Source organism: Phyllostomus hastatus, unplaced genomic scaffold (assembly GCF_019186645.2).
Source record: "Phyllostomus hastatus isolate PE091 unplaced genomic scaffold, TTU_PhHast_1.1 phas_contig_90, whole genome shotgun sequence".
In the NCBI taxonomy this organism is placed as follows: domain Eukaryota; kingdom Metazoa; phylum Chordata; class Mammalia; order Chiroptera; family Phyllostomidae; genus Phyllostomus; species Phyllostomus hastatus.
Genome location: NW_025333984.1, coordinates 8,646,791 through 9,716,054, shown reverse-complemented (window position 1 = coordinate 9,716,054; position 1,069,264 = coordinate 8,646,791). Strand labels below are relative to the sequence as shown.

The 1,069,264-nt window shown below is 38.0% G+C and overlaps 3 protein-coding genes, 1 non-coding gene and 2 pseudogenes across 4 annotated transcripts; 3 read left to right on the top strand and 3 right to left on the bottom strand.

Moving 5' to 3' along the window:
• Positions 1–107,909: 107,909 nt before the first annotated feature.
• LOC123827826 lies at positions 107,910–108,221 on the bottom strand (annotated as a pseudogene).
• A 95,492-nt stretch (positions 108,222–203,713) lies between these two features.
• TEX13D (TEX13 family member D) lies at positions 203,714–205,138 on the top strand. The gene has a single exon (XM_045852196.1). The coding sequence runs from the start codon at positions 203,714–203,716 to the stop codon at positions 205,136–205,138; it is 1,425 nt and encodes a 474-aa protein (XP_045708152.1).
• Positions 205,139–217,189: 12,051 nt separating this feature from the next.
• Positions 217,190–239,430, top strand: SH2D1A (SH2 domain containing 1A). The gene is made up of 4 exons (XM_045852187.1): positions 217,190–217,545; positions 231,017–231,080; positions 236,162–236,303; positions 237,679–239,430. Exons 1-4 carry the CDS (start codon positions 217,409–217,411, stop codon positions 237,717–237,719), a joined length of 384 nt encoding a protein of 127 aa, XP_045708143.1. The 5' UTR covers positions 217,190–217,408; the 3' UTR covers positions 237,720–239,430.
• A 4,408-nt stretch (positions 239,431–243,838) lies between these two features.
• TENM1 (teneurin transmembrane protein 1) lies at positions 243,839–946,860 on the bottom strand. The gene is made up of 33 exons (XM_045852186.1): positions 946,829–946,860; positions 838,990–839,270; positions 773,995–774,255; positions 772,284–772,340; positions 615,814–616,054; positions 582,965–583,203; positions 550,144–550,296; positions 513,755–513,954; positions 512,265–512,475; positions 506,182–506,283; positions 504,594–504,788; positions 501,476–501,676; positions 428,667–428,852; positions 426,856–426,879; positions 424,062–424,208; positions 411,065–411,281; positions 392,958–393,077; positions 385,642–385,903; positions 383,155–383,422; positions 367,855–367,998; positions 360,617–360,866; positions 351,924–351,944; positions 346,508–346,740; positions 313,514–313,668; positions 283,836–284,202; positions 281,679–282,189; positions 268,383–268,555; positions 267,027–267,262; positions 258,493–258,789; positions 252,064–252,451; positions 249,991–251,211; positions 248,448–248,590; positions 243,839–247,055 (listed from the first exon to the last, which is right to left on the bottom strand). Exons 2-33 carry the CDS (start codon positions 839,204–839,206, stop codon positions 246,297–246,299), a joined length of 8,199 nt encoding a protein of 2,732 aa, XP_045708142.1. The 5' UTR covers positions 839,207–839,270; positions 946,829–946,860; the 3' UTR covers positions 243,839–246,296.
• On the bottom strand, positions 447,850–448,813 carry LOC123827728 (annotated as a pseudogene).
• On the top strand, positions 729,868–729,945 carry LOC123827860. The gene has a single exon (XR_006787360.1). It is a non-coding gene; the product is annotated as a small nucleolar RNA SNORD69 (small nucleolar RNA).
• Positions 946,861–1,069,264: the final 122,404 nt, after the last annotated feature.

Below are 1,069,264 nucleotides of genomic sequence, written 5' to 3'. Positions count from 1 at the left end.
ATTGAATATACTAAGTGATAGTGAATCGCTGGGCACTGTTTTAAGTGGTTTACATGCAGTAACTCACTGAACATGATGCAAATGTGATACATGTTGTTATCCCCCAGTCTACCTCCTCTTTTTTTTTTTTTTTAATCAGGAGGCAGTGAGAAAAATGAGGCACAGAGAAGTTAAAAGACCTCAGACAAGGTTATATGGTTAGTAAGTGATGGCTGTTTTCCTGAGAGCATTGGAAGTGTCACTTAAGGATAGTATAGGTACTTGCATAAAGATACAGTGGCATGTTCTTTGTGCCATGGTGAGGAGATCGGGCATCTTTAATTGAGTGGTGTGAATCAACATTGTCTTTAATATGCTACCCAGCTGTCTTCTCTAAAGAGAGTATAAATTAAATCTGAGCCTTGAGTCCATCAGTAACTATAGAGTTAGTAGTTTCTAGAGTTGAGAGACAGGAGAAGAAGAGTAGGATAACCCAAAAGAGATGCCTTCAACATGCTGCCACAAAGGGAATTTATAAGGATTTACATGGATGAATTCCAGGTCAAACACATTATTCTGGTAGCTGTAATCATCCGAAGAAAATGAGGCAATAAAGCCCAACGCCTCTGGTTATGAGGAAACTGAGTGATGAAGTTCACTAAATACCACTTCAGGTCAACAAATTTTTGACTACTGTGTGCCTGGCCTTGTGCTAGCTGCTGAGCAAAGCCCAATAAAACACTTTGTTTTCAAATTGATTACAATTCCACTGGACGTTGGGATACAGATGTAAAACTAGTAAAATGGAGTAAGCTCAGTGTTTTTACTGAGTGGTAAGGGAGCTCAGAGGTATTTTCCTTTTTTCTTTTGGTATAAAATTCATATACAGTGAAATACACAAACTCTTAAGTACATATTTTTTGAGTTAACAAATGCTTAGAGCTCCTGAACCCAAGCCCCAATCAGAGGTTTGAACATGACCATTAACCCAAAAAGTTCCCTTATGCGCCTTACCAATCAATCTCCACTTCCATCCCTTCTGTGGAGGCAACAACTGTTGTTTCTTGCCACCGTCAATCAAATTGGGGTCTTCTAGAACTTGATGTAAATGAAATCATACAGTAGGTATTTTTGTACAAGTTTTCTTTCACTCGACACATTTCTGAGCTTTATTCATGTTGTGTATCAGCTTATTCAGTAGTTGATGGACATCTAGATTTCCACTTTGAAGCTTTTATGAATAAAGCTGCTACTTGAGTTTAATTTTAAAAGTTGAGTGGAGCAGGGTGAACATGGCTGAAAATTCCAGGCAAAGGGGGCAGCATAAAGGACCATCGGAAGTACAAACTCTTAATAACTGCTTAGGGGTGAGTGGGGCAAGACTAGAAGATAGTTGGTCATCCTACCACCTTTAAAAATGACAGGAAATGAGAGGGAGGTGGGGAGGGCTGGTTTCGTGGGCTGGGATGGGAGTAAAAGAAAATTGTACTTGAACAACAATTTAAAAAGTGACAGGCATTCACAACTGGTACTTTTGGTGACTTAAGTGTTACATTGTTCTCAGAATTGGCAAATACCCTAAGAAGTAGGGTGCCTTTAAATGAATTGTGGTTGATTAATTTAACAATATGGATGTTTTAGTCAAATTAGGCCTTAGTCTACCAATGAGAAAAAATGCTTTTCCTGCAGTTTATCATTTGTGTAGTTGTATTAAAAATGAGCTGTAAATTCTTAAAAAGTTGGTTCCTCAATTGAAGTCAGTTTGAGGCTTGATAGTGTGAACTTAAAATGAAAAGTCAGCTACTTAACTTTTTTTTTAACTCTCTACCATCTTAAGTTGAGGATAAGAGTGAGGAATTTAGTGATTCTAGCAAGGTAGCTTTTAAATAATTTTACAGTACTTACAACAAAATTATAGTTAATTTTGAAGAAATAATAGACAGTACTTGTTGGGCGTTTACTGTGTGCCAAACACTTTAGAGTGCTGCTTCAGTGGTTAATTCCTGCGGCATATGTATAGTTGACATTATCTACATTTTAAAGATAAGGAAACGATGCATAAGTTAAATTCACTCACCTCAGGGCACACAACCCAAGTGATGGCCTCCAGATTTGAGGCTGGGCCATCTAACTCCACAGTCCATGCTCTTAACCACCTCTTTTCATCTTTGTGCTACTAAATGTACCCACGTGGTTACCTCTGTATTCATATACTGCATTTTCTTTCTTTACAGTGGATAAGCGGTTATTGTATGTAAGACTCTGGATACCCCTTTTTGCCCTCCCCAGCATTATTAGTTTCCCCTTCACTTGGTTTATTTGTAACATACAAACATCTCCCATCTTCAAAACTAAACATGTTTCCCTAGGCACTGCCCCGTTTCTCCCTCTTTGCTGCCTGGACTTCCTTTTCTCCCAGTCCCCCTTGAATACACAGTAATTGTGCCTTCATCCTTACCACTTCACTGGAATTCTCTGATGATTTTCATTTTGCCAAATTGACTTAGCAGTATTCCCTAACCTATCTACAGAGTCTAATTTCTCTTTCAAGTTTCTTCCTCTGTACCCCAGGCTAATCCCTCAATGGCAGGTCGAGAGTGGTGCCCTTCTGGTGGAGTGCTGGAGATGCCTTTATTTGGCAGCCATCTCTCAGGAAACCGGCAGAAAGCCATTCCCGTTTGGCTTTCCCAAACCTCTCGTGATAGTAATTGAACTTGGAACTACCATAGTAAGTCCCCAGTCTCCATAGCTGTCAGAGTCTAGCTTATGCCCCATGGAAACTTCCCTGTATTTCCCTGTCTCCTTGTTAGTCGAGCAACCAGTTTCATCATCTTCCCCTCTGCAAATGGCTATGCTGGTGTGTTGAGAGAAGATTGGATGGGGTGTTATGATTAAGCTTGGAACAGAGCCTGGCACTCAATTTCACACCTGCCAAAACCTGTTTGGGTCAGATTCATATTTTCCGATTCAAATCTTTTTGTTTTTTTAGGTTTATTTATTTTTTAGACGGAGGGGAAGGGAGGGAGAAGGGGAGAGAAACATCAATGTGTGACTGCCTTTCACGCTCCCCCTACTGGGGATGTGGCCTGTGCCAGACTGGGAATCAAATCACCTACCTTTTCATTAGCAGCCCACGCTCAACCCACTCAGCCACACCAGCCAGGGCACACTTATGAATCTCTTGGGATGAATGTCCTTTGTACCAAGTTCCAGTGTAAGTGTAGGCACATTTGAGTAGCCCTTCACAGCATTTAAAGGTTTATCTGACATGCTCCCTAGGGTTATATACTTTGATGTCAGTAGTTTTTTGTTTTGTTTTTAGATTTTATTTATTTATTTAGAGAGTGAAGGGAGGGAGAAAGAGAGAGAAACATCAATGTGCGGTTGCTGGGAGTCATGGCCTGCAACCCATGTATGTACCCTGGCTGGGAATCGAACCTGCGACACTTTGGTTCGCAGCCCATGCTCAATCCACTGAGCTACGCCAGCCAGGGGCTAAATTCTATCATCTTTAACACATGGCTTCTAAGGTGGTTTGGTTCATCCTACTAGCCCACAGGAGGTGAGGAGAGATTATGGTACAGTGAGTCAGGCCGGAGAATGGCGCCCATCACTTCTGTTCACATTCCATTGAAGAGAATTTAGTTATATGGTCACACCTAATTTGGGGTGGGGGGCGGCACTCAGGAGAGCTGGAAAATATATTCTAGCCTTTGTCCAGGAAGAATGGAAGAGTGAATTTTGGCAGACCACTTGTAGTATCTTATCTGCCTTAGTCTCTCTTCTCTGGCTGTCCATGTACATCCTTCTTGCCATTCCTAGGATATACTCCTTTTCTCAAGGGAAACAACCCAAAAGTTCTATTCAGGTATTGTATGTGTCTCAAAGTCTAGTTTCTCTGGGTTAAACTCAGTCTTCTACCATCAGGTCCAGATAATGGATATCCTCTAACCCCCAATATAAAATGGTGGAGCGTAGAATCTCCACAGTGACTCAGAAAAGGGAAGGATGAAAAATGTATCAGCAACTGATCCATAGGAAACCTGCTAGACAGAGATGTTGAAGACTTCCTGCCCTGGCAGTGGAGCAAGTCCTTTGGTCAAATTCTGGTTCTACTCTGTGGATGGGATTTCCTTACCCTTTGTCTTTGTATCATCCTCCCTCTGAAAGTTTTATCTTCCACGGCCACCTCTGAATTGGACAATGGCAATAGTCTGTTTTGTTTGTCAGCATCCTGCTTTAAGGTAATCTGATCTGTATTAGCTGGTGTAGGAGATGCTTCTGTTACAAGATCCCACAATGACTTACCTACAGTGGTTCACAGAAGTTTCTTTTTCTCTTCTTTTTTTGCTCTTCTCCAGTCTAGGGTAGCAAGCTATTCTAGCTTAGGGTGTGACTCCTCAATTATCTGGGCTGAAAATGAAAAGTTCTCTCATTTTTTTACAGCCTTATTTTTTTTCAGCAGGTATCTCATTACCTGGAGTTCAATATTTACCAGTTTCTTCTTTTGATGTAAATTTTCTATATCACCATATTTTTCAGACCATAAGATGCACCTTGGTTTTAGAGGAGGGAAATAGGAAAAAAATCTGAAGCAAAAAATGTAAAATATTTAATAACATAAGGTAATATTTCACCAATGTAAATGTAAACATAACAGCAGCATTAACAACCATTATTCCTCCCAAATTTGGGGGGATGGAGTGCATCTTATAGTCCAAAAAATACGGTAAATGTTTTATTTTGAAATGATATCATATATGATTTCTTTGCACTCTCTACTCTTTACCCAGATTCCTAGTGCTAGCACTTTATCATATTTATCATTCGCAGTGTGCAATTTTTTTCTGAAAAGTTAATGTTGCAGAAATGATGCCCTTTTTAGCCCTAAGCAATGTGTATTTCCTAAAATACAAGGAGGTTCACTTACATAACCACAGTACAATGAACAAAATCAGGAAATTAAGACTGACACACCCTATCGTTTAATCTACAGACTTTTAACTCAAATTTTCCCTACTGCTCAACTAATGTTAAACTGCACATCAAGAGAAAACACATCTGGTCCAGGAACTAATTTGTGATGGCACATTGCATTTAATTCTCATGTCTCTTTAGCCTCTTTTAATCTAGAAACATCCCTACGTATTTGTCTTTTATGACATGGACATTTTTGAAGAGTACAGGCTAGTCACTTTATTAGACAAGCTCAAACTGGCTGTCCCGTCAATATGTCCTCATGATTAGGTAGATAGATTCAGGCTATGCTCTGTTTGCAAGAATACTGCAGAAGTAACGTATGCTCGGTGCATCATATCAGGAGGCACAAGATGTTGATTTATCTGGTTGCTGGTAATTTTAACATTGATTACTTGGTTGAGGTGATGCCGGGTTTCTCCACTGTGAAGTTTCTCTTTTTTTTTTTAATCCAAAATTGGTAAGTATTTCGTGGGGAGATACTTTGAGTCTACTTAAATATCCTGTAACTCATCAACTTTCTTGCCTGAATTAATTATTACTATTTATATCAGTATGGACTCAGAAACATTTATTTTAAACTATGCCTAAAATTCATTAATATCTACTTATTTTCTTGATCAGATTGGCCCAGATTTGGCTAGTGGGAGTCCTTTCACACTAGCTCCTGTGTTTTTTTGACATGTTTTCATTTTTTTGATCATTTCATTACTTTTTAGTACCAGAAGATATTCCAGGCTCATTTTGTACATTCCCTGCCCATCCTTAGAATCAGTCATATCTCCAAGAAGTCCCAGTTCCTTTTATTGGAGAATGGTATTTAGAAACCAGGCTGTGGGATCCACGAGTGTGCATTGGTACTATATCCATACGCACAGTCTGTGCATCCCTTCCCCCTGCCACTACCATCGCCATGTGGTTATGTCATTCATTTGACATACAGTTAGGTGCATTTATTGGTTTATACTGCATTTTGAAGTTCTCAATTCTTATTGATTTTATTTATTTCTGAATATATGAAACATAATTAGCATGATTCCAAAAGTCAAAACTAGACACAAATATATACTTAGAAAAGGCCCACTGTTAACTCACAACTCTTTCTATTCCATTCATATCCACCATGCTTTCCGTCCTGTTCCCACTCACTCCCTGTTTCTGGTTTGTGTTTCCTTTTGCAAAAATAAGCAGATACATGGTTATTTTCTTATTTTCCATTTTTACTACCCTTGCATGCTTTTTTACTTAATATTTCCTACAAATCACTCATATCATTGAAGGAGTCTCATTCTTTCTTGCAGCACATAATACTCTACAGTTACCACTCCTATGTGTGGGCATTCAGGTGGTTTTCATTGTTTTGCATTCACAAAAAATGCTACAGTGAACAACCAAGTGTATATATGTTTTTGTATCATTGAAGGTATATATCTGCAGAGTAAATTCCTAGAAGTGGAAATGGTAAATGCCTTTTGATTTTTGTTAAATATTGCCAGGTTCCCCACTCCCTAAGGGCTATACAAATTTGCATTTCCACCAGCATGTGGTACGGATGGATGAGTGCCTATCTGCAGCCTCACCAACAGACTGTTGTCTTTGTAATTTTTGCCAATCTGATAGCTGAGAAACATATTTATTGTCATTTCAATTTGCATTTCTGTTTAAGTGAGGTTGAACATTTTTATTAGGAGTCAGTTATGTCTTTTTTTAAAATGAATTGTTTGTCTTTTGCTAATTTTTTTGGTGTTTTCCCTTCAATTTCAAACAATTCTTTAGATGTTAGAGATATTTACCCTTTGTCTTTGATATATATTGCAAATATTTTCTCCATGTTTGTCATTTGTATTTAACTTAAATGTTTTTTAAAACCTTTATGCGGTCAAATGAGTCAATCTGGACTGCATCTGGATTTTGAGTCAGAAAACCTTTTCCTATGCCCAGGATATACAGGAATTCAATTTTTTTCTAGGACTCACATAGCTTAATATATTTATTCAGATCTCTGGTCCATTTGAAGTTAATGGTGTGAGGTATGAATCTAATTTTATCTTTTTCCAAATGGCTATCCTGCACTGTTTATTAAAAGTTCATCTTTGCCCCAGTGATTTGAGATGTCACTTTTATCATATACTAAATTTCTCTATGTACTCAACCTCTGTTTCTGAACTTATTCTGTTTCACTGGCCTATCTGTGTATTCATGGGGGTAGTACCACACTTTTATTTATAAAGGCTTTATAGTATGTTTTAATATCCTATATGTGATTTCCTTTTTAGTGTTTTCCAAGCTATTGTTGCATGTTTATTTTTCCATCAGACAGTATCAACTTGTCTAAGTCCATTAAAAAACTTTTTAGTATTTTATTGGGATTGTGTTAAATTTAAAAACTGAGAACTGCCATCTTTATGATGTTCTGTTCAAGAACAGAGGATATGTTTCCATTTGTTCAAGTCTACTTTGTGTCTTTCAGGAGTGTTTTAAAAGTTTTCCTCACATGGGTTTTGCACATTTCTTGTTAAGTTTATTTCTAAGTATTTAAACTTTATTATTGCAGTTTTTAAAAGATTGCATTTATTTATTTATTTTTAGAGAGGGGAGAAAGGGAGGGAGAGAAACATTGATGTTCGAGAGATGCATTGATCTGATCGGTTGCCTCTCTCGCACCCCCAACTGGGGACCCAGCCTGCAACCCAGTGATGTGCCCTGACTGGGAATCGAACTGGCAACCTTTTGGCTTGCAGGACAGCACTCAGTCCACTGAGCCACACCAGCCAGGGCTATTATTGCAATTTGAACAGGGTCTTTCTCTATCATTATCTTCTGTAACTGATTATTACTTGTATACATGAAGACTATTGATTTCTATATCTTAATTTCATATTTTGCTGCCTTACTGAGTAAAATGTGTTGGAACAACTGGATAGCCATATGAGAAAAAAATTAACCCCAATCCCTATCTTACACCATGCACAAAATCATTGTACGATGGATTACAGAAATAAAGCTTCTAGAAGAAAACAGGAATATCCTCGCAATGTGGCAGAAGGCAGAGGTTTCTTAAGACATAGACGAGTAGTATCTATCAAAGAAGAAAATCAATAAACTATACTATCAAAACTTAAAATTTCTGCTAATGAAATGACACCAATGAGAAAAAATATGAGCCAGCCATAGACTGGGAGAAAACATTCATGAAACATCATCTGAAAAAGGACTGGTATCCGGGATATATGAAGAAACTCAGGACAGATCAATGATCTAAATATCCAGTAAAAAGGGGGCAAAAGATTTGAATGCACACAATAGAAGATAGATGAATGGAAAGTAAACCATATTTTAAATAGGTGAAATTCCTGGTATGTTAATTATATCTCAATTTTTTTAAAAGTAGTTATGTGGGGGCCAAAGTAATTCCATGCAGGCAGTTTTCTTGCATTTAGGGATCCCAGGGGTACATTTTAGATTAGAGGTATGAATGGACTTCTTAGCCTCCAGGCCTCTATATATTTGATTTCTCTCAGCTGAGTTTTTGATAAGTTGAGCAACTGGGTTTGAAGGAATGCTATCTGACACTCGTTACAGCACAGCTATTCTGTGTTTGCCAAAAGTACAGAGCCATGTGTTTTAAAAGTCAACCCGAGTGAAAAATGAGCCAAACAAGAATCGGTCCTAGAATAGAAAGCCACTGCCCTTCATAATGGAGGCAGGCCAAGGGAATACTCAGTGTCAGGGCCAATATAACTCTCAAGAAATTAGTTGTGATTTGCTTTAGCGTATGGATGAACCAGACCCAAAATTCTAAGCTAGAGAGCAACACTACTGTAATTCTAGGCTGGAAAAAATGTAGCGGGGTAACCAAATCTCAGTCTTGAAAAAGAACAGGAAAGATGAGCTTTGAACAATGTAAGTTCTGGATCAGCCAGCCACCAAAGAGAAACTAGTGACAAGTAATGCCTAGGTAACTGAAGAACTGACCTGCTGGATGGGCTTGTTAGTGCTGCACTTGAGAGATGTTGCGGCACATCTGCCAAAAATGGTGGCTTTGATTTTCTAAGGGTTAGTTTGAAGCCCTTTATTATTGTCATTCCTAGTTTGTGACAATACTTTGTACATGTGGGAATAGACAAAGCACTTATATTCTTATTTCAAAATCATACTGCTTTATAAAGGTACACCTAAAATTGAGAAGGAGATAGAACACATGCCTGGTGAATGAATCAAAGTTTACAGCAGGTTAAATGAAATATTTCCAGTGATTGCGGTATTCCTATTTAATTGGTGTTTAGAGGTGCACTGAATACACATTTAGGTAAAATGCTAAATGGTCAAGGGTTAGAATCAGTATTACCTGAAGCCAAGGCCAAATTAACACTACCATAAAAAAACATGTAAATAAATCCAAAATTTTGTTGAAAACTTATTAAAACTTTTGCTAAAAATAAGGCTTTCACATTTACTTTTTTTTTAAACATTACACTGGAGAAACACAGTTCTCGGCACTGTCAGTTTTGTGCACAGCTTGAAGAAAATGCTTTCTGGATATTCTTAAAACAGACAATTTTGTAAATTTTTTATTGTTGTTCATTTACACTTGTCCCCATTTTTACCCCATTGCTCTCCCCTGCCCTGCCCACCAGCCCCATATTCAGTCCCCCTCTACACATTGTCCTTCTCCATCGGAGCTGTTTGGGTTCACAGCAAAATTGAGTGGAAGATAGAGATTTCCCATATACCTTATGCCCCCACACCTTCATAGCCTCTGCCATTACCAACATCCGTACCACAGTGGTACATTAGTTACACTCAATGGGTCCGCGCTGGCACATCATTATCACCCAAGGTACACAGTTTACATTACAGTTCACTACTGGTGTGGTGTACACTGTATGGGTTTGGACAAATGTATAATTATGTGTACCCACCATTGTAATATACACTGCCCTAAAATTCCTCTGTGCTCCTATTCACCCTTCCCCCTCCCTCACCCCTGGCAACCACTGAACTTCTTACTGTTTTTATAGTTTGACCTTCTCTAGAATGTCATACAGTCTGTAGACTTTTAAGATTGGCTGGTTTTACTTAGTAATATGCATGTAAGTTTCCTCCATGCATTTTTATGGCTTTATAGCTCATTTTTTTAAAATTTTAAAAAGATTTTATTTATTTTTATTTATCTATTTTTAGACAAAGAGGAAGAGAGAGAGGGAGAGAAACATCCATGTGTGGTTGTCTTTCACATGCTCCCTACTGGGGACCTGGCCCACAACACAGGCATGTGCCCTGACTGGGAATCAAACCGGTGACCCTTTGGTTTGCAGGTTGGTGCTCAACTCACTGAACCACACCAGCCAGGACTATAGCTCATTTCTTTATAGGGCTAAATAATATTCCGTTGCCCAGTTATACCACAGTTTATTTATCTATTCACCTGAAGAACAGACATCTTAGTTGCTTCCAAGTTTTTGCAAATATGAATAAAACTATAATATCCATATGCAGGTTTTTGTGTGGATGTAAGTGTTCAGACTTTTAGTGAGCCTGTCCCTCTGGACTGTGCACTTTGCATGTGCTTCTCAGATTATTCTTTGCCCCCTCTCCCCCGCCACCCTTAGGTGGGACAGAATGGCTAGAGTGGGCTGGAATTGAGTATCTCCCTTCTCCAGGTGAGTTAGTCTCTGATTAAACCCCAGCAGGTTAGGCTCTGGTTTATTAGTTTCTTCTGAGTGCAGAGCTTGTTAAGGAGAACAGAATGCTCTGGCGCTTTTCAAAATGGTTCCTTTTCCCCTCCCCTTGCCAGAAGCAGGGGCAGGGGGGATTGTTCTCTGATAATCACTGAGAACCTGGCAGAGATCCAGGAGGTAAAACTCACAAAAGTGGTGGGGGACCCCTCATGGCTGGGTCCCCCTGGAATTTTTAAGGGTCAGACTTGTCCACACTGAGCCTCCAGGAACTCATCAATTACTGTTCAGGTTTCCCTACCTCAGCACTGGTTCCCACAGAGGTTTCTGTTTGGGTAATGGGATTGTGGAGGCTTCTTCTTGGGGTAAGTTAAGATGCTCTGTATTCACCTGTTAGTCTTTCCTACTTTGTGAGCAACAATTTGCCCTGTGACCTCATTTCTCTTACAGATGTAAGAAGAGTTGTTGATTGTTCAGTTTGTTCAGATTTTTACTTTTCAGGATGGTGGAATAACTTCCAAGCTCCTTACATGCTGGACTGGAAACTAGACCTGTATTGTTAGTAATCTCTGAGACCCTTTAGGTCACAACTGTGTCTTAACCCTTGCCATAAACTCAGCAATTTACTTAACTTGGAACATAATAGGTGCTCACCTAGCATTTGTTAAGTGAGAAAATAAATGAATGAAAGAATGAGTGTTGGCAAAACAATTTTCAGATTTTTCCAGCAAGACTTTATAGCCCCCACCTGAACTCCCCAATTCTGTGTCCAAATATATAGAATCAAATATAGGAAAATAACCCTTTTTCCTCTTAGTAGCAACTTACAAGCTTCTTTCATGCTGTACTGGAAACTGAAAATCTTGCTTTCTGAGCATTTTCAGAGGCAGTTTAAAGATTGTTGCCCTCGTTTATGTTTTTATTTCTGGTATTTTGTATGCCCTTGGTATTCTTTCTTTCGACTAACTTTTATTTTAAATCACATTTGTTTTATTTTATTTGCTAATATAACATACAGTAAAATTGGCCTTTTTTGTGTACACTTCTATGAGGAGTTCATTAACCACTCAATGGAGTTATTTTTCTGAACACCTCCTTCTCCACCATCTCCCTGGTCCTTTCTGATTCTTGGAGCTCCCCTATTTAGTCTTCTAGCCAGAATGCTGGGATTTAGTTACTCTGTTTTGCTATGTACTTCTTGTAACTGTGTCCATGTCTGGGGAGAGAGAAAAAAACAATGGTGGTTTGTTTGGAACAACCTTGTCCTAAAGAGGAAGGTACCCCTCCCTCAAAGTTTTAGGCCCCTTTAGGTGTCTGTTACTGCTGCTGTCAGTGCTGGTGCCCTTGCCACCACAGTGTTGCTTAGGGTTGCCAGTTTGATGGCACAATACTTTGAATTCTTGTCTTCTTTTCTGAGATGTCTACTAGCACTTACTTTACAGAGTCCTCAAAATGCTGATCCATGCATTCTATGCAGGCTGTACAGCTCTATTTAGAGAGAGAGAGGGAGAGAGAGAGAGAGATGGAGAGAGAGAGGGAGGAAGAAAAGAAGGTGTTTCTACATCTAAGCAGGAATGGAAACCAGCCCTTGGTATTTTATAAAATCATTTGACAAAAAATTTGCCTTTTAACTATAGATGTAGATATGTGAGACTAGAGTGAGGTAGTAGAGTCAAGATAGGAAAATCAGGGGATCCAAGATGGCAGTGGAGTTAGGTGAAAGTTACACTCACCTCCTCCCAGGACCTAACTAGAATTACAACTAAAATATTAAAAAATCAAACTGAATAACCAACTAAAGACTAGCTGAACAGATCTTTTTTTTTTTAATAATTTCTTAACATCATCCACTACTCAGTGTTGTAGTGGGTTTTTTTTTAGATTTTATTTATTTTTTTAGAGAGGAAAGGGAGGGGGGAGAGAGAGAGAGAGAAACATCAATGTGTGGTGTGCGGTTGCTGGGGGCCATGGCCTGCAACCCAGGCGTGTGCCCTGACTGGGAATCGAACCTGCAAGGACACTTTGGTTCGCAGCCCACGCTCAATCCACTGAGCTACACCAGCCAGGGCTGAACAGATCTTATAACCAAGGATTTACAGAAGAAGCCACATCAAGACTGGCAGGAAGGGAGGAAGCACGAAAAGGGCTGGCCCTGCACCACAAGTGGTGGTTAAGAATCTGGAGGGGAATCTCAGCTGCAGAGTTTCCCCGAGAGGAGTGAGGGGTCTCAATCCCATGCCAGACTCCCCAGCCCAGGGTTCCGAGCTGGGAAGAAGCACCCATATAAGATCTGGCTGTGAAAATCAGTCAGGATTCTGTCAGGGTAAGATAAGAGGCTCCTAGAAATTCAGACTTCCTCTTAAAGAGGCAAGGCACAAAATCTCATTCACAGCCACTCACCCTGGGCTCCTGCAAAGGGTGGGCAGACTAGACAAGAGTCATGTAAGTTCAGTGGCTTGGGGAAATAGCTGAAGGGACAGCTGCTAGAGTTCCTGTGCTCGGTCCTTCTACCACACCACTCACAGACACCATATTTCTTAGGTCAAGCACTCCCCTCCTTATGGCTTCAACCTGGGGGAATATAATAGCCCCACCCTCATGACTCCCTGTCCCCCACTCTGCTGAGCTTACGCCCTGTGGAGGAGTTAGCTGCCTGGGCCCAGGGTGTAGCAGTCTGAGTGGACTCGGAGGTGTCACTGACTGGGTTCTGTAGCTCTGGGGCAAGAGCCATTCCTTCCCAATTCCTGAAAGCCTGACCAGTACCTCCCTCTCTTGGGAGGTCCACTAGCCCCACTCTCCCAACTTGCAGCAGCCCGTCCTGCTGCGTTCCAGTTTCCCAGCAGAACCAGGGACAGACTGAGTTGTGTGGCTCTAGGAAAGGGGCCATTTATCTCTCACTCACCCAAATGGAAACACCATTCATGTGCAGTGCTCTCTATTCACACAGCCAAATCTTGGTCTGTTTGGGCCTATCTCAAGGAACAAACAAACAAAATCTCACATAAACAATCTAACTTTACAACTAAAAGAACTAGAAAAGAACAACAAACAAAACCCAAAGTGAATGGAAGAAAGGAAATAAAGATCAGAGCAGAAATAAATAGAGTCTAAAAAAATAATACAAAGGATCAGGGAAAACAAGAGCTGGTTCTTTGAAAAGTGAAAAAAGATGAATAAATCTTTAAGCAGACTCATCAAGAAAAAGAAAAAGGACCCAAATAAATAAAATTAGAAATGAAAGAGGAACAGTAACAACTGAAACTGTTACAGGGTGCAGCCAAGAGGGGGGACCCCAAATGGGCATTTGAAATGGGGTCCAGAACTTAAGGTGTCCAGGAGATTTTAAGATGTCTCCAACCCCCCCTGCCCAGGGTGTGGGTTGGGGGAAGAGACAAATGGAGCAGGGCCATTGAGAGCTGTTTTGCATAGCAACAGCCTTGCAGCTACCCTCTGGCATGGACATTTAACATATCTGTAGCCTTTGGCTGGTCGCTTAGATATTTTAGATAGCTGTGATCATCTCTGAGCCAGGGGAATGGAAGTAACTTCCCCACCAACACGTGACTGGGGCAGATCCCCCCAAGCTACAGTGCCTGCGTGGGAGCTCGGAGAAGATTGGCTCCAGGACATGGGGCCACACCTGCCCAGACTCAAGATGGCAGCCCAGTAAAGCTGGAAGGATACGAGTTCCGGCATGTGAAGCCGAGTGTGGGAGGAGTCGGAAATGAGGCTGCAGAGGAAGATTGGCTGCGGGGATTTAAAACCCAGACTTGGCGGCCATTAGAAAAGAGAACCATGCGCAGCCCTGAGAAGGAGAACCAAGCGTCTTTAGCAGAGTGGAGACTCCCGCATCCCTGAGGAGAGAGAACCACGCGGCTTTGACGGAGTGGAGACTCTCCCCTTCCCACAGCCCTGAGGAGAGCCATGCACAGCCCTGAGAGGGAGAATCACGAGGCCTGGACAGAGTGGGGACCCCCACAGCTTTAGAAGGGGAACCACCACCTGGTTTTAGCAGAGATCCTGGCGACTCAGCCGAGGGTGCCAGGAACCCAGGGAGGTCTCCCAGTCGAGATGGAGGACTAACTAAGAACCAGAGGACTGTCTGAGCCATGGACTTCATTTTCCTTCCCTGAGATACGGTACTCTGGACTGGGCAAAGGGGGAAGGAAGGAAGGACTGTGACTGTGTTTGTGGGTGTTTTAAGGGACTTTGGGATTTTTGATAAAGACATTAGGTCACTGCTTTAAGTTTGTATAGCATTAAATAAACATTTCCTTTCCTTTTCACGAATCTCTAGCATTGAGAGATGTCTTTCCTCTGGCGGCGGACATAATGGACCCGGGGCCTTCTTTCAATAATAGTATATTGTCTCAGGCCCCCCTTGTTCTGTTCTGTAACAAAACCACAGAAATGCAAAGGATTATAAGAAAAATTGGACAGATATATGCAAAAAATAAAACTAGATCACCTTAAACCAAATACAAGAATAAATTCAAAGTGGATTAAAGGCTTAAATGTAAGACTCAAAACCATAATACTCCTAGAAAAAAGCACAGGCAATGAAATCATACATATCTCTTAGCAATGTTTTTTCTAATATCTCTCCTTGGGCAAGGGAAACAAAAGAAAAAATAAATAAATGAGACTACATCAAACTAAAAAAAAAATTTGCACAGTAAAGGAAACCATCAACAAAATAAAAAGACAGCCCACTAAAAGGAAGAAGCTATTTGCCACTGATACATCTGATAAGGGGTTAATACCCAAAATTTATAAATAACTCATGGAACTCAAAGCCCCCCAAAACAAATAGTCCAATTAAAAAATGGGCAAAAGACCTGAATATGCAGTTAAACAAAGAGGACACAAAGATGCCAATAGACGTATGAAAAATGCTCAATATTACTAATCAGAAAAATGCAAATAAAAACCACAGTGAGATACTACCTCACACTTGTCACAATGGCCATAATAAACAAATCAACAAATCACAAGTGTTGGAGAGGTTGTGGAGAAAAGGGAACTCTAGTGCACTGTTGGTGGGACTGCAGACTCGTGCAGCCGCTGTGGAAAACAGTATGGAGGTTCATCAAAAAATACAAAATGGTACTGCCTTTAAGACCCAGCAATTCCACTTTTGGGTATATATCCAAGTAAATCCAAAACACTAATTCAAAAGAATATATGCACCCGTATGTTCATTGCAGCATCATGTAGAACAGCCAAGATATGAAAGCAGCCCAAGTGCCCATCAATAGACAAGTGAATACAAAGTGGCAGTACATACAAATATATGCAATGGAATATTACCCACAAAAAAGAATGAAATCTTACCATTTGTGACAGCATGGATGGACCTAGAAGGTATTATGCTAAGTGAAATAAGTTAGTCATAGAAAGACAAATACCATATGGTTTCAGTTATATATGGAATCTAAAGAACAACATAAATGAACAAACAAAATTGAAACGGACTTAGATACAGTGAACAGACTGATAGTTGCCAGAGAGGAGGAGGGGCTGGGGAAGCTGGCTGAGTAAGGTGAAGGCATTGAGAAGTAGATAATTGTTGTTACAAAATAGTCATGTTATAAAGTATAAAGTACAGCACAGGGAATATAGACAATAGTATTGTAATAACTATCTATGATGCCAGGTGGGTACTGGAAATATCAGTGGGGGAGACACTTTGTAAAGTATATGATTGTCTAATCACTATGCTGTACACCTGAAACCAATACAAAATAATATTGAATGTAAGCTGTTATTGAAAAAAATTTTTTATTGAAAAAAGATAGGAAAGCTCTTCCTAAAAGTGACCTGAGGTGACCTCTGAAAATAGTTTTCTAATTCTCTTGACTCCCAAACCTCACAAAATCATGCAAATCAAGAGGTTCAAATCTTCATGTTCACTTTATAAACACTCATGAAACTGTCCAGACCATCAGGTTTATGTATATCTGAAAAGCCACCAAGGATCTGAAGAATGTCATTTTACAGAAGCAATGTGTGTCATTCTGTCATTACAGTGGTGGAGCTGGTAGGTTTGCCTAGGCTAAACCATGGGGATGCAGGGTCGGTGGCCCAAAAAAGTGCTGAACTTTTGTTGCACGTGCTTAAAAATGTGGACAGTTATGCTGGACTTAAGGGTTTAGATGTAAATTCTCTGGTCATCGAGCACATCTAGGTGAACAAAGCTCCCAAGATGCAGCACAGAACTTACAGAAGTCAGGGGTGGATCTATCCATTCATGAGCTCTCCCTGCCACACTGAGATGATCCTCACTGAAAAAGAGCTGATTGTTCCTAAACCAGAAGAGGAAGGAAGTTGTACAGGAAAAGTTGTTCCAGAATGAACAAACAAACAAACAAACAAACAAATAAATTTATGGCTCAGGAGTAAATTCAACATGAAATGCTAAGAAAGAAAAAAGTAAGATAGGAAAATCATCTATGCATTTCCATCTATATCTCAGTATTCACTGCATGCATACATCTAGTCAACTCTCAGAAGCAGATTTGCCGACCTGACCTACAGCTGCCCATAGACACATGAAGGAGCCCAGCTGAGCCCAGACTAAATTGCCAACTCCAAGAATTGTGAGTCAAAAAATAGTTGTTAAAAAGAAAATGGTTGTTATAGTAAGCCACTAAGTTTTGGGGTAGTTTGTTTTTTGTTTTATTGGGTTTTCTAAACATAGCAATAGCTAACTGATACTTTAAGCAAGTAAAACAAAAGCATCAATCCATTGTGCTAATTAAAAAAAAAAGATTTGTGAGTATTTCTCTGGGTCCTTGTGTACAATGAAGAAAACAAAAAAGTAGCACATCTAATAGTATCATCAATCATTTTGTGCACAGTAGAATATAATTTATATAAAACATTTTCTAATAACTTAATTTCCAGTAGAAACTTAGTACTTGGGGTTCATAGCTTGGGAAAATCTCAAAAAATCTTTCAATTTCAAGTACTAAAAAATGTTCTACAGTCTATAAGCATTATTGCCACAAGTTTTGTTTAGATTTTTGAAGTGTGCTTACTGATAATCAGACAAACTTTGGCCACCTCACTTGTCTCTAATACTTTCTTCTCTTTATTGTCATTACATTCTTTATTACTGTTTGGATAGAATGTGATTTATCATGGATGAAGTATATGATTTTGATGTTTTTCTTCCTTACGAAATTTTGAGGTGGAAAAGTTCACTTTTAACTGTTGTGTTATCCTCATAAGCTATGAGGATTTTCTTTCTTTTTTTTTAAAGATTTTATTTATTTATTTTTAGAAAGGGAAGGGAGGAGAAAGAGAGAGAGAAACATCAATGTACGGTTGCTGGGGGCCATAGCCTGCAACCCAGGCATGTGTCCTGGCTGGGAATCAACCTTGCGACACTTTGGTTCGCAGCCCGCGCTCAATCCACTGAGCCACGCCAGCCAGGGCTGGCTATGAGGATTTTCAAATAAGACTTTCTTAAAACACTAATGGCCTTATTTATCATTAAATAAAAATTAAATACAGTTCTTAAAGGTTATTTTGTTTATTGTTGTGAATGCTAATACAAAAATTCTACAAAGATTATAATTATATCCAATTTTTATTTTTGTCTTATATTTAAAAGTTATTGCCTCAAGAGGATATGATGCTCTTAAATGTACTTGTTCATTACATGTTTTCTTAATATTTGTATTGACTTACCTATTTACCTATTTAACTGTAAGTTCCTAATAATTATATTTGTGTATAAAATTAAAAGCTTTCATACTCATCATCATAGCATTTTACTATTGCCATAATAAATGTGCATTTATACTTCAAATGACAAAGAATTCAACATATAAAGCACATAGGGAGATTTTCACCTGTATTTGAAAACACATGTTCAGATATTAAAAATAAATATGTCATATTCTTTGTTCATATTACTAACATTTTTATACTGATTATATATAATGGTAGCATACATCCTGCACATGTACTGGGGTAGCAGAAGTGATGGTGAGGTAGACATTTGGATAGGGTAAGGCCATAGCTGAGAGAAGATTTTGGCCGAATACTTCAGTGTACCCCTACAGTTGACAGTCACTTATTTCCCTGCTCCAGAACTTTCCTGGATGATATGACTTGGAAAAGTGTTGATGATTTGAATCCATAACAACGCAAAGAGGCACATGATAAAAATCTGCTTCGTTCTGCTCCATTTCCACATAGCATCAAGTGTTTTCTTTTATTTTAATTATATTTTGTTGATTATGCTATTACAGTGGTCCTGATTTCCCCCTTTGTTCCCTTCCACCCAGCACCCCCCACTACCTCAGGCAACACCTCCACCATTGTTCATGTCTGTGGGTCATGAGTATAAGTTCTTTGGCTACTCCATTTCCTACACTGTACTTTACATCCCCATGGCTATTCTGTAACTACCTATTTGTACTTCTTTCTTAAAAAATATTTTATTTATCTAGTTTTAGAGAGGGGAAGGGAGGGAGAAAGAGGGAGAGGAACATCAATGTGTGTGGTTGCCTCTAATGTGACCCCTACTGGGGACTTGGCTGGCAACCCAGGCGTGTGCCCTGACTCGGAATCAAACTGGCAACCCTTTGGATCACAGGCTGGCACTCAATCCACTGAGCCACACCAACCAGGGAGTTTTTGTACTTCTTAATCCTCTCACCTCTTCACTCTTTCCCCTGTACCACCAATATCCCCCACCTATCTGGCGACCATCAAAATGCTCTCTGTATCCATGATTCTGTCTCTGTTCTTCTTGTTTGCTTAGTTTGCTTTTTAGATTCAACTGTTGATAGGTATATATTTATTGCCATTTCATTGTTCATAGTTTTGATCTTCTTTTTCTTAAATAAATCCCTTTAATATTTCATAATAAGAGCTTGGCGATGATGAACTCCTTTAGATTTTTCTTGTCTGGGAAGCAGTTTATCTACACTTCAATTTTAAATAAGAGCTTTGCTGGGTAGAGCAATCTTGGCTGTAGGTCCCTACTTTTCATGACTTTGAATATGTCTTGATACATGAAATTTAGTATTCTTATGTTTAGTGTTAGGTGGCTGTAGAGGTCGGTGCCTTATAGAAATAAATATATTTTCACATTTATTATTGCTGGTGGTTCCATAAGGGCACAGATCGTTGCTGTCCTCTCCACCAGTGTATGTCCAGTGTCTTGCACTGCCTTCGGCACATGGGAGATATTTTTAATAGGTACGATGGATTTTGTAATGGTTAGACACTTTTTAAAAGAAGTATTTTACTGGGATAGGGAGTTGACCAATTTAATATTTTTTTCTAAACCTGTCAGATGGTATTCTTTTTCAAATATAGGCACCTTGTCTGGGAGACTTACATCTTTATAAATTCCTTTTTTTCTTTTGTTTGCGTTGGTTTCTAGTTTCCAAATACATGTTAGTATAACCCTATACTGAGAAAAATAATTTGACCTGACAAGACTTCTTGTACACAAAAAAGTTAAGTTTGAAGTATGCAGATGAAGGTAGTATGTCACACTGTATTTATTTAGTGCTCTCAGCTTCTCAGAGTTGGTATATTCTTTTTGTCCTTTAGGAGGTTTTTTGTTTTCTGAGCTTCCCAAACTTGTGTTTTACTTTATTTTATTTATTTACTTTTAATATATTTTATTGATTATGCTATTACAGTTGTGCTAGCTTCCCCCCTTGCCTCCCTCCTCCTGGTATCCCCCATTCCTTCCAGCAACCCCCACACTGTTGTTCATGTCCATGGGTCATGCTTATAAATACTTTGGCTACTCCATTTCTTTCTTTTTTTTTTTTAATCATTGTTCAAATACAGTTTTCTCCTTTTTATTCCCAATCCAGTCCCCCCTCCCACCAACCCCACTTCCCTCCCATTACCACCCTCCCCTTAGTCTATGACCATGTGTCCTTTAAGTTTGTTCCTGTGAACCCTTCCCACTGACCCCTTAAATTCCCTCTTCTCTCCCCTCCGGTCACCATCAGCCTGTCCTCTATTTCAGTGTCTTTGGTTATATTTTGCTTGTTTCTTTGTTTTGTTATTTAGGTTCCTGTTAAAGGTGAGATCATATGGTATTTGTCTTTCACTGCCTGGCTTGTTTCGTTTAGCATAATGTTTTCCAGCTCCATCCACGCTGTTGCAAAGGGTAGAAGCTCCTTCTTTCTTTCTGCTGCATAGAATTCCATTGTGTAAATGTACCATAGTTTTTGGATCCATTCATTTACTGATGGGCATCTTGGTTGCTTCCAGCATCTAGCTATTGTAAATTGTGCTGTTATGAACATTGGGATGCATAGGTTCTTTTGAATTGGTGTTTTAGTGTTCTTAGGATAGAGTCCCAGCAGTGGAACTGCAGGGTCAAAAGGCAGATCCATTTTTAGTTTTCTGAGGAAGTTCCATACTGCTTTCCATAGTGGTTGTACCAGTCTGCAGTCCCACCAGCAGTGCACTAGGGTCCCCTTTTCTCCACAACCTCTCCAACACTTGTTGTTTGTTGCTTTGTTTATGATGGCCATTCTGTCTGGTGTGAAGTGGTATCTCATTGTGGTTTTAATTTGCATCTCTCTGATAGCTAGCGATATTGAACATCATTTCATGTGTCTTTGGATTTTCTGTATGTCCTCCTTGGAGAAGTGTCTGTTCAAATCCTTTGCCCACTTTTTAATTGGATTCCTTGTCTTCTTAGAGTACAGTCGTGTAAGTTCTCTCTATATTTTGGAGATTAAACCCTTGTCTGAGGTGTCATTGGCAAATATGTTTTCCCATACAGTTGGTTCTCTTTTAATTTTGGTACTATTTTCTTTAGCTGTGCAGAAGCTTTTAATTTTGATGAGGTCCCATTTGTTTATTCTTTCCTTTATGTCCCTTGCTCTAGGGGACACATCAGTAAAAAAGTTTCTTCGCTAGAAACCAACCCCAAGGAAAAAAACCAAAAACACTCAAAATCATGGCGATTAAATAGCATGCTATTAAACAATGAATGGGTCAAGAATGAAATTAGGGAAGAAATCAAAAGGTTTCTGGAAACAAATGAAAACAAACTTACAACAACCCAAAACTTATGGGACACAGCCAAGGCAGTCCTGAGAGGGAAGTTCATAGCGATACAGGCCCACCTAAAAAGGTTAGAAACATTCCAAACAAACAACCTAACCCTACGTCTACAAGAACTCGAGGAACAGCAACAAAGGCAGCCCAGAGCAAGCAGAAGGAAGAAAATAACCAAGATCAGAGCAGAATTAAATGACATAGAGACTAAAAGCACAATTCTAAGGATCAATGAATCCAAGAGCTGGTTCTTTGAAAAGATAAACAAAATTGACAAGCCTTTAAGCAGACTCATCAAGAAAAAAAGAGAGAAGACCCAAATAAACACAATCAGAAATGAAAGAGGAGAGATTACAACAGATACCACAGAAATACAAAGGATTATAAGAAATTACTCCATTTCTTATACTGTACTTTACATCCCCATGGCTATTCAGTACCTACCAATTTGTTCTTCTTAATTCCTGAATCTTTCCCCTCATTTTCTCCTTCCCCTCCCAGTTGGTAAACCTCCAAATGATCTCCATATCTATGATTCTGTTTCTGTTCTGCTTGTTTGCTTAATTTGTTTTATAGATTGAGTTGTTGATAGTTGTGAATTTATTGCCATTTTAATGTTCATAGTTTTGATCTTCTTTTTCTTAAATAAGTCCCTTTAACTTTTCATTTAATAATGGTTCTGTGATGATGAACTCTTTTAGCTTTACCTTGTCTGGGAAGCACTTTATCTGCCCTTTGATTCTAAATGGTAGCTCTGCTGGATAATCTGGTTGTAGGCCCTTGCTTTTCATGACTTTGAGTACTTCTTTCCAGTCCCTTCTAGTCTGCAAAGTTTCTTTTGAGAAATCAGCTGACAGTCTTATGGGAATTCCCCTGTAGGTAACCACCTGCTTTTCTCTTGCTGCTTTTATGATTCTCTCTTTAGCTTCAACCTTTGGCATTTTAATTATGAGGTGTCCAAATGTTGGACCTCTTGAAGTTGTTACAAAGGCTGCTTATACTATCCTCATTTTTCGGAGTCTTTTTTCTTCCTGTTGTTCTCATAGGTTGTTTTTTGGTTCCTTATGTTCAAAATCATTGATTTGATTCTCAGCTTCATCCACTCTACTGTTGTTTCCCTGTAAATTGTTCTTTATTTCAATTAGTGTATCTTTAATTTCTGAAGGGATGTTTTATTGTGCTGCTGAGGTCCTCACTAAGTTCCTTGAGCATCCTTATAACCAGTGTTTTGAATTCTGCATCTGATAGATATCTTATCACCATTTCATTTAGCTCTTTTTCTAGAGATTTGAACTGTTCTTTCATTTGGGCCATGTTTCTTTGTCTTCTCATTTTGGCAGCCTCCCTGTGTTTGTTTGTAGGTATTAGGTGGAGCTGCTATGACTCCCTGTCTCAGTAGCGTGGCCTAATGTAGTAGGTGTCCTGAAGGGTCCGGTGGTACAGCCTCCCCTATCACCCAAGCTGGGTACTCAAGGTGCACCCTTCATGTGGGTTGAGTACACTGTCTTGTAGTTGAGCCTTGGTTGCTGTTGGCAGATCAATGGAAGGGATTTACCCAGGCCAGTCAGCTGTAAGGATTGGCTGTGACCACTGACCACCAAACTCCACCCTCTGTGGAGGATCAGCTGTGCAGGGGCAGGGTGGTTTGTAGCTGTCCACTGGGTGTGCTGTCCCTAGGATATCCCAGGTGGTGCAGGCCAAGGTCAGCCCCACCTGTGTTTTGCCTGGAGTACTCTGCAGAGCTATAAAGCAATCTGAGATGGCTGCTATTTGTGCTGGGCTTGGTGATTCCCAGGCAAAGCCAAGCTGTGAATCTAAGCTGGCTGTTGCTAGTCCCAGGCCTGGGGGCTCACTGAGGCCAGCTGTTGCTTGTTTAAAAGGATTTAGGAAGTTGTGCAGCATGAGCCAAGATCAGACATTCATATGGAAAAGCAGCTTGATTGGCCTGTGATTTGGGTGGGGCAGAGTCTCTGGGGATCTCCCAGGTGGGTCAAACAGTATTAGCCAGGTTGATGGAGTTTCAGATATGGCACGAGCTTGCTGGCGCAGTCTGGAGGATGTGGTTTCTTTAATTCCATAGCTGTCATATGTCCATTCAACTTGATTTCATAGTTGTCAGACTTCCATTCAACTCAATATCTGACAGTTTTGAGTGGTGGTTGTTCTATATTTTATTTTTAAAGGTTTTATTTATTTATTTTTAGAGAGAGGGGAAGAGAGGGAGAGAAACATCAGTGTGTGGCTGCCTCTCACAAGGCCCCCACTGGGGACCTGGCTCACAATCCAGGCATGTGCCTTGACTGGGAATTGAACAGGGGACCCTTTGGTTTGCAGCTGTGCTCAATCCACTGAGCTATACCAGCCAGGGCTGGTTGTTCAGTATTTTAGTTGTAATTTTGATGTGGTTGTGCAAAGAAGAGAGCCATGTCTGCCTAATCCACTATCTTGACCAGAAGTTTGGCAAGTGTTTTCACTAACACTCCACACCTACCCCAAGACACAGAAATTTCTTCCATTTGTTAGCTAGTGCCTTTTAATGTTAATAGAGTGGACAAGTAAGTGGAGCATGCACCTGTGATGGGGAAAGAGAGATACTAGTGAAAAAGATAAAAGGACTTGACTAGGATAGGATATAGGAAGAACCGGAGAGGAAGGACTGTGGTTTTCTTTAGAGAAGGCTGCAGAAGTAAAGCATTATTTGAGTTACTGAATGATTGTTGGAGGATACTCATTGTCTGTAATTTCCCCTAGGTATGGGTGTGAACATTATAAGTTTTAGTAAAAACACTCTTTGATGCAAAAAACCACATTACGTTTGGAGAAAGTTACTGAGGCAGTATCTCAGGGCGAGGAAGAAGGACCCAGTGGAATGATGAATTCTCTGAAACTAGCGAACATACTGACTACTGGGTAGGCTTTCCAGTGTGATGTCTTTACAGTTTTGTAAGAAGTGAGAATCACTTTTCTATAACACAGGGTGTTTTGAACAAGAGATGGTTTTTCTCAAGCTCCTGGTTGTTGCAGATGAAAAGGAAAGCCTGTTAATGGCATTGTGGCATACTGGATTAGATCCTGGAACAAAAAAGGCACATTATTAGTAAAACTGGTAAAATCAAATTCTGGGGTTTAGTTAATAGTAATGTATCAATCTTGGTTTCTTGGTTTTGACAAATGTACCATGGTCATATAAGGTGTTAGCCTTGGGGCAAACTGGATAGAGATATATGGGACTGTATATACTATCTTTGCAAATATTTTGTAAATCTAAATTACTCAAAAAATTAAAGAACTAAAGCTGAGTTGGGGTGGGGAAGGTGGCTTTAATTTGAAAGTAGGTTGCTGGGTTTTTGCAGAGAGGTGTTACTCTTGGGTCAAGGCAACCCAACAGAGAAGGTCAGATTAGAAGGGCGTAAGGACTAGAGTGTAAGGTAGTAGAACACAGCTTAGGAAAATAAATAAATACATAGACCCACATCAGGGTACTTAGTGCAAATATAGAGGAAAATGTCTCAATAGTAATTAATATATGTATTAAGGTGAAATAGTAATGGTTGGTTTAATATAAAGTTATTCTGTAACATAGGTTATTATGTAGTCATCAGCCAATGTCCAACTCATATAGAATTGACATATGCCATCTTTGGTTAGAGTTACAAGAAACCAGATGTATTTTTTCTACTGTCCCTTCTTGATGTGAACTGTAATTAAATCTTAGATTTTGAGTGAGATACCTCATTTTTTTTTCTTAGCATGTTGATTCATACTGTCAAATTTTACATTTAAAATATTAAACAACTTCAAAAATGATTATAAACCACATCCACCTTCTTTTTTTAAACCTCATAATATAAGGCAGATGCTTTGGTAATGAGTCTGGGCCTTCATCATGTCCCTTGAAGCTATAAATGATGGCTGGGCCTTAGATCACAACAGCTTGCATTTCTAAATGGTTACTACATGTCTAACAAGTCACAAGATATTCCACTACCTGGAGTGTAGTCCAGTGCCGGGTATGTAAATTGTGCCACCCAATCAGTTTGATTGCCTCACTCCCCTTTGGTAGACTTGGATAATGGAAGGTAGATTGAGTAAGATTCTGGTTTTAAGCAGTGAATAGTATCTCAAGCCAGCTTAAGCAAAAATATGTAAATGGTCATTTACAAAGACGAAATGGTGGAGGTCTCATGGTATCTACAGGCAAGAATGTGGGTAGACCTCAGGGAAAAAATAAAACCAGGAACCAGAAAGCAAACACAGGAACCCAGGAAGCATACTCTCTTTTGGCATCTTACTGATGCATCCCTCTCTTTGCAGAATGACTTTCTTGGTTTCTCTATCTACGCAGTGACTGACTGGCTGACTCTAGGCTCAGGAGAGACAAGCTGATTGGCTAACTTCCTGGCAGGCACTACCCGAATCTAATCAACTGCTACCAAGAGGGCAGAGTCACAAGGTATAAATGTGGCTTTCTATCCGTAGAGGTAGAAGAGTAGTACTGAGAGAAGCAGGAAGAGCTGTGAGCTGTGCAGACACCACAAACATTATTTGCTATAGGAAATGGTGGTGACCATAACGGAAAGAAGAGATATATTTGATTGTTGTGTGAAACATGTGCAAGTACATAAACCATGTGATATTGAACTTTCTCTTAGAACTGATCATCAGGTGTTGCTTCAATTCCTTAGAAAACATTGAATATGTATGCTGTGCATATGTTTATTTAAGTACTGTGGAGAGAAAAGTATTAGATATGGTCTCTGAGCCCATTTGAGTTATGGAGATGTGTTTATGAGAAAATAAACCAACAATCAAGAGAGTGTTATATTAAGTACCAAGTAAAGATATTGAATTCTACTGAAGGTCATGTCTATAATTAAAACTTTTTGCATGTATTTTCATTGAAAGTTCAATTTACTAATGCTGCAGTTGTATGCTGGTGTTCATTTTACCTTGTACAGTGTGATGACTGTAGGGGCTATGGAAGAACATTTGGTTAAAAATCTAAATGCTGCATCCTTCAAGGAAGTGCTTGAAGAAATATGTATTCCAGTCATCTACCGTATTTTTGGATCATAAGATGCACCTAGGTTTTAGAGGAAAATAGGAAAAAAATTTTGAAGCAAAAAATGTGGTAAAATATTTAATAACACAAATAACATAATATTTTACCAATATAAATGTAAACAGAACTCAACAGCAGCATTAACAACCATTATTTCTCCCAAATTGGGGGGGAGTGCATCTTATAGTCCAAAAAATACGATAATTAAGCCCAGTGCCTCCAGACCTTCCCCACACATAGATGACCTGAAATACACAATCTCATTTCCCCTGGTAATTTTTGTGAACATAAGCCCTACAAATTCCTTTTATAAAAGCCTATGCTTTCTGGAGTACCCTATTGGAGTACAATTGCTCTTTGGAATACTGTATGATCATGCATTGATACATTAGCATAGGCTGGGTTGTCTTATCCTAGAGACTGGTAAACTTTGATAAGAAATCAGAAAAGATCTGAAATACAAAGTATGTGCAATAGCCCCTTTAGGGGACTGTGGAAGTGAATGACAAGTAGAATGAGATGGTGAGAGGCCACTGGGAATTGCCTCACTTAGTTTAAACTGTTGTCAAGAGTTCTGAAGGCTCCCCTAGCAACTTCACTTCCCAGAAAGCTTTTGTAAAAATCTTAATGGCAAAGATTAGATCCTTTGTTTTGTCTTTAACCTCCTATAAAGGCTATTCTCATCCTGACCACACTAATTCTTGTATAATTCTGTTGACTGAAAGATCTGGATTAGAGAATATACTGAAAAAAAAGAGGAACCTCAAGACACTCTAGCTCCAGCAGAACAGCCAGTCTTCTGTACAGCCTGTTCCTCCCACCCCAAAATAGCTCTTTGCATGGCCTGATGCCAGGAAATTTCCTATTAGAGTCCTTGCTTATAGGGCTTTTGGGTATTATTAACCAGGCTTGGCATGTAGATGTCATTCAATAGTGTTTATTGTAAGATATGGTGATGACATTAGGATTAGCATGAACGCCTCTCAGTTTAATGAGATCAGTTTACGCACATAAAAGATGTTGGGTGGGGGAAAGCTGGTAAAATAGAAATCATGGTTCTATTTATTCTGGAACAGTGTAAACATAGCACATTTTAAAGGACCAAAATAGAAAGTAAAAAACAGACTATGAGCACCATGTCATACATAGAGAGGCTTACCACTATCACATCACATTGCTTCTCCTCTCTTCCATGACATCTTAGCTACCGGCTGATTGATGTCTGCTGATAAGAACAGTGGTGGGTGCTGAACAGCTCTGACAAAGTGAAATATACAAAGCTACTGCTCATCCTTCCTCAGCTGCTCCAAACAGATCTCAGAGGGTAGAAATAACTCAGTGGCTTGATTTCCTAAGTTGACTTTGTTCAAAGCAATTTATCCAGATAAACCTTTCTTTTTTCTTCCATCATTCTGGAAAAATACCACCAGAAGAATTTATGCAAAGTAAATATACAAGGTTTTAGGGAAGTTTCACTTCTAAGAAATATACTTAAGAGAAACAAAATAATTTACAGAGTTTTCATTGCTCATTTGAACACAAATCAGCTACATCTTCATCATCTGGCAATAGACCCATTTTTTAAAAGATTTTATTTATTTATTCTCAGAGGGGGAGGGAGGGAGAAAGAGAGGGAGAGAAACATCGATGTGTGAAAGATATATCAATCAGTGGCCTTTCGCACACCCTCAACCATGGGCCTGGCTGGCAACCCAGGCACGTGCCCTGACTGGGAATCAAACCGGTCACCTTTTGGTTTGCAGGTCAGCACTCAATCCACTGAGTCACACCAGCCAGGGCTAGACTAATTTTCTTTTGTTTCTATAAAATTAGATAGTGGTTGAAGATGTAGAAAGTATGCTGGTAAGTCAAGAGGAAAAATTTTTAAGTGAAATATTGAGACTTTAAAATTGCACTGAGAATTTAGAGAAAATTTGACACAATCCAGGCCAATCTGTGTCATTTATAATACAATCGACTCTAAGAACTCTACGAGTATATGTAAAACAGATAAAAATGAGTAGCCCCTGGAGAAAAGGAATTTGAATACATAAGTACTTTCCATGTCAGCCAAGTTTTTAGTAAAACTTTGAGGCTTTTTAAAGCTCACATTTGCTACTATGATTTTTATTTTTTAGAAATGTAGTTCATGCAAATAAAGATCCCTTTGGACCCAAATCAACATTATTTTATCAGAGAAACTGTCTTCAATTTCAAAACTATACCATACCATGTCTATCAGTATAAGAACACAGTTCAACTATTTTAAAAATATTTTTCCAATCAAAGCAGCACCATATCCAACTTAATTCCATTATTACAATTTCAATACTGTGCTATTACATTATCAATACCCTGCTGCTTTTATAGTATGTCTTGTTTTATACAAGCAATGAATTCAGGAAAATGCACACGGAAATAGAATCTTACCCTCCACTGCTTTTGTCTAATATGGTTCTGCTGCTTTAAGGACACTACTCATTTTCTTTTCCTTTTGCCCCCTCCTTTGTCCCTATCCTTACCCCTGTCCAGTTTAATAAAGTACACTAGACCAACGGGATAGGGAAGGAAGGAGTGATATATTGGTTGGAGGTAACTTTTTTCTAAAAAACTACTGAATGCAAACCACCCAGGGTAGTATAAGAACACATTTAACAATTAAAACATTGACATAATTTGAATTAACTTTTTCATTTAACAAACATTCCCTGAACATCTGTGTCCTTGTGTTTTTAGTCATCAGAAATACAAATATGAATAATATATTCCCTGAGTCAAAGAGTTCACTCTTTTTTTTAGTCATCACCTGATGATATATTTATTGATTTTACAGAAAGGAAGGGAGAGAGAGAGACAGAGTCAGAGAAACATTGATGTGAGAGAGAAACATTGATTGGTTGTTTCCTTTATGTGCCCAAACTTCGAATTGGTGTATGGGATGATGCTCCAACCAACTGAGCCACCCGACCAGGTGAAGAGTTCACTTTTTAAAGTAAAAGAGCATTATGGGGTGGCAGAAATGACAGATAATTTTTTGTATGCCTGGGTTTTAAAGGATCAAATAGGAATTTGCCAGGTGCACAAGGAAGAGAAGGGCTTTTAGGCAGAGAGAATAGCATGTGCGTGGCAAGAAGATGTGAAATGGCAAGAGGTTTGGGGAATTCTTATGCAAATGGTGAGGGGAGAAGAGAATGGAAAGTGGTCAGAGATGATGGTGAACAAGAGCTAAATCACAAAAGGGCCTTGTATACCATTGGTCATTAGAGAGGTGCTCTCTCTTGTTGGGCACAGATGGTACGTATAGCCTGGGTGAACGATCCCTGAACTGTGGAATTCCTTTGATTCTTATTTCATGCTTACCAAGTTGTTTCCTGCCTTGGTCTTAGAGATACCACGACATCAGGAAAGCAATGCTCAGAGCAGTGAGTGGAAATAAGACAGTAACTGGAAAAATAGAACTCCATTTAACATTAATAAATTAGACAGAATAGAGAGTTGAAAAGCAGATCAAAATCTCTTTGGAAATTAATTATGTAAGTGGCATTTCAAACCAAATACTAGAAAGGATGAACTTTCAGGAAATGATGTTGGAATAGTTAGTTAGCCTTTTGTGAAAATAAAGTTTGATCCTACCTCATTCCTTTTACCAAATTTTCTGCATCTCCTCTGCAAGGAAGAAAAAAGCAGTGTTGTTGTTTTTTTAATTTAGGAAAATAATAATTTCTTTTAGTTATGTCCTTTACCAGGTACCCTACTGCAAAAGAGAGCTTCCTGACAGTTTGTTTAGTGTGTGGTAGTTCTGTAGATACTAAGCAAGTCTTGGTACAGTGAATGAACCAAGTTTCCAGACCTCCAAAAGTGAGACTCAGACTCTGGGCTATTGTGATCCCAACTAGGCTAATAGTCCCATAAGAAAGGAGCAAAACTCATTTATCCATTAGTTTAGGAAATATTTATTGTGTACTTAGTATGAGCTAGGTACTGTTGTAAGTACTGGGGAATACTGCATTGAAGAAAACAGCACAGAGAAAAATCTCTGCCCTGATGGAGATTATAATTTAGTCTGGGCGTTTCTATGTATTCATTTACCCATTTTAGCATTCATTCAATAAATGTATATTGAGCAGATAATATGTGCCAGGCACTATATTGGGTCAGTAGTTAAGTCTTGCATAATCAGAGTTAACAGCTCTAGTGATTTTTAATGGAGATAAAATACATCACTTTAACCATTTTAAATCATGCATTTCAGTAGTTTTTATCAGTAGTATATCCACAAGGTTGTACAACCATCACTGTGATATAATTCCAGAATATTTTCATTACCCCAGAAAGAAATCTTGTACCCATTAACCAGTCATTTCTGATTCCTCCTCCCCTAAGCCATTGGCAAACAAATCTAGTTTCCATCTCTATATATTTGCCTATTTTTGGACATTTAATATAAATGGAATCATATATGACCTTTTGTGTCTAGCTTCTTTTATTTAGCATAATGCTTTTATCTCAGGATCATCCATGTTGTGACATGTATCAATACTTCATACCTTTCTTTATATGGTTGAATAATATTTCATTATATGGGTATACCACATTGTGTTTATCCATTTATCAGTCCATTAACATTTGAGTTGTTTCTACTTTTTGGCTATTATGAATAACACTACTGTGAAGGTTTGTTACAAGTTTTTATGTGAACATATGAGGGGGGACTAAAAAAAAACTGTACTTATTGTCTGGAGGGTGGGCCCCTTGTAGCACAGCCTTCCCCTGCTAGGTGAGTGTTCTAGGCACCCAACTGTATCAGTGTACCAGCTGGTGTTGTTGTGAGAGGCTGCATTCAGCTTCAGTGAATTTTTTTGAAGACTCTTTCAACACGTTTGCCCATTTCATGATGAGTGATTTACAAGCACACCTGCCCACACCACGCTGAGTGTTCAGCAGTTTTTGACCAAAAACAGCATGACCCCTGTGCCCCATTGTAGGGTAAATGGAGGCAGTCTGGCTTCCTCACCCAGGTGGAAACCATGTTCCCATAGCCTTGGAGGGGCCTGATAACTAGTGTTTTCATAGCCTTAAGACTGGGTCCAATAAACTATTCCCATAACATGAAGTGGGCTCGCATGTGCAGAATTATGTTATGTTACGTAATTTCTGGCATCTTGCTGGCTTTGTTTCCCTCTAGTACTTAAACAGGTAGGGACTCCCTGTTGGGGGTGATGATGATGAGAGACACAAAAGGGGACAGGTGCCACAATGGGTGCCATGCTGGGGAGCAGAGTCCACAACATGAAACATGCAGATAGACACGCAGCTTGCAGCATGTGTGGCTCACCCACCTGTGAATAAAGGCATGCCAAGCATCCCTACAGCCCCACACATTTTCTTCTGTCTCCTGGAGGCAAGAGTGGATCTGCTTGGCCTTGATCGGTTGCAACACACCCACCCTCCCTGTTCACCAGATCTCACTCCAAGTGACTTTGTTTTGTTTCTCTGGATGAAAAAAGTCCTTAAAGGGAAATGTTTTGCTGATGTGGAAGATGTGAAACCAAAAATGGCAGAAGCACTAAAAGACATCAACATCAACAAGTTCAAAAACTGTTCTGAGCAGTGGAAAAAACATCTTGATAGGTGTATTGCATTAAATGGAGAGTACTTTGAAGGTGACTGATGTTTAAACATGTAAGAATAAATACACATTTTTGATAAATAAATTCTGGGGGTTTTTTTTGGTCCACCCCCCATATGTTTTCACTTCTCTGGGGTATATACCTAGGAGGGAAATTGCTGGGTCATGTGGCATCTCTATTTTACTCTTTCAGAACCACCAAACTGGTTTCCACAGCAGCTGCACCACTTTGTATTACCATTAACAATGTATGAAGGTTCCTATTTCTCTATATCCTCAGTCATACTTTGCTATTTTTCATTTTTTTAAAATTTTATTTTAATCATTGTTGAAGTACAGTTTTCTCCCTTTTACTCCCAATCCAGCCCACCCACCCAACCCTCCCCACTTCCTTCCCATTACCACCCTCCCCCTAGTTTTTGTCCATGTGTCCTTTAAATTTGTTCCCATAAACCCTTCCCATTGTCCCCTGAAATTCCCTCTTCTCTCCCCTATGGTCACTGTCAGCCTGTCCTCTATTTCAGTGTCTTTGGTTATGTTTTGCTTGTTTCTTTGTTTTGTTGTTTAGGTTGCTGTTAAAGGTGAGATCATATGGTATTTGTCTTTCACTGCCTGGCTTGTTTCACCTAGCATAATGTTTTCCAGCTCCATCCACGCTGTTGCAAAGGGTAGAAGCTCCTTCTTTCTTTCTGCTGCATAGAATTCCATTGTGTAAATGTACCATAGTTTTTGGATCCATTCATTTACTGATGGGCATCTAGGTTGCTTCCAGTATCTAGCTATTGTAAATTGTGCTGCTAGGAACATTGGGATGCACAGGTTCTTTTGGATTGGTGTTTTAGTATTCTTAGGATAAAGTCCCAGCAGTGGAATTGCAGGGTCAAAAGGCAGATCCATTTTTAGTTTTCTGAGGAAGTTCCATACTGCTTTCCATAGTGGTTGTACCAGTCTGCAGTCCCACCAACAGTGCACTAGGGACCCCTTTTCTCCACAACCTCTCCAACACTTGTTGTTTGTTGCTTTGTTTATGATGGCCATTCTGACTGGTGTGAAGTGGTATCTCATTGTGGTTTTAATTTGTATCTCTGTGATAGCTAGCAATATTGAACATCGTTTCATGTGTCTTTGGATTTTCTGTATGTCCTCCTTAGAGAAGTGCCTGTTCAAGTCCTTTCCCCATTTTTTTAACTGGATTCCTTGTCTTCTTAGAGTGTAGTCATATAAGTTCTTTATATATTTTGGAGATTAAACCCTTGTCTGAGGTATCATTGGCAAATATGTTTTCCCATACAGTTGGTTCTCTTTTAATTTTGATACTGTTTTCTTTAGCTGTGCAGAAGCTTTCAATTTTGATGAGGTCCCATTTATTTATTCTTTCCTTTATGTCCCTTGCTCTAGAGGACATGTCAGTAAAAAAGTTTCTGCGTGAAATATCTGAGATTTTCCTACCTATATTCTCCTCTAGGACTTTAATGGTGTCACTTTTTATATTTAAGTCTTTTATCCACCTTGAATTCATTTTCGTATAAGGTGTAAGTTGGTGCTTGAGTTTCATGTTTTTGCATGTGGCTGACCAGTTGTCCCAACACGATTTGTTCAAGAGGCTATTTTTACTCCATTTTATGTTGCTGCCTCCTTTGTCAAATATTAATTGACCATATAGACTTGGGTTTATTTCTGGGCTCTCTGTTCTATTCCATTGGTCCATGTGCCTGTTTTTATGCCAATACCAGGCTGTTTTGATTACAGTGGCCTTGTAGTATAGTTTAGTGTCAGATATTGTGATCCCTCCTACTTTACTCTTCTTTCTCAAAATTGCAGCAGCTATCTGGGGTAGTTTATGATTCCATATAAATTTTTGAAGTGTTTGTTCTATGTCTGTGAAATACGCCATTGGTGCTTTAATAGGAATTGCATTGAATGTGTAAATTGCTTTCGGTATTATGGACATTTTGATGATATTAATGCTTCCAATCCATGAACACAGTATATGTTTCCATTTGTTTGTGTCTTCCTTGATTTTTTTCCTCAGTGTTATGTAGTTTTATAAATACAGGTCTTTTACCTCTTTGGTTAGGTTTATTCCTAGATATTTTATTTTTCTTTTTGCTAATTCAAATGGGATTTTTTCCTTGATTTCTGCTTCTGCTGTTTCATTGTTGGTGTACAGAAATGCTTTTCATTTCTGGATATTGACTTTGGATCCTGCTGTTTTGCCAAATTCATTTATTAGGTCAAGCAGTTTTTTTATGGAGTATACAGGATTTTCTATGTACACTATCATGTCATCTGCAAACAGTGACAGTTTTGTTTCCTCCTTTCTGATTTGGATGCCTTTTATTTTTTTTCTTGTCTGATCGCTGTGGCTAAAACTTCCAGTACTATATTGAATAGAAGTGGTGAAATTGGACATCTTTGTCTTGTTCCTGATCTTAGTGGAAAAAATTTTAATTCTTGCCTATTGAGTATGATGTTGGCTGTAGGTCTCTCATATATGGCCTTTATTATGTTGAGGAATGCTCCCTCTATTCCCACTTTGCCGAGTGTTTTTATCATAAATGGGTGCTGTACCTTATCAAATGCTTTTTCTGCATCTATTGATATGATCATGTGGTTTTTGTTTTTGCTTTTGTTTTTGTGATGTATTACATTTACTGATTTGCAAATATTGTACCATCCTTGCATCCCTGGAATGAATCCCACTTGGTCATGGTGTATGATCTTTTTAATGTATTGTTGGATGCAGTTTGCCAATATTTTGTTGAGGATTTTAGCGTCAATGTTCATCAGTGATATTGGCCTGAAGTTTTCTTTCTTTGTTGTGTCTTTATCTGGTTTTGGAATTAGGATGATGTTGGCCTCATAAAAAGAGTTTGGGAGTCTCCCATCTTTTTGGATTTTTTGGAATAGTCTGTGAAGCATAGGGGTTAGCTATTCCTTAAATGCTTTGTAGAATTCTCCTGTGAAACCATCTGGTCCAGGGCTTTTGTGTGTTGGGAGTTTTTTGATTACTGCTTCAATTTCTTTTGTTGTTATTGGTCTGTTCAGGCTTTCTGCTTCTTTTTCATTGAGTTTTAGAAGATTATATTTTTCTAGAAATTTGTCCATTTCACCTAGGTTTTCAAATTTCTTGGCATACAGTTCTTTGTAGTAATTTCTTACAATCCTTTGTATTTCTGTGGTATCTGTGGTAATCTCTACTCTTTCATTTCTGATTGGGTTTATTTGTGTCTTCTCTCTTTTTTTTCTTGATGAGTCTGCTTAAAGTCTTGTTGATTTTGTTTATCTTTTCAAAGAACCAGCTCTTGGATTCATTGATCCTTAGAATTGTGCTTTTAGTCTCTGTGTCATTTAATTCTGCTCTGATCTCGGTTATTTCCTTCCTTCTGCTTGCTCTGGGCTGTCTTTATTGCTGTTCCTCCAGTTCTTGTAGATGTAGGGTTAGGTTGTTTGTTTAGAATGTTTCTAACTTTTTTAGGTGGGCCTGTATGGCTATGCACTTCCCTCTCAGGACTGCCTTGGCTGTGTCCCATAAGTTTTGGGTTGTTGTGAGTTCATTTTCATTTGTTTCCAGAAACCTTTTGATTTCTTCCCTAATATCATTCTTGACCCATTCATTGTTTAATAGCATGCTATTTAATCTCCATGATTTTGAGTTTTTTTTCCTTCGGGTTGGTTTCTAGCTTTAGTCCCTTGTGATCCGAGAAAATGCTTGGTATGATTTCAATTTTCTTGAAATTGTTGAGGCTTGTTTTGTGTCCTATCATGTGGCCAATCTTTGAAAATGTTCCATGTACATTTGAAAAGAATGTATATTTAGCTTCTTTTGGATGGAGGGCATTAAAGTCCATTTCATCTAGGGTATTGTTCAATGCCATGATATCTTTGTTGATATTTTGTTTGGAAGACCTCTCCATTTTTTATAGTGGGGTGTTAAAATCCCCCAGTATAATTGTGTTGCTGTCCATATCTTTCTTGAAGTGCTCTAAGATTTTCTTTATGTATTTGGGTGCTCCTATGTTGGGTGTGTATATATTTACAATATTTATGTCTTCTTGATGGATTCTTCCCTTGAGTATTATGAAGTGACCTTCTGGGTCTCTCTTTATGGACCTTTTTTGGAAGTCTATTTTGTCTGATATGAGTATTGCTACCCTGGCTTTTCTTTCCTGTCCATTTGCTTGGAAGATTTGTTTCCAGCCCTTCACTTTCAGCCTGTGCAGGTCTTTTATCCTGAGGTGGGTCTCTTGTAGGCAGCATATATGTGGGTCATTTTTTTCTTATCCAATCAGCTATTCTATGTCTTTTGATTGGAGGATTTAATCCATTTACATTTAAGGTTATTATTGATAAGTACTTACTCATTGTCTTTTATGTATGTGTGTTCCTCTCTCTCTCTCTCTTTTCCTTCCCTTCCTTAAAGCAGTCCCTTTAGAATCTCTTGCAGAGCTGGTTTGGTGGAGGTGTATTCTTTTGGACTTCTTTTGTCTGGGAAGCTTCTTATTTGGCCTTCTATCTTGATTGAGGGCCTTGTTGGGTAAAGTAGCCTTGGTTGCAGACCTCTGGTTCTCATTACTTGGAGTATTTCTTTCCATTCTCTTCTGGTTGGAAGTGTTTCCATTGAGAAGTCAGTTGTCAGCCTTATTGGGTCTCCCTTGTATGTTACTTCTTGTTTCTCCCTTGCTGCCTTTAACATCCTCTCTTTGTCTTGAAATTTTGCCATTTTAATTATGATTTGTCTTGAGGTGGGCCTCTTTGGGTTCCTCTTAATTGGGACTCTCTGTGTTTCCTGGATTTGTGTGACTTTTTCTCTCATCAAATTAGGGAAGTTTTCCTTCATTACTTTTTCAAATAGGTTTTCTATCCCTTGCTCTTCTTCTTCTCCTTCTGGTATCCCTATTATACGGATATTATTACGTTTCATATTGTCTTGCATTTCTCTTAATCCCTCTTCATTCTTTCTGAGCCTCTTTTCCTTTTCTTGCTCTTTCTGGGTGTTGTTTTCTATTTTGTCCTCTAGCTCGCTGACCTGATCTTCTGCTTCATCAATCCTGCTTTTCATTCCTTCTACTGTGTTCCTCAGTTCAGAAATGGCATTCTTCATTTCCTCTTGGCCCTTGTTGAGAGTTTCTATTTCCTTTTTCATGTTTATATAGTTTTCAGTGAGATTATTGTAGCTTCCCTCTAGTTTCAGATAGCTCATTGTGAGTTCATTGAACTTCCTGATAATCATTGTTTTGAACTCACTATCTCATAGTTGAGTTGCCTCTATTTCATTTAGCATTTTTTCTGAGGCTTCCTCCTTTCCCTTCAATTGGGGATTGTTTCTTTGTTTTCTCCTTGTTTGTGGAATTCTTCTTGTTAGCCTCTGTTTCTTAAATTGATCAGTTCTGGTTCCCTGTAATTATAGTGTGAACTTCTGTGGTAGAATACCTGTGAAATTCAGTGGTGCAGTCTCCTTCGTGTATCCTGGTGTTCACAACTTCCCCCTACTCTTTTTTGTGATCAGTTGGAGGAGTAAGGCAAAATGGTTTAAGACAGCAAGACAGTATACTATGATATTTACATTAGCAGCCAGTAGAGAAGAGATGGGTTATCCTTTGGTTCCTTATAGTGTTAACTGTGATCCTCCACCCCACTAGCCATGTTTTAGAAAGGATGGAAAGAAGGTAAGACTCTTATTGGGGATGAAAAGATTGTTAGTTGGATCTAGAAAGCTGTGAGGCTGTAGGAGGTCAGATTCTAAGGTAGGGTTGGCATAAAGATTAGTAAATAGGAGTAGTGTGTAAAAGAATAGAGACAACCCCCACAATAGTATAGTTCAGGAAATTGCAAAGTGGGCTGAGATCAGGTGGGAGTGTTGAGTAGTATTTACAATTGTATGAACTGGGTCTTATTTACAGTAATATTAAAGCAACAGTCTTGTGGCAGAATCGATGAGATCTAGATAACAAGAATAAGGAGTATAGAACCTTGAGAGATGTATTCATGGAACACAGATGAAGGATAGTAAATTATCAACACACTGTGACTGAGATACCAGGGGGAACCGATCAAATGACAGTATAACCAGCCAAGGAAAGAAGATTATACAGAAAGAAAAAGAATACCAAAATACTGTTAAAATAAAAAATGTCGGAAAAGTGAGAAAAAGATAATACAAATTTGCAGTAACTTGCAAGATCAAAAAAAAAAGGGGGGGAGCAGAAGATGGAGTGCAGGAGAAATAAATTTGGAGTGGAAGGAATAATACTAGGATGAATGGAAGAGAAACATAAGGGATTGAGAGATATAAAAATAATAAGAATTGAAAAATAAAAAGTCACTTAAAACACAAGATAAAATCAATCAACCAAGAACAGCTAAAAAAACAAAACAAAACAAAGCAAAACAAAACAACCTCTTGTTGGTTTCTAATTGACCAGACCAATTTTTCTTATCTTGCTGGCTTCAGCAGGCTGAGGGGCATTTGAAATGCTTATCACTCTTCCCCGCCAAATCTCAGTAAGTCTCTCAGGAACTGTCCCCAGGGCCAGCAGGGCGCTCTCCCCAGGTCCAATCTGACTTTCCCCTACAGGACCCTGGGCGCTCCCAAGCACGCTCTCCGGAGCTCACTGGATCTCACTGCCATGGTCTCCTGGCTCCAGGGCCCCGCAGGGCTCCTGTGACTTTTCGGTTTCAGGATGCAAGCTCCCAGGATTGCAAGGAGACGTACCCTTCCCCCAAAATCCACCTCGGTGAGCTCTATGATCTCAGGAAGCACCCGTGACTTTTGGGGATTCACGGTGCCATCTCTGGGGATCATAAAAGGGCGCACACATCCACCAAATTTTTGAGTTTTGGGCTCTAGGAACGCACTAAGCGCCACGACCCTTCCGTGTTCACAGCGCGAGAGTCAGGGTTCCCGAGGGGGTGCGCGCTTCCACAGTTCAGCACCGCAGGCTCCAGAAACCTGAGAACACCCACACCCTTTCCTTGATCAGGGCTGCGAGGTCTCTGTTTTCCACCAATCCACACTCCCACTGGGCTGGGGGTGCGGGCGCACTTCCAGGTCGCCCCTGGTCGTGCCAACTGGAGGCACTCACTTCTCCCAGGGCTATGGGTGGGTGCTCACAGCCTCTGGGCGATTTTTTCCCAGTCCAACTGCCCTCTCTGTGCCTTCAAGCAACAAGGCCTCCCCTGGTGCTACTCAATCCCTGTTGTCCGGGGAGGGAGCAGTGACTCTGCTCTCCCGGGAGCCCTGAGGCAGACCCGGGAGCACTGGGCCTGGGGACTGCAACCCCCCTGGTCCCCACGCTGATCCCTTGGTCCCTTTTGTCCTGAAGCAGTCTCCTTACCGTCTGGTTTTTCAATGATCACTATAATTTTTGATGTCCTGTTTTCAAAAATGTTTCGGTAACCTAGGCCACTTGCTCTGTTCCTCCACCAATCCTTGAGTTTTCCTCTTCTTCACAGAAGCCAAGAATCACGGTGCCTGGAGGAAAGCTGCCATCTTTGATCCACACTCTTTCAACTTTAGTCTATTTTTCATTTTTATATAGCTATTCAAGTGAGTGCAGAGTGGTATCTTATTGTAGCTATAATCCTTTTAATATGCTGTACAATTTCGTTTGCTAGTATTTTCTTCAGGATTTTTATATCTATATTCATAAAGGATATTGGTCTGTAGTTTTCCTTTCTTGTAATATTTTGATGCCATAGTAATGCTAGCCTCAATGAGTTAGGAGTGATGGCTGAGTGGCTCAGTTTGTTGGAGCCTCATCTCATACACCAACAAGTTGTGGGTTCAAACCCTGGGGAGGGGCCCATGTGGGAGACAACCAATTGATGTTTCTCTCACATTGATGTTTTTCTTTCCCTCTCTCTCTCTCTAAAATCAACAATTAAAAAACATCCCTTGGATGAGGACTTTTAAAAAAAAACAATGTGTTAGAAAGTGTTCCCTCCACTTTCATTTTTTGAAAAGGTTTGAGAAGGGTTGGTGTTAATTATTTTATAAATGTTTGATAGAATTCACCAGCATAGACATCTGGTTCTGGGCTTCTCTTTGTTAGAAAGTATTTGATTACTGATTCAGTGTCTTTACTTGTTATAGCTCTGTTTAGATTTTCTATTTCTTCTTGAGTCAGTTCCAGTCATTTTTATCTGATTTAAATTTTTTAAAATTTGCTTGTTTGTTTATTTGTTTTAAAATAACATGAAATCTATTTTCCATCTCTGATCCTGTCTTGGTTATTTATGTCTTCTCCCATTATTTCCTGAATAATTCCAGCTCAGGTCAAACAAGGTGATGTTCTGCCTCATTGTTTCAGCTCCTCTACTGTGAAGGAACAAACAACCTTTTTACAGTCCATTTATTGTCATTTTTTGTATTTGTGTGTATCTTGTTGATTTCTCTTGTTGATTTTGCTGTTGTTGTTATTTCTACTGTTTCTTGCTCTTGGAGTCCTTGTGTGCTTGGTCATCTTTTAAAATGATTTTATTTATCTTATTTTTAGACAGAGGGGAAGGGAGTCAGAAAGAGAGGGAGAGAAACATCAATGTGTGGATGCCTCTTGCACACCCCCTATTGGGGACCTGGCCTGCAACCCAGGCATGTGCCCTGACTGGAAATTGAACTGGTGACCCTTTGGTTCACAGGCTGGTGCTCAATTCACTGAGTCACACCAGCCAAGACTGCTTGGTCATTTTTGACTGTGTATTGCTCATGGTATTTAATTTTTAGGGGTAAGAATTATTTGAGACCAAGGGTAAAGGCATCTTCCTCCAAAAATGATATATATATTTGTTTATATAAGGTTCTTTGTTTACGGGGATTCTAATAATAAGGTACCGCCTTAAGTCTAGTTCAAGTCTTGAGGTTCTCTGAAAGACCCATGGAATCAGACTTAAGCTGCAGTCTCATGTAAGAACTGTCCCAATTCTGGTTTACCCTTTCCCTGAGGGGGTAGCACTTTGGGGTCCAAGCATATTATAGGGAGGGTCTCCTGTTTGTAGGGGCTCCAGCTTTTGAGTTCTGTCTTACTGCTACTTATTGTGTGGCTTTTCGAAATGAAAATTCAATATTTTGAGAACTGTCAAAAACCCTCAGTGAAAAAGTTGCTTTTGTTCTTATTCACCTCTTTGGTGAATATTTTCCCTTTAATTTTGGCTGGGTAATTCTGTACCGCCCTGTTGGGTGCTGTGTGCTTTTAAGATGGTAATTTTTATCTTTTATCAAGCTTTTCCAGTTGTTTTCAGTAGGAGGATTGTCTGAATAATCTAGCCCTCAATTACAAAACTGGGAAACTAGCATTTAATTCAGTCCCATTTTATTTTCCATTTCTTCTGCTTAAGGTAGAAGCTATTCTTGTGTGTTCTTTCAGGCTCAGTTCTTCGTCTCCTATGTGCAATTATTCAAACAGGAGAAGACATATTTCCACAAGAAGAAGTAGAAGTTACAAGGCAAAGGACAGGCCCCCCAGGGCAAAAAAAAGAATCTGTAGAAACATAATGTGAACTCTTGTTCCACTATACCCAATGATTTTTTTCAGTGATTTATATTACCAAACAGAACTCAGTTCATCAGTCTAAAAACATCTTCATTTATGTTGCTTCACAGTTTCCTTCAAGAATAAAGCATCATTACTTGTTTTGCCTATATGGAACAGAAGGGCCCATTCAAGGCTTCTCCCCAACCTTTTCCCCAAAAGAAATAGCTTGAATTAAAGATGAATTCACATTCTCACTTCCCAAGCTCTCTGCTTGTATATTTTCAGTAACAGCTTTCTCAACTTTAACCACGAATATTTTCAAAAAACTCCTAGGCCTCACAATTCATCCTAGGCACCTTGTTAACTTTCCATCATAACAGACAAATTCCAACTTATCCTTCCTCCATCTTTCCCCTTCCCAACCTTGGATAGTTTAAATGGAACAAGAGTTGATGATCTACAATGCTGCCTTTCATAAAAGCTGCCTGCTGCTAAATAGGTGTTGCCAACACATTTGCTTATGAAAACAGGCACCTCTGTGGCAATATTTTATTCCAATGATGCCTTTTCCATTCTAACAGTACATGCCAGAGATGCAATCACTTTGGTTGATAGCCTCTTGGTACAATGGAGTCAAGTGTTCAACTTGACATTCTGTGGTCTTGTGTTTTAACTGGCTAAGAACCCTAAACTGAGGTATTTTAACACATCAAAGAGACACTAAAACTCTTACAAATAAGGAAGAAGGTAGTACTTGAAAGGACTCTCTATTGGGTTTTAAATTTGAGAATCAGTGCTCACTGTACAGCAAGTTTTAATTTATTATTTCACAGAAGTACAAGGTGTTTCAAAAAAGCATCTTAAAACACTGAATTTCAGAACATTTTGGTTTTATTCTTGTTAAATAGCAATTTATTTTTTTTCATGTTTTACCTCATTTATTTTGTTTAATTTATTGTTCAGTTAAAGTTGTCCCACCTTTTCCCCATTGCTCTACCTCTCTGAGCACAAAGAAGTTTCTATATTGGGTGTAGGATAGGAAATGGAGTAAGAGTGTCTGTATATAATAGAAAGTACACTAGAAAGACAGATGAAGTGAGGAAGGCAGACACCTCCTTCTTAGGCAGAGGAGAAGAGTGGATAATTTGGTTAAAGCTGGCCACCTGCCTCCTCCTATCCTCCAATTTTGCAGTGACAAGTAGTTGAGAATATACTAGGTTATGATATAGTAACAAATAATTCCCAATGTTAGCGTTTTAATCCCACAAAGGTTTATTTGTCCCTCATAGTCAATGTAGGTCTGAGGGACTTCCTAGCACTACTGTACCTCCATGTAATAACTATCCCATCCAGGCTGTTGGGGGACTCACTGTTTAATTGCATGTCTTAAACATATGGTTGTTTCAAACCTGACTGATATAACATGGGAAAAAAGAGATTTTGAGGATCTTGCACAAACAATTAAATATTGCATTCCTGAACAGATACATGGCACCGTAGCCCACAACCCACTGGCCAAACTTGCCACATGGCCCTGACCAACTTCATGATTAATGGAGAAATGTAACTTTCTGTGTGCTTGGATAAAGAGGAAAACCAGACATTAATGAGCAATAGGAGTCTCTGCCACAGACATGCAGCCTGAGGATCTTTCCTTGACTTGCAAGTTATTGTGTCATTAAAAAAAATAAGTGAAAATGTAGGTTCTTAGCCACAGACTACAAGCCTGTCAGATGTAGGACTGTGGCACATTGTAGAGAGGAAGGAGACATTTTTCTTCAGAAAAATTTACTCCCACTGCTGAAAGAAGAACATGTAGGATAATACTCCATCCTTCTTGGTTTTCACAGACTACCACAGCAACATGTTGAAAGGAAAAAAATTTATTTTATGTGTCAACTTGGCTAGACTATGGTACCTAGTTGTTTGGTCAAACACAAGTCTAGATGTTGCTATGAAGATATATTTTTTAAAGATTTTATTTATTTATTTTTAGAGAGGGAAGGGAGGGAGATAGAGAGAGAGAGAGAAACATCAATGTGTGGTTGCTGGGGGTTATGGCCTGCAACCCAGGCACGTACCCTGGCTGGGAATCGAACCTGCGACACTAAGATATTTTTTTAGATGTGATTAACATTTGCAATTGATTTACTTTAAGTAAAGGAGATTACCCTTCATGATGTGAGTGGGCCTCATCCAAACAGTTTAAGGCCTTAAGAGCAAAGACGGGTTTCCAAAGAAGAAAATTCTGCCCCCAAACTGTAGCATTGACATTCTGCCTGAGCATCAAGCCTGCTAGCCTGTCCTATAGATTTCAGGTTTAAGAGTGCAACATCATTTCTTACCTAAATTTCTAATCTATCATCTGGCCCTACAAATTTCAAATTTGTCAGCTCCCACAATTGTATAAACCAATTCCTTAAAACAAATCTCTTGTCCTGACCAGCATGGTTCAGTTGGTCAAGTGTCATCCTACAGAGAAAGGTTGCCGGTTCAATTCCCAATCAGGGTACATGCCTGGGTTGCTGGCCTGGTTCCAGGTTGGGACATATGTGAGAGGCAACCAATTGATGTTTCTCTCACATGTCAGTGTTTCCCTCCCTCCCTTCTCCTCTCTCTAAAAATAAATAAAATCTATAAAAAAGAAATCTCTCTGTCTCTTTGTCTCTATCTCTCTCTCTCTCTCCACACACACACACACACACACACACACACACACTATTGGTTCTGTCTCTCTGGATGTCCCTGACTAATACAAACAGCATCTATTAAATTCTCATTTATGTGAGGTACCAATGAAATTCTGTAACTAATAACTGTGCTTTAAGGTATTAAACAAATTGGTAAATCATTCTTAGTTCATGTAACTGCCTATCATGTGGGGTTTTTTTTAATCAAAATACATCTTTGTCTTTCTTTTAATAAGGTGCACATATTTTGTGTGATTCTGTGGCCTCTGAATCTTTTCTCCATATCGTTTATCATGAATAAGTTTGTATGTGAAAGTGATTTTGCCTTACGAATATTCGTTAATTTCAAATACATAACTTCATTTGAGGAGGGAAAAGAAACTGCCTCAGAGGCTGTTCTGACATCACGCCAAGGTTGAGAAATGTATATGCCCCCTAGAGTAGTGCTTGTCATCTGTTCCTGTGCACAGGAATCCCTGAGGAGCCTGTTAAAATGCAGATTTGCACTCCATAGGTCTGGGGTGGGGCTGAACTTCCTTCATTTCTAACAATTTTCCAGGTGATGACCATGCTGCTGGTCCATGGACCACACTTTGTGTAGTAAGACTATGTGGTTTCAGTCCTGGCCCGTGCGGCTCAGTGGGTTGGGCATCATCCTGCAAACCAAAAGGTCACTTTTTGGGTTCCCAGTCAGGGCACATACCTGTGTTGCATGTTGGGTCCCCAATTAGGGTGAGTGCAAGAGGCAACTGAGCAATGTTTCTCTCACACTGATATTTCTCTCCCTTTCTTTCTCCCTCCTTTCCCTCTCTCTACAATCAATAAGAGAAAAAAAAAGTCACAAAAAGACTGTGTGGTTCTATCTATGAATATGATTCTAATCACCACTTATGGTGATAACTGCAAGATCTCTATCTTCCACTGAGGTCTCTGCCATCTTTAACTCCCCCATTCCTCCCTAGCTTAGTAAATGGCACCATTCATTCCTTATGCCAAGATCTGTCATCCATGACCTCTCTTCCTCTTATCTAATTGATGATCAAATCCTGTCAATTCTACTTTCAAAACACCTGTCTAATTTATCATCTTTTCTCAGTCCCTACTATAAGATCTAACATCCTCTCTCAGGTCACCATCATCTCTTGCCTGAGCTACCAAACACTGCCCTCTCACTGGGCTCTGTTCTTTTACCTCTTGCCTTCCTTTACACCATGGGTGACAAACACAAGGCCTCCAGGCTGAATCTGGCCCTCCACCTTGTTTTATCCAGCCGGGCACCTTGTTTCTACCCAGCAGCAGCGCTGAACTCTCAATTAACAGTTAAGTAGTAGTTACATTTATACAGTCCCAAAATTACATTCAGCCCTTTGAAGGCAACCTTGAGGCTGATGTGGCCCCTGGTAAAATGAGTTTGACACCCCTGCTTTAATCCCTTCTCTATGCAAACAGTCCCATCTCTCTAAAATGCAAACCTCTTCCTGCCACTACCCTGCTTAAAACTCCTACTGCCATCAGGATAAAGTCCAAATTCTGATTCCACGGATTGTAAGGGTCTCCAACACCTACCTATTCCTTGATTATTTCTATGGCTTTATATCCTGTCAGTCTCCCATTCCTCTATTGCACTCTAATATCTTGCTATACAGTCCTTTTGCAGTTCTTGAATTGAGTGTTTTATCTCTGCTTTTGCACATTATATTCACTCTGCCTAGAGCACTCTTTTTCCACTTCAGTCATCTGGCCAACTCCTATTCATCCTTCGGTTTCAGCTTAGATGTCACCAGAATCTCTCCCTAAGTCACCTAAGTTGTGCTGACATGCCCTCCTCTGTCCTCCCACAGGTCTCTGTATCCTCCTGTCACAGTTGTCTTTCTCATTAGGTTGTGAGCACCGTAAGGGCAGGGACCGTGTCTGCTTTGTGTGGTGTCTGGCACACAGCTTAGAATTAATGGGTACTTATAAACATGTGTGAATGAATGACTACTAAGTAAATGAATTAGCGAATGTCAGACATTCTTTATCTCCTGGTGTCAGAATTGTACTGGTGCTTCAGCCTCCAATGAATTTGCATGTTTTCCTGGGAAGGAACCCCACTAATCTTGTTTGATTTGCCTCAGACAGGCAGTGAATCTCCAGATATACTTTGGGCCAAGCAGTGAAGTTCAAGGATTGAGGATGGGGCAATAGAGTGGTAGCAGTGCTTGTGTTCCTGATAGCTTCATAGTATGGCTTATGTAGTTGAAGGCTGTTGTTTTTATATTTATAAATTATGACTTTTCTTAATATCACTCCTGCCTCTCTCAAGTAGAAGGTCAAGTCCATGGGGACTGGTGTTAAATTTTCTACCACTTTTCAAGGCCTCCATCTTTGCTGGTCCCATGCTTAACACATGATAAGCAGCAGCCTCAGAGGCTGATTGAAAGTTTGTGTGCAGGGAGATTGAATGTTTTATTTAGTTGCCCTTGCCAGAAGTAGCAGAGTTTGGCTGAGCGTTGGTTGCTGATGTTTTTGAGGCTCGTTGGCAAAGATAACCAGACTAGAGAGGTACACCCTTGCCTTTGTTTTATAGAGGTGTGGGGTATCCTCCTGAGCGAAGGCATTGCCATGTGCTATTGTTGGGTTATTGTTACAGCAACTTTACTGTGGGAATAAAGTCTTCCCAGGTCTTTATTATTCATTTTAATGTGGAAACCAGCCACTTTTAAACAGAAAAAGGAGCACTTTACATCTGGAGGAAGAGATTATTCTTGTCCTACCTTTGTGACTTTCCTTTTCTGCATAGTTAATGACATGATTTTAATTTCACTGTGCTATTTAGTCTTCTTGTTGAATTTCACTAACCATGGATTCTTTAAAACTCACCCCAGAGAACCTGAGGATTAATTTATATGTTGTGTCCTAGAAACATTGAGATAGACAACATACAGTGAAAGTTGAAAGGTGTATGATGAGTCAACCTAAGGTTCAACACAATGGCTACAGAAATCTTTAGTAGATGAGCTGTAAATAAACATTTAGATGCATTAAAGAAATTCTAAGCTAGACTCTTTTGTACATTAGAAAAATCATGCACTGTGAATAAGTAATCCATACTTGATCTAGTTTAATAATTTACATTTTTCATGTTGAATTTTTCTAAGATCAGGCACAATAATACTGAGAAATCACCTACCCATGCCGTATTTTTGTAAGTCTCAGTCATCCACTCTCCAATATTATATGGTTGTAAACCAATGTTACAGACATTATTGCTGTCACCCAAGTTTTTCTGATTGTCTGTGAGCACGTGATAACAACATTTCATTTCCTGGCTTCTTTGAGGCTGGGCGTGGCCATGTGAGTTGTAAGTAGTTGCTATCGTACTGAATGTTTTTGTCTCCTCAGAATTCAAATGTTGAAACCCCAATATCCATTGTGAGGGTATCCTAATGGAGGTGGGGCCTTTGGGAGGTAATTAGGTCATGAAGGTGGAGCTCTCATGAATTAGTGCCCTTATAAGAAGAGACATGAAAAGATAAGAAAAAGTAAAGAATAACAAAAGGAGAAAGAGAGGAAGAGACACCAGAGAAATGCTCTCTCTCTCTGACATTTGAGGACACAGCAAGGAGGTGGCCACCTGCAAACCAGGAAGAAGGCTGTCTGTCACCAGGAATCAAATCAGCTGGAACTTTGATCTTGGACTTTCCAGACTACAGAACTGTGAGAAATTAATGTCTGTTAAGCCACAGTCTATGGCATTTTGTTTTAGCAGTCCAAGCTGACAGTGGTAATGATATGTTACTTCTAGACTAGAGCATTTAGTTACCAATGGTCAACTCTCTGGAGCTCTCTTCTCATGAGGCTGGGTCAATGAGTAATCATAGTGAGCAGAGACCCCTGCCAACCCATGACAGATATGAAGCATGAGTGAGAAATCAATATGTGTTATTTGAAGCCACTGAGATTTGAGGGTTGTTACCCCAGCGGATCCTAGCCTATCTTGATTGTGTGTGGCACAGGCCAGGTGTAGCAAGGGCCTTGCTTCCATACAGAGGAACAGTCAGGGTTGTCAATCTTAAAGTCTGTTATGTTAGAGCAGCCATCTGTCCATCTGTAGTTCCCCATTAAAGCTATTTGGTGGCTTCACCTAATAATCTACCTGGGAAGGACTGGTACCCAATCATTCCTATAACAACTGAGGTGCTGAAAGGTAATCTGTAAGCTGGTACCATTCCATTCCAGCAAGCCTCCAATCCTGTCTCTTTCAGGCCAAAGGCACAATGAATCACAATGCAGATTTTAGGAAACAAAATTCGAGGGCTATCAGAGCCATGAGTCCCTCAGTGGCTATTCTTCTGCTAACAGACCATGTGTGTTTGGTCAGGGGGTAACCCCCTGACCCCAAGTGGGCTAATCAAAATCCTTTCCCCCAATTTTTCATATTAATATAGGACACAAGCTATAAAGATAAGCTCAGATCTGTTTAAAGCCTTTTTCCCTGGTTTGGTTAGAAAATATGGCAGCAGAAGGCAGAAAAGTGAATGTTCCAAGAGAAGCAGCAATGAGTAATAGAGGAATGAAGATCTACAGACAGTGGGGGAGAGTGACCTGAAATCGTGTTTGCGTGGCTTCATCTGGTCATCACTGAGGCCAGCTCCATGCCTGCCATTTATACATTTTTGGTCCTTGAGACAAGAAATGTAATCCCCACTCCACTGCTTATTAGAATCAAGCTAGTTTTGCCACTTACAACTAAATGAGTGCTGATTAGTAAAGTGGTTTCAGTATCTCAATGTGATTTTTGCCCAGCGTTTCCCAATTCTTTTATATCGTGACACAAATGGAAAGTGTTGACATTTGCATGGCACCTAGAAGTTACTGGAGGGGATTTGTGAGTGTCTATGTGGGACTTATTGACAACATTCATTACTTTTTTGTATCATATAATTATGGTGAGAAAAATAAATATAAAATATTAAAGAAGATTAAATATTCATGTCCAACTTATAAATAAAATATTTTCAAAAAAGTTCAATGAAAAACTTGAGCTAGCTTCATTCAATGTACTTTTTATATCAGGTGTTGTGTTTGAAATGATTACACACAATTTCCTATCAAAAGTTTAGTGATAACTTTGAATTCTTCATGGTCACCACCGACAGAAGGTTGTGTTGCCACAAGTGGGTGACAAAGACAATTTAAGCCTTGTTTTACAATCATTCCAAAGTTTACAACAGTTGAACTTATAGTTAAAGTGTGTAATAGCTGTTTATGTTTTGTTGTTGATATTTATTATGTTGAAATATCTTGTGCTGACACAAATAGATTGCAAATCCAATTGAATTTTTCATGTCAAGCACAGTCTTTCAAAATGATGATGATGGCACAATTTACAGAACACACATGCAGTCACCATGTGGCTAACTTGGATGCAACTAAAAAAGCGTATCGAACAGATGCTAAGTATGCGACATGTGAAGAGAGGGATTTGAGTCTGGTACCTGGAGTCCCTCACCCCCTCCTCCGCAGCAGTCCCCCTCCTCATGCTCTCTGCCAGCCTCCTTCATACCTATGTCCTGGTGCCGCAGCACCTCCTTGGATAAGGTCAGCATGGAGCAGTGGAGCAGCCTGAAGTGCCCTTTGTGCTGGCTGCTCACGAAGATTGTAGGGCAAAATTCCAGATTCTGTACTACAGGGTCTGTGTTCTGAAAGAAAAATCCATCTAGGCTGCTAGCAGCTGGTGGCAAGTGGCCTGGGGGCTCTGGCTCCCCCAAGCTCTGCCTGACTGCCTCAAACACCGAGAAGATGAGTAATTCTCGTCCACTTCTAATCCACTGGCAGCACCCCAGTGTGTCAAGGCTCATTAGTTGAGCAGCTCTGCTTTATCTATTAAATCTTTCACTAGAATCACACAGGGGGATGGAGGAAATCTCACCATTTTAGGCCTTCAGAAGAGAGGAGTCCCACTGGCCCTCACACACTCTCTCAAGCTTTCTCTGTCTCTCTAAACTCCCCCCAGTATCTGTTCCGTGATCCCTCCAGCATTGTCACCCTCTTTCTTGGGAAACTACCCTCATATCCTCAACAATAGAAAAGAATTCCAGAGTGTTTTGGTTCCTTCATCTGGATACAGATGGAGACTTGCCGCAACCCAGGCTTGACAACCTCTGAGGCTGAGGCCTGTGGGTGGTATGACTCAGGAGTGTTAGACTCGGCCATGAGAAGGTCACACTACCTGGAGAAGCTTTTGTGCCAGTGTAGCCTCAACCACTATGACACCAGGGATGGCGTTGGACTGCTGGACTCCTAGCAACACTGTGTTGTGGTTACAGCGGCAGCAGCTGAAGAAAACATTTCCTAGGTGGACAGAACAGGCTTCCAGCTTTCTTTCCTCTAAGCAACAGAGGCCAGTACTGAGCCTTTGAGTTGAGTATGCACCCCTGGGCTTCATAGAACTCCCGTGAGAGGGAGGGCCTTGGAGAGGGAAGAATCATATTCTGATGATAGGTAAGATGAGGAGCTATGAATAGTTTAATCAGAAAGGTAATAGAAATTTAATTGTTTCACTTCAAGCTAAATAAGTGGTATTGTTTTACACACTTCATTTGTTCTTTCCCCAAACATAATTGCCTTAAGTTATTATTGGCTCTAGCACAACTATCCTTAAGAGAAAGGAGGTGACATGTTAGTGAAACAAAGCGGGCTGCCCCTCTGTTAATATTGCCTGTTGTGGACTTCAGATCTTACTGCAAACCTCGCTTTCTTTATCGGCTTCTTTAGTCTTAGGTGCCCCCAGAAAAGCAGAACAAAACCTCTGAGTTTTTCTCATATTTGTTCATCTGCTCAAGTTTATAGGATTTGATCTCCCACTTGATCACTTCGCTTACCGAAGTGCTCCCCCTCCTTTGGCTCTGGCCTGTCTCGGGAACATGAAGAAAAGAGCCACGTACAAAGGAATGTTGGAACCAGAGTCAAGGTCCTGGGAGTTGCCTTCTTTTCTTCTCCCTGGAATTATAAATATCATTTAGGTCATGAAACTGCTATCTGGGTTAGCTGCCAAGTCACTGCCTACCCTCAGCTGGGCTGCTATGTCAGCTCTCCAGTGTTGCTATTCATTGCTGGTTAACTCATGTTTCCTTCTCTGTGCTCCCCTAAATCATCTAAGCTTTTCCCACCAAAACACTTACCATCCTGCTTCCTTCTCTGTCTTTCCTGCTGTAACAAAAACTCAATGAGTTCCGGACCTATGTCTGCCTTGGGCTTCCTACACTTAGCATAGGGTCTGCCTGGCAAACACTCAACATTCAATAAATATTTCTTGCATGAATGAACCAAATTCTGTTTGGTTTGGTGACCTGAGCAAGTTTATTCCTGTCTCTAAGCCTCAGTCTCTCAATCTGTAAAATGAAGGCTGTGGACTGGATACCCTCAAGGTCCTTTTCAGTTCTGGCATGTTATTGTTTACTTTCCTGAAATGTCATTCCCAGTCTCAGTAACAGTCCTCACTGATGACTTCACCTTGCACTTTGGTAATACCAAAATTGTCCACAGTGAGATCTTGCAACATATTCTGTCCATTTCAAAATTATTTTCTGTTGCCCCCTCTTCTCCTTTTTATTGCCTCTTGTTTCAAAGAAGAAAGATTACGCCATCTACACAAAGCTCACTCCTCTATTTGTACTCTCTACCCTCCCTGCTATTCTGCTCTGCAGTCTTACTTTCATCCATTCATTCAACAAACATTTGTTGAGCATCTACTATGTGCAGACACTATGCTAGGCCCTGAGAATAGAACTATAAACAAGTGTAATCCTTACCTTCAAAGAATTTATACTTTTCATCTATCATATTTCCGCACATGTTCTCAAATCTTTACCTTCAGCCTGGCTACTTTGCCAAAGCTTTAAATTCTAATGTTCCACGTATCTCCATATGGATGTTCTATCAACCCCTCATATCATATATAATCTATGCTAAACTAAACTCCTCTCCTCCAAATTGTTTTCTTTCTTTTTTTTTTAACATTTTGTTATTTATTTTTAGACAAAGGGGAAGGGAGAGAGAAAGAGAGGGAGAGAAATATCAATGTGTTGTTGCTCCTCACGCTCCCCCTACTAGGGACCTGGCTTGCAACCTTGGCATGTGCCCTGACTGGGGATTGAACTGGAGAACTTTTGGTTCACAGAACGGTGCTCAGTCCACTGAGCCACACCAGCCAGTGCTAGATACTAACCTTCTTGTGCTTCTATTCCATTCTGTAAGCTTCTCCTTATGAGCTCTGAAGGCCTATTATTACCATTTCAGGAATTTTGTGAGCCAGATGATGTCACACTAGTAGCTCGCAATAGGCCATGGTGGGAGAATTTATATGATGAAAATAAGTAAACATTATAAATCAGATGTTTTTTGTCCTGTAGTGTTGGATGTTAAACATTTACCTGTGCATCACTGACCAGGCCATTCTGGTAAATTCCCTTTTTACTCAAGTTAGCCAGAGTCAGGTTCTGCTACCTTCTCCTAGATTCCCCAAGTAAAAGAATTACTAAAAAAGTATACCTTGAAGAGAGAAGAGCCTGTTATTGCTGCTGCTTCTAAGTGCTAAATATGGCATGGGGCTCTTTTAAAGTCAGTGACTCCACTGATACCAAGTGCTTAATTTCCTTTTTTTAGTTGTCAAACAGCTTTGGGGGGGAGCAATTCTAAGCAAGTGACAGGTCCCAGCACTGCAGGCTTCATAGAAAGCAAAACTGCCACAGCCTCTTCCTGAACACCTCCAACCCAATACATCCCATGGTTTCATAGCAAGACCATGGCTTTCTCTCTTCACTTTCCACTGAGATAAAGGGCTGGATGACCTGCAACTGACCTCTGGCACATTTCTCAGACTTAGTGGTTCACTGATTCTCACTGTCATTTCAAGTTTTCCCTTGGTTCAGGAATTCAGCTTTCCTATGGCATTAAAGAGACCCCAGCTGTACACTTAACTGTGTCACTAACTCACTATGTCAACTTGGAAGAGTCACATCTCTTGAGGTTGAGACCCTTAAGTTCACTCTGGGCTCTGGCAATCTCTAACCATTCACATTGCTGCTGGAGTAACGGGGCCACCATCCCAATTAGCATAAATGTTATTTAAAACTTTAAACAAGTTTCTGAATTAGATGATTTTTTTTTAGCAAGATGAAATCACTCCTGTTCTAAAGGTTCAAATAACACAGTTACATATAGTGAAACGTGAGAGTCCATTCCTTCCCCATTCCCCGATTTCTCTTCCTGGTGGTAGCTTCGCTTATTAGTTTTTGTGTTTCCATCCAGTTCTTTCAAAATGCATTTACATACATGCACAAATACACACACATGTATGCAGTACACACATACACACTTAGGTAAATGGGATGATACCACACATATTAGTGTATTACTAACTTCATGGGGGTGAATCTGAACTAGAAAAATACTGGAGATAAGGGATCCATCTCCAACTCCCCGCTCCCCTCTATATAGCTGCCTGCAGTGTTGCTATCTAATTGTTATTTCCCTTCCAAGTCCCAAACTCCCTCACCGGCCCACCCCCTACACTAAGATAAGACATTAGCCCTCCACATCTGAGATTTGGGCATAAAAAAGAAACTAACTGCCAATGATGTTAGGTTGGAATTTCTGGTACCGCAGGGTTTTGTGGTGCCATCATTTACTTAACCCTGCTCCTACTGAGCATCCCTGTTTGTCTTGATTTTCACTATTACAATCTTGCAAAAAAAATCCCTGTAAATATATCTTTATGGATTTGTGTGGGTCTATAAATTAAATTCCTTAAAGTAGAGTCAAAAAGAATACACATTGAAAAATTTGAGACATATTACTAATTGCACACTAAAAATTATTTTTATATATCACCAGCAGTATGTGAGTGCTCATTTCCCCACACATTATTGTCAATACTAGATATTCTCAGTCTTTTTAGCTTTTTCTAACTGATGCACTGAGATTATGGACCATAATCTCACTTTAATCAGCCCTTCACTAATAACTAGTGAGATTGAACAGCTATTCATGACAATTGACCACTTATTTTTCATCTTCCATCTGAAGAATTGCCTGAAACATCAGTGAAATGGCAGAATCAGGAATTCCAAAAGCCCATCCCTCCATAAAAGCGATAAAGAAACTGGCAAAACTGTCAGAATAAACTTTTTCAGAACTCTGGAAACTAATCAAATGTTTACAGCAAACAGGGAAATGCTTAATCAAGAAATGATATAGGGCCCTGACTGGTGTGGCTCAGTTGGTTGGGTGTCATCCTGCAAAGCAAAAGATCAGTGCACACATCAGGGTTGTGGGTTTGATCCCTCGTCAGGCTGTGAGCAAGAGGCAACCGATCGATGTTTCTCTCCCTCTCTTTCTCCCTCTTTTCCCCTCTCTATAAAAATAAAATAAATAAAATCTTAAAAAATAACCTATATCAGAATCTTGGTAAGTGAGCTATGTGGCATTTAAACTCTCCCTGGTACCACTCCCCACCTGCAAACTCAGCAGTAGGCTTGAAGACAATAGTCCACATTTCTGGTACAAACACCTGAAACCAAGAGTTGATACGTGGGTCACCGGCCAGCAGTGATCACGGAACGCTGCAGATGGCTCGTTGAAACGTGAGAAAAAACATGCACAGAGACAGACTAGTTTCTGTGGAGAAGTAGGGACGGAATGGCCACCCCCTCTAGTGGGGAGCACGCCGATTTACCGTTCATACCTGCTTTTATTGGGCTCATTTTGCATAATAATTCAGGTAAAGTACGGTACTCATTATGAGGAAGTAAGGAACAATAGATAACAAGGAAGCCTAAGGGTCTATTTTGAGTCAGGGTCAAAGAACTGTAAGACTTTGAGGAACAAACTAACTTCCTCCTTGGATCCCTCTCATTCAACTGAGAGCATTCTAAACAAAGAAGGTTTCACAGTAATTTACATATTCTTTCTTAGGCCTGATCACCTGGGGAATCTGCCCTTTTCAGCACAGAGCTGCACCACCCTGTCATTCTTTCAGGCTTAGGTGGAGCTAGGGAACTAAGGCAACCAAGAGATAAAGAGATTTTCTCCCAGAAGATGAGGATTCAGGCTATTTCAAAGCTGAGGAGCGAGGGTCCATCACCCCCTTTTGCTGTACCCCCAAAGTCCTTCTTTTGGGGGCCTCTCACGTGATCGTGCCTGTCTTAGGTCATTCCCCCCTTGGGGAATCTTACCTGTCTTTGGCTAACTGACCAAGCTTTGGGATTCAGTCATGAATGAAGCAGCAAAAGCAGTGCCTCTACCAGGGAGATAAGCTTTTGTCTCCTTGCTGGCTTACGGTTCCAAGGGCGTTCCTTCAGCCTTAGCCTTGGTGGGGGTTACAGCTTCTGATACCAGGCAGGGCGGTTCCCAACAAAGAGTCCTTATAACTTTGATTAAATTTAGTTGAAATTCTAGGTCTAGAAATCATATCTCTCTCTACATATACATATACCCTTCTCCGTAGCTCAGTGGATTGAGTGCTGGTCTGCGAACCGAAAGTTTGCCGGTTCAATTCCCAGTCAGGGCACATGCCTGAGTTGCAGGCCCGGTGCCCAGTTGGGGGTGTGTGAGAGGCAACTGATCATTTTATCTCTTGCACATTGATACTTCTCTTTCTCTCTCCCTTCCCCTCTCTCTAAAATAAATAAATAAAATCTTAAAAAAAACATATACCCCTTAGAGACCTAGCCTTCCCCTGCACCCTCCATAATCAGCAACCCCCAGGCAGCAGAAGACAGCAGTCCAGACCTGACTAATGGTTACAAGGCTGGGAGCTCTGACAGGATAAAGATAACTCCTTGACCTAAGTTGTGTTTTAGTTTCTGAGCCCTGAAGTAGAAAGACCAGACCCTCTAGCTACTTTCCCATGAAACCAGACAGAAGGACACTGGAACAGGCCTCAGAAAGGACTAAGTTTTAACATGACACAGAAACTCTGAACACTGGCCTTTGTTTTGGCCTTGCTGAGTACGTGGTTGGACTTTTTCCATGGCAGGATGGAGGGAACTGGGACATAGTCGCAGCCTTCTTTTTCCACCTGAATAAATCTTGCCACACCAAAATCTCCCATGCATGGGTTCATGAAATGCTTTTCTCCTGATCTCACGAAAGAGCCCCACTTCCACTGGCAATAGATGACAATCATGAAGAGATCCCAAGAGGAAGACTGACTCTCAGGAAGAAAACTGCTCAGAGATCTTTGCTTTACTCATCCCTCCATCCTGGTTGCAACTGTTACTGGGTCAGAGAGATAAGGGCTTTGTTCCCTGGGATTATATTATTTCTGTCTTGGGAAGGACCAGGAGCTTCTTCAAAATTACCAATCAACTTCCCAAGCTTTCCTGGGTTTCAGATGGGTCCACGCCCTGACCAATCGATCTCTTCCCCAGGCTGGACTGACTGCCTCTATGGTCAGCATTTGTCTCCTATTATGCATGTACTTACCTCCCCCCTTTATTGCTCTATTCCTTCCCCCAGTGATCTGTGGGTCAGACCAGTGGTTTCCTGGGGAGCGTGTGAAGCTGTAACTTCCTTGTCAAGCAAACAAGCTCATGCTCCCCAGTTGATTATGCTCAATAATGATTCACTTTGCTTCTTTCCTTTATTAATTCTAGCTACCTATGCTAACAATAGCACCCGAATTTTATTTTGAGAAATTCTCTCTCTATATAGATAGAGGGTGGCACATATATGAATTAAAGCACTCTGTCCTCTCCTAGCTTAGAAGCAGTGATGTGGACCCAAGCTGAACTTACTACAAACTTCTTTTTAAATTTGATCCATGAATATAATAATAAAAAAGACTGGATAAAGCATTAAGCAGTTCTTACTCAATCAACACCTGGAGTTAACTGGTTTCTGGCCTAGTTTTTTTTTTTTCCTAATTGAATTTATTGGGATGACATTGGTTTGCAAAACCATACAGGTTTCAAGTGTACAACTCAGTAAAACATCATCTGCACACTGCATCGTGTGCCCATCGCCCCAGGCAAAGCCTCTTTCTGTCCTCATTCCCTGCCCCGCTTTACCCACCTCCACCTCCACACCACCTCCCTTTCCCTCTAGACATCATCGCTCTGTTTTCTGTATCTTTGTATTTTATATACAGTGTATGTTATTTTGCTTAATCCCTTCACCTTCTTTCATCCAGTCCCCCAACACCTCTCCCATCTGACAGCTGTCAGTCTGTTCTATGTATCCATGCCTCTGTTTCTATTTTGTTCATTAGATTCCACATATAAGTGAGATCATGTGGTATTTGTCTTTCTCTGACTGGCGTATTTCACTAAGCATAATACTGTCCAGGTCCATCCATGCTGTCACAAGAGGTAAGCTTCCCTCCCTTTTTTTACATATATTTTATTGATTATGCTATTACAGTTGTCCCATTACCCCCCCATTTATTCCCTTCCACCCTTCATACCCTCTCCCACCCACATTCCCTTGCTTCAGTTCATGTCCATGGGTCATAAGTTCTTTAGTTTCTATATTTCCCATACTATTCTTGCCCTCCCCCTGTCTATTTTCTACCTACCATCTATGCTACTTATTCTCCGAACCTTTTCCCCCTCTCTCCTCCTCCCACTCCCCTATTGCTAACCCTCCATGTGATCTCCATTTCTGTGGTTCTGTTCCTGTTCTAGTTGTTTGCTTAGTTTGTTTTTATGTTTGTTTCAGGTATGGTTGTTAATAATTGTGAGTTTGCTGTCATTTTACTGTACATGTTTTTTATCTTCTTTTTCTTAGATAAGTCCCTTTAACATTTCATAAAATAAGGGCTTGGTGATGATGAACTCATTTAACTTGACTTTATCTGAGAAGCACTTTATCTGCCCTTCCATGCTAAATGAAAGCTATGCTGGATAGAGTAATCTTGGATGTAGGTCCTTGCCTTTCATGACTTGGAATACTTCTTTCCAGCCCCTTCTTGCTTGCAAGATCTTTTTTGAGAAATCACCTGACAGTCTGATGGGAGCTCCTTTGGAGGTTAGTGTCTCCTTATCTCTTGCTGCTTCTAGGATTCTCTCCTTCATTTTCACTTTGGCTAATGTAATTATGATGTGTTTTGTTGTGTTCCTCCTTGGCCCAACTTCTTTGGGACTCTCTGAGCTTCCTGGACTTCCTGGAAGTCTATTTCCTTTTCCAGAATGGGGAAGTTCTCCTTTATTATTTGTTCAAATAACTTTTCTACTTGTTGCTCCTCCTCTTCTTCTGGTACCCCTATAATTCGGATGTGGGACCATTTAAAGATGTCCTGGAGGTTCCTAAGCCTTTCCTCATTTTTTTGAATTCTTATTTCTTCATTCTTTTCTGATTGTATGTTGTTTTCTTCCTTTTGGTCCACTCCATTGATGTGAGACCCAGCTTTCTTTCCATCACTATTGGTTCCCTGTGCATTTTTCATTTCGCTTATTGTAGCCTTCATTTTTTCATCTAATTTGTGACCAAAATCAACCAGTTCTGTGAGCATCCTGATCACCAGTGTTTTGAACTGTGCATCTGATAGGTTGGCTATCTCTCAGTCGCTTAAAAGTATTGGTTCTGGAGCTTTCATTTGTTCTTCTGTTTGAGCCATATATTTTTTTTTGTCTTGTCATGCCTGTTACGTATGAGGGGTGGAGCCTTAGGTGTTCACCAGGGCGGGACAACCTATTCGCTGGGTTTTGACTCTGTATGTGGGGGCAGGGTCCAAGAGGGAAAAATGGTGCTTGCTCTGCTCTCTGTAGGACTTCAGTCCCTTCTGCCACTTGCCCCAAGCCAACTGGGCCTTTCTGGTACTAATTCCCATATGGGTGGGCTTGTGCACCCCGTGGGTCTTTCCAACGACCTCTCCTGTGAGGCTGGGAGTCTCTCCCTGCACCTCAACCCCCACAGGTGTTTTCAATCAGTGCCCCGAGGCTCTATTTCTCAGCGCTGGGACCTTGGGACTGCCCACTCAGCCAGCCGCCTTACAAGCAGTGCCTTGCTTCACAATCGCCACCTCGCTGGGTCTGCCGGTTGCCACCCCTTGGCCAGGGTCTGCCAGCAGCTGCTTGTGTGCCCAGGATCTGCCTGCTGCGGTCTTGCGCACCCAGGATGCCTTACGCCAGTCCCAATGCTCTTCCTTCCGAGACCTCTCTCCACCCGGCTGCCCGACTCCACCCCTCCTACCGGTTTGGATGAACATGTCTGTTTTAACTCCTTAGTTGTCCGACTTCCATACAGTTCAATTTTCTGTCAGTTCTGGTTGTTATTCTGTTTCTTAATTGTTGTTGTCTCTATCTTGGTTGTGCAAGGAGGCACAGTATCTACCTATGCCTCCATCTGGGCCAGAAGTCTAGCTTTCCCATGTTTTACAGTTGAATGGTAAGTATTCCATGGTGTAAATGTCCCACAGCCTTTTTATCCACTCATCTAATGATGGGCACTTGGGCTGTTTCTAGATCTTGCCTACTGTAAAGAATGCTGAAAAAAAAAAGAATACTGCAAAGAACATCATATGGGAGCATATATTCTTTTGAATTACTGTTTCCTGTTTTTTCAGATAAACACCCAGAAGAGGGATCACTGGATCAAAAGGCAGTTCCATTTTTCTTTCTTTTGAGGAGACTCCATACTGTTTTTCACAGTGGTTGTACCAGTCTGCATTCCCACCAATGGTATACTAGGGTTCCCTTTTCTCTGCATCCTCTCCAACACCTGTCTGTTGACTTATTAATGATGGCCATTCTGACAGGTGTGAAGTGGTATCTCATTGTGGTTTTAATTTGCATCTGTCTGATGGCTAATTATGTTGAGTTTTTCATATGTCTATTGGCCATATGTATGCCCCTCTTGGAGAAATGTCTGTTCAGGTCCTTTGCCCATTTTTTAATTGTGTTGTTTGTCTTCTTGGTGTTAAGTTGTGTAAGTTCTTTATACATTTTGGAAGTTAATGCTTTATCAGATGTGTCACTGGCAAATATGTTTTCTGATGCAGTGGGTTGCCTGTTCATTGTGCTGATTTTTTTGTGTGTGTGCTGTGCAGAAACTTTTTAGTTTGATGTAGTCCCATTTGTTTATTTTTTCTTTTGTTTCCCTAGCCCGAGAAGATATATTGGCCAAAAAATTGGTATGAGAGATATCTGAGATTTTACTGGCTTTGTTTTTTTCCATGATTTTTATGGTTTCATGATTTACATTTAAGTCTCTTATCCATTTTGAGTTTATTTTTGTGCATGTGTAAGTTGGTGGTCCAGTTTCATTTTTTGGCACACATCTGTCTAATTTTCCCAACCCCATTTATTGAAGAAACTGTCCTCATTGTATGCTCTTGCCTCCTTTCTCAATATTAATTGACCATAAAAGTGTGGGTTTATTTCTGGTCTTTCTGCTCAGTTCCATTGATCTACAAGTATATGCCAGTACTGGGCTCTTTTGATTACAGTAGCCTTGTAGTAGAGTTTGATATCAGATATTGTGATCCCTCCAATTTTGTCCTTCTTTCTCAAGATTGCTGAGGCTATTCTGGGTTTGTTTGTTTGTTTTTTAGTTCCAGATAAAATTTTTGAAATACTTGTTCTAGATCTGTGAAATACGCCATTGGTATTTAAATTGGAATTGTGTTGAATCTATAGATTGCTTTGGGTATTATGGACATTTTAATGATGATAATTCTTCCTATCCATGAACATGTTATATATACTTCCACTTATTTGTATCTTCCTCAATTCTTTCTTCAGTATCTCATAATTTTCTAAGTAAAGGTCTTTCACCTCCCTCATTAAATTTACTCCTAGGTACCATATATTTTTTCTTGCAAAACTAAATGGGATTATTTCCTTAATTTCTCTTTCTGAGAGTACATTATTGGTGTATGAGAAGGTCATGGATTTCTGAATATTAATTTTGTATTCTGTTATTTTACTGGATTCATTGATTAGATCCAGTGGCTTTTTGGTGGAGTCTTTAGAGTTTTATATGTACAATATCATGTTATCTGTGAATGTGCCCTAGTTTCTAAAGATCTGGGTTCTCTAGCCTTTCTTAAACCTGTTCACTCATTTGTATTTTTTCAAATAAATTACTCTTTGTCCTAAATTAGTCAGAGTTGGATTTTATTATTCACAACACAGAATCCCTGACTCAGAAAGGTGATTCAGTCAATCATTCAGCAAATATTTACTTCAGTAAGTATTCACTATTTTTAAGTAGTGTACTAGTCTCTGGGGAGGCCTTCCATGTATTTAATAGGCTGATCTCTTTCTGTCAATAAGAGAAAACTGAAGGCTAACTCCATAAGGATTCATTATAAGTGCCAGGAAAGAAAGAGGCTCTAGGAACTCTAGAAGTATAATAACTGTCATTGTATAAAGTTTAATAGAAACAGCCTTGACTGATGTGGTTCAGTTGGTTGAGCATCATCCTGCAAAGCAAAAAGGTCACTGGTTCAATTCCCAGTCAGAACACGTGCCTGGGTTGTGGGTTTGGTCCCCAGTGGGGTGCAGATGAAAGGGAACTGATTGATGTTTCTCCCTCTCTCTTTCTCCCTCCCTTCCCCTCTCTTTAAAAGTAAACAATAAATGATAAATCTTTAAAGTTTAATAGAAACAATAAACCATAAATATTGAGAAATAATTTTCTCTAATTGAAATAATTAATTCAGAGCTGTAATAATTCTCTACTTTGTAACAAGTTTATTTAGAGGTCATATATATTGTACTCTGAAGCATGTTTGAGTAAATCCCTGTTGCTAACCACTCAGGAACACATTATATACTGTTGCATATGAGAAACAGCTTCATCACAAAACAATGCCAATTATTTGAGGCATCTCTGCTTGTGATGTATTAATAGCTGTGGGGGAAAATATACTCACTTGGTATTTCAGTCATTTAAAAGATAAAGGAGTAGTTTTGAAGGAACAAGTAATTTGGGGGAGTTAAAGAGTGATTCCTCCCTACTGCACCCCATGAAATATACAGTTTGTATGTATATTATTTTAAAGATCCTGGAATTCCATTAATAATGATTTTAGCGACTTTAGGAGCTTAGTAATAGGCTACAATATGACCTTTTCATTGGAACATTTAGACTCTCAGGTTCCAGGCATAGAACTGGTGCAGATTCTTTGACGTAATTGATTTGAAGCTCAAATTTAAAAGCACTATTTTTTCTAGCAAAAGCATTGGAATTCATACCTCACATACCTCCTTATCAGCAGTCAAATGTCTCTTTGAACTGGACTTTGGTTTTAACTGACTGTGAAAGAACATGATTCTCCTGATCTTCCACCAAGCATTCATCTCATTGCAATTCTATTCACACTTAAAGAGCCTGTCTTTCCAATTGGCCTTCACATGGATGTGCCTGTCAAATGGATTTACCTCTTTCCAACAATTCTCATTTAAAAATGCACTTGATGCCTGGGCCTGGTAGCTTATTTGGTTAAAGTATTGTCCTGATACGCCAAAGTTGCGGGTTCGATCCTGGTTAAGACAAATACAAGAATCAACCAATGAATGCATCAGAAAGTGGAAAAACAAATCGATGTTCCTCTCTTTAAAGATTAATAAATGAAAAAAAATTTTAAATGTACTTGGTGATGTGAAACTAATATTTATTTAAAATCTTTGAGGTGAATTTTGTGGAATTTAATTTCTTTGTGTTTAGAGAAAAAAATTAAAATGATTAATTTTGAAAACTGAGAAATTTTCTTTTTTTGTTTTTGTTTTGTTTTTTAAGATATATTTTATTGATTATGCTTTACAGTTGTTCCATTTTTTTCTCTCCTTTATTCCCCTATGCCCAACACCCCCTTCCCACCAGCACTCTTCACCTCCCTTAGTTCATGTCTATTGGTCATACATTTCAGTGCTTTGGCTTCTCCATTTCTCATAATATTCTTAACCTCCTTCTATTTTGTACCTACCATTTATGCCTCTGTACCTTTTTCCCCATTCTCCACCATCTCCATCCCCACTGATAACCCTCCATGTGACCTCAATTTCTGTGGTTCTGTTCCTGTTCTAGTTGTTTGCTTTGCTTTTGTTTTTGTTTTTAGGTTCAGTTGTTGATACTTGTGAGTTTGTTGTCATTTTACTGTTCACATTCTTTATCATTTTCTTTGTCTTAGGTAAGTCCCTTTAACATTTCATATAATAAGGTCTTGGTGATGATGAACTCCTTTAACTTGATCTTATCTGGGAAGCACTTTATCTGCCCTTCCATTCTAAATGACAGCTTGGCTGGATAGAGTCATCTTGGATGTAGGTCCTTGCCTTTCATGACTTGTAATACTTCTTTCCAGCCCCTTCTTGCCTGCAAGGTTTCTTTTGAGAAATCAGCTGATAGTCTTATGAGCACTCCTTTGTAGGTAACTGTTTCCTTTCCTTTTGCTATTTTTAAGATTCTCTTCTTATCTTTAATCTTGGGTAATGTAATGATGATGTGCCTTGGTGCGTGCTTCCTTGGATCCAACTTCTTTGGGACTCTCTGAGCTTCCTGGACTTCCTGGAAGTCTATTTCCTTTGCCAGATTGGGGAAATTCTCCTTCATTATCTTTTCAAATAAGTTTTCCATTTCTGGCTCTTCCTCTTCTTCTGGTGCCCCTATGATTCAGATGTTGGAACTTTTAAAGATGTCCCAGAGGTTCCTAAGCCTCTCCTCATTTTTTTGAATTCTTGTTTCTTTATTCTGTTCTGGCTGAATGTTTACTTCTTTCTGGTCCAAATCATTGATCTGAGTCCTGGTTTCCTTCCCTTCACTGTTGGTTCCCTGTATATTTTCCTTTATTTCACTTTGCATAGCCTTCACTTCTTCCTCTATTTTTTGACCATACTCAACCATTTCTGTGAGCATCCTGATTACCAGTGTTTCGAACTCTGCATTTGATAGGTTATCTATCTGTTCATTGCTTAGTTCTATTTTTGGAACTTTGATCTGTTCTTTCATTTGGGCCATAATTTTTTTTTGTTTTGTTTTGGCATGCCTGTTACATTCTTAGGGGCAAATACCTTAGTTATTTGCCAGGGCAGGGCTACCCGTGTCTCTGTGTTTTGGTGCTATATGTCGGGAAGGGTTCCAAGAGGGAACAGTGCCACTCAGTGGGCTCTTGGCTGGCTTTCAGTCACTTGCTCAGCTACTCACAAACAAATTGGGCCCTTCTGGTGCTGATTCTTGGGTGGATGGGTTTGTATACATTTTAGGAGCCTACATGTCTCTCTGTTGAACTCTCCTATGAAGATGGGAGTCTCTCCAGCTGCCGCAATTCCCACAGATTTTTCTAGCCAGAGGTTTTGAGACTTTATTTCCCTTCACTGGAACCTTGGGTTGTGCAATCTGTCTTGGTCCCCAGTTGTTCCTCCCAGTTTATCTGCAAGCGAATGTGGGACTACCACCTTGCTGCACATCCTCTCTGCCTTGGCTGCCTGTCCCCACCCCTCCTACCAGTCTGGATGAATGTTTCTTCTTTAACTCCTCAGTTGTTGGACTTCCATACAGTTTGGTTTTCTAGCAGTTCTTGGTGTTTTTTGTCTCTAAATTTGTTGTTGTCCTTCTTTTGGTTGTGTGAGGAGGCAAAGTGTATCTACCTATGCCTCCACCTTCGCCAGAAGTCTCCTATTTAATGAAATTTTCTAGTGTCATCTACATCTATGGCATTTTAGCAAAATTCATAGTGAATATTTCTTTTCTTTTTTAAAAAGATTTTTATTTATTGATTTGAGAGAGAGGGAGAGAGAGAAAGAGACTTGGTGTTCCACTTACTGATGAATTCATTGGTTGATTCTTGTATGTGATTTGATCAGGATTGAACTGAGAACCTTGGCATATTGGGATGATGTTCCAACCAGCTGAACTACCTGGCTAGGGCTAAATTTCCTAACTCATACAAATCTTTAACTCACAACTCAATATGAAAGAAAAGGAATAACTAAGGTGTCCTACAGAGTCTCTGAAGTTAATTTTGTCAATATAATGTATTCTAAATCACACAATTTCAAACATAACCTCCAAATTTGGTGAATATCTGTATAGATATTTCCATGCCATGTAGAAATAGACAAAACAAGATGTTGATTACATATAGATAAGACATAGGTAATCTGTCTAGTCAGTGATGACCCTGTCCCTTTCTTCCTTGACTCCTGCTACTTGTTGGTACTTCCAGCAGAGGGCAGGCAGCAAAAAAGAAAGGAAACAAGAAGAAAGGCTGTGAGGTCTTCTGCAATACCATGAAGAACTCATAATTACCTAAACACATCTGTGAGCCCATCCCCCAGTATCCCTGTTGGGTGCAACTTATTTGAATAAGGTATTATCTCAGATGGGGACACTGGGGCCAAATAATGGTTCAGTCCCTTTGGGCAGTCAAGAACTATTTACCTTGCTATATGCAAGGTACTGTTGTAAACACTGGGGATAGAGCAGTAAATGAGAAAGGCAAAAACATTAGCTTGTGGAATTAACATTACAGTGTTATATTTTCATAATTCTTGTAAGCCTCAGTTTCCTATCTGTACCATGGGGGCAATAATGCTAGGATTTCTGTGAGTACTTAAATGAGATGATCAAGCATCTAATAATGTTTCTGGATTTGTTATAATTTATAATTTGTACATAGTTTTACATAATGTCTATAAAATTGTGTGTTCTAATTCATAGTTTCATGAACACTTTCCTATTAGTATGTCTAGTCAGTATTTTAATAGTTATGTAACATTTCCTTGTGTCAATGTATCATAATACTCAAACCCTACTCTGTTCTATTATATACTTGTCTCATAGGAGTTTCTCAGTAAATATTTGTTGAAAGAATGCATGAATATCATAAATTTATATTTTGTGGATCTTTCCAGTATTCCAAATTAAGGGGCAGAAAATTTTCTTTTCACCCTTCTAGGTTCTTTGGCTGGTCTAATCAAATTGGCCTAACAGCAGAAAAACAAATACAATTATGTACTGTGGAGGGGAAAAAGGGGGTTTATATGGAATGTAACCTCATAGAGTGAACTTACCATAAATTCCTAACTGGATGGGTCCTGGTAGGCAGTCACACCCCAGGTCTGTAACTTCTTTAGTGAAAGGTTTCAAGCCAGTCCTGTTCATTATTCTTGAGCATCTAGGTTAACACACCTTTGAAATACCAGAAGCAATATTAACCCTTTAGAGAGTACATAATCTTGTTAACTATCCTGTAATCCAATCCCCACCTTGCTTTCTCCAATCTTATTTAAATTTCCTCCTTAATTTCAAAAGCATAAAAGAAGCTGAAAAACTGTTATTCTGCAGAGCATTTGGGATTTTGTTACCTGATATATTGTCAGTTTGGCTCAAATAAACTCTTATAAAAAGTCTCTACAGGTCTGGACATTCCTTATGTCAATTGTACCTATGGAAGCCCCATATAAATATGAGACCCAAAAGGCAGCCAGGTAATTGAAGTTCATATAACATCCTAGGCTAAGGAAAGGGGTACAGGTCTGGGAATACAAAGTGGAGTAAGGCCATTTACAGAAAGGGCAGAGGCAATGTTTGGAAAACAAAGATTGCCCTATAATACAGGTACGTAAGTGTCTTAGGTAAAAAGCTATCTCTGGTAATAGTCCCCTTCTTGTTACAAGCCCCCAATTGCATTGTAAATTTAGACACCTGAGGGTGAGGTAAAAAACCTTTTCCAAATCTTCTGGGTTTTGATTGCTTTATTCCAAAATAATCCTTACACAAGAAAATCATATTTGGGGTTGCAAAATCTGCTCCCCTTCACAAAGAACATTCTTTTTATCTTTTAAATAAACTTTCTGAGAAAAGTTCTAAAAGTAGGCTTATTGTATAAAAATATATTACATAAGGTATGAATATTTTTATGATATTGTAGGGGATCAGAATGAGTCCTCCTAAGAGGTGCCTCTGTTGCTTGTGGATTGTTTTGACTTAAAGGCAACCAAGACCCTGTGGGATCAAGAGAAACTTGCGCTTCCTCTTAATGATTCAGAAGAATGTGAATTAGGGGTTGTGCTCATAATAAGAGATTATCAGGGAGAACCTTTTTTTAAAAACCTATCTGTAAGGAAGGGAAAACTACTAATTACTGGACATCTGTTCTTCTTATTATCCTGCCATGACCTTCTTCCCCTTTGAAGCACCAAGATGATCCATAGCTCAGAATGTCATATACACCTCATTTTCGCTTTCTGTCTTTGAACCTCTTATGTATGGCATCTCTGTCTCATGTATGTGGGGTTCCCATACATACATATGTAATTTAATTTGGTCATTTTCTCTTGCTAATTTGTCTCATGTCTATTGCATTATTAGACCAGCTGACAGAACCTTGAGGGTAAAGGAAAGTTTCTTCCTCCACTACAATCCTCAATATATATTAGCATCATGTTGCTGTGAAGATTGGTACTAGTTTAAAATTAATGACTACCACGTTGTTGTTTAATTTGTGGTATTTAATTATTCATATTGTTTAATTTCTTTCATATAGTTACTTATTTTGATATCCCTGTTGTAAAAATGATATGTTTGAGGGGCAGGACACTTGGAGGGAAGTCAGGGAAGGCCCTACCTTGTGGGATGCTAACTAAGGAGGGAAGACCTCAAAACTACCCCTTTAACCATCAGAGCATGAGGAGCAGAGAGAACAGGAGCAAAATTTTTCAACCCCAAATATGCCTTTTTGTCATGAGGATTATTTTAAACTGATTATCATTATTTTTTAGTTTTTACCAGAGGACAGATGAATCAATAAGATTTCTTAATCTCATTGATTTTAGAGAGTGGGGAAGGAAGGGAAAGAGAGAGGGAGAAAAACATCAATGTGAGAGAGATACATTAATAATTTGCTTCTTTTATACACCCCAATCTGGGACTGAAGTCACAACCTAGGCATGTGCCCTGACTAGGAATTGACCCCACAACCTTTCAGTTTATGGGACTACTCTCTAACCAACTGAGCCACACCAGCCAGGGCTAAGGTGATTATTTTTAAGAAACAGCAGACATAGATGAAGCTCTGAAAATTGTGTAGTTACTCTTTTTTTATTGTTGTACAATAAAAAAACTAGTACCAATCTTCACAGCAACATAATGCTAATATATATTGAGGATTGTAGTGGAGGAAGTACAGTTGTCTCCACTTTCCTCCCCACTACTCTCCCCAACCCCAGCCATCCCCATCTCCCACTCTCGATCCTAGCCCCTTTGGTTTTGTCCGTGTGTCCTTTATACATGTTTATAAGAGACATTTACATGTAGAAGGGAAATCTCCATTTGTAGGGTGTCTCCTTCTTTGTACCAGTATGCCTAAATCCCTAGAAACTTATCAGTGGAGAAGGCATGGACTTAAATCTGCATAATAACCATACCATTGTTTACTGTGCTTTGCCTGATCTCCCATAACTTACTCCACCCACTTAACGCTCCCCTCTCCCAGCCAAAAATCTTTCTCTTGCATTAGCAGATGATATGTAAGGTGATGGCTTGGGTCATTTGGGGGAGTTTTCCTGGATATCTCCCTTGCATACAGGAAGTATTCATGTTATTTAACTTTTTTCTTCTGTTAATCTGTCTTTTTATTACAGTGGGGGTGTGTATGTCTTAGCCAAGAACCTATGAAGGTAAAGGAAAAATTATTTTCCCTTCCCTACAAGAGAATGAAGTGACAAAAGGAAGAGCAGTGTAGAAAATAAATTGGAAGCACATTGAGAAGTTATGTTACAAATTAGCTAAAGACTAACAAATGACAGATAAGGCCTATCACTACAAAGGAGTACCTCTTTGCTGTGTCACATCAGGGCTGGGTCTCTTTTGTGCAATGAGCATCTGTAGCATTGGGAGTGAAGTCCTAAAACTCTGCTGTCTTGGTCAGACTTGAGAGAGCTGATGCAGCACTGGGCATAGAAATGTTGATGAATTATTATGAATCAGGGCCTGGTTGGTAATGTAATTTACATACCTGTGGTTTGGGGATATGCATACCCCAAACCACATACCATACCATACCATACCATATCTCTACCTCTTTGCCCTAAAGAATAGAACTGGTTGAGTGGTTGAAATTAAGCAAAGAGCCTTTGATCTGAAATGGTTTGGTGAAATAACAATTGCATGATTTTGAAAAATAATGTATTTTGAAATATTTTTCAAACCTACAGAAAAGTCACAAATGCAGTACAAAGAACCTCTATGTCCCATTTGCCTAGTTTCCCAATTAGCCTTTCACTGCATTTGTGCCCCCTTGCTCTCTCTTTCTCCAATCTCCAGGTCTTTTTAAAATTGTGCTGTTCTGGCTGGTGTGGCTCAGTAGATTGAGCATTGGCCCGTGCACCAAAAGGTCACTGGTTCTATCCCTGGTCAGGGCACATGCCTTGGTTTGGGCCAGGTCCCCATTTGGGGGTGTGCAAGAGGCAACCTATCAATATTTCTCTCTCACATCAACATTTCTCTACCTCTCTTTCTCCCTCCTTGTCCCTGTCTCTAAAAATAAATCTTTCAAAAATAAAATAAAATTGTGCCAACTGTCTGTGGATAAAAAAAGGGGCCATATATTAAATCTGATGAGCTTGGGGAGGCCTGCATGGCAGCCTTACACACTCAGAGACCAAAGTAACCACACATGATGGTGTGAACATAAAAATTCCTAACTAAAAGTGGTTCCTGACATGTAGTCTTATCCTAGGGCAGTATCTTCCTTGACAAAGGTCAGCCTTTACCTGTTTATTGTCTTTCTGCATCTAAGATAACATACCCTTGAATTATCAGAGTAATCTCCTTTTCCAGACCCCTCAGGGTACAACCTCCCAACACAGCACAAGACCATAGAACCCCTCATTATTATCTTGTTGCCCACATACCATCTCTATGTGCTGTAAATGTTAACTGTCCTGTACCCTTCAATGTAAAAGAAGTATGTGTCTCTGTTTAACTTTTTGTCCGATCCCAGAGGTTTCCCCACTTTTCTTTTTCCCACTTCTAATCTAATCTACCACCAATGAATTTCATGTAACCTACCCCCCATGTCTCCTCTAATGATGCTAAAGTATAAAATAAGTTGTAAAACTGCAATTCTCCACAGCATTTTCTCAATCCATTGAGATTTTGCTTCCTGGCAATTGTCATCAGTTTGGCTCAAATAAACTCTTACAGACATTTTATTAGTCTGGATGTTCCTTCATCAACATGTTCCAACAATGTTTCTCTTTTCTTTCTGGTCCAGGAACACATGTTGCATTTATTTGTCATATCTCTTCAGGCTCCTCCAATCTGAAATAGTTCTGTTGTCTTTTCTGATCTTTCATGTCATCAGGAGTTTTAGAAACTACTGATTTTACATTTTGTAGGATGAACCACATATTTGCTCATCACTAGACTCAGGCCTTGTCTTAATAAGAATACCCCAGAAATGACACTGCTCTCTTCTAAGTGAATCACGTCAGAGGGCACATAATGACAAGCTGTCCTGTCACTGGTAATGTTAACCTTGATCACCTTGTCATTTTGGTGTCTGCAGGTATCTCCACCAAAAGACACCATTTTTTTTTCTAATTAATTAGTATTTTGTGGGGAGATATTCCCAGATTATGTCAACATCTATTTCTCATCAATCCTCTGTTTACCACCCTTAGCCTCCTGAATCAACCATTACTATCATGGTGGCCAAATATTGATTTTCTATATCTATTACTCTGTTTACATTTACTAGTTAGCATTCTACTATAAAGAAGAGAAGGAATTCTCTCCTGTTCCAGCTATCTATTGCTATGTATCAAACTATTCTCAAACTTAGTGGTTTAAAACAACAATCATTTATTCAGCTCATGAATCTGTATCTGCGCAAGGTGATGCATCAACCAGGACTGGAGGCTCCCCTTCCAGAGTGACTCACTCACATGACTGACAAGTTGGTGCTGGCTTTTAGCTGGGACCTCAGCTGCAGCTGGAGCTCAGAACCCTGCCTGAGGCCTCTTTATGTGGTTGCTTGATTTCATCCCAGCGTTGTGGTTAAGATTCAACAGCAAGCATCTCAAGAGAATAAGGTGGAAGTGCATGTCCTCTTTCTTATACAACTGCAGAATTCACATAGCTTCACTTTCACTGTACTCTGATGATTGAGGCAATCACATGTATTCACCCAGGTTCAAGGGGAGGGGACATGGCCCTTACCACACAATGGGAAGATTGTTAACATCATATTGTAAGAACAGCATGTAAGATAGAATATATTGTGGTGGGCATCTTTGTAAAATGACCTATCTCCCATTTATTTATGCATTTATTTGTTTATATCAATATGGACTTATGGTTGTAATACATTACTATAATTATTTATTTTGATGCCAAAATTGTCCCAGATTTGACCATTGGGAGACCTTTTCATGATACTATCTGTGTCCTTTTGACATGTTCTCATTATTCTTTGAGCACTTCCTTAATAGCAGAGTGAAATAGAAATCATGATGTGGGCACTTGGTGTGCTCATTGCTAATGGGCTGTCATTGCTTCTAGGCCCACTTACAAATATATACCATATATATATGTATATATACATATATATATATATATATGTGTGTGTATATATATTTATATAGTTATATCTCCATCTCTCTGAGTATATATGTTTAAAAAGCATGCGTTCTTACCAAAACCTCCAATTTCAATTCAGAATCTTGGGAGTCAGTCTGATCTTCCTCTTTTCTATGTTTTTTTGTATCTTGTCCAACAGTGAGAATATTACCTTCAGTATAATATACTTATTTGCTCACTTATTTGCTCAATTAATGTAACAAGTCTTACAACCACACCAGATTTTTATTCTACCAGCCACCTCTGCACCCTAGCACCAGCACTCTGCATTCTCAGATATCATCAAGCACATCAACAATGAACTTCCATGTGTCATCCTAAACTGCTTCAGCACCCCATATCTTTGTGTACCAACAAGCACACCTTCAATGTATCTTTGTGTAGCTTCTTTCTTACCCTCCCTTTACCATCTTATATCCTTGGGTACCAGTGGGCATGCTATTGACATCCCTCCATATGGCATCTCCTGCACTCCCTCCCTAGCACTCTACCTCTTCAGGCACCAGTAGGAATACCATTGATGTGTCTCCATGTGGTAGCCCTCTTCACTGCCACTGACTCCTCTAAGCTTAACTTCTCCAACATGGAAAGGGAAGGTAAGCAATTTTTAAAAAACATTTTATTTATTTATTTTTAGAGAGGGAAGGGAGGGAGAAAGAGAGAGAGAAACATCAATGTGTGGTTGCTGGGGGCTGTGGCCTGCAACCCAGGCATGTGCCCTGACTGGGAATTGAACATGTGATGCTTTGGTTCACAGCCTGGGCTCAATCCACTGAGCTATGCCAGCCAGGGCGGTAAGCAATTTTAACATGATCAAAACTGGCCAATACTTGGGCAAGAGTCCTCTGTCTTTGAACATGCACATTATTTCTTTTTTAATCATCTTCTAAAAATGCAAACTTGATCTTGTTGTTCCCCTACTTAAAATCTTTGAATAACTTCCAGCCCTTAGACCAAAACCAAAAGCCTCTAATATGGTCTATAAGACACTACATAGTTTGACACCGTGCATACTGCTCCATATCATCTCTGTTTTATTTCTCTGGTTTCAGTCAGTTTCCCAGAGTAGAATTTTCTAATTTCCTGCTTAGAGTGTATAAACCTAGCTGTCAGTATTTTGGGAACTGAGCCAAGAAAAGGGACTGGAGGTCCCAGTGTTCGAAATGTAGACTTTAACTTAATCCCTGTTGTCAGCATGATATCTCAGTGGGCCCTCAGCTGTACGTGCTTTAACTGTCCCATTTTAGCAAGAATGGAGGAAGGGATCTGAGAACTAACTATTCCTTATAAAAATGCTCAATCAATCATCCTGATTTATACTCTATACCACTTTCAGAGCTACCTAGTACCTTCAATTTCTGAGCCTTTTGGGGTTTGTAGTACAAACAGCTTCCTTAGATTTGAGATTCTTCTAGTCTGTTAAGTCAGATACTACTCATTTATCCATATTCTAGTTTCCATATTTTGGGGGGGATGAGGGGGGCACTATATTGTTTATTGTAGTCTTGCCTTCTGTTTCTTTGGTCCACATGACATTTTGATCTTTTAATTCCTTTACTGTCTTTTTTGTAGTGTCTCAGGAAGGACTTACCATATTTCGCTGTGTATAATGCATACTTCTTTGCCCAAATTTTTGAGGGAAACAATAAGGATGCTCAATATGCATGGGCAGTACTAATTCTATATCTATTTAAATGTTTTTAATTCTTTTGTTTATGCTTATGCATTAAAAGTGTAACTCTACAAAGCAATGATGATATCTGTCTGCAAAATAATACCCTGGAATACAATAATTGGTTTTGTTTCTAAATGTAAATAAATAAATAATTGAATTAAAAGTTAAAATGGAAGATTTTTTTCCTGAAAGTTTGGGCCAAAAATAATGGGTGAGCAGTATAGTGCACATGGGAGTGCATTATACATGGCAAAATCCACTAAGTACGTGTGTTAAATTGGCCAGATTTAAATAAGTGGAGGTGTTTTGGTTTTTTTTTAACATTTTATTTATTTATTTTTAGAGAGGGAAGGGAGGGAGATAGAGAGAAAGAGAGAGAGAAACATCAATGTGCGGTTGCTGGGGGTTATGGCCTGCAACCCAGGCATGTACCCTGGCTGGGAATCGAACCTGCGACACTTTGGTTCGCAGCCCGCGCTCAATCCACTGAGCTACGCCAGCCAGGGCTATGGAGGTGTTTTAAATAGCGAACACTCTGGTTCCTTTTTTTTTTTTTTTGTGGAAATAACAGGTTATTTATTTATTTATTTATTTATTTTTTAATTACAGTTTATAGTCAGCATTAATTTATACTGCTTTCAGGTGTACAGCATAGTGGTTAGACAATCATATACTTTACAAAGTGTTCCCCCTGATATTTCTAATGCCCACCTGGCACCATACATAGTTATTACAAAATTATTGACTATATTTCCTATGCTGTACTTTACAGTCCCATGAATTTTTGTAACTAGCAACCTGTACTTCTTAATCCCTTTACCTTTTATACCCAGTCCCCCAAACCCCTCTCCCTTCTGACAGCTGTCAGTCTCTTCTATGTATCTATGAGTCTGTTTCTATTTTGTTTGTTCATATATTTTGATCTTTAGATTCCACATATAAGTGAAATTATGTAGTGTTTGTATTTCTCTGTCTGTCTTATTTCACTTAGCATAATACACTCTAGGTCTATCCATGTTGTTGCAAATGGTAATATTTTATTCTTTTTTATGGCTGAGTAATATTCTATTTATATATGGAATATTCCTCCACTTTTTTTATCTGCTCGTCTGTTGATGGGAACTTGGGTTGCTTCCATATTTTGACTATTGTAAATAACACTGCAATAAAAATAGGGGTGCATATATTCTTTCAGATTAATGTTTTGGGTTTCTTTAGATATACTCCCAGAAGTGGAATTGCTGGGTCATAAGGTAGTTCCATTTTAAATTTTTTGAGGAATCTCCATACTGTTTTCCATGATGGCTGCACCAATCTGCATTCTTACCAATGGTATACTAGGGTTCCATTTTTCCACATCCTTGCCAGCACTTGTTGCTTATTGATTTATTAATGATAGCCATTCTGACAGCTCTAAGGTGCTATCTCATTGTAGTTTTAATTTGCATTTCTCTGATGATTAGTGATGTTGAGTATGTTTTCATATGTCTATTGGCCATCTGTATGATCTCTCTGGAGAAGTGTTTATTCATGTCCTCTGCCCACTTTCTAATTGGGTTGTTTGCTTTCCTGGTGTTGAATTGTATGGGTACTTTATAATTTATAATTATTAACCACATATTGAATGTATCATTGGCAAATATGTTCTCTCATTTAGTAGGTTGTTTTTTCATTTGTTGATGGTTTCCTTTGCTATGCAAAAACTTTTTAGTATGACTTAGTCCCATTTGTTTATTTTATCTTTTGTTTCCCTTGCCTGAGGAGATATGTCAAAAAAAAAAATGTTCCCAAGAGAAATGTTAGAGATTTTACTGCCTGTTTTATTCTAGGAGTTTTATGGTTTTGAGTCTTACATTTAAAGAGGTGGGGAGGGGTGGGGGGCTGGGCTGGGGTGGGAGTGAAAGGTAGAAAACTGTACTTGAACAACAATTAAAATAAAAAAAAATAAATCACTCAATTCTAAAAAAAGAAAAATAAAGTCTTTAATCCACTTAAAAATCTTGCCTGTATCAAAAGGAAAAAGGACTAAGGGGAGAACAGTATAAGAGGAATAAATGGTAATGGAAAAAAATTCAATAAAGACTACATCAAAAAATAAAATAAGTAGAATAAAAAATAAAGTCTTTAATCCATTGTGAGTTTATATTTGTATATGGTGTAAGAAGGTGATCTAGTTTCATTTTACTTTGCATGCATCTGTCCAATTTTCCCAACACCATTTATTCAGTAGATTCTCTTTGCCCTTTGTATGTTCTTGCTTCTTTTGTCATAGATTAATTGACCATATAGGCGTAAGTTTATTTCTGGGCTCTCTATTCCATTCTTTTGGTCTATATATCTGTTATTATGCCAGTGCCATGCTGTTTTGATTACTATAGTCTTGTAGTATAGTTGGAGATCAAGTAGTATGATACCTCCAACTTTGTTTTCCTTTTTAAAGATTGGTATGGCTATTCAGGGTTTTTTTGTGGCTTCATGCAAATTTTTGTATTATTTCTTCTAGTTCTGTGAGAAACACCATTGGTATTTTTCTTTCTTTTTACTTACTTATTTATTTACTTTTAGAGAGAGAGGAAGGGAGAAAGAAACAGAGCAAAATAAACACCAGTGTGTGAGAAGTACATTAATCAGTTGACTCTCGCACATCCACACCAGGGGATCTGGCCTGCAACCCAGGCATGTGCCCTGACTGGGAATCAAACTAATGACCTTTTTTGGTTCATAGGATGGCACTTAATTCACTGAGTTACACCAGGAAGTCACCATTGGTATTTTGATAGGGATTGTGTTGAATCTGTAGATTGCTTTGGGTAGTATGGACATTTTAATGATGTTAATTCTTTCTATCCATGAGGAGAGTCTATGCTTCCATTTATTTGTATCTTATTTGATTTCTTTAATGTCTTATAATTTTCTGAGTACAGTTCTTTTACTTCCTTGGTTAAATATATTCCTAGGTATTTTATTTTATTATTTTTACATAATCATGAATGAAATTGTTTTCTCAGTTTCCTTTCTGATAGTTCATTTTTGTTATATAAAAATGCAAGTGATTTCTGAATATTTATTTTGTATTTTTCTACTTTACCTAATTCATTTGTAAGTTCTAGTGGCTTTCTGGTGGGATCTTTAGTGTTCTCTCTGTATAGTATCATGTCATCTGAAAATAATGACAGTTTTACCTTTTCCATTCTAATTTTGATGTCTTTTATTTCCTCTTCTCTGATTATTGTGCCTAGGACTTCCAGTAGTCACCCTGGTTCCTTATAAACCAGATCCCATGAACAAAAATTGGATTTCATGGAATTGTAGGGGTTAGAATGAGTCACCCCAAAATATGCCTCTATGGTATGCAGATTATTTTGAGCTAAAAGCAACTGAAACTCTGTAGGCTCAAGAGAAACTTTTACTGATCCTTTAAAGAATTTAAATTATGAACCTTGTCCATAACAGTTATCTCCAAAAGTAACTTTTTAAAAAATATTTTATTGATTATGCTATTACAGTTGTTCCATTTTTTTCTTCCCTTTGTTCTCTTCTGCCCTGCACCCCTGCCACCAGCATTCCCCCACCTTAGTTCATGTCCATGGGTCATACATATAAGTTCTTTGGCTTCTCCATTTCCTATACTATTCTTAACCGCCCTCTGTCTATTTTCTACCTACCATTTATGCTTCTTATTCTCTGTACCTTTTTCCCCATTCTCCCCCATCTCCATCCCCACTGATAACCCTCCACGTGACCTTGATTTCTGTGGTTCTGTTCCTGTTCTAGTTGTTTGCTTTTGTTTTTGTTTTTAGGTTCAGTTGTTGATACTTGTGAGTTTGTTGTCATTTTACTGTTCACATTCTTTATCATTTTCTTTGTCTTAGGTAAGTCCCTTTAACATTTCATATAATAAGGTCTTGGTGATGATGAACTCCTTTAACTTGATCTTATCTGGGAAGCACTTTATCTGCCCTTCCATTCTAAATGATAGCTTTGCTGGATAGAGCAATCTTGGATGTAGGTCCTTGCCTTTCATGACTTGTAATACTTCTTTCCAGCCCCTTCTTGCCTGCAAGGTTTCTTTTGAGAAATCAGCTGATAGTCTTATGAGCACTCCTTTGTAGGTAACTGTTTCCTTTCCTTTTGCTATTTTTAAGATTCTCTTCTTATCTTTAATCTTGGGTAATGTAATGATGATGTGCCTTGGTGCGTGCTTCCTTGGGTCCAACTTCTTTGGGACTCTCTGAGCTTCCTGGACTTCCTGGAAGTCTATTTCCTTTGCCAGATTGGGGAAATTCTCCTTCATTATCTTTTCAAATAAGTTTTCCATTTCTGGCTCTTCCTCTTCTCCTTCTGGTGCCCCTATGATTTAGATGTTGGAACTTTTAAAGTTGTCCCAGAGGTTCCTAAGCCTCTCCTCATTTTTTTGAATTCTTGTTTCTTTATTCTGTTCTGGCTGAATGTTTACTTCTTCTTTCTGGTCCAAATCATTGATCTGAGTCCTGGTTTCCTTCCCTTCACTGTTGGTTCCCTGTATATTTTCCTTTATTTCACTTTGCATAGCCTTCACTTCTTCCTCTATTTTTTGACCATACTCAACCATTTCTGTGAGCATCCTGATTACCAGTGTTTCGAACTCTGCATTTGATAGGTTATCTATCTGTTTATTGCTTAGTTCTATTTTTGGAGCTTTGATCTGTTCTTTCATTTGGGCCATATTTTTTTTCTCCTGGTGGGCCTGTTATGTTCTAAGGGGTGGAACCTTAAGTGTTCACTAGGGCGGGGCAACCCACATTGCTGTGTTGTGGTGTTGTATGTGGGGGAAGGGTCCAAGAGGGAACAATGCTGCTAGGTGGGCTCTTGGCCAGCTTTCAGTCACTTCCCTAGTGACCCACAAATTGAGCCTTTCGGGTGCTGATTCCATTGTGGGTGGGTTTGTGTACATTCTAGAAGCCTGTGGGTCTCTCCAATAAACTCTCTTGTGAGGTTGGGAGTTTCTCCCACCACCGCAGCCCCCACAGGTTTTTATGGTCAGAGGTTTTGAGGCTTTATTTCTCCCTACAGGAACCCTGGGTTGTGCAGTCTGTCTTGGTCCCCAGTTGTTCCTCCTGGTTTAACTGGATGCAAATATGGGACCACCTGGTCTTCCAGTGGCTGCCCCAACTGCCCATCTCCACTCCTCCTACTGGTCTGGATGAATGTTTCTTCTTTAACTCCTCGGTTGTCGGACTTCCATACAGTTTGATTTTCTGGCAGTCGTGGTTGTTTTTTGTTTTTAAATTTGTTGTTGTCCTTCTTTTGGTTGTGAGAGGAGGCATAGTGTATCTACCTATGCCTCCATCTTGGTCAGAAGTCCCAAAAGTAACTTTTTTTTTTAAAGATTTTTATTTTATTTTATTTTTAGAGAGGGAAGGGAAGGGGAGAGAGAGAGAGAGAGAGAGAGTGAGAGAGAGAGAGAGAGAGAGAGAGAGAGAGAGAGAGGGAGAGAGGGAGGGAGAGAGAGAGAGAGAGGGAGAGAGAGAGAGAAACATCAATGTGCGGTTGCTGGGGTCATGGCCTGCAACCCAGGCATGTGCCCTGACTGGGAATCGAACCTGCGACACTTTGGTTCGCAGCCCGCGCTTAATCCACTGAGCTACGCCAGCCAGGGCCCAAAATTAACTTTTTATGACCTATCTATATGGCAGGGAAAAACTAATTATTGAACATCTGCACTTCTCATCGTCCTACAACGACTTTCCTCCCCTGTGAAGCCCCAAGCTGCCTTACTTCATCTGTATCTCAGAATGCCAAATATACCCTATTTTCCTTATCTGTTTGAAACTTTTATGTATGTGGGGTCTCTGATTCTATCATGTATGTGAGGTTCTCATGCATACATATATAATTAAATTTGGTCATTGTGTCTTATTAATCTGTCTCATATAGATTTTATTATTATACCAGGTGAAAGAACCTTGAGGGGAAAGTTTCTTCTTCCCCAATAGAATCTTGAAATATTATAACTAGAAACATTCATCCAGTTCAGTGATTCTTGTTTTTTTCTTTGTTTTTTAATAGAATTAATATTTTTACAGAAGTTAGGTTTATAACAAAATTGAGAGGAAATTACAGAAATCCCCAATATTCTTCCTGCCCCATACAGGCACAGCCTCCCCCTTTTATCAGTATCCCTCACTGGTCAGGTACATTTGTTACAATTGATGAGCTTACATTGACACATCATCACCCAGTATCTTTGGTGTTGTATATTCTGTGGGTTTGGGCAAATGTATAATGACATATATCTATCATTATAATATCATACAGAGTATTTTTGCTGCCTTAAAAATCCTCTGTGCTCCACCTATTCATCCCTATTAGCACACAAAGGGCTCAACACCCTGGGAATCACTGGAGCTTCCTCAGAGCCCCAGGGGAACTATTTGTTTGAAATGTAATAAAGGTTTCTGTACACCAAACATGGAGTAAAAGCAATGCTGGGAACCTTTCAGAGTCAGTGCGGGAGGTCTTATCTATCTTAGTCAACCAACCAAGCAGCAGGAATAGATTAGATTTCTACTGTCAGCTCATCGATGCTTGAAGTTACCAAGGATACATGGGCTTTGCCCTGAAGGGGATTATGATCAATTTGCTGAAACAAAACATCCTATCAACCAGCTTTGAACCTCTCTTAAGGCAAGGCTTTTGTCTTCCCCAGCGGTTGTGGGCCTCAGTGCACCTGGCCTCCTTCTGGTTTGATTAAGGCTTCTTCACTGCAGTATTTCCTCTCCCCAAGGGGGAAATAATGAGTGCTGAGTTGATGCAACCCTGTAGCCCCACTCTCCTAGGTAAAGTGACTACATACATTTTGCCGGGAAAGTCACAGCCTTCTGCAGAATTCTTTCACACTGGTAAAGGTTAAATTTTCCTATTCTCCCGGCTCTTTTGAAAATACCTACAAATGAGAAAGCTAACAATAAAACCCCTACTGTTTGTATAGGCTTTGTAGTTTACTGTGATCTCATTTAATCTCCTATCTTGCTTTTTTCTTCAGTGCTTTATACACAAATGTTATCGATTCTCTCCAGAAGCAGCCATGTGTGATGGAATAAACAGCATGAGATTGGAGTTTTACCACCCAACTCTTGTACTAACTATCTGCGTGTTGGTAAGAAAGTTGCTTCTCCTTCCTGGGCCTCGATTTACTTACCCACAGAAGGAGGGCAGGGTTTGCATTCCAAACAATATGATACCACTTCCAGTTTCTAATTGGAGTGCAGTGTCTTTGTGTGGTTTCTGCTGTGGGCGTGTTCTAAACCAAAGGGCAGGGACAGGATGCAGTCTGATGATCAGGAGCAGATGAGGAGTGGTTGAGCAGCTTTGCATATTTGTGGGTCCCTCACTCCCTGTCCCTAGATTTCCCAGGCTGTTTAAGTTCATGATCCTAGGGCACTGTGGCTCCACCCCCTATCACACACACCATGTCATTCACGGTTTCTTTCCCAGGGTCTGCTTTAAAGAGGCAGGAAGATTTTCAGAGGTCTTGCATCTTCTTAATTCTTGCCCTCTTGACATCTGAGGCCTGAAAAGAACTTAGGTTGCCTGCCTTGGCAAGCTTCTGGAGGCCGTAGCCTTCTATCTTCCGGGGCTAGGGCACGAGGGTTCCGGAGTAAGCGCAGGCAGTCATTGTTTGGGTATTGACTCAAAGGAGCAGGAGCCACAATGCACAGGAAAAGGATGAGCTCATGACGGCTAAATGAAAAGATTCTTATCTTGGAAACAGCGGTTTCTTATGCAAAACAGGGGGCGGCAATGTGATTGTGTCCCACTGAGTATATTCAACAACAGGGATTTCAAATGAAGAAGCTGTTTTGCATACCTAAGGGAGCAGCAACGGGGCAGATTGTTCATTAATTAAAAGGGGGGCAGGCGGGTACTGAAAACCCCAAGCTCGCACTTACTGCTGAACTGAAGTAGTTCATTTGTCTTCCTCTCAGTCCCAGTTGATCAGTTGGGAGACAAATGGTTTTTCAACCTTAGCTACCTCTGGAGAAATGAGGGGAGGGGACAGGAGGAGGGAGAAAGAGAGTGGGGATGGGGAATGGGGGAGGGGTGTCACAGATGACCAGAACAGCAGTGATCTCTCAACCATTTCTATTTGGTGTTAAAATGTGTTGTACAGAGGTGGTGGGCTTTGTTGTCTTTTTTTTCCCCACCCAGAAGAATTACCTTCCTTGTTCTGTCTGATTTCATGTGAAAGAAGTCTTTGCAAATCCCCACTGATGAGGAGGAGAGGAAAGGAAAGAAAGGGTGGGGGAGAGAGAGGCCAGGGATGTATCCTCTAACTATAGCCCCCCAATTTCCCCAACTCTGACATGTGGTCCCCTCAGGGGATGGACTAGAACTGTGGCTGTCTTGGAAATTCCGGAATGTAGGTCACCCACTGAATGGGTAATGCCACAAGTGGAGAGAAGAGTTGAATGTGGTTGCAAGTGGGAGGCGCCAGTGCCTCCTACATATCTTTCCTACCAGCCAGACTGCTCTTCTACCCCATATCATCTTTTGATTTAGGAATGATTGGTTATCATTTACAGAACACTTGCATATATATTACTTTGCCTGTTATCTCTTATCACTATGTTATATGTGCTTATGTTCACTGAGGTACCCTGGGAGATAACTGGGTATTACTGCTCCTGTCTTAGAAATAAAGAAACTGAGGTTCAGAGATAGGAAGTAAGTTTACCCAAGGTCACACAGCTTAGTGATGAGACTCAGGACAAACTGCCGAAATATGCTAAAGTGGCATGTTGATTAGTTTGAATTAAAGTTATTAAGCAACAGCTAGAGCAAGAGGAACATTCTAACTCTCCTGTCTGTGTCCCCCTAAAAGCAGGAAATAAATCTCCCATTTGAAAGGTACCCTCCCTGCACCAGGAGATAAAGAGACAACCTTATCTCCAGAGATAAGGAATTCAGGACCTAGAAGTCTGTATAGATAAATCTCGTTAATTCTTTACTAACTTACTCCCCTAAACCCAAACTCTGCTCAGACTGTTCACAGATTAAGCACCCAAACCTAAATTTCTTTGTCCTGCCACTTGCTCACAAATATATTGTTTCTTTAAAAAATATAAAAGCTGCCTGCTCTGGTCATTTATTTAGGTCCTATTTCTGTAAGACCTCAGAAGGTATGAATTAAATTGTATTTTTTTTCTCTTATTAATCTTTCTTGGGTCAATCAGAAAAAAAAAAAAAGAAGAAGGAGGAGGAGAAGGGCACGAGAGGGAAATCCCCCAAGATTGGAAATAGCAAAGTTAGGATTTGAGCCCACATTGATTTGATGTCAAAACTGGAACCCTAAACTACCATGCAACACTAACTCCCCTCCCTTTCCCCCATCTTCCCTAAAGCAGATTTGCCCAACTAGTTGTTACCCAAAAGGCAAACCTCCCAAGACTGACATTCTGGCAACCAGAGAAAGGATGCAGGTCCTTCCTGAATGTGAAACACTCCCTTCAACCCTGCATACCTTCAGTATGGAAGCCAAGCTAAATAAGACAAGCCTAGTAGATCCCTTTTGTACCACAGGTTTACTAATATGATTCAGATTTTTTTAAAAGTCAGCCTTATTGAGGTATGATTTTCATACAGTACGATTTTCCTTTATAAAGTACGGTTCAATGTGTTTTGACAAAAGTGTACTCTTGTGTAACCACCACACAGTAAAAATATGGGATGTTTTCATTACCCCCCAAAGTTCTCTTGTGCTCCTTTGCAGTCAACCCCTTGTCCCCATACCCAGCCTTTGGCCACCACGGATCTATTTTCTATTCCTGCAGTTTTGCCTTTCCCAGAACATTGCGTAAATGGAATCATACAATATGTAGGCTTTTAGGTTTGACTTCTTTTATTTAGCATATTCTTTTGAGATTCATCTATGTTTTAGTTCATTTCTTTTTATTGCCAGGTAATATTCCTTTGTATGGATGTACTATAATTTTTGAAACATTCACCACTTGATAGACAATAGGGTCATTTCCAGCTTTGAGTGATAATTAATATAGTTGCTATTAATATTTATATATGGGTTTTTGAATAAACACTTGTCTCCATTTCTCTTGGGTAAATACTTAGGAGTTGGATTGTTGGGTCATTGCAGAAGTATATACTTCACTTTATTTTTTTTAAACTAACATTATTGTTTTTTGAAAGCTGCCACACTGTTTCCAAAGTGGCTGCACCAATTTGAATTTCCACCAGTAGTGCAGATGGTCTAGTTGCTCCGCATTCTCATGAACAGTTGCATTAGGTCCATCTTTTTAGCCTTAGTGATTCTAACAGATGTGTGTTTTATCTCACTGTAGCTTGACCTTGCATTCTCCTAATGACTGTTAGGGTGGTTGGGGAGACAGAAGAAAATGTAGAGAGCCAAGCTTTCATTTTACTTTCCTAAGAGATGTGCACCAGCATTGAGAGGGTGGGGGCTTTGAGCTTTTATTAGGTTATCATTGGATTAGAAAAGGACGGGGAGGTTGCTGTTGTGTGGCCCCTGGGCTGTTAGGGCACTGTAACTCAGGAGGTTTGGGGTGGTTTTGCATAAATTGCAGTTTGCTCCACTGTTACCTTTTGCCTGAGACTGTGTGGGGTAGTTAGTCATGTTTTGTTCTTGCTTTCCAGTAATTTCCAGTCCTGGGAAATTACTCAGAAGCTCAGAAAAGTGAAATGACAGTCATGTTTAACAAGGTCATAGGTCTGCTCAGCAAATGGTGCCACAATAGCAAACGATGCTGGCTTTGTCCTTTCAATAACTAATGATGCTGAATGTCCTTTCATGTGCTTGCCACTTGCATCTCTTCTTTGGTGAAGTGTCTGTTTGAATCTTTTGCCCATTTTTAAATTAAATTGTTTGTTTTCTTATTATTGAATTTTGAGTTCTTTATATAGTCTGAATACATGTCCCTCATTAGATACTTGTTTTGTAAATATTTTCTTCCAGTCTATGGCTAACTTTAAATTTTCTAAGCCTATCTTTTGAAGAGCAGAACTTTGTAATTTTTTGGTGAAGACTTTATTTATTTATTTTTAGAGAGAGGGGATGGGGTGGAAAAAGAGAGGGAGAGAAACATCAATGTGTGGTTGCTCCTCACATGTCACCAACTGAGGACCTGGCCCACAGCCCAGGAATGTGCCCTGACTGGGAATTGAACCAGTGATTTGTTGGTTCACAGGCCTGTACTCAATCCACTGAGCCATACCAGCCAGGGCAAAGTTTGTAATTTTGGCAAAGCTCGGTTATTGATTTTTTTCTCTTATTGTTAATTTTTCTCTGGTCATATGTAAGATATCTTTGTCTAACCAGAGCTCAAAAGAATGTTTCTTATGTTATATTCTTGAAGTTTTATAGTTTTGGCTTTTATATTTATGTCTATGATCCATTTTGAGTTAATTTTTGTATATTATACAAAGTAAGGGATGAGGTTTATTTATTTTTTGGGCACATATAGTAGTTCCCCCTCATCCAATGTTTTGCTTTTCATGATTTCAGTTACCAGCAGTCAACCATGGTCCAAAAATATTAAATGGAAAATTCCAGAAATAAATAATTCATAAGTTTTAAATTGTGCACTGTTCTGAGTAGCTTAATGAAATCTTGCCTTGTCCCACTCCTTCCCACCTGGGCTGTGAATCACCCTTTTGTGGAGCAGATCCGCGCTGTAGATGCTCACTGCCCATTAATCAGATAGTAACCTTCTCGGGTTATCAGATCAACTGTTGCAATATTGGTATCACAGTGTTCAAGTCACCCTTATTTTACTTAATAATAGTCCCCAAACACAAGAATAGTGATGCAGGCAACTCATATGTGCCAAAAAGAAGCCATAAAGTGCTTTAAGTGAAAAAGTGAAAAGTTCTTGACTTAATAAGGCAAGAAACAAAGCTGTATGCTGAGGCTGCTAAAATCTATGGTAAGAATGAGTCTTCTATCTGTGCGATTGTGAAGGAAGGAAATTTATGCTAGCTTTGCTGTTGTACCTCAAGTTGCAAATGTTATGGCCACAGTGTGTGAAAGTGTTGAGGTAAGACGAAGAAAGCATTAAATTACAGGGTAGAAGACATTAACAGGAAATGTATTTTGATTGACAGCAATGTGTTGCACCAGAAAGCACTGAGCTTACATGAAGACTTTAGCAAGGGATCCCATGAACCGAGTGACACCAAGCCATTTGCTGCAAGTAAGGGATGGTTACACAGATTCAAGAGTAGGTTTAGACTGAAAATATAAAAATTATTGGAGAAAGAGAGATTACATTCTCATAACATTTATGTTAGTATATTTTATAATTGTTCTATATTATTATTAGTTATTGTTAATTCTTACTGTGCCCAATTTATAAATTAAACTTCATCATAGGAATATATCTATAGGAATAAATAAATAAATAAATAAATAAATAAATAAATAAATAAATAAGGTTTGGTACTATCCACAGTTTCAGACATCCACTAGGGATCTTGGAATGCATCATCCACATAAAAGGGGGTGCTAATGTAGATATCAAATTGTCCCAATACCACTTTATTGAAAAGACTATCATTTCTCCACTGCACTGTCTTTGCACTTGTGTCAAAAATCAACTGACCATACATGTGTGGGTTTACCTGTAGACTCTCTATTCTGGTCTGTTGATCTATATGTCTACCTTGGTGTTGATACTACACTGCTCTGTGAACTGTAGAGTCATAGTAAGTCTCGAAATCAAATAGTATAGGTTTCCCAAATTTGTTCTTTTCAAAACTTGTTTTGGCTCTGTAATATTCTTTGCTTTTCCATACAAATTTTAGAATCATCTTATCAATTTCTAGAGAAGCCTGCTGGGATTTTGATTGAGATTGTGTTGAATCTATAGAGCAATTTGGGGAAGAATTGACATCTTAACCCTATTGAGTCTACTGATCCATTTGACTGATGCCCCTTCATTTATTTAGATCTTCTTTATTTATCAGTGTTTCATAATTTTCAGCATACAAATCTTGCACATATTTTGTTAGATTTATTTCCAAATATTTCATTCTTACTATGTTATTGTGAATTGTACTATTTGTTAAATGTCAATTTCCAATTAATATACAATTGGTTTTTGTATATTGACCTCGTGTCCTATAACTTTCACAAACTCACTTAATAGTTGTGGTAGGTTTTTGGTATACTCTGGGATCCTCTAGGTAGATGAGCATAATGTCTGTGAACAAAAACAGTTTTATTTCTTTGTTTTCAATATTTGTGTTCTTCCTTTCTTTTTCCTTGCTTAATTGTTCTGGTTATATGTACAATGTTAAATAGAAGTGGCAAAGGCAGCCATTTTTGTCTTGTTTCTGATCTTAGGAGGAAAGCTTTCAGTCTTTTTACCATTTAGTGTGATGTTAGGTGTTGGCTTCTCAAAGATGCTTTTTATCAGGTTAAGGATATTCCCTTCTATTCCTAGTTTCCTAAAAGTTTTTATTGTGATTCAATCTGCATTTTGTCAAATGCCTTTTCTGCATGAATTGAAATGATCATATGGTTTTTATTTTTCATTCTCTTGATATAGGTAATTACACTGATTTCTTTTCAAAGGTTTAACCCGTCTTGCATTCTTGGGAAAAACCTTACTTGATCATGAGGTATTATTCTTTTTATGTATTGTTAAATTCGATTTGCTGATTTTTTGTTGAGGATTTTTTAGTCTATGTTGATGAAAGATATTGGCCTGCAGTGTCTTTCAGATTTGGTACAAATTGGGTTTTGAACTGGAGTTACTTTTTAAGTAGAAGGGCAGCAGTGTTATAAGGAGGCCATGCTTGTCTGAAGCACTCACTTTGCCTTCCTCTGCTCTGCTAAAGCACACTATCAACCTTTCTTCTCATAACTGCAGATGGCGCTGGACCCTCAGATAGTCCCTGTGCTGGTCAGAGCTCTGGAATTTTCAGTCTGCCTTTTCTGCTTCACTTCCAAACCAACAACACAATACACAAGACAACAGAGACCTGCTCCCTGTATCTAATAGTTATCTAAGCAGACACATTAAACCTCAGCAGCCAGTGGCCCAAGAGATCCTGCAGTCATATCTCTATCTTTGCTTAGGGTCAACCTGACTGAGCTCCAGGAGTGCCTGCACACATGGTCACCAAGGTGCAAAGAATAGTGAGGGGAGATTGCATGCAGCTTATAAACTAGAGTACTTTCAAATCATCATCTGTACTTAGAAAAGGTTTGAGAGTCCTCTGTGGTAAGTACCATGAATTATCTAAGAGGCATTCTGATGCTGAGTAATGATTACAGTTGTACATAAAATAGAAAGATTAGAGTCTCAGTTGCCTACTTAATATGTAAATATATCCAGTTATGTGTGAGTGGTTTTAATGAAGTAACTTGCACTTCTGTTCCCTACATTGAGAGTGATTGATGGGGAAAAAAAAAAACACTTTAGGACCCTTTCAGAAATTAGCAGCCAGAAGGCCCTTTGAAAGGGCTATGTGGCTGCCTGGCCTGGGGCTAGGAGGCAGTAGGACTAGGTTTTACCCCTGGCTTTAAATTGATTTCCACTTCTCTGGGTAATAGAGATTAGAATTCCTTATCCCCAACTGAACTCAAGAGTTGTTAATGATGGGTTGTGAAATTACTTTACTTACTTATTTATTTTGGATTGGTTCTCATTCCAACATTGAGGTATGGATAATAAAAATAGCAGCAACCAGGCACTGGGCTAAGTGCTTTGTAGATATTTACTTCAATCATCTTGAAAAACAGGAATTAATATACCCCCATTTCATAGGTGGAGAAACCAAGGCTTTGAGAAGGTAAGCCATTTGCCTAACCTGATCTTGTAAGTTAGTGGCTAGGCTAGGAGTCAAATTCAGATCTCCATGGCTACACCACACTGTCTCTCCCACTGCTGAGGATGGTGACAAATGTCTGCCAGAATTCTCTAACACACCTGTAACTAGATGAGCTTGGAAATACAAGGAGTGTTCTGTGTGTCTGTGATGAAAAGCTAGATCCACATGGTGATGAGGGTTGAACACTTCCTTCTGCACCCTCTCTCTCTCTCTTTCTCTCTCATATCTCATGCACGCATGCATGCACGTGCGTGCACACACATACACACACACAAGTATTGCTCTCAGCTTTTCACAAGAAGGGTGAGGATTTGAATTGCATCTCTCCCAAGGTCTGCTTTAAAAAGAGTGTAAGACTGCATTCTCTGTAGCAGTGAAGAGCTCCTCTCCCTCTGTAGAAGCCTCACAGGGGCTATGGGAAGGTTGCTCTACTAAGTCTCTGTAACTGGAAAAAAAAAACTTGTATGTAGCACTTATACACCAGATACTTCTCTAATCACTTTATATATATTAACTCATGTAATTCTCACAACAGGCTTATGAGAACCCTTATTAATCCCATTTTACAAATGAATAAACTGAGGCACAAAGAAGTTACTTAATTTGTCAAAGTCTCCGAAACAACAAGAGGTAGAGCTGGGATTTGAGCCCAGAGACTGTGGTAACTTCAGACCTGTGGTGGTCCATATGGTAGCCACTAGCCACCTATGGCTATTTAAATTTAAATGAATTAAAATTAAATTAAATTAAAAATTCAGTTTCTGCCCTGGCTGGTGTGGCTCAGTGGACTGAGCACCAGCTTGTGAACCAAAGCATCACCAGATCGATTCCCAGTCAGGGCACATGCCTGGGTTGCAGGCCAGGTTCCCTACCAGGGATTGTGCAAGAGGTAACTACACATTGATGTTTCTCTCCTTCTCTTCCTTCCTCCCTTACCCTCTCTAAAAATAAATACATAAAATCTTTTTAAAAAGCTCTTTAAAAAAATTTATTTTCTCAGTCATACCAGCCAATTGCAAATACTTGATAGCCACATGTGGCTAGTAGTTACTGTACGGGATATTGCATTTATAGAACATTTCCATCATCACAGAGTTATATTGCATAGCACTAGGTTAGATGCTGTACTTTTCAAGGTTACCAAGCAGAATGGCCATCATAAACAAATCAATAAGCAAGCGTTAGAGAGGATGTGGAGAAAAGGGAACCCTAGTTCACTGTTGGTGAGAATGCAGACTGGTGTAGCCACTGTGGAAAACAGTATGGAATTTCCTCAGAAAATGAAAAATGGAACTGCCTTTTGAAAACCCAGCAATTTCACGGCTGGGACTATATCCTAAGAACCTTGAAACACCAATTCAAAAGAACCTATGCACCCCAAAGTTCATAGCAGCATAATTTACAATAGCCAAGTGCTGGGAGCAACCTAAGTGCCCATTAGTATATGAATGGATCAAAAAACTGTGGTACATTTACACAGTGGAATTCTATGCAGCAGAAAGAAAGGAGCTCCTACTCTTTGAGACAGCATGGATGGAACTGGAGAGCATTATGCTAAATGAAATAAGCCAGGTGGTGGGGGACAAATACCATATGATCTCACCTTTAACTGGAACCTAATCAACAAAAGAAAAAAGCTAACAAAATATAACCAGATACATTGAAATTAAGAACAATCTAACAATAGCCAGAGGGGAGGGGGGAGGGGACAATGAGGGGAAGGGTTTTCAGGAACTACTGTTAAAGAAAACGTGGACAAAGCCAAGGAAGAGGGAGGAAGCAAGAGGGAGGGGGTTTGGCTGGGGTTGGGGGGAGTGGTGGGGGGAAAATGCATACAAATGTAACTGAACAATAAAATAATTTTTTAAAAAGTCGTTTAGATGGTATAGCCCACTCAGAGGACAATCTGAGCACATATCTTTATGTAATTGGGTTGCTCTCATTTTTAAAATAATTTTTATTTTAATTTTATTATTATTATTTAATCCTTACCTGAGGATGTGTTTATTGATTTTAGAAAGAGGGGAGAGAAACATCGATGTGAGTGAGAAACAAACTGAGCCACACCGGCCAGGGCTCTCTAATTTTTTGTCCCATTCCCACCCTTTAGCTTGATTGGTAAAGAAGGCAGCATTTTCAGCCCTTTTGAAACCTACCTCCAAACTCTGACCTAAGCCTCTTCTACTAACTTCCTATCTCCTACCTCCCCCACCTGACCTGAGGCCTCTACTGATGTTTTGGTGTTTGAAGAGCCACAGATTCTATTCTGGACTTTGTGTTAGGCATGCAAACCCTTTCTGGAAACTCCAAATCATGGCAGGGAAAGAAAAGTTGCCAAGAGGGTATTGGCTGTTAGCACCTTGCTACTTCTGTCTCCAGACCTTGGCCCTTATCAAATCAGTCTGATGTGTTGCCTATAGAGAAAAAATAAAGGAGCTTCCAAACAAGATCCACAGAATCAAAGTGTGCAATAGTTTTTCTTGGCTACACTGATTTATAGGCACTACCACAAAATTCCCTAGGGCTAGGGCCAATAGCCAAGTGACTGGTGATGATTACCAAAGGAGGTTTGTGTGGGTTTTCAGAGGCCTACCAAAGTAGGATCCTCTTTACCAGCAGGTGGCTATCTAGAGGGAAATGGACAAGGCTCTATGCCCCTGCTCCCCTAAAATAAACCTCCTGCTGACCTTGTAGGAAGTCTGCCATATCTCCTCCCTTTCAGAGTAAAAGTGTGCAGTTTACTTGATGGCCAACTTACCACTTTATTTACGGTGGGGAGAGAGAGACCCGAGTTAGGAGGCCTTCTTTCCCTGCCTTGGTTTTTGTCTCACTACAAGAGATGGATTCAAGCAAGAAAAAAACACATATAGTAGAAATGAGATAGTTTATCTATACACTTGAGCGAAAGCTGACTATTGGGGTTTGGGATTTATATACCTCAACTGGTGTCTAGAAATACCTCTCCTTCTTCCCTTCTAAATCTTGGGAATAACGTACAGCTACAAAAGCTTTCTTTCTTAGTCAGTAAAAGAAAGCTCTTTGCCTTTGTGACATTGTTACAGAGGTCCCTTTTCCCAGCATAGAATCTCAAAGACTACCCCCGTTCCTCCTGCTTGTGATGTTCAGGACACCGGCAATCTTAGTGAGATTGTTCCAGAAGCTTGCAGAAGCCCCCCCTTCTCAGCACAGTCTCAAGGACTCCTCTTCCTCCTGTGCTATTTTGCTTGTGATGCTCAGGACACCCAGCAATCTCACCAAACCGAGCTCAGGACTGCTGAGTTAATTGGTGAGACATGTCTTCCTTTTGCCTCTAGCATCCTTTCCTTGTTAGATTGTAATGGTGAGGGCCCTGTGTTGGGAACCGCCCTGACTGGTATCAGAGGCTGAAACCCCCGCCTAGGCTAAGGCTAAGGGAACGCCCTTGGAACCGTGAGCCAGCAAGGAGACAAAAGCTTATCTTCCTGGCAAGAATGCTGCTTCTGCTGCTTTATTCATAACTGAACCCCAAAAAGCTTGGTCGGTTAGCCAAAGATGGGTAAGATTCCCCACGGGGGGAACGACCTAAGCCAGGCACGATCACTTTGGGAGGCCCCCCAAAAGAAGGACTTGGGGGGCTGCAGCAAAAGGGGATGATGGACCCTCACTCCTCGGCTTTGACAAAGTCTGAGTTCTCAGCGTCTGGAAGAAAATATCCTTATCTCTTGGTTACCTAGTTCCCTTGCTCCACCTAAGCCTGAAACAATGACAGGGTGTTGCAGCTCGGTACTGAGAAGTGCGGATTTCCCGGGGTGATCAGGCCTAAGAAAGAACATGTAAATTACTGTGAAACCTTCTTTGTTTAGAATGCTCTCAGCTGAATGAGAAGGGTCTTAGGAGGAAGTTAGTTTGTTCCTCAGTCTTACAGCTCTTTGACCCCAACTCAATAGACCGGCAGAGTTCTTTGTTTTCTATAGTTCCTTACTTCCCCCTAATGAGTACTGTACTTTACCTGAATTATTATGCAGAATGAGCCTAATAAAAGCAGGTATGGACGGTAAATCAGCGCGCTCCCCACTAGGGGGGGTGGCCATTTTGTCCCTACTTCCCCACAGAAACTAGTTTGTCTCTGTGCATGTTGTTATTTCTCGCGTGTTTATTGTCGAGCCATCTACAGCGTTCCGTGGTCACTGCTGGCCGGTGACCCACGCGCAACAGCCCTGCCTTTATTTTCCTTTGGCTTCTCATTCCTAGCTGCTACATAACAACTTCAGTGTTGACAGTGTTTCCCATTCTACCTCCCACCCCAACACAGAGCCTGCAGAGTGCGGGGCAGGGATTTTTTGATGGGTGGGGGCAGTTTGCTGAAATGTTGCAAACAAGCCAGACCTGTGGCCTGTGATCACCCTGTCTGCTAGTTCAAATGCGGAAAGGGAGATTTGCAAAGGCTCTTCACTGGTACTATGCCTCCCATAAACGGAGGTTTCTCAAAAAGGACAACAAACTCACAACTATCAACAACTGAACCTAAAACAAAAACAAAACTAAAAGCAAACTAAGCAAACAGCTAGAACAGGAACAGATTCACAGAAATAGAGATCACATGGAGGGTTATCAGTGGGGAGAGGGAGGGGGGAATTGGAGGAAAGGTACAGGGATAAGAAGCGTAAGTGGTATGCATAAAATAGATGGGGAGAGGTTATGAATAGCGTGGGAAATGGAGAAGCCAAACAATTTATATGTCTGACCAATGGATGTGAACTAAGGTGGGGGAATGATGGTGGAAGGGGTACAGAGTGGAGGGGAATAAAGCGGAGAAAAAAATGGGACAACTGTAATAGCCTAATCAATACAATATATTTTAAAAAGAATAAAGCTAAGAAAGCAATTATAATACATAAGAAATAGATGTTTCTAAGGGCAGGCCAGGACTAGGATTTTGAGAAAGGGGAGACAGCCCTGGGGGGACGGGTTGGGCAGGTTCAAAAACTGAACAAAAAGGGAAAAAAGAGAAAGAACTCATAGACATGGACAACAGTGTGGTGATTGTGGTGGGGAGGGGGGTGAGTGGAGGTGGAAGAGGCTATAGGGGGGATAAATGGTAATGGAAAAAATACAATAAAATTAAAAAATGAAGGGGAGGCAACTGAGTGGTTATTTGTGTGTAGGTCTTGGTATCTGTGGTTGATACAGCATGTACTTTGCTGCCATATTGACAGGTAGTAAGGGAGGGTGGTGACAGAGGCCCTTTATCCCACCAAGTACCCAGCCCCTGGGTGAGAGCTCAGTTGGAGATCACAAGTCTGAGTCACTGGTTCCTATTTCTGGAAGTAACCTGTTGTTCTCATGCATGTTGTTATAAAACCTCTTCAATGTGCCTGGCGGGGCCCATCAGAAAAGTAATAACAAGCCCTTGTGCCTGAAAGCTTATGGAGCACTTTCAAGTCATTGGTCTCTCTTTAATTCCACCTGCAGTTTATGAGGTAGTGAGGATGATAGTATCACCCCCATTTTAATGGTGAGAAGATGAAGGCTCAAGGTTTTTTGGCAAGATGGTGTTTGAGTGGCATCTGATTGGAATCCCAGATATCTGACTATCCTCCTGCTTCTCAAAGCTTCTAGGAGCTCATCCTGCTCTTTTGTGAGGCCTTTGGGAGAAGGTAGAAAAGTTTGGTTGCTGGGAAAGGGAGGCACCACAGCTGGCACCATGCTCCTTCATGGGGTTGAGGTGGTTAGAAGCGTTGACCACACTAGCGACTTTTCTGGGCTCTCTTCTGACTCATTTTTGTTCTTTGTTCTTCAGCTTACCCCCCACCCCCACCATCAGAAAGCCCCTCCAGCTTTTTGCTACTGACCAAGATCCAGTGAGGACACTGTAAACACAGGAATCAGGGGAATGTTCTGCATTGCTCTGTCTTCTAACTTCACTAGATAATGTCCAGCATGCCTTGCTGATTGACAATGCTCATGGAAATGAAGCTATCCATTCAGAACCATGGACTGCTTGAAATGACAGGTTAACAAGTTCGGGCTTCATCCTGTAGGCAGAGGTTAGCCACGAAGGATGGCAGGAAGAGAAGAAGCTCTGCAGGGGTAAACAAGGTGAAGAAATTACCTCAGAGATGTGATCCAATGAAGGCTTGGTGCCAATTAATTGCTATAACTGGCTCCTTACCTCCCAGCAAATGGTTACAATAATAAGATGGTCACAGCCCTCAAATGTGTTGTAATTGTTTATTTGTCTGCCTTCCCTGCTTTTCTATGAGGTTTGGGAGCAAAGGGGCCTAGTCTTATAATCCAGTTCCTAGCACAGGGCACGACCTAGAGTAAATGCTCAGTGAACGTCACTGAATGATGAGAATTTCACAACTTTGCTCACAGATATTGCTAACAAATTCCAATCAAGGACTGCTAATGCTTAGAGTATTTTCTGCTTGTATATTAGGCACCTGGGTGGAGCCACTGGGGTCCTGTTTAATGGGCTGGAACCGGCCTTGACTAACTAGAAAGTGGTTGGCTAAATGGATCCCTGGTGTCTGGCAGAATAGTTTTTCCCCTTAAGGCCCTGTTAAAGAAACATCATTCTGACACTTGTTAAAATGGTAAAGATGTTCTTCAAGACTATTGCAATAAGGGATGAGACTGAACTCAACTCCTAATAGCACAAGGACAAGTAGGGATTTATAGCCAATGAGTACAATGAGGGAGTCAGTAGGTGCAATTACTAAGAGGAATTTGATTAAATGTCATTATGGTTATGGATTGAACGTTTGTGTCCCCACACCCTCTTTATGCGTTGAAGCCCTAACCTCCCCCCCACCGACCCCGTATGATGATGTTTGGAAGTAGGGCCTTTGGGAGGTAATTAGGTTTAGATGAGGTCACGAGTGTGTGACCCCATAATGGGATTAGTGTCCCTTTAAGAAGAGGAAGATGGCCCTGACTGGTGTGGCTCAGTGTTGTGGTCATCCTGCAGACCAGTGGGGCGTGGGTCACCAGTGATTCATGGCTGGGGCCCATGCCTGGGTTGGGGGCATGCAAGAGGCAACCAAGCGATGCTTCTCTTGCATATTGATGTTTCTTTCCCGCTCTCCCTCTCTCCCTTCCCCATCTCTAAAAAAAAACAAATAAAATCTTTAAAAAACTTTATTAAAAAAAAGGAGAGAAACCAGAGTTAGCTCTACATTGCTCCCTTTCCTTCCCTCCCTTTCCCCTCCATCTTCCCTTTCTTCCCCCCTCCCCATTCTCCTTCCCCTCCTCCTCATGTGAGGACAACAGTGAGAAGGTGGCTATCCGCAAGCTAAAAAGGTTCTCACCAGTAACTAAGTCTGCCAGCTTCTTGATCTTGGACTCCCAGCCTCCAGAACTGCGAGAAATATATATTGTGTAAGTCATCCAGTCTATTGTAGTTTGTTATAGCAGCCTAGGCTGACTAAGACAGACATTAAAGGTGAGGAAATTCTTACTAAACTGACTCAACAGGATTATTGCTAAATGCAAGACAAGGACTTAGAGATCAAAGGTAGAGGATAAAGAACTTGATCAGATATCCAGGATGATCAGATATTTCAGATGGGAGGATTTTCCACTAAACGGATGTAACAGGGTTCTTTGATGAAGGCAGACAAAGAACAGGGCCAAAGAGGAGGCTTAGTTAAAATGAGGGCTTAGAAGACCCTGACCAATCTATGTTCAAGGAGGTAGTCTTTTTCAGAGCATAGTTTTGCTTATTAGGTCTGGCATTTGCCATACCACTGAAACCTCTATTTGCCTAGGCAAAGTTTGCATAGGCAGGCATACCAGGTGGGAATCCTCAGCTGATGCCAGTGGTTGCCCAATGGAGCTGTCCATTAGAATCATCTGGAAGCAGCTTTCAAAATACTTATGCCTAGGCCTGATCCCATACCTATTAAATCTGAATTGATGAAAGGATGAGGCAACTATATATTTAACATACTTTCCTGGTGATTATCAGCCAGGTTGGGGGCCCATGGATTATTTTTCCCCCAAATAGAAGTATGGTGTACGGAATTTCCAAAAATGATTTTTTTATTGTTGTTCAATTACAGTTGTCCCCATTTCCCCTTATTACTTTCCCCTGCCCTACCCACCCCACACGTTCCACTTTCAATCCTCCCTTGCTCCCGTTGTCTTTGTCCACGGGTCCTTTATACATGTTCCTTGACTTGACCCTTCCCCTTCTTGTCCCCATTATCCCCCATCCCCTCTTGTCACTGTCAGTTTCTTTTTTATTTCAGTATCTCTGTTTCTATTTTGCTCACTTGTTTGTTTTGTTGATTAGGTTCCACTTATAGGTGAGATCATATGGTGTTTGTCTTTTACCAACTGGCTTATTTCACTCAGCATAATGCTCTCTAGTTCCACCCATGCTGTCGTTAAGGGTAGGAGCTCCTACTTTCTTTCTGCTGCATAATATTCCATCATGTAAATGTACCGTTTTTTGATCCACTCATTTATTGATGGGCACTTAGGTTGCTTCCAGCACTTAGCTATTGTAAATTGTGCTGCTGTGAACATTGGGGTGCACAGGTTCTTTTGAGTTTGTGTTTCAGGGTTCTTAGGGCATAACCCCAGTAGGGGAATTTCCAGGTCAAAAGGCAGTTCCATCTTTAGTGTTTTGTTTTAAGGAAGTTCCATACTGTTTCCCTCAGTGGCTTCACCAGTCTGCATTCCCACCAACAGTGCACTAGGGTTCTCTTTTCTTCACAACCTCATCAGCACTTGTTGTTTGTTGATTTATTAATGATGGCCATTCTGACAGGTGTGAAGTGGTATCTCATAGTGGTTTTATTTATTCTTTTTAAATTTATTTTTTTTTTATTGTTCAAGTAGTTTTCTGCCTTTTCCCCCCACTGCTACCCACCACCCCAGCCCTCCCCACCTCCCTCCCCCGTTTTCAACCCCCCTTTTTTGTTGTTCATACATCCTTTATAATTGTTCCTGTAAACCCTTCACCCTTTTCCCCCCATTATCCCTCCCCTTTTCCTTTCATTTTGGTTTTAATTTGCATCTCTCTGATGGCTAGTGATGCTGAATATTGTTTCATTTCTCTGGGCCCTCTGTATGTCCTCATTGGAGAAGTGTCTGTTCAGGTCCTTTGCCCATTTTTTAATTGGATTATTTGTCTTCTTGGTGTACCCCATGGATTTGATGGGGGAACTTGAAAATTGAAAAATCTTTGTTTTAGGTAATAGTTAATAAGTTTAGTAGTTAATGCATGTAAACAGCTATTGTTTCACTAATGAAGGTACAGCCCACCCTGACTGCAGGAGACTACAAACAATTAACCTTTGTGCTGCAGAAGGTGGATGTTTGCACCCACAAGGTGGATGATTGCATAAGCAATCAAGGTGGTATCTGAGTCATTATGTTCCAGGGAGAGATAGTCCGCTGCCCAGGACCCAGGACCCAGGATCCAGATAGAAAATCACTGGCCAGCGCATGAAAGGATGTTAGGGAAATTGCCGAACTGCAGCTCTTATCTGATTAACCTACTTCCAGAATTCCAAATCCCTTACCTACAGTTTTTTCTGCTTTTAAGAAATGTTGGATTGAAAGGAAATGTAAGATGGTCTGTTAGGGTACAAACCCACCGTCTTCTCAGATCACTGGCCATCTGAATGAAGCGCCCAAAAAGATTCGATCCCTGTCTCTGGTTATTGATTCTGGTAGTGACAGGCAGCATGGATGCCAACTGATATACACGGTTTTACACTATGGACCAAGATGGTGACAGACAGGGCATGGGAACTAGTTGTTGGAGAGGGTCTGATGTCTATTTTGTTCCTTTCCCCATAGACATATGAGTTGTTCCCTTTACCTTTGCACGGTGCTAGGACTGGTGTACTCAGCAAAGTGGCGAATTAAGTGAATACTGTTTGTAGTATCTGATATCTTTGCTTCTCAGGCCTTTTTTTTTTTTACCCTTTAGGGCTTCTGTTGCCCCTTGGACAATATTGTACTGTCGACATAAGTAAAGTCCAAACTTGTAAGAATTTCGAGTTATTTGAGCCAAATTGACAAGTGCCAGGAAGCAAAATCTCAACAGATTGAGAAAATGCTCCAGAGAATGGCAGTTTTGCGCCATATTTTATACATTAGAATCAAAGGAGGAGACATGAAGGGGTTAATTGAAATTCACTGGTGACAGTTTAGGAAATGGGACAAAGTGGGCGGAGCAGCCTCTGGGATTGTGTAAAAAGTAAAATGATAGACACAGACTTCTTTTACACAGATCAATACAGGATAGTTAACAACCAACAATTAACACGATAAGGTAACAATGAGGGGCTCTGTGGTCTCTGCTCTGGTGGGAGATTGTACCCTAAAGGGTCTGGAAAAGGGAAACAACCCTGACATTCCAAAGATATGTGATCAGTAAATGCAAAAACTCCCCTCAAAAACAAAACAAAACAATAGGCTCAGTTAAGGTGCAGATTGACTTTTGTTAGGAAAAATTATTGCCCTGGGACAGGACTTTACTCCAGAAACCACTTTTAGTTAGGAAGTTTTTTATTTCAGGCCACCCTGTGTGGTTACTTTAGGTCTCTGAGTTTGTAAGGCCACCATGCAGGCCTGCCCTGAGCTGTTCAGGTTTAGTGTGTGGCCCCTTTTTCATCCACAGTACCCTCATCTTCCCCCTCTAATCTGTTCTTTTGGAAATGGTGGTTAAGTACTGCTCACAAAGGTTTCTGCTTTTAATGAGGCAGATTGAGGGTTTTTTTTTTTTTGGTTTGGCTTTCACATTGGCAGTTTTTAAAAATGGGGACAAATCCAGAAGCTAAAGGATTGGGTGTCCTAAAGTAAAAAATTCATACATCTGAGAGGGGACAGAAAGGTTTTGCACACGTGTGTGTGCATGGATCTGGAGGTGGTGGGGGAAAGACTTGTTAGTAACCCTACAAATTACACAGACATACCTGCTTTCTTTTCCTGTGCCTAAAGTCTGCTCAGATACTTTGTGCCTCGGATTCCTATGACTTTCTGGGTGATATCAGGCAGAGTATTTTTTTTTCTAAAAGGACAAAAAAACGAAAGATTTAAAGCTAAAACCCTGACTCTTAGATAAAATGCAACACTTACTGAGATAGCAGTATGTCAGCAGAACATGGTCTCATTGGCTCATTATCAGGTGAGGTCAGGACATTATTTCTGGCAGCTTCTGAGAGCCACAGCCTGTTATAAAAAGTCTTTTTCCTGAGGGCTTAATACAGCTTGTTCTTGTTCCTTCGCAAGAGCTCAGCGCTTGCTCTCTCTCTCTTTCTCTTTTCTTGGGCTTCCTTTTAAAATGCTAATTAAATTTGCTTGATCTCTACTGCCTCCCAACCCCAGCTAATTCTGGAGATCTAGAAAGGGAGCTTGATTATCTGTAAAAGATGCGCCTGTCTTTGCACCTGAGCTACCTTTGTATTTCATTCTGTTTTATTACAGGAAATTGTGTCGGGGCCCTAAACACTAACATCCATAACATTGATTGTATTCTGCATAACAAATTGGATTAGGATAATTACCATACAGATGTTAAAAAACCCCAAATGCAAATCAACGCAATTAGTCATGACTTAATATACTATAATTCACACATTGAAATGTCTTATTGTGATTATACTATTTTAGAACAAAATGCTTTAAAAAAAGAGGAAGAAAAGAATTCTTTGGTGCTGCACGTGCTCTGAACAAGAAATTGTTTTATGCTAATTTGGAATTTCACTACTTAGAATTCTTATTAACTAATCAGATCCTTCAATTTCTCTTACCCCCTTTTATATAGAGAAAGCTGCTTCTTTAGCAAGACAATTTCATGCACAATTCAACTTGAATGCCACCATTATGAACAAAGGAATTTGCACACGGATGCTTTTGACAAACATGGCTTTAGAAAACTGAGGCTTGCATGGTGGGGGGCAGGCCCCTGCACTGATGGCCAGGACCTCTAAACAAAGCAGATAGAGCATAAGCAATTGGAATGGGTCCAAGTTCGCTGGTAAAAAGGCGGACCTGTCACAAAGGGCAGTAGGTTCGGAGCTGCCACAAAGGGTTGTGCAGCTTGTGCCTAGCTGAGTGACAACTGGGGGTTCACTTCTAGCCCAGGATCCATGTTCCAAGCTCTGCACCCAGGTCACACAGGAAAGGGTGCCTTTTGTTAATTCAAAAGGTGTCTTATGGGTTCAGGCAAACATTTGGTCAGAGACAGAAAAAAAATAGTTTTTGTCTCTTTTTTAAAAATTTTATTTATTTATTTTTTAGAGAGAGGGGAAGGAAAGGAGAAAGACAGGGAGAGAAACATCAATGTGTTTGCCTCTCATACACCCCCAGCTGGACACGTGGCCCGCAAACCAGGCGTGGGCCCTGACTGGGAATTGAACCAGCAACCCTTTGGTTCACAGGCCCGTGCTCAGTCCTCTGAGTCACACCAGTCAGGGTTAGTTCTTATTTCCAGAAACTGTTACAGGGTGCAGCCAAGAGGGGGGACCCCAAATGGGCATTTGAAATGGGGTCCGGAACTTAAGGTGTCCAGGAGATTTTAAGATGTCTCCATCCCCCCACCCAGGGTGTGGGTTGGGGGAAGGGACAAATGGAGCAAGGCCATTGAGAGCTGTTTTGCATAGCAACAGCCTTGCAGCTACCCTCTGGCGTGGATATTTAACATATCTATAGCCTTTGGCTGGTCGCTTAGATATGTTAAATAGCTGTGATCATCTCTGAGCCAGGGGAATGGAAGTAACTTCCCCACCAAGACGTGACTGGGGGCAGATCCCCCCAAGCTACAGCGCCTGCGTGGGAGCTCGGAGAAGATTGGCTCCAGGACATGGGGCCACACCTGCCCAGACTCAAGATGGCAGCCCAGTAAAGCTGGAAAAATATGAATTCTGGCTTGTGAAGCCGAGTGTGGGAGGAGTCGGAAATGAGGCTGCAGAGGAAGATTGGCTGCGGGGATTTAAAACCCAGACTTGGCGGCCATTGGAGGGGGAACCATGTGCAGCTCTGAGAGGAGAGAACCATGCGGCTTTAGCAGAATAGGGAGAACCATGCTGCTTTAGGAAGGAGGGCCATGCGCAGCCCTGAGGAAAGAACCGTGGTGCTTTAGGGTGGAGAACCATGCGCAGCCCTGAGAAGGAGAGCCGTGCACAGCCCTGAGGAAAAGAGAACCACAGGGCTTTGACGGACTGGAGACTCCTGCATCCCAGAGAGAACCGTGCTGCTTTAGGAGAGAGAACCACGCGGCTTTGGCAGAGTGGGGACTCTCCCCTTCCCGCAGCCCTGAGAGGGAGAACCATGCGGCCTTGACAGAGTGGAGACTCCCACAGCTTTAGAAGGGGAACCACCACCTGGTTTTAGCAGAGATCCCGGCGACTCAGCCGAGGGTGCTGGGAACCCAGGGAGGTCTCCCAGTCGAGATGGAGGACTAACTAAGAACCAGAGGACTGTCTGAGCCATGGACTTCGTTTTCCTTCCCTGAGATACGGTACTCTGGACTGGGCAAAGGGGGAAGGAAGGAAGGACTGTGTCTGTTTGTGGGTGTTTTGGGGGGACTTTGGGATTTTTGATAAAGACATTAGGTCACTACTTTAAGTTTGTATAGCATTAAATAAACATTTCCTTTCCTTTTCACAAATCTCTGGCATTGAGAGACGTCTTTCCTAGGGCGGCGGACATAACGGACCTGGGGGCCTTTTAAATAATAGTATATCGTATCAGGCCCCCCTTGTGTGTTCTGTAACAAAACTACAGCAGCTGGGACCCCTGGGGTCTGAACTGTGAACTGAAATCCAATCCTTAAATTCTCTTCCTGTTTAGCCTACGGCGCTTCGACACCACGCTCTGTGCTTGCTTAGAATTCCCTGAAATTTAAGTTTTACATTCGCAAGTACATGTTCTTCGTAATTGTTTTCTGATTTATTCAAAGCTTTGCACACCCTAGTGATCTGGAGGACCCTTGAGAGTGCAGGAGAGGAAAACTAATTTTTCCTGTACCCTTCTAGTTGTTGGCTGAGACACCTTCCTCCCCACCCGCTGTAATAAAAAGACAGAGTAACAAAATAAAAACCGAAGTTGAATAATGTATAACTTCTCTATACATGGACATGCCCAGGAAAACAACTCCGAAATGGCCTAAGCCATCACCTTAAATATCATCTCCAGCTGAAGACAAAAGATGGGGGTATGGAAGGTTGTAAAGGAAAGCATGATAAACAAAGGTAAGGCTGTTAGCTAGATTTAGGTTGTTGTATTCTCCATTGATAAGAGTTTCTAGTGATTTAGTCATCCTTAGAAATGTAGATTTCCTTCATAAATGTAAATGTATCTTACAAAGTTCTCCTTTTTAGGGCTTTCCCAGTGTCAGCTATTTCTAAGCCAAAAATAATCCTTATGCCATAAAGATATATTTGGGGTGGCAAATCCTGCTCCCCTTCAAAGGCTAGGATTGTGCTATCATCCTGTCTAGATATCCCCCACCTATGGTTGCCAGACTTGGCAAATTATTTAACTTAAATTCCAGATATACAACAAAGGCTTTTTTATAAATACAATAAGATGAATAATAAATATATCCCATGCAATATTTTGGACATATGCTAAAATTAATGTTGTTTATCTGAAATTCAAATTTAACTTGGTGTTGTGTTTTATCTGGCAACCCCACTCCCACCTCCATCCTGGCACAAAGCACAGAGTTTATAGATTAAAATAGATCTAGGGCAGTGGTTATCACATTCAGGCGAGCATCAGAATCACCTGGAGGTGATTAAGGCACTGGCTGCTGGTCCCCACCCCCAGACTTTCTGATTCAGCAAATCTGGAGAGGTGCCCCAAAATTTGCATTTCCAACAGGTTCCCAGATGCTGCTGCTATTAGTCTGGAGAGCATACTGTGGGAGCTACTGCTCTAGCACAACCTCAATAAACAGAACCAATGGGAATGAAGCTCTTGTTGCCAAGTTGATAATAAGCAAGCAGAAAGATTCATAGATCTCTTGTCTGTGGGCTCCCTGGCAGTGCTCCTTCAAATGCGAATTCATCTATGTCACCCTCATTAAACTCCCCGCATAATTGCACTGGACTATTAGGTTGGTGATAAGTAAAATCGTGCTTTGGATTTGTTGCTTCCAGTGTTATTTATACCTCCATCAACTTAAACTCCTCTACCTCCCTCCCTCCCTCTAGGTACCAGTGTCTTGCCACTGTCTAACAGACAGATGGAAAAGCTATGCATTAGGGGTCCCAGTGAAAAGGGACTCCATTTATTTTCTAAGCAGGGAAGCTGCCATTTGGATATTACTGCAGTGTTTAGTAATCACATTGATTCCCTTTCAGGCTTTCTTCCTTTATTTTGAGCAAGTCAGCAGAATCATGTATTTCTTACCCACGATATATACATGGGTAAAAAGTACATCTTACTTTCTGCTTCCCCTCTCTGCTGTCACAGCAGACGCTGTTATTTGATCACAGCTTTGTTACCCATTGAGTTTGGGTGTGCCTTTTGTGTCCTGTTTTTAGTTAAGATGTTCTTGGTTGCAAATGACAGAAAATCTTTTAAATAAATCCTTCTGTAGCATTTACTATATGCCAGAGAGTGTTATAAAGGTTTTATAAATTTACAAATTTATACTTTTTAAAATCAGCCATAGAAGATACAGTTATTATCCCAATTTTACAGATTAATGAAAAGGAGATTTTTTTTTTAGTATGGATTTGGGGGTGTCTCACAGAACCCAAGTTCCTGAATATAAGTTATCTTCAGACATCAATTGAAACCATGGGAGAAAAACTGTTTGGTTTCTCTCTTTACCACTTGCTTCTGCACTTTGTATCTGTGTTGCATTCTTCTCCCTTGCATTAGACCAGCTTTCTCTTTCTAGTTCATATGGAGGAAAATATGGTAGCTAATACCACACAAGTTTTACATGTGATGGATAGAGCACAGATGGCAAACACAAGGCCCATGGGCTGAAACCGGCCCTCCACCTTGTTTGATCTGGCCCAGCACCTTGTTTCTACCTGGCAGCAGCGCCGAGCTCTTGCTTACCTGTTAAGGAGTAGTTACATTTATACAGTCCTAACATTACATTTGGCCCTTTGAAGGCAACCATCAGGCTGATGTGGCCCCCGGTGAAAATGAGTTTGACACTCCTGCTCTAGAGAGAGTACCTGATCTCTCTCTGAATTTAAAAATCCCCTCAGAAGGCACTTATTAACTCAGTTTGGGTTAGGTGTCCAGCTCCCCAAGACACTTATTAACTCAGTTTGGGTTTAGGTGTCCCCAAAAGTTGGGGATCAACTTTTGCTAAGCAAATGGAGCTCATAAAAGAGGGCTTTACAAAACCATGGACAAAAGGCTGCACATCACATTGTAGGAATAGGCAGTTCCCATTGATACCATGTGGATAGAAGAAGGGAAAGGAAAAGTCTTTAAAATGAAGTATTGGAAAGACAATAGCTGTCCACAGCACCTTAATTCAGCAGTCCAGCTGGCTTCTAGAAAGTGATCAGAATTGGTACATGGTACGACTTGTCCTCTCTGCTCTGACCTTCTCGCTGTACCAACACAATGGATGTGGTAGCCTCATTTGCACTTACTGCGTTGGTCCAAACGGAGGATCCCCATATCTGTCCCTAGTTATCCTCTGTTCTCTGCCCCTACAACCATTTTCTGCTCATGTTTGCTACTGCTCAACCTTGTCCTACAGGTGAACTCAGTAAACTGAATACACTTTCAGTGAGCTTTTATTATACATGGTGACAGAGCTGTTATGGACAATGAAATTGCCCCCAAAAAGGGTTGTGGCAATTAGAAAAATGAGGCAGGGTGGAGGTGTCATTAAAAAAATTTCCCTCCAGTCCTGGATGGTGTGGCTCAGTGGACTGAGCGCTGGCCTGCAAACCGCAAGATCACCAGATTAATTTCCGGCCAGGGCACATGCCTGGGAGAAGGGCCAGGTCCCCATTTGGTAACCCATTGATGTTTCTCTCCCTGTCTGCCTCCCTCCCCCTATGTCTAAAAACATAAATAAATAAAATCTCCTTTTTTTAAAAAAAAAAAAGTTTCTGTGTCTGGCTATTTAGGCAGAACCTTAGAGAGTAGTAGTTAGGCCCAGAAACAATTTTGTTGGACTTAGAGGTCAGTGATCTCCTGGAGATAAACTCATGCTAACCAAATGTAAACCATAAGGGATAGAGATACAAAGTCAGAATTTCAATTTATTTATTTTCAGACTGAAGTTGGCATGTCAGCCTGTCAGACCAGACTTGAAAGGAAAGCTTAATGATAGTGGAGGGTTGTTTGGGGAGCAAGGAATGAAAACTAGGGAATCTCCTCATATTATCTTACTGGCATCTGCCATTCATCTGTGAGAGTCCCACCCTGGGGATAGATCACAGAGCAGGGACTAAATACTCATGTGTGTGTTTGTCAGAATGAGCTTTCCTGGACAGTTGAGCAGAACATTGAGATTTTGGGGGTCTTTGACTCACTACCTTCTACGCATCCACACTAACCTCTCCTTTGGTTAATGTGTGTATCTTTAGCTTCAGTCAAATTAATGTGTAATAAGTTATCAAGAGTATTACCTCAAACCAGTGTTGAGAAAGAAACATTGTTCTGCAGGATAATATTGATGGTTGCAGTTAACCTTTTCCCATGGTTAACACTGACATAAACTTAAATAGATTTCTTTTCTATAGGACTTCTCAGAGCCTTTAGTAAACCAGTGTGTACTGTGAATTTCCAAAACAAGTCTAGAGAAAATTTATTTTACCACTTAGTTGTATTTTTCAAAAGAAGTCACAATGGCAAGTGTATTAGTTTCCTATTGTTGCTGTAACAAATTAGCGTGTTTAGTGGCTTAAATCAGCACAAATATATTATTTTATAGTTCTGTAGTTCAGCAATCTTAAAATCAAAGTGTAAGCAGGGTTGAGGTTCTTCTGGAGGCTCTAGAGGAGAATCTGTTCCCTTGCTTTTTCCAGCTTCTAGAGGCTGCCCACGTTCTTCTCCATCTTCAAAGACAGCAGCATAGCATCTTTAAACTCTCACCTCTCCTTCTTCCCTCTGTCATCACTTCTTCTTCTGACTCGGACACTTCTGCCTCACTCTTACTAGAACTCTTGTGATTACATTGGACCCACCCAGATAATCCAGGGTAATCTTCTCATCTCAAAACATTTACACATTAATAGGATTAATAGGGGGATTGGACAGCTTTGGGTGGGGGGACCATTATTTTACCTACCGCGGAAAACAATGGGAAATACTGCACTAGGGTATTCAATGGGCTAACACAATCCTACTCCTCAAAGATTATGCCCTGGTCAAACTTCATTGGATCTGGGGAGTTCCTGATTATTTCTTACCTATCTGAGTTTATAATGAGCTACCACAGATCCCACAGAATTCTCAGAGGCTACTTATTACCTATAAGATCTAATGCTCTCTACTTGTGAGGCAGTGGCAAAAGCTCCTGGATGGAAAAAGAGGAAGGGCTTGTGCAAGGAAAAAGGGGAATTTTCCCAAGACTCTTTCCCAGAAATGCGGCATTCTCAGAGAACAAAGTTATACAGAAGGATTCCATGGTAGTGGGTTAAAGTTACTTGTTCAAACGAAAGTAGAGATAACTTGTAATTTGAAATGGAAATTAGCACTCCAGAATGTCTTAAGTGAGAGTGCCTTACTATCCTGGGAAACCCCCTTTGACTTGTGAGTGAGAAAGTAAGTCTGCAACCAGGTGACCTTTTCATGCTACCTGGTGTATTTGTGACAGGTACTGTGCTGTGTTTGAAGAAAGTGACACCCAAAACTTTTCACTTTCCTACAGAGAAAATTTGATCTCTGCTTTCTTTCTCTAAGGATATTTTACTGTATTTCATGATGATGGTAATAGCTCTTGACTTTGATCTAGTTTCTGTTGGGTATGAGATCCCCTAAGCTAATGATATCACCAGAAACCAAACTGAAGATGGAGTTATTGAGGTTCCATTAAATGCTACTGCACTGATTAAAAATAGTAATTTCACCTTAATCACTAATCATGCCAAATGTTTCATTACAGAGGACAAATAACTTAGATTGTTGATAAAACTTTCTCATGAAGTTTTGGGTCTGCTTATAAAAATACATACCAGAGGTTCACAGACATCTTTCTCACCAAATCTCAGTAGTCTTTTCTTCTTTTTAAAAATATTTTGACATATCTTTTTTATTCAAATAGAATTCTGATCACTCATGATCCAAGAACATTCAAATAATAAACAAAGAAGAAACATGTTAAAGATTGGTATTCAAACATTATAGCCAATGATGCCACTTTTGCCTCTTATCTTGCCAAGATAAAACCACATCCACACCTCAGTGGCCACCAAACCATTCAACACAGCTTCCTTAACTGTGAGCTATTTGAAGCTACCAGTTTGAGCATTATTGGCTATTTTTTTCAAGCTTTGAATAGCTGTGGGAACCTCAGCAGGGTTTGGAGGAACCAGCTCAACCTTGGCATAGTGCCAAAATGTGGCCAATTGATGTTTCCAGTAAGTCACAACAGTGTCGACCAGTCCAGAGACCTTCTTCACAAGGTTATAGACAAATCAGGCCATGGTTCTAGGATGGAAACTCCATAGCCTTGAACAACTGGCTGATTGTCATCCCCTAAGAATCCCTCAATAGCCTTTTCTTTACTCCCATGTTTGTCTCATCCCCACTGACACTGACTACCCTAACATATTAAAATTTTTTAGTTGTATTTTTCTTTTTCTTTTTCTAAAGATTTATTTATTTATTTATTTTAGAGAGGGAAGGGAGGGAGAAAGAGAGAGAGAGAAACATCAATGTGCAGTTGCTGCGGGCCGTGGCCTGCAACCTAGGCATGTGCCCTGGCTGGGAATCAAACCTGCAACACTTTGGTTCACAGCCCACACTCAATCCACTGAGCTACACCAGTCAGGGCCTCATATTAACTTTTTTTATATTGACTTCCATGACCCAGACCTATGCTAGTTTTCCTTCTATCCCCTTGAGCACACCATTCTTAAAAAAAATTCATGGTTCCCTCTTTTCTCTTCTTTATCCTAACTGTGGAGTCTCCTGAAGACACAGTCATTGTCATTCTCCCCTTTTCTTTATGTCCCTTTCATCCATCCATCAAACATTTTTTTAATGTTTAAATATTTATGTTTGGAGACCTATATTGTGCTCTGGGGATCCATAAATGTATTAGACACAATCATTGTCTCCTGGGAACTCAATGAATATAATGTAATATTTACTATGAAATATATGGAAATCCATGGCAGAAATCCAAATATATGGAAATCTGTAGAAGCATCTATTGGGTTAGCCAAAAAGTACATTTGGTATTTTCCTGTACGATGATGGCTCTAGTAGTGCTTACTTGTCTTTAACCTCATTCAAAACTTTTTTCGATTGTATTGTGACAGTTGTCATATCAGCATGCATTTAAAAAAACATCAAGATTGGTGAATTTTTGTGTAACCATTTTTATTTTGAAGATGGAAGAAAATAGGCAACATTTTTTAAAAAGATTTTATTTATTTATTTTTAGAGAGGGAAGGGAGGGAGATAGAGAGAGAGAGAGAAACATCAATGTGCGGTTGCTGGGGGTCATGGCCTGCAACCCAGGCATGTACCCTGGCTAGGAATCGAACCTGCGACATTTTGGTTTGCAGCCGAAAATAGGCAACATTTTTGACATATTATGGTTTATTATTTGAAGAAAGGTAAAAATGCAACAGAAATGTATAAAAAGATTTGTGCAATGTATGGAGAAGGTGCTGTGATTGATTGAACATGTCAGAAGTGGTTTGTGAAATTTCATACTGGAGATTGCTCACTGGACAGTGCTGCACAATTGGGTAGGCCAGTTGAAGTTCATAGCAATCAAATCAAGGCATTAATTGAGAACAATCAATGTTCTGTCATGCAGAAAATATACAACATACTGAAAATATCCAAGTCAATAAAGTTATTAGTGAAAATAAAAATCTTTTATTTTATGGAAAAAACCATATGGACTTTTTGGCCAACCCAATATATGTGTTTTCAATTAGGATGCTTTCAGCTGCAAGTAACAGAAAACTCAACTCAAGATGACTTAAACAATAGGGACAAATAATATTTCTTTTTAAAATAAGATTTTATCTATTTTTAGAGAGGGGAAGGGAAGAAGAGAGGGAGAGGAATATCAGTGTATGATTGCCTCTTGAGCACCCTATACTGGGGACCTAGACTGCAACCCAGGCATGTGCCATGACTAGGAATTGAACTGGCGACCCTTTAATTTGCAGACCAGCGCTCAATCCACTGAGCCACCCCAGCCAGGGCTACAAATATTATTTCTTATAACAAAATATCTCACAGTATGGAGGTTCCAGAATTGGTCAATTCAGTAACTCAGGGACATCATTAAGAACCTAGGTATTTTCTATTTTTTCATTTGCTGTTTAGTATATCCCTTCCAACATTGCAAGATGGTTGCAGCAGCTCCATGCATCAACTGTAGAAATAATATTCATCTAAGAATGATTTTTCCTGCAGTGTATTTAATTTTGAGTAAGAAAAATCTATCTTCCATGCCCCCACCCAACTTCCCTTCAGGGCCCATCAGCTAGGGTTAATTATATCAATCACTGACAGGGGGAATGAAACTACTATGATTGGCTTAGACCTTGGATTTCAACTTTGACTGTGGGATCCAGGCATCAACATTTTTAAACTTCCCCAGGTGACTCCCCTGTGCATCCAAGGATGAAAACCACTGGCCTAGACCATTTCCTCTGATTTTCCACTCTGGAGCAGAAGAGCTCCCAGCCTCCCTTAGGAACATGAGTATCTGCAACAAGACAAAATTGGGATTCTGTAAGCAAGGAAGAAATGAGGAATAGCATTTCGGTAAGCAAACCACAGTGTCTGCCACAGTAACTAATTAGCATTCACAATTCATAGCACTTCTATATGGGGACTGATGCTTCTGGCTGTGACCTCATCTGAGCTTCTGACCTATTTCTTCCATTGCCTCCTGGCATTTCTCCTTGGATTTTTGTCCACATCTCAATCTGAATGTATTCCAAACCAAGTGTTCCAGCTTGCTTCTCCTGATGACATTGTTTCCATCATGTGGTACCAGCATTCTCAGGGTATTTCAGGCTCAAATTCTTGGAATCTTTTCTTATTCTTTTTTTAATCCCTATTTTTAAAGTCACCTCACGCTGATTTTTCTCCCTGAGATATTTTAATTCTACTCTACTATATCCCCTTCTATCTTGGTTTAGGGTACACTACAGCATTTCCTGCTTGCATTCTTTCATAGCTACCAAGCTGGTGTCCTCATACCAGGCTTTCACTCTATCGAGTCATCCTGCATATCACTGTAAACTCATTCCTAAGATTCTTCCTTCACTATGTGACTCAGCACAATGCCTTTTTATGGTTATCAAATTTCTACCTGTTTTCAAGATGCTTTCAGTTTCATACCCTTCCCAACTTTTAAGGACTAGTTAGAGGCCTAGGTGCTCCAAGAAGCAGTCTTTGTTCAGGCCAGTCCTCTCAGATTCAGAAAGATCTTGGTTGATCAAAACTTAGTGCCTATGTTTTTTGGAAATTTGCATGACCTTTCTGAGTTTCAGTTTCCTTGTCTGTAAAATGGGAATAATATGAGTTTCTACCTCAGAGGATTATTATTAGGATTAAATGAGTTCCTTTTCTCTCTGCCTCTTTTTTGACCTCTTATGTTGCCTACTCTTTACTACATAACTGACTCTTTTATTATCTAATGCCCTGCACTCTGGCCCCATTGTTTCATGGATATAAGTATCTATTCTCCCCAACTTGATAGTAAAGCTCTTTTAAGGGCAGGCACCGTACAGTTGATCCTTGCGTAACTTGGGGGTTAGGGTGCCAATCTCCACCCCTCTGCACTTAAAAAATCAGAGCATAATTTAAGTTGGCCCTCCGCACTTGCAGATTCCAACCATGGATCAAAAACAGTGTTTTCCAACTAGTGGTTGCCAGAGGAGAGGAGTCCTGGGGACTGGGTGAAAAACGTGAAGGGATTAAGAAGTACAAACTGGTAGTTAAAGAATAGCCATGGGAATGTAAAGTACAGCATAGGGAATATAGTCAATAATATTGTATCCCCAGCTGGTGTGGCTCAGTGGATTGGGCACTGGCCTGTAAACCAAAAGGTCACAGGTTTGATTCCTGATCAGGGCACATGCCTGGGTTGTGGGCTAGGTCCCTGGTTGGGGGTGTGTGAGAGGCAACCAATCCGTGTTTTTCTTACACATGGATGTTTCTCTCTCTCTCCTTCTCCCTCCCTTCCCCTCTCTCTAAAAATAAATAAATAAAATATTTAAAAATAATGTTGTAATAAATATGTAGACTGGAAATATCAGGGGGAATACTTCATAAAGTATATGTTGTATAACTACTATGCTGTGAAACTAATACAAAATAATACTGAATGTAAATTGTAATTGAAAAATAAAATTTAAAACAAAAAAACGGAAATAAAATACTGTTTTCCACCTGCAGTTGTGAATCTGTGGATTTGAAACCCAGGGATAGGGAGGGATGACTGTATACTTATTTTTTTAAAAAATCCATGTAAGAAGTGGATCTGTGCAGTTCAAACCTGTGTTCTTCGAGGTCACCTGTGCTTGCTACTTCTCTCCGTGCCCTTCCAAATTTTCCTGTTGTATGCTGAGTCAGTATAAAAGGTATTCCACAGATCTTTGCCAATTTTGTAAGTATTAAGCATCACAAACTAAAAGTATTAAAGGAACTGGGAGGGAAGAACTGTCTGCTGCTTACAGGGATGTAACACCAGGCCGAGTTACTTCCTTTTTTGTTACTTCCCTTCCAGTCAGCAGCTTCCATGCTTGGTTCCCTGCAGAGATTCAGGTGATCTTATTTAGACAAAAGAATCTCCACTGCAGTTTCTATCGCTTCCACTCTTGCGGAGAGGTGGAAACCTGCCTTGCTGTAGCTCTGAGCTTGCATTCAGTGGCCTATTCATCACACCGGTAAAGGCCAATGGCTTTGGTTTCCTGTAAGGTGGGATTATTGTGTGGTGTGGTGGTATGATCTTCTATTTGTCCGTTGCTTCTAAGTGTTACCAAAATTATCACAAGGTGATATTGCAAATGACAATTTAAAGAAGTGTGACTCTTTGTTGAAGAAAAATGCAACATGTATTTTTCTCTGTGGCTTCACACAGTTTTGGTTTCTTTTGTTTGGTTGTTTATCGCAATTGTGGTGTTCTCCTTGCCTGGAACCTATTTGAACCTGAATCTAAATAACTGGAAGTTGAGTTGAGAAAAGCCTTGGGCAGATAATTAGAAGATCTGAGTCTGTGTGTGCCTTTAGCCAAGTTTCTTCCTTTTATTGTGCCTCAGTTTCCTCATCTATAAAATAGGAATGATGCCTGCCCTATCTAGGTCACCTTGATGTGGAGATGATAAGGTGATAGCAGTGTAGGCATGCTCAGGAATGTGAAAAGCCTTAATAAATATGAGGATTATTTTAAATGGAGCTTAAATACAATGCAACTTCAAGGGAACATTCTTTAACTACTGGGAGTTGGTAAATTTGCTTTTGTGATTAGGCATAAGATTTATGTTATTGCCTTAAGGTATTTGATGGCTTCTCAATCCTTCTCCTTGCAATGTTTGTAGTTCTGCACGTGTGGTGGTTGTGCTGAGCTCTGGAATCCTGTACTCCATCAGACTTTATCTGGTCATACATATTTGTTTTATTTGGAAATTCTCATATTTGCACTAGAAGTAAATCACTTCCTTCCCTTCTCATTGTTCTTGAGTGTCTTAATAAGTGATAATTAAATTCATTTTGAAATATAATAACAACTAACATTGTTTGAACACTTACCATGTATTGTAAACTGGCCTTAGTCAATTTGATTTTATTTATATTTATTTATTGTTAAAGACTTTATTTATTTTATTTTTAGAGAGAGGGAAATGGAGGGAGAATGAGAGGGAGAGAAACATCAAATGATTGCCTCTCACATGCCCCTCCCTACTGGGGACCTGGCCCATAACCCAGGCATGTGCCCTAGACTGAGAATCGAACTGGCAATGTTTTGGTTCACAAGGCGACACTCAATCCACTGAGCCACACCAGCCAGGGCTGATTTTATTTATATTTATTAATTTGGAGACAACGGTAGCCATCAAAAAGGTCTAAGTTTGAGATGGGGGAGGGTTATTTACTTTTTCACAGTCTCCCCCTTGAGGTTATAATGAGACCAAGTCTTGGACTAAATTTTGTCGTACACATTAACATTTATGAAATGAACATTCATTAATATTAGTGACAAAATAGTTCATGCAGCCTGTTCTGTAAGCTTGATAATGTCCTGGCAATTTGTCATTTAAAAGGCTTTGAGCACAATGTGCTTAGAAGGGTCATTGGAAGAAAGCACAACCACATTTCAGGAGCAGAATTTTTAAAAAAATTTCTTTTGATTGAGACAAAATTCATATAACATAAAATTGACCATTAATAATTTTAAAATGTATAACTTGGTGGCACTTAGTGCATTCACAATATTGTGTAAGCATCACCACTATCTAATTCCAGAACGTCTGGTCACCATCAAAGAAAACCCTATACCTATTAAGCATTCATTCTCCACTCACCTTCTCACCCCCTTCCTCCCACCTCCAGGCCTCTGGAAACTACTAATTTACATGCTGTCTCCATAGATATACCTACTTTAAAAGAGCATATTTGACAGTTCACTTAAAGTCTTTGTCCAGTAAGTCCAAAATCTGGGCTTTCTAAGGAACTGTTTCAATGGACTTTTTCCCCCTGTGGATGGGCCATTGTTGTCTTGTATTTTGGTATTCCTTGTAGTTTTTTGTTGTTGTTGTTGTTGTTGAAAATTAGTTATTTAGAATATTATAATGTGGTAATTCTGGAAATAAGATTCTCGATCTCACCCAAAATTTGTTGTTTTTGCCTGTTGTGGGCTTTTCTAAAGTATTTTTATGAAGTCTGCATTCTTTGTCATATGTGGCCTCTGAAGTCTCTGTTCTGTTAGCATCATTGTCAACTGGTGTTTTGACAGCTACCTTAAATGCCTAGAGCCAACAAAAGATAAAAAAAGAGAGAGAGAGAGAAGGTAAAGAAGAAAAAACTACTTTCACCCAAAACTAGTACATTATAGATAATATTGAATGTAAGCTGTAATTGAAAAATGAAATTTTAAAAAAAGAAAAGGACTACTCTTTTAGTCTTTGCAGATTGGTTCTATGTTGAGTACTCTTTCAGTGTTTAGCCAGGCCATTTACAACTTAATCTTTACTTCCAACTTGTCTGGAGCCTGAAGCCTAGGTAGAGCTTAAAACTTAGGGTCTTCTCACACCTTTTCTGCATATGCATCCCACATAGGGCATACATGTGCATTCCTCGATTTCCTGGTATATGTGGGAGTTTTTAAACCTCTTATTCCTACATGTAGCTCCTTTGCCAAATGTTTCCTTCCCAGGAGTCTTGGTCTGTTTAATTTTTTAAATTACACTCAACATTTAATATTATATTAGTTTTAGGTGTACAGCATAGTGGTTAGACATTAATGTAACTTATGAAGTGGTGCATCCAATGAGTCTAGTACTCCCCACATACTATACATAATTTAAAAAATATTATTGACTATATTTCCTATGCTGAACTTTTCTCTTGTTCTCTTTCTTGTGCAGACTGTTGCCCCTTTCTTCAGACTGCTGCATCCAGCACCTGTGCCTTTAAATGTGTTTGCCCAAGAAACTGCCCTACTACTGGACACTCTCTGAGTTGGACAAAACAAAGGGCAGCCTTTGCTCTGATTCTCAAGAGAAATGCCAGACAGGTGAAGACCCAACTTTTAAAGAATAAAGTCTATATTGCTTCCCTCGACACAAGCAATCTGCATCAGAGGTGCAGGCTGTGGTTTGCACAGCCACTAATGTGTAGGAAATGGTTAGTGGGTAATTTAAAATAACACTGTGCTCTGTTATACAATGTAGCCTCTTCTTTCTTCACATCTTCCTCTGGTAATTGTCAGTTTTTGATTTTGTATTCAAGAGTTCTGCAAAAGTTGACTCTGACAGTTTTGCCAGGTCATTAGTTGCTTTTAGAGAGGAGCCCTGTAGTTAGTTACAAATTAGTCTGTCTTCAGTGACATCCCTCCCAGAAGCAGGATTTTTGTGCCTTACAGTAGATACTAGACAATCAAGAAAAACATTTGTTTTTTATTATTAATATTTTTTCCTTTATCAATTCTAGAGGGAGGACAAAGGAAGGAGAAAGAGAGGGAGAGAAACATCGATGTGAGAGAGAAACATTGATTGGTTGCCTCCTATCGGAGACAGAACCCACAACCTAGGCATCTGCCCTGACCAGGAATCAAACTGGCAACCTTTCAGTTTGAAGGATGACACCAAACCAACTAAACCACACCAGGCAGTGCCAAGAGAAAAAATTTAAATCAATGGCTGGAACAGGATACTAAAGGTATAAATTTTCATATTTTTCCCTTGGGGTACAGACAGGCTATAGGGTTCACTAGATTCTTATACTGTTCATACAAAAGTGGAAGTGTCTTTAAAATATATTTTTGTAACCAGTTAGAGCTCACTTTTTATATTTATTGTGGATGTTAACATGTCATTGCTTTTTCTCAATGAAACCAAATTTTGACATTTATTATGGTAATTAGCAAAGTATAGTTGGTCCTGCATCTGATATAGAGGTAACAGAAGCACTGTGGTCATCACCTTTGGATTGTGGCCCTTTCTGGCATAATTCTGGCTCCCTGCCCACATCTGTGCATCCTGATGAGGACAATGGACTGACCCTAGAGGTAAAGCTGAAACCCACTGTCACATACTTAATATCACACTGTCTTTGCTTAAATATCATAAAGTAAATGACAAATGTTTGTTGATGTTAGAAACATCTGAACATGTAGAGAATTTTTATGAGTTTGTTTGAGCCAACCTGATGACAATTGCCAGGAAGTAAAATCTCAATGGATTGAGAAAATGCTCCAGATGATGGCAGTTTTGCAGCTTATTTTATACATGAGAAACCAAGGAGGAGACATAGGAGGGCTACATGAAATTCATTAGCGGTAGATTAAGGGGGCAGGAGAAAGCGAAGTGAGGAAATCTCTGAGATTGGATAAAAAGTAAAATGAAGAGACACCTGCTTCTTTTGGAGGGTACAAAATAGTTGATAATAAACATTCGCAGCACATAGATAGTATTTGAGGAACAAGATAACAATGAGGTGTTCTGTGGTCTTATGCTCTGGTGGGAGGTTGTACCCTGAAGGGTGTGGAAAAAGAGAGTTACTTGACATCCCAAGGGTATGTTATTTTAGATGCAAAAAGGCAATAGGCAAGTTCAGTTATGGTAACAATTGACCTTTGTCAAGAAGCTACAGGCCTAGGACATGACTACCAGCTTTTAGTTAGGAAGTTTTAATTTCAGACCATCCTGTGTGGTTACTTTCGTCTCTGAGTTTGTAAGGCCACCATGCAGGCCTCCCCTGAGCTTGTCAGGTTTAGTGTGTGGGCTATTTTTTCCCCGCACATTGTAACACATATATTATGTTGTTTAATACTCACAACAATCACATGAAGTAGTGGTAGAATTATCTCCATGCTATAGATGAGGAAACTGAAATTTAGGGCCATTAACTTGTCTGTTTAGGGGTGCTTGGCTAGTAAGTAGAAGAGCTTGGATTTCAACCCAGCTCTCTGAGACTCCATATTTCTTAAGCATTACTTTATGACTAAAAGCATCTACTTTATCATTTTTTTTTGGTTATGTGAAGAATGCTTTTAAAAGAAATTTTGAAACACCAAATGTTATTAATGGTTGGAAGCTGGCTCATAGGTAGAATATGGTTGGCTGGTTTCATTACCTGTCTTCGGTCCTTTTAGAAGCTTGCTACATAGCAAGGCCCAAGTGCGATTGAGAGATTATGGGAAACAGCAACGGTGGTCTCTGTTAAGGGTGTCTGGGAGGATCTAATGATGGCTTTAGTGTTAGTGTGATCCTGGAGTGGACTGGGAATGGAACTTGAGCTTCACTGTCCTTTTTTTCTGCCCTGCCATTCTTGTACAGCAGTGCCTGCTCAGATTGTTGGTTCAAATTGCCTGTCACATGACCCTAGCAGCATACACAAGATTAGATGTACTTAAGTTTGGTACACGTGGAGAAAGACAATCTTTTAGGACAGACTATTAGTGACTGATGACTGGAAATAGTTAGGAACATAATTCAATTTTGCCCTTGAAGTATGACAGTTATCTACTCTCACTTTGGCTTTTTGGACAGTCTTTTTTGGAGAGCATATTCAGTTTTTTAGTGACATCTTCAAGTTAACCCCAACAGAGTTAGTTTTAAGAAGTGGCAGAAGATGTGGTCATTTACAGAATGAGATTCAAGGAATCAGCTGGCAGAGCATCATTCCCCACAAATTCTACCACCATTTCTCAATTTATTTGTGTTTTCAAAAACGTGCTAAGAGCCCTGGCTGGTGTGGCTGAGGTGACTGAGTGCTAGCCTGTGAACCAAAGGGTCGCTGGTTCAATTCCCAGTCAGGGCACATGCCTGGATTGTGGGCCAGGTGCACCTAGGCCAGTTCGCCAGTGGGGGTGTGCAAGAGGCAACCACACATTGATGTTTCTCTCCCTCTCTTTCTCCCTCCCTTCCCCTCTGTCTAAATATAAATAAATAAATAAACCTTAAAATAAAAAAATATGTGCTAGGAAAATGCCAAATTTTGTATGGAGTCTACTAATGATATTTTGAAGTAAACATCCCTGAATTGTGATTTCTTTTCCTTTTCATCAACTTTTGGAGGGTAGACAACAGCATGGGGACCATGAAACTTACACTGGGGGAAATGAGGATGTCAAAACTTTTCCAGATGGCTTGAAATGAATGCAGGTGTGCCTGGATTCCTGCCATTGCTCCTCATCCTGAAATGGTAGTCAGTAAATGCACTTCTGGTAGACAAGTCCAGTTTTTAATGTGCCTGTGGAATATGCCTGCTAAAGAAAGCCAACTATGAATCTGTTTATTCAGCAAGTAAGTACCCGTGTTTCTGAAGTTTGCATTTTTATTGAGGTTCCTTAGATTCTTAAAGTGGCTCAAGAATGTCATTACAAAAGGCAGTAAAAATAAGTAGAAAAGCTTACTTAGGTGGTGTGAGTCATATGTATAATGCACAAAGGAGGAGAGAAAGGGAAAGATTTGTATTGATGGGCTATGGTATGTGTGTGTGTACATACGTCTGGCAGAGAGAGGTAACTAACATGCTTACCATGTGCCAGGCACCATGCCGTTTTTCATGTATTATTTTGTTTAATTTTGATGTTAACTTTGAAATACCTAGTATTATTCTCCTTTTACTGATTAGAGGGTCACAGTAGCAATTTGATTCTATGTAAATAGCAGGAGACCCAGAGTTAGATTTAGTTGTGTGACCCTAGGCAACTCACTTCTCTTTGGGCTTCAGTTTCCTTACGTGTAAAATGAAAGGTTATCTTTAAACTTCTACCAGAACTTCTACTTGTGATACTCTGAGATTTTATGTGACTGAGTTTCTTCTTACTGTCCTTTAGGTAGTTTTTTAAAAAAGATTTTATTTATTTATTTTTAGACAGAGGGGAAGGGAGAGAGAAAAAGAGGGAGAGAAACATCAATGTGTGGTTGCCTCTCACATGTCCCCCACTGGGCACCTGGCTCACAACCTAGGCATGTGCCCTGACTGGGAGTCAAACCAGCAACCCTTTGATTTACAGGCCAGCACCCAACCATTGAGCTACACCAGCCAGGGTATCTTAGTATTATTTCATAAGGAGATAAAGGACAGAAATCAACAAAGACTGACTTTGAAGTAGGGATATTTTAAAATGTAGCTATATTTTATATTATAAGAATACTTTAAAATGTAGCTATACATATGAGCTAGTGCGGGAGAGAGCAGGTTGCTATGGACAATACTTTTGTTTAAGTTTTTATGTCCTTAGTGATGGTTTTAATTAGGTTGCTATGAGTTCCTGACACTATTAAAACACTTTGTTCTCACCATTTGCTTTGGTTTTAGGAGAGACTGATAATCAGAACACATATAATAATAATTATTTTTTGAGTAAATTTAGATTCTTCAGTGTTTTTTATTACCCCAAAGTACGATCTGTGTTGACTGGTATGACATAGTTCCATTCATTCAACCAGAAATACATAGCAGATGAGCATCTGCTATGTGTAAAATATTTTTCTAGGCACTGGAGATATATTAATGAACAAAGCAAACACACCTTTCTGCCCTCCTCGATCTTATATTTTGGTGGACTGGGCAGAAAATGAACAAAATAAAGTAGCTCAATGTGTAGTATGTTAAATGATAAATTCTATGGCAGAAAATAAAGGAGAATTGGGGCTTGGAGTGCTGAGTACAATTGCCTACTATGTGCCTGGGAAAATTGGTACTAGTTCTCATCAGAGCTCAGGTAACAGGCAATTTTTTACTGTGGCAATTAAGCACTAACTTTGGAGTCAGATAAACCTGTTATAATTTACAGTACTTCTCCCAGCCTTGCAAAATTGGGCAAATCACTTTACGTCACTGAGTCTTGTATCAGTCAGTGTTGAATCAGAGAAGCAGAACAATTAGGAATGCTTAAAAAAAAAGGATTTATTGTGGGAATTTGACCTTATGTAATTGTGGGAGCTGGTTAAACAGTTTACATCAGGTTCTTGCTTATTTATCTGGTGCTGGGCCTGAGGTCAGCAGGACAGATAGTCATGAGAGATGAACGTAAAGTGGAGTCTAGGAGTGGAGGAGAACAACATCAAACTAGAACTTAAGAGGAATGGCTGAAACCCATGAGAATAAACTGTAATCCACATCAATCTCTCACAGACTTCAAACCAACGTCAAAGATTGGGGGTGTCCTTCAGTTGAAGGTGGTATGCTTCATTATGGATCTGGATCCACACCTGGAGTCAGAGAACATGAAGTAGGAGATCCGATGGAAACTGGAGGACGTGTGGCCTATATGTTGCCCCCAAATTCAGAGAGGCTAAAGGAGGTTTAGCAGCTGCTGGCAGTTCAGACACTGCCCCATGCCACAGATGAGAGGAGAAAAGAGATAACATGCTTAAGTTGTCATAGCACCTGGCACCCTGAACCCACCCACCATTTAGGCATGAGAAGATGAATGCTGCTACTTCACTTCTGCCTCTCAGATTTCATGCAAAATGTCTCTCCTGGCCCATGGTACATTGCGACTATTTCAAATATGGAAGAAAATTCTAGAAATGCTAGCCAGCTTAGCTAGGTTGATGGAATACAAATCCACCACAAGCCTGTTTCTTTCTTTCTGTTTTTTTTTTTTGCAGAATATGAAGAAATATTTATGTATAAGTATCTCTTACAAATAAATAAGACCAATAATCAACAGAAAAAATTCCCAGAAAGTAATATATAAATTGATGCAAAAAAATGGAAAAGAAGCCAGCATCATACGTCATCAGAGAAATATAAACCCAAACAATGAAATAGTAGTTTTCACCTGTCTTTCTGGCAAAGATAAAAAAAAAAAGTTTGGCATACAGCATTATCATTAGGTTGTTCAGAAATAGGCATTAAAATTAATTATTTAAAATTTTATTTTTCAGTTACAGTTTACATTCAATATTATTTTGTATTAGCTTCAGATGTACAGCATAGTGCCTAGACAACCATATACTTTACAAAGTGTTCCCCCTCAATATTTCCAGTATCCCCCTGGCACCGTATACAGTTACTACAATATTATTGACTATATTTCCTCTGCAGCACTTTATATTCCAGTGATAATTTTGTAACTGTTAATTTGTACTTCACCTTTTTTACCCAGCCCCTCAATGTTCTACCTTCTGGTAACCATCAATCTATTCTCTGTATCTATGAGCCTGTTTTCTATTTTGTTTGTTTATGTTCTTTAGATTCCACATATAAGTAAAATCATATATTTGTCTTCCTCTGACTGACTTATTTTACTTAGCATAGTACCCTCTGGGTCCATCTGGGCTATTGCAAAGAGTAAGATTTTATTCTTTTTATGACCAAGTAATATTCCATTGTATATGTGTAGCACCACTTTTTTATCCACTTGTCTGTTGATGGGCACTTTTTCTTTGTTCCCATAGCTTGGCTCTTGTAAATAATGCTGCAATGAACATAGGAGTGCATATTTTCTTTCAAATTAGTGTTTTGGGTTTCTTCAGATGTATACCCAGAAGTAGAATCACTAGGCTATAAGGAAGTTCTATTTTTAATTTTTTTAGATGCCGCTATACTGTTTTCCACAGTGGCTGCACCAGTCTGCATCTCACAACAGTGCCTGAGGGTTGCCTTTCTTCCACATTCTCCATAACATTTGTTTGGTATAAGGTGATATCTCATTGTGGTTTTAATTTGCATTTTTTAAATATATTGTATTGATTATGCTATTACAGTTGTCCCATTTTCCCTCCTTCACTCCCCTCCACACTGCACACCCCTTCCACCTGCATTCCCCCCATTTAGTTCATGTCCATGGGTCATACATATAAGTTCTTTGGCTTCTATATTTCCTATACTATCCTTAACCTCCCCCTGTCTATTTTCTATCTACCATTTATGCTACTTATTCTCTGTACCTTTTCCCCCTCTCTCCTCCTCCCACCCCCCTACTGATAACCCTCCATGTGATCTCCATTTCTGTGGTTCTGTTCCTGTTCTAGTTGTTTGCTTAGTTTTTTTTTTAAGGTTAAGTTGTTAATAGCTGTGAGTTTGTTGTCCTTTCACTGTTCATATTTTTTATCTTCTTTTTCTTAGATAACTCCCTTTAACATTTCATATAATAAGGGCTTGGTGATGATGAACTCCTTTAACTTGACCTTATCTGAGAAGCACTTTAACTGCCCTTCCATTCTAAATGAAAGCTATGCTGGATTGAGTAATTTTGGATGTAAGCCCTTGCCTTTCATGACTTGGAATACTTCTTTCCAGCCCCTTATTGTCTGTAAGGTCTCTTTTGAGAAAGCAGCTGACAGTCTGATGGGAACTCCTTTGTAGGTAACTGTCTCCATATGTCTTCCTGCTTCTAGGATTCTCTCCTTCATTTTAATTTTGGCTAATGTAATTATGATGTGCCTTGGTGTATTCTTTGTTGGGTTCAACCTCTTTGGGTCTCTCTGAGCGTCCTGGACTTTCTGAAAGTCTATTTCCTTTGCCGGATTGGGGAAGTTCTCCTTTATTATTTTTTCAAATAAGTTTTCCATTTCTTGGTCTTCCTCTTGTCCTTATGGCATCCCTATATTTCAGATGTTGGAAAGTTTAAAGATGTCCTGGAAGTTCCTAAGCCTCTCCTCCTTTTTTTTGAATTCTTGTTTTTTCATTCTGTTCTGGTTGAATATTTCCTTTTTCCTTCTGCTCCAAACTGTTGATTTGAGTCCTGGTTTCCTTCCCGTCACTGTTGGTTCCCTGTAGATTTTTCTTTATTTCACATAATGCAACCTTCATTGCTGCCTGGGTCTTTTTTATGCTGTTGAAGTACCCAGTGAGTTCCTGATACATCCTGATAACCAGTGTTTTGAACTCTGCCTCTGATAGTTTGGCTATGTTTGTCGCTTAGTTGTATTCTGTTCTTTCATTTGGGCCATTTTTTTGTGTGTTGGTGCACCTGTTACGTAGTAAGGGGTGGAGCCTTATGTGTTCACCAGGGCAGGGCAACCCACGTGGGTATGTGGTGATGCTGTATGTGGGAGAGGGGTCCAAGAGGGAACAGTGACGCTTGCTCCACCCTTTGCTGGATTTTAGTCACTTCCCCCACTTCCCACAATCAAATGGAGCCCTTCTGGTGCCGATTCCTGGGTGGGTGGGTTTGTGTACATTCTAACACTCTGTGGATCTCTCCCAGGAACTCTCCTGTGAGTTCTCGGAGTTTCTCCCACTGCCACCTCAACTCCTCCAGGAGTTTTCAATCAGTGGTTTGAGGCTTTATTTCCCCACGCCGAGGCCCTGGGTTGCGTGGACTGTCTGTCTCCCTAGTTTTTCCTCCCAGTTTATTCTCACACTTATGTGGGGCCACCCAGTCTGCAAGCCACCACCTGGCCTGGTCCTCTAGCCCCCGGGTTGCCACAAGTCCTTTCTACCCAACTGCCCATCTCTGTCCCTCCTACTGGTCTGGATAAATATTTCTTCTTTCACTCTTTGGTTGTTGGGCTTCCATACAGTTTGATTTTCTATCAGTTCTGGTTGTTTTTTGTTTTTAAGTGTGTTGTTGTCCTTCTTTTGGTTTTGCGAGGAGGCACAGTGTGTTTACCTATGCCTCCATCTTGGCCAGAACTCCCATTAATTTGCATTTCTTTGATGAGTAGCAATGCTGAACTTCTTTTCATATGTCTATTGGCCACCTCTCTGTATGTCTTCTTTGGAGAGTGTCTATTCAGGTCCTCTGCCCATTTTTGAGTAGATTATTTCCTTTTTGGGTGTTGAATTGTGTGAGTTCTTTATAAATTTTGACATTAACCCCTCATCAGATGTATCATTGGTGAACATTGCTTCCCATTCAGTGTGTTGTGTTTTCATTTTGTTGATGATTTCCTATGCTGTGTAAAAACCTTTTAGTTTGATATGGTCCCATTTGTTTATTTTTTGTTTGTTTCCCTTGACTGAGGAGATATATCAGGAAAAAATTTTTGCTACGAGAAATGTCAGCAATTTTATTGCCTATGTTTTCCCCTGAGAGTTCCATGGTTTCGGGCCTTATATTTGTTTTTAATCCATTTTGAACTCATTCTTACATAAGGTTTAAGGTGGCAGTCTAGTTTTATTATTTGCATGTATCTGTCCAATTATCCCAGTATAATTTATTTTTAAATATGTTTTATTGATTATGCTTTTACAGTTGTCCCATTTTTCCCCCTTCCCTCCATCCTACACACCCCATCCCACCCCATCCCATCCACATTCCCCGCCTTTAGTTCATGTCCATGTGTCATACTTATAAGTTCTTTGGCTTCTACATTTCCTATACTATTCATAACCTCTCTGTGTCTATTTTCTACCTACCATCTATGCTACTTATTCTCTGTATTTTTCCCCTCCCTTCCTCTTTTACTCCCCTATTGCTAATCCTCCATGTGATCTCCATTTCTGTGGTTCTGTTCCTGTTCTAGTTGTTTGCTTAGTCTGTTTTTGTTTTTGTTTTAGGTGTGTTTGTTAATAATTGTGAGTTTGCTGTCATTTTACTGTACACATTTTTTATCTTCTTTTTCTTAGATAAGTCCCTTTAACATTTCATATAATAAGGGCTTGGTGATGATGAACTCCTTTAACTTGACCTTATCTGAGAAGCACTTTAACTGCCCTTCCATTCTAAATGAAAGCTATGCTGGATAGAGTAATTTTGGATGTAGGTCCTTGCCTTTCATGACTTTGAATACTTCTTTCCAGCCTCTTCTTGTCTGTAAGGTCTCTTTTGAGAAATCAGCTGACAGTCTGATGGGAACTCCTTTGTAGGTTACTGTCCCCTTATCTCTTGCTGCTTCTAGGATTCTCTCCTTCATTTTAATCTTGGCTAATGTAATTATGATGTGCCTTGGTGTGTTCCTCCTTGAGTCCCACTTCTTTGGGACTCTCTGAACTTCCTGAACATCCTGGAAGTCTATTTCCTTTGCCAGATCGGGGAAGTTCTCCTTTATTATTTGTTCAAATAACTTTTCCACTTGTTGCTCTTCCTCTTCTCCTTCTGGTATCTTTATAATTTGGATGTTGGAACATTTAAAGATGTCCTGGAGGTTCCTAAGCCTCTCATTTTTTTTGAATTCTTATTTCTTCATTCTTTTCTGGTTGGATGTTTCTTCCTTCTGGTCCACTCCATTGATTTGAGTCCCAGTTTCCTTCCCATCACTATTGGTTCCCTGTACATTTTCCTTTATTTCACTTAGTGTAGCCTTCATTTTTTCATCTAATTTGCGACCAAATTCAGCCAATTCTGTGAGCATTCTGATTACCAGTGTTTTGAACTGTGCATCCGATAGGTTGGCTATCTCTTCATCACTTAGTTGTATTTTCTCTGGAGCTTTGATCCATTCTTTCGTTTGAGCCATTTTTTCTTTGTCTTGACACAGCTGTTATGTAGTGAGGGGAAGAGCCTTAGGTATTCACCTGGGCAGGGCAACCCAGTCACTGGGTTGTGATGCTGTTTGTGGGGCAGGGGTCCAAGAGGGAACAATGGCACTTGCTCCACTCTCTGCGGGATTTCAGTCACTTCCCCCTCTTCCCCCAAGCAAATTGGGCCCTTCTGGTGCTGATTCCTGTATGGGTGAGTCTGTCCAATGAACTCTCCTGTGAGGCTGGGAGTTCCTCCTGGCACCTTAACCCACACAGGTGTTTTCAATTGGTGTTTTGAAGCTTTATTCCCCCGTGCTGGGACCCTGGGTTGTGCGGTCTGTCTTTTTCTCCAGTTTCGCCTGGTTTATCTGTGAATGAATGTGGGACCACCTGGTCCACCAGCCACCTTATGCACCACGCCCCTCCACAATCCACCACCTGGCTGGGTCTTCCTGCTGCCACCTGGCTTGCCCGGGGTCTGCCAACCACTGCTTTGCCGTGACCCCTCTCTGCCTGGCTGCCCGACTCCGCCCCTCATACTGGTCTGGATGAATGCGTCCACTTTAACTCCTTGGTTGTCAGACTTCCATACAGTTCAATTTTCTGTCAGTACTGGTTGTTTTTTGTTTCTAAATTGTTGTTGTCCTTTTGGTTGTGTGAGGAGGCACAGTGTGTCTACCCATGCCTCCATCTTGGCTGGAAGTCCCCAGTATAATTTATTGAATAGGCCACAGGTAGCAAACACAAGGCCCAAGGGCCTATTCCAGCCCTCCACCTTGTTTTATCTGGGTTGGCCTCTTGTTCCTACCCAGTGGCAGTGCCGAGCTCTCGCTTAACTGTTAAGGAGTAGTTACATCTATACAGTCCTAAAATTACATTTGGTCCTTTGAGTGCAACCACGAGGCTGATGTGGCCCTGGTGGAAATGAGTTTGACAGCCCTGGAATAGACTATCTTTATCCCATTGTGTGTTCTTGCCTTCTTTGCAACAGATTAATAGAGTATAAAGGCGTGGGTATATTTCCACGCTCTCTGTTCCATTCTGTTGGTCTATATATCTGTTTTTATGCCAGTACCATGCTATTTTTTGTTGTTGTTTTTTTTGCCTTTGCCAAAATAAGATTTTATTTTGAAGGTCACTTGAAAGACACTAAGACTCAACCAATGTAGATTCCAAATTCATATTGTCTAACCCTTAGCAACAGTCATTGTCATGCCAAAATTTGCTTTAGTTGGTAATTTCTCTTTTTAGCTTCCTGGAGAACAGATCTTTTCCCATAAGCCATCTTCAGTTTTCTTTTCTTCTTCTTTTTTTTTTTTTGTAGAGTAAAGCTTTATTTCCAGGAAACAATGTGTTTGTTGCAGATAGGTATTAAAAACAAAGCAAAAGAAAACATCAAGGTAGATCTAATTTGTTCAACAAAGAGAGGGGACTCAGCCAGAGGTACAGTGGAAAGTTCTTTAGTATTAGCTGATCATCTGGCTGCAACCAGACATTCAGGAATATAGTATCCAGGAACATGATACTAAAAGAAGTTTTGTTTTTGCATCATAAATACTAATCATTAGTACTCTTGTTAAAGCTTGTGCAGCACAAAGCTCCTCTTCTGGTTTGTGACCTTGAAAGGAGCCTCTATAAATCCCTGCAGTTTTATTTTTTTAAAATCCTTTTTAGTATATTGTGAATTTATTAATATAAACATATTTGGTGTGTTTCAAGAATAGGATATAGATTTTTTGAAACTAAAAAAAAGATTTTATTTATTTATTTTTAGGGTGATGGGAAGGGAGAGAGAAAGAGAGGGAGAGAAACATCCATGTATGATTGTCTCTCACGCACCCCTCCACTGGAGACTTGGCCCACAACCTGGGCATGTGCTTTGACTGGGAATCAAACAAGTAACCCTTTGGTTCACAGGCTGGTACTTGATCCACTGAGCTACACCAATCAGGGCAGGATGTAGATTTTTTGAGAATCTGTTATAAGATGGTTCTTTCAATGCAGGGTGGCTGATTAGATTACACAAGTTTTTCCTAAGGATTGGTGGATGCAGCAAGGGGAGGGTTTGAAGTGAGCCTTGAAGGGTACAGTCATATGATAACATAGAAGTGTGATTTATGGTTCTAACCAGGATCTGTTATCCTGATGAGAGTTAGTTGGGTAGTTGGTCAATTGCTCCAGCAGATTTGTTAATGTTGTACCAACCTTTCATAATAGGAATAAATCTCACTTGATCATGGTGAATGATATTTTTAATGTATTGCTGGATTTAGTTTGCTAATATTTTTTGTTTTGGCATCTATGTTCATCAAGAATATTTGGCCTATAATTTTCTTTCTTTGTGGTGTCTTCGTCTGGTTTTGGAATTAGGTAAATAATGGCCTCATAAACTGAGCTTGGAAATCTTCCCTTGTCTTGAATTTTTTGGAATAGTTTGAGGAGAATAGGTATTAGTTCTTTGAATGTTTGTTAAAATTTACCTGTGAAGCCATCTGGTGTAATACTTTTGTTTATTGGGAGGTTGCTTTTTTTTTTTCCTACAAAAAGCTTTATTGTTTCCGTTTGGTCCAATGCAAGGGAGAGGGCTCCACGTGGTTAAAATGATGCCTAATGGTTTCTGAGAGAGGCTCAGGCAAAAGCCAAATAGCAGAGGAATGCAGATGGGCCCCTCAAAGGCCTCTGGGCTCCAAAGTTTCCTAGTTGTGCTTGAGAATGAGCCTTTCAAAGAGATACTTGCCTATCCCAGCCTGGGGATGGCCAGCCTGCAGAGGTTAGTCAAGTGGTTACCCATTTTCCTGATGAGTTTCACCTCCTTATCCAGGAAGTGCTTCTGCAGGAAGTCACAGAGATGGGGATCTGTGTGGGCAGAACCCATGCATGCAAAAGGGCCTGGTCTGGGTCCTTCTCTGAGGCCAAGGCAGCTTCCATGGTGTTCTGAGTTTTCCCCCTCTCTTCTTGGGAGGGTTTGTTTCAGCACATCCTGGAAGAGTACATGGGTACTACGCTGGTTTTGCAGCTTTAAGAGCTACTCAATGCCCTTGCTCTTCTTCGCAACCAATTCTCAGAAAAAGTGGCCCATGCCCTCTGGAGCCACCTTGTCACAGTTGAAATGGAAGCCCAGAGAGAGGTAGGTGTAGGAGGCCTGCAGATGCAGGTTGGCCAGGTGGTTGACAACAGCCTCCAATTCGGTGGAATAATTCTGACAAATTTGGGAGCTCATGGTTGCTCAGCAATGAGGAGCTAAGGTCAACAAAATGGTGTTGGCTGGTCTCAGAGGCTAAGGATGGCTGAGGTGGTTCTGAAGATGGTGACTGGACAAGAAGTTGGAAGGTGGTTGGAGGATGGAAGAAGGGGCATCCCTAGGTCTGTTCCATCCAAACCCTGTTGAAGCAAGAGACAAATTCAAGGGACACCTGAGGGTACTGTTTTGAAAGTTTTTTGATTACTGATTTGCTCTTGTTGGTTATAAGTGGTCTGATCAGTTTTCTCTTTTGTTTTGATTCAGTTTTGATAGATTGTATGTTTCTAGGAATTCATCCATTTTCTAGATTGTCCAATTTGTTGGCATATCATTGTTTGTAAAGCCCATTTTTCTTAATGAGGATAATAATACCTAACTCATAGGATTATTGTAAAGAGCAAATGAAGTAAAATCCATGTAAAAGTATCTAGCACATAATGGGTAGTCGATAAGTTTTTTCTTCCTTTCTTCTATGCTTTGGTGAAAGAATAGCACAATTATAGGCTCAGGGCCTGTGGAGAAGGTATTATTATTGTTGTTGTTGTTGTTATTGTTGTTATTAGTTTTGGGGGACGTACTGTGGGAGCTGTGAGAAGGCCACCATGCACAGACCCTTCCACAGGTCAAGAGCTCAGTGGGGTAAAGGGTCCGGGTTGGGAGGATGAGGCTAGCAGATCCCCTACTTGGGGGCAGCATGGTCAGGCACTCAATGATGGGAAAGTGGCCCCTACTTCAAAGCCATAGCACTCAGTGTCTGCTGGAGTCTCCAATCATAGTTGCCCCAGGAGGAATATGCTACAGCTTCAGGTTGGGTACAGCCAGTCACCCCCTCTGCAAGAGCAATCTCAGCAGGGCAGAGCCACTGGGGTTTGGGGGACAGATCAAAAGAGCCTCCCCTTGGAGGTACTGCTGGTTGAGCCTCAAGCAGGGGGCCAAGCACTTTGTCCTAGTCCCAGACAATAGCCTCTGGGGGTGACACACTCAGAATGTCCCAGCTCTGAGTAGCACTCCTTTCCCACTATGGAATTGAGCTCAGCAGGTTGGGGCCACCAGAACTTGGGAGATCATATCCAAACAGTCTCCTTTTTGGGTGGTACCAGCAAGCTTGTAGTAGGGTGGGTACTTGTTCCTCTTCCTGGGCAACAGCCTCTGAGGTATGGGCAATGTGCTTTGACGGGCCTGGCTCTGAGCACCTCTTTGACTCCTCCTGGGATTGAGCTCAGCAGAGTGGAGTCCCCGGCTGCCAGAAAGGCAGGCCAAATGAGTCTTCTGTTCAGGGAATAGTGTGGGTTGAACTCCCACAGGAGATAGGACCACCCCCCCCTCCCACACACACTGACATACAACCCAACACCCACACATTTGCTCCCTGGACAAAAGCTTCCCTGGGAGGCCAGAGATGTGCTCTGAAAATCTCAGTTCTTCACATCAGTCTGATATTCCTGCAGGACTGAATTCAGCAGGGCAGGGTCACTGGTAGTGGAAAGGCAGGCCAAGTGATTCAATAGGTGGAGAGGGTGGGGGACACCAGCTGTGTGCTTGAGATGTGGAAGAATGGTCCCCTTCCCAAAGCTGCACAGTTCAATCACTGTTTGAGTCTCCACCAACACTTTGTCCAGAAAAAGAGCGCCCCCAAAATCCCTGCTGTGTACAGTCAGCAGACCCTTCTGCAGGACCCAAGCACTGCAAAGTGGTGGTGTTGCCAGTAGATGGAGGACTGGGCAGTGCACTCCTCAGTCTGGTGCTGTAACAGTGGGAGTGCTTGACCCTGGGAAGGTGGTATCTGAGTCTCTAGCAGACTCCTTTCTCTCTCCAGCTGACTGAATCCCCATTGATTTTTGCCACCAGATGCTATGTGGGCTCCCCTTCCCATCCCTGTTGCTCTGGGTTGGAGACTCCTGCATGGGGTCGAGACCCCATACTCCTGGGGAGAGGGAATGGTGCAGCTGAGATATTTCTCTGGCTACTCAGCCAGTGCATGTGGGTGCAGGGGCTAGCCCTTTCCCTGTCTCTACCCTTCTTACCAGTCTCTATGTAGCTTCTTCTGTAAATCCTTGGTTATAGTATTTCAGTTCAGCTAGTCTTCAGTTGGTTATTCAGGTTGATTGCTCTATAATTTAGCTGTAAATCCAGTTAGACACTGGGAGCAGGTGAGTGTAGCTTCCACCTACTCTGCAGCTATCTTGGTATCTTGGAAATAAAAATTTAATTTATTAAGTCACAGAGTCAAAGAATGTCACAGCTGGTAAAAAAAAAATTAGGAGGTCAACTAATCCAACACCTGATTTTGGGCAAACTCAGGCTCAGAGAGGGGCAGTTAATTTGCTAAAGTCACAACTTGTTTGACCCAAAATCATTTTTTACAGGGTTTTCAGAACCCTGCAGAACTAGTTAAATATATTATAAGCATGTTGTTGAAGACTTTATCCATTTTATTATTCAGTGTCCTCTATATGACATCCCCACGTGAGAAATTTTAGAACTAAGTGCCAGGAAAAAATTTGTTTATCCTGAGTAACTGGTATGCTTTTATTCCTCATGGACAATACAAATCTGGCTGCCAGGATGTTCAGAGCCAAATTTTCAGCTCTGACTTTATTAACCATGTAGGACTTTATGGTTTGAATATGTATTCCTACTTCCCTCTGGCTTTATTTTTTTCTCTTGGTCTAGATTTTTAGTTATTATTTTTATATGTAGTGTGTTGATTATGTTATTGTAATTGCCTCAAATCCTTTGTGGTATAAGGAAGGATATAGACATATAAATAGAAATATCCTATATTATTTGACCTCTGTAGTACAGTGGAAAAGCATTGGGTTTGAAATAGCTTCTAGTCCAAGCTTTGTCATTTTTTTAATCCTCACCTGAGGAAAGTTTTTCATTGCTGTTTAGAGAGAGAAGGAGAAGGAGAAGGAGGAGAAGGAGGAGAAGGAGGAGAAGGAGGAGGAGAAGGAGGAGAAGGAGGAGAAGGAGGAGAAGGAGGAGAGAGAGAGAGAGAGAGAGAGAGAGAGAGAGAGAGAGAGAGAGAGAGAGAGAGAGAGAGAGACATTGATGTGAGAGAGAAGCATCGATTGGTTGCCTCTGTACATACCCTGACTGGGGATTGAACCTGCAAACTTTCAGTTTACAGGGTGATGCTCCAGGGCTCCAGGGCCAAGCTTTGTCATTTTAACAGACTTCTTAGAACTTCAGTTGCCATTGATCACCTTGGCTCTTGTAACCTGTGGAATGATTCACAAGATAGCCTATATTAAAGAGCAGAGGTTTCTGAAACCTATGTAATGATTGTCCCTCATTTATAACAGGTGTTTTGGGGAACTTGACTCTAAGAGATTCAGGGTGATTTGAAAGAAACATTCAATTCTAGATAGGAAACAAGGATTACAGTAAGTTTTTCTAAAAAATATTTATTTTATTTCTTTTTAGAGAGAGGGGAAGGGAGGGGGAAAGATTGGGAGAGAAACATTGATGTGTGAGAGAAATACGGATCAGTTGCCTCTCAGATGCCACCCAACAGGGGACCTGGCCCACAACCCAGGCATATGCCCTGACTGGGAATCAAACTGGTCACTTCTCAGTTTGCAGGGCAGTGTCTGACCCACTGAGCCACCAGTCAGAATGGATTAGAGTATGTTTTAAGATTACTGAGAGAAATAGTAAAATTTTACTGAAAGTCAAATTTACTGACTTATTTGCTTTGATTTACATTTTTTAGGTTTTAAGATTATCATGCAGTAAGATATATTTTTTGGGAAGTGCACAGTTCTATGCATTTAACCATCTCCCCAGAAAACTCCCTCATGCTGTCCTCTTATAGTCATGCTCTCCTCCCAGCCATATGTCTTGATTTTGTCTTAAAATGTGCTTTCCTGTATTTTAAGAGAATAGATTCAAAATATTAATTTGATTGAACCACTCACTTTAGAGTCCCTACTGTATACTCACCACTGTGGTAGGTTCTGCAGGCTGTATAAGAATGTAGTATGTAGATGAGAGCTTTAAGGATGCTATGGTATGGTTGGCAAGATCAGCCTAATATGTTGGAAGCAATTAGACAACCGTATAAGACATTGTGCAAGCAAGTGCTAAACTGGCACAGATCAGAGGATGGGAAAGCATCTGTCTAGGCTAAACTATAGGCTTCTACAACTGAGTGACATACGACTTGTATGTGTCTGTATCTTTCTGTGTGAGGACAGATTGGAATGTATTTAGAAATGTAAAGAGTTAAGTTTCACCTCTGAAAGTGATATATTAGTCTAAACAGATGAAAGGAATCACATGCCTGTGAGAATGTTTATAAAGGTCTTCAGGATCTACAATCAAGGAAGTCTACCTCAGTACAAAAAATTATTATTTTACTTTTATAAGACATGGAGAAACATATGACTGCCAAATGGTCTTGCTCTGTGCCCAGAGAAATTGAACAAAGCTGACATCCAGATATCTATTGCAGAAGTCTGACTAGAATTTTCCGTTATGAATACAGTGATGTAAATTCTGAACATATGGTTCCCATCAGTGATCTATGAGGAGGTGATGGAATGTAGGTTGGGGAAGAAAAGAGGAAGGCCAAGTCTCTGACTCTGAAGTGAGGAACAGCTGGACACCATATGTGTGTGTTTAGACTTGGAGCCAGCTTTATGTCGAGGGAGTAGGCAGCCACCCAAGCCTTGTGATTTGTAGGGTGTGGGGAAAGGATGTTCCTTTGCCACATTCTTCCCCTACAGGCAGGCCCCAAGGCCTGAACTTTCCATTAGAGAAAGAAACAAAATATTGTGTGTTCTGGAACCCCTCTTAAAAAGATAGGGAGCTGGAAAGAGTTGTCAGAGATTTGTTGTGGGGCAGTTTATCTAATTAGCTTAGCAGAACTGAGGGGAAGAGTGTGATGCATGGGATAGGGTAGATAGGTGTGAATGTATGTGTGTGCATATGTGTATCTATTTACGTGTGTGCTAGTGTATCTGTGTGCATTCGGTAGTCAGTGTGTTTGCAAAAAGCTGGCCTCATACATATTAGAATGGTGGGATTTAGTGCACATGTACGCATCTCAGCTCATTGGTTGTGTTTCGTGTCTGCAATGGTTTACTCTCCAAGGTGTCAAACATCTCTAGCATCAGTAGGTGTACAGGTTAACCACAGAGATTTACTAAGAATTGGTCAGGAAGATGGCCCTGTGAGGCATCCTTGGCCTGAACATCTCAAAGAGCTTTCTTAAACACCCTCCAGCTAGCCCCCACAAGAAGTGAGAGCAAAATGAGAAGTGTGAAGCCCATGATGTGAGTGGAGAGATTAACTGTTACAGAAATTATTACTCCTCTAGAAATAACCTAGATATTTAGGTTAGAAGCAGGATGGTCTGGTGTGTGTGATGAGTGTCAGAAGGCCTGCTCTTCTTAACGAAGTGACACGGAAAGCCAAGCTTTCTGATTGTGCCTTCTGTACCTGGCACCCAAGGTGTGGTCCTGCCTCGAATCCTGAAAACTGACCTAACTACCCAAAACAAAATAGCCTATAGAGTCCTCTTTCCAAGCTTTTTTTAAAAAAAAATCAATCAGTCTAACCTCACCTAGCTGGGAAAACACAGAAAGCTCCTTTTTCTTGTATGCTAAGAAGCTATGAAGATGCGGGGCAGAGTGTCATTGAATGTTGAACTTGACTATTTGAAATGTACAAGTAAAATCAGTTCAGAGGCTTCAAACCCTCAGAATATAGAAGGAGCATTGCACCTACAAAGAAGGAGCTTTATGGAACTTAAAATCTAGGGCCAAACCTAATGCCATATTCATTGACACCTCTTTGACATAAATGTTTAATGTTTCATCTCACAATCCCATCTTACTTTGGTACTTCTACAGTGGAACCATTTGTATTCAGAAAGAAATGTACTTTTCAGATTGGTTTGGGGTAAAGAAAATCAACAAAACCCCATGTGGGTGTGGTGTTGGCTTTTCTGAGATCAGTGTTGGATGGAAAATTCAGATTACTTCTCAGCTTGAGTCATCTGAAATAATTGGATTTGTTCATTTGCAGGTGGAAAATGTAATGTGCCCATTAATTTCTTCAGATGATGACATTTAAAGGCAAAAAGTGATAATGGTGCTGAGAAGCTGTACCCGGGGATCTTTATGGTACTGGGCAGAGAGCTACTGCTGCATTTGTGTGAATTGGCTTTGTCAAAGGCAGAAACCAGGGTTCCGGTGTGGTTTCCCTGTAGACCGTTAATGGAAATTTCCCATTACAGCTTTTGGACACTTGATGTATTAGAGATTCATTAATAGAATTCTGGGGGCCTTCTGCCAGACAAATGGATGTTTGTAACTTTGGGGTGGTTCCTGGGGATGGGGATACCGCCAGCTTTCTCAGTAGCTTCTTCCATTTCCATGGAAGTCAAGAAACTATTTCCAACCACGTCTTTCCTACTTGAATTTTGCCTATTTCTCTTTGGTCAGTGTTTCGTTTACATTGACAATAACTTCTCAGCATTGTACTCATCAAATCCCTTCACAGACTATTGGACCATAGTCCTCAAGTCTTCCACAGGCTCAATAACTTTCTGTAGTGACAGCACAGACTTTTCTTAATTCACTCCAGAAGAAATGAGTCTTTAGGCTCCTTGCCTTTATAACAATAATTATAATAATAATAGTTAATAGTCATCATTTTGGAAAAAAAAAACCAACCCTGAGATTTCTTAAGTGTTTGCTAAGTGCCAGGCAGTGTGCTAAGTATTTAACATGTATTACTTCATTTTATCCTCCCAGTAATCCAACAGGGGTTGAAATTATTTTGCCATTTTAAAAATTAATAAACTGAAACTGAGTTGATTTGCCCAGGTTCACACTGTTAGTTTCACCCATATCTTTCTATGATGCTCTGTAGCTTCTCTAATTATTAAGACTACTCTGGTTGTATGTTTATTTTTTCAAATACATATTTGTGTGTAAATGCATATGTATATTTATATGTATCTGTGTATATATAAGGTATGTGTATATATAAAAATGAATGTATATGTATATATGTATATAGATAACTGAGGGTAAATTTGCTAACTGTGTGCTATTCTACTTTGTGCCTTGCTGAGGTATTAACATGTTTTAAAGGAAAGAGTAGCTGACCTTCATCTGTACTGAAATTATTCCCTTAGGAATATCCCATTTCTCGTTTCCATTAATAAGCTACCTTGAAGAACAAATTAGTTCTATGAAGGATGCTACATTAAGTTTCAAAGTGCTAAAGCCAAAGGAATTTTAATATTTTCACCTTTATTCTATCCACATATGTCATAGTTGATAAAATTTTACAGTAGTTCCTACTCTGTGCATTGTTTCCCAGTCCCCGGAGGTGTCAGGTGGTAACTAAGAGGAACCTTTGCATATCCCCAGTGAATGGACTGTAGGCCATTTTGCAGCTTTTTATGGTCTGGCAGGAGGAGTAAGCATAAGCCTATATTGCAGGTGAAAAAATACCAGGCTGCACGTGGAATTTGTGCTCTAAGTACATTTCCAGAGTTGTTTTTGGTCTTTGGAGGACTGAGGAATGTAGACGGCAAAGTGCACACTTACAGGATATTTACTAATTGTGTCTGGGAAGTCAGGGAACCAGGATAAGTTAAGGCATATGGTTTGGAATTTGAAGGCAAGGATCCAAGGAGTAGAGGACTTCTGAAGTGGAATTTATTCGTTTTATATTGGAATTAAGCTACTGGCCCCAGATTGGCACCGCTCTGTGCCACATTAGGCCGGGGGCAGAAGGAAGAGTAGCAACTCTTGGATCCTAAGCTTGGTGTTGCCACTTTGTAGGTGTGCAACCTTAGGCAAGTTAAGTCTTCCCTGAGGGCCTCAGTTTCCTCGCTGATAAAGTGAGGATGAGACTGTATATATCTCATAGGCTTGTTGTGCTAGTTAAACAGGTTAACAAATGGGTGACTGCTTAAGTCTATAGAGAGCATTGGAAATGTTAGTAATTAATAATAATTATAGTTTAGATATGTTGCATTCTATATGAAATTTGTTTATTAGCTTATCTTCCTCATAAATGTCCATTACTTTCCCAAGTATGTGTCACAGTATGGAACTGAAAATATTATTTTAGCACCTGGTTGTATTAAGTTTAGCCACCACTGATCCGATTTTGTCTTAACTATTCTTCAGCCCACTTCTGGGCAGACTTAGGATGGCTTTGCCCTGGTTGAGGACACTGTGTGAACTTCTCCATTCTCTTAATTAAATGCTCTCCCTACCACCCACCTATTCATTTGACTTCCCAGTTCATACCTGCACTTAATCAGTAACCTAGGTCAAAGTGGTAGAGAATGGGAACCCCAGAGATGTGCAAGATGATTTATTCTGGTGTGGGGAAAACATTAAAATTTATATTCACTTTTCATTGCAAAAAGAAAGAAATTACGCCTCACCTACATTTCATCTTTGGATTGATGCTGCCCACTCACTTGGATCTCTGGGTTTGGTGGCATGTACAGCATCAATGCCCTGAAGGAGCAATGAGTGTTTCACAATTGAAAGTGGTTCTCAGCAGTGGCCTTGCTTGTTTTTGCTTTTGGTATATCGCAATGTTCTGTGGCACCTGTGCAAGGAGAAGGTTATGGCTTATATAAGCTTAAATAATAGAATCTCTTGAAGAATTTGTAGGGAGAATAGCCATGGGAAATCTTTTATACAACCCAGATGGTTCACTAGTTCTCTTGAGGAAAAGATTTTAAAAGTTGTTGAACTTAGAGATAATTTACACTCTTTTCTGTTAAACAAAGATGGGTATTCCAAATTTGCTGACTTTCACTTGCTAAATAGTTAGCAATAATAACATGATACCCAGAAGATATTACTAAAAAAAGTCTTAGTCTATTCTTTCAAGGTGAATTTTAGTGAGTGAAAAGTAGCAGCTTAAAAAAATGTATTTTAAACACAGATACTGGAAAATGTTTCTGTCTTTTATGTGGTTTCGTTGGTTTGTCACCTAAGAAAAACCTTTGGTATCTATACTTTTTTAATTGGAAAAAAGATTTCTAACCTTTTTAAAACTTTTCCAAATAAAAAATGTTAGTAAAAGCTGAACCTGTTTGTTCAAAATATTAAGATACCATGCCTGCTCATTAGTTTGCAGCATAACGGAATGATACCAGGAAATACAGAAATTTACTAGACAAATTACAACAGAACCCTTGAATAATTGGAGTATGAAATGTTTAAAATGAATCATGATGATGTATTAAGAACAATGATACACTTTTGTTTGGATCTGTGCATCTTTGTGACCTCTATCTTTCAACCAAGGTATCTATTAAAACCTAAAGTTAGAATCAGTCCTTCAAAAGGATATATGATAAGATTTAAAAAATTAAGGAACCATGTTAAGTCATACTGCTGTAATTTAGTAAATTATGCTGAATAATACTTTTTAGTGAGAACAAAATTATTTTGTACCATTCATAAAAAATAAACTCTTATTTCAAATACTGCTGACTTTATTTTTTTCTCATCCTTTACAAATTTTTATTTTTGTTTGTTTTCATAATGTATATAGTATATTAGTATAGTTGTAGTATATGTATACAAATTTGTATTTACTTTTACTTGGAATGTGTGCTTTTAAAAATTCATTGGACTGAAATTTTGGAGGCCACTTACCTAAACTTGCTCCAGACCCTTGATAGTGAACATAATCTTGAATTGTCTGTCCCAGCTCTTGAAAATAGCCTGACTGAGAGAACTGATATTTAGATAAGGGACATGCCCCCCAGTTCTATGGGTGTTACGTGTTTTATCCCTGACTCAAGGTAGAAGGGCTAAAGGTAGGTCAAGGTGAAGAACTAGAGCTGGAAAGCTGCTAGAGAAGGAGTGCAGATCAATAACCGGAGAGGGAGGAATGAAACACAGTATGGAAGGATTGATATTTTGTGCACTCTCCATCTCCAGCTTGATCCTCCTTTAGCCCAGAAAAATCATCTTAAGGTAGTATTCTGCAGTACATTTCATTCCCCTTATGAACCTGCCTCGAGCCACACAAAGCACACAAGACTACAAAGAGGAATGAGAAGTGCTGAGCCGTATTATCTGGTATTATTCCTTAATTGTTTTATGCATGTAAGCCCTAGATAATGGCGTAGTAGTTAAAAGCAAGAACGTCAGACAGACCTTAATTTGAATCCTGGTTCCAATGGTTGCTTGCTGGCTCTGTGACCTAGGGCAAGTAATTTAACCTTTTTCTTTTCTTTTTTTTTGGCTAATTTAATTTTTTAAAAGCTTAGTTTCTTCACCCACATAATGGAGATACCAATAACTATCAGAGTGGTGGGGAAGATTAAAGTTATGTAAACTCATGGAAATCATTTAGCAAGGAAGCTGGCATATAGCTGGTCACTCAACAACAATAGCATCATCCACTAGATTGTCACCTTCTGATGGATGGGACCATGCTAGAGGCTCTATGCTTCTTTCTTATACCCACAGTGCTCTACACAGAGATAAGTATACACTAGGTACTCAGTATTTGTTGAACTGAATAGAATTAGTGGGAAAGACATATTAGAAAAGTTGATATAGGGGCCTAGTGCAACCTGAGATTACAGACTTTCAACCATTTACTTCCCTCTCCCTGCTAAAAGAACTTATTTTGGCAAAGCATTCTGAATTTTTTCTTACCTCAAATGTGTTGCAGCAATTCTTTTTGTATATTTATATGTTTCATACATTTAGGAGATAAATAAAAATGTTTCCTTTTCCATGAATGGTTATTACTTTTCTCTTTATCAGTGAAGTTTGACTCTGTCCTCTCCTTCAACCCTCCTGGGATAATGCTAGCAATATAATTATGCTTCTTTCTGCATAAACACTATTCAGAAATGACTTCTCACTGCCTGCCATCAAAGCCCAAACTCCTGAAGCTGGCACTGAAGGCCTGGCATTTACCTTGACCTTATCTGATCTATCCAAATCTGTTTCTGCTCATGACTCCTACTCCAGCCAGATGGGCCTTACCATTGGGCCTAAGCACTATGCACAACTCAAACTCTTAGCTTTTCCTTTTGTTAGGTTAGAATCCCTAAATGTGATAATTTACCTAGCTAGTAAATGCCCCATTGAGTTCTTCTACAGTGCTCACTAGCTGTATTGTTCATTTGGGATTCTTAGCTAAGTATCATGTGTGTGTATTTGTCCTCCAAACATGAGATCTGACTCACCTGAAGGCAGAGAGGGTTACTCCCCCCAGAGTCCCATGTATTCTACAGAGAACATAGTAAGTGATTAATTAAGATGAAAGAACCACACAAAAAGGTAAAGGAACCATGGAAGTGCATTGTAAACCTAAATATAAGGGATTATCAAAATTCATTCATGCATATAATAATAATTTACTTTATACATGCTGTGTTAAAGAAGTTGGATGGACTTAAGGAATGTGGTTTTTTAGGAACTCTCAAACTTCCTGAGAAGGGGTGTTTTGTAAAAGACTAGATTTTGTGCAGTTAAATGGGATGAATGCTCAGATTTGGCCATTAAAGTGTTGTGTGACCTTGTAGACTAGTGAAATCAGAGGTATTTAGGTTATAAGTGGTCTAACCAAATTGAAGAAAGACTGCACCCGTCAGAAGGGATTTGTTAAGATCTGTGTTGCTTACTATTACATCTTAGTGCTTAGAACAGAGTCTAGTATATAGAAGGCTCTTAATGAACACTGTTGAATGAATGAAGACGAGACTTCTGGGAAATTGAGTTTACTCTGGGTATGATGACAAATAAGGTTTCTGGGATCACAAGCCTGAAGGTGAGACAATGGTAAATTCACAAGGTTGCTGTTGCCCCAGAAGGGTTTTTGGAAAACATACAGCCTAGGCTCCTGAAAAGCCCCCAGTCTGTCTTTTTCTATTTGAAACTCCCTTAAAAGCACCTTCTGGCAGTACTAACACCTTTTCCTCTTATCTGAAAGCTAAAGTCACTTTGCATTTTCCATACACAGTTAAACACTGAATCTTAGTTTATCTTCTTTTCTATATCTGGCCTATATTCACTGTGTTACATTTTGTAAATACCACTCTGTAACAACCTATATTAGTCAGTCTGCATCTCTTACTTGTGGTATTTGACACTCAAGTTTTCAGTTGGGCGCCTTCTTCACTTTTAGCATCTCCCTAGTAAACCACACCAAACTCTGAGAAAACAGTCAATCATTCTGTCACTCCAGAAAGCAGGTAGTTTGGGAGTCATTTTAAAATAAATATAAAAACCTCAAGCCCAATGTGGGCTTGAGCAACTTGAGGACTAATAGCTGTTGCTGTTTCTGCTACTCAGTCTAGGGAGGGAATGTTCCCAAAATGATTTGAGGATCATTTTCATTCCATTCTTCACAGCCAAATCATGTCTTGTGTGCTGAGTCCAAAAACAAAAGAAAAACCCAACCTTGTTTATATTTTCCCCCTGGAACAAGCCAGGGAGAGGGAATATGAAAGATCACAGTAGGTTTCAGGTGAGAACTTCCAGAACATCATTGAAAATAAAGGTAATATGTGATTTAAAAAACAACAAAACAAAACACTATTCCCTAGTCATTGCCTCTGTGTTTTCTCTCTTGTATTAAATGGCAATGGAGGTCAAATGCCATTTGCCTCTCTGTTCCTTCATAACCTAATTTTGGTACCATTTCCTCCACTTCAGGCTTTTAAGTTGCTGTTGTTCTGAGGAAAGACTGTGAAAGCGAGCATGGGGCAAGGATTACAGGGTGCATTTACTAGGCTGTTTTAGCATTAGTCCTGTTACTAACCCTAAGAACAAGCACCGCGGCCGCCAAAGCATCTGCCTGGATTGCTCTTCCCTTGGCTCTTGTCATGTTGAACTCCTGGTTCTTTATTCCTCAGCTTATATATTACTTCTTCTAAGAGGCCAACATTGACCATCCTACCTAATGTAGCCAGAATCCTCCCATCTTACTCAGTCTCTGTATCATATTCTTCTAATTTCTTTCACAGAAATTTACCACTATCTGAAATAGTCTAATATACTTACTTGTTTATTCCCCCCCCTTCCCTTTCCTTCCCTTCCCACTAGAATGTAATCACCTATGCAGGCAGGGACCACGTCTGTCTTGTTCAGCTGTGTATATACCCAATACTTAGCATGGTACCTTCTAGGTGATCAGAAGCTATTTGTTCAATGAATAAATGAGGAAGACAGAGAACAATAAGGGTAATGCAGGACTGCCACAATGTTCCTTCTTCCTGGCATGTACAGCCACACAACAGAGATTTGCTAAGATTTGTCAAGCTCACTGACCTCTACTCACATCTGCTGATTCATGTGTACACAAATAATATAATCAAAATGGACTGAACTGGCCCTTTAGTGATTCTAAAGTTGGATGTGAAACTTCAAGGGCTTTGAGAGTATAGGTTGCATTTTTTATTTCTTTCATAGGGTGAAAGGTATGACTTTGGCAGAGGATGGAAGACACAGGAAATTAGCAGTTGACCACATTCACAATGTTGAAAAAGATCTAATTTTCTGGACTGTGCCTCATGGTAATAGAACAATGGGCTGTTAGTTAAGGATAAAATTTATCTTGTGAAGACAGACAAAAATATGTTTGTCAGGAGACTCACAAACCTTATCAGGAGTGGAGGGTTGCCAGATTGAACAAAAATGGACAAAAACCCAGGATGCCTAGCTAAATTTGAATGTTGAACTTCAGATAAACAATGAATAATTTCTTAATAATAGAAGTGTGTCCCAGGCAATATTTGTTGTCTGCATTTTATTTGGCAACCCTACAAGAGTGTTTTCATCCAGTTCTCATTACTCTGTATTATTTGCAAGAATATCATAAGAACTTTATCAGATGACTTGTTGACTACTAGAGATAATGTGCTTGTGGCCACATTTCCCAAACCATGTTTCACGAAACCATAGAGTCCCACAAGAGGTGAATATACATTGGCAAATGGTCAAATAATGTTTGCATAATAAACTAAGCCATTCCTTAGAAAATCACAGTGCATATTAGGATGCTAAAGGTGCACAGAAGTCCTACAGGAAAGACATGTACATGCTTATCATCCCCCAAATTTGCTTCCATTTTCAGGCTTCACACTCTCCAGTTCAATTATCTGTCTTTGGGAGTCTCATTCTCACCTCAGATGACCAGCCTGGCTGAACATTTTGGCTCTATCATTGAATTGAGTTCTATACTGGCTGGCTCTCACCTTTCTCTCTGGGGTCAAACAATGCAGAAAGCTGAGATTTGGGCCCTGAGGAACAGTTGCATAGTCTTCCTGAGGACCTCAGTACTATCTTCAGCTGTGTGGGCAAGCCAGAGCTGTTCAGAAGCCTTCTGAGGGTTTTTATTTCACTTTTTACTCCTCACTGGAGGATATATTTATTGGTGTGTGTGTGTGTGTGTGTGTGTGTGTGTGTGTGTGTGTGTGTGTGAAAGAGAAAGAGAGAGAGAGAGAGAGAGAGAGAGAGGAGAAAGAGATTAATGTGAGAGACAAACATTAATCAGTTGCCTCCCATATGTATCTCAACTGGAGATTGACCCCCCAACCTAGGTATGTGCCCTGACTGAAAATTGAACCCACAATATTCTGGTTTATGGGACGATGCTCCAATCAACTGAGCTACCTGGCCAGGGTTCAATTATTGTTTTAGATATATTTTGTTGTCGTGGTTTTAACGGTAGAGTATAACTATCTGGTTGAATGGAAGCCTGACAACTATGGAATTAAAAGAAAGCATATCCACCCAGACTGGTAGGAGGGGTGGTGACATGGAATGGGCTGGTCCCACATCCATGTGTGATGGATAAAAATTTGGGAGGGATATCTCAGGAGCAAGGAGTCACAGCCCCAAACTAGGCCCCCCAGCCCAGGGTTCCAGTGCCAGGAACATAAGTCCTCATAACTTCTGGCTGCCAGAAGGGACTGAACCAGTGGAGAAACTTCTGGAGTCCCAAGAAGTTCCTCTTAAAGAACCCACACACAGACTTAGACTCACTTCATCTGAGCTCCAGCACCACCAGGGTAGTAGCTTGAAAGGCACCAGTGGCATATGGTGGGGGGGACACTGAAGTGTCTGCTATCAAGGTGAGAGCTGGGGGACAGCTTTTTCCCAGACAAAAAGGGAGTCAGAAGCCATTGTCCCTTTTCTTTTTTTAATATACTTCATTAATTATGCTATTACAGTTGTCCCATTTCCCCCCCTTTATGCCCCTCTACACTGCACACCCCCTCCCACCCGCATCCCCCCTTCAATTCATGTCCATGGGTCATACATATAAGTTCTTTGGCTTCTACATTTCCATTACTATTCTTAACTTCCCCCTGTCTATTTTCTACCTACCATTTATGCTACTTATTCCCTGTACCTAAACTCCTCTCTCCCCCATCCACTCCCTCACTGATAACCCTCCATGTGATCTCCATTTCTGTTATTCTGTTTCTGTTCTAGTTGATTGCTTGTTTTGTTTGTTTTTTTTTTTTAAGGTTCAGTTGTTAATAGCTGTGAGCTTGTTGTCATTTTACTGTTCATATTTTTTATCTTCTTTTCCTTAGATAACTCCCTTTAACATTTCATATAATAAGGGCTTGGTGATGATGAACTCCTTTAACTTGACCTTATCTGGGAAGCACTCTATCTGCCCTTCCATTCTAAATGGTAGCTTTGTGGGATAGAGTAATCTTGGATGTAGGTCCTTGCCCTTCATGACTTTGAATATTTCTTTCCAACCCCTTCTTGACTGTATGATTTCTTTTGAGAAATCAGCTGACAGTCTTATGGGCACTCCTTTGTAGGTCACTGTCTCTTTTTCTCTTCCTGCTTTTAAGATTCTCTCCTTATGTTTAATCTTGGCTAATGTAATTATGATGTGCCTTGATGTGTTCCTCCTTGGGCCCAACTTCTTTGGGACTCTCTGAGCTTCCTGGATTTCCTAGAAGTCTATTTCCTTTGCCAGATTGGGGAAGTTCTCCTTCATTATTTTTTCAAATAAGTTTTCAATTTGTTGCTCTTCCTCTTCTCCTTCTGGCACCCTATGATTCAAATATTGGAACATTTAAGGATGTCCTGGAGGTTCCTAAGCCTCTCCTCATTTTTTTGAATTTGTGTCTCTTCATTCTGTTCTGGTTGACTGTTTCTTTCTTTCTTCTGCTACAAACTGTTGATTTGAGTTCTGGTTTCCTTCCCATCATGTTGGTTCCCTGTACATTTTTCTTTATTTCACTTAGCATAACCTTCATATTTTCCTCTAACTTGCAACCATATTCAACCAAGTCTGTGAGCATCCTGATTACCAGTGTTTTGAACTGTGTATCTGATAAGTTGGCTATCTTTTTGTCACTTAGTTGTACTTTTTCTGGAGCTTTGATCTGTTCTTTCATTTGGTCCATTTTTTTTTGTCTTGGTGTGCTTGTTACATAGTAAGGAGCAGAACCTTAGGTGTTCACTGGGGTGGGGCAAGCCACATAGCTGTGTTGTGATGCTGTATGTGGCAGAGGGGTCTGAGAGAGAACAATGCTGCTTGCTCCACTCTCTGCAGGTTTTCAGTTAGTTCCCCTGAAACCCTCTATCAAATTGGGTCCTTCTGGTGTTGATTCCTGGTGGGTGGGTTTGTATATGTTCTAGGACCCTGAGGGTCTCTCCCAGGAACTCTCCTGTGAGGCTGGGAGTTTCTCCCACTGCTGCCTCAACCCCCACAGGTGTTTTCAGTCCAAGGCTTTGGGACTTTATTTCCCTGCACTGGGACCCTGGGTTGCACAGTCTGTCTGGCGCCCTAGTTGTTCCACCTGGTTTATCTGCAGGTAAATGTGGGACTACTTGGTCCACCAGCGACCACCTTGCCTGCCCGGGTCCTCCAGCTGTTGCCTTGCCACAGGTCCTTTCCACCCAGTTGCCCACCTCCACCCCTCCTACTGGTCTGGATGAATGTTACTTATTTAACTCCTTGGTTGTCGGAGTTCCATACAGTTTGATTATCTGTCAGTTCTGGTTGTTTTTGTTTTTAAATTTTGGTGTCCTTGTTTTGGTTGTGTGAGAAGGCACAGTGTGTCTATGTACACCTCTATGTTGGCTGAAGTTCCCCCATTGTCCATTTTCCAAACCCTCCCTCCACAGAGTCACAGAGCCACAGAGCCACAGAGCTGGCAGGTGTGTGCCATATCTCAGACACCGTCAATCTGGATAACACTGTTTGCCCTGCCCTGGAGACCCCCTAAGACTCTGTCCCACCCAACTTACCAGCCTACCCAAGCTGTTAAAAGAGACTTTTCCATATGAATGGCAGGTTTTGGCTCATGATTCACAACTTTGTAAATCCTCTAAAAAAAAGGAATAGGCAGCTTCAGGGAGCTGCCAGTCCCCATACCTCTTGCTAAGTGGCCCAGGTCTGGCATTAGCAGCAGCCAGTCTAGATTCACAATTTGGCTTAGCCTGGGAATCTTCAAGCCCAGCACCAGTAGCAGCCATCTCAGATTGCTTTGTACCTCAGGCAGGATGGCCCCAGGCAGGACACAGGTGGGGGCTGACCTTGACCTGCATCACCTGGGAAACCCCAGGGCCAGCACACCCAGTGGACAGCTACAGACCACATCAGAGCACCACTACCCTGCCCCTGCACCAGTGATGTTCCATGAAGGGCAGAGGTTGATGGTCAGTCTTTGCAACTGACTGGCCTGGGTAAATCCCTTCCATTGACATACCAACAGCAATTAAGGCTCAACTATAAGAGGGTGTACACAGAGGGTGCACCTTGAATACCCAGTTTGGGTCATAGGGGAGGCTGTGCTACTGGACACTACAGGACACCTACTATATTAGGACACTCTAAGAAACCTGGGAGATGTAGCAGCTCTACCTAATACATAAGAAAAAAAAAACACAGGGAAGCTGCCAAAATCAGGAGACAAAAAAACATGGCCCAAATGAAAGGACAGAACAAAACTGCAGAGGAAGAACTAAACAAAATGAAGACAAGCAGTCTACTAGATGCAGAGTTCAAAACACTGGTCATAAGGATGTTCAATGCACTTAGTGAGAACCTTAACAGCATAAAAAAGATCCAGTCAGAAATGAAGGATATGCTAATTGAAATAAAGAACAATTTACAGGGAAACAACAGTAGAGAGGATAAAGCTGAGAATCAAATCAATGATTTTGAACATAAGTAAGAAAAAAAAAGCTATCAGAACAGGACGAAAAATAAATCCAAAAAAAATCAGGAGAGTGTAAGCAGCCTCTGGGACAACTTCAGGCATTTCAACATTCACACCATAGGGTGCCAGAGGAGGAGAGAAAGAGTAAGAAATTAGAAATCTATTTGAAAAAAAAATAATGAAAGAAAACTTGCTTAATTTGGTGAAGGAAATAGACATGCAAGTCCAGGAAGCACAGAGAGTCCCAAACAAGATGGATGCAAAGAGACCCACTCTAAGACACCTCATAATTAAAATGCCAAAGATTAAAGATAAAGAGAGAATCTTAAAAGCAGCAAGAGAAAAGAAGTTAGCTAACTACAGGGGAGTTCCCACAAGACTGTCAGCTAATTTCTCAAAAGAGCCTTTGCAGGCCAGAAGGGATTGGCAAGAAATATTAAAAGTCATGAAAATCAGGGACCTACAGCCAAGATTGCTCTACTCAGTAAGATATCATTTAGAATTGAAGGGCAGGTAAAGAGCTTCCCAGATATGAAAAACTAAAGGAGTTCATCATCACCAAACCATTATTAGATGAAATATTAAAGGGACTTATTTAGGAAAAAGAAGTTCATAACTATGAACAATAAAATGGCAATAAATACATACCTAATAACTGAATCTAAAAAACAAACTAAGCAGACAAGAAGAACAGAGACAGAATCATGAATATGGAGAGCATTTTGATGGTTGCCAAATGGAAAGGGGGTGTTGGGGAATGGGTAAAGAGGTGAGGGGATTAAGAATTACAAATAGGTAGTTACAGAATAGCCATAGGGCTGTAAAGTACAGTATAGGAAATGGAGTAGCCAAAGAATTTATACGCATGACCCATGGACCTGAAAAATGGTGTGGGATTGCCTGAGGGAGTGGGGTGTACTTGGTGGATGGGGGGAAGGGGGAAAAACTGTGACAACTCTAATAGCACAATCAATAAAATATAATTTAAAAAAGTAGAGTATAACAATGTTGTTGTGGAAAAACTAGTTTATCATAACAGTCAATACTATGCATATGTAATTTTCTAGACTTTGTCAAGAATATATTTTCTTCAAAGGTAAAGTTAATGACATTTGTTTCATAAATAACATTATTTCTCACTGTCAGACTTCTGTGAGTGCTCCAATCTGACATTCAATAGAATAACAAAGACATTAAATGTGCCTACTTAACCTTTATGAAAATATTTAATTTTTTTAAAAAAATCTTACATTTTTTTTAAGATTTTATTTATTTATTTTTAGAGAGGGAAGGGAGAAAGATCAATGTGCAGTTGCTGGGGGTCATGGCCTGCAACCCAGGCATGTACCCTGAACTGGGAATCGAACCTGTGATGCTTTGGTTCGCAGCCCGTGCTCAGTCCACTGAGCTACGCCAGCCAAGGTGATTTAACTTTTAATCTCTCATGGCAGTACTGAAATAAATGGTACTTATCTCAACAGGACCAATCACCTGCTTCACAATAACACTTAGAGTATGACCTAGACAATCAAGATTTCCTCTTAATTGTAAACCAATGTGGCATGGGCTGGGCAAAGTGAGGTTGGTAGATGTTGACACTCTGCATTTCCTGGGGACCCATTTATGAAATGGTCTTTCACAGTAGGTGGAGAGGCAGTTTCGACATGTCCTGTGTTCACAGTTTTGCCATGTCCTGCGTTCACATTTTGGATTTTCATATTATGCCTTGTTCTTCCTTGACATTGATTTTCTCCCTTTTGCCATCAAACAAACACCAAAAAAACTCAAAACACACAAAACAATCACTGCAACAAGAATAAGAAAAGGCAAGGAAAATCTCGAGTTTTTTAAATTTTTAAAAGGAACGAAAGAATCATTCACTCTAAAATATGGGATTTGAGGTTTATAGAGTCTGTTGTGAAATCTTTTACACAATCAACTGAGGTCTGGGGCACTAGTCACAGGAGAGGGAATGCGTAAATTGAGGGATGCCAAATTAAATAAGATGATTTATTGTGTTGAAATGTTACTAACACAATATACTGTAGATGTAGTAACCAGTTTCTCAGTCTTTCCACAATTTAAAAAGTTAGTGTCAAAAATCTCACACCCCTAGGAAGCAAATTTCTTAACTTTATAACATTTCATGTATATTATATATATATTACATAAATAAATTGTTTTATACAAGGCTTAGGATGTGAATATTTAGAGTCAGACCAATATCTGGCCCCTAAATAGGTGCTCAGTACATGTGTATTGAATTCATAAATGTTGTATATACATAACTTTCATAAGTTTCAACATAGTTAACTCAAGACAGGAGCCTCTGTCTTTTCAGCTGATCTCTTAAATTAAATTGATAGGGTTTTTCAACCTGGCACCACTCACATTTGGAGCCAGATAATTCTTTATTTTGGTTTCTTTCCTTTATATATTAACAGCAATTCTGATGTCTACCCACTAAATACTAGTGGCACACCTCCAATTTTGATAACCAGAATTATCTCTGGACATTGTCAATTGACCCAGAGGAGGCAGGTTGAAATTGCCCCCACTTGAGCACCACTGAGAAAATGCTACAGGTTCAGGTTGAGTTCCCATAAGTTGACTCCAGTTCTTTACAGACTACACAGTTCTGCCTCACTTGCTTTGACAGACAGGATCCAAAGACTTTCATGACTGCAAGAGGAGGAGGCTCAAGAAGAGAGGCCAGACCAAAAGTCCATTAATGGATGAATGGATAAACAAAATGAGATATATCCGTACAATGGAATAGTATTCATCCTCAAAAAGGAAGAAAATAGTAATATACGCTACAGTACAATGTGGATGAATCTTGCAAACATTATGCCGAGTGAAAGAAACCAGGTACAAAGTCACCTATTATATTCTATTTACATGAAATACCCGAATAGATAAATCTATATAGACATAAAGAAACTTGGTGGTTGCCAGGGACCAGGGGTGGGAGGAGGTGGGGAAAATTGCTTAATGGGTATAGTGTTTCCTTTGGGAATGATGGAAATGTTTTGGAACTGCATAGAGAAAGTGGTTGTGCAACATTGCAAATGTACTAAATACCACTGAGTTGTCCCTGTGAAATGGTTGATTTTATATTATATTAACTTCAACTCAATAAATTAAAAAACAAAGAAGAAGAGAGGCCAAACAGACCCAACAGAGGCCCAACTAAGGGAGAAGGGAGCAGATGGGTGGGGAGAGGGGTGGAGTAGAATTGTCCAGTTTTCTATAAACAGTGTTTCATGGAGTGCTAAGGGTTCTGAGGAACTTCACTGGGGCCATGGGGGAGGAAGGGTAGAAAACAGATGGGGCCTCAGGCTCTCATCCTTTCCTGCACTAATCAAAGTTAGCTATACCTAGTGATCATTGGAGATTTTGGAGTGCTTACAGCTGGGCAACAGGTTGGGGAAGAGTATAATTCTCCCCTCACCAAACTAGCTGTGCATGACCTGAGCAAATAGTTAATGTTTTGGTTCCTGTTTCCTTATTTTTTAAATGGGGGACTAAAAGCAAAACTTCCTTCACAGGATTGTTCTAGGCATCCAAGGAGGTAATATTTTCAAAGTTCCTAGCACATAGAAGATGATCAATAAATGGTGTCTATTTAGTTTCACATCTTCACAGACAGTTAAGCATGTTCCTTTCTTATTCCATTACTCACCACCCCTGGGCCTAATTTAGGCTTTTTGCCAATGATGCCCCTCTCCTTTCACTGGGTAAGTTAAAATCTATTTTTCTAGTTGTTAGGTTTATATAAAAAACTATTGTGCCTCTAGGCATGGTGCATAAAGAATGTTCACCTTCAAGGCCAGCTGAAGGTCAGACCTGGGCCATGTTACCCAGTGTTACAATCACATGGAACTAGCTGGCACAAGGAAGTGACTAGTGACATGAAGTGCTTCAGTGTTCCCAACCCTGGGAAGAGTGTTCAAAGAAATGAGTTCTTCCTCTTTTAGTGAGGGTCAGGGAGAGACATGGAAGCAAATGAAAAACCCGAACACTTCAAGGTTAAAACTTAGTACTCCTTCTCTTAAAAATACAGTCTTGAGAACTTTTTCATGACACGTTTCTTACAAGGGACTATGACAAATACTGCATGATATCACTTATATGTAGAGCCTAAAAAGAAAGTCAGACTTGTAAAAACAGAGTAGAATATTGGTTGCTAGGGGATGGGGGAACGGGGGAGGAAATACGGAGAAGCTGGTTAATGGATATGAACTTTCAGCTATGAGATGAATTAAGTCTGAGGATCTCTTGTAAAACATGGTGACTATAGTTAATAGCACTATTATATAATTAAAATTTACTAAGGGGGTAGAACTTGAATATATATATATGTAAATATTAATATATAGAATGATGAATGTATTAACTAAATGGACGGAATTATTTTGCAATGTATATGTATATCAAATCATCACAATGTACACTTTATTCTTTTTTTAATCCTCATCTGAGGATATGTTTATTGATTTTAGAGAGAAAGGAAGGGAGAGAGAGAGAGATCAATGTGAGAAAGAAACATTGATCACTTACCTCCTGTATGTGCCCCAACCAGGGACCGAACCCACTACTTAGCTATGTGCCCTTAATGGATAATCAAACTCACTACCTTTTGGTATACGGGGTGACACTTCAAATACTAGGCCACATAAGCCAGGGCATGATGTACACTTTAAATACTCTAATCCCTCCTTATTTGTGGGGGATACATTCCAAGAGCCCTAGTGGATGCCTGATATCTCAGACAGTAGTACATATTTTTCTGTATTTGCACACTTTACAGATTCTTTTCGGCATATCAGAGTTGCCAACATCACTCCCTTTACACTTTGGGGCCATTATTAAGTAAAGTAAATGTTCCTTAAATACAAGCGTTGAGATGTTATGACAATCTATCTGACAATTGAGGCAGCTGTTAAGTGGCTAACAGGTGGGGGCATATACAGTGTGGAGACTCTGGACCGAGGGATGGTTTACGCCCCATGTGGGATGGAGTGGGAATTGTGAGATTTGATCATGCTACACAGAACAGTGTACAATTTATTAAAATTTTAAAGCTACTATAAGAAATAATTTCAGAGATCAGGGAAGGGAGCGAGAAAGTGGGGGAGAGAAACATCCGTGTGAGAGAGAAACATTGATCGGTTGCCTTCCATATACACCCCGACCAGGGCCCAAACTTCAACCCAGGCAAGTGCCGTGAGTGGTAGTTGAACTGGTCACTTTTTGGTTTGCAAGGCGTCACCCAATCAACTGAGCCACACCAGCCAGGGCAACACTGCACAATTTAAAACTTATGCATTGTTCATTTCTGGAATTTTCCATTTAATATTTTCAGACCACAGTTGACCACAGGTAACTGAAACCACGGAAAGCAAAACCACAGGTTGGGGGTTTACTCTATCTTACAATTTTGTCAATTATACCTCAAAGCTGAAAAATATACAAACTTTATAATTTTTCTCTTTCATGACATATTTCTTAGTAGGGACTATGAGAATGTATGGTTGTAGAGGGACATAAAAAACTGCCTGTGAAGAGAAAAACATCGTCGAAGAGGCTTTGAAATGAAAGGTGTTTTTAGTGATCTCAAATTCCCATGCTGGGCATTTAGGTGTGGGTCTTTCAGCTCTTTGTGGGGGGAAAAAAAAACAGTTTGGAGTACATCTTCTCCATTATTATTAGATCAAGTTATTTTATATAAGTAAGAAATGGGTGCTTTATGTTTTGGGGATGGAATTGTATTTTTCTCCTTCTGATGCCATCTTCTTAGAAGATTCAGGAGTTAGCAGGAGAGGTGAGGTAGAAGTTTAGATACATAGAATCACAAACAAAAGCATACTTGATCCACTGCTGCTCTTCAGGCTTCTCCTTTCTTAGTTTTCCCCAAAGAGTATTGAAAAAGTATTGGCTTCATATTAGATACAGAAAGAGTTGGAGAGAGCTGTACACTGACTAAAAATAATCACCTTATGAAAATATAATTCCTTTTGTTAGGAGATCTAAAATTGAATATAGATAAACATCTTTTATTGTTTGATTTGAACATTATATTTCATTGGTAAATATGTGAGCTTTTTCATTCCAGTGACAGGTTTCTGTTAGGAATAAAGTCCCAGTGATTTGTTTTGCCTTTTTTTTAAGTTCTGAGGAGGAGATCTCAGAGAAGTTTCTGGCGCATTTCCTACAGCAAACCACTGGCTCCTTTTGAAAGGAGTGCTGGTTCTTTGGGCTGATCCACCTGGGGCACTCCATTTCACTGCAGACTACCCGTCCTAGTCTAGTAGACACTTCGGCGGCTGTAAAACATGGCCACCAGAGACATATGCTGCTGTAACTCTAAACAGACCAAAGATCAAGAAAACAGGCCCTGGGCAAGGAACCTTGTGTTCAAACAAACAGCAGGCATTGTGAGCATAGTAGAAGCGTGAGCAAAGCTCTGACAAGGTTTCTTGTCCTCGAGAGAAGAGAAGCTCCCTGTTCCCAACACCTTTGTGGTGTCAGAGGCCTTAACAGTTGAGAGGCAGAGCCTAGAAGGGAGAGAGCCAGACCTCCCAACTGTTATCCAGTTCAAGGAAGATAAATAAGAATGATTAATTTTTTTAAGGAGGAGCCATGTGCAAGGAGGGCTCCTGGACCACAGAAGGAGGCAAGGGGAGGGGGGAGGAAACAGATGTTTGAATAATAACAAAGGGACCCAGGAGGCTGTTATGCTGCATCAATGATGTAATGCTCAATAGAAATGACTTCTAACTAGAGATGTGCAGGCTGTCCCTTGCCCTGGGAGTGAAGACTGTTCCCATGCAGGTGCACATACCTGAGTTCTAGACAGCAAGTCACAAATAAACCTGTACTTGCTCCAATCTATAACTATCACTTTGGCCCAGTGTGGACATTAATGCCTGGGCACTGATCATTCTGCGGATAGGGACTGAAAAAGCTTTGCAATGTGATTCAGGAAGAGCCAAAGAACCAAGGATGGGGAGGGCTAGTGATAGAACTTGAGCAACATGTTTCTAGCTCCCCTAGTCTTGTGCTTTCTTACACTGCTTTTCTTAGATTGAAATCCCCCCTTGATAAGGCCCCAGAACTTTTCCTATCTGTATATTTCTGCTGGAAGTCCCTGACTATGCACAGATCCTCCCTAAAGGCACAGATGGTTCCTCAGGGCCAGACTACATTCTCTATTCGATCCCAACTGTGTGGTGAGAACTGGTAGATGCCATACAGAAAAAGAGTAGTAGAAAAACCTATCATTTCCTTGCTTTAAACCTTCCAGTGGATTTCTCTTTCCCATCTCTATAACTTCATCTTATTATGCCACTCTACCTTCACTTATTATGCTCTTTTCTCCCTGGCTTTGTATCAGTTTCTAGAATTCTTCAGGCTTTACCTCACTGTGGGGATTTGCCCTTAGTTCTTTTCTCTGCTTGAAAAGCTCTTCCCTAAGATCCTTGCTGGTTGGCTCCTACTTAATCTTTAGTTCTTAGGGTCTAGCCAGTGCCTAGTGCATACTTGGAACTAAGGAAACACTGAATGGGAGTGGATTATAGTGGGGTGACTGTGTTTATTTTGGCCTGGTGGCCGGAGGGGGCTGCAGAGGGTTGGTGGAGAGACTAGGTTTGGGGGTAAGGATGAAGATAAAGGTGGGGTGGGAGGCTGAAATGAAGGAATGTAGAGTAGAGTGAACAGGGGAGGAGCAGCGGGTAACCCTTGGGTTATAGATGTTATCAAGGGGCAGAGCTGAGGCCCATGGCTGGGCTCTAGGACTATGAATTCACTGATTAGTGTTGCTATAGCCTGAATCAAAGAGGAAAACCCTGGTCAAACTTGTTTATTGTCATAACCTAAGAAAGCCAAATTGCAGCCCCTGGGATTTCCAGGAGGAATTTGATGTACATTTTAAATTAAGGGGCTGATTATTGAATAATCATCTCTTCTTGGCTTATCTCCATCTTTGAGAGAGATGTTTTTCCAAATTCCTTTTCACTCCTGGCTGGAATAGGTGTCCCCCTTCTGCATGTTCTCACTACTCTGGGCTTCTTTCCATCAAGACATTGATGTCAGTGTACTGTGCTTGGCAGATGTAAGTCTGTCTTCCACATCCAGCTATGAGCTTGGTGAAGGAAAGGTTCATACCATTAGCAAGTGCCTGGCAGGGGCTAGAGGTTTGTTGTTGGATGGATGAATGAAACATTTTCTGACCCTCAATGGTATTCACTTATTTATTCAACATGTTGTTTTTAGTAATGACTCTGTTAAGCCTTCTGCTAAGTGCTGGGGTTACAAAGGCAGAAAAAAAACTGCTTCTCTTCTGTCACGGAACTCACTGTCTGGTGGAGGAGTCAAACAAACTAACAGGACACTGCTGTGACGCATGGTAAGTGCTAAGACAGGAAAAGTAAAAGGTGTTCTGGGGACACAGATGGGAGACTAAAGAGCATTCCAGGCAGAGGAAACAACATGTGCAAAGGCCAAAGGAATAACAATGTGGAGAAATCTTTAAAAATTTCAGTTTGGCTGGAGTAGATCATTAGTCTATAGCTTCTAGATCTACCTCCAGCCAGAAATTGTGATCTTGAAAACTACATCTGTTAGGTCAGCCATCACTCTGGGTAAGTGAAACAACTCGCCTGACCACTAGGCTCACCAACCATATCCTCAAAGAACCCACAGTGACTCAGTGCAACTGTCTCTCTTCTCATTTAACAGCCCCCTGAAAAGTACCATTGACAACGTGAAAAGACAGGTATTAGAATACAGAGTATTCTAACTCTGGAGATTATTATACTAAATGAAATAAGCCAGTCAGAGAAAGACAAATACCATATGATCTCACATATATGTGGAATCTAATGAACAAAATAAACTGATGAACAAAATAGAAACAGAGTCATGCATACATGGAACAGACTGACAGCTGTCAGAGGGGAAGGGCCAGGGGGATGAAAGGAGGTGAAGGGATTAGCTGTAGAACACATATGCATCATACATAGACACAGACAACAGTGTGGTGGTGACCAGAGGGAAAGGGAGCTGGGAGGTGGGGCAAAGTGGAGGGGGGGAAATAGAGACATCTGCAATAATGTCAACAATAACAATAAAGAAAAAATACAGAGTAAATTGAGAATGCCTATAAATCAAGAAGAAAAAGGCAATCAACCCCATAGGAAAATGCGCAAAGAAAAGGAAATTCATAGAGTAGGAAACATGAATGACAGTAAATATGAGAAAAAAAGGTTAACGTCACTAGTGATCAAAGAAATGACAATTAACCACAATGAAATGTCATTTTACACCCATCAAACTGACAAAAATTAAAAGTCTGACAGTACCAAATGTTGGCTAAAATGAGTAACAAGGAGAATTCACACTCTTTGTTGAGTAGGAGCATAAATTGGTTTTGTACACTCGAGAGAGGAATTTGACAATATTTTGAAAACTTGACAACATGCATACAACCCAATAGTTATACTTCTAGGTATATACATAAAGTTGTATACACATGGACAAGTACTGTTCATTTTAGCATTGTTTCTAATGGTGAAAAACTGGAAACAAGCTAGGTGTCCATTAACGGAAGCATAGGTAGATAAAATAAGGTATATTCATCTGATAGACTTCTAAATAGTAGATGAAAGGAATGACCTAGATCCATTTGCAACAAAATGTTGGGTGAAAAAGGCAAGTTGCAGTATATGTACATACATATACCTTGGAAAACATTCTAAAACTATACGGATGCATGTAAATGCATTTAAAAGTAAAGGAGATGTTCTGGAATAATGTACACTCAATGTATTATGGTGATAGCTTCTAAAGGAAGGGGAAGGATAATGGGGTTGGGAGTGAAGATCCAAGATGACCTACATTTAATCTGTAAGATTTTCTTTCCTTTACATGTGAGCAGTAGTGTGCTGATAAATGTTTAATAACTGGCTCTCCAGGAATTGAAAACCAACAACAACCCTGATTTATAGCATTTGTGGATTTCTGTGGTGTAATACTTACATCATGGCTAATTTCAAGCTACTAAAAAATCAGCGATCAGCTCTCAAAATTCCCCAAAATTTAACAAACAGCTCTCAAGAATAAATATTAGCTGGCCAAACTGCAACATACTGTGTGTGTGTGTGTGTGTGTGTGTGTGTGCATAAAAACTTGAAGCATTCAGCACCATGTTAACAACCCTCAGTTTTGTATGATGAAAATACATGTATTTGTCATATTATCCTCTGAAGTTTTATGTACATTTTAAATTCCTTGGAAAAAAAGACAATTCTATAAGAATTGAAGTGGGTCAAAATAAATGACAGCTTAAATGATAAATAAAAGCACTATAAAGCAAGACTATGTCCTAGGTGTCCTTCTGTATGTCTTCGATTTAAATAACTTGATAATTGTTGAATATATCAAAAAACACATGGGAAGTCAAATATCTTCTTCTCTGCTGGTGACATCATTTTATGAACCAAGAGGAGCCTTCAGAAATAGCAAACTTTTACAATGAAATTAAAAAAAATATCTTGTAAGAAAATCCCTCAACAAACTAAACAGAATGGTTTAAGTAGTTCCCAAGTGTCTCTCACAGGGCCTGACACTTTGTTGACACACTGTTGGAGTATGACTCACTCCATGGATGCACCACAAAAACAATTGCTACATTATTTGGACAATATCTTTTTAAATGTTTCAAAATCTTAGTGAAGTGATGCTATATTATTCTACTGTGCATATGCTGGTACTGCTTTCTGTTACCACAGCTGAAAGAGGTTTAATTATTAGCATGGAAGGAACAGAGCAGTTAAATGGAATAACAAGTGCCTCGGTTCTTCATTCATCTGTTATTTAGTGAGTCCCTAGAATGAATCTAGTTCCTGTGGCTTTAACAGTTATGAGCTTATTTGGAGTACACTCCACTGAAGCATACACAATAAGGAAGCGATTTTTTCCTTAGATTGAATCATTCCTTTGATTTCTGGAGGTCAAAATGGGAAGGAAACAAGGAACCCAGAAAGAAATGTTTCAAAATGCCTCTCTTTTCTCTCTTCTATCAAACATTTAATAATGGAGTTTAGAAATCACATACAGAAATTAATTCTATAAAGAAGCTATATGTATAAAGAAGCTATGACACCTGTATTATAAAATATATTTATAGAATTAATATTTTGTGTGTTATATTTATAAAATATCAATTCTATAAATATATTTTATAATACAAGTGTAATATAGTTTATAAAATTAAACAAATTCTGTTAAAATATTACAACTCACATTTATAAAAATTACAAAATTTTAAAGACAATCAGGAATAAATGTATTTATAAATTATACATTTTGTCAATAATTTATTTGTAGAGCTATAATATGTATGTGAATTTTCTATATTATTACCTAAATAAATTTATGTTATACATATATACATAAACAGTACTAGAATAAATTGAACTAATAAAGTAACTTTGTGCTTTGAAATTAGATATAAGGAGAATTATTACTTGTGATAACAACTGCATGTAATAAAAAGTCCTATTACATTAAACATTTGTGTAAAATCAAATACTATTAAGTGCAACCTGCCCACAGAGAGGTGCTACACATACGTTGCCTGTTGTGTTTCTAGCCTATAACAGGGCTGTCAAACTCATTTTCACCAGGGGCCACATCAGTTTAGTGGTCGCCTTCAAAGGGCCGAATGTGATTTTAGGACTGTATAAATGTAACTACTCCTTAACAGTTAAGCGAGAGCTCAGCGCTGCTGCTGGGTAGAAACAAGGTGCCAGGCCTGATAAAACAAGGTGGAGGGCCAGATTCGGCCCAAGGGCCTTGTGTTTGCTACCTGTGCTATACAGCATGCTGTATAGACAGATGATCCTTCCATAGATCCAGGATAATTGTAAGCAAAGATTTCCTCATATTCTTGATCAACTGAGATTCCATTCCTCACTTAGCACATGTCACAAAAGAAGCTGAATTTTCTTATGTTTAATGAGGCCTATGTTTCCTAATCTTCAAATTGTATAGATCAGTGGGAATTATTTCTAATACAATAATTTGGGACTATACCACTTGTCTTCCATATGATGCTTTCTTTATTAAAAATACTGTATTTTGCCATGTATAATGTGTATTTTTTTGCTCACATTTTTGAGGGAAAAATAAGGATGCACATTATACATGGGTAGTACTCCATATTTATATAAATGTTTTAAATCTTTTATTTATGCAAAAAATGGGTGCACATTATACATAACAAAATATGGTATTTTATTTCTCAAGGTAAAAGTTATATTTGTTCATTGTAGGAAACAAGAAAGTATCAAAGAAGCAAGAGGGAACTTTCACTTTTTAAAGTTATTTTCACTCTTTTGCATTTTACCATTCTGTCCTTGAATTTATTACTTGAGTTCCTATTACTTCTGTAATTAAAATCAGTAAAGAAAAAATATATATACTTGTTTATTTATTTTTCACCAGATGTTAAATAATGATCCAAAGATGAGTTAGATTTAGTAACAAAATAAATTTTAAAGATTTTTTATTTATTTACTTTTAGAGAGGAAAGGGAGGGAGAAATAGAGAGAGAGAGAAACATCAATGTGCGGTTGCCGGGGGCCGTGGCCTGCAACCCAGGCGTGTGCCTTGACTGGGAATCGAACCTGCAATGCTTTGGTTCGCAGCCAGCGCTCAATCCACTGAGCTACGCCAGCTGGGGCTGTAACAAAATAAATTGTTTAAAAATGTTTCATACCTTTAAAAAATTTAATTCCTGGGGATTACCATTCTTAACTTATTGATGCATTTTTATAACCTTTTCTGTATACCTAATATATATATAGTGTAATATATTTATGGGCTTTAACCTTTACAATAACCAAGTGCTAGAAGCAATCTAAGTGCCCATCAGTAAATGAGTGGATCAAAAAACTATGGTACATTTACACAATGGAATTCTATGTAGCAGAAAGAAAGAAGGAGCTCCTACCCTTTGTGACAGTACAGATGGAACTGAAGAGCATTATGCTAAGCGAAATAAGCCAGGCAGTGAAAGACAAATACCATATGGTCTCACCTACATGTGGAACCTAATCAACAAAACAAACAAGCAAGCAAAATATAACCAGAGACAGTGAAATAAAGAACAAACTGACAATAACCAGAGAGGAGGTGGGAGAGGATAATGGGGGAAAAAAAGGGAAGTGTTATCAGGAACATGTATAAAGGACCCATGGAATTTTAAAACCAAAGGGGGGTAGGATTAAGGGTGGGAAGTGGGTATGGCTGGATGGGGAGTGCGGGGGGGGGGGATAATGGGGACAACTGTACTTCACTGACACTAAAAAATGTGGAAAAAATAAATTTTCTTTCTACATTAAAAAAAATCACTGGGGGAGGCTTTAAAAAATACCAGTGACAGAATCCCATACCCAGAACATTTGAATAAGAATCTCTGGGTGCAAGTTCCAGGCATAGGTATTTTCTAGAGGCTCCCTAGATAAATTTAGCGTGTACTTCAGGTTGAGTACTTCTGTAATGTATCTACATGTTGCATTATGTTGGACTTTTGGTTACAAGTAACAGAAGCACCACTGAAAGTGGCTTAAAAAAATAAAGAGTATTTTTACTTTCCTGTTAATTGAAAAGTCTAGAGGTACTGAAGGATTCTAATGTTGCATGATTAAAACTCCAGCTAAGTTTCTCTGAAATTCTCTTGGCTACTCTCTTCATTGGACCAGTTTCCCTGGTGGTTCAGATCTTGAAGGAAAAAGGAGCATACCTTCCGGTAACCCATAGGAAGCTTTGAATAAAAGTCCTAAATTCTCCCATTGGCCAATAAGAACTAATAACAGTGGCCAGATGACTGCTGTGGGCTCTCGCCTTAGGCTCAATACTGCCCATTTTGGAGGGACACTGCCACAAGGAGGGAAATCTGGATGCTTTTAGAAGGAGACAAGGAGGATCGGGTGTTAGATAGGCAATCAACAAATGTTCACTACACAGATGTTTAGCTACATTGGATCATACTATATGTAGCATATTATCCTAATTTTAAAATACACTTAAGTTATTATATTTAAATGCATTTTGAAACATGACTTTAATTAGCTACATATGTCTATCATATAGATGTACTATTAATTAACCCCTGCCCTTTCTTTGTACATTACAAGTTTCTTTTAGTGCAACAATCACTGGCTTTAAACTATTAATGCTATTTTGACCCAATTTGCCTGGGACCATCCTTGTTAATACCTGTTGTCCTGGAATAATTATTAACAATACCCTATTTAACTCTCAAAAATATACTGGTTTGTGGGAAATTATGTTGTCATCCTAATTTAAACATAAATGTCTGTCCATGTATCTAATCATTTTCTTTTTTTAAAGTATATTTTATTGATTATGCTATTACAGTTGTCCCAATTTTTCCCTCATTGCCCCCCTTCCATCTGGTACCCCCCTCCCCTCCACAATCCCCCCCTTAGTTCATATCCATGGGTCATACATATAAGTTCTTTGGCTTCTTCATTTCCTATACTATTTTTAACTCCCCCCTGTCTATTTTGTACCTACCACTTATGCTTTTTTTCTTTAATTTTTATTTTAATTGTTATTCAAGTACAGTTTTCTATCTTTTACTCCCATCCCAGCCCACCCCCCCAAGCCCTCCCCACCTCCCTCCCATTTCCACTCCCCCTTAGTTTTTGTCCATGTGTCCTTTATACTTGTTCCTGTAAACCCTTCCCCTTTTCCCCTGAAATTCCCTCCCCTCTCCTCTCTGGTCACTGTCAGCCTGTTCTCTATTTCAGTGTCTTTGGTTATATTTTGCTTATTTGTTTGTTTTGTTGTTTGGGTTCCTGTTAAAGGTGAGATTATATGGTATTTGTCTTTCACTGCCTGGCTTATTTCACTTAGCATAATGCTTCCCAGTTCCATCCATGCTGTCGCAAAGGATAGCCACTTATGCTTCTTATTCCCTGAAACTTTTCCCCCATTCTCCCCCTTCTCCCTCCCTGCTGATAACCCTCCATATGATCTCCATATCTATGATTCTGTTCCTGTTCTGGTTGTTTGCTTAGTTTGTTATTGTTTTTCTTTCATTTTCAGATTCAGTTGTTGATAGTTGTTTGTTGTCATTTTACTGTTCATAGTTTTTATCTTTTTAATAAATAAGTCCCTTTAATAATTCATATAATAATGGCTTGGTGGTGATGAACTCCTTTAACTTTACTTTGTCTGGGAAACACTTTATCTGTCCTTCAATTATAAATGATACCTTTCCTGGATAGAGTAATCTAAGCTGTACATTCTTGCTTTTCATAACTTGGAACACTTCCCAGTCCCCTCTAACCTGCAAAGTTTCTTTTGAGAAATCAGCTGATAGTCTTATGGGGACTCCTTTGTAGGTATCTGTCTTCTTTTCCCTGAGCTGCTTTTAAGATTCTCTCTATATCTTTAACCTTCGGCATTTTAATTATGATGTGTCTTGATGTGGCCTTCTTTGGGTCCAACTTGTTTGGGACTCTCTGTGCTTCCTGGACTTGTATGTTATTACCTTCCCCAAATTAGGGAAGTTTTCTTTCATTATTTTTTTACATAAGTTTTAAATTTCTTGCTCTTCCTCCTCTCCTTCTGGCATCACCATGATTCAGATGTTGGCATGTTTGGAGATGTCCCAGAGTCTTATTCTTTCCTGGGTTTTTTGAATTCTTGTTTCTTCATTCTGTACTGGTTGACTATTCATTTCTTCCTTATGTTCCAAATCATTGATTTGAACCCTGGCTTCCTTCCCTTCACTGTTGGTTCCCTGTGGATTTTTCTTTATTTCACTTAGTATAGCATTAATTTCTTCCCTTATGCATTCGCTGTACTCACCAAGTTCTCTGAGTATCCTTATCACTAGTGTTTTGAACTCTGCATCTGATAGATTAGTTTTGCTTAGTTCTTTTTCTGGAGGTTTGATCCATTATTTTATTTGGGCTGTATTTCTTTGTCTCCTCAATTTGGCAGCCTGCCTGTGTTTGTTTCTGTGTATTAGGTAGAGCTGCTTTGACTTCCTGTCTTGGTAGCATGGCCTAATGTAGTAGATATCCTGTAGGGTCCAGTGACACAGCCTCCACTGTCACCCAAGCTGGGTACTCGAGGTGCACCCTTTGTATGAGGTAAGTATACCCTTCTGTTGTAGTTGAGCCTTGATTGCTATTGACACATCAGTGTCAGGGATTTACCACAAGGCCAGTCAGCTGCAAGAACTGTCTATGACCACTGACCACTGACTTCTGACCACTGTGGAGGATCAGCTGTGCAGAGGCCCTCCCCATATAGCAGGGCTTCACAGGGGCTCTGGTGCCCACCAGATTCACTCCTTGAGTGTGTCACTTGTGGAGATTGTTGTTGGTGGTGCTTTGATGTGGTCTGGTGCTGTCCACTGGGTGCACTGGTTCTTGGGCTTCCTGTGAGGTGAAGGCCAAGGTCAGCCACCACCTGTGTGCTGCCTGAGGCCACCCATTATAAGCTACAAAGTGATCTGCAAATGGTTGCTACTTGTGCTGGGCTTAGAGGTGCCCAGGCAAGGCCAAGCTGTGAATGAAGGTCCACTGCTACTAGTGCTGGGCCTGGGACAACATAGCAAGAGGTACAGAGCTCACTGAGGCCAGATGTTGCTTGTTTGAGAGAATTTAGGAAAGTCTGAAGCATTGGCCAAGACAAGCTATTTGTATGGAAAAGCCACTGGAAACAGCTTGATTGGGCCTGAAAGTTGGGTGGGGTGTGGTCATCAGTGTGGGGCAAACAGTGTGAGTCAGGTAGATGGAGACTCAGATATGGTGTCTCCCTGCTGGCTATGTTGGAGGAGGGCTCAGCAAAGAAACAGTAGCCACTGCCAGCACTTCTGTCTGGGAGAAAGCTGCCCCCTGCAGCTCTTACCCTGATGCCAGACAATTCAGTTCTTTCTCATATGTCTCTGGTACTTTTCAAGCTACTTCCCACTCTGGAACTCAGAGGTAGTGAGTCAGAGTAAGTCTGTGTATGGGCCCTTTAAAAACAACTGCCTGGGACTCCAGAAGCTTCTGTCTTCTTCAGATCTCAATCCCCACTGGTTGTTACAGCCAGAAGTTATGGGGACTTCTCTTCCTGGTACTAGAACCCTGGGTTGGGTGGCCTGGTATGGGTCTGGGACCCCTCACTCCTCAGGGGGTCCTCCACAGCCAACATAACCCTCCCAATTTTCACTCTCCATATCTGGGTGTGTGTCTAGCCCGTTCCATGGCTCCACCCTTCCTACCAGTCTCGATGTGGTTTCTTCTTACATTCCACAGTTATAGAACTTCCATTCAGCTTAGTTTCAGGTGGTTCTGAATCATGGTTGTTCTGTTGTTTAAGTTGTAATTTTGATGTGGTTGTGGGAGGAAGTGTGTACCATGTTGGCCTATGCTACCACCTTAACCAGAAGTCCCCTTTTTCTTGTTTAACAGTTGCCAATTTGATAGGAGAAAAAAGAACATGTGTTAATAATCTGATTAGTATGTTTTTATATTATTAATAATTGACCATTTGTATATCTTATTTTGTGGCTTGTCTGTTTATGTCCTTTGTTCATGAAGAGTCCTTTATATATAAATACTTTGTCCACCATATTTGTTGAAATTTTTTCCTGTTGGCATTTAGCTTATCTTTTTAATTACATTACAACCTTTAACTGTCTGTAAATGTGATTATCTATAAATGCTTTCCTTTATTTTTTCATTGCATTTATGCTTGGAAAGTCCTTTATCATTCTTTGACTAGATTAATATTTCACCTGATATTTACAATCTACCTTAAATATTTTTATAGGTGTTTTAGTTGTTGTTGTTTTTAAACAAATTAACTCTTGAATACACTTGGAATTCATTTTGGTATAAATTTTGAAGAAAATGTGAGATCATATGGCATTTGTCTTTCACCACCTGGCTCACTTAACTTAGCATAATGTTCTCCAGTTCCATCCACACTGTTGTGAAGGGTAGGAGCTCCTTCTTTCTTTATGCTGCATAGCATTTCATTGTGTAAATGTACCACAGTTTTTTGATCCACTATTTACTGATGGGCACCTAGGTTGCTTCTAGCACTTGGCTATTGTAAATTGTGCTGCTATGAACTTTGGGGTGCATAGTTTCTTTTGGATTGGTGTTTCAGGGTTCTTAGGATATAATCCCAGCAGTGGAATTACCAGGTCAAAAGGCAGTTCCATTTTCAGTTTTCTGAGGAAACTCCGTACTGTTTTCCACAGCGGCTGTACCAGTCTGTTTTCCCATCAACAGTGCACTACAGTTCCCTTTTCTCCACAACTTTGCGACAGCATGAATGGACCTGGAGAATATTAGGCTAAGTGAAATAAGCCAGTCAGAGAAAGACAAATAACATGTGATCTCACTAATATGTGGAATCTAATTAACCAAATAAACTGATAAACAAAATAGAACCAGAGGTATGGATACATGGAACAGTCTGAGAAATGTCAGAGTGGAGGGTTTGGGGAGGACTGGATAAAAGAAGGTGAAGGGATTAGCTAAATACATATGCATAGCCCATAAACACAGACAATAGTGTGGTGAAGGCGAGGGGAAGGAGCAGAGGCTGGGTAGAAGTGGGCAAAGCATGGAAAATGGGGGATGTGTGTAACAGTGTCAACAATAAAAAAGTTTTTTAAATAAAATAAAAATTAAAAATTAAAAAAATTGAAGATAAGTTCTCACTTTATTTTGTTTTGCCAATAGTTCAACAAGTTCTCTATTAACTTGATTGAAATTGTCTTACAGATAAAATTTGGGAAAGAATTGATATCTTTATGATTATCAGCCTTGTGCTTACTATCCAGGTACTTTGTCTATCTCGCCATTTATTCAAGTCTTTTACTTTTTACCTTTCAGTTTATTCATGTAGTTTTCTTCAAATAGTTCTTACATACTTCTTAATGAGATTATTTGTAATTATTTTGTATAATATTTGATAAGATGCATGGGGTCTTTTTCACCCATTATATTTTCTCATAGGTTATTGCTGTTATATGGAAAGGCTATTTATTTTGTATGCAGTCATTTATTTTCTGAAATTCAGTTGATTGATTCTATTTAAAACATATAAGAATTATAATTGCATATCCTTTTTAATAATTAGGTTTCTAATTCATTTCTCATGTTTTAGAAAATGTGCATATGCTGACTATAGGGGAATTCTTGTTTTGTCTATGACTTTAAAGAAAATGCTTCTAGTGTTTTACCCTTAAGTAAGACAGTGACATTTAGATTAAGAAACATATCTTCATCCTAATGGAGAAACATCCCTTTGTTTCAAGGTTAAGAGATTATTTTTCATTCTGTTTTTTAAAAATTGAGTTTAACCAAATGTATGTTTTCTATTTGTGTTTATAAATAATATTTTCTTCCTTTGCTCCACTGATGTGATAGATATTATGGTTAGGTTTCATTATATTGAAATATCCTTACATTACTGAAATAAACCATATTTAGTGACATATTATTCTTTTTATGTGCTGTGAATTCACTTTGCTGGTACTTTATATGCAATTTTACACATATACTCATAACTAAACTTGGTCTTTGGTGTGTGTATGCATGTGCTATCTTTATCAGCTTGAAATAGGGATACTGATTACTTTGAAAAATAAATAGGAAAGTTTCCAATTTTATCCTTGTTTTTAAATTTTATAACTCATTTTGATTTCTTTTTCTTTTCCTGTTAACCTTTTGCTTTGCATTTCTGTTTTATTCTACCTTCCAGTGACTCTTAACCTGGCACTATTTCACTTATCTGTTAGCTCAAAGAGGGTGAGGACAGTGTGTATATTTGTTCCCCATTCTATTCTCAGCTCCTTGGAGCAGAGATATAAGAAGATGGATGAGGAAATGATATATTCTGTAACCCAGGGAACTTTGGTGATGGGCTTTAAAAATTAGAATTGGTTATTTCCTTATGTTTCATCATCTTTCTCTTACTTGCTTCTCCTATTTATTAACCACCCCTTTACTCCTTAACCTCTTGTCATCTACTGAAACCATTCAAGTCTACTCTTACCAACAACCCTTTTAATTGCCCAGATGACCTTTTCTCAGTTCTCATTTTTCTTGTTCTCCCTGTAATAGTTGACACTGTTGATATCTTTAAATTCTCTCTTCTCTTGGCTTCTGGCACTGTGCCCTATCCTTTCTTGCTCTTCCATCTCTAAGTTACTGTCTAATGATAGATAATACAGATTGAATGGAATTGGTCTGGTGTAAGACAATGTCCAGTGGTGGAAGCTCTGGAGAATGGAGAGTACATGCTTTGTGTAAAAGGCAGGTGCACCAGAAAATTATTGTCATGCAAAGATGTTGGCCCAACGTTGCAACAGCTCAAGATTTTCAGGAGAAGCTGGACATTTTTTAAAACTTTAATGTTGATTTATAAATGTTGGCAACTAATTATATTAAAAATTGAATCCAGACAAAACACATCTGTGGGCTATCAGTTAGTTAGTGATCTCTGGGCTACAGGGTTTTTAGATTCATAATTACAACACAATTTTTCTTATAGGGATTTAAAATAATCAGCTGTATTGGTATATAATTTACATACAATGAAATGAATGTTTTAAATGTATAGGTCAATAAGGTGGTTTTAACTGTTGTTTTCAACAAATGTAAAAACCTCTGTAATCATTACCCCAATCAAGATGAATACATTTCCTTACAACTTTCTGGTAAATCGTTCCTGACCCACAGCTGCTGTTCTGACTTGTGCTACCATAGTTTAGTTTTGCTTGTCATAGAACTTCATTTAAATTGACTCAAATAGTATATATAATTCTATGTCTGGCTTCTTTCACTCAGGATACTGTTTTTGAGATTCATTCATGTTCTTGTACATATCAATAGTTTATACTTTTAAATGACATGTAGTGTTTCATTTTATAAATATACAATAATTTGTCTATCCAGTTTCCTGTTGATGAATGTTTTAAGGTTGTTTTCTGTAAGAATTCTAAGTAAAAGTAGAGTTTAAAAATTATAAATGTTTAGTTATAAACTTAGACATCACTGAGTAAATCCAGCTTTTGATTACAGTTTGCTTTTGTTGCGGAGAATGTTGCCTTTCTGTTCCACTCACTGCTCTTTTCTTTAGCTTGGATCTCTTCCACATCCTAATCACCTTTATCATTCATCGTCTATTGTTACCATAAACAAACCACCAGAGCCTACTGAACACAAAACAGATGTGACCCTAGCAACACCCCCTCCCTCATTTTAGGTACTAGCTCCTTTTGGCAGCACTCAGTATCTGGTTATAATCTTTATACGTCTATATGATGCAAATCCTATATCCTATTAGTTCATTGTGTTTGGAAACCTTACTAGTAGGAGAAATGCCTGTTTACCATTCTTGGTTAGTCAGGTGAGAAACCTTGTTTGATATATAAACAGAAATGAGTAAATTTATTACTTCTCTTATGTTACCTGGCCTTCAATAATTACCTGTGAAATCTTTGTGACTGTAAACTTTGAGATGAAACTGAAAATATAACAAATATCAGGCTATTTGATGTATATATTTATGAATTCAACATGCATTTAAAGATACAGTTGAAGTACCGCCTTTACCCTTCTGGGATCTCATTTCCCTCTCTTCTTCCCTTCCCAGTGATGACCACTATCCTGAACTTGATATTTAACTTTTCCATGCATATACATATACTTTTAATGCACATATATCCATAAATAATAATTAGTGTTGCTTTTTTCTTTTTTAAAACTACACAAGCAGCAGCATCTTGTATTCATTATGTTGCAATTTGCTTTTTTTGTGTAATGTTATGTTTATGACATTTTCCATGTTGATACATGTAGTGATAGTTCATTCATAATAACTGTTCTGTAGTATTTAATTGAATGAATGTACCACAATTTATTCTTTGATTCTCCTGCTGGTGGTAATTTAGGTTGTTCCTAAATTTTATTATAAGAAATGAAGTAATGAACATCTTCTGCTAGTCTCCTTATGTGCATATATAAGAGATTCTCTATGGTTTTTACCTAGAAGTGGTATGGCTTGGTTGTATGTTGTGTACCCTCCCCCTTCTCATCAAATGCTTTTGTAGCTCGTTAACTGGTATTTAACTTCAGTTTCTCCAAGAATTTATAAGAGCATCCTGTATTAAAGTTTAGACTAAGTCAGTATAACAGGTACAGAATACACTGGACTAAACGGTAGAGAAGTATACTTCTCTCATGTAGCAGGCTAGAGTCCAGTTCAGTTTGTTGGCTCTGTCCCATGAGGTATTGTAGGACCCAGGTTCTTGTGCCACAGTGCTTTGACATTTCCTAGGGCAAGGATCTGCAAACTACAGTCGCAGGCCAAGTTATGTCCACTGTTTTTTTTTATTTAATATTTTTTAAAAATGTAGTCTTTATTGTATTTTTCCATTACCTTTTACTCCCCTTATACCCCTAGCCCCAGCAATCACCACCACACTGTTGTCCATGTCTATGAGTCCTTTTTTCTTTTCGTTCAGTCCTTCCTTCCTAACCTCCCCCCACCCCAACTAGCTGTCACCTGTTCATCTATAAGTCTGCCTCGGTTTTGCTTCTTAGTTCAGTTTGTTCATTAGATTCTACATATGAGTGAAATAATGTGGTATTTGTCTTTCTCTGACTGGCTGATTTCACTTAGCATAATGTTTTCCAGGTCCATCCTTAGTATCCCAAAGGATAAAATTTTCTTTTTTTTTTTTAACAGCTGAGCTTTTTTTTTCCCATTGTGTAAATGTCGCATAGTTATTTTATCCACTCATCTATTGATGAACACTTGGGCTGCTTCCATATCTTGGCAATTGTAAATAACGCTGCCATGAACATAGGGGTGTTTATGTTCTTTCAAATTTGTGTTTGATGGCTGATGCCATTCAGAGAGCAGTGCTCTGTCTGAGAGATATGGCTTCTGCAGTATGGGTAATGACTCAGCACGTAGATCCTGGTGACTGTTCTCTCAGTTCTCTCACCAGAGCCACCAACCTCAGTCTCTCCTGAAGCATCTTTAGTCAACTCTGCCCTCCCTCTGCCAGAGCCCAGGGTAAGTTGCTACAAAAGAAATGTTGTGCATTGGCTCTTTAAGAGACTCTCTGTGACACTAACAGTCTGTCCCTGGCAGACAGAAACCCTGCTACTTTTTCACAGCTGGATGTTATCTAGGTTCCCTTCCAGCTCTGGTGCTATAGACTGGGGAGCCTAGTTTGGGGTTTAGACCCCATACTTCTCAGGGGGAACCCCCCAGCCACTGAAATATCACTCTGGATCTTCTGCTACCACCCATGGGAGCCCAGCCAACCCTCTCATGACTCCTGCTCACTCCCTACCAGTCTTGTGATGAAATGGTTTCTTCTGTCTGTCCATGGTTATAAGGCTTCTCTACAGCAAGTGGTTATTCCAGATGATTTCTTTACAGTTTAGTTGTAATTCTAGATTGGTCCTGGGAGGAGGTTAGTGTAGCTTCCACTTATTCCTCTGTCATGTTGGATCCTTCTCCCCACTGTTCTTTTTTATGGCCATGAGTTAAGAGTAGTCTTTATATTTTAAAATGATTGAACACTTTGATAAAGAAAACTTTCAAAACCCAAAAATGGGAAGAATATTTTGTGCCCTGGCTGGGGTGGCTCAATGGATTGAGCACCGGCCTGCTAGCCAAAGGGTCCCAGGTTCAATTCCCAGTCAGGGCACATGCCTGGGTTGCAGGCCAGGTCCCCAACAAGGGGTGCATGAGAGGCAACCGCATATTGATGTTTCTCTCCCTCTCTTTCTCCCTCCCTCCCCATCTCTAAAATAAATTAAAAAATCTTTTTTAAAAAAGAATATGTTGTGACATATGAAAGTGATATGAAATTAAAATTTCAGTATTCTATACAAAAGTTTTATTGGAACACAGCCATATCCATTTGCTTCCATATCATCTATGGCTGCTTTCAAGCTATAACAGCAGAGCTGAGTAATTGGGACAAAGGCTATATTGCCTGCAAAATTATTCAAGCCTAAAATATTTATTCTCTGGTCCTTTACAGAAAAGGTTTGCAGACCCTTATCTTAGTGTGTTGTCCATATCTACATGGTTTGAGCCGAATAATGATCATGACTTCTTCATTGCAGCCATGGGGAGAAGGAATGAGGAGTGAAAAACAGTCCATTTCTTTTTCAAAGGATTGAGTCCATTGATATGTCATTGGCCAGAACTTAAGGAACAGAAATTTGCCAGCTCCTGAAGAAGTCCTTCCATGTTGCCCATCTCAATCACAACTCCCTTATTCCTATCCTAAGAAACCACTCTCCTGACTTTAGAGTATTCCCTTTCTTGTGTTTTAAAAATAGTTTAATCACTACAATGTGCACATTTAAAAAATAAAATAAAATGTACACATTTTGATATGTCTTTTAAATTTGTTTTGGTCTATAGGTTCACTCTTCATCCTTTCTTTTCTTTACAGTTTATCTCTTGATGAACTCAGAGAATAACATCTGTAATTTCCCATAGTCTGGGGTTTGCTGATTTCACACTCATGGCAGAGTCCAACATCTTTCTGAGTCCTGTGTTTCTTGCAGATTAGCAGGGGATTCCAAGAATGGATTAGAGTCAGGTTTGATTCCTGTGTCAAAACTATAGGTGCTATTTGGTAAGACTATGGGAAGTATATAGTGTCTGGTCATTTCTCATTTTGTGATGTTAGCAGCTATGAAGGCTGCAAGATGGTAGTATTTTAATTTTATAATTTCTTTTCAATTCATAGTTGGAATACTTTTATAAAGAGCAGTTTCCTTCTACTACTAGATTACCCAGTGGTACACTTCCTATGATTTAAACATATTAGATGGGTTTCAATCCTTTGTAATTTTTATCAGCTTGGCTAAACTGAAACTATGTTTCCCAGAATCGCCTTCCCTCTATGGTACCAGATTAGAGTTAGCCAAAGGGGAAATTTGTGTGAGATTTGGAAGCAAGAAATGACACTGCTATTTCATTCTCTGTAGGCTGTTGTTACATGCAGTGAGAGCCAGACACAGAGGTGCCTGTGGGTTCCAGCTTGTCCTTGCTTTCCCTTGCTCAGTCCAGCTCTTCTTCCCATCTGCCAGCTTTGCTAAGAGCATCTAAGGCTGGGTTGTGGGTTGCCAGGTAAAGTGCAGGATACCTGTTACACTGAATTCAGAAAAACAATGAGTAACTTTTTAGTATAAGTAGGGCTCACATGTGTATATGCACACACATATATAGTGTGCGTGTAAAATATTCACATAAAATATATGTTTAAAACATGTACAAATACATATATTTTGTACACACATGTTAAACATACATGTGTTTTATACATGTGTTTGACACATGTGTGTATATTATATATATCTTACAAATATAATATGCATACAGCTTCCCACAGACTTATATACATATATATTTTATCTATACAGGGTGAGGCAAACGTAGGTTTACAGTTGTGAGTACACTCTGGCAGCATAACATGCCTGGCTGTTTTGTGACTTTCCTCTGATCTAACTCTCTTTTTGATACTTACTTTCTCAGCCTCTTTCAGCCTCATTATGTAATGTTGTATTTCTATAAGAAATCTCTTATTTCATAATACTCATAATGGTTCAGCTTTTAAATATATGTTTATATATTGTATTATTATTCAATGCTGAATCACATAATGCTGGTCCAAGAAATGCCAAGCCAGTCAGTGTGCTAAAATTACATCATGGATTTTCTCTATGGATTTAATTTATTATATTTACTAGAAGTATGTACTTGTTTAATTAGCTTGTTTAATTGCTTAGTGCTCCCTAGGGGTATTTAAAGTATTTTTTAAAAAAGTACTTATATGAGCACGGGCTGCAAACCAAAGCATCACAGGTTCGATTCCCAGTCAGGGTACATGCCTGGGTTGCAGGCCATGACCCCCAGCAACCACACATTGATGTTTCTCTCTCTCTCTCTTTCTCCCTCCCTTCCCTCTCTAAAAAATGAATAAATAAAATCTTTAAAAAAAAGTACCTATAAAAAGTACTTTTGTAAGTAAACTGCATAGTTGTTTACTAAGTAAAATGCAGTTTAAAATGTTTAAGAAAATTTAGTTAAGTCATAGGCCTGACTAACAGAATAACATTTGTAAATTGAAATGAAAAGTTCAAGAAAAACTTATGTTTAAAATATTCTAACTTTAATACGTTTAAATTAAAGAAACCCCTGTAATAAATAGGCTCTTTTTTTCATGAAGGTCACCTTCAATTACAACAACTAGCATTTGCATTTTCTTTTAATTCTATTTAATTTGTAATATCTGAGTTTTTCCAAATTTTTCATTAGACCCCTTATCTCATTGAGGCCACAAATTTTTCTTTTTTTTTCTTTTTTTTAAATTTAGGATTTTTTTTAAACATGGCTTCTTTTATTTATTTATTTAAAGATTTTATTTATTTAGTTTTTTTAGAGAGGGAAGGGGGGAGAGAGAGAGAGAGAGAGAGAGAGAGAGAGAGAGAGAAACATCAATGTGCGGTTGCTGGGGGTCATGGCCTGCAACCCAGGCATGTACCCTGACTGGGAATCGAACCTGCGACACTTTGGTCCACAGCCCGCGCTCAATCCACTGAGCTACGCCAGCCAGGGCTACAATTTTTTCTTGTAGAGCCTGTTTTCCTTCTCTGATCTGGACTGGTTGTTCTTGTAGCCTACTGCACAACCAGAATACTAGGGTTTCCCTCTCCTGCTCTGCTGACATAAATCTACTGTTTTCTGGATCATGTTGTGACAAGACTGCTAGTTGCCCTTCAATTTCCATCTTCCCTTCTAAAATAGTAATAACCCCCTCCCATTTTTAGTAGGACAAATAAGGATATTTCCTGGTCTTCCTTGCAGGTAGCTATGAGTATGTAACTAAGTTCTGGCCATGGAAATTGACATCTGGGATTTACAGATTGTGTCCTTCTTATCCTTCTTTCTTTCCTCTGTCATTACCATCTCCATTTTGTTGCCTAGAATATGGATGTACACAGTGGTGCAATAACTTGGAGCATAACTTTTGACATAAACACCCTGGGGACGATTAAGCAACAAGGTTAAATAAAACGTAGTGATTTGACACTGGATTCTTAGTTATTATTATTATTTTAGTCCTCACCTGAGGATTTGTTTATTAATTTTAGAGATAGAGGAAGGGAGAGAGAGAGAGAGAAAAAAAAAACCACAGATGTGAGAGAAAATCATTGGTCAGTTGCCTTTTGTACGTGTCCCAACTAAGGACTGAAGCTGCAACCTGGGTATGTGTCTGACTGGGAATTGAACTTGCAAACTTTTGGTGCATGGAATGATGCTCCAACCAAGTGAGCCACCTGGCCAGACCTGTTGCTCATTATTTAATTAAAATCTTTTGAACTCTTTTTTTGAAATAATTTCTGGCTTAAAACATGTAACAGGAGTAAAAAGATTTCTTGTACATACAAATATGTTAATGTCTTTTATAACAATAGTCCAATTATCCTGCTTCTTCAGAAGGCTTCCAGACAGGTAGAAGTGGACAAACACCATTTTTTGAGAATAAATTGTTGTTTTCTCTGGTACCAATGGTCTGATCCAACAGTATGGGCTGTCATCTTCAGAGCCACTTCCAATCTGGAGATTAAGCTATGATAGGCAGACAATTTAAAATGCTGCCTCTCCCTCTTACCAGATAGTGGCTACTTCTTTCTTAGCATCAAGCCCTCCCTAGATAAGTTTTTAAGTAGATTCCAGAGTTCTGCAAAACTTGGTTCTGACAGGTTTTTGCCAGTTCATTGGTTGCTTTTGTGGAGGGAAGGATCAGTAGAGCTCCCTATTCTGCCATTTATGGTGATTTCACTATCCTGTCCATTTAATTATTTTAAAAAAATTAAAAATGTTTTTCATTTATATATAGATGACATACAATATCTTATTTTTAGGTGTACAACATAATGATTAGACATTTATATAACTTAGGAAGTGATCACCTTGATAAATCTAGAACCCATCTGATACCATACAAAGTTATTACAATATTATTAACTATATTCCCTGTGCTGTACTTTATATCCCCATGACTTTTCTGTAACTACCCATCTGTACTTCTTAATTCCCTCATCTTTTCACTCATTACCCGACCCCTTACCCATCTGGCAACCATCAAAATGTTCTCTGTATCTATGAGTTTGTTTCTGTTTTTATTGTTTGTTTATTGTTTAGATTTCACGTATGAGCGAAATCATATAGTATTTGTCTTTCTCTGTCTGACTTACATCACTCAGCACAATACTCTCTCAGTTCGTTCATGTCATTGCAGATGACAAAATTTCATTCTTTTTTATGGCTGAGCCATGTTCCATTGTATACATGCGCCACTTCTTTCTCCATTCATCTAGTGATGGACACTTAGATTGCTTCCATATCTTGGCCATTGCAAATTATACTACAACGAATACATGGATGCACACGTGTTTTCAAATTAGTGTTTTGGGTTTCTTTGGATGAATATCTAGAGGTGGAATTGCTGGGTCCTTTGTATCTTGTTATAGCCTTTGTTTTAAAGCCTATTTTGTCTGGTATATGTATTGCTGCTCCAGCATTTTTGTTTGTGGTTTCCATTTTTATGAAATACCTTTTTCAATTCCTTTACTTTCAGTGTGTATATGTCTTTAATCTAAAATGAGTGTCTTGTAGACAGCATGTATAAGGGTCTTATTTTGTTATCCATTCAGCCACCATATGTCTTTTGTTTGGAGTGTTTCATCCACTTGCGTTTAAAGTAGTTGTTGATATATATGTATTTATTGCCATTTTATTATTCATATTTTTTAAATCTTTTCTTCTTCTTCTTCTTAAAGATGAGCCATTAACATTTCTTGTAATATTGATTTGGTGGTAAACTTCTTTAGCATTTTCTTGTCTGGGAATCATTTTATCTGTCTTTCCATTCCAAATGATAGCTTTGCTATGAGGAGTAATCTTGGCTATAGGTCCTTGCCTTTTCACCACTTTGAATATTTTCCATCAGTCCTTTCTGGCTTACAGTTTCTGTTGAGAAATCAGCTGACAGTCTTATGGGAGATCCCTCGTAGGTAACTAACTACTTTTCTTTTGCTGCTTTTAGGATTCTTTCGTTTTTCAGATTTTTTTCTTATTTTTAAAAACAACAGAATTTTAATTTTATTTATTTTAATTATATTTTATTGATTATGTTATTACAGTTGTCCCAATTTTTTTCTCCACTTTATCCCCCCTCTGCTCTACGCCCACTTCCTCCAACATTGCCCCCTGTCTCCTTATTTCATGTCCATGAGTTGTACATATAAGTTCTTTGGCTTCTCTGTTTCCTATACCATTCCTAACCTCTCCCCATCTATTTTATGCCGACCAATTATGCTTCTTATTCCCTGTACCTCCCCCCATTCTTCCCCTCCCCCTCTCCACTGAAAACCCTCTATGTGATTTCCATTTTTGTGATTGTGTTCCTGTTCTAGTTGTTTGCTTAGTTTTTTTTTTTTTTAGGTTCAGTTGATAATTATGAGTTTGTTGTCATTTTACTGTTCATAGTTTTTGATCTTCTATTTCTTAGATGAGCCCCTTCAACATTTCATATAATAAGGGCTTGGTGATGATGAACTTTAACTTGACCTTATCTGGGAAGTACTTTATCTGCCCTTCCATTCTAAATGAGAGCTTTGCTGGGTAGAATAATCTTGGATATAGGTTCTTTTCTTTAATGATTTTGAATACTTCTTGCCAGCCCCTTCTTGCCTGTAAGATTTCTTTTGAAAAATCAGCTGATAGCCTTATGGGCACTCCTTTGTAGGTAACTCTCTCCTTTCCTCTTGCTGCTTTTAATATTTTCTCTCTATCTTTAATCTTGGGTAACTTAATGATGATGTGCCTTGGTATATGCTTCCTTGGGTCCAATTTCTTTGGGACTCTCTGAGCTTCCTGGACTTCCTAGAAGTCTATTTCCTCTGCCAGATTGAGGAAGTTTTCCTTCATTATTTTTTCAAGTAAGTTTTCCATTTTTGGTCTTCTTCTTGTCCTTCTGGCACCCTTATGTTTTGGATGTTGGAATGCTTAAAGTTGTCCCATAGGTTGCTAAGCATTTCCTCATTTTTTTGAATTCTTGTTTCTTTATTCTGTTTCAGGTAGATGTTTATTTCTTCCTTTTATTCCAAATCGTTGACTTGAGTTCTGGTTTCTTTCCTTTCACTTTTGGTTCTCTCTGTATTTTGCTTTATTTCACTTTGGATAGCCTTCATTTCTTCCTTCATTTTGCAACTGAGCTCAATCAGTTTTGTGAGCATTCAGATTACAAGCATTTTGAACTCTGCATCAGATAGGTTGTCAATATCCTCATCACTTAGCACTTTTCTGTTTTTTTTTAAACATTTTATTTATTTATTTTTTGAGAGAGAAGAATAGGGAAAGAGGGGAAAAGAAAGATCAATGTATGGTTGCCTCTCACACGCCCCCTACTGGAGACCTGACCTGCAACCCAGTTATGTGCCCTGACTGGGAATTGAACCAGCAACCCTTTGGTTTGCAGCCCAGTGCCTAATCCACTGGGCCATACCAGTCAGGGCTCTGGGGTTTTGATCTGTTCTTCCATTTGGGCCATATTTCTTTGTTTCAGTGCACCTGTTATGTTGTAAGGGGGTGGAGCTTTAGGTATTCCCCAGGGTGGGGCAACCCTGTTTGCTGAGTTGTGGCACTGTCTGTGGTGGAAGTGTCAAAGAGGGAACAATGCCACTCACTTGCTCCACTCTACCCCACTTTCCAGCAAACTCTCCCATGAGACTGGGAGTTTCTCCTGCTGTTGGAACACCTGCAGTAGTTTAAAGTTAGTTTGGAGTCTTTAGCTTTCCATTCAGCCAGCTGTGCCTCACCTGCACAGTCTGTGGACTTGCCATGTGTCCTCTATGCTCAGATGACCATCTCCTGTCTCCTGTCTCCACGTCTTCTACCAGTCTGGGTGAATGTTTCTTTAACTCCTTGGTTGTTGGAGTTCCATGCAGTTTGATTTTCTGGCACTTCTGGTTGTTTATTATTTTTAAATTGGTTGTTATCTTTCTTTTGTTTGTGCAAAGAAGCAAAGTGTTTTTACCTATGCCTTCATCTTGGCCAGAACTCTAAACAACCAGATTCTTTCTTCTTTTTGCTGTTCTGATTAGGTGCTTTCCACTAATTTGTCTTGCAAATTACTGATTCAATCCTCTGATTCATCTAATCAGCTGTTGATTCCCTATAACATATTCTGTATTTCAGTTATTGTATTCTTTATTTCTGACTGGTCATTTTTCATGTTCCTATCTCCATTTTTATGTTTCCTAGGTCTTTATTAAAGTTCTCTCTATGTTTCTCTACTCTTCCCCTAAATTCATTGAGCATCCTTATAACTGGTGTTTTGAATTCTGCATCTGGTAGATTGCTTGTTTTCGTTTTGTTTAGTTCTTTTTATGGAGTTTTGTTTTATTTTTTTATTTGGGACATTTTATTTGTCTCCTCATTTTGGCAGCCTCCCTGTCATTGTTTCTATGTGTTAGGTAGAACTGTTATGTCTCCTGGTCTTGATAGAGTGGCCTTATGTAGTGAGTGTCCTGTAGGGCCCAGTGGCCTAGCCTCCTTGTCACTTGAACTGTGCCCTCCAGGAACATGCTCTCCTCCCCATCATTCCACCCCTGTGTGGGCTGTGTGTGCCCTCCTGTTGTAGTTGAAACTTGATTGCTGTTGGCACATCAATGGGATGGATTTACCCCCAAATCAATTGGCTGTAAGGACTGGCTACAACCATAGCAGCAGAGTTAGTGTGAAGGGGCCAACTCCATGGAGCAGGATTCACTTCTGCAGGGCTCTGGTGCCCAATGAGTCTGACCCTTGAGTAGAGGTGGTTGGGTGGTGCTTTGATGTGGTGGGAAGCTGTCCACTGTGTGTGCTGGCTCTGGGCCTCCCAGGATTTGCAGACCAAGGTCAGCCATTACCTGTGCCTTGCCCAGGACCTCCCAGCACGGGAAAAAAATAGATCTGCAGATAGCTGCTACTTGTGCTAGGCTTGGAGGCACTGGGGAGAAACTAAGCTGCCAACAGAGGCCAGCTGCTGCTAGTACCAGGCCTGGGGCCACTTAGCAAGAGATATGGGGCATGCAAAGGCCAGATGCTGCTTGTTTGGGGTTTGTGAACCTTTGAGGTATTTTAGGAAAGTCTGCTGCATGAACCAAAACAGGCCCTTTGTGTTAAAAAGTCACTGGGAAGAGCCACCAGAAAAAGCCACTGCAAGTTGGGAAGGGGCAGGGTCTCAGAAAATACCAGGGTGGAGCAAACAGTGTTAGCCAAGTTGATAGAGACTCAGCTATGGCCTCCACCTCCTGGCTCTGTGGCTCTTTCAGTGGAGGGGTAAAAAAAGGAACAATGGCCTCTGCCAGCACTTCTCTCTGGGAAAAAGCTATCCTTCCAGCCCTCGCCCTAATGCCAGGGAATTCAGTCCATCCCCATATGTCCCTGGTGCCTTTAAAGCTGCTGCCCCAGTGGTGAAGCTCAGAGTGAGTGAGTTAGTCAGCAAGTAAGTCAGTGTGTGGGCACTTTACAAGAAATACCATATTTTGCTCTGTATAATGAGCTCCTGTCTACACTGCATACCCATGTTTTTGGCCCAAACTATCAGGGAAAAAACTTTAAAAAATTTTTTAAATTCAATTATTTATTTATTTATTTATATTTAGAAACAAGACCAATTATCATATTCTAGGGAACTATTTTACATATGGTTATCATTATTGCATGTTTAGAGTTACACTTTTAATGCATAAGCACAAGTAAAAGAATTAAAAACATTTATATAGATATGGAATTAGTACTACCCATGTATAATGTACATCCTTATTTTTCCCTCAAAAATTTGGGCAAAATTGTTCATTATACAGGGTGAAATATGGTTCCTGGGACTTCAGAAGCCCTCTGTCTCACTCAGCCACAATCTCCACTGGTTTTCACAGCCAGGTGTTATGGGTTCTTTTCTTTCTAGCAGTGGAAGCCTCAGTTGGGGGGCCTGGTGTGGGGCTGAGATCCCTTGCTCCTCGGGGGGAACTCCAAAGCTGAGATATCCCTCCCAATTTTTATTTGCCACACATGGGTGTGGAACTAACCTGTTCTGCATCACTGTCCCTCCCATCAGTCTCAATGTGGCTCCTTCTTTATATGCTTAGTTGCAGGACTTCTGTTCAGCTAGATTTCAGGCATTCTGAACGATGGTTGTTGTATAACAGTTGTAATTTTGATGTGGTTGTGTGAGGATGTGAAGACCACATTTAATCACTTCATCATCTTGACAGGAAGTACTCTGTCCATTTATTTTTAAGGAAAACTTAGTAGTAGCTGAGGTGGGTTTTCCCTTTGCTGTTTTGGAAAGCTGGCTACTTTCCAGGTAAAGCAGGTATGTTGTCAGGTAGTTCTCCCCTTTAATGTCTGACTGGGAGTTCTGACAAGGAAGTCTTCATGAGGTAGAGCATGAGGAGCTGGTTGCTTTACAAGCTTTGTTTTAAGGTAGGTAGGCTGGGAATTGGCTATTTGGTTATGAATCCTCCAAATGCCCAGTGCAAAAGGTATTTCTCTGAGCAGCTGCTATCCAAAGTAGTAGTCATAACTTTTTCTACAGCATTCTATTTTTTCCAGATAAAAGCTCTCTAGTTTGGGTTTTATTTTTTATTTTTTGTTTGCTGGCAGATGCCATTAACTCATACTCTGGACAAAAGGTTTGGGGTAGAATATGGTGGTGGAGACTAATGTAGCTGTTCTGTTTTACAAATTGTCAAGTAATTCTTTAGTTTAAATTCTCATTTCTCACTCCTGCTCCCTTCTGTACTTGCTGACTCAGAGCCCAGAGTATCTCCAGGGTTCTGCCAGACTGGCTGGCTCCCATCTCTTCTGCTGCTTCTTCATAACATATTCTAAACTGTGGTTTCATGCATCTGTTTCACCTGCCAACTTGCTCACATCTAGTTTCCTTCTCTCAGAAATGTGTTAGTGTCTCTTTTGTTGGCAATCCCTCACCTTTATCTCATTCTTTTTCTTTTTTAAGTATATGTTATTGATTATGCTATTACAATTGTGCCAATTTCCTCCACTTTGTCCCCCTCCACCTGGTACTCCCATTCCCTTCAGCAATCCCTCTTCTTAGTTCATGTCCATAGGTCATGTATGTAAGTTCTTTGGCTTCTCCATTTCCTATGCCATTTTTAAATTCCCCATGTCTATTTTGTTCCTACCAATTATGCTTCTTAATTCCTGCACCATTTCCCCATTCTCCCCCATCATTATTTTTCCTATTAGAGATATATTCTTTTATGTGTTGATGTAGTTTTATTTTAATGGACTCTAGGAGAGATTGTGTGTAATACATGTACCTAGTCCAGCATCTTGAACTGGAGTCATCAAATAGTTTCGAGCATCTTCCCTGTACCCAGTACCATGCAAGATGTTGGGAAAATAAGAATGAGTAAAACTTATTTCTTGATGTCAAGAAGCTGATAGTGCAGTAGTGACTGCAGTCCTATTTAACAGATATGACAAGGGGACTTTTCCTGTTTTGGTTTTGGATGAGAATCCAAAGCTGAAAGTGAAGGGATCACATATGCTAAAGAGAGGTGACATGCCATGTTTATAGAATTTGTGAAAAGATCACTTCTAGCCCTGGCTGGTATGACTCAGTGGATTGAGTTCCAGCCTGTAAACCAAAAAGTCACTATTTTGATTTCCAGTCAGAGCACATACCTGGGTTGTGTGCTACATCCCAGCAGGGCATGTGAGAGGTAACCAATCAATACATCTCACATACATTGATGTTTGTCTCCCTCCCTTCCCCTCTCTCTACAAATAAATAAAACTCTTATTTAAAAAAAGATGGCATCTAAGACATGATCTGAGACACCCAAAACCTATTACTTACCACAAAGGTATATAAAGAGAAGCTAGGGGATTGTCTGAGAGGAAAGTAGTAGAGAAGATGCTTTTATTTAAAAAAAAATAAAATTTATTGGGGTGACATTGGTTCATAAAACCATACAGATTTTTAAGTGTACAGCTCAATAAAACACCATCTGCACACTGCATTGTGCACCCATCTCCCCAAGCAGTCTCTATCTGTCCTCTTTCCCTGCCTCTCTTTGCCTACCTCCACCACCCCCATTTTTATCTGGCTGTCACCACACTATTGTGACAACAAGAATGCACATATATTCTTTGGCTAATCCCTTCATCTTCTTTATCCAGTTCCCCCACTCCCTCCACTCTGGCAGCTGTCAGTCTGTTCCATGTGACCATGACTCTGTTTGTATGTTGTTTGTCAGTTTATTTTGTTCATTAGATTCTATACATAAGTGAGATCATATGGTATCTATCTTTGTCTGACTGGATTATTTCACTTAGCATAATGCTCTCCAGGTCCATCCATACTGTTGCAAAACATAAGAAGTCCTTATTTTTTATGGCTGCATAGTATTCCACTGTGTAAATGTACCACAGGTTTTTTATATACTCATCTAGTGATGGACAGTTGGGCTGTTTCCAGATGTTGGCTATTATAAATAACACTGCTATGAAAATAGGAGTGCATATATTCTTTTGAATTATTGTTTGGGATTCTTAGGATATCTTCCCAGAAGGAGAATCACTGGGTCATAAGGCAGTTCCATTTTTAATTTTTTGAGGGAACTCCATACTGTTTTCCACAGTGGCTGTACCAGTTTGCATTCCCACCAACAGTGCTGGAGGGTTCTGTTTTGTAGAGAGAATGCTTTTGAACAGAGTTGTGAGAATGCCTTGGAGATTTTTCTTCTCATGGGGGAATTTGAGGAGGTAGGAAATACCCCATACCACTTGGATGGAATGGGGTCACAAGAGAATCACTCTAAAGCTTTGATATGTATTCCCAAGGGATTGACATTTGTAGGGACTGGAAACTGACTTACCTCTAAAAACAAAATCTTAAAGTGAGAAAGGCTATGGCTAGAGCAGCTTGTGACAACAGAAGAAAAAGAGGGCTGCATTTGCAGGGAGCTGTACTTCCATCAACATGTGAGCAAAGCCGTCTGTTTCCCAGAGGCCAGATACAGTTCCCACAGTAGGACTTCAGACTTGAGTCATCTCATAAGCCTGCTGCAGGGGTCCCCAAACCCTGGCCTAAGACTGGTAACAGTCCTTGGCCTGTTAGGAACCGAGCCACACAGCAGGAGGTGAGCAGTGAGCAAGCCAGTGAAACTTTGCTCGCCTTACCTCCTAAGCTCTGCTTCCTCTCCCCCCTACCCCCCATCTATGGAAAAATTTTCTTTCATGAAACTGGTCCCTGGTGCCAAAAAGGTTGGGGATTGCTATTAAGGGATTTACCCTAAGAAGATCGTTCAGAGGTGTGAAGAGACCCCAGTAGAGGAATGGGTTAATAGAAACCAGGGACAGAGGAGGTATTGTCTAGGTAAAGGAAATTGCAGGTGAGAGATCTTCAGTGACAGGGCAGCTCCAACCAACCCTCTAGGGCAGGGGCGTCAAACTCACCAGGGGTCACATCAGCCTTACAGTTGCCTTTAAAGGGCTGAATGACATTTTAGGACTGTATAAATGTAACTACTCCTTAACTAAGGGCAAGGAGTTCAGTGCTGCCGCTGGGTAGAAACAAGGTGCTGGGCCAGATAAAACAAGTTGGAGGGCCGGAGTCAGCCCGTGGGCCTTGTGTTTGCCACCTGTGCTCTACAGTAAGTATTAGCTTTGTTCATCTGCAACACTCTCTAATGCCAGGTTAAACTTGAATCAGTAAAGAGAAGCTTGTTTGGATCCTGTCTTCTAGTTCTTCTCTGTGATTCAACCCAGGCAGAGTTTGAGGCAATACAGTGAGTGTGGGAGGAGAAATGGAAGAGAAAACCGATGAAGGGAAGCCATCCACGCTCTCTGCCCTTCCCCCATGAGTTTCCTGGCTGAGTTAGAACTAAGCAGGGGGAGGGGAGCAGTTTGGAAATGAATGGCAGGTTGAAGCTGTGATATATTAGACTGGACTGAAATTTTGAATGCCTATAAAAATAAAACTATTTTTTATTTTGTAAGAATGACTGAAAAAGGTATGAGCTCTGTCTGAAATTTCATGCAGGGTGGGGAAAAATGATTCCACAGAGCTTATGGTGTGAAGTAGTGGTGTGAAAGAATTATATCACTTTCTGCTTACAACCTACTGTATCTAGCTCATTCAATTAACTAGTTTATATAAGTGCCACACTATATGTATAGTCAAGGTTCAGTGAGTGGTAGCACATAGGAGAAAGTAATAAACTCTTCCCAGGGAGGCCAGGCAAGGCCTGACATTGTCTCTAAGGGGAGACAGTGCTTGAGCTGGATTTTAAAGAACAAAGATTATTTTTGCCAGTTGACAAATGAAGTAGGAGGACATTCTAGGAAAGGAAATTACATCTACAAAAAGTAGGAGGTGTGTATGAACAACTGCATGTGGTTTCATGATTTTGAATCACTATAGTGTAGCGGAGGAAGAAATTTCTTCTACCCTTCTAGGTTCTTCCAAGTGGTCTAATAATTAAGTTGACATGAGATGGATTAAGAGAAAATAATGAAATTTAATTACATATGTATGTATGGGAACCCCACATACCAGAGAGAGTCAGAGACCCCACATACTTGAGAGCTTCTGAGACAGAAAGGTATATATGGCATTCTGAACCAAAGAATGAGGTAAGGCACCTGGGGCTTCAGAGGAGAGGAAGGAAATTTGTAGGACAATAAGAAGAGCAGTGTGGTGGGTGGATTCGTAGAGATTGTGCAGACTGAGAAGCAATGCTAGGGGAAAACTGACCTAGTCAAGAAGATCTCTTGATGGTCTAGAAATATCCAGATAATAGACCCATCTATTTAAAAAAAAAACACAACACATTTTATCTAAATATAATAGGGTTCCCATATTGACTCATGGCTGGGATTTGGATTTATCTGGGTTTATGCAATGAACTGCAAGGATGGGCAGCTATAAGTATTGTAGCACAAGGCCCTGTGAGGACTCCTTAAGGAGAACTAACTCATTCTTAATCAGGGGTTCCTAAGTAGAATTCATGGGGGTCTGTGAACTTGGAAGGGAGAACAATTGCATCTTTGAAATTTAGCATTTTCCCTCAATTAAGAATATAGGCAACAAACCACAATGGCAGTGGTAGTGTCTGTGCCTGTGTCATGGATGGAAATCACAGATATGTTTATCACACTGCAAGTTTTTCAGATGGCTCCAAATATTATTTACTCATGTACTACTTTGAATTGTTGTGGCAATAGAATTGCTGCTAGATCATTTATGTACTGTTAATAAAAAGCATATTCCTTACCATATAAAATGTGTTACAAATAGTTTGGTGGCTGTATTCCAGTGTAATTGGCTTCTTTTGTAACCGATGTCTTTTATTTTATGCATTTAAGAATATTCTTGTGCAAAATGGTCCATAAAGTTTACCAGATTGCCAAAGGGGTACATGGCATGCAAAAAAGGTAAGGAGCTCCTACTTGGGGAAAAAGGATTCACTTAGGTTTGTCCCTATCCATTTACATGTGAGACAGTACAGTAGAGGGAGAAAAATAATTTTCCCTCTACCCAAGTTCAGTTGAGACCCCTCCTCTCCCAATAAAAGATTCATGAGAGAAAAACAAAAGTTTAATAACATGTACACCCCCCAATATACATGGGAGAAACCCAGGAAAACTTTGTGAATCCTTGAAATGGCCACATCACTATCTTAATTAACATCTCCAGCTGAAGAAAAAAGAAGGGTTTTTGTTTGTTTGTTTGTGGGGGGTGGGGGAGCCAGTTATGGGAGATTACTAGGAAAAGCCCAATAAACAAAGGTAAGTTTATTATGCATATTTAAGTCATTACCTTCTCCATTAATAAGGATTTCTAGATATTTGGTCATCCTCTCATCCTAGCACACAGACAAAGACACCATTACCAATGGAGATTCCCATTATAAATGTAAATGTCCCTCACAAAATGGCAACTTTAGCTCAGTTTGCAGAGCTTCTCCTGTATCTGCTATTTCTTAAAAATAACCAGGCTGAAATAATCCTTAAGCCAAAGAAGCAAATTTGGGTGTGGCAAATTGATACTTCTCTTCAATAGTTTATGATGAAAGTGATATCTGCATCCTCCAAATAAAAATGATGAGGCTTTATTTCACATATAATATTCAGTCTTCCTCTTTTTACTAAAACAGATAACAGGGCACAACTAGCCATCTTCCCCACTTGTCAGCTGAGCAGCATGAAGATCTGACATCTGTAGACCCCAGTGTGTCAGCTTCAGGGAGACCTTCAGAGCCAGGTGGGAGATGGCAGGAGAAGCCTAGCAGAGGAGGGTGGTGCCTGTCTGATGCCATGATGCTCGGTGAAGGAAAGGAACAGGGGAAGTAAAACAGAAGAAATGGAGAAACCACATGGTAGCTGATTAAACAACTGGTTAGAGTCATTTGTGCTCACAGAGGATATACGCTCCCAAGGAACACCTAGAAATACCCTTAATTGAAATAGCTGGGGTTTGGGGTGCACTGAATGAAGGAACCTGTGAAATAAGACCTCTTTTGTACCCACAGGCTACAGAGGCCTGAAGAAATCTGAGTTCTGAAGCTATTTGTTGTGAGAGTGACAGCCATCATATTCACTCTTTTTTAAATTACATTTTTATAGAAAAAATTTATAAACCAAGTGAGTTCTCTGTTTTGTGTTCAATATTCCATTAGTTGAACATCCTGTACATGTGTTTACAGAAATATGGCTGAGAGCATATTTCCTCCAACATTTGCTTTAGAGCTCACTCAAGTAATCAGCTCCCAGCTTCAAGAACAAGTCTTAGTTTTCCTGAACGGCAGTATCATCAGCCATTCATTGATGTATATTTCAATGGAAAAAATGCCAGTTGTTTTAATCCCCCCAAATAGGTTTACAATTAAGCTGTCAGTAGTTTGCTGTTGGTTTGGACAACACCCCTTCCACCACTTTTGTTTGTTTGTTTTATGTAGAGAAAAGGGGTTCTATACTGTTTTTGGTAGAGATGTGCCACAGGAAATGCTGTTGCCCAGTGACATATTTACAATTTATCCATTGTAAATTGAGGTTCTGTGCATTACAAACACAAGATTATTTCTTACAGGTTATTCTTTGAAGTAGATCATGGTATTAAAATGATACATGACAATGGCTTAGAACAGTGCTTATTGGCACAGAGGGAGTGCTTGATCAATGTTAGTTATCATCAGCATCCCACCCAGTCACTGTAGATCTGACTAGGATTCCCTAGGCTGCTGTCCATCTATATGAATTATACATGGGTACAGAGGGAGCAGAGGAAGGGAAGAATTAGAGAAGAAGAAAGTGCTTACTTGCCTGGTGGTACTTCAATGAAAAGGAAGAAACACTAAAGGTTCAGCTTGGTAAGGGCTTAATTTGTTTAGAACATCCCCCTAAACTTTTTTTATGTGGAAAATTCATCCTGGAAGATTCCCAAGAGAAAGAAAGTCCCATGTCAAATAAGTTCACAAGGCACTACATTCTTTAGCTCTCCCTCAGCACCTACCCTGGAGAGTCAGAATATCCTTTAGCACATTAAATGAGCTGAGAAGTCCCCCAGAAAAAAAAAAGGCTATTTCATTTTTAAAATTCAGTTTGACAAAGTTCCTTGGCCATATAATTCCTCTTTCTTGTAACACTTATTAATATCCCCAGGCACTAGTGTTCTACTTGTAGTGAGGTGTCTTATACGAGAGAATGATATTTTTTTCCTTTTAAGAAAAAGAAGCTGCCAGTCGCTCTCCATACAGTCAGAAGGGTATCCTGGAGCACGTTTATAATTGAGCCCATCTCAATTACACAGATGTATGGAAGTCTGCAGTGAGAGGGCCTAATCACGATGACAAGTCCTGGTAGGGAAGAGACTTCTATGTCCAACCCCTGAGATTTAGAATTACTAGGATTTATCAAGGTAGAGAGAGTGGCCCTTTTCAAGGCTTAATGGCATGAAAGGATAATAGGACCCATGAAATAAAGTCACCAACAATTTAGAGAGGCTGGTCTGGTGGGCTGGCCCTGGCTCTGGATAAAGAGGAGTGCCAGGGATGGTGACAGGACTGACAGTATAATTTGTGGCGCACAGTGCAAAATGAAAATGTGGGGTTCCTTGTTTAAAAAAGTATTAATAATTTCAAGACAGCAGCAGCAAGGCACTAAGCCAAGGGTGGGCCTTCTAAGCATAAGACTTCGTGTAGCTGCACAGGTTGTACACCCATGAAGCCAAACCTGGATGGTGGTCTTGGTTTTCTAAGGCTGTGTACAAAAGAACTGTTCTTGTCCTCACTCTTCTAGGGCAGCCTTACTACCTGAGGGAGTAATTGGGTGGGAAATGAAATTGCTGGTCCCTAAGAGCTACAGCAAGATCCATTGAGGTGGTTGTTTTCATTTTCTATTGCTGCTTTAACCAATCGCCACCAATTTAGAGGCTTAAAACAACCCACATTTCTTGTCTTGTAGTTTTATAGTTCAGAAGTTTGAGCTAGGTTTCATTGGGCTAAAATCAAGGTATTGGCAGTGTTAGTGCCTTCTTAAGACTATAGGGAAGGATGTATTTCCTTGCTTTTCCCAGGTTTTAGAGGCTGCCTTTATCCCTTAGCTTGTGGTTCCCTACCCATCTTCAAGCCCAAAGATGTTGCATTTTTCTGCTCATTGTTCCTGTATGCACATCTCCTTCTGACTCTACTCTTTTGTCTCCTGCTTCCACTTTTAAGGACAATGGGCCCACCTGGATAATCCAGAATAATCTCCCTCCCTATCTGATGATTAGCAACCTTAATTTCTTCTGCAATATTAATTGCCTCTTTTCAGGTCACCTATCATATTCACAGGTTCCAAGAATTAAGGTGTCTTTGGGGAGCATTATTCTGCCTACCACACTCAGAGAACCAAACCAAACTGGAATTTCCTTTAAAACACATTATTGGGGTATAACATCCAAAATGTGCTAACTTTTTAAATGTATGTACAGATTGATAAATTTTTACATAAGTGTATACCTGTGTAGTGAGTAAAAATACAATTGTATAACCACCACTCAGATGAAGATGTAGAATATATCTAGCCCCCCAGAAGGCTCTCACATGCTCATTTTCAGTCAGTATTCACCCTCCCCCAGAGGTAACCAGTATTCTGTCTTCTATCAGTACCTCAGTTATCTCTTACAAATCACTCCAAAATTTGGTGGCTTAAAAGAAAAAACATTTTATTTGCTCATAATTTGTGGGCCAGCGATTTAAGCTGAGCTCAGCCGAGCTATTCTTCTGCTGGTGTCACTTGTGGTCACTCATTTTGTTGCAGTCATTTGGCAGCTTGACTGGGGCTCAATGGTCCAACATGGTCTCATACATGTATCTGGTGGTTGGTGCTGGCTGTCAGCTGAACCTTCTTCTCTCCATATGTATATTTAATCCTCCAAGAGGTTAGACTGGGCTGCTTTATATGGAGATATCAAAGCAGTAAGAAGACAACAAATTGCCCAGTTGTACAATATCACCCCTATTGAATTCTTTTGGTCAAAGCAAGTCATGATGCCATCCCAGATTCCAAGGGTGGAGAAATAAACTCTGCCTCTTGATAACAGGAGTTGCCAAAAAGCTTGTGGTCAATTTTTTCATTACATTACCATTTGTTAATTTCACCTGTTCTTGAACTTCAGATAAATGGAATCACACCTAAAGTATTCTTCTTTCTGACTTCTTTAGTTCAACATTATGTTTCTGTGTATAACAGTAGGTTGTTCTTTTTTTATTGTTGCTGCTCATATTCCATTGTATGAATATACCACAATGTATTTATTATTCTACCACTGATAAACATTTGACTTGTTTCTGTTTGTAGCTATTATAAATAAACCTGCTATTAGTGCTCTTATGCATGTCTTTGAAGGGCATAGTACTTAATTATCTTGGGTATGCACCTGGGAATGGAATAACTGGATCGGGGGTAGGCTAGTATTAAGCTTTAGAAGGTTTTGCCAATAGTTTTGTGAAGTGATTGCATTAATTTACATACCCCATAAGCAATGTATGACAGTTCTGGTTGCTCCACATTCTTGACAATTCTTGGTATTGTCAGGTTTTTAAATTTCAGTTATTCTAATAGGCATTTAATGGTATCTCATTGTTATTTTGATTTGCATTTCTTTGATGACTAATGATATTGAACATATTTTTACATGCTTAATGGTTATTTGGCTAACTTCTTTGTGAAGCACTATTTTAAAATTTGGGGTTGTTTGTCTTTTTCTTGGTTTGCAGCTCTTTCTATAGTCTGCTTTTGAGTCTGTTATTGTATATGTGTATTACAAGTGGTTTTTCTTCTTTCTCTTAACGTTCCTCAATTTGGATTTGATGCAAGGTTTTCTCATAATTAGAATTGCATGATTTCTCTGGGGTTATAGGTGTTTTGGAAAAATGGTATAGAAGTGAATGACCCATGCCACTCCATCATATCAGGGGGTGTAATTTCAACATGACACACACAGGTGATGTTAAGTCTAATCACTTGGTTAAGGTGGTGTCTGCTAGGTTTTTCCATGGTGAAGTTACTATTTTCATTTTCCACGCTCTGTTGTTTTGGAGAATTGAGCTATTTTTTAAAGATTTTATTTTATTTTATTTTTTAGAGAAAGGGGAAGGGAGGGAAAAACAGAGGCAGAGAAACATTTGTATGTGAGAAATACATTGATCAGTTGCCTCTCACATGCCCCAACTGGGAACCTGGCCTGCAACCCAGGCATGTGTCCTGACTCGGAATTGAACTGGCAACCTTTCAGTTTGCAGAGCAATGCCCAATCCACTGAGCCACACCAGTCAGGGCTGGAATTGAGCTATTAAGTCCAGACCGTACTCAAGGAGTAGGGAGTCATGCTCCCCCTTTTTTAGGGTGGAGTATCTACATAATTTATTTCCTTTTTTTGCATGGGAACTTTGTCCCTTCTCCTCACTTATGTATTTATTTATATCAGTATGGACTCATGGATATTTATTTTATTCTGAGTTATAATCTAATATTACCATTACTTTGTTGCTCAAATTGTACAATGAACAAATTTGAACTAATGAAAAGATATAGAATACTGTATTAAAACTGCAGAATATAATTGTTTTCAAGTACACATGGAACATTTATCAAATATGATCACAAACTGGGCCATATGATAATTCTAACACATTTTAAATAGTTGAAATCATAGAGAATATATTTTCCAAACTTGATGCAATTAAATTAGGTATCAATAACAAAGATATATCTAGAAAATTCTATATTTGGAAAATTAAGAACTAAATTTTAAAATAATTCATGGATCAACTAAGATATCATAATAGAAATTAGGAAATATTTTGAACTTCACAACACTGAATATATAGCATATGAAGACTTAAGGAATGCACTTAAAGTACTATCTGGAAGGAGAGGTATAGTCTCAAATACCTATATTACAAGGAAAAAAGGTTGAAAATTAATTTTATGAACTTAAAAATATTAGTCAAGACTTCTGGCAAGATGGAGGCATAGGTGGACACACCGTACCTCCACGCACAACCAAGATTAGAACAACAACAATTTAGAGGTAGAATAACACCCAGAACTGATAGAGAATTTATCTGAATGGAAGTTGGACAGCCAGGAATTTGAAGTAGACCTGTTCATCCAGACCAGTAGGAGGGGCGGAGAGGAGCAGCTGGGTGCGGGTCGTGGCGTGCGGAGAACAGGGAGAACTGGGTGCATAAGGCAACCGGGAGCGTGTAAGGCATCTGGGGCACACAGGATCACAGCGGGTGGACCCTGAGTACACAAGTGGCCCCTGGCAGATCCAGTGAGGTGGCGATTGTGGAGCAGGGCAGAGAGCACAACTGAGGATCCCAGGGAAGGGACTGAGGTACCAGGAGAATGGAGCTACTGACATTGTTCCCTCCCCCTCCTGCCCCCGCCCCCATCCCCACATACAATGTCACAATCTAGCGACTGGGGTGCCCAGCCCCAATGAACACCTAAGGCTCTGCCCCTCACTGTAACAGGAGCGACCAGACCCCCCCCCCACTAAAAAAAAAAGAGAGAGAGAGAGAGACATGTCTCAAACAAAAGAACAGATCAATGCCCCAGGACTCATCCTTTTAAGCAACTAAGAGATAACCAATCTATCAGATGCACAGTTCAACACACTGGGGATGAGGAAGCTCACATAATTGGTTGATTTTGGGTGCAAATTAGATGAAAAGATGCAGGTTACCATAAAAGAGATGAAGGAAGATGCACGGAGAACCAACAGTTATGGGAAGGAAACTGAGACTCAAAACAATAGAGTGTACCAGAAGGAAGAAAAAAACAACCAAACAGGAAAAAATGAAGAAATAAGAATTCAAAAAAATGATGAGAGGCTTAGGAACCTCCAGGACATCTTTAAACGTTCCAACATCCGAATTATAGAGGTACCAGAAGGGGAAGAGGAAAAGCAACAGATTGAACACGTATTTGAACAAATAAGAAAGGAGAACTTCCCTATTCTGGCAAAGGAAATAGACTTCCAAAAAATCCAGGAAGCTCAGAGAGTCCCAAAGAAGTTGGACCCAAGAAGAAACACACCAAGGCACATCATAATTACATTAGCCAAGGTAAAAATGAAGGAGAGAATCCTAGAAGCAGCAAGAGATAAGGGGACAGTAACCTACAAAGGAGTTCCCATCAGACTGTCAGCTGATTTCTCCAAAGAGACCTTACAGGCAAGAAGGGGCTGGAAAGAAGTATTCCAAGTCATGAAAGACAAGGTCCTATATCCCAGATTACTCTATCCAGCATAGCTTTCATTTAGAATGGAAGGGCAGATAAAGTGCTTCTCAGATAAGGTCAACTGAAAGGAGTTCATCATCACCAAGCCCTTATTTTATGAAATGCTAAAGGGACTTATCTAAGAAAAGAAGATAAAGAAAAAACATGTATAGTAAAAGGACAGCAAACTCACAATGATTAACAACCACACCTAAAGCAAAACCAAAAGAAACTAAGCAAACAACTAGAACAGGAACAGAACCACAGAAATGGAGATCACATGGAGGGTTAGCAACAGGGGGGTGGGAGGAGGAGAGAGGGGGAAAAGGTATAGAGAATGAGTAGCATAGATTGTAGATTGAAAATAGATGGGGGAGGGTAGGAATAGTATGGGAAATGTAGAAGCTAAAGAACTTATAAGTGTGACACATGGACATGACTAAAGGGGGGATATGGGTGGGAGAGGGTGTACAGGGTGGACAGGAGTAAAGGGGGGGAAATGGGACAAATGTAATAGAATAATCAATAAAATATATTATTAAAAATAGTCAAAAGATTGTAGAAGAAAGAAAACAATAAAGGTGATGTGAAAGACAAAATACACTGTACAATTAAGGAGATGGTTTTATTCAGGTTATTGCAATTGTGTGAATATTCCTTAATGAGGCAAGTAAACAAGGGAATTATAGGTAAGTCTTATGGGAGTCATGAGGAAGAATGGAGGTGGATCCTCTCTAAGGATATGATGCTTTGCAAGTTAGCCAGAGCACAAAAGGGTGGGAATACAGGTCTCAGATAATGTTCAACATTGTCAGAAAGAAGAGAAACCAATAGAATACAAAAGAATAATGTAAGAGAGTGGACCATGCATAGGGAAAGCTCTATTTTTTAAAAAGATTTTATTTATTTATCCTTAGAGAGAGGGGAAGCTGGCCTACAACCCAGGCATTTGCCCTGACTGGGAATCAAACCAACAACCTTTGTGGTTCATAGGCTGGCACTTAATCCACTGAGCTATACCAGCCAGGGTTCCTCTTTTAAGCATATACTCTCAGATGTACACTAGGAGACATATACAATTTTGTTAACTGCAACTGTTGCTAAAGGTAAAAAGACTAGAAAGTGCATAGTCATAGAGTGGACTCCTAAACAGCAGTTAAAATGAATGAACTAATTTACAGTTATCAACATGAGAAGATCTAGAAAGAAAGTAAAGTGAAAAATGCAAATGCGAAAAAAGTTGATATCATTTATCAGAGGTAAGACTATCAGTTCTGTATGGATACATATATATTTATAAAAGCATACACAGGAAGATATATACAAATCTTGGGTAATTTTTGGAGAGGAAAGGGGAAAGGAAGGGAGGGAGAAAATGTGAGGGAGTAGAGCTGTAGTTGTATCACTAACATTAAATTTCTTTAAAGAAAAAGACCTAGAGCAAGTAGCAAGGTGTTTACAAAAGTGTTAAATTAATCACTTCCTAGCTGTATGATCTTGGGCAAATTACTTAATCTTTATGAGCCCCAATTTCTTCATTAGTAAAATGGTGTAATAATTGTACATATGAGTCATGGAGTTGTTCTGAACATTAAGTGAGGTAATATATACAATTATTTTTTTGTATAGTAACTACGTAAGTACTCCCTAAATCATAGTTGTTATTATTGCTGGAAAGAAGGTGTCAAAAACTTTTATTCAGTTGTGAGTCACTAAGGGCAGATGGCAAAATGTGCATTCCACAGGGAGAAGACATGTGGAGCTTCAGAGCAGAAGCATCTCTAGTGAGAGTACTGTGCTGAGTGTGCCCTGGGGCAGAGAGCACAGGACTGAAGTGTTGCCTTCTCCTTGTGTTGCTCTGTTGGGCACCATGTCTGTCTCCCCTGAAGCATTTGTACGAGTTTGTGTTTGGTAGGGTAGTGGTTAGTGAATTCCCTTCTCTGGCACAAGGCACTGTATGATCTGGGTTCTTCAAAGCTATAATCCCAAATTTCTAGGATAATGCCTCCAGACAGTGCTCCGCTGTCTTCCGAGCTACTGCCTTGTGAAGAGCAGGACAATAGTGGAGTGTGTAATCCAGGCACTGGCAGAGTTGGTGAAGAAGTCACTATTGTCCTCTCAGCCTTGACACACATCTGGAAGGATAACTGATTTCTTCTATCAGTGGCTTTGTAGGCCTGTCCTTCTCACAATAGGAAGATGTGATAAAGTACTATGGGCTCTCCCTATCGCCTACTCCGTTCTAATAGCAAAATATAGTCCATTGAACAAGGCTCAAAAAGTTATGGAAAAACCACAGGGATACTTTAAGTAGCATCTCAGAAACAGGCTGTGGGGTAACTTGTTGCTACTACCCTTACCAGAGAGAGCAGAAGTTGGCTTTATCTCTTCCTGTTTATTTAATTGTCAGCTATAGCCTATTGACCTTTGATACCCTGTGCCCTCAAAAGACTTCTTGCCATTGGATAAAAACCACAGTGGTATTCATTTTAAACTCCAGTACAAATGCATTTATGTTAATAATATAAATGTATTTTTAGAGGTAGCATTACTGGTAAGCTATTTGTAAGAACTTTTTAGCGACTTCCAGCAAGATGGAGGAATAGGTGGACGCACCACACCTCCTTGCACAACCAAGATTAGAACAACAACAATTTATAGCTAAAATAACACTCAGAACTGATAGAGGATTTATCTGAATGGAAGTCAGACAGCCAAGAAGTTGAAGTAGACCCGTACATCCAGACTGGTAGGAGAGGACGAGCCGGGCAGGCAGGAGTCGGTGGTGCGCGGAGGTCGGGGAAAACTTGGCGCGAAATCAGTGCAAAAGCCATCCGGGGCACACAAGATCGCAGCAGTGGTCCCTGAGTATGAAAGCTGTGGCTGCCGGACCCAGTGAGGCGGTGATTGTGGACCAGGGCAGAGCTCGCAGCCCAGGTTCCCAGAGAAGGGACTGAGATCCCAGGAGAACAGAACTACCACCATTGTTTCCTCCTATCCCCACTCCTGCCCCCGCCCCCACATATAACGTCACAACCTAGTGACTGAGATGCCCAGCCCCAGTGAACACCTAAGGCTCCGTCCCTCACCATAACAGGAGCGGCCAGACCCCCCCAAGAGAGAGAGAGCGATGGCTCAAATAGAAGAACAAATCAGTGCCCCAGAACTCATCCTTTTGAGCAACCAAGAAATAGCTAACCTATCAGATGCACAGTTCAAAACACTGGTGATCAGAAAGCTCACAGAATTGGTTGATTTGGGGCACAAATTAGATGAAAAGATGCAGGTTACCATAAAAGAGATGCAGGAAGATACACAGAGGAGAGCCAATAGTGAAGGGAAGGAAACTGGGTCTCAAAACAATACAGTGGACCAGAAGGAAGATAGAATCAACCAAGTAGGAAAGCATGATGAAATAAGAATTAAAAAAAAAATGAGGAGAAGCTTAAGAGCATCCAGGGCATCTTTAAACATTCCAACATCTGAATTATAGAGGTACCAGAAGGGGAAGGAGAAAAGCAACAAATTGAGCACGTATTTGAACAAATAATAAAGGAGAACTTCCCCAATCTGGCAAAGGGAACAGTCTTCCAAGAAATCCAGGAAGCTCAGAGAGTCCCAAAGAAGTTGGACCCAAGAAGAAACACACCAAGGCACATCATAATTACATTAGCCAAGGTAAAAATGAAGGAGAGAATCCTAGAAGCAGCAAGAGATAAGGGGACAGTAACCTACAAAGGAGTTCCCATCAGACTGTCAGCTGATTTCTCCAAAGAGACCTTACAGGCAAGAAGGGGCTGGAAAGAAGTATTCCAAGTCATGAAAGACAAGGTCCTATATCCCAGATTACTCTATCCAGCATAGCTTTCATTTAGAATGGAAGGGCAGATAAAGTGCTTCTCAGATAAGGTCAACTGAAAGGAGTTCATCATCACCAAGCCCTTATTTTTATGAAATGCTAAAGGGACTTATCTAAGAAAAGAAGATAAAGAAAAAACATGTATAGTAAAAGGACAGCAAACTCACAATGATTAACAACCACACCTAAAGCAAAACCAAAAGAAACTAAGCAAACAACTAGAACAGGAACAGAACCACAGAAATGGAGATCACATGGAGGGTTAGCAACAGGGGGGTGGGAGGAGGAGAGAGGGGGAAAAGGTATAGAGAATAAGTAGCATAGAATGTAGGTTGAAAATAGATGGGGGAGGGTAGGAATAGTATGGGAAATGTAGAAGCTAAAGAACTCATAAGTATGACACATGGACATGAACTAGAGGGGGGGGATGTGGGTGGGAGAGGGAGTACAGGGTGGAGGGGAGAGAAGGGGGGAAATGGGACAACTGTAATAGCATAATCAAGAAAATATATTAAAAAAAAGAACTTTTAGGGCAAAAGTGCCTGTCAGTCTCTTCCAGTCTAGTCCCGTATTTTTTTCCCTCAAAGGCTGTGTCCCCAGTCTTTCTGTCCAAGTCAGCCTATGCTTGTCCTAAGAAAAATAGCTGCCCATAAATCTGCCACCTAGTTGATTCTTCCTCTCCTGCTTCAGCCCCATACCTAATGCCCCACACTTAAGACTTTCAAGTCTTAGGGATTGAGATTTCATTCCTTTTGCCCTCTCCTCCAAGGGTGGTGATCCAAGCATGTCCTGCCAGCCAGTTAGTTGGCTGCAGCTCAATGTCCCAGAGTTCCTGTTTCCTTGATTTTTCCATCAGACCTTGGAATGTGAGCACATGAAAGTGATTGTGTGTATGAGTGTGTTTTTGTGGCAGGAATAGGGGTAGGAAGACTTAAAATTGTTAATGACTTCAGTGAAAATGTTCATGAGTGATGTTACTTGTACATACTTGAGAACTAACATAGAGAAAGGAAATCCAGTTTTTTGTATAAACTGAATTTACAAGATTTGCTTATTCTTCATGGCTAATTTTACCATATGCACAGTGATAACCATGCATGTTGTCAATATGGGTCGGATGAAATTGATTGTGAGCTATATTTGTCTACAATGTGACATTATGTCCAGCTATGCTCACACTTGTGTTGATAATCTACTATGGTTTCCTACCCATGTATTCTGCTCACACAGAAAAAAGATCAGGAAATGTGACTCTAATATTTCTGCAATATGGTCCCTCCTCTATTTTGTTTCTTTTTTGAGAGGGAGAGAGACAGAGAGACAGACAGACAGACATTTTTTGTTGTTCCGCTCATTTATGCATTTCTTGGCCAGCTCCTGTATGTGCCCCAACTGGGGACCAAACTCACAACCTTAGCACATTGGGACACTGCTGCTACCTGGCCAGGGCCTCCTCTCTTTTCTTTTGGCATGTGTTGGGCAGCTAAATTACAGAGGTCACTGTGGTTGTAAAATACAAGAAGAGAAAGCATATGTAATAAAAGGTGTAATTTTCCTAAAGCCGTATAAAACTGTTCCTCAGTACTCAGCATATATAGCTTATATTTACAGTGTGTGCTTTTTCTCTATTCTATTTACCACCTTTGATTCCTGGGAGATTAAATCTGCACAAGCGTAGATACACACTAATATGATGAACTTTAAAATGTTATTTTCCTTCCTTTATCATCAATGATTATCATTTAAAGTTGTTATGAAAGCTTTGTGACAGAGGTTATACTAAAATTGAAAGTATACGAACTTACTGAAAATCATGTAAAAATTAGCTATGTTTCTAATGTGGTTTCTCAGATTGATTAATTTATGCAATTGAATTGTTCTACTGTCTTGTAAACATACATTCACACTTTGCAAACTTGCACACCTGCAAAGTAAAGTGTGGTGGTATTTGTGATATTATCATTGTTTCATCAAGAATGATAACTCAGGTTACTTTTGAAATCTCACTCTATAGGCCATTATATATCACCTTCCTCTTTCAGTACAGCAGAAATTGATGCTATAAAGGTCTTAAAGGTCAAAAGTGTCTTAAATTTAGTAATAATAATTTTGAACACCTTGGCATTTATGACCTGTTGTTGCATTAATTTAGAAACAGTTTGAAGGTATTATAAAGTTTAACACTGCATGAAAGCACTCCCCCCAAAGATACACATATCAGTTTGAATGTGGTGAATTTTTTTTTTCTTTAGAGATATATGTATCATTTTAAAATTTACTTTTCTTTGGGTTGAAACTATGACAAGGGTATGCCCTTATAGGTTTCAAGTCTGAGTTTTAACAAGTGTTACAGAAATCATGGAATAGCTTCTGTTTTTCGCTATTTATTTTTCTTTCCTTCTACCTTTCATTATTCCATTATACCCTCCCTTTGGCATTTATAAGTACTATCATGTAACTGGAACCACATTAGGTACTAGGGATTCTGAAATGAAAGGATACAGTCAGTCTCTGCTCTTAAGAGACTAAGTGTAGTTGGTGAGAAAGAAGAATAAAAACCTAATTACAGTATTGGTTGTGGAGTGGTCAGGAAAGTCTGTCTGGAGTAGGTGATGACTGAGCTGTAAGGATGAGTGAGAGGACATGGAGATGAAATTGATTTTATTTGGAATATTAATGGTTCGGGACTGTGATAGCTTTCTTTATACCAAAAATGGCAGAGTAGAGAACCCCAGGGTTCCATCCCTTCATTAAAGCAACTAATGAGCTGGCAAAAACTGTCAGAATCAACTGCAGAACTCTGGAATCTAGTTGAAAACTAACAACAACCAGGGGAAAGCTTAATGAGGAAGCTGCTACATTGCAACGAGAGAGTTCTCTGGTGTTATAAATTGTCTATCTATCTACCCTTCTCCACAGACCAGATGGGAGGTGGCCATGAAAAGAGAAGCCTGTACTCCCAGTGCAGGTTGCCAAGTACCTGAGGGGGCAATACAGACCCTCTTCTCAAAGAATTGTGGTTGTGCATTTTGCTCTGGCTGATGGCTCCCTGAAGGACTGGTACACAAGGACTGGCCTCTGTTTAAGCCAACTCAGAGCATTCTCAGGTTTGGGGCAGCCTCCCCGGTGGCATTTGATAAAAGCACTTAAAGGCAAGAGTATGGGCTATAGCAGCCTGGGACAACAGACAGGTCAAGCAAGGGAAATAAAAAAGCCTGGGAATAAACAGTTTTGGAAAGGAGATATGTGGGGCAGTGAGGGCTTTTAAAAGCTCCCGTGTAAATCAGGGAATCAACAAGGCCATGCATATGTCCAATATATGCTCAGAAAAAGCCTAATCTTCAGAAAAGATCCTAAACTTCCACCTCTGCCTGACCTTCAGGTTCTGCACAAGCAGGAAGTAAAAGTGAAGACAATGTTGCAAATGACCTGGCTAAGCATTGAAAGGAGTGTCCCAACACAGAGGCAATCTTCAAAGACTGGAAGAGGTTTTTCTCTCTCCTCACCTGAAGACATTTTTTTTCACTGCTTTTTTAGAGAGAGAGGAAGGGAGAGAAAAATTGATACAAGAAGGAAGCATTGATTGGTTGCCTCCTGTACATGCCTCTACCTGGGATCATACAGGTCTAGACTGGGGAGTGAATCCTAAACCAAGCACGGGCCCTGACAGTGAATTGAACCAGCAACCCTTCAGTTATAGGACAATGCTACAACCAACTGAGCCATACCGGCCAGGGCAAAGAGTGGGAGAGTTTTAAAAATTCTTTTTAAAAATATATTTTGAAGTTTCAAGGGTTTATAGATATAGTCTTAAAACACTAACTGACCACTAAGCCTATGGAACACAGACTTTAGTGGCTACATATGATGAAGAATAAAAAAACTTTACAAAAATAATTTAGAAAAGCAAGTAAAATAATAACAGTCCCAAACAAACAGAAACAACAAACAAAAATTGAGTTAATTTTTGTGCTTGGATTGGCCAAAAAGTTCGCTTCATTTTTTTTGGAAAATAAAAGACACATTTTTCATTTTCACCAATCACTTTATTGATTGGGATATTTTGAATATGTTGTCTATCTCCCATGTGGTATGTTGATTGTTCTCAGTTAATATCTTGATTTGATCATGATCAACTTCAACTGGTCTGCCTGACCATGGAGCATCATGGTCCAGTGCGAACTCTCTAGCACCAAATTTTACAAAACACTTTTGACATGTTTGATCAGTTACAGCACCTTCTCCATACACTGCACAAATCTTTTCTTTGCATTTCACTTGCATGTTTACTTTTCTTGAAATAATAAAGCATACTATACCAAAAATGTTGTGTGTTTTATTCTATTTTCTTTTTTTTTAAAGATTTTATTTATTTATTTTTAGAGAGGGAAGGGAGGAAGGGGGGGAGAGAGAGAGAGAGAGACATCAATGTGCGGTCCTGGGGGTTATGGCCTGCAACCCAGGAATGTACCCTGGCTGGGAATCGAACCTGGGACACTTTGGTTCCCAGCCCGCGCTCAATCCACTGAGCTACGCCAGCCAGGGCTTATTCCATTTTCAATATTAAAATGGCTACACAAAAATTCACCAATTTTGATAAGTTTTTAAAAAAAACATGCTGACATGACAGCTGTCACAATATACTCTAACAAAATTGTTTAGAATGAAGTTAAAGACAACTAAGCACTATTAGAGCCATCATACGGAAAATAACAAACAAACTTTTTGGCCAGCCCAATATATGGGCTGAGGTAATAGTTCACCTTCACTCTTTTACAAATGGATATCCAGTTATCTCAGAGCCATTTGTTGAGGAGACTATTCCTTCCCCTTTGAGTGGTCTTGTCACCCTTGTTAAAAATTAATTGATCATAGGTACATAGGTTTATTTATAGGCTCTCAATTCTATGCATGTATATCTGTTAATTACTCTTTAAATATTTGGTAGAATTTACCAGTGAAGCTTTTTGGTCCTGGGCTTTTCTATGTTGGCAGGTTTTTGATTACTGATTAAATCTCTGTACGTTTTATAGGCCTGTTCAGATTTTCTATTTCTGCCTGACTCTATTTGGTTAGTTTGTGTGTTTTCAGGAATTTGTCTGTTTCATCTAGGTATCTAATTTTTTCACATGTAATCATTCATAGTATTATCTTATAATCCTTTTTATTTCCATAAGGTCAGTAGTAAATGTCCTTTTTTCATTCCAGATTTTAGTAATTTGAATCTTTATTTTTTTCTTGAAAAATCTTCTTTAAAATTTGTCAATTTTATTAATCTTTTCAAAGAACCAGTGTTTGGGTTTATTTAATTTTTCATATTTTTTCCTCTTCTCTGTTTTATCACCATTCTAATTTTTATCAATTTTTTCTTCTGCCTTGCTTTGGGCTTAGTTTTTTAATTCATTAAGGTGGGTAGTTACATTATTCACATAACAGTCATATGTTTCTTATTTTTATTTTTATTTTTTAAATTACTTTATTATTGTTCAATTACAGTTGTTTGCATTTTCTCCCCACCCCAGCCAAACCCACCTCCTTCCCTTGCTTCCACCCTCCCCCTTGGTTTTGTCCATGTGTCCTTTACAGTACTTCCTATAAGCCCTTCTCCCCACTGTCCCCTCCCCCCGCTATTGTTGTGTTTCTTCTCTTTAAATGTTGGCATTTGCAACTATAAATTTCCTTCTGCTTTGATTGTATCACATTAATTTTGGTATGTTGTATTTTATTTTCATCAATCTGAACTTATTTTGTAACTTCCATTGTGATTGTTTCTTTGATGCAATGGTTATTTAGCAGTGTTGTATAATTTTAACATATTTGTATATTTTTTCAAGTTTCACTTTGTTATTGATTTCCAATGTCATTCCCTGTGGTCAGAGGACATACTTAGTATGATTTTAATCTTCATAAATGTACTGACTTATTTTGTGGCCTAATGTATGGTTTATGCTGGAAAATCTTTAATGTGCACTTGAGAAAAATATGTAGTGTGCTGTTTTGGGGCTTACTATTTTGTAAATGTTTGTTAGGTCTTTTTGGTTTATAGTGTTATTCAAATCTTGTATTTCCTTATTAATCTATCAAGTCTTTCCATCAATTCTTGAAAATGGAGTATTGAAGTCTATACTCCATTATACTATCACTCTAAAACTGCCTTTACCTACTCTCAATTCTATTTTTGGCATATATTTTGAACTATTTTTTTGGTGCATATATAAAGTGTATATATATTTACAATTGCTATATCGATGGATTGACCTTTTTAACATTGTATAATATCCTTTTTATCTCAGCAATTTTTGTGTGAAAATCTACCTTCTCTGATATTTAGAGAGCTACCCTAGCTGTCAACTGGTTACCGTTTGCACGGAGTAGTTCCGTTACCCATAATTCTCAGGGGATGGACCAAGGGAGGTCATTCCCAGAATGCCTCGCGGCGGGCGTGACGCACAGATCGTCTCCATGACGTGTCATGCGGTTGCCTGGCAAGCGTTTGTGAGGTGAGATAGTCGGCTGTGGATTTTGTTAGGAAAGGTTTAAGGGTAGAAAAAGGCCTAAGAGGAGGCCAGGACTGGGCTAGGACTGAATTAAAACTGAACAAAAAATTGAGGGGTGCACGTATTGGTGGCTGCAGCCTTTGCTGGTGGTTGCGGCAGGCACATCGTTGCCTGTGAGGCAGTCGGTCAAGTAAACTATGATGTCCTCGAATGTGGACTATGCGGAATATGCCAGTGGTTTCCGCCATGACGAGGTGATCAGCTTCATCAATAATGAAGTCCTCAGTAATGGCGGTGGCCCAGATTTCTACACTACCTTCCGCTCGCAGTCATGGAGTGAGATAGAGGACCGGCTTCAGGCCGTCCTGAATGACCCTGAGTTGCCAAGCACCATCAAGCGGGCCTGTACTTGGAGTGCGCTGACCTTGGGCATACGTGTCGGTGCGAGGCAGCGTGAGCAGCTGGTATACCAGGTTCGGCAGTTGCAGGATCGGGTGGAGGAGCTTGAAGGGGCTTCCTGGGCTCTGGCTCCCGAGTTGCAGAGGCTGCGCAAAGAGCGTGATGAGATGGCCTTGCAGCTGCGCTTCACACAGGCTGCCCAGCAGCAGGCACTGAATGAACGTGATATGCTTCATGGGTGGCTGCTCCAGACTGAGACATTGGCCAAAGAGACTTTGTTGGCCCATGGAATAGTGCCTGGGCCTCGACCTGTGCAAGTTGGGGCCATGGTATGGCCCCTGAGTGAAGAGCAGCACAGAAATATGGGGGCCATGGGGATGCCTGGCTGTCTCTGGGGCCAGGCCATGCAACCGCTTCTGCCACTGCCATGCCCATTTCCATTTTACCCACCATTCCCAATGGGATTCCCACCCTTGCAACCTTTGCCACCACCACCACCAGTATTCACAGAAGCAGTACAGGCGGTAATCCCACCTAACATGCCTTCGCTGGGGAATAATCCCCCTGGCCCGCAGGCCATAGTGGGGACCCATGAGGAGATGGCCCCACTGGGGAAACAGAGAAGCCACAGCCACAAGGAAGGTCCTGAGATCCTCCAGGATACAGTCCCCTTATGGAACATCAACAGCCTTAGCCAACAAGATCCAGAGAGGCCCCAGGGGATGGTTAACCTGAGCGACAATAAGAATCATAGCCAGGAAGATGGTGCAGTGGGGCCGCAGGGAATGGTCCCCACTGGGTATAGCTACAACCAGAGCCAAGAACAACATCTAGAGAGGCCCCACAGCATGGTTACCATGGGTGACAGGAACAAAAGCCATAGCCAAGAAAAAGATCCAGAGATGCCCCAAGGGACTGTCCCCTTGGGGGGTATCCAGAGCCAGGAAGGTGATCCAGAGAGGCCCCAGGCAACTCACCTGAGGGGCAGTAGCAGCCTTGATGTGAAACAAAATCCAAAGAAACAACGGCCTCAGGGGCAGAGGTTTTGGCAATCAAAAGAGAGAAGAGCCTCAGCTTCCCAGCTCCGGAAGATGTCTGCCCGACGTGATTGGGACTGTCCTTGGTGCAAAATGATGAATTTCTCATGGCGCAAGGCCTGCTTTAGATGCAGGATAGTCTACATTCCTGGTGAGCTGGGAAACGTGAACCCAGGACAAACTCATTAATTTTGGGAAGGTAAGTAAGAATGGAAACACTCTAAAGAAAAAACAATTTCCTAAGACTCCCTTTTGATAAAAAAAAATAACTTATTTACTTCACAGAAAATTTGAAACCAAAGTTATCATAGAAAAAAATAAAATAATCCATTATTCCATTACCCAAAGTAACAACTTTTTATCATGATGGGTACACATATACAAACACATATGTATTTATATATTTTTCTTTAATTTATTTAGTTTAAATTTATTGGGGTAACATTGGTTAACAATCTTTTTTTTAAATGAACTTGAACAAAGACTGTTTTTGAGTATCATACTCTTTATTTTTAAAATTTTATTTATTTACTTCTAGAGAGGGGAAGGGAGGGAGAAAGAGGGAGAGAAACATCACTGTGTGGTTGCCTCTCATGTGTCCCCTGCTGGGGACCTGGCCTGCAACCCAGGCAGGTGCCCTGCCTGGGAATTGAACCAGCGACCCTTTGGTTCTCAATCCACTCAGCCACACCAGCCAGGGTGAGTATCACACTCTTTGAATAGAGGATTTCTCCTAATTGCATTTAAGTTTACAGGTGGTGGATTCTGGATGCTGATACTGATTGTCTGGCACCTGGAGACATTGAGGCCATGAAGCCTTTATTCTCCTTTCCACTCCTTTCTGTTTTCTTATTGACCCCCTTTTCCTGAAAATGCCATGTCTTTGGCTGGGAACAGCCATGTGTTTTTTAGAGTTATACACTACATTGAATTTTAGGAGGGCTGCTTTTCCTTGAAAATTCTGTTATTACTTTGTAAACTTCTGCAGCATTCATGTTTGCTTCTTGTCTTTTTCAAGTTTTACAGGTAAAGGCCTGTTTTTGTGTGTTTCTGAGTGTCACCAAGTTTGGAACTTGCTTGATAAAGAACCTGAACCTGTCCCAGGAGAAGATTTTCCAAGAGCCTAAAGAAATCACACCAACCAAGAAGAGTGAGAAGTGAGGAAAGAAGAGATACTTTGGCATTCATCGGGGGGGAAGGGGAGAACAAAATGACTTTTGTTACAATTTAATTTCTCTGTTGGGACATGAAATTAATTCATAAGATTTCAGTGTTAAATTCCACAGATAGCAAATTTGACAAATTTCATGAAATTTGTTACACAAAATTATTCTCTAGTATGTGTTTGGAACTAGACATATATTAAATATCTGTTGCACACGTTATAACCTTATTTTGTGAGTTTGGTTAGATTACAGGAGAGCGCATAATTTGAGATACAAAATAGATCAGAGGTGACCTCTTTGCCTTGCATGTAATACAACTTTTGGGTTAACCCAACTGAAATAATATCCATATAGTTTTGCAGTCTTGAGAGCAACATCAAATAGAGTTTCATGAAAGGACTTGAGTAACATAATTGTTCATCTCGTCGGTCCCAGGTGAGACAAATGAGCAGTGGCAAATATTGGGAAGTGGCCTCACAAGAATGAAAGCAGGACTTTTCTGGTTCTGCTTATTTCCTCCTTTGAGTGGGACAGCTATCCTCTCAAGGATAGGGAGGGAGGGGTGCTTCCGTGGGGCTTTCATTTTGTTGTCTGAAAGACCACTGGGTGACTGTCTTAAAGAAAGGCAGTATTTGGAGGAGTGTTGGTTATATATGTAAGGCCTGAGCCTTGGCCACTTTCATCTCAAGTCCCTGTCCAGTCAAGAGTGGATGAAGAACAAAAGGAATTCCAAGGACAGACGTGGTGCTTCTCTTGGGAGGACTAACTGGATTAAAGAATAGACTGAACTGGGTGGGACAGGCACACGAGAATGTCTCTGTGTTTCTTGTCTTCCACATGGTGTGTTCTCTGTGGGCCCCCAAAGGCCGTTGGAGCCCAGGGAGTGGGAAGTTAGATCAGCCTCCAGTTTGAACAAAAGATGTCCTAGAGTTTGTCCTCTGAGATCTGCCCAGTTCACCAAGCTCAACCTTTGTCAGGATTTTCTGATTCTAACTAGTAATAAAGTGTGCGTTTTTCTGCTGTGTCTTCTGTGTAGTGTGTATCTCAGGGCAGGCTTGCTCATATGTTGCAGCTTAAATCTGCATCTCCCTCCATCCCACTGAGGTGAAAGGTCAATCTCATTCCCTATTGAAGGGACCTGCCCCTTTCCATAGGTTACTTAAGAATGGGAGGGAGGGGGGCTTCTGTGGGGCCTTCAATCATTTTGTGATGGTCTCTGCTGCACTCGCTGTCCTAGTCCACATGGTCCCTCGAAGGTGGGCATCTCTGCTGCTCCTGGGCCTGTGGGTACGAGAGGTGAGGTGGGGAGGAGGTTTCTGCCTAGGCTAGGAGACTTAATGCCTAGGGTCCAGCCTCCCTGTGTGTACCATCTGGCCCTGTCCTTCTCGGTAGAAATTTCCCTCATTTCCTTTATTTTAAGATTTAATTTATTTATTTTTAGAGAGAGGGGAAGGGAGGGAGAAAGGGAATGAAACATCAGTGTGGGGTTGCTTCTCATGTGACCTCCACTGGGGACCTGGCCAGCAACCCAGGTATGTGCCTTTACTGGGAATTGAACTAGCGACCCTTTATTTCACAGCCTGCACTCAATCCAGTGAGCTACACCAGCCAGGGCTCTTTTTTATAACTTTATTTTTGTTGACACTATTACATATGTCCCCCTTTCTCCACCTTTCCCTACCTCCACCCAGCCCCCATCCTGCATTTCATTTGTTTTCCAAGACACTGTCTGCTCCTTCCTGTGCACAATCCCATCAAAGTGCTCAGGATTCTGGAGAACAGCCAGGCTCAGTCTGCTAACAAGACAAATGTTCCCTGAGGCAAATGTGGGTGGCTCCCTACCTGCTTGATATAGGGGCAGAGATGGGGCAGAGCACAGAAGTGATCCTGCCCCATCAGCTTTCTCTTCTCCCAGAGGCCTGATTACCAGGAGGCCTTGGTTACTTGGGAGGGCACTGGGGAAGCAGGGGACCATCAGGGACATCAAGCTAAAGCTCTGTTTTCTGGGTTGGGGCTGGTTTTGTGATACTTGTGTGTGTTGATAGCTCCCTGGAATTTTGGAAGGATGGGATGCAGATGAGACTTGGGAAAGTTTCAGCATTATCCAACTGATGTACCATCAGGTCATTCTGGATCTCACCACAGTTGCTCCATTTATGGTTTCAAATGGTCTCTGCTGTTCATCAGCATGCCTTTAGGTCGGCATGAAGGCAGACTCACCCTGTGCATAGCTTTTATTTAGTTTAATATGATTCAAGTCTTTCAGGGCTGACTTTTCCCAACGCTACGTGAATCATTGAGGGTGTCAAATCACTGCTTTCTTTTGGGGTGGGTACACACAAGAAGAGGCAGCAGGTTTCTGAGGCAAGAACCTGGACTTTCAGAGTTAGAGAGACCTGAGTTCAGATACTTGCTCTGCTCTTCACTAGCTGTGTGACCTTGAACAAGTTACTGAACTTTTTTCATTCTCCTAAAAGTGTTGGCTCCTTTCTACCCTCAGGATTTTTCTCTCTCACAATGGGCTAATGGGTATAAGGGATTATTAGTCATGGTAAGAACTATCATTGAGTGCTTACTATGGGCCAGGCATCCATTTTGGTGACCGTAAGGTATAATAAGCACTGGTGTTAATAGTTCTTTAAAAGTGATTATTATTACCCCCATTTTATAGATGTGGCACCTCAATACCAAAATTTGGGAATTGGTGAAGCCTGGCTACAAAGTGAAATTTTATTGGTTTTAACCCACAGGTGGCAAACACAAGGCCTGTGGGCTGAATCCGGCCCTCCACCTTGTTTTATCTAGCCTGGCACCTGGTTTCTACCTGACAGCAGCACTGAGCTCTTTGCCCCTAGTTAAGGAGTAGTTACATTTATATGGTCCTAAATTGACATTCGGCCCTTTGAAGGCAACCGCGAGGCTGATGTGGCCCCCAGTGAAAATGAGTTTGACATCCCTGTTAATGCCTGGGCTCTTTCCTTTATATCACCCTGTCTTAACCTTTTATCCTTAGTAAGAAGTATATTTGCATGTTAACATCACTGCCTAAATCCAATTAAATCACTGTAATGCAGAGATTTGGAAACATAATGGCAGTCTGGTTATCATGGAGTTGCTCTTTTGGAATCTCTCAGGCTTTGGGGTATGTGACCATCTAGGCCAGGCTGCCAGTGAGTAGGTCCAACTATTATTTCAGGACTGAAAGAAAAATAAGGTGGCACTTTAGGCAATGGGAGTGACTTGATTAAGCAGGCTGGCCTTATGAAAAGTTCACAGAGCCTGAGTTCAATACTGTTAAGATAGATCCCATCCTGACTGCTCATGTAAAGTTTGCCTGAATTACTCCATTTTTGTTTTAAGCGGCTAAGGTGCCAGCTCTAATAGTCCAATATATATGCATATACACTTCTCAGGGAGAAAGCAGGGGGAAAGGAGACTTCAGAAGCTTCAGACTCATGTTGCAAAATGGGGAGTGGAATTAATGTTTTTAAAATCATGCTACTAAGTCTATGACAGAGTGGCAAAGAAATACATAATTTCCTTATCGCATGCTAGGTAAAACTTCAACACCAAATAGTAGCAGATTCTTATTATGTGGTGCAGGCACTGTGCATAGCTTTCTTGAGTGGTTTCCTCACGTATAGAGCATGATAGAGTGAATGCATACACTGGCGCTGAGCCTCACATAAATTTAAAGGTATCAAATGGCCCTGGCCTCTGACCTTCTGAAGTTGCTGTTGAACAGATTTTCCCATCGACTGTGTTTGCTCTTTGACACTTCAGTCAAGTATTTAGGATCACAATGAAATAGGCATAGGTGCTACTGTACTGAGTATCCACACCCCTAGGGGACCTAGTACAATTAATTGCCTGAGTACCATTCCCTATTTGGTTCTCTGTTGGAAGCACTTTATTCAATGGACTTAAGAATCAATCCCTTCAGTAGGTCAGATCTTAGTCCATCTAGCCTGACTTCTCTGGGGCATAAAAGAATTATAAAAAAGCATCATATCTTCCCTAGTATCAATATTAGAAGAAATGCTAATAGGAATCTCTAGCTTTTAAAATTATTATAACTATACAAATCAAGCAAACAGCATGCATGTAGAGAAGGCTTCCTCTGTCCTGGGCACTGTGGTAGGTTCCGTGGAAGTGATCATTATTGCTCTTGATGATCTCCTGTTGTATTGAAAGAAAGAAGACTGCCCTGGCTGGTGTGGCTCAGTGGTTGAGTGCTGGCCTGTGAATCAGGGTCACCAGTTTGATTCCCAGTCAGGGAACATGCCTGGGCTGTGGGCCAGGTCCCCGGTGGAAGACGTGCAAGAGGCAACCACACACTGATGTTTCTATCCCTTTCTCTCTCCCTCCCTTCCCCTCTCTATAAATACATAAATAAATAAAATCTTTAAAAAAAAGAAAGAAGACCAATAGACATCAAACACTAGTTTTCATCAATTGTTCTATCATATTTTGTGGTTTGTAGATATCAATTTCTGAAAGATCCTGTGTATCAAGCAGGCCTATTTAATAAATAATTATTTTCTCATTTAAAATGAAGAAAGCCTGTATGTCTAAAGTCCCTTAACACAAAGTTGATATAATTCCAACTAAAAGTGGTAACTTGCCATTTAAATTTAAGATTTTTTTGTGAGGATTCCATGAATATTATCATTACTGTTATTATTATTATCATTATTATCATTATTATTATTATTATATGCAGCCTAATCACAGACAAATGGACCATTTTACTAGACAGCCAATATCTCAGAATCCATCATTGCTACCTTCTTTAACTTCTATGAACCTTGGGAAGAAAGTTAGGTACAATTTCTGTAGGAAGCTAGTAGTTTTAGTACATGTTAAGTACCAGTAAGTGCTAAAAGATTCAGTGGAGTGCAAGTTCAGTATGTACCATTTTGGGATGCAAAGCAAAGACTCACAATAACCAGATGGTTTCATATTGTGCCCCTAGTCAACAAAAATGTTGCTAGGAAAGTTAACTTTGTTTTACTTCAAAATAATATGCAGTATTACAGCTTCACTTGTGACATTGTCCAGCTCTTTGTTTTTTATGTTTATATCTACTATTTTAATTTTTATTCTTCATTCTGCACTATATTACAAAATAATTGCACTCAAGGCAGAAACCTGTGATTACTTTTGTGGTAGGCAACATTAAACCATACCCCAGTGTTTGTAAAATGATGACAAAGAGCTCTCTGAGGGTTTTGTCTGTAAGTAAAAGTCTTAGGATATTTAATCTCATTTATTTTTTGCTTGATATATATAAATTTTGATCATTTAGTGAGACATATTGGTTCCAGGTTAAAAAGAACTCAGCAAGTATTGAAAAACTTCCATGCTTTTACCACTACAATTCCTGATATTGTCTAGATAGTTTTGAAACTTCAGAACATGTATGACCTGCTTTGTAGAAGACTCACACTATTCAGCTCTCCTGTTAATCAATGTCTCTGATATTTTTTTCATGAAACATTTATTCCTGAGAAGGAAAAAAATGTCAACATGGCATCTGTGACTACAAAATTCATTTAGAAACCCACCATTAGCTGTTTTGTTTGCTGGATTATAAAATTCCATTGGTACTCACAAAGCTGCTCAGGAGAAACATTTATATAGTCCAGTTCATTCCATTCCTTTGCCAAATTTTGGCATTTGTGATTTATAGATCAAAGTGGTTGTCCATGGTTTAAAATAGAGTTTTCTTTTCTTATTTTTTAAAGATTTTATTATTTATTTTTAGAGAGAGGGAAAGGGAGGAAGAAAGAGAGGGAGAGAAACATCAATGTGTGGCTGCCTTCCAGCCCCCCTCTCCCCCACTGAGGACCTGGTCAGCAACCCAGGCATGTGCCCTGACTAGGAATCAAACCAGTGACCTTTTGGTTCATGGGCCGATGCTCAATCCACTGAGCCACACCAGCCAGGGCTAAAATAGAGGTTTCTTAAAAATGTTTAGGCAAAAAAGTGTATATGTATAGACGAAATAACAGTTTCTTGGGCTTTAATCTTTTAAACTCCAGTGGTGTAACTTTATTTTTGAGCCTCCAAGAAAGAGAACAGATGTTTAGAAGGAAAGCTGGAGCCTTTTTTTTTTTACAAAGAAGTGATATTTTCTCATACTGATATTATACCCAAGTGCCTGCACCAGCATGAAAAGAGGTAGAAGATTCAGTCATGATCCAAAAGCGACTGGGTTGATGACACCAAAAAGGCTATGTGATGATTTTTTTTGTCTGTCAGGTGCCACGGTGTGAGATGTGCAGAGCTGTTTCTATAAACCAAAATGAGGCAGACCACAGGATAGACGTTGGTAAATGATGAATGTGAAAGAAGTCAACATCAGAAATGATATACTCCTTGAGGCAAATGAGCCACACTCTGCAGAGGGTTCTCTCTACAAAGGGAAAGAGGAGGGAAAAGCAATGAAGCTTACTTGGTGCCAGTGCTGTGTTAGGATCTGTGTGTGCAAAGAGTATGATTACAACATCACCCCTGTATTTGAGGAGTTCACAGACTAGTAGGGAAAAAAGCTTTGAGTATCTCTTAGATTCCAGGCACATAACACATGTCATTTCATTTTATCTCCACAGGGAAAGATAAGTAAGAACTGGCTAAGAGTGGCCTCCATTTGGCCTAGAAAAAGGAGAGTTTTATCTTGTGTATCCAGGTGTGCCCAGGATAGAAGATGCCCAGACCATGTAAGAAAAATAAGCTGTCCAGTGTTCTATTACTTTGGATAGATGAGCTTCAGATTCCAGACCTGTAAGCCTGGGCGAATAGACCTTGACTCTTTAAGAGCCTTCCAAGAAACACTAACCAATGAGGCCCAGGATAAAACAGTGCATCTGATCTCATAAGACATGTGGATAGATATAGACATGCTACAAGTCAGGTCATGGGAACAGTTGACACTTGAGAACTGTAGAAGAATAAAATCACAGTCGTTAGATAGGCAACTGAAGCCCAACCAATCCATGCAATGACCTCAGAAATAATTTTGAGAGGTAATAGTGTGCCCAAGCTTTGAAGTCAGCAGCCTGTGTTCAAATCCTGGGCCTGACACTGACCAGTTGTCTTACCTTGGGCAGGCTACCTCTCAATTTTGGTTTCCCCATTGGTAAGATGATAGTTTATGTTTCATAGGGTTGTTTAAACAAACCAACCAACAAACAAATATCATATATGCAAAGTGTTTAGCAGGAATGCCTGAAATGTAATACGCAGTTAATAAACATTAGCCATTATTGCAAGAATAAAACCTCAGAAGCAGGCAGAATTTTAGCTAGAATTTAGGGAGCACCCTCTGAGTCATGACGAGCTAAAATTAGGACAAGTTAAAGGAATTGTACATAGAAAGAAAGATAAAGAACTTGCACTCTCGAGTAGGTTGTGCAGATTTAGAATATAAATGGAGTTAGACATCCCTAGAGCCCTAGAGCCCAGGCCCTATGTCCCCAGAACCCCATTCTTTCCTCTATCACAGCTCTTAATAAGTGAATTTAATTGTCTGTTGCTTATCTGTCTTCTTTGCTAGACTGTGAGCTACTGAAGTGCACGTATGCACTTTTCTTCTGTCTAACCTAGGTACCTATTACAGTGTCTGTTATACAGTAGATGCTCATAAATGTTGGTTCAGAGGATAAACATATTTAATATAGGCTTAAATTCACACACATAACAAGCCTGTCTATGGCTTCTCATGGTCAGAAGGGCACTGGAAAAATTAGCCTCATAGATAAACTCAAAGATTATCAAAAGGAGGTGCTCTTTAAAAATTAAAAAAAATTTTTTTTCTCATTTTTATAAAGGAAGTGAATTTTAGTGTCAAGAGAATGTGTAAACTCACCACAAGTGACAATATTATAACACTGTCACAGGCAAATTCGCACCTATAGATGAGCTAGTTGAAGAACAAAGTTAGTTTTGGAAGGCTAGAGAAAAAGATTCTGAAATGTCACATCCACTCTATAAAACTGACTATCCTTGGCATCATCCTTTTAATCTACCTGGGTTTGAGAATAGCCTAGGGCATTTGAAATGAAGACAATTAGCACCTCAGACAGGGCATCCACATGCAAAATTCTGTCACCTCTCAGAGGCCTCAGGAGGTGACAAGTTTAGATAAGAAGACACTTTCAACCTTGGCTGACAGTTTGTCAATGCTTTTATATTTGATTTAAATGGCATCTATATTCTGAACAGCGTAGTTTGCTTTCAACTTGTGAATCTTTCTTCCCCCACAACATGATTTTTATTTTTCAGGCCATTTAAAAACAAGAACAAAAAAAATCTTTCCTCTATGGGGTGAGAACGGAGGAAACAGCTCTTGCTTCTTGCACACAAATGAGTTCAGTCCATTTCCCCTCTGTTTCTCTGTGAAGTATGCTTGGCTTTCCTTTAAAGCTCAGAATGCTAAAGCTGGAAGTAGCTCTAGGGGTCACCTGGTTCAAGTCCATTTGGCAGAGGGAGAAAATGAGGCACAGAGAGAGGAAGTGATTTAGAGGCAAAACATAGAGTATAATTCGCCTTTCCCAATTGCTGGACTAGTCCTCCTTCCAATATATCTACCCATTTTAAAGGTGGACCAGAGGCATGTAGAGCCAAATGTGTGTGTTTGCTTATTCATTCACTCACTCAACGAATATATTTAGCATCTAATGTGTGGCAGACACTGAGGATGCAGTAGTGACCAAGGTACAAAAAGTCCTGCTGTCATTGACCCTATATTCTTGTGGAGGAGACAGACAAAAACCAATCAGATCATTCTGCTTGTAAGTGGCTTATACTTGTACTTGGGGCCCATTCTTCTTAACTCTCTACTGATGCCTTCATTGCTCCCCTCTTTCATTTTTCCCCCTTTCCTCTCTTGTGAGTAAGGTGAGAGAGAAGGAAGAGAGCCCTTTCAATCCCTCTTTCTCTACACTTTAAGCTCAGTGTGAAGTTTAGAATTTGTTCAAGTCAGGTTTAGTACCAATGTAGCACTAGAGTGGAGATGTCAGTATTTTTCATCAACACTGCAGTAGTGGGCTGGCTAAGCTGTCAGCTTGCTTGTGAGATGACAATGAGGTACTAGATGTGAGAGTTGTACTATTACCTTATAATTTCTCTGTTCTTTTTTTATACGATTTTCATTGTGCTGAACCCTGTCGTACCTGGCTGCTTTGACAGGTATGCTATTTCAGCTACACAGAACAAAACAGAGAACGAAAAGAAGAATGCATTGTACGTTTTTGCTGTCAGATTCAGGTTGCTTTGTTCTTAAGTTTGTGCATGATTTGTTCAGGGTTGTTCAGAGACAGAAGAGGCGAGGTTTCATTTTTAACCAATGTGATACTGAACATTCTCACAGTTTACCTCACAGGTGGGCTACTGTCCATATCCCCTGGATGAAGGAATCTTCTTTCCTGTCTTCTTTCATGTTTGAAATTCCACCATTGTGATTAATTTCTCTGGGCTCATCATTTGCCCACTCAAAATATAAAGAGTTCAGGGAGGATTAATCTCTCAAGTCCTTAACATTGGTGTATGCATTCACTTACCAGATCAACTTCTTCCTCGAACCAAAGCATGCAAAAGGGTGACAGGTGAAGCTGGCCTTAAACAAATGAAGTAGGAAGATAAAGGGACAATCTTGGCTCAGTTCCCCAGACCCATTCCCAAATATCATCTCGAATGTGGTTTTGTTTATTTTTATTCTTGGTGTTGCAAATGACTGTAGGAAGAGTATATTTATACTTTATTAAGGTTGACAGACTCTAAGGCTGAGCATGCTTCCATCAAGAAGGAGAGTTACCATTAGCTGTCACTGAAATCTTAGAGAATTGTTCTCAATCTTAGTAGGTGGAGAGCAAATATCTGGCCTTGGTACAAGGCACCTCTGTGCATGTGGTCCATTGGTAAGATATGTGAGGATTTAAAAGTTGTTCTTGCCGTTGAGCTCCCAACCTTGCTGTGTTCTCAAGGAACTCGGTGCTGAAACTGTGGGAGACATACAACAGACAACATAACTGCAGGTATTTAAATTCCAACTTTAAAAGTGTTTTATATAATCAAAAGGAAAAATGTAGAGGACCATTTGACTTCAAGCATTAAACAAAGTGTTATTCTAGTGAAAGAGGAAGAAGTTTTGGGGAACTATTACTTAACAGTACATTTTGAAATAGAAGGAAGGCTTTATTTCAGAGAAGAAAATGAAGGTTGAAAGGTTTTAAAAAATTAATAATATGTAATTTAACATCAACTAAAGACAAACATATTGTCTATTAACGTTAGAGGATAAAAGTTACAACACAATTATCGGCACTTGCAATGTGATTTAAAAGAGGTTATATGCCCCAAATGGTGAAATGTGAGTTCTGTATATCAAGGGGCACATAGAAGGTCACATAAAGACAAAACTCTAATTAAATGATTTATTTTCTCATCTAAGATCCATCAAATAGATAAATCTGAAACATCTTTGGACATAGACTAATTTTTGAACCTCAATGAGCACTCTGGGTTCTTGGACAAGGAGGGAGAAAAAATTGCTATTTGCTTAGGATCAAGATTGCTCAAGAAGACTGGCAAGGGGGAGGGGGAGGAGGAGGGAAAGGAGGCACTTGCCCCAAGGCCCTTGTTCACCTACTACTTCTGATTCTGTAGAGGCCTCCTAGTATGTTCAGTAGTGATTGCACACTGACACTACTGATAGATTCTATGTTTCGATCTCAAAGGTTTTGGCCCTTTCATTCTCTGTCAGTGTGTTTCTACCCCACATGAAGGCTGGGTACGACTTGCCTCTATCAGCAACCTCTTCAGGGACTAGTTAAGCTCAGTCATCCCAGGTGGCTCCTGGGAAAACTACAAGAACAGAAGCATTAGCAAGCATTCCTGTGTGTGTGTTGGTATTACAGCCCAAATCTTGCAAGGACGTTCTAATTGTAGTAGTCCCTCTCCCACATAAACCCTGTGTTGCGGGCGGGGTGGGTGGGGAGGGGATGGAACTCTGTGGCAGTAACCAAGCTGCTAAATTGCTTAGCTGGTTTTAATTGAAGTGTGAGAAGGAGGTTTTAAGGCAGGTAGACAACATCCTGTTGTTCCGGTGCTCCTTTCTCTTTTTTGCACATCTGGCTAAACCGGGAGTCAGGTTTACTGACTCCTGCCTGGTAGCAGCAGTAGCAGCAGCAGTAGCAGCTGCAGCAGCAGCGGCGGCGGCGGCGGCGGCGGCGGCGGCGGCCACATCTTTCTCCTGGTCCACACCTTGGCCTGTCCAAGAGTCCATCAGGCCATGGACGCAATGCCTGTGTATCATGGCAAAATCAGCCGGGAGACAGGGGAGAAGCTACTGCTTGCCACTGGTCTGGACGGCAGCTATTTGCTGAGGGACAGTGAGAGTGTCCCAGGCGTGTACTGCCTGTGTGTACTGTGAGTACATTGTTGCAGCTGGGCTGGGGGCTTGCAGAGGGTGGGCACAGGCAGTGGGCATGGGTGGTGGGGGCAGGCAATGCACAGGTGGCAGGAGCTTGTCCCAGCCTCCACTGCCCACCTGATGGTCTGATCTCATGGGCTACCTCAGATGCAGCCCAGGTCCATGGTGGACCACGATTTGGCTTATGCCCCTCTCTGGGGATTTTGCTTCCTGAGCCTCCCGATCACCAGAAAGGCCTCCCCAGGACCTTTTGGAGCACATGTACAGAAAACCTTTTTGAGTGGGGAAACGCAGCCTGGAATTTACCTTTGGTCAGAGCAAGACCCAGGATCCAGACTTCAATTTTGACCTCTGGTAGAGGCCAGTGAGTTGGAGCCCTGGGATGGTGGGCTGGCCAGATTTGGGGCCAGAAGCTCCTGAGAAGCAGAACGGCTTCTTTCCAACTCTCTTTGAATGAATTTGGAGGTGTCATCCCAAAGGAAGACCATCAAATTCAGGGAGAGAAAGCAGGCTCAGAAACTAAATTTATTACTTGAAGAATGCAATACCAGTTAGGTAGGTCCCTGAGAGGGGGGATGTTTGTGAGTAAAACTGCCTCTCTGAACCTGCTTAGTTAGCTTCCTTTAGAAGAGATGTGTGGGGGGCAGGATTCCTTCTTGATAAAAGCGAGGACAGACAATAGTTGTGAAGGACACGGAGGGAAAACACCCTTGTTATGAATCAGCTGTGCCCTTAGGCATGTCTTTGTCTAACACCCCATTTTGATTCAGACACAACTTCATCTTTGCTTCAGGGCTCCAGAGTCATGCAGATCTGAGACCTAATCCTGTGATAGTCCAGTGCTAGGTTTGTGACTTCAGCAAGTTAACCTCTCAGTCCCTCAGTTTTCTTATCCACAAAATAGGTATGTCATACTACCTATGTCATAGAATTGTGAGGATTAAATGACATAATGCAGGTTAAAAATTTAGCACTGCACCTGAGACATAGTAAATATTCTGTGAAGGTAACCTATTATTATTATTTTATTATTTTTGCAGTCAATTTCTCTCAGTACTCATGGGACATGTCTAAGGAAGTATGTAGCTGAATTACTTTTTGTTAGCAGGATAAAAACACCCATGAAAACACCAGCTCGGCACAGTAGGTTCTAGACAGAAACAAAATGAAGGAAAATGCTTGGTAGTATTTTCAGTACCTAATGATACACTGCAAGGTTTTAAAGTACCTATGGGCCAGTGAAAAAAGATTATACTGATGCTGGTAACAGAGGATTTTCATTGTTTGTTTATTTATTATTTTTTAAATGGCCAAGCCATGTTTGTGGCAACTCTCAGGCCATGCTACATGCATTTATTGTAAAGGCTTCAAGTGAAATACACGGAAGCTATTCAAGCTTTTGGGCTCAGATCTTTATGTTTTGCTTATATTATTGTTTTCCCAAGTGGAAAATGGGGAAGGTCAATGAAAACCAAGTAGTATTCTTATGTGGTGTTCTTATCAAAAGAAGATTGAAGAGGGAGTGGACCAACAAAAGGGCTTCTTTAGTGAAGCTGACATAATGGGTCTCTTAACCGAGAGGGTAAAAAAAAAAAAAAACTTTGGGCAGGCAAAGGGAGAGCAGGGGACAGTGTACGCTGCAAGATTTGCTTAAAGCTTCAACCACACTGGCCTCTTCTGTTGTTTCTCAAGTTTGTCAATCATGCTCCCCACTTGGGGTCTTTGCACTTTTTGCTCCTTCTGCCTCTCCTACCTGATCTAATATAAGTGCCCTCTCCTGTCCCAGTTACACTGTATCTCTTCACCTTTCTTCAAGGGGCTTTAAACTATCTGACATTTACTTGTTTACTTATTTATTGCTGGGCTCTCCTGGTAAAATGTAAACTCCATGAGGGTAGCGACATTGTCTCCTGCACCAGGAACACAGCCTGGAATGTAAAAGGCATTATGAGGCACTCAATATATATATTTGCATTAATGAATGAACTGTCAAAGCAAATACTGTTCTTTACTGCAAACAGCTATGGACTGATATGAGGAGGCCCGCGTGTGGAACACTGGGGAAGTCACTTAATTGTTCTGGGTCTTGCTTTCAATATCTGTAAAACAAAAACAGTAATGTTTTCCCAGCCTTCTGCATAAAATTGCTGTTTGTAAAATATGCAAGGACAAATTTACCCCTTTTGCCCATGTAGGCCAGGATCACTTAAGTAATTAATTTAGGCAAGTGGGAAATTCTTAAATATTTCAGTTTTCACCCAAAGTGAATCTTGCATAAGTGCAGTTTTTATGACTCTTAGTTTTCCATGCAAACCTCCTTATGAAGTAGCAGAAAAGAGTAGGCAAATTGGGAGTTCCCCTCACATCTTTTGATGGGCAGACTGGGGCCTCCAAGTCTTAGAGGGCAGCTGCCAGGCTGAGCTGCTGAGGGAAGGCACAAGGATACATTATCTTTTATGACACTTTCTGAAATTTTTTGAGCCAAGGGTCCCTTTTGATCAATATAAAACTTTCATTTCCCCATTTTGGCACTATGCTGTAGTAACAAAATGACATTTCATTTTGAGATAAACCATGGACTCATCTTAAACTAAAACATGTGTGCTTATGATGTGCAAAAGAAATAACAATGTAAATGGTGTCATATGCACATGAACATATGAAGGAACATATGCATATCCCACATATGAAGGAGGGATAGCTAACAAATGTTCAGTGATTGTGCAGTTTGCTCAGAATAGTTTCTCATTCTATCTTTTGTTTACTTCCATTGTCCAAGAAGGTTCGGTTGAGAATTAGTTACTGTATTTTTCCTTTTAACTGAATTTATTGGGGTGACACTGGTTATATAGGTTTTGGGTGTGCAATTCTACATCATCTGTATATTATAATGTGTGCTCACCACCCCAAGTCAAGTCTCCGTCCATCACCAGTTATGCCCCCTGTACCCTCGCCAACTTCCTAGTCTATATTTTTTGTAGGAATAGCACCTTGTGTGTGCTTTTGAACTGTAAACTATGCTTTAAAACTCTTTTCCCCAGTTCCAAAGCCCTAGTCATGGCCATCAGATATGTTCTTTTGCCCTGTTCAGTTTTGGAATCTCATAAAGTACTAAAGAAGTTGTCTATTTATAAGATTGCTCACCCATATTTAAAGTGAAAAGTTGTTCTTCTAACTATTTTCAATAAATAAATTCTAGATTTTTGTATAGTAAGTTCATTAAAAATCCTTCTTAATATCTAATCATATTATAGAAAATTTGAAACATGTAGATAATGGAAATGAGGGGAAAACCATCTGTAGTTTTATAACCTACAGACAATTATTATTGGAAATGAAGTGTCTTTTCATCTATATCTTAATTTAAAGTTGTTTTGTAAACACATATGTGCTCTTACAATATTGTATTCTGATGAGTTTTCCACTTTGCATGAAAAAACTCCATTTGTATATAATGTTATTATGAATAATTTTTGAACATTATTTTTAATGGTTGCATGATAGTCCAGCCAGTGCATGTAACTATATTTTCCTTAACCAGTCATCTATTTTAGACATTCAAGTAATTCCATTTTTTCAATTATAAATTCCATTATGATTCATATTTCAGTCCATAAAGTTTTCCTTGCATTTGTGATTACTTCTTTATAATATGTTTTAAAGATGTACAATTTCTAAGTCAGAAAACATGAATAGCTTAGGATTCTTGATGTATACATGATCACCAAATATTTTTTCCTAAATGATTCTTCCAATTCATATATATGCTCACCGGTAATGCTCAAGAGTATCCATTTCATTGCACTGTTCCTGCCTTTGGGAATTCCTTAAAAATTTTTTTCCTTGAAATTTGGTATCTCACTATTCCATATTTCTTTGATTAGTGATACAGTGTCTTTTATATGCTTGGTAAGCTGTTGTGGTTTTTTGTTCATGAATTGGCCCTTTGTATACTTTGCCCATTGAGCCATTTGGATACTAGTATTTTTCTTAACACATTATGGGTTTTTATACACTAATCCTTGGTCTGTTGAAAGTATCTTTTCTTAGTTTGTTTTTTTTTCCATTAGGTTTCTTTGACAGACAAAAAATATTAACATTTGTAGTGGTCAAATCCATCACTCATTTTCTTTGTGTTTGATTTCTTTGTTTGATTCCCAGCCTAGAAAGCTTTTTGTCCTCTAAAGATGTCATAAAACTTTACTTCAGTTTTTATTTTAAATTTATGGTTTGATTAGTTTATATTTAACTCTTTAATTTCATTTAGAATTTTATTTTAATGTGGAGAGAAGATCTAATTTGATTTTGTTTTGAAATAGCTAATGATTGTCCCAATACAATTTTTAAATAGACCTTTAATTCCACATTGATTTATTTGCCTCCTTTACCATATATTACATTTTTACATGTAACAGTTATTGTTTTGCAGCAATCTGTAGCTCAATTGATCTATTCTTGTATTACCAGCATTATAGTATTGAGGGGAAAGAAAAATATTTTTTTTCTACCATTGTAAATTCTTCTGTTTGGACTAATAATCAAATCAACATGAGACTGATTAACAGGATAAAATGGCCACATTTATGATGCATATGTACATACAGGGATTCCATAAGAACAGGAGGCCCAAGGGCACATTGGGCCGTTGAGGATTATATCCCTCAGTAGAGCGAGGCTGGAGTCTGGGATTTCAAGGGGAAAGCAGGCAATTCACAGGTAGAGGAGAAAGAGCAAACCTGTGGTGAACAGTTTCTTGCTGAGCCACCCAGAACAATGGGACCCCGAGGGGAATCTCACAGACAGACGTTGCTTGGATCCTCCTGCCTAACACACTTAGTTCATATGTGCTAAGGTGAACATGACAAGGTTCCCTTCCCGAAGCAGGTTTATCTATCTGCATTCCTGTAGGCACGTAAGGGAGAAGTTAAAGAAAACTTCTTGAATATTTTGGGTTTTATTTTTAGATGTAAATAATCTGTATGTCAGGATGGCACTTTTTGGGGAAACTTGTTTTGGGCCCCTACCATATCATAATATTTTAATGCATTTAAAAAATATTTGCTATTCTTATCTGTTGGTTCTTTAAGATGAAATCTAAAATAGTTTTGCTAAATTAAAAGATTTCCATTGGGATTACATTAAACTCAATAAATTAAGGAGGAATTGTCATCTTTAAAGAATTTAGTCTTCCCATTCCCAAACCTGACATATCTCCCGATTTATTATTTTTTTTATTTACATCCATTAACAAAGTTTTGTAGTTTTCTTCCCATAGGTCTTGCACATGTTTGTTAAGTTTATTTCTAGTTATCATGTGTATGAATGTGTTGATATTTCTGTTTCTATCGTAAGTGGAATCTTTTCCCGCTATATTTTCTGTTGCATGGGAAAACTATTGACTCTATGTGTTTTTCGTGTATTCCTCTAGTATACAAAATACTCTTATTAATGCACACAGTTGTTATTTTATTTTATTGTTTTGGTTTTTAAGATATAACAAGTTTCTTTTCACTAGGTGCGTATGAGCTCTCACATTTCTTTCCTTCTCCCCCGCAATGTAGATAGCCATTGGGAAAGTCCTAAATGCCCACTGGGATAGTTTGATGGCAAAAAGAGAAAAACTAGTTTAAAGTATTTAAAATATTTAGTTTGAAGAAATGGTATATTTCTGTAATTAGCATCCTTCTGTACATATCTGACTTTGTTTGCTACTTATCTGATGAGCGATTTGAAAGAAGAAATTCTGTTAGTCTTTAGCATCAAGGACACATAATGAAGTCATTTGACATATATATTCTTAGATAAAAAGATAATTATCTTTTTGTCCTTGAAGATGTAAAGGATGACTAGGAATAAAGGGAATAAAGTGCCTATCAAACAATTTAACTACAGAAATGGGGGAGGGAGAGGTGACAAAATAAAATTTCAACTTATCAGTTATAACAAACAGAGAGGAACAGTGTGGCAAAAAAAACTTGAAAGAATGAGAAATTATAATTTAAAGTTTTTGAATACAATTGTATATGTGATTTGGTGTCAATATGACAATTATTTTGGATTATCTGAGTACAATGATTAATGGCAGAGCAAGCCTTCAGACTCGCTTAGGATGAAATTTGCAACATATAGACCACTAAATGGACAATTCACAGGCCCGTAAATGAAGTGCTGAGTCTGACTGACATTGTAAAATTGATGTTGCAGTACATTTAGCTTAAGGAAGGTGGACGTCTGGGTTGACCTCTTTGAGATCTCCCCTCTTGGCCTCTTCCCTTCAGTCCCCTTCTTCTCCCTTCACCTCAGTGTACACCTCCAGCCTAAAGGCCGAGCAGACTTCCTCCATTTCTGGAACTGTGTTTTGGATTCACCTTAAGACCAGTTTGTTCATTCATCCTCCCTGCCATAAGATAGAGTCCAGATCTGCCAGCCATATTCTTTGGGTATGCATCCAACTGTGGCCTTTAAGTAGCTGTTTTACCTTAGGCAAGTTACTTAAACTTACTGTGTCTCAGGATTCTTATCTGTGAAAAGGGGGGTGGTACTTACCTCATAGGGTTGTTTATGAGGGTTATTGCATAAGTTAATATTTGTAAAGTTAACATGTAGCAGATATTTCTCACTATAAATAATTGTAATACAAAGTTATACCACCACAGCAGCACATAAATAAAATGTTATGTGGCAGTTCAGGAGAAGAAGAGATTATATTTATTGTCATGATTTGTCAAAACTGGTATTATGTAGTTTTCCCATTAGACTTGAAGCTGAATACCTTTTGGCAGTTCTGAAAATTCAAATTCACTCTTAAAGAATGGAGATTAGGCCATAGGAAATCAAGAAACTTCTCGAATCAGATATGGTATCAATAATGATGGCTTTGCATCAGAGACCGTTTCTCTGGATATACAAGTTCTAAAATATTTGTTAAAAATTCATCACATTATAATTGTGCCTTAAACTTTGCACATAGCATTAGTTTACGTAGACAAAGACAGCATGGACATGAGCTTGCTGTTTACAGTGTCATGAAGAAGTCAGACATAGCTAACCTTTTTCTTTTCAGTAGTGCTTGAAGTGGTATAAAGAAGGAATTGATGTGGTTTTTTTCTGTTCTACATCAAAATCTGTCCCCAACACTGACCCTTTGAGAAAATAAGAAATAAGTTACATTGCTTTCTTCTAGTCCATTTTTAACCAGGACACATTTTTAAGAGTTGGGGACCACTTTTGAGGAGAAAAAAGGCAAATTTTAATGTCAGCAGGGACTGAATCAACATATGCTTTGTAATCATTAAAGTGTAAAATATAACTTAAAAAATTAATGGCAACAACAAAAAACTCTACTGTTTTCCACCAATTATTCATTTCCAAGATGTTTTTCATGATAAAGTTTAAATTCCAGCCTTATTAACAAGTCTGATAAAGGGTTTGATAGGTGAAGAAAGTTATGATTACACTACATTCTTGGTTTGTTTGTATTAATGGAAGGAGTCATGGGAAAGATAATCCTGAAAAAATTACAATATTTTTAAAAAATGAATAATATTTTTTCTGATTTCTGACTTGCATAGGCTAGATTTTTAAAGCTCCAAGTGGTAAGTTTGCTTTTCTTTAAAAAAAATGTTATTAGTCACTTATGTAACTTATAGGGAAAATTAATGCACAGGGACACATTTATATTAGTTTCAATTTACTGCTAGTTTATATGCATACAGGAGCAGACAGTTTTGAACAGTTGTAATCACAGTGTCATCTCCTGGTGTCCACTTTTTTCACATATTATCATTTTATATCAACATAGGCCATGTGCTTAAAATTGTTTCAAAAATACAGGGCTGTAATTCCTTTGAATTTTACTATAATTTTGAACCATTCTTTCTACTACCATTTCCTATTCTGAGTAACATTTCTTATTTAGGAATACTTAGGTGAATTGCATTTGTTTCACTATTAAAATAGAACTACCATGAAAATCTTTGTCAAATTGCTTTTGTCTTTTGATTCCTTGGCGTGTATGAAGATACACAAGGCTATTAGGTCAAATATATGCATATTTGTATAGCTCTTGTTACTAATTTGCTAATTTATTTGCTAGAACAGTGATTTTTCACTGGACAGGGAGAGAGTATGCATAGTTTGAGAAAAACCACATTCAATACTTTAGTTGAACTTTGTATTATAAACTTATTGTTTCATAATAAAAGCTACAGGAAATAAAACAATGAAATCTTGTTGGGGCAGCAGGAGTAAATGCTTCAGAAATGCTGCTTTATGAACTGAAACAATTGAAAAAGCTTCAGCTTATATTTAAATAAAGTTGCATTCTTAAATCCTAGACTGATGACTTTGGGGGAGATGACACAGAAGTGTCCTGGGTGAATGACAAGAGCCAGGCTGACTTTGGAGAAATTTCTATGAATATTCCCAATGAGGTGTGGGTATTCTCTTTGCATTTTAGTCACTTTAATATTCTTAGAGGTCCACTGGAAATCTTGTTTGTTTTTTTAATTGTTGTTAAGTTACAGTTGTCCCCATTTTCCTACCCACCATTGCTCTCCTTGCCCTGTCCAACCCCTGCTCCCAAAGACAATCCCCACCCCATTGTTCATTACCATGGGTCCTTTGTACATGTTCCTTGACTTGACCTTCCCCCCCCCGCCATTATCGCCCTCTTTCCTCCCCTCTTGTCACTGTCAGTTTGTTCTTTATTTCCATGGCTCTGGTTCTATTTTGCTTGCTTGTTTGTTTTGTTGATTAGGTTACACTTATAGATGAGATCATATGGTATTTGTCTTTCACCACCTGGCTTATTTCACTTAGCATAATGCTCTCCAGTTGCATCCATCCTGTCTCGAAGGGTAGGAGTTTCTTCTTTCTTTCTGCTGCATAGTATTCTATTGTGTAAATGTACCACTGTTTTTTGATCCACTCATGTACTCATGGGCACTGAGGTTGCTTCCAGCACTTGGCTATTGTAAATTGTGCTGCTATGAACATTGGGGTGCATAGGTTCTTTTGAATTGGTGTTTCAGGATTCTTAGGGTATAATCCTAGCAGTGGAATTGCTCAATCAAAAGGCAGTTCCATTTTTGGTTTTCTGAGGAGATTCCATAGTGTTTTCCACAGTTGCTGCACCAATCTGCATTCCCCAATACAATGTACTAGGGCTCCCTTTTCTCCACACTGGAAATCTTGTTAAAATGCAGATTCTAATCCAGCAGTTCTGGGGGAGGGCCTGGGTTCCGAATTTTCAACAAGCACCTAAATGATACCAATGGTGTTACCCTGGGAACGTAATTGAAGTCTCACTGTTTTAGGTCTCTTCCGTCCATGCCATATGATAGCTGGAGTTGATTATAGGAGATCCCTCCTTGTTCAGTTACTTCAGCAAGTTGAAAGTGGAAGAGATGAACTGCTGGCTTATCTAAAGGGTGAAAGAATTTTGCTCATTCAGAAATTTGAGGCGTTGGGGAGTAGGAAATTGTTAATATTAGATGGGTTAATCACAAGAAATTTTATGTGTCACCCACACCAGGTTGTTCAGAGACTGAAGGAGGTAAGGACTTTTGAAGTGGTACTCAAGTTCCTGCTGCTTAACTGAAAGTGAGATAAGATCAGATTCGTTAGGAAACAATTTTCAAAACAGACTCATTTATTTTGACTAAATGAGGCTGAATGATAGTAGGGAGTTAGGTTCATTGTATTTTGAAGCAACCCACTGTTTTAGAAAGTGGAAAACCAGTTACTTAGAATTTTGCTTTCATTTTTGCTGAGATTTTAAATGATACCTTTCCTCATCACCTTTAATGGTACTGAATTATTGCCATTAATCACTTCCCAGAGGGAAAATAGAACTAAGGACCTATTTCTCTGCTTATATCTCCATTTTGCGGTGTAACTTCAAGGAAATCATTTCAAGCCTTACATTTGAGTTCCCATGGTGTAAAATGGAAATCAAAGCTCTTGCCTTGTTCCCTGTAGAGTGCTTACTGAAATCAGTGGGCTTTGAGGTAGATTTCAATTACTTAGAAAAACAAAGGACTTTAACAATGTAATATTTTATATTTATTTAGCATATTCTACAGAGGCATATGTTAACGTATTTTATATATGATCTAAATGTTCTGACAAACCTCTGTAACAAAAATGGAATATTTCTTATAATCACAGCAGCAATTCAATTGATCTTTTTGGGGAGGAGGAGGGTTTACAAATAGTATGAACCTGATTAGAGTGGGATTCTTTTGTCTTGTAGGTAATCGGTACTGATGGATATTGATTAAATATATAGTAATTTAATCCACATATTTAAAGACTTAGTTTTAAAGGTGGTTAATGGTAAATGAGGTCAGTTACTTAACGATGACCTTCTGTTTAGAATGCTTTAGAATCATCTGTTCTTTTAGGTTTAGACACATTTATTTTTATCTCAATTCAGCATGTATTCTAACCAAAGATCTGTATTGGCCCAAATTTGTGCCTAAGCATAATGATCACAAAATGTCTTAAAACTCTGTTGATCCTGAATCGGATTCATAATTTGAAATAATTCAGCATAAAGTTTACTTTACTTGTATATGAAGTAAAATCTATTAGGCAAATTAAGTCCATGTATCAAGAGCTGGGACTATACTATGAGTTAAACAGACCTGATTGAAATCCTTCTTTGCTGCTTGATCTCTACTGTGGCTTTGGTTACTTAACTTCTCAAGGTCTAGTTCCCTCATCTGTGAAATGAATTTCACAATATAAAGCTCATAAGACTGTTGTGGGGTCCAAAAGAGATAATACATGTACTATGAATTAAATCACGTTCCCGTCAAATTCATATGTTGAAGCCGTAACTCCAGATGTGACTGTGTTTGGAGATAGGGACTTTAGTAAGCAATTAATATTAAATGAGGTCATATGGGTGGGGCCCTAATCCAAGAAGATGGGTGGTCTTGTAATAAGAAGTGGAAGACAGATCTCTCTGCACGCACATACATGAAGAAGAGGTCATGTGAGCACAGAGCAGGAAGATGACTGCCTACAAGCCAGAAGAGGCCTTAGAATAAAACCTATATTGCTGGCACCTTGATCTTGCACTTCCAGCCTCCAGAACTTTGAGAAAATAAATTTCTTTTGTTTAAGTCATTTTGCTATGGCAGCCTGAGCAGACTAATACAGATTTTGGAATCAAGAAATACGGTGCTGCTGTAACAACCCCCTAAAAATGTGGAAGTGGTTTTGGAACTGGGCAATTGGTAGAGGCTAGAGGAGTTTGGAAGTGCACACTAAGAAAAGCCTACATTGCTGTGAACAGAATGTTGGTGGAACTGTAAATGTTAAAGTTCCTTCTGATGAGGTCTCAGGTAGAAATAAGGAACATGTTATTGAAAACTGGAGGAAAGGACATCCTTGTTATAAATGGCAAAGAACTTAACCGAGTTGTGTTCTCATGTTTTGTGGGAGGTAGAACTTGTAAACTGGATATTTAGCAGGAGAAATTTCTAAGTGAAGTGTTGAAGGGGTGGGTGCCTTGGTTCCTCCTCATTGCTTATAGTAAAATGCGAAGGCAGACAGATGAATTCAAGAAAGAATTGATAAACAAAAAGAAACCAGAAGTTAAAGATTTGGAAAATTCTCAGCATATCCTTATGGCAAAAAATAAAGAAGCTTCTTCTGGAGAGAACACCAAGGGTGCGGCCAGATAATCACTCTTTAAGGAGATTACCCATGACGTTAACTACCATCTCAGCCGAAGCTGGGAAGGGACTTTGGGGCAATGCCTCAGAGACACTGTCAGTTTGGACCACAAGGAGTAGGGCAGGACAATAGGGCAATTTGACTGCAGACCTGCTTTATATTTCAAGAAAAGGGAAGAATGGCCCTGACTGCAATTCAGAGATCATCAGGGATACCACTCCTGCCACAGGCCCAGGGGGGTGAGTCTGTTCCAAGATAGGTTTTAAAGGTGGGATCAGAACCTAACTGAGCTGAGTGGGCAGGGCCAACCCCCGGAGCTGTGGGGGTGACAGTGCCATCCTGAGTGCCTGGAGGGCAGAGTATGAACCCAAGATTATTCTCAAGCATTAAGATCTCAAGCAATTGGCCTTATGAGATTTTGGACTTGCTTGGGACCTGTGACGTTTTTTCCTTCCTATTTCTCTGTATTAGAATAGGGATGTCTATCTTATGCTTCTTCCATCGTTACATTTTGAAAGCACAAAACTTGTCTGGTTCCACAGGTTCACATCTGGAGAGGAATTTTGCCTCAGGATGACTCATACTCTGAGTCTCACCCAAATCTGATTAGATGGTATTTAGATAAAACTTTGGACTTTAAAGTTGATGCTGGAATGAGTTAAGACTTTGCAGGCTGTTGGGACACAAGGAATGTATTTTGCATATGAGAAGAACATGAATTTGGGGGCACCAGTGGTGGAATGCTGTGAACTGAATCATGTCCCCCACAAATTCATATGTTGAAGCCTGACCCCCCATGTGGATGTATTTGGAGATGAGTCTTTAGAATGTATTTAAGGTTAAATGAGGTCATAATGGTGGGGCCTTAATCCAATAAGATCGTTGGCCTTATAAGAAGAAAAAGAGACAGAGATCATTCTCTCCATACTCAAACACAAAGAGGTCTCGTGAGCACAGAGCAAGAAGGTGGCTGAGTACAAACCAAGAGAAGCCTCAGAATGAAAGCTATGTTGCTAGCACCTCGATCTTGGACTTCAGCCTTCAAAACTGTGAGAAAATCAATTTATTTTGTTTAAGCCACCCAGTCTATGGTATTTTGCTATGGCGGCATAAGCAAACCAATACAGCATATGAAACTCTTGGTATGTAGTAGAAATCAAATATATAGACATACAATATGCATACACACTGAGGAGGGACAATATTTATCCCATTTGAAAGGACAAGCTGCTTTCAAGTTCTTTAGCAGGACTCCTTTTTAATTCAAATTGCTGTTATTACTAGTTTATAATATACTATAAAGTAACAGTAATAACAATATAGGAATATAGTATTACATTTATAATTAATATCATTATTACTATATTTTAAGTGGGCCTCACAGTACCTTATCCCAGAGAAATGTTTTCACTTTAAGGTTCTATATGTACTTAAAAATAATCAGACTACTCTTAATTAAATCTATTTAATAATTCATGATTTTTACTAGTCACAACAGGTCTCTAGTTTCTTCCTGTTCAATTAGACATATCTTTAGAAGTCTGAGCTCCCACATTTTTTAAAAAAAGAAAACATAAAGAAGGCTTACTGGAAACTGTGATTAGCTGGATATAATACACAAACCAGTTAGATTCCCCCGGTTTTTCTTCCTATGAATTCATGGTGCCATATATGTGTGTCCCAGTATATGTAACATTTATATGTGATAGTTAAGCTCAAACCAAGAGCATCTGTTTGTTCTTTTGGAATTTTTCAGTAATGGAGTTTATTCTTTCACAGGTATCAAGGTTACATTTATACATACCGAGTGTCCCAGACAGAAACAGGTTCTTGGAGTGCTGAGGTATAGCTTTTTTATTTATTTTTACTTCTGTGGGTATCCAGGAGGTCTTTGAAATTTAGGCTGGTTTTATAAAAGAGCTGTCAAATTCTATATTCCCTAAGTATTCTTCAGATTCATATCACTAAAGCTCCAATCCAAAATTGTTCATGGATCATTAAGAAGCTTTTAAAGCCCTGGATGGTGTGGCTCAGTAGATTGAGTGCTAGCCTATGAACTGAGAGGTCTCTGGTTCGATTCCCAGTCAGGTCATGTGTCTGGGTTGTAGGCCAGGTCCCCAGTGGGGGTCTGCAAGAGGCAACAAATAGATGCACCAGTATTTTTCACACATCAATGTTTCTCTCACTTTCTCCCTCTCTTCCTCTCTCTCTAAAAATAAATAAATAAAAATTTAAAAAGAAGGGATTAGAGAATTTTGGTGCCATTTCTGTTCAACCACCATTCTATGGAGTGGTGTCACCTTGGGGAAAATATTTTTTTTTTTAAGATTTATTTTATTTTATTTTATTTTATTTTTAGAGAGGGAAGGGAGAGAGAAAGAGAAAGAGAGAGAAACATCAATGTGTGGTTGCTGGGGGCCGTGGCCTGCAACCCAGGCATGTGCCCTGACTGGGAATCAAACCTGTGATGCTTTGGTTTGCAGCCCGTGCTCAATCCACTGAGCTACACTAGCCAGGGCGGGAAAAGATTTTTTAAAAAGTTGAAAGACTGTGTCCAACTTTTAGAAAGCATATGAAAAATATGTAAAATTTTAGAAAGCATATAAAATGTGAAAATAATTAAATCAGCTATTATTTAGTGAATGGTACTAATATGAGTGTTGGTGCTATTGGGGATTATTTTCTAAAAGCTTATAATACCCTTGAGGAGATAGGACATGAATTAAATAGCCGTGTGAGGGCCTGAACTTTGCTGTCAGGTGGATCTAGGCTCCAGATCAGGTCCACTGTCCTCCCTGATAGGTCTGTGACCTTGGGCAGGTTACCTAACTTTTCTTTGAACCAGTTTCTTCATTTGTAGAATGAGCCTAAAACTAGTTCCGTATTTATAAAGCTCATTTTGAAGATTAAGTGAGATAATGCATATAAAGAAAGCTCTGAGGAACAGGACCTAGAACATAGTAAGCCCTCAAAAATGTGAACTTGCCCACATTGACAGTGATGAATATACACATCAATATCATTGTGTATAATCAAGTGCTACCTTATTTACTGTAGGAGTTCAAAGAAAGGATGGTTTTTCAAGTATTAGGGTAAGCAGGGCTGCTCTGTGTGTGGAAGCAGGACTCCTAGATGAGCCAAGTGGGAGGAATGTGGAGAGGTGGACTAGAGATAGAGGGAACATTGCAGTGGTTTTTAAGCTATGCTCTGCAAAATTGTAATATTCTTCTACCTGGGTATATTGGGTTTGCCTGGAGGTTTGCAGAGGAAGAGAAGGACCTACACAGATATGCTTTTGGGTCTTTAGTTTGTCTTTAATCTGAGCAGTTCTCTTTTATTTTGCTTATCAACTAGAGCTCTGAGTAAGATTTCATTAAAAAAATGGGTTCTGATGGCTTTGAAAACAGTTGAAAGTCACTGTACCACTGCAAGAAGTGCCTGTGGAATGAATATATTTCCATGTGTGAGTGTAGTACATCGTATATTACCAACATAGAGGTCTCTACAACGGAAACTTTTGACCTCAAATGCCTTCTCTGATATCTGACTCTTTAAAACAGCCTATTTTTATAATGAGAGTGCTTTGTTATGAGTTGTTTGAAAACAGAAATGCTACTATCAACCTCTATTAATAACTCAATAACTATGTATTTAAGGAACTCTAAATCCTAGATTTAAAACAAATTGAAATAGCTCTAACTTTTACCAATTTATCAGTACACCAGAAAGCACAAATTGTAGATTACAAATGTTTTGACCTGCTGAGATGAATTGGGGCAAGTTTCCGAACACACTGTTGCTTTATATCGGGATAATTAATATTGCAGTACTAATTAGAGGAAAAGTAGTGCCATTTCTAAATAAAACTATTTATACTTGTTTATTTAAAAAATTCTCTGCATTACTACAGATTAACTAAGAAATTCAATTTCACTTAGTATGAAGAAGAGTTGTATATGATATCTACACATATATTTGTATATAATTTAACCCAAAATAGCTCTTCTCACTAGAAAAGTAGCCTTCAGTTGCTGACCAATATTCTTTATGGAAAGGATCTTAAATGATTAGGGATTAGCTAATTTTGCCTTCAGGCTTGTTTTCTTTCATTAAAGTATAGCATCATATGCCAATTGTTACATGCTTGTGATCATGTTAAGGAAGAGAGGACTTATTGAACATTAATACTGTCTCATGCAATTGTCTGTTTTGACCCTGTTTATATAATAATGTAATTCTCTGCACCAAGAGAGCAGAAGATTGGCATGTTTTCTCCAAAGGGAAAACAGCTTTAAAAAGAACTCTTTAAATTTATTTTTGCAATGCACATTGCGTTTCTTCTGTCTGTTAAATTTGCTTTCTCAGTTGTGTTTTTTGCTAAGGTGGATATTAAACTAGTGAGTATTCCCAGAGCTCATATCACCTGCCTGGAAGAAACTTCTCTAGAGCATATTGAAGACCAGCTGTGATCCAACACATGTTTCCATGGATAACTAAGAGATAGCAAATAGGCAATGTGAAAATTTATACAATAGCTGAGTTCAGCGACAGGATGGGAGTTGTCAGTGTTGCAAATCTTGTGGTAAATGTATTTTCAAAAGTGGGCAAGTGAAAGATATTTAAATTGCTTGTGGAACAATGCTGTAGTTCCATACTGCAGGAAAAATCATGGCAGTAGTGCGCTCCAGCCTCTGTGCAAAGGTTGTGCAAAAAATCTAGATAAGTGTGAGATTTGTTTCAAAGAGTGGGACAAAATTGAACCTTGGATCCACTGAATTATGAAAGACAGATATTTACTTGAATTTCTAGTTTTCGATAGACTTTTACATTTTATCATTGCCTAGTGTATTAATTTTTCTCATGTGACTCAGAGTCAAATTTTGCTCTATTGTTAATTCAGAGAATTCTACACAGTCACCTATCATTTATTATGTGCATCTCCAGCAGTACTTGTGATGACTGTACTAACCTCCCTGCCTGCTAACTTTAGTGCCTTTGGGCTTTTCTGGATGTTTGATCATGAGTACACCAGTAGATGGTAAATAATTTTACTTACAAACCTAAGCAAAGTACTATAAATGAGATCAGCCATTTGCCAATGAAGCATTCACCCCAAATTGAAATTGTTTTTGTACATCCAGTGCTGTTATTCCTCTCTGTTAGTGTGGATAATCAGGTGTTAACTGCTTGTAAGTCCCCATAAAAAAGTTGCTTTTGTTGATAAATCGTTTTACAAGCCACAAGAACAGCTAAGAAGATGTGTGGTTTGAAATCTTTCCACCCTGGGGAGTGTATAGTTCCTCTTATGACTGGTGATTCTAACTTCACTACAGTCTATTTGGTTAAGTCTTGATCTGAGGCAAGAGGCTAGGTCCTAGGATCTCAAGGCAGTTCTGTCTCTGGTCATCTGTGGGACCTTGGGCAAGCTGAATTATCTCTTTGTATTTCCATTTTTAATCTGTCAAATGGGACTAACCAAATCAGCCAATAACTGCCCACCTCTGAGGAACTAGTAGGGGCAAGAGACGGGCAAGTGCTTTAAAAATGGGGCTCTAAGGAAGCTATAAGGAGGTTATTTTGTGCCTACACCCTGCCTTTGCAATTTGCAGATTTTACCTTGCAGCTGAAGAGCTGATTGGACCCCTGTAAGAATGGCCATGTTATTTTGGATGAGGTAGAGTTCTGCGAAGGTGTTTTTACCATAGGGGTGGAGCTGAGTGCGAGAATGGTCTATACTTTATGGCTACTGACTCTCCAAGCTGTGGGAGCCTATGAGTGGACACATTAATTTAAAGCTCAAAAGAACTTTGCCAGTGCTTTCAATGAAAAGTTACTTACCCTGATGTAGGAAATGACCGAGAGTTACTACGGACAGTGTACTATCTTCAGCTTTTAGTCTGTTTGGCAGAAGTCTGCGTGCCAGCCTTCATGTTTTCTCATTAAACGCTAACAAACAGCTCCCACCTCAAAAATCTTCCAGATGGAATAGCTGAAAAACAGCTTTCTAAAAAAAACTAGTGATTGTTCCATTGCTTATAGCAATACTATTTTATTTCATGTAAAATGACACTTTTGAGCTGCTGCCTAAAGCTTGGCTCATAAGCCTTTGCAGGAAATTGTTATTGATTTCAAACTGTGTCTTTGCAAGAGAATTGATGTCAGGAAAGGAATACATTTTAATAGTCACTTGCAAATAATGATCTCTTAAAAAAAAACAAATAAATAAGGGTGACCTTATATAGTCTTTCATTTTTGTGTCATAGATGAAACTTTGTCACGGTGAGGTGTTAAATGGAGAGAGTAATTTTAGGGAGAATATGGAACTTTCCCAAGGAGGAAAAAATTTAATGTGAAGGATGAGGCTCAACATGTTGAGCGGTGAGCATATAAGGACTAACTAGCCATGCATTGTGTGTATCATAATAGTCATTTTTAATGTCCTGTGTAGCATTTTCTATTGTGTGATGATGACAGGGAGAATATGTTGTTGGTGGTGCTGTTTTTGTTGTTGTCATTGTTGTTCTTCAGGCTTTTTGTTAATGACCTATAGAATCTGTGTTTTTCCTGTGTTTAACTGCATCTTCTAAGTTGGTGAATTCATTGTGGGTAATGGCCTGTATACCCTTAGAGGTTCGGGATGTATGATGGGTAGCAGGCAGGAAGGGCAAGGCAATGACCAAGAGGTTGTACAAACTAATACCACCCTTGGGAGAACTGAAATGACAGCTCATTAGCTCCTCTTGCAGGGAAATTCAGCCAACCAAAGTAAAGTCTTCTGGGATGTTTTTTTTTCTTCTTTATGTTTTCAAATATTTGAACAAGTTACACAAATGTTACCTCTCTAAGTATCTCTCACACATTTTGCAGGGCTTTTCATATCATTATGACGTAGGTGAATAATTTGCTTGGCCTTTTATTTTCCAGACAGCACCTGGGGTTCATAAAAGATTTTTCCGGAAAATAAAAAATCTCATTTCAGCATTTCAGAAGCCAGATCAAGGTATTGTAATACCACTGCAGTATCCAGTTGAGAAGTCCTCAAGTAGAAGTACACAAGGTACTACAGGTATGATTTACGGTTAATTTTTTACAGTTTTGTTTCAGTTGCAGTTTGACATACAGCATTACATTAGTTTCAGGTATACAACATAGTGATTCAACATGAATTAACTTACAAAGTGATTACCACAATAAATTAGTACCCATGTGACATCATACTAGCTACTACAGTATTTTTTACTGTGTTCCCTATGCTGTACTTTGCATTCCCATAATTTCTTTTGCAACTGGAAGTGTGTACTCCTTAGTCCCTTTTGCTTTTTCCTCCTAGATCCCCACCCTACTATTAATTTTGACAGGATCTGGAAGGTCGGGTTATGAGTCAACCTGTTCATGAACATATTGTTACAGGAAGTACCATAAGAAAAATGCAATGAGAAAGTTCATGTAGCCAACACATCACATGAGAGGGGTGGGGATTATTCCCATGTTTTGATTTAAATATGCTGTATTATAAACTTTTAATAGAACTAATATGAAATAATATGGAATGTAAACTATAATTTAAAAATAAAAAATATATAGTAAAAAAACTCCTGCAAGAATGTAAAAAATTCTATGGGCCCATAATATTTAACCTCTCTCATTTCATCTTGTCCTCCCTATCCTCTTTTGTCAATACATAAGTACCATTTCATTTCACTAATTCAGAGCCAAATGATGTGCAAGATGGGACAGCTCAGGGAGCACCTGGGTGTCCTTTACCTTTGCTTAGTAAACTATATTTTTCCCTTCAGTGGGGGAGAAGCTAATGTTAGCCTGGCCCACGTGATCCTGATTTCTGAATTTGTGGAGCTTGAATTAATGAAACTTTATTGTAGCAAAGGAAATGAAATTAGTTGACTTTATTATTCCACAGGCATGAATTGTTACATCTCCTGAGCAAAGCTGTTTTAGTGCACAGGTCAAGCTAATGACCAAATACTAACCAATGTCTGGGGCCATTAGACACGTAATTGTTTCTTCATCTTTCGAAAGGGGTTAATCATTTGTTTGGAGGAAGGAGATATGCCTGATTGAAACAATAAATATTTGTGGTGAAAGAAAATAAGTTGTTATATCCTCCCCCCCTTTTTTTTTTGGACAGGGACCCAGGCTTAAGCACAAACTGACAATTAGACTCAAGTGGTAAATTAAATTAAGGAATAATAGAAATGGAAATAGAACTCCAACTTACAAATTGGCTAATTGTTCTTTTCTGCTCAATATTTCATTCGTTATAACTCAATTTTAAATACTAGTTCCTTGAGCTATATCATTGTGTTGTATCTGTGTGAGCTTTATGCAGTTGGAAATTTTATTATTATAAATTTGAGTTAACCAGTAATTTCAATAGCTTGTAAGTTTATCTTTTCTTGATTTTTGTTATTATTTTTCTTTAGGGAGAAGAGGAGATCCTGGTGTCTTCCTGAAAGCACCGTGAAGAAAAATAAAACCCCTTGTACTTTATTTTCAATAATTTAAATATATGCTGTTTTATATACAGTAGATAATACAGTTCAGTGAGCTACAAATGCATTTCTAGTACCATCTTAGCCCTGCAATAAAAGCATCTAACATGATGTTAAAGCAGAAATGGACTTTCTGGATAATGAGGAGCTTTGAAATGAGGATTGGGAAAAAGTCATTCCACAGCTTATTTTCAGTTATTTTTATTTGCAAATGGAAAACGATTGAAAACATGATACTTTACAAAAGATTAGTGTTAATTCTTGGCTAATATAAATAAAAACAATCCTCAGTTTTTCTCAAAAGCACCATTTCTAGTGAAATATTATTTGATACCTCCTGACTTTGAAATATCTTGTTTAATTACATGGCAGGCAGCTGGTCCGTGCCCCTCTTCTTTGTCATGTGCGGTTCTGCATTTGACATTCTGCTCTCCCCCGGCTATCGTGTTGTAGGCTCCTTTGGGATTTATGAAGCTGTCCACTGTGGGCTAAAACAAGTACTAGATAAAGAGTGAACAATTTCTGTTTAATTCTGAAAGCTACCTTTTTGCCTAGTGCTCTGATGTTGGAGAGTAAAACCCACAGATCAATCCGGAGTTTAAAAACCCCATAATTTAAGATATGTCCTAAATGTTTATTACAGTTGATGCCACAGGATTTGAAATTATATTGCGAATCTGATGAAGTGGACTTGCCTTCATTTACCTGTGTCAGCCCCCAGTTGTTGCTACTTCATGTCAAACCTCATTTTGAAGGGGAAGCTTCAGCAGCTGCGGCTCCTCAGCTGAGGCAGTCTCCCCATTAGGTAGCCCTACAGACCAGTGGAAAGCTTATGGTTGTGTTAATTGTTAACAATCCCAAGTGACTGCAACCTAAGTGAGAGCCAAGATTTTATGCAATGGTGGGGATTTGTAGTTTCTTTTCACATTTTATGTTTCTGTGACTTGTGATTTGATTATGTCAGGTTGCTTAAGGGCTCAGAGAATTCATTCACTGAACAAACGCAATAGGCACTGGGGTAGAGAAGTAAACTTTCACTTGGTCCCTGCACTCAGGCAGCTCATTATCTAGCTGGACAAGAAACAGTAAAAGACAAGAGAAAGTAAGAATAAGACAATAAGAAACTAACAATAAAAGGCGGTAAGTACATGGCAAGTGAGGTTCCTGGTGTGTAGATACATCTGTCTTTAGAGGCTTGAGTCCATGGTTCAGAGGAAAGGACTACGTGTCATTATAAACTAATAAACTGGAATTCTGAGCTGTTCATCGGTGGTGGTGAGCCTGGTTAATAATTAGTGAGCTGCCAAGGGCCAGAGTTACTCTCCATGAGCTGGCAGGGGGCTGATTTCTGAGCATTTACTGTAGATGCTACAGAAGTGCAATATGTATTGTGGACCATTTACCTGTTGTAGAAGTAAAAGCCTCACTTGTAACTTGTAAAGGAATTCAGAAAGCTGATTTTCAAAGTAAAATGCATATGTTTAGATACTTCTTAATCATTTGTAGCGTGGGTTTAAGTATTAATAGGTGTAACTATTTTTTTACTGTAATTTGTTCATTCTGGAATAATCCTAAATATATGAATTATATTTGCTTGTCTCTTAATCAGATCCTTTTTTACACTTTTTTGGAATCATTAATGGTCTTTCATGTTTTAATAAAGTATCTGAAAGCTTCATTTACCTAATTTGTCTTAAAATATCCCTTTAAAAGTATTCAGAGATAGGTGCTATTCATTTATTAAATGAAATATTGATGAAGGCCATCTTACTTATCTTATGGGACAGATCCCCTGAAAAGGATAAGTGCTTTTCTGATTTTGCTACTGTCAAACTTTCCAACTGATGTGCTCATCCACTTTCTTCTTTTACCAGCCTTTTACTCATCAAGTTGTTTTCACTTTTTCTTTCCCAGCATGAGCATCTGTGCTATTTCCTGGCACATAATAGCTTGCACCTTTTCAGAAAGGTCATATCCTTGCCATATCTAAAATATTGCCATGCTAACATATACCTTTAAGATGCTGAGTCAAGATAGACAAATGCTCATATATTTCCAAGTGTACACCTCTCTTCAGAAAAAAAAAGTGTGTCAGCAAGCCCACAAGGAACTTGACAGTTGATCAAATACTCATACATTTCCTCTGAAATTTGTTCTGAAGAGATAAGGTCGGTTGGGAGACCAGCTTAGGTAATTGTCAGTTTGGCTATTATAGTCAGGGAACCTTGGTGGTAGCAGCACATAGGTACAGTGAGTCTACAGAGAACGCCTCTGATTAAGTGTTCTGATATAAATAGAGGGCTGGATTTAAGATATGTGTTGTAAAAAGGATAGAGAATTTGAAGTGTGAGAGAAAGCTTTAAAATCTGTTAAGAATGTTTAAACATCAGCTTATGTTTTATTGGATTCACTTTGAGTTCAGACTCCAGAGTCTATTAATAATGAAACCCAGATTTGCCCTTGAGCACTTCAAGGTTACTACAAGACGCCTAATCTTTCTGTTAGTGGACAATAAATTCAACTTTGTTGCCTATGTTTGCCCTTGCAGTAAATGGGATATCATTATTTTGCAGTCTGCAGCTAGAGGTGAAGTTAAACTACCCAGTTTGGACACTTTCATAATTTGGGATCATTGGCCAAACTTGTAGTAAAAAGCTGAATGTTTATCATTAGGTCATTTGACTTTAGAAATGAACATTTTTATGAAGAAAGATATAACAAACCTGATCGACTGGAGAGAGCCCATCGACATAACAGATGAGACTTGAATTTTCTTTTCAGCTTTGTCACTGATTATTATCCATGTGACCTTAAGGCAGTCAGTCTGTTACTATTATTACATTTGCCACGTATGAACAATTAAGTCTAGTATAACTCACAGAATTATCGAGGTGCTACAATTATTTACATTTAAGGTAGTACTATCACTATAGATTTAAATAACATTGACATTCAAAGGCCTCTCAAAGTGAGGGTGAATGGGGAAGTGATATGGAGAAATCGCGTAACTCTCTAATAATTCCCTTTTACTGTTTGTACTCTGAGGTTGTGATGCATATTTTAAAAAATTAAAAACTCCAGATGATACTAATATCAACCCCCACCTGCACCCTGTGTTGCATTTTGCAGGTGGGTTGTGTTGAGACAATCAGGAGTGTGTTTCGCTCCCTGAATGTTTTCACTAGATCCGTGTATATATCAGTGCCTGAGTGGCAGCAGGGCTGTTCAGAGTGCCATAAATTCCAGGATTCCAAGCCAGTTTCAGGAACTGGCTGTTTGGACTATAATGCCCCATTATTGTTAAGTTGCATTTTGGAAGAGCTGTTGGCCAGCTTTCCCAGTGTCACTCATAAAGGTCTTGTTGTGAAAAAGTAAGGGCCAATGGCCACTGTGATTGCTCAGGACCTAGGAAGAGCTCAGAAGAGCTGCTGTTTCTGAATGGTTCAACCGCCATTCATTTTTTTTTGCCAATGCATTTGGGTGCCCTGCTCTCCTAACTCTCCCCCACCCCCTCTTACAGTTCTTTATTTTCTTTCTAGTGTCCAGAAAGGCATCAAAAGGAGAGAAACCTTTTAAAAAATCATAGCCTAGAGGCATTTCAACTTTCAACAGCTACTATTCTCTTTGTATTAAATGGTCATTTGTGTCAGAGATTATATTTGTATGAAAAATAAAAATGAAGAGATGCCTGCTTAGGATTAGTACCTTTTTGATTTCTGCACCTACATTTTCAAGATAACGTAGGTTTATTGTTCCCTGTTAGGGAGCCACTTTTCATATCTCAGGTGACCAGGCTGACTGGAGAGGCTGTTTGGCACGTGAATAAAATGGGACACAGTGTTCATTTGCAATTTTATTTTTTAAAAATGAAATATTCAAAGTACTTTTTCTTTCAAATATCGACACATAATGTTGAACTTTAAATATTTACAGCATGTTGTTGTGATGCTCTTGTAGAAAAATGCATGCTTCTGGCCTGAAAACCAGAGCAAAATGCAAAAGACCATTTAACTGCAGTCAGAGAACATGAACCTGTACAGTATCCACTCACTTTTCAGCACAGGAGTGAGAGCAGGAATACAAAATTGGAACCTATTGTTTCCTAGCAACACGGCTCAGGCCATTATAACACAATTTTCAGTATGATTAGAACCTCTAACTGCTGTTATATAGAAACTGAAAATCTTGGCATACACTGTAAACATCTTTACTTTTCATGAGAAAGTAAGCAGCTAAAAAGAATATTTTTCTGATGTAAAGGCTATACTTCTCCTTTTCACCTTTTCTCTTACTGATGCTTTGCCAGAAGAATAGTTAAGGTTTAGACATTGTCATGATTCATACAAGTAAAATATTTTTCAAGGACACAATCTGATATACTAACATTTATTTAAGAGGTTAAAGTCCACCACTAAATCTAAGGAAGGATTTTTAACTGCCAAACACATTTCCTTTGACAAATAATGTAAGATGACAACTGCCAAGACAAAATCCACAGCAAGTTTAACTCTAACTATTTTCACTTACTGTTTAGGAAGTAATTTCTTCTTACACACAGTAGTATATTTGGTCCTTGGTAGCTTTCACATGAAGGACACACTGAAATAACAGTCACTATTTTGTGGTTGAATTCTTTTTTGTTGTTGTTTGTTGTTTTCCGTTTTTTTTTGTTTTGCTTTTTTGTGTTTTTTTTTGTTTTTTTTTTTTTTTTGTGATTTTGTTGTTTTTTTTTTGTTTTTGTTTTTGTTTTGTTGTTGTTGTTTGTTTGCTTTGTTTTGCAGAATAAAGAACCTTACAGAAGGCTGTGGAAGAGCAGTCCAAGATCTGAAGTACTAGTCAGGTCAGCTATGTGTATGTGAAGTTCTCTAAGAAAACAAGAAGGTTGCATCCGATCTGTAGCCTTCTGTTTTCCAGAAGCTATAATATATTCCAATCTGTCTACAGTTTATTTCAATACTTGATTACTGTACTTTTGCTTCCATCACCACTGAACTCCACTATAATTGCCCTTACAGGAAAATATCTGCATAAATGCAAAACCTTTGCCCTGACTCTCTCAGGTAATATTACAGTGGGGCCTGGTCTGGTTAAAAATATATTCTCTTTTTAAAAAGGAAGGAAAGAAAAAAGAAAAAAGTAGAAATAACATGGGAGAATACTTGAAACTGGGCCAACAGTGATAAAAAAGAAAAATTGTATGAAATTATAATTTACTTTTATACCTCTCTATATAGTTAGCATGTGAATTCCAAATTATACATTGTCAACTTTTCATACATTTGGCTATGCCGTATATATTATATTATATATATATAGTCTCTATATTATAGATCTTCTAGGTAAATTGACAGTAAAGGACACATTTATTTTATACATTATTTTGCTGGGTTAAAAATAAAATATATGCCTATTTATATGGTGTTTTGCTAAAAATTGGGCTTTATGTCTCAGGTGTCATGCTTCTAATCAATAATGATTAGAATGACAACTAAAAATAAATGTATTTCAATGTCTGTTACACTGTGAACTTTTCAGCTCATTTGGCTCTCTAGACTGTAGTGCAAGAGTGAAAACAAAACACAACAAAAGAAGCGCAAATAAAATAGGCCTAACTAGGAAAAAGAAACAAGCACAGAGTATTCCCTGCCTCCAGCCCAGAATGTTCTTCATAGGAGAGCCAACCTCTGTGGCCTCACTCTGACTTACTTGAATGGGGTGTGGCTGTGGAGTGCCAGTGCCTGTCTGTTGGGTATGAGAAATTCATATGTTTCTTTTTAAGATGCTTTTACTTTCATCAGCAAGTACAAATGAATTGTTCTGTCAATTATTGAAACTTTAGGACTGCAAGTCAATGAAGGCATTCTTTGTGTTCAGCCAAACAGGAAGCAATGTACTGTACTCAGTATCTCTACGTTCTTATTGAGAAATGCCAAAATGTTTCTCTTACATTTATTACTCATTAGTGTTAACCTTTTGGGTTTTTTTCTCTTTCCTTCCAAAAACTTTGGAAATGGTAAAGAGAACAGTAATAGTTCAAGGCAGTATTAAAACCACAGCTGTAAGTGATAAAAAGTGCATTTCCTGAATATAATACAAATATAACTTTAAGAAACTAAAGGCACAAACTAAATAAATATGTATTACAAACTAGAAATGCACAGTTCAAGGTAATTACTATTACATAAAAGCTTCAAATATTTGTTTCTAATGGATATTTAAAGCAGTTTGAAAATGATATACCATCAGTGAATTGCAAAAAAGTATAATCACTTAAAATATAAGCAAAATAGACTCTAATATCGACATCTGGGATTAGTGACAAAATACATCATCACATTTATGAATGCACTCTCTATATACAGTTCACAAATTATTTTTCCATTAATTTAAAAGAACATCAGAGGTTCTAGGAACTTAAGGTCCATTTTTAGGCTGGTGTGGAGGTATTCAAATTTTCAACAAGTTTGTTAGTCATTTAAGAAACCCATCCTGAATAAATACTGTACCATTAACACAGGCCTGATTCAGGGGAAAAAAACCCAATAATATGATTGTAGTCTGGATTAGTAATCTCTTGAGTTGGTACACTTCCAATAAAAAGAGAGAGGAGTTCATCATGAATCCTTTCTCTCTCTTACTGTCTTTTAATACATGTGTAACAATGTGGTAATGCCAACCTGAAGGTTTTGATAATGAAATGTTTGGATACATCCTCCCCTACTATCTGTGGGTCCTTGTCTCTCCTTCACTCTACTTTGTATAGTAAGGAACCAGACTCTACAAACCTTAGCCTGAGCCTGAATTCTGACTTTGCATCTTTTCAAAGACACTGTCATCACAAAGCAAGGCAATGACCCTCATGCTGCATTTAGGTAGTAGCTGGAAACAATCCAAACTATAACATACCATCATAAATTCTCCTTCAGACATAGTAAATGTCCAGACTCTGGGATGAAAGTGCTGAAGCCAGCTCAGGGGAATTTTCTACAGGCCACCTCATGCTGTTATGTATTTTCATTTGTGGTAACTTCCAATTACACAGCACTTTACAAACTGTCTCTTTGTCACTGGGCACAAATCTCCCAGCTCACTAAGGGGCTTATTTTACTACAGGATTCATAGAGACTGAGAAACTACAGCTGATATTAACACTAATCATGATCTTTTTTTCCCCCAAATTTTAAATGATCACAGAACAAAATCACCCTTCCTGGAAAATAGTTATTTTCCTAGGCAAGAGATATGATTAAATCAAACTACATGGGCAAAGACTGAAAACTAAAATAAGTAACCATATAAATGAGTTTGGTAAAAAAAAAAAGTCTGCCTCTCTATAATTACTTGAAATGTTTTAGGTCAGAAAGGGTATGCGCAATTAAATTTCCTGACTATGGCTGGGAGATGTTCAATACAGAATTGTACATTTGACAGGTAAATCTAAGTGGGCTGAAACAATGTAGAACAACTACTGTGCTGTTTAGCTTGGTCTCCTCTTTGGTACTTTCCTTTCAACTTTAATACTTGGTCTAGTTTTTTAAGGTTTTGGCTGTTACGAATTTGTACAGTAGTCATGCATGTGATTTATCGGCATCCCAGGCATGCATGCCTGCTAAAGCCTCTTTTTCTTTGTGCCAGAATCATACTTTACAGTAAATTACCTTTGTGTGCACAAAACCATTGGGTTAGTGTGTAAATGCTGAATTGCTAATGTGAAATTATGACCAAAATACACCCTGTATATAAATGAGAAATTCCTACCCAGGTTAATAAAAGCTATGTTTACACGACGCCAGTACAGCTGGACAATTTAGTAAAACACAAAGTAGTAAAAACAGGTTGTGTAGGAGGAGTTACATTGGCCAGCTGCCTTGGTATCATGTACACACAAGCAAATAGTGGCAATTCAGTTTGGGTACCACACCCACAGAGCAGTGTGGTATACAGAACCAGCCACCGCACGCCAAAACACAGCACAACAACATGGCATTTACTTTAACAAGCAAGAGGGAATAAACAGGGAGGAAGGGGAAATGGTTCTCCAGTCTAGGAGATGGTGGCTGAGGACATTTTACACTTCTTTTGAAGTTTCCTATGACAGATCTGGAAAATGTGAAAGGGCTGGCAGTCTTTCAAAATGCAAGGTTCAGAGACTATTGCACCACCTTTTCCGCCAACACTTACATATGAAACTTTGTGTCACAACAGAGATACAGAACCTTGGGTTCTTTCTGTGTATTTGAACATATGTATATGCATGGTTTGACAAATTTAAAGTGGTGCTGTCTGAAAACTTTGTTTTTTGCTGTTTGAGTTCTACTTGTGTTCTTTTGAATACTGCCACACAAGAACTAAAAATCTCTGTCATTTCTTAAAGAGTTTAAACAAACAATATTAAAATACCATCTTCCGTCACATTGAAAGGCAGTTGGATATGTTTTTCCTCCATATTTACATATACAGAGTTCTGATCTAGAAAACCAATACAATAAACCATTTTGTGTTTTAAAAACAGGCAGTCTTTGGTGACGCAAAGGCAGAGATTTTTTTTGTTACCTCCTGCCTATTTCGCTCTGTCTCATGAAGTGAATATTGTTGGCACTGTCAGAAAGTTCTAAATACTGCTCAACAGACAAAACAAAATACCCATCATAACCTTGTACCCTCCCAGTGCTCAAAAGCTGCTGCTTTTCCCCCTCTGTCCATGCCCGAATACCCTCTTCCCCTTCCTGCAACCTTCTTTGTTCCTTAGTCCAGGCCTGGGCCACAGCGCGCTGTCTGGCAATCTCCAACACGTGGTTCTTTTCCTCTTCGACCGTCGTCCCATACCGGATGTTGAAGCACAGAGCCCCATGCTGGAGCTGGATATCTGCAAACCGTCTAGTCCTCCCATTCAACACCGATGTCATCTGGGACACTGTGACATTGACACCATTCTCTAGAATCCGCCTCCCCCCAGTGTTACCAATGAGCACCAGGTCTTCCTCCAGAGACCCAAGCTTAATGAAGTAGTGAGTGTCCCTCCCATCTATGGTAAAATGTAGGTTTTCCAGGTAATGAGCATTATTGAGAATAGCAGCAAGCCGCCTGCTATCTTCATTGGCTACTCCTATAATATCGGCTGTTACTATGCCATCCTTGATGGCAAATTTTATACCTTTTCCAAAAACAGACGGAACGGCAGCAAACCTTGGCTGCTTCCCTCCTTCAGGGCATCGTCCATCATTGTATCGGGGAGTCATAGGAAGTTGGTCCAAGGAAATGAAATTTCTGAGCTGTTTCTGGAGCTCACACTGAATACCCAAGATAGTCTGGGAAAGAAGAAAGACACAGTGCAAATGTAGCACAGGTTAAACACCCATCACACGTCTGGTGATTGTGAAAAGCAAAGGCTTGCAACTTGCTGGCTTGCAATTTAAAAACAAGCCAAATTTGGAATCTCTTCATCAGAGGTTTGGAGAGAAAAGACTAACAGGTGACGTGATCACTTGGCATACATTTCTTGGTATCTTGGTGAGTTAAACATAAGGAAATATGTTCAAACGATGTCACAGAGACTCAGAGCTAGTAGGAACTTCAAATTAGGTAGTTCCAGCTCCCCTCGAACAAAGACATTTCATTTTTGCCAATTTAACTAACACCAACTAGCTGTTATGCCTGTGTGTAGAGTAATACATTAGGCACAGGAATATATAAAGAGATGCATCAGTCTCGCTTTCCAGCAGCTATGACCTTATAAATATAACAACAGCAAACCGGCAAGAATTTCACTGACCTTTTTACATGGACTTAAAATAAAAATGCTTTTTATTATGGGAATTTTAAAACATACTAAGAAATAGAAATAAGAGAATAATGAACCTCCAAGGATCCATTACAAAACTTTGGCAATTTTAAACATTTTGCTAAACTTTTTTTAGGACTTTTAGTGACAAAAACAGTAACATATTATATCTATCTACAAAAATGGAAAAGACTATAGTACCTATTTAGAATTTCCTTTGTGTTATGATTTTTTACACTTAAATTTCAAGCCCTCCCCCCAAATTTCAGTTTTATTTTGTTAAAGCCATTTTTTTTTTGGCTAACACAGATATTCTTATTTCTTTCCATTGAAAGAAAAAGTTCCTTCTTGTTTTCATTTGTACCTCATACTCCTGATGAAGTCATCTGCCAAAACTTGAATGTTTGGGTATTCTTATTTTTCCAGGGACTTTATCCCTATAATCTATATTATTTTTGTTTCACTGCTTATATATATTTCCCTTTATCAGAATAATTTAGCTCTGTTATTCCCATGCTTTTCATGCACTATGCCCTGGGTTATTTTACAGTTGGAGATCTGATGTTTTCATGTCTCTTAAGGGACAATTTTCTTTATATAGAATCCATAATTGCCCTTGGTAGTCCATTTCAGAATTTTATGAGTTCAGCTCCTCTCTCCTGTTGTCTGTCTAACCCAATAGTCATCAAGTCACATGTCACAAGTCACTTTGGAACATCTTTTCTTTTTCCAAAAGCTCCAATCCTCAGCTCATTTCCTCATGCAAATTTTTTCTACCTCCTCCTTAATCATGGACATTTTAGTGAATATTTAAGACAACTCAAAAATCAGTAAGCAAGTATATGTTAATACTATTTCATGGTGTTGGATGCTCTTATGTTTTTTTCAGGTAAGTAGAGATGGTAAAACTTTTACTAACCTTTCCAGGATCCCACTCTTGAGTTTTTGTCTGAAGCTGCAGAAGCTCATAAGTTAATTCCAAATTTTCTAACTCTGGTTTTGGAAATCCAGGTAGTACATTGTGTAACTGGAAACCAAATAGCTCCAACCAACTTCCAATGTCTGTGAGGCACAAAATTAAAGAAAACAAATTAAAGTCCATACTTTACAACCTTTGTGGTAAGCTTTAACAGTAATCTCCTGCCCTCAATATGTTTAGCCAATGGGCAGTCTGGAATAAAACTCCCCTTATATTACCCACTCTAAAGCATATGATCCTCTCTCTGTAAGGAAACCTTTGAATTCTTGGATAATCACAGAGATAGGCTCATTTTATTGCACTGAAATTAATTTTTAAAAATATTTTAATTTATTTTTAGAGAGGGGGAAGAGAGGGTGAGAGGGAGAGAAACATCAATGCGTGCCTCTTGTGTGCCCCCTACTGGGGACCTGGCCTGCAACCCAGGCAGGTGCCCTGACTGGGAATCAAACTAGTGACCCTTTGGTTCGCAGGCTGGTTCTCAATCCACTGGGCCATACCAGCCAGGGCTTGCACTAAAATTCTTAACATGGTAGCAGTATTAAGGCCACACAGACTGTGATGTTAGACTTATTAGATACAACAGAATCCTGAATTGTTCTTTTATCAAATTATTCGTATAAGCTTTTAAGAGTGAAAACTATAAACATAAAGCTTAAAAGGGAAGAAAAGTCCTGGCTGGTGTGGCTCAGTGGACCGAGCAGCGGCCTGTGAACCAAAAGGTTGCCAGTTCAACTCCTATCAGGGAACATGCTTGGGTTGTGGGCCAGGTCCCCAGTTGGGGGGCATGTGAGAAGCAACCAATCCATGCTTCTTTCACACATTGATGTTTTTTTTTCCCTCTCTTCTCTCTTCCGTTCTTTCTAAAAATAAACAAATAAAGTTTTTTTTTAGCATTACAATGAAAACTGTTAGACTTATTAGATACAACAGAATCCTGAATTGTTCTTTTATCAAATTATTCGTATAAGCTTTTAAGAGTGAAAACTATAAACATAAAGCTTAAAAGGGAAGAAAAGTCCTGGCTGGTGTGGCTCAGATTTTTAAAGATTTTTTTAAAGGTTTTTTTTTTTAAGATTTTATTCATTTATTTTTAGAGAGGGAAGGGAGGGAGAAAGAGAGAGAGAGAGAAACATCAATGTGCGGTTGCTGGGGGTCATGGCCTGCAACCCAGGCATGTGCCCTGACTGGGAATCGAACCTGCTACACTTTGGTTCGCAGCCCGTGCTCAATCCACTGAGCTACACTAGCCAGGGCAGATTTTTTTTTTAAAGGAAGAAAAAATATACCAGGACGCAAAAGCATTGTGTTTTATGAAGAGTTTTACTCACTCCAGAAGACTAAGGAAGACAGTGACTGCACAATAACTTGTGGGCTAACTGGCAGGAAGAGGAAGCATATTTACAAAGGCATTGAGATTACATGATAAACAGCACTGAGTTATCTCCTTACATTAGTGTAAAGTTTTGTACCATTTAAATACCTGTGGTATACTTTGCGACATCTTGAATTTTGCCAACTGGGTAGTTATTTTCAAAGGAGTAGAGGTTGAATGGTTTAGGAAGGAGGTTCAACTGTTTCCATATGTGATGATTAGGCGTTGTCCATCTCCCAGCAATGACGTCATAATCCCTTTGCCCCAGGTGCACTAACTTAGTAAGGAAATCATAGAGTCCTCCGTGAAAACCAATGATGACCTGAAAGTCAGGGTAAGTGTCATGATAAATATCTCCATAAGGCGTGTACAATATCTCTTTTATCACCTGGCCTCGGCTGCTGAACACAGCGAGTGGCGTGCCTGTATTATCACAGGCTACATAATATTCTTCACCACTGCTTAGCTCCATGGCAATAAGGTGACCTTGGAGATCATAATACAGGGATGTGATCTCAGAGCTTGTGTGGTTGTACAAATGAGTAACTCTTATGGGGTTGGCAAGGTCTGCATAAAAGAACTGGAGGTGCTGCCCTAAGCTGGACTTACTGGCGACACGTCGCCCAAGCCCATCATAGTAATACTGTACACTCCAGCCAGAAGCCTTATTGTAGGCTTTCTGTAGCAGACCATTAGAGTTGTATTCAAAGATATCATTCCCCCTCTGCCTCAGAAAGCCATCTTCATCCATTTTATACTGAATTTCTCCTAGTCTGGTGATGCGATCCCGGAGGTCATATCGGAGAGGAGTTAGACGAGCACTATTCCCATGGCTTAAAAGGTTGATGTTGCCATTCAGATCATAACTGTAACGCCACTGGGTTTTATCATTTACAGAAACAGTTTGTAGTTGCCCGTCTGCGTCGTATTCGTAGAAGTATCTTGTTATATTGGCATCTACTCCTACTCTTATATCACATATTACCATACGGCCCATACTATCGTATTGAATAGTCATCCAGTAGGCAATTGCCTTCAGGATTTCATATTGGACTTCAATAACTTGTCCATTGGCACTGAAGATCTTGGTGTGCTTCATCACTGTAGTAGTTATGACTTGATTTAAGTCATAATTTATCACACTGAATTTTCCAAACTGCTCTGTTCTACCAGAGACATCAACATATCGGTACAGGTCTATGGGCAACGGGGTTTCATTTATCACAGCCTGCATGCTGGTGACACGAAAGTTGTTGTAGCTGTAGTCAAACCGAGCATTCACAAGACCTTCTTCACTGAATCGGAAAATTTGGCGTCCAATAAGAGGTCCTGGGGGAATCAAAATCAACACAATGAGAATGATGCTAGGTACTTAGTACTGAGCAATCAGAAAGGTCTAGCATTATTTTCTTTAGTATTAATGCCTTTATTTTCAAAATAAAATATTACATGTTAACTTCTGATTTCTAAGCCTGGGCATATCATTTCACAGTATATATTCTCATACTGTGGTCACCAGATGTGAAAAAAACATTTAAAATACCATATATTACAGTTACAGAATAATTGAATTATAGGAACTATAGAAATAATAACCATTCACTGGCTAAGATGAGGAAACTGATATTATAAACATACTTTCTTTTTATAAGCACTGACAAAAGTATTTTCAATTCATTTGACTTGGGTTACAAAGTCAGAGGGTCAGATTTTGACAAAGTCCAGCATTCAAGGAACAGATCTGGGCATTTTAGAAACCCCAAGGATGAAATGTAATGAAAAGTTCTGACATTAATTGAAGATAATTGGCCATCAACTGAGGCCTGCAGAGGTTACACAGGGTGTGAGATAGTGTCAGTGAGACTGATATTTTGCAGCTGTATCTTTGGGAAGATTTGGTGGTGGGTAGGACCAGGTTTGCAGTTAGAGTAGGTACTTAGGTCTCAACTTTCTTGAGAACTGAGAGAGAAAAAGAGAAATGTACTGCATGTTTTGAAGGAATGAGTTTTCATGGAGCATATGATATATTTTGAATTCTCAGTAGAAGATACTTTGAGAACTAAAGCAACAGTTGATTGGATTCAATGCCTACAAGTTAATGCTTCTATCTCAGACCATGGGCAGCAAAAATCCCATAAAAATATGATGTGATGTACATATCACCACTCTTTCACAACAAACCTGTTTGCCTGTATCTGATTGTGCAAATGAAGCCATCGTGCATCAGGTGTATTGTCTTAATCACTCCAGAAGACTCTTCATAGGTTAATGTGACCTGAGTGGTATCATAGAGAATCTCAGACAGTCTTGCTTGCTTGGTGTACTTGTATAAAACTCTGCGCCCTGTCCCCAGATGCAGGGTTTGTAGCAGTCGGCCATCTCGACTATAGTCTTGGATAAAAGAAGTACTACTGTCTGGTGGGGTATAGATGTTCCGGTAGTAGCCCACTGAAAGCATGGTTTGTAAGCTGTGGCGCACCATACTAGGCATGGTGACTGACAGCAGACAATCTGACTGGTCATACTCAAAGATGTAACGCCGCTGGCTATGTAAGAGAAGCATCACGGACTGAAACGAGACAAAGGCAGAGTAACATAATATATACCACTGAAGTTGAGAAAAAGAGACTAAAGAAAATACACATTCAGCCATTCAACACAAATTTATTGAGCACTTAGTATGTGCCAGGCATTGCGGTCGACCCTAGTTGAAACAGTGGTCAATATGGTATCTATCCTCATAGAACTTACAGATTAGTTGGAGGAGAGAGACAAGTAATCAAGCCATTACAATACAGTACGAAATGTGTTATGACAGGGTACTTTCAGAAGGCAGAAGAAGAAGCAGCTAACACAGATTTCACAGATCAGGGAGGGCTTCCTGGAGAAAGTGACATCTGAGTTGAGTCCTAAAGGATGACTGGAGATTGTCCAGGTGAAGGCAGGGAGGTGGGTGGAGCAGAGTAGGAAAAGAGTACTCCTCATAGAGGGCAGAGCATTGTGAGGGTCTGAATGAGAAAGAAAGCATGGCTTATTCAGGGAGTGAGAAGACTTTTGTGTGGCCAGAGCATGGATATATTGGGATGGGGATGGTGGTGAATGGCAAGAGATGAAGCCAGCTAGGTAGGCTGGATCTGGGTCATGCTGTCTTGCTGAGTCATGCTAAGGAATTTGGATTTAAACATGTTGGCAACAGGGAACTGAAAGCAAGTTGAAGGACAGGGCATTTGCACAGCTGGGAGAAACACTGAAGTCCATATTCCAGGACAGTTAACTGTTGTTTCAATCTGGAGATGGACTGGAAAGAGGTAAATGAATGGCAGGGTTTGCCATGTATTAAGTTACAGTCATTGAAAAGTATTCATTGACTTCATGTAGTAGATGTCTTCCTAAAAAGGTATATGTAAAATATTATATTATTGCTTTGGGAGCATGCCATTAAAAGTGGACAATCCTCCGGTTATACAAGCCTTCTTTCTCCAACCTGATCTGTATTTTAAAAACAGTTATTTGTTAAAGCATAGTGCCTTGCTTGTATTAGGTGTTTCAATGATATTGGCTTATTTTATTTTAATTTTAAACTTAGACATAGAAGGAACATTGTTTTAGGGAAGAGTCAATCCTATTTCTAATTGAAAAACATTTAAATCTCATCTTTTAAAAAAGATTTTATTTATTTATTTTTAGAGAGAAGGGAAGGAAGGGGAAAGGGGAGGGAGGACAACATTGATGTGTGAGAGAAACATTTATTAGTTGTCTCTCGCATGCCCCCAACTGGGAACATGGCCCGCAACCCAGGCACATGCTCTGACCAGGAATTGAACTCGAGACCTTTGGTTTGTGGGACAATGCCCAACCCACTGAGCCACACCAATCAGGGCATAAATCTCAGCTTTTAATAAAACTAAAAAGTACATGGGAAAATTCTGATGTAACTCCCCAAGGAAGCTTTACCCCTCCCTTCTTGAGAACTACTTTCTCAAGTATAAAGACTTAGTTGAGCTTTTAAAGATTATTTATTTATTTTTAGAGAGAGGGGAAGGGAGGGAGAAAGAAAGGGAGAGAAACATCCATGTGTGCTTGCCTCCTGTGTGCTCCGCACCAGGGACCTGCCCTACAGCCCATGCATGTGCCCTGACTGGAAATTAAACCAGCGACCCCTTGATTCATAGGCCAGGGCTCAATCCACTGAGCCACACCAGCTGGGGCTTAATTGAGCTTTATTTTCTGACGTTTCTGATATAAAAACAATAGGTATTTTTTTACCTTCTAAATATCAATTACATAAATATTTGACTATGAATTACAGAAACACACATAATATACACTTCAATGTTCGAGACTGCATATCCTCCCTGCCCTTCTGAGAATTATTGGTTTTGAATTGCATGTCAGTACTGTGAAGTCAAAGTCAGCATTTATTGGCTCATTCACTCGTTCTTTCTTTCCTTTCCACCAAGTACTGTGCTGGGCTAAACAGAGCTGCCAGTGGAAATGCTGTCATCTCATCAGCTGTGGACAATCTACAGCTCCAAAAACCCCACTGAAGATTGAGCAGAAGACTTGGCATCCCTGCGTGGGCATGAGGACACAAAGGGAGAACCTCCTCCTTGACTAAGAACAGAATCTGGGGCAAAAAAAAGTGTGGAACATGCCTTTCAATTACCTCTATGCTAAAAGTCAGATTTTCCAGCTCTTTTCTACTCTATTTTGTCAATTGGCCATTAACAAATGACATCTGTCACCTGTGTTGCAGGCCAGAGACAATCACCATATGGCTTCCACACATTATCTAGTACCAGGCTGCCAGGGCCATGCCTTTCCCAGTCACTGTATCAGCCTTTCTAAACATTTATAGCACATCGCCACTGTGTTCTCTCTCCTGCTCTCATTCTGCACGCTGCAGTCAACCACTGCCTGACCCTGTTTCTGAGTGGTGCTGATGCTGTGCTCTCCAAACCACCGCTCCCCGCTTCCCGCCCCGCGCCCGGTCTATTTTAAAGCTCCCTGCCAATGGCAAGAATGTGGATGACGTGATTAGAAATCTCGTGAATGTAACCATTGTGTTGCTGGAATACCATTTCACTCTCACTTGGTTGCTTTTTCACTTTGGGTGGGCATTATTATCAGTTTATTCATAAACAATGCTTATGGGTGCATACAGCGCCCACTGTGCTGCTACAGGATAAAAGGCCGTTTCTTATTACTCCAAACAATAGAGTAGAAGACTTTTTATTTTTAGAAATTGATTATGAGATCCTAAAAGAGATCATTGTAAGGAAGAAGAGAAAAAGAACAATAATTGCTGTATACTCCGTTGGAACAAGAATAGAAATAAGATGGTAGAAATTCGAGAAGTTAAGGCATTCAAATGACCACCAGATGGCAGTGTGGGGTCACCTGAAAGCTCAAGCCGCAGGCTGCATTCTGTCCCTCCAGGCTGCCTTTGAAAATTTCAGCCCTGAAGAGACAATTTTGTGTAAATGTATCAGACTAAAACATCTTATTACATGATTGTAAAATATATTTAAATGCATCTTAAAAGAGAAGTTCTTAAGAATAATTTCAGGAAACTGAAAGATTTACATTTACTGTAATAGAACATTTTAGCTCCATGTCTTCAAAATGTAATTAACTCAGAAAAGTCTCATAAATCAAGATAGAGAATTAATGACCACACAGAGAAAATTTAAGAAACAATAATTGATTTTTTAATAGAGAAGAGATTACTTAAGCAAGTTCAGCTATTACCCAAATAATTATTTTTCTTCTAATGGCTACAAACCCTTGTGTATGAAAATATCAGTAATATGTGTAAGTTTCACTTATTCTAGAGGAAGTCAAATAATTGTTACAAAATTTCTGCACATTAAGGTGAAATACCTGCTGTCACTCTTTAATTTTTCATGCTATATGGATGCCAAGCAAATTTACAGAGGTAATACAAGAAGTATTTTGAGGTATAAAAAGACATACATTTTAAAGTTTGAGAATTCTTACTTTAAAATACACTACAAGAGCAAGCCTGTTAGTCCTTGCTCTGCCCCAGATATAGTGTAAAAATGTGCCAGCAAAGGCCATATTAAAGAGAGGAGTAAAATGAGCACAGGAAGGCACAGAACCTCATCACCTCACTGAAAAAGTTATATGTATATTGGATTTTATAAATTCAGTATTTCCTTTTTTCCCTAGAACCACAGTTTCAAAGATATTTTAACTCTCCTTCCTTCCTTCCTTCCTTTCCATTCTTTCCTGTTTTAATTCACCTTCAAGTAGCAGGAAGTACTAGCATTTAAGTTCTCGACTTGAAAATAAATAGTATAGTGCAGTATTCAAATAGAAAGAAACTAATTTTTATTGAATGACTGGATATGCTGGGTGCTTTATATTGTTATTTCATTTAATCATAACATTTATGTAGTGAATTACTTATTATCACTGGTAAAAATAATGTTAATAAAATCAATGTCATGATAAATGACTTTTAGAAAGTAAAAAACCATGTGTTTCTATGTTTCGAGATTTCCAGAATAGGATTGCTTAAGTCAGGGGTTACCTTTTAATTAGAGAACAAACTAAATATGGATCAAGAAAGGGACAAAAATCAACGAAAAGGCACAAGTGATTTGGCTTGTCTCGCTGGTCAGGAAACTAGTCTTTAGAAGTCACTGGAACTTTACTTGATACACAATCCCATGTCGATAAGGTCTTATTTATGTCCACTATAGACACAGACAGTGTCACAGAGTTTCTTTGTTTTGTTTTGTTTTGAAAAATTATTGCCAACTATGTTTCTGTAGCAAAGAGAACTCCTGAAGTTTGCTTCATGTGTTTCTTCACTCAAGGAAGTTTGATGAAATAATCAGCTAATTCAGAAAAGAGAAACAATGAAATTGCTTCAGAGGCTAATAACCGCATGCAGGACTGAAATGGGAGTTTTCAATAGGCTCTTTTGTTATTGTATAGACAGCCTAAATGGAAAGTCTTCACAGAGCCAGATGCAACTGTCCATAGGCAATTAGGTCAGGGCCCGGGTTTGGTGCTAATGAGGTCAGGGTTATGACTTCAAACCTAGGCAAGTTCTCTAAAGAGAAGTGGCAAACCCATCCTCACCCGTGGAAAAAACAAGTCAGCCTATATTCCAGTAGTAATAAGTGGCACCTGTTTTCAAATATGAAGGTCATCATTATATGCCTTGTATATTTGGTGGTAAACATACCACCAAATATTTGGATTCAGTTTATTTTGTAAGAAGTTTAGCCCATTGTGGGCACTAGTCATATGATTTTTGCCAGTTATTCTTGTTATTGCACTTCAAAAGAGGAAAGTCCCATTCTCTAAGATTCAGATGTTCCCAGTGTAGAATAGAAATTATAGGTTTGATCAATTTCTTCAGCAGAAAAGGACACAGGATGGATACAGCAGAGAATTCTCTCCTTTATCCTGGCTCCCAAGTGGGGTCAGCTTTATCTCCTAGGCATTTGCACCTTGGCAAATTCCCCAGCAACTGACTCTGGGAAATAGTACAATAGTTTTTATAATGACATACAACCATTGGCACACTTTTACTTTAAACCTGGAGGTGTATCAGCAAGGCTTGGCATCACTGGGTGCAAATTGCGAAATTTTGCCCTGTGGGCTATGAACTCCTCTGACTTTTCTAAGAATGCCCAGGGGTTACCTTGTACTTATTACCCTTGACTGCTTGAGGGAAAGCATTTTTTTAATATTCCCAGAAATTAATTCAGGACTGATAAATTCAGTTGAATGGACAGATTTGGGAAACAAGATCCACCATCTTAGGACACTAGAAATTGAAACGGCAGATAGAGATCAATTTCTCTGATTGTCCTCTGCTTCTGATCTGACCAGAAACTATTTTGCTGCATGAAGGCCAATGTTTGACATGTGGGTTTGGTGGTGGGATTCAAATCCTTGTCTACCCCTACCAAACAGAGGCCACAAGCTCCCTTTATGGATGCGACTGGACAGTCACTACACAAAAAGGGCTGTTACCTATGAGACCTGATGCCACCATCCCCTCACACTGGTTGATTACTTATGCAAATTAGTCCTCAAATGTACACTGCTAAAATTTCACTGACTATCCTAACAAACTTAGAAGTTTTTATCTTCTGTGTAATAGGCTCTTTTCCAGAGCTGAGCTGCATTAACACACACTTTTATAATTTTCCACCTATTTTCTTCAGTATGAGCTTTCATAATAATAAAGATACCTTTTTAAGAGCATGACCAAATATTCTCAAATGAGGAGAAAGCTAAGCCATTATCCTGAATTTAGTTTGAAGTACCTGGAAGACTGGGGATTAGGGAAAGTTTTCAGCTGCAAAACAGCTTATCCTTATAGGATATATGTAAAAAAATATGTGTGTGTGTGTGTGTGTGTGTAATTATACATCTATTTACACATAGGCTATATGTAAATAGATGTATAATTATATATATGCAATTTTTTGGTTACTTCTACCAACAGAACATCCAGAACACAGACTTTTCTCCTGTTAGTCCTTACCAGGATGGGTAATTAGGGCCACTTTCAATAATTTCCATCAGAAATTCAGAACTAGTTTGTCTTGCCTACATACTTACCTTTTCTAAGTAGGTATAGCTCCAAATCTTCCCATCAGCCCAAGTTCTTGAAATTATTTTTCCACTCTGGTCATACTCCATTTTTTCATTCCACGTCCCTCTTTGAATAAATGTCACTAGTCCCGAAGGTGAATATGTGATGTTCACTTCATTATATCTGCTCACAGGAGACCACAGAACAGGTCGTCCAGTCTGGTCATAAAGAATTCGAAGGGTGAATTTCCGATGGTCATCATAGATCTTTCCCGTGCGTGTTATATGATCGAAGTCTATGGAGAGCAGGTTTCTGTTGTGGGCCTACAAAAAAGAGACGCAAAATACATTTTAAGCTTGGCCTTGGTTCCCCATCTAGTGCATTCACAATTGCAAAGCTTTTTCTGATTCTCTCACAAAGGGGTGTCTCTGGCCTTTGAATCTGCATGACTTTCACCTTCCTCAGATGACACTGATCTTGATTCTCCCACCAGATTGTGCAATCCTTCAGGGGTGAACTATGTCTTAACTCTTGGCACACCCTAGAGCTTCTATACAAGGTTGCTGATCGTTTTCTCCCAATTCAAGCCTCAAAGGTACTGACATACTTTTCAATAGTTATATCATCTTATTTTTGTGAGTCAGATGCCTATTAAGGAGCGGGACTTCCTGCTCCCTCTTTACCAGTGAAGTGACTAGAACATGCAAAGGGGTATTATTTATGAGATTATAAATCAGAAAGAAGGGATATATTTTGAGTCCCCTCTATTTACACAGATCCCCTTCTCAGGCTTTCTTGTTCACCTGGGCTTAGAGTTGTATTACAGGAGAATTCAGGTTGCCCCCTAGTGACAGAACCCCACTCAGCAATACTTTCACAGAGGCCAGCAGGTAAATGCGGTAGGTGTTGGTAGGTCCCCCAGTGTTGGCAAGGGTGGTGCCCCTAAATGAAGTTAAAGCATGGAATTTAGAGTTTGGCTTGGTTCTGGTTCTCAGCTTGCTCACAACCACGAAGTTGTCCCAGAGAGAGCCTGATGCAATGGGTCTCAGGTGGATTCCATGAAGGACAGCACTCAGTGGTGCCTGAATCCTAGGAAATTCAGCTGGGCCCATCAAAGATGACCAAACAACTAAATAACATAGTTAAGAAAACTTTCAAAATTGGCAAGAAGGCAACTTTCACTGGGTTTTCAAAGCAACTGGACAACTGACCTGATTTTTTGTACCCTTCAGCTTGAAGCATCAATGTTTGGCAATCCCACTAGTCACTTCCGCTACGGCTAGCTGATCACAACAGAGCTGTAGGCGGCTCTGTGAAAGCAGGGAGCTTTGAAGGAAGGGTGGGTGGAAAGCCAAGGGGAGGGCTTTAAAAACAGATTTTATTTATTTTAGTTCAGTTTCAGTTTTAGTGAGTTTTTTTGTCGTGTTTTATTATAACTTTTTATTTTGAAAGAATCGGACTCACAAGAGGTTGCAAAAATGATACAAAGTCACCATTCACCCAGCTTTCAGGGGTTGGGGTTTTTAATTTGGGTGAAGGTGTCCAAGGCAAGGAACGAAGCAAGAATGAAAAAGGAGAGCGTTTTAGAAGTGTAAACAGTGGCCCGGGGTCAGGAAGCATTTACTTAGCTGCTTGTCTGTGCACCAGTCATGTCTTCTATCAGGGCGTCAGTTTCTCTATCTGTGAAATGGAGTGATATGACCACTTTACACCACAGAGTTGTGCTAAGAATGAAATGAGATTACATGTACATGTAACTGGTGAAGTGTAAGAATAGTATTAATAATTATTAGTTTCAAATATTTTATTTCTGTTTAGAGACAAGGGAAGGGAGGGAGAAAGAGAGGGAGAGGAACATCGATGGGTCGCCTGTCAAATGCCCCCAGCTGGGGACCTGGCCAACAATGCAGGCCTGTGCTGTGACCAGCAACCTTGTGCTCTGCAGGATGACACTCATCCAATTGAGCCATACTGGTCAGAGCAGGTAATTGTTATGTTTAGAATATAATGATTACTTTCCTAATTTTAGTTGGGCTTTTGAATGGGCCCATGTGTCACATTCCAAGGTGATTATAGCTTGGTGTAGTGGGTTTATAAGTATACGAACTGTCAACATGATTCTACACAGAATGTGAATTATCAGGTTAATGAGGTAGGGGAAACCCGAACATGAGGGTCTGACTACATTAATCACAGAAGGACTGAACTGATTCACTAGCTATTCAACTACACTTTATGTTCCTTTTTATGGTCAAGGATTCCTTTGAATATCTGAAAGCCATGCACCATGCCCCCAGAAAAATGCATATAAGCACATATGCGACCATTTAAAGTAAAATCTCAAGGGGGCCCAGAAACCCAAACACGAAACCTTGAGGGGATCCATCTCATTCCGTCCTTACCAGCATCAAGTATTATCGTGGTTAGTAAACTTTTCCCAGTATGAGACTGGGAAAATGGCATGTTACTGTGGTTTAAATTTGCATTTACTTGGTTACTAGTGAGGTTGTACCCTTTTGCATGCTGATTGGTCACACATATGTCTTCCATGAATTGTCTGCTTATGTCGTTTGCTCATTTTTCTATTGGGGTGTGGCACTCAGCTTTTTAAAACCTCTTTTGGTTGCAGTTTCTTCATCAACCAGCTGGGGCTAATTATAGTTGCTCTTAATTTTGAGCTTCTGCAAAAATAGAGCTTAGCAAATGTTTCATGCCATGAGTTTTATCCAGAAGACTGGTGATTAGATACTCAAATTATTTGGAAGGAAGTGCGGTTAGTCTCAGGGGTGAGTTTAATTCAGGGAACAGAGCCACCGGTTGGGAATCATGACTCTTTAAACCATCTGTAGCCAATGCCTACAGTGTTATAGGGCATAGATATATAGTAACCCACTGTTATCACCTAGATAAGCACATATTTTCTGTCTTTTGATACGCAGGGCTCAGAAACCTATATGAAACCAGGTGTTCTTTCTTCAACTACCTTTCCTGTGGTTTTATAGCTACATATCTGCAACTGCAATACCGTTCATTTACAATAGCTGTAAAATATCCATGTACTCCCAGCGACAGTTGTAACGGTTACAATTTATGTTATAATGATGGTTAAAGAGCCAAAGTAACAAGTGATTTCCAGTTGAACTCAATTTGTGGTTTTATTCATCTGATAGATTAAGTTTACAACTCAAGAACACATTTCTTAATAAAGTCATTACAGCTACATAGGCAGGGATCACTGTTCAAAATCCACTACAAAGCAGAGAGAATCTCTGCCTAATGTTCTTATTCCACCTGTCAAGACTTCTGCAACCGTGCTTCTCTTTCTGGAGAATGCACTGTGAGATGCAGATGCTGCCGAAACACTAGTTTCAAAGTGAGGTTTGGAAAGTAATGCAAAATTTGGTGAACAGCTGAAAGGACATGAAGGAATTGAAGATGCCACAGGATCCCCCTGCCTCTCGCCCAGCTGAGTCTTTTGTGGAAAGCCCACAAGAGAAGACTGGCAAGGAGAAGGCTTTTCCAGGTGAGCTGCCCCACCCTCCTTCCTGAGCACTGATGTGTCTCTAGCCTCTATGGCAGGAATAAGAATTAGGCTGATTGCCTCTGACTACTTGGGGTCATGAGCAAGATTAAGAAAGCTCCACATTCATAGAAGCACTTCTTTGCCTGAAAGAAAATAATAGCCCTTGACCTAAGTGTGGGCCATCCATCCTTATTTCCACTCTTACTCCAAACAGTTTATGCCAATCCCTACCCTGGAAAAGAGAAGGGCAAAGAAAAGATTGAAATTTGGGAATAGCCCCAAGCTGAAAAAGGTCTCTTTGGACAGGGTGCACATCGAACAAGACTTTTGAGTGTAGCAAATAACGAGCTGTACATTGGGGTAAGAAAGCTGGACTTGATCATTTTTTTAAGGGAGAAAAAGTAGCTCTGCTTTAATATATCTTCTGATTTCCTTTAGTTTTTTTCAGCTCTGCTAAGGAGAAGTAAGGAGAAGGGCTTGCTTTTTGTTCATACTTAGACCAGAAAGGAAAGAAGGAAGAGGATGCCCTGGGGATCATGGATTGTGTTGCCAGCAGAAATCAAAGTGCCTGTGAAGTGTTGGTACAGGGTGAAGCTCCAAAGAAAAGTGTCCTTTGCCTCCTTTCTGAGCCTTTACTTGCTTTTTCCTAGGAGTTTCTGTTTTCATTGCTTAAGAGAATGTCCTTTCAGGACTTCCAATTTGAGACTCATTCAGTTAGTAGGGTAAAGACGTTAATACACGTATAAGGTTGATCTATAGGCAACTGCTGATGTTTTTCAGGTTTTGGCCTATGAAATTATTGTTTTTCCTGTTAATTTGCTTTTGTGTCAATTTTATTCTGAGTCCAGCCATAACAATTTAAGAAGGGTAGAGGGGAAGAATTCTCCCCCTCTTTGACACAATATGCATAGTAAGAACTCTGTGAATGTTAGCTGCTGCAATTGTGATGAATGATAACAATAATACTGCTGATAATAAGGATTGTACAGCCCACTGTCTAGATTATGGGCATACCTCTCCTTCCTAATAATCTTACTCATCCTTTTGAAGGGGAGTAGAACTTGCCATCCCAAAACAATGTCTCTTTGGTACAAGGATTATTTTGGGCTCTTTCAGAAACAGCAGACACAGGGGAATCTTTGAGAGTGGAGCAGACATGCCCTGGCACAGCAAAGGCATTTTTTCTGAGAATGGAGGGAGATGCTGGAATTCTGTTGGCTACCTCCCAGATTCCCCATCGTTTGTCAGTCTGAGACCCTGTGTTTCAACTAGGCTTGTTGCCCCTTCCACAGCTCAGAGCACATATGAACATTCACAGGTTGCATTTAAAAGTCAATTTACCCCGTTCTCAGTTATCTGTGAACAGAAAATAAAGTCAACAGTGAGGGTTTTAGATTGGTCTTTGCTTAAGTTTCATGGATATATACATATGTATATATCTGCAGTTCTTGAGTTTTTCTATAACCTCACATCTCAGTCTGCAAAATCTTGTACAGAGCTCTGGGATCCAGTGCTGGGATAAGTCTCACATAACAGCATTATTATCCCCAGACACGGCAAGGTGCAATCTGGATATAGTTCCTAAACCAGTTTGTTTTTGGTGAATGTCCAATTCTTTTACAACTATGTCTATTGTTATCTGCATTCTAATTTCCCGATTGTCCAGGGAAATGTATTTATGAGCACAGATTGATGCAGCAGATGAGGAAATGCATGGACTTGATGTAAAAGTACTTTGCAAGGAAGATGATTCAAACACAACTCGGGTTGGGGAAAATGGATTTTTGAAATAAATGAAATTTCGGGATGTTAATATGATTTATTTCACTTAATGGAGCTGGTGCAGGATGGCCCAGAGGTAGAAAATCCCTTTTGCCTGCTCAGGCTGAGGAGGATATCATGTTTCCGGGCAGTTTGCTTCCTTCACCTTGAAGGGGACCCTGATTTTGTCTGAAAAAAGGAATGACCAATCACTGGAGAAAAGCAGCTCTTGTTGCTTTATCTCCAAGAGAGGTCTATCCTTTTCTGATGTCTTTCTTTCCAGATAGAAGATCTGGGGTGGATGTGATAGGTAGCTTTCTGGAACATTTCATGTCCATCGTCTTACCAAATGAGCTAGCCTTTCAATGAACCTGTCATTTTGAGCCTGAACAATTAGTGCTTTATGACCTGCTGTCCAAGCACATTTGCAAATTACAGTCAGACAATCGTGTGGTTTTTCAAACAGGACCCTGTTTCCCCCAGCGCAGTAGGGGTTTCCATGTTCTGTGAGTACCTGAATCTAGTATTCTGTCTCAAGAGCTCTGGTACTGTGACACACCCTCACTCTGAAAGGCAGGTCCACCAGGAGAAGGAAAAGGTTCAGTCTAAGCTCTCAAGGTACTTGAGAGCATCAGAGAGGCTTATTTTTTACATGTATGGCTACAATGAGTCACTGCATATTTGGCCCAGAAGGAAGTCACACCTCATGTATCATCGACTTGCCCCTTGAAAGCTACCAAAAGTGAAGGCGCACCATGTCTGAAATAATAAAGTCAGTAGGGAAGTAAAATTTGCCCTGTTGAAATTGGATCCACACCTACCTTTGGGGCACATATTCACCCTACTAGATCTCATCTGCCTAACCTAGGGAAACAGGCAGCAGTCTACACACAAATACCTGAGGATGGGGAGAGCGGGTGAGAACGACCCAGAGAAACAGCTTCCCTCACCTTCTTGTCTCCTTCACACTTTCTCTGCCTGGAGGCCAGCCAGTCATCCTACACCAGCCACACTTGCCAGTAAATTAGAGCCAATTATTTGTCTCTTGTTGCAGGATTAAAATGAGGGTTCTGGTTCTGCCAATGTGGCTCCACCGAGTGGAGCAATGATTTGTAGATTCATTATTTTAAGGAGCAAGGCAGCAAAGCATGATGTAGTAGAAAGAGTGTTGTGCTACACAAAGACCTGCATTTTAGTGCTGGCTCTGATTCTTAACAGCTGTTTGCCTTTGGCCAAATCACTTAACCTCTCTGGGCCTTAGTCTCTGTATCTATAAATTGGGAATAACAACGGATGGTTGTGGTTATCAAATGAAATCCTGGCTCTGAAAGAATTTTGTTAACTCTAAGGCACTAAACAGGATTGTTATTGTTGTTAGATTTCTAGGGACAGGCACAGTAATCCCCCCTTAGCCAAGAGGGAACTCCATTCTCCAGGCCCAGGACCTCTGGAAGCACCCTAGGGGCCAGAGAAAGAAGGCCCTGAATGTGTTGCCCTTAAATGCAACTCCACAAATCTGCTCAACTCCACCACCAGATGGGAAATGGGTCAACTATAAATAGTAACTAGCTAACACCTCACTCTACTCCTTAACAGTAAAGAGCTCCCAAATGTTTTATGAGCATTAGCTTCTCAACAGTAAGAACAATTTGAGATATGAGGTGTAAGTGATAGCTTCTAGTCTCTCTCCATGACCTGTACACATGCAGGGGAGACACAGGGTTGGTTATCTTAGAAAGTTAAGTTACATAGTAATGGATGCATTATCCTAAAGAATGGAAAATGCCAGTCACTTTGTGTGTGATTTGGTTCACAATGTTTTATCCAGGCTATAAGCTGGGGGAGGCACTAAGAAATGACTTATTCATACAATTTTTCTATTTTGAGTCCAGGAGGCAGATAAGCCATGTACAGATAACTCTTCCTTTTCTCTAGTACACCATTTTCATTTCACAAGTGAAGGAAATAGAGGCATTTCTTAAGTCAGTTGTAAAACTGGGTAGCAAGGCCAAGTAATCTAACTTCCCCATCCAGAGTTCTATGCAGGGACCTGATAGAAACAGTCCCTGCTACCCACACAGAGAAGTTCGAGTATTTGGACTGGTTTCACTTCTCAAGTCGGTGGTATATCTGGTAAATGTTCTGCTAGACATCGGTCAATAGAATCAAAATGTACAAATTGACTTGTGCATGTAGACAACTTTAGTGACTGTTTCAAAAGACACTCACTGAAATCTGTGTCTTGGTGTCACCAATAGAGCTGATTGGCAAGCGAGCACTGTTATAGATTGTTTTGCCCATATCAAGCCATGAGACTGGTTTGATTGCTTCTTGCTGGAGTTGGGTGGTTGTTTCCTGTTGCATTTGCACAGTCTAAAGGTTCCCACGTTTTCACTCTGAGCAAATTTTTCCCGTGAGTGAGCAAAATGCAAGCATTCCGTGTATCCCAGGCATGACATGGGTGCTCAAAGCAGGCCTGGCCCCGACGGTGACTGATTGTTTCCCTCAGGCTGCCAGTCGCTTTGGGGCTGATGCTGAATGTTATTGGATTTGGAAAGTTGGTCATGTTATCCTAACACTGCTTTATGTGTAAGAAGGGACAGGCAGACAGACCTCTGTGGTGTTTGCAGGCTTTGCGCTCTGCAGAAAGGCAATATGGACTGAGAGAGCTCAGGTTAACAGTGAACTGTGCTTGGTAAGAACCTGAAAACTCCCAAATCATTAATTGCCCCCAGGCAGGGCTCTTTGAGTACCACTTACCCAACCTCATTAGTCCTTTGCCCCTCTGGCCCTTCATATGTATGTATTTATGACAATGATCTCATTCAGTGACTTTTTCTTTTATCTTCTGTGTGCACCTGTCTGGTCTTTCCAAATAAAGTATAAACTGCACAAAAAAAAAACAACACAAAAACAAACAAACCAGGAACCTGGGTCAACCTGACGGACCCGACAACCATATCCAGGGCATGCCGTGAAGGATTCTGGAGAGCTTCCTCATGAAACTCGTTTCTCTACACAGACTTTATTGGTGCCTGAAATTGGTACTATTAGAACACTTTAGCTGGCTAATGACAAAGAAAGCTCTATTAGAATGTTCATTTAAGAATCCTGAACCATTATCAGCTATTAGCACCCCCTCTTGAATTAGTATATCATATTAGCTAGTCAGTCATCTAGCAAAGCTTTAGAGAAATGGGACTTCAGATCAGGGAGGTTTTGCAGTTTTCAAACATGAAACAAAAATTCTCTGTCTTGTATAAGGTCAAGCCTTACCCTTAGTCTCCTTTCAAAAGCTGAAATGTTGCCTTTGTTTTGCTCCTTCCGCTGCCGCCACTCAATGAGGTTTGCGTTGTGCTCTCCGGGAAGTGAGATGTTACATTTGCCCAGGGTGGGGTTCACTGCCCCGGCTAGGATGTGGGGCTCTGAGCTGAGGCTGATCTCCATTCCGCTGGCAAAGGTGACACGCAAGGAGCCATCTGGACTCACCCGATAGGTGCTTTGGGTATTTTCTGTAGTCAGAGAAGCAAAGGAGGAAGAAGGGAAAGAAAGGGAAGTGCAGGAAGCAGAGGAGAGACAAGTTTAGCTTTAGGAAGCAGGTTTGGGAAGAGATGAGCAGGTGGGGCACTGTGGACCTGACTGCCTTCTGGGCTAGACAACAATCTGACTGGCAGACGTGCCCTCTGTCCTTTTGGGTCTTGTTAGTTTCACAGCTGGGGTAGCTTGTTCTTTGGATAAAGGACTCCTAATACCGCAGGCTGTTTTTGATTTCTTTCCTCTCTCAGTTTTAAAGAATTCCTTCACAAACTCCCTTTCTGATTGGCCTCCTCAGTTGGGTATGCTGGGAGCTAGCTAGCATGAGAAGAGTATCAAGTTCAATTTAGCATCCTTACTGCCTGGGGACGCCAGCACAGTTGCTGTACCTGACAAAACAATCACACTGACACAGGTTGCCACTGATCCTTTCCAAGTGGATGTGAACGCGGGGCAGTTCTGTGTCTGGTCCCACAAGCTAACAACAGAATGAGTCCTTCAGAGTGGACAGAGAGAACTAGTGTCTGTGTATTCACTTCCACTTTAGCTTCCAAGACATTCTCTCCAAGTCCAACTTCCTTCCTTCTCTTCTCTCCTCTCTGTGGCTCTCCCTTCCATTCTCATTTCAGCTCTCTCTTCCTTTCCTCTCTTTGAACAGAATGGGCTTCTAATTCTCTCATTTCACGTACAATTCTTGCTCAAGGTATATCCTAATTCATCCTTTCTATTCCCCCATGTCAGGACAGATTATGAATGTTAATCTCAGATGGGGTGCAGAATTCATTTCTGTGCCGTAACTCCTTCAGCACCTAAAAGAGCTTTACACACAATTGGGTGCTGGGAAATGACTTGATGGAAAGGGGGATTTGGCAGGGATGTAATCTGATGACTCCCACAGAGATGTGCCTGAGGGTTGCTTTGTGAACTTGTGAAAGGGGTGGTTTTGTCTGAATTTCAGCCTCCAGAGCTGAAAAATAGGGAGAAGAAGCCATCTTCTCAGACAGCAGTAAATTCTACTTACAAAGGCTGTGCAGAAGTTTGAAGGTAGAAGTTAAGATAGGTGCTACTATAGTCAGGTGAAGTTAGAAATAGTCTTACCTTGTTTTAAAATGTATATGGTACTTGTTGCTGTCAAGTTGGTTGACATGAGCACATTTTCACGGTTGGAAGTATCTAGCTCCACTTTTGTCAGCTTCTCCAGGTCACTGTGGAAGCTGCTGACCTCCCCAGTGGGAAATGTTGCATTGGTGAGATGTCCCTCGGGGTCATACCTGAGGAGTGGAACCAATGTCAACTTTGAAACCTTTTGGCAGTGATAACAGGCCTTTGGAAAATCAAAAACCGCTTGGCAGCTAATGCAGTTTAACTTTGAGTGATAACAAGTATTATTAACCTTGTTCAATAAAAAGGAAAAGGTCAGAGAGATGATTAATCAAACGAAGGTTTTTTTTTTGCAGCTTCTGAATTCTTGATGACTTTCTTGAGCTGTGCTGTTTAACAGAAAAAAATCTGGTAATGAATTACCAGGGTGGAAAACTGATTTATGAATCATGTCCTGCTGTGTGCAATGTTGCAGGGCAGCCTCCCTTTTGCAATTTGGGTCGATTCTATTAGGTGCAATGGATGACAGAACCCAGCAGAGGGTGCTGTTGGCAAAGGAAATGGAGTCACCATCCAGGGCCCCAAGCTTGAGAAGGCTAATAAACTGACTTTGCATTGTGATTGGAAAATTATATCTGCTGCGGTTTAAGTTGCCAAATTTGAAATGAATGAATCATTCTTGCAACAAAATGAACAAGCACAGAAGATAATGGAAGCATGTTCATTAGAACATTCTGTAGCCCCTTGATCTCAGTGTCACTTAATTTTTTAATCTTTTTAGAGTATAGCTCATAATGTGTTGTAATTTGCTTATATGGGTAGGAGAAAAAAATAATTACCTGGGATAATAGGCAATAACCTATATCTAGAAATAAAGTCGAGTGAGTTTACTTTTTAAAAAAATCATCAGAATTATTGGCAATCTCACTGTCCTCCAAATGAAAACTGCTTCCCTGAAGGCTTTTGATGTGGAGCTGTTCTTTTATTGCCAATAGAACCATGAAAAATAAACACTTCATTAAAAGTAAAGACATGTACTTGGAAACCCATTACTGTTTTCTTTTCAAGCTGCAAATTACAAAATATTTAAGCACTTTTATTTGCCTCTAAAATGTTAAACAATTATATTCTTTTTACCAAAACTAAACAGGATACAGCCTGGATACAATGGTGGAGTCTGGCTCTGCTACCTTCTCACCCAATAATTGTGCAAAAGGATATAGTGGTTTGGTGTTAATCCATCCGGTTTTCAAAAGTGTAGCCTGGATAGTCACTCAAATTTTCAAACCTAGATTAGTTTTTGGTAGGTTTGGGACAAGGGGCTGGACCCTATTATATTGGACAGACCTGAACTTGAGGCTATACACAACGCTGCCCCTCTGAAGTTGAGTTCTGTATGGACACGAGCACAGACACTTGAGCATGCACACACTATTAGTTAAAACAGTCATGTATGCAAATCAAGTAAGCCAATAGGGCACTTGACATCATAGACATGCCGAGCCCTAGTTATTTAATTGGAGGCACACTTTGTTTAACTGGATTTCAGACAAAATGCGTTGTTGGCGTTTTGCTACTATGCAGCTAAGGCCTCATTATCAAGAAAAGGCTGAAAGGTGCTGCTTGTGCCTGGGGTTCATGGCTAAATCCTCCTGCCTGCTCAGCCTGTTTCCCCCTCGCTGCTCTGGGGCTCTGAAGCTACAAGAAGCAGGCCCCCAATCAGAAACGGACATGTTAGGGCTCGAACACCTTGCACAGCCAAACCTGGTCTTCCTTCTAGGAGAAGAAAATGATGTCCAGCCTTGATTCTGCCAAGGTGCCAAGCTACTATTCCCTGAAGGGAGCTGTTGCACACCTGCTTCCCAGTGGAGACTGCAACCCCTCCACCTGGATTACGCAGGCAGTTTCTGTTTTGCACAAGCAACATCAGTATCTCTGGTGTTCCTTTGCTGATTTCTAAGGTGTTTCCTCACCTTCAGCAAGGTCACTCCTCATCATTTCACCATGAAGTTACCTAAGATGCTATGCATGTAGGTTCCCACTGGGCTTTGCACTTTGGGACAGTTTCCTTCTTTCCTACTCAGCCCCTTGTTTTAAAGCGAGATATTATCTAAAGGTAAGGGTCACTGCTCAGGGCAAGATGACTAAGATCAGAGGCCAACTGAGTCATTGGTGAGCAGAGGTACAAAGGCTCAAAATCACAACAAACAGCAGTGGCCTGTGGATGAATCTGGTTTCTTACTCCCTGTCCCCAAAACCTTTTAAGCTCAGTCATAGGTGCTTTTTGTCTGAAATTACACATTTTTAAAATATTTTATTTACTGATTTTTAGAGAGAGGGAAAGGGAGGGACAAAGAGAGGGAGAGAAACATCGATGTGAGAATCATCAATTGGTTGCCTCTCGCATGCACCCCAACTAGGGGACTGAACTTGCAACCCAGGCATGTGCCCTGACCGGGAGTCAAGCCTTTCACTTTGCACTACGACACCCAACCAACTAAGCCACACCAGTCCAGTCAAGAGTACCATATTTTGTCATGTATAATGTGCATTCACATTTTCTGTGCACATTATACATGGATCCTTATACCATTATTATACCCACAGTATGTAATCATTATACCCATGCATAATGTGCATTTCCCTCCAAAATTTGGGCAAAAAGTATACATTATACACAGCAAAATACCGCATGTGTTTTAAAGATTATTCTCAGCAGGATCACCACATTCCTATATATTCTGTTCCCATTCCTACTCCCCAAATTGACAGGAGTATATTTTGAAAGGAAAGCTAAATACTCTCAGGTAAAACTGTAATTATCCAGATAGATCTAGCTCTGAGGTTGCTGCCTGGTCTTTTTTTGGTAAGGGAGGCAATGGTGTGAGAATCAGGTAGAATTTTCCACAGTCCTGCCCCGTCACTGGGGAGCTAGGAACTTATATTGCCTGATTTTGTTTTTGTGGCTGAATAGGCATCCTTATTTGAAAATGCACATTTGACTTTAACTGTATCATAAACAAAGCACTCTACCTTGAGGGTATTATGCCAACTGAAATAAGTCAGACAGAAAAAGACAAATACTGTATGATCTCACTTCTAGGTGGAATAAAAAAAAACCCTAAAGCAAAAAAACTGCACATGCCAAATTCAGAAAAAGACATTAGATTTGTGGTTACTAGAGGTGGGAGCTGGGGATGGGGGAATTGGAAGAAGGTGGTTAAAAGGTACAAAGTTACAGTTATAAGATAAATAAGTCTCAGGGAGGTAATGAACAACACGATGACAAAAGTTAACACTGCTGTATGGTATGTACATGAAAGTTGTTAAGAGAGTAGATCCTAAAAGTTCTCATCGTAAGAAAGACAACCATTGTTTCTTTTCATTTTTTGTATCTATATGACATGATGAATGTTACCTAAACTTGTGATAGTCATTTCACAACATACATAAGTCAAGTAATGCTGTACCCCTGAAAATTATGTAGTATTGTATGTCAGTTATATCACAATAAAACTTAAGGAAAGCCTTGGCCGGGTAGCTCAGTTGGTTGTAACGTTGTCCTGTAAACCAGAAGGTTTCAGGTTCAATTCCCAGTCAGGGCACATACCTAGGTGCAATTCAGTGCCCAGTCAGGGTGTGTACAGGAGGCAGCCAATTGATGTTTCTCACATTGATGCTTCCCTCTCACATCGCTGTTTCTCTCTTTTTCTGTCTCTCTCTCTCCCCTCCACATTCCTCTCTCTCAAAATCCATAAACATATCCTCAGGTGAGGATTTTTTTCTAAAAAACTGAAGGAAACAAACAAACAAAAAGCCCAAAGCACTCTACTACTCCTCAACACACTCACGCACCCCAATACAGCTAGTCACAGTCAAAGCAATAAAGGGAGTCTTTGATTTCCTATGGCCGCTTGAGCGTTTTTTTCCTCTACCACAGGGGACTGTGTGTTTCCAGATGGAATGTCAAAGAACCAAGTTTAATCAAAATCTCTTATGCCGGGTATTTCCCTTTGGTGCCTGTATCTTTTGGTGCAGAGAGTACAAACCAATATGCTGTAACTGATCCCCTCAGGTCACAACATGGCAGCAACCTCCTCCTCCCAGGCAGGGAGTAGTGCTCACTTAACCAGGCATGGAAAGTCTGCCTGGTGAGTTGTGCCATCAGGCAATGACCGTGGCCTTCATAGGTATCAGAAGTGGGTTTCATAAGAGGAGATTTCCCATCAAATTGCCCCTTCCTGTCCTAATTTCACAGAGGTCCACTGTGCATGCACATACACATCACCATGGAGCAAAAAGATTTGTAAAGGAAATTTGGAACTCATTCTTATCCTTGAGGAGCATATAGTTTAGTTGGGGAGATGATATTTATACATTCTGAAAAGTACATTGGGTCTGATATTTTCTCATAAGGGATAGCCTGTCCTTTTCCTTGAGGACAATTTAAGCCAGAGCTAAAGCACGCAGAGTAAAAACTAGGAGCTTCTCCATTTTTGCTTTCAGGAAAATATTGAAGATTATAGAAGAAAAATTAATTACTCATTTTAAAAAATGGAAACAGACGCTCTTTACCCTCTTGTGCCAGAAACCTGAGCAACCTAATAACCATTCCTAAGATTCAGGTCCAAGTCCATAATACCTTTCTATCCTCACTTGTCCTTCATTCAATAAATATCAGTCTCCTGTTAAGTACTGGGGATGCAGTGCTGAATGAAATTCAAATAGTAGGGTAGATAAGATATGCACATGAATCACTCTAATGCCAGAATATTGCCATGCACTTCTGTAAACAAGGAGCTGGGCTAAGCAGAAGAGAAGGAAGAGAAGGAAGTGGTATCTGAATCCTGGAAGGGTGGTAGAGATCAATCCCTTGCTAGGTAGAGATTGGAGAAGGGAGGGAGGCATTCCAGAGGCGTGAAGAACGGCACACAGGTGGATTGGATGTGCATGGAAGGGATGGGGTTGCAGGCACAGCATTCCTCCAGGAGGGAAGTGGGAGATAAGGCTGGAGAGGCATGTTGGAATCGGAGTACCAGGCTCTGGAGGAAAGCAGGTAGTCCGTAGATAATGGACAGGCTTAAAAAAATTTTCAGGGGGAGAACAGTATGATTCAAGTGGTGTTTTGGTGACAGTGAATCTTGAGAGGGGAGATATGAAGCAGGAAGACTGTTGGGAGGCTGCAGCCTCAACAAGTCTGAGTAAGCATCTTCTCTTGAAGATGCTGAGCTTTTTGCCTTCATTAAATATATTGTGATTGTCCATCATTTGGGCTTGTTTTCTTTACTTGGCTGTGAACACTCAAATCTTTAGAGGAAGGGGACACTGTCTTTTTCATCTTTGTATTTTTGGTGGCTGGCACAGGGAAGATTCGTGCTATGTTTCCTTGTTCAATGAGTGAAATAAAAGGCTGCTAGTGGAAGTGGAGAGGATGGGGTGGTTACGAGTGAGAGTCAGTGTGGTCAGAGGACAGACAGAGCTGTTTATGGTGGTGTTGGGAGACCAGGCTCAGCTTACATAGATGTCCCGTGCTGTGCAGCTTATCTTCCCAGCAGCCTCTCTTCCTGCTGTTTACTGTGTCTCTGTTGCAATTCTCCCCAGCATTACTTGCAACAGTTCTGTCTGCCTGTTCTTGATCTTTACCAAGGGCATAAAGAACAAGGAGAGACTGGTGACTAAACAAAGGTATTGGCTGTCTCTGGAACAGAGTTTATAAGGAACAGTTGGCCATTCTATGTTCATCCTCCTTAATCGAACCAGGAGGCAGAGGGCTGGACCACATGGTGCCTTAGTTCCCTCCCTAGTCTGAGATTCTAGAAAGCATTGTAAGCATTTTGATGTGTTTGGACTGACTATTCATTTATATAACCAGTTCTGCATGGCTTATTTACCTTGTCCCCTGCCCCAATCCTCCCTTTTGTTTATTTATTGATTGATTTTAGACAGAGAGAAGGGAGAGAGAGAGAGAGAGAGAGAGAGAGAAACAGAGAGAGAGAGAGAGAGAGAGAGAGAGAGAGAGAGAGAGAGAGAGAGAGAGAGATTTGTTGTTCCACTTATTTGTGCATTCATTGTTTACTTCATGTATGTGCCATGAGAATTGACCTCACAACTTTGGCATATTGGGACAATGCTCTAACCAACTGAGGTACCGGACCAGGGTCCTCAGTCCTTTTTAAATTTTATCAGGGAGGATGGAGAATCCCTCATGAGGCATCTTCCATAAAACTGAGCATTTGTAAAACAGTCTAGAACCCACCAAGAGCTATTATGAGGGTTTTTCCAAGTTGTCAGTGAATGGTGTTTTTTGGGGGGGTGGGGAGGTGAAACAGAGGTTGGGGATATGCTAACAAACTTCAGAAACAGAAGATCACAGATCAAGAGATCATGTACATGCACCATCTCCTTCTTTGAGTGGAGGGCTCCCACAAAGGGCAAAGGCCTGAGGAACTGTCAGCTCAGCGTGGACCCACAACTAACACTGTTGGCCTCAGTCTGGGACCTTTTCAGTTTACTAGGTCAGAAGCCTTTGCCAGAGAACTTCTAGAGAAACAAGCAAGGGCATCCTAGCTACTCTTGCAGCTAGGGCAAAGTGTCATGGGCAAAGAAGGCTTGCCTGCCATGTGAGTGTCTGGGCCCCTCCCTCAGACCTCAACTGTGGCAGGGTCATTGCAATTAGAAGCCTGCCAGCCCCTTAGGCCGGAACCCCTGCTTCATTCAGCCAGTATTCCTGCCTTGATAGTCACCTCCCTGTTAGCCATTTCTTCGTGGTCAGCTTTTCCCCTGACACTCAGGATATTTAGGGGCAGTCGAGCATCAAGCACTAACACTTGGAGTGTGTAATTTTGATCCTGGTCCAAGTCAAATGGAATTATGAAAATCAATGGACTATTTAAACAACATCACACAGTACAATACAAGCCCACATTCTGCCACTGCACAAGATGCATTTTCAAATCCCATGTGGATTATCCAGTGCTCAGGGTCACCTGTGTCATTTCTCCTCCCCATCACTGCAGATCATTGGAAGTTGAATAAATTACTGACTTAGCTCTCTCTCCACAGAAGCCCTCCATCCTGCCAAATTTTGCTTCTGTTCCTGTTTCTCTTTTTGCATGTCTCATCTTAGAACAGACATTCTATTTCCACCTTAGCAAACCATTCATCCTGTTCGGCCACAGAAGGCATCCTCCCTGTCACCACAGAGAAATGCTCCAGTCCTTTTAAGGAGGGCACAGTGGCAGTGGGCAAGGCTACTTTCCAGTGTCAGCATAGCTGTGACCTTGACTAGAATAGAAGGTCCCATTCTGTGTCCCCCAACTTCAGAAGGACAAAGAAAAACTTGTAGGATTTTTCACCATTGGCTGAGGCATTGATGATAAAAGTGAAAGTCAGATTTCGTGCAGAGCAGACCAAAGGAAGAATGCATTACATACGTAGGCTGGAAATTGCTTATTTCTCTATATGCAAGTAAGAAGGGATGGGGCAGTGTTTTGTGGGGGACTTGTTCAGCACCAGAATGGATTGCTTTGGGAGGAAGAGAGATGTTCTGCTCTACACAGGTGCTATTTGGTCAAGAGGGTTTCCAGCGTCCTCCTGGCTAGAGTTAAGGAGGTGAGAGAGGGAAGAAATGGATCCTCAGCCTTCCTTTTTGTTTCATGGTGGTATCACTCTCCTCTTTTCCTGCTGCTAGAAGGGGAATTTTGTAGCATCGCAGCCTTCTCATGGCCACTGTTGTAATTCCAAGCCTCCCTTTCTTTTCTACAAGGCAGTGTAGTAGCAGTGGGAAGAGCACTGGACTAGAAGTTCAAAGACCCAACTCAAGACTCAGCCAACTAGTGAGAAGAATGGGCAAGTTATTTCCCTCATCTGGCACTCAGTTTCCTGATATGTAAAATGATCTCTACTGTCTCTTTGGGGCTGTAAAATGCCATGATTACCCCATGTGAAGGCCTCTGTTTCTCATCAGTTAGTGGATCCAGATTGGTTATTCAAAAACAATGAAGTTAGTTGATGATTTTTTACCCACTGCCAGCCAAGTCCTGGTAACAGGCCTGGGCTGCACTCAGCATAAGTGTCTTGCTTGCCACACAATGCATCAATGTAGCACCAGTGGGAACCAGGCACACAAGCTGATGTCACTACATTCTCTTCTCTTTCTGGCATCATTTTTATCAGCATACAAATAGGCTATAATTTTTCTCATTTTTAAAAATCATTTTAGTTTTTTACAGATGGGTAAAGAGAGGGAGGGAAACATCGATCAATTGCCTCTCTCAGGCCCCCAACTGTCTGGGATCCAAGCATGTGCCCTGACTGGGAATTGAACCAGTGACCTTCTGGTTGAAAGGCTGGTGCTCAATCCACTGAGCCACACCAGCCAGGGTGTATTCCTCTCATTAAAAAAACCTCTTTATGTTTACTCCATTTCTCTAGCTCCAGTTTCCATGATCCTGTTTATAGCCAATCTCCTCAGAAGAGTTCTTCACTCACTGTCTCTCAATCTCTCTTTGTCCAGTCACTCTTTCTAAAATTATTATTGAGATACAATTCATATATCATAACAGTCACCATTTTAAAGTATACAGTTTAGTGGCTTTGAGTACATTCACAATATGTGCAACCATCACTACCACTTCTAGAACACTTCCATCACCCCCAAAATAAACCCCATACTCATTACCACTCATTCCCCATTCACTCCTTTCCTCACACTTATGAATTTGCCTTTTCTGAACATTTCATTTAATGGAACTATGCAATATTTATCCTTTGGTGACTGCCCTCTTTCACGTAGCATACTGTTTTTGAGGTTCACCTATGTTGTAGCATGTGTCAGGACCTCATTCCTTCTTACAAATGAATATTCCATGGTATGGACATATCCCTATTTTGTTAGGCTAGTCACAATGGGATGGACATGGGTTCTTTACACTTTTTTTGCTGTTATGAATAACACTAATAAACGCATTTGTGTGTCCATTCTCTCTTAAACCTGTTCTGTTCATGTTTTGGTCCCTCAGCACACCAGAGCAACTGCTCTTCTCAAGGTCAACAATTTCCATGGTGCTGGATGGGTCAATTCTCAGTCCTCATCTTCCTTTTCTTGGCAGGGAGTATGCAACACAGCTGATCACTCCTTCCTGTTTGACTTCGTTTCTGGGACATCCCGATCTCCTGGTTTTCCTCCTACGTCACTGGATTTTCCTTCTGAATCCTTTTGCTGTCCCTCTTCATATCCTCAACTCTAAACATGGGAGTGCTCCAGGTTCACTTATAGATCTCTTTTCCTCCTTGTCTACAGTCATTTCTGTGGAGATCTCATCACACCTGAGGGCTTTTAATGCAATCTAAATGCTGGTGGATGCCAAATTTGGATCTCCAAATTCCAAATCTCCAGCCTCTAACCTCAATTCCAGACTCATATATCCGATTGCTTACTTGATATTTTCACTTGGCTGTCTAACGAAACTGATCATATCCAAAATGAAACTCCCGATCTTTCATGTGGTATAATGTACTCCTTGCATAGTAAATGGAAAGTCCAATATTGAGTTGCTCAGGGCAAAAAAAAAAACTGGGAAGTTGCTGACCCTTCTTTCTCCCACACTGCACATCCAATCTGTCATCAAGTCTGGACAGATCTACTGTCAACGTATATTTAGGATTTTACAACCTTGACAGCCTGTGCTTCCTGATCTAAGTTACCACCTTTCGCCTGGATTATTGCAAACCCTCTCTACATTAGGCATTCTGTTTCCACCATAAAATCTGTTTTCAACACAGAGTGATGCTTGAAAAATGTAAGTCAAATTATGCCAGTCCTTTAGTCAAAACTCTCTAGCAGTTCCACCACTTACTCAAAGCTCCACATGAAGTAGTCCCTGTTACTTCATGGATTTCATCTCCCTATTACTCTTACACCACTCCAGTCACAGTGGCTGCCTTACTATTCCTTGCACACATCGGGTTTGTTCCTGCTGCAGGGGCTTTGCACTTGCTGTTTGCTCTGCCTGGAATATTCTCTCTCTTCCTTACCCCTACAGATAGCCATATGGCTCACTCCCTCACCCTCTACAGGCTGGGGCAAAAGTAGGTTTACAGTTGTGAGTACGTAAAACACATGGTTTATTCTTGTATTACAATTTATGAATTCTTGTATTATTTTCCATACAAACAACTGTAAACTTACTTTTGCCCCACCCTGTATAGTAGTTCCCCCTTACCCACAAGAGATACGTTCCAAGAATCCCAGTGGATGTCTGAAACCCCAGACAGTACTGAAACTTATATATACTATGGTTTTTTTGTATACATTGTACACATTTATGATAAAGTTTAATTTATAATTTGGGCACAGTATGAGATTAACAACAATAACTAATAATAAATAGAACACATAACTATGTACTGCAATAAAAGTTCTGTGAATGTGGCCTCTCTGTTCATGTTTCCCACCCACAAATTGAATGCCTTTTCCATCTTAAGTAAGCACCAACCACACTGTGGCCATAACTTTTGCAGTTTGGGGTGCAACTGAAAAACAATCACAAATTTCTTTCTCCGTCTTCACAACTTAATGGCTACAAGATTTGTTCTTACTGTAACATGTTCACCCCCCCTTTCCTTATTAACTCGAGAACTTTTTTCTTTTCACCCAAAGGAAGTAAGTCTAAGCACTCTGTGGCTTCTTTTTGGCACATGTGAGTTACAGCATCGCGTCTGTTGTCCTTGGGGACCATTATTAAGTAAAATAAGGGTGACTTAAACACAAGCACTGAGATACCGATATCTCAGTAGGTGATCTGGTAAAGGTTACTAATTGACCAATGGTGAGGAGTGTCTATGGCATGGATCTGCTGGACAAAAGGATGATTATGTTCTAGGTGGGAAGGAGTGGGAGGGCAAAAGATTTCATCACACTACCCAAAACTGTGCACAATTTAAAATTTATGAAATATTTATGGAATCTTCCATTTAATAATTTCGGACTGTGGTTCACCACAGGTAACAAAAAGCATGGAAAGCAAAACCACAGATGAAGGAGACTACTGAATTCAAATGTCATCTTCTTAGTGAGGCCTTCCCTAAGCACCCAACCTGAAATCAAACCCTTCTGCCCCATATTCTTGATCTCCCTTATCTTGCCTGATTTCCTCCCCATCTGAAGTTCTGTACATTGTACTTGTCTCCCTCCAGTACAAGGTAAGCTCGATGAAGGCAGAGATTTTTATATGGTTTGTTCAAGTCTGTGTCACAACCCCCAGCACACTGACTGCCACAAACAAGTGCCTAGGAAATATTTCTTGAATAAATAAATGAACGGTGACATGGATTACTTTGTGTTTTCTTTTTCTCTAGCTCTATTGGGGTATAGTTGACAAATAAAATTATATATATTTAAAGTGTACAGTGTATCCTGACCAGTGTGGCTCAATTGGTTGGGCATCATCCCGCAAAGTGAAAGGTCACCAGTTTGATTCCCGGTTGGGGCTCATGCCTGGGTTGCAGGTTCAGTCCATGGGGTGCGTATCAGAGGTAGTTGATCAGTGTTTCTCTTTCATTTCAATGTTTCTAGCCCTCTCTTTCTCCCTCCCTTCCCCCCTCTCTAAAAACAAATAAATAAAGCATTTAAAGTATACAATGTGATGATCTGATAAATAAATGAACGACTAAACTGGTTATTTTGAAAACTAGTTGAGACTTAAGCCATTTCTCATTGGTTGACTGAATTCAAACATTAGCTTTCAAAATAGTTTGTCTAATTTCAGCTGTAGTGTGATCTCGCATACATTTTTAAAGAGAAATCCTCACTAGAATCTTTATCTTTCTTAAGCTATTTAAAAATGTGGGCTCTTGACTCAGACCATTGGACTTTGAGTGCTGGACATCTACCTGTGTGAGTCAGGACAAGTTAACCATTCTGTGTCTCCATTTCATCGCCTGTAAACAGATCTACTGGCAGCACCTACCCCATGATGTTACTTTGGGGATCATAAAAATAATAGCCTATGTAAATCACCTCGCCCAGTACCTGGCACATAGTAAAGCTTCAGTGAGTAGTGGTTTCTATTACTGTTATTAAGATGTAAGAGAAAATCTTAAAAAATACAGGGAGACTTGCAATAGAAACAACTGAATACATTTTTCTAAGTGAAACTAAAATAGCTGTCCAGCTTTTTTGTATAAGTGGCATTTCTTTGGGAAATGAGCCAAAACTTGCAGGCCAATTTTTTTGTTGCTTTCCTTAGGAGGCTTTCCTGGAACTGGACATATTCCCTATATCCTCACAGAATAGTCACACTTGGAACTCCTCATACTTAATATCCTCACTCTCACATTCTTCATTTTAATGCCATTTCAGACCCAAAGGTTCAGATTCCATGGGTGATCTTCACTCAGGAAACTGGTTAAAAATTCAGCAGTTCCTTTAGTGGGAAAGATGCTTGCTGAGTGCAGGCGGACTAGCTTTCTCAATGTGTTGAGTTGCAAACAAGGTTGTCCATGCTTTAAAAGGCAAGGACAATGGTCTCTATTTCCGTGTCATGACACCTCCTTGTAGCTCGCTGTCAGACACATCTTGTGTTAATGCCTTGTTAAACAAAGTTATCACAGATCCAGTCTGTGAATGCTGACATGTGCCGGATTCTTTGACTTGTGCAGGGGAAGGCGGAAGCCCAACCCTGCATGGGAGCACTTTGGCTCCATGTTTCACAGAAGCAGCCAACAAAGTGCTGGCTCTCCTATCAGCACTTGACCCCACATCATTTCACACTTGCTTTCCAGGGTCCACTTCGTATATTCTAACCTCTCACTTATCTCCCACAACAACTTATACTGAGCTGGGCTGGGCTGGCCTGCGTTGGCACACATGCACTTATTCATTCATTAAACCCCACAGCAATCAAGAAATACTACTTAAACCACACTTGCTTCTTTGCTGCTTTGGAACAATTTTATAGTTTTGTTATTTAAATATAATTTATCTTGTTGTCTGAGGTATGCTGTAAATTTCTTGAGTATATGGACTTCTACATCATTCCTGTCTCCTGCAGTGCCACATTTGATTCTTCATTCAGTCTATGTTTTTGTCATTATGCTCTGCAAAACTGCTCTGGAGAAATGGGTCCAAACCCTAGGAATTGGGTAACATTTTCTCCTTGACTTTTTATTTTTTATTGTGGTTGTTAGGAGAAAATAGCATATAACAACCAGCAATTACTAAACCACTTTCCTACTACAGTATGATTTCAAATAAATGCCTGACAAAGCCTATGTTAAGAATTAGAAACTTACTCATAAACAGTTGTCCATCCATTTTCATTACTTTTGGTGGCCAGAAGCCCTGTGTTTCCTGGGTAGGTCATCAAGGCCAGATTAGAGCCTTGGGCTGACACTCTTTTCAGGACTCCATTGCTGCTTATGGTCAGCCAGTATACTTGTCCACCAGGCACTACAAGCCAAAGGGGCATCCCGCCTGCATCCCGACGAATATGCACTGAGTTGCCATTGCTACTGGTAATCGCGCCCAAGTCACCTTCAGCATTGTAGGTGAAATTATACACATAGTCCCTTGTTATCAAGTTCAAGGTATGCAGGTGGGTTCCATTGATGGTGAACTGATAGAGTTCCTGATCAGCAGGTGAAGCAATCTCGTAAAGGTTCATGTCATTCAGGTGGGCTTGGTTCCTGCTAATGGTTCGAATGCGAACATTCCCAAGATCAGCCACATAGAGGGTACCATCAGGCGACACTGCTAAGGAGGAAGGGGCTTTCATTTTTGCATCTTTGGCATAGCCACCATCACCTGTGGGAGGAAGACCCTGATTTTAATAATTGTCATCATGATCATTTATATGAATAAAAAATATATAGAAATCACTGCACATCAAGAATCATTTGAAAGGGAATAATCAGTGAGCCAACATCCTCCACATGTCCTCCTGGACAGATTTGAAACCCATTATTCAAAATTCTTGAGTCAGGACCACTGAAGATAAACAGTAGATGCAATTATCTCGGTAACACCAATTTTGAGAAATCTTCAATCTTGCTGTTCTGTATCTATTGTACTGCAAGATATTGCAAGATAAAACACAGTAAATAGTAACAGCCATTAAAATCTGCCTAGAAATCCATGAGACTTATGCCTGTCAATGCTTGTAGGATCTATTCCAGAATTTTCCAATCCTACTGTGCTTAGAGGACCTTTCTTTGGTTAATTTCCATTGTCACCTTGTCAAAGTACACTCAGTGTGTAAATGCAACAATGATTCAGAACATCAAATTTAATAACTGGAATAAATATTAGATTTGTCTTGAATGAAAGATATTAATTAGAAAATAACTGTAAAACTAATTGTCTACAAAAACATCAGAAATATTGATCAAAAGTCATATCGACCAAGTTGCTCACTCTAGATTCCTGTGGCCCAAGTAAAAGCAAACATTAAGAGAACCATTTGGGCCTGGATGAGAAGGTTAATAGGGCTGTAGGCAGTGCGGAGGGATTTTCATGTCCCAGCAATAAATGTATCTATTGACATTTTGAGGACTGTTTGCTATCTGGAATATCCACTTCATGTTTTGGGGAAAAGGCTCTTTCTTCAATTTTTTTTTCTATTTTAACTGAAAATAAAGGGCACTAATGGTTATGGAGGCAGTTTTTAAAAAGATTTTATTTATTTATCTTTAGAGAGAGGGAGGGAGAAAAAGAGGGAGAGACACATTGATGTGAGAGCGAAACATCAATTGGTTGCCTGTTGCATGTGCCCTAATTAGGGATCGAACCTGCAACCCAGCATGTGTCCTGACCCGGAGTCAAATCGCCCAACCGACTGAGCTAAAACAGGACTGGTTATGGTGAAAGTTTTGCATTTTAAAAAATGATGTATCTAGCAGACTAATGTCCTGAGAACACTGCATTGTGGGATTTAATTGCCCCCACATGTCCCCAGAGCAGCCTGTTCCTAGCCCCTTTGGGTTTCAAATACCACATTCTATTAGTAGGGAAACCAGTCACTTAGGGGAAGTAATTTTTTCCTGAGCTAAGTTAGTAAATGTAGCTTTTACCTAGTTTCTCTTTCACAAAAGTACAAATACTATTATGATCCCACATTTGTACAGTGGTCTTAACTTAGACTTATCAAAATTTGTACACTAGTTTATCCTCAAACCAGCAAGATGATGTAATTAAGGTCAATGACATCTGTAGTTAACAGATAAAGTAAGCGAGTCATGAACAGATTTTGCAACTTTCCTGGAGCCACTCGGTGAGTCAGATGCAGAACAATCACCAGATACTAGGCTATCTGACTCCCAACACATTGCTTTCTCCACTAGCTCATATTAATGTTCACAGGCAACAATTTGTTTTCCTTTTGACTTTTTTGATGCATGCTTTTCCTTTGAAAACAGAGAGGGGGAGCTGGTGAATTGCTAAAAAGGTCATACCTGAAAAACAGTCACAGTTGGGATCAATTTTGCAATCACAGTCAGTGGGGGCACCAGCCATGATGGAGATCTCCCCATTGGTGGTAACTTGCTGAATGCGGTTTACTTTCCTCTCATCTGTTTCAGCTATGAAGAGCAGTCCGCTGTGGGAGACGCTGATGGCCCTAGCTGACTCCAGAGTGGAGTGAATTGCCACCTTGCTGACCAAGAAATGATCGATACCCGGCACCTGGCAGTGAATGGGGCGCCCTGCAATGATCCGCACACGCCTGTTCTCAGAAATTTGCAGCACAATGTTGTTATCCAAGACATACAATGAATTGTCCATGGGATTGACTGCAAGGTCTGTTGGCCACTCTAATCGCACCTGCAAAAAGAACAGAACACACACCATTAGGTTACAATATCTTTCTAGGGGCAGTTTTACCTTGAAAGAAAAACTGGCTTATTGGCTGCCCTCCTCTCAAGAATTTCAGCAACGTTGGTGTTGTCTGCAAAGTTGCGGGAGGATGGTCGATCTAGTGCTCTGGGAAACATATTTATCATTTATACCATTTTCAGCATAATGTAAATTTTTTTTACAATAATTCCGGAAGGATCCTCTAGAGTAGCAATTTTGTGATTTTCAACCTTTTTCATCTCATGGTGCACATAAACTAATTAGTAAAAAATGTGCAGCACATCAAAACATCTATTATATATTGGCCAATCTGATAAAAATAAGTGTACTTTTGATTGATTTATTAAAAAATAATAATAGATGCCCTGGCTGGTGTGTCTCAGTGGATTGAGTGCCAGCCTGCGAACCAAAAGGTCACTGGTTCAATTCCCAGTCAGGGCACATGCCTGGGTTGCAGGCCAGGTCCCCAGTAGGGGGCATGAGAGAAACAACCATGCATAGATGTTTCTCTCCCTCTCTTTTTCCTTCCCTTCCCCTCTATCTAAAAAATAAATAAAATCTTTAAAAATAATAATAATAGCAATTATCTACCCTTTTTGCTCTGAAGTGACTTTTTAAGAAATCAGGTAACTGTACTTGTGTAGAAGGATTTCTGATATGAAGAATTAACCAATCAGATACTTTATTATCTAATGTGACCAATAAGATGCAACCATATTATATGACCTATATATTTATGGTTCAAGGCAGGGCATTCATACCAGATGGCTATTGTTGTGTTGGCTGTTGTCATTTTTTTACTTGACAATGTGAGGGAAAAGAGGTCAGTGCCCCTGATTAAATGTCAGGAAGTGCAATGTTTTAAACATTTTTGTGGCACACTAGTTGAAAATCGCTGCTCAGTGTTTGTCAGAGAGTGGTCTCTGGACCAACAGCAACAGCATCACTTGGGAACTTGTTAGAAATGCAAATTCTCAGGCCCCAACTTAGACCTATTAGACCTCTTCTGGTTTCAGAAACTCTGGGGGTGAAAACCCAGCCAGCTGTGTTTTTGTTTTGTTTTGTTTTTCTCCCAGCCAGCTGTTTTAACAAGCCTTTTGGGTGATGCTAATGCACACTAAAATTTAAGGACCACTGCTCCAGGGTTTCTGTGTCACTATAATATGCAACTCCCTCTCACTGTCCTGTAGATGCATGCAAGAACAAAGCTAACAGTAACCTCTTGGGACAGGACCTTTCATTAGCATGACCCATCTTCCACTTTGTGGAATATTCAGGTACAGTACAGATAAGCTGGTGATTTGGAATCTTAAGTTGTAATGTGCTGTTACCTAGCTTGACCTGGTTCACTACATACCTCTCTTTGCTCAGCCAAGAAATGGGTTCATTGTTCTTTCATTGAATGTTTGCTGAGTGCTTTCTCTGTGTTAAGCTTTGTGCTAGGCTTTGGAGATTCAAAAGACTACTATGACATTACTCTCCATGTTATGAAGAAGCAGGCAGCAGAGAGAATATGAGAGCAGTTCACCCAGACTAGGAGTCAGGAGGCAAGGTATTTGTTACCACAGAAGGTGCTACCTAAGCAGGATCTGAAATGATCAGGAGAGGAAAGGGGTGAAAGTAGGGGGAGGGGAAGCAGAGTGGAGGTCAATCCAGGCAGAGGGAACAGCATGGGTAAAGGCCCACAGGTTAGAGATAGTATGGCCCATTCAGTAAGGGTGATAATAAAGGGTGAATGTATGGGAGGGGTAAACAAAGGAATCAGGAGGCAAACAGTGACTCGGTATTATGGACTAAATTGTGCCCCACCCCTAAATTTGTATGTTGAAGTCCTAACCCCCAAATGTGACTGTATTTGGCAATAATGCCTTTAAAGAGGTAATAAAAGTTAAATAAAGTCTTTAGGGTGGGGCTCTAATTCAACAGGACTGGTGTCCTTATTAGAAGAGGAAGAGGCACCAGGAGTGTGGACGCACTGAGAAAAATTCCATGTGAGGACACAGTAAGAGGCTGGTCTTCTGCAAACCAACGACAGAGGCCTCAGGAGAAACTAAACCTGTTGACACCTTGATTTTGAACTTCTAGCCTCCAGAACTGTGAGAAAATACATTTCTTTTGTTAAAGTCAGTCAGCCTGTGGTATTTTGTTAAGGAAGCCTCAGCAGACTAACACACAAGGTAGGTAATGAGGGATGGACATGTTTAGCTTTATCGTGATGGCTATGGGAAACTGCTGAAGGCCTTTAGCATAGTTATAGTGTGCTGTAGTTATATTTGTGTATAAGAATGATCACACTGGCTGCTGTTGAAACCATGATGGAGGAGGAGGAGAGATGGGAGGCAGGCTGATAGTTAGGAGGCTCCTGCCTCCTAAGTGTTTTGGGTGAGGGATGCTAGTGGCCGGAACTAGGGTGGCAAGAGGGAGAGAAGTAAATGTATTTGAGGTACATTAAGGAGTTTGAAACAAGGATTGGTGTGTGAGTGTTTGCATGTATATGTCTTATGTACTTTGTGCCATGTGGTAGGCACTGGAGATCCCACAGACCAACCAGACATGCATCCACTCTAGTATCTTTCTGGACACAGGAGTTAGCACAATGCCTGCCCTGACTTCTCAATAGCTACTATTTATTACTGGGCATTTCTCAGAGAACTGTATTACATGCCCTCTCACCCCACCACTCACTAATTCTGTACCTTATTTCTCTTCTAGCCTAGGCAAAGTCAGAAAAATCTGTCCCTTTCCTGCCCAATAGAGTAACAGTAATGTAGCTACTCTTTTTTGTGCCTTGAGTGAATTCCCAAGGAAAGCTTTGTTTTTCCTAATGAATCTGAATGTTTCAAAACAAATATAGACTGTCATAGCATTCTGAGGTGTACTATTTCCCTGGATGGAAGAGACCTTACACTGAGCAATGAAGTAGATAAATGCCAGTCTGAGATAAGGCCCTCCCTCTAATTCTATTTCTTAATGGAGGGCAACTAGTGATATTGTAAAGAAGACGATGGTTGTCTTTGACCTCCTCTCTAGCACCACTCGGGGCTCTTTGCTCCCTGTCTGTGAGGGTCTCTCCCAGACAACCAGCAACCTCATTCTGTCCCCGTGTCTTTGCGTGCCCTCAACCTCCACATGGGCTGGCCTTCTCTGCTTAGTACCATATGCCTCTGGGCAGCTAGGAATTTGAATGCTAATGGAGTATAAAGTTGAGCTTGTGTCGTGCATGTTCTACAAAGCCTTTCAGGTTGAGGCCATTGGATAAACATTAAACACCAGCTTTAACAGCTCCCAAAGCAGTTTGCTGTGATGTGTTCCTCAGTACGTCTATTTGAGGCCTTTGCATGTCAGTGCCCCGCCACTAAGAGAGCAAGTGCCTGCTTCTGTGCTGGGCGCCGACTTCTCCTCTGTCACATATTCCCACTCGGGACCTCTATATACGCCGTCGTGCTTGTACAGATGCTGTCTGTGTGTGCTGGTCCTATGAGCACTGCCACCCAGGAAATAAGCTGGGGCTGGCTGAGGAAGACAACATGTATTTATTTCAGTACAACACTCCAAGTTTGATCGAGTCTGAAGCCAGTGACCCAGAAAAAACAAAGCCAGTAGAAATGACATTCTAATTATCCCCAGTCTGAGAGCTGAGGCCAGGGCAGAGGCCGGGGACAACACACACCTGGCAGGAGTCAGAGAAGGACATGTTTCAGACTCTGTTCTCTGCTGTCAAGGCTGCCTCTGAGATAAAGGTTGGTCATTGAAAGATAAGCTGTTAAGTTTTCCAACTCGCCCAACCTGATTTAAGTCAATACTATAGGTGTCATGTTTATTAGATTTAATATTACCTCAAAAATACACCAGCTATTGTGTCTGTTTGTTTTCTTTTCCATCAAATAACTCACCCTCTGGCAGTTTTCTGTAACTAAAGTGACCTTTGTGCTTCTGAGACACTTTCTCTACCAGCCCCTTAGAATCCCTTTAATTCCCATTTGATTTGGCTGGGCAGCTTGTCTATGAAATCTACTCAGATGAAAGATGTGTGGCTGCTTAGTAGTCTAGGGTGCACCTTTTCAGAAACCAGACCTTTCCACCTCTCTCAGGTTGTCAGATCCTTTTATATCCTTCTCATGTTAAATACTCCCATTTCCAGGTAAATTTTCAAGGAACTGGTGCTTCAGACCCACACAATAGAAACACTGTGTTTCTCACCAAGGCATTTCCTTAACACAACCTAACATGGAATGGGGTCTTTGAGCTGCTTCTGGCAGTCACAATTAGCACCTACTATCTGTAGAGATCCAAGAATTATATGCTACTGATGTGGGGCTAAAAGTAACCTCTGAAGACCACTGGCACATATCCAAGGAGTTTCTGGGGAGAAATAAATGTTTCTCCTTGGGTGATGGGAGCAGAAAGAGGTGTATGCGCAACAGTAAAGCTCTGGAAACTCTGCCCACTGACCCAGCCTACAGGCAAACCATTTGGCCTGATTTGTGGTGGTTGCCCCTCCTTGTAAAAATACATTAATTTGTATGAAATGTCAAAATGTATTTAAACTAAACTAGCATTAAAGGTCACTGGTGTAGCTGCCAGCTGGTAGGTGTGCCCACCTCCTGACAACCTTCCCTGAGAAACAAGTCTGAGCAGGAAGGAGCTCTTGGTCTGGATGTCAAGCCTTGACAACACTATGTCTTCCTCTGCAGATTTGCCTTGAAGGGACCTGACTCTCAGGTCAGCCAGTCCCATGATTGATTTTCACTTAAAGCAACACTTTATAAAGCACCAGAATCCTACAGGGAAAAATCCATGTGTAAAACCAATATCTAAACATGAGCCCTTGATTAGACTAAAGTAGAAAATCCTTCAATTAAAAGCTTAATCCCACACTGTAGACACACACCGTAATTTGCACACTTGGGCTCTCTTTGGCAGTGTGAAGGCTGGGTCCTTTCTTTACTAGTGTATAGCCCTAGGCAAATGAGGTCTTCGATAGGAGTCTCTGGTTCTTCCATTTGTAACAAGGAAAAGAGGCTAATGACAATCTAGCTACTTCTGAGAGTTATTACTCTACAGTGGGCTATTCTCCAGGAGGTTAAATGAGATGGTGATATAAGGTGTTCAGTCCAGTGCCTATGAGATGGCAAGTGGTATTAACATTTGTAATGGTATCAAAGCCACAGACCTTTAGAGCCAGAAGGAATCTCGTTAACTTTTATAGTTTTTTTCAACTCTGTTTCTGACTTCAGCTGTCCACGTAACATCTGCATGAAATTTGCCTTGCTTGTATACCACTTACACTATTATTGACTTAATATTCTTCTTGAAATTGACCTACTTTTAAAATATAAATAGGTGTGCCCTGACTGGTGTGGCTCTGTGGGTAGGGCATTATCCCACAGAGCAAAGGGTCGCAGGTTCAAGTCCTGGTCAGGGCACATGCCTGGGTTGTGGGCCAGGTCCCAGGTTGGGGACGCAGGAGAGGCAGCCAACTGATGTTTGTCCCTCACTCTCCATCCCTTTATCTTTCTCTAAAAATAAACAAAATCTTTAAAAAATATAAATAGATGCTGTCCCTTCCTTTGAACTGGTCCTAATCAATAACATCTATAAAATTACAGGCCCACTTACCTGAACCTTTAATAAAAGTAACTACTGTTTATTGAGTTCTTCTTCTGTGTCAGGCTCTTTACATAGGTTATTACTTTATATTCTTAAAGCAAACAATTGAGAGATAAACTATTAATATCCTGACTATCAGATATGTGCTCTTAGCCACTGTACCATCTGATTCCTCATCTGGAAGAGTGGACTCATCCCTTCATGCTCTCCTTATCAAGTCTGGCCTCCCCTTTACTTCATCAGAATCAACCTAAAGGGGTGATCTCTTTGGCTGAGAAGGTCAAAGCTCAAGAAAAGTTGAGCGATTTGTCTTTGTCATCTGTGATCTTTCAGTTCAATGATCTTTCAGTTTTGTGGGTGCCTACTTGGTGCCAGGCACTACTATAGAGGTAAATAAAACAGGTCCCTGCCCTCAATTAGTTCAAAGTCAAGGCAGGGAAGCAGATACAGAAACAAGTGATTTCAAAATAATGTGGTTAAATGCCATGATAGATATATGTCCAGGGTGACATGGGAACACAGAGGAGGCAGTTTGGAGCAGTAGTCCTAGAAAAGAAATGTGTGACCTTAATCTTGAGGGATGAAGCAAAGGTACTGAGAAGCAAGGTGGAAAGAGTGATCTCAGCAGAGGGAAAACAATGAACGAAAGGACAGAAGCATGAAAGCCTATGGGAACAAGGGCACTAACTATGCTCTGGGAATGCTAGGACATAAAGTAGAGTGGGTAGTGGTGGTAAATAAAGCTAAAATGTTTGCCAGGGACAAGGTTTGTTTCTCCACTGAGGCACTATTGTCATTTGGGGCCAGATAGTTCTTTGTTGTGGGGCTGTCCTGTGCATGGTAACATATAAGCGGTGGCCCTGGTCTTTATTCTGTGAATGCCACTAGCATGTCCTCCCGAATTGTAACAACCCAAAATATGTCACAATATTGCCAAATGTCCCCTGAGGGGCAAAATTGTTCCTTGTTAAGAACCATGGACTAAGTCATGGGGGGTCTGTATATACTAAGGATTTTAGACTTTAATGGTGAGTGTTGTGGAGTCATTGAAGGTCTTTAAAGTTGGGGGTTGAGACAGAGAGATTTGTATTTTAGAAAGATCACTTAGGCTGCAGTTTGGGGACAGGCTGGAGGGAGACCAGACTGATGATGCAAGAGAACCAATTTGGAGGTTAGCTATTCACCAGTACTTGCAATCCATTAAAACGGTCTTCCAGGCCCTGGCTGGGTAGCTCAGTTGGTTGGGGCATCATCTTGATGCACCAAGGTTGTGGGTTTGATGCCCAGTCAGCGCACATACAAGAACCAACCTATGAATGCATAACTATGTGGAACAACAAATCGATGTTTCTGTCTCTCTCTCTCTCTCAAATTGATAAATAAAAAATTAAAAGAAAAACAATTCTCCATTCAAACACCTGACAGTATCTGAATGCTGATCCAGACAGACATACTCCATGCCTTCATGTTGCCAAGAGTCTCGAAAACTGCTTCTCACAATTTTTTTTTTTTAATTTACAAAGCCCTTTGAGGATCTAAGGAAAGCTATGTACTCCCTCTCTAGAAAAAGGCTCAGATGTAGTAGAAGAAAGTGGCTAGGAGCTTAGGCCCTGGAGCCAAGACTTTCTGGGTTCAAAATTCTGTTATTTGCCAGCTCTGTGACTTTGGAGCAAATCAGTTAACCTCTCTGAGCTTCAGTTTCCTTATCTAGTAATAGTAATATCTTCTCAAGAAAAAAATCTACAGACAGGACTTAGCACAGTACCTGATAAAAAGAGTTCTGTGAAGGCTGTTTTTTTCATTATTATAGAACATGCCTGTATTTCTTTTGGCCCCCAATTGACTATTGTAATGCTCTCTTTCTTGGCTACCACGTGAACTCCTAAATACAACTGCATAGCCTTTTAACATTTCCCATTTCTGTTACTAGACATTTCCTCCTGATCATTTATTCCATTCTTTGAGAATCCTCCTAAGCTATGTGTCCTCTAAGAAGTATCTGGCTTATACTGGGACCTCTTTCACATATAGTTTCCAGCCAATTTAATGGCTAGCATTTTAGCTTATTACTCCAATCCCCCACTGTTATTGATTAACAGTAGTCTTGGTACAGTTCCAAGTGCAGAACGTGCTACTTTAATTATTTTCCTTTGTTGTACCAATGAACACCTGTTTACCACATTTTAGGCACTGTGCTAGGCATGAGGGAGCCAGTTCTAACCAAGACAGACTGGATCCTGCCCTCACAGAGTTTATAGTCTTTTGCTAACTTCATTTCCTTTATTTTCCAGTATGTACAAGGGGTTGCTGTCTACATAGAACAGTAAACTTTTTCTGTTTCATTCCATCCATTTAAGAAATTAACTTCCATGGAAGAGCCTCAAAAACATTTTATGGCTGTTAATATCTTTTACAATTGCCACCAAATGCTAATAACGTCTTTTCTCAGAGTTCAATTGTGCTGTAAAAACAAAAAGAAACAAACAAAAAACAAAACAACAACAATAACAAAAACAATTGTTTGCCAAAAGGCCCTCTCCCCATCCCACTCTCCCCATCCCAAACTTGACACTTTGATTCTGCCTCCTTGACTCCATTTCTAGCCTTATGGCTCATTGGAAAGACAACACCATTTGATTTTATCTCTGAGGCCTCTTCAGTAAGAATTTCCAGGAAGGAAATGATTGTTTCTTTTGCGGTACGCCAGCCCTGCAGAAGACACAGTGACGGGACTGAGTGCCCTCTGCCAGCTGTTCTGTCAGCCCCATGTCGATTTTGCTGTGCTTCTAAAAGCTGACAACTCCAGACTGTTAGCATCACTTTTTGTCAGTTTTCAAATGGCCTTCTCATTTCTTGACATTGATACTGTCTGAGCTTTTACAAAAGAAGGGAAAAGCAGTCTGGAGAAAGTTTCATTTTCTGCAGTCGGAAAACACCATGACACACTTTGAGAGTGATGAAACTTATTGATCTTGCTTTTTAACAGTGGAAATTATTAGAAGATGAAATGCGCCAGGACTACATGGACTTGTCAACCGACAAATTATTTCCCATTATCTCAGATCCATACTTTTGTTGTTTCTCTGAATAATGGCTGGAGAGTTTGAGGAACCTCTCAACCTTTGGTCAAATGCATCAGCATGGTCTGAGTCCATGGTTGCCCAATCAGAATAACTGACACTTCAGTCAAATTATTCATTGCAGATGAATAGCCAGGATCAATCTAATCGAGAGTCATAACTGGACTGCTCCTTAGAATCATTCTGCTGCACAACCTATAGATTAAAGTGCATCTACATCAATGGTCCTAAAACATTTTGGAAGTGGAGGAAACAAAGCAAAGCAAAGCAAAACAAAACAACCCCAAAGTAGTCCTGCTGTATTTCATCTTCTAATACTTTCCACCTTTTAAAAGCAAGATCAATAGGGGTCATCACACTGAAAGGTGTCACTGTACTTTTCAGCTACAGAAAACCAACCTCTCTCTAAATGGCTTTTATAAGTTTGAAGAAAGTCAGAGTTTCTGGGTCAAAACGAAATGTTGAATTTGTTGTTACTAAGATGACTGTACTAGAGAGTACTAGTTTCAGGCCTACTATATCATCCATTCACTCTTTCCTCTTTAGCAGTAAATCCCCAATGATTTACCTGGGCACACTGCTGACTAGAACAGAAGACATTCCAGTGTTATTTGCAATTATCTGTAGCCATGTGATCAAGTTCAATGCAATCACATGTAAGAAAGAGGAAATGCGGAAATGTCCACACTTTTAAATTCTTGCTTTGAAAGGATCTTAAGGAGACCTGACCCAACTGGAAGGAGACTCATTCGTTTTACCCTTCCTTCCATTCTGCAATATGGATATAGTGGTGAGAATTTTAGTAGCTGTCCTAGAACGTGAGGTGGCCATGAAAATAGAAGCTATGTGCTAGGATGACAGAGTAAAAATATAGGAGCCTGAGTCCCAGATGACCTCATGGACCTGCCATTCCAGTCCTGGACCATACATCTGGTCTGGCTGCTCTGTTGTTTATGTCACTATTACGTTGTAAGGGGGTGGTTCTGTTATTATCAACTGAATCGAATCACAATGAAGATAATGTTCTGTTAGGCTTTGTTCTTGACTGGTGCTACTGATCACACCATCTAGTTTTACATCACTGCATATAGCACCAGTATTTGCAAAATTAAATTAAATTGAAATAAAGTCATGTCTAAAAGTGACTGACACATATGGTAAAGTGCACTAGGGCAGCCCTTTGTTAAGATGACTAATCACTTAAACTTAGTGATTAACCTCAAGCATTCTTGAATACCCAGTGCTCCATCTTTGGGCACTTGTTTAAGCTGCCCTTCCAGCTCCATGGTTCATTCAGAAGCAGTGCTTCTCTATTATACTGTAAATACTTGTTTGCCTTCCAATATTCTCCATTAGGTCTGTGAGTCTTCAAGGGCAGGGACGAGGTCTCATTCATTTTTGTATTCCCAGTATATGGGGTTACAGTTGATAAATGTTAAATGAAAACATTAGTGCTTCATTGACTGTAACACTTTCAGCCCATGAAAGCATTAAAAAATTTATAAAACAAATAGACTCTAAGAAAAAGTATTTTTCATCAGCACGTTTGAGTCAGTAAATCTGGGTTTCCAGAGACCCACTAAGGTTGGTGGGAGTTTCCATACCTGCTCAGTTTTAAGATGTGCATTTCTTACTCTCTCTCTATTTTAACTTTTCTGAAGTGAGGATGTGCCTTATAATCAATGCATACATTTCATGGAGCATTTCTCCTCACCACCCAAGTTATCAAATTGATGCTATCTCTTATGATCCATGGTGTCTTAGAGTCGAGGAAATACAGTATTTCTATTTTGGCCCACAGACTCTACGGGTCCCCGAGACACTTTCAAGGAGGTATGTGAGGTCAAAACTATTTTTAAAATAATATTATTTGATGTTTATGCTTTCTCATGAGTATACAGTGAAGTGTTCCAGAGGGTAACTAAGGCTAGTTCATCTTTGTGTTTAAAAAATGCACACTTTTAATTTTTAATAAGATAAAAAAAGGGGGAAGGGTTTTCAGGAACATGTATAAAGGACACATGGACAAAACCAAAGGGGGGGCAGGATCGAGGGTGAGAAGTGGGGATGGCTGGGGTGAGGGGAAAATGGAGACAACTATACTCGAACAACAATAAATAAATTTTAAAAAGGTAAATATTGACATCTAAAATCCACATGAAGAAAACCTTTTTGGGGTCCCCAATAATTTTTAGATATGTAAATGGGTCCTGACACCAAAGAGCTTCAGAATGGTTATCCTGGAGGAAAGAAACAGTGAATAAAGCCATCCCGTTATATAAGAGTTTCATCCATGCTTAAGAAAAAAGCATGTATCCTTTCCAAGACGGTTTCTGAGGCCATAAGCTCTGTCCAAAAGCACACTGACAGAATGGCTAAAAATCTTCGTTTCCTCTAGAGACCCAAGGCCTGATGGGTGCTATAAATGTTTGTTCTTACAGGCTCCCTTGGAGCAATCAGCACGCACACACTCTCTATGAGTCTGTTGTGTAATTGCCACTACCTCATCTTAATAACCGGCATAATTGCTCTGAGTTTCCGTCGACCCTTTCTTGCTTCTCCTCTCTGAAGCCTCAATTTTGGAAATGGCACTTGTGAATACATGGAATGTTTAACCACTTCCAGTTTCCAATTTACAGTCAAAGTCATCTATCAGCAGGAGATGAAGGCCCAGTGTGAAAACTGCAGAATGTCCTTCAGAATCTACGCTAATTTGTTTGTAAATTTGATTGTTATTGTAAGAAGAACATATTGTACATGATGCTACTTGCAGATTTACTATTTGTATCTCTCTGTATCTTGGGTTTTATCATTACAGACAGAGAACTTAATCCTTTCAGCAGTTCTGAGGGTAGGAAGAGGAACATGAAAACATGTTTTTTTTTTCTTTTGAGTGTCTATTTTAATCTAATTTTACATGTATTTATTAAATACCTACTGTATATCCAGCACTGTAGGAAATATACATACAGAAGGAGAGACAGCTAGGAAACAGTCTGAGGTGACATGAAATAAAATGTGAGGCCAGGTGATGAGGCCATAAATTCCCAGGGAATTCAGAGCAAGGAGATGGCCACTATGGGTATTTATGCACCAAGAGGTGAGTCTCCTATCCTCCTAAGAACCAAGCAGTAAGAAGTTCCTGGAATCACACCGCTGAGTTTCTTCCTGCTGAGAAGTTGCAGAAACTTGTCTGTTGAAGGTTGTTAATATTATAGTATTGGCTCAACAGGATAGGCCAAGCTTCCAATTCCCTTTGGCACCTAAAGCAATTTACAGGCAAGAAGTATGACTGCATGGCTTTTATGAAATGGTCTGCTTTCATTGATCAGCCACTCCGCGATTATGTTTTCATTTCTGTAGTTACTGCTAGTGCTTCTTTTCAGTGTAATATTTCAGGCAAGACCTATTAAAAATTTCATTATGGACATATTAAGATATAAGTGGGCAGGGTTCTAAATGGGAAGAGAAATACCACAAATCATGATTGCTGTCCTGAAAAGTTCATTTCAAGTTACACTAGAATTTCACAGATTGTCTCTTTTATCTTAACTCTGTAACATTTCCAAATGATAAGGACACCAATAAGAGCAGATGGCCTAATGAACATTGAGAGGGAAGATTTAACTGGTCCTATTTTCATTAGGCCTCCATTGTGCTTCCGGGTTTACCCATCACTTCCTTGTGTGTAGTACAAAACACCATGCACTCAACAGATGGCCCAGCTCAGGCTTCATGCTTGCAGAACTCTGGAGACTGGCCACCTGACCACTTACTGTGTGTGAAGAATCATTTAAGGAAATAGGCGGGGGAGGAGGGGCGGTATGGACATAAGCCTGAACCAAAGCAAAAAAGGGTGAGATGAATCCTGAATGCCTGAGCTTCAACAAGAGAGGAGTCCGAGTCACTCTCACAAACACATTGAGCACCTCCACTTGAGGTCTCCTAATACGAGCTTCTCATGGAATCAGCACTGATGAGATTCTCTGTGGCAAACAGTCCACTGTAATTAATGTTACATCCAAACTATAAGCATATTTGAGTGATTCCAGCAGCAACAATGACATGGAAATTTAACACCTCATTGCACAGTGTGCTAGTTACTAAGTATTGTCTCTCAGCTCTAAATTCACCCCTTTGAAGACATTGCCTTGTGATGCTGGGGTTGGGACTCTGCGAACTACATTTCTCTTTCGGCAGCTGAATTTTTGATAGGCCCTGACAATATGGGAAATAAAGGGATTTTGGAAGGCTAGAGGGGAGAGAAGGGACTTGCTCCTTCCTGCTTGCTTTCTGTTCCTGCAACAGCAGCCCTTCATCCTGGCAGTGGCAGCTGGCTGCACTGAATGGCTGCTTTCCGTACTCAGAGAAACAGTCTCATCGTGACCCCTCCAAGGTGCCTGAAGCAGCTAGCTGGCATCCTTTTCTCAGAGGAGCAGGTCCCACCTTGATGGAGTCAATAAATCCTCCATCTTTGTAGGTTCTGACAATTCCAAGCTCTTTTGTTTGTTTTCCCAGCCTGAGAGGTGGTGGCTGCTGATATTATTTTTCTTTTCAATCTTCAGATATTATTTGTCTTTTCTTTTCAACCTTCTAACACCTCTGCAGCTCATTTCCTATATTCAAGTCTCTCTGCTAAAATAACTAATGTGGTTTCTGTTTTTCTGACTGGATCTTGACTGATCTTCATAGCATGAACTTGTATACAATGACAGAGAGACTACAATACCCATTGCGGGCCAGCGGTAATAGAAAACTAACAAAGGGGAACAAGAACCAGCAAAGACCGCACTGGCCCCAGAGAACTTATTAGTCACTAGCATCCTCTGCGTATCTACAAGCCCACAAAGCTGCCATGTCTAGAAAATATGCACATGAAATAAATTCACTGGGCTTGGACTCTATGAAATTGGTTATGACTGGCTCTGTCCAGAGTTTCTCTAACTCTCTGGAATAACCATGTTGATGTCATTATTTTCCAGAAACTTCCCATCTTGTGATTTTTGAGGATGATTTTGTGAATTATGCCACTCTCCCATATACCTTTTGAAGACAGAATTCCATACTCAATGGTTCAGAAGAATGGCTACTGACATTTCCCATAGGCTTACAATTTGCTTATAAATAATAATACACTGGGGATTTGCTACTAAATATCTCTTACATTCCCTTTTTCAAGTCTCCTTGTCAGACATTGGTATTGCTCCTTCAGAATCTTCTTCTTGATGTAAAGTTGGAAGGGCATTCTGAGGTGGACCAAGTGAACACCTGCTCTTCTTATGGCTCTCAAGATAAAGGCTTCTCACCAGGTGGAGCCTCTTCATAAATGTTTTATATGTCCCTGGATGCACTTTTTCAAACACACTAACTTTCACATGAAAAGATGACACTCCTGATGACACTCAACAGAACTTTCCCTTTGAACTGTGTTTCCCTTTCATAAAGATGTGCTGGCACTGACTCATGCACTTTATCCTCCCATAGTTAATAGAGTAGGGCTATAATGTTTAAAGGTGTAGTCTGAAATGTAGTTAGGCTAACTGGCCTACATTATGACTTAGCCCAGGATATTGGTCATATAAGCCCTAGATGGTAACCACTGAATTTACCAACTGGGCATTTCTGTGTCTTAGAGAGCTTCAGGTTTATGAGGTCATGGCGCCTGCTGAGCCCAATGCGTGGAAGACTGAGTGGTTTCAAAGTTTGCAAGCTTTGCATCTTGTGATTCTCCCTGAACTTTGAAGAGGCTTTTCCTCTATTGCTTAACAGTTTTAATAAGAGCCAATATGCCACTGTCCTTTGTGAGGAAAGAAGACACTGCTGAGGGAGTTTCATTTATGTGATAAATTATGTTTTTGATATAGCATTGAGCATGGTACTTGACTTTTATTTTAAGGCCCCTGACAATGTTGACTACTTGCTTGTGTGCAGACATTTCAGTGGCATTTGGATCTGCTGGAGTTGAAAGTGTTGGCCTGCTCCTCCCTACTTCTTATATAAACAGCCTGAGCTGTCACTTTGGAGGGAGCAATGCAAATGTCTCTGACAACAGGTTATTTATTGTACTCCAATCGTGATTTCACCTTAGATATGCAGGCTTAAAAACTGCACTTAAAAAACAGAGTTTAAATGAACTTGGTGGAGGAAAATGATATTTGAAAGACTATTGCAATGCTTTTCTAAGTTTATTATTTTGTCAAATTTGGGTTTTTATATATTTGAATTAAAAAAATGATTGACATGCTTGCAACCTGAATATCTTGATAAAAGAAAGAAAGGTCACTGGATAGACAAAACAACTCATAAGCTAAAATTTGTCCAAAAATTCTAGGACACTGCTTTCTTCCTATGAATATGTCATATCTCATCTTTCGTTTTGATTTCCCGCTTAGCTGGAAGCCTCTCTGTTTTGTCTTGAGAGAGTCATATGTTTCATATTGACCTAGATAAACTCTGCCTTATTTATCTGCTCTCATATTTAATTTTTTCATGAAATTGACACACCCAGGATGGTTGCAGACCACCCACTGAATAAGCTGCTCCTTTACCTCTTGATTTCACGTAGACAGAAGATGACTTAAAATCTATACACCTCAAATTACAGATGTCTGAAACTCACACTACATTCCAGCCTTAGCTCTATAGTCAGCATGACACTTCTTGAAAGTAGAAAGAAAATGAAAGATTTGGGGCATCATTCACTGATTATAGTGAACATCCTCTAAGTGATTTAGATGGAGCATCACATCAGCATTAGGCAGATGAAACATTCTGTGAGAGTCACAGAGGGTTAAGACCAGTCTCTGGAGCACATGATTCTTACACCCCACGAAACTCATCTGTAGGCATATGCATATCTCTTTCTATATATAAAAGGTACACCTATGTACAAAAGACAGATGGAAAGATTACAAAATTTCCATAGCAGTTCCAAACTTCTTCTTGGTCCTTTTTATCTTGGTTCTATAAATTATCAGTTCAATTCTCTGCTCTGTGAATGGAAGGTCAAACACTACTATACTTATGAGCCACATAATGACATTTCAGTCAACAACAAACTCCATATATGACTGTGATCCCATAAGATTCTCATAAGATTACAATGCTTCTATAATTTTTTCCTTCTTTTTTAAAGGTATATTTTATTGATTATGCTATTATAGGTATTCCAATTTTTTCCCCTTTGCCCCCTCTGCCTAGTACCCCCATTCCCTCCAGCAATTCCTCGCCTTAGCGCATGTCCATGGGTTGTGCATATAAGTTCTTTGGTTTCTCCATTTCCTACACTATTACTAACTACCCCCTGTCTATTTAGTTTCTACCAATTATGTTTATTATATTTCTTAATCCTTGCACAATTTCCCTATTCTAGCCTATCCCCTTCTCAGGTTATAACCCTCCAAGTGATCTCCATATCTATGATTCTGTTTCTATTCGGGTTGTTTGCTTAGTTTGCTTTTTTAGATTCAGTTGTTGACAGTTGTGAATTTGTTGCCTTTTTAATATATATGGTTTTGATCTTCTTCTTTTTCTTAAATAAGTCCCTTTGACATTTTTTGTAATAATGACTTGGTGGTGATGAACTCCTTTATCTTTACCTTGTCTGGGAAGCACTTTATCTGACCTTCCATTCTAAATGATAGCTTTGCTGGATAGAGTAATCTAGATTGTAGGTCTTTGCTTTTCATCACTTTGAATACTTCTTGACAGTCCCTTCTTGCCTGCAAAGTTTGAGAAATCCATTGATGGTCTTATGGAAACTCCTTTGTAGGTAACTATCTGCTTTTCTTTTGCTGCTTTTAAGATATTCTCTTTATCTTTAACCTTTGGTATTTTAATTATGATGTGTCTGGGTGTCATTCTCTTTGGGTCCAACTGGTTTGGGACTCTCTGTGCTTCCTGGACTTGTATGTCTCCTCAATTTGGCAGCCTCCTTGTGTTTGTTTCTGCATATTAGGTAGAGCTGTTTTTACTCCCTGTCTTAGTAGTATGGCTTATTTAGGAAAGGCACCTGTTAATTGTGTGGGGTGGAGCTGTAGGTCATTTTGAGGGTTGGGCAACCCACTTCGCTGCTTTGTGTCTGTGTGGGTAGGGCTCCGAGAAGGCACAATGCTGCCACCTGGCTTCTGGAGGTTTGCCTGGTGCTTGCCCTGTTTCCAGTCATTCTGTTCCCTTCCTGTGTGTGACTGGTGCCCTTCCAGCTGCTTCCTTGGTGGTGAATCCTAGAGTGGGTGGATTTGCATATGTTCTAAGACCACGCTGGTGCTTTAAGCAACAAAAATCTGGCAGTTTCTTTTGCTGCTCCAACCCCTATAGGTTTTTACAGTCACAGGTAACAGGGATCTATCTTCCTGGTGCTGGAACCCTGGGCTGTGTGGTCTGGCCTGGGGTTGGGATTGCTCACTTCCAAGGTATCCCTCCTGTGTGTTCCATTGCCACTGCTGCTGCTGCCTTTTGGTACCACACCACCTCTCTGCTCATCCCTGTGACTCCACCCCTCCTACCTGTGTGGATGAATGTTTCTTCTTTAAATCCTTGGTTGTTGGACTTCCATACAGCTCAATTTTCTGATGGTTCTGGGTGTTATTGGTTTTGAGATCTGGTTGTAATTCTTTCTATGGTTGCATGAGGAGATGAAGCATGTCTACCTCCATCTTGACTGGAGTCTCTCTCTCTAATCTGTTATACTATATTTTCACTTTGTCTTTTCTATGTTTAGATATGTTTAGATACACAGATACTTATCATTGTGTTACAACTGCTTACAGTATTCAGTACAGTAACATGCTGTACAGATTTATAGCTTAGGAGCAATAGGCTATACCATATAACCTAGGTGTGTTGTAGGCTATACCATCTAGGTTTGCATAAGTGCACCCTGTGATGTTCACACAATGACAAAATCACTTAATGGCACATTTCTCAGAACATATCCTTATTGTTAATTGGAGCATGACTATGCTGCTACTACTAATTTATTAAGTACTATGACCCTGACATTTTGCTAAGTGATATATATACCTCATATCTATATATATATGATATATGTATGATCTTATTAATGCTCACAACTGCCCCATAGAGGAAGGTAGCATCATTTCCCATTTCCAGGTAAAGAATTTTTCCCACATCCGCAGGTGGTGGATCTGGGATTCAAACCCAGGTAGTCTGCATTCCCAACCAATATGCTTTACTGACCTTTTATACTAGTATGATTAGGAAGAAGAGTCTACCCTAAAGGCTTGCTTTTGTCTCTGGCACCCTCTATAAAGGGTTAGAAAAAAACTTTGGTTCTCCTCTGCAGCTCCAGAAGGTGTTCTCTTGCATTCGACAGTGCGAGAAGAGTAGGTTTGGACTGAATGAGCAGTAAATGACATTATCCAGGAGTGAATTTAAATTAGAGACTGATAACCACAGATATTACACTATCAGAATAACCACCTTGTGGACTTATTTTGTTCTTGTGTCCTCCTACTTTAGTAAGTGTGTGATGAATCAAGAGAAAATATTTCCTGAAGATGACAATTAACATCCTACATCACTTCTTACATTTGTAAAGCAATTCATACTTTTCCAAGTGCTTTTGTATTTAACAAAAGTGAGGACACTCAATCAACAATTGGGTCATTTATTAAATTAGCCTCATAAGGAGGAATAATGAACCAGCTCTAAAATTCTAGTGTCTGTTTTCCAGCTGTAGTGCTGAATCTGAAATTACAGAAAAACCTCTTCTGGGTCAAGGAGTAGACAAAAACGATTTAACATTTTTTTCTATACTGCCATATTTCAGAAAAGAACAGAACAAATGAGCAAAAATAGATGTTCTTTGTCTAAAATACAGAAATGGTAACTAAAAGGAGTACTTATTTAGCATTATTATGTAATTTTTAGTTATAAACTGTAACAGATCACTCATTTACAGGTGAGCACACTAGAGAGCCACCAGGGACTCCTGAGGAAAATGTTTTTGAATGATTCTTGGAGCTGCTGTCAAATCAGAGTCTGAACAACATTAACGGCCATCTCAGGATCTATGACAACATACTTTGATTGCTATATAGATCAGATCTGTGCCACCTTCTTTCCATATGCCATCCATCTAACCGCTGTGGCAAATGAACACGTAAGAGCCAAGGTTACATATAATACCATATGACCTCTCTTTTCACTCCTGATCAATACCAACAATTTACAGTTGCAAGACCACTTTAAAACCAAAGTTCTTTCATGTTTATTTTATTTTGTTTAACTATTACCTTAGGAGACAATCTGTGTTTTTATACTGCTTTTTACTATTGAGGAGGCTCAAACACAGACACCCTAAGTAACTTGCCCGAGGTTGCACTATTGATAAATGGTAGAATCCGGAATCACAGTCAGGATTGTCTATGTTCTTTCTACTAGACAGGCTACCTTGATCAAAGGGAAATGAGTGATGAGGCATATGTCCAGATAAGTTTGGTAAAATATACTCCAGTACTCCAGAAGAAATGAATACTCTTCCAAGGTGATAAGCACATTTGTTTAGAAAGTATGCTCATTTTTATTCAATAGTCATTACTTTCTAATTTAAATACTTTCACATTTAAGGCTACTGAAATATTGAGGTCTTTGAGAAGAGAGTGGCTAAGTTAGTAGCATCTTCATGCCATGGTTGATGTAGACTGCATTCCCTCTTCGCCTTGCAGGGACTAGACCTTCCCCCACTCCCATTTCCCCATTTCTGGTATGAGCCTTTGGCTCCATGGGAGGGACTGGCTGTGACTGATGTGCATTGACTGAGTGCATGTGGCTGAAATGAATAGAGCAGAAAGTTGCTGATTTAGGATGTTTCCATTTGGACTCCTGCAACAACCAATTGCTGAGCAGTAAAACGTCTGCAGTGATGTCCAGGCATAAGAACAGAGAAAGAAAATGGGAAAATTCATTGGAAGTTTGGTTGGTATGAGTTTCTTATTATTGGAAAAAATCACATGACATTAAATTTGCCATATGGACTGTTGTTTTTTTTTAGTGTACAGTTGTTCAGCAGTGTTAAGTATATTCATGTTGTTGTGCATCAGATTTCTAGAGTTTCTTTATCCTTTAGCACTGAAACTCTATACCCCTTAAACACTAACGTCTTCTCTCCTTTCCCCATGGTAGCTACCTTTCTACTTTCTGTTTCTGTGCTTTTGACTATTTTAGATAAGTCATATGAGAGGAACCCTATAGTATTTATCTTTTTCTGACTGGCTTGTTTCATTTTGGAGAATGTCTTCAAGGTTAATCCATGTTATAGGATGTGACAAGATTTCTTTGTTTTTTAAAGGCTGTATAATATTCCAGTATATGTACCATATATGTCAAATTTCATTTATCCTGGTATAAATTTCAGTGCCATCTCACCCATTAATTAGTGGTCATTATAGAAGTGATTGACTCAGTTGGTTAAACTAACAATGACCAAATAGGACAAAGTAAATGCATGGCACCAGGGCTACCAAATAACTTTTTTGGTTTCAAACCACTGACCCATGGGCCTTATTAATCTGCTGTTTGAGCTATTCTCTAGTCCCTAATCTTCTCTCATCCTTTTGTCACCTTTCTTTTACTCCCACCTAGCTGTGCCTGCTGCCCACTGATATTGCTGGCCCCGACAGAAGTGTTTAGAGATATTTCAAATAACTTGTTTTCACCTTCCTTGTCTTAATGTTTACCTGAAACTTACCCCTTCCTTGTACCAGATACCCCTCTGTCTTAATGATCTGGGTTGCGGCCACAGACCTCTTTGCTTTGACAGTGAGATAGGTTCCACAGTCACTGAAGTATTGGGATGGTGTGCTGGTGGTGGAGGTGGTGAGATTTTCATCTCTGGTGGCAAGGACTTTTAAAATAAACTTTCTTTTTCCCTCCTGGATATCCCTTTATTCAAGCAAACTTATTATAATTCAGATTTTCTTGATTCCCTACAGAGCCTCACAAAATTCAGAAGTCTGTCCCTGCAGGGAATTTCACTTATCATGGCCTTCATTTGAAAGATCTAATTCTGTCCTCTTTCATTGTGCACATGGGAGAGTGATGGAAGTGCACAAAGAAAGGCAAGTAACCCCTGAAGAACTTGAGTTTCAATATCATCCGTATCACTCAGGGTAATGGAAGACATTCTGTAGACATGAAATGGTTGGCAGGGGAGAGAGGAAGAGACAATGAGAGACATTAGGCAAGAGTTTTAGGAAGGGGAAAAAGAAGGTGCCTTTTCTGTTCTAAAACCACTGTTTCTTTTCTTTTCTTTCTTCTCTATTTGCTGTAACTTTTCATGCCTGGATGTTATTATACAGATTTTTTCGAAACAACAGAAAATGCTGAACCCACTTGATAGAGTGGAATTGACATGGAGATTTTGTATTTCCTCTTCTATGCACTTGTGGTTAGTTTATCTGAAGCTTGCAAAACATTCTATGAACAATAGATAATGGCTTTTCAGTTATGTAGAAAGCAGAAGACAACCAGGGAAGGCAGAGGTCTGTTGCTTGGGGCAGGTGGTATATGCTGATAGATGAAAGAGAGTTTTGTTTTCTGTTTGAGAAGAATGACCACAAAGAACATTGATTCAAAGTTACAAAAGTCCAAGAGCAGTTAACTTTTTTTAGACAGAGTTCAAGCTTCCTGGACAGGAATCATTACTTCTTACAGAGAGCTTGCAAATGTGTTTTTAGAAGACATTCTGGTGATTATTGACGAGTAGTGAGTAGTACCAGATGTGCTAGAAGATTACAGATGGTTAAATATAGTTCTGACTTCAAGAAGAATCAGAAGACATGCACCACAAACTGCATGGAGGGAATCTGATGTTGATTTGAAAAGGCCCTTGAATTTGTTATTAAACAGTTATTTTTTTAGTTCTCAGATGAGGGAGTGGTGCTTATGGATCTTATGACTAGAAACAAATTATGTCAAGGGATTCTTATTTCCCTTTAAACAAAATTATCAACCTCGTAAGGTTTTTCATTATACTTTTGTGCATAAGTTGGGGGAAATATCAGTGAGGGTAGTGGCTTTCAAACTTGTTTTGACTGTGACCTTCGGTAAGATGTATTTTATACCATTATTTGGGATATACAATTGAAATGAAAATTTCATGAAACAGTACTTACTTACCCTTTGTTTTTAATTTAATTTAATTTAAAAAAAATTCTGGTCATAGACTATTATGTGGATTTCCTGATCTGCTATGACTCACACAACACATAGGTGATAGTTCAAACACATGTGTTCATAATGTAACAGGAAACTAGTGCTAGTGGTGCCACAGTTTCATCTGGGTCCATCTATCCATCAATTTTATCATGGGTGAAGATATTGAAGGCACACATCAAATCTGTAGTGATATAAGGATGGGAAGGATAGTGAAGATATTTTATAAGAGCAGAAGAATAAAAAGATATGGGCTGAATCTAATAAGATGGAAATGAATACAGAGTAATGTAAGATCCCTCACTATGATGCAAATAACCAAGTGTGCAAATACAAGATGGGGAGATGGGGCTGAGGGACATATGAATTTTTAGTCCTCTGTAATTATATCAATAGTGTCTAAAAATCCAATTAAAGTTTAGCTGTGGTTTCTTAACCTGTGCTCTTTATTTCCTTAGCATTATGTAAAAGTACCTTGGGGGGGGGGGTTGCTATGAGACCTACCATTGGGTGGGAGTAACCCTGAATAGAAAAGGTCCTGGGATACTACTTGTTTGAATCTGCGGTTTGCATCAGCTTTATAAATGGGGACTTATTTTGTCCGAAGTAAACATTCTGTGGCAAAATACTTTTGTAAACCAGGTAAAATGAACAGAAACAGAAAATACAGAAAGGGGATTGTCACAATCCCCATTCTACTTCTGAGTTAGTCAGAGCACATCTGGATTATTGTATTCATTTCTGGAAGCCTCATTTTCAAAGAGATATAGATGGAACATGTTTCTAAGAGATAGAATGGGAATGTATACAGAGAAGAGTGGGGAGAATGGTGAAGAAAGTCAAAGCTATTCCAAGTGAGTTACAATTAAATAAATTGTGGATGTGACTTAGGAATCCTGAGAGAGTTGTTCACGTATATTGAAAAGGCTGTCATGGAGGAGGCATTTTGATATAGTAGTCAGTGGGAAAAAAATTTGGATTTCAGTGTCAGGTCGACCAGGTTCAAATTTCAACTCTGTGACCTTAATAAAGTTACTTAACGTCTCTGAACCTAGTTTTTCATGTTTATTACAAATAGGAGAACATAATACCTTGAACAATTGTTATGAGGGTTGAATAAGATAACATATGAAAATACCTAGTATAATGCTTGGTTCACTAATACATTTATTTCATAGAAAACAGGTTAAATTCATGACACAGGGCCTGAAGAGTTGCAGTAAGACTAGGTGGTGAAAGTTAAACGGGAAGAAAAAGTTAAAGGGATCCCAAAAGAGTTTTGCATTAGTCAGAGGCATTCAGAGATGGAATGAGCTGCTTGGGGGAGGTGGTGAGTTCCCTGTCACAAGAAGCATTTTAGGTGGAGGTTGGGAAAGAAGGCACTGGGAAAGAAGAGTTGTCGTGGGCCACACATTAAATACACAAACACTAATGAAAACTGATGAACCAAAAAAGGTTTTAAGTAAATTTATAATTTTGTGCTGGGTTGCATTCATAGCCATCCCGGGTGGCATCAGCCTGTGGGCTGGATACCCTTGGTAGGCAAACACCTCGGAGTGTGTACCTTAGGAACAATGGGTCAATAGGATTATTTGCCATTAAAGAGGGTCCCTGTTGCTTACACATCTGCTATAGGGCTGATCTGGGGGAGCACATTAGGTGGGCTCCAAGGAGTAAATCAATTCTCAAATCTGCTATCGCACCAAGAGAGCTGGTTTAACTCCCAATTCCATTCTAGTCAGGCACGAGATGGAAGTGAGTTACCAGAGCAGGATGATTCAAAAGCAGCAACGGAAATAAAGAGTCCAATCTCTTCATAATCAACTCATCTCCTGAAGTGAAAGGCCTGGTTGTTTATAGCAGTGCTTACAAAGGGAAGTTATGCTTCAGAGTTTATACCGAGAGTTCAGTTTCACATTTCAGTAAATCAAAAAAAGATATTGATTTTGAACAAATGGCTGATTTTATTGTCAAAGCAAATTTCATTTCTTGAGATGATTAGATTTTATTAAACTATTTCCTAAGCGCCACTGAAAACACATTCTGTGAATAAGCAGCATATTCCTCAACCAAACCACATTACATTTGTCACCTACTAAATACAATATTTGGTCATCTTCCCATAGAATGATATGGGAAATACAGAAGTTGGAAAAATGCACATTGGGGTCAGAAAGCTTGTGCTCGAATCTTGGCTGTATCACTTAATAACTCTGTGGTCATAGTACAATCCATAACCTTTCTGACTACTAGTTTTCTCCTCTGGTGGGGAGTAATTATACTTCTCAAGGGTGGTTCGGTTGTGTAGATAAAATGTGAATAAGATGCTTACCATAGTTCCTGGCACATAGTAAGTTCTCAGTAAGTGGCAGCGGTTACTATAAGAATTACTGTAGTGAGAACATCAAGGTATGCTGAAGATCAGGGCAGACAATTGAGGACTGGTTCTTCCCGGGGCTCAGGTTTGCCTCAGAAAAGTGCAGAAGATAAAAGCAAGAAAGAGAAAGAGGACCATTGTCCACATCACTTCCCGCTTTCCTTATTGGGGATTTCTGGTTTTGAAATGCAGGGAAAGTAACAAAGAATGTTAGGAACTGCGTTATATTTCTGAAGAGAAGCCTTCACCGAGTTGGAAGGGACCTTGAAAAAACAGCTGATCCATGACCCTGACTCCAAGAGGCATGTATTTCAAGCATTCATAGATTACTGCCAAGCAATATTTGCTTTCAAAGTTTCAAAAGGTGGGCACTCTATAAGATCTTGTGGTAATGTATGATGCTGCCACACAGCCTTAGAATCAGTAAGCTCTTCATAAGGTCTGATCAAAAGCTTCATGCTGTAGCAGAGGCCTCTCTTTTTCTCCAATCTGGTCCTGTCAGCAGAATCTGTGTGCTCTCATTTAGACATCTGTCTCCACCCTCACCCATCAATGTTTTTGATTTACTGATATATGAAACTGAGCACACTGTAAGCTCAGCTGGATCAGGGTAAGTACTACTATAAACAACAGGGGCTCTGTTTTTGGAAGGCGTTTTGAAGCTCCGTACTCAGCTTTCTTCCCTCTAGCTGATGACAGCCCATGTTCTTAAGTATAGTCATGAGAGACATAGGTCCCCAATTTGCCACAGTTGTCTACACAGACAGGGGAAATTCCGGCCATATAGCATCTGCAAAGGTGCATTACACATTGGCTTCTGGCACTCTATTCACTCACCCATCTGATTTCAGTCAGTGTTCTCCAAGTTTTGACCACCTGTGCTACACATGGGGACTGATTTACTTCAATGCCAAAACCTCCCCTTCCCAGTGAAATATATCAAAAGAGTGATCTATTTTCACTTTCTCCCTTTCCTCACCTCCTACTCTACCACTGCAATCTGACTCCAATTAATTAGCACTCTACCAAAGGCACTGTTATCAGAGTCACGAATGCTGTCAAACTAAATGGCTTCTTAAAAAAACACCTTATTTTACGTGACCTCTAAGCAGCATTTCATATTAACCATTCCCTTTCTTTTCAAAGATTGCCTCCCTTGGCTTTTAGACCACACACATTCCTGGTTTCCCTCCTACCTGTCAGGACTCTTCCTCTCAGTCTCCTCTGTGGACTCTCATTCCCCAGCCATCTCTTGAATACTGATATTCCTAGGAGCTTGGTCTTTTATTTGAATTTATTGGGGGAGGTGACACTGGTTAACAAAACTATACAGGTTTCAGGTGCACAATTCTACAACACATCATCTGTACACTACATGGTGTGTTCAACGCCCTTAGGAGTTTGGCCTTAAACGTCCTCTTTTAAAAAAAGATTTCATTTATTTATGTTTAGAGAGAGGGGAAGGGAAAGGGAAAGAGAGGGAGATAAACATCAGTGTGTGGCTGCCTTTTGTGTACACCCTACTGGGGACCTGGCCTGCTACCCAGGTGTGTGCCCTGACCGGGAATTAAACTGGCGGCCCTTTGCTTTGCATTCTGGTGCTCAATCCATTGAGCCACACCAGCCAGGGCAAAACTTCTTTTTTTTTAAATGCTATATAGTCTCCCTGGAAAATCTCATCAATTCCACTATTTGCCATTATCAGGTGTAAATGAAAAATCCCAAATCTTATCTTCATTTTAGGCCTTGAGTTTTACAGACCTGTATCAAACTGCCTCCCAGATACACCAATATTTACCTGGATGAACACAGCCACCTCACACATGCCCCAAAATGACTCCATTATCCAACTCTTACCCAAACCTGCTTCACCTTCTCTTGTGTCCTTCCTTTCAGGGAATGTTACCAGCAGATACATAGTTTTTTTATGCTGAAATTAAGTCAGTCAATGAGTTCTTTGCTTTTAGCTTCAACATTTTACCAATGTTCCTAGCCTTCTTAATCTACACTGTTGATACTTCAGGTTTGGCAATTATCATTGCTTGCCCAAGTAACCACACAGAGCTGAGAAACTTTGTGGTCAGTGTCATCATAGAATTGTATCCCAAAGAAATATCGTTTGACTATCCACCCTCCAAAACCTCCTGAAACATTGGAAAGCAATTTAATTTGTAGGGAAGTCTCTTGAAAATACACTCATCATGTATACATTGATATGTTTTGTCCCTTTCACACCTATATTACTTAATCTGCCTCCTAAGTGATCACCCTGCCTCTGACACTGTTTTCTTCCACTTGATTCTCTCTACCACAGCTAGAATGATGTTTGAAAAATGCATTTCCATGCTTAATATAGTTTTAAAAATGCATTTCCCTGATAAATGCTATTATTGGTTCCCTATTGACCACTGGATAAAACTGAAACTCTATTATGCATCCAATGTCCTTCCCATACACTCCCCAGTTAGCTCTCTAGCTTCATCTCTCTCTACTTCTCCATAGTCTTTGCACCAGAGTGTCCTTTTGATATTGGCATATATATTAACTGTACCCACTGAGCACTTACATGCACATCCAAAGAACATGCAGGCTACCTTGGGAGACTAGTTGGATACACAGTTGGGTGACGGAGAATAGATTACATATTAAATGTGGTGATACTAACTTTCAGTAAGGGAATGAGACAGCAGGGAGGACTAGTACCATCAGGGAAGGTTCTCATAGAAGACATGAGGTGTGAGCAGGGAGGGGAGTGGGATTTGGATCAGCAGAGGTAATGCCAGACTGAGGGAATGGAGCTGTGGAAGCAAGCCCCTAATAAAGATGGAAGGTTATCACTGGGGCACCAAGGTAGAGATCAGTATGGATTCATCGTTCTCTGCCAGCCTAAGAGAAAAAAATTCTACTTTTTAGGAGGTTTTAAGGGCAGGACAGGAGATGATAGACAGTAGCAGAGACAGCTGCCAAGTAGTTTGGATGTGAAGCCTTTCTCCCCTACCAACATCCCCCGAAATTACTGTTTTTATGAATCTTTTGTATAAGGAAAAGGGACAGGGATATCAGGGAAACTGAGGCTTGGAATGAAATGTCACAGGAAAAATATGATTCTGTCTCCTGGTTGCCAGGGCCCCTTTTCAATGGACTGCACTATACATCGCAAGCTGAAAGGGATGAGCTCGCTTTTATGGTGGCAGTTATGTCTTGTAAAGTGTCATGTGAAAAAGAACCCTCCTTGTGGTGACTTTTTGATGAAGAATTTAGATGAAGAATTCTCTTTTCATCATAACTTTCCCACACAGAAACAGATAAGCTGTTTAGAGTTGATTGATTGCAACTCTAAGTGTGCTATTTTAAGTTAAAAATATCCTACAAGTGAATCATATATGTGCATTTTCTCTCTCTTGTCCCCCTCCTCTATATAAACACATTCACACCCTTCCTTACTGCCATAAATAATGCTCCTTTTCCTTGCCTTCTGTCTGTAGAATTTTGCATCATAGTTAGATTGCTCTGGGACTTGATAGCCTGATCTACTCAAATCTCTCTTAAGAATCGTTCATTCATTTTGTCTGTTTTCCAGTCCTCCCAAGACCCACTTTATTTTTATAGTTGACTCTCCATTATTTGACTAATTTCTGAGTTTCTGGGGTAAGGTGGGGGCACATGGAGAAGAAACCCCCCAATAGGCACATTTCTAGTGCTTTTACAGAGATGTGTGAGCATGGGGAATGGAGATGGGAGGGGATATTAGAGCTAATGCCTAAAGCAAGATGTCTGGGTGATGTGTTCACTTCCTTTCCCTTGTCATGCTAGCTTTCAGGTGCCCTGAATAATGAAGTAACAGGAATATCCTAACTGTGGAGGATACTGCTGGCTGCCTATCCAAGAGCAATCCTTCATTCCTTGTTAACAGAACCCTGATTTTGGTTCAAGAATTAGGTATTCATAGCAACATGGTCAGGGATGGTGATCCAGATCCAGAGGGTTTGAATCCATTTTGGAGATCTCATTTCCCCTTTGCCAGTGACTGCTCGTGGCATGGGCATGTGACTACATTCTGGCCATTGTGATGCGAGAAGAAAATCTGTTGGCATCTTTGCCTACCTCTGGTCACCTCACTATGTGAGATAATGAAACTTTATTGTTTAAGCCACTTTTAGATAGGTGTTTTATTATTTGCTGTCAAAACCATCCTCCCTGATACACTAATCCATCCTAAAACTCCCAATTTCTATTCTAAGTCATTTGAAAAGATTATCTAATAATCAACTTCATCAGAGTTGCAGATTCATGGGATATTAGAGCTTAACAGGCCCTCTGGGAATGTCTAGTCTATTTCCCTCATTTTAAATACCAACCTTTTGTTTCTGAAGACTAAGAAAGTCATCCACAGGGTGCAGGGACTCTGTTGTGTGCTCCACAATCTCTCTACATGTCTAATCCTATTTTTGTAGAATTGTGGTAAAATCAGGATTTTGGATTCACATGAGATTCACACTGAATTCCCCTTTTATTCTCACTGGCATAAAGCTTTCCTAAATGCATATAAAATAGATCTTGAAGGAAATGTTGCTTTTACTTAATGAAACTTTCAAATGCCCTAGAAAGAGCTATTTGCAGGCACATAAATAACAAGTCATGCTCATATATTCATTTTAAAAGATTTCTGAAGAGTTTAGCAGTCAGTACTTTCCCAAATGTGAGATACTGTATTACTTAAAAATAATAAAATTATATATCTAGAAATACATTTAACAAATGCGATTGGCCTTGCCCTCTAACTGATTCAAATTTGAGACTTCAATTCTTATGCCAACATTCCGTGTAGCATTACTCTCATCCTAGCTTGCCATTTTCTCCCAACTGAGGTTTTCTGACGAGGAAAAAAAGTAACTGGCATAGAGAGGAACTTCTGCTATGTGCTGTTATAACAGATTCCCCAGGCTTCCTTTCTACCTAATTTTTGTATGAGAAAATGGTTCTTCATTTCCATGATGCCAAATGGTGGTAACGCTTGAGAACCAGTGGCACCTACCTGAGTGATGTCCATTCCTGAGTCACAGCTCAGTGGCTGTGTGGAAGTTAGACCGTTGGAGCCGATTACAGTGGTGATCACAGCGTTCTCATCAATTCTCCGAATCATAGTCCCATCCACAAAGTAAATGAATCCATGCCTATCAACTGTGATGCCTGTTGGGAAAGAGCAAATGAGCATTAGGAGGCTAGTGGGTCACATTTTCACCAAGATCGAGAATTTGAAAAAAACCATAGAAATGGAAAATCATTTTAAAGACATATGGATTCAATTTTGCTCAGCACAGATAAGACAGTAATAGGAGAGGTCTGTTCGGGCACACATTTTCTTCTTTGTGTATTGAGAAGAAATGACAAAATGTAACAAGTGGAGATAAAGCCAGTTCTAATAATTTTGTGTTGTCCAGTTTTACATTTCCATCCTCTTGACACTTGCTTACCCCCATAAACAGAAAATATAAATACTTCTTCAAGATAAATGCAAAAAGGCAAAGGAGGTAGTATGTATTATATTTCTTTTAGGGTGCAGATGCATAGGCTACTTGGTTATTTTCATAGTTGAACTAGAAATAACTGACTTGGAAAGCATTAAAATTATTTTTATCAATTCACACTCAGTTAACAAGGCATTTGTAATAATCCTGATAAACTGAACTGAGTTTTATCTCTGTAGTATCTATTAAGGGGGGGGCTAGTTGGAGGGAAAAATTATGGAGTCACAAAGGGAATGGTTAAACTTCTAGAAAAAATAAAAGCCAATAAAATTTTCACAGTAGTTTTTACTCACTGTGTTAACTACAGCCTGGTTTCTTGGGAAAAAAAAATAGCAGTTAGAAGGCTAGGGTTCTAACACTGAATATACCACTTATAATTGATGTGTGACTTTGATGCAGAAATTTATCTCTCTAAATTTGTTAAAATATGGAAAAGATTATCTGATATTATTTTGATATAAGACATATATATGTGGTCTTCAACTCCATTTCTAACAAGCAGCACCACCTAAAACTCTTGCAATTGCCTAAGTGGTGAGAGAGAAAAATATCTTTTGTTATGTTAATGAGCTAGCTTTGAACTTCATGTAAATATGGGTTGGCTTGCAATGGAGCCAATCATGTGATTAGAAGGTTGGAGATTGACTTCAGTCACAACTGGCCAATTAAATCAATTGTGTGTATGTAATGAAGCCTCCATAAAAAACCAAAAGGACATGGTTCAGGCACCTTACTGGTTGTGTGGACATGTGGCAAGTTGGGGACAGTGGCTCACTTTGAGAGGGTGTCGAAGCTCCGTGTCCTTTCCCCATGTCTACGCCCTATGTATCTCTCCCATGTGGCTGTTCCTGAGTTAAATCTTTTTATAATAAGCTGGTAATCTAGTAAGTAAAATGTTTCTGCAAATTGTGTGAGTTGCTCTAGCAAATTAATAAAACCCAAGTTGCGGGTTGTTGGAACCTCTGATTTATAGCCCAGCTGGTCAGAAGCTGGACTTGCTATCGGTGTCTGAAGTCAGGGGTAGAAGGGAGTCTTGTGGGACTGAGCCCTTAACCTGTGGGATCTGATGCTATTTGCAGGTAGATAGTGTCAGAATTGAGTGTAATTTTAGGATACTCAGCTGGTGTCCAAGAATTGCTTGTGGGTGCTGTGGGGGAAACCCACTCACACCCGTCCCTTCTACACTGGAAATTGGTTTTAGAACACCTTTAATTGCCTTATCTAGGGAAGGTGACTGACTGTCCTGCTTTGCCTGGGACTGAGGCTGTGTTCAGTTTTAAAATTGGGACAGTACTAGACAAACTGAGATGAGTTGGTTACTCAAGCCTAGGTTGTTGTAAGTATAGGAAATAATACACTTAAAAAGTGGCAGACACATAAAAAGAACATACAGTTCAACTCCTGCTTCTTTTGGTGCATTTGACAGTGCTCTTGAAATAACTACAGGACATTACTTTAAAACTAGTCTACAATTTTTTGTCTTTTCCCACCTCTCCTTTATGCAGACCTTGTGAAACTCAGAATGTATGTTAAAATCAGGAACATCTGTGATAACAGGCCTGCTCTTTTAGTGCATACACATACACATAGTAATTTTCCTGGCAAAGAGCAAACTCATCTAAAGACAGTTTATAAACCTAACTTAATAAACTGCTTTTAGATGAGCTAATTCATTGGCAGGAGGTTATTATTAAGACTCGGCTTTATGATGTACTTTGATTAATCCTGATGTTCCTCATGCAGTATTAATCCTTAACATCTATAAAAGTTACAGATCCATTTGAACCTTCCCGGAATGCCTCTAAAGTCATCTATGTTTTGGTGAATTCCCCAAGGAGACCAGCATGTCCAAACAAGGGGAATTCCATGCCAATAAGCCCCTTTATCATTCCTAGAGGCATAAGGACCTTTAAGGAGGTGTGTAAATAGACTTTTAAGATTGGGTTAGGTCATAGGATTGTAACACATGAATATTTCTTTAATCTCCAGAAAACCTGGACTGAGGATGAACTGAGGGATAAATCTACATTTTATTTTTTGTTTGTGTTTTGGTAAAATCAATTTCCCGAATGCCTAGAATGTGGTCTGGTTTGTGGCAGGCATATAATTTGAGATCACCTTCTGTGACCTCTGTAAATAGCACTGAGTGTGAAATTTACATTTTTGCTGTTATAAGAGGATGTGCTGAAAGATCAAGACTCAAGTCTGGAGAAAGAAAGGCTGAGAGTAGATGGGCTCAAAGAGTGTGAATTCATAAGTTCTTTACCAAACACATACTGGATGTCACTGTGTCAAGTTTTGTGAGGGCCAAAGGACAAAGAATCCAAGTACATGGAAAGTAAAACTAAGAATATTCTGAAAGTGTTGCTCTAACTAGGAGGTAGTAGTACACTTAGAGAATCTAATCCCCTGAAAATTGGAGCAGCTTCACAAAAGGCATAGAGAAGTAGATTCCTATAGAAACTAGTGTATTTGTATTTGCGTGTAATTACACATCTTTATGCTGACACCAGGGAGGATACTGTTTCTTGTTCATTAAACACTCATCATCCCCATCAGGGTGAAGTTTGTATTGATCCTGACACGATAATCCTGGTGTGTACATGGTTTCCCCACTTTTCATTTTTGTGAACTTCTAAACACTGTGAACTTGCTATCTCTGTTCATATCAGCTGAATTCCACAGATGAGACTTATTACATACTCACTATTGGCCTTCAGGGCTTATTTGGCTGACAGTTTGTAAGATACTCTCCTTTCATATATTTGTGTAGCAATTTCTTTTATCATCATCCAAATTCTAAAACACTCCTTTTCCTTGAGACTCTTTAATTAAATTTGATTGGGTTACATTTACATTTGGAATTGAAAAAGAAATAGGAAAAAGGGCTTTGAGGGATTGTGTGATAAGTGCTTATTAAAGCACCGGGCACATTTTCTTTGTACATAGTTTCATTTCCTCTCATTTTCTTCCACCAACCAAGCCAAGAAACACATGAACCAACCTGCACACACACACACATTCCCAGAACAACTAGTTTTACCAACTCCTCACTGGTGAGGATGAAGGGGTATTTAATTTTCACTGAGGTTAAAAACCAAATTTAAAATCCTAGGTAGGAAAAAGAATTATTTTTGCCATTACTTGAGAGGGGTGGTTTTCCTCCCATAAGGAGTACTGGTATAGCACAGGGATGTTGACGATGAAGTATGATCTATTACTGTCTGTTGGACTGAGTAGGAGGAGGTGGTACATGCCCAGTATATTTTAAGCTTCATTCTTCAGAGATAGGGATGTGAGCGATTTCAGATCACATAAAGCCATCTGGGGCTAGCACGATCTGCAGATTCAATTGACTTTTATTTGGGAGGGGATATTGTTGTATCCAGGCTTCCAAAATTTTGTACCCAACGTTGAGGCTATGTTTTGTTCCATCGGCCACATCTGTTGATGTGCTTGCTGACAGCATTTTCGTGAGCACTTTCAATAAGAAAGGAATTAAATTGCATTGAGAGAAGTACTTCCAGGGTTTAATATTTTCACCAGTATCTTTTTTTTTGAGCAAGCAAAAATATATAGATCTCTGATATTACCATAAGTTTAGGTAGTGATGCGGGGTGGGTGGGGGTGGAGGTGGGAAGAATGACACACGACAGCTTGAGTCCCCACACCACTTACCTCTATCAAGGAAAACATTGGGCTGAGACGCCCAGACAGCATGTTTTGCTTGGAGCACAGTTTTACATGTGTGAGAAAATAAATAAATCCTTGTAAATTAGTGCATATAATGAAAGCACTGACAGACCATAACCTGGAAGTGTGAATGTTGCTGTCTCCATTCATCAGCATTAAGCTCTAACAAGCTCTTTCTATGGAGAGACCTGCTCATAAATAAAGTGCATCTTGTAAAAAAAAATTATTCACAATGTCTTATGCAAAGTAGAGGACATTATATAATATCTGAACTGCAGGCTCTTTTCTGTGTGAAGCATAAGTCTGTATGAAAGAGCTGCAAATTACAGGCAAAATTATTTGACTTCTTCCCTTGTCTTATTATCCTCCAGTGAATAAATACTATAATTCTTAAGGAGACCATTGCCTAAAGCTGGGACAGCTCAGATGGTTACTAATAAATTTATCACCTATTGGGGAAGAGGATGCCACTGATCAATACTGAAGCAGCAGTGGCATCCTGATGTGGGGTCACTGGAGTCCAGATGTGAAGATTAATAGCCTGGAAATAGTAGCTAAAATCCCAAATTAGATGACAGCTAAGAACAGAGTTTTTGGCTGTGCAGAATGCCAATTTCAAATCTTGGCAGACGGGTATGTCTGTAATTTATAAAAATTATGGCTGTTGAGGCCACCTACATTTTTATTATTTCTATATTAAAAATGAACCTTCTTTCAGAATATAAGCTTTGGAAAGTAGTCATCAAATTTTCTCCATCTATATCCCTACCAACCAGAAAGCTGAAATACTGTTTTCTTTTTCTTTTTTTTTTTTTGTCACAATCTGTTCTTTAATGTTATGAGACAGAGATAAATGATTAACATAAACTTTCAGGGAATGTCCTGCGTGCAATATGGTGTCAGCTCAATCTCCGATACTGAGAGTGCTGTATGTGGAACTGATATTAGCCATTGATCATAAAGCGCCCATCAAATCAAAGACAGATTCAAATATTTTGCTTTGTTTCTGTGCATTTCAATTCTCTGAAAATTGGTATCATATGCATGATCTATATGGAAATTCTCCAGCCGGCAGAAAAGTCCATTCTCCAACTGATCTGATGACCATCTACTTAATTACCCACTGGGATCAGAAAGGGCTAAGTTACTTCTGCACAATAAGCCTGTTAAGTTCTCTTGCTAGGCAGTCACTAAATGGAGCTTGTAAAACTTGGAGGGATTACAAATAACTGTGTGTCACTAGGGTTGGAAGGAAGCAGAGCTTAATGACCAGCTGAGGCGATTTCACTGTGCGGTTAACAATGAGCGCAGGATTTCTTTAAAAAGAGACTCTAATAAACTCACTGTAACACTGCATGACTAGTGAATGCTGTGAGTTATTTAATCAGATATTATTTAATAAAGATGTACGTATATATTCTAAACAGTAAAGGTCAGTTTCCAAAGAATTTAAATACAAATTAAAATGATTAAGCATTCAAACAAATATTCTATTGACTGGAATGTTCTTTCTTTCATGACTCAGAAGGTACTTTAAAGGGCTTCAGAGACATCATAAGAACAATAGATTTGTGGGTAGTTAACCAAGATTTCTGAGAGAAAGATAGATATGGCCAGTTTTTAACATTTACCTTCTCTTCAGCTCCTTCTGATGTCTCAAGGCTTTAACCTTCCCTCCTTACTTATTAATTTATTCTGGATAGATTTTGCACCTATTATGTGCTAGGTACTGAAAGTAGAGCAGAGTATAAAACAGACATGGCACTGCCTCTGAGGAGCTCAGAAATGGGTAGGGAAGGTGGACAAACAACCAGGCAGGTACAATGCCTTGAGATAAGCACTATTTTGGGGCAAGTCCAGGGTGTCATGGTGTAGACTTGGAGGATGTGCTGGGGGGATATAGGTCACAAGTGATCTCTCAAACTAAGTGACATGTAAGCAGAAATCTGAAGAATCATGTTGAATGCCTAATGAGCCTTGAGTGAAATCCAGGTAAGCACCACTGAACACCTATGAAGGATGACTAATATCACTAAATAGTACCGATTTTCATTTGCTGAGAATACTATGATATTCTAGGTACTGACCTAGATTCTTTTTTTTAAATCCTCACCTGAGGAATGCTTACTGATTTTAGAGAGAGGGGGGAAGGGAAGGACAAACAGACTGACAGAAGCATCAATGTGAGAGAGAACCATTGACTGGTTGCCTCTTGCACATGCCCCGAATGAGGACCACACTGGCAACCTAGGCATGTGCCTGACCAGAAATCGAACCCATGACCTTTTGGTCCACGAACCAACTGAATTATGTTGTTCAGGGCACTGTGCTACATTCTTTACATACATTTTCTCATTTAAGCATCACGGTAGCCTTGTAGAGTAGGTATTACTAATGTCATTTTTTAGATGAGGAAATAGAGGTTCAAAGGTTGAATGACTAACTCCCCATTACCTACCTAGCAAATGCTTGATCTAGATCATGTTTTCATGAGTTCAATGTTAATTCTCTAATTACTATCCCATGTAGCTTAAATGAGGCTATTAATCACTTTACCACAGGAGTGGTGTACAAAGAGGTTTCAGAAACTCCATGAAATTATCTGCAGAAGGTTTTGTGTATGGGTACTATCATGGGGAGATAGTCCACTCCATTTGTTAGAGTGTCAAAGTGATCCATGATCCCTGCCAAAATATTGTTAAGCATTCTTATATACCTGTAGATCTCTTGGACCTCTTCAGAATTATTCTTCAAAAATAGTTCGTGGCTTCATCCCCACAAAGCCGGTGAGTTTGTGAAAGCACTCAGTTTCCATGTGATCAGGATTTTTGTGACTTGACTATTATCATATGATCTACCACATAAAAGGGAGGGCCCAGAAATATGGATCACAAATTCATATGTCGCCAGGGGTTAGGCAGGTGACACAAACTTGTAAGATAGGTCACATGTTAGGCTATCTAGATTCTAGGGAAAACTAAGTATAACCAAAGAGATCATGTCCCATCTAAATGCATTGAATCTTTTTTTTTAAATAAAGGTATAGTATAGGGCAAATGAATAATATCTTTTAACTGGGTTTATTCCCTGGGTTGTTAATTTATGATGCTTAGTATAGGATAATCAGGAAGACTATCTCATCAGTGAAGAGGTTGCTGTAAGCAGAGAAGATCTAACCAGTGTAGCACTGAGATTAAAATTATGTCTTGGGCCCTGGCTGGTGTGACTCAATGGATTGAGCACTGGCCTGCAATCTGAAAGGCCACCAGTTTGATTCCCAGTCAGGGCACAAGCCAGGGTTGCAGGCCAGGTCCCCAGTTAGGGGCGGGCATGCAAGAGGCAACTGATTGATGTATCTCACACATCGATGTTTCTCTCTCTCTCTTTCTCCCTCCTGTCCCCTCCCCCTAAAAATAAATACATAAAATCTTTAAAATAGGCTATGTCTTAGTACAGAGATATCCCATATATCCCTTGTCTCCACACATCCATAACACCCATCAACATCCTACATCAGAATGGTACATTTTAGCCCTGGCTGGCATAGCTCAGTGGATTGAGCGTGGGCTGTGAACCAAAGCATTGCAAGTTCGATTCCCAGTTAGGGTACATGCCTGGGTTGCAGGCCACAGCCCCCAGCAACCACACACTGATGTCTCTCTCTCTCTCTCCCTCTCTCCCTCTCTCTCTCTCTCTCTCTCTCTCTCTCTCTCTCTCTCTCTCCCCCCCTCTCTCTCTCTCTCTCTCTCTCTCTCCCTTCCCTCTCTAAAAATAAATTAAAAAATCTTTAAAAAAAAGAATGGTACATTTTTTACAACAGATGAACCTACATAGACACATCATTATCACCCAAAGTCCATATTTTACCTTAGAATTCACTGTGGGTGCTGTACATTCTATGGGTATAAACAAATACATAATGACATATAACTACACTGGTTTCAGTATAGGAAGAATCTGCTACATTGTTCTATAAACCTGAAACTGCTCTAAAAAGTAAAATCCATTAAAAAAGTTATGTCTTGGTACATGTGCTATGAAACCAAAGATAATCAAATCTAGCTGTGAGTCTCATCACTGGAAAATGAAATACCTGGAAGACTGATGATACAATACTTACTAAGAATGCAGCCTGTTTTTTTCCCACCAAGATCAAAGCTCAGAATTTGTGCCAAGTTCATCAGATTTACTCAAATCAAACCAGAAAATTAGGTGTCCGAGCAGAACTCAAGTTTGCTCTTGTTCTGCCTCCCTTCTCTTCCTCATCCTTTCTTCAGAAAGCCCTCCCTCTTTAGTATGGCAGAGACAATGTTATGTATTCAGGTCATCCTGCCTATTTTTTTCTCTGAGACTAGAGGTTGATTAAATTTCCCAGCCTCCTCTATGGTTAGATGGGGCCGAAGTGATGGATGCTACTTGTAGGCCTGGTCCTTAGGAAAGCCTCCATTGAGCTCCTATATGGATCACCTGCTTCCCATGCAGGCAGGCTGGCTGCAGAGCATCCAGTGGAGGATTCCAAGGCATAATGAAATAAGGAGCCATTAGATGAAAGCAGCCTGGTTCCCCGAGTCACTGCTTGGAGCAGGGATTCCTCCCATCCACAAGACAACCCATATTGGACTGTGATGTGAGCAAGAAATAAACCACTATTTTGTTAAGCCACTGAAATCACATGTGGGGTTTCTTTTTATACAATTGTTAGGTTGACCTGACTTACATTCACCAGCTTGAACCCTATTCATCTTTCAAGGCTTCTACAAGATGTTTCTCTTTCAGGAAGCCTTCCCTGCAAACTCCAGTTCACTCTGCTCTGTTTTCTAACCTACAGAAGCTGTTTTTTTTTTTAAAATGTGAATTATCCAATCATACTCTGTCCAGGCAATAAGCTCCTTGAGGGCAAGAACTGAATTTTGGGTCTTACTTCTATACTTCACAAATCCAGTAGACCTGGGCACACAAGTTCAATAAAACTTTTTGAATTATAGACTTAACTGACACATTTATATTGAAACAAATGTAACCTGAATCAAATAAAACATGCTATGAGGTGAAGAGCCACAGATGAATTTCTCTAAAAATGAGTTTAGAATGGAGGCTATAGTAATGTCTTTCTCTAAAGACCTTTAAGAGCAATACAGTCCCCTATCAATTAGTGATGATTAGAGTATGGGGGAAAGGGGCGGTTAACAACCAAGAGCAAGTGAAGTAAAAACCAGAGATCAAATTAACTGCAAATGAAACTGAGCTACGTAGATAGTTGCACTGAATAGCTCCGGCTGTCCCCAAATTCACATTGCTCTGTCAATACAGGTTTGCATTACGATCTTATGACCTCTTCCAAACTTACCATCTTAGGAGTTCTAAGGAAAGAGAAATACTTCAAGATTTTGCCTTAATACGCTTCTCTATGGACCACATAAGGGAAAGCAGAGAGAACACTAGCTCCAGGGGCATTTCAGGGGATCTGGGTTTCAGGCTGACTTCTCTCAGATTAGCTGTAGGACTTTGGGTAAGGCAAATATTTCACCACTCAGTGTCTAGATTTCCTAGCCCAAATCCTGCCTACTACACGGGGTAAAATGATGTGACACTCACAAGAGCCAATGAAATGAAAGCACTTGGAAGAGAATGAAATATTATGGTAGTGCTAAGTGGTGTCCTAATTGCTCAGTCATTTGCTATCACTCTTCTTGAAAGTGACCTCTAAATCTAGAATCACAGACAAAGATTTCCACATAGGCCCTGCTCCAACATTTTAGGCTTTTCTATGTTGGACAGACATAGTATAACATGTAAGTCCACAAAGCATTGTGTAACCCTTGTTAGCAGTAGAGAGCCCTGTGTTAGATTCACCATGGAGACAAAGCAGTGACTGAAAACAATTTTGTTAGCTTAGGAGAAATGCTGTACCTCTGAACTACTGGTGTAAAAAGTCTTCAAGGTTTTATAAGATGGCTAAAGTTTTCATCCAGAGAACCAAATAAATGATGCTCTACGCTGTACAACTCACTCAGGGGGACCCTGGGTCAGGGGTACTCTCTGAACACTTAGCAGTGACACCAGACACTAATGGCGTGAGTTGTTTCTTTCTTGCTTTATAGAGGTAGGTTGTATGCATAAGAGAGACTGGGGTGAGTATATGGTTCTAGCTCAGTTGAAATGCACATCTCTTGTTTTACTTTTGTGCTAGAGTTCTTGCTCAAAAGATGCCTGCAGTATGAGATTTAAGGGGACTTAGCATGTACGGGTTAAGATAAATGAGGTTTACCAAATACCAGGTGAATAATTTATATCCACATCCCCTTTAAAAAATTCTTCAAACATCAAGCAACTACACCTGGGAAACCACTCAGATACATTTTGAAGAAATGCCTCTGTCATCCTAAGGAAACAAACTGTCTCATAAGAGCCTTATGTGAACAATTAGCCAAGGAGGGAAAGTTCATTTATTGCCCATGGACCAGTGAAAAACTAATTGTAGTTGTTACACTCTAGGGAAATGAGTCTCTCTCAAGGTATGTGACTGTGCAAGAGATTCTAATAAAAAAGCAAACTAAGTAGAATACCTTGGCCCAAATACTCAATAAAAGCAGGATATGAGGAATTAAGCCTGACAGTGCTTGCAATTCACCAAAGTGGGCTAACTCCAGAAGAATTAAAAATTCTGTAGGATAATTATTTGTCTGTAATGTCCATTCAAAAACAACATAGAAGGCCCATTTAAAATTCTTCCAGCATCTGTACATCTTGAATAATGAAGCTAATGCTGCAAGAGAGGTTCACAAAGTCGGAAGTGGTAGACAATCATTTGCAACAGGCAAGGCAGGGTAATGAACACTGTGTGCATACACTTTTTAAACCCTTCCAGTGGAAAGTTAAGAGACATGTAGGAGGACTCATTTGGGCTTAAGCAGCTATATATAATTACAACAACAATCATACACACACACACACACACACACACACACACACACACACAAAGATGACAGCTGAGGGAAAGAAACAACTTAGCCAAAACGGTTGTTTGATGACACAAACAATTCCTTTGACTGTTTCCTTTTCCATGCTCAGACCTACAAGCTTGACAGTCTGTGGGCACAAGAGGCTTACATAGAAAGGTATTGAAAAAACTGGGCTGCCTCGTTCAAAGGGAGCTGGTGACTTCCCTAGCCTTGTCTTGACTGAGATTGGGTTTTCAAGGCCATCCCCCCCCCTTTTTCCCTCTCAATGCAATCAGGAGAGATATGAGACAAGACATGTTCAGGAGAGATATGAGAGGAGGAAGAAAGACTTTGGGATAGAAGCTGGGAGATCCTATTGTGAGACTGACTGTGACTTTCGAAAATTTACATAATCTCCCAGTCCTCAGGTTTTTGCCTTTGTCTACTGGTGCAAATAAAAGCTGAGCTGCCCGTGTCAGCAGATTATTGTAAAGACCAAATAAAATGCCATCTATTTTATCTATGTAATCTTTCTGAAAGGTTAACACAAGTGATGTTAATATTTATGATTTTGATTAACTGTTAGTTTTCTGGCTTCGTGCAGTGGTTTATCTATTATATGATTATCTGCTTTAGCACTGCTCATCTCAGACGGCAGGAACCCCACGTGCAATTTCGCCAGCATCTCCTCCATGGGGATGGTGATGACGGTCTGATAGGATCTTGTGTTACATCTCCAGTCAAATTGGTCTATGCAATGGCTCTGAATCGCACCTTTCCCATCACCCTTCGCTTTCCCATTACCCCATTTTTGCCTGCATTATTCCCCATGCCTGGAATACCCTTTCTTTCTCCTAGTATCCAAATCCATAGTTCAAGGCACAGTGCGAGTCTAGCTTCAATAACTACAATAAACTAAGTGACTTAAAGACTTGCAAATATCTCGATGGAGGTATTTCCTTGTCAAGTATATCAAACAATTTCATTGGTCTTGTATGATGGTAGAAATTTTTGAGTCTATGATAAGGGATGTGTTCAAGTAAAGTGGGTAGAAAAGAGGATTACAACAGCTATAAAATATCATTAGGTGTCAAATCTAAAGCCTAGCCTGTCAATAAGACCATGGGGTGTTCTGGCTGGATTCAAGAATGCATTTTACAAACTGAGTGAGGGCTATTTTAACAAATCCATTTCAGGACACCCCAACCTTCATAAGAAGGGCTGAGTCATTCATTCCCCATTTAGCCTTGCCCCTTTGTTGTCCAATGCCCTATATTCTCTTCATTGCATTTTGCTTTCCTCTATTACCTTTTTTTTTCAATTCACTTAACCTAACTTACAAGGAATAGAGATCAGAATTCAGTTTGTAGTTTTTCTTCACCCATATGTCAAGTCATTTTTCAGATTTCTTTCCTTATTGCCAATCTTCCCCCCTCTGCTCATGTTTCTCTCTCCCTTTCTCCAAATCCCAATCAGCTCTCTGTCCTCTGAACCCCTGGAGTATTTACAGTTTGTATCATACAACCTAATGCTGGAGTACAATCTCCTCTAATGATTCCCCATCTCCCCAACCAGATCATATTCCACTCACAGGCAGGGATCATGTCTTTTAATACCACGTATAATTTCTAGACTTCCCAATGCAGACCAGATAGTTTGCTGCTTGAAAAGTTTAACAAAACAGTAGAGCTCAGTGAACATGGTTCTTTTCTTAACAAGATACACTGGGAGCATGATGCACATCTGATAGAGCAGCTAAAACCAGTGGGAATGTTATAAACAGTAGAGTGGATCATTGACAACCACTGTCTTATTGACACCAGTTAAATATATTGAAAGCATAAATTAGGAATTTGGCATCTTTGGAAATTTGTTTCATAACCAGGAGGTTCTTGCTGTAACAAGAGATGGTTGCAGTGTTTGATGACAGCATTTGGCATAGTTCTTGCCATAAAGGAGTGCTTTATATGTTTCTAGAATAAATAACTATAGTTGATATTAAGAACAGAACACTTGGTATACTGGCTGGTGTGGCTCAGTGGATTGAGTGCCAGTCCACGAATGAAAGGGTTGCCAGTTCGATTCCCAATCAGGACACATGCCTGGGTTGTGGGCTAGGTCCCCAGTAGGGGGCATGTAAGAGGCAACCACACATTGCTGTTTCTGTCCCTCTCTTTCTCCCTCCCTTCTCCTATCTCTAAAAATAAATAAATAAAATCTCTAAAAAATCATTCAGATACTTAAAAACAACAACAAAAAAAAAACCCAAACAAAAGAACAACACTTGAGAGCCATCAGTAAAAAAGAGTAATTAATAACAGCTGGATAGTCTGATAAAGTAAGTAAAATAAAGGGAAACAGAGGCATATTAAAATGCTGCCAGATACCACTTTTGCAACTGTAATGGTTCCTTAATTCAACTGTTTAAATATCTCTAGTGTTTCCAAGAACTAGGAAGGTGTCAATTTAGGTCCAATTCAGAAAGCAGTGGTTTTGGTCATTTGCTAATTGACTATTTTTTTTAAACATTCAAATACATTATTTGAATAACATCATCCTGATAAAATTAGACCATATGGACTCAGAATACAAAATAGTGCCCAGCATTAGTAAAAAGAAATAACAACAAAATGAAAGATTTTGAGGGTGCTAAGTGTTGATCTGTGGTATCTCAAAAATGGCAAGCCTAACAAGGTATAATAGGAAGATTTAAAAGCCGCCTGTCTTCAGCCCACTATCTATAGAAATGCCCCCAGTTTTCCACTCTGAGAAAAGTGGGAAGGTGCCCTTTGAGGGACCCCAAGTCCTAAAACTGAGACCTATAAATATAATATCATGTCTTCAATTTCCTTGGGTTAGAGATGCTTTCCAAAATGAGGAAGTAGTGCTGTCCTCTAAGGGCAATTATAGCTGTAATCAGCTTTTTTCCTGAGTAAACGCTGGTAAAATGGGGCATTTACCCACCTTCCTTTTCCCTTAAAATTATTACAAAGTCTAACAAGCTGTTTGAAAAAACAAATGGAATAGCTAGTAAATGAAACTGGAAGGAAAATGGAACAAATAACAATGGGGCTTCCTGGCTAGACCTTGATATTTAGGGGTTGAAGATAACCTTGCATTTGTGTTACTAAGCCTTTGATTCCTCAGGGAAAAGCTTTAAATGGGCCAGGACTCACTCCCATGTAAACAGTGACTTTCTTTGGTCAATGATAATGCTGACTTGATATATATATTTTAAGTGTATCTTATTGAATAGGTTCTTACAGTTGTCCCATTTTCCCCTTTCCCCCCTCTGCCTAGTACCCCCAATCCCTCCATCAGTCCTTCTCCTTAGTTCATATCTATGGGTCATACATATGAGTTCTTTGGCTTCTCTATTTCCTATACTATTCTTAACCTACCCCTGTCTATTTTGTACCCACCAATTATTCTTATTCCCTGTACCTTTTCCCCCACTCTCCCCCTCCTGCTCCCAGCTGGTAACCCTCCATGTGGTCTTCATTTATGTAAGTCTGTTCCCGTTCTAGTTGTTTGCTTAGTTTGCTTTTTTTTTTTTTTTGGTTCAGTTGTTGATAGTTGTGAGTTTGTTGTCATTTTACTGTTCACAGTTTTGATCTTCTTTTTCTTAGATAAGTCCCTTTAACATTTCATATAATATTGGCTTGGTGATAATGAACTTTAACTTTACCTTGTCTGGGAAGCACTTTATCTGTCCTTCCATTCTAAATGATAGCTTTGCTGGATAGAGTCATCTTGGATGTAGGTCCTTGCCTTTCACGACTTTGAACACTTCTTTCTAGACCCTTCATGCCTGTAAGGTTTCTTTTAAGAAATCAGCTGATGGTCTTATGAGAACTCCTTTGTAGGTTACTGTCTCCTTTCCTCTTGCTGCTTTTAAGATCCTCTCCTTATCTTTAACCTTTGGCATTTTAATTATGATGTGTCTTTGGGTCCAACTTATTTGGGATTGTCTGAGCTTCCTGGACTTGTATTTCTATTTCCTTCATCAAACTGGGAAAATTTTCCTTCATTACCCTTTCAAATAAGTTTTCAATTTCTTGCTCTTCCTCTTCTTCTTCTGGCACCCCTATGATTCGGATGTTGAAATATTTAAAGTTGTCCCAGAGGTTCCTAAGTCTCTCCTCATTTTTCTGAATTCTTTTTTCTTCTTTCTGTTTCAGGTGAATGTTTATTTCTTTTGTTCCAAATCATTGATTTGAACCCCAGTTTCCTTCCTTTCACTGTTGCTTCCCTTTCTTACTTTTACTTTGTATGGCCTTTGCTTCTTCCTTTATTTCGTGACCATAGTCAATCACTTCTCTGAGCATCTTGATCATTACTGTTTTGAACTCTGCATTTGATAGGTTGGCTATCTCTGGTCACTCAGTTCTTTTCCTAGAGTTTTGTCCTGTTCTTTCATTTGGGCCATATTTCTTTGTCTCCTCAATTTGGTAGCCCTGCTGTGTTTGTTTCTGTGTATTAGGTAGAACTGCTTTGATTGACTGTGTTGGTGCACCTGTTACATTGTAAGGGGCAGAGCCTTAGGTATTCGCCAGGGTAGTGCAACCCACTTTGCAGATTTGTGGCACTGTATGTGGGGTTGGGGTCAGAGAGGGAACAATGCTGCTTGCTTGGCTCTTGCCCCATTTTCAGTGATTTTACCCACTTCCTCTAAGCAACTGGTGCCCTTCTAGCTGCTGCCCTGGTTCTGATTCCCAGAGTGGGTGGGTTTGTGTACATTCTAGAACGCTGTGGGCCCTTTAAGCGGACTCTCCTGCAAAAGCAGCAATTTCTTCTACTGCCCCACCCCCCACTGGTTTTTATAGCCAGAGGTTATGAGGCTTTATTTTCCTGGCACTGGAACCCTGGACTGCACAGTCTGGCCTGGGGCTTGGATGGCTCACTCCCCAGTTGTCCCTTTTTGTTTTTGTCTGCCACACATGAATATGTAACTGCCCTTCTGCTGACCGCCACTGCCATTGCCTCACCACCACTGCTTTGCTGCTACCACCTTGAATGCACCACACTGTGTCCTCTGTGTCCCTCCTACTGGTCTGATGAATGTTTCATCTTTAAGTCCTTTGTTGTTGGACTTTCATGCAGTTTGATTTTCTGGCAGATATGGTTGATTTTTGGTTTTAGATTGATTGTTAATCCTTCTTATAGTTGTGTGAGGAGGTGAAATGAGTCTACCTACACCTTCATCTTGGCCAAAAGAGTCCTGACTTGGTATATTGAGGCTCCTTAACATTGAGGAAGTTCACTGTCAATCATTTAAGGAGCTCCACATGTGGACACATACTAGAGGTGTTGGTGAACTCTGCAGCTAATAAAAGCCCCAAATCCAATCAGTTCAAAAAATAAGGGACTAATGCTGGGCAATGTAGGTAGTATTAAAAACCCTATTCCAGGGCCAAAGCTATTGTGTATTCTGATATGTTGGTACCTGTCTCAGGGGTTGTTAAATGTTTTGAATATCATCTCTGTATGAGTAAAAGCCTTATTTAAAACAAAGTAGATGAGTAGATAAAAAATCTGTGGTACATTTACACAGCGGGGTAGCACATAACCATAAAAAGGAAGGAATTCTTACTTTTTGTGATAGCATGGATGGACCTGGTGAGTATTATGCTAAGTGAAACAAGCTAGTCAGAGGAACACGAATGCTATGATTTAATTTATATGTGGAATCTAATGAACAAAATAAACTGATGAACAAAATAGAAACAGAGACATGGTTACATGGAACAGACTGACAGCTGCCAGAGGGGAGGGGGTAGGGGAACTGGATGAAAGAAGGTAAAGGGGTAAAAGGATGAAAGAACATGTATGCATCATCCATAGACACAGACAAGAGTGTGGTGGTGGCCAGAGGGAAGGGGGGTGTGGGAGGTGGGTATAGGTGGGCAAAGTGGGTAGAGGGGAATGAGAACATCTGTAATAGTGTCAACAATAAAGAAAAAAACAAAAAACAAAAAGAAATCACTTTTTAAAATTGAATTGCCAAGTATAAATTTGCAATTTGCCTTCCTAACCCTACTTGCAACTTATTTTATTTCAAATAGGAGACTACTCATAAAATAACACTATACGCTGCCACACATCTACCATGCAATTTTAATAGGTATTAATATTTGTTTCACATATCACTTTAAAAAGTATTATAGATACTGACAAAGCCCCTTGTCTTTATCTGTATTGCTTTTTTTCCTTCTCTCCCACAGGTAACCATTATTCTTTTTTTACACATTTTCTACATATATGTGTGTATATCCACAAATAGTATATAGCATTTTTTTGTGTTTTGAAAATTTATGTAGGAAATAGATGGTGGTGATGGCTGCACAATATTGTGAATGTACTTAATTACCTAAATTGTACACTAAAAATAGTTGAACTGGTAAATTTTGTTTTGTATATTTCACCACAATAAAAATGCTAATGGTAACACACAATTTATATTCTTTTGCAATTTTCTCTTTTATTCATATAACCTTATGGTTTGTGACTATTAATGTTTTTATATGTAAACCATGTTAATTCATTTTTACTGTTGTATAATATTTCATCATCTGACTAAACCCCTGTTGACGGATTATTAGGTTGGCCTTTTTTTTTTAAACTGTAATGTCATCCTAGCACATGTCTTCTCATAAATATTTGCACTTGTGACTTTCTACACATTTTTTTGCACCAAGCTCTCACTGTTACCTGTCTCCACGTATTTTAAATATGTGGTTGAAACAGAGTTAAATCAGGGCTGTGTACATACATACAAGTAATGAAATTTGACAGAAGAGAATTTGAATATACCACAGTCAAAAATTTTTCAAGACAAAATGTTTGTCACTAGCCTTGAAAACAATCCAATTAATAACAATAATTAGTTTTAAAATTTATTTATCCTCATTCTCATAATCATACTTTATTCAGTGCTTAATCCATGCCAGGAACTGACTCAACCCATATTGTGTCATTTCATCCTATATAACCTCATAAGGAAGGCTGAAGCATGATTTGCATTTTACAGATGAGAAAGCAGTGGCTTACAGATATTTATAGTAAATTTGAGCTCAGTTTTATCTGCCTGATTCCAATGTCTCTAGGTTTAATTACTCTAAACACTTCCTAAGTTTTCCAAATTTCATGAGGTCCAAATGGGAAAGACACAGTATGATTTAAGGGTCATTGAAAGGCCTGCCCACCTGCCTTGAAAATACCTTTACTACAGGAGGGTTTTCCTAGAAGAACACAAACTTTAGAGACCTTAAGGAAATATATTGCTAAACATGACCATATAAAGTTAGAAAACTTATGTGGTTAAAAAAAGAGAAACGACAAAGTTGGAAAATACTTGCCACACATATGGGAGACAAAGAAATGCTTTTCTTAATTTATAAGACAGGAAGATCAATAGCTCAGTAGAAAAATTGGCAGAGGATATGAGTGTGAGTTTATTGACAAAGAAATATAAATGGTCACAATGGATATAAAATGACACTGAACTTAATTTATAATTAAAGAAATTCAAATTAAAGCTACAAGCTACCATTTTCCACTGATCAGATGGGCATGTGTTAAAAGATTTAATGATACTCAGAGTGGTGAAATTGGTACTCTTATACACTATTGGTGTGAATATGTTCAATCCTTTGGAAGGAAAATTTGGTAATATGTACTATAGCTAAAAATTAACCCTACCTATATTCTAATGAAAGTGCTCCAAAATATATCAAGTAGGTTTTTCAATGTAGGATTGTAGTGACAAAAGATTTTTTTAAAATGGCCATCAAGAAGCAAATAGCAGAACTTCTGGTGAAGATGGTGGTACAAGCAGATATGGCTTGCTTCTTATCACAACCACATCAAAATTCCAAGTAAAATATAGAACAACCATCACTCAATACCATCAGAACTCGAGTTGAATAGAAGTCTGACAACTATGGAATTAAAGAAACCACCTTCACCCAGATTGGTAAGAGGGGCACAACGTGGAATGGGCTGGTCCCACACCCACATGTGGTGGCTAAAAATTTGGGAGGGATATCTTGTGATTGAGGAGTCTCAGCCCCATACCAGGCTCCCCAGCCCAGGGTTCCAGTTACAGGAAGACAAGTCCCCGCAACTTCTGCTGCAAAAACCAGCAGGGATTGAGTCAGTGGAAGAAACTGCTGGAGCCCCAAGCAATTCCTCTTAAAGAACCCACACACAGATTCACCTACTCAGACTCACTTCCTCTGAGCTCCAGCATCAGGGTAGCAGCTTGAAAGGACCCAGTGGCATAAAGGGAGAAACTGAACTGTCTGGCATCAAGGAAAGCAGAGGCCATTGTTCCTTTTTTAAACCCTCCCCCAACAAAGCCATTGAGCTGGCAAGCTGGTGCTGTACCTGAGACTCTATCAACCTGGCTAACACCATTTGACCCACCTTGGAGATCCCCAGAGACTTCGCCCCACACAATTTATGGGCCCACCCAAGCTGCTTTTCCATATGAATGGTTGGTCTTGGCTCATGCTTTAGAACTTCCTAAATCCTCTCAAACAATCAACAGCTGGCCTCAGTGAGCCCCAGGCCTGGCACTAGCAGCAGCCGTCTCAGATTGCTTTATAGCTCAGGCAGGGTGGCCCTGGGCAGAACACAGGTTGGGGCTGACCTTGGCCTGCACCACCCAGGGAACCCCAGAGCCTGCACATCCAGTGGATAGCTACACACCACATTGGAGCACTACCACCCTGCCCCTGCACAGCTAATCTTCCAAGGAGGTTGAAGGTTGGTGGTAAGTGGTCAATCCTTGCAGCAAACTGGCCTGGGTAAATTCCTCCCATTGATCTACCAACAGCAACCAAGGCTCAAAACTATAAGAGGGTGTACTCAGCCCACTCAAAAGGCACACCTCCAGCACCAGCTTGGGTGATAGGGGAGGCTCTGCCACTGGACCCTATAGGACACCTACTACATTAGGCTATGCTACCAAGACACGGAGTCAAAGCAGCTCTACCTAATACACAGAAACAAACACTAGGAGGCTGTCAAAACAAGGAGACAAGGAAACACGGCCCAAATGAAAGAACAGATCAAAACTAGAAAAAGAGCTAAATGAAATGGAGATAAGCAACCTATCAAATATAGAGTTCAAAACACTGGTTATAAAGATGCTTAAGGAACTCAGTGAGGACCTTAACAGCACAAAAAAGATCCAGTCAGAAATGAAGGATACACTAGTTGAAATGAACAATTTACAGGGAAACAATAGTAGAGGGGATGAAGCTAAGAATCATATCAATGATTTGGAACACAAGGGAGCAAAAACAAAACAAAACAAAACAAAAACAATCAGAACAACAAGAAGAAAACAGAATCCAAAATAATGAGAATAGTGCAAGCAGCCTCTGGGACAACTTCAAGAGGTCCAACATTCACGTGATAGGGGTGCCAGAAGGAGAAGAGAAAGAGGAAAAAATTGGGAATCTATTCGAAAAAATAATGACTGAAAACTTCTTTAATATAGTGAAGGAAATAGACACACAAGTCCAGGAAGCAGAGAGAGTCCCAAACAAGATGGATGCAAAGAGGCCCACTCCAAGACACATCATAATTAAAATGCCAAAGGTTAAGGATAAAAGGAGAATCTTAAAAGCAGCAAGAGAAAAGCAGAGAGTTACCTACAAAGCAGTTCCCATCAGACTGTCAGCTGATTTCTCAAAAGAAACTTAGCAGGCTAGAATGGACTGGCAAGAAATTTTCAAAGTCATGAAAAGCAGGGACCTACAGCCACGATTGCTCCACCCAGCAAAGCTATCATTTAGAACTGAAGGGCAGATGAAGAGCTTCCTAGATAAGAAAAACTAAAGGAGTTCATCATCACCAAACCATCATTTTATGAAATGTTAAAGGGACTTGTTTAATAAAAACAAGAAGGTCAATACTATGAACAATAAAATGGCAAAAATATAAATCTATCAAAAATTGAATCTAAAAAATAAACTAAGCAAACAAGAAGAACAGAGACAGATTCATAGATACAGGGAGTGTTTTGATAGTTGCCAGATGGGAGTGGGGCATGGGAGAGAATGGGTGAAGAGGTGAGGGGATTAAGAAGTATAAATTGGTAGTTACAGAGTAGCCATGAGGATGTAAAGCATGGTATAGGAAACAGAGTAGCCAAAGAACATACATTCATGATCTATGTCCATAAAAAATGGTGGGGGGTTTGCCTGAGGGAGTGAGGGCTGCTGGATAGGGGGGCAATAGGGGAAAATCAAGATGACTATAATAGTATAATCAATAAAACATAATTTAAAAAAGAAGAAAATGGCTTAATAAATTATGGTATATCCATATGTTATAATATACAGTTTCTTCACCAGAAAGAGGTAGATATGTACATGCTTTTATGGAAGTATCTTTAGGATATATCATCAAATGAAAGAAGCAGGGTGAAGAGTAATTTATATACTGTGATTCCTTTTATGTAAGGGAAAAATACATACAAAGGAATAGTAAGAAATAGTTTGCCTTTAAAGAGAGAAACTGGAGTGTGTCTGTTTGTGGTGAAGAAGCCTGGAATTTTCTTTCTGCACCTTTCTATGGAGTTCAAGCTTTCAAACTATAGACAAATATTACTTTTTATTATTTTGTTAATTTTATACTTCAAGAGCAATGGGGCTTATGTAGATGGGGAGATTATTGGCTATTTTAATTTGTATTTTTTATACTTCTTTTTCTCAAAAAACAATAAATGCAACAAAAGTGCTTGTACTACTGGCCTGCCAGGATGTCTTCACGGCCTTGCATGGATGTTATTTTTTGATTTATGGTACTGACCCTTCAGCAGGTCTCCAGTAACACGTTCAGATGAGTGAAACCCATTGTCACCCATCTGCAGTATGACACCCCTTCTGGAGAGCTGTCATTTATGAAAGCAAAGACATCTGAGTCCTCAAAGATTGGCTATAGGACAGGAAAGAGTGTGTGTGTGTTTATTTATTTTTTATTTTTTTATTTTTTTATTCTTTAGGCTGAAAGAATTCCATTTTATTTTTTTAAATTTTATTTTAATCATTGTTCAAGTACAGTTTTCTGTCCTTTACTCCCATATTTTGTCTTTTGTTGAATTGTAAAAATAATAAATGCTCAGAAAATTAAAGAGAAGAAAATAAAACATTCAAAATTCCTTGTTATAAAAAATTCCTTATATTGCAATTATCATCGCTAACATCGAGATTTAGATAAACTTCCTCTCAAACTTTTTCCCTTTGTGTCCACACCACCCCTGCACCCTTACACATGTAGAAGCATACAGTGCATACAGTTTTGTATCTTGAACTTTCCACTGAATATTATTTTGTTCATATTTTCCTTATACCTGCAGAATTGTGGGGGAAGTAGGAGTGGTGTATCATGGGTACAGATAATATGGAGAGTGCATTTTTGGTGGAAATATTAAAGGCAGTAATAAAACTGATGAATAGCAGGTCTATGTTTACTATCACTAATCCCTGGAAATTCTAAATAATGCCAGTGATAAAATATTCCTCTCACTGTCCCATTGCTGCTTAGATAGATTTAGAGTATCTGCTTGACTTAAAGAAAAACAAACCTAGCAGCTTTGTTATGTGTTTAAGGCACAGATGGCAAACAGAATGCCCACAGGTCAGCCCTGGCTGGCGTAGCTCAGTGGATTGAGAGCAGGCTGCGAACCAAAGTGTCGCAGGTTCGATTCCCAGTCAGGGTACATGCCTGGGTTGCAGGCCATGACCCCCAGCAACCACACATTGATGCTTCTCCCTCTCTTTCTCTTTCTCTTTCTCTCTCTCTCTCTCTCTCTCTCTCTCTCTCCCTCCCTCCCTTCCCTCTCTGAAAATAAATAAATAAAATCTTTAAAAAAAAAAAAAAAAAGAATGCCTGCAGGCCGAATCCAGCCCTCCACCTTGTTTTATCCCACCTAGCACCTTGTTTCTACCTGGCAGCAGCACCAAGCTCTTGCTTAACAGTTAAGGAGCAGTTTCATTTATACAGTCCTGAAATTACATTTGGCCCTTTGAAGGCAACCACCAGGCTGATGTGGCCCCCAGTGAAAATGAGTTTGACACCCATGGTTTTAAGGTAAGTTAAATCATGAGTTGCCTTTGAAATGCCGATCTATATGCCCTGTGTGGTGCTATCTATAATCTGTGGTCTGAAGTGGCCCAGAAATGCAATCAATTGATCAATTATAAAATAAAAATGGGCTCACTGGCTCCACTTCCACCTGTGTATAAGCCTGTGATGGTGTTAAAATCATGGATTTCCAAAGAGATCTGGGTTTGCTGCATATTGTGTGAATTTTCCACTCTATATTTGCTAATTTAACCAGTATTGCTGGAAGATCAATGAAGGTAAAAATGTCTTCTGAGGACTCTTCTGATGTGGAGTGAATATTCTGAATTATCTGGGAAGCCAGAACACTGTAGATTTTAGATTCCTTCAAGAATCAGCAAAGCATGCTGGACTCACCAGGAAATGACTTTCTCATTTCTTAGATTTTTATAGTCAGCTCCATGCATTTGGTAAACTTGATATTACTGAGACAGCTTGAACTTATGGTGGAGCAATATGGGGCAGCGATCAAAGATTTAGCTCTAATACAGTTTCATGTTTTAGAACCTTAAAAACAAACATTTTGCATTGAGAGAAATTTCCTAATTAACTTCTGAAGAATTTGTACATTAAAACATCTTATCCTTCTGGAAAAGACTGATAAAGCAAGCGTACTACCTTCTGCTGAACAGAAACTGTATTTAGAAGGAACTTGCTATTCTCATAAAACTTTTAATAGGAAGAAGTGAATCAAATTCCTTAATTACCATTTTATGGTTGGTAAAAGGGCAAATTACATGCCATCCATTTCTAAACTTCCAAATGTCTCTGGTGCTTTTAATTAAAGCTGCCATCTAGAAACTACCAAAGCAATTTTATGCAATTAGTTATTTATAGGTTACCATAATACACCACTCAAAATATGACTTCAATGATCTTCAGTTTGTTAGTATGCAATCTCTGTCATTTGATTTGGTGTGGAGGGGGTTCTTCTTATTGTCAGCTGAAGTGCATCTTAAGTGGACAGACAAGAAAGAAGTTACATGGCCCTGGTTGGTGTGGCTCAGTGGATTGAGTGCCAGCCTGCAAACCAAAGGGTCACCAGTTCAATTCCCAGTCAGGGCACATACCTGGGTTGTGCGCCAGGTCCCTGGTAGGGGGTGCTTGAGAGACAACCACACATTGATGTTTCTCTCCCTCTCTTTCTGCCCCCCTCAAACTAAATAAATAAAATGTTAAAAAGAAAGAAAGAAGTGACACCAAAGAGCTGTGATAAATAAGGAAGCAAAGCTATTTTGGGTGGTGATCTTAAATAAAAAGAGTAAGAATCATAATTCCATACTGTCTGTCTTAATATGTAGGGGTATAAGACTGATTCAGACAATACTGCAGAGGAGCATATCACTGTTATTGCCCCATCTCTCCCCACTTTGCTGCCATTCTGTCAGATACAATAGCACCCCATGTCCCCATGCTATCTGGAGTAGCTCCCACCTTGGCTTGTCCCCTCAGGTGATTTCATGTATCCAAACATATCCAGCCTGTGCTCCATGCCCACAAATCCCGCATTAAGTGTCTGAATGAGGAATTAATGTGTTGCTCCCTCAGGCAATATCCTGCAATAAACCCTGACGTTCACATCTGAAGAAAACCCTTACAGAATGAATGTAATGGTGAAATGGTAGCTTGATCAGGAAATTAATTTTGTGAGGTGGGCCTTGGACAGAGGACTCCTCAAAATACACATACAAGGAAGCAGCACTAGAATTACTGCATCTTAAGGTTGGGAGGGATCAACTAGTCAAGTCACACATAACACCTGAATCCTACCCTACCTTGCCTCTTGCTTGTTTTGTGGTACCATTCTTCCCTAGAAATAATCGAGTCTCAGATTGACTTACAATGACATGGAACTTGCCTCTTTCCAAAGTAACTTACTCCATGCTTGGATCACTACTATAAGCAGGATTATTATTAGCAACAAAACAGCAAGCCCAATCATAATGGCAGACAACATTTACTATACACATACTGCATGCTGGATACTGCAATAGGCACTTTCTATGCATTCTGAACATTCTGTTGTGTAGGTACTATTACTAGCATGCTAACTTCACAGACGTAGAAGCTGATGTTCAGGGAAGTTAGGTGGCTTACCCCAAGGTCACACATTTACTGAGTGCTGGATCTGGGATTTGCATACAGTTCTGTTTGACTCCAAAAACCTGGGACCTTATCTCTCATGGCATTTGGCCTCTAAAATAATATCTCTGTGTTTGCAAGAATCTTATGCATACATGAATATTAAAATAAATGAAGAAGAAAATGTCATTTAATAATGCATTTGTAGCTTTATAAAACTTGAATGAACTTAATGCTGGTTTTCTGTATTAACCATGGATGTTACCTAGAGCAATTAGCCAAGGCTAGATATAAGTGCTTTTCCTTTTGTTGTCTTCCCCACTAAAAGTTTATGGCTTTAGGCCTGTGACAGAAAAGACAGAAAGGTTCTCAAGTTCCAGTTGCTCACATAACATAAGGTCAAAATCTTTTCACCATCATAAGCAGATGAATTAGACCAACTGTGAATAGCACATTAAGCTCTCATTCTGGTGTAGCCAGTGTAAACTGAGTGACCAGTAATATAGTTTAGGAAAAACAATCTCCAGAAGTGAAAACAGCATGGGATCACTGAGCAATAAAGAACAAATATTTTGCCTGAATCGCAAGGCTTTCTGAAACATATTTCTTTCAAGCTGCCTCTGATTCTAAGACAAATATGTGGGAGGAAACTTCTCACATATATGCCTTGAGGATGCCTTCAAGGATATGCCTTGAAGTTGAGCTGAGAATTTGCTGATGGGTGGTAGAATGTTCTTAACCAGAAATCCTACTTCATTAATTGGCTCTCCCAAACCTTTCCCATAATACCTCAAAACCTCACCTTACTTGCTCATTTTTAGCAGAATAAACCCACCACCTCCTTGAAAACACTGAGGCTAACAGAATGATGTACCATCAGCCTTCTAGCTCCTTCTATCTACAAACTTATCCTCATCCTTATATCTACATATTACCTCAAGATGGTCTCCTCAATCTCCCCTCCCACTGAAAGCCTATTTCCTTCTAGTTTCCTCCAGATCTTGTTTCATCATTTATTCCATCTTCTGTATCTTTCTATTGTTCCATCTCTCCTACAGAGAAACCTCCCCTGAGTGCCTTATCCTCTCACTACTTAACACTCGATTGTTTATATCCAAGCTTCTCATTAGAGTGACCTTCAGTAGTGCTGTTTATTTTCTCAACTCTCATTGGCTCATCAAGTGACTGAAATCTGGCTTCCATCTCTACCACCATTGAAACCACCAATGGCAGACGCACCAATGAGCTCCTCATTGTCTAGTCCAATGGCTACAAATGTATTACATTTGAAACTGTTTTTGCACCTTCTTGAAACAAACTATTATTTGGCTTCCTAAGATGCCAAACTGTTCACTTTTTTTCCTGAAGATTTATTTTCTCTTTCATGAGATTCTGTCCTATTTCTTAAACTGTAACTTTCAGCACTCCCTATGATTCTATGCCCCCACCTTACTCCAGCGCATTTTCTACCCTGCCACAAAAATAATCAATCAAAAATGTACGCACAGGATGATCATGTCACTCTGCTGCTTCAAATTCTTTGTCTATAAGATAAAATCCAAACTTCCTATTCATGCCCCTTCTATTACTTTCGCACATTTTTACTTGAACCATACTGATTTATTTGTAGTTTCTGAAATGCGCTATTCATTTTACTCATGCTTCAGCTTGCCTGGAATTTTCTTGAGGGCTGGCCTTAGTGTCACTCCAAATGGTTATGTCACCATAGGGAAAATCTTGCTGCTTCCCATTGCACAGGGGAACCAAAAAGATATTGCACCTGTTTGCATGTTACACACTCTCCTCCATAGACACCAGTGACATTAGCAAGATATTACTGATCAGAGTCTCAGCATCTTTCCAATAACCTCAAATATAGCCTTTCGGAATAGCATGTAGATGCCAGGGGAGTCAGCAGAGCCTCAGGATGCACCTCAGATAGAGCAGGGTAGAGACAAAACAGATGGTTTTGGCCTTGACTCTATCATACCCAGATTTCTTAATTGCTAATAAAGTTAAAGTAACTCCTATATGATTAGGATTATGAATACCCTAAAAACACTTTTGGAAGATGTCAAGATTTAAGGATCATTTCCCTCCTAGGGAACAGCTCAGGGGCTGTTTGCACTCATCTGGATATTGCCTAAGACCTGCTGAGTTCTGAGGTCAGTTTGCTTAAAGATGCACATGAAAATAGAGATATAATCCTTGGTGAGGGCCAAGGGAACCAAATTAAGTCACTGATTAATTTCATCCTGTCCAGTCACTCCTTCACCCTCTGAATCTACTTAAAAAAATAAATGTATTCAGCTTGTCACAAATTTTATTTTATATCCCCACCTAGTACCATTTCACATTCTGCTTAAGTACTTGGTCATCTATTACATGACTCATTAGTTTGAGTTCTCTGTAGAATTAAAGCAAGTTGCAGTAAAAATAATAAATGGAACCTAAGTTCCAACTACATCATCCATGCATGTTTTAAAAGCATCTTTCAAAGTCCATTCAAACTCATATACAATGCTAGGGATTAGCACACCACCAAGCTCTTTTACTGAACTTTCTTCCTTGCCCCATTACTGTGAAGTATTGATGAGTTAAATGCCAAATGTTTCCTTTTATTGGACTCAAGTCAAAGTGTATAAAACTGGATCAGATAAAGATTTCTTCCCAGAGAAGTACCCAGGGGCTATCTTATATGAAATTGTATTCAGAACCACTTCCATTGTTCCTTTGAACAAAATTTATAGTTACAAGTTGTAGTCAAGAAATTTGATAAAGTTAAGGTTTCCTTCCTCTATCCCTTAAGAAAATGTTGAAGTTCCTAATTGCAGAATCTTACAAAAAGATGTGACAAGCTTTCCTGGAGATTTATTTGAATAATTACATTTACAGACTATGTAAATGCTATGTAGTGCACTACAGGTACACTACCAGGTCAGAAAAATCAGAGGAAGAATTTTAATAAGTAAAAGAAACTAGGCTAAAAATCATTATCTTGCAAATACAAACATTTTGTTCCCAAAGCATTCCCCTCCCCCCCGCAATATTTCCTACCCTCCTGGAGAAGTCAACAGAGATCATGGGTTTTAACTGAAGGGCAGGCAGTGCGCTATAGTGGAGGCCTAGCAAGTCCCCCTAACTTTTTGTGTTTTTTTTTTGGATCATGGGACTTGGAGTTAGGCAGACTTCATTTGAATGTCAGCATTATCTGTAAATTGTGTGACCCTGGGTAAGTTTCTTAACCTGTCTAAGTCTCTGTTTCCTCATCCATACAATGGAGATAAATATATTGGCCTTATGTGTTGTTGTGGAGACTAGAGACACTGAGTGTAAAATATCTAGCCTAGTGTATGGCACAGAGTAGACAGTATATTATAGCTGTGGTTATTTTTAATACATTAAAGCTGGGAGGGAGACCATCCCAAGTTCTTCAGTTTACAGTTAAGGAATCTCGGGACCAGTGTTTGAATGAGTAGCCCAACATAACAAAACGAGGCAATGGCATCCTTAAGTCTATTTTAGTGTTCAGGGACATGAAAGGTCAGTGAGGTACAGTGACTTACACAGGGCCACTAAAAGGAACGCTGGCACTGCATGCACTGAACAAGAATGTCTAGTCTCCCTAACCTGGTATTCATCACAATTTGCTGTCATTTCTCTAAATAAAAAACAACTAAATAAGTAAATAAGTAAATAAATACATAAATACAAAATCCCATGGCTTCTGACCTTTTAGCCTTTGCTGACTGGTATTTAATCCCTCTTGATAATTTCCTCCAACTTTAGGGCAAATGATTTCAAAAGCAAATTTTACTTTATCCTATTTTTAGAATAGATTCAGAAAATAAATGAGCTGTCTTGCAGATTAACATTTATTTGACTTACCTTGCTTAATTAAGGACATGTTGGAGAACCTGCCTGTAATTGCAATATGTTGCTTGTTAAAGTCTTAGGGCAAGCTCTCTTTCCTAACCTCAAACTGCTACTCCCTAGATGTGCATTTCCATTTTCTACCAATCTACAGAGTTTCAGTTTTTCTTTATTAGCTTCTATGTTGAGAGAGAGAGAGAGCGAGAGAGAGAGAATATGAAACCTTTCCTTAAAGAAATCCCTTATACATTTGCTGTTTTCTAAGGGGGAAGGAAGAAGGAACTGATGTACATGGTAGTTCTTAAGCAAAAAACAAACAAATTGGGCTTTCTTGAGAGGTAAAGAACCTGCAGGAGAACCTCAAAGACATAATTAGCAATTAGCAAGACTGTCCTCTCAATTTGCACCCTGTGTTTTAATGACTTCTTGCATGCTTTTTCCTTCTGTGCAAGTCTATGAAATTGCCCTGCAGCATTCCATATAATGAGACTCACTTCTGATTTACTGACAAGGGTAAATGCTGTCTATATTCGGCATGGAGATAGGTGTCCTGGACGGACACCTAAGTGTTCTGACCAGCATATTCAAGAGCTACTGATGTCTGGACATTCGTTTTGCTATCTGAGTGATTGTGAAGATGACTAACAGGGCCTTCAAGCACTGTTAACGTGGTTGAAGGAGATGTGGTGGATACTTAGGGTGAACTGCACATTCTCTTCCTTTAAACATCTTCATTCACACACTGGATCAGAGCAGATGTTGCCAACATCAGCTCAGTACATTATATGAACGCTGTCTTAGATGGATTAGACATCCAGCTGTCTGAAGCCTGGGACAAATGTTCTTAGGGCCCATGACTGCTTTGAGGTGAATACACATTATTGTAAAGGCCACTCCTGGATGGAAAGATGAGCAAATCAACCCAAAGGAGAATACACTACTAGCCATGACAGGAAAAACTTAGTCTACTATTAACTTTAATAGATACAGAAATTTTGGCACTCTCATTACTGATGCTTCAAGAGTTTATGTAAATTCTCTTCATCAAGACTCTATTACTATGCCTTTCCAAGAGAAAAAAGCTGCAATGAACCAACTATTGGCTTTATTTGGAAAAGCTAACATATTCATCCTGTATGTGGCAGGCTGAATGTGGTAGGTGAGATGAGTGGTTTTCATACTAGTGGCAACTCAGGAGGATGTCAATTTCAGACATAATGCATGCTTGATTCCTCCCTATTTCTTATGCAGAAAACCTTAAAATACCCACAAGAATTTTAAATCTGTGTAAAGGTGGGACCTAGCCTAATGTATTTCCCTAAAAGATGAGCCGATCACATGTTGCTCCTGAGTTCTGCATTCACTCTTCAAATGTTTATTGTGGACCTACTATGTGTAAGAAATGGGGGAGCTAGCATAAGAGCAAAAACATTTCAAAGCACTTTAACATAATATGTGGGGGATTTATGTTCTCTTAGGGGAAAAAAGCTTATCTTCTTTAAGCATCAATGAAATTCCTGTTAGGAATACTCGATGCAGGTAAAAGTTACCTAACTGATCAATTACACAACACATATGTGTAGTGGATCCCACACTGTGCAAGATATTGCTGGGGAGGTGGGCAAGATTCAAAAGAAATATTAGATGTACTTTCTCATCCCAGGCAACTTATTTCAGTAATAAAAAATCCTCCCATTCATGAAAGAACTAGAAAGTAAAAGAATGCAAAATATAATCATGTGCTAATTGGGTAGTATAGACACTGTTAAAGAAATCCTGATTTAATAGGCTGGGATTAGCCAGAGGGGCTTTATGAAAGACACAGATATAACTTGAAAGGGCCTTGAAGACAGGGAAAGTTGTAAACTTTGATTGTGGTTGGAATTTCATCTGCATGTGGCAAATGGCAAATGGCTGAAGAGTAGCCTCTTAATGTTTGAAATAATAAGTGACCATCTAACAAACACATTGATCTCACTATATCTTTTTGGCATGGAAAGATGTTCATAATAAAGTAAGTGTGAAAAGCAGATTTTAGAATAGCACCTTATAATATGATTCCATTAATAGAGAATCAAATATATGATATGCATAGAAAAATGTCTAGATAGATAGATACTAAAATGTTAACAGTGGTTTTCTATATAGGGTATGATTATGGGTGACTTTAATTAAAAATATTTTTGTATTCTGTCTTCTTAATTTTTGTGCAACAAGTGTGTTCTATTTGTGTAATAGTTTAAAAAGACCACATTGACTTCTTATTTTTTTAGGTTAGAAAAACTGAAATAAAATAATTTATTGTATGTAGAATTAATTAACACATGTGAACAAGGATTCTAAAAGTCTGTAACCAGTTTTCCAACTCAGTTCCTCTTACCACCGTATTGGTTTGGGTTCAACAAATCTTTCTTTGACTTCTTAAAAGCCACTATAATAAATGCCTCATAAAACCTACTAAAATAAAAGCACACACACACACCATCTTGGAGAAGGGATAGAGAAGAAAGATTAAATAATTAAGGAGATAGGTTGGGTTATATATGATGATAGACTTAAAAGTTGACTATTGTTCAGCTTATGGTGTAGGAAGGGACTGTGATCCAAGTCTATAAAGTCATGAAGCTCATTGGGAGAACACAGGTTTATTCACAAATTCCCGGCAATAGAACTGAGCATTACCCCTTAAAGATTGAGAAGTCAATTTAGGACAAAGAAAAAAGAGGCTAACCTCTCACAGAAGGCAAAAGGAATTGGACTTTGTTATCCCATGGGTGATGTAAATTGAAAATATAAATACCTTCGATAATGATTTAGATGAATTAATGGAGGAAAGATTCATTAAAGGTTGGTTGTTAAGCAAAAGCCATAAATGTCTGGAGTCTCTGAGATATTCAACATAGTCGACATATTTAAATGGTAACAGTGGTAGAAGAAACCTACATTTTAAAAAATCTCAACCTGAGGACATGCTCAATGATTTTAGATAGAGGGGAAGAGAAGGAGATGGGAGGTGGAGAGAGAGAGAGACAGACAGACAGATACTGATGCGAGCGAGTAACATTAACCGGCTGCCTCTTGTACATGCCTGGACCAGGGACCATACTCACAACCCAGGCATGTGCCCTAACCAGAAATGAACCAGTGACCTTTCAGTTTGCTGGATGATTATGCAACCAACTGAGGCTCACTGGCCAGGACAAGAAACCTGCATTCTTGAGACTCTCTTCCAGTCAGTTAACCCTTTAGTTGTTGCACTGTTGGGAATTCCCAGGAAGTAATCTCTGGGGAGAGTTTAGGACGTCAGGGAGGCACTCACAGGGCGCTGGACAATAATTAATTATCAACCAGAAAAGTAGCATTTTAATAATGGTTATGACTATAATAATGCATATTGGCTAAACATTAGTCCTGATTGTACCTATCTTCCAGGATGGACTGCAGAGATGATGTTTGTCAGGGGTATGTTAAGATTGAGTACATCTGGCTGATGTGGCTGAGTGGATTGAGTGCCGGCCTGAAAACCAAAGGGTCACCGGTTCGATTCCCAGTTAGGGCACATGTCTGGGTTGTGGGTCAGGTCCCCAGTAGGAGGCATGTGAAAGGCCATCGCACATTGATGTTTCTCTCTTTCTTTCTCCCTCCCTTCCCCTCTGTCTAAAAATAAATAAATAAAGTCTTAAAAAAAAAGATTGACCACAGCATGGCAACAGTCTCAAGATTTTGAGAATTCAAATGAAATAATTAGATGACCAAAAGATTTTTTTTTTTTACCTCGAGGGCTGTTCAGTGAAGCTTCCGATGCTCTCCCACCATCTCCGCAGTGACTCTGATCAAAGGGAAGGCACTGATCACCTGTTCCTGCCACCACTTCAAAATTCCTGGACAGATCTTTTGTTTCCACAAGAGATTTCAACTTGTAGACTTTTCGAGTATTGGTGTCTGACAGATAAAGTGATTCAGACATAGGGTCCATAGCCAGATAGTATTTGTGAGCTGGACTTGTGCTAAGGAAGAGAAAATTAAAGTTATTCAAAGGAATTGTTTCAGTATGTGCCCCTGGGGTCTGCCTTTGGTAAGAAATGGAAAATTGTCTTAACAGATGAAAGAGTTCAAGTACCTTCTTTTTTATGTACTGAAGAGATGAATACTTCTTTGTTTTTCTGGGAATAAAAAAATTCACTGTGTACTGCTAACCTGTAAGGATGCTGCCATTTCAATACCATCCATTTGCGGGTAGAGGAAGAAACAGGAGAGAGTAAGTCCCAGGAGGTCATTTTTCTGATACATACCTTTCATACCCAGTTCTCCAAATGCTACTAGATGACTGCCTGGAAGCCTCGCAGTCATCTCAAAGTCAACAAATCCCAAACATTAAGTGATTCTCTTTTCCTGGCTACCCCATCCCTCATAAACCTACCTCTCCGCCGGGATTCCTGGCTCACTTGCAGACACTATCATCCTTCCAGGCTCCTATTGTAAACTGAAAGGTGAGTATCAAGGTAGAGGACTGTTGCTTAGGGAGGGGTGTGCTGGAGATATATTGCCAAACTTTCTCCAAGCTTCTTCTTCTTGTTTTTTTAGCTGACTGCCACACTTCTCTAGTCCATTTTTCTTCTTTCAGGACATGCTAGAACTTACTATATTTGACCTTTTCTTTAAAAGTTATAATCACAATCAGCTATACCTCCTAAAGGTGACACTAAAGTTACCTTGATTGGATTTTGGTATTCCTGAAACTCTTCAACTACATAGTCACATGGGGTCTTTGGTGGTATTTTTCTATCTGCATACATGGTTGAGCTCATTCATTAATTTTGATTCTTCCTAATTTCATTTTTTTGATGGCTGCAGTAACCTTGGTTTAGGGGATATTCTGCTTGAACCTAAGGCTCATGTACTACTGATATTATCCAAGCCCCAAACTTGCAAGTTTAAACCTTACTCGCTCCTTTTCTCTCCACATGCAACTATGCCTGTAAACGAGCTCTCAAGACCATTCTCTTCTTTGATTCCTCCAGCCATTCCAGCAGTTCTAACTCTCATCATCTTTGGCCTGGAATATTTTCTATAGTCCTGTTCATTGGAGCTGTTTTTCAACTCTAAAATCCATTTTCCCCCACACTGCCTCCAGAATTATTCTGGTCATTTGGCTCCTATCTTTAAAAACTCTAAAAACACTTTAACATTCCTTGGTGTGATATACAAGTCTTTCTGCACTTAATGAATTCTCACATGCCTTTTAAAGCTTTACTCAGGTATTCTGTCCCAAAGGAAGCCTTCGCTAAATCTCTAGTCTGGGTTATTTGTACTACACTCACCTCTATTCTGGGGGATTACATATCATATTTTGTTTTGAATTTGAATTTGTATCCCCCCATAAACCATGAGAGCTTGGAGAGCAAGCTTGTTTGTTGTTTGTTTGTTTGATCTCTAGAGTGGTCACTGCCCAGAACTCTGTCTTATACCCAGTTGTCAAACCAGAAATCATTTACCCTTCCTTTCCATCATTCCCCCTATCCAGTAAAACATGATGTTTTATTACATTAAATTTTACCTTCTAAACACTTCTCTAATCTGCCCATTTCTCCTTTAACTCCACTGTCATTAGTTTAAGGCCCCATCATCTGTCACTTGAACTCCTTCCTTGGTACCATTTCTGTATTGTGTATTTGTTCATTAATTCATTTAAAATGTGGTTACTGAGTGCAAACAATGTGCCTAGGAACTGTGGTGTGGTATGGAGACCTGCAATACACAATACAGTCTTTTTCTTCATGTAACTAACAGTCTAGTGAGGGAGTCAGATCAGTAAACAGGCTGTGATGGCTATAAATCCAAGAGTTACAAGAGAAGTGGGGAGGGAAAGAAATGAGCAGAGAGGAGGGACAGGTGACCTAGCAGTACCTATCATAGTGTATTAGCATTATTTTAAAAAGTATTAACTGAAGTCCATATTTTATTCACATTTCCTTAGTTTTTATGTAATATCCTTTTTCTGTTCCAGGATTCCATCTGTGATACCAAATTATATTTAGTCATTGTGCCTGTGATAGTTTCTCAGACTTTTCTTATTTCTGATGACCTTTATAGTTCTAAGGAGTATTGCTTGGGTCTTTTGTAGGATGCCCTCTGCTCAAACGTGTCTGATTTTTTTCTTATAGTTAGACAGAGGTTATAGGTTTTGGGGAAGAACACCACAGGAATAAAGTGCCATTTCCATCAAATCAAATCAAGGGTACATAATGCCATCTTATCACCGTTGATGTTGACCTTGATTGCTTAGCTGAGGTAGTATTTGCCAGATTTTCCACTGTAAAATTACTCTTTCTCTCCCACACTTCACATTGTACTTTTTGGAAGGAAGCCATGTAGGGAAGGTAATACCTAACAAAGGGGGACTTAGACTCTACGTCCTTGAGGGTGGAGTATCTACATACATTATCTGGAATTCTACATGAGAGCTATATCTCTTCTCCTCCATTTCTTTATGAATTAAGCCATTTATAGCACTATGGACTCACAGATATTTGTTTTGTACTTTGCAATAAAATTCAATGCTACTTTATTTTGTTGCTCAAATTGTTCCAGCTTTAGCCCTGGGGAGCAGAATTTCTATTGGCTTGTATGCCCCTTTGACATGTGGTTTTCTTTCTTTTTTTCCCACTTCCTTACTTTCTGGAACTACAAGATGCTCCAGGCTCATCTTATATAATCCCTGCCCCAGTACTAGAATGAATCATTTCTCTAAGGACCCTTGCTTCCTTTTATTGGAAAATGGTATTAGAAACCGAGATCTGAGTGCTGGGCATTAAGCACTATTACTTTCACATATTTCTCCAGCTACACTGTGAGCCCTTTGCCGCCCGGAACCATATTCATCTCTATATCCTCAGTGCCAACAGAGTGTCTGACAGAGCCAATGTCCGTAAGTGCTGAACTAAACTAAACTGAAGGACATGAAACGAAGACATGGGAGAGTTCAGACCTTGGGTACCTAGCCAAGCAAAATGGAGGGGAGAGGTCATCAGAATAATTAAGATATCCTTAAAGACTGGCATGTTACTGATTCTATTTGTAATTGTATTTGCCCTCTAAGCATATTTATGTATGTTAATGATAGTAAAGGCTGTCAAATACTGATTCGAGAGCCAGCTTTTAGTTTTAATTGGAAAAAAATCAGATCCAATTGGAATACTAGGTTTTTTTTTTTCTACTTACCTTCATCACATAAGAGAATCTGGTAGGTTCCAGAGACACTGTCAACCCTGGAACCACCATGACAGTTGCTGTAAGTAAACTGTAAAAGGGCCCCAACAGACTCCAGAACTGATTTGACAGTCATAGCAGATAAGGCATCTCTGTCACAAAGACTGTTTAAATAGGGGTTTCAGCAAAAGTTTTTACATGTTTAGTTAATTTTTGCCTTCTGGATAAAATTTCTCCAGTGCTCTTATATCTTCCTATAACAAAGAAGAAGGGGTCACAACCCTTCCTTGAAACTTCAATACCTTGGTAGCCCATTTATGGAAGTTTCATCTAAGCCAGATTAATCAGAGTTTGTTTAGGAAAAGTCCATGGGCTGTTTTTCCAAGAGAAATGTTATTCGTACAAAGGCACTTTGGAATGTATTACGCTCATTTATTATTGACTATCCCCAATGTGCCTGTGAGGGAAGTTAGAATTATCATTCTCCTCAAATCTCAGCTGGGGAAACCCAGACACATAGAGGGCTTGCCCAGGGTCACTAACAAGCCTGTGCCTGGACTAAGATTAGATTCAATCATATGTGACTGGGAGTACAAAATCCCTTCAGAATATTCTTATTCAGAAGGTGGCAAAAAAAAAATCAGTGTTCTTGTCTTCTTCTACCTGAGCAGCATATCCTATTTTTGCACAGTGAGGCTGTTCTTAAACTTTGTGCACTGGCCTTAGAAAATGGAATAGCCCAACAAACCAAATTCAAATCTGATTAATGTTATTTTGTTGACAGCCAACACTCAGGAAGGTCTCCTACACTGATATGTAATTTCTTGCCATTTCATGCCATTTCCCAAGTGGACGTCAGTTCTTTTGAGAATGGTTTCTTTCTACTTTCTGAAAACATGCCGAACCTGAGAAAGAAAAAACACTGGACGAAATTCCAGTCTGTTCCAATCCCTTGTGTCTAGATGTGTATTACAATTTGGGATATGTGAAGATTTCTTTTATAACTTCATTGTGAGAGTTGCTGTCACCTTCTGGTTAGTTTCACATTCAGGCAGCGCCCTTCGATTTAGCAAAATCACTTCATTCATGCTAGTTAAAAATCACATAGATTGTAAAATGGGCAATTAATGCTTATAATTAATACTGTGCTACACTTTACCAGTAAGCAATATGACAACCAACTCAATTTGCTTAAGAAATTAGTTATGCCAAAGTAACAAGGCTGAGCTTGTGCACTGGCATTTAGGAAGTGGCATCTTCCCCAACAAAATCCAAATTAAAAATCCTATCAGTGCCATTGTGATGACAATTGGCATTCGAAAGTGAACAAATTCAATTTTCTCCTTGGTAATTTCAGGTAATTTAGAACAGTTTTTGACAAGTGTAATATGTAAATGAACTGAATATAAATACTTATGATGATGAATTTCAGTGCTTTGTGCTGTTGTTGGTAAATGGTCAGTTTAAAGCTTTCCTATTATTTCTTTGTGGTGAGAAGAACTAGAAACCATGAGGTCACATAAAAAGAAAAGAGGAAACATTTTATTCCAGAAGGTCACTGTGGTCTCTTCACACTCTCATCAACTATATTTCTGGATCTAGGAAGACTGCTGTACTGCCTCTCTCTCTACCTGCAACTGGAAAGCGTGGAAGCTATTTGAACTTACAGTCTCAGTTGTGATATCACCCAAGGAAAACATAAAGAGCCTTAAGGCTTTGCTTTCTCATAAAGTACTGAACTGCCAGCTTTCACTTATTTTGTTTTCTTTTTGGTATATTTGATCCTCTGGCAAATTCCCACTTAGTAGAGTTCTCTTCTTTTGGATGAAAGACACTTACCTGAGTCATAACTTCCAAGTTCACTTTCACATCATTCCTTTAACCTTATTTAAGAAGTAAAATTCCCCTGTTAGCACATTGTTAGGAAATGCCCTCTTAGGCAAGAAGGGGCATTAGGCAGCTGCCCACGTCATTTGCTTACCTATGTCTGGTATCTCTGTTTCTAGGGTGCACAAGGTATCCACGAGTAGCAAGTAAAAGCAAATAGAGAGGCATCAGTATCATTCAACAAGCCAAACCTCACCATGCACACCTTTTCCTAACTCAGCTTGTGGCTGTCACAGAGACTCCATAGGGATCATTTAGTCAGATGTGCAAGCCAAAGTGGACCCAGTCCCTCCTGATATCTCCTCTTAAGATCATATCAAGGTGATTGAACATCCTGTTTGGTGGATGGGAAAAACTCTAGGGCAGTTTTTTTTTCAAAAAGTCCTCTCTGGACTGTTTTTATCAGAATCAGTTGGGTTCTTCTCATATGTGCAGTGTCCTGGGGCTCTCCCCAGTCACAGTGAATCAGAATCTCAAGGCGGGAGTGGAACCTGGGAATTTGATTTTTAACAAACTCAGCTGATGATTCTGACACAGAATAAATGTTAACAACTGCTGGGCTAGCGTTTGGGGAAATAGCCCCTGCAAAAAGTCTGACCACTCTAGACTCTGTTTTGAAAGCCAGCTTATCAAAGTGCAAAATCATCGTTTTATTATCGAGTCTTGGGTGACAACAAGCATGCCAAACCTAACCCTAAAACACTTATGTGATCTCAGAGGTCAGAAAAGGACATTCTTGTGCACATTGGTACACTACTCAGCAATGTTTAAAAAAAAACAAACTTAAAAATTTTAAAGTATACAAGTTTTCTCTTAAACCATGACAGCATGTCCCTGGCATCAAATAGCTTCAATAAAACATCATGTACATCAACTACTAGGACCTTGTATCTTCCAGCTGTCACCCTCCAAGAGGGCAACTGGAATGGAAGACACAGGACTCTCAGGTCAAAAGAAGCAGAACATGTTGGGGACCCTGATCTGTAAGTCATTTGGCACAGGGTACTGCTTGCAGTATTTCACTCCGGGACCTAGTATGAGGCTTCTCACAGAGGGAGTGCAGTCTGTGACAAGCCTGACTTTGGGTCAGATCTGTCCAGAATTAAAAGGCTGTAATCATCTGTAAAATACAGTCATTTTAATTTTAAGGTCCTTTTAAACCTGGCCCTTTATGTCATTTTGAAAAACATGAAGATAACAAATCTTTTTATCTAAACTAGAAAATGTTTTTATTCTTTAGAATGCCAGGAAAGAAGAAAAGACACAGAAATTATTTCATTTGAAGCTATCTGCTAATACTGATTCAATACTCTTTAAATTAAGAGAGTATTCCTGGGATTTCACTCATGGGCCACAGGTCACCGACTCTTCCATTCATTCCTTCCTTCCTTCCTTCTTTCCTTCCTTCCTTCCCTCCTTTTTTAAAATTTATTGATTTCCTTTTTAGAGCATGAGAGAAAGCAAAAGAGACAGAGAGAAACATCAGTTTGTTGTTCCACTTATTTATGCATTCATTGGTTGATTCTTGTATGTGCCCTGACCAGGGACCGAACTGACAACCTTGCCATATCAGGAAGATGCTACAACCAACTGAGCTAGCCAGCCAGGGCCACTGACTTTTCTCTTTCTCCCACCTGCCTTAAAAGGGTAAGTATCCTGTGGGTTGACACAAAAGGTCAAAAGGTAAGTACAGGGAGCTCTGACAAGAAACCTGCTTCAGGCATTTGAACCTTTTTGAGTTCTTTTGCCTCTAGAAACTTGCTTGTTTTTGTAGCCTCTAAAGTACAGGGTGAGTGTGCTGGAGCCTGGCTTTAATCACTGTTACACGGTTGATTCTCCTGAAGGAAGTTGACTTGTGAAAGTACTAGAAAAACCTCATTAAAAGATTTCATCCATAACAGATCCTCATTGTACAGAACCATTTTTGTGCCTACACCGGGCTTTGAAATTCTTAGGTGATGGCAAGGAGTGGGGAGAGGGATGGTTTGCCTTTCCTGCAGCTGCTTCTGATCCTGCCAATAATGTCACTCTGAATTTGGAAAGATGTCCCATATTATGCAGAGCAGCTTCTCTCATTAACATCTCAGAGGGAGGAAGTGAAAATGATGGAATTTATTTCCAGTGTGTGACCTTGTTCTGTCTCAGAATTACTTTTAGTTAAGGATTTAGGATTGAGCCACCACCGAAAGTTGGTCTGCTGTCTAGCTAACAACCTGCATGCTGAGGTGCCACTGTGTGAGCTCTTCACAAGGCCTCCGGCCCATCAGTGACATTGCCAGTTGGCAACTGACTGACTTGAAGTTTGCCACGAGTTAGGAGGAGAAAGGAGTGGAATTGCAAATCTTTTTAGTGCAAGGAGTGCTCCTGACAGTAGGACCTTGAAGTTGGTCCTTGATTTTGTTCATGATATACATGATTAAAGGAGCCATTTATTCTTTTCTAATTAAAAAATTTTGATTGAGCCCTGACTGGTGTGGCTCACTGGATTGGGCGTCATTTCACAAACTGAAAGGTTGTGTATTTGATTCTTGGTCAGGACACATGTTTGGGTTGTAGGCCAGGTCCCCAGTTGGGTGAGTGTGAGAGGCAACGAATCAATGTTTCTCTTGCACATCGATGTTTCTCTCCCTCTCTTTCTCACTTCCTTTCCCTCTCTCCTTAAAAATAAATAAGATCTTTAAAAAATTTCATTGAGATATAATTCACATAGCATAAAATTCACCCTTCTAAAAAGTATAATTCAATACTTTCTACTGCATTCATAGAGTTGTGCAACCATCGTTATTATCCCATTCCAGAATATTTTTATCATCTCCTGAAGAAACTCTGTATCCATTAGCAGTCACTCCACATTCCTCTCTTCCCTCAACTTCAGGCAACCACTAATCTGCTTCCTGTCTCTATGGATTTACTTAATCTGGACATTTCATATAAGTGGAATCAGAGACTAGCTATCCTTTTCCTGTTGTGTGTGGCTGCTTTCACTTAGCACAACTGTTCATCCTATTTTTCTTATATTTTTGTGACGAGGGTGGAGAGAGACTATGTCAACCTTGAAGTTGGTGTCTAGTGACCTGGCATCATGAGAGTTTTCCTGCCTGCTCTGTGGTGCTGCAACACTTTACTCTTTCTTCATGCTGTTCTCAGCTTCTCTCTTTAATATTTAGCCAGAAATATTTGATGTCGAAAAACAGACTTTGCTCCCTGTTCATCTTTCCATGGTATTCTTCCTCTGAAGGCCAAGTTCCCACTCCTGCCTTTCACTGACTTGCTTGCAACTACTTCAGCAATGCTTACCTGAGATTGTTCTCCCCCACGCTCCAGCCATGTCCCTTGCCCTTATCACAACTTACCCAGCATGTGTTTTAGGGCCCTGCTTTCAACTAGCCGTTCCTTTGAAAATCAAACTGACAAATACATCTATTGCCAGGAACTAATGATGATTTTAGCTTGGTGGGTTATTCTAACAGATATTCTTGTGGTGGGGACTCTTAGAGGTGCAATGTCCCAAGTCAAAGGAGCACATTTCTTCGAGTGGAAACTTGGGGCACTATGCAAGGGCAGTGAAGATGTTTTTGGGTGAGGTGAGGGGAACCTATGAATGCCACTGCTAAGATATGAGATCATCCTAGGGAGATAACCACCTAGTTCATCCACACGTATTTTTCTATGTGTAGTTCCACTGCTGTTGACAAGAGGATGGCTCTCGGTCATTTTTCAGATAATAGCAGAGCTCTCAAAACTTGGGTTCCATTTGTTTCTTCAGCAGAGCGCTCTACAAGTTGCACTGCCCCTCAGCATGTTAACTGTCCCTCAGCATGCTAACTGTCCCTAAATGGGTGTTATTTCAGTTCTACTAAATGTCCAGCCAATGACAGGAGTTAAGCCCTGAGAACAATGGAGTACATATTAACCAGTCACTGTAAAGGAAACAGTAAAATGTCACGAGAAATTTTCACATTACATTGACACTTGTTGAATCCAAATACACAAGGCACCAAGAAGCATTTGCAAGGTTCTTATTTTCTTCTTTCTTTCATTTTAAAGGGAAGGACACAATAAATATCTGAAGATTCACAGCATCTTGACCAATAACAGCATGAGGTATTTATTAAGAATAAATAGTTTCTAGTTACACTTAACAGGTTTCCTAATAGATTTGTGAAATTAGAAGATGAGAGGAGAGCAAGACAGGTATTCATATTTGAATTCTTGTAGAGCACTTGACATGTGTCTCTTATTTTTACTTACATCATTATCCCCGTTAGTTTTAGAAAACTGAAAAGTGGCCCTTAGACTATAATCAAATGAAAAAGAAATAAAGTCATAATTTATGAGAAATAGTTGAAGGACTTTGGGATATTTAAGCTGAAGAAGAGAAAGTTCAGGAACCTATGATATCTATCCTCACACTTGTGAAAGCTTATCAGGTAAAGAGGCCAGTAGCTTCTGGGGTGCTTCAGATGGTGACATTTGCCACTAGTGAGGGCATGCTCCATGAAGGCAGATTTTGGTTCAGTATAAGGAGCCATTATCTAATAGAGCCCTCCAAAAATGCAATGTGCTGTCTGGAGGGGTATTTAAGTTTCCTGTTATTGAAAGAGATCAGACAAAGTAGAGATGACCAACTGACAGGGGTGTGGTGGGCACTATGTTGCACCAGATACATCTACGGACTCTTCTAACACTAAGCTCATGACTCTGTGAAGCCCCTTTTGTGTTCCAGAAATGTGTGTGTCTATGTGTATATAAAACTTTAACATGAGAAACAAATCACTAGAGATACCTAGACATAAACTAGAAATAACTCTGTCTTTAAAAAATCTTCAGAGAATGTATTTTTGATACTCCCTTATGTTTAATTGCATGATATTATACTCCTTTTTATTATCTTACCTCAATTTCCCTCTGTAAGTAAGCACTAAGATGTGTACATGTGGATGAAATCTGTAGTGAACAGGCAAAAGGTACTATACACTTAAGTAACAAGAAATAATATTGTTGATCCTGCTATATTGCTAACGATCATGCCATAACTGACTTTTCCTTATCCTCTCTATTCAGCCAGTTAGATGGAATAAATGATTGGCAACCAATGAAAACAAAATTATTTTTGTGGTCAGGTGAAACTCAATTGGGGACAGTTTAGATCAGTAGAGCTGAGTTAGAAAACAAACTATAGTCTCCCAATCTTTGAAATGCCAAGGAGCACCGGGAATTGTTCAATGTGGTCCATTAGGGGACAAAGGATGGAACAGAAGAACATCTGGAAGGACACCCAGTAGGAGCAGGCTTTAGGTTCTTTCAAAATTTCATCAAACTTGGAGTTGAGAACTATATATCTATGGGTCTTAAAACAAGTGAAACTGTATAAAACATGTGAGAGGATGCTCAAATATTAACTTGAAGTCAATTTTATGGACAGGGAAGTACAGAGCAGTGTAGTTAAATTATATAATGAATAATCTGACAGAGAGTGAAGGTATAGACCCTTCTCTATGCCTTTATACAGTGACCTATTGACAATATTGCTTTTCTATTCACAGTTTTAAATATAACAAATAACATAATGACTATGTTAGTCCCTGTTTCCAAGGAAACAGATAACTCAACCAAATAAAATGAATTATATGCATGAGGGGGGGCGATTAAATTAACTGAGTTTTTAACAAAAAAACTTGGTATAAAGTAAAGTTTCTATCTACATGCCATTGAACATTATGGTCCTTAAGATAGCAAAGTCTTGTTCTATCAACTTATTTGTCTCTAGGAAGTTTAAGTCTGGAAAAGTTATTAAGCAAACATCTAAATTCACCAATTACATGTGAAAGGTGTAATGTACAGAGTATACATTACTGGATCAGGATAGATACTTAAAAAACTGAATCTAATAAGTATATTAGTTTCTGAGTAAACATGACAGATAATGTTTGCTGACATAAAGTGGTTTGATGGTTTTGACTACAGTCACATAGTTAGGAAGTTAACTGTCAATGAGGTCAAAATGATCATGTATATTCAGTCACTTCATTTCTCTGGTGGCCAATTTCTCCAGGAGTGTTGGAGTACACAAAGGAGAACTATTTTTTCCCTCCTTGAACCTAAGATAAGAATCTTACATTTGAGTCTATGAAATGGGTTCAACATGAGGGTAGATTGCTGGAGGGAGTGGAATGCAGGGGGAGAGAGAAAATGTGAGCCCCTGAAATTATATGTATAATTTTGTGTGAATTTGTTTTTTTTCTGGGGAAGGGGCCCATACATAGCCTTCAATGCAGGGGTGGGCAAAAGTAGTTTTGTAGCTGAGTACATGAAACACACAGCTTGTTCTTATGTTATTATTTATTCTTGTATTATATATTTTTCCATACAACCTGTAAACCTAATTTTCCCACCCCTGTTGATTCTCAAAGGGGTCTGATAACTTTTTAAAAAAGGTTAGGAAGAGCTGCTCTAAGGAACATGTATAAAGGACCCATGGTAATGGACAACAGGGTAGGGACTGACTGTGGAGGGGGAGGCAGGGTGGAGGGTAGGAGGTGGGCGGGGCAGGGGAGAGCAACAGGGGAAAAATTGGGATGACTATAATTGAACAACAATAAAAAAGAAGAGCTGCTCTAAAGGATGTTAGTTCAGAAGAGCCAACTAGAGAAACTGAGGCTAAGTGAGAGAGCCTGGGTGTGTGAGCTCTTGGTGTGTACATGCCTATGTGTATGAAGAGCTGTGACAATGAGAGAAAAGGCTGCTGAGGTGTAAGGCTGAATAAAGCGACTGGACATACTTCATACTGTCAGAAGCTAATTTTTCTTTATACAGAGAAAATCACTTTGCAATTAGGGTCTAAGTTATTCTATTTTATTCTTCAAATGACTTTGTATTGAAGGTCATAAGGTGCTTTGGACTAAAATGCAAATGTGTGAACTGTTAAGGATCCTTGACCAAGGGAGACTCTCATCAATGGATGACAATTGCTCCACCTTAGGTAAATTTGCATTTAAATTACAATAAAATTACAACTAAAGTTAGCTGGGTTTTCTTATGGTAATATTTTCTTTCTTTTTATAGATAATCCTATGCCCTATTTTCTTTGGGGAGTTAGCTATATGGGATTATTTTTATAAGTTTTGCTGTACAGGTTCAGCGAGACAAGGTCTCTGTCTACCTGACAGCCCATATCTGCGTGACTGCAAACTTTCAGATGGTGAAAGGATTGTTCAGTGTTCCATCCGTGTTTGGTATCAAGTAGACAGAGCATCCCTAGGATTTTGAAGACAATCTAGAATGTTGTATAAATCATTTTGAAATCCAGGCATACAACCATCCTGGCCTTTCTCATTGACTTTCCAGTAAGTAGGTGCCCAGAGAGATATACTGCTGGAAATGACAAGTCCCTGTGAGGTGTGACATCTTGAGGAACATGAACATTTGATTAGGGCAGGTTGGTATGAATTAGCACTTCTCTAGACTCTCTAGATATGCTTTATCTTTATAAAATCTTAATTTTACAGTCTATTTTTTATTAGCCAAGGGATTTAACAGCTTTCTTCTCTATGACAGCGTTTGCAATTATAATTAAGGAATGTATTAAAACTGGAGTGAATTAATGTGAAAAATAGATGGGGGCATGGGACTAGAAGATTTCCTTAGCTAGGTGTGAAGGACTAACTTAGTCTAACACAAGGGAGGTACACTCCAAAGCAAGCACAAGAATCTGGAAAATTTTGAGGAATGTCTAAATGCATTCAAATTTCCATGCTCATGTGAATGTAAATGTTAAATGGAAATGACCCAGGACTTTTCGGGTCAATGAGGTGATGCCTGAGGCAACAATTGTTTTATGCACTAGTGTATAGGATCAAAATATATTATGGCATCAAAACCTTCCAGAACATAGAGAAACTTTCAGTCTAATGTTCCAAATACATGTCTGAAGGATATAGCTCCCACAGCCAACTAGGAGGAAGGCTTTACCAATTCCCATAGGAAAAGAAACAGGTCTGCTTATCCCTGCTGGGGTAGAGGTTGATGCTTGCCTTTTCTAGGACTCCAGAGGGCATATATTTGTGTCTGCCACCCCCAGAAAAGGATACATAAAGCTGATTAAGACACGGTTTACTTAGTTGTAATCTTTGTGTAACTTCAGAACATTATATATCAAAAGGTATGAATTCCTTTCAAGGTATGTCAAAATACTTTACACTCTCAAGAAAATTCTTGGAACAGATTAAGAAAGTCTAAAGATGAAGGCTTTAATCATTTTCCCCCCAAATGGATAGAGCTTTTAAGTGTAAAAAACTCATTCTTCCTTCTTTATCATGCCACACAAACACAGACTTCCATTTTCTTTTATATGAAGTGACCACTTCAAAAGATTGCACCTGAAGAACTAAGAAAGTTCAGCCTTTCAGATCTGGCAGTACCTCTATGTGCTAGAACAGAATAGATATTTTCTATCAGTCTTTGTAGTGGCCAGAGGGGTTGAGTGACTTACCTGAACACTCGGAAGTATTGAGATCCATGTTGGTGATGGCAGTGCACACAGGGAAAGCCACACGTACAGGGATGTCAACACTTCCTGGTTCTCCAAAGCAGTGCTCAAAGTCTCCTTCAAGTAGGAGGAGTAGGCATGCCAACCTATGTCCTTTGTCCCTAATTCCTGTATCTTAGTTCAGTGGTACAGACGGGCAACTGTATGTCCTGCTCCTTCTGGCAATGCTTTGTCTCTTCATGGTACCTCATTCTTGTTTTTTCCTTATCCACTAAGAATAGAGATTAGAAGACACTTACCTTAATTCCAAAATACTAACAGAGTTTCCTGAGGGAAATATTCGCCTTACAAAATTGAAGTCGCCAACATACACACTACCATCAGGGCCGGAAGCCAAAGCCACAGGAGCAAAGAGTTTGTTGTTGTGGGCTGGGCCATTGCAGTTGGTGCAGGCGACGCTCCGTTGGTGCCCATTACCCATTATGGTTGATATGACTGGGGGCTGCTGGGAAATAAACATATTTTCTCCATTCCCTTTATGTATGATTCCTAGATTGAAGATACAAAGAATAAAACCAAAGCAATTACCACACAATATTCTCAGCAACATTTTAACTTTTCTCTCATCATTCAAAGCAAGATGGAGCTTTGGTATTGGCATCAAAGAACTTGAGAGTGCAACACACTGCCCTTGGTTTTGTTTAACTGCACGGCCACCACAAATAGTACCATGATGCTTTGCCATGGTTTATCCATCTGTGAAATGGGTTAATATATCCAGTCCCTTTAATGCTGATTCTAAATGCCTCAATAAAGAATTTGATGACTAACTTTTAACTATGTCCTATTCGGTTTAGGCTCTGTGAATCATCCGTGGCTTATTTTTCATCTCCAGCTGACTTTCTCCTGATACCTGGCACATAGATGTCTGACTTCAAATTACCCTCACTATGGAACTGCTTCCTGAAAAGAGAATATCAGTCAATTTTAATATGAACCTTAGCAAAAACACAATCAGGAAGGTAATCTACTTCTGTGAAAAGAAATCATATCGCTAGAATGCACTTGAAAGATATAAGAAAGGGACTTGAATTTTCCACTCTTTTGGACCATATCTCACTATCATCAGTGCAGGAAATAGAGTACTGACTTACGAAAATGCTAGAAAAGACTGTGTAATCATTGTCTTTCGGCAATCTCATCCATTCTCACTGCTTTAACTCCCATTTCTATATGCTAAAATTTTCTGTCCAGAGTTCTCACCTGACACGCAATTATCTACGGTATTTTTTTACTTGGATCCCCACAGGTACCTCAAACTCGACAAGTTTAAAACCTAACTCATTATTTTTGCACTCCTTACCAAACCCTGCTCTTCCTGCTATGCTCCCCAATCACCTTGTAAGTGCTATCACCATGCGTGTATTTACCTAAGTTGGAAATGTGGGCATCACTGTCACTCTTCATTTCCTCATTTTCTAAAGCTAATATAACCCTCCTCCCCCAGTTTGGTCTATCTCTTAAAATATGTTGAACCAGTTTTGGCATCTCCATTGGCACTGCTTTGTTTTAGTTCAGTGTTTCTTAACTTCTTGGTCACCTGATCTCCATGTATACCTATCTGCAAACCATCATCCACATGCCTGCTTTAGAGATTATTTCAGTCTGTGGCTTAAAATCTTTCACTAGGTCTGTATTCTCTATGGGATAAAGGGCACATTCCTTATTATTAAGACATACAAAGTCCTCCATGATTTGGCCTTTGCCCACTTCTTTAGTCTCTCCTCTCATCACCCTGTCATTTGTATACTGAGTTTTAGCTACAGTGGACTATTTACAATTATTCTCACGTAGTTCCATTCCTCTCTGCTTTTGCACATGTCATTACCTCTGTTTTGAATGCCCTCCTAATCTTGTCTGCTTGGGGAACTCTAACTGATCCTTCAGAGCTCAGTTCAGGTCTCCTCTAATGTTCTGTCCAGGCAGGATTAGTTACTTCCTCCCCTGTGTGCCCACAGCTCTATCATTACACTTACCCCACTGTGGGATGCATTGTTCATTACTCCTCTACCTTCTCCATTAGAACACAAGCTCCTTAAGGCAGACAGGTGGTCTTACTACTTTGTGCATTTTAGTGCCAATCCCTGTGGCCAAGTCATTATAAGTGCTCAGTAAATGTTGAAAAGAGACTTTGAGTCTCTTGTAGTTTCCTTGTCCAAATCCTGGTGATTTTGCAAACTTGCTAAGCCTGGGCAGATAGTCCAAAGAACAGGTACTGTTGTGCTAAATAAATAGCTCAAGTCTGCTCAGAAAGAGCCAGGGCAGGTAAAGCATGCACATTGTGAGAGGCATACCAATGTGTCAGACTGAAATAACTGACAGCAAATGAATGCAGTTATTTTGTACAGTCTTATATTTTTTCTCCCATGACGCCTGCTATCTATTTCCTCGGACTCCCTGTTACTCTCCCGAAACATTTCCTAAAATGTCTTCCTTAGTATTCTTCCAACATTTGCTCCCATAGTCTTACAATAGAAGCTATCGATTACTCTGAAATAGGAACATTGTTGGCAAAAATGAATAAGAGGGGAAAACAGGTACAACACCATGGCACCAAATATGGACCTGGAAGGGGCCTCCCATACAACATACAGTGTTTAGATTTCATAGGTAAGTATTTTTACTTTTCCTCCCAAGGTGATTTCTGGGTACTTCTTTCAACATATGATCTGCAGGAGCAGTTATGAGTTTATGCCCCAACAAATTGGTCTTTTATTGCAGAACTATGAAATATCTTGAAGATCACTAGTTTATTAATTTTATTAATAACTTTATTAGGCAGTAAATTTTTTCTTAAGATTTAGAATAGTTAATTAAGTAAGATTAATAAGACTGAATCGCATTTCCCCAAAACACTTAACTGCAGTGTGATCGATACTGTAATTTAAATGAATTTGGAGACAGTGAATGAGAACTGGAATGACAGTTTTACAACATCAGTGCAAAGAAATCTCCCAATGATCACGGACTGGAGATCCTACTGATGAGTCCATGTGCTCTAATAAATGAGAAAACCAACTGCTTAGCATGTCAGTATTTCGGCAATGCACTATTGGGTATATCATTCCAAAATATTTCCAATTACTGGCTTGGAAACATCAGATTTGCTGTTAACATTTATTTTCACAGGTAGATCTCCATTTTTTTTATATCAATGTAACGGTATAGTTAACAATTACCTTCAAAATGACATGTGATTACCAGGCTCCTGGCAATTTAAAAACTAAAGATGGCTATTTTAAACCATTCTTCTAAGCCTGCAATTCTAAACCTCCCCTTTTCTATTAAAAAGCCCAGCACTCCATCAAAGAAGAAGAATGATTAAAGGAAATAAAACATAAGGCAATGTACTTTCTGATTACATCTCAACAATTGATGTCTTGCTTTCATGCAAGGTACTAAAGTGCCCGTGTACTGAAATTACCATTCCTGTTTAAAGCTGAAGCAATCAAAACAAAAATGGGCAAACCCCTTTTGTATTGCCCTGGAAAAATAGATCATTTTGAAGGGTGTTTTTGTTGTTTCAAGAATCTGTTTAACCTTCCATTACACAGAACCAGGGCATACCATCTAGCAACAATGATTTAACACCAATTCTTCTGCAAAAGGTTGCTTTGAAAATATTTTGTTTATGTTCCTGGAAATCTTGACCAATTACTGCTGCCTCCCTTCCAGTTTATTCTGCCATAAATGCTCGTTTAGAAAACGGAATCATATGATCTTAGGACAACACACGTTATTTACATGAAGGCCAACTTCCTGCTAAAGATTGGGTGTCTTGTTTATTTACAGTCAACAGAGAAACTCCACTGGATGGAGACTACTTTCTCCCCTAAGTTTCTTTTTTCTCTGCCCCAAAAGCCAAGTCTGTTGTGTAACAAGTTAAGCATACTTTTAAACACACTACTCATATCCTACTGCTACCTTGCTCAGAACTTCTTTTGAAGCGTATAAATAAGTTTGAAATAAAAATTCCCCCTGGAAGCCAGTGGGTGGTGCTTTATGCTGATTTCCAAGAAGAAACCATTTTTCAGACTTATGAACAACAAGGGACACAATACATATTTCTCTCAGGACTTGACTGAGAGGATATAAACAGAAACTGGGAGATATGCCAGTGTGATCAATGGAAATTTACTTCCCCTCCTAGTCAAACCATTTGTTGACATACTACTGGCCTATCTTGGAGGCCAAGTTAAGTGAAATCCTTCATCCATTTTAGACGGATGACAAGACCCAATTAGTACTCCGGATTGTTCTTTGGAATAATTTGTAACACTCAACTGGCAGGAAACACTAGGGGATATATTTGATATAAAGATATACATATGATAGCTAATAGCTCTGTAATAGATGATTCATGCACACATTTTTATTTCACATAATTGTAAAGAACTGATTTATCTTAAAAGGAAACAATATGCAATCTCTGTAATCACTGAGAAGATGTATTTCGAAGGAAAAATATTAAAAAACACAAGTTTCTGGTGTTTATCTCAGTGAAAGCAGGACCCATATATATGTATCAGGCATACTATTGGGCAACAATTCTCCACAAGCAATGGTTAATTGTCAGGTAAATATAATTGCTGGAACAGAAATGACAAATGATTTGAAAACACTGCCTACTCGAAACCACCCACTGCATGATGATTGTGGAGCCAAAGAGAAACTGAAGAATTGAATGGCAGCAGACATCCAATCTAATTACAGGTGTCTTTTTAACCAGTGAGAGGAAACTGGGGGAAGATAGATTCTTGTTTCTAATCCGTTATCTGTGTCAGATCAAAAAAGGAGGGTGCCTAAAGAGTCAGGCTTTTTCCAGAAAGAAGGGGAGTGAGGGAATTCGGAGAGATGAGGCCCTTGCCTTAATCAGTCAGAAAAGACAGTCTGACCTAAGGGGGAAAGAGCACTGCTTTCTAAATTGGTCTTCCCAAAGCCGCTCCCTCACACTTATCATTTCTGCTTCTAAAACTGCCTTTGTGGGTGGGATTTAGACTTTGAAAACGTCCCAAGAGAGGTGTTCAAGTACAAGGTCAGGCTGAAAGGCAGTGGCAGAGCTGCTTTCAGATCTGTTCCTGGGAAGTGTTCTGTTTATGGTTAGAAAAACAATGTGCCTACAACTGAGATGACAAAATGAACCAATGTTCCTTAAAAAAAGAAACTAAAACAAGGTGTCTTTCTCACAATAAAATTCTCAGAAAGACACAGAAAGCAGATTTAGTGAGGCTGGGGTGAGCCCAGGGATTCTTTTGGGGTGATAAAAGTATTCTGACACTGTGTTGTGATGCTTGCACAACTCTATGATTTACTGCAAACCACTGAAATGTGCACTTATAATGGGTGAAGTTTATGGTGTATAAATTATACTTTAATAGAGCTGTTGAAACGATTCTTAGATATAAATTGGTACCTGTTAGCTAAAAACTAATGATTGGCGAATAAGGGGTGTAGAGAATACATTTGTGGAAATGGGAGGGGGCCCAAACCCAACTTTCTGAATGGCTACCCTCTGTTCTGGATTTTTAAGCCTGTGGGAAGCAAATGGTAAGAGGCTACAGGACTGAGAGCACACAGCTGGGGGCTGGCTCAATTGAGGTCATTTCCCATTTTGTGTTTAATGTCAATGACAGGCATTTGAAAGAGACAATCCATACAAGCCAATAAAAGTGAGTGGTAAAGAAATGGCTGCTTAAAATGTCAAACTCTTTCAAATCAAAACAAAAAAACTAATAATTTAATAAGTGGTATCTGCCCTTTCATTTTGTACTTTTAAAACTGTGATTCTCCTTTTGACAATGGAAAAGAAGTTGACATTTTATATGTGCCTGAATCTTTGCTCTTAAAAATAAACAATTTGAAATAGAATTTTGAATCTTCCTTGAAAGGGGAGAAGGAGGCATAGCGGGGCATACAATGGACACTTGCACCTTCAGGATCCCACACTGGGATGGTGGTGCATGGTCTCATTTTATGGTTAAGGGATCCTCATTGGCTTTGCCAATTGAAATTTCCCAGCCCGTGTTGGCTCTTTGGCTTGGCAGATCCACCTATGGTGCAAATGAAGCAAGATCATAGGTCTGAGTATTAAATGGATCTCTTAGCCTTGGTCAATTCACAGCCTTATAAGAGAACCGGATGTTAGCCACTTATTCTACAAAGGTAGTATGTATACAAGGATGGCTGAATGCAGGAGTGTAGCTGCCTCAATACATTCGCATCCTTAGTCCTGGACAAATAACTCAAAGTACATGTTCTACTGGGGGCTGCTCAGACTCTGCCTCTTTAGATGAAAGGGAATGTGATTTCACAGTGAAAACTCACCAGCAGATGTTCGAATGAAAGCTGGATGGAAACACCAATGACTGGTTTCCCAGTAGGATGCAAAGGGAGGTGGAGGAACTGAGTTGAAGCATTTATGATCAGGGTAGCAACATCAGTTTATGTGACAGATACATGGGTGCAAGGGCCACCTGCAGTCCCTTCTCCTGATTTATTTAACATTTATGTTACAAACTAGGAGAAAGTCACAGCAGGAAATGTGGTTGAAAGAAGGCAGAGACTAAAAATGTGAGTGTTTTGTTCTCATTGCTTTTCCTCTTTTCCTAAGTCCAGAGCTTAGGAGCCTTAAAAGTAAGTGAAGTCTAGGACAGAACTCTTTCCCTCCTACCTTTTCTCTTCTTTCACCCATCACTGTCCCTTTACTCCTAGCTTCTTATTGGATGTGCTGACATTTATGTGAATAAGCAATGATGGTGTAGGAGAAAGAGCACACGGCTCTAGCCACTCACTGACTGTGCAATGTTGGGGAAGGTCACATGACCATCTTAGACTCAGACTCTTGAGCTTTTAAATGTGGCTAATGCCACTTTGCAGAGTTTCTATGCTGAAAATGGGAGAGTTTACTAAACCCTTTGAAACTGTATTACATAGATGATTATTTAATTTGAAGGTACACACCATGCTTCACATTTAAACATCTCTGAAATAAGTATGTATCTTATTATCAATGCATGCCATATTTCAGTTAGCAGCATTTCCCACAAAATAATGGTGTACTTGTAACTGATGGTGTCTTAGGTTATGTGAAACATGCTGACTATTATTCCACTTTGAAACAGTTGGTTACAATGTCAGATAAACTTGTTAATCACCTGGGATAGAGCAATAATGATAGTAAAACCCAGTTTCATGTAACTTTGTGATGAAGCGGTCTCGCTGTACTAGCACTAATTAGAAATCAGACTGTTGTATTGGAAAGGAAATAAATTAACATGGTCATCTCGAGGTGGAGAACTTACAGGTAATTCCTTCCTTGTAATTTTCCAAATTTTCTGCAATGAACATGTATTACATATGTATGTATGTATATATATATATATATATATATATATATATATATATATATATATATATATATATATATGTATATAGCATTAGGAAAACAGCATTGATGAATATTTTAAAAGCTGCTTACCACTTTGAGGATTCAAAATATGATGCTTATTTAACGACCAGCCTCCCAGATTGGAAGCATCCATCTCAAAACCTTGTAAGATGACTGTCCTTTTCTCCCAGAGAATAAAGTCGGGGCAGGTTTCATATTCATATCCCACAGATACTGCAAACAAAGAATGAGTAACACATTAGAAAATTTAAAAAAATTCTTTCCTTTTTATCCTGGTTGGTAATTCTGTGGATATTGCATTTGCTACTGAATTCTGAGTTGGATTGAAATTTCACTGCAAATGCCTTTCACCCAGCACAGTATAGCACAGCACTTAGCATAGCATTGGGCATCCAAAAGTGACCAGTCAGTGCATATTGGATAAACAGATGAATGAGTGCTGTCATTAGGTATGTACCATATGTTTATAGACATTAAGCTTTAGTATGGGCTTTTGGGTTGCAGGCTGTTGCAAAATAGAAGAAATAAGCTCTCTGAAGGCTTAAGGCTGTAGAAGTGCAGGGAGGCCTCGTTTCTTGCCTCTCTAGTGTGTAAAAGGCACTTAGGAAGCTGGCTTTGGGGTACTGAGTACCTTATATAACAATTGACTGCATGAGAGTGATAAAAATCAATCTGCCCAATTTATATTTTCTCCTTTGCTAAGTGGCCTTCAGTTTGTTGAGAAGTCTGAGTTTGCTTTGAGTGTTGCAAGTGCTTCCAGTGTAAATTGGAATGTGCACATTATATTTTGGTTTCTGCATATAGCTAGCTAACCAATGGGGCATCACCCAACATTTGGCTTTGAGTCTTATGAAGCACAGATGTTGTGCATTAAACTCAGAACCCTGGTATGCCATTAAAATGGGAAGTGTGGAATGTGGGAGCTTGGGCGACTCTACTGAAATATGCACAGCTCAAGTATACCAAGGTCCAGCCATTGTCTCAGTTGGGAAACCTGCTTACCTACTGGAAGCCCAGCTTTCTGATTCGTGAATTTAAAATGCTTTTTGTCCTCATCATGTTGAAAAACTGAGATTATTGGCTTATTACACTGCATATCCTGAAGCTTCTTTTCCACTTTCTGGAAGCTTAAAATATCCCTGGCTGATTGTCTGCCATTGCTTTCAAGTCTGTGCTTCTACCTGATTCTTAAGACATCCATAAAGAACTCATTCCTTCTTTTACCATTTGGTTATGGAAGCTGGTAATGAAAATGCATGCTTAAACAATGCCAGTGCAGTAGGTCCATGGATGAAAAATTAAAGCAAGCCAGATTTGGTGTTTGGCATTAGAAGAAAGGAAAAGATGGTATTTTAAGTCTAACTGATTTCTGTGTGCATGTGCATGTGTGTGCAAGAAGCACAGGCATAGATGAGCCAAAAAGGCCTTATGGTTATGAATATACAACTCTCTAACTTTGTGGATCATTTGCAGCCAACTTTACATCAGACTGGCTTCTCTTTGTCCCCAACACTACCAAAGCTTCAATGGGGGTCAGGGCCAGCTTCACCGGTTTGTGACCTCGGCAGTCTGACAGGGGTCTATGGTTAGAAGGGCTCCCCACTTGGTCTAATGTGCTCTGCTGTCCCTATGTTGAAATCTTTAATACTTTTTAAACAAGAGGCTCTGTATTTTCATTTCACACTGGGGCCTGCAAATTTTGTAGCTGGTCCTGATGGGGATGCCCTCCTACCCTGCCATCAGCTGGGGAAGGCTCATGGAAAGCAGACTCACTTTAGTATTAGCCCTAACCAAGCATTATTAGCAAGCGAGATCAATGGGGAATGGGAAAGACTAATCACGAAATGGAAATAATTTCTAAATGGAAATTAGTTTGGGATTATCTGTGTCAATGCTGTTCCTCATTGAGGTGGATAGACTTTCGGTGAAGAAAAGGATCTCAAAGGTAATCTAGTTCAGGTTACACTTTGGCACCAATCATGGCTGTCTGAAATCTTGATGTATTATCATGGCTCTAGTGCTTGCTAAAATAACCTGGTTGAGTGCAAAGAGTTGGTTTCCGACCCAGAGTCAGAAAAGACTTCATCTCTTGGCTCTGCTAGTAGCTTAGCTGCATGGTCTTGGGAAAATTATTCTCCATCTTTGGGAGTTGTGCTCTTCAGTGGCAACAAAGTGTGTGTGTGGAAGGGCGAGGAATTAAGAGTTCTTACAAACTTTTTGGGTCAGGGAACCATTTGTTATGAATTTGATAACAGTCATAGATCTTCTTCCTAGAAAATTACATACGCACACAACATTTGATATATAATCCTAGGGGATGTTCACTGGCCTCCCGAAATGAAGATCTCACATTAAAGACCTCTGTTCATTTTTATAATTCGCCTTTAGTACTAACACTGATTTTAAAGTGCATTCCTTCAAGATTATATTTGATCAGTTCCAGTTGAGGATCAAACCAGAAAGTCAGAGGCAGCACTGAATCACGTGCTGGGAAACTCGGGTGGTGAGAAATCACACTTAGGGTCACGGTGGTCTGCAGAATAACAGAGTTTCTGCTTCTCTTGCCAACATTTATATGTCTTGACTAATAAATAATCATAGTGACAATGATTACAAGTGCCCTTAAAGCCATCAACTTCTTCCCTACCACTGCCAGGACCTGCCTTTTGTACCTTGTAAGCTCGGTGAGCTCCCCTACAATCCCTTTTCCAGAAGGTGACTGGTGCAATTTTGTGAATCAGCAGTATGCCCCAGTGACCTTCAGTGGTAGTTTGGAGCCTGCTTTTCCACTCACTAACAGTTAAAGATCTTCCCAACTCTGTAGCAGGAAATACTTACATAAAGTATCAATTAAAGAGTTCTCCATGCAATGGTAATGAGACAAACTATTTTCACTTTCTCATATCTGCTCTCTGAATTGCTCTCTAGTCCACAACAAAAAAGTGCATTGGCTGCAAAGCCTACAATTATATTATTCCACCTCAGCCCCCAAGTCATAGCAAAGAGCAACAAGGCAGCCACTTAATAAGTTCCCTCTAATTTTTATTAGATTTACTTTCTTGTGAGAAAGCTCTATGAGCTAATAAAGTTATAATTTATATTTAAGGCTTGTCCAAAATTCCAGCTGACTTTAATGAGAATAGCTGTGTGTTAGGGCATTTCTGTATGTGGCTCCTTGCTCAGAGTAACAAGGCAAGGTTTCTTTCTGACAGCAGCCCAATGAGACATAATCCTGGAGCTTGCAATCGGCTCATGAGAAGGCAGACATTTCACCCCACGGAGTTGAGCTGCTTTCCAAATACAGTACCAGCCAATCCCAGACTTCCGCTTGGAGAAGCAGACTGTAATGCACTAAACGCCTACTCTTTCACATAATTAAATATGTGGGGAAGGAAGGGGCTACTCAGGGGCTGGCACTGAAAATGCTGAGCCCTGACATTACACTGTCTGGCACTGTGACAGACTAGTCTCAGTTAAACAAGCAGGTTAGACCATGACCATTTCCCAGGCAGCCTGTTGCCTATCACATTTGATCATCAACACTGTGTGGTGCAGGCCACAGATTCAGCCTCTGGCGCTCTGAAGTGAGGACTAGGAAGAATACTGTAATAGGAAGGAAAAAATAATTATGCATCCACATTTCAGAGGAGCTGGAGAATATAGCCTAGTCTGGCAGCGAGTGGAGACAGGTGGGAAACGGGGGGTCCTGTACTGCACTTCCCAGGGGCTGGCACAGTGGGTCTCATGCTAGTGTGTATTTATAGGGAAGACAGTTGAGAAAAAGCCATTAATGAGACAGAGTACTTTCTGTGAACCATGTGACCACTTCTCCTGTGACACCCTTCAATTTCATCTGGATTTCTGTCTTCCTGTATTCTCTCCCTCACCTCTACACAGAGCCATTACTGTAATGTTCCTTAAACAAGAATCATTGTCAAGATAGGCTTGTTACTTTTGCAGAGAACTCTGTCCTCTGGTCACAGGATTGCACCTCTAATTTCACTATTAGTCATCTTGCCAATATTACAGTGGCTTACAAAGAAAGACTGCAGCTTGCTCCCCCAGAGCCATTTGATATTGGAAAAATAAGTGGATGCTCATTGTGCTTATCATAGCAGCAGCATTTGTATGATATGGGGACCACAAGAAGGCTGAGGGCCACAGTGCTCCTGACACCCAATTTAGTGGCTGTGACTTTCACCTCTAAGGACTGGGATAGGATATTGACATTTAGTAGCTGAGGTAAAGACTCCATGCAATGAAAATGATGAGCAAAATATGACAAGACTAAGCACACGATTCAACAGCTTCAGGCTAAGGCTTCAGAATTCATAATGAAGGCAATATATAATTAAAAGTAGTCTGATAGTGTAAGAAATGTACATGTTACCTTCATGAACTCAAGGAACATCTAAAAATATTTTTATGACATTTAAATGGTAGATCAAAAACCTTCTTACCCAAAAGGAATCATTAAATCAAACAATAAATATGTCCCATTCTTTCAGCACTTACAGAAATAGTCACAGTTTGTCTTTTAATCTATTAGAGGCGATGAATTATAGTTACAGATTTCCTAATATTGAACTATCTTTGTTGGTCCCAAAATAAACTTTACTTGGTTATACATTTGAATGAATCACTAGATTTAATTTGGTAATACTTTACTTAGGATCTGTACCCTACTAGTTTACAAAAAGAAGGTTTAAACAGGACAGTGCTAAAAAAGTGATAGCTGGATGAAGGGAAGGTGTAGGTAGGGAAAGTAAAAAGCATCCTAGAGTAAGGTAATCATACAACACTCTTGCCAAGAAGTTCTCTATTCTGAAATCTAGTTTTTTCCTGGCTGCTTTGTCTTTTGTATAAAAGAAAGCCTGGAACCTAAATGACCCATGTGCTATGGAAGCCAGGGAGGTGTACTAGCTCACATCCACATTTGTCAGTGCCTTTGTGTACCTAGGCAACGCTCTCCTCTCCCTTGGCAGGCCCACCATCCCATTATGCAGCTAGTCCTTCAACAACATGGTGGTTAGGGGCAATGAACCCCTGCACAGTAGAAAATACTAATATAACCTTTGATTCCCCCCAAACTTAACTCCTGATAGCTTACTGTGACTAGAAGCCTTTTGGATGACCTATTTTGTATGTTATATGTATAATACACATATGTATAATAATAATAAACATTATATAGATTATATGTAGAATATATGCATTATATATACTGTACTCTTATAATAAAGTAAGCTACAGAAAATAAAATGCTATTAAGAAAATAAGGAAGAGAAAATACTTTTACAGTATTTATTGAAAAACTGAACTTATAAATGGACCTGTGCAATTCAAAACCATGTTGTTCAAGGGTCAACTGTATAGGCAAGGAAGATCAAACTTAGTCTCTGTCCTTATTCATTTGTTTGTTCAGTCATCCAAAAAATATGCGATATCTAATGGGGATATGAGGATGAACAAAACAGAACAAGATAGCACTCCCTCAGTGGAGCCTGCATTCTAGTGACAGAAACAAAGCAAATAAAATCAAATGCCACCCACATACACATACACAAACTATGATAATGTTATGATGGACTGTCATCCCAAAGTACAGCGTACACCCAAAGCTATACCTCTCTGCAAGGTCAGAAGCTTTAATACTGTGAGAGAGAAAACTTCGCTAAAAGAATTCAGCCAGTCAATAAACAAACACACAAATAGGACATAAAGGTGCGGGGAGTCAAAAATTTGTGATGGGAAAATGCAGGGTATTAAGAGAGTGTGTAATAAGAGAAATGAAGTTAAAATAGAGAGGCAAGGAAAAGCCTCTTTGTGCAGAAGGGGTTTATCTTGTGAAGTATAGGGAAGAGCATTCTAGGTGGAGAGAACCGTATGAATGCAAGGCCTTGAGGCTTGGTATCTTTGAAACATTTAAAGGTCAGGGTAGCTAGAGAGTCTGTTTCCCTCTGGTGAATTAAAAACAAATGGAGAACAACCCCTTCTTCTACTTCTTCCACCCAGTACAAAATAAAACAAAGATTACTATTCTCTGGCAGTATTTAGGCATTTTTCTTTGTGGAGATTTTAGGAAATATAATCCCCTTGAAAATGGACTCTTTATCCTTTGAAACAATGTGATTGATTAAAGGGATGCAATATTGTAATGGAAAGAAAGGGGCTGTTTATGGTGTCAAGACTTACGTTTAAGTCTTTTACCCATCTTGAGTTTATATTTGTGTATGGTGTAAATTGGTGATCGAGTTTCATTTTTTTGCATGTAGCTGTCCAGATCTCCCAACACCATTTGTCGAAGATGCTATTTTTACTTTATTTTATGCTCCTGCCCCTTTTGTTGAATATTACTTGACCATAGAGACTTGGGTTTATTTCTGGGCTCTCTATTTTGTTCCATTAGTCTATGTGTCTGTTCTTATGCCAGTACCAGACTCTTTTGATTACAGTGCCGTTGTAGTACAGTTTGATGTCAGGTATTGTGATCCTTCCTACTTTGTTCTTCTTTCTCAAAACTGCTGCAGCTATTTGGGGTTGTTTATGGTTCCATATAAATTTCTGAAATGTTTGATCTATATTTGTGATATATGTTATTGGTATTTTAATAGGGATTGCAACCTAGGTGCCCACCAGTAAATGAATGGATCAAAAAACTATGGTACATTTACACAATGGAATACTACTCAGCAGAAAAAAAGAAGGAGCTGCTCCCCTTTGTGACAGCATGGATGAACATGAAGAGCATTATACTAAGTGAAATCATCCAGGAGGTGAAAGACAAATACCATATGATCTCACCTATAAGTGGAAACTAATCAACAAAACAAACAAGTGAACAAAATAGAACCAGAGACATGGAAATAAAGAATAAGCTGACAGTAATCAGAGGGGAGAGGGGAGGGGAATAATGGAGAAAAGAAGATGAAAGGACATCAAGGAACATGTATGAAGGACTCATGGACAAAGCCAAAGGGGGGGGAGGATTGAGGGTGGGAGGTAGGGATGGGTGGGGTGGGGGAAGTGGTGCCAGGAAAATAGAGATGACTGTACTTGAACAACAATACAAAACAGAGTTAAAAAATGAAAAAATAAAAGCAAGGAGCTGTTATCTAATGACTCAGTAAATCTTCAGTGAGCTCTCTATGTTCCAGGCAGGTAGGTGATCTGTTAAGCACTAACAGATATGACAGATATTACACAGGGCAGGATAATTTGTCATGTGAGAGAGGCCATACCCTGAAGGGTTACCTCCCTTCTGGAACTTTCACTCATGGCCTCCTTAGAATAATACTACCCCCCATCCAAGTACTAACCAAGCCTGGCCCCGCTTAGCTTCCAAGATCAGGTGAGATCAGGCATGTTCAGGGTGGTAAGGTAGAATAATATCATCTCACATTTGTATAACATCTACTATTTAAGTATATTTTTGTGTATATTACCTAATTGGATGACTCACAAATACTTGTGAAGAAGATATATTTACTATCATTTGATAGGTGAGATGATAAGACTCAGAGAAGTGAAGAGACCAGTTCAAGGTCATCTGGCTAATAAATGGCAGAACCAGAGTTCAAACCCAGTAACTCTTTAGTAAGTGCTTTTTCCCACTATGCTAGCTTGTAGTTAGTAAGAGAAAGATTCAATTCTGAAATGCTAAAGAAATAACCTTTTATTTGCTCTGAATTAAAAGGATAAGGACTGGAAGCTATGGATAGTCTTGAAATAGAAGTACCATGTAAACTAGAACAGTATGTGGTTATGGTATTGTTTTGATGCCATTATGAACAGCATTCCCTTTTACTCTCAAATGTATCTTGGGCCTCGCCTGGTGTGGCTCAGTGGATTCAGAGCTGGCTTATGAACCAAAGGGTCACTGGTTCAATTCCTAGTCTGGGCACATGCCTGGGGTGCAGGCCAGGTCCTCAGTTGGGGGTACATGAGAGGCAACCACACACTGATGTTTTTCTCCCTCTCTTTCTCTAAAAATAAATAAAATATTTTTTAAAAAACTATCTTAGGTCTTGGTGTCTCTCTATTGTTCTATCTTCCCCTTCCTCTCTGCCTCTAAATAATGCCTTGACATGAGTTCATAGAGGGCACCAGGAGGCAAAAAAGTCATAAATGCTGACTTGGGATAAGAATTCATATGATTTTGGTAAACCATTTAATTTCTCTGTATCTTGAATGTATCATCTTACCAATGCTTTCAAAGTCTTACACCCTAAAGCCATTACATTGTGACCCAGCATTCACATGGGGAAGACACAGACAAATACATGCATATAACTGAAACAATTTTCCCCAAACAATACTCTCTTAATAGTATTATGTTCCACTCTTTTCTATTCTGTTCTTTTTTTGTCTGATCACATTCCATTGCATTTTATTCCACTTAAAAATTACTTGATTGACTAACCAAATGGATTTCACAATGTAGCGGGCGTAACCAGGAGTTAGAAATGGGCACAGGCTGCTTACCAGAGAGAGTATCAATCAGGGTCATTAAAAAATCCTGGTAGGAGCTGGGCACTTTTTGAGTTGCTCTCTCATATCTTATCAGACATATTAAGAGGGATACAGTCCACAACCCATATCCAACATTAAACATATTTCATATGGAGGTGTGAAAACTGAGTTGCAGTTGACCAGCTGACGTAATGCTCCATTTTGCAGACATTTATTTAAACATTTATTAATGTTGATTTTCTGGTTTTCTTTTAATATTTTTGGGCAATAAATTTATTTTTCAGGTGGCAAACGTTTTTGTAGGTCCTTGGAAAACTCATATCCTTGGTGCTATGCCTATAAAGCTGAATGGATGAAACTGCCCCACTTGCAGTTAACGATTATGAACTCATGAGTGGAAAGAAATGATGAAAGATTATTATCTCGGCTAGCTTCTTTGACAGGAAGCTACTGGGGCGTTGAATTGGGTACTCGGTGAGGTGGGCTGGTCACTTTAGTGAAGAGAGGCAGCACTGAAAGGCCTACAGAACTCACGATTGGGAGGCCGAGTTTCAAGCCCTGCTCTGAAAAGGGCTCTAGGCCAGTGACTTGCTCTTTCCGAACCTCAGTTTCCCCCTCTGTAAAATGAATATCATACTAATCACGCCATGCCTACCAGGCAGGAATATTATAAGGATTGAAATGAGATAATGTATGTGAAAGTACTTTGCAAAGTGTAAAGCACTGCCCATTTATTATTAAAATATTCACTTGATGTTATTTTTGTGGCTTCCCAGCCTGCTTAGTTTTTGCTCAAGAGAAATTTATGAACACTAAAGCATCATTCTCAGGGATGTTTTGTGTGCACAAAGGAACCGTAGCTTAGCACCTATTGCTATTAACGTTCCCATTTCTCTCTAACATAGTTCAGGCAGACTCATTTGCATCGTGAACCTTTAGGACACAAGTGGCAAATACAAGGCCCACAGGATAAATTCAGCCTTCCACCTTGTTTCTACCCAGTGGCAGAGCTGCCCTCGCTTAACTGTTAAGGAGTAGTTACATTTATACAGTCCTAAAATCACATTCAGCCCTTTGAAGGCAACCGCAAGGCTGATGTGGCCCCCGGTGAAAATGAGTCTGACACCCCTGGTTTAGGAAGTCTAGTTCTCCCTGAAACACCACTCTTTCTAGCCAAACTACTGTACTAAATAATTATGCAACTGTTGTTGCCAATAACCTTGAAGAAAAATAGAATTGTTTGTAGCAGTGCTATTAAAGGAGGCTGGCTGATTTCTTGAACTTCCAGGACTCCAAACCACTGCAATTTAATTTAATTAAAATGAAGACCAGGCAGAATGCATTATTACATACTCATAATGTATGCGGACACAGGCAGACATAGGGAATTATTTTGACAAAATTCATATAATGGATGCAGATCAGAGCCCCCTAACAAGCCAGTTTTTCAAATTAAATAAGCTGTCTCTAGAATTTTAACAGCACTGTGAACTTAACAATAATGATATTTTTACATTGTTTTGCAAGAAGCAGGGATGGGAAAGAAACTAAATAATATACAATGATTTCTGGACATCATACCGTATTTACAGCTAGAAAACAAAGTACTAAGGGCAACTTATTTCAAATGCCCACATGGACTTTTTAGTAGGAGAGTCATGTCTGTGTATCAGACAACAAAATCTTTAAGCTGGATGAACTGGTGATTGTGGTTTTTGTACTACAACACTGGGGGTGATTTGGCTCTTCTTCCACTTGATCAATATTGTACTTGGATTAATCAATCTTATCAGTTGCCATTGATACTTCTCCAAGGAAGTCATTCACAGAACCTCTGCTGCTAATTTGTTCACTCTGGTATTATCTGTCCAGTTGCAAAGTCTGTTTCACTGGAAAAAATGGTGAGATATCCTAGGATCTCAAGCAGTCTTTTTCTCATTTTGGCTGTAACCTCAACAATCTACTCTGCTTTTGTGACACTCTAGTCCTTAGAGATTCCACCAATTCCCCACAGCCAGGCTATGTGGGAAACAGGAGTCCCACATTTCAAACTAAGTGGACATTCCAACTTAGATATTCATCATTGTTTCAAATTTAGCTTCTTTTTTTAAATTTTATTTTAATCATTGTTCAAGTACAGTTTTCTCCCTTTTACTCCCAATCCAGCCAAATTTAGCTTCTTTAAGTCTGACCTCCTCTTCCACCATCACTCAGAAACGGGTGGGACAGAGGTTCATATTTAACTGGCATGAGAAGGAAAAAGAGTGTGAAACATTTCTAGGTTTGTTTTAAATCTCATAGTTTAAACCAAAATCCTTGCTATAAGTGGGACTGTAAGAATATTGGTCAAAGTTTGTTGACTATAGCTGCTATAACAAATTACCTTAAACTTAAAGGCTTCAAATAAGACAGATTTGTCATTGTATTGTTAAGGGGGCCATAAGTCTGAAATGGGTCTCATTGAGTTAGAATCAAGGTGTCAGCAGGCTGAGTTCCTTCTGGAGGCTTTAAGGAAGGATTGATTTTTTTTGCCTTTTCCATCTTCTAGAGGTCACTGGCATTCCTTGGTTTGTGGTTCTCTTCCCCCATCTTCAAAGCCAGCAATGTTGCATCTTGCTGGACCTGTTTTCTATAGCTATAACTTCCTCTATCTCTGACCTCCCCTTTTGCCTTGCTCTTCCATGGTCAAGAACCCTCGTGATGACATTGGGTTTACCTGGAAAATCCAGGATAATTTATCTCCAGGTCAGTTGATTAGCAACCTTAATTCTCTTTTGTCATGTATAACATGATATATTCACAGGTTCCAGAGATAGGCATATTTGGTGGCTGGTGGCTATTCTTCTGCCTACCAAAAGACTATACTAAGATTTCTGAATCTAAAGCAAATCTGAGAAGTGTTATATATGGCACAATTTTTACTATCTGGTGCAAAATTGAGTCTGTTTCTTCTTTCCTCAGTGAAGTGATTATAAAATATGGCCAGAAATATAATGAAATGTTTTCTTCTTTGTTTGTTTAGATTTAAATTATATTTATTAAGGCACGAGCTAAAGAGTAATATTCTTAATCCCTTTGTTTCCATCCATTTATCATTTGAACTACTTATTTTCTGTTGCATTCTTAAGGGGCTCACAATCCATCTTCAGAGAAGTAGATTCTCCAATGTCATTCTACCACTTGTTCTAATGCTTTAGCACTGTTGGGAAAATTCTCTTAGTCTCCATGGAGATGGAAATGGGGCCTAGGTAGTAAATAAAATCCCTCTTACCATGATCGAGTTATCAGGACATTTCCTACAAGGTAAATACTCACTCTATTTGAGGTGCCACATTTGAAATCATATTGGCTTTTCCTTGGGATCCTTACCAGTTTTCTTTCTGTACCCTAAAAAAATGTGTCCCTTAAGTGCACAGAAAACACCATAAAGAACATTTCCTCCCCTGAAACCCCCACCCACTCCGGTCTCTGGATATTTCTGAGTGGGTCAACGGACTCTTGCTTTTATTACTGTTATTAGCCTTAAAAAGGAACCCACAACATATATTTTAGCATTTCAATTAAGGCCACTTTAAAGTCCAAATGCTTGAGGAAGTTTAAACCAGGAATAAATTATAGAAATAAGAAGTAAACCTATACACAGAGGCACACAGTAGGAATGGAGGCTTTATCACTGGTGTGTATACTGGGAAGTCTGCTTTTCTTTGTGTTTTAGTTGTTTATGTAATCATCCATGGACATTAGAAACTGAGTTAGTAAGAGTACTTAACTACAACAAGGAGGAAAATTTTTGAATCTTCAGCACTGGCTGTATTTAAAAGGAAGAGCTATAACACATTTTGTGCATAAAGTGAGGTTGATAAAATGGTGCAGACACTGTGGAAAACAGTTTGGCAGATCCTCAACAGGTCAAACATAGAATTTCCATAAGATTCAATAATTCTACATAGGTATATTTCCCAAAGAATTGAAAATAGCTATTCAGATAAATACTTGTACATGAATGGCCATAGCACCAGTATTCACAATAGCCAAAAAGTGGAAATAACCTGATGTCCATAGGTTGATGGATAGACAAACAAAAAAGGTGGTATATCAATACAATGGAATATCATTCAGTCATAAAAAGGAATGAAGTATTGGCATACATTATGACATGGATTAGGTTTGAAAACATTGCGCCAAGTGATAGAAGCCACATACAAAAGAACACATATTGTATGATTCTGTTCGTTTGAAATATCCAGAATAGGGAAATCCACAGAGACAGAAAGGAGGTTGGTGGTTGCCAGGGGCTAAAGGGGAAGGAGTGGAGATTGACTAGTGGTGAGGTTACTTTGTGGGATGATGATGAAAATGTTCTGGAATTAGATGTTGGTGATGGTTGTACAGGCTTGTGAAAATACTAAAAACCACTGAATTGTACACTTTCAATGGGTGAAATTATATGTGTGAATTACATCTTAATATAGTTGTTATTTTTAAAAAGTAAGGTTGAACTGCATTTATGTGAACCCTAGCAAAAAAATAACTGCTGGATATTGTCCTGGTCAGCTTTTCATGAGGGTATGGGGTAAACTGCTAAGTGTCACAGCTTAAGGAAAAAAAAAGACTTAAAAAAACAAACAAAAACAAAACCCCAACAACACCACAGGTATTTTAAGGAGGGTCCCAAGGAATTGGAAAACAAAGCCTTATGGAGAAAAGTTAGAAGAAGGCTGGGTTATTCTAGTGAAGCAAAGCATTTAGGAAAATATCCTGCAGAGGAGCCTATGAGGCTTTGCATATGCACCAGTCAGGGTTGCAGGAGGAATCAGATGTCATGTTCACAAGTGTTCACTCCCGAGTTGAATGAAGGGATTACTTACAGAGGTGTGAGCAGAGCTAAGGGAATCGGCAAGGGCTGGTGAATCACACAGAGACCGACACCCCTGGGTAACCATATGGGGACAGAGGGAGAGGAAATAATGACACAGAAGACCAGAGAGGGCATGAGGATTTGGAGGAGGGGCTACTGGACAGGAGCTGCCATCATCTAATATAGTCACTAATTGAGAGAGAGGGGGGTGGGAAGAGATGCTCTCACCTGTTTCTTCCACCCTGCAGTTTCTGGATGGTGCCCGCCCACTGATTCAATCAAAAGGGAAAGCAGACCACAAAGGAGTACAGGCCATGAAGCCCATGGAGTCCAACTTCTCAGATAACAGAGTTGGGTAGAGAAGAGTTTGTGTGTGTTTGGCAGGGAGGGCAAATGGAGAATATCTAACACAGTGCTTACCTGTTACACTCACTGCTCCTTTCTTAGAGAAGCTGCAGTAGCAAATACCTGCATAGACTCTGTGTTTTATACGTTGGATCCCAATATGCTGGCCATAGCCAAAGTGAAAGAACCATACCAGTGACTAACCTTTTTTGAGTGCTTACCACGTGTAAAGCACTTTGCATTACTCACCTCATCTAATTCTCATATCATAAAAACCTATATGAGTAACATTCTTTTTATGATTCCCATTTTATAGATGGAGAAACTTAACATTTGGAGATTAAGTAATTTACTCAATGTTGACTAGCTAGTAAGCAGATAAGGGATGATTTAAACCTGCGGCCTGGCTCCAGAAGTGATCTTTCTTACTTTCCTTTGGGTCTTTACAGTGATTCCCCACTGAGGACAAGCAAACACAATGTGTTCCTTGCATACTAACAGTCCAACAGAGATGAGTTAATTATTTAAATATATGAGGGTCTCTTGGGCAAAGAAGAGTCACCAGTCTTTTTGTTTTCTCTCTGTTTTCCTCTGGAAAGAAAGAGGAAATTCACACACTAGTCTGAAAAAATGTAGGTCAGTTATATGGCACTTGTACCATGATAGACACTTCCAAGGGAGGATATGAAAACATCTCTTCTGGAGAACTATAAAAATAGTCTTCTATCTATCCAGGGGTGGTTTCCTTGAGATACTGCCTGAAGGCACAATGGTTTCCAACTGCAGTTCCATAGACCTGTCAGGTCCCTTACGAAGTTTGCACTATCATGTACAGAGTGAGGAAAATAAAGACATTGGTGTCTCTCTCTCTTTCTCTTGCTCACTCTCTTTCTTTTTCTCTCTGAGTATCAGTATTAGATTGCTTACTGTTATTTCTTAAGACAGGCTATTCCTTTTGTTAGTGTTGAAGTATCCCTCCTTTATTAAATTATGGTAATGGTAGGTGATAGTAGATTGTAGTGGGTTTATTTCTTTTTAAAATAGCCTTACTTGGCAAAATAAAAAAGTTGGCAAATCTTTATCAGTCTCATTTTTTAAAATGTCATTTGTCTGAGAGAACAAAATATGTGGAAACCGTAGGCCCAAAGGACCTCTTAAGGTCTCTGCTATCTGTAAGATTCTTGGTTTTAAAGTCTTCAGATAACAGAAAATCAAAATGACTTGGGAGACAGGATGATTTTTTATTTAACCTGCCAAAGTAACCATTTAATGGAGTCTAACCATCTTAGACATAAAAGGTAATAAGTGAAGATGCCTGTAAGTTGAAATTTTGCAGTTTCTATGTGGAAACAGCAGTATAAATGTCAAATCCAAAAACATGGCCTAAAGAATGCCACACAAAAGGTCACAGTTAGAAGGCAATATTCAGCTCTGGAGACAGTTACAGGTCAGAAAGTGTGAGATTACAGTGGTATGCAGTCATCATGAAAAGGGGCCTAACACCAGTTGAACCAAGAATGTTTAGAAGGGAACTCTAAATAGGCCCCAAAAAGTGTTTAAATGAAAAAAAAAAGCCTTAGATCCTTTATGTAGAAGAAAACACATAATCATTCCAAATATAAATTAATATGCAACTAGTACTTTCTGTTTTGTAACGATCGCACTGCTATTTACATAGAATTATTTTGACATACCCAAGGCCTCTGCCAGGCCCCAAACCTTCTGTCCATAGATGTCGGTCTTGTTCCAAGCAAATGTGTAGACGAGATTAATTGCAGCAGGAAACCACTTCTGGGTGAGCCGCCCTTCCACAGCTACTGTGAGGTGTACTTTAATCATGCCCACGGGAATGGTTGAGTGGGTCAGAAGGATCCGTAGCAGGGTTTTATACCCAGGGGTTCGGCTGCTCAGGTAACTCAGCCTCACAAAGCTGGAAGGAATGCGGATCTCCTCCTGGACAACCTGAAATAAGAAAGCCAAATGGGCTCTTATCAGTGGTCACAGGTAGGCAAGAATACTGCATGCTTTGTTGGCTTAGAAACTGGACAAAGGAGAGACCTTACAGGCAGCTATTGAGATTTGTTCTAGAATTTATGTGAGGCTACATGACCATGGGTTTCAAATTCTGCATTGAATCTGTATGGCGACATTACATCTAGCCAATCCTGAGGACTGTTCATTCTCCTTTTGTCCCTGCTAGGAAAGACTGTGAAAAGTACAATTTCAGTTTTTCCACAGTGTTCCAAAAATTACTTGGGATCCAATAAATGGTCTTTTTCTTATGTATGCCCATACACAAAATCTTGTTTGGTGTGTTCAGTAATATATCACAAAACTATGGCTGTAATCCTCATTTTGGCTGGGCTCTCAAAGAGGAAGGTCTCTAGGAGCAGGCCTAGCAAGCGATATTTTATGACAGAGATTATGGATTCCCTAGAATTAATCTTTACTGATGCCATCAAACTCATCTTCTTTGGAGCTTTGGAATGACCCTGAGGACCAAATATTTAATCAAATTTTGCTTACATATTTCTCTGTGCCTAGATGTACCAATAGCTGGGAAGAAGTTTTTCCAAGTTGGCAACTGTGACTGAAAAGCAAATAACTCCCAATAACTCGTGCAGATTTTATAGTAAGTGTTGGTCCCAGAGTGAAAATACCACTTGGCTTCTTTAATTAATTGCTATTACTTATTTGTTGATTAGCACAGATAGTGTTATACAACCAAAAGTGGTCACTAAAACTAAATTTTTCATTTCATTACTTTCAACTTTCAAAATACAGCTGAAGAAAGAGCTCATTCTGTTCCAACACTGAAAGTGACAGGGACAGTTGTGGCTATTTTTGTGCACTCATTCATTTTTAGCTCAGAACCCTGTCCCTTCTTCTGTTTTCCAAACTACTGCACAAAGTAGAACTAATTGTTAAACACTTGGTATCTCATATTGTCCAGGATTTCTGGTCATTCTTTTCTTTCAGGGCATAAACCCCTCTTGTCTACTCATCCCCCAGTTTTTCTTCCTCTACATTAGCTATTTGAGACCAACCTGTCCATTGGCTCTGTCTTCTTGGATGGTGGCAGAAGCACAGCAGAGAAAAATAGCATGACACTTACTACCTTAGTATTTCACTTCCCCTAGGAAACCTGTAATCCTAGATCAGTTTGAAAACTTTTGTGGTGAAACAGATCCATACTTCCTAATGATGCCTGTGAAGGGACTGGCGTTCAGTCAAATGTACTCATTAAATACTTGAGTATAGTACTTAATAATTTTTTTCTTTCTTCCTAAGGAAAAACAATGGGACAGGAGTGGCAAGTCTTTAGACTCCCTTTCCTGCAGAGCACTATTTTTTGTGAACTGTTCTTAAGTGGTATCCTATAGGCACTGCTAACAGTTGGTGGGGATATTGTGGTGGAAGAAAAACCAATTCAATCCCAGAATGTCCATTTACTTCTTCTTGAGTATGCTTTTTGGATTCTGGATCTGTATGACTTAAGAGTCCATTTTTGGTGGCTTCCACATTTAACTACCATTAACATGTTTCTATAATGTCATGAGAGAATTGTACTACAGATATTCAAATGGCTTAATATTGAACTGAAAATATTGAAGGCTCAACAAAGAAAAATTTTCAGGGATTGTAAAATATCAGGGTTCAAAAATGTGTTCCTTGCATTACAAAGCTTGAACACTCAAAAGCAAAGTTTTAAACAAAACCCATAGCCTTGAAAACTATCTTCAGCTAAACAAGAGGAATGACTTCTAAGAACAATGACAATGGATGAAAACTTGACAATAAAAGAAAACTAGATGTTTTAGAGAGCTTTCACTTCAGAAGCACAAATGGTCCCACCTTATTGATTATACTGTTATCACAACTGAGCCAGGTAGCTTTGTTCTGTAGAGCACAGTGTTCATTAGGTCAAGATTTGGGGTTTAATTCTCATGACAGCTAGTTCATCTTGCTTTGTTCCACGGCCACAGATAGCACCCTATAGCCCTGGCCAATCACTTTGCAAATGTGTGCCAGGGAAATTATATTTGAAGGCTTCTTTTGATAAATGAAGGGCAGCACATTATAGTACCGGCAGGAGTACCAGAAAAGGACTCTAGCCATTATACATGGTTGAGCACCCCATGAAACTATGATTTTATACACTCAAAGGTCAATGTACTCACCTGCAGCTCAGGAACAATAGTTCCCCTGTCTGGACAGGACCCTCCAAATGATGTGAGTGGTGAAGGAAGCACAATAGGGTTTGGGCTGATAAAGTTGGAGATATCGCAGGATGGTGGGTCTGAGATAACTCTCTGCATGGTTACTTTCTCAACCACAATGAATTGATTCCAAGGCAACCATAGTGTCCTCTTCTCAGACAGGAAAGGTGAGCGATCAAAGATTAAGACAACAGATATACCACCCACAGCTACGAGGTCAAAGCTGAGAAGGAAAATTGTAAGACAGCTTTAACCAGATGAACAACCAAAACAAAGTTTAAAAATACATAATTTTAGTGTATTTTCCTTCTTTTGGAACTCAACTATACTCATTCATATTCTCTATTTTATAAATTCCCTCTAGCTCAATATTTAGTCATGGATGACTTCTTTTCATTTATCCCGTAGGCTTTTGGAAAAAAATTCCTGTTACCAGTTGATATTTACTCTGAATTTGTAAGTTAAGTTAATACTATTTTTAACTTTATTTTTATTGTGTACAGTATTACAGATGTTCCCATTCCCCCTTGTACACCTCCTCCGCACCCTCACCCTCCCTTCCCTCTGGCCATCCCCACACCATTGTCTGTGTCCATGGGTCCTACATATATGTACTTTGGCTAGTCCCTTCACCTTCTTTCATTCAGTCCCCACTTCCCCTTCCCTTCTGACAGCTGTCAATCTGTTCCATGTGACCATGCCTCTGTTTCTATTTTGTTCATCAGTTTATGTTGTTCATTAGATTCCACATATAACTGAGATCATATGGTATTTGTCCCTCTCTGACTGGCTTAAGTAGACCAATTTAGTACTATTTTAAACAAAACTACTGCATGTATTTCTGCAAAGCCAACTCTGACATCACTGCTACCCTTTGTGCTAGACTAACTGAAAGATGACCATTTCAACATTCAGTAGCATCTTTAATCTAATGCATTATTCATGCCCTCCAAATTCTCATAATGCAACTCAAGAAAAGTAAGGAGCCAAAACATTAAATATCTGGTTCAGGATCACAAACATAGTGTCAGAAGCCTGGCAGTGTCTTTGAGGTGGACTTTGGAGAAAGATGCCAGCAGAGGGGAGTCGTTCACTGAAATTTGCTTGAACAATACCATGCCCGAACCCTCCACATCTGGCTACCCACTTTGGCTCTTGATTGCACTGGAACTCTAGATTTAGGATTTCTGGTTCCCTCTAGAAAGCCTTGTGGTCTTTTGTAAGATGGCCTATAATAGAACCTGTCCATCTCTGCTGACAACTCCCTCCATATCTCTGACAAGCCAGGACTGCCTCTCCTGCAAGAGCATCTCTGACATGACTCTTGCATTGGAGCATAACATTCAGGTTTCAGTTTATTCTGCACTAGATGATTCTACCTTACTTCTCTTTCAAGTATAATGATGTCTTTGAGAAAACATGCTTGAAAGCATTCAAAAAGCATAAAATACTATATAAAAGTAAGATAATAATAAATTATCATTATAACTTAAAAACAGATAAAGGGCAATATGATGCTCCTTAATATTCAAAGCAACTGAAATCCACATGAGATGTATGTCATTCCTATATTAAAAGACTTCTTTCTGTAAAACACTTTTTTAATGATAAAATACCCTGAGAGGTAACCAGGTTAATTGTGGATTTCTCACCACTTCTTTCAGATGACATTTATTGTATTTATCATAGTATTACCAATGGTGTCTTGTTGCAGAAATCTTCCAGGTAAAGATAAATGGGCAATAATAAAGGGTAGCTAATACTGTATAGTTTAATGTTGCTTTTTCAGTTAAGGAGCTGTAATATTAAGGTACTTTCTAAAAGAGGATTTGAAGAACTGCACGGTTTGTACTAAAAAAAGAAAGCACAAACTGCTTACGGTTTAAGACAGAGAAGCTGAATTCATGATAATACAGGAACAGTTTAAGGCAAGTACAGTAGGGAAAATCCAAGATTACTTGTCAAGAAATCTTTCCTCTAGTTCACATTCTACATTGACTTAACTCTGTGTCCTTGGGCAAGTTCATCTTGTTCACCAAAACCTTAGTTCCTTACTCCTTAAAACTGAAGTGCGTATTTATTTGAAAACAAAAACAAATGCAGGCAAACAAGAACAAAATCCCACAAAAATAAACTCCAAACAAGAACATATATAGCTAGGAATCATACTTCTAGAAAGATGAAGCAGACAGGGTAGACTACTTGTTTTGCAGGAAAAATGTGGTTTTGACCTCATACACACTTGGGTTCAAATCCCAGCTCTGCTATACTAATTTTGTGTCTTTGGACTAGTTAGTTATTTAGCATCCATGAATGTCAGTTTCCTCATTTGTACAATGGGTTAATATGATCTGTCACTTAACTACTACTGTAAATGAGTAAGTGACATGAACACTTAAGAGTCAAGCATATATTAGGTACTTTACAAATGTTAAATTTCTTCTCAAATCAGATGTACTGATCTATTAAATGTATAGATATTTTCTCTTGTAGTTCAGATGAACTCTAGGCCAGCTTTTGATGAGCTGTGTCCATAGGCAGACACTGGTTTTTAAGTTTTCCAGAGTACTCCTCCTAGGCTTCCTGTGATGGTTAGTTTTCTGTGTCATCTTGACTGGACAACTATACCCAGTTATTCAACTAAACACTAATCTAGGTGTTGCAGCTGAGGTATTTTGTAGATGTGGTTAATATCTACAATTAGGTTAATTTAACTAAAGCTGATTACCCTTGATAATGTGGGAGGGTCTCATTCAATTAGTTGAAAGACCTTCAGAAATAAACTGAAGTTTCTCTGAGGAGGGTGGGATTCTGTCTGAAGATTGCAGAGGTAGTATCAGTTCTTTTCTTTGAAATTCCAGTCTGTCAGCTCTCCCTAGTGTTTGGATATACTGATCCTCACCATCACATAAACCAATTTCTTGAGATCTCCATCTTTCTCTCCTTTTTCTTACCAGTATTGTTTCTCTGGAGAACCCTGACTAATTTCTTCTCTTTCCACCGAACTGTTACATACAGTAAACACTGTCTGATTAACTCATGCCATTGAGGTGGAAGGTGGATCTGTGGCCAAAAACCCATGTGAACCATTCCAATGCCAAATAAAATGCTCTCAAAATGATTAATTCTTTAGGATTTTCCCCATGACAAATGATCTTTATTGTAATGGCTCATTAAGGACAAGCTATACCATAAAAATCCTAGAGGAGAACATAGGCAGGAAAATCTCAGATATTCCATGTAGCAATACTTTTACTGATATGTCCCCTAGAGCAAGGGACAAAAAGGAAAGAATAAACAAATGGGACTTCATCAACATAAAAACTTCTGCATGGCTAAACAAAACATCAGCAAAATGAAAAAAGAACCAACCATATGGGAAAATACATTTGCCAATAATACCTCGGACAAGGGTTTGATCTCCAAAATATATAGAGAATGCACACAACTCCACTCTAGGAAGACAAACAACCCAATTAAAAAATGGGCAAAGGACCTGAACAGACACTTTTCCATGAAAGGATGCTCAGCATCACTAGCCATCAGAGAGATGCAAATTAAAATCACAATGAGATACCACTTCACACCTGTGAGAAAGGCCATCATAACAAATGAACAAACAACAAGTGCTGGTGAGGTTGTGGAGAAAAGAGAACCCTAGTGCAGTGTTGGTGGGAATGCAGACTGGTGCAGCCACTGTGGAAAACAGTATGGAATTTCCTCAGGATACTAAAAATGGAACTGCCTTTTGACCCAGCAATTCCACTGCTAGGATTATATCCTAAGGATCTTGAAACACCAGTTCAAAAGAACCAGTGCACCCCAAAGTTCATAGCAGCACAATTTACAATAGCCAACTGCTAGAAGCTGCCTAGGTGCCCATCAGCAAATGAGTGGATCAAAAAACTGTGGTACATTTACACAATGGAATATTATACAGCAGAAAGAAAGAAGAAGCTCCTATCCTTTGCAACAGCATGGATGGAACTGGAGAGCATTATGCTAAATGAAATAAGCCAGGCAGTGAAAGACAAATGCCATATGATTTCACCTATAAGTAGAATCCAATCAACAAAACAAACAAGCAAGCAAAATAGAACCAGGGATATTGAAATAAAGAATACATTGGCAGTAACCAGAGGTGAGGTGGGAGGGGCTAATGAGGGAAAGAAGGGAAAGGATTGTCAAGGAACATGGATAAAGGACCCCTGGATAAAGCCCAAGTGGGGGAAGAAGGTGGGAGGTGGGGGTGGGTGGGATGGGGGAAAGTGGTGGTGCAAACATGTAGACAACTGTACTTGAACAACAATAATTTTTTTTTTAAAAAAGAACAGGCTATAAAGTTGATGAGAGCGAGCGAGAGAGAGAGAGAGAGAAAGAGAGAGAGAGAATAAAAGACCCAAGGGAGAGGACACATTAGTTTGGAGGCTGTTGTCAATGACTCATAGGTGAGACCAGCCCTATGGATGGATGGGAGACTACTGAAGGCTGTGCAAATGCTTACCTGTGACTTGCAATGGTATCCTAAGTGAACAGACTTCCTTGAGGAGAATCTAAGGGAACCCTCTCTTCATCTTACAGCCTTCCCACCAAACTTCTTGATACCTTTAAGGCTTCTCAAGAATCATCTATTTGACTTATCACTAGCTGAAATATTTATAAACTGTTTTCTTTCAACACTTTAACTGAGCACCTGCTCTCTAAGTTGAAGGTTTTAAATCACAGAAGAGCCTGATTACTTGGGTTAAACTTTTGGGCTCTACCCTTATTAGCTGTGTTCATTTGGATATGTTTTCTCATCTGCCAAATGGGGAGGGGGATAATAATGATTCCTAGCTCATACGGTGTTGTGAGGATGAAACAGAATAACATTCATGTAAATGCCTGGCACACAATAGATACTCATACATATATCTGCTTTGTCTTTTGAATTGTCCTTTTTTTTCCTTTTATGATTCTTTGATGCCTCACAATTTGTATATCTATTCTTTTCTTACTTTCAGGGGGCCCTATAGTCCACTTCCATCTTTCCCTCTGCTTTTTATACATCATTTTGGTCTCATGACCTAGACTTTTCGTGGTTCTCTAGGGAAAGTTGTCAATTAATTTGTGCAAATGGATGATAATGGAGGTAATTATTTCCATATGCCATACAACGTGTTTGCATTTAACAGGAACTTTGAGAGAATCAATAGCTTAACCAAAAGAAGTGGTCCCTTTGGTGCAGTGGCAGACCAGTGGGACTGAGAATTGGAGACAGAGGGTCTTGCATGTCTCACAGCAACTTGCATATCACACTGTGTCCTACTAGTACCTGAAGGCTCATCTCAGCTTTTCTGTGTCCTTTTGCCCTTAGGTCTAGCTCCCTTATGCTATGCTACTTCTGAAATGTACTTACTCAATCTGAGGTAGCAACAAGGGGAGACATATAAATTGAAACTTTCATCACACTGTCATTTTATGTCCAAGAGATGACAACGGGATAGTCTGGTTGGCTTTTGGGGTATGTATTTTGAATGCTGACACCCTTTGTGGAGCCTGAGGGGAGAATTATTGCCAGAGGGGACTCTAACTAGTATCTGTCCTCTACATAAACCTAGTTCTCAAAGTGAGCTCAGGGAGGAGGGTCTTGGCATTTTAATTAAAACTAAAAACATAGAAAATGTCCCTTTTTAATGTTTTCTTTGAACTGCAAACAAATTTTTAGACTTTTTAGACATCTAGTTTCTTTTACATTCTCTTGTGAATATCAAATAATTCACTGAAACATTTGCACACAAGCTAAAAAAAACCTAAGGGCCCATCAGTTCTTCATGAGAAGTCAAATGCCCCTGAGGGAATATCCTGTTTAAATAAATAATCCATTTCTCACTTTCTGGAACATGGTGGAACATGCTGGCAAGGAAGATGCCAGTTTTGTGTACTAGTTACTGGTGAGTGAACTACTGAAATTCCCTCATTCAATCTAATTGGGAGAATGGTCCATTTGAATTACTAATAAGCCGATTATGGAACATTTGAAAGGAAATATACTGATGTATACATGTATAAGCAACATATATGTGTGAGTGTGTAGAGTGTGTGTGTATATATATATTTTTTTCAGACTATGTGCGTCCAGAGTAGTTCTGTTGTGCTTGTTATAATGAATAGATGAGTACTTAATATGTAATATAATTTATATGAAAATCCATATAATTTACTAAAGTCTTAATAATAGTTTGTTTTACCATGTAGGTTAAAACTCTCTCTTATTATCTTCTTTAACTAATTATTTTTATAAGCATTTTATTGAGAAGCAGTTGAAAAAATTAATTCAGCATAGCCCTAGTTGAACAATTAACAATTCTGAAGTGGTTAGGGATTGATCGTAGGTTCTTGAAAAGAGATCGTTTCTCACACGGTGATAAAGCTCCAAGTCAACAGGTAGGTCTCTTTATGTGAGTACTGAAGTGGCTTATTATGAGTATGTCATTTTAAGGGTAGCCATCTGGAGACTAGGGCACTTCAAAGCCATTATTACAATGTTCCTGTGAGTCACAAATAGGTGCTTTTAAGCAGGACACATGGGCCTATTGACACAACTGTTTTGAACAAATGTCTGTGTAAATGACAGAGACAAAAATTTCTTTGTGAGCAAATATTTCTCCAGGTGGAAAAGATTTTACTTAGTAGTCTCGCTTCCCAGGTCTCAGAGAACCTTGAGAATCCCTTAGAGAGCAGTAACGTTGGGGTTGGTGCTGAAGGTGAAATCATTATGGTTAGACAAACACCAAGGGAATTGGTTAGGCTGACCATGTTTGTCAACCACTTACAGCTACTAGTAAAAGAGGGAGTCTAGGAATGACACATTTTTCAAATATGTCTTAATGTTGCTGAATTGTGTACTTTTGGAAGAAACATTTTAGACACATTCATCCCTATAGTCCTTTCAGGCTATCACAGAAAAACAGTGTCAGTGTTCCAGGGCTTCCTCTTTGTTACCTGCATTGTCTCACTCAATGTTGAAGCTGGATTTATAAGTGGAATTACACGAAGGCTAGAAAACTTCCCATATGGCCAGGTTTTCAAGAAGGCTTGAGAGTATGAGTACAGGGTTAGAACACAAATTTGGTTAGACTTAGGTGGGAAATACAGGAAATAAATATCACCAGTGACTTTTTGAGATATAGTTAGAAGATGGACTTATAAACATTATATCCCCCAAGGCCCAGTTTTACTCAGGTCTAGAAGTCGGTACTTGGCCCTCACAATCGTCAGCAGCAATATTGACCTACCTTCCATCTTGCCGGCTGATGGTAAACCCATAATCACTGTGGTGCAAGAAACTAACATTCACCCCTACTAGTGGGGTTCCATCTACGGCCACCACTTGGCCTCGAATAACACTGGCACGCCTGCAACACAAAATCAAAGACAAATATAAAAGCATGTTGAAACTAGATTCTGGAAGCCAAATTGGAGAAACTTGCAAAACACAGTCAAGTTTTAACAAAGCAAACACTTTCACCAACCAGTAGTAACTACTTATAACATGTTAGGGAGGGTATGTGTATTTTCTTTACCTATCAAAATTGGGATTATACTTGGTATAGTTCTGTATCCTGATATTTTTTAGTTAACCGTATATTATTAAAACTGTCTAATGTAACTAGAAATTCCTTAATATAGCATTTTGTTATCAAATAGCCTTAAAATACCATCCCTTAACTTGTTTAAGCCATTCCCTATTTTCAGACATTTCACTGTTTCTTGATTTTTTTCTGCATTGAATTTCTTATAATTTCCTTGGGAGGCAGACCTAGTTGTGAGAGGATATTTTCTGTTATTTAAAATCAAAATTAATTGTATTACTTAATCCATAAATACACTGTGGAGACAACTGCAGTCCCTGCAGACTGCCTCCCTCCAGTCCCTTCTCTTCACCCCAGAAGTGATCAGCAGTTATCAATTTGTTACGAGCATTTTCTATGCATTTATATACATAGGTGTAAACATTGTTTAAGGTTCATAGTACATATTGCCAAACTACTTTTCTGGAACAACATTTTTTTTTAAAAAAGCATACCTAGTTTGGTGAATTTTACAAGTTAAACTCGGGAAAAGAGACGTGGTCCCTGACTATAGTATACTATTTCTCTTGGCTAATTGAAGTAAAGTATTTCAGGAGATTTTCCCTTTAAACAAATGAGTTTTATTTTTACCAAAGAATGAGATTCAGTTAAACTAGTTCTTAAACCAGGGCTCTTCTTCCAGGGACACAGTCCACTATATAGCTCCAGCTTGGACAAGAAGCTATAACAAATTTCAGGAGCTTGGCAGTGAGGGTCCAGGGGCAAATCCCAACAAAGATTTTTCACTATTCCTCAGTTACTGGGCAGTGGTGGAGGGGGTGTCCCTGGAGTCCAATCCTAGTCTTGGCAGCCCTGAGGTCTATGATATGCATTTCTATACCTGGAACTGGTAGGGTTGAGGAGAGTTGGGCAAGGTCAATGGTTTTTCCAAGGACATCAATGTTGGTTTTCTCACTAAGTAGGATTCAGGGTATCCAGGGAAGCTAAATATTGGATTACAAGGGGCTGTGTTATTTAGGCAAACATGGCTTTCCAAACTAACCATAATAATTTTGCCCTGGCATTAGACATTATTCGAACAGAATCAGCAATTCAAGGCCATGTATCTAAAGATTCACTGCATTTGCTCCCATTATTTACATCCTCCATGTCATCCATTTTTCACAAGAACAAGTCTTAGCTCCTTTTATTCCTGGATTATTAGTACTACAATCTTTGACCAACATCAGTCATCCTATACCCATGTAAGGTGTCTAAATTTTGGGACAGTATTAAAGAATTATTTTTAAATTTGCAGTGATCTTGATTGGCACAGCACAGGCAAACTCTCCATTTGAAAAAAAGAAAGCTCGAAATCCACTTGCTTCCCTGGGATCCTCCCGCCTCAGACGGCCTTTAGGGAACCTTCATCCATTCTTGGCAAATACGATGTATTGTGCCACTTGTTCACTCAGCTGCCAGTGAATGCCCAGCTTCTGAACTCCATTTTCTGTTTTATTTTTCCTGATCCACACAGCCACTAAAATGTAGTTTCTGCCCCATTTGTACAATCTGTTCTGATTATGTTTCTTATACCCAAGGCAGCTTGTATAGTTCTTTTTTTAATCTTTAGTTGTTTTTTTTTTTTTTTTGCATCCCCCACCTGCTGAAGTATTGAGATGTGTATGGCGGGATCTGGCTTTGCTAGTGAGGGCTACAATCCTGCTTTCTGTGCTTTTCATAATTCCCATTGTGGCACCTCCCTGTTACCTCTCCCAGTGTCTCTGGCTTCTGCACATTGCCGTTTACACAAGGCAGCCATACTTGGTCTGTCTTGGGGAAACATCTTAAGCTCTTGATGTGTTGCCACACCAAACTACCCTCAACATGAGTCTGAATCCTTCAAGGACCTGTATGACTGTCTTTTGTGTTGATGTGTATATGTTCATGTATACTCAGTGGCAATCCATCTTTGCCTCGGGTCTCCTTCCTGAATTCTGACATGGGTGAGATGCATTTCTTTCTTGAATCTTTTAAAATAAGAACCTCTCCTTCCTGCTGTGGGTTATAGCATGAGAACTTGAACTTGGATGGACATGTCCAGTATGACTTTAAAAACGTGTATGGGGGAAAATCACCCCCCACAAGTGTTTCTTTTCCTGTTCTCTGCAGAGTACAGGTTGCTGCCAAACTGTCTACTTGCTGTCCCTATGCTAAAGCAGAAACTCTAAAGGAATTGCTTCTCCCTTTACCTAAATGCTAAATCCTCTTGGTGTTTGGAGCTTGGTCTGAAGAACAGGGCATCATGGGAAATGAAAGGCAGACTACACTTTACTGAGAGCCTTATTTAACTAACAAGCAGCTTGTTACAGTTCTGATGCGAAAGGTCTAATTCATTCTGTATTTGCTATTTTCATGGCATAGTCAAATTATCCCCAGCCTTCAATAAACTCTTGGTTCCATTCTCCTCTTGCCTTATTTGTTGTCTTTTGTCTTCTGTGTCAAATTTCCAATATTCATTCAACACCTCAGGCAAAAAACATTAACCTCAAGCACAAAAGTTGCTTTGAAAAATAAGGCTGAAAACTAAACTGCTGAAAGAAGATGTAATTTACTGCGTTGTGTTTCTGATTAAAATCTTTCTTAAGGAAATTAGGCTCAGGGCTGGGGAAGTTATAGCTATTTGCTTTTGTTGCTAACATGAGCATAAGCAACTACTGAAGGGTTACATTTAAAATCGAGGATTTGGCCAGCAGGGGATCCAGCATCAGGTGGGCGGATTAGGTGGTTTTCTCATAGAAATAGATGAAAGAAATCCTTTCCACAGGTGACAGCTCTAGTCAAGATAGCATTGAGAAGGACTGGGCTGGGAGAGGCCATGTGACTCCTCTGTTCACTTCAAATTCCTCTATGAGCTGGCATTTGGTTCAAGTCTACCAAGAACAGAAACCTGTGCACATGAGGTATGGTTTGATGATTCTCCTACTGGCTTATTATAGCCAGAGTTGTAGGTTGTGTCATTTGGTCTAAAGCCCTGAAGCTTCTCAGGACCCTTTTGGAATATAAATACTGGAGTGGTTGGGACAAAATGCTTAGGATGCCCTCTTACCGCCACCTCCCCCATCACCAAAATGCAATGAATAAAGAATCTTCTCTTTAGAGTGTGATTTTAGGAATGTAATGTTGGTCCTCAGTCCTTTCTGGTCATCTTTCTCTCATATAGTCCACTGGTTCTCAAACTTGATCATGTACCAGATCACCTAAAGGGCTTGCTAAAACAGACTGCCCCTCTCCCTTCCAAGTTTCTCAATTTGACAACCACTGCTGTAGGGAAAGCAAGACCAGTATATAGTCACCCAATCAAAATTTATGAGGTGCCCTGGCTGACACCATCCTGCAAAGCGAAAGGTCGCCTGTTCGACTCCCAGTCAGGGTGCATGCTTGGGTTGTGGATTAGGTCCCCAGTTGGGGTTGGGCGTTAGGCAACCAATTGATGTTTCTCTCACACATCGGTGTTTGTCTCCCTCTCTTTCTCCCTCCCTCCCTCTCTCTCTAAAATAAATAAATGAAATCTTAAAAAAAATAAAATGTATGAACTGAGGAGGAGGCAGGGGGTGTAAACTATACAAAGGCAGGCAAGTCACCAACTGGTTCACAGTCTCACCATTATAAAATCTGTGAGGAATGACTTTTTCACTCTTCCATGCAAACCTCCTGGGAATGGTTTGCAAAACTGTAGTTTGGGGAGTCATGTTGAACTGTTATGACAAAGTGGCAGTTGGACTACAAGTTGAACTGTAGGGCCCCTTCAACTCTGGTGATTAAAAAATGGAAAAATGTTTTATCCTGGTTTGTTCCGAATAAGTGACATTTTCTTCCTCACCCTGATTATTCCTCATTAGACAGTGCTCATATCTGCATTATTGCACTTAGCATAGTCTTGGGTAAGCTTCATATATGCCTGTCCTTATTCGGTAGTCACTCTATGGCAAGGACTGTATGATTTGCCTTTCTGCATCCTTCCCAGTGTCTGGCATACACAGCACATGCTCAAGAAAGCTTCAGAGGATTTCCAGTCAAATGTTTTTATATGAAGTTGTGAGATACTTGCAACCTATCCTCACAGAACTGCTTCAAGGGTTTCAGAGACTACTTTGGGGTTCCTGTGTGACAGATGCCTTGCAGTTCATTTAGTAGAAGCCAGCAAAATGGCCTGTGCATTAGGACTTTCTCATCATGAGAGTTTTGTTTGATAATTGACAACTTCAGGGAATTCAACAGCTCCACTGTGACTGGGAGGAATGAATGACTAGTCCTCTTCAGATGCTTAATTTATGAAGAGTTACCCCATTATTCCTTTATATATTACCATATAATTACAATTTGGTATTTCATGATATAGATACATTTGAGGGTTCTAATATTCAGATATTTGGGGGGTTTCCACACAACAGATGCTGGGTTTTTGACATATGCTATCTAAGCTAGTACAGCACCATGAAAACATTTAATGTTATAGCATAAACCTGTTTTCATGTTCTGAAAATGCGAATGCAGTGAATGTTCATATACAAACCCAATAAAATCTCATTAGTTTTTACTTAAATAGAGCAGGCTGATTTAATCCTACTCAGTTGGTCACTAGCCCAAATAAATAATACCTACCAAATGGGTAACATTAAAAGCAGCTGGGAGCACTACCCATCAACATTCTAGGACTCTAGGACAGGTGGTGCTATTGAAAATGCAGATAGCTTTTTAAGCAGAATTATTTTCCTCATGGCTAGTGATGTTTCAAGTAAAACAAAATGGGGGCACTCACCCTGAGGTAGGGTGGCTATTTTCCCATCTGCCCTGGTAATTGCTTGTCAAAAGTAGGCTTGCTTTGGATGCCTGAGATCCCCAAAGTAATGGGAAAAAGATCAAGTGTTTTGAAGCAATAAGAAAACTGACGATACAGTCACATTTTCAGGACTAAGTGCCAGTTTCCTTCATTTAGACACATGTTTATTTTTGTCCAGGATTTGAATCCTGAAATACTTGTCCTGTAAGCCCTTGCAACTCTTAAATAGTCTCAAGTTTGTTTTTTTCTCTTTCTTTTTTGATTTGTTTTGTTTTTGCCTGTTTTACACGTTACACAAATGTTTTATATTTGTAATCAGCCTTATGGGGATTTGGTAGCCTCATTAACCTTTCCTTTCACTTCTCTGTGAGTCTGCCCTTCAAATAATGAAGTCATTAAATATAGGGAAAGTCTGTCTTGCTTTCTTTGCTGTAGCCTGACCACAGGTGACTTCCCTTTACAGAGGAAAAAAGCTGGCCTAACTCTGTACACACTGGTTCTAGCTCTGGCTTGCTAGTAATCAACGTTATGGCTTTTCCTAAGAAACAAAATTATTCTTAGTCTCATCTATTTCTTATGGAAAGTGAAAATAATAGTTCTTCCCTATCCTATCCCCAATCACCTCACAAAGACACTGTAACAATAAAGTAACCCAATAAAAAGACTGCCTTTTGCCCTGGGTGGCTAGCTCAGTTGGTTAGAGCACTGTTCCAATACACCAAGGTTGTGGGTTTGATCCCTAGTCAGGGCACATTCAAGAACCAATCAATGGACTTTCAGCAAAGATGGAGGCACAGGTAGACACACTGTGCCTCCTTGCACAACCAAAGAAGGACGAGAACAATTAAAAAACAAAAAACAACCAGAACTGACAGAAAACTGAACTGTATGGAAGTCTGACAACCAAGGAGTTAAAGAAGAAACATTCATCCAGACCGGTAGGAGGGGCGGAGTTAGGCAGCAGGGCAGAGAGGACTCACAGCAAGGCTGCAGCTGGGAGACTGGGGCACTCCAGGCAGTGGCTGGTGGACCCGGAGGTCCCACATTTGCGTGCAGATAAACCAGGCAAAACAAAGGGGGAGTGGAAACTCCTAGCCTCACAGGAAAGTTTGTTGGAGAGACCCACAGGGTCCTAGAATGTACATAAACCCACCCACAAGGGAATCAGCACCAGAAGGGCCCAATTTGCTTGTGGGAAGTCGGGGAAGTGACTGAAATCCAGCAGAGGGTGGAGCAAGCACCATTGTTCCCCCTTGGACCCTTTCCCCACATACAGCATCACAACCCAGCAACTGGGTGAATACCTAAGGCTCCACCTCTCACTATGTAACAGGTGCATCAAGAGAAAAAAAATGGCCCAAAGGAAAGGACAGATCAAAGCTCCAGAAAAAATACAACTAAGTGACAAATAGGTAGCCAACCTATCAGATGCACAGTTCAAAACACTGGTAATCAGGATGGTAACAGAATTGGTTGAATTTGATTGCAAATTAAATAAAAAAATGAAGGCTATGCTAAGTGAAATAAAGGAAAATGTACAGGGAACCAAGAGTGATGGGAAAGAAACTGGGACTCAAATCAACAGTGCGGACCAGAAGAAAAAAAAAGAAACATCCAACTAGAACAGAATGAAGAAACAAGAATTCAGAAAAATGAGGAAAGTCTCAGGAACCTCCAGGACATCTTTAAACATTCCAACATCTGAATTATAGGGGTATGAGAAGGAGAAGAGGAAGAGGAACAAATTGAAAACTTATTTGAAAAAATAACGAAGGAGAACTTCCCCAATCTGGCAAAGGAAATAGACTTCCAGGAAGTCCGGGAAGCTCAGAGAGTCCCAAAGAAGTTGGACTCAAGGAGGAACACACCAAGGCACCTCATAATTACATTACACAAGATTAAAATTAAGGAGAGAATCCTAGAAGCAGCAAGAGATAAGGAGGCAGTTACCTACAAAGGAGTTCCCATCAGATTGTCAGCTGATTTCTCAAAAGAGACCTTACAGGCAAGAAGAGGCTGGAAAGAAGTATTCCAAGTCATGAAAGGCAAGGACCTACATCCAAAATTGCTCTATCCAGCAAAGCTATCATTTAGAATGGAAGGGCAAATGAACTGCTTCTCAGATAAGGTCAAGTGAAAGGAGTTCATCATCACTAAGCCCTTATTATATGAAATGTTAAAGGGACTTATCTAAGAAAAATAAGGTCAAGAATATGTACAGTAAAATGACAGCAAACTCACAATTATTAACAACCACACCTAAAACAAAAACAAAAGCAAACTAAGCAAACAACTAGAACAGGAACAGAACCACAGAAATGGAGATCACATGGAGGGTTAGCAACAGGAAAGTGGGAGGAGGAGAGAGGGGGAAAAGGTACAGAGAATAAGTAGCATAGATAGTAGGTAGAAAATAGACAGGGGGAGGGTAAGAATAGTATGGGAAAAGTAGAAGCCAAAGAACTTATATGTATGACACATGGACATGAACTAAAGGGGGGGAATGTGGGTGGGAGGGGGTGTGCAGTGTGGAGAGGAATGAAGGGAGGAAATGGAACAACTGTAATAGCATAATCAATAAAATATATTTCAAAAAATCAATGGGTGCATGGATGGATGGATGCATGGATGGATGGATGGATGGATGCATGGATGGATGGAACAACAGATTGATGTTTCTCTCTCTCTCTCTCAAATCAAGAAATAAATTAAAAATAACATTAAAAGGATTACTTATAGAACTGACTTTTCAAATTATATTCAATTATATACCCTGATATTAAGTATATATAATATATGTATACATTTGTGTAAATATTAAGTACATATGAATCAGGTGCTATGCCAGGTAATTTCCTTATCTTGTTTCAATTAATACTGATATAATCCTGAGTTGGTACAACTATTAGCCCCATTTTAAAAATGAGGAAACTGATTCAGAGAAGTTAAAAACTGCTCAAAATAACACAGCTAAGTAAGTGGTGGAGTGATAGAGGGCTTTTGACCTGGACACTAAAGGGCCTGAACTGTACACAGATCTTTCTTACGATGTAGAAAATGTGGCCAAAAATGAAAAGAAAGTGCTCACCTACAAAGATGGTGTCATCCAAAGGGCATCTTGTAGACATTTATCAACTGCTGAGTACTTTCTATGTGAAGGGTGTGTAGTGGAGATGTGATGCAGACACCGGCCTGCAGTGTCCGAGTCATTATGGATGAAATGAGACATTCACATGGACTACAGAGTCCAGTGGAAGAAAAGGGACATCATGGCTTTTCTCACAAGGGGAGCAAAAGTGCGGCCTCCACCATGACAGGCCTTTATTTCTATCTCTGGGCACATTACATGATGGTCCTCATTTACTATGCACAGGTTGGCTTTTGGTGGTTACCTTTTATAGAAAACAAAGGAGCCAATGCTGCTAATCACATCACAGAAGAGGGGTATTTGTAAATGAAAAGGGAAAAGTAGTTGAAACGGTTACATTCATCCTTGGAAGGTTTAGCAGGGATTTTGGGAAGTTACTTTGCAGTAAATGTCCTCAATTCAGGATGAGGGAGTTTTTTAGCAAGAGCAAGACTCAAAGAGGCCTAGGTACATTGCAGGCCTGATTCCCCACGGGAGAACCTATCTGTGGGCGTGGGTCCTGTGCATCTTCGAGTGGGAGCTGGGCCCACGTCAGGCAGAATGGTCTCCTACAGAGATGAGCTACAACATTATCATTTATTCTTTCTCCCCAAACATGCATTAATTCTTCCCTCTCTAGGGATACATTTAGATGATAGACCCAGCTAGAGACACTGCAAGCAAACTATAAGGCTAAGTAGTAGGTAATAAGGATTTGAGCCTTTCAAATTTCAATCCTAATTGAGCAGTACGATGGGTAAAATATTAGGAAGTACCTGTTCACATGGAGATAAGATGTAGATAGCTACTGGTATTACTAATCACAATTATTAAGCATCTCAGAACATCTCAGTTTCCATTTATCACGAATAATCAATTGAACAGCTTTTTAAAGAAGATTTGTGCTCTGATTCCTTTTTATTCTTCTTTGCTTAACACAGATGGCAGACACAAGGCCCGCAGGCTGAACCATCCAGCCCTCCACCTTGTTTTATCGGGCCCAGCACCCTGTTTCTACTCAGCTGCAGCACCGAGCTCGTGCTTAACTGTTAAGGAGTAGTTACATTTATGCAGTCCTAAAATTACATTCAGCCCTTTGAAGGTAACCATGAGGCTGATGTGGCCCCTGGTGAAAATGAGTTTGACACCCCTGGCTTAGGAGCATTTGTAAAGAAGTGAAAGTCACACATTCTTTCTTTTTGGTACCTTTAGGTGTTGACTGCTGATTTCAGGAGCTAGTCAGCACTATAAATCTTGGAACCTTCAGCAATTTGTAAGTTTTTAAATTTGTCTTGAACATGTGTTTCCTGAACTACAGCATTAGAAAAAGCAGTTGTCTGAAAATCAGGAGATCCCGTCTTCACACACGTAACACCTTTCATATAAACGAGATCAAAGTGCTTTATTAGCAAGTAGCAACCATCTCACTTAGGACAACTGCAGAAGCAAAAAGCAAAGGCAGTTGCTCAGGAAAAGCAACATGGGAAGACAAAGGAACCATGAATCACAAGGAACCATGGCTGAAACAAGCCACACTTGGATTCCTTTCCCAAATGTGGGCAGGTCATGTGCAGTGCATTCATTCCCTTAGAAAGAAAGGTGAGCACAAGGCAGAGTTGTGGATGCTGATGCCTTAGACAGAGCTTCCCCTGGTCCTTAGTTTATTCAATTTATTCAGGAATTGTTGCAGTGTGTGCTTATCAGTCCCTTGTTGTGTACCTGCTATAATGTTTTCCAAGTTCCTGGATGAAAAATAAACAAAAATCTGCCACTAGCAAATAGACTTGGAGGTCCTTAACTAACAGATTCAGGAAAAAGTTAAACACAAAGCATATAGATTCACATTTGTGCTTCAGCAAAATCACAAATAATTATGTTATAGACCTTCTGGGAGTTACCTGTTCATAGATGAAACTGGTAATTCCATGAATGCTTGCATACTGTAAGAACATTGTGTTTCCTTATAAATATTCTAAAATAAAAGCTTTTCTTACCTCTTTTTCATCATTCCAAATCAGTAAGTGGTTTCTATACATTTGACCTCTTTTAGGTTTGATGCTAATTGATCAGGCTCTCTTATTATTTTTTTTTTGTGACTAACAGTTTAGGTTTGTTGGTGATTTCTCTTTTAAGAGGTTACTCGGTTTTTCTGAGGTATTCAAATTTTCTCAATGCACTCCTGGAAGACAGGCACCCCATTCATTTACCAGTAAAATCTAGCATAGTAACCAGTATGCAGTAATCCCTTGAAAGGTTTGTCTTACCTTCCATTTCACACAATGCTGTGGAGTCTTAACTCAGTGGGTACCTAAAAGTCACTGCCAGACTGTGGCTTGTGTGACAATGTATTGCATAAGGGTCCAGGTGGCAGTCATGCAGAGATCATTAACATAGGGATGAATGCTATGAGGTCTCTGCTCCAGTGTCACCTCCCAGAGAGGCTTTCCTGAGCCACTCTAAAATGGTCACTCTTTGTCCCTGTTTTTTATCTCACTTGACAGTACTACCTGGCATTTGCCTTTTTCATTATCACCAGTCTTCCTCACTAGACCATGGGGAAGCCACCCTGTCAGCTGTAGCCCAGAGACTAGGGCAGTGCCCACCACTGAATGAATAAATGAACCAAGTAAACATTGGAATGCTCATCAATCTGCAGAGTGAAATGATAAATCTTTCCCAATGTGCATTATCTTGAAAGAAACAGTCAGACCTATCATTAGAAATGATGCCAGAACATCATTAATAGGAATTTTTTCATTGTGGTAAATGGGAATTTTTAAAATGATTGTTTTTCCCTTGAATTTATCTGTTTAATAAAAACCTTTCATACTGTAGAAAAATTATTTATAGCCCCAAATGTCAAAGGGTGAAACTTCTTGCAAACAGTTATGCTTCTCACTGTCCACATAAGCCTTGTATTTTTTCACAAGTCACTAATAGCCTCCTATGTGTGTCAATTTTAGTAGCACTTCTTGCTCACTCGAGTCAATTGGTTCCATCTCTGAGTTACTGCTGAAAACCTCCAGGTCAGTCTCACTTCTGTGACTATTCAATGACATTGACTCATCTGCTAGAATATGTCTTGTCTTATAGCCATTTAGGTTACCTGTTTGCCCTCATCAGAGCAGTTGAACTTGATACCCCTTAGTTGATGAACTCCAAGATCCTTTAGAAACCTGATGTCCTGTAATCCACAGAATTTATTGCCATTTGCAATTAATTTAATCATGTATGTATTTACTTGATGTTTTGACTCCATTTGCCATTAGATGTAAGGGGTGATTGGTAAATAAGGGGACACTATTTTTTTTTTTTTTGGTTTACCACCATCTACCCAGTTCCTAGCACAGAAGGGGTAGTCAAGAAATATTTGCTGAATAAAGGACTGAATACATATCCTGATAATTTTATAAAAAATGACTTGGTATCAGGATATTATGTTACATTAGGGATAGCAGAGGACTTTGGTCTCTCTTCCAGAGGCCAAATCTGCAGTTACTCTGGAAATACTAACATTTGAATAAAATACATATTTAAAAAAAACAGTAATTAGTATCTGTCAAGTATGGTTATTCTTAAGTCCTTGTCTGTACTCAATAGCAGCAGCTTCTGCGGCAATAACCATCTTCTTGCAACCTTCTCCGTAACCTCAGCCTTGATTCAATAACTTGCTTTGCTATTCACGAGATATAAAATGGTATAAATTCCCAGCTCAGCTAAGTGCAGAAAAGCATGTTTTATTAAACAAGTTATGATAAGTAATTATGGCTGTTACCAGGTATCATGAAGAATCAGGAGACTGAATCAAGATTTTATTATTGAGTGGGGTGCAGTAAAGGAGAGGGACGGCTTGGGTAAGTAAGAGTTTGCCAAGAATTGCATGCTTAAGGCATTTGTGGTACCTGGATTTGTTTGGGGGTGCTCATCTGTGGTTTTCTCATGAGACAGAATAATGATGCAGACCGAAGTGAGCCAGTTAACGGCAGTCTTACCACTGGCTTCCTGATAATGCTCTTCATTTTCTAATTTTTTCTCAGTTCCAAATTTTGGTTATCTAGCCCACTGAAGGCAAAGAGGATTACTGCTTATACAAAGTTATAAATGATGTCAATTATGGGCAGGCTCTGACAGTGGTGACATGCCTCATAAATTAAAAAAAAGAATACTTTCTTAATGGTATATAATCACTTCATCTTTTAAGAATCTGTTCCTGCACTATTTGGAGAACAGTAATCTTACCTTTAGTCTGGTTGTACATTTGGGAATTGACTTATTAGAGGTCCTAATATGGTCTTTGTGCTCTAGGCAACCAGAATGTTTCTTTCCTTAGCAAATATGAGAAGAGCACTTTAATATCACAACAACTAAGCTGCTCACTCATTCAATCATTTTTCTTTCTTACTTTTTGCCAGGTACGGTTTTAGGATCTGGGGAAACAATGTTATGGTAAAGATGGCCATGAATTCTTTGATACTTCTGTCATCAAGAGGTAGGATTTATGTCCTTTCTTCTGAATCTGGGCAAGCTCTGTGACTACTTTGCCTAATAGTATATAGCACAAATATGACTGTTAATACTCCTGAACCCAGGCCTTAAGAGACTTGCATCTTCCGTTTCTTGTCTCTTGAAACACTCCCTCTCAGAGCCCTGATCTACAATATAAAAGCTCTGACAAACCCAAGGCTGGCTGACATGCTAATATGAAACCCAGGTAAGGAGTCTGCTGTAGAAAGGGTAATTCCTGGCTGTTATCAAGCTGTTCCAGCCCCTGGCTATATGAGTTATCTCAGCCAAGAGCCCAGACATCATAGAGAAGAGACAAGCCATCCTGGCTCTACCCTTTCTGAATTTCTGACCCACAGAATCACAAAATATAATAATAAAAATTGTTTCAGTCTATCATGTTTGAGTTTGCTACAAAGTGATAATCAAAACAAGGAGAGAACAAATCAGACTTGGTTCTTCTCCTCACAGAACTTAAGATTGAGCAGTTAAAATAATTCAGAGCTACTGTATTTTGCTGTGTATAAAGCACATCCATGTTCTTGGCCCAAACTTTTAGGAAAAAAGTCTTTAATTTTTTAACTCAATTTATTAATATTTGTAAATATATTTGGAAACAAAACCAATTACCATATTCCAGGGTATTATTTTGCATATGGATATCACTATTGCTTTCTAGAGTGACACTTTTAATGCATAAGCATAAATAAGAGAATTAAAAACATTTATATAGATATAGAATTAGTACTACCCCTGTATAATGTGAATCCGTGTTTTTCCCTCAAAAATTTGGGCAAAAGAGTGCACATTATACACGACAAAATACGGTAATGTTGGACATCCTGGTGTGGTATAAGAAATTGAAATGTTGCAGCTTAATGAAAACTGTGTAGAAGAAACCTACCATCTTGTTTATCCTCTTCATTTTGTAGTCCATTGACAGCATTGTTATGTGCTTAGTGCTGTACTAACTTTGGTCCCAACCTCAGGACTTTTCTACCTAAGGGTACACCTTCTACCAGGAATGTCACAAGAGGCTACTATGATTGCATCCAGCAGCATTGCTGCCAATTTTCAGATCTTTAACTTGTTCTTAAAACTTACTCTAAGTGATAAACACAATATTCAGATGCTTCTCAACATACACATCCTTCTCATAGAAAGTGAATATTTTGCCTTTACTATGGTGGGACCTGGATTATCTGAAGTCATGATTGATGGGATGTAAGATTTCTATAGGTTAAACTCTGTTGCCCTGGGGGAGTTTTTTAGTCTAAGGTGTGAGGCAAAGTGTACACCAAATTATTCACAAGGTATACACAAGTACCCTAGTAAACTAAAGGTGAAAACATAATTTCATTAATGTGATTTCTATAATAGTTCATGTTCAGAGATAACTTCTTTCTCTTCTTAAATCAACATAGTAAAGGTTCAAAAATTCAGTGAAAAGTTGATTGGATTTCTACAAGACTCTCAGGGAAATAGATCAGAAAGAAAAGAAGCAAACACTTGAGGTCTTTCCAAGGACTGCTATAGGAGCTGTGTAGTCCAGAGGTTACAAAGTGAAATGCCACTGGGGTCAGGCATGACACCGAAAGCAAGGGAAGTGAGCCAGGTGTCAGAGAAACAACAAGTAGTGAGCCAGAGAGGCATGTCACATCCCATCCAGAAGGGCAGCTGGGTCTCAGCTCCAGGGCGCCTATGCCATGCTCGTGGGCCTGAAGATGCCACACTTTGTAAATTTTTTAGAAAAGGAAGACATTCTGATTTTTCTGTTAGACCTCCTAATTTTGAAATGTTGGGCCAAATGAAATACATCTGTGGGCTGATATTAAGCAATCTCTGATGTCGACACTTGACATGGATGGATGTGGAGATCAGCCTCTTGTGGGTGCAAAATAAACAAATGAGTTTGGCCAGACCTTGCTGTCAGTGGTTTCACTAACCCTGATAGGATTTTGTTTTTTAAATGCACTTCTCCATTAGTGATGGCGAGTGAAATGTCTGGCTTTGCAAATTACTACTGGCATTTAGTTTAATGTACTCTTGTTTTTACATATTTATAAAAACCTTTTACATTATTAATAGTGATTAAATGCTTAGACACTGAAGATCAATAATGTTTCTGTTCACCTATTTACATTATTAAAAAGTAATAAGTCATACAGAGCACACAGAATATGTGGTTTACTCTATAGTCATGTTTGGAGGAAATTGAAAAAAAAAGAAAGACATTCAGGCTACGGGGTAAAATGTGTTTAGCAAAAATTGGTAATTGAGTTGCACTCATTAGAGACAGCACTGTGGGCAGGGTATGTGTTCACAGCGACAGTGCACCATCACGGGGCACAGGGGCACACATTCCGTGTGCTTCACATGCCAGTGCAGCAAGTTCAGAACAGGGAAGGCTAGTCTCACTTGGATGCACAAGGATGAACAGTTCTTTAACCTTTACATGTCCTTGCAACAGTTAGTTCCCTCTGTGCCACCGTGTTTAGCCCTAAGGCCTTCTGATGGTGGCAACACTCAGCAGCGAGTCATCTGTGTGGGTCATGTTTTGCCAGCAGGCAAATAAGCCCCTTGGCAACACATTTTTCATCTGCCCACCCAGCTATCTCTCAATTACACAGCAAATGCAAACGTGCAGAATGCTTCACCTGATTATGGCACATAGTGTTCTAGGTCTGTGTGAGGAGAACTATTGCACAGCCAGGGATGCTTTAGGGCCATAAGTCTTTTCAAGGTCCACTAGTCTAGCCTTCTAAGTAGCCAAAGTGGCTCAGCCTAGTGGTTTACAGTCAGCTCTCAGTATCAGTCTGCTTGGGTTCAAATCTTGACTACGACACTCAGTGGTTGTAACTTGAGACAAAAGACATAGCTGGCATCTCAGTTTTTGTTCTCTCACCTGAAATGTAGGGCTAGTAACACTGTCAACCATATGAGGTTTTTTTGTACAATTAAATGAGGTAGCATATGTAAAAACTTAGTACAAGACCTGACACATAGTAAGTGCTCAATAACAATTTACATGTAGCAGAAGGCCCACTTATCAGTCATTCAACTGTGTTTTCCTACCAAGAAGAATTTCATTAGTATGGGTTTGAAGTTTGTAAATAATGTCATTGAAGTGTATTAAGTTGAACTGGATTTTTAAATATCACTCAGTTACTAAATTTCTTGTGTTGACCCAGATGCCATTTGTCTAGTATAAATTAGATCCAAGTCACTTGGGCTTATTTAAGGACAAGTGGAAATTGGGCAGCTGTGCTATAATGGAAAGGTTACAAGATTTACTATAATCCAGACTTGCTAGCTTTGGCAAGTTATTTATTCTCTGTGAACCTCAGTTTCCTCCTATATAAAATACACCAATACAGATACTACTTTACAGGAACATTGTAAGGTTAAAAGAAAATAATGCATGTCTGCGTGTTCTACAAGCTAACGCATATGCAGAATTAAGAGCTTGTGACTATTATTATTTACATATGTGATCAGAGTTGGAAATATTTTACCCAGAGTAACACTGCATGTGTTGATTTTTAGAGGAAATACTTGACTTGTCCTCAACTATTTTCCTTGGAAAAGGCCCGCACCTTTTCTGACAGATTAGATATGTCTGTAATAACTGAGACCACTGGATGGAGGAGACCTGTCATTCTAAATTCAAATGTGACTTGCAGAGCCAAATGATAACTTGCAACATTTTACAAAAGAATGGAGAAAACTCATCAAACCAGGAGGAGGAGAAGGGCATTAACCACCACTGCAAGTAATAGGTTTGTTCACTCTGTGAGCGGACGGCAAGCGCTGCTGAAGCATGAAGCTGAACGGCAGGGGTTGAAGTTTCTTCTCACTTTCCGAAGTTTATTGCTCAAACGCCCTGCTCTGGGTCATAATGACTTGTCTCTTGTCTCTCTCAGGCCCTGACTTTCTCGCTTTACTTGAGTTCAGTGAGTCTTTTAATATAACTCCATGTCATCGAGGTTGTTATTTCTTTTACTGCTTTTTCTTTTTGGACTGACTTCTCCCTAAGCATGGAAAAGCTATAGAGTGGATGAGCTACCATTACCTTATATAGGAAAATGGGAATCATGGCTGGTTTTGGTTCCCTTTGTTCCTCTGGTGAACATTAAATAAGTCTCCACCACCTAAATAATGGCTTTGACTGTAGCCCACTAGAAAGTTTCCCCAGAGTTGTTATCGAGCTGGGAGAAATGCTTCAAAACGGGAATGGCTGAGTCTCTTGAAAGAAGGCAAGCTTTGTCTAGATCCCTGGGAAGAAAAGGCCTTTGTTATCAATGGCCTGGCATTTTGGTCTGGGGTTCTGTCAGAGACCTACAAGGTCAGAAATGCACAATAAGAAAAATAATGAGTAAAGTTTATGTTTCAATAGCAGTTCTAGTACATAATCTGGGGGAAGGATACGGAGTATTTTAAATTTCCATGCATATTTTCCCCCTTTTCTTCTGTGCATAGGTCAAAACTGAGCTTTAGTTTGCTTAGATTGTCACTGATATCAATATAACCTCTTGACTGAGTTTTTCCTGGGGACTGATACCAGCCAGTAGGATGTAACTGAGTGGGTGGGGTGTGGACAGAAGCTCCTGGACAAACAGTGTCCATGTTTATTTTTTACACTCCTGTTTGCAATAGTCTAGAAGCTAGTGAAATATCAGCTGGTGGGATGAACAAAGGAGGACAAATTTAAAAGACTAGAAATGTTGACTTCAGTGACTTACTTATATCTAGTGCTAATTAGTAAAATATGTCATTGCTGAAGATGAAGCCAAGAATAACAATGAGCAAATTCAGATTATTACACTTCAAATAAGTAAGCAATTAAAAAAATCTTCACCTAACAAGTTGGACTTTGGTCTTGGGTCTTTAGTGACAACTCACACATTTGAACTTTCATAGAAAGATTTTCACAAGTCTTCCATTTCATGTTAGGAAGACCAATTTACCCAGCTCTTTCATAAGGAAAAAATTTTACATCATGGAATAAAACTTACAGTTTAGCTCTTGAAATTCAAGTTTTCAAAGGATCAATGCAGAATCTAAACTATGCGTTTGCAAATTATACTTCCACCTGTTTTTGTCATTAAAACACCCATTAATACTTCACTACAAATAATACACATCGTGTGTGTGTCTTTTAGGACACAGAATCTCTAGAAATGAGTTCTCTCCCGTAATTAACCAGTAAGGACTTAGGCATTCCAGATAAGCCTAAAAAAGATCAGTGTGGACTGGGTGGAATGGGAAGTAACCTGATCTTTAGAAGAGATCTTCCTTTCACAGTTCAGGACAAACATGACCATTGTTCATTAAAGAGTAAAATAAATACACATATACCTGCTGTCAAATGAAATCTCTGGAGGGATGACATGAGTGCTGTCCTTGCCAATGAGGAATTTGATTCGATCATAGAAGAGTCTTGAAGTGTGCTGAGAGAAGAGGGGTTGGCTTTGCTGAATGAGGTCAAGAGGATCTGGTGAGCCCTGACAGAGAGGACTTACATAACAGTTGCTTTGTTGACAACAATCAGGGTCCACACAGTCTGTCAAACCATCTGAAAAAAAAATAGTGTTGCGATTTAGCTGCAAAATAAGCAACAGAGTTTAAAATGGGCACAAATGGAGAAAGATGTAGAATACAGCCAAAGATAACTGTATTTGACTTTAGAATCTATGAAATTCCATTTTGAATGGATTATCACTCACTCTGAGTTTATATGGCAAATCAGTAAAACTCAAACTGTTTTGTTTATGAATCCTTTCATGAATTTTCTAGCATTTGGGGGCTGTATTACATTGTTCAGCATTTGGATAGAGTATCTGTGAGATAGTACTTTTTAGAAGTTTCCTTTTTCTTCAACAAGACCATCCTCCAGCTTAGCAACTCTCCCTTACAATTATTTTGAATTTCTCACACCATGGACAAGTATGAGAAAACAATTAACAAATGCTTGCCAATCTGACTTTGTTGGTAATTTTATAAAATTCTCTTATTATTTTTATATACTAGTAATTCTCAAAATAGAAATTGCTATTCTCATGGTGACTAAGTATCTAGAGCAGGGCTGTGATTTCCAAATGTGTAGTCAATTAACTGGGATTTTATTAAAGATGCATATTCTGGAGCCCCGCCTATTGAATCAGAATTTCTTCCGAGCTCAGTATTATGCATACTTAATCTGGGTGATTCTGAAGCACACTAAGTTTCAGAAGTGCTTTTTAGGGAATTTGTAGAAGAAACTAGAGCTTACTAGTTCCTAATAGCAGTTATGGATTTGATGCAAACACCACTAAACCTCAGGTATATGAATGGATGAGTCACTCTCTTTCATTCCCTAGGCCTTCACCATTCACTCCAGATTCCTGAATCTAGTTATCCCAAGAAAAAAAAATCACATAAAGGCTTCATTCTTTTTTTTTCAAATAGCATTCAGTGTTTATTTTTTTAAAAAGATTTTACTTGTTCATTTTTAGAGAGAAGGAAAGAGAGGGAGAAAAATAATTGATTGGGTGTCTCTTGCATACACCCCAACCAGGGACTGAACCTGAAGCCCGGGCACGTGCCCTGATGAGGAATTGTACCGGTAACCCTTTGCTTTTTGGAACAATTCCCAACCAATGGAGCCACATCAGTCAGGGATGGGCTTCAATCTTTGATAGAGGAATGATGTGGGACACATGGGTTCTGGGAGAAGAGGAGGCTATTGAGAATAGGATAGGTGCAAGAGACTGATTATATCAGGTATTTGGGGAAGCAAAGAGTTTTATAAAAAGTTCCTTTTCCTATTTTCAGGAGCTCAGAGCTTATTAGGAGAAATAGGTGACTAAAACAGCTCACTTATACTAGTTAAAAATGCAGGAAGTGTTGTAAGAGAGTTACACTCAAAGAGTAATTAAGTGAGCATTACGGACACTTCATAACAAGAGTAAATATAGAGATGCTAATCTTCTTGGAATGTGGTGGAATATGGAGGTTCAGACGGAGCACGGGCTCCTGAGGCTGATGATGAAAGTTCCTGGCACTGGTTTCATGCAGCTCCTGTGCTTGCTCTCTCTACTTCACAGGGCTGCTCCTGCCGAGCCAGAGGGCGATGTACCACAGCTGGGGGCAATGAAAGCCAGGAACACCAGGAGAGTAGGCGTTTGGAACAATAGCCCTAGGGCACCCGGGAAATATTTTTCCCCACATGCGGTCCTTTCAAATTCCATGTACCATAGACACTACTTTGATTTAAAATGCAGTTTGCTTCTTTCTTGCCTTCCCTGTTTGTTCAGTGTGTTTCTGCCCTGATTTCCACTTCTCTGCATATATATTTCTTTTTCACCGACGACTACTGTGGATTCATTTCAGTAAGAAGTCCCCTTCTGCTCTCCTTTCTCTCCTCATTCAGAAAATTATATTAACAGATTTTCTATAGATCTTAGATGCCGCCACCACCACCTCTCTCACCAATCCGTTGTTCTCAGTTTCCTGTTAGCACAAGACCTCTAAACTCTGCTAATTAAACATCTGCATGCACTGAGAAGCTGGCAAAAATATCAGGCTGATTAAAAGAGTTCTCTGATGTTTGGAATTGGTGCACAATATACTACACAATGAAAAACTGCTGTTTGAATGGGCAGTCACGTTTATCTTTCAATTGGTAAAAAATGCACTAGTAATAATCAGATTGGGCAGTCACAGGTTTCAACCCGTCAACCACACAATTCTAACTGACTTGTGAAAAGAAATAGATTCGAAATAAATAGTAATGCCCACATGATTTTCAAAACTGGATTCTAAACTAACTTAAAAATTGGGACTCACATTCTCATCTAGTTACGTGCTATAAATTCCAAGCAAATGGTTCATATTTAATAACTGCCTATGACACAGGGTTGACCATCTAAGACCTGTTTTCTGAGAGAACAGCAAGACTTCTGTTGACTAGAAAGTCCACAAGCTAGCAGACCAGTAATAGCATGAAACCCCCAAATAATAACTCATAGGTAAGCCTGGTACATGGGCCAAGTCCTACCTACCAATTATCACCCAGGATAACAGCTCATACAGTATGTCTAGACTGTTACAAAGAAGTGCAAATGACAGTCACACTGCATGTGTGGGTTTCCTTCGGCTATTAACAGTTCTTTCATTATCCTGAAATGGAAGTTGTGGCACCCTCCTGACAGCCAGGCTCAGGGTGTCAGATATGGGCATGGCAAATGTTAACTGATTTTGCTTTTAGGGCCTGTTCCCTTTAAAAATTAAAGCTAGCCAGAGAGAGGGAAGTTAAATGGTCTTAAAAGACTAAACATGGCACTCACTGATCCCAGCTTTCCCAACCAGTTAGAGACTATGCTGGTTGGCCCAGTTAGGGCTGATGAAGATCAAGGACCCTGGTTTCTTCTGTACATGATCAAGTTGTTCACTATTAAACTTTTACCTATGACATGTATGCCCTTGGTTGAAAGATTGGACAAGGGTATATATGTGATACATTGAAAACCCATATTTTCCTAATCCTTAAAATGAATTTGCAGATATGCATCTTTTCAGAAACAGCACCCATATCATCGCCTTGATAAAAATTGACAGCTAGTTCTTGATAGGGTGTCCAAAAGGATTTGGAAACATGCATAAATTACCTAATATTTGCCAGGTATGACACTAGGTACTTCCACATTATTATTTCAACTAATCCCTGCAAAAACCTTGTTAGGTAAGCATTCTCATTTCCATTCTACAAATAAGGGAGGGGAGGCTACGTGTGGTTGCACGGTTGGAAGAAACATGGCAGTCATATCACATCCAGGGTTCTGACTACAAATCACATGTTCATCATTGTCATCTATCAGGGGAGTCCAACTTTTCCCGTCTCTGGGCCACACTGGAAGAAGAGTTGTCTTGGCCCACACATTAAATGCACTGCAATACGTAATCACCAAACAAATTTCATAATGTTTCAAGTAAATTTATGATTTTGCATTGTGCCACAGGTTGGACACTCCTGCGAGAAGTATTACTAGTACTAAGCTAGGCTCCAAGACTTCCAAGCACCTGACTAATTAATGGAGCTACTTAAAACACTTGACAGGGTTGCCATCAAAGAACCAGGCTATTCTGATTCTATCTAATCTTGACTGTGCCACTGACAATCTATAGGATCCTGGAAAAATCAGCCCAATTGTTGGCTTCTCTTGTAGATGAGTTTCCTCACCTACAGGATGAGGATAATAAATATATCTGCCCTGTACAGTTGTTGTAAAGATCACATGCTATAATAATCACAAAGAGCTTATTACAGTGTTTAGAATGTAGCTAGCAGTCTTGATAAATGTTAGCTATTGCTATTAACCAAATTCTGGGCTGTGCAGACTAAAAGAGAATCTAGGAATAGTGTCCTGGGGGTAGATGCCAACGGTCTTCAGTGGCAGCTTACAATGTTCAGACTCACTCTTATTGAAGTTGTTTTATCACTGGCCAGAAGGCAATGAACTTTTGTGTAGCATATTCAGTTTGTTGGAATGTATTCATTTTGTGAACTCTGCTTGGATAGGTTGTCAGACAGGTAGGATCCTAAGTGGTTCTAAATAGACACTAATGCCACAGTAAATCTTTTTTCATTAAATTTGACAAATTCAGAATTTGTTATCATTTGGACAAGGGCTGGACTGAAGCTTAACCTTTTCAGCATCTGTAGGCTAGAGGGTCTACCAAGCAAATTAATAGTGAAAAAGATACTGAAGGGCTGCTTATTCCAGTGACTCAGTTAAACAAAATCTTAGGCATTTTAGAAACCCATAAACCATGGACTGATGATAAATCAGATAAATCATTCATAAATGTTTACCACAGCAGGCCCCCTACTCAGCACTCCAGTTAGCTTAGTTGTTGTTGTTAAATGCATTAAAGATAATATGACTCTATTTCCTTTGGAAATAGCCTGTAGTTCATTTTTTATCTATTCAGACTGATTTTCACCCTGGAATTTTGCTATATTAGTAAAAAGAAAGTGGCAGAGGCCCAAGTGCACTCAGGATTTGACCTGCTCACAGCATTGTTATTGCTATAACCACATGCAACTTACTTTTTCTGTAAGGAAATTGTTTTTTATGCTAGTAATATTCATGTCCTCCTGGTCCCCACCTGCTACCAATAGCTTCCCACATCACTCACAGTAAAACCCCTGTCCTGACAATACTTACTGATCAGACTTACTTCCTCACAGTCTGGTTTTTCACTCTCTCCCTCTCATCTCTCTTACCTCCCATTAACCTGCAGCCTCCTTCCCACTATTCCTATGCCTGGAATGTTCTCTCCATTAGCAACATGGCTCACACCTGACCTCTTTAAGTCTTTACTCAAATGGCACATTTTGGTGAGGCTTTCTCTGACCACCTTATTTAAAATGTCACCCCTCTCCCACACTCCCTTACCCTTTTTTCCCCTGCTTTAAAAATTTTTTCCTCATCACATTTACCATCTTCTATCATACTACTTTTTACTGGTTTATTGTCTGCCTCTCACAACTAGAATGTAAGCTGCATGAAAGTATGGGTTTAGTTTTTTTTATTCACTATTATTTCCTCAACAATTAGAACAGTGCCTGGCTCAAAGTAAGCATTTATTAAGTAAATATTTAAGTAAATAATTAAGTAAATATTAAGTAAATATTTATTGCATGAAAAATGTACTCATATGTCCTAAAAGTTCTATTTCTCTGATATTTGTAAATTACCTAGTGCTAATATCCTGCTAATGCATCAAAGTATATTATCAATAGATTCTTCATTGATATCACACCTTTATTACACACTTTAAATTGCTGTGTTTCAATGATCTCATTTCTTTTAACCATTGACAAGTAGGCAGATGCCACGTCTCGCTAGCCTTAGTTGATTCATAATGTGGCAGATCCAGTCAGAGTGGTTAACTGAGTTACAGGGTTTAGATGTTCCAACTTTCACTTGTATCTGAATCACTTGGCAATTTAGGCTCTTATAACTACGTGATGATCCTTTAACAAATGGATACTTGAAAATGAGGGGGTATGGTCAGAAGACAATACTTAGACATATGCTTTCTGATGCTAGGTCTGATGCCAAATCTTAAACATAAATGTGGAGAGGGTGTCTACTCCTTAAACAGAGCAAATGTTATCAATTCACTGTTCCTCCTATTTCATTTTCTTTTTTATTAAACACTGCAGCATGCTAGTGACATTCAAAACATGAAGCTTATTGATCCATGAGATTATATGTGGTCATAATTCACCCATGGTGCTGATTTCCACATCTAGAAACACTACATCATAAAATAGGCTTGCAAATAGCTATTGTTCTTAATGAATGGTGACTTATTACAAAGAATGATTCCTGGAACATCATTCTCTTTTAGGTAATTAACTTATTGATTTTACCAGTGAATATAAGTATGGACCACTGGAAGAGTTCATACCAGGGAAGCTTGGACAAGCATGTGACAACTACTTAAAAGATCAGAGGGAAAAAGGGCCATTTGGATTAAAAACTATTATTCTGAATCTTTTAAATTTCCTTGACAATTTTTCCAGATAAAATCTAAGGGATGATGCTCCAACAAACTGAGCTATGCTGGCCAGGTCCAGAAACTTCTCTTGCTTGTCATTTTCTCCTCAGTGCCAGACATAATACTCGGCACAAAGTAGTAATGAATAAATGAAACACTGGGTATACAACTCTGTATGTTTCCCTGAAAGGAAAACATTTTAGTCAAACATGTGAATCAGTGCTATCCAATAGAACTTCCCCCAATTACAGGAATGCTCCAGACCTGCACTAATACTGTGGTCACTAGCCTCATGTGATACTGAGCACTTGAGATGTGGCCAGTACAAATGAGAAACTGAATATATAATGTTATTTAAGGTAAATTAAAATAGTCACATGTGACTAATGGCTATATAGCCGGTAGTACTGATTGTGATATCTCCAAGTAGTTGGATATTGGGTGGTCTATACACTTATCCAAACAACATCAAGAAATTAGATATTTTTATGAAGTGCACTTTACCATTTGTTTCCTATTGTGGTTTTTTCCTTGCTTTTTTATGTTTAATGTCCCTTCCCATTTTGAGATCTGTCCCTGACATTTTCTTCTAATTGTGTTGGAGTTTCCTTGTACCTTTAACTCATTAATCAGCTGGAGTGTTTTTATTTATCTTATATTTTGGAATATGGTATGACTTGAAAATCTAGGGTTCTTTTCTTTTTTTAAATATATTTTATTGATTATGCTATTACAGTTGTCCCATTTCCCCCCTTCACTCCCCTCCACCCTGTACACCCTCTCCCATACACATTTCCCCCTTTAGTTCATGTCCATGTGTCATACTTATAAGTTCTTTAGCTTCTACATTTCCCATACTATTCTTACCCTCCCCCTATCTATTTTCAGCCTACATTCTATGCTACTTATTCTCTGTACCTTTTCCCGCTCTCTCCTCCTCCCACCCCCCTGTTGCTAACCCTCCATGTGATCTCCATTTCTGTGGTTCTGTTCCTGTTCTAGTTGTTTGCTTGGTTTCTTTTGGTTTTGCTTTAGGTGTGGTTGTTAATCATTGTGAGTTTGCTGTCCTTTACCTATACATGTTTTTTCTTTATCTTCTTTTCTTAGATAAGTCTCTTTAACATGTCATAAAATAAGGGCTTGGTGATAATAAACTCCTTTAACTTGACCTTATCTGAGAAGCACTTTATCTGCCCTTCCATTCTAAATGAGAGCTTTGCTGGATAGAGTAATCTGGGATGTAGGTCCTTGTCTTTCATGACTTGGAATATTTCTTTCCAGCCCCTTCTTGCCTGTAAGGTTTCTTTTGAGAAATCAGCTGACAGTCTGATAGGAACTCCTTTGTAGGTGACTGTCCCCTTATCTCTTGCTGCTTCTAGGATTCTCTCCTTCATTTTTGCCTTGGCTAATGTAATTATGATGTGCCTTGGTGTGTTTCTTCTTGGGTCCAACTTCTTTGGGACACTCTGAGCTTCCAGGATTTCTTGGAAGACTATTTCCTTTGCCAGAATAGGGAAGTTCTCCTTTATTATTTTTTCAAATACGTGCTCAATCTGTTGCTTTTTCCCTTCCCCTTCTGGTACCCCTATAATTTGGATGTTGGAACGTTTAAAGGTGTGCTGGAGGCTCCTAAGCTTCTCCTCGTTTTTTTGAATTCTTATTTCTTCATGCTTTCCTGCTTGGTTGTTTCTTTCTTCCTTCTGGTCCACTGTATTGTTTTGAGACCCAGTTTCCTCCCCTTCACTATTGGCTCTCCGTGCATCTTCCTTCATCTCTTTTATGGTACCTGCATTTTTTCATCTAATTTGCGCCCAAAATCAACCAATTCCATGAGCTTTCTGATCACCAGTGTTTTGAACTGTGCATCTGATAGATTGGCTATTTCTTGGTCGCTCAAAAGGTTGAGTTCTGGGGGATTGATCTGTTCTTCTGTTGGACACATGACTCTCTCCCAGTCTCTCCTTTTTTTTTTTTTCCGGTCTGGTCACCCTTGTTACAGTGAGGGGCGGAGCCTTAGGTGTTCACCGAGGTTGGGCACCCCAGTCGCTAGATTGTGACGTTATACGTGGGGGCGGGAGCGGGGACAGGAGGGAACAATGGCGGTATTTCCGTTCTCCTGGGATCTCAGTCCCTTCTCTGGTATCCTGGGTTGCGAGCTCTGCCCTGGTTCACAATCGCTGCCTCACTGGGTTGCCAGCCACTGCTTGCGTATTCAGGGTCCGCCGCTGCGATCTTGTGCACCCCGAATGGCTTACGTGCCGAGTTCGCCCCAAGTTCTCCCCGACCTCCGTGCGCTGCCGACCTGTGCCCGCCTGGCTCCTCCTCTCTGTTCCTCCTACCAGTCTGGATGAACGGGTCTACTTCAACTTCTTGGCTGTCCAACTTCCATTCAGATAAATTCTCTATCAGTTCTGGGTGTTATTCTGCCTCTAAATTGTTGTTGTTCTAATCTTGGTTGTGCGTGGAGGTATGGTGCGTCCACCTATGCCTCCATCTTGCTAGAAGTCAGAAGGTAAGTTCCATCATTGGCTAACCGACCAAGCAAAGGGGGCCAGGCATGAAGCAGAAGAAGGGCTCCTGCCAGGGAGATAAGCTTGTCTCCTTAGTGGTTTCTGGTCCGGAGGTCTCTCATTCAGCCTTAGCCATGGGGAGTTACAGCTCCTGTGGGGCCTGGTAGCCGAAACCCAATGGGTGCGGAGGATGGAAAGCCTTAATTGCCTCCCGCACTGCCCCAAGCAGAGAACCAGGTTCTTTTCTTTAATATTTGTCTCAGCACTATTTCACGGTGCTTCTTTTCCCCACTAATTTTTGATGCTGGTTTTATTACATACTAAATTTATATTTGTGCTGAGGTGTGTTCCAGAGCTTTTATTCAGTTATACTAATTTGTCTACTCATACATCAAAACCACTTTGTTTTAATTATCATAGCTTTAAAATATTCTTTGTCTGATAGTTCTGGCTTGCCCTCACTAGTCTTTGTTTTAGCTATTCTGATTAAGTTAACATAATCTCTAAACTTTTTTCCCTGTGTCAATTCTTATGTGCATGTAATAAATACATGGTTATCATATCTTTCAAACCCTGTATCAGGACACGTGATTAACACATGAAAATGTGGTCACCACGATGTTAAGTCACTTCCTCCGTGCACAGTGTTATGTACATGGTAGATAAATGAGGTCAAGACATTTGACTGATAGGTTTGTGATTTCTATAGTAATTAGTTCATGTATATATATAAAATGTGTATTATATATACATATATAATATGTAAGATTCCTTTCCTTTTCTTGCATATTAATTAAAAAATCCAAGGTTATTTGTTCTCTGTTCTGTTTTTACTCTTCAAGGAGCTATTAGGGAGCTCCTAGACCAGTTGTGTCACCCACATATTCAATGCAGCCCAATTAGTTACTAAGAGTCACAATGCATTGAATCAAAGTGTAACTAAAGTCAAAGCTGCAGGAAGTAGCAGCAATACTAATGAGTATTCAGAGCTGATTAGAATGCAAAAAACACAGCCATTCTTTAAGTATCGCTATAATATGAAGTAATCAGATAGCAGGTACTTGAAGCAACTGCTTAAAGGTGTTTTTTGTTTGATTGGGAAGATTTCTGAAGAATTACATTGAAAAAATCAGGACCACACTTTTCTAAAAGGTTCAATTAGCACTTTCTGATTTAATTAACACGCACACATGCACAAACAAGTATGCAAATATTAATCATTAGTCATAGTAAACTAAATGAATCCAGCCACTCTGGATAGCTGGAAGCTGAAAATACCAAATGAAGGACATTTAAGATATTCTTAAGGATAATATTTAAACATTATAAAAGTGGAATTATTGTCCAAACTCTTAGTCATGGGGCTTCCAAAGGTTATTTAATCCATCTTCCCATCTCAAGATAAAGTCAAATCTTTATTTACAATCAATATCATCTTAATCCTACTAAAGGAGAAAATATGGTAATTGGAACTTTTAAGGAGCTACCCCCACATCATACTCTGTAAAGAAACAATCATAAAAATACACTGATGCTGGCAGTGGGATTGTACAGAGACAGGTTCATAGACAGAGCAGGAAAAGGATGGCAGCTAAGGGGGGGGAGGGTTGGGGGTGGAGGGATTGAGCAAAAAGGAAAAAGGACTCATGGACATGGACAACAGTATGGTGATTGTGGGGGGGCATAAGGGGACTAAATAGTAATGGAAAAATATAATAAAAATAAAAGCTGTAAAAAAATATAAAAGTAGACTGAACCCATATGGGGTCTTTGATTCCCAATGAGATACATAATTTTAAAGAAATATTCAGAGGTCAATGCACATTCAGCAAAATCTTTTATACCATTTGTGTCTATGTATACCACCAATTGAGAATTAATAATCCATTAATATTTAATTGATTCATTCATTAAACATGTTGGCTGTCTTGAGGTAACCTTGAGGCCATAAAAATGCTTGGTAATTAAATATTCAATTATTTTTATCAAGCTGCACTATATTAAGGCAGGAAACTTATTTTAGCTCAACCCTAATTGAGTCAGAAATTGTAACCACATAGAGTGTTAATATATTTTGTGAGCAAAAGCCTTTTAATCAACATATCAACTGAGAAATCTCTATTACTACCCCAAATCCTGTTTGGAATGAGGCAGACCACCTAGGCTTACACCCTGGCTCTATCATCTATCATTTCCTTGTTATATATTCTTGAGCAAGTTATTTAACTTCTCTGTACCTCAGTTTCCTAATTTTAAAGTAGTGTTAATAGTAGTTTTACCTCATGGGGATTGAATGAAATAATTCACAAAAAAGGACTCAGCATAGTGCCTTGTGTGGAGTAAATCCCAAATACAAGCAACCTAATATTGTTCGTGATTATATTGAACACATAACTATGGATTCTGGGACATGCTTAATATGCAACAAGAAAATCATATTCATATAGACAGAATATAATTAAGTGCTTGATTGTGTAGTGCATGTGATAAGCACCAGAAGAGACTGGGCAGTGGATGTCAGAGGTTTCACAAGAGATATGGCTTGAGTTGGGACTTAAATGATAGACTGAGAATGAAGAGTATAGAGGAGAGGGCTCACCAGGTAAAGAAGCATATAATGATCAGGAAGTAAAGGAAGGAAAAGATAAGTCTTGGAGGACCATAAAAGTCAAGTAAATAATTGATTACTGTAACATTTAATTGAAAATCTCACTCTGGCTTCCCAAACAAAAACTTCAATTTAGATAGGTGGTAAACAATCTTGTCAGAAAATGGTCTGTTACCCTTAGTTTATTGTATGTTTATGTGTGTGAGTGGAGGGGGGAGAGTGGTATAATTTATCGTCTTTTGAATAGTTCACATGAATTAACTTTTCCCAAATCATATAGCCGGGAAGTACATAGCAGAGCTTGTATTTCAACCCAGAAAATCTATCTCCAAAGTCCTGTTCTCTTAATCACAAAGTTGCTTCCACATACAATTCATGAAGTCTTAAAACTTTTTAAGGTAACCTACTAGCCAGGATAAGTCAAGGAGGAAAGTCACACCCAATTTGGTGCTTGAATTATGATTGCTACCATACTGATTTAAACCCCATGTTTGCATTCAAACAACAAGGTATATAATTGTTTAAGCAGTATACAACACTGAGGAGTCAGATTTAATAATCTACTTGATTTTAAGCTAATATACAAAAATTAGAAAGGAAGTTTTCTGTTATTCTTATGTCTTCTTGAGTAGAAAGTAATAGGAAAGTGTGAATTTGTTGTTTGAGGCTCATTTAGAGGTGATTTGAGCTGTTTTGATGTCCAGTTGTTCAATGTATAAGGTGATTTTGTTTGCTTGACTAAAACAGAAGCGGTTACTTTGACACTTAAGAGCCACATATGGCTTTTTATTGTATTTTTTAATCCTCACCTGAGGATATGCTTACTGATTTGGAGAGAGGTAGCAGGGAGAGACAGAAACATCAATTGGTTGCCTGCCATACGCACCCTGACTGAGGATCAAACCTGAAATCTAGGTGTGTGTCCTGCCCAGGAATTGAACCCCACAACCTTTTGGTATACGAGATGATGTACCAACCAACTGAGCTACTCGGTTGGGGCCACAAACAGCTTTTTGAAACATCATATGCAACTCTTTTTATTTTATTTTATTTTATTTTATTTTTGTTTGTAGTTCTTGAATTGAATATAACAGTTCTACTGTGAATTGTGTTGATGTTGTGTCCTTTGAAAGATATAAAGTATTACTAAAAGGTAGAGACACAAGAGGAATCTCTAAATAACCAGCAACAAAGAAAACTATTTCACCTTCCAGATAGTGCAAGCTACAGTAGCATCTGACATTTTGGACATGGGTATGCAGATTTAATTTGGTTCATAGTAAATGTCATAGGTATGGGAAGCTCTGTGGTTGCAGTAGTTACAAAAACAGACTCTCAAGTCATATATCCTTAAATTGGAATCTTGGTTCTGTTACTTTCTAGTTGTGTGACCTTGGAAATGTCATTTACCATCGCCATTCCAAGCATTAGTTTTCCCTAATAGTGCCGCCCCTCATAGTGTTGGTATGGGAATTAAATGAGATATAATGAATGCAAAGAGTTTGGAGTATTGCCTGATCACAGTGCATTTTCAATAAATTGAGATTTAAAAAAATAGTATGATCTCATATAACTCAATATTGTTTATACTAAGGATTCCTAGTTTTCACTCTCAGCCAGACTGGTTATCACTGTGCTAGAGTCTGGGCTATTTCTTTCTTATACGAATATTTTATAAATGACTTACCTCCATCATTGTCCAAGTTATCTCCACAAAGCATTTCCATGACAACATTGCAGCCTGTCCCACTCCAACCCACCTGACACACACAGTGCCAACCATTCTGATCCAGAGTGCATCGCCCATTTCCGAAGCAGAGCCCCGGGCAGCCATCTGAAACAACAGCAGAGAGTAACAGTCACAGAGAAATCAGAGTGGGATTGACCAATACTGCTGTATCTATCTCCCTATAGGGAAGCATTGAATCATCTGTGCTCTATTCAGATGAGGTGTTGAATAAATGGAAGAGGAGCTTGCTTGCTTACCCAAACTTCCCAGGGAACTTGTTATCCCTTACTCTGCTGTGCTTTTCCTTGGAGAGCCAATTAAGCATTATTAATGCTAACCCCAATTCCCAGCCTCTGGTTTAGATACAAGGAAAACTGTGAGGTGGACAAAACATGTTTTGTGTTTCTTTTTGAAAAATGCATTTCCTCATCTCAATCAAAATTGGGTGGATGGTGTTGTATATAGTCATGGCCAGTAAGTTTGGAAAAGGTAGCAGTTTCTATGAAGAGAAACATCCCCTAACTACTTCTAGTCTGTGTGGATTTTTTCCTTGGGATGTATGACTTTAGGACTTAGGTATGTGGGATACGGTTCAAACCTTACCATTAAGCATTTGCCCTTGTGGTACCATAAAAATTGCTACAGTTGCTTTACATCTATTCAGTTTTTTCTGTAAGATTGATATTAATCTTAGGGCTAAAGAATGATTTTTTTTTTTTTACTTATCTGGTATCTCTTTCAGAAGCTGGCATAATATTATGCCTGTAGTAAGTGTTCAACAAATGATTATAGAATTAATACCTGCCAAATTTAGACATTTGGAATTCTAGAGGATAACTGGATACACTTAGTGAAGAGAAAATTGTTATGCTCACTTAAATGACTTCCATCCATTGATAAACCACAAACACTAGCAATGGTCTTTGTGTAGACTTTTCATTTCTCAGGGATACCCTACCCTTTCTACCAGTAATTCAGAGTTAGGGTATTCCAAAGGATAACTGTGCATATACCAAGTGCTAAGCAGGAAGAGGAACAGAGATAGTGATAAAGGCATAGAACTTGTCGAAATTTCCCCAGTAGCAATACAGGACCAGATCTGGATTTTACTGGAGATAGTCCTTTCAATATATATTTTTTTCATTTTCTTTGTAAGAAAATTCCATAAGTACAAAGGGAAAAAGAAAGTTTTTTTTTGTTTTTAAATCTGTACATGCAACACAGTGTTCCTTTCAAATGGTTTTCCAAGCAAGTATCAATAGACCAGAGGAAGGAAAAACATCTTTAAAATGACGTGGCAGATGGCTGTTAGAAAATATCAAAAGGTTATATATATACTTGTTCCTTGGTATCTGTGGAGAATTGGTTCCAGGAGCCCCGGCAGTACCAAAAACTGAGGATGCTCAAGTCCCTTATATAAAATGGCATTATATTTGCATGGGAACTATGCACATCCTCCTATGTACTTTAAATCATCTCTGGGTTACTTATAATACCTAATACTATGTAAATCCTATGTAAATGTTGTTATACTGCATTATTTAGGAATCAACTTTCTAGAATTTTTGTTTCCTAATACAGTGTGGGCCAACAGTAGGTTTACGGTTGTGAGTACATGAAACACAGTTTATTTTTGTATTATTATTTATTAATTACTGTATTGTTTTCCATATGAACATCTGTAAACCTACTTTTGCCCCACCCTACATTTTGAATTGGCGGTTGGTTGAATCTGTGGATATGAAACCCACAGATAGGGAGGACCAACTGTTTTGTGTGTGTGTATGTGTGTGTGTGTGTGTGTGTGTGTGTGTGTGTGCGCGCGCGCACACAGTCACCAGATGCTTAATAACGGGGATACGTTCTGAGAAATGTGTCATTAGGCAATGTTGTGAGACATCATTGAGTATACTTACACAAAGCTAGATTGTATAGCCTACTACTGTAATTGTATGTGTTATAATCTTATGTGGCTTACAGTGTAGGTTTTTTTGTTTAAGTGAGTAATATATGTGCTATGATATTATGACAGTTTTGATGTCATTAGGTGATAGGAATGTTTTGGTTGCATTAAAATCTTTTGGGGCCGCTGTTGTATTTTGGTTTGTTGTTGACTGAAACATCATAATGTGGCACATGACTATGTGTATATGTATGAGTCCTCAAGAAGTGGTATAAGATGAATAATATATAGGCTTAAGAAAGGAATATATCTTGTTCCATTCATCTAGTTCCATTCTCATGGATATACAAAGGATAAAAGGATTTAGGAATCATTTGGAATGTAGTCAGCCTTCTGAGGCTGAGGTAATGAAAGGTACCAGGAAAGGCAGATCCCTGGAGGGACAAATGATGGAGTACTTATCCAGGGATAATTCCTCTAACCTTGTAAGGACACTGTACATGGACTTAGAGCTATACTGTTATGTTAAAGAAAAATTCAACTGTCTGCCTAAACCTACTTAATTTCATAATTACCTGCATGTGTTACACTCACACATAGACAATCCAAAGACAAGGAAAACTAGTTCTTAAAACTGCTTATTCATCTATTACACACTATGGCAAAAATGAGGCTTGGATGTTGTTAAAACAAATTACTTTTTAGTCTATTATAGCATGAACTTGACAATATTACATTTAGAACTGCCAAAAGTGAAAGGAAGAAAAGAAATCACCAACCCTTCCTTTCCCACATGCACATTTTAAAAAATATTTTTCTGTTATAAAACTAGTGAGGAAAAAATCTTACCTCGGACAGCATCTAAGTAGTGAGCTAAAAAGGGGGAAAAGAGTGATTAAATGAATTTCTGGGAGACCAAAGCTATACAACATGTACTAATGGTTTACCATCTGTTGCCTGGAAGGAGAACAACAAACTGTGAACTGCTGAATGCCTGCGGCTCAAGAGTTGGTACACTGGTCTGTGTAGTTTGGGAATCATATTTTCTGTTGGAAAGATAATTAATGGCTTTTCTACAAGAAACTCTATTAGGCTTCCTAAAAAAGTGTCATATTTCATTAAAAGTATAAGAACTGCATTTTTACATTTCAGTAATAACTTTTGTGAAAGAGCACTAGCTAGAACTTCTTATTAGCACTATCTTTAGAAGGAAGTTCTGGAGTAACCACCTTTAGTAATCATCACAATATTTAAATCCTCTTATTGAAGGCAATAAACTTACTGTAGTGCAGGAATGTAATTACTTAAGCTGCATCTGAATCTCACCCCTCACCACCTTTTTAAAGAATCTGAAATATTTTCCATAGTCACAGAACAACACTTACTGTACCTTTAGCAGAGCAGTAACACAGTTTATTAAGATTATATTATATATATTACCTGTATTATACATTTCTTTGGCAGGTTCCAACGATTATAACAAAATACTTTCACCTGAAATCAGAAGCTGTAGTACAGTCTAGAGGGGGCACAAAGCCCACAAACAATGCACTGGGTATCCAGACCCCCATGCTTGCCTTTGCTATACCTGAATTTTCTGCGTGTTTATGGTATGCCATTGGAAGACTCGGTGACCCACTTTCCTTAGCTGTATACGCAGGAAAACTTTGTGGCAGATATGTGTTATGTGTCAAGTACTTTGATGGTTTTATCCACAAAAAGAAAGTATTTAAAAAGTGAAACCTTCATTATTATTAGTGGTTTTTATAGTGTGAAGACCACATGACAGATTATTACATAGGCTTTCTCACACCCACAGATTGATCTCAGAGGCAGCATGCTGAAAATTAGTGAAATTGGTGACAAGGGATAACAGAGGGTGGATGGCTCAGTACAAACTCTCTATGCTATCCGATAAGCAATTCAACACAGATGTTCTATTGATGGTAGGGCAGGAGTGTCTTCCTCATATACATTAAAGGCAGCATCTAATGATATCAAATGACTCCTGTTAAAGTAGTCTTATTTAATGAAATTACCCCTAAGTGCTTTCAACTGAAACAACCTATACTTTCCAAAAGGAAAAGTGGGCAGTGGATGTTACCTTCACAACAAAGGCACTTCTCTTATTAACTAATGACACTTTATTCCAATGTATCATCTTTCATTTGAGTAACTCCAAGTACTTGAGAGCAGAAAATAAAAGGTATACTGAAGTAACTTGAAAGGAAATGACACAAGAAATAAGATACTATCAACCAATGGAAATCATTGTTTCAGGTCTATGATCACAGAATCAAGGGACTATAAATGTGATGTGGTGGTTAAGGGCAGACCCTTGGAGCCACACTGTCCGTGTTTCATTCCTACCCCTAGTACTTCCTACCTACATGCTCTTGGGAAAATGATTTCATTTCTCTGTATGACAGTTTCTTCATCTGTAAAATGAGTAAAATAAAAATTATAGTACACCCCCCCCAAAAAAAAGATATTATCAACCAAAGAGGAAACTTCTCAGTTAATGAAACTTTCAAACTATGGCTAATCCTTCTCCTTCTCTCCTTCAACCTCAAATTCTATGACAATCCTGGTGATTGACTCACTACATTGCATTTCTCAATTAATCTAATTTACTTTGTTTAAAGTATGGTGGCACTTACCAATTGTGCAGTGGTCACCTTCCCATCCAGGGCTACACTCACATTTTCCATCTTTGCATTGACCATGCTCAGCACAGTGAGAATGACAGGAACGTTCTTCACATGTGGGTCCTACCCAGCCTTCTTCGCATTGACAAATTCCCCTTGAGCAGACTCCATGGTTACCACACTCCAGGGTACAGAGCTCTGTGGGGATTCAAAGAAGATACACTCACATATTTTATTAAAACTAGAATCTACTGTGTCCAAAGACACTAGAATTACCAAAATGTCACAAAGACCTCTAGCACTTGAGGAATGCACAAGGGAAGTTCATTAAAAAAGATCATTAAGTCTCGAAGTATAAAATAAACTCTAATTCAAATTGATTTGGAGAAGTTCATAAAGTGATAATGTCATTCAAGGCTTAGAAATGAAGTTAATGCCAAAAAAAGTCAAGTGGTTTCACCAAACATTCTTTAAGATCACAAATAATGTTGGGGGGTGCAAAATACACAAACTGAAATAGTGCCCTAACTTCATTCAGGAAGAGAGGTTCTACAACTGAAAAGATAACTTTCTAATTAATTTTATCATATACAAAAGGTAAAGCTGCCAATGATGATACTCAACTGGTTTCCCTGATCCTACTAACAATATTTGCATTTATTTCAAGCATTTTAAATGATTTCTGCTTGGTTAAAATATACAGTCTTCTTATCTCCAAATGTCACCCAATATTTAGTTTATATCATCAAGGTATACAATGGCCCTGCTGAGGTTCTCTCCTCTGTCCCCTTGACTCTTTGTTGAGAAGTGTTGATTATTAATAAAATTATGACAGTGGAGAAGCCAAAATACAAGTTTGGCAAGCCTTTTGCTTGACTGAATACCTTTGCTGGAGGAGGAGAAGGGAGATAAAAGCCTACAGAAAAAGATGCAACAGGTTTTGGGTATAATTGGCCATATATCCTTAAAAGAAAAAGAGGGAGTTCTGGAAGCCAAGTTGTCTGTCTTCCATAGTCTTAAATTTTGAAACTGGTTTTATGTATTAGGAGGTATTGGCATGAGATGATATCAATATTACCCTATCTTACATGTAACAAAGCTTTTTCTTTGTAACAAAGGTTTCTACTCTATAGATAGCAGAGTTATTTTTCAGTAGGAGAGAATGTTTCTCTGATAAAACCATGGTTATGGATTTTATTACTATCTAGATCTATTTGCTAATTCATTCAAAAATAATCTTTGAGGGTGAAGGTCTCATAGGAAGAATACTGGATCTGAAATAAGGATTCCTCTACATAAAAGCTGTGTACCCTTAGGCAAATTACTAACATACTGTCTTAATCCTTGCTTATGTAACTACATAATGACAGTAATAATATTTACACTTAATAGGACCACTGGGCATATTTGAAATATATTTGGAGGTAGAACTGACAGGATTTCTTCCTCATGATTGGATATGGGGAATGAAGGAAAGGGAAAAATAAAAGTTTTGGCTTAAACAACTGGGTGGATAATGCTGCCATTTAACAATAAAGGTAGAAAAAGGTTGCTGTTTTGATTCCCAGTCAGGTCACATGCCTGGGTTGTGGGCCAGGTCCCCAGATGGGGGCACTTAAGATGCAACCACACATTGATGTTTCTCACCCTTCCTCCCCACTTCTCTCTCCCTCTCTCTAAAAATAAATAAATAAAATATTTATAAAAAGGAATAAGGGTGGAAGAGCTAATAGATTATCTTTGAGAAAATGTATTAATAGCCAAATGAAGATATCAATTAAGCAGAAAGATAGAAATTTGAGAGGCTTGAGTTGGAAATATGAAATTTGCAATTATTAGCATACAGGTGATATTAAAAGCATGAGACTGGATGATATCCTAAAGAACAAAGAATAGAAGAGCCTCAAAAATGAGCCCTGAGGTAGCCCATGATTTAAAGATAAAGTGGAAAAAGGAGGAACCATCAAAGGAGACTGGGAGGGAGAAGGCAGTGAGTGACTGAAGAAAACCCAGGAGATTGTGGTATAACTATAGCCCAAAGGGGACACTTTTATAAGAAGGGAGTAGTTACTTGTATATTGCTGATAGATCAAGTAACACATAGGCAGAGACGTACCCATTGGATTTAACAAGATGGAAATTGTGGGTGACTTTAGGAAGAGTTGTACTGACAAAGTGGTAGTTGTAAAGCAAGATAGGAATGGGTAAATGGAAAAAGTGACTGGAAACCTGTGTGCATGACCACCAAAGTTGTAAGAAAAGTCCAGGTCCCAGAAAATACAAAAAAGGAGTGATTGGTATAATAAATGGTAGTTCAAGTAGGTCAATCTTGAAATAGCACCTACTCTCTATATCTTGGTTCTGAATCTCTGTTTGATAATCTGGATTTGTCATTTTAATTCTTGTAGTGAACCTGAGATTGTACTTATGCTCCATTAATGACCTCCCCAAGACACTAAAAGCTGAACTAAAAGCACCTTTCTAAGATATGAAGTTAAATTGTCAGACCCAATCAGGCCAGAGCTAACTGAAACTATTTGAGATAAAAATTTTCCTTTATTGCTTTATACAACTATTAATTTTTTAGGCCTACAAGAATGCATCATTCTGGTGATTTCCTAAAAAGTAATAGGACTAGATGAACAGTATCAGCAAAATGGCAGACTGGGCTATCCTTAATCCATCTCAATATAAACCCTTAGAAATGTTGAATATAATGTAATAATTTTAAAAATAGCATGTCTTAGATCACAACACAGAAATTCTCAAGTGCCAGAAGCAAAAATGTTGCTAACAGCCAAAAATGTAATCATATAAATTAACCCTCTGGCAGCCTTGATGTGTAATAACCAGGGGCTGCATTATTTATGTCCACAAAGGGAAAAGAGATGAGGTCTTTGGACCATTTCAGGGGGAATTGGACTAAAACTCCTGAAGAAAACGGGATCTTTGAAAGGCTGGAATATTAGTGAGGTGGAGACTAATAAACTATCCACTATCCCAGAAAGATAGCAAGAAAGCAATGACAACAACAACAACAACAACAATAATAATAATAATAATAATAATAATAATAATAAAAGTTGGGGGTTAGAAAATAACACTGAAATAAAATACTACCTAATACTATGTGTGATGAAGTGCATTGAGTGAAATATTTCTAAAGCCTGAAGTATTCAGGAATAGGGTAAGAGATACTATATCAAGTATGCATATAAAAATTTAAAGGTAGAATTCTGTTTCTGGTGACCTAAGAAATTTTTACTGTTCTTTCCTGATGAATATATCTAGACAAAAAGTATTTAAAAATCTGTTAGATATTACTGGAGTTCACAAAAGAGTAAAGAATTATTGGGCCAAGTTCCAGGAGACAAAGAAAACCCAGAGAGGTGAGCCTGACATTCATGGATGCTTTTCTTCTCTCTGTGTCTGTCAGCTTTCTTGGAGGCAGCTGGAAGACTCAGACCTGGCCGAGCTTTTGTCATGCTTATGGGTACAGAAAAAAATATTTGACTATATAATGGCGAAGATATTTTCAATATTGAAGAAAACATCAAGCCAAATATTTGAAGAAAAATCGAAGGAACAAAAGAGAAAAAGCACCCTGGCCGGTGTAGCTCAGTTTGAGCGTGGGCTGTGAACCAAAGGATTGCCAGTTTGATCCCAATTCAGGGCACATGCCTGGGCTGTGGGCCAGGTCTTCAGTAGGGGAAGAGTGAGAGGCAACCACACATTAATGTTTCTCTCCCTCTCTTTCTCCTTCCCTTCCCCTCTCTCTAAAAATGAATAAATGAAATCTTTAAAAAGAGAAAGAAAGACAACTTTACAATTATAGAGACCTTAATGTCATCTTTTCATTTACTGATAGAACAGACAAATCAGAAAATAGATGGATTTTGAGGAACATGATTAACAAATTTGATGTAATTGACATATAACCAGCACTGTCATAAATAACCAGCAAGTACACATGGAACACTTACAACTATGGACCATATTTTGGGCTATAAAGCAAGTCTCAACATATTTCAAAGTATCAAAATTATTTATAGCATGTTCTTTGCCCAGTATAGAATTAAACTTGAAATCAGTAACAAAAGATAACTATGAAGTCCACATATATTTGGAAATTAAGAAATACAGTTTTGAATAAACTACGGGACAAAGAAGAAATAATCATGAAAATTAGAAGGTATTTTGAAATAAATGAGAATGAAGGTACCACATGTCAAAATTTGTGCAATATAACTCAATCCATGTTTATAGAAAAATTTATAAGGTAGAAAAAAATCAGTTGACAATGACCCAAGCTTTTATTATACAAAATTAGAAGAGCAAAGTAAACTCAAAGAGGATAAAAGGAAGAAAAGAATAATTATGAAAGCTAAAATTAACTTAATAGGAATAAATACACTATAGAAAGCAATAGTTGATAATTTGCACAGACCAATAAAACTGATATACCCCTGATCAAGAACAAATACATAATCCCAAATAACCAATATCAAGAATAGATAAGATGACATCGCTATACATACTACAGACATAAAACAACACAAGAGGATATTACAAAATTGTTTGTCAATACATTGGAAAATTTCAATGAAATGGACAAATTCCTAGAACAACTTAGAGTAATAAACACAAGAAAAAAAAGGAAGCTGAATAGTTTCTAAAGAACCCTATGGCACAATGAAAAATATTCCCACAGACAGTCACAGATGACTTCACTTGTAAATATACCAAACATTGAAATGTGAAAAACTGCCAGTCTTGAACAAACTTTTCCAAGAACAGAAAAAGAGAAAACACTTTACAATATGCTTTACGAGGCCAGCAAAACCTTAATATAAAATTCAGACGAGGATATTATTAAAAAAACAGGCCAATCTCATAAATATGGATGCAAAAATACTAAGCAAAATATAAGAAATCTAGCATTATATGACATAAAATATTGACCAATTTGTGTTTATTTTAGGAAAGCAAAATTTTTAAAAATTTGAATATCAATAAATATAATATCCATATATGGAATAAAAGAGAAAAAGCATATGATTATCTCAATAGATAAATAATAAGTATTTGATAAGATACTAAACATGTATTCATGATAAAAAATTATAGCAAACTAAGACTAGAAGATACTTTAATCTGATAAACATTAGTTACAAAAGACCCACAGCAAACATCATTATTATTAGACATGTTGAATTTTTTTTGTTATTGAAACTGAGAAAAGATGACTGTAATTTTAATTTATTTTTTTCAATCCAAACATGAGGGCATTTTTTCATTGCATCTAGAGAGAGGAAAGAAGAGAAAGACAGAGAGTCAAAGAAACTGATGTGGGAAACATCGATCAGTTGCTTTTTCCCACAGGCCCAGATCGAGGATTGAGCCTGCACCCTGGGTATGTGACCCATCTGGGAATCAAACTTGTGACCCCTCGTGCTATGGGATGACACTCTAGCCAACTGAGCCACACTGGCCAGGGCTAATCATTTCTATACAACATAATTCTACAGGTTCTAACCAGTGCAATAATATAAAAAAAGGTATAAAAATGAACAAGGGATGAATAAATACCACTATTATTCAGATAGTATGATTATGTGCCAACAACAAAAAGAAACCATTGAGACAAATTATTAGAATATGTGAAATTAGCAAGATGGCTACATACTAAGCAAATATATATTTAATAAGTTATGGCTTCTGGTCGAGATGATGGAGTAGTTAAATGTGGTACATGCATCCTCCCATGACCGTATCAAAATTACAACTAAACTACAGAAGAGTTATCATTCAGAATCACCTGGTGTATAGTTGAACACACTCCCTATAACTAAGGAGATACAGAAGAAACCACATTGAGTCTAGTAGGAGGGGTGGAGACAAAGATGAGGGGCAGGTCCCATATCCATCTGTGGTGGTTAAAAATCAGGAGGGGTATCTCAGCTGCAGAGATGCCCCATGAAAAGCAAGGGATCTCAGCCCTATGTCAATCCCCTCAGCCCAGGGTTCCAGTGCCAGAAAGAGATGTCCCCGTAACTTTTGGCTGTGAAAACCAGCAGGGCCTGTATAGTTGAATGAGTGAGAGGGCTTTGAGTCATAGGTGTCCCTTGTAAGGGGCCAAGCAAGGACTCCAGCACTGGAGCAGCAGCTCAAAAGGTGCCAGGGACATACAGGGAGGAACCAAATTGTCTGGCTTTGAGGCAAGTTCTGGAGGGGCAGCATTCTCCCAAACAGAAGTGCTGGCAGAAGCCATTGCTCCTCTGTTGGGCCCCTTCCCTGCAGGCACATAGAGGTGCCATATCTGAGTCTCCATCAACCTGGATAACACTTTTTGCCCCAAGCTAGTGATTCCCTTAGACCTCACCCCACCCCATCCAACTTGTAGACTCAATGAAGCTGTTTCCAGTCCCTTTTCAATACAAACAGCCTGCTTTGGACTTTCCTAAAATCTCTCAAATATTCACAAACCCCAAACAAGCAGCATCTGGCCTCAGTGAGCCCCATACCTTTTGGTAAGTGTCCCTAGGCCTGGCACTAGCAGCAGCTTGTCTGAATTCATAGCTTAGCCTCCAAGCCTAGTACAAGTAGTGACCATCTGTAGATCATTTTGTAGCTCATGCCAGGTGTCCCCAGGCAGGTCAAGTTTGTGGCAGATCTTGGCCTGCACTTCCCAAGAGGCCCCAGAGCCAGTGCACTTAGTGGACAGTTTCAAACCACACCAGAGCACACCCAACATCCTCTATGAGTGACACACTCAAGGGCCTGACTCATTAGGCACCAGAACCTTGATGAAGTTAAGTCCTGCTTCACGAGGTTGACCCCTACACAGCAGCTTTTCTGCTGTAGTTGCTTCCAGTCCTTACAGCTGATTAGCCTGGGGGAAAATGCCTCCCACTCACATGCCAACAGCAATCAAGGCTCAATTATGACAGGAGGGTACACAGAATCCATACTGGGGATTCATATGAAGTGCCCGGCTCAGGTGACCAGGGAGGCTGCTCCATTGGGCCCTATAGGGCACCATTTATATAAGGACATTCTACCAGACCAGAAGATGTAGCAGCTCTACCTAATACACAGAAGCAAGCATAGGGAGGCAGCCAGAATGAGGACACAAAGAAACATATTCCAAACAAAAGAATAACCAAAACTCCAGAACAAGAACTAAACAAAATGGACACAAGCAATCTACCAGATATAGAGGACAAAACACTGGTTATGACTTCCAATCATGATGGAGGCATAGGTAAACACACTTTACAACTATAGCAAAAATTACAACTAGACTACAAAACACCCAGATTCATTAGAAAAAGGAGTAGTATGGAAGCTTGACAACCAAGGATTTAAATAAGTGACAATCATCCTGACAGGCAGGAGGGTCAGAAACGTGGAGATGCATGGAGAGGTGTGGACATGTGGAGCAGGTGGTCCCATACCCATGTGTGGTGGATAAAAATTGGAAGGGATACCTCAAGAGCATGATCCCAGTCTCACACCAGACCACCCAGCTCAGAGTTCCAGAAAGACAAGTCCCCTTAATTTCTGGCTGCAAAAACCAGTGGGGGTTGGGGTGATAGAAGAAACTGCAGGATTCTCAGGAAAATCCTCTTTAAGGGTCTGGAACTGACTTAGGACTTTAGTAGACCCACCTGCTCTGGGATTCATCAACAGGGCAACAGATAGAAGGGCACCAGTGGCATACAGGAAGAAATTGAAGAGAAGGGCAATAGGGTGAGTGCTGGGAGACAGCTTCAACCTGGGCAAAATTCCAGAGGTCAGGCCTCAGCACTGTTTCCTTTCCGAGCCCACCCAAAAACAGCCACAGAGTGGTGACAGGTTGCCCCACCCAAGTGATTGCCTAATGCTCTGCCCCATACAACTTACAGGTGCACTTTTATACAATAGGCCATGTTACTAAGACAGAGAGTCAAAGCTGCTCTACCTAATACACAGAAACAAACACAAGGAGGCTGCCAAATTGAGAAGACAAAGAAATATGGTGCAAATTAAAGACCGACAACAACAAAAAAACTTCAGCTAAAGAACTAAACAAAGTGGAGATAAGCAAGCTATCAGAGTTCAAAACACAGGTTATAAGGATGCTCAAGGAACTCACTGGATACTTCAACAACATAAAAGAGATCCAGTCATAAATAAAGGTTACATTAATTGAAATAAAGAAAAACCTACAGGGAACCAATAGTGGAAGGGATGAAGCTGAGAATCAACAATTTGGAACATAAGGAAGAAAAAAGCATTCAGTCAGAAGAGCGAGAAGAAAAAAGAATGAAAAAAAAAACAAGGATAGATTAAGGAGGCTCTAAAACATCTCCAACTGTACCAACATTCAAATCATAGGGGGTGCCAGAAAGAAAAGAGAAAGAGCAAGAAATTGAAAACTTATTTCAAAAAATAGTGAAACAAAACTTCCCTAATTTGGTGAAGGAAATAGATATACCAGTCTGGGAAGCACAGAGTCCCAAACAAGTTGGACCCAAAGAGGACCACTCTAAGACACATTATAATTAAAATGTCAAAGGTTAAAGATAAAGAGAGAATCTTAAAAGCAGCAAGAGAAAAGCAGAGAGTTACCTACAAAGGAGTTCCCATAAGACTCTCAGCTTATTTCTGAAAAGAAACTTTGCAGACTAGAAGGGACTGGCAAGAAGTGTTCAAAGTGATGAAAAGCAAGGACCTATAACCTAGATTACTCTATCCAGCAAAGCTATCAGTTAGAATCGAAGGGAGATAAAGAGCTTCCCAGAGAAGAAAAAAAACTAAAGGAGTTCATCATCACCAAGCCACTATTACATGAAATGTTAAATGGAATTATATAAGAAAAAGATGATCAAAACTGTGAACATTAAAATGGCAATAAATTCACAACTATCAAAAACTGAATCTAAAAAACAAACTAAGCAAACAACAGGACAGGAACAGAATCATAGATATGAAGATCACATGGAGGGTTATAACCTGGGAGGGGGAAAGGGGAGAATGGGGGAAAAAGTACAGGGATTAAGAAGTACAAATTGGTAGTTACAAAATAGACAGGGGGATTTTAGGAACAGCATAAATGGAATAGCCAAAAGACTTACACGCATGGCCCATAAATACAAACTAAGTTGGGGATTGCTGGAGAGAATGGTGGTACTGGGCACAGGCTGGTAAAAGGGGAAAAATTGGGACAACTGTAATAGCATTATCAATAAAATATATTAAAAAACCAACAAAAAACTACTGGTTACAAGGGTGCTTAATGAATGTTGAGGAGGAGTAGAGAAACTTAGTAAGAACTTCAACAAATAGATAAGAAACATAAAAATAGAGATAAAAACATTAAAAATCACTAATCAGAAATGAATACAATAACTGATATGAAGAATACTTTACAGGGAATCAACAGTAGAGTAGATGAAGCAGAGAATCAAATCAGAGATTTAGAAGACAAGGTAACAGAAAACACCAAATAAGAACAGCAGGAAGAAAAAAAATCCGCAAACATGAGGGTAGTATAAGCAGCCTCTGAGACAACTTCAAGCACACTAACAATTGCATCATGGGGGTGCCAGAAGGAGAAGAGAGAAAGCAAGAAATTAAAAACTGCCCTGGCTGGTGTAGCTCAGTGGATTGAGCACGGGCTGCGAGCCAAAGTGTCGCAGGTTCGATTCCCAGTCAGGGTACATGCCTGGGTTGCAGGCCATGACCCCCAGCAACTGCACATTGATGTCTTTCTCTCTCTCTCTCCTTCCCTTCCCTCTCTAAAAATAAATAAATAAAATCTTAAAAAAAACAAACAAAAAAAGAAATTAAAAACTTATTGGAAGTACAATGACTAAAAATTTCCCTAACCTAGTTAAAGAAATAGACATATAATTCCAGGAAGAATAGAGCTCTCCAAACAAGATTAACCCAAAGAGACCCACACCAAGACACATCATAATTAAAATGACAAAGGTTACAGACAAAGAGAGCATCTTCAAAGCAGCAAGAGAAAGCAGCTAGTTACACAAAAGGGAGTTCCCATAAAGCTGTCAGGTGATTTCTCAACAGAAACATTTCAGGCCAGAAGGGATTGGCATGAAACATTCAAAATGATGAAAAGTCAGGACCTGCAACCAAGATTACTCTACCCAGCAAAGCTATAATTTAGAATCGAAGGACAGATAAACAGCTTCCCAGATGAGAAAAAACTAAAGGTGTTCATCACCACCAAACTAGTATTACAAGAAATGTTAAAGGGTTTTATTTAGAAGAAGAAAAAATAAAACAAATGAATAATAAAACAGCAATAAATACATATCTATTAACAATTACTTCAAATGCAAAGGGATGAAATGCTCCAATCAAAAGACATAAGTTGGCCGAATGGATAAGAAAAAAACACCCTTACATATGCTGCCTACAAGAGACTCACTTCAGATCAAAAGTCACACACAGATTGAAAATTAAGGGATAAAAAAAGATATTTCATAAAAATGGAAATGAACAAACAAAAAAAACCTGAGGTAGAAATACTTATACTAGACAATATAGACTTTAAAACAAAGGATATAACAAGAGACAAAGAAGGACTCAGCAATTCCACTTCTGGGTATTTAGCCTAAGAAACACAAAACACTAAACAGAAAAGACATATGCATCCATATGTTCACTGCAGCATTATTCACAGTGGCCAACCAAGATATGGAAGTAACCTAAGTGTCCATCACTAGATGAATGGATAAAAAAGAAGTGGTACAAGACTTCCGGCCAAGATGGAGGTGTAGGTAGACACAATGTGCCTCCTTGTGAAACCAAAAGAAGGACAACAAATTTAATAACAAAAAACAACCAGAACTGCCAGAAAATTGAACTAAATGGAAGTCCGACAACCAAGGAGTTAAAGAAGATACATTCATCCAGACCGGTAGGAGGGGCAGAGTCCGGCAACCGGGCAGAGAGGACTCTCGGCAAAGCTGTGGCTGGCAGACCCAGCAAAGCAGAAGATTGTGGAGCGGGGTTTGGTGCACAAGGCGGCTGGTAGACCTGACAGCCCCAAATTCGCACACAGATAAACCAGAGGAAATGGGGGAGCAGATCAGACTGTACAGCCCAGGGCCCCAGCTTGGGGAAATAAAACCTCAAACCACTGATTGAAAACACTTGTGGAGTCTGAGGTGCCAGCAGAAGAAACTCCCAGCCTTACAGGATAGTTCGTTGGAGAGACTCATGGGGCCCTAGAATGTACACAAACCCACCCACATGGAATCAGCACCAGAAGGGCCCACTTTGCTTGTGGGTAGCGGGGAAAGTGGCTGAAATCTGGCAGAGAGCTGAGCAAGTGTCATTGTTCCTTCTCGACCCCTTCCCCATGTACAGCTTCACAACACAGTGACGTGAGTTCCCCTGCCCTGGTGAATGCCTAAGGCTCCACCCCTTATACATAGCAGGTGCCCCAAGACAAAAAAAAAGGCTCAAATGAAAGAACAGATCAAAGTTCTAGAAAAAATACAGCTAAGCGACGAAGAGACAGCCAACCTATCAGGTGCACAGTTCAAAACACTGGTAATCAGGATGCTCACAGAATTGGTTGAATTTGGTCGCAAATTAGATGACAAAAATGAAGGCTACACTAAGTGAGATAAAGGAAAATGTACAGGGAACCAACAGTAATGGGAAGGAAACTGGGACTCAAATCAATGGAGTGGACCAGAAGGAAGAAACATCCAACCAGAACAGAATGAAGAAACAAGAATTCAGAAAAATGAGGAGAGTCTTAGGAACCTCTGGGACATCTTTAAACATTCCAGCGTCCGAATTATAGGGATACCAGAAGGAGAAGAGGAAGAGGAACAAATTGAAAACTTATTTGAACAAATAATGAAGGAGAACTTCCCCAATCTGGCAAAGGAAATAGACTTCCAGGAAGTCCAGGAAGCTCAGAGAGTCCCAAAAAAGGTTGGACTCAAGGAGGAACACACCAAGGCACATCGTAATTACATTACCCAAGATTAAAATTAAGGAGAGAATCTTAGAAGCAGTAAGAGAAAAGAAGACAGTTACCTACAAAGGAGTTCCCATCACACTGTCAGCTGATTTCTCAAAAGAGATCTTATAAGCAAGAAGGGGCTGGAAAGAAGTATTCCAAGTCATGAAAGGGAAGGACCTGCATCCAAGATTACTCTATCCAGCAAAGCTCTCATTTAGAATGGAAGGGCAGATAAAGTGCTTCTCAGACAAGGTCAAGTGAAAGGAGTTCATCATCACTAAGCCCTTATTATATGAAATGTTAAAGGGATTTATCTAAGAAAAAGAAGATAAAAAATATGAACAATAAAATGACAGCAAACTCAGTTATTAACCACATGTAAAACAAAAACAAAAGCAAACTAAGCAAACAGCTAGAACAGGAACAGAACCACAGAAATGGAGATCACATGGAGGGTTATCAACATGGGTGTGGGAGGAGGAGAGAGGGGGAAAAGGTACAGAGAATAAGTAGCATAGATGGTAGGTAGAAAATAGACAGGGGGAGGTTAAGAATAGTGTAGGAAATGTAGAAGCCAAAGATCTTATATGTATGACCCATGGACATGAACTAAAGGGGGGGAATGTGGGTGGGAGGGGGTATGCAGGGTGAAGGGGAATAAACAGGGGGAATGGAACAACTGTAATAGCATAATCAATAAAATATATTAAATATAAATAAATAAAATGCAAATCTCAAAAAAAAAAAGAAGTACAAATAGGTAGTTACAGATTAGCCATGGTGTTGTAAAGTACAGGATAGGAAATGGAGTAGCCAAAGAATTTACGCATGGCCCATGGACATGTACAATAGTGGGGGGATTGTCTGATGGAGTGGAAGGGGGCAAAGGGGGAAAAATCAGGACAACTGTAATAGCATAATTAATAAAATATAATTAAAAAAGAAAGAAAATACCATTTATAATGTCCAATGAAATTACCATAATTTCATTGTCATATTATCTAGTAATAAATTTGCAAGACTTCAACTGAAAACAGAAAAGTTATTAGAAAATTAGAGAAGATCTGGATAAATGAAAAGCTATAGAAAGTTCATCAATTAAAAAATTTAAAAGGAAAGATGCCAATTTTGCCCAAATTGTTCTGTACTTCAATGCAACCTCTCAATCAACATCTTGGCTGTTGTTATGTCTGTGTTTGTACATGTGTGTAAATACTGATCAGTAAAGAAAGAAGCAGAATAAGGTGAGAGGATGTACTGTAGCTAATAGCAAGATTTATTATAAAGCAATGTTAATTTAGACACTGTGTATTGGCACAATGGTAAATAGACCAAGTAGAATACATACGCTACTAAAACATACAAGGATACTTGATTTATGGTAAAGGTGGCACTGCAGGCAAGTGGGAAATGACTACTGTTTTAAATTAAATGGTTATGGGAAACCAAATACCCATTAGAAAAAAATTCATCTTCACGTTATCCCATATACAAAATCAATTTCAGATAGAATGTAGTAAATATAAACCTACAAAACTTCTAAAGCACAACACAAGAAAACTATTTCATGATGTTAGAATATAAAAACATTTAAGCCATACATGAAAATGTCAGCTATGAAGGCAACAAATAATAACTTGAACTACATGAAAATTAAGGACTTCTCATTAAAAGATAAACACAAAAACGTACTATAAATGGTAGAATATATTCACAGCACATACAATTCAAAAAAAGTAGTTCTTTTTTAAAGATTTTATTTATTTATTTTTAGAGAGGAGAAGGGAGGGAAAAAGAGGGAGAGAAACATCAATGTGTGGTTGTCTCTCACACACCCCCTACTGGGGACCTGACCTGCAGCCCAGGCATGTGCTCCGACTGGGAGTTGAACTGGCAACCCTTTGGTTCGCAGGCTGGCACTCAATACACTGACCCACACCAGCCAGGGCAGAAGTTCTTCCAATTGATAATAAAAAGACTCATGTGCCAACAGAATAATGGGCAGGAGACCAGAAGAGGTACTTTAAAAGCAGGATATTCAAATGTAGAAGAGTATATGAAAACATGCTTAACATCATTACTTATGTGGAAGATACAAAATAAAATAACAATGAAGTACCACTATGCACCTAGAAGAATGGTTAAAATCTAAAAGATTGACAGTAGTAAGTGTTGGTGGCCACCTAAAGCAGTAGAAAATCCCATACACTATGGGCTGACTATGTAAATTGGCACAGCCACTTTGGAAAACTCTGACATTATCTGCTAAAGGTCAATATATGTATACCCTGTGGCTCAGCGATTCTACTTCTCAGTATTTATTCAATGTAAGTATAAGCAACCATATGCTCACGGAAAGCTATGTATAAGATTGTTCATAGAAGTATTATATGTACTAGCCAAAAAAATGGAAACACCTCAAATACCCATCAACAACAGAATAGATAATTGTGGTAATCTTGCAAACAAATAGTATATCACAATGTAAATTGATGATCTGCAGCAACATGCCATAATATAGATGAACTCCCCACCCCCAAAATAATGTTGAGTGAAAGAAATCAGATGTAAAATTATACATATGGTAAGGTTCTATTATTAAAATTTTCAGAAAGCAGGTAAGTATTAGAAATCAGGATATTTATCTTGGGGAGGAAGGATGGAGGAAGTAATAATTAGGGTGGAGCACAAAGGACAATTCTGTGGGTTTGTGGCCTATATTTTGACTTCGGTAGTGGTTAACAGGTGTTTCATACTTGGATAATTCATTGTGCTGTACACTTATGACTTCTGTGCTTTTCTGTGTGTGTTACATTTTAATAAAATGTTAAAAAATTAAACATAATGACCAAAAGAACAGAAACAGAATATATCAATTCATAATCAGAAGAGGAGGAAAAAGAATGACTGTTAAATCAGTAAATGAAAGAAAAAACAGAAAGGAGAAAAAAGTCAAAGAAAAAACAAATATTGTAACTAGAAGACATAAAAGATGATTATAAGATATAAATCTAAACATGTCAGTAATCCCAGTGAATACAAACAAATTGAATTTGCAATTTCAAACAGAGAGACTCTGGAACTGAGTGAAAAAGAAAATCTAGTTACATTCTTTATGTTAATAAGAGATGTGCAGAAAATTACTACTACAGAAAAGTTAGTAACAAAAGGAAAAGGGCATTCGAGAAAAGAACTAACCAATAGAAACATGTTGTAGCTATAACATTATCAGACAAAATAGTTTTCAAGGCATAAAGCATGATTATGAATAGGGAGAGTCACTACATAATGATAAAGGGGGTAAATCATGAGGAAGATGCAATAATTCAGACTCTGTAAGAAAATATAGCTTCAATATATATACACATACCAAAAACTGACAGGCTGATAATAAGACTAATTGAAAATTTCACAGTTATAAAGAGATAAAAATATTAGCAAGGATGTAGAAAGTTTGAATCATACAGTTAGTGGCTTTAATATAGTGGATACATAAAGAATCCCAAAGCTATGACTATACAATACATACATTTTTAATTTAACTTTTTTTCAATTACAGATTACATGTAATATTATTTTGTATTAGTTTCAGGTGTGCACACAATACATATTCTTTTAAAATACACACAATACCTACAAAAAATGACAAATATTAGATCACAGGGCAAGGCTCAACAAATGGCAAAGATTCTACATCATACAGATCATGCTGTTTCAGCAAAATGCACTAAAATCAGAAATCAATAAGCAAAAAGCAAATGAAAAATGCAGGAAACTGTTCTTAAAAATAATTCATTTACTGCCTAAAACTTATACTGGAAATTAGTAACTGAATAACAATGAAAATACTATTTATAAAAACTTGCGGGATATAGCTCAGACAGTAACATAAAGGAAATTTACAGCCTTAAGTACATTAGGTAGAAAAGAAGAAATATGGAAAATTAATGAACAAAGGGCTGGGTAGAAAAGATGAAGAGATTAAGCAAAGAAAAATGTTCACAGACACAGACAACAGTATGGTGATTACCAGAGGGAAAAGAAAGTGGAGGGAGGTAGAAGAGAGTAACGGGGAATAAATAGTGATGGAAGGAGACTTGACTTGGGGTGGTGAACACACATGGTACAATATACAGATGATGTGTCATAGACTGTACCCATGAAACCAATATAATTTTATTAGCCAATGTCAACCCAATAAATTTAATACAAATTAAAACATAAAAAGAGATTTAATGAACAAAAGTATCCAACTCAAGGAGTTGGAAAAGGACTGCATATAACTAGAAGGAAGGAAGCGATAAAGGTAAGAGCAGAAGTTAATGAAATCAGAAACAAAGAAACAATAGTGAAGATCAATAAAACCAAGCCTTGTGTCTTTGACATAAATAATAAAATAGAGAAAGCTCTGGCAAGGTAGAACAAGAACAAAAGAAAGGAAATGATATAAATAAACATTACAGATTAAAATATAAAAATAAATGAGAGAGTGCTATGAACAACTTTATGCCAGTAAGTTTGAAACTTTAGAAAAAAGTAGACTTTTTTCAAGGAAAAAAATAGATAAGAAATCAAAAGCCTGAAGACACATTAAAGACAGTGAAAATGGCCTAGGTATTTTGCCAAATTTCTAAGAAACAGAAAATCTCTATTTTAAGATATACTAGAGTTTATGAAAAGAGAGAACTTTTCTTGAATCATTTTGTGAGACTACTACAAGCTCCAAAATGGGGTAAGTAAAGGAAATGGGACTTTTTAAATAGTCCAATCTCATTCATAAAGACAGCTGCAAAAATTTCCAATACAAGATCTGGAAATCAAATTAGCAATGCGCGCGCGCGCGCACACACACACACACACACACACACACACACACACACACCCCAATTAGGCATGAATTCTAGGATGGTTTAAGTTTTGAAAATCTATTAATGTACTTCATCATTGAATTAATCTATTTCACTGTAATTTCACTTCATAATTGATTAAAACCAAATTATCATCTTATATACTGAAAGAGTAGTATATAAAATTTAGTTCCTATTTATGATAGAACCTCTTAACAAGGTAGGACTAGAAGGAAACTTAACTGAATATGATAAATGTGATTTACCAAATATCCTAAAGTAAGCATTACACTTAGTAATAAAATAATAGAAGGCACCCCTTTAAAGACAGAAGTACTACAATTAACTACTGGTTTTAACTTACTGTTGTAGTGGAGATCAAAAATATAACATGTGTAATACCTAGCAAGAAAGAAATGAAACTGAGTATACAGGGAAACGATGAAAACTAGAAGAGGAGATAGCAAGGTTGCTGGACTTGTACAAGATCAACAGAAAACAAATCAGCAACGTGGATATGCATAACAGGGATAGCCAAATTAGAGCATGTAATTTAAACAAATCTCACTCAAAAAAAAATCTCAGTCACAATAATAAACCTCTCAAAACAAATCAACATTGTTTCATGGAAAAAGACTCAAGCAATGGAGAGACATACTGTGTTCATGGCTCATGAGCCTCAATATCATTAGGATGTCAATTTTCCTCTACTAGTTCTGTCAATTCAACGTCGTTCTAGTCAGTACCTCAACATGTTTCACAGAGCTTGGAAACCTGATCCTAAAGTCCATATGGAACAGAAAAAACTAAGAATACCCAAAAACATTTGGAAGAAGCATATTCAGTGGTGTCTATGCATCCTAACCTAAATGTGCAATGTGCATCAATAGGAAAATGAATATATAAAATTTGGCGCATTTATACAGGATAAAACATATGGATGTTAACTTGAATAAAGTAAAGGTACATGCCTCAATATGAAAAAAAAACCTTAGAAACAATTATGAAGGGAGAAAGTAAGTTATTCATATAAAATTTAAACACATACAGAACAATATAATGTATTTTACAGGTATATACTTATTTGTAAAAGTCTAACAATATGTACAAGAATGATTAAATATAGGATAGTTGTTTCCACTGCAGAGAGGGAGGGGAATGGGACCACGGGGACTTCATTTGTGTTTGTTAATTTTTGAAGCTAGAGTGTGGGTTCAAAGTTGTTCATTATATGCCTGAAATATTTAATAAAAGAAAAGAAATGAAACAATCAGTGCAAAACATGTCTTTAGGGACAGCTCCATTGAATAAATAACTGAAGATATGACTTAACCTGACTCTTGCACTCCTCAACTCAAAGCCCTCCCCAGATACAAGCCACAACCACTAATGTGATACACAGTCTCAGCACCATGAACATCCAGGTGTGAAGGAATATCCTCAGGAATAAGAGAATCCTCGAAGAAATAAATTACTACAGATGGAGAAGCAGATCCTACGCAATAAGCATTCTTCATTGTGAAATGCATCAAGATTCCTGCAATTGTATCCAGTTCCAAATGGAATTTTTGGACTGATTCTAAGACGGGTGTTGTGGGAAGAACTAACAGAAAACAGATGCTGGCAACTGTATAATTCATAAATGTGATAGAAGGGATATTTGCTCTAATATATTTGTGTCATGAAAAGCTCTACTCTATGTGTAATATTTTCTATGCGGTTGAAACTACATTAACATTACAGGCTACAAAATATGACAGAAGAATTCTAAAATACAAACACTTCTGTGCAAATGTATCAGAAAAGAACATGAAAAATATAGGCAGCTACTTTAAAGTTCTATTGAGATATTTCATTTTTAATAAGTTTCTTTATACATGTCAACAATGAATACCACTTGTAAAAATTGAACTAGGATACAACTGAACACTTCTTTGTTGCATGCTGACAAAGAACAATTTGATTGAACAGTAAATCCTTCAGAGGTCTCCTGAGAACCATTTCTCTGAGACATATTTTTTAGACAAAAGTTCCCAGTAAATTCTGTTATTCTTGTCACTTTGGCTGTTTGTAGTATTACACAATGACAATGATGGGCACCCCCAAAATCCTAAACCTGGATATCACTTAGGTTAAAAAATGTACATTTTCATAAAATTTTCAGTAATACGACATTCTAAACAAGGAAAGGATATTTTTATGTAAGAATTAATTAAAAAATTGAGAAGTTATTACATGCCTACTTGTCCAGCATCTAATAGAATCAGTTAAAAATCAAAGGGAACCAGGCTGTGAGAATAAGGAAAACCAAGAGTTGGGAACGAATGAACCTGAACAGAGACCTTCTGTTTGTAGATTAAAATACGATTTTTTTAACTGTAACAAAATTTATTGGTTTTCCTTGATTGCTCTGGTCCAGCTCTGGGTTTGTCTGGCCTTGTTTCTGGGCTGCTGTTGCAGCATTTTTGTTTGTTTGTTTTTAACCCTCATCTGACAATATATTTATTGAAGAGAAAGGGGGGGGAGAGAGAGAGAGAGAGAGAAGCATTAATTGTTTGCCTTCCATTACATGCCCTGACTGGGGATTGATTTTGCAACCTTTTGGTGTACAGGACAACACTGCAAGTAACTGAGCAATGTAGCCAGGGCTGCTGCTGCAGCATTTCAGCCCTTTTTGCTTCTTCAGCTTTTGAGCCCCCTGGAAAACCCACATGCACAGAGCCTTCTTGGTCACCCAGCAGAGGTGGGCTTTTCGGTAGCACAGAGGGGGAAAGATGTACTCAACCCCCAGTTCCTTGCAGGTCTTCTCAAAGACATTAGAGTTGGTCTTATGGAGGTTTTTGGAGCATGTTTTTCCTCTGGCCAATGGGCTTTTGTCTTTTTGGCATTTCTGCATGTGTTCTTCATAACTGTAAATCTTGACCATCAAGGAAACACTTCAAGCCTCTGATAAGCTGGTGTCCTCAGGGTTTGTCATGATCTTTTTCATCAACTGCTCTTATTTGATTTTTAGCTTCTTCTTCTGGTTGGCCATTTCCAAAGACAAGAGTCTTTCTACAACATCATCAACCATCTCAGTTCCAGGGATGTTCTGGTAATCTTTGAGCAGTGTGGAAGGGGCTGGGTCATCTTCTTGGTTGGGCTGCATGGGGTTCTGGATGGCATATCCGCAGGTGGCCAAGAGGATGAGACCGTGAGGAAGTAAGGGAAGGTGCTGGTGGTGGGATGGAAGCAGGGCACACCCTCCACCTGGCAGCCCAAGGACTGGGGCCTGGGTGCGAATGGAACTCAGTGCCCTGCCGCCACACTACCCTCAGCATGGTGACTTCTATAATACAATTTTTGCTGGAGGAACTATGAGAATTTTTTCATTGTTTTGTGTAATTAATGTGGGAAGTACAAGTTAGGAAAAAAGGACAATAAATTGATTAAGTAATATGGGCAGTGCTGCTTACGGGCTGGACAAGTTTTCACAGTGTATACCAGACTTCACTAAAATCAAGCAATGAGTCAACTGAGAATAATAAATATTATTAAGAACAAAAGGCTGTCTACTCAGTATTTTTTTGAAATATTTGAATCATTTTATTTTATTACTTTCAGCTTCCATTCCTCAGTGGTAGGCATACTACTTCAGAGTGTGAGTATTACGAACAATGGTTAATTTTACAGAACACATACTCATGCACACATATTTTTTTTCTGTTTCTCTGAACAGCATTCAGAAAAATATTAGTTAATAATGTCTCTATTTCATTGCACAGAATTAACTTCAATAACACCCGATCTTTACAAGCATCTTGCTATGAAAAGCATTTGGTTTCACTATGGCTATGTTATATTTTCTGTGTTTGAGACGTAATGGTGCATCTCTCATTTTAACAGAGAAGACCTATGACATAAGCATAACCCTTGTTTGCTCAGCTCCAGCATTACAATGGCCTTCAATATATTTTAGTAATCTTAACCAGATCTTATATTTGAACAACAATCTGGTTGAAGAGATTACAAAATGTTAGCCACCTCTTTTTGTACAGGTGGCTACACACAAGCAGAGCAATAATAACAAGAACAAGAACAAAACACTTCATCCTATAAAAATCTTGAGATGAGTCTCAAATTATTGATGGATAAGAGGAAAAATATGAAGGAATCTAGTACTTGATGATCAAGAGTTGAACTGACTTTCAGCTTAATGTCTTGTGGACTGTGCTTATCACATGCCTTGGATTTCTTTTATAAAATGATGAACGCCCTTCAGTAAATCTGGACAAACCTGACAAGACAGAAAAATATCATGCCTGGTTTACAACCTTTGAATTTGATAAAATAGTCACCATGGCTCTTTTCAATATCTTGAATCTTTACTTTCGAATAAATCCTGTTTCTTTTTTTTGTCAAGTAAAATATTCTCCCATAACTTTAGAGGTCATATTTTCCTTGGCCCACTGATCAATTAGAAGCTGGACACATTGAGGCTGAGGTGAACCTCTACTCATTTATGCCTACGAAACTCAAGACTGTGTCTCGAGTCTTTGATTATGAACCCAACATACTTGCCTATCCAATAGTATCCCCACTTGCCAAAGAATGTTGAAATCTAGATGCTTGTTTCACAAATGCTTTTCACTTTTGTGAAACAAAAGTAGGTACCAGATTGTTAGGGTAAAACCATCATCTGTAATGAGAAAATGTTAACTTTGTAAACTCCTGACCTTCTATTACTCGTAGGCTATGTGCTCTGAACTGATCATTTAGCTGTGGGAAAGTTTGTATTGGTCTGTCCACAGCTTTTTATTTAGACTTACTTATCATCATTGGTACCTATTTAGTCTGTGACCACATAGAAGGGCAAGCCTAACTGGCTCATCAGGGTATGAAACTCGTGTCCTTGACCTCTATAAAACAATGCTCTCACTTATAATAGTATATACACTATTACTGGAACAATTGTTACTGCGTTCTGGCTCAGAGAGGCTACTTAAGAGGTATTTATTGATAAGTTAGGAAGCTGTTCTTTATACAGAAAGTTTAGCACTCTTTTTGGTATGGTTTGACGTAATGTTGAAATTACACCAAGAACTTTCTCCCTTTTCTCTGACTGTTATTAGACTTGTTTTTCCTTCTTGAAAAAAAATTTTGATATTATGTCTCTTCTCCCCAAAATGGATTCTATCAATCCCCTTGATGCACATCTAAAACTCCTGCACAGTGTTTTTCTAAGGCACTATGCCTTCCAATTTAGCACATAAAGGTCTGTGTTCCCTCCAGCTCTACAGATGATGGACTAAGAGATCTTCAAAGATATATTCAAGTCCAAAAATACATCTGACAGTATACCTCAGTGGCAAAGCCAAAGCTGTTTGTTGGAAGGACACTTCATGCAGACTAAAAAATTACTCCAAATGAAAGAGAGCTTACAGACATGTTTCCCCCTCATTCAACACTCTTGGTAAGGGCTCTTCAGCTTTAGAAAATAAAGTCAAGTTGGAGTCTGTGTGAGAGACAATGGTAGCAGTCATCAGGCAACCCTCCGCTACCATGGCGGGCTCCTGCATTGTTAATGCAGGTGTGTTCAAGGCATTACAGAGGCAGGAGAGCAGTTTTCTGTCAAAGACCTGGGGAAGGGCTACATGAATATGTACAAAGCTGCCATCACTGCCTAGCAGACCATGCACCTACAGTTTATTTTTACCCCTATAAATAAATATGACAGGGAGAAAGAAATGTAAAGAATCCATTGTCAACAAAATCCTCTGCATGATGAAGAAAAAAGCATATAAACACCCTTATATATCATTTCAATGCACGAGTTGGTGCCATTTAATATTTAGTTTTTTTTTACTTATAATTTTGCTGTATGGCAATCATTAAAATGTTTAAAAGGCTATATGGGTATTGCTGTCACCTGAACTTTAAGAGACATTTTATATGTTTCCCAAAAGCTGCCATATTCATTCATTCTTCTAAGGATGAATAATGCAATAAAGAATTTGACTTCGTGTCTATCCTTGTCTCATAATATCAACACTCTGGTGAGGTTGTGCTTACTGTAAGAAAGTTATGTGTAGGCAGTATATTAATCTAGATATATTTAGACGAAGTCCTTGACTGACTTTCAATATTAGAAATATTATATGTCTATGTGGCTAGGTCACCAGCACCTTAAACTTAGTATGTTTATAACCCACCTTTTAATCTCTATTTATAATCCTTTTTTAAACCCTGACTTCACTTTTTTTGCTAATAACATAATAATGTTCCAGGTTTCTAAAGCTAGGAGCCTTGGCATAATGTTTTCATTTTCTTTTTCCTGTATGTTCATATATAGTCAGGCCTTTCAGTTCTTCTGTTTTCAATTCCACTTCTCTCTCTCTCCCCCTGTACCCTCACCTTCCTCTGTCCCTCCTTCTCTTGCTTCCTCACTTTTACAGCATAGTAGTTAAAAGCCTTGCCTCTGAGCCTGATACCCTCGGCTGGAATACTAGTTCAGCCATTGACCTTGGGCAAGTCACTAAGTCTTTTTGTGCTTTGGCTTCCCATCTATAAACTGGGGTTCTTGTAAGGATCAAATGAGTATATATAAGAAAAGTGCTTACAACCATGCTGGGTACATAATAAATGCTATGTAAATATTAGCTGTTATGATTATCTGTTTCTAATATGCTTATCAGGGCCTTCACCTCTAACCTCTCAAAAGCCTCCTATTGCTTCTGGACAGACTATATAGTCTGCCCAGCCATTGTTAATATAATGAGAACAGCTTGTGCTCAACATCCATGTAAACTGGCGGCCCAGGAGAGTGGATTGGAATGTGCATGTGTGAACAATGATGATTTCACTGTACTAGTCTGTGAGGGAGGTAGACGTTGCTGAGTGAGCATGTGAACTGTGTGGCCATCATATTCAAAATGACTGAGCGAGTAAAGCAACAAATCTGTAACAAATTTTGTGTTAAGCTTGAACATTCCTCTGAGGAAACTATTCAGATGATTCAGCAGGCTTCAGGTGTGGGCAACTGGTGATTGGCAGCTTCATCAGGACAATGTGCCCACTCATGCATCATGTCTCATGCAGAGTGTTTTTGATGAAACATCAAATCACCCAGGTGACTCAGCCCCCCTACTGCCCAGATTTGTCACCTTGTGACTTCTGGCTTTTACCCAAACTAAAGTCACCTTTGAAACGGAAGAGATATCAGATGGTTGATGAGATTCAGGCAATACAATGGGACTGCTGATGGTGACTGGGAGAACTGTATGAGGTCCCAAGGTGCCTGCTTTGAAGAGGACTGAGGTGTCATTGTCCAATGTACAATGTTTCTCATATCTTCTTCAATAAATGTTTCTATTTTTCATATTATATGGCTGGATACTTTCTAGACCGACCTCTCTCTCTATATATTCTCCCTACAATATTGTACCTTCTGGAAAGACTATATATATATATGCATATTTCCCCTACTATATTATAAGGTAACGAAGGCAGTAGTTGATTCTCAATCATTTTTCTCTCTCTTACATTTTCCTAACACATGATAAACACTCAATACACAAATGTGAGATTATTTCACTAATTCATTTAGTAGACATTAATCAAGTACCCCATGTAGCTCAGGGTATAATAGGACCTTAGTATATGTATAAGAAATAAATTACTGATAAGCATGAAAGTATCTCACTGAAATTTTCAGTCTGGGTCAATATAGAAATATGTGGGTACCACTGAGGGAAATCAGAAAGTGTGGGAAAGGCAGTGATTAAATGGGATAAGAGTTGTGTTAGTTTTGGATGCATTGAATCTAAAATGCTGGTACAAGACGGAGAGTGATAGATGTTTACTAAGCTGGTACACTGAAAGGCCCACGCGGCTACTGTGGATACAAAAAAGAAGGCAGGAAAGGAGATAGTGTTAATTCTTAGGCACTTGGCTGAGATTAACACTAACAAGATAAAACTCAGTGACCATGAGCAGGGTTGCCTTTTCTCATGTGAGCTTGGTAAAGTTTTTTTCTGAAGTTCTCTGGTAGTTACTCAAAAGTAAACACCTGAATCTCCATTTTCATTCTTATCTTCATTTAGTGAGTACTTCATTCTATGCAATCATTGGGTTAAAGGCCTACAATGTGAGGATAGTTAACTGTTGCTGAGACTTCAAAAGTCAGTTTTCACAAGTTTAACCCCCCCAGCTACTTGTAAACTACCAGTAAACACACTAGACAAAAGCTCTTGCTCTTTTGGCAGCGGAAAGTGTTGTATTCTCTTTGTGGTTTGGTTTCCAACTTCCAAGAACACCAAGAGCAATCCAAATTCAAAGGAGAGAGGCAGCTTCCTCCCACTCTATTGTTAGCCATCTCCTGGGGAAAACAATGTTTTTATGCACTTCTAATTCAACCACCCCAAGAAACCAAAGTGTCCTTCAATTGAAAGAACGTGAAATATAAATAATCAACTAGTAAGTCACAATTATGTGAAATACTCTTTTAGAAAAGTAAACAATTCAGCTAACTTGAAAATTATACAATGTATTCTCAAATAAACAACAAGCATTTTGATCACATACGTTGTAAGTGAAAACATTCCCTTAATCTTTTTCATTTTAGCATTGAAGTCTAGGCCAAGATTTATTTGGTTGGCTCTCATAAAAAGAAATGAAAGGCAAAACTCTTTAGGTTTTAATATATTCAACCACATTTGAGATTTTCCATAACAAGCCTAAATATTAAAACAGCTTTTAAAAATGAGCATATAAAGTAAACAAATCACCTTTATCGTGAAAGCACTCTGATTTTACTTTCCCTGCAAATTTAAATGATGACCCTTTTAGAGTTATCCAAACCCTGTAACTGTCAAATTCCTAACTTTCCACTTTTTAATAAAAATGATCTCCATAAAGATTAGAAATTAATCTAACCTGACTCTCAAATCTAATATATTTTAGTGCTGGAAGCTGTAAAAATTCACCTATCTAGGTTTAATAAAGAAAGTTTTTTTTCAATTTAAATATACATTGCATTTAATAAGCTTGCATGATAATTTTAAAATGTTCAGAGGTTCTTTAAATTACCCTCATGCTGTGCCCAGGATACAATCCAATTTCATTTTTTGAGCAACAGAGTTAAGAGAAGATTTCAAAATCACAGAGTAATTTCTGAATGATACAAAATAAAATTATTAGAAGCCAGCCAATCACAATGGCTCTTATGCCTGACAAAGATAATTTGCCTATATTTATATAAAATGTATATATTTGGATATATCTAAATTTTTGACTCAAATGTCTATCTTTTAGCCAAATATTTGTCATTGTGAGGATCCGTATTCCTCCCTTTCAACTTTGCATACATTCATCCATCTCATAAATACCTTTATTTTTAGGAAATAAATAATAAAAGATTTGGGAGGCAAACAGACCTCCAACTTATTATTCAATGTTTCTGGGGAAAAATGTGTATGTGTACTTACCATATTTTTTGGACTATAAGACTCACCCTCCCCCCAATTTGGGAGGAATAATGGTTGTTAATGCTGCTGTTGAGTTCTTTTTACATTTACATCGGTGAAATATTATGTTATTTATCTTATTAAATATTTTACCATATTTTTTGCTTCAAAAATTTTTTTCCTATTTTCCTCCTCTAAAACCTATGTGTGTCTTACGGTCCGAAAATAAGGTATACTTTTCTGCCAGCTTGTGATTATTTCAAAATAAAAAGATAAATGAAGAGTAAGTAAGTGGAGATGTGACACTGAATCATTAAAGGGAGCCAAGAGGTGATTAGCTAGCAAGAGGAGAATGTGGGAGGAAAACTCTTTTTTCAAGTGAGAGAGATCAGATCATGTTTAAAAGTTCTCAACAAAGTTCTAGTGGAAACTTGGGAGTGAAACTTACCCATGCAAGAAAGCAGAACAGGGATGGGATGTAGAGCACAAGTGGAGGAACTGACCTTTGACAGGACACTTCCTGCATTGTAGCAGGAGGAAGAAAGAGAGCACAGGTTCAGACACAATCTGATTTTAGATCTGGTGGAAGGGAATGGAGGGAGTTCTCATGCGATGGTTATTTCCTCTGTGCAGCAGCAGAAGGCTTCATTCACATTGAGAATGAATGGACAGTGGGGAAGTTGGAAGTTTGAGAAAAGCAGAGAAACTGAAAAATTAGCTGTAGAGGATGACAGAATGAGGTAGCCTGAAAAAAATGTCGTAATAATACTGGACAGTGTTTGAGGGCCCAGATGAGGTTGGTGACCATGAATTTGTTTTAGCATCAATTCATCCATACTGGGATTTTTTTCCCAACTGACTTGGTTGTTGGGTACACACACTGAAAAGCCTAACAGGTTTTTTTTTTTTTTTATGTATTATATTCTACAGATGCCCTTTATTTAACATCAGTAACATATTGATATCCAGGAAAAGCCTAATAGTTGACATCACTCACTGTTGAAGTTTAGCCAGGGATGTCCAATGGGGCAGGGGATTTTATGGTATTTGCAGGAGAAATTGGAATGATAGACCATAGACAATTTGTATTGGAACTAGGAAGAAATAAGCTTTTGTGTATTCTCTCTTAAAAGGACTCCTATATATGTATATAGAAATTCTGTAACCTTTTACTGACCAGCGGAAAACACTGAAACAATAACTCAAAAAACTTCTGAGGTGTCAGAAGTAAACATACAGTTGCATACTCTCCAAGCTGAAAATGTTACTCTTCTCAATACATTACAATAATGTTCTTCTGTTTGTTTATCATTTGGGATCATTAATCAGAACTTTAAAGTGCTAGCACATAATTATAGATTGCGGGTTGAGGAGGGCCTATCTGTTCAGTATCATTAGAAATGGGTTACGTTTTTTGATTTTGGAGTGAAAGCTCGCAGTGTCTGAAGTCTCAACAACTAAGGTATTATTATCCCATTACAATTCAGATACCTCCAGGTGCTCATGGGCAACTCTACTTCTATGTGCTTTATCTATCAGGGTTTTAAGGAAGGCTTAACTGGAAGTTTCTGTTGCCAAGAACTGTAGTTCAAAAACTGCTGACTGGTCTAGTGAAAAGAACCCTTTGCCAGTGTTTCTTTTTCACAAAACTTAATTATATAATGCCTATATTATTTTCCTCACCAGAGTTTTGGAAGAGTGTGGTAACCAAACATTGTTAAAATGAATGATAAGATTACTAGAAAGCTGAAAGGAGAAAAATAAGTTCAGAGTTTGAGATATTGCTCAGGGTAAGGAAAACCTGGGTGGGGTGGGAGATGGAGGTCCTAGGCAGAATGAGGGTGCTATGTGCAGTGGAGAGGAACAAGGACAGAAAGAATCACACAGGAAAAGGCAAGAGCTCTGGGGCGGTTATAGGCCAGTGAAAATAAACTTCGGTATTTCTATAATTTTGATGACATCATGTCTTTGACATGGTAAAATCTAAGATGAAATAATATAACTTTGCTATAGATTAAGTATTTGAGGTTCCCCCACCCCAATTCATATATTGAAATCATAATCTTCAAGTGGATGGTAAGAGCTGGAGGCTTTGGGACATGATTAGATCATGAGAGTGGAGCCCTTATGAATGGGATTGGCAACCTTCTAAAAAAGGCTCCAGTGAGCTCTTTGTACCCTTCTGTCATGTGAAGCCAGAAAGTAGACCTTCATCAGACACTGATTCTGCCAGTGCTTTGATCTTGGACTGTCCAGCCTCCAGAAATGTGAGAAATGAATTTCTCTTGCTTATAAGTTGCCCAGTCTGTGGTAGTTTGTTATGGCATCCCGAACAGACTAAGACACACCCTTTGCCTGGATGTATCACTCTAACGGGTGATACAGACAGAGGAAATAAAACTAAATATGTTTTACTGAGTATAGTGGTTTGACTAAAATGTCCTTGTCATAACCTTTACAACTTGGAATGTAACCTTATTTTGAGAAAGGGTCTCTGAAGATATAATTAAGTTAAGAATGTGGAATGAAGATCATACTGGATTAACCTGGTAACCTTAAATCCAATGATGAGTGTCCTTATAAGACACAGAAAAGAAGAGAGAATGCCACGCAGTGATGGAGGCATAGACTGGAGCTATGTAGTCATAAACAGAGGAGCGCTGATGGCCACTCGAAGCTGGAGGAGGCAAGAAGGATTTCTCCTCCACAGCCTCCAGAGGGAGTGCTTCCTTCTGTTGATACCTTTATTTCAGGCTTTTAACCTCCAAAACTGTGAAAGAATAAATTTCTATTGTTATTTAAATGAATAGCGGTTCCACTGTAGTTATCAAGACCACATAATGTATTTTGGACCTGTAGATCTCTAGGCCCTATGTAAGGATAATGATAGTAATAGCGATTGCTAAAGTTTAGTGGGAATTTTAGATAGTATGCACTGTGCTCAATGATTTTAAATGAATTCTTTACCTTAGTTGTCACAACTCTATGACAGAGGTACTGCTATTAACCCCACTCTACAGGTGAGAAAGCTGTGGCTTAGCAATGTGCCTAAGGTCCTATTTCTACTAGGCAAAGAGTAGGGATTTGAACCACACAGTATGACTTCAGAGACCATACTTTTAACACCTATACTGGACTGCATTTGAGATCAGGTTGGATGCCCTACAGCAGTTTTTAGGAGTTTATATTCTAAGTAAGTCTCATTGGCTGGAGAAATAAAGGAAATTCTGTTTGAAGTACCATCTAAATCCAGACAGTTTATTGCTGTACTATAAGTACAAGTGTACATCACAATGAAATGCAAGAAATTTTAGATGTCTTGTCACTGACTTTCAGTGATCTGAGTTGAGTAAAGCAGAAAAATAACTTTTATAACCCATACTTACCCCAGTCAGCATTAAATTGGGATATTATTCTAATAAATGTGTCTCTAATTTTTTCATTTAAGCTATCTGCTTTATAATATACACTGATTACACTTTAATAAAGTCATTACATTATCACAATAACATTTTCACCCTTTAATTTGACTATATTCCTCCTTTATTCTGATATCTTTGTACTAACAGTCTGTTGTGAATTTATTTAATCTACATAAATTATTCAGCATAATAGAAAAAAGACACAGTAATATGATGCCATCTCAAAAATCAGCAGGTCCTCCTCAGAAATGAAGGTGCTCTACTTTTCCTTGATGTTTGGATCACTCAGCTCTAATAGGAATTCTTGTACATAGGTCCCTTCCATTCCCTTCGCATTATCTCTTAATTATATTTTTATTTCAGTAGCTAACAATGACATAAGAGAGTACTAATGTGTATTAGGTTCAATAGCATATTTTTAAATGTCTATGTATAAGAGATCTTCAAGTGTTGGCTTCCTCAAACAGAATAGCGTTGTTTTTTTCCAAATTTCATTCCTTAAAGGGATAGAGTTCTTTGTTTGTGTTATGTGTCATTGAGTCAGTCCTACCCCTGATGGCCCTATGAATGAGTGATGTCCACAATGTCCTGTCTTCGATAGCCCTCCTCAGGTCCTGCAGACTTATGGCTATGGCTTCTCTCATGGAGTCAAACCATCTCATATTTGGTCAAGGGACCCACTGGGAGTCCCAGATTTGCTAATTATTAGCCACGTGAGCCTGGATATATGGTTTATTCTTTCTGAGTCCGTGCCCTCATTTGCCAAAGAAGTATGCAATTACCCACCCTAACTTACAGGAATATAAAAAATATGGTGTGTCACTGACTATATTCCCTTTGCTGTACTTAACATCCCCATGATTATCCTGTGACTACCAATCTGTACTTCTCAGTCTCTTCACCTTTTTTACCCAGTCCCCCAAACCCCACCTCTCTGGCAACCCTCAGTCTGTTCTTTGTATTTATGACTCTATTTCTGTTTTGTTTGTTCATTTATATTGTTCTTTAGATTCCACATATAAGTGAAATCATGTAGTATTTGTCTTCCTCTGTCTGACTTATTTCACTGAGCATAATACCCTCTGGGTCTATCCATGCTGTCGCAAAGGGTAAGATAATAACTATGGCTTCTTATCTTGCCACGTGGGTACTGGAAGTATCACAGGGAACACTTTGTAAAGCATATGATTGTTTAACCACTATGCTATACACCTGAAACTAATATAAAATATATCAAATGTAAACTAATTTAAAAAATTAAAAAATATGGTATAAATATGTGAAACATTGAAAACATAAATAGTAAACCAAAGTGATGTTGATATATAGCAGGGGTATCAAATTCATTTTCACCAGGGGGCCACATCAGCCTCGTGATTGCCTTCAGAGGGCCAAATGTAATTTAGGACTGTATAAATGTAACTATGCCTTAACAGTTAAGCGAGAGCTCAGTGCTGCTGCCGGGTAGAAACAAGGTGCTGGGCTAGATAAAACAAGGTGGAGGGCAGGATTCGGCCTGCGGACCTTGTGTTTGCTGCCTGTGATATATAGGAATAGCATGAACTTTCATGGTGGACAGACATGGATTTGAATTCTGGATCTGCCATCTACTAGTCATGCAGAGTTATGGTAATACTTTAATCTTAGTTTCCTAATCTGTCAAATGAGATAAACATAATTCCTTAAAGGAGTTGTTTTATATAGATGATATGAAAGTATTTAGTACATCCACTGGCAGATATTATTTCCCTTCCCTGTATGCTCTTTCTATCTCTGAAGAACACCTCTAGACCCAGGACAAATATGATAATCCACTTAGGACTAATGGTAGGTTTTCCCCACATGGAGCTCATAGAAAACAAGTCCTGAGAACAGAATGTTCAGGAACTACTATAAAGTGTGAGTGTGAGGCTCCAAATTTTCTTGGAAAAATCAATTTGATTCCGACTAAAAAAGAAGCTTGCACTTTGGAAAATTGGCCTTTAATATCTAGAGTATGAGTTTTCAAAGTGTTATCTAAAATTCAATACCACTTTCACCATACTAGATGGGCTTTTTTCCCCCCAGTAAAGATGATAAAAGGGGTGAATTTTACTACTTTTGAGTAGGTGGCTTTGTATGCATTAGAACACTTTTGTCTTTTCTTAGGTTTAGCAGAAAGTTTTACCTTAAAAATCAAACATAAAACAACTTTTTTTCTTTTGGCCTATTCCTCAAAGAATGCCAAGTATGATCTATGGGACATTCTGTTATGTATGAAGTCAAGGGGCAAGAGAATTGTTGGCCAGCTTTGGGAGCAAATTCCATTTTCTAATCTTCAGTATCTTTTTCCAATATTGAAAGGACAGCTACCTAACATTTACAAATACCCTTCTGGTTTTGCTCTGCCAATTTCGTCTTTGGTAGTATTTGCTTTTCTCAGTGTTGTTTGTATTGTCAGCCTCTGAGGACTGATGCAACCATGTCCGGCAACCTAACAATGATTTTAAACTCAATTTTCTCATAATGAAACATTATTAATCCTTGGGGTGCTTACTGTAATACAACTCATTTGATAATATGGAACATGATCTACTGTACCACTGGAATACCAATGTCATGCATCATTAATAAATGCACAGTTCCCATTAAGTGAGAGGCTTTTAATTAGCGTGCATATTTTTGTCGGCATATATCAAACCAAGCAGACTTTTTTCTCATCTTCTGTTATTTTTGTTGCCTTCAAAGGTGGAATTATTATTGTGGCCATGTATATTAAAGCCAAAATTTATAAACCACTCCAAGTTATTGTCAGTATTAAAATGACAATTAGATTTTCATCAAGCTTTCTAAGTGAAGCAATATAGTGCTTACCTTCTTAAAAATAATTTCTATGGCACCTCTGCAATAAGACCATACACTGTCACCCTAAACCTGGTGTGTTCAGATTATATGTGTTTAGTAAAGTATGGCTCACAGACTACCTGCTAGGGATCTAATTGAATATATCACTTTTTGGGCCCCATTCCAGATCAACCGAATCAAAATGTGAGGGTGGCACTCCAGAATTTGCCTTCTAACAATATTCTAGGTGATTTTAATGTATTCTAAAATTTTAGAATCACTGATTTGGTGAGGGGAGAGAAAGCACTGTTCCATCTCTTTTCTTTCCATAAAACCTTCATCGTCCCTTTAACTGGAACCCCTCTTGGTAACCTCATGCTGTCCTGTTGGCTGTTAAAAGATGTGTAGGTATTCCAGTGAGAATACAAGATTGGGGGTAAGAAAGTTCTACTCTTCATTTTGCCAATTACTATCCATGTTACATTTGGACAACTTTTAATATTTCTGAGCTTTAATTTCACCAACTACAAAATGGTAAAAGTAGGAAAGGAGAAGGAAAAAGCAAGACTGTCTGATAAGCTCATGTCTAAGATTTTTGTCTGGATCCAACATTCTTAGATTTCATGAATGTTCCATCTTTTAGAGGAAGATAAGCTGAAGAAGTCAGTAGGTTTGCAGGAGTGGAATGAACATGAGTTTTGGAATCAGACTGTGGTTCAGGTCATAGCTCTTACTATTTGCATTATCTTAAGCCAATTACATTACATGTTGGACTTTGGTTTCCATACTTATTAACATGAGAATATGCCTTATAGAGTTCTTGTCATGATTTAAAGAGATAAAACAATAACTGTAACAGCACCTGGCAATAGCTTCTCAATGAGTTATAGTTGTAATGCAGAAGAGAAAGAAGGGAAAGAGGAGGAAGAAAAGGAAGAAGGAAGCAATAGGGAATAAGACAAAATGGTGGGCATCTGGGTACTATAGTGGATTTATTAATTATAAACATTGGTTGGGAACCTGTGATGTACTAGGTACTATTCCAGGCAGTGGAGACACAGCAGAGACAGAAAATTACTACTTTTATGGAGCTTATATTCTGACATGTATGTGGGTAGGTGGGGTTGTGGCAAAAAATAAATAAATGAATATGGGATACCTCAAGGTATTGATAACTGCTATGATGAAAATTAAAGCAGGGTAAGGGGGATACAGAGTGAGAGAGGGTGGGGAGTTGCTATTTCACATTGCATGGTCTCTCTAATAATGTATCAATTATTAAGAATATATCAATAGAACAGATACCTGGAGAGAGACAGAGAGATAGAGTGAGAGCGAGAGCGAGAGAGAGAACCTTGCTGTTATCTGGGAGAAAGACAGAAGAAACAGCAAGTAGAAAGGTCTGGAAGAGGGACCATATCCAGAGTGTTGAGGAATAACAAGGCAGCCAGAGTCCAAAATATGTAGCTGGAGCAGAGTGAATGAAAGGAAGAGAGGGTAGTAGGAGATGGTGTGAGAGAGGTATGGGAGTAGGAGGGAACAGATTGTGTAGGGCCTTGTAGACCATGGTAAGGAAGTCAGGTTTTACTCTGAGTGACATGGGAAGACAACAGAAAGTTCTGAGCAGAGTCATGGCATGATCTCACTTACACAGGATCCCTCTTGCTGCCTTGTTGAGAGCAGACTCTAAGAGGTCAGGGTGGAAACAGGGAGAACCAGTTAGGAGACTACTGCAATAATCCAGGCAAGAGACGATGGTGGCCTGCCACACAGGTGGTGAGAAGTAGTCAGATTCTGCATACATTTTGAGGATAGACTGGATGTGGACATGAGATAATGGTGAATCCAAAGTTTTTGGCCTGAGCAACTGGAGGAATGAAATTCACTTCCTGAGATGGGAAAGCAGGTATGGGGAAGGTGAAGCATATGTGTGAATCAGCTGACACAGAACAGTTCATCAACTAGTATTTCATGAGCACTCCCTGTGTGAGGAGCCCAGGATCAGGTACTTTGGGATTTTATTAGTAAAATGCTCCTGTTAGTATTATAAAGGAACCAGGCAACACTGGTTTTAATTTAGTTGAGTGCTTGTAAAATTATTTCAGGAATAAGCTGCAGTCTTCCTCATGCATGGTAAGTCCACATTCAGGGTACATACATTGCTTTTCAGCTTTCCGAAGCCATATCCATTATCTCTCAACTTCAGCTTTAACCAAATCAAAAGAAAACCAGTACAAGTTGAGGGGCTGCAACTCTGCTATTTGCTTACTCATAGTGATGCCTTACCATCGCTCCAGTAACTGCCTTAATTGCTTTCTGGAAATAATCCTACCCCATCTGGTGGGATGTTTCTGAAGCATTAAGTGCTCCAAGAAAAAGAGCTTCTGTGCTTTACAGTAAGCGCGCTGCCATCAGGAGCCTCACTGGCTGTTTTGTGCTTCAGTTTGTGCTGCTTTCCAGAGAGCTATTGTGTCATTTAAATCTAAAGAAGGCATTTGCACGCAGATGATGTTATCTCAAGTCCTAATTTGTGTGAGCATTGATCTGCTTTGAGCAGAAAAGAAATCTCCACTCAGACAGTCAGGACTGAGCTCAGATTAATAGTCAGGGGAAAGGACTAAAGCACCAGGAAGGGTGAACTTTTTTTTTTCCTTTTAGGATGCTTTATCAGATTTTCTTTCCAGATTTATTTCTGCTCCAACGAAGAATATTCTTTTTGAGCTAAATCCAATTTGTATATAAAAATACACACCCATATTGATTTCACTCTGGTTTAAAATAGTATTTTTGCAGTGCAAAATCTAATCAATACAATCTTATGAGTTGGACTGGTAATGGTAAACATACTAACAGATATTTCATTTCATGGGGCCAAAGCTCTGGAAATTGATACTACTGAAAAGGATTACTCATTCACCATTGGGTATAACTTTGTTTACCCAACCATGATATAGGTGTAAAGCAGAAATACAATTATGCTGTGGCCAACACACAAGGGGTTTTTGAATAGTAGAACTTGCCTTCCTCATTCCCCCTAAGGCCCATAGATTGTACAAGTTGGCAGATCAGATAAGGATATCGTGGGAAATCGTTTACAATAAATGAAAAAAAAAACCCTTAATCTGATAGGATAGAAAATTAGACTGACATAGTCGTTGAAGACATAAAAGTTGCCCAAGCCAAGACTAACTTTCTAAAAGTCAAGCTTTTAGGAGACAGATTTCCAGGTCCTTGAACCAGTGCTGTTATTTCTCCACTCACATGTATCTCAAGCATTTGGTTCTGAGCTAGGCATACTACAAATGGAAGTGTAAGACAGCTGCTGCCAGGGGTTCAAATCGCAGCAGCCTTTTAACATGCTTAATCAAAACTGTGGCAATACCAAAGGAGTTGCATTTAATCATTTCTAGTGAACTTGGAGTGGCAAAATGAAATTACATCAAAAGATATAACCCAGACTCACCTGTCTCATGTTCATGTAACCCTTGGTTGCCCTCTCTGGAGTTAAGTGGAGTGAAAATCTACAATGCTGGAGCACAGAATGGGTTGAGACTGGGAGAAATAATGTAGCTGGAGGACAAGAAAAAGCAACACTGTCCCTAAGGATTATGACCCTTGAGTATAAGATTGATGCCCAAAGGCAAAGAAGCATGAAGGTAAGGAAAATGCAAGGCTATGGCTATCAATATACAGTCACCACATGATGTGGATATTAAAAATTCAGATATAGATTTTACCCTGGAATCACCCAACGGCAGCCTAGGCAATAAAGATAATGTCAATAAGTACCCATTGTGATCACTGTGGGTGATCAGAAGATAATAATCGAAATGTCCTATAATCAGTTTATGTGTGGAGGCTCTCTCACAATAGCTCACAATGCTTTCTAATTTACTAGACCAAGTTAACAAAGGCACATAATCACCCCCTTAGAGAAGAGATGGATAGCTATTTTTGTTTTGATGATGGGGTAACAGAGGCCCAGAATAATTTGTCCAAAATCCTATAGCGGTTTGTATCACTTTAAACTGCTAAGAAAGCGAGCAATATATAAGCTCAAAATATTACCTGATTCTGCCTATAGTGTAGTAATAGGAGCTAATACTTCAGAAATGAATAGGGAAAAAGATTGCCTTCCATGACATACAAATTCATACACTTTGGAGAGTAGAATTATATTCTTTACCTTTGAAAATATGAAGTTACTGTAAGAGGAACATGAATTTCAAATATTCAAATTTCAGTGCTCTTGGAATGTATTGTGTAGTAATTAAGTGTCACGATACAGAAAAGCTATGAATTTTACCTTAGTCTTTCTGGTCTTTAATAAGCTTTGTGAAGTTTATTGCCATCTAGATTGTTTGATTATAACACATCTTGCATTTCTTCCTACTAAGTGTGTGTAGTCAAATCTCAACAGGAAATATTATTTTTTCTGGATCTTTAGTAAAATGAATCAGCTAGATTCAGGTATACTAGTGGCTTAGAAAAGGGATGATACTTTCAATCAGGATCCTTTCTAACACGGAGGAGCTTTAATACTTGAAAGAAAACAGTTAGGAAATTGGCCTTTTGTCCTTTCTTTTCTAGAAATTTTCATCATTATACTTATTTGCAAACACTTATATCAGTTATACATAGATTTATAAACTATTATAATTAAATACTCTTTCATATCTAATAATTGTTTGATCTCTTAAACATTCTATGAATAATGAAGCTTACTTATTTCTGCTTTTTTAAATGAAGAAATTGAGGCTCAAAGAAATAATGACTTGACTAAAGTCACAGGGACTGGTCAGTAGCATAGCTGGAGCTCAATCTAGGATTCCTGATATTTAGCTCTTTGCCTTATGGCAGCAGCTGTGAAAGAACCTAGGAGTCAGTATAGGTTAGATTAGGTAACAAGTGAGCCCCCAGATCTAGTGGCTTGCAACAACAGAAGCTTATTTCTCTTTCATGCTACATGTCAAAAGGTGGCACTCTGACCACCATTTAGAACTCTAACATTATAACATAAGACTTTTCAGGTCCTTCAAGGCAGGAAAAAAGAACATGAAGAATTGTGCAGGCGTTCTTAAATACTTCCATTAGAAATGCTACATAAAAATATGCTCACATTTCCTAACCCAAAGCCAGTCATATGGTCCCACCTAATTACAAAAGGGTCCCGAGACCCATAAGAGAAAACAGTTGGCATCTTGGTAAACACTAACATGTTTGCCACAATACCTTTTTACAAATGAAATCTTTTTAAAATAAATTTATTATTATTATTTTATTTAGAGAGGGGAAGGGAAAGAGAAAGTGGGAGAGAAACATCAATGTATGGTTCCTCTCATGTGACCCCTACTGGGGACCTGGCCCCCAACCCAGGCATGTACCCTGACTGGGAATTGAACTGGCGACCCTTTGGTTCACAGGCAGGCACTCAACCCACTGAGCCACACCAGTCAGGACTTCTAATGAAACCTTATTTAGAACCCCTGATTATATGAAACAGATCCAAAATGGTAAAGATATGCAAACCTACAAAATTTTCCTTTGCTTACCTTTAGAGAATTTCAGGATTTAGTGAACACAATTCAAAATCATTGCCCTATCATGCATAGAAAGCAGACGTACAGAATAAGTGTGTTTATATTCAAAATAAAGAGACCAATAGTCTCTTTCAGTATCATGAAATAAAATAGAAGCTAGAAAGGGAACAGATCACAGAAGGATCCTTTCTTTGTCTCTTACTCTACTCATGAGCCTTTCGTTCTCCCACTGTGATATACAAAATCCTCAAGAATATTGTGACTTTTCATATCACAATGTGTTAGGTGCACTTAATGTTACATATAATGAATGCTAAATCTCAAGTGCACAGCATGGTTTAGAAACTAAATTGTAAAGGAGGTACACATTTTTAGATTCATTTTCAACTCCACAGCTTCCTCTTACCACTAAACAACTTGCCTGGCATGCAAGAGTAAATGTTTTAATATAATACATTCGCAACTTTTCATACTTGCTGAATTTTAAAATATGATTTGTTCAGAAAACAAAAATTCTTTTATTGGATTGTGGCTGGTCAATCAGTGTCACTAGTTTCAATCAATACAGAAAAATCAAAGTGTATGTATATTCTAGGGAAGCTTGTTTAGGCATAGAATAAAAACAGTTAGAACAGCGATGTCAAGGCGCATGTGCGTGTTGGAGGGGGAGTATCAAAATGATCCGGGGGGAGCTTTTTCAAACTGTGTACACTCCACTCCACCTATTCTGAGAATTACTTCCAATTAAAACTCTATATGACTCTGGTCTTTACTATATCCTTTCTTCTACTCACTTTGGGCTTTGTTGGTTGTTCTTTTTCTAGTCCCTTCAGGTGTAAAGTTAGATTGTTTATTTGAGCTTTTTCTTGTTTCTTGAGATAGGCCTGTAATACTAGGAACTTCCCTCTCAGGACTGCTTTCTCTGTGTCCCACAGATTTCAGGGTGTTGTGTTCTCATTTTCATTTGTTTTAAGGTATATTTTGATTTCTTCCTTGATCTCATTGTTGACCCATCCATTGTTTAGTAACATGTTGTTTAGCTTCCATGTTTTGATGTGTTTTTCAGTGTTTCTCTTGTGATTGATTTCTGGTTTCATAGCATCATGGTCTGAGAAGATGCTTGATATGGTTTCAATCTTCTTCAATTTACTGAGACTTGTTTTGTGTCCTATATGTGGTCTATCCTAGAAAATGTTCCATATGCACTTGAAAAGAATGTATATTCTGCTGCTTTGGGATGAAATGCAGTGAAGATAAACAGATTACCACATGGAAAGGGGGTGGGGAAGGTAGGAGAGGGTATGGAGGGTACATGGTGATGGAAGGAGACTGGACTTGGAGTGGTGAACACAAAATGCAATGTATGGATGATGTATTATAGAATTGTACCCCTGAAATCTATATCATTTTATTAGCCAATGTCACCCCAATAAATTTAATTTAAGAAATACCACCTTAGCTGGCGTGGCTCAGTGGACTGAGCATGGTCTGTGAACCAAAGGGTCACCTGTTCGATTCCCAGTCAGGGCACAATCCTGAGTTGCAGGCCAGGTCTCCGGTGGGGGGCACATGACAGGCAAAAACAAATTGATGTTTCTCTCCCTCTTTTTCTCCATCCCTTCCCCCCTCTCTAAAAATAAGTAAATAAAATCTTAAAATAAGATATCTTACCAATCTTATATGGCAAAAAGTCACCCTTATTAAGAGGAGCCTGTCATAGCCCTAAAGTAGGTTATGTAGAATAAAAAAGGTCTAAATCTACTAGGTTGAAACAAAATTCTGTCCTGCAAATGTATATGACAATGTTTTTCCTCAGAATTAAACCCAGAATTCTCCTCCTTCCAACAATGTCACCCATTCCCATCTGTAGTGATAAAATGCATGCAAACTTTTTTGAACCAGCAACAGATTCCTAAGAGAGATTACTTATTGTGCTATGCATTTGGAAGGACAATTGATTATACAACTATACACAGAATGAAGGTGGGGTTTTTTTTTTTTTGGAGGCCTATATTTTCCACGTTGGGGAGATGGAGAGAAGAGGAAGACCTGTGAACCTGAATGTTCTCCTTCCCTTACACTTAGCCTTTCCTGTCTCTGTCCCCCTCCCATCTATCTTAATCATCTTATCCTTCCTTCCTTCCTCCATCTTTTTCATTTTTTCCCTCCCTCTCTGTTTTTCTTGGTTGCTACATCCAGGTACATCTTTATGAAGCCCCTCATGGTGTGGAACAGTCAAGACTGTGAGGAGAAGGGGATATGGACACAGACAGGTCCAAAAATGAAGCACAAATATGAGGGGTGACCCTTTCACTCCTCTTATACATGTAAAGAATGGACAGTCCTCACATAAGGTTCTCTTTTGACAGCACAGGATGTGAAATCTCAAGGTAATCTAGAAAATTAGCCATGGGATAGATTGTTGTACCTAAGGAGTTAATATATGTACTTCCCAAGAAGCTCCATGCTATGCTTGCTGGCCCATGAAAACAATCTGCAATTCTATTTCTAGGTCATGCATATAAAACAAAACTAGACTGTAATGGGGTAGCTGCACATGGGATGCAATACAGGAGAAAAGGAGCCAGGTTTAGTACAGCCGGAAGGGAGGTTAACCATAGAGCATTTTAGAAGTACTGAACAGCAGCTACAAGGCAGGACCAAGGACAGAGACTAGGAGGCCATGAACTCACTGGAGGGGATGTGGTTGAAGGTATAAAGTAGAAGATGTTTAAATGTCACAATTAAAGAAGTTGAAAGAAAAAACAACAAAAATTGCACTATGAGATGTTTGAAGGCAAATGGTTCAGGATCTACATCTATAAAATATGAGCAGAGAGTGAGGACTTTCTTTTGTGTGTGTCCTGGTTTGCTTAGGGCATTGGGCCAAACACTCCTCTCTAGGAAGTGTCGATAAAAGTTTTTCCAAGAGCAAAATAGGGTCTTTTTGCTAGGAACAGACCCAAGATAATACCAGGCCAGTAACTATAAACTATTCGATTTCATGCCTAGGAGCCATCTGCTCTACAGCATTCCTAATTCCTGTTTCTTCCACAAAAGGAAGAAAAAAGCCCCAATGTATCTTGATAATAATATAAATATCAACACTTACTTTACAAAAATGTGTAGCTTTGAGTATAGAAAGACAAGCAAAGCAGCTGAGTAAATGTTGGCTGCAGTAGCATTTCATGCCTGGATCACAGGGGTATTTGTGCATTAAAGTATCTTGGCTTCAAGCACTGGATTGAAAGGTTGCTGAAATTCACACACTAATGACACTCAGGCATACTCTCAGTTATTAAAAAGCTTGTGGAAGGAGAATGGTACCTACTCAAGTAACTTTGTATTTACTCTATGCACTTCATGAACTGGATGCATGTGAGCAAATCACTACTCAGAGGGGATTGGTTTCCTCATCTGCCTCATGGTAACAATATCATTTCCTGATGGTGTTATTGTATCATGTGTAGCAATAATTGGGAAAGAGTTTTGAAAAGTACAATGCCACCCAAAGGGATGGTACCATCATTTTTAGCCAAAGCCTCATACAAAAAATAACTTCAGGGAAGTAAAATGGAAAGAGAATAGTGAATGAATTACTTACATGTTGTCTCTTAGTCTTTCTTTTTTATTTGGGTTTTTAGTGGGTTCATATATACAACTGTCACAAGTACTTAATGATTTTTTAATCTAGGTTAATTTCTATGAACTCTGGATCATTGTGTAGGAAAAAGACAGTTACCGAGCACCTGCAAGAGCCATGCAATAAGCATTTTTACACGTTATATCATTTCAGCCTCAAATAAGTTTTTGTTACTCTGTTTCTTTAAGAAAGGACAGAAATATTCCTTACAGGCATCAGTTGGCAACACTCAGATCTGAACCAGCCATGGGTGGATCATAAAATTAAACCAATCGATGGAACTAACTTAGAGTATTCTTTAAGCTTTGTCAGTATGACTAGGAAAGGAATGAAAAAATAACTTTTTGCTGTGACTTGTCATACCTTGGACATAGGTTAGCATGGCACCATCAGCTCAGTTATTTTGTTGGCCAGCTTAATGGTTGAATTGACCACATATCTGTTCTGATAGATTGTACAGCAACTGGCTATTAATATGGCCAAAAGCCCCAAATTAACCACGGAATGGTCAATTCTGGACTGTGTCTAGACTACTTATATGAAGAAGATGCTGAGCTAATACTAATTAGCTACAAGCAAGGGTGGAGGCAGTGTTCTCAATGTGTTGTCCTTGTACCATCTTCATCACAATGGTCAGGGAAGCTTGTGAAATAGGCTAATACCTGATCCTCATCCCAGTCTCCCCACATTAGAATCTCTGTGCAAAGACATGGGGTTTGGAGATGGGCAGAAATGTGCATTTTCAATAAGCACCCAAGATATTTATCATGCAAACTCAAGTTTAAGAAATACTGCTGCAGAGTCTGTCCCTTTTTCAAGCCTTAGTAAACACATTCAACAAGGGAGTGAGTCCTATTCTTTGTGAGGCTACTATAATAGAAATAGAACACATGGTCTCTATGTACTGGACTACTTTGGGTGTGAATTCTATGAACATATGGAATAGGCTTGGATTTTTCACCATTGTATCTGTATCATGTAAGCACAGTGCCTAGCATGGAGTATTCAGTAAGTATCTATAGAATGAATCAGTGCAAGAAGAAAGAAGAGAAAAGAAAACTCTAAAGGAGGGAGTTGCTACCATATCAAGAGTCCTCCCCTGCTGTGGTTCTGATGCTAAGAAAAACATCTAACAAGGGAAAGTGGTTTTTAGAAGAGTCCTCAGAGACTCCCCAATATACGAAGTTTGTTACTTAGGCTATTCTTATATATTTAGACTTCTTTTACATCATGTCACAGTTTTGAGTGTCATTACTACTACTATTTTAAATTAGATTTCCCTCTTTCTTTTTAAAATTTAATCTTTACTATATTTTTTCCATTATCATTTAGTCCCCTTATACCTCCCATGCCCCTGCAATTACCACACTGTTGTCCATGCCCATGAGCCCTTTTTCCTTTTTGCTCGATCCCTCCATCCCCACACCTCCCCCACCACTAGCTGTCATCCTGCTGTCCATCTATGAGTCTGTCCCCATTTTCCTTGTTTGTTCAGTTTGTTCATTAGATTCCACATATGAGTAAAATCATATGGTATTTTTCTTTCTCTGACAGACTTATTTCACTTAGCATAATGCTCTCCTGGTTTTCCTCTTTCGAGTAGAAATTAAATGCTTAGAATTTTGCCATAAACCCTAAGAGTGTTACTGAATCGGTGCCACTAAATAGGAATGACAAGGGTGGCTGGAGACAAAAACAGGTTACTAAGGCATTTCTAATCGTCCCTCCCTAATTTTCACACCTGACTGGATTGAACATTGCCAAGTATGAGGAAAATGATGTACGTGTAATAAAGGTAGGCTTTCTGGAGGTTTATTTTTGAGGTAACTGGAGCTGAAGCAGATGGGAATTGAGAATTGACTAGATATAACACAGAGAGGAAAGGGGTCAGGGAAGAGGTAATATTTCTGACCCTCCTGCCAGTAATATCCAGCAGCAAATGATCAAGTAAATGTTGGCAGGCAAGCCTCTGCCTTGTAGGTTGCCTTGTTGTAACTCTAATACCTTTGACATATCCTATCTCTCAAATCAATGAATGACTGCATTAGGCCGTTCTGGTTCATCTTGGACTGGTTCCAAAAACCTAGGGGTTTCCATATTGCTGCCCTACAATTTTTACTTTAAATTCCTCAGGGACTTGAATTAAGCTTTTCTTCCTGTTATGATGATGCTGATTTTATTTTTTTCCCAGAAAGGAAACTAGTTCACCAGCTAGTACCCCCCTCCCCACCCACAAGCTCTTTTAGAGTCCACAAGAGAAACAATGACATTCCTGGACAAGGCCTTCTTTATAACTTCACCAGAAGAGGCAAAAGGCTGTTAATGAAATGAAAGTAAGGATTAAATATTAAGGGAAAACAATACCTTGACTCCCTTCAGAAACATAGTGGTCTTTAAGAACTTGCCCTCCCCAATCTTGCATCATCTAGGAAAATAAAATCTGTAAGTAAAAGTACAGAACTAAGTAGGAACCATTGAAAATCAGTATATTTAAACCAGTGGCATTCAAGCTTTCCTCTGCAGATTACTCCTATTCTGGGGAATTCTGGGATTTTCCCATTCTACCCATCATTTTCATGTTTATTCAGAGAGATGTAATCAGAATTTCATGCTGCTTAGGCTAGGATAAAACTTTTTGGAATATATTGGTTTACCCATCCCATCCCTACTGATTTATCAGACTCCAAATCCTTATGTGTAATCAGTTGTTTTCCAAACTTTCTATCCTATTCCATGACATGTCTATGCTGGTAGTGATATCAACAAATTTTATTTATTTAAGTTTTATAACATATTTTCTTTTTTTTAATTTTATTTATTTATTTTTAGAGAGGGAAGGGAGGGAGATAGAGAGAGAGAGAAACATCAATATGTGGTTGCTGGGGGTTATGGCCTGGAACCCAGGAATGTACCCTGGCTGGGAATCGAACCTGGGACACTTTGGTTCCCAGCCCGTGCTCAATCCACTGAGCTACTCCAGTCAGGGCCAAGTTTTATAACATATTTTCACAAGTGGTAGGGCAAGTCCTCATTCATTATCCAGTAGAGTTTCATAGTTTTCTTCACAGTTCTGCATTTTGTTATTTAATCTTACGATTTTTTAGGTTTTGTAAGTATGTTCTTTTTTTCCATTATATTTTTGGTCTCCCCCTATAACCCCTATTGCACCATCCTTTCTAGCTTTACCTTAATCTTCCTAGTCTTGTTCCTTCTCAAATATCACCAACATCTATTTTCACACTTGCCTGCATTTCTGTATTATATACCTGTTTCCTAATTTTAATTAAGTATATGTTATTGATTATGCTATTACAGTTGTTGCATTTTCCCCTTTGCCCCCCTCCATCCAGTACCCTCATTCTCTCCAGCATTCCCTGCCTTAGTTCATGTCCATGGGCCATACATATACATTCTTTGGCTTCCCCATTTCCTATACTATTCTTAACGCCCCCTCCACGTATTTTGTGCCTACCAATTATGTTTCTTATTCTCTGTACCTTTCCCCCCATTCTCCTGCTACCTTTCCCTGCTGATAACCCTCCCATGTAATCTCCATTTCTGTAATTTGGTTCCTGTTCTAGTTCTTTGCTTAGTTAGTTTGTTTGCTTTTTAGGTTTGGTTGTTGATAGTTGTGAGTCTGTTCTCATTTTATTGTTCATAGTTTTGACTTTCTTTTCTTGAATAAGTCCCTTTAACATTTCATGTAATAATGGATGATGATGAATAATGGATGATGATAATAATTGGTGATGATGAATTTCTTTAGCTTTATCATGTCTGGGAAGCACTTTATCCGCCCTTCCATTCTAACTGACAGCTTTGCTGGGCAGAGCAGTCTTGACTGTATGTCCCTGCTTTTCATGACTTTGAATATTTCTTGCCAATCCCTTCTAGCCTGCAAAGTTTCTTTTGAGAAATCAGCTGATAGCCTTATGGAAACTCTGCTGTAGTTAATGAATTTGTTTCCTTTAGTTGCTTTTAAGATTCTCTATCTTTAACCTTTGGAATTTTAATTATGATGTATGTTTGGGTCTAACTTGTTTGGGACTATCTGAGCTTCCTGAACTTGTATGTCTATTTCCTTCACCAAATTGGGAAAGTTTTCTTTCATTATTCTTTAGATGAGTTTTCAATTTCTTGTTCTTCTTCCTCTTTTGGTACCCCTATGATTCAGATGTTGGAATGTTTAAAGTTGTCCCAGAGGTTTCTAAGTCTCTCCTCATTCTTTTGAATTCTTGTTTCTTCTTTCTGTTCCAGGTGAAAGTTTATTTCTTCCTTTTGTTCCATATCATTGATTTGAAGCCTGGTTTCCTTCCCTTCACTGTTGGTTCCCTATATATTTTTCTTTATTTTACTTTGTATAGCCTTCACTTCATCCTTTATTTTGTGGCTGTATTCAATCATTTTTCTCAGCATCCTGATCACCAGTGTTTTGAACTCTGCATCTGATAGGTTAGCTATCTCCGTGTCACTTCTTTTTCTGCAGTTTTGGACTATTCTTTCATTTGGGTCATGTTTCTTTGTCTCCTCAATCTGGCAGCCTCCCTGTGTTTCTGTGTATGAGGTAAACCTGCTTTGACTCCCTGTCTTTGTGTACCTGTTACATTGTAAGAGACGGGGCCTTATATATTCACCAGGGTGGGACAATCTGCTTTGCCATTTTGTGGCACTGTATGTGGGGGAGGAGTCAGAGAGGGAACCATGCTGCTTGCTCCCCTCTTTCCCTATTTTCAGTCACTTTCCACACCTCATGTAAGTGACTGGTGCTCTTTTAGCTGCTGCCCTGGTGCTGATTCCCAGAATGGGTAGGTTTGCATACATCTTAGGACCCTGTGGTTCTTTTAAACAGACTCTCCTGAGAGAGAATGACAGTTTCTTCTACCACCACAACCCCCATGGAGTTTTACAGTCAGAGGTTATGAGGCTTTATTTTCCTAGTGCTGGAACCCTGGCTTGAGCAGTTTGTCCTGGGGCTGGGATTGCTCACACTCTAGTTGTCCCCCCCCCCCCCAGTTTTTATCTGCTGCACATGAATGTGGAACTGTCTGTTCTGCCAGCTACTACCACTGCATTCTCACCATGAACTCTCTCTGCTCCAGCTGCCTCTCTCCTCCCCTCCTACTGGTCAAGGTGAATGTTTCTTCTTTAACTCCTTGGTGGTCAGACTTTAATAAGTTTGATATTTGCTAGTTCTGTTTTGTTGTTGTTGTTGTTTTATTTTTAGATTGCTTGTTATCCTTCTTATGGTTGTGTGAGGAGGCAAGGTGTGTCTATTATGGTTGGAAGTCCTGTTTACTAATTTTTGTTTGTCTTTAATTACATGTTATTCCAAGTAATTAAAGAATACATTCTCACTGTAAAACTTTTGACTACAAAGGAAACAATAATATTTTGACTACAGATAAAATAATAATCCTTCTTGTGCTGTCAATTATAGTTCCTTCTTAAGATGGTAACCACCAATAACTCTGCTAAAAACTTCCCCCTGACTTCTTTCTAATGCATTAAGTTAATGTATGTACATAGAGACATGATGGTTTTGTAGGTATATTTTAATGTAAGTGATATATATTTTTCTAGAACTGGTATATATTACCAAGACATATTAAGTCCATTTAAAGCTAACTCATTCTGTTATGATATAGTATATCATAGTCAGGATATTCTATAGTTCAGTCCTTTATTAATGGACATTTACATGGTTCTAAACTTTCTTCTATTATAAACAATGCCTCTTTGTTCAACTGCATTTCTCTAGGCTGTTTCTTAGAAATAGAATTACTTGGGAAAAGACTGAGCAATTTAAATTTTGATGAATACTGACAAAAAGCTATGCTAATTAATATACCCACAAGCAGGGTTTGTCTCCCAATACTCTGGACCATGAAAAATGAAGTCTCTTTCTTTTTTTCTTTCTTTTTTAATTTAATTAATTTATTTTTAGAGAGGGAAGGGAGGGAGATAGAAAGAGAGAGACATCAATGTGCGGTTGGTGGGGGTCATGGCCTGCAACCCAGGCATGTACCCTGACTGGGAATCGAACCTGCAACACTTTGGTTTGCAGCCCGCACTCAATCCACTGAGCTATGCCAGCCAGGGCTACGAAGTCTCTTTCTGATGTGGATTTCCCTGATTACTAGTGAACTGAGCATCTTTTCCAGTTGCTTTCCCAAAGACTATCAAGATGGATATGAACAGATTACAGACTGGTCCATAGTAAAGAGTATACTGTTCAGAAGCCAGAGTTGTACCATATGCTCTGAGGGCACACAACGAATGATAACAATCAAAGGACTTGAAATAACTTCAAGAGTACATTTAAGCCTTCTGCCTTCAGGAGACTGCCTGGATTATTCCTGCATCTTCACAGGCAGATGAAAAAATTGCTATTAAATCCTCCTGAAAAGAAATGTCATGGTTTGCCATGATTAAGCAATTCTGATTTTTAAATTATCCCCTTCCTCAGTGAAATTCTGCCACATAGCCAAGCTTGGTTTCTCTTGCTGTATTTTATTTATATCTTTTTTATTTTCCCTCATCTTACTGTACCTGTATCTATGTTCTATATATCTACAGATATACAGGGTTTGGCACAAATAACACCCCTTTTTATTATAAAATCATTACCATATAATTATGTAACATAACAATATCACACTCAAGCACACCATATGACATTTTAGGTGAAATGTTCAAACTGCTGTCCATCTCCTGTGAGACATTCATGTACCCTACTAACCACATTCAAGCAAGCCTTGAATCTACTGGACTTTGTATATAAATCTTTTTCTATATATACATATGTCTATTAAATACATATTTATAAATATTAAATGTATTTATATATAAATATATATTAAATATATGTATTTTATGAGGTTTGAGAAGACCTGGTCACCATGCAGTCTTCATCTGATAGCTTTTCAAGTACTTGAAGGCTATTACTAAGTCTCTTATGACCTCTCTTTTACCTCAATGAATAAGGGCCTTAACCTGTCCTCAAGAATCTTTTTGCACATTTTAAACTATATTATTTCCTATATTATTATATCCTCAGTGTCTTTAATACAAGAAAGAGTAAAGAAAAAAGCATCACCAACCTAGCAAAGAACACTGTCAATCTTTTGGCATCCTTCCTACCCTGTACTTTTGGCATTTTGTTGAGATATCAGCAACACATTTTTAAGCTTATTTTGGACTACCTATATCTTTATAACTATCTAATATAAATTAGGAATTCTTTGTAAATATTGTAATGGCAATATAGTACTTCAAAATGCACCCTAACTTACCTAATCTTTCTGATACTATTGCATAGTTAGGTTGTGGCTGATTTCTTTCTGTTTTGAATAACTTCTGTGAACAGCCTTGCACATTTGCTGAATTGATACCTAGAAATACTGTTGGAATTATTTTTTGAATGTCCTATTCCTGCAATAAATAGAATTCAGTACGTAGCAGTAGCTTATTATATGCTTATTGCCTTACACAGAACCTCAGTAAAGTTCTTTCCAAAGCTGATATCATTCTTCAAGGAGATAATTATTATTAATGATGAAGATAATAACCAAACAAAATAAGAACTATCAACAGTATGTCTCTGAATTTATTTTATTATTGTTTAATCTATTACAGTTGCCCAATTTTTCCTCTTTGCCCCTTTCCACTCAGCCCATCCTTCTCCCAGTCAATCTTCTCTCCATTGTCCATGTCCATGAGTCATTCATATATGTTCTTTGACTGGTCCTTTCCCCTTCCTTCCTCCATTCCCCCCTCCCTTTTCTCCTCCTACAGCTATTGGTCTGTTCTATGTTTCCATGTTTCTGGTTCTGTTTTGCTCATTATTTTGTTCATTAGATTCCAGTTATAAGTGAGGTCATATGGTATTTGTCTTGCATTGACTGACTTATTTCACTTAGCATAATAGTCTCCAGTTCCATCTATACTGTCAGAAAAGGTAGGACTTCTTTCTTTTTGCTGTGTAGTATTCCACTGTGTAAATGTACCATAGGTTTTTGATTCACTCATGTGCTGATGGGGACTTGGGGTATTTCCAACACTTGACAATTGTAAATAGAACTGCTATGAACATAGGGGTACATATGTTCTTCTGAATTTGCGTTTCAGGGTTCTTAGGGTATAATCCCAGCAGTGGAATCACTGGGTCATAAGGAAGTTCCATTTTTAGTTTTTTGAGGAAATTCTATACTGTTTTCCACAGTGGCTGCACCAGTCTGCATTCCCACCAACAGTGCACTAGGGTTCCCTTTTCTTCACAGCCTCTCCAAAACTTGTTGTTTGTTGATTTGTTAATGATGGCCATTCTCACCGGTGTGAAGTGGTGTCTCATTGTCGTTCTAAATTGCTAGCTGTTTCTCTCTTGCTGACTTTAAGATTCTCTGTTTGTCTTTTTTAAAAAAGGTTTTATTTATTTATTTATTTATTATTAGAGAGAGGGGAAGGGAAGGAGAAAGAGAAGGAGAGAAATATTGATGTGTGAGAGATGACATCAATCAGCTCCCTCTCACATGCCCCACTGGAGACCTGGCCCAAAACCCAGGCATGTGCCCTGACAGGGAATCAAACCAGTAACCTTTCAGTTCACAGGCCAGTGCTCAGACCACTGAGGCACACCAGCTAGGGCAGATTCTCCTTTTGTCTTTAAATTTTGCCATTTTAATTGTGATGTGTCTAGGAGTGGGCCTGTCTGGGTTCATCTTGGTTGGGACCCTCTGTGCTTCCTTGAATTTGTGTTACTTTTTCCTTCACCAAGTTAGAGAACTTTCATTATTTTTTCAAACAGGGTTTCTATCCCTTGTTCCTTTTCTACTCCTTCTGGTATTCTTATGATGTGAGTGTTGTTATCTTTCATGTTGTTATCTTTCAGGAGCTTCATTTCTTCCTGGTTCTTATTCATAGTTTCTATGCCCTTTTTCATGCTGATATAGTTCCCACTAAGTTCCTTATAGTTCCAATAAATCTCCTCATAGTTTTTACTGAGCTCCTTGAGTTTCCTCATAGCCATTATTTTAAACTCTATGTCTGATAGTTTGCTTGCTTCACTTTCACTTAGCTCTTTTTCTGAGGATTCCTCCTTTTTTTGGGTTGGGGGTTGTTTCTCTGTCTCCCTATTTTAGATGACTCTTTTTGTTTCTGCATTTCAGATTGTTCTGCTTAGACTCCTTGTGTTTGTGAGTTGGCCTTCTCTGGTAGGAGTTCTGTGGGACTCAGTGGTGCAGTCTCTTTGATCTCCTGATCTGGATGCTCTAGGATTGCCTTTTATTCTGTTTATGTGGGCTGCCGTGTTGTACTTTGGCTTTGATTATTGATGATTCATTTGTTGATGGGTTCTCCCCTCTGGCTGGCTGACTGAGAGCCACAACCCCCACCACATCTTGTAAGGTGTTGTACAGGTACTGGCAGAACAAAGCAAAACTACCCTGAAAACCAATCCCACACCAGTAAAAATAACCCCTACCACATCAGCAATATCAACAGCAAATGAGCAAAGATTAATAAAAGTGGAAAGGGATTAAGAATATTATAACATAGGAAAAAAGAATATGACATTACTAAAGGAAAGAAAAATGATTTTGATAGGGAAGAGAGAAGAGAAATAATAAGAGTAGAGAATAGAAACAAGGTGAAGAAAGGGAGAAAATAACATTTAAAATGCAAGTAAAACAGGGAAGGGAGATGTAAAAATGGAGAAAGAAAAGGTAAGAGTATAATATGAAGTGTGAAATAAAATTTTAAAAAATAGTGAGCCAATAGGACCAAACTGAAGAAAAACCACAACAGGGTAAATAACAATAAGAAATGAGCAAAGATTAATAAAGGTGGGAAAAGAGTAAGAATATTATAGGAGGAAAAAGAATATGTGATGTCTATAGTAAAGAAAAATGATTTTGAGAGGATAGAAGGAGGAGAAATAATAAGAGTAGGGAATAGAAACAAGGTGAAGAAAGAGAGAAAATAAAATTCCAAACTCAAATAAGCAAGGGCAGGAGGAAGGCAAATGGAGTAAGACAGGGGAGAGTAACCTATGAGATTTGAAATTAAAAAAAAATAGTCAACTAATGGGAATAAAATTGAAGAAAAAGAGCAATAACCACAATCACAGGATTGAAGAGCAATAACCACATGATTTGGCAAAAATCATGCCAAAAAAAGCAACGATGAATAAAGGTGGAAAGAAAATAAGAACATTATAAGAAAAGGAAAAAGAACGTGATCTGATGACCATTGTGAAGCATCTTGTGTACTCCATAAGATTCCGTTAATTGTTCAGATTATTTGTTGGAAGATCAGCTGAAAATCAGAGTTGGGGGCAAGAGGAAGTGGACTCAGCTTCCACTTACCTGGCTGCCATCTTCAGTTCTCCAGTTTTCAAGAGCATTTTAAGCAGCATATGTTTTCTTTCCATTGACAATCCTTGCACTTGCCAAATCAGGATGACTGACACCCATAATTTGCAATTTCCTAAATTCCAAGAGTAGTTTTTCTTTTTGATTGCTATATGATGGTTTACCTAATTACTTTTTCAAGTTGCAGTTTTTGATGTTTAATTTCAAAATCAATTTAAGATGTCTTGAGCTCCATTAATATACTGCAATACTGCTTTACTCATTTTCTTGTGAAGCACTTTAAAAAATGCACCATTCTAATGATTTTAAATTACTCTACAGTGCACATACCAATTTATGACTATTACAAATTTTACATTTTTTTCCCAAAGCACTTCAGTTTTAAATATATTCAGTATTTGGAGATGAAATGAGAATTAAAAGTTATTTAAAAAGGGTATGAATACAATTTACAGCCTTTAAAATTCTCTAACCTCTCTGCTGTAGAATGTAACCTAGGTAAACAAAATCTTAAGTGCTCAATGGTCAAGAAAAAAAAGCCTAGGATGAGGGCATTATTATTAAATAACTTTCTTTATGTTCAAATGAATGACAATATCACATAAATGGACACAAGTTCATAGTGTGTAAGTACAGCAACATGTGAATGTGTACAAGTATGCATGGTTGTGTGAGTGCCCAAGCATGTGTCTGACTGCATGCATGAATGTGCAATAGTGCACTCACATAGAAATGTGAGGCTGTGGACATGCCTGTATGTGTGAAAGTGCAAGAATCTGAGTATTTGTATGTGCATGAGGGGGTGAGTATCTGCACATTTGTGTATTTGGGTGACTGCATGTGCAGAAATGTGTTTGTGTGAGTGTGCAAGTATGTGACTTTCTGGTTTAAGTACATGCTTAGAGATGAAATGCTACCTGAGCTTTTGTTTAGGCAGCACATAGAGCATGCTCTAGAATGATTTCACAAGCCTTTGCATAGAAGGGAGGAAATGTACCTCTACCCCCAACTGGATCTACAACACATTTATATAATATTTGCATAAATGCGCACACAATTTATACCTTGCTTGAAATTTACAAAAAAAGCAATATTCAAATTTTACCTCAGAGTTTTGCACCTGGTTCTATCACTGTAATAGATGTAAATCAGCTGCCAAAGTTGGGGAAATTTTCCTTCCCCCTTGCTTAAAATAATTTTTGATGACTTTATTCCTCAGGATTCCTCATTCATAGTGACACGTGTCACTATCCCAGTGATTGGGATTAATATTTAAAAGACTAATTAACATCCATTTCCACATCCAAGACCACCCTAAAATTTGTAGAAGGCATCAGGCACTTTCTGGGACCAGGCCAATGCCCTTTCTGGTACCTTTCTCTGTTGCTGGTTAAAGCATGGTGCTCTAGAAGATAGAAGGTAGAAGGCAAAGCCCTAGGGGCCAATGCTACCATGTAATGAGTGCCAGGTTCAGTGCTGGAATCCTTACATACAATATCTCATTTAATCTTTAGCACAACCTTGCAAGGTAGTGTTGATTCCATTTTTCAGATGAGGTGTTGCGGTTCAGAGAGGTTAAATGAGTTGTTTAAGGTCATATGGCTAATTAGAGGTGAGGCTGACATCACATTCAGTTCTAACTCTAAACTGTGTTCTTTGCACTATGCTGTGCTGAACCTTTTTGATTGAATGTGAAAATATGACCTTTACAGAATTTATGTCTTCCCTCACTGAGCACGGGGTTTATTTGGCTGCCTGCTACTCTCTGCCCCTCAATTGCCTTCTCTAATGATGCCTAAAAACTTGATTGATAGCAAGTTCATGTCTACCTTAGAGGCAATGAAAAAATTCATGAACCATATTCCCAAAGTTAAGCCTCACTATATATATATTTTAAAGTATACTGGCTTGATTAAACTTGTTACTGCCTGTGGAATAGAAACTATTTACAGAATAACTATTATGTGCCAGTGGTATCACACCCATTCTACAGAGATGGACATGAAAGCTTCAAGAACTGAGGTAACTTGCTTTTGCTTAAGACTGCATAACCGGAACCAGCCAACTCTACAGCCCTCCTGACAGTCCCAGATATGATTCTTTTTTGACAAAGTCTGGGTAAGTTACTGCATCTAACCAAGCCTCATTTTCTGCATCCATTAAGTGGGAAAACAGTGCTCTCACTGCAGGACTGTGGCAAGGATGAGACACTATACATAAAGCACTTTGAACATAATAAACCTTTAATACATCATAGTGGTGATCTGAGTCATTACAAGTTAAATATGAGTATGAGCTCTGGCAATACATACACTTAGCTCCAAAAGTGCTGCCTCCTCCTGTCTATGTGATCCAAGGCACACTGCTGAATTCCTCTAATTTTTTATTTCCTCATCTATAAAATGACAATAGCATTTTATAGCACTGTTACCCAAAGTATATTCCAAAGAACACAGATATGAAGAAATGTTAAGCAAAGCCTGGGTTTCCTGCTCCAAGTTTTATCAAAAAGTCTGCCAGACAGCTTTCCTCTTGCAAGGATTTTTTAGAATCAGGAATAATAGAATGTGATTTGTGAATTTCCAAGAGGGAGTTAACACATGTATTTCTGCTTTTATTTTATCACTACAGAATGTTTTTTGTTTGTCTATAAAATCTTGCAGGAAAAAGTTGTAAAAAAATACTTTGGATACTGACTTATGATAAAGATTAAATGGCTAATATTTGTAAAGCACGTATATAGTAAGAACTCCATAAACAAATGTAACATTGTCATCATCAGCATTACTACTGTTACCCTAATCATCATTATGGTCATTAATAAGCTCCACCATGAGACAGATTATCTGGGTCAGAAAAGGTATGTCTAATACATTCCTAGAAATAGGGGCACACAAACTTTGCAGGTAGAGGTTTTTGTCAGCCAGATTAGGATGAGCTAGTTCAATGGAGGTAATGACATTGGGTGTATTTATTTATATTAAGTACATTCCTTAGAATCACCAAAGGGTCCTCTGATGGCTAAGATTTTTCTGGAACACCCCAGGCTGGAATTCCACAGGCAGAGACCCTGTTGTTGCACTGCCCTTTCTAATTGCTTTTAATGTGTCCATGAGCCCCTGGTTTTACACCACCATAGGTATCTTCCCATACATGAGAGTTTTGCCAAAACAGTAACAACTACAAAAGTTGACAGAGGTAAGGTGAACTGCTACTGAATGTCTGCCTTATATAACTAGACTATCTTTCTTTTGGTTCTGATTCAATTCCCTGGCAATCTGGAAATGATTTGCCGTTGCCCTTGTATATCTCCTGTCAAGGTGCACACAGTTTGCTTAGATATATGGTCCTTTTAAAATCATCTTTAAACTTTTATCCATTCTCTGCTCCTTATGGTAGAGTTAATCACATCTTAGGAGCTGAATTCTGGGATGGTGGTGGATCCTTTTGCTTTCTACCAGAAGTCTTCAGGGACTATGTGGGTTACTTCCCCATAAACCAATCTTTTAGAGAGATATATTTTTGGAGAGAGATGTATTACCCACAAGGAAATTTCCTCACACTTATAAAATGTATTTATGCATCAAATCTGCTGGTACTGAAGGGAAAGATGTGGGATAAATCTACAAGAAACTGTGTCTGTATCTAGCTTGCATGCAAACATTATAGATTGTATTTGCTATATAAGATTATTGACTAGGATTAGCTTCTAATTTCTACCATGCTAAAGATGGATAAATAAAGATTTCTTATTATGAAAAAGGCAGGAATCAATAACTTCTTCACTATTTGAACCCTAGACATATAATTCCAGAGCTTCTTTGCATTTATGTTTGGACTAACAACGCAAAGAGGCTGAGACGAATGAGATGGACTGAGGCTTTTACACCCTGGCAGTAATCCACTGATTCCCAATGACCCTATCAACCCTCCCCACATGTGTCTCAAGTAAGGGCCATCTCCTCTTCCATTATGAATGGACTGATGGTGATTAAAATGGATATACTCTGTGTCTCTACATTCCTAGAATCTAGTTTGACATGAATGTTGCACGTAAGACAACAAATAAAAAGTTTGGTCAGGTTAATGTGGTGACATTCATAAGAATAAAAACAGCCGTTTGGATATTTATCAAAACCAAATTCTGTTTATAAAAAGCTTATTGCTAATTAAAAACTCAGATTTAATAACTTTGGGGGAAGATCTGAATTTGGTTGTCCCAGCCCAGAAAAGGCCAAGCTCTGTCGTGGTTACATAAAGCATGAAATAGAATAACAGGTCATGGCAGCTCACATGCCAACTGACAACTTAGTGATCCTGGGCCTCTGTCTACATCCTAGTAATCCTCCCTTCTATAGCACATGTGATTTTTAAAAAACACTCAAGTTAAATAAAGCATCTGAAGATTTCATGGCCTAAGAACTATGCAAGAACCACTCTGAATAACAAGCTGTAATCCTTGCTAATTTGTTTATTATCTCTATAGATATTCTGGCAGGATACAGAGTGCTGTAACTCATTCTATGACAAAAACAACAACACTTTATTCCATCCACATTATAAACCTATTACTTTATTAGACATTTTATCTAAAACATGCTGGTTTCCTTCTTGAGAGATCAAAAGCCTGGCTTTTCAGGCCTATGTTCTATATAAGAAATAGGTTACCCTTAGGAATTTAATTATTCTACATTGGTCTACATTTGTATTCTTTATCATATTTTGTAGAATTCTTGAGTATTAATGACTTGATGTTTCTCTTGTTTTACGAAATATAAGCATTCTTTTATACTTCCTTGTGATGGTTTTATTGTCATAAATTAAAAGTAGATTTAATAATGGCTAACTCTGCTGTCTTCTTATTGTCAAAAAGAATTGTTGGGTCAATTATACTAAAACTCAAATAATTTCTGGTAGATATTCTCCACATACAACTGATGTCAATAATCCTATTCTACAAGTTTACTTGTTCATTTATCTTGGTATTGCCACATGATCAGTTTAATTTGGAAGAAACATTTGGTTATAGTTTCCAGGCTAGACTTAATACTGCCATATGTTAGTGTAATTCTGTCTAGTACAAATATAATGTGATATTCAAATGTAAGACACATAAGTAATTTAATTTTTAGTAGCCACATTAAAACTTTTAAAATATGGGTAAAATTAGTTTTAATATATTTCATTTAACACAATATTTCCAAAGTAGTGTCATCTCAACACATGATCAATATAAAATCTAATGAGATACTTTAATTTGTTTTTGACACCAAATTTTGAAGAGGTGAAGTGTGGCACTGGTCTCAATGTAAAAACAGTTCCATTGAGTTGTGAATTTGTCTTTATGTTGAGAACACATAAATAGTGCTTTGTTTTGTTGGTTGGGAGCCAGAAAACTACAGTGAAATTTAATGTTATTTAGCTGTGCACATGTCTTCCTTAGGTAAAGATTACATTTCTCAGCTTCCTTTGGTTCTGCGTGTGCTCAAATGACTTAGTTATTGGTCAATTAGACACAAGTGAGTGTTCCAGGAATAGCTTCAATGGAGTATCTGTAAAAGAGTGGGGACAGGCCCTTTCTTCTCTGCCCCCCGCAATTTCTTCATCTTGACTGGAATAGAGATGTGGTGGCTGGAGCTCTGGCTGCCACTGTATACTATGGGAGTGGGGGTCTCATGCTAGAAGTAGTAGAGATGTGAGCTAGATGAAGCTTTCTTTCTGGAGTCAGTGTACAAGCCTTGGCCTGCTTATATCCATATCTCTTGTATGAGAGAAATTCACACTTGCATATTATTTAAGGTACTCCTATTTTTTTGTCCTTGAGGGAGGTATTTCCTGTTACTGACTCTAATCTTAGTTGACACACCAGGAATATAAATTTTTCTTGAATATGATTTTATAATAAATAGCAGGACTTACAGTAAAGAGAGTAAAGAGAGAGAGCAACTACTTTTTAGCCAACTTTTCAGTAAAACATCTATTTTACAAACATGGGAAAAGCACCAAATGAGTAGGGACAAAAGAAGGCAATGACTTTGGAGTAGAAAGAATTGTCATACTCTTTTAAATTAACTGAGCTTTACAATGTCTAAAAATGAATTTCTTTAAAAACAGTTACTAATTTATCTTCTACTTACAAAAGATGTCTTTGAAATTTCTGTTTGCAATGAGAATTGAAATATAATGACAATATAATAAGCTACCATTATTATAATTTAATGTCTACTATCAGAGAAGCACTATGCTAGGTGTTTTACATATATTATCTAATTTAACCCTTACAATTACCCTACACAGTGAGAATTATTTTCCAATTTTACAGGGGAGGCTCAGAGAAACCAAATAACTAATTCAAGGTCACACAGTAACTTAGAAGCAGAGCTGGGACTTGAGTTCATTTCTGCCTGAATTTTCATATGCTGAATCTTTGGCAGTTTCCATAACATTCTGATAGTCAAGTTAGAGATGCTGGGGTCCTGCCCTGTATATGTGCAATGTGAATATTCTATGGAGTCAGTGGAAAGGTAACATTTGTTGAGTTTGAACAAAGCTCTCTGATTGGTGTACTGTATAAAAGGCTGAAATCACAGATCATGAGACTTGTCTTTCATATTAACTATGTGCCTAATAATGTGCATGACCTTACACGAGTCATTCAAACTTCTGGGCCTCAGTCTTCTCAGCTATAAAAGGAGGAAGCAGAATAAGGTGATTCCTAAGATCTAATCTAGTGCCACTATCCCATGATTACGTCAACAAATATGTCAAAGAAGAAATGAACAAAGGGAAGACTTGAAAAAGAAAGTAGGCAATAATATTTAGAGTGCTGTAACTTTCATGGCTTGACATGCAGAATTCAATTTAAAAATTCAATGGGCCTACAAAGGAGTGTGGGAAGCTTTTTTGATTGCTGAAACTGCTTACTCTTGATTAAACTATTAATTTGACTGCTATGGTTTCAGAAATATCTCTTGAACAATATTCAGACATTCTTCCAATGTACATGAACCAACCATTTTCTTGACGAAACGAACACTTCTAAGTTTGTTGGACTCTAATGTGTCTACTCATACCTTAGTCAAAAGAATTCTTGATTTAACTGGAACTTAAAAATTTTCCCCAAACTCTTACCTCTCATGACAGCATGGATGGATCTGGAGAACACTATGCTAAGTGAAATAAGACAGACAGTGAAAGACAAATACCATATGATCTCATTTATATGTGGAATCTAATGCACAAAATAAACTGATGAACAAAATAGAAACAGACTGACAACTGTCGGAGGGAACTGGGGAGGGAGGGGACTGGTTGAAAGATGGTGAAGGGATTAGCCATAGACCATATATGCATGACTCATAGACTTGGACAATGTGTGGGGATTGCCCGAGGGAGGGAGGGGGCTGAGTGGAGGTGGACGAAGGAGGAAAAAGTGGGGAAAACTAGAATAGCATAAACAATAAAATGAAATGTTTTCACCACTTAAGAGTGAAAAATGTTAATTATTAAAAACATATTTAACTGTTAATTTAACTGAAGTACATATTTCACAGATGTGCAAATTGAGACCCATAGTGGTTGATTTGCCCAAGAGTCCATGGAGAGTCAGAGCTCTATCAGGACACCAGAAACATGTGAGGATATGGGTGACCTAGAATATTGGTCAAAGTCCACAGTGGGAAAGAGACTGTTAACTAAACCTGGAGCTTGCATGGGATAAGGGATCAATATTTGAAACCAATCAAAAAGAAACTGTGCTTTGCAAAGACAGACTATAAGAAAATGATCTGTCTCAGGCTTGGGTATATGAAGATGTTAAATAATAAGGCTCCTCTGACACTTTATGGTGTCTAACTGAGTTTCTTGTGGGCTTGGGACCTCAATTTATACTACTTGTATGGTTCAAAAAAGTGTAATATGAGGTTTTTAATTTAAAGTTTTCCCCAATCTGTAATGCAGACAGGTTCATGACAGAAACAAATGTAAATGCTCCCCAGAGGAATATGTTCTTCATACAGGACTTAGAATTTCAATATGTTTAAATTCACAATAAAAATAAAAGAATTAAGAAAAAAGCCATCATATGCAGGAGTTGATGGAAACAACAAACCAGAGACTTATACCCACAAAGACTTAACATGCTATATTTATCAGGTACAACATATAAAATAAGTTTTAATGTGTTTAAAGAAAAGAGAGTAATAAAAAACAGGATTAAAGAGCATGACATTACCAAAAATTAATGAGGCATACTTGAAAAAAAACCTAAACTAGAATTTTAGAAATAAAAAGTAATTACTGTAGTTAAATATTGACTACAAGGATTAAACATCCTAATAAGCACAGTTACAGAGATATTTAGTGAGCCACAATACAGGATTGCATCTATAGGGCTAAATACATCTTTTAGATGCATCCTTTTCTGGGTCTATTTTCATTTCATGTAGCTAAACATGAAATGAGAAAAATGTCAGCTACCAAAAGAACCTGGGATTTAGAATACAAGGTTGAGTAAATAAGAATGCATTTAACAGAAAAATACAAAATTTGCCTGTTTTCTTTTGATGCCCCAATTGGCTTGTCCAAATGCATTCCTTATTATTAACTGTACTTTAACCATGGAAATAATCACATATCCTCACACTCATGTTTTCTTACATTTTCTTGCTTCATAATTGCAGCCTTTAAAAAATATATGTCGTCCCTAGTTTGAAAAACAATTTTAAAACTTTGATGTCCTGAACCAATCAGCAGTTAGCTCAGGTTTATAGAGAGACAGCTGCAAATTTTCCTGTTAGTTCAAACTTGTCAAATTGTCAAAAGTTTCACTGGATTTTTGCATTGCCGCCTGCTAATGATGGTATAACAGGTGTGGCTTTTGTTGTCTCAGAACAAAATGTAAAAGATGTGATATGAAAACATCTTAAATTTCATGTGCTCTGAATTACCTCTCTGTGTACACAATCTTATGGCCAGTAAAGGAATTCTCTTTTATAAAGATAAGGGATTTTTGAATGAGAATATGTTGGGATTTAATTTCTACTTTCACTTGAGACAAAAAAAAAAGGCTTAGGGGATGACAACCAACCATTCCTAAACAGGATGTGTTGCTAGGAAATAATGATAATAATGTAATTTTCCTCATTTCATATCTACTTCCCAAAGACATTTCTGTGTATTCAATTTCACACACTTAACAACTTGGAATTCTAAGAATGCTGTGGGTTCTTTCTAGTGCCATCAATGAACACCACTTACTGATTCAATAATCTAGAGTGAATACTGTTAATAGTGCAGCCACTATGTTTTAAGCAGGAGTTTATTTTATCAAATCAGAATCACCTGAAGCTTTAGACCTTATTTTCTACTGAGTAGAAAAAAGAATTGCTTTAAAATGAATTTGATCAGGAGTTGTCATACTTTGACTAGCAAGTTAAAGATAAATAAGCCTACATGGGAATTAGCCATAAGTTTTTTGTCCATCTATGCTAAAAAGCACTATAAAAACCTCCCATCATGTTTCAATGACTAATTGTCTACATTTTAGCTTTTCTTTAAGTCCAGGCAATTTGTAGCATTATGATAGGTTAACATTGTTCACTAACTAATAGAAATATTTCTTCTGAGAACTCAGCTACTGTTCCTAAAAAAGCCAGGTGTGTCCAGAATTAAACATGGAAAAGTACCTGCAATCTTCAGTTCCTAATCTGCTACACTAACAGTCTCTTTTCTTGAAGATGCTAAGTTTTAGTTACTTTATATATGAGTGGATTTTTGTCTTCAATGATAGCCTGAATAGCTACATAGTTGTGGCAGTAGCAAGTGCATTACATTTTTAACAAAGCTTCTTTACCAGGCGGCGTGTGTCGCCCTGCTGTTACTGTTATGTCTGTAGGAAAAATACAGTGCACATGCTAATCATTTCAAATGGTTGAATCAATACCTGGAAATTGCAGGAGCTGTGATGTACTATATGTAATAGACATGTGGAGTCAGGCAACAATCTTTTGATGATTGGCACTTTCGATAAAGGAGAAAACTAATAATGTTTTCAAAGCATGTAGTATTTGCATAATCAAGGAAAATTTCCCTAGCAACAATAATTATACGAGCCTCTTACAAGTTCCTCCTCTAATTATCTATTTTATTTGTAGATAATATCACCATTCATTAGGGGACACTTAAAAACATAATGAGACTTTTCCTTAATGAAGATATATACACACACATGTTTATGTGTGTGTGTGTTCATATGTATCACTATAAAGAGTGGTTAAATCTCAAATGACATGGTCTATATATCAAAATGTCCTTATAATGAAAACAAAACATGTTTATAATGAATATTTTCTCACCATAAGCAATATGGAGTTGAGAGTTTATGGACTGCATCCATACACCAACCATTCATAATCACTGTCAACAGCTCAATATATAGGATCAAGAATGATAGATCTCAGTGTTGGAAGGGGCCTCAAGGGCCATTTGGCTAATATTCTACCATTTCAAAAATGAGGCAGCTGAGATTCAAAAAAGTTAAGTGAGTTACTCAGGGTCACTGTGCTATGAATACACACACACACACACACACACACACACACACACACACAGTGTTATCTCTCTGATGGACAAAAATGATGGCCACAAGTCATAGGGTGGCCTGGAAGCAAATGTCCTTATAACAAATCCTTATGGGAGCTTTGGGAACTAACCCTGCTTAGATCAGCTACACGCTGAGAGTAACTCATGATTTTTGTGTATTGCAAATACTATGTTCAAAAATACCCCTAGGCCTAATGTTTCATATCTCTCTAGCTGATTAATCCATTCCTAAGATATAGTATAATAAGAGGGGATCACAGTAGACGAGAGCAAGAGTTCTCCTGTCTATGTGAATACTTACCATCTATGAATTTCACTGTCAGGCATCTGTGAATAACAACAGATTTGAGAGGAAGTTTAACAAAAAGAGAAGAGTACAAAGCTCTAAACTCTGCTTTTATGCTCCTCCTCAAAGACTATGTGACCAAGAGAATCCAGATTTTATGAAAGAAATATAGTAGATGCATGTTACAATGCTGATACTAGAGGTTAGAGCCAATATCCTTAGCACAGGCTAACTGTATTACTGAGATTTTAGGGTAAGGAGTTACATTGTAAGGGAGCATGATTTGACCTATGCTATATCTAAATCTAAACCATGTTATAACAAGCTTCTATTGCATTCCTCTTGAGGTATTTTTAAAGACTAATGAGTTAACCTTTGTGAAGTACCATGAGACCTTCAGGTTAAAGAAGCCCATATCAAATATCAATTCAGTGCCACTAACAATACTCAACATACCTAGAAAACAGATGGAAAATAATTAGTAAACCATTCACTACAGTCCCCTTGGTGTCAGAGCAGCACTGTTAACATGCTAACAGCTAAGCTTCATGTGCTTAGAAGAAGAAAATGATCAATGGCAAAGACCATATCCACGTTTGAAATGACGTGATCCATTATAAGAATCAAATGTTAAATTGCTTCCTGTACTGAGCACGCTCAATTAAAAGACTGCACAGTGAGATCATCTCGATGGTTAAATGTGCTCTGTGGGAACAACCTTTGTGGAGCTTAAAAATCACAGAAGGACTATTCCTACCATGACACTAGAGATTTGGAATGCATTTCCCTCCCTTAGTTTTCAAGTTGGTAGTTTTATTAGGAAGGCTTTAGCCTGAGAGGCTGCTGAGTTTTGGATCATACCTACCCACCCTTATACTTGTTTGAGCAAGAGATGCTTCTAGCATTCTCTTTCGATTGGGTCCAGAATAGGCAAATGTGTCTTTAGTCCAGGATCTCTGGACAAATATGTGTCATTCATGCACTTTGTATTTGATGTCCTTCATCTCCTTTAATTTTCCCATTTCAGTAAACTAATCTATCTATCTAAGCCCCAGCTCCTTGTCTAATTCTTCCTTCTTCCCTTGGCAGGGCTAAGGGTGGAGGATAAAAAAAAAGTTTGACATGAAAAAAAAAAATCAACAAACTGAGCTTCTACTTTCAGGTTGGTAACTAGCCAGGTCTATGGCCTTGCACAAGTTATTTAACCTCTCAGACCCTCAGTGTCCTTGTGTTTTAGAAGCTTGTGTAGCTCTTCCTCATTGTTTACTATCTGTCTCTCCTTGCCAGACTGTAAGCTCCACGAATGCAGGAATCTCTGTTTTCCCCACTGGTGTAGTTCAAGAGCCTAGCACATAGTAGGTGCTCAAGAAAATTTGATTAACAGATGGGTATTTCCTATCTTCTGTAGCAGTGTTACTATTCATCCAGTCTAGCAATGTTGAAATCATCAAAACAGTGACAATTTCTGCCTCTCCTTACACTTACACAGTCATCAAAGTTTACATCCTAACCTTTCTCATGTCTGTCCATTCTTCTCCATCTGACCTTAAATTTCCTCATAGCAAGGATTCGTCATTGTTTACTATGTTCTCCAACCTCTTTTCAGAGTGATCTTTCTAAAACACAGACACGGTCATAATGCTAACCTCTTTAAACCCCTTCAATGGCTTTCCCACTGTCCTCAGGATCAAGTCCAAACTCCTAGGAATGGCATACAGGGATCTTAATGATCGGTAAAGTCTTCTGTGACCAATTCCTAGACCTTCAGGTATTGTTAAGTAAACCCTGCATATTGCATCAGTTTCCCTTTTGTAGTAATTAGTGAAAGATATTCTAAATCATTATTCACATCAGGGGTTCAATAAATGTTTGGCAAATGAACAATTCAATGTGATTAGAGTAGTGGGGTAGCTCTTACACCCAGGGACAAATCTTTTAACTTCTTTGTTCCTCATTCTATAAGAATCCTTAGGGATGTCAAGGCAGGTGGATTAGAAACTGCATCTCTGAAATACGCAACCAGGTATCTGCACCCTTTCCTCCAGATCTAATATTCTATGGGGCTACCACTTTTTCTCATCATTTGATTAGTTCTGATAAGTGTGGGTTGAAGTGAGGGAGAAATAGGGTAGAATTTAAGGCACTTCATCTGGCAGAGAGGGAAGGATGGAAAGTGTAGAGGCATGTTCATAATTAGCCTTTACCTCCCCTTCTGAATAATTTTCTTCTTTGCCAACAGAATTGTGCATGCCTGCTTATATTAGGTAGGAGGGGTGGCCTGGGCAGAGAGAAACTCTCAGCACACCAAATTTAATGTCGATTCATATGGAATACAAATATCTAAATTTGGGCAGTTACTGAGTGGTACCTGAACAGGAACTTTACCCATTTCTGAGCCACTAGGAAGGACACATAAGGGATATGAGTAGCAAAAGGGACAAATTGTATGATACAGAATCACTATTCAATCACTAAGTGTTTATTTAGTCCTACATAAAGAGAAAGCTTTTCATTAAATGTTAAGAACCCAATCATGGAGAAAACTAACTAAATGTTGATGTTCTCTATGTTTTCTTCAATCTCATTTTCCACTCTTCCTGGACAAGAACGTGCTTTCCTATGGTGTAAACTCTGTCCTAAATATTTGTCTTGAACTCAGATTTCTCCCATAAGGCTCATTCTTGGCTATCAGTCTCTCACTATACATATCCACTAGGATCTTCTGCAGACACTTCCAACTCAGCATGCCCACAATTGAGCTTACTGTGTCCCTCTGCCACAAACCTGCTTTTCCACCTATGCTTCTTTTCTCTCTCAGCTGGTAGTGCTTCCTATTACCCAGCCTCCAAAGTAGTTATCCCTAGCTCCTCACTTTCTGTCCATGGTAACTCTTTCCTGGTGTGTCTCCCCCTCATCATTCTCACAACTGCAGTTTCAGTTTAGGCTTTCTCCACCATCTCACTCCTGGACTACTCCAATAATTTTTGACATTGCACTTGCTTCTGATGACCCTATATCATCCATCTCCAATTGGTGCTCTTAGTGGCTGTCAGAGTGGTTTATCTAAGATGCGGTTTCTTATAAACTGCTCCATGGCTTCTTACTGTGTGAGGAGAAAATGCAAATTCCTTAGCATAGCATGCAAATAAAACTCTTCTTGTTTCTAGCCCCCACCCATATCTCCAATTTTACCTTCTTCTGGATTCCTATGCTGAAGCTATATTCAATAATTTGCAAGTCCCCAAAATGTGTCATTTGGACTCACATCTCTACTTCTTTAAGTTACACTCTCTGCCTAGAGTATTCTTTCCTCTCTTGTCCGCTTGGTAAAACATGTATGGTACGTCTTTCCTTAATGTCATTGATAGGTTTTGAGAGACTTTAAGTGAAGCAACATATAAAGAAATCAATTTTACCACAGGCTAATTGACATAAACAAGACAAGTTCCTAGGGCATCTCATCAATGTTATAATAAAATGACAAACCTATAAATGACATGGACCAAACCTTATTTGGGAACCTGCTGTAATCATCTCTCTAGTGTTCATCAAAAACTTAAAAATGAAATTGCCTTATGACCCAGAGATCCACTTCTGACAATATATCTCAAGAAATTCAAAACACTATTGTTCATTCACGTGTTAAGACTCCTCCAAAGTCTTGCCTGACTTTAGGGCCTCTTCTCACAGAAATAACTTACTGCTCCCTCTTTGTGCTCTCTGTCACATGGCCCTGGACATTGCCCAACAGTATGTTTTTATCCATGGTGAATCAGATGATGGGCTCCTGGAGGACAGTATAGTGTAGTGGGTAAATGTGCTGAATGTGAAGCCAGAATACCTTAGTCCAAATTCTAACTTTGACACTTGTTATATAGGTAGCTCTGGGCAAGTGATTTAACCTCTTTGTGCTTCACTTTGCACACCTGTAAAGTTGGCATAATTATAGTACTTATCTCTTGGGTTGTCATAAAGATTAAGTGAATATATGTACAACACTTAAAATAATACCTAAGACATAATAATTATTATGTACATGTGTGTTCTAACAATAATACTAATATTAATATTATTATTTTAAACTTAAAGTACTAGGCTATACTACATCTGACACATGGAAGAATGAGATGTGTTCAATAACATTTCATAAATAAATTAATAATCAGATTAGAGCTATACTGTGCAGTCCCATAATGCCCAGTCACTTCCCTTTTGCAACCCTACTATAACTTGTTCAATGTGCTTTCTCTACTATACTATAAGTTCCTTTTGTGCATGGGCCATGACCATCTCAATCACCACTATATCTCTAGCACCAAGCACACAACAGGCACACATACATTTTCTAAGTATATCAATGAATGATTTTTTAAGATTTGCATTTTAGTCATTATTACATTGTCTATGGCATTTTAATCATTTTCTAAAATAATAGCATGTGAGATTCGAGATGATGAAGTGAAAGCTAAACTAACTTCCTCTGAGAAACAATCTGGCATTACAACTAATTGTAGAGGAATTATCCAGAATAAGCAACTGAACACTAGCTGGAGAGAAGCCTATGACAACAGACAGCCAGAAGAAACCGTTTCACCACAATGAGACTGGGAGGCAGTGCAGAGGAGGCACAAGAGGGCTGGATGGACTCCCATAGGTGGCAGCTGAAGTACCGGAGGGATGTTTCAGTGGGAGGGAGGTTCCCCCTGAGAAGTGTGGGATCTAAACCCCAAGCTGGGCTCCAAGGCCTATAGCACCAGAGCTAGGGAGAAAAGCATACACAGATAACATCTAGCTATAAAAAGCAGCAGGATTTTTGTCTGCCAGGGAGAGATGACTGGAGACTCCAAGAGCCTCTTAAAGGACCAATGCACAATGTTTCATTTGCAGCCACTTATCTTGGGCTCCAGCTGAGGGAGGGCAGAGTGGACTAGAGATGTGTGAGGAGAGTCTGGGGTTAGTGACTCTGGTGAGAAAACTGGAGGAACAGCCACTAGGATTCCTGTGCCGAGTCATTATCCATATTGCAGAAGCCATTTTTCTCAGGCAGAGCAATACCCCCTGAGAGACATGAGCCTAAAGGGAAGCTATATCTTCTCTCACAGGAATTACTCTGCTCCACCCTGTGGAGGTTAAGCTGAGCTGTTGATTACCGCTTGATCACTTTAACAACTGAGCAGTTTAATGACTGATTAGTTTAACAACTAAGGCAGAAAATGCAAAGAAGCAGCCAAAATGTAAAGACAAAGAAACAGACCCCAAATGAAAAAACAAGATAATTATCCAGAAGAAAAACTAGATGAAATGGAGGCAAGCAATTTATCACAATGGAGTTTAGAGTAATACTTATAAGGATACTCAAAAGCATGAAAAAGACATAGAAACCATAAAAAAGGATCAGTCAAAAATAGAGAATGCAATATCTGAAATAAATAATACACAGGAAGGAATAAACAGTAGGATAGATGAAGCAGAGGACTGAATCGGTGATTTGGAACACAAGATAGAAAAAACAAGCAGAGCAGCAAAAAGAAAAAAATTAAAAATTTACGAGAACTTAAGAAACATTTTAGACAACATGAAGCATAACAACATCCATATCATGGGAATACCAGAAGGACAAGAGAGTAAGCAAGGGATCGATAACCTATTTGAAGAAATAATGACTGAAAAGTTCCCTAATCTGGTGAAGGATAAAGACACACAAGTTCAGGAAGCTCAGAGAGTACCAAACAAGTTGTACCCAAAGAGGCCCACACTGAGACATGTCATAATTAAAATGACAAGGCTTAAAGACAAGGAGAAAATCCTAAAAGCTGCAAGAGAAAAGCAGGTAGTTATGTACAAGGGAACACCAATTAGATTGGCATGGGATTTCTATGTAAAGACATTTCAGGCCAGAAGGGAGCAGCATGAAATATTAAAGGTGATGAAAAACAAGGCCCTACAACCACGGCTACTTTACCCAGTAAGGTTGTCATTTAAAATCAAAGGAAAATGAGGAGCTTCCCAGACAAGTAAAAGGTAAAGAATTTTGTTGACATCAAACCAGTACTGCAACAAATGTTAAAGGGCTTGCTTGAAGAAGAAGAAGAAAAGAAGAAAGAAGGAGAAGAAGAACAAGAAGAAGAGGAGGAGAAGGAGGAAGAAATAATAAAAAAAAAAACAGAGGAAAACAGCCTAACAATAAAATGGCACTGCATGGGTATCTATCAATAATCACCTTAAATGCAAATGGCTTCAATGCTCCAACAAAAAGACAGAGGGTAGCTAAATGGATAAGAAAATAAGACCAATATATGTGCTGCCTTCAAGATGACCATCTCAGATTAAAAGATGAACACAGACTAAAAGTAAAGGGATGGAAAAAATATTTCATGCAAATGGAAAGGAAAAAAAGCTGGGGTAGCAATACTTGTATCTGACAAAATAGACTTTCAAACCAGGCTGTAGTAGGAGACAAAGAAGGATACTAAATAATGATAAAGGGAATAATACAACAAGAGGATATAACCCTAATAAATATTTTCACACCCAACATGAGAGCACCTAAATATGTGAAGGAAATTTTGATGGACATAAAGGAAGAGATCGACAGAAGTACAGTCATAGTTGGGGAAAATTATAAGACACTGAAGAAAGAAATTGAAGAAGATACAAATAAGTGGAATCACATACCATGTTCATGGAGAAGAAAAATTAACATCATTAAAATGTCCACACTACCCAAAGCAATCTAATGATTAAATGCAGCTCCTATCAAGATTCCAACGATGTATTTCACAGAACTAGAACAAATATTTTAAAAATTTGTACAGAACCTCAAAAGGCCCCACATAGAGACAGTGATCCTGAGAAAGAAGGAGAAATTTGGAGGAATCACACTACTTAACAGTGAATTATACTATGTGGCCATAGCAATCAAAACAGCATGGTACTGGCATAAAAAACAGATACATTGATCAATGGAATAGAATAGAGAGTCCAGAAATAAACCCACACTTTTCTAGTCAATTCATATTCTACAGAGGAAGCAAGCACATACAATGAGCTAAAGATAGTTTATTCAATAAATGGTATTGGGAAAAATTAGACAGATACATGCAGAAAAATTAATCTAGATCACCTTCTTATACCACACACAAGAATAAATTCAAAATGGACCAAAGACTCAAATGTTAGACCCAAAACCATAAAAATCAGGGAAGAAAACATAGGCAGCAAAATTTCAGACATTGCTTGTAGCGACATTTTATCAGATATATTTCCCCAAGCAAGGGAAACAAAAGAAAAAAACTAAAGAAATGAGACTACATCAAACTAAAAAGTTCTCACATAGCAAAGGAAATCATCAAACAAAATAAAAACACAACCCACAGAATGGGAGAACATATTTGCTTATACATGTGATAAGGGGTTAATATCCAAAACTTATAAAGCACTTAAAAACACCAAAAGAAACAAACAACCCAATTAAAAAATGGGCAAAGGACCTAAACAGTGAGTTTTCTAAGGAGGACATACAGATGGCCAATAGACATATGAAAAGATGCTCAACGTTACTAATAATCAATTTAAAACCACAATGAGACACCATTTCACACCTGTCAGAATGGCTATCATCAATAAACCAACAAACAACAAATCCTGGAGAGGATGTGGAAAAAGAAAAACACTTTTGCCCTGTTGGTGAGAATGCAGACTGGTACAGCCACTGTGGAAAATGGAGATATCTCCAAAAATTAAAAATGGATCTGCCTTTTGTCTCAGTAATCCTCCTTCTGGGAATATATCTGAAGAAACCCACAACACTGATTTGAAAGAATATAAGCACCCCTGTGTTCATGCAGTGTTATTGACAATCGACAAGATATGGAAGCAGCCCAAGTGTCCTTCAGTGGATGAGTGGCTAGAACAACTATTGGCCATTTACACAATGGAATACTACTTGGCTATAAAAAGAAGAAAAGTTTACCCTTTGCAACAGTATGGATGGACCTGAAGATCATTATGCTAAGTGAAATAAGCCAGTCAGAGAAAAACAAATACCATATGATTTCACTCATATATGGAATCTAATGAACAAACTGAACTAACAAGCAAAACAGAGACAGATTCATAGATGGAGAGCAGATGACAGCTAGTAGGGGTGGGTTAGGGGGTGGAGTAATTGAGCAAAAAGGAAAAAGGACTCACGGGCATGGACAACAGAGTGGGGATTGCTGAAGGGAGGAAGGTATAAGGGGACTAAATGGTAATGCAATAAAATATAATAAAGATTAAACTTAAAGAAAAGAAAAGATTGGATGGATTTTGGTAATCTGTGTGGCCAGGACCCAATATCATGTTTTGTTTTTTTTTACTGAACTGTACCCATCTGGAGTTTGTAAACAGTATCATATAACAACATAGAAATGTTAATGAGGTGTTGCCATGAAACCATCTTTCACTATAAAATAAACTGTGTGCCCAACATCAGAAAAATAAAATTATAACATGCAATCTTTGCTCTTATTTCTGTGTGAGGCAGAAAAATTTCATACAGCAAAGCGTTAGATTAGAATTAGTTCTCTTAACAGAGATTTGCCCCTTTCTTTATAGCACAGGATTGCAGACTTCAGTTCATGAGCTCTTTCAGTGGTGCAAAAGGTCCACAGAGCACCTTTCACTCTGCTCCCGCTTATCACATGTCATTTTCCATCCTGAACCAAAATAGACAGAGGCTCTGTAGGAGTTATCATTTAGCAATTCTACTCATTTAATGAGCACATGGTCTGAGGATAAGAAGAAAAGTTATAAAGAATGATCCCTTAGTTTAGGTAGGAAAATGAGTTGTGTACACAAATTCCTACAGCGTGATGCCCTTTTTACTCTCTAGCAAGGTTTGCTAGAGGCAGGGTTTCAGAGGATCTTGGTGATGTGATCAGGAAACATTTTACAGAATATTTAAAACTGTCAATAACGTTGTATAACTATGTATGGGGCCAGGTGGATGCCTGAAATATCTTGGGGGACCACTCCGTAAAATCCATCATTATCTAACCACTATGCTGTACACCTGAAATGAATACAAAATAATACTGATTGTATACTGTAATTAATTTTTTAAAAAATATTCTTTGAAAAAAAATGTAGTTGCTCTTAGGTGGATGGGTTGGATTTTCATTGGTGGAAATGTAATAGCATTCCTTGCTGAGAAAAGGGCAGAGAATAAGGTGATATAATGGAGGTGGGAGGGGCACACAGATTACTTTAGCAGGGGAGAGATTTATTTAGGAGGCAGAAGTAGAAGATAATCTGGAGACAGAGATTCGAAATATTTTGTAATAAGAGGCTACAATATTTGAAGTTTATCTATGGACAATGGAGAACCGTGGATGATGTTAGGGTAGGGAATAGGAAAATGAAATCAAGCTTGTGGGAATTGTAATTGGGCAACAATATGGCAAATACAGAGAGTTTCTGTGCTAAGTTGTGTTTCTAAGTGATGGGACACCGAGTGGAAATACGTAGCAGATGGTTGGAAATGAAGGATTATTTGAGTTTGGGGAAATCCAGATTTGAAATAATCTGTAGAATACCAATAATAGGAGCCTTGGGAATGGATGAAACACTGCAGGAGAATACAGAATGCAGACAGAGGTTCTAACACAGACTGATAACAGTGAAAATACTATTTAAAAAACCCAGCAGTATGTTGTATATAAACATCCAGTAAAATACTAGCCCAGGAAATACTTGGAAGACCTTTACAACCCATGAAAGGCATACAGATGAGCCTTTAAGGAGTACTACCTTAAGGTAAAGGCCAGTGAGAACCTGGGAAAGCGAGAACAAGAAGGAGATAACTCCAAGGTACCTGTTGAGCAGTCAGATCCTGTCCACTTGGGGTCACAGCTGCACATTCCAGTGTCCAGAAGAAAAGTTCCATGTCCTGAGCACTGCTCTTGACATATGGGAAGTGGAGTTTCACAGTTGATTCCTCCCCAACCAGTAGAACAATGACACTCTCCTTTCACGCAGATGCCATGGCTGGAACACATTGGGTCCAAGCAGTCCTCTAAAGGCCCAAAACATGGGAAAAAGTGAGTGAGTAGGTATGGCCATTATGTGACATGAAATCCTCACATTGATTTCCTAATACTATGCCATTCCTGCTGTTTGAATTAGGCAATCATATGACTGAGGTCAACATGACTGTGTTTAAACCAAAACATTATTAACACATAAAAATATGGTTTGATATCATAAAGATCATATCCTAAATTTACAACAAGAAGGAAACCATACACATATTGTGTGACATTTTAGCAGTGTGAGCACTTCCACACAAATCAGTGGGTGGACCAGTTTAGGCCTTTGATTGGAATTCCTTGGCTTTGCAAAAAACATCCAAGAATATTTGGTAAGTCATTCCTTGTCTTTTCTGAAATTGGGATCAGAGCACCCAGAAATGCCTTTTACTTAATGTGTATAGAGGAGTTGATATATTTTTAAGTGTGGATTGTTCAAGGCAATGAGTGAAGTGACTGCTGTTGCATGAAATCATACAATAAACAGATTTATTATAACCTCTCCTTTATTCCTTAGAAGTGCTAGAAATGCAATAGATTAAATTCAATTGAAAAACTCGTGTGGCTTTTCCTTTTATCAGGACATGGCAGCAGTTTCTAATGTTGCAGAATATCACAAACTCCATCTCTTTTGTGTGATTCTGGAAACTTTTGAACATATGTATAACTTTTGGACACACATAGACATTTTCTGACAAATGGATGAACTGTATTAGAAGTAGATTTTTATGCTTGCCTTGGGGAGAATTGTTTTATCCTTTTACTTCCATGACCATGGAAACTAGAAAAGTTGATGTCCAAACTTTTAGTCTTCCCTTTCAGATAAGATGAGACTAAATAATTTACCATGATGCAGATGTATGCTTTGAATTACTTTTCCAGCAATGGAAAAAGATGGATACAATCTGCCATCATTTGCAAGATAAGCCTATTTTGAGGGTGTGGTGTGGCCACAGAACAGAGTAAGTTTAAACAAGCATTTAGTATTATTGCCATTATAATCAGCCCATGATCTCAGAATCATTAGCACAATGCTTTAATATCTGAGCTAGTTAGCAATTAAATATCAGAAAGTACATCTAATTTTATTCATTTGCCATTTGGAGGGGAGGAAAATGTTTAAAGTATAGAATGTTGCTTTAGAAGGAAGCCATTTGGTTATATTAAAATACAAGAAAATTTTATAATTGAACAACAATAAAAAAGAAAAGAAAATTTTAATAAGCAATAATTAACTTAATATAATTTATTTTATTAAAAGGCCACCTTCAATGAATAGGTAAGATACACTTACATCAGAGGCATATAGTTACATGGCTGAAGGGGCCAGGCAGGTGGCACACAGGAATGCAATGGGCTAGATGCGAGAAAACAGAGTGTGCTCAGAGTGAACTGAGAACAGTGTAAAGGGAGCTATTGCTCCTCGGCTCCAGCTGACTGCCACCATGTAGCAATGTGTGCCCAGGGTTTCAAGTTGTTCACAAGGGGCTAGCAATAGAGGTTTTTCTCTGACACTTTTCTATTTTAAAATTTTGGCAAATAATTCACATTAAACAATGACAAAAACACCACTACCACCAGCACTAGGAAAACCAAACAAAGCCATACATGAGCCCGGTTCAACTTGTGGGTTCTTGGTCTGTGATGTCTGACTTAAAACATTTCTTTCTATTGTATTTGAAAAGTTCAGACCGTTAAGTATGGTATTGCATATTATCTTGGTTATACTACATATTTGTTTAGTGATGCCTCGAATGCTAAGTCTTTTTTCAATTGCTTATGTAAAGAGCCTAAATTCATTAGTTAGTTTTCATGGCAAATTGTAGATCTTGTGATAGCACCATTTTTGGGGTAAATGTGTGTGTCCATACAGCATCTGAATTTACAATTTAAATATCATGAGTACAGTTGGATCAGCATACAAACAATTTCTAAAAGTTACTCAGGAGCTCAGGTGCCTCGGCATTCACTGGAACAGATACAATCTTCACACCAAAATTCTACTACTGCTAATGCATTGGAGGTGAAAAGTTAAACTCTTGCTTGCTCATGGAGTGGAATGAGATTAAATCCTTTAGAATGCTGTGTAATGGTCTTAATGAGCCATCCTTAAAAAGCAATTATAGAGCATTTTCAGCAGCTCCTTTCCTGAACAATAGTTGTGATGAGACCATCTCCCATGGTAATGGTTTAATGTTATTTCTGAAATCAGTCTTATTTCAGGAATGTAGCATGAAAAAGGTCTGATTACTAGTAAACTTATTTTCCAATGTGACTCTTTAAATGATAAAACTATTGTCATTTCAAAATATGTTTAGGGTGTATAAAGGCTCCTTTGGGGTGAATTTTAATATAAAGGCACTGCCTTCAAACTCATTAGTGATAAGCCTGCTTCTTTAGGCATGGAGGTCAAGTTTCAGCATGAAGTATGTAAAAATAAATAATATGAAGCAATCATAATGGTAATTACAAATCACTCCCAAAGAAAACATTCATGAAATGGTTCCAAATGTGCATATACTATTATTTTTATTATGTGCTTTAAAGTAAGATATAACCTAGTGCACTCTGCAATAATGAAAGCGTACTCATCAACACCTAAAATCATCAATATGGAAATTCTCAAGTTATAAAACAGTGTTAAAATGAGGGGAGAAATGCCAGTTTTCATTATTGCTCTGCAAGTATCTCAGATATGGCCTCATGTTAAGATTAGAGACTGTTAGGAGAGACAGGAGGAGTCGCTTCCCTGACTCCAACTCCCTGCTCCACGTACAAAGCAGGCATGCTGGGCATTTATGAGTTGTTAAGACCACTTCTATCTCTACCAGAGGCATAGAATGGTGCCTTGGACAATTCAGTGGGAGCAAAGCCTGAAGCAATAGATTGAAATGGGGCTCTGACCTTCTTCACATATTTCTCCTTTGTATCCTGGCACACAGATGCAGACTCCCATGATGCAGGTGCCATGACCAAAGCACGTTGGGTCAATGCATTGTTCTTCTGGAACATCGCACTCGGGTCCCTTCCAGCCATTTCGGCAGACGCAGTGTCCTTTCTCGTATTCTCCATTCCCACCACACAGCACAGGGCATGAATCTGAAGATTGGCAAATGAACTTGTAATGTTCTCATAATGCTTTTAAAATCTCCAAAGAGCAATTCGCTATTGATTCTTATGTAATATTTCAGGCAAAAAAAAAATTGTACTATTTCTGCCTTAGCCTTTATTAAATAGGCATGTGTTTGTGATTACAAACAGAATTTTCCTCTTCTGGGAGTGGGATAAGGATAAATTATAAACCTATCCTGAGTGGAGGAATTATTTCAAGTATTTGATTTTGATTCCATCATACACTTAAGTAATCATTATTATCATCATTTGTATAAACTAGGGAGAACCTTATGGCTCTTTTTTCTTCCTCTAGCAGACAGAGGGGGAAAAATCCCCTAGAAAACCTGAAAAACTAATAAACAGGGAATTATTCATTTCACAGAATGTTATGGATAACATTCCTTAAAGGACAACCTTAAAATGTTGTGCATTTAAAGAGATTTATGCAGGAAAGATGTCTAGTTCCATGACACATTGTGCAGACCTTTATTAGAACACTTAACTCTGCTTCATCAGGGCTTGCCTCCTGTGTCCACAGTTACTCCTTGAGGGCAGGGCCTGTATCTGCTGTCTTGTTTTTTAATATTAGCGACTGCCTCCACTCCTGCCCCTACCTCCTCAAGATCCATCAGGGAACTGAGAACCTATTAAGTGCTATAATTCTCTGTTGAATAGAATTTAACCTAAAGAGATTAGGTGGCTGAGAAACCTGAGATTCAAGTATTAGCAGGCTGAGGGCTTTAAGAGTGCATGGATGAGAAGAAAGCACCTCTAAAGTTGTAACTGTAAGCCTGTGGGAAAACATGATGTGATTTACCTAAAGCTTCTCAAGAATTAAACTGTGGGCAAGTCTAGGAAACAGTAAAGTTTGTTAAGTTTGACGTCTGAGTTTTCAGTCGTTACTGGCTGGGCTACTTGTCCATTTGGTAATTGCCCACTGAGTCCAGTTTACATGGGTATGCATGAGCAGTTACCTACTTTGCCCACTCTTAAATTTCATCCATTATGAATCAGTTCATGTAGGACATAGAAGTACCATGTAGTGGTTGGGTTGAACAATCCAGGTGCTAATCCCAGCTATTTAGGTAACCCTGGTTAAGTTATTTCACCTCTCTGAGGTTGTTTCTTTGCCCATAAAACTGGAATAATAGCAGATCTACCTATGAGGACTATGGAAGAAAGTAGGAATTAAAAGACATAACAGAAAGCATTTAGAACACTTCCTGGCAGAATAAGTGCTCAACTTTTAGTAGTGGTGGTGGGCAGTGCTGTTGCTATTGCTTCTGCTCCTATGACCAATATTGCCACTCCTCTTCCTCTTGAGTTTGCAAATGACATCCATTTCCTTAAATCAATCAGAATAACAGAGTGACATTACCTCTAGCACAGTCAGGTCCAAGGAATCCTGGGAAACAATGACAATGGCCAGAGATACACTCTCCATTTCCATTGCAATTAGTTGAACAGTCATCCATTATTTCTATTAATAGAAAGAACAAGAAAAAAAATGAACAAATCTACAGGCTACAGAATCCTTACTTTTTTGAAATTGGAAAAACTCTGGGCCTCTAACAGTCTTGCTCTCTGCTGTCTATGGAGCACTTACTATTTAAAATAGATGCCAAAGATTTCTGTAAGATGTCACGTGCAGTTCCAAATTATTTAAAGCACCCTGGATTTGCTGAACTGGCTATTCAAGAGTGGAACTAAAAACCAACCTCATCTCTAAAGTGCATAAAGGGTCTGGATGAACTATATTCTTATGAGGCATTCATGATAAAGCTAAAAATGTACTAGGATTATAGGCCATTTCTTAAAAGCAAAATGGGCTTAAAAAATGCAACCAGAAGACTAAGTCTACTGTTTATTTTTCAAATTTAGGTTATAGCAAATAAAATTTTCTTCTCTAGTGCCTTAAAATGTTTAACCTACTCTCTTGACAGCTTAAATATGATAATCAGTATTTCATTTTCATTAACAAGTGACAATGGAAGGCTTTTAAAGTAAGTGTTCATATTAAATTTACCACCACTAAAAGCATTGGAACCTAAGTATTTTGTTGAGAAATGCTTTCTTGACTGTAAATGCTTATGAGTTCCCTGCCACTAATTTCCCTTCAATCCATTCTTAGAGAAGAACAGGCTTTAGGGGAATTGAGAAAGTTTTAAAGGTGCCCATAGGTAGTTCTTGTGACATAAAAATGTACACTGTAACAGAACTTGCATAAGTCTTCCAGTATTTTGACTGAAAGGGATAAAAGTTTCACTCTGACAACGACTTTTAAAATTATAATGTTGTACATTTGAAATGTATATAATGTTGTTAATCAATGTTACCACAATAAAAATTTAAAATTTAAAAAGTGTTTGTAATTTAAAATTGTATTTGCATGTATAACAGCATTAAATTCCAAGTCCAAAAACTATGATGATGTGTGCTTTACTCTTGTGGTTTTTTTAAAAATCATCTTCTCCTGGCTGGTGTAGCTCAGTGGATTGAGCATGGGCTTGCAAAGCAAAGGGTTGCAGGTTTGATTCCCAGTCAGGGCACATGCCTGGGTTGCAGACCAGGTCCTCAGTAGTGGGTGCACTAGAGGCAACCATACATTTATGTTTCTCTCTTTCTCCCTCCTTTATCCTCTCTCTAAAAATAAATAAATAAAATCTTTTTAAAAATCATCTTCTTATTACTCTTTTCTGTACATTCTCTATATTTAGCACTCTTGGATTCTGAGTTTTATATTCTGGTCTATTAAACTCATACTTCTCATATGTACCATTTATTTCCTTTCAATCCAAATTATCTACTTAAGCTAGTTTCATTTGGATAAGCTACTTCCAATTAGAAGAAGATATTCTAGGAAGTAGTCTTGGCATCTTCCCCTGAACTATGAGCATTTATAATGAGGGTCAAGAAATAGCATTTCTTCAACTGAGGCCTTTTGACCACCTTTTGACCAGGCACATACAGCACAGATGTCTGGGCTTCACTCCAGATCTACTGAGTCTGTCTCTGAGGAATGTGGTCCAGCAATCTACATGCTAACAAGTACAGCAGGTAATCCTGCAGGTGCCCAAAGCATTAAAGCACTGAGAACCAATGCTTCAAATAAACTTCCATAGTTAGAGAAATTTTGATCTAGACTTGGAGCTCTGCCCTGGGCAGAATAAATACAAGAGGAAGGAAATGGTATCTAGTCCATTTGGGGGAGTGTCAAAAGCTGAGCATGAATCCAGTGACTATGTGGATAGCCATCCTATTACCACTCATAAGACATCATCCTTCTCAACCCCATGTGAATACATCAGAGAGCCTTCTGTAGGTGTGTGATGGTCTGTGTTCTTATCATTATTTTAGAAAACTGAACTGGAAAAGAAATTGGCACTTGGCATTTCTGAACTACAACTGTGCTGGCAAAAGTGTAACACTGGACAAAGAGCTAACCATTTTTTAACTAATTAAAACATTTGTTATTTTCAGAAAATCATTAATGTATTTAAAAGGTCATTATGAAAAGCACAAAAAGTCTTTTTTTATACTAAGATGGAACAATCATTTCTCTATTTTCTATTTATCTAGTTTTCTTGTACTAAGCAGTATTGACAGTTTTTAAATCTACATTTGGATTTCCCCTGCCCTGGATGGTGGAAGCTTTCAAAGGTAAATATAGTTGAATTTAATTTCATACCTGTTCCTATTGACAACTTTATGGAAGTAGTCTTGTGGGAATGTAGCTATTAAAGAAAAAAACATTTAATAAAGTTTGCTATCAAAATAAATAAAAAATGCTACATCTTATTGACTTATCTAAAAGCTGTCCCTGGGCCCACACTGCTGCATGGAGCTTAACACCAGCAATGCAAGTGAGAAGAAAGGGCAATAGAGGAACTTATGGAAGCTGCCATCTCCACAGGGCATCAAAGAGGCATTGGGACAGTCCAGGATCTCCAAGAGGAGGACAGCTACAGCATGATCATATAAATAGCCAGGAGTGAAAAAAGAATGTGTTTGTCTCTTCCTTTTGCCCTCCAGGAAGCTTTGCCTTCTATCTTCTTAATCTTACTGCAGACTCACTTCCTAGACAGAAGTTCATTAGAGAATCATTTTAAAATTCTATGTTTATAATTTTGTTCTTATACTAGTGTGTAAACCCCTAGCTTATACTTATAAAGCCCCTCGATATCTGCATCTACACTGATAGTGAATTTTGCTTCTGGCAGGTTTTCTCCTAATGGAAACTAAAGGTAATGAATAATCCATGGATGAATATGGTTTAATGGGCATGGGCTTTGGAATCAGACATACTGGGTGTTTCAAATCACCATTTTGCCACTCACTGGCTGTGAGACTTTACCAGATTATTTACACATTCCAAGCCTATTTCCTTATTTGTTATATAAGTATACTATACCTATGCTGTTAGGGCTGCGATGAAAATCAAACAAGATAAATGAATGTAAAGCATCTATTGCAGTGCTTGGGGCAAACTGGCACTCCATATATTATCACATTACAGAGCAGACCGGCTGAGATTAGGAGATACTGACAACTCTGCCCACACTATTGGAAAAATAGTACATATTAATAAAGACCAGGGGCTAACCTAAGTTAGTCCAATCAAAAAATGTTGGTTATTAATGCTGTCTTGAGCCTGTGGATGAAAAGGGGGCCACATACTAAACCTGACCAGCTCAGGGGAGGCCTGTGTGGCGGCCTTACAAACTCAGAGACTTAAAGGAACCACATCAGATGGTCTGAAATTAACGCTTTCTAACTAAAAGCGAGTCATGGTGGATAGTCATGTCCAAGGTGGTATTTTTCCTTAAGAAAGGTCAGTCTTTAACTTAACTGACCTGCCTGTTGTCTTTTTTTTGCATCTACTATAACATACCTGATAGCATACCTCTGCAATGTCAAAATCATTTCCTTTTTACTGGACCCTTCAAAGCACAACCAGTCACCAGAACAGAGACCACAAATCCCCTTGTTATTAATATTATCATGTTAATTGTTAACTGTTAACTATCCTATACCCACAAATGTAAAATAAGTATGTGTCTCTTTGTTTTATTTTTTATCCCATCTCAGGGATTCCTCATCTTTGCTTTCTCCTGCTGCCCTAATTTATCACTAATGAATTTCATGTAACCCCCTTATGTCTTCCCCTTTGATTCTGATGAATAAAAGAAGTGGTGAAACTGCCATTGTCTGGAGCATTTTCTCAATCTGTTGAGATTTTGCTTCCTGGAAACTGTCATCAGTTTGGCTAAAAAAAAAACCCTCATAAAAATATGTTTCTTATGTTAACAAGCTTTATTAGTAGCACACCAAATAGAGTTAAGAACAATGAGCTAATTCTAGTATTATAAAATAGAAAATAAGCAGCATTTAGAATGGTTGAACTCACTCCCACAAACCTTAATTTGTTGAATCAAATATTTTAGCCTCTTTTTACTAAAATTAAAATAAATTATGAAAACATTAAAAAATTAATGGGGAGAACTTGGAGTAATTACCTTATGTGCCTTTGATTTTGGGGAAGTTTATTTGGATTCTCTTTAAGTAGAATTATATGAGAAATGTTTCCCTTACTTCTAATCTTAAAAGACAACAGAACAGTAAACAAACTGACTTGCATAAGGAAAAAACAAGTATGTTGTTGCATAGAAAAGTGATAGCTTAATATCTGGAAGATAACACTTATATTTCAAAGGTTAGGTTCTTTTTGGGAGGAAGTAGGAGACAGAAAAAAGCCCAAGCACGTTTCTGGATCTATTGATTTTCCCCCTTGTTTGAATTTATTGGGGGTGACACTGGATAACAAAATTATACAGGTTTCAGATGCACAATTCCACAATACATCATCAGTACGCTGTATCGTGTGTTCACCCCTAGTGAAGTCTCCTTCTATCACCTTTTATCCCCCCTTAGCCTCCTCCACCTCTCTCCACTCCTCCCAGTCACCACATTGTGGTCTGTGTTCATGAGTTTTTCCTTTTTCTTTTTTGCTCAATCCCTCCATCCCCCAGACCCTTTCATAGTTTTCAACAGTTGTCTATTGATTTTTTAAAAGGTTAATCGTTTGGTTAGTGTTTTCACTTAAGCTGAGGGGTAAGGATAACTAGAAGAGAGAAAAATCTTTACAAATATATTTTAGATCTAATTATTCAATTTCTTAGGAGAATTACATTCTCTCACAACTCACTGGCATTTTCATGATCAAAGTTGGGCCTTGGTAAAAAAAATATCATGAAAAGTATATGTTTTTTCAGTCTGCCCAAAGAATCTGCAAGTGGTAAAACGGTGTGATGACTTAAAATATTTTTTTCTAATTTAACAAATAGTTGCTCTTTTGAAGATATAAAATTAGTGGAGCATTTCTCTAGGGGAAATATCAGTGTATTTTTACTGACTTTGTGATTAAATTAGAAGAAAGTTTTTGATAATCATATGGATGGAATACCATTTTCTACTGACTGAAGGTCTTCAGCATAAAGTAAAAATAGAACATAATTGTTATAAAGAGCAGATGGTATATCTATTAACAGTCAATACATCTTCCTAAACATATGGTTGAACAGGTTAACTAAAGGATAAAGTAGTGAGAGTTACAGAAAACTGACAGCTGCAAAACATTTTCTCTTCTTTTAAAAGACTAGTGTTTCAGGAAAATTCACACAATAAAATACTGTGTCAATGAGTTGTTTACCCTCTGGGCTCTAAAATTGCTAAAGACCTCAGCTTTATTCATACAAAGGGTCAAGGGGAATGAATTAAAAAAAAAACCACAAGAGTGAGATGTCTCTTATCGTCTAGGGTGAACTGTGAATAAGAGTGGGTGAAGACATTGTATTGAAAAGAACACATTTTAAACAGACCCAGAGAACACTGAAAGAGCCATTGTGATTATTTTTGAACTAAAAATTCTAAAAGAAAGGGCTTTGAATGACCCAAGTTATTATGCTTTAAGAGTCTTATCTAAACACTCTAAGGATGTATTTTGAAATCTTAGAGGTCAGTTCTAGAATCAGTCATTGTAAAGAAGAACTGGACTGATACTAGTGTGTCCATTTTCAAAGGTGTTTATTCATGTTTTGTTTTTAATAGATCTTGAATTAACAGAGCTTCCCCTGTTTAGTCCCTTCTTCACTGAAGCTGTCCTATGTAGCCTTAATAATAATGTTATCCAGATAATTATTTCTACTGAAAACATACTAAACAGTGCATGGTAAGTATCATAAAATAGCAGCAAATAATGGAGCTTTTAAAGAATCTTAATAATCATTTAAGCAACATTAATGACAATGGCAACATAAGCCTTTCACATAGTGACCTATCCTGACTAATGACTTTAAGGCAGAATGAGCAATAAGCTTAAATAACATCTATATTACTTTAATCACTGATTGTGTCTTTCTTGAGTTATAATGCCAGTGTACAATAATAGCCAAGGCAGCTTACCAATTGCTGTAGTTAACACAAATACTTGTTCCATCTTTTTTCCATCATTATAAAATGCCAGATACCAAGGCCCTTGGTCCATGTACTCTATGAAACCTGTCTCCTGCAGTGAGGTTAGGATCAGGTTCCGAGGGGAGTGCTGGATGTCATCAGAGCCCTTGGAGTCTTGCTTGACCAACTGCTTTCCATCCATTAGTTTGACAAAATCAAACTGTAACAAATACACAGACAAATATGAGCCTCTACTTTGACTTCTGGACTGACGAACATCTCTAACTTCACTTGCCCTATTTCATAGTTCTTTGCTTTGGAGGCGGGCAAAGAGGAAGAAGAAGTTACTAATTTTTAAGTAAATTTAAACCTGAAAGTATATTACTAATTCTGAAAAAAATCTACTATACTTACAAATGTTATAAACCTTTGCATTTTGGGGTATTCAAAATAGTCATTTAAAAATAAATAAACCAAGAAATAGGAAAAAAACCCTCTTGTTTAGTATTATACAAGAGAATCTTGACATTTAATAAAGTATCTGATAGAAGACACTTAAAACCACATATTCCCCTCAGAAATATTACTATGACCTTCCCTACAAATTAAAGACTTTATGGTTTTTAAAACAAATGAACAAAAAGCCACAAATTTGAGAACATTCATCATAATTTACTATTTTTGTCGTAGCATATTTAGACATTCATTCAAAGGACACTTTCTTTTTAGTCCTAATCAGTGGACAAGCACACAGCACATGTGCCCTTGAACATTGTTTTAATAGTCACATTTGAATGGCATTCTAATCCCCTGCCTGGCCTGACCCAGAAGGTAAGGTCTGGACTACAGTTCTATCTGCTGAAAACAAAGCAAAGCCCCAGATGGTTATGATTCCTTATGCTACTTCTTAGATGGAGCAGGCCCCAAAATGGGTTCATGTAAGCAAGAGATAAGGAAAAGAAAACGAGAGGAATTAGGTAGCTAAGGTTTATAGAAGGGCTTTGTAAACCATAGAGGTTTTACACATTTGAGTTATTATTAACAATAACAAGGAAAATATTCTACCTGTAAGATAAAACCTGATGTTTTGGGGGACTCATTTGCATTATTCATGTGCATTCCTTTATTGCGAAAGGGGTCATGGGTGTGTGGAACCAATGAAGGGGGTGTGGAAGCCATAGCCATGTGAGATGAGGGGGCTGGGGAGGCTCATGATCATCCTGTTTCAGGAAATAGAATTCAAGTTTCCAGAATATTTTCTTCAACTCCCTTTTGTGATCTTTCCTGCTAAATACAATTCCTTATTTCTTAATGGCAGGTTTTTTTTTGTTTTTGTTTTTGTTTTACGTTTTGCTTCAGTGTGATTATTCTGGATATTTGCTGAATACAAAGATTGTCTGCCTTCACCTTTGACTCTCACACATTTCAAGTCACAAACCCTAAACTAGTCATTCCAACACCCTTAAAAAGGGTCAAGAAATACCTTTAATATCACATACCTGAGTGTGTGTAGGTGGAATGTTTCTTCGGCCATAAATTCCGAGCAGAGAGTCCTTGGCTAAAGAAATATTGAATTTCAGATATACTGGATGGTGGATAGTAATCTGGAAACGCCAGAATAAGCCAGGGGGAATGGTCTGCATGACCTGCGCGCCAATGTCAACTTCTCCGGTGTCTATTGCCCGTCCCTTCTGAAATACTGATTGTAAAGATAAAAAACATTACACATAACATTAATCTCAATGTATAAAGCAATAGTGTTTACTTTTTTCAAGAACAGATACATCAAAATGACTTACTCAGTTCTTTCTTCCTCCCCACACCACCCAGATTTCAAGGCTTTACCCAAATTAAATATCTTTCAAGGAGCCCTCCCTAACCAACCACTATATCAGTCTCTCCCTTCTATTAAACTACTATTGCATTTATTTCCATCATTTGATTCATTTTAACCATTATTCACTGAATGCTGTCTCAGAAGCTGCAAAAGATACAAAGATGAGTAAGATGCAGTTTTTGCTCTCAAAGAGCTTTGAATATTAGAAAGAATATAGGACAAGTACACAGATAACCATGTTGTAAAAGAACATAAGTACTCTGGTTATTCAAAGAAAGGAAAGCTATTTGCTTGGAGGATACCCCTCATTCCTAACTGTCTCTATGCCTTTTATCTTCCTTTGTGTTTCTCCTTAGCACTTATCATGACCTAACATACAACCAGCTTTTACTTATTTACTGTTAATTGACTGTTTTCTCTGGATACAATATAACCTCCACCAGGCTGTGAATGTTTTGCTCATTGCTTTATTCCCAGGAACTAGAACAATGTAGGCAAATAATATGTGATAAGTACACATTTGTTCAATAAATGAATGAACCAGAAAAGGATATTTATGGGAAGTGGTATTGAATATGGGCCTTAAAAGGAGAGGATTTCAACAGAGCTGTTGGAAAGGTTGTTCCACATGGAAGGAACACCTTGAACCAAAAAAAAGAGGAGAGGAAACTATAAAGCTAAGGTGTATACACAGAAGAGCAGTTGGAGATAAGGCTGGAGGGAAAGGATGGCATCATACTGTACAGGGCCTTGAGTGCCAGTCCTAATGGGTGTATTTAATAAAGGATGGGAAGCCACTGAAGGTTTTTAAGAGTAGAGAGGTGTGGGTACATTAGAAAGGCTAACCTTAAGGCAGAAGATAGGATCATTTAAGCAGGGAGGCACAAGAATGGTATATGATTGATGTAGGATGATAATTCAGGTAAAATGACATGAACATCTAAATTTAGGGTGGGCCCAACAGCGCACGTGGAAAAGCACATTCTAATCAATCGTAATATCAACAAATGGGACTATATCAAACTAAAGACACTATGCACAACAAAGGGGAAAAGTCAATAAATTGAAAAGGCAGCCTACAGAATGGGAGAAAATATTACCAAACTATATTTCTGAAAAAGGGTTAATGTCATATATGTGTCATACATGTGTGACATGTGTTGTATATATGTGAGTTGTATGATATATATATATATCATACAACTCAATTATAAAAAAATAAAATAATTCAAATTAAAAAATGGGCAAAGGGCCTGGATAGATTTTTCCAAAGAACACACACAAATGACCAATAAGTATATTAAAAGGTGTTCACTAATCTTTGGGAAAATATAAATCAAAACTATAATGAGCTATCAGCTCACACCTTTTAGGTTGGTTATTATCAAAAAGGCAAGAGATAGAAATGTTGGCAAGGATGTAGAAACAAAGGGAGCCTTATACTTTGTTGGTAGGAAGGCAAAATGGTATAACCATTTTGGAAAATAGAATAGTAGTTCCTCAAAAATTAAAAATTGAGCCACCCAGCAATATCACTCCTGGATGTAAATCTGAAGGAACTGAAATAAGGATCCTGAAGAAATATCTGAACATCCATGTTCATTGCTACATGATTTGTAATAGCCAAGATATGGAAACAACCTAAATGACCTTTGATAGATGAATGACTAAAAAATTTGATACACACACACACACACAAAATAGAATAATGGAATAGTATTGAGCCATAAAAAGGGAAGGAAATCCTGCCATTTGCAACAAAATGGATGGTTCTGAAAGGCATTATGCTAAGTGAAATAAGTCAGACAAAGACCAGTATTGTATGGTATCACTTACATGTGAAACTAAAAAAAGCTGATTTTATAGAAACAGAGAATAGAATAGTGGTTGCCAGGGCTGGAAGGAGGAGAAAACGGGACGATATAGGAAAAAGGGTACACATTTTCAGCTATAAGAAGTTCCGAGGATCTAATATATGACACAATGACTATAGTTAAAAATATGGTATTATGTACTTGAAAGTAAATTTTAGGCATTCTCACCACACCCAAAAAAGGAGTTAATTATGTGAGGTGATGGATGTGTTAATTATCTTGATCTTGGTAATCATTCTATTGTATAATGTATATGTATTTCAAATTATCATGTTGTATACTTTAAATATAATTATATTTGTCAATTATTCCTCAATAAAGTTAAAAAACAATCATATATTATCTGGGAAGTGTAAAACTGGATTGTCCTGAAGAATGGTAGAAATATCAATTAATTTCAGAGTATTATATTAATATATTTAAAATCTTACTATGTTTTCAAGAGTAAATATTAAAGAGCAAAAAGTTATTTTCTGAACTAGCATAGAGAAAATAATACCAACATAAAAACAGTTCAAACAAAAGAAAGAAAGGGAAGACACAGACTAGAATGGTTAAATAGAAAACATAAAAGAGGGAAGGTAAGTTTCATATATCTATATTTATAATTTAAATAAAGAGCAATGAACTAAATGATTGTGTTAAAAGGTAAGAACTGTCATTCTGAATCAAAAAGTAAAATTGAGTTACATGTTTTCTAAAAACAATTTCTAAAAATAGTGTTGTAACAATAAAAAGTTATTTCCCCAGGAGGAAAAGGGAAATAAAAGAAGGGAGGAAGACACTAAAGGGAGAGTCTATAGTAGAGCTCCTCAACATCGAATGGGCATAGGAAGGGGGTCTTGTTAAAATGCAAATTATGATTCTGTTGGTCTGAGATTTGATATTTCTAACAAGTTCCTGTTAAATGCCCATGTCGAGTCATCCACAGCCTACACACTGAGAGGCAAAGTTCTTAGGACACTGGGACACTAGGTGTGGGGGCTAAGGGAAGGTCAAACTCGAGCCTATGATTGTGAGTCTGGGAGATGTAGTGGTGGTAGCAAAAACAAGAATCCTAGAAGGAGAGAGTTTGTTGGGGGAGATATTGAGCTTCGACAATCAGATCTTCATTATTTATTGCCATATTTTCCAGTAATTTCTGATGTACTGGTTTAGTATATATTTCTGTGGAATTCTTTTGTTATGTGGTAGTGGGGAGAAGGGGATACAAGAGAATTGCCTTGATCTTAAGCAAGGAAGATTACACCTCAGGAGGGAAAGTTCAGTTTGGCTTCATTTCACACTGCCTTTTTATTTTTCAGCCATGAACGCCTTCTCCACAGCAAACACAGTTTAAAAACACACATGGTCTCTGTCCTTTGTGTTCACCTGTTATAAAATTAACAGCCCATTAAGAAACACACCTGCAGTGGCTTTATTCAGAGGCCAATGCCTTACAGCTTTTAACTCCCTAAAATACCTCTAATTATTGCTTTTTGTGTTAAGGCCAAGAGTAATAACTATTTTAAGACTGTTCACTGTTAACTGTTAATAATAGATTTCAAATGCAATTTTGAACATAATTATGTATTACAGGACACATAATTTTGTGGAATTGACATCTATAATAAAATATGCCCTTTGAGATGATGAATGACCCACTGATGACCTTATTTTTCACTGAAAGTTACTTTTTTTCCCCTGTGAGACAGAACAGTTTGGTCCCCAAAGGGTTGATTATACATTTAACTCTTAACATCCTGGAGTTGATAAATGTCTTCAGTGAGCAGGCAATTAAGAGCCTGTGTTTATGTGTACATTTACTTCTGTTCTCAACTTAATGTTTAGTTTGTTCAACTGATATCCCCATTGGGGGCTTTTACCATTTCCTAACATGCATCATTCAGTCATTCAAACAATGTTATAAATATAAAACAATTTAAAATGTTTTATGTTTAGCAAACACTATTTTAAAGATTCTGTAAATGGCCTTTAGTTAATATAGACACTGTCATTTCTAAAAAATCAAGGCAAAACTGGCTGATGAACTTAACCTTTATATTATATACGCGATTTATCAAATGGTACACCATCTCTTCTGTGTGTACTTTATCGCATCATATATTGCATAAAGAAGCTACTTAAATGTTATTCACTACATCAAAAGAAACTCATGAAGTTATGTTGTTGGGGTTTTCTGGTTATTAGCATCACTAAATATCCAAAGCACATGATCCTGAGAGATTTATAAAAATAAGTTTAAGAGAAGATGGTTTTACCCTTTGAGAGTGCATATCATAGTTAAGGCAAGGTAGGCGAAGAAAAATGACAACATGAATGAACTATGATTTAAATAAAAATAGCAAAGCAAGCTAGTTGCAGTCATTTGGTGTTCGAGAATAGAAATTCTCACAGCTTGCAGATGGAAAGTTTCTCAGCCTCTAACCTTTTAGAGGTTAGTGTATCAGAAAGGAAGATATCTCCCTGTTAGCAGTTTGCTCTATTTTATCTTCTCTCAAAATTAGTTATGAATTATGATGTAGTGATTATTATTAGTTCCTTCATTATTTCATTATTTTTCATAATGTAGCTCAAAGTGGGAAACTAAAGAGGAAAACATTTTGTGTAGAAAAAAACAGCATGTAGTGTGATTTTAGGAAGAAATTCTGCATCAATATAGGTAAGGTAAGGGGAATAATTTTGGCCAAATTTATCATTAACTTTGATCCTTCGTTTGCAAATTGGCAGCAGCAAAGTTGAAAAATATATAGCACTTAAGTACAGTTTTTGTAATACTCATGTTCTGATTGCAATTTAATCACTTATTTTACTGAAGCATACCAGAAACCCCAGGAATACTGTATTCTCCAGTAATTTCTTTGCACAAATCCAAGATGAAGCGCAGAGAGCCCCGGATTGCATCAAACTTTGCTGTAGTGTACTTATCAGTCTTACTAATATCCACACATTTAGTTTGAACTAAACACTCTTTTTTTGTTATAACACAGGCACAGGCATGAGTTGCTGAGTGGGAAAAAAAAAAAACAATGGCAGACAGGCTGTGTTGAAGGATGGCAAACTAACTGATGGTAGTTAAGTTCAAGAGGAAAAGGTCAAGCTACCTGGAAAATAAAGACGGAGGCCTGGAATTGGTGACAGACACTGCATGCAGTAGCTGTACTGAGCAAACCAAGCCTTTGTTATATGTAGACTCAGACACATACCTGAACACTAATAACATGGTCTTGCCCAGATAGTGGGTCAATGACTATACTCTCGACACGCACATTTATTTTTTCTACTTAATATAGCTAGACATGCTGCATTCAACAACTGTGTGACACATGGTCATTTAAAAGATTTCAGTATTAGGTCCTTGTATAAAAATGACCAGGGTTAAAGACTGTGGTATTGTCCATGACAGCAATCTTAGTAGTCTTCTAAAGATGTTTTGAAATTCAATGCAAAGTATGAAAGCTAAGAAGATACTGCTTTAACTAAAGAAAATGATGTCTAAAGAGATTAAAAAGTAATACACCTTAAGATCATATTTGCCCTTCACTTCACCCTATGGCACATTAAATCTTCCAAAGATATAATCAAAGGCCATGGTATGGTCTTTCACCTGAATTAGCCCCCGTGTGAGTCCCATGATTTAAGTACCATCTTCTTTGTGTTCTTTTAAATATAATAATTGGCCCTGGACGGTATAGCTCAGTGGATTGAGGATGGGCCTGCAAAGCAAAGGGTCGCAGGTTTGATTCCCAGTCAGGGCACATGCCTGGGCTGTGGGCTAATTCTCCAGTAGGTGGCATGCAAGAGGCAACCACACATTGATGTTTCTCACCCTCTCTTTGCTCCTTCCCTTTCCCTCTCTCTAAAAATAAATAAATAAAATCTTTTTTTAAAATTAAAAAAATATATAATATTTGTTTCACAGTAGCATGCCTTTGTAAAATTTAGAACATCAGTGATTGAAGCAAAATGGGGATGTGAAGTCAAGCCCTACTCCTTGTGATCAAAAGCAGTGAAGACATGAAAAAAGACAGTGAAAGCCTATCCCTTCCAGCTCAGTAGGCTGGCATAACTTTCTTTATATGAATTAGTGAAGAGCAATATGTATTCAACTCTCAATTCTTCAGGGACAGATTTTCCAGATTGTGGATTATACATGATGTTTTATATCCATTACATACCCAGGAGTAGTCAGGAGAAAGAAAAAAAAAAGAATGAACCTTGCACATAGTAGGCACTTGGTAAATACTGTTTATATGAATTAATTAAATAGTAATCTTGATAATTTACTTAGTAATGTTTCTAATTTATTTTGACATTTCAGTACAAGTTTTGGTGGGAGCAAGGATTGAAACCATCTGCACACACAGACCTTTGGGAAATAACTGTGAATAAAATGTTTAGAAATAAAATCCCTCTGTCTTACTGACACTGATAATAGTTGATTGTGTAAAATAGTCCATTAACTAATCTTACCCTTGAGAAATACATTACTGTGTAAGCGTAAAGATTAGGTACAAACACTGAGAGACTGCAAATTCCTGGACTGTAGTTTATCTAGTATTGCATACATCTTCTCAGTGAGAAGTAAAATGGAATTGTTAAAACCTTATACTTAATTACAGGACCAATTTTGAATTGCATTTTGACTCTGTATATTTGTTTGTTGAACATATAATTTAAAAGACAAAATTTCTTTCTGGGAAGGATTTCTTTAAATTTCATTGAAAGAAATTCCACTTTCATAAAAAAACTTTAAAGCTTTCCAGTTCTTTTGATGTAGTCTACTGACCATTAAGTAGTACAGTATTCACAAAAATTAGTTTCCAAATTTTAGGCTCTCTTGACTTGACATATGATCTTACACAGTGAAATATAAATTATGTTTGCAGGATCTCAGTATGCTGATTACCAATGGAACAGGAAGTAGCCAATTCCTTTGAATTTCTTTGGTGAAAAGTAGAAAAGATAGAAAATTCAAAATTATCATCACATTGTTATATGTTCAAACGTATACTCAGTCATGGGTCAACATGGAATAAAATACCTTCTTAAAAATAATATTGTTATTTGCAAAAATATTCAAGGATTAATGAATATGGATACATGCAATGAAAAATCCAAAAATAAAATGAAATATCACATTTCCTCTTATAATATCATCAAAAAAGAATTAAAACTTAGGGATACATTTAACAAAAGATACTGCAAGATTTTTACACTGAGAAACATAAAACATCATTGAAAGAAATGAAAGGAGACCTAAAGAAATGGAAAGACATCCATGTTCATGAATCAAAAGATTTACTATTGTTAAGATGGCAATATTTCCTACACTGATCTAAAGATTGAAAGCAATCTCCATCCAAATTCCAACTTCCATTTTGCAGAAATACACAAGTTGAGCTGAAATTTATATGAAAATGCAAGAGACCCAGACAAACTAAAAGAATCATTAAAAAATGTTGCAGATCTCACACTTACTGATTTCAAAACTTATTACAGGTGGTAATTACATTGGGATAGATATATAAATCAGTCAAATAGAATTGAGCATCCAGGAATAAAACATCACATTTATGGTCAATTGATTTTCCTAATAAGGACACCAAGATACTTCAATGGAGAAAAGAACAGTCTTTTCAACAAGTGGTACTGGACAGCTGCATATCCACAAACAAAACAGTGAACTTGAACCACTCCCTCACATCACACACAAAAATTAACATGAAATAGACCACATATTTAAATTTAAGAACTAAACCTATAAAATTCTCGGATAAAAACAGGCATAAATCTTTGTGACCTTGGATTTGGCAATAGTTTCTTAGATATAACATCAAAAGCACATACAACATACAAAAAATAAACAATTATGACTTCATCAAAATTAAAAACTTTTGTGCTTGAAGAGACACCGTCAAGAAAACGAGAGACAGCCTTTAACCCACAGAGTGGGAGAAAATATTTGTATATCATACACCAGATAAGGGACTTGTAACCTAAAATACATTGAAAAGCTTTACCATAAAAAGACAAACTAATTGAAAAACTGGCAAAAGATCTGAATAGACATTCTTCCAAAGAAAACATACAAGTGGCCAACAAGCACAGGAGAAGAAGCTTAACATCATTAGTTTTCAAGGGCATGCAAATTAAATCTACAGTGAGATACCACTTCACAGCCACTAGGCTAAAACAAAAACCGAAACAAAAACCAAAGACAATAAGAAGTATTGACAAGAGTGTTGGGGAACGGGCACCCTCCTTCACTGCTAGTGGAAGTATAAAATGTTGCCACTTCTTTGGAAAAGTTTGGCAGTTCTTTAAAAAATTAAACATAGAATTACCATATGAGCTAGTCATTCCACACCTTAGCATATACTGAAAATAATTGAAAACAGATGTTTTAACAAAATTTTACATAAATCTCCATGGCAGCCTTATTCATAATAGCTCAAAAAAGTGAAAATCCACAAAAGATGTATCAGCTGGTGAATGGATAAATGAAAGGTGGTATACCCACACAATGGAACAGTATGCAGTTATGAAAAGGAATGAGGTACTGATACATACATACTACAACACAGACAAACCTTGAAAACATTATGTAAAGTGAAAGAAGCCAGGCACAAATGGCTACATATTACATGAACTGTGCAAATAAGCAAATATATACAAACATAAAGGAGACTGGTGGTTGCCAGGGCCCGGGGAGAGGTAGGGACATGGAATGACTGCCAAAGGCTATGAGATTTCTTTTTGTATGATGAAATTGCTCTAGAATTAAATAGTGGTGATAGCTACACAACTCTGAATATAGTAAGAACCAATGAATCATATACTTCAAATCAGTGAATTCTATACTATGTAAACTGTATCTCAACAAAAATGTTATGGTAATTATAGTTAGAAATTATAAGTTGTCATGCATGGTCCACATACATACACACACTTTCATACACTGTCACAAGAGTGCTGCTGCATTTCCAAGTGTTTTTAGGTCACCTGTTACCTGGAAGCTAAACTGTCTCCTGTCCAGTCCTTTTAGAAATTATAATTGATAGCATATGGCAGTGATACCTATTTTCTGTATTTTATACAATGTTAGATATTTGTTATATGTAGGTTATTATAATCAAATCATTCCGGACTTTGGGATGGTGACAGGAGAGTTGGTCATAGATCAATTTATCCAGCTCCTCGTTTTGTATCTTAGAAAAAGTCTCCAGAGGACAGGGCAGTCACATTTGTCTAAACTCTTGACACTGACTTACTGGACATTTAATAAAGATAATATATTATGATGCAGTTATCCTAGAGTTGAGAGTAATAAGAGGGATGTATATCTTCTTGTGCCAGGCCTCAGGAAAGAGAAGCAGCCAGTTCTCCTGGGTTGTCATGTTGCTACACCTTTGATTTGCACTTTTTGGAACCCAGAAAACCTTCAATAACATCAAATTAAAACTTCTCACAAACAAAACACATTACAGACAGTAATAATAATAAGAGCACCAATAACCATAATTGATTGTATCATTTGTGTCCTTTCTTTGAATCCCTACCTCTGATTTCTGCAATACCAAAATGCCACTTTCATACTCAGTGTGCCCCAGTTTATCTCTAAGGTTCCTCCCTCTTCTTCTCTCTTGCCCAGAGACTCTGGTCCCTTGACAATCCACCCCCCCCTTCTAGATTTTAGTTATTTGGTTCTTAGAGATAAGGTAAGGGAGAGAGAAAGACAGGGAGATAAACATGGATGTGAGAAGGAAACATTGATTGGTTGCCTCTTGCACACAGCCGCCCTCCAGGTCGAACCCGCAACCCACGTATATGCCCTGACTGGAAATGCAACTGGTGACCTTTCACTTTGCAGGACAATAATGCCCAACCAACTGGGCTAGTCCAGCCATGGCACAATCTCCTTTCTTACCAGCATCCTCAAGGCCTCCCTTTCTATTGTTTCCTTATTCGCTGTATTCGAAAAAGCACAAACCTCTCATTTGAAAAAAAAAAAAAAAAAGAGAAAGAACAAAAGGACCCAACTGTCCCTTCATCTAGTTGTCATACATTTATCTCCTTTTCCTTGCCAAACTGTCTCCATCTGCTGTCTCTATTGCTTCATTATCCATTTACCACTTAGGCTATTACCATCTGCATTTTGCCGTTACCATTCTATTACTCCATTTTCCTAAATATGCACTCTTTAAGGTCAAACAGGATTGATTTTTCTTGTTTCTCAAGGCCCAGCTCAAACTACTTCTATAATAACAGTCATCTTTTCATCTTCTTTCTTTTAAGCCTCTTAATCACCTAGCTATCTTATTTCTATTTCTGTACAACAGTTGCATGATGTTTTGCATTGTGTGTGCGTGCACACAGGCATGTTCTTTCAGCTTTCTTTAATGGGAACTGTTTCAAGGGCAAAAGTTATGTCTTCTTGCTTCATTTGTTAACCTTCCAAAGTACTCAGCACAGTTAAAGTGGCATCTTGACTAATATGGCATTAAAAAGGATAAGCTTCTATGTTTCTGAATATTAACATTTCTGTTTTCCCCTTGATGTTATTTTAATGAGGGGTCTGAGGTAAGGTGGTCAAAAATCACTTCTCTTTTGATGCAAATATTTATTTTCTTCTTCTCTCTCTCTACACCCCTGGCAATGGGACGATGGTGTCTGTGTATGGTTCTGGTAAGGAGGCCTTCAGGAGGATGTACTTGTATAATGAAAACAGGAAAAGGCAACTACAAGGACAAAGGGAAAATAGGAGCTACAACAAGAGTACAGAAAGAAAACTTAAGGCTCTTTATATTGGAAAGGTAAAGGCAAAACAAGGATATGTGATTATTTTCTATGGGATTGCCAGTTATACAAAGGGAAAATGCAGACTTGGGCATTAAATCTGGGAACTCTACAACTTTATTCTCAAAACTAAATTTTACATACTGGAATTACCATTGACTTCCTGAAAAAAGCTGGTAAATGTTTGAAATTCCTCCAAAAGTAATAGAGTCTGAAAGATATAAATGGATACTCCACAGAATTAAACATACACATAGCTAATAAATTTTGGCAATGGACTGTGTGGTTATTCCAAAAAACTAAGGTGTTATAAGGATGTTATGGTAAGATACCCCATATTTACAAGGACTAGCTCAGAAAGATAAATGTGGCATTCCATAGCACACCCCCTGGTGTCTCTGTTGGATGTAAACTATCAGGCTAGAGCAACAATTTTCAACTGGTGTGCCACAGAATTTTAACAACATGCAATGGGTATTTTAGTCAGGTGCACTGACCTCTTTTCCCTTACAGGGGTGTCAAACTCATTTTCACGGGGGGCCACATCAGTCTCATGGTTGCCTTCAAAGGGCCAAATGTCATTCTAGGACTGTATAAATGTAACTAGTCCTTAACTGTTAAGGAGTTGAAATTACATTTGGTCCTTTGAAGGCAACTGCGAGGCTGATGTGGCCCCTGGTGAAAATGAGTTTGACACCCCCACCTTAGACTGTCGAATATAAAAATAACAATGGCCAACACAACAATAGCTGTCTGTTGTAAATAAATTAAAATCATACCCAAGTTTTTTCAGAGGAAAATATATATATATTTTTGGTGTGCTACACAATTTTACTAATTAGTTTATGTGTGCCATAGATGACAAAGTTGAAAATCACTGAGCTAAAGGGATCACAAGGCAGGTATATTTCTTATGGCATCACAGAAAAGGTATTAGGTTTTAAAAAAAAGTAAAGTAAGAATTAAAATGAAGCAAAAATGAAACATTAAACATATATGATCAGGAACATTTTAGATGAATATTTTATACTGTAAATAAGTTTGCCTTTTAGCATAGTGAATCCTTTCTATAAATCTGTTTTAGAAGTAAGGTCTTCAGTATGCTTTAGAAAAGCTTTTGTTAAAACTGAAGTATATTGATAAAGTGACTTAATATAGTTGAAAACCAGCTGCAGTACTCTAGCTGGGCCCCCTGAAACCTGGTGTGAGAAAAACATCTATATAGCATTATAGGAAACATTTACTGTAATTTGCCATTAATGTTTAAAAGTAATAATGTTACACTCCCAACACTGTTGTCTTTGTTAGTGCATTACTACTATATTATTCATGTGTTTTGTTGTGCTTATATGAATTATTCCCAATTCTACCACAATGTCCTGGACTCTGATATCCTTTAAGTAAAAGATACTAAAACTATGAGTTGAGCCAAAGGGTCCATTTTAATATCCACATGTCCTGTGAGCCAGTATTGGAGAATCACAGAATTATACTGTAGGACATTATTCCATGAGAACGCACAATGATTGCCCAGGTGGGGTTGGTACAGTTCATAACTTGTGGTGCAATAAAATAAATGAATCTTTATCTACTGACCGGGTCTGCGAAATAAATTTCAGTGAAACTATAAGTACATTTAGAATTCAAATTCTTATTCAAGGTCCACAACTGTCATTGCATAAATTGCCTCCAATGTAACTAGGCTGCATGTAAAAAAAAAAAAAAAGCCAAAAATTAAGCAACGCATGTGCACACACGCCTCCAGCTAAGTCTATGATGAAAGGAGGTAACAAAAGGTACATTTTGTACTGTTGTTTAAGTTCCCATGGGTACTTGTGCGCACGTGTGTGTGTGTGTGTGTGTGTGTGTGTGTTCTGTGTTAAGGCGAAGGGAGAGTGCTTGCTGAACCTAGATCTTTGATGTGAAATCTAACATTTGCAAAGTACTCTCAGGGAAGGGCTATGCATTTGACTATATGCGTTGAGATCTTTAATCAAGACAGCTGTTACTAAAACAATTGGCTTTGAGAAGAGAATCTTTTAAAGAAAAGGCTCAAAGATGGGTGCTGAGCAAACAGTAAGGGGAGATTGGATCCTAATCTCAGCTCCGCCTGTACTTAAGTCTATTATGCAAGGCAAGTCACTTAACCTTCTTGTGTTTTCCTTTTAACTGTAAAACAAGGGTAACAATTAGCTGTTACAGCATCAAACTGTTATGTGGATAAAAGACATTAAAGTGTTTTGAAATTGTAAATGCTCTCTAAGTGCAGACTGTTATTGTTACATACATGTCAAGATCCAAATTTATAAGGCAGAAAACTGGGAATTAATTATCTGAATTACAACAGAATTCTCTGCAAGTAATTTAAATGGCAAATGTGGTTTACACATTTTACAAGCATAGAGTTCAACCACTTTCCAGGAGTATACCCCTTTTGCAAAAATATGTCTACTTATACGTGGAATGGCTAATCGTTCTACCTTAATGGCAGAATCTGAATTCACTGACTTGCAATGTATACAGCTGAAAGGAACTTCAGAAATAAGCTAGTACTACTGAGATTCACCCAGAGTTTATCAAAGCTTTAGCAGCTGGGAAGAGAAAGGAGAACAAAGAAGGGAAAGGGGAAAGGAGATCAGTCAAGATGCGGGAGTAGGTAAATATGGCTCGCCTTCTCGAACAACCACAGCAAAAACTACACTACAACTAAACTACTTTACAACTAAAAACTACATTACAACTAAACTACCAAACAACTATCACCCAGAATCATCTGAAAATTGAGCTGTATGGAAGTCCGACAACCAAAGATATAAAGAAACCATATTCATCCAGACTGGTAGGAGGGGCAGAGATGCGAAGACAAGGAATAGGTGGTCCCACACCCACATGTGGTGGATAAAAATTGGGAGGATACCTCGGGAGCAAGGGATCTCTGCCCCACACCAGACCACTCAGCCCAGGGGTCCAGTGCCAGAAAGATATCATATTTAGCCACATATAATGTGCACTTTTTTGCCCACATTTTTTTCTTTTTTAATTTACTTTTTAAATATTTTTTAAAATTTGAATTGTTGTTCAAGTATAGTTTTCTGTCCTTTACGCCCATACCAGCCCACTGCCCCAGGCCTCCCACCTCCCTCCCATCTCCATCCCCCATTGTTATTGTCCATGTGTCCTTTATACTTGTTCCTGTAAACCCTTCCCCTTTTCCCCTGAAATTCTCTCCCCTCTCCCCTCTGGTCACTGTCAGCCTGTTCTCTATTTCAGTGTCTTTGGTTATATTTTGCTTGTTTGTTTGTTTTGTTGATTAGGTTCCTATTAAAGGTGAGATCACATGGTATTTGTTCTTCACTGCCTGGCTTATTTCACTTAGCATAATGCTTTCCAGTTCCATCCATGTTGTTGCAAAGGGTAGGAGCTCCTTCTTTCTTTCTGCTGCATAGAATTCCATTGTGTAAATGTACCATAGTTTTTTGATTCACTCATTTACTGATGGGCACCTAGGTTGCTTCCAGCACTTGGCTGTTGTAAATTGTGCTGCTATGAACATTGGGGTGCATAGGTTCTTTTGGATTGGTGTTTAGGGCTTCTTAGGATATAATCCTAGCAGTGGAATTGCTGGGTCAAAAGGCAGATCCATTTTTAGTTTTCTGAGAAATTTTTCCAAATTTCTCAGGGAAACATAAGGATGCACATTATACATGGGTAGTACCTAAAATAACTCATATCTGTTCTTGTGTTCTGTAATTATTTGTTACATAAAATTTTGTGTACCATAGTATGTTAAAAAATAAATGCTAACATTCCTTCATAAAACAAAAAGCAAGTATATAAATATAAGTAAATAAATAATTGAATTAAAAAATTAAAATGAATGATTTTTTTCCCTGAAAGTTTGGGCTAAAAATGTGGGCATACACTATACATGGCAAAATATGGTATGTCTCCATAACTTTCAGCTGTAAAAACCTGTGGGGATTAGGGTGGCAGAAGAAATTGCAGAATTCTCAGGGCCTATAAGAGACTTAAGACTTACACAGACTTACTCCCTCTGGACACCAGCACCAGGGCAACAGCTGGAAAGGCACCTGTGACACATGGGGAGAAATGGAAGCAGCTGGCATCAGGGCAAGTGCCAGGGGACAGCTTCTTCCCTGGCAAAACTCCAGAGGTCAGGCAGCAGCATTGTCTCTTCTCTGAGCCCTCCCCTCAACAGAGGGACAGAGTAGTGACACAGGTTGCCCCACCCTGGTGATTAACTAAGGCTCTGCCCCATCCAACTTAACAGGTGCACTTTTCTATAATAGGCCACACTACTAAGACAGGGAATCAAAGCAGTGCTACCTAATACATAGAAACAAACACAGGAAGGCTGCCAAATGAGGAGACAAAGAAACATGGCCCAAATGAAACAACAGAGCAAAACTCCAGAAAAAGGGCTAAATGAAATGAACATAAGCAATCTCTCAGATGCAACATTCAAAACACTGGTTATTAGGATGCTCAAGGACCTGACTGGGTACTTTAACTGTATATAAAGACCCATGCAGAAATGAAGGTTACACTAAGTGAAATAAAGAAAAATTTACAGGGAACCAACAATAGAGTGGATGAAGCTGAGAATCAAATCCATGATTTGGACATAAGGAAGAAAAAAACATTGAATCAGAGCAGCAAGGAGAAAAAATAATAAAAAAGAAAAAAGGCTAAGGAGCCTCTGGGATAACTTAAACGTACCAACATTCAAATCATAGGGGTTCCAGAAGGAGAAGAGGAAGAGCAAGAAATTGAAAAATTATTTGAAAAGATAATGAAAGAAAACTTAATTTGGTGAAGGAAATAGATGTACAAGTCCAAGAAGCATAGAGAGTCATAAACAAGATGGACCCAAAGAGGACCACACCAAGACACATCATAATTAAAATGCCAAAGTTTAAAGATAAAGACAGAATCTTAAAAGCAGGAAAAGAAATGCAGATAGTTACCTACAGGGGAGTTCCCATAAGAAAGCTTATTTCTCAGAAGAAACTTTGCAGGTTAGAAGGGACTGACAAGATGTATTCAAAGTGATGAAAGGCCAGGACCTACAAGCTGGATTACTCTATCCAGCAAAGCTATCATTTAGAATGGAAGGGCAACTGAAGTGAAATTTGTGAAATGTTAAAGGGACACATTTAAGAAAAAGAAGATCAGAACTATGAACATTAAAATGGCAATAAATTCACAACTGTCAGCTGAATCTAAAAAACAAACTAAGCAAACAACAGAACAGAAACTGAATAATAGATGTGGAGGTCTTTTGGAGGGTTATCAGCTGGGAGGCAGAAGGGGAGAATGGGGGAATAGGTACAGGGAATAAGAAGCATAAATGGTAGGTACAAAATAGACAGGGGAATGTTAAAAATAGTATAAGAAGTGGAGAAGCCAATGAACTTATATGTACTACCCATGGACATTGACTAAGGGATTGCCAGAGTGAATAGGGAGGACTATGTGGAGGGGGGCAAAAGGGAAAAATTAGGAGAACTGTAATAGCATAATCAATAAAATATATTTTTTGAAAAAGAATTCCGTATACCCTTTTAAGGAAAGTATCCATGCACCAACTGCAACTTCCCAAATTTCCTAAATGTAAATGTATTCCAAAAACATATGATCATTGCTAATGTGGTAAACTCTTTTCAGAGGCCCACTTTAGTGTGACCTGCTTCTCATTTCCCATGTGTGGTTGCTTCTCATTTTCTAGGTCTTCCTGAAAACTCTTGCTAACAAACAAGGAAAAATAAGTATAAAAATTACCAGAATAAACAAAATAAAAGGCAACCAAAGTAATTATACTAGCTAACATGTGACAAATGCTGACTCTCTGCTAAGCCTAATGCTAAGTACTTTACCTACATTATCCCATTTTATCCTTTCAACGGACGTATCTCACTTATCTCGAGGGGACTGAGGTCTAGAGGGATTAAGTAACTTTTCCAGGTGAACTGTAGAACGGAAATACTTCCTGTTCATATAGCCCTGTAAATATGTGTACTATTTCCTTTCATAAAACTGTATATAAATATTTTTTTCATCCTTGATAAAGTCTCCTTTCATATATACATTCTGACATCATGCTCATTTTATAGAAGCAATGGGGAGCCTATTTCTAAAAAAGTATTCTCAAGCCACCATTGCATATGAAAAACAGTCCTATTGTTTGTGAATTGCTAATTTTGTACACTATATTTGGGGGTCACTGGTATCAATTCTAGTGCATCATATTTGTCACCCTAACTTTGATAGCACCCAGGACACTTTTGGGACTCAAAAAATGAGTCCCCATATATTACATATATCAATCATGTCATGATTGCAGGCTCTATGAAATAAAGATGTATACAGATGAAAGAGAAAGGGGAAGGGGACTTCCAGCCAAGATGGAGGCATAGGTAGACACACTGTGTCACCTCACACAACCAAAAGAAGGACAACAAATTTAAAAACTAAAAACAATCAGAACTGACAGAAAATTGAACTGTATGGAAGTCCAACAACCAAGGAGTTAAAGAAGTAACATTCATCCAGACTGGTAGGAGGGGTGGAGACGGGCTGGGTAGAGAGGACTCCTGGCAAGGTGGTGGCTAGAGGACCAGGGCAGGCAAGGTGGCGGCTGGCCAGCAAGGCAGCAATGGGTGGACAGGGCCAGGCGGCGGATTGTGGACTGGGCGTTCCCACATTGGCATGCAGATAAACCTGGAGAAACAACTGGGGAACAAGACAGACTGTGTAACCCAGGGCCCCAGTATGGGGAAATAAAGCCTCAAACCACTGATTGAAAACACCTGTGGGGGTTGAGGCAGCGGGAGAAACTCCCAGCCTCACAGGAGAGTTCGTTGGAAAGACCCACAGGGTCCTAGAACATACACAAACCCATCCACCTGGAAATCAGCACCAGAAGGGCCCAATATGCTTGTGGGAAGCAGGGAAGTGACTGAAATCTGGCAGAAAGTGGAGAAAGCAGCATTGTTCCCTCTCGGACCCTGTCCCCACATATAGCATCACAACACAGCTATGTGGGTTGCCCCGCCCCGGTGAACACCTAAGGCTCCGACCCTTAGTGAGGCATAGTGATGTGCCTCACTATGTAACAGGCACACAGACACAAAAAAATGGCCCAAATGAAAGAACAGATCAAAGCTCCAGAAAAAATACAACTAAGCAATGAAGAGATAGTGAACCTATCAGATGCACAGTTCAAAACGCTGGTAATCAGGATGCTCACAGAATTGGTTGAATTTGGTCACAAATTAGATGAAAAAATGAAGGCTATGCTAAATGAAATAAAGAAAAATGTACAGGGAACCAATAGTGATGGGAAGGAAACTGGGACTCAAATCAACGGTGTGAACCAGAAGGAAGAAAGAAACATCCAATCAGAAAAGAATGAAGAAACAAGAATTCAAAAAAAAAATGAGGAGAGGCTTAGGAACCTCCAGGACATCTTTAAACGTTCCAACATCCGAATTACAGGGGTACCAGAAGGAGAAGAGGAAGAGCAACAAGTGGAAAACTTATTTGAAAAGATTCTGAAGGAGAACTTCCCCAATCTGGCAAAGGAAATAGACTTTCAGGAAGTCTGGGAAGCTCAGAGAATCCCAAAGAAGTTGGCCCAAGGAGGAACACACCAAGGCACATCATAATTACATTAGCCAAGGTAAAAATGAAGGAGAGAATCCTAGAAGCAGCAAGAGACAAGGGGACAGTAACCTACAAAGGAGTTCCCATCAGACTGTCAGCTGATTTCTCAAAAGAGACCTTACAGGCAAGAAGAGCCTGGAAAGAAGCATTCCAAGTCATGAAAGGCAAGGACCTACATCCCAGATTGCTCTATCCAGCAAAGCTTTCATTTAGAATGGAAGGGCAGATAAAGTGCTTCTCAGATAAGGTCAAGTTAAAGGAGTTCCTCATCACCCAGCCCTTATTATATGAAATGTTAAAGGGATTTATCTAAGAAAAAGAAGGTAAAAACATGTATAGTAAAATGACAGCAAACTCACAATTATTAACAGCCACACCTAATACAAAACCAAAAGAAACTAAGCAAACAACTAGAACAGGAACAGAACCACAGAAATGGAGATCACATGGAGGGTTATCAGTGGGGGAGTGGGAGGGGGAGAGGGGGGAAAAGGTCCAGAGACTAAGTAGCATAGATGGCAGGTAGAAAATAGGCAGGAGGAGGGTAAGAATAGTATAGGAAATGCAGAAAATCCAAAGAACTTATATGTACAACCCATGAACATGAACTAAAGGGGGGAATGTGAGTGGGAGGGAGTGTGCAGGGTGGAGGGGAGTGCAGGGGGGAAATGGGACAACTGTAATAGCATAATCAATAAAATATATTTAAAAATAAAAAGAAAGAAATTAAAAAGAAAGGGGAAGGGAGGGAGACATGTGGCAGGAATCTGAGCCCCCCCCCACCTCCGCCCCCCCCCCCCATTTTATCAGGAGAAATGTGGCTCTTATCTGTTTTACATTTGTAATTTCCTGGTAAGATGTATTTTGCACAGTGTTTCACTGTTCCTTTCCCATACCCAAAAGTTTTGCAAGCTGAAGAGGAGCAGAACTTAGCATCCCAAAATTTGCCTCTGAGGTATAAAGATTATCTTGAGCTGAAAAAAGATAGCATACATAGTGATAGGGGACTCAAGACATGGAAAAATTTAGCTTAAGGTAAAAAGTTATACGTCAAGCAAGTAATGTGTATGTTAAGCTTTTGTTTCAGAAACTACAGATAAGGCCCATCCTGGCTCCTGGGAAAACAGCCGACCTCCTGGGGCACTGGCTAGAGATTACTGCCTGGGGATATATTGGAGGCATCTGGGCCTTTTGTGTTACCAGCCCCTCTTGAGAGCAGCTAACTACTGAGAACAGGACTGCTGCAGCTTCGCTCACCTAATCCTCCCTGAATTTCAAAGCCCTCACCGCACCTTGTTTGTCCTCTCCCACCCCCTTATAAAAGATCTGGCCAGGAAAGAAAGGGGAAGATGGTTTGTTAGGGTATGAACCCACCATCTTCTCAGATCCCCGGCCAGCTGAATAAAACTCCCATAAAAGATTCAATCTCTGTCATTGCTTATTGGATTTGGTAGTGACAGGCAGCCCGAACACTGGTGTCTTTTCTGGTTACAATAGGAGAAGCTCAGAAAACTCAGTAGAAGTTACTGTTTTGCAAGAGACATTTATCTTAATAAGGGAAATCTCTATTTGTAAGTGGTGTCTCTCTCTGTCTCTGGACCAGGAATTGAAGGATAACTCTAAATCTCTCGAAATTATTATAGATGGAGATGGAAATTACTTAAATCTACATAATAATGTCACTGCCTTTACAGTGCTTTCCTCCATAACTTTCTTCTGGCTCCCTGCCTCAATATATTCCCTTGTCTTCAGCTGGAGATGGTATTTCAGATGGTGGTGGAGAGTTACTCAGCTTGAGTATTTCCCATGTATACAGGAGGTATACATGTTATTAAACTTCTGTTTTTGTTTTTCCCTCTTAGTGCTTTCATTACGGGGGTGGAGAGGTCAGGGACCTAGATAGGTAGAAGAAAAATGATTTTTCCTGCTTTACAAAGCCAAGTCCCTTGTTTTTCAGATTAGAAATTGGAGCCCAGATTGGTGAAACTGTTAGGCAGGATAGATAGTAAGGAGGAGGGACACATGTATCACTGGTTGATTTCAGCAGTCCTGACCCCAGTCCTATAAAACTGCTGGGTGTTCCAAACATTACAAGCAAAGATAGCAAAGGAGCAGGGGAGTCCTTGAGACCCTGCTGGGAAAGGGAGCCTCTGTGGCAAATTCATTAACTAAGGTGGAAAGCCTTTACTAGCTGAGGAAGAAAGCCTTTGTAGCTGTCCATTAGTCCCAAGGTCTGGAAGAGGAAGAAGGAGGTGTACCTAGAAGCTGGCTAAAGTCTATAACTCCTGGAATCCCAATAGTCAGGGCATTCAGATTAGCTAGGTGCCCGCTAGCAGCTTTTTGCTCAAGCATATAGACAAACTTGCAGCTTAATTTTCTAATATGCACGAGGCACTCTCAGAATAGCTGAGTGCCCACTTGCAGCCTTTTGCTCAAGTGTATTTCATAAATAAGCTTGCTTTCTCATTTTCACTATATCTGTTGTCTCTTGCAGTTCTCTTGCAAGTGAGGCAAGAACCAAGGACAGGGAATCCCCTGACTCAGGTCTCCCTGGTAACATCTTTTGGTGCCATGACTCGGATTCCACCCTTTGTCTCCAGCCACCCAGAACACAATGGGTATGGATGGCAATGTTTTATTGCCTCACTCACCTTCAGGTGGAGTAGGGGTATTCAGACACACTGGGCCTGTGTTTGGAGGCAGAAACAACGATAAGATCTAAAATGAATGCTCAGATTTGCCTGGGCTCCAAAGACTGAAGAGTCACTTATTCCATCTGGTTGGAGTTCTCAGGCATCCCTATGTGAGTGGGGGCCTTGTAGAGGTGTCTGGGGTCAATCAGATATACAGGTGCCTCATAGGGAACTCCCATCACTGTAATGTGACTTTGGCTCTTCCAGGGATGTGCAAAATAAAAATTGGTCACCCAGCACTCCCAGCCCTCTGGGTTATTTTAGATGACTGGGGGAGAAACCGAGGCACATAAGAGAGCTGGGGATGACCAAAGGTATAATGGCCTTTAGGAGCCTCTCTCATAAATAGCACACTTTGACCCGCTACACAAGTGACACAAGTCTCTAGTCTTTTCTGCCTCTAAACCATGCCCAGGGAACAATAAGTTTAAATTATTGACGTGTTGTAAGCCCGCTGCATCTCTCCCTCGAGAGGCACTGGTGTATTTGCTAGACAAGTGTCTTGCTCTCTCTCCCTCTCACGAACTAGCCATGACCCTTCTTGGGCAAAAACCCTTTATTTCCTCTAAATTCTAAGGGTGAAGAGGAGACTTGCAGCCAGGGATGCAGTGGGCAGCAGCAGCCTCACCTGGGCTTACCCCGATTCTGTTTCCAGGGCCCCATTTTCCTCTGACTTCCACGTGAACCAAGGCAGCCCAGGGCTCTCTCCTGTTACTTCCTCCACCCTCAGTCTTTCCTGGGTTTAGCTGTACCCAGAAGCAATAACTCCCTCCCCCTTCAGTTGCTAAAGAGAAACTGGTACTTTTAAAATTAAAGCAGTTAAAAGTCATGGCAGCCTGATACCTCTCCCCTCCCATTCTCTAGCCTCCTTGGAGTTGTCAAGGTCACTAGATAAGAAAACAGCTCACTTTTGAGCACTGTGTGTGTCCGCCAATGGGAAAAAAGAACTGCTTCCAAAAGTTATAAAATGTATTCACCATTTTATTAATCTAAAGAATGCTAATTACTTTTTGTTGTCACTAAAAACTAAAAATTCTAATGAAGTTGGGAAAAATACATGGTTTTGGTAATAAAAGATAAATTATAAAACTGAAACTGGGTTAGTGATTTCTAGAAGAGTTAAAAAGGACTAGGAAAGTTACAGAAGGATTACACATGCTGCAGAAGGATTGCACAAGTCAAAGAGGGTCTGTGCAAGTTGAAAGGATTGTGTAGGGAGAAGAAGCAAAAAGAGAAGGAACTGAGGAAGCGGAAAAAAGGTGAGAAAATATAAACATAAGAGACATACAGGAAGAAAGGACATTGGAGTAGGAAACTCAGGAAGGGGAATGAAAACATAAAAAAAAGGAAAGGCATATAAATAAATGGCGAAGATAATTCTAATGACAAATGAAAAAGCCAAGCGCTCCCTTTGATTTTCCAAGGCCAATTGTTATTTCCGAATAGAAACCCCAGACATCAGGAGAAAGTTACAAAAGCTAGCCCTGGGACCCCAGAGCCCCATTGAGCAGCTGGTAAAGATAGCTTTCAGTGTTTTTAACAATGGGGACAGGGCAGAGGAAAAGCAGAAACCAAGCCAATGGAAACAAAAAGCTCACTTGTTAGCTGCAGCTTTAAGCTCTGCACCACCTCAGCATCCAAGAGATTGGGAAATGCCTAGACATTGGCAGGTGTTTAGGCATTCAAGTGATCATATCTATTAAGTAAGAATTTTTGCCAAAAATCTAGAAGTCATACAAGAAATACAGGGGCTATCTTCGCTCCAACTCTAGCATTCCTTCTTTACTTTCTATACAAACAGAAGATTTGGCAGTCAACCAGGGCTAATAATTTAGGAATCTACTGCCTACATAAGGAAGGGGCACACCCAGAGGGCACAGAAGTTCCTTTGAAGTCTCCCCCAGGGGAGGATGAAAGCAAAGGAGAAGGAGGTTCCCCTCTCTAGAACGATGCAACAGGGGACTGCTGAAGCAAGGCAGGATGGGTATGGGTTACACAGTAAGCTTGGTTAAGTCTGGAACACCCACGGGTAGGGGAAAAGGCTCCTCTAGCCTGGCAGCTTTGGGCTAGGCAGAAAGGTCAGTTATTCTTGAAAACCCCCTCTAGCCTGTCAGGGTTTGGTTTATACAGGAAGGCCAATTAAGTCTGGAAACTCAAAGCTAAGGAGAAAATCCTCCTCTATCCAGGTAGGGTTGGGTTCCACAGTGAAGGCTAACTATTCTGGAAACACAGTGTCTCAGAGGGGACTCTCTCTCCAGATGGTACACATGGAAGAGGCAGGGGATGCCCAGCCTCTCCCATGTTCTCCTCTATTCTCTTACAGATGGGAAACCAAGGCTCAGTACCATAAGATATGCCTCTGGAGTGCATCCTTAAGAATTGGGATACATTTGACCCTCAAACTTTAAAGAAAAAGAGATTAGTATTCTGTAATACAGCATGGCCCCAACATAAATTAGAAGATGGGGAGGTTTAGCCTGAGAATGGCAGTCTAAATTATAACACAATTTTACAATTGGATTTATTTTACAGAAGGCAAGGATTCTACTGAAAAAGTATTTAAATTGATAGTTTAAAGAGGGGAAAAGATCTTACTCCCCCTCAGACAGTAAAAATTAGAAAGAAAAAATACCTTATTCTAAAAGTGATCATTTCTAAATTAAATTAAAAGAAACAAACTAAAGGGGACTGTATAAATCACAGAACATTTGCATATATTGCATAGAGTCTGTACAAATTAAAGAAGGTTTATAAAGAGAAATCTTGAGAGGAAATTATATAAATAAGCTAATACAAAATTTGGTCAGTTTTTTTCAGTGTGATAAACAGGAGAAAGTTTTTCCTATATCTGGCTAAAAAGCAAAGTATTAAAATAATTATGTGTCAGACTGTGTTAATCATATACTTGATTAACTTTCAAGAAAAATAATCTCTGTTGATCCTAAGAACTGAAGTTTTGTCAGCTTATATTGATGTTGCATACCTTTTATTATCATCTTAAATAAATAGTCAAATATAATTTCATAATATATATGTTCCTTAGGTCAGGTATATTTGACAAGGTTTCCAGGGTTTAAATTTTAAAAGACTTTTTATTAACCTAGCAATAGCTTTGAGGTATTTCAAAGGGCCCCTGAAATACCTTGAGGATTTATTCTTTCTTCTTATGAAAGAGAAATTTAAAACTAATCAGGTTTATTTAATAAACTTGAAATACATGGGATGCTTTGTGAAATAAAGAAATTATATAAAAATCTCCAAGAGTCTACAAAGTTATAATGTACTTCTTCATTTATAATCCTGATGGGTTATTTTGGAATATTGTGTCTTGCAGAAAGGATGAAGTTTCATATCCATGCCATTATAATCAGATCTGTGACCAGGTCATTTTGGATTTTTGTCATTTGAGGTTGTTTTGTTCTGATGCATTTGTAAACACATTTCATCTTAAAAATCCATAGAAAGAACTCTGACCTATTCCAAATTACAAGTTGCTAAATAAGAAATTTCAGATCAAATCTTTAAATGGGACAAAGATTTATAGAACTCTAAGAAATAACTGAATTGACACTTTGCCTGAGCCTTACATCCTGGTACTGGAGGGCTCCTAATCAGTCATCAGCTGCACTGTAGATATTTGAATAATAATCCTGTTGTCCAATTAGATTTGATTTGCCAAAATGAAGGCAAATGGGCTGAAATACCTTATATTCAGATGTTCATGGTCCTTTATCAAAATAGGGATTTCGGAAAGTCTCACAGAATGTGTGTTGTCACAATGTGAGACAAATTGAAGAACGCCTTCCTTTCAGCCTTGGCAAAACACCGCCAGCATCTGCCCCTGTCAGAGCAAACAGGACCCACCCCAAGGGTGGAACAGCCTGCTTCCCAGCTTGCTCCCCCACCATCTCCCAAATAGCACCTGCTACTGTTTAATCCCTCCTCCACTGCAGAACTGCCAACACCAGACCCTGCTTGTAGTCCTTCCACTACCAAGAGCGGAACTCAGTATCACCCAAATCCCAATATGTTATCTCTGAGGGAAGTGGCAAGTGGGGGCTTGGTGGAGGAATTACCTGGGTATATACTTCCTTTTCTATGTCTGACTTAACCCTTTGCAAAGAAAAACTCGGTTGGTTTTCTCAAGATCCTAGTGAGTTCATAGAGGAATTGAATCATTTAGCACTAACTTATGACCTAACTTGCAGTGATTTACAGATTGTTCTCTCCCACTGCTGCACTGTAGATGAAAAGCAACGCATTATAGAGGCCACTAGGGCTTATGCTGATGAATTAGCCAGTTGTCATGCTTAACATTGCATATGAGGTCTGCACAGAAGGCATCCAGCCATGTAATATGAAAAATAGAGACATTTATTAAAGAAGATACAAGATATAAGAAACATTGTACGTAGGACAATGATGCCTCAGTCCTCTTCAAAGTAGGCACCTTGGGACCTCACACAATTCACCCATTCACCATCAGCTGCCCTGTCGTATTTTCTTGAATTCATCAGAAGTCTAAAACCTCTTCCCTTTCAAAGGTGATTTTATATTTGGGAAAAGCCGGAAGTCGCAGGGCACCAAATCTGGGCTGTAGGGGGGCTGAGTCACCTGGGTGATTTGATGTTCCTCCAAAAAACCCTGCACGAGATGTGATGCTTGAGTGGGAGTGTTGTCATGATGAAGCTGCTAATCAGCAGTTGCCTAGAGCTGAGGCCTTCTGAGTCATCTGAATAGTTTCCGAACAGGAATGTTCAAGCTTAATGCAAACTTTGATGAGGACTAGTTGCTCTACTTTTCTCAGTCATTTTGCACGTGATGGCCACACAGTACACATGCTCACTCAGTGGTGTCTACCACTCCCCTCCCCCGACTAGTACAGTGAAGTCATCATTATTCACACATGCATATTCCAATTCACTTTCCTTGGCTGCCAGATTACATGGCTATAGCACAAACTGTTCTCATTATGTTAACAATGAGTGGATTTTTTTCCAGACAGACCTTGTATATCAACCAGGGGAAGTTACAATCCCAGATCAAACTGGGTCTATAAAACTGGGACTGATGAAGGACGGGAGGGAAGGGATTGCCAGACCCACATAGTTACTTGTCTTATAGAGGGCATGAAAAACTTCACAATTCAGTCTAATAATTATAACAAAATAAAAGAAGTTACTCAGGGAAAGGATGAAAATCCTGCCCTTTTCCAGGAACAATTAGCTTTATGAAAATATATAAACATTGACCCTCAGTCTGTGGAGGGCTGAGCACTTCTGGGGATGCACTTTATCCAGCAGGCAACCCCAGACATCAGAAGAAAACTACAAAAGTTAGGAATGGGACCAGGGATCCCCACAGATGATTTGCTAGGGATAGCTTCCTCAGTGTTCTATAACAGAGATCAAGAAGAGGAAGAGAGGGCCCTAGAAACAGAGAAACATGAGAAGAAGCAGGCTCAATTATCAGCCATCCTGCTGGGGCAGAGGACTCAAGACCCACAAAAAGGAAAACCTAAAAGCACTCTCTCTAATAAGTGTCATAAATATGAGAAGCCTGGACACTAGAAGCAGGAATGCCCTGGCACACGGACTACCTGAAAGCTGTGTCCCGAATGCCAGAAAATCAGCCATTGGAGAGGGACTACCCTGAGGGCCAAAGGGACCCCAGGTTGGAGCCATCAGGTGCCATGGCTTGAACTGATGGGGCCCTATGCTCCAGTTGGTTCCCACTAGGAACATCATGATAAAAGGGATGGAGCCACGGATAACCCTTAAAGTGACAGGAAAGCCTACTAATTTTCTTTTGGATACAGGAGCTGCCTACTCTGTATTGACCTCCTATCGGGGACCCCTCTCTTCCAACAATAGTATCACACTAGGAGTAGATGGCACACTCCAGGCAAGACATTTTACTCCACCCTTCCATTGCCTTTGGGAATGGCCACCTTTGCACACCAATTGTTAGTCATGGCAGAATGCTCTACTCCACTGTTAGGCACAGATATTTTAAGTAAGGTTAGCACTCAAGTAATGTTCTCTATAGACACTGAGGAACCTGTTCCTATTATGGCATTATTCATTAAGAAAGAGTCAGCTGAAACTGATATAGATAAGGAACAAGAGCTTAACTCCCAAGTCTGGGCAACAATAATTCTGGTATGAGCGCATAAAACTAAACTGGTTCTGGTAAAATTACAGGATCCAACCAATTTTCCTACTAGAAGGCAATATCCCATACATTCAGAGGCCAGGGAAGAGCTACAGAAAATTGTTATTATGTTCCTAAAATCATGGATTGTTAGCTTGTAATTCTCCCTGTAACACTCCCATTTTATCTATCAAGAAGAAAGATGAGACCTAGTGATCAGTTCAAGGCCTAAGGACAGTTAATGAAACCATTACCCCTATATATCTAGTGGTGCCTAACCCTTACACTATCCTGGGAAATTCCTTCCCAAACCCAATAGTATTGTGTGCTAGATCTAAAAGATGCTTTCTTCTGCATTCCCTTGGACCCAGTTTGTCAGTTTCTATTTGCTTTTGAATGGATAGATTCACAGGGACATAAGCAACAACTAGCCTGGACAGTCCTCCTTTAGGAATTTAGGGATAGCCCTCATTTATCTGGACAAGCATTAGCAGAGGACTTAAGAGATCTGTCACTTGAGGGGGGTGGCCTAGTGATCCAACATGTAGATGACCTACTTATCTGTTCCCCCCGGAAAAACTAGGCCATAAACACATAATGTTGACCCTAAATTTTCTAGCAGACACAGGGTATAAGATGTCTAAGGATAAGGCTCAAATCTACAAGAAAAAGTAGAATATTTAGGCCTCATATTAACCCCTGGGAAAAGAATGCTATCCTCAAATAAGATACAGGCCATTTTAGGCCTCTTTGGGCCCACCACTGAGAAACAGCTCTGAGCATTCTTAGGACAGACAGGATATGGCAGATTGTAGATTTTAGGATATGGAGAAAAAGCCAGATCCTCTACAAAGCCTTAAAGGAAAGTAGTCAATAGGGCCCAACTAATTTCTGCTGCGAAAAGGAACAACAAAGAGCTTTTGAGTGACGAAAGGAAGCTCTTATGTAGGCGGCAGCCCTAAGTATGCCAGATTTAGAGAAACACTTCCAGCTACATATTTGTTAATGAAAAAATAGGGAATATCATTAGGGGTCCTGACTCAGAGCCTAGGGCCCACTGAAAAATATAGTTATTTTTTTTCAAAAGAATTAGATGCTGTGGCCTGAGACTGGCCACAATGCCTTAAGGGAAATAGCAGCAGCAGCAGCAGCAGCAGCTTTGCTTCTAGAAGAAGCACTTACAGTATCATTAGGACAACCCATAACTCTATATGCTTCCCTTTGTACTTTTCAGGTTCAAATTAATTCCTCAGCAGCTATAGTTTTTCAAAACCAGCATGGACTAGACATGTTAGGTCCTGCGCAAGGAGGCATTTGTGTCAGGCTCCTGGAAGATTGCTGTTTTGGGGATCAACCAAACAGGCCAAGGACAAAACAATGTTTGCAACTTTTCAGACAAGGCTAGGCAACTCTAGGCACAGGCTGAGCTGGGGTGGAATTCCTAGTCCAGCTTCTGGTTATGGAAATCTTAGATACTGCCCTTCCTAGGTCCTCTGGCTTCCATACTTTTCTTACTACCTTTTTAGACCTTGCATTTTTAAAAAAAATTTTAAAAAAGATTTTATTTATTTATTTATTTTTAGAGAGGGAAGGGAGGGAGAAAGAGAGAGAGAGAAACATCAAGGTGCGGTTGCTGGGGGTCATGGTCTGCAACCCAGGCATGTACCCTGACTGGGAATCAAACCTGTGACACTTTGGTTTGCAGCCTGCACTCAATCCACCGAGCTACACCAACCAGGGCTAGACCTTGCATTTTTAATATCCTTGCCCATTTGGTGTCTTCAAGGCTAGCAACAATTCACCTGCAAATGGCCATACAATCAGAATATTTAAGGTTACCTCATAACCCCTTGGATCAGGCTACTGACATATTCCATAAAAAACCAAAACCCTCACCTGCCTGGAGAGGGAACAAGTGACACTGTCCCAGAACCAGCTCTACATCCCTAATCAGCCTGAAGCAGACGCAGAAAATTGACCTTAGACTTTTACCACCCCAGAACCATTTGGATGGTGTCACTTGAGGGGGGAATATTAGGCAGGATAGATAGTAAGCCAAGGCAGGGGTGGAGGGAAATGTCTCACCCACTGACTCAGCAGTCCTGAGCCTGGTCCAATAAGACTGCCAGGTGTTCTAAACATCACAAGCAAAGATAGCAAAGGAGGAGCGGAGCCCTTGAGACTCGGTGCTGGGAAAGGGAGCCTCTGTGGCAATTTCACTAACTAAGGTGGAAAGCCTTTACTAGCTGAGAATGTCTTTGTAGCTGTCCATTAGTCCTGAGGTCTGGAAGGGGGAGAAGGAGGTGTACCTAGAAGCTGGCTAAAGTATATAACTCCTGGAATCCCAATAGTCAGGGCATTCAGATTAGCTGGGTGCCTTCTTGCAGCTTTTTGCTCAGGTGTATTTCATAAATAAACTTTCTATCTTGTGCCCACTCTATGTGTCATCTCTTGCTTGAATTCTTTTTTTTGCAAGCAAGGCTAGAATACAGGAGGGGGAGCCCCTGACTTAGGTCTCCCATGTAACAAAACTATAGACAATATTTGGTCTTGACTAATGCACCTTCATGACAGGCTATAAAATACGTTGTTTACATGGTCATATATTCAGCAGACACTGAGTAGAAAATGTTATCTTCAATTTCATAGAGATAGATCTTGCAGGGTAAATTTAAAAGTAATGCCAGTTCCCCCAAGGCCAGTCTTTTGCAAAAACTGTAAAGGAGGTAAAGGCTGTCTTTAGGATCCTTTTATTCTCTGTCTCTTCACCTATTCTTCATGTTCCTAGTGTTCTACTGTGGAATCCAACCTGCAGGAATGCAGTGCATTCAACTCCTAATAAACTTCCTTTTCATTCAGATACAATATTATACCCTTCCTAAGTCCTATGCTCCTGGAAAAGGGTGTTGATTAAGAAATCTCTGTAACCTTCCCCCACCTTTGAAATTCCTCCACCTTTTTCTGTCTTAGGAAATGGCCACTCAAAACAAACAGAAATCAAAATAACCAAATTAAAAAATCCTTTCCCTTATGACTGATTAGATAAGGCTCTCTGCCATTCTCTCAGGACTCCTGGGGCAAAGACCAAACACAGACTTGTACCCTTTGCTGGAATCTGCTGAAAGATGAGGTCCAGACAGAGAGGGGGAGCCTCCCTGTGGACCATTGGAACAAAGTTCTCTCCGTGTCCCATTGTTTCAAGAAGGTCTACTATACATTTGTTTACTAATCATTAACTCTTTTCAGCTCCTTGTGAACGACCTTACTGCCTCCTCCTTAGTTGTGAATGTCACTTATACCTCATTTCGCCTCACTGTCTTTGGAATTTTCATGCTTATGTGAATTCCCCATGCTTGTGTATTGAAACTTGACTTTCTGCTGGTAATCTGCTGCATGTCATTTCAATTATTTGAGCAGACAGAAGAAGGAAGAAGGAAAGTTTCCTGGTCCATAACACAATTTATGTTTAGTTTGTGTTATATTATTACAATAACAGATAAAAAACCCCAGAAGAGGTAGAACCACAAGTCCTGGGTTCTAGTCGCAGATCTCTCTGTGTGTTCTTGACTCTTCTGGACTTCAGTTTCTTCACCTTTAAATAAGGATATTGGACTTACTAATCTTCAAAATTTTAACATTCTATATTTGTTGAAAGATTACATTACAGTTATTTTTAGTTCAATTTATGGATATTACTTGACTCAGGTCCAGAAAATGTCTTTTATTATTTTTTCATATCTGCTGCTTAGTTTAAAGTAGTTGTTATATAATGTTTACTAGTTAATGAGTTTACTAGTTATGACAGTTTATAAGTTTCTAAGGTAGTATGAGCTCTTCTAGTACAATGCTTTCAATTATGTAAATATTTATCAAACAATGAACAACTGGTTGTTCTGGTAGATTCTAACATGTGGTTATAATCTCCATCTTCTTTTGGAAATTAAATTCAGATTCTTCAAATAAATTTCAAAAAGAAAATCTGGCTATAGTCAAATATTCTTTTTTTCTCTCATTTGGAAAATTAACTGGTAAGAAAATGCTTCAATTTCCTAACAAGAAGCAGATACATGTAAGTAACTACTGTGAATGGGGAACCAATTACAGTAGAATTTGATTTTTTATTTCATTTTTTACCTAATCTTTGCTATATTTTTATTATCATTTAGACTCATCAAGAAAAAAAGAGAAAGGACTCAAATAAATAAAATCAGAAATGAAAGAGGAGAAGAAATAACAACTGACACCAAAGAAATACAAACAGCTGTAAGAAAATATGAACAACTATATGCCAACAAACTGGACAACCTGGAGGAAGTGGATAAATTCCAAAAGCATACAGTCTTCCAATACTAAATCAGGAAGAATCAGAATCTGAAGAGACAGATTACACCTAATGAAATTGAAGCAGTAATCAAAAACTCCCAACAAATAAATGCCCTGGATCAGATGGCTTCACAAGTGAATTTCACCAAACATTCTAAGAACTAACACCTCTCCTTCTCAAACGATTTCATTAAATTCAAGAGGAGGGAAGGCTCCCAAACTCATTTTTTTGAAGCCAGCATTATTCAAATTCCAGAACCAGATAAAGACACTGCAAAGAAACAAAGTTGTAGGCCAATATCCCTGATGAGCATAGATGCTAAAATTCTCAAAAAATAGCAAACTGAATACAGCAATGCATCAAAAAGATCACACACCACGGTCCACAGGGATTTACTCCAGGAATGCAGGGTAGGTACAACATTCACAAATCAGTAAATGTCATTCACCACATAAAAAAATGAAAGATAAAAACCATATGATCATATCAATAGATGCAGAAAATGCTGTTGATGAAATCCATTTATCACCCATTTATGATAAAAACTCTCAGCAAAGTGGGATTAGAGGGAACATACATAATCATAATAAAGTCCATATATGATAAACACACTGCCAGCATCATACTCAATGGGCAAAAACTACAAGTGTTTGCCTTAAGATCAGGAACAAGACAGGGATGTCTGCTCTCAGCTCTCTTATTCAACACAGTGTTGGGAGTCCTAGCCACAGCAATTGGAGAAGGGGAGGAAATAAAAGGCACCCAAATTGGAAAAAAGGAAATAAAACCTTCTTCATTTGCAGATGACATGATACTGTGAATAGAGAAGCCCAAAGATTCCACCAAGAAACTACTAGAACTGATAAATGAATTCATCAAAGTAGCAGGATACAAAATTAATGTCCAGGAATCAGCTGCACTTTTTATATGCCAATAATGAATGAACAGAAAGGGATATTAAGAAAACAATCCTATTCACAATTGCTTCAAAAACAACTAAAATACCTAAGAATAAACCTAACCAAGGATGTGAAAGACCTGTACATGGAAAATTATAAGACACTGAAGAAAGAAACTGAAGAAGATACAAATAAATTGATTATTTTTAATGTACCATTCTACTTATCCACCACTCTGATGATGAATGTGATGACAATTAAAACATAATAGATCTTAAATCGCTAAGTAAAGAACATCTAAATCCTAGGAAGGTCTTCATTCATGGAAAAGTTGATACCAGTGTAAGAATAGGATCTGTAGTACCCAATAGGATGTCAATAAACTCTAGGTAATTTTCCAATGATTTGGCCCAATAATAGTTACTGCTAATTAAGTAAAACAATGTGCCTGGAACTGTGCTATATGCTTTACTTCCACTGTCTCACTCCTCATGGCCACATATGCGACAGGTACAATTACTATCACCCTTCTGTTACAGATGAGAACACTGGTTCAGGGAGATTGTGTGAATTAACTACCTGAACTGGAGAGCCAGTGAATGACAGTGAGTATTCAAAGCCAGATCTGACTGACTCCTGAGTCCATGTTCTTAACTACAGTGCTATAATGCCCAATTCTCTAGGAGAGTGAGGAAAACAGTGTAGAAAAAAATGATCTGGTTTTCAGTTTTCTATTTTAAGGCATAGAGTGTCACTAACACAAGTTTCTAGAACTGTACTTATGGGGTATGTGATGGTAGAAAATCATAAAAGGACATATCTGATCATTTGAAAAGAGTCTTACATTGAATCTTTTATAAGGTTTGGTTTAGTATACACATGGCATATAAAAAAGGAGCTATGTTTTTACTTGGTAAGTAATATGCAGTATCTATCTAATATAGCAGAAGTATAATGTATAATTATAGTTAAGGTTTTGTTTAGACTCCCATAAAATTTCAATTTAGCATAACAACTTGGTATATATGACATCAAGTCTTAATAATTTTTCTTAATAAAGTATTAAATTGAAATTGGTTTGGGCTGCTTGTTGTTATAATTGAGCAGAAACTTAAAACTATTTTTCATTTTTGAAACTTGTCACAACACATTAAAATACAGGTATATACAATTGTCTAAAATATACTGAAATCATGAATAGACTCTAGGGCTTCACCCGCATTGTGTAAAGTGTCTTTTGTGCTATCATATACATTTTGTGTGTGGATTTCAGTGAAGTGTAGAAGAGGCAAGGCTCTGGAAGCAGACCAGCAATTTCTAGCTGTCACCTTGGGCAAGTTACTAAACCTCTCAGTGCCTCTGTTGCTCATTTGGAAAATGGGAACCATAAATTTATGTTCCTGGTATAATTCAGGTTAAGTGTCTGGAGCCATTCTTCCCATGTGGTAGCTGTTTAATAAATTTAAATCTTCATCAACAAACTACTTTGTCAATAAGAATTATAGGGCTCTGCCCTGGCTGGTGTGGCTTGGTGGACTGAGTGCCGGCCTGTGAACCAAAGGGTCACGGGTTTAATTCCCAGTTGGGGCACATACCTGGGTGGGCCAGGTCCCCAGTAGGGGGCACATGAAAGGCAACCACACATTGATGTTTCTCTCCCTCTCTTTCTCCCTCCCTTCCCGTCTTTCTAAAGATAAGCAAATAAAATCTTTAAAAAACAAGAATTATAGAGATCTGAATCAAAATATAGAAATGAATATGCTCTGATGACAACTGTTGGGGGAGGAAGAGATTTTACTCTATCCTTCTAGGTTCTTTTTGACTGCTCTAATCATTAAGTCTACATGAGACAGATTAACCAGAGAACAAAGTGAGATGTAATGAATTCTGTACATATGGGAAGCCCACCTATATGAAAGGATCAGAGACAGAAAGGGAGAATGAGGTATGTGGCATTCTGAGTTAAGGAAGAGGTAAGATGCCCTGAAGCCTCAGAGGGGAAGAGAGTAATTTGCAGGATGACATGAAGAGCAGATGTTCAGTAATTAGTAGTTTGCCCTGCCCTATAGATAGGTCATAAAAAGTTATTTCTGGTGATAACTCTTATTATGAGGATGGCCCCAAATTTGAATTCTTTAAGGAGAGCTAAAGGTTTCTCTGGAGGCTGCAGGGTCTCAGTTGCCTGCAGCTCAAAATAATGCACATGCCAAAGTGGCACATCTTGGGCAGGTCTGTTCCAAACCCCTTTCACAACTACGTGGACAACTTTCTCCTGTCTTGCCTGTTTAATTTTCCTCAAACAGATCAGTCATGATTTTCAGTGTGAATGGCAAGAAACCCCTAGGCATTATGATACCCAGTGGTGGCTCTTATACTTGTAGACGTAAAGGAATCTAACAGTATAGGAGAGAAGGGAGAAAAAGGCCAAATCTGAGTGTATTCAGACTGTTTCCTGGGCCATCTGTGACCCTTGTACTGCCCTCCACCCCTCTCAGCAGCAACAGTGAAATTGCTTGGAAAGGTCAGTCCAGGTTAGAAACTAAATAAAACAAACTGCATCATGAATTGAAAAATAGAACAAATCATAATGTTTTCCTGAATCCTAGCATTAATTTTAACTGAGGCATAGACCAAAGCAAAGTTACTTTTTCAAAAGCAAACTAAAACAAAACAGAACAAAACACAAGTAATGAGTAGAAACCTGAACAACTACAAAACAAAATATCTTATTTGCAAATGGTGAACCAAAATAAAACATTCTTACCAGCCTTATAAGATTGTAAGCTTTTTGAGGGTAGGGTTTGGATCATTCCCTCACTCATATGTTTATATATGATCTCCTTAAAGTATTTAGGATACTGCTGGCTATACATTTTGTTTTCAATTTCTACTTTTTTGAACTGAACATGGCTCAAATTCTCTGTACTGAATCCTATTTCAAGAGAAATTATAATAAAAGCTTTCAGCTATTTTCAGTGCTTATATATTAAGACTAAGATCATTCAATGTAAGTAAGATGTTGAGAGTGCTGGTACTGTGACATTTATTGTAAATAAGTCGGGCAGTTCAAGCTTATGTTGTTTAAATTTAACAACTCAGTACTCAAAGTGTTTTTTCTTTTCTCCAACTAGGAAGAATTCATGTTCCTTAACTAGAAAAAAATTTACGTTCCCACACTTTGACATAAACATTCACCCTTATATTAAACATAAAAGGTTTTTTCTTATTATAAACAGAAGAAATTTCCATATACCCTTTGTAAAATGTTATACATAAATGCTGGGCTTGGACACAGAGAACTTAATCAAAATCCCATGTTGCTTCAGGGTAGTTATATGTGAAATGCAATTTCCATTGTATTGAAATCTCCATCCAGTAAATATTTATCTATTTTCAAAATTGCCAACATATTTGAAAAGTTTAATTGGTTTATACTCAAGGCTCTAGAGAAAGGAATATTTGCTTTTAGAAGACATTTACATGTATTTATTCTGTCCACGTAGGTGACTTCTTTCAAGTGATCAAGGAATTTAATGTGAAGTTAACCCATCCCAGATTTGGTTCTAATGACCAAATTAGAAGAAAAGGAATCAATAATCAATCCATCACTTTGATCACTGTACCTTTTTTCTCTGATTTATCGGAAACTTTTCCTCCAATTGGAGAGTAAGTAGTGTCCATGGATTCCGTCCCTCTGTTCCCTTTGCTAACTCCATTTTCATAGAGCTGTCCTTCAACTGGTTGCAACTGCCAAGTCAGGCCGAACAAATGCACTGCTGCAAGAAAACAAGCCATACATGAACTTATTCCAGACTTGCTGAGAAGGTCTCTAAACCAGCTGTCCCTCTGCACCTAAACATGTCATGACCAGTTTTCTTATAGTTAGGCCAAGCAACTTAAATTATATACCTACTTCATACATGTAGCCACTTTTCTAAGAAGCTGCTGTTAAAATTTTGAGGATTAGAAGTTGGAGTATGGGTTAAGCAACTACAGTGGGATTGGACTCTGGTCCTCAGTGCTATGACCCCTTCCTTTTATATTTCCCGCAGGGGAGTGTGTCTAGTTTGCATACAGAGACTGCAGAGTAACAGTGGACAGGCTATTGTGAGAGCAGGGGAGACCTTCTCTAGACCTCTGATTCAATTCAGCTCAGCAAACATTTCCTGAGTGCCAAGGATGAAGAAGGTCCTGTGAGAGCTGCTGCAGATGTTAAAATCTAGACACCTATTAGGGTAAGAGTTTGAATACAAGTGTAAAATAGCTATAATATAATGCAAAATAACTGGCATGGCACAGGTTCAAATCGCTATCAGAGGATTAAAAAATACTCAGTGTTGATCAGCGTGCAGGAAAATGGGTACTCTCATACAGTCTTGATGAGAGTATTTAGAAAAATCACCTTTTGGGAGGGCAATGTAGCACCATTTTTCAACAAAATATCTTTATAACTTGGCTTACCCTTGTAGCCAACATTTCAATTTCTATAAATTAACTATGAATATGTACAAAACTCCAAAGTTATTCAATGTAATATTTAAAAATGAGTACCAAGCTATGATCCATCTAAATATTCATCAAAAAGAGATTGATTAAATGGGTGATATTATAAATAATACAGGATTACATGGCTAGTAAATTATGTTGCAGCAGACTATGTAATGGCATGGGAAATATTTATGATGCATCAAATGAAACCCATCAGGCTACTAAACAGTATGAATAGTATGATCTCTAGTGCATGTGTGTGTGAGCGTGTTGATGTCTGGAAGAACCGGCGGGGAGGATATACAGCAACATAACAGTATGGAGGTCTGCTGGAGGGTTTTTATTTTCTTCTTTATGATTTCTGCATTGTCTATTTTGTACAATGAATATGTGTGGTATTTGCCATATGGGAATTTTTTTTTCAGAAGACTGGATTAAAGAAACAATAGATTAAAATTGGCTAGGCTGATCAGGGGTGATATAATGATGGACCCTGAGGGATGTGTAGGGTTTTAACAGGTGGCAGCAATGCATGGGGCCGGGGAAGGGTTGTACAAAAAATGACTTTGTAAAGTGCCAGATGTCTTTGAGGCAAAGGAAGCTGCTGGGGTTGGATCTGAGTTTAGCGACATGTAGATGGTAGTGGAAGTTAAAGCTGGAAGGGTAGATTAGGGCTGTACTGTGGAGGGTAATGGATGTCACACTTAGATATTTGGATTCTATTTACTAGGAAACAGGCAGGCATTGCTGTTTTCTGAACAGAAGAGTGATATAATCAATTTACTTTAGGAAGATTAATTTGATAGCAATGGGGAGCACTGATGGTTTCTAGGCAAATAAATGATATCATCAGAACACCCTTTGTAGAAAGATAAATCTAGTAGTAGTGGGGAGAAGGATGAATGGAAGGCCTAAAGATGTGACAAGAACACAAATCGGGAAGGCATTACAATAATCTAGTTGAGAACTGAGTATCTCAAGTAGAGCCGTGGCAGTGTGAATGCAAAGCAGGTGACTCCTTAAGGAGAAATTGCATGAAAGTTATGTCACCATTTGGCAACAAGCTCTGCATCTACACACACATGTGTCTGTGTCCAAGTGTGTTCATGCATGTGTGTAGGTGTGTAAGGTTGGGTATAGGAAAAAGTGAGGGAAAGACAGAAATCCAAAATGGTTAAGGCTTGAGCCTGAGTAACTGATAACACAGTGAAACCATGAATAGAGGCAGGGAATTCCACACTTGACCCAGTGCTAGGTACAGATAGTTGGTGCTGGATATGTGTTTGGTGAATGATAATTTGTTTGGGGCAGGATGGGGTGATGGCAGGAATACAGTGAATTCTAGAGATGCTGGGTTCCAAGGATCAATGTGTTATCCAGATAGCCATGGTCAACACAGGTTTGGAGGTCTGATGTTGTGGAAAAATATTAAGGCTAGAACAAGACTACAGAGTCATACTTGCACAGAGGCAGCAACCAAAGTCATTGAGGGAAAAGAACCTTAGGAGAAAAGAGTGTCTAGGAGAGAAGCTGGAGAAGTCCTTTTATTTGTTTTCTCATTGTAATTTTCAAATCAAACAAAGCTTACCAAAAGGAAAAAAAGGTGAATCTGTTCGTAAGTCATACCATAGTTGTCTTTATATTCATAGGCACACTGAAAGGGGCTCATTTGTATGGCTAACACTCATGTATAGTACATGAGTTAGCAACCGAGAACAGGAAAGCCAGCCTGATAGCCTATTTAAAAATCATTCATCCACTTTGAGTTGGAGCTAAAGATATTTCTAACACCTACCTTCTAATTTATTCTTAAAAGTGTTAAGCATTTAATTGGTTTATACCCTTTTCTTTGGATTAAGGCCAGTGCTGCCTGGTGAATTTCTGTTGCGATTACTGGAAACAACTGCAACTCAGATCATAATGGTTCTAAGCCCGGTACAGCACAGCATGCTAATAAAGCTATGTTAGTGACATCTTGGAGATTATCTTGCCGAGAGACTCAAAGTATGGTTGGTTTAACACACTTGTTCCATTTAAAGCTGTTTATCAGTTTTATAGAAAATCTGGTCTATTCTGCCCCACAAATACTTTGAATATAATGGATATTAAACACTACATTGAAAATGTGTCTGATTCCTTCGGTTCAGTTACGTTTGTGAATTCGATGAGCCATGAGGAACGAAAGGCACAGTAGTTCTCATTTTAAAGATCAAGGGGGCTATTTTCCATACTTTATTTAAGTTAAGGCAGTTTCCTGAGGGCACTCAAAAATGAGAGAAAAAAACGCATGCTGCAAATTACTTCAAAATCATAAAGATTAATTTTTCACCATCAAATGAAATGGAGTGCTTCCAGCCAATCAAGACACATAAAGAGGTATGGAAACATTTAGTAGGGTACCCTTTGAGGGTAGGGAAGTTATATATTTTTTTGAGTTTACTAAGTCTTCTCTAGGCAACAAGCTGTTCCTGTTGAATATATAATGAAAGCTAACTTGTTACAGGTTGTAGATACTATGGCAAGGCTACTGGTCTTTTCTCTCCTCCAAACTGAACTTCAAAATACTGAGTTGTGAAAGGAAGTAAAAGACTGTACTTATATGCAGGGTAATCTGAGATAACTAAATAACTAGCATTTGAGTTCTATTAGAAATAAATAATATTTTGTTCATACCAAGACAAATAAATAAAATTATGTTGACATGTGGGACATACCAACATACCAGTAGAAAGATACAGTAGTAATTCCACTATGAGACGTATTTATTGATTCATTAAACAAGTATTTTCAAGGCATACTTGGGCACACTGGGAATGTTCAGAATACAGGAAACGGCAATGAAATATTTAACAGCCAGAACAGAAAAGGTACTGGCTGGCCAATATGGATATTGTATATAAACAAGCACTATAGCTTAGCAAGGATACACTGAGTGCATATCAGCCTTGGCTACAGAATGAAGATACAGATCCTTAGCTTCCAGTGGATTCTTATCCAGATCCCTGCTATGTGTTTATAGCCATACTCTTTAGGCAAGTCCCCCAAACAAAAGTATACATAGTATGGCCCAACTGGCTAGAATTATGGTTATAGTAATGAGCAAATAGGGCACTGTTAAATTATATTCATATACAGATTCAACAAATACTTTCTTGAGTGCCTACTTTGTGTCACAAACTTTAACTTTATAATAGCAGTGAATAAAATTTTTAAAAATCTCAAGCCTTTCAGAACTCATATGAGAGGGTGGTGGGTTAAGTAGGCAGGAAGTGAATACTATGTAATATAATGTGGCTGTATGGAAACAAAGAAACAAATAATGGCAGGTGGTATAAATGCTATGAAGAAACAAAATAAGAGTAGATAGGGAAGTCCTCTTGAAGGAGGTAATATTTGAATCAAGATTTGAATGACATGAACCCATATGAATATCTAGTTGAACCTTCTTAGAGGAAAAAACAGCAAGTACACAAAACACTGAGTCTTGTATGAAATGCAAGCCTCCATCTTCACTGAGCTGTAGTCACACTAAGGAGCCCAGTGTGATTGCAGCTCAGTGAAGATGGAGGAGTGTTAGAAAAACTCATAATACAAGGGTGGGACCATAATCCTCTTACATCTGTGCTCTAACCAACATCATGAACTAGTCATCAGTAAACCACAAGTTCACAGGAAAAAAGTAATAAAATTAAAATCAGAAATACCTAAATATATACCTAAAAATAAGTCTTTCTGGTAATAGTAGATCTAATATAAGTGCCCCTGACCCCAGATAAAACCTAAGTTCTTTTTCCTAAAGACATACATAAAAATATACAACCTCAGTGAGTAGAGACATACACTCCCCAGATCTTTCAGGGAGTACCTCGCTGAAATTCAATGGCTGGACAGAATGTGCATGCTTATTTAGATATTCCAGGAGTAATGTCTTTTCAGCTGATTGAGAAAGACAGTTCCTAATACTCTCCTAACATAGGTACCTGACTGCTGAGCCTTGTACATTTTATAATTGGGATCCTCTTTGTTTTATTCAAGTGAAAGTGGCTATGCTCTGAAATTATAAATTTATTATGAAGTTAAGGTAACAAATGGATTATTTCAATGTCCCCAATTGCCAAACTTAATCAAACACCTTCTATCTCAAAGGAACCTGATTCCAGGGGCAGTTCTTGACTTGTACATTTCTATAGGCCACACTTCCAAGTCTCTCAGCAGTTATTTCTTTGCACTCACTGTTAGGATTGTTGGACTTTGTCTTAAGTAGGGCTGATGGCCTCTAATGATATTCATACTCGATAATGCTTCGTCATTGCATTCTCCTTCAAAAGGCAAATATTCACTTACAAGGGAGAGACCATAGGAATGTTTCAGAAGTAAATACAGAAAATATGTGCTACAGGATTTAGGTCTATAGTATATGACATGGTAACAACACATCATGTGCATCCATCAAGCACTTGAAATATAGCTTAGTCAGAGTCAAAAACTTAGCATGAAAGAAAAAATGTAAAATATTGAATTAATAATTTATATATTGATTACATGTTGAAATGATAATAGTTGGGATGTATGTTCAATTAAATAAAAATATTTTAAATAATTTTTCCTGTGCTATTTATTTATGCTTTTGGTCCTATGCTGTTCGTTAGTTTATTATGTTCATTAAATTCCATATTCAAGTGAGATCATGTGGGATTTGTCTATCACTGATTAGCTTATTTTGCTTAGCATAATATTGTCTAGATCCATCCATGCTGTCACAAAAGGTAAGTGCTTCTTGTTTTTACTGCTGTGTAGTATTCCATTGTGTAAATGTACCATAACGTTTTTTATCTACTCATCTACTGATGGGCACTTAGGCTGTTTCCAGATCCTGGCTATTGTAAATAGTGCTGCCATGAACAAGGAGGTGTGTGCATTTTTTTTTTGTATTGGCATTTCTGTATTCTTAGGATATAGTCCCAGCAGTGAAATCACTGAGTCAAAAAGGAGTTCCCTTTTCAGGTTTTTAAGGAAATTCCATACTGTTTTCCTCAGTGGCTGCACCAGTCTGCATTCCCACCAGCAGTGCACTAGGGTTCCCTTTTCTCCACAACCTCTCCAGCACTTGTTGTTTGTTGATTTATTGACAACGATTTGAGGATTGACTTAGGGAGGGGATAGGGTAGAGCTAGGTGGAGGTGGGGAAAGGCAGAAAAAGTGGGAACAACTGTAATTGAATAAATAAAAAATAATTTTTCACCCATTTCCTTTTACTTTGTTAATGTGGCTACTATAAAATTTTAAATTACATGTGTGGTTTACATTGTACTTATATTGGACAGCGTTGATCTTGACTATCTAGAACATTTCACAAAGAGATATGGCGTTTCTCTGTTAGCACCCTATCATAGAACCTACCATGTTATACGAAAGATACATATTTATATGTCAGACTCATCATTATTAAGCACCCAAAGTGTAGGAGCCACCTCTTTTTCATTTTTCTCTCTGGTACATAACTCAGTGCCTGTTATCAGGAAGTACCCTGCTTATATACTGCTGATAACACATGTAAAGTGGTAAAGTGACTTTGGAGAGAAATTTGGGGATATGTAGAAAATTTAAATTGAGAATATTCCTTGACCAAGAAATTCTACCTCTAGGAATGTGTACTAAAGAAACAATAACATTATGTGCACAAATGGACATGCACAAGCAAATTCATGATAACACTGTTAATATAATGATACTGTTAATACAGTAAAAAATAGAACCAGCAATATATTATTCTATGACAGCAATTTTCAACCTTTTTCATCTCATGGCACACATTAACTAATTACTAAGAATCTGTGGCACACCAAAAAATACATTTTTTGCTGGTCTGACAAAAACTAGGTATAATTTTGATTCATTCACAGCAGACAGCTATTGTTGTGTTGGCTGTTGTCATTTTTTGGTTTGACAATCTAAGGAAAGAGAGGTCAGTGCCCCTGACTAAATATCCAGGTATTGTACATTTTTAAAATTCTTGTGGCATACCAGTTGAAAATTGAGAATCTATGGGATATTATGGAATCACCAAACTGTCAGTTTGGTGAAAACTAAAGGGATATGACAACTAAATGCAGTGCGGGACCTCAGATAGGATCCTGGAACAGAACAAAAGGGAACAGAAAAATTGTAGAGGTCAGAATCAAACTCTCAGCGGAGTTAACAGCATCATACCACTGTTAATTTCTTGCTGTTAATAATTATACTGTGGTTATACAAGATGGTAACACTGGCAAAAGCTGAGTGGCAGGTGTACAGGAATTCTGTGCAGCGCTGCAACTTTACTGATCCAGGGTTGTGCTGGAGCTGGCTGTACATGTCTCTTCAGTGGCTTTACATTGGTAGTTGAAATTGCCCATGGTGGGTGCATTAACACTCCAGAAATCAGCAAAAGCTGCAAATCAAGGCATTTTTGCCCAGAGAGCTGGCTATTAAACATTTATCAGCACACCACTGGATGACCTATATGAATTGACATGGAAAGAGCTCTAAGAGTTGTATGAAAAACATTGTAGAGCAATACATACCTGATGATTCTATTTAAGTAAAGAAAATATGTGTATCCATATATATAAATGCCTAGAAAGACAACTGGAAGGATTACTAACAACAATAAAATAATGAATAAAAACCCTATTTTTTCAAGATTTTATTTATTTATTTTTAGAGAGGGAAGAAGGGGGAGAGAGAGAGAGAGAGAGAGAGAAAGAGAGAGAGAGAGAAAGAGAGAGAGAGAGAGAGAGAGAGAGAGAGAGAGAGAGAGAGAGAGAGAGAGAGAGAGAGAGAGAAACATCAATGTGCGGTTGCTGGGGGCCATGGCCTGCAACCCAGGCATGTGCCCTGACTGGGAATCGAACCTGCGATGCTTTGGTTCGCAACCCGCGCTCAATCCACTGAGCTATGCCAGCCAGGCATGAAAAAAACTATTGGTCTTTAGAGTGGGAAGCTTGGGGCAGAACATCAACATTCTCATAATACTGTTAGAATCTTTTACAATGGTAATATATTCATGTATTGTTAAATGATAAAAAATGCTAGGTGCTTGACAAAACTTTTTAAAAGCTGAATGAATGGATACATTGTTTTATTCCATCTTTTTTTTATTATCGTTTTCTGTCTAAAATAGAGCTTTCCAACACATTTAAAGCAGAACAACTAAGAAATTAAATAGGAATTTAATTTGTGGAAATTAAATAACCCCAAATGTGAAAAACAGATACAGCAGAATTCTTTTTACCAAAAGGAATTGGGGACATGTCCAAAAGCTTTGGCCAAAAATATAAATCTGCTGGCCCAAAAAATTGTCCTCAAAATATCTCAGTAAGGAAAATTTGGGTATTGGGAAAAATTCTTTTTAGGCAGTTAAATTTTTTGGAATATTTTTATGAAGTTCATGTCAGAAGGTAGGAGCCTCCACGTTAATTCTGTGTCATTTGCTGTTTTGTGTCCACTCTCTTATAGTTAATATTGAATCCAGGTAATCATAAAATAAATAGGGCTTTGATAATAAACACATAAGTAAAGCTTGAAATTGTAATATTTGCAAGGCAAATGCAACTTTGCTTTCAAGGAATTCATGTTGCATCTCAAAATGAACACATATTCAGCTAAGAATGCTGTATTTATTCATTGCAAGAATATTTTGTAATTCAACTATGTAATTCAATTTTGGTGTTATTTTGTAATTCGACTATGTCAACTATTTGGACAGTTTGCAACTGTCTCACAAATACAGTCCTGCTCATTGATGGATAATGTCATGTTTCAAGTCACACCAAGACAAAGGCACATAATATTTTTTCAAGATCATCTGTTTTTTTCTTTTTTTCAGCCATCCCCTCCAAACCCACCAGTTCCCTTACACATCTTGCTTCATGTTCCTTCAGGCTAAGGAACGCTACTGCTTTTATACTTTACTCCCAAAGCTTGTCAAAGCTACAGATCTCCTTGGATGTTGAGTGGTTCCCTTCCTGAAAAATATACCGACTACATTACCCAGATGGTGACCCCTGATGACTTCAGGCTCTCAAGTTAACTCCTATGGGAAGCAATCTCACAAGACTGATACTTCAGTGGACGTCATGTAAAGCTAGATGCTTCTGTAATAAGAAACATCACTGCAAAAATAAATGATACTTGAATTAAATGCAGTGACTGCTAATATGATAGAAACCAGGTTATCTTTCCATCTTAAAATAAATCCCCTTCTCATTACATATAGCCTTTTGATAAATTACCTTCGGATCTTGGTTTTATCCTGGTAATAAGCAGATTACATGCAGGATTGAAAACCATTAGTTTCCAGAGAAGCATTTTTCAAGAACTACATAAAGGAAGTAATGCATGTTTATTTATGGAGCCTTACTTTTGCCTCAGCAGTTTCATTCAAGTTTTCTCTTTTTTTCCCTAGGGTTATACATATACATTTTCTACTAAAATATCATCTGTGCTCACACTACATCATAAGCATAAATTAAACATACTTAAATGATCCTTTTCAAAGCAATTTGAATGGAGTCAATATGGCTTTGAGATCCCTTTCAAATATTTTTAAAAGCCTGAAAAGCTGTTGAGTCGGGTATGGGTAGAATTTCCTCTGAAAGAAAGGACTTCACTAATTTAACAAAAAATAAGCAAAAAGAAGGCATTTTAAATTGAACAGTTTTATGTTATACACTTTACAAGTTTGCCATGGTAAAACTGTAAAATTAAATGCCAATTAAAGAAAAGACTGAGAGAGTACAACAGAGGCAACAAGGACACCTTTTTTTTTTGTCACACCACACATTGGAAACTCTACATTTCCCCTTCTAAATGAAATGAATTCTTCTCTATTGCAGCACACTTTTTTTTTTGCCTTAGTATGGTCCTAGTTTTATCCAAGGCTAGAAAAGATTCTATCGAAGTAATAAATCATTTTAATATCCCAGTTCTATATTATATTATCTTAAAACTTGCATTTATTATGTATTTTATATTCTCCATTCCAAGGCTGCAGCAATATTTATAAATAACATGTCTATTTGGGTAGCTTATCACAGGTTTAATATATGATCTCCATTTGCAGTTGTATAACAGGCCCATCTGTGTATTCCTTATCAGACAGACACAATTATTTAGTGTTTTCATCTCAAGTCATAGCACCAATAGGTGTTCTCCATAATTCAAATCTTATTTACTTTTATATTATTATTTGCTTTGTGGAGTCAGGAGGAATAAGCAGTGTAGTTATGGGATAATTTTTTTCAACCCCCCCCAACTTAATGAATAATGCAGTAGAAATATCAATTTAGCCAGGAATCAGCACTTTTGATTCTTTATAAAAATTGTCTTTTTCTTTCCTATTTTACTTTGTTTTCCACTCAATGAATTTTCCCTTTTGCTATGGTACAAATCACTACCTATCACTTCATCATTATTGATGATGGAAGTCTCTTAGATTCCTAAACAGTCTCTCACATTCTTTCCTGGCTGAAGTGTTTATAATATCCAGATATTTAAAAAGATTGAAATAAAATTGGTGACTACGGAGAGAGAGAAAAAGACCTACACAGAAGCTCTTTCTTCCTCTTACCCATTTGCCCCATATGTATTTAAATTTTTAAATGGGGATACATTCATTGATTTATGTCCTCGACCTCTGGTAGCTGATACTTTGAAACTCACTTGTTTGATTTAGTATCATGTCATCTTAGCCATATATACATATGTATTCTTCTGCATATTTTTAGATTTTGACATAAAAAACATTTTCCATTACCTGATTATTCGCCATTAGTATAAGAGAGCAGTGTTCATATGAGGTTGGGGAGTTAGGAGATAGACAAGTACCAGAGGAGGCAGAAAATGAATCAGTGGTGGAAAACTATGGCTGGGTATGTACTCATCCTTCCTGGCTGACTCATAAAATCTGATCAGATGAGGAATCCCAGAGAATGAAGTGGAGGAGATGATATGGCCCAGTTTGTTCTGAGTTCTCTGAGGTGGCATCATGGCACTGTTTTTCTGGAAGAGTCACCAATGTTTGGGCCTGATCCATGCTCAGGATCCTCAAGCCTTCTCCTCCTTTCATGCAGTGATTATTGTCATATGGTCACTATGTATTAGACACTGTCCTATGTGCTGAGGATACAAGAGTAACTATTTGATTACAAAAACCCTTGCCCTCCTAGGGCTTACAGTCCACCCAAATGGAGGCAGTTGTCATATGACAGTTAAGACCAGAGACCCTGGAGAAAAGGTGTCATACTTCTAATCCCAACTCTGCTACAGTGAGTAGCAGAGTGACCTTGGGCAAGTTAATCTCTGAAATTCAGCATTCTCACCATAAAATGCGCATAATATAGCACCTTCCCAGTCGGCTTCTTGTGAGGACCTTGTGAGTCAGGGCATGTAAGGGACCTAGAAAATTACCTGGCACATAATAAATGCTTAATAAATGTTAGCCATGAATATAAACCAGGTTATAACCTTTGTAAAACCATTTTGAAAGTGGAGAAAGGCACAAACTCATTTGCCCGTTGCATTCTCTGTTTTCCTGCCCTAGAATATGTTTGTGCAGTTTTGTTTGTCTGGAAATAGGAATGTGGAGGGACTGAAGTCTCTGAGATAACTGCAGCTGTCATCTTCACACAGCTGTGTAGCAGAAGAAAACAGAAAACAACAAAGCTCACCTAATTTCCTAATTCCAAGTCCTTGACTTAATTTAGATCAGATATTCATTTCTCTCCTCACCCCCACCAACATCCCTAAGGCCACTCATTTTTTAATTAAAAATTTTTCAATTACAGTTTACATTTAATATAATTTTATATCAGTTTCAGGTGTACAGCATAGTGGTTAGACAATCATATACTGTACAAAGCATTCCCCTGATATTTCCAGTACCCACCTGGTACCACATATAGTTATTACAATATTATTGACTATATTCCCTGTACTGTAGTTTACATCCCCATGACTAGTTTACTATTTTATAACTACCAATTTATACTTCTTAAACCCTTTACCTCGTTAACCCAGTGCCCCAAACTCCCTCTCTTCTCAAAGCTGCTCATTTTCTTTTCTCCATCATCATCATCACTAGGATTTGGAAGTTTTAGATTTTTGGGTTGTCTTGGTAAAAGTTGTCCAGAGGTTAGATCATCCCTAAGATCTGTGAAGTTGTTTTCATTTTTCAGTAGAGTGTATTTCTAGAAAGTTTTGCAGAAAGTGGTTAAAGCCTCATTTTAGGAAACATTACTGAGAATTCTCACATAGCCATATAGTTTGAAGTGGTTCCCTCAATTTTTTTCTGCTGAGTTACACATCACAAGTATGTATTCCTGACTGATGGATTCAATGCTAGCAAATTCATCTGTGCAGATAAGGAAAGCTGTCTGTAACATAATATTGATAACGTCATGGTGTGTTAGAGCTCAAAAAGACCACAGACTAGAACATACCTTGGAAAAGAGGGAGGGAGTAACTTTACAGCGCAGAAACTTGGCAAATACTACCTCAGCCGAGTGACCAAGGTCAACATCATCAGTGATAGTGTATGCATGATGGGATGTATCCTTGTTATGATGGGATGATAATGACACCTATGTCATCTCCCTCCCCCAAATCCATAACCCCATTCTACACATGAGAATAACATTGGCAAAGCTCAAGTTGAGGGACATCCTGCAAAAAAAAAACTGACCTGTGCTACTCAAAACTGTCAAGGTCTTCTAGGAAACTATCACAGACTGGAGGAGGCTAGAAAAACATGACACTTAATGGGATATGCTATCCTGGATGGGATCCTGGAACAGAGAAAGGACACAGAAAAATTGGTGAAATCTGAATCAAGTGTAAAGTTTAGTTAATAGTAATTATCAAGGTATGTTTCTCAGTTGTGACAAATGTACCATGATGATAGAGTGTTAATAATAGGAGAAAACAAATGAGGATTACAGGGAATTCTCTGCACTCTTTGCAGGTTTTCTTAAGTCTAAAAGTGTTCTAAAATTAAGCATTTATTTTGGAAAATGAGAAGACCACAGACCAACCATTTGGCTCAATCTCCTCATTTTGCAGCAGAGGAAATTAAAAGCTAGAGAGAGGAAGTGCTCTGCCCTAGGAAACACAGAGACTAGTTTCTCTCTAATTCATGACCAAGAGAGGATGTGGTCTATTTCTTCTATTCATTGACATTTAGTACTGAGGTAATGTGACTGGGATATTGTGCTAATGAGGGCAATATTATAGGTTAAATTTTAATGCCAACCAGTTGCTTTTGCACAGAGGAAAACTGCTCCTTCCCCAAAGACTGATTGTTTGAAGTAATTTCGTCCATCCATCTCAGGTAAGTGTATAGGAGAAGACCGAAAGCTCTATAAATACCTTCCATCAACTCAGATACATTAGAATAATCTTTTTATATGGACCTGTTGACTATTTTATTGGATTACTGGGTCACATGTAACTAAAGTCATAATATATACTATATATTTTCTTTCTTTTTTAAAGCATATTTTATTGATTATGCTATTACAGTTGTACCAATTACTCTCCCCTTTATTCCCCTCTGCCCTGCACCTCCTCCTTCCAGCATCCCCCCTCTTAGTTCATGTCTATGGGTTGTACGTATAAATTCTTTGTCTTCTCCATTTCCTACACTATTCTTAACCTCTCCCTGTCCATTTTGTATCTGCCATTTATGCTTCTTATTTCCTGTGCCTTTTCCTCCCATTTTCTCCCTCCCACTCCCTGCTGATAACCCTCCATGTGATCTCCATTTCTGTGATTCTGTTCCTGTTCTAGTTGTTTGCTTAGTTTTTGTTTTTCTTTTTTTAGGTTCGGTTGTTGATAGTTGTGATTTTGTTGTCCTTTTACTGTTCATAGTTTTTGATCCTTTTCTATTTCTTAGATAAGTCCCTTTAACATTTCATATAATAAGGGCTTGGTGATGACTGCTTTAACTTGACCTTATCTGGGAAGCACTTTCTCTGCCCTTCCATTCTAAATGATAGCTTTGCTGGATAGAGCAATCTTGGATGTAGGTCCTTGCCTTTCATGACTTGGAATATTTCTTTCCAGCTCCTTCTTGCCTATTAGGTTTCTTTGGAGGAATCAGATGATAATGCTCTTATGGGCACTCCTTTGTAGGTAACTTTCTCCTTTCCTGTTGCTGCTTTTAAGATTCTCCCCTACTTTTTTAATCTTGGGTAATGTAATTATGATGTGTCTTGGTGTGTGCTTCCTTGGGTCCAACTTCTTTTGGATTCTGAGTTTCCTGGACTTCTTGGAAGTCTATTTCCTTTGCCAGATAGGGGGTGTTCTCCTTCATTATTTGTTCAAATAAGTTTTCAGTTTCTTGCTCTTCCTCTTCTCCTTCTGGCACCCCTATGATTCTGTTGGAACCTTTAAAGTTGTCCTAGAGGTTCCTAAGCCTCTCATTTTTTTTGAATTCTTTTTTCTTCTTTCTGTTCTGATTGGATGTTTATTTCTTCCTTTCATTTCAAATCATTGATTTGAGTCCTGGTTTCCTTCCATTCACTGTTGGTTCCCTGTATATTTTCCTTTATTTCACTTTGTATAGCCTTCATTTCTTCCTTTATCTTCCAGCTGAGCTCAATCACGTCTGTGAGCATCCTGATCAAAAGTGTTTTGAACTCTGCATCTGATATGCTGGCTATCTCCTCATCGCTTAGTTCTTTTTCTGGAGTTTTGATCTGTTCTTTCATTTTGGCCATATTTCTGTGTCTTGGCACACCTGTTATGTTCTAAGGGGAAGAATCTTAGGTGTTCACCAGGGTGGGGCAACCCTCTTAGCTGTGTTGTAGTTCTATACCTTGGGGAGGGGTCCAAGAGGGAATAATGCTCCTTGCTTTCAGTCACTTCCTCCACTACCCACAAACAAATTGGGCCCTTTCAGGTGCTGATTCTCCCGTGGGTGGGCTTGTGTACATTCTAGGACCCTGTGTGTGTCTCTAGTGGACTCTCCTGTGAGACTGGGAGTTTCTCCTGCCACCACAACCCACACAGATTTTTACAGCAAGAGGTTTTTGAGTCTTTACTTTCCTGTACTGAAACCCTGTGTTTCGCAGTCTGTCTTGTTCCCCAGTTGTTCCTCCCAGTTTATTACCCTGTGAATGTGGGACTGCCAATCCGCCAGCTACCACCTCACCTGTCCTAGTCCTCCAGCTGCTGCCTTGCCGCACATCCTATCTTCCCCCCATCTCCAATCCTTCTACAAGTCTGGGTGAATATTTCTTTAACTCCTTGGTTGTTGGAGTTCCATGTAGTTTGATTTTCTGGCACTTCTGGTTGTTTTATTGTTTTTAAATTGGTTGTTATCCTTTGTTGTGTTGTACGAGGAAGTGAAGCATTTCTACCTATGCCTCCATCTTGGCCAGAACTCTACACTATATATTTTCTACTGATTTTAAAATCTCTTCTTTTTTTAAATCTCAATCTTAGCATTTCTGTTAAAATCGATCACTTCGAGAAACGCTTTGTTTGCTATTTTTGAAATAGATTCAAGTTCTGCTTTAGATAAGAGATAGGCTGTTGGAAGTTTATCCAACTTTATATAATTACTGAAAATGGGTCTAAAATTTTCTTAATATCAGAAAACATGGAAGAAAGACTATGGCAACCTCTCAATTTTTATTTTTTCTCTGTGATTTAAAATGATAATATTAATTCTTTTTATTCAGTGTTAAAATATGTCATTTGTGTTAAAATCTTTAACATATGAAAATCCTTGTACATCAATAAATATCAGCTGAACCCTCTAGTAGAAACACAAGCAAAAGACATCAACAGGCAATTCATAAAAGAAGAAATGCAAGTTAACAGTGGTGTTTTAAAATGTTTAACCGGAATGGTCACTTAAAAATGCAAGCTAAAACCCTGAAATATCAGGTACAATCAAAATGACTTTTTTCTTTTCTTTTTTATAAATGATGACATTAAAAGTTTTCAAGGGTTCAGAGAAATGAGCACTCTAACATACTGCTGGTAGGAGTATAAATTGTTGCAAAACATTTCAACAGTTTGGCAATACATATCCAAAGTGTTGGAAATGTTCTTAAATTTACATGCAGCAATTCCATGTTTAGAAATTTATACTAAGAGAGAGATCTGCATATAGATTTTAAATCAATGATGTCCAACATGATATTGTATATAATAGCAAGATATTGTACAAAAATTCAAAACCCAGCAGGTAGGGATTAAGTCAATGCTTATATCTATATGATAGAGGCTGAAGTTGCCATTAAAAATAATGTCGAAACGAAAAAATGAAACCCCAAAAATGGAAATAATGTAGAAACATATTAACTAATAAAGATGCTCACAAAGCATGTTATAAAACTGTATTTATTACAGGAGCTCATTTTTAGAGGCTGTCTAGTGCAGTAAGTGAAGGCACAGGCTCCTTTTGAAAAGTAAGATAGACCTGAAGAGTGAAGGCTCATCTATTAACTATCCCTGCAGTTTGGGGCAACCTGCTTAACCTCTCTGAGTGTCAGTTCTCTCAACTGTACATTAGAAATAATAACACCTACTTTGAAAGATACTATGACTATTCATAAAGGGACCTACATAAGTTAAAGTACAATTCATGTCTATTTTTAGACATTAAGTGCCCACGTAATACTAAAAATTGTAATACTAAAATTACAATAGACTCACAGAATCATTCTTGTCATTATTCAATGTATAATCCATTACCATCATTTTTATTTTTTGATGCTCAAATGTGGCCAGTGTGAGCCTTTTAAGTTGGTTTCTGTGTCATTTTGACATGTGTGAACACTTCCTTGCTTTCTAACAAAAGATGGTCCAAACTTACCTTGTACTTATTTTCTGTGCCATGGACCTAAAAAAAGCCAATTCTCCAAAGAGCTTTCAATAGGAAAAGCATTTATAAACCAAAGTTTGGGTAGAAAATATGCTCATTACTATTGAGGCATCATTATTTTTAAGTGTTCTAAGGGGATAGAGCAAGGATATACATACACACAACAAAACTTTGAGATTGTATTATGTGCTTTAACATGTATGTATACTTCCTTTAGTTTATTAGATTTTAAAATACATTTTATTTATTTATTTTTAGAGAGAGGGGAAGGGAGGGAGAAAGAGAGGGAGAGAAACATTAATGTGTGGTTGCCTCTCACATGGCCCCCACTGGGGACATAGCCCGAAATCCAGGCATGTGCCCTGACTGGGAATTGAACCGACGACCCTTTGGTTTGCAGCCTGTGCTCAATCCACTGAGCTACACCAGCCAGGGCTAGTTTATTGTTTTTAAGTCTTATTTTCATTGTTATGGATTTTCTTATTATAGAAGGTTTAATTGTATTTCATAAATTTGGACATGTGGTATGTTCATTATCATTAAATCTTAGAAATTTTATATTTTAGGTTTTATTTCCCCTTTCATTCAAGGCTTAAGATTTTTGAAATTTCCAGGTAGAAGAGATTTTCTGTTTTCAAATTTTTCTTACAATTTCTAAATTCATATCACTGTGATCTGAAATGATGTTTGTATTATTTCTACTTTATGAAACTCACTGAGATTCCTGTTGTAATCAAATATATGGTCACATTTTGTGACTGTTCTGTAAGCACTTGAGAAGAAGGTGTATTCTCTATTATCAGGATGTTAAGTTCAAGAAATAGACATAAAATCTACAGGCATAATTCCATAATATTGTAGGTTTTGGTCGCAGACCATACAATAAAGCCAATATCTCAATAAAGCAATTGACATACTTTCTTTTGGTTTCCCTGTGCACATAAAATTTATGTTTACATTACATACACTTAATACACTAAGTGTGCAGTAGCATTATATCTAAAGAACAATATATATACCACATTTAAAAAAATACTTTATTGCTAAAAAGTGTTAACCATCATTTGAGCCTTCCATCATTTGAGTTATAATCTTTGCTGGTGGGAGCTCTTGCCTTCAATTTGTAAAAAAAAAAATGCAGTATCTCAGAAGCATACTGAAGCAAAGTGCAATAAAACAAGGTATGCCTGTATCTTATTGATTCTGTTTTTTAGGACTTCTATATACTTACTAGGTTTATGTCCATGTGACCTTTTTTGAACTGAGAGTGGTGGGTTAACATTTCCTGTTACTAGACGCTTTTGCTTATTTCTCCTCGTATCTCTTGTAGTTCCTGTTTTATAAAGAATGACATTAGTTGGGATTTTTGTGCACAGATAGTCATTGCTTTTGATAGAGTATCTTCTTTGTTGTGTTTAATAGTTTTTGGCCTGAGTTCTACTTTGCCTGATACAAAGATGGCAGTGTTGCTTTCGTATTGCTCCCATTTACCTGGTAAACAGTTTGCTTATTCTTTAATGTTTACCCATTTCCACCTCCTTTTATTTCAAGTGTGTCTCGTACAGACAACCCAGAATTTGTCTTGCTTCTTAGTTGTTTTTTAAATTTCTTTTGTTATTTAAGAAGGTTTGTATTTTTATTCTCCTGATTACCTTTATAATATTACCTTTTGTAATACCCTTAGTCCCCCTTCTCCTTGCTTGACCTACTATTTGGTTTTTCACCTTCAAATTATATTCTCTGACTCTCTATGTGACAATCAGTGACTTTATTTTATTGTACTTTTCCCTTTTCTCTTCTCCCAGTTTTAGCTGCATTATCACTAATCAAAATACATATAATTTACATACTGTTTTTCCATCCTTGTATCTAACTTGTTTTAATATTAAATCTACCATTAAGTACCTGTAATGTTTACCAGTAGTCCTTTGCCAAAGTTGCCCTTATCATCCTTAGTTGGATGAAGCTTGTTATCTAAACTGTAAGTCTACAAATTACAACCCCTGACCAAATCTGGTTCACTGCCTGTTTTTGTATGACCTACAAGCTAAGAATCACTTTTACATTTTTAAATGGTTGAACAAAAAAATAAAAAGAATAACAGTATTTCAGGACATTTGAAATTTTATGAAATTCAAATTTCAGCATCCATAAATAAAAATGTATTGGAATATAGTAACATTCGTTCATTTGCATACTGCGTCTGACAGAGTTTGGTTATAAGTTGAATAGCTTAACAGAGGCTGTATAGCCTGCAAAGCATGAAATATTTACTACCTGGTCCTTTACAGAAAAAGTTTGCTGACTACAATTCTAGGAGAACTTGTGAGTACAATATTCCCTGAGTTATTACATGTTTAAAACTGTTTTTCTATACCCTTCATAATGGAAAGACAACTTATTTGAATAAATTCCTTGGCTCACACTTCCTTTCTTGAATTATTTGAAAATGTTGCTTTACTTTTAGCTTGTTTCCGTCCATTGTCATGATGTATGATGCCACCCAACCTGAGTTTCTCTTCTTTATAAATGACTTCTCCCACTATAAGGCCCAAGGGATTATTATTTTTCTTTATCGTTAAAGTCTAATATTTTTCCTAGAATATAACTTGGAGTTGACTGTCTTGAATTAGTTTTTCAAAGTACTTCTGGATTTTCCCTTTAGTACTTGCAGTCAGGTCTTTCATTTCTACAAAATCATCTTTGATCAGTTTCAAATATTAGTGCTATTTCATTGTTTAGTTTTCTTTATGAGGAACTACAATTATATATAGTCTGGATTTGTTTGCCTATCTTCTATATAGATCATTTTCTCTAATTGCTTTTACTTCTGTATTTCATTGTCTTTGCTATTGTAGTGCCTTCAATCCTTGCATCTCATTATATTTTAAAAATAATTGCTCATTATTATTCTATTAGAGTTGTCCCAATTTTTCCCCATTTGCCTTCCTCTGCCCATACCAAACCCTGCTCCCACAGTTAATTCCCACAGGCATGGAAACAGAACTGGCTGAAAGTGACCAGAGGAGAGGGCGGAAGGGGATGGTGGTGGGAAGAAGGGGAAGGAACTAGATAAAGACCATACATGAATGACCCATGGGCATATCATGTTTTCAACCATTGTTCTTGGTCACCATTCAGTACAGTCTTCATTTTCAAGATGGTTCTTTTTCTTAAATGTATATCCTGGGTTCAGTCAACCCTTGATTTTGCATCTTCCTCTTGCACATTTCTACTGAGTTTTAAAATTCATCATTTGAATCTCTTTTTCATATCTTGAAATGTTTGTTTAACAATAATTAAGATTGAGAGGTTTATTGCAATTTTCTTCTGCTTCGAGGGTGGTTATTTGGGGAGGTTTTTCATCAGCTGAAATGACTAGATTTTTATTTTCTGTTTTCTTCCTATGGAACTTTGTGTTAACACTTTTTATATGCATTCTGAAATATTTTATTTTCCTGGATCGGCAAGGAGAGTTGTATGCAGACATGAATTAGGAATTTGGGGTGGCTTACCAGGTTACTACATTTCACAGTTCCCATTAGAGTGCAATTTTTAAAATCAATGATAATTTTGGATAGGGGTTTTGGTATATCCTTTAGTTTTGTGATTCACATTTATTTCTACAGGATCCAGAAATACTACCCTTTGCTTTGTTCTTTCCCTTCAACATCAAGAGTCTGAGGGATGCTCCCTACAAGTCAATGCCCTCACACCTTGAAAAGTTTTGCCTTTCTAAGACTACCAACTCCAGTTTTGTGTGCTTTAATATTCTTTTCAAATTCCTTTAGCCAGTATTCTCAAGTGCCACATCTGAAATCTGTTTTTAGTATCTGTCTACCAATGGTGGGACTTCTTTTTAATGGGAATTTTATTTGATCACTTCTGGCATCACTAGAACCCAACTCCTGTATACACATATTTTTTATTTAGTCTTTTTTGACTATTGGCTCTGGCATGGGCTATAGAGCTAGTTCTGATTCTTTTGGTGTTCATTTCTCTACTTATGTATAATTTGAAGTGTGTAGAATTCTGTCCCCTAGTTATTCTATTGAAGTGGGTTATATGTGGTTTCATTTGCTCTCCTTGTTGATTTAAATTTCTTTTGGGAGGATGGTATGGAGAGATGTGGATTGAAGGGGCCAAAGTTATTCTATGGGAACTCAGAACATCTATTTTTACATTTATACAATATACATGCAGGCACATACACCTGAACATTTTGTAGTTGGTACTTAGAGGATATTCCTTTGAAGTTAGTCTCTAATGATAGGGATGTGTTATAATTTTACCTGCCCAGTGTTCTTGAAGAATGTATGTTTACATTCCAAGCATGTATGAGATGGTTGGTCAAGGTTAGAACTACCATTTGTAACTGTGAACAGGGCCAGATTTACTAAAAAGGTGATTATGTTGTGGTCTTCAGGTATCTTTGTCTGTCCTTTACATAATTCTTCCTCCTAAACTTCTTTTTATTTTAGCAATAATTACTTTAACTTTTTATTGTTGCTCAAGTACAGTTGTCTCCATTCCCGCCCCACCCCAGCCATCCCCACCACCCACCCCTGATCCCACCCCCTTGGTTTTCTAATAATAGGAAATTTCTAATGAATTCATCATTTCTTTGGATTAAAATAGTGGTTGGTGATGGTAAACATATTCTGACTTCTGAGTAAACTCTAACTGAAGAATCTAGACTGAAACAGGAAAGAATGTTTTGCTGCATTTGATTACTTACATTTTCCATGGGACTGGGACAGGGAAGTGGTAACATTAATGTTTGATATTTTCCATTCTTGGCTTAGGACTCTGTCTTCAGTTATAATACAAGTAATCTTTCTTTGTCACAGCCATTTCTACTGTGGTGAGAATTATCTTATTACAGGGGTTGCAATCTTCAGTGTATACCCAGAAGGAAGGCAGATAATGTAAAAGAGTGAAGATGATGGGATGGGTACACTGATGGACTGAAGTGTTCATGGCCTTTTTGAGAGAAGCCTCTATCTATCTCCAGTCACTGGTTGTCATATTATTTTTGCCACATGAAAGACTACAGCAGTGCCTGGCACATGGGCACTCAATATATGTGTGGACAAAGGGGTGAATGCAGGTGTGGGTATGCCAGATCTTTATATGTTTCAAGAGAGACTAGAAGTTTTATGTCAACTAGAGATTGTACAGAAAATCTCTAGACAAGCTTGTAAATTAGTTCACAACATTTAACAAGTTCTATGTGTGCCAAGCAAAATCTGTCCTAGTTCATCAGATCCACTTCTGAGTTTTACGTTTCTTTAGGGAGTAGGAGGCAGAACTAGGTTCCTGATCTTGGGGATAGAGCAAATTGGGAGATTGAGACTGTGAGCTTTGGTTATGAAAAAGAACAGAAGTAAAAGTATAAAGGAGTGACTGAGCCCATGACTTTGGCCTCATTAGCAGGAATGCTTCTGTGATAGTGAGCTACTATATATTTTTGTTTCTTTCCTAGTTATACAAATCACACACACACACACACAAAACACATATACTATTATTCTTTTTTATCAAAACAGGACTATATTCATCAGCTTGTGATATATGCTAGGTAATTAATTTTGTTTGTTTTGGACCGAAAGACATACCTACTATGGGCCTCTATAAACTCATTTTTTAAAAGTATATTTATACATTTAATCTTGATTGCCCAATGAATCTTTTATTTTTTAAACTTAGTTTCCCTGCCTCTGGTGATGGGTTCTTATCTCTGCATTTTATATATCCCTGATTCAAACGATTAAATTCGTGGCTACCAGCAAAGAGAGCTATGCTGGCTAATTCACAGGAAGAATTTGGTAGGGGAAACCAAAGTAAAATCAACAACAACAACAACAAAAAATGCATGCAGCAGACAGGAACAGAAACCAAAGATACTAATAGTTTGTTTGGGTTTTGTTCTATCTTGGAACAGGCTGTGTTTTAGGCATGACAAAGAAATGATCTATTTGTACCATCTGGCTTTCAAATACTCCCACAGCCTTCTATGTTGGTAAATCTTAACTAGTGCTATCTCTGCAAGATCCTACATGATAATTCTTGAGCATTTGCTATGATAGCCTGGAGCAGTGCTGAGCATGTGCAGAGTTTACAACATTTTCCCACTGGCATAAACTCTTCACCTCCCTCCCAAGCCAAACAGTTAGACTAGATTTAAAAAGTCATCTGACCATGCAATTACTTATGGACTTATGAGACTACCTTTACTAACAATGTAAAAAATATAACACTTCTTGACTCTCAGCTAGGCAGTGGGGAAACTACTGAAGTTTTGATAGCTTCAGAGGATTTGGATTCATCTGGATTCTATGAGTGGAGATAGCATATGATCTTTAACTAAAACAGTCCATTTAAAAAATTTCCACTCTCTTTAGTAGCACAGCATACTAGATCCTAATTTCTGGACAGCTCTCATTCTCTCTCATGCATTGTGCAACTAGTATTAGCTCGGTTCCTTGTTATGAGTAAAATTCAAAATCTGATATCTAATTACTCTATGTAATATTATTTTAATTTTAGCTCCACAATTTTGTTAGTTAATTCTGCAAAGTATATGGAGATTTAGTGTACAGAAAATATACCATGTAGTGTTTGCCATATTTAATATCTATGTTTAATCAAAATTAAAGTTTAAGATCAAGGGGAATCTAGGTTCTTCCTTCAGTGAACAAAGGTCAACATTGAATTAAGAACCTGGTCTACACCTCAAGCTGCAGGGCTATTTGATTTGGTGAAAACTATGAATATCAAAAAACAAAATTTGCCTCTTCAGTACCAGGTGGTGAAACAGCACAGATTGCTTACTGCCATAATCACATTTGTATTCATTTTTGGCCATAGCCACAACTAGTGTATCTGAGAGCTCAGCAACCTCCTGTGATATTCTACGTACATATGCTAGCCTTCAGTTTCTTGATCAGGACACAAAACTCACTTAATAAAGAAATGAAGTGGAATGAAGAGTTCTCTATAAATCATCGTGTCTTTTCTTCCAGTTAAGGATTTCCTGTTTTACATTCAACCTGACAATCAGACATTTGGGGCTCTCATGGTTAGTAATCACTCTAGAAGTTCACTATACTAAGTTATGTAAGGTCTGCGTTAACTAGATTGGCAATGCTATGATGAGGTAGTTTTTGTTTTTTTTTATATCCTCACCCAAGGACATCTTTTCATTGCTTTTAGAGAGAGGAAAGAGAAGAAAGGAGAGACAGAAACATAGCTGCAAGAGGGAAGGATCAATTGGTTGCCTCCTGTACATCCCCAGACTGGGGATCGAGGCCACAACCTAGGTATGGCCTTTAATGAGGAATCAAACCTGCAAATTTTTGGTCACAGGACAATGTGCCAACCAACAAAGTCACACCAGCCAGGGCTATGATGAGGATTTTTTAAAAGATTTTATTTATGTATTTTCAGAGAGAGGGGAAGGGAGGAAGAAAGAGAGGGAGAGAAACATCAATGTGTGGTTGCCTCTTGTGTGCCCCCTACTGGGACCTGGCCTGCCACCCAGATATGTGCCCTGACTAGGAATCAAACCAGCGATTCTTTGGTTTGCAGGCTGGCACTCAATCCACTGAACTACCCCAGGCAGGGCACTATGATGAAGTTTTGATCAGCAGAAAATTATAGTGGGTAATCTTGGATTCTCTCAATTTGTTCATTATTACTACACAGAGATGAATAAGAACCCCAAGGAAGGAGATCCTGAAAAAACATACTGTGATCTGGGATTCCACATGGGTCCTTCTCATGGTGAAGGATCTAATATAATATAGTGCTTTCATTGAAATACTATCTATACTTTGGTGGAATTGTGAATCTACACAGGGATGACCTCCTTGGGGGATATACCTGGCCAAGAATCTAGTCTTCCCTGAGCAAATGATTCATCTGCAAAGAACTCCTTTATGTTCCTTAATTAGGTCTAAAATATATAGGGGAACCACATTTTTGTGCTCTGAGTTAAATCTAAAGTTCTGATATACTACCCGCTGACCATCTAATCCCAGCCATTCTGTTCGCTTACAGTAATAACTACCCTACAACATCATTAGCATCTCTGGACACTTGGAACCATCTCTTGTTTCTACTGCCATCAGCTTCCTCCCCCTACTTTCTTTCCCTACTATGTTTGATTATGTGGCTCATCACTTCAAAAACATTATCATCAGCAACTATAATTTCCTTATCCTTTTTGTCTTTTTGCTGCACTTTCCCTGAAAGCTCCACTTTGGTGCAAACAAAAAATAGTCCTTATTTCACTTAATTGCTCTGCTTGAAACACACTATGTATTAGGTCTCCCTACCTCAGTCCTTTACAAATATCTCAGTCTCAGAGCCTCTTTATGCTCTTAAAAATTACTGAGGGTATCACAGAGATTTTAGTGATGTAGATTATACCTATCAATATTTACTGTATTAGAAATTTGTATAACTTTACTAGTATTTACTTATTAATGCATTCACTAAGAACAAACCATTATATTTTAAAATAAATAACATATTTTAGGATAAATAACTATATTTTACAAAGTCAAAAAATTAGTGAGAAGAGGTGCATTGTTGTATGTCTCTGAAGATCTCTTTAATGTTTGTCTGGCTTAATGGGAGACTAGCAGATTCTTGTATGTACTTTCACATGCAATCTTTCATGATGTCACATGATGTATGCCCTCTGGAAAACAAGACTGTACACTCATGAAAGAATTATAGTGAAAAAGATAAATAATGTCTCTGTGGTATTATGAAAACAGTTTTACTTTGTAGACCCTCCAACAAGTCTTGGGGTCCCTAGTGGTCCCTAGACCACACACTGAGGAACGTTGTTCTTCTATTGCTGCCATCTAATGGTTTTCTTCCAACCTTTCTAGCTGCTCCTTCTCAGTCTATTTACCAGTTTTGGTTCTCAACCTCCTTGAGTATTAATATTCCCAGAGTTCCAGGCTTCATAGTCTTTTTGCCTTTTACTCCCACAATTTTGGTGTCCACAAAGGTAGATGCCACTAAAGTTTCAGTGCCAGATATTTAATAAGGTACTAGGTACCTTGACCTGTGTATCTATTTTCATTCCTAAACCCCTTCCTTCCATAGTCTATCTTGGCTGATAACATCACCATCTACCAGTCCATAAGCCAACAAGAGCTGTTCTCTCTACTGCCGTGTCTAATCAGTGATTGAGTCAAGTGTGTTTTATCTTCTAAATTCTTCTTTTTCTTCCCAATGATATAGCACTTAATTAATTTATTTTTAAAAATTTGCATTATAGTTGACATTTAACATTATTTTATATTAGTTTCAGGTATACATACAGTATAGTGTTTAGACAACTACATAATTTATGAAGTGATCCCCTGATAAATCTAGTACCCATCTGATACCATACAAATTACAGTTAGTGCAATATTACTGGTTATATTCCCTATGCTGAACTTTACACCCTATGACTATTTTTTTAACTTCTTACTCCCTTCACCTTTTTCATCCAGTCCCCCAAACCTCCTCCATCCCATCTACGCTTTCTCCATTCCCGGAAGTTTATGCTCTCACTATCACTCACCTGGGTCACTATTATGGTCTCTCAATTTGTCTTCAGGACTTCAATTTTATAAACCCCATCATCCTGACTGCCAACTCCAGCTTACCTGATGCCATTAGGGTGATTTTTCCAAATGTAAATCTGAGCAAATAATTCTTTTGCCCTAATGAAAGACCATAAAAAACAACCCCTCACCATTCGCTCTTGGAATAAATGATAAACTCCCTACCATAGCTTAAAGGCCTTTCATGATCTGTTCCTGCTTACTGTCTTCATTTCCTGCCATCCTTCCATATACTCCATTTTTACTTTCTCAGGTTTTCCAATATATTTGTTTTAAACAAAACATACTGTGCCTTTCCCCTCTCTATAAAGGGAATATTGCTAAGGCCCAAATGAATGTCTCCACCCTGTAAAATGTCACGCCTTAGTCGACCATGATGTCATAGTGGCCTTTCCCATTCTGGCTGTTCTGTATGAAAATTCAGTCACATTTCTGAAGTTTAAAGTGGCTTAACTTGCTCTCTGTTTCAAAGCCAATGCTCCAATTTAGTTTATTCATGTTCACTTCAGAGTAAGTTTAACTTAAAGGTTTATGCAATGTGGGTCTAAAAATATTCATATAATATACACATATTATATACACATATGCATAATCTGAATGGGGGAAAACTAAGTTAAACAGGAATGAAATTTCCTTTATGCAACAAAATTCAAATTATTTAATTTGAAATGAGAGATTTCTCATGGGGAAACTTTTTTTCTGAATTTGCAAGATTGATTCTTGCTGTTCTCAAATTTCTTAAGTACGTAAAGCTCCAAAATTACTAACACACTGTCCAGTCCTCTTTTACTGTGTCTTGCAGTTGATTGTTATCTATTAGACAAAGCCTTATTTTAACTTCTCTGGTAAAAAAAAAAGTGCTAAATGGGAAGTACTTAGTAGGGTGACTATCTATCCATGAGACAACAAAATAATCTTAGTGCGTAGTATCCATTCCTCATTCACAAAAGAAATTCTCTCTTATTCTGCGTCTTAAATCCACACAGATGCTAAAGTCCCAAGGAAAAAATAAGTGCAGGATTTGCTTTTCATTAAAATGCCTTAATTTTTACCAATAGGTGCTAATTATAGCTCTGCAAATTGGTTGCACATGACACAGGTTCTTCCTGTCATTTCAGTATGTTTAATTTGGATTCAGTTTATGCTTTTATAGATGACAGGTAAAAGTGTCACTTAACATAGCAGGGATAAAACTCATGAAACACATCACACCAAAAGGTGATGTCAGATGAAAATATAAATCTGTTTTAAAGAAGAGTTCTGACAAATGCATGGGTGGCAGATTTATAATTAGACTGAAATTATACCACCATTTTCCAGATCTCTGCTTAGAGAGATAGCTAGAAAGTTGGTAAATTCATGGGTAGGAGGCAAAGTCAATGCAGATGCAGAAATTGTCATCATTATCATGAATGGGTCCATAAGAGTAAACTAGAAGTAGTAATAAGTATTAAACATGACACGAAAAGGATTGATAATGGTCTATAGGATAAAGTAAAATGCTTTTTAGCAAATTATGCTAAGTCATTTCTTGAATGTTATAAGCTATAATGCATTTTAATGAAAATGCGTTTCAACCTAGATAAGGCCTCTAGATAGAAACACAAAATCATTTGAAGGGTCAAAACACCAAGGAAATGGGAAATTAGTAAAATAAAGGCAAAGTTACAAATATTTTAGGCTAGGCAGAAGGAAACAACAAACCCACTAGAGGATTCCTATGAAATAGACATTCCGGCTCTGGAAGAACTATCTCAGATGACTTTGGGAAGGAGAGAAACAAAAGTAGTGCACGTTAGGATAAATTATATGCTCATTATGCTTGTCTTGGCTCAAACTAATAATCCTAATAATAATCCTGTTCCACTAATAATAATCATTAATCTTTATTTAGATTGCTAAGCAATGTCCTGAATGTTTTACATGCTCCATTTCATTTAATTAAAAAGAAAAGCCACAATAAAGGTATTATTAGCATTCCCATTTTATAGGTGAGTAAACTGAGGCATCCATGAAGTTGCTAGTAAGTGAGAGAGATAGTTTTTGGTAAGTATTATTTATCTACATTTAGTAAACTTTGTGTGAAAGGGCATTGCTTATTTAGAGTCATGGGGGAAACTCCACATCTATTCTCTCCTTTAAAAAAATCTAAAATCTTGAATTTTTAAAATCATAGTTTGCCATATTCTATTTTATTTCTCCCCTGCCTTGTGAGGCATTTGTCCTTTCTTTGTGAGGAAGGCAAAATGAACACACTTCACTCCTCTCTTTCCATCATTTTCAGCACTTTCTTACTCCACTGTAATAACAGCCCCAGAAAGTAGGGCAACTTGGACTAGTAGAAAGGAGGCAGAGGAAAGCACTAGAATAACTATTACTCAACTTTGGTGTAGACACAGTGAGGTGAAGTAGGGCCTTTGTCCCCTTGAACAGTTTCGTCCCTAAACTTTCGATCAAAGAATTGGCCTCAATATTCTCTCTTCGAATTCTGTATTAATATCCATTCTGGTCAACTTTCTACATGGGGGCTATATCGCATGCCATGGCAAGGAGATTTACAGACTAATTTCATCTGTAGAATTTTGACACTGCCTACATCCCCTAAAGGTGGTATGGATTGCTATTAATTTCATGGCAAATGAAAAGGAACATTGATGTGATTAACTGATGACACTGAGTTCGAGAGCCAGAAATTCCTACTCCCCAAGTCATTCATTTGAACAGCCCACTTGATCCCCAGCACAATGTATTCCTGTGAGTTTCTATTGCCTCTTACACAAACTGCTGACTGTAGAGAAACTTGATCAAAACATCAAAGATTACCAGAGAAGCCGTGTTTGTGCCCTTCACAGCCATTGATGAAGTACCTTAACCTCGCCTTCTCTTGATGCCTTACATATGGTCATCTGTCTTCCTGACTACTATTTCATATGGCTTATTTGTAAATTCAAGCAAATGTGCTTCCAACTGGCACTGATACATCACTGATGCCAAAATATCACAGAGGATGAAGCATAAGGACATATTTTTTGATTCAGATGGAAAATATTACAGATTTATGGGGAAGTGATAACAATAGCCATTCTATGGTATCTCCATATAATCAGTATCTTTCCATGCCTCCCTTCACCAAATTTTATGACCTCAAAACTTATTCAAAGGAATATTTTCTTGCTGACCCAAAAGGTATAGTGGGGTAGGTGTGGGGATGGGGCTGGTTGCTTAAACAATGCAGCTCTGACTTTCCATGTGCTGGATTTCCACTGCTTTCCAATGACCACTTACAGAGCCATAATGCACAGCATGTCTATTGATGTCCCATTGATATCGATGCGATTTTCCCTAGTGGAATGAGGGCAGCACAGCATACAGCCATTAGTATCTAAAGGTTATGTATAATGGATAATAGAGAAAAATGAAATAGCAGAAAGGAATCTGCACAGGAAACAGAAGCAGTAAATAGTTCCAGTGAAAGATTTTACTTGGGTTATACAGCAACTGCAAAGGAGGATTGAAAAAAAATAAAAACAATAACTCTTACAGATTCAGCAAGAGTTGAGAATTAAATTGTTTCATATTTTGAAATACAATACTTTTCAAAATTTCAAGCACAGAAAGCCATTTAAAAGTCATCTTATCTTGTATGTTACAATTCTTATGTGATATCTTTCACCTAAATGACTATTTATGAATTTCTTACTTTACCTTTCTGAGGTGGTCAGCAATAAGACACAGATTGGGTAAATGAAGGAAGAGATTTTAACTGATTTTTCCAAAGTCCCATAATGTCCATTTCATGACAAAACTCACAGCAAAATTACAGTGTTTGCCATTAACATCTCCTCATGTTGAACCCATCTGACCTACTCTGCTAGCATTTAGCCTTATATTTCTGTGTCTAAAGTATCTTATAGTAAATGATTTCAACAAATCTCTCTCACCAATCAACAAATCTTACTTGTACTCCCCATTGCAATGGATGACCTGGGAAATATAACACAATTTGTAATGTATTAAGAAAAAAAATGGTGGATTTATTTAGTAGACTGAGAAGTAAATGAGCTGCAGAGTTCACTGCAGTCCTAGAGGGGCCACAAGGCTTAGTGTTCAGGAGCATGTGACTAGAGTCAGCCGGCTCTGGCTTGAAGCTCAGAATCCCCACTTTTTAGTGCCGTGATCTCTGACCTTCAATGTGACATCTATGTGATCTTGTACCTTTATTCTGTGGTTGAGTTTCCTCACATACAAAATATATTTAATACTGATACCTACCCTTAAGGATTGTTGTGAGAATTAAATGAGATAATACAAGTAAAGTGCTTAGCATAATTCAGTTTTTTCAACAAATTTTTACTAATAGGATTATTATGTATCAAGCAGTGTTCTTGGTGCTAGGGTACAGCCATGAACAAAACAGTTAATTCTGACAACCAGTGAATTTTAGTAGTGAACAATAATTATAAAAATGATAATGGTAAAAACAATAATTACATTTAACATTTATAGCACAAATATTATATTCTTGGCACTATGGCAAGCGCTTTAGTTTTTATCAATTCATTTAATTGCCATAACAACCCTATACTTAAACCTCTTTTAGGCCCATTTTATAGTTGAGGAAGTTGAGGCCTTAAAAGATTAAATAATGTGCTCAAGGTAACCTGCCAAATAAGTGGCAGAGGTCAGAAAAATCCATGATTGTAAGTAACTATGACACTATATAGCCCTGCTGTTATGATAAATTTATCTGCCATTGTTTACCCTATAAAAAGGCAGGGTAATGAAATGAATCCATATATAACCAAGTTAAACAGGTTTCACAGTATATAATACAATTTTTGATGCAAGAGTGGCCATTATAATAAAGTTAAATTGAAACATAGGTTTGAGCACAGTATAAAGCTATTGCTAAAGAGCTTGCTATTACCTGGATTTGTTTATACCTGGGGTTATGTCTTGGATCTCAAACATTTTCTTTCTATATAGTAAAAGTTAATAGAAGATAACATATAAGATAATTGTTTGTCTCAAAATTGAACAAGAACATTTTTATAGGCCTCTAATCTAAACTTTTCAAATATCTGCTTGTATTAAATGGTTCCATATTAAAATCATGTTTGTACTACAGTACTTTCTCATTGCCCACCTCCACTCATTCACCATTATTTCTAATTACAGTTATTACAAAACAAATAAATAAACATGTTGGGTTATCCTGAAATGTGAGATAAAAGACACATTTTGTATATTATATGGTGATATTATCCACATTTAATAGATGCATTGTTCAAAGAAATTCAGACTGTATGATAAAAACATAAAAGACCTAATCATGAACAGCAATATAGGCCACAATGCTCTCCTGTTGACATTATCAGTGGCTTCTCTACAGCCTGTATCTGTTTATTTACTCACCATACCTGGTCCTATGACTCCTTTAACAACTGACTATGTGAACTTGTTTATTGTTCACATTTTGAATAAATCAGAATCAACCAAACTTAGTTTATTATATGTAGTTATAAGAAAATCTAAATCCCTTTTGATTGGCCTCTCAGAATCATACTCATTATATTTTTGTGGGTAATTCTGCTTCAATTAGGAAATTGGGTTAAACTTGAAGAGAAGTTATTAGTGACATACCTGGATAGAATTATTTTTTCCTATCATGATATTCTATTCATTCTAGGAATAGCACTTCCACCAAATACATGTTTCTTAAGTTAATTTACATTTTAGACTGCAGAACCACTGGAGCAAGGAAATTAATGTTCAGTCAAAATAAAATGCCATCCAGAAAAATCAATACCATTTGCTATCAAGTGAGGGTGCCTTTAATCAGGGTGACTGAAGAGCAACAATATTTTTCTTAAAAGTAAAAAGAGTGCCTCATGACTGTTTTCTCCTTTACTTTCCCAAACACAGTAACCACACAGTTTTGCAGCCATTTATCTTGTAGAAATAAGAATACATTTTTAATAGTCCCAGTGTACAACTCTGAATTCTTAGAAAGAAATTAGGTACTGGATTTTCTGATAGCTTCCAAATAACGACTACTTTAATGAAATTGCTACCTGAAAATTCAGTAGCACTATTATTGTTTAACTATAATTTAAGAAGCTATTGTAGATTGGTACTTATGACTTCTAATGAGAAAACCATAACAACCTTTTAATTGAAGGGAGAATGGTTAACTACAGTAATTGCAATCAATAAGATTGTGTTAGCAGTATAAATATTTCTTTTCAAAGAGCATTCCATACTCTCCTTAGCAGTATTTAAGGTTTGAAAGTATAAAAAAACTAATTAGAAATCCATTTGTTATTTATAATACTAAGCCTCGGTTCAAATTTGTAGGATCCAGAGTTGAGAGAGAACTACTACCTCACACCAAAAACAAAACAAGACTCTGATTAAGAAGAAACATTAGGCATAGCAAAGAGGGCTTACCGATCACATATGCTAGTAACAAGGCCAAAGTCACGGTGATTGCAGTGGCGCTCAAGGCTGTGCACTTCCAATTGCAGCACCTGTAAGGTTTGTTAAAAGTAAAGGCAGGTCTGGAGAAGGTGCTTCTAGGAAGTGGCCTGGGAGGGGGTGAGTACACGGTATTTGACGTCAGAGGGTAGTTCTGACTGGCTGCACTGAAGATAGCAGAGGAACCAGATCCATGTTTGAACAGGAAATGTCTGTGAAAAGGAAAGAAAAATTTGGGCTTTTATCAATGCAGTTGCTACAAAAACAAAATCTCCACTAATTTCAATCAGACTTTGACAAAATTCAGGGGAACTTGGAGGGGCTCAACACTATTCCTATTCAAGTTCCTAAGAGTGAACTTCAAATTGCCCTTTGCATTTGTCTCCTTCTTGGTTTCTTATTCAGACCTTTAAGAGGAAGAAGGAGGTTGTCTCTGTTTCCTGCCTTGCTGGCTAGTGAATTTCTCACACTCTGAGGGGTAACCTCCCATATTTGATGTTATTTTCTATACTGCTGCTTTTCATTGTGATATCATTTTCATTTTCATATGATACTTGAGAGTTGATTCAAAAAGAGAAGTATCATCAGGCATTTGGTAATTGGAACGACCTAGAAATGAATATTTTATTTAGAAACTAGATTGTACAGACATATTTTCACCCAATATTTTATTATAAGATTGTCAAACAGACAAGTTGAAAAAAAAATTAGGATTAACAAATATATACTCATCAAGTAGATTCAACACTGAACATTTGACTATACCCATTTTATCACATATCTATCCATCTTTCCATTCCTATCTTCATCCTTCAGTCCATCTTAGTTTCTAAGCATTTTAAAGTTGTACACATCAGTGCACTTCCTTTCACATATTTCATCTTGCATATTATTATTGAGAGTTTAATATATTTATAGATTTTTTAAATGTAGAATTTATACATGATGAGTTTGGCTTTTTTAGATTCCCACATATAAGTGATATCATATACTATTCATCCTACTCTAATTTATCTCAGCATGATGTGCCCAAGGTACATCCATGAACTTGTAAAAACAGACAGTAGAATGGTTATGAAGGGTGGGGGGTGGGGAAATAGGAGAGACATTTAAGGGCACAAACTGCAACTGTCAGATAAATAAGTCCTGGAGATATAAATGTACAGTATAGTGATTATAGACAATGTCACTATGTAATAAACATGAAATGTGTTAAGAGCTAGATCACAGGTGGCAAACACAAGGCCCGTGGGTCGAACCTTGTTTTATCCGGCCCGGCACCTTGTTTCTACCCGGCAGCAGCACTGAGCTCTCACTTAACTGTTAAGGAGTAGTTACATTTATACAGTCCTAACATTACATTTGGCCCTTTGAAGGCAACCACAAAGCTGATGTGGCCCCTAGTGAAAATGAGTTTGATGTCCCTGGACTATATCTTAATTATTCTCATCACAAAAAAAGAATGATTATGTGAAATAATAGGCTTTAGCTAACACTGCAATGGCAATTGCACTGCAATATGTAAATGCATCAAATCAATGTGTTGTACACTTTAAATTTACAAAATGTTATACATAAATATATTTCAGTTAAAAACTGTACACTATCAGAGAGATGCAAATTACAACCACGATGAGATGCCACTTCACACCTGTGAGAATGGCCATCATAACAAATCAACAAACAAATACTGGCGAGGTTATGGAGAAAAGGCAATCCTAGTGCACTGTTGGTGTGAATGCAGACTGGTGCAGCCACTGTGGAAAACAGTATGGAATTTCCTCAGAAAACTAAAAATGGAATGGCCTTTCCACTGCTGGGGATTACACCTCAAGAACCTTTAAATACCAATTCGAAAGAACGTATGCACCCCAATGTTCATACCAGTGCAATTTACAATAGTCAAGTGCTGGAAGAAGCTTAAGTGCCCACCAGTAAATGAATGGATCAAAAAACTGCACAGCAGGAAGAAAGAAGGAACTCCTACCATTCGTGACAGCATGGATGGATCTGGAGAGCATTATGCTGAGTGAAATAAGCCAGGCAGTGAAAGACAAATACCATATGATCTCACCTATAAGTGGAACCTAATCAAAAAAACAAATAAGCAAGCAAAATAGAACCAGGACATTGAAATAAAGAACAAACTGACAGTAACCAGAGAGGAGCATGGAGAGGGATAATGGGGGAAGAAGGGAAAGGGTCGTCAAGAAACATGTATAAAGGACACACGGACAAAACCAAAGGAGTAGGTTCGAGGGTGGGAGGTGGAGACAGGTGGGGTGGGGGGCATGGTGGGGGGGGAAATGGAGACACCTGTACTTGAACAATAAAAAAAAACAATGGGTACAGCCATACTAATGTGCAATGTGAATAAAAGTATTATATATGTATAAAAAATTGTACACCATAAAATGCACAAATTTTAAATGTACATTTGCTGAGATTTTGACAAGTACAATTAACTTATGACACCCAAACCCCTATGATGATACAGAACATTTCCATTACCCAGGACATCTCCTCATGCTTTTCTAAGTAAATCCCTATCCTCAACACCCAGAGGCAACCACTATCTTCCAATTTTTTTATTATGCACTAGTTTTGCCTGTCCTATAACTTCATGCTACTGTAATGTTTGAATTACTATAGGATAGTTACTGACTGCTCATCATTATTGTAACATAGGTATCTTATCAATAGTAGTGATTTATTCACATGGAAAGAGTAGTCAAAAACAAATAAGTGAAAGTATATTTTCTGTTGCATATACTTTACACTTACTGAGTTCTAAGTGTCACAAACTGTGCTAAACACATTATCTCAGTCTTCACTTATATGACGTAGGTTACATTATCCTCATTGTACATTTAAGGAAATAGAAGCCTAAAAAGTTTATAACTTTTGCAAATACACCTAGCAGGTAAATGACAGAGTCAAAATGCAGGTCATTCTGGCTCTAAAGTACTTAATCTAAACTACTGTACTACACTGGCTGGGGCAGTAAAATGCACTGCTAAAGAAAGCACATTCCACCAGTTCAGAGTTCCGGCCAAAAATGAAGGTGTAAGTACAAATGCTTTGTTTCCTCACGCAACCAAAAGAAGGATAACAACCAATCTAAAAACTATAAACAACTATAAGTGCCAGAAAAGCAAAGTCCATGGAACTCTGACAACCAAGGGGTTAAAAAAAACATTCACTGAAACAAGTATGTGGGCAGCCAAGTGGTGGCAGACTGTGTGCCAGGGTGGGCTGGGTGAATGGGAAACCAGACTCAAAGATAACTGTAAACTACTGTGGGGGTTACCACAGCAGGAGAAACTCCCATCTCACACAAGAGAGTTTATTGGAAGTGGGGCTAGAGTAGAGCAAGTGAGCCACATTTTTCCCTCTCTGACCCCTCCCCCAAAGACAGTGCCAGGATGCAATAAAGAGGTATTCACCTGCCTCCCCCAGGTTAATACCTAAGGACCTGCCCCTTACAACATAGCAGGTGCACTGAGACAAAGAAATATGGCCCAAATGAAAGAACAGATCAAAACTCCAGAAAACGAGCTACATGATGAGGAGATAGCCAATCTATTTGATGCAGAGTTCAAAACACTGGTAATCAGGATGCTCACAGAACTGATTGAGCCCAGTTACAAAATGAAGGAAGAAATGAAGGCTACCCAAAGTGAAATAAAGCAAAATATACAGGGAACCAACAGTGTCAGGAAGTAAACCAGGACTCAGATGAACGATTTGGAACAAAAGGAAGAAATTCACATCCAAACAAAACAGAATGGAGAAACAAGAATTCAAATAAATGATAAGAGGCTTAGAAAATTCTGGGACAATTTTAAACACTCTAACATAGGAATTATAGGGGTGCCAGAAGGAGAAAAACAACAGCAAAAAGTTGAAAACTTATCTAAACAAATAATGAAGGAAAATGTCTCTTATCTGGCAAAGGAAATAGACTTCCAGGAAGTCCAGGAAGCCCAGAGACTCCCAAAGAAATTGGACCCAAAGAGGAACATACCAAGGCACATCATCATTAAGTTACCCAAGATTAAAGATAAAGACAGAATCTTAAAAGCAGCAAGAGGAAAGGAGGCAGTTACCTACAAAGGAGTTCCCATCAGACTGTCAGCTGATTTCTCAAAAGAAACCTTGCAGGCAAAAAGGGGCTGGAAAGAAGTATTCCAAGTCATGAAAGGCAAGGACCTCCATCCAAGATGACTCTATCCTGCAGAGCTATCATTTAGAATGGAAGGGCAGATAAGTGTTTCCCAGATAAGGTCAAGTTAAAGGAGTTCATCATCACCAAACCCTTATTATGTGAAATGTTAAGGGGATTTATCTAAGAAACAAAAGATCAAAACTATGAACAGTTAAGTGACAAAAAACTCACAACTATGAACAAATTTACCTAAAAAATATGAAAACAAAAACTAAGCAAACAACTAGAACAGGAATAGAATCAAAGAAATGGAGATCACATGGAGGGTTTTCAATGGGGAGGGAGAGGGCAAGAATGAGGAGAGGTACAGGGAATAAGAAGCATAATTACTAGGCATAAAATAGATGGGGAGAGGTAAAAAATGGTAGAGGAAACAGAGAAGTCATGGAACTTATATGTACAACCCATGGACGTGAACTAAGGGGGGAATGCTGGAGGGTTGGTGGGTGCAGGGTGGAGGGGAGATAAAGGGGGGGAAATTGGGAAAACTGTAATAGCATCATCAATAAAGTATACTTAAAAAAAGAAAGCACATTCCAGTGATGCATTTTAATGCACTACAACACAAAATCCTTCAACTAGGCAAAGAGCCACCTTCACCTTGTACATGTGATATATCCCGCAAAGCATAAATCATCAAGATTATTTAAAGACTGACTTCTAGCTTCCATTTATAAAGAACAAAAGCACACACAATGTCTGTCTGGAAAAAATCCAGCCATTATTAATATAACAAGAAGGCGGTACATGCCATTGAATGAACATGTGTACTGTGTAGCCACCCCATTCAAAATGACTGAGCGAGTAGAACAATGAATCTGTATCAAATTTTGCATTACGCTTGAACATTCCTCTGTGGAAACTATTTGGATGACTCAGAAGGCCACAGCTATGGGTAAGTGGTGATTGGCAGCTTTGTCACAACAATGTACCCGCTCATGCATCACATCTCATGTAGAGTTTTTTCTGCAAAACATCAAATCACCCAGGCAACTTAGCCATGCTACAGCTCAGATTTGGTGCCCTGCAACTTCTGGCTTTTCCTAAAACTAAAACTACCTTTGAAAGGGAAGAGATTTCAGAAGGATATTGATGAGATTCAGGAGAACACAATGGGGCAGCTGATGGAGATTGGGAGAACTGTGTGAGGTCCCAAGGTGCCTACTTTGAAGGGGACTGAGTCATTATTGTCCTTTGTACAATGTTTCTTGCATCTTGTATCTTATTCAATAAATGTCTCTATTTTTCATATTATGTGGCTGGATACCTTCTGGACAGACCTCATATATGATTCTCACATTGCAATGGTGACCATGAGAGTCCCACATTAGTAGAATACAATACAACCATTACAGACAGTGTTGTAAAACAATATCTATTCACTAGAAATAGCCCTTACAGATATCACCAAGTGAAGTAAGGTAGGCTTCAAGACAGTATGGGTAACAGGATATAACTTTTAAATTAAAAGATACATATTCTCATGGAAAAGCAGTAATTTGTGTTATTTTTGGATAAGAAGGGTATTTTTGAATGACTTTATTTATTTATTTTTAGAGGAGAAGAGAGGGAGAAAGAGAGGGAGAGAAACAGCAATGTGTGGTTGCCTCTCAAGCACCCCCTACTGGGGACCTTGCCCAGAATCCAGGCATGTACCTTGACTGGGAATTGACCCAGCGGCCCTTTGGCTCGCAGCCTGTGCTCAATCCACTGAGCCACATCAGCTAAGAAGAATAATAAGGGTGTTTTTAAAGTTTTATGTCTTAAGCTTGTATTGCTTTTGTAACTCGTATAAAAAAGAATGGAGCAAGTGAAAAAATTGCACTGGCTAACGTCAACCACATGCACAGTTGGTTCTTTTGATGTGATCACAATTTACTGAGCATCCAGAAAATCTAGGCACCAATATTACTACTTCATATGCATTATTTTGATCCTAATACATCTGTGAGATTGATACTATGATTCCAGTCATAGAGATGATGAATCTGAGATCAAAAGAGGTTCAGTGGGAGTAGAGTGGTGATTGTGGTTTTGTAGTTATCTTAATGATAATAAGAGGTAACATTCATTAAATGCTCATTTGTGCTAAGCATTGTTTTAAATACTTCACAATGTATTATATCTTTTAATCTTTACAAGAACCCAATTGGGTAAGTACCGCCAGACAGATGAGAAAATCCCTGTAACAGAGAAGTTAGGTAGCATGTCCATGATCCCCACAGCTAGTAAGTGGTGAAGCTGAGTTTCAAACCCAAGCAGTTTGGCTACAGAGCTATGCTTTTACCCACTACAGTACATTATACTACACTAGGGTTATGCAGTTAGTGAATACATTAAAATTTGAATCCAGGCCCCTGAAGGCACAGAAGCCTGTTTGGTATTGATTTTGGCATGTGGGTTATACTGGATTGAGCCATGCTTTTGGGACTGTTCCTTTGGGACCAGTGACAAAAATATGAGAATGATGGCTGCAGAATCAGAGTTGAAAAGGATTTCAGAAATCCTCTAGTAGCCTAACACCTCATTTTGCAATTAGGGAAACTGAGGCCCAGAAAATAAAAGTGAATTACCTAATAGTAACATAGGTAGTTTAAAGGTATTAATTAATTTGGGATTGGGGGCTTCCCAAATATTGTATTTCCACTGTCTCCTGCTACCTGCCAACCACTCTCTTCACTGGATTAGCACCAGGTTCTAATCTGTCAAGTTAACTGAACCAGGCTAAACAAATACAGTCTGTTCCAGCAGTACTACAAAATACACATCTATTCTTCTCTAGGTCACATGTTCTTTCAGTAACCTTTAAAGACCATCTTAATTATTTTGGATAAATGGGGAAGCAGTACAAAGAAGTTGCCCTTTATTTGTTAAGAACCTAAAGGGGTCATTGCTGCTTCTAAAGGCACCCAAATTTATCCCCAGAATGGAGAAACACTGTATTTTCTTGAAAAAGTGGCACAGCATTAAGCCCCTTCCATTTGAATGCAACCTCCTTTTCAGTCCCTGAAACTATCTCTTCCATGTCCTAAGGAAGTGTATTTCTTCTTTAATGTCTGACTAGCTCCCCAGTCTGTGTTCCCCGCTTTGGATATCTAATTGACTAGTGAGCAGAAATTATAGCACTTTTACAGACAGCATAGGGGGTAGCTTCCCCATCTCCCCACCCTGCCCTGTGGTTACTCTGGAGGTGACAATTGTCACGTCTGAAAGATTCTATACTGCAACACTCTGATATGTTCTGATGTGATAAAACAAAAACCCAGCAGTATGGGGCTCTTTTATTTAATGTTGGAAGATAAAATCTTTGATCCTTTGCATATTTATGGAGGAAACCAATTGGATTTTTGAGACATCGTAAGTGGCCCAATATGTTGGATATTGATTTAGTTTGGTATATTATTAAGAGGTAGAAGAAAGACAAAGAAAGACAGCATTGTTGGCTATTATGATGGCAATTACAAGCAATAATCGATATCCCTGAGCACTGTAATTTCATCCTGATATACACCAAAGGATTTCCAAATGCAGTTTCATAAGTAAAATATTACAGTATAATGAATAAATTCAACAGATGCAGCAGAGCAACATTTAAACTAATTCATATTTGAAAGCAATCCAAATCACAGTCCTCAGTGAGGGGAGATAATAAAATGAGTTCATATACTAAGATTCCTGTTTTCTTATTAACAAGCTCAGATTAAAATTCTATGCTGAAAGAGATCTCTACTTTAATGTGCATCCTGAAAAACAGCAATGTAAATGCTCTGTATTGTCATAGGCTCTGCGGTCCATTGTTGGAAAGCTAAGCTACTGTTTAAATGTGTTTTCACAGGCCCTGAAAAAAGTAGCTGCATAAAGACAAATGCACAGTGCTAGACTTCAGCTATGTGCTCATAAAATCAGATCATCTGTCTAAGCACATTGCTTTTCCCTGGGGACCTGAGGATATACTAAAATGTTGCTATCAATTTCATACAATTGGGTTTTTTCCACAGAGCAAATGATAAAAATGCAGTTCAAGAGTTTATGTGTAAGTAGTACTCTCCCTTGCATCTGTTTTAATATTCAAGTTCAAATTTAAAAAGGAAAAGCAAGATATTGCCAAAGGAAATGGGCATATAAGGAAATTGAAAAAAAAATCTTCAAGACTGATGAGACCCAGTAGTGGTAAATGGGAATATAATAAATGCTTCTGTAAGGATTTTAAAATCATCTATAAAGAAAGGGAAAATGTACTCTCTTTTTCAAAAACCCTCATGCTACATAATTCTGAGGGTATCTGTTAGCACTAAATAATGTGATATAATGTGGCACTTAAAATTCTATAGGAAACAGACAGAAATCTACAGCTTTGTTACAACAGATGCATAAATAACCAATGAATTTTTTCTTTTACATCTTGTAAACATACTCATGAGATGGATATCTAAACCTGTATTCCCTTAGCTATAAGCATCTGACTCATTTTTATACCTAGAGGAAGGAATTTAACTTACTTTCAGTTAGAAGCTGAGGTTGATTTAAAATAATAAAAAAAGAAGACTTCATTGAAAAGGCCTGGAATCAATTATTAGGGCCAAATCACATTCTGATAAGATAGTGGAATCTAGGTATTTAAATATTCTTTTTATAAAAAGTTATTAAGTGCATTTTATTGTGATAAAAACCCCCCCACAAAACATGGAATTTACCATCCTAATCATTTTGAAATGTACAGCGCAGTAGTGTTAAGGTGTATTTATACTGTTGTGAAACAGATCTCCAGAGCATTTTCATCTTGCAAATCTGAAACTCTATGCTCATGAACCGACAATTTCCCTTTTTCCTCTCCCCACAGTCCCTGGTAACCACCAATTCTATTTTATGTTTTCATGAATCTGATAACTTTAGACATCCCATGTAATTGGGATCATATAGTATCTGTCTATCTTTTTGTGATAGGTTTACTTCACTTAAAACAATGTCCCAAAGGTTCATCCATGTGTAGTATGTAACAGGATTTCCTTCCTTTCAAGTCTGAATAATATTCTATCATCTATGTATCACATTTTCCTTATCCATTCATTTGCAGGTAATTGGGGCTGCTTTCACTTCCTGGCTATTATGAACAATGCTGCTATGAACATGGCTGTGCAAAACTATCTCTTTGAGATCCTGCTATAAATTCTTTTGGATATTGGGATTGCTAGATCACATGGAAGCTCTATTCTTAATTTTTTGAGGAACCTGCATACTGTTTCCATAGCGGTTGTACCATTTTACAATCCCGCCAACGGTACACATGAGTTCCAGTTTCTCTATATTGTTGTTCACAATTACTTCCTATTTTTGTGACAGTAGCCATCCTAATGGACATCTCATTGTGGATTTGATTTGTATTTCTGTTGATTAGTGATGCTTAGCATTTTCATTGGCTTGATGGCTGTTTTTGTCTTCTTCAGAGAATGTCTATCCAGAAGTATTTATTCTTATATTTCCAAAAACACAAGAAAATAAAAGAAAATGCCATGCTGAATCAGCCCCATGTTCTCTTCTGACAAGAACACCTAGTGCTGGTTTGTAGAAAAACATGGTGTCTGGCCAAGATATCAACCTCAGCATCTCCAGAGTTCCCTTAACAGCCCATTGCCAATACTTTCTTCTTGAGTTTAAATGTCATTATCAGCTTGGACAACCTCATGGGGTAACAAATTATTTTTCTTTGCTAAAATCTACATAAGAAAGGATTTAATTTTATTTGTCCCAGGGTTCTTTCTTCCAAATTTTAAGCTGCCCCATCCATATATCCCCTGCAAACCTTATATGCCAAGTGTTCATAAAAGGTCCATACTCACTCCATGTCATTCATAAATTTTAAGGGTTTTTAAAAAGATTTGAAGGACATCTATCTAAGCCTTCGTTTTTCTAGACTTACGCTTTAGTTCTATAACCTGTTCTTAAATGGCAAAACTCTTATAATCTAGATTGCTATTCTTGTGATTTTTACAATTGGGATAGTATTGGCATAGCTCTTTTTAAAATAATTTTGGCACTTTTATCCCTTCTCCTATTTTGATCAGCAATAATAGCTGCCTCTGGAGTATATATTCTTTGAGGGCAGGGCCTAGGTCTTAATTTCCAAATATGTTGTCTCATACTCCAAAGGTACTCAGTGAATATACTGATTTGGATAATGCCGTTGATTCTTCCAAAAGGCTCTTGATTCACTGTGCTGAATGAATGAGACTCTAAGTTCATTCTTTGACTCTTGAGGACTCTAAAATAAATGTTTCACTTGTGAGCAGCTATCTCCTGGTTTATTGAACATAAAAGGACAACTATATGCTTTCATTTTGTTTTCCAATAATTTAAAAGAAACAAAAGAGTCAAGGGATTGGTTGATTCACATTGCATCTCTTTCTGTGAGACATTTAGGTGATGAAAGAAAAAAATACTAATGAACAAACTGAACTAACAAGCAAAATAGAGACAGACTCATAGAATAGATAGAGAGCAGGCTGACAGCTCCATGGGCATGGTTAATGGGTGGCAGAATTGAGCAAAAAGGAAAGAGGACTCATAGACATGGACAACAGTGTGGTTCATGGGGGTTGGAGAGGGGGTATATAAGGGGGATAAATGGTAATGGAAAAATACAATAAAAATAAACACTTGAAAAAACAGTGATAATTAAAAATGACCACTATTAAAGATAATGGCAACAGCAATTACCATTTACTGAATTCTACTAGTGCCAGGCACTCTGCTAACACTGTGTTTTTCCTCACCGAATCCTCACAATAACCCTATAAGGCAGATGATATTATCCACATTTCACAGTTGAGGAGGCTGAGGATCAGCTATTAAGGTAAAATTAATTTCCCAAGGTGACACAGCTGTTAGAGCGTAAGCTACATGCAAGTAGCTTATGCTCTTACATTAGAAGAAATGTCCATCTGCCTTATTTACTGCTGTATCCCCAGCATCTACAATGGTGCTTAGCAAATAGTTGGCATTCAATAAAGATTTTTAAATCCATGCATGAACTATAAAACCCAATCACTTAACCATTGTGCACATATAAACTTACAATATCATTGTTATCACTCATAATGTTAATCATTAAGGTAATAAAATCTTAATTCATGTGATCGTCTGGCATTTTATCTTTTTAAAATCAATATGTATAAGCTTAGTATTCCACTGGATATGTTTTTAAGAAAATATTTCTTTCAGATCCTAAAATTATAGAAATGAGGAAATGATACTAGGGTGGTACATACTTACAATCATCCTCCACTTTAGGATAATGCCCTTTCAAATCATCCTCTCATTCTCTTTCTCAAAGTTAGATCAATGTTCTGTAGACATAACTTTAATTTAAAAAGTAATGTTAAGGAACCTACACCAGTTGAATGGTAAATATCAAATTAATATTTCCATTAATGCAAATGTTCCTGTATTAAAAGACTCTGGCCAATACATCAAAATTATTTACTTAGATAAGTAAGCTTACCATTTTTTCATTCTCTTTTTATTTGATAGCAATTTAGGGCCTAAGATATTGTGCAGAACCTGTAATCCTTTCAAACCAGAAAAAGTTTGGAAAGCTATGGGTAGATGTGATTTTCAGTCCTCTTATAATTTTATACATCTTCTCCATAAAAGAATTATGGAGTTCCACCCCATAGTTTTCAGTAGTTCATTTCCCAACAGGGGTCATTTTAAATGGGAATAAACATATCACCTAGGCAACAATTATGAGGACATGTTTAAAACTAAACCTGATCCCACATTTTCTAGGATTTTCAAAAATGTCTTCATTTCATAAAGAAGTTCAATGACATATTTCCCTTTGCAAAAGCTGAAAGTCCCCTGGCTGGCACAGCTCAGTGAATTGAGTGCGGGCTGCGAACCAAAGTGTCGCAGGTTCGATTCCCAGTCAGGGCACATGCCTGGGTTGCAGGCCATGACCCCCAGCAACCATACATTGATGTTTCTCTCTCTCTCTCTATCTCCCTCCCTTCCCCTCTAAAAATAAATAAATAAAATGTTTTTTTAAAAAAGCTGAAAGTCTATTCCTGATTTTACTCAGCAGAGTAAATTGCTGGTTTTATAGAACTATTTTCACTGATTACTTGGCTTATCTATTGAATCTTCTTTTTAGAGGAAGGGGTAGTGGGCAGAGAATTAAATACCTTGATTGTCTTTATTCAACCTCATTTTCTGTAGACATGTATTTTGATCATTTGCTTTATGAGGCAGTTGACATGGTATACTTTTCTGTATCATTTGTTTTTATTGAACTGTAATCTATGTTAGTAAGGACAGCTTACTTTAGAAAAATAGTATTTCAAATTAAGTACAAAGGAGTACAATAAGGAAAAAACCTAAGAGTTTCCCACTGAGCTCTTCAGGTTGTAAGTCTAGATTAACATTGTAAACTGCTTTTAAAAGCTGTTGATCAACATTTGCCTGACAGTAGCTTTCATCTCTTTGAAAGTCCTACACATGCATACATAAGATGCGAACGCTTTATAATACTGTAAAATAAGAAATGCCACTCTAATCAGTACTCTAACCTATCCAGTGTAACATTTCCCTAAGGGACAAGCTAGCAAAGGGCATTGCTGTCCTCTGAAATATCAGCCTCAAAATCAAAGATGTGGCCTGAGGCAGACAGTGTCCACTCCTGCCCAGCATCTATGTTCTCCTTTCTTCCTGAGCACTCAAACTGATCACATTGCCCAGTTGCCATTTCCATTAAAAAATGGTTATGTGTCTGAGTTCTGGCTTATGAAATGTGAAGCATGAGCAAAAGTAGTATTTCACACTTTCACTATTCACCCCCAAAAGCTTCCCACAAATTATCTTCAAGCTTCTTCCTCATCCACTGGTGAAAAGAGAGCAGACTCAAATATGGGAGGAACCTAGGACATTTATTCCATGGAATATTAGAAAGCCATAAAAACATTAAGAATTTTTAAGCACATAAGATAGTAGATATGCTGATCATTGTTTCCCAGCACAATGCCCTGAAATGAGTATTGTATTCTCTGTTTCTCTCTTACCTACCCATGTCTATCTCTATCTTTCTCAGAAATTTAGACACAGAAAACCAGTCAGCTTAGCAAAGCCAAGATGCATGGTCACACTGATCCATAGCTGGGGTGAGAGTATAATAGAGGAAGAGATAGAGAAATCCCATTTAGAATGAAGACTGAGAATAGAGCATATGTGCAGAGAGAAGAAGAGATGAGATATCATGTGGCCCCAGAAAGAAAAAGAACAATGAAGAGAGTTCCATTGCTCGTTAGGCCTCTGGTTGCCATGTCCTTTCCTTGTGAGCTGATTCTGTGTTGTTTTTTTGTTTATTTATTTAATTTACTTTATTTTTATTTTTGACACTTTTATAGATGTCCCCACTACCGCCTCCTTTGCCCCCTGCATTTTAATTTTTTTAATATTTATTTATTTATCTTTAGAGAGGGGGGAAGGGAGGGAGAAAGAGAGGGAAACATCCATGTGAGAGAGAAACACCAATCAGTTGCCTCTTTTATGTGCCCTGCCCAGGGACTATAACTGCGACCCAAGCAACTGAGCCACACCAGTCAGGGGCCCACTTCCATTTCTAAAAACATCTTTTTAACTTGATTTCATTTTAAAGAATTGCTTTCCCTGTTCATCAGATAATTTCCAAGGCATGAAGTAATTTTCCATGCCGGGGGAACGACAACATAATTCATGTATATAGCATAACCGCAACCGTGTGCTGTCACCTCCCACACAAACACAAAGTCAAGTAGAGCTCCAAATTGTTCTGCACAGAGATCTGATCTAGAAGAAAAGATATCGAAATTTTCATTATAATTATATTTGGGTAACATAATTTGTAGTTAGTTTTCATTGCCATTCCCTGTGGTTCTTCCCCCTCAGTTTTGAAGTGAAAGTGCACTACTTTGACAAGGTCTTTCATGATCGGGCCTCTGCAGGTGTCTCTGGCTCACTACTGCTATTGTCCCCCAATGCCCTCTGAGCCGTGGTCATCAAATCTCATGTGCAGTTTCCCAAATGTGCCATTTTCTTTCAGGCTTCTATGTTGTTGTAAGCGTTTTAGCAAAGAACAGTATCAGAAGAGCTGAGAAATGCCCATGAGTAGTATAGATCTAAAGTAAAGGCAGGAGAGAGAGGACAAATAATGAACCCAGAGAGAATGAAGAATGTAGAAGGGCAAGGAAGAGAATAAGAAAAGAAATTTTATAGATATGTAGGTGGTAGGTAGATAAATATGGCTACTTATGCAATTGTAGAAAATAATTTATTAGTTGCTTTGGGGGTCACTTTGGCTTCCCTTGCTGTAAGGCTGTCTAGATCTGATCTAAATAGTCAGTGAGGATACAATGTATTTTTCCCGCTTTTTGCATTCCCAGACAAGCCAATTAAGTACATGTACAAACAAGTATATATTCAGTCTGTCAAAAATATATTCCTGCTGCTTAAGATTCTTACATAGAAATGCAGGTTATGACAAGTTAATTGGGGATAAAATTACATGAGGAATTGCCACGATATTAAAAGGAAACCAATTGACAGGCCGTGAGGAGCTTAAAGCTAAATGGATTTAGTTTACTGGTTGTTTTAGTCCATTCAGGAAGCTGTATCAAAAATACCATAAATTGGTGGCTTATAAAAAACAAATATGTTGTTCACAGTTCTGGACACTGCAAGTCCAGGATTAAGGTGTCGGCACCATTGGGTTTTGATGAAGGACCTCTTTGGGGTTGCAGACTGCCAGATTCTCACAGTGTCCCCATGTGGTGGAAGAGGCTAGGAAGAATCTGAAGTCTCCTTCAGAAGGGCATTAGGTTTTCAACACATGAATCTGAAGGAGATACAAACATTCAATCTGTAGAAGTGGTTCCAACTCAAATCACACTATAGACTAGAGAAGTACCTAAACCCTCCAACTGAGGCTCCAGAGGGAAAGAAATGGGAAGAGGGAATATGGAAGGGGAAAATAGAAACTATCAGTCTGAACAGGGGTTGAGTAATGTGAGCAGGTAGGGGAACAATAGATTTGCCTCACCATTAATCTAAAAGCGTATTTTTCAGCTGGGGAGAAATTGGTCCATAGGGGATAAGTGGCAATGTCTGGAGACATTTTTGGTTGTCACAACTGAGGAGGGGTTGCTACTGTTATCTAATGGGTAGAAAACAAAGATGCTTCTAAACATCTGGTAATACACAGAACAACCCACGTAACAGTGAACTGTCCAGCCTGCAATGTCATAGTGGTGAGGTGACAAACCTTCATCTAAAACTATTCCTCCTATTGGAACACACAGTTTTGAAGAATTCAACATCCCTATGGAGGAGAATTTGTCTCTCTTGAAAGACTTCTAGAAAGATTGTCTTGCTGGGCCCTTAAGGCCTTATCTTCTTCCCCAAGTTCACAGTTGTTCCTCTTTGGGGGGTATTTGCACTTGAGATTGGTCTATTATCCAAACAAATACCCTGAATCCTAGAGCCAGAGAACATATACGATTCACTCATAATTGCCTCAAACATTTACCCTTGCTGACCAAAGAAGGAAATCTTCACAAGAAGTGGAGAATAGAAAGTATTTTTTACTTTCAATTTTTAAAATTGCTTTTCAAATCATCCCCATCATGAACCTGTCATGAGGCATAAATCTAAACCTGAACTACTCAAGACAACATTCAGAATATATAATAATCACAGCAAATGAAACATTAACTCCCTTCAGTTTAGGCCACCTAAGGAACAGTCAAATTCCGCTTCGTGCTGTGCTCTAAAGCTCAGTAACTATAATCCCACCTGAGCAACAGGAGGATTTGTGAACACCAGGCCTTCCTTTCACAGAAAGGTTCTCTCTCTGGTTCCCTGCAGAGTGGACTCCAGAGCTCAAAAAGAAATCTCATTGGTTCACTTTAATTATTCAGGGACAGCACAGGGAGATAAACAAGGTAAGGTCGACTTCAAGAGTATATGGAGATTTCATGCACTTCTCTGACCTCTTAAAATTACATCTATATTTTGCAAAAAAAAGATTAAACTTAAAATTATTTTCTTTCTGCATCATTGTTAATACTCAGGAAAAAAAATCCACCATGGATTCACAGGAGGCAGTATAAAAATGGCTGGTTGAAACTTAAACCCAGTTGAGATTGTATTTTTCTTTGAATAAGAAACATAAAATGAAGTTACATTTACTTCACACTAGTCAAAGACAGACAATATGAAAAAAAAATCAAAACAATTGTGGTTTCACAATGTGAACCAAAGCAAGGTAGATTTCTACCTAAGGTGTTACATCGTAAATCCTGTTTCTTTTTTTAAAGATTTTATTTATTTATTTTTCAGACAGAGGGAAAGGGAGGGAGAAAGAGAGGGAGAGAAACATCAATGTGTGGTTGTCTCTCCCACGTCCACTACTGGGGACCTGGTCCACAGCCCAGGCATGTGCCCTGACTGGGAATTGAACCAGAAGTCCTTTGGCTCTTAGGTTGGCACTCAATCCACAGAGCCACACCAGCCAGGGATTAAAGTCCTGTTTCTAGGAAAGGTTTTGGTCTTACATTCATTTATTTAACAAACTTTTATTGAGCACGTATTGTTAATCAGGCAAAACGTAATCATAGTTTACTTTTGTATTGACCTAAGACTGCCTTCTTAACTATACTTGCCTGCCATTAATCACTAACCACTGTTGCAAATGGATATGTATTGTCTTCCTCATTTCCCCTGGGCTATTGGGAATTCTGAAGGAATCATGACTGTTCAATTTAAATCCATCTGACCTGTCTAGGGACCTCACCTAGAATTAGTAATCTAGCAATTAATTAGAAGCCAACTAACTGGAAAGCTCAATTGAGCAGGATATTTTCAGTGGAGGGGAAAATGACAAGAAGTCAAGCCACATAATAACAGAGATAGCAAAGCCAGAAATGACCTCAAATAGCATTTACCTTTATTCCCTCATCTGATTGTTGAGAAAAATGAGGCTGAGAGGAAGAAATAGACATTCTCAAGGTCACACTTCTATTCAGTGGGAGAAATAGACTCGGACTCAAGAGTTCTAACTCTAAACCCAGTGCTCTGTCAACTACTCACAGGAGGCCATCCAAATTTGCAAAGGATATCCTGGGACCACTGGACACCTTGTTCACTCCACAATATCCTTTATACTTAGATTGCTGTTCAATAAAAAATCACGTTCAAAATGATATCCCTGACACTCGGTAAGATTTTCAATGAGAAAAAATTAAATTATGATCACTTGGATTAAAATGGAAAGTAGATTCATATTTAAGAATGATTTGTGACAAGAATGGCAATTTTTAAAAAGTTCTATTTAACCTTAAGCTAACCACCAAATCTAATTAACCAGAACCCCCAGTTTTCTGGGCATTTAGGCTCATCAAGATTTTAATATAAATAGAATATAACCTAGATCATGTCTGTAGGCAGGGAAATTTCACTGAACTATAAATATTCACCGAAAGACAAAAAGGGATGACTTGCGGTTCTTTATATGGTTCTCTATATTTCAGAGACAAATTGTTATAATGCAAAGAATACTGGGGTGGTTGCATGAAGACATGCACTTCAGCTCTAAGTCTTGTTCTAACTGCTGTATAGACATATTATTTAAATTTCCTAAGACCCAGTTTCTTTATATATATATTTATATTTATATTTATATTAGACATAGTTTCTCTTATGTCTACCTCTCAGGGGTTTTTTAGTTTAAAATAAGATAATGAGTGAAAGGACTTTGGACAATCAGAAATTATACATACATACTTACATATGTCTACATATGCATACACACATGTACTTATAACCTAAAATCTGAGTCTTTTGAAGATGACACATAATAAAAAGTATTTACCTACAAGTATATCTACTAAAAAGCAACCAGTCATGTTGCTATAAAGTTATCTAGGTTAATGATAATATGCAGAACAGTAAATCACAAAATTTGAAAGATTAGACTGTCATAGATAAAACAAAACAATTATTTTAGCTGAAGGGTGGGAAAATAACAGATTGTGAATATTTTTTCCAGAGGAACAATTTACTTAGGAAGTTAATACTGTGCCACAAAAGGAAAGAATCAGTGATATCTGTGGTTTTATGTTGTACTTGATATTTTGATAGTTGAACTGGAAACAGTCATAAGTTAGCATTGATGTTCTCAATGCAAGCAAGCCCTGTGCATACATGTCACTATTAAGTATCTTCATTAGTAACAGGGGACTGCCTAGTGTTTTGTGTACGCCAGATGGAGACAGGAAGTCTAAATTATAATCTGGGGTCAGCCAATGATACCTGTTTGCTCTTAGGAATATGACTTATATTTGAGAGCTAACTTAAAAAATACCTCCCCCTCTGGTATGAGATTTGCAAAGGCAAACTTCTGACACCTAAGGCATCTGTTATTCCTCAAAGACGATGTTGCCATCAGCTGTCTGCCCTTGTTAAGAGTTGGCAATCTAGGAAGCCTGTCCCACTGTGTGGTATCATGCTGTTTTCTTCAGCATTATGGGATCATCACTGTCAGTTTCCTTATTCTTTCCCATTAAGGACACTTGACCTCTAACTTGGTGTGTCAGTTTTGTTCTGTCAACCACACCGCCATCCTTGTGAGTACTGTGTACTTCCTCACTGAATGTAGTCCCCTCCTTTTTCGTGCCTCCCAATTTATACGAAAGTTTTCCCTGATTGAGCTTCCTCTCAATCTACTATTCTATTTTAGAAGAGTAGTCTCTGAAACCTTCTGTTTCCATTTTCTTACCTCTTAAAAATTCTTCAAACCCACTGCAGTCTAGCTTCAATCTCATCACTGTACTGGAATTGGCTGCTTAAAATTCAAGAAGTCTGTAATTGATAGAATCAGTGGTCTCTTCTCATTCACACTCTATCTGACCCTTCTGAGACATTTGAAAATCATGACCACTATGTCCTTGAAATTTTCTACTCTCTTGTTCCCCTCTGTGATTACTCCTCAATCACTTATGCTGGCTTTTTCTCCTTCATGGGCTCCTCCAATGTGTTCCCATGATTTACTTTATAGTATTTTTCTTGCACTAATCTCTCCATCTAGGTCTTTCAACATTTCCTCCATCATTCATAAAAATCCAATCATTAGGTCCACTTATGAAATTCTTAATTATCTATGTCTATCATGAGCTCTGGAATCAGACAGAAGTAGGTTGGAACTGGCTCCATTACATACTAAATAAATAGTTACTTTGTTGCATATTGTTCAATTTCTCTAAGCCTCAGTTTTAAAAACTCTAAGTTGGAATAAATATAATAGCTTCACATAATGTTTGCCACATAGTAAGCATTCAGTAAGTAATAGGAGAAAATGTTTTTCTCTCTTTTTTCCTCTCATGGGACATAGATCTCTATTTTCAAATATCTATTGGATACTGGACATTTCTTTTTTTTTTTTAAGATTTTATTTATTTATTTTTTAGAGAGGGAAGGGAGAGAGATAGAGAGAGAGAGAAACATCAATGTGTGGTTGCTGGGGGTTATGGCCTGCAACCCAGGCATGTACCCTGGCTGGGAATCGAACCTGGGACACTTTGGTTCCCAGCCCGCGCTCCATTCACTGAGCTACGCCAGCCAGGGCTGATACTGGACATTTCAAACTGAATGATCCCCATACCTATTTTAGTATTCCCCAAAAAACCCTCATTATATGCTTATACCAGCTAGTGTGTTTGAGTTTAGAAATCTATGTCATCTGTAGTTCCCTTCTTAGTTGTGCACTCTGTCTATCCATATACACTGCAAAAATTTCATTGAACAATATGAGCCAAACACTAAGAAACCAAAAGACAGCCCTGGCTGGTGTGGCTCAGTGGTTGAGTGATGGCCTGTGAATCAAAGGGTCACCAGTTCAATTCCCAGTCAGGGTACATGCCTGGGTTGCAGGTCCCAGCAGGTGGTGCATGAGAAGCAACCACACATTAATGTCTCTCTCCTTCTCTTCCTCTTTCCCTTCTCCTCTTTAAAATACATAACAAAATCTTTTAAAAAATCTTTTAAAAAAACAAACCAAAAGATATAATCTATTACTCAAGTTGCAGCAGGGAATAAAGACAAGTAAATGAAATACCTGGAGTGGAAATATAAAATTAAATAAGGTCTTCATAGAAATATGCACAGGGTGCTATGAGACCACATATAAGGGAGAATTCTATGGAAGTAACTGAGGGAAAGTGTAGGCAGGAAAAGCAAGAAACCTACGAGATATCTTTGACTCCTCTCCCCTTTCTCCCACATTATGTCTAGCCATACCATGGGCAATATTATTAGCCTCAATATGATTAACATTTTAGAGTACAGGTCCTTCCCCCACTAGAATGTAAGCTCAATAAAAGCAGAGATTTTTCTTGTTTTGTCCTCTGTTACAGCCCCAGTAACTAGAACAGTGGGTGGTATACAGTAGGCATTCAATACAGATTTGTCAAAATTTGTTAAAACTTTCCCATGCCCAAATTAATTCATCATAACATTTGTAATGAACCATTGTTCATTTAAAATATTAGCATTAAACACATTATTACACCCTTAGATATCACAGCAAAAATTTTAATGGTATGAAGAAGCAGATGTTACTCTTTATTTGTTTATCTGTTCACCAAACAGAGCAATTATTTTTCAGCTTTCCTGTTCTTTAAATGGAATACTCAGTACTGTACTTCCACAATTCTTGAAGTGATATTTCAAAGGCCTGAAAACATAACCTGATCATATCTTTTGCTTATAAAGCTATAAACATTTTTGTGTTGTGGAATTAATAAAGAACCAGCTAGATTCTCCCAAAGGGAGATGTTTAGTAGAATGTCTTATGAACACAGACACACACACACACACACACACCCCTCTGTAGAAAATAAGGTGAATAACTGACAGGAAATAATTTTTTGCTACTTTAAATATACTTTACACTTTTAGTAAAACAGAATAGACAACTGTCTATTGACATGACAATGAAAATATTTATTATGAATAACTGGATAAGTAACTTTATAGTCAATGAAGTTGTTAAGAACTAGTTTCTCTCTTGATCAAACCCACATATTTCTGTTTTTAAATACTGAACCTAGGAGAGGGAAGTATATATGATGAGGGAGGGCAAAATGGTTGGTATAGAGAGTCTCCTAAAATTTATTTTTTGTTTGCTATACTCATTAGTTCATCAAGCATCTCATTTTTAAAAATTCTGTAAAACATCTGTCTAGATTCACATTTGAATTGCTAAATAAATCTTCTCTATATTAAAAGCAGACTTCACCCCACCTATGGTGAAATTTCCTATCTGTATAAAATAAAACACATGATATTTGCCTATGGTTTTTATTTTGAAATGAAACTGAGAATAGTCCATTCAAAAGCATTTTTAAAAATAGTACTACCACCAAAGTGATTAGGGACTGTATCACAATGTCCAAACTACTGCCCTTCATTGCTTAAGCACAACAGACTATTACAGATATATTTTTACTCTCAATATGTAGAATGTATTTTTAAGGCTAGGGAACTCTCCTGCATGTAAACTGAATGAATTCCACATGCATCATTTGGTGTAGGCTTAAAAGCTGGGTTGATGCTTGGTCATCTGTAGTAAACAGAATGCATAGGTCATAGATTAGTTCTGCAAAATCTATTTCCTGTCTTAAAAAGAATCTTCAAATCTGTGGCTAAAGACAGATTTTGCTAACCCCAGTGCTGTCTAGGGATTAAAGCATGAGATATTGTTGAATCTAAGCACTGAATATGTATATTTTGAGCTTTTTCTTTCTCTAGTCATTATTGAAGGAAAACATGTCTCTAAGTCTATTTTTCCATCACAAATGTCCTAAGGGGGGAAACTACCTATAAATGTTAGCTACATTTTAGTAGTACTATATAATAAAGAGTTTAACAACCACTGGGAAACTGACTTTTATGCACAAGTATTTAAAGAGTATCAGCCATAGATCTTTAAATCACTGCCATCACCACTTCCAAATGATTCCTAAGATAGATATTAGCTCTAGAATTCTGGTAACAAGCGTTGGTCATGTAGATTTCATTTCTTTTTCCATTTCTTGCCAACATCTCTTCCACCAACAGACTTGGCCTATTCTTTTATAAAAATAACCTTGTTGACTCTACTTAATTGTTACATTGGCCTAAAGCCAACAAGGGTGGTTAGCCTCATACCAAGCCACAGCCATCTGTCAGAATATGCTAAAAATTGATGAAGATAGTTGCTACCCACTCTTCTGACCAGGCATGGCTCCTCTACACAGCTCTGATTTGTCTCTGTGAGTTGAAGTGGTCACATGAACAGTAACTTCTGGTTCTCTCTAGGATTGAATATCACAGAAAAATCTTTAAGTAAAATTCATTTTGCTGACTAGAGCATGGTTAATGTCCATCATCACTGAGAGCAGATCAATCAAAGATCAAGTAAGTAAGTATATCGATTAAACTGAGTTACGACTTTGAATCAGAGACAGCGAAGAGAATAATTAAGGGAAACCAAAAATTGGTGTGATTCCACTTCACAATGAATTCATATGAAGAGGGAGGAGCTGAGAGACCTGACCCAGTACTCTGCAGGAAGTGGCTACATTTGACATCCTGATAGAAAAGAGAGACCGATACAGAAAGGAAAGCAGTAAGTGAACCCTCTGAGAAGCTTGAATGGAGCAAACAGCAGTGCCAAGGAGATGGAGATGCAAGAAATGTGACAGAGGGAGGGCAGAAAAATGGGAGAAAAAGAAAATGAAAGTGCAAATTACATGTGATGTCCAAAAAAAAAAATCCTTGCAACTACTTTCTGAAATGAGTCCTATTAACCCATTTTTAAGGTCAGGAAACTGATGTTCAGGTATGTTTAATGATTTGCCCAGGCACACACAATTAATAAGGAGCAAAACTGAACCTCCAATCGCATCTGCTGGTTCCTACCATCCAAACTCTTAGCCACTTTTAGCAGCTTTTATGGAGAAGACACAACAGGATAGCTTTGGGATTGAGGTTTATTCCACAGGGAGGAGAAAGAGACTTTCTGGAGAAGAACTACAGAATCAGAGGATCTGAGAACTCTAGCACATCCAAGGATGGGACTCTTGGTAAGGAAAGAGAATATGGTAATTTAACACTAGGAATTTCAGGGTGAAATTTAGATTTCTGGCTCGTAGCTTTAAAATTATGGGTTTTTGGTTCCAGAATGATTACCTATTAGTTTTAGAAGAAACTTATTTGCTCACAGTATAGCCAGCCTAGTAAGAGGGCTTCAATGGAAAATGGAGGAAAAGGGAGAGGAAGAATAGGAAGAATAATGCCTAGTATTACTGAAATGAATAACTGGTGACTACAAATGACTCTGAGTGCAATACGCTCTTCCTGTAATGTCCTTTCTTTCATTTCTCACATAATGTCTCCTCATGATTTTAGATCAAAATGACTTTTAGGCCATTTTCACAGGGAAATTTCCACCTTCCCTTTTCTAACTACCTCAACCCTTCTGTCATCACTATTTCCCAATCTGGGTTAGGTCTACTACCTCCAAGTATTCCCACCACAGAATAACTTTAATAAAGCACTTACCAACTTATCATGGTGTTGTTATTACTTCACTTGGGCTTCCCTGCTACAGCAAATAGTTGAATGTGAAGACCCTGGATCTACAGCTTGGGGTCAAAATCTGACCTGGATCTGCTACTTCCTACCTGTAGGATTTTTCAAAGTTCCTTAATCCCTCCACCTCAGTTTCCTCAACTGTCAATGAAGAAGGTTGCACTAACAGTACTTACTACATGGAGTTATTGTAAGGATTAAAGCAGCTAGTTAATAAGGGCTTGCAACATTGCTGGGAATGTAGTGATGGTATATATTTAGGTACCATTATTTTTACTATTGGACTAGACCCTGATTTTTCTGAGTACAGGGACTCTCATTGCTCAGAGTAGCTGCAGTACACAATGAACAATCAGTAAATGCTTTGCTGAATGCCTCCCTGTGCAGGACATGCTCAATAATCCACAAACTGGTAGGTATATGTAAATATTGGATGTTTTTAGAGCCTATTAAAGATAATGTGCTCTCTGAACTGTAGTGACTCTAAATTTCTATCCTTTAGAGCAGGGCAGTACCAGGTTCCTATATTGAAAATAATAAAATTTATTGCACATTTTCTACATGCCCAGCCCCAAGCAGACATTTTACATATATTTTCTCATTCAGTTCTCAAAACAACCCCACAAAGTAGGGTCTGTCATTTTCTTCATGTAAGATATGGAGAAACTGAGGCCCATGGAAGTTTAGTAATGTGTCCAAGTTCATAACCATATAAGTAGCTTAGTCCAAGGTTACTTAAGTATGTATGCTTAACACATCACCCCCACCTCTCTATCTCCATCTTTGGAAATATACCCATCTTACCAGGTTGTGAAAGACATCCCCTTCATCCCACCCTAAAACAGATAATTCAGACATTGGAAATGTCAACAGAAGTCTTGGAGGAGGAGCCAGAAAGACTGACTCTGAGTGAGGAAGGGCTCATGGCAGGACATACACCTGAATGTATTAGGTAGTCTGAGCATTGTTTTCATGAATGATGGATATCCAAAAGCTGTTCTAGAGATTAATCACAGAGTAGTCTTACAAAGCCTAACAGATATGTGACACCAAAACCTAGGAGAGGGAATGTTTCTGATAATTTGAATTTGCTGGTTGTTATACATGGAATATTTGCATCTCTTCCTCCCTGCCTTCATATGTTGCAATCTAATCCCCAGTGTGATAGTATTTGGAGTAGAGCTTTTGGGAGGTGATTAGGTCATCAGGACGGAGCCTTCATAATTGGGACTAGTGCCCTTACAAAGGAGACTCCTAAGAGCTCCCTCACCCATTCCACCATGCAAGGACACAGGGAGAAGATGGCAGTTTATGAATTAAGAAGTCGGTCCTCATCAGACACCAAATTTGCCAGTGCTTTGATCTTGGACTTTTCAGATTCCAGAACTGTGAGAAATAAGTGTTTGTGTTTGAACCACCCAATATTTGGTATTTTGGTTATAACAGCCAAAACAGGGTAATACACTAGTGAAAGAGTATATATTCTTTAAAAGCACACTAAGAAAGGAAGTGAAATGATGTGTGTTTTTACTTGGGGGAAATCATGAACATAAGAGTAGAAACATCTTCACTCAGATGAAGACAGAAATAGAAACAGACAAAAAGTAGAGTTGTTTCTTGTGTATTATTATTGCTATTATTATTCTAATATTTATGAAGTACTTACTATGTGCCTGGATGATCTAAATACACTGCAACCATTAACACATTTACTCCTCACAATAGCCTTATGAGTAGGTGTTACTATCACCCTTACATTAAAGATGAGAAAACTGAGGCATGGCAATGTACATAACATGCCCAAGGTCAAACAGCTAACAGATGGTGGGTCAAGAAGTCTACAGTAAGCCTTTTGGTCAGATGGAGGAAATGGATGCTCATTTCTAACACAGACCACAAAAGTGTCCTAAGAATAGTGTAGTAAACAAGAGTGCTTTCAACTCCACGGACATCTGCTAGACATATCATTTAACTAAAGGCAAATAGATGACAAGTCCCCAGCCTCCCTGGTTGATGACTCTACCTCCCAGAAGGAAAAATGATAAGGAGACATGCTTCTCTCACTGACTCAAAAAAGACAAACTGGTGAGTTGAAGGTCATAGATACCTTTAGATTAAAACAACCATATTAGTTAAGAGTCCCTAAGTATATTATGAAGCAAAACTCCTAGACTTTAGGAAAGTAGTTTGCTAACATGAAGTTGGTATAATTCCATGTCCTGAGACTCTTTAAAAAAAGGAGATGCAATGAGTGGATCAAGAAATGGTGGTACATTTACACAATGGAATTCTACACAGCAGAAAGAAAGAAGGAGCTCCCACCCTTCATGACAGCATGGATGGAATTGGAGAGCATTATGCTAAGTGAAGTAAGCCAGGCAGTGAAAGACAAATACCATATGATCTCACGTATAAGTGAAACCTAATCAACAAAACAAACAAGCAAGCAAAATAGAACCAGAGACATTGAAATAAAGAACAAACTGACAGTAAGCAGAGGAGAGGGAGATAAGGAGAAAAGAAGGGAAAGGGTTATCAAGGAACATGTTCAAAGGACCCATGAACAAAACCAAAAGCGGGAAGGATTGAGGATGGAAGGTAGGAGGTCAGGGTACGTGGGGTAGAGGAAAGTGGTGGTGGGAAAATGGAAACAACTATATTCAAATGACAATAAAAATGATAAAAAATTAAAAAGGAGATGAATTAAAAGTTGGGAAGGGTTGTTACCTATCGAAACCTGTGTGCCTGTACTACGTGCTCACCATTTAATTTAGGTTTCTAAAAATTTATACAATGAATTACTTGGCCATAAAAAAGAATGAAACCTTACCATCTGTGAAAACATGGACCTAGAGGGTATCATGCTCAGTGAAATAAGTCAGTCAGAAAAAGACAAATACCACATGATTTCACTTGTATGTGGAATCTAAAGAACAAAAACAAACAAAACTGAAACAGACTCATTGATACAGTGAACAAACTGATGATTGCCAGAGAGCAGAGGGTTGCGAGACTAGTTGAAAAAGGTGAAGGGATGGAGAAGCACAAACTGGTAGTTATGGAAGAGTCACAGGAATGTAAAGTGCAGCATAGGGAATAGAGTCAATAGCATTGTAATAACTATGTATGGGGCCAGGTGGGCATTGGAAATATCAAGAGAATACTCAATGAAATATATGATTGTCTAACTACTATGCTGTATGCCTGAAACTAATGCAAAATAATGCTGAATGTAAAATGTAATAAAAAATAAAATGTAAAAACAGAACATGTACCAAAACAAAGGGATGAAAATCAAGGATAAATACAGGTAAGAAGGTGTGATGAAAATAATGCCAAGAAGCCACATACCCCAGATGAGCCTGAAGCTTGCCAAAAACTGCTACAGATGACTGAAGAGTTTTGGTTTATTTTGATAAAGGTGTGTTTTGAGCAAGAAGAGCAAGGATAGCACAGATGTGTACCTCATGCAATGTGACTAGAGATCAGGGAGGCTTTCTCAATGACTAGTTTTTTGTTTGTGTGAAAAAGAAAGTAGAAAGTCGGGGGTGCATAGGGCAGGGGAGAGTAATGTGGTGTTAATGGGAACAGCTGTAATTGAACAACAATAAAAAATGAAAAACAAATTATTGACTTCAAAGGGTTAAAATAATGATCAATATAAGGGAATCAAAGCATAAGATAGGCAAAGTGTTCTGAGGAAGGCACTTGACTGTTCTAAATGAATTAAAATTATATCTCAGAGTGGTGAGAAATCTTGCTGATTGGATTACCTAGTCATAGTAGCTACAATTTCAAGACTGTGCTATAGTGAAATGTGTCAGAAGAAAGGAGACAGCAAATATTGACTTTGGTTTTCAAAAGGCAGGGGGAACCCATGGGCTCCTTAGACCAGACCAAGAAACATCATGTTGACTGAGTGCAAAATTCTAGAACAGGTTATTAAAAGGATGATTTATAAGCACTTAGAAAAAAGTAGTACCCATGAGAAGGCAGCATAAATTCTCTAAGAACAAGTCATGTAAGACAAATCTCATTTCATTTCTATTTTTGACATAGTGATTGGATTGGCAGATCAGTAAAAACATACGCATTCTGTATCTGGATATCAGCAAGGCACTTGACAAGGTCTCTCATGATATGCCTGTGAACAAGATGGAGAAATGTGAGCTGTGTGTTAGTAAGAGAATGCTGCCTGATGGAAAAATGTCAACCTGCAGGGCGGTTCCAGTGGCATGCCACAGAGCTCTTACATTGATCTTGCCGTACAAACCATTTTTATGAATGACTTACATAAAAATGAAGAAAGCATACTTAACAAACCTACAGATGACACAGTCATGATAGCAATGCTATGCAAATACTTTGTAGGGCAGAATTAGAATGCAGCTACATGTCTGCAAGCTATCAGGATGAACTCAAATTAGGTAAAATCAACCTTCTAAACATATTTCCACCTGCACTGTGCCCTCATCCCAAACACACAATTTAAAATAGCCTCAATTATATAATTATGGATTAAATAAAATGTGGCCTTAGCCTCAGAACTTGTAAAAAGTTTAAAGAGTTTAGTTAACAAGTGTTCTTCATGTGTATCAGTAATGCATTCGGCCACCAATAAGACTCTGATATTGAATTGGACAGCATTACCAGGAATATGCAGTTAGATAAAGGGTCAGAACTGACTGTTGGCCATTCCTAAAGGCGTCAATTGTGGTGATTGTCTGAGAAGAGTTCCACTGAAGGCACTTCAGATCTGCTCCCAGCTTTGCTCAAGGGGAGGCCAGACATGACTCTGCCAGCGCTTTTATAAATCACAGAACATTTCTCTCCTCTAGCCTCAACTGACTGAGGGAATAACTGATAGGGCTTGCCAAGAAACTGAAAGGCAGCCTGGTACAAAAGAGATGAACTGGGCTCATTGAATTCCCTCTCTTAGGTTTTTGAACTGAAAGGGGGCTGAGTTTGACACCCAAAAGTATACCTCTGGCATATTTATTATTTTAGGCTGGTTATTTTTAAGAAACAGCAGATACAAAGAAGCCCTGAAAACCCAGTAGAAGTTATTCTTTGTAAGAGGCATTTTCATGTACAAGGGAAATCTCCTTTTGTAAGGGTGTCTCCCTCTCTGTATCAGGGAGACAAGAATGACCCAGTCTCCAGAGATTCTCAACAATGGAAACAGCATAACAATGCTACTCTTGTTCACTGTACTTTCCCTGATAATCTCCCATAAGTGGGACATTATCACCCCACTCCTAACATCTTTCTTTTGTCATTATCTGAAGATGATATTTAAGGTAATGACTTGGGTCATTTTAGCAAGTTACTCAATTTTCCCAGGTCTCACCTGTGTATACAGGAGGTATACATGTTATTAAACTTGTTTATTTATCCTTTGTTAATCTTTTATTATATAGTGGTTTCAGCCAAGAATCAATAAAAGGAAAATAATTTTCCATCCCTACAACATGTAGCATTAGCAAGAAAATTAGGCAGTTACCAAAGAAACGTGCAGCTGAAGGGATGGACTGATAGGCGCCAGGAGGTACACTGGGGGTCATGTGGTACTGCGGAAAGCAGACACTGTTATGACAAACAAGAATATATGTGGTAGTACACTACTGGACAATGAAAGACACAGAGGAGGCCAAGAATGCAGACAATTGCCAAGTCATAATAGTGCTGGAAATCTCTAGGCCTTACCTGCCATGGGAGTTGACCAAAATTTCCTGGGTTCTCAGAAACTGCCCATAGACTTACAAAGACATTTGCAGCTACTCCAGGCAACCTGAACAACCTCTGCTCCTTGGAACCAAACAGCCTGATAAGAACCCACATATACATTCAGCCTTGGCCATGACACTTCACAAGTAGTTTGAACAAACTAGACTGTGGGACTGGAGTGCAGAAATCAGGATGGAGGATTTGAAACCCGTTAATGTGAGGAACAGCTGAAGGATTAGGGGAAACATTAAGCTCGAAGAAGAGAAGAATCAGGAATAGTGAAGGGCTTTCAGGTGTGAGAGGGATTTTACTTATTCTGTCTCCCAGGCCTGGGAGAAATGGGCAGAGGCATGGTCTCATAGAACAGACTGACAGCGGTCAGAAGGGAGGGAGGGACTGGATGAAAGAAAGTGAAGGGATTAGCCAAGAACACATGCATGACCCAAGGATAGGGACAGCAGTGTGGTGATGGTGGGAGGGGGTTGCTAGGTGGAGACAGGTGAAGGCGGAGAAAATAAGGACATCTCTAGTAGTGTCAACAATAAAAATAAAATGTAAAGAAAGAGGTGAGAGATTTTGGTGCCATAAGAACATTCCAGTAGTTGTCTGAGATGACATAAAATGTCTAAGGAATGAGTCACTTTCCCATTCTGGAAATATTTAAGCAGAGACAAGTGACCACTTATTCAGGTAATGATATTTCCTTTGCATTGTATGATGCTTTATAATGTATGAGGCACTCTCTGCTGCACTAGCTTGATCTCCCAAACAACCTGTTGAGACAGGTATTTTGATACTCATTTTTACAGATGAGGCAGCTGAGCCTCAGACAGGTTATGTCACAAAGTTCATGAGTAATGTCAGGGTTACCTTTGATTGAATACACATGAAAACATTTTAAAGGATCGGTTTGGAAGCTCCTACCTACCTGATCAGGCTAATAGGTTTTCTAGGTTTTTTTTTTCTTTAATTCATCTTTGTGGTGCTAACCAGTGTGGCTCAGTTGGTTGAGCATTATCCCACAAAACAAAAGGTCACTGGTTCAATCCCCAGTCAGGGCACATGCCTGGGTTGTGGGTTCAGGCCTCAATGCTGGGGAGATACAAAAGGCAACCGATCGACATTTCTCTTTCGCATTGGTGTTTCTCTCCCTCTCTCCCTCCCCTCCCCTCTCTCTAAAAATAAATAAATAAAATCTTAAAAAAATTCATCTTTGTGATGTTGAATATATTTTCAAATATACTAAAAAGGTATGCTTGCTCAGGCTCACATGAAAGCTTATGTTCTTCTCTGCGTCTTATGAAACTGAGAACAATTAATACATTCCTTGCATAGATACAGAAGGTCCGTGGGTGCAGTTTGTACAAACATGCCTAGATGTACATTTCAAATACGAATAGTTTTCTCTCTCCATTTGCCTCAGCTCACTGCCCACCCTCCTTTCAGATTTCCTGTTATTTGGCCTCTTATAGGGAAGGAGTGTATTTGCTTGTCAGGATTGCTAGTTAGCCAGATTGCCCCAGTATTTCCTTAGCTCTCTATCACTAAGCCCTGCAAAGGAATTAAAAGAAGAATGCGTAAATCACCACTGTTAGTGAAAGTTCCTTCAAGGTATACTGTACATCAATCTCTGCTTTGTTCACTTCCTTCACCACCCCGCCTTCAATTAAAAAATATATAAAAGAATATACAAACCCTGTCACTAGCACAGTTCTAATTGGGTTATCTTATAGGTGCTGACTGCTATATTTTCTCTTGGGAGACAGCAACAATATCACTTTATGAAACTATGTAATCTAGTATGTGATGAATGATACTGAGTTTCCTGGATTTGGGCCAAAGTGCTTTCACTCGGTTGCTAGTGACATATTCTGTGATGCCATAGCTGGCATTTAGCTTAATATGTTGCTTAGGAAACAAATAACCAGCCTTGTAATGTGGGTTTATTAGTCCTCCCCTTTCCATTCCAATTCCCAGCTATTGGGACAGAAATTGATCAGAATTGACACCAGATGTTGCTTATGAGGTGATATGTTATACCCATTGTTTATTTAGGTTTAGAAAAAGCTTTGGTGGTATATCGAAGTAAGGCATACAAAAGACAAGGGGAAGTCATTCAATTTATAAGATAACAGAATACTATGTTTTATTAGGTAATGTTTTTCTATGTTAATAGAAAGTTGTAATTTTCAATTTAAGATAGTGACTAGAAATGATGAACAATTTCTCAATTAATTGCATCTAGTGCTAAAAATATATTATGGTCAAGGGACCTAGAGCTGTGGGGGAGGAGAATTTTAATCACATGACAAAAATTTAAGGAGTGAATCTGGAAACCTAAATACATGAAGTAACAGAAAAACAGAGGCAAACTTCTTTGTTCAGAAGACCAAGCTTCATCCCAAGGGCAGAATCAAGTTTTTAAAATTACACATGGAACTGGAGATCAGTGGCGGGGTGGGGGGAGGAGAGAAGGGGAAAAGGTACAGGGAATAAGAAGCACAAATGGTCTGTACAAAATAGACAGGGGGAGGTTAAGAATAGCACAGGAAAGGCAGAAGCCAAAGAACTTATATGTATGACCCAAGAACATGAATTAAGGGGGGGGGGGGTATGCAGGTGGGAGGGGGGTGTGCAGGGCGGAGGAGAATAAAGGAACAAAAATGGGACAACTGTAATAGCGTACTCAATAAAATATATTTAAAAATAAAAAAGTAATAAAATTATACATGGACTTCCAATTCATGAAACAAATCTTAAAAAAAAATGTTTGAAGGTGACTTAGTTTTCCAAAGAATCCCATAAAAAATAGAATGTCAACTATCACTGTTCCTCCAATTGCATTTGGATTTTTCTGTAATGTTGCAGTTTCTTAAAACAAAGGACAATTGCCTTTTAGCAGTTTGAGGATGCAATGATAGTCTAGATACAGGTTTTGCTTCCTATGTTTTCACGGGTATCTGCCTGTGAGCTGTTTATGCATGTGTGCCTTCATCTTTTCACATGTATTGATGCTTTGGTCTGTGTCTGCTGGTGTGCCTGGATCTAGATGTGTGTTCCTGTGTGCACATCTGTGCTTGTGGAGGGATCTGCATCTCTGTGTCCCTTTGTGTGTCTCTGCACATGTCTATTGTGAGATGAGTCTCTGCACCCAGCAGAATCATCCTCTGCTAATCCGTAAATTTAGTGGGATCAGTAATAGTTTAAGTACCTGGTCTCCAATGGGATGTTGCTGTTCAAGACCCAGCTGTTATGCAGATGAACTGAATCCTGTGTACTGGTTGGAGGAGCAGGAGCAGCTGGGCTGGGCTGGCTGCGGGTAGTCATTGATCTCCTCTGAAGAGAGTCTGCTGCAGGGGGTGGCTTCCTGGCACAGGTGCAGGCATGAGGAGGTGGCGGTGGTGGCGGCAGGGGTCTGAAGGTGAACTGGTTGTGTGGGCTGCTCTGTATATCTAAAGAGGAGATAAGAAAAACACAAAATAGAGACTTACTTTCCCTCTTGGCAGCCAGGAAAACACAGCTTGTCAGACTTCAGATTTCAGAATAATATAACCTGTGAGGTGTGGGGTAAAAATGTCACTTAACTTTCAAAAACACGTGGCCACATGCTCATGAAATGTAAAACATTCACAGCTGCATTTACATGTAAATTTTGCAGGGCTATTGCAGCTAAAAAGTAAATGAGACCGCCTCACACAATTTGTCATAGTTTCTGCTACTGAGCAAATAAATCATCAACGGGACACGAAGTTACAGAACAGAAGTGAGCCGATTTCCATCAGTTGCAAAAATCTCACTTCAGAAAATACCAGCGAAAGACACAAATTTATTGCAGGAAAAATCATTCAACACTTCCAATAAAACTGTAAGGCCACTTTCTGGCTTACCTCAAAAAATGATGCTAGCCTGCCTACACAGAAGCAAATCCATACTCCAGAAAAGGAGCTCACAAGTGTGTAACTCAACTGCGTGAAGCCAATATCTTTGCCAGCCCCCCTAGTCAGAGTGCTACTTGTAATAACAGGGGAAAAGGAGTTTGTTCACATTATTAGGTATATTTCCATGGTCATGCAAAGCATAGTCTGTACCTTCAGTGCCCCCATCACACCTTTCTAGGAGCTCTGCCATATTAGCAGCAGCTTAGGCAGCAGGTACACCATTTTTTTTCTGCCTATTGCAGACAGGGCAGCATGGGACAGTAGTCCTCAGACTTCTGTTGTTGCTGTTGTTTGGTATTTTGCCACTCTTTTTCTGGCAAGCCCAAGCAAAGTCAGTGAGCTCAAGTTTGGCCCATGAGAAATACCCCCAATGAAACCCCTTTGAAAAGAAATCGCTGTTGTAGCGGATAGCCACCTCTCTTCCACGGAAGAAACACACTAGATATCAAGTGATTGCTTGTCATGCCAACACGTTCTGGATAAACTCTGAAGACTGCATGGCTTTGCCCCACTTCCCAAATGACTGAGAGTTAAAAAGCAGAAAAATGCCAGAGGCTTTCGATGCCTAGCAAAGGGCTCGGCTGGTTTGTGGGGAGACATACTTTGCAGTGGCTGATCACAGAAAAAAAAATCACTTCTTTCAGTCCTTCCATTTTAAACTTGATTTTTGAACATGCTGGTGTGGTTTTCATATTTAACAATGATACTAGTACCCAAAGAGCATGACAAATTCTTGACTATGCTCTCTAGTATAGGTGGTTCTCCTTTTAAATACACTTGCTATATGAAACATGGAATTGTGCAAAAGATAGATAAGGAAAGGAGGAGAGATCATTCATTTTATACAAAGAATTCCTTTAAATAGTTAGCTAACCTTGTATATTTAAAAGGACCTAAAATGCTTCATGAATTTTCTAAATCATCTCCATTATTCCAGGCCCAGCCCAAATCCTATATCCACTAAAAAAAATCATCGCAAGTGCTTAACATCCCATTAATTTTGTCAATCCTCTGGTCTCATAGCCATTACCAGTAGCATGCTTTCTATCCTTGGGACTCAAAGAAGCATTGAATACTGGAATCAAAAGGACTGTGGAGATCCTTCCATGATGCTCAGAGGATTGCTTGTCCATGGACACTTTGTAAGTGAGTGGTACAGTCTAGATGAGAACTCACATTTCCTGACTCGCAGTGCTCTATTTACTGTATTGCAGATCTCTGCAATGAGTTCCCTTTTCACTTCCTTAGGAACTAGAGACACGGAATCTCCACCTTTTCTAGATTCTTTACTTACGACATACCACCTTGCTTTGTAGTCATTTGTTTACGTGTGCTTACCTCCAAGATCACATCTCCTTGAATTTAGGGAAAAGGGCAGTGTGGTATAATGCTCTGCAATACAGCAGCATGGAAAGAGCACATATTTTGGGGATATGACAAGTCTGGATTTGAGTTCTGCCTCTGCCATTCTGAAACTTTAACCCCTCATTTGTAAAATGGATACAATATTTTTCCCCTAACAATTAAGTTTGTTTCACGTAAAATGTGCTTGAACATAGTATGCCGGTGGCTATTTATTCATTGAATGTAGTAGAAGAGGGACTGGAAATGACCATAGAGATCGCCTAGTTCAGCTCTCTGTGCTCCCTTCTCAATTTTATGGATGAGGAATCCAAGGCTCAGAGAGGTGAAGTGACTTGTTCAGTCATTCAACATGTATGAATTTGCCTGCCTATGTCTGATGATTCCTAGCAGAATATCCTTTCCATTACACTATCCTAGAGAATAAATGACTCTCCTCTCTGGATTTAACATTTACTATTGCTTATAAATTTGGCTCTAGCCTTGGCTGGTGTGGCTCAGTGGACTGAGCACTAGCCTGCAAACCAAAGGGTGGCAGGTTTGATTCCCAGTCTAGTGCACACACATGGGGGATGCGGGCCAGGTCCCCAGTAGGGGGCACATGAGAGACAACCACACACACATTGATGTTTTCTCCTTCTCTTTTTCCCTCCCTTCCCTTTTATAAAAATAAATAAATAAAATCTTTAAAAAATAAATTTGGCTCTAGAGTTTGCAATATTACAGCATCCCACTGATACCTCATGTTTTTGTCTTCTCTTCCAAAATAGACTCCATGTTTCTTAGAGCAACATCATCTACTTTTCTTGTATGCTACATAACATTGAGCACAATGGAGGTACAGAGTAAGATTCCTAAAAGCTTTTATTGGTAGAAAAGTGTTTGTTTCACTGGTCCATGGGAATAGAGTACCATCTCAATGTTGCTTTGGCTTTTTCTTTCTCATGTAGCCACTGGATATCTATTTGACAGTTCACAGAGCAGTAGGTTTCCCCCTTGGAGGTTTGTGTCAAATCTATCCCAGCACCATGGGGAAGAACAATAATACCCTGAAGATGGTGCTTAAGATCATGCCCCTCCAAGACATGAAAAGAGCAGCAGTGACACACTCTACAGATTTGCCATCTAAATTCATGAACTTAATGACACAGGGAAGGGAAGCAAAGTGTGGGAGATCCAGAATTGGAAGAAGACATCAGCTTTGGTCTTGGGTTCAGAATACCTCCAAACAATATACATGCTATCTATTATTCTAGTCAGTAATGTTAAGAAAGATTCTATTCATTATGATTGTTCAAAAAGAATCACTCATTGTCATTTGGATTTACCACTTCTGTATTTCTTCAGAATTTTTGCAACTCACTTATTATTAGGAAAAAATGATAGAAATCTACTTTAATTCTACTTCATCAAAAAGTACAATCATTGTATTATTATACCATTTCTGCTATAAATAAAACTGCTCCGTATAGTCATTTTGACTATATATGTGTGTGTTTGTGTTTTGATTTACATCTATTTTATTCTGTATTTTTGTTTCCACATTTTAAATATGGAGAGGTTGCCCTACTTGTTAATATTGTCTTTAAAAGCTTTCACAATATTGGATTGTTGCACTGAGTAGCATACATCCAGACATTACGCCCTTACAAAATGCAAATCATCTCAGCTTCATTCTTTTTTTCACCTCAGGAAAAAGATGAAGAATGCACTTGTTCCCTCCCAAATGAAGTAATTTAATCCTTGGGCTCCATAAAATGGGATTTTTCAACATTAAACATTAATGAAAAATACATTAGGGTTCAGTGTCAGGAGCTCTTGAACACCAATTCTAAGGGTTAAGAGTCACATGTACTCACTTCCATGTGTATCTGGCAACCATATATTCCTGTGCCCAAAAGAAATGCAAAGGAGAAGGGGGGTAGTGATTATGCAAATGTAGATACAGAGACACAGTTATAAAGCTTTTTGAAAGTAAATTAAGTTTTCAGAAGGAAAGGTCCAATTCACATAATATACTTGAATAAGAGCCAGTTTCTGGTTTGAGGCCCTAAAATAACTTGCTAAGAAAATCTCTCCTGGGGAATAGGGAGGCTGCAGACATTTTTCCCAACTGTATACCAGGGGTGCCCAATCTGCAGCCCACCAGCTGTATGCGGCTCAGGATGGCAATGAATGTAGCATAACACAAAATCGTGAATTTACTTAAAACATTATGAGATTTTTTTGTGATTGTGTGTTGCAATGCCTTTAATGTGTGGTCCGAGACAACTTTTCTTCCGGTGTGGCCCAGAGATGCCAAAAGGTTGGACACCTCTGCATATCAAAATAACATGGCATTTTAGGTGCAGCAGAGTTGTTAATGGAAGTGCAAGACTGTAGAAACAACATTGCCTTTGTCTCCAAAAGGTAAGCAGGAGAAGAAACTCGTCAGGATATCTTTTCTTGTCTTTCTCTCTTCTTCAAATAAACCTTATTGTGGATCATGTGTCACAAAAATGTTTCACCAGAAATTAGAATATCTTTCAGAAATACAGTGTGAGAACTTAATCAGGGTGCCAATTGGGGTTCTTTGACCCTTTAATTTCATTAGCACACATAGTCAATTCAACTACAAGGCAATGTTTGCATTTCTAAAATTCACAGCACTGTGCAAAATCACACATGGGCAAAGGGCTTATGGGAAAATGAGGTGGGAACACATGACTTGTGAAAGTGGGTGTCAGAACTCATGAGTTTTTGTGAAGTGGTGGATGGAGTGGTATCTAAATCAGATAGAAAGTTCTAACACCAGGTATGGATAGGTAAGTCTCCTGACCTACATGGCGAACTAAGATAGCTGGTGTTTTTCAGGTGTATGTATGAGGACTGTCCAGAAAAAGTCCAACCATTGTTAATATAACAAGAATGGTTCACACAACATCAATGTAACCTGGCAGCCAAGGAGAGTGGGCTGGAATGCACATGCATGAACAATGATGACTTCACTGTACTAGTCAGTAGGGGCGGTAGATGCCATTAAGTGAGCATATGTACTGTGTGGTTGTTGCAATGAAAATGACTGAGCAAGTAGAACAACAAATCTGCATCAAATTTTGCGTTAAGCTTGAACATTCCCCTACAAAAACTATTCAGATGATTCAGAAGCCTGCAGCTGCGGGTAACTCGTGATTGGCAGCTTCACCACAACAGCACACCCACTCATGCATCATGTCTCAGGCAGAGTTTTGGATGAAACATCAAATCACCCAGGTAACCCAGCCACATACAGCTCAGATTTGCCGCCCTGTGACTTCTGGCTTTTCCTAAAACTAAAATCACCTTTGAAAGGGAAGAGATTACAGACTGTCAATGAAATTCAGGGAAATACAACAGGGCATCTGATGGTGACCGGGAGAACTGTGTGAGGCCCCAAGGTGCCTACTTTGAAGGGGACTGAGGCATCATTGTCCTATGTGCAATGTTTCTTGTATCTTGTTTCTTCTTCAATAAGTGTCTCTGTTTTTCATATTACATGGCTAGATACTTTCCATGGCTGGACAGAACTTTGTATGTATATGTGCATTTTGTATATTCCTACGTGACTTATTCTGCTGTATGTAGTCTTCTGAATTCACCTACTATTTTTAAAAGATAGACTGACCCATATGCAAATGAAAAATGTGTCTTATGTTGAAATTGTTCTCAAGTATAGCAACAACATAAGAACATGTTAATATTTTCAGAGCAAGCTTTGGAACTTGAGACTACATAATTTTCTGTAGGTATTAAAACTAAATATTGGGAGGTGGGGAAGGCTGGGGTGGTGGGGAGAGGTGGGGGAAAAGGCAGAAAACTGTACTTGAACAACAATAAAAATCAAAAGTATTTTAAAAATAAATAAAACTAAATATTGTCATTAGTACAATAATAATAAATAATTGTTTCTTTAAAAATTTGGCCAGACACACACCTATTTTCCCCCAGATCTGTTTTTTCTTTTTTTTTTTACATTTTTTAAAATTGTTGTTCAAGTACAGTTTTCTGCTTCCTTCTCCACCCTTTGAGCATTCTTTCTGTAGTGTCACTATGACAATATCCTCCTAATTATTTTTTTCCTAAAGTTACTATGCAGGGACACATATATTCCCATAGCTCTATAAAAAGGTCACAGGGAGACAGGAAACATGTCTGTACTCTTCTGGACTTCAGTCTGTATTTCATTATCTCATTGGTCAAATTGGAGATAGTGCAACAATATTGTCTCTGCAACTCTGGAATCAAAAAATTCTGAAAACCATGTTTTTCTCCCTGATTCATTTGGTGGGAAAACTTGATCAGAACAGATATGAGAATATTTATGGTGATTATTTCATTTATTGAGTTTTCATGTATTTAGCTGTGGAAGTATTGATGTATTTCGTTGAGTGCTGGCCCCGTCCCAAACTGGATGTCACATGTATGACATTACCTTTGTCAAATCTGAAAAACTGTAAATTCTGAAACATATGGACACTAAAGGTTTTAGACAAAGGATTGTGGACCTATATCAGTATAATAAATTTTCTGGCTAAAATAATAACTGCTTGAATATTAATATACCAATATTAATATATTCTTAATAAAAGAAGATGCATTAGGTAAGTCAACCACTGTATTGAGAAAGAAATAGACTCTATTAAATAGCTAATGTTTAGTAGATATTTGTGTGTATATATGGGCATGTGTATGAGGAAGACACAGACAAGAACAGAAAAGAGGCAGAGGAGGGATAAACAGAGGAGAATTTGCAATTAAAATAGATGACTGCAGAAGAATCACAGAAGCTCTGAGGGAAGGCTAACAATAAATTACAATGTTTTCCAGTTTACATGGTTTCAATTTGGTTGTGGATTACTGCCCTGTGCCTGGCTCTTGAGCCCTGCAATACTATGTACTATCTTTGAGATTGTAAAGTACATCCCTTTGAGGGCTTTGAATGGCCCTTTCACTAAGCCAGCAAGTAAGAGAGTATACTCTCTTAATTTTTGTCAGTAAGGCTGATCTTTGTTGCAACCACTACAAATAAAGGTCAACAGTGAAGCACCTACACTGTTTTGACATGTTTGTAGTGAAACTCGTATTTGTACTTCAGTCTCTCCATAAGCTGATACCTATCTTCAAAGGATGTGCTGGTCTACCTCAAGAAAGTCGAAACTTTCTATTTTCTAGGTCTCATTAATCTCTTTTTATTGTTCTCCAGTATGTTGTACAGGAATGACAGTGAATTGAATATCCACAAGGCACTGCTCCCCCAACCCATTTCTCCCTGCCTCTGTTACAACAGGAACCCACCTGCCCTGTGCTCTATATTGGCTTTACATAGTGCAATTAGCTAACCTCAGGCACAATAGTCAATATTCCTGCCAATCAATGGCTACTTTGTTAACACAATCAACTCTCTGACATAGATGACAAACAAACTAGGACTTTACAACCAAGAGAAAAAGAAAGGACTATGGCTAAACACTGTTTTACTTAAATTATTTTTTAAAGATTTTATTTATTTATTCTTAGAGGGAGGAGAACAGGGGGAGAAAGAGAGGGAAAGAAATATTGATATGTGAGAGGTACATTGATCGACTGACTCTCACACAAGCCTCAAGGGGGAACCTGGCCTGCAACCCAGGCATGTGCTCTGACCAGGAATTGAACCAGTGACCTTATGCTTCATGGGATCATGCCTGACCAACTAAGCCACACAGGACAGGGCTGCTTTGCTTAAGTTATTGAATTATTAAATGTTCAAACTGCCTAATTGTCTTAGTTGTGAAAATACAGAATGGACATTTATTTGTTTACATTTTCAGAGTGGTTTGGCAATGTTAAAAAAAGAAAAGTTTATTATATATTCATTTGTCTCAGCAGAATGGCAAAGAGCTCTACTGCACAATTTGGAAATATAAATGTCAAATTCTAAATATTAATATATGGTATTAATTAACAATTAAAATTAGTGGTTGGTCAAAGCCTTTCTCACTGTGGTGTTGAACGAAACTCTATTATACGTTATGAATCATGAAATATGAAATAGATAATTGCCCTGTTTTATCTTATGCTGACAATGATGCTGTGGCTTCTATTATTAAGCAGTGAAGTATAGCAAAAAGAAAATATAAAAATGTAATGATCCTTAAAAGTCTGTATTTAGCTTATACTCAAACTAAAGTAGTATGTAGGTATTTCAATTATGTTCAATCCCCAAGTTCATTATTTATTTGCAAGTAGGTAATGGAGGGTCATAAATTAATTGATAGTGAGTCATTTAACAAACTAGCTAATAATAAATATTCTGAAATTTTACCAAGTTTTCATTTTTAGAACTTCATTTTTATTAGACTGTTATAAATGGTCACCCTATATTTGTTCAAAAGCAATGGATGGAAATAATTCTAATGTTATTTATGAAAATTTAGCTCAACGTTTGAAGCACAAATCAAGAAAATATTGTGACTGCGTGTACAGTTCTAAGAAAAATATTTTTCAAACTATCATATGTTAAACAATGAAGGCAAGCTATATTAGGAGTAATGAAAAACACAAAAATCCTAGAAGATAAAAACATAGGATGGAGATCTAGAGAAGACTGGGGAACTTTTTAGGCCCTCCACCCCAAACTTTTTTTTTTCAAATAAAGACTAAAGAAAAAAAGTACTGATTATTAATACCACCATCTTACCACCATTGTCTGGCTATTTGGTGAGAAATTTCCTCCAAACCCTGTAGTTTCTCCCAGCCCAGCATGACTTTGGAAACAAAGGAGACCCATGGACAGCCAGTGGAGAAGCGGGGAGAAGCTCCAGCACCTGTATTTGGGGATTGAACAGGTATATAACCCCCACCTGGGACAATGAAAAGAGATGGCACTGTCACAACAGTATTAAAAAGAAGGAGAAGAGTCTTACATGTCACCTACGTTTTGGCCCATTGCTCTAGTTCAGTAAGTAAGATCTCAGGTATAGGATCCAAACATACCAATGCTTGAAATCACTTTTTACTACAATAGGGGACTAAAGTTTACAGATTTACTTAGTCTAAAACTGGTAAATGAGAGTGATACCTCTAATTGTGCCATTTGTACTGGGCTGCATTTATTTAGGTGTGCTTTCCTGGATGAGAGAAAAGGGGTTAGAGCTAGTGCTAGGAATTGGGTACCATTCTGATCCTATAATCTAGGGATTCCCAACCTTTGGGCGTCTCTGGGCCACATCAGAAGAAGAGTTGTCTTGGGCCACACATTAAATACACAAACACTAATGAAAACTGATGATCAAAATATAACTTTTAAGTAAATTTATGATTTTGTGTTGGGCCACGTTCATAGCCATGCTGGGCTGCATGTGACCTGCGGGCAGCAGGTTGGATAAACCATTTTAATACTTGGTTTCCATACCCACCTGCCTGTAAAATGATTCCATGCATACCACAGGGGTGATGAAAGTTTGGTTATTCCTCCAAAAAATAAAAAGATGGGGAGGTTTTGGGGAAACATCTTGGCATTCTCACAGGAGTATTTTATACATGCACATTTTATTCAAATGTATGGGGGGCAAAGAAATTGAGAACTGTGCTCTTGATGGTTAATGGTAGAACACTGCTGGTGGCCATCAGCCCTCTGCCCGATATCCTTTGGGTTACTGAGGGAGTCTCCTAGGAACTAAGCACTGGCAAGTGGCAGTTCCATATGAAGAAAAGAGTAAGTTTCATTTTCTCTCTTGCACTCAAGCTATGCATCTATTTGTCTTATATCAAGATCTAGGTCTGAATCATCTTTATATCTTACACACACTTAGCCCATAATTTTATTCAATACAAGTTTATAATTTTGTTTATTTGCAAATTTAACTAATTTGAATAAATTAAAAAGTTAAAGTTTGAACTCAATCACGTTAATTTTATATAAAAGAAACAATTATAGCGACTATGGTGTAAGAGAGTGTTTTATGATGCCAAATATTTTATTTGATTGAATTCTTCACATTTCTACCAGCTGTCTTGGCATTACATGGGCACAGCCTGTATCTGAAGTTTTCTGCCTGAAGTGTTCATTGATTAATTCCCTCATTATTACAAATTTTCATTTTCCTGTTTCTCAACATGTTATTTTAGTGAGATTTAAATAGAGCTTTTTTGGAGAGGTGCCAACATTAAGACCTGTTACTAAGTGTGCCTTGTAAACTTTGCTTATGCTAAGCTATGCATATTTAACTCATTTTATTTTTCCTTCAAAATCTGATTCATTTCCTCAATTACATTACTGCTTATCTCCCTGGACTCCCTCCAATTTAACTAGGTCTTTATGGTTCCCCAAACAAAATGCAACATTCCAGATGAACATCTCCCAGAATACAAAAAAGTTATCTGACAAATTCTTTTGTAATGATGTTTTTTTCATGTGTAGCCTCAAATTACGTATAGATTGCACTTGAGACTTCATTAACTGGAAGATGGCTAATGAAGTCATGAGAAGTCAGCTCAATTAGGAAATATACTGATATATTGATACAGATGTGTCTGCTAGTGGATCAAGCAAAATGTCTATCAAGATAAGTAAATTAGTAGAATCTACTAATATAATGTTAGAGCAGGTTGAACTGGTGAATTTAGACTGATTCCTTCCATCTGCATTCACTGAGATTTAATGTTTCAATGCCTTAGGTAAACTAAAAAGTTAGCTCATCTCAAGGGGAAGAAAGTCAGCTCAGATAAAGAGAAGAAAAAATGAGAGTATGTGTTGAGGAAACTATGAATATACATAAATTCAGCAATAAATGTAAGTGGTAATTCCAGAAATTAAGAAAATATTTCAGAGATAGTGATTGATAACTGTTTCCTTGAAGAAAGTATCTTAATTCTGAGTTAAGGTCATTTAAATAACTTTTGCAAATGGTACTCAGGGGAAACATTTTATGTGTGATAGGTGAGATATTGAGAGGGACAGAAGATCAAACACACATTGCTTATGTGAAGCAGATTTCAAAGAAGCCTCTTGTAGTGCCTGAAATCAGTGAATGTGTGCATGGACGCACACTCCTTCCTACATATTAATAGCAGGTTCTGCACTGGACCAAACTGCAGAATGTCATCTGGGTTCATGGATGGCTGTGACGACAACCTGGACTGGATTCAAGTTTGCTTTTACTTTGGTTTACTTGCCAACTGCAAATAAGCGCTGCAAAGGATATAAATAAAATTAGGACACAGGCAGGTATACGTGGCTCCCTCCATGTTGCCTGCCTCACAGAGTCAAGTCTTGATAAACTGGTCCTGTTAGTCTGCACAGACTGAGATGTCTAACAGGGTAAAAGAACACAGTCCTAGGGGATTGTTGTCTTCTGTACTCTCAGCCTCATAAGCATTTGGAAACAGCTTATGTAAAGCATAATTTAGTTACTCAGGAAGTCACATGCAGGTTTACTATCCAGTTCCCTGAACTTCAAATTCTTGCTATGGCAGCACTGAGGCAATTTCCCTTTATCTGTACACACAAAACAGGGCCTAGATGTTTCCCATTTATTTTCGCATAGGGGATTTCCATCAGCAAATCTGGCCAGAGTATACCATAGGGCTTTCTAATAGTAATCATAAAACGTTAGTTGTAAGTCAAGGATAAGAGGTCAAGTGTGACCCACTACTACAATATGCTTTTCTTTGAGGTAAGGCTCCTATCTTACTAATATGTTTTTACTGCCTGTAACTCTCAAAAGAAATGATGGAGAAGCCAAAGTAGAGTAGGAATTAAACCTTGTATTCAGAAGTAAAAGGCAAGAAGGAGAGTGTCTTGGTTTCATTTGTTAATTTTCAATAAGGTGTATATAAAGTAGAATACTTTCTGTACTACTAATCTACTTATTTAGAGACCCTATCTGTACAAACATGTTTAAATTAGTATGTTGTAACATTTCCAAATAACACGGTGGTTAAGTTAGAGACAAGGAGCAGATCAATCTGGCCTTCAATCAGAGTTTGATGTTGAGCAATCAAACATTTTCAAGCCTCTGTGTTCTTTTCTGTAAAATAGAGGTGGTGGTGAACATCTCTTAATGTTTTTTGTTAGAATTAAATGAGGTCATGTGTACAAAACACTTAGTAGAATGCCTGGCACAGGGTAACCATTAAATAAGATTATTAAATGAATGATCAATTATTGAATTACCCCAAAATCTGTAAAATTCAGGCACCATCTAATAACTTAAGAGAAAACCTATCTGATTCCAAGATATCTATCTTAAACTTCTCCATTATACTTAAAAAACATTTTACAATTTCAGAGGTTTCTTATTTCCTTCCCAACAGTTCTAAGCTATTATCAAAGTCACAAGTCAATAAGAGAACAGTTGACTTCTATCCTTTCCTATTCCTCTAAGACACACCAAACACTCTTTATTGATTAGCTTTCTTATGCTTTTATTTGCTTTTACTTTATATAACATACTCTCATTCACATTTTTTAAGGGCTCTGAATGTGTTCTCTTGCATTTTTACCTGTACTAAATGATTTGGGAGATACATGCAGTTCTAAAGTACCTATTGCAATAACACCTCAGGACTCACACATGACAGGAAAGGATGGGAAGAAAAACCACTTCCATGAATACAATATCAGTGCTTTGCATTTAGGAAGCAACTTTCATCTGCATCTCTCAAAGACCTTCACAGATATCATTGGAGGCTTTATTCACAGGGCCAAGCAGCAAAAAAACCTGCCTTCCAAAGAATTCCCTCAAAATACATAAAACCCCACAAGGGAAGGAGGTGTAGGTAGCTGGTTAAAGTCAGGAATATTCAGAGATATTTTGAAATAGTATATACCAAAATACCACTGAACAAACTATGAGGAATGACTATGAAGGACTATGATGATTACTAAAAAGTATGGTCTTTCATAGGTATAGCTGTCATGGTAAATAGATACACAGGAACTTTGTCATATTGGCACCAAGACCAATATTCACATTAAAAGCTAATGGTATTTGACAATTTTGTAACCATGTATCCATCTAATTTTGGGGAGATGACTTGCCACATGCTATATTTACTTATATTTATGAAAGTATTGATGGGCTATAGTATAAGTAAAAAAACAAGGGCATCAGATCAGGATAGTATGCCAAGTACTTAGGCTAGTGCCTGGTAGATGTTACAAACTCAGTTAATGTTAGTTACCAATATAATTATTATTGTAATTGTTATCATAAGTTTAGAATAAGAAAACAGTTTTCTTTCAAAGAATTCAGTGAAAACTATCATATAGTCACATTTGCTGCTGCTGCCGCTGCTGCTGCTGCTGATTCTTTTTCTCTTCCCTGTCAAGATGCATATCTGTGAGGGAAAAAGAAAGGAAAAACACACCCCTTTTCTGTCCTAGGAACAGCAGCTCAAGATGGGGAGAGGCATCACCACTCAGATGTTAAGACCTTTCAGTCTTCTTACTGGACTCATTTACACAGTGTCTTATTGTCAAGGAGCCTGTGGCTGTGGACACGTCATTAAAACACATAGTTCATTTTTTTCTTGGTGGGGGGAAAGGAAGACCATAGTAGATTAGGGACTTTTTATAATACAAACAAAATAACTGACCTAAAAGAGTTTTAATCAACTGAATTGGTGCTATGAAAACAGAACATTATTCTATATACACTCACTGTGGAGATACAGTATATTACCAGCTTCATTTACTGTTTCTGATTGTTATTTTGGGCCTTCTATACTCTATAAATGTACCTTCTTGCTCACATGACTAGTATGCTGTAAAACTGAACTACTTAAAAGAATTGTTTTTACTGCTAAGAATGTGAAATTTTAAGAGTGCTCACAGGGATGAATAATTACCATTTATTTGAAGAAAATGCATTATTATAAAGTAATATACAATGCCCATTTTAATGAACTATAGAAATGATCCCTGAAAGTATAGTCTTTATATAATGCCCATTTTTGAGATGTAGAATATGAGGCTTAGAGAAGTAAAGGACCTATTCCAAGGCCTTGGGTACCATAGCACTGACTGACTTTGCTACCACTTAGCCATGTCTCCTGGGCCTCTAAGCTAACCATACCACAGAGGTTCTGTCATAGTTGCCATCCATGTTTATTGCAACCAATGAAGATAGAATCCTGTGACTGAATTATTTATTTAACAACTTATAATGAAATCTACCTAATGGGTGACTTTGTAAACTGAAGTAAGCTCATGTATATATCATCTAATGCTTCCTTTTAATGCTCAGTAGCAAATATCCTCATCTCAGTACCTATATAATTTATATGACCCTTATTAACAGTCTTTAGCTTAATTGGTATATCATTTCATCCCAAGTTAATCCTGAAAATACCAGAAGACATCGCTTAATGGGCTTGCTTTAAAAAGACAATTCAGCAATATATTTATGCTAGCTTTCTTTCTGCACATTAAAATCTAGCCATATTTACTAATGAAATTTTATGGCTATAAAATAAATTTGTATTTTATACAACTGACATTCTGATGATCATGTGTCTACTCATGGTGAGTGCCAAATTGGTTTCAAATAAATGTTATTAAAGTGAATTTCCTTAAACTAGGAACCATGTGTAGGGATTCTCCTTTTCTAAATATATGTTAGAGGCACAGCAATGGATGATGATGAGGACGGCTTACGAGAATTGAAGTAGCATCTCTAGAAATAGCACCACCACCGGTGTCACTCAGGAAAGCAGCCCTAAGGGCTGTCTATGCTGCACACATTCATAGCATCAGGCTTCCTGGATATGCCAAAATCTAAAGTCTGCAATTCATCAGGACATTAGAACTGACTGTTTTTAAAAAGTGAATTCAATGTTATTCTATATCTTATGCATTTTACTAACTTGTTGTACACCAATTACTAAGTTCTTCATAACACAAACATGCCAATGGAATTTCTATGTCACCTCCATTTGAAAGACCAAAATGTAAAACAAACAAATAAACAAAAACAAACCTCTAATGCTCTGAACATTAGAACAGGTTGGTTTATCCCAGGGTCTACTGAGTATAAGTATCTGAACAACAATTTTTTTCTAACATGACTTTTATAAAATAATTGTTCATTCTGACCAGTGAAATCTACAGAGTGAAAAGGCAATCTATGAAATCAGAGAAAATATTTTCAAATCATATACCTAACAAGGGGTTAATATTCAGAAGTCATATAACTCAACAACATCAAAACCTCAAAAAATAGCCTGGCTCTGGCTGGTGTGGCTCAGTTGGTTGGAGTGTCACCCTGTAAACTGAAACATTGTCAGCTTGATTTCTAGTTACAGCATATGTCTAGGTTGTGGGTTCAATCCCTGTATGGGCACATGCGGAAGGCAACTGACAATGTTTCTCTCTCTCTCACATATCAATATTTCTCTTCCTGTCTCCCTTCATCTTTGTGTAAAAGTAAATAAATGAAAAAATGTCCTTGGGTGAAGATAATTTTTTTAAAAAATAGCCTGATTAAAAAGTAGGCAAAGGACTTGAGTAAACATAAGACTTTGAGTATCCAAAGAAGATATACAAATGGCCAACAAGCATATGAAAAGATGCTCAACATTACTGATCATCATGAAAATGCAAATCAAAACTACAATAAGATATAACTTCACATCCATTAGTATGGCCACTATCAAAAAAAAGAAAATAACAACAGTTAGTGAGGATGCAAAGAAATTGGACCTTTGTGCATTGTTAATAGGAATATGAAATGTTGCCAATGCTATGGAAAATAGTAGGGAGGTTCCTCCAAAATTTAAAATCAAATTATCATACGATCTAGTAATCTCACTTCTAAGTATACATCCAAAATATTTTAAAACAGGATCTTAAAGAGATATTTGCACAGTCATTGTTATTGAAGCATTATTCCCAATAGCCCAAATGTGGAAGCAACCTCAGTGTCCATTGGTGGCTGAATTACAAAGAAAATTGTGATTGTTATATATATAAAATGTAATATTACTCAGCCTAAATAAAGAAGAAAATCCTGTTGTATGCTACAACATGGATAAATCTTCAGGTTGTTATGCATGAAATAAGGCAGTCATAAGAATACTGAATGAGTTTACTTATACGAAGTTTCTAAAGCAGTCAAACTCTTAGAAAGTGAACAATGGCTAATAGGAGTGTAAGGGAAAATGGGGAGTTGTTTTTCGATGGGTATAGATTTTCAGTTTTGCAAGATGAAAAAGTTCTAGAGATCTGTTACACAAGGGACAAATAGTTACAGTAAGCCACTCTACACTTACAAAATGGTTAGGGTAGTAAATTTTATGTGTTCTTTTGCCATAATAGAAAAGTGATGCTGGCCCTGGCTGGTGTGGCTCAGTAGACTGAGTGTTGGCCTGCAAACCAAAGGGTTGAGGGTTCAATTCCCAGGTGGAACACATGCCTGGGTTGTGGACCAGGTCTCTAGGAGGGGATGCTTGAGAGGCAACCACAGTTTGATGTTTCTCTCCTTCTCTTTCTCCCTTCCCTTCTGTCTAAAATTAAATAAATAAAATCTTTTTAAAAAATGCCATTTCTTTATTAGTAGAGTCTTTATTTTTATCTGAGTCATATGGTGATGGTTTGATAATGTGGGTTATTGATATCACTGTGTCCAATTCTGAGTGTTATGAACAGGGTGGACCGAGTGTAATAGATGACTGACTGATCACACAGTCATCATCATGGATCTTGCTGGTAACACAAAAACTGTGGTGTCTTTGTCATTTATGCTTTAATGGGTAAGAATAGTTTTAATGTAATGCATTGTGAAAACATATATAGTCTACTCTTTAATTTATATAATAGAAAGGGAATACAAGTGATTGCCTTTGAAAAATTTGGGTTTTATCAAATGATGATAAAAGAAAAATATATATGCTTACTAATCAACCAAATCTAGAAGTATAAAGCTAGGTATTTATATAAATAGAGTGTTAAATAGACAACTGTCTTCATCAGGCCAGGCTTCCATAATGAAGTGCCATAGACTGTGTGACTTAAAGAACAACAAATTATTTTCTCAAACTGTTGGAGGCTAGTACCCCACAATGAAGGTGACAGAATGGTTGAAAGCTTTCTTGCTCACTTGCAGATGGCCATGTGTCCTCACATTGTAGGGAGATAGTCTATGTTTCTTCTTAAAAGGGCACTAATCCCATAATGAGGTTCCCCACACTCACGACTTCATCTACATCTAATTATCTCCCAAAAGCCTCATCTCCAAATGCATCACACAGAGGGTCATGATGTAAACATATGAACTTTGGAGGGATGCAGTTCATTCCATAGCATTCTGCCCATGGTCCCCCTGGATTCATGTCCTTACATGCAAAATACCTTCATTCCACCCCAACAGCCTTGAAAGTCTTTATACACTCCATCATCAATTCTAAAGTCTAAAGTCCAAATTGTCATCTAAATCAAATTTGGGTGAGAAAATTCAGCCTGAGGCAAAATTCCTCTCTGGCTGTGAACCTGTGAACCAGACAAGTTGTGTGCTTTCAAAATACCATAGCAGGACAGGCAGAGGATCAACATTCCCATTCTAAACAAGAGAAATCAGACAGAAGAAAAAGGTGATGGATCCTGAGTAACTCTAAAACCTAGCAAAGCAAATTTCATTAGATTTTAAGGCTGGAAAATAATCCTCTTTGTCTTGATGCCCCACCTTCCAGGACCACTGGGGTAGCAGTGTGACCCCCATGGTTCTGTTGGGAGGTCCCACCCATAAGGCTCCTGTCAGAGGTCATGCAGCCTGTAGAAATCAAGGAGGGGGTCCTAATCATCTCTGAATTGCCTGCAGAGTCATTTCCCCCTCTTTTTCAAGAACAACTGAATAGCTCTATCATCCTGCTCTGTCAAATTGAAGTTTGACAGCCTTCCTTCATTTCATTGCATCTATATCCCCTTCAGTTCAAGCTGGCAGTGTTTCTGCTTGTAGAATCCCATAAGCTCTCTATTGAATGGTTTTTTAAGCCACACTTGTAGTGCTTTCTTTAGAACAAGCTTTCTTATTTTTCACAATATGAATACTCTGAGAATTTTCCACATCTTCAAGTTCAGGTTCCTTTTTGCTTAACAATTATCCTTTAATTCATCTCTCTGTTTTCACAATTCACTATAAGCAGTCAAGAGGAACCAAGCTACTGCTTCAATACTTTGCTTAGAAATATCCTCAGCTAAATATCTACTTTCATTATTTACAAGTTCTACTTTCTTGAGTCAACTTTTTTGCTGCATTGTCTTTCTTCCAGTTTTCAAAAATATATTCCTCGTTTCCATCTGAGACCTCATATGACTTGTCCTTCACATCCATATTTGTAGCGTGCATCTCAAAATTCTTCCGGCTTCTACCCATTACCCACTTCCAAAAGCTGCTTCCACATATTTAGGTATTTGTTACAATAGCAGCACTTGACTTCTCAGCACCCAAATCTGTCTTAGTTAGCTCAGACTGCCATTAAAAAAAAAACACACTAGAGACTGTGTGGTTTAATAACAGAAATTTTCTCATAGTTCTGGGGGCTAGAATATCAAGATCAAGGTTCCAGCATGTTTCATTTCTGGTGGGGACTCTCTTCTTAACTTATAGATGACTACTTTCTCACTCTTTCTTCACATGGCCAGGAAGACAAAAAGTATTAGCTCTCTCATGTGTCTTCTTATAAGGGCACTGATCCCATCATAAGGGCTTTGCACTCCTGATCACTGCTAAATCTAATTATCTCCCAAAGATGCCATCTCCAAAGACCATTGCATTAGGAGTTGGGGCTTCAACATATAAATTTTGGGTGGGGCCTAATTCAATCTACAGCTGCAACCTATTCTTCAATTGATATGGATACTATAGGGTGGGGTAAAAGTAGGTTTACAGTTGGGAGTACATGAAACAGTTTATTCTTGTATTATTATTAATTATTATATTATTTTGCACACAAACAACTGTAAACCTCATTTTGCTCTACCCTGTATATTAACATTAAATAAACATTTTCTAAGACTCATGTTTATAAAATGTGTTTATTTTCTACCATATCTTAAACTGTATATTAAATCACACTTTCTAAGATGCAGATGATTTTAAAAGTTATTTCTCACAATACTTTACACCCCACACTATGTAGTGTAATTTATGAGCTAATATTCCCTTAAAATTGTTATGCTCATTTGGAATTAAGATATCTAAAACGGATATAATAATCTAGAGCGGATCTGGTTTCAGGCATTCTGAATGAATGTTTTTCTATTGTATTTAATTATCCTTGGTTCTCTGACACAGAGAGAGGTGCAAATATCACTACATTTATATACTACTGCCATTATAAGATGTGCCAAGCTACTGTGATCACACAGTTGCCAGCACAATACATAAATGCATTTAAATTTGAGATGAAGAAAATGAAGCATGGGAAATCTGTTATTTGGCCAAGATCACATGGTTGTCCAGGGGTGGCATTTTTTAAATTAAATTTATTGGGGTGACATTGGTTAATAAAATTATATAGGTTTCATGTGAACATTTCTATGATACATGATCTGTATACTGCATTATGTGCCTGTACATTGAACTTTTTAATGTAGCATGGATGAGGGTCTATGGCTGGAGGTCTTCAGATTTATTGTCAGGTGCCAGAGGTTAATTTATTTGAAACCTGCTCCAATTCATCCTCTCACCCATGACAGGGCTGCAAATCTTCCACTATCTTCCACCTCTGTCTGACTCATCCAGCACAAAGGGAACTGAACCACATGTAGAGTCATGAATTTGGGAGCTTAAGAGAACCCTAGAGACTCTGTGGTCCAAGCTTCAGCATGTTGCGAACTTGCTGAATTCTCACAGCTGTTAGTGGAGGATTTGCAATCCTGTGTATGTAGGGGTGGTGATTCTGATGAAGATGCTGCACTCCATGTCATAATTACTTTCTACCTTTATACCAAATGGTCAGCAGCATATGTCTTTCACAAAATACACTATACATTGAACTAAGAGCAAAAGATTTATTGCTATACTCTTTACTGACTCACCTCATTCCAAAGGTTACAGACATTGATCTGCCATTCAACCCTTTCTACCTTTCCTCTAACATATGCATTGGTGTGAAAAATTACCACAAGAAACAGTGGGTGGTCATCAGCGAAGAAGGTTATACAACTGACATGTGGGGTGAGAGTAGCACATACATAAGCAACTGACTGAAGCAGCAGGGAATAGTAAACAATGGCTGAGTCAAAAAAAAAAGAGAAAACAGACTAGTCTAGAAGATTTTACAGAAAAGTTGAATGGTACAGACGGAAGGCAAGTGGGCCTATTGAAAGGGATCAGAGTTCATTGCTGGCTTAGTGAATGGCATTTGAGAAAGGTGAGGAGGCAGGAGCAAATAATAAGAAATGGAACAAAAAACAATAGACATGCTAATGCTGATTTAATACCTTCTCTACCCCAAAGTAGTTATTTGATTTTCTAAATAAACATTTATAGACTATTTAATAACTATTAGGCATGTTTTGTACCCAAGATACAATGTCAAAGTGAATGTCATTGCTCTCAGAAGCTGATAGTTAAGTGGGTTGGAGGTCAGGGCATGCGGACTAGACATTCATACATTTTCCAGGTGCCAAGTCCATTCATTTTAGAATTATTTTCTTATTGTAGTAAATGACTTTCTATCATGAACTTATTATAATGTTTTATACTAAACTAGCACTATCTTGTTTTCTACCTTGTGCATATTCTTAATTCAAGATTCTAGAAAGTTCAATAAAATAAAATTACATGTTAAATCTTCAGATTACATAAAATAGCTTAATTCCATGATCATACACACACACACACACACACACACCTTCAAAAAGCTTATAATCAGTTGGAAAAAATGTTGACATATGAGGTTTTTTGTCTCCCAAGGTACCTGCCTGTTCTTCTCAGTGGAGCTGCCACTACTAACTGCTACCTCATGAATGTATATACAATCTCTGCTCACATATTTTGGGTTTCATGTGAGGACAAGTTTATTTCTTTATAGAGACATTTGTATGTGTGTTTTACAAGGTGATCAGAGCTATGGCAGTAGTAAAATTAGGTAATAGGCATGGAGATATCTCTTTAGTGTGGAATTAACTTGGAATATGCTTGGATGTGGCTTTCCTTTTCTGGAGGGTATCAAAAAATGCAAGATGCTTTTCCATCCTGACACAGGGCATTCTATCCTGTCCTGTCCTGTCCTATCCTACCCTATCCTATCCTATCCTATCCTATCCTATCCTATCCTATCCTATCCTGTCCTGTCCTGTCCTGTCCTGTCCTGTCCTATCTTATCCATCTTTTCCTATACAATACAATCCAGTCTATCCAGACTAAGATTTTGTTGAATCTTATGTAATTGCATCATCTTGGATCAATTAGCCTCTATTTCCTGGAGAACTGTAAAGAATAAAAGACTTTTCCTGGTACATTTTGACTATTTAACACATAACTGCTGTTTGCATGGTTTGGTTAAATTTTGAAACATTTATCAAGGAATTTATGTGTTAAGACTTTATGTTACTTTGTGAAAGACAATCAAATTTTCATTCATTCATTATTTGCTCTTCTATCTTCTAGTAAGACTCTGAGATCCTCAAAAGACAATTATTTTTCAAGACAGCAAGTTTGCCTCCCTGGAGAAAAGCGCATAGCTAGGTAGCAATGGAACTGAACATAGTCAAGTAGGTATGGGGAGGAGGCAGCAATTGGTAGTTGGCCTTTAAACCTAAGACAAAGTGTTTTAATTTGAGAAGCAGTCAGATATTTCTCTGGGCTGCTGTGGAGTATAGGGCAGACTGATGAGTGAGGGATTTGAAAAAAGTTAAAAGGGCAAGAAAGCTAATGAGGGAGGCTGAGTACAATGCACAGTGTTTAGGGTTATGCAAGCACTCGGTGAAAGTTGTATTGAAATACCTCCCTCTGGTGTATTGGTGTTTGTGCTTGTTTGTCTTCTCCCCAACTAAATGGTGAATTCTAAAGACAGGAAATTTCTTATTTTATCAATCCACACACTGCCTAGTGCCATGCCTCACTAGATAAACTTGTCAATGGAGTGACGAATATGTTCCAGCTTCTGAAAATAAACGAAAGCAAAGGCCAGTGGAAGACATTTTTTGAAGTACTCTCTGTTCAAATTTTCTTTTTTCTTTTTATTGTTCTTAAATTAGAAAACTAATTATATATACACATAATATACATTATCTATAGTAATATATTGTCCATTATATATTGTTATTATATAGTTAATATGACATACAGATTGATTACATTACAATTTGATTAAAAAGTTCAAAGAAATATACTTGGAAGGTTAAAAGGGCATGATTTTTCCCCAGTCAACCTTTCCATACTGCCCTTTCTCCAGCCAAACAGCAACGTTTGCCACTCAACACACAGAAGTGGTGTTTTCCATCTTGGAATCTTTATGTTCATACTTGACTTTCTTCTAATGTTCTTTCATCCCATGTCCCGTCTACACCCCACTCCTGCCAAGGCCCAATACCAATGCTATTCCATTCATTACGCATTTCTTATAATCTAAATGAAGAAACAATACTTTCCTCATCACAGAAAAAAGACAGACATGAGTCTGGTTACTTTGTCATATGAATAGCAAAAAACCTAGACTGAAGATTCACATATTTCTGCAGGTGAGGTTTCAAGAGTTGGATTCATTTGGATACATACACTTACAAGAAATCCTTATCACTTGAGCAAGAATGATTAAGTCTGTGTTTCATGTAACCCAAAGGCCCTAATATTGTGCCTTGTATTTAAATATTTATTTTAGCTTCCATAACAGAGCATAGGTTCTTTGAAAGCAATGACTTCTTTTTTTAAAATATATTTTATTGATTATGCTATTACAGTTGTCCCATTTTCCCCCTTCACTCCCCTCTACCCTGCACAACCCCTTCCACCCACATCCCCCCTTTAGTTCCTGTCCATGTGTCATAAGTTCTTTAGCTTCTATATTCTCCTCACTATTCTTATCCCCTGGTCTATTTTCTACCTACCTTCTATGCTACTTATTCTCTGTACCTTTTCCCCTCTCTCTCCCTCCCACTCCCATGTTGATAACCTTCCATGTGATCTCCATTTCTGTGTTTCTGTTCCTCTTCTAGTTGTTTGCTTAGTTTGTTTTTAGTTTTGTTTTAGGTGTGGTTGTTAATAATTGTGAGTTTGCTCTCATTTTACTGTACATGTTTTTTATCTTCTTTTTCTTAGATAAGTCCCTTTAACATTTCATATAATAAGGGCTGGGTGATGAGGAACTCCTTTAACTTGACCTTATCTGAGAAGCACTTTCTCTGCCCTTCCATTCTAAATGAAAGCTTTGCTGGATAGAGTAATCTTGGATGTAGGTCCTTGCCTTTCATGACTTGGAATACTTCTTTCCAGCCTCTTCTTGCCTGTAAGGTCTCTTTTGAGAAATCAGCTGACAGTCTGATGGGAACTTCTTTGTAGGGAACTGCCTCCTTATGTCTAGCTGCTTCTAGGATTCTCTCCTTCATTTTAATCTTGTGTAATGTAATTATGAGGTGCCTTGGTGTGTTCCTCCTTGGGTCCAACTTCTTTGGGACTCTCTGAGCTTCTTGGACTTCCTGAAAGTCTATTTCCTTTGCCAGATTGGGGAAGTTCTCCTTCATTATTTGTTCAATTAAGTTTTCAATTTATTGCTCTTCCTCTTCTCCTTCTCGTACCCCTATAATTTGGATGTTGGAACGTTTAAAGATGTCCTGGAGGTTCCTAAGACTCTCCTCATTTTTTTAAAAATTCTTATTTCTTCATTCTGTTCTAGTTGGGTGTTTCTTTCTTCTGGTCTGCACCATTGATTTGAGTCCCAGTTTGTTTCTAATCACTGTTACCTCCCTGTACATTTTCCTTTATTTCACTTAGTGTAGCATTCATTTTTTCATCTAATCTGCAACCAAATTCAACCAATTCTGTGACCATCCTGATTACCAGTGTTTTGAACTGTGCATCTGATAGGTTGGCTACCTCTTCATCACTTAGTTGTATTTTTTCTGGTGCTTTGATCTGTTCTTTCTTTTGGCCATTTTTTTTTGTCTTGATGTGCCTGCTCTGCAGTGAGGGGAAGAGCCTTAGGTGTTCACTTGGACAGCGTAAACCAGTCACTGGGTTGTGACACTGTGTGTGGGAAAGGGGTCTGAGAAGGAACAATGGCACTTGCTCCACTCTCTGTCGGCTTTCAGTCACTTCCCCTACTTCCCACAAGCAAACTGGGACCTTCTGGTGCTGATTCCTAAGTAGGTGGGTTTGTGTACATTCTAGGACCCTGTGGGTCTCTCCAATGAACTCTCCTGTGAGGCTGGGAGTCTCTCCCGGTGCCTCAACCCCCACAGGCAGTTTAAATTGGTGCTTTGAGTCTTTATTTCCCTGCGCTATGACCCTGGGTTGTGCAGTCTGTCTTGCTCCCCAGTTTTGCCTGGTTTATCTGCATGCAAATGTAGGACCACCCAGTCTGCCAGCCGCCTAGTGCCCCGCGCCCCTCCACAATCCATCACCTCGTTGGGTCCGCCAGCCATCACTTTGCTGAGACCCATCTCTGCCCAGCTCCCCAACTCTGCCCCTCCTACAAGTCTGTATAAATGTGTCTACTTTAACTCCCTGGTTGCCCAACTTCCATACAGTTCAATTTTCTGTCAGTACTGGTTGTTTTTTGTTTCTAAATTGTTTTTGTCCTACTTTTGGTTGTGTGAGGAGGCACAGTGTGTCTACCTACACTTCCATCTTGGCTGGAAGTCTGAAAGCAGTGACTTCTTTTTCACAACTCCCATGGCACCTGCAGTGTGGCACACAGTCAGTGCTCAATAAATGCTTGCCAGAAGAATGAATGGAGAACACTGGACAAGTAATCACCAAGTCACATTGAATTTCAAGTCACTTTTAGCATGGCTAAAACTGAACACAGGTAATTCATAATAATATGTTGCTAAACTTCACTTTTTCAAATGAATAGCTTGCCTGTCTCCCTCTTTACTGTTATAGATTTCTTCCTGTTAGAGTTCTGTAAATGTATTTATGACATATCTTTGCTGAGGGCTAACTGTAGCAGTAGTACCATGTATCAAAAAAGGTGTCATATAAGCAAATTATATAATATGAAGCCAGGCATTCTTCCCATTATTTTAACAAGCATTTTCTTAGTTTAAAGGGTAGTGATCTGTATCAGGTTCTTTTTTGAGAGGCCAAAAATGTAAACTGTACTTGAACTAATGTCACTGTTGTTTCTTACTCAGAATGAGAAACACTTTGTCAACCTTATTTTCAGATATATATGGTATGACTAGATACTCTCAAGGAAATCATTTTTCAAGAATAAATTTGAAGGATTAAAAGGTTCACCGAGTCACATGAAATTTATAACAATGAAGTATAGTCTCATTTTATGGATATCACCTCCTTACACCTACATAGTGTTTTATGATTTGCAAAGCACTCTGAAATATATTATCTCATTTGTTCCTCACAATAGGAGTCTGTGAGATAGACAAGGAAGGCATAATCCTCACTTTGTATATCAAAAAGCAGAGAAGTTTCCCTGGCCAGGTAGCTCAGTTGGTTTGAGCATTATCCAGATATGTCCAGGCTGCGGGTTCAATCCTAGGCCAGGGCACATACAAAAATCAACCAATGAATGCATAAATAAGTGGAACAATAAGTTTAAGTTTTCTCTCTCTCTTTCTCTCTATCTAAAATCAATTAATTTTTTAAATTAAAAAAACCCAGAGAAGTTAACTGACTTTACCAAGATCACAGAGATAGTAAGTAGTGAACAGAAACTCAGAAAAGAACCCAAGTCTTTCAACTTCTAATCTGGTATTTTTTGCCTTCAGATCCAGTTTTCTTTTAACCATTCTATTTATAACAATGTTTTACAAGCTTCTGGCTATGACCAGTTGATGGGTTATGAAACCAGTTTTGACCAGCATTAAAAAAAAATGGTATTGAATAGAATGCATCACAGAGTATCAGCACTATGATTTTATTTTTGTAGTAAAGATTTTATTTATCAAGGGTAAAAACTGTTACATAAATTTTTTGTTTCAGTTTTGTCTATTGTGATATAAAATATATTTCTAACTGTGTAAAGTGGTGAGAAAAATAAACTGAAAGTCACTGAAGTTTACCATGTTGCCTATTAAATCATTAAGTTGCTCAAAAGTAATTTTTGATGCTAAAATTCTCCAGGTTACTGGTTTTAACATTAAGATAACTGTGAAAAACAAATATATACTTTCTGACAATCCTTGAGTTAGGTATTATGTAGCATAATTTCATCTTTGACCTCTTTTTCAAAGTTCTACTTGAATATTATGTTCAGAAAAAATTTTGTTTAGAAATTTCTAAATAGGCATAATACTAGTTATATTCCTGCTTTTATGGGGAAATAAATGCTAATCATGCTTCATAAAGCAATCATCTTAGAAAAATTTTCAGCCCTGGCTGGCATAGCTCAGTGGATTGAGCATGGGCTGCGAACCAAAGTGTCACATGTTCGATTCCCAGTCAGGGTACATGCCTGGGTTGCAGGCCATGACCCCCAGCAACCTCACATTGATGTTTCTCTCTCTCTCCCTCCCTTCCCTCTCTAAAAATAAATAAATTAAAAAAAAAACCCTTTCAATTGACTTAAGTATATTCAGGGAAATATAGGAAACACTGGCTCTAGGTAATATCCTAAAATTCAAGTATTTCATTTTCTATAAAAATAAGGATACCTAATATCTTTGATATTTAATTATATGTATTATCATAGAATAATCTAAAGGAATGAATACACAGCTATTTTCTTAATTACAATTAATATGGTGGCTCTTCATTGCCAATAAGATAGAGTACAAAATCCTCAGGAAGGCATGTAAGCACTGACAGCTTTAGCTCCTGTCCCTCCACTTCACGTAGGCCTTAAGCTTCTTTCCTTTGCTTGCACACCATTGTCTCCTGCCTTCCTCAATGAATCCTTAAAGATGAATACAAGTCTTCCAGACAATGTTTCCTCCTCTGTGCTGTCTTCATCCATTCCTTTTTCTATGTTCTCACATAAGTTTTTACAGTTATCTATCAGAGATGTCACATCACCATTATAATTATTTCTTCGTGTGAATTTCCTCAGCTAGGCAGCTAGGCACTGGAGGGTGAAGACTGCATCTCATTCATCTTTGAATCCTTGGTGCTCAAGATAATGCCTTGGTCATATGTGGCACCCGATTCTTTGTTAAATATGTGAGATATATGATTCAGTTTGAATGGACATTGGCAAACACAAAACATACAGACAATAATTTAGATGAGGTCATAAGAATTTTTATGTATCTATCATCTTCCTATTATCCATTTGTTCTTCATACTGAAGCCTTCATTATTCTTTTCTAAATGCCTGAATATTAAAATATTAATTTAGAGGTAGAAATTATGTATATTAGTAAGATATTAGATAGAATAATAGATAATACATATTATCTATTATATTTACTAATATATGGACCTCTATTATTCTGAGGTCCATATATTAGTAAAAAAGCTGGCTGGTTTGGTCTGTTTAAGCCAACACTTAATCAAATTGCTGACATCATTTTCCCTGATTATGTACGATACAGACCTGGGCATTTTTACTTTCCCACAGACTGAGATACAGCCTACATGTTAGAATTTTCACTCACTAGTTTAGTCATCACTGTATTAAGAAAAATTAGCCCTGGCTGGCGTAGCTCAGTGGATTGAGCACAGGCAGCGAACCAAAGTGTCACAGGTTTGATTCCCAGTCAGGCCACATACCTGGGTTGCAGACCATGGCCCCCAGCAACCGCACATTGATGTTTCCCTCTCTCTCTCTTTCTCTCTCCCTTCCCTCTCCAAAAATAAATAAATAAAATCTTAAAAAAGAAAAAAATAAAAGATAAGCAATTTTTATGGATAGTTGCGTCGTTTAATATTTTGTGATATGGTGCCATTAAATCTTTATTTATATTCCTATAGGGTTTTCTCTTCACTGTTTCACCTAATAGAGTTTGAAGTCCCAATGTGTCTATCACTATTGAGAACATTTTTTTATTGTTGTACTGAAAACACAGCACTAAGTTGCTCAATAGATAAAACAGAGAAACCACAGCTGGAGAAGTGTGAACGTCAATTTACCCTTCATAGCACATGAAATTACATGCTGATTGTAAAGGAAGGCAATATTTAATTGACAGATATTCTAATACATAAATGTATTAGGATGCCATCTGTTTGAGGACTCTACTGTGTATATCTATGAGACAGAATATTTTCAAAAACTACATGGACAGCTAAGGAATCTTAATTCACATGTGAATCTGGGAGACAAGTATTTTTATTTTCCTGATTTGAATTCTTCACACATTTCTCCCTTGTATTACAGCTGATTGCTTACATGTTTAACCTTCACCTAAATAGTAAGCTTAGGATGGTATCCAAATCTTACTTATCTTCAGATTCCCAGAGTAGTCAACATTGTGTTGACACATAATAAGTATTCAGCAAATGTTTATTGGGAAAAGAAATGAGTGTACTATTAAAACCCTGATGTTTTAAAGATTTCCCCTAGGAGCCATTTGAAGTTTCCTCCTGTGTTATAATGTCACAAAGATAAAACCCTCACAATTTCTTTCTTCGCTTATTGAAAAACATGGTAATAATGACAGAGGGAGAAGTTAGATTATTCATACAAGATGATTTTTTTATAGCAATCTAACACTTTGGCCTCCATGTGTGAAACATTTGAACCAAAGGCGAAAAATTCAGTGAAACACTTGAATTAGTATCTTCCACTAAAAATCAAACTGCTGGATACGTGATAAATGTACTCACATATTCACTATTGTATACCGAGAGACTGCACAAATTGTTGGCCATGGCTTTTCGGCTGCTTGGTGGCAATCACAGTGGACTTCACTGGCTTTGCATTTGAACTTCAGCATAACTAAGGATTCATTATTGTTTTATATTTTAAATTATTAGCAGGTCATACTGTATCATTTTCTTATTCTTTTTTTTTCAGAACCTTTTTTTCTAGGTTATTAAAATGCTTTTTAAGTAACTTTTTGGGATCCTAACAGAAATTATACCTGTCTAATATTACATAAAACCATCACTATAACATATAAGAAAGTATTCAGGGAAACGTACTTTGTCATCTGATTGTAACTAATGAAATATTTTTAATGAGTGCACATCTATTAAAAGAATCCTCGAGATGCTGTAATTATTATTCATTTTCTAGAATTGTTTCACCATGAAGCTTTACGCTTCTATGGGGACTTTAATGTTTATGTTTTATGATGGCTGCATCGACTATTAAAAAGCAATTTGGCTGACATTTTAGGTCTTTTGTTGCCAGTTTTAATTGGACTGTTCATCAAGCATCAACTCCCCCGTTAACTGCAAAAATTTCAGGCCAACGTCAGTTTACAGTAATGACTCTTTAATGATTTCATCCTGTCAGCGTGCAAGCTTCGTATGGATATATGCATGATTAGTTTCATATCAAGACCTGTAATTAAATAATTGAAGCTTAAACAGAATGGGTATCAAACACAAACACATATTTAATAAAGACTCAGAAACTTATTAAAATGCTGATTAGCAATTAAAGTCAATGTTTGGAGTTCATCTGTGTTAGTATATATATTATATCTTAAAAAATATTTGTATTTGCATTTTTTGCCCAAAGTTAAGAAAGTTCTCTTTAGCATAGCAGTGCATTTGAGTTTTTGAAAATACAAATTGGGTAATTTATATTCAATATGTGCCTTATCTGCCTGAGTAAGAAAATTCTCTTTAACAGTTATTTTATTTGGAGAAAACATTGGTCAAAACAAAAATGCTAGAGTTGCAATAAGTAATTTTTAAAGATTTTATTTATTTATTTTTAGAGAGAGAGGAAGGGACGGAGAAAGAGAGGGAGAGAAATATCAATGTGAGAGAGAAACATTGATCAGTTGCCACTCACAGGTGCCCCAACAGGGACCTGGCCTGCAACCCAGGCATGTGCCTTGACTGGGAATTGAACCCATGGTCTTTCCGTTTTCAGGGTGATGCCCAACGAACTGAGCTACACCAGTCAAGGCGATATGCTTTTATCAATTAGACACAATACCAGTACTTAAGAAGTACAGACATACTTGTATACACATACTACACTGTCATAGCATGTCATTTGCATGTCATAGAATGTTATAGCTAGAGGGGATCTTGGAAACCATGTATTCTAACTTCTTTACTTGATAATATTGAAATCCAGATGATTTAAGTGACTTGCTTATGGTTGTATAGCTAATTAGTGGCTGAGTCAAGAAAAAAAAATCTAGGTCCAAGATGTAACCTCATGTATTCCTAGAGAATGAGAAGGTGGAAAAGTATTTTATGTACAGGTAAGTTCATTCTCTCCCTACTTCAGTAAATGAACTACATTTTAAAACTTAAAAACAAAAACTAAACAAAGAAAAAAAACTAAACCTGTACGTAGACAATGCACTGAGACATTTCAGTTTTTCTTCTTTCCCCCTCTAGACCATTCTTCCTCCAGCCCTGTCAGGTAACCATTTTTACTATTTTTTAAAATTTATCTTTCCAGTATGTTTTCATGCCCATACACAACATATAAATACATGCTATTATTTTCCTCCTTTCCATATGCAAAATACAGTACACATATACACATTTTTATCTCGCTCTTGTTTTTCACTTAAAAGTGTCTCTTGAGATTGCTTTCAGTGCACAGAAATCTTTCTTGTTATTTTTTTTCTTTTAAGATGCATAGTGTTCCCTTGCATGGATACTAGAGTTTATTCATTGTGTTGGCAAAGTATTAATAACTAACCAAAAAGGTTTTAATTGCTAAAAATTATTTCACTCTACCTACAAGAAATACTTATCCACATAACAGAAATGTAGAAAAATGTAGGTAGTAAGGTAAAGGCTAAACTCCACAGCTGTGTGCATGGCACTGAAAAACACCTAGGAAAAACATTCCTTTCCCTTTGATTTCAAGTGGCAGTCCTAAAGTGCACTGCATAAATAAGAGCTTTTCCAGGCTTTATTAGTATGAGTCAGTGAAAATATATGTTATAATGAAAATGTGAAAATGTTTATAATGCAGCCCATACAAATGTTTATTTTTATGCTATGTTCAGCAAACATAACATTTCAAAATCCTTCCATCTTCAGTCTAATAGATGATACTACCTGCCTTCTGCTCACGGTAACCCACATACACCCTGAATTTTAAAACAGTTTCATTTCACTGTGGAAGGGAAGGCCTGCCTAGGCTGCTAGTGCAAGGTGAAAGAAATTAGAGAGACAGACCAATTAAAGTAGAAGCAGATTTCTTATTAAATGACAGCCCCTGGATTCCCATTTCATGAAACATGTACTCCTGCCACATGCCAAATTCCCATTAACTTCAAGAAAGAATTATGCATGGAAGAAATATGTAGGCTGGAGAGGGCAGGATAAATTAGTCCAGAGCAATCTTCAAATGTCACTTTAAAATGCAGTGAATGCTTTAAATTATGTGTAGTCATGTTGTTTGGACTGAATATTATCCACTCACCCTGTGTTTCTGACCACATCTTCAAAAGTAATGGACAAAGAATTGCTTGAAATAGAGAAGAGATGTGAACAGCTCGATTTGGAATTGTAAGTAAAAACAAAGGTGTGGGTCATGAAAATGTAGTGATTCCCTAAGAAAACAGCTGAAGAAACAAAAACTATGCTTTCCCTCACCACATCAAATATTTACATTTAAGAAAATGGACAGAAATACTTTTAAACTCTATTCATTCATCCTAATTCAAAGAGTCAAGCTTTATTCATAGTTAAGGCCAAATCATTTAAAATATAAGCATGTGATATTTAATTTCAAGTGTACTGTATCCGTTTTACTCCTACTGATGTCTTGTAGAGAGAGGCCCTTAGGGTTACTGATTTAAACAAAAGCAATAAAAATGTTGATTGAATTCTTATTATTGCTTTCAACATATTTTAAATAATTTATGCTCTTAATTTGGTGAGACAATCTCTCTATAATCTTCATAGTATCTTTTTTTCACAGGGTATTTCAGGGTAACATCAGCTCAGCTCTGTCAATATGATAAATGTTAAAATTAGGAGACTTTGCTATATAACAAAAAATGTGTCCCTTAAAATAGTATATAAAAGGTGTAAACATTTTTAAAAAGGCCAATCTCTAATTCAAAGTAGTTACTTGGTAGATAACAATTTGAAATCTCCTTTATACAAACTCTAAACCAATATTACAACATACTGTAAAGCAGGTTTTTATTAAAAAGCTGGTGTTGAAAGGCTGATATATGCCATTCTTTGTGAAATACATAAAACAATGAACCTATTTTTGTTTTTAAGAATTTCATGGACCTGAGTCCCCATGAACGTTTGCCACTAGATGGGACCTTGCGTCTGTGGTGATGATAATCAAGCAGCTACCTTCTGTTTATTTGGCTTCCACATGACTCGCGGTTGCAAACTTTCTTAAACAAAGTCAGTCTTTATTGATAAAATAAAACTTTATAACTTACAGAACTAGCCAGCTGGGTCACAGTAGGCTTATTTCTTCACTGTGTGTTAGTAGATGATAGAAAACAGATAACATTTAGAGCAATTTCCTTGAAATAATGACCTATGCTAAAAAAAGGTACAATGTGCCTTTCTGCTAATCTGTCTAAAAAAGACTTCTGCTTTTCTTTCAGTGACACAGTGGTAAGCTTGTTCCAAACATATTTTATGTAGCATCTCTCTGCCTAGCATGTCTGTGACCTTTTCTAGTTGCCCTGGAAGCACTAAAGTTTTCTCTGAAGTCAGAGACATCTAAATTTTTTGTAATATCTTGATTTCTTAAACTATAAAGAGAAGATGTATTGATGGCAACCAAAGTTTGATGCTTGGAAATGAAACTACAGGGAGACATTACAGAGTAGGAATTATGAGTTCAGCTTCTGGAAATAATAGTAGACTTTTACACTACAAACACCTAGAAATGCTGGATGAATGTTCTTTTAAATGAAGAATGGCATTCAGAAGAAGTGAGGGGGGGGGGGAAATCCAGAAGCTAAAACCAAGGCAGAAATTCTAAACAAGAGCGGCATGTCCAGGAGTTGATGCTACAGCTCCTCTGCAGCTGGCTGACTTAAGGATGTGGGTTTTATGGCTAAAGTGAGAGAGGCAGGAGAAGATGAGGCTTTGGGTCTTCAAAAGGCAGAGAGTTTCAATGGAGACCTGAATATGTTGCCCATGTATAACCTTCAAAATGCTATACTTCAGAACATGGTATACTAGAAAAAAAATTGCTCATTGCTACAAGGGCACAGAAGAAATCTTGTTTTTCCTAGACTGGGCTCTTGATGAAAACAACCGAAAGCCATACCTCAGAATTCAGAAGCATGGCCCTATAGACTGTATGAATTTAAAGCTGAGTTTACATTTTCTGTGTGGTTGAGCAACTGCCACTATGGGACATTAGTATAGAAGTATCTGGAGGCCCAGGCAGAGGCAAATGGAAACAAAATTGCAATCCGAAGTCAAAAATTATGTGAGAATCCCTTCTTCTCTTTAATTTTGGGCAACTTAAATGATGATGTGCTTTGGTGTGTTCCTCTTTGGGTCCAACTTCTTTGGGTCCAACTTCTTTGGGACTCTCTGGGCTTCCAGGACATCATTAAGTTACCCAAGATTAAAGAGAAGGAGAGAATCTTAAAAGCAGCAAGAGGAAAGGAGAGTGTTACCTACAAAGGAGTACCGATAAGACTGTCAGCTGATTTCTCCAAAGAAACCTTGCAGGCAAGAAGGGTTTGGAAAGAAGTATTTGAAGTCATGAAAGGCAAGGACCTACATCCAAAATTACTCTATCCAGCAAAGGTATCATTTAGAATGGAAGGGCAGGCAAAGTGCTTCCCAGATAAGGTCAAGTTAAAGGAAGTTCATCATCACCCAGCCATTATTATATGAAATATTAAAGGGACTTATCTAAGGAAAAGATAAAAAATATGGACAATAAAATGACAACAAACTCACAACTATCAACAAATAAACCTAAAAAAAGAAAAACAACAAAAACATAAACTAAGCAAACAACTAGAACAGGAACAGAATCAAAGAAATAGACAACACATGGGGGGTTTTCAGTGGGGAGGGGGTGGGGAGGAATGGAGGGAATGTACAGGGAAGAAGAAGCATAATTGGTAGACATTAAATAGACGAGGAGAGATGAAAATGGTATAGGAAACAAAGAAATCAAAGAACTTATATGTACAACCCATGGACATGAACTAAGGGGGGAGATGCTGGAGGGTTGGGGGTGCACGTTGGATGGGGATAGAGGAGAAAAATTGAGAACACTATAATAGCATAATCAATAAAATATACTTTAAAATTTATGTGAGAAAGCACTCCATCATTTAAAAAAGTCAAGAGACTCAAACTATAAGATTAGGTGAAAAAGCCTGTTTAAAGTGATAAAGGAAGAATGGAAAACATAAGAACAACTCACTGTTTGTAAAATATATATATACACATGTGTCATGTAGACATTAATAAGAATAAATAGATATTCTAAAGTTGAAAAATATAAAAAGGTAAAACAATATAAAATAAACAGAAAGGGCAAGTTAAATAGCAAGTAAGGCACAAATAAAACAAGAATTAGTAAACCAGGAAATTACACAGAATGTAGTACAGGCAGACAAAAAGATGAAAAATCTAAAAGAAAGATTAAGAGTCACGAAAGGTACACGGACATGATAAACTACAGATCTAATGAAACATTCTAGAAGCTGAGTATAAATAAAATGGGAAGAAACAGTGAGGACTAAGAATTTTCCAAGATTGATTAAAAATTAGATTATAGTTGTAATTTTGATGGGGTTGTATGAAGAGGTAAGCTAAGAATCATAGGAAATTGAGTTTAATGGAAGTCGAACAATTACAGAATTAAAGAAACCACATCCACCCAGACTGGTAGGAGGGTGCAGATATGGAATGGGCTGGTCCCACATCCACATATTGTGGATAAAAATTTGGGAGAGATATCTCAGGAGCGAGGAGTCCTAGACCCACATCAGACACCCCAGCCCAGGGTTCCAGAGACAAGAAGGTAAATTCCCACAACTTCCGGCTACATAAAGCAGCAGAGATTGCTTTGGTGGAAGAAACTTCTGGAGCCCAAGCAGTTCCTCTTAAAGGACCCACACATGGACTCACCTATTCAGACTTACTCCCTCTGAGCTCCAACACTGGGATAGCGAGCAAAAGGTGCCAGTGGTACATAGGGAGAAAATGAAGTATCTGCCATCAAGACAAGCAGAGGCCGTTGTCCCTTTTCTAAACTCTCCCCCCCCAACAGATATAGCAAGCTGGTGCCATATTTGAGACTCCATCAATCTGGCTAACACTATATGCCCCACCCTGGAGATCCCCAAAGACTCTGCCCCATCCAACTTACTGGCTCGGCCAAGCTGCTTTTCCACCTGAATGGCTGGTCTTGGCTCATGCTGCACAACTTCCCAAATCCTCTCAAACAAGCAACAGCTGGTCTCAGTGAGCTCCAAGCCAGGCACTAAGAGCAACCAGCCTAGATTCATAGCTTGGCTGTGCCTGGGAATTTCCAAGGCCAGCACAAGTAGCAGCCATTTCAGATTATTTTATAGCTCAGGCAGGGTGGCTGCAGGAGAAACACAGGTGAGGGCTGACCTTGCCCTGCACCATCTGGGAAACCCCAGAGCTAGCCCACCCAGTGGATAGCTGCAGACCATGTTGGAGAACCACCAGCCTGCCCCTGCACAGCTGATCCTCCACAGATGTGAAGTTGGTGGTAAGTTGTCACATCCAATCTTTGCAGCTGACTGGCCTGGGTAAATACCCCCATTGATCTGCCAACAGCAACCAAGGCTCAACTACAAGAGGAGGGTGTACTCAATCCACATGAAGGGCACACCTCAAATACACAGCTTAGATGATAGGGGAGACTGTGCCACTGGACACTACAGGACATCTACTACATTGGGCCACACTACCAAGACACAGAGTCAAAGCAGCTCTACCTAATACATAGAAACAAACACAGGGAAGCTGTCAAAATGAAGAGACAAAAGAAACATGACCCAAATGAAAGAACAGATCAAAACTCCAGAAAAAATGCTGAATGAAATGGAGATAAGCAACCTGTCAGATGCAGAGTTCAAGACATTGGTTATAAGGAAGATCAAGGAACTTAGAGAGGACCTCAATAGCACAAAAGATCTAGATCTACAAAAAAGATCTAGTCAGAAACAAAGGATACACTAATTGAAATAAAGAACAACTTACAGGAAAATAATAGTAGAGTAGATGAAGCAGAGAATCAAATTAATAATATGGAACATGAGAAAACAAACAACAGCCAGTCAGAACAAGAAGAAGGAAAAAGAATCCAAAAAATGCAGACAGTATAAGCAGTCGTTGTGACAACTTCAAATGTGCCAATGTTCACATCATAGGGATGCTAGAAGGAGAAGAGAAAGAGCAAGAAACAGGAAATCTATTTGAAAAAAAATAATGAAAGAAAAATTCCCTAATTTGGTGAAAGAAATAGACATGCACATTCAGGAAGCACAGAGAGTCCCAAACAAGATGCATGCAAAGAGGCCCACTCCAAGACACATCATAATTAAAATACCAAAGGTTAAAGATAAAAAGAGAATCTTAAAAACAGCAAGAGAAAAGAAGTTAGTCACCTACAGGGGAGTTCCCATAAGACTAGCATCTGATTTCTCAAAAGAAACTTTGCAGGCTAGAAGGGACTGGCAAGAAATATTCAAAGTCATGAAAAGCAGGGACCTACAGCGAAGATTGTTCTACCCAGCAAAGCTATCATTTAGAATCAAAGGGCAGGTAAAGTGCTTCCCGAACAAGAAAAAACTGAAGGAGTCCATCATCAGTGAAACATTATTATAAGAAATGTTAAAGGGACTTATTTAAGAAAAAGAAGATCAAAACTATGAACAATGAAATGGCAATAAATATAAATGTACCAACAATTGAATCTAAAAAAAACCCCAAGCAAACAAGAAAGAACAGAAAGAGAATCATGCATACAGAGAGCATTTTTGGTTGCCAGAGGAGAGGGTAACATGGAGGAATGGGTGAAGAGGTGAGGGGATTAAGTACAAACAGGTAGTTACAGAATAGCTATGGGGATGAAAAGTACAGTGTAGGAAATGGAGTAGCCAAAGAACTTATACACATGACCCACGGACATGAATAATGGTGGGGGGACTGTCTGAGGTAATGGAGGGTGCTGGGTGGAGGAGGACAAAGGGGGAAAATCAAGACAACTGTAATACCATAATCAATAAAATATAATTCAAAAAACAAAAAATATATAAGTGACAGACATATACACGCACAAACTGGATTCTGGGAAAATTCTCAGATTAGAAAAGCACAACTCCCAAGCAGGATGAATTTAAGTATCCACAACTTAGGGGCCTCTGAGGAAGCCCTGAAAATGCACTGCTCAGACATGTTGTGGGTGTATAATTGACTAGCAGCCCCAGTTGTTGCCCTTCTGAATCCAGTACTAGGATGACTTCCTACAGGCTACTATTAGCCAGTGAATAAACATGGCTTAGGTACTAATACAGGCCATTCTTGCAGGATGGGAGACTCCATAAATGTAACTTTTGTTCTAGGGCTCTCTATCAGCGTGGCCACAACTTTCTTGGATCCACAGAGTACTCTGAAACTCTTCCTATTCAAGTTTTCCTCCCTCACAGGTGTCATGTCAGGTCCTGAATCCCATACTGAAGAGTCTCCCACTCCTTCTCCGTCACCTTTCAAAGACTCTTCACTCGAACTCTTGCTCATCTAATCTCATCTTGGCATCTGCTACTTGAATATTGTAAATTAGTCCACCATCAAAGAGGAGAAAACCTTAAAACCACTAGAAAGAGAGATTACTTACAATGGAACTATGATTAGACTGACAGCAGATTTCTCCATTGTACCATTGGGATGTAAGGTAATGTGTGGCAAGGACTGTTTGCTTACCCAATAGCCATTAACACCTTTTTCATTGCTAAAGAACCCATAGGTGTTCAGGTATAAAAGTTGTGCCTCACTCTGAGCTTCATTAATGGTTTAAGCAAATGAGAGTATTTCAGTCTCCTTTACCAGGGACTAGATTAGAGCATGGCCATGTCAACCCACTTCTGGCTGAGTGGAAGAGTGAAAGAGGCTTCTAGGAAAGATTATCCCATCTAATAGAGAGAGATAAGCAAAGAGAAGTCTGCCCTTCATTCCAGCGTTTGGACATTGTCATTGTCAGCACATGATGTTCAGAGTTATTAGTCATTTAGCAACTATAATAAAAGAGTCAAAAGAGTGACAGAGAAGCTGATCCAGAGCTCTGATATATGGAGCTGCTCAATTTATCAACCCTGATTCTGCCTAGCTCTAGACTGCTTCTTGTAAGAGGAAAACATATATCTTTACTGTTTAAGCCATTATTTTGGGATATTTATGTGACTTATATCAGGAAGGATCCTAACTAATAGTGCATGAAGCCATGTTTTCAAAATGCTTAGAGAAAAGAACCGTCAATATTGAATTCTTGTACATCTAGTGAATGTATTTGTCAAGACTGAGGGTGAAATGAAGGTAACTTCCTACAAGGAAGGAAAACTTAACCACAACAGACCATTGCTGAAAGAACTATGAGAGGATGCACTTCAGGAAGCATAAAACTGAATCTAGAAGGGTTAGAAGTGAGGCATGCAAAAAGAAGTGGTGAGTAAAGTAATTGGTAAACACATGGGTAAATCTACATGAGCACCCAATGTGTACAATATTATAATAATTGGGGTATGTTAAGAAAAAGGGAAATTAAAACACTGGATAATAATTATATATAAGTGAAGAGGGATGATCCAAATTAAAGCATTGTTAAGATCCATCTATTGTTTAAGAAATGGATACAGTTGATTAGTTTTAGACTTCAAGATAAATAAGGATGATATAAATTAAAGGACTCTACTAAAATAGTAGGGCTAAAGTAAATAACTATTAGTCGAGGCTGGGAGGGGAGAAGAATCAAATAAAATCAATTAACAGAGGGAAAGAAAGGATAGACATAAAACACTAATGATGAAAGAATGAGTTCAGAGCCCCAATCTCAGCTCTGCCAGTCACTAGCTAGGACCTTTGATAAGTTACTTAACCACTTTGTGCTTCAGTTTCTTCCACTTAAAATTAAGATAATAGTAGACTCTACATCATAGGGATTTTATAAAGATAAATGAATTACTCTGAAGAAAGTATTAAGAATAGTGCCTGGTAACGCCCTGGCTGGCGTAGCTCAGTGGATTGAGCGTGGGCTGCGAACCAAAGTGTCGCAGGTTTGATTCCCAGTCAGGGTAAATGCATGGGTTGCAGGCCACAGCCCCCAGCAACCGCACATTGATGTTTCTCTCTCTCTCTTTCTCTATCTCCCTCCCTTCCCTCTCTAAAGATAAATAAATAAAATCTTAAAAAAATAGTGCCTGGTATAATTAGTACTCAATAACCCTCACACTTGTCAGAATGGCCATCATCAGTAAGTCAACAAACAACAAGTGTTGGAGAGGTTGTGGAGAAAAGGGAACCCTAGTGCACACTGCTGGTGGGAATGCAGACTGGTGCAGTCACTGTGGCAAGTAGTATGGAGATATTTCAAATAATTAAAAATGGAACTGCCTTATGACCCAACGATCCCATTTCTGGAAATATATCTGAAGAAATCTGAAACATTGATTTAAAAAATATATGCACTCTTGTGTTCACTGCAGCATTATTTACAATCAGCAAGATCTGGAAACAGCCCAAATGCCCATCAGTAAATGAGTGGATAAAAAGTCACGTTATGTTTACAGAAAGGAATACTATTTTGCCATAAAAAAGGAATCTGATCTTTTGCAACAGCATGGCTGGACCTAGAGATCATTATGCTAAGTAAAATAAGCCAGTTAGAGAGACAAGTACCATATGATTTCAGTTATATGTGGAATGTAATGAATGAAACAAACAAAATAGAAACAGACTCATAGATCCAGAGAACACGCTAGCAGCTGTCAGAGGGAGGGGGTTTGGGAGCTGGGTAAAAAAGGTGAAGGTATTAAGCAAAAAAAAAAATCTCATAGACACAGACAACAGTATGGTGATTACCAGAGGGAAAAGGAGGTGGAGGGTAGAAGAGGGTACAGGGGGCATAAATCATGATGGAAACAGACTTGACTTGGGAGAAAATAAAAATGAAAGTAAAAACAAAAGTAAAAATAAAATTACAATTCTATAAAAATAATTACATTAAAAAAGAAAATAATTGTACAAACTTACATTCAGCCCTGGCTGGTGTGGCTCAGTGGATTAAGCACAGGCCTGCGAACCAAAGGATCTCTGGTTCAATTCCCAGTCAGGGTATATACCTGGGTTGCGGGCCAGGTCCTCAGTAGGGGGCACCCAAGAGGCAACCACACATTGAAAAAAACCTTACATTCACTATAGTTAACAGTTTTCATTGTTGTCATAGTACAGGTTTAACCAATAATACATAAACACATTAATATCATGAACAGAATGTAAAAAAATATTACTTCTTTCAAAGAAGTAATAGTTTTCTATGAATAGTGACTGAACAGCCTACCAAAAATATTTCTTTTATGCATGAATTTATTAGGTTTAAAGTCTTACAAAGTTGCATGAGTAAATATTAAATGTAACTTTTTTCAATATGTTGTGAATATTTCATAACAGAAAAATGAAATAATAAGGGGGAGAGCACAACAGAGCATAAGAAATGTATCAGAACACAGTGGAAATTAGATGGGCTGAATACACAAATAAATATTCCACCTCTCTGAGTGAGCTTTCTGATTCACTTCCAGTGATACACTGCTAATTGAAAATAAATAGCTCCTCTCCAAGGAGACAGAGAGAAGAGCAGGAGCCAAGCAAGCACACTTGAGCACTCATCCACCCCAGCTTCATCACCACCTTCATTTTTATGATTTTCATATCTTCGTTAAGCTTCCCCTTGAAATTCTGTTTAAAGAAAGAGTTTTGCAAGTAGTCTAAGCACCATTCCTCCTAATCATGTTTTCCCCAGTCTTCCTGATGCTGAATGCATATATTCCAGAACTGACTTCCTGCTTCTACCTTAAATTATGACTGTCATGCCCCAGCTACCCAGTGGCTTTCAGTTGGCTGGGTGTCATCCTGCGAACTGAAACGCCGCCAGCTCGATTCCATGTCAGGGTACATACCTGGTTTAAAGGCTCGATCCCTGGTCGGGGCATGTACAGAAGGCAACCAACTGATGTTTCTCTCTAGCATTGATGTTTCTATTTCACTTTTTCTCCCTCCCTTTCTCTTTAAAATAAAAAAATATTTTTTTAATCTAAAACAATTATGACTGTCACTACCATTTCTTCTGTGGGATGGCTTGCTGTTACTGTTGGTGTTTGCTGCCATTTAGTGATTTTTTGCCTGGGGGCACCAAAGCTATACAACATGGAGTTAAATTATTGTTTAATCTGAAATATGACACCTGTGAACAATTAACATTTAAAGTAAAGTGGTATGAAACAATCTTCCTGTATTTATAAATTCACTCACACAGCCATATCATTTAATATTAAATATTTCAATATTAAATTATAATGTAAAATTTAACTGAAATCATTTTCTACTCTGTGAGTCAGCAAACTTTTGCTGTAAAGGACCAGACAGTAAATAGGGTTTGCAGGTCATATGGTCTCTGTGCAAGTATTCAACTCCACCAGTGTAGCTGCAAAGCAACCATAGAAACTATGTAAATGAATGAGTGTGGCTGTGTTCCAGTAAAACTTCATTTACAGTTACAGGCGATGGGCCAGATTTGGCCCACGGGCCACAGTTTTCTGACCCTTGTTGTACTGGCTTGGTTTTTTATTACCCAGTGGATGCATTTCACAAAATGGAGTTCGCTACCAGATTATTTAATCGTTTTCTTAAACTGCAAACTACTTTTGTTCCAATGAGTGTAACTTTTGTTAAAAATTTGCTTTTGAAGACTGAAGGAAACGTTGCCTTGGTTTTTCAATATTCTAAAGGTAATTCAGTGTAAGAGTTGAGGGGATGCATTGATATTTCCAATATAGGCCATAAAAAAGTAAAAGAGGAAGTTTCATCTGTCAATTTGAGTGAATTATATTCAACTCAATAACCTCCAGGAAGAGTTTTACATATTTTGCATTCAAATTCATAGATAGCATGTAATCTGTTTATAATTTTGTTGACAGCTGAATTTCTGCTCTTTCATCTACCAACAGAGAAGCCCTTGAAATTCAGGAACCTATGTGGTTTTACTGCTTTATCTGAATTCAATTCCTAAAGATTCTGTGAAAAAACTGAAGTAAAAATTATATGTTTAATTACCTGCCATTTTTAATTACCCAGACAGTTCACCTTCATTAAAAAATATGGATATTGGCAGGGTCACTGTATAGTGGTATGCAGATTGCATACTAAACAAGAGTTCTCCATCTCAGGTCTGTGCCATTGACACTGGGGACACTGGGGATCATTGATACTAAAAATTTACAGTCACATCAAACCAGTTTCCTGGAAGATGGCTGTACAGAGTCTTATTCTAATGACCTGCATCATAGAGTAATTTTCTGATGGATTGCAATGAAACATCTTGAGGAAGCATTACCATTCCTATTCACAGTTTTTTAAAAGCCATTTGGCGTATTAGTGGCCTTGCATTATCTCAGGGAATTAGTTTTTTCCTTTAATAATTGCAGACACAGGTTGTAGCTAACCTCCTTGGTAAGACTGCATGAAAGATAGGAAAACTGTGAAAAGTTTATACTTCCCAATTCAAAGGACCTGCGTTACCATCTGCTTCTTTGTGAAATGAAGGGTCAGTATGCATAATGCACAACTTTCTTGTAGGTCTCTACTGCAGTGCTGTTATCACGATGCCCAGAACAACTATTAGAGCAGGGCTGTGAAACTCATTTTCACTGAGGGCCACATCACCCTTCAAAGGGCTGAATGTAATTTGAGGACTGTATAAATGTAACTACTTCTTAACTGGGGCAAGGAGCTTGGTGCTGTCGCTGGGTAGAAACAGGGCACTGGCAGTATAAAACAAGGTGGAGGGCTGGATTCAGCCCATGGGCCTTGTGTTTGCCGCCAGTGGTTTAGATTGTATAGGGATCAGAACCCACACAGTGTTACCTAATCATCTTGCTATTGTTTTCAATACCACATTTTAAGTTACCCCAGTCTTTTAACTGTGTTCCAATGAAAGAATGGTTTAGATTGTGTTTCAGGAACATGTCTTAAAAGACTAGGATGGGGGTTGGAGCTTCCCAGTCCTCACTTTCACTGTTACCTACATTGGAGTTGCCCATTATATCTTGGTGCACAGGGGGATTGTTTTAACATTGTTATATGCAGAGGACAGTTACCAATACACTTTTCCCTCCCAGAAATTATCATTTCATTGAAAGATGCAAATAGCAGCACTAGTGGCAGTAGACATTTCCAATCTTTAAAGAAGGTGTGCTTTTGGTTTGTATGACCACATGATATAGTCTGTAATTCTCACAAATACCTCGCAAGAATGCAGTTATTACTATTCCCATTTCCCAGATTGCTGTACGTGAAATAATTGTGTCCCCACCAAATTCATATGTTAAGACCTAATCCCCAAGTGATGGTATATGAAGGTGGGGGGGGCACCTTTGGGGGATATTTAGTTCATAAGCGTGGAGCCCTCATAAATGGGATTAGTGCCCTTAATAAAGCAACCCCAGACAACAACCTTGTCTTGTCCATGTGACAACACAGTGAAAAGACAGCTGCCTATGAACCAGGAGGTGGATTTTCATCAGACACCGAATCTGCTGGCCCCCTGATCCTTACTTCTAGCCTCCAGAAGTGTGAGAAATAAATTTCTGTTGTGTACAAGCTAGCCAGTCTATGGTGTTCTGTTATTGCAGCATGAATGGATTATGACACAGATGAAGATACTAAGGCTCAGAGAGGCCACCCTGTTAGTAAATGGCAAACCTGGGACCTGAACTTGAGTTGTCTGACCTCAAATATCCATCTTACCCTACTTTTATTTTAATTTAAGGAGAAAACAGAAAAACAAAAACAAGGTTTTAGGTATTCTTCATTTTAAAAGAAGATCATTTTGCCCAATGTGGATTACAGATTGAGTTCATGGTAAATTAAACATAGTCGAAATTATAATAGATACTTATTTTATGTATAAACACATAAATGAGAGTAGATTTTTAAAATTACAATGAAATAAAATTACATTTTCGAACTCCTTGCCCAAGTGCTCATTTCTTAACTTATTATCTTATTCTGAACTATTTCATGTTAATATGATTACCCTCAAGAACCAAAGTGTACTTAAACACTTTAAACAGTAAATTTTGCTAAGAAAATATGGTTGATAGCTTTTAAGAAATATAGTTCTGCTACAGTAAGAGAAATTGAAACCATTGGGGATGCACATCACATCCAACTTTATTTGTTGCTTCATTCTAATTTTGAATTCAAGATGGTATTCGGTGATACTATTATTTCAGTTAGGCATTTCACTTTAAACAAAAATGGGGACTCACATGGCTTCTATCAGGGATGGTTTGCAACTGTGATTTAAAACAACCACATACGCCAGTAAATGACTTTGTAGCCCTAGGGAAATGCAAAGTGAGGTCACACGCAGGAACAAGCAGAGCCTTCGACTACTGATGGAAAAATCATTATTTTACCACCTCTGTTAATTAGTTAGATGCATGAAATTGGAGAGAAGTAAACTAGATACACTAGCAAGGACTATGAGAATGTATACTGGGAGATTAGCCAACATTTCTGAGCATCTGCAAAAGGCTTAGTAGTATGGTACACAAGAGAGTACAGATATTATCACAACGTGGTGCCTACCCTGAAGGAACAATATAGTTCTATTACTGCTTACTCATCATTGCCTACTCTTGGCCTGTGCATTAGAAAGACCTTCTTCCCTCAACTTTCATTTTTGGTTTATATGATCACATGCACTGTTATCCCAAGACAAGCTCAAGGGCCTCCTACTTTACAAACATTATCCTGAACACTCCTTCCTCTGTGCCCCAATGGGCCCATTCTATCACAGAACCCATTACACTTTATCAAACTACCTTGTTTTCCTATGAACCTATTATTCATTTCCCATAACCTCAGAAGCAAGGGTTGTGTTTTCTTTGTCTCATTAAACAACTAATATTCCATTCAACCAATATTAATTAGCCCTTTTGTAAGCTTGATAATGTATAGTTATCAAGCACACAATACACTTCATACATGTTTGTTAAATTGAGACAGGAGAGTAAGAAGTTGGGAAAATTCCTTGGCAAGTGGAATGGGGAAATTGACACAGCTGATTCAAACTGGTCTCACCACCACCCAGACTCACCTACCTCCTTCTCCCTTGCATGTTCGCTCCATTAATCATTAAGCCTCGCCCCCAGCACACTGAGGTTCTGACCCACATCAAATAATCTTAGGAGCAAAGCCTCAGGTCTAACTAGAGATACATCTCGACCTCAGTTGTGCTTCAGTTCCAGGACCAGAAAAGCAGCAAAACCAGACAAAGTGATGCCGTGGCTGACATCAAGACCAGATGCAAAGACTAATGAGCCACTAGGGACCAGGACCCTAAAAGGACACCACTGGAAAGCTGATGAATATTTTATTGAGATCCTCCCCTGAGACAGCTCCTAAAATTCACACCTTTAGAGAACATATAAAAGTCCTTAAGAAAAAGGACCCAGTGGTGTGTTCATTCTCTTCCTCTCCCCCTCCTTCCCTCTCCCTCTTTCCCTCCATCTCTCCCCCTTCCTCACATTCCAGCAAAACCACAGCTCCCCACTTATTTCCTAAGGTGCATATGTTTGCATTGTTTCTCCAAGGGCCCTTCTTTTGCCTCTGTGACTTGTTTCCCGAGTCCATGCAGCCCAGCTGGTTCACTTCTTCTGCCTCTGTGACTTTCCTTTCAAAGGGCCAAGGCAGCTCCACCTAGGCTCACTCCTGTTGCTAGGACCTTACCTCTTCTATCTTAAGCCCTTCCTTTGTTTCACTGTCCTCAGCTTTAATAAATGTACTCTCAAAATCACCTAGACTTGTGTTGTGAAATCTTCCCTGCATGAAGTCAAGAATCAAGAGCCCACATCACCACCAACGAAATGAAGGAATAAAGTCTGAGCTCCAAACTTAGTCCAAATGACCCCATGCACTCCTTATCATAGCTCTTGTGAGTACCTTTGGCACAATGGATTAAGTTTGTGGTGAATTAACTTGTTACTGATATCCATAAAATTCTCAAGTTGTTCTTTGAATGTATAATCTCTCCCCAAATACGTTAAAAACTCCTTGAGGGAAAGGGCCATATCAAATATCACTCTTCTATTTTCATATATTTCTTAGTAAAAGGCACTTATCCATCAAGCACTTTACAATTATGAATCTAAAAAAAAGCAACCTTTTACTTTTGGATTGGCATTATTAGCATGAAACAGAAAATTCACCATTCATCTAGCTGATCACTTCAACCACCCCCCCCAAATGTCATTCACCAAATCCTGCCTCTGCAATGCAGCCTTGTTTTCCTCCTGCTGCAAATGCTTTAGGCATTGCCTTTGGGATTTCATTAAGTCTCATATGAACCATTACAACAGCCTTTATTTGCTCTTCTTGCCTTTAGTATCTCCCTCATTCAATCCATCATCAATATTGCCATCATAATATGCTTTCTAAAAGCTAAATCTGGCCATGGATAGTAGAAACTACCTAACTTAGCTGTTCACTAAATCCTTTCCTTCTTCTCCCAAGGAATACAGATAGACCCCATTTTCCACCCTTTTTTGGCAGATAGGTCTACACATATGACTGAGTCTACAAAATCAAAGTTTTGAGTACCACTTCCAGGTCTGGTCCATAAGAAATTCCCACTCATGATCTTCTTTGCTCTTCTCCCTTCGTGTAGCTTAATATAGACAAACATGGTAACTGTTTAAGCCACATGTACAAATCAGAGGAGCCAGAGGATGAAAGAGCCTGGGACCTGATCGAACCTGAGAGAACTGCCAACTAGCTGAGGAATTCTCAGGTTGCATTTAGGTGAATAAAAGCTAAATTACTCACTTTGAGCCATTGGACATTTTTAAGTCAGCGTGTAACAGAGGCTGGCATTGTCTTAACTAACATACCATGCTATTCCTTTGGTCAAAATCCTTCACCTGTTGGCTATCATACTTTACACAAATTCCTTAGAATGATATGTATAAGGCCCTTTATAACCTAAATAGAAATTACTCTACTACTTTCATTCTACTTTTAATCCTTAACTTCCACCCTCCCATGGTCAGACACCAGATCCTCAGTTTTACCACAATGAGTTACTTGACTTCTCAGAAGAAAAAAAAAAGCACTTTCATGCCAACACCCATGCTGTTCCTTCATCTTAAATTCTATTATTTTTCTTTTGTCCCATACCTGAATTTCTTTTTATCATTCATGGTCTAATTCACATGTCATCATCTCTAAGATGTCTTTTATCATCCTCTTTGCCAGAATCAATTGTCTTTCTGTAATACATTTTAAAAATCTGTATCATAGCAATAACTGTATTTCTAAAATGAAATGTAGTTTGCTGTTCACATGTCTATTTTCAAAAATAGAATGCCACCATCTTAAGGACAGGGATTGCATTTCATTCATTCTTACCATCCCCAGAAATAAGCACACACTCTTAAATGTGGTAGTCATTCCAGAATGTAGGTTGAATTATTATTACTTGGATTTATGAGGGGGGACCCAATAAAACCCGGAGTTATCTTCTGGAGGGCAGGTCCCTTGTAGTACAAGCTTCCCCTGCTAGGTGAGTGTTCTAGGCACCCGTCTGTATCAGTGTACCAGCTGGTGTCATTGTGAGAGGCTGCATTCAGCTTCAGTGAATTTTTTTAAGACTCTTTCAACACATTTGCCCATTTCATGATGGGTCATTTATGAGCACACCTGCCTGCAACACACTAAGTGTTAGCAGTTTTTCACCCAAAAAACTACATGACTCCCATGCCCCACCCTCCTTATTCACCCAATCTTGCTGCAAGCAGCTTTTTTCCCCCAGATGAAAAAAGTCCTCAAAGGGAAACATTTTGCTGATGTGGAAGAGGTGAAACAAAAAATGGCAGAAGCACTAAAAGGCATCAAAATGAATGAGTTCAAAAACTGTTTTGAGCAGTGGAAAAAATGTCCCAGTAGGGGTACTGCATCAAATGGAGAGGTCTTTGAAGGTGACTGAGTTTTAATATGTAAGAATAAATATACATTTTTAAACAAATAAATTCCATTTTTGGGTCCCCCTCATATTTAACAATTTAAATTTTTCAAAGTAATTGTCATATATATCATTTAATTTTAGCCTCATAATTATTGTGTAGTGTTAAATGACTAAAATAAAGGCACTTAGTTAATTGTAGAGTACAGTTCATTGTACAGTCAAGATTTTACTATCCTGACACTGGGTAGGGGCATGGTTTAACAACCTAAGGGAGGAGGAAGAGAAAATTAGTTAGTTAAAGCTACCCTAACCATACAAATTCATTCATAATAACAACCATGCCACTTTCTCTTTGAAAGTACCCAGTCTGTGAGTATGTGTCAGTATGTGGGTTGCAATAGCAGTGGTAGCAAATTTATTTTAGAGAATTCAAGATCTAAAGTGACTTGGAAACATATCTATGATATATTGTGAGTATGAAAAAAGCATATTGGAGAAAGATGATATATAAGTAAAACCTCAATTGTGTAGCAAACATCAGGAAGAATACTGAACTCTTGGAGTAGAATAATGGCAGAGTTAGACATTTTAAAGGTACTTTACATAATTCTGTAGTACTTGGTGTCGGGAGCTAGCTTTTATATGTAAAATGTTTAAACAGGGTCTAGCACATATGAGCATTATATACATGCTAGCTATTTTCCTTATAGTTTTTACAGTGAGCATGTGTTACAGTAATTCAAAAAACAATTCAAATTATCATAAAGAGCAGTGAGAGTCGTCTGGTATGTGAAGAGAAGGGTATAGTTTAGTAAACTTCTGTAATACCCTGCCCTCTTGCAGATAATAACCAATGGACAAAATGTAAAAAAATGAAAAATCAGTGAATGTAGGTACTGGAGAGTGAGCAAAAAAAGTAAGCAGATTTTGGTGGGAAATTAACATGTGGAATATGAGAGGACATGAAGGGGTTTCCAGAGTTTCTGTTTGTTTGTTTTTTTAACTTGAGGGTAGGAAGCTATCAGAGCAGCACAAGATGACAAAAACAGTGACAGTAAATTCTCAGTATCTCTGGGTTAAAGAACCAGAAGACAGAGTTCAGGCAATTACAGCTACTAGGAAGTCAAGGGAGAGTCCCTAAAAAAAGATAAATAGAGAGGCTGCACCACACATTGTATACATAAGCTCTGCCCAAATCTCTGGCTAATCCTGGAACCACACATGTTTGGAGCAGACTCCCACTGAGAATAAAGAAACTGAACTGAGATTTGAGTTGTAATCTAAGAAGCAAAGTTTGCTGTTTGAGTGAAAAAAAATTGAATTGTGCCCGGACTAGTGTGCCTCAGTTGGTTGGGCATCAGCCTACAAAACGAAAGGTTGCCAATTTGATTCCTGGTCATGGCACATGCTAATTGACATTTCTCTCTCACATTGACGTTTCTCTCGCTGTCTTTTTTTCCTCTCTTCCCCTCTCTCTAAAAATAAACAAATAAAATAATTTTTAAAAATTGAACTGCTTGGTAAAGATAAAAAGAAAAAATCGTGAGGGGGGCTGGATTGGGAGTAAAAAGGAGAAAACTGTAATTGAACAATGATTAAAATAAAATTTTAAAAAAATCAATGTTCTTTAAAGGAATAGAACAGAATCCAGAGTCTCCACAATATAATAATCACAATGTCAAACACAATCTGAGATTATTCAATATATAATAAAATAGGAAAATATGACCAATTACCAACAGTAAAGATAACCTCATAGAAATTTGTCCCAAGATAACCCAGATGTCGGAATTAACAGATAAGAATTTCAAAGTACCTGTAGTAACTATGCTCATGCATATGAAGGAAGATATGCTATTAATAAATGGGAAGAAAGGAAACCTAACCAAAGAAATAAACGTTACAAAAAAGATAAATAGAATTCTAAAGGAAAAATTATAATATTTGAAATAAAACTTGAGGAAATCCAAGTGAAGAACATACCTGGTTATCATTAGCCTCTTCATATATAACAGTCAATTTCAGCATATTTGCTTAGGTCGCTTTTCCCCGTTCTCTGGAGACTGCCGGACGCCCACAGAGATAAGTCTCCCATGGCAGTTTCATGACTCTACCCCTAATATTCTGAGAGCTGAATATTCTGGCAGTGGGCTCCTGACCCAAGATTTAATAGTTATATGATCTCTCCTGGAATTTTAGAATTAGCACAGACCTTAGTCTATCTCACGTTTTAAAATTGAGAGGTCATGTCAATTCAAAATTAGTTGTGCGGCCCTTACGGCCATGAGCAGAGATAAGCAAACAGAGCCCTTCTGCAGAGAAAAAGAGAAAACAAATGTGCAAAGAAAAATACATGGAGAAAATGAGACTGGGAGTTACTTATTTCTTTCTAATTTCTGGTTCCAGTCACTTATTAGGGCTTATAATGATGTTTGTCCTTGGGTTCTCTGATTTAATCCTATATTCTTAAAATAAATTCAGTTTCCCAATTTTTGGTTCATGTTTCTGTTACTTACTATCAAAAGAATTTCAATTACCTGCCTTATGTATACTTAGCCATTCACCTCTTCATGTGGTCCTGGATGTGCCAATAGTTCAAGGCTGAGAATTAGAAGCAATGGACATGAAGAAAAAGGCACTTTCCCAAATTGAAAACTAAAGCCATCAACTCAGAATGAAATTGGAACTATAATCTATAACTGAGTGGTCAAGTACTTCAGAAAAGTCCGATGCAATTGAATTATCATGCTAAGATAATGGTTAATCTGAAGAAAGAGTGTGCTATCAGTAAAATGACACAGAAAACAGAAATTATAGAAAGAATTTATCATTATCACCCTTAACATGCTATCTACCTACTTAAAGGGGTACACTGATTAAGAAACCTAAGAATCTGGTGTTTGACTAGGCATATGTCATTCTGATACAGCCAGAATCTGATCTTCTAAGTCCTTTTTTCTCTCATACCCATTGTTGTCAAGATAACTTGTGGTTATCATTTAATATCCAATATAACTTCTCAATGGGAAATTAATGCTTGTACCACTAACAAGAATATTTTACCTGCTTAAAAGTTGTATTTTCTTTTTTAAATGAATCAGTTGGCCTACTGGTTTTATATGTTACCCTCTTAGGTGTTTGGTTAAGGTAAGGCAGACCCCTGGTGATCAAATAAGGCTAGATGTTGTAAAAAATGGAATGGACTTGAAGTAGCTAAGCATGGAACAGAATAGTATCTCCCCAAGAATCCCAGACTTGCAATCCAGTCTTTCTAAATAAAGATTCTATCTTGTCATTCTCTGTAATCAACATGTACTTTGTTCAATAGTGTTTACTTTTGAATACTTCATGAATATTTGGAACATCTTATAGTATCTTCATACCAGAAATACATTTGTCTCAAATAGGAACTATATATGGCTGATGTATCTTATTATTGGTGTAATAGAACTGTGTTACTCTTGAATATAAAAAATAATCTATGTATATACAAATATATTGTGACATTTCCAGGTAAAGCTGAAAAATGTAAATTGTAAGAATGTTAAATATAAAGTATAATGTATATTCACTATGATAATGTCTTATTTGGAAGCAGGAAAATAAAAGCTGCTTTATATTCTCTACATTAACTCTGCATTTTCAAAGTAGGAAACACGGTATTTGTACAGAAAGAGAAAATAATAAATGCTATTTGCTTCTGCCATTGAGCTTTCAGATATATCACTTCTATATCAACCATGTGTGCCTGGCAAATGTACCTACATAATTACTGCTCTATTAATTATATTTAACTGCATTATTTAAAATAAACATAATAAATCTGTCTCCAAAATAAAGTCATTTTTCTATAGATTACCCCCTCTAATACCTACCAATTTCGGATTACAGTGTGTGGAAGGACTGCATGGTGAACTTCAAAGGCTTTAGTGGACCACCAGTCAACATTCAAATTGTTTCTCAAACACTCATAAAATTCTTATTACCCACAAATTGGACACTTCTGAAAATCAACTATATCTAAATGAAAGAGCTTAAAAGAAATACATATGCACTTGGTAAATTGAAATGAAAAACCAGTGGAAGGTTGGTGTTCCTGTAGCTGAGTTTTAATATGGAATACAGTATTATTATGGTTCTACAACTTACTATTTTTTTCATTTGAGCCAGTGTTTATATGGACGAAGCAAGTTATTTCAGGACAAATTGCTGGTGAAATCCACAACAATGCAAAAAGCAAGCTAAAAGGACAAATGAAAGAAATGAGCATGGCCTAAATCTCAGTGCAAATATGTGATGGAGAGACTACTTCCTATTCTTTTAAAAATAATGTGACTCAGTATGAAAATGTGACACCAAAATCTCAATTTGAAAGAGGTTAATAGTTCTTTAAGGACAGGAATTCTATATTTTCCTATTAGGGTTCATGAAAACATTAGTAATTTCACTCTATAGCAGGTGTGTCAAACTCATTTTCACCGGAGGCCACATCAGTCTCGCGGTTGCCTTCAAAGGACCGAATGTAATTTTAGGACTGTATAAGTGTAACTACTCCTTAACAGTTAAGCAAGAGCTCAGTGCTGCTGGGGCAGGGCCAGATAAAACAAGGTGGAGGGCGGGATTCGGACAGTGGGCCTTGTGTTTGCCACCTGTGCTCTATACCCTATTCTATTATTTAAATAAAAATGTTATTGCCAACACAACTCTCAATTTCCAATTACTATACAGCACTTCATTACAGTGCTAACTGTTAGCACTTCTATATAAAAGCAGAAACCTATTAGTTGAACTGAAATATCTGAGGTCATCAACTGTGTATTGGTGAAGCTTCAATGTTAATATTCTGTGAACATGTCTGGGAAGTATAATTATTAGCAGTGTCTTTCTATGAACATTTTGTGTGTACCTTTGCCATATGAAATTAAATCAGTTGAAGGATTTTACAAACTTTGGGAAAGGGAAACCTCTTGTAAATCCTGTGTTCTTGGTATTGGCTATAGGCAAAATTTGAGACCAGATTAATTCTTCTTCTGGCCCCTTTATACTTTTCCATTTGTCCCTAGAGATCATATTTAAGTAATAGCATCAGTTTGGCTATTTGGGGCCACATGAGTTCTGAAAATCATGTAGGCTTTTTTATTATGTCTGAAATTGGATGGAAAAATGACCTTGAAGAGGAGCAGAATATGACACCCCAAAATGTACCTCTTTGGCATAAGGATTATTATTTTTTAAAGATTTTATTTATTTATTTTTAGAGAGGGGAGGGAGGGAGAAAGAGAGAGAGAGAGAAACATCAATGTGCAGTTGCTGGGGGTCATGGCCTGCAACCCAGGCATGTACCCTGACTGGGAATCGAACCTGCGATGCTTTGGTTTGCAGCCCGAGCTCAATCCACTGAGCTACACCAGCCAGGGCGGCATAAAGATTATTTTTATCTTCTTTTTTTAAATAGTAAACACAGGAGAAGCTCTGAAAACCAACTAAGTCACCCACTTGAAAAGTATTTACATGCATAAAGTCGATCTCCATTTATAAGGGTGTCCTACTTTCTCTACTAGGAAGAGAAGGGTGCCTCTAAACCTCTAGAGACTCTTATCAATGGAGAAGGCAAATACTTAAATGTGTATAACAACTTTACTTTGTTTACTGTGCTTTTCCCCATAACCTCCCACACACCCCACCCCCAGTATCTCCTTTTCTTTTTATCTGGCGATGATATGGAAAGTGATGGCATGGGCCATTTTGAGGAGTAACTCAGTTTTCCTGGGTCTTCCCCATGTATACAGGAGTTATATATGTTATTAAACTTCTTTGTATTTTTTTCTGTTAATCTGTCTTTTTATTACAGGGATGTCTCAGCTAAGAACCTATAAGGACAGAGGGAAAATTACTTTTTCCTTTCCCACAGTTGTGGCAACTATGAAGAAACTTTCTGAGACCATATGTGCTCTGGAGCCTGTGGATAAGATCCTGGAAAACTGGCAGAAGATGGTGAAGAGTAAGTACAAATTCTTAACAGAGCTAGCTCTCCCTGATCTCACTCTGTGCTGGTCAGTTGAAAGAATGTAAAATTTCACCTTATCCCTTTCTTTCCAGATTTAGACCAGTAGGTGAAAATATTTGTGTGAACTAGTTCCTTGGGCATAGTGACTCTGGTAAAAAAATTTGGTTATGACTAGCCTTGTTTCTATTGGACCTCTAACTTCCAGAGATGTTTATTTTTTCTTTTGTTTTTGTCTTGTTTTATGTCTTGAAAGCATGGCTTTGTGATCAGTGAAATATTCGATCTGGTCTTGGCCAGCCAGAGGATGCATGTACTGGCAAGCACCTGGCAGACAGCCGAACAGACTGTGGATCCAAGAAGCAGCATTCTCTTTGTCCAACCATTCTGGCTCTCAGAGGAGTTTGTTATAAGGGGTTGTGGTCCATAAGGGGCCTTTATAGTCTCAACCTTCATTGTCACTGGAAAAGTACCATTCCATTAGTGCCTGCATGTTAACAGGGAATAGTGGGTTTCTGACTGAAGGCATCTCATACTCTGGTGGGAAACCAAAGACACTATTTTCACTACACCATTCTTCCTACCTGTGACAATGAAGGACCTTGCTTTCTTAGGCTAACTTTGGAAGTAAACTTGCTGGATTTTTTACCCTCTTCTTGGATGCCTCCAGAGTCCACCATTAAGTCATAAAAAGGCTTATTGGTTTCTGTCATGATTGAAATTCATGTAAGATCATGATCATCCAGGTTCTATATTTGAAATGCATCATCTGGAGGCCAATGTTTAGGGTTAATAGAAACATAGTAAACATTTTCCCCCTCAGGTTAATTGGTTCAAGGTTTAATTTTGCACTCAGAAAGAAAGCCTTTATTAAACACTTTAGATAGACTTTTAAAAACCCGAGTGCACTAAAACCTAAAGTTCTTTAGATATCTGTCTTAGTTGGAAAAGTCACTGCTGTAAAGGAGGAAATTATTTTGTATAGGCAGTTCAGGCCCTTCATGTTCAGGCTGCAATCCAGTTCTTTGGGGAATTGGAGACAACTCTATTTGTCTTGCAAATCTTAGTAAACCCAAAACTGCCCCAAGTCTCCCTGTCTTTACCAATCCCCACTCCTCACCTATTCTTGTCAAAATGCTTGGAGATACTGGGACACTTGAAACAGAATTATCCTGCACTTGAGAAAAAGGGGAAATTTTAAATAGCAATTAGACTAGACCTCTGATAATAAACAGATATATCTCAATAACTCCTCAGAGAAAACCAGGATACTTCTTTGGCATAATTTTTGAGGTACATTTTTCATTTTTTTTACTCCCAAAGCTTTAGCCCACAGGTGGTAAACACAAGGCCCGCAGGCCGAATCTGGCCCTCCACCTTGTTTTATCTGGCCTAGCACCTTGTTTCTACCCAGTGGCAGCACCGAGCTCCTTGCCCCTAGTTAAGGAGTAGTCACATTTATACAGTCCTAAAATTACATTCAGCCCTTTGAAGGCAACCATGAGGCTGATGTGGCCCCCAGTGAAAATGAGTTTGACGCCCCTGCTTTAGCCATTTGGGCAGGTGCACTTAATTTATTCTAATTGCCAAAACAATTCTGGATCCAAAAGTTCTTCTATAAAACAGTGAGTTTTGTCTTATTGCACCTGATTCATGACTAAAATTTTAGAACAATTGGTATAAGGTTTCTGCATTTTCCTGTATGTTTACATGTGTCTACATATGTATATTGTAGATGTGTAAAATTTTTCTACCTCCAGATGATATTTCCAAAGTTAGTTTGAAAAAGAGCTCTATTTAGTTGGGTTAAAAGGACAAGTGCTTATGAAGATTGGGTATTCTAAAACTCTCAGAAACATGGAAACAAAACAAAATGTTTTTTCAAGTTCCTGTCATCTTGAATAATCTTCAATAAATAAAAGCTAGTTGAAGTTTGTTGGTCTAAATAAAACAGGCATGTCTTCAGAATTATCAGCATTAAATATAATGCAGATAATATTTATTATACCTTGATTTATTAGTCATATTCATGTTATCTCTATTACAAAATGTTTCAACACGAGAAAGAGCTTGGGGTGACGACTGACTGTGTCTAAAGTCACATGAAGTTCTCACTGGTAGTCTAAACATGACTGCTGGGAACAAGTGATTTAGATAAGTGTAAGATTTAGATGTAAGTGGGATAAGAATTTTGAGGCAAACTTTTTAGTGCGAATTGTTTTATGGTATGTCAATTTAAAAAAATAGTTTTCCAAATACCTCTGGTAACTTAAAATCTTAGTATTTTTATAGTTAAGTTTAATACAGGATAGTCGTTTAATAGCTAGATCATTTCCAAATAAGATAAAATAATGAAACAATGACTATACATAGGTTTATAGACTTTTGGATTCTTATTGCAGAGGAACTAAAGATATTTGAGTCTGTTAGTAAAAATGTCTCATGCCACACTGAAAGATTATACTATTAAAAAAGGGCACATTTTTCCTAGTAATTGTTAAATGTATTCACAAATTTGCCCATGTACAAAATGCTGCTGTAAACTATAGTTCAAAAGTGTTTATTTCTTAGTTTTCACTATTTGCTAAAGTTTATATGAGTACAGAATTCTAATTAACATATGTAACTAAAGCTACTAGAAATAATAAGAGAACAAGTCTGTATGCAAAGAAAGTAGGATGTGTTTACTGGGTTAGAAAATATATGAAGTATAGAGATGTATTTTTATTGAGGAAAATGAAAGTCATTTGGGACTATGGTGAAGCTGTTATTTCAGAATGGGAAGTAGGAAAGTGAAGGATAGACTAAAAGTGTATAGAATGCTGAAGAGAAAGAGAAAGAGAAAATTTTACCTTGTGTAATCAAGCTGGATAACTTTGAATTGTTATTATAAGGATTTTAAAAATAGGCTTTAGTCCTGGCTGGTGTGGCTCAGTGGATTGAATGCTGGCCTGCAAACCAAAAGGATGCTGGTTTGATTCCCAGTCAGGGCACATGCCTGTTTGCAGACCAGGTTCCCAGTAAGGGGCACGCAAGAGGCAATCTCAGTAGGAAGGGACAGAGAAAAATATTGATGTTTCTCTCCCTCTTTTTCTCCTTCCTTTCCTCTCTCTCTAAAAATAAATAAGGAAATAAAATCTTTTTTAAAAACTTAAAATATAAGCTTTAATATCAATAGTGTACTTACATAAAACTGAAACTTAATTTTCTTTCATCTCTTGAAAGGAAAAGGTTCCGTTGGACTTTTGGTCTGCTCTTGCTAAAGAGATTGTAAAAGGGTTTTCTTGACATTTTAAGTTATCTGCTTAGAAAGCAAATATTTTGTGTTTTACCAACATAACTTCCTGTGTTTCATGTTGTCTTAATAAGATCTTTGATTATTAACTAAACTTAATCTTCTCAATATTAAAAGAACAAAGTTTTGCCCTGGCTGGTATGGCTCAGTGGATTGGAGCGTTGTCCCATAACTGAAAGGCCACAGTTTTGATTCCCAGTCAGGGCACATAGGTTGCATTGTAGGTTAACACAGGTTACATTGGCTTCCAGGTTACATCGATGTCAGGTGCAAAAATGTTTTCATTATATTAACAATGGCTGGACTTTTTCTGGACAGACCATGTATAATGTTACCAGTCGTAAATCTAGTTAACTCGAAATGTGTGTTATACAAACAAGCAAATTTCTTTGTCAATTGCATTGTAATGAACACTCATGAAATCTTTAACCATGGCCATTTTTAAGTCCTTTGTCATTTACATTTATTGTTTTACTCTAATGCTTTTGTAAAAGGGTTTCTGCATAAATGCTTAATCTTCAAGGAGATTCATGGAAAGAACTCTGGCAAGAACAGGTTTCTGATAACTTTAAGATTAGAAAACTGACGGTGTAAGAATTACCAGAACTAATGAAAAAAATGAATTCAAGCAGAACAAGAATTAATAACGTGGGACTGAATGAAATGAGGATTATCAGTCTCATTTTTTTGAAACATTGGTGTTCTTTAATGTTTTGTTTCTCCAGATTTAAAGTATTTTTTTCTATTAAGTTACTGATATCTTAGACAAATTTGGCAAACTGTACCTTTGTGAACAAATACCAAGTGATTTTTCTCTCTACTGATCCTTCCAGAATTTGGAAATTCTTAGTAAGTAAATATTCTTATTTTCATGGCAATATAGTTATTTGCATGACTTTGGTAAGAATGCCTTTCTTGTAACAGGACACAATTAGAAACTGGTTATACTAGCAAGGATTTCACTGGAATGCCATATTTGAGGATGATGTGCATAAAGTCAGATATAACCAGACAGCTTTAAGGAACTAAAGTTGACTTTATGAAGCCAATAAAACCCCTTGGAAAAGCAGCCTGGTACCTTGCTTCCAGGGTTCCCAATGGCTTAACCAGGTGAATAAGGAAGGTTGCTTACAGGCGACCTTCCTCAGGACATTTTGGGAACCTCAAGAAGAGAGGAATTCCTCCTGACTGGTGTGGCTCAATGGGTTGAACTTTGTCCTGCAAACCAAAAGGTTACTAGGTTGATTCCTGGTCAGGGTACATGCTTGGGTTTCAGGCCTGGTTCCCTGGTTGGCAACCAATCGATGATTTTCCCCCCTCTCTTTCTTCCTCCCTTCCCTTCTCTCTAAAATACATAAATAAGATCTTAAAGAATAGAAGAGAGTAATTCACCCAAATCTATAGGTATTGCAGACAAAATCTAATGGCAATTCCTTGGCCTGCTTTCAGAGCCTCAAGAGACTTTTAAGAGTTCAAACTAAGATTCCTTATGAAAATGTCCAGTAAGGTAGATTTAAAAGAGCCTATATGATCAATCCCTATTCTTGCTGCACTTATGTAAATAAATGGGCCAATTTAATTGGACTAGATTCACTTTGCAAACAAATTAGTCTTACTTTGGTTATATATGGTAGAGATAAAGGTGATTTTAAAGGGGAAAAATATGTTGGAGTAGCATACCTTTTTGGATACTACATTCTAGTGCTATTCATTGTCTTTCAGATTTTGTTTTCTACCTATAAACTGGACCGGTTCCTGAATCTTCTATTTTCCTTATATTCAGCACCAAACTAACCTTTTACTTTTCTCCCACCATTTTGACTTGGAATTACTAACAACAAAAGTTGTTCCTTTCCTCCTGAAGCCCTGAAAACTGAATGTAAAAGACCTGATGTAAATTTCAAAGAAATCACAATAGTTTGTGCTTAGACAATCTCTTTCATGCCTGTTCTCATGTGGGCTACTCAGAAAGTTTGCCAGTATGGCCGATGACATCATCAGAGACAGTCAAACTGCAAACCAGGAAAAGCCTTCAGATTGCCACCGCCTGCCCTCACTCCATCTTCGAGCCTGGCGTCTTGAAATCTTGACCGTCTCACTAATCTTGACCTCATCTGAAGTCTCACTAAGATTATAATAATTTGCTCCAACTATTAACCTTTGTTTTTCTTTTGTTTCCATTGAAATCCCTCTTACTAAATATCTGATGGCTAACATGATATAGGTCTATCTTTGGGGGCCCACCTTTAAGAGACTGGTTCAAGAACATGGAACAACTCAGCTTCTGGACTGTGGACAGGGAGGGCAAAAGATACCAGTTATTTAGCATATTGATTACTTTAAGTTGGTTATTTTTAGGTAACATAAGATATAGGTGAAGTTCAGAAATGTGTTACCTTTATGTGAGAAACATTTATATTTCTAAGGGCAATCTCTATGTGTACGTGTATCTCCCTCTCTGTGCCAGGAAGTGAAGGATGACTAAATCTCTCCAAACTCTTATCAAATGGAAAAGGAAAGGATTTAATTGTGCACAACCATAGCCTTGTTTACTGTACTTTTCCTGGTAACCTCCCATAAGTGAACTCCCCCACCCTCTAACATCTTTTGTCTTCAGCTAGAGATGGTATTTTAGATGATGGCATAGGCCATTTAAGTGGAATTAAATGTTGTCCTGAGTGTCTTGCATGTATACCGGAGGTTTACAAGTTATTAAAGGTTTGTTTGTTTTTCTCCTGTATATCTGTCTTTTTTGGATTTTATTTATCTATTTTTAGAGAGGGGGGAAAGGAGAGAGAAAGGGACAGAGAGGAACATCTATGTGAGAGAGAAACATCTATCACTTGCCTCCTGCACAAGTCCTGACCAGGGTCGGAACCCAAAATCCAGGCATGTGCCCTGATCAGGAATCAAACAGGCAACCTTTCGCTTTCCCAGACAATGTTCAACCAACTGAGCCACACAGTGAGGTCAATCCGTCTTTTTAATACAGTAAGTCTTAGAAAAGGACCTAGAAGGGTAGAGTGAAAGTTATTTTTCCTTCCCCACAGAGGGATATTAAAGACTTTTCGTTATTAGCTGCCCTCAAATACCACTTAACTCGATGGAGTCATACAAGTTTACTTTGTCAGGCAGCAAAGAAAAAGTATATAAGCAAAAATATAGCAATAACATTTACTTTTGGTTGAAAGTTTTATATTTTACTATTTAACTACATATTATTTATATCATATTTATGTAAAAAGATAATCTTGAAAAAGACCAAACAGTAGGTAAAGCCTGTAACAGAAATAAATAATAAGTGAATGAATCAGCATTTTACTTAAGCTTCTACAGTGATGAATACTAATTTGTTAATGTGCAAGTTTCCACATTAAAGCATTAAATTAGCCTTGGCCCTTGTTGTGAAATTTAGACACACAGGAAAGTTCAAATACATTATCACATATTAATTGACAATAATGACTTGCATCAAGGTAACTTGTGTTATTTAAAATAAATTAACAGAATACAGAATGAATCCTAATTAATGAATTTACCAATCATCCATCTTCCTATAAATGAGTTTGTTTTCTGTTTCTAGTCCTATCTTATCCACATATGCCTTTGCATTCTACTTATAATGACTTCTAAAAATGCTAAGTGGGTACATGGCCTGTCTTATCTGTGACCTTCGTTTAACTGTTCACTCAATACGTTGTTAAAAAATAAAATGATTAAAAGAACATAGCAGTTTATATATAGACTAATTAAATATAAATTAAACATTTTTAATTTAATCTTTTAAAAATGATTTTTATTTATTTATTTTTAGAGAGAGAAGAGAGAAAGAGAGGGAGAGAAACATCAATGTGTGGTTGCCTCTCGTGCACCCTCTACTGTGGACCTAGCCTGCAATCCAGGCATGTGCCCTGACTGGGAATCAAACTGATGACCCTTTGGTTCAGAGTCAAGCATTCAATCCACTGACCCACACCAGCCAGGGCTATTTTAGGCTAATTTAATCTTTATTGTAGTTTTTTTCCAGTACAATTTATCCCCTTTGTACCTCCCAATAATCACCACACTGTTGTCCGTGTCCATGAGTCCTTTCTCCTTTTTGTTCAATTCTTCCACTCTCTAACCTCCCCCCACCACTAGCTGTCATCTGACTCCATCTATGAATCTGTCTCTGTTTTGTTTGTAAGTTCAGTTTGTTCATTAGAGTCCACATGTGAGTGAAATCATACCGTATTTGTATTTACCTGACTGGCTTATTTCACTTAGCATAATGTTCTCCAGATCCATCCATACTGTTGCAAAAGGAATTTTTTTCTTTTTATACAACCGTGTAGAATTCCACTGTGTAAATATCCCATAGTAGTTTTAGCCACTCATCTATTGATGAACACTTGGGCTGCTTCCATATGTTTTCAATTGTGAATAATGCTGCAATGAACATATGGGTGCTTACGTTCTTTCAAAATAGTGTTTTAGGTTCCTTCGGATATATTCCCAGAAATGGGATTGCTGGGTCGAAAGGCAGATCCCACTTTTAATTTTTTGAGGTATCTCCATACTGCTTTCCACAGTAGCCACTGTGGAAATTAAACATTAAACATGTACCAGTCTGCATTCCAAACAGTGCAAAAGTGTTCCCCTTTCTCCACATCCTCAGCAGCACTTGTTGTTTGTTGATTTATTCATGATAGCCATTCTGACAGGAGTGAGATGATATTTCATTGTGGTTTTAGTGTGCATTAAGCATTTTTTCATATGGCTATTGGCCATCTTTATATCCTCTCTGGAAAAGTGTCTATTCAGATTGTTTTCTCATTTTTTAGTTGTGTATTTTTTACTTTTTTTGGTGTTGAGTTTTGTAAGTACTTCATAAATTTTAGATACTAACCCCTTATCAGATGTATCGGTGAATATGTTCTCCCATTTATAGGGTTGTCTTTCTATTTTGCTGATGATTTCCTTTGCTTTCGAAAACCTTTTTAGTTTGATGTAGTACCATGTATTTATTTTTCTTTTGTTTCCCTTGCCTGGGGAAATATATGTAATAAAAAAATTTCTACAGGCAATGTCTAAGACTTTGTTGCCTATGTTTTATTCAGTAATTTTTATGCTTTTGGGTCTAACATTCAAGTCTTTGATCCTTTTTGAATTCATTCTTGTGTGCAATATAAGCAGGTGGTCTAGTTTCATTTTTCTGCACATATCTGTCCAATTTTCCCAACACTATTTAATGAATAAATTATCTTTAGTCCATTGTATATGCTTGTTTCCTCTGTTGAATATTAACAGAAAATAAAGATGTGGGTTTATTTCTGGGCTTTCTATTCTGTTCCATTGATCTATGCAACTGCTTTTATGCCAGTACCAGGCTGTTTTGATTACAATGGCCTTGTAGTATAGTTTGATATTAGGTGGTGTGATTCCTCCAACTTTGTTCTTCTTTCTCAGAATCACTGCTGCTATGAGGGGCCTTTTGTGGTTCCATATAAATTTTTGAAATATTTGCTCTTTTTCTGTGAAATGTGCAATTGGAGTCTTGATAGGAAGGGCATTGAATCTATAGATTGCTTTGGGTAGCATGGGCATATTAAGGATATTAATTATTCCTATCCATGAACACAGTATGAGCTTCCACTTATTTGTATCTTCTTCAATTTCTTTCTTCAGTGTCTCATAATTTTCCAAGTACAGGTCTTTTATATCCTTGGTTAGATTTATTCCTAGGTATTTTATTCTTTTTGAAGCAATTGTGAATGGGATTGTTTTCTTAATTTCTCTTTCTGTTAGTTCATTTTTGGCACATAAAAATGCAACTGATTTCTCAATATTCATTTTGTATCCTGCTGCCCTGTTGAATTCACTTATCACTGCTAGTAGTTTCTTGGTGGAATCTTTGGGGTTCTCTATGTATAGAGTGATGTCATCTGCAAACAATGACAGTTTTACTTATTCCTTTCCAATTCATATGCCTTTCCTTTCTTCTTGTCTAATTGCTGTGCCCAGGACTTCAGATACCATGTTGAATAAATAAGAGAGGTAAAAGCAGATATCCCTGTCTTGTTCATGACCTTAAGGGGAAGGCTTGCAGTTTTTGCCCACTGAGTATGGTGCTAGCAGTGGGTTTGTCATATATGGCCTTTATTTATGCTTAGGTACGTTCCCTCTATTCCTAGTGTGCTGAGAGTTTTTATCATAAATGGGTGCTGTACTTTGTCAAAAGTTTTTTTTGCAGCTATTGATATGATCATGTAGTTTTTATCCTTCATTTTATTTATGTGGTGAATCACATTTATTCATTTATGAATATTGTACCATCCTTGCATTCCTACAATAAATCCCACTTGACCATGGTGTATGATCTTTTTGATGAATTACTGTACTCAGTTTGCTAATATTTTGGTGAGGACTTTAGCATCTATGTTCATCAGGGATATTGGCCTATAATTTTCATTCTTTGTTCTGTCTTTATCTTGCTTTGGAATTAGGATAATGCTGGCCTCATAAAATGAGTTTGGGAGACTTCCCTCATCTTGAATTTTACGAAATAATTTGAAAAGGAGAGGTGTTAGTTCTCAGAATGTTTGATAAAATTCACCTATGAAGCCATACAATCCAGGGCTTTTGTTTGTTGGGAGTTTTTTGATTACTACTTCAATTTCATTAGGCGTAATTCTGTCTATTCAGATTCTCTGATTTTTCCTGGTTTGTTTTTGGAATACTCTATGTTCCTAGGAATTTATCCATTTTGTCCAGGTTGTCCAGTTTGTTGGCATATAGTTGTTCAAGATATTTTCTTACAATCCTTTGTGTTTCTTTGGTGTCAGTTGTTATTTCTCCTTTTTCATTTCTGATTTTATTTATTTGGGTCCTTTCTCTTTTATTCCTTGGTGACTCTGGTTAAAGGTTTGTCAATCTTGTTTATCTTTTGAAATGACCAGCTCTTGGATAAATTGATATCTTGTATCATTATTGTAGACTTTATTTTGTTTATTCCTGCTCTAATCTTTATCATTTCCTTCCTTCTACTCATTTTTGGCTTTGTTTGTTGTTCTTTTCCAAGTTCCTTTAAGTGTGAAGTTAGATTGTTTATTTGAGCTTTTTCTAGCTTTTTGAGATAGGCCTGTAATGCTGTGAATTTTCTTCTCAGGATTGCTTCCCCAGTGTCCCACGGATTTGGGATTGTTCTGGTCTTATTTTCATTTGTTTCAAAGTATCTTTTGAATTCTTCCTTGATCTCATTGTTGACCCATTCATTGTTTAGTAAAATGTTATTCAGCTTCCATGTTTTTGAGTGTTTTTCAGTGTTTTTCTTGTGATTGCCTTTTAATTTCATAGCACTGTGGTCAGAGAAGAGGCTTGATACGATTTCAGTCTTCTTAAATTTACTGAGACTTGTTTTGTGTCCTAACATGTGGTCTTTCCTAGAAAATGTTCTATGTGCTCTTGAAAAATAAGTATATTTTGCTGTTTGCGTGTGAAATGCTCTGAAGGTATCAATTATATTAATTTGATCTAGTGTGTCATTTAAGGCTGCTGTCTCTTTGTTGATTTTCTGTCTGGAAGATCTATCCACTGAAGTCAATGGGATGTTACATCCCCAACTATGACTGTATTTCTGTCAATCTCTCCCTTTATGTCCATCAAGATTTGCTTCACATATTTCAGTGCTCTTATGTTGGTACATAAATGTTTACTAGGGTTATATCCTTTTGTTGAACTGGTCCCTTTATCATTATGAAGTGTCCTTCTTTGTCTCTCACTATAGCCTGGTTTTAAAGTCTATTTTGTTGGATATAAGTATTGCTACCCCAGCTTTTTTCCCTTTCCATTTGCATGAAATATCTTTTCCATCCCTTTAATTTTAGTCTGTGTGTATCTTTCAATCTGAGATGGGTCTCTTGGAAGCAGCATATATATGGGTCATGTTTTCTTATCCATTCAGCTACCCTCTGTCTTTTGGTTGGAGCACTTAAGCTATTTACATTTAAGGTGATTTTTTGATAGATACCTATGTAGTGCTGTTAGGCTGTTTTCCTCTGTTTGTTTGTTTTTTTTTTTAAATTTTTCTCTTTTTTCTTCTTCTTCTTAAAGCAAGCTCTTTAACATTTGTTGCAGTACTGGTTTGGTGTTAAAAAACTTCTTTAGGTTTTTCTCATCTGGGAAGCTCCTTATTTCTCCTTCAATTTTATATGATGGGCTTGCTGGTTAAGGTAGCCTTGGGTGTAGGTCCTTACTTTTTATCACCTTGAGTATTTCTCGTCACTTCCTTCTGGCCTGAAATGTTTTTGTTCAGTAATATGATGCCAGTTTAATTGGTGGTCCCTTGTAGGTAACTACCTGCTTTTCTCTTTTGGCTTTTAGGTTTCTCCCCTTGTCTTTAAATCTTTTCATTTTAATTATGATGTGTTTTGGTGCAGGCCCTTCAGGTCAATTTGTTTGGAACTCTCTGAGCTTCCTGGACTTGTATGTCTTTTTCCTTCACCGGATTAGGGAAGGTTTTTTATTTCTTCAGGTATGTTCTCGATCCCTTTTTCACTGTCTTCCCCTTCTGGTATTCCCATGATGTCAATGTTGTTATGCTTCATGTTTTCTAAAATGTTTCTTAAGCTCGCTTTTTAAAATTCCTTTTTCCTTTTGCTGCTCTGCCTGTTTTTTGTTTTTTGTTTTTTCTACCGTGCCTTCCAAAACACTGAGTGAGTGGATCATCTGCTTCATCTAACGTACTGTTTATTCCTTCCAGTGTATTATTTATCTCAGATATTTCAGTCTTTATTTCTGACTTATCATTTTTATGGTTTCTATATCTCTTTTCATGTTGTTGGGTACCCTTATAATAATTACTCTAAATTCTATGTGATAAATTGCTTGCTTCCATTTCATCTAGTTCTTCTGGAGAATTCTCTTGTTCTTTCTCTTGGGGTCTGTTTCTTTGTCTTCCCATTCTGGCTGCTCCTTTGTATTTTCCACCTTAGGAGTTAAACTAGACAGCCATTAAACTAATTAGTTGTTAATGCAATCAAGCTGTAGTCAGCAGTTGGGCTTAAGTGCCACAAGGTGGGGCAGAGCAATTCCTGGGCGGGGATTGCTTCCCCTCAAGCTCATGCCACTCTTGAAGGGGAGTGCTCTGCCTGAGAAAAATGGCATCTGCAGTATGGGAATAACTCAGCACAGGCATCTTGATGGCTATTCCTTCAGTTCTCTCTCCAGAGCCACCAACCCCAGACTCTTCAAGCATCTCTAGTTCACTCTATCCTCCTTTTGCCAGAGCCCAGGGTAAGTGGCTACAAACAAAATTTTGTGCACTAGCCCTTTGAGACACTCTCTGCATCTCTAGCCATCTTTCCCTGGTGGACAGAAACCCTTCTGCTTTTCACAGCTGAATGTTATCTGGGTTTCTTCCTGGCTCTTGTGCTGTAGGCTGGGGAACCCAGCTTAGGGTTTAGACTACACACTTCTCAGGGGGAATCCCCTGGCTGCTGAACTATCCGTCTGACACTTTAGCTGCTGCACATGGGAGCCCAACCAGCCCCCTCACGTGGTGAAGTGGTTTCTTCTGTTTGTGGTTATAAGGTTACTCTCCAGGTAGTGTTCAATTGGTTATTCTGGGTGAGTTCTCTACAATTTTGTTGTAAGTCCAAATTGGTCCTGGGAGGAGGTTAGTGTAGCTTCCACTTACTCCTTTGCCATCTTGTATCTTCCACAAACTATTTCAGTAGGAAACAAATTCTTTTTAAAAAGTAACTTCATAAGGCATCCAAACTATATCACACATAAAAGAGAAATAATTCAAGTGGGGCACTGTATGATGAGACTTAAATTTCCTCCCATTCTCTTAATATGCATGGACCAAAAAAGCTTTTTTCCCATTACCTCATCTTAAGTAGTTTGTCAGATCAAACCCATACTTACACTCATGCTGTCACTGATAATGGATCTTGTGTCAAAGAAAAAGAGCATAAAGGACCCAATAATAAGTGCAATTATCACACATCAAAAATGTAGATCAAAGTGGATTTCCCAACTCTTCTATATGCAGTCACTTCACAGCACTTCCCTACTCATATCATGTGGCCTTGACAGGATATATTAATCTTCTCCATTATGAGAGGAATGGGATTGGCATACTTCAGTCAGAAGCCAGCAATAAGTAGAGTCATTATTTCTCTGTCTTATTTAGTGGTTTCTGTGTGTGAGAGAAAATGATTGTGTGTGTGTGTGTGTGTGTGTGTGTGTACAAAATATACCTCCTAGACATAGCACCCTGTGTCTCCAGAGGTGACAGAGAGCCTTCAGGGAAACGTTAACTTTCCTATGATGGATGTATCCAGGCAAGGATTTTATTCGTTTCAGATAGGACAATATATCCTCTCTCTGGGAAACACCTGACCTATCTTTGGGAGGACTACTGAATTATCTCAGAGGGAAACCAGGAATACTTCTAGAAACTTTCCAGCCTGAATCATTTCAATAATTCAAGTAATCTGATTTTCCTCTCCTCTATTCCCATACTCTCTCCTCCCCACAACATCTTTCCTGATACATTTTTTTCTTTGAAAAAAAAATTACATTTTCTTCGCTACTAAATGCTGAATACAATTTGTGCTAGGTATCCTGTAGGTGAATTTTCTTTCAGTCTTTATAGCCTGCAAGCTTCCAGTAACTGTAGGCCATTTCGGTTTTAGATTATGTCTATTACTTGGTTGGTGCATTAGAAGAACATACAAGAGACACAGGAAATACCTCTAAACACAACTTCCAGTGAAGAATTGTTGATGATAAGAAGAGAGAAATTTTTCTGGTGTTGTTTGTAAAGGCCCATCTATAAGTCCAAACGATATAGTTTCTCAGTAATAAACTATTTAGTTTAGAGTCCTAAGTTTATGCCATTTCTCAGCCACAGGATAGATGCAAACATTGTTTCATGTTTTCTATGAAAACTGAGAACATATTGGTTAGAAGGGAAATACACAATTTACAAAAGGACAAGGGCAAGCCCATGTGCACAAAGACAGATGGGACCTAGTCATAAGGAAAAAAGTTTTTTTTTAATACTTAAAAAATCATTTTACAAATGCAAAACAGTTTAAATTAGAAAACTAAAAAATCATTTGATTATAACAAAGTTTTGATGAGTTCTAAGTATTTTGAGATTAAAATAGTAACTATTATTATATTTTAATTTCAATAAAAGATCATTTTGTTTTGTTTTACTTATTTCAGTCAGTCATTCTTGTCTCTAAATTTGTAAAGTTCTTGAATATCACTTTGAAAATAGACTGGTTCCTAAAAATGGTTTTAAATATATGGCTAAACTAACTTAAACTCTATCATTAATAAATAAATATAATAATACATAGAGTAGCCAATTAGCGTACTTCTAAGGGGTAAAAAATTCTCTGAATTTGTCATGGGTGCTGATGTTATTCACCACAATGGTAGTTAGATAAAAGTTTCTGGAATTAAATATGCCAGGCAAGAAAATAATTTTATAATCTTCTCCCTATGGGAAGAAATGTATATAAAGAGTTTGAAATGGTAGTTTCTATCAATACAATATGGTCCCTGTAACAGGAATGCAGAATTGGGTAGTGGTTTCTATAAATACTGCTCTTGTTACTGTTTTCCAAAGCTAAGAAATATGAGAAAAAAAAACAAAAATAAAATTAAAATCACAGAATATATACACCAATGTAGATATCTTAATATTATAGAACCATAAAAACAATCATTCTCTATGCCACAAAACATGTGGAGCTTATAGAATAAAAAATAATGAATATTTAGATATCAATGGTATTCATGTTAAAGACCCAGATATTAGAGACAAAAACCCATTTACAATCACATTTTATATTACATGCAAACATAAATGTATAATGTCGTGGTAAGGCCAGGGGTTCTAAAAACTACCCAGGTTCAAATACCAGACACCACTTAAAGATCCCTAACTCAGGCATGACTGAACCTCTCTGTGCCTGTTTCCTCATTTGTGAAAGTGCTCAAATAACAAATATAAATATACCATAGCTTCCTGGAGGGAACCAAATGAGTTAGTTCACGTACTTAGAATGGTGTCAAGCATATAGTAGGTGCTCACTCAATTTTGCAATTCTTATTAATACAAAAAACGAGAATAATCTATAGATAAATATTTAGTAGAAGCTGCTGTCCTATGCGAAGTTGTGAAATGACTCAAAGTTTCCTTTAGAGCATTTTCTTCCATCTTTCTTTAAACGCCCTTTCCTTTAAGCTTCCTCCTTTCTTCCCAAGTGGCCCTTTCCCTTTGAGCTGTGAAATCCCATCCAAATCTACATTCTTGAATAAAACTGTATAATCCAGACCTTTTTATTCTATAACATTCTATATCTAAACAAAACTCTTTAATTTTGTGAGACATTCAAGTCAGTGTCACTAGACAGAACCTAGTATGATGAACTACCATGAGAGTACTGCTGATATTTTTAATAGAGCCTTCAATGTCTGAATCCAAAAGGAATAATTATTCAGGGGATAGCAGGAACAGTGATGACTCTAAATGCTGCTGTTCGCTGACTCTCCACACTTAGCTGAAAGCTAACTCAACAGCTCCTAAAGCCCAGTCTTGCCTATCCAACTGAAATTCAATATGTAGTTTGGACATTTCAGAGAGATATACATGTAACATGCCTACAATCTAATGCTTGATTCCCTTACTCTGATCACACTCTTTCCTCATCTCACCTAGGTGACACACAAGGTATCCAGTTGTTAAACAGGAAAATGGAATCACCTCAGATTTCTCCTTCTATACCTCCTACATCCAATTCATCACCAAATTCTACTGGTTTCCTTTATACTTCTCTCTTTCATATTCCAAGCAACCATCATATCTCACCTGAATAACTTCAATAGTCCCCTTTCTATTTCCCCTTTTGCAATCTTACCCACCTCAATCTCTTTCTATGCAATAATCAGCTGTAGAGTAATCTTTAAAGAATAAATTGGATACTCCCTTCCCCTGCTTAAATGTAGTTAATGACTTCCTATTACATTTAAGTTGATATTTAAACTCATCATGGCTACCCAAGCCTTGTGTGACTTGGACACTGTTTAGCTTAGTTTTTTTTTTAACTGTTCTCCTCCTAGTTTACCACATTTTTGACACACTGATCTCCTTGAAGTCTATAGGTAGTGTCACCTTTTCCCAAAACAAGTCCTTTATGTTTACGTCAAAGGTCATCCCCACGCCACCCTCCCCTCATCACATCTTGTAAATTTCTTCATAGTGCTTACATCTTTAATATATTTATTTGTTTATTTAATTTCCCCTCCTTTGTCCACTAGAATATAAACTACATAAGCAGCAATGTGCAATGTAGTGTCTCCAGCACCCTGCCATAGTAGGTACTCAACAATTGTGTATTGAATGCATGAATAAATACTGTGTTTCAATACTTGAATCAATGACTGGAAAAGAATTTTTTATTTCCTCTAAAACTACAAGATGAAGGTACCTTCTAATTGCCACATTGTAAAACATTTAACCCATCACCTAAAAATAGTTACCTCAATACAACATCCAAATAGCATTCTGATCATACAAAAGCTGACTATCCTTCAAAGAAGCTAACATTTTAGAGGTAAACATGACAGTAAGTGTAATACTACTGCCTGTTTTTCTTGTCATACAATGTGTTCCTATAGTTCATACCTATAATACTTGCAAAATGTCTTTGCTTTAAACCTCTTATTGGCATGGTAGGTTCAGTCACTTCTTATACTGATAATTAGCAAACACCCTAGGAAATGAAGTGTCACTTTAACCTAAGGTGGTAGTTTCTGAGTAATCAGTATGTAATGTGATACTGAAATCTTTCACAGGCCAACACTTGGAACAAAGTTGATGCCAGACACAAGACGGCTCTAGCCTCAAACTTATTTTGGAGATTTGCTCTACTGATGACCTCAAAAAAACCCAGGAAGATATTAAAACTATAACTTGATTATAGGCACTTCCTTTTTAAAGATTAATAAGGGTTACTTGTTTCTCTTTCATTCTAATAATATTCTAATGAAGTCAATTAAGTCACTCTCATCTACCCTCAAGGACTGAGAGAGTCTCTCGATCAAAGTCACTTTATCACCTTTAGTTTTGTTCCATGCCATGAAATTCAAAAACAATTTTTAAGGAACATTTAGATAATTCAAAAAAAAGAGCCAATAATATACTGTACTTTCACCTCCAGACTGCCTATTTTAGTCTAAGGAGAATTTGACAGTCATATTTGTGTTATCTTGTGGTACCATAATTGCTCTCTGTGAGAAAGTCATTTCTTACAAGGAACTCATATCCCTAACTCCTTTAAGTGCTTCTGGTATCAGATTAAATATTAATTTGAAGTACATCTGTGCTTATTCAGTTCAGCAGGTCCTGCTTATGAATGGTGGTATAACACATTTTCATTTTGCAGCACATGGCAATATGCACTACATTGCTTTTCCACCAGGGATCACTATTTTGGAACAGATAACAGACCCCTATGACCTCTGCATTTTATTTTATGCACTTTTCTATCCAAGTCAATTTATAAAATCAGTACTGCTCAGCGTTAAAGCACAGGACCATCTTTCTGTTTTCTCCTTTCTAAAACAAGTACCTTGAGTATCACTATCTTGGGACCAGAGTCAAACATTAGATTTCTAGAATATTGTGTTCTGCTGGGAAGAGCTCATTATTATACTAAACATAGACAATACAGTTTATCAGACAGAATAAAATTTTTATATAACATACCAACTTACATCTTCTGAAGTGCCAAATACCACCTTAGTTATTTAAACATTGGCTATAAGATTTGCACGGTTATAACTGAACTTATTATGGAAAAAAAGTCTAACTGGATTATGAAAGATAATTAAATACAACTAACATCACTTTGGTATTTAAAGCAGCCATTTAACTACAATGAATATTTCTATATTTCTACTAGTTTGTCTCCCACAAGAATGTGAGAAGAATAAGGGGAATCCATAGAATTTGAATCAATTTTTCAGGAGTTGAAAGAAATATAGTCATTCTATATAGCCCACTCCCTGACCACCTTATACACACCCCACTCCCATTCTTACTCTGACACTGAAATAGATTAGAATTTTTATTTCATCACCACAAGTAGACTGTAAACTCCTTAGGTATTCAGGTTGTATCTTACCCAGTTTTGTAGCCCATGAAGTGCCTTGTATATGGTAATGACTCAAATATTTGTTGAACTGAAATTTAGTGCTAATGTAACTGAGCTGGATGGGTCTGGCTCCCTGTTTTCAGTTAGGAGAGCAGATAACCAAGGGCACTCTCTAGTTGATTATTCTCTGAATGGTTTTACATATCTCATAACTTTTAGGGTCTACCAAAGATAATTTATAGGATCCTTTTCTCTCTGGCATTTTGGTCACTAGATATTCCTAGAGATTTGACAACCCAGGTATAAAATTACCTTGACAAGGCGGAGGGTTTAAAATACTGCAGTTCAAGAACATCCTTTCAAGGGCTCCCTATATACTTGGTTGCAGTTTTCAGAGAGGGTAGCATAACTTATTTTTTTCCTGGAAATATAATTAAAGTGTTAACATTATATCTGAGCTAGCTCAGTGATAACAGAGTTTGATGCAAGATGGGCTTATTTAGTTGTTCTTAATAAAAGGGTTAGGTTACCTGAAAGAGGTAGCTACACTGGTATCTTTTTAAGTTCCTCTGTTTTAGCCCAAATTGGCCTTATTAATGTAAAAGCCAATTATTGTACCTCAAAGTAAAGGTGCAGCAAAAAGATGTGCTTGTTGTCAGGTTGCATCTACTAATATCACAGTATTTATGTCATCAATAGGTAATAGGATTCACTAGTAACTGTCAGTAATAGCTAAAGATTTTGAATACCTTCAAGTAAAATGAGGAGTATTTTCCCAAAGCCCAGAGTTAGGCAAAAATAGATTACAAATTTTAACTCTATCTTAACAAAAAATTAAGCTCAGTTTAAGCTACTGATAAAAATTTTCAAATACACAGCCCTGGCTGGTGTGGCTTAGTGGGTTGTACATCATCCTACAAGCCAAAATGTCACAGGTGTGATGCCCAGTCAGGGCACATGCCTGGGTTGTGGGTTTGGTGCCTGATTGGGGCGTGTGCAAGAGACAATTGATCAATGTTTGTCTCTCACATGGATGATTCTCTCCCTCTCTTTCTCTCACCCTTCCCTTCTCTCTAGGATCAATAAAAGAAAACATAGCTAAACAAAAATTTTTCAACTCCATGTTTTCACTTCTCATTTGTTTTTTCTCCAGTGATCAAATATTTTAATCACGTTAAAAAGTACTGAGTTATATACTCTTGTTGGATTGTTCCCTTTATCATTATGTAGTACCCTTCTTTGTCCCTTACTATAGCCTGGTTTTAAAGTGTATATTATCAGATATAAGTACTACTACCCCAGCTTTGTTTTCCCTTTCCATTCACATGAAGTATCTTTTTCTATTCCTTTACATTTAGTCTGTGTGTGTCTTTCTATATGAGATGGGTCTTTTGGAGGCAGCACATATATGGGTCTTGTTCTCTTATCCATTCAGCTACACTGTCTTCTGGTTGAGTATTGAAGCCATTTGCATTTAAGGTGATTACTGATAGATACCTATGCAGTGCCATTTTATTGTTAGGCTGTTTTCCTCTGTTTTCTTTCTTTTTTTTCTTTTTCTTAAAGCAAGCCATTTAACATTTATTGCAGTACTGGTTTACTATTAACAAACTCCTTTAGCTTTTCCTTGTCTTGGAAGCTCCTTATTTCTCCTTCAATTTTAAATGACAGCCTTGCTGGGTAAAGTAGCCTTGGTTGTAGGTCCTTGCTTTTCATCACCTTGAATATTTCATGCCAATCCCTTCTGGCCTGAAATATTTCTGTTGAGAAATCAGATGCCAGTCTAATTGGTGCTTCCTTGTAGGTAACTCCCTGCTTTTCTCTTGCATCTTTTAGGATTCTCTCCTCGTCTTTAAGTCTTGTCATTTTAATTATGATGTGTCTCGGTGTAGGCCTCTCTGGATCCATCTTGTTTGGGACATTCTGTTCTTCCTGAACTTGTGTGTCTTTATCCTTCAGCAGATTAGGGTAGTTTTTGGTCATTATTTCTTCAAGTAGGTTCTTGATCCCTTGCTTGCTTTCCTCTCCTTCTGGTATTCCCACGATGCGAATGTTGTTATGCTTCATGTTGTCCAAAATGTTTCTTAAGCTCTCCTCATTGTTTCAAGTTCCTTTTCCTTTTTGCTGCTCTGCCTGGGTGTTTTTTCTCCCTTGTCTTCCAAATCATTGATTCAATCCCCTGCTTCATCTAACTTACTGTTTATTCCTTCCTGTGTATTATTTATTTCAGATATTGCATTCTTTATTTCTGGCTGGTCCTTTTTTATGGTTTCCATGTCTTTTTTATGATGTTGAGTATCTTTATAATCATTATTCCAAACTTTATACCTGATAAATTGCTTGCCTCTATTTCATTTATTTCTTCTTCTGGAGAATTCTCTTGTTCTTTCATTTGTGGCCTGTTTCTTTGTCTTCCCATTTTGACTGCTTTTTTGCATTTGTTTGTATGTATTAAGAAGATCTACATAGACTCTGGTCCAGACTTATGTCAGATGCTGCCTGTGACTGGCCCTGTGCAACCTGTTTGGAGCTATCAGCGATCAACAGCTTGCAACTCCCTCTGCTGGGCCTCAGAGTGTGCAGAAAGAACCAGGCTGCACACCAAGGCCAGCTTTTACCTGCATAACAAATCCATAAATCCTCCTTAAATCATTAACAAATATAAATCTTTTACCACATTTACTTCATATCCCTTATTAAAGAATCAAAACATTTCAGTTACTGTTACTTCTTAATTCTATTCTGCCTTGCTCTCCAGAAGCACCCATTATCTTCAAGTGGGTGTGTCTTCTTTCTGTCAATTGCTGCTTCTAGGCTTTCCTAAGCAGGGTTCTCTCTTGCTGGTCTGCTCTTCCCCACTCTCTTTACTAGGGTATCACCTGCTCATCCTTTGGATTTCAGCTGAAACGTTGCTTACTCATAGATAGATTTCTAACTCTACACAAGTTGTGTCTATGCCATCCCATCATGTTTTCTATAGCACTCTGTCATTTTACATGTGTGCTCATAACAATGTCAATCTATTTCTGTGTTTATTTGTAAGTTTAGTGTGTGTTTATTTGTGAAGCCCAACTAGACTGTAAGCTCTGTAGAACAGAGACCATGTCTGCCTTTTTCATAGCTGAATACTTCCCACCTTATGCAATTCCTTACACACAGTAAGGAGTCAAAAGTATTTCTGAAGGGCAAATCACTATAACCTTATAATCAATATAATACAGAATAAAATCTCAATATTTAGCTATGATCATTGACCCAAGCAACATACTTTTACTTTCCATTCTAACCACGTTTGTGACAGTCTGCAAAGGAACAGCTACTTGCTGCACTGTGTAATGCAGATTACAAGTTATATTACCTAAAACACTAAGATGTATATATTTTTAAAAAACTTTATAGGTGATATAACTTTGTTCCCATAGACTTTAATGTTTTTAAAAATCTTAATTGGCAGTAATTGCACCATTTACATGTTAATGAACAACACCTGGCCCCAGCTGGGTATAAAGAGGCTAACAATGTTTTTCTCTCACCTCCCTGGAAAAGTATTAAGCATATGCAATTTTAAAAGGACCTGTCTGCCAGAAATAACATATTCATAATTGGTAGGACAATATAAAATTAGTTCACATGTTTCACCATTCTCAAACAAATGGAAAATATTTTTCATGTTTAAAAGCTTTATGATTCAAAGAGGACCTTATTTCCTACACTTGGTGATTATTCACAATCATTAAATTATTCCTGTCAATGAATGTGCCAAAAACTGGCTAAATGGAGGCCCAAGTGGCCTCCAATAATAAGGGCCCAGTTCCTGCCTTAATCCCTCGAAAAAACTGAATTTCCTTTGAAATCATTCAAAATCTATAATTAAATATGTTAATTTCCTGGTTTCTCTATCCTATGATATTTTAAATCACTACAATTTTGATTCCATTTCCCCTTACAACTCTAAAACCAATTAAGAGATATTCAAAAGTGACTTCTAATAGCAAAGATTTTGTCAGTCATAAAATGGCTCTTGCTATTTTTCCCTCCACTCATCTTTAAGGAAATAGGCATTAACACAAACTACAAGGAAAAAAAAAAGAGGTACCAGGTCCTCAAATTATATGTGTTTCTGGAATTATGTTTTGCCATAAAAGAAATGTTGACACTACAATCCTATTTTTAAACATAGACAAACCAATCACCAAGTATATATTAAATGCCTCATAAGCTTGGCATTATAACAGGAGCTTTGGGGATGGGGGTTATAGATATGCAATGAGAAGTTTTACTTAAAGCTGGTTATAATGTAATTAGGGAGAAAAAATTATCAACAACATAACTGATAGACACCATTGGTCTGTGTGACATAGGGACTACTTGTAGATGAGATGAGAGAGTGTGTATTCAGGGAAGTCTTCATGGAAAACCATTTGGAGTGAGGGTGGAGAGAAAACAATATAGTGTCTTCTGTGTGTTGGGAAATATGCTAGCTCCTTTATCTCATTCAAATTGGTCAAGGTCGCATGGCTATTAAGAGCTAATAAAATCCGGGACAAGAATCCAGATATCACATGCACATTTCTCATGCAGCTGCATGCTAGCCTAGAAGGATGGAGAAAACAGATAACATAAGAAGAGCAACATAAGTAATGGGAAGAGTGATTCTAAAGTGTACTGTGCTGGGGAAATTATTCCAACAGCAAATATGTTGAGGGGTCACAGAAAATAACATCAAATAAATACAAAGGAAAGTGAGAGATGACAGAGTAGTCCCCCATTATCCACTGTTCTGGTTATCTGTGGTCAACAGCAGTCTGAAAGTCTTAAATGGAAAATTCCAGATATAAACAATCTATAAATTTCAAACTGTGCTCCATTATAAGCATGATGAAGTCTCATGCCATCTACTCCATCCCCAACTGAGACATGACTCCAACCTTTGTCCAGGGTATACAGGCTGTATATGCTCCTTGCCCTTTAGTGACTTGGTGGCCATCTAGGTTATCAGATCCACTGTTGTGATATCACAGTGCTTGCATTCAAGTAACCCTTATTGTAGTTAACAATGACCCCAAAGCCATTCCTATAACATATTACAGTATATTGTTATAATGACCCTATTTTATTATTAGTTACCATTATTAATCTCTTACTGTGTCTAATTTATAAGTTAAACTTTATCACACTTACATTTATATATATGAAAAAACGTAGTATACATAGGGTTCAGTACTATTTGTTGTTTCAGGTATCCAATGGAGATCTTGGAACACATTCCCAGTGTATAAGGGAGGACTACTATGTTTCTAAACTTCAAAGCCTGAAACAAGAGTTTGGACTTGCTGAGATATAAATTCAAATCAAATAAGTTACATGGTGAAATGGGACATACTAGGTTTTCAGAGGCTGATATAATAAAAAGAGGTCGAGAGGAATGGAATCAGTATTATAGTAGAAGTGGAATGTGATGATGCTAAAAAAAGGCAACTTCACTAAATAAGCCAGAACATAAGCTCTTCAGTGAAGCTATGTCTCTAGCCCTTGGCACATTACCTCTATATAAAGTGCTAAGTAAAATCATGTTGATTAGCATAATAAATGAATAAAGGAATGAATGATTATGGGAGATATATGTGACACCATGGACATTAACCAGACTGAAATTTAGCTTGAAAATTACCTAAGAAAACACTTTGGAATGCAAATGAAAGTATTTGTGCTAATAACTAATAACGAGCGCTCAAAATAGCATTTCAAAAATTAAAAGCAGCTAAAATAAAATAGCACTCAATGTATCATTATCAATAATTCCAAAATATTCATGTTTGGCCAAAATGAAAAGAAATTGGTGATCTCAATCACTGGAATATATTAAGGTTTATTTTACATTCCCATAGATGCATTCAACTCTAACATCTACCTAACAAATGTCATGACCTCATCAGTAGGATTAGTGAAAGCATCAGTATCATAAAATTTGATAACTTTCAATAGATCACTTTAGAAAAAGGCTTCCGATTTGTTTCCACAAATCAGAAACAAGTATTACAACAAGAAAAGCCTGATGGGTTTTCTTTTCCCTTCTTATTCTGTTTTTACTTTTATATGCATACACTGTGGTAACGAAGGAAATGTTTTTATACATATCATATGACATAGTTTCCCAAGCATGTGATGAATGCTTATATAGAATCATTTCATGAAATAAAAACAGAGTATATAAATTTTAAAGTAAAGGATGTGAGTAAATAGTTTTGATTAAAATAAAACAAAACACTAGAACTTTCCCCATTACATGCAAAATTAGCCACCGAATTTGAAACTTGATAACATAATTTTTTTCCTTCACATTTCCTTCAGATTTCTTGATTAGTAGGTACAGTCTGCCTTTGCCAGTAAGAATATTTTTAGAGTACATACAATGGAATTTTTTAAAAACAAACTATACACAAACATACACCAATTACAAAGTAAAGAAACAAACAACAAACTGGAAAAAGTACTTGTAAAACAAATCCCAAATAAATGGTTATTTCCCTTAATATACAGAATACCTACAAATGCCCCAGCTGGTGTGGCTCACTGGACTGAATGCCAGCCTGATAACCAAAGGGTCACTGGTTCGATTCCCAGTCTAGGCACATGCCTGGGTTGCAGGCCAGGTGCCCAGTAGGGGGCACTCGAGAAGCAACCACACATAGATGTTTCTCTCCCTCTACTTCTCCCTCCCTTCCCTGTCTCTAAAAATAAATAAATAAAATCTTTTGTAAAAAATAAATAAAGAGTACCTACAAGTAAATAATAAAAGACCAACAATCTAATGTGGTAAACAATATGAACAGATACAGAAAATGCAATATCAATGTCTCTTAAACATATAAAAAATGTTACCTTCTCATTATTAATAAGAAAATTGCTAAATGAAAATACAATAATACTGAATTTGAAATCTACCAGGTTGGCAGAATTCAAGAAGTTTTATAATACTCTGTGTTTTCAAGTATTTGAGGAAACAGACACTCATACATTGCTGACAGGAATTCAAATAAGTCCAAGTTCTATTGAGAGTAATTAGACTATATTTGGCAAATATTGTCAATATTTATCAAAATTAAAAATACACAGACAATTTAGAACAAAAATTTTCTGTCTATAAATTTACATGTGTAAAATCACATACATTAAAATATTAACTGTAGTATGTTTTTATAACAGCAAATGAATGACACTAACTTAAATGAAATTAACTTTAAAGCAGTATTGGTTAAGTAGATTATAGTATGTTTGTGCAGAGAAAACTCAGTAGCTGTTTAAAATAATTATCATACAAACACTCTCCTAAATGAAAAAACCCACAAAAATATGGTACAGTGAATTTGCACATATAATTGCATATTTACATAATATCCCTAAAAAGATACCTAGGAGATCGGTTAGAGTGATTGATTTCAGAGAAACAGGTAGGGGTGGGATGAATAGGAGGGAGATATTTGTCTTCATTGTTTATCTTCTGCATTAGGTTGAACTATAAGAAACTGCCAATAATGAACTGTTTTTGATATACAATAGCAGCAATTTCATATGGTTTTGAAAATACCATTACAATTTCTACTACATGCATGTGTCAGAAGAGGGTAAAGGAGGGAAAATACACAGAGATGGAAGGAGCCTAGACTCTGGGTGGAGAGCACACAATGTAATATACAGATGATGTATTATACTGTAGAATTGTACACCTGAAACCTACATAACATTGTTAGTCAATGTTACCCCAATAAATTTAATTTAAAAAAAAAGAAGTGTTATTTTAAAAGCTGCACTGCATTCAAAAGGTTTTGTTATTTCTTACCATAATTAGTACGGTGCCATCAGATGAACCTAGGACCTGGTCAGTTGTGTAGATAGATGGCTGGAAAATGGAATGGCCAAGGGGGAAACAGCAGAGTTTTTCTTTGGGAGGTAGTTATAAGTTAGAGGTTAAAAGCCCCAATTGCTGTAGTCAGACTGCCTAGGTATAAATCTTGGTTATTTGACCTTGGGCAAGCTTAGTAAGCTTTCTTTACCTTAGCTTCATCTATATCATAGACATAATTACAGTGCCTAACTCTCCAGGTTATGGCTGGATAAAAATGACAAAATATCTAATGTACTAGCATTATCATTGTTATTGTTATTATTATAAACATGGCTATGTCCTACATCACTTTTACAGAGCTTCAAACTCACTTTCATCGCTTTGTTCTCTCATTTTCTCTCCAAAAGCCCACCTCAACTGTGCTTTGTTTTAGGTCTGTTTGCCCTCAGATTCATCGAGCTTGTCCTCCTCTGCTCCATCCATCCACAGTTCCTTATTCCTAGGTTGCCATGTCATCTGACTCCTCCTTTGTCGCTTTAGCCTAGAGGCAGCAGTGGCTCCCTGCTGTTGCTTATAGTTGAGTGGGTTCCTCCATGACATGTGTAACCAAGTTCCAGTATTAAATGTCTCTGTTTTAATTTCTGTTTCTCTTCTCCTCGTTAAATCTTCACTGATACAGTGGCGCCAACACAGAGAGGTAACAAAGGATAGAGCTGATAGACAGGAAGTGATTGGTATTGGTGACCAGGAGTCATTCCAGTTTCTGACCAGTCTTACTTCACTGAATCCCATGGGTATGAGCTCACACTGACAGGAACCTCCAATGCTAGTACTGTAGTAAGCAAGTCTTAACAGGACTTACCATTTTCACTAAATCAAGCAAAGGTATTATTTCTGGCTTGATGGCATACATCTAATGTTTCCATCAGCAAGTGTGTTAACTATTCATTAAAACCGTAGAGTTGATGAAAGATGAATACCATATGATCTCATTCATAAAAGGAACCTAATGAACAAAATAAACTAAAGAGCAACATAGAACCATGGAACAGACTGACAGCTGTAAGAGAGGTAAAGAGGAGGTGAGGACCAATTGAAAGAAAGTGAAGGGATTAGTCAAAGAACATACATGAAGGACCCATGGACATGGACAATGCTGTGGAGATTGACAATGGGACTGGGGGGTGGGCTGGGTGGAGGGGAGCACAGTGGGAAAAAGTGAGACAACTCTAATAGCATAAATAATAAAAATTTTAAAAACCTCTAGAATAGGCCTAACTAATACTGAAAGGAAATGCAAGCATTCAGTAGTAATGCTTAACCAACCGACTATATTTATGACCATCTCCTCATTATTTCCTAATGAGGAGGTTCAAGAGGCTATGCATGACTATAGATGGCTGGCAGGCTACTACATCAATACCTTGGGTCTATCAGAGTCAGATCAGAGTTATAAGAAATGCTTATTTATACACTCCAAGGAGCCCTCTTGCATAAAACAAAAGATCTGCTCTCTAATTATTCTCATCAAATGATATGCTGTAGGCTAGTTGTAGATAAATAAATAAAACCAAACAATGTAACTTATAGTGTTCTTCAACATTCATAAAGACACTTTTCAGTTTGGTGGCACAAAACAATGCCCTAAGGAAACTTTCCTAAAAACAAGACACAACTGAGATACTCTGTTAAAGCCAGGGATTTTTATTCCAACAATCATTTCATTATATGGTAGATTATAATGTTCTCACTGGGAATTTGCAAAACACCAAACAATATTAAATTCTAAATGACTATTGTCCTCTGAAATAGTTGCCAGGAAAATTATAGGCAGTCACTAAATACATTCTATTTTTTCTTTACAATACCATCAGTATGTACATAGCACTTTATAGTTTAGAGATAATTCTCAATAATAAAAGATTCTTTGTTAATTAAAAAAGAAGTAGTTTAGGTAAATAAAGAAAATTTTATCTAAACACTGTACTAGGGGAAATAAAACTGATTTAAGGCATTGTGAATTGTTCAAAGAAACAGAATCCTTCAATGAAACAATCTGAAGAGACTTGGCAAATAGTTATTTGGATATTAGATAGAACAGAAACACTTGTATGAAACAAAAGGGAAGCTGAAAGAGAACAAAGCTTTGCCACTCTAAAGCTGCCTTTGGGATATTGATTTTAAGCCAGTTATTAAGAAACAAGACTCACAGTTATTAACAACCACACCTAAAACAAAAACAAAAGCAAACTAAGCAAACAACTAGAACAGGAATAGAACCACAGAAATGGAGATCACATGGAGGGTTAGCAACGGGGGAGTGGGAGGAGGAGAGAGGGGGAAAAGGTACAGAGAATAAGTAGCATAGATGGTAGGTAGAAAATAGGCAGGGGAGGGCAAGAATAGTGAGGGAAATGTAGAAGCTCAAGAACCTATGGCACATGGACAGGAACTAAAGGGGGCAATGTGGGTGGGAGAGGGTGTGCAGGGTGGAGGAGAATGAAGTGGGGGGTAATGGGACAACTGTAATAGCATAATCAATAAAATATATTTTTAAAAAATCACTAAAATTGCTTTTGACCTAAAAAAATGAAAAGAAACAAGACTCAGAAAGAACTTTTGACCCTCCCTGGTTTCTTGCCTAAGTTTCAACGGGAAAGACCTACTCCAGGAAGGAAATCTTAGGATGTCTGCCTTAGTAGCCTAATTTGAATTCAGTGTGATGGATGGAAGGGTGTCTAGTAGGGACAAGTTTACTAGATTTCCACTATCCCCACCCTGGACCCTGCACTATGTCTCATTCTTTTGGGGTGCCAAGTAAGAATTTACCTGACGTGTACTCTGCTCTTCCTCAGTTACCTAAAAGTTGCTAATTTTCACTTTTAAAATCTAAGACCCTGGTCCCTCCCTTTTTCCCTTTGCCCCAAATGTCATAAATACCCAATTTTGCCTCATTGTCTTTGGGATTTTCATGCTTATGTGAGCCTGTTAAAATTTAATTTTCTCCTGTTAATCTGTCTCTGTTAATTTGATTATTAGCCCAGCTAGAAGAACTTAAAAGGTGGAAGAAAACCTATTATTTTTTTAGCCCTCACAAAGTAAAATAGATGAAAGATTCTTCTGTGCAAATAATGGAATTTGTTTCCAATTTTAAGCAATCTTAATTAGTTTACTTAAGGGTTAAATATATTTGAAAATAAGTAAAAGTATTTTAAAATAGAAAAGTGTGTTAATGAAAAATAACTGGATCTGATATCTGAAAATAAACAGAACATGTTTTTGTTTCTGACTATTTTGGAAATCATTCTATGTGGTAATATATCAAGAGATGACTACAAAGATAAAAATCATAATGCTGTCATAAAGACAAAACAAGCAATTGGGCATAAATGGTAACTATATCAGCATCACTGGAAAGGAGATGTTAAAGTAGGTATTGCTAAAATAAAATACAAAAATTACCTTTCTTTCAGACCAATTTCCAGAAAACCTCGTAAGAATTACACTTAACATATACATGTATGTATACATATGTGTGTGCATGCATTTCTGTATTTGTATATGTACCATATCTAATGTATACATGCTATATTTAATGTATATATAATAATTCAACATAGTCTAAGGAAATATCCCTTACCACTTGCTTGTGGAACTATAAAAAAATGACTCACAATTTGCATGTCAGTTATTTATATGTAAATGAGTGCTTATAAAGTGTTAGAGAAAACTTTGGTTTCTCTCAAGTATTGTATGCCCTTTGCCACCTTACTTCAAATCTGAATTTGCTTAACAAATCCACAACTTAAACAGAGCACTGGGATGTGCCCTAGCTACTGCACTCAGAATCATAAATAATTAAGAGTTTCAGAATTATTATAGAGTATGTATAAAATGAAACATTTGCTGTAAAACTTTTAAAACTACCTTACTTATTGCAGATTAGTTACTTTATCATTGCCATTTGTTACTAACAGAACAATTTTCTAATCAAATATTTGTATACATTCAACACAAAATTTGCCAGTTTTCAAAAAAATATATTTCATGTGTTTCTAAAGCAAGTTATGCATATATTTAAGTTGCCTTCAGATCTCGTAAGAGACTCATAGCAGTAGCAGCCATGAGAGGAACTTCACATACACCATGTCACACAATCTTCACAACAAACCTCATGCTAACTGGGATTCTTCCATTTCACAGAAGAGAAAACTAGGGCTCCACAATGTTAAGAAACTTGCTTAAATTACAGAGTGGTTAAAATGACAGAGCTAGGATTCTAATGTAGTGTTTTCACACTCCAAAACCTGTGCTTTCTCTACTCTTTACTCTCTCCCCAAGAAATATGTAAGAGTGAGTGAGAAAATTGGCAGAGGAAAACAGAATATGGTAGACCCTTGAACTACATGGGTTTGAACTGTGCAGGTGCACTGATGCTTGGATGTTTTTCAGTAAGTACCTGTACTGTTTTTAATCTGCAGCTGGGAGTCCCCCGATGAGGAGAGTTCACTGTATGCATTGATCTGTGCCATTATGTAGAGGGGATTTGAGCATCCTTGGATTTTGATATCGGCAGTGAGTCCTGGAACTGATTCCCTTTGCATACCAAGAGAAAACTTAAATGTTTAGGGAGTCAATGTTATAAGCAGATTTCCCATCGCCAGAAGGGGTGCCCCCAAACCCTGAGCTGTTCAAGGGTCAACTGTATATTAGGGCTTTAACACCATAACCTCACCTGTATCCTGAAGAAAGAAAAATAACTGCTAGAGAATGTTATAAGACTATTACACATGTAAACCCATGTATTATACCTCCATTTATGATTTGGCACAAAAAACTGATGTTTGAATTTTTTTCCTGGGGCCCTGAGAAAATCTTTAATCAGCTAACCAAAATTTCAGGTATGTCCTGTAGAGTCTATTGACTGAGTCAGGAAAGTCACGGATTCTTTCATTTGCAATTAAAAGGGTTAAAATAAAAAAATGAATTGAAGCGTTATGTTCTGTTAACTAGAAAAGTTAATTATTTAATATACTTGATTTCTTCAACATTTATATTACTAAAAGCTTTCCTCTATGTAGCTGGCCTGTCTCATAGATTTATAAGGTAAATAAATGTGATATTGCAAGTGAAGAGCTTGAGACAGTGCTTCGCCAGTTATTCAAATTGTTTTGTTGTTACTCTTGTTCATAGTTCATGCAACTAGAAGTTACTAAGTGTCTACTATGTTCCAGGCACAATTCTTGGTGCTAGAAATAGAGTAGTAAATAAACCAAAGTTCCCACCATATTGAAATTTACCTTTTGGAGATGTAAGTGTGATGTGATTATATGGTTCCTACTTTTATAGTTATTTCTTTAAATTTTATTTATTTATTTTTAGAGAGAAGGGAAGGAAGGGAGAAAGAGAGGGAGAGAAACATCAATGTGCAAGAGACATATTGACTGACTCCCTGCTGGCCCACAACCCAGGCAGGCACCCTGGTCCCCACTGGGGACTGAACTGGTGACCCCTGGGTTCGCAGGCCAGCACTCAATCCACTGAGCCACATCAGTCAGGGTTATAGTTATTATTTTTATTATCATCATCATTGTCATCTGTCAACCAACCAACCAACAACCGAGGATACACATCTCCAAATTTAATACCATGGTTACATATGCCCTCTCACTATTAAGGGTGCTTATTATAGGACATAAAGTCTTTCAGATATTTTTTAGGGAGCTCATCACTCTGAATCACCAGAGCACCTGAAAGGATAGTGAACTGGGATTTCCTCGAGCTTATAGAACAAGTTGAATGAACTGTTTTATATGTTGAATCGCTAATGTTTAAAAAACAAATGTGCATATGATGGGAATTGGTTTAGGATTTGCTTCTTTTTTAATTTTATTTTTGTTTATTTATTAGAGAGGGAGAGAGAAAAAGAGGGAGAGAAACATCAATGTGTGGTTGCACACCCCCTACTGGGGACCTGGCCCACAACCCAGGTATGCACCCTGACTGGGAATCAAATCAGTGACCCTTTGATTCACAGGCTGGCACTCAACCACTGAGCCACACCAGCCAGGGTGGATTTGCTTTTATTATAACCTGATAATGAGGTTTTTCAGAGAGTAACTCTCAATCATCTCAATATTTCTTCAGAGACTACTGTTATTTATAAAAATAACCTAGGTGTTCTGCATGATCAAATTGGCTCAGCTTAGTGCACAGCAAAAAACTGCTACATTGTGTAGGACTACTTCAAACATTAAAGACGCATTAAACAAGTGGCCTAAGAGCAAATACAGTAACCCCAGAGTAAGGTTATTGCAAGGGTATGCATCCTAGGACAGCTTTGGACAAAATAAGGTAATGGTGGCATGACTCTGGGGAGACTATATATTTAATATCACCCAACAAATTTTAAGCAATCAACCGCAAATTTAAGTGCTTGCTCTTAGATTAATCAGGCTATGAATTATTCTTATTATTAATAGAAAAATCAAGAAGGGTTTGTATGAAGATAATGTGAGAAAATCATCTGAATTTCAAAACTTACAGGTGCTTCAAGCAATCTCAAATTTTAAAATATTTTAATTCCACCATCTTATGAATGAAGTCTCTTTAAAAAAGGACAGCAAAGAAAAGGTATAGGAAATCAGTGAATTTTTATTGTACCTTAAAATCTCTAAGTGACTTACTCCCTATTTAATTCTTATGATATTCAACTCCATGTGGTGGTACTCCTCATTGGTTATATGAGAAAACATAGCTAGGTCAACTGGCTTGGTTAGAGTCACTAACATGTCATTCATGTCACTGGCAGAGTGTAGACCAGAATCTAGAATTGACACTAGATCATGTGGTGTCAATGGTTCAACACCTAAAGTCTTCAGCTATAATCCTTTCTTTATTACAGAGTGGTATCACTAAAACTATCCCAATATAGGTTCTTCTTCAGGTGACAGGCAAGAAAATATAATGCCTGAGAGAATAGTAGAAAATGTTTCTAGCCTATAGTTTTAAGAAATTTCTTTCCCTTTAATTACTGTTAACCTTAGCCCTCTCTCATGCACAAGCACCATGAAATTCTCAAGCTCCAAGTTTTAAAATTAATCTGAATGATACTGGCCCATATGAATTTAAAATATTCCAGCCCCATTCTTTTCTCATGTATCAGTCAATGTATTTTTTCCCTAGTGTTCTGTCCTGATTTCAGTTTTCTGACATGCAGCCCATTATTTTTATTCCATTTCTTCACTATATCACACTAGTCATTTTTCTTTCTGCTTGGATTTTGCTTACACTTTTCAGCAAATCATATGTTATTTTCATATCTTCCCTTATACTGATTGTGCAAATTAAAGTTTTTTTCCTATCTTACCCAAAGTCAAAGACATCCCCCCGACTTCAACAAACCTCAAACACACCAGACCTTCATTTTTTTATTCTTTCCAATTCATCTGATGAGTAGAGATACAGGCATGAAACTAGCACCCAATTTAGATCTTCTAGGGGATTTAGATAGAACAAGAGAGATCTCACTTTTCCCACCACTAATCATAAGGTCCCAGAGTTAGAAGGGTCCTTGAAAGTCACCAAAAGCAATCACTTGAAAATCTTAGATAATATTTGTCCATGAAATCTCATCATTATTGGGAATGTGAACTTCCCACACTTTTGTTTTCCCTCAGTGCTCTCCATTCTTTCAGTATAAGTTAGTAATTTACATTATGTATTTAGCTACATAATTCAAATAATCATATAGTTTTAGAGGGATCATTGTCCCTTTAATGCAACCACCTCACATTGCAGGCAGGGAAACTAAGGCCTAAGAGAGAAGGAGAAACCTGAATAAAGTCACATGTCAAGGTGGTGGGTGTCCTGAAAGCCACATCCCCTGACTTATAATCTAGTTCCTGTCTTCTGATGTAACCTATACTGAACATATTGCCTTGCCAAGTATTGCTTCCCAATTTGAGCATGTTTTCTCCTGTTCAGTAAAAGCAAAGCTCAAATAAAGGCTGGGTTCCCTCTTCCATTTTTATATAACCCTCCACAACATCTAGAACAGTATCTGGTACACAGCAGTTAATGTATCAGATTTCATAAATATGTTCTTATTTTTGTCTCTTAATTTTCAAATTTCTCAACACATTAAAATAAAACATATTTACCAATGACTTATTAAATACGTCCCTTATTTGTCACTTATCAATATCTTGAATTTATCATTTAGTTGACTGTCTCACTAACTCCAAGACTGAATTAGCATTGCGATTAAGTTTCCAGAAGACAAGTGATCACTACAGACAGGTGGCTTGTCTTTCCATTCTGAGTCACAAATAAATCATTATGTCAACAGGATACAGAATGAAAAGTTGCTTCAAAAACAGATATTTCTGCACAGCACTCAAAATCCCCAGTTGGTATAATTCCCAAGCTTGGATAAAGTAATGTTCCCCTTCTTATGTAAGATGACCATGAAAAACTAGAACAATTAGGAAAGTGGATATTATGAAAGCTATAAACTTCCCATGACATTGAATATTACCCATTTAATTTACTACAAAGTATTTCACAAGAGGAGAATCATTACTTAAATTCCAAAATGAACCTGCTGAAGATTTTTTTTGTGTAAATGATTTTTAAAAGGTAAAGGAAAAGAATTTAGTATAAATTAACACATTTCAAGCAATCTTCCCTCACCACTCTATTGTGAAATGTATTAATTAGAAGAGCAAGCAGTTCAGTGGAGGTAGATGCCTTGGTTTTGTGATTCACTTTTTTATAACCCATTTCTTCATGGCTGGGATACTTAGGGACAAAGATCTGAGTTCTAAGCAGTAAAGGAAATATACTTAGTGATAGCTTAACCTAGTCCTCGGGAATGGTTTGGTTTCTATTCCATAGAAATAATGGTAAGTATATCTTGAGGTTAAGCCACTTATATAGTAGAAAATACACTGCTAAAGGGAGAGGACTACCCATCTATGATTGGTAAAGTACATTTACGGCATGCTGGTAATAACGCACTGTGCAATAGTCATACTAGCTGGGGCAGAGACTACTAGCCATCCACCAAAATCTGTTTCCCCTTTCTTCCTTGGGAACAAAGTTATAGAAATCACATGACTGCCAAATCAGAGAACACATTTCCCATGCCCACCAACAGAAACCTTAACACATGGCAAGTGTATTCCCCCACTCTCTCCCTTTCCTACTTGCTGGAATTAGAATATGGAAGGAGCAGTTACAACCATCTCGATGATAACAGTAGGTGATGAAACAACATGTAGACATGAATCTGTGGCCTGACATGACTGTCTGCAGCAGAGGTATCTGCTCGCCCACCTTGGGCTGTTGTTACATGAGAGTAAAATAATTTTCTTTATTGGGTCATTTTGTTTCAGTGACTAAGCCTTTTACCCTAACAAATGTAACTAACACTTATCATATACCAGGAACTCTTTAAAAAGCTTTTGATTACATGTGTAAATGCATCCATCTGCTTGTGCCAAAGGTTTCCCTATACTTTAGGTCATAACTGAAGGGCAACTTCTCCACAAATCCTTTTGTGATTTACCTCCAAGCTGCCCCCAGCTGAACATAACCTTGTTTGTTCCCTTCTGACTAGACTTCTCATTTTCTAACCTCATAAAGTAAGTTCTGTTTGTCTACATCTTGTCTTCTACCAGAGCGAGCATCATGAGACTGACTTCATATCTTATTCTTCTGTGTACCCTTTAAAATATCACTACTGTGCCTTTCCCAAGGACTGGTTATTGAGCCCTGGCTAGTGTGGATGACTTGGTTGGTAGTCATTCCACAAACCGAAAGGTTGCTGGTTTGATTCCCAGTCAGGGCACATGCCTGGATTGTGGGCTCCAGGCTCCGTCCCTGGTTTGAATGCTTGTAGAAGGCAACCACTCAATGTTTCTCTCCTTCTCCTTCTTTCTCCCTCCTCCTCTCTCTAAAATTAAAATGAAATTTAAAAAGGTATTGATTACAAAAGAAAAAATTTAACTTAAAAAAGAACTGCTTATTGACTAACTAGAGGACTGAAACATTTGTACTTCATGCTGTTTGTCTATAATCTACTATTGTAGCTGAATGAGCTGGGAGTGAGTACATTATTTGTCATGGAAAACAGAAGAAAAAAATAAAAGAGAAAAACTAGGTCCCAGAATTGATAATAGGTTGATCCCCAAACAACTTTTACCCATAACTCTGCTAGCTTATGCCTTATGCTGCGTTCTATTTCCAACATTATACCAAAGAAGATAAAGGAAAGTAATGTGTTAGTTAACCTTGAAGAGTTTACACTCATGACCAAGTCCTAATTGAATTTTGGCAAAGTTTTCCTTGCAAACAACTTTTGTTTTCTTACAAAGAGTTAGTAGAGTCAAGTACTAAGCAGGCCAAGAATCATTTTGAACTAAAACCTGCAATGTAATGTTAAGTTGTTTTTCTTTTGTTTTCATATCTCACCATCACTTTTACAATATTGCACAGACCTACATGCTACATCTGTTACTAAAGAACAAAAGGTATTGGTAAAAATGAAAATTTACATGAAATTTTCAAAGAAATAATTTAGAAAAAATGTGCTTACCAATTTACACATAATATTTTGCAATGAAATTTCTTATTTTTTCCTACCATTCTTAATGCAAAAGAGGAAGGTTTGAACAAAGTAGCTCAACAAACGTGTTTTTCTTCTTTGTAGTTTAAATATAATTATTAAGCCCTGGCTGGTGTGCCTCAGTGGATTGAGCACTGGCCTGCAAACCAAAAGGTTGCCAGTTCAATTCCTAGTCAGGGTACATGCCTGGATTGTGGGCCAGGTCCCCAGTAGGGGGCACATGAGAAGAAACCACACATTGATGTTTCTCTCCCTCTCCTTCTCCCTCCCTTCCCCTCTCTCTAAAATAAAATAAATAAAAATAAAATATTATTATTAAGTAACACTTATTAATTCCTTGGGCCAGATAAAGGGGAAAATTAAAAGACAAAAATGTGGTCCTAGGAAGGTAGCTCAGCTGGTTAGAGCATTGTCCCAATATGCCAAGGTTGTGGGTTCAATCCCCAGTTAGGGCACATACAAGAAGCAGCCAATAAATATATCAATATGTAGAACAACAAGTCAACGTCTCTCTCTTTAAGTCAATAAATAAAAAATTTTTAAAAAGATGAAAGTGTGGAACAGTAAAAATAATTTATTATATACAAGCTCAAAAGGCTCAGATGTGAATATACTGTCCATATAGATTTCATTTTTCTTTACAAAGTAACATAGGTTTTGTACACTTATCACCCGGAGACAATGTCATAAACAATTCAGTGGTCATTCTTCTGGTATATATATATATATATATATATATATATATATATAATAATGTCTTCCAAGAAACTGTGATCATTACATAGTGTTTTATGATTGGCTTTTTTCCTTTTAATGTATCAAGAAAAATGTCTCATGTCATTAGTCTTCTATTGCATTACAGTTAATGATGAAGAATGCTCTACTGTATAGACATGCCCTAATTTATTTAACCAGACCTACATTATAGGATATTGCTCTTCTCTTTGTACCTCTTCATTTCTCATTTAGACCTAACTGCACAAAATATAGGGATAAAAACAGTAATCAGTTATATAATAAAATATTTTAGGAGAAATTTGTCTTTTTGTCAAAATTTTTCTTAAACTTTCTTTAAAAATATTGTTGCTTATTTAACATAGTTGATTAAAGGTAAATGAGACAAATGTCTTGCCTATATGATTCTCTGTAGCTGTCAGCACCTCCTTTTCTCAGTTGCTAGATACACTTTAGATGTTTTTTATGCACTTCATTGAGGGTCACAAAAGAAACACAGCATTAAGTGTGTTTAGTAGCCACACATGATGGAAGCAAGGACCAAACAGGCAAGGAGTAAACCGGAGTACCACATACATGCCCAAAGGGGCAGCCCACAATGAACAGTGTGTGTACCTAATTTACAATAACAATATTATTTTCAAAGCCAGCCTTAACAGGTATTATTATTTCCATTTCACAGATAACAAAACTAAGTTTCCAAAAAGTAAGAGTGTCTAAGGTCACACAACTGAAAAGGGGCAGCACCAGAACTTGAAACTATGAGTATGTTGAGGTTCAAAGTTCATGCTTTTAACTACTGCTAGATTGTCCTTATTCTGTTCACATAAAACAATATAGCAGGATGTAACTTTGAAAATTAAAGCCCTGGCTGGCATGGCTCAGTGGACTGAGCACCAGCCTGATAACCAAAGGGTCACTAGTTTTATTCCCAGTCTGGGCACAGGCCTGGGTTGCAGGCCAGGTGTCCAGTAGGGGGCGCGTGAGAGGCAACCATACATTGATGTTTCTCTCCCTCTCTTTCTCCCTCCCCTCCCTCTAAAAATAAATAAAATCTTTAGAAAAAAATTAAAAACACAACCCATTTAATGTGCAATATTACTAATGTGCAATATTACTTTTTATCTTTTATACTTTAAGGTCAGAGTAATGTTCTTCTTAAGGACAGCATTTTCTCCAACTACAAGATTTCTAGAAATAAACTAATTTTACATCTTGGTCTTTCCATTCCCAAAAAATAAAAATAAAAAAACAAAGATTCTTTTTTTCATTGCAAACATTACTTCTGTGAAAATAAACATGATAAAATAGGAAGGTAATGAGATACTGGAAGGTAAGGAAAATGTTATTAGAGTTATTTTTCACCATATTATTGTTATTATTTTTTTACCATATGCAGTCAGTGTCTTAGCTCTCTATTCATGCTTCCAGGTCTGGGTGGAATGAGAACATTTATCACATACTCAGGCTTGACCACAAAGATGAACCAAACCAAAACCAAAAACACTCCATGAAGGGAAAGACAATGCTTAGCCTCGTTTTTTTCTTTCAAGCTCTTCCCAGAAAGGTGATAATGGAAGATTTGGAAAATATTATTATACTATAGATTGATTTTTGGATTGAATGCTATTCTAAAAGTGGAAAATGACGAGTTTCTCTTTCGTACATGAGTCAACTCAACTTTCTTTATGCTCTTTTAGGAAGAAAATCAGGCAGAAAATATCAATAAAAAAGATCCAAACCATTCAAATTTACTACCCCTACACATTTTAATTTTGAAGTCAATGGGTGGCAACATCCATGATTAAAAATAAAATAATCAAGCATTAATTACACAAGTGTTTGTCCTTTTGAGCCTTCCTGATCCCCAATTAACCATTTATTGCATTTAACTAATATAAAATATGTGTGCTTGATAGACTTTTTATATCACTTCAAATATGTATCAATACTTAACACAGTTCTTCCTGTTAATAAAGGCTGAATCTGGCCTTCAGGTCTCTGAACAAATTTATATTACTTTGAAAATTAATCAAAGATAGAAACAGTAATTAAAATGCAAAACCACATATTACCAACAAATTTAATAAAGATTAAAAATATTTTTAATGATTTTATTTATTTAATTTTAGAGAGAGGGGAAGTGAGAAAGAGAGGGAGAGATACATCAATGTGTGGTTGCCTCTCACACGCCCCCTACCGGGGACCTGGCCTGCAACCCAGGCATATGCCCTGACTGGGAATCAAACTCGTGACCCTTTGGTTCACAGACCCACACTCAATCCACTCAGCCACACCAGCCAGGAAAGATTAAAAAATATTAAAGCAGTGCTGGTGAAAGTAAGAAACAAGACAGGTACTCTCATACATTGTAATATAAATAAATCACTTAAGTTTTTCTGTCGATTTATTTGAAACCATAATAATAACAACCTTAAATGTGTTCATTCTGTTTGCTCTATTATTTTATTGCTGGAAACCCTCCTAGGGAGATAATCTAAAATGCAAGCAAAGATTCGTGCAAAAATATAGCAATGTAGAATAATTTAAAATGTTAAAAAATTGAAGACAACCTAAATGTCCAGCAGCAGGAGAATATTTAAGTAAACTATGAAAAATTACAGAGCCATTAAAATAATTTCCAAAAAGCAGTTTACTGGTATTATAACTTACACGTGACTAGTGTTAAACAAAAGGCAAGCAACATTACATAAATAATAGCATCTACATGAAATAAAAAATGAAACACCTGCACAAAAATAAGCCAACATGTTGACAGTTTTTCCTTCTAGATTGTAGGAGAATAAAAAGTTTCCCTCCTTGCATTTTTACACTTTTCTGTATTTTTAAAATTTACTGTTCTGTGCTTTCAAAATGCTCTACAATAATCATCTGTTACCTCAAAAATGAAAAGAAATTAATTCATTTGATGTCAAAAGACTGGACTCTAAGTTTTTGGACTGGACCAATATTTGTGAAGGTCACACATGTTGCCCACTGCCACACGCCTTGGCCATTTCTTACATTAGTGGTGTTTCAAAAAATAACAAACGTTTACAATAGCAAAAATGTGTCACTTCTCTTCAAATTGCAGATTGTTTATCAAAGTAAATAAGACTGAGTGAAATGAGTTACATGGAGAAAGACAAATACCATATAATTTCATTTATGTGTGGAATCTAAAGAACTAAATAAACAAACAAAATAGAAAAAAACAGATACAGAGAACAAACTGATGGCTGTATGGGGAGATGGGGGTTGGGTGGCTGGGTGAAAAAGGTGAAAGGACTACAAAATACAAACTAGTAGTTACAGAACAGTCATGGGATGTAAACTACAGCATAGGGAATACAGTATTGTATTCAATAGGTCCCCAGTAGGGGGTGCGTGAGAAGCAACCACACATAGATGTTTCTCTTTCTCCCCCCTCCCTTCCCTACTCTGTATTCTATTCAATAAATACAATAAATAAATGCCTATTTAATAAATACTTTATTGTATTTATTATATTGTATGGTAGCAGGTGGGTACTAGACTTATGGAGGGATCATGATGTAAAATACATGATTGTTTCACCACTATGTTTTACACCTGAAACTAATACAATATTGAATGTCAAATGTAATTAAAAAATAAAAGTTAAAAAAAGAGTAAAGCAAGTCAAGAAAGGTGAATTTGCTGAAACTTTTAGGAAGGTTTTCTGGGTTTTTTTCAAGCCCACCTAGATGACTTTCACTCTTCTAGCTGTGAAGTTTAAGGGGAATCAATCTGGAAATATAAATACTACCCAAGCAGCCCTGTACACCAAAGGGGACTCACACACCAAACCTGAGAGGGAAGAAAATGTGCTCATTTTGCAGCAAATTGAATCTGAGCAGTTAGTTCTTATATGAAAATTTTGCTTGGGAGTGCCAAATAAAACTTAGATCTTCCACTCAGATCCAAAATCTATGACCTTCTCTATAGCCAAGGTTTATATTATTGTTTTTTAATCGAAGGAAACCCAGTGACTATGGGATCTGCACCCAAGTGAAGAAAACAATCTCCTGCTTCTGAAAGTAGAGTCAATCAGATAAGCAGCATGTGTGTATTCTTATTATCCCAAGAAGAACATGGTTATAATGCCAAGAGGAACTTCATAGTTTTACTGCATTAAAAAATATTAACATGAAATTTAAAATATTTTTGGTCTGAGTTAACTACACAATTTCCCCTCTTCAGGAAAGGTCAATACAGTTAACACAAACCTATAGAAAAAGCAAAAACAGGTAAATTATTACAGTGCAAGTCAACCATTTTCTTTATATACAGGGTCTGGCACAAATAATGCCCCCTTTTTTAAAATTACAGAATCTTATTACAAAATCAGAAGCATGTAATTCTGTAACATAACAATATCATATTCAAGCACACCATGTGACATTTTAGGTGAAATGTTCAAATTAAAACTATAAATTATTACACCCGTATTATCACCCTACCAACCACAGTCAAGCAGGCATTACATCTGCCAGATTCTGTATTTTCAAATACAGAGGGCCCTAGTGCTAGTATTATCAGATAACATAAAGAAGGCAGGAAATTAAAACTTATGATTAAACATTAGGAGTCACGGCCAGTGTAAGAGCAATTAGAATTGAGGGTAACAGGACTTCCAGTCAAGATGAAGAGTAGGCAAACATGGCTTGACTCCTCACACAACCACAGCAAAAATTACAACTCAGCTATAAAGCAAGTATCACCCAGAATTGTCAGAAAATTGAGCTGTATGGAAGTTTGACAACCAAGGAATTAAAGAAGCCACATTCATCCAGACGGGTAGGAGGGTTGGAGACCCAGAGAGGTATTGGTGCACAGAAAGGCGCTGAAAGGTGTCGACATGTGGAACAGGTGGTCCCACACCTACATGTGGTGGATAAATATCAGAAGGGATACCTTGGAAGCAAGGGATCTCAGCCCCACACCAGACCACCCAGCCCAGGGTTCCAGTGCCAAGGAGATGAGTCCCTACAACCTCTGGCTGCAAAAAACAGTGGGGACTGAACTGGTGGAAGAAACTGCAGGGCTCTCAGGAGTATCCTCATAAAGGGTGCATCATGGATTTAGGACTTATGCAGATTCACACTCTCTGGACTTCAGCACCAGGACAACAGCTGGAAGGGCACCAGTGGCACGCAGGGAAAAACTGAAGTGCCTGGCAACAGGGAGAGTGCTGGGGGACAGCTTCTGCCAGATAAAATGCCAGACCTTTGGTTCAGATTCAAAACCCCACATTGTACCCTCTCTGATGGTCCTGCTCACGTTTTGTGCAGAGTTTTTTTGTAAAACATCAAATCACCCAGGTGACTCAGCCCCATTACGGTCCAGATTTGGCACCCTGAGACTTCTGGCCTTTCCCAAAACTAAAATCACCTTTGAAAGGGAGATTTCAGATGTTCAGTGAGATTCAGAAAAATACAACGGGGCAGCTGATGGTGTTTAGGAGAACTGTGTGAGATCCCAAGGTGCTTACTTTGAGGGGGGCTAAGGCATCACTGTCCTATATACAACGTTTCTTGTATTTTCTTCAATAAAGGTGTCTGTGTTTCATGTTACATGGCTGGATACCTTCTGGACTGACTTTGTACAGTCAATAACATTGTAATAAATATGTATCATGCCACACAAGTACTGGAAATATTGGGGGGAACATTTTGTAAAGTACATGATTCTCTAACCAATAGGCTGTACACCTGAACCTTACACAAAATAATTTTTTTTTATTTTAAACAGCCAGTTATCTTCTCCTAGAATACCAGAGCCTTTATGCTCTTATATTAAAATCTAAATATTTATAATGGCTAAAGGATACATTAGAATATCGTGCCTTTTAAACACATTTTTCATAATTCCCAGATCTCTTAGAAGCAAGCATGGGATAGTAACAGTGCCTGCTTTATTCTCTCCTTCGAGTATACTTGCTATTGTATTGTTTTAGCCACAAGTAAATAAGACATAAATTTAATTACTGGTGAGCATTTGCAATTTATGACTCAAGAACTCTCAGAGAAGAGAATTTGATGTACTTTCCACCTGCCCTTTTACCAACATTAAACAAACAGTATGTTTTACTACAACCCACTTCTGAGATTTATCAGTTGCTTTTATTTATTTCTCTGCCAACCTCAGCCTTGTCAGCAGGACTTCGACATGTCAGCTATGGTAGTTCATGCCAATTAGACACTTCTAAAATAAACTATTCTTTTTGGAACTATACACATTTGAATAGGCCTCAAAACTATAAAGAATGATTATCATAGAGGTTGAGGATAAAGAGCCAACCCATTCCATATGCGTCTATTCCTCTCCATATTAGACCAACCCCAACTCACTACAAAAGAAAAGGAAAAAGAAAAGATAAAAGAAGCGAAATGAAACAAAAGCACAGAGTGTATCATGAGTGTTAAGTTGTTTGGTGGTTTGAAATGCACCATGATATTTTTAGGTTGTTTGGAAACAATATTGATGATTAGAGTATATTTCCAGGGTTCCAATTAATAAGTGGTAGAACTCCATTTTGTCATGACTTATTGCAAAAGTAGTAGATGGCAAATTTTTGTCCTGTGGATTCTACCCACACTCTTCCTACACACATATGCACAAATCCTCTGAAAAAAAAATGGCATCAAGAAAGTCTCTTTCCTCTCTTTTATTTAACAAGGCAGCTATGCAGCTTGCCATCCTGGGCTACCAGCCAGAAGATTATGGCAAAAATAATCACCTTTGCAATATTAAGGAAAACATGAAACTGGCACTATGATTCAGAGGTTTATTTCTTTTCCTGTAAATATGAGACCACGTTTTCACATTTTATTTAGGAAATAGTTTCCTGCAAGATGTATCTGGGCAAAAAAAAAAAAAAAGAGTTGTTTTCTTTTCAACAAATAGCTAGAGGTGCTGAAAGATTTCCTGTTAAAGCTGTGTAAGGCATCCCACTACTTAAAAGGGAATTTAGCGTTGATGAAAGATGCCAGTTTGACAGGCATGGAAAATGAAGGAAGCATTCTTTATTCCCAGGGCACATCATCTCAAAACGAGGAATCATCTCTTATGGTTAAGAGGGTCATACCTTATTGTTTAATATTCATTGAGAGTACGCACATGCTAGATGATAGAAAGATACACAGGAGACATAGTCTATGTCCTCTAAGACATTCTTCAAATCAGCATATTCATGGTCTCAGGAGCACAATAGACAAGACTAGTGGCCCTTACTTTAAAAAGGTCCAAGGCAACAAAAGCAAGGGTCCAAGGCATGAAAAGGGAAGGGTAAATATCGTTCAGTTTGGACATCTTTACTGCTTCTTGGAAGTGCTGTCCCGTCTGTCTGCGAAGCTAACAGGTGGGACTGCATGGGCTCCTGGCTGCATGGCAGCCATGACGTGGTGTCTAATGCTGTGATCTGTGGGCAATACTCATCACAAGCTCTATCTATTTCCACCCCACTTCTAATTATTATTTTTAATTTTCTTAAATACTCATGCCTTATGCTATTTCAGACTGCATACAAAACCTGGGAAGAATCATTGGCTCCAAAACTTCAGACATAGTAAATATTCACAGCACTAGGTGTCTCATGTATTAGATGGTTAGCTGGTCCTCATTTAGCATGAACTGACAGTGAGCATGGGGAATACAACAACTCCCAGGGGAGTGTATCTGCATTAGTGAACTGAGTAAGGAATAAGAGGGGTTGAGCTTTGAGTATGTGTGCTATATGGAAATTTGTGGTGAGGTATATCTGGGGGCTGGAGATGGAGAACTGAGGATAGTGTGACATAATACATTCTCTCTGCCTGGCTCTGAAGCCATACGTTAATGAGGGCTGCTGACAAAAACTGAAGGAGCTATGTTCATGAAGCACTGAATGTAAGTGGTACTGCTTCAGGGAACAGGTGACCACAAAAATGACACAGAATAAGGGAGAGAAGCAGTTTGTCCATTTCTGGGTGGAACATAGTATGGCTCTGGCAACACAGTGAGGGCTGAGAAGCAGTTTGGTCCATTAAAGGGGTGGTTAACACTGGAATTCCTGAAGGGGAAACAGTCCATGTAAAGAGTGTAAAATTAGTTGTAGCAATGGCAATAGAAAGGCCAGAGCAGAAAACCATGGGAGGATTGGCTTTGAGCATGTGAGATACTGGCTGATCCCAGGATAATTGGAGAGACTTGGGTAGTGAGAAGCTATGACCATGCTAATTGCAGGGAACACCTGTGAGCGTTTATTGGGATGCTACAAGTCTGAGCACTGACATTCATGTGATCTCATTTGTTCCCAGATTGATGAAGGGCAATGGCCCTTGAATAATGAAGAAAGCATTCAACACATTTTCTAAAGAGGCCATTGAACCTACCCACAACCACTCCCACCTCTTATACACACAAGGCTTGTAACTAAGTTAGGATACTGAACTCACAAGCCCTTGCAAGAAGACTGAAGAGTATCACATTTATGCCAAAAGACACTGGAGTTCCAAGTTTGGAGCTCCTGGGGGTAAAGGCTGTGGTGATTAAGCTTGGGGCCAGTCCATAGTTGTCTCTGCCTTAGTAACTGAAAATTTCTGAAGATCTGTGTGTTCACAACTTCACTCTCTGTCCTCTCAGTGTTCTCTGTCTAGAGAGTATATCTTTAGTTTTCACAATCCATGGCCACTTTCCCCTTCTCCTCCTTTCAATTTCGCCTTCGAGCTTGGGATGGAGAGCTTTGCTCAACAGCCTCTCTTTCCTAATCTCTTACTCAAAAGTTCTGAACAAAAACCTAGAGCACCTGGAAGTTCCAGCTGATTTAAGGCTGCTCATTGAACCAGTATCCCAAAGGCTGCGCTGAACATCGAAGGGTGTATGTGTGTGATGAGAGATGGTACTCAATGACTTTTGCAAATTTGGAAGCTGCTTCTTGTTCATTATTATGTTTTATTCATCAGCGACCAGAAGGCTGGAGACTTTAACAAACTTTTACCAACAAAAATGTGTGATGTGAGGAACTTCACTCACTGTTTGTCCAACGGTCCAGAGAAAGAAACAGTTTACAGATGACTGAGGCATGATGAAAAAGAACTTTGAAATTTTCTTTACAAAAAGTAGTACTGCAAGGATTCTAAACCTTGGAAGTACATTAATATAGGATCTGTTGCTGTTTTAAAGTAATGAAATCCATGCTGGAAAAATACAATAAAAATGAATTATTAAAAAAAAGAAACTGGGGCACTGAGGGAAAGTTAACTTGCTCTAAGTTTCAGAGCTGATATACCATAGTGAGGACTTGAACTCAGGCAGCCTGACCACAGAACCCTGGCTAAGCTCATCAGTGAAACACTGGTAGAAACTAGCTACATGCCCAGCATTCAATTTCCTCCTGTTGAATACACAGGAAGACCACATTCCTCAGTTTCCACTTCAGTTAGGTTGGAGTCAAGTGATTGTGTCTGCAAAGAAATCAAGGAAGTCATGAATTGTCATGCAGACTTTCTTCACTAAGTGCTCTCCTACATGGCCGAATGAAGGAGGACCCAGTGGAAGGACTTGGAGGAAGTCGTAAAAATTGTGGCAAAACAAAGTACAAGAAACCATGACTACTGAATTATGGGGGAGATCATCTGCCAAACACCCAGGTAAACTGTAAGGAGAACACAAAATAAACCTTTATGTGTTAGAAAAACAAACAATGAAACCCAAAGTTGCCATTCTTACAATGAATACTACAACATGTTAGCACCAAGCTTCAAACGGATTGGTATTTATTGCATTATTAAAATTGTGCCCTCCATGAAGTCATCTAAGCAGAGTGTGGGAGGAAGAAAGAAAACATTAAAATAGGTCATGGTGTAGCAGCAGTCGATGACTTTGCACCCTCTCCAAATATATGTTTGTCTCAGAGAAATATTTCACTGACTAGCACTTTGTCACACTGTTCACTGCTCATTACCATTTCAAATGCACTTTCTGTGCTCTGAGGTGCCTCTCTGCTGCCCCAGGGCTTTGCCAAGACACTAAAAAGTTTAGTTGCCATGCATAATATACAACACAAGTTACTAGCATGAATTTTAAACAGTGTTTTCCTTCATCACATCCCAGAGCCCCTCTAGATCCAAGAAGTGGGGGGAGGCTTTATTTGTTTATTTTATTGCCCCCCCTTTTAAAAAAAAATAACCCTTGCCATATCCCTATTCATGCATCCATAATAAAAAAAAACTTAAAATGAGAACAAATGAAAACAGATGTATCTTAAGGCAATTGACAAAACAGATATAAATGCCAGGATGAAGTCTTTGGCAGAGGCAAATGACAGAAATAAATGTTAGTAAGGAAGTTATAATTATAACAGAATAGACCAGTGCCATGTTATGTTCAATACAGTGTCTGTTTCTTAGACAGCAAAATGTATTTGTCAGCATGGTGAGCGGTTAAGAGCTGGGCTCTGGAGTTGGACTGTTACTGGCTGTGTTTGAATATGGACTCCGCAATTTACTAGCCGTGTGACCTTGGACAAACTACTTACGACCTCTGGCTTTGGCTTCCTCTTTTGTAAAATGGGAATAATAGTGTCTATATCACATAAGGAGTACAGGAGTTCGTATGTATGTAAAGTGCTTAAAACAATGTCTGTCATACAGTAAGCATGTAACAAACACATCGTTTATTATTGTTATTATTCATCACTATTAGTGAAACAAACATAATTTGGATCCATGTGTTTTGGTTATCAATGCAAATATTTTTATTGAAAATAGTAAAAAACTAAAACACTTGAGGCCCTGGCTGGTGTAGCTCAGTGGATTGAGTGCAGGCTTGTGAAGCAAAGCATTGCTGGTTTGATTCTCAGTCAGGGTGCATGCCTGGGTTGCAGGCCATATCCCCAGTATGGGGTGTGCTAGAGGCAACCACACATTGATGTTTCATTCCCTCTCTTTCTCCCTCCCTTCCCCATCTCTCTAAAATAAATAAATAAAATATTTTAAAAATAAAACAGCTGAATTTTCATTCAATGGAAATTGTATGTCCTGTACTGATAAGTGGAAATTAGCAAGAGCCAACAGCTAAAGGGTAGGTACACACTATAGGTTACATTGTCAGTTTTGTAAGAGAAAAGGACAGAACTTCTAAACATTTGGCTCAATCAGCTCAAGAGGCTTTTATCAACACCTTTTAATGCTAGATCTATGAGTGATTCTCAAATGATCCCTCTAGGTCTAGAGAAGCATTTTTTTAAAAAAAATCACCACCATACTTTCCAAAAAGGTTCTGCCCAAGAAGATACTGAGTTGAATGAACTAAAGGTAGATTTTGTGAAGAAATGTTTATGTACTTAGCGGTTTTTGGAGTCCTAGGTTTGGGAATTGAACAGATGGAATCTACAGTTCATTTCAGTGTTGGAATTCTGATTCTGTGATTCAAAATATTTCTCATATTTATATTACACTACTTGCATTCTTGAGACTGTCCACTAGTTTTCAGTTAAAGCCCATGAAGAGTAACTCCTTACCTCTAGATGTCTCATCTATCTTGCTTAACTTTTCCTTTTATCCCCAACTCTCTACCCCACAGTCACCAGCCACTGTTCCTATTTTTTAAAACATTTTATTTATTTATTCTTTATAAAGGGTAAGGGAGGGAGAAAGAGAGGGAGAGAAACATCAATGTGTGGTTGCCTCATGTGTGCCCACCACTGGTGACCTGGCCTGCAACCCAGGCATGTGCCCTGACTGGGAATTGAACCTGTGATCATTTGATTCACAGGTCGGCACTCAATTCACTGAACTACACCAGCTAGGGCCACTGTTCCTATTTTTAAGCCATACCTCTCAAATATAAATCTACAAATAAGACTATATACTTTTTCTTATTGAAAAATAACCATTTATACTACTTTTCAACTTCTCACGGGCTTTGCCAGCTGATGACAATTTTATCTGAGGGAAAAACTTGGGAATCACTGTACAATAAATTATTGACTTTCTCTCAGCACCTACATATGATACAGTAGGTCACCAGTCCTGTAGGCCATACCATCCAAATAATAACATAATATTAATCATGTATTGAGCACTTGCACTAGGTACTATGCAACATCACTGTAGGCTCAAAGAAGTTAATAACTTTGCAAAAGCCCTACAGATAGTACATACTATTGCTAGAATTCAGTTATTGCTCACAGGCTCCAAAGCCCATGCTCACACCACACTGTCTCTTCTTCCAAACCACTATTTCTCATTTGGATCAATGAAGTAACCTCTTAATTGGCTTCCTTGTTTCCACATTTAACCATCCTTCACTCAATCTTTACTTCCAGCTGCTGCCAGATTCAGTTTTCTGAAATGGAAATGCAATCACATCACTTGCATGCTCCCCACTGTCTTTAGAATGAAATTCAATTTCTGTAGATGATGTAGAAGGCCCTTGGTAAAATAACCCCTACTCACCTCTCTTGCTTTTTACCCATGCACCTTTTGCTCTGGGTAAACTAAGCTAGCCTTACTTTCTCCACCAATTCCATGTACTCATGCCTCTGAGTTTTTGTACATGTGATTTCCACTGTCTGAAAAGGTCAACCCCATTTTGACACTTAGCAAACTCCTGTGTATCCCTTAAGAGTCTTCAGCATACAGGAGGTGCTCTGTATGTACCTACTGACAAAACAACAATAATACAGGCTACTTCCTTTTCCAAATTAAGGGACAGAGATGAACATGGGTAAATACAGGAATCTGATTTGCTAACATGCTATAAAAACATGCATTTGAGGCTTATGCTTCTAGAAATTGTTTTCCTAGCCATGACCTCACATCTGTGAAATGTTGCCCAGTGAGCAGATCATAATTATGAAATATAATGTTTGCATACTAAGCAGTAGAATCCTTGCTATGTTCATTAAATATACATTAGTTGATATTTACAAATGTTTTGTGTATATTACAAAATGTTAAAATACATTTCCAGTCTATGAATAAATTCACTACAACGTTCGACTCAAGTTTTTATTAACCTCTTACCTAAGTGTTAATATTTCCCATCCTATTGGGAGCAACAGGACACATTCCACACATTGGCTTCTAAGAGGTCACTGATTTATTTTCAGTTTGTCTGGTCACTAAGACTTGGCACAGAGTTACCTTCATAAATGATTCAAGATAATGGGAAATATTAAAATGAAAGAAATAACAGTAAAAATGGGGTTCCACAAGTGAGAAATGATCACTGGAATATCACTTCTCAGGGGAATCACCCCACTTAGCCATTCATTAAAAGTTGCTTCAAGGACATTCTCACAGGAAAGAAGCATAGCTGTTGCATACACTGTGGTGCATGGTGTGGTGGTGGTTTTTTTGCGGGGGTAAAGTTACACTTAGAATACATGGTGTGGACTCTGGAAAAGCTCAAGATGACTTTGGTAACAGCAAGATTTTCCATTAACCACAGGTGGCTCTGTGATAGTGGTTTAAGGGATAAGCAGGTACACATATTTTAATTACAATTCCATGTCATACCATTAAAAAAGGTTCAACATAATTTGATATTAAGAATCGTTGTCTAAGACGTTATGTCATTTCTTATGTCCACTTCCTATAAAGAGTAGATGTGTGTGTAGATGATAAATGTATTTATGATAATGAAGGAAAATAAGGCCCCTTCTTTTGAAAGTACCATCTATTTTTATCTCTAAGTCCGATACAACCCTCTTTCTGAACATCTGAGCCTCTCTCTCAGCTCCCTAAAATATAGTACTTCAAAAGCTTTCTATCTACTCCTCTTTCTCCTACTTTATCTCTCCTTCTCCCACTTTCCACTAGATTATTACCACTACCCTTTACCTCTACATAAGCATAATAGATCTTTATCCTTTTGAGAAAGTAAATAATTTCCTGGTACTTTATTACCCCCATATATACAAACTCCAGAAAATTTATAAACATTAAAAAGGCAGAACCACCACCTAAGTATCCTATACCACCTTCTTATCTGCCTGTTGATCTGCCCGTCTCATAAAAGTAGGCAGTCTCCTTACACCTACATTTAGCATGAGTCCTCTGTGATGTCTTACATCCTAGAACCAGAATTAAAACAAGTTAAAGCTGGAAGAGCCCTTGTCAATAATCCAGTCTTTACACGTGAAGATTATTAAACTGAGATTCAGAAAAATGAAATGGCTTAAGAAAACAAAGAGTCTCCATACTGTCTCTTGGTTTGCAATTACTTTATCTTTGCTTTTCTCTTCCTGCTCTGGCTTTCTGAGGTTGGTTCCTTGTCACTCACACAGTATTTGTTTTGGATCCTTGCTCCCTCTCTGGATTTGGACTATTATTCTAATAATTCCACTATATCAATACCTTGACTTGGGATGTCAATCAGGTTGTGTTCCTGGGTTGCTCACCAGCCCCGACCTGGTATGCTCTAGACTCTAGCTTGAGCCTTAAGTTTTGCAGTCCATCTACAACACACAGATCTAATTTCCTCTATCGTGCCATGATCAGTTGGTTCAGTGACACAGACTTCTATAAAATAGAGTTAAAAATTACTTCCTTCCTTTGAAGGCAATTATGTATAAAGAGGTGAATATGGATCCATCAACTTATAAAACAAAGGCATAAATGTTCTCTGCTTGGTGAATATCAGTGAAGTATAAAAGGGGTTATGTTCAAACCATGTAAATGCTGCCTCTAAACCTATCATGTTATCATCTATCGAGGAACCCTAAACAATCAGATTGAGTGAATGTGACATGGCCTCCTCCATATCTAAAATTTCGACTAGGCCTATGAGATAACAGAAATAAATTGCTGAAATGCACAAGGATGATGACAATGGAATAATATTTTAAGCACAGCATTATTTTCATTATAAGTTAGATAGAAAAAAAAAGGTAGAAAGAAGTTTGCAATACTGCAAAGATGGATGTTAACTGCTGCCCAGTTAGGGGTAAAAAAATCCCCAAAAATTGCATTGCCGAACATTTTTTATTTTACAGATATGTATTAAAAAAGTGTGCTCCAGAGTCTTATTCACAAACAGAAGATACACTGCTCACACTTAAAGAAAATGAAATCAAACAGGATAAAACATGAGCAGAGAGACTTCAGACATGTTCCCCAGACATACCATCTTGACAAACTTGTGAAGAAGAGCAGTTCTCTAGCTAGAGAGATCCTTCCTTCAACTGGGCAGATGGGCCTAGTAAATGCATACACAATTAGCTTTGTGCTGAAGCAGAAAGACTGAGAGGGAAAGGAATAAATGCACACCACATCAGTATAATCCAAAAGTAATCTTATTTTGCTCTGTAATCATAGAGATGCAGTGATCTTTTTATAATTTGGGCTGGATTTGTAGTAAATTTGGAAGTTATGTGGAAGAATGAGAGATAAAAATAACTACTTACAATAGGTAGCTGTCTATTAATAGGGTATGAACCTAAGGTTTTCTTTCTTTTAAAGATTTTATTTATTTATTTTTAGAGAGAGGAGAATGGAGAGAGAGAAAGAGAGGGAGAGAAACAACAATGTGTGGTTGCCTCTTGTGCTACCCCCACTGGGGGCCTGGCCCACAACCCAGGCATGTGCCCTCACTGGGAATCCAACCAGCGACCCTTGAACCTAAGGTTTTCATCATTTGTTTTCCATTTGAAAAATAAAAGTAGCTTCCATTCAAGGTGGCGATATAAGTAAATGTGGTACACGCATCCTCCCATAGCCATGTCAAAAGTACAACTAAGGTACAAAACAACCATCATTCAGAACTGCCTGAAGTCTGGCTGAACGGAAGTCCTACAACAAACGATATAAAGAAGAAGCCATATCAAGACTGGTAGGAGTGGGGAGATGAGGAACAGGCTGATCCCACACCCACATGTAGCAGATAAAAATCAGGAGGATATCTCAGCTATGGAGGAGCCCCTGAAGAGTGAGGGGTCTCGGCCCAATATCAGTCCCCCCAGCCCAGGGGTACAGCACCAGGAAGAGAAGTCCCCATAACTTTTGGCTGCAAAAACCAGTGGGGGTTGTGGCTGAGTGAGATGGAGGGCTTCCAGAGCCTTGCCAGAGTCCAGACATTCCTCTTAAAGGGTCCACATACGGATTTACTCAGACTCACTCTGTCTGAGCTACACTGCTTGGATAGCAGCTCGAAAGGCACCAGGGACACCAAAGGAGGTACTGAATTGTCTGGCATCAGGGCGAGAGCTGGGGAGCAGATTTCTCCTAGACAGAACTATTGGCAGAGGCCTTTGTTCCTTTAGTGAGCCCAGCCCCAACCCACAGAGCTGGCAGGAGGATGCTGTATCTGAGTCTCCATCAACCTGGCTACCACTGTTTTCCCTGTCCTGGTGATTCCCTGAGGCCCTGCCCCACCCAACTTTCATGCCTACCCAGGCTGTTTTCAGTGGCTTTTCCATACAAATGGCTTGTTTTGGCTCATGCTTCAGATTTTCCTAAATTCTGTCAAACAAGCAGCATCTGGCCTCAGCAAGCACCATACCTCTCACTAAGTGGCCCCAGGCCTGGCACTAGCAGCAACCTGCCTTGGTTCATAGCTTGGCCATGCCTGGGTACCTCTAAGCCCAGCACAAATAGCAGCCAACTGCAGATCACTTTGTAGGTCATGCCAGGATGCCCCCATAAAAACACAGGTGGTGACTGACCTTTGCCTGCACTATCTGGGAGGCTCCAGAGACATCCCACCCAGTGGACAGCTACAAACCATATCGTAGCACCACCCAAACCCCTCCACAAGTGACATATTCAAGGGATGGACTCAGCATGTACCAGAACCCCACTGAAGTAAGCCCTGCTCCATGGGGTGAGCCTGTGCACAGCTGATCCTCCATGGTGGTCTTAGCTAGTCCTTTCAGCTAATTGGATGTTGACATGCCAACAGCAAGCAAGGCTCAACTACAACAGGAGGATATACACAGCCCACACAGAGGGGGTACATCTGGAGTGCCCAGGTTGCATCAATAGGAAGGCTGTGCCACTGGACCCTACAGGACACCTACTCCATCAGGCCACACTACCAATCCCAGGAGAAGCAGCAGCTCTACCTAATACACAGAAACAAACACAGGGAGTCTGCCAAAATGAAGAGACAAAGGAATATGTCCCAAATGAAAGAACAGAACTAAACTCTGGAAAAACTACTAAACAAAATTGAGACAAGCAATCTACTAGATACAGAATTTAAAACACTGATTATATATAAGGATGCTCAATGAACTTAGCCCAAACTTTGACAACATAAAAAGGACATGGAAACCATAAAAAAAACTGTCAGAAATGAAGGATTCACTAATTGAAATGAAGGTGAATTTACAAGGAATCAACAGTAGAGTAGCTGAAATGGAGAGTCAAATCAGTGATATGGAATATAAAGAAGCAAAAGCACCAAATCAGTAGAGGAGAAAGATAAAGAATGCCCCCAAAATGAAGACAGTGTAAGGAACCTCTGGGACAACTTCAAGCATACCAACATTCACACATTGGTGGTGCCAAAAGGAGAAGAGAGAGATCAAGAAATCAAAAACCTATTTGAAAAAACAATGCCTGAAAATTTTCCTAACCTGGTGGAGGAAATACACACATAAGACCAGGAAGTGCAGAGAATCCCAAACAAGATGAACACAAAGAGGCCCACACCAAGACACATTGTACCTAAAATGTCAAAGATTAAAGACAAATTTGAGGATTTTAAAAGCAGCAGGAGAAAGACTGTTAAGTTGTGTAAAAGGGAGCTCCCATAAGACTGTCAGCTGATTTCTCAACAAAAACAATTCAAGCCAGGTGGTTCTGGCACAAAATATTCAAAGTGATGAAAAGCAAAGACCTACAACCAATAATGCTCTACCCAGCAAAGCTATGATTTAGAATCAAAGGATATATAAGGAACTTCTCAGATAATAGAAAGCTAAAGGAGTTCATCATCACCATTATTACATGAAATGTTAAAGTGTCTTCTTTAAGAAGAAAAAAATAGAAAAGAAAAATGAAGTGAACAAGCAGAACAAAAACAGACTCATAGATACAGAGAACATTCTGATGGTTGCCAGGTGGGAGGGCAATTGAGGGCATGGGTGAAAAAAGTGACGGTATTAAGAAGTACAAACTGATACTTATAGAATATGGATGTACACTACAGCATAGAAAATACAGTCAACAATATTCTAATAACTATGTATGGTGTCAGATGGGTACAAGATATATCAGGATGACCATTTAGTAAGTTATATAAATGTTTAATCACTGAGGTATACACCCGAAACTAATATAATATTGTATGTCTACTGTAATTGAAAAATAAAAAAATGATTTAAGAAGAAAAAGAAAAAGAGAAAAATTAAATTAAAAAATTGGAAGGGCTAAAAGTGCATAGACACGCCACATACTGAAAGGAGATATTTTCAATTTATATAACTGACAAAGGATCAGTATCTGGAATAAATAAAGAATTCCTACAAATCAATTAGGAAAACAAAGTCTTGTTCATTGTAGTAAAAGAAAATTAGTTAATTTCAATGTCTATCAGAAGAGGAAATGGATAGGTAAACTGTGGTTTATTCAAGCAATGGAATACTCCACAGCAACAAAGTGTCTAGATTTGTCTGTATCAACATGAACAAATCTGAAAAATAGTGCTGCTTGAAAAAATATCAATTTACAAAACATGCACAGTACTTCTGCAAATTTTAGGGGCAAAGTAATTTTACAAAGTTTCAGTGACAGGTACTCATATAAGTAAAATTATGCAAACATACTGAAAGGATACAAACCAAATCCAATTTCAGAAGAGTGGTTAACTCTGGAAAGAAAAGGAGCGGGCAGAGTTTTACATAGGTCTTTAACATTAAATGTGGCAAGATGTTAAAAGAGGATTAATATTGGTTGTGGGCAGATAAATATTTTATTTTCTGCAGTTTTTTGGCATATCAAAAATACTTCATCCAGAAAACAAAATCAGCATTTGTGTATGTTTCTCAGCATGCGTTTACAGAAGACTGGGGACAGAAAATGGAGTGCCTCAGTGTACGGCAGTGAGGGAGAGTGGCTAATTAGACAGAAGTGACATCATCAGGTCTATTCATCCAATGAAAATGTTTACCAGCTAGGCATAAAAGGGCACTAAATTCAGAACAGGGAACTTAGTGAAACCTTGTCTTTACAGTGTTTTTATTCTAAGTGAAGAGCTTCAATGGTCATTTTAGGCATGGGCCAAAAAAAAAAACAACCCCCAAAACATGTCCTTTTAAGTCAACTAATCCACGTCCTTCAGATGCAATCAGCCTCAATCCATTCTGTCAAGTGATTGGACCTTATCTCTTTGGTACATCAGAAGTGAAGGAGGTCCTGCTGTTTTTAGTTCTGCTTATAGTAAATCTTGATGGCTTCACAGCTGAGTGACAGGAGTGGATAGAGTATAGGATTGGAGCCTTGGGAATTCAGTCTGTGGCAATGACTTCTTATAAGGTGGACATGTGGCTTGACCTCTCTGGACCTCTGTTTTTCCATCTTTCAAATGAAGACAATAATATCGACCACTACACGCTATTTTAAAATATACTTCTTTTCCTGTATGTCCACCATCAGATAAATGCCAGGTGCTATACAATAACCTTATGATAATAATGTCATTGAAACTTAAGGTATGAGATTGCCTTACAGAAAAAAAGCCACTTCCATCAATTCTTTTAGTATTCTCATCTACTAAACTCTCTTGGGATAGCCTCAAAACTATCTGCTTCATTTCGAACATTTTGAGAGCAAAATACGATTATAAAGTATTTATTAAATTTCCAGAGTAAGTATCACCCAACTCTGAGCATTAACTATTCATTTTCAATGAGACTTAGTAATAATCATGGCAGAAACATGGAAACCTCTTCAGACATTTATTAAGACTAACTGTTCAAGTGCACATTTGCAGATGAATGTGCAAGAGATAACAAAGAGGGGTTTGAACTCCACACAAGGCTGCCAGTGGACATGGCACATCTCTGAAATGCCTTATAATGAAAAAGCTGTTGACCTCTTCTCCTTAGGTTAGTCAGATCATGCTTAAAGAATGTGTGATAATCAGTAGCCAACTGCCTACTTGACCACCTCAAGTGAAGCTCTAGGTGCTCAATACTAATGAAATTTGCTTTTTAAAAAAGCTTGAAAAGATACCTGGAGATACACACACACATTAATTTTATGTTACCCAGGCATTAATATGTTACAGCTGAATTTATATGCCATTTTACTTGTAAATTTCAGTGCCGTTTCTTTAAACAGAACAGTAATGAAGTTAGATTATGATTTGCTATGTTTATTTCAAGGTGATTAAAACAGGGACATAGTCACCATGAATAGGATATGTCTATGCCTAAAACTACTTCTAGAGGGTTTGTACCTGAGGGTTCAGAAGAGTACAACCTTTCCATGTAACTAGGTACTTTTGGTAAAATGACAAGACAACAAAAACTTGTCAGATAACAGCTGTCTCTAAATATTACCCTCACTTGGGTGGAGAAAGTATTTTTCCCCATGCTTTTCTACCTCAGTGGAAGAAAGCACACACTTTTGTCCTTTTGGTTAAAGAAAGAAAAGGAAAACGGGAGCAAAGAGATAAGCTATGGAATTGAAACCAAAACTAAGGCCAGCTACAATATCTAGGGGGCTTGCATTCTGTAAATGAAAGCAAGGACTCCTGCAAAGGCAAAAAGACTTGCTCAGTATGCAACATGTGTTCCCCATTATTAGGAAAGAGCGGACAAAATTCAGTCTCGGAGTACCAATCTTGTACAATTGCTTCTGCAGCAACCCTGCTAACCTGGGGCTTCTCAAAAGCTCTGCATGTGTAACATAGGTTGTGACCCGTCTTGGCTAACAGGTGAGTTATCTGGCTGCCTCTTTCTGAGAATGATCAAAAAAAGAGAGAGAGAAATTCACTTGGGGATGATTCAACAGATAAGGAATCAACATGCCACCTGTGGTCAGACCTACTATGTCTTTATCAACTCATATGCTCTAAAACCACCATCCACTTACTGAACAGGAAGATCTGTGCTGCCAGCAGCATCTTGATGGAAACAGAGGCCCTGCTGGGGATGATATAAACTCCCAAAGGTCTGTAAACAAAGTTGCCGGGACATACCAAGAACATGCCGAGTGATTTTGTCTCTTATGCATAATTACCCTCAGCTGTCTTATTTGTGGTCTGTTTTCCAACAGCAAAGTATATTTACCACTGAACAGCTGTCCTACAGAAAGTCAATTTGGTTCCTTAGAAATATTCTAAAATTTGCAGCGTTTAATCTCACACTTGTGGTGTTATCCAAGCTGGGTTTGGACAAAAGTGACATAGGTGTTTACATTCATTCCCCCTTAGTTTTCCCTATCTCTTCTGATAGTTCTTCATCACCCCTTGATATTTCTAAACTATCAGTCTACTGCCCAGAATTCCACATTACCATGACCCAATGCCTCATGTACCTTCTGATGCAAAGTTTGTGCTTCATAAATATTTGGAAATCAATTCATGAATGAATCAAAACCCCAAGGCCTATGAGAATTCCCCAGGTTCTGCAGAATGACAGGAAGAATGGGATAAGCTCATGGGTTTGAAATGATTAAGGTTGATATGCGAACATCACCCATTCTTTATTGTCAAGTAGTAGATTCCTTTGTTGATGCTCTATTTTGTTTTTGTATTTGAAATCAGTCTTTATTTCATTGTTTTGAAAACTTTCTTATCATAAATTGAAGTCACAGATTTTTTGTTATGAGTCTACTTGGGGTTTACAGAACATAATATGTAACAGAAAGAACTTCAGAACTACTGAAAACAACAACAAAAATCTGTCAGCAAACGATGTTAAACTAGATCCGATGGACTATGCTGAGTTTGTTCAATCCAATCCTGTGCTTTGTGTTCTGTCTCTTGTCCTCCAGATAAACTAGTACCCCCATCAACTTCCAGCTCTTGTTCCAGAAAAAAAATGTCAGTGAAAAATGTCTTTGGGAAAATTCAGGGCAGCCATTATTCTTGGACCTTACACAGTCATCACGAAATCTCCAGTGACATAGTTGATTCTAGCTGTTGTTTTTAAATTATTTTATTGTTGTTCAATTACAGTTGTCTGCATTAATTGTTAAAAAAAACTGAGTTGGAAATTGAGACAGCTACACTGTCTTAGTCAGCTCGGGCTCTGTAACAAAATACCATAGAAGGGGTGTCTTAAACTTGAGGAATTTATTTTCTCACAGTTCTGGAAGTAGGAAATCTGAGATAAAGGTATCAGCATGGCTGAGTTCCAGTGAGTGACTCTTTGTGACTCATGGATAACCACCTTCTAACTGCATCCTCACATGACAGAGAGGGAGAGCAAGCTCTCTGGTGTCTCATCTTACAGCGGCACTGATACCATTATGACAATCCTGCTCTCATGGCCTCATCTAAACCTAATTACCTCCCAAAGCCCCACCCCCAAATACCATTCACATGGGGGTAAGAGCTTTAACATAGGAATTTTGGGATACACAATTCAGTCCAGAGCCCACTGGTCTCATTTTAAGGCTAATGCTGACTTCTAATCTGAAGGTCAGAATACAAGGAAATTATGTTCCTGCAAAAGGATACCAAATAGTTTTTTTTTCCATTGAGTTCACCAAATTACATAGAATTCCTTGACACTATCAGTGCCAGTCATTCAATTCAGGTTCCACTGGATCAAATGATGCTGCTGCCTGCATAGTCCCACCTCTTCTTTCAAACCTCAGGTTCTTTTACCAAACCTGAATGTACCTTTAATAATGGAAGCTTCAAATGCTGTCATTTAAGATGTTGGTATTGCCTTGGTCAAATGTAAGCAGTAACAAGACATAATCAGGTACTAGATACAGTCACACCTTGGTACTCATCAGCTTCAGAACTCATCAAACCCTGTACTCTTCACATTTTGATGAAAAAAACTGTTTCAGCACTTAGCACTTGCTAGAACTTGCATGAGTTATGATGTCACTCTGTAAGATCAAGTGCTTCATCATTCATTGTATTTGGTACTCTTCGGTTTTGGCACTTGTCATGAGTTTCGGAATGAATTAATGATGAGTACTGAGGTTTCACTCTTCCTACTGGCATACTAGGCATAACAGAATTAGAGAGCAAACAGTATTTCTATTGCTTGTAAGAAACAAATAAAATTTGTTCCCCTTATACATTATTTCACTCTCAAAATGAGATAGGGTTTTTATCCAAAATTCATTATCTTCCACTTTTGTAGATCTATGTCAAGTTCATAAATTCCCTGAGCATCTTTGTCCAGCATTCTATTCATCTGCAACCCTTTCTTCTTACTGCTATTTGCAACACCTTCAGTACTTGGGAGTCTAATGAATGTGCTGTTTGTCACATCATTGAGAGCCTAGGAGTGTATCAACCACAGCCAATTCCCATTGCCTCTCCACTCCTCTCACCCACATCACAACCTCCCCATCTCAGAACTCTGCTCCTCGCTTCACCACTCCTCTTTAGTGGTTCTTTAGTTAATTTGAACAGTGTAGGAACCTTGAGTGGGAAGCTAAGCAATTTATTTTTCACATATTTCATAAAACCCTGCAGCGGTCTACTGGAGGAAAATCAGATATTGTTAACATTTTTCATTCAGCAAAAATTGGTTTTGTTTTAAAGAAGGGTGCAGAGTTGGCTCTGCTTCTTCTTTATAAAGCCACACACATCATGATGCAGATCTCAGCAGGGCTTTCCAACCTCCTCAGCAACCTCAACCTCCTCAGCTCTTGGTGCTTATAGCTCCCTTTACTGAGGTACCTACTTGCCTTAGTGTGTTTTCATTTTGTGTTCTTGTTTAACTTCCTTGAGGTTTCAGTTTTCCATTCCTGTCCTCCTGGGATGCCAGAAGAATGCAACAAACAAATGCACCAGTGATTCATTACCGTTAGCAGCCAGAGTGGAATCAAGAACTTTATCAACTTCCCGGCTTCCTGGTTCTGTTCACAGGGGAGCCACATTAGGCACAAATGGCTTTCCTTACCTTCCTCTCAATATGCAGTTTACGTAACAGACTATCTTTCTCTAGTTCAGTGCTCTCTGGAATTTTTACTTAGACGTAGGCAAAGCCTCTCCTCTACTGCTGTATCCAGAGTTCATGGCACTGAATCTTCACGCCAAGTAGGAGGCAATTTTCAAGGATATATAAATAGAAATACTTTACTATTTACAGCACACAAACTACTGTAAAATTGTATTCCAGGTTATCATTTCTGGTGTATCTAATTACTAAGTTCTGTTTGAATTGAGAATCTATTGCCAGGCAAATGGACACATCCTGACCCGGCTTACTCTCAAGTTCTTGTAAATGCATGCACTACAGTCTATAGGCCTACATTGGATCATTAAGAGAAAGTTTCCCTCCTGTAATATTCCGTTTGGTGCTCCCAGCAGCAGTCTCTCAGTCTTGATGGACTGTGTGGTTGAATGGGGTGACAGTGGTGGAGGGAAGGGGTGATCATTCTGTACTACGTTTTGAGTGCTTCCAGTAAAAGACTGTATATGCTCCAATAGCTAATGATAGCTAAGACTTTTAACCACAGCCCCTTCCACAGAACTAATATTTCATGTTGAAAAATTACATGTCACCATCTGTGGAACTTTGGTAAACATGAACAAAAATATGTTTGTTTACCTGGTCCTTGAAAACAATCTGCATTTGACATTGTATTTTTAGGAAAGCATCTACAATTGGCTCAATGCAGACAGTGTTTCCTTTAATATATTTATATTGCATTCTCTCTGCTTAGCACTCTCAAATTCCCAATGTTTCTAAAAGTGAGGTACATGGACCACCTGCATCAGACCCACCTATATAGTTAGTTAAAAGTGTAGATCATGCCCTGACTGGTGCAGCTCAGTTGGCTGGGTGTCACCCTGCAAGGTGAAGGTTCACCAGTTCAATTCCCAGTCAGGGCACATGCCTGGGTTTGGGTTCGGGATCCAGTCAAGGCATGTGCAGTGGGGGGAGGGGGCAGCCAATCAATGTTTCTCTCTCACATTAATGTTTCTCTCCCTCCCTTTCCCTCTCTCTAAAAATGGATAAGCCCTGGCTGGTGTAGCTCAGTGGATTGAGCGCGGGCTGTGAACCAAAGTGTCACAGGTTTGATTTCCAGTCAGGGGACATGCCTGGGTTGCAGGCCATGACCCCCGGCAGCCACACATTGATGTTTCTCTCTCTCTCTATCTCCCTCCCGTCCTTCTCTAAAAATAAATAAATAAATTCTAAAGAAATGGATAAATATCAATAAAATCTTTAAAAAATAAAACAAAATTTAAAAAACCCTGCAGATTCATGAACCCATCACAACCCATGTAATACAGGATCTCTCTGGGGCTATGGTCTGGAAATTTGCATGTATCATAAACACTCCCGGTGACTAGTAGGCCCATTGCAGCTGAAGAACCACTGAATCCTTGGAGGGGAGAGTGAGAGCATTAAAAATAAAACAAACACCTCTTTTCTTTTTTTCTGGTGCTCTGACCAGGAATAAAACAGGCAACATTTTGCTTTGGGGAATGATGCCCAACCCATTGAACCACACCAGCCAGTGCTTAATGTCTTTAATTATTTTAAAAATTAAAATTACATTGTGTCTTATTTAAAAAAATAAAATTCTAAATCTTATGCTTTAAAAAAACAGTGACAAGGTGGGGACATTACAGAGGGGAGTCGGGTATGTACAGTAGGGCCAGGGGAAGCATCCTGGAGAAAGTGGCATCTATATTTAGATGAAGAGGATGCATAGGAATCTGGTAGGATGGGAAGGAGATGGGTGAGTGGATGGGGGAGGCGAGAGGGGAGAGGAATATTGCAGACACAGAACAAAAACAGAGGTTTAGAAGTTTTGCACAAATAAGCACTGGGCCAGAATGTAGCCTTCAAAGAAATATAATTAGTTCATTCAGACCGAAAGGAAAGGTTAATACAGAATTTCAGGCCTTGTGACAATTGTATAAATACTTTTTTCTTCTTGGGTGGAGTTGGGTAGTTGGAGGGAGGTTAGAATGATATGTGCCCCAAATTGTATGAGTTGTAAGCCTTGCCCATGAGATAGTGCAATGAAAAAAGAAACCTTTAGTACTTTTGTCCTGCTAGGAAATTGCTGACCTGATTCTTTTGATTGGGAAGAAAAACGACATCAGTTGGTGTCAAGCAGCAGGCGGTGACCACTGTTTCTTTAAAGACAAAATATGAAACACTGCAAATGTATTTTCCAATAAACTTGACTTTCTGAGCTGAACCACCAAAAAAGTGCCATACAATAAAAACATAAGGAACGAGGATATTTCCAGTTGTCCATTAAATATAATCCAAGTGAAGTGATTCACCATAGCTCAGGTGCAGGCTTCCCGTCAATACAATTTACAAGGGTGAGGCTTCCAAAGTTACACTTCCATCTGACGGTAATTTCCTTTTTTATTTTGTTTTGTTTTGTTTTAAGTTGACCACCATTTTCAATCACAGTAATCAGTTCATCACTTGGATGAAGGTGACTCAGCAGTCCTCCTTTATCTAATTCCTGAGGTGGCCTCAGATTATCTTTCACAAGCAAAGTCTTCAATGATAACAGGAAAAGCAAATTAATTCAAAGATGAGGGTTTATCAAATGCCATCTTCTGGGGGCTACATTTTTATTAAGCATGAATCAAATAATCTTTTGAAATGAGGGGTTTGGTTATCCAGAATCATCTTCTGCCCCAAGCATGGCTAATTCAACAATTTTAATATGTCTTTCATGATGAGTTTTATGAACAAAAGCAGTCATCAATTTGCCAGCCAAATAGGTCATCTTAATATTTTAGGACATTTGTATTTTCTAAAGGAATTAACATTTTCATCAAATTAATCAAAAGGAATGACATGAACTTAGCATGGTAAATGTTGAAATAATTGTTTTCCAGCTAAATCATGCTAATCCTAGCAATAATCTCTCTTAAACCAGCATTTCCTAATGTGTGGAACTGTTAGTAAGTGTTTTAAGAAAAAAGAGTTTTCAATACAAATAAATCTGGAGAACTTTGTGTTAGACCCATCAAGACAGGCTTCTTCATTTTAGGACTTCTCAGAGCCTTGCATACACTAATATGCATCATTGACTACCAGGAGCTGGATATGACAATGACACACAGCATATCCTAAACACATTGCCTGTTTTTCTTTCATGGTGCATAGTATTGTACAAAACTACAGGTTCCCTATAACATATTTCAGGAAATTAGAATTTATTTGAAATAGTCATTTATTTCTCAACTTAAGAAATAGTATAAATCTTATTTAACTATTTCTTTAAAAATTGTGTGTGTATAAAATATCTTCAAATTTTTCAAAACATTATTTACTAATGCTGTCCTATAATCAGCAACTTCCAGCACTGGCAGTGTAGTACATCTATAAGTGTGTCTATAACTTCTGTATTGGACATGTAATTCAGGGTGATTAAGCCAATTGGACTAAGCCAAGATTACAACTTTACATGATCGACCCACAAATTGTAGACATAATTAATTGAAAGAGTGTGTGTACAAAACTGAAAGCATGGAGAAAGAAGGCTTATTTGCTTGTTGCATTCCTCCTATATATTTTCATTCAAAACAGGAAAACTAAATGGGAGTAGTTATCAGAATGTAGCTGTCAGAAGTTAAATAAAATTGAGTATTTCTGCAGCATTCATAATTACTTTCAGAAGCCTGAATAAGAAATGCAGGTCTCAACACACCACAATAGTCTGGAATGAGCCTTGAGGTTCTGAATAGGCTTTGTGGTCAGCAAATTGAAAAATGTCCATGAAGCTCTAGCAATACCATCCTCCGATATATCTCTTGGCATTACTACATATATTATATCAAGGCAATTGCATTTCTTTTCTGAGGGGTACACATTGTGACACTTTTACATGATAGCTCTCAGCAGGCTTTTTAGTACTCTGATAGATAACCTAGTTTACAGAACTATTTCACTAGTTTTAAGAGGTCTCTAATAATGTTATCATAGGTGATTTGGAAATGGCTTTGAAGAAGGACTCTTAGAGCTGTTGAGTTAATAACATGCATTACCAACATTCCATGACATTTTTTATGCTCCTAAAATGTTCACTCTCTGAATGAGCCAATCTCATTCTCCATCCCTCCTTGTACATGCAGGTATGTGAACATAATGTGGGCTGAATTAGAATGAGTACTCTAATTTTATACATCACAAGAGATAGCATCTCTTGATATAATACAGCCTTAAAAGTCATTTTCAAAAACTATTAGTGTTCCTAAATCTTCTGTGGCCAGCCAAATGAGCACGTCCCCTGCCCATAGTTTCATGCTTTCCCACTCTTATTCATTCCCATGCTCACCAACTTCTATTGCTCCCCTTATCAAGTTGCTAAAAGTAATACATCACTTGCTTTGAAAAAGACTGTTCTGTGAAAAAGAATGGGCATTCTCCCACAGACACTGTTGGGAGGACTGTAAACGTACGTAGTCTATTTGGAGGACGTTTTAGCAGTAAATAAACACCAGATATCTCTCATTTGTTTTCCTCTCGAACTATTACACTCGTATAACCTTTAACTCATCGATTCTACTTCTAAGGAATCTATTCATCTCTATTCATGCAGGACAATTCCACAGGTGCACAAATATGTATGTACATGAAATCCATCGTAGTGTTATTCATAAAAGTAAAATATTAGAAACCACCCAATTGCCCATACATATAGAGGAACATCAAGCAGCAGAGGCAGATCTATATACACTGTCCTAGAAATACGTCCAATGGACATTGTTCAGAAAGGCAAAAGGCAAGTCATAGAACAGGACGTATAGCATGATCCCTAAATTTAGGTTTCAGAAACATTAGAGGATACCTACCACACTATTACCATTGAGTATCTCTAGATAGGGAAATGAGTTGGGACAGGTTGTGGGGGGAATACTGAACTTCTCAGAATGATACTTTTGTATGGTTTGTCTCATTTTTACAGTAAGCATATAATGTGTTATTTGTATAACAAATATTAAACAAAATTCAACTGCAATGATTTCCAAAATATTGATATGAGATTCAAAAGTCATACCCTCAGGAAAAACAAATGAGAAGCATTTGATACTACTTCTCATCAGGCAGATTAAGGTATCATTAAGGGATACTGCATTATTTCTCATAGTTTTGGGGACAGTGAATTATCCATTATTTCTTTGAGTACTGTGGTCCACACACCCTAGATTGTACTGTGTGATCATGCCCTTATATAATCTGTTTTCTTTGAGCATGTGTGTTAGAAGCATGACCTGTGACTTGCTTCTAACTAAGAAACTATGGCAAAAGTGATGGGCTATTATTACCCTGATTACATTTATACATATAATACACCTTTTCCTCGCACTCCTTTTACTTATATATATAAGACTCCTTTGTCTCCTCTTCCTCTCCTTCTGATGCTAACTTCAGCAAAGACTGCCATGAGTGTGAGTGGACCTGTGATGGTGGCCATGTGGCAAGACCTGGAGAGTTGCTGATAGTTGAGGGTGACTCCCAAATGACAACCAGCAAGAAAATGGGAAACTCAGCCCTACAACTGCAGGAACTGAATTCTGCCAACAGCCACAGGAGCTCGAAAGAGGATTCTCAGATAAAACCTCAGTCCCAACTAACATTGTGATTCAGCCTGGTGAGACCCTGAGCAGAGAATCCAGTTGGGTGTTCCCAGGCTTGTGATCATAGCAACTGTGAGATAATAAATGTATGCTGTTTTAAGTTCTTAGGTTTGTGGTCATTTGTTACACAGCAATAGAAAACAAATACAGGCAGTGAAAGACAAATACCATATGATCTCACCTATAAGTGGAACCTAATCAACAAAACAAACAAGCAAGCAAAATAGAACCAGAGACATTGAAATCAAGAACAAACTGACAGTAACCAGAGGGGAGGTGGGAGGGGATAATGCTGAGGGAGAAGGGTTGTCAAGGAACAAGTATAAAGGACACACAGACAAAGCCAAAGGGGGTAGGATCAAGGGTGGGAGGTGGGATGGCTGGGATGGGGGAGAGTGGTGGTGGGGGGGAATGGGGACAACTGCACTTGAACAACAGTAAAAAATGAGAGAAATATGAAAAAAGAAAATGAATACAATTACCGTGTTCTTCAATCTGACTGATACCATACTAACCAGTAGAAGACAAGAGAGTACAATTAATCAGTTATTTTGTCTACCAACATCCTCCTGCTGAACCACTCACACATGCATACACTTAAATGTTCCAAATCTCTTTCTGTATGTTATGCACTGTACTATGCATTTACATTCCTTATCTTACAAAATCCTCACATTAGTCCTGTGATTAGGATGCTGTGGCTTTAAGACATTACCAAATTGGCCTAAAGTGGCATAGCTGGTAGGTAGCTAAGCATTTAACAGGACATAAAACAAAAAACAAAAAACAAGAAATCAACAAATGATCCAGAATTTACACACTTACTTTTCATAAAATAATTTAAAAAATCAATGATTAAGAGAAATTGGTAGTCTGGCAATCCACCCACAGGTAGTAGATCTAATGTTACCTCTCCTCCCCCAACCCTGTGACATTTTCTAGCACTTGTCTGTAGTGATTTCAGATAAGAACTCAGTGAGAGTTGTTAAGAGTAGAACCTGGCTACAATGTGGCTCATTATCACACAGCTTCAGATATTCAGCCATTCATCGAATTTCCTCTTTGAGTTACACCAAATACAGTCGCTGATAACCCATGTCAGGGGTAGTTGTGTTCCTTAGTATTAGGAGATCTATGAGTTTTAAGTTTAGAAGGGCTTCCTTTTATTAAAGGAAGTAAACCGTACAAAACTAAAAAGCCAGAAGCACAGGGCTGCGAACTACAATATGACACAATCAATGTAATCATCAATGGGCAGGTTGAGATAAACATCATACTGACAGGATATGTGGCTGAAGAAGGCCAGAGAAAGAATGACTCAATTTTATTCTTCCCATGGGCAAAGGCAGAAGGAGTGTCATCATGAACAAATTAAAGTTCTACCATGAAGCATTTGTACAGTGTACCATGCCAGGAAGCAAAGGGCACATCACTAATCTCAACAGATAATAATTAGAAACAACAGTACAGAAATAAGCAGGAATACCAGGACGAAAGGACGTTATGAAATAACACGATCAATTGTGATGCCTCTCTTAGAATGTGCATTTTGACTGATTTTATAGGTTGTGGTTTTCTCACCCCAGGCATCTGAAATTGGCATTCAAACACTGGAAGAGCCAAGTTTAATTAACTTAGACTTCTGAATAAAGAGACAACTAGAGAGCAAGAGGGACGTCCAACAATAGGACTACAATTTGTGGTTCGAACTGCAAAACCATAGGCACTGCTGCTTTTATTGCCTCTTCATCTTATCAGCTGAAAATTGTTGTCACAGCGAAAATATGATCTTGGTGATCCACATTTTATCCCATTTATGACCTCTTTTCTTTTGCTTTCCCTTCAGAATCAGTGCAATGCATAATTTGGCCCTTGAGATCACAGACTGAGGTCAAAATGAACTGAGCAGACTCCAGGAAGACTGCTTTGAGTAACACAATATAATGTAGGAGGATAATCAGATAGATGCTCTGAGGACTTCAGAAAACTTCTGGTTTAAAACTGGCCATTTTGGGATGCAAATGGGTAGAAAAGAACAGATGACAGATCAAAATCTGTCTCATATCTAAGCGGCATGCATGTGCCTATGCCCATACACATACAACACAACAGTAAATTCAGGCAACCCACAAGCAAGTTCAGATATCCCTGTCCCAATATACATCTCACTACTCTTCTACCTGACCTTTTTGTTCCAGTTGAATTTCCTCATATTGGCTCAGACCATAATACTTGAGTGGAATGCTGGGTCCTTGCCTCTTGATTGATCCAAACCCCATTCAGCCTTCAAATCCCACTTACTCTATGCCATCCTCCCTGAGCATCCAACCCAATCCTCCTTGCTTCCATTTTTCTATCCCTAGTCTATTTCCCTCCTATGATGATCATCATATCAGAGCTTACACTATGCAATCGTTTAAGTATATGTTCTATCTCCTCAGGTAGGCTATCTTGATTACTTGAGAGTGGGGAGCTCACAGAGACAAACATCTGAACAAATGTCTAAAACACAATGCAACCATGGTTTTAAAATACAATGTTGTAAGGTCACAGAGGAAGGTGACTTGTCTGGGAGACTAGGAGACGATTTACAGAAGACCTGGTGTATAAACTGGCTATTCAATAGTGCTTACAAGTTTGCTAGACGTAGGGCAAAGAAATTGATAGTCCAGGTTAAAAACACTGTATGTATAGATTCATGAAAAAGCTTGGTGTACTTGAAGGAAAACTGAGTAAATGAATACCTCTGTAGAGTTTCAGAGGTTAGACAGGCAGGTTGAGGCGAGGTTATCTCATAATGTAAGGGACAGTCACTAAATGTTTCAGTATGGGCAGACTAGCATGGGAAGATTTGCATGGACAAAGTTATTTCTGGTGATAGTGTAAAAGCTGGATCAGATAACTGCAGACATGAAAGTAGAAAAGCCCGTTAGGGAATTGTTGTACCACATGTGAAAAATTATGAGGGTTTAAACTAAGGCAGAGGTGTTAGACATGAAAAAGGGGGGACATTTTAGAAATGGAATTGGAAAGTAGAACTGTAAGAATCTGGAGCAGATTGAAAATATGGGAGAAGAAGGAGCCTAGAATAAATTTAAAATGCACATACCTTGAGAGACTGGACAGACGTTCATGCCATTAATTAAAACAAGGCATTCTTAAAGAAGGGAAGCTAATGAATTGGCATTGGCTGCACTGAATCTGAAGAACATGTGGGCCATCCTATAGATGCCCATTAGGAGACAGAAACAGTTGTGTAGGGAAAAGGTGACTAGCGTGTAGACTAGGAAGCCACTGGCAGTGATTAGAATCATGGGCATGGGTATTTGTCAGAAAAAGAGCATAAAAAGGAAATGAAAATGTCCAAGGACAGACATCTGAAGAACACTGATAATTTTAAAGGGCAGAATGGTGAAGAGACATCAGTGAAGTAGTCTAAAATTTTTGAAGAACCTAGAGAAATCAATCAGTCTCCCCAAGGGAACAACTGGACAACAGTGATAACTTCCACTAACATTCAAGTGGGATGAAAACTAAAGTGAGGACTTGGATAAAACATAGTGCTGATCTTTATGAGTGTACTAAATTCCTGAAAATAGAAGTCAATTTATAGTTTATTTATTCATTTTGTTCAATAAATACTTTGTTCCCACCCTATGCCAAACATAATTATAGTTGATAAGGATACAAAATAAATCTCTACCCTATGGAGTTTATATTCTGGGGGGGGAGCTGATAAATAATTAAAATATTAAGGTATGTTAGATGGCAACAAGGGCTAAAATGAAAATTAAAGCAAAGAAGAAGGTAGGAATTATATGTGTGGATCAGGTATCTGAATTGTAATTTTAGATAATGTAATTTTGGACAGAGCAGGTCATATTTAAGTAAAGACATGAAAAAAAAATTAAGGGGTAATATGTGACGACTGAGGGCTGAACCATAAAGGAAATACTTACAAGACAATGGAGAAATTAATAATGCAAATGAGAGAGAACTAAAGGCTTATGTCACCCCAGAAGAGGTGAGGAGTATGCAGGATTGAAAGCAAAAAAAAATGAGTGTTGACATTGAAAAGGGGAAAGGCACCCTGGCTGGTGTGGCTCAGTGGTCTGAGCACTGGATGGCAAACCAAAGGGTCACAGGTTCAACTCCCAGTTAGGGCACATGCCTGTGTTGCAGGCCAGGTCCCCAGTAGGGGGCGTGCAAGAGGCAAGCACACACTGATGTTTCTTTTCCTCTATTTCTCCCTCCCTTTCCCTCTGTCTAAAAATAAATAAATAAAATCTTTTGAAAAAATAAAAGGGGAGAGGCTATTTCTGACTGTAAATATGTTGGTAAGACCAAGTATAAATACAGGTATGTTGAAGGTGGGGTGATATGAAGTTGATGTAATTTATGACTAATGGCATCTATTTTGTCTATGAGGTAGTAAGCAACATCTTCTGCTCTGTGTGAGGGTGTGGGTGAAGTAAGTGGTTCAAAGAGGGTGGTGTTAGAGCATTAAGAGTGGGGTACTTTGAAAGGGAGCTGGCTTTGGGACAAAATTAAAGGAACAGGGGTGGTCTTAAAGGCTTGGCTAAGATTGGCTATTATGAATTTGCAGTGACAGCAGTCTATCAGGAATACAACATTCTTTGGAAATAATTAGAATAATAGTGGATAGAAGAAAGAGGACACTGAATAAAAATGATCCAAAGTTTAGGATTGGCAAGATGGTGCGACACAAGGGTATCAATGAGTTCATGGTATAAAATGTGTTAGGATTAGTAAGAAATAAAGCATGAAGAGGTCTAAACAATAAATATATAGCTGGGAAGTTCTGAGGACCTAACAGTTCTTCTTTTTTAGATTTTATTTATTTATTTTTAGAAAGGAAGGGAAGGAGAAAGAGGGAGAGAAATATTAATGTGTGGTTGCTTCTCACACGTCCCTTATTGCCAACCTGGCCCACAACCCATGCATGTGCCCTGACTGGGAATTGAACCAGTGACCCTTTGCTTCACAGTCCTGGACTCAATCCACTGAGCCACACAAGCCAGGGCAGGACCTAACAGTTCTTGATGATACCAGAGGTGATTTAGTGAGAGGGAAGGAGTGGAAGTGACTTGCTTAAGTAGAGTGGAGGCAATGATCATTGGCTTAAAGGTCAAGAAAGCATGAAGCTAGGCTTTCAGATGAGTTATCTGTCAAGAAAGAAGTGCAGCACTGAGCAGTGTGGCTCAGTTGTTTGGGTGTCATCCTACAAAGCTAAGGGTGTCTGGTTTTCTTCCAGTCAGGGCACATGCCTGGGCTGTAGGTTCAGTCCACAATCAAGAAGCATATGAGAGACAATTGTCCTCAATGTTTCTCTCTCATATTGACGTTTCTCTCCTACTTTCTCTCTCTGCTTCCCCTCTCTCTAAAAACTACATCTAAAAAAAGGCAGATCATTTTCAGGTATACATGTATTTTTTTCTATCAAAAACCAAGATTTAGCAGTCCCAACAAAAAATAACAGGGAACATAAATCTAGTACATATAGTTCATGGCCCCAAAACATTAAAATGCCAATTATAGAAAAAAACTTACTACTGCAGAACAACAGAAGATACGTTCTGTAAATACTATTTGGATAAAGAATCTCACAATCTAAAGACATATTTCAACTGAACAGATATTCTAAACTGTTGTTACACAAAATAGTGGATGACACATATAAGTTTAAATAATGACTTTCAAAGTAATAATATATGTTAACTCTGGACAAGTAGGATAATCTTATTCAATAAAAGATAACAAGTCCAGCTATACTGCATTAAACTCTGTCTGTACAATAATAGAAAAATGTAAAATTGAATTGGGTTAAAAATAATTGTTTTTGCAACTGGACATGTACAGAATATTTTACACTGAATATGAAGACTGAATATTAGCCAACATCCCTAAAGAAAAAAAGCATTAATTCAGGTTTCCTTTATAGTCTTGTAACCTATATCAATTTCATTCTTGTTATTTTGAAATGTTCTGGCTTAATCAAAGTCATTACTGCCCCCAAATAATTGAAAGTGTATTTGCTATGTGAGAGGTCTGTGAGACTTGCATATATTTTACATTTGACAACTGGTATCCAACTTTTCCTGTATTTATGTCACAGACCTTAACTGAAGTCAGGATATACATTAAATATATTTATCTATTACCTTTCTCTATTTTCTGACCCGATTTGGGCATCATCTGAATTTAGAATACACACACACACACACACACACACACACACACACACACACCATTTTTTCTAGCAATTATTGGGCATGACTTAAATGCAGTGCTTTGTGTGAAATCCTCCACCCACAGAAATACCGCTGTACAAAAAATGACTAAAATTGAATGTTTTATGGAGCTGTTATGAACCATGCTGGAAGTATAGATTTTAAAAAGGACAGAGTAAGTAAAATGAGGAACATGTGACAAGCTGGAGAATTCTAATATTGATGCTGTCTTCCTTTCTGGATTCATTCACCCCTTCCACGTGTGTGGTTACCTCTCAATTTTAATTTTGCAATAAAAATTCATTCTCTAACATATCAGGATGACAGATGAAAAGGAGAAAGTTTCTGCCCTTCCCTCTAATCCAGATTGTGTTACAGTGGTACCTCAGTACTTGTTAATTCATTTCAGAACTCATGATGAGTGCCAAAACCAACGAGTACTGAACAATGAAGCATTTTCTCTTGCGGGGTGGTGCTGTGACTCATACAAGTTCTAGCAAGTGTGATGAGTCCCAAGCAAGTGCTGAGTACTGAAACATTTTTTTCTCATCAAAATATGACGAGTACAGGGTCTGACAAGTTTTGAAGCCAATGAGTAGTGAGGTATCACTATATCTGTTAATCTTACATTTTAAATTCTTGGAATGACAATCACAAATACAGCAGGGAAAAGAAGGCTCTTGGGGAAGAGTGGTGGTGGCATAAAGGCAAGGGGAATAAAAAATTTGTACATAGGATGTAAGGAGGTACTTTGCAGGGAATTTTCCCAGCTTATATTGTTTGGGGAAAGGTGTGGGAGTAGGCAAAGATTAAAATCAGCAATAAAGACATCATAGGAAGAGAATAAGAGTGTCCTATTGAGGAATGATGAAGGGGTATATTATGTAAGGTGGTGGGACTTGTAGCTTTTTCAAAAAACGTTGCTATTTAAAAAATGTTAAAAAAATATATTATCATATTGTATCCTAAAGACATATTTTACTCACTGCCATTTCAATTTTGACTGGCAATTATCTTTCCTTCTAGAACCTAAGGTGTTAAAACCAAATTTAGCAAAGCAGGTCATATGAAAAATGAGTCTGAACATTCTTTCAGGTTACTCTAGTTTCTATAGGGAACATTTTGCTTATGCTTCCTTTGGACTTGTCACTCCAGAGGAACCTTATCACCTTAAGGCATCCTTTAAAATACAGATGGGAAGGCCCATAAAGAGTTGGTCATGGTAACAACTTTGAATGGTAAATATTAGACTTCTGATACAAATAAATATTATGAGGGATAACAGGAAAGTTCATTCCCAAGAGAAGGGGATCATATACACAGTACAGTTACTCTAGGTGTTCCCAACATGATAAATAATGCCAAAATTTATTCTTTTGCTTCTCAAGGTCAGTAGATTGAGAACAGAGCTGTCAGCATGGGGGCTTTGTATTACCCAACAGTATTTGATGGGTATCAGACAGTAAAAGATAAAATCATTCTTAAGCCATCACCTCAGAAAGATAAGACAGGATCTGGATAGTGTTCTGAAACTTCAGGGTCAGGGTCAGGGTAGAAACTTCAGGTGAGTTGTAGATCAATGTATCGGGTAATAAAAGGCACATTTAAAGCAACTGAAACATGACAAGGTAGGGTAAGAGAAAATAAGGTAGAATATAATATGGTAGGGTAGGGTCAGGTATGGTTGGGTAGAGTTGGGTAGAGCTGGGTAAGATAGGGTACGGTACACTAGAATAGAATAGGACAGGGTATCATAGTGCATTGTCTGTACTGTTTTGTGAAACTTGTTTAATGTATATACACACATGAGTTTACTGTGTTACAATAGAAAATTGAGTTCTAATTTTGGATCACTGCCCCTGCAAAGTTTGAAAGTTCCTGTTTTAGGAGCTACCTCTACATCGCACAGAGACTAGACAAAAGCTTTACTCATGACAACAGATATGACAGAAGATTATTTTTATCTTAGGGAAAAAACACATTTACCTCATACACAGGAGAACAAATAATTCTCAACTGGAAAAATGATGTATAGATGTATATAAATCTTGAAGAGGACAAAAAAGTCAGCAAATAGAACAATGCAACCATAAAAGAAAAAAAAAAGAAAAAACTCCCTGTGAAACAGAACAACAAAAGAAGAAACAACCCAAATATCCATCACCTGGTGAATGGATGTACAAAATGCACTATATCGTACAGTGGACTATTATTTGGCAACTAAAAGAAATTAAATGTTAATGCGTGTTACACCACGGAAAAATCTTGAAATCATACTAAGTGAAAGAAGCTCAACACAATGCCACATATTATATGAATCCATTTGTATAAAGTGTCCAGAATATGCAAATATATAAAGACAACAAATAGATTAATAGTTTCTTAGGGTTGGGAGATACAGGGCTGGGGTGGATGGTGATAGCTAAAGGGTAGGGGGTTTCTTTTTGAAGTGATGAAAATTTCTAAAATTAACTGTGGTTATGGCTGCATATAATTGTGACTATACTGAAAAGCACTGAGTTTTATGTATGGGGTGTCAACTATGTCTCAATGAAACTGTCTTAAAAACAGACAAGCACATTTCTCTAGGGAGGATATACACAGGGTCCAGAGATGCTCAGCATCACTAGCCATCAGAGAGATGCAAATTAAAACCACAATGAGATGCCACTTCACACTGGTCAGAATGGCCATCATAAACAAATCAACAAACAACAAGTGCTGGAGAGGATGTGGAGAAACAGGAACCTTCGTACACTGTTGGTGGGAATGCAGACTGGTACAACCACTATGGAAAACAGTATGTAATTTCCTCAAAAAACTAAAAATGTAACTATCTTTTGACCCAACAATACCACTGTTGGGATTATTCCTGAAACACCAATTAAAAATAATCTATGTACCCTAATGTTCATAGCAGCACAATTTGCAATAACCAAGTGCTGGAAGCAACCTAAATGCCCATCAGTGAATGAGTGGATCAAAAAACTGTGGTCCATTTACACAATGGAATACTATGCAGCAGAAAGAAAGAAGGAACTCCTACCCTTCGGGAAATCATGGATGGATCTGGAGAGCATTATACTAAGTGAAATAAGCCAGGCAGTAAAAGACGAATACCATATGATCTCACCTGTAAGTGGAACCTAACCAACAAAACAAAGAAGCGAACAAAATATAACCAGAGACATGGAAGTAAAGAACAATCTGACAGTAACTAGAGGGGAGGTGGGAGGGGATAATGGGGGGGGAAGGGTGAAGGGTTTATAGGAACAACTATAAAGGACACATGGACAAAACCAAGGGGGTGTAGGATCTAGGGTGGGAGGCAGGGATGGGTGGGGCAGGGTGTGTGGTGGGGGGAAAATGAAGACAACTGTACTTGAACAACAATGAATAATATAAAATAAAAGGTGTTTAAAGAATTATTTTCCGAGGGGAAATGTATTTTAATCTTCAGTTGTGCATTCACAGCTCTGTTGCAATGGGCAGAGAATTGTCCATTCTGCTGGTTTGGTCTGTCTATAGGAAGTTGCATTGTGATATGTGAAAACAGTAATTTTGTTTTTCAAACTAAACATTCAGGGATCTATTCAGTTTTCCTCATTACCAATTTTTGTAAATAGTTCATAAATACAGCCTCTTATTATGAGATCTTTTAGTTTCTCTGGTATTTATATATAGCTATTCCCTCAAATGTGGTATATATTTATTCCTTTAAATATGGTATAATACTCTAGGTTCATAGTAGTACATCCTTGCTTCATTGTAAATCATAACTTCTATCTTAAGATAACATTTTTTCCCATTTAATGTGTGTTTACTTTGGATTCTTTGTCTGACGTTGACATTGCTCATCTGTTTTTGTTAGTTTTCATTTACCTTGTATAGCATGGTTTATCCCACATTTTTATAATTAAATTTATTGGGGTGATTGTTGATGAAACTATACAAATTTCAAGTGTACAATTCTATGATATATCATCTGTAAATTGCATTGTGTGCTCACCACTGAGTCAACATGACTACACTTTCATTTTTGTTTCAAGAGCTATATCTTGGAAACAATACATGTGAACTTTTTTTCTATTAACATAAAAGTCCTTGTCTTTTAGTAGATTAATGTATTCTACTTACATTTATTTTAATAATTGCATTTTATTTGTCTTTTTATGTTTTTTCTTAAAATGTCTTATTCTCTCTCTCTCTCTCTCTCTCTCTCTCTCTCTCTCTCTCACACACACACACACACACACACACACCCCAAGAGAATTCTCCCAGAAACAAGAAGTTTGAAAGCAATCTAAATATGGAGCACAGATCAGGAAAAATAACCCACCAAGCCAAACTGGTGGTGAGACACTGCTTTTGCTAGTCAGTAATTTTCAACCTTCTTTTTGTAAAACTGTACCTTAAATTTTGAAAACTCCCTCTATCCAACTCTCATATTTGGAGGCAGGTTGACCTCATTCGCACCTCCACAGGTGGGCCTTTCATGGGTCTAAATAATCAGCAAATCTCACTCTTTTGGCCATGGTGAATGGGCAAATGACTATCCAAAAGGGTATGAGATGCACTTACACATTTTCTAGAGTTTTGGGGAAAAAGGAAGGTTTTCTCTCCTCAGTGGAAGAGTTTCTGCCATCACTATATAGCGTGACAATGTAGCTAACAACAAGGGAGTAGACCTGAGCCAAGAGACAGGTACAAATTGGATATTGGTGACATAAATCAAGCCCTGAACAAGCCATACATGAAGACAAGTATATACCTGGAACCATCCACCCCCTCCTAGTCCAAATTGAACTGGGTACTCTGTTGCTCTCAAAATAAAGGATATTAGTTGATACGCACACTCATGTATGTGCATGCACATGCACACTCATACAAGAAAAATTTTAAAGAAAAACAAGATGCTAATTGTGAGGAGAATGAAACTTGCTGAAAACCAGAGGAGAAAGCACAATTTATTTGAAAAGAATATCCACTTTGCTATAGTAGCCTTAAAGAACTATCACTTTATTAATTCAGCTCAAGTGCAAAATTACCACCAACTAGTAATCATCGCATAAAGAACTATTGCAGAAATGTATCAAAAATTAACTCAGCAAAGTAAGAAGTACCACTCTCAGTTTCCAATCAGCTCAATATGGAAACAAGTGGGGAATCAGGAAAAAGAAAAACCAAACATGGACTTAAGGGCATGGCTTATATAATGTGTTTATGTTAGTAGCAGTTCATTAAAAATATGTATTTACAGAATAGGCAGGTATGACAGTTATTGTCTGATTTGAAGAGCCATCAATAAGGGTCCTTTTGACTAACAAACACATTACCAACTACACTTACTGCATGAAATCAATAAATAGCTATTTATGTGCATGTCAACATTACACAAAGCATTAGAATAAGTACTGAAGGATTGTCAAAGAAGTACACAACATTCTTCTTGTTCTCAAGGAGCTTATAGACTAGATAGGAAAATATTACACGCATACACATGCATATATAAAGAAAAATGACAGACAGTATAGGTACTGTGGAGTTGAGAAAACAATTAGAGATAGTGCAAAATAGGACTACTGCAGGAGTTAAGAAAAAGGGGTCAGCCCTGGTTGGTATAGCTCAGTAGATTGAGTGCCGGCCTGCAAACAGAATGCTTGCTGGTTCCCTTCCCAGTCAGGGCACATGCCTGGGTGGCTCCCCAGTGGTGGCCATGTTAAGAGGCAACCACACACTGACATTTCTCTCCCTCTTTCTCTTCCCTTCTCCTCTGTCCGAACATAAATAAAATCTTAAAAAAAAAGAAAAAGAGGTCAATGTGGACTGGAATACATAGCAAGCAGACTTCTGATGACCCTATATGTGAGACACACTTTGAAAAGTGGGTAGGACATGGCTAAATATAGGGAAAAAATCGAGCCTATTCTCAAGAGAACAACTTAAGTAAAGTCAAGAAGAGGCAGAACTGACTCTAACAGAATTTGCACACTAGAGAAATTAAACTGGGGAGATAAACAGAAGTCAGATTATGAATTATTTTAAATGTCAGAAGGAAAGTTTAGACTTATAAGATAAATTAGGAAGTAAAAGAAGACTTTAGAATATAGAAATGATGTGATAAAAGCTGAAACAACATAGTTTAGTATAGAATAGGCCATGGGATGGGTGAGGTGGGAAATGTGTGTTGGGGAAACACAGTATGATGTTATTAGGGTCATTCAAACACAAAGTGACGAAGGCCTGAACTAGGTTGGTGGCTGTTGAGAGAAGATGGGCTGGATATGGCTGGAATTTCAAAAGCATAATGCATAAAAGTTAGTAGCAGTAAGGGATGGAGTTTTAGGGTCCAAGACCTGGAAAATAGGGATAACAGCAGGACATTGTGCAGAGCTCAAACCAAGGTGTAAACTTTGGCTGCATTCTCATCTGGAGCTCAGGGTCCTTGTCTAACGTTATTCCCTGTGGCTGTAGTTCTGAGGTCCCCCATTTTACTGCTCTCTATTGGCCAAGTACCACTCTCAGCAACTACAGATGACTCTCAGGCTTCTACCCATGGTTTCATCCATTTCATCAACAGAGAACCTTCTTCACACAGAGTCCTTTTAACCCTTCAGGTCTCTCTGACTTTCTCTTCTGCCATCAGCTACTCTATGATTTGAAAGAACACATGCAACTAGGTTAAGGCACATCTGGGCAATCTCCCAATCATAAAATCAACTGATTAGTAACCTTAATTGCATCCACAAAATTGTTTTTGCCATGTAACCCAACATGACCTGGGAGTAACAAGAAGGAGTGGAATCACAGGGGCCATGTAAGAATGCTGCTTACCAGAAATTTGGTACATTTTGTAATACAGTCTGAGAATTTCTTTCTTGTGGTAGATGACTGTATTAATTAGGATTAAGTTCAGTTCTAAGTGACAGAAATTTGTTTCTAAAACCAAAAACGTTTATTTCACTCTCATGTAAATACATGGATAGGTAATTCAGAGTTGGTATGGCATCTTCACAGTCATTAAATCATTGGTGACTCAGGTTCCTTCCATTTTATTGCTCTGCCATCCTCAAAACAAAGTCTCCATCAGTGGCCCAAAATGACTGAAATAGTGCCATTCATAATATACGTGTTCCAATTAGAGGAAGGGAGAAAAGAGGAGAAGTGGCAAATACAAAACTTCATATTGCCCCAAAGGTTTCTTAAACTCATCTTTGAATGAGCTTAGTTCTTTCTAGATCAGCTATTAGTAGTAGGCTCATAGAGGGGACAAGCCATGCAGAGTTCCTAATAGGAATTCTCCTGGTTCAGAATGAAGTTCCCTTGGATGTGGTGTGAGCATGGGTGCATGCATGTATGAGAGAAAAAGAGCAAGTGAGCACTGTTTGAGCTTCCATCTCCATTCAATTAATATTGGAAACTGTAGGATACTAACAATCAAATCTGTTTCCTCCATCATTTCTCAGAATGATTGCTGCAAACATGGGGCATGTATGCATTTCCTTGTTCAGGCTTTAACTCCCTTGTCTACCAAATCACCAATTCAATCCCCTGCTTCATCTAACCTACAATTATGTGTATTATTTATCTCAGATACTGCATTCTTTATTTCTGGGTGGTCCTTTTATGGTTTCTATGTCTTTTTTTCATGTTGTTGAGCATCCTTATAATCATGACTTCAAATACTATATATGATAAATTGCTTGCCTCCATTTCATTTGCCTCTTCTTCTGGAGAATTCTCTTGTTCTTTCATTTGGGCCCTGTTTCTTTGTCTTTCCATTTTGGCTGCCTCTTTGTGCTTGTCTCTATGTGTTAGGTAGATCTGCAAAGACTCTGGTGTAGGCAGCGTTTATCAGATGCTGTCCGTGACTGGACCTAGGCAACAGTCTATAGAACCTCTTCCCATTTTTCTAAATAAAGAACTGATGGTTTATTCCATAGCATGATATGATTACTTTGGGAGAAGCATGCTCTGATTTGTCTGAAACTATTATTTCTAGGCATATTCCTATGCTCTTTGATCATTAGGGCACTTAGCAACATTTATCCATTCATTGTGGTTCAGAAAGAAAGTTATTCTGTTTTTCATTCACTTTGTTATATTTTGGTGATTTTAGAAGAAAGAAAGGGAAAGATAAACTTCACTCTGCCATTCTAAAAATGTAAGTCACTTCTAGATTTTCCTTATGCCAAAAACTCTTTCTTCTCTGCACAGGTGACAAGTAACTACTCAACCTTATAAGACTTAGCTCAATTGTCACATACTCATGAAGCTTTAATCAACTTACTCAAGATAACTTAGGCACTCTTTCCTTTACATTCTCATTGTATGTTGGACATCATTATAATATAATACATATTATACTGAATTGTAATTGTTTGCACATTTGTCTTTCTAGCCATCTGAGATTTCTAGGGCACATGCTGTGATTTATTGGTCTTTTAATTTCCGCCGCTTGCTTTACAATTACTATGTGTTTAATAAATAGTGTTGAATTAGTGAATGAATTCCAATCCATGATCAGTAATGCCCTAAGAGTTGTCTTTCTAAAGCACAAATCTTATCACATTGACAAATGAATTGGTGGATCAACATATTCATGAGAAAAATAACCACACTCTTTAGCATGGCATATTACACTCTTGCCAATAGCCCCAAATAACTTTTAAATATCATCTTTTACCTGTCTCTTAATATGCTATCACTTAGTCAGTTTCTTACAGTTTCCAGAATATGCCACACCCTTTAATGCCTCTGTGTTCATGCACATTTTGTTCTTTTCTGCCTGGTAAATTTGTATCCATACTTCAAATATCACCTCCTATGTGGAGACTTCTGTGATTTCCCCAGATTTTTATTTCATTCTTTATGCTTTAATTATATGCAATCTACATATATATGTGTGTGTGTATAAAATAAAACTTACTACATCATAACATAACTAATTCTCTATCTACCTACTTCCCAACCCTGGCCACTGACTGTGAACTTCTCAAGGTCAGGGAAAATGTCTACTCATTTCTGAGTGCCCAGTGTTTTGCACACTGTAGGGGCTTTACAAGTGCTCATTGAATAAATAAATTCTAATACTGAAACAGACTTTAATAAATGCTAACATGTTTTCACTTTAAATTTTAAAAAGCGTTCTTTCTACTCAAATCTTCTAGACTTTTCAATTTACTCATTGAATCAATTCTGAACATACATAATGATTTGCAGAAATCATTTGATGAGCTTACTTTATAGAGCTGTTCCACTACTTGGCACTTGTCCACTAACTTGCATTTGAGTTTCTCCAAGTGTGGTTATACAGTAATCTTAACTAATGAATTGGATCGACCACACAGTGATCAAATCAAACCCATGGTGATTGGCTGTCTTCACAAGTGGGAAAAAATATTGACTGCATTCTGGTCAATTGGCCTAGTTGTATAGAAATAGGCTAATAATGCTATCAGAATTACTTTATCAGCACCATTAGGTCAAAGTAAGCAAGCTGCTAAGCAGAAGGCCTGTGACAACATTAATTTTTAATCCTTATCTCTCCCTCCACAATTCCCTATATCTCTTCTATAACAGTGCCTTGCTCCCAAAGGGAATTTAAAAATGTTTAATAACTTAAAAGGTCTCACAAAATGGTATTACTGTTTCATACAATATCTAAAGTTAAGCAAATTCATACACTGTAGTTAATTATGTTTAGAACATCAAATTGATTCTTTTCCTCTCATTTTAATTTGCTGGCATATGTAGTGTGCTGCTAATTCTATGGGGAAATCTTGTCACAATGGTTTGATCTATAGTAGATTAAGATTGCAACATTTATGAGGTCTGTCTGGAAAAAGTCCAGCCATGTTAATATAATAAGAATTGTTAGTGCCCAGCATCGATGTAAACTTACAGCCAAGGATAGTGAACTGGAATGCATATGTATGAACAATGATTACTTCATTGTACTAGTCAGTGATGGGTGATAGAGGCCACTATTGAATGAGCATGTGTACTGTGTGGTCATAGCATTCAAAATGACTGAGCAAGTAGAGCAATGAATCTGCATCAAATTTTGTGTTAAGTTTGAACCTTCTTTCATGGAAACTATTTGGATGATTCATAAGGCTTTCGGGGATGATGCAATGAGTACAGCACAAATAACAGTGTGGCACAGATGCTTTAAAGATGGTCATGAATCTGTTGAAAATGATCCACATTCTGGAAGGCCTGCAACAAACAGAATATCTGAGAATGTTGAACGTGAATGGGCTGCAATCAACAAATATCAGTGACTGATGGAGCAAGAACTAGAAGCTGATCTGGGGATTCCAAAAACTACTGTGTCTGATTTTGATTCAGGATCTTGGCATGAAACATGTTGTGGCAAAATTTGTTCCATGGCTTCTGCTACCAGAGCAGAAGGAACATCATGCTGCAGTTGCTAATGACTTAATTCAAACTGCTACCAATGAACCAGATGTCCTCAAGAAGGTCCTAACTGGAAATGAACCATGGGTCTATTGCTATGACCTGGAAACGAAGGCTTAGTCATCTCAATGAAAGGCTTCTGGTCCTCCACACCTGAAGAAGGTGCAGCAAAGTCATAGCAAAATCAAAACCAGGTTAACTGTGTTTTTTGATTGGGAAGGTGCTGTCCATCATGAGTATGCCCCTCCAGGCTAAACAATTAATACAGAGTATTACCTCAAAGTTCTTCATCAGGTGAGAGATGAAATATGATGGAAATGACCACAGTTATGGGCAACTGGTGATTGGCAGCTTCATCATGACCACATGCCCACTCGTGCATCACATTTCCTGCAGGGTTTTTTGGTGAAACATCAAATCACCCAGTACCCTGTGCCCCGCAACAGCCCAGATTTAGTACCCTGTGACTTCTGGCTTTTCCCAAAACTAAAATCACATTTGAAAGGCAAGAAATTTCAGACCATTGATAAGATTCAAGAAAATATGGCAGGGCAGTTGATGGCGATTCCAACAAAAGATTTTGAAGAGTGTTTTGAACAGTCAAAGAGACACTCAGAGAACTGCATGAGGTCCCAAGGTCCCTACTTTGAAGGGGACTGAGGCCTATGTCGTATGTCCAATGTTTCTTGTATCTTGCATCTTCTTCAATAAATGTCTCTATTTTTCATATTGCATGGCTATATACTTTCTGTACAGGCTTATTTCTTTACTACTTTAATATTAACAGTTGAATTGTAATGTTAATATAATAAGAAGACTTTAAGCTTTGCAAAATATGTGGGATAAATATAACCAGTAATTTAAATATTGTTCATACTGCACTGTCTTGAGATACAATCCTGCCTGGAGCAGACATTTGGCTCTCTCATGTCCATATCCCTCTTGAGTTAATTAAGAATGTTATTTTATCATATCCATGTTGGAAATGTGACATTTAATACAACTAATGTATTTAACAATAAAAAATGAATTTCTGGCCTAATTTTTCTGCCACATATTTCACATTATTTGTACTTCACACTAATCACATAGAATGAGTTCTATGATGAAATAATTAAACATTGTAAGACATTAGAAAGAACCCACACTAAATAATTTTTCCTTCAAAAACCACAATTTACCCCTTTACAGGAAAGGGGTACTATGCTTTAATTGCACTAGAAATACACCCACCTTAATTAACCCCATCAAGCGAAAATACAATTTATGAAAATCATGAATTTGAGGCAGGGTAATTATTCACATTATAATGTGACCAGATGTTCTAAAAGATATCTCTGTATACTGATTTCACACATCAGGTAAAACTATGAAATGATTTGCATAAAAAGCTTTGGAAACAAACATGCTTTACTCAGGTAATAAGAGAGACCTGTGTCTCAAAAGAGCACTTTAAAATCTACGTTCTTCAACAAGCTAGCAAGTACTCAGATGTACCATGATAAGGCAGCAGTGCTATGCATTAAAGTTACACAACCTACAAACATATTATTGGAGAATGATTTTCTGGAGCAAAACAGAAATTGAACTGGCATGGAGAGGAAAAGGCCAGAACACTGAAGAACAAGCAGCAGTCTTTTCTCATCCATATCAGGACTGTGTAATAAATTACCCTCTTCTCTCTCATACTGTCAGGAGAGAACGATGTTTAGATTAAACCTCGCTAAGGCCTAAAAGGATAATTTGTCAGTATTTTCCAGTTTACTACCAATGCAGTATTGATTTGCTAGGGCCCTTCTTTCTATTTTATTTACACTAATTCAATCTGGAACAACTGAATCCTAACTTGTTGGAAAGCAAGATATTTCTTTAAGTCTCACAAGCCCATGGTTTAAGGTACAAGAAAATATATCCATTCCTGACCTGTGTGGTTCAGTTGGTTGGGTATCACCCTGCAGAGCCAAGTGTGGCTGATACAATGCCCAGTCAGGGCATATGCCTGGACTGCAGGTTCAGTCCCAGTCAGGGTGTATGTGAGAGGCAACCAAGCGATGCTTCTCTTGCACATTGATGTTTCTCTCCCACTCTTTCCCCCTTCCTCTCCCTCTCTCTAAAAATAAATAAATAAATGTTAAAAAAAGAAAATATGTCCAAATTATTTTTTTCTAGCTCTTGTGGGTAAAGACCAACGTCTTCATTGGAGGCAAACTATTATCAGAGAAAATCACTTTTCTGCTGAGATTTACCTCAGGCTAATTTCCCTATAAAAATTATGGTTCTTAGGAGAATGTGAGAGAAAATAGTTCCAAATGACTGCCCAATTTAGCAGACTTGTGACTATAGTTCTAGGCAGCTGCTTAGAAACAAGAAGTAAAACAGAAACATCTTGATAAACCTACTTGTGGCTGAAGCTAAAATGATAGTATTAGCTTGATGTACAAATGACAGAGCTGAGGGACAAAATTACACTTGAGGGAAAAGAGAAAATTACTTTTAAATCCTTACTGCTCCTTTATGCAAGTTATAAAAATTACCAAAAGATATCCTATAGATCCAGGACTAAAATGAAAGCAGCCAAAAGTTAAAATCATTTATGCACATATATTGAGGGCAAGTAAAAAATATATATCAAGTATTTAATACATGGAAATACTATTGTCTGTTTCCTTTCCTTGTCTTTCTTTCTTTAATGTAGTTGGTGTTCTATGGTCCTGTTTTGTCTTGTTTTTCCTTCTTGAGGTACCTCAATATCAGCTGTGGCATTGTTTTGACATCAGTAAGAATGGGAGGACTCTCAAAAATGTCAAGGTTGATGGGTTTATGACTCCTTCAAGACTGAAATATTAAACTTTCATTTCCCAGTCTTTTTTTCAACTTTAACAGACATTTCCTCAAACTCTGACATGAATCAGGATTAGTAAAATCTCACTTTAACATCTTACACTTTCTTATCTTAGGTTTACATTAGACTTTACTGTCCTGTACAATCACATTTCTTAACAATTTTGACTGAACTGATCAATTCTAATTGGAATAATTTTAAAAATCAACTGATGAGTTATTTGATAAAATATGGCTGTTTCTTCATAAACAAAAAGTTCAATAGTTTCCACTGGAATGACTGGGCAATTCAGTAAGACAACCTATCAATGCAGGCAATGCTTTAAATGAGTCAACCTATTTGACAATACTGATTGGCTCGTTTATTTTCATAAATCACTCAAAACGATACATGCATGTGCTTATTTATTTATTTATTTATTTATGGACCCTCAATCAATTGGTATTTTCTATTTCTTAGTCTTGAAATGAACTATGCTGACCATAAAGTTCTCTTACAACACTCATTTGACTTGTAGTCTAATTGTGATTGAATATGGTTATGTCTACACATATTGATTTGGCATTATCAATCACAGCTGTTTTTCCATGCATAATTAGCTTGCATTTTTACCTATAAAAGCCAGTATAGTCATTACAAACTGAAACTAAACAAATCTAAGGAACCAGAAAATAGGGCTGACTTATTCAACTATTAACATAGCAGTTTAAAATCTACTGACTCTATTGAGCTCATTGACCAAGTCATTCAGAAACCAAACTGGATTACACATATAGAGAAAGCCTTTAAAAAATCAATGGTGCAAGAAATAATAGTTCACATCAATCAAAAACACTTATTCAATTCTGTGTAAAGGCACAGCCAAAAATATATATACCAAGAATTACCTATCTATATTTATTTACTCATTCAAAAATACATGTTGAATAACTACTAATTATTCAAAAGTGTTCTGGGAGCTTTAATTACCTCAGTTAACAAAACAGACAAGGCTCTTGAGAAGGAAAAGACAATAAATAGTAATCCTAGTATTTAAGTGAATTTTAAGATGATACATGCCATATGATAAAAGAAAAGATACAACAGTGTAAAGGGTATCGGAAGTATGGGCTTGGGGTGAAACTTACAGTATTGTATACTATGGGTCACAGTAAGCCTCATTCAGAAGGAGACATTGGAACAAAATTTGAGGAGGTGTGAGAGTTAAACATCCAACGTCTGGAGGAAGAGAGTTCCAAGCAGAGGAATCAGATAGAGTCAGCTCCCTAAGGCAGAAATGTGATTAAGTTTTTCTGGTGATTGACAAAGATGCCAATGTGGTTAGAACAGAGCTAACCAGTGAAAATGTAGGAGAGGGAGGTATCAGGGAGCTAGATCATGGAGGGCATTTTAGAACAATGTAAATATTTTACTCAGAGTGAAATGAGAAGGCATTGCAATAATTTTGGCACATTAGACTTACACTGTAAAAGGATCATTCTGGGAAGCAGAGAGACCTGTTAACAGAATTAATCCAGGTGAGAGATGATGGTGGCTTGGACAAGTGTGGCAATAGTAGAATTGGTAGTAAAGGAACAGTATGTGCTGATAGAGTGGATGTAAGCTATGAGAGCAAGACTGCTTTCAGGGTGCCTCCAAGGCTTTTGGCTTCAGCAACTGGTAGGATAGAGTTTCCATCAACCGAAATGGGAAAGTCTGCAAGTGGAGAAAGCTTGGGGTAGACTAAGAGTTCAGTTTTGTATAAGTGAAATTTAAGTTACTCATTAGACATCCAGGTGAAATGATCAAGTATGAGTTGAAAATGGTTGTTGGAAAAGAGGCCTTGGCTGAAATATAAATTTGGGACCCATTAGTATACTAGATAGTGTTTTAAGCCTCAAAACCACATGAGATCACTAAGTGAGTAAGTGTAAATGGAGAAGACTCTAGGACAAAGGCACTGAGACGCTCCAAAATTACAAGGTCAGAGTGAAAGGGAAGAAGCAGCAATAAAGATAGAGAAGTAACTACTGAGATAAGAGAAAAAACTAAGAACATGGTAACCCTAAAGCCATGCAAAGAAAGTGTAGAGAACTCACAAATTGGACAGGTAATGGGATACACCCTTAGTTTTATCCTTCTTTTGTCAGGTCCTTGTTTAAGACTGGTGACCCAAGTTTATAAAACATGTAGTAGAAGGGAAATTTTTGGATGATTTCACAAGGCTGCCAACGTTCTCATAGCAAAAGTTATTAAATTGTTGTGCAGAAGACTTTTGCAGGCTACACACTCTAGCTGCAGAATCATTTCAGCAAATATAAACATGCCAAGGAGTAATGAAAATAAAGAATATATTATCACAAGAAAGTCTTACACTTGCAAACATCAAAGTAAAAATAAATGAAAATTACTTATACACAAATATACAGATGATAGTGACTTTAAAATTGAAAAAAGGCCCTAAAAATATGGACTTTGGAGAATAAGGAAATGCTGTTTAAAATAAACCACTTAGCATAATACTCATTGGTTCATGGAAACAAAATTATGTGTACACTGCTGAAATTGTTAAAGGACTAATACGTGGTTTGGTTTCAAAGGAAAATAGCATGGTATACATTACATGGAAGGTTTAACATTCACAGCTGTCTTTTTGGTTTAAACTGCTAATTTTGGCAACTTTGAAACATAAAACTGCTGGCCCATTGGAAGTATTGTTATACTTTCATGCCTTGCTCCCTTTTTAAGACAGAAACTTGATCTGCAAACACAGCTTTTTCAAGTAAACAAACGAGCATGTCGCTTCCACGTACAGGGCTCTAAAACCATTATTACAATCAGAAAGAGGAAGTGATTTAATAGTAATGTAAAAAGTAAAATATTACCCTCAGTCTAATAGATTTGTTTTTCATTTTATTATTAGAAGGAGCTCACACCAAAAAAGCTATGTTAAAGAAATAAATCCAGAGCTAAACCTGGAAATTGCCAAAAAGGGAATATTTTATAATCTTGTGCTGTTTTTTTCAGAAAAGTTATTTTTGCATTTCTTCTAAAATGTTGGAAAGAGCTCTGTAAACAGTAATTATTGGTAATTTTAAAAAGTTGTCTAGAAAACAAATGTGATGCATTCATTCCTCTGTGATATTTTCCTTTTATTTACACTTTAATTATATTTAATTAAAATTTTAATAACACACAGTACAAAGTTCTAAAAGTACAAAAGAGAACACAGGAAAACATCTCTCTCCAAACCCTGTCCGAATCACCCAGTCCTTTTCCATAAATTCAGTCAGAATTAGCCATTTATTATGAATACTTCCAGAGAAATCCCATGCATATATAAGCATATATATATATACATATATATACACACATACATATATACATATATACGTATATACATATATATAGACACACACACACACACTTGATATATATATTACAGATTGAGTGTAAGGTACTGGACATCATGGTTTTGAAACTTCTGGCTATGACCTATTAGTGGGTTATGAAATACATTTACTGAATCACAATGAACATTACAAAGACATATAAAAAGATAGACAGTGTCATCTTTTGCAGTTCATAGTTAGAGTAGGTTTTGTCTTGTGAATTTTTTGTTTCTAGTTTCTATTTTTATTTATAGATTCATTAGGAACTGGGTCGCAATGTAAAATGTATTTCTTATGCTGGGTCACAGACAAAAAAGCCACTTTAGACACAATGGCTTTTGTTAATGATGTATGTTGAAAACTCTTGTATTATGATCCATACAGAGTTGCCTCATTTTGATTTAGTTAATTAAAAAACATTTCAGACATCCATAAAATGAAAAAAGAGGAATATTATAAACACCCAAGTACCCCCATCACCTAGTTTAAGAAACAAACATTATAAAAAATATAGTGTGAATAGACAGAAAATCCTGCTGTGCCATTCCATCCAAATCAGGAGCATCAAAGTCGTTTTCACTGGGGGCCACATCAGCCTTGTGGTTGCCTTCAAAGGGCCAAATATAATTTTAGGACTATATAAATGTAACTATTCCTTTTTTAAATAAAGATTTTATTTATTTATTTTTAGAGAGAGGGGAAGGGAAGCAGAAAGAGAGGTAGAGAAACATCAACGTGTGGTTGCTCTCACATGCCCCCAACTGGGGACCAGGTATGTGCCCTGACTGGGAATCGAATCAGCCACCCTTTGGTTTGCAGGCCTGTACTCAATCCACTGAGCCACACCAGCCAGGGCAAATGTAACTACTCCTTAACTAGGGGCAAGAAGCTGGACCCTGCAACTAGGTAGGAACAAGGTGCCAGGCTGGATAAAGCAAGGTGGAGGGCTGTATTCAGCCCACCAGCCTTGCGTTTGCCACCTGTGCTCTAAAACATTCCACTTCTCATCCTACCATGTATATCTCATTCTTTGTAAGGTTGCAGAATATTCCACTGCATGACAGTACAATAAGTTATTTAATAGCTTCCTAGTGATGAACATATTCATTGAGTTTTTGGTATTTCAAACAATGCTATTGTGAGCATCCTCATACATATCACTGCATACTCATTTACTATCTGTAGGACAAATTCCAAGAAGTGAAATTCCTGAGTCAAAGAAGGCATCCTATTTTTTGCTAGCTATTGCCAAATTTCCTTTCATAGAGACTATATCTATTTATACTCTAATAATCAGCACTTCATACATATTTGTCAACAAAGTACATTACCAAGATTTTTTTTGCCAATATGATCCGTGATAAATGATAACTTAGAGTTCTATTATGCATTGCTCTTAGGAATGGGATGAACATTTTTCAGATGCTCATTAATGACTTTCCTTTTCTATTGGCTGTATACATTTTTCCCATTTTATGTTCAAGACATTTTTCTTCTTGACTATAAATACTCGTTAAATGAGAGGAAATTAACCCTTTATTCCTGAATACTACAAATATTGTAAAACAACATTTTTGTTTATGTTTTCTATATTTTTTGTGCTATATCTAGAAATGTTTTCCCTATTTCAGCAAAAGGTTAGAAAAGAATTCTCCTCTATTACCTTCTAGGACTTGTTTTCATATTTAAATTTTTATTCATCTAGAATTTACTTTGGTTTAGGGAGTGAAGTAGAGAACCAAATTCATTGTTTTCTTAGATAACTACCTCATTGTCTTTATAGCTTTTGCAAGCAATCATGTTTTTCTTATTAATCTGAAAGGCCATCATTATCATATACTATATTCCTATTTGTATTTGACCCCATTTTAGGCTTCTTCCTCTTCCATTCTGTCACTTTGTTTATTCATATACTGGCACCACATTGATTTCATTTAAGTGAACTGATATATATATATATTTTAATATCTGCCAAACTTACTCTCACAATATTACATTTTTTCCAAATATTTTTAAGGTATTTATTTGCTTATTATGCATTTGAATATTATAGCCAATGAGTTAATATTTTTATAAGTCCAACTGACATTTTATTGTAGACATGTTAAAATAACAGATTAATTTAAGTGTAATTTTATGACACTGAGACTTATCATCCAAGAACAAGAGATGTCTTCTGTATCTGTTTCCTTCTGTGTTCCTGAATAACATTATACTCTGTATGTGTATTTACATGCATATGTGCATACCTTCCTTTTTCATTAGTTAATTTCTAGGCATTTTAATTTTCATTGCTATTGTAAACTTAACAATTTATTCAAATATATTTTCTAATTGGTTGGAGTTTGTATGAAGAAATATTAATTTGGTATACTACCCAAGTTTTCTTATGGTTTATCTATATTTATCAATTCATATAGTAAGTAAAGGTAACAGAATTCCTAACATTTAACCATCCTTGCATTGTTAATATGAACTGCATTTAGTTGTAGTGTTTTATTCTTTTACTATATTGCTGGACCTTATTTACCAGTATTTTATTTAAGAATTTTCCATAAGTATCCACAAGTACAACTGATTTGTAGATTTATTTTGTGAATTTTTATAAGATTTTATTTATTTATTTTGAGACAAAGGGGAGGGAGAGAGGGAAACATTACTGTGTAGTTGCCTCTGGGAAACATTACTGTGTAGTTGCCTCTCCTGCATCCTCTACTGGGGACCTGGCCCACAACCCAGGCACATGCCCTGACTGGAAATCGAACCAGTGATCCTTTGGTTCACAGGCCAGCACTCAATCCACTGAGCCACACCAGCCAGGGCTATTTTGAGAATTCTTTTTCTCCTTCAGATGTCAAGACTTTTCTTGCTTCCAAAAAAATGAAAAAAAAATTTGGAAGCTTTCACTTTTGTTATGCTCTGAAAACATTTAAGTACCATGATAATGATGTGTTCCTTAAAGGTTTCATAGATATTCCCTATAAAACTGTCTAATTCTGCTACTTTTTGGTTGGAGTAGTTATTTGGCAATTCTATTTCTATTATATAAGTTAGAAAAGTTAGATGTTTCCTTATCTCCTGAGACTAGTTTTGATCATTTATATTTTTCCTATACAATCATCCATTCCACCTAGGTTTTCAAAGCTATCTAAAAAGAGGTACACATAGTGCTTTCTTATGAGTCCTTCAATTTCTTCTTTATCTGTGGTTATTTTGACATGCTAATTTCTAGTCTTCTTCTCTTTTTTTTAATTGTGTTATCTGTTTTATTATCCCCCCAAGTGGACATTGGTGGATTACTAGTTATAGGTATTTTATAATATAAATTTATAGAAAATCATTTTTTAACAAATAGGGAAATGTTATCAGAAAAAAAGGTGATAAAAAGTTAAATTCAAGATTCAATAAATGATATGTAATTTTAAAGATTTTTTACATTTAATTGAAAAAATTAGCAAAAAATATTTTAAAGTCAATTATCTAGTACCAATGAAGGAACACTGAAATGGCCACTCTCATGCTTTACTAATAGGGGAGAATAAATGCAGAAATGATTTGCAAATATATATCTTGTATCTTAATTTAAATACTACTTAACCCAGTAATTTTATTTTTAGAAATCTATTCTAAAGAAGACATCAGAAAAGGACCAAAGCTTTGACCACAAAACTGTCTGTTGTAGTATTCTTATGTTAATGAAATACTGGAAATGTTAATATCCAAAAATAGTTAATTAAGTTACTTACACCCACTTAACTAATACATTTAAAATACTATTTAATTAAGATTTAGTAACATGCAACAGGCTTATGTTTTACTTCAAGTGAAATTTCAGGTAGTATGGATCCTTAAAAAGTAACATGATGAATGGAGGGAAAAAAGAAGGATGCTAATTCATAAGAAAATGTGAATGATATTTTATTGGGGAGAGTGTCTTCAGGTTTTCTTTTCCCTACTTTTCAGTAATTTCAAAATTTACTTTAGTAACCTCTTTAACAAAAAGTATTACTTTCATAACAAGAAAACTCACTACAGAAAGTAAACTTGCTTCTCAAATAGCCAGTTTGACTTACTTTTTCTCTAAAGTTATTATCCCCCAAAAAGTAATTAGCTAGGATGTATGAACAAAAGTCCAACTACATGAATATAAACTGTGGGCTATTATGTATTTTCTGTCACACACACATACACACAGAAGAATTAACAGCAATCTCAAGAATACCTATCAACAGTTAAAAGATAGACAATGCCAGGAAACATGAATGGCCTAAGATGACCTATTTGCAAACCCAGAAAAGAACAACCAAAGCATATGTTTTAACCATGACAACTAAAGAATTATTTTCAAACTCAGATGACAGTACTGGCATTTTATTTCCAGTAAATGTAGGCTCAAGCAATTTTTGTTGAATTTTCTAAACACCTTTAAAAATACATTGATAAGCAATTTCTATAAACATATTAACTCTATACTATTTAATATCTAAAGAAGTAATTAAGCAATCTATCAAGATCAATGATAAAGAGTAACCTAAATAATTTTAATTTATTTGAAGTTTTACATTATTTATACTATATTTAGCTTCTCCTACTTTCAAGTGTGTTTTCATGTAAATGTATCCATGATGCATACTACAGGCATGCATGCCATACATTTAGATTATCTGTATGTAGACATTTGTAATCTCATTTAAAACAAATTTTCAAGTGGTTTACTTTTAGAATTGGGGACATTATAATATTGTTAACAATTATATCTACATCTACATTATCTTCCTAACATCTATCTATCTATCAATCTATCTATCTATCTATCTATCACCTCCATACACTTCAATAAGCCAAAAGTATGGATGGTTGAATCTGACCACTTAAAAATATAAAGCTCTGTATACATGCATACAGACACATCCTTTAAGCCTATTTCAAAAGGCAAGTGACAAAATAGAAAAAATGTGCAATATGTGATCAAGGTTTTTAGCCTTAACACATGAAGTGTACTTAAAAATTAGTAAGAAATATGAAAATTCAAATAGAAAAGTAGATGAATGGTATCAACAGACAATTCAGAGAAAAAGACATGGACATTGTCCATTAACATATAAAAAGAAGCCCAAGCTCACTCATGAATAAAACATAAAACAGCACAAACAGATACAATATTTCATCTAGCAGATTAGGGATTAGAAACTTTTTTCATCATTACCAGTGTTGTTAAGGATATGGGAAATGGTGCATTAGTAGTATAAAGCACTAGTAGGAAGAGAAATTGGTTGTTTAAGGGGGAAATTTGGTTAAATCTGTTTAAGAAAAGTTAAATGTACATGTTCTTGGCCCTCAATTCTACTTCTTTTTTTAACGATTTTATTTATTTATTTTTACAGAGGGGAAGGGAGGGAGAAAGAGCAGGAGAGAAACATCAACATGTGGTTGCATCTTGCGCGTCCCCCCGTGGGGATCTGGCTCACAACCGAGGCAAGTGCCCTGACTGGGAATTGAACCAGTGTCCTTTTCGTTCACAGACTGGCACTCAATCCACTGAGTCACACCAGCCAGGGCTCAATTCTACTTCTAAGAATTTACCCAACACATACGCAGAAAGGTGTGTTGTGCAAGGATGTTAAGTGCAGCACTATTTTTAATTTCAAAGCACTGGAAAAGTTGTTCATAAATTAAAAATGAAACATACAGAAACAGACTACTATTCAGTCACTGAAAAGAATGAGACAGATCTGTACTAAAAATATGGGAAACTATCCAAGGTATACTATTAATTTAAAAGTATTGGGCATGTTAATTTTAAAAGTATAGCATGTTATCCCATCTGCACATGCAAAGAACATCTGAGGACAATACATAGCACCGTGTTAATGCTGGCTACCTCTGACAGTGGCATCTGAAGTGTAAAGTGGGAGAAGGATGTGACACTTAACTTGTTTTTACTCTTAATTTTTAAGCCATCAACTGATATCATGTTCATACTAAAAACAGTAGTTAAAATGAACTACTAAGAACAAATAGGGGCTTGTTATATCTATAATGGTTTGTATTTCAGTATCCTCAAAATTGTTTTCAATGGGAAGCGGATGGATCACATTCACCACAGAAGTGTCTCACCCACACATAAAGTAATCCCAATGACTTACATAGTTCTCTGATCGTGTAACATCTCCAGAGGAGCCGTTACAAAGTCAACTGCACTGTCTTACACATGCCTAATGGTTCCAACAGAGCCGTTAGGATGTCAGTTATATGGCAGGGCTCCTGCTAAAGCTATTACCAAGTCATTGCATTGTTTCACACACTTCCTTTGACATTTAGATGGTCCCCAAGGAACTGTTATCATTGTTATGGGTATCCTGTATAGCTTACACTACCAGGGGAAACAAAAAAATCAAAGGAAAGAAATGTAAAACAAACAAACAGATTCCTTCCATTAAATACACATGAATGGCCCCACATAGTCAAGTATCAGAAGGACTAACTCCTCATTTGGGTATAACTATCACAAGTCATTCAAGAAACACAGGTGCTGGCTAGCTATTTTTTCAGAACTCCTGCTGTTCCAATGAAGCAATTTAGGGTCTGAGTACGACATATGCATGCCTGTGATGGTATGGTGCTTATTTGTAGCACATGGTATATTACCAGGTTTCTGTGGCATTAAGTACAGAGCCAGTGGAGAGCAGTACTAGTGAATGTTTCAGTTATTATGGGATTGTAGCAGACGATCCTTTACCTGTAAAGTTCCTGAGCAGCATATAGGGAGCTCAGCTGCCCAACAATCATACAAATTAACAGGGCTTCTTAGTAGTTCAAATTCCAACTCTACCTTGGGGGTTACTCCAATGGAAATAGAAAATATACTAGTACAAGTTACCCTCAGCCAGGTGTGAAGTACTCCACTGAATTTCCCCTCATAGTTACCAATACTTAACAGAATAAGGTAGATGGCTATTGAAATGAGGTATTACTTAACGTAAGACTAATGCAAGGGATTTTACACAGTTTGAAATGAGGAGACAGTTGGATGGACTCTGCTAAGCTAGAGAGTTACCTGGGACCCCAGATGTTTCAGAAACCACATTGCATGTCTGGCTAATCCTTGACTAAAGATACTTCATCCTATATATCCTATCCCATAACATACACATAATAAATTCTTGCTCAGTGATAGATAATAACCACAACTAACATTTACTGATCATTTAATATATAGTAGGCATACTGTGGAAGTACTATATATCCATTTTCTCATTCAATCCTCAAACATTAAAAAAAAACCCTGAAATAGTAATGTCTACATTTGACAGATAAGGAAACAGATTAGAGAGCTTCAGGTACCTGTCTAATGACACACAGCATGTAAGTGGCAGAACCAGAGCACAAACTTGTCTATCTTATACCATAGTCCACATTCTTAACCAGTCACTGTACAGAGACCATTGCTTATTTAGATTGTATCATTATGACCATTTTTACTTTTATAAATGGTTTTACATTCTTTGTGCTCTCACAATGAGCTACACCTATCTTTATCACAATACTAGCTACACTTTATTAAAATTAGCTCTTTGGATGCACACGTCCATTTGACTCTGCCCTGCAGTGGGAACTGCTCCAAAACTCCAACTGGAGGCCTCCCAGAAAGCAACATTTCTATTACTGACCTTAGACTTTAGTTATAGCTGATAGGCCAGTGGCAGACATCTGACTGACTATGGGAAAATTATTCTGTCTCCTTGGAATTTCAAAATGGCATTGAAAACTATCCAGTTATCTCAACTTTTTTCCTAAGTAGGAGAAATATAAACTGGGGAACTTTCTGGGGTTTTATCCCTGCCTTGGGGATGGAAATTTGGAGAGTCAATCTGCAAATGCAGGACCAGAGGAAATGGATTCAAAAGCAAGATGCAAAGATTGGGCAAGTCTAATCTAATCCCTTCTTGTGGTCTAGTCATACTCTTGTGGCCCTATGAAGCACTCTCATATCCCTTTAGTAGTTTTTTTTTAAATTTAAGCTAGCTCAAGTTGGTTTCTGTTACCTGCAATACCAATAACAAAAAATGATAAACAATCCTAACTAACAGGACATCAAATTCTCCCATGAGACTGTAAAGTCCTTGAGGTTGGTTACCATGTACTGGTCTCCAACACCAAGTCTGGTTAAGAGTAGGTGCTCAATACTGTTTGCACAGAAACATCATTATTCACAACATACAGCTATAAAAAATTCTTTGCAAATTATCCTTTATTAGTTAAAGATTACAAGTGCTTTTTCTCTATATAGTTTCCTCCATTTAGCTTCTTAAGAAGCAATTTTATTGTCACTTTTTAAAATCCAACTGTTCCACTTAAGCAACTTGGAAAATGCATTCTTGGAAATTGATTATTGAAAGTTAGCTGATGATATAGTTTGTTCCTCCAGTCTAATGCATAGTTAAATGTGATTATTAAAGAGTACCCTAATAACTGAGGTTGATGCTCAGGACTGTCAAATCCTTCTAAGAAACACCTATTGGATCTCCTATCAGAGGCAGAGCTGTGGTTTAGATGAGCAGAGGTTTGACCCATTGCAGAGTTTCCATCCTTGGAATATCAGAGAAGATCTACAAAAGTATATTATCCCTTAGTTTTAACTTTCCCTTCAGAATAATGCACATTTCTCATTTATGTAGTGCTTACTGCATTCCAGATGCAGTGACTAAGTACTGAATCTACAACAGTGAATAGACCAGGCTCTACCTTCAAGTAGCTGGCTGGTCAGTATTTATTAAGAACTCTTGTGAGAACACAAAACACATGACTCAAGTAATAGCCTGTAATTAATAGTAATGTTGGCCATAGGGTGAAATGACAGGGAAAAAAGGGTTAAAATGAAAAAAAGCATTATGACCGGTATCAGAGTTTCCTGTTCACAGGGCTCAGGATGAAAGTAGCCTTAGTAGGATCTGCATTTTTCCATCAAATGGAAGTAGACCATCAAGCATCAATAGACAACAAAGGGTTAATTTGGAACAAATTTGAGAAAATAGAAATGAAAAGTGTTCTGATTCCCTTGTGAAAGCCAAAAAATTCACATGTCTTCTGTTACCTGATGCTCTCTCTTCTCTGTGCATTTGGTGCTGAAATTAAGGGTTATTTAATTTAATTCTTCATGGGTTATAGCATGTCAGAGACTGAAATTCAATTACAGGTAACCAAATACAGTTTGTGAAAATGAGAAAAAATAAGTATTTTGAAAAGCTTGACCAATTAATGAAATAAAAGAAAGAAGTCCTTCATAGACGCAATTTTGGAAATGTAAGTAGAAAATCCATATCATAATCACCTAGAATGTGAGAACTGAAAGTGTCTGAAATTCCATCTCCGAATCTTTCTCAGCTGAACTATTCACCCAAAGTAACAATTTCCCCTACCTTCACTTTCCTTCCATAGTTAGGAGTGAGACTTAAATCATCCTATACTGATCCATGGTATTGTGTGCATTGCCTCATCAATAATCTAAAACTCAGAATTCATAAGAAGACAGAACCAAAATAAAATGTCACTAACTGACACTAACTGAGGCACAGAGATGGAGATGGCATGGAGTCTCAGTAGTGAATACATAAATTTTTTAAATTTCAAGCCATTTCACTGTTTTAAAATAGAGTATATATAAACTCAAATTAATGTAATAGATGCCTTGCTAGGCGTGCTTTCATGAATGGGTGAGATCAATGGGAAATAAATAGCTACATTTGCACACAAACATCAAGTTCAGTTCATTGAAAACAACATATTCCTCAAATTAACATATTTTCAGAAAAATCATTTACACTCTCATCTCAACTCAAACCTCTTCAAGAATCTAAGAAGATGTTGAAGGCAGGTCAGCTCTGTTTATCATCAATGATTGAAAATTTATGAAATCCAAATTGGTGAAATATTACTATAGGTCATAAATAAGATTCCAAATTATATACTCCTTATTGAAAATCACTAGTAAGAGTCAGAGTATAACTTACAGAACTGTAACTGAGCATAGAAAAATTGTTCAAGTTCATATCTTATATTCCTATGTGATCCAAGAGAGGGAAAATATGGTCATTTGGAAAACAATCAACTGCATTTAACTAAGTGTTATATGAGTTGCTGTTTTAACTCTTCTTCCTGTGTAAAATGCAGATAACAATAGAATTGACTTCACAGAGTGGCCACGAGGATAAAATGAGATAAAAACATTAAAAGTGCATTTGGAAATTGTGAGATGCTGATCAATAATATTAGTGAACATTCATTTTGCACTTAGATATTACAAGTAGTATTCTAAACCTTTACATATGTACATTAATTCATTCAGTCATCACAAAATCCTAGAGGCAGATACTAATATTATCATTACATAGCAGATGAGGAAGTTCAGGCACAGAAACTTTATGTAACTTTCCCAAGGTCACACAGCTGGGATTTAAACCTAGGCTGCCTGACTCCACAGTGTAAACTTTTATTCACTACTGTCTCATAATTTGAAATCATTCTTGGAGGTGCACATTGGGCCAACAGAGGCTTGCAGTTATGAACTAGTATTTAGCAGACTGAATCATAGGTTTACCTTGGCAGCCCAGCCTAATTTTATGGTACCCTATCCAGTCTGAAAATACACCATAAGGGAAATAAACCTATAAGGGAAAAGATGCATGTCCTTTATTCCTGAGTCTTCCAACTCTGTCTGAGTAAATAGTTACATGATCAAGGTAGATGACTGATTAGACTGCAGGCCAAATGAAACCGAACAGCCTTAAATATTCCTGAAAGTCATTAACACGCCTAAGAGAGATGGCACATTAACACAGTGTAGTGGCTCACCAGGATGAGCAGTTCTCATGCAGGCGTGGGGGAGGATAATGTACCTTTAGATAAAGCTGACTGTGATAGATCTTCCCCTGATCCATTTCCCCCAGCCACCCACCAATTCTGAGACATTGTCCTGTCATCACATGTGCAGATCTCCCCAAAGTGTTGGTTTTCATCAAAATCACTCATCAGTATTGCTTTCAGTATGCCTCCACAAAGGGTCAAAACTCAATCAATAAGCACAATAAGGGCAAAGGTAAAAGAACACCAATGTCCCCTCACTGACACATGCCACAATATAAATACAGGTTTACAGCAAAGAATGAACAACATTTCTTTCACTTGAAGGCACTATTTATAATTAATGACATGGATATAGATAGTGTGATTGTAAAGCCAAGCTGGAGCAGCTGAAGGAAAAGACCAAGGCACCATAAAGTTAGGACAATATCTGAGTTATAGTAACTTTATGGTTAGAGAACAGCAACATATTATAGATAACATAGGAAGTCCTGAGGCCAAACCCAACCTAACGTGGTATAAATTCCTGCCCTCATGCTAAATCTGTGTTTCCCTCTCCCACTTTAAATCTTGTTTGTCATTCTCCCCATCACCCACCCACTTCACCTCCTCTTCATCACCAATACACACACATGAAGTTTTCTAGAGGAAAGCACATCAGTAAACTGCCAAGGGACTAATCTTTGACAGGTAAATTAGCTAGGCCTGTGTGGTGTTTGTCAGAGGGGCAGGGTTCCATGCTGTGTGGTAGGTGTCAGGGATGGGCCGAGATGAAAATAATTAGTGGTCAAATATCTGGAAACACTTGCCTTTAGTAGACCCAGCTTGAGCCTCCATGTCACAACAAACAGGGGAGAATTTAAAACCTGTAATATCAAACATTTTACTAATTAATCCTTGTCCAAGTCATCTGGGATTCTTCAATCTTTAACCCTTATATACAGTAACTATTGTTTTACTTAACAGATTCAATGAAATATGATTCATATACCATAAAGTTAACTCTCTTCAAGTGCAGAGTTCAGTCGTTTTTAGTATTTTCACAGAGTTATACAACTGTCACCACTATATATTTCCAGAATAACTTCATCACCCCAAAAGAAACCCCACTCTTAGGATCTTGCAGGAATAGAAGGATGGTAGAACCTCATGGAGAAATTTGTTCCTTTTATTTTAATGTTTCAACCCAGTGAGCTGGCTATAACTTCCAATGGCAGGAGTGAGATGAGGCAGAATGAGAAGTCTTGGCAATACAGGAGATCATCTACCACCTCATTTCCCATAAATTTGGTTACTGTTTTTCCTGTTTGACCTTTGAAGCCCCGAAAGTATAGGGACCAGTCCAAGGTCTCCTAATTTGCATCCTAATGCTCTTTCACTTACACGGATATGCATACATATATCAAATATGTTCCCTTCTCATTTCTATACTTCACTTTCAATACTCTTCACTCAATACATACATGCCTACATGAAAGTAAACTAAGAAAATCAAGGCAGCCAGGATACTTGGCAATATCACCAAGTGTTACAGCCTATCATACAGGAAATGATATTCCAATTTGTGGTCAAATGGTCATTCCAAATTATATCCTGTGCCCAGTGTTCCCTATGGGCTGAAGGATGCAAGGGGGAGAGAACAGAAAACTTTGTACATGCAGGGCTGTTGGCTATCTGTCTCCCACCTGAGGAAATGCTAATTAGCCACTGCTATCACAGCAAGCCCTGTGGTCATGGTGACGTGGATCTATCAAATTTAGACAAACACAATGACGAAGACAACAGATGAATGTGTTTAATAAGCATTAATGTGCTTTTTATAGAAGGGTTTTGTTCTTCAGTAGGGACAGAAGGGCAGAAATAAAATAAATTAACCTCTTCCCAACAAATCAAAAAGAGAAAACTTATCCATTTCTAAAAGTTGTAAGAAAATAATGTACTCATATAATTACAGTTTAATGATGCTGTTATTACTCATTGTCTGGCAAATAGCTGATGGTAATTTACCTTCTTTTAAAAAAATAATTGCAGTCTAACCTAATTAATTTGAATCTGTCTGTAAAGTTGACAAGTTAATCTGAATCAAAATAGAAAACATGTCCAGAATATGCCTGCTATACAGTTGTTTACCTCATTGTTCATATATTGATAAAAAGCCAACATACATAAAATGAGTACTTTCTAATAAATACTAATAAATGCCATTAATATTGCATTGGGAAATAAAGATGAAAATAAAAGTGAGTAATAAATAACGCATGTACAATATTGCTGACTACATGAGATTATTTCCCTTGGGGGATCATTAGAAATAAAAAATAATTTATCTAACATTATAAATAAACATGTCTATTTACCAGGTACTTAGGCAAGTGCCTTGTCCACGTGACCCTGCTAACAAGCATTTCCATTCTTCATATTAAATAAAAAATGGGCAGACACAGGGAAGGAAAAGAAATTAAAGACTAAAAGCAGCATTCTCTCTGGGTTTTGCTGAAACAGTATAGGGAGTTCAATTACCATTGTCCCCGTCAGACTTCCTTTCATGGTCAGTGTCGGTCAAGGACAATGCAGAGTTGGCCCGGCTGGACAAACAGGAACTATGCTCTGACTTCATCCCCCTTATCCACATTCTCAGTGCGTGGTCAGGTGAGGCAGCGCCTTCTGTCTCTGTGTCCACATCAGATCCCATCTCTAACTGGTAGCCATGTCGAGAAACATTGTGCACATCAGTCTGGTAGCCAGAGCAGAGATTGTGAGGAGTTTCACAGAATTCCATCTCTGTGAAGAAACAAAGTCCGGATAAAATGTTTAGCACTGTGAAGAAATACCTGATAAAATTCCACTTTTTGTCCTCAGGGCCCCCTCCCCCATTGCTAGTAATGTGTTTTTGCAAAATTAGAATTCTGGCCATTTTATTTATGGTAGTTATCATCCGGAGCTTATTTTGCACTTCTGTAGCTTAAAATTATGCTCCTGTTGATTCTTACAAGGTTTTGGAAAAAGCATGCCCAAAAATAGCTATATAACTACAATTTTGGGTTGCACAAAATGTAATGAAATAAGTTGAGTGCAGAGGAGTATAAAATATAGAAAGCTGTCCTTTAAAAGATATTCCTTTTCCAGGAAGAATATATATGATCTGTAGAGCACACCTAGGCTTAAACTATTAAAATTATTGGCTTATCTAAGCACTTCATACACCTTAGAGTTAAGAATAAATAATTCAATGTGAAAACTGAGGGAAAATATTATGTTTAAACATACTCTTCTAAAGTATTTTTTCTAAAATACATTCATCTAATCTCTAAAACTATAAGTACCTAATATCATTATTTCCCATTTTCACCAAAGGAGTTTGAGGCCTACTTTATGCTAATTATCCTGTTTTATTCATTCTGTCAACAAAAACATAAAAAATTCAATTGTAGACTGCACCTCAGTAGTGCTTCATGGTTTCAATTTTACCTGTTTCCACCCCAAGTCTTAGAATCATAAAATGTTTAGGATCTTAGAAATGCTGCCATTAGTCACTTCCTTTTATGGTGGAGGAAAATAAAGTTCAGAGGGTACATATCATTTGCCCAGAGCCCAAGTGAGATAACAACAGAGCCCTTTTTAACTAAACACCCATCTGGACATGGCTTCCATTAGACACCAATGAAGCCCCATCAATTTACCGTATTAATATCAGGCATTCAGTCGTACAGTCAATTTTGCGTTCAGTTATGGAAAGGTGTCAAAAAGGGGACATGATGCTTCAACAGTCCCTAATAAGTTAATGAAAAGTGACCACATGCCAAGACATATCATCTGAAATGTCCGTGTAATACTTAGATAAGGTAATCCGGGGATGTTGTACACTATAAGGGATTTTCTCAGACTGACATCAGAGACAGGGTATGTCATTTAGCCAAGAAGAAGCTTAACTGAGTGCATCTAATCCTTGGCACGTATCAATAAAATGCAAACTCTAAAATAAATTTAATTCTTTGAATACAGAAAGTGCTAAAATTTAGGCTGTATTCTAGAAAGGAGAGTGCAGAATATGAACATATTTTAAACAGCTATTTTTGTGACATAATTGCCAAACACGGGTTTAACAAATCAAATTTTAATACTTATTTAGTCACCATTATGTGCCCAGCACTGTGCTCTGTGAAACAAAGATTGTAGGTAAATAAAGCTACTATAATGTATTCAGAAAAGTCAGTTATAATAAATTCTTTAGGGTTATAAGTCACTGCAGAGAATTCTCCTTATGATGTCTGTGATGAATGTCTTTAAGAGTAATTCTACTTTTCTACAAAAATTTGTCTGAATTCCAGAGCACTTGTCAAGCACAAAAGCTTATGAAATGTTTTTCTCCTTGACATGGTGTTAAAAGTAAAAATCCATTTTGCACAATATAAATCTTAGTGCATCAAGAATATTGGTTAATATTCATGCCTCTGAATTTCAAAATGTTGCATTATCCAATCCTACTGTGCAGTTGTTGGTACAGCAACTTGATAATAAACCTGTAAGTTGGAGGCCATAGGAAAGGGGTTTTACGTGGGCCTGCATTCACAACTTTCTTCATTTCCATAGATCTGTGGTGCCCAAATTTCAGCATGCATCATAATCAACTAGAAGGCTTGTTAAACACAGATTTTTGTTTATTCCAACCATTTCAGTTTGGGATTCAAGAGGTCTGGAGAAGGGCCAAAGGTTCCACATTTCCAAGAAGTTCCTGGGTATGCTACTGGTCCAGGAACCACACTTTGTAAACTGCTTCCCTAGAGACTTCTCTGAGGGCAGTGGGAGCCAGGAAAAGGGGAGAGAAAGTGAGAGAACAACCTTTGTGGCATTACCAAGGCTTTTGCAGTAACCAGCTGTAATTCTATATGGAGACACAAGAAAGAATGCATTTAAGGTGAATTGCTGTGAAGGACCTCCATTTATTTTCCATGGATTCAGGACTCTAATTAGGAAATTCACTTTCAAAACCTCATACTTGCATTTATTTTCACTCATACAATGGTATTTGAGATGTGACTTTGCAAAGATTTTAATATGAGTATGTGAGTCATCATAAAGACATTCATTGGGAAAGAATGAGCAAATAAAACTAAATATGCAGCCAATCTATTATTCCATATCATAAAATACTAGATACATGGGCTTGTTCCCTTCTAAGGAAATGTAGTGTAACATGATCAAAAATTGTATAAGATATTTACTGAAACTATACTCTGATTTGAATAAAAGACTAAACCACAAATTCTTTAAATAGCCAGAAAAAAGTATACTGCCTTGTCAATATATACTTAGAAAACAAAGAATGAAAGAAAAAGAGAAAGATTCAGTTTTTTTACAGTAAGTGATGTTCATTGAATTGCCTCACTTCCCTATCTTGAAATCAATGTTGCCATTGTAAATTATTTCCTTAAATACACAAAAGTCTTGGTGGTGTTCAAAACTCCCATAAGATGCATTTTTCTAGAAAGCACTTACAATGCATCTTAAGAGGTTGTTTTTAGCCTTGTACATATAACCTTGTTACCAAAAATACTACATATTCCCTAGATAATATAAAAGTTTATTTGAACTTATTATAGATCTATTCTTACCAAAAAGCTAGCTACAAGAGAAATGTAAGTACAATCTTAGGATATCTATGATTTAAATGGATAGACTAGTACTATGAGAAACTATACTTCAAAAATAAACAGATGCAGATGCTGCCAAGTGAATGATGTACTTGGGACCTCACAGACATGTATATAATTTTTATTTCAAGGAAAACCTACCTATTTTCCAGCCTTGTAAGAGACAAAATCTGAGCAAATTAATGGAGTTGAAATCCAATTTTAAAAATGGACAGAACATTTGAAAAGACATTTTACAAAAAAGATAGGGAAATGACCAATAAGCAAATGACAATGTGTTCTATTATCACTAGTTGTCAGAAAAATACAAACTAAAACTGCAATGAGATACCACTACAGAAATACCAGAATGGCCAAAATAATTTTGACCCCATCAAGTGTTGACGGGGAAATAGAGAAACTACATATTCTGCTGGTAATAAGTAGAAAGGTACAACTACTTTGGAAAACAGTTTAGCAGATTCTTAAAATGTGAAGCTGTACTTAATGGGAGAGCAATGCACACCTGGACATTTATCCCTGAGAAAAGAAAACCCTTATTACACAAAAACCTGCACAAGGTTGCTCATGAGCTTTATTCATAACAGCAAAAAAAGTAGAAACAATCCAAGTGTCTTTGAATAGCTGAGAGGATACACCTGTGGTATACCCACACAATGGAATATTATTCAGTCCTGAATGATCTATTGATATATAATAAGATGCATGGCCCTCAAAATAATTATGCTGAATGAAAGATCAACAAAATGTCTATATACTGTATGCTTCCATTTAAATAAAATTCTAGAAAATGCAAACCAATTGACAGTGACAGGAAGTAGATCAGTGGTTGCCTGAAGAAGAGAGCAAGAAAGAAATGGGGAAGGAGGGGTACAGAGAACCTTTTCGGATGACCTAAATGACTATTACCTTGACTGTGGCAATAGTTTGTTTATATATATTACATATATATATATATATATATATATATATATATATATGCCAAACTTTATCATACCATACCTTTTAAGTATGCGTAGCTTACTGCACTTCAATTATACCTCTATAATTTTTTAGTGGACTATACACTATCAGATAGTAAGACAATGAGGAGACTAAAGAATCAGACATTTTTTGTAGATGGAGCAAAGTTCCTCCCAGCTAGCGGGAGGCCCAGCTCTTTCCTTCCTAGTAGAAGGGAACTATAACATGAATGGAAAGGTAATCAAAATGCTATCTTGTTTGTATCTAAGCCCTGAAGCAATCAAGGATAACTGTTGCATGGTGATCCTCTAAGGAACATATTTTTCCTAGGAATGTAATAGTTGAAAGCCAATTTTAAGGGAAAACTAAGGATAAAACTGATCACTGAGGAGCTTTCAGCAGCTAAAGTAACATTCTGGAGTTGGGGCTCATAGACTAAGTTGAGTAGATCTGGCACATAGGATCAATTTAGTGCTCTATTAATACTAATAAATTAATATTTTTAAAATTATATAAAGTGCTGAATAAAATGAACTACTGTGTTTTCTAAATCTACAGATTGATCTGCAGATGTTAAGCCTGGAGAAGTCATTTATCAAAACTTAAAAGGGAAAGTAAGAGTCATCTATACTAGTTTCTTTCTGCAAATGCCATTTTTGAGTTGCTGATAAGCTCAAGACTTTATTTTTTCTTAAAATTGAACCCATCCACACTTCCTCTAAAAAGGGAGCTTTAAGGCATCACACTGCAAATAAATAATTTGAGGACAGTTCTAGATAGTGTGGCTCAGTAGATTGAGTGCCAACATGAAAATCAAAGGGTCAGTGGTTCAATTCCCAGTCAGGGCACATGCCTGGGTTGCAGGCCAGGTCCCCAAGTAGGGGGCGTGCAAGAGGCAACCACACATTGATGTTTCTCTTCCTCTCTCTGTCTCCCTCCCTCCCGGCCTCCCTCTCTCTAAAAATAAATAAAATCTTAAAAATTAAATAATTGGAGGTCAAAAACCATGATTAAATTTCACCATGACCTGAATGATTTGAGATATAACTTCTAAATATAGTCCATTTCCAATATAAGGAAGAGGGAGAGGAGATACAATTCTTAGCTTTAATTACTATGACTATAAGAATCCTTATGGAATATATACAAAAGCAGATGGTATTAATTAGCCATGTGGTTTTTGGATAAGTCACTTAACATCTTAGGGACCTTAGTTCCCTCATTTGTAATATGTTTAGGTCCAACTTGAAATAAATCTCTACATAACTACCGTGTTCTAAAATTCTATAACTGTAACTTGTGCCTGTTATAGCAAAATGTGAAAATGTTAAAATTTTCAAATGGGAATAAACTTTAGTGGTTTTATGAATCAAGGTGCTATTCACACTTCTATTGTGAAGGATAATCACACATGTTAGCTAAGATCTTGTATCATGAATATAAATCTTGATATATTAAAGTGCTGATATTACCTAAGTATATATTCTGAATTGTGAGGTTAGTGATAAAGTATATAATATATATATAATATAAAAAAGGAACTGAAAAAATAGTTGTTCATCAAACACAAAATTATGAGTTTATAAACATGGTTATTGCAAACAGTACTTTACAGTGTAATGAATAAAAATTCACACAATTAAAAAATATTACTGATCCACTAATAATTCATTAATGACTTGAGGGAAAATGCCATGGATTATTGCAGACTGAAGCAAGAAATACAAAAGAAAGAAATGAGCAATACCAGATAGGAGACAAATAATTTTACTACTGGGTCTCCATTTTGCATTTCTCAGTTTGGGGACTTTGAAAAACAAATGATATTAAATTGTCAAACAAATAAGTTTATGTGAGCTTACTTAAACATAGCTCCATGGAAAACTCACTCAATTTCAAGTCAAGAAACAAAACAAAATAGACTTCTCTGGTTTCTCACAGAAATCTCACAGAATTCAGAGAAGTCTACTTTGTAACTCTTACAAAATTAGCCCAATTTCATTTCCTCTTCTTTCACTACGTGTAAAGGCTTTATCAAATGCACAGTATTGAGCCGGGCATTAAGCAGGGAGGTAGCAGGACCACGTCGTGTCCTTTGGCAAGTTCCACAGAGCACCTATTAAAGGCCAAAAATGAGAACCAAGTAATAAAGGCACCACCCAGACCTGGCCTTTTTTTTCTGCTGAGGACTCATCAGCCTTTTCTAGGGCACAGGGGTGAGAGATGGAGTGCTCCTAAATGCAAAGCTGGAGCCTGTGGTTATCAGAGGACTTAAAGAAAATAACTAAGCTTCCTGCAGCCTAATCTCACCCTCACAGTTCCAAATGCACCCATTATCTCAGTACTTGGAGCCTACCAATTATGCCTTATTTAATTTTTGAGATTTCACCATCTGTCAGTATAGTGAAAAGCATGGCCAAAAAATCTGGGGAGAGTTAAAGCCTAAAGTAGAAACATTCATGCTTTGTGACCAATATTGTCTAACTGGAATCATCTCAAAACATAGCTAAAAGACCATGTTAACGTCAAAAAGGATGCTCTCAGAAGCACAATGAGTTGCAAATCCATAAAAACGGCTCAAGCCAGACAAGGACACAGAATTACAGCATAAAATCAAAGGGAGGGGAGATGTGGTAGGAACCTTGAAAAAGTCAAAAGGGACTCCAGTCATATTTAGAGAAAGATGAAAACATCATTTAGCATTCTAAGGAGCAAGGACATATGATATGGGAATAAGCAACTTCTATTTCCCTGAACTACTATTCACCTTAGTACAGGGCCCCATTTCCTTTGTTCTCACAGAAGATGAGAGGACTTGCTCTGAAGCTAATTCAGAAAGTGTCACCACTGCAACTGGAGAGGTGGCTCCTGCTCTCCAGCCTTCATAATGAGGGTCTGGAGAAAGAATCAGAGACTAGAAAAATGGTGGGAGGTCCAGGACTCCATCAGAAATTTAGATCAATGAGAACTTGAGCTTGGTCCCTTTATTTCAACATTTCCAATGAGACAGAGACTTCCTGGTCTAAATGAGAAATTTTCAGGGCTATCGAGCACTGCAAATGCATGGTGCTCGATGGCCCTAAAAATTTCTCATTTGTTACCTTTGTTGGTCCAATTTTCTGGCTGTTCATAACACTTTGGAGCCTGAATCCTTATTGAGCACGGTGGTCTTCCAGGTATACTTCTGTATTTTCATTATGTGCACCAAGCATATGAAGCTGTTTGTTTAGTGTGTGTCTGTGTGTGTGCGCGCTAATTGTAAACTACCTTAATCTGTCACACAATTCCATGTAGAGAAGGGAGACTGGTGAGTTAAAGGATTAAATGAGCACTGCAAACATTTGCAAATGCTTGAAGTACATACTCATAAAGGCAAACAATGTGACTGCTGTAACATTCTACACTAATCTGTAAGCATTTACTTTGTGATAAATGATTAGAGACGCCAAGATAGAACCGTGCACCAGAGTCAGTATCCACGAAGAGCTAGCTACTGAATGAACTATATTCTGCTCCACTACAGGATTGTTCTCGCCATCTTTCAAAGGTGCCCTTTTAGTTTTTTACTAAAAGTAGTTTTAGTTTTTTTAGTTTTGCCTCTGCATCTTTGGACATAATTTACCAGCCACCTGGAATCCTTCCTTATGATTTCTCACTGATCTAATCCCTAATATGAGACTGTGTCACAAAGTATGCTCCAACTTTAGACCCTCCCCTCCCATTAATCTTACCCTTCCCTATAGAATATTTCAGGTTTCCTACAGAATTTTATACCTGACCATATTTTTTCAATATTTATACTTTCTGTATTACCTCCTGAATTATACCTGCAAATCTGAAAGTTTTCTAAACTTCTTGTATCTCTCAAAATCAAATGAGATAATTTTGGCACAGTATCCTATGATGTGTGAAGGACTATGTATTTCTATCCCCTCAGGCTCTAGAATAATTCTAGGCAAAATATGATTATTAAGTATTAAAGTTTTAAAGTCCATAATTAATATGAAATCACTCTAAAAAAAGGTTAACTTTTTCAATATGATTTTGACATATATAAGATGGTTTTGCCTAACAAAAACAATGCCTGCCAATGCAAATTGAAAAATTGTTATTTTGGTAAATTAGCTATTAATTTCAAATAATAGATATTTAATAAATTTGGCATAAAAGAAATACAGCAGCCCACTGGGGTGGATTTAGGGAAAAACACTTATACTAATATTAAACTAATGGAAGACAAATTCTCCGTATCATCTTCTGACTGAAATAGTCTCACAAAGGAAGCTTCCCTCACTATATACTTGGCTTAATGAATTGGAAAATGACTCTCCATAAAAATTCTTCAAAATATACCCTAAGGTATAGAACTGGGGGGCTTTTCAGTAAAACCAGTCACAAAGCCTTGTTACATAAAAGACACTTTCAGCTGGCCTGAATCAGAACTTCTTTCATCCTTCTTTCTCATCAGTCAGTTTCATTTCAGAAAGCACATAGAAATTATGATCTTGGTAAGTTTGCAGAGTGTGCTGGAGTGAGTTGGTGGCTCCTCTGAGAGACTCTGTTTTCATGCACTCAGACGTTTCTTTGTCAGGGATAAAAAGAAGAAACTCTCTCAGGCTACTGTACTTTAAAATAAACACACACACACACACACACACACACACACACACAATAAACAGTTTCACATGCTTAGTGAACATTATGAAAATACAGGTTATGGTAAGAACCCTTAGAATCCAACACTTTTTTTTTAAATCAAGTCTTAATATTATTTATTTATTTATTTATTTATTTATTTATTTATTTATTTATTTTTAGAGAGGGAAGGGAGGGAGAAAGAGAGAGAAACATTAATGTGAAGTTGCTGGGGGCCATGGCCTGCAACCCAGGCATGTGCTCTGACTGGGAATAGAACCTGCGATGCTTTGGTTTGCAGCCTGTGCTCAATCCACTGAGCTATACCAGCCAGGGCTAGAATCTAGCACTTTTGAATTGGAATTCTATTTACAGGAAAACATTAAATTCTGGAGAAGACTTCCACTTCCAGTCAAGATGGGATATAAAGGACCAAATTTACTTTCCTACCTGAAACAACAACAACAAAAAACCATATACAATGGTTTTCAGCTATTAGGCAGTGAGGCACAGTGATCCCTGAGATGTGGGACGCAAACAAGATGAGCCTTATGACTGCCCCAGCTTAATGTGTGCAAAGAGTGTCCAGGCCTTACTACAGAAAGGAGGAACATAGGCGCACTTTGTCAAGCTCTTTGAGTTGAGAAGAACCTGGTAGTATGGGGAGGCCAGGACGGCTAGAGTTTGCAGTACAGAGTACCAAAGAGGAGAGAGCTGTACAGAAAGAGAACTCCAGAGATCTGCAGAGGATCCCCCAGGATGTTCACCAAATTCCTGAACAGCATATGCAACTAAGGAAACTTCCTGTGACTGGAGAAAGAACCACCTGAAAGGATTGAGAGAAACAACTGAATTCTTCACTTATCTTAGTCTCTCTTCTCAAAAGCCGGAGTTAAAAGAGTGAAAAATCTTCTAATTCATGACCATTCAATAGAGTTCACCAAAAGGTTTTTGTATTTATATATAATTTAACTTTGTTCTGGCATATGGTCAATACTTGGCAATAGTTTTATCCTTTTGTCTTGCTATTCGGCTTTGTTAGGTGGGTTGAGAGCAGCATTTGCTCTATGGCTAATTACAACTTCATGTCTCGCAAAGTGAAACATAACACCTACCATATGATTTAACTATTACACCCCCGATATTTAGCCAAGTAAAATGAAATCACAGATCCCTACAAAGACTTGTACATGAATGTTCATAGCAGCTTTATTTGTAATAACCAAAAGTTGGAAACAACTCAAATATCCATCAACAGATGAATAAATGAAAACTCAACTATGTATCCATACAATGTAATACTATTGAGACATAAAAAGGAATGGAGTATTGATACATAAAATAACATGGATAAATATAAAAAAAGCAGAGTTTGAAGAAAATGTTGAAAAAGTCTATATACAGTATGCTTTTCCATTTATGTAAAATGCAAAAAATGCAAACTAATCTATAGTGGTTGACTGGAACAGGGTGGGTGGGAAGTGGCAGAGAAAAAAACACTGTTAAGAGGCAAAATGAAAATATTGGGGGTAGCATATATGTTCACTATAATGATCATAGTGATGTGTTCGTGAGTATATACATTTGTCAAAATTTACCACATTGTACACTATAAATACATATAGTTTATTGTATATTAATTATACCTTAATAAACAAGTTTTTAGAAAACAAAGAAGATAGAATATTCTGCTTGCTTACTTGACATAAACATCCCAGTTGAACAATGGGAACAATGAAACATTGTACCATGATTGATAAGTCTGAAAAATGCAAACACAATAAAAAAAATTAGGTTTCATCCTAATGTGGCAGGAAGGATTCATGGGCCAATGTGAACTGAATGATAAAGTACTGTGACAAGTCAGCTAGACCCAAAAACAGCAAAACACATTTGCTATTCCCAACTTAACAAGCTAATTGTCTTTATTTTATTCTATATCTAAAATTTTTTTCTTATAATCCTGCTTTTTCATTGTAGCAGATTAGATAATACTTGCTTCAAAGAAGTCTACATGAGAGGATGTGGTGGACACAGTACAAATACAGCCCTATTATTTATATATTCTTAATTTTTTACTTGATCTTTATTGTATTTTTTTCATGACCATTTAGTGCCCTTATACACACCAGTCACCACACTGTTGTCTATGACCATGAGTCCTTTTTCCCTTTTGCTCACTCCCTCCACCTCCTAACTTTTTGTCCCACTGTCATCTGTTCTCCATCTATGAGTCTGTCTCTGTTTTATTTGTTCATTTTGTTCATTAGTTTCCACATATAAGTGAGATCATATGGCATTTGTCTTTCTCTGACTGGCTTATTTCACTTCGCATAATGTTCTCCAGGTCCATCCATGCTGTCTCAAAGGGTAAAATTTGTTTTCTTTTTTTATGGCCGAGTAGAATTCCCTTGTGTAAATGTCCCATAGTTGTTTTATCCACTCATCTATTGATGGGCACTTGCACTGCTTCCATATCTTGGCGATTGTCAATAACACTGCAATGAGCATGGGGATGCTTATGTTCTTTCGAATTAGTGCTTTGTGTCCCCCCTGATATATTCCCAGAAGTGGGATCACTGGTGAAAAGGCAGATCCATTTATAATTTTTTGAGGTATGTCCATACTGCTTCCCACAGTGGCTGCACCAGTCTGTATTCCCACCAACAGTGAAAAAGTGTTTCCCTTTCTCCACATCCTCACCAGCACTTGTTGTTTGTTGATTTATTGATGATAGCCATTCTGACAGGTGTGAGATGTTATCTCATTGTGATTTTAATTTGCATTTCTATGATCATTTCTGATGTTGAGCATCTTTTCATATGGCTATGTGCCATTTGTATGTCCTTGTAGGAGAAGTGTCTATTCAGGTCTTTAGCTCATTTTTTTTAACTGGGTTGTTTGCTACTCTGGTGTTGAGTTTTGAAAGTACCTTATAAGTTTTGGATACTAACCCCTTATCAGATGTATTGGTGAGTATGTCCTCCCATTCTGTGGGCTGTCTTTTTATTTTGTTGACAATTTCCTTTGTTATGCAAAAAAATTTTTTTAGTTTGATGAAGTCCCATTATTTTTTTCTTTTGTTTCCCTTGCCTAAGGAGATATATCCAATAAAAAAAATTTCAGTAAGCAGTGTCCGAGATTTTGCTGCCTATGTTTTCTTCTAGGGTTTTTATGGTTTCAGGTCTACTATTTAAGTCTTTGATCCATTGTGAACTTATTCTTGTGTGCAGCATAAGCAGGTAGTCTAGTTTCATTTTTCTGCACCTATCGGTCCAATTTTCCCAACACTATTTATTGAACAAACTATCTTTACCCCATTGTATGTGCTTGCTTCCTCTGTCAAATATTAATGGACTATAAAGGTGTGGGTTTATTTCTGGCTCTCTATTCTGTTCCATTGATCTATGTGTCTGTTTCTATGCCAGTACCAAGTTATTTTGATTACTATGGCCTTGTGGTATAGTTTGATATTACATAGTTTGATTCCTCCATCTTTGTACTTCTCTCTCAGGATCACTATTGCTATGTGGGGCCTTTTGTGGTTCCATATAAATTTTTGAAATATTTGTTCTACTTCTGTGAAATATGTCATTGGAACCTAGACAGTAATTGCATTGAATCTATAGATTGTTTTGAGTAGTATAGACATTTTAATGATGTTAATTCTTCCTATCAATGAACATGGTATGTACTCTTCCACTTATTTGTATCTTCTTCAATTTCTTTCTTCAGTATCTTATAATTTTCCAAGTACATGGATCTTTTACATCCTTGGTTAGGTTTATTGCTAGATATTTTATTCCTTTTGAAGCAATTGTGAATAGAATTGTTTTCTTATTGGCATATAAAACTGCAACTCACCACTGGATATTAATTTTGTATCCTGCTACTTTGCTGAATGCATTTATCAGTTCTAGTAGTTCCTTGGTGGAATCTTTGGGGTTCTCAATGTAAGTATCATGTAATCTGCAAATAATGACAGTTTTACATCTTCCTTTCCAATTTGGGTGGCTTTACTTCTTCTTCTCACCTGATTGCTTTGATTAGGACTTCCAGTACTATGTTAAATAAGAGAAATGAAAGCAGACATCCCTGTCTTGTTCCCAATCTTAAAGGGAACACTTGCAGGTTTTGCCTGTTGAGTATGATTCTGGCAGTGCGATAGTCATATATGGCCTTTATTATGTTTAGGTGTGTTTCCCTCTATTCCCACTTTGCTGAGAATTTTTATTATAAATGGATGCTATATTTTATCCAAAGGTTTTTCTGCATCTATTGATACGATCATGTGGTTTTTTTCCTCCATTTTGTTTATGTGGTGAATCACACTTATTCATTTGTGAATGTTGTACCAACCTTGCATTCCTGGAATAAATCCCTCTTGATCATGGTGTATGATCTTTTTGATGCACTGCTGTACTCAGTTTGCTAACATTTAGCTGAGGATTTTACCATCTATATTCCTCTGGGATATTAGGCTACAATTTTCTTTTTTTTTTTGTAGTGTCTTCATTGGGTTTGGGAATTAGGATAATGCTGGCCTCATAAAATGAGTTTGGAAGCCTTCCGTCTTCTTGAATTTTAAGAAATAATTTGAAAAGGAGAGGTGTTATTTTTTCCTTGAAATGTTTGATAAAATTCAGCCGTGAAGCTCTATTATTTAAACAATCCTCAAAATCCACCTCTCAACAATGAGAGGTTAGTAATGTCTCCTTTGTTTAACATTAATTTCTACAAGGGCTCTCTAGTAGCATAATGTATATACAGTAAATGGCAGAATGGATTATTATACAGAAACAAAAGCATGATAGTCAAACACTGTAGTAATTAGGACCAGTCATGACCTCAGTCTGAAGGACAGTTGATCTGAACTGATAGAATTATTTTTTAGGGTATTTTTTGAGAGTGTTTAATTATATTCCTACTACTTAAAACTGATATTTAGGAAAAAAGGCCATTCTCTATTTACTGTGGAAACTGGTAAACTACTCTATTTCAGTTACCAGGAATCCACTTATAACTCAAAAAGTACAAAAATTTAGATGGAAGCTCTATAACTAGTAGTTATGATTTCAAAGCATACATTCTCTAGTCCTAGTACAAGTGGGTAACAGTGAAGCTACCAAGGAATGTGCAATTTTACATATTTTTTAAAGTGCATGAAAATGTGAATTTAGCCTCTTCTATGTACCAGGCCCCAAAACATTCATTATTTTATTTAATACTCACAGTATACCCTATGAGAAAGGTTATTATTATTATCCCTATTTTTCAAAAAAAACAACTGAGGCTCAAAGAGAGATTAAGTAAATTGTCCAAGGCCATACAGATACCAAGTGGGAAAGCTAACTTGGAATGACTTTAACACAATACAAATCGCCTTATACAGCATATGAAGTTATAAGTAACACATTGAAATTCACAGTCTAGTTCTCATTTATGCAGCAGATATGTGGCTGATGGGAGAACTTTCTGCTTCTTGCCTCCTAGGTTTCATTCAGTTTGCTGTGGTTTCCGTCGGGATTATATGGCAGCTGGGAGACAGTGAGTACTCAGTATAAAACGGAGAGCCTAAAACTATGCATATATTAGCTCACTGTTCTTATATGAGTTTAATGTATTTTAGTATCTTCATGTGAAGTATTATTTCACTTTGTACTAATTCCTATGGATTCACTTCACCAGCGCCATGTGACATTGACTCATTGAAAATAACAGTGATGTTTTAGAGCTCATTTGTTGATTTCAGACCACACACATCTATGTCTACAGGCGGACAAATAAAACTAGCCTCCCCTGTGTTTAGATCCCAAGCTCACAGCAGCTGCCTTGAGGAAAGTTTTGAAATTATTTAACAACATTAACAAAGATGAAAGGAATATTATTCACTGGGAAATGTGCATCGGGTTATTACTTCAGCACATTGTCACCCAGCCAGAGGAGACAAACAGATCAAAACTAGGGATATTTACTCTTTACAAGGTAGCATTATCATCTGAAGCTAAATAGATGGAGCCTAAATCTGTGATCTACATTAATTATTTTGCATGTATTGATGAGGGAAAGGCTTTGTGAGTTGAAAATATTCTATGGTTTCTGATTAAATGTTGAGGAAGGTTTTTCTTTATTTTAAATTTATCAAGGAAGTATGAAATTAGATAAAGGCATGCTTCTCTTTACCTATCATTGAGTACCACCACTGCAGGCAATTTCTACAGAATGCGTTTTCCAAAACCAAGCTAAAAAGCAAATACCAAGAGCAACAATAACATTAGTACTTTTGAATTGGAAACTTATATGGCCCAGTTCCTTATTAACACTGCCCTAAACATTTAATCCGAACAAGCAAATGAACATTTCAGACACTTAAAAAGCAATGGACAATCAAGATACATTAATGCAATTGCGTTCGTTTTATGGATTCTGGAAAGATGTGTAGGTCAAACAGTCTATGAGGATTGCCCAAGGACATTAATGATACACTAGAGAGATGTAATCAGAGTCTACATAATGCCTGAACAGTTGACTCCATTCAGTCCCCAAATTGTCACCTTGGGGGAAAAATACCCCAAACAAATCTAAACAGTGATTTGACCGTATATTCACAAAACATCTGCCTTGTTGAATTTTCACTTTCAACATGGTTACTTGGCTCTGTTACTAGTCCCATTGTTTATCCTAGGCATGATTCTAAGGCAGGTATGCACACCAGACTGATGTGAGAACCAGGCTGCACACCAAGGCCAGGTTTTTCAGCACTGGGACTGGAGAGGGTCAGCTGAAGTCTCATAGAGCTCCCAGAGATCCACCCTAGTTGTTAAACTAAACAGTAATATAACCTCAAGCTGTAATCAGCAGCCAGGCTTAAGTACCACAGAGTATGGCAGAGTAATTCCTGAAGGCAGCACTATTGCTTCCCCTCAGGCTGATGCCACTTGGAGGTCAGTGCTCTGCCTGAAAAAGGTGGCTTCTGCAGGATGGGGGATGACTCAGTGCAGGGATCCTGGTGGCTGTTCCTTCAGTTCTCTCCCCAGAGCCGCCAACCCCAGACTCTCCTTAAGCATCTCTAGTCCACTCTGCCCTCCCTCTACTGGAGCACAGGGTAAGTGGCTGCAGATGAAATTGTTTGCATTGGCCCTTTAAGAAGCTGTCTGCATCTCCAGACCTCAATCCCTTGAATATAGAAAACCTGCTGCTTTTCACAGCTGTATACTATCTTGGTTCCTAACCAGCTTTAGTGCTGTAGGCTGAGGAGTGCAGCTTGGGGGTTTAGACCCCACCTTCTCATGGGGCACCCCCGCACTGGCCACTGAAATATCCCCCCAGAACTTCAGCTTCTATCTATGGAAGCCCAGCCAGCCCTCTCACACCTCCTCCACAATCCCTACCAGTGTTGTGATGAAATGGTTTCTTCTGTCTTCCTGGTTATAAGGCCTCTCTCCAGCTAGTGTTCAGTTGGTCATCAAAGATGATTTCTCTACAATTTAGTTATAATTCCACTTTGGTCCTGGGAGGAGGTGAGTGTAGCTTCCACTTACTCCTCTGCCATCTTGTATCTTCTTCTCAATAATGAGTTTTCATAATTTATCTGAAATCTACAAAGCAGCCCAGAAAATTCTAGAGCTCTGAGTTTTAATCTAGAACAGAGGTGTCAAACTCATTTTCACTGGGGGCCACATCAGCCTCATAGTTGCCTTCAAAGGGCCAAATGTTATTTCAACTCCTTAACAGCTAAGGAGTACTTACATTTATACAGTCCTAAAATTATGTTGTCCCTTTGAAGGCGACCGTGAGGCTGATGTGGACCCCGGCGAAAATCAGTTTGACACCCCTGACCTAGAATGTCAAGAAATTGATCTATTTTAGCAAATATTTACTAACCATATAGTGGGGCAGGCACTGTTCCAGGTACTACAGAAAAAAGCAATGAACAAAACAAAAATTCCTGGGATCACTGAGCTCACATTCTTGTTGGAAGAAATTTGTAATAACAGTGTTCAGAACAAACTCTGTCAGAATCACATGGATTTTTATCTGTATATTAATCTGTAAATTAATGGCTGTGTATTTCATCTGGGTAGTAATCCGGGATCCTTCCAGAGGCTTCATCAAACCTTGATATGTGAAAGCAATGACACATAGGAATTCAGCTTCTTGTAGCAATGAAATCTGTGTAAAAATGATACCTTCTGCGCATCCTGCATTAGGGTAGTGGAGGACCCTGGGAAGCTATGTTAAGATATGCTGCATTTGGCCCTGCTAGATATATTCACAGTGGTGCCCAGAAGATTTTTGCCTAAAAAGTTGGGAACTTAAAATAACCTTTTGAGGGAAGGAGAAAGTGGGGGAGGGCAGGATTCAGTGATTGGGACTTGGATTGGGTAGGATGAGGAAAACCGAATTACTCCACAGCTTATCTATAAAATTATAAGCATATTACTGTTCTACTTTGTGATACATAATCAATAAATGGAAGTCCATTCTGGATAAGGTGTTTTTTATAAATGCCAAATAATATTTGCGTTAAGAGTTTCAACTCTGGGCAGGGTTATTTAAAACAGTCCATTTGTGAACAGCTTAATTTTAGCATTAGGTTAAAATTATAGAATGATAACTTTCATTCATTTAGGAAATCAGTTTGATTTCTTAATCTACATAAAATTAAAATGGGCTTTAGGAGAGGTGTGAAGAGAAAAGTACCTGGAAAGACCATTTCAAATTTAAATTATTCATATCTGAAATTGAAATATATATTATCTACTGGTATATTAAAAATACCACTAGATTCCAAAGCCACATTTCGATAAATAAACCCTTTAAAATAAGAATTAGTAAAGTAAGTATAAAATAAGACTCATTGGTATATAAAAGTAGGAAAACATTTATCATAACTTTTTCTTACTACTATAATTCATTTAAAAAATACTGAATTTTTCTAAGTAGAAATAGTCCCTTACATCTACTATACACTTAGTAGAAGTAAGGTACTATTTATACATTTATATACCTTACCAATGTGATTCCATAAATATTTCATTAACATAAAGAAAAAATTTCATACCCCCTCCCAAAGCTCTTCATGAAAAAAGAAATATCTTACTTCTCTCAGTGAGATGACAGAAAACTACTTAGTGCTCAGAGACAAATTAGCATGAGGTGACTAGGGTGCCATTAAAACAACTGGAAGAAGTAATTTACTAAAAGCACCCCCTACTGGTTTGAAGAGTCAATGTGTTTCTCTCCTCTAAAATGAGTGATTTTTTACTTGTCAGCAACAAAATGACAAATATATGGCACACACCATGAGCAATGGGTATCTTAATAAAAATGATTAACAGATATGTATGTATGTACATATATCCACATGTGCACACACTGTGATTTTCAGTCATACCTTAATTTATGTTTTGTGAAGCACAAGAGACTGGCTCCACTAGAATGTTCTCTAAAACCAGGGGCAAGCTCCAGCCAGGGACAAAGCACAGAAATTGATGGGGTCTGAAGTAGAGAATGATGGGAAATCCTACTATACACAAAAGCATGGAAAAGCGAGCATATGCTCATGGCAGTGGTAGACAGATTAAGTTAGAATTTAATGAATGAGTAAGGTCTGAATGAACAAAGGGGAAGTGGTTAGACCCTAATACCATGCTCCTGATTTGTACATAGAGCTTTTTGCCTGTCATCTAACTTAGATGTTTGAAAGGCACCTCAAATTTAAAAAATGTCCTGAGCTAATATGATGATTTCAATTGCCTCCAAAACTCATCCTCCTCTTGGCACTGCCTTTCAGTGAATGAAACCACCCTCCCCTCATTTGCACAAGTCATAAATCCAGGAGTCATCCCCCCATAGTCAATATAACATCAGAGCCTGCCATTTTATTGTCTAATTATACCTTGAATGTATCCCATTTTTCCTTTTCTACTTTCAACAACCTCAGGCCTGTATAACTTCAGTAAACTAACTAGTCTCCTTGCTTCGATTCCTGTTACACTCTAACCCATTCTCTGCCTAGCCATAAAAGGTATTATAAAACTAGTCCCATAATTACCCCCCTTTAATATTTTTCTGAAACATAAAATTTTAATATTTATTCTAAATGTTAGAATAAATACCAAAACCCATAATATAACACAGCTCTCCCTATATGATCTGGGTCCCTGTCTACTTCTTAGGCCTCTTACTCTCTTGCTCCAGCAACACTGAACTTCCAGTTTCTCAAATGTGCCACCCTTTATCACCTTACCACATTTGTACATATCGTCCCCTTCCCACCCTCTGCCATCTCTTTACTCTTCACTTGGTTAATTGTTCTTATCTATCAGATGTCATCTCACATCATTGGCCCTCTGGAACACATTGGGTCCTTCTTTCTCCATAGCACTTACTGCAAGTATAATTTTAGGATTTATATAATAACAGTTGGCCTCTGTATCAGCGGATTCTACATGTGCAGATTCAACCAACCGCAGATCAAAAATATTTGAAAATTTTTGATGTTATTTATATGCATTTATATCTTTTATTTGAATGTCTTTTCAATATTTCTTAGTAATATGTATTATGCATATGGAATGTGCTATCCCATTGCATTTTATGTGAACCAAGTGTTATTTCTCAGATTGTTGCTTCTCCCTTACAATCATTTATGGGTATTCAATTTTTATGTTGTCAAATCTGTAATTTTTTTTCTTTTGGGGGTTCTGCATTTTATATTTTCCTTAGGAAAGTCATCTACATAATAGGATTATTTTTAAAATATCTCACCTGCATTTTCCTTCAATCCCATGACTCCACTATTAATAACTGATAGTAGCTATCAACACAGGCTTTGTCTGATTCCATCAATAGAAATTGAGTCCTTTCCACTCACCAAAAGCTATTGCTGTTTTGTTACCTTTCTTTCTGTCTCATTTATTCTATATAAGATGCTTCACGCCCCCATTCCTCATTATAACAATTTAAACAATGCAAATGTTCATAAAGACAAAATAAATTAATAACTCCACATCTCTGCCTCCTCCAATCACATCACAAGGCAACTGATATTCATTGCAGAGTATTTTCCCTTACCTTTCTAAGGTAAAGAAATAGATGCCTATAGCCCTGGCTGGTGTGGCTCAGTGGACTGAGAGCTGGTCTGCAAACCAAAGGGTCACTGGCTCAATTCCCAGTCAGGGCACATGTCTGGGTTGTGGGCCAGGTTCCTCAGTAGGGGGCACATAAGAGGCAACCACACATTGCTGTGTCTCTCCCTCTATTTCTCCCTCCCATCCCCTTTCTAAAGATAAATAAATAAAATATTTAAAAACAAGAAATATAGGCCCATAAAATATATACAAATATATATACACCTAAAGATTTCCCTCTTCTTTTTATGAAAATGGGATTTTTGTGCTTATACTCACTTGTTTATTTCATGATATAACATGATGGTCCTCTAGGATAAGGTATGTCTCTTACTTATTCTTTTACTATCTGTATATATTCAATATCATGAATGTGCCATTAATTTTGTAAACAAACATCTGATTTTTAGACATCCAGGAAGGGCTTTTGTTATTGTTAACTGTAGAACCAATACTGCATTCAAAATCCTTCTTGCTTATCTCCCTGACTTCATGAGGTCTTCTGAGTGCTGTTACTTCCCTCCTCATTCTCACCCTCAACTCTTATGTTTTAATGAGATGGCTTAGTATTTTTTATTATAGTCTAAATAATGTCCAGTATGGTAGCCACTGGCCACATATGACTATTGAGCACTTGAAATGTGGTTAGTCTGAATTAAGACACAGTATAAGTAAAACAAATATATGTGGCAATGGTAAGACAACATAAAAAAGCAAAATATCTCATTCATGATTTGTATGTTTATTACAAATTGAAATAATAGATAATATTGAGTTAAGTAAAATACATTAAATTAATTTAATCTATTTTTATTTTACTTTTTAAAATGTGGCTACTGAAAAATTTAAAGTTAGATATAGATCTTACATTATTTTTCTATTGAAAAAAACTGTTCTGGACTGTTACTACATTTCCCTTACAAAATATGTTTTCAGTTTATAAAGAATCCTAGTTTGAAACTTTACCTTAAGCAGTATGTCTTTCCATCTAGATTTTTTAAAAAATTTATTTATTTATCTTTTAGAGAGGGAAAAGGAGAGAGAAGAGAGGGAGAGAAACATCAATGTGTGGTTGCTTCTTGTGCGCCCCCTACTGGGGACCTGGCCTGCAACTCAGGCATGTTCACAGACAGGGAATCAAATCAGCAACCCTTTAATTCGCAGGCTGGAATTCAGTCCCCTGAGGCACACCAGCCAGGACTCCATTTAGATTTTAAATATTTTTCCAGAGAGCCAAGTCCACTGTTCATCATCATTGTTTCCTCTCATATATCTTCTCTCATCTTGAGGTCTCTGTTCTGATACATTTGTCTGGTTTGAGGTTATTTTCTCAAATACCGTTTTCAATTGTGTATGAGAGTGATCATACTTTTTAAATCTTTACATGTTCGCAGACAGCTTTCTCTGACTCAAATCAATAATACTGATTGGGTAATAAGATGCTTTGATTGTAGTCTTTTTCTCTTGTAAATTTCTAGATGTTATTCCATTGTCTTCTAGTTTCCATGTTATAGATGAGAAGACCAATACCAGTTTTATTTTTTTCTTTGTAGCTAACTGAGTCTTGCCAGGAAGCCTGCAAGATTTCCTCTTCATCTTTGGAGTTCAGAAACGTTATCAGTGTATGTTTAATCATAGAACAAGCAATCCGTTTTCTATACAGTTTTTCTAGAACCAGCTTTTGGCTTTGGTAGCCCACATTTAAATTCTATAATTAATTTTAGCTTATACCTTTATTAGTTTTGTATTACTACTTTTATGTGATACATATTTTTTTCTTTTTCTGTTCCTCCATTAGATGATTTTTTCAATATTTATTTAAATTCATTTAATGCTGTGTCTTTAAAAATTATGGAATTTTTTGCAACATCTCTAGGCTTTTTAATTTAAAAAAAATTAAAGAACTTTTTTGCAACATCTCTGGGCTTTCTAATTTTTATTTAATTTTTCTGATTTTTTACAAAATTAATTTTAGATACAGAGAGGTAAAAAAGAGAAACACATCGATTTTTTGTTCCAATTATTTACACATTCATTAGTTGATTCTTGTCTGTGCCCTGACTGGCGATGAACCCACAGCCTTGGCATATCAGGACAACGCTCTAACCAACTGAGCGACCTAGCCAGGGCTCCCTAAGCTTTTTATGAAGTAATCTAATTTTTGTTTTTTTTAAACAATTTTAAATTTCCATTTATATTTTCTCTTGATCCAAAAAATATTTACAAAATCTACTTTATGGTTCCAAGATATTTTTCTGTTTCCTTTTTGTCATAATTTTACTGTTGATTTCTAGCATTATCAAATTCTCATCAGAGAATGTAACTTGTTTGTTCTCTACTTAGGAATTTATGAAGGTTTTTCTTGTAGCAAAACACATGATCAGTTTTTGTAAATGCTCTAGATATGAATGTGTATTCTTTTGCATTAGAATATATAATTCTATGTATTTGTCAAAATAAAAGGCCAAGTTTCTTAATTTTATTAATCAAATCCATTGTATTGTTACATTTTTGCCCACTTATTTTTCAAATTCTGAGAGCTGTATTCCACAACTGTCATTGTAGTTTTGTCAGATGAATCATTTATCATTCCAAATAGCTACATACAATAAATATCTGTTTAATGATTGAATACATGTTCTATTTTTTAATGCTTTTGGTCTTAAATGCCACTTTATCTAATACTGGCATTCTCACTCTATTCTCTACTGAAAATTTACTTACACATTTTGTCCATTCCCCTGTTTTTAAACATTTTCATTGTTATGTTTAGTGTTTCTCTCTTACATGTGTATTTATTTAGCCAAAGTTTGCAAATATGTGTGTTTCTGTCTGGTAATAAAAGGTGTCAACTCATTTATATTATTATGACAAATACAGTGTCTTAATCATAGTATAATAACTTCTGTTTGTTATATTGGTAGGAAGCAGAATAATAGCCCCCACTGATGTCAGTGTCCTAATCGCCAGAACATGAGAATACGTTACAGTCCATGGCAAAGAGGAATTAAGACTGCACATGGAATTTAGGTTGCTAATTAACTGTCTTCACGGTAGGAAGACTACTCAAGCTTATCTAAGTGCAATAAATGTATTCACAAGGGTCCTTAAAAGTAAGAGTAAAACAGAGAGAAGTCAGAGGAGACAGATGTTGGAACAAAAGTCAAAGATATGTAACATTACTGGCTTTGAAGATGGAGGGAGAGAAGCCAATAGCCAAGGAATGTGAACAGCCTCTAGATGCTGAAAAGGTCAGGCAAACAGATGTTCCCCCTACAGGCTTCAGAAAGTAGCACAGCCTTGACAATACCTTGATTTTTAGCCCAGTGAGACTCATTTCAAACTTTTGACTTTTCAGAACTGTAAGACAACAAATTTGTGTTTTAAGCCACTAAGTTTGTTGTAATTTATTACAGCAGCAATGGAAAACTAATACAATATTATAACATGTAGATAGCAGTAAGGTTCTAAATTACTGGGGGTGGGTGGGGTGGATGTACAGTCATGAAAATTCAAATCAAAAATCAAATAATGACATTAATATTCTTCTGTGTTACTTAGGCATCTGTCCATTTTCTTTTTTTTTAATTAGTTCTTTCTCCCTTATCTGCTACAGTAATTTGCAACTTCACTGGTATCTTTATTTTATAGTATATTTCAATCTAATTTAACAAAAGCTTTCTCTTATACTGCCCCATTCTTCAAGAACTCATTCTAACTGAAGGTTTACTATCCTTTTCATTTACAACCAACAGATAACATGATGGTGAGCCCCAGGGAGGGCATGGCAGGAAGTAGGTAGATTTTAACCTTATTTCACTTTTACCTCCACATTTTTACTGTCCCTTCCCTTTATTTCCAACCAACTATGTACTGTCCAAGGCTCTCCACCAAAGAGCACCATGCCAGGCATGACCTTCCTGGTCATGGAAGGCAACCTGGCATGAACTTATATTTAGACCCAACCATTCTATCTCCCTCCTTAACAGTTAACTCTTTTCTGGCCTGTTCACCCATGGACCTACTCTATGCTTCACAACACTGTGGCACATGAACCAAAGGGTAATTTCTTCCTTTTAATGATGCCAATATTACTTATATGTGGGACAATGGCCTAACCTTTTCTAAATGGTTTTGTTTTCCATCAAGGGATGGCAACTAGCCAAAGAAATGACTCTCAGAGGCTTGGAATCCCAGGGATTGTGGCAAGCTATAAAGGGAGGCATTTATGGCTGGGACAAGGGAGGTGGACTCCATGTCATATTTCACCTTGCCTTATGTAAGTGGGATTCTACTCTTCCCGTGTGAAATCAAACAAGTAACTACAGAGTCTGAACCACCAAACAAGCTGAATATCCTGGCCATGCAGGCTATTGTGCCTCAGGGCAGCTCTAGGGCAACCACACGGACAGATAATTGGGCCTGTGAGCTGACAAAACAACTTCTACCCACACCATTAAGCAACTGTAATTCACTCTGAGTCTAGCAGAGATCCCATTGTTTACTGCTATAAAACAAATGTTATAAAACATAAATATGGAGACAGAGAATTTAACATAATGCTGCAATAGGGCACCTTATCACAGATTTCTAATAAAAACTTTTATATTACAGAAATACATTTTAATAATGCTGTGCTTAAAAATTATGATACTTTCAATGATTTTTATGAAAGAAATCTTTTCCCACACTTCTGTTAGCATTATCACTGGATTTTCTCTTCTATCCCATATTAGCTTAATAAATTATTTGGATTTTAAAGGCCATGGTGAATTACAGACTCAACTAAGACATGGACTTCTAAACTGACTTGCATGCTTCCACATTGGCAGAATTTAACTACCATTATGAATTACTTATTAATTATGCTATTAATATTTTATATGCATACTTCAGACTTTTAAAATGCTTACCATGTTTCATGTTTTCCCTGCACAAAGCCTCACTCTGGATCATATTTTAAAATGGAAAAATGTAGGAGCTAGTGTACAGTTTTGATTATCATTTACATGGTTGCTAAAGCATAAAAAATAAGCCAAGTGAGGAAGAAACAAAGGAAGAAAACTCACTGAAATATAGCTAAGGCTGTCGAATGAACAGTTAAAAGCTAAAAATATATATAAACCTTATAACTGCATTTTCTGCCTTGGGTCATAACTTTGGAACTAAAAGGAGCTTTTCAGATTTTGTGGTCCAGCGAATCACAATTTTAAATGCCTGCATGGGCCTGGTAAGTAATATAAGTGAAGGCAATGTATCCAGTATGACTACCTGGATTGGCAGAGACTGTGGAGAGGCAGAGAGCACGTGCTCTGTCTAAAAGAGGCGCTACTGACTGCTCCGCTTCAGCTGCTACTGACATGTAGGAATGCAGGAGCAGGGTTGCCCGAGTTTCCAATATTTTAAGACAAGTAAAAAAAAATAAATAATTCTAGCCCTGGCTGGTTTAGCTCAGTGGATTGAGTGCAGGTCTGCGAAACCGAAGGATCGCAGATTCGATTCCCAGTCAGGGCACATGCCTGGGTTGTGGGCCAGGTCCCCAGTAGGTGGCGCATGAGAGACAACCACACATTGATACTTCTCTCCCTCTCTTTCTCCTTCCCTTCCCCTCTCTCTAAAAATAAATAAATAAAATCTTGAAAAACAAAATAAATGAATAATTTTAGATAAAATCTCTTGCTTTTAGAGTCTGATAACTAATTTAATTTTCGAATGTTACTATCCATATTATAGAATTGTACACCTGAAACCCATAATTTCATTAACCAATGTCAGCCCAATAAGTTCAATAAAAAATAAATAATAAAATAAAACCTAAACTTTGTGTAAAAATATAAAAAATAAAATGTTACTATCTAAAACACATATCTGAAAGACATATAGGGTGTATGGCATGTCAAGTTTAAATTTCTGTTCAAGTCCAACATTTTTATTTTGCAGAAAGGAATATGGAAGCATGAACAGTCTGTCACATAAGTGCTGGCCACACGTAGTAGAAAACATGGGATATGAACTCAGGCAATCTGAGTTCCAATTCTAACTTTGTTATATATCTACTACATTACCTTAGGTAAAGTTCTTTAAACTCTTGGAGCTTTAGTTTCACTCTTCTTAAAATATAACTAATCCTGCTGTCTAGGTTACTTGTAAAGATTAAATAAAAATGCCCTGGCTGGTGTGGCTCAGTGGATTGAGAACCGGCCTGTGAATCAAAGGGTTACAGGTTAGATTCCCAGTCAGGGCACATGCCTGGTTTGCGGGCCAGGTCCCCAGTAGGGGGCGCGTGAGAGGCAACCACACATTGATGTTTTTATCCCTCTCTTCCCCTCTTTGTAAATATAATAAAATCTTTTAAAAAGATTAAATAAAAATAACACATAGGAAGTGAGTAGAGAATCTTGACACATAGAAAACACCACTCTTTTAGCCTTATTCATTGCTCTGTGTCCCTATCCTGCTTTTCATTTTTTTTCTCCAAGAACAATTCTCTGTGCCCTGAATTACAGTATGCCCTGCCTCTTACTAGAAGAAAGCTTCATAAGGGTAGGCAATAAGTTTATTTTTTCACTGCTCTATTCCCAGTTCTGAAAGTACTGGCTGACACATGATAGGTGTTCAATAAATATATGTTGAATAGATTAATTAATGATGGTAACAAATGATAATGCCTTGACTTCACTTTAATGAATGAACAAATGCAAGTATGTACATTGCCCAAGTTCATAAAGCTAGTTAATACTGTACTTGAAGCTTGATTCCTATCAAATTCCTTCTTTAAAATTATGTCCATTGCATCACTGAAGTCTGCCAAAATTATGCAATGTTTGACTTGGATGTAATTCTCTTTCAGGTTTATAAAGAGTACAAACACTGAGGGAAGAAGCCTTTCAAAGGCAGTGTATTCCTCACACTTCTAGTGCTCTGTTGATTCTTTGAAGCTTTTCATCCTGACATAATAACAGCAATTTTACATATATCTAGTATATTATACTTACAAGTACTATCAAATGAACACTCATAACTATAAATTTCAGTTGAATCTCATGTCAACCCTGTGAAGTAGATGGGGCAGGAACTATTTTCCTCATTTTACAAAGATCAAAGACATCCAGTGATAAGCGACTTACCTTAAGTCACAGTATGAATAAAATTCCAGCAAGACTACAGTTCTAAAGTGGTATTTTATATCCACAGGAACCATCTAAGACTTTCTTGCCATAGACACCACTACTGTAACCTACAGTCCAGATTTTCCTTCCCCTCACCCTTTACATAAAAACTCACCTATACTAGGACATATTTCCAATCTTAGTTACAACTTACAGCTCTACTTAATATTAATTTAACAAACTGTACTGACCAAAGCCCAGTGACTGATATAAAAATGAATACAAGAATCTTCTGTCAAGAGCTTTCAGTTGTGAGTGTAATATTACTTTTTACTCTAATTAAAATATGGGTAGCTTGTGAGATATTACCTCACACCTGTCATAATATTATGATCAAAATGACTAATAACAAGTGCTAGCGAGTATGTGGAGAAAAGGGAACCCTGATGCACTTTTGGTGGTATTGTAAATTAGTATAGCCACTGTGGAAAACAGTACGGAGGTTCCTCAAAAAATTAAAAATAGAACTACCTTTAATCCAGCAATCCCACTTCTGAGTATTTATCCAAAGAATACAAAAACAATATTTTAAAAAGATATATGCACCCCATCTATGTTCATTGCAGCATTGTTTACAATAGCCAACATATAGAATCAACCTAGGTGTCCATTAATAGACCAAGGAAAGAAGATGTGACACATATATACAATGGAATATTACCTGGCCATAAAAAGAATGAAATGTCACAATTTAAGACAACATAAATGGACCTAGAGGGTATAATGCTAAGTGAAATAAGTCAGACAGGGAAAGACAAATACCATGTGATCCCACTTACATGTGATATTTAAAAAAACAAAACAATTCAACAAATAAAATAGAAACAAACTCATAGATACAGAGAACAAACCGATATTTGTCAGAGGAAAGAATGGAATGAGGATGGGCAAAAAACATGAAGGGGATTAAGAAGCACAAACTGACAACTATAAAGTAAGTCATGAGGATTAATGTACAGCATATAGAATAGAGTCTAATATCATAATAACTTTGTATGGTTACAGATGGTTACTAGACATATTGTGGTGATCACTTTTTAAGGTATATAAATGTTGAATCACTATACTGTACACCTGAAACTAATATGATATTACACATCAACTTAATTATACACACACACACACACACACACACACACACACACACACATATATCTGTCTGGAAAAAGCACAGCTATTGTTAATGTAACTAGAACAGTTTGTACAACATTGATGTGAACTGGCAGTCATGGAGAGAGGACTAGAATGTACATGTGTGAACAATGACAACTTCACTGTACTAGTCAGTGGGGGTGGTAGATGCTGTTGAGTGAGCATGTGTACTGTGTGGCTGTTGCATTCAAATTAACAAGTGAATAGAGCAACAGATCTGCATTAGATTTTGTGTTAAGCTTGAGCATTCCTCCACAGAAACTATTTGGATAATTCAGAAGGACACAACTATGGGCAACTGGTGATCAGCAGCTTCATCAGGACAATGTGCCTGCTTATGCATCATGTCTCATGCAGAGTTTTTTTGCAAAACATCAAATCACCCAGGTGACTCGGCCCCCTACAGCCAAAATTTGGTGCCCTGAGACTTCTGGCTTTTCCCAAGACTACAATCACCTTTGAAAAGAAAGAGATTTCAGCCCATCATTGAGATTCAGGAAAATATGATGGAGCAGCTGATGGAGATTGGGAGAACTGTGCGAGGTCCCAAGGTGCCTACTTTGAAGGGGACTGAGGCATTATTGTCCTGTGTACAATGTATCTTGTATCTTGTACCCTTTTCAATAAATGTCTCTGTTTTTCTTATTACATGGCTGGGTACCTTCTGGACACACAATATACGTATCCCTTACAAAAACTGTTATGCATTAAAGGATTATTTGAGTATGTTAAGGGGAAAGGTGCTGTTACTAATTGAATATAGTACTTCTCAACTCTGACTACTAGTAGAATAGTCCAGCAAGCTTTAAAAAATACCAAACCTTGAACTGATCTAGGGTGGAGTCAGGGCAGTGGACTTTCAGAAAGTTCCCATAGAGATCACAATATACAGTCACAATTTAGAACCATTGATCTAAAGAAAAGAAATCATGCTAAAAAATAAAAAAGAATCCAGTGCACTCTGTCATGGGAGAAGTGGAACTTGTTATCACAGCTATCAATAAAAGCATGAATCAGTGCAAAAAAAAAAAACAAGAAAGAAATCATGTTGTACTTTGAAATGGCACTTGTTTGCCCTTCTATTTTCAGCTACATCCTGGATTTTGGGCCATCCATCTAAATTATTTTGATTTGCTTATATTTTCCTCGTAAAATATATTGTTTTCCCTAAAAAAATATTCCATCTTTCTTACATGTTCCACTTATTCTATAACAGGAGTTGCCAAGCTATTCCATCAGTGTTGTAGTGTTGTAAAGTGTTGGGAAAAGCAAAGGACTAATAAGACTGACTGGCCTTTCTTTTCCCTTACAGTGTATTTTTTAAAATTGCTTTTAAAAGATTTTATTTATTTATTTTTAGAGAGAGGGGAAGGGAGGGAGAAAGAGAGGGATAAAAACATCAATGTGCAAGAGAAACATTGATCAGTTGCTTCTCAAATGCTCCCAGTCAGGGACCTGGCCCACAACCCAGGCATGTGCCCTGATCCACAAACAGGCAACTTTTTGGTCTGCAAGATGATGTCCAACCCACTGAGCCACACCAGTCAGGGCCCCTTACTGTGTAATTTAATTAACCATTCTCAATATCAATTATCTTTAAAAGGTTTTCATTGAAAAAGTAGCTTTCCCAAGTCTTCGTCTTTAATATTTCTAAAGAAAATTATCTCCTTCCCTAAAAGCTAGTTATCAGTTTTCCTTTGATGAAGATATAAATCAACCAAGTTTACATTTACAAAGTTTGACAGGGAAATCCCCAAGTGTATAAATCAAACCTGAAATAACTAATTGTGTCACTGTTTATGTCCTGAGTTCTCTGCATTGTCTATGCTTGTATTCTGGGTTGTCTTTATGTGAAATGGCACTTGTTTGTCCTTCTATTTTCAGCTACATCCTGGGTTTTGGGTCATCCATCTAAATTATTTTGATTTGCTTTTATTTTCCTCATAAAATATATTGTTTCCCCTAAAAATATTCTATCTTTCTTACATGTTTCAATTATTCTATAATAGGAGTTGCCAAGCTACTCCATCAGCATTAGATGGAGAGAATGGGAGATCACTCTAACAACAAGGCATAGTAATTCCTAAAAGAACAGCTATAAGAAACTGAATAAAAATGAGATGAAGATAAGAGGACTAAATGGTAATTGAAAAAAATAAAGATTATATAAAATAAAGTAATAATTTTTAATAAACTAAAAAATGAAATACAGAGATTTCCTCTTCTGAGGTAAGGGGATGATCCCTCTAACAATGGAATGTAGGGCTTCCTTGGGAATGGGAGTGGCCTGCATGACTTCTTTGAAAGGTGAGACTGAAGTCAAATATGTACTTGTTCTTTAGCTATGGTGATATTTGTATACCTCTTTCTCCCTTCTCTAATCTATGCTACAGATATATATATGATATAAATATATCTGATATATGAATATATAATAATATATAATATATCTATATAATATATAATGATATATATCATATTCCTCTTAGAATGCTCCCTTAATTATCACACCTCCTATCATGCAACTATCAATGGTCCTCCATTTCTCAATACATTGAATCCAAACTATTTGACCTAGTTGTCAAGGTCCTTTGCTTATATGGCCCTCCATAATTTATTTTCTACTGATCTCAATCATGTCTTCCATGCCAATCAAGCTTGTCTCCTTGCTGCATTATAAAAATACCAGGTTTCTTCTTTGCCTTCCTTTGAATTATTCTCAATATAAAAGCATTTCCTTTTTTCCCCTCTCCTCTTTAATTTCTAGCTATTTTTTTAGGCATAGGACAAGTTCCAATTCCATCATGAAGGCTTTCCCAATCTTTTGTTCTAACTGATCCCTTTTATAAAATACTCACTCTGTAACATAGCATTTGATTAAATATAGCCTTGTCACTATTTTAGATACTTGAAGTATGTCAGCCCTGTTGCTCAATCTAGCCTGTAAAGTATTTGGGGGGACTGTGTGTGTCACTTCTTTTATATTCCCCCCATTTGTAGCTTGGTGCTAGGCACATGGTCAAGACATAATAAATGTTTGCTGACTGCTAACTGATTGCTGGTATTGTCTGGTAGCCTCTGCCTATATACACCATCAGTTCTGTCAACAGAGGCTGTGAAATTTCTGCCAAAGATTATGTCTACATAAAAACAGTCCTCTGGCATAAATTGTGATAATGGCCACTAGAGAATTCACCTGCAGAAAAGGAACCTCGGGGATATTACTTGGTGCTCTAGGAGGCTCTTACGCCAGGTTTTCTACTGTCATAATACAGCTAAGGCATGTTCTAATGTGATGATGTGAGTCTCTTAAATAATTTACTGTAAATCTCTACCTCCTTAGTTTTCTAACATGGCTTTGGCATTCTAATTTCCAATAGGCTATGCCTAGAATTATGGACTATGAATATGTGGAAAAATTAGACATATTCTAGAATTTAGCATTTTAAAGAAATTCTTTCTGTGAAAACTCTATTTTCAAATGCAAATGTTCTATTTTATTATGCATGAGCAAAATAAGTCCAAGGTTTCACTGAAAAATTCATTCAGAAGATAAAGAATTTAATTCCAAGATCTAGAACTGAATCTTTCCATTTGAATACAGCTTCTCTTTATTTATACTTTCTTCCTCACTTAACTTACTGTTCACCTATAGTGTAACCTCTAATTTCCAGACCCTGCCTTATTCGCTGTTTCTCTGTCTCTCTGTGTCTGTCTGTCTGTCTGTCTCCCTTTCCACTGCTCCCTGTTTTTCTCTCGCACACATATCCGCACACACACACACACAGACTGCACCATCTCCATAGCTAGACAACAACCTACACACTTGACATTATAAGAATGTATTACTTTAAACCTTATATTTTCTTGTTCACTTATTTTTCTATTCATTTTACATTGACAAAGTAAAAATTCAGTAGATGTCAACCAGCTATTATTAGTGTCATAGAACTCTATCAGAAGGCAAACTTGTTTTCTGCACTGTGCGTTGCCTTACAGCAGACCCTGAGAACCCTCATGAGAAAACCTCTTGAACTCACACCATTCACTCCTCCAGGGCTCTCACTGAAGCTTCCTGCCTCCTTCCAATTGTGATCATGCATTCACTTTAAGGTCCCCTTATGTCAACAATTCACCTGATGCCTTTAAAATGCACCTACTTTGGCATGTGGTTTGTCTCCCTCAGTTCATCATAACTGCCAGGTCATTAGATTCCTCGAGTGTTAGAATGGTATGCTTGCTTTTTTTTGTATCTTATGGAAATACTGTATGGGTCTTCTTGCACTCCAGAGGGGCTCGGTAAATGTTATTATATCGAGAACCAAACACATGCCTGAATGTGTCCTTTTAAAGCTAACTCTCAAATACCTATGGAATGTCCACAACTGAGAGCACAACTGAGGAATAGGAAGAGCAGCAGAGCTTATTAAAAATGATCCAAGCCTGTGATATAATTTCCTTTGGACTGGATTTTTCCTTAGGCTTAGGACATGTGCTAATTCTCTCAGCTGCTTTAATCATATAGATATTAAACAAAGTGGGGGCATCAATAGTCCTTTAAAGTTATGAGAAGTAAGTGCTATGAATAGAAACGAGGGAGGATGAAAGCCAAGCATTTGGTGACTGGCAGTCCCAGCAGCAGGTGTCTTGACTGAGGATAGACCCCAAGATCTACTGCAAAATGCAGAAATGGAGAAACCAAACCCCTCACAGAAGAAGTCTTCAAAATGCAATCCAAACCAGAAGGCTGCAGACTTTCATGCAGGCTTTAGAAAGAAAAACATTGTTTGTCTGAATTGTAAATATAATTCGTTTGAAGGCATATTATCCCTTTTTAAAGAAATCAATCCAAAAAGCAAAAGGAAAAAAGATCAACAATGACAACAACCGTTTCAACAGAATCTAAGGTCCAATGAGGGAGGGTTGACAGCCAAACCTTTTTTTTAAAGTAATGGTAGCCAGGAAAGAAGATGATGGGTTGTAAGAATTCACCACCTGCAAAAGGGAGTTACCTGGGGAGTGACAGCTGCCATAGGAAAAGCAGAACAAACACACCTGCTGTCAGGCACACCTGTTCTTTTCAGGGAGAGGAACCCTGAGGCTGAAACAGCAGAAAGCGCCCAAGAGCAGGATAGGATGCCTCTTATGACCCTTAAATATTGTCCCTGATTCCTCTGGAGTTATTTCCTTGGCAGGAATGGTTGCAAAGTAGCCACATAAGATTTCATGCAGTCTTTTAAATTTTAATTTTCGTAGTCTCTCAAGTTGATTCTTTGGCAGATAGAAGGAATTTCCTTAGAGACCTGAACAGAGGACAGAGGCAGACATTTCCTATGGCCTATGCTGGGGAAAGAAGATAAATTGTTATGCGCTACATTAAAAGTTTTAGATCTCAAGTGGCACAAGGCCTACTGAGACTAGTAGGGTAGATGCTTGCAGTGGGTGGGGGGGATACTCATCACCAAGCCTCCCCCAACCCACTTGTCAAAAGTCCCTTCATCACCACATGAAGCATTTGCCCTTTAAGTATAGATGGTCACTTGTGAACGTAGCATAATTTCTGGTTGCACACTTGCCACTTAGTCATTGATGCCTGGAAAAGTCGAATTCTGAGCTTCCAGAGTAACCCAGAGAATATTGCAGCCCCATGAAAATAAATCAGACCAAAAGGGTAAGATAGCTCTGTAACAGATTAGCTATACTAGCTTTATAAATGCTCACATGCCCTACAGGAAAGCCTGCTGCCAGAAGATAAGCCAAACTAGAGTTCAATATCAGTGGCAATATTTTGTCCTGCCTTGTTAAAGAAAATGGTATAGTAAGGAATGGAACTAATTAAGGCAGTGGAAATAGTGAGATAGAAGAAATTTTAAATGTAACTGATGTACACCCTAAAAATAGATTTTAAAAAAAATCCAGTGTTTCTAAGCACGTATAAGGTACTCTATGTTGAGTATTTTAAAGAATTCAAGGGACTTTTATATCATTATAATTAAAAGTGCTTGCAATCCCTACCATTAAGGAATTTACCATTTCACTGGGGAGACAGCTTTAAAACCAATGCTTAAGCCAGGAAATTGTCGATTGCAACACTGTGAATGTCAGACAGTAAGTCATAGGAGTTCACAGAAGAAAGTGAGCAATACGTGCAGAAGTTGGGAAGGAGGACTTTATCAAAGAGGGGAGACTTAGATCTTGAAGGATGGATATGATTTGTAAATGCAAGAAAGAATTCCAGAAAGAATATTTGTAACTGAAACTCAAGGGAACTATGAGATTCTAAATATGACCTTCAGCATGAGCCACAGTTTACTATGTTTACTTCTGAGTATAAGAATCAGTGTAGATATTCATATTAATATGGAAATTAAAGTCCCTAGAGTTTAAAGTGAAATAAATCACCACAATTCATGAGGGTTTTTCTAAACTGGTATATAAAATGCAAACAGAAAAATAAATTAGAAATTTTTACTTTAATTAAATTTCAGGCATCTCTGCCTACTTAAGTTTAAGATCACAATCAGTGCTAGAATAAAAAAAAACCCAAGAAGGGCCTCTGAACCTGTACCACAATACAATCACTATACTTTGTGAATTCACATTCAAAGCAATCATAAATTCTACTTAAGTTATAACCCCAGGAATAATCTTAAGAGCAAATCTTCCAACTCTACAGTTCCAACTCTCAATTATCCATGTCTTATTAGCAGAGAAAATTAACCTCTGGTTTTCATGAAGTCATCCTCCCAGATTTTTAACTTGTGGGGAGGGATATTAACCACTCAGTATTTCACCCTTCTTTCCAGTTGCACATACTGAAGGTGTTAATAAGCAGCATAATGGCCAAGGTCAGCAGACAGATGAGAGAAAGGAACACACCATCTACCAACTGGGAAAGCCCTCCTTCACCACCCAAAGTTGTGAGCATTTGATTCAAGAATCAAACAGAATATGCCCATGATGCCAAAGAAGATAAATAAATCTAAAGATTCACCCAGGGTAATTGGAACAATCTTAAGTGATTTGTCAACTCATGGGCAATATTTAACTCAGTATTTCTTTTTTAAAATATATAATCTTTATTGTATTTTCTCTATAACCATTTAGTCCCCTTATACACCCCACCCCCAACAATCACCACCCTGTCATCCATGTCCATGAGTCCTTTTAATTTTTGGCTCAGTCCCTCCAGTATTTCAAAGAGTACTTTAAAAAATGAAAAAAAAAAACCCAAAAAACAAAAAACCACCCAGCCCTGACTGGTGTGGCTCAGTGGATTGAGTACCAGACCATGAGCCAAAGGGTCACCTGTTCAATTCCCAGTCAGGGCACATGCCTGGGTTGTGGGCCAGGTCCCCATTTGGGGGTACACAAGAGGCAAACACACATTAATGTTTTTCTCCCTATCTCCCTCCCTTCCCCTCTAAAAATCAATAAATAAATCTTTTTAAAAAATGGATTAGATAGTATCTGTTGTTAAGTTTAAAAAGATATTTAGGATTTTTATGGTTTCAGGTCTAATATTTAAGTCTTTGATCCATTTTGAATTTATTCTTGTATGTGGTGTAAGATGGTCTACTTTCATTTTTCTGCATGTATCTGTCCAATTTTCCCAACATCATTTATTAAATAAATAATCTTTAGCCTATTGTATATGCTTGCTTCCTCTGTTGAATATTAATTGACTATAAAGATGTAGGTTTATTTTTGAGCTCTCTGTTCTGTTCCATTGATCTATGTGTCTGACTTTATGCCATTCTGTCTTGATTACTATGGCCTTGTAGTATAGCTTGATATTACGTAGTTTGATTCCTCCATCTTTGTTCTTCTCTCCCAAGATCACTGTTGCTATGTGGGGCCTTTTGTGGTTCTATATACATTTTTGAAATATTTGTTCTAGTTCTGTGAAATACGTCATTGGAATCTTGATAGGAATTGCATTGAATCTATAGATGGGTTTTTTAATGATGTTAATTATTACTATCCATGAACATGGTATATGCTTCCACTTATTTGTATCTTCTTCAATTTACTTCTTCAGTGTCTTATAATTTTCCAAGTACAGGACTTTTATACCCTTGGTTAGATTTATTCCTAGGTATTGTATTCTTTTTGAAGCAGTTGTGAGTGGGATTGTTTTCCTAATTTACCTTTCTGATAGTTCATCATTAGCATATAAAAGTGCAACTGATTTCTGAATATTAATTTTGTATCCTGCTACTTTGCTGAATTCATTTACCAGTTCTAGTAGTTTCTTGGTGGAATCTTTGGGGTTCTTTATGTACAGTATCATGTCATCTGCAAATAAAGACAGTTTTACTTCTTCCTTATCAATTTGGGTGCCTTTTATTTCTCTACTTATCTGACTGCTGTGGCTAGGATTTTCAGTACTATGTTGAATAAGAGAGGTGAAAGTGGACATCCCTGTCTTGTTCCTGATCTTAAGAGGAACACTTATAGTTTTTTGCCCCTTGAGTATGATGCTGGCAGTAGGTTTGTCATATATGGCCTTTATTATGTTTAGGTGTGTTCCCTCTATTCCCACTTTGCTGAGAGTTTTGATCATAAATGGATGCTGGATTTTATCATATGCTTTTTCTGCATCTATTGATATGATCATGTAGTTGTTATTCTTCATTTTGATTACGTGGTGAATGGCATTTATTGATTTGTGAATGTTGTAGTAACCTTGCATTTCCAGAACAATCTAACTCAATCATAGTATATGGCTTTTTTTGATGCATTGTTGTAGTCAGCCTGCTAATATTTTGTTCAGGATTTTAGCATCTATGTTTATCGGGGCTATTGGCCTATATAGGCAGTAAAATCTCAGACATTTCTTGTAGCAATATTTTATCTGATATACCTCCTCAGGCAAGGGAAACAAAAGAAATTAACAAACAATACTTCATCACACTAAAACGTTTTTGCATAGTGAAGGAAACCATCAATAAAATAAAAAGACACCAAACAGAATGGGAGAACATATTCATCAATACATCTGATATGGGTTAATATCCAAAGTTTATAAAGTACTTACAAAACTGAACACAAAAAAGCAAGTAATCCAATTAAAAAAATGGAAAAAGGACCTGAATAGACACTTCTCCAAAGAGGACACACAGACAGCCAATAGACTATATGAAAAGATGCTCAATGTCACTAATCATCAGAGAAATGCAAATTAAAACCACAATGAGATGCCATCTCACACCTCTCAGAATGTGTATTGTCAATAAGTCAACAAACAACAAGTGCTGATGAGGATGTAGAGAAAGGGGAACACTTTTGCACTGTTGGCGGGAATGCAGACTGGTACAGCCACTGTGGAAAGCAGTATGGAGATACCTCAGAAAATTAAAAATGGATGTGCCTTTTGACTCAGCAACCCCACTTCTGGGAATATATCCAAGAAATCCAAAACACTAATTTGAAAGAACATAAGCTCCCCTATGTTCATTGCAGAATTATGTATAATAGCCAAGATATGGAAGCAGTGCAAGTGCCCATAAATAGATGAGTGGATAAAACAACTGTAAGACATTTACATAATGGAATACTACTTGGCCATAACAAAAATTTTGCCCTTTGGGACAGCATGGATGGACCTGGAGAACATTATGTTAAGTGAAATAAGCCAGTCAGAGAAATATAAATACCATATGATTTCACTCATATGTGGAATCTAATGAACAAACTGAACTAACTAGGAAAATGAGGACAGACTCATAGATGGACAGCAGGATGACAGCTAGTGGCAGGGGAAGTTGGCAGTGGAAGGACTGAGCAAAAAGGAAAAAGGACTGATGGACACAGACAACAGTGTGGGGATTGCTGGAGGAAGGAGAGTGTAAGAGGAATAAACCATAATGGGAAAAATAAATAATGAAAAAGTTATAACTAAAAATTTATAAAATAAAAAATAAAGATATTTAAAATCTTTGTTAATGTTCTACAGATTCAGAATTTGTTAAAATTCCAAGAGTCTTTGTTAGATATTTACTATGAGTGAACAATGCATGGAAAAACAACTTAATTTCAAAACTAAAATATGGATAGGAATACCTTAAGCTATTAAAAATAAGCTTTTCAAACCATTCTAAAATGCATTCCATTTACAGTCCCATTATTGGTAATTATTCTTATCTGTCCATTAAAGCAGATGCCAAAAAATTTTTATTTGGTCACAATTATTTACCCTGTTTAAGTTCCTCTGCATCTGAAAATCATTTTGGCATATTTGACATCACCATTTTTAGATAGCTGCATAATACTATGTATATTATTTTGCACAATATATTTTCCACAGAAATATTTTCACATGTAATCTTATTCTACTTTATTATAGAAAAGAATACTTGTACATGGCAAACATTTCCAAAAGTATGAAAAAATACAACAAAAAGTGATACTTCCTTCTGTCTCTGCTCCTAAGCGCTACTCCTCAGAGGTAACAATTAAGAATATTTGTGTATCTTTTATGTACATGCACACATATATGTGTGTGTGTGTGTGTGGCTTTGTATATTTGGATCAAAGTATAATGTGTATGCATTTGTGTATATGTATGCAAAATACATTTTTAATGAAGTGTGAAAACCTTTGACATAGACTATTCTGTATATGTGTCTACATCTTTTTAAATGTCTGCATAGAAGTCCATTGTGGAAAATAATTGATTTGATTCTCATTGAAGAATTTTTTATTTTAAAAATCAAATCAATTATTTTCAGATTTAAGGTGATTCTTTCTTTGGGGGGGTCAGATAGGACCATAATCACCCCCCCAAAGAGGTTGCATTACATGAGACTTGCCTGACTCTCTGTATTTTAGAGTAACAAAATTGTATTCTTACTAACATATTCAAACATTCAGATAAGATTGTTCTCTACTAGTCTAAATTAGTGAGGAACTACCATATGATTCTTTCCTTTGATTTTGAAGACACTGTTGTTATTGTTGTGGCATAATTTGCCCTCTTTGCTAAAGCACTCAGTTCATTTACTGTACCTGGCCCTGGAGGGAAGGGAAAATGATATTGTTCTCTTTTATATTCTTTTGCTTACAGCTTATGTGGTCTGTGAGGACCTGCTTTTCTTAAAGTGTACATTAGGAACAATGGTGACAGAACAGGTAACAAATAAACAGGGCAGCTAAACAGAAAGTCAGTCTGGCAAAAGGTAGGAGGAGCAGAAACAAAGAGGAGTATGAGACAACCAAATATAACCGAACTTGGAAGGGTCAACTCTTTCATCCTCCCGCCAATATTGGTCTGTCCAGTGGAAGAAAATGGAGATTTATAAATGACTTAGGAGGGAAAGAAAACATGACCACAATCGTTCTTTAGAAAGATTACATATATTCAATGTCACCTATAATGTTAAATAGGCTGTTGAATTGCAGATACCACTTATTGAAGAATTGTCTCACATCATTCCATTGTGAATTAAGGGGAAAATAATAACTGAGCAGAATCAGAGTGCAACACACTCTCTCTGGGAATAAAAAACTCTCTTATTAACAGGTGGGCAGTTAGGAGGATAAAATTAATGCTTTGGGGTACTATTTAGACTGTGCATTCACAGTATATTTAAAATATTTGAAAGTGAAAAAGTAATAGTGGAATTGATTATTTGAGCAAGTCACTTGTCTCTGAGTCTATTTCCCCATATGTAAAACTAGATGATTTCTAATAGCTCTTTCATGATTCTAATATTATGGACATATTCAATAGTCATATTATACAGTCATAAAAATATTCTGTGGTCAGAAAAATACTAAAATGTTCCATTATAAACGTGCCCAAAGTGCATTATTGATAACAACTTTTTTCTAATAAAGATAGTCTAGAATGCTTTTTGCTCCTCTGTGCCTGGCTAGATTTTACTTTTGAACTTAAGTCAGCTGTCCTATCTTCCAGGAATGCTTCTGACCCCCCATTTGAGTTAGACGTCCCTCCTACCATTCTTATCACACTGGATTTTAAATTGTCCATGTTTTCTCTGTATCCTCATTAGATTATAATAAGCACCTTAGTGGCAGTGACTCTAACTTTGTATCTGTATGCTTAGCACAATACTTACCACATAACAAATGTTTGCTGAATTACAGCATGGCAATCAAACCATTCTTATAGATTATTTTTACTGTAGAAACTTCTGAACTTATTACATCTCTTATTAGTAAATTGAACTACTTATTTACATTCTTAGATTCTAATGGGTATCTCAAAATGAAAATGTTTAAAATAGAACGCTTGATTTATAGCCTGAAACCCATTAATTTCTCAGTCTTCCCTCATCAGTTGCTCCACCCAGAAACCAGACTCTTTCCTGATTCTTCCCCCTCCCTCTCCACTCAAATGTAATCCAAAACAGAAAGACCTATAGGTTGTATCTCCAAACTATATCTCAATTTAGTTCACTTCCCTGTAGCTTCACCTCTTGCATGGGCCTCTGTAATAATATTATAATTCATTGCTGTTCTTTTTTATAGTCCCCATTCATTATCCAAACATCAGCCAAAGTAGTCTTTAAAATATGTAAATCCAACTCTACCCCTGATTAAAACCCCATCCATATCTTCCCATTACCCTTAAGAGAAAGACTAAAATCCTTAGCATGGCCTACAGAGCCCTATGTCTGGTCGTTCCCTATCTCCCCAGCTTCCTCAAGTAGCAGCTTTCCCACTGCACTAGAGACACATTGGTCTACTTAAAGTTACTGAAACTTTTTCATGCCTTACAGACTTTGCATGTGCTGTTCCCCTGCTTGGAATGCTCTGTCCTCATCTTTTCCATGTGTTTGACTCTTTCATATTCTTTTTACCTCAGCTTATGAAATACCATATTTGCCGTGTGTAATGTACACCCCCCATGTATAATGTGCATCTGTGTTTTTCCCTCAAAAATGTGGGCAAAAAAGTGCACATTATACACAACAAAATATGGTGCTTCTTTAGATATGCCTTCCCTGAACACCAGAAGTAGACCCCTAGACTTATCCTGTTAACTTCTAATAATACACTCTGTTGATTCCTTTCATAGCACTATTTACTGTCTGTCTATCTCCCCCAGGAGACCATAAGTGTTAGTGAAGGCAGAACCTGTATTTGTTTCATTTACCACAACACTCAGCATGCAGTATGTTTCCTGGCACAGAATAGGTGTTCTGTCTCTATTTTTCAATGGAATACTAAGCAAATACATTATAGATACTGACTGAGAGTACAAATAATGACAAGGCTATGTTTGGTGTAAAACCAAAACACAGTTAATCATGGGGGAGGAGTGCAATGTTAACAAACTGGTCTCTAGTGACTAGTCATAATTCTTAAAATGTGGTATAACTATTGAGCACTTACCCACCACACTTCACCCGTAATATTGGCAAAAAACATTAAAATTATTCATTCATTTATTCACTAATTCATTCAACAAAAGATACAGTAATATGGAATCAATAATAATTAATATAACTTATATAGAGAAAGAATCCTCTCATAAGTGAATAGGTGCAATCAAAAATTGGAACTGCCCTGACTGGTGTGGCTCAATCTTCCCACATACTGAAAGGTCACCAGTTGATTCCTGGTCAGGGCACATGCCTGGGTTGTGGGCCAGGTCCCCGGGATCGGGATGCGTAAGAGGCAACCACTTAATGTTTCTCTCCTCCTTTCCTCTCTAAATAAATAAATAAATAAACTTTAAAAAATGGAGCTATTAATTTATTTTTATTTTTTAATTTAAATTATTTTATTGTTATTCAATTACAGTTGTCTGTACTTTCTCCCCACCCCTCCCCCCAGCCCCTCCAAACCCACCTCTCTCCCTTGCTTCTACCCTCTGCCTTGGTTTTGTCCATGTGTCATTTATAGTAGTTCCTGAAAACCCTTCTCCCCACTGTTCCCTCCGTCCATCTCTGGCTATTGTTAGATTGTTCTTAATTTCAATGACTCTTGTTATATTTTGTTTGTTTTTTTCTTTTGTTGACTATGTTCCAGTTAATGGTGAAAAATACCATATTATTTTTTAAGTTATATTTCAGGGCCTTTAAACTTCTCTTTGTGTATTCACTCTCTCTTCCTATCTAGACTCTATACATGGAGTGTAGTGTATATAGACTTTATTTTACTTCCATTTGCTGAACAAATAAATAATGCTCATGTCAGTGTTTCTCCCTATGTTAACAGACACAGACCATGACCTTTGCCATTATGAAACACAATAAGATCAAACAGAGAAATTCCCTAAGAAAGGACGCAGAAAACACAGGTACAATGGAAAAACCCTAATGAGAAATGGAAAGTTAGTAAATGACGGTGGGCATAATCACATTAGGAGAAACACTATTATGCAGCATCAAATGCATATTCACATTTAATTTGGGGGTGGGGTTAAGCTCAGCACCATACAAATTAAGTTTTTTTTATCCCTTCTAGTAGCTTACCATCCAAGATGTTGATTATACTGCAAGGCACAAAAATAATTTGAAGGGTTATTATTCATGCTGCCTCACATAGCAACTCGATGGGCTATGTCATTGCAGTATATTATTTGTTATTGAGCTTCCTCATTTTCATTTGCTGAGCTGATTTTTATCAATACTATTACAGCTTCTTTTTATTTATAGCTATTATTAATCTTGGCTGTGTATTGTTTGCATTAAAGAGTGGTCTGCAGTGTTTCTATTAAAATGATTAACATTTTTCACTGAAATTTAGCCCAAATACTAAAGAAAATACATTGCAATATAACTCCATATATGCTGGTACAAAGAAAAACATAATTCAACTCCAGTTGTAAACCAGAACAAAACATTCTCCATAATATTATAACCCACATATACAATATAAACCCACCGATGTTTGGACATGGGTGCCATATCCAAAATAACACAGGAATGAGGTAATATTTGGTCAGAGGGAAAAAGTAAGATTTAAAAAATTGTTCTCCTAAAGGTAATAACAGCTTTACAATTTCAACTAAAGTCCCAATTATAAGGACCAACTGGTAATTTAAACCATTTGCAATGAGAAAAAGAAATTTAGGCGTGCCCTCATCATTTTTTCTGCCTATGAGATGTCAAATATCTGGCTTATGCAAACCATTCAGCCTTCAATTGGTTGTTTCAGTATCACATAAACATGCCTAAGAAGAAATCTTTACAATGAGCAAGCCTGTGATATGCACAGATGACTACCACAATTTGAACTCTCACAAAAGCCACAGGAAATGATTTGCCTCTAGCAACTTCATCTATTTACAAGTCAGGAGATGAACATGGTTTAATAAATTTGAATTGGCTCTGAAATGGGAATTGCAGAGGGATGACAATAGTGAGAAATATGGCAAAATGGAAGAACTATCTTTGAAATCTCTTTTCTTCCTGCAGAAGACAACTGAGGATTTGTAGAATTACTGAAAAGGGGAGAAAGTACATTTGTAGATTTCTTAGTGGACATAATGTCTCCACAGAATCCTGGCTAAACTATAAAACTGCAGCATTCTGGTAAGTAATTATATATACATCAATGCTCAAATGAAGGCATTCTGTAGAAGTTGTATGCACAATAAATCACCATCTGTACTTGGCCCTTGGAGTCTATTTGAATGCCCATTCAGTCCAAGGCGGCTGGCTAGATATGTCATTGATTTTCTTCTTCAGTGCCATCCCTGGGAAAAAAGCCAATGTTTAATAATGGGAGAGATCACACTTTAAAAAGGGAGGCGAAACAGAGAGGGTGTTTTGAACACACATCAGCAAATTCCTGGAAACTAGGTATATTAACATAGCATTCATGGCTTAGGTTGGATATATATAAATATACAAAAATAAGTATTCATCTGAATGTGAAAGGGCACAACAATGTCTTCGACTAGGAAACCTCACTCTGACGATGATATTCTACACTCCTACCAATGGACACTCATGGCCATAAAACCTACCGTTCAGCCTTCACAAAGACCACCAGGCTGATGAGCTCTTTTCATTCTCCCAGTCTGTCAGCCCCACCATACCTTCAGCTCTTTTCTCTGATGATCTTTAATCTAGGAGCACTCATTTCAGCTGGTCTCTCAGCCACACTACCTCTCCTTTCTCCCTTATCTTTCCACTTGACCTGCCCTGTCAATCCTGCAAGACGTTGTGAGTAGGTTTCCACTGTCCCTACACCTGGACTGATAAGGAATTGCATATTACTATGCTTCATGTGTCTTTTCTAGGAATATCTCCCTCCATCCAAATGGTTACTACAAGAGTAGCCATTTTGTTCAAGTGGACCAACCCAACAGGCCATTCCTTACTATGGCCTACAAGGTCCCGTGGTGACCTGGCTCCTGCCCACTTCCCTGACATCATTTCATGTAACTCTACTCACTAAGGTCCAGTCACAGAAATTAACAGAAAGTCTTGCACTCTATAAATAAAATATGCCAAGCTAATTCTCTGCTCAGGGCTTCTGCACTTGTTCTCCCCTCTACCCGAATGACCTTCGCTCAACTCTTCAAGTAGCTGGCTTCTTGTGATCTAGGTGTCAACTATTCAGACTTCCTTGCCCATCCAGTCAGAAGTAGACCCCACCACTAGTTACTCTCTATTATAAACCTATTTTACTTTCTTTAGAGAATATATCAATAGGCAGAGATATCTTCTTCATATATTACCAATCTCCCTTTACTTGAGTATCAGCTTCCCAAAGTAGGGACCACGTGTATGTTTTTCACCACTGTGTCACCAACACATAGAGCAAGACCTGGCACACTGTAAGCACTCAATACTTACTTGCTGAATGATATAATAAATTGTCATTGATGATCAGTTCCTGTGTGAGCATCTGACCCAAACTTTTTCAATCAAGGTACACTCCAGACATCCCACTCCCAGTCAAGACTCATGGATTCAGGGGTAGGCAACTGAACCAAGCAGGGATAATCAGTCCTTGCTTAGTATTTTAGGACTTGGGGCTCCTAGAATAGAATCTTGCTCCATCAAGGTGCCTAGAACTATAACAGGAGAAGCTCTGGAGCCTTGCCAGTCATACTTCTCATTCTGTAGAGAAAGATGTTCATAAAAGAAAATGAAGCTTAAATATAAAGACCACTAGAAAGACTTAGTCTATGCTGATCACATCTGATTCACTAGCTCTAGTTGTTTCTGATGTTAGTCATACCTCTGCCCTCCCTGAAGTTGGATATTTCCAACATTTTTTCTAAAATTCCTTGAATCAATAAATCCCCTCTTTTGGCATAAGTTAGTTTGAGTTAACTTTCTGTCACTTACAACCAAGATCCTAATTTACATATTAACCTTCCTTGTAACCCTAATACAACTTAGCATATTTGTTCCTAATCTGTTCTATCTCTTAATTACTCACTCTGCTAATGATGTTTCCTACTCTACTCACAGGCCTCTCCCACTTGCCAAATGACATGTCTCTTACTTATCATACAAAACAGATGTCATGAGACATCATGAACTACTTCAATTATCCCAATTATCCCTCCTTTTCTCATGTTTCAGAGACTAAACCTTCCATATATATTCCGAATCTCATCCCTTTAAGCTTTCTTCAGGACCTTGCTCCATCAGATATTACCTCTCTTTCCTATCACTTAAAATTTTCATTCTTCATCGATCCTTGTCCCTCATTCCATAAGCACTCATTCATACATATTTGAAATATTTATTCATTGCAACTGTCAAAAGTACAGGGTTAGACCAGCCTTCATGTTCAATTTGTCTTTTTTTTTTAATCCATAAAATAAATAGGACAAAAAAATCCTTCCTGGAACCTGTGTTCTCCTCATACTACTGCTCCTTTCCTTGACCATTCCATCCCGTCTAAGTCAAGGATATTAAAAGCCTATGCTTAAAGTCTTCAATTCTTTCCTTTCCACTCAATCTTCAACCCTCTGAAACCTGCCTCCTGCATCAAATATCACATTAAAATTTCTCATGGTCAAATCTGGTGAAGACTTCAGAGTCTTTTACTACAGCTTCCCTCTTATATGATACCATTATATCATCTTTCTAGATTCTTTGTTCTTTCTTGACTTTTGTAATACTACCTTGTCTTGATTTTCCACCTAGTTCTCTAACTACTCAGCATTTTTCCTGAGCTCCTCTTCCTGCCAGTACTTTAAATGTTGGTGTGCAGCATGATTTTTCACATTACTTTCTTTTTTCTGTGCTCTTACTGTGTGATCGCATCCAATCTCATGTATTAGTTATACATCAACAGCTCTCAAATCCATTTTCTAGCACCACTACCCCAAGTTTATGTATCTAACTTCATACTAGATATTTCTACCTGAAAAACCTTCAGTTCCTGCAAAGTCATGTTCAAAAGAGAACAGTTTTTTTTAATCTAAAACTCTGCCTTTCTTTCTCCCCTACCTTGACAGCTAGTACCCTTCTTCACTGGCTTATAAAATGTGAAAACCTTTGTTCCCTTCTCTCCTTTGTCATCCATATCCAACCAGCCAGTAAATCATGCCAATTCTAAATCCTCTCGGATGTATGTCTCCTTTTCCTTTTCTTTATTCAGGCATTCAATGGTGAGTCAAGGCCCTCATCATCTCCTTCTCTATGTCATCACAATATCTTCCTGACTGGTAACTTTCCATCTGTCTTTTACTCTTGCAATGTATCCACCACATTGCCAACAGAAAGCGCAAGTTATGAAGTCCTCCCTAGTATAAAGGAACGTACTTAAAGCACAACAAAGTCTACCTGGAAGAGTGTACATTTTCACTCACTGGGCTCACTATGAATAGGTAAAAAATGTAGCTTTGAATTTTTCAAAGTTATTTTGATAAGGCTGTAATTAACTAAATAGAAGTCTATTAATGGCCACAGGAAGTCACTGAATACTGGTAATAATATCGGACAGTGGGGTAAACATAGTGGGAAAAAAGAGATGGCAATGAATTTAGAGGATAATTAAATTCTTGCCTGACTTCTTGTTACAATTTGGATATTGCTAGAGTTCAATCACTTTTTCTGAGCCAAATCTACAGGCAGATCAAAGCCAATATTGTATGATTAGCACATATTAGGAGCCATTTCTCTACTCTTGTCCCTCAACTCAGGTATCATAAAGAAACATCACCAGTTTTATGATTTTTATTTCAAGTAGATGCCAGTCTTGTCATTTTCTAAGGTCTGTTCTTCAAATGAGGAATTATAAAAAAGAATGTCAGAAATGAGTACAGTATTTCAGTTTTAGGAGACTAAGGAGGATCAGACAGGCCAGTGCCAAAAAGGAAATCGTCACACAGAGATATTGTTGATTATCTTAGCAAATCTCCCTTTCCATTTTACTTTTCTTCTTTGGTTCAAAGATTCTCTCTAGAGGCAGAGGGAGGGCTGCACATTTCAAATTATTTTTAGGACTTTGATTAACTGTGCCACAAGACCCCAGGTGACTATTAATACACTAGTAAAGGCAGTTAAAAGAAGACCTAAGGTCATTCAGTGAGTGAATGAAGAAAAATTAAAAGCATGTGTCTTGACCCAGTGATGTGATCTTTCTAGTAGACAATATAGTAGAGGCAATCCAAAAGGGGGCAAATGGGAATAAGGGACACTATCTGCACAAAAGGTTAGAAGACAAAGCTTCTAAGCATGGAATTCAGTATTAAAATGAAAGAACTTACCAAGTGAACTTTCAATGTAACCATTCTATCTCAATAAAGCACAATCCTGTTATAACACAGCCCAAGATAACAAGGCTGCAGATGTACTGCAGAGAAAACCCAGTGACTTAACTATAAGAGCTCAGTAAGACAAAGCAGAAATTAAAAAGCTATCATTTATGCTTCCAAACATCAGCCTCACAAAGATTGCTGCTGTATTTAATTTGTGTCTGTGACCAAAGGAAAATTCTTTGAATAGTAAATGTTCCATAAATGCTTGTCCAATTGAATTGTCTAATTGGCTAATGTCAATTTTTTAACATTTAAGGAGCATTTGGGATTATACATTGATTAGCTAACAAATACTTCTCATCCAAAGAAAACTGGAAGCTCATGACATTGCTTGCATATGAGGATTTTTGCAAGAAGAGACAAACATTCCTAAGATTGCTGTTAATTATGTTTCCACTTCTCATGAATTGTTTACTTTTATTATTTACCTATGTCTTGAATAGTATTGAAGCAAGCCATGTAAGTCCCTTTGTCAATTGCCAGAGGTATAATTCTCTACAATTAATCAGTAAAAAGAGAATTACGCGTTGCTTCTTTAGAATTAGGAGAAAAAACATGCAGCTGATAAATTGACTGCATTAAGAAATTAACATACCAGTAAATGATTGATCATTACAATTATCTAAATTTGCATTTCTAGAATACTACTGAAAGAACTCAAAATCACTCTTCTAAGATATTTTTAGCCACATTCTCAAAGTGGAAAAAGTCTACAAGAGATATGCTACTTGTTATTACAATTATAAGTTTAAGCATTGTTTAAAAAATGTTCACAGCTGGACTGTAAATAAGTTAATCCAATGTATTAAAATAGGAACTTCAAGCTTTTACCAGTTAATTTTGTTTATCTGCTCTGGTGTTCAAAGAACAATTCATCAAGATGTCATAAATCACAAAGTATTGTAAGTCACTCAACTATTAGACATCTTGATTAAAAAACTGGAGGACTGAGTAGACCATTTCAATAAAAAATTATTTTGGCAGTTGCAAGTATTTCTATGTAGGTAGCCCATAAAAATATTACTGAGGAGTAAATAAAATAGAATAAAGCCACCCAAGAAACAGCATTCTGAGTCAGGGTGAAATCAATCACTCTGTTTGATGATAATAATAAGTATTGATAATCATAACTAATATTCATTGAAAAATACTTAGGTGCCAAACACTACTCTAGTGGATTTGCATTAATTCAATAACTGTTTATCAGATGCTTAATATGTTCCAGGCACTATTCTAAATTCTGGGATCCAGCAGAGAACAAAATAGATAAAAATCCATATTCTCATAGAAGTTGATCTTTGTACAGAGGCAGAAGATAAATGAGTAAAATCAAAACATAGTAATAAGCACAAATATGTATTACAGACTAGAGTACATGTTACATATATAGTAATTATAAGGAAATATATAAAGTACAACTAAAATAAGAAAAATAGTGTTAGATAGTTTAAATTACATATATAAAGTATACACATAAAGTTTAAATAAAAATAAGTATATAAAGTACAAATAAAAAATAACTAAAATAGTGCCATAGGGTTTAAACAAAATATATAAAGTATATATACAAAGTATAAATAAAAATAACCATATTTTGTCATGTTATATTGTGTGCCCATGTTTTTGGCCCAAACTGTCAGGAAAAAAAATCTTTTCTTTCAATTTTTCAATTAAAATTTTTATTTCTTTATATTTAGAAACAAAACCAATGATCATATTCCAGGGTATTATTTTGCATATGTATATCATTATCACTTTCTAGAGTTACACTTTTAATGCATAAGCATAAATAAAATACTTAGAAACATTCATATAGATATGGAATTAGTACTACCCATGTATTTTTCCCTCAAAAATTTGGGCCAAAAAAGTATGCATTACACATGGCAAAATACAGTGTATAAAGTATAAATAAAAGTAAGTAAAGTAGTGTCAGATGGTAGGGTAAGGGTGATGTCTCAGACAACCCTCATTTACACCTGTGGTCCTTGTGTGATTATTTCTGGTGCACCCTTTCACTTTAAAAAGTGCCCTAGTTTGGACAATAAGTTTTACTTAAGTCACCTGAGTGATCACAATTATTGAGTAAAAAAGGCAGAAAAGGAGTATGTGGGAGGAGGATTGTAAGTTTCAACAATATAATCAGGGAATGGGCTCACTGAAAAAAAATTACATTTTGACTAAGAATCTATATCAGGTAAGAGACCAAATCTGGTAGATAATCAAAGTGAGGAACATGCCAAGAACAGAGAATAGTAATTGCAAAGGCCCTGGGGCAGAAATGTGCCTATATTGTTTGAGACACACTGTGGTTTTAGCAGGACAAATGAAGGAGTCAGTAGTAGGAGATGAGATCACAATGTAAAGGGAGAGCACTTTATGTAGATTCCTGTGTTCCGAGTGAGACAGAGATAGGGGGACAATGCAGGTTCTGATTGGGGGCGATAGGAATGATCTGCCTTAGGTTTGAAAAGTGTCATTCCGGCGACTGTATTGAGAATAAATTGCAGGAGTGCAAGGGCAGAAGCATGAAGATAGGTTACAAGACTACTGCAAAACTCAATGAGAAGTGATGGTGGCTTGGACCCAGGGTAGTAGCAGAGAAAGTAGAAATAATTCATCAGATTCTCAATATATTCTAAGGGTAGATATTACAAGGATTGCTGATGAAATGGATGAGGGTATGGGTTACATCAAGATTTTTGATAAAAGGACCTGGGAAGAAGGGTTTCCATATTCTGAGATGGAGCAAGTTGAAGGAGAAGCAAGTTTTGGAGCGAGGATCAGGAGTTCGGTTTTGAAAAATATCTCAGTCCAGTTTCACCAAAAGCATGAGACAGGGACTGTGTACAGGGAGTGAATTTTGGAAAGTGATTACCAAAACAGGAACGGAGGACCAGTAAAAGTGAAATAAAGGAGTGAGAAAAGTCAATCCAAGGGTGAGTTTTTTAGCTGTCACAGCTACTAGCAACTGAAGCTTAATCTTTCTGAGGACCCTCTGAGGAGCTTGTAAAATGCCTGAAAAAGTGTCTGCTTGAACTCAGAGGAGGGAGGCCTTCATGACGGGCTTTCTATCTCTTCCAAGTCCGGGGTTGTCCCATGCTGTATTAACTCTCTCACACTTTCAGGTTTGCACAGGCCTCAGAATGGTTGAATGGGTTCTTACAGGCATTCCAAATAGAGGTAGCGGAAGAGACAGGTAATGAGAGCTACCTGGTGCAGCTGAGAAGATAGCTGTTAGCATACTATGTAAGCAGTTGGTAAGTGATGCAACAGCTGGAATAAGAAGGTGGAATGAGGGAAGGTGTGCTAGAGAACAAGAGGTGTCTGATGCCAGTTAGTTAATTATCAACCATCCAAGTGCAGATAAAAAAAATTAGCCAGCTGGATATTTGAATTTGAATTGGAAGAGACAGGTCCAAGCTACAGCTGTAAATATTTTTCAGCATATAAATGGTCAAATCGTGAAACAAAATCATATGACCAAGGAATTAAGTTTTTCATGTAAGAGAAGAGGACCTCAGGCAGGGTCCTCAGGCCCTCCAATGTTTTATGGTTTGGAAGATAATGAGATCCAACAAAGAGTCATAACACGGCTCAAAAGGGGTGGTCAAGGGGATACGAGAGGACTCAGAAGAATATGATATCTTGAAGATCAAGCGAACTATGAGAAGTGATCACTGGTGTCAAAAGCTGCTGAGAAGTCAACATGAGAACTCAGAATTGAGCATTGAACTTAGCAAAGTGGAGGCCTTGGTGCTCTTGACAAGAGCAACTGCTAATAATGTAAAGGAACTCTAAGGCTTAGATGTTAGAAAAATTGTCAACCTAAATTTTGGATTTCCTGTAGAGATTAGTAGAGAATGAAATGAAGAAGACCACGATGCAACAATCGGACACGGAAAAATGCCTGTCAGTAGCTGCATATTGATAGGCCACTTTAATGAAGTAGAAGGAAGGAGAAAACAAAAGTCAGGTGGTATGAGTTACACAAGAAGAAAGGCTGTTAAACTGAAGGCCTTGGAATACATTGGTTACCAATGAGTAAATTACCCCAGGCTTGTTAGTTTAGGTAGTTAATGCATAACATGAGAAAGAATAAGGTCAAGATGTTGGTCTTCATCTGAGACAGCTATCCTGACAAAGAAAAGAACACTGTCCCATGGCCAGGGCATACACTTCAGGCTTGTAGAGCCATCTTGCAAATGATCCTGGCCTGATGTTAATCACAGTGGATTCCTAACATTAAAGTGCAGAAGGCTTGGGGGGGTTCCCTATATTTAGAAGAACTACACAGATATTTCTAACAGTAGGGAAGAAGTACCATCTTCCATTTAAGAACCATTTGAACAGCAACTACTCTATCTGATGAATGATATTTTATACATATATACATAACTTTATATAGGTTAAAAGCATGACTTTTAGAGTCCATCATCCAAGAAAAAGTCTCAACTGGGCCACTTAGTAGATGTGTTATCTTGGGAAAACTAACCTCCTTCTCTAAATCTCAATTTTATCACCTGTGAACTGGGGATTATAAGTGTGTCCAATTGTCATAGGGCTGTTTGAAAGGTTAAGAGGGATCATGCTCAGCACAGTGTCTGACACATAATAAATATTACCTCTTATTATTCTTCAAAATGGAAAGCAAGAGGATTTATTTGCTGAAATATAATTGTTTCCAAGGTCCCACCCTGCTGTGTTTGTTAGCCTAGAAGCATTTTTCTGCACCACCTTTCAACTTTATTTTAATTTGGGGACTCACCAGAGGCTGATTTTTGTTTTGTTTCAGTTGTTCAGAAGTCACCTATGAAGTTAAGCCTCTTATGTGGATTAAGTCAATGGCAATATTGATTTGGGCTTTTTATGAGCTACCAAATCTAGTTATCATAACCTTTCAAGGAAGGGAAAAAATCCCCTGGAAGATTAGAAACTCTCCCATTCTCACTCTGAGTAGACTAAATTGTAAAATAATCCAGTGGATGCTTCGTTAGGAAGGTCATCAGGATAATAAACTGAAAAGTAATATTTCCACTTCTTCAAACTACATCAATAGAATTTGCCTCCTATATACTACCAATAAAGGAAAGTGTTCAGATTAATTTGTTCAGTTTTTTTTTTTCACCAGTTCCTGAGCATTCCCAACATAACAGACCCATTAGCAGGCACTGAATTTTGAATAAACATGGGTGTGCAATGATGGTAACTGAAATGAGATGGGATCATAAAACCTTTCAAATGGGTTTGCAACATGGAGGCAATAGAAGGATGATGAAGACTCCAAAAGAGTAAGGCTCATGTGCTGTTGAAGGGTCACTAAAACCGCATCCTTGAGGTCAATGCCATCAGTCAATTACTGGGAATGTATGTTCTAATGTTGAAAACTACTCTGGAGAGAGTATTAAAAGACCTAAAGTACAACAAAAGCCAATCTGCCTTTATCAGATTACAGAATAGGATGACTTTTCTAATCCGATCATTTAATGTGCATGACTACAATACTGAAAATGATGGGTGTTAGGAATTTGATTTTCATCAATACTCTTTCAGGATTTAAAACTTTCAGTATCTGGTGTTAGTCACGTCATTTTCAGGAGGGACATTCTTGAGGAGATTTGAACTGAAAACCATTCTCTGGTGTTTTATAGCAGTTTAACTGAAGGTGTTACAACTACAGTCACTACAACAAGACTAAAAAGTTTTGTTAAGCCTGTTTCCACTAGTGCTCATCCATATAGTTAAGCACAGAGCAAGTGTATGGAAACTCACACTTTTCAATTAAATCAGATTGGCTGTGGACATGGGAAGCTCCCTTATTCCCATGCATTAAGTTCTACTTCATTCATTTTCATGTTAATTCCAGTGACACAGTTTCCTAGATCCTAAGGATAGGCAGAAAATCACTATCTGAAAATGGCTGTAACTGGCATCCTCTGAGTTGAAATCACTGTGAAAGGATATGACAATTAAGAACAGTACTGGTGTCCCAGCAGTTCTCAGAATGATTTATACGTACCATCTCATTCGATCCTCTGCACCACAGTGAGGAAATAGCATCTTCACTTCACATAAGAAAACACAAAACCTTGTAAAAGTAATCTCATTAAAAAAATATTTCTGAGCACTTACTATGGGATAGAGTTTTAAGAGTAAAAAAGACAGTCCCTGCCCTCAAGAAGTTTACCGTTTGTTTAGAGAAATAAAAAAGTTAACAGTCAACTACAACTAAGGGTGGCTGGTAGTATGGAAGAAGCTTGTACAGGGTGCTGTAGGATCACATAGGAGGGGAATCCAGTCAAGACTGCACAGGGTCAAGGAAGGCTTTCCAGGGCAGGCAGCGTCCAGATGGAGACTCACAGGGTGAGGAGGCCAACTGAAGAGGGGAATGGAGGTTTACACCAATGGTTCAGGCACAACTCAAAGCTGGTACAAATGAACCCAGAGCTCAATCAACACCGAGAATCAACAGCAAAAAATTTATCAGGCACAAAAAATTAAAAGAAATGAGGGACTGTGCCTGGAAGGTCAGTAAAGCACTCTAGTTGGATGGAGTACTCCACAGACCAACAGGGTTACTTTACTTTTTTAATTGATGTTTGTTGGTTTTTAATGTAAGAGTAACTGTTTCAGCATTGCAGTGGGAACTGAGGTTTGTGGAAATAGGGTAGTGAGGAGTAGGCTCCAGGACAGTGGCTGATGCAGAAACAATGGCTTCAGAGGAGTCACATTTGAGGTAGGTTGGGAGGTGGGAGGAACCACCTGAGAGGGTTAGAGGGAAGGAGGTTCCCAAGGTTTCCAATTTGCAAAGGTGATTTTTGGGCATATTTACTGATTAATTTGAAACATGTTAGCATCCAGCCTGATGTGAATGTGATAAGTTTTTAAAGTGTTCTTCAAACTCTAGACTTGAACTATTAATGAGGAGACATAATTGGACTTTAGTAGCAAAGCCTTGTAAATGTCTTAGTTGAAGATAGAGAAATTAATCTTAACTCAAACCTTTAAATTTTATAAAAGATTTGGGCATGTACTTATTAATTTTTTTTGCCTTTGAGCTCCTTTCTAACTGCTTTTTTACATGACATAAAAGACATTAGAGGTCATCTGCTCAAACAGTTAAAGACCCAAGAGTAATAAAATTAAATACTTCATGTGTTACAGGAATGATTGGCACCAAACTAGCACTGCATATGGCTCGGTTTACACTGACAAGACAGCAGAATCCTCAGCTTTTGGTATAAAGGCTTCAAATGAGAATATTTCCAAGGTTCCAGGGGATTCAAGATTTATCTTCTGTCACCTCTAGACTCTTGCAGAATTATAATGAGAAAGAAGAGTGCTGAAAATAAATAGAACTTATTTGTATATGGAGCTAGTTCTGCATCACAGATGACCAAAAAGGCAGAATAACAGTTTCCTGACAGGACGATTTCCTGACAAGACATGCTGGCAATACCTCATAGGCATGCCTTTGCAGATATTTAAAACTGGCTTTGACTGCTCACATGAAGCTACCTTTAGAAATGCCAATTCTGAATCTCGTTCAAATCTTTGTAATAAAAGAGAATCAACATGCAATATGGATGTTGTCTCAATCACTTCTAGGAACTAACATACTTCAACATGCTGCAGAGCTCCTCTGTTATCTATTGAACCACATCCATGCCCCTTCACTAAACTTTTTACGTTTAACAGCTGCTTCCTCCTATATTTCACCAAGCTCCCCATTTCATCAATCTTCAATAGTTTCTTTTCTTTAGCCATGTTATCTGCTGTTTGTCATTCAAATGATCTGACTTAGCCATGCCTGGCCTTTGTGTTAACCATATAATAAGTGGGTCCTAAAGAGTTAAAAGGAAAAGAAGAAAAGCTTTTTTCCCTAGTCTTCCCAAACCCAGGCCTATATATGCCTCCTTTGATCCTGCCCTGTAGCTGAAGCAATTCAAAGAGAGGAGCCAAATTATGTACTGAGCAGAGGACAGTGGCTTTGTTTCCCTGGGCACAGCCATCTCTGTGACACTTAGCCAGGGAGGCAGTCTTTTCATTCTGCACTTATGTAGATCCTCAAAGAAAAATACACAGCTCCACTGAGGGAAGAGTTATTTAGAGTCAGAACACTAGAATTGTTCCCTACACTATGCTGCAGGTTTTAATCAAGATTTAGGAAGAAGCATTAAAGGGTTAAACACAGTATTAAACACAGTGGGCTCAGGGATAGACAGTAGAAATGGAATGAGTTGCAGAGGCAAGAGATATTTTCAGACTGAGAGCAGAAGGTCACATAGCCTCAGAAGCAGCCCAGTAACAGAGCTGAGAAAGTGACCTAGCTGTTCCTGGATTAAGAATATCCATCAACAAGACAGAGAGATGGTGAGAGGTAAAACCACACTTTCATAATGTGTCTACAATTACTAGTAACCACGTGTTGTTTCACAAAGTTAGTTTTAACAATCAATTTCCTAAATTATTTCCATTGAAATTTAGCCCTGCCAAGTGAATCCTACTGATGGATAATGTATTGGTATCTAACAAGTGACACATTGTGACTGGCTGTGGCTAACTGAACAAGGTGGAAAGGGAAGTTTTACAGAAATGATGACATTCAAAAGGATGCCCGAAGGTGCAATTTCTGTACTGAATCACAGTAAATCCCCTTCCTCCATTTTTCCTCCTATCTGGCTCCCTTCTGTTCTCCCAAACCGGGCTCCTAACTTATGCACACATCTGCATCACTTCAAAATATCATTTGTATGTAGGGGTATGTTATATAAATGTCTATATAAAGAAATATGGCCTCCCTTGTTAGAAACAAAATCCAGACCATCTGTGGATGTAGCACTGTGTAGAAAATCTCCTAGTTGATGATGGTAGTAGTAAATCAAGGTGACACATGCCACAGCAAGTTGAAATGCAGTGGCTGGGTTTAGTACTTGGCGGCCTCCCACCCACAACAGCTTTTCGTTTTAGTGATAAATCTTGGGAGATCTAAGGAGTATTACTAAGACGAGATTAAATTCCCTTAGTAGAGAGACTTAACCCATAGTCCATGGATGCAGGACTTCAAGGGCTTCCTGAGCCCCTTGAAATATATGACAAATGTTGTGCATATGTGCATTTTTCCAAAAAAAGATTCAGAGCTTTGATCAGATTCTCAAAGAATTAGGTAGTTGTCCCCTTCTCTGCACCTCACTGTGAAGAACCATTTCTCTGAGCATTAGGAGACATTGAAAGATTTTCAGAAGAATGGTGTGATCTGATGTGTGTTTTGGAATGATCACTGGAAGCAATGCAGAGGAGAGCCTGGAGTCCCTATGACATTAGAAGAATAAACTTTAACACACAAAGTATGTATCCTATCACCATGAAATCTGTTACAGAGTGGCACTCCCAAAGTATAGAATTTCCAATTTTAGTTTGGCACTCAATTGTGATTGGGAACCACATTTTCCAGATGAGAATGAATACTTAAAGCTCATCGCACAGTGAGGCTGCACCTAATCATATAGGGGAGACAACACAGGCATTAGTAGAGAGTCACGGATTTGTGTTTTAGCTCTGCTATTTACACGAGCTGTGTAACTCTATAAAATAGGGGTCATGATGACTATCTCCACATCATCGAGTTATGATAAAGACTAAATAAAAACTCTTATGTGTGGCCTCCCAGGAGAGTACTCGACACACAATGGTCAATCCTACTTACTGTTGCTAATATCCCCACACCTCCGTCATCAGTTCCACCTCACCTGAGCTCCAGATCCGTGTATGTACAACCCCATCCTGACCCAGTCACAAACCTCACTCATTACTCATCTGAATCTCTTGATTCACTACACACTCCCAGAAGCTAACCTTGTCTCTTCTTTATCCAAGGAAATTGAGATCAATAAAACATGAACTTGAACTCTTGTCATTCTGTGTAGGAACTTACTTTCTGTCTCAGAGGAAGCACTGAACCTTTTCAAAGCCTTCCCTTCCACCCGAGATGAAACATTCACCAACAGAGTCTTATTTCAGTCATTATATTCACTTGCATTTATTCTTCAAATCCTTATGATTTGGCATCTTTCTCTAAGGCAGTGACTCTCCATCTCTGATGCACATTGGAATACACTGAGGAGATCTTAAAAACGGCAGGGGCCTACCCTTGGAAATAATAATTTAGTTGGTTTGACAAGCAATCCTGGCACTTAGATTTGTAAAACACATCAGGTAGTTTTACTTTTTTAGTTCTTATTTATTGACCTGAGAGACAGATAGAGAAAGAGAGACACAGAGAGACAGAGAAAGAGAGAGAAACATCAGTTTGTTGTTCCACTTATTGATGTATTCATTGGTTGATTCTTGTGCGTGCCCTGACCAGAGATGGAACCCACATCCAGATGATGCTCTAAGCAACTGAGCTACCTGGCCACAACTAAAAATGCCCCAGGCAATTTTAATGTCCAGCCAAGTGGGGAATCTCCAGTATGAAGTCAGCAATGACCTTCTAAACTGCCTATTTTAGTGCCCTTTGTCATTTTCATTCTACATGTTGATTCTGAAGTGTTTGACAATATTAGTCACAACTTCCAGCTGGAAAGTCTCCTCCCTTCACTTATCTGATATCCTTTCCTTTCAATTCTTCTCTGCTATCTCGACACCACCTCTTTTCCTCTACCCAGTATTTTACATTCCAATGTTTCTCAGGTTATCGTATTTGGCTCTCTTTATTTCTACTTATACATATGGTCGCTGGATGATCTCTTCTGCTATGTGGTGCAGGAACCATGTATAGAGGAGTCCCTCTACACACACACACAGTTACACCATTTTCTTAAACTCAAGATCTGAATTCAGAGCTGTGTATCTCAGGCATATAGTTCTGGCAGTGTACTCTGAAGTCAGGCAGCATTGGGTTCCAATTCCACTCCCATTCTTTACTACCTCTGTAATATTAGGCAAGTGACTTAGTACCTCTGTGCCTCACTTTATTCATCTGTAAAATAGGGAAAATAATGATCCCAACCTCATAACATTATTAGAAAGATTAAATAACATTATCCATCTAAAGTGCCTTATTCTTATTCAGTGCCCGTCCATAATAAATGTTAAGTATTTCTCTTATAACCATTGTTACCATTCCCCAAGGAGAGCACATGGTTCTAGCTTCTAGACTCCTATAATACTTTATAAATATCACTGTTATAACATCAATTATATTGCATCACTGTTGCTGGTTTATATCTGTCTTCCCAACTGTACTCTGAATTCTTTGAGGGCAACAAGTGCTTCCCATTCATCTATGTATCTTCAGGTTTTAACGCAGAACTTGGCAAAGAGAAGCAGGCCACAGATAGGAAATAGATGCCATCTGTCTTGCCAACTCTAATTGACTGGTGATGCTTGCATGGAATGCAATGTTGATGAGGATGTGAGGCTGAGTTTGGCTCAACAAGAGCAAGGCCCATGATTTGATTTGGGATGTCTAGGACGTGACAGGTAAAGGGAGCAGTGGCGCAAGTACCACGGACATTCCATCCTACTTTTAGATGCAATACAAGTTCCCATGAACAAATGATACTGGCTGAAAGACATGAGCCAATTGCAATTGGTGTGAAATAACAGCTTTCTCTTAGAGTCTAAGTTCTTTCTGGGCAGTCATTATAGATTTTTATGCTAGAAACTTGTGACAACTAGAAGTATAAACATGCTCACAGCAGAAAATTCACTACAGATGATCAAATGCAGCTGAAATTTCCATTTTAAACGTCTTGCAACATTATATTACACCTGCCATCTGTGACCTTTATCACATAAATACAGACCTTGAGATTAAGAGTTCTGTTTTCAAGATTTTTATAGGAACTGTTTAGATATAAGCAAACAATAGTTTATACTACTACTAAGTGCTGGCAATAAGAATTAAGAAATGTACTTTTCACATCTGGGCTTCTGTCTTCTCGAACCTACAAGTGATAATGCTATTTGTGCAGCTGTGGGATGAAGCCTGGGGCAAGGAGGGGAAATAATAGTCACATGTGTCCATTTATTTCAGGATGAACTTCATCCACCTAGCAAAAGTATCTGAAACATAACTGACACTAAATGAATGTTTGATGCATAAAGGAGTGAATGAAAAAAATGGATAGATGGATGGGTGGATGGGTGGATGGGTGGATGGATGGATGTAGGACAGATGAGCTTTCTATCCAATTGTCAATACAAATTGGCAATTTTAAATTTCTTCCACCAGATGGCGATAATGTGAGATTTATGCTTCCTTGCAATATAGAAAAACAACCAACCAAACAAACAAAACCCATTGTAGAAGAAATAGAAGCACAGAAGAGCAGTTTAAAATGGAAGAAATAAAACATTTGTATCAGCCATAGTATGTCAGGAGTCTATGATCTTGTGGGACTTGAAATAAGTCCTCATCATACATCCTTTTTATGCAAGGGTGACTTTTTTTATTTATAATTACATTTCGGTAAAACAGCTATGTTCAAAAGCAATCATATCTGTTATAAAAATTATAGGGCAATTCTCATAATCAAAATTACTATCCTTGGTTTATACATCCATATATTTATACCTGCATTTGTCTTATACTAATCTCTTAGCTAATTGATGCCTCCCTTGGAGGCGAGGCTGCCTGGGAACAACTGCTATAGACGACTGTGTGCCTCCAGGAAATCCAGCCCTGCTATTAGACACCTGCCAAAAATCGTATAAAATAAGCTTGCCTAGGGCTCATTCATCCTGTTAGTAAAGAATTGTGAATAATATTAGATTAGTGCCCATCCCTTAATTTGAAAGCTTTTGGAAAATAAGAAAATCAGTTTTAAAATCCAGCATTATGGGTGTACATCGGGAGGGGGAGGTGCCTCATTCTTGGCAAATAAAGATAAGAATATGAAGATATTTTCAGATGGAATCAAGCAAGTATTTCTTCTTATTAATTATCTCCCCTAAACAAGCCCTGAATTAGAAACTAACAACCAAACTCAGGAATACTTCATTATACATTATATAGGCTATCATCTGCACTTTTCTAAAGATAATCAGAAAGGAAAGGTTCCCAAACTTCCTTGTAAACCCTTGGTCACTGGAATGTCAAGAGGCTGGCAAGGTTGTTGGGGAAGGAGAACTAACATTTATTGAGTTTCTAAACACTGTCACACTTAGGATTACAATTAAGCCTTATCCCACCCTCATGATGTAGGTATGGGAGGCAGTGTAACACAGTGAACAATGGGAACTTTGAAGTCATGGACTTGATTTCCAATCCCAACTCTCAGCACTTTCTTAGCTGTAGAGTCTCTGGAAAGTTCTTTCTCTCCAATCTTGTCACCTCATCTGTGAGCTGGGGATAATGTTCTGTACCTCAGAAGGTATTTATGAAGAACAAATATAAAGCACCTAACAGAGTCTTGGAACAGAGCAGATACTATCCAAGATACATTGTTATTATTACTTTTATTTTTACTAGTGTGATTATGCTGCTGCTGCTGATGATGATGATGAAGATGAAGTCAATTTTGCATATGAGATAGAGGCCCAGAGAGCTTCAGTAACTTGCTGCAGGCTGCACAGCTAGTAAGACTGGAAGGCTACATGTAGCACAGTCTCTGGCACTGTAGTTGGTGCCCCATCAACATGTTTGCTTTCTCCCTTCCTGACTTAAAACTCAATGATATTCTCATAATTTTTGGTCATTAAAAAATAATGAATCAGCTCTGGCTGATGTGGTTCAGTGGATTGAGTGCTGGCCCAAGAACCAAAGGGTCACAGGTTTGATTCCCAGTCAGGGCACATGCCTGGGTTGCAGGCCAGGTCCCCAGTAGGGAGCAGACAAGAGGCAACCACACACTGACGTTTCTCTCCTTCACTTTCTCCCTCCCTTCCCTTCTCTCCAAAAGTGAATGAAATCTTTAAAAACATAATGAAGCAACCTCAACTCTAGCTAGACTGATTCAAGATGCTACCATTGACATAGATTTGTGAAAATTAAAAACATTTTTTAACCTATAGGTAGTAAATACATGGTAATAAAGAAAACAACAAAGAAGATTCCAGACCTCACAAAAGAGATGATCATTGGGCCCAAAGTTTTGTCTAATGTAGGATAATTCTTTTCTCTCCCAAAGAGGTACATATTTTCCCTGTTAGGTCGCTATAAAAATCAGCAAGTCACTGGCAGATAAGATTCTGAGTTTCCAGACTTTCACCTTCTGGATCTTTATACTTCAGTTGCTGTGTGAGCACACTGAAGGACAGGGCTAGCTACAATTGTAAACAACCTGAACATGTGGTTATATGAATACATGGAAGATATGTTCAGATTTTTGTTCATGGCTTTTTTTCTAGTCTCACAGCACATGTTCTCTCTGGGTAATCACATTAATCCCCGGGCAACTCCTACTATAAGATACTGATGAACTCAAATCTATGTATATCAACAGTGCGTGTCTTTCCTGAAGACACACATTTCTAACTGCCTGATGAGAAAATCCACCTGGATGTCACCTGAGCATTTTAAAACCTCACATGTCCAGAAAGCCACTTGTTCTCTTCCCTTCAAGTCCCTTCCCCCATGTTTCCTGTCTTGGTAAATGAATCTCCATTCTCCCAGTTTCCCAAACTTGAAATTTCTAGTCGTCCTTCACCCTGTTATCTCTTTCAGCCTTGACAAGTAATCAATTATCAAGTCGTATCAATGCCACCACACTAATATCTCTTGAATATGTTCCTCTGCCACCACTGACATAGCCAGAGTTCAGACCTTTCGCACTGTTCTTAGCCTGGGTTGATTCAGTAGCTTCACAAATTGTCTCCCTTTATCAAATTTTCCCCAACTGCAATCAATTTTCTATACCACTCTTTATACATCTAAAATTCTTTTCTACAGTTCTCATCCTAAAAATTACAATTCATCATGAAATTCCCTATCACTTAAAAGCTTTTCTTCTTTAAATCTTAAAGGGGGAAAAAGAACCCCTAAATTGGGCATGCAAGAATTTTCAGGATCTGGCTCCACTGTACCTTACTTTAGCCATACTGAAATGTTCACTGTTCCAGGCCTTCTTACAGCTTTATGGTTTCATACCTACTAATTTACCCTCCTGGAATGCCCTTCTCCTAGTAAACTCTTCTTCACATTTTTGAGACCTAGATCGAGTACCACATTTCTCTAGACCCCAGTTCTCATGTTCTTCCATAGTCCTTTATTAATCTATAGAAGTACTTGCCACATTTAATTGCAGTGATTTCTTTGACATCTATTTTCTCCACCATGAGTTTAAAGCAGAAAATATCATAGTCATCTCCATCCATATCTGACTCAAGGCCTGACACATAGCAAGTGGTAAATAAGAACCCATTGAGTAATAGGTTATTTGAAAGAACATTAGGATGGCATCATAGAAGATAAACATCTGTCATCCGTAAATTCATTTTGATCATAATGCACGGAAACAAAATCTGAAGCTGGCTAGCTCTTTATACTGACTCAGTACAAAATTGCTTCTGTTTTTAGAACTGTCACTAGATGAGTGTTTGATTGTTTTTAAATCCTCACCTGAGGACATTTTTCAATTGTTTTGAGAGAGAGAGAGAGAGAGAGAGAGAGAGAGAAGAATGGTGAGAGAAACACAGGTGTGAGAGAGAAGCATCGATTGGCTGCCTCCCATACCAGCCTGGACTGAGATTATACATGTTTGAACCCACAACCTAGGCATGTGCCCTGACCAGGAATCGAGCCCACAACCTTTTGGTTACACAACATCAGTCCAACCAAATGGGGCACACTGGCCAGGGCATAGAAGTGTATTCTTATTTCAATTCAAAACACGTTAGGTCACTATACTCCAAACCTAGAAGCTACAACTTGCAACTGTTAAGTCCATATTCTTTAAAGACAAACTTACAGAGAAACATTTCTTAAAGCATAAAAGAGCCAAAAATTCCCATAGGAAAACATTTCCCAATATCCAGGTAAGCAGAATAATAAAATTATTTTGTACCAAATTTACACTGTCTTTAACTGAATCAATAGGGAAGATTAAAATGAATTACTTGAAAAAAAAGATATAAAACTTTTACCAATTATGGTAAGAACTAAAAATGAGCCATATAGTTAATATAATAAACATTTAATGTATATTTCAATGTTAGCATGACTACCTTAAATCTTTAACTCAATTTAAAGTTTCTCTATTATTAAATTTGAATACTCATTAGACTACAGTGGTTTTCATTTGTAATAACTACATTTTACATGTCTCTGGTGGTACCTGAGAATTAAGATTGTGGGTGATGCTGCTACTACTGACTCAAGCTACACACTGAGAAACACAAATCTAGATAAGCAAATCTCTTGATTTTTGTGATCTCAGCATTGCCTTACACTTTAAAAAAGGTCACATGTGGCAATGTCAGTATCCTTTTTCTATGTAGTAAAAATACTGTTGAATACTCCTTGTCTTTCAATTGAAAAGAAATAAGAAACCAGTATTTCTATCCACCTGTTTCTCTCTGTTAGAAACTTTTTGGTCAACCCATAACTGACAAACCAAGGCTGTCCAAAGGATATGCTCCACAGGATGGCTATAGCAGGAAATGTTCCAACCAATTCTTACTTTCTCTTAAGACTGTGCTGCAGAGGGCTTTGCTGCTCTGTGGAAAGACTTTCTGGGCACCTGTTTGGTGATCTCCACTAACCTTTCTAAAGCTCTGTGAGAAGCCAAATATTAGAGAATTTTGTCCCATATAGGCAATGGCTGGGAAAGCACTTAGCTATTTACTTTTCATCTTACTATGAATTATTTATCCTTCAGTTTGTAAATGGCTATTTGTAGGATTAGACAAATTTTGAATGCTCTGATAAGAGGATTGTTGTATCTAAATTCATGCATAATCCATAAAAAGCACATGTGACCTACAACCTCAGCTGGGCTGGCATATGACAAAGATTCACTAAACATATGTAAACAGTGTGGATTATTAACCACTTAACATCAGCAAATTTGTTTTTGAAATATAAGTTTATGCATACAGACATTCCCCAATGAGAAATAATATTGGTTACAAAAATCCAAACAAACAAACAAACATACCTTGAGTAGCTTTCTCTACTTCTTTCCTCTTTCTGCTCTGGCTATTGTAATTCATCCTCATCTCTTGGTTATACTCATGCAGAGTTTCTCTGGAGTTGTATGACTGTCTTGGTTTTCTTCCATCTTCACTCTCATCAGAAGAACTGGTATAGGCTAGATCCATTTCATGCTTGACTTTAGACAGAGGCTGGTAGGGTTTGCAGTCTGTTTGCTCCATCTCTGATTAAGCAAGCTCAGTTTCATAAAAGAAAGCAAGAGGAACTCCTTTAATGTGAGCAGCCCTGAAAGAGGGAGGGAAAAACACAAGCCGTCTTAGGTTTGTCCTTTTGTGAGGAAATACATCTGGCAGATTCACAATTGGTCCTGATCATACTATCAAAGGAGTGGAGCAAAAGACAAACTAGATGACATGAAGCTAGCCGGAGGCAATAATAACACTCACTCTGAGTTACATGCATACATTGTCAAGAATTTAAGATTAAGCCGGAGGTTGCAGTATCAGAAAATACTCAAGGTAAAAGAGAGGCAGACTTGAAAAATACTTTGTTTGGAAGGCATACAAAGGACAATGCTGTTGTATGCTATGTATGTGTTTTTAAAGCCCGTAGTTTGATTAAAAAACATTACAAGATTTGGAAGTGGCCAGGAGTACAAATATTAACCCAGCACACCCCACATTTGAAATTAAAGCCAGTAAGGGAACTACATTCTGAAAAAAACACCTTCTCGCCTCTGGTTTAATACTGCATTTAAGACAGAGGCTGGCTCTGAGGAAGGGAAGGATTCTGAATGAGAGAATCTCATGAAATAGTGTCCTTGAGGGGCACTGAGCTCTTTGTTCATATTGTGGCTTTTGAGCCTCAGGCTTGCAGAGCATTTTTAATGAGCTGAGTGGTGGTAAATTCTTGTTCTTCATAGTATCGAAAGAATGTAAACAGCACTTCTGGGTGAATACACTGGTGGAGGAACAGCAGGATCTAAATCAGGTTTAGAAATAAAAATTGGAAATTTCATGATAAATCACTGAAAGAACCCCATTCTCCACAGAATGCTGGGCTAGGAGCCACTGAGGCTCTGAGGACCAGTGAGGCATCATCTGCCTTATTCAAACCTAAGAGGGTCAAGAAGATCAAATACCATCTGAGATGTCAAAGTCACCTGAGAAGTTTAAAGCCCCAGGAAAAACATAATTATGTTCATTCTTTACATTATTTGATCATGATTTTCATCCACTGCTGCAATTCTGCAACTTGGTCCTTTCGTATAATGTTAAAAAAACTAGTTTGAAAACAAACAACTTTGTTATTTTATTTTATACTGAAATAAAATAATATTTTCAGCTTTTTACCATGTATCTTTTTCAAAGAAATCTACGAACATCTACATGGTGGCTCCTCAACTATGTAGAATACCTTACCTTTCCGATTTCCCATTGCATGTATAACAGACACATACATGCAAAAGCACTCAATAAAGCATATGGATGGACTGACATGGTATGCATTCAATGGTACATATAATGCTTTGCAGCATCAACAAAGTTTCACAAGTTAGTCTTATTTCCCTAACCTAATGTTAAGGTCCTTGAAGGCAGAATTTCAGTCTCATACTTCTTTGTGTCCCCCATAGCACTTAGCACTACTATAGGCACATACATAGTAGAAACTATTTAACTCCTGAAACTTCAGCCTCTATAAATGGTCTACAGAGGAATGTACTGTGGTTTGAAAATAATGTCAAAAATGAGCATACTTAGAGAAACAAATCAGATCACATATTATAAATAAATATATACAGATGATTCAACAGCAATCTAATCTCATGGTAACTCATGACTCTACATGTTGTCTAAACCCTCATAACTCCTCGATATATAGAGTCCAGCATGGGTCTCACCCCTGAGCCACAGACTGGAGTGTCCAGCTCAGTAACTCCACTTATATATCTAAAAGGTGCCTTACACTTAGTATGTTTAAAACTGAGCTCCTGATTCCCACCCACTCCCGAACCTGTTCTTCTCAAAGTCTTCTCTGTCTTGGGAAATGGCAACTTCATTCTTCTGTTTGTTCAGGCCACAGAACATAAAGTCATCCTAGATTCCTCTTTCACATGTCACATGCACTCCATGAAGAAAGCCTATCTGTGCTACCTTTGAAATATATCTAGAATCCGATGACACCTCTCCATTTCTCTACTACCACATTGGTTCAGGCCATCATCTCCCCTGTGAATTAATGCAGTAGCCTTCTAATTGGTCCACTGCTTATGCCATCACTCCCTTATAGCACATTCCCCACACTATAACCAAAATGAAGCTTTTAAAATCTAAGTCATATCCTCATGCTTCCTTCAAAATAAAAGCCAAAATCCTTACAAAGACCTAGAAGGTCCACCTCAACCTAATCTAACCTAGCTTCTCCAAACTCATGCCTTGGTAATTTCCCTGCCTCATGTACTCTACGTGCACTAGCCTTTTTGCTGTTTCTGAAAAGAACAGGTATGTTTCCACCTCAGACCCTTTGCAACCTCCCATTGTACACCACCAAAAATGTCATTTCTCACCTTTCTTTCCTGTCTTTCCTAGTACTTACCAACAGATGATACTATTATATTTTGGTTATTTGTTGATTGTCTGCCATCTGTCTCTCCCACTAAAATGTAAGCTCTATGCTGGTAGGTACTTTTATCTGTTCAATTCATCACTGTAGCCCTAGAATAAGCAAAATGTTTGGCATACAGTAGTCATTTGAATAACACTTGCTGAATAAATTGAATGAAAACCACCAAGCACTCACAACAGGGGCTGGAGAGAATGAGGAAATGAATAGGCCATATTCTCTGCCCAAGAAGCTCACAGCTTAATGCAAGTGACAACCAATTCTACTACAAAGCAGAATGCAATGCTTTCATAAAGAAAGGCAAAGTAGTGTTTGAGGACCAACAATGAAGACATTGGGAAAGGACTGTACTTGATTAGCTTATTTGTTCCTAAAGCCATCACCACAATCACTTGAAATTCCATTCATTTACCTTATAATAGTTGCTTCATTTGGTTTAGTCTTAGCTTCCCATTGTATGTTGGTCAGAAGGTACACAGTTATGTGGGGGTCTAGAGCAAGTGTCCCTGAAATGTACCACCTTGACATACAGATTATTTTGAACTAAAATTAGTTAATGCCTAACAAGCTCAGGAACAGTTTTTTTACCTCTCTTTTTCCTTAAACAGAGATTCAGACAGAAAATCCTGCTTTAGGAAGGGAGCCTTGACTTATACTCCAAGTCTGGTAGGCTAGATACCGCACCCATCCTGTCCCATTGTTTCTGAGTTCCCTAGCAAAAATGTTGCCCTGCCACGTGCTTCACTTCTCCTTAAATACCTATAATCACCCACTGGAACTTCTGGAATCCAATACCCCTTTTTCTTCATTGTCCAAAAATGTCTTATATTGAACCCAATGTTGCCTCGTTGTCTTTGGAATCTTCATACTTCCATAAATTCCCCATGCACAATTATTAAAATTTTGATTTTCTCTTGTTAATCTGCTGTATGCTATTTGATTTATTCAACCAGACAGGAGAACTAAAGAGTAAAGATTCTTTTCCTGGATCATAGACCTTGACTTTGCTACAAACAATGCAGAGTGAGAAATGTACCAATAGCAGACATCAGAGAAGAATCTTTGTAGCTGAGGATTGTACTTTCACCCTTTAATCAATAAAATTCATCTAACTTCATTTCAGCTAACACATACATAGAGTTCTTTGTTCATTAAAAAATGAAAGTTTATCAAGTAGGAGTGGAGAGCTACTTTCCACATAAGGACATAGACATACAAAAATCCCAATCAAGGACCTTATACTTAAAAATAACTTAAAATACTTTCTGTTATAATATAGAGAGAAATAGATATCATTTTATTTTCTAAAGTATACTCCCAACTGTCACCAGGCTTTGCAATCAAGTCCTTGGTTCATTCTGACTGGAATTAACATGGCAGAGGCATAGCCAAAATAAGACTCACTCTTAAGTATCTGTTGGTGACGAGTTTATACTGATATACAGTCTACTCAAAACTAGCAACCTAAATTTAAAAATGAAAAACATCTCACTTCCAATGACTAATGGTGGGTTTTGGCATTTATGATTTATCATGTTCAAGTCACCCTTATATTTTATGTATGAAAATCTAAAAATTCTCTTTTCCTTCAGCATTTCTTTGCAATGAGAGAGAGAGACAGAGAGACAGAGAGAGAGACAGAGAGAGAGAGAGAGAGTCCTATAGCCATTTCAAACCATTGTTGAAGGTCAAATTACAGCTATTCACAGCTATTCTTCAGCCAGGGAATGTCAGACCTATTCAAGGTTACTGACTGTCCTTAGAAACAATCTTCCTTAAAACCACAAAACTGGTATAAACCAAGGGAAAAATAATCCTTCCTCATTCCCTGACCTCAACCACAACTTCTTGTCTTAAAATTTGTGAGGCACTTCTCAAAAAGAACATACAGATGGCCAATGGACATATGAAAAGATGTTCAACATTACTAATTATCAGAGAAATGAAAATCAAAACCACAATGAGATATCACCTCACACCTGTCAGAATGGCCATCATAAACAAACAAATGCCAATGAGGTTGTGGAGAAAAGGGAACCCTAGTGCACTGTTGGTGGGAACACAGATTGGTGCAGCCACTGTGAAAAACAGTATGGAGTTTCCTCAGAAAATTAAAAACAAAATTGCCTCGAGAAACAGTGATTCCACTTCTGAGAATTTATATAAAGAAGCCTGAAACACCACTCAGAAAGAATGTAAGTTCTCCTATGTTCACTGCAGCATTATTTACAGTCAACAATATTTGGAAGCAGTCCACGTGCCCACCAGTAGATAAGTGGATAAAAAAAGGTACATTTACACAATGGAATACTACTTGGCTATAGAAAAAAATAAATTTTATCCTTTGCAACATCATGGATGGGCCTGGGGAACATTATGCTAAGTGAAATAAGCCAGTCAGACAAAAACAAATACCGTATGATTTCACTCATATGTGGAGTCTAATGGACAAACTGAACTAACAAGCAAAACAGAGACAGACTCATAGATGGAGAGCAGGATGACACTTGTGGCAGGGGTGAAGGCAATGGGGAGGTAAAGTGATTGAGCCAAAACAAAAATGGAGAGAAATTTTATGGATTCAGACAACACTGTGGTAATGGTCAGGGCAGGAGGAGGTGAAGGGGAATGGAGCAGAGTATAGGGTGGACAAATGGTGATAGAAGGAGGCTTCACTTGGGGTGAACACTGAATACAGTGATGATGTATTGTGAAATTGTGCATCTGAAACCTGTATGATTTTGTTATCCAGTGTCACCCAATAAATTCAATAAAAAGGATAAATAAATTAAAAAGTTAACCTAACATATAATTAATAAGTAAATGAAAATTAATTAATTAATTAATTATTTTTGTATTAATGCCGTATCAGATGTATCACTGGCGAACATATTCTCCCACTCAGAGGATTTTCTTTTCATTTTTTGATGTTTTCCTTTTATGTGCAAAACATTTTTAGTATGATGCAGTTTCATTTATTCTTTCTTTCCCTTGCCTAAGTGAATAAATCAGAAAAAATATTACTAAAAGAAATGTCTGAGATTTTAGTGCCTATGTTTTCTTCTACGAGTGTTATGTTTTCAAGTCATACATCTAAGTCTTTAATTCATTTTGTGTTAATTCTTGTATCTAGTGTAAGAACATGGTATAGTTTCATTTTTTGGCACATGTCCCATGTCCAATGTCCCAATCATAGTTTATTGAAGAAACTGTCTTTGTCCTCGTATATGTTCTTACTTCCTTTGTCAAATATTAATTGACCATCTTGCAGTAGGTTTATTTCTGGGCTCTGTATTCTGTTCTATTGCTTTAAATGTCTGTTTTTATGCCAGTAACATACTGATTTGATTACTATAGCCTCGTAGTTTTCTTTGATATCAGGTAGTGTGATACCTCCAACTTTGTTCCTCTTTCCTAAGATTTCTAATGTTACCTGGGGTCTTTGGTTATTCCACATAATTTTTATGACTATTTCTTCTCATTCTGCAAAACACACCATTGCTATTCTGATAGGAATTGCACCGAATCTATAGATTGTTTGGGACAGCATAGACATTTTAACAATGTTAATTATTCTAGTCCATGAGTTTGATATATGCTTCCACTTATTTGTATTTTCTTCAATGTCTTTCTTCTGTGTCTTATAAATTCCCAAGTGTAGGTCTTTTATTTCCTTGGTCAAATTTATTCTTAGGTATTTTATGTTTTATGCAGTTGTAAATGGGATTATTTTTAGTTTCCCTTTCTGATAATTCATTATTGGTGTACAAAAATATAACCAATTTCTGAGTATTTATTTTGTACCTTGCTACTTGATGAATTTATTTATCAGTTCTACCAGTTTTTTGGTGGAATCTTCATTATTCTCTATATACAGTATCATGTCATCTGGAAATAATGACAGTTTTACTTGTTCATTTCCAATGTGGATGCCTTTTATTTCTTTTTGTTTGATTGCTGTGACTAGGACTTCCAGTACTATGTTGAGTAAAAATGGTAAAAGTGGATATCCCTGTCTTATTCCTGATATTGAGGGGAACACTTTTAGTTTTTCCCTATACAATATGACGTTAGCTGTCAGTTTGTCATATTATATGGCCTTTACTATATTGAGATATAATAATAAACTTTTTTTAGTAATGTATAGTTAAAACGCATGATGCTAAGGAACAGTGTGCAAAACAAGTAAGTCAATTATCTCTGCTTCTGCAGGAGACCCATTCAGATAGATCCCACAGTATAAATTCAAATGTCACCATCTAGGGTTCACCCTTGTGCTTTCCACTTTCTAATTGTTAACAAGATAAACTCCATGGTGACTTCAGAGGAGACCCATGGAGGTTTATGTTGATTTCCTTAGTCACCATAAGGCCATAGAGAGACCATTTTCTAGGTGGTCTTGGAGTGGCATAATTATCACAATAGCAGCAGCAGCAGCAGCAGCAGCAACAACTACCTCATATCGCAATTATCAGGTACCAGGCTACCAGGCACTGTTTTAAGTGCTTTTCACATATTAACTCCTTTAATTCTTATAGCATGCTAATGAGATAAGTACCATTTTTATCCACATTTAAAAAAATACTCACCCAAAAATATGTTTTATTCATCTTAAAGAGGGAAAGAGGGAGGGAGGTGGGGGAGGGATAGATATCAATTGGTTGCCTCTTATACATGCCCAGACTGAGAATGGAACCCACAACCTAGGTATGTGCCCTAACCAGGAATTGAGCCCACAGCCTTTTTGGTATACAGGAAAATGCTCCAGCCAACTGAGCCACCCAGTCAGGGATTTATCCCAATTTTATAGATAAGGACAACCAAAGAACAGAGCAGTTAAATGACTTGCCAAAGGTCACACACCTAGTAAGCCATAGATCGAGATTTCAGTGCAGGCAATCCATCTCCAAAGTCCACATTCTTAATTAGTATTCCACATTGTCTTTCAGAAGAATACCTGGAAGAGTTCCCATAAGACTGTCAGCTGATTTCTCAAAGAAACTTTGCAGGCTAGAGGGGATTGGCAAGAAATATTCAAAATCATGAAAAGCAGGGACCTATAGCCAAGATTGCTCTATCCAGAAAAGGTATCATTGAGAATCGAAGGGCAGATAAAGAGCTTCCCAGACAAGAATAAAAACTAAAGGAGCTCATCATCACCAAACCATTATCATATGAAATGTTAAAAAGACTTTTCTAAGAAAAAGAAGATCAAAACTAGGAACAATGAAATGGCAATAAATACATACCTATCAACAACTGAATCTAAAAAACAAAGTAAGCAAATAAGAAGAGACGGAATCATGGATTCTGAAAACGCTCATGTCAACAGAGCATTTTGACAGTTGCCAAATGGGAGGATGTTGTGGGGGAATGGGTGAAGAGGTGAGGGGATTAAGAAGTACAAATAGGTAGTTACAGAATAGCCACGAGGATGTACAGTATGGGAAATGGAGAGCCAAAGAACTTATATGCATGACCCATGGACGTGAACAATGGTGAGGGATTGCTTGAGGGTGGAGGAGGGCAAAGGGGGAAAATTGGGATAACTGTCACAATATAATCAATAAAATATAATTTAAAAGAAAAAAAACAGAACAAGGTAAGTCTGAGAAACTGTCACAGCCAAGAGGAGCCTAAGGAGACATGACAACAATAGATAGTGCAGTTTCTGGGATGGGATCCTGGCACAAAAAATGGGGAGGCATTTGGTGAAAACTAAGGAAATCTGGATAAAAATGGACTTTGGCTAATAATAAATCAAAGAATACCTAGCAGAGTGGCCTTAGGTACATCACATCCCCTCTCTCAAGACTTCTATGAATGCAATAAGATTAGGTTATCTCACAGAGCTCTTCCAGCTCTAAAATCTCATCATTGTATTTGAAATTGAAATAAGCATACACTGACAAACACAAAACAAAACAAAAACAGTGGGTATTTTCAAGGCTAAGTTTACATTATTTATCATTGCCCCTCCGGCTTCTCCCCCTTCCCTTCCTTTCCTCTTTCTCTCCCAATCCCTGGTATACATATTCCAATCTACTACAGGGCAGCTTAACTAAAATATTGATTCTGAATCCACCCACATATGTGTGTATATGTTGTATCTATGCATTGGGGATAACCTCCCTTCCTATTCCACTTCTCATTCTTAATCATACATAATGCTTCTTCAAATGGAAAATCTACCTTGTTCACCCTCAGCACAGACAGGCCTGTCCTACTCAGAGCAGCTATTTATAGGTTGGAGCCTTCACCAAAAAGGCTCACTCCACTCCTGAAAATAACTAAAGGGTCATAGGCTATTGCCCAAAGAGAGCAGACCTTCATAGCACAATAGACAGAGGAAAGGAGGCCACACAGTACCTGGAGAATACCTAGCAAAGGGGGATAGTACTGTTTGCAAATACCGCGATAACTTTTCCTCAACAAGGACCTTTTACATAATGCATATTGATTCGGAAAATCCTAGGCTTAGGAAACCATTAAAAGAAATATGGACTCTCCACTGATTCTTCTCACACCCTTGTTTGTTTTTCTTAAGGAAACAATTATGTAGTAAACTATTACAAGTGGTGGAAGAAGTGATAAAAGTAACATAATCACTTGAATCTTCTTCACAAAATAGAGGAAGAAATCTCCACCCTAACTCTAGCATCCTGGAACAGTGCCTGCTGTCAAGTCTGCTCATTTCCTTCTAGGCACAGTATACACATACACTTTGGTAATGCTGCTTCCTTCATTCAAGGTATTTTCTGCACATTTCCACACAATATTTATATACCATGATCTTTAAGAGCAGCACAGAGTGGGTGTACCATAACTTACATTGTCATTCCCTATTGCTGGCTATTTCCACTCTTCTTTCCCCATTTAAAGTATTAAACTGAAGTCATATAAAGATTAACATGAGCATCTTCAATATTTTTATTATTTCCCTAGGATGGGCTCCAAAAAGCTGAATGAGCTAAAAGGTTTGAACCTTTTGGGGCTTTAGGGTAGATTTACACTGCTGTGAGCAATGTGTGGGAACACTCTTCTCTCACTGCACCCTTGGAAACTTTGTGTATTATTTTCGAGTGTCTATTTAAACACAGTAAATTAAAGAAATCGTCTTTTAGTTGCACTTCTTGATTTTTAGTGAGGCTGAATATTGTCCCTACATGTGTTTTCTAGTTCTATTTCCTTTTCTGTGGACTGCCTACTTATGGCTTTTTGTGCATTTATCTACTGGAGATATTACTAAGTTTTTAAAAAATTAAACTATACTGGTGTAATATAGCAAGCAAATAAAGCCTTTATAGCATTTGCTGAAAGTATCTTTCATAGCTTGTTGTTTGCCCTTTTTATTTTTGCCCGTTTTAGATGAACGGACATTATACTAAGAGGAAAGCATGATCTCTGCCCAGACATAAATCAGTTGCTTTAGAAAAATAGGATAAACTTAGTAAAATCGAGTTTTTCTGAAAATAATTTGCTAGTCTCTAATTACTCATCAGCTGTTCGATGGACTTCATTGACTTAGTCACCAAATAAACTATAGGTTGATTGAATCTTACTATTTAAAAAAATCATTTTGTGTGTGTGTTGAGAACCTAGATAGGTACATAAAGCCTAAGGTACGAGTTTGATTTTGTCATCGAAATGGCCAGTTATCTTGGTCTCATGACTACCACCATAACATTTTAGTAAATAAAAAGAAGTAAATCATCATGTTTCAGGAGATAAGCTGAGGATTTTATGTATTGCATATGAAAGTTCTTATCTAGGAAATGATGGCTTTCAAAGTAGACTGCTTTCGTGGCACAAAGATATTCACTATATGGAAGAGAGAATGCTCAACAGTTGAAATTCTGCTTACTTACATTGGTTCACATGTGTTTGTTTAAGCCAGGGGCGTCAAACTCATTTTCCCTGGGGGCCACATCAGCCTCGCGGTTGCCTCCAAAGGGCCGAATGTAATTTTAGGACTGTATAAATGTAACTACTCCTTAACTGTTAAGCAAGAGCTCAGAGCTGCCACCGGTAGAAACAAGACTCTGGACTGGATAAAACAAGGTGGAGGGCCAGATTTGGCCCAGGGCCTTGTGTTTGCCACCTGTGGTTTAAGCTAATCATTCTATTAGCATTTTTTAAAATAGTAATGTGGGAGGATAAAAGGTCACTCCTGGAAAAATAACCCTCCAAACCTAATTTGACTCAGTTGTGAGAATAGCTGAAGAAGTGCTCATGGCCCTTCAGGTGATTTTGAAAGAGATCAAAATCTTTGAAAGTGACTTAATTTCACAAATGTTAATAGTGATGATTAATTAATCTCACACCTTTTTCTGTAGATACTCCATTTTTTATCTGGCTGCTTGTATCTTTTTTTCCTCATTATTTTTGGATAAAAACTCTATTCTTTTTCATAAATACTGATGCTGAAGCACATGAGACAAGTGGAGAGAGAGAATAATGAACAGAAAATGTGGTGGTGTCACCCGACTCCACAAAGAAACTCTAACCGGGAAGATGTTTTTAAAAGAAAAATCAACAGCCAGAACTCTAGACCAATTATTTTGGGCTTTTACTCTGATTTAGTGTTTGCCAGTGTTGCTTAGGAATCCGGACTCTAAAAGTTCCTCATTCACCACACACACGCACAAACAAGTCTGGACAAATTTCTTGGGGAATGAAATTATATATATCATAATTTTAAAGGTATTGAGTATTTCATAATATCCATTAGATAAATGGCTTAGTGCATGCCAAAATGAGAGCCCACAATCTCTGGTTCATATTTCAAATTCATTGACACAGGGCTTTTTAAAAGTGTCCAAGTACCTACAACATCTCTATCTCAGAGTTACTTGAAAATAATACTATACTTCTGACTTGCAGTGACATCTATCTCTGTAACACCAATTTCTTTTGGAACTGAAACAACTTCCTAAAGTAATTTCAAATTATCTTTCTCTTACAACTTCTCAATACCCTTTGAGATAGACTATGCAAATGAGCTAAACAGTTAATATGGGGAACAATCTTCAAGAAAATTGAAGGTAACTTAATGTATAAAAAGCTTTTTTACTCTTTGGAGAAGAACAATAGCTGCTTATTTCCCCAAGTAAACAATCATATTCAATTCTTCTTTCTTACAATGAATTCCACTAGGGTTTTGTAAATTTCATAGTAATTTTAGCATTAACATACTTATCCCAATTGTAGCATCAAATTTAATATACTATCTTGAAAAGTTATAGGCTTTAAATATGGTATTGAACAACCAGAGATATCACTTTCTTGTAGCTTGCAAATAACAAGTATTAGCAGAGCTCTCAATTGCCATCTATTTTCTCTATTAGTTTCAGTAAATCTGCACTTTACCTGTAACCCTCTCAAGTTTCATGTATAACAGCTGGGAGCAGAACTACTTTTACTGCTTACTACATGAAACTCGTTTTCAATTATCTTAAATACTAGATGGAAAGGGAGCTAATCAAATTAACACATGCTACAAAGAAGTAAACTCTTAACAGACTTAATTGCAGAGGTAAAAATAGGAGTTAATATTGTAATTGATTGCAGAGGTTTGCGTAATTTTTTTCCTTCTCTGTGTAAAAGTTAACTAGACAAAAGTCAGCGGCTTATGTTACAAAGAGCCCTATGAGAGAATCCTAAAAATGTCGGTTCTAGACCCAGGTTTATGACATAGTAGTGTGCCAACATTTTCTTATCTATAAAGTGGGGGGAAACCCTAATATCATAACCCCATGAACCTCACAGGGCTGTTATGACTAGCACATGAAAAGCAATATGATTGAAAGTTTTAAAAAAACAAGTACCACAAGAAGGCCCCTAGTATAAATTCAAATTGTTAGCTTGCTTAAGTAATAATATCATTATTACTGTTACTAGTAATAATAATCAAAAGTAAAAGGACTAGAAAAAAATTCAGGCACTCTTTTTAATACTGTTGCATTCCTAATTATAATTTATCCTTGAAAATTTCAAATGGGATATTTTACTCATTTTACAAATGGAAAAATAGAGGCTCAGAAAGGTTAAGTAATTTCACCAAGATCACACAGCTACTGAGCTAGAATTCAAATCCAAAAGGTCCAGCTCCACAGCCTGTACTCCTAACATCTCTTTGCTATACAAGGGTCACAGATTCTCTGATAATAAGATTCAAAGAAGTGTTGCAGATGGAACCAGAGTTGGAAACTCAGGAAAGATTTTAGGTTGCAGCTCAGAAGGAGAACGAGTAACCTCTAGATGTTACGCAGCATCTGAAAAGTTATTATGCTTTGCTTATGTAACAAAGAAAATAAGCTTCTTGGGCAAGGATGTCATAAAGATACCCTGGAAAGAGGGAATTAAGACCAGAGTGGAAGGGTCCTAAGATGCCATGAGTGCAACCAATCAAACTATAAAAACATGGCTTCTCTGTAAAGATATCAAATGTCAGTCTGCAACACAATTTCCCCTTCTCCCCACAATTTGCATTTACTGGACACAGCAGATGAAAGAGGATTCGAATTGACTTGGTGTTGCTGGGTCAATGCGTAATCAGTCAGATACACATCTCTGCACCATTCCAGGCGGCAAACAGGAAATTTACTAGATCCTCAGCCTCTCTACCAACAAATACTCAGTAGAACACAGCACAGATTGCACTGTAATTTTCACCTTTGTGATTCCCTCTTCCAATATCTAAGTTTCCATATTCACCTACAGGGAGTAATACAATGTAATTACAAGTGGCTTGCCACCACAGAGAATAGAGTTGGCATAATGTAGTGGAAAGGGCACTGAACTTGGAGTCAGTAAGTCTGAGTTTGGGCCCATCTTATGTCACTTACTGTATGAAATTGAATAAATCAGCTAACTTCTTTTCCTTTGCATAATAAAGGCCAAATGCCTTTCTCTCTCAGAGTGCTGGCAAATGACTCCAATAAAATAATATATCTGAAAACACCATGTAAATGGAAAAAAGTGTTTTATAGTTATAGTTGTAAATTCATAAGTTTTGCAACTATAAATGTATCAATTCTAGGTTATCTATTGTTTTGAAAAAATTCAGGAAGTCAACATTACTGATATTGTTTTATTCTTGTTGGTTTACTATTTCTTTATAAAACAGCTGTATTGATGTATAATTTATATGACATACAATTCACGCATTTTAAATGTTAAATTCAAAGATTTGGGGTACATTCATAGAGTTATAAAGCCATGACCACCATTGAGTTTTAAAATATTTTCTTCACCCTAAAAATAATTCCCACATACATTAAGGAGTCACTCCCAATTTAACCTCCCTCCAGGCCTTGGCAGCCACTGATATACTTTCTGCCTCTATGGATTTGGCTATTCGGGACATTTTCTGCATGTGGAATAATATAATACGTGGTCTTTACATCTGGCTTCTTTAAGAACACTTCTATAATGCTCTTGTCCATCCATGTTGCAGCATGTATCAGTATTGCAAGTCACTTTTTTTCTGAATATAAGTTCTTTTAACATGTGTTAAATTTGAAAATGTTTTTTAAAGATTTTATTTATCTATTTTTAGAGAGAGGAGAAGGGGAGGAAAAAAGAGAGGGGAGAAACATCAATGTGTGGTTGTCTCTGACATATCCCCTACTGGGGACCTGGCCTGCAACCCAGGCATGTGCCCTGACTAGGAATCGAACTGGTGACCCTTTTGTTCGCAAGCTAGCACTCAATCCACTGAGCCACACCAGCTGGGGCTGCAAATATTTTTGTTCAGAATATTCTGCCCTTTCTTTTTCACCTCTTCTTCTAGGATTCATGCTATTATGCATATGTTAGTATTCCTTTTTTTCTGCTTTCATAATTTTATGTATTATTGAATATTTTACTGTTATTCTATTACAGTTGTCCCAGTTTTTCGCCCTTTTCCCTCCTCTGCCCAGACCATCTCCTGCTCCCACAGTCATTCCCCACCCTGTTGTCCATGCCCATAGGTCATTCCACCATGTTCTTTGACTAGCCCTTTTCCCTTCTTTCCACTTTCATCCCCCTCCCTCTTCCCCTCTGGTCCCTGTCAGTCTGTTCCTTGTTTCCATGCCTCTGGTTCTATTTTGCTCCTAGGTTTATTTTGCTCACTAGGTTCCTCTTATATGTTGCCCCTCGTGTCCCTGAGGCTCTGTTCATTCTTCTTTGATCTGCTTTCTCTATTCCTCAGAATGGACAACTTTTATAGGTCAGTCCTCGGGTTACCAGACTGATCCTGCCAACCTGAGTCTGCTGTTGAGTCCCTGCAGTGAGTATTTCATTTCAATTATGATTACTTTCCAATCATAGAAATTCCATTTGGTTCTTTTTATATCTACTTCCCTCTTGAAAACCAGTAGTTTGTTAATTTTTATTACACTTTCCATTAAGTCTTTACTCATGACTTCCCTTTGTTCTTTGAACATATTAATAATAGCTGCTTTGAAGACCTGTCTGCTAATTGCAACATCAGGAGACAGAGACAGTTGAAATCAACTATTTTTTTAAATTAGTATATGTCATACTCTCATATTTGTTTGTATAGCTCATTTTTTGTGGAAATTGGACCTTTTTGATTATATATCAGGATTTTTTGTTACATATCTGGCTTCCTAAGGGTGAATTCAGTGTCCTTGTAGTTTTGTTGTCAATGTTTATACAGAGGTTGTGCTCAACCACCTCGAGTCTCTAAGTTCTGTCTCCTGACAGTAGACCTGTGTATGGGAAAGGGAGCACATTCAAAGTTCATATATTTTTAAGTTTAGCACAACTTTTATTTTCCATTGAGCTTTTTCATATCTCCTCTGTGCACTGCCTTAGGGTTGGTTAACGGTATGTGACTGGCCTGAGGCCTCTCAAGTCTCCCTTGTCTGCTGCACATGTACACAGTCTCAGATAGGAATATAGTTTTCACAACCTCAGGTTAGCAGAACTGTTGGCCCACCATAGCAGCTCACCTTCACCGAGATGGTCACTACTACCAACTATGTCACTGGATGTGCTCATCATGCACCTCTCCATATCACGTGAACCGTCATTTGCCATGACAGTGCCGCCACAATTCTTATATCCTGCCCCACGATGGGCATTGACCAACCTGTGTGTAGGGGTAGGGGGAGCATGAGCATCACCAGGCCAAAACACCATAGGTTCCCACTTTTATTACCAAAAGTCCAATAGTTTATTCAAGTATAACCAATTCTTAGATTGTAGGCCTTTGCTTGATTTCCAGGGTGCTAAAAGTACTGTTTTTGACAACTTACTTGTCAAGCTTTATGCATCATAGCTGTTTATTTGAAAGTGAATTTGTAGATACTCACCAGGTCACAACCAAAAATCCTGCCCAAATCACTGACCTTTTAATAGCAAAACTTTACAGAAATGTTATACACTAGGGATCTGCACTATTTCACTTAGGATTTCAAAGACTTAATGTAAGAAAAACAATGTAAAAAAGTCTCACAAATAATTTTATATTCATTATATATTGATAGCATTTTGATATATGGGGTTAAGTAAAAGATATTATGAAAATTAATTTCACCTGTTTATTTTTCTTCTTTAATGTGGCTCCCAAAATTAAACAAATATTTATGCATCCTGCATTATATTTCTATTAGGCAGCAATAGTCTAGATCTAACATGCAATTTATGAGAAGTACTAGGGCAGAGAAACATCAAATAATGCAATAGGGCTGCAAACTCTGTAGGAAAAATTATCCAGTTTCTTCAACAAATATATTGCAAGGAAAAAAGTGGAAAGGGAAATGGGATTAAAAGAGATATAACTGAGCCCTGGCTGCTGTAGCTCAGTGGATTGAGTGCGAGCTCCGAACCAAAGGGTCACAAGTTCGATTCCCAGTCAGGGCACATGCCTGGGTTGCAGGCCAGGTCCCCATTAGGGGGTGCATGAGAGGCAACCACACATTAATGTTTCTCTCTCTCTTTCTCCTTCACTTCCCCTCTCTCTAAACATAAATAAAGAAAATCTTTAAAAGAAAAGAGAGATATAAGTGATATAGCTATAAATTATAACTGTACACCTTTGTAGGATTCACATTTTAAGAAAGAAATGAGAAAACATATACATTCATGAGCTAGTCTGGGAAATTTGGAAGTGTACAGCATATTTGATGACATTAAAAATTATTGTTTTTTCTAAGGTGTAATGTGTAATTATAGTTGGGTTAAAGAAGATTCTTCATTTCTTGTAAGCACACACTAAAGTTTTAAGAATAAAATTATATACCATATTGGAATTACTTCAAAAAATCTTGGGAGGTAAGAAAGGGAATTGAGTGGGGGTATAGATGAAGCAAAATTACTCATGCATTGTAAATTATTGAAGTTATATGATGGATGAGTGTTAGCTTCATCCTATTATGCTCTCTACTTATATGTTTAAAATTTTGGATAATAAAAAGTTCTTAATAACTGGTAATAATTTGGGAAAACACTAGAATGCAATATTAAATGAAACAGTAGGATACAAAACTGAAATTAATAATGGAAAATTGTTAAAATTAGTTTCATGAAAAGAAGAGGTGATTTGCAAAGAACTTTAACTTCCTATTAAATTCTCTTTAATTAACCTTTACTAATTTTTAGTCAGAAAAACAATATGCCTTATACATAAAGGTTTATTACCAATTATTTGAACAAAATTTAAAAACTAGAATGAAATATATCAAAATGCGGGGTGGGGCAAAAGCAGGCTTACAGTTGTTAAAAAGGAAAATAATACAATAAGAGGAATAGTTCTGGCTGGTGTGGCTCAGTAGATTGAGTGATGATCTGTGAACCGAAGGGTCACCAGTTCAATTCCTAATCAGGGAACATGCCTGGGTCATGTGCCAGGTCCCAAGTAGGGGGTGCATGAGAGGCAGCCACACATTGTTATTTCTCTCCCTCTCTTTCTACCGCTCTTCCCCTCTGTCTTAAAATAAAATAAATAAAAATTTTAAAAAATAAGAATAATAAATTCTGTGTTTCGCATATTTAAACAATAAACCTATTTTTTGCCCCACCTTGTACTAATGGCAATTATCTCTGTGTTGTGATTATGAGGCATATTTTTTGTGTGTGTTTTTTGTACACACGATTTTATTGCCTTTATATTTTCCCTGTTCCCCATATTAAATATGTATTACTTTTTAAATTGAATTTATTGGGGTAAATTAGTTAATAAAATTACATAGGATTTAGTGATACAATTTTCTAATGTATCATCTGTATATTGCTGTGTGTTCACAAGTTCCAAAACCAAGTCTCCATCATTTATAACCCTTTACGTTCTTCTACTTCCTCAAACCCTCCTTTGCCTACGGTAATCATCATACTGTTGTCTGTATATGAGGTTTGTTTGTTCTTTTTTTTTTTTTTTTTGCTTAATTCCTCCACCTTTTTCACCGAGACCCCTAATTCCTCCCCTCTGACAACTGTCAGTCTGTTTCTGTATCTCAGAGTCTATTTCTATTTTGTTGCTTTATTTTGTAAATTAGATTTCAAAGACAATAGAAATCATATGGTATTTGTCTTTCTCTGACTGGCTTATTTCATTTAGCATAATGCTCTCCAGGTCCATCCATGCTGTCCCAAAAGGTAAGATTTCCTTCCTCTTTATGGCCTAGTGGTATTCCATTGTATAAATGTACCACGGCTTTTTTATCCACTCACCTACTGATGGGCACTTAGGCTGTTTCTAAATCTTGGTGATTGTAAACAATGCAGCAGTGAACACAGGGGTGCATATACTCTTTTGAATTAGTGTTTTGAGTTTCTTTGGATAAATTCACAGAAGTGGGATCAAAGGTAGATCTATTTTTAATTTTGGGGGGTAACTCCATACTGCTTTCCACAGTGGCTACACCTATCCGCATTCCTACCAACAGTGCACTAGGGTTCCCCTTTCTCTACATCCTCACCAGCACTTGTTGTTTGTTGATTTATTGATGATGGCCATTCTGACTGGTGTGAGATGGTATCTAATTGTGGTTATGGTTTGCAATTCTGTGATAATTAGTGATATTGAGCATCTTTCCATATGTCTATTGACCATCTGTATGTCCTCTCTAGAGAAGAGTCTATTTAGGTCCTTTGCCCATTTTTTAATTGGTGTTGAGATTTGTTTTGTTTTTAATTCTCACCTGTGGATATGCTTATTGATTTTAGAGAGAGGGGAAGGGAGAGGGAAAGAAACATTGATATTAGAAACATCGATCAGTTGCTTCCCATACATGCCCTGACAAGGGATTGAACCCGCAAACTAGATATGTGCTTTGACCGGGGATCAAACCCACCACCTTTTGGTGTACAGGACAATGCTTCAATCAACTGAGCAACCTGGCCAGGACAGTGGTGCTGAGTTTTTAAATTCTTTGTAAATTTTGGATATAAACCCCTTATCAGATATATCATTGGTGAATATGTTTTCCCATTCAGTGGGTTGTCTTCTATTTTTGTTGATGTTTTCCTTTGCTGTGCAAAAACTTTTCAGTTTGATGTAGTCTCTTTTGTTTATTTTTCTTTTGTTTCCCTTGCCTGAAGAGATACATAAGAAAAAATGTGCCTATGAGAAATATCCAAGATTTTACTATCTATGTTTTGTTCTAGGATTTCTATGGTTTTGAGTCAAATCTTTAAGTCTGTAATCCATTTTGAGCTCATTCTTGTTTATGGTATAAGAAGGTGGTCTAGTTTCATTTTTTTTTGCCTGTCTGTTTAATTTTCCCAACACCATTTATTGACTAGACTATCTTTACCCCATTGTATGTTCTTGCTAGTGGGCCATTCATTAGAAGGTATATAGTAATAGCTTTCATTTTGCAAAGCACTTGTAGACATTTTCAGACATTTAAATTACACATACAGTATTATTACAGTTTATATATTTATACCCCTCTGACATACCACATGGGGGGATGTTATTACTCCCACTTTCCGATGAGAAAAAAGAGCCTCAAATATTTATAAATCATAGCAAGGCAGTAACAGACCTTGGACAAGAACCTAGGTTTCGTTACTTTTATTCTAATGTTCTTTTCACTATAACACAGTGCCTCCCATAAAGAGTATCAAACTCAGAATACAATTAATTTAGTAATAATTAAATAACTAAGGCCCAATTGAATTGAAGTTATTTACATCAATTGACTATACTATCCATTTTGCTTAACTGCAACCAAGAGCCATGTGCAGGAAAGAGGCACTGAGATGAAATAACAGGGAGGAAGCAGTAGAATTCTGTGACATATGGCATGCTTGCTGATGAAATCAAAGGTATGTTTCATGCCAGCTTTTGGTCTGCAAAGTGTCGTTCATTTCACTAAGAGGTATACCACATGCCAAGAAATGCACAACCTCCAAGCCCTTTCTTTTGAAATCTAAACCCATGAGAGCATGGACTTGGCATGACTTGACGGAACACTGAATGCAATATGCCTGACCCATTTGTGGGTACAAACCATCCAGAGTATCCACTGTAGAGGATTCTAAGTTGTCATCTGGATTCTCTATCAGCTAAGAAAAACAGGGGATACAACTGAGTCTTAAATTTATCTCTGGCTAGAGAATAAGGATTATAATTTCAGAGAATGGAAGCAATATCCAGGAAAGAAAATAAAAGTTAAGCCAGGAAACGATCAAGAACATTAAAAGTATAGGGCAAAAGTTGCTAAATGCTTCTATACAGAATAATATCTTCGTCACTTTATTTTGCCATGGAGGGTTGTTTTGCCTGTTAGTTTGATACAAAAGATATAATCATTGCAAGTAAGGTTACCTCATCTCCAGCAGGGAAGTGAGATGCTGGGGAGCCGGTACCATGGGCTCTTTGAAGAAGACACTTCTAGATTTTGAAGAAGAAATTTTTGCTCTGCTATAAGAATATTTGCTAACAGTTCAGTAGAAACTATCAGTTAAAATACCAATTTAGAAAGAAGACCTTATGTTTATGTAAAGGGGCCACTGGGTGACACAAGGGTTTTACCAGAAGTACCAGTCACTATGGATGACTTTTCATTTGGTAAACCTTGTCTTCCATGCAGATGACTCCTTGCTGGGAAGTTGGTGTGTATAGGAAAAGAAATGAAACATTATGGCCCTGACTGGTGTGGCTCAGTTGGTTGGGTGTCATATCGCAAAGCAAAAGGTCACTGGTTCTATTCCAGGTCAGGGCTCATAGAAGAGGCAACCATTTGATGTTTCTCTCCCTCTTTCTTCCTCCCTTCCCTGCTCTCTAAAAATAAATAAATAACAATTTTTAAAAATGAAATGAAATATTTTGGAGTTCATTCCAAGTGCAGACATATATTGGCTACAGGGAGGAATATGCATCCTTGAATATTTCTTTTACAAATGACGAGAAGCCAGCATATCACAGAGCTTTTGATTCAGACAGACTAGTTCTTCCATTCGTGTAACTTCATGTTTGCTTACCTATAAAACTGTAAAAACAACATATACTTGAATGCTGATGTGAGAAATACCAAAAGCATATGCTGGGTGCACTTTGCAGCAAAAAGTATGCAGTATATTCAGCGTCAAGTAACCAACAACAGCTAGATGGTACAATTCTTAGGTTGATTATTAGATGGTGGCACTAAAGGGAGATTTTTAGTTTTCTTTTTATTCTCTTATTTTTCTTTTACAGTGAACATGTTCTAATATTATAATGAGGAAAAGAATCATGACACATCATTTTAAAAATAATATATGTAAAGTTCCTAGGGCACACAACGAGCACCCACTTCCTCATTGTTGGATGAGTCACTGCTGTCATTAATTAACTAATCATCATCTTACTGTTCCTACTACAGTTGTGAAAATTGAGGCTTAAAGAGCTTTAGTGGTTTATTCAACTGTCTATATCTCAAAAGTAAGTAAAATGTCTGACATACTGCTTGAAATGTACACATATATAGCTGTATCTCATTTCATGAGTCATGAATAAGTAGATTTGGTTGAGAAAGTCACCAACCCAAACTTGAGCAGCACACAATAGTCTCTCACTTAATCAGACTGCTTGAAATGGAACAGAAGTTTGAGAAGAGGACAGTGTATGCCAGAAGTAATAAGATGATCTGAGATAGAGATATGAAATCACACCAAAAAAGAGAAAAAGTGATAAAAATTTTAAAATAACAATGCTCTTCAATAATAATTTACCAATTCTCATAGATTATAAGGGGCAGGTACAATTTTTCTCAAACATCAGCATATTCTCTCTCAATCACACACACATACACACACACACACACACACACACACACACACACACACAGAGCGGAAATATCTTCCTCTCACTTCTTCAGAATCCCAATGTCTTTTTACTGCTTCCGAACTGAATTAAACATCTTACTATAGCACCTTCCCTTCATCCTTATTCCAAATCAATCCCTCTTCCTCTCCTTCATCAAACACATTTCTACATACACGTTTTTCTCACGTCTTTTCCAGATGTCTACATGTCAACAACTTATTCAAAATGATTAATGACTAATCAGAGCTAAATGAATTACTCCTCCTGGAAGAAGTTCATTTTTACAGAGGTCATTTGGAAATTCAGCATATTTGATTAAAGGTATTAATTTCCAGTTTTGAAACGTAGGCCCCACAGGAGACCTTTAAGGGAGTTACTTTGTGTGAAGCAGGCTTTCCTTTGGGCCTGCAAAGGCAAAGTATTCCAGCAACTCCTGCCTTTATGGGACTGAGTTCCAATTGGACACAATTCTTCAAGCCTGAGGACAGAGGCAGCACTGAACTAAATCTTCACAGAATGTCTTCATGGATTTAATATTAAGTAAAGAGAATTAAGTTCATCCCTAGATCGAAACTAACACATGAATTTTTTCCCTCTACAGCCTTGGAGGGACTCAGTGTCACACCGTTGGTTGCTTGGACATATGAATTAATACTGCTGCATAGGTTGAGAATTTGGCACTTCTTATGAACTGTAGGATTCATGTGCGTATATACAATTTCTCTAGCAGCACTCAGTGATACAAAGCTAGGGCTTTTTCCTCTCCATCAGTGCTGTAACAGTCTTAAGCAGCTGTTGGCTTCAAGTTTATGAAAAGGAATCAGTATTTCTACAACTTTATTTATTTACTTTTTTTTTACTGAGGCTTATTTGGTGTTTGTTTCAAATATCTAGGTTAAAAAGGCCACAGTAACTGACTCTGACCCTTTCGTCTTCAACAAAGCATGTGAATTACAGTCAACACTCTAGGTTCTGGCATACTGTCAGCAAGAAATGTCTATTGATTGGAGCTTCAGACAGTACCATAATAGATATGTCTCATGATGACCCTGAAGAACAGCATAAACTGGAAGTGCCTTCTGGATATTCAAAGAAGGACTATACTCCATTCATTACAGTATTACATTTAAATATAGTTAACTGAACTCTCGCTCCCTGGAAGTGGTACAAAGCATATTATTTGATTAAATGGGGCATCTGATTCTTCAGTTCTGAATTTATAAAACCACTACCATCAAGGCATGAACTTTCAAATGCCCCTCCAAGCCCACTGCAACTTTCTTTGATGCAGTGTCACCTTAAAGCATTTACTCATGAGCAAGTGTGACTAACACATGGGTGACATCCACTATACTTAGTGATAAGTAGTCATTTATATCTCTAAGGTGTCTTGACATCAGAATACACATTGGATGACAAATGTGGCATGAGCCGTAATCATTTACAAAGTACTTGTCACAGAAAATGAACTGGGGTGGGCTATCTTTTGGCAATGCTGTCAGTGTTTCATATAACACGTAGCCTGGACTTCCAACTGTGTTTAATTAAGAGAATATTATAAACAGTAATTAGCTGCGTTTAATTTTTAAAGCAATTTAAAGTTCATAGTGTAAAGGGGAAAAACAAAAAACAATAGACATGGTCTCTGTGCAATGTAATTAATGTTTGGGAAGTAGTCACTGGAGCACAGCATAATGAGGTTGACAAGTCAGCAGCCCTGACATTTCTACACAACATCACAACTCAAATATCATTTTTAAAAAGCACTGAAAATTAAATGTGGCACATCGAGTATACTGAGCTGCAGTGCCGGTTGGGGGGAGGGATCAAGTTTGCAGTCTCTAACCAGCACTCAGGACATCAGTTAGAAAGAATGGTATACAAGCTGACACAAGGGGAAACATAAGGAGACGTGATCGCTGTTAATTTTTACAAATAATAATACCAATAATAATTCAACTCAAAATCAGATAAATGTTATTAAGAGTTCTTTCATGTTCATTTCTTATAGTCCCTTTTACTTGGTCCTTACAGTTGATGAAAGTGAAATATTAAGGGGTGCAATTTCTCCAATGGTATCATAGCACATACTTCTGAATTTTTTTCATGAATCTTTCTGAGCATGATGGTCACGGTGATATTTCTCCTCTTAATTAAGAAATGAAATGCAGTTGTCACGATCATAATACCTAAACCTTATGCTGAGAAAGATTTCGAAAGCCTTGATTCTTTCAAGTGTGGAGGCTTCTGTCTTAGGGGTCACTTGACCATACATTATTTCTGAGGCATTCTTCTATGAAATACTTGCATGCTTCCCTCTGTATACAAACCAATATTAATGCCCAACAGCTTTAGAAGCAATCATATTGTATGCAGCTTTGAATTATTACAGAATTATTTCAATGACTTTTCTGTGAAACAAGGACCTTCTCAGTAGATGTGTCTCAGATCTCTCAGCAATGAAATTTCTTAAGCTGTTAGATGCCTTCTCACTCTTCAATGGAATTAAAAGCACACCCAGCCCCACCATTCCTTCACCGCACCCTTCCTCTAGATCTGAGTTCCTTATGAATCCATGATCTTAAAAGGCTTAGTTTGCCTATGTTTCCGCTACATTGTGCCTTGCCTTTTGCTATTTTTTTTTTTACTATGCCAAACGAGATCCCATGATAATAATACTAATCACCATCTTAAACATATAAGAAATTCCAACAAGATGCCCAGGCTTGTGTGGCTCAGTGGATTGAGTGCCAGACAGCAAACCAAAGGCTATCCAGTTCAATTCTCAGTCAGGGCGCATGCTTGGGTTGCAGGCCAGGTCCCCAGTAAGGGGAATGTGAGAGGTAACCACACACTGATGTTTCTCTCCTTCTCTTTCTCCCTCCTTTCCCCTCTTTCTAAAAATAAATGAATAAAATATTTTTAAAAAAGAAATTTCAAGAAGAATTGTATGATCACAAAATCTATGCAGTTAACTGAAATTTTTAAAATCCAAGCCCTGGCTGGCATAGCTCAGTGTATTGAGCACAGGCTGCGAACCAAAGTGTCGCAGGTTCAATTCCCAGTCAAGGTACATGCCTGGGTTGCAGGCCATGACCCCCAGCAACCGCACATTGATGTTTCTCTCTCTCTCTCTCTCTCTTTCTTCCTTCCTTTCCTCTCTAAAAAAAATAAATAAATAAAATTTAAAAAAATAATAAAAATAAAAATCCAGTGGCTTTCCTATTTAACATCTGATAATAATCTCGCCTCTATGAACCTATCTTAATTTAAAAATGCAAAATATTGAAAAAAGTCTTATATATGTGAAGATGTTCATTTCAGCACTATTTGGAGAATTCAAATACTGGGGATAAAAATCCAATGTGTCAAAGTAAGTAAACAGTTTTATTTTGGTAGAGTCACTTGATTTATATTATGTGACCATTAAAAGTAAAGGCAAATTATGTAAAGATTTGGAAATATGTTTATGATATTTTAAGTGAAGAGAAAATAAATATACCCTATTGTTTATAACTGTCAAACAAATCTGTGCATAAAAAAGCACCAAATGAAAACACCTAAAAAGGACCAAATCACAATGCATGAAAATGACAGCAGTTAAGATGTTGAAATTGTGGTTAATGTATATTGTCTACAAGCTCTCCTTTATATGTATATATCTTTTAAATTTAAAAGCTTGTATGAGGCTGTCTTAAAAGACATCAATCTAATCTTCAGCTAAGATTTTATACTTTGAAACTACTTTAGGTTTCACTCCCCAACATTTTAGAAAAACACCTATAGAACTGTGAACTCTGGATGATTAATTCAAACATTCATACTAACACCAGATTTTTGGTTGTTCTTCAAGCAATCTGAAAACTACTGTAGCTCATCAAAGTTCAAAGGTGGCAGCTATTTTTGGAGTCAAGTTTGACTGGCTCAAGATAATAGATTGTTTCTTATTGATTAAAAATTCCCTGGAAGAAAACAGCAGTAGTTTACACAGTCATGTGCCATGTAACGACATTTTAATCAATGATGAACTGTATATATGGTCCCATAAGATTACAATAGAGCTGAAAAATTGCTATTGCTTAGTGATATCACAGCACAATGCATTACTCACATGTAGGTGGTGATGCTTGTGTACAGTGTGTATAAAGTCTAGAGTAGTGTAAAGTGGTATCTTCAGCCTTGACATTCATTCCCCACTCACTCACTGGTTCACCCAGAGCAACCTTCAGTCCTGTAAGCTCCATTCATGGTAAGTACCCTGGGCAAGTGTACCATTTTTTAATCTTTTATACTGTATTTTTACTGAACATTTTCTATGTTTAGATAAACAAATGCCTATCATTGTTTTATAAATGCTTACAGTAACAAGCTGTACAGGTTTGTAGCCTGGAAGCAATAGACTATACCATATGGCCTAGGCATGTAGTGGGCTCTACCATGTAGGTTTGTGTAAGTGCACTCTATGATGTTCACACAATGATGAAATCTAAGGACACATTTCTCAGAACATACCCTTGTCAATAAGTGATACATGACTATATAGAAAAATTGCCTTTATTTGTAATTTTAATTGTTTGAGAAGGAAAGATTAGTAGATTATGGAAGAGACAGAAACAAGTGCCTGGAGATTAAGAAACAATGTCTATGCAATCTAAAGGAGGGACATTCATAATTACTCATCATTCGAGACTGGCTTATTTCTACTTACCACCCAATAAGGTAAAAAACATATCAGGAATGAAGGTGAGAATATCACTACAGATCTTACAGAGATTAAAGAAGATAAAATAGAGGAATTAAAGGACCAACTTTTAAAAAAATATTTTGTTGTTGTTCAAATACAGTTGTCTGCATTTACCCCCCACCACTCCCCCTCAAGGAACAACTTTATAGCAACATATTCAACATCACAGATGAAATGGGAAAATGCCTTTAAACACTGCCAAAACTGCCCTGGCTCGTGTGGCTCAATAGATTGAGCGCCGGCCTGTGAACCAAAGGGTCACCAGTTCCACTCCCAGTCAGGGCACATGCCTGGGTTGTGGGCCAAGTTCCCAGTGTGGGGCACATGAGAGGCAAGCACACATCGATGCTTCTCTCCCTCTCTTTTTCCTTCCCTTCCCCTCTTTCCAAAAATAAATAAATACATAATCTTAAAAAAAATTTAAAAATTGCCAAAACTTACATAAGAAGCAATAGAAAATTTCATTACCTCTATAGCTATTAAAGACATTGAACTTACAGTTTTCAAACCAATTCCAAGAGAACTTTTGACCCAGATGGTATTACTATTGAATTCTATGAAACATTTCAAAAATAAATAATAACAACTTTGTGTGAGCATTTCTTCCTAGCTCTGGTGCATTGCACTGGGGAGCCAGACTTGGTTTTCAGCCCCTACACTTCTCGGTGGAAACCTCTGCAGCTGAGATATCCTTCCATAATTTCAGCTGCCTCCCACCCATGTGAACGAGGCCAACCTTTTTTGTGTCTCCATATTTCCTACCAGTTTCTATGTGTCTTCTTCAACAAATCCTTGGTTATAAGACTTCTATTCAGGTAGTCAGGTGGTTTATTCAGGTTGATTGCTCTATACTTTAATTGTACTTCCAGTTTGGTCTTAGGAGGAAGTGAATGTAGCTTCCACATACTCTGCTGACATCTTGGATTTCTACATAATAACAATCTTAAACTACTTTAGAAAACAGAAGAAGAAATATTCCCCACTAATTTTACAAGGGCAGTATAACCCTGATATTCAAGCTTCATGGGGACTTTACAAGAAAAAACTTATATACCAATACCTATCATAGACACAAAATCATTGACACAATATTATTAAATGTAATCCAGCAATATATAAAAAGGGTAATAAATCATAACCATGTAGATTTTGTCACAGGGAAGTAAGGTTGCTACAACATTTAAAAATCAATGTTATTCACATTATTGAGAAGACAATATAAAAATTATGTGATCACCTCAGTAAGTGCAGAAAAGTATCTGCAAAAATTTAACACTCATTTTTTAATTTAAAGAAATCTTTCTGTAAAGTGTAAATAAAGGAAATTTCCTCAAGTCTGTACAGGGCATCTTTAAAAAAACTTGTAGTTAACATTATACTTAGTAGTGACAGACTGAAATTTTTTCTCCTATGATTAGGAACAAGAATGGGATGTCTAGTTTCACCACTCCTATTCAGTATCCTCCTAAAGGACCTAGACCACCCAATGAAGTAAGCAAAAGAAATAAAACGGATACAGATTTTAAAGAAGGAAGCAAAAGTGCTTTTATTTGCAAATGGCATGACTGTATACATAGAGAATCCTAAGGTACTGACAAAGTAGCTATTAGAAACTAATCAGTGAATTTAGGAAGGTCACAGGATTCATGATCGATATATAAAAATCAGTTGTGTTTCTACATACCAGCAGCAAACAACTGGAAAATTGAACTTAAAATGCCAATTGCTATAGTAAATTACAAACTTTTTAAAATTACTATAGCATCAAGAAACGTAATACTTCATAAAAAATTAACAAGAAATATCCAATGCCTCTATGCTTTAAACTATGTAACATTACTAAGAGAAATTAAGTAAGATTTAGATAAATGTAAAAATATACTATGGTTATGGATATATATCAAGATGTTGGTTCTCCCCAAAATGCCTTCCCAATCAAAATAACAGAGGGCTATTCAAATAGAAATTGATAAGCTGATTCCAAAATTTAGGTAGAAAACAAAGGACTCAGAATAGCCAAAAAATTCTGAAAAGGAATTATGCTGATTGTAAAACTTATTACAAAATGACAGCAATCAAGAAAGTATAGTATTGGTGTAAGAAAAGATAAATAGATCAATGGAACTAAATGGACGCAATTTCTAAAAGTTAAGTCTTCTGCAGGGAAAAAGGTCTGAAACTCCAGATCTGATTTGAGGATATATAAAATATATTTATTAATAATCCTTACATTCCCATTATGTTGTTCATGGTTTCTGGTATATAGTTGGTGTTCATCAATCATTTGTTGAATAAATTACCATCTTAAGCATTCATGCTAGGGCAATAAGCCATTTGGGAGAGATTTAATTAATTCTCTGTAGTAAAAGACATCAGACATCAGTAACATATCCTGTTACTTGAAAATAACCTAGCTCTATAAAATTCAAAATAAATAATTTACATATAAAAGCTGACTATGTGCATATGTCTTAGGTGAAGGTACTAAAACTTTTTAAAAGCCCAGGTTTTATACTTCTTATACACCTCTTAAAGTTATGTCTGACCAAAATGTAGTATACCATGTTGAGTTAAACTGAAGCTTTCTAGAGGAGAGAAGGGTATAGAGTGTAATGTTTTTTCCTCTTCTTCTGAGATGCCCCACTACATGCTTCCCTTTCCCAGTATCAAGAGAAGTATATTCAGTGTGGCATACTGTAGGGTGCTGCAAACAAACATTTCATAAGAATATACTGTGGACAAATTTAAGGAGGCAACTTTAATTCAAATTCTAGTTAATTAATCTAATTTCATAGCACCATGCATCTCATTAGGCTTAGCCATTCCTCTTAGTCCAAAAGGCTTGAGGTTTCGCTCTAGAGAAACAACAAAGCTAACATAAAACTAAAGCAGAACAGACCTGACTTGTGTGGCTCAGTTGGTTGCACACTGTCCCCAAAAGGAAAAGGTTGTCAGTTCAACCCTGGTCAGGGCACGTGCCTGGAATGTGTGTTCGGTCCTGGACAGGGCACATGTGAGAGGCAACCTATAGATGTTTCTCTCCTTCTTGTTCTCCTACCCTTCCTCTCTTTCTACAAATAAATTTTTAAGAAGTAAGGAAAGATGGCAATAGATCCTAATTCTGGCTTTTAACAATTATTCATCCAAGCTGGCACAACGCAGAGGTGGGGTGGCAGCTGTCCCTATGATGTCAGTGCTGAGATGTGTACATCACCACCTTCCTGCCCACTCCCACAACTGCAGCTTGATTTCATCCAAACTTTCTCACCCTCAAGATTCATTCGTTTGCCTTAAGGGATTATCTCCAGAATTGCTCCATTAAAATGCAAATCAGCTATGTAGGAGGGGTGACACATTAACATACTCACAGTAATTATCTGCTGCTATCATCCTATCAGGATTAATTTATCAACTGTCCAGCAGAAATAAAAATCTTGAGGGTATCACATATAGGAAAGATACAATTTAATGTGGGTGGAGCTAAGGATGAGCTCAAGTACCGAAGACTAGGTAGCACATTGTGGTTGGAGGATTTGACAAGCAAAAGAAAAGCATTCACTCACTCAAACAGTAGTCTTCCATTGAGTGCCTATAACATGACAGCTACCATGTCAGTCAGTTAGGCTAGGAACAAGAGTAAATTCATTTTTAACCTTCCTCACAGATATGGAAAAGAATGCGGTGCCTGGAGAGAAAAAGGAATGTGAACCCTCAGAGAATTGTGTTAAGGACTGAATGTGATAATGCATGGTAAGTGGTTAATATAATGCCTGGCCCGAGGAAAGAGCTCAAAAATGGTTGCTGCTAAGATTATTATTAAATTGGTTCTGGTATCAATTCCAATGTGTGTGGGGGTCTCCCACACCATCAAGCAAAATCTCAGGACAACAGCTAGATGTCTTACAATTCAAGTCAGTTCTGAGTATTTGCCTGGAGACAGCACCAAATTCCACAGGTTTAAGGTTAAGTCAACAAGACTTCCGCCATATGTCAGTCTCAAGTCCAGGTTACTACCTGTGCTTCTGAGGGGTGGTCAAGGTTCCAAGGACTCCCTCATTAGGTTCAAATAATTTGCTACAGTGGCTTACAGAACACAGAGAAATATTTTACTTACTAGATCACAAGCTTATTATTATAAAAGGTGAGGTAGGAGGGAGGCAAAAATCGATTTCACCCCTGCATAAGAATTTTGTATAGGATTAGACCTGAATAAGGAGATACTCCTTAACCCTTCTCTGTTTTCCCTGAAATAATCTGGGATATGTTTTCCTTGGTGCAACTATGCAGCAACCATCTCTTTTTCTTCCCAAAGGAGTGGCCAATAGAAGGATTTCAAGACAGACATAGTGGGAAATGGCTAGGGTTGGAGGAGAGCACATCTCACCACAGGGAAGGCTATGTACACTTTCGGCCAGCACAGCTCTCTCTTCTTGTGGATCCACAGTTTTCTGAGACTGTGAGGGGTGTATGTGTTTGTGTGAGAGAGAGAGAGAGACAGAGAGAGAATTCAAATTCATGTAGCAAATTCTCATAACTATTTCATCACAATTTTCATACTTTCAGTTAAATGATTGATGAAAAAAGTAATTTATTCCACTTAGCATCCTGCACCCACCCCACCCACATTCCTGAATTTTGGGCCAATTATGTACTAGACAAGTGGAATAATACAAAAGGCTCTAAATTACTTGAATGTCTGACATGAAATTAGCTTTGCTGCTGGACTTGCTGTCACCCTGTGAACTCTTTTAGAATTTCATTATTGCTCCTTTACAGTTAAACCACATCCTTGGTCCTAATTCCAGAAATCTAGTCTCTGTCTTGCCTCCTTGTAATGTTATTTCCTAAAACTACAGTTCCCCAAGGGTGTGGGTGATACCTTCCCTTCAGTCCTTCTGGTGAATAGGAACCTGGCTCCAATTCTCATGCTCCATCATCCCCTAGTACAGCTAGACCTGGCATTTAGTGACTACCAGAATACCTACATATCTGCCATCAGCCTTCTCTGATGCATGTTAAACTTGCTTGTTAGGTTTTGTATTTATTGCTCATCTTCTCAGAGGCAGTTAGCTACGTGTCTAGATTTCCTCATATTTAGTCTCCACTGCCAAGTTCTGGATCTTAGTAACGCTCTGTCTAGTTCTTCTCTATCTGCCTGGCTTCCAGATTTTGGCCATTTGCTATGGGTTACCTTACTGCTGGTCAGGTTCCAGTTGTGATAGGCAGAGCTAGTGGTTTTCACTCAAGGCAATAGCAAAAATTTTAACATAATTGATGAAAACTAAGACTTGACAAACTCCCTTCTTTTCTCCCTCCAACCACCTCAGTCAGTCTATAGTGTTCAATAAATTTTAGAAAACAATAATATAGCATGGGAGAGAAAGTATCTCATTAAATAAATCATGGAAATGTCAACCTGCCTGTCTCAAATTGAAAGAATTTTATGAAAAATATCTTTGGCTGTAAGCTTAGCTTTCTTATATTCATTCATAACAAGCTGTAAAGAATGGAAATGAACTAGTATTTCATAAGGATGAATTATGGGTATGATTCGATTAAATTTTTTACTTTTTCCTGAGATAGTCAATTATTCATCCAATTGCCATAGCCCATATACTCAGAAGCCTCATTTTGCATACCTATTATACGTCATGTTCAAACATGCTTAACCCTTGAACATCCCTGTTAATGGTAAGGAGCAGAAAATCATTTCATCAACAATATTGCTCAAAACCTAGATTTCCTGAGCTTTAGGAGTGCATTATTTCATGCTTTTACCACACTTCCACACAAACATATACTGAATTGTGGCTGTAGATAAAATATATAACAACCAAGGAGGGAAAGAACTATTTCTGAAATTATGGGCAGCAAGGACAAAGTCAAATGAGAATTAAATACAGATAATTCATAAAGTTTAGATAAGCATGTTTCCAACAAAAATAAAATTAATAGCTCTGGCGGGTATGGCTGAGTGGATTGAGTGCCACCCTGCAAACCAAAGGGTCGCCAGTTCGATTTCCAGTCAGGGCACATGCCTGGGTTGTGGGTCAGGTCTCCAGTAGGGGGTGTGTGAGAGGCAGCCATTCATTGATGTTTCTCTCCCTCTCTTTCTACCTCTTTTCCCCTCTCTGAAAATAAATGAATAAAATCTTTAAAAATGAAATAAATTTTAAAATAAATTAATAAATGTTCAAACATCAATTAAACAAAAAAGATCAAATGACTATATAATATTTATCATAAAATTTCATTTTCCTAAATGGGTGTGTGCACATATACACAGCATTTCTATTGCTGGGCTGTCCCAATAGTCACACCTGCGGCTCCAAGACACAGGCAGTATCAATACCCATGACAACAGGAAGCAACATTAGCAAAAACAGTAACTTGTACTCAGAGAGTAACTGCCTAGTAGAGTTCTCATTTCACAATGATTGTTCTGATTTACTGTGTTTAGGTTTTGCATTAGTGGTTAATCCATACCCTTCTGACCCCTTAGGTGGATGGCAGGGTCTGTGATATTTGTTATTCATATAGTTATGTCTATTCAACTCTACTGCATCAACTAATTTTACTGATTTAAAAAATTAATATGGTTAATTATCTGAGAGAGATAGAGGAAAGGGGTAGAGAGAGAAAAGAAAACATCAATGTGACAGAGAGACATCCATTGATCACCTCCCACATGCACCCAGATCGGGGATGGAACCCACAACTTAAGGGGATGTGGCCTGACCAGGAATCGAACCCCCAAAATTTTGATGTACAGAATGGCACTCCAACCAACTAAGCCACACAGGCCATGGCAGAATTTTATTGATTTGACTCATTAACTCATGACACAATCAGTTCTTCATTAAAATTCACTGATTTTTTTTCTTGCAATAGACCAAATAAGTTGGCAGGTTTATGCCGATCTGGTGTAAGGATTGTTAGATCTCATGACTGATGTCCAATGCTTTAATCCAGCTACAATAGCTGAGTAGAGTAGTTGCAACAGAAACCGCATGTTCTCTCTGGTCCCTTACAGAAGAAATCTGCTGACCTCTGCCCTAGAAGAGACCTCAATGATTCATGGCCCTTACCTTATAGATTAGGAAATTGAAGTGGAACAGGTTAAATGACTCAAACCCAATATATCTGATTAAAATGCATAGTCTTTGTTACCCTTCTGGCCTCCCCCAAAACAATCACAGTTCTTCTATAGTGCTTCTCATTGCAAGGAATGACACAATGTACCTATTCTCACAAACCTAAAATGTACAAGCCATCCCTGACAGTCTCTGGTTTCATTATCCCATCTTAGATCTAGTCTAAGCTCTTTCAATTTTATATCCTCCCTATGGAATCTTGCCAGTTCACTCCATTGCCACCATCCTAGTCTAAATTGTCATCAGTGTTCCCTATATCATTCATGGCAGCCACCTCCTAAATGACCTCCCTGCTTCTCCTCTGGCCACATTCCGATTTGCTCTTTGTGCTGCACTCAGTGATCTTTTCAAAATGCAACTCTGATCACAACCTACCTCTGCCTAAAACTCTTCAAAGACCTCCCATTGATCTTAGGATAAACCCTTTAACCCACAAAGCCCTACACTATCTAGCCCCTGCTGACCTCTGTAGTCTCATCTTGTCCCACCTTCATCCTCACTTCCCCTGCTCTAACTTGCTTTCAGTCCCTTATACTTGCCAAGCGCCCTCAAACCACCGGGACTTTGCACATGCTTTTCCCATGTCTGGAATGATCTTCCCTCTCCCCCTTTGTCTAGTTTGTGTCTTCAAGCATTGATCAATACTTCCTTGGGGAAGCCTGTTTGGACTTCCCCGACTTGTTCGAATTCCCTGATTCTGTGCTCTAACATCGCACTGTGTCTTCCATGTACTTATTACCACAGCACAGTGTTGCATTTTATATTTACCTTTTTTAAAACATAACAGACTCATTGTCTTTCCCCAATACTTTCAATTTGTTTCTGAATTTCATTTTTCTTTTAAATGCCTAATGTTTTTATAGAAACACCAAAACCTTTCACAGACTAACTTGCTATTTATTTGGAAGGGGAAAAAATCCCAGATCACTGTTCTTCTTTTTTAAAAAAGCATAAGCTGAACTTATATACATTTTAATACTTTTAAAGCTATGTGAAATATTAAAGAAAATTTATAAATGCTTTCCTGAAAAAAGTTCTTATAGAAGCTTCTTATTTTAAACTAATAAGCAGACTATTAATAGTGAAATCTTAGAATTGTGCATATTCTTTAGAAAAATCCAAGTTATAATCCTAAAGTACTATAATCATCTAATAGGTGCCTGATCTTTCAAATTCTTTAATCCTCTTCCATATTAACTTTTGACCTAGCTTTTTGAAAACATTCTTAAGTCCCTGGAAATATTTTACTGACACAAAAAACTAATTTATTCAGGCTGCCCTATGTTAACAACTATCTCACAGATGTGGTTGGGTGCTGAGTAGTCCATAGGAAAACATATGTCCAATACAGCGCTCCTAAAATAGAAATCCCACTTGAAAGTCCAATTTTATTTTCTGGATTTCAGGATTAGAAACCTAACAGCCGCTTACCAACATATTCCATGTTAAATCAAGAGGGGATTTACTGATTCCATTACAGCTAAAAGGCAAATAACATTAAAAAAAATCAAACACTTTTATCCTTCCAGAATAATATAATTGCACTTTCAAATGAAATTCAACCCCATATATCATTTATCACGAAATTCTCACTTTCTCAGAATCCCCCTTATGGTAGGCAATGTATACTCATCAAATAACCTATTTCAAAGTTACAGCAGGCCAACCAATCACTTGATCAGCTTAGCACTGTATGTGGCATTTTGGAGAATATATACGTGTATAAGTTGTGGTCCTTACCCATTTGGTCATTATGTTCTTGATGAAAAGATCTACCTATGTGAAACTCTTATCAACTAACCTCCAGCATCTAGCCCCTAGCCCCGAAGAAACTGAAGAGAAAGAGTAGCCAAACACAATACTACAAGGAAAACTTTCAAGCAAGGGTGGGGCATCAGTGGATTTAAAGGATGGGTGGTTTAAAAAGCTGAGAAGTATAGACACATCAGCTTGATTAAAGCACAAGAAAAGCTGCAGAGAAAGAAGAACATATCGGATTCATTAAGCAACTACCGCATCCAGGGAATGTGGAAGGGATTTTTATGACAGGATAAGGCAAATTGGGGCCAGATTATGGAATGCTTCAGATGATAGACTAAGGAGTTTGAATTTGAGCCAATAGCAATTACAACTATATTCCAAAACCTCTCAACAGCACTGATTTAGCTGAGAGTGTCATTTGTCTATGGCCCTGAGATACAGTTAATTCCAACTCTTCAAGGTGAATGAGCTGAATAATGGAGTAGAATATGGTAAGTATAATTAATTAAGGAAGGAAGGTCTTTTAATTTTAGGTTTGGGCAACTGGAGGCTTCAACTATAGGAATGAAATCTACATGGCAGCAAATAAATTGGATCACAGGAGAGTCCAGCCCAGATTAAATAGAGTCCTTCTAAATCTCACTTTAAAACCAAATGTGAAATATCAACAAATACAGATATGCATAATAATTTGGCTGTTTCATTACTTCATACAAAGAGAAATCTCAAAACATAGCAGTATTCTGCAGAGACAAAAGGCCTCAGTTTAATGTACTTTAACATTACTGGTATGTTCTCATCATGAATCCTTCCATTAATTTAGGTCAAGTGAACAATAAGAACCTTGACAATGTACTCTGTCAACTGCTAAAGCCTTGCATTACCTGGTATATTTAGTGCTGGGTACGAGGCAGTGGCTCTGGACACCAAAAGGAGACACAGAGGAGACCTGAACACAGACTGGGCTGTAATTTTCTGTTTTGGATCTGATTACTCCCTTGTCCCATTTTCGACATGGGTAGTAAGATTGGTCAAGTAGAACAACCTCTGACCATTTTTAAACCACTCTGGAAAGACTCCATCTCCTAAACCACTCTGTTTTCATCTATGTACAAGGTCAAGGCAGTGATCCTTGAGTTTGTTTATTAACAGCATCAGTTGTCCGTGTTCATTTAAGACAGGGGTGGGTTTTCCAATTGCTTCATGTGTGATCCTGAATTATGGCCAATCACCATGTGACTTCAAACTAGAGAGTTTCATTTTAGAAAAAAATGAGATTTCCCACCAGTATTTCCCCTAAGTGCCTTTCAGTTTGCTTCTAGTTCTTCAATGCAGCTCATTATGTTACTATTGTTATTTATTATTGTAATTTACATGATACTACATACCATAAAGAAGTATAGTCTCTGACTTCAATGAGTGTAATAGGACATAAACGTTGAAACTGGCTTCAAGGGGTTTGAAGTTGGAATAGAATTAAATAGGAAGCCACTAAGAGGTTTCAAGGAATGAGACTGGAAACAGATAAAGATAATTTTAGCTGGACTGTTCTGCATAGTCAACTAAATAAAAGACAACTGGGGTCCAAACAATGAAATCTGAACCCAGGATTTGATTTTACTGGGTGGACATAAACAAGGCTTTTCAAAGAACCGATGATAATAATAAGAGCAGCTAATGTTTATTATGTATTTACGGTAAATACTACTCAGTATTTACCTCAGGCTCAATGTATAACTAGTTTCCGTGTATTCTCATTTAGTGTTTATAGCATCCTGTGAGACAGGCCTTATTATAACCATTTGACTTATGGAAAAAGTGAGGCTCAGAGAACTTGTTCCTTAACTTTCCTAAGGCTAAATGCCTGGTTGAGGCTGAGACTTGGACATACACTTTATTTGTTTTTAAATCACGTTGAAAATGAAATTTATTTGTCAACTTGATTAAAATGCTCAAAAGATTACTCTAAAACAATATGAATATTTCTTACTATATTTGTCAGGAACATGTATAAAAATTATTTATTGCCCTGGCTGGTGTGGCTGAATGGACTGAGCACCGGCCTGCGAACCAAAGGGTCGCAGATTCGATTTCCCAGTCAAGGCACATGCCTGGGTTGTGGGCCAGGTCCCCAGTAGGGGGCACTGGAGAGGCAACCACACATTGATGTTTCTCTCCCTCTCTTTTTCCCTCCCTCCCCCGCTCTAAAAATAAATAAACAAAATCTTTTTAAAAATTAAAAAAATATTTATTATTTTATATTTTTATTAAATTTATTGGGGTGACACTGGTTAACAGGATCATATAGGTTTCAAGTATACATTTCTATGATACACAAATCTGTATATTGCATTATGTGTCTACCACCCAAAGTCTTATCATTGTCCACATACAAATTTTAATATATGACTCCTGAGAACACAGTAATTGTGATTTTTAACAATAGAGCAAAATTTATTCAAACGAATGAGAATTATATGGTTCAAAGTAGTCACCATAGGGAGCAATACACTTATTACACCATCATTTTTGTATCTCTTCTTTAGTGATTGTGTTCTAAACCTCAAACACATTTGTGGAGGTTCAGAACAAACCACCCAAAAGTGCCTCAGTGGCACATAGATTATTTTGAGCTAAAGGCAATGGAGACCCTGTGGGCTCAAGAGAAACTTCTGCCTTCCACCTTAACTATCTCCATGAATTTAAATTAGGAGCCTGACCCATGGTAAGAGTCACCACCAGAAATGACTTTATACTTATCTATATGGTGGAGCAAATTAACAATTACTGATCACATGCTCTCTGTGCTATGGCTTCCTGAAGTGCCAGGGTGCATTAAATCATCCCTAGCTCATAGTATCTTACATATCCATGTTCCCTTTCTGTGTCCAAACATCTCTTGTATGTGGGGGTCTCTGACTCTCTCATATATGTGGGGTTTCCATACATATGCATGTATTACATTTGGTTATTTTCTCTTGTTAATCTGTCTAGTGCCCATTTGATTTATTAGACAAAGAAAAGAACCTTGAGAGTAGAGGAAACTTTGTTTCTCCTCCACACACCCTTTTATTCACTAGTGTAAATATTTGAGGTTAAATTTAAAGTTTGTAAATACCTAAAAAATAAGTTGGAAGAAAGTACATCAAATGAAGTGAGTTATCAATCTAGATAATCCATGGATAATCATCTGGAGTAAAAAAATACGATGTGTCATGAAGAAATGATATGGAATTTTTCTGGGAAAGCATCCCCCCAAAATTCTGGAACAGTGGCAGCATCTCTAAAATCAGTCACAACTTCCCAAGAAGAAAACTGAATTCTATAAATTCTGGCTGTGGTATGTTTGTTCATATTAAAATGTAAATGTTCTTTATATTAAAATTCAGAGGTTATACATTCTCACGTCACACATTTTCTGTAAGAGATTAATATTTCTACATATGAGATATACAGTCCACAGATACCTTATAAGTACCATAGCTACTCAAATATGTGACAATTAACAAGGACTATAGATTAGTTGACAATGGCTTCACGGAAAGAAGTACGGATGACCTAGACATGGAGAATTAGTTAAATTTCAGTAAGTGAGGGAAAAGATCTTCCATGTAGGGTAGAGAAATCTTACTTACTTTCCATTCAAATTCATCAGCTAATAAAAGTGGACTTGAAAAAGATTCTAATCCATATGAAATAGCAGCCCTCCTAAAACCCATTTTTAAACCAAATGCCAACCAAAGCAGATGTTAATATTAGAGAGCAATGGGAGACGACCATAGACAGCATGGTGGACCCAGATAACAGAGGGAGGGGTTACCTAATGAATTCTAGCTGGGGAGTCTGAACATGATCTAAATATAGCCCGTTACCCCCCTACCACTTGGAATTTTGTAACCTCTAGAATCTGTCATCTAATAGATGTCTTGCTCTATACAAAGGTAATTTAAGAAAAGTAACATGGATTCTTCAAATTCTCTCTCCTGTGAGTAAAGGCCCTCCCACTGACCTTGCTTTAAAGACAGGGAAAGCTGCAAGAACTAGAAGGGACCATCAGCAGCTTGTCGATAAGCTTTTAGAAATGCCTTATTGTCTTTAAAAAAAATGAACAGACTTTCTGGTAGAATTCAGTAAATGCAGAGAATTGGTTTTACCAAGTATGGGCTCTCTGGTGGTTAGATAATTATTTTCTACATAAAATACAGCCCTAAAAACTCCTTGCTATTTCATTAATTAAAGTAAATACTTGTTTACACTACTGTACTGCAAATCTTTACAATGCAAGATAATAATGAATCCCATTTTGCAGTGCATTGTAAATCATATTAGTAACTTCTGGTGCTCTCCAGGTTTAATAGGTGATAGTTTATTATTCATGTTCAGCATAAACTAAGTCATTAAGATTACAAATTTACAAGTAAGCTACAAAAATTATGCTTGTCTTCAAGATTATGGTTTTAATAATTGAAAATACTATCTGACCTAGAGCGAGGAAAAGGTTGGAAACTTGAAAGTTCATCTGAAATTCACAGTTGAGAAAAAAAGTCTCTGAACACCGGAGCCATCTTTTTATTTATGTCAGGATAGAAAAACCGATACATGAACAAAGAAAAGTTACATTGTTTTGTGGTATTTATATTTCTGGAATTCCTTTAAAAGCATATTTCCAAAATGCAAATGTTATGAATATGAGAGGAGAGTTAGCTTTTGGCATGAACAGAAGAGGTATGACTTAATATCAAAATAATAAGTCTTTTTGTTTGCACTGAGTGATAAACCATATACAAAATCGTAAACCCTATCTGAGTCCACTTTTTCACATAAAATGAGAAATGACTATGTACATGTAGTATTTGTTAACAGCCAAAATGGGTTCTTGCTGGCCAGCAAGCCCAGCCATTTAAGGGGTATATTCTGAAATAAAACCTTTCTCAAACTCATCTTTAGCTGATGACTCTCTGAGATTGAGGTTCCTATTTCTAGTTTTTGAGGCTTCCAAAGGATTCTAATCACAACCAAAGAGAGACTGACTCCTCTGGAATTCGATTTACTATAGTTGAATGAGCTCACTTCCCGCCCCTGCCCACTTGTTTCCGTTCAAATTAGTGTCTTGATTAAATTCCAGAGGAGACTTTGCTTACAACAAGTCTGCCAAATGTTTGGCCAGTATCCTGAGAGAGTGTGCTGCAGGCACCCCATCCACATGTGATTTTTCATCTATCTTCAATTATTCTCAAATTCTAAATTTTAAAGGATCCTTGTACATATAAATTGGTGGGATGGGGTGCCAAACACCAGAAACAATGTGGATTAGCTAAAATACCCTTCCTATCCTACCTTGCAAGCTCATAGGAAGCAAGGCACACGATAGTTAATTACCTGCTATCATCTTCTTTGGTCCTACAATGCCCTTTCTATATGAGATGGGGCTTCCACTTGGCAGACTGTATCTGATGAGATTCATTGAGAGTAATGATAATCTTAGGACTACGTATTTTCTAGAGCTCAAGTTTCCTCATCTCTAAAAAGAGGGAGTTGGGACTAAATGACCTCCAAGTTCTTTTCCCTGCTGTAACTATGATTCAACTCACTTTGAATCTGCTCCATTATTTGAATTAATAATGTACACACAACTAGAAAATTATCTTCAACAAACAAATTATAAGCACTGGGAAAACAAAGAGGTCTAAGAGTCTAAAGGAGGCTAGAAACCTAATTAGGGAGATAAAATATATTCATACAAGGATACATAACAATGCAGGATACAAAAAGGCTGTATATCAAAATGAGAGGCATGGGTTGCAGAGAATGGAATCTCTAAACTCCAACCCCCACCAATCCACATTGGACTGTGAAGTAGGGAAAAATATAAACTTCCATTGTGTGGTTAGCCATTATGATTTTAGGGTTCTTTGTTACAGCAGTGTTACTTGCCCTGATTAACTTTGTGTGTATATATATTTATCTCTATCTCTACCTCTACTTCAACTTCTACCTCTGTCTAGAAAGATCACACACATACACACAAACATATACTTCATGTCAAAAGTTGAGACTCTATGTACTTCCTATCATGAAGGTTTCTATGGCCTCAGAACTGCTAAATTGATCACACCTGGGGGAATACACAGCTGTTAGATTTTCTTCCCTGCTAGACTATATGCCCCAGGAAGGCAGGGGTCATGTCTTTTTCATTCATGACAGCATCCTCAGAACCTAGTCCTGGGAACAAAGTAAGTGTCTAGTAAATATCTGTTAAATATTGCTAGACATTCAATGTTAGTGAATGAATGAAGGCTTAAAGTACATCATGCACCAGTCCTTGAACTATCATAGCATGTATCACTTTATATTGTTATCACTATATATATTGTCGGTCTCCTTTACAGAGCAAGGTGCTCTGTAAATACTCATTTAATCAAGATTTGAACTCGGTGAATTTCTTTTAATACTGTGAGTGGAGAGTACCTTCTGGGGCCAACAAAAGAGTTTTGGGGTTGTATACCCAAGGCCCACAGTCAGACCTGTTCCCTAAGTCACTTTCTCTTCCCTGAGTGATTTATGGCCTTTTCCTGCCTAAGCCAAAGCTCAAGGGTCAAGGTACCTTCAAATCTTCTAAACCATGTCCATGTTCATCACAAACTTGCCTTTAACCTGACCTAGACCGAAAGCCTGATTTCCTGCCTGAGTCCTCGACATCAAAAGAACGATGGTGGTCAGGGGCTGGAGGTTAGGGGAAGTGGGAGAGATGTTGGTCCAAGGGTAGAAACTTTCAGTTATAAGGTGAATAAATTCTGGAGATCTAATGTATAACATGGTATAGATTGTTAACAAAACTCTATTGTGTACTTGAAAATTGTGAAAGGAGTAATTCATAAGGGTTCTCACTGTACAAAAATAGTAACCATGTGAGGTAATGGATGCGTTAATTAGCTTAATTGTACCCTTAATATACAGTTTTTATTTGCCAATTATAGCTTAGTAAAGCTAAATATAGTATCAACATTTATTGCTATGCATTTGGCTCACAAAATTAAGCCCTCTCCAAATGGGTTTTAGTTATAAAATGTTTCATATAGATTTAGATTAAAATCAAGCAAAAGAAAAAGAAATGGACCACTTCCGTAACAATGCACCCTAATCTTTTCTCCTTACTCGACTCTGTTGTAGCAACTGCCAGATAAAGACCCAGAAAAAGGTCCTTCCTTTACTACCCTAACTGATTCTATTAACTAATTAAAGGACCCTCTAGTTTCTAGGACTCACTTCTTCATAAACTGACTTAACTCTTGACTGTCCCAGGACATTTGTCAAATGGGACTGGGGATTTATTACAGTCCTAATTGCTCAAGAATTGAATAAAGAGAGCCCTGGTTGGTGTGGCTCAGTGAATTGATGCTGCCTTGTGAAACAAGGGGTCGTTAGTTTGATTCCCAGTCAGGGCACATGCCTGGGTTGCTGGCCAGGTCCCCAGTAGGGGGTGTGCAAGAGGCAACCCCACATTGATATTTCTCTACCTCTCTCTCCCTTCCACTCTAAAAATAAATAAATAAGAATCTTTAAAAAAGAGAACTGAATAAATAGAGAGTAAGCAGGAAAGCAAACATTGTAAATGGTAAGATGCATTCCAATACTGATTCAATGTACAAAGTAAGAACATGCCCTTGATGTGCCAGTAGGACAATGTCAGTGAAACTCATACTACAGCTGTCATGATTAGAAATGGTCACAGTGTCTATGAAGCCAAAAGCTTCTGCTACTTGTTAATGGGGCAGCAGAAACGGGGAGAGAGTCTGAGAAAACTACCTGTGATACTATACCTGATCCTGCATTCCCATGAATATTAGGGAAGAACTTTTGCCAAGTATTAGCATGACAAATGAAATATGATAAACAAAATGGCCTTCCTCATTTCAAAAAACGTAAGAATACAGGGGCTATATAGCTTTCCAATTAGAATACATACTTAAGGCCAAGTATACAATTAAAGGAAAGTTCCCAAATTTCCATTTCTTCATCAATCTCCCTGTCTATAAAAGTAATTCTCCTCTTCTCTAATTAAACAAGTTCATAGTGGAATGCAAAGCTTTATGAATTCCTCTAAAGAAGCTTGATTTAGGATTTTATTTTCCAAGATGTAACATGTTAGCTACCTCTACCCTAAAGCCTCAAGGGGGAGAGTTTGGCCTACTTTATAACTTTTGGAAGTCTCAGTTTAATGACTGTATTCCTTTTTCTTTTCACCAAAACTAAGAGGGATGTTTCCACTTCAGTGATCAGTTCCTAGTTAAATAGCAACTGAACCCAAACTCTGTGATCCAGTAACTTGTGTGCTTCTCTATGCACTGTGGGCATGGAAATGGGTTGCCCTCCACCATCCACAGATAAGCAAACCCTGCTAGAGAATATTCTTGTCACAGAAACCAAGATAATAAGCTACGAACAACAACTCAAATGACATGTCTAAATATATTCGGTTGGCCAAAAAAGGCCATACGGTTTTTTCCATAACATAAAAAAACACATTTTTCATTTTCATTGATAACTTTATTGATTGTATATTCTGAGTATGCTGGTTATCTCTTGTGTGGTATAACACCGATTGTTCTCAATTAATGTTTCCATTTGATTGTTATCAACTTCAACTGGTCTACCTGGTCGTGAAGAATCATCCAGAGAGAAATCTCCAGCACGCAACTTCGCAAACCACTATGACACGTTCTATCAGTCACAGTACCTTCTCCATACACTGCACAAATCTTTTTCTGCCTTTCAGTTGTGTTATCTTTCTTGAAATAATAAAGCATAATATGCTGAAAATGTGGTGTATAATCGTCCATCTTCAATATTAAAATGGCAGCACAAAATTTCACCAATTTTGATAAGATTTTTTAAATGCATGCTGATATGACAGTTGTCACAATACAATCTAATGAAACTGTTTTGAATGATGCTAAAGACAACTAAGCACTACTAGAGCCATCTTATGAAAACAACCAAACCAACTTTTTGGTCAACCCAGTATCTGCACAATGAACTTACAGGTTCTCATTGTATCCTCTAAGCAGGATGGGACCATTGTTGTATCATTAAGATAATAGATACATTCTCAGCTCTTAACTCAATCTTCTCAACATGTCTTAACAGCGCTCTAAAGATGGAGAAGCAGCATATGAACCAATAGTACAAATCCTGTTAACTTTTTCCTATTATAAAGTTAAGAAAGCATTTACAAAATGCTAATGATAGAAATTTCAAATTGCCAAGTCTGTGTGTAGATCAACACAATAGGTAAGAGAAGTGATTTTCAAAGCTGAGCATGTATCAAGATCATGGGAGGGGAAGCTTGTTATGACACAGATTTCTAGACTCCACTCCCAGAGTTACTGATTCAGTCTGGGAGAGGACTTGTGGATTTGTATTTTGAGCAAGTCAACATGGCAAGGTCAATGCAGCTAGTTCAAAAAAGACACTTCGAGAATTACTGTGTTAGAGCATGGTTAGAGCATAATGAGGCTAAAGTTTTAAGTTCAAATCCCAGCTCATTTCAGTCCATTGTTTTAACACAGAGGAAAATTCTAATGTGACCACCCTAATCATACTTGACAGTGCAACAAATGTCTGCCCTTGGTTACAGAGATGACAAGATGACAAAATACACATCGTTCTTTGCAATCTTATAACCTGTCCTGTAAAATCATGCAAACATGTCTGAATTAGTAATTGCAGCCGAGTTTACATAAAAAGAGCATATTTTTTTTGAATTTTAAAAACTTACCTGAAAATTTTCACACATAAAATAGAATAGTATAATAAACACCTACCTATGTATCAGCTCTATGAAATAATTACTTATATTTTGAAAAATTTGCTTATTTTTTAGTCAGAGAATTTTAAAGTTAATCCAAGATGTCATAATATGGGGTTGGCCAAAAAATGTTTTGTTTTGTTTTGTTTTTCCTGTAAGATGGCACTAGTAGCACTTAGTTGTCTTTAACTCCATTCAAAACAATTGTTAGATTGTATTGTGACAGTTGTCATATCAGCATGCATTTTAAAAATCTTATCAAAATTGGTGAATTTTTGTGCAGCCATTTTAATATTGAAGATGGAAGAATATACACTACATTTTCAGCATATTATGCTTTATTATTTCAAAAAAGGTAAAAATGCAAATGAATGAAAAAATATTGTGCAGTCTATGGCGAAGGTTCTGTGACTGATCAAACATGTCAAAGTGGTTTGCCAAGGTTAGTGCTGCATATTTCTCGTTGGACGATGCTCCATGGTGAGGTAGACCAGTTGAAAATGATAGTGATCAAATCAAGACATTAACTGAGAACAATCAATGTTCTACAAGGTGGGAGATAGCTGACATACTCAAAATATTCAAATCAATAAAATCATTGGTGTAAATGAAACACAGGGTTTAGTTATTTTACAGAAAAAGACTAAATGGCCTTTTTGGCCAACTCAATATTTCTCACCCTCAATACTCATATTTTCATACATAAAGAGAACAAAAGCTTTCATATTGTATTTTTTTTTTACTTTCATAGCCTAGACCCAACTTAGCCAAAGAGCAAACTACATAATACTCACTCTTTAGGCAAAGAAGTGTTAGACTTAACCACAAAAAGAGTAGTATGTTAAAATAAGTCTGGGAAACAGTGGGCTAAATAGACAGGTTTATTTATTGCAAAACTATTTAAAGCTCTAATAAATGAATATACATTGGGAGGCTCCAAGATGATACTATAATAAGTATGTACTATTTTTCTTTTTTTCATTTTATTTTAATTGTTGTTCAAGTACAATTTTCTATCTTTTACTCCCATCCCAGCCCACCCACCCAGCCCTCCCCACCCCCCTCCCATTTCCACACCCCCTAGTTTTTATCCATGTGTCCTTTATACTTGTTCCTGTAAACCCTTCTCCTTTTCCCCTGAAATTCCCTCCCCTCTCCCCTCTGGACACTGTCAACCTGTTCTCTATTTCAGTGTCTTTGGTTATATTTTGCTTGTTTCTTTGTTTTGTTGTTTAGGTTCCTGTTATATTAAATAATAGACTTTTGCTTATTGTTATTGTTGCTCTGTGTATGTGTTTTGTTGTTTAAGGTCAATCTCCAGAAAACATATTTTGATAAATGCATCACTAGGAGAATATAGGGTTTGCTTTACTTTATGTGTTCAAGAAAACTTTCAAGGAAAAATGATGTAATATTCCAGTAAGAGAAACTAGGAACAGATTCCTATACACTTTCAAATATTAAAATAATACTACTCATATAGAAGTGAGTTGACTCCTTAAAAGTTTAACTTATTAAATTATAATTTCTAATTAAATATATTTATAACTGTCCTTTAAAATAAAAGTATCACATAATTATAATAATTTAATCACATCATAGGCACAGCCAGGTTTTTAGGTTGTAATAATTTAATTAAAGTATTCTCTTTGATAAGTATTTTGATAATCTCATTAGAGGCAGCTGAAAGTGACTTAGATATTCACAAAATAGTATAATAATTATATTTTCAAAAACACTCCAAATAAAATGAGCAGTATATTTAACATGAATTATACTTTGTTATCCCGAAAATCAACGTGAATGAAGGCCAAAGGAAGGACTCAAAAACGATGCAGTGGCACAAGACCGGAGATGAGTGTGTATGAGCTCAAAACAATTCACAGGTATCAGCTGAGTTTATTTGGTGTCTAGCTGATTGACTAACAAGGTTCTTTAGCCTTATGTAAATATATACGAGATGGTTAGGTTAACAAGGTTGTCAAGCATCTGATTTATAAAAAATAATCAACTAGATATTTCCAATGTATCTTAAAGTTGGGCATTGTGTTGATTGACTACGTATTTATTTCACCTCACCTATGAATGTTTTTTCACCAGGAAGACAGAACCCCAAATGTTCAATATCTGTAATTATGTTCTAGTGTTAGCTGAAGAAGAAGGTTTAGGAAAGTCCTTCATGAAGTAACATAATCTTCCTACTCTATCTTGTCCTCCAAAGCAGCTGGTAATCTTTTTAGATGTTCTATGATGATAAACAGACAAGATGAAACTAATTTTGTCAAAACTCAAGATGTTTAGGCAAACAGGGGTAGGCATTATAAATTAACAGTAACTACAAAATGATTATTTTAGGTTAGCATTTTAGACACTTTATCTAACTTTTATTGCTGTATAAATTTTGTTTCAAGACAGACTGCATTTTAAAGTGAGCCTGATAAATATCTTAGTATTTAATTTTAATAGCAATCAGTGCTTAATGCCTTAGCAACCTGCAATACCCTTAAAATACATAATTCATATTACAATAACCACTACAAATCCTGAGTATTCGTTTCTGCCTTTGCTTAACATGAAGAAGTGATATTGGATGTCTAATTAATCAGTAAAATGTTGTTTTCAAAACTTTCCACCAAAAAATTTTACTTGTTAATTTGTGTTTTCCTTTTTATTTAGGAGGCCAGGACATGCCACAGTGATAAATGATGGTCCATGCTTGAGTGATGTTCTTAACAGTGGTGTTAGACCTCGGTTGAGCAACCTCAGTTCTTGAGTTCAGCTAAGAAAGAATTCAGAGGTAAGAACTCTAATGCAAGAAGTTCATTTACAAAGTCAGAGAAGTAGAGGAAGTGACTCAGCTGGGCTGCCTAGACTTAGGAAACAAATTACAAAGGCAAAAGAAGGGCCTTTGGAGCTCAGGAGAAAGAAAATAAAGGTAACACACCTAAGGGAAGAGGAGGAGGAAAAGCAAAGGTGAGAGAGAGAGAGAACATGTGTGCACATTGGGTGCCCCTTGAGTTAAGGGTTATTATCCGTTTTCTAAATGCAGGAATTTTAGGGACCATCTCAGGGGAGGATCTCAATAGAACATTCATCAGCCTTTCAGGTGTGCCCTTTCAGGGTTGTGGTCTGTACTGACTGGCCAGCACTAGGGTAGGGGGTCATTATTCATTGCATCTGGTCCTGATGTCAGCCCTGGTGTCACTTGATCTGGTTTTGCTGCTTTTCTGGTCTTGGATCTGAAACACAACTGAGGTCTGAATTTCACCTCTAGTTTGACTAAAAATCTGTCTCTTTGGTCAAAAGACTGGAGGCTTTGTTCCCTAACATTATTTGATGCTGACCAGAACCTCATTGTCCTGGGAGCTTAATGCTTAAGGGAGTGGAAATGCAAGGGCTTCTATGGGACTCATGTGAGGTTTTTTCTCAACCCCCTTCTTGTGTATCTAAGGGAGTCTAAACCACATGGCTAATGATATGGAAGGTCAGGGGGTCTAAACCATGTGACCAGAGACATGCTAGGGGAGGAAACATCACCCTGGGAGCAAGGTCCTAGACTGTAATAGTTGTTTCCTTTAGTTCTGTTGGTTGCTAGGCACCCAGAACGTTCTGCCCTGGTGATACTCTGTACCTGGCCTATTGTTCTTGCTCTGCTCATGCCTGTCTAACTGCCTACTCTATCAATATTATGTGATGAACTCAGCAATCAGTTTAAGTTTGGTATTTATTTTAGGTTGATTAAATCAGGGGTAAAGATTTCTGAGTCAGACTGCTCTCCAACTTGAAAAGAAATCAATAAATCCTAGTTAATCGGCAGACAACAGCCTAACCAGATTAAGTGTGTGAACCCTGGGCTGCTACAGCAGCTCAGTAAACTTAATCCAAAAGTGGACGATACAATAAAAAACCTGACTATTACATACTTCTTTGCATGACACTAAACCTATCATTTGGGTGAAAATAAAACAAGTATCTGCAAGGAGAGTTAATACATATCTGTAAGCTTCTTTCCTGGGGCTATAATTGCCTAGATATTAATCTTATGAAAACATCCTCCTTTAAATCTAATTGTTTATATATCAATAGATACTTGAAGCACAGAAGTGTGCAATAATGTAATTTTAAAACTAATTCAATAGAATTAAAAACAAGCTATAGTTTATAATAAAGATTATAGTCTGATCCTCAATAGTTTAACCAGGTATCTATGCACTCTGACTTTTAGCAACTTCATCTGCAAAATGGGAATAATATAATCTAATTCCTATGTTGAAAAGATAAATGAGAACAAATGCAAGGTATTATAATGTTACCATTAACAATAAGGATTAGCTAAAGAACATATATGTATATAGCTCATGGACACAGACAATAATAGTGTGGTAAAGGCAAGGGGATGGGGGGCTGAGGCTGAGTGGAGGTGGGCAAAGGGGGTGAAATGGAGGCCCTCTGTAATAGTGTCAATAAAAAAATTTTTAAGGCGTTTCAGATTTGTGAGTAGCCTGCTGTCTTCAAAGGCAGCAGTGTTCTGCTTACCTACAAAAGACCCAAACAGCTAGTCGACTTAAGAGGGGAAAGTGAAAGGTAATAGAAATTTTTAAAGGGGGAAGGGCAAAGTTTGCCACCCAAAAATGTGCCTTTAGGTATATTGATTTGAAGCTTGCTATTAAGAAAAGACTCAAGAGAAACCTTTGACTCTCTTCACTTCCTGCCTAAAGGAATCAAATAGAGAAACCTGCTTCAGGAAGGGAACATTAACACATTCACCTTAGCAGATAGAAATTAAGTGTGTCACACCGGGAGGATCCAAGTAAAGTGTTTGTTAGACTTCCCTCTGCGTCCCACTTTTTCTGGGTAGCCCTGCAAGATATTGACTGCCAAATGCTTGCTCTTTCTCATCAACCTGTGAACTGCCTACTTTCTAAAATCCCAGACTCCTGCCCGCCTTTTCTCCTTTGTCCAGAATGGCATATAAACCTAAACTGCCAATTGATCTCATATCTTATGGCACCTCCAAAATGCATATTTTCTCCTATTAATCTGTCTCATGTTAATTTGGTTATTGGCCCAGCTAGAAGAACTTAGAAGGTGGGAGGAAAGTTATATTTCTTCAGCCCCCAAAGAAGCAAACTATTTGTTTGGTTTTACATGGACCAGTAGTTTCCAAACTGAGGTTGTCTATTTCTACAACAAAATGGAAAATATAGTTTTCTAACATACATTAAAATGATTATATATTTATTATTTAACTTCTATTGGAGTTAATCATTGCAAAATACTGATTTTAACAATAAATAAAAAAAGAAAAAAATAGCCCTGGCTGGTATAGGTCAATGGATTGAGCGTGGGCTGCAAACCAAAGGGTTGCCGGTTCAATTCCTAGCCAGGGCACATGACTGGGTTGTGGGCCAGGTCCTCAGTGGGGGCCACATGAGAGGCAACCACACACTGATGTTTCTCTCCCTCTCTTTCCCCCTCCCTTCCCCCTCCCTTCCCCTCTCTCTGAAACTAAATAAATAAAATCTTTTTTAAAAAGAAAAAAAATTAGCTTTTTGGCTGGAACAGCCAAAAGATGGAATTGTCCCTTCAGCCACACACATGCAAATCTAGAAGAAAGGTGATATTGTAGACATCAAGGGCACTGTTCAGAAAGGAATGCCCCACAAATGTTCCCATGGCAAAACTGGAAGAGTGTACAGTGTCGCCCAGCATGTGGTGGGCATTGTTGTAAACAAGTTGAGGGCAAGATTCTTGCCAAGAGAATTAATGTACCTATTAAGTGTATAAGCACTTTAAGAGCTGAGGTAGCTTCCTGAAATGTATGAAGTAAAATAATCAGAAGAAAAGGAAGCCAAAGAGAAAGGTACTTGGGTTCATCTGAAGCAGCAGCCTGCTCCACCCAGAGCAGCACATTGTGTGAGAACCAGTGGAAGGGAGCCTGAGCTGCTGGAGCCCATTCCCTGTGGATTCACGGCATGGTGAGTGAAAAAAAAAAAAAAGAAGAAAGGAAAAAATCATCTGTACTGTTAAAAAAACATAAAGATACAAGAAAAATTTGAATGGGTAGCCTGACTCAATACCTGACTTTTCACTGATTGGTTTTGCCATTGCCTAGATCACTGATTCTCAATTGGGGACCATGTTCTCTAGGGGTACATTTCAAAATCTCTACAGCAATGTTATATGGAGTGTAACTTAAAAAAGTTACTATCATAATATAATTTTATATTTATAAAATGGAAAAGATAAAATATTTTCATAAAAGAATCTATAGAAAATAACATTCTCAATGGAGTTCAGGGACATAAGTTTTTATGTTTCTTAAAAGGAGATATGTATTTGAATAGGTTAAAAATGAGCTTTGAATGTTCAGCCCCAGCTCCCAAAAGGCTCTGGGAAAGGTTTCTGTTATGCCTGAATAACTACTCTGTTAGCAGGTCATACAAATTGTCAGCATTAGCAACTGGCCCACAGTTAATGCACAGAAGATTCGCTGACACACAGTAAAGGGGATGGTGAGCAAAGCAATCACCACAATTATTGAAACCAAGCAATAAAGAGAAGGTTGTCAAAAAAAACAAATCAAGACATCCTTGGGTGTTTTCTACGGCAGATAACCTAGGATTGCCATATTTAGCGAATAATTCTCATTTGGGACATACTTGTACTAAAAAGAAACAATGTCTATCTGAAGTTAAAAATTAGCTGTGCATCTTGTGTTTTATCTGGCAACGCTTAGTGAACCAAACCTTCCCTCCAGCGCATCAATAAGATAACACTTCCTAAAGGATTATGCAATATATCATAGGAGCATATATGTAATATATCATAGCAAGCAATTCAACTGGATCATTTATTCAGAAAATGTTCTTGCTCCCAGTGTTGCCCAATAGCTCCTTAGTGAGAAAAAGCTGTGTTAGCTGTCACCACTGAGATTCAACCTCTGGTAGAAACAGCAAATAAAAACTTACCCCTTTATGGAAAAAACATTATTAACCTTTGAGGGGAAGCAGAGTTCCCATCCCAAAACATGCTGTTTTGATATAGCAATTATTTTAAGGTGATTAGTTTTAAGGAACAAAAGACTCAGAAGGAGCTTTTGACCCATCCCCACCCCACTGCCCTTACCTGCCTCAAGGAAATGAGATAGAAAAACCTGAAGGGAACTATCACTGTGGCATAATATGAACTAAGTGTGGCAGACAGGGCAGAACCTACAAAATCTGTTAGACTCCCCATTGTTTCTGAGTGGACCTAAAAGAATTTGATTACCACATGTTTGCTCTTTGTCATCTACCTGTAAATTGCCTTCTTTCCCTTTAAAGTCCCAGAGCCCTGCCTCCCTCCTTTTAGTCCATAATGGCATATAAGTCTCAACAGCCCAATATGTCCTTGGGTGTCATGTTCCTATGAAACCCCAGTATGTACACATATAATAAACTCAGTCATTTTCTTCTGTGAATGTGTCTCATGTTAATTTTTTCAGTCCAGCCAGAAGAACTTACAAGGGAAGAAAGAAAATTCTTTTTTTCTCCCCCACAACTTTAAAGCTTGATATAATACATGCTTTGATACACTATCTATACTTTCTTCATTTTGAGAGCTCAGCCTTGTATTGGGACATAGCTTAAATAGCCATTCATTTACTCAACCCAAGTCACTGGAAATTAGGATTGCAGAAGTAAGTTAAGTAAACTAGAAGAAACATGGTACAGGAAAAGGCAGTTAGTGGGCTGGGGTTCAAGGGACCAGAGTTCTCTTTCCTTTTCTACCATGAACATATTATGTGACTAAGCAAAGTCACTGCACCTCTTTGGGCATCAGGATCCAAAATAGTAAAATTAGTAAGTTAGATTTGTGATTTACTCATCAGTTGTTTACTGAACACCTTTAATATATTAGAACTAGAACTAAGGAGTTGAGATACTCCTATCAAGGGATTCATGGGCCAATATGCCTGTATAACTGAATATTCTACAATCTGGATTTTGAAATGATTTTCAGGCCTTATTTGGAGAGAATGTTCATGATGTTACTTTTCCAAACTTCCCCAAATTCCTTGTAAAAGTTTGAATAATTAAAAAATTAAAAGCATACTGTTTTCAGTGATAAATTTTGCAACCTTCCTCAAAGTTAATGTTAACCCATCTAAAATTAACTAAATTACAAGCCTTGGAGATGATGAAACTGAAGATGATGTAACCTATTCTTCAGAGTGTGTCACAAAAGTAATCTTAGAGTATACATAACCTTTTGAATAATGTTTTACTAAGAATTACTTGAGTTACAGGTCACATGTAAAGCAGTTTAAAGGCCTTATTGACAAATACATCCCTATAGACTAATATGAATGAACAGATCTTAGCTTGACAGTTCAGCTTGGATGAAAACATACAATTAACAGATTGAACAAGCAATATAGATGTTTCCCATCAACCTTTGACAAATGAAAGGTAAGCGGAGCTGTGTGCCTCTCATAAATTGCTGACTTTGTTATGCTGAGGCTTGTGTTATATTGAAAACACTTTACATCTGTGAGTGGAAAATGAAAATCCTGTCAACCATAACCAAATGTGCTTCACACATAAGATGATGTGTACTACTTTACTATGGACACAATGTCAATGAATACCCCACAGGCCCAGGCCAGTGCAGGTGGGCATTTTAGGGTAAGTGCCAGGGCAGCTAAAAAACAAGAACAAAACAAAAACTAAAGCAGCCCTGGCTGCTGTGGTTCAGTGCATTGAGTGCTGGCCTGCGCGAACTGAAGGGTCACCTGTTCGATTCCCAGGCACAGCACGTGCCTGGGTTGTGGGACAGGTCCCCAGTAGACGGTGCACAAGAGGAAACCACACACTGATGTTTCTCTCCCTTTCTTTCTCCCGCCCTTCCCCTCTCTCTAAAAAGAAGTAAATACCTGGCTGGCATAGCTCAGTGGATTGAGCGCAGACTGCGAACCAAAGTGACACAGGTTCAATTCCCAGTCAGGGCACATGCCTGGGTTGCAGGCCAGGTCACCAGTTGGGGGCATGTGAGAGGCAACCACACATTGATGTTTCTCTCTTTCTCTCTTTCTCCCTCCCTTCCCTCTCTAAAAGTAAATAAATAAAATCTTTAAAAAAGTAAATAAAATCTTTAAAAAATAAAATAAAATAAACCAAACTACTTACAAGTTGCAAATTTATACTAAGACTAATTTTATGTTCAAAGAACCATTTTCCTTTAAAAAGTAAACTAGTAACCGTGTTGATATTTACACCCACGGGTAATCATATGTGATAGTACATAAAACCAATCATATCCTCTCCTTTGATCCTAAACCATCACGAAATTTCAGATGGAAAACTTTATTCTCATTATTTTTCCTAAAGTAGCACCATATTAAGCAATCTTACTTAATCAGACACAAATATAGTGTCTGCTATGGATACTAATTAGTATCCAGACCCTTATTTAATAATTACAGGTATAGCTTAAGGTGGAATGGTGTAATAAAATGAGTAATTTGGAAATCTGGAACAAAACTTCTGGCTCCAAGGCCCTGTCTCCACAATTACTGAACAGTTCCCTGAGTGGCTTTGAACAATGCACTTGATGTCCCCGAACCCCAAGTCTTCTTTTCCATAAATGAAGATATATTAGTACCTACATCACATGAGGTTCACATGGAATGGTATTGGTGAAAACATCTCTTAACTTGTAAGTATTATAAAATGTTAATTATAACAATAATGACTGTAATAAATCTATGGCATAATTGTCCCTCATTGGCATTTCTGAGCATTGACTGGAAAATACGGATTGGGTTTTGATGTTGAGCAAAAGCACAGTCTCTGGAATAAGATCTGCCTCCATGCTAAGGCTACCTTTACATTTCGGGGTGTATCTTCTCTAACAACTGCCACAATCCACTCCTTCTCACCATGCAGGTCTCAGCTCCAAAGCAACCTACTCAGGGAGGCCCTCCTTGAATGCAGTAGCTAGAGTAGTGCCTCTTATTTCAGTCTCTATAAGATTGCTTTATTTTATTACATGGAATGTGTTGCCACCTGAAATTACAATGTAATTATCATTTATCTCCCCCCACAAGAATGTGAGTTCCAAGAAGGTAAAGAATTTATTTGTCTTGTCTACATGTTTACCTCTGTATTCCCAGTGGTTACACAAGTACCTGGCACATAGAATTATTTCATAAATATTTACTAAATACAGAAGTGATTGCATTAGCTAACAAAAAGAAGCAATACAATTGATTTTTTTTTCCCTTTGGATCAAGAAAGTAGGCTTCTGGCCTGTCATTTCCTGGGCTTGAATTTTTCCAAAGTTGTTCCCTAGAGGGGTTTTGTCCTAAATGCAATACCCAGGTTTATTTTTTTCCTAGTCAAATGCTTCAAAATTCAAGTTAATTCTTCAGGTGAGTAATTAGGATAAAACTTAATTCTTCAGATGAATTCTAAAGAACTGATTATTTCTCCAGAGGCCATTGGGCTGCATTTAAATCACCATTTCACTTTGGACTCTGAATGATCCAATTTATAACTCCCCATGAATCAAATTAACTAGATAACTGCCAAAATGTAATCCCATTTGAAGAGTGAAATATCTGGTTTTATTGTCTACATTAGTTAAATGAACTCCATTAGTTAAACTTCACTTCCATTTGTGCTATTTTAAGATAACCTTTGTTGTAAGCTTTTAGCCCTAAAAATAAATGTAGTCTTAAAATTTACTCAAGTTTCCTTAGATTATTCAAAATTTGAAATTGTCATTCTTTTTCCCATTCTGCCACTGAATTAAAACTTGACACTTACCCCACAAGAACATAAACATCTCACCAAGGTTTTACATTCTAATTGCAAATAAAGTGCCAAAATTTTCTATATGGTTCATTATTAATAAAATATAGCTCCAGCTTAAAGTGGTTGCTGCTATGTAACTTTTAAGAAAATTAAAGTTTTTGCCTTAGAAAACTGTTTTATGGTCTTGTAAAAATTTTCTGAGCTTTTTGTAAGGCTGTCTATTAAAAATCCATCCCAGGGGATTATAAACATGAATTAAAGACAAATAATTCTTTTGCCTGGGCTTTTTACCAGGTCTTAGGTACAACTCCTATATTATTTATCCTTTTCTTCCAGTAAAAACTTTTACATTTTCATTTTAGTTCCCATTCTTTAAACATCTGGCTACAGCTATACCTGCAGTTTTCTATGAATGTGGACAATTATGGTAGGAGCTATCGTTCTATTCTTGTGCATTAGCACCTGTTACCATTATAAGGCCTGCAAGCAAATAGCTCAGAAATAATGAAAACAGATTTAGAAATGAAAGTCACAACACTTTTGTGCTTACATAGGCACCATTTTCCCCCTAGTAGGTTTCCTCATGAAAACCATTTAATCAATCTTCTAAGTAAGAGGTTGGCAAATTTTTCTTTCTGTAAAAAGTCAAATAGTAAAATTTTAGTCTTTGCATGCCATATAGAATCTGCCCTAACTACACAGCTCATCCCTTATTCAAAAGCAGGATGTAAGTAAATGGGCATGGCTGTGTTTCAATAAAGGATTGTTCATGGGCACAGAAATTGGAATTTCATATAATTTTCACATGTACCAAAATCCTATCCTTCTTTTGTTTTTTTTTTTTTTGTTTCAACCATTCAGAAATGTAAAAGTCACTCTTAGCTCACGAACCACACACAAACAGGAGGCAGGCTGCATTTGGCTGAGGTTTGTAGTTTGCCAACCCCTGCTCCCAGCGGTCCCAGGACAGTGAACATGGCAGCAATCAGTATCCCTGTTTACCTCTGATGGTGACAAATATAGCACTAAAAAACTAAGGAAGTTGCAGCAAGTTCATAAGAATTTATGACCATTCATTCTTTCAGCAAATTATTTCTTGAGTGCTTATTTGAGTAGAAAGGAAGGCTGCTAAATCCTCCCAAATTTCCTCCCAAAATTCAAATATTAATATGCACCTCACACCTGCAAGTCAAATAATTTCCTCCACAAGAACAAAATCCTTGCTTTAGCACTTAGTGCCTCTATACTTGATGCAGACTCCGACCAGCGGGGTCCATTTGTTGTGGCCGCAATGAACACATTCACATGGACTGCAGAATCCTGTGGAGAAAAAGGGACAGCATGGCCACTCTCTAAGTGAGAGAGAGGGCCGGGACCCCTAACTGGACAGGCTTTTATTGCTTTTCTGGGCACATTACATTGAGAATGGTCCTCATTTACTATGCACATATACTCAGTGACTAAAAATCCCATATCAGTTTTTCAAAGAAACTAAAGCTACAGGAGAAATAAAACCTGATCCTTCCACGTTTCAGTCTTATTCATACTGATGTGACCCAGTGCAAAGGGGGAAGCAAAGCAAAACAAAGCAAAAAATCAACAATAACAGTAAAAACCAAGCAGAAGTGCTATTCAGGGTTAAGTAAAATTAGGGTGAAGACAACATGGAAACTTCCGGGTCCAAATGTATAAAACATATAATCTATTGAATAGTTTTAGGTTAACTCATCAAAGAATTAGGTGACATTATAATATAGAGCCAAGTAGCAAAATTGTTACTCTAACTAGTGGTTTGATCCTTGGTTTTAACAAATTCAGTAATGGCCCAATGCTCTAAGAGCTCCAGTCTCAAATATGATACATAATGGACCTTTTAAAGAACATTTCTATGACTACATTACTTTTAAAATTTTCTATTTAGCACCCCAAGCATCAAGGGGTGCTATTTAATTTAGAGCAAGGCAGTTCCTATGAAAACAGACCACTTATTTCTCTGATGTATAAGTTAAAGTACAACAGATTATATATTTGAAAACCTTAGGTCTATGTTAAATACGTGTATATTCTATATGGATCCCCAAGAAATACAATTTAATTTCATAACCTTTTTTCATTTAGCTTCCTTGTGTTCAGTTATTATCCTTCTTAATGCATATTTATTTCAAATCACATATTCTGCATATTGAATGTGCAGAAATAATATCACTAAAGAATTAAAGAAACAAAGTAGCCCACTAAGTTTTGGACCCCCTCAGTTCTGTAAGCCACAAGTATCAAGCTGTGCAATCCAGCACTGGGTTCAGTTTTAGCCAAGAATATGTACTGGTGTTATATTTAGAAAACTGACCACAGTCTTAATGGTTCTTCATCAAGCAGGCAGGTTAAGACTTTGGAGAAAATAATTCTGCAGAGCAGTAACTCTGGATCATAAGATAATGACATACATACAAATTTACTGAGTAGCTTATGCCTCATGTAAAATGACAAAAGAATCTTAAAAAATTTAGCCCTCAAGGTGTGGCTCAGTTGATTGGGTGAAAGTTCCATTCCCAGTCAGGGCATGTGCATAGGTTGCAGGTTTGGTCCCTGATTGGGCAACCAACTGATGTTTCTCGCTCATATCAATGTGTCTCTTTCTCTCTTTCTCCCTCTCTTTCCCCTCTCTAAAAATAAATAAATAGGTCTGGCTGGTATGGCTCAGTGGATCGAGCATGGGCAGCAAACCAAAGGGTTGCCAGTTCGATTCCCAATCAGGGCCCATGTCTGGGTTGTGGGTCAGGTCTCCAGTAGGGGGTGTTATGAGAGGCAACCACACATTGATATTTCTCTCCTTCTCCTTCCCTTCCCCTGTCTCTAAAAATAAATAAATAAAATCTTTAAAAAATGTAGTGGATGGGTCAGTGGTATCAATAATGCTCAATAATGCTCCTGGATGATTTGGTCTAAAGCATGTAGCCACTACTCCCAGTCCTGGATGCATTCTTCAATGCCTCCCCCTTAAGCCAAGACCTATACTCTTATTACCCATTACAATATATATGCTTAGAATAATGCAATTAGTAAGTTTTATTACTCTCATTTTAGTTGCTTTTGCAAGGGAGTGATTAGCTTTCACTAAATCTCCTGATAAACACTGAGAATGCAGAGTGTCCTGCCAATTCCCAGTTAATTTAGTTTGGCCTCATGATTCACTGTTACTTGAGTGAGCTAGTTATCAACAGGCAGCATTGCTTTCAGTTTCATACTGACATGTTGAATTTTTAAAAAGTAATATTGAAACTATTTAACACAAGGCAAAATTCTTATTTTATTTGGGAATAATGACTTCTGAAGATTCAAAAAACCAGAAGACAATTTTCCTGTAAGTATAGTGCTGCATGACTATAAAGCAGAGAAACTTTCAACATTTCATGAAGAAGAGTGTTTGGTTAAAATAAAAGGTTAATTGAAATCATAAGTACACATACTGTTGTTTAGGGGCTGGGAAGTGGGAAGTGAGGATGTGATGTCAGTTCTTCCCTGTTGCAGAGGAGGATGAAAGATACTGAAAGTGAAAATGACTCATTCCTCTACTCTCAACACATAGAAATAATAGGTAATTCATAAAAAGAGAAAAGCAAAACATAAAAACCTAAATGCAAAGACAAGATCAACATCTCTTTGGACTAGGAACAGAAGAGAAACTGCAAAGCAGTGTGAAGCAAGTGATGTGTGGAGTGTGGAGCCTAGGAGTATGCAGTGCTACCCAAGACTTCAGCTCCAGAGAAGGTTCAGCAATAAAAGTGCTCAGAGGCAGACAAGATGAATAGCCAAAGGCCCTGAGGGCAGGACTCTTGAACGTGGTTACACATTTATATGGAACTGCTGACCTAGGGAGAAACAAGAACAGGGAAGGCACAGGCTCCCCCTCTCCAGCAATGAGCTAGGGACCCACTGACTCAGAGAAAGGATTAGTGAGACCCTAAAGCACCATATGAGCACTAAAAAGTCAACACCAAAATGACAATCCTAAACCTCCAGGTGTATAAAAACTTTAAAAAGACTGCTAACTATCTCTTGAGTTAAAGATGAAATCACAATGAAAATTTTAAAAATATATTTAGAACTTAGAGAACAGAAGTACATACTGCATATTAGTATGTGTGGGGTACACCTAAAGGTACAGAATGAGGGAAACGGATAGCATGAAATGCCTTTATTAAGTAACAAGAAAGGTAGAAAAATAAGTGAGTTCGACATTTATTTCCAGAAGTTAGAAAAATAACCCCAGACTAAACAAGTACAAGGAAGGAAATATAAAAAAAGCAGAGAAATTATTGCAATAGAAAAAAACTGTAAAAGTAAAAACTGGTTAATTTTTGAAAATTATAAAATAAACAATCCTTTGGCAAAACTGATAAAAAAAGAAAATGGGGAAAAACAGGCTAAAAGATAAAATATTGATATAATAAAAACTACATAAACAAAAATATAACCATAAATATCTTTATGCAAAGACTCAGAGTGAAGAAATAAAAAAATTAAAAATAAACAAAAACATTAAGCAAATGGAATATATAATCAAAAGTCTCTGTCTTTACAATACAACAGGTGCATGCAATTTTAAATGCAAAATTTTCCAGAATTTCAAGGAGTAGATTACTTCTGTTTATATAAACTGTTTTGGAGACTAAAAAAAGAGTGAAAACTATTCAACTCATTCACTGAGGCTTGTACAACCGTGACACAAAAACCTGACAAGGGCAATTTGAGAAAGGAGAATTGCAGACTAATCTTACTCATGCAAAAATCCTTAAAAAATATAGAACCAAATCCTGGCCTGTAAAAACCAATAATACATCGTGGCCAGGCTGAGTCTCAGGCTGAGTCTGTCCAAGAAATGAAAGGCTGGTTTAACAATAGAAGAATTAATGTAATTAACCAAATTAAAATAAAGAAACAAAAACATATGTGAATAGATACAGAAATGGCAGTTAACAAAAATTAAGATTTATGTTTAAAAGTGTTTTTATATATAATCAATTAGGAATATAGCATTAGTCTCTTGACTTCATGAAGGGTATATTAAAAACCTGCAGTAAACATAATAATCAATGGTGTAATTTTAGAAGTGTTCCCATTAGAGTAGGGACAAAAACACCTACTCTCACCACTTCTATTTAACATTTTAATGGACATCCTAGACAATGTAATAAAACAAAGACAATAAATCAGGTATAAAATGGAAAGATGAGTCAAAACTGTTATTATTTCCAAAGCTATAACTGTCTACATAGAAAAATCCAAGAATAAGTACAAACTATTAGGAAAAGAAAGTTTAGCAAGGTTGCTAGAAATAAAATCAATATACTAAAATCAATAGCATACAACTAATAACCAATTAGATAATTCAATAGAAAAAAAGTAAGATTCAATTTATAGTATTAAGAAAAGCTAAAAAGAACCTAAGAATAAATCTAGCAAAAGCTATGCAGAACTTTTATGGAGTAAGCTGCAAAAATTATTGAAGGGCATAAAAAATTACAATGAATGGAGAGACAAAATATGTTCAGGAATTGGAAGATTCTATCTCATAAATATATGAATTGTACTAGAATTAATCTATAAATTTGATGCAGTTCCAATCAAAGATGCAGGAAACAAGCTGAAAACAAGTCACAAACTTGGAGACAACAACTGCAAAGATTATGACTGCAAAGATTGGTATTCAGGATTCATTTTTTAAAAAAAACTACAACTAAACAAGAAGAAGGAAAATGAACAAATGATACCAACAGGCAATTATAGGACAAGGAAATCTGAATGAACAATAGACACGAAAAAGCCCTTTCTCACAAGCAATGCATAGTATATAAATTATGTCAGTGAGGACTGGTAACATGAATGCAAACTGGCAAGAATTTAACACTAACAATTTCATGTACTGTGATGGTTGGAGTCTCATCTTATGCACTTTGGAGAGCAATTTCGCAGTACCTAGCAAAGTTTAGGATATTCATCCTCTTTGACTCAGAAATTCCACTTCCAGATATATACTCTCTCACACAGCCCTGGACAGTGTGGCTTACTTGGTTGGAGTGTCGTCACATAAACTAAAAAGTCCAGGTTTGATTCCCACTCAGGGTACCTATCTAGGTTGCAGGTTCCCAGCTGGCGCACAAACAAGAGGCAACCAATTGATGTTTCTCTCTTACATCAATGTTTCTCTTCCTCTTTCCCTACCTTCCTTCCCCTCTCTCTAAAATCAATAAGCATGTCTTCAGGTGAAGATAAAGAATAAGAATGAAAATAAGAAGTAAATATTCTCTCACACAGACAGATACAAAAATACTCATGACAGCCCTGGCTGGTGTGGCTCAGTAGATTGGGTGCCAGGCTGCAAACCAAAGGGTCCCCAGTGCAGGGTGTGGAAAAGACAACCACACACTGGTGTTTCTCTCCCTTTTTTCCTCCCTCCCTGCTCCTCTCTCTAAAAATAAATAAATGCAATCTCAAAAAATTAAAAAATATAAACTGCCCCCCCCCCCAAAAATGCTCATGAGAATGTTTACTGCAGCACTGTTTACAAAACTGAATTCGGGAAACACTCTAAATGTCCATTAACAGAGGAGGATCAGAATAAAACAGAGCCTCACATACCAGTATATTTCAATCCATGAAACAATGTTAACAGACAAAAGAACACTGAAGAAAAATATCTGTTTAAGGAAAACCTATCTGAATGTTGTAAAAATCATAAAGCATAAAGGGGAATGGAAGATCTCAAATTCAGTACACTGGTTATATCTGAGGGATAACATTAGAGAGGAAGGAAAGTGAGATGTGGTCCATAAGAAGATTCAATTTTGTCTGTAATGTTTTAATTCCTCAAAATAAATCTACAGAAAATATGTTAACATGTTACGTTTGAGCTAAGTACAAGAGTGATGGGTATATGAACATTTGCTGTGTGAAATCCCTCTACATTTGACATATTTCATCAGTAATAAAAAAACTATTTAGCATAAAATGAAAACATTTTCATAGAAAGTTCCTAAAAAATTGTCTCCAGTTTAGAAACCTGTATGTTATGAAAAATTCAGGAAAAACTCATCCAGAATTAAAAGTTTTGTACTCAGGTTCTAGTAAAAGTTGGCATTTAGCAGATGTATGCTGACTTCACATGCCACTAAAGATTTCCAAAAGTTAACTCCAAATATAATAAATCCATGCAGTATCAACTGATTTAAAGGACCAGACAAGCAGATTTAAATATATATGGTTACAACAATGTATCTTAATGCCACCCCCAAAAACAATACTGGGACAGCAGAGAAACCAAAGAATTCTAAAAATTGTGAGCTGAGTGAAAATTTAAAAATTTATTACTAATTGCTGCTAAGGTGGGCACTTTTAATGACACTTGGCTTTAGAAGTCAAATATCTTACACAATAATTATCTAAAACTTCACATATACAAGACAATAGGGAGAGGAAGAGGAGGATAGGGAGGGAGAGGTAAGGAAGAGGGAGAGAGGGACCATGTTCCAGGTGTCTGAGACTCTGGAATTTCCCACTCAAGTATGTAGAACCCATTTCCAAGATTTATAAGGGTTTCTACCCCAAGTCCTTACACTTATCTAATGGTAGATATGATTTTTATGTACACATCCCAGAATTCAACTGATCAAGATGTAGCTGTTTGCAGGAGATGCGAATGGAGCTTACACATTAGTTGGGATGTCAATTGTGTGTGTGTGAGGACACTTACAGATGTCCAAGTGTTCTAAATGTAAACTTGGACCTCTAGATCACTAGGAAGGTATATTTGTCAAGGTAGGAGGATATAATACATTTTATTTAAAAGTGTGTCAGTTTAAGATACAGCTTTAAAAGTTTTAGCCATATTCTAGCTGGTGTAGCTCAGTGGATTGAGCGCTGACCTGTGAACCAAAAGGTCGCTGGTTCGATTCCCAATCAGGGCACATGCCTGGATTGCAGGCCAGGTCCCCAGAAGAGGGCACACAAGAGGCAACCACACATTGTTGTTTCTCTCCCTCTCTTTCTCCCACCCTTCCCCTCTGTCTAAAAATAAATAATAAAATCTCTTTAAAAATTGTGAAACTCAAATACTGAAATATTCAAAGAAGGGTGGCATTTGGGAACCCATAAAGCTAAAATGGACCATTACTTATGGGAAAAATACATGTCTCATTCGTAATTATATGGTTTTATTTGCTCTGTAAATGTATATTCTCTAATTGGTCTTTTGTTAGCCTACCAAAACACTTTAGTTCACAGAAATGTTGAAGAAAATTTAATTATTAAGGTAAAAAGCTCTAGTTTTCCCCAGTTTTGAGCCACAAAAATGACTACCTAGATCATCTAGGATTTGATATTCTATACATTTTTAGTGAATTGTTCATGAAAATGTTCAATCTTATCCTTTATTTCCTCTAGAATGCTTTTTGAAACCATTTATGACAGATGCCAAAAGTTCTTTATCTCCACCTAAACAGTCCAACAGTCGTTCTGCTTAATGTTATATGTTAACACATGAATTATACAGAGTAAAATCTTAGTGATGTGAAAAAATTATGATTTTTAAAGGTCTAAATTTTAAAATGTTTTAATAAATGCAATAGTTTGAATAATTTGCAAACAATAATTTCCAGTAACTGCTAAGTGTTACTATGGTGGTCCCTTGGGACATGAAATGCATAAAGAAAAATACTTTGAAACTAGTATAGTGATCACTTTTATATAAATGTCTGCTCAAATAAAAATATTTTTGAAATACAATTCCTTTAAAAGTTTAACCAACCAAGGAAACTTGTATTAGTATAGTTATATGATTTTTTAAATAAAGAAATACAAATTAATGAGTTGTTGGCATGGCACATTGCTATATTAACTATAGTGCCCCTTTTCTGGTCATCTTAAGTATGTAACAATTGACCTGAGATATAAGGACATATATCATTCCTTCTCCTAAGCCCCTTCCAAATGAAATTTTAAAATACTAACAGCTGAACAAAAGAATCTACAAACAGCTTGGCTGTTGTGGCTCAGTGGATTGAGCACTGGTCTGCAAACCAAAAGGTCCCTGGTTCGATTCCCAGTAAGGGCACATGCCTGTGTTGAGTACCAGGTCCCCAGTAGGGGGCGTGTAAGAGACAACCACACATTGATGTTTCTTTCCCTCTCTTTCTCCCTCCCTTCCCCTCTCTCTAAAAATAAATAAATAAAATCTTTAAAAAAAGAATCTACAAATAGAAGCATAAGTTAATATAATTCAACTCATCATCAAGTGTTTCTTTTCTGAAGCTAGAAGGTATTGCTCCTCTATGAACTTCATCCATTCCTATATGAGAACCTTCAGATTTAGGGTTAAATATTTCCACTTATTCTTCCATTTCTCCTAGGAGCAGAACAGATTGATCACTGAGTTGATTTTTATTTTCATCTTCCAGTACTTTACATTTAAGGTTTTTAAATTGTGAAATAAGGGCTAGAAGATAAAACTAAGCTGATCTTTTTAACTCATAATATGTTCCATTGGTACTAGATGGATAAGGTGAAGTGGAAGAAAACATTAATGGCTTTTGGTATCAAAATAATATTGCACTAACTAAAAGTGAAGAAATGAAAAAAGAAAATGTGGGTGGGAAAACACACAAAAAAGAAGGAAGGCTGACATATTTTCCAAGTAAATTATGGCAATAATATCTTAAGTAGTCACCTGTCTCATGTATGTACCTTCTTAAATCCACTTATATGCAAATAACCAAATTCATCTTGATAAAAGAAGAGTTCCATCTTGTGATAACATTGTAGAAAAGCCTTTGGGAGCAAACTGCTGGGTACAGGCTCAGGTCCAGACTCTTCAGCTGACTCACTCCTACATATCCAGACATTCCTTATACTATCCTCCAGAACAGTCCTCCAAGCCTGACAGCATGCCACTTCCAAAAATTGCTCTTATGTAAATTGTGACTCTTATTTACAGGGGCTGCTGTACTCCCAATCAGTTTTGAAAGCCTACCTATGCTTTAAGGCACAGCCCAAAATAATAATTCACACAGCTCAACATAATGTGATCTCTTTTCCCAGAGCCCTAATGTACTAGTATTCTGTTCTAAAGATTATTGCATGTGATTTGATGCTTTGCTGAATTATTATCCAATTGTTGTTTCACGAATTCATTTCTTCACAAAATATTAACAGACCTCCTGTAATGTACAAGGTAACATGTATGAGACTATAAAACAGTGACTCTCAGTTGCGGGGAGAGTCACCCCAAATTTGAAAATGTGTGCAGGTGGTTTTGATTGTTAGAGTGACTGTGAGATGCCACTGGCATTTAGTATAGAATGGCCAGGGATGATAATAATCACGCAATGCTGTGGGGCAGTTCCATTCTCTGAAGAATTCTCCTTCTTAAAAGGTGAGTATGAAAAGACCCCAAGATGAAAAAGAACAAACTGACAGTAACCAGAGGGGAGGTAGGAGAGGATAATGGGGGATAATAGGGCAAGGGCCATCAAGGAACATGTATAAAGGACACATGGACAAAGCCAAAGGGAGGTAGGTTCAAGGGTGGGAGGTGTGGATGGGTGGGGTAGAGGGAAAATGGGGACAACTGTACTTGAACATCAATAAAAAAAGAAAAGAAATAGACATGAGTTATGGCCTCAATGAGCTTATGGGTTCAAAGGGAATATGGCATGAGTGCCATGCATAAAAGTGTTACATCTCAACATGTAAAACATTCGGTGTCAGGACTGTGCTGATTATTTTCTTAGTCCCTCTTGGCACCTAATACTAGTCAGGATTCATGGTAGGTACTAGGTAAAAACTTAGTGGCTTGAAACATATTTTTAAAAACCCTAAAGTTCAATGTATATTATGCCCTCCAGGGGACGGATGGCTCTACAGATAATCACATCACCCTCACTGCATTTTGAAACCAATGAGGAAGACAAAAGTGTGACAACAGAGCCTGCTAAACCTCCTGAGGGCCAGCTATGAAGTTTTGAGAGTGGAAAAAGCAGCCTCTGACAATAAGTAGTAGGAGACAGGGAACAAGAAAGTGTCAGTAACGCATTGGAGCTGCAATTCCTTCTCTTGAACCATGGGTTGATTAGAGATATTTTACCTTACACAGATTGGTGTTGAATAACTGCAGATTTGCTTTCTTTTTTCATATCCTCTTCCTGACTGTAACAATCATAAAGTGCATACATTGCAGAAGAAAAATTTACTCAGCTCATCTATGCAACATTCTTCCTTTGTTTATAACCAAATTTTATTCATCTGTACCTCTTGTTGGGCTGCAACACTTAAATAAAATGACAAATAGTTTTCATTAAACATGTCAGCAATGAAAAAATGCATATGTGCATAACTAAGAACGCTACTTTGGATGTATATTGTGCATCTCTTCCAAAGGGAACTCATTTTTTTTTTCCATTCGCCTTTACATTAGCACTATGGGAGAGATGTCAGCACTCCATTTTATAGCTGTCAGAACCGTGGTCCCCAAAGATAATTTCTTAGAAGTCACATAGTCTGTGTCAAGGCCTGGACTAGAAGCCAGTGGCCCTGGCTCCCTAGACAATATATTACTAGGAAGACTTTATTTATCTGCCTTTATTGCTTCATAGATAAGAAGAGTCCTCCAGGAAAAGCAACAAATCTACATACCATCCGAGATGCTAGACTTCTACAATCTGTTTAGTTTCACAGGATTTTCTATGTTACAATGCTGTTTGTGAACTATACACCAGAGGAGGTGTGAGAACAGAAATTGTCATTTGCAAAAATTAGCTACAATCTGCAATGATCAACAAATTCTAACTCAGTAAGTTGAGCTTGCTCTAAAGGAACAAGCTTGGGACTGTCTAATGCCTGCAACTCATATAGAAAACAATAAAAATTTTTATCTAAGACCACTAGTAGGATTATAGTAGACTCCCAAAATAATACAAGTCCAACAGGGCCATAGAATCCACTTTAATAGAAAATAAATAACTTGTTATATTCAATTAGAAGCTTTGGAATGAAAAACCCTAAAGCAGACTGATCAATGAAGATTAAGGTTTTTACTACAATATCTTCCTATTAATATTCTGGATAAAATATTAAAAATTAGATACACAAAGGTTAACTTCAGAGATAACTACTTAAATTAATAGAAAGTGTCAGTTAGTTTGTAAAAATAGAAAAGCAAAAAACAAAAAGAAAATGCAGTTGACTGGGAAAATTGGATGTTGGACTCCTAGCATATTTTGGGGTAAAACGCGTTATGCCTCTCAGGCCATCCTAATGAACTAGCAAATGCAACATTTACGACTTATCATTTCAAATAGATTACAGACTCCTTAAGGGCAAAGAGAATCCCTCAAAGGTTCATCATGAGGGGAAATGAGATAATGCATGTAAAGGCATTACTCAATGTCTCACATATGGTGAGTGACCCAATAAGTGAAAGCATCTATATCAACATTTTTATTCCCCATAGTGCCAAGCACAGTGTTTGGATAAAGCAGGTAGTGTTTATGCAGTTGGCCCTTGAATAATGCCGGTGTAAGGAGCAACAACCACCCCCAGTCAAAAATCCCCACATAATGTTTATTTCCTCAGAACCTTACTACTAATAGGCTACTGCTGACTGGAAGGCTTACCAGTCAATACAAAGTCAATTAACACATATTTTGTATGTTATATGTATTATATACTACATTCTTATAATACAGTAAGCTAGCAAAAAGAAAATGTTAAGAAAGTCAAGAGAAAAAAATACATTTACTGTATTTACTGAAAAAATCCAGGTAGAAGTGGACCCGTGCAGTTCACACCCATGTTGTACAAGTGTCAACAACTGTACGTCCTGCTTTTCAGCATCTAATTTTCAGAGAAATAAAACACTTTCTAAATTTGTACTACTAAAATATAAAACTTACTATAAATGGTATACTGCATTTGGGAATCTGAAAAAGTGAACACGAATAGAAGCATAAAGGACCAGTGTTAGTCTTCAGCACCTATGATGTAAAGCATTTTTCCAGATTTCTTGTAGAGTTGATAATAGCACTCAGAATCCCTTAAAGAGTTCAGTGCATTTGATACATCCAGTGAAATGCAACTTCTAAGCTCATTAAGCTGGTAAATATAGTAGATCCTTGGAATTTATGGATTTAACATTTGCAATTTCGACTCCTCATCAAGTGACACCATGGGACCATGACCTATAGTAACGTCTAATGCTGCTGAGCCATGAATTTGGATCTCTGGTGTTGAGAGGTTGGTATAGTGAAGTTCATACAGCTACTGAGGGGAGCTGGCCAACTGCCCAGCGTCCAAAACTCTATACGCTTCTCTACGTGTTGGGCTGTACACAGCAACTCTACTGATGTGATAAAATTTAACTTTATTTCTATGTGAAAAATGGCCCTGAAAAGAAAAACAACTGCTACTGCTAATACTGGCAGTGAAACGGAAGTGCTAGTTCTTAGACAGAAAATGGCTTTGTAAATGACTTTAGTCTTGTATTTATAGAATCATTAATGATCTGAAAGAGGGTCTGTTAAATTTTTCAGTTATACTTTACTGCATTTTATGAGGGAAATTATATGCTAGAGTGGTATTTGAGGATGTGGGGAGTCAGGAAGATCTCAGGGCCTATCCCTTGTGAATGGAGAAGGTGTGTTGTTTCCCATTACGGTGCTTCACTAGAATCAATAGCATGTCACTCTCATAAGTTTATGAAAAAGATTACAGGAGCTATTTTATGTATTATCTCCCAGACTACTCTGGAGACTTAGGGGTAGTAATCAAGTTACAAAGACAATTGAATCATTATTAAAATTCCAGAGAAACAATTAGAACACATGCTCACTCTAACAAAAACCCCAGATCCTTATTTTTTTAAAAGATTTTATTTATTTATTTTTAGAGAGAGGGAAAGGGAGGGAGAAAGAGAGGGAGAGAAACATCAATGGCTGGTTGCCTGTCGCATGCCCCCTACTGGTGACCTGGCCCACAAGCCAGGCATGTGCCCTGACTGGTATTTCACCTGGTGACCCTTTGTTTTACAGGCTGGCACTTAATCCACTGAGCCACACCAGTCCTCATTAACTGACATTTCAGAGAGATGCCTTTAATCCTCACTGAATAAGTGTAAATGTATTCTTTAAGTCTCAGTGACATTTTGTAGCCGTTGACAGTTAAAATTTTCTTATTTCAACCTGATTTATCTTTGAATGTAATTTATGCTTGGTAGTACTTTTGTTTTGTTTTTAATTTTTATTCATTGATTTTGAGACAAAGATAGAGTAAAAGAGACATCAATTTGTTGTTCCACTTATTTATTCCTTCATTGGTGGATTCTTGTATGTGCCCTGACCAGAGATCTAACCCACAAAATCCACCTATCAGGACAATGCTCTAACCAACTGAGCTACACAGCCAGGGCTCTAGTGCTTTTGTAATATTCATTTTAGGATGCATTTGTTGAAAGCTTAACCACTATACCTTTAAAAAGAAAAAGTGAATGGTTTTCACCCTAAATAAAGCATACTGGTTTTACATGTTTGTGTTGATTTTTAACATCTGAGAATTAGAAACACATTTAAGTTTGAAATGCTTGTGCCTTAAGGTGTCAAAATGGACACAGACTTGTAGAGAGGAAACGAAGACAAAGACTAGCTAGAGTTCCACTGTAACACAGGGTGTTGGGAGAGGTTAGGACATAGTATACTCGTATTCAGATATATTCTGATGCCCACCCAAACTTGAACTGTCTATGAGAATATTCCAATAGCCAACTGGGATATTTGGCTTAATGAATATGAGTGTTTTCTAGTGACAGAGAAGCAAAAGGACAGGAAAATGCTTTGGCAACCCATGGTACAAAATAATCTTAATTTTCTCTATCAGAGCAATATTGTGAAACATGGTAATCTATTTTTTTTTCTTTTTAGTGGCACCATCAAGCTCCCACTCTATGTAGCATGATTTCATTCAAATCCAAAAGGAAATGTTTCAATAGTGCTTCATTCTGTAGTGCTGACTTCCCCCAAGGAGTTTAAGTATATGACCCCTGTAGACATCCTCCTGAGGAAGCAAGCATGCTCAGGGTGCAAGGGCAGGGAGCAGAGAAAGAAAGAGCTTAAACATCATTTTGTACTAGTTCATTGAGCAACAGATAATAGCTACCATTTAATGAGTACACATTTTTTTGTCAAGCTTCATATGCAGTAGTTAATTTCTAAAATTTAACTAATGGGTATGTATTTTTAGCTAACCTTATTTTACAGATTAGGATATTTCCATTCAGTGAGGTTTGTTCATTCATCTGTTTATTCATTATAGGAATAAGCAAACATCTACTATATTCAATAAAATGCTCAACTTCCAATGTATAATCTCCTGGGCTCCAGCACCTGGACTCTGCTTAAAACAAGGCTTCCCTCGAGAGAACAGTTTTGTTTCTCACTGGTGCCCTCTCTCTTCCTATAGCAACATCTATCCAGAGACCATGCACCAAAACTACTGTACATGGCACTGGGCAATCAGAAGTAAAACATAAAAACCTTATGTTGCACTATACCACTGTTATGAGCAAGATGGGCAGTAACCTTCCCAAATCTAAGAGAGATCATACTCTAGAACCAGAGTATTTAACCTCAACTATACCTCATAACATGCATCCTTGCATCTTCCCATAACCCCAGCTGATATTCTTCAAGGCCACACAGAGCCCTTCTTGTTTTATTTTCTGAATCTATTTTACAGTTAGTAGATATCACTGGTCAGAAATTTGTATAGCCCTCGTGAATGTGACTGTTATTTGGAGCATTGTTTTGTAGCCATAGAGTTGCAGGTTCAATTCCTGGTTGGGGCACATGCCTGGATTGCAGGTTCAACCCCCGGTGCAGGCATGTATGATCCCTGGTCTGGGCACATCTGGGGGGCAGCTCTTTCACATCGATGTTTTTCTCTCTCTCCTTTCTTATCTCCTCTCTCTCAAAAAGAAATGAAAAAAAAAAAGTCCTCCGGTGAAGATATCTTTTTGAAAGAAGTTTTACAAGTGAGTGTGCCAAAACAATCCTTTTTATAACTTCAACCAATGTTTCTAGTTTCATCTACTTGTGCCCAACTAAGTAAATCCCTCCTCTCTTTGGTGTGTTTGTTCTTCACATACTTTATAGACAGTTTGCATGTTTCTCATTAGTCATTACTTAGCTGAGCTCTATGTAATTAATCCTTTTAATCTTTCCTAATAAATTAGTCACTCTTGAGATGTCCTCAGTACTGTGCACAACATTTTCCCAGACTTTTGTTATAAGGTGCCTTTATTTCACATGCCATGCCAACAGAAACAAGCAGGAAAGAACTTGCTGTGTTCTACATTGGCATACGGACTGCCACGTTCACAGGGGTAGTCCTGCAAAGGCTGTAATCATCATCCCAAGGAAGCAAGACAGAGTGAGTGAAACAACAGAACTTCGTGGCCCAGGTTTCCACATTTGTCCAGCCATGCTTGCCTCACATTTCATCTTTTTCTCATACTGGCAACTCTTATACATTATTGCTGTAAAGAGCTCTTAATAACTATATATTCTTTAGAATATATTTTTCCAGGTGTGAAACAATTTTGCTTGGCTACTTGTAAGATGTTTTGATGCTCTTTGATAGGTTAGCCTTCCTTTGTTTTCCTACTTCATTCAGTATGATTCTGGAGTCAAGACAGTTCAATCCCTTCACTTGCCACTTTGAGCTCTGTGAGCTTAAGCAGGTTACTTAGCCTCTCTGTTTTAATTCTGTTATCTGTAAAATGGAGGTAATAGCCCTGGCTGGTATAGCTCAGTGGATTGAGTGTGAAACTGCAAACCAAAGGGTTGCTGGTTCATTCCCAGTCAGGCCACATGCCTGGGTTGTGGGCCAGGTCCCCAGTTGGGGGCACTCAAGAGGCAACCACACATTGATGTTTCTCTCCTTCTCTTTCTCCCTCCATTCCCCTCTGTCTAAAAATAAATATTTTTTTAAAAAGTGGAGGCAATAATAGTGCCAAACCTCAATGATGTACTATAAAGATTAAATCAGAAAATACTAAAGCACTCAGAACAGCACCTGACTCACAGTAAGTGCTACATATATGCATTTGCTTTGTGAAGTCACCTTATTGTTTATAATGGCTACTATAGGTAAATGGAATGTCCCACTCTTTAAACTGAGGCCTCCATTATAATTTTCTCTGTGGTCCACATCCAACTATATGCAGCAGATGTCATGGTCACATGGACATACACACCTGTTTTGAATTATGACATGCATATTTACTGTAGGCAATTTATAAGCTAAAATTTTAAGTCGCTATATAAAGTTGCTATTTACACTTTATTTTTCATCTCATGAAACCACTATAATTGACCTAGACTTCTACACCAAAAGTGAATAGTAGGAAAGGGACAGTGATATGAATTTAGTAGTATATCAGACAATGGTAACTGCTAGGATCATCAGTGACAAGCTGAATTAAGATTCCAGAAGACTAAGCTAAAAAATCAAATACATACTCAATACATATTTAAATAAACAGATTTTTGTTTCTGGAAGGGACCACTTTCTACATGTTACAGAGAGGGATAACTTACAGAATTCAAGTGACTTTGCTGAAGTCATACAGTTAGCAAATAACCAATGAGCCAATTTATCATGCCTATACCCCTAAATTCAAGTTATATACCTATGGATATATTCTAATTATATGCATTATCTTGTTCTTGACTATACACCTTTAACTGGATTTATAGCCAAGCTCTTATCAGTTTTATATTTGGTATGGATAGATAATAGATGATTTTTTAAAATTGGTAGCAGGTTTAATGTTTCTGATGATTTGTGTTTCTAAAAGGTCAGTATTTTGACACCCAGACATAACCAAAACCAGAATTTCAGATATCACTGTAGTTCAGACAAGGAGACACCTTGCAAGTAGATCTTCTGGTGCCACTCAGGGAGCCAAATGCGTTACTAACCTTTATGGATGGTCCCTAATGCATGAATCTATTGTGTCCATCCAACATAAGTGATCATCAGTATCACTTATGTGATATTCTAATTCTAATTTTAATAAAATATTCTAACTTTCCTGCTAGTAATGATATAGATAAACTTTAAATTAAGCTTCCAGTGAATTAAAAAAAAACAGACATAGCTGAACCAGAAACTCATACATAAAAAGTATGCACACAAAGGTTCTTATTGAGGCTGAATATAACTAGATGCTGTTATTCAGTGAACAACCCAGACAATAGATTTAGATGCCTAAAAGTATAGTGAGTCCAGATTAAACTGCAGTTTATATCACAAATTAAAAAGTGAATCATTACTTAAATCTTAGATTTCATTTTACATGTTATACAAGACCATCTGTTTAAAAAGACATTTATGAAAATGTTGAGCCTTTTCTTATTAACCTTGATCAGACTGGATATATTTCTCGGTAATTCCCATATCATTGGTACAAAATATAATATCAGTGATTTAAAATAATTGTAACTAAATTCCTCAAGATGCATCGCATAAAGACAAACCAGACTTCTACGGCATTATCAAAGTTTAATTGATCTAATTTAGATCTCATCTTATCAAAGTGCATTATAATTCTGTCTTTCTGAGACCAAATGATTGTGATCTTGTCACTTGTATTTATACATGTCATTAACATATCAAAAACCCTTCTAATATCAAAGGGTTGTAGCTTTTGAAAATCTTCCCTCTCCTTCACTGATCAACCACTAAATTATTTAGTGGTGTGTTCTGCATGCAGGAATGGATTTACCTTGAAGATTGAGCCTCAGGGCCCCTCACTTTTGTAGTCCCTTTCTAAATATTCACTTTTGCACCCAATTTAGCATTTCTGATCTTACATCCCTTTTCAAAAGAGGGGCCCCCAAATTGTGTAAACCTCAGGCCCCAACGAAACCTGCATCTTCACCTTCCTGTGTGTCTTCGAGGAGAGGTGTTTCTGAATCTGAAGAAAAAGCTGTAGCAACTTAGGACCAAAAAAGTCAAATAATTGGAATTCTATGGAAATTAGGACCATAAAATGTCACGATACGATATTTATTTATCTGCATCATGGTCAGCACCTTTGCAACACTAAGACTGCAGTTCCCACATGCTGGGAAATTGAAAAAGTCCATCCACTGCAAAAACCCATTCAAATGCTTAATACAGTCAGCTCTCATCAGTTACAATATTTTAAAGCAGCACTAGATATACACTATGACATCAACTGTCCTCCTAATTAGTATATTCAGATGAATAAGATTCCATTTGGATCCAGTGTTTTACTGCACAGTAACTGTTCTATTTGGATTCACTCATTACATCTATTTTGCCATATATAACATGCTTTCCTCTGATGTTAAAAGTCTGAGCTGAAGGGAAAAATTGATACTATTCATCATTTGGAGCTTTGCAATAAAATTTAGGCTCATGACCTCAGTAAACTGGTTTTCACCAGATATTGCTATTTGTTTTCAGAAAGTAATCTTCTGGAATTGGGAAAATCTGACCCACAATTCATTTCCCTTTCTATTAAAGGCCACTTTACTTGGATATTGCTTTAATGTCAATTGGGGAGTCGCTAAAACAATAAAAGTTACCAATGATACAACACTGTTACCCAATCTTCATAGTCAGCTGTCTTTTAGAGATTCTCTTAGAAATTCAGAAAGGAAGATTTCTGTTTCAGAATCATCCTTCTTCCTTTCCCTTGGTATTATTTCCCTTATGGTTGTCATTTCACTGTTCATTACTACTGCAGAATTATTACATAGCACAGTAATAAGAATACCTCCATAGAATAGAAGAACCTCCAGTGAGTTAAAGAATAAATTAATAAAATTTAAACAAAAAAGAATAAATTAATCACAAAGATGAAATGCATAAATGGAAAGAGCCCTGGATTAGGAATCAGAATGGGCTTCCAGTAATACTTTCTCCACAAAAAAGATGTGGGACTATGACTTCATTTCAAACTCCATGGAACCACTAAGCTTCCAAAACACTGATCATGAACAGAGAAGGGGAGTCCTAATGTTCTCCCTGTCATCTAGTGTGCTCATTGAACTGCCATATTAAATCTCATTGAATGAAAGGACTCTAAAACAAAACAAACAAGAAACAAAAGAATCCAACTTTAATTAAAAACTAGAGATAACCTCAAAGATCTTTTCCAAAACTCTAACATGCTGGGTTGTAGGATTCTTAAAGAAATGGAGCGTTTCATCTTCTCTCTGCCTCTAAAGAATAAATGTGTTTACTTGTTTTGGATATATGCACTATCCTTAGGGTTTATTTGTTTGTTTGTTTGATTTTTAAGGCTAGTGCCTTGGCCACAAACCATAACCAAAATGGTGGACATTTTGGGTACCAGTGCAGGACAAAGCAGAACACACTCTTTAGCAAGTAGATCTTGGAAGCATCCCTTAGGGGATTATAGATTCCTTTAGCTTAGCAATGTAAGAACAGCTGAAGGAAGCATGGATAAATCCTAAGGGGGATAAAAGGGGAAAAATTGAAGAGGATATAACCACATGGGTAAATGCTGGCAAAGCTCATGTATATAGAGCAGGTCAAGTTGAATGTGTGTACTTTAATGACTTTTTAAAGATTATATAATTCATTGCACAGGATAATAAAGCCTTTCATGTCTGGACATATCCCGCACTTCAATTGATGGGCACCTTTCTCTTCAACAACTTCAAGTATGACTTTAGCACTCTTAGAGGAAAAAAATACTTGAAAGTTGAGGTTGTTCATTAATTTCTCTTCATCACAGAATTAGACACAGTTTCAGTTTAAAAGGAATAATATACCTTGAAGTGAATGCCAGCAATGAGCTGAGTTACATCTAGCTTTTTTGAATCACGCTTGGTAAAGTAGGCAATGCTGGTCTTTGTAGATCTGCTTGCCTGTCTAAGTCCTCTTTCCTTATTTCTATACCCCTCCCCTTGTTAATCTTAGTAGGCAACACCAGTAATTTTACAGTCCTCTGACTTGGTAGCAAAAGACAATAATAGAATCTTCAGGCTTGCTTCTCTCACTCATAAGCCAAGCCAAAACCCACCCTCCTTCTACATTAAATGGAGGAGTAGAGAGCTAACATACTACCAAATCTTCTAACCATGTGAATAATTTCAAATGTATTAAAATATAATATAACACTAGTGATGCTATTAGTGATTCATTTCTTAATGGTTACTTCTTTGATTTCTTTCTGAAGTATACCTAAAATGAATGGCATTCTACAAAATCACATATGGAGTGCTCTCTAGTTTTGCTGCCAGTTTTAAAGTAAACTAGAATCTAGATTAAGATGCAATACATCTGTATGCATGTATCCACGGGAAAACTTGCAACTATGTCGGTGTTTGTTTCTCCTTTCTCCCTTACTCCTGAATGCTTTTCTACCTGTGGCTGTAGCTGATCAGTATTAAACATCAAGGAAATGACAAAATTATGAGTTCAGGATTCAGAAAAGTCATATTCCTTAATCATTAGGCCAGTTAGGCATATAACAAACATTTTTCAACAGAAATTCTAGCCATCATGGTGACTACAGTGCAAGCAGAAAGTACTTTCTTCCCAATAGTCAAAAAACTGAATTACCATCACCAGTCAGCTCCAGATTGTTTTCTACTGTCAAATTATTTCTTTAAGTTTGATACATGTGTACATTATAAGTAGTATATAGTAAAATTATTTTAGCTTTTAAGTATTCTCAATGACTAAACATGGGGGATACAAATAGTGATCAAATACAGTCCTCAAAGTGGTTTAAAATTTTGTAATCTGTGTGGTCATATTAATGTATATATTTTTATTGTTCAATTACAATTGTCCCATCATTTTCCCTGTTGCTCTCCCCTACCCCGCCCACCCTTCCCATATTCTTCAGTTATTGAGAGTTTGAGGCACATCAGTAACTCATTCAGCTTAAGCCAAAACCAGTTTCACCGATTAATTTCAACTTTATTTTCATTAAAAGACCCCCTCCATATGCATTGTGTACCATTTTTTCCATTTACAAACACTAGAAATCTATTTTTTTCTCTTGAAGAAACATCTTTCACTCTTGAAGAAGCAGAGCAACCAGTTCCTACATTTTCACTTTTGATTTGTAGGTAGTTTGCAAAAATTGGAAGAGTAGTACTAAAAACAGAAAAAAAATCAAATTCTAAATATTGCCAATCCATTTCTGGTGAAAAAGAAAGGAGTCTTACTAAGTATCCAAATCTGTTCACTTTTTACAGATGTACTGAAAGATGAAGGAAATAAGTACAAAAACACTCCCCTTTTAGAAGGTATTATTTTTATCTAAATGCATGTATTTAAAAGAGTCAAGATTGCTCATGCAGTCATACCAACGAAAAATCTTTTTTTGACATCAGTCAAAAAACCTACAGTCTGAATCCAGTAGTAACTTTACACATGAGATATATTAAATGGCTCTCTGAAGAACTGAAGTGTGTGAGCCTTCAGAAGCATTCCTAATAAAGAAGAACATGTCCTAGATACCTCCACTACATCTTTGTCATACAGCTATAAAATTCCTAGTTGCCCTTTGCTACTTGTTAGCTTTTATGTAATCCCATATCCACTGGTTAAAGCCCAGCACTAATGAGACCAAGGTGGGGGTTCAATCTTCAAATGAGCCAGTTATCTTTTCCCTGTTGCATGGATACAGAAGAAAGCCTAACCCAATCAGCTGCTGCAGAAATGCATGCCCACAGGCTACGAAGGAACTGGCAAGGCCACCTGCTTTTCTAAACCAAGGGGCATGTCCTGCTGACTGTGAATCAGTGGGGTCATTTTCATTTCATATTTAAATCCTTCCATACCCCCAAATGAATTTCCCTAAAAGCCAGGGAACTGAGAAGGTTAAAAATCAATATGTGAACCCATAGCATACATGGTCATTCAAGTATTCAAATGGTGTGTGCTTGGGCAATGGGGTAAAAGAAGTATATTTAAATATTTTTGTAAGCAAGGCTTATTACACCCAAGCACCATTTAACAGGGGGAATGTACATCTGTAGAAGCAATTTGGTTTTGAATATTCCAAAAAAAAGCAGGAATAATTTTTAACCTTCCACAATGTTTCCTGTTCAGTAGATAATTATGATATTTATATGCTTCACTTCTAGACAGCACAAACTGACTTCCATAAAATGGGATTCTAAAGGCTATTTTATTTTATTTTTAATTGTATTTTCCCATCACCATTTAGCCCCCTCATAATTCCTTCACCCCACAATCACCACACTGTTGTCCACATCCATGAGTCACTTCTACCTTTTACTCAATCCCTCCACCCACTATTCCCAGCTGCCAGAACTGACAGCCTGCTCTCTATCTATGAATCTGTCTCTGTTTTGCTTGTTAGTTCAGTTTGTTCATTAGATTCCACATGTGAGTGTAATCATACAGTGCTTGCTTTCACTGACTGGCTGTTTCACTTAGCATAATGTTCTCCAGGTCCATCCATGCTGTTGCAAAGGGTAAAATTTTCTTCTTTTTATGGCTAAGTAGTATTCCATTGTGTAAATGTCCCATAGTTGTTTTATTCACTTATCTACTGATAGACACTTGGGCTGCTTCTATATCTTATCAATTGTAAATAATGTTGCAATGAACATGGAAGTGCTTATGTTCTTTTGAATTAATATTTGGGGTTCCTTTAGATATATTTCCAGAAGTGGGGTCACTGGGTCAAAAGGCAGATTCATTTTTAATTTTTTGAAGTATCTCCATACTGCTTTCCACAGTTACTGCACCAGTCTGCATTTCCATTAACAGTGCACTAGGATTCCCTTTTCTCCACAACCTCTCCAACACTTGTTATTTGTTGATTTGTTTATGATGGCCATTCTGATAGGTGTGAGATGGTATCTCATTGTGGTTTTAATTTGCATCTCTCTGATGATTAGTGATGTTGAGCATCTTTTCATATGTCTACTGTCCATCTGTATGTCCTCTTTGTGGAAGTGTCTATTCAAGTCTTTTATCCATTTTTCAATTGGATTGTTTTGGTGGGGATGGGTGTTGAGTTTTAGTCAATTAATAGTTGACAGAGGAAACAAGTACATACAATGAGCTAAAGATAGTGTATCCTGCCCTGGCTGTTGTGGCTCAGTGGATTGAGTGCCAACCTGCGAACCAAAGGGTCATCGATTCAATTCCCGGGCAGGGCACATGCCTGGGTTTTGGACCAGGTCCCCAGTAGGGGGCGTGTGAGAGGCAACCACACATTGATGTTCCTCTCCCTCTCTCTTTCCCTTCCCTTCTCCCTAAAAATAAGTAAATAAAATCTTAAAAAAAGATAGTTTATTCTATAAATGGTATTGGGAACATTGGATAGATACATGCAGAAAAATGAAACTAGACCAACTTACTACACTACGCAGAAGAATAAATTCAAAACAGATCAAACACTTAAATGTTAGACCAGAAACCATAAAACTCCTAGAAGAAAACATAGGCAGCAAAATCTCAGACATTGCTCATAGCAATATTTTATCAGATATATCTCCCCAGGAAATGGAAACAAAGAAAAAACAAACAAATAGGACTACATCAAACTAAAAAGGTGCTGCACAGCAAAGGAGACCATCATCAAAATGAATAGACAACCCACAGAATGGGTGAAAACATTCACCAATATATGTAGTAACCGGTTAATATCCAAAATTTACGAAGAACTTACAAAGGCTATTTTAGTGTAAGAACTTTGTTCTGTTTAGAACCGATTTTTATAATTATTTAAAACTAAACATAGATATGTCTTACTTATTAAATGCTTTAAGCATCCACCAGGCTCTGAGTATATTGAGCACAGAATGGTCTTGATGTTTACATGATAAGAACTATCACAATAATCAGCTCAGTCAACAAGCTACAGGCCTCCATTGTGAGTAATACATATTAGTTAGAATTTACTACTAAGCTGTCAGAGTTCACAATAAATCATTTTTAGAGAACCCAGTTGTTTTTATCATTCTACCTTTAAAAATAAACCATCAAGAAAATGTCTAAGGGAAATATGATGTTGCCAAATATCTGGTCAGGTTAAATGAAAAAACACTAATTCTCAATTCAAATAACATAAAACACTCATAAGCGTATTTCAGAAATTAGAGGTGATTAAAACTGAAGGGTATTAGTATGTTCACTGTGAGTGGGAGCACAGAAAAAGGCTCCTAGAAAGAATTTTTTCTACTCATTTTGCCTAAGTCACTAATTGCCACTAAACTACGCTATATACCATCTCTCTCCTAAATATAGATAACCTCTCTCAAATACCTAGCTTGGTACATAGTCAAGTACAGCCAGTTTCATTAATTCAAAGGTGACTTTCTAAATCCAACTCCAATTTAGAAACTCCCTTTTTTATTATACTTAATGAGGATTTTAAACTCCACCTTTTAATTTTTAGGTTAATTGTAACCCAGGGGACACTAGTTACCTTTTGACACTCCCCTAAATTACTTGTTAACTGGAAGACATATACTCAAACTGAAGTCAAGAGGGTCAGGAGGAAAAGCAGTAGCTTCAGGACAAGCAGGGTAGGAAAGGTTTTCTAGCAAAGCCACTTAGCAAAACCATTTAGCTGGAGGGCATTATGCCAATTTCAAAGGCAAAGAAAGTTCCTCATAATTTCTGCTTTATTTTACAGAAGCAAAATAGACTTTTTGCAATCAAGATCTTCTTTTCTTTTTTCTTTTTCTTTCTTTCTTTCTTTTTTTTTCCTTTTTTTTTTTTGAGTAGACCCAGCTCCTTAGGGTAAAACAATACAGGTAATGCCAGAAACAAATCAAATCAACACCTGTAAAGTTCCTCCTTTGCCTTAAGGAGTGCATTTAAATCATATTTAGTTAATCTCTTTTCTTCTAATCGAGGGTTCCAGACCCTCTTTAAAAGAAACCCTGCTGTTTCATAATTCCACAGCTTATATGCACTAAAACACACACAATTTTAACAGATGATACAATGACACAGATGGCTTTAGGTAGCAATGCCAATCAACCACGAGGGACAGATTAGTGACTGCTTGGAGGGTGGGGAGGTGTTGTTTATAAGATGATTAAAATGTTTTAAAATTGACTATGTGATGGTCGTAGATGTCTGTGAATATACTTAAAACATTAAATGGCTGGTACATTTAAGTGTGCAAATTATATGTTAAGTTGATTATATCTTACAAAGCTATAATGAAAAATGTAAGCAGAAAGTACATGTAATATTCAAGAATACAGGGTGGCCCTGGCCAAGTGGCTCAGTTGCTTGGAGTGTCATCAGAAACACCAAAAAATGACAGGTTCAATCCTTGGTCAGGGCACATATCTATATTGCAGGTTTGATCCTCAGTCCAGGCCCATACAGGAGGCAACTGATGGATGTTTCTCACATCAATATCTCTCTCTCCCTCTGTTTCTCTCTCCCTTTGCTTCTCTCTCTCCTTCTCTCTCTCTCTCCTCCCTCTCTCCTCTCCTCTCCTCCTCTTCCTCCACCTCTTCTTCTCCCTTTCCCTCCCTCCTTCCTTTCCTTTTTCTCACTCTCAAAAAATCAATACCATATCCTTGGGTAAGCATTAAAAACAAAGAATACAGTATGGCTACCTAGATCCTCAATTTCAGTTCCTAGACTTTTAGCCTATGGGACATTAGGCAAATTATGGAACAACTTGAGTAACATTACGAAGTTTCGATTTTCACACCTGTAAAATGGAGGAAAAATATACTACCTATATGTACATACATCTGCTGTGAACATTAAACACGGAACATCGTGCATGGAAAAGTACTTAGTTTAATGCCTACAATTGATTCAGTGCTCAATTTTGGCTATTGTTCTACTACCCTTTAAAAACAGATTTATCAAGATCTAATCCATGTAAGATCAACATTTTATTATTTTAAACATGTTATTTATTTATTTTTAGAAATAGGGGAAGAGAGGGAGAGAAACATCAATGTGTGGTTGCCTCTAGCGTTCCCCCCACTGGGGGCCTAGCCTGCAACTAGGCATGTGCCCTGACTGGGAATCAAACCGGCAACCCTTTGGTTTGAAGGCTGGTGCACAATCCACTGAGCCACACTAGCCAGGGAATAAAATTAACATTTTAAAGTGCACAATTAAGTGGGTTTTAGCATAATCACTTAATTGTGCAACCAAACTACTATCTAAATCCAGGATATTCCCAACAGTACCTTACAAAAAAAACACTGCATCTATTAGAAATCAATCCCCATTCTTTTTTCTTCTTCATGGCAATCAGTAATCTACTTTCTATTTCTTTAACTTTTAAAATCATATTAAGTTTATTGCTAATTCAAGTCTATTTTTTCTTTTAATTTAATCTTTATTGTATTTTTACATTACCATTTAGTCCCCTTATATGCCCCCTAGCATCTACCCCTTAACCTCCCCACTGCCACTAGCTGTCATCCTGCTTTATCTACCTCTAATCTACTTTCTATCTCAATGAATCTGGCTATTCCAGATATTTCATATAAATAGAATTACAAAGTATGTAGTTTTCTTTGTGCTGCCTTTCACTTAGCATGTATTTAAGATCACCCATGTTGTAACATGTATCAGAACTGGACCCTTTTTCGGCTGAATGATATTCCATTGTAAGGATGGTTCACATTTTGTTTACCCATTCATTGCATGATGGACATTTTCTGGATTTCTACTTCTTATCTATTATGAATAATGCTGCTATGAACACTCCAGTAAAGTGGATATATGTTTTGGGGATTTTTGTTTGTTTGTTTTCATCAAGATGGGAAATCAAAACTACCATGAACTTTCTTTCCCACCATTTTATATCAGTACAGAAGGTCTCTATGTCCAAGACATGTTCACAAGATAAAATGGTAACATTTTAAATGTTCACAACTGATAGAATATAAAAGTAAATAAAAATATCTTTTTAAATAGAATACTTATATTTATGTATATTTATTAAAATTATATACTTACACTATTCATATATTTGATTCAAGTATAAGGAAGATAAAAGATATTAGTCTCTGGTCTAAAACATAATAATTCAATATTTATATAGGCTGATGTAATCACCACAGTGAGTCTAGTTAACAAGGCACCATATGTAGGAACAATTTTTTTCTTATGATGATAACTATTAAGATTTACCATCTTAGCAACTTTCAAATATGCAGTTCAGTATTATTAACTATAGTCACCATGTTGTATATTACATACCAATGACGTATTTATTTTATAACTGAAAATTTGTACATTTTGACCCCTTTACCCATTTTACCCAGCCCTTACTCTCCACTTCTGGCAACTAATAATATGTTCTCTATGAGCTTGGTTTTTTGTTTTGTTTTAGATTCCACATAGAAGTGAGATTATATGCTATTTGTCTTCCTTCTCTGATTTATTTCACTTAGCATAATGCCCTCAAAGTCCATCCATGGACTTTGTTGTCACCAATGACAAGATTTCATTCTTATTTATGGCTAAATAATATTCCATTGTATGTATATACATATACATATCCAGTATGTGTGTGTGTATCCAGCATACACACACACACACACACACACACACACACACACACACACACACACACAGAGTCTGTCCAGAAGAACTCTAGCCATTGTTAAAATAACAAGAATGGTTTGCATGACATCGATGTAACCCTGGACTGGAATGCACATGTGTGAACAATGACAACTTCACTGTACTAGTCAGTGGGGGTGGTAGATGCTATTGAGTGAGCATGTGTACTGTGTGGCTGTCACATTCAAAATAACTGAGTGAGTAGAGCAATGAATCTGCATCCAATTTTGCATTAAGCTTGAACATTCCTCCACAGAAACTATTTGGATGATTCTGAAGGCTGCAGTTGTGGGCAACTGGTGATTGGCAGCTTCATCAGGACAACACACCTACTTATGCATCATGTCTCATGCAGAGTTTTTTGGCAAAACATCAAATCACCCAGGTGACTCAGCCCTACTATAGCCCAGATTTGGCGGACTGCAACTTCTGGCTTTTCCCAGAAATAAAATCATCTTTGAAAGGGAAGAGATTTCACACCATCAATAAGATGCAGGAAAATACGACAGGGCAGCTCATGGCAGTTAGAACTGTGTGAGGTCCCAAGGTGCCTACTTTGAAGGAGACAGAGGCATCATTGTCCTATGTATAATGTTTCTTGTATCTTGTATCTCCTTCAAAAATATCTCTATTTTTTCATACTACATGGCTAGATACCTTCTGGACAGATCTCATATATCTTGTTTACATTACTGTTTTCATTTTCATTGGGTAAATACCCAGAAGTAGAATTTCTAGATTATATTGAAGTTTTATTTTTAATTTTCTGAGGATCCTCCATAGTATTTTCAATAACTGCTATAAATTTACATTCCCAACAGCAGTGGAAACTGTGAAAGGGTACCCTTTTCTCTGTATCCTGGGCAATAATTGCCATCCCTTGTCTTTTTAATAATAACCATCCTAATAGGTATGAAGTGATATCTCATTGTGGTTTTTAATTACATTTCCCTGACAACTACTGATGTTGTATACCTTTTCAGATACCAATTGGCCATTTATGTGTCTTATTTGAAAAACCTGTCTATTCAGTTCTTTTGCCCAGTTTTGAAATCAGGTAATTTTATTTTATTTTTTTTTTGCTGTTAAGTTGTAGGGGACACTCATATATTTTACATACTAACCCTTTATGAGATATATGATTTGTAAATATTTTCTCATATTTCCTTGGATGACATTTAGCTTTGTCAATGGTTACCTTTGCTGTAGAGCTTCTTAGTTTAATGTAGACCCACACTTTTATTTTTGCTTTTCTTGCTGTGCTTTTGGTATTATATCCATAAGCACCATATATTCAGAAAGTCATTCCTGAAACCAGTATCAAGAGGCTTTTACCCATGTTTTTTCAATAAAGTTTATGATTCCAGGTCTTATATATAAATCTATAAACCAATTCAAATTAATTTTTGTGGATGATGGAAGATAAGTGTCCAGTTTCATTCTTTTGCATGTACACATCCAGTTTACCCAACACTACTCATTGAAGAGACTATCCTTCCCCCACTGTGTATTCTTGGCACCCTTGTCAAAGATTCATTGACCAAAAATGTGTAAGTTTGCATTCTTTTCCTTTTTGTTCCTCTAACTGGCTAATTTCAACTGACCTCTCTTTAAGTTCAGTAATTCTTTTATATGACTGAGTAGGCTGTTGAAGTTTTCTATTGAATTTTTCTCTTCTGCCTCTTACTGTATTCTTCTGCTTAAGGGTTTTTGTTTAGCTCTTTTTATTTTTGGTTTGGATTTCTTTATTAAACATTTCATTCTTTAATGAATTGTTTTTCTTGAATATTTTTAGGAGGAAATGTTTCTTTAGGAGGATTATATGAATTTTTTATCAGGCAATTCATAGATCTCTATTTCGTTAGGGACAGTTACTGAAGTTTCATTAGTTTCCTTTAATGGTGTCATGTTTGCCTAATTCTCCATGATTTGTGTAGCCTTGGATTGGTGTTTGTCCATTTAAAGGAGCAAATACCTCTTTCATGCTTTAATGAGTGCTTTTCACTGTTAAAGGCCTGTCTTGGGGGCAGAGTAAGGCATACCTCCTACCTGGCCCCTAGGCAGGCAAGACTGGTGGCTCAGGGTGTCTGAATCCCATTCACAGCTGCTTCATGGTCCGTAGCCAAGACTGAGTTCAGCATGCCTCTTATACAGGGCACAGGCAGGTGTGACTCTTGCCAGTTCTTGGCAGATGATGCTGGTGGCTGGACCAAAGCCAAATGGTATTACAGCTAAGTCCACAAAAAAACAGAGCTGTTTCTGGAAATTACAATTGGAGAATCTACCACCTGGGAAAGATCTGACTCTTCAAAATGGCCCACGTCAGTCATGGGCTCCAACAGGGTTTCACAAATAACTGAAGTTCAAAGTTCTCATGAAGGCACACTTGTCCATTGATGGCTGTCAAATGATTTTTGCTGAAGGGAATTATGAGAGTGATACATTCTATTTCAGCATCTTGTTGATGACCACACATTATTTAATTGTTATGTATTTTTATATTATTGACCTATAGATTTCTTTATATATTTTAACTGTAAGTCCATTTTCAGATATATCATTTACAAATATATTCTATAATTCTATGCGGTTTCATTTCAATTTCTTGATAATATATTCCTCTTTTCCTTCCCCTGCATTCTTCCTCCTCCTATTATTATTAGCTATAGGAAGTAAACAAATGCTCATCAAAAATACCAATGCAATCACAACCTCATTCATGCTTCCTTGTAATTTCTAAATGTTTTCATGTTAGTAACACAGGATGATTACTTCAGAACCTGACAGCCTGAGAAGTACAGAAATTATAAAAGTGACAGCAGAAACATTATTAAATGCTATCCAAAAATCAGGGTCACAGGAGACACTTAATATGTTGTTGAAAATAACAAATGAAACTCGCAAACCATGATTAGGAAGACAGACAGACCAAAAATCACTGAAAATCTAGATATCTCAAATGAATAGGGTCAAACAGGAACAGTACCAAATGGCTCTTCAAATGACTGTTTTTTTCCATTGCTTTACTTTTTATTATTCTATAAGTTGAAAGAAACACAGAAAAAAAACATATAATTAAAAGTGGAATGCTGTCGTAAAAGAGGATTCCAGATGGCAAAAGAAGATCCCAGAATAGGTGGAAGGTACACCCACTTCTTCCCAGGACCGAATTACAACTAAAATATAGAACAATCAGCCTGAAAAAACACCTGAAGACTAGCTGAACAGAAGTCTTAACCAACGATTTATAAAAGCAACATCGTGTTAACATTGGTAGGAAGGGCAGAGACAAAAAAAGTGTTGGCCTTGCTCCCATGGACAGGTGGCAACTGAGACTGGAGGGGTATCTCAGATGCATAAGTTCCCCCTGTGGAGTGTGGGGTCTCAATCCCATGTCAGGTTCCCCAGCCTGGAACACCACAGCCAGGAAGAGGTACTCACATAACATCTGGTTGTAAAAAATCAATGGAGATTCTGTCTGCCAGGGGTGAAATGGATAAATTCTTAGAAACATACAATCTTCTGAAACTGAATCAGGAAAAACACAAAAATCTGAATAGAGAGATTACAAGCAATGGAATTGAGGCAGTAATCAAAAAATTCCCAAAACACAAAAGTCCTGGAATGAATGTTTTCACAAGTGCATTTTACCAAACATTCAAAGAAGAACTAACATGCCTCCTTCTCAAACTATTCCAAAAAATTGAAGGGGGAATACTCCCAAGCTCATTTTACAAGGCCAGCATTATCTTAATTCCAAAACTAGATAAAGACAAGATAAAGAAAGAAAATTATAGGCCAATATCTGTGACAAACATAGACATTAAAATCCACAACAATATATTAGCAAACCTGATCCAGCAATACACTAAAAAGATCTAACACCATGATCAAGTAGGATTTATTTCAGGAATGTGAGGTTGGTACAATATCTGCAAATCAATAAATGTGACACACTACATAAACAAAATGAAAGATAAAAGTTACATGATCATATCAATAGATGCAGAAGAAGCATTTGATAACATCCAGCACCCATTTATGATAAAAACTCTGAGCGAAGTGAGAATACAGGAAACATACATTGACATAATAAAGTCTATGTTATGACAAATCCATAGCCAACACCATATATAATAGCCAAAAAATAAAAGCGTTCCCCTTAAGATCAAGAACGAGACAGGGATTTCTACTTTTACCACTCTTATTCAAAAGTAAAGCAATGGAAAAAAAAAAACAGTCATTTGAAGTCCTAGCCACAGCAATTAGGCAAGAAGAAGAAACAAAAGGCATCCAAATTGGAAAGGAGAAAGCAAAACTACCAATGTTTGTACATCACATGATACTATAAATAGAAAACCCTACAGATTCTACCAAAAAACAGTTAGACCTGATAAATAAACTCAGAAAAGTAGCAGAATACAAAATCAACACTCAGAAATTGAAAGCAAATGTTGTCCTTGTCAATTACTGAAGTATTGGGATGCAGGGAACAACTATAATGCATTAAGTTTTAACCAAAGACACTTATGCTGGAAAGAACCCAACACAAGTTACCAAAACCTTGCTTTTCTCCTGTAGGAGCAAGCTCTAGTCCTACAATGTGCCAGTCAACCAAATATATTAAAATATCTTATTTAAAGAAACAACCAAATTTCTTACCCCCTTAAAAGATACTAATAGTAATAATAATGTGAAAATAAGCACTATCAGAATATGAAAAAATTGCAATTCAATGGGCAGATCACCATGTTTCTAATGAGAGAATCAATTGACAGAGAAGTTAAGTAACTTTCCAGAGTTCTTGCAGCTGGTAAAGAAAAGATGCAGAAATGGAACCCAGGCAGCCTCGCTACACCATCCATGCTCTTAACCACTATGCTGTGCTGTCTCAAAAACAAAAGTTTCTGTTGTTTCAAAAAAATAAAAGGTTAAATTTTCCATCCCTCACTATATATTTGACCTAAACTTGTCAAATTTAATAATTTGGTGAGCATGCTACAATGTATACAGATATTGAATTATAATATATAACTGAAACTTTTATGTTATTAACCAATGTTACTTCAAAAATTGATTCAATAGGGAGAAAACTGTACTTGAACAATGATTACAATAAAATAAAAAAAAACAATTAAAAAGCCAAAAAAAGTTGATTCAATAAATAAAATGTAAAACTTGAACCCCACTAAAACTATATGACTTCTAAGGACATCTTTATCTTTAAAAATTCCATAATTCAGAAAACTGTACTTGAACAATTAAAATAAAATAAAATTTAAAAAAATTTCCATAGTTCTAAATGATATTAAGCTAATATCAGAATTTAGTCACAGGGTAGCCTCAAGATAAAATCAACTAACCCTCCTATACCATCTCTAGCTACAATCCAGGACAGCACAAGAGAAGATTTCAGAAGGATGAATATTAGAGGAGCCTTCCTGGCCCACCAGACTGGGTTTCAGGCCCCTGATATATTTTCATATAGCATTTGGTAATTATCCTTCAGCGTACTTATCACAACTTTAATTTATAGCTGTTTTTGGTCTGTCTCAACTTTATGTTTTAAACTACTCTATTGTTGTTCAATTATAGTTGTTTGCATTTTTCCTCCATGCCCCCACCCCAGCCAAACCCCCCTTCTCTCTTGCTTCCACCCTCCCCCTTAGTTTTGTCCACATGTCCTTTATAGTAGTTCCTGAAAACCCTTCTCCCTACTGTCCCCTCCCCATTCCCCTCTGGTTACTGTCAGAGTCTTTTTAATTTCAATGTCTCTTGTTATATTTTGCTTGCTTTTTTCTTTTGTTGATTATGTTCCACTTAAAGGTGAGATCCATAAAGGCAGAGATTGGGTGTATCTATTTCATTGTTAAATACCTAGCACTTTGCATGGTGACTGGCATATAGTAGGTGCTCAAGAAATATTTCTTAAATGAATGAATGCTAGTTAATTGTATTATTTTCTCTGTTCATATTTCTATCATAGTACTCAGCAGGTTTCTATAATAAGTTTCTGTTTACAAGGTGACTTTTTTTCATGATGGGGGGAGCAGGTTAACATTTTATCAGCTTCCTCTGTACATTCCACAATAGCTAGCACACAATAGACACATATGTCTTAATACACATACAATGTGTTATCTGTGCCCTTATTAAATTTACTAAGGAAGTGAAATTACTCATTGGGTTTTTAACAAGTAATAAACTAAAAACAAATTTAGGTTTAATATTCAGTTAACCAAAAAATGTAATTAAATTGACACTCCCACTCCAAAGCAAATACTATCTCTCATTTGAAAAATACATTTAAGACTGTAACAACATATCATAAAGCCAAAAAGCTCCAAAAAATTCAAGCAGTTAAAAAAATCTCTTTGCTATAGCTGGTATGGCTCAGTGGATTGAGTGCTGGCCTACGAACCAAAGGGTCTCCAGTTCAATTCCCAATCAGGGCACAGGCCTGGGTTGCATGCCAGGTCCCCAGCATGGGGCACTCAAGAGACAACCACAGATTGATGTTTCTCTCCATCTCTTTATCCCTCCCTTCTCCTCTGTAAAAATAAATAAATAAAATATTTTTAAAAATCTGTCTATAAACGGCCAAGTAATATGGCTGATTTTTTTCCCTAATGACTGAATATTTCATATTAAGTACAGAAAGCATGAAAGCAGTAAAGGACAGAGAGAGGAAAACAGCAGATACCAGTTCCTGTCACAAGTCAGGTTGAAGTGTTTTTGTTTCTTTATTCAATGCTGGCTTTCATGTCCTAAAGTGAGTCCAATTTTAAGGCTTCAGTTTGACAGGGGAAGATATCAGAGAACAGAAAGGAGACATTTGGAGGAGGGGAGGGCAACCTTTTTCTATGCACAGATTTTCTTGGCAGGACTCTTCACAAGGGACATATGAAGGGAAAATGTCTCTGACAGAAGTTAAGTGGCAAATGAAATTATTGTGCTTAAGGCCAGCATAATATTCATGCCATGCTAGACAGATACAAAATGCATCACCATAAAAGCATGTTTGGTGTGATCTACAAGGATGTGTAAGGCTTTAGGGAAATACAGTCATTTTCTTTTCTAACGTCTGTCACCTTTCAAATTGTAAAAATCTTGTTTCTGAAAAGAAAAAACTCAGTCACACATCATGCAATCCCTATGCACAAATTATATATTAAGAATCGTGATCTAGCCACCATTTACCAACTACTCAAAACAGGCTAGTCATACAATAAGCATAAATTATAAAGCTCATCTAAATTCTGTTACATAATGATTATTATTATCTCAATTGTACAAAAAGAAAACAAAGGCTCACAGAATTTGGAGAACATTCACCAGATTCTCACCAAGTTTGCAGCTCATAAAAGGTAGGGCTGAAATTCAAATTCAGGCTTGCCTTTTCTTTATTTTGAGTTTTTTTTAATGGGAGAGGAGATTTGAGGAAGTCTTTAGTACAGTAAATCCATGTCATGCAGACACTTCTTTGCCACCACCTTTTATACTTGTTTACCCTGGTGATCAGATCTCCCTACTCCAACTTCTGTCCTCAGACTACAAGTTCCTTGAGGACACAGGCCATGATCTCCGTTCCTCTATCTCCAGTAACTGCCACAGTGTCTGGCACATAGTAGGTATTCAACACATGCCCTTTGAATGAAGAAATGGCATTTTTTAAAAGATTTTATTTATTTATTTTTAGGGAGGGAAGGGGGAGGGGAGAGAGAGAGAGAGAGAGAGAGAGAGAGAGAGAAACATCAATGTGCGGTTGCTGGGGGTTATGGCCTGCAACCCAGGAATGTACCCTGGCTGGGAATCGAACCTGGGACACTTTGGTTCCCAGCCCACGCTCAATCCACTGAGCTACGCCAGCCAGGGAAGAAATGGCATTTTAACATAGATTCCATAACACTATTTTAAGCTCTTTTATATACATTTTACCCATTCAGTTACAGTGACAGGCCACATGCCAAACAGGAACAAAGCAGTGAAAGGAGCATGGAAGTCCTTATTTAACAAGAACTGAGGCTGCCTGATAGAAGGCGTCATTGCAGACATCAACCATTATGTATCGAAAACAGCTAGTCAACATAGGGTGGGCCTATCACATTGATCTAAACAAAATGTTGAAGGAAATACGCAGTTAATTAAGAACACTGTCCTTCATTTTGAAAATCAGGGCTCTTATTAAAAGTCCAAATAACTGGCCGCCTCCGGCGTACCCTATCATGCTTAGAAATCAAGGCTCACTTCCTGTGAATGGCTTTTATTACTTTCTTTCGTGCCCCACACATAGTAACACAAATCCTCTTTATAATCACATTGAAATGTTTTTGCTAGTTCTACCACAACAAGAAGTCGCACATGTTATAGAATAAAAACTAACAATTATTATGGTGCCCTTCATTAATTGAAATTATAAGCTTCTATGCTGGCCATCAAAGTCAGTGAAAACAGAAATAGTCCTGAAGCAAGGAATTCTTGAACATTAGGATATAATAATGATTTCTTCACGTGGAAGCTTTTGAAAAGTTTTTGGTTTTTTTTTCCCCCAGAAGTAGCTTAATGTGAATGATGATGAAGAATGTCATAAGACATATATATTGCTTCTCTGAAGAGATAAGAAATAAATTTAACTGAAACAATATGTCTTTAAAAAACAGACTATAATCAGACATTTTTAAAAAATAGATGTAAAAAATAGAAAGAGCAACTGTACAACAGGTTATTAAAGACCGCCAAAGAAATCCAGGGGGCTCTTCATCACCTCTGAGATTGTTATTATATCCCTCAGGGCTACTGTCAGAAGCAGAAGTCAGTTGGATATACCACATTGCTAACCTAGTTTGAGGCTTTTCAGGCTCTCAAGGAGGGGAACTAAGGCAAACTTTGTAAGCAAAACTCTGACATCCAAAAACCAGCACAGCAGAATTCATACATCCAAATGAGCCTTGGCTCCTTCATGGATTCTGCCGACTTGTGACGCCTTAAACATAGAAATAATGTTGTCATTACTGAAAACATTTTTAGAATTCCTCCCTAATGACTATCTTCAGTGTTTGTTTTTGAGCTGCTTTAAAAAATCAGCTTTACTAGTGTTTTTGATCAAAGGTCATACCTCACATTTTAAAAACCTATATTCAACATACTGGCCTGCAAATACAATTTGGTTGTTCCCCCAAATCAAATCCATCTTCAAAAACAAATTCTACTAGTAAGAGCATTTCATGACAATTCCCAAGGTCTAAAATCTATAGGCACAAAGAAACCCTAAGAAAAACTTTAGCAATGATAGCATTGAAATCAGGGTATAGCCTGAGATAATGATTCTTAAGGGACCCACATGCATTTCTATGCATATACTCTTCTAAGACAATATATTAGATTGCATATTCCCATTGGTACTCCAGTAGAAAATTTCAAGAAAAATACATTAAGAAAACTTGTACTTTCTGGGTCACATGAACAGAGAGTTGTCTGGGAGGGGTGGTGCTGGTTTAAATTTATATATCCTGTTTGTGAAGATATATCAATATGTTTTTATCTATATACATGCACACATATAGGGTGGGACAAAAGTAGGTTTACTGTAGTAACTATGCAAAATAGAATTTATTCTTGTATTATTATGTATTAATTACAGTATTATTTTTCTATAAGAACAACTGTAAGCCTACTTTTGCCCCACTGTATATATTTCACTGTGGATATGTGTTTCTTTCATAATTAGGGGGGAAGAGGGAGGGAAGGAAGAAAGGAGAGGTGGAAGGAAGAAAGGGGAAAAGGAAACATGAAAAAACTAAAATAGAAATGAGGGAGAGAATAAAGGAGGGAAGGAGGGAAGAGAAAATGAAAGTAGTCCTAATTGCGAATACTCTATTGTCAGGTCTTTCTTTTTTTAATTGCATTTTCTACTCTAAACTATTTTATGTCTTTTTGTCTCCATGTTAGAATCATGTGCGTGGTATATGAGAAAAGAGTAACAGAGTTAAATTAGCAAATATGTAAGCACTGTGGCAGCTGTTCTACTGAGTGAGGTGAGAATGACTTGACAAAGAGAAAAGAACTGAAATCTGTTCACTGTTCATGTTTTTATTGATCAATCTGTGACCAATTAAAAAGTAAACCACAAAAATACCCTTATCTAAAAGCAAACCTCAGCCCTGGCTGGTGTAGCTCAGTGGACTGATGTTTCTCTCCCTTTCTTTCTCTTTCCCTTCACCTCTCTCTGAAAATAAATAAATAAAATCTTTTTTTATATTTTATTTATTTTTAGAGATAGGGGATGGGAGAGAGAAAGAGAAGGAGAGAAACATCAGTGTGTGGTTGCCTCTCATGTGCTCCCTACAGGGGACCTGGCCCACAACCCTGGCATGTGCAGTGACCAGGAATCGAACCAGAAACCCTTTGGTTCACAGGCCAGCACTCAGTCCACTGAGCTACACCAGCCAGGGCTGAATAAATAAAATCTTTTGAAAAAATTTAATTAAAAGCAAACTTCAGGATGAGAATTAAGGAATATCCAATACCATGAGGACAAGAATCTGTGAAGTAGAATAGTGAATCCAGTGGTGATGTGAGCATTTCTCCAGAGCAGACTTGATGGCCTCATTGAAAAATAATAAGTAATATAAATGTGTGATTTCAGCTTGGAGTATATTTTCCATTGTACATTCCAATTTACTGAAAGCAAGAAAACAACAACTTTTAAAAAGTACCCATCCAAAAAGTGCCATAAACACAAGATAAAGACAAATGAAAATGTAGGGAATCCTGGCAGCAGACAAGAACCCAGAGACAAGGGGCTAATTTCCTTAATGTGTGAGAGCTCTTAGAAATCAATAATTAAAAGACCAATACTTCAATACAAAAGGGAAAAAAGTGTACAGAAAATTCACAGGAAAATATACTTGTGGCAAAATATAAGATGTTCCACTTCATTAACAACTAAAAACTGAAATGAGAATTTTTTTTTGCCCATGATGTTGACAAAGATTAATGAGTTTGAAAATACCCAGTGTTAATTTGGTGAAACAATCGCCCTAAGGCACTGTCAGCGGCGGTCTAAATTGGTCCCACTAGTGTATAGGGAAGTGCAGCGATTAGTACCTATCAAAATCTAAAAATTCCTTTGGACTAGACAATTTCATGTCTAAGAATTTATCCTACAGATATATTTTGCACTGCCTTGTGAACAGATATGAAAGAATGTCTATGCAGCATTTTCACAGGCACTGGGAAGAACTAAGAATTCCTCAGGAGGGAAATGTTTAAATAGAATCTGACGTATCCACATAAAGGAGTAAGACACAGCTGTTCAAAACAATGTTAAAGGTGTATATATGCTGATACAGAAAGAGTCTGAAAACATCACTGAGTGAAAAATCAAGGGACAGAACAGTGTTTGGGGGAAAAGAGATGGAATCATATGTGGCCTTTTGTGACTGTCTTATTCCACTTAGCATGCATCGTGTTTTCAAGGTTTATCATTACTGTAGCATGAACAGAACTTCATTCACTTTTATGGCTGAATAATATTCCACTTTCTTTATCTTCTGATGGACATTTGGGTTGTTTCCACTTTACAGCTACTATGAATAGTGCCATTATGAGCATTCACATACATCTGAATGCGTTACTTAAAAAAAAGATTTTATTTATTTATTTTTAGAGAGGGGAAGGGAGGGAGAAAGAGAGGAAGAGAAACATCAATGTATGGCTGCCTCTCATGCATCTCCTTCCTGGGGACCTTCCCCGCACCAGGCATGTGCCCTGACTGGTAATCCAGCCGCGACCATTTGGTTCACAAGGCCAGCACTCAATATGCTGAGCTACACCAGTCAGGGATGAATGCATTATTTTTTATTAAAAACTAGTTCAAACTTAAAAATTAATATAGTCACCACAATTATTAGTTGCTCAGAGGAAACTTCCCATAAGATGCTAAGATGGTAGAAAAGTAGATATGGGTGGATTATCTATGGAGAGTTATTGCATCTTCAGTTATTTATAGAATGGAAATTTTGAGGTCTTCAATAGGAAAGAGACTTACATGGGTCATTTTCCGTGTAAAAGCATATTGCTTAGGATGAGTTTGTGACAAATACAAGCATCTACTTTCACACAGTCATGGCAATGTTAAATTATAGTACCACAGCTTCAGATCTAAAGTTTCACCTTCTTGATTTACATTCATGTCCCTGAAACATAATCCACAATCTGGAGAAGCAAGTCCTGAAGAGTAGAAAATTTTCTTGCTATATTGACTTTTGCTGGTTAATTTTATATGTAACCTTGCCTAGGTCATGATACTCACTTATTGGCCAAATACCAGTCTAGATGTTGTCATGAAAGTGGGTTTTTTATGTGATTAACATTTAAATCAGCAGATTTTTTTCTGAGTAAAGCAGATTAGCTTCCATGATGTGAGTGGGCCTCATCCAGTAAGTTGAAGGCCTTAAGATAAAAGACTGAGGTGCCCCAAGGAAGAGGGAGTTCTGCTTCCAGACTGGGGTCAGACTCAAGCTGCAACATTAACTCTTCCCTAGGTCTGCAGCCTGCCACCCTACCCTGCAGATTTTGGAGGTGCAAGCCCAATTCCTCAACATCTCTGTCTCTCTCCCCCTCCTCCCTCCACACACTCACACACACACACACACACACACACACGATTGATAGATCCGTCATATTGGTTACGCTTCTCTGAAGATCCTTACCAATACAAGACTCAGTGAGTGTTAGTGTTAGAAAGTACTTTACAAATCATGTAAATCAAGTTCTGTCATTTCATAGTTGAGAAAACTGAGGACCTACAACAAAGGAGAATAAGCTAAGAACTTCCTACAATGATAATTTATTCTGAAGTTTTGAAAAGTACATGGGAATAGGTCACAAAGAGTCCCTATGCCTATGTAATTAGGAAAGGTGAGAGGTAAAGCAAAATTATCAAATTATCATTTAAACATATAGAATGTGTTGAAAAACATTCAGTTTCCCAGTTTCCCCAAACTACTTTAGAATATAATTATATGGTTCCTGGAGGCTAGTTATAATTGAATTATAGGGTGTCTTGTTCACATTCTAGCTGGTGAAAAAAAATTGCTCAGCTCTGCTTCGCGGTTCTCTAAACACCAGCTAGAATACTCATGAGGCAGCTTATAATTCAATTATAAGTCCCCTCTGGGAACCATATAATTATATATAAAAGACCTAAGCCATCATATGTTCTCCATTTATTTTTTGTTATGAAAGGGTTTGTCTAAAGTCTGATATCAAATTTGAATAGGTCTGAGTCAATTTGCACCTTAAGATTTACCCAGATATTCAGACAATAAAACTGTATTAACCTCGCTGAAAGACACTAGGAGTTGATCTGTTTACCCAAACAAAAAACCATAATATCCTTGTCTCTTTGGAGATTGTGTGTCTGTGTGTGCATCCACTGCATACCGATCCACACTTGTGTTTTTAAGTGAACTTGTAACGAAATAGTATTTTAAACTGCTGGTATAATTACTATGACTTAGATCTGAATACAAGACTTTAGTGCACTGCATCAGTTAGGCTTCAAGAGAGTATATATTTTACAGATATAAGGTACAGGGACAATTGATATTGATCGTAATCCAGGGAAACTCTCTGCCTCTCTGACCCATTCATTTATTGCAGTCACTGAACATGGCTCTATGCCAGGTATTGTGTTTCTCTCAGTACTCACAGTTCATTTGAGAATGTTCCTGAATGTGCATGCACCTTCCTCTAGAACACAGCTCATTATTATTCTTTAACCAACAAATCCCAATGTTTGTCATTTCTTTAATTCCACAAGGATTTCATGTACAGCCCACATGTAGCATGTGCTTGGCTACAATACATGGGAAACAAAGGAGCAGCTATAACCTAAACCATACATTTGAACTTCAGAGTTTAGCTGACGAGCTAGGGACAGCTTACAAGTAGAGGAAACCCAGAGGCTGGCAACAAGAAGCAATAAAAGGAAGTAAATGTGTGGAAGAGGAGAAGAGGTGTGCCAAAAACTAATTCTGTATATCCCGTGAGTTTGCTTACAAAATGTTCTGAGACTGCATCATAATGCCCCCAACAATTCAACCCTTCAGCATTTCGCCCCTGTTCTCAAGCAATACAGTTGAGATCTCAGGCTATGAAATGATAATGCCAGGCTTTCAGCTGTGAAATCTGGGACAAAGCACTTAAACTCTCTATGCCTTCATATGCCTACATGTGATGTGGAGATAATAATAGACTCTATCTCAAAGGGTTAGTGTAAAAATTAGAGTTAACACGGGAAAAGCACCTTGACTATATTATAGATTGAATGTTTATGTCCTCCCAAATCTTATATGTTGTAAAGGTAACCCCCAATGTAATAATGTTAGGAGGTGGGACCTATCAGGGTGATTAGGTCTTTTGGATGGAGCCCTCAAGCATGGATTGGTGCCCTTATAAAAGATACCCCATATAGCTCTCTTGCCCCTTCTGCTATGGAAAGACAAAGCAATAAGCAGGCTCTAACCAGAACCGAAACCTGCTAATATCTTGATCTTAGACAGTCCAGCCTCCAGAACTGTGAGAAATATATTACTGTTGTTTATAAGTCACCCAGCTGTGGTACTTTGTTATAGCAACCTGAACAGTCTAAGACAGCATAATTCCTGACACATAATAAGAACTTAATTGCTATTAGTTCCCATAATACTCCTGTTGAAATTGTCACCTTCATAACCTTCGTCATCATTATCCTAGTAGTAGTGATGGGAAATGAAGGGGAAATATCCATAGGATTAAGATATGGCCACAAATTGGAACTTTTTGACAAAGTCATATATACTTTTAAATAATTATTTATTTACTTTTTAGAGACAGGACAAAGGAGGGAGAAAGAGAGGGAGAGAAACATCAATGTGTGGTTGCCTCTCACATGTCCCCCACTGGGGACCTGGCCCACAACCCAGGCATGTACTCTGACTGGGAATCTAACTGGAGACCCTTTGGTTCACAGGCCAGCACTCAATCCACTGAGCCACACCAGCCAAAGTCACATAGTGTTTAATGGTGATATGAAAAGATAAAAACAATAGCATATTACTAAAAATAGGGCCTAACTAGCTAAAACTAATACAATTTGTGAAAGACGTGGAGGCCAAAAAGTTCAGGGAGAAAAATTTAAGCATAGAAGAGCCATGGCTGCTGTGGCTCAGTAGATTGAGCACCAGCCTGTGAACCAAAGGGCTGCCGGTTCAATTCCCAGTTAGGGCACGTGTCTGGGTTGCAGGCCAGGTCTCCAGTAGGGGGCATGCAAGAGGCACAACCACACAGTGTTTCTCTCCTTCTCTTTCTCCTTCCCTTCTCCTCTGTCTATAAATTAAATAATTAATTAATTAATTAATTCAAGCATGGAGGTTTTTTTAGGTATATCTAGGGCAAGCTTAAAAATGAATGAATAAAAACACTGCTGGAGTTGGTGGTATAGTGATCCTACTTGTCAAACAAATCCTGGAATCAATAAGTAGATAACCCTTATTTTCCATCTGCTTTTTCTGTCAAAGAGATTTAATTTTTTGACAAGAAACAATAAAAGACTCATTAGTAAGAATAAATTAAAGCCAAAGATTCATGAGGAGGTAGTATTATAAAAACATTTAGGTTTCTTAGCCATCATAAAAGATTTCTGAGAGTGAAGAACTACCTCTGAATGAGAAAGCAGTGAGTACCAGTACTCAGCATAGGCATACTTACGATTTGCCTTGGCAGATTAATTCACTTTCCTTTTCAGCAGACTGACTAAATTGACAGGACAAGGAAATGGTTTGATATGAGTGTTTCAGATTCATAAAGCAGTTTGCAATGTCTTTCATAATATACTATTACACAAGATTAAACAGTATAAGATAAGTGATGGTGCACTTAAGTTGGCACATAATTGAATGAACAACCATACCAAGGTTGTAGTTGGTTAATTTGTCTCTAGTGATCTCCTTCCCCTCATCCTATTTAACATTTTTATGCAGGCCATGAGTGAGGAAATAGTTTTTAAATGACACAGAACTAGTTTGAATAGCTAGCCTATTGAATGATATAATTGTGACACCCCAAATTCATGCCAAGATATAACTATGAGGCAAATATGACATGTTATAATTTCATAGACAGAAATATAAAATCTTGCATCTGTATTAAAAAATATCTCTGCTGTATAAGTACATCATGGGAAAAACTGGTTTTAAATTAGCATGAGAAACTAAGAAATTTTAGTTGACTGCAAGCACAATGAGTTGGCAGGATAATGTGGCTGATATGAGCACAGGCTATGTGAATGGAAATATAGGCTCTAGAAAGAAAAAGATGATATTCTTGATCTAACTTGCGTACCCAGACTATACCTGAAATGGTGTATTCAGTTAGGGGCTGCCCATCTTTAAAAGCCTGAATCAGTATATTGTACATCTGAAACTCATGTAACCAATATAATATTGTATACCAACAATACTTAAATTAAGAAAAAAGTCTTAAAGGCCATGGACCAAAGAGAGACTGTTGAGAAGAGAGTGACTAGAATAGCTGAATGGCATAAAGTTATGTCATAGCCGCATATGCATAATGACCACTTGTGAAGAAAATTATGGAAAGGACTCAAACAACAGGAATAGATGACTTTTGTGTAAGGATTCTTTTAAATCTAAGTCTGTGCCTTAAACTGGACAAACTTGTAGGAAGCTGGGGGCTAGGAGTGAGAGCTGGTAGGAAGCTGGGAGCTAAAGAACACAGGATTGCTACAGGATTAAGAGTATTCCACAGATAAATCTTTGTCTGGGCCAGCTTTTCTCTGAAACTCATAAAGTCTGGGACTACCTTCCATAGTTTCACCTACTTTTGGCTTCTAGTCCAGAGGCTTTCCCTCCAATAAGCCTGATTCTGGGTCTAGCTACTTATGCTAAAGAAGGGAAGCAGAGAAATAGTGGTGATTTTTAAAATTCTTTAAAATTTATTTTTAGAGAGAGTGGAACGGAAGGAGAAAGAGGAGAGAAACATCAGTGTGTGAGAGAAACATCGATCGGTTGCCCCCTCACACACCCCGAACTGAGGACCTGGCCTACAACCCAGGCATGTGCCCTGATTGGGAACTGAACCAGCAACCTCTAGGTTTGCAGTATGATGCCCAATCCACTGAACCACACCAGCCAGGGCAGCAATTTTTTTTCAATGTGTGGTTGCCTCTCACACACCCCATATTGGGGATCTGGCCCGCAACCCAGGCATGTGCCCTGACTGGGAATCAAACTGGCAACCTTTTGGTTTGCAGCCCACGCTCAATCTACTGAGCCACACCAGCCAGGGTAGGGCAGAAATTTTCAATATCCCTCATTATTGCTCTCTTCAAGTTATAGCCCCTCAAAGGGTTGAATGCATAGGGAACATCTTCCAGTACTGCAAAATCACTGAGCTGAGAGAATATCAACGTTATATGAGACATACATTTGTACATTTTCTCTGGGTCTCAATTTTGTCATCTGAGAAAGGAGGCAGTAAGATTAGACTCTAAGGTAATATTCAGATTGAAAATATATTATTATAATTCTTTTGCTAATGGGTTAATTTTTAAATAATATTGTATGGATTTCTTAAAGGCAATAACAAAGCATGAAAATAAGCCATCATTTGATTTAGTGAATTAAACTGAATGAAACATTGCCCTGCAACATATTCAGTTCAGAGAATGTTAAGAAATTTTAAGCTCAGTGATTCATGCAAACCATTTTATTTCTAATTCTAATTGCTTTAAATGTTCCCATGTTTGGTATTTGATTGGCTGGTTTAAACTTAGGTCCGGTTTTTTAAACATTGCTTCAATTTGGTAGAATTTTGCACAATTGTTGTTTAAAGAGCTGCCTCCTACCACAGCAAATCCTACAACAAGCAAAAAAGGAACTTGTTCAATGCTTGAAAGAGATCCATCCTATTTAACATTTTTGTTAAAGTCCTACAAGACCACAGAAGAGGAGTGAGCCTAGGAACACCTGCTACAAATGTCCCCAAGCAGGGTTTCTTCAAGCTATAACGGCTCCTTTTTGTTTCATAGAATTATTTTCTGTTGTTAAAAAGTACTTTATTTATTTATTTTTTAGAGAGAGGGCAAGGGAAGGATAAAGAGAGGGAGAGAAACATCAATGTGTGATTGCCTCTTGCATGGCCCCTACTGGGGATGTAGCCTGCAATACAGTCATGTGCCCTGACTGGGAATCGAACCAGCAACCCTTTGGTTTGCAGGCCAGCACTCATCTACTGAGCCACACCAGCCAGGACTAGAATGACTCCTTCTAGTTTTTGATTCAACTCACATATCTGAGCCTAAATATGTCATTTACTTAAAGGAAAAAATATCTGGCATAAAGAAAAAGTAAAAGGCCCAAACATATAATATTTATAGCTATAGGACTTCAAACAAAAATTCCTCATTTTCAGTGACTTTCAAACAGTTTTTCTCAGAAATAGAAATGGCAGCTCAGAAAATCAATGTTTACTTCTCACCATAACAGTACATTAGTTTGCAGATTCTTGTCTCAATACCCCCAAAGAGAAGGTTAATTTTCCTTAGAATCCAAGTCAAGGGTTCTGAAGTTTAATCCAATGTCAAAAATCCAGTTACACAAGCAGCTTCTTCCCAAGCATTTTAGACCTTTTATTCCCAAATAACATTGGTGTTCAAATAGATTTCAGTTTGTGTGGGAGCCTTCTGGATAAGGACTGTTTTGCCAGAGACTCTAGGAGAAAGAATTTGCAATGCTATTTGTTGACAGGGAGAGGAAGATATACAATTTATCTAATAAAAGCTTTTCCTATTGCTCCCCTCTGTTTTGAAAAGTATTCATCTCTGCTCATTACTTGTTGGGCTCCAGCTGATCTATTGTATCACTCATCTGAGCATTCAGCAACTCAAGCTCAAGAGCATTTATTCTAAAACTATTGGTGAGGCAGGCAAATCCTGTCATGAATGAACTGTGTAGCAGGTCACAGGTTTCTTAATGCTGCTAATGTCTGATATGGCTTATTGAGGTGGTTGTTTCTCTTTTATTTTTTGTTTCAGAAGCAGGGTTTTTTTGTTACAAAACTTTCACCAAAAGTAAGCTAACTTCAGGCTCCCATTCAACCCTTTACACTTTTTCTCCTCATCCTTCCTCTTTTGTTTTTCTGAGAGAATAGAAATTGACTTTAACATATTCTGTAATTTTCTATAAACTCCAGTGAAAAGCTGATTAAGAACTGACCTGAAATGCTTTGTGACATATATGGTTAAAGGAAGAGTGAGAACTAATATTCTAACACCACATGTTAAAAAGCACATAATTTTAAGTAAAACACTCTCTAATTTTCATTACTGAGCAAAGAAAGGCAAACTAATAATAAGCCAATGACTTGGAAATAATCACAACTGCTCTGCGATTCAGTGAGAATTAGGAGCTGTCCTGGGGGAAGCAATCTAGAATGAAGATAAGTGGTGGTGGCGGAGTGACATTGGTTAGGACTTTGGCCTAAGATGAATGGTGCTATCCATTCCTGGCATGCCTCCTTCCCCCTACCCACCCCCAATTATTCCTATTTAGTATTGTGCTCCATGATATTTTATGGGAAAGATCCAGAAAAACCTGAATCAATAGACTGGGGAACAGACAATAAGTATTAAATTTCTTCACCTGGAAGGACAAAGGCTGGGAAGAAAGGGATGTGATGGGAGTCTAACAAATGAAGTTCTGGATTAAATAAATCACACTTTAGAAGGTAAAATTAGGTGACATCACATGAAATTGATAAATGAAGTTTATAAGCAATGGATGAAATGAAGTACTACTACTTTATATGAGTATATCACTTATACATTAATTTTTAAAACACATTAAACTGAGGGGAAAATATGAATAAGACATGGTATTTAACCTCAAGTGTTCACATCCTAGCTGGGCAAACACACAAAACCTGAACATGTTAAAATGTTATAAATGATTTAAAAGAGGCATTGGCTACAAATATATGAACCTATTAGGAAATAGTTTTCTGAGGGAAAGAGATGGTTATGAAATGGGATGAGTAGGAAGATTTGCCAAACAGTCAAAAGAGAGGGCATTTGATCTGGGCCTTGAACAATGACTTGAAGGTTCACTCACTGGTCTCAGAAGGGAAAGGGGCTATTCTATAAGAGGTAATGGCATGATGGACACAAAACAAATAACCTGTTAATGAAACAGAGAAAAGTCTGGGGAGGCTGGAATATAGCTGGCATGGGTTAAATAATGAGAATTAAGGCCAAAGGTAGGCAGAGCCTTAAATGCCTGCTCTACCTTGTGGAGAACAAGCCTACTTGTACAGATTCAGGAGAGCAAAAACTACACCCAATAGGAGGACATTTGTAAATGTCTAAGGGGCTATGGTCTGATGCATTCTGTATGAGTCACACCAGTAGATAGACATATCTGAGCTCAGTGTAAAGAAGAGCTAAAAGGGCAGTCATGGGTGGAATAACGTACTTCAGAAGTTCTCCAAATGTCCTCAGTCACCTAATGCTTTGGAAGATCTTCAAATATTACATAAATATATTATGGAAGTATTGGACTAGACAACCTTTCAGATCCCTTCCAAGTGGGATTCTACTCACTCCCCCACAAGACAGCTCTTCAAATAGACATAAGATAGAGATATCTCCTGCTCTTTTTCCTTTACCCCAAGTACTTTAACTTCCTTTATCCATGTTGCATAATGTATCTTAAACTTACACAGTGTTTTATGTCAATTATATCTCAATAAAGTTGGGGAAAAAGTAGTAACTACAGCATGTTTTACCTGCCACTTTCTGGTTCATCTCTTCTGGATACTATCGTATGTGGTCAGGCCATGTTCCTAACTAAATCTGACACCAAAAACTAAGCATACTACTTACTTGCCAAAAAAGCAACTAGACCCCTATGTTACTGATTGGGATTTTATGTAAGTAAAATTTTAATAACCTGAAACCCAACTAATGAAACATTTTGTTTCATATTCTATACTCAACTTTTATGAGAAAAAGAAACACGGTGACCAAGCAAGTAGCTATCTTGAATTTACTGAAATAAAAACAAACTCATCTACCAAGAAGTGAGCTGGCCCAGTATAAATCATCCCATCTCCTATTTGTCCTGTACAATAAGAACTGCTTTTAATATGATGAACATGAGATCCTGAAAAAAATTCCCAAGTACTAAAAATAAAATGCAATTATGTTCACTAAACTGTACTGTACTTATAATGATAGTAAAATGGTCTACAGTTTTATAAAATGTTTCAACTACAAAGGCAAATAAAAGTTAGCTGTGTTAATTTTTAAAAAGCTTCATTTAACATTCTCTTCCCTAAGCATCCAGTTAATCAAGACTTTTCTATATTAAAGATCCACGTCTTTCACTATTATGTGTGAAGGGAAAGGGAATGTTTCCTTTTTACCTATATGCCTACCACTGATCTGGCACCTATGTGTTCAGTAAATATGTGTTGGGTGAATTATTAATATACTAGTGTTAGTTATTATACTAGCCTGCCTCAGTAGCCACATTCTCTCTTTTCATCCTCAAAAAGGTGCAAGCTCTCTGCAGTTGCATAGTGCTGTCAGGCCATGCAATTAAGATATATAAATATAAATATGGTACATGTGGCATTATTGTGCCTTCATCATATTAGATTGTAAGATATTAAAACCAAAAGCGGTCTTGAAGGTCATCTAATTTAACCATATAATTTTACACAGGTGGAAACTAAGGTGCAGAGAACTTAAGTGACTTGTTAAAGGTCATATAGCTTGTTAGCGACAGAGGCAGAACTAAAACATTGGTTTCTCCTTCTCTCAGTCCTATGATTTTCCTTCTACAACAAATTGGTGCTATAGTTTTTAAAGTAAAGTAGGTAACAGATATACATTGTTTTTGTGCTGAAACAAGAAGTTGCTTAGAAATGTCATTCCATTTTGACAACGGAATTTTCTGGCATAAAGAAGGCTGGTTTTCCTTGCTTATATTGTAAAGGTATCTTGTATGTTTATTTTATATCCCTGCTACTCTAAAATCAATCTGATGATGTTTTAAGAGATAATAAAAGCCAGATTAATATGGCACAGATTTATCTATCAGTGGCGACAGTGCAGTAATTGCCATCTCCTATTATTTGTCAGTAATTTATAAGACTACCCATTGGTCACTAAGACATGAAGTGCGGCTTTGTGTTATCAAAGTAATGACTTCTCACTTCATTGTTAAGAAACTGTATTTCTTGGTAAATGAATTGCCCACATAAGGACTGTCATGAAGCAAGGTTTGGGGCAGTAGTATTCAAAGGTTTGAGGGACAGTAATAACTAAAAAATCTTTAGCAGTGTAGGGAAGAAATAGCAAGGCAACACTGGTAAACCTTTCAGGCCGGATGGAACCTTCCATGCCACCATGGTTTTACATGTCAAGTGGTTTTGAATGTTATGAATGTTACGTTATGGTATTCTATGTTGAGAATGCTATGTATGGTGTTTTATGATAAAAATACATATTTTTGGTCAGTTGCCTTATGATCACATTGAGAGATTATCTCTAGAAAGGAGCTTCAAAGACTGTAGTCTGAAATGACAAGCTATTAGAAAAAAGTTCCTCATGGCAAGCGAACCTCAATAGGGACTCATGAGCTGCTAGTCCATAAAAAGTATCCAAATATTTCAGATCACACCTGTGCATCACACTGAAGCACAAAGCAGAGGGTAGGACAATTAGCATGCTGTATGCTCCACATACTCAATAACGTGTGTGGACATGAGGGAAAATTTTAACAGAAAGAAACCTGATAACTTACGAAACTATTAAGAAAAACAACAAAGACCAAAATAATCCCCATCTCTTCAGTTTGTGAACTGTGGTATCTATCTATGATCTTTGGGAAAACAGGATACATTCGTGAACAAGGGATTAAAAGCATCTAAAAGTCAATGGATGATAAACTCAAAAATATCAGATACTTACTTTGTTGTTATGGCCAATCATAAAGTGCACCTGAAAAAATAAAAATGCAATTTCAATTTATTTGATCTTTTATGTTTATAGTATCAGATATGATATAATAGTTTTTTAATTTACACATCGGAAAGGCCATTCAAGGAAAAATTGGCTTTTATAACCATAATATTTTCTGGACTACTTTTTTCCATTTTTACAATTGTGATGAAAACTCAAAATAGGAGTTACCTGCAATATTTTTCATTTCTGTCTCTGTTGATTGTCAACACTGGTTTTTCTGAGTCATTGTGGGTAAGAAAATGAGCAGTCATTATTTTCAAAACAAATGACAGTACGGACCGTGGACAGGAGGCACTAATGGTTGCCTAGGTTACTGTTCAGTTTATCACTTCAAGGTCTACCTGTGCATTTTTACTTCATTAATCAATGATCAAACACTTAATAAGTTCCTTCCAAGTCGAGGGACACCATTCACCAGGCTCATCACTGCAGTGCTGAGTTGCAGCAGATTATTGACACAAAAGATTACTGAGATGCTTGACAAACTAACTTATCATGTTTCATTCTCATCCTGTCAGGTGAAATTTGGTACAATTAGGATTGACATCAAAGGCAGTTCTGAAAAGGTCGTGATCTTATCACATCACTTAGATTAAGCACTATAAGGGTTTGCTTCAAGTTGGTTGGGAAATCTTTAAAATTCTAGACAACTTTGAGAAGACACTCAGAGACTTCCCCCACAGCAACCTCACTGAACTTGTTGGAAAGCTGGAGGGCCTGATGTTGACAGGCTGCTTACTTCAGTAACTCACGAGACTGGAAGGCCGCTTAGTCAGTGCTTATGTGATTCCGCAAGTAGTCAGAGAAAAGATAGTCAGTGGGATGATCACCCTTTTTCTTTGTTTTTTCCCTAAATGTCTCCACAACACTATCTTTACCTCACCTACTCTCATACTAATCAAGGCCTGGCTCCTCTGGCTGACCTTCTAGCCTACTTGCTCAGACACAAAACTGATCTTATATAAGTTACTGCTTAGGCACCTGTCATACCACATCTTACCATGCCACACTGCATCACATCCTATCACCTGAGCTATTCCTAACTCTAAATATTATGGGTCAGCACCACCCAGGTGATATATTGTCTCTACCACCTGGAGCCTCTACCAGTCGAACCTCTGCATTTCTACCTACTCATCAATGGTATGTGTCAGCCATGTACTACCCAACCTTCTTCAGTCTTAGGTCTATTTCCAACAGTTCCTTATCTACCAACATCCCCTAGCACAGACTGGCTAACTCTAGTCAGCTCTGTAACAACACTAATTACATCAGGACTATTTCTCATTCCAGACCACTGCTCATAATATGTTCCTATCCTTCCTTCTTCCCTTCCCCATCATCTAGCCACACACTGCTCATTGCCTATCATTAAAGGTCCCTTTCTTCAGAAGGCCTTGCCTAATTGCTTCAACAATGGTAGAAGCTACCATTTATTAAACATGTATTACTTAACACTTCGAATCCATTCTGGTTTTATTGAGGTTAATATACATGTCATAAAATATGCCCATGTAGAATGTATTGTCTACGGTGACTGTCTAGTTAAGTCAAGAAGTTGTACAACTATCACCACAAACCAATTTTAGAATATTTACATCACCCCCAAAATATTGGTTGTACTCATTTGCAGTCACTTGCTGTTCTCACGCCTAGCCACTGGTAAACACTAATCTATTACATGTCTCTATAGATTTGCCTTTCCAGAGCATTACATATGAATGGAGTCATACACTATGTGGTCTTTTGCTTCTCTCTTCTTTAACTTTGCATAATGCTTTTGAGACATATTCGTGTGTAGCATGTATCAGAACTTCATTGCTTTTTATAGCTGAATAACATTCCATTGTATGGATATACTGCAATTTACTCATCCAGTTACCAGTGTATAGACATTTGGGTTGTGTCAGATTTTTGACTATTGGGAAAACAACACTGTTAGGAACATTCAATCATGGTTTTTGGGCATGCATTTTTTATATTTTATATATGCATAGTATATGCATAGTGTGTGTATATATATGTATATATGTATATATATGTACAATTGTTAGATCATATGGTAAATTTTTTCACATGGTAAATTTATGTTTAACTTTTGATATATATGTGTGTGGATATAACTTTTTTGGATATATATGTATATATGTATGTATATATGCATACATATGTACATGACTTTTTTGGACATATATATGTGTGTATGTATATATGTTATAATTCACTGATTTAAAGAGTACAACTTAATGGATTTTAGGATATTCAGAGTTGTGCAACTATCACCACAATCAATTTCTGAACATTTTTCACTACCCTGAAAAGAAGCGCCATATTCTTGTTGACAATTTTCACAGGATCTCTATAAGTTAGGTATTACATCCCCGGTTTTAAAGATAAAGAAACAGAGGCTCAGCCAAGCCACACACCTGCTAAGTATCAGAGCCTGAATTTGAAGTTAATGTGTAAGACTCCACAGCTTACAGTATTTTCCACATCACCAGGCTGTCACTAATCCTGAGTCCCTCTTCTCTGAGGTCATTCCAGAATGCTGATTTGACTTCCTGTTTACATATCTCCTTAGGTACTCAGCAACTTCCTTATCTTTCTTATACCTCAAAAATGCTACCTTGTCTCTACAACTAAACCATAAGCTTAGGAAGAACAGGAAGTGTGTACTGTATCTTTTGACTTCTCAGTCCCCAAAAAAGTGCCGTGAAAACAGCTCAATATTTTTTATTAATGCAAGGTAATCCTTATTATTAACCTAAACCTCTGTTCTTATTAAAAGTCAATTTTCAGTCTTGTCCTTCAATGTCAACAGAGCACCAGCAGCTGGAGCACCATCATATTTTAGAGCCATGCACCCCAGAACCATGTACCTTTAATTGGACTTGTTCCAGTAACATGTGTACAGTCTGCACTGCATAGTCTTTTAGATGCTTACATTGTGCCTGAACTTGGATTTATTCTCTCTGTGTTAATGTAAATATGTTAGACCTTGTCTTCCCCAGTTGATGAAAAGCTTCTCATGGGCAAATGCCATGTCTTTTGGTTTTGGATCCCCATGTTAAGCAACAGTGGTGAATAAACAGAATGTGTCTACTAAATACTTCTTCCAGAGTTTGAAAACCATCATCATAAAGGAGTCCCTCAAGATGATTTCCTTTTTCTCTGGAGGAGTGGAGTGTGGCACACTTCCATGTGCTGAGCTCACTACTATTGTGCTGGGTGTCTGGGGAAATCACTGCCCAGCCTTGGCCCCCAGCTTTGCCATCGGTGGCATGGGCACTTGTTTGAATGAGAAAAATTTCACCAGTGCTTCCCACTCCTGAATCATCTTCTCAATGTGCTTACTAGAAATTTTCAGCCATATATTCAGTAGTTTCAATAGTGAGCCCTTTTTCCCTTGATATAAATAATGTCCTTACTAAAAACTCTTACCACCTTCCTATACTCATTTATATGAACCCGGGTCAGTTTTGAGTTCTTTGTAGCAAATAAGTATGCATTACCTTTCCTCAACTTGAGATAATTTTGTCATCCCTTTCATACTTTAAAATTTCAAAATTATTTTCTCATGTCTAGAACTCTTCCCTTCGAAGGACAATCTGCTCTCCCACATTCCCTTCTTAGGACCACCGTACATGAGGTTTCCTGCCTCACCAAGTTTGTGTCTGCAGGTTCCTTTACTGCTAGTTCTTTTCTTTAGAAAAATGACAGAAATATGACTCATGAACATCAAATGCTGTCATATTTCAAAGGAAATGAACCGTTTTCTCATTAACTGATGGAAAACCAAGTACGAAATTTGATAAGAAATTAAATAATTGGAAGGAACATGAAGTTTTCATAATTTTCAACTAGGGAAACTATTTAAACGTTGATTTTATTTTTTAAACAGCATTTTACCTTATATATAGTCCTGAATGTACCTAAACCAGCATGTTAATTTCAAAATGTTATTAGATAACATTTCTACAGTTAATAATAGATCTTGTTGCCATGGAACCTTAACTGAATTTTCTAGCTCTGGGAGTTGATTTTTCAGCAATTAAGCCCTTAGCTCTAATGTTTCATTAACAGATTTTTTATATGAATGTAATTATTTGGATGAGGATATTGAAAACATTTCCTAGTTTGCAAATGATACTCAAATTGGAAGAAAAGCAAATGATGAAGGAACTGTAATCAAAACCTTAAAGACACATATTATTCAGGTGGCTGAGTCAATATGAGGCAAAATATATTCTCATACTAATGACTCCTGGTAACAAGAAAGTACATTCATACATAGATCTTCCTATTCTCTGGTCTATCACCATCTCTACTATTTTTTTTTAATCTGCACCTGAGGACATGCTTATTGATTTTTAGAGAGAGAGGGAGAGAAACATTGATGTGAGACAAACATTGATTGGTTGCCTCTCATATGATCCCCGACTTGGGACCAAACTGGCAACTTAGGCATGTCCTCTGACCATGGATCAAAGCCATGACCTTTCGATTTATGGGGCAACACTCCAAGTGAGCCACACCAGCCAAGGCTCACCATCTCTACTTTTACCTTTGACCAATTCTCTTACCCGACACATGCTCCATAAGAATAGTAATAAATAGAAGTGATTAGAAGAGAAAATTCCTTGAAATTACTGGCTCCAGGCAACATGGAACAAGGAGATTTTTAGTGGTTTAATAATCTGCCAATGCCAAGAAGTAATCCTGTTTATGTCCAAGATGCTCATTATCATACATCTGGACTTAAACCAGCAGTATTGATCATTCTTTCTGTTCTGGACCATTGCTTCAGAGTAGTACTTAACTAATTAAAATGTGATAGTGGGCCCAAGTGTTCAAACAGATGGAGAAATACAATGTTTCCATATTTGGATTATTCCCACTGAATGAAAAAATCAGAAATGTATTATCAGCCCTGACTGCTGTAGTTCAGTGGATTGGGTGCTGGCCTGTGAACCAAAGGGTCGCAGGTTCAATTCCCAATCAGGACACATGCCTGGGTTGCGGGCCAGGTCCCCAGTGGTGGGCGCATGGGATACCATACATTGATGTGTCTCTCCCTCCATCCCTCCCTTCCCTTTTGAAAATAAACAAATAAAATATTTACAAAAAAGAAATGTATTATCATAAATTATATGAAAAGGAAGACAAATCCTAGGACCTGATAACAAAGAATGCACTGTTGGGGAATTTGGAGGAAGTGATCAACTCCAGGGTTCTACAGGCAGGAGCAACAGCCTGGCAGGAAAATGGCAGAGGACAAAGTCTTTTAGAAAGAAACTTTAGATACAGACTTAGAGGGTTTTTCTGTACAGACATGAATTCTGGATTCCGAGTTGTCATGTGATTAGTGAGAAGCAGAACTCTTATGTTAACCCAGTTCAGTTATTTTAACTAAACTTATGTTCCAGATATTTGACAGCTCTCAGGGCACTGTGGGGTGGAGGGATCAAGCAAAAAAGAAAGACTCATGGACATGGACAACAGTGTAGTGACTGCTAGAGAGGAGGTGGAAGAGGATAAATGGTAATGGGAAAAAATAAAATTAGTTAATTAATTAATTAATTTTTAAAAATAATTTTATTTTGTACTTCCAGCCAAGATGGAGGCATAGGTACACGCAGTGTGCCTCCGCGCACAACCAAAACTGAAGACAACAAAAATTTAGAAACAAAAAACAACCAGAACAGAGAGAAATGAACTGAATGGAAGTCTGAATACCACACATCCAGACCAGTAAGGAGGGCGGAGTCGGAGGCCTATGGAGAGGGGTCGGGGGTCCTGGCAGGAAAAAGCGGTGGCTGGCAGACTTGGGTGCTCAGGGTGAGGACGGCAGTTGGCGGACCCCAGAAGCGCAGGGACAGCTTACGGACTGGTGGCGGACCCTGGGCATGGGAGGCAACGAGCAGACCCAGTGAGGCTGTCCGCAGTCACACATTCACACGCAGATAAACTAGGTGAAAATGGCAGCGACACAGACCAGCAACCCAGGGACCCACTGCCAGTAAACAAAGCCTAAAGGCACCAATTGAAAACACCCATGGGGGTTGAGGCCAGGAGAATCAGCCTCACAGGAGGCTCCTTGGGGAGACCCACAGAGTCCAAGAAAGTACACAAGCCCACCCGCCCGGGAGCCAGCACCGGAAGTGCCCAATCTGCTTGTGGGAAGCAGCAAAGGGGACTGAAGTCCTAGAGAGAGTGGAGCAGGCACCATTGTTCCCTCTCGAACCCCGCCCCCACATACAACGTCACAACCCAGCAACTGACATGCCCCACCCTGGTGAACACCTAAGGCTCCGCCCCTCATATGTACTGGCACGATCAGACCAAAGGGGGGAGGGAAAATGGCTCAAACAGTATTAAAAGCCCCTTGGCCAGTACTTTTAAGCAAACGAGAGATAGCCAACCTATCAGATGCACAGCTCAAAGCACTGGTGATCAGGATGCTCACACAATTGGTTGATTTTGGTCGCAAATTAGATGAACAAATGCAAGCTATGATAAGAGAAATTGAAGGAAAATGCACAGGGAACCAATAGTGATGGAAAGAAAACTGGCTTTCAAATCAATGGAAAGGACCAGAAGGAAGAAAGGAACAACCAAACAGAAAACAATGAAGAAACAAGAATTCAAAAAAATGAGGAGAGGTTTAGGAACCTCCAGGACATCTTTAAACATTCCAACATCTGAATTATAGGGGTACCAGAAGGGGAAGAGGAAAAACAAGTGGAAAAGTTATTTGAACAAATAATAAAGGAGAACTTCCCCAATCTGGCAAGGGAAATAGACTTCCAGGGAGTCCAGGAAGCTCAGAGAGTCCCAAAGAAGTTGGACTCAAGGAGGAACATGCCAAGGCACCTCATAATTACATTACCCAAGGTAAAAATGAAGGAGAGAATTCTAGAAGCAGCAAGAGATAAGGGGTAAGTTATCTACAAAGGAGTTCCCATCAGAGTGTCAGCTGATTTCTCAAAAGAGACCTTGCAGGCAAGAAGGGACTGGAAAGAAGTATTCCAAGTCATGAAAGGCAAGAACCTACATCCAAGATTGCTCTATTCAGCAAAGTTTTCATTTAGAATGGAAGGGCAGATAAAGTGCTTCCCAGATAAGGTCAAGTTAAAGGAGTTCATCATCACCAAGCCCTTATTATATGAAATGGTAAAGGGACTTATCTAAGAAAAAGAAGATAAAAAATATGAACAGTAAAAGGCATCAAACTCACAGGAACAACCATACCTAAAACAAAAGCAAACTAAGCAAACAACTAGAACAGGAACAGAACCACAGAAATGGAGATCACATGGAGGGTTAGCAACAGGGGAGTGGGAGGAGGAGAGAGGGGGAAAAGATATAGAGAATAAGTAGCATAGACAATAGGTAGAAAATAGACAGGGGGAGGGCAAGAATAGAATGGGAAATGTAGAAGCTAAAGAACTTATGACCCATGGACATGAACTAAAGGGGGGGAATGTGGGTGGGAGGGAGTGTTCAGGGTGGAGGGGAGTGAAGGGGGAAAATGGGACAACTGTAATAGCATAATCAATAAAATATATTTAAAATAATTTTATTTTAATTATTGTTCAAGTATAATTTTCTATCTTTTACTCCCATCCCAGCCCACCCACTCAGCCCTCCCCACCTCCCTCCCATTTCCACCCTCCCCTAGTTTTTGTCCATGTGTCCTTTATACTTGTTCCTGTAAACCCTTCCCCTTTTCCCCTGAAATTCCCTCCCCTCTCCCCTCTGAATACTGTCAGCTTGTTCTCTATTTCAGCGTCTTTGGTTATATTTTGCTTGTTTCTTTGTTTTGTTGATTATGTTCCTGTTAAAGGTAAGATCATACGGTATTTGTCTTTCACCGCTTGGCTTATTAATTAATTAATTTTTTAAAGGGATGATGCAATGAAGTGTTTCAACTAGAGAGTAGTCAGTTGGAATTCCAGTTTAGCGACCCGAGACTTGCTACTAAACCTCTATGAGCTTCAGTTTTCTAATTCATAGAATTATTGTGAAGAGTAAGACACAGTGTCTTACAGTAAAATAGGTACTTGATAAATAGGTTTATTATAATTAGTATTATTAGTGAGAAAATACGTGTTTCCATTTATCCCAGCTCATTACCTACTGCTTATTGATTGGCAGTGTTTCCTTGTTGCAGTTTCCAGTTTTATGTCTATAATGAATCTCTTGGTGGTGCATCTGCAACCCAAATCCATAGTGATAATGGCAAACATGCAGAAATAATAAGCAATGCATTGAAGGAAATAAATAAAAAATAAAAGATACTGTCCCTATACTTAATATGTGTTTGTCATCTGGCTGGGGAGATAAAACATGAACATTGACATGAAATGGTTTACCCTGTAACATCATTAATAAGATTAGTTAAAAATTATTTGAACAAGTTGTTAAATGTTTACAAATACACTGGTAATTGTTTTTGCTGTTCTACATGTGTTAACTCATTACCCACAACAATTCTGTAAATTTAGGACTATTATTATTCCCATTTTGCAGATGAAGACACTGACAGCACAGGCAAGATTCAAATCTAAAGCCCATGCTCTGAAACCCCTTGCTATATTGCCTTTCATATCAATAAGCTATAGGAAAAGTAAATGAAGGGCTATGGATTGAAAACAAAATGCTCTTATGGAGAGACTAAGAAGTACAAATCGGTAGTTACAGAAAAATCATGAGGATGTAAAGTACAGTATAGGAAATATAGTCAATAATATTGTAATAACTTTCTATGGTGTCAAGTGGGTTCTAGATTTATTATTGGGGTGATCACTGTATTAAGCTATATAAATGTCTAATCACTGGGTTGTACACCTGAGAGTAATATAATATTATACATCAATTGTACTTGAAAATAAAAATTATTTTTAAAAAACCTAAATGATTTAAGCACCCAAGAAAGACTGAATAATATACAAAGAAATAAATATCTCTAAACTAATGGAATAAAACTCAATGTCTCATTCATTAAAAGGGTGGAACATGTTGAAAAGGCCAACAAACCAGGAATACTTTCACCATCAATTTCTGTCTTACTTGCTGAAAAGCAAAATATCTGAGGATATTCAGTAGCATCTAAATATACTGTCTAATTCAATCTCCATTTATCAGAGACCATTTTTGAGTAAGGACTATTTCTGCAATAAAAAATGCTGGTCATATTGGAACAATATATTTGAAAGCCACATTTTTTATCACAATAATCATAATGAAAATCTTTCTGTATATTACAAGTATCTCTGATCAACAATATGCAATTCATATTGAATGATTTCTCATCTTGCCCAAATTTCATTTCTAATGGTTGCTTATGTTCTGCCACAAACATTTCTCAGATAAACTTCTTTTAGTTGTGGGAACACTTTCTTGACTACATTATTTCTCCATTGTCCTATCTATTCAAACAGACTACAATAAAATCCCATTATGTGATTTTTCATGGGATTGAGTAAAGAAAACATCATAAAGGGAGAAATAATAAAAGTAAGATATATTGCTCCATGGAGACTTTCCTCAGGAGCTCTCTGTGTAGCAGACAGCTGTGCACTCACATCTGTTTCAGGGCAGCATGGAGGCGGTAAGGGATCATGTGCAGCATTCCTGTTTTTATAACCCTGTTCCCTGCCCTTAAATCATCTCTTTACACTGGCTGTAATGTAAGGAACCACTTGAGGCTGAGATGAGAAACAAGAGTAGTCATGGTTAGCATGTCTCACTTATTTGAGACTCAGATCACTGGCTGCTCCTGCTCCTGCACTTCACTCATGTTTTCCGGTGTTCCCCAGCTCAGTTTCCTAGCTCAGTGCTACTCAAAGGTTGGTGCACACACAGAAGCACCAGCATCAGCATCACCTGGGAGTGTGTTAGAAATTCAGACTCTCCATCTATACCCCAGCCCTACTGCACCTGGATCTGCACTCTAACAAGATCCTCTGGTGACTCACTCCCCTGCACATTTGTGTTTGAGAAGCACTGCTGTAGAGATAAGATGCCCACTTGAAGAAAAATTTTCATTTCTCTCTGAGAGAGCTGAGAGGAAACATAAGAAAAGGTCTTGCCCCATAAACAATGAAAACTGAAAGGGTGAAAATAAGGGGAAAATCACAAAAGCACACATATTTACCAAGCATGGACAACCTTACTTGTGCTAACCCCATTGCTTTCCTCAATTTGCAGGGAGAAAATATCAGCCAGAAGGAGATAGAAACTAGCTAGGCTGTAGAAAATTCTCACTTTATTATCATCAAAATTAGTATTATCATTATAAGCTAACATTCATTGAGCATTTATTATGCATCAAGCATCTTGTTAGATACTTTCCACACATTGTCCCTTTAATCCTCACATCTACCTTATGAGGTCCGTATTTTTCTTTCCTCCTTTACAGATGGGAAAACTGGGCCTCTGGAAGACTACAATGTCTAAGTCACACACCTAAAAGTGGCAAACATAAAGCCATATCTGTCTGACTCTGGAACCTAAGCTCATAACCACTTACTGCCTCTCTGATCTGCTCTCTACTTGTTACTCATGGCAGTCTTTTCTGGCACAATGTGAATGCACTTCCATTCCATACCTACTCTAGATTAGAAAGACATTTTAGCAATAGGTGCAAAAATTTTTCTTCACAGCTTCATTCAGCTCTGCCTGCATGTTCTCTAGAGATATCTAGCCTCACTCTTATAGGTGTCCCTGGCTTTGGTCCTCTCAGGCTTCCCCATCCCCCACACATATACTGAACATTCATTCTCTCTGTCTTCTGGTTTAACTTAATCATATGGACTTAGCAATGGTTAGATTTGTTTTATTCTTTGTAAAGCCCAATGTTTTAATCTAGCTTTCCGGGAGACACCTTTGTCCTGATCATCTTATCAGCTATGTATCTTTTCATTGTAAGCTCTGTAGGGGCAGAATTCTGTTGGGGTAGTAACTTTATCCATCTGCCTCTCCACTATATCCCCAGAGCTTAGAGCAGTGCCTAGCATGACATAAGCACTCAGAAACGCAGTACCCGCCTTACCTGCAGAATATCCATTCCAAGAGCCCCAGTGGATTCCTAAAGCTGCTGATTACGGAACCCTATGCATACACACACACAGTTCCTATATATACATACCTATGATAATTTGTAAAGTAGGCATAGTAAGAGATTAACAACAATAACTTATAAAATAGAACACTTATAACAATATGCTGTAATAAAAGATATGTGAATGGCTTTAAGTAAAGTACGGGTTACTTGAACACAAGCCCTGCCATAAAATTATAGTTGATCTGATAACTGAGACAGCTACTGAGTGACTAATATGCAAGGCACACATACAGCATGGATATGCTGGAGAAATAGATGATGCACACCTCGTTTAGAGTGGAATAGGGTGACACAAGATTTCATCACATTTAAACATAATAACACAAAATTTTTAAACATTTTATTTATTTATTTTTAGACAGGGGGAGGGAGAGAGAAAGAAAGGTAGAAAATCATCAGTGTGTAGCTTCCTCTCACACACCCCCTACTGGGGACCTGGCCCACAACCTAGGCATGTGCCCTGACTGGGAATCAAACCGGCGACCCTTTGGTTTGCAGGCTGGCACTCAGTCTACTAAGTGATACCAGCCAGGTCATGACACACAATTTAAAACCTATGGATTGTTTTCTTCTGGAATTTCCCATTTAATATTTTCAAGCCACAGTTAACTATGGATAACTGAAACTGCAGAAAGTGAAACCATAGAAAGAGAAACCACAGATAAGGGGTTTTCTGTACTTGTTAGGGGTTAACTGAACAAATAAAAGGTGGGGAGAACAACTTCCATGGAATGCATATTTGTTGGACCTCTTCTCTATCCACGCTCATTCACTAGATTATGGCAATTCCCACAGCTTAAAAAGTACGTGTCCACTCCTCAATTTATAACTTCAATCCTGACCATGCCGTGAATTTCATACTCATATATCCAACTGCTTACCACTTGCTAATCATTGCTTAGTTATAGTATGAGCTATCTCAAATTTAGTGTTCAAAACCTGTCCCTTGAATTCCTTTCCAAACCTTCTCCACCCTTATAACACCACCTCTATAAATAGTATCACTATTTACCCAGTTACTCGGATCCAAAACCTTGGCACCCTTCCCTCTTTCCTTCCAATCAATCAATCAACAAGTTATAATAGCAGGTTTACCTTCAAAATATCTTCTGAATCTAGTCATTGCTCACCACCTCTACCACTCCCATTCTTGTCCACATCATCATCAAAAGGCACCCAAACTATGACAATCACCTCTTAACTGGCCTAACTATTTCAATTCTTGCCTCCTTAAACTTTCCTTCTGCCCAGCAACCAAGGTGCTCTTTCAAGAACATCAATCAGATCACCTAACTCTTCCACCCAAAGATTTCCAAAGGCTTTCCATCAAATTGAAAATAAAACTGACTTCCCAACCATGGCCTTCAAAGTCCCACACAAACTGCTCCTATCACTAAGCTCCAACCTTCCTGGCTTGCTTTCAGTTCTTCTCATACTCTAAGCTTAATACCATATACCTCAGGGCATATTCACTTATTAATCAATCTGTTCCAGTGTCACCCCCTCAGAGAGATGGCCCCTGACCATCATAGCTAAAGTAACACTCCAGCTGCACTACAACATTCTTTATCCCCCCCTCATCTTGGTTTATTCTTTCTATAACATGTATCCCTACCTAATACATTATATGTATATTTGTTATTTATTTATTGTTTGTCTTCCCACTAGAATGCAAGTTCAATGATAGCAGGAATTTGGTAGATCTTGTTTACTGTTGTATCCTGGAGCTTAGAATACTATCTTGTACATGGTAAGCACGCCAAAAGTATTTGTTGGCTGAATGAATGGTGGTGGATACCACCTTTGTCCTTGAAATCTTCCTCGTTCTGTTCTCTTTTCAAACCAAATGAGTATGTACATTTTTCCTCTTTCATAAAGCCCAACATCTCTTAAGGCCTTTCCACAAAGATTTAATTTCCCATTGAACAAATGCACCTGCTTCTTGGTTTACTTACAAAGCATAAATAATTATCATACTGTAGTCCCAGTAAAAGCTTAATCCTCTCTTCTAGTCCCATAGTTAGTCCTGAATGCCTGGAATCTAGGTTGTATTTTTCACTCTCATCAGTCAAGTCTGCTTAACTGCACATCTATTGCTTCTCTACAACTTCTGAGGTTGAATGTGCCCTACCTGGGCTTTTGTACTCGTGTCACGACTATCGAAAAATCTAGCAGTACCAAAACCCTCCTTGCAGGATATCCTAAAATAAAGAAATGTGTGCCTTGGCCAGTATGGCTCAGTTGGCTGGAGCATCGTCCCATAATCAAAACATTGCAGGTTCAACTCCCGGTTAGAGCACAACATGTGCTCTAGGTTGTGGGTTTGATCCCTGATCCAGACACAGACAATCTTCAGCTCAGGTGCATAGGGGAGCCAAACAATCCATGCTTCTCTCTCGCATTGATGTTTCCCTCTCTTTAAAATCAATGAAAAATGTTCTTGGGTGAGGATAAAAATAAATAAATAAAATGAAGAAATGTGTCTGTGCGTATGTATGAGATAAAAAACATCATCAAAGCTTTCACAACCAACCCAAATCCTTGTGTTTTAAAACATGCCAAAAACTGTGGCAACCATATGCTTCTAGCTTTTCGGAACAACCCTAATTTCACAGAATTTTATTTCCAATAACAGTAATTTTTAAAATTGTTGTTCAAGTACAGTTTTCTGCCTTTTACTCCAATCCCAGCCCACCCACTCAGCCCTCCCCACCTCTCTCCCATTTCCACCCCCATAGTTTTTGTCCATGTGTCCTTTATACTTGTTCCTGTAAACCCTTCCCCTTTTCCCCTGAAATTCCCTCCCCTCTCCCCTCTGGTCTCCAATAACAGTAATTAATTACAGGAGATATAATGTATGTATCTTGTGAGATTGCCACCATGAATTCATTCACATAATAGGGGAAAGAATCTTTGATCAGACCATGTGTCCCTATTTAAGGCTCAGATAATAGGTCACTATGGTCATGGCCCTATTGGTCTGTTAGCCTAGATTCTGGATCCCCACAGACTACTAGGGAGTAGTCTCTGCCTTGTCATCTCCTCACCAGTTTTCACTAGGAGGGTGGGAATCAAGAAGGGGGTTCACAGGTCCATCATTGAGACCATAGGAGTTTTCTTTTCTTCCAATATTCTCCCAGCTGTTTTTAGTTGAGTGTGAAAACAAAATAGAGGACAGGAGGTTTGTAGCTGAAAACGTGGGGATATATCTTTTCACATCATTCCATCGCCCTCTGTCTCACCTGTCCCTTCTCTTTCCCCATACGTATATCCTCTCTTCTCCAGACACACATACACTAGAATCCTTCACATTACTCTCTGGCTACCCAGGGACTTTGATGTGTAATACCTCAGCCAGCCAGCTAGCCATCTATCTACTCAACAAATCTTGATTGAGTATTATAACCTGCTGGGAATTGTGCTAGGTGCTTGGGATGGAGAAGTGATGAAGCATGATCTTTAAGTGCCACTTAAGGAGAATTTCCTGAGAGCTAATTCCTTCCTTTATATCTTAAATACTTAGACTAACAGCTCAGCTGATACTCTGTCCTGGTAGCATCAATTGTTACTAATAGCAATAAAGTACTTTTTCATAAAAACATCAGTATTTTCTTTACAAATAAATTGGTCTCCTGTAGCCCCTAATGCATAATACGAATAACAATAGAGACCATGTTAATTGCCTACTATATCCCAGGCAATGAACTAAGTGCTTTACATACATTTTATCTCTTAAACCATAACAACTAAGGCTCAGAGAGGTTAAGTAATTTGCCTAAAATCACTCAATGGTAGTAGAGCCGGGGTCTATTTGACCCCAAATCCTAAATTTGTAACATGGCAGGATTGTTTGAGAGACCTACATGGTACCTCCACCATCATACTAGGGAGATGGCAAATGAACAACTGATATATGAGAGAACGACCAGGAAAAAAGGTCATGACCCAGTAGTAAAGAGAAGAGAGTTTTAGGAGAGTGAATGGTCAAATGGTCAACCTTTTCATGTGCCTATCTGTGAAAAAAAGCCCAGTTTGTTACCGGACAAACTTGCGGAGGTCTTTTCAGGGTTAGATCACGTAAGCAATTTGTGAGTGTAATCTGATACCTATAGAAGAGCAAAAAGCTGTTCTGACCCAGGCCAAATGATCCAACCAAAAAGCAGCGAACAGTGACCGTCTAGAGTTTTGGAAATTCTGTTAAGTTTCTTTTTAATATTTTAATCTGATCAGGCTCAGGGATGAAATGTACAGGGGGAAAAAGGAGTCACCTACTCAAATGACAACTGTAATTGTTTATGCAACATGGCTGTAAATGCCTGTACATTGCTCTATCACAATAAGTGTACCATAATTGTTTCCCGTGTTTCCATCTTTTTGGCACCCAGCTTTTTTTCAGTCTTTCATCATTAATAGTAATAAAAAAAAGATTGTCCTTGCATATATTTGTACATATCCTGATAATTTTCTCTTGATTATTTTCTAGATACAAGATTCTTGGGTTAAAGCTTAATAGTTTTTTTTTAAAGCTTAATAGTTTTTTAAGGATCTTTGTACATATTACCATTAGCACTCCAGAAAGATTAAACTAATTTATACTCTTCCAGAAGTCTACAAGAGTGTCTGTCTCACAGCATCTTCACAAGATCTTATTTCTAATCTCTGTAAATGTGACAGACAACAATGAAAACTAAACCTTGCTTTCAATTTGTACTTGTATTTTCCAAATGTTTCTTGTTCATTTACATTCCTTTTCATTTTCTATTCATATCTTTGCCATTTTCCTATAAGAGTGTTCATCCTTTTCTTATTGATTTCTAAGAGATATTTATATATTAAGACATTAAGGCTCTGTTTCACATATATTTTCCATATGTAATATATTTTAAATATGTATTTCCATGTTTATAAATTGCCCTTTCATTCTGTTAATGATTTTAAGAAAAAAAACATTGGTTATTATAGATTTAAATTCATCATCCCTTTCCTGTGATTTTTTTCTTTTCATAAAATCAGTTAAATACTCAATTCTATTTGCTTCTATTTTTAAACTTTGAAAACAATTAACTCCTAAATGTTTCAAAAATTTCTTTAGGCATATGGCATGAAATATAACTGTAATTTGACATATTATGGTAAATTCTCTCACCTTCCAAACAGCCAATTTTCCAACAACTATCAAATGATTCTTTCTTCACTGTTTATGATTTTTTTCTATCATAAAAAGTAATATTTTTCAAGACCATCATCTACTTCATTTTATTCATCTCTCCATTCTTACAACCTTACCATACTAGTAATTAGTATAACTGTGGTATATTTTAATATCTCTTGTTGATGTATCAAAAATATTTTTAACTATTAAAATCTGCTTATCCTTGCAATACGAACTTCAGAACCATTGTCTTAAAAGTGAACAGAGCCCTGGCTGGTGTAGCCCAGTGGATTGAGCAAAGGCCTACAAACCAAAGGGTCACAGGTTTAATTCTCAGTCAGGGCACATGCCTGGGTTGTGGGCCAGGTCCCCAGTAGAGGATGCATGAAAGGCAACCACACATTGATGTTTCTCTCCCTCCCTTTCTCCCTCCCTTCCCCTCTCTAAAAATAAATAAATAAAATATTTTTTTAAAGTGAACAGAAATCTTGTTAAATTTATATAGAACCTAGAAATTAATTTTGAATTTCTATACATAACCTGTATATCAATTAAACTGGAACAACATATGTTTTAAATATTCAGATATTCTAGCCAAAAACATAGTATATCTTTTTATTTACTCAAATTTTACTTTGTTTCTCCAGAAAATTTGGTAGTTTGAAAAAATATTTTTCTTCTTTCTTTCTCTTAGAATTTAACTTTTTTCCTTTTAAATACTGTCAATAAACTCTTTTTTCATATTTATAATTTCTAAGTGGTTATTGCTGGTACATCAACAGAGAAGTATAGCGCAACCTATAGGGACTACATTAATGGATCATTACAAAAAAGAAGAAGGAAGAAGAAGGAGGAGGAAGAGGATAAGAAGAAACACTGCCATTTAGGAAACATTCTCTGTTGGAAGTCGCCCGTTGTAGAATCAAAGAGTTATGACATTACACGCTCCCCATCAAACCCGGAGAATTTAAGGCCATGTTCTCATTCAACAGTCATCATTCTCAGATGAGAGAGAAACCATATATCAAGACACAGGAAGAAAGAAAGTAGCTATCACACAAGTCAAAGCACTGGGAAAAACACAATGATTCTGATTAAATTTTCAAAAGAAATTTTCAGTCTGCAATTGTGTTTGGCAAGTTTAAACCCCAAATGAAATTTTAGAGATGTTATATGCCCTTGAAAAGCTGGTTTATAATGAAAATGCTCACTGACAGGCCTTACGAGAGAAGACTGTAGTATCACAGGTACCTCTAAATGTCAGATATCCTTTACATTTAAAGGACAGCATCTGTATACATAGGCAGTGCATATAATCTAATAAGGTTTTATTCTTAAAATCATTCTAGTTATCATATTTAATGTCCATTGTCACCCATTAAGTGACTACTAGAATATAACTTTTCAATAAACAATAAATCATATTTTCAATATTTTATACAGAAAAACATTCTCTTCTAACTCATTCATTATAAATAATGCCTATGATATCTGGGCACAAACAGATAAGCTCGTCTCATCTTCTTTTAAAAAATTATGCATGCCCTTTATTATTTCTTAAACTAAAAAGAAACAAAAGAAGAGTTTGACCATTTCTCCAACCCCTACCCTGAAGGCCCGCCTCTTGCAACCTCTGATCTTTTCTCTGTATCTGTGACCAGGGGTTTTTGTTTTGGTTTTGGTTTTTTTTAGATTCCACATATAAAAGATATCATATGGTATTTGTCTTTCTTTGTCTAACTTATTTCTCTTAGCATAATGACCTCAAGATCCACCCATATTTTAAGAAATGGCAAGGTTTCATTCTTTTATGGCCAAATAATATTCCATTGTGTACATATACCACAATTTCTTTATCCATTCATCCATCAGTGGGCACTTAGGTTGTTTCCCTGTCTTAGCTAACATAAATAGTGCTGCAGTGAATATGGGGGTGCAGATACCTTTTCACATATATCAGCTACTTTCTTATAAGGATGCAGGTTGATTCAGTGAATCTAAAATACACTGAAGACTTTGTATATCTATGAAAGGCATCATCACTCTGGTTTTCTAATATAGGAAACAGTTAAAATTTGGGGGAAAGCAATATAAAACATAAGAATTCTCGTTATCTACAACCTGAAGTCACAGATGAGAGACTAGTGAAGGCATGAGGTCACCCTAGTTCTCTAAACCACTAAGCATTTTCTGGTCATCTGTGATCTTCCAGCAGCTTCTATGAAGATCGCTGAGATTGAAAGCAAAGAAGTACATATCCAAAATGAAATGGAATGAAAAACAGGAGCATACCATTTTCAAAAAAAGTTAAGGAAACACTTAAAAAAATAAAAATTTACATTGATGTAGGTAGGTCAAACAGGCATAGGAATTAATGACATATTTCATAATGGCCAAAGTTGGAACAATTTGAGCAACAAAATAAGTACTATCAAATTACAATCCAAGTTATAAAGTAAATATCCATAAATACATACTGATAAAAATGAATGACTGAATAAATAAATGAATGGGAGAAGTGGCAAATCTCCTGTGCAATATTCCAAATAATTTATATAAATATTCAGCCTTTAAGGAGATAGATTCATGCTCCTACTCATGAAGGGTAGCTGCACAAACAACTTCCTTCCAAAGACTACATTTTAGAAAGGGGGTGGGGGACAAAGAGTAACTTTACAGTGGGGAAACCTAACAAACATTATCCTCAGTGATCCATGGCCAACATCTACAATGATAAGTCATGTTTATAATACAAGGGGCAACCCCCCAAAAATGGAATTTATTTATAAAAAATTGTGCATTTATTTTTACATATTTAAACTTCAATCACCTTCAAAGTACTCTCTTTTTGATGCAATACACCTTTCAAGACATTTTTCCCTCTGCCCAAAACAGGCTTTGAATTTATTGGTTTTGATGCCTTCTAGTACTTCTGCTGTTCTTTGTTTCACCTGTTCCACATCAGCAAAAAGCTTCCCTTTAAAGATTTTTTCCATCCAGGGAAACAAAAAAGAAGATGCTGGGGGAAAAATCAGGTGAATAAGGAGGGTGGGGCAGGGGAGTCAATGCCCTTTTTGGTCAAAAACTCCTGAACGCTCAGCGTGCTGTGGGTATATGCACTCATAAATCACCCATCATGAAATGGGCAAACATGTTGCAAGAGTCTTCAAAAAAATTCATTGAAGCTGGATTCAGCCTCTCACAACAACACCAGTTAGCACACTGCTACAGATGGGTTCCTAAGAACACTCACCTAGTGGGGGAAGCCTGTGCTACAAGGAGGTGGACATCCATAGGATAACTCCAGTTTTGGGGGGTCCCCCTTGTATGTACCTTCAATATTCTGTGAAGAAAATGGCATATATTCACCTTTGTGTTCTTCCAAAAACCTGTAATCCTAGGATAATCATAAAGAAAATATAAGACACACTCCAATAGGAGGCCATTCTATAAAATACTAGACCTGTACTCATCACAGCTGCCAAAGTCATCAAAAACAGAGTCTGTGAAAAGATCAGAGCCAAGAGGACCCTAGGGAAACATGACAAATGAGTGTAATGTGGTAACCTGGATGGGATCCTGGACAGAGAAAGGTCATAACATAGAAACTAAGGAAATCTGTATAAATTATACACTTTGGTTTATGATAAGGAATCAATATAAGTTCATTAATTTTAACAAATGTACCATAATAATACAAGATGTTAATAACAGAGGAAATTCTAGGCAGGAGGGATATGACTAATCTTTGTGTCATCTACTTAAATTTTCTGTAAACCTAAAATAGTTATAAAAATAAGTAGATGAGTGGATGAAAAAGCTGTAGTACATTTACATAATGGAATACTACACAGCAGTAAGAAAAAAAAACAACTCTTACATTTTGCAACAGCATGGATGGACCTAGAGAACATTATGCTACATGAATGAAGTCAGTCAGAGAAAGACAAATTACCACACGATCTCATTTATACGTGGAATCTAATGAGCACAATAAGCTAACGAACAGAATAGTAACAGAAGCTTAGATATGGGAAAAAGACTGACAGCTGCCATAAAGGAGATGAGGAGTGCAGGTGGGTGAAGGGATTAACAAAAGAACATTTATGTACAGCCCAGGGACATGGAGAACAATATGGGGATTGACTTAGGGAGGGAAGCAGGCAAGGCAGGGTGGAGGTGGGGAAAGGGAAAAATGTGGGAACAACTATGATAGAATAAACAATAAAAGTGAATAATATTTTTAAAAATACAAATCATAATCTATTAATTTTAAGTGTATTTTTAAAAACAGCAAAGAGGTCAGGAAAATAAGGGGATTATAGTGGAAAAAGAAGAAAAATGGACCTCTTAGAGGAAAATAGGTATAAAGCCAACACCAGACAAGCATTTCCTAATATCAAACCCACTTTATCTAAATGTCAATGTCAAAACACAGCTCATTAGAACAGAAAGTGATAAGTCCTGAGTCAAACCATAGCTTCAAAGATACCTGTAGACAGTAAAATCTTAATATAACACAGTTCTTCTCATCACCAGTGATGTAAAGGGGACTCACTGCATTCCAAAATAGCCCCAAGACTGCTTACTTTAGTTCACATTCCTAAATGAGATGTCAAAAAACGGATCAGGAGCTGAAGAGAAGTTTGTCCTAGAATCCGTGATATCAAGCACTGATTCTAATCATAGCTTCTTAGAATTTTTAAGGACCTCAAAAAGATCAACTGATCCAAGTTTATAGTTGTCTATAACATTTTAGTGAGGTGTGCATCCCATATGAAGATCTGCAGAGAAGGTTCATAAATTTTCAAGGTCATCCTCACCATTAAGAATCCCTCCATTATGGTTTTACCAAATTGGCTAGGAAAATCAATTATTTGATAAGACCCTATTTTGTCAAAATTGTCCTGAAGTTACCTGCAATCAGATTATTTTAAGATTGTTGGGTCTAAGATTATTGATTAGTACCACGTAACTTTTCTCATCCTTGTATGTGACCGATAATAAAACTCCAAAAAAGACTACTTGAAATGAAAAAGCAGGGGAACTGCAGCATTTCAATTAGTATACAAAAATATGTTATCCCCTGAGGGCATGATGAACATCTTTCTGAGTACTCTGTGGCTTGGCACACAGTAGGCATTCATAATCAATTGTTGAATTAATGAATAATAAATAAGTGGGACAATCTTTCAACACGTTTGATTTAGAAGCTAGTAATTTAAATTTATCTCATGCCCCTTAGTGGGCAGTGAGATCTACTTCAAGCTTTTAAGACAGAATAATGAAAAATACTTGGCACATTGTATGGGATAAAGCCAAATGGGAGGAGTCTGAAGATGCTAGTAGGTGAGAGAGGAAGGAAGGTGAACCATCTTCTTCCCTTTGGTGTTTCTGTACTAGAAGAGCACAGGGACAGCCATTCAGGGAACATCACAGCCACGTGAACATGGCTCTTTGGGAAGGTACTTCTAGAGAGATACAAAAGATACTGAATTCTTAGAGTCATGTAAAAGGATTAATTATAGAAGATGCTACAGAGCAAATCTAGAGGTGTGTGTGTCAGGTCCATGGGATGGAAAGGGGACTCATTATTGTCAGTCATTCATTCTACCTTGCTACTTTTCTTTCTATCCCTGCCTCCCCTACTCCCCCACTACTATACAAAAGCTTCAGCTAGTGTATGGCTTTAGTGATCTAGTAATTATCTTTGCCACTGTGCATGTCAGGTCACTCTTTGATTTTTGCCAAATTTGTTATAATGCTGTTTATCTTTCCAAATGTCTGGAGTTTCAGGCTTCAAGTTATGCCTGACTATCCAAAATGAAACCTGTGCTACTCACTTGTCATTCTTCCATTTAGTCATTCAACAATATGGAGTATCCATGGCATATCAAGCACTACACTAGAAGCTTAAAAAACAAAGATAATTAAGACAAGATACCATTTGGCCAGGTGACTAAATTGGATGAAGCACCGTTCCATATGCCAAAAGGTCCCTGATTCAATCCCTGGTCAGTGTGCGTATGGGAGGCAACTGATCAATGTTTCTCTCTCACATTAATGTTTCTTTATCTCTCTCCCTTCCTCTCTCTCTAAAATCAGTAAGTATATCCTCAGATGAATATTAAAAAAAAGAGCCCTGGGTGGTGTGATTCAGTGGATTGAGTGCCAGCCTTTGACCCAAAGGGTTGCTGGTTTGGTTCCCAGTCAGGGCACACACCTGGGTTGTGGGCCAGGCCCCCAGTAGAGGGCACGCAAGAGGCAACCACACACTGATATTTCTCTCCCTCTCTTTCTTGCTTCCTTCTCTTCTCTCTGAAAATAAATAAATAAAATCTTTTTGAAAAAGACATGATGCTCACCAGACCATCACACTAGTAAGGACAAAAAGGCATTTAAATGAATACAGATCATTATAAGGAAATACAGAGATACTGTAATAGAAGTATACAAAGAGGGCTGTGGAAAATAAGGGAATGGATGTTGCATAGGGATGGACTGAAAAAGGCTTCACATGGGGGCAATATTTCAACTAGGTCTTGTAGAATAAATAGGAGCTTACCATATCCAGAAGGTGGGTAGGCCATTCTAGGTGAAGGGAACAGAGAGAGCTATATGGGCAAAGCACAAAGATATAAAACTACATGATGTGATCAGGAAACTGTGACTATGTCTGCAGCAAAGGGAATGGTGGAAAGTAGGTTTATCACACACCAGATTAGGAAGGACTTTGTTCACTCAGTTAAGTATTTTAGATTTTAATCTTAAAGCAATGAAGAATTGGAAACAGGGGAGTGACATGATTAGAGTGGTACATAGCTGGGGAGAATGGATTAGCAGGCTGGGAGACAAAACTAGAGACAATGATAGTTAGAAGATGACAGATGGTGACAGCCTGAACTATGGGATTGCACAGAGGAAGTAGAAAGCCAAATGACAGAATAAAAATATTGGTAAACAGGCTTGTTACTCAAAAATGAAGGAAAGAGAAAAAGGCTTGACAATACTTTAAAGGCAGTGATGAAGAAATCTGAGAGTTCATGCTTGATAACCTCCATTTTTTTAGTAAAATTAGGAGCCCTAATCATCTACTCTGAGGAAGACATGGCTGGAGACAGCTATTGAGTGCAACAGAAAAAAAAAGTGTACTATGAAGGGATAAAAAATCGTTTTAGAAATGTTGAGAGCTCAGCAAAGTTCAGAAACTTTAAATTGTAGTATAGTCAACTAACAGGAGACCAGGAAGGCTGAGTGTGTTAAGAAAATGACTGAGGGTATCAGGAAATTTGATCAAGAGGGGAGTATAGGACAGGTAGCCAGAAATCTGCCCCCAGAGAAAAAGAACATGACGAAGGCCTTTCAGAGATCAGGAGGACTAGCTACTGTTCAGTAACATTACAGGTTCACAAGATCCAAATCTATCAGCCAGGGAACCCAGCATCTAAACTGAAGTAGTAAGGAGAGAAAATGTTTCCTTTGCATCTAACGTGAAAGTATATTTTACTTTTTTTAAGATTTTATTTATTTTATTTTAGAGAGGGGAAAGGAGGGAGAAAGACAGGGAGAGAAACATCAATGTGTGGTTGCCTCTCATACACTCCCTCAGGGGACCTGGACCGCAACCCAGGCATGCACCATTAGTGGAAATAGAATTGGCAAACCTTTGGTTCTTTGGCCAGCACTCAAGCCACTGAGCCACACCAGCCAGGGGTTTTTTTCTCCTTTTTTTTAAAACTATATTCTAAACCATGAATAGTATCTTTTAGGGAAGAAATGGACGATTTTGTGGTCATTAGGACAATGCATGTTTAGAACTTTTCTGTGGCTTAGTTTAGACTTAGACCAGTATCTGCTAATGTGAACATTTGAATAGAAAGATACAGGCATGAGAGTCAAAAAAATTTCTTAATATTCCTTACTAACTGTTGAAATCGTGATTCTCCTTATATATAAATTTCTTTAATCAAGGCACATATCTAGAATATGACAACTCAAACAATCTACCAAGCAAACATATTCCCTGCTTAACTAGCTTCTCAATCTAAGGATCCCAACAGGATAGAGCTCTTCAATCAAGAAAAAGAAGGGGAAAGGTCATAATAAACTTGATTAAGTGCATTGTGCATTATGAGATTATTATTTTTGCAGATATTACTTGGCAATTAAAACTTTGTAGACTTTATAGCAGCCAAAAAAGTTGTAGAACTATTGTTAACATTGAAGCAACAATATAAAAAACCCAAGACACATTAAAGTGGTCATATGAAAGGCGATACTCTCCAGGAAAGTAAAATTCAACAGCAGATGTGATTTTGAGGAATCTAAATGCTAGAAAAACCAATTTCTGGATAGAGCTTATTTCTATGGTCTCATATGGAATACAAGCGCTCCACAAAAGTACCAATGCGTAAGCCAGACAAGCCACAAATTAATGTGGGTTCTGACCCAAGTACCACCAGAAAATAACAAGGAACAGACACAAAAAGAATTAAATATGTCAATCACAAATCAAATTATTGATAGAAAACTAGCAAATAATACACAAAACATTCTGATTCAATATTATTTACTAAAAGTATTTCCTTGAAAGAAAGTCATTTTCTGCAGGGTTCCTCATGATATTTCTGGAGCTAGTAAGAATTATAAGAATATTATTACTGAAGTTTGATTTTGTGGTTATGTATTCTTAGGTTACACTACAGGATTCCTACAGAACCACTTCTGCTTGACTAACTGCAAAATTTATATACACTGCCTATTGTAACAATTAAAAGCTACCTAGCCCTGGCTGGTGTGGCTCAGTGGATTGAGCACCAGCCTGCCAACCTAAAGGTTGGTGGTTCAGTTCCCAGTCAGGGCACATGCCTGGGTTGTAGGCCAGGTTCCCAGGTGAGGGCTTGTGGAAGGCAGCCGATCTGTGCTTCTTTCTCAACATTGCTGTTTTTCTCCCTCTCTTTCTCCCTCCCTTTCCCTCTCTCTAAAAATAAAAAGCAAAATCTTAATAAAAGCTACTTAGAACCTCCAGTAAGTTTTCATCATTCCTGTGTAAATAACAACCTTGAAATATTATTGCTCATAAATAAATGTATATGCAATGGGCTCTTCTCCACAGAACTATTTATACTTGAGAAATTAAAGAAAAATAAAACTTAGCAGAATGGGATTCTTATAGGCCACCTATCAATTTCTGAAGTATACTTATAAGGATGGCACAGTGCATAATGCAATGGCTAGTGTCTATGATCTGGTTTGTTGCTCTCAAATTTCAATAAAAATGTAGTGGTGCAGGGCCAGTCCCCTCTGCAGCTCAAATCCCAGTGAGCCACATTACAGCACAGGAGAAACTTCCTTTAAACCCCAGAGGCAGTCATTATACAAAAGGTGGTTCTGGTTCTCTGAATTCTAGAATTCACACAATTGTAATAATTATTATCAGACAACGTGGACCAGAGATGATTTTTACCTAAGATAAATATTGTAAGCACGATGACAGTTTTGCTTTAAAATTGCAAACAGATTCATTTCTTTTTCTCAAAACCATTTATTTCTTTCCACTCATGTATCAAATTTCATTGAAATTTAATAAAATCCACAGTATATATGACCATATAAAATGTTATTGAAATGACGGTGTATTCCACATTTTTCATGAACATAACCAAAATCACAAAGCTAGGAAACGTTGACATTAGGATTACAATCCTTGGCTTTCTAACTACAAACTCTCAGTACTTTCCATTATATCACTAACGTGATCCTTGTATCATTTCTAGAAATATTGTAGAACTCTTTTGATATTCTGTGATTCAATATCCAATGTTGAGGAGGGTCCCCCACACCAAACAGCAATTCTTCAACTCTAGTTGGGTGTCCTATTATACTTCAACTCAATTCTGACATTATGTCCTCCCGAGAGATAGCATCAGACTCCACAGGTTGAAGGCCTAGTATCACAAGATTGGCCTCCCCACTCCAGGCACCAATCACAAGCCCAGGTTATTACCTGTGTTTCTGACTAACTGGCTATTAATAAGACATTCCCATGACCTCCTCCTTGGGTCCAATTAATTTTTTACAGCAGTTCATAGGCCTCAGAGAAACATTTTACTTATTAAATCACTGGTTTATTATTAAAAAAAATATGTAACTCAGGAACAGCCAGACAGAAGAGATACATAGGACAAGGTATGGGGAAACAGTGAGGAGCTTCCACGCCCTTTCCAAGCTCACCACTCTCCCAGCACCTCCATGCGTTCACCAATCTAGAAGCTCTCTAAACCTTATCTTTTAGGGGTTTTATGGAGGTTTCATTACATAGTCATGATTGATTAAATAATTGGCCACTGAGGATTGATTCAACATTTGGAGGGTGGGGAGTAAAGGGATGGAAAGTTCCAACCCTCTAATCTGGTGTTGGACTGGAGACCAGTTCCCCATCCTTAGGGGCTTTCCAAAGGTCAAATAACAAAGACACCTTCACCATTCTTAGCACTTCAGGAAATTCCAAAGGTTTTGGGAGCCCAGAGCTAGGAACCCTGGATGATGAAATATATATGTTTTTATAAATCACAGTAAATACCACAGGAACCAAGATCATCATTCTGAGAGGGGACAGCTTATGGCTCCTTAGCCCCTATGAGAGGACAAGTTCTCTATGAAAGGGTTTTGTCACTTCAAGCTACAGTCAGAAGGGAATAGAACCAAAGGCTGAGTGGTGACTGACTGATGACCAGCTCTGTACTCTTCTTCAAGCACCTTTGTGCAAAATAGAACAAGACACACCTCTGTTTGAAAGAATGACCACAAGATGCCATCTCCATGCAGAACAACTATAAATGACCCACAGTGAATGAAGTGCAGGCTATATTCCAGCCTAAACTCGTATCCTCTCAATAGGGCATCTTTGTGCAGAAAACTAATTGCACAAGAATCCCTGAGACCCTGCTTAGTGCCTGATACCATCTATTGGATTTGTTCTCTGGGGCTGTCACTCCAAAGTGCATGGGCTGCTGGCTGGTCTCCTCACCTGGGACCTTACAGGATTGGTGACCACTGAATTTCATTGTCCTTTCAATATCAAATAGGGGCATGCTCCATCCAAAAACATGTTGTATGCTGAGCCACAGTACAACCTGCTATATTTTTGTAACTTTGGTTGTTCCTAAGAAAAATACCCAGACAAAATTTGAACCAAATTAGGTAGCTTTGATAGGGAAACAAAATATGCAGTACTATGTCCTAAACTCAAATTATCTTCAACAAGCCCATTTCCACTTTGACAAATTCCGAATAGTCATATGCCCCATGGAAAGGAACTGCTGATTTGTTTTGCTTTGTTTTGTTTTTCCAACACACTATTTGGACCATGTCTGGGCCATGCAAGTGCAGTAGACCCTATTATCCTATTGTGTTGGCCAAAAAGTTCGTTCATTTATTTTTTCAGTAAAAAGGAAGACATTTTTCATTTTCACCAATAACTTTATTGATTTGGATAGTTTGAGTATGTCAGCTATCTCCCACGTGGTACAATGTTGATTGTTTTCCTTTAATGTCTCAATTGGATCTCTATCAACTTCAACTGGTCTACCTGATCGTGGAGCATGGTCCAGTGAGAAATCTACAGCAAAGCTTTGCAAGCAACTTTTGACATGTTCAATCAGTCACAGCACCTTCTCTATACACTGCACACATCTTATTTGCATTTCAGTTGCTTTTTTACCTTTCTTGAAATAATAAAGCATAATATGCCAAAAGTGTTATGTATTTTCTTCTATCTTCACTGCTAAAATGGCTACACAAAAATCACCAATTTTGATCAGTTTTTTAAAGACTGCACACTGATATGACAGCTGTCACAGTACAATCTAACAAAATTGTTTCAAATGAAGGTAAAGACAGCTAAGTCTACTACAGCCATAATATGAAAAAAATCAAACTTTCTGGCCAAATACCTCAATTATACATTTGAGTATACTGTGGTGCTCTGATTGAGCTATGTTTGGGGTACTATTGGTGGCTATATGAAATAAACTGTCTGGAATGGTTGTATCACTCTAAGTAAGATGATGTAATCCACAGTCATCATGAAAATTGAAGACTTTTGAGAAACAGAACCATGTTGATTGCCAGAGCCCTGTGCAAACACAAGTTTGACTTATAACATTCCAACTTTTGTGGACATTTTGAGGGTTTTGCTTAATGATGAAACTTAGGAGACTGATAATCACTTATCCAATTCTCAATGTAAGGCGATGTGCTAAGTGCTTTATTTGAAGACTCCTCATGTAATCTTTAAAGCAATCCTATAATGTAGGTATTCATCATCATCCTCATCATCTCCATTTTACAAATAAGGAACTGAGGTTTACACACATTAACCAAATCATTCAAGGTACCTCACCTAGAAAATGACATGGTATCAGTTACAAATTCCTGTCTTTCTAATCTAGTTATTTGCAAACAAAGCAAAAATTCTTCTCCAAGGTTTAATTTAGTAGAAATAAATAATTGGGGCTAACCCTTTGCAAATATATTTGCATAAATATAAATAAAATGTTAAAATTGGATGTTTGGGGCAAGTTTGAGAAATACAATGGATTTAGTTTTTTTTGGGGGGGGGGGCTTTGTGCAGATATTAATTAACAACAGACCCTAAACCTGCAGTTATAAAAAAGTAATTAATAGATATCTTTTAAGTGAAATGTTTAAACAGCAATTATATTTAAATTTTGCATTTGAAAGCCTCACGTCCCACACATTCAAAAGTATCTATTATTTTACAAATTATACTAATTACTATATACAATTTCAAGAGACTACTCCTTCAGATAGAAAACTGCAATATAAATACAGAGAAACCACACACATTAAATTCTTTATACACAAAAAGACAGCATAAGCATTATAAAACATCCAAAAAATACTTTCTACAAAATATAAAGCAGTATTTTGACCAACATTACTTCTTCAAAAGAGGTAGAATAAGTTTTATGAATAGTTAATGAACCACTATATTTAGAAACAAAATTATTACTAGTCTTGCTTTGGAGGAAAAAAGCTGGGAAGCTAAAAAATAGTAAAACATGATTTGCCTTTTGAAGGAAGAGGGTTGCAAACCACAAAAACTAGAGGCATGGACTATTGGAAACTGTCATAAAGTATTTGTTAGTAATTAGGGAGATTAGCAATGGAAACCAAAGGGTGATTGATGGTTTATGGAATGATGCTGTTGAGGAGGGGAGAGAGTTCCTCCTGTCTACGCTTCTTTAGTTCTTCTGGCTAGACTAGTTATAAAATAATAAAATAGACACAAGAGTAGATTAACAGGAGAAAAAACAATTTAGTACATGAACAGGGGAAAATCACAATATGGTGCTCAGATCATAAAATGAGGCTCAAGGAACTGATCAAGTTAGGTACTTTTTAATAGTTTTTTCACAAACAATAAATTTTTGAGCAATTGACAGGACAAAGAAACTGAGTGCTCATTAGAAAGGAATCTAAACAAAGTTTGGGCTTGGGCAGTAAATTAGTAAAGACAGTACCAGGTATGTTTATACATGCTTTTTCAATTCTGGATTTGATAAATCTTGTGATAAGGTTGTCTCATAGTTCTTCAGGAGTGGGGAGAACACCTTTCATGGATATTTATTTCCTGCTTTTGGGAGATGGAAGACACTCAGAGAGCTCTTCATGCTCTTGTTCTACTTCTCAGGTGATTTTGGTTCAAAATAATCAATATGTCATTGTGCAGTATCTTGAGACAGCCTGCCCTGAGCCAAAACACTACTAACCATACCCAGTCCTGTTGATCATTCCTAATCTACCCATTGAACAAAGATGAGTGATGCGCATGACATCAGTGAATCACACAGATCTCACTCAGACTGCTGATGAATGTACACTATGACATAGCTGGGACCCAAATAGGCAAGCTACCGAAGTGGGCTTGATCCAATAAGATAAAATGTGAAAAAGACCAATACTGAGTGCAAACACCCTAGCACAGCAAAACATGAAGTAGATGTGGCTAAACAGTAAGGTGTACTAGAGAATAAGACTCAAGGAGTCAAAGGGCAGCTTGATATGAGGCAAAAAGTCAGTTCCATTTTAAATTGATTTAATAAATATTATTTGAAAAACAACATATACTGAGTCATTTTCTGTGGAATAAAATATTAAAACATAATACATGGGAGAAAGAGGTCCAATCAGTGGAGGGAAATTCCAGGTTAGTTAAAACAAGTCTATTTTCTTTAGAACACTCACAGACTAAATGGTAACTATTGCTTCTCAAACTTATTTGACTGTGGAACACTTCTTTTTGTGAAGTACCTCTTCCTTAAAAGGGAGACACTTTTTAAATATTTTATTTATTTATTTGTAGAGAGAGGGGAAGTGTGGGAGAAAGAGGAGAGAAACATTGATGCAGGAGAGAAATATCAATCAGTTGCCTCTCCCACACACCCTGATAGGGGAACTGAACCTACAATCCAGGCATGTGCCCTGACTGAGAATCAAACCAGCAACACTTTGTTTTGCAGAATGATGCCCAGCCAACTGGAGCTACACTGGTCAGGGTGGAAACACTTCTTAAAAGAAGAAGACTTCCAAAGATCAGATGAATGTTGGCCTAAATGATCGTAAGGTTTCCTCTTACCCTGAGAATCTATGATAGTTGATTAACTAGACCTAATAAAGAACCTTAATTCCCTATGACACCAGGAGCAGAGTATCTAGTGAGGGAAACTTCTCTAGAGATCTACCACCATACCAGAATGATGGGAAAAACACTTCCCTTCAACAAGCACAAGGACTGTCTTTTCAACTACATTTATGGTAAAATTTTGGCAGAAGGATTATTAAATCATTGGAGAAAAGATGTTAGAAATGGCAGTGTGAAAACAAGATCCTGGTAAGACACAAAGAAGCTACTTCCAGCCAAGATGGATGCATAGGTAGATACACATTGCCTCCTCACATAACCAAAAGAAGAACAACAACAAATTTAAAAACAAAAAATAACCAGAACTACCAGAAAACTAAATTGTATGGAAGTACGACAACCAAGGAGTTAAAAAGAAACATTCATTCAGTTTGGTAGGAGAGGCAGAGACAGGCAGCTGCGGCAGAGAGGACCCGTGGGAAGGCAGTGGATAGCAGACTGGGCAATTCCACATTTGCATGTGGGGAGAAACAACTGCGGAGTGAGACAGACCCCACAACCCAGGGTTCCAGCAGGGGGAATAAAGCCTCAAAACGGGTTGTAGAGGCAAGAGAAACTCCCAGCCTCACAGGAGAGTTCCCTGGAGAGACCCACAGGGTCCTAGAATGTACACAAACCCACCCACCCGGAAATCAGCACCAGAAGGGCCCAATTTGATTGTGGGTGGCAGGGGAAGTGACTGAAAGCCAGCCGAGAGCTGAGTAAGCAGCACTGTTCCTTCTCGGACCTCTCTCCCACATACAGTACCACAACACAGTAGTTACCCCACCCTGGTGAACACCTAAGGCTCCACCCCTTACTACATGACAGGTGTGATGAGACAAAAAAAATGGCCCAAATGAAAGAACAGATCAAAGTTCCAAAAATAGAATTAAGCAATGAAGAGATAGCCAACCTATCAGATGCAAAGTTCAAAATACTGGTTATCGGACTACTTCCCCAATCTGGCAAAGGAAATAGACTTCTAGGAAGTCCAGGACGCTCAGAGAGTCCCAAAGAAGTTGGACCCAAGGAAGCACACACCAAGGCATCTCATAATTACATTACACAAGATTAAAGATAAGGAGAGAATCTTAAAAGCAGCAAGAGAAAAGGAGAGAGTTACCAACAAAGGAGTTCCCATAAGACTGTCAGCTGATTTCTCAAGAGACCTTACAAGCAAGAAGGGGCTGGAAAGAAGTATTCCAAGTCATGAAAGGCAAGGACCTACATCCCAGATTACTCTATCCAGCAAAGATATCCTTTAGAATGGAAGGGCAGAGAAAGTGCTTCTCAGATAAAGTCAAGTTAAAGGAGTTCATCATCACCAAGCCATCACTATATGAAATGTTAAAGGGACTTATCTAAGAAAAAGATGATCAAAAATATGAACACTAAAGTGACAATCAACTCACAACTATCAACAGCTGAAACTAAAAAAATAATAAACAAACTAAGCAAACAACTAGAACAGGAACAGAACCACAGAAATGGAGATCACATGGAGGGTTATCAGTGGGGGAGTGGGAGGGGAAGGGGGGAAAGGTACAGAAAATAAGTAGCGTAGATGGTAGGTATAAAATAGACAGGGGAGGGTAAGAATAGTATGGGAAATGGAGAAGCCAAGGAACTTATATGTATGACCCATGGACATGAACTAAGTGAGGGGGAATGCTGCTGGGAGGAGGGGTACAGGGTGGAGGGAAATAAAGGGGAGAAAAAATGGGAAAACTGTAATAGCATAATCAACAAAATATGTTTAAAAATGAAAGACACAGAAAAGCTAGTCAAAGAGTGGCACCCTGTTTTGTGTGCTCAGCCTCCATAAAACAGTGCAGCCCTGTACTCCAGGGGTGTCCAACATCCTTGCTCACCAACTACCACCTCCCTACCCTCCCTCATGTTAGACAGCTGATTACCTATCTGGACCTACCTACTGAAGACTAGATTTCTGCTACTGAGTGGTGGTGATGACCTGATACATGACAGTAAGTTTAGGTAACAGGGTATTTTCTGCTCTTTCTTTACCCTTTTTGGGATAATGTAATGTAGCTCCTACTCCAGAATATTATACTGGCCAATCCCCTCAGCAATCAGGAAAGTATACTTTAATTAGACAAGTGCATTCATTAAGTATGTTGTGTCTACTACTTTTGACTAGATCCAACCTTCTTTTTTAAATTGGGGTTTCAACTGGTGTGTGTGTGTGTGTGTGTGTGTCTGTGTGTGTGTGTGTAGAAACAATTACAAAACCACATTTCTACGAAACTCAAGCAATGCTGTGAAGCAACACTAAGCATTTTTTAAATCTCACCTCAGATGCACAGGGCTGTTACCCAAAATTCAAAATAAACTCACAACACAAAAGCCCTACTGATTTTTAATTCATCCAATTTGATTCACTAAATGTGTTAAAATTGAGGTCTGTGACACAAACATAATGCAGTATTTATTTTGATCTTGAGGTAATGTGCCTTCCAAGGGAAAAAAAAGTTTAGTAATGTGAATCATATGACTGCACAGACTGTTACAGAAAAGTCTGTCAGTGTTTTCTTAAAGGGCTACCAAACAATTTAAATTTCCAAAACAGTCACTCATTCAGGAAATATGTTGTTCTTTATACAATCAGTTACTAAGTATTAAAGTTGTGAAAATGCACTATGCTTACGATAAATATCGTCATCACCAATTTGCCCTCATTCTAGTAAAAATCATGGGAAAATTTTTAATTTTACTAACTTTGAAGTTTAAACTTAATAAATTGCCTATGTTCACACACAAAAAAATGATAGTGTCTATTCAGCATAATACTTTGAACAGTGTAATCACACAAATATTTCCTGAGTGACAGAATACATGAGTGAATGGGTGAGCTTCAATGTTGAAATTTCCTTTTACATAGTAGTGGCAGACAAACTAATGGAGTGATTGCAATTGTACTTGACATTTATGTACAAGGAGAAAATAAGTGAATGTTGGCTTAAACTATAACCAAAAAAAAGCTTTAATTCTTTTCAAGTTCATAGGGCAGGTATTGTCAAATATAAAGAGAACATGAGGGAAATGAAAAACAGCATCAAATCAAAAAGGAGTATCTTATCCTTATATCCTTAAAATAGGGCATGGAAAACTTTTGCTTAGCAAACTGAAGGCAAGGATTTGGTCTGCAGCTTTGTGGATCAGAGACTGTGATTAGACACTATCTTTTGCCCAGGAAAATAAGCTAATGAAATTTACCATCTAACTCATGTACAGAGTAACAGTAATTGCTAATTAGAGACTAAAATCTAATTGCAACTACCTTTTAATTATATTTCAATACAAAACAATAAATTAATTTATCCAAATGAAATATGTACTGGATTGGTTTACAAATGGCTAATTAACACATCCAGAACTTAAAGGAGACCCATGGACTACTATTCCTATTTGATATGTAAAGAAAATAATGTATGAATACCACCAGAAAATTATTTCAAGGACACATTTATTTCAGGCCAGGATGAATATCAAAATAGACCTACCTTCAGCTTCAGTCTTTTCTAAGCTACTGCTCAGCAGCAAAAGCTTTAGTATTTAATAAGTGTCACAAGTATTTCTGAGGCCTTGGCTGGGTAGCTCAGTTGGTTGGAGCATCATCCCAATACACTAAGGTCATGGGTTTGATTCCCAACAGGGGCACATATAAGAATCAACCAATGAATGCATCAATAAATAGCACAACAAATCTCTCCCTCCCTCTCCCTCTCCCTCTCCCTCTCTCTCTCTCTCTCTCTCTCTCTCTCTCTCTCAAATCAGTAAATAAAAGATTTAAAAAAGTACTTCAGATACTTGCTGTATCTTTTGAGCTGCATAAAGACCAAAGGGTTTAGAAAGGAATGGAAGAGGTTTTTGTTTTTATGTGTTTGTTTTTTATTGTCCATCCCATTCAGTCTCTTAAGCACTATTGGGCAGAACCCAGACAGAAGGATTAATCTGCCCTTGGAGTTGCCTTTAGGGAAATGGTTATGAACTCACTTGGGCTATGCACAGATTCCACAGCAATTACCCTTTGTTATATATTGAAACCTTTCTTTAAATAGTGTCATTATTTCTCTTCTATTCTTTATGGCAAGGATACAGATGCACACCTTTCAAAATCAGTTATCAAAGAATAGAGCTTGTAATTTGGGGCTCTTACCGAAGGAACTGGAATGTCATCACAGCAAAGGCAGTTCTGCCTTCTCCAGTACACCCAGTAATACACCTCAGAGACCAAGTGGCCAAAGAAAGCAGATTCCAGTGAGTCTGAATGCTATCAGTTCCATTTTCTCTTTTTTAGGATGCATTCTGTGTGTCTAGAAACCAGAAATGACAATAGTTCCTAACCATATCAGAAACTTTTTAAAGGTTAATGAATTCTGACATAAAATAATGTCAGAGCCATAAACAACTCATAAATACAAAATCTAGGAAAACCACAAAAACACTCATCACACTTCTGAGAATGTTAGAACCCTGGATAATAAACCCACTATGGACTTCTAAATAATTCTTTTAATAAACTTGGTGGAGAATTATACTATATATCAATATTTATGATATCAGCTAATGATAGTTCAGGGATGCAGAATGCAAAATGTAGTCTGCCTCCGTTCAGTTGTGCACTGCCTTGGTAATTACTTCTGGATTGAAAATGGGATTCAGTTCAACTTAGGTAACAAGGAAATCAGTTTCCAATTTGGCATGTTAGACATCTAATTAGCAGTCCTCTTTTGCTTTGTCATAAACCTGTCACCACATTCAGGTCAGTATATGGAATAAATCTAGGGAAAACTGGACTATGTATTATATAGTAGGTTATATATTTATCTGGAGACTTTACAGGTAGAACAATTATATAAAGACTCTCAAAACTGAGGGGGGTATATCTGTATCAAAATTGCTCAAAATTAAGCTTGCAAGGGGCCAAGTACAAATGGGTTTACTTCATATGGTGAATTTGATAAGTTGAGATGACGGAGCCCAAAGAATCAGGTACAATATGATGGGATTGGTGGCATGAGGCAGAGCCACAAGTGGTTTATATAATGCCTGCTTAATGAATGATATTACCTAAGTTGAAAGAAGCTCAGCTTTTGGCTTAAAGACATAGAAGCAAGAAAATTTGCAGTTAAGGATCAAAGAACCAGTATCTAGGCATAATATATTTCTAGTCTTAACATTTTCCAACAGTACCACTGGGTGCATTAGTGCTGTACTACCGAATTTGATCAATCCATGAGCCAGAGGGTCTGACTATCAAAAATACATAGTGCTCACAAATGAAAATGTACATGTGCTGATGAGCATCCAGGGCAGCTACAACTATTATTTTTTTGGTTCATTGTCTCTGTTAAAAATGTAGCACTTAGCATTACATGTTATGAGTGAACATGGTTTCTGAGACTAGCTGTTTGTTGCTCTCTTCCTTCCCCCCCCCTATTTTTGTAAAGCACAAATGATACTTATGTAGCACTGTTTCAAACCAAAATATGGTAATATACATACAACTCCTTCCATTTTCAAACCACATTATTACTTTAGTGTGATTGTTAGATGAGGAAATTTAGACAAAATTGAATTATTTGTCCAAAATGGTACTACATAGCTAATTGGTGGCAGAGTCAACATGAGAACTCACTATATAAGAATCTGTCATTGTATGGCCCGGAGCAAATGCTTTAACAAAGCAGAACTGCCCTGACTGGTGTGGCTCAGTTGTTTGGAGCATCATCCTATCCTGTAAACCAAAAGATCATACAATTGATTCCCAATCATGACACAGGCCTAGGTTGTGGGCGGGTTCACTCCCCAGTTGTGATACCTACAAGAGGCAACTGACTGATGTTCCTCTCCCTTTCTCTCTCCCTTCTTTCTCCTCCTTCTTATAAAAAAACAATAAGCATGTCCTTGGGTGAGAATAAAAATAAGTAAATTAAGCAGAACCTAAGTTGCCCATCATTAACTATAGATAATAATACCTAATTTAGAGCCTTATTGTGCAACTTCCATAAGCTAATGTATACCTGACACACAATATTCACTAAATTCTCTACCTAAGGTGAGATATGTTTGCTCAATGCCAAGTTAAACAAATTAAACAGATCTTTTTTCCTGCAAGGCTCCTTGGAGTCTTTAATATGCTATCTGATGTCCCAGGAGGCAAATAGAGTATGCAACCCTTCTCCAAACTACCAAACAGATGATTTTTTCCAAGAAGCATCTATTTGTATTTCATGGAATACTAATATTCCACAGGACAGACTTGGAGAACCCTGCAGCAGACCATAAAATATTTAAGAAAATGTGTGAAATGGTCCTGGCTGATGTAGCTCAGTGGATTGAGCACGGGCCTGTGAAGCAAAGAGTCGCTGGTTCAATTCCCAGTCAGGGCACATGCCTGGGTTGCAGGCCAGGTCCCCAGTAGGGGACGCATGAGAGGCAACCACACATTGATGTTTCTCTCCCTCTCTTTCTCCCTCCCTTCCATTCTCTCTAAAAATAAATACATAAAATCTTTGTTAAAAAGAAATATGTGAAATGAATGATCTACATGTAATTAATAAATTATCTGAATAGCTAAGTGACATTTTTGAGGTCACCCCAAACATCTAATACGTAAAAAGTAACAATCACTTGGAAATGGTGCCCCAAGCTCACTCAGAAAGACATTTGAGTAGGTCAATTTTATTGTTGGTGTATGTGAAGGCTGGAGACATTACATAATTATTTGTGAATCCAAAGTAAAAATAGAGGTGGTTTTCAAAAGAAGAAAGATTCCTGGTGATTCAGCCTGTTTCCCCCCAATATGCCATATCACCTTTTCTGCGGTTTGCTACTATATGGGTCAAATCCTTAGGACAGTAAAGACAAACAGAAGAGCAGGGGAGGTCTGTCTTTTTTTCTCTATCACTGTTAAGGAACTAAAATCCTTTGCCCTGACCAGTCTGACTCAGTTGGTTAGGCATTGTTCCACAAAACAAAAGGTGGCAGGTTCGATTCCTGGTCGGAGCACATGCCTGGGTTGTGGGTTCAGACCCCAGTCAGGACACATATGAGAGGCAATCAATTGATGTTTCTCTCTCACATTGATGTTTCTCTCCCTTTCTTTCTCTCTTTCCTGTCTCTCTAAAAATATAACATAAAATCTTTAAAAAAAATAAAATTCTTTGAGTCACCATGGATGAACTCTGTTCATTGAATGGGGTAGTGACCATTAAAACTATGCTCCAATGTGTGGGAGCTGTGAGCCACATGTGCGTTATCGGGTCAACAACAGGTATTAAATGTCCAATTTTGTGTTAAGCACTTCAGGTTATAAGAAAATAGATTTCAGCGACAGAATCCTGTAGGAACATTCACAGTGAGCAGCACAGGGAAAGTATAATACCAAACAATACATAATAAAGAGCTAGATCTTGAGGTGCAAAAGATAACTGTCATATGAACCAATAAAAAGGAAAGATCACTGAGCATCATGGACTGCAGTTGGCACTTGAGCTGGATGGACCTTGAAAGCCTGTAAGGGTTTGCCACAGTGCTTGTGTAAGCAAAGCCAGTTCCATCACCCCCTAATGCGCACCAACTGTCAAGGGAGTGTTGGGGCTGCTCTTCCCTCCCTTTCAGGAACGAGAGGGAATGTAGAGATTTTTGCTTCTTTGCCTCTCTTCCTCTCGGCAGTAGATGGATGTATCAGCTAAAGATTCTCAGATCTGTACCCCTTCCCTCTGGGTCACAGTGAGGATTTGACTGCTTGCTAACCTAATAAAGAAATGGAAAAAAACACCAACCATAACAACAATTTAAGGGTTCGAGCTACATAGGAACAATTCAGCAATAAGAGAATCTACATGGGCTTATATGGAAAGACAAGTGCTATTTTCTGCTTGAGTCTGTGACTGGTAGAGAATCACTCAACCCTATGATTGTATTATTTATACAGAACTCACTAGGGCACCATCTGGTGCTAAGCTAACCGCAAAAACAGGAAAATCAAACCCAAAGCCAATTGTCTTCATTGGAGTTTTTGCTAATGACCTGTTCCTCACCAATATTCCAACTGATCACAATCTAGTTTAAAGCAGGAAAAGACATTTAATGCTTTAAAGGGAAGTCTTAAAGGGAATTTAGTTAGACATACCCTTGAAAAGATTCTGTTGCTATCTGGACCTTCTCAGTTGAGAGAGCACTGCCCCTATTTCAGGTCTTATTACATCTTATTAAGTTGTCAGATCAAGTTCATAATGTCCCATCTCAGTACCCAGTCACCAAGAGAAAAGGGTGAGAGGTGATCTTACAAGATTGGGTCCTGGAGATGGAAACTTAAGCCAAAATACTGAGGAAAATTTTGCTCAAGTATAAGAAACAAACTAACAAATACCCATGATGACAATAATTGTAATCTGAAATGATTTTAAAATCTCACATATTGACTCTCAAATTATTCTCATTGAGGTTGCCAACTTAACACTGCCAACATACTTTCCTTTGTAATCAAAAATGTTTACAACTATAACGCAAATGGTAGGTGTGTTTTGGATTTATATACTCTTATTTATTTTAATCCAGTGAAACAGATTTCCTTTTTCAGTTCTTACTGGCTTTTTTTTTAGATTCTCCCAGGTCTAGTAGTTTTTTTGACACAGATATTGTAAAATGGCACCCTAGGTTAATTTGGTTTAAATATTATAAATTCACGATGAAGACTGTAAACACATCTGGTCCCATTTTGTTCTCATTAGGAGCTAACACTATAGGTCTTAATATTAATATATGTAGGTCTCAGTACATAATCAGGTGCCTTACTTCCCATGCTGACTGGTATCTGACGTTCTCTTTGGACCATCGTGTAATTTTTCATATTTCCAGGACTCTGTTTTCAATATAAACCTTTATAGATTTTGACAATCCCCAGAAGAAGCCAATCAAATAGCCAAACACTGTGATATTAAGGGGGATTCTTTGCCTAAACCTGACAACAAAATGAAGTATCACATAAAGTGGTTCCATAAAGCATCTATCCATAATACATTCATGTGATTTCCAGAATGAGGTAGGTGAATCTTCCTTGCTTAATGTAATATGAAGACAACTGGGTTCCAGCCAAAATGGAGGCATAGGTAGAAACCCTTTGCTTCCTCACACAACCAAAAAAGAGAATAGCAACAAAGCTAAAATCAATAAACAGCCAGAAGTGCCAGAAAATCACACTGCATGGAACTCACTAACAACCAAAGAATTAAAGAAAAAAATCAGCCAGAACAACCAAACTGGTAAAGCGGTGGATGGAGAGAAACCATGCAAGCTGTCGGACGATGTGGGCAGGGCTAGCTGCAGCCAGGCAGCAGGTGGTGCTGTGGGGCTGACTTAAGGGGGAACTGAGACTCAGAGATGGCTGTGGACCATGCGGTTGCTGCGGTGGGAGAAACTCCCAGTCTCACATGGGAATTCATTCAAAAGTGTGCTAGAGCTGAGCAGGCAAACTACACTGTTCCCTCTCTGGCCCCTCCCCCACAGAAACGTGGCAGCACAGCAAGGAAGGTTGCCCTTCCCCCTTACAAATTAACAGGGGCCCCGAGCAAAGAAATATGGCCCAAATGAAAGACAGAGCAAAACCTCAGAAAGAGGGCTAAGCAAAGAGGATACAGCCAACCTATCTAATGGAGAGTTCAAAGCCCTGGTAATCAAAATGCTCACAGAACTGATTACGCTTGGTTGAAAAATGAAAAAAAAATACCTAAAATTAAATAAAGCAAAATATTCAGGAACCAACAATGACAGGAAGGAAACCAGGATTCAAATCAACAATTTGGAACAAAAGGAAGAAGTAAATATCCAATGGGAACAAAATGACGAAACAAGAATTCAGAAAAGTGAAGAGAGTCTTACAAACCTCTGGGACAACCTGAGACATTCCAACAACCAAATTATAGGAGTGCCAGAAGGAGAAGAACAATAGCAAGAAATTGAAAACTTATTTGAAAAAATGATGAAGGAAAACTTCCCCAATCTGGTGAAGGAAATAGACTTTCAGGAAGTCCAGGAAGCCCAGAGATTCCCAAAGAAGTTGGACCCAAGGAGGAGCACACCAAGATTAAGTTACCCAAGATTAAATTACCCAAGATTAAAGACAAAGAGAGAATCTTAAAAGCAGCAAGAGGAAAGGAAAGAGTTACCCACAAAGGAGTGCCCATAAGGCTATCAGCTGATTTCTCCAAAGAAACCTTACAAGCAAGAAGGGGCTGGAAAGAAGTATTCCAAGTCATGAAAGGCAAGGACCTCCATCCAAGATGACTCTATCCAGTAAAGCAATCATTTAGAATGGAAGGGCAGATAAAGTGCTTCCCAGATAAGGTCAAGTTAAAGGAGTTCATCATCACCAAGCCCTTATTATATGAAATGTTAAAGGGACTTATCTAAGAAAAAGAAGATCAAAAATATGAACAGTAAAATGACAACAAACTCACAACTATCAACAAACAAACCTAAAAGAAAAGAAAAACAATGACAACAAAAACTAAGCAAACCACTAGAACAGAAAGAGTATCAGAGAAATGGACATCACATGGAGGGTTTTCAGTGGGGAGGGAGAGGGGAGGAGTGGGGAGGAGGTACAGAGGAGAAGAAACATAATTGGTAGGCATTAAATAGACAAGCAGAGGTCAAAATGGTAGAGGAAAGAGAGAAGTCATGGAACTTATATGTACAACCCATGGACGTGAACTAAGTGGAGGAATGCTGGAGGGTTGGCAGGTGCAGGGTGGAGGAGGGATAAAGGGGGAAAAATTGGGAAAACTGTAATAGCATAATCAATAAAATGTACTTTTAAAAGAGACAACTGCAGTCCAAAGTTTGGTTTTGATACACATTTAAAAATAGTTTTAATCAAGGCAGTTCATTCATGTCACCACAAGGGATGCAGTACAAAGAGACATTACACTGTGGAGTCACCTGGGTTTGAATCTTAAATCTACCACTTACCAGCATTGTGCCCTGAGCACGTTATTTAACCTCTTTAAGGATCAGTGGCATATTTTTATCTGTTAAAAGCTACTACTTCCCATTTTTTTGTGGAAGGTTGATGAGATAACATTCAGAAAAACCTTGCAACAGTTCCTGGCACATTGTTGGGAGTCTATGAATCTGAGTTCAATTTCTCTTTCCTAGCTACTTCCAAAACTTTTTCTTAAGACCAACAACTCTGTGAAAGGAAAGTGATATATGCAGCAGATCACTGACTCCAAAAGCCCAGGGAAGCCAAGATGTACCTCTAACTCCATCCTGCCATTAAAGACACTGTCAAATGTTCTTCACAAAAGTCCAGACTTCCTTGGACTCCATCTGTCACTGTATCCCTGCTGTCTACTCTTCATTAGTAAGAGTGTCTTCTCCCATTTCGAAGGTCCAACTCCCTCCATCCCCAGCCACATCTCTTGACCCACTAAAGCAAACATCCAATTTCCTCACATTAAAAAAGGAACATTTACATTATTAGCCCTGGCTGGTGTGGCTCAATGGATTGAGTACCATCCTGGAAACCACAGGTTTGCTGGTTTGATTCCCAGTCAGGGACATGCCTGGGTTGCAGGCCAGGTCCCCAGTAGGGGGAGTGTGAAAGGCAACCACACACTGATATTTCTCTCCCTCTCTTTCTCCTCCCTTTTCCCCTCTTTAAAAATAAATAAATAAAATCTTTTAAAAAAATAAAACCCAGAATTTTACATTAATAAACAGAGTACTTAATGTCAACAAACAGAATATTCACAACTGGATGACTTAATCTAAAACTACTTCATTGATGAAATAACTGAAAAGAAAAAACAAAGAAAAGGAAAAGTCCTTCTAAAAGTTTTTATTTTAGTTGTCAGAATCCCAAACACAACAATGTGTTGGAATAATTAACAGCTGCTTTCTAGCAACAACTATAGACTAATCTTAACTATTTAATAATTCAATTTCCCTGTATGTAGCAATAACAAAAAGCTGTATTATTCATCTTCTGTATCTAATCCATAAGAAAATCCTGTTGGCTCTATTTCCAAGATATGCATCACATATATTCATCTCCCTACATTTTATGTGAAGACTGATATTTTCCTGGGGGCATTTTCGATAGACCTTAGTTTCCAGATTTTTGACATAGAATAAAACCTACCTTGTAGGGTTGGTTTGATGACTAAATGAGGTTGCATATGTGGCAATACTTGTGAGCAAAGTACAAACATAGCACTTTTTTTTTCACAATAAGAAGGCAGTTTGGTGCACAGAGAATCTGAGAAAGGGAAACTAGAGAGTTCTGTAGGCCATATTACCCCCACTCTAGCAGAATTCAAAACATCCACACTGCTCTACAGAGACCACATTTCTACGGGCTCTAAGCCTCCACATAGGCTCTGTCCCTTGAACACATGGAGAAATCCCACATATCTAATTCACCTCTTCAAAACTCCTCATCAGACATGAAAAGCTTCCACCATCCTGACATCTCCTCATGAGGTACATGTTGAAATTAGTGGTACTGTGGGGGCTCTCTCATGAATTCCCTTTACCATGGACACCTTCCTGGGCATATTTCCCCATCTGGCATTCAGGCACACCCCCACCGTATCAGCTGCATTTCCAGGCAGCTGTTATAGGGGAGTTGCTGCAAGAAAGTATACATGCCTCCTCCAGGAAGATTCATGTTGCCTTTCCTTTCAGGGGGAGTCCTTTTCTGACCTGGTCCCCAAATCCTAGGCAAGCCCCTCTGCTGAGAGCAATGAAGAGTTCCTACTCAGAGCCTCGAAGGGAGAGGTGAAATTGGGGAGGGCAGTAACAGCACAGAATGGATGGTTCTAAAGCACCAGAGATCTAATTGGTTCTCTGGGACAGTGAAAACCAGGCACCAATCACTTTGGGAAGAAGTAGGCAGCAAGGAAACAGGGAAACTAAGGCAAATTTTAGAAGCTGGAGTGGTAAACCCAACAGGGAATTCCTACTCTCCTTGGAATCAAATCCAAACTGGGCATTATGACCCATGAGGCCCTGAGTGATCCAGACTCTGCCTGCTTCCCTAATCACATTTCATGTATTCCCCCTCCCCATCACTCCACTCTATCCACACTGATCTTTATAGGCTTTAGACTTGCCAACTCATGCCCAGCTTAGAGTCCTTGCACCTGATGTTCCTTCCGTCTGGGACCCTTTCCTCCCATATCATTGCTTGGCCAAGTCTTTCCTATCACTCAGTGTTCAACTCAAATGTCTCCTCTTCAGGGAAGCCTTCTCTGATGACAATGTTCTGAGCATACACTACCACTGCCACCTAATCACCCTATCTCCATTACCCTGTTTACTATCTACATGGCTATCTACTAATCACTATCAGAAATTACCAAGTTTACACACACCTTTGTTCATATATTATCTGCCTCTCCTATCAGAGTGTACAAAAAGGATCCTTGACAGTTTTGTTCATCACAACATCTCCAGTTCCTAGTGTACTGCTATGCTAGCTGACACGGGGCAATTACTCAATGCATAATTGTTAAATGTTTAATGATTATGAATATTTAGGGTTAAGATAAATGGCAATTTGTAAAACTATTTGGAATGTTAACAGAGGAAACAACCTTTATTGTAATGTAAAGTACCACCAGGCATAGGAAGATTTCATTTGTAAACTGTACTATACAATGGGTGGTCAAGGAAGGATCACAGAAATGCCAATGAGTTCAAAATCTGTTTGCCATAATTCTACAGCTACTTTAGACAGAATGACAATCAGAAAACTAGCTGGAGAATCAGTGTAACTCCACACTTTACAAATGGGCTCTGCATCAGTTAATTCTCTATTTCTAAATGTTACTGTTGTAGGTTGGGTCACAGTCCTACAGTTAGTTAATCTGAGGTTAAAGATTTGCATGGCTGGATATATTAATACAGAGTAATCAAGTATTGATTTTGTCTCTTAGCAACAATGAAGTAACAATACTTAGTTTTTATTTGGTGCCCTATATCTTCTCAAATCCCAGAATAATCAGTGAATAGTTCATTTAAACAGTTGCATTGTGAGGCACAGTTAAAATATTAGTCCTAAATTTTAAAGCAAAGAAAAATTCAGTTGTTATTTACTACAATCAGAAGTTTTCCTCAGAAAGTGAGAACTCAAATTCAAAGACTTCTAAATTCTATCCAGCTCCAAGCCTGAGAATAATTACTGTATTTTTTTAACTGTAAGACATACCTTTACCCCACAAATTTGGGAGGAAAGGGGGGTGTATCTTATGGTCCGAATGTAGCTTATCTGGCTCGCTGGGGGTGGGGTGGCAGCCTATGTTATTTATGTTATTAAATATTTTACCACATTTTTTGCTTCAAAATTTTTTTTCCTATTTTCCTCCTCTAAAACCTAGGTGTGTCTTATGGTCCGGTGCATCTTACAGTCTGAAAAATTTGGTATTTAATAAAAGACAAAATTTACACTTTGTTACATGACTATATTTCTACCTTTAAAGGAGGGTAATAGCCCAACCCTTGGGAAGACTGGAGCAGTAGACATGTTCTCCTTGCCTCCATTGCTCCAAATGCACAGGGGTTACCCTGACTCTTAGCTGACAGTCCAAGCCCTTCATTAATGGTTTCTTGGAGTCCCATCCCTAACACATCCCATTCTCCAGGAAATTCCAATATAATGAATTCACACTATGCCTAAGACTCTCCGCTAAATGTCAGTGAGCTTGTAGAAACTCAGAGGACTGTTTGTCCTCAAGTGGCTGATAACCCCATAAATATTGGAAAAGTTTTAAAAAATAGAAAACTGTATAACACTAGGAAGCTTATTCTATTTAGCAAAGAAAATAATGAAAAAATGGAAAGGAAGGAATATTCCACCTTGGGTGCTCTTCTCTTTTACCTTTACACATTCTCCCTAAGTAATTTTATCTCTGATTAAACCTCCTTTTATTGCCAATATGCTGATGTTTCTAGATCTGTATGTTCACTCCAGACTTCTGAACCTGCATTTAAGAATGGTCTAGTGACTACCTTCAGTCTACTGGAAGATATTGAAGTTTATGAAACATTCAAATCCAAATATATTAATACCCTCCCCACTCTTTTCCCTTCTAAATTCCCCATCTCTGATAATGGACGTACCATATCTCCAAAACCATATCTCCAGAGCTAGAAAACTTAAGAGTGTTCCTCCATGCCTCACTCTACTTTATCCCTCAAAATCAAATCAGTAATGAAGCCACATTAACACTATTTTTCTAGCTCAAAGGATGCCTCATAACCTACTCCCTCTGCTCTATGGCCACACCGCTATAGTCACTACCTTAATTCATGCATATTCATGGACTCTGTGGTCATATACACCTGGGTTTTAGTCTTGGCCCAGTCATTTCCAGTTGGTGACCTTGAGCAATTACATAACATAATATCCACTCATTTTCATATGGTTGATAGAAATCTTTGAAAAAGACCATACATATACAGCACTTTACACAGTGCTTAGCACATAGTAAGTGTTCAATAAATTATAAATGTCATAATATAATCCACAAACTGACCCCAATATACATTCAGAGCCACATTTCTCAGTATTTTCCACTCCATCCCCACTCTCTTCCTATACTGAAGCTTCATTAGACATTGTGTGATTCCCTGAACACAAACCCTTTCACCTCTATCTCTTTGCATCTTCAATTTCCTCTTTCCCAAATGTCTTCCCTTGTCTTATCATTACTCAGTGTTCTCTTTCACTTAAAATTTCACATACCTAGTTCACACTCAGATGTTATCTTCTTAGAGAATGTCCTACATAAATTTGTCACACTTGTCTCTATTTCTATAGAACACACCCATACACACTTATGCCCACACACACGCATGTACACCTAGGAAGGCAGTATCATATCATATTATCAGTTTTAAACTATTTGTATGTTTGCCTTCCTCTACTTCTGATGAACTCACTAAGGAGAAGATCACCAAAGCCTTCATTCCTAGGTTAATATCATACACAGAGTTAGTGCTCAGTGATTGGTCTCAGAAATTCCTGACTAACAGAATCTGGGCATATTACATGGAAGAATATTTTCATGGGGGTGTAATAAAGACAACATTTTTTTCTTGGATCCTGCCCTACCCGATCAGAAATTGTACCAGCACCTTCACTATCACACCACCAGCTATCCCCATAACACCAAACCGCCTTATCCTTAAGAAGCAAGCCCTCCAACCTATTGGAGAAACACTGCTGTCTACTAATTGAGCCTGAGTGAAATGTTCCTGTAGAGTGGTAGGGAGGGAATAGCTGGACTCAGATTATGGGAAGCTTATATATTGGGCTTAGAAGTTTAAATATTATCCAGAAGACAATAGGGTGATATTAGAGACTGTTTAGCAAGGCACAGTGTGATCTAAAAAGTATTTTTAGGAGATTCCTACTATATCTGTAGTTTATAGGATAGTTTCAACTGGGAAAGGGCAGGTTTTGTAGAAGTCTATTGAAGAATAAAGCCCTGGCTGGTGTAGCTCAGTGGATTGAGCTTGGGCTATGAACCAAAGGGTTGCTGGTTCGACTCCCAGTCGGGGCACATGCCTGGGTTATGGGCCAGGTCCCCAGTGGGGGCAATGTGAGAGGCAACCACACATTGATATTTTTTCCCTCTCTTTCTCCCTCCTTTCCCCTCTCTCTAAAAATAAATAAATAAAATTAAAAAATAAAAAAATGTAAAAGAATAAAGCTAATTCTTAGGGGGACAGAAGAAAAAAAGAAAGGGCTTAACATTTATGGGAACCTTCTAAGTGGCAGCCACTGTTGTAAAAGCATTTTACATATATTATCTCATTCAATTCTAGCAATAACCATATCCATAAAGTACTATTATTAACTCTGAATTGAGTAAGCAATGATTTAAAGGGATTAAGTAAATTACAAAAGTAAAAAGGTAGTAGTAAATGGAAGAGTTGGGATTGAAACAGGGGTGTGCTTGATGTCGAAGTCTACATTGGACATTCTTGACTTATCTATGAACCTTGGAGGTACTTAAAAACAGAAACTCAACAAAATGAAAAGGCAACATATGAAATGGGGGGAAAATTGCAAACATCTATCTGATGAGGGGTTAGTATCCCAAATGTATAAGGAACTCATATACTCAATAGCCAGAAAAAAGGTATCCAACTAAAAAGGGGGGAAAGGACCTGAATATGAACATTTCTCAAAAAAAAGATACACAAACAACCAAAAGGTATATAAACAGTGCTCAGCATCACTAATCATCAGAGAAAGACAAATCAAAACCACAATGATATATCATCTCATACCTGTTTTAGAGATAACAAGTATTCGAAAGGATGTGGAGAAAGGAGAACCCTGTGCATTCTTGGAAATGTAAATTGGTATAGCCATTATGGGAAAAAGTATGGAGGTTCCTCAAAATATTAAAAATAGAACAACCTAATGATCCAGCAATTTCATTTCTAGATAAATATTCAAAGGGAAAATACTAGAATCTCAAAAAGATATCTGTGCACTCATGTTCACTGCACCATTGTTCATGCTATTCCAATATATGGAATGTATATTAATGGATGAAAATTAGAGAAAATGTCATATATGTATTTCTGCCTCAAAAAATATCCTGCCATTTACAACAACATGGATGAACCTGGAGGACCTACAGTGAAGTGAAATAAGCCACACACAGAAAGACAAATAATGTATAATCTCACTTGTAAGTAGAATCTGAAATAGTCAAACTCATAGAAATGGAGAGTATAGCGGCAGTCACCAGGGATTGGGGGAAGGAAGTACAAAGGCTCAGTTATGCAAGATGAGTAAATTCTGGAGATCAAATGTATAGTAAAGTCAATACAGTTAACAATACTGAATCTGACCCAAGACAGGTTTTGCTCATCTAAATGTCCAATGTATTTGTGAGGAGTGCCTTGACTTTAAGGTAAGACATTCAGAATGCTTTCCAAGTTTGTTAATTAATAGCATCCCTAGACAAATACCTTCTTACTGCTGTGCCTGATTACTAAATCTCTCTGCTTCAAGGCAACAGATGGCTTAAGTTCTCCCAGAATTAAAAAGGAAATAATCTAGAATTCCTTGTGATTCAAGGGACTAAATTTAATCAGGTTATCCTATTTTATAAGCTGTAAATATCCTAAAAAAGGAAGATAATCAAAATGGCAATGAACCATTGCTATCTTCTAATTGTGTGAGTGGTTTGCAATATCTTTATAGTACCATTGATGACATATTGCTACCATAAAATCAGCATGTACTAAACCCAACCAAAGACACTATCAGTCTTTCTTCACAAAATTTTTCTTATGACAGCACTCTTCCTCTCTAGGTTTAGAAAATAGTATAAATTGCAGGATTCCTTAAACAGTCTTTAAAATAACTCTGATTCAAAAATAAGACTGAGTAATAAAACCCTTTCCTCAAAATTTTATCTTAAAGTTTACTTGGTTCAGAGACCTTTTCTGGATTAACCCAGACTATGTCAGTCCTATGCACTAACAATATTTAAGTATCTGTTTAAGCATTCTTTTAAAAACTGTTCATTTCCCTGGTTTGTGTGGTTCAGTGGACTGAGTGCCAGACTGTGAACCAAAGGGTCACCTGTTCAATTTCCAGTCAGGGCACATGCCTGGGTTGTGGGCCAGGTCACTAGTCAGGGGTGTGTGAGAGGCAACCACACATTGATGTTTCCCTCCCTGTCTTTCTTTCCCTTCCCTTTTGCCCAAAAATAAATAAATAAAATCTTTTAAAAAACTATTGTTTACAACCTGTTGTATGTCAGCATGTTGTATGGTTCCCACATAGACTAAAAGACATGTAAAGGCAGGAATTCAATTGTCTGGCCCTAGCTGGTGTGGCTCAGTGGCTCAGGCATCATCTTGCAAACTGAGGGGTCACCAGTTCGATTCCCAGTCAGGGTACATGCCCAGGTTGCAGGCCAGGTCCATGGTTGGGGGAGGGCTAAAGGCAACAGACTGATGTTTCTCTCAAACATCAATGTTTGTCTCCCTCTCTTTCTCCCTCCCTTCCCCTCTGTAAAAGTAAATAAATAAAACCTTCCAAAAGAATTGTATAGTTATTTCAAAAACTCTGCATCCATTACATTATAAAAAACACATTGCTCATTGATGTTCAACAAGTACATAATTACTAACACTATCTTAACATCTGCCTGTTGAATGGGATAAGCCATGACCAACATGGCCTTATAAAGGAGATCACTAGCTTGTTCCACATTGGTGTTTTCTACTATCATTCTACTAACTTAAATTTTTGTCTATTTCTATATAACTATAGTCAGGCAGGTTGCTTGCAAAAATAAGGCCTCTTTTTTTTTATGCAATTACCCCTCCAAATCTATCACACCTTTCCCATAATAGCATGAGTAAGCTGTACATTTTGCAGATGTTCTAGCCTCTCCCCTACATTTTCCAAGACATTATCTCTAAGTAGGAATTAATTTTTAGTTTGAAAGCCATTTTAATATTCTTTATTATTTAGCAATATCATACAACTTTCACGTGTTTTATAACATAAAAGCAGGGAATCAAAATGGAAAAAAAATAAAATAATGCCCAACCTCGTATACTAGTTGCATACCTCATTCTCCACCCCGCCCATACCCACCAATATACACACATACAAACATAAAACCCTGACCTGCAACACAACTATCTACCACATGATATTTTGGTAGAGAGAAGAGAAATAATATAGAAATAAAAGGAAGAGAGTACCTAGTATTTTGTGACAATGTGACAAGATTTAAATAACAAAAATATTAAATATTCTGGTTACTTTAAATCAAGCAGTATTTGAAGCAATCATCCTTATCCTATCTTCCAGCCTCACCCCATACCTGATCTACATGCCAGGAGAGTATGAGATGTGAAGAAGCTCAGAAATGGGGTGAAGGATGAGGTAGGGATTAGGCACCACCTAGCATTCATACAGTATAAAACTAAGAGCCACACATGCTTATCATACATGGTTTTGTTTTGTTTTTTTTTTTTCACAAAGGGGTATTGGTCATAATTCATTTTGCTTGTTAAATGGTCACCATTTCAAATGATCTAATCTCTTAAAGCTACAATGTTCATACTTGTTTGATCTCTAGTGAAATACACATTTAGCATTGTAATCGTGAAATTCATTCTGTTTTCCAGTAGAAATATTTTTTAAGTGGTTACTTGTTTTGGGTAGCTTTCTTGATTCTGCTAATCCTATAAGACACTGGGGATAAGTTAGGATAGTAAGTCTTCTAACAATTTCCACAGGCGACACATATAAATTATGAGTTAATACTCTTATAACAATGGTTTTGGAGGATAAAAACCACCCCTCACTTGGATGCTAACTCAATTGTATGCATTTTTAAAATAGTTTTGCTTTCATAACTACCAAACAAATATATTTTAATGAAAAAGGAAAACCAAACAATTCAAATATGATAAAGTAGGAAGAAACATAACCATGCAGTCTGGGGGACAGAGACAGAAAAAACTAGGTTCAGAAATGTCTGATATACAATCTTTGGAAGTAAAAAAATAACAGTGATTTTATATTTGATAAAATTATTTGTAGTTATGCCGATATACTTCTATCAAAACAGTCATGTCAAACAGCCACATCAAACTGCTCTGCTTTGAGAAGAAGCTAGTGAAACACAGAAGGTAAGATGTGGCAAAGGAGACATGCTCTTGAGAGATCTATATTGTTTTAATCAATGCTGAGGGAGCTATCAAATGGATCTGATAAACAGGTACATGATAATTGAGATCTCACTTTTTTTTAATCCTCACCCAAAGACATGCTTATAGATTTTAGAGGGAGGGAAAAGGAGGGAGAGAAACATTGGTCAGCTTCCTATTGCAAGCACCATGACAGGGGACTACATCCTCAACCCAAGCATGTGTCCTAACCAGAAAGTGAACCCACAACCGTTTGGTTCATGGGACAACGTTCCAACTAACTGAGCAATACCAACTAGGGAGAGATTTCACTTATTTTTAAAATCAATTTCTGCATCAGATTATAAGGTGTTCTTAAATCATATTTCAAAAATGCTGAATTATATGCACAAATATGAAATTATTCAATAATAATTTGATAGCTACTTATTGCCAGGTGCTGCTCATTATTCTTTTCATACAAGGTATTATATAATTAGCATAGCACCCCAGAGAAGCAGTTACAATTCAATTTTCTAGATAAGAAAGTTATGGGCTGCGAGAGGTTATAGAACTACAAAGTCATATGGACTTAATGGGTTGTCATAGGTGCTTAGCACTGACTCACTGGTGAAGAAATAGAAACTTATTTTTCTGTACTTTCTGAAATAGTTACTATTTCTAATAACTAACACAGTCATTTCTAGGTTTAACTTATTTTTCCTGTAATTCTGCAAAAAAAGTGTCATTTGAATTGAAAGTGAAAAACAATAAAAGGCCTTAAATGTTCATAAATGATTAGCAGAAAAAGTAACAAGAATGCAAGACTTCTACACATGTAGAATGATATAACTGTTTTCCGTAGTAATTGGCCTTTTTCTCCAGCAGAAATGTGTCAATATTAAATCACAATGAAATAATTGATTATATTACAACCTAAAGCCAAAAGTATATTATACAACTGAATATATTTAATTTAAGCCCTCTTTTAAAGAGTAACTTGCACCAGAATATTGTGAGGTCCTCACACTGAGCAACAGATAGTTCAAAACTAAAGCAGTATCATTTTTAGTTGTGCTTGGCTTATTTTATAAACAAGGTTGTAGAAAATAAATTTCACTTTTAAAAACCATAATTTTATGAATATGTGGATGCAAATAACTTTACTTAACCTTATTTTATCCCTGAAAAATGCAGACTATTCCTAGGCATCAATCATTACTATAACTTATAAAACAGCATTAACATAATACACACAATTCTGTACATTCTGATATCACTGTGGCATTTAATTTATCCCAGTGTCTTGGACAAAGCAAGTTAATAAACGAAAGCCTACTTTTACAATGATGATCTCCATTACACACGTTTATTCCAACATATTTCTATTTAGCCATTATTATCAAACAGATTCTTTGCATTTATTTAAAAGCTATGTAATGTAGTAGTTAGAACCAGACAGATGTACATTTGAATATTGGCTCTGCCACTAAGTAGTTGGTGTGACATTGAAGAAGCTACTTAACATTTCTGAGGTTGGGTTTCTTCCTCCATGAAAAGAGGAATAAAAATAATTATGGCACAATGTTGTTGAGAAGTTGCTGTTAAATAAGTTTACATATATGACAGTATTTGGTCCAGGGCGGGCACTCAGCATGTGGAAATATATTTGCTTTCTTAAAATATTAAGATATGAGGATTTAGTGACATGCCTTTTTAATAAAACTTTAAAAATCAGTGTTTTCTGAAATGATTAAGAGTACGCATGTAGTTGAAGGATGACTCCAATAAAATGAATGTTGGGTCATTAGGTTCATCTTGCTTTTCCATTGTTTAAACAGATAGATAAAATAATAATTACACAAATCACTTGGGTGCTGTGATGAGAGAATGAGATTAAGGAAGGAGCTTTATTACTAGTCTATAAATGTGTCATAAAAGTACAAAGTCATTTTATTGCTTTTTCTATTTCAAGCAGCTGTTGTATTAGACATATGTGTTTCCTGCCATCCATGATATACGAGTATGTATTTTTAGTATTTCTAACCTATTAACAGGTCAGGTAAGTAAAAGGCAGAATTTCCCAAGTCTAAACTCAAAGTTTTTAAGAGATTAAGGCAACCTTTTAAAGCCCACTTAAAAAACTAAGTCACTTAAGTCATGCATGTGTCTTTTTGTCTGACCTAGTGAATGATAGACAGCTTTAACTTCTGAGTCTCTTTGGGCAGTCGGTGAATGTTTCTGTCTGTGGTCCACCTATTAACCAGTGTCCTGGCATAAAAGTGTTACTTATTTTAAGGAACTAGGTCAAAATGGTCTTTAAATTTTATTTCAATAGAGCACTTCAGCCCCCTCAGGGTCACTAGCAGTGTTAATGATGGCTTCTACAAATAGAAACAAATTTCTGAATCATTTGATCATATCTCTGAAAAAGCCAGTCATTGTTACAAATAAATGTCACACTGATTATTAAAGTACAGTAAATGATGGTTTAATTGCATTGAGTCATGTGTAGATATTCCTTCTGAGTGAAATCAAAATATGCTCAACCTTAAATAAATGTGTGCCTCTGATCATGCCAAGAAATTAACAAATGACCTTATCAGGTTTGGCTAAGAATAGATTAGTAAAGAAAGAACTCTAAACAAATATCCAATATAGGTCAAATCATTTTATATCTACCAAAAACAACATGATTTTTAAAAATTACTATTTAAAACTTATTCTTAAATGTCTCTTTGGAAATCCAGTCCTAGAATTAAAATTTTAACTTAAAAAATCCCTATAAAAATAATCTCTCTTGCAGCATCTGACCCAGTATATTTCTCTGATATGTCCAGTGTTCAAATTTCAAGAAAACTAGGGAGTAATACCTACAGATTCAAAATGACAGTTTGAGGTTTACCTTTCCAAGGCTTCAGATGCAAGACTGCTTTAACATCACCCAGCTGTTTCAGTTATTTCCACATGTCTTAAATTTCCCCTTCACAGCGACCTTGATGTGTCTGTCTAATGTACAGCTGCACTCTCTTAAGTACGCAGGTTCCTCCCACAGCATACTTAGTAACTTAGTGGTATAGAATCAATACATCATAACAATCATTTGCCTCACTTTGGAAGACGGCAGTTAAACTTGACATCTGTAGTCATGATTCTTTACTTTACAACCAACAGGAAACTTTAAAGCATATCAAAAGATGTCATTCAAACACTATGACCACTGGAAAAATACAATAAAGATTAAATTTAAAAAAGAAACACAAACAAATGCTATGGCTACAATTAAATAAACCCTATCATCAGCATATAGGCCACTCCCAAAAGCATTGCTGTTTTGCCCCATCTTAAACTCTGTGTGTGTGTGTGTGTGTGTGTGTGTGTGTGTGTGTGTGAATGAATGGTTCAACTGGCTACTTCTAAACTTTTACTTCAATGCATACTAAGCCTTCAGCAATATTTATTCATATCAAGCTAATTTATTTGTAATGTGAGACTAGGAGATTATCACACTTATCTTACCATTTATTTGAAAATACTTTATTCCAGGAAGACTCCTTCTGTGTCACATTTAATTGCCTTTGAAGCTCCTGCCATTTGAATCTGTCTTCTGGAACATGCATTTCATCATTATTTTTTAGCCTTGTTACATCAATCACCACAACTGCTATAGAAGATTTCTGGGCTGTGAAGTGATAATTTGTTCCAGTGGTATTAATGAGGCAAGCAGTGGTCTTGAGGGAGGTGACAGCCCATTGCTTTACAGACAGCACCAGAATAAGGTGCTGGACTACATACAAGGCTTTAAGCATATACTCTAGAGCCTTTGGAGCATTTTATAACTTCCCTTATCAAACTTAACGTAGAAGAGCTACTTCCAACACCTTATCTACAATGAGCTAGCATATCTAATCACCAAGGGGAGAGCATTAATAGTGTTGCTTAACTTACCTTGAGTTACAGTCACATAAGAGAAACTTTGTACTGTTCCCAACTTGAAGGCTCCCTGATGCCTTATAAACTCTGAATTGGTCTATTTCTGTTACCGTGCTTGTAAAGGCATATCCCCAGCCACAGAGGAGTCTAATTCCCTGAAGTGCAGCCAATGAAAATTTGTATTTCTGGGAATTAAGTCCCAGAACTAGGAATGCTGATTTTTTGTTGTTGTTATAATACCATGCCCATGAATACCGCTTCTAGAAAACAGTACATCTGGAAACAACAGATGGTACATGTGGAAAGGGGTTGGATGGAGTATTTTAATACCCACACATCTCTAATTCAGTTCTACAAGTCTGATTTCAATGTTTTCTCAGATTATAGAGTGTTTCAGAATTGGTAAGATAGGTCTCATCTATGTTATTGTTACTATCAACAGCACCAGATGAAAGCCTAATGACATAATATCATTGTCTATGAATTCTCAGGTGACCACATATACAGGCACAGGCAACAATCTTGACTTGCTTTTTAATAACAAACGTGTCATTTCAATATACTTCCGTATCCCATTACCAAGAACCTTAGAACACAAATTTATTTTAGGATGAAACCATCCCAGAGTCCTCTTCTCCTTAATATGGGAAGGAAACATTTAAGCTCTTTCACACTCTGTCTAAACAGTTTATCTCCCTCCACGTCCAAAAGCTACTAGATCTATTATAGTATTGGAGGAATTTCACTTAATATGGTAAGAGAACAGCTTTGCTAGTGAAATACTTCCTTCTTGTGCTTTAAGAAGGCTGAATTAAATTGTTTGGGGGATATGTTGGCATTTTAAGAAACATATCATCTGAATGGTAGGAAAATAACTTTTAGAAGCTTAGAATTTCATATTCTGTAGTTTGTTAGTGCAACTTAGCTAGAATTAGGATAGCACTGTACTATCTATCAAAAGAAAATGAATTCTCAACTACAATATAAGAATGTGAAAACAACAGATGTTTGTGGAATACTGCAAACCAACCAATGAATCCTTTAAGGTGGGACAATGGTAAGGAAGCCCAGGCCCAAAAAAGAAGGGACAGTCTAATGTAATTTATGTTCAGCACTGCATTCTCTTAGAGGAAAAGGAATGGGGGTTTCCTCATCCTCCTGTTTCCGATCATTTCAGGAACCCCCCAGCTCAATGGGAAGCAGCCTCCTGGTCCTTCACCTTTTGATTTGTGCTCAATATGAACACATAGATTCAAAATCTGAGAGCAGTTTACATGGTCTCCCTGGACAGTACAATCTCCTTTGTGAAGAGTCAGTTATGAGGGGACAAACAAAGGACTTCACATACTGCCCTGGCTGGTGTGGCTCAGTGGACAGAGAACTGGCCTGTGAACCAAAGGGTCACTGGTATAATTGCCAGTCAGGGCACATGCCTGGGTTGGGGACCAGATCCACAGTAGGGGGCATGTGAGAGGCAACCACACATTGATGTATCTCTCCCTCTCTTTCTTCTTCCCTTCCCCTCTGTCTAAAAATAAATAAAATAAAATAAAATCTTTAAAAAAAGAGTCCATATATTTTGATATCACAATAATATCATAAACACATTCATGGCATCATTATAATTTATGCCAGTGAAGGGAAAATACTCTAGTGGTGAATGAGCTAGTATTAATAAGTACTCATAATATTGATTATAACAAACAGCATACAACACCTCCACAAAAAGCTTGTTACTTTTCGTTCTCCCTCCCTCCTTCTTTCCTTTCCTCCCTTCTTTCCTTTCTTATTTCTTTCCTTCCTTTAGCAACAAAACAGATTAAAACTAAACAAAATATTTGATCCATCATTTACTTAGCTTTGCACAATACTTTGCTAAAACATCTGTGAGGGGTGCTTCAAACATTTGCAACATTCTCCAGAGGTCAGAAAAGATACACAGTGGCTGAAAGCAACCTTCTGAAGAGAGACTGAGTTCAACTCCTAAGCACTAGTTGTGCTACTCTGAGCACTCACCCTTTCTTCATTGATAAAATAGGGACAATGAAGGAAGGTACCCCATTGGATTATTGTGAAGGTTAAACGAGTGTGCTGGAGACTGCTAAAGCCCAACCATCCCTGTATTTCCTTCTTCTATTCCTGGACAAAGAAGTAGCCTGCATTTCTTAGCTGTTAGGTATGGCTATGTGATGAAGTACATAGTGCAAATGAAAAGTAGTCATGTGCCACTTTCATGGAAGGCTCGTAAAAACCTACTGAAATCCTCACTCTCTTTAAACATCTACTGACCAAATGAGAAGAGTTCTGGGACTTAGAGGAGACCAAAGCCACAAGAGGGAAAGAGCCTGGGTCTTAAATAATTATGTGGAAAAGAGCTCCTTGCACTGACCCCCCTGAAATTGTGACGTGAATGCCAAATAATTGTGTATTGTGATAAATCACCGAAGTAGTTAACTAATACAATGAGATAATTCATTTAAAGTACCTCTCACAGTACCTGGTATACCCAAAAGAGTGCTCAATAAGAGTTAGTTATTATAAACATTATCATGGTGATGCTGTTGGGGTTTCTTATGGATTAAATGTTTGTGTCTCCCTGAAATTCTTTTGTTGAATGAAGCCCTAGTCCCCAGTTTGGATGTGTTTGGAAATGGGGCCTCTAAAGAAGTAATTAAGGTACTGAGGTCATAAGGGTGGGGCTCTGATCAGATAGGACTGGTGTCCTTATAAGAAGATCACCAGAAAGCTGGCTCTCACTCCACAGGTACAAATAAGAGGTCAAGTGAGGACACAGTGAGAAGACAGCAACCTACAAGCCAGGAAGACAGTTCTTACCAGAAAGTGAATTGGCCTGAACCTTGATCTTGGATGTGTAGTATATGGAACTGTGAGAAAATAAACTTCTCTTGTTTAAGTCACCCAGACTATGGGATTTTGTCATGGCAGATTGAGCATACCCAAAGTCCTGCATGAGAATATTAGAAAAGTATATGACATATTCTGTATCACTGAAGAGAAATTTAGGTAAGGTCCATCTATAATGAATATTCAACAAGAAACTTGAGATACTCCTCAAAGTTTATTGTTATCATGTCCACTAGCCCTTTGTCATTAGAAAACAAATTTCCATGATCAAGACAGAATGAAACTGACTATTCTCTTCATCCCTGCTGCCTAACTACCCTGGTTCAGCCGTTCTAAAATGTCAATAGATAGGAAAAACACACTAGGCTCACATGCTTACCACATATACTATTGTAGATTATGAAACTATATGGTGCCACCACCTACAAACCAGTATTTCCCCTTAGATTTCTTAGCTTCTTGGCTAATAACTTATTGTTTTCTGTTCTGACTGAGTATCCAGTTTGTTAGGCCTCTAACTGGGGCTCCCCTCTAAGCTTACAGAATCCTTCTCCACACTGCCTTCCAGGTGTTCACAAACACACACAATGGACTTTAAGTAACAGTGACTTGACCTCTCACAAAAAACACCCTTCAGCATGCTGACATAGAAGCCTCTCCCCCCATCTTAATCATCCATTGTCAAGGCTGTAGCAGGCTCACCATCAAGTCCCATATTTCTTACACCATCAAACCACATAACAAAGTGCTCTACATTCCCTTGTCTATTTCCACATTTTCTTTCACCCTCTGAAATTGAATTTCCAGTGCCACAGTAATGAAACCAACGACCTCCTGAAAGGCAAGTCCAATGGCGTTTTAGCTTTCACCTTTCTTTATCTGACCCTGAAGAAGCTGACACTGATGATCACGTTCTTAGCAAAGCATGCTTGGTCTACAAACACCTGCTTTGTCCCCACATTTCTTCTAATACTAACATACTCCTCAACTCAATTGTATTTCATTCTAAAGAAAGAATCACATGACAATATTGCACATTAAAAGAAATACTTCTAACTCTAAAGGCCAAATCATTTGACAATGAAATTATTTACTAGCATCACATAACTCCTTCTAGTTGAATAGAAATTTACATTTCATAGAGAATTTCTGATCTATATCAGTAACTCCATGAATAAAAAGCACAGAAATTATAATCCCAACTTCATATATAAGGAAATTGAAGCTTGAAAGTATTTACTGTTCTGCCAAAGTCGTCTACCTAATAAGTAGCAAAGCCAAGACAAATGTTTCTCACGGCCTTATTAGCCTAGGCCTTTAAATAAACACCCTACCTGTCTTTACAATACCACAAGTAAAACTTTAAAAATATACTTCTCAAAGCAATTTGAATATGTTTTTAAAAATCATAATAGACATATGATTAAAACCGAATAAAAACTGAAATCAAGGAGCAAAATACTTATAAATCGTAGTATTATCAGTGACAAGGTTCATTATCTTAATTAATGATATGAAAACGGTAACAATTTGGCATAATTACTTAAAAATTAATTACCTTAGATACCATCAAGTGTTAACCTAAAGACTAGTGTCCTTAGGTGGTAGTATTTTATAATTATAGAAAAATAAAATTAAAACATGTATACTATAAAAGGTTTGCTTTAATCATAGTTAATGGAAAGTATGTTTCTAAAAAAAAGGAATTTCAAATTCAACTTTTAAGTCAGGGTGAATTTACATTCATTTGTTTATGGTCACTTATCCCTCCATTAGATAAACAAATATTGAGCTCCCATTATGTACCAGTCATTGTTCTGAGTACTGGAAATGCAATAAAACAACATCTTTGCCCTAATGGAGCTCTCATTCTAAAGTAGGCAGGGCAGACACACAATAAATAAATAAGCAAGTAAAATATAAAGTATGTCAGAATGCAAAAGGTGCTGTGGAGAAAAACAAGGCAACACCAGGGGGTTAGGGAATGCTAGCAGAGTGAAGGCCCCACTAATAAAATAACATTTTAGCAGACATCGGCAGAAAGTTACGTTTCAAAACAGCAAAACACATAGGAATAATTATTTTATTAATTCACTCCATTTCAGTTAACTTCCTATTAGAATTTCTACAAAATGGCATTATGTAAAGGAACAATAGTCTTGTTTCACTTTTATTAAATCTTAAACTGCTGTGCTTAACACAAAGGATTTCTTTCCTCATAGGCTGCTTTAATATTTCATGGGCTCACATTTTCATGTACTCTGTACTCTCCTTTCTCTAAGGTGACAGCTTTACTGATGCACTGGTCTAAACATGCATTTATAGATTACCTTCACAATTACATTAAGGAGCTCCTGCCACCTTGTGAAGAAAGAGAATTCTGCTTTGGTTAAGGTATCAGCTGCCCACCAGGTCAAAAGTCCAAATCTCAGAGTGTGGGAAATGGCTACCCAGAACTTTAAAGTCCCACCTGGCCCAAAACAGTTAAATCTTCAACAGGTATTGTCCTATAGTTTTGTATGATGAACTTCAATACTCATGAAAGTAACTCAAGCACGGAAGCAGGGATCTCTCAGATGGAAAGCATCTGGCTGGTTCCCCTTGGAGAATGGGGTAGAGACTGAGAATAAATTAGTACAAACAGTGATCAATTACTAGAGGAACAAGTAAAAAGGATCCTATTTATTCTCATTTGTATATTAGAACGAAGGTCAAACCAACAATCACAGGGAAGATGAATTCATGAGGCTAATTTAGCTCCATCTGGCTTATAAAAAAGTTAGCTTTCCTGTACATCTACAGACTGTAGAGTCATTCCTCTTCCAGGGGCTGCACATAGTCAGGTACTTTGTTGGGTGCTGTTATGTTGAATATCCATGAGAAGTGACATCACAGTTCATGTAAATGATTTAAAATTGAGTTAAATTGACCCAATATAATACTTTCACACAGCTTTTCCACAATTTGAATAATTTTTGGCACACAGAAAATCCATAGCTTTGGAAGGTCAAGAGATTTAATTTTTTTATTAATGAAAAACTTAATGCTCATTGTTTGTATGTCATGGAACAGATTTGATTCAGTCATTGAGACAGATAAACATGTGGGATTGACCATTACTTTCTGTTGCATATGAATGACCTTAGAACTAGTTTATAAACTCCTTTGAGTTAGGGGCCAGACCAATTATATGAATTTTATGCAGTGGTTTTACAAATATAGGTTAATGAAGGTCTGTAAACTAATCTCATTGATTGATTTTGAAGGGGAGCAGAGTCTGCCACCCCAAAATATATCTTTTGAGGATATTGACTATTTTCAAGAAAGAAAAGACTGAAAAAGAACCTTTGACCCTCCTTACGTGCCTACAGGAATGCAGATAGAAAAACCTGCTTGGGGAAGGGAACCTTGTCATGTTCACCTTAGCACATATGAACTAAGTGTGTTAGGCAGGAGGATCCAAGCAACGTCTGTCTGTGAGATTCCCCTCGGGGTCCCATTGTTCTGGGTGGCTCAGCAAGAAACTGTTCACCACAGGTTTGCTCTTTCTCCTCTACCTGTGAATTGCCTGCTTTCCCCTTGAAATCCCAGACTCCAGCCTCGCTCTATTGAGGGATATAATCCTCAACGGCCCAATGTGCCCTTGGGCCTCCTGTTCTTATGGAATCCCTGTATGTACATATGCATCATAAATGTGGCCATTTTATCCTGTTAATCGGTCTCATGTTAGTTTCTTAGTCTAGCCAGAAAAACTTAGAAAGGTAAGATAATTGTTTTTCCCCACCCATAATCACATGGATTTTTTTCTCTATAATCTAAAACTCTTAGAGGTTCAGAAATAAAAAAGTAGTTCTAGGACAGGACAAATGGAATATGGCACCTGAGATAATTGCTAGCCAGTGGCATTCTAGTGACCATACCTCTTAGTATAAAGTTCTAATCCTTTTTAAATTTCTTCTCCTTTTTTTGCCTTTCCCTTACCTCTTCGTCTTCTACGTGTACACAATGACTTTCCCTGTCTCTTCTTACCAACCCTTGGAGGTTTATACTGTTGTGAAAACAGCAAGAGCTTTGGTGTCTGACACATGTGGGCAGTAATGGTGTTAATTACGATGATGATGACTACAAAAAGATACCCTTACTGAGCACTTACTAAGAGTATAGAAGAGTGTTAAGTGACCTATACACATTACGTCATTAAATATCCACAAAACTCCTTTGATTAAAGGTACTATTGGTAGGCCCGTTTTCTACATGGGTAAGCCAAGATGCAGGAAGCTCAAGTATCTATGTCAAGATCATAGTGCCAGAAAGGAGGAGAAGCCGGAATTCGAACTTGGCTCCCTCTGCTTCCAGAGCCTTCATTCTGAAACGTAATACTTAAACAAGTTACTGAATCTCTTTGAGTCTCAGTTTACTCAACTGTAAAACAAGAATAATCATATATACCTACCCGATGTTATTATGAAGATACAATGCATGAGTAGTGGGTAGTGGGTGTCTTTCCAATTTCTCCCTCTTCCTTTCTTAGGAACCTAAGAGACTACTCAATCCTTCAGGTATCACTGAGAACTTATTTTTGTCAATCTCAAGTAAAGCCTTAATTTGTTTGAATTGATTGACCCAGGGTTCTTTAGAACAGTCTCCTCAACCACCTCTCCCCTGGCTCAGTGCTCCAACATCAAGATCATCCTTAATACATAAACAGTGGCATAATGCCAACAAGAGTAATTACCAGCTTGTTAAGTATCCTTTACCTCCTCCCCTCTCACTCAGCCATGGCCTTATGTTTGCCTTTATTCCATAAAGGAATAAAGTACCCCTTTATCAAATCACAGCTGACACTAAGCAGAAACAGTATCATTATCCCAGTTGAAATCACTGTAGTGGCCAATGGGCATCAAACTAAACGATGACTAGAGGTCCAAGAGAAAGTCCTGCAGCTAAAGGGTAAAGGGATGATTACTTTTCCTCAAAAAAAAGTTAAAAATAAAAATTGAAAAAAAAAATTGAAAAACAGATCAAGTTGGTATTTATCACTGAATAGATTCACTGATCACCTGGAATATACCACAATTTAAAATCTCTTTCTAGGATATCTGCCACCTTTAGGGACTAAGTGACTGGGGGGCCGGGGGTGGGGGGGAAGGCTCTATTCAGATGCCAATTGGTTTCTCAGTTGTAAATGTCAAAAGCTGCTTTGATGGACCTCAGCTTATAGTATGTATTTCACTGCCAAGAAAAAGGGAATAATCAGAAAAAGTCCAGATACACTGAAACCCTAAGACACTAGATATCATCTGACCTTCAAAAGAATGTTAGTTCATGTTAATGTGGTCTCAAAAGTAAAATTAGAAGAGGCTACTCCAGGACCCCAATCTATATTGCAATAGCTAGCATCTGTAGCAGCTTGCCTCACCTAAGGAAGCAGCACAAAACCATATTCCTAGTCCAAATACATCAAAAAGGTTGTCTAAAATCAGGGCAGGGGAAGAAATATAGATTCTTACCATGGCTGTGTTATTAAGTGGACATGTCCATCTGTTTTGAATCTGGGCCAAAACGTACCTGTTTCTTCTTGCCTGACATGAATCCTGACCAACTTGCCTGTATGTTAAATTCCACTCCTTGCCTGTACCCTCTTGCTGTGCTTATGGGCACCATTCTCTAATCTACAAAAATTAGCCAGGCTCCTAATTGTGTCTCTACCATGGCTGAACTTCTCATATCTTTTCCAAGCTCCCCTGAAACTCCCGATTGTGACACAGGTCCTCTGGTTTTGTCTGATACCCTGACCCTAAATTTGCATGCCAAGATCATGTATCATCTTGTCCTTCTGCACAGTGACCCACAAAACCTGGCACTTACTCTTAAACTTGAACACTCAGAGGGCAGAAAATGTGTCTCTGTAATTCTCTTGGCATAGCACACATGCAGTTAAGTACTTTTTGATTATGATAACTGAATGTGCTCAAAAGTTCTCATAATGGAAACAAATTAAATCTCTTCACAATGAAATTTATGAAGGCCTAGCAGATTAATACTACTTCAGAGTGGTAGATGAAAATGCCTTTTCACCACTAGTAGAAATGAATCACACTCAACTAACAGGGCAATCTCTTTAAGACCAGGCAGAAGAAGAAAGTGCATGGGAGACAAGAAGCAGGAAAGGCTCATTATAGCAAAAGCCATACAGAAACCTGGAGAATCCAAACAAGAATCTTGCTAACACCCACTGCCATCAATGTTCTTTGTCTACATTCACTTCAGATAGTACAATTTCTTTGGAAAGATCAGAAGAAAATAAGTCCTTGGGTAGGTTTTTTATGAACATGGTTACAAAGTACTTTTTATCATTAAAAAGTTGCTTGGTTTCCTCCTTAATAAAACATTTTTCGAAGCCTAAATTATATAATACTCCGAATAAAAAGATCATTATACATTTGTGATCTGTGTTTCTAGCTCTCTGGGATGTGTCTATTTCTAACACAGGCTTATAATATAAAGTGACTTCTACATAGTTGGCTCTCAAATGTTTTGCAACAATGAAAGAAATTGGCTAGGGCATTTAAAAATTGAAGTTATCCTTAAAATGGTAATTGGTTATATGCAGGATATTAGATTACAATGACATCTATCAAACCCTGGAGCTAATTATTTTTATCCCCCTTCCTAATGTGCATCACTTTTACCGACACCAAAAATTAGATAATGCCTGTTAAGCACTGTGTTGTCGTTCCCCCTGCTCAAAATAAAGTTATTTCTTAACTATACCTGTCTGCTATACTCCTGTAGCAGCCAGGGACACTTGGTCTCATACATATCATTAAAATTAAAAAAAAATTAGATAACACAAGTGTTTCTATAAGCTTAGCTTTGCATTAGTAAGAATGATGCTATCCAACAGAAACCAAAGAAAATTGTGAAATGAAGTTATTGACATTGCAAAAGATACTAATAACCTTTTACCTTGGTACTTTTCAAGGATATGCAAGAGATTGCTGATATAGGTAGGCTTTCACTCAAAGATGTGTGGTAGCACATGTACGTGATCTGTGGGAGAATTCAACTTTATGGAATTCCTATATTCTTTCCCATAAAAGTGTTTCATAAAAATGTCAAACTAAATGCAATTTAATTTTTATGTCTCCATAAATCTTATCTTATAAATCAGATTACAAATCTAAAACAAAATTCTTTCTCAGACCATGCGTCCCAATCTTTGCCTTAAAATATATGAGAATCATAGGGCTAGGTAAATAGGCATGAATTTGGGTATGCCAAGATTTTCATGGTTTGAGATAATAGGACACAGGAGAATTCGATTGGGGCTAGTTTAGATTTTTGTGGTTATTCTTTGGATCTTGGGGTAGGAAGGCAGACTGCTAAAAAATCTAAGTCCGAAAAACAAGATTTTTTAGTAATGACAGCCTCCATTCAATTGGTGAACCTAAACTCTGGGTGGTAGAAAACATTTTCTGGGCCTGACAGGGCAAGAAAGGCTTCTGAAGGAGGCAATCAAGTAAAATATTGAGCAGGGGAAGAGAGACTGCCAAGATTCAGTACGTTTAAAAACCACTCCTAGGATCATTGTTATTAATATTTCTTGAATACTTACTACATACTCTGTTATTTTAACATATGCTTTCATTTGCATCATCTCCTTTAATTCTTATAACAGCTTTATGAGGTTGGCTCTATTGTTTGATCTACTTCATAGGAGAGGAAACTGAAGTTCAGACAGGTTAAACAACTTGTTACAGGTCAGAGAGGCAACAAGTGGAAAAGGCAGGGTTCAGACCCAGGACTATCTAATTCTAAAACTCAAAGTTAGCAATATATCAAAAATCACTAGGAAACAAATCAGTTGAATCTATAAATATATCCAAATCAGAAGTTGTGCTTTTTTCAGAGTCTTATTTTTAATAGCCCAAGATTCTCAAAGTGTTAGGAAAGTATAATACTGTATAGGAAAGAAATGTGGGCCTTGGAGTCAGACAGACCTGAATTCATAATTCAGTGCTTGAAAAAAAGTAGTTATATGACTGAAGACTAGTTATTTGACTTGGCCAAGACACACATCCCTAATTTATAAATGGAGTGATAATGATACCTGCACCTTGCCAGATCATTCAGAGAATTAAATGAGATTATATATGTAAAGTGCCTACCAGTTCCTGGCACCTAATATATACTCAATAAGTAGTCTAAGTGCTATTGATTATTATTGTGCATGGAGCCATAGTAGCCTACAAAGACTTCTCAAGTGGTGCCTGGCATGGTTCAATATGCAGGTCACACAAAACTGTGGGTATTAAAAGTGTCATTTTGGCCACTTTAAAAAGCAATAAAAACATTTTAAAATGAGGTTCAGTAAATAATAGCTCTTTACCCAAGCAATAGCACAATACTTTCTCTTTTTTTAATGTGCAGTGCTAAGAGTGGAAGCAGTATAATAAATGGTGTCTTTTGCCTCCAAGTGGTCTCCAGCATAAAGTCTGAAAATATGAGAGAGAGAACGAGAGTGGCGGGGAGAGACTGAATGAGCCAAAGGAACATCTTATTTCATTCCTTAAGTTTTCAGACATTTTTTAGGCTGTAAGAACCTTGATAACCATCAAATGAAAAATGAAAGGACCTTTCCTTCTAAGATCATGTCATCCAGGCCCCTGGCTCCAGGCACACCTTCTTGAGAATCAGGCTGAACAGATGGCCATCGATTCCCTAGCCTTCTTCAGTAATTTGTAAAAGCTTGGCAAGCTTCTCTGTCAGAGAGTCCTTCTTCGTTACATAGGGCTCTAGAAGAGCTACTCCACACCTTCCATAGATTTTTTTATGCCTTATTTCTTTATTTTTATCCTCACCCCAGGACAGGATATGCTTATTGATTTGCGGGGGGGGGGGCAAGGAAGAGGGAGAGGGAGAAGGAAAGAAACATCCACCAGTTGCCTCCGGCATGAACCCTGACCAGGGATAGGAGCTGCAAACTTTTGGTGTACAGGATGATGCTCCAACCAACTGAGCCACCTGGCCAGGGTGCCACATTTATTTTTGAAAAGAGATTTTTCTAAGAAAAGGTTATTAAGGTGTATTTAATTAAAGCTTTTACCTTTCACTGTCACAAAAACATATAACTCATGATTAATAACTCAAATAGATTTTTTCATATACTGAAGGCCTGTTCTCATCAATTTTGAATTACCTACAATATCTTATTTTTATCTGTCTCTGTGTAAAGTCCAGAAACTTAAACAATTTTTCCATGGGTACCCCACCCATAGGTCTTTCCTAAAGTGATGCCTTGAGATGAAAAGTAAAATGTCCCTAAAGTTTAATAAACACCATGAGGACACATGCCTTAAAAATCAATAATTAAATGCTGCCCTTGATATAAAGAAATGGTACAATTGACACACTTCAGGCAAAGAACATGGACTCAAAAGATCATTTGTTTGTTTGTTTGTTTTGCAGTAGTAAAGAGGGATTTTCAATGGATAAATATTTTTCCAAGGGCATGTATTTGTAAACTACATGTTATGATTTGGGAAGCAAGGCCAGAGGAAGGAGAGAAGGCAAAAGGAATTGAACAGAAGATGGTTCGCTTCAGCACATAAATCTTCAATCTTTACTCTATATGACTAACCTCCTTGTCCCATTACCTTGGCCTCTCACTGTATCTTAGAATTCATTTTCACTTGTTTAAAAACATTAAGCATGAATATGCATCTGTATGGCTGGTGGATGATCTCACAAACATAATCTTGAAAGAGTGCAAAGTATGATTCCATTTATATAAAGTAAAAATGGACAAAACTAATGTACACTATTAGCAGACAAGATGGTACTTAACCTTAATGGGATGGTGACTGAGAGCAAGCATGAGCGGAGCTTCCAGGGTATTGGAAATATTTAGTTTCTTGATCTGCATGTTGACTTCATGGGTATGTTCAGTGTATGAAAAATCATCATCCTGTACACTTTATATATATATATATATATATATATATATATATATATATATATATATATATATATATAAATTACATATATATATGTAATTTTGATAAATATTATTTTTAAAAGCTAGGTATGGGGACTTTCCATGCAGTATGATTTGCCCAGATACCTCATTCCTTTCCCCATGGACAACACTAATCCTAACCAAGTGAACACAGACACAGCCAGTGTGCCAATGGATTTCTCTGTTTTCTAAAGTGAAACAAGGTTTTTATGGCTCCTTTGTAATCATGGATGAGAGTGTGCTTTGGCTTTCTTCATTTATCCATTGATCAAATACTCTTTGAGCACCTTTTATAAGCCGGGTACTGCATGATGCACTGGGAATCACAATAGTGACTGACTTATACAAGGTATATAGTCCTTGCCCTCTCAGAGCTTACAGTCTGATGGGAAAGATGTTCAATAAAGCATAAAACAATTATATATAATAACTGAAGATTGTGATAAAACATAGTAAAAAAAGTATATTGTGAGACAATGGGGGAGGATGAGGAAGTCTATTTTGGTTAGGCTGGTTGGGGAGGGCCTCCCTGAAGCGAGAAGTCATCATCATGAAGTTTTAGGGGGAATCATGATACATGAAGACCCTGGGGTAGAAAAGCCTAACTAAGCAACCGCAGAGTGGTTAGCTCTTCCTATGCTACTAGTAAACCTGCTGACACTGTGGGGAAGGCAAGAGGTGATACCAAAAACCAAACCATTTCCAGGAAAAACTCACAAATATGAAAGAGACTGGCTGCCAAGTTTGAAGACTGATTTATTTTGACCATAAATTTTACTTCTTTAGTTAAGTGTTCAGAAGAAAAAATGGCTGAGGAGTACAAGGATAAACATTTTAGGATTTTTTTAAAAAATTAAAGAGCAACAACTATGGAAAACAGTATGGAATTTTCTCATAAAACTAATAATGGAACTGCCTTTTGACCCAGCAATTCCACTGCTAGGACTGTATCTTAAGAACCCTGAAACCCCAATCCAAAAGAACCTATGCACCCCAATGTTCATAGCAGCACAATTTACAGTAGCCAAGTGTTGGAAGCAACCTAAATGTCCATCAGTAAATGAGAGGATCAAAAAACTATGCTACATTTACACAATGGAATTCTACACAGCAGAAAGAAAGAAAGAGCTCCTACCTTTCACAACAGCATGGATGGAACTGGAGAGCATTATGCTAGGTGAAATAAGCCAGGCAGTGAAAAACAAATACCATATGATCTCACCTTTATCTGGAACCTAATCAACAAAACAAACAAGCAAGCAAAATCTAACCAAAGACATTGAAATTGGGAACAAACTGATAGTAACCACAAGGGAGAGGGGAGGGGATAATGGGGGAAAAGGATGAAGGACTTTCAGAAACCACTTATAAAGGTCACATGGACAAAAACAAGGGAGGGTAGAAACAGGGGAGGGAGGTGGGGATGGCTGGGGTGGTGGGGAGGGATGGGGGGGAAAGCCAAACAACTGTACTTGAACAATAAAAATCCAAAGTATTTTTTAAAAACTAAAAAATAAATAAAAATGGGGAAAAAATTAAAAAGTTGCAAACTCACCAAATGATAAACCAATAATAGACTCATGCTTGCTAGAATTCTCTTAACCAAGTCCTTATATATCATGACTCTTAACATATACTTAAATCATAACTCATAGAGCCAAAGTCTCCTTTAATATCATTAGCCTATAATACCAGCATTAGTGAGCCTCACACTGCAAGTCAGTATCCCCAAAACACACACACACACACACACAAACACACTATAAAAGGGCTGCACTATGACTTCTGGCCAAGATGGAAGCATAGGTAGACATAATTTGCCTCCTTGCACAACCAACAGAAAGAAAACAACAAATTTAAAAACAAAAAATAACCAGAACTGCCAGAAAATTGAACTGTATTGAAGTCCAACAATCAAGGATTAAAACAAGAAACATTCATCCAGACTGGTAGGAGAGGCAGAGATGGGCAGCCAGGGTGGAGAGGACTCATGGCAAGGCAGTGGCTGGTGGACTGGGCAGTCCCACATTTCTGTGCAGATAAACCAAGAAAAACACCTGGGGAGGAGACAGACCCCGCAATCCAGGGTTCCACTGTGGGAAAATAGAGCCTCAAAACCTCTGACTATTAAAATCTACAGGGGTTGCAGAGGCGGCAGAAACTCCCAGCCCTACAGGAGAGTTCTCTGGAGAGACCCACAGGGTCCCAGAACACACACAAACCCATCCACCCAGGAATCAGCACCAGAAGGGCCCAATTTGCTTGTGGGTAGCGGGGAAAGTGACTGAAAGCCTACCTAGGGCCTGAGCAATTGGCATTGTTCCCTCTCGGACCCTTCTCCCACATACAGTGCCACAACACAGTGACATAGGTTGTCCCACCCTGGTGAATACCTAAGGCTCCACACCTTACTACATAATATGTGTACTGAGACAAAAAAATATGGCCCAAATGAAAGAACAGATCAAAGATCCAAAAATAGAACTAAACAATGAAAAGATATCCAACTTATCAGATGCATAGTTCAAAACACTGATAATCAGGATGCTCACAGAAATGGCTGAGTATGATCACAAAATAGAGGAAAAAGTGAAAGCTAAGAAAGGTGAAATAACGGAAAATGCACATGGAACCAACAGTGACGGGACGGGAAGGAAACCGGGATTCAAATCAATGATTTGGGCCAGAACGAAGAAATAAACAGTCAACCAGAACAGAATGAAAAAACAAGAATTTTTAAAAATGAGGAGAGGCTAAGTAGCCTTCAGGACAACTTTAAACATAACAAAATCTGAATAATAGGGGTGCCAGAAGGAGAAGAAGAAGAACAAGAAATTGAAAAACTTATTTGAAAAATAATGAAGAAGAAATTCTTGAATGTGGCAAAGGAAATAGACTTCCAGGAAGTCCAGGAAGCTCAGAGAGTCCCAAAGAAGTTGGACCCAAGGAAGAACACACCAAGGCACATCATAATTACATCACCCAAGATTAAAGAGGAGATAATGTTAAAAGCAGCAAGAGACAAGGAGACAGTTACCTACAAAGGAGTTCCCATAAGACTGTCAGCTGATTTCTCAAAAGAAACCTTGCAGGCAAGAAGGGGCTGGAAAGAAGTGTTCAAAGTCATGAAAGGCAAGGACCTACATCCCAGATTGCTCTATCCAGCAAAGCTATCATTTAGAATGGAAGGGCAGATAAAGTGCTTCCCAGATAAGGTCAAGTTAAAGGAGTTCATCATCACCCAGGCCTTATTATATGAAATGTTAAAGGGACTTATCTAAGAAAAAGAAGGTGACCAAAAATGTCAGGAAACAATAAAATGACAAGAAACTCACAACTATCAACAAACTGAACCTAGTAACAAAAAAAACAAAAACAAAGCAAACAACTAGAACAGGAACAGAGTTACAAAAATGGAGATCGCATGGAGGGTTGTCAGCGGTGAGGGGGAGTGGGAAGAATGAGAGGAAAGGTACAGGGAATAAGAAGTATAAATGGTAGGGACAAAATAGACAGGGGGAGGTGAAGAATAGTATGGGAAATGGAGAAGCCAAAGAACTTATATGTATGACCCATGGACATGAACTAAGTGGGGGAAGGGATGATGGTGGGAGGAGGGGTGCAGGGCACAGGGTAATAAAGGGGAGAAAAAATGGGACAACTGTAATAGCATCATCAATAAAATCTATTAAAAACCTAAATTAAATTACATTTAAAAAGGGGCAGCACTGGTTTCAGGATGTTCTTTCAGGTTATTTTATAATGTATTATCAGGCCTTAAATAGCAGCAGCATCATAAGCACTTCTCTTTTGAGTATGGGTGGATCTATTAGAAATGAAGAACCTTAATTTACAGAAACATGTTCCCTACTATTTTCACAAGTAAGTCAACTTCAGGCAACGTGGACAACTGTCATGTTTCTCACCCATGTCTAAAGCAACTGTGCCACACAGTAAAGGCTTTTCATGTTCATTCTAATTTGAAGAGTTGTTTTATAAGGATTGACTCCATGCGAAAACAAATATCCAAGAATCTTTTTTTCCATTTATTCTCCTGCCGAGGTTTCTGAGCCTTTGCCATACTTTGGGATGTTCAGGTCTGATTGGTTTGATCATGTCTCCCACGATAAATCCTAATATGACCTCCTTTAAAGAAGAAAGTCCTAGACTTCTGGATGGCAGCGTATGCAAACATGGTTTGCCTCATCACACAATCACATCAAAATTAGAACTAAAAGAGAGAACAACTATCACTCAGAACCACCAGAAATCAAGTTTAAAGGAAGTCTGACAACTACGGAATTAAAGAAACCACATCCATCCAGACTGGTAGGAGGGGCACAGACATGGAATGGGCTGGTCTCTCACCCACATGTGGTGGACAAAAATTCAGGATGAATATCTCAGGAGCAAGGACTCCCAACCGTACACCAGGCCTCCCAGCCGAGGGTTCCAGTGCCGGGAAGATAAGTCCCCACAACTTCTGGCTGCAAAAATTGGTGGGGATTGAGTCAGTGGAAGAAACTTCTGGAGCCACAAGTAGTTCCTCTTAAAACCCACACATGGATTCACCTACTCAGACTCACTCCCTCTGAGCTCCAGCACTGGGATAGCAGCTGGAAAGGCCCCAGTGGCATAAAGGAAGAAAACTGAAGTGTCTGGCATCAAGGCAAGCCAAGGCCATTGTCCCTTTTCTAAATCCTCACCCTCCACAGAGCCACAAAGCTGGCAAGCTGGTGCCATATCTGAGATTCCATCAACCTGGATAACACTGTTTGACCAGCCCTGGAGATCCCCAGGGACTCCATCCCACCCTATTTATGAGCCCACCCAAGCTGCTTCTCCATATGAATGACTAGTCTTGGCTCATACTGCACAGCTTCCTAATTCCTCTCAAACAAACAACAGCTGGCCTCACTGAGCCCCAAGTCCCACACCAGCAACAGCAAGCCTAGATTCCCTGCTTGGCTTCCCCTGGGAATCTCAGCCCAGCACAAGTAGCAGCCATCTCAGATTGCTTTATAACTCATGCAGGGTGGCCCCAAGCAAAACACAGGTGAGGGCTGACTTTGTCCTGCATCATCCGGGAAACTCCAGGGCCAGCATGCCCAGTGCATAGCTACAGACCATGTTGGAGCACCACCACCCTGCCCCTGCACAGCTGATCCTCAATGGAGGGCTGTGGGTGGTGGCAAGTGATCACAGTCAGTCTTTGCAGCTGACTGGCCTGGGTAAATCCCTCCCAGTGACCTGCCAACCAAGGCTAAACTACAAGAGGAGGGTGTACTCAGCCCACATGAAGGGTGCACCTCGAATACCCAGCTTGGGTGATGGGGAGGCTGTGCCACTGGACCCTACAGGACACCTACTACATTAGGCCACACTACCAAGACACAGAGTTAAAGCAGCTCTACCTAATGCATAGAAACAAACACAGAGAGGCTGCCCAAACAAGGAGACAAAGAAACATGGCCCAAATGAAAGAACAGGTCAAATCTCCAGAAAAAGGGCTAAATGAAATGGAGATAAGCAATCTGTCGGATGCAGAGTTCAGAACATTGGTTATAAGGAGGCTCAAGGAACTTGGTGAGGACCTCAGCACCATAAAAAAGATCAAGTCAGAAATGAAGGATACACTAATTGAAATAAAGAACCATTTACAGGGAAATAACAGTAGAGTGGATGATCTGAGAATCAAATTAATGATTTGGAGCATAAGGAAGCAAAATACAACCAATTGGAGCAACAGGAAGAAAAAAAGAAACCAAAAAATGAGGATGGTATAAGCAGCCTCTAGGACAACCTCAAGCATTCCAACATTTCCATCATAGGGGTGCCAGAAGGAGAAGAGAAAGAGCAATAAATTGGAAATCTATTTGAAAAAATAATGAAAGAAAACTTCCCTAATTTGGTGAAGAAAATAGACATGCAAGTCCAGGAAGCACAGAGAGTCCCAAACAAGATGGATGCAAAGAGGCTCACTCCAAGACACATCTTAATTAAAATGCCAAAGCTTAAAGATACAGAGAGAATCTTAAAAGCAGCAAGGGAAAAGAAGTTAGTTCTCTACAAGGGAGTTCCCATAAGATTGTCAGCTGATTTTTTCAAAAGAAAGTTTGCAGGCTAGGAGGGATTGGCAAGAGATATTCAAAGTGATGAAAAGCAGGAACCTACAGCCAAGATTGCTCTACCCAGCAAAGCTATCATTTAGAATCCAAGGGCAGATAAAGAGCTTCCCAGACAGAAAGAGCTAAAGGAATTCATCATCATCAAACCATTATTATATGAAATGTGAAAGGAACTTATTTTTTAAAAAGAAGATCAAAACTATGAACAATAAAATGGCAAAAAATACATATCTCTCAACAATTAAATCTAAGAAACAAACTAAGCAAACAAGAGCAGAGACAGAATCGTGGATATGGTGAGCATTGTCATGGCTGCCAGATGGGATGGAGGTGTGGGGATGTAGGTGAAGAGGTGAGAGGATTAAGAAGTACAAATAGGTAGTTACAGAATAGCCATGGGGATGTAAAGTACAGTGTAGGAAATGGAGTAACCAAAGAACTTATACTTATGACCCACAGACATGAACAATGGTGGGGGATTACCTGAGGGAGTGGCGGTTGCTACATGGAGTGGGACAAAGGGGGAAACATCAGGACAACTGTAATAATATAATCAATAAGATATAATAAAAAATACAGGAAAGAAAGAAGAAAGTCCTTCTGGACAAGGCAAAGTGTTCCTTCTCTGTTCTCAATATGTCTCGTTAAAAAAAAGAGAGAATGTCCTGCTAGTGACAGGAGACTCCGTTCCCTCTGAGTCGAGAGTAATTAAGGTATAAGGGAGGGCAATATGCCTGGAAGCAAAGTCCAATATAAAGAAAAGTATACTGGACATGTCTTAGGGTTCAGACCCTAACTGTAGCCTGTACTGAAGAGACCATATTTGAACCTGTGACCTGCCACATCAATACAGCTGACTGCACCAGGGTTGAGCACCTAATGCAAGAATGAGGACTTAGTCATGAGCTGGGATGAGCCAATCATATTCCATCAAGAATTTAAACCTAGAGATCTGAAGAAATAATCCAGGTACTGGATCTGAAAGCTCACACAGAGCTGGAGCCTAGATATCCATATTAAGCAATGTTCAAGATGACTGAGAAGCCATCTTGGAAGCCAATGAAGGAAAGCAGAGGTGCAAGGAGAGACGGGGCAGATGTACAGAGAGAAGCCATGAGAAAGAGCAGATATAACAAAAGCTATGCACTCACAGAGAGGTGCAAAAAGCCACCTAAATTTCTAACATAGTAGTTACATCTTGTCATTGCATTCTGTGAAATATCTCTATATTCTTTCAATAACTTTCCCACTTTAGGATCTTAAGAGACGTTCCTTTTTTTTTTTGTAACCAAAAGGAAACATAAGTGAAAGAGTGGAAAACTCAACTCCCTTAAAATGGGAGGAGAAGATGTAAGGGGAAGCAGAATTTGTCACCCTAAATTATACTTTTTGGGATACTGATTATTTTAAGCTGGTTATTTTTAAGAAACAAAAAACTCAGAAAGAACCTTGATCACCCCCCTTTACATGCACAAAGAAATTAAGATAAAAAAAAGTGTGCTTAAGTCCTGGCTTGTGTGGCTCAATGGATTGAGTGCTGACCTGTGAAGCAAAGGGTCACTGGTTCAATTCCCAGTCAGGGCACATGCCTGGGTTGCAGTCCAGGTCCCCAGTAGGGAGCACACAAGAGGCAACCACACATTGATATTTCTTCCTCTCTTTCTCCCTCCCTCCCCCTCTAAAAATAAATAAATAAAATATTTTTTAAAAGCATTCTTAGGGGGTTGGGATCGAGGGTGGGAAGTAGGTGGAGGGTGTGGGTAGGGTGGGGGTTAGTGGTGGTGGGAAAATGGAGACAACTGTATTCGAACACCAATAAAAAACGAATATTTTGACCATAAAAAAGAGCATAATTAAAGCAAAAGAACTATCACCTTAGCATAACATCGTGTAAGTGTGGCAGACATGTCAGAACCTGCAAGGTCTATTTGTTACACTCCCCATTGTTTTCAGGTGGTCCAGTAACAATTCATTTACTACATCTTTGTTCTTTGTCATCCACCTGTGAATTTACTACCTTCTCTTTTGGTCCATGACCCTTATCTCCCTCTCCTAAGTCTAGAATGGCATGTAAACCTCAGCTGCCCAGTATATCCTCAGCTTTCATGTTCTTATGGAACCCTGTATGTACATATGTAATAAATTTGGTGACTTTCTCCTGTTAATCAGTCTCACATCAATTTGATTATTATACCAGCCAGAACAATTTAGGAGAGTAGAAGTAAACTTACTTTTGTCCCCTGCAGTTGGCAGGAGAGAAGAAAAAGGGGAAAGGAGTAGAGAGTCATGGGAGAAAAGGGGGGTATAGAAAGAAAATTCTAAATATATTGCAAATAAAAAAGACACAAACATAGTAGTAAATGAAAAAGACTGCATTTGTGATCAAAGGCACTTCTGCACAAACTTTTCAGCACTCTCATGTTTACCTTTAATGATATCCTTGCCTGCCCCCTCATTATATTCTTGACAGAAGCCTAACACTGGGGACAGGGTACGGATGGACATTTAAACCACCTAGATTAGCGTCCAGAATCCAGGTTCTGCACTTCTTAGCTGTGTGGCTTTAGGTAAGTTTCTTTATCTCTTGTAGTCAAATTTTCATTACTTGTAAAACAGGAATAACCTCTATCTCCCAGGGTTGTTATGAGATTTAAATTAAAGAATATAATGCCCACAGCAAGGTGCTTGGCAGGTAGTAAATGCTCAAACAATGTTACTCCCCCTTCTGTCAGTAGAGTGGATATGGGAGTGGGGTGTGAAATTTACCTTTCAAATTACATCATTTTTTAATGTTTATTCAATCTTTTATGAAGGTGGCAAAGAAGGACTGGCTTTTAATTCTTCTGGTTGCAGTTTTCACAGTAGAACTATTATTTTTATGTGAATTGATATGAATTTCCTAAATAGCTGACACTCCAATTTTGAAATGTAAAAACTTGAAAAAAAATTTCAAAGTCAATGATCAATGGTTTCTTAAAAATGTATTATTATTACCCCAGTGAATTGCAATCTCTTGTCTCAGAGCTTTAAAACATCAGAGAGGTTGTTTGAGGGTCATGAGGAAGAGGCCAAGCAAAAGGCGAGTAGATGAGAGAATGGGCCTGAGCCCTGTCTCTCATCTGGACAACTCCGTTTTCTTAATAATTTTAGATATTGGGGTTCCACATAAGATTTCCATTATAGAGATGGTTTCCTAGAAGAAAACCATCTTATAGTTTCTTATAGTACTTCTTTAAGAAAAAGCACTACAAAACCCCACTGCTGTACAACAACATGCTGCTTGCCCTTGGCATAGACAGTCGTGCCTAGGCTGCAACTGTATTGTGAGTCCAACTCTTCCACAGTTTTAGTGACCTCACCCTAGCACAGCTATAACCACAAGGCTTCAGGTCATTTTAGCATGGATTGGAACTGTCATCTGGAAATATAACTGATCTTAAGTATATCTTAAATATAGATATATGCACTCATACACAGACATGAATCAACTTATCCAAAAGAAATAGCAGTGGAAGTCTGTAGTCACTAGCCAATGGGATGCAAGAGCCCTTTGGAAATAGCATGTAGGCCTCCAAACTAGCAAACCAAGAAAACATCTGCTAATGATCAGTAATACCTGACAGGGGACACAGCAATGACAATAAACGAAATATATGACTATGAACAATAAAGCATCATCATGGAATGCATACACAAACAAAAGCCTTGTGTATGCATAGAAACATATTAATAATTTCATAAAGAGATGGAATCAAACTGAGGGTTTCTCAGGCAAGAGAAGCTATCTCAGAGGATCCTTATGGAACTGAACAAACTGTTTTTCAGGTTGCCCAGAGTGTGTATGACTATTAATAATATGATTAGTCTCAGAGTCAGAGATAAATGGGTTCCCAACAGAGCAAGAGCATATATCTCCACTATACAGTTTTCCAATGTATTTTTTTTACTCAGCTTCAAACCGAGTCCCTCTAATTTTATTTTAAGGAAAGGTTGTTTTTCTTGAATGTGTAATGATATCAGAACATAAAAGATTTCCTGATATAGACTCAGCTGGGATTTTACTCTAATATTATTAACCTAAATGAAAACTTTCTTGAGCAAAGCTGATCTTATTTCTATGTTGTCAAGACTGACAATAACTTATATGTCTTCTGCCATGGAAACTAATATTAGCTGCTGGGTAAAAGAATTGTAACCATTTTTGTAACTTTCCTTTCAAGTACCTAGCACCAAAATACAAAATACCTATATGCTAACCTAGGAGGTGTTAGAAATTAGAAAGTCCATCAAAAAGACATTAACTATTCTCTACACAAAACAAAGGTGTATAGCCTAGATTGTGAAATAAGAATTTTTCTAATACTGTGATGATTAATCCCATAAAGAAAAAAATTACAAAAAAGCCACAGGCTTTATTGTAAAAGAGACTAATATAGCATTAACTTCTTATCCATTTACATTATCTAAAATATCAATTTCAGAGATTAAGAAAACCAGTCAGTCTACAGGTTAATTTTCCTAGGCCATGAAATTGAACACCTGCATGTTTAAAAAGCATCAGGATAATTTATAGATTTTTATTTTTTATAAATATTTCTGATGTCTCATTGACACAGTAATTTGGGGTTATAATGCAAATCTTTTTATTTAAGAAAGCAAAAAGTAACTAAATCCCTCAAGACAATGGTCCATCCCTATTGAGGTACAGAATGATGTTCTACTAAATCTAAATGTGCACAAGGTCTGATCATCATCCTGATGATAACTGTTGGTCAAATTCTGCTCCTGAGTCATTTGTAAGTATAAGCTAGGAAAACTAACCCCCCAACAAATCCAAAGATGTGACTCAATTTTTATATTATGTCCCTCTCTTACACATTAATATTCACTCTGATAATATATAAAATTTAAACACTGGACCCTGGCTGGCATAGCTCAGTGGATTGAGCGCAGGCTATGAACCAAAGTGTTGCAGGTTCGATTCCCAGTCAGGATACATGCCTGGGTTGCAGGCCATGACCCCAGCAACCGCACATTGATGTTTCTCTCTCTACCTCCCTCCCTTCCCTCTCTAAAAATAAATCAATAAAATCTTTAAAAAAATTTAAACACTGAATAATACAGTTATACTTATAATCAGAATTTACACCATAAATATAAAGAGAAAGAAACTGATCTGGAATAAATGTCACCCCTAAATCCTATATTGTCAATATTGGGCTTATAATTCCTGTCACTTCGCAAACTGATCATGAAAATTTGAAATGGAGTCATGTGCTGCCTATAAAACAAATTGCATTTGCCAGTCCATCATGGAAGTTACAAAAGCAGTCAAGAGGGTGAGCGGTAAGGAGAGAACAAGTAAACTCTTCACATTAATTTTGCTCAGCTACAACTCTTCCTCCCTTCTGTCGACCTCAACATCTTAATGATCTTCAGTAAGTCGGGACTGACCAGAAAGACCCAGGCAAATTCACCAAACAATGAACACTACACCAAAGGAGCAGATGAGCATCATATATGAGAAATAAAGTGATGAGTGCCCACCCATGAGGGCAAAAGCTTAGTCTTACTCATGATCTATCATAGACCTGGCACATAAGTACTCATAAACATTTAATGATTGAATAAATAAGTGAAATAAAGACATGCCCAAGGCCCTCTCCTTTCCCATTTTCCATCCCCCCCTAACTAGTAATTTAATCCCCATCTCCCAAAGAAAATCTGGGCCCTATTTCTTCTTTGACACTATAAGCATTTCACTGCAGCCAGACATGTGCCTCCTCTATGGAGTTCATAGTGACAGGATTGACTTGTAGTAGAGAATGGAGGATTCTGCTTCTCAATTACCAGGTGCTTTTTTTTTGTATTAGTCCTCATTATTGTAGGTATGATGATTGAGAGATCACCACAAATACTGGAAATCATTAAGGCTGTAACTAGGTTTCCTCAAAATATTTCAAATAAATTCAAGTGATTCTCTAATTTTTTAAATTTACCAGCCCATTAAAATGCACCTGAAAATTACAATTTGGCCTTAAGCTGTACAACTGTTATAGATTCTTAGTTTGCAAAATTTGCAAATTGGAACCCTATATTTACTTAGCAAAGCTATATTATGTGCAACATTAATATTAATAAAACAAGCCATCTCATTTATCTTTATTAACATGACTGTCACTTCATAAATTTTCAACTAACACCCAATGACTTTTTATATTTGAATGCAAAAAAAGACAAATTAAAATTCTTCATGCATTTCACTTCAACTGAGGGAAATTAAGCAGAAAAGACAGTGAGAACAAACACTCTCTTGGAGCTGAGAATGCAAGTTTGGTTTGATCAAGGTTGGGTTCACAAGCATAGGAGAAAGTTAAATTTTTACAGCTTGCTTTCAAACTTTCTCAATCATGGAAACCGTATTGATTCAGGCCCATATTGAGAGCAAAACTAACTAAAACTCTGTCCCTTTTCAAAAAGAGCTTTTACACCAGTCTATTACCTTTAGTTTTATTGTTTTTCTTGGGGGGAGTAGTTAGTGTATTACCTTTAAATGGGCAGAAAAGATGAGCAAAATTTACCAGGTAACATATGTAAATTTAATGCAAACATAAGGTCAGTATGTCAACACAGAGGTGTAAAGGTCTATTCAAGAAGATATTTCTGAAATAGAACCAAACATAATTAGAAACCGACTGAATAGTAAATGAGACAAAGAGAATTATGAGTAAATATAGTGAAGGGCAGAGTCACTTGACAGATTTTGTCTTATTAATGAGGTAAACATACTCACACGTTAAGTTAATAGAACACATATTTAGTGAGGCATTTAAAAAATTAAAGTGTTTATGATTAGCAAGCCAAGCCATCCTCACCCATTTTTTGCCTCCCAGGTACCCCATAACATGCCCTAATTGGATTTGATTGATTTCTAACCAGTTATTCAACATATTAAAATCACTTTGAATTCTAAGCCCAGCTACCAAGAATCTAACCATAGGGCCTAATAATTTCCATTAGTTCCTCTCTGTCCAATTTTTCCCTTTTCATTTAAATGTAGACTCATCAAATTTTTTCAAGCTTATCTTGTTTTAAATAGACTAAGAAATATAGATAAAATACATGCTATATATAAATATTAATATGTATGACAATACATATGTGATCAAAGAGAGAAAGCATGCACTTCTTTCCAGCTTCACTTTTTTTCATCTTACCCCTATAATCTTTCACAACTCTAATCACAGGAATATACTTCACAGGAGTTTAAAGATTCTTTTTATGTTTTACTCAACATTACTTTTTAGTTATAAAAATTAGTTGAGCCATAATTGACTCTGTTTAAATCTGCAAGACTATAACCTTATAATTAGACTTTAAAATATACTTCTTCACTCCCACTAAATTTATTCTTCAGCCTCAATGAAACCTCTGATCACATAGTATTCTCTAAGTTCCTGGTCTATCAGCCTCTTCTGACTACCCTTACATGGTTACCTGACCCTCCTCAGTGATTGCTGGCCCCTTATCTTACACCCCTGACCTGCCAATTCACAACCTAAAGATATGCCTCCTTTGTTTTTTTTTCTCTTCCTGCTCATGGGCTGCTGAAAGAGAAAATCCACATTTTCTTGCTGGTTGGTTCCATTGCAGATCTATGATCTTTTTAAACAACAGCTGTCTTTAAAAATTTACCATTAATGCTTTTACTCAACCATACTTCACCGGGGCCAACTCACTGTCTTCATGGATGACTTTTTCTCCTTAAGAAAAATCAAAAGTCATCAGGTCTAAACTTTTGACTTCCCCTACCTATACCTTGAAAATATATTTTCACCTGGTCTTACTCCTTTATCTTCTATAAAGAAGAAAAATGTCCTAATTTTCCAAGAATCTTCCCTCACCTGTGCTTTTAACCCCCATCTATCCTATACAGCATCTTCTGAAAATCTGCTGTATCAGTAACAGTTGACCCTTTAACAACACAGGGGTTAGGAATACTGTACAAAAGCAGTTGAAAATTTGCACATAACTTGACTCCTCAAAAACTTTACTAATAGCCTACTGTTGACCAGAAGCTTTACCTATAACAAAGTTATTTTGTATGTTATATGTATTATATACTCTATTCTTACAATAAAGCTAGAGAAAACACTGAGAAAATCACAAGGAAGGAAAAGTATGTTTACAGTACTGTATATATTTATTGAAGAAAAATCTCTGTTTAAGTGGACCCACACCTGTGTTGTTCTAGGATCAACTGTATACTCCCTCTCAAAATTCTATCTCTAATCCATTCAATATATCTCTCACTCTCCTTTTCAACCTGTTTTTCTCTTGCTCATTCTCTTGCTTCCTCCAACATTGAATCTCTTTCTCAGTCTCTCAAGTGTTTCAATTTCTTTCTTTCTCCCTCCCTTAACTTCTCTCCTATCATTCCTTCTGCCCCTTTTCATTGTCCTCTTTCAGTTCTCAACAGCACTATATCCTGGTTCTCCTCCAGTCTAATTACTACATCCCTGGCCAAACTTCTTGGTGTCATTTTTTGCTTCTCTTTCTCTACCAGCTTCTTAAAATCTGTCTTTTTCCTGACTTATGTCCTCTTCCCTGTTCTCTTTTCATTCCATATGGTCTCACTGAGCAATTTCACTTGGGTCATGGTTTTAACTATCTCCTCTATGCTGATGATTCTCAAATCGATATCTCTAGCTTTGAATTTTCTCTTGAGCTCCATTTCTACAGTTCTGAAAGCCCAGCATTCTATAGATATGTTATAACAAACACATCCAACATTGTCTTCCCAAATCAAAACTGCTCCTCCCCTTCTCCTCCTGTATTCCCTTCGGTAGTAGCTGAAGCCTTGGGATCCTTCTTTATTGCCCTTTATGCCTCACATACAATTAGTTACTATGTTCTGTCCATCATGCCTACAAAATATTTCTTCTTTTTCATTTACACAGCCCATGTCCAAATTCAGACATTCAACATCTCTCACCTGAACCATTGTAGTTAACTCCTAATGGATTACTGTACATCCCATATCTTCCCCCTCAAATTCATCTTCAATACTGCTACTAAATTTCTGTCTATAAAATGGAAACCATATCATATCAGAATGTTAGCATGGGTAGATAGCTAGTGTTAATAAAGGAAGAGATCAAAGGAAATCAGACGTTAAGCATAACCTAGTAGGGAGCTGATTTGGAAAATAATCTTGTTTCACTAAGAAACTGCAGCACCCATAGGCTCCCCAGGGGGCCACTGCATCCTCCAACCATGGGACCTAATCCCTGAATCGGGCAGGAAGGATCATTACCAGTCATTAACCTATTTGAGGTATGCAGGAGAAGCCAAAATGACAACCATAAGGAGGAAGTCTCTAGCCTGGGAAAAGAATCAGATTGGATAAGAGACACAGAACCCCAGAAGGTCCAGAAAATGGGTTGGTTAGGGGGAGGGCCCAGCACAAGCTCTGAAAAATTGGGAAATTGATTGGTTAGTTTGAAAGAGTGCTTGGTCTATCCCAAGCCTGAGATAATATAATCAGAGGTTAACAAAGGCCTCTGGCCTGGTAACACACATTCATTCTCCTGTTGGGTTGCATGTTCTCTTTCTGTATCAGCCATGCAGACTTAGCAACCATGCAGGCCCATATTCTGTTCCTCAGGTATGGGCCCAAAGTATAGGCTCCAAGTCTGGGCCCAACAAACATGCAGGCGCCAAGCAGACTCCAAATGCAAACCTGGTTAGAATACCTCAGTGCAGCTGGAATGCTGCTGGGAACAGAGGCTAAGCTAGCCAGGTGAGGAAAGAAACTGAACTGGACTAAGAGCCAATGGCAGATCCCTGGCTGCTGTGGCTTAGTTGGCTGAAGCTTTGTTCCATAAACCAAAAGGTCATGGGTTCAACTCCCAGTCAGGGCACATACTTGGGTTGCAGGTTTGGTTCCCACTCGGGGTATATTCAAGAGACAACCAATCGACATTTCTCTGTGACATAAATGTTTCTCTCCCTCTCTCCCTTCCTTCCCCTCTCTCTAAAATCAATAAGCATGTCCTCAGGTCAAAATTGAAAAAAAAAAACAATGGCACATAATTTCTGGACCCTGGTCCTACTTCTGGGCTTCATGAAGACAAAACTGGACTTCTTCCACATGGATGGATGGATGGAGATGAGACACTGGGAAGCTGGGGGCAGTCTTTTATTTCTATTCCACTGCACGTTATCCTCCCATGTGTGGGTTTCCAGCAATGCTGCTTAAGAATATCATTTAAAACACTTCGGTGGCTCTCTCTGCCTACAGTATAAAGTCCAAATTCATTAATTGGCATTCAGGTTCTATCTTTCTAGTATTATATACTTTAAGTTGTCCAAATGCAACTTATGCTCCAGCCACACTGGAACATACGGCATACATGTCAGACAAGTCATGCACTTTCATGGCTTAGCTCATGCTGTTCCAGCAGTTTGAAAAGGACCCTATCCCCACTGCCAACATACACTCTTACTTCTTTAACTGATAAGCTCCTATCCACTTTTCAAGACCAGCTCAAATGTCCTCTATAGCCCACTCTGTGTCTCCCTTCACAAAAGTATCTCCCTCTGTTTGCCATAATACACTATACAGATCTATATTATAGCTCTTGTTCCACCAGACCATGGTATTTCTTCTCTTCCACTAGATTGTTAGTTCCTGAGGGCAGAAATGACATCTCATACTTATGCATCCCCAGTGCCTAGCACAGGGCATATATATGGTAAATATTTAGTTCTCAATGATTTTGTAGTAGTAAATGATTGAACTAATACATTTAATTATTAAGGAAAATAATTCCCATGCATTAAAGGATAAATTCTAATACACTTTATTTGTGAGTTGAACCCATTTAAGATATTGTTGCACTGTAACACTTATATATATAAAAGCATTTTCTGTCCCCACCAGGAAAAAGGAAGTGATCTTGATCACTGAAGAAACTAAAAGTAGAAGAATACAGGATCTTTTTACTAAAGATGTTATCATCAAAGACAAATATAAAATTAAGTACCTTCCACATATGAAGCATTGAATTAGGATGGAAGTCTGCAATGAAGGAATATTAAGACACAATCTAAACATAACTTAAAATTTTTACCTTATCTTAGGACCCACCTCCTTCAAGGTTCAACAAAGTCAGGCATCTTATTTTTTAGCCTTATTAAAGTGTTATTTCAGCAATGAACACATTTGCAGCATGTATACTGATAACGATGGCCAGCTAAACATTTCTATCAACAAATGGAAGAAAGGAAGACAGGGATGGAGAGAGATAGGGAGGAAGACAGGAAGGGATTGAGGAAGATAAGGAAAAACCTAAAATGGTGGTCAGCTCTGAAAAGGTACTTTTCACATTTCACATACACTGTGTTTACATGAAACCAGAATGTGTAATCTGAGTTATTGTTTGGTTTTCATTTTTATTGCCCCTTCTCCACTGTCTTAAATATTATAGGTCTATGTGAGTTGTAAAAATTAAGACTAAGTCAAAACTCCTAGACAGCGTATTATAGTTGAAAAATACTAAAATAAACCAAGTAGTTTATATTTTTCTAGAAATTTTTCTATAGTTGTGACTGAACTCTGCCAAGTCTACATTCCTTTCATATGGACTCTGTTGTGAGACAGCTGGCCTGGGTTAGAGGGCACAGACTGGCAAGGAGACAGAGTAAAAATAAGCAGCTAACTTGGGGGAATACTGGCCTATTTACTTCAAAGCAACCAGTTATATCCTGGGTAACATACATGTGGTTATTATACCATATCTCCTAGTGAATCCCTAACCTAAAATAAAGTCATAATCTCATTTTGTCTTTAAATCTATCTATAAATAAAAGTTAAACAAGTTAAAAGGTAGCAACATATGAAAAGCATGCTTTTTATTCATAGAAACAGGGGTAAACAAGCTGCAGAAAGCATTGCAATAGATTTTAACCAGATGTAATTTCTGGAAAAATTTGAGCAAGGATAAAACTTCTGTGTGATGAAAATCTTTCCAAGAAAAATTGCTTCTGTGAGATCGTGATTCAATGTTTGACATTCCCTATTGTTTTCTATTAAAAGGCTTTTAGCAGTTCTCAGCAGAAAGTCAAACCAGTTCATGCACCAATATTTATTACTTAAATGGCACAGTGAGGTTTATACAAAATCAAAGTTATCTTTAAATAGGAAATCTGTCTGTATAAAATTCCCGTGAATATGAAGAGGGAAAAAATTGAAATTCTAGTGGGCTGACAGGTCTTGGAAATGTATGATGCATCTCAAGCTTATAGCAGCAATTACACTGAAAGAGTAAAGTTAACAAATAAATCATCAGAACATGATATCTTAAAAAGCAATGTTGGCTAAAAATCCTTAGTAGAAAAGAAATCACCCAAAATATTAAAATAAAGTATCTTTATATCTTTCCAGCATAGTTACAAAGCAATGAAGGTATTTATCTCAAATAGTTTAGCATCACTCCTTTAAAATTAATGGCAAGTCAGCACAACACATGGATGAGAGACCAATGTAGAAGACAACACAGATGAACTGTTTGTGGCATATTAGAGGTTATTGCTTTGTAAGGGGAAATGCTTGAAAATGAAGCTTGGGTAAGGGTATTATAAATTACTTGGATAATCACATCACAATAAAAAATACAGATGAGGCTATTTTTAACTCTTCAAATACAGGAAGTACATTGAGGCTTATAAGGGTGGTATGAACAAATAGTATAACTGGCAATAATTGAAAATTATATATATGGTTTATATTAAAAAGTGATCACATGTCTTTAATAAAAAGCCAAGTTCCAGATATTTGAACCCAATAGTTCTCAACTGGGGTTAATTTTTATCCCTACCCCACGCTGGGGACATTTGACAATGTCTGGAGACATTTTCCATTGTTGCAGCTGGTAGAGGGCGTGCTAGTGACAGGTAGCAGGCAGAAGCCATGGATGCTGCTGAAGAACAGCAGACTTTGCCACTCCAATAATGCCTCTTGGGGATATTGATTATTTTAAGCTGTTTATTTTTAAGGTCCAAAAGGCTCAAGAAGAATCTTTGACCTTCCCCCTAACAGCCTAAAAAAATGTAAGATAGAAGGTCTATTCAAAGAAGAACTTATCACCATAGATAGCTGTAGTATACTATGAACTAAGTTCATAGAATATTATATAGATATAGCTATAGATAGATATAGATATAGCTATAGATAGCTATAGATATAGATGATATAGATATAGATATAGATATAGATATAGATATAGATATAGATATAGATATAGATAGATATATGGTCTGGCAGAAGAAACACCTGCTTGAGTGTGGTTGGTAGGGTAATAATATGGGTATAATTATTTATAGTTGTAATTTGAACATTTCACCTAAAATCCCATATGGTGTGCTTGAGCATAATATTGTTATGTTACAGAATTACATGCTTATGATTTTGTAATATAAAGGGGTGTTATTTGTGCTGGACTCTGTATTTATATAAAAACCACAGGCTCAAAATGGTGTAACTTATGCTAAAAGCTCAGGATACCAAAACTAGATTTACTACCTGATCTAACTGCAGTTTCTACTTCTAGAAATGTAATCTTAATCAACCAGTCTGCAGTTTTCAGGTGAAGCACAGCTAGGGTAGTCTGTCTTAGTGGGCCTTCCCTCTCCCCCACAGGCAGAAGCAATGTGCATAATTTTAAAAAACCATGCCACTGCGCTCCCCCCAAGATGTCCCGGTCCAAAAATAATCCTTTCTCTTATTAATAGCTCCCTTGTCTCACCCTTCTTACTATAAAAACCTTCCATTTTGTACAACCCCTCCAAGCACCCTTGTAGTTGCTAGACAGGATGCTGCCTGATTCATTCATCACTTATAAAGCCAATTAGATCTTCAAATTTACTCAGCTGAATTTTGTTCTTTAACTGTAAACACCGTTAAACATCCTACAATACACAGGACAACTCCCTCACAACAAAGGATTACCCAACCCAAAATGTCAACAGTGCCTTTGTGGAAAAACCCTGGCCTAAATGAATAAATATACTGAGACATCACAACATCCTTAGCTAACATGAACTAAATTTGTCATAAACAATATAATCTTCACCTCATGTCCAAGTACTGTAGAAAACATATTAAAAGATTTTTTCACCTATAAATCTTGCTTTTTGAATAAAGAATATAACCTTGAATCTCATGTCCATGTACTATAGAAAACATATTTAAAGATATTTTCACCTATAGGCCTTTGCTTTTAATTTATGGGTTTTCCTATAAAGCATTATAATAAAGCTACTTGGTACAGTAATCTGGTAGGGCAGTATACTTCATGGATGGCAGTGAAGAGTAAGAAGTCTCCCTGGCTGGTGTGGCTCGGTGGACTGAGCACCAACTTGCAAACCAAAGGGTCACTGGTTCAACTCCCAGTCTAGGACACACGTCTGGATTGCAGGCTAGGTCCCCAGCAGGGGGAGCTCAAGGGGGAGCTCGAGAGGCAGCCACACATCAATGTTTCCCTCCCTCTCTTTATCCCTCCCTTCCCCTCTCTCTGAAAATAAATAAATAATATATCTTTTTAAAATTATTTTTTTAAAGAGTAAGAAGTCATGTGAATGTGCAGACGATTGTGTGTGTAAATGTGTATGGGTTTAAGAAGATAAGAGATGGCTTGACCAATGTGGTCAAGAGGCTGATACATGCCCTGGCTGGCGTAGCTCAGTGGATTGAGTGCAGGCTGCGAACCAGGCATTGTAGGTTCAATTCCCAGTCAGAGCACATGCCTGGGTTGCAGGCCATGGCCCCCAGCAACTGCACATTGATGTTTCTCTCTCTCTTTCTCTCTCCCTTCCCTCTCTAAAAATAAATAAAATCTTTAAAAAAAAAAAGAGGCTGATACATGGTATTGATGAGGACATGACGAGGCTAATCCAAACCACAGTCACTGAAAGACTTCCTTGAAAAAGGAAGCAAAGAAAATAAGTAGAGAACAATTAAGTGAGAGGTAATGCAAAGACTGGAAGTGTGTCTAAAAATCCCAAAGAAACAATTCTTTCCTAAGCAAAGAGAGTCCCAAATGAAAATGCAATCATAAGGCTATAGTCTCCCAACTTCAATTTCCTCACTAGAGGAAATGTCTTAGTAATTCAGTTACTACTTAGAGCAAGAATCTGTCAGGAGAAAAGCTTGTGGGAAACTCTTTTGTTTCCCTCAAGAAAGAACTAAAATCAAGGAAAGATGGTGCTTAAGTAGGACTGCTACCAAGTGTTCTCTTTTGACGCAGAAAAGGTAAGACAGGGTGGGTTCTCTTTATCAGTTTCAACCGTTAGAATGTACTTAGGGGGAGGGGATTCTATTCAAACGTAATTTCCATAATATCACTTACTACACTACTTAGAGGCCTTTCTACACTAGTTCATCCTTTTAAGAAAAAGGTCTTTTCCTCTTTTAAATGTAAACTGAATTAATACCCTGAGTTCACTCCAACCCTCCAAAAAGGCTAACCTGGCTTAAATTCCTCAGGTGATAGTACTAAAAGAGAACTGAAAGTTATTTCTATCTTTTTTCTTCTTCTTGATGGGTAATTAGAGAAAATTTACTAATCAACAAAACAGAGGGTGTTATAATGCCAAGCATACATATAATAATTCCCTCTAAAATTGTAGAACTTTCATTTTCACAAAGCACCAACTCACCGGAGTCCTCTTATACCAACTGTATCTACATAAAGCTAGAATTTTCAGATGAAGCTGTTTTTTGACCTTTGTTTCTATCCTACTTCGCTACTGTGACTGCAAAAAGTCAAATTGGGTGTTAAATGTAAGGCACAAATTCACAGACAGAAATTCAGCACAAAAGTGCTTCAAAAGAAACACTTGGAAAGGGTTTGCATGTAGTGCCTGGCTGAGTAGAGATGAATAAATAATACACATGCATGTCTCCCAGCAATACCACAGAAATCTTTTACACGAGACATCTGTCTCCACGCTTAATAGATCAGTTGATTGTCATCTTCACTACACGTATGTTGTATCGACTATTGTTGAGAGCTATTTCTTCCATACACTAAAGCCGCATTTTAATCCTCCTGTCATCTCCTTAAATATTAGTATGCTTAAGGCACTGTGTGATAAAACATAATACCATATTCAAAGAACAGCGGGATGTTTTTACTGCTTTGTACATTACTCAATTGCAAACATGGAATTAATGAAAAGAAAATACAATCAATTAGTTAAATGTTACCTGATTCACTACCCAACTAGATTTACTATAGGACAAAGTAATTATCAAGTCCCAGCTTTGCCAGCTTTCTGAGCCAATCTATACTAAAAAGAAAGGACATTGGCATTACATTTCTTAAATTTACATATTTAAATTGGAGTCATAACCCTTGGGTTTAGGATAAGACTCTGAAGTCATGGAACTATGACAAGTTTAAGTGACGAGACTAGTTTGAAAATTTTCATTTTGGAAAAGTTTGAGAAGCAATTAAGAGTAAGCTAGATCTCAAAGCAGGAAGTTACAGCAAGAGTATTGACTGAGACGTTACTGCGCTAACAGACTTGGAAACTATCTTGAAAATTCCACAGAGAGCCCTGGCCAGGTAGCACAGTTAGTTAGAGCATAGTCCAGATACCCAAGATTGCAGGTTGGATCCTCAGTCAGGGCACATACAAGAATCAACCAATGAACGCATGAATAAGTGGAACAACAAAAATCGATGTCCTGTCTTCGCTTCCCCCTTCCTCTCTCTAAAACCAATAAATAAAATTTAAAAATTCCACAGACATATCTTGCTGCTTACTCAACATATTTTTGCCTTCCTCCTCTTCATATTTTTATGTAAGGAAAAAGCAGACCCACCTGATATGAAATTTGCCCACGTTTCTTAGGGGAGTTAAGAGCATGAAGGAAACCATACAGTAAGGGGAACATGGGAAATTAGAGTCTGTAGATTATAAATACATTGAAGTCAGGGGTTAAATGTATTTCTGTTTTTGAAACTTTTGTACTGTAGGCAAGACACAGGCATAACTGACCATTAGTTAAGAAATCCCACCCAATGAGGGTGTTTGTGAGAGCATATTCTTTGTAACCATACTCAGCTCTCTTATTGCAGGCATACCTCAGAGGTCTTGTGGGTTCGGTTCCAGACCACAGGATAAAGCAAGTCTAATCTTTCTGCTGGTGGAGGGTCTTGTCTTCAATTTGTAAAATACACAACACCTGTGAGGCACAATAAAGCAAAGTGCAATAAAACAAGGTACACCTATACTCAAAACATTTAGCAAATGTTGCCATTTGACTGCTTAAAAAACAAATCTAAATGTTCAGCTTTCTACCAACTGCACTGCTACTAACTCTGCATGAAGCAAGTATTTGTGGAATTGTTTGGGGTCAGACACTGGCCTATCCTCACAAGGCATATACAAATCCAGTCATTCTCAATTTCGGTTGCATGTTTGAATCACCTAGAGACAAAAAATACTGATGCCTGGGCCCCACTCCAGACCAATTAAACCAGAATCTGTGAAAATAAAGACTGGGTGTCATTATTATTTCCTTTTTACCTCTCCCTGATGATCCTAACATGCAGGCAGAGTTGAGAGCTGCTGGTGTAGCTAATCTAAATTTTTACTAAACCACTTAGAAAATGGTTCCATAGTCATACATGTAGGACATAGGCTGTCTGCCTTATATTAGAAGCTCTGGGACATATTTCTGCTTCTGTTTAACTAGCTTGTTGTAGCAATCACCCCAATATGCAATACAGCTTGGAAATATAAGTGTCAGCTCCGGGTCACAGTCCAAGTACTCAGCACAAGACTGCATGTAGATAAGACATTTATACATTACATATGCTTTTGCATCCCTCTACTGATACCATGTTTTTGTTGCTATTATAGATTTCGAAGTACTTTGCACCATGCACATGTAATAAAACTTGATGATGATTGGTTTCTCTGGGAGCAATTTTCAAGAATGGCTGACCTCCCAACAAGTCTATTTGGTATGAACAAACTAACATGCCGTGATTTCCAAATAACTTTGCATTATGAATTCAAAACGGATAGCCATGTTTGGAATGCATTTCTAAAGTGAAAGGAGTCCAAAACTGAGGTATAAAAATACTATCATATGTTATTCAGAGTTTAATTATGGTAGAATTCACAGAACAAAACTCAAACATGCCTACCTACTGTATCTGCCCTGGAAACCTTCACTTGAACATGTAACTGAGCAATAATCTTACAAATCAGGGGGAGAGTGTCATGATTTGAACAAACTCACTAGCTAATAAAAGGTAAAAGAATATTCAATATTCTTCAGCATTCCTAAAACCCATCTTTTAAACCGAATGTATGCCTCACACCAATGTGAAGAAATTGAGCTTTCTGAGACACACATCCCTAAACCAAAAATACAGACATCAAATTTATTGAGGGGAAGGAATATTTTTGGATGTGTTCTTGCCTATATCCTGACATAGATAACAAATATATTTTTTAAATCATGAAACACACAAAACTGAATCAATTATGGTTCTCTGCAGTCAAGATAGTCTTTCTGAAGGTATCAAGGTGCATTTTGGAACATGGATGGTCATAGTTGTGTACGTGGTAGCAACTAGAAAAATTTAGGGTTGTACCTGAACATAGCCCTTTATTCCATTAACATCCATGCTTCTCAAAGCAATTTTTGGGAAAGTTAGACTAGCCAGCAGCTCTTAGCACTAGATGCACATTTTAATCACTCCTGGGAGCTCGTAAAGTACCAACTTTGGGTTCTATTCCCAGAGACTCTCATTTAATAGGTTCCCAAGAGAGAATAAGGGCCCAAACGGCATTAACAAGCAAAATCACCCACACTGATGCTCAGACTGGTGTCAAGGAACCAGTGTATATTTGTGGACATAAGTACTAATAGAGGTTAGTGTTTGAAGTGCCAGGCCCAACTGCAGGATGCAGGCTTGAAGGCAGTTCCCACAGTTAGAAAATGAGGATTAAATGACTTCTAAGTTCCATTTCACTTATAAAATATCAAATATGATTATGACTCCAGGATTCTAAGATAGCTGAACAATCTGATATTATGTTAACAACAGGAAGACAAAATGATTGTTGAATAGGAAAAGAGCAGTATATGATCACAAATAAATGTGCTTATTTAAATAAGGAGGCTTAGAGTCAGCTTCCTGGCATCCAAGCTGTGCAGGAGAACAAAGACAGAAACAGTTCATGAACACATGAAGAGGTGAGATTGTGAGACACAAAGAGGTCACAACTAACCAGGAGGAAGCTGAGTTTAGTCAAAAAAAGAAGCTGGGTACAATGTCCCACCAATGATCAGGGAGATCCACACAAAGCTATGGGCATATGGTTGCTACTCATAAGAAGGAAGCTGTAGACTCTCTTTGTTTTCAGCCCCTTAACTTCACACACTAGCCCCCTTAAAACTCTCACACTGAATTTAGCTTGGGCCTGGATTTATAAGACTCACACACCTATCTCCCAAATAAGCCTTCTTATGCCCATGATTGTTTCTTAAAAATTTTTTACTCCTTGCCGTTCTTTACCAAACTCAACTCCCAGTCCTGGGATAAATGGGCTTGGCAGATATTGTGGTCTCCTGAGAACTGATTAACTATTGTATTATGAATATCATCTACTGAGGTAATTAATATATGAGCCCAAATGAATTTGAAGAGATGCATTTTTCATGAAGTATTTGAGTTACAGAATTAATTATACTCAGATATATTTGCTTATTATACTGAATTTTTATTGAATTAGTAACTGAGAAATTCTGAGAATTCAAAAAATATCACATGTAAGTTAACATAAAATAAATAAGGTTATCAAATGATTTTAAATAATAACTTATTTTTAAATCAACAAACAACAAGTGCTGGTGAGGATGTGGAGAAAAGGGAACCCTCGTGCACTGTTGGTGGGAATGCAGACTGGTGCAGCCACTATGGAAAGTAGTATGGCGTTTCCTCAGAAAACTAAGAATGGAACCGCCTTTTGACCCAGCAATTCCACTGCTGGGATTATACCCCAAGAATCCTGAAACACCAATTGAAAAGAACCTATGAACCCCAATGTTCATAGCAGCACAATTTATAGCTGTGTGAAGTCCTGGAAACAGCCTAAGTGCCCATCAGTAAATGAGTGGATCAAAAAACTGTGGCACATTTACATGATGGAACACTATGCAGCAGAAAGAAAGAAGGAACTCCTACCCTTTGCGACAGCATGGATGGAACTGGAAAGCATTATGCTAAGTGAAATAAGCCAGGCAGTAAAAGACAAATACCATGTGATCTCACCTATAAGTGGAACCTAATCAACAAAACAAACAAGTGAGTAAAATAGAACCAGAGACTTGAAAATAAAGGACAAACTGACAGTGACTAGAAGGGAGGGGGGAGGGGTGTAATGGGGAAAGAAGGGAAAGGGACAAGCAAAGGAGCATGAATACAGGACTCATGGGTATGCACGATGTAGGGGGATTGACTGTGGGAGTGGGGGGCAGGGCAGGAGAGAGCAATGGGGAAAAAGGTGGGACAACTGTAACCGTATAACAAGAAAAAGATAAAATGAAACAATTTACTTTTTATTGATTTGTGATCAAAGTCCATTCCTAGCCTATAATAGCCAGTTCCCTCTACATTCTTAATAACATGATCCCAGATTTGTTCAGGTATCATTGCTCTTCCACTTGTCTATATGCATAAAGAAAGACTACAAAATTACTATGAAATGCTACCTCATACCCATGAGGCTAAATACAATTTAAAAAGACAGATAATTGCAAATATTGTAGAGAATGTGGATAAATTATGGCAAATTGTTCAAACATTGTGGAAAAGAGTTTGACAATTCCTCAAAAAGTTCAGCAATGGGTTTTCATATGACCCAGTAAATTCCACTATCAGGGATATACCTAAGACATATGAAAACATATGAGTATATTTCCACAAATACTTGTACACAAATGTTCATAGCAACATTTTCACAATAGCCAAAAGGTAGAAACAACACAATTGCCCATCAGCTGATTAATCAATAAACAAAATGTGGTATTCCCATAAAATTGAATATTTATAAAGCCATAGCAAGGAATGGTGTGCAAATACATGCTACAACGTGGATGAACTTTGAAAACATTATGCTAAGTGAAAGAAAACCAGTCATAAAAGACAACACAATGTATGATTCCATTCATATGAAATGTCCAGAATACACAAATCCAGAAACAGAAAGTATATTAGTGGTTGGTTGCTAGGGGCTGGGGAGAAAGGAAAATAGAGAGTGACCATTTAAAGGGTATGGGATTTTCTTTAGGGGTGGTGAAGGTGTTTAAAATTAACTTCAATAACAGCTGCACAATTCTGTGAAGAGATCAAAAGCCACTGAATTGTACACACTTAATGTGTGAATTTTATGGTATGTGACTTGTATCTCTATAAAGGTGCTAAAAAAATGTCTATCCCAGCCCTAGCCCTAGTCCCAGCTGAAACTACAAGCCTGGATCCTGACCCAGACTTAATCACATAGTGTCAATATCAACTGATGTAAGTGGATTATGTTAATTCAATTCTCTTTGACTAAAGAAGACTTATATGACCCAATTTTGACCAATCCAATGTGTGGTCAAAAGGGAAAGATTTTGACTAGACCTTTCTGAGGGAAAGGTTTCTTGGGGTAAAGGAGTGAGAAAGATTTCTTAGCACATAAAGTTACAAGAAACAAATAATTATCTTTTGTGTCCCTTTCTGCACGGTTGTACGAGAATGATGCCTGAACTGTTGCAGCCATATTTATATTATGAGGAACAAACTCCCCTACACACTGTGGATGAAAGAACAGGAAATAAAATGATGTATTTAAGCACAGAAGGGACCAATCCTACCTTCAGAGTTCTTGTTATGTGAGATAATGAATCTCTGTATTGTTAAAGTCTCTCTGGATTGTGTGTTTTTTTTTCAAATTATAGTCAAGAACATCCAAAATAAAGTTTATTAATTTATACTCCATCTTAAACCAAAATGACTTGAGGTGACTAAATAACTGTTGAAAGATAAGTTACCAAAGTCATCAACCCTATCTGACTGCCCACCTCTGTACCTTATTATCAGAGAGAGAATTATTTAAATCACTAATAGACTTTTTAATTATTTAAACCATTAATAGACTTTCAGAAAATTGACACATAATTTTCTTAGTTTCACTTTCTCCATTACTTTACAGTGTTAAACAGGTCTCCTAGAAAGTTCTTCCTTGTATGTAATCTGATGTAAAAATCTTAATATGATAGAAAAACTTGCAAAAATATTTGTAGTATGAAGCATATACACTAAAAAAGTTTTGAATTTGTAAGTTAACAACTTGTTCTAATCATAATAACCAGGTTAAGTAGATTTGATGTAGATGCTTAAGTCTGGATAATAAACCAATCAGATGCAAGAATGTTAGCAATGTTATATCTGCAAAATCACAACAAATGTTTAATGAAAGCAAACTCTACATCATTCTCAGTTCCAGACAGAAAATCCTTCATTTCACAATAGAGTTCAAGATTGTGTGTGTGTGCGTGTGTGTGTGTGTGTGTTAGCTTACAAGAAGTTTCCGTTAAGATCATTCGCTAATACACATGAAGTCCCTAGTAATGAGAATTGCTTTGAAAAACAAAGAAATCGGGGGCATTTCACCACAAGCCTGGTACCCAACACTGTCACTGAAGAATTAAAATACCAATTTCTTCTCTCTCAAAAGACATGAGGTTTACAGACCCTCACCAGTGGAAAAGCTTTTATTTGGTAGTTTTTCCCTAAGGCAATCCATGTGTTAAGATATTCTCAAGGCATTCAATTCAGTTCAATTAACAGTTGGTGAGTGCCTACTATGTGCTAGGTACTGTGAGATCCAGAAGAACTTGGGAAAGGACTCAGTAAAAGAATGGCTTCTTCACCTCTCTTGCTCCGTCTTTTGGCTGTGAAAACTGTAATGTCTGTTGACAGAATATCACAGTGCTATATACTGGATTAATTTAGGACAGGCATATGGACTGAGGGCACCCTTAATGAAGTATTTGTGTACTGTTACAATTAAATCCATAAATGTAAGGCAATTTTCACACTTCTTTTCCTTTACCACTATAGTTCTTATCCCTGATGATGTGTGACATAGCATATATTTCCTATTTCTACTTCCCCAGTAACTCACTGTAATCTGGTATCTGCTCTTCACACTCAACTGACATTGCTCCTTAAAAAAAAAATCACCAATGTACAAAATCCAAGTGCCTTTCTTTATTCAGTCTCCAGTTTCTTCAACTTTTCCATAACATTTGATGACTCTCACACCTCTTGATTCGGTGTTTTCCTTTAGACTCCAAAACACTAACCTTATCATGGTTCTCATTCTAACTCTCTGACTGTCTCTTCACTAACTCTTTCGTTGGCTACTCTCCCTTTACCAGCACCTCAGGTATTTTCCTCAGTTCACTTTATTTTGTTTCATTGAATCTCCACATTATCTCCATTGGTAATTGTATCCATTACCACAGCTTCAATTAAATAAATTCTGGATACTGAAGACTCTCATATCTACATCTCCTACTCCAACCTCTCACCTAAGTGCCAATATCACAGTATCAACAGTCAATGAACTAGCACTCCCCTGGACACCTCAAAGACAGTAAGTCCACAGTGGAACATCCTTCCCTATTACAAATCTACTCCACTTCCTGAATGTCCCATTACATATATTAGTGTCCACACTCCCAGTGGCCCAAGGTTGGAACTTTGGATTCATTCTGACCTTCCCTCTCTTAACATGTCACCTTTCCAGAGATACCAGAGTTTAAAAATTCACCTGTCATATTTCTCTACCATATGTTCATCTTTTGCTATCCCTGATGCCACAACTTTAATTCAGATCCCCATTGACTCTTTTCCTAGGCTGTGCTGACAGCCTCTTAAATGGTATTTCTACCTCTAATCTCTCTAGATACTGTATTACCGTTATAGCTATAAATTGGAATCTAGAAAGAAATCAGTAGTTGGTAGTAGGTGGTTGTTGGGCAAGAACTGCCAAAGAGAAAAGTGCTTCTTTTCTCAAAGGGACTTTCTTGCCTCATAATGTCCCACTTACCCTTGCGTGGGTTCCATCAGCCAGTGAGTAATGTCTGCCACAGGTTGTCACAACCAGATAACTTGCTCAGCATTGACTACACCATTGTAATAGCTATCTAGAAAGCATCAATAGCTAACATTGAAGAGACACTAATATAACTATTATATTTAGGTTGGCTATGAGAAGTAGAAATAAAGATGTCCCAGAATAGCATTAAAGATAGAGCGGCTGGTGTTCATTCCTTTAGGAAAAATAAGTTTAAAACAACAATCAGACCTGAGAAAATAAGTGTTTAAAAAACCACCCTGGTCAGTGTACCTTAGTTGGTTCAAGATAGTCCTGAAAACTGAAAGGTCGTAGGTTTAATTCCTGGTGAGGGCATATAACTAGGTTGTGGGTTCAGTCCCTGGGGCGGGGCATGTGCAAGGTGCAACCACCTGATGCATGATGTTTCTCTCTCACATTAGTGTTTCTCTCCGTCTCTTTCTCTCTCCCTTCCCCTCCCTCTGGAAACAATTTTTTTTAAAAAAGTGATATTTCTGACCTCTACTAAATGTTTAGTCTGGTACTAACCCTTTGGAATATGGTTTTGACAAATGAACTCTTCTTCAGAAAAGCCTATTTTCTAAAAATAGCATATTCTTCAATATGAACAACTTTAAACATGATATATACAATAAAGTGCCTTTTGGTCGCTTTTGTCTTCCATTCTCTATTCTGTAAATTTTAATTTTAAGTTAGTAAATTCTAAACTACTGAAAATAGTAAGTATAGTATATGGTACTAGACTTATCAGGGTCATCACTTCATATGTCATATAATGTCTGATCACTATGTTGTACACCTGAAACTAATATAATATTGTGCATCAGCTGTAATTAAAGAATAAATATAAATAAAAAATAAAATAAGTATACCATAGGGGTTTTTGTCACTTCTTTCTCAAAGATTTACTTTGCTATGGGTGATAACTTGTCTATTTTTTAACACCTAGTAATTCTAACATACCTTAGTACAACCTGCCAATATCTATGCAACTTTTAAAAGGCTCTAGTGACACAGCACTGAAACTTCAAACTGAAGAGCCAAGCTTTGAGGTAATCTACAAGCTGGTTGCCTGTAAGCCATGAAACACCAAGCCTAAGTGATTTTTCTTCTGCGTGCCATTAACACATAGAGCTTCTCTAACAGTGAGCTGATTTAGAGAGAAACAACTGAATTCAATCAAAATAGTTGTTTTCACAACAGTTCCAAGTCAGTTAATTTCAAAATGACTGGTTCTTTGACTGATTTTTGTCATCTGTGTACACAAAGCCTGAACAGGACATTTATTTAAGTAATTTTATTGCTTACTGTGATACTCTTCCAAATGATATATCCCTACCTTCTCAAGCCACTTTCAGTCCCTCCCATAATAATCCTCACTTACCTAAGGTTTCGCTTTCTATGGTTTCAATTACCCACAGTCAACCTCAGTTTGAACATATTGAGTTTCCCCAGCCATCTATGTCATTGTGGCTTAATGATCCACGATCACTGAAGCAGATGATACCCGTTCTGACAAATGTCAGGTCAATGGTTGTCGAACACTACCTCATAATGCCTACTTCATTCACCTCACTTCATTCAATCATGTAGACATTGTATCATCTCAGATCATCACAAGAAGGATGAGTACAGTACAATAAAAAATTTTAGAGACCACATTAGCATACCTTTTATTATAGTATATTATTATATCTGTTCTATTTTATTAGGAGCTTTGTGGTTAATCTCTTACAGTGACTAATTTATAAAATAAACTTCATAAATAAACTTTATAAAGGTTTGTTTGCCTAATTGACCCCTGAACAATAAGAGTTTGAGTGGGTCCACTTACATGCAGGTTTTTTTCAATAAATACTGCAAGTGTATTTTCTCTTTCTTATGATTCCCTTGATAACGTGCTCTTTTCTCCAGCCTACTTTATTGTAAGAACACAATATATAACATACAAAATACGTATTCATCGAATGCTTGTGCTATCAGTAAGGCTTCCAGTCAACACTAAGATATTAGTAGTTAAGTTTGGGGGGGAGTCAAAAGTTATACGTGGATTTTCAGCTATGCACAGGTCAGTGTCCCTAAACCACCATGTTTTTCAAGGTTCAACTGTGTGGGAAAACACATAGTCTATGTAGGGTTTGGTGCTATCCGTGATTTCAGTCATCCACCAGGGGTCTTGAACATATGCCCCGTGGATAAGGGGGGACTACTATACCACTTTATCATGTCTTAAAATCATCAAATAATTTTTATTGCTTATGAAATAAAGCCTGAGCCTTTGATTATATCATTCTATCCAAATGGAATTGTTCTCTCTCCTCTGCTCACCCTCTCCACATTGCAGTTTCCTCAAGCCCCAGTGTCTTAATCTACAAAAGCATCCAGAAATACTACAGTCTGCTCTGTTTCTCTGCTCTGGATTTGTATTGCACTTAAAATTTAAAGAATATAAAGGTAACACTTGAAATGTCAAAATTATTGCTTTGGATCTGGCAGAGTACCTAACAGAGTACCTAGCACATTGTAGACACTTGCTTCACAGGCTTCTTCCATTGGACTAAGCATGCATCTAAGGTGTGATAGCAACCTTCCAAATTACACTTCATTGAGTAAGTAACAGGGAAAAGCTCCTTTATTGTGTGCCTTTAGTTCTCCACTGAACCACTGTTAATTTGTATAAATATGGTGTGGAGAAGAACTCTACAGATAACCTGGACTGTCAGAAAGATGAATAAGTGGGTCCTAGAACAAATTAACCCTGAAATATAGCTGGAATCAAAAATGGCAAAACTGAAACTGAACTTCAGTCACATCATACAAAGGCAAGTTTCCTTGAAAAATACAATAATCCTGAGGAAAATAGAAAGTAACAAGATTAGAAAGAACAAATATGAGATGGATTGACTCCTTCTCAGCTCCTAAAGACTGAGAAGAGCTGTTAAGGATAGGACGTTGTGAACATCACTCACTCATAGGGTGACCAGGAGTCACAGCGACTCAATGGCACATAACATACACCATAGTTATAGGCATTGTTCTGTCACTGCAGTCGTAACAAAATGGAGCCAACTTGCATGGAGCCTAAGTAAAGGAAGTTTCTCGAGAGTTATGGCTTACTTCCAATATCAACCACCTCCTCCATTCTACTTTTATGAAATTATATTCATGATGGGATATCATATTTATGAGTAGAAAACAAGCTAGATTCAGTAGGAGAAGTGTTGCTAAAAACCTGCATAAAAAGCTATCAGTGGTACAAATGACATTGAGTGTCTGTCACTACACATTAGTTTACAGTGAGAAAGTGATTCTCATTCACATTATCTAGGCCATCAAAAGAAACCTTCTAGGGCATATAAAGTGCTTCCCAGATAAGGTCTAGTTAAAGGAGTTCACCATCACCAAGCCCTTATTATCTGAAATATTAAAGGGACCATCTAAGGAAAAGAAGATGATAAAAATATGAACAGTAAAATGACAACAAACTCACAATTATCAACAACTGAACCTAAAAAAAAAACTAAGCAAACAACTAGAACAGGAACAGAACCACAGAAATAGAGATCACATAGACAGTTATTAACAGGGAATGGGAGAATGGGGAAAAGGTACAGGGAATAAGAAGCATAAATAGTAGGTACAAAATAGGGGGAGGTTGAGAATAGTATAGGAAATAGAGAAGTCAAAGAACTTATAGGTATGACCCATGGACATGAACTAAGGGGGAGGGAATGCTGGTGGGAGGGAGTACAGGGCAGAGGGAGATAAAGGAGAGAAAAAATGGGACAACTGTAATAGCATAATCAATAAAATATGCTTTAAAAAAGAACCCTTCTATATTAATTTGCATAACCTCTAGCTACTGAAATTAAATCGTCTTTTTAAAAAATTTTTTATTGGTTTTTTTAAAGAGAGGGGAAAGGAGGGAGAAAGAGAGAGAAAGAAACATCAATGTGACAGAGATGCAAATTAAAATGCAATGAGATACCACTTCACACTGGTGAGAATGACCATCATAAACAGATAAACAAAGAACAAGTGCTGGCAAGGTTGTGAAGAAAAAGGAAGCCCCGTGCACTGTTGGTGGGAATGCAGACTGGCGCAGCCATTGTGGAAAGTAGTATGGAGTTTCCTCAGAAAACTAAAAATGGAACTGCCTTTTGACCTGGCAATTCCACTGCTGGGGTTATACCCCAAGAATCCTGAAAGAACAATTCAAAAGAACCTGTGCACCCCTATGTTCATAGCAACACCACTTACAATAGCCAAATGCTGGAAGCAACCTCAGCGCCCATCAGTAAATGAGTGGGTCAAAAAACTGTGTATATTTACACAATGGAATACTACGCAGCAGAAAGTAAGAAGCTCCTACCTTTCCTAACAGCATGGATGGAACTGGAGAGCATTATGCTCAGTGAAATAAGCCAGGCAGTGAAAGACAAATGCCATATGATCTCGCCTATAAGTGGAACCTAATCAGCAAAACAAACAAGCAAGCAAAATACAACCAGGGATATTGAAATAAAGAACAAACTGACAATAACTGCAGAGGAGGGGGAAGAGGGATAATGGGGGGAAATAAGGGAAGGGCCACCAAGAAACATGTATAAAGGACATATGGCAAAGCCAAAGGGGGTTGGTTCAGGGTTGGAAGGCAGGGAAGGGTGGGGTGGGGGTGTGGTGGGGTGAAAATGGAGACAACTGTACTTGAACAATAATAAACATATATATATTTTAAAAAAGAAACATCAACATGAGAGAGAAACATCGATCAGTTTCCTCTCATACCCACCCCGACCAGAGGATGAACCCACAACCCAGGCAAGTGCCCTGACCAGGCTGGTGACCTTTAGCTTTACAGGATGATGGCCAGCCAACTAAGCCAAACTGGTCAGGGCTGAAATTATTGTGTATCAAGTCTTAAAACCATTATGAGGATGAAAGATTCACAGGAGAAATAGGCAGGGAAAAACAGGATGGAGAAAGATTGATTTTGTATATTAAACAGAAATGTGGAGGAGGCTGGATTTTTGCCATATTCACTGACTCTATTAATAGACAATACACCCATGGATCAAAACAAAATCATTAGGCACTAACATAGAGAAATGTATATGCAGATCTGAGACATTATTTTATTTATAAGATGTCCTCTCCATGGGAAGCCTAAATTTACTTTATTGCACTGCATGAAATAAGAAAAAATGGAAAGAGAAAAACATACACTCCTGCATCACAGAGCCATCACAATGACAGATAATGTTCCTTGTTGTGGGGAGTCTTCCATGGACACAGGTAGGGGGAAGAGAAGCAGAAATGCTTTCAATGACAGTTGGAAGACAAAAGCACTACTACTGAAAGATCAGCAAGAGCACTACACTAAAACTCCTTAACTTTTCTTTAACAGAGAAATCAGGGAGTGAATATTACATGGACACTTCTTTTGGAAAACACTGTCTTCGCCCTGTTTACCACTTATTTTACCACTAGGATCACCAATACAGGAGTCACATTTTTAAGCCATCAGAGTTTTACTTTTTGGGTGCTTGAAGAGCCACAATTCTTAGCAAAATAATTTTAGTAAAGAATAACTCAAATGATTTGTTGCCAATGACACTCAAGTTTTGCACATGTAATATAAATTGAGATGGAGCATGTTTTTAAAATGCATATGGGTGCATAAGAGCATTGCAAGCCAAACAAATCAATATCTGTTCCTCATTTTGTACCCTACTTGCTAGGGAGTAGAATTTAATAATATATAATGCCTTACTTTAAGAAACATATTATTAGGAATCTTTGAAAAACTTGGCCCTTTTCATTTACACTTGATAAGTGTAAAACATGACAACCTCATTAGAAAACAGCATCAAAGCTGAAGTGAAACAATGCTGATTTAAGAATGTCCATATTCACACTGGGGACTGGACATCATTTACCAAAGTTTTACCATATGATAAATTTAAATGGCAACCCCAACCGAGTTATCAACATTTGCTATTATTATGAATTAGTCTGTCCACTGCAATTCATTTCCTATAAAGTATCTTTGCACACACTAAAGTGGTTTTTCATCACTATGGCCTTGGGAAATAAACTAGAAAACTAAGGCCTAAACAGGTTATATATGACTTTCTCAACATCAAAGAGCAATGAAAACTCAAGGACCAGATTACTAATCTAATGTACTCATAGTGTGAAATAAAAGTCTCATTATGTTTATGCTATAACATATTAAATATTGTGATACTAGAAAATTTTTTATTTAATCTCATAAAGAGATTTTTGAAGAAACGGGCTACCAAAAATGGTTGGATATGAGGGCTGGTATATCTTTAATGTGTCTGTGAAATGAGATACAAATAATTGAAGACAGATAAAATTGCATATTAGGTAGTATCTGAATGACTTACAGAATCTAAATTCCATTTCCCCATAATCAAATCCCCATAACTAGTTTACTTTGAGGCTATTAGCTTCAGCCAGATATGACACTATTGTTTAATCTTCGAGTTTCACCTGCAGAAAACAAACAAACGCTGCAGTAGAATCCTGAGCAGGCCCTTGCAATGAACTTGTGAGGTACCTATATGAATGAATGGCCAGTCTTCTCAGGATTTAGTGCCCAACATGTCCGCCATTGATGGGCTGTAGCAGCTTTAGGTGACCAAGCAGTATGCTATGTAAAGTCTGGATGCAGGCAGTTAAGGCTACAAAATGAAAACCTGACTAAATGTTTGTCCTGATGTAGTTTGAATAATAGTAAGAACAGAAAATACGGGGCAAAACTGGATGAACTGCAAACATCCCAAAGCGGATTTGAACAAGCTGACAGCAGTGTTCTAAAATTTATTAGCATAACTGTCAGTTGTGCAATAGGCTATATGAAATGATTTGGGGATTTCAATTTCATTCCCAATGGGCAGATGTTCACATCATTACAATCACTGTGAAATGGTTTTCTTCTTTGCAATCTCAATAGAGACATCAAGAAACTCAGGGACTCAGAGAACCTAGGACCTATTTGGATGAAGTGGTCCCTCTAGGTGAGCCCAAGGGTACTTTTTAGGGACTAAGACTTTTATTTTCATAAAATCTTAAGTATAAATACTCATTCCAGTCACCACAATTTGGGGCTTAAAAATAAGCAAGGTAATAAAGGACCCAAACACAGAATAAGAGGGGAAAACCTTATATTATCAATAAAAGGTAGAACTGGAGAATCTGGATACTTTTGTTTTCTATACTATTTTTTCCTACATCCTATTTCCTTACTTTGAGTCATAAGTACTATATAGAAAACATTGGATTTGGAGTGAAAAGACCTAGGTTTTAGCCCTTGTATTCTGCTATCCTGCTCATGTAATTCTAGATGAGGAATTCCTCTGTAAAGTGGGAGTGGAACTTTGCTCTGTATATGTAATAGGGCTGTTGTTCAGGTCCACTAAGGTAATAAATAGAAAAAGAATTAAACAAACTAAGTAAGATGCTTTTTAAAAATAATTTACTTCTTTAATTTTAGAGAAGGGCAGGGAGGGAGAAAGTGAGGGAGAGAAACATCAGTGTGTGGTTGCCTCTCACAGGCCCCCCACTGGGGACATGGTCCACCATCCAGGCATGTGCCTTGACTGGGAATCAAACCTGTGACCCTTTAGTTCTCAGGCCGGCACTCAGTTCACTGAGCCACACCAGCCAGGGCAAACTATGTAATATGTTAAACACACTGACTGATCTGAGAAGCTTCCTTGCTCACCATCTATGCATTACCTGAACAGACTCAATATTGAGATCACCAAACCCTGGCCTTGATCATTACAATTGTCCACCTTCCTCACAAAGTAAATAAAGAAGCCAGAATAAAGCAATCACAAATTTGTGTCAGATGATATACTATTTGCAGATTGCTATATTCAGTCAAATTTATATTGCTTGGTTGACGTGTGTGTGTGTGTGTGTGTGTGTGTGTGTGTGTGTGTGTGTGTGTGTGTGTCTTTAGTGTGCCCCTACAGCAAGATATAAGTAACTCATGGCTATAAGGAAACATATTTACTATCATCTATTTCTTTAGTATTTTTTGGACAAATACATATAATAGAGTTTTGTAGTCTTCTGAATGTCTTCCAGAGTACCCTAAGGCTCTTGCCATTCAGCATTTACATCAGCCTTAGACCTTAAGATAGGGCCTGGTAAGTGCATGGTAAACTCTGGGTGAATGAATGAGCTGACCCCAAACGGGCATCACCCTTTTTCTGTGTTCCTTCAGACCATGTGCATACTTTCCACTTAGATTTGTTGTCTGGACTAAAGTGCTTGCGTTGTCATCATTTGTATTTAGTGTTTGTTGTATGTGACAAACACATCCTAGTGTGACACCCAGTAAATTACGGCCTTATGTAATCCCCTCCCCTTGAGTGTGGGCAGAATCTGTCACTTGCTTCTAATCAATAGGATATAGACAAGGCAGAGATTTTTCAGGCATAGTCAGAAGCTCTGATGCATTGACTTTAGCTTAATTAAAACAGAAATTATTCTGGGTAGGCCTGACCTAGTCTGGAGAGTCCTTTAAAAGGGAGTATAGGCAGTATCTGAAGTTCAAGACTTGAACTAGCAGGCACTTTCTCCATGGCTGGTTTTGAGGAAGCAAGCTGCCATGAATTCTACAGTTGCGAAGAAATTAATTCTGCCAGCAATGTAAGGGAATTGGAAGTGGGTTTTTTCCCAGTTTTGTCCCCAGATGAGAATGAGCCCAGCCCACATTTTGTGAGACTAAGCAGAGAAATCTTCTAAGTCATGCCCAGACTTCCAACTTAACAGAAATTGTGAGGTAATAAATTGGTGGTGTTTTAAACCACTCAGTGTGATAATTTGTTACCAGCCATAGAAAACCAATATACTCCACGTGTGTACAGATTGTATATCTCATCCTAGAGGATAAGCATTTTGAGGGAAGAAGACACATCTGCCTTTCTTCTCTCAGTGCCTAGGGCCCAGCCAAGAACACCCAAGACATGCTTGCAGGCTGAAATAAATTATTTCTACATGTGAGCACTAGGCATATTTACCCTCTGCTGAAACTGTTTTCAACTGGGGAAGTAAAACACAATATACTGACTTCTATTTTGCCACATATTTTTCAGCAGAGTGGCAAAAATTATACACACATGAAAAACAGTGGGAGTTGTGTACCTACTTATCAATGCATGAAGCTGAAAAATGATCACATTCCTTTTAAAGATGGCAATAATGTAGGACGAAAAAATAATTCAGAAATCCAATTACAATGAACTGACTAACAAACTGGCTATGGTGGCCACACATGGCTGGTATAAATCAGAATTACTTTCCTCTTTCTTAATTTGCTTCTCAGTCAGGCTATGTGCTCTTAAAGTAACTGAGATATCTATTTTACATCTGGTCCTCAGAGAGTTTTTAACAAATTTAGTTTTATCTCAAAACTAAACACCCTGAGCCTGTGCTGATTTATGTAAAATAACAATACACTTCTTCTAATAGCTAAGTTTCTAATCAACACCTTAACATTCTTCTTGCCAATCAAAAATCAGCTTCTTAAACTCAGCAACATGTAGAAGCCAAAATGAAAATCCCATAGGAAGGAACCTAAGGCCTAAAAAATCATTTTTTTCATTTAGTCTGTTTTGTTACCGCTCTCGTTTTCTCTCTAGCTAAAATGTTAGTTATTTATTACTACAAAGGGTAACAGTAAGTGTGGGAAATAGCATGGAGAATCAAATCCTTCATACTGGCTTTTTAAGTAAAAATCTACCTATATATTCTCATTTCAGTTGCAAGAAAGACCAAACTTTAACTTAATATTCCTGGACAAAATAAAAGGACATGAAGTGTTAGCAGTGACTCATTGCTCATGATGGGATAGTAGCCACCAGGAAATTCTAAGGTCTGTTATTTAAGTTAAGCAAGTCCCTTACCCCCTGGTTAAAATGCAAACAGCACTGGGAGGCCATCCCTCAGAGCCTCACATGGCTTAAGGTTCTAAATGACTAAGTTTTTCAGCTCCTTTTCTGAGAATAGGTTTTATGTTTTCCAGGGAGTATACACAAAGGAGGAGGGTAAATTCCCTTGCTGCCTGGAGGAAGAGGAGACATCCATCACTGAGATGTGAAAACATACACAAGGCAGTGAGATCCACCTTCCAAACCTTTTGAAGAAGTCTTCTGTATTGAAGCCTGAATGCAATGTAGTGTCAGTGATATCTGTTGCTGCCTACTGCAATGAGTTGTAAGATTTCTGTTTCAGATGCATACTTAGAGATGTTTTTCTGCTTTCATTAGTCATAAAATGAATTAAGGCGATCTCATCATCATTCTTAACACACATGCAAGTGAAAAGGTCCCCCCAAATTAGTCTTGGATATATAGGACATTTAAAGTTGATTCTGAAAAATTCATGGCAGAAAGGAATATATTTTCACAAGCTTCCCTTGTATATCATCTCCCTCACCCCACAGCCTTCATTACTTTTAAAAATCCTCAAGGATGTATATCATCTAGAGAATTAAGTGAATTTGGAAGATCTGTGATCAGTTAGAAAGCTGGCCTGCTACTTCAATCCTTTCTTCTGAAATAGTTCCCTAAACACCCTAACGAAGCCATAGCAAATGGTCCCTCCGACATACCACAGAATGTATGTTTTTGAAAGTAATCAAAGTTTTGCCACTCTGAAGCAGCTTTTTTGGGATACTGATTTTAAGCTGTTTATTAAGAAACAAAAGACTGAAAAAGGCCCTTTGATCCTCACCCGTTTCTTGCTCAAGATTCAGACAGAAAATCCTGCTTCAGTAAGGGAATCTTAGGATGTTGCCTCAGCCCAGCTTCACAGAGGGCTTCTTGCAGGGAGGGCCTGCTAGCTAGATGTGTCCCTTTATGTCCCACTGTTTCTGAGTTGCCTAACAAGAATTCTCCTGCCTTATGTGTCCAGCTCTCCCTCAAGCACCTGTAAATCACCCATTCCTACTTCCAAATCTAATACCCAGACCCTCCACTTTCTCCTCTGTCCAAAAATGTCATGGGTACCCAAGGCTACCTCACTGTCTGAAATTTTCATGTTTATGTGAATTCCCCATGTGTGTGTATTAAAATTTTTATTTTCTCCTGTTAATCTCCTCTGTTAATTTGATTGGCCCAAGTAAGGAACTTAGATGGTAAGAATGTATTATTATTTTAGCCTCCACACCTTTATGCTTTTACTTATTTTAACATATCCACCTTAGATGAACTTCCCTACCTTTTTTAACAGTTAGGTTTCTAGTCATTTTCGAAAGCCCAAATAAACCTCGCTTTTCTTTTCTCTAGTATATTCCCAGATATAAAACATGAGATACAGCCAAAAGCTCCCTTGTTCATTATTCCAAACCACTTCATTTATATCTTTGACTGTTCTTATTACATTATAATGAGAGGATTTTTGTTTGTTTTATATCACTTATACCCCAACTTCTATACCAGGAACCCTGTAAGGGCAAAAATTATGTCCTATCAATCCTTACACACACCGATCTTCCTTCTACCTAGCACAGATTCTATCCCAGTACATGCTACAGAGTGTGCGCTCAATTTATGTTGGCTGGATTGGATTAGAAAGTTGATGTTAGAAGTCCAGAAAAGAAAAGTGCTCCGAATAGCTCTCTTCTACCAAATAGGGACTTGTTTCTCACAAATGGAATCCCCAGATCTAAAGACCTAGAAAAAAATCCTTTATGATTTGAATACTACTTCAATTTAAGGGCTCTAGAACAGTAATTTCAGGGGAGGGCACTATACTCTTTTAAGCTACCAAATGAATCAGCCCTCAGTGAAAAGCCTTTGCTTACACTAAAAGTTGAATCCAGGTGATAAGTGATTTGCATCTCATCCAAATCAATAATCTTATGTACTTCACAATGTAACAGATTTAATGAAAGAAACAGGAGTGGTAGAAAATAACTTCTTGTATTCAAGATTCTTGCAATATAGTTGGGAAGATCATTTTAATCCATAAAAAAGAATTAGATAACAAAATATGACTACACAAACATGCAAAATTTTTATTCTGACTATATAAATGCTGTAATAAATAATAAAGTCAAGTTAGAGTCATGCAGCTTGTAATATTTTATGGGCTTTAAAGGATGGAAAGGATTTAATAAACAAAGAGTGTTGAAATAAAGGCTGCCTAAGACTTTAAAGCATCTCAAAGAATTCTGGAGCATGCAAGGAAACTAACTCCTCATTTTACATGAGAACAAATAAACCCAGATCGAGCAAATGACTTACCCAAGGACCCACTGTGGATATGTGCTATGCCAGGAGAAATTCTTCCTTGTTCCTATCACTTCAAATCATCTCCTACAACCTTGCTTAAATTAATCAGAGGCTGTTTGTTTTCTACTGCGGGGGGATAAATTCAGGTGCATACTTTCTCGCTGGAAGTATTTCTACATCAATTTTTTAAAAATTTTATTTATTGATTTTTTGGAGGGAGAGAAAAGGGGAGAGAGAGATAGAGACACATCGATTTGCTATTCCACATCGATTTGCTATCGATGCATTCATTGGTTGATTCTTGTATGTAGCCTGACCAGGGATCAAACATACAAACTTGGTGTATCAGGATGATGCTCTAACCAACTGAGCTACCTGCCAAGGCCTGTCTAAACCAATTTTAGAAGAGAAACCAGAAATGTCGACAGTACAACCATAAAAACTTGAGTAAATCTATTGCACTTAAACAACCGAAAACAATTTCTGGGGAGGGAAAGGTATGAAGCTAGAATAGCATTTCTATCATATTTTAAAGATGTGAGTTATGGCATGAGATAGACAGGGAACAGGATTTCCCAAGAAATAGAATTAAACTTGTTTTATGAATGAATTATACTCTAATCTTTTTTTCTTTTTCAAAATCAGCCAATGATTTAAAAAAATGTCACTGCCCAGCAAACTACCCTAAGATTGACCATCTGAAAGAAACTTTCTTCCTTTTTTACATGTTAATCCTTGACATGCAGAAGCAAGTTTATGTTCTGGCAACATCTGAGCTGCAAGAAAGTGAGGCTACCAACATCTGCCTTGATAAACCACATAGCTGTAAGCAAGCTTATAAATTAAATTAAGTGTCTCCATTTAATTTTCCATCTCTGAGGACAGGATGACAGACTGAAAAGTGTCAAACCCAAAGAAACCAGCCTAAACTCACCTCAAACAGGAGATTTAAAGTAACTCAGTTATATTCCACATTTTACAAAGATACATTAAGACATATTTTATCTCATCAATAAAACTGGTAGTGCCCAAATAAAATCATGCCATGATATACCATAAGAAGCATAATTTATCATTGACATAAATTGTACTTAAAAGTTCAATTATTGCCTAAAATATATAACTATGTAGAAAAATCCCGGACTATTGTTGGGTATAATCCCTTCAGTCTAATATATATTAGAGTGAATGGGGCACATCATCAGGAGACTTTTGTTCTGTTGCTTTGGGACAGCATACTTATCACTACCATTGACATTTATTATTAATTCATCCAACACATATTCATCAATAACTACCAGATGCTAGGTACAGAGCTAGGTAAGGGATCTGGCAATGAAGGAAGTCTATATATAGTCTACAATGTCATGGAACTTATTATCTCCCTCTTACTAGACAAAATGTACTGATTATCCTTCTAAAGCATTAGAACTCATTAATTCAGGATCAGTTTAAGTCTCCTTCCCCCAGTAACTTACTATATATATATATATATATATATATATATATATATATACACACACACACACACACACACACACACACACACACACACACACCCCTTCTGTCCAGAAGGTATCCAGCCATGTACTACAAAAAATAGAGGCATTTATTGAAGAAGATACAACACAGGCAGCAAACACAAGGCCTGTGGGTCGAATCCGGCCCTCCACCTTGTTTTATCTGGTCCAGCACCTTGTTTCTACCCGGCAGCAGCACTGAGCTCTTGCTTAACTGTTAAGGAGTAGTTACATTTACACAGTCCTAAAATTACATTCGGCCCTTTGAAGGCAACCACCAGGCTGATGTGGACCCCAGTGAAAATGAGTTTGACACCACTGAGATACAAGATACAAGAAGCATTGTACACAAGACAATGACTCCTCAGTCCCCTTCAAAGTAAACACCTTGGGACCTCACACAATTGTCCCAGTCACCATCAGCTGCCCCATTGTATTTCCCTGAATCTCATGGACTGTCTGAAATTTCTTCCCTTTCTTTTTTTTAAGATTTTTTTAAATTTATTTTTTTAGAGAGAGTGTAAGGGAGGGAGAAAGAGGGATAGAAGCATCAATATGTGGTTGCCTCTTGCACACTCCCAACCAGGGACCTGTCCTATAACCCAGGCATGGGTCCTGACTGGGAACAAGTGACCCTTAGACTCACAGGCCAGCACTCAACCCACTGAGCCACACCAGCCAGGGCTGTCCCCTTTCAAAGGCATTTTAGTTTTGAGAAAAGCCAAAAGTCACACGGTGCCAAATCTGGGCTGTAGGGGGGCTGAATCACCTGGGTGTTTTGATGTTTCACCAAAAATCTCTGCCTAAGATGTGATTCATGAGTGGACGCATTGTTGTGAGGAAGCTGCCAATCACCACTGCCCATAGCTGTGGCCTTCTGAGTCATCCAAATAGTTTCTGCAGAGGAATGTTCGAGCTTAACACAAAATGTGATGCAGATCCATTGCTCTACTCTGTCATTTTGAATCTGATGGCCACACAGCACACATGTTTGCTCACTAGCATCTACCATCTCCACTGACTAGTACAGTGAAGTCATCATTGTTCACACAGGCACATTCCAGTCCATTCTCTTTGGCTGCCAGGTTACATCAATGTCGTGCAAACTGTTCTCATTATATTAACAGTGGCTGGATTTTTTCCAGACAGACCTTTCATATATACCTGACTACAAAAAGAGATATGCACATATGCAGAAAAAGATAGATTCTAAAAAAAATGTGTTTCCAAAAGTGACTTGTTCATTATTGCTGGAGGTAGGAGGTATAACCTGCGTCTTAATCAATCACAAAACTAAAATACACAGATTCCCTGCTATGGGCAAGGCAGTATACTAAGCTTCAGTAGGGGATCAATGAGCAAAATGGCAAACTGTCTAAGCTACACATAAAGCTCATGGCAGTGGTACCAAAAAGAAGGAAAGTGAAAGACATTATGAAACACTGATGGGACATAATGAATGATTATATATGGAAAGCCAAGTACAAGAAGGGTGCAAAGAAAAGTTTCAAGCTTGTGTAGCTGGAAAAATGATGGTATCACTGACAGAAACTGAGAAGGTAAATGGAGGATCTAACCTTGGAAAGATGATGTGCTCACAATCACATCATCTTTGGAAGCACAAGGAGTTTCAGATATCAACAAGATATTAAAGTGTAAACATGGGACAGGAAGTTGGACACATGGGACCACAGTGTAAGAAACAGGTTTTTAAAAATCATTTATATAAGAAATAGCAATTAGAGTTATAAAGATAGATGAAATCCCCAAGGAAGAAAAGGTAGAGGAAGAAAAACAAATAAGGAATCTTGAGTATATTAACAGTTCGAGTATAGGAAAAAGAAATAATCCAGGAAGAAATCTCTATTTTCTTTACTCGAGGAGGCTTCATGGGAAATGAACAATACTGACATCAGACAAAGAAAAGACAAGCAGATTCTTCTCAGAAAGGTGATATGTGTTAGGTAAAGGATTAGGGGGTACTATAAAATCAGCCTCTTCTGATGCACTTACCATTATCTATCTACCTATCAATTTACTTTGGCTACTGAAAATATTTTAAGATTATATTTCAGAATATACCTATTAGAATCACACTTCAGAGGGGCCACATTAAAGAGCACTGTCTGGGTGGGTGTCTGAAATGAACCTGCCACATCCAACAATCCAGTTCAAGATTCAGATGCCTTAACTTAGAAATCTCTAAACTTAGACACGCAAACAAGAAAAACAAGTCAGATTTTTAAAAACCAGAATTCTCCTGGTCATTGATTTAGTAAGAAACGGAGATGTGGGAAAATAGTAGCTGAAACCCTGTCTGGATACTGGCCATACCACTTACTATTAACCTTAGCCAAACTACTTAACCTCTTCTGGCCTCAGTCTTCTGAACTTTCAGATGGGACATGACAACATAATAGTACAGGCATCAGAGATTATTGTGGGGACTCAATGAGATAACAGGTGTAAAATGAATATAACAGTTCTTGGCTTTTATAAAATAATTGTTCGTAACTTGCTATATCACACACATACACTTGTCAATAAACAATGTAGAGAAGCTGACATAACTTCTTTAAAGTAGGTTGAATACTGAATTTTCTACTGTTATTTAATATACAAGTATGTCAGGCACATAAGATTATCTCCATCCTGACAGAAAAGAGAAAGAACAAGATGAAAAGTCATTTATAAAGACCTACTAAGTATATAAGACAAAAATAAAAACTCAAGAATGAGAAGGTATAAAACAAAGAAAGCATATTCACTTTCTTTTGCTGAATGTCAAGAATGACAAAAAAGGAGTAGATTTTCATGTGGTTTGGTAAGCTGGAAATTTTTAATGGGAAATTATTATTCAAGGAATAGTCTACATGCAGTTCCAAGTCATCTTACTAAAAAGTATTATCATTAAAGAAATGATCTTGAGACATTGTAAGTAATGAACAATGCTATATGGATATCAAATATTCTAGGCTAATTTTATTTCCTTCCATGATAAAAATGACAAGTCACAGAGATGAAGGCAAAATGATCATTTATTTTGATCTCTATTAAAAACGGACTTAAACACCATGAAATTCTTTTAAAAAATTAGAAACAAAGGCTTACACTAGAGTTCAGTAACCTCACTATACTGGAGGGAACCAACAAGCCTGTAACAGTGCAAAGAAAGGCCAATGGCAAAACTGAGAAGAGAGTGGTGGAAAAGGTAATGGAAAAGATGTACAGGGGCAGGCAAAAGTAGGCTGACTGTTCCACTGTGACATTCTTTTGTGTTAATAAAGCTATTACAGTAATTATAACCTGCATGTCTTTTTCCATATGAACAACTGTAAACCTCCTTTTTCCCACCCCTGTATAGAGAAAAAATAAAGGGAAAAAGAACAACTGCGGGGGTGGGGGATAGTGCCATGATAAGTGTGCCCAGTTAATATCTGTAAAGTTATTAGAACAGTGCCTGGCACATAAATGCTCTATATGTTTGCTATATAAAGAATTCTGCATAGCAGGTCCTCAGATAATGGTGTTTCATTACAATGTTGATAGGAAAGAAAATCAACTCCCAGCCCGGACAGCTGTCTGTGTGGAGTTTGCATGTTCTCTCCCCATGTCTGCGTGGGTTTTCTCCAGGGACTCTGGTTTCCTTCCACATCGCAAAGATGTGCATGTGAGGTGAACTGGAGTGTCTACACTGTCCCAGTCCCAGTGGGGGTGGGTGTGTGTGACTGCCTCCCCTTGTGTGGACGGGTGTGCTGGCCAGGGTGGGTCCTGCCTTGCAACCTAAGCTGCCAGAACAGACTCCAGCCACCTGCAACCCTGAACTGGAATAAGCAGGATGGAATTCTCTTACTTGTTTTTATTCATCTTTCTTAAATGGATGTAGAGCTCACATTTATTTCAATGTTTAATATTAGGAGTGTTTGGGTCTTTATTTAGGAATTTGATGACGTTTTTGAGACCAGAAATATGCCATAGGAACTTAACTCTTGTTTATATCAATTAACCTACAGCAAAACTGGTTTTATGTAGTTTTGCTTAAAGTGACAGTTTCCAAGAAACTACAGAAGACATTAAATGAGGACTTACTGTACAACATGACTCCCTTATACTTCGTGTAGATGCTCACATGCTTGAAAGCAGAAGCCTAGAGTAAATGATTTCTCATTTTTCAAGGTCCTCTGCAGCTCAGTAAACTCTATGTATCTCCACAGTTTAAGAAACTTCACTAGGGGGGAAAAACTTTATTGTTAATGCATCAGAATTTTATTTCCTATGTCATCACTTTCCATTTTACTTAAAGGTATAATAGAACTATTTTTTAATAGACAGTGCTCACTTGGTAGATTTCTTAGAATTTGTGTGCATGATATACTTCATTTGATAGTAAACACATTAACAACTAGTTTTTTTTTTCTTTAATCCTCACCAGAGGACACACTTATTGATTTTGAGGAGAGATGAAGGGAGAGACAGAGAGAGGGAGAGAAACATCGATCAGTTGCTTCTCATATGCACCCCACCTGGGGACCAAACCTGCAACCTAGGTATGTGCCCTGACCAGGAATTAAACCCATGACCTTCCAGTTTACGGGATGGGTTTATGGGGCAATGCTCCAATCAACTGAGCCACAACAGCCTGGGCAACAACTAGTATACTTTAAATAGCTTATTCATTTATATGGTATCCCTGTCAGTAAGTTCTGCTATAAATCATTTGGTACACTGAACTCTGTGTCTCCATCAGTAATGAAATAGGCATTTTTATTCAAATGTAGCAGGATGTTCAGCTCCCAAGATAATGATTAAGCAAAGATCTTTTTTATTCTGCAGACAAAGCATATACCATACATATAGTTTAGGCTCTCAGGGACAAAAATCTTAATGGAGGCCAAGATTTCCTTAGACTTTATGGAAATAACCCTTTTCAGTTTCCATTTTTTGGTGGTCCTTCTCTATAGCAATTCTGATTCTTTCTCCTGGGGTCAGAATATTATTGACAGGCCTCCCCCTCCCTTGCTATTCTTTAATAGTACAGTGCACTGTGATTTTCCTCACTTCTCTTTCTAATGAATATTTCATCTGTCTGAAGGAATAATCACTGTGTGTTTACCAAATGACAAAATGACTTACAAAAATGTACTTAACTGAAAATCAGCCTTTCTTAGAATTACCAAACATTCTTCTTTGAGCTCCTTACTCTACCTCTTCAAACTATTGTCAACAATAAAATGAGCAATAACTTCAGGTGCTCTCTTATGATTAAAACCAGAAGCTTGATGCAAATTAGCACTCACAGGTAGCACTCACATCATACAGTATATAGATGGAAGCTTAGATGAGGGTGTGCACACAAGAGCATCTTTCATTTTGTGTTCATTCACAGTATACAAAATATTCAAGCATCAATCAGGGCACTTTTGAACAAAGCAGTGTGTGAGATTAAAAAATGAAGAAAGACACTGACAACGTATATTGTTTCTATTAATCTTTTGTTGAAGGTTTACACCATACACTATGAATTATACCCATCCCATTTTTAACCAGGTGAGAATTTTGCAAATAAGAGAACAACATTCAGTTACCTATTAGCCAGAGTGATATGTCCCTTAAATCTGCAGTCCCCAACCTTTTAAGCACCAGAGACCAGTTTCATGGAAGACAATTTTTCCACAGGCTGTGGGGGCGATGATTCTGGGATAATTCAAGTGCATTACATTCAAACTCACCTCCAGCTGAGCAGCCTGGTTCCTAATAGGCCTGGACCGGTACCAGCCGGTGGCCTGAAGGTTGGGGAGCCCTGCCTTAAAGTGTACCTTTTAAAATTAAAGTTTGCAGGTGGTAGTACATGCATCTGAGGCAAAATAAGTAGGTGATATGTTTTCAGAAAACTGCCATTTAAAATCATACAAGTTGAATAGTTTCAAATGACATTTGTCAGACATCTAGTGAAAGTAGGACAATATTTGAAGGTCACCAATTCAACATCTATCCTATAGAAAAGACCCTGCTAGACTACTTTAGATTGCATTGCCCCTTTGCACTTATTTCAGAATCTTTGTCATTAGGTTTTTATTTTTCTTTATCCTTACCAAAAAAGACTATATAGCAATTCTCAATATGCTTTGGAAGTGTGTTAGACTGAAGAAATAGTCATTTCAAATTTATTAAGGTGAGAAGGAGAGCTGGACTTGGCCTTACCCAAAAGACACTTTGCTGCATTCAGCTGTCAGGCTAGCAATATCATGGGGCTGAAATAACTCTCCTAAGGAAGATCATCTGCCCAGAAAGATTTCCAGTAACCACAAGAGCCACTTCTATTAACTTTGATCTCATTTCTTAAACTTCCAATGTTGTCCTTACTGTTGGGAAACATGGATGCATTTCAGATTCTGGCTTATCTATACTTAGCAACATCCAAGGCCTTGTTTTCAGTTTTGTGATTGTTTTATCTCATGTGTGTGTGTGTGTGTGTGTGTGTGTGTGTGTGTGTGTGTTTCTAGAATAGAGTGACGCTTCTATTTTTCTTTAAAAGGTTGGACCTAAATGATATAAGAAAATGAATGGAATCTACAAGTTAAGGTTCATCATGCATCTTGCACATACATGGAAATGTATGAATGGCTGTTCAATCCACAAAATAAAAGTATGTAATTAGTCACTAAGATTAGCAGACTCCAAAAGAGAATGATGGCACTATTCAATGTCTTTTCAAGGAAGCTTATGCCAGTGAATGGGTAAAGTTAACCATCTTACCATATTTCTGCCCCCATATTAAGATAGAGTCTCATGGAGTTACGAGCTGACAAGTAAGTGAATTGAGAATACCTCTCTACCTCTCTCTCTCTCTCTCTCTCTCTCTCTCTCTCTCTCTCTCTCAATACATCATATGCCAAAAAGATCAACTTACCTGTATAAGTGCCCCCTGGCAATGAAATCAAGTGTATCAGTTTAATTCTTCTTACTTAGTATCCAATTCTGCTCTCTAAAGTCTAATAGTCTGTTTTATTCCTTAACATTGCATGTAGGTAGTTTATCCTGTTGTAAGATCCTTTCTTTCCCTACTCTCAACCTTAGAGACAGAGCTTGTAGCACTAGGGGGAAATCTGACCATTAATAAAATAGGCCACACAACACACAAAAAGAAGGAGGAGGAGGGGGAGAGGAGGAGAGGAGGAAGAGGAGGAGGAGGAGGAGGAGGAAGGAAGGAAGGAAGGAAGGGAGGGAGGGAGGGAGGGAGGGAGGGAGGGAGGGAGGAAGGAAAAGGGAAGGGAAGGGAAGGGAAGGGAAGGGAAGGGAAGGGAAGGGAAGGGAAGGGAAGGGAAGGGAAGGGAAGGGAAGGGAAGGGAAGGGAAGGGAAGGGAAGGGAAGGGAAGGGAAGGGAAGGGAAGGGAAGGGAAGAAAAAAAGATAATCTACATGATACTCTCTTACTCTCTCCTTCTTAACAGCCATAGTCTGCCATACTTTGATTTTTCTTTTTGGTGAAGCAGTAAAAATTAGGTCACAGGAACGTTCAAGGGGAATTTAAAGATAAACATGTTTTGGATTCACTAATCTGTACTATAAAAAGGATGATTGTCAGCTATGAGCAAATTTAAAACAGAAATCCTTATAGGATTGACTGCAAATATACAGAAAGTCACCAAATGAAAGCTCAATCTAACTACATCTGGATCTGTATCTTGACTATTCCAGTTTTACATAAAGAGAAAATGATAACCAAACTGAAATATAGTGATAAATTTTTCTTTAATTAAAAACAAACATCTCTGGCTGGATACCTTAGTTGTTTAGAGTGTCATTCTTATATGCCAAGGTTGCAGGTTCAATCCCAGGTCAGGGCACATATAAGAATCAACCAAGGAGTTCCTGCCAAGATGGAGGTGTAGGTAGAAACCCTTTGCTCCATCACACAACCAAAAGGAGGATAACAACCAACTAAAATCAATAAACAACCAGAAGCGCCAGAAAATCAAACTGTATGGAACTCCAACAACCAAGGAGTTAAAGAAAAAATCAATCAGAACAACCAGATCAGTAAGGCTGTGGGCTGCGTGAGCCAGCCAGCAAAGAAAAACTGTGGTAAGTCCACAGACCTTCAAGGTGGGGCTGCAGGCAGCATGGCAACAGGCTGCGTGGAAGGGGCTGACTTAAGGGGAAACTGAGACTCCGAGTTGATACCACAGTTGCTATAATGGGAGAAACTCCCAGTCTCACACAAGAGTCCCTGGGAAAGTACACTAGGGACAATCGGGCAGGCTGCATTATTCTCTCTCTGGCCCCTTCCCCACAGGCCACACAGCAAGAAGGGTTGCCCTGCGAGAGTGAATACCTAAGGCCCCACCCCTTTACAACTTATCAGTTGCACCAAGACAAAGAAATATAGCCCAAATGAAAGAACAGAGCATAACCTCAGAAAGAGAATTAAACGATCAGGATGTAGCCAACCTATCTGATGGAGAATTCAAAGCCCTGGTGATCAAAATGCTCACAGAACTGATTGAGCTTGGTAAAAGAATGAAAAAAAAATGAAAGATACCCAAAATGCAGCAAAATATTCAGGCAACCAACAATGACAGGAAGGAAACCAGGACTCAAAGCAATGATTTGGAACAAAAGGAAAAAAATAAGCATCCAATGGGAATAAAATGAAAAAACAAGAATTCAAAAAAAGTGAAGAGAGTCTTACAAACTTCTGGGACAACCTGAAATGTTCCAATATCCAAATTATAGGGGTGCCAGAAGGAGAAGAACAACAGCAAGAAATTAAAAACATATTTGAACAAATAATGAAGGAGAACTTCCCCAATCTGGCAAAGGAAATAGACTTTCAGGAAGTCCAGATAGCCCAGAGAGTCCCAAAGAAGTTGGACCCAAAGAGGAACACACCAAGGCACATTATCATTAAGTTACCCAAGATTAAAGACAAAGAGAGAATCTTAAAAGCTTCAAGAGGAAAGGAAAGAGTTACCCACAAAGGAGAGCCCATAAGGCTATCAGCTGATTTCTCAAAAGAAACCTTGCAGGCAAAAAGAGGCTGGAAAGAAGTATTTGAAGTCATGAAAGGCAAGGACCTCCATCCAAGATGACTATCCAGCAAAGCTTTCATTTAGAATGGAAGGGCAGATAAAGTGCTTCCTGGATAAGGTCAAGTTAAAGGAGTGTATCATCACCAAGCCCTTATTATATGAAATGTTAAAGGGACTTATCTAAGAAAAAGAAGATCAAAAATATGAACAGTAAAATGACAACAAACTCACAACTATCAATAAATGAACCTAAAAGGAAAGAAAAACAATGAAAACAAAAACTAAGCAAACCATTAGAACAGGAAGAGCATCAGAAAAATGGACATCACATGGAAGGATTTCAGTGGGGAAGGGGAAGGGAGGAATAGGAGGGAAAAGGTACAGGGAAGAAGAAACATAATTGGTAGGCATTAAATAGACAGGGGAAGATAAAAATGGTATAGGAAACATAAAAGTCAAAGAACGTGTATGTATAACCCATGGACATAACTAAGGGGGGGAATGCTGGGGAGCTGGGGGACAGGGTGGAGGGGTGATAAAGGAAGAAAAAATTGGGAAAACTATAATAGCATAATCAATAAAAATACTTAAAAAAGAATCAACCAATAGCAGGAACAACAAACTGATGTTTCTATAAATAAACTAACAAAAACTAAAGCCTAAGGCTTTTTTTTTAGATTATCTTATT

Bases quoted from the DNA above. Each gene is read 5' to 3' on its own strand.
- TEX13D (XM_045852196.1), top strand. From the start codon at position 203,714: ATGTCCTCGAATGTGGACTATGCGGAATATGCCAGTGGTTTCCGCCAT.
- SH2D1A (XM_045852187.1), top strand. From the start codon at position 217,409: ATGGACGCAATGCCTGTGTATCATGGCAAAATCAGCCGGGAGACAGGG. The intron at 231,081-236,161 runs GTATAGCTTTTT...TTTATTTTCCAG, and splicing joins CAGGTTCTTGGAGTGCTGAG to ACAGCACCTGGGGTTCATAA. The intron at 236,304-237,678 runs GTATGATTTACG...ATTTTTCTTTAG, and splicing joins AAGTACACAAGGTACTACAG to GGAGAAGAGGAGATCCTGGT.
- TENM1 (XM_045852186.1), bottom strand. From the start codon at position 839,206: ATGGAGCAAACAGACTGCAAACCCTACCAGCCTCTGTCTAAAGTCAAG. The intron at 513,955-550,143 runs GTACAGTGATCA...CTTTACAATCAG, and splicing joins CGATAAATCAGAGAAAAAAG to TATTTCAGAAGGGACGGGCA. The intron at 506,284-512,264 runs GTAAGCTGCCTT...TTCTATTAATAG, and splicing joins TGTGTTAACTACAGCAATTG to AAATAATGGATGACTGTTCA.